The following is a 980021-nucleotide window of genomic DNA, read 5'->3' on the forward strand; positions in this document are numbered from 1 at the left end:
TCACTGGTAAATCCATCTTGCAAAGTTCCCATCTGAACTGTTTGGACCCAGTTAGAAAGTGACAGGACCAATTAGCAACGAGGGGCAGTACTTTGAGGTGCGGCAGAGTTGTGACGTAAGCAAGCAGCAACAAGAGGCCGGTGCAATTATAGCAGAAGAGCTTAGCGTGGATGCTGCTAAAGCACCAGTTTTATCAGAACTTGACGACATTTCTTCGGTAAAAGAAGGACAAAGAACAGCAGTGAGTTGTTTTCTTTTCAAAAACAACAGAAGTCATGTACTGACATGTCTACAGTCGCCATGGTTCGCGTTATTCCTCGGTAGCTGGCTGCGCACATGCACCTCAGTCAAAGCACGTCACGTGTTTTGTTGCTCTGATTGGCTGGTAAAGATTTGACAGACAGAACATTCATCCAATCACACTCTGAGTTTTTTTCAAATCCTCTGCCCTTTTCCAAACGCTTTGTGTTGAAGGTTTTCCATATGGATGTGTTTCATATGGTATGTCAGGTTAATGAACAGGTGTCGAAAATTACAAATAAAAAAAAAACAATTTAAACATCAGAACCCAAAAAAAGTTTGACATACTTTTCAACTCCAAACAAGGTAACTGTTAGCCAGCTAGCACCAATACTACCGATCCAACAAACATGCAATGATATCATCAATAAATCACAACTTGGTAGGGCCCATTTACTCTGTGTTTCAGGGACCAAGCCAATTCTGTGGGCAGGCCAGAAAGAGTGAGCAAAATATTCTCATTTGACCACTTCTTTCATCAGCTGAAAAACAAAAAACTTGTAGAACTTCACGGACAGATCTGCCATATTCAAGAAAGTACATTTTTGATGCAGTGGTTGCCTGCAACCGACTGTTTGCATTCAACAGAGATTAGCACTGCCATTAGCAAGCAAACCTTTGGATATTCAAGCTAGCATTATCGTTAGCTAGAATTTAGCATTCAACCAAGGATAGCCCTACAATCAGCAAGCAAACCTTTGGATATTCAAGCTGGCATTATCGTTAGTGAGGATTTAGCATTCAGCCAAGGATAGCCCTACCATTAGCAAACAAACCTTTGAATATTCAAATGAGTATTATCATTAGCAAGGATTTAGCATCAGACTAAAGACAGCTCCACCATTGGCAAACAAACCTTTGTATATTCAAACTAATATTATCCCTAGAAAAGATTTAAGGCCTTTTTATTCTCTCATTCTGCAGCAAAGTCAACCAATGATATAAGCTAGAAAGCTGTGGTATGCTAGTTAGCTGCTTAATGGTTAGCATATAAAATTCAGGATTTTGAATTGAAGCATGAGAGGCAGTTTTTTGTTTTTATTTTTTTGTTTCCATTGTTTTAAATATTGGATGATATTTATAGTCTAGTGTGATAGAATGCTTACATTAATTACCACAACTTCAAACATAAGCAAAGCTTAGGATGAAACAAAATGTACACAGATTTGGTCAGGGACCAACATAATGGACAAATCCATGATGTGCTGGTGCTTGAGGCAGACTGGTCACTTAGGTTATTAAGATGAATCCTCTGGGGGCTGTAGATGTCTGTACAGTACTTAGAGGAAATCCATCCAATAATGGTTGAGACATTTCACACACCTCTCAGATGTCGACCTTGTTGTAGCTGGAGGAAAAGTCAGGGGATTACCAGAGTCAGACAGCAAACCTCAGGGGACCTTAAATGTTTGTATTAGATTTCATGGCATCAAATGGATGGATTCACTGACATCCTGTGCTGTTAATGTGGTTAAAATCTGTTGTCTGGAACATGAAAAAACACATGCAGCACATTTCTTAGCCAGCTTTTTTTCTTGTTGTTGTTTATATTATTACAAAATTAATCACGTGGCAATCTTATGGATTCTTCACCTCTTTACTTTCTCTAAACCAGGGGTACTCCCAACTCAGGAGCCATATAGACAAAAATATATTTTCAAGAGTGACAATACAAAAATTCATCTTTCCTCCCTGAGAATGATTTGTATTTACAATAATTAATACTCGGTTTCTTCTTATGTAGTCGCCAACGTGACCCACTGAATTTTTTATTTATTTATTTTTGACTTGGTTCTAGTGTATTTTCTTCAGTCACTGGGACATCCACTTACAGAACAAATGATAACAGGCCTTGCAGATGAATACTAACAGAAAACTTGATTCAAATTCAAGGCTGCCTATGAGAGGGGATGTAGAGGAGACCTTCTGGGGCCCATGGAGGTCACCAAAATTATGGTTCATTGCATGAATCTGTGATAGCCATATTTTATTTTCAGCCTGAATGATAACCACTCTTATCAAAGTAAGAAAATATTTTTTCTTAAAAATATATTTTTCTATGTATGCTGAAGTAATATAGCATTTTTCAAAATGTAAACCCTTCTCTTCATTCCAATTACCTTTATTTTGGTAATGTTAACACTGTAGATGGAAACACTGACTAATAAACATGTCAAGTAATGTCAGACTTCATAGATAAGTCATGATGCACAAAAACGTAAGGGTGCCAGAAAATTAAGTAGAAGGAACTGGTAACTTTGGGGGGAAATAATTCAACAGTTGTAAAAAATGGCAAAACTTGTTTAAAACTGGCAGAAAAAGTAGACAAAAGGGGTTAAAACATGCCAAAATCGGGGGAAAGTGGTAAAATAGGTTAAAGAGGTAAAAAAAGAATGGAGGGAGAAATGCCTGATGTCTTAAAACTGTTGTTTGTATCATTCATTATGAATACTTGCAGTGGAAAGTGTAAATAAAGCATTTTTCTTCAGTACCCTTGTGTGACACCTACCCTGTGGCTGCAGTTCTAGGTGTTCAAAATTACAGTTATAGATAAGTCATTGCTGCATGTGTCCTCCTTTACATTTTTAATCATTACAAAGTATTAATAATTGTTTCAGTCTATTTCCCACCCAATTAAAATACCCATGGGAGCTTCAAGATTTTCATATTCCCTCTGAGTTTTTGGACGGGCAAAGTTGAGGCAGCTGACTGCTACGTCACTTTCCCTCGCCGGTCGCAGCAGGAAGACCCTTCACCGGGCTGAATTTGTTGTCGGAGACACCTTTCCCCGTCCTTCAGCAGGAAAATGTACTACAAATTCAGCGGCATCACCCAGAAATTGACGGGGTCTGCTCCTTCGGCGGCCTTCAGCCCTCAGGTGAGACAAGACGCCCATATAATGACGTTAACCCGCGTGTTTAACCGTTAGGAATGACCTTCATATGAGTGTTGTCTAACCACGGTTGACGGCCAACGGGGCTTCAGTAAAACTCAGTGATGACTTAAAGATAAATATTTTCAGTTTATCGATCAATAATTAGCTGTAATAATTAAATGTGTTGTTTCTGTGGCGACTTTTACCTCTCACTCGGAGATAACGACGTATCCTGTCTTACTACAGGTCGTGAATTGATGCTTCTGTCTGGATTTGAACTTATTTACATTGTTTATGAAACTACGCTGAAAAGCTTTTGCAGAACCCATAGATATGTCCCGACATTTCTTTGTCTTTTTATGTTCTTTGAAAAATGGACTCCCTGTTTTTTTTTTATCTCTCTCTAATCGCAGAACCTTTACGTAACCTTTATTTTTAAAGGTTATTTTCTGTGTCTTGATCCGGTCGTTTTGTGGCTTTACAACCAATTCTGATACTCAGTGACTTCCTGTATCATCTGCCAGATGTGACCTTTATCACGGTCCCTCTGTCCTTTACAATGAAGCCTCCTTGTCATTCACTATGGTGATTCAAGCCTGCCTCCAGCTCCCCTATCTATCAGCGTGGAAGTCATATGTCCATCATACCTCTTGTACATACAGACCACGGTGCAGACACCTGATAAACTGAGTGCATGCAGCAAGGTGACATGAGACATTAATTCTCTTTGAGCCGATAATCAAACAGCCACTGGGGAAACCACTGAGATAAACTTTAATATATTTTAAAAGATATAAATAAAGCTGTTTGTAATCTGTAGTCATTAGCAAGGCCACCCATAATGGAGGATAAAGGGGAGGGCTTTCTGGGGCCCAGCCAAAATGTAAACCCCTTTTCCTTCTCCCAAATTGCAATGACTGTGTGGATTGGTAAACTGATATAAACTATTGGGAAAGTTATGAAGTGAAAAGTGATGATGGTGATGTATTAATGCAATGTTAAAAGCTCCAACAGATCCGATACCTAGGCTATGAGTATCTGCAGATGACTAGGGGTGCACAATATCAGCAGTATGATATCTGTGTTGGCAGATATGAAAATTTAAGACCAACATTTTGGCTAGAAGAATCTGCCCACCTGGCCTGCCGTTTTTTTTTTTTTAAATCTGAGGTTTTCCCTATCCATATTCAAAAATAGTCCTGTCCACAATACAGCATTTATTAAAACATCTTTGGTTGTTTGAAGAATCAAAAAACACACTGCTGTCAAGAGCACAGCATGCCAACAGTAGTCCATCCTTTACTGTGGGGGTGAAGCTGCTCACCTGCACATAGAAATAACATGCTTGACAAGTGAAAATTCTTTTGCCATTCCTATGTAATGCCCATTTAATTTTCAAAGTTTTCCCATCAACCTGGACCTGGTCTTATCCAAACGGCCAACACTTGCAATCAGTTTGTGTTTTTGGAAGGTTCATAAAGCAGCAGGGAACTATTTAGTCCACTAAGCATAGTGGGAAAGGAACTGTGTAAAAGGAAATGAAGATCTTGTTTTGAAAAGCTCTTAACACCAACCCCTTTTTTTTTTCAAAGCAAAATATCGATTTCTGAATTTTGGCAGTGATTGCATCTATCTTTTTTCTTAATAAACTTTTCACACAGACGCTCTTTGCCATCAGCTGTGCACTTAAGCAGGATGCAAGTCATTTATACGAGCTATTACATGAGTAAGTCAAGGCTGTATATAACTATATTTATTTGAGTGTCAAGTGTTTACATCAATTAACTGAGATGATGAATCTCTTCATACTTTCTTGTGGAAGCCAGGCAGAATAACTTTATTAATGTGCTGTACCTTGGTTTCAAGTGTTTTGTCACTTTCAATCCATCACTAGAAGTTTCCCTTTTCTTCAGAATAAAGTTGACAAAGTAGTCTTCATTTAGTCTGCCTTCTTTGTTTGTTCAAACTTGTATTCAGGCCACGACCTGTTGAAAAATGAGTTCTGAATAAATTTGCTCATAGTTGTGGGAGTTGTTGGCTAACACAGGGGAAATGCATCCAAACTAAACAGCCTTTGTGGTTAGCATTCTCCATGCTATGCACAGGCCAACTGGAGAATAGAGGATCATCACGTTGCGTATGCATGTGCTAGCAGTAAACACTAAATAGAATTGAACCAAGCTTTAAAGATTGGTCCCATGGATCAGTGGCCCGTCATACCCTATCTAGCTGTCTGGGTATGGACCAGACACATATCCAACACTGGTCCCTAATGTTTGCACATGGAATTGGTGGGCCTTTCAGTCAATGTGACTCTAAAACAAGGCATCAACAAAGGCTTCTTTCTTATTTATTTCATCAAAAACTATCACATTTTCTCAAATATTTAATGGAAATAACTATTTAAATGTAAGGCTATAAATCCCTTAGAATAGCTACAATAGCCTGAGTAACTTATGAGGTTAATACACAACTTAGTCCAATAGTGCCACACATATACTATGATATAAATGGGCAAGTTTTTAGCAATTGTTTCAAACCTTATTGAGCAATGAGCTCCATTGAAGCTACTGTGAGGAGTTGTTGGCTGGTTTAAAATAAACTAAAATGAATATTGATGCTCCTCAATGACCTATAAAAGCGAATGCGACCAGCAGCAACACAATTGATTATGTCCGTCTGGTTGTTTTTAATGTCTAAAACTGAAGATTGGGTGTCAGATGAAGTGATTGACAGTGTGCTGTAGAAACAGACTTTTCCTCCTAATTTCCATGGCAAAGATTCTTGACACAGTAAGTGATACATTTGAGTTATATAATGTCAGATGAGATGTTTGGTTATGCGCACATACAGAATAAAAAATTAAGAGCTCTAGTTTTGCCTCAAAGGTTGCCTAAATCAACCCAGACCACAAGTTTTTCACTGTTTCTTCGATTATACAGTATGTAAATTCCACCATCAGGAGAATCTCAATCAAAACACCGACAAAAGATGATGTGTAGAGATGAGCTGCTCATCTTTGCTCATGTCTGTTGCTTACTTCTTGTTTTTAATTGTGGACATTATTGAATAAAAATGTACTCTATGAGGTTCATTTACTAAACTATAAATCATATTTCTTATATGAACTTCTGCAAGCTAGTTCCACAGTGTTCTGGGATCATTCACATTCAGAACCAGAAAGGCCACTTTTAACAGCTTTTCTCCCTCATTATTTGAAATTCATCCATGAAAAAAAAACAATGATGTACTGTTGGATACACCTTGTCGATCGCAATTTTAACTGAATACTCCTCAAATCATAACGAAGTATCAGGGTGTGTGGAGCTGAGCAACTCAATGAGTCTAGCTCCCATCTTAAGGATCACAAGGGTAGCTACTACTCCAAGAGAAGGGTTCCAATAAGTAGGACAATACAGATCAGTTATTTTGGTTTATTAAGCAAAGTGGGATTTAACTGTCTCTCTCCAAGCAGCCACAGTTTAATCTCTCATGTCTGTTAGCATTGCGATGCTAAAGTTTAGTAAAGTATCCGATGATACACATTCTATTCTGGCCAATTCTGTCCCAATTAAGGCCTCCCATGCTAATCATCATTGCAAACTTATTTTGAAATGCAACATCAGGAAATGAAATGTTTTCAGCAGCAGCTTAACAGCATCAAATAGAAAGCCCTTCGACTCCAAAAAGAAGGGTGTTAAAAAGTAGGGCGTACAGATCAGTTGTTTTGGTGCTTTTTCAAACTTTTGACAGTGAATCACAAATAGTGGCATACTGTACCAAACTGAACCAAACAGCTTGGTGGAAATGCAGCTTTATATAGAGCTTTTCCTTTATTACTGATTGCTGGCACAGCCTATATTTACAGGAAAAGCTGAAACAACAGCAGTAACTGCAGCCTTTCTGAAATTATTACCTTCAGAGTTGGTTATGTCAGCAATCACCTGATACTTTAACCCTTGCAGATTCATATTACGGCTGTTGAAAGGTTAAAAACTAAGGGCAGACCGTATTCACACACAAGAGTCACGCCTTGAGGTGATCTCCATGTGTTGTGGGGGTCTAGGGAATCCCTGCCAGACAAGAAAAGGGTAAAAGGGAATCCTTTGTATTTGTGGTGTAACGCTGTCAACACTTTTAATGAAGCCTTCTCTTAAATGGAGGTAAAAATAATGTGCTGTCAGAGCCTCTGCTTTTTCATATGTCAGATTTAATGTCCCTGCTCCCACACTATCTTCCTCCACACGCTCTAAAAAGGTAACGGCTCTCCCAGTCATTTTCAAACCCAGGGTGGGTGAGCAGCTTTTTCAAAGGGAGAGAATATCAAATAGGAACACTTCATTAACACCACATTGTACCTTCAGGTTTGTTTACTGACAGTTTGGACAGTGTGAAAAGAAGAGCAAATAGTATTGTATTTTTCCTTGCAATTTTAGAGCAACAACGCAGGTCCGGTATACACTGCAGAGGAAATAAATTACGAAGATTACAGCACAAGTAGAAGAAAGATAAGCCTGCTCTCAGCTTCTTCTGTACCTGCAGATGTAAAAAATTATGTGTGATCATATCTCTGATTCAACAACAAACAAGTGAAGACCGATATGAGCTTACATGATAATGTGGTGTACTCTGTAGTGCTGATAGGGTGCTTGAGGTGCTTTTTAATAACTGAACAGGCTCTTCATTAGTCTCACAAGTGGATGAATAACTTGTATGATCAATTGAGAGGAGTCCTTTTGTAATCACATGTATTAATGCTGCAGCCTTTAGCTCTGTATGGAGCCCACAGCATTCCATTTCATTTATATAAATTAGTTTTTTATGCTATTTTGTATCAGTGTCAGTGGTCTGATCGATGCACGCCTCTTATGCCAACAACTTTTACGACTGCAAGCAATTTATGCTCATCTTTGGAGGGGCTCAATTTTAAGTCTTGTTAAATTGGAATCCAAAATTTGTGTCTTAGCACACTAGATATATTGGAATAAGGTTGCTGTAAACATGTGAAACACTAAGATCTATGTGGGACTTGATTTTGGATTATTGACTTTAGAACGTTTCTCCTCTCTTTCCAGGCTTGGTTTTAATTTAGCAGGGCACCTATAGTAGTGTGTGACGTCACTGGCCACTATGGGGTACCCCCCCAAACACAGATGTAAAATCACAAAGCAGTTTATTTCAATACAGTCCGTTGTTAGCCGATTTTACTGAAAGTTGACATCCAGTTGCATGCTGTTTTTGTTCAATGTGAGGTATATTTCCCAAATCTATCAGCCACGGTGGCCTGGGATCATTAGTATCATAACGGAGAGATTTGTGCCAGAAAACAGTAAATTTAATCCCCAACTTCAGGCTCTCAGCTCGGTAACAGAGCCAGGCGGCCTTGCTCTGGCCAGAGTTCTCCATAAGGTCAGGGGGGCAGTCTAATTCCTGGAGTGCGTGTCTGTTTTTCATTTTAACCAGATGCAGCAGGAAAAAACATCTTCCCTGCTGCACCTGTGTTTTAATCCATGTTTCACTTGTCTTTAGTCCTGGTTGATTAAAAGAAGTGGGCTGTAAATGTCTCTCTCCAAGCAGCCGCAGTTCGATCCCTCACGTGAGAAGGCATTAGAATGCTAAAGTTTAGGAAAGCATCCGATGGTAGTTATGTAATATTCCTGTAACATTAAAAGCCTCCAATACTAATTAATATTTATTCAGAATCAATGAAGACTTTAATTTTGAAGGGCAAAATCAGGAAATAGTGTGTTTTCAGCAGCACCTTAGTAACAAAGATGTCTGATTAATGGTAGAGAAACATAACTTCACATAACCCAGAAAATAAGATTTAAGGAATAACTGATGAGTTAAAGTCAGAATGAGAAACCTAAATCATGTCATGACACAAATGTGATTGTTTCCCTGGTGGCTTAAAAAGAGCTGCAACATAGCAGGCAGACAACTCCTCCATTAAGGTTATAGATTTTTTTTTAATTTGAGAGGATTGTATTTCTCGTGAATGAGTGTATCTTCGACCGACACGCCCTAATCATCCTAGAGCAGATTTTACTTATTCATTTTTCATAACTTTTTAAGCTTAATTTCATACACTTAGAAATGTTTTTCATGACTGAAACTCGGCCTGGTGGTTCATAACACAGTAACACGTCATACAACAAACCTAAATACAGATTTTTATCACTTTACAGGGACTTTAATCAAAAGTTTATATGGCGCAAAGTGAAGCAGCTATCTTGTGGGCTGCATTGCATAGACTGGAGCAATGGTGTAAAAGCAATGTTTTTCTGTAAATGTTCTGAATTTTGTAGTGAAAATACACAAGACATATGCATATCAACTTTTTTATCTTGACTTAGATTAACTCATCTGAAATGTGTAATTCTGGGTCACAAATAAATCTTGAATGAATTAAATAGTGTTAGGTGCAAACTTTGTTAGTAACGTTAGGTATTTAAAAAAACAACATGATAATGTTACCAAATGACATGGATTACAACCAAGTACACTTATAATAAAATGTCAGAAAACAAAATTTAACAACTAGTTGCTTGTACAAGAGTAAAGTATTGAGTTGCTCTCAGAAATGTGCGAGCAGAGAGTTTGTGTTTTAATAAATCAATCTCTGATCATGTTAATTCCCAAAAATAAATAAATATTTTGACAGTCTATATACCTGCCTGGGAGTGATGCCCATGTAAAGTCTGTGTGGGAAACCTTGGATGTTCATTTCCTTTGTAATATTTTTCATATAGATAGAACATATCCGTCTGGCTAGGGTGGCTGGATTAATCCAAAAAGTACAATGTTTCTTGGCAGCATTAATTGGCTCAGTGTTCTGTTTAGAGGAAATCAGATATTATGTTTTCAACATTAGTTTGAAATGAAGAAGAGCTTGCTAGAACAAGTTAAAATCAGTCTGTAGCTGTTAGAAGGTTCGACTAAAAGTAGAGTATAAAATTACATCGTCTGCATAAAAATAGAAAATTTCCAATTTGTTCTGCAATGTCGTTTATATAAAGAGTAAAAAGAAGTGGCCCAAGGATGAAACCCTGGGGTACTCCTTTGCTGACCTTTATAAAGGGCAACTTAACATAATACATAACTTCTTCTTGCTTGTTGATGAATTTTTGTGGAACCAGTTGTCTAATCAAAACTAAAAGAAAACCAAACAGGTTAGGGGTGAAAGTGCCCTTAAAAATTTGGATGGTTGCATCACTACTTTTCATGTAACAGCTAAAGTACAGTACCTTGAAACCCATGCACATGTGTCCATTAAACCTAAATTGTTTCGTGTTTCCACTGTAAACAATACTTTTGAGAAATTGCTTATAGGTTGGGTTATAAACGGATGGTAAAAGCCACATTCCCAAACTATTAAGGATCAGTTTGGCATGTTTATCCATCAGGTGTGAGAAAGAGTATGAATATCAATAAGAAGTAGGGATTTTAAGCTTTTTTTAGAGCTCCAGTTCTCCTCTAATCAGTCCAGTCAGAACCAGATTCTGCCCAGGCTTGGCTCTCCCCAGTTTTGCCAAATACTGAACACAGAAAATTCTACACTGGATACGATCCTTGTTTAAAATAGAAAATCCAACATTAAATTTAGTTTACACCCAGTGCTTCAGGAACAGTGGCTACTACTACTTCACATTCATTAAGCTTGTTCCAAATTAGACAATCTGTTCAAAGTCTGTTCACAGTCTGTTACACCAACGCCAAATAAGTGAAAAGGCTTTCATTTCATAAAACAGTGGTAACAGGTGCACTGGCCCACCAGCCAATCTTTTAATCAGGCACTTGGCCTGTTAACAGTTATCTGAGTAATAGAAAAAGACACATTTCATTTTGAACATTACTTTTTGGGTGTCATAAAAGGCCTCTCGTGGCTTTCCCTGGCATGCACAAAAATCCTTCCCAGAATTTCTGGGGACAGTACGATTCAGGGAAATTCATTAGGAGCAAGTTTGAGGTGTTGATGATGTTTAGAGCCTTCTGTATCATCCAGAGCAACGTGGAATTAATAAAGCTGCTTCATACTCTTATCCGCCCACTGTTTGCTTTAACATCCATTTGTTGATACTATAAATCCATCCAAATAGGCATAGAATTAATAAAAAGGCTAAATTTGCCATCATAACACCAGGGTCTAGTGCTTCATCTTCCATCTTAGATATTTTGGAAATGTCACCCTGGACTAAGAAAGACTTTTCCTGTTAGGAGCATGTATGACAAAGCGCCTGAGGAAGATTTCATGAACAGGCTGTCCAGAAATTTTCCTGACAATTTCCAACTGCATGTGTGTAAAGTTTTTAAAGGAAAAATATTTGACCCTAGAGATTGATAAATCTGGCCAAGGAGGTGGTGAACTATGCCAGATGGGAGAAAAAAGTCACAAATCTCCTTGCAAAAACAATTTCGCACAATCTGGAGACTTTCTGGATCATAGAAAATCCCCAGCACAGCAGTGGCGCTTGATACTGAGATTGGCTGATAGTTCTGATTGTCACAATTACTGTGACATCCCTTTGTAGATACAAAGAAGATGAATAAGTTCAGAGGAGAGCCACAATTTACATGTACTGTAGACAAGGCCACCCATAAGGGGGGATAAAGGGGCCCAGCCAAATGGGTTTACAAAATGTTTACCCCTTAAAACAAAATTGTCTTTATTTGGTAATGTTAACAATGTGGATTGGCACACTGATATAAACCATTAGGAAGGTTGTTTCAGAATTCATTGCTAGGCTGGTGTTCACAAATGTCAGGATGCCAGAGAATATTTAATTTAGTTATTGCGAAATGAGGCAAAAAAAAAGCTGAAAATTGGCAATAAAGTGATGAAGAAGTGGTGAAAAGTAGTTTTAGAGTAGCAAAATTGATTAAAAGGGGACAAAATGGGATAAGAGGGGCAAAAATGGGCAGAAAAAAATGATGAATAGTGGTTAAAAAGTGACAAAAATTGGTTTAAAAGTTGCACAAAAAAGTAATGAAAATGGGCTTTTAAAATAGTAAAATGGGGTTAAGAAGTAGCAAATTTGGTTGAAAGTGACAAGAATTAGTTGAAAGAGGCGTAAATTGGTTAAAAAGTTTGAAAAACAATGTGAAAATGGGAGGAAACTGTGATGAAAAGAGTCTAAAGGTGGCATGAGTTACTTATTTGAGCATCAGAACCAAATTATTGTTGTCACACTTTTCTGCTCCAAAATGAGGTAACTGTTAGCCAGGAAGCTGTGCTACTGATCTTTGTTGATATCATCGAGAAATCACAACTTTAATTTGCTTCGTTTTGTAGCAAATCTTGTAACCATCTTGTTGTTTTTGTGCAGGGGCTGAGGCCAGGTGTGCCAGCAGAGCCCCCAACCATGATCTTTGCCACTCCCACCAAGGTGGTGTCTGAGGCCGGGGCCACAGTGGAGTACATGGGAACAAACAGGGTTCCTGACTTCCAGAGGCTATTCCAGGTAAAGGAGAAGAGCCTACACTGAATCAGCTCGACTATTTTCACAGCAGTCCTTAGAATAACGGTTGATGAACTGCAAAGGAGGCTGTCTGATTGGTCTATCTTTATCACCAAACACACTGGTGATTCATTGATTTAAGTTAATGATTGGTATTCATTTCACATATTTTTAATTGCCTCCTGCCCTCTCTTCTCACAAAATATTAAAATATTCATCACACAAAGGGAATTAAGGGAAACAATAAGACTCTAACATTCAGAAGTCAATTACTTAATTAAAGGAAAAAGTCATTCATAATTAAATGAATAATTGTATTTTTCTAATTCAATTTTTAATGTGAGTTTTTTTTATTCTGCAAATGATAGAGGAGAAAAAGTTTTACATTTCTCATTCTCACACTGAGGCAGAACATTAAGCTCTCAGATGCTGATCATATTCACTTTAGAAGGCTGTGTTTTCACCATCGCACTAAATTTCAGTCATGAAAAACATCACTAAGCATTAAGATGAACTTAAAAAAATAATGAAAACTGAGGCTGTAAAATCAGCTCTCAGTTTCTGAAAACACTACAAACTGAATAGAAAAAACACCTGTCTGCTTTAGGGCATTACTTTCTATTACTGGGGTCCTGAGATAATGTTAAGTTAATCTGAAATAGCACCCCTGTTTTTCCCAAATAATAGCATAGCCGGTTAGTTCAGAAAAACAGACCCTGGCTTTAGGTGTCGAGCTGCTCCGTGTCCTCCTCCTTTCATTTTCCGAGCGCCCCGTTCTCCAGATAATCTCAGTCAGGAAAGATGTAAAACTCTGTGGGCACGCTGTCAGTTCCGGTATGAGTGGAGGGCTTTGTTTTGCGCCGGGCCGCTGCGTCAGTACATGCCGCCCGCTACCTCAGTAGGTAGCATTTTGTAGTCTCCTGTTGATCAGGCAGTGTTCCGTGGCAGTTACTGGCAGTTGCTGTTAGCTTTTAAGCTAGCCAGTAGTTGTAGTTCAGACTGAGGTCTTCTTTTTCACCTTTTTGGGGGTTTTCTTGATGGAAATTTCCCGTTCATTCTCTCAGAGGTGTCCTGGATCATCCATCTTCGTTATTTTCATAGGTTTTCAACATATGTTGTCAACTTAATTGTGAAAAAACACTACAAGTCCATTTTTTGTCAGTTTTAAACCCTTTCCACCACTTTTTTTTTTCCCTGCCTGTTTTTGCCACTTCTAAACCAAATCTTGATATTCTCTGCCTGTTGTTGGCTCTGTTGACCCATTATTGCAACTTTTAACCCCTCTTTACCACTTTTTACGCCACATTTCACAATTTAATATGCCCATTTTTGTCAGTTTAACCCAGGTCTCCCTATTTCTGCCTCACCCTTTTTTTGCCAATTTATATCCATTTTTCATCCCATTTCACCACATTTCCACCTATTTTTGCTACTTTAATGCCATTTCAGCTGCTTGTTAATCCCCTTTTACCACTTAATATGCCAGTTTTTCCCACTTGAACCCATTTTTTCCATTTTTAGTTATTTTTTTGCCACTTTCATCCAATTTATGTCACTTCTAACCCATTTCTTCTTCTCTTAAACTCCAATTTCACCACCTGTCTCAGCATTTTTTGCCATTATTAACCCATTTTAGCTATTTTTAATTTATTTCAATTCTGTTTTAAACCAAAGGATTAACATTTTAAAGAGAGCTACTTACTGCACAAATTAGTTAAAAAGATATTTGTTTCTTTGATACGAGTGGTTATGATTCAGGTTAAATGTAAAATACCACAGCTTAACTTTACAACGGACCATAATTTTGCTGGCCCCTAGTTTGGCTGGGCCATTTTTCCCCCTTAATAGGCGGGCTTGTCTCCACATGACTGTTCTTGAATGTGCATGACTGTGTTCAACCACCTTCAGGTACAGTGGGGGTCCCCGATCTCTGACACCTTTGTTTTGGGGGTTGCGGGTTGACAAGGTTGAGAACCCCTGCTCTAGATACTCAAATATATGTGCAAAAATCCCAAAAAAGTTTTTTTTTTCCTCTCATAATGTCTCCTTTATTTAATTATGTGATAGACAATAACAATCTTCTGATGCTTTTTTTTTTTGCATTTTGTCTTTTTTGCAAAATCTGAGAATACTTGACTGTGTTTTATCTTTATTAATTTATTTTTTAAAGCATTTTCTTCAGTTTTCTTGACTCATCCTTTTCTCACATTCCCATTTGCTCCTTCTCTCTTTCTTCTTTTCTCCCAGACGCCAGACGGCATCCCCATTCATCTGAAGCGTGGCGTCCCAGACAGGCTACTGTACCGCACCACCATGGCTCTCACTGTAGGAGGCGCTCTGTACTGTCTGGTGGCTCTTTACATTGCAGCACAGCCCAGCAACAAATAACCAACACAACACAGGGATCTTTGTGTGACACATGCACCCAACATTCCTGGCCTCCATCTGCTCTTGCCGTCCCACCTCTTTGGACTCTTAGATGAGAATTAATCACTGTTGAAGCATCACACCAATGACAACAACCACAATGATGTCTGTCTTCTTTGTAAAAAATGTTTAAGTTAATAAATTTTAAGGGGAAACAAAGGTAAAAGAAGATTTTCCTTTCTGGTTGACTTTAGTTTGTACCTTTTGTTCTATTTCACTGAAATAGCGATCTCCTCAGGAGATAACCAGCAGATGCATAGGTGTCAATCATATACTGAAAGCCTCATCATCTCTTTAGGCCCATACAGATGCAAAAATAGAAGCGGAGATTATCAAGGTTTTTTTTTTTTTGCGCAGTGCTTCAACAGGCATGTGGCATGTGTGTGTGGATGAGCAGACATGATGAAGACTCTGGAACATAGCTGCTGCTCACTTGGCTTGAGTACCGTCTCATACAGTATTTATACGTGTGGGCATGGGTGTGATGTCAGATGCCTCTCGCCTAGTTTGTCAAGTGAGTGTGTGTATGGGGTGTAGTTTCAGTCACAGTCGGCCGTACATCAAGCTGCTCTAACAGTCGAGATAATCTCAGTCTGCATTTTCTTGTGGACTTCATGGAAACGCAGTGGTTCTTTGAAAACATTAGCGTTCATTGATATACAGGGGAAACAAATACATCCATAGTATTTGTACTAAATCTTACTAGAATAAAATACTTGGTGGTGGAAGATGAATGACAAATTCACCCTATGCAAGGGTTAAAATTGACCTTTGCCAAGATTTACAGGATTTCCACATAAATGGAAAGTTATTTGATTTATAGTTGTTCTCATCCTCTGTTAAGCCTTTATAAAAGAGCAGGCCTAGACTGCACTCTGTGTTGTATTATTTGCAAAAACCCAACATTAATCCACAGTTAGCACAGCACTAAGCAACATTAAAGCAACAGGGTAAAAAACTGTCTTTGAACAGGCAGAACCCTCAAGTAGAACTCTTTCTGCATCACTCTTGAGACAGGATATGACTGAATTTTGAAATGTTACTGGACTGTCTTTGAGTGTTTTTATGTCAAAGTGGAAGAAAATATCCTGACCAAAGAGAATGACCAGATTTCTAACATTGGTGCTGGATGCCAGACTGATGCCGTTTAGGAAAGTTACATCATTAGAAAAAGTCTCTCTGAGGTGTCTTGGGCCAAGCATAATAACCATAGTCACAAAATGTCAAGATTTTTCTACCCCTCCTCATTTCTTTCTTTTCTTTTGCACATTTAACACACTTAAATGTTTCAGATCATCTAACAAGTTTTAATATTAGACGAAGATAACCTGAGTAAATACAAATTGCAGTTTTAAAGAATAATTCCATTTCAATTCCATTCCTCTTGTAAAACTACCTGGCCCTATGTGAAAAAGTCATTGACCCCTAAATCTGATAACTGGTTAGACTACCCCTTTGTTGAGAACTGGCAATGAGTCTTTTCCACTGAATCTTGGTAAGGGGTAGGGGTGCCAACCTTCCCTTAACAAATGAGACGCCACTTGATTGCTGTTCATTGTTGCACATTGCCGAAAACAGTGCGTCATCAGAGGTGACAGTAAAGCTTCAACCATCTTGCTCATACTATGGCAATGACTCTTTTCACAACTGTAAAGCTGCATTTTGGATTTATTTTGGCTTCCTTTGTTTATTTTCAAAATATATTTGATTATCTGAAACGTGTAAGTGTGACAAATATGAAAATAAGAAATCAGGACCTTTTGACAGCACTGTAAATGATTGGTGACATCTAGTTTCATTGATACATACAATTCTGCATAAAGATGAAATATTCTACTCTAATCCCTCCTGCAAGTCCTGGGCCTACCCTGGCATCTCCTCCCAGTTGGATGCGCCTGGAAGACCCCTGGGGAGGCGACCAGGAGGCGTCCTGATCAGATGCCCAAATCCCCTCAACTGGCTCCTTTTGAGGCCAAGGAGCAGGGGCTCTACTTCAAGCTCCCTACACCCTCCTAAAGGAATCTCATTTTGACAGCTTTAACCTTGGGTCTCATTACCCAGAGCTCATGACCACATTCCTCCATTCTACCCTCACAAGACCCTGAGATACTAGAACTCCTTTACTTGGGGCAAAGACTCACTCCCCACACAGAGGGAGCAATCCATCATTATCCAGCAGAAAACCATGGCCTCAGACTTGGAGGGGCTGATGCTCATCCTACCACTTTGTATTCAGCTACAAACCCCTCTTGTGCCTGCTGCAAGTTTAAAGATTATAAAGTAAAACCATTTTGGTTTTTTTTGGTTTTTTAAACATTGATGGATAGCCATGCAACTGTTTGGTTTATTAAAATACGGCACCTTAATTTGTCCCAACGAATCAACTCTACATCTCCCTTTTCCACTGCATCAATACTCAACACCCCGGAGAAAAAAAAAAAAAAAAAACGAGTTAATGATTGATATAGCAGGGAAATAATGAGTACTGTTAATGAATACATACATGTGAGGTCTAAACTGTTGCTAATGGAAAATGCTCTTGTATTTATGATATTCGACCCCTGGCTGAGTCCTTGACTATCTTGAATGGCATATCATCTGAGATATACATTCAAATGACTACCTTCAAATCTAACCCACTTATAAAGACTATATTTAGACTATATTCCTCCATTAGCCTCATGCTGAAAACGTGTGCAGCACTTTATTGAAAATCTCAGTCCAATAAAAGCAGTCTAATAGCTACATGTAGGAAGAAAGGTTCAACCTCAACCTATTTATTGCTTTTCTACAACATTCACTTACTGACAATCAAGCCATGTTTTCCTCTTGTAGATGTCATTGACTGTTACCATGGAAACATGGCTCAGGGACATGGGTTGCTAACTTGTTCAGTTAATTATCTGGTCTTTATTTTTATTCCATCATAAGACTGGTGGAAGAAAAAAGTCAAAGACAATTCCAATGAACAGTGTTTATATTTTCAGCCCCTTCACTAAAGAAATCATCTGATTTAGATGTTACTCTAGAGGATTGTAACTCTGGCAAAAAGGGAGTGTTGCATCCATTTTTGAGTTGGGATGGCTATCAAGAAATTTATGAATGACTGAATTTTATTGAGATGCATAGATTTACATTTAGCTTTCCATGCCAGACAGCAACATTATTCATAGTAGTTTGTGTTGTACCTTGCCTGTTCTTCCTCTTTATATTTTCTTGACTCTTCCAGAGATACGCTGCATGTAAAACATTTTCCTCCCCATAGATTTTTTTTACCCTTTTATTGATTTTACAAAAGACACATGGTCAATGTTATTTGGCTTTTTTTTTTACCACAAAACTCCTTAATGTTAAAGAAAAACAGATTTCTACAAAGTAATGTCAACAAATAAGAATATGTTGTATGTAAAATAAGTGACTGCATAAAGTGAACAGCCTTTTTCAAGTTCATTTTCTATTGGATTGAGGTCTGGCCTTTGACTCAGCCGCTCCATTCATCTTGTTGTTGTCTTCAAACCATTTTTGTGTCACTTTTGCTGGGTACTTCAGGCCATTCTCTTGCTGGAAATTACATCTTCTCCCAAGCCCTAGTTCAACCTGTAATTCTCTTGCAGACTGAATAAGATTGCCCTCCAGGATTTTTCTTTATTTTGCTGCATTTCTTTTACCCTCTATCTTTACACGCCTTCCAAGGCTGGCTGCTAAGAGGCATCCCCACAGCATGATGCTGCCACTACTGCTTCACAGTGGGGATGCTGTGTTTGTGGTGATGTGCATTGTTTGGTGTCTGCAAAACATAGTGTCTTGTCTGCCAAAAAAGTGAATGAGGAGGGAATTAGTGAATGAAGTCATTCATTTTAAAGGGGGTATGTACTTATGCAGTCACTTATTTTACATTACATTTTTTTTCATTGACATTACTTTGTAGAAATCTGTTTTCACTTTGACATGAAAGAGTTTTTTTCTGTCAAAAAAGCCAAATTATATTGACCATGATGAATGAAAGGGTCAAAACTCTCTATAGGCGCTGTACATAAAGTATATAATCACATTAATTTACCTATTGTCTTGGATAGAAAACAGAGTCCTACCTAAATTTAATTGATGAATACTTCACCGCCTCCTTTTTCACTCCCCTCTGTCTCCTCAGGCTCTCTCGCATCATGACACCCCACTTGAGCATCCTTCAATAACAACTGATCCCTTTGTTTTTGCTCTTACAGACAACAGAGGAGACATGAGAGATGTGCAATAACATGTTTACCTCTCTATCACACAGTTCTCCAACTGTTAATGAGGCATGTATGGGAGGAGTGTGAACACAGAACACTCTGACAAAAAGGAGGGAAGAAACAGGAAAAAGTGAGGTGTGAGTGAGTAGATGAGAGTGTGAGGAAAATGCTGTCATGTAGGGATTTAATGGAGGAAAACTGAAACAGTATTGCCCCTTTAAACTTCTCAGAAGAACAAGTTAGGAACACATGAAAGCTGTTGAACTGTAAACTTGTTACATACTTGACAAAGTGACAGAGTTATTGAAAAAACAGACCAAAACATTTATGTTTTATGTGAAATTTATATGATGATTTACAGATGATGCACTGTACTTGATACTAGAAAATGATGTAAGTGGTCCAAAGTAAAACACATTCTGTTTATTCATGTGTTGAATCTCAAATTGGCATATTGGTAGATGTGGTCCATGCAGTTGTCAAATTACTTTCATAAACCTCCCCTTGATGAAATTAAAGTTAGTAAAATAACAATGTACTGTAAGTTAAGATACACCAGGTGACTGGGTATGCTTAAATGGCTGATTGATGGGTGAAAAGGCAGCCAATCATTTTAAGGTTTTTGGGGAGGCCAACCAGATTTCAGGGGGTCCTGGGTACCACTGGCTCCACCCCTAGAAAACTATCGGTAATGCTTTTTTTGTTGTTGTTGTCATAATCCATCAGGGTGATCGAAAACAAGATGTTGTTATTTTAGTGACCGATATGTTTACCATTTACTGTGTTGTCCTGGGGAGTGCAGATGGTCGAGTGGTTTAGGGCGCTACCCATGTACGCGGGCAGCCCGGGTTCGGGTCTGGCCTGTGGCCCTTTACCTCATGTCTCTTCCCTGTTTCCCAGTCTATCCACTGTCCTTCCTCTGTCAAATAAAGGCATGAAAAGGCCCAAAAATAAATCTAAAAAATAAAATAAATACTGTGCTGTCCTAATTTAGTCACAAAAAACAGCATTACATTTGACTTGTCAAAATGTTTGTTTACAGAATTAGCTTCTTAGCATCACTTTCTGCTGGAACGAAGTACAATACAGTAATGAACAAGGTTCATGTTCTAATGCGGGCCATATTTAATTCTGTTTTCAGAATTTGCTACAGGCCAACCAAAACTGGACTGATGGTTACCCCTGACTTAAATGCGGTACTCCTTCACAGTGTTAGCATTGTCTAGTGCTTAGTCCTTAGTGCCATGTTTTTGGGCATCTAAGGCCCCATCCACATGGAGACTAAAACGATATATTGCCATTTCGTTTTGAAAACGTTTTCCGTAAAGACAGTCTTGTTTCAGGAAATAGCCGCGTAAGCATGGAACCACTGAAATTGATTGAAAACGCTGTAGTGCATTTGCCAAGTCTGTACATGGCGCTGTATTGCTGCCATACATTTTGCTGTAAAAACCACAACAAGCTCAGTAGCTTCTGCAGCATGAGCACAGTCCTGTAATCCACCATTGTTGTTTTGGCGGGACCCTCGCATGCATCTTAGGAGAGCTATGCTAAGTGTAATTGTTTCAAGAAAGATTTGGTAGTTGTTTACAGAATTGTGCACTCTGGGACCCTTTTTCAAAAAGTATCTTTTACAGTCACGCAAAACGCCTTTTCCGAGTGGATGAAAGGCCGATATGACAAAAAACTTTTGCGTATACTCCTGAATTCGTCTGCATGTGGACAGGGCCTAAGATACCAAACCTGCTCTGTGACTCACTTTATATCATTCACCCATTTACTCCTGAGAAAAATGTCCTCCCTGTTAGCTTATAACATGTTCACTGGCTGACTTTGTTGAATGGTGCTGAGATGTTCATGGTCTCAGCATTAATCAAAACTTCCTGGCTTCAAAGGTTGCCTGCTGCAGAGTTATTACAAGCAGTGGGACTTAACATTTAATTTTCAGGTTGTAATATCAAGAAGGATCTAAAGAGGCCAGAAATTTTGATAGAAAAGTGGTACGGCTAAGTTTTCTGTTCCCTGCAGCATTAGTCTCTATGCGTTTCACGACCATTTGATTCAATGCTATATTGATTTAGGCTTGTTTAATTTTAGATGATCCACAAGAGATAGCAGAGGATGCATCTTAATTCCAATCCTCTTTGGGTTTTTTTCTCTCCTGAGTGAAACAATGCAAAAACATAACAGCTCTGCAAACACAACAACCAGTTTGTCTAGGGAGAAAGGAGGGGGGAAAAAAGGCTTGGAAGTGAGTGGAGGGTAGGGAGTGACAAATTACCTCTCCACACAATACCCTGCCACAATAGCAGAGCCCGAGAACAAATAATGAATAAATAAAGTTCTCTGAGATTGAATGAGGGGGGCAATTTGTGAAGCAGCAGCTAGCTTTGTGTGTGCGTGAGCGAAAGGCCTTCTGCTTGTCTTGCAAATGAAACGACTACAAACCCAATTGAGCACATGAACAGAGCAAATCCATCGCCATCTCAGGTCACAAAGTACATCAGTTACACATAAAAGAAAGGGACAAGAACAGACATTGGACAGGACATGCCCAGTGTGGTAGAATTTATGAATCATCTTTCCTAAAAATATAAATTAATTCACACGGCAAGGGAGCTGGAGGTGAGATCTTTTCCTCTCCCAGGGCTGTAATTCGCCACTTTCTTTGCTCTCCACAGGAGATGTGGAAGTGGAAAGAGAAAAAATGCATGGACAACAATGGTAATAGAGGTAGCAGCATGAGGTCATACTGAATTTCATCAGAGAAGAGAGGGAGGCAGGGATTGAAGCGTGAAAAAAGAAGTGATGATTGGTGTTAAAAGTGTATGTCAGCTACTTAAGAGGCTGAAATCCTCTGTCCTCCTTTATGGGCACTGAAAATGTGTTTTTTTCCTTTTTTTCTTCTTTTCCTCAAGGCTATTTTCCGCAGCTTTCCCTGGCAACAATCTGGAGTAAGAGTTCAGACACAGGGCAGATGGACAGCTTTGCTTCAAGCTCAAACCGTCCACCTTAAATCTCATCCTAAAATGTGCCTTAAACTGCTTTTACTTTTTCACATTATTACTCAACTTGCATGGTGTTAAAGTGTCTAGACTGTTCTGAAAAACATTCATCATTCACCATTCTTTTTGACACTGCAATGCAGAAAATTTAAGTTTCATTGTATTTACTGGCTCCAAGGGGGGAACAAGGAACGTGGGCGGCTTGAAAGGAGGAAAATTAATGCCCCTAAAATGAAAGAGGATCAATATGGTCGCCTGAGGATGTAAAAAGGTGGAATGAGAATGAGAGCGGGAGGGAGGAGGGAGTTGAAATAGAGTTGGAGCAAGATTAATGGGGGTTTAAAAAGGAACAGTATTCATCAGTAGTCAGCTTCAGGTGCAGAACGGAGCTGGTGTGTGTAATGGAAGTTCACTTTGAGCAAGTTTTACACTTTGTCTTTAACTTTTCAGTCGACTCTTTCAATAAATGACTGCCCAACCATAATGCTGATTAGTTTTTATTAGTTTGCAAATGAGAGGGAGACTTGAGTTCTAGTCTTCATTTATAGCCTGTGTGCCGTCACACATACATACTCTCTCTCACTGCCTCTCACACACAGTACGAGGTGATACAACAGCACCACCAACAGGTTTGAGCACTCCCAGATTCAGTCATTCAGAATCAAATCAGTGAGACTGGCCAAATGTAACAAACAGACCAGACTGACTTTATTTGGAAATCTTTGGTGCTTTACTAAGTTTGTTGTAGGTACATTAGATTCCTCCATCCTTTAGTCCTTCAGTAAGGAATTTTTAAAATCTCCCAAAAGCCTGATATAGGGAAATTTTCTCACAATAGTATATCAGAACCACGGAGTCACTGGGAATTACCCAAATATCCTCAGGAATTTCCTGAAAATTCTGAATACTATAAAACTGTTATGGAATGTAGGAAACAGTTTGGGGGTGAGAATATCGAAATTTTCCATGAAATTTGCAGATAATTCTGCCAGAGATCTCACTGGTAATTTCAGGGCAGCTCCAACAAATTTTTCAAGACATTTTCCCAGATATATCCAGGAATTCTCCAGAAAATTACAGTTAGTATAAAACTGTTGTTGGATTATTGTGAACAAATTTTGGGGGAATTTGCTGAAACTTTCCTTGAAATTTGCTGAAAACGTCTGGGTTGAGAGTTTCAAGAAATGTCCCTGGAAATCAATTTTCCTGAAAATAACAGAAAATTCCCAAGACATCAAAATACTTTTTTAGTCAGAAACTTTTCTGAAAAAAAGAGATTTTTCCCCAGTGTTTTTTTAATTTATTGATGAAATTTTTAAGGAATTCTCCTGGTGATTTCAAAATTTCAAGGATGGTTCCAAGGATTCTTTTAATAAAACTTCCAAGAAGATTTAAAACATTTCCAGAAATGTACATTTAATATTAAAATGTTGTGGAGAATCTTGTGGAACAATATTTCAAATTTTCCTTGAAATTTGCTGAAAATGTTTGGGAGTTTTTGAAAAGAAATTAAATCAAGAAATTCTCAACCACATTCACTGAGAAACTTCTCATAATTCAAAATTCTTCCAGGAAAATTTGCCAAATTTTGAATTATGAGAAGTTTCTCAGTGAATGTGGTTGAGAATTTCTTGGTATGTTGATGTAAATTCAGAGAAATTTCCCAGAATTTTTAGGAAATTCTTCTCACATCTTTTCGGGATGCTGTCCTATTTTTTTCAGGCTTCTCACCCCCAACCTTCCATGATTTCTTCTGTAAATCTAAGAGGAAATTTCAGATTTTTGGGGGAATTTTCCCATGGATTTTCATTATTTTTCCACAGACAATTTTAGAAATGATCCTGATACTAATTTTAATGTATTGATGGAATTTTTCAGGATATTTTTGATGAAAAATCTCCTCAAATGGAGCACCTTTTGCAGATATTTTTTAAGACCTCCAGAACTTTCCTCCATTTTTCCCACTGAGTAATAGAAAACCATGCCATTGTTGGTGTATTATATCTAGAGTTTTCCTTTTGAATTAATTTTTTGATTCCATGTGAGCCTTTCTGTACTAGAGCTGCTCCAATCTCATGTTTTCAGGTCAGATTTTCTCTATACATTCCTGCATCTGCAGTAACAGTATTTCTAAGGTTGATGAGGTGTTCACATCCTCTAGCTCTGCCCCTTCAAGTAAGATTCAAATGAATGATTTCCAAAAAAAATGAAAACAAAGAAAGAAGTTATGATTTATTCATGTCAAAAGTCTTCAGGAACATGTTAAGCCTTTATGTGTACAAAATAATAATGTTCAAAGAGTGAATTTTATTTTAAAAAATCACCTTTCCTAAAGGTAGCAAATAGTGAGAGTCTCAAATAAATAATCATTACAAGGTCAAAGGAAAGCAGCAGATTTAGAGAAAATATTCTCATGGTCACACTCACACATACAGTAAGTATAGTATATCTGCCTATCACTTGCTTTTGTACGTGAGCTGTTTGCGATGATAGTGGATCCATGCAGGCGCAGCAACAAGCCCAGTCAGGAAACCAATCATAGCACCCAGGCTGCACGACACAGGCCAAACCTGCAAGGACAGAGAAATGAGTGATTGCTCTCAAGTTCACAGTGTCCAGAAACACCCTGACATAGCACTGACAGAACAAGATGATCTTGACATATCATAGGTCTTATTCCCTTTTTGTCCAAACCAGGATCAGCGTATGATGTTAGGTTAATTTACACAAGTTACATAGGAAAAAAAACATTTAGAGTTATTTTCCTATTACTTCTGTTGACTTCTGTTAGGCATCTCTCCTGCAGCCTTTTTAAATAGAACCGGTTTGCAAATAAAATGTGGTCTTTTTTATTTAAAAAATCCAAGGCAGTCATAAGCCACATCCATGTCTGGGACCACAGATAGCCTCTATGTAATTTAAAGACATTTAAACTGTAACTTGGAAAAAAAAGGAGATTTTTTTTTCTGTCATGTGAACGATAAACCCTTCTGTAGAAAGTTCTGTTACTGTAGAACAAAAAGTTGCAGAAACTCCCTATCTGATACATCAGCCCACTTTGTTAACAACGGGTTTCAAAAGGTTGGCTCTTCCATCGCATATTGTGTGATTACAGAGTTTTATGGAATTAATACATTTTCTTTTGTTTTTAGTTTTATATCTATTACAGAATAAACCCAAACTCTGCATAAAAATGACTTTCCAACAGATAATGAAGGGCTTTTCAGAGTGCACTGACCTGCCATGGCCTGTCCCAGTCCAGAGGTATAGGGAATGCTCCCACCCAGGCTCCGACCAGCGTGCAGGCCACAGTGATCTGTAGACATGTGTCCCAAACAGACATTGCTCTGTGGAGAGTGGAACAGAAAAAAAAAACAGGTAGCATTAAAATTAGAGACATTTGATAGAGCATAAAATACAAACAGGAGGAAAAGGAGCAGCAAAATAAGGAGAGAGAAGATTAGGATTACCCATGTCGACTGAACACTCGTATCCAGGCCTGGACGTTGGGGCCGAGGACACAGAGACACCTCATCGTGGTCAAAGAGGATAAGAGCACAGCAAGAGAGAATGTCTCCAAGGCTGATCTGTAATACAAACCAGAAATTTTAGGCTCGTTTTTTTATCATAGGGATCATAACACTTTTTAAAAGAAAGGACCAACGTGGATATAATCCTGCAGATTAAAGGTTAATTTCAGGGAGTAAATAAATAGCAAACATTACATTGTGTAAATATATGGTTTAATTCTAATTTGGTCACTTGTTTTTAAACTCATTTGGTTGTAGGTATTACACCTGAAAATGCATCAATATTGTTGTACTAAAGGTTTAATTCAAGATGGACTGAGAGACAGTTGCCTAGGAGTGAAGCCAAAATAGTTAGAGCTCACACTGCTGATTGCTCGCAGCATGAGTCATATAAGTCCCGCCTCTTCCATTTTAACACATGGTCTTATCATAAAGTAAAAATATGTGTCAGATAAACCTTCGTCAAACCTGGATTTTCTCAAGATAGATAGTTATTATTGATCTTATGTATGTCCAAGTTTTCTGTTTTTCAGAGTAGTTGTATTTTAATTTGTTATATGATGCATGTCTTGGCTCCAGAGTGCATCATCAGTGCTCTATATCAGCGACTGTCATAAGGGTATTTCGGCTTCAGCGTCTACAACAGAAGGAGACCTACACACTCTGTCCATATTCATACACAGTCAACACTGCAAATCAACAGCAAGCAAAAAGTCCTCCTAAACAGTCCACTACATTTTTTCCTCTCAACTGATATCTCTCTAAACATACAGGTAGTTTTTGAGCATTAGTCTCTACTCACTCAATCAGTGGAGCTCCGTAGAGAACCACCACAGTGTGGAAAAAGAGGCACGACAGGAAGAAGTACACACAGGCACGAACCAACCTCGATAGCTGCAGAAAGAATGGAGATAGAAAGAGCTGAGTACATAAATCATGTACAGCTTCATGTTCAGGCTCAAAGGTTTTTTTTTCTTTGTTGTCTTTTATGGGTAAATTGTTTTTGTTTGTGTTTTTTAAATCTTTCTATTTGGTAAACTGTATATTATGAGTGTCTGTGTTAGGACTTTATTTACTTTAGTTCTCAATGTGTCACTAGTACTTGGACAAATAAACTGTTAAATTTAACTCATAATGCTACTTTTTACTTTTTTTTTTTACTCAAAATCTTATCATTCTAAGACATGATATATACCGTGATGTCCCTGTGGGGAAATCTGTCTTGAATATTGTCCTGCAGTCACAAAAAACCACAACCTAGGCCGGAGAAGGGAGGGAGGGCGTCCAGAGTCAAGCTTGACTCATGCTGACACATGTGTGTTGCTTGGTACCCAAGTGACTTTTGATCCTTGGTTAATAAGTTTAGAGACCACCAGCACTTTTCAGGCCCCTGGGCCACCTACAGCAAGACCAGGGGCTAATGTCAACCCTACTACTCGCTTGGACAGTACCCAAGGCCATGCTTACTCACTACATCCACCCCTTAGTTTCGTCCTAAAGGTGTAGACCTTATTATTTTTTTAACAGCTAATATGCAAGGACATCCAGGGCATGACCAGGTTTGTGTCAATTTTTCTTCCTGTACACTAGCGCCCTTTGGCAGCTTACACGCCACATCTACACCTTGCTTCAGCCTGATCATGCCTCATCTGCACAGTGCCGTGTATAAACACCTGTTTTTAAAAACATATGCTTGAGCTTTTATACCTTTATCTAGAGAGGAGGACAATGGATAGAGATGGAAACAGGAATGAAAGAGTGGGGAACAGATATCCAGGAAAGGAGTCACAGGCCAGATTTGAACCCAGGCTGCCCAATTACAAGGGGTGCAACCCAACCACTAGGCCATGTGCGCCCCATAAACACCCTTTAACAGCAGGATAACATTACCTGCTCTTCAAAAATTCAATGGGCATGGGTACAAGTAAAAGTTCAGCCTGGTCTACAGGACCCTGAATCTTCTTCATGATTAAATATTCCCATACATAACCTGAACATATATTATGTTTAAGTATAATAAAATATGTATATGGCATCATTTTCCTGTACCTTCGTTTGAAATCTATTTCACATTATTCTGACAGTTTGAATTATCATTAAAACAAATTCTCTCTCCACAAGCAGTGGTCAATGAATGGCACCTTGTATCCCACTGTGTGCTTCTTCGTTGGCGGTGTAATGCCAAGCAGCCAGAAGACGGCGACACTGACCGCGATAACCGCACCAGACACCGAGTAGATCCACAGCAGGTGAGTCCCGTACACCGAGAAGCCCGGCACGAGCACCGCAGGTAGGACGGTCGCCATGAACACCGACGCTGCGATGATGCAGTGAGTGGACGCCATGGCTCTGATTTCATGGTCCCACATGGTGAAGACTGTTCCTGTCTACAACAAGAGGCTACAGAAATAACACAAAATTAAAATAAAATACGTTAAAGTTTTAATCCAGCAGCATATGTGCGGAGTGAGGTACATCCATAGATGTTTCTTGACCTGTCTTCCGTAAACATGGAGTAATTTTTACTTCCGCTTCTACTTCACAATAAAAGTCCGGTGGCATCTAATCTTAAACATCGTTGTACCATAAAAATGTGTTTTATGTAGAGGCTGGCCAGAATTAGTGCGCAATATTTATGTCGTAATATTTCGTAGGATTTTATGGCATAGAAATCAAGGTCATTTTTCTATGCGTAAAACAAAATCCTGAAACAGCCGTTTAGAATAAACATGTTTAACTTGTTTACTGGGGTTTTAAAGTTGAATGCGTCTGATGTCAGCGTGTGAAATTTCAAAGAAAATACGCAATTTATCACTTTCCCTCAAAGTGTTAAAGCAAAACCTACACAAGAGGCACAACTCGGGTGTGGGGGCAGTCATGTCTTTTTTTTTTTTTTTTTTCCAGTTTTTAACGCCTCTGTCTGCAAAGCCACAGACGCCTTCGCCCTCTAGTCGCAGTTAACATGGTATCGTTTTTAACCGTTACACGTTACCTATGCTTGAGAGTACTCGGTTTATATTTAACCAAAATGTTTCAGTGTCACTTTTGTTTGACTTTCACTCTTCTCGGTGGTCGACGTACTAATTAGAATAAAAATCAACAGTTTTGCGTTTTGAAAGGTCATATTATTCCAATAGTATTTTGCAGTTTTTTTTCTCTAGCCAATCAAAACAGCGAATGAAGCGTTGCGTGTGACATACTGTGGTATCAACCAATCATTCTGAGGTTAGCATGAAATTGACCAATCAGTGTGCGCGAGAGCTAGAAAACAGGAAGTAACGAACGTAAGGCTACAAACACGAACGACAAAGCTAACGCTCAGCTAACAATCTAACACATTTTTGTCAATCGTCGAAAACACAGAGGGAATATGGTTTGTGAAAAGTGTACGTATACCCTGTGTTGATATTCTCTACCTTATGTAACGTGCACTTGGACTTACAGAAAAGATTTTTCCGTAGGCCAACGTAATGCCCAGCTAGCTTAATGTTATCACTTCCAGCCTCAATGTAGTAAGTCTGTATTACCTTATTTCTTGTCTTATTTACTTTGTTATACGTTTTCCTTTCGTTTAAGGCGAGAAGAAACTGGGTAAAGTCATCACACCTGACACCTGGAAGGATGGAGCACGGAATACGACAGGTGAACTTAAGCTGAATTACATTGCTTCACAGGTTTCCTCGTTATCTCTGGAACAAGAACATTGACTGTAACTTCTTAACCACTAAAAAGCAATTCGGTGAAAATCCTATACAAGTTTCGGCGTAGAGTTCACATTTAGTAATGCGTTTCATTCTATACTAATGGGTCAAAGATCCCCATGCATGAGCTTCATTTATGACAAACTTGTAGACAAAGTGGATTGATGGTCATTTGTTCACCATCTTGTATACATAAAACTCTTGTAGACTCTTGTCTGTCATTAAAAACCTAGTAGATGTTTTCTTATAAATCCAGTTTGTTAGTGGACAACACAAAACAACAATGTGTCCTCCTTGCCAAGTTTTGGGGCTAATGTAAAACTCCTCATTTTGTGTTTTACCTCTGTGATTCTCAGTGACCTAAAATACTATATTACCATGTGGTACATTTAAAAATCTAAACTGCTCCATTGCACTTTAATCTTCCCATTGTTTGACAATCTATACTTTTAATCAGCCAATGCTGACATATGGCAGTGCGACTGAATTTAACCACATCCAGCGGTTTAAAGAGCACTTAACTATTGTACTCAAGTGAAGGTGTAGTTGCTTTTCTTAAAATTTTATAAGTACTGAGCAAAAATAAACCAGTCAACCCTTAAATTGAAGAAGTTGTTGAATATGTAAGCATGTAAAATGTAAGAATCATTCCATCCTATCATAGCCCATAAAACTGCAAGTGATATGTAATGTATACCTTGCATTTTATACAAATACTTGGGTAGTTAAACAGGGAAACAAACAAAAGTCTCATCTATGTCACTAGGGCTTTCAGACAACCAATAGTGGAGCATTTCCTTATCAATTCCTTATTCCTCATTAATCTGGAAATGAGTTTTGACTTTGGTTGATGATTAAGCTTATTTCCAGTACCCCAAACTCCAAATTATGTTATCAAGTTGTTTGTTTGGTCATTTTAGGTATTAATCAATGTAAAAAAGAGGGCAACAAATCATGTTTATGACACTTAATAGACTTGCTGTTTCTTCCATCAGAGGGAGGCGGACGTAAGCTGAATGAAAACAAGATGCTTACTTCAAAGAAAGCCAGGTAAGTTTATAGCTTGAGCATACATTTAAAACAAATCAAAGTCTTGTGTTTTGTTTGTCACAAGTTGCATATTGCAGCATCCCATGTTATGTGCCTGTACCACCTCTTCCTTTTAGATTTGATCCCTACAGCAAGACAGGATTTGCTATCTGCAGGATCTGCAAAAGCTCAGTTCATCAGCCTGGATCACACTACTGTCAGGGCTGTGCATACAAGAAAGGTATGAACCTAACCACATCAGACTCCGTACTTGCTGTAATTGCTACAGCTGGATTAAATTCTGATGGTTTTATTAGCTGACTCTGTCACCATTTTTTGTTTTTCCTCCTCTAATGTAGCAACATATAGTGTTTTTGGTTTATTTGGGAAAGTAAAGTGTTCAATAAAGAAGGTCTGTTACTTGACAAGAGTAAAGGAAACACTACTCCAAACCAATCTAATCCACCCTATCTATATAGCACATTTTCTGCACAGTGGATGAAAAACAGAAATAAAAGCACAGCAGGAACTAAAACATGGTAAATACATAAAGCATAAGCACACATATGAACACTGTAAAATCAGTAAGAACTTGTAAAACACATTAAATATGAACCAAACCAAAAAATAAATTAAACCACCTAAAAGACATAATAATTAAAACAATAAAAAGACATAGACCATCCAGCTCTCATGCTGCATTAAAAGCTAAAGAGTACAGGTATTTTAGGTAGGGGACATTCTTATGTGGGGAATTAGCTGCTCGTAGAAACTAGTAATTGTCTTTTAACTTGGATTGTGTGAACGTGGTTAGATGGTTTTTTTATGCTTGTATAAACCAACCCTTTAGCCTACAAAGCCACACATAACAGCAAAGTCAAACACACAGAATGAGTAGGTTAGATTTAAATGAAGTATGTTTGAAGGCACCTGCACACTTTAGAACGAATGATGAAATCCAAATAAGCGGGCATCTCTAAAAAAGCCTATCTAGATGAACCTTGAAGCAGAGGATTGCAATCAACAGCCAACAACCAGGCCAGATAAAGGGGCAACGGGTACACAATAAAATGTAAAAAACAAAGTAAAGGTAGGTTCAAGTGCAGTACATGATGGCACCGTTCCAGACTGTTCAACAAACATGACAACGACTTCAGTGAACTCCAGCAGAACGTCCCCAAATCTCTATCTAAGAAGAGTTGTTAGGATTTCGAGAACTAGGGTGGTGTTGCATGATGGCTGTAGAAATAGCTGGAAAAATGTTTTATCATACAGTGCTGTGAAAAAGTATTTCCCTCCTTCCTGATTGCTTATTTTTTGGCATATTTACCTTAAATAGTTTAGATCATTAAATAAAATGTAATATTAGACAAGGATAATCAGATGAAGTGCAAAAAGGCAGATGAAGTGCAAAAAGGACATTTTAAATGATGATTTCATTTATTAAGGGAAAACTCCATCTAAACCTACCAGGCCTTATGTGAAAAAGTAATTGCCCCTGGACCTAATAACCCACTGCGCCCCCCTTGGCAATGACTGCAAGCAAGCGTTTGGGATAATGGGCAGTGAGTCTTTCACATTGCTGTGGAAGAATTTTGGCCCACTCCTCTTTGCATAAGTATTTTAATCCAGCCACATTGGAGGGTTTTGAGCATGGACTGCCTGTTTAAGATAATGCCGCCACATCTCATCAGATTTAAGTCCAGACTTTGACTAGATCACCCCAAAACCTTCATTTTGGTTTTTTTTTAAAGCCACACTTTTTGGTAAATGTGAGAAGAGCATTTGTGTTCTGTTGGTCAGAAGTGATTTTTACTTTGGAACTCTCCCATGGATGCCATTTTTGCCTAGTCTCTTTCTTGTTGTTGAATCATGAACACCGACCTCAAGTGAGTCATGTGAGGCCTTTAGATCTTTAGGTGTTGTCCTGGGTTCTTTTCTGACCTTTTCTGAGTCAACGATGTGCTCTTGGAGTCATTTTGGTAGGCCGGCCACTCCTGGGAAGGTTCAGCACTGTCAGTACAATCTACATATTGTACCTTTGAATTTTAAATTCATATTAAATCTGTTATATTTTATTACATTTGAATGTATTTTTTGTTTCCTTTCCTATGCAGTTAACTTATTTGTATGAATTTGAATAGTTTTGCTTTATTTTCTCGTGTATCAGCTCTGCCAGAGGATGTTGGTAAATCAACTCTGCTTGAACTTGTAACAAATATATTAGACAATACTGAAACCTGAGGACATAACAGATTGAAACATATATTTTTGAATTCCTTATCACTAATTTTTTTCCACTAGTGTTTTTTGTGTTTCAAAAACTTTTAAAAGCATGTTTTGCAAGTTTACTACAGCATGGCCTCATATGAAAACTATCAGCCTGAACCACTAAATTATCCGTTTCTATATTCTTAAAAAAAAAAAAAACATTGTGGAGGTGATAGATGTTTGTTTCAGTCTTGTTTCACTCTAAACTTAGCTTTGCTAAGCTTTATTTACTTAAATCCTCTACCTTTACATAAAGCATGCAGTCCAAAGGGCTTCATAAGGACACATAGACATGTTAGAACAACAGAAATAGATGTGCGGTATATAAACACATTTGTAAAAAATAAAAGAAAAAGAGGTTAAAATAACTAGAAAATAGATTATTAGAATTTATTTTTAATATAATCTTTATATAAATAAAATAAGGACATTAAAAGGAACATTAAAATGTTTATTATATTTGTACATTTTCTCATGTTGGAGGGCAATTTTTGAATGACTCCAGCTCTAGTTTTGGCTTTCTTTCCTGTTCTTGCCAGGGCCTGTTGACATTTTTGTTTCCATTAACCAGTATTTAAACACTGCCATAGTCCATACTGTGCTCTGTGTAGTGTTTACTGTATGTCTGCCTTTTTACATTTTTTTCTATTTCTCAGCCGTAAAGTTCTTTCACCTCCTGTGGGTTTGTGTTGCTTTTTTAAAATTCTTCTCCTTTTCTTCCCCCTTTTTTGGTCACAGTGAACAGTTTGACAAGAATGTGCTTAACATCTTTATGCCGCTTGACATGTGAGATATAGTCCCCAAGAGAGCGACGATCTAACAAAAACAATGGTCTAGAATTCACTAATAGACCATTATAGGAGTACTCAACAAAGATGTACTGATAAAAAAATAGAGGAGCTGTGGATTGCAATTCCAGTTAAGAGATTAGAGGGAAAACGACTCTATTAATCCAATGATTGGTCTGCTCACATAGCCTTAAAAGTGTGCTGGATGGGGAGAGAAGAGGGGGAATGTAACTTCTATGGTAACTCCTGAGAACTAGTCCAACACAAAGTGTCTCTCTGGCAGAGACATTTTCACACATCCCACTTTACAAAGCGCTCCACTGATTTTTCTGACTGACACAAAGCAAGGTTCATTTTTTCTTAAAGCAGCATGGATAAACAGAACATAAAGAACATTCAGAGTGTAAAAGAAATATAACATGAAGCAAATATACCATGTTAAAATGTAGGCTTTATTCAAAACAAGGAAAGATGTGACATTTATTGCACAACAAGTTAAATCTACCACAGAGTCAACAGTTTATTCTAGTGCTGACCTGCGAGAGGACAATGTTAACTTGTTTCGGTGCCTCAACCACTGGTTTACAGGAAGCTAAGTTGTCCCTACATTATAGCGATCTGGGCGATTGAGAAGGAATCCGACCTAAAAACTCAAAAATAAGCAACAAAGTAAAATATTATTTGCGTTGATTTTCTCCATGTTGCTGACTCTGATGCTGCGCTTCACATAAACAAGGGCATGTGTTGTATTACAATGCAATGACACGTATTCAAGAGTTGACCGTGCACAGGCCGGCTTGGGCTTAAAGCAATTTGAGTGCAGGGCAGCAGGGGGCCTAGGTGGGGGGGGTAGTAGTGCTTAGGCAGGGTACAGGGCAACTGGGCCTACAAAAGTAAAGTTGGCATCTGCAGCATCAATAAAGAAAGGATTTAATTGTATGAAGAAGGCCCACAAACGTACTGGTATGGATGCGTCCACACAAAATACACCAAGTGAAACAGCTGGCCTAACGTTACTGCTGAACTGATTTTGTATGTATTTTTCTTCTTCCTTCTCCATCTGTCTCTTCAGGAATCTGTGCAATGTGTGGAAAGAAGGTTTTGGACACCAAGAACTACAAACAGACGTCAGTGTGATGACAGCATGACAGCCAGAGAGGAAGAACGTGAGGATGGGACAGATGTATATGTTGTCATCTTGTCACATTTTTCAGATTCAGAATCCTTTATTGTTCCCATAGGGATCAATTTTTACTATTCTTTTCAACTTGTCCTGTTATAGACAGCTACATGAAAGAGAGACTTTTGGAGGAGGTTTTATTACAGAACACCACTCAATGCTGCTGTAATTATTACAGTGGCCATAAATCTGGAAGCACCAGTTATCACTTGTTCCTCATGTCAAGTCCACAAGACTTTTTGTATATTTTAATTCTTTGACCCTGATTATTTTGCTTTAAAAACTGTCTGTAATATATCTTATTTTGTTTTGAGTGAATAAACCCAATCAATATGAGAACATTTGAAAGGACTATTCTTAATTTTGTACATCTGCCTGTAGCCATAAAGAGTAGCCTCTTACGCACAACATACCCATATTCATCCCCTATGCTCATAATAATTGATTTACTCTTACATAATCATATTTAGAAACTGCACACTGTCCTCCCATTGTTGTCAGAGACTGAGGTTATAGTTCACAGGTTGTCTGACAACAAGCATTTGATATTTAAAGGCCTTATCCTCCCTTAGGCCTTCGACCACACGTGCATACTCACTGTTCTCTCTCATTATTGATTATGATGTTATACCATGGCAGAAAAACAGTCCCCTGTCTCTGGCTAATACAGGATGTAACAGTTGCAATTTGTTAGATGTGATCCATGTGACTGATTTTACAGCTGGTATAGCAGCAGGAAAGAGACGCCCATGATTTTACCCTAAAAAAAAACCCTGTCGACTTTAGTGATACTACAAATTTATTGATTCATATTTGTTTGAAGTTTGTTTGTTATATTCCTGCCCTTTGGCTGCCTTCATTATGTGATGTAGTGCAATTAGGGACATCACTTTAATGTCCCTGTCTGTACCCATTATACAATCGACCACAGGGCCTTAAATGCTCAGGTCAAGTGGATGAAGTCCGACGGTGACGCAAGACTTAGCTGAAGATCAACTCAGTGTGTACAATGTAGAAATAGTAAACATAATGTAGAAAATATTTAATGTTTCTGGATATGAGAATAAACCCCATTGTTGGTGGGTATTTCTGCTGGTGTCAAGACATGTTTTTTAAAATTTCAGAATGTGTCCATAGGCTGCCTGTGGTGATATCTTAAACAAAAATGTCCAAGAAATACAAAAGCTCATAAATATATAAAAGCACAAAAACCTGCTGTATATAGATTCACTTTGAAATTAGGACTAATACTGATGTTTAAAATAACAATGTCATTGATACCAGTGATTTTCATCACTTCTTTTGGTGTGACACCCCCATTTTCCCTCCTGTTTGACCATGAAAGCAGATCAGGTCCAACAGGTGACATCCGCCCTTTACAAAATTTCATTTATCCTCCACAGTTTGATGTGCAAGATGCCAGCAACACAACGCAATCGATAAACATTAACTGCTGATATCTGTTCATACTACATTATTTGCTGATTGGTCAACAGGGCTGATATTGGCTGATGGTCAATACTAATCCCTAATACTCAAACATTGATTCCAAATAAAGCATTTATGCCAATCTACAAACAAGAAAACTCAAGGATTAACTAAGAAAGGTTTTGTAAGACGCACAGCAGGTCAAACATCCAGGTCATTCAGCCTCATGCTCATTCCTTGTTTGTTTACCTGATGCCTCCATTACACTTTGAGGGATTTACCTCAAACTGCATAAATTTCCCGTTTACTCAAGGATGACATTATTAGATTTTGAAAGTCAAAGTGCACCACTGTACTTAAGCTTTCCAGCAGAGCTAACTTAAAGTATCTGTTAGGTGAAATCCAAACTTTGTGTCTAAACACACTAGATATGTTGGGAAAAGGTTGCTGTAAACATGTGAAAACACTCAGATCTATGTGTGACTGAAATTTTTATTTAGACTTTTAGAAATATCTGAGCCCATGAGATCAGCAGTCTTGATGGGCAATTACCCTGCCGCCCCATAACGCTACAATGATATAAAATCACTCATTAGTTCATCTCAGTGCAGTCTGTAATTAACTGATGTCACTGCCTTTATTGAAAGGCAACAGTCAGTTAAATGCTAGGTCTTTGTTCACCGTGAGGTAAATTTCCCAAATCTATCAGCCATGGTGACCTATGGGTAATTAAAAGTATCATAACAGTGAGTTTTGTAACAGAAAACAGTACATTTAATCTCCAACTTCTACCTCTCTGCTTTGGCACAGAGCCAGGCAGCTATGCCGTTTAGAAGCACTTTTTTTTTATTTGAAGGGATTGCATTTCTTGTGAAAGGGTGTGGCTTTAGCTGATTCAACTGACACTGCCACACCATCCCAGAGCAGATTTTATTGCCTCATTTTCCACGATTTATAACCTTAATTCTATAAACTTAACAGATGTTTATCATGACTGAAATTCAGCCTTTGTGGTTCATAACACAGTGGCCTGTTACAAAAACCTAAAAGACAGATTTCTAATAACTTTGCAGGGGACTTCTCTAGTGACCTCTCTGTGACTTGTGAAGCTTTTATTTTGCTTCCAAATCGAAACACGTGAACTGCTTTTAGTCTTATCTGTGTTACATTAGGATGTTGGTCTTGAACTGTGTTTATAGACCTTGGATCAAACAAACAAACAATTGACATCAATGTTTAAACATTAAGTTTTTGTCCAAATAGAGATATCGACTAGTGCAAATGTTATTTATTGTGGCTTGCCTCTTTTTTTAGCATCAACAAATAGCACCACATCATCTACATACATATCAATAGTAAAAGTGGACTGACAGTTTCTGGTAGGTTATTGAACTATCAAATCAAATCAAATCAAATGTATTTATATAGCACATTTAAAAACAGCACAAGCTGTCCAAAGTACTTCAAGAACTACACAGCAGTGGACCCAGAGCTGAACCCTGAGGTATGCCAACATAATTAAGAGCTATATGTGGAGTTACTTAGGGGAATGTGACTAAATGCTTTCTATTGATATTATTTCATGTTGCCTTTAAAAAAATCCTAGATGTACACAGAACATAACTTGATTAATTCATCTAAACTTTTTATTTAACAGGTCACACTTTTTGTTAGGTTTATGGCAAAGTCATACAAAGATAATTACAGAATTATTTGCCAAAGGTGTCTTTAATGCCAAATATAAAATGTTAGTGCGCTTGCCAACATCAAGATAGATAACACTGATAATGCTAAAATTAAGTTTCTCTGACATCATTATTAAGATGCTTTTGCGCTTTTTTTTAACCACATTGCTCAGAGTGTCTCTAGGTAAAGGATGACAGAGCAGTCTAGATTACTGTCCTATTTAAGAGTATCATACCTTGTGATTTTACCTTTTATTAACATGAACAAAGTGAGTTCAGCAACTTTGAGAAAGTTTGCAAATTTTTATTTAGGCACATAATCTTTCAAACACATGCAACACTGTTCATTGATAAAACCAAAAGTCAATTGAATTATTCATTCATTTATTTTACTCTTTGAAATACAGATTTAAATTTTAATAATTTCATTTAAATCTTAAAAATGCTATAATTTATGAAACTATTATAAATGTAATTATAAACATTTATATAAATGACACAGAACTTGGTAAATTATTAAAATCATTGGACTCTATATGCTAAGAAATAATGCAAGGAAAAGCACCAGTTAAATCTCCATTAAAAGTATCATCAAGTTGCAATATTGCACTCAGTTTCACACTTTATAACAACAATATTGCTATGTAAGACTAGGAAAGGCACAGTGAATGTGAGTCATGTTTCTTATGTTCACAGTGAGATGAAATGATGGAGTTCGGCAGCAGGACTGAAATCTATCAGGCTCCAGTGTATTGAGGTGAGCTTCAGAGTTGGCTTGGACCCTGCATCAAACAGTAGCTTGATTTTGACCTGCTATTGATTTGTGTGTTTTCTTAAATCAGAGTCAGATGCGGATCCGTTGTTACTCTAGAGCTTTCTGTGTGCTACAGTGTACAGAGGCTCGGGAGTGAATGGTGCGGGTCATCAGTTAGGGGGTCTGTGAAAGGGTCAGGAATTCCTCCCGGGTTTTGGGATCCTCTAGGTAAATTCCCAACATGGTGCTAGTCACTGTGCGACTGTTCATCTTCTGGACACCTCTCATGACCATGCACATGTGCCTGCAAACACAGATGCATGCACATTAATGACATTTAGAGTTGATGAATTAAACAGGCATGTGGAGAACTGAATTGACTTTAGATATCTGGAGGTGTCAGTTTAGAAAGTCCAGGTGTAAAAATGTGTGCAGTTGTTTTCAGTGTCATAATCCGACAGTCAGTTCACTGGCCAGGTTGTACCAAAGTTTTTGTGAAAGTTACCCAAACAGGTTCTATTAAGTCTCAATCACTTGTTTCAAGTCTTTTTAAATACACCATAATTTTATTGTTTTTTAAACCATGTTCTTATTTAGAGAAAAATAAGTAAGATGTAGTCCATGATTTGGGGTGGGGCTTTACAAAGGGATCCATTAAAATCCCTTGCTTAGTATTCAGTTGTACTTAAAGCAGGGGTCTCAAACTCATTTTGGGTCGGGGCTGGATTTGCTCCAATGAGACGTCCTGTGGGCCGGACAATTTTTGAGCAATGTCAATAGGACCAACGACTTATATATGGGCTGCTGTAATGTTTATAAAGAGAAATTATCCATTATTATATGCAGGTACTATTTAATGAGTTCTGCATGTTTGCACACTAAAGGGTTAATTAGCTACTTTAGAAAGAGAATTTATTTGCAAGTAATCTAAACAGGCGAGGCAAAAATATGCTGCCCTTGCAACATATGACATTTTTATGGATATTGTTTTTAGAATCCACTGATGATGAATTTACAAGACTGGATTAATCATTAAATATACATTCGGCATGACCGTTCATGGCTCTAAAACAGCAACCTGTTCACAAAACCTGATCCGAGCCCTATTTCACTTGACCTGGGATCAGTGCACAGAGTCCAGAGAGAAGGATGAGAGAGAGAAAGGAGGGAGGGAGTGAGAGAGGGAGAGAGAGAGAGAGAGAGAAAGAGCGAGAGAGACAGGACCCTGCAGGGATTCATCGCACTGCTGCCCTATTACTGTTTATAAAGCTGCAAATCCTCACCTGCTGAGTGAACACTTGACTTTAAACATATGTATGAGCCTTACATTTGTTCTTCTGCAGGTGCACTCTATCTGAATCCCCCTGATATCCCTGCACGCGTGATGAACTGGGGCATCTCTGTGCGTTTTGGATGCATTTTAGCGCCGCATCAAAATTAAACTTGCTGACCTCTCATGTTACAGGACAGCCTGTGTCCAGATTAGGATTCAATTTTCAATTATAAAGAATTTTTTTATTGTTATGAGAGGAATTTTTATCATTAGACAAGACCTGTGGTTAAATATGCAACAGGATTTTTAGATGATGCCCCATTTAAACTTAAGTGATCAAGACCACAATTTTACTTCTTGTTGACATAAAATTAAATCATATGTGATTGTGTATCGAATGAGTTGCCAAGCCCTGAACCAAGCAAAAATGTTTGATGCCTTCACCCTCAACCATAACAAGCGGAAGATTGCTTTATTATAAAGACATCAAAAGAGCATTTGTTTTCGGCTGCAGTGTGCCAATTAAATGCATTGGGGATTAAGGCACCTATTTTGAATTCTTGTTCTCATCTCTCAATGCTTATAAATACTGTGGATATAATATGAGTTAAAGCTTTTGTTGGCTTTAAAGCTGCAGTGTTGTTAACTGGCAGCAGAAACTGGCTGATTTTTGACACTGAGGCTGTAGTGTGCTGCGCGGGCCACACTAACACTACACTTTGATGTCAAGTGGGGAGCCACAAAGTATGTTCCTGCAGGGCCGCAATTGCTCTGTGGGCTGTGAGTTTGAGACCTCTGACTTAAAGTGAGAATATGTCGAATTTTTGGACAGAAATGTCTCAATTAATTATGATATATGTGTTTTAAGTTGTGCTCTTATATTACCTCAAATATTTCAACTTTTATAGCTGAAATGTGACTTGTCAGTGTGGCTGCAGTGACTGATAAAATTTTTATTGTTGCTGTGCAAATGCTGGATGTTAACATCAAAGACCGCACCTGGCCCCCAAAATAGTCGAGTCAAGTCAGGTCAGGTATGGGAGTATTTTCCAGTTTGGCACTTTGCTGCATCAGCCTTGGTGATGCAGCAAAGTGCCAGGGGTCCGAAAAAGCGCAGCTGCCATTCCCATATCAAGCAGCTGACCCTGTCCAACCCCGCTCTCTTGAGCACGTCAGCATTAGACACAGTCTAGCCAACAATGGCCCTCAGTCAGTCAGAGCTCTCTACATGTCTCTTATATCATCTTCTGCTATTGTTTTGATTGAGAGCCCCCTGGTGGAAGAATGTACACACTGTGCATTAAGTTTTTCACCTGCTCAAACCTGTTCCCAGCTAGCCTTAGTCACTTCTCAAGCCAAAAACCAACATAAAGGTATCTGCTTAATGCAAGCTGGTTGGTGCTACATCAGCCACTGCCAGCACAACTACATCTCTAGCACAACTAACGACTGAATTTCAGCATGGATATCTTACATGTTTTATTTGAACTTTTAATATTGTGAGGGGTGATAAAAGAAATTTAAAAAATCCCTGGTTTGGGTGCATTAACTTTTGCATCATCAACAGCTGGTAATGTTAAGAAATCAAATGTTAGGTCTGACTATAAGCCACACTTTTATAAGCGGCTATTGCTACAAGTAAAACTTGCTGGCTCAAGATTAAAGCTATAACTTAACAGTAACAAAATCACATAATAGTCTTAAAGTCAGCAAAGTGGCTCAGTATTGCTTAATTAGTGAATTAAATAGCTAATTTATACTAATCTTGGCTTAATCTAGCAACTTTAAGCTACTGGTCATCCCCATCAAGTTTAACCCTAACAGAGCTTTAATCAAACAAAGCACATAAAACCTTTACTCTCTAGAAATAGGCAAAGTAAGTAGGTTTTTTTTTTTGTTTATCAGTGAGAAAATGCCTGGTAATATAAATGCTAAATTGATGATTTCAAAAAGGATGCATGCTAAGTCCTTGGTTGCATCTGTGATCCCCTCTTTCCTTGTACCTTACAGCTTACACAGATTGCTCCATGCTACATTGTCACATTGCATGTTGGTGTAACGATGGGGTAAAAGTGGAATGACAGTTTCAGGTGAGTTATTAAACTACATAGTAAAAAACAGTGGACCCAGAGTTAAACCCTGAGGTATTCCAGCATAATTATAACCCATTTGTGGAATAAATTTAGGTAATGTACCACAGTGCTTTCTGTTGATATTGTTTCATGATGGGGTGGGGTACATGTCAGTTAACCCACTGAGACCTCACGCCACCTAAAAGAACATGTTTAGTTTAGTTTTGATTAGTTTTTAATGCTGGTTTGTTTGTTTAGTTTTTATTTAGCAAAAATGCTTCATTTTAGTTTAGTTTTTATAAGTTTTAGTGCAGTTTTTACTTTTTTCAGCAATATGGGATATTTGTCAGGAATACCACTCAAGACCTAAAACTAACCATGAACCTAACAGTCCTATTCAATCAAATCTGGCCACTTCACACTATCCAGGCTTTGGTGTCTATGTCAGCCAGTCTGCTGTCAAAGACTTAAACTAAGCAGATTTTGTTACTAATTTTATTTCATTTTAGTTAGTGTTGTAAGCACAAATTATTTTCTATTTCAAGTTTTAGTTAACTACAATAACCTTGGTTGTCAGCCATTGGCTTTGCCACTGTGCAACTTTTAAAACTTTTCATCCATCGACTTGGCCACATGGCTGCCAAAGAGGCTAAAAAATAAAATACTTTTACTCCATCTGCATTTTTTCATGTCTCAAAAACAGGTCATCTACAATGTGCTGACAGGATCAGGTCCTAAAGGTTGAAGCACACCAGCGCCTTATCTGGTCCTGAAGGTATATCCTTGCTAGCACTGAAACCAGTTTAAATGGGTTCAAACAAGGGCTTCAGCTTTTTAAATCCTGATTAATCACAGGATTTCCGTAGTTAATCCCGGTCAGTCCTCTCATTTGAAACTCCACTATCTTACATTTCAAACCGTTATTGTTTCATTTTGCATTTTTGTACTGTCTTTCACTGAGGGTAATTAACTTCCTGTTTGGATACAGAGCTGTTTTTATTTTGACATGAACTTAGTGGAAAAAAGAACTTGTTATGGATTGAAAAGGAAATAAGGGAACAGCAAAAATGTAAATATTTGTGTTTACATTGTAAATATACATAAGCTGCAGATGACTTTTGACTTGTCCACTGAGCTGACTGAGTTTTTGAAATGAGACATTAAGAACCAGTGGTGGACTTTATTTACATCACTGTGGCTGCAGCGAGGTGCTGCAGAGGCAAAGTGTGCTGAAAGGGACAATAAAAGTTAATGCACTAATTATGGGCCTTAGTTAATCACGATTAATGCATTAATGCTGATAGTCCTAGTTAAAACAACAAGATAACATATTTTCCTTCCTACTAAGGCTATAATAACCCAGTATACAGATTATAAGTGTCAGTAAACCCATCTTTTTCCCATAGCCTCACTACATTGAATAGTGACTTTTTATGTTTTGTCTGTCTAGTTTAAATTTATGTGGATGTAGCATGATGAAGGTGGTGTGTCTGTGTCCACTTACGCTGCCTCAATAACCACAGCTACGCCCTTTGGCTGCAGGGCATCTGATATTCCCACAGCAATCTGTTTGGTCAGACGCTCTTGAACTATAAAAATCAGATATAAAGACACATGTTAACCAATGAACTCAGAGGAAAGGAAGTCTGACTTCATCATGGTTACTCACCTTGAAGCCTCCTACTGAAGATCTCCACAATCCTACAGAAAGCAGAAGACAAACATGGTGGAGAGGGGTGATTACATAGTGCATGTAACAATGATTAATCTTTTAATAAATAGAGACTGGCATCAGTCCTTGTACCCTGGCCTTCACTCTGTCTGCCTGGTGGTATGGACCCTTCATCTGTGAATCATTTACCCTACACAATTCTCTGAATCTGTAGGGCAAGATTCAACCACAGCCAGTTTGTCAAAAAACTCAGTGACTCCATTTTTTGTTGATCTGGGGTTGTGTGTTCAGAGACGGTGTGATATTTTGAGGAAAGGGAGAGAAGGGACAGACAGGAGAGGCTGTGATAATAACCGCCGATTCCCACAGGTCTGAAAGGATTTTCTCATGGCTCGAGAGCGGATAGAGTTTAGATTTGTCTGTGAGTGAGTCTGATGAGAGGGACTAGATGCCAGCCTCTGGGCTTAGGCTTAAGCCTCCAGGTCAATGCACTGAGATAACAGAAGAACGCAGCAGTCCGGCACTAACACCAGAAACATACAGGCACGGTGACAGCAGGAGGATATCATGCATGCGTGTGCACGTTTGCTGTGTTACCTTGCAAGCTTGCTCAGTCCCACCACTTTTTTGTTGGGAATATACCCGATGTGAACCTGGAGAGAGATCACAATCAAAAAGAGCAGAGGCCACCCAATCAGAGCAGAGCATGGTAAACATTAGTGATTTGATTCTGGACTTAGAATGCTTAGAAACACCCAGCACAGGGGCTACAGTGGTAACTTGTTTGTTTTTAAGGACAATCTAATATTTGCTTTGAACCCAAAAAAACATCCTCATGCATTCGCTTAATATCTCTTTAGATTGGCACATGAACATCTCCACAAACAAACAGAGGGACTTACCTTGCCAAAAAACGGCACCAGGTGATGCTCGCACAGTGAAAACATGTCGATGTCCTTCACAATCACCATCTCATCGTGGTCCTCATCAAATATAGCATTGTTTAGGATGTCTAAAAAGTAAAAAGCAATTTAAGAAATGTCATCCTTTTGGATTTTTATAGAAAATTACAGCAAAATAGCACCTTCTTTTGTTTTAACAATACTGCAAAACATGCAATATTCAGTTCCAACTTTGCATATCGCTGACTAAGATTGGTGAAGTGGTACATCTTGAAGTTTTTTCATTGTTCTTCAAATCCTGTACCAGTTGTTTTTTGTTTCTTTTTTAGGCAAGCATTAACTGATTGCCTGGCTCATGAAATCTCTTAAAGCTACTGTAATCCAGCAGATTTGGGAATTAAATTATCGCCATTAGCAGTGGAAAAATAATACCTCATTATTTAGAAAAGGGCCTCCTTGCTTGTTTGGATTTACTCTGCAAGCTAAGATTTAACATAGCAGCTTACTACCAATCTATCTAGGTGTTAGAATATTAGAAACATAGGTTTTTAATTTGGATATGATACAAGTAAAAATCAAACAGAATAAGAGCTGTTGTGATACCATAGCAACACTAGTAGAAGTCGAAGGGAGTCTTTTTTGGGTGATTTGTAATTTTTGATCCCCAAAAATTGCAGCAAAAGTCGTGCACACTGTCTAAATTGTAATTGTTGACAATGTTTTAGTGCAATACAGAGTTTAACCTATTATGTTTGATGGAGCCATTCTCATTTGCACCTGTCGTATGAAGTAGATGTAGTTTCTAATAGATCTGTTTCTCTTCTACACAATAGATTAGTTAAAAAAAATAACAGGGTCGTAGCATATTTGTCACGTGGTGTCGAAAACGCGTCGAAAATTTTGCAAAACTTTTCTGAACTATCTTAAGTTCAATGCAGTGCTTTGCTAACTTCCCTAAAAAAACACTACATCGTCAGTATAATGCCACAAAATCCTCCACCAGAGTGCAGACCCTTGATAACTCACCCTCGATGGTCTCATGGTAGCCCTTGGTGAGGAACTGCATAGCTTTAGCCGCCCTCAGTGGTGTGCGCAGCAGCCCCTCCCGGTCAGTGTCCTCCCCGAGGTCCCGCAGGATGCTGGTGTAAGCCGCCTCAAGTGTGGGTAAGCGGGCCTGGTCCTCGGCCTCTTTGCGGGACGTCTCGTGTTTGCAGATTACCGTGGACTTCTTGGAGTCCATGAAGAGGTCGCTGAAGTTTTTGTTGCAGTTGTACTCCTCCACGGGGTCGTTGCAGAGGCCGTTCATGTCGGAGCGCTTGTTGGCTCTGGAAGAGGAGATGAAGGGTCCTGAAGTTGAGAAAGCCGGCAGCTTTGGTGGGTTTATTCGGTTCCTGGTGCGTTTATAAAGCCCAAACCGGCGACCGCGTGCGCATCAGCTCCCCATTTGTCAAGGTGCAGTTTACGTCAAACGTTTAGTTTCGTCAGCTGGGTTAAATGTCATCACTGAAGCCCCCTCCCTCCTCCCCTACCCCTCCTCAGTGCAGCGGCCTATCACACATCTGGATTTTCCGCATCTCATCACCTGACACGTCTCCATCCATTACTGTACTGTTACAGTACAGCTCATTTAGATGTTTTTTTTTTTAATGTAAAAATATATTTTTCAATAGGCATAAAGAGGCGCCTAGACTGTGTCTAATGCTGACGTGCTCACTGTCCATTATAATCAACAGTTTCAGATGCATGTGCAGCTCTGTAACACAAACCCTCTTGTAAGAACAGAGGTGAGTCCAGAGTCTGTACAGGGCCTGGGCAAGAATTCACAGGGTGGCCTCTAAAACCATACAAACAATGAACACAAAACAATATAAGGAAGAGAAAGATGTACATGATTAATTACTTAAGGGGAAATTTTCTTATTTTTTGCATAGTTGAGTATTTCAGATCATCAAAATAATAATAATAATAATAACATCATTATTATTATGACCTGAGTAAATATAAATACAGTTTTTAAATAATGATTTCATTAATTAAAGGAAAAAAATAGCTAAACCTACCTGGCCTGATGTTAAAAAGTAATTTCACATTGTGAGTCATGATATAACTGGTTTAATCCCATTTCTTTGAAAGCTGACATTTCTCTTGCCAAACCAGGGCCTGATTACTGCCTGACCTGTTGAGTCAAGAAATCCCTTAAATAGAACCTGTCTAACAAAGTGAGGCAGGCTAAAAGATCTGAAACAACACATACTTTTTGCCGTAATTAAAGAAATTCAAGAACAGATGAGAAACAAACTCACTGATATCTATCAGTATGGAAAGAGTTAATGTATGAGTAATGATTGCTCAAAAAAATCTATTTCCACCACATAAAACCTTTGACGAAATCAGTTTCAACAAAGATTTTAAGCAATGTTCACTTAATTTATTGTGTGTGTGTGTGTGTGGTTCCTCTTTCTTTTTTCTGTATGGTTTACAAGGTATTTATTTATTTTATTATTTGTTTATTTTTTAAATTTATTTTTCATTGTCCAGTAATACAGTCCTTACATTTACATGTAAGAAAGTGGAATGGTACATTTTCACAAGATTAAGCATAATCAATCATTCAACAGATCTTTATGTACATAAACCCAAATTCCAGGCCTTTGTTGACATGCATATATATATATATTATATATATATATATAGGTTTACAGGGTAATTCAATTACATTAACTCAATTTAATTTGGTAATTCTACTAACTTAATTCATGCAGACGTAACTGAAAATAAAAGTTAGATTTAGTCATTATTAATGATTTTTCTACTTAATTCCAAAGCTTTGAAATCTTCTCAATATTTTTGAATGTAAAAATGTTTTACTAATTTAATCAAATAAAGTGGAGAAATATGATTAAAATGAAATACTTTTACCTCTACCTGAGTTAGTTTGTGGACCAGTACTTTTATTTAAAAATATTTTAACCCAAGTAACTGTAATGAAGCACGATAACCCGGCGCTTTTCCTGTTGATTCTATTACATTAGAGCTACAAAATTTATTATGAAGAGATTTCTGGTTTGATATTTGCATGAAAAACAGCAAGAGGCGCCAAAAACTGTTGTACTCCTGCTGACAGGGAACTTAATAGATTGATAGAAAACGTTTTGATGTATGTTATTTATTTACAGTCTGCACTTTTGTTTGGCACCTATAGGTGGTGGTAATGTGTAATAGCTGTTCCTGCTAACCATCATGAAAACATCAGACGAAAGAGAAGAGGGGCGAAATGATGACGTACTTCCGGTTTGGCCCCAGAGGTGGCGGGAGATTCCAGCATGGCGGTGCAGCCGAAGCAGAATCTGTCTATGGACAGCGCAGCGGAGCATGGCTTTCTAAACTTTATATTCTCCATGCCGGAGAAACCGGACACAACTTTCAGGATATTTGACCGCAACGACTACTACACCGTTCACGGGAAAGACGCTATATTCGCGGCGAAGGAAGTTTTTAAGACGAATGGGGTTATCAAATATTTGGGCTCAGGTACGTAATAGTCTCTGAGCCTAAGCTAGCACTGCTACTAATCTGTCTGTAGGCTGGGCTTTTACAGTAGCATGTTATTAGTAAATTTATCTGCAGGCTTTTTAGCTGTAGCGGAAATGGAAGCTAACGGTTGCACATATTGAGCTAGCTGCAGAGCTGCTCAGAGCTACATGTTAAGGATGCACTGTAAGTAATATGTAGCTGCTAATTTTGAAGGATTTTGTCCGCAGGGAGTCGTAAACTGGAAAGTGTGGTCCTGAGCAAGCTGAACTTTGAGGCCTTTGTCAGAGACCTGCTGCTGGTGAGACAATACAGAGTGGAAGTGTACAAGAACCACAGCAAAAGCAGCAAGGAGCATGACTGGAAGGTCGAGTACAAGGTATTGATTATGTTTGCGTAAAACCCCTCTTATGTACAATAAACTGGGACAAAATGTATTTACAGAGACCTTTTAAAAATCCAGACCATAGAGTATTTCATAAAGGCAGCCAAACAATCTGTAGGTAAATGTAGGGAATATACTTATTATTGTTGTTGTTATTGTTAGTTGTATGTTTGAAGTGCTTTTCAGATACTCAAAGACACTGGAAATACGACAATATAAACGTAAGGACATTACACACTGGTCAAATAAACCGCCCAGATAAAAACAGAACAAGCCCCGCACCTCCCCACAGCTTTTCTGAACATCCTAGTTTGCACACAACATTATTAGCCCCCCTCATGCCAGCCTGCAGTCATTTGTTGTCATTTTCAGCAAGTCTTATACATGTCTCCTCCTCTATGGCCAGTCTCTCAAGCTCCTCCAGAGTTGATTCATGTGTCATGAACCTTGGTCTTCAGTTCACACTACAGACTTTCAATGGGATTCATGTCAGGGCTTTGTGCCTGCCAGTCAGTAACATTCACCTTGGTCTTTTGGAGGAAGTTCTTCACCAGGTGCAGACCTAGTTTTGCAGCTGACTGCTTGAGTTTTCTTGACATATCCTGTTTCTTCATGATTCCCTCCGCCTTCATGAGATTCCCAGTTCCAGACGCACTGAAGCATCCTCACAGCATAAAACTCCCACTGCTGTGTTTCCCTGTGGGGACGGTGTTCTTTGGGTTGCATGCTTCTCCCTTCTTTCTCCAAACATAAGCAACGTCATGTGGATAAGGAGTTATAGTTTGGTCTGAGTTTCATTTGGTCTGCAACCTCATAGACCATTACAAAACAGTGGTTTGTGCCATGGCTCAACAAAGAAGTCTGTTCTAAAGGGGACTAATAATTTTAAACCTGGAATTTTTTGGTTCTTGTGTTTAACAGCGCTGGGGAAATACTTGGGAAAACTGATATTTTCATTAATTTTTTTTCACAATAATTTTGTCATCTGTTTTTGTAGGGACCATCTCTCCTTGCTTGGCCGGGAATTTTTAGGGGGGAAAACTGTCAAAGTTCTGGCCCTCATTTTCACAAGCCTTCCCTGTCAAAAAGTTTTATTTGACTTTTAAATAATCTATTAACTTTTTTTAATTGGGTTGGTGAAATTACAAAAAATTTGTCACCATCAGAAAATGTTATCCTGGCCCAAAATACTGAGGATTTGTACTGTGCAAAAATGTTATTAATTTGTCAGCTTGAAAAGGTCTTAAAAGTCTAAGATTTGATTTTAAAGTGTGGAGAAATGCTGCTGTGCCCTTGATGTCTTTGTCTTGTTTCTAAACAGGATTTTCTCAGTTTTACTCTAATGAATTGAAAGCTTATCTAAGAGACTTTAAGGTCTTTATACTGAGATTAATGAACGCCCTGAACTGTATTACACTGCAGTGCATTTAATCAGAGAGAAACTGGGCTGCTACTGTCCTTTCCACATAGTCCACGGTTTACTCTCTTACTTAGTTCATTGGTCTTCGTGGCTGTAAAATGTCACAATCTGAAAATGTGTTCTTCATAAGACATAATTGAGTCAAAACCAAGAAGTGATTCAGTTTGGTTTATAGGTATGACAAAAGAACTTTCAGGCTAAAATCTTGAAATACCACTTTTTCCTTGCGCCACAGTGGACAAAAAAATAATAATTTTGCTGCTTGAAATAAACCAGTGCATTATAGTTTCTTTTAAATTGTTTTCTTTGTCATCCTTCTCACTTCCTCCCTCAGGCCTCTCCAGGAAACTTGACTCAGTTTGAGGAGATTCTGTTCGGTGGAGGAGCTGGAGCAGAGGGATGTGCAGGAGTCGTAGCTGTGCGTTTCGCTACCGGAGCTGATGGACAGCGCGTAGTCGGGGTCGGCTATGTGGACGCAGCTCAGCGGATGATGGGAGTGTGCGAGTTCCCCGACAATGAGATCTTCTCGAACCTGGAGTCTCTACTTGTCCAAATCAGCCCTAAAGAGTGTCTGTTAGCGCAGGGCGAAGGAAATACAGATGGCAGTAAACTACGAGAGGTATGCGGTGAAAAACAAGCTACATGAAATGCTTCGAGGATTATTACTGTACGTCTTTTATTATATTCTCAAGGTGTCTATAATTCCAAGAAAATACTTAAATATGTTGTCTACTTTTAGATGTAAAATGCTCTAAAAGTAGGCAAATCAGTAAATAAGTCTGCAGATTGTTATTTTTTTTGTTTATCAATGAAGCCCCACAAAGTTTCACAGTAAGGCTGACTCGCCTCCTTGTCCTCAGTGTGGTGGCCATCAAATCAGGGAGGGAAATTTCCACGCATCCATCGATCCATTTTCTTCCAGTTATCCAGGGGTGGGTCATGGTGGCAGCAGGCTGAGTAAGTCAGCCCAGACATCCCTCTCACCTGGGGCATTTTCCAGCTCTTCCTGGGGGATTCCAAGGCGTTCCTAGGCCAGAAGAAATATATAGTTGCTCCAGCGAGTCCTGGGTCAACCCGGGGTCCTCCCTGTTAGACGTGCCCTTAGAGGCAACCTGTAAGCATCCTAATCAGATACCCAAACCACTCTGCTTTGAGCTCCTTCTGGATGTCTGAGCTCCTCATCATATCTCTGAGGTTGAGACCAGACATCCTCCTGAGGAATCTTAATTTGACCGCTTAAACCCATGGTCCCATTCTTTCAGAGTTATGACCATAGGTAAGGATAGGAACGAAGATCGACCAGTAAATTGGGAGCTTTGCCTTCTGGCTCAGCTCCATCTTCCCCACAGCAGTCTGGTATAACATCTGTAATATTACAGATGCTGCACCAATCCTTGGCTCAATATCACTGTCCACTGTCTACCCTCACTCGTGACAAGACATTGAGATACTAGAACTCCTTCACTTGGGGCAAAGGTATGGTAAGACATGGTAAATTTCCCCTCCTAATAGTTAGTGAGAATCCCCCACCATTACAGGCAAGACAGGGCCTGCTTTCGACAGCCCCAGACTTGCAGCAGAAAGGGAATCTAAGCAGCCCATAAGATCCCAGAGCACACCACCTGGACCACACAATGGCATAGTCATCTTCTCAGAAATGTAACTCAAGTGGCTGTAAACGTTTCTATTACAGTGCTCTGCGATAACGTCTACATTGTTTGTATAGAAAACTATAGTTGCGTCCAAACTGGACTTCCTGGATCAAATATCTTGTTCCCAAAATATCTAGAAAATGAGAGTCCCTAATAACAGCCCTGTGCATGTTTAACATAGTTTCCAGTTTAAATGCAAACAGCAAAAACTGTTAATATTGTATTTCTAAGATGGGTTTTTTTGTGTGTTTGTAGGTGGTGCAGCGTGGTGGCATGCTGGTCTCTGACAGGAAGAGAGCAGACTTCAGCAGTAAAGACATGGTGCAGGATCTTAACCGGCTGCTGAGGGCCAAGAGAGGAGAGACGGTTGCCAGCAACACGCTGCCTGAGCTTGACAAACAGGTACACAACAACTCATCCTACATGATGGCAACAAAAAGAAGACGATAGAGGTATGAAGCTCCAAGCAAGGAGTGAATCTAGTTAAAACATTAAACTTTATGTAAGAAAATTGGACATGATACTTTGTTCTGAAAGTCAAAAATCAGATAAAACCAACATCTTTTTAAAGTAAAATTGCACTCAAGCCACACTTTAATACCTGTTTTTTCCTCTAAAAGTTGGCTGGGACTTATATTCCAGATTTTAAGGTACATATTATACAGAAAACATCTAGATTGTTCTTATTTAGATTTATTTCTTATTAAAGAAACAGTGAAAAACATGTTTTTTTTAATACATATTGAAGAAGTTACACAGTAAATATCCAGCATAAACAATTACAGATAATCAGATACAAGATCCCTCAGTTCCTCCAAGCTTTCGTGTTCTCTTGCTGTTTTCGAAGTTTTTTTATTTTTATTGGACTAAACAAAAAACACTGATTTCTTTTTTTAATGACACCTGTATCCTCCTGTACTTATGCTCTGACAGTAAATATTTCTTACTTAAAGCATCAGAATAATATTTGAATAAAATCTTTTTTTATGCAACAGCGATCAGAGTCTCTTCGTGTGGTTTAATCCTCAGGTGGCGATGTCATGCTTGGCCTGCGTTGTGCGTTTCCTCGAGCTTCTCTCTGACGAGTCAAACTTTAACTCGTTCAGTCTGACCTCTCTGGACCTCGGTCAGTACATGAGACTTGACAACGCCGCAGTGAGGGCTCTGAACCTCTTCCAGGTCAGTGACAGAGACCAGGGTTAAGGGTGAAAAAGCATCTAAATGTGTGTCATGAGTTGCATCAGTGAGTCACAGATCACCATCTGGAAAATACGCTCTTTGTGATTCTGAGTTACATCAGAAGAAAAGACACTACTCTCATTATCTCTACAAACTAAGAGAGCATCAATATTTTGATCTCTAAATGAGCAATAATTATATTTCATGGTGATTGATGCCAAGTAAGGCAGTTGTACTCAGACAGATAATAGGGATTTTGTTTTCTGCTTTTTGTTGTTGTTTTGTAAAAGGAAAAAACAGACCGTCTTTAAAATGTCTGTTGCACATCTTTCACAGGAGCAACAGTCAAACTCTACAAATCTTAAATTATGAATTACTCAGGATGTTTACTCTCTGTTTTTTATCCTGCAGGGATCACCAGACGACACCAGTGGAGCTCACTCATTGGCCGGTCTGTTGAATAAGTGTCGTACGCCGCAGGGTCAGCGTCTGGTCAACCAGTGGATCAAACAGCCACTCATGGACAAAACTAAAATAGAGGAAAGGTAAAACATTGAGAAGATGAATTGTTTTCCTATATAAAAAAGGTTAGCATATTTTTTTCCCAGATTGAAATACCTTTACCACCTTTAGTTTGCTCTGGCATCTTGCACTGCTTTTTTGGCACTTGGAAGTCAAACACTGAGGATACTCTGTGTGCATTTTGTGTTAAGGTTGGACCTGGTGGAGAGCTTCGTGTGTGACTCGGAGCTGAGGCAGACCTGTCAGGAGGACCTGCTGCGAAGGTTTCCTGACCTTCACCGTCTGGCCAAGAAGTTCCACCGCCACTCTGCGACTCTGCAGGACTGTTACCGTGTTTACCAGGCGGTTAGCCACATCCCCGCCCTCAATGCAGCGCTGGAGAGATACAACGGTACTCAAAGCTGTAGTACTTACACTGTATTTGATTGCACTAGATACAGCTCAATAACATACATGATCTTTCACGCAGGAATATTGTTGTCTCTAGAAATGATAGCATTGTGCAGCTGGGGCAGATTTTAAAAGCTGCTTTGTTTTAAAAGACCCAAGCCCATCAAGTAATGGGCCATCACTTATTATTACTGTCTGAAATGTTTTGCAGTTTGCAAAGATTTAAAAGGGCTTTCCATGCACTGTACTTCTATGCAGAAAAAAAATGATGCATTTGAACTGTTGTAAGTCTTCCTTGGATGGTTGTACCATTATGACTAATAATCAAATCTGCAAAGTCTACACCTAAGCTGAATCTCCAGGCTTTGGCTACTCTTTAGAATAGAGCGCCTTGTACTTTACTTTTTTAAAGAACTATGTCTGCTCTAACCCAAATACAAAAATCACCCTGAATCAACACTTTCTAGAGTCCAGGAAGCTCTTCTCCTTACATTTTTCATCTCCCCAAGCATAAATGGTTTATTGGCAATCAGCTCTCTCTTTTGTAATTATTGGAAGTTAGTTTTTGAAAATTATTCAATTTCCTACACATACTACTTGCTCTGTTTTCTTGTTGTTTTAGGGAGCTACCAGGTTTTGTTGATGGCAGAGTTCCTCTCTCCTCTCAGAGACCTGCAGACGGACTTTGTTAAATATCAAGAGATGATTGAAACCACTCTGGACATGAACCAGGTCTGTTTCTGTACGCAGAGAGTGATGAATTAATGTGCTGGCATTATATTTGCCTTTTCCTGTTGGTTTGACATTTTGCTCACATATGTCTTTTCTCTTTTGCATGTCCTGGTGTTCATGCAGATTGACCACCATGAGTTCCTGGTGAAGGCGTCATTTGATCCTGTGCTGAGTGAGCTGAGAGAAAAGATGGATGATCTAGAGAAGAGCATGCAGGCTGTCCTGAACAGTGCAGCCAGAGAACTGGGTGATTACATTTACTAACAGTCACAGAGCCTTATTCATGTTAGAGAAAACAACCTGAAGGCTATGCAGAGAGGTTTGTCTGTAATTTTCTGAGGAGTATAGACGTGGTGTGACAAAAATTGAGAGGTTTTCCTCGCATTTATTATGTGCTCTCAAAAACTGCTTAGTTAATATTATTAAATACACCCTTGCAGCTAAGAGGCAAGACTGAAAGTTCAGATGTATTAAATTCTTGAGAAAATGCCCTCATTAGTATTAATTTTTAATTCCAAAATGTTTGTGATTGATATTTAGAAAAGTTTGCACTCACATCAGTACTTTTTGTTTTGCAGGCCTAGAGGCCGGAAAAACGGTGAAGCTGGAGTCCAACGCCATGCTGGGTTTTTACCTGAGAGTCACCTGCAAGGAGGAGAAGAGTCTGAGGAACAATAAGAAGTTCACCACATTGGACGTTCAGAAGAACGGAGTCCGCTTCACTAACAGGTCTGTCAGTGCATCTTACAGCTCTGTGTGTCCTGGGTCTGTATCTTCAGAGTGTTGCATGAAGCAGCAGTGACCTCTGTAGTCCATCCAGGTCTCAGTGATCTCAGAGGAGGTTAGAAGCCAAAAACTCAGTTTTCCTCATCTACACAAACGCTGTAAACAGAGTTTCTGAAAATCGTTAATTGAATTTTCCAAAAGGTGCATTTTCAGTGACCTATAACACTGTTTGAGTGTGAACACACAGAAAAAGCTCTGTTTAAAAGAAAAACACCTGCCAACATGTGGACAAGGTCTTTAGCAAAAGCAGCTTCAGGGAGAGTGCACACAGTGTGGAGACTTTCTTTTGCTCTTTTGGTTATTGAAAATGACCCATTGTTGACTACCCAGGGCTTGTACTTAAAAAAAAAAAAAAAATTAACATCAGTAACTGCCATTTTTTTTATTGTTTCTTGCTGTTTTTTGTTCACAACAATCAAGACGGGATAACTTTAATCTTTACAGCATTTACAAATCAACAACACCAGTTGAATGCTCTTACAGGAGACTGAAAATGAAAGTTGTAAATATAAAACAGGCAGAATACATCTCTTACCGTCTATTACTGTAAAGTATGTTTCAGTAGGATTAATAGGTTCTTTCGAGAGCAGGGCTTAAAGTAATCCGGCACCATGCCGGATTTCCGGTGTGCGGTGTTTGGTTGCAGAATAAAAATGCCTTATATTTTAAAAAAACAATGTCTTGATATCATCACCATAACTCTCGAGTTTATGAGTTCGTCTGCCAATGATATGAGAGGAGCACAACTCTCCTGCTCTCAAACTAGCATTATAAGCCAATCAGAAGTAGAATGGGGCGGGTCATGGAAAAATGTGTGTTGACCGAGTCCTATACTGCATAGATGCACAAGTAGAGAGACGTCACGTCGAAGGAGAGCAGGATGGAGAGTAAATTCTTGAATCTTGGGGAAAATGCATCCTAGTTGATAAAGGATTAAAAAAAATCACTGCCGCTGGGTGTGGATAGAAGAGATAGGAAAAAAACGGTAAGCCTTTTGGTAGCTGGTGTAAGAAGTTAAGAGAAGCAGGTGCTTGCTTCTGCACTTTGTGCTCGAGAAAGCTAGTATATTCAACTAGGGGGACAAAAGTGCTACCACGTCATGAGTCAGACCCCGCTCCAATTGCCCACTGAAGGACTGTCCTCAGAAATCGAGAATTTGAGAATACACTTTCTTGCTAAGTATCCAAGTATCGAAGTATTCTTATCAGTTTGGCAGTGTGTTTGTCTCTTGCACTGTCCACTTTAGCTCCCAAAATGTACTGAAAAGGTGAGAGCTCCACATCCTGTTTAATCAAAGCAACTACCTCAACCTTCACTTCTTTCCAAAATTGTTGAATTTTAGTACATTTCAATAATATATGTGAATAAGTACCAGTTTCTAGATTACACCTAGTACAAATGGGTGAGCTGAGACCGAGCCTGCCCCTTAGCAATGGTCTACAATGGAGTCCATGCAATATCTTGAATTGCTTCTCTTTATCAGTGTTACAACTTAATATAGTAAGCGTGTTTTCTATAACTGACGCCTATTTGTCTTCTTCTATTTGTTCTCCTAAGTCAACCTGCCATTGTTTTCTGATGTGATCAGTAGAGCAGCTGAGATTTAAACCAAAGATTTTGTAAACAAATGAAATAAATCTTTGTGGTAAAGGTCGTATGAGAATTTCTTCCAGAAAAGATAATGTGGGTATGTGAATGTCCTTTGGTATATAATAGGGCTGGACGATTATGGCAAAAATAATAATCACAATTATTTTGATTGATATTGAAATCACGATTAATAAACACGATTATTCATTGATTTGAAATTTGAGTATTTATTGAACCACAACTTAAAAGAAAAAACAAAAATAAATAAGTAACAAGTAAAAAAATAACAATATATTAAATCATAGTAAGAAAAAACAATAAATAAAAATATCCAATCTACATGCATTCTTGTAAAACTTGCAAAATTTGCAACATGCAAAAAACACTAATAAGACAGCCAAAAACACAACCCAAAAATACTCTTTGAAGCACACATTAATCGGTTTTCTTCGATTACAATGTTTTTATGATCATGAAAAGCCAAAATTGAAATCATGATCAAAATTCAATTAATTGTCCAGCCCTACTATATAATGCCTTATCTGTAAATACCGTTAAAAGTGAGTCTGTTCTAAACTATATTTATTTGTCAATGTTTCAAATGACTCCATTGTTCCCCCATCATAGAGTTTTCTCGGTCGGTCCAGACCCTTATCCTGCCAGAACCTAAAACTGAATCTTGACATGATGGTAGGAAATCTGGATTCCTCCATATGGGTGCCAGAAAAGAGAAATTATATTTTAGTTTGAAATAAAGCTTGATTTTATGCCATGAACTCACTGTGTTCCAAACAATAAAGTTGTCCTGAACTTCCAGAAGTACTTTCTTGGGATTAATAAAAGGGCAGTCACTCAATTTCACAAATCCAGAGTTTCTAGATTCCATATCAATCCAAGTGTTTATGACGGCTGGATTCACCCACTCATATGTATCGCATTTATACAGAAAAATAGTATAATCTTATGTTTGGGACTCCCAAGCCACCATGTTTTTTTGTCCCTCTGTAATTTACTTATTTTCATTCTAACTTTTTTCCCTGCCATATGAACTGTGTGAACATTTTGTCTAAATTTATAAACCAGCTTCTGGGAATTGAGTTTAGCAGTACATTAGTCTGGGCAATATATTCATCTTGAGCACACTTATCCTACCCAACCAAGAAATAGGTATACTTCCCCACCTATGTAAATCTTCTTTAATACGGATTACTATAGTTGTAAGATTAAGTTTTACCAGTTTTTTAAGAGAGGGAATGATGCAAATTCCAAGGTAAGTTATCTGATTTTGTGACCAATGAAAGGGAAAATCTTTAGGTGGAGCTGAGCTTGCCATGGCACCAATGGACAAGGGACAAGGGACTAAATACAGCAAGATGTCATCCTCGTTGAGTGAGATTTTGTGTTCTGTACCCTTAACACTAAACCCCTTGATTTCTGGTGTAGTCCTTATGAGTTCTGCTAAAGGCTCAGTTGCCAACGCAAACAGAAGGGGACTCAATGGACATCCCTGGCGGGTTCCACGCTCCAAAAGGAAGGGATATTATTTTTTATTTTTATATTTAGCAGCAAAATTCAATAAGCAGGAAAGAACAACTTTAGGGTCATAGAGATGTTGTAGATTATAATTCTATTTGTTGAGTCAAATGTAGGTCTAAAATAATTTGCTACTCTTCACAATTAGTCCAGAAAGGTCACACTGGCATCGGATCAGTACTCGGCATCAGCCAATACCCAACACCTTGGTATCGGAATCGTATGAGGACGGAAAAAATGGTATCGTAACATTCCTCCTTATTTGGATGGAGTTCGTACAGTGTATGCCCAGCTTTAAAGATCCAGATTATTTGGCTCAGCTCAGCAGAGCTCACAGTAGAGGACTCCCAACCAGCTCTTCATTTGGTAACAGTTTGGCCTTTTAAATGTCATTTGAATAATGACACAGGATGGAGGAAAGGACACTGGCACTCAAACAGGAGCTAGCTACCGCGACTAACATTAGCATTGGCATAACATTAATAGTACACCACCATAGCAATTAAAAGTATGTTTGTAACAACATGAGGAGTTTTTATATGTTAAAGGGGCTCAGCTAGACTCTTTGCTCAGTACAAGACTTTTTAAGATTCTTCTCTTCCTTCCTCTGGCTAGATGATGCTAGGAGGTCTGCAGGACTTGAGTATTTGTGATATTGACCACAAACACGCCAGGTAAATCATTTAAATGGTGGTAAAAATTGCTGTTTTGTAAAGTGTGGGGATTGTATTCTATTTGTGTAGAAATTTTCTGATGATAAGTGCAGCTGACAGATCCATTTAAAAATGTTAAGTAAAAACTTTCCTCCATTCCTGTTCATTCCTAATGGCTGTCCCCCACTTCCTATAGATACATAAATCAGCAGGAACAGGAGAGGCTATTTGTTTTCTTGGCTGGATAGAGAAGTGACAATCAAATGAATAAATAAAAAGCAGACTGCAAATAGATACTTAAACAAGTGCCTCCAAGTAGAAACGTGTGAAGAGTTTCATCTAAAGAGACTAAATGGCTTAATTTGTCACAGCTCATGGTGTGATGTGTTTCTCATGTCTGTAGTAAGCTGAGCTCCTTTAATGAAGAGTACACAAAGAACAGGGAGGAGTACGAGGAGGCACAGAACGCCATCGTCAAAGAGATCATCAACATCTCCTCAGGTGAGATCTCATCACATGCTGCTCAGTCTCATCAGCATGGCATTGATTTGACAGAAGGATGAAGAATTTGTGGCATTTGACTTCCACGACCTTAAGAAACTGATTGAGATCATGTTTTCTACTGTCACTATAATGTGGGATACTTAAAACCTTGAAATGAGAGTTAAACAAGTGTTAAGATTGTGGTCAGATGGCATTATTTCATCAAATATCGATTGTTCTGGAGGCAGCTCACGCTGCAAACTCCTGCTTCTGTGAAAATTTATCTAAAGTGTTGGACTCTGGGTCATCAGGTTACGTGGATCCTCTGCAGACACTGGGCGACGTGATCGCTCAGCTTGATGCTGTGGTTAGTTTCGCAGTGGCGTCCGTCTCTGCCCCCGTGCCGTACGTCCGACCCTGTCTGCTGGCTGACGGCTCCAGACGGATGGAGCTAAAGCAGGCGAGACATCCCTGCATGGAGACAGACGCAGACACCGCCTTCATACCCAACGACATCTCCTTCGTCCAGGGAGAGAAGAGCTTCTACATTATAACAGGTGAAAGAAAAGTTCCAAAAAGATATAAAGGGTTGATAATGTGTACATAAACAAAGTCAACAAAGGACAGAAGGCTGAAGTCTACAGAGACCTCTGATTTTGTATCATAGAAACTGTGAGCTGCATCTGAAAAATGATGCTATGAGAGCCACAGCGGGGAAATACAGAGGATATATCTTTGATGCCTGAGTTCGATTGATTACCACAGACCTTTGGTTGGATGTCTCTTTACAGCTGATCATCAATAAAGGGCTAAAGGTCCAAAAATGATCTTAAAATTTGATGACAGAGAATAGGATTCTTTGTGCAGATCATGTCCTACGTGCATATGAAAAAAATTGGGTTTCATTTGCAGCATTCATTAAAAGATTGGTTCATTGTCAGATTTCTACGCTTTGTGGTTCTTTAGATACCATGGAAAGGTCACTTTTCAATCTAGTCATTGAGAGAAGGATCTACTGAGTTAATAATTGGTTGTACAGTGCTACAAGGTCAGTGCTGTTGGGAGGATGAAAAGTATTCAATTATTACCCAGCTTTTAAAGAGAAAGAAAAACTCATATTCTGTCTCAAACTTTTACACAAGTCTCTTATTTCTCATCTGCAGGACCAAACATGGGTGGAAAGTCCACATTTATCCGGCAGGTGGGTGTGATCGCTCTAATGGCTCAGATCGGCTGTTTTGTGCCGTGTGAGATGGCGGAGCTGAGTGTGATTGACAGCATCCTGGCCCGGGTGGGAGCAGGTGACAGCCAGGTGAAGGGAGTGTCCACCTTTATGTCCGAGATGCTGGAGACAGCGGCCATTCTCCGGTAAGAACAGACACTGCTTTACTGCTGTGTTAAACAAAGTCATGCACTTCCTCACCGCCTGTGTCGTCCCTCAGCTCTGCCTCAGAGAACTCACTCATCATTATCGACGAGCTCGGCAGAGGAACGTCCACGTACGATGGATTCGGTCTGGCGTGGGCCATCAGTGAACACATCGCCTCTAAGATCGGCTGCTTCTGCCTGTTTGCCACTCACTTCCACGAGCTGACGGCTCTCGCTGCTCAGCAGCCGTCAGTCCACAACCTGCACGTCACAGCACTGACGACACACAACACTCTGACCATGCTGTACAGAGTCAAACCAGGTCAGCACACAAACATCCTTTTAATATCTGTGCAAGCTTAGTTTTTGATGTGAGTGCACAGCATTTTTTCCCTAATGTGGACATGAACTGATATATTGCTTATAAAGTATTCACCCCCATGGGCGTTCTACCTTTTTATTCATTTTATCATCAATCATAGTCAATATAATTTGTCTTTTTAACAAAAACACCTCTTTACTGTTAGGGCTTTGTCCACTCCAGAACTTTAACCTTGTTGTCTTTAAGCCATTTTTGTTTAGCTTTTGCTTTGTCCTGCTGGAAATAAATCTTCTCCCAAGGCCGGCCACACACTACAGGATTTTAAGCCCAATTTGGGGCCAGATTTGCCTCCCCTGGCGATCATGGGGGCGTATCCCAAGAGGAACCTCGTCGCAAACGACTGTTTGTCTGAGTAGTCTGCATGTGTGTGGTGTCAACATGATTGTTTTACTGCTCCAAACCACGTCGTAGCCTCCAAAATCCCGAATTGTAAATATCAAACACGTTTGATATTTACGATTCTAGGTCATAGTGCCGCTGACGGAGTACCCATAACAACCAATGAGAGCGAGCAGACCAGGTAGCGTCACAGCCAGATCATACTTACTTTCACCACTCACAACCATGAACACAACTTTAATTTAATTTCAGCCATGATTTCATCCTGAGTCTTTCACTTGTATTATAATTTTTGCTTCACCTGTAATGCACGACTGGACAGCCCGTTGTGTAGAGACAGCAAGACGGTATCGACAGACATCAGTGTTTTGTTTTGTTTTTCTGAAGTCACGTGATCACACGAGGTCGTAGGCAGGTCAGCAGGTGTGTGGTCTCCAGTGATCTGACAGTCTGACTGAGTCATCTAGTGTGTGCATTCAGAGGATTAAAGATGAAAAATCTTTGGAAATTGTCCTGAAGTCTGTGGTCTCCCACAGTTTAAAAATCGTCTAGTGTGTGGCCGGCCCAAGTGGTACTTTTCTCTAGGCTGAGTAAGACTGTCCTCCAGGGCTTTCCTATATTTTGCTGAGAACCATTCCCACAGCATGATGCTGCCACTGCTTCGCAGTGGGGATGGTGCGTTTTGTTGTGTACTTTTCAATAACCTTTTCGCTGAGATGTTGGAGGTGTTCTATTGATGTCATGGTGTAATGGTAGCAAGAATCAAGCTAACCAGTGGCTTGGCCTTTCAGACACAGGTGTCTTTGTACTAAACCATGGGACACATTCACTGCACTCAGGTGATCCCCTAGTACCGAGGGGCTGGACCTCTGTTGCATTAGGTCAGTCACTTTAAAGGGGCTGATTATTTATGCAGTCACTGATTTTATCTAAATTATGTTTATTTTATTGACATTACTTCGTAAAAATCTTGTCTTCACTTTGACATTGAAAAGTTATTTTTGTCAAAAAAGCAAGTTATATTGACCATGATTGGTTCATAAAATCAATTAAAGGGTAAAACACACTTTTTATTGGCACTAAATAAAGAACGAACGAACAAGGTTGTGTTTATTTTAAGCTTTTCAGGCTCTGAGCTTTTCAACTTTACAAAGCCATTGGGGTGCTGGTAGCCTAGTTGTTATGTCTGTACAGTCCAATACAACTAAAAGTAACACTGAATCTACTCAAGTAGAAGTACTTCACCTAAAATGTACAGAGTAGTTCACATGGCTTTATTTGGATTGTTTTTTCCCCATTTCTGCAGTATCTGCTGTATTTACACAAATCTTTATTCTATTATTGCATGTTTTGTTTTGTTGTATGAAGTTTCCACACTGACTTTTTGCCTTCAGGTGTGTGTGATCAGAGTTTTGGTATCCATGTTGCGGAGCTGGCCTGCTTCCCGCCGTCTGTTGTTGCCATGGCGAAAGAGAAGGCGGACGAGCTGGAGGAGTTCCAGGAGACGGCCACAGAGAAGTCGGAGCAGGATGAAGAACCCCAAGCCAAGAGACGACGAGAAGAGAAACAAGTAGGCCTCAGTTTTCTAATAATTCCAATAGTTTATGGTCATGTGGAAGTTCAACACAGACTTTTCTGCTTCTAAGAAACATTTCCGTAACAAAAGGAGACCATTTAATCTTAAATCTGAAACTCTGATGAAGCACCTCTTTATCTGTTTATCTAAGAACCATCACTTGTTTAAGGCTTAAACGTAATCGAGTGATATTTCACTGTAAAATCATGTGCACACTACAAGCAGGAGCAAAAATGGGTCAGAGCTACTTCTAAGTTTTTCCTTTCCTGTGATGGATTATCAGGTATTGAACTTGTTGGTACAGTAATACCTGGAATTGCCAGGGTCCAGTTCAATCTGGAGACAGTCGGGGGTTTGTATCCCTTTTTTTTCTATCCATGTTCCTATAATTCATCTGGCTTTTGTCCTGGTTTTTCATATATAAACTAAGTAGGATCAAGCTGATCCAGTCACAGACTTTCAGTCCTGGTTGTTCAGAAGCTTACCTTGACATAAAAATTACATTGACATTTGGTCATGTTTATGCCAAAGTTTTGTAATCTTTCTATATCTCCAACTGTCGTCTGTATCAGGTATTGCATCTGGGGTTGCAGGAGGGTTGGAGCTCATATAAAAAGTCTTATATATTAAGTCCCCAGGCAGCGATGGATACCCTGCGGAGTGGTACAGGATGTTTAAGGATGAGTTGGCATTGCTGCTCTTGGCATCGTTCAGTTGGACTCTTAAAAACTATAAAATGCCGCCTTCATGGACCAAAGCGATAATCTCCATTACACCACAACAGGGGAAGGATAAGGAACAATGTGGGAACTATAGGCCAATTTCACTGCTTAATGTAGATTATAAAATATATACAACAATACTCTGTAAACTTTTAACTAACTTTATAACTGAAATAATAGATGAAGACCAAACAGGATTTATAAAGGGGTGACAGACGCATGATAATACTAGGAGGACCGATCATATCATAGGCCATGCACAGAATAATAAACAAAGTACTGTACTAGTGAGCATAGATGCTGAAAAAGCATTCGACCAAGTAAATTTGGAGTTTTTGGATTTAATGGAAAATCAATTCAGTGTATAAAAACCTTATATCAAGATCCCACTGCCAGAGTCAAAGTAAACGGTAATCTAACAGAAAAACTGAGAATACAGAGGTCAGCCAGGCAAGGATGTTGTCTGTTGCCCACCCTGTTTGCGCTCTTTATAGAGCCTCTGGCACAAGCAGTTCATCAAAACAGAGAGTTGAAAGGAGTCTGGATAAACGGTACAGAGCATAAAATAGGGCTTTTCACGAATGATGTCATAACCTTCCTTGAAAATCCTACTGAAACACTGTCCATACTGATGGAACAGCTAGTGAGATTTGGTCACCTGTCAGGATACAAAATAAATATCTTAAAAACACAGATACTTGCATTGAACTACACACCACCAAAAAACATTCAAGATCATTTACTTTTAAATGGAACCTAAGGGAAATTAATTATTTAGGAGTTACTATTACTAAAGAGTTATATAAACTATACAAGGCTAATTATGATAAGTTAACTCAAGAAATACAAAAAGACATTGAGAGATGGTCTACTTTACCACTGGATCTTAACTCAAGAATTGAAATCATTAAAACAAATGTCCAAACTAGGCTTCTTCATCTATTCCAAGCTTTACCAATAGAGGTCACTCAAGCTCAGTTTACCATATGGGACCGGATCATGTCCAGGTTTATTTGGGGAGGAAAAAAGCCTAGGATCAGGCATCAAACTCTACAGCTACCAAAAGGCAGAGGAGGCGTGGGTTTACCAGAACTAAAAGAATACTTTTATGCATCCCACTTGAGATATGTCTTATGTTGGATCAAACCAGGCTATGTAGCAAAGTGGAAAGATATTGAAAATAAATTTGGTGAATATCCAATTCAATGCATTATTGGGGATAAAGAAATGTATAAGAAAATCAGAAATGATATAGACTCTGTAACGCTGTTTTCCCTGAATTTGTGGTTCAAAATAATGAAAACCGACAAATTAAAGAAGGAAATAAGTATGTTAAAATGGGTAGCATTTGATACTGATTTCAGACCATCCAGCTATGATAAAGGACTCAAATAGTGGCTCAACAAAGGAATCACAGCATGGTACACTATAGAGAAGGATGGGGAGTTGTTAAGCTTTCAGAACTTACAAGAGAAATTTAAATTGGACAAACATGAATTTTTCAGGTATTTACAGTTAAGAGATTATTACAGGAAGGAAATAAAAAGAGACCTCTGCAAGAAAGTGAATGGTGTGATCATGCTAATACTACAACTACACAAGGGAATTCAAATAAGAATTATTTCTGCATTTTATCAATCGCTCATTTTAAACAAAAACTCAACTTAGTATATCAAAGAAAAATGGGAATCAGAATCCAGTATAAATATTTCAGATGATGACTGGTATGACATGAGGAAAACACACCAAACATCCACCAATTCACGGACATGGAGGGAGTTTTCTTAGAAAAACTTGATTCGTTTTTCCATTACTCCCAAGTGAAAAAGCAAACACTCCAATCAAAGTTTGCCATGCTGGAGATCTTGTGGAGCCATAGATGTTGATCACTCACACATATTTTGGAAATGCCATAAGATTCTGTTTTTTTGGAAAGCTGTACATAGAACCCTACTAGAAATATTAGGATACAATATTCCTATGAGTTTTCTGCTACTCTGTATGTGCCATTTTAACTCACCTGAGGGAACTGTACAAACAAGGGACAGATACTTGGTAAAAATACTGTTGATAGCTGCGAAAAAATCTATTACGAGAAAGTGGGGCAGAGCAGACCCACCTACCCAAGACCAATGGCTTGAGACAGTAGAAGAAATCTTCATAATGGAAAAACTGACGCTTCGTTTGAGATTACAGGAAGCACAAATGGATGACAAGTGGGAGAAGTGGACATTATTCAGGACGAAATACAGCGACATTACAACAGAAAAGCAAAGAGACAAATAACTCTGATGTTGATTGTGATGGAACAGATATAATGAAACTGGAAATTGAACTCCCAACAGTGTCTGCAATGTTACAGATTCATCTGTGTTAACTATTTATTTGATGTAAAGCCAACATGTTCATCAGTTGGCTGTGTGTATATATATATATATATATATATATATAAAGTTGAAATAATCAATAAAAATTCAAGTTACAAATAAAAGACAAAAAGTCTTATATTAACAATATAAATTCATGTTTCAAAAATATTGTTTGACCATTTTAATGGTTTTCTTACTTTTTTCATGCCATTAAGTCTTAATGTGGCTTCGATATTATCAGGATAACTATGCTTTTTGGTATAGAAAAAAAACAAATACAGGTGCATCTTAACCTTGCAAAGCAGATGGATACGACCGTTGCTTGTTTCTCACTGGCGAATCCATCTTGCAAAGCTCCCATCTGAACCGTTTGGGCCCGGTTAGAAAGTGACAGGACCAATCAGCGATGAGGCGCAGTACTTTCAGGCGCAGCAGTGTCGTGATGTAAACAAGCAGCAGCAAGAGCTGGTGCAGTTATGGAGGAAGAGATTAGCGTGGATGCTGCTAAAGCGCCAATTTTATCAGAACTTGATGACATTTCTTCATTAAAAGAAGAACAAAGAACAACAGTGAGTTTTCTTTTCAAAAACAACAAAAGTCAAGTACTTGCATGTCTATAGTTGCCATGTCTCGCGTTATTCCTCAGTAGCTGCGCACACGCAGCTTGATAGCACCCAATCACACTCAGAGTTCTTTTCAAAGCCTCTGCCTTTTCTCAAATGTTTCCTATTGAAGCTTTCCCAGATGGATGTGTGAAACAAATCCATCTGGCTTGTCAGGTTAGGTGCATGTCAGAAAATTGGAATATCAAGTAAAAGTTCTTTTTTTTTTTTTTTTTTTTACCTGTGATTTACTTCAAAATGTTGAATTTTCATATATTCTAGATTCATCTCATACAAATTGAAACATTTCAAGTCTTTTTTTTTTTTGTTTAAATCATGATGATTACAGCATACAGCTCAAAAACCAGAAATCCACTTCCCTCAAATATTAGAATATTGAGGAAAAGTCAAATTTGCAAAGGTTTCATTCTCTCACTCTGGTTTAATACATGCAGCTGCAACCATGAAGAAGACTGTGGTCTTCACAAATGTCCAAAAGAAAAGATCATGTTACCTATCACATGTCAGCAGTCTTTGTGATGTACAGGTAAGACTACATGTTTGTATAACTGTAGTGATAACATATGGCTATACAAATTCCCGTGGCACACTATTGTGCCTTGCAACATCATTTGAAAAACACTGCATTAGAGGCTCACACATCTATAAGCACACACAAAGACATACAGACCAATTATTATTATTAGAAAAACATGGAGCACAGCCTGTTCCAGCTGAGAGTTAGATTAATAGTTCTTTTTGCCAGGTCTAGAGAGGCAGAGTGCTCTTCCAAAGAATTTGTCAGTGGAGTATTTGTCAGATGTTCATATGCTATTTTAACTGCGTCATTACTGTTCATTGGACAAGTATACTCATCATGGGCAACTTTGACATTTGTGATAGCTGAAGAACTGCTGTGATTGGATCAGGAGTCAGCAAAGGCGATAACTTTTAACACTATAAAAACATCCAATCATTCTAACTGATCATCCAATCAGTTAGAAGGTCAAAACATCGATCTACACCATCACAATAACAGCTACGCTTTTATTTTGACATTCCCCCTGCACACCTGTTGACAGTTTCCACCCTTCTGTACGTCCTCAACAAGCTAGTACTAGCAGCAGCCACTAACAGTTAGTAACTGAGATCATTTACAACAATCAAGGTGTAGAAACATCTCAGCAAAGATCAGGAGAAATGGGAGACACCTGGGCTAAATTTCAAGTATTGTTGCAAAAGGTCTGAATTCTACTTTTCTGCCTCTTTTGGTCGTGATGATAAAATACTGTTGTCTTGTGAATGGCTGGTTTTAGTGAAACATCTAAAGTGGTTATTAATCTTACTGTCAAATCACACTCTTTCAGGTGGGAGAAAGCCTGATCCATGACTTCCTGGAGGAGGTGAAGTCACTTCCTGCTGCGACCATGAGTGATGAGGAAGTGAAGGCGGCGCTCAGGAGGATGAAGGCAGAACTCGTCGCCAAAAACAACGTTTATATCACAGAGATTCTCGCACGCTGTGCCCAAACAAAAACAGCTTGATCTCCACTCTCAGTATTGTTCCTCTACTGTAGTTAACACACTAAAGCTCTTATTGTATAGTTTTTCCAATAAAGGCGTATTACTCCATCAGCTCAGTAAGGCTTTTTCCAACATATACACTGAAAATTGTATTTTTCTACCAACTGTGCAGAACAATAAGCTCTTCTAATCAACAATATGCATTTCAACTGGAAGTGAGGTCTTTCTGTACTTATCATAGTCTGCTGTTTCAACTGGTTTCCTTAAAACGACGATCTTTTGTTAAATTTCCTTGTACTGAATTTCAATAAATCTACACTGCTAATAGATGCAGCTTCTGCAGTGTTTTCTTCGGGTTCAAAAGCATTTTATGATGATTGAAAATGTTCCCTGAATCATTATGGGTAGACCCAACTCTGTCATATGTACATGTTAGCTGTTTTAAAACAATAAAGCAAGGGTGTCCAATTATTTTCACTGAGGGCCTCATTCAGAAAAATATGAAACCTTGGCAGACCTTCCTTTTGTCTGTTCATTTTAGTAAAACCAATCCAGTGCCAGTTAGGGCGTGCTTAGTGATCAAATATTCTTAAAGAAAAATCCGCCCTACATCGCTATGTTCCATTAACCACTAAAAAAAGCAAATAGCCTGTCATTGTTATGGATCTGGGGTAACTGATCAGATTTTAAGGGGTCTCTGGTTGGCTTTTGCTACATCTGGATCCACCACTGGTCAGGATGAGAGTAACACGAAAGGGTAGATGTTAATGTCTCATCTTCATATTTAGACACAACTACCATGGTATATAGTAATGGTGCTTAAAGATGACGGATGACTTTTATCGTCTGTGGTGAAATAACAGTGTGTCCCTCATTTCTAGCACTGTGACAGTCAAATCTCTGAGATGTGACAGTCAGCTGAGAGCAGAGGAGCTGTCTGTTTCACTGTGGTGCTGAAATCATTTAGACTTACGGACATTTTTCATACAAACCTCCCAGTATGACCATCCCACTCCTGTTCAGTATAGAGACGAGATTTAAGTAGAAAAGAGAGCTCCTATATTTAACAATAAAAAAAACATCATGTCCCCAAATCCACTGAGAAAAAACACTCTGTACTCAGAATGGCATCAGAGGAGCCTTATGTTGAGCAAGACCCATCTGTTCAGGGTCCAAAGATCTGTCAAGGGCTCAGGGCAGCAAGTAAAGTTGTATACTGACTGAGGACTGAAATGAACTGATTTTGGGCCATTTCACCCATGACCAATGACTTGCTTCTCCTCACTTTTATTACTGATTTATTTGCCAGTCCCTTATGCTCACTGGTCATTTTTGACAACAATCAGATGAGAACAGAGGAGCTGTCCAGTCCAGAAGGCAGTGAGAAGAAAGGCTATTGTTAGCCGGGCTTGATATTAGCCAGCCAAATGTGAGAGTATTTCAGCTGTGGCGGGTACCACAGTGACTCACTAGTCTCTTTGGCAGGTTAAATGAATCCGCACCAAACTACGCTTTACCCTGACTTTGCTTGACTGATAGTGCCAGTGTTTTTTAATCTATTTCGAGGTAGATTTCGAGGGTATTTTCCTTAGAATCCCACAAATATTCTCATGTTATAATGTGAAAATCTAAATTAAATTTTCAAATTGGGAAATGTAACAATATGCTTTATTAATTTGTAACAATGTGAAAAGTTTTCTGTAAAAAAATGAGAATTTTACTATAAAAATGTGGTAATTTGCTTATTAAAACACTTTTTTTTATGTAAAAAAATAATAATTTGTGAAACACAAATGCAGGAAGTTCATTGTACAAGTGCGATAATTTCATTGTCAAAAAATTTTTATTGTAAAGCTGAGAAATGTTTTTTAAAAATCGTGATATAATTGTTAAACAATTTTATTTTAAAACAATACGTTTACTTTAAAATCTGATATTGTAAAAACATGACAATTGAATTTAAAAAAAGGAATGGGTTTATTTAAAAAAGAAGTAATTGTATTGTAAAAATATTTTTGTAAAAACATGAAAATGCGATAAAATTGTTGAAAAAAGCTTGATAATTTATTGTAAAACGAACTTAATGTAAAAAATAGTTTTTTTTTTTTTAATACGGGATGTTGTTAAAAACTTAGGTTTATTGTTCAAATGCATATAATTTAGTTTATTTTAAAATCTGATTTAAAAAATGGTTAAGTTTATTGTTAAAGCTTGACAATGATATTGAAAAACTTAAAACTTGAAAGTAAAAATGGGAATTTTATTTTAAAACTTACTGTAAAAATGTGATATTGTAAGATCATGGTAGTTTATTTTAAATACATTTTAATGTTAAAATGTGATGGATTTAGTGTGAAAGTTGATATTGTAAAAGCATGACAGTTTTATTATAAAACAGTTTTATTGTTAAGATGTAAATTCATTGTTAAAATGTTAATGGAAAAGCGTGATAATTTTACTTAAAAATTGCTAAAATGCTTAAAAATAAGTTAGTTGTAAAAGAGTGACAACTTTAGTGTAAAAATGTGATTTTAAAAGTTTATTGTATAAACATGACAATTTTGTAGTAAAACAAGTTTGCAGTAATGTGATAAGTTTAGAGTAAATGTGTGGTAATTTTATTGTTAAAACACTGTTTACTGTAAAATTCTGATCATTTTTTTTGTAAAAAATTTTTGGTGGGAAACATGATTTTATTGTAAAAACATCTATTTTGCTGTTAAAAACGTGGTAAGTTAATTTAAAATGTGAAAAGCATGATGGGTAATGAAGATATGTTTGGAGGATAATCGTTCACATTGTAACATGGTGCTGATCTTGGTGTGGCAGCAGTATGCTTCTGCAGGTCTGACATTCAAATTCTCCATTTTAAATTTGTGTGAACGAGAATCAGATATTTATGTAACCCACTGCAGCTTTAAAAATGATTAGTCATAAGTCATTTCTATTAAGGAAATTTATCTTTTTCCATCAATAAGGCTGTAGGGCTTTTACAAAAGAAATCTGGTGTCAACAGGTCAGACCAGGAAAACAGGACATCATGATTAAAAGCCAAATCTTTGCATTGCCTTAATCTTTCTCACATTTTATCCCTCATCCCAAACTGTAAAGTATGAAACATGTCTGTAGTGTGCTGTTTAATATGAACAAAGTGGTCAGGTCTATGAGGGAAAATGGAGGATTTTTCATCTTGTCACAGACTTGCTTTTGCATATTATGAGCAAAATGCTGATGACAAGTCCTGGTTGTGCAGGATATAAATCAAAGACAGACACGTCTGATCTAATAAAGTTTTATTTTCTTAGAAATGGCCAGTTTCATGTTTTCTTTTTTCTTTCTAAGAAAGTATACCCCTTTTTGAATTCCAACTAGCATCTACATAATGGTTATTGAATACTTCACAATATATTAAGTCTAGATGTTATGGTACATGCATACGATTCAGGCTGCATGAGGAGCCACAGTCACCACGATACACGGGGAGAGGAGGGGGGAGGAGGGGGCTGCAGATCCACTCTTCAGTTCCAGTTCAAAGGAGCTCTGGCGCCTCCTATTGAAACCCTCTCCACAAAACACTGACTGCATCAACTTAGAAACATAAACACACATACACACAACTTCCACTGTACACAACACACATTAACACACTCGCGCACACACACACCTTTATACAAGTGTGGAGCCCCTCCACCTGCCCTGTAAGCTAATATACTGGAGAGGGTTTTTAGTGTTTAAACGAGATTCTCTTTCACAGAAAGAACTTCACTCACTGGCACGTCTGAGCTTCTGCAGTTTGACGAGAAGGGAGGGAGGGAGGACGCTAACCAAAGAAAATAATAATAATTATAATAATAATATATAATAAAATAAAAGACATTCAAATACAGTCAGCCTTTTGCTTGAAAATACAAAACTACATGAGAAAGCATTGAAATAAAATCCATTGATCTGAACATATCTTTTTAAAAAAGCCCAAGTGCTCCATCACACACACAATCTTGCTCTTTATCCACGCACAACAGAGCAACAGCCGCACATCTGTCGCCTAGTTACAACTGCCTGGGCAGCCAATGGGGATGGCAGCTGTGAGGAAGCAGGAAGTCTCTGACAGCAGTTCATATGAAGAAGAAGAAAAAGACGAAGTGGGCCGAGGAGTGACACAGGGGGGACTTTATACTCTTCCGTGGACAGCCCTTGTCTTCCATCTTCTCTGTCTTCAGACTGCAATAAGAAAAACTCCAGCAAGGAATCTCTTGTGGCCGTTCTGTCCATCTGCTCTAGCTTCACGGCTCCCTCTAGTGGTGTCCGCCCACATTGCAGCAACAGGAAGCTGCTTCCTCTGCAGCCTCTCACCTCGAGCCCGTCTGAGAGCGCCGCAGTCGCAGAGTCTCTCTGGGTCCGTATGGCTGCTCGTGGATGCGTGTGTGTAACCGTGTCTGTGTATGCGTGTGCGCTCGTGTTGTGCAATGTAACGTGTTTGTATGCTTTAGTGAGAGGGTGTAACCAGACTGGACACTTTCAGTTATGTTGCAGCGTGTTGGACTCGATGGGCGGCGCTGAGTCGTACAGAGTGTCCGTGTCATGTGTGGGCTCTCCGGCCAGCGTGCATGGGTTGGACAACGTTCCTGCTCCACAGTCACAGAAGAACCTGAAGAGAGAAGACATAAGCCAATGAGAGAGTCTTTCCCCTTACGGAGGTTGTGATTTCTTTATAAATGGTAGAGATTTTTTTTAACTGCTTTTCAAGATTTTTTGCACAAATATAAGGACATCCAGTGCTTAACAAATTTATTAGACCACCCTAACCCTAACCAAAGTAAGGTTTATGCCACAGCTGCCCTAAATTAAAAGCATTGGTAATTACCAAAATCATTTTTTATGTTTCTGCAATGGTTAATACACCAACATGTAGAAGCTCTTTAACCAAAATGATATTTCTAATGCTAAAATATAATTATTATTGTTATCCATTAATTCTCAAATTTACTGAGTTACAAAAAAACTGAAAAAATAGTAAAGCACATTATTATTTCTTGATTAATATGTCAAATTATAGTTATTTACTTGCATTCCTGAACAGAAAAATGAGTTTTAGTGGTTGAATGTTATGCTTGATTAATTTCTGACTTCTCAGAGAAGCCCAGTGAGCCAGCTCAAATTTGGGTGAATTCAGTTTAAATTCCTCATTCCTGTTCAAATTGGTAAAACGTGGAGAGCTCACTGAAAATGAAAGAGTCCGCATTAAAGCACTTCATGATGCTGGATGGTCTCTGAGACAAAAAATGACAGGTGGTCTAATAAATTTGTTAAGCACTGTATATGTGTGCTCCTGGACTGTGGAATGACCTGGCTTTACTTTGACACAGCCAGCAGCAAACGCAAGATAAGACAACAATTCTAGCTGACACCTCCTCACAAGTAGGCCTTAACATCCACGCAGGAAAGACAAAGACTCTAAAAGTGAACCGCATTAACAGAACCATTCACACTGCAGGGTAGCCCACTGGAAAAGGTCAAGTCCTTCATCTACTTGGCAAGTATCATCAGACATCAGATCAAGAACAGGCAAAGCCAGGGCAGTTCAAAAACATCTGGAGCTCCAGAGAGATGTCACAGCGCACAAAGATCCAGCTTTTCAATTCAAACTTAAGGTCAGTGTTGCTGTATGATTCAGAGTCAAGGGAGGATTACAAAGACCACCATCAACAAGTCTCAGACATTCATTAACAGCTGTCTGAGACGAATCCTCTGAATCCACTGACCAGACAAATCAGCAACATCAATCTTTGGATGAAGACCCAGTAGAGAAGAAGACAGGGATGGATTGGGCACTCAGAAAACCAGTAAGTAGTACCACCAGACAGGCTCTTTCATGGAATCAACGAGGGGAAGAGAAAACAAGGCCACCTGCAAAACATCTGCAGATGAGACCTCCAGGCTGACACCAGGCTCACCTGGAACCAACTAGAGGTTCAGGCTCAGGACAGAACACACTGCATATCTATTGCACACTATTTCAAAGATCTACAGTGGAAACAGGTGCAGCTTGCTCTGTAATGATTGATTTTTGATGACAAATTCATACAGATAAAATTCTGCATTGGTGACAAGTATCTTTGCATCATAACAAAGACAAATCCAAGGAAAAACAACAAGTTGAGAAGTTGCCACGGCTGTGGTGTCATCTTGCTGTAACATTTGAATGTCTGAATGAAAGCTGCCTGAAGGAGTTAACATTTTTCTTCTTTAACATTACTTTTCTGCACGACTTAAAGAAAAGAAATAGTGAGTGCACAACACATCAGCTCTGACTTCATGAAGATGTACAAGTAGACACACAACAGAGATTCAATCAATGCTCAGAAATAGAATAGAAACTATTATTGTGGCCTTTATGCACTTTTTAAAGATGACACATTATTATATGCAGGAGATTTATAAAATAATAAGGGAATGCATGATTGGATTTATGCAGACAAGTGATAACCCCTATTTCCAAATTTATTTTCGCCAACACCTATGGATATAGATATAAAAATATAGGTCAGACCAAAAACTTAAGTCTTTAGAATAAACTTTAACAAGTGAGGAAGGACAAAGAAGTCTTTGGCTGCAGCGATTCTGTTCGTCATATCTCAAACTTCAAGAATATAATGGCGCATAAGACCAATATTTACAGCCGATACACTGGTTGCAAATATTAGCAGAAATGTTCATATCTGCTGTTACTAATAATTGACTGCAAATACCATTATAATATTGAGAACCCTGTGCATCCTTTATAATTATACATTTTTCTGCTAACAGCTTGATCAAGCCATTTAATGCAGTCACCTGCTTTCAGCCTGTCAAGTTGCAGACAGCTAATTGCAAGATATTGTAAAAGATTAAAAAAAAAAAAATAATAATAATAATAATAATACATGTGAAAAAAAGATGGCAACGCCCAAATATTGGCTAATCATTAGCATTTGAAAGTCTAGACCCCTTTGCAAGACAAAAGCTTGTTTCTTATCTGGGCCAATATGTTTTTTGTCCTTCTGTTTTGTTGGAAATGTTGATACCAAACACCAAAAACACTTACCGATCGTGCCGTATAAACTCTACGTCGTGCCCTTGGTGGCATTTTTTGATGCAGTTCACACAGATGGCGTTTCTATCTGTTGTATTACAGGTGTGACATCTGGGAGAAGAAAGACACATTCGTTTAATTCATTTATTTTATTTGTAAGTGGAAACCCACTGCTAATGTTATTAACTATGAAGTCCAATTTAAGGGGAAATGTTTAAGGAGAAAAAAAAGCTATCATATTTATAACCTCAATGCCTCCTTTCAACTCTGATAGCTAATAATCATGTTTCACTAAAACGGCAGTTTTAGGCTGATCTTTACCAGACTGGGTTTACCTGTAGAAGTCGTGCATGGGGTAACTGGTGTAGCTGGAGATCTTGTACAGACACTGTCCTCTGCTCACCGCCTTCTCAATCGCATCCTGATTATTCAGAATCTTATTATCTGACACAAAGTAAAAGGAGTAGTGTGATTAGAAAACAGACACAGACAAGCTTGTAAGAGGGCTGAAAAAAAGCCCAAACCCATGCAGCTTTTTACCTTTCATGGTGACGTTAACCCCTGAGGCCAGAAACAGGCCTCCAAAGCGATTGTTGAAGATCTGGTTTCCCTCCAGTGTGGCTGTGGCGTGGTTTGTGATTTCAATACCTGGAGAAGAGAAAAGAGCTTTTCATCAGCATGAGTAGCTTGCAATTTGTTCACAGATGGATTTGATTTAGAGGGGAAAATAACTCACCTGCAGCGAAGCCGTCAAAAATGCGGTTCTTGCGGAGGATTGGATGGCTGTTGGTGCTGATCAGCACGCCGGCCTGAGCGTTCCTGAAGATGTCGTTCTCTTCCAGCAGACCTGCGATGACAACGTTTTTTATAACAAAAAAAAATGAAGGTAAACAGGAAAGATGCTGATATCCTCCTGCTGACTAGCATTTGAACAGCTGAATTTCAAAAGCATATTTACACAGCAGTGCACAGGAGTAAATAAGCATGGTGGCAAATTTCTACATAGATTCATTCATGAGATTAAACCTTTGTGTATTCTAGTACATGAACATAGAAACGAAGATCAAAACTGTAGTGAAATTCTCTCTAAAGTTTTCTAAATTATCTTCTTGTTGTGAAGATGTGACGTTTGTGATATAGTACCTCTGCCTCCATTGAAGATGCAGATGCCACCGTCTCTGCCATCATGGATCTTATTTCTCCTCAGGGTGGGGTTGCTGTCCGTCTTAATCCACACTCCAGCCATGGCGTTGTCAAAGATCTCATTGTCTTCGATGAACCCAAGACCTGGGATAGGGAACATTTTAGATGTACATCCTCACTTCCACTATGAGTGAAAAACAACTGTAAAAAGGTAAACACTCACCTGAGTTGTAGACTAAAATCCCTCCATTCTGGCCTCCCCAGATCTTGTTGCGCCGGATCTTTGGATTGCTCCCCGTCCTGTCAAGATATGAGTTTAAAATAAGTAAAATCAGTTTAGAGGGGTTAAGCATATTAACAGAGTTTGATTCCTTTCAAATGTTCTGTTCTAAAGAGGAGTCGTTACCTTATTTGCACTCCAGAGTACATGTGATTGTAGATGTCATTGTCTTCCAACACACCATGCCCGTTGTCATAGAAATACACGCCAACCTGGAACAAATTCAGAAAGCTTTGAAAATCTCACCAGAAAACTGATCTGAAAAGCAAGAACACTTCATCCATGAATACTGTGCACTGATTTTCTCACTGATGTGACTGAACTAAGAGGATCATTTTCGCTAAATAATAAACATATTATCAGTTATTGTCAACTCATACTGCCACTCAGCTGTCGTGCTTTGATACATTTTATAATGTTAGAAGGAAGAAGAAGAAAACAGTTCACAAGATCAAGCACTAAGCTGCTGAGATCTTGAAAAGCTGAATGAAGTGTTACAAAAGAAAATCATTTTAAGACGGGCAGCCAGTCCAGACTGTAGTTAAAATAGTATTTTATCAATCTCCTATGGTGATGATGTGAATGCATCAGTAACCATGAAAAAAACAACATGTAACACAATGACATACACCTCTCACTCAATCAATAAAAGCCTCCTACAAAGACTTCCTCGATACATCACTGAGCTGCAGCCGTACAGCGACACCCCAGATTAAAAAAAAACATTAAACGATGCAAAAGCATCCTCATGCTGCTGCTTAAGTTTGGTGTTTGATTACCCATGGAGTCAAACTCACTCTGCTGGTTGAACATGATCGTGACACCACTCCAAACCAGCCCAATAAACTCCCCCTTAATACCCAAACTAATGCTATGACTGAAGAGTAACCAGATTCCCTAGTAAAACAGAGGGTTATAATTACAGCATGTCCTAACAGCATGTGACACAAGTCAGCACAAGTGACAACTTCAGCTTGATTTCCTTTTGAAGGATCCTAACAGCCCAAGAGTGATGCATGTTGTGCCGTTTTTACACCTTTTCTTCTTTGTTATTTTCCTCTGCACCATTCCCATAGATGAGGAATGAGGGACATAATAAGATTTCCTGTCTTTTCTTGATTTTTCCCCCACTTTCAGAGCTTGTTAGCTTGTTTTACAATGTGGAAATAGTGGAGCATTAATTGGAGCCAGAATATTGGCGTAGGATTGTGGGAACTGTGCACATAATATTAAATTCCCCCAAGTCTGGCTCTTGTAATGCGGGAAAATCTTAACACATTTTAAAAATTTATGTTTTTTGACAATACCTCCCCACAACAAATGTTTGCTTGGTTGAGAAAAGTCCTTTTCATTTATGCACCGGCTATCTTTTTTCCACCTGTCCTCTCACACATAAATACATTTATTTGGATCAGTGTAAGTGAACAGCAGAGGTGACTCGATGCAGCTTTTCCATCAAAGATGCAGTGAGCAAGCCTGTTTGCAGCCCACATCGGCATAGTTGCTGATGTAAGATCAACATCTAAATCAATGCTTAGTCTGTTGTTTTCATACATTTCACAGTCACAGGAAGCAATTCTAATCACTCATTTCTAACAGTATGGGAGGGTTAGATATCACGTCACATTACACAGCTAACTGCCCACACTGTATCCACTAATTATTTGATTCTGAACTCTGAATTTCAGGTTCCCCTAAAGCAGTATGACAGGTGCTTTTGGATGTGCAGAAATAGAGTATGTTGCTTGTATTGACAGGTTCTTTCATGGGAGTGAGTTGAATAGTTTGGCATCCGACCATGACATTTCAAACACAAGTATTGGAAATGATTAACCAGTGCCTGAAATTCATTTATTTGAAAAAGCACATCACTTTACAGCTGCTGTTCTAACAGAGACATGAGCTATGAACAGGGTCCCTAAACGCCTCTAAAAATCAAATCTAAGACTTTTTAAGCCCTGAACAAAGAAAAATTAATACCACTTTTTGTTTGGCAGTCAAAAATGAATTTGTATTGTTTGATGTACTGTTTATAGAATATCAAATGGTTTAGAGCAAACATTTTTTTGGCCAGAAATGCCCAAACTTGATGATTTCTTGTAGATTCAGTGCCTCTATTTAACCTAAAAGCCATATGATAAAATTCATCAGAACAAATTTTAGCAGGTTTGCTTAGCTGATTCAAACCAGCTCAACTATTAAGTAACAGAATAATGCTTTTTGTCAAGGAAGACCTGTTAAAAGAAGTATAGCCAAGATTTTAGAGAACTGGATGAGTGTTATACAACAGAGCAGAGTCTATTCAATTATAACAAGTTCTATAAAATAAAATAATAGAGGTCTGGGGGTCTTTCCCCCCTCCAAGAAATTTTGAGCATCCAATACTGGTTTCCCTAAATTCTGGAGCAAATATATGCAAACATTTGTGGAGGAAAATTAAGTAAAAGATAAGAAATGATTGATAATTACCCAAAATAACACTATTCCCTTTCAAAGTTTATATTCATGTTAGTTCTATTTTGTTATTTTTTCACACGGTCATTTCAGCACTCCGCTATTTTTTTAATCATTTTGTCTCACCTGGACTTACTGTCTTAAAAAAACTTGTAAAACATCGACCCTGTAGTGGACAGTCAAGTTTTAAACATCCTTTTTTTTCAGAACAGCGTAGTCTTCAAGAATGTATGCTGCAGTCATGCCACTAGATTTTGAATAAAGTTATGGGACTACAGAGACAAAATAAAAAACCTAAACACAAATTAAAAGGGAAACATTTTTTGTGACACACAGTTAACAATAATGCTGTCCAATTTAAGAAGGATCCGTTATGAAAAAACTGTTGACAAAAATGTTTCTTAAAGGCTCAATGTAATGTTTTATTAGCATGTCACTGTTACCTGTTTGCCGCTGTGAATGCGGTTCTTCCGGAGGACGGGAGTGCTGCCTGTGGTTACCCAGACTCCGGCGAGCGTGTTGCTGTAAACTTCGTTCTCCTCAATCACACCCTGACCTTTCTCATGCTGAGAGAACAGAGAGATCAGACCGTCAAGAATTTAAAATACACAGTGTTTAATGTTTTATCGACACCTAAAACCCTTGCACAACGACATGTCTAGTTAAATGAGGAGTGTATTTACCACATAGATGCCTCCATGCTGTCCGTCGTGGATCTTGTTGTGCCGTACGATGGGGCAGCTGTTGGTTCGGATCTGGATTCCCGCCAAGGCGTTACCATAGATGTCGTTACTCTCTATCAAACCCCGTCCATCCCCGAATATGTACACCCCTCCTTGGTTACCGTTGAATATAGCGTTTCCCCTAAAAACAGAGGAATCACTGAGTTAAAATCTTGAATAGAAAGTCTGTATCAGTATTCTGAAATTTTACATATTTTGCTTTTATAGATCTGCAGGATAACAACATGTGTCTTCGCACCGTATCGTAGGGTCACTGTTGGACGTGATCCACACGCCAGCAAAGTTATTGGCATAGATTTTATTCTCTATAAACTGTCCTCTGCCTTTCTCGTGGACATAGATGCCGCCTGTTTGCCCGTGATGGATCTCACAGCGCACCACTGTGGGGTTGGCGTAGGCCTTCACTTCAAAGCCTGCTATACGGTTTCTGTGGATGTTACAGTTTTCAAAATAACCCTAAAACACAAAGAGGAGGAAGACAAGTTAGACAAGTCTGTGATAACTCTCAAAGTGAGAGTAGATAATGAGCTCACAGTGAATCTTTGTTTACCATCCCATGGTCAAACGTGAACACTCCCACGTCTCGTCCATGGTGGATGTGGTTACGTCTAATGATGGGATTGCCGTGGTTTTTCACCCATATTCCTGCTAGTGCGTTGTTGCTGATTTCATTGTCTTCATAAATGCCCTGAAAGAGAAAAAACAGACATCAATAAAAAAATAGTTATAAAGCCTGTCTCAACGATGTTTTTGAGGAGAGAAATGTTGATTGCTAACCTGTGCATGGTCTGTGATGTACAGTCCTACGTTCTCACAGTCGCTGATGTTGCAGTGTTTGATGGTTGGACATGCCCCCTGGCCGCTCACGCAAACAGCTGAACCCACTACACACAAGAAAAAACATGATGTCATACCACAGTAAGGCTTGGATTATTTACATCTATTTAGGACTTTGGATTTGATACAATTTCAGTTAAAAAAATCAAACAACACAGATATCCACATTAATACCATGGCAACAAAAAAGAAAGTCACAGACATAGTGTGAGGTCAAGACACTACGGACCTCTAAATCATCAGAGAATATCAACACTAGGAGCACTAAGATGCAAATATAAGCGCTGATAATTGGCAGGACCGATTATTGATCAACATCTAGTATTTGTAATAGGAGCAGCTGCAAGCAAAAACAAAATGTAAAGCATCAAATATGAAAAGAAGGATCTAAGATGCAGTAAAAGGCAGGCCAAAACTAAACAAAGTGTCTTAACCAACTTAAACATCTGCACTGCCGGTACAATATTCAGGCACAAACATCACTTTCAATACACCTGATTCTTAAAGAGCAGCAGCGTTTCATTCTAATTCACCTTTGTAGTACAACAGACATTAGAAACTGATTCACACCACCCAGGCTGACAGTGGTTATAAATGCAGGACAGAAAAGTAAGAGAAAAAGTTGTCAACAAAGTCCCAGAGCTGCAAAACCACAACCTTAATTTATGTTCTCCGCAAGAAGAACAAAATTGTCACTACAAAAGTAAAAAACAAACAAGATGTAGAGTTTTTTTGTTTTTTCGAGTCAAGAGCCGGGTGATAAATCCACTCCTTCATCCGTGGACACAAGGAAAACAAATTAATCATTAAATGATTAATGATGAGGGAAGCTGTCTGCTATCCAACAATAGAAACACTGGCTCTAAGCTGTCAAACAGGAGTAAACGTACACACAAACACGATTTCATGCAAAACAATGAAAAGGACCGACAGAAAATGCTACACTGCTGAAGCTAATGTTGCATTTGTCAACAAGACGTATCTGTGAATTATATATTTCTTGGAGCTGCAGATGTATGTGTTTGTGAGCGTTACCTGTGCACGTGGAGCGGATGATGCAGTGGTCGATGTTGGGGCTGCAGTTGACTGTGATCTCCAGACAGTGGTGGGCGTTATGGTGCTGCGCCGACTTATCATCAGGATTAAACTGAGGAGAGAGGAGCAGCAGAGGTCAGACATTAGCCGAGTTCAGTGACAACACATTGGCTTTCTCTCCACCCACCACATCCACACAAACTCTCAAATGTGTGTAGCTGTTTCAAGGTATTACAGGAAACAAGAAACAAATGCATTTTATCTGTTGTTTTTATTTTCTTTATCTTTTATGCCTTTATCTCACAGTATAACTTCAGCGTGATCCAGCCTGAGCACAACATCATGCACCAATGTCATCACACAGACCATCCTCTGATGATGAATTTACTAATATATTCCTGGTGAACCATAAGTATACATTAAGTATTGTTGTTTAAGGCTGTAAAATATGATATCTGATCTGACATCAGGGTTCACCTGACCTGGGATCAGCGTGTTAACTATGCCAGTATGTCCAGTGGGGAGAGAGAGGTTCATTGATGTATCCCTCGTCTAATCTGAAGCCTGATCAGCTCAAAGAGTTCCAAGCCTGAGCTGAATGAAACTCCAACTTTTGAACCCAAATGAATCCTACAGTCGTTCTTCAGCTTTTCTGTATACTGTCTGAATCCACCCATCATCCCTGCACACAACATGAACTAGACCATCTCTCCGTGTAATTTCGGAGCCTTTTAGCACTGCTCCTCGACCAAACAAAGTAGAAATAGTATGAATAGTTAATAATGGTTAATAACAGATGGGTGAAAATGTGCATCAGAGATGTTTTAATTTATAAATATTGCAAATCAGTATTTTCTAAAATTATCCTTCTTCTCCCATAACGTCACATCACATTCCTGTGCTGGTGCTTCTTCATTTGCATTCGTGCTGTGATTTGGCCCTTCTGTTCTTGGACCAGGGAAGTGTGCGATGCCTGGGCATGGAGTAGCGCACTCACACTGGTAAAAATGCTCTGGACTTTGGCTCAAACAAGCCCAGACATGGTGCAGATTGCCTGGTGCAAGTGCACCCTCACACTATGTTCAATTAACTTCTTTTAAATGTATTTATCATAAAATATATTTTCTATGAAACATTTATGATTCTGTACTCAGCATATTTTTTACTTGCGAACTGTCTATATTTTGATTGGTATGCGAATAAAGCATGCTGCCCTTACCGTATGTAGACCAATCGCCCATTTTTAAAATGCTGATTTTTATCCTGCTAGAGAATATCCCATTTTTGATGATGGATTATTGATTTTTATTCATCGTGGAGAGAAGGTTAAAAGGAACTCTTAATGAGAGACAGAAGAGCAGTGCAAAGCGTCATTACTGATTAACTGTTGTTGAATTAATTAATAGATTAAAAGATAAAATGTTTATGTATTTATTGAATATTTTCTGCTTTTCTTCATTTATGACAACTATAGAGAGAGAACTTTGGCACAAGAGGTAATTCTAAAACAAAACTTAGTCCCCTGGAGTCTGTGACAACATTCTGACATATTTTCAGTCATGTTGCATTGATTTTATTTTAATCTACAATACTGCAATGATTAATGTTCCAGTTGACCACACAGTTTAGTTTTGTTAGCAGGAGCCTCATTAAAACGCCCATGTTTGTTGTTTGACTCATTTGTGATTCTTGCTTACTTTCAGCACGTTTTCTAAAGCCCCGTAGAAACTGAGATTCTCCATGGGGAAATAATGTGAATAACTTTATTAAACTAGGAATAAATAATACATTAGAAGCTAAGCTGGACATTCTCTCTGCAAAAACAAGGCTTGACAGTTCAACTCTGCAATAGGACATTTAAAATATGTTTAAAACATCAATATAAAGGTCAAGATGAGCTTTCCGTTTACCTTGATGGTCATGTATCCCACATAAGTGTCATCTGCTCCCTCCATGAAGACAAACGTTGAGTCTCTAGTATTCTCTATCACCACCTTGTCTGCCACTTTACCAGGAGCTGTGAAGAAACAGAGCGCGCTCATTAACATCCTCAAACATAAACACAGCTGAGAGGGGGTCTTTGATGAGGTATTGATTGCCTGCAGCTAGAGTATCATGAAAACATCTCAAGTACTTTCACTGAAGGAAACCGCTTTACCTGCACCGATCATGGTGATGGGGGACTCGATATAAATCCACTCATCTGTGTAGATGCCAGAGTGGACAAAGATAAGGCCCTCAAAGTGGGCTTCTTGTACTCCCCCCAGAGCATCCTCGATGGTGTCGTAATACTGCGGGAGGAAGATGGAAAAACACGTTAAGTCAGGATAGACACAAGTCATTAAAAGGCAGTTTAAGAAAGAAGGCGTTACATTATTCACTTCTCTGTACATGTGACTCACCAGCATATTCTCTCGGCCTTTGTATCTGCCAGGGTTACTGTAGAAATGCTCTGCAAAGCCTGGCTTTACGTGGGCACCTTTATACTGCAACACAGAAAACAACAAGGGTCAAGAACGTACACAAAACCACTCATAAACGCAGCAATTATGGAAATGATGGCCGAAGCATTCCTGCTTTTTTACTGTCTGCAGTAAAGCAGTGTTTGTTTTTCTACTGAATTGCCAATTTAGCGTTTTAACAGATAACAAATAATTATAATGAATGAGGAAATAGAAGATATGTTGACCTCACAGCTTGTATTATTCCTCCTTTGATTCAGTTATTCACTAAAATCCATTCAGATACATCTTGATTCTCAAACATCAGGACTAGTAGTGAATTAGGATAGATAATCAAAGAACAAGATTGTTTTTAGTTAACCTGACAGCCCTTGCAACTTCTGAAAGTGTAAAATCAAATTATTTAAAAGCTACCATGGCAAATCAAATGTTCCACACAAATTTCCATGTTGAAGCAGGCATTATGTATGTAATCTAATCCGTAATCTTTCTAAGGCCAAGAAATGTTTTCTAGTGACCATCCCTTGTTGTAGATTAGCTAACAATTTAACCAGTTATTTCAAACACAAATTATACCATAAGCTGGGTTAAAGAAGTATATAAATTCTGCAGAGTAGAGATGAAGTTGCTTCCCATTAACCTAGTTACTTGACATAAATACCTTTTTTTTTTTTTAATTTAATATAAACATAAACAAATGCAGAACAACAACACTAATAGAGGAAGAACATTTGACCAGTTTAAGTGTAATCAAATAAATGCAACAGAATTATCACGATGCATGCACCCTGCAGCAGGAATTCATACTTGTCTGGCCACTTACCAATGTTATGAAATTAACTGTACATTAAAGTAAATAAAGATGATTGTCTCCCATTAGCCTGAGGATCTAATGACAATGTTATGTCTACACTGTATTGACATAATAAGATAATACGATTAACAGCCCAAGGAGTACTGCACCTGCTGCTACTGACACAGTCTGAGGAACATTGTGAACATATGTAAACAAAACTAAGTGATGTGTCTGTGCAGGAAAGCATTCACTATAGGACCAGTGTCAGTGGAAACAATATAAACAGAAAGAGTTATCTGTGGTGCTACCATCTCTCCATTTAATATAATTCAAAGGTCAGCTTTTAAGAAAATGTGATGCAGCTGTCTGCGTTAAGAAACAATAATACAGGACCAAGAACAAACAACATGGTAAAGAAGCTCAACTTATTTGACTTTTCATTCAAACTTTTGCTTGATTAAAAAAGGGGACAGTTGCCCTTTTTCATCTATACTGATTTTTTCCCAAATACACACACAAAAATTAATCGCCACTCTAAAGGCGGTCTCACACCAGAAGACTTTGCTAATACTTTTAAAAGACTCCAAAAAGACCCTCTCACATCTTAAGACAATTTGTAGGCAAACCGTTGAATTTTTAGTCTCAGACTAAGATTTTGCAAAGACTGTGGGTCACTAACTACAAGACTAGAATACGACTCCTTTTGAGATTATCTGTATGCACTGTGTAGAGCTTTCAACGGATATAATCCAAAACAAAGTGCTGGACTTTAACCTGGTTCTCAAATGGTGTGGCACACTTTGAGGTGTGTCTTGGGGAAAGTCTTTGAGTGCCATGGGAATTTCTACAACCATGCTTGATTACTACAATAACAGAAAAACAAAATCTACTTAAACATGTTTTTAACAAGTATGTTTATTCTATAATATCGTTTTAAAACACGCAATATCACATAATAGCAAAATATAAAAACAAAAAAACAAAAACCTCTTAGAAAAATATTTTTCTGCGCTGGATTTCTGGTATTTTCTCACTTTGCTTGTTAATCATAAGTACATATTTTGGATAATTTAGTGTAAAATGTCAAAGAGGCACAAAAAGTTTTGAATTTGCTACGGCAGATTGCTTTAACCAACAACTCTGAATAACCCTTATCCGACTGAAACACCAGGCATGTCCAGGTGTGAGTTGTGAATTTGAACAATCATGCGTTATTACTTCAACTAAACCTCAAGTAAAGACAACATATTAATGAGGACATTTTGGATATAAGTATGGCGCGCCTTGAGATTTTGGCTTGATCTTAGGAGTACCACAGGGAAAATGTCTGACAATTACTGCTATAGAACATTAAAATTAGAAAGTAAAGTTTTGGAATTTAAAAAAAACACTATAATAGAAATAAAACCTAAATTTTTGGGGTCTTCAGCCAACAACTGTAGTTTACCTAATAATGCTTGGGTTACTAAGGTTTCTGTGCCCAGCTGGATGGTTTTGTGATGTGGTTTCCTTATCTTTTATTATTCAAGATAACAGGGCTGGTGGTAAAACAGTACTATAGCATTACCTTGCGCTGCTGTGATGATGTCAAAGCATTGCTTCCACTGTCACTTCTTCTACATTGTTGTCAAGATTAAATAAGAAAAAATGTTTTCAGTACCAGTTTATGGCTTGCCACACACTACACAATTTTAAGACAGATTTTAGGCCAGGTTTGCCTCCCCTCAAGAATCTCCATTTGTTATATAAACATGATTATTTTACTGTTCCAAATCATGCAGAAACAGATCTTGAATCGTTTTATGTGTAATGCCTCTTATGGACTACAAACAACAACCAATGAGAATGAGCAGACCAGGAAGTGCCACCAGCCTGATGTTACCTACTTTATCCAGTAACATGCATGAACACAATTTTACAATCATTCCAGCTAAGATTTCATTTAAATTCTTTTCCTTGTTTTATGATTTTGCAGCAAATGTAACACATGCCAGGACAGCCTGTGGTCAGAGGGATTGCAAGCCGAGGATATAAATTGTCATCCATGTTTGTTTTTATTCCGAAGTCGTGTTTGATCATGAGGTTCTGTGAAGTCGAGTTAATGGGGAATCTTCACAGTAAGGTCATTAGCAGGTGTGTGGTCTTCAGTGGTCTGATGGTCTTGCTGAGCTGTTTTGTGTGTGCTTTCAATGACATTTTTTAAAAATTCTTTAAGATTTGATAACCATCTAGTGTGTGGCCAGCCTAAGACTACTCTCAGTTGTCCCTCTGGAGATGCACCACGTGAAAATCAGTGCTGGTACCAAAGTTTATGGTCACATTTTAGCCAATTACTTGTGCCGATTTCGGTTAAAGTCTCAAAATGCAGACATTTTCTTTCTTGTGTGGCCTCAAAACAGATCTGAGTTTAACAACAGGTCACCTCTTCTGTGTGATAAAAACCTCTTCTCTGAATCAGCAGTGAGGTTCACTTGATCCCAGCGTTACATTGATACTACACAACAGACAAAAATCTGCAACTCATGTGTTCATGACACTTCATTTACAAACGTGCAAGGGTTTGTCAAAAGGGCCAATATCACCGTTACTGCTGATAAACCAAGAATCAGTGCATCCCTGCTTGCCGTCACATTAATCCTCAGTGTTGCGCTTCTTTGCCTAACACGTAAACTGGCTTTCTTTGCTGCTTCTCCACGTGTCACTGCCATCCCTGCGTATGGTTACTATAAAAATGGTGACTGACAGCTGAGCACAGTAAATGAGGTGGAAAAATGAGAGAGAGGAGAGTTGTATGGCTGAATCATAGGCTAGCCCACGACCTGATTAATAAAGATCTGATTAATAAATTTAATGCTATTTGCTTTATGCTGTGTGACTGATATAGCAACTGAGATTTTTGTGATGCAAATAAGTGAACACAAAGATGCAGCTACTTAGAAACAACGTGCAACAACTGCACACTGTCATCTCTGATATACAAGGAAAGAAAATAAAAGGCACACACCACTACGTTTTTGACTGTATTTTTCACACTATGAATCCACTCACACAGCATTAACACGAGACTCACCAGCTGTTGGAAGCTCTCCTTCCAGGGATTTGGGTGTTCATACTCCTCAGGGCTGACCTGGTAGAACCTGCCGGGCTCTGGGTGCATCATGGGTCGTGTATACTCAAACACCTCCATGTATAGACGCTTCCTACAATAATAAAAAGAAAACATGGTTTGTCTTTCTCAAAATATGACTTTGAAACTATGGATCTCTTCAGCTGCACTAACCATAAGATTGGGTCGTTGGCGAGCTGGCTGAATCTCTTGCATACACAAGCTGCTTGACAGAGATCCTGTTCCAATAAGTAGGAAAAGATCTTCAAAACAACTTCATCTGGAAGCTTCTGCTGCAGATACTGCTCTGCTGGGGCTGCTAAAAACACACAGATACACTCCCAGTGTTAGATTTTGGGACAATTCTTCCCATGAGCAAAGTAAAAAAGGAGGCATGATATCTAATGGACTAGAAAACAAAAAGATCTACAAGCACAAACAGAAAAATCAATAAAATACTTATTATAAAAGCTAACAATCTCTGTTCCCCAGTGGCAGAGATTTAACACACACCTGGCAGGTCGTGGCTCTTACCGGACACTCGTGCCCGCTTGGCTCGATGGCCAAAGGCTTCTGTTGATGAAGTGGAAGCTCCCTGGGGAAAAAAGAAAGAAACAGAGTGGAATAAAATATTAGCTTCATGCCAAGATTAAATCACTAAGTAAGCAGCTGCAATATTGAGTGCTGTGTCCCAAAAACATCATCCCATTAAAGAGAAACACACTTTATCAGCAATTCTCCCTCTCATTTAAAACTCAATTCTGCAGACATGCAGTTTGCAGTGCTCTCAGACAATATGTTTCAGTCTAACCTCCATTGGGCCCTTGCTTGGGCAGGCAGAGGCGGTGGCAGAGGCAGCAGCGGTTCTCTTGGGAAGCAGGGTCTTGCGTCGAAGCTGGTAGGGACTGTTCTGAGCTCCTGGGCCGGACTCTTCAATTGCCATCTCAGCTGCAGCTGCTGCAGGAGCCTCTTCATCTGGACAGAAAGACAAAAAGTTATACACATTTATCTTGACAGGCACTTGAACGGCCAAAGGTGCAACAGAGCAAATGCAATATATAAAGTGTAGAAATTTATATAGGCTTTCTTTAGGATGTTTGCCAATTCCCTTTAGTTCTCTTTGCTTTTAACTAAAACTGACTGAAAGGTGGTGCCAAAGCTGTCAAATTTCCCTTTCAGGGTTCCTACATGCTTTTAAACCTGATATGAGAAAAATTCATACCACTTTTGCACGATAAACTTACAGAAATGAGAAGCATGAGATTTCTTAGTACACCAGACCAGGACTGCATTTCTAATTAGATGAACTGTTCACAAATGTCAAATGGTACAGGGTAATTTTTGGACAACCAAATTTGATAATTTATGTCACATTTACTGCCTCTTTTTTGAATATATTTTAATCTTTATTGTAACATACTTTTGGTGCTAAGCAGGTGTGCTGGGCCAATTCTACACAATTTAACTATTAAAGAGCAGAATAATGTTTTTTTTGTTGGGAAAGACCTGCAAAAATAAAGGTGGGCTGCAGAACTTTAAGCAGGCAGCCGGGTAGCCCAGATGTTAGAAAACTCTGTGTCACAACAATGTCTAGTTTATTAAATCCCAGTAAGTCAGACAAAATCAGAAAGGGGTCTGGGGTCCCTCTCCAAGAACTTTATAACATCCAACATTGATTCCTTGAATTAGGGAGAACATTCATGCACCAGTTGTTGGGGGAAGAGGATTAAAATGGTCTACGGTTGGCTGGAAAATTATTAGACTTCTTACTCAAAGTGCCTGGTAAAATCTAATACTGGTAACTGGTAAAAAACTGACTGTGATGGCCTTAAATTTTAAATGTGCTATCTAAAACAATTTAAAACTTTTCAAGGATCTACAGGAACCTTATTTTTATAAAATGTTTTTAAAAACCAAACTCCATTACTTCAAAAACAGCATCATAAGTGCAAAAGACTAAAAAACTATGTATACGTAATGGGACAGTTGCATAGTAGAGGAGAAAATCTTTGAAAAAATTCTAAGACTCATGCATTGTCAAAATTTAACAAACACATTCAATGTAACATTGGCTAAGTTTCAATTGAACACTCACAATGTTGACAATGCATTTGTTCAATTTGGACAGAAGGCAGGAGATGGCTTGCATTTTTAGCATTTAAAAACAATAAACTGTCCACTCCTGAATGCTTGGGGCTTACATTTTTGCCATGTTTTTAAATAAACCTCAATATCATTAAAATTTAACAAATGTCATGTCGCAGTTTGCAATGCTAGTATCAGTACAACCGTGGTCTTTGCCATAAATGACAATGGTGTTCATTCATCTCTATTCAGTACGCAGGCTAACAGACCGGGTAATATAGTGGGTAAGGCAGACAAAGGTTAGTGATTGATAATGGCAGATGTACCCCCTGCAACCACATTACGTCTTTTACGTCTAGTCATTCTCAACACGTACCACGCAGTGTGCATGCACCCTTATGTTATAAATGTACATAATACGACTGGTCTTTAAATTGTGCTGTCAAATTAAGACGACCAGACTTGCTGCTAATGGCTAAAAACTCAACTGCGTAGCTGGCAAATCCGCGGTGTAAACAAATCGAGCTACGGCTAACAGGCTCTACGAACAAGGAAGGGGATATGGGCTTCATTTGCTGACTACGTTGGTTGTACACTAACAGCCACATGCAGAGAAACAGACACAGTGAAATCATCCAAAATATCACCGTATCATCTATCACAGCTGATCTGTGTGGCCTCTTGTAGCCGGGCAGCTAGCTAGCATTGCCCCCATTCGGTGCTAATGTTTTTGTTAACGTTACACCCCAAAAATGGCACCGCAGATTTACACCCTCTGAATCGTTAGTGACAGCTGGGAATGCTGCGGCCGAGCAGACTCGCAGATTGTACTAAGAGCATGACAAGTCGATCCCTTTGCCGCTAATATGAGCCATTTATGTTACCCGTATAGCTACGCATACGCATTACGTTAGGCAAAGACAACCCCCAACATCCATATTACCTGGTAAGCTAGCTAGCGGTGTTAGCTAGCCCCGATCACTCAAGCCAAACAAAGCGCGGCCTGGCCTAAGTCACAGAGCAAGAAGCCTCGGTGTTTCCTGCGTTCCCTGCCGTATTTAGAGGCGGAGAACGCGGCAATGGGAGTAGACGAGGGTTTAGAGGCGACTGTTACCGCCTGACACGGCTTCGTCTGAGAAAATAAGCTCAATGCGGCCCCGCTTACCTCTATCCCCGTTGTTCCGTTCGGGCTGCACCGGGCGCGGCCTCGACACTCGCCTAGGTCTCCTGTTGGTGGCTCTGACGGAGTTCATCTGGGGAGTTGGTTGTTGAAAAATAGCCTGCTATCCTCGACCACCCGCTGCTAAATTTAGCCCTCGACCCGTTCTACCACCAGGACAGCCTATTTCCCAGCTACACCCAAGCAACTGCGATCAAAACCCGCTGGTATTTGGGGTGTAATCGCTTTTTTTCCTCCTCCGTGGTGTTACAGCTCCCCCCGTATCGCTACTCGGTGCCAGCTCCGTCTCAGACTGTAGCAGGAGGAGCCATTAACCCACACGGGAAACAATCGCGAGAAAAAAGAGCAGAGTGTTCTTTTGACCAATCACGACAGATGTTTTACAAGCTCTTCCCGCTGCGACCAATCAGGAGCTCCGTATCACACGATTTGACAAACCTTTCTGTTGGGGTTCGGGATCGGTCAAGCGGCGATTTGATCAATATATAGATTATAGACACACCATTGGACTCCAGACTTATTGAGATAATGCACATTATGTCGCCTTTATGCTAGAATATTTAGAATTGTTCACCAAATTGATATTTGTCATTATACAATTAAAAATGGATACACCATCCCTTAATAAAGCACAAAGAATGACACTTGATTAGTCTAACTGCCTACCTTTGTGGTTAAAATGTATGTTTATGTCTTCAATTCTATAAGAAGGCTCATTGAAATCGTGCATGGGGAAAAAAAAAAACTTTTATGAGAGCCAAATTAAACTAATTATGAAAATATGATTGTAAAAGCAGAAAACTGCCTGTTCGATGTTGCATTAAAGGCAGAACCAAAATATTTGATAAACGATCATACAAGGAAAATTAAACAGTGTATTGTCACAATTCAATATTATACTCCGTCAGTTTTCATCAAAAATTATTCTTCAATATCCAAGTGAAAAGTAAAGTTTGAAGACTTCATTGTTTATATTGTATTCCAAGATAAATTGTGAATCAATTTAAAATGATTTAATACCACTGATCAGGGTTTAAATCAGTATTAATCAAAACAAAACAGACTTTAAATACTTTACCTATTAGGCTTGAAATATTTTATTCATGTCAAAACATTGCTTAACCTGTGTTTATTTTCTAGTTTCATTTTCATAGGCCAATAGAAACAGGGTGTTAAGTCTCAAATCACACAGTATGCCTTGAAGATACTAATTTGGTTAATTGGTATCATTTTATTTAATTACACCACCAGAGGGCATTATTTGGCAATAAACGCCAAAGCTCTCATCTCAAAATAAAGAAATACAGAGACTGATTTTGTAAACTGCACTGTTTTATTTTTCTGATCTTTTTATTATTTTGTCACGTTGTATCTAATAAAGTTTTTATCTATGATCTATCCCCATACATTTGGATCCCTGATGAAAGCACCGATTGACCAGTTGATCAGTTCACAAAGGTTTCATAGTAATCAAAACATGAACCTCCTGAAACCTGAGCTTTTGTTTGGAGTGCTTTTTTAGTTTCTACTACTTAAATGGTATTAGTAGGACCTGATAAGTTAAGACATCAGCCTTATCTTTTAACAGAAATTTCTTGGAAATTTTCATTTCCAAAGAACACACAAGTTTCCCCAAATGTTGAAGAATTTAGCTTAAAGTTCTGTGAAATTCTTTACATCTTTTTAAAGTATTAAAAACTCTCTTTAAATATTACTCAGATGTTTCAGTGAAACTTTGTTATACAGCCTTTACATTTCAATAAAAAAGTTATTCCCAAACAGTCCATGTAAATTCAAAATTTTTTTAAAATTCTGAAATTTTTCAAGAACATTACCCTCAAAATGCTTGGCAAATTCCGGAGTTTATCAAAAAATCCTCAAAATTCTAATTAATGATAGAAGCATCCAAACAAATACCATGCAATTTTCATCTTAATTCTTAATTCTTTAGTTTCAAATCATCTTTTTCCCAAGAATTCCAACTAAAGTTTCCAGAATACATAAACATATCCCCTATATTTCCATGTAATATTTGAAAATAACCAATCAAATAAAATAATTTGATACATTTCCCAAATGCACATGAAAATCCCTGAAAATTAAAAACAAAAAAATCCCCAAATCCAAATGAACTTCCTGGTATTTTCATTGCAAAAAAAAAGGAAAAAGGAAAAAATACAAATTTCCCGAAGTTTCCTTTTAAATTCTTAAAAAAAAATCCAATGAATTTCCAAAATAAAAAAACCAAACCCATATATTTCCATTTAATACTCCAAAATTCCTATAAAAATTACAAAAGAATGTACAAATACATCTGCCAAATTTCCATGAAAATGAAGGAAGATGTCCAAACAAACTTCTCCATATATCCCAAAAAAATGCAAAAAAACCCCCAAAAACCAAAAAAAAAACAAAACAAAACAAATAAACTAAAATACTTACATCTCAATGAAACTCTGCAAAACATATAAACACGTCATTTGAAAATTTAATGAAAATACTTGCAAATTTCCCCCCAAATTAACAAAAATATCCAAAGAGCAAATTCCCCCAATATTTTAAGCAAACTGCCCAAACTTCAATGGACATTTCAGCCAATTGTCCAAAAAAAATCTAGTAACAGAAATGTATGTGCTTATGTGTATGTAGGGTCTCAGGAGGTTAAAGGAGGATATAATTAGTGTTTTTACAGTACTTGTTAAAAGTAAAAGTTAAGCTAATATACTTCCTGTAGAAAAATATTCATTTCAAACAGAAAAAAAGCTCAGTGTCTCATGAATGAAGTTAGTCATTGTGTTGACTTTTATTTAATAGTTTTCCATGTGGAAGTAGACAAGAAAAGTAGGGAGTGAAGCCGGTGGATGTGGCCTACAGTAAATGTAAGAGCAGTTTTGCCTCAGTGTCCCATGAGGAGAAGCGACAAAAGCCCAACTTGGGGGAAATCTTTAAAACTAATGGCTTTTTTATTCCCTGTTGACCAAATTGTGTCCCATTACTCTACGGCACTCTGTCTGCAGGCTTTAAAATTCCTGCATGTGAGCAGATGGTGGAGGGAGTTTTTCAGAGGCACTTCAGCTGCAAAGAAACTTCTCATGTAGACTAAATGGATTCAGACCTTGATGAAAATAACATTATTTCTTGTTGCATGCCATCTTTATTGATGCAGCATGTTTGAAGACCTTTCCAACTACACGTAATTCTTTAATAAAGACTTGTAAGGAAAATCTTCCCGCAGGTTAAAATAGAAACATTTAGTTGTTATTGTCGAATATCTATTGAAATATAAGATCCAAAAACATCAATAAAAATGATCCGGGTCCAAGTGCTCAGGATAAATGGTATAAGATAAAAAGCCTTCAACTGAAAGACACCAAAAGCATGTCAAGAGGGGAACAGAACCAATTTTTACCTGATTTTATGCTTCCTGTGTTATATCTTCTAACTTAAGTAATTATTATCAATGGATTTAAACTCCTCTAAGTGACATGAGATCTATTTTTTTCTGGTTTAATCATTTTAATGCAGTTTTTCCTCACATAATAAGGCAGGATTTCATCACTATTGAGTTCCATGCCTACACTTTTTTTTTAAATTTCAGGGGAAGCAGTTGCTGCATGTTTAATCCTAATAATAAAGTAATAAGCTGTGTTTATTATTTGCATGGTGCATTAAAAATGTTCAGTATTTTAGTTTGCATATTTGCACATTTAAAGTATCTGCAGGGAGGTTGTTAAGAGTGTTAAGCGTGAACCAGAGATGGTTACAAATCCTGCAGCAGGAGCACCCCCTGCTGGTTAAAGAGTATAAAACATGCACAGACTCACTGTTGGCATGTAGGAGGCAGTGTATCCATATCAATGAGCTGGCCTCTGAATCCTTCTTGCAGCTGCAGCCTTGAAGCCCTGCTTTTCTTCCCTCTCAGTGTGTTTGTGTATGTGTGAGCATTATCAGGCTGCCGTATCCATCCTCCTGTAATAAGCAGAAGGAGCAGCTGTGTAGTCTCCCCTCACACGCCCTGGCACAGCGAGCAGAGGTTGGTGGGGTCACTTTGTCCTTGAAATCTTTTGGATGCTGTGAAGGACGGCAGAAGTTCTAGATAAAGACAGCTCAAGTTAGCGCATGTATGTGTGAGTATTTTTCTTTTACTCCTTCTACAACCACTCTCCCATTCACTATAAAATTTACAATGGCAATTTAATAAGCAATTTTGTAAATGACACCAATAATCATCAATTACAAGATACGTGCTGTAAGAAACACTCAAAGGTGGCACAAAATACTAATTTACAACCAACTAAGTATTACAAATGGATAATTACACATTAAACATTTTAAAAAGGTGTGAAGCTGAAGGTTAGGAGATGTGTGGATGCATTTACAGCTACGGCAGACAGAGGAGTATGAGGAGATTATTAATGAGAGAGTCCCTACGGTGTGCTTCCTAATGAATATCATTCAATCATAATGCTGAATTTTAAAAGGATGTTGATTTCTTGACGTCAATCTGTGCAATATCCCCAGTGTCCAACCTTTATTAAACTCTTTAAAGTACTTCAGATTGTCTTGGGACGGCAGATGGCGGCGTTTGTTGAAGACGACAGCACCTGAAAGTAAAATCACTACACCTCGTCTTCTGCTTTCACTTAACATGTAAATAGTTCTAATGCAGTCAGCTCCACCTGTCTGGTGTTCTTACTTAAAACAGACACATGGAATAATCTAGGACAAAAGTTTGACCTAGATTTAGTCCAAGTATCTGCAGCTTTCATGTAGAATGTGTAACACAGTTTTCATATATACTGTACATACAGTAGAGTTAACCTACAGTGCCACTAAAAAGTATTCAGCCTCTTGGATGTTTCATTGATTTTATAAATCAGCCATGGTTAATAGAATTAGGCTTTATTGATTAACAAAAACCTCTTTAATGTCAAAGTGAAAACAGATTACTACAAAGAAGCATCAATTAAATAAAAACATGTCATGTAAAATAAGTGATTGCATATATATATTACCCCTTTAAAGTGACTGACCTAATTCAACAGTGAATGTGTCTCAAGTGATTGTAGTATAAAGACACCTGCATCTGGAAGGTCCAGTCACAGGTTAATCAGTATTCATGGCTACTATTACACCATGTAGACAAAAGAACACTCCAACCAAAATCATTTTCAGGGCACTGAACATTCCCAAGTTCAGTTAAATCCATCATCCAGAAATGGAAGGAATATGGCCCATGTCTAAATCTGCCTAGACCAGACCATCCTCACAAACTGAGTGACCATGCATGAAAGAGGCAAATGAGAGAGGCAAGACACCTATAACTACTCTGAAGAAGTTACAAGCTTTAGCAGTTTAGCTGTTTCCCACTCTATCCACTGTCCTCCTCTATCTAATATAGGCACAAAAATGCCCAAAAATAAATCTTAAAAAAACAAAACAAAACAAAACACATTTAATTCAACATCATTGATTTATAAAAATAATAAAAGAGTCAAACATCCAAAGGGGAAAAATACTTTTTATAGGCACTGTAACATGGCTAAAGAAAGGCATTTTGGCTGGTCAGAATAACAGGAAACACATGAGAAATACAAAACAACCGACAAAATTAAGTGGTAATAAGCATACAAACGATAAGTATGGGTCTCATTTTGAATACTTAGCAGCAGAGGTTGGAATTAACAAAGCCAAGATACTTAGTTTCTATATTTAAAGCTCCTATGAGGAGTTTTTAACTGCTTTGAAACAGGCTGAAATTAATATTGATAGGACAAAAGCAAACAGGACCATCAGCGTAAAGATGGATTATTTCTACTTAGCTATATTTATGAGTGGAACAGCTGCTGTGGGCCGACTAAGTGATTTACAGCACCCTTAAGAAACAATACTTTCCACAGTGAGTGTTCACAATGACCACTCTTTTGCTCGTTAAAATAAGCAGTGGAGATTATTTTTAGAAAACATTACCTGTCCATATCCAGGGCAAAATCAACAAAAAGAATAAAAGTTCTGTTTTCTGTCATGACCCAGTGTCATGTCATATTGCGAATGAAGTATATCAGTATATCCCTACTCTATAGTCTCCATAACATGACGTTTGGATCAGTTAACTTCACCCAGAAACAGAAGGTAGTGCATGTCATTCAGAGCCTTGCTTTTACTAATTTAGTCTTTCAACAGAATACCTTTAAGCTCTGTTCAGCAGTGACTTTACCATCTTGCACATACATTTCTGGCACCTCTAAGAGGGGTCAAGCACAAGATACCAGCCAGATCCTTCAGAAATGTTATTATGCAAAGTCATTCTGTATCTGTATTTTTAAATGATGATGTTAATGTTCATGTTTTCCATCTAGACTCAGTGTATGGGCCAGGGAGCACAACATCACATGGCTGCTCTTTGGAGAGGTCCATGCTGGCTGCTGGCATGAAGAACTCTCTGTACGATAAATCTGCGCCCTCGTCTTGAACAAGCCAAAGCGAGCAGCGAGAAGAAAGAAATCTCGTCTGAAGGTGCGGGTGAAGAAGGCATAGAGAAAGGGATTGGAGCAGGAGTTGATGGGGTAGAAGAGCACCAGCAGGAGTTTGGCGTCTGACACGGTGATGAGAGGGAGCTTCAGAGCAGCTGAGAAGGCAAAGAAGGAGATGGGGGCCATGCAGACGAAATCCGTGAAGATGAGGACTGCCATGCGTTGGGCCACACGGGTGTCAGCGTGGGCAGGGGCTGACGAGGGGTTACGGACGGTGAGGTAGATGCTGAGGTAACAGATGCACACGCAAAGGAAGGCCAGGATGTTGAGGAGGAGCAGAGACACAACGTAGGCCTGAGACACCACAGACTCCACATCCATTGGAAGGCAGATACTCACCTGCAGCAAAAATCAAATTCCCAAAAAATTAAACCTTTTCTGAGGGCTTTGAATGCAACTTTTTGTCCACAGCCTGAGCCAAAATATGTACTCTGTGGCCATGGCCTCTTAAAAAGATGGTAGCACTTCAATCTGCTGTGAATAACAGCTTAGTTCTTCTACTTTACAGTGTAATTTCTGTGCACAACACACCATATATACAAGAAAAGTGATGGAAATATGATTTGTTAGAGAGTTAGGTTTGCAGTGTAGGAAGAATATTCTCAGAAGGTACGCAAAAATCTCTGTACAGTAAAATGTCTTACATTTTATAATGTAAATGCATGGATTGACAAAAAGGCAGAACATGTACAATTATTATCATATCTAGGGAATATTTCTGCAGTTCATGGGGGTTTTTACGTGAAGATAAACATTGTGGTAAAAAATAAGACATCTAGTGTTTCACCTGGCATGTTGAGACGTGGCTGTGACAGTGTTTTATTTTTGTGGTGCTTTTCTGATCCAACTTTACACCTTTGTGTGCATTAGTGTGCCACAGCAGATGACCAAGCAACCCATGAGCCACTCTCATCAAAAGTTAAAGTTGAAGCTGATTGAACATCAACAGCTATATGGACAAAAGTATTTGGCCAGACCTGTTAATTATTGGATTCAGGTGTTTCAATCAGACATGTTGCCACAGATGGATAAAATCAAGCACCTATGCATGCACCTATGTCTATTGCAAACATTTGTGATACAAAATGAGTAATTCTGAGGAGACATTTTTTTCCTTCTTCGCCACTTTTGCCTTTCCTAACCACTTTTCGCCACCTCTTACCAATTTTTGGCAATTTTCAAGCATTTTTGCCTAATTTAACCAATTTTTTGTCACATTTTGCCTTATTTTCACTGCTTTTTAACCCCTTGTAACCAATTTATGTCCCCTTTTCCTCCACTTGTAACCCAATTTTTCACTTTATAACCTATTTTCAGCTCTTTTCAGACTAAAATATAATATAGTTTTTGTCTGACATTCAAAATCTGTGACATTTCTCCACTGTGGGTAAATCTGTCAAAAAACTGCATTTGTAGCTATTCTGCCTCTCAGCTGTAGAAACAGGGACCCCAGGTTTGGAAGAGTGCATAGAACACACTACCACGGTTTGGTACCAGATTCAGGCAAGATAATAAATGCTTGGACTAAAAGTAAAGATTAAAATGTGAGGACTTTTTATGGACTAAAACTGACTAAAACTAGACTAAAACTAAAACAGGTAGGAATGACTAAACTGTGACTAAAACTAAAAGACATTTTGTCTAAAGACTAAGACTAAAATCAAAAATAGCTGCCAAAATCAATACTGTTTATTAAAAATTTTTGTCACTTTTAACCTCTTTTCAGTACCTTTCCTCCATTTTGCATCTTTTAACCAATTCTTTATCACTTTTTAACCTATTTTCAGCACGTTTTACTGCTAATTTTTGCCTCTTCAAACCTTTTTTGACAAATTTCATTGTTTCTTTTAACCTATTTTTTTGCAACCTTTGCCCTATTTTTACTATTCTTAGCCCCTTTTAACCAATTGTCTGCTCATTTCTGCCACTTAGAACTCATTTTTTCCTGCTCAGATTTGCCTTTTTCGCTCTTTTTGACAGTTCTAACTCCTTTCTGCCATTTTAACCAATTTTCTGCCAGTTCTCAATCAATATTGCTTATTTCAATCCAATGTTTGCCACTTTGCCCATTTTTGACTACTTTTTAACCCCTTTTAACCAAGTTATCTGCCAATTTCGCCACTTGTGATCTATTTTTGTCACTTTTTAACCCCCCTTCAGCACTTTTTAATGACCATATTTCCCTCTTCCTACCTCTATTCCACAGTTTTATTCATTTTGTCCTGTTTTACCCTATTTTTGCCACTTTTTTGACTGTTTTTTACTATTAATTAAGTTGTCTCTGTTTTTTTCTACTTTATCCACCGGTTTCCTGACGTTTCTGAACATTATGGCTTAGCAAATAGTCTGGCATTACTTTCCATATGGTTCAATTCAACATGCCCATCAACGCTGTTAACATTACAAAAAAAGGTACATCTGTATTTAGAAAAGAGGTTTTAATTCTGAAAAAAAAAATGCTATACTGTACTACAAAATAATAAATAAAATAGTTGTCTGTTGCTTTGATAAGAGTGGTTATAATTCAGGTTGAAAATCAAATATGGACATCACCAGTTAACTTTACAATGGACTATGGTTTTGCTGACACCCATAGGCCCCCAATTTGGCTGAGCCCAAGAAATCTTTCCCCTTTATTCCCCTTATGAGCAGCCTTTACACAGAAATCAGAGGATAACGTCTCATTCAACGTGTGGTTTGGCAGAAGGTAATATAGAAGAGGCTGTGTCACGTTAAAGTGGCAACCAGAGCAATGTGTACCCACATCCAACACAAGCATACTGAATCAACCTGCAAGACGGAAGGAGGCTGGAGGTGCTAGCTCTGCTAATGTTAGCTGCCCTCTGCAAACCAAGTTGGCATAATTTTCCTGCTAAGATTTTTAAGAAAAGCATGCTCAGTTTTGATTATTTTCTGAGTATACTCTTAATTTTGACAAGTCAGAGCCTGACATTTTATTGCTGTTACACACCTTAAAGTGTGAAAGCTGTAAACACATTTTGGTTTGTTTATTTGGACCACCCACCTTGCCGTAGCTGCTGACCCCAACTGTGGGCAGCAGGGCAGCGAGGGAGGAGAAGATCCAGCCTGCTGTCATGACAATACACGCATGTCTCAGACGAAGTTTACGGTCCAGCCTCAGAGCATGTGTAATGGTGTGCCAGCGCTCCAGGGTGATAGATGTTAACGTGAACACTGACAGCTCACTGGCAAACACCTGAAATTGACACACAATCACAAACATTTCTATTAAAACTCAGTTATCAGTCTTTTTAAAGTGTTGATGTGGGAATGTCATTTGCATGCTGAGGACTCGCTTCATTCAAACACACCGTGAAGAAGCCTGCGGCGCTGCAGCCAAGGCCTGTCTGCCAGTCTATGGCGTGGTTGTAGTACCGGCCACGAGTGAGCACATCCACAGTTGCTATGACAACCAGGTAGATGCCCATGCAGAGGTCAGAGAAAGCCAGGTGGCACATGAGGAAACGAGGGACTGTCAGTTTGGAGCGGCTCCCTGACAACAGATAGTAACGTCGTATAAAGATGAGCTAGTATTAACAGTAAAATGTCCACAATGTAGAGAGATAGATTAAAAGATAGACTGTACATTGTTAAGTCAGTTCTCAGCAGCTGTAGGAATGTGTGCAGAGATAGTGGTGAAGGCTACAGCTCTGGTGAAGAAGCTAGTCAGTAATTTAGCATTCAAACTTCACAATGAAAATGGAAATGATTGCATTATTTCCTACCTAACAGCACCACGAGAACAGCTGTGTTCCCCAGAAGAGCAAGGATGGAAATGATCCAGATTAGGACCCGTAAGGGGACGGCTGACATGATATCCTCACAAGGGTTAAAGGCGTCGGGGATGGGAGTGCAGGTGATGGAGGTGGAGTTGGAGCAGAAGGCTCTGTAGAACTGAACATTGTCAGGGGCCTCAGGGTGAGAGCACAAGGAGCTCCAGTTTGATATGTGAGATGTTTTCAGACTGGGAAAAAATAGAGATGCACTGACTGTTAAACTTGAGGCCGACACCTATGTTTAAAATAAGAGTTTAGTTGATTGCTGATGTTTTTTGGTCACTTCTTTTGGTGTAAGACTTTAACTGTGCCAACATTTTCTCTTGTGACTATGAAAACAGATCTAAGTTTGTCAACAGGTGTTCAGTAAAAAAATCTCTAAAAAAAAGACCAAAACTTTCCTAAAACTTCAGCCCATCATTTAATAGTTTAATAGTTATAGTTTATCTTATTCTATCTAAATCCCATGACAATATTTGTACTACAGTTAAGTACCTTCTTCTTTTATATGAACCTAAATATCATTGTTTGTTTTAACCAAAAACACAAAGGAAAGTTATTTGTGTATGACGTACGAATCGTGAAAATATTCTGGGGCCCACAAAAACCCTCTTACATCCATAAATGAGATCTGAAATATTAACATCCATATTTTTGTTTCACACACCAAGAATTTCAACATGCTCGCTTAGTTTTTAGAGACACTGACTTCACTAGGAAAGTGTTTGTGTAGTCATGAAGTACAACTGCGGAACAGATTTTCACTGTGGATATCTCTGTACTGTGCTTTCCCTCAACCCTGACAGTCTCCAAGTCCCTGCTGCTAAAAACACCCCTACAACATGATACTGCCACCACCAAGCTTCAGTGTTGGGATTTCGTGATGACTGATGACTGGTTCCTTCAGTTTTGTGGAAAAACAGTTCAATCTTGGTACCATGCAGACTTTCATGTGCTTTACTTTTCCAATATTCATCTCTTTGTGACTCCACAATCTATTTTCTAGTAGCCTAATGTCTGTGAATAAACTGATAAATTCTTATAATCTGGTCTTTTTGACTGAGTGTCAGAAGTTAATTCAACACCAGTTTAACTGTGACAAATAAATTATAAAAAGGTGACATGTAAGTTGGGCATTCTTTGTGTTTTGATAGTTCTGGGACTTTTTAAATATAGCTATATACATGGCTTTGATTCATTAAAGTAAAAAAAACCTCTCTCAGCCCACCTGCAGTATCTCTGTAGGCCATTAGGGGGTGTCAGCACACACTTTCAATGGCTCTGATACTGTATATAAACCTAATGGCAATAAAGCTGGTTATGATTTGTAATTTAAAAAAACATGATGACAATGCGTGCATACCTATCTCTGTGCACGTTCTGAAAGGCGCAGCAGTGTGATGAGTACGTCAGGTTTGCCTGGTGGAGTTTGGTGAAGAGATGCAGAGGAGGGAGCTCTTTCAGATTGAAGGCGGACTTTGCAAACAGCTTCCGGAGTCCACTGAGGATGGAGTCTGGCAGGGAGCTCAGGGCTGTGTGGGAAATGTCCCTGCAAGGACAGACAAGGCGAAATTTAACAAATGAATAACAGCTTTAAGAAATAGACGACAGATTTATATAGGTTTCTGCAAAACATTTATGTCAGCAAATGCCCACTTCAGCTTTGAATAAAAGTCAAATTTATAGGAGAGGAAGGTAACGGATGGAGGTATTGTTTTATTTTTGTTTGACTGCCAACAGGAAATTAACACTTTTTTTAATTGTGACTTCAATTAAAAACTTGTCTCTTTGTTTGGGGAATAAAAGAGAAAATCCCAGTTCAAATGACTTTACCTGCTCTCAGTTTATTTTTACCTTAAATTTGGCAAGTTTCTACATAGTTTTTAGCTTCCCCACACACACCACACTCTTTAATGTTTTCTCCTGCATGCTGAGATTAGTAATGATTAAGGTGAATCATGTAGGCATGATGTCATGCTTACAGTACCACCAACTCACTGGAACCCACAAAGGCGTTGGGATTGATGAAAGTAAGCTGTTCGTTGCCTTTCAGACTCCTGAAATAATGAGAGAAAGAGGGAAAAAAGGAGAGGGATTAAAAATGTGAGCTGATTATTTATTTATATATTTTTAAAGCTTCTGTTTGTAATTGTGTCTCTGCCTGTGACTCACAATCTGTGCATCTTTGTGCCATTGAAGGCGTCACTTGCCACCTCCTTGATGCCATTTCTGGTGAGCCGTCTGTCATCGGAAAGGGAAGCCAAATTACAGTCACATGGCTCCAACACAGAACAATCCTAACAGAAATTTTGTCCAAATAATCAAAGCTGATTTTAATATGTGTGGCTCTTTTGTTCTCGGTAACTAAAGCAGTTAAGTGTGCCGGATACACTTAATGAATTATGTATATCTATAAGAGTTTTCTTTTTGAGCCTTTTAAGCTTTTATTAGAGAGACAGGTGAACATGATAGGAGAGATATTTGACATGTTAAAAGACGTCTTCTTCTTCTCTTACTTGATCTTTTGCTTTTTGCTTGACAGATTTCTATTTGCTGTAGGCTAACTGCATTTAATTTCTTAAAAGCGCAGTAAACAGTGTAAAGCAATGTTACTGGGGATAGGGAATAAAATGTTGATGAGAATAAAAAGAGAAAATACATTACCACTTTTAAATCTGTCTGTAAAAACAAGAAAACCTCCAGGGAGCAACCAGCTAGCTTACATTAGCTCAAAAAAAACAAAACAAAACAAAACAAAACAGAAAAACAGCTAGCATCATACTGTCAATTTTTATGATTTACTTTTCTTAAAGAAAAATACTGTATTCAACTTTGTTAACAAGAAAAACAAAGTAAAGACTAATGCATTTTCATTAAAGGAAGAGGTATGCTAGCTAACTTGGCTTTAAACTGGAAATGGAAAGAACCAGCTAGCCTTCTACTACCAAAGATTAAAAGATTTAGCTTACTTCAGAAGTGCTGTAGTACTTTATATTGCATGATGGAAATTGACACTATTTATTTATGTCTTGTGAACATATTAAATGTACAGACAGCAGCGAGCTAGCTTAGCTAAGTTCAAATACTGGGAACAAAAGGATCGAGTAGGCTTTAAACTTCTGAATATGAAAATAATTTTCTTAGCAATAGGAATGCTATAGTGTTACAAGACAGAACTAGCTTTTCAATCTATCTGTTAAATACAAACCTAGAGTCAATGCCAGCTAATAAGCCTAGCTCAATAAGTTGAAACAAAAGCAGTTGTCTGCAAAAATAGAATATCTTCACAAGGCGTATGTACAATAAAGGCTTATGTTCTCTGCTGAGAAAGTGATTAGAAGTGGAAATATTTTGTATCTTTTTACATTAAACCAAACCAAAGAGGTAGCCAGCTAGCTTAGTTTAGCTTAAAGAAAGCAGCAAGCCTGCCTTAGCAGGACTTAAAGACTTAGCTAACTTAAGAAAATACTACTGTGTGTCAAAGTTTCTGGCATGTAATAAAACAGAAAGATGTGGCTACAAATCTGATAAGCAGTAAATATAAAGCAACAGGTAGCATCAACCTGACTTATTGTAGATGAAATACTGGAAAGAGTAATACCCTATCTTGACCACGAAAAGGATAAAAAGACTAAGCACACTAAATATACCTTTTTGTGGAGAGCCTAGAAAGAATAATGGTTACACTCTTAAATTTGTGTGTTGTACATTACCAAGAGTGAGCAGCTAGCTAACTTTGCAAAAACAAAAAAAACAAACAAACAAACAAAAAAGGATGGGTCTGGATGCAGACCATTCATCTGAGATGCCCTGTATCTCAGAAAAGAAGTGCCTTAATTTGCCGGTACAACGTGTTTCAAGGTTTAGATCTTTTTTTTTTTTTTTTTCAAATTCAACTTTATTCATAAACAAGATCTTGCAGTTAAATTCATGAAATATCCACCATGCAAACATTACAGACAAAGCAACTTTTCATAAAACAGAAAAACGGTCAGAGGTCAAATCTGGGAATAGATTATGTATAGACCTATTTAAGAGGTAGTAACAGGAACAGCAGCTTGTTTTAGCTACTCTAACTTTAGCTAAAGCTAAGTTAGCTATGCTATCTACGTAGATAACGTTACTACAAGCCAATGTAGCTAAGTTAGCTTTAACAACGTGAGCTTTAGGAAATGTAGCTAAAGCTAGCTACATAGACAGCCTAGACACGAAGCTTACATAAGTGATTTGTGAGCTTAGTTTCGCTTACATAGCTAGCTGAGCTAACGGAGTAACGGAGTAACACTTGCTTAGTTAGAATGTTCTCATGAACAAGTTTTTTTCTCCTATGCTGGCTGTTTCCTTGGCTTTATTGAAAGTTTTGTAATCATGTTTTTCAGGTCAGGTCTTTAACCTTTAGCATCCTGGCCGTTACCTTAACTTTTACCCCAATCCTAAGTGGAAGTTTAATCCAATTTTGTTTTGAACGTTTTAGCGTGTATTTCCATTCCGAGATATACAGTACAGTGTCTCAGATGAACGGCTTGTGAGAGCAGCTGTCAGAAATCAACGGTCTGAGTCAGCCTGTCTTGGAAACTTCTGCAGGGGTGAAGTCCTTTTAGTGTGCCATGGTGAAATTGTGAGCTTAGTTTTGCCCCTTTAACATGGTTAGAAGGTGTGCTTGGGGTGCTTGCACGAGCAACTGAAGGTGGAGATATTTTTCCTAAAGCCAAAAGGTTCATTATGAAAAAAAATGCTGTCTTTGGATTCGACTGTGTTGACTGTCACGCTGGCAATTCAACCCATCCACAGTCACCAAGAATACATATGCTTGAAGGTAAGAAAAACATTTTTTTTGTGATATATATGTGATTTTCCGCTAAAATCAAGTAGCTATAATGCAATAGCCAGCTTACTAATGCTATATTGCTGGTAATTTGTGTATTGTTGGTGTTGCTATGATGTAACGTTAGCTAACTAGCCTTAACATTGATTACAACCCAGTGGTCGTCAATTTACATAATAGTTAACTAGCTGAAAAACACATGCAAATGTTTCATCTGTAAAGAACAGTCAAAAAAAGGTAATTGCTTAAAAGTGACACAATAAAGCAAAGTGTAGTATAGGGTTAGTTATTTTAAGTACACAACATGAATGGCTGAATAAAGAGGGGCGATGAAAAAATAAAAGCACACCATAGCAGTAAGAGTGTTATGCAGAAAAAATTGAGACATCTAGGAGATGCCTCAGTAAAGAGGGCAGGGAGCATTTCAGGGAACATTCATCACTGTGCATGCGATGCCCACTCAGAGCTGTGTGAGGGTGGTGTTTCTAAAAAAGTGATGAATCCCTTACATCTCACTGATAGTTTGAGTGCAGAGGCCTCTGAAGGCATTGGCTGGGACTTTCTCTATGTGACTGTTCTCTTGCAGGTCCCTGAGAAGCACACAGACAAGAAAAAATACAAGATTAAGAAGACCTAAATACATTTCAGTGTGCAAAAATATATGTATACTACACTTGAGCTTTAGAAATCAAAAGTATGATAGTCCTTTCTGCTATTAGATGCAGAGTTAATTGTGTAATAGTTGGATTTCTTCTAAGTATATATATTTTTAGCATACTTTAGCCTTTAGGCCTATCCCATATGGCATCACAGTATCTCTTCCATACAGCCAGGATGGCAAAAGGATCACTGGATACAAGTGCTGAATACTTGTCCACACATTCTCTGCAATAATCGGTGTAGTGCACATTTTGTTTAAGGAAAGTTTAGAAAGTTTAAAATATCAACATAAGATCATTTTATGAAGCATTGAAACAGCAGATTCAAAAGCAATGTCTCCTTTGACACACAAGTACTGAATGGGCTTTTTGTAATGCTAGATAATGCTGATGTTATGGTTTAAAATGTGACCCTGCCTTTAAGTGACTTGTCTGATGAGCATATTTAGACATTCTAATGAAATACTGAACAGAGGTATTCTCTAGGGCAGCTTTTTTCTGTTCGTTTATAGGTTGCGGTTAAACTTACAACACAAATCTGGTGGCTGTAGACTGGATCCTGTTAAAGTTTGGAAAAACTCTCAGTCCGGTGCTGGAGATAGTCCTGTGAAGTGCAAAATAAGCACCAAATGTTACTACATTCACAGTGACACCTCTGCACAACACAAAGTCAGTGCAGTGAGTCATGGTGATAAAATCAGACAATGTAGCATTCATTGTATTAGCAGAGATAAAAATTAACAAGTGAAGATGTTCCAAGATAATTCAGTGAGTAGCTCAGGTGGCAAAAAGACAAATCATCATTTAAGGAGCTTCCTCTTCCAAACAACTGTCATTATGCTGCAAAAACACTTTACAAGTTCAAATACACCGTCTCTGAAATGTGGAACAGTCAATAAAACACAAATCAATCAGATGTAGAGATAAACAGGATTTTAATGTGGAAACTAAATTCAAAACAAGTCTAATAAGACTCAACAGGCATGTTAAAAACTCACTGTTTTATATTATTGATTTATGTATGCATTATTAATTTACAGAGCCTGAGTCTGTAAGGACCATGCGGTAGGTCATGATACTAAAACTAATAATACATACTACTTCTACACACTATTAATAATAATGATAATAATTATTAAAATCTTTATTTGTATAGTACTTTTTAAAAACATTGAGTTACAAAGTGCTTCACATATAAGAGAGAGGGTGTACTGGCAGGAGAAAAAAGACAAACATACAAAGATCATTCATATATACACCAAATTCATATATATCCAAACAAACCTGTAAAGAAACAGGACAGACTTTATATAAATGCTGATCTATCAACATCTATTTGATCTACAGTGTCAGGAAAATGTAAAGGCATGGTCACCCCCCTTGTCAAATCATGAGTTAACTGTGATTAACTGTACTTTTAGTTCAAGACCTGCCAGACCTGTTAAATCGAGAAAGGCTAAGATCTCAAAAAGCAACACACCATGCCGTGATGGAGAAAAATCAAGAACGGATGAGTAACAAAGTCCCTGATATCTATCAGTCTGTAAGGGTTACAAAGCCATTTCTAAGGCCCTGGCAAACCATGATGAGAGCCATTATCTACAAATGTAGAAAACTTGGAACAGTGGAGAACCTTCCATTAAACATAACAATTTGTTGTGCCACTCTTGGCAGCAACAACTGAAGGCAAGCATTTGCGGTTAGTGTCAATGAGTCTTTCACATTGCTGTTGAGAAATTTTGGCCCAGTCTTTCATGTAGAATTATTTTAGTTCCTCTATGTTGGTATGAAGGCTTGTTTATGGTCATGCCGCCATAGGATATAAGTTTGTACTTTTAAACAGGCCACTTCAAAACCTTCATTTTCAAATGCTACTGCATTTGGCATTAGGCGCCTCCAAAACTTCCGGATGGGAGATGGAACGCAGAAGAGAATGCTGTATGAATGCAGATTTGTTGCAGTTTACTCGCCGTTTGCATGAGTTACCCAAGCTGACTGTCAATGACGAGTTAAATTTAGCTGAAGCTGTAAACTGCTGCACACAGCAATGATGTGTAGAAGTACTATCAACCCACTTTTGAAACATTATTTAAGCACGTTTGGATGTCAATATGATAAAGAGTGAACACAAACAACGATTAAAACACACAAACAAACAAAAAACCGACGAATAAACACAGTATAGGATGGTTTAGATTCCGTTTTGGTTTAGCATGTATCATGGGCGGGAGTTGTAAAGCGGCCTTATATTCCACCAGAAATACGTCACACCCTGCTGTGCATAGAGCTTATTAAGATGTTTGGCAAATGTGGGACAAGCCTTTGTGGTCTTTTTGATCAGCAGTGGTTTTGGCCTTGGAACTGTCCCATGGATGCCATTTTTGCCCAGTCTGTTTCTAATTAATGAGTCATGAACTGAGTCAAGTGAGGCCTGCAGGTCCTTAGGTGTTGTTCTGGGGTCTTTTGTGGCCTCCTGGATGAGTCGTTGATTTGCTCTTGGACTAATCTTGGTAGGCCGGCCTCTCCTGGGAAGGTTTACCACCGTTCCAAGTTTTCTCCACCTGTGGGCAATGGCTCTCACCTTGGTTCGCTGGAGGCCCAAAGCCTTAGAAATAGTTTTGTACCCATTTCTTAGACTGATAGATGTCAGTGGCATTGTTTCTCATCTATTCATGAATTTTTTATGATGTGTTGCTTTTTGAGATCTTTTAGTCTACTTTGCTTTGTCAGACAGGTTCAATTCAACTTTGTTTGCCTAAAAAAGATCTTGTGAGATTACATTTAAAACACCAAATGGAAATTTCATGACAAGCCATATGGCTAATGGATGGAATCAAGGAATTTTCGTGTCATTGTTCTGATGATCTACCCCTGTTCTAATTAGGAACAAACTAAACAAATATAGTGTATTAATTCAGTGTGGGTTTCCAAACATAAAATACAATGAAGTGCTTACTTCAAACAAATAAATTTAACATGAAAAACTCATTTTGGTTTTATTTGCTTTGAGAGAAAGTGTGACATTTGATTTCTTTTCCAGGAGATCCAGGCTTATTAAAAAATCATGACTGTGGCTGTATGGGGGCCCGTCAGAAATAGGCCTGTCACCCATGACCCATTTTGGACTAACCATCAGTTTGAAAATTCAAGACAGAAGTTTTCCTTGCTCACTGAGTACTCACAGATACTGCAGCTTCAAGATGTTACTGAAAGCATCAGGATCAAGCTGCATCAAGTATTTTGACTTCGTAATGGTTCTGAAACAAACGCATACCATTATTTCCTCATTAATGTAAATGACTGGTCTTACAATTACAGGCTTTCAGCACTGCTATTATGTTGACGGTCATACTTACATATCAGTGAGTTCAGGCAGATCAGAGAAAGCATAAGCGCCAATGCTCTCCAAAGCAACATTTTCAGAGATATAGCTAAAACAAACACATGTTTACATGAAGAGTATGGTCTCTCAGAGAATTAACACTTAGATGTATTGTCTCTTTAACACCTTGAAGTTCTCTTAGAGTTCAGAGCTTTTCTTTTTCACAATAAAGATTAAACATAAGCAGCTTGGATTTACCGTGTCACGAGCAGTCGTTTGAAGTGAAGCGTGTACTCACATATCAGAGAGGTGAGGAAGGCCAGCGAAGGCAAACGCACTTATTCTCTCCAGCATGTCATTCTCCGATACGGTGCTAAAGATGGAGGCGGGTGAAAAACAATAAGATTGTGGAAAAATTACAGAAATTCAGTGGTTAGAAAGTATATTTTTAAACAGTTGTAATGTCATGTTACCAAACAGGACAGAAAAACCAAAGACTAGTCATCTTTTATAAAGTTGGCCCCCAGCCCCTTTGGGGGGCAAGAGATCTCAGGGGAGTGCAAAGCTCTGTCTGCTCTGAGCTTGTTGAAAATAGATTTGCAAAGATTCTTAGATACAGAAAGGCTAAAAATGATGAATGTTTTTGCACCAGTGATAAGAACAAATTATGTTTCGTCACAGAACCCGTAAGAATCGAAAGCAGTTTTAATAAGCTCAGACATAATCAAGTCCCTGGGTTTTTATACATCCAGGTTTGGCTCTCCATCCCTAACTATGAGACACCTTGATGTGTGACCTCAAAACTCCTACCAGTACAACCTTGAGTCAGAGTGGACATCTATGCAAAGTTTGAAACAGATCCCTCAAAGATACTTGAAATATTGCATTCACAAGCAAGGGATGAACATGATTACTCTGACCTTGACTTTTGACCTAAAAAATCCAATCATTTCTACTTTGAGTCTTCTTGGATGACACTGATGTTCAAACTTTACACATCAAAAACATTAAATCTCCTTTATTTCAGGCCACAAAGACACTTTGACAGTGGTTCCTGACCCCGTCGTTTTCCTCTGCACCTCTCTTTTGTTTGGATTATCCATATCTGGAGTGTTTTGTCCTCCTCAGTTCATTACGTTCCTCATCAAAGAATAAACATGAAGACATGGACACAGACTTACATTCTCTCAAGGTGCTGCAGGCTGCTGAATGCACCCTGAAGAATCACTCTGATCTGTGTATGCTTTATTTTCCTGTTGATGCAGAAACAAAGACACTGATCAATGACAAGTATTCACAAGTGAATTTCCCATGTTTAAAGGGAAATTTTTTCACGTTTCAAGCTCTGCAAGGTCAGTATTGCTGTTTCTTTTTTTACATAGAAGGAGAAAACTGTTTTGCGCACATGATTTTATAGTTTTTTTTTTACATCTGTCTGCTGTGGATCAAATCCGAAATGTCCATCCAATTTAGCATACTTGTAACCTTTCCAAATGTTCCCCAGCCTCGACCTTCAGGCTGTACTGAACAAATGAGAACACACACATCGCCACAGATTTTCACTTGTACGTCTCCTGGGAATATTCGCCACATCTGCCACAAAGTAATTCTCATGTACTCGTGTTGTATCCGTCTCTGTATGCTTTTGTGAGAAACATTATGTACATCAGGGCTCTGTTCTTGTGTATGTCTGAGTCTATGTTTGTGCAGAAACTTTAGGTCATCCTTGTCCTCTCCTCCCTCCTTCCGGCCTTGAAATTCCTCCAAAAATTTTGCCATCCAAAACAACAGGTCAGTGTTTACTCCATGTGGCAATGACCCTCGCTTGGTTCATGCAGTTCTGTCTCACTGTGTCGTAAACACTCAAAGCACCTTTCATCTGCATAATTTCGGACTTCAACTGCCAACACTAATAAGTAGAGTGAGATAGCAGGAGTTGCCTATGTTCATGTGGCTGACATAAAAGAATGGCACAACTGCTGTATACACACACGTTATCTAGGATTTGATCTGAAAGGAGACTGTACTTGGTCAAGTCTAGTTGCACCTTTTAGATCAAACTTTGGACAACCATGACCTGGATAATGATAATGTATTAAAATGAAGGTAAAATTCCATGTGAATCCATTAACATCATCTGCAAAGAGCAGTTAGGGTTAGAAAATTCTCTAATAACGAGGGTTTAGACTCACAAAAATCATCTACAATGAGCAGTTGGGGTTACAAAATCACCTAAAGGGAGGGAAGAGGTTAAAACAGCATCTATAATGGGAGGTTAGGGTGTCATCTAATCAACTATATTGAGGGGTTTAGGATAAGTTATTCACAGTGAGAGGTTATTGACAGCATCTACAGAGGACAGGTTTACAAAAACAATGTGAATGAGAATTTAGGGTTCTAAAAGTTGTCAAATATGAGGTGGTAAAGGTTACACATCACATACAATGAGGGGTTAGGGTTACAAAATATCTCAAATCAGGTTTTAAGGTTTACAAACATCATCTAAAGAGAGGAAAAAATCCATAATAGTTCAACATTTAACAGTTAAATAGAAGTATAGAAAGTATTTACTCCATAGAATCCAACACAAATCTAAAAGCATAAAAAAACATCTACAATAAGAGGTTAGCTTAAGGTTACAGAATCACCTACAATGAGGCGAAAGGGTTACTAAAATCATCAATTTTGAGTGGTCAGGGTTACACCGTGAAATTTTAGGGTTACAACAATCATCTTGATTGAGTTACTAGAGTCAGAAAAAAACATCTACAATAAGACATTAGGGTTGCAAAAGCATCTATAACAAGATGTTAGGTGTTGTAGAGGATACGATCAATCCTCCCACATTCGGCAACCTGGCTGCTGCTTGGTGCAGGGAAAGAACGACAAAAAAATTGGGCACAATTTTTCTGGAATTTGTTCCAAGAATATATATATTTTTAAATCGTAATCATCTATATTAAAATGAATTACATGGAGGCATGATTTCAAATATGATTTGAAGCCACCCAGTGGGCTACATAAAAGCAGGAAGTTATTTGGTGAATTATGAAAAAAAATTAAACTATTTTTTTTTTAAGAAAAACATTGATACATCCCAACATTAGAATCTAGAATGAGGAGAAAGGGTAACTGATATCATTTATCAGCACTGAATAATTAGGGTTGCAAAATCTAAAATGAGATTTTAGGTTTACAATGCTCATCTTAAATGAGAAACTTGGGCAAGAAAAATCATCAACAATACGGCGTTAGGGTTAATAAAGACTATGCTGAGAGGTTAGGGTTACAAAAATCATATATGATGAGATGTAAGGGTTACAAAAGTATCTATAACTTGAGGGTAGGGTTACAAAAAACACCAACAATGAGGTGTTGGGGAGATAAATGCATCTATAATGAAAGGTTAGGGTTACAAAATTCACTGACAATTAGAAGCAAGTGTAAAAATCATCTGCTTGAGCAATTAGAGTTACAACATCTACAGTATAATGAAAATTTAGGGTTACAGCAGTCATCTTGAATAAATTACAAGTGTCAGAAAAATCCTCTACAATGATGTGGTAGGGTTACAAAAGCTTCTATTATGAGATGTTTAGGGTTTGCAGCTTTTTAGAGCCCCCCTAAACATCTCGGTTAAAGCTTTTAGGGGAGTTTGTGCCCTTTTCAGGGGTGCCGAGCTCCCCTTAGCTCCTCAGTAATTCAAACTATGGCAACAGAAAGCATTAGGGTTAGAACAGTTAAAAGAGGCTTGAGAAAGTCATAGAAAATGAGGGGCTAGGGCAACAAAAATCATCCTGGAGATGGGGAAAAATCTGCAAAATCAGAGTCAGTAGAGTAAGTCATAAAACTGGCAAGACCAGTGATAGAGTTAAACCTTTAGTCTGAGGATATTCTTATGTTTTATCAGTATAAAACTGTAAATATGTAAATCGTTAACCAGAATGTGAATTATTTGTAGCCAAACAGGACTATTACGACCTGTGAGTGAATTTAATGTTATATTTTAAGAAGTAATTTTCCCTAAACGTTAACTCAAGGCTGGAAATGTAATATTTGCAAGTAAAACCTTGCTGCAGATGTCAGTCTTGTGCTGTATGTGTGTTTTGTACTCACAGACATTGTGTGTTGCTGGAGATATTGGAGGGAATGTTGGTGACCCCGCTGCTCAGCTGGTACCAGAAACAATGGGTTCGTACGGCCTCATCTCCACCTTTACTCTCCATCTCAGATGAAGGCGCAAAGGCTGCTGCCATCTTCATCATCACAAATATCACCAACAATATCATCATCATTGCTGCCTTTCCCATAAAAAAATCTTTTCTTCCTTCTGTTGTTTATCACTCTAAAATGTTTCCCACGTGATGTTTACAGGCCCCTCTAGTGAGCCTACACTTAACATTAATCTGATTTTTTCTATCTACTCTGGGTTCACCTCCAGGTCGAAGAGAAAAGTGCGAGGTGCTCTGGAGCTTCCTGCCATGCGGGGCTGAACGATGGGGGCGTGTAAAAAGCTTTATGGGTGTATGAGGATGTAGGAGGTCTCTCCGGGGATGTGTGTGTTAAATGGGTGTGTAAAAATAACCACAGCAGAACATGGGTCTTGAAAGGATTTTCTTCCCTTATCTTTTTAAATTACACTCTCAAACCTGTCCAAAATGTAGTTGTCAATTTTTTGTCCTACGCTTTCTTTACATTGAATCACACAGGCAAGTGGTCAGTCTTTGGTAGCTGAAGATAGTGTGGTCTGAGGATGCCATGCAGATACAAAAGTTTAAGACTTATTTTTAACACAATGTCAAAAGAGATTTGAAAACAATAACCAGGACTAACAATCTTGCACCAGTCTGACATCATGTAAAACTTGAAGAAAGGAGATTTGCATATAAAAAATATTCAGTGTGGTTAAAGGTGATGTAGGGAAACAAGTGAAATGATCTGACTTTGGAAGATTACACCACGTTCCAAGTTATTGGATTTTAGTGTCATAAACATTTATTTTTTTGTTTTTCAGTTAAACTCATGGATGGTATTGTGTCTCAGGGCTCTTTGGATCACTAAAATCAATCTCAGACACCTGTGATCATTAGTTTGCAAGGTGAGCCCAATTAAAGGAAAACTACTTAAGAAGGACATTCCACATTATTAAGCAGGCCACAGGTTTCAGCAATATGGGAAAGAAAAAGGATCTCTCTGCTGCTGAAAAGTGTCAAATAGAGTAACGCCTTGTATAAGGTATGAAACATTTGGTATTTCATGAAAACTTAAGCGTGATCATCGTACTGTGAAGAAATTTGTGGCTGATTCAGAGCACAGATGGGTTCATGCAGATAAAGACATAATGGGGAAGGTTTCTGCAAAACATATTCATTGGAGTAAGAGAGCAGCTGCTAAAATGCCATTACAAAGCAGCAAACAGGTATTTGAAGCTGCTGGTGCCTCTGGAGTCCCACGAACCTCAAGGTGTAGGATCCTCCAGAGACTTGCAGTCGTGTATAGACCTACTATTCGGCCACCTCTAACCAATGCAAAATGTTTGTTTACAGTATGGTAGCACTGCCTTATGCTGAAACTAAGAAGTAAAATACAGTCTAGCAAAAGCTCCATGACTGTTGAGGGCCATATTTCATTTAATTTAAAGAAGTTTTGGGGGGGCCAATTGAAAATGGGCTGCGGGCCACATTTGGGCCCTAGGCCATAGTTTACACCCATAGTAGACACCCCTGTGTTAAAAACATATTTTCCACCCCAAATGCACCAATATTCATATCAATATTACTAATATTATCAATAATGAGTTTGATAATTAAGTTCCTTTAATAAGAGTACCATTATTAATAAAAATAAATGATCCTCATCCCAAAAGTCTGTTATCCAATCTATGATAGAATTTTCAGCAGTTTATTTCAGATTATTACATGTAGGCCATTAACAAATACAAAATGAGTGTTCATCTAATTTCTACAATTTGGCTATTTTTCAAAGAAAGAAAATACAATGTGACTAAAAGTAAAGCCTGAATGTAAGGATTTTTATTGACTAAAACTGGACTAAAACTATGAAGGACTAAAATGTGACTAAAACTAAAACTATTTTTGTCTGAAGACTAGCTAAGACAAAATCTAAAAGCGGCTGCCAAAATTACCACTGCCTGGCACTTATATGCTTCTGCAAAGTATACAAATGCTGGGCATTGAAAGTGCAGAGGTGGGTAAAGAAGCACGGCTAAGTTGGTTTTTGTTACTATCTGTTCATCCTTAAGTCAGAGTGGACAAGTCTGAAGGAAATCCCTCAAAGTGTTCTTGAGATAATGCATTTACAAGACTGGCCAGGGCATGATCCACCAGGATTCCTGGGTGAAAAATAAAACGCTTTATGCCGAAATATCCCTTTAGCTTTAACCCAGCTTTTTGCTTGGCTACTCTCTTTTGATCCTCTTAGCTTCGTTCGTCACTGCCCTCTTCAGTCTTGTAGCCTCGGCCATTGTATGAAACACCACAGAGACTGGCTAACTGGCTTCTTTTGAGCTGAAGGCTGGTGTCTGAACTTATATTATAGAGGTGAGTGCACTCCTCATGAGTGCCATCAAATTTAGATTAGAGTTTTAAAAGCAGCCAACCAGGTACTATGTTGAAACTGGTTAGAGACTGTTTTCTCTGTTGTAAGTATTTTCATTGTTACATCAACTTTGAAACTTCAATTTTAAGGTGGAAAAGTTTCTTATTAAAGATAAAGATGAACATATAGTTGCTTTGATTTAAACAGTATTGTTTTTTATGCATTTCCAACCTAGTTATACTTGATAACCCTTTAGAACATTTCCCAGATTTTTTCTTCTTCTTCTTCTGTTTTTTTTAGTTAATCATTTTTGAAATTACATGACTGTTTTGATGCCAAGGACAGTTAAAGTTCGGGAGTAGGAGTAGGCTCCTTCTTCCAAGCTGATAATCTTCTTTTTAAGCTTCAAAGACAAAGTAATTATGGGGGAAAGGCGTGAATGTGTTTTGTCTTCTGGCTCATATTTGTGTTGAAATTTGTACTCCCCTCCCCGCGTGTCTGCAGGACTGCCAGCCTGCAAGGATACTCTCTCTGCATTCACGTGAACAGAGCTGCATGAACACACTTATATAACAATCTTTTTGTCTAAATGTCTTCTTCTCTATACACCTCAGCCTTTTTCTGTGCTCATATGATGGCTTATTTCTTATATTGATACACTGATGTGTGGTGTACTGCAGGGACTAAATGCAGAGGAACAGAAGTCTTTATGATTTGTTCCAAAGCAGAAGGAAAAATGCAGCCTTGAGCTCCTGACATGACCACACACTCTCTCCTACAGTTTTGCTCATTCACAAGGAAAGAAAAAGGAAACAGGAGGAGAGAGACAGAAAGCAGGTGTACAAAGGAGTGATAATGTAGGACTTATAAAGAGGAAGATCCAAGGCTTCTGTATGCAAGTGTGTGTGCTGGTGCATGACATGAATTGAAGATTATATTAAAACAGATTATACTAATCTGCTGATTGTTCTGCACCTGTGCAAGGGAGGTGCGACATAAAAATGTGGAGAATTTTTTAACTCAGCAGAATGAGGCGCTGTCCTTACTCAACAAGCCGATAAATAGACAAAATGAAAAAGTCAATACTGCCTTTCCTCTGTGGAGGTTTTGGCTCTTGTGGGCAAAACACAAGTGTGCCAAAACTATAAGGGATGGATGCACTCAATTTCAGTGGTTAAGTTTCAGGACTAGGTTATTGTGGGTTTACAGGGATTGTGCTATGTTAGGCTTGCCATACACTAGATGATTTTCAAATCTTAACTAGTTTCAAAAACCTGAAAAATCACAGAAAAAGGGTGAATTTCAACTGATTTTTAACATTATAGTCCTTTAACTGCAGTCAGTACAAAAGAGGTGAACTCAAAGGGGAACCAGGGCCCTTTAAGTGGACTGTCCTTACTTAAGATCCCTCTAAAGTGCCCTCTAAGTGGACTGTACTTGGTAAAGATCCCTCTAAAGTGTCCTCTAAGTGGACTGTACTTGGTAAAGATGCCTCTAAAGTGTCCTCTAAGTTGACTGTACTTGGTAAAGAACCCTCTAAAGTGCCCTCTAAGTGGACTGTACTTGGTAAAGATGCCTCTAAAGTGTCCTCAAATTGAGCAGTACTTGTTACAGATCCCGCTAGAGTGCCGTCTATGTGGACTATACTTGGTAAAAATCAATCTATAGTGCTCTCTAAGTGGACTGTACTTGGTAAAGATACCTCTAAAGTATTCTCTAAGTGGACTGTACTTGGTAAAGATGCCTCAAAAGTGTCCTCTAAGTGGACTGTACTTGGTGAAGAACCCTCTAAAGTGTCCTCTAAGTGGACTGTACTTGGTAAAGATGCCTCTAAAGTGTCCTCTAAGTGGACTGTACTTGGTAAAGAACCCTCTAAAGTGTCCTCTAAGTGGACTGTACTTGGTAAAGATGCCTCTAAAGTGTCCTCTAATTGGACTGTACTTGGTAAAGATCCCGCTGAAGTGCCCTCTAAGTGAGCAGTAGTTGGTAAAGATCTTGAGTGCCCTCTATGTGGGCTGTACCTATTGAAGATCCCTATAGAGTGCCCTCTAAGTGGGCAGTACTTGTTAAAGATCCCTCTAGAGTGCCATCTAAATGGACTGTACCTGGCAAAGATACCTCTAAAGGGCCCTCTTAGTGGACTGTACTTGGTAAAGATCCATCTCGAGTGCCCCCTATGTGTGTTGTACCTGGTAAAGATCCCTTTAGAGTTCCCTCTATGTGGACTATACTTGGTAAAGATCAATCTATAGTGCTCTCTAGTGGGAATACTTGGTTAAGTGCCCCCTCTATGTGGACTGTACTTGTTAAAGATCCCTCCAGAGTGCCCTCTAAGTGGGCAGTACTTTGTAAAGACCATTTAGAGTGCCCCCTAGTGGACAATACTTGACAAAGTACCCTCTAGATCATTGGCTTTAATGCTCATTTTGCCCAAGACACATAGGACCAAACCAAAAGGCTTAAGGCACACCATATTCATTTCCATGCAAAAATAGCCTGTTATCATGTGTTACAGTTCCTCTATTTGCTGTAAAGTTGTAATAATAGCATATGGTTGTACAAATTCCCACGGCGCATCCAAACTTGCTTTAAGGCACACTGGTGTGCCTTGCTACATCCAAGAACCCCTACTCTAGAGTGTCATCCCAAAGGATAATATCTGGTTAAGTGCCTTCTAGGATGCCCTTCCGGTGGACAAAGGGTTAAGTGCCCTCCACTGGAATAGCATCCTAGAGGGGCGTGATGGAGGGGACAGGGGTTTCCGTGTAGAAGATTAAAAAAGGATAGATGTCATTATTTTGTTTTCTCTTATTTATTATATTATTTGTTGATCTTTGTTTTATCATTCCCTGACTCAATGACATATCTGCATGTTAAAGAACTTTCTACACATGTATTCTTAAAGGCGCTATAGATAAAATAATTGTCGTAGTTATTATTTCCAAACTTCAAAGCATGGAATATTTGATTTTTATAACAAAATATTATATTTTGAACAAATTATTTGGCCAAAAAAAGTTCCCTTTCATCTGTTAGCAATGTCCACAAAAAAGCTTTTTGCAATTTGGTGAACTGACCCGATTTTAGCTCAGTCCTCACTGCTGCAACTGTTGCCACCGCTATTCTATAACTGTCTTGTTGTGTCGTGAATCTTTGGCCTGAACTGGGCTGAAGGGTAATTGACTTTCCTGTTTGGACAGAGACCTGCGTTTATGTTGAAAAAATAAAGAGCTTTGGGTAGATAAAAGATTATAACATTAATCTAACCATGTAAAGAGGAACTTGTAATGGATTGAAATGGAAATAAGGGAGCAGTGATTCATAGCACAAGGTGCAGATGACTTTTCACTTGTGTACTGAGCTGTCTGCAAGATTTTAAACTGAAATGAAACCTTCAAGGAGGTGGTGATGGACTTATTTTACATCACTGTGACACAGCAAGGAGATGTTACAGTGGCTTAACTGAAGTGTGTTAAAAAGACGGTAATTCAGACAATTAAAAAATAAATAATGCACAAACTATGGACCTGATTAATGCATTAATGCTGACAGTCCTACTTCTAACTTCTGTGGCATTTCAGTACAAAAACATTCTGCTCACGATTAACTTCCTAAGTTTATGAAGGGCAAATCTTAGGCACACGAGCATTTGCACAACTCTCCAGGAAAAGGAAAGTTGTGGAACAAATGGAGGTTTTGGCAAACCATTTGAAAGTAGATTTGATTTAAGTTAACAAAAACTCATCAGAATGAAGGATATTAGGTGTTAAAGGCTCAGACATGTCCCTATTTAAATAAAGCTATGCATTAAAATACTTAAATGCATCTTTTTTCCAGCAGTATGGACAGGAATAGCTTCTTTCTTTCAGTTTTGTTCCATGGTGCGTTTTGATCAGCCTCACAGGACTTGCAGCGTAGGCTTCTCCTTTGTGGAAATGTGAAATTTGGAGGTCTGTGTTTGCACAAGGCAACTGATTGTCCACTGGTGAGCTCTCGAGTTGCTTTCTGTTTACTCTAAAAATACGACTCGGCTGTGTCTTTATCTCTGTGCGAGCTGGCTGTGGTCAAGGACAGCACTGTGGCAGATGGCTACAGCCTAACACAAGCCTTTTGTTGAGCACAGACTGTTCAGCAAAAAGAAAGGAAAAAATCGAGAAGCAGTGAGAGAACACAACAGTGAGACTTGGGAGGTGTTTATTGAAATAGCGGGTCCTTGTAGCTCCTCTCACCTGAGGACGCAAACTCGACTCTGCGGTCTCGGGGATCTTTCATCCGGCAAACAGCAACTCTGCAGAGACTTATATTTCGCTCACTGCACTGAGTCATACTTCAAAGCTCTGCTCAGTTTGCATGAGGGGGTATTTATGTGTGTATACTGTCCCAGTTAGACACTGTGGGACTTGAGGAAGAAGAAAAGGTGCTGCTTTCTTTGCTTTGATGGAGAAAAAGGTGAAGGAAGAAGAAGAAATGTGGGGGAATCTGCTGTTTGTAGATAGTTTGTTGAAAAGCAAAGGGCACATCTGCTTTGTGACAGACGGTTAGATGAAGCCATAAAACAGGGTACCCACTCTTTACTAGACACCATTTTCCACAACTTTTCTTGTGACAATTTAGCAGAGAAGGAAAAAAGGAGTCTTTGACTATAACCACAAACTGGTACATGCTTTTGCATAATTTCTATTTACAGATTCTACAAAGAGATGTACACATGCAAGAACTTCGGTTTCCATTTTTAGTCCAAGCTACAACCAATCACATACCAGCAGACTTCATTCATTAAAGATGCAATTCAAAAGTTCTCTTCTTTTATTCTTAACCACTGACATGTCAAAGCTAGACTTTTACTTTTCACAAATCTGAATCTAATGTAGAAAAAATGATTGCATAAATATTCACCCCCTTTAAAGTGACTGACCCAAATCAACAAAGGTTCATCCAGTTGGTGCTAGTTGTCCAACAATTGGTGAAATGAGGATCATCTGAGTGCAATGAATGTGCGACACCTCTGCCTGTCACTGGTTCATCAGTATTCCTGGCTACCATTACACAATGACGACAAAAGAACACTCCAAGTAAAAGTTATTGAAGTAAGAGGATGGATACAAAACATTTCCAAGGCATTTAACATCAGTTAAATCCATCATAAAGAAATAGAAGGAATATGGCACACGTGTAAATCTACATAGATCAGGCCGCATTCACAGACTAAATAATCAAGGTGAATATTTATGTTGTCACTTATTTTACATTACATATTTTATTTAAATTGTATTACTCTGTAGAAATCTGTTTTCACTTTGATATTAAAGGGGTGATTTTGTTATTTTTTTCCATCATAAAAGCGAAATCATATCGGCCATTATTGATTCACAAAATCAGTGAATAATGGTACAAGCCTTCTGAGAAGCATCCCCACAGCATGATGCTGCCACCAGCGGGCTTCATAGTGGGTATAGTGTGTTTGTGGTGATGTCCAGTGTTTGGAGTCCACCAAACACAAAGTCATGTCTGATGGCCAAAAAGCACCATTTTTGTCTCATCAGACCAAAGAAATTTTTTCCACTGACCATGGAGTCTCCAACATGCCTTTAGGTGAACACCAGAGATCCAACAGCAGGGGTTCTTTTTTCCACTCTACCATAAAACTTTGACTGGTGAGGATCTTGTACAACAGTTGTATACAGAGTCTCTCCCATCTCAGCCACTAAAGCTTGTAACTGCTTCACAGGTGCCTTAGTTGGCTCCCTCACTTACACTACTTCTTGTGTTCGGACGAGCATGCTTTTTAATTTTCCATTCGCTAATGAACGCCTCCATCTTCAGTCACATTTCAATATAAGAGAAGTTTTATTGACACTCCCCCTGAAACTGAAAGTGCTAGATGCAGCTAGACTGGACATTCTTTAAAAGGGATGTTACACAAAACCTCTCTTCTACAGCATTTTTGTTCATATGTTTGGGTATCCGGAGAACCCACCGACCCCAAAATGTGAAATAAGCCTTTGTGATCAGCTTTGAAATCTGATGGTTCATTCAGGATCTGCTCTCCTCAGCTGGTATCTCCGCCTTAGGCTATGGAGGTACACAGCTGCATTCATGTTGGCACACCCCACAGAAAAGAGGAGTAGGGTTAGAAAAACTAAGCATTTAGAGAGACACAAACCAAAATGGCTGTTTAGAGCAGGTTTATACATGATCAAAAACCTCCTCTTGTGCTTGATCCATGTTATGTTTTGACCAAAGCACAGCACAGATGTTTCATTCAGACCACAATAGACTGCGTTTAAAGGAGGAAAAGGGGTCTGATATGTCATCTTTAAAGGACAGCAGATCAGAGAGGAATGAATAATGGTAAAGACAACAAGGACTACATCTAGCTGTTGTGTAAACAGTCATTTTTGCCAATACCAGTATCGGAAATGTCCCAGGCGCAGCCTTTGAGAAGTTTTCATCTCGTTATGAAACAGATGGACATTAATATTGATACCTCATTGTTACCTACAAAAGCAACAAGACCATTAGATTGATTATTTATGTGTAGTTATTTTCATGCTTGTAACAGCTGCTAGAAGGAAGCAAAAACAGCTCACTGCTGTGACAGAAACATTCAAAATCAAGAAGGATATGATTTTTTTTTTTTTTTTTTTTTTGAAAAACAGTACAGAAGAAACGAGACACATGACTTTGCCTGGGGGAGGGGGTCCTTTAGAGTTGATCACAAGCTGGATCAGGCTTTCTTTACATCAATACTGTTAGCCGTTCAGTTTAGGATAATTGATGATAAAGACCTCCAAATCTTCATTTAAACCTAAAGATGTAAAAAGTTAAGTAGGCCAGCCAATCCTGGGAAAGTTAACCACTGTTTCAAGTTTTCTCCATTTGTGGATAATGGCTCTCACAGTGGTTCAGTGGAGTCCCAGAGCCTTAATAATGACGTTTTTTTTAATATTTATTTTTGGACTTTTGGTGTGTTTATTATAAAGAGGAGGACAGGGGATAGAGTTGGGAATAGGAGAGAGTGGGGGAGAGACATGTAGCAAAGGACCGCAGGTCGGATTCAAACCCGGGCCGCCTGCGTACATGGGTAGAGACGTAGACCGCCAGGTTATCTGTGCCCCCATAACTGGTATGTATTTAATGGAAAAAAATACTCATACAAACAGCCACAGACACTGTCTTCTGTCTGGACTGGACATCAATCTTATTTTAATTGTTGTTACATGTTTAAATGTGGATCCTACAACTGAAATTTATCAGTCCAAGCTACTTAGAGAGGCATATTGTGTCCAAGCAGTTACATTAACACAAGGTTAGAAAGTGTAGACTTGGTTTATCAGCTTGTCTTTAGAACTTCCAATAGTTGTCTTTGCTGCTATGTTGACTGTCACACTTCCTCCACCGCTACCATACATGTAAACTGCATTTTGTGTCTGTGCTGCATTAATTTTTGAAGATGTGTACAGCCAGCACATTAAACCTGACACTGGGGACGTGTGGCAGCAATAATGTGTTTATGTATGCATATTTCACAGCATCTTCAGCGTAATGCTATATGTAAAACAGCAAGTATATAAACTAGGGATGCAACATTTCAGCATCAGTTATTGTCGGTTTTTCCCTTGTTGACAGGCATCAGCACATTGGTAAATAGTGTCATGAGCAGATATAAGTAGCAGATTTTTTTCTTTCTGTTGTGCAGCATTAATTCAATGCTGGCAGGTTTTTATTGGCAAGCAGAGATAGCCTGCTGTGGTCAGAATTGAAAGAAAATGTCAGTATTTTTGTAGTCTTACACCAAAAGAAGTACTGCAAAGAGCATTGTCATCAGTGCCAGCAACTGCCTAAAATGCCAGTTAACATCAGAGGCTTATCCCAAGCACAAGAGGGTCCCAAGGTAATCAAGAGATTACAATGTAGTTGGAATTTTTAGTGACATTTAGTCTCTTTGCCTGAATCTGATGCAAATCATAGCCTACTTGTGTTATATGCATCCTAAAACACCTGGGATCCCTGCTTTCTACAGCTGAAAGGCAGAAGAGCTGAAGGTTCACCTTACCTAACAGCTTGTGCTCGCTCATATCATGGGTTTAAAGTCCATTAACAAACATGAACTCTGCCTGAATCAGTGTTAATCAATTAGACTAAAACTATGACTAAAAATGTTCTTCGACATCCTTTTTTCCATGAGAAAGACTGGACTAAGACTAGCCAAAAATAGATCTTTGATGACTAAAACTGACTAAAAGTAAGTTTAATTTTCATCAAGATGACTGAAATGAGACTAAAATGTAATTCAGTTTTGGTCAGACATTCAAAATCCATGATATACGTCCAGAGTGGGGAAATCTGTCAAAAACAATGCATCTGTAGCTATTCTGCCTCTCAGCTGTAGAAAGTAGGGACCCCAGGTTTGCATGGAGACTAAAACGTGAGGACTTTTTAAGGACTAAAACTATAGAGGGAAGAAATTACTAAAGTGTGACCAAAAGGCATCTAATAAAAAGACTAAGACTGAAACTAAAATTAAAAATAGCTGTCAAAATTAACACTGATCTTGAGCCTACTTGATTTCTACGCACCTTGCAAAGCCTGGGATCCCTGGTTTCTACAGCTGAAAGACAGAAGAGCTAAAGATTCACCCTACCTAACAGCTTATGCTCTCTCATATCATGGATTTTGAATGTCTGACGAAAAATAAATTCCATTTTAGTCTTATTAGTCTTTGACTAATTCTAGTTGATTTTCTATCATCAGAGATCTATTTTTTGCTGGTCTTGGTCTTCTTTGAGAAAAAAGGTAGTTGACAAACCTTTTAAGTCATAGTTTTAGTCAAGAAAATCAACAATTGGAGTGATTTAACTTTCCATGATGTTTAAAAAGACCATATATGAACTGGTTATCAAAGATGAAAAGTTTTAGGATATTGTTATTTGACTTTTTTCTGTCAGATGCTTCCTAACACAATATGATTTGATGTCTTAATTAGACACTGGTCTGCTGTAATGTTTTAGTGTAGTGTACAAGAGTATTATTCATTGACATCAGCAAAAACCGATTGACACAAACGCACTCCAGGGTCACTTGGGTAATATTTTATTTACTCGTTAATCTTCAAAACTATTTTTCATAATAAATTTCCACTTTATGTTCATCAAAGAACCGTAACAATAAAAATAAAAGTAAATACTGTAGAAAAATTGTACATATAGAAAATAAACATGGTTAATGAACACCTAGATGAAGAATCCCATTGGTTGAGACACCTCCTTTTGTTTAGATGGCAACACAACAGAGTGAGGGAAAAGAAAGAGACGGACACAGAGGAAGTCTGAGGGCAGAGAGGGAAACATACCAAACAAGGGGAAACAAGAAAAGGAAGGAAAAGGAGGTCAAAAGGCCAGTTAAGAATGGAGAGAAGAAGGGAGTATGTTTAGTTAATTTTGAAATCTTACACACAGTCCTCTTCTTGTCCTGTATCGCCCTGGTTGATTTGCATGCATCTGACTGGTTGGAAGAACTGGAGGGGCTTGTTCGAGTCATGGCACTGTTTGTATCAATATATTAGGGAGCTACAATTCTTGAGAAGGCTCAGACAAAGTCCATAAACAGATAATGTAGCCCATCAGAGTCCCATCAGTCAGTCTCTCTCACGCCATGAGTATTGATGAACCAGCCAACTTATAGCATGAGGACAAAAGGATGCAAAGAGAAGGAGAGAAAAGGGAAAGCCAATGAAATCAAAGCAACTCATTTAGCCAATGGCGTCATGATCTGGACTTTTCTATTAGCAACACACGGTAACATTTACTTTGTTCTGTTTTTCTTTTCCTCAGCTGGTTTTTGCTATAAAATGTGGTTGGATAGAGTGGGTATAGTGGGCGTGGCCTATAAGACATCAGGCTAGAGGACAGGTTGTGGCCTGTGGCGGGCGCAGCTACCCCCTTCTTCTTCTTCCCCCACAAACAAACAAACCTACCACCTCTGGACTTCGTGGGACACGCCACCACTTCACAGCACAGCTCGGACTCAGGCATGCAGCACACTCGAGATGGTCACACTTTGTCAATGACGATTTTGAACTGAGATTAAATCATTGTTGAATACCCACACGCTGGAAACTGTTTGAAGTGGGTTTGTTTAGGAATACTTCAAGCCAAGGTGGTAGATTTATGATGGCGGTGCGTCACGGTGTAACTTTTGGAGTTTCAACGCAGTATAAATCACACGGAGTAAGATAATTCACGTGCAATAAGACCCCCCCCTCCCCTTCCCCAAAGAGTCTATACTGCCCAAAATGTTCTTCATATTCATCTTTATCATTGCCATAACAATTATCATAATGGTCTTTGTCGATTTCACCATGGTCTTCCTGTATAGTCTCCAGTTTTTTGAAGATATGGTGGGTCTTTAGCATTGTGTCGATATTTTAGTGTATGTGTGCTGTTAGTGTTTGTGTGTGACACCTGTCGTCTGGTGTCTGTAGGTAGCATCTGAAGTCTCAAGTATCCTGTCCAGGAAAATATCTTGCAGTTTTTCCACTGATTCTGCCATATTTTTTGATTTACAGGGTGCTGCAAAACTCAGCAGTTTAAAAAGCCCATCTGATACATTAACAGCACCAGCCTTGCCTTTCTCTTGTCAATCACCATCTTGAATGCGACACCCTGATTTCCTGCTCGGGTATAGACTTGGACTGCGGGTGTGCTTGTTTCTTCAGCGTCCTTAGTGCTCCATCTGCTAACTGAAGAAGGCCGAGAAGCTTGGAAGAGACACTTGGTGCTTTTTTCTTGGTGCTTTTACATCATCTTTGTTCAGTTTGCCATGTGCTTCGCTTAAAGGCTTCCTCGACCTCTCTGAGTCCAACAAAAGAGGTCATACTGTGGCAGGGGAGTGACTGGACTTTAAATCTGGCTGGCCCTGGAATTCAGTTCTTCACTGGGAGTTGAACTGGTTCTTTTTTTAGATCATCTGGAATGGTGTTTGTTCATAAAACGAGCCTCTCTCAGAGGCTCTTCATTGGTAAATACTGTACAGTAAGGGTCCATGCCCTCAGGCCAGTCTGTGTGTGCTTATATGTTGTGTATGTGCTTGAATATGTTGTATGTTTGTGCTTGGCAGCGTGTGTGATTATTGGAGAGTAAACATTAACAGCATGTGTATGTCTGGTGTCTGTGTAGTTCTTTTGAGAATATATCTATTTATGTACATATACCGTTTTATATATAAAGGTGTATGCGTATATGTCTGTGTGTTCGTGCCTCTCAGACGTAGTACTCCTTGTCTTTGTTCTTCTTGTTCTTGGAGATCTTGGCAATGCCCAGCGGCTTGTCCTTGGCGCTGCCGTTGGGCTGCGTGGCTGAGTTGCTGATGTAGTTGCGGCTCTCGTCCACATGGTAGGAGCCTTCGTCTCGGTTCCGGTACTTGTACATAGCGTAGAGAAGGATAAGGATGCAGAGGGCGGCGGCCGCCACGATGCCCACCACCATACCCGTGGTGCTGCTGCTCTCCCGCACCACCTCAGACGGACCTGGGAATACCTTCACCTCTGGCAGGGGAGGGCGGGCTGAGAAGGGAGGAATGGGATGTTACATTACAGTTTACTGCATACATTTTTAATTTGTATTAGATGTCAAGGTGATGAGTGGAGAGCTGGAGCAAGAAGACACAATGCATCATCGTAATGAATTATTTGACGTGCATTTTGCATAATTCTACTTGCTGGCAAGGAGAGGCTGCAGCTCAGAGCCAAAGCTGCTCCCGCATTATCACATAATGTGTAAACAGATTACATTACACCATGTTGAGAGGAGGGCCGGAGCACAGGTGCACATTATATCAATTTTTATTACATGCACTTGACACTTTATGACATAAACTGACAGATAGGGCTGCAGAGTGGGGATTTATGATAGCGTATTAAATGATGGCTGCATGTGAATCTTTGGATTAGGTGGTAATAGGAGGAAAAGGAAAAGATTTCAAAAAGAAAAGGCTTAATGAAGAGTGATAAGGAGAGGTAAAAGGAAGGGGAAGGTTAAGTGAGAAAAGAAAGAGCGCAAGAAAAAAGTAAGAGAAGGAGATGAAGACTTGGAAATGATGGAGAGTGTTAGGTAATGCCTGGAGGCAGAAACCTAAGTGGAAATGAAAAATTCATTGTAGCGAACAAAACGGGAGGGAAAAACGGAGAGGCAGGGCTCTGAGGACATGTGAAAAAAACCTCAAAAGGCAAGAGGTGCAGTCTCACCTGAACTGGGGTCACAAGGGTCGATGTCTTCATCATCGCTGGGACACTCGGCCGACGCCACTAGCAGATCGTCTGCAGACTACAGAAAAAGAAGCAGAAAAGAAGGAAAATTAGCACACAAAACCCCTCATTATTTAGAACAGCTCCACTCCCTCTCTGTTTATTCTCTACATGTGTGAGCTCACGGCACCAATCCATCGCCCACCTGTTTTCCAGTTTGCCACAAACAATTTCACATGTTACGGCCCCCAGCTATGGCAGGCGGCCAAAGCTGGAGTACCGTGGAGAAGAAGAAGAAAGGTGTGGGGAGGAGAAAAACACTGTTTGAATCCACGAGGGGAAAGACAGCTATCATCTCCTGCTCTCTTGGCCCTCCCCCCTTCTGTTTTCTCCTCTTTCTGCTCTCTCCATCTCATACGTGTTGGAGAATGTGCTGCATGAGAGGAATAAAACCACTTTTTTCCCACTTTACTCTCGATGATTCATTTAAATCTCCTTTATTTAACACCTCTCCATAAGCAGCATGTCAACAGCCCACTTACATTCACCCTCTCACCTACATCGAGCAACTACTGTCTCAACGAGCCGCTCACTCTGCCTGCTCCGCTCCCTCTCTGTGGAAAAGGGGCCCCTTTCCCTCTCTTCTCCATCCCTGCTCCTCCTGTTGCCATGGCAACTCTTAAGTTCAGGCTGTTAAAAATGATGGGGAATAAAAAAAATCCCTCTGTGGGGACCTGTGCATTGATTTGCCATTCCAGCTAGAGTGTGAGGAAAAAGAGAGAAGGGGGGAGAAGATAGAGATTTAGAAAATTTAAGGAGAAAAGAAGAGAGGGATAAGAAGAGGAAGACTTCAAAGTGCTGCGGTCTGTACTTAACACCGTGCTAATGTGCCCCGCATATTCATGAACTACTGTTAAACATCGCCCGCCTTGACGCTCCGGCATGAGAGATATGAATGTGATTTAACCACACTGGGTGCACGGTGCCAGCGCTAAATTAAAATTGGATTGTGATGCATTGCAGTGGATGTTAGTAACCCAGAGAATAAAAGAAAGGGGAAAGAGCAGCACAGCTATAAAAGAGAGAAGAGCTCTAGGGGCAGATTACGAGCAGACCAGAACAGAATCTGAACCGAATCAAAGCACTAAGTGGTCGATGATGTCTTAGCAAAGAGCTACAGGCAGGATTTTAAAGAGAAGCTCATTAAACCTTTCCTTCGTCCTTGTTTCTCTGTTTCCTTGCCTGCTTGCCTTTGTGGATTACATAAGGTTAGAGAAGCAGGCACTTAGTTTATTCATCTGAAAAAGCCCGCACCGGCCTTGGTGTGGTGTGGTCCTGGTCCTGACAAGTCTGCTGTGGTGTAGTTTGGCCTGGAAGCATACATTAGGCTTATTGATGCTTGACTCTGTCTCTTTCCTCCGCTGCCTTTCCAATCAGTTCTGCTCACTGGGCTGTCAAATGCTGCTAGGCTGAGCTTAGCCTCTGGAATCCAGCCAGTCAATAAGCCTCACTGCCTCTGCCAGGATCCAAATAGCACAAGAACCAATCAGCCGCTAGGAAGCACATCAACCCCGACTGTCAGGGATCGATGCTGAGCCACCATGCCTGGCTATCGATTCAAAAACACCTATGTGACCTCGGCGGGAACCTGTTCTGAATCATGATATCAGCTTAAACAAAGGCAAGACAAGAAAATGATCAAGGCCCCTCCTCTGATCGGTGACATCCCCCCGTCAGCTGACCACCCGGTTCAATTGGGGAGGTGTCAATTGGGATATTGATCCACCTATCACATGGGAGACAACGAGCACGAGGAGTCTAGAGGCATGCCAAACACAACTTAAATCACATCACAGAAGTTTGAAGAAGACGCGCCCCTCTTTCTCACCCTTATCTGGTCCCTCCCTCTTTGTCCCAGCTTATCAATAAAGCATGCTGACAATGATGGATAAAGAGATGCATCAAGACAGATTTCTGCATGCTGAAAGAGATAAAACCTCTACCTGAGCAGCCGAACAGTGCCAGCGACCGTCAATGCCGCCCTGACTTCCTAGTTCACACATGGTAGCTGCACTCAGTCCTCACACACTCTTGAAGATTCAACAGCTTGTCTGCTACTTTCACAACTGGATATCAAACACGCATCTGCACACACAAGCTCTATAACAGCCAGACGTGCTCCATTGGTCTGTTTCTATTTAAACACATCTACAAGCGGACACAGAATCAGGCTGAAGTTGGCAGGCTGATGAATAGATCCTGAAGAGAGAGAGAGAAGAGGAGAGGAGCAAGCTCCACTACTGCAGATGGTGAGATAGACTCATACACCGCCTGCATTAACAGCCTATCACTGGAGAGAGAGAGAAAGAGAGAGAGAGAGAGAGAGAGAGGAGGGGGGAAGTGACGGGTAAATATGGAAAGATATGAAGGGAGAGAGAGCAAAGGAGAGTGAGAATAAAAGGAAGAAGAGCCAGGGAGGAGGGAGAAAGTGTCTCCAGAAGATGGATAGCGAGAGAAAGGTGTGAAGGATGTGAAGATAGCAAGGAAAAAAAAAAAACAGGGAGGGAGGGAGCGAATGAGAGATAGATGTTCGGAAAGCTTGTGGAAGAAGTGTCGGGTCAGCTGGTTCCTAGTAGCCAATCGGGCGCCGCTCTGAGCCTCAGGTTGCTTCTATCAGTCTTCCCAGGTACGCACACAAGCACCCACAAACAGACAGACAGACAGACAGACACCAAACATCAAAACCAAACTCTGAGAGTCAGAGCAGCCTCTAGCATAAACACTCTCACTCATACACAATCTCGTCTCCTCACTGCTGCTCCACTGTCATGCATTATTAATCCCTTCCACTTTTCAACACACCAAGAAAAAATTCAATAACTTGACGAAGAAGCTCAACACATTTCTCTGAGTAATAAGCAAGAAAGGGGGTGAACCCGTGGGGTGACAAGTCCACTCCAGCTAAACTTGGGCGTGTGCGTGAAATCAATCGACAGCTTCTCTCGCTGCCCCTCCTCTGATGCAACGTGCTGCAATTCAAGCCCATTGTTCTCAATCCACCTGAGTGGTTTTTTTTTTGTGTGCAATCTGTGTTCGTCTCTACACTGTATGTGTGCACTGGTTGAGGCCAGGTTGGTTGCCTGGCAACACTAGGCGGCCTCAATGGAGGAGCTGTAGATTCTTCTTAAATAAGACAAACATACGCTTGAGCACACAACAGTTTGGCGGCCAGCAGGAGCGATTTGACTTGCACAAACGAGCAAACTCTGCAGCAGCTTCTGGAGGCTTTGACCTAGTTCTCATACAGTGGTATCGACTTCTGCGTGCGACTCTGCATCCCAAATTTAGCCCTGACATCAGCGTAGCAGGAACGGTTAATAAACACGGGAGAGACTGAAGTGTGAAAACAAGCCCTGTGTGACGGTGTTGCCACCAGTCTGCGGCGCTATCCATCCAACTCTCATATCCATTATTGATGCCTGAGGCTTAGCTCACAGCTCTCTGCGTTCTATTATTTATGTCTGAAACAGCTGGCGGTTGATACACAGAGGAGCTATTCTCTATGGGAGTCGGGATGGGAGAGAGAAAGCGAGCGGTGGGTATTGGGGCTCACTATCTCCATGGCAACTTGTATCATTGGGAGAAAAAAATCTTTTTCAGTGCGGCAGGCAGAGTTTTATAACACAGAAGAAGAACTGCAGCACACACAGACGCCCACAAAGAGCCTGAACACATCTCACTAGTGATCCAAACAATAGAGTCTGTGGTGAGCCGTCTCCTAATGTCTCCTTTGGCGTCCTCTATAAATACGCCTCAATAACACTCAGGTGTTTCTATTCTTCAGTCCCATCTGCATCAGTTTACAAGACGAATATTATGGAAAGCTATTACAGCATCCATTAACACAAACATTTCTCTCTCGTAATTTAGTGGCCAGGGATCACTTAGCCATCTAATCCATTCACATTAATGCGGCAGCTAAATGAGGACGTGAGTCTTTTATTGATGAAATGTTTGATACATCTGATGTTACAGATCAAATAAAAACCTATGAGTCACTCATTAAAAAAAGAAAAACTTCAAAGGGAAACTACATTTATGTTTGCATCAGTGTGTTTTTTCTGGGGTTATTTGATTTGACATTCTTGCGTCATATTACACAGAATTCGTACAACTTCTTCAGAGTGGCATTCAAGCACTTTCAAGGTACTCAAAAGCACCAGAGTGGAACAGACATGAAAACACACTGTTTTTATCGTTTTGGCCACCCATGTTCACTAAGCTGCTGGGCCCTATGTTTAGTGAGCAGCCGGAAGATAAAAAATAAAAACAGAATCATTTCATTTAAAATATTTAAAGTATTTGGTTACATGAGAGAGAGCGCAGATGAAACACAAGTTTGTGTTTAAAATGAAGCCTTTCTTCAAGTATATTTGACTTGAAGCATACTCCCCATCTTCAAAAAAACATACAGCTTAAAGCATTTTCAAAACTTCCAAGACTGAAACCCTCCATTTAGTAAAAGCAGAATCAACGATGAAAGTTTTATTGAGGCGCACTTCTCAGAAGAGTTTCAGCTGATATAAGACGTGGTCTTGAACTTTTAAGTCAAGGTTTGAAACTTTGATGTTTGGACACTCCAGCAGCTCGGCTCAGAGACGATAACCATGTGATCCCAACGCCAAGGTTCAAGCCTGGTTGGGGTGCTTTGATGAAAGTCAGTGCCTCTCTTTTTGTTCACAGAGTCTGTTTTCCAATGTGTATGATTTAATAATGGCTAAAACACCTAAAAATGCGCTCACCCAAAAGAAAAATATGGAGCATTTTAGGCCATTATTCATCAAGGAGGACAGTGGATAGAGTCAGTAACAAGGATGAGAGTGGGGGAGAGACATGCTGGAAAGGAGCAACAGGTTGGACTGAAACCAGGGCCGCTTGTGCACACTAAGTCATCAGCGCCCCAAAAATGTGGACATTTTTAAGCTAAATGCATCAACCTTGTGCACTTTGAGAGCAAAATTAAGAGGCTTTATCTTTGTTTTTTTCTTTAACAATTTTGTGCTCTTGTTGTTGAATCAGAGGTGTACTGATTACAGTTTGATTGGCCAATTTTTCATTCTGTTTCCTGGTCTGAGGATAGATAAAGTGGATCTTATTGGTATCAAAAAGGTTATTTTCACCCAGCCTTTAATGGATGTTTAGTCCTATAATCAAAATAGGCACTCTATCAAAATGTTATCCAAAAAATGGTTGTCTCCACTTGGCTCTGAGTGCCCGAAGCTCACTCACACAATGCAGTGTTTAGCTGCACCACACATGATTCATAAAAATGTAACACTGGTGGAGCAAATTAGACTTTGCTGGGGTGCCATGGACTAGATAATTGATGGGAAACCCTGTACTGATACTGCTAGTGAGTCATGAGGGTCCTGTAACATTACATTATATCTCAAGGTGAATTAAGCCATTTCAGTCAAATCATTGGTGCCCAAACTTACAACAACTTTCAGACAGAACTCTGAGATAGAAAAACTTGACTGTCAGCCTACATTCACAACCAATTCTGTTGGTCAGCTGCTTACAAGAATGGCTGATTTTGCAAAGAGGTCTTAAGTTTGGCTACGAAGGTTGTCAAAGTTTTTCCACTTTGATATCACGTGCTTTAAACAACACAGTATCTCACAAAAATGAGCAATCAAATATCAGTGAGTCATGATCATTCAGAAGAAATATTTGATTTTAGACAGGACCTATACATTATTTTTTAGGGGTATCTCTTTCATGTAGTATTTTATTACTGGAAAACCTATGTCGAATTTTGGTGAGTTCACTGTTAAGTGAACTTGTTATATATGCAGGTTGGAAATAAAATAATTAAAAGACAAAATTAAGAAAATTTGCAGGTCCAGGAGGTAATTTCATTGCTGGCTGTGTTATTGAAACAGGTGTTGACTTTATTTGATCAAATGTATTTCATAAAATATTGTAGTTTGGATCTCTCTGTACAAAACTTTAGATTGAACAAATGCATTGTTGAAGAAGCCGTGGGATGACAAGCACATACACATTTTTTTTTGCTTCATTTTCTTGTAACAACAGGAGCTTTCGGAAATCTCTTGAGGTATTACCTCATTATCCTGAGAAAACCAGGTTTGTCATCTAAGGAAAGAAGATCAATAGTCAAAATCTTGGGAAAACAACCTAAAATGACTCCTTATCATGGGAAAAAGGAGTAAAATAAAACATATGGATGTGTGTCAGCTTTGTGCTTCTCAACACTGTAGACTTTTTGCTGTATTTTTTTCCAGGCACATCTTTACAACCTACGGAAAATGACTCCATGACTCACTTTCTAAGTCCCGACCCACCAGTTGAGAACGACTGCTCCAGATGGTTTAAAATATATCAACAGAACTAGAGGTGTCGGGATTTTTCAGAGCCAAAATTTTAACTGAAATACCATTACTTATATCTAGGAGGTCACAGTTCGGTTCAGTTTGGTTTTGGAAACTAACATTAGTGAAGCTTACAGTTTATACCATTTAGTGTGATTTTGAACTATCAGTGACAGTATATATATATATATATATATATATATATATATATATATATATATATACACACACACACACACACACACATAAAGTTGTGTATGAATGAACCAATGCCCCGGTTGTTTTACGTCTGAGATGCGAGCGCTGGATTTCGGCACAAGGTTGAAGCAATTGTGCACAATTTAATAAATTCTTGCTACAAGTCGGATACTTGTAAAACAGGAAAATCCTGCAATCCTCAGTACATCACACTGTAAACTGACAAACCGGTGGAAATCAGAGACAGTGGGCTAATGTCTGCACCAGCTCCCTCTTGATCTTCTCACCACAGCAGGCAGAGACACGCACTCACAGGTGTATGGGGGCAGGTGTGAATATCAGAGGGGATCAGTTCCTGTACAGACTGACTGAGCAGCCCCTCTGCGGGTCACCTGACGATCATTTTCCCATTTTAACATTCATTCATCTGGGATCAGTAAACTGGTGGACGACCCCTTTTGTCTTTTTATTCCTCCCGTGCATGTTTCTCATAGCACCTGACGGTATTGGTGATATTTATGATCGTTATTCATGCTCGTAAATAAAACTCGTCCACGTGGAGATTTTGACAGAACCTCTTCAACCTTCATAAACGTAGGAGTATTGACGAAATATCACACAAGCATAGAGACAACAGGAGGAGACGGAGACATGCAATGTGTGTGGATAATAATAGTGAAAAGAGAGAAAATGAGTAGATAAATCAGTGGGGGACAATCAATCATTATAAAGAACATTTACCAAAATACATTTTTACCTATTATAAATATGTTATATGTTACAATAAACGGTTTCCTAAATAATTTTTTGGTTATTTATGTATTAAAACTTTCAGATGTCAGACTCATTTGCATTTGGGGAGGCTTTTTTGACAGCATAGGTCAACTTTACACTTAATATTGGTATGATGCAGTCCTAAAGTTACTCCTGATGTGTGTGATGTGTCATTCATACATGCATAAATAAATAATTATTTATAGATAGATAGATAGATAGATAGATAGATAGATAGATAGATAGATAGAATATTGTATTGACAGCTGGAATTTAAAGAGTCACATGAACACCATGATTCCTGTTTGTGTCGGTATCCCACTGCTGCACCCTCCCCCCAGTGAGTGTGAGTGTGCCTGGATGTTTGTCTCTGCATGCCAACCCTGCGATTGACTGGCGACCAGTCAAGGGTGTACCCTGCCTCTTGTCCAGTGACAGCTGGGATAGGCTCCAGCCTCCCATGACCCCGAACAGGATAAGCGGTGTAGAAAATGGATGGTTTGGGCCTGGGCGTCAAAGATTTCAGGGGGATGCTTGGGGCTTTGTTTGGTCTGGTGTTGTCAAAATTAGAATATAGGCATATATCAACTAAAATCTGTGTAACACAATTACTAGATAGTTAATTTAAAGGCCTTTTGTAGTGACAAATGTGTATGGGCCTAATTTGCTAGGATTTTATCACTGAAAAAGTAAAAGTTCACACCAAACTATGCAATGCAGAATTTTTCCTGTGTTGGTCTTGGAAGGGGGGGGCTCCAAGAAAAAAGGTCAGAACCACTGTTACTGGGAAATGTATCATATTTATGATTTAAGAAGTGTGACATTGTTTTTAGTAAAAAAACTTCTTCCTCTTCTTAATTAGTTGTTTAATAGCAGTTAGCAAACATTTATGAACATAACTGACCCTTACATTGGTGGGTAAATACTGTCACATTTTTTTGCTACTCTGTTTGCTACTGTTTTAGCTACATCGTGTGATTACATGCACAGAACCATGACCCCTGTACCGTGACAGTTTGGGACGAATACAAATACCGTTACACCCCTATTATAATTCCTAAATAGCACATGCTGACTTGTCTTCCCACCAAATAAGAAAGTATCCACCGTGGTATATATATCAAGAAAAGTTACAATCACCATCCCCAACTGTTGTTGATTTATTTTCCCCACAGTACCATACAGCTTCTGTTTTCATGCCCTATGTCGTGAAAGTCTTTATTTGCCTTTGTATAACAAATATGAGTCATAAATAAACTTGAGCGGAGCTGAAAACAATCCCACTCTTCTGACATATCTTCCTATCCTCTAGCCCTTGATTAGCCGGCAGAGAGCTCGCTAATCCTCTTACTGAGTTTAAAATGAAATTTATCAAAGTGAATTAACACTTTCTAATTACCCATTGTCACAAACAATGACAGCGTGTCATTGGGGTGATAGGACACCAGTAAATCTTTGATCTATGAACACAGAGGAGGATTTACACACAGAAAAGCTTGAAAACGTGGGTGTGCTCTGACCTGCTGTGTGGCACCCTGCTTCCTGTTGGTGGCCGTGGTAGTTGTGATGTCACTAATGGAGGGAGCAGAGTCAGAGCGGTTGCCTCCCGCTGCAGCGCTGGACTGCGGGGTGATGGAGGACGAAGGCATGTCGCCGACCAGTCGCGCGCTGCCCTCGACTCTGATGTGCGGGTGGCCCTCAGCGGCCATGTTGAGGATGCGGAGGCCGTTGTAGTAGAGGCCAGACAGCTGACCCTGAAACATGCCGGTGTTTCTCTCGCCTCCGCCTACTTTAACCGTCGTCTGGCTGTTGAAGATGGTTAGCTGGCGACCTGCATTGACACACATCACGCACGCACGCGCGCAAACACGGCACAGACACGCACCCGGAAAGAAGACGCACGCAAATACAACCGCACACCAGTGGTCACATACGTGCAAACACACACACACAAGAGTGTTTGAGTGTTACACAATCCACCACCCCCAAGCCATGGTGAGAGGATGGGACAGAATAAGCATGGCAGAGCGAATCGAAGCCGTGGAGAACTGTGGAGAGGGCAGAGACTGAGAGAGACGAAATAAAGAAGTAGAAGAAGAAGAGGAAGAGGAGGGAAATGGGGTGAAGAGACAGAGAAATCGAGGAGGAGGATGAAGAGGCAAAGAACAGAAGGAGGAGGAAGCAGCAGCAGATGAGAGGAGTCAGAGGGCCCCGAGAAGACGGGGCTGACAGATGGTTGCTATGGTGATGGCTGTGCAGCACGACATTGTATTTGAAGGAGCAACAGACAGGCAGACAGAGAGACAGAGATCTAGAGAACTGTTGTAACAGCCCTATGAAGCATGCACAGGTTATAAGCTCTAGCACTGCTCACTGTTAAAGGGACTAGAGGCTAATTTAAGGAGCTCTGCTGGAGTTTAGGAGGAAAACTTTTACATTTTTACAAAAAGCATTGCTCTTTTAGTCAAATTTACATAATTCTTACATGTCACAATACTTTTCATGTAATTTAATTTGATTACAAACATATAATCTTTAGTAAATGCTTTATTATTTACAATTTGATCATAGAAATTATTTACAAGTCTTAATAAAGCATCTTTTATCAGTACTTCTTTCTATTATCTGATTTATTCACATTTAAATCTCTCCATCGTCCCTTTAACCTGATATTATCAGATACACACTAACAAGATACGTTCACAGGCACTACAGTTTACACAGTATTACACACTACAGCTGCCCAACTTTTAAATACTTAGTTATGGATTTAGATTTTTAGATGTTAGTTGATGGTGCACAATAATAAAGTAACTGCCTTCAAGTTGTATTTTTAAGCTGAAAGTTTTAAGGAATTTTAATCAGGGTTTTTACCTTTGTCGAGTAGCCAATCGTCAACTACTCGACCGAGCCGATAGGGGATTCGCTGTCTGGCGATGGCCAGGCGCTCGTTATCAATGTTGCCTTTAATTTAGAGATGAAAACACAGTAGTAATTACGCACATCCAAACGTGGTACAGGAGCTGGATACAAAAAGAACAGCAATGAAAAGAAAGTAATGGTCTGCTCATTGTTAGCATGTCACTGCGTTACATTAAAGCTTGAAGAGAAGAGGAGCTGAATGTGAGCGGACTCTTACTCTCTGTTCATTGGGTTTAATTTAAAGAGACATTTCAGGGGTTAACATCTGCAAGAGCACAGGGAAATAAAGTTACAGCTGCCACATACTGCCTAAATGACTGACTGAGTTTAGAGTTAACATACAGGAAGAACACACCTCACAACAACTAGCATTTAGCATTTTAGCTACCTGTGTTAAAGACTACAACTCCCTAAATTTACAACTTTATATGTAAAAACAAACAAAGAAAAAAACAAAGACAAAAACACTTTTTTCATCGTCTTATTATTTCTCTCTAGTTAAACATTTAACTCAAAATATGACATCTTTTTAAATTATTGTTTGTCCAAAAATGCACCAACTGTTATTATTTTCTTTTATGGTGAGAAAAACAACCTGAATTAAATATTTTCATAAATTACCTTTAACACTATTTAACAGGCCTAACATGACATAGCTGGCTAGTATGCAACCTATTCTTAATAACTCTCTCATTTTATGGTTTGAAAATTCAAGTTTCATGTCAGATCACACATATTTCATTTCAAACACAATAACATAAAACAGAGTTAAATTTCTCCACCGAGAGGAACACTGATGAGATTCATCAATCAGGAAGTGGGTTGGTTTGGACTAAGGTGTGGTTAGCTCTGTCCCGGGACAGACAGCGCTGTGGTTGGTGGGTGGGTGGAGCTTTGGGCTATATGTGGGTGGGACAGGGCTTACCTGAGGGATAGCGCTCTATGACAGGCAGGTCATCCAGCTGGAGGGTGGCATTGCCTCCGCTACGGGTGAACCGTATGATGTGGTACTTTCCGTCGTTGACAAACTTGGTGCTCTCCTCAATGTTGATGTCATCAGTTCCGACATTAAACACTACTCTGATGTTGCCTTTGTCCTAAAGAGCGAGAAAAGAGACAGAAAAATGCATCATGAGGAGTTCTTTTGTTTGCAAAGTTTCATTTGCATTGGTTTTTACTATTTAATGCACAATCAAATTAACTTTATTTATATAGCACTTTACACACAGCACTGTTGATCCAGAGTGATTTTCAGTGTACACACAGACAAAGACAAGATTAAAAAAGGAAACAAACACAAGTAGAGAAAAGAAGAGTAAAAAAGAGCAATGAAAAGGTAATGAATTACAATAGCACAAATAAGGAATGACATGCTTGTCAAGAAAAAAGGTCAGTTATTGGTCAATTTACTGTAGTTATTGAGAGGAATCTAATATTCCAGCATATTATGACAGCTTTTAAATCACTGTTAACTTTGACAGCTATTCTAACTTTTAGTCTTATGCCTTTCGCATGGGATAAGTATTACCAAAGGACCTCTGGTCATTTGTAATAATTACATAAGATGTCCAGGTGATTGTCTACGTCTGTAATTTGCAGAGTAAAAACCGTCATTATGATCATATTTCATCACACAGATGGCCACAGGTAATACTAATCCCATGCGAATCAGCATCTCTGTAATTTAAGGTGTTAAATATGTAATTTTTATGCTCTGTGGGGCATTTTGTTGCTGCAAGTAGGTTACTAACAGAGCTTTTCTAACAGTTTGTTTGAGCTTATGTTGACAAATTACTTTATTTTGCTAATTTTATTTAGGTAAACTCTACTATCCAAACGTACATGTGTGCACAACTGCTCTCTTGATATGCACAGCGCTTCCATTCTCAAATCAGCATCCTTTCGGTTCATATTTAACATGAAACGTCTCACTTCTCTCCTGCATGACTAGGAACACTGCCCTGCTCCAGATTTCCTCTCTGATCAGCTGTTAATACGCACAGGTGAGACTCAACCTTGATTGGGGAGATCATGCTTGGTACATGCAGTCTATTGGAAACTGGGAAACAGTATGTGAAGAATACACAGGGGCAACCTGCAGTTACCTGTCAGCTACAAATCTGTAACTTAGAAATAAAGTTTAACTGTTGGGTTTCATTGCTGCTGTCATGCAGCATCTCCATGTTTTCCTTCAGGAATGTCAGTAAATTCAAGTACATTACAGACTGCGCTCATCCTGTGCGAGTGCACTCAACTTCTCAGAGGTTCCCTAGGTAGTACTTATCCTGTGCGGATACTACTTTATTCTTTTGGATAAAACATTTTTTAGTTTAATTCTAGTTTTAAGTGACAAAAAAACCCACATTTTATTTTAATTCAACTCCATAAAAGTCCTTACATTTTAGTCAAAAAATGTATTCTTTGCCTGAACCTCCTTACTTTTGTATCCTATGTATGCAACCTACTAAACCTGGGATCCCTGCTCTCTACAGCTGAGAGGCAGAAGAGCTACAGATATGTTGTGTTTTGATGGATTTACCCACAATGTAGAAATATCACGAATCTTGAATGTCCGATGTAAACTGAATTACATTTTAGTCTCCTTGATGAAAGCTTAACCTACTTCTTGTCAGTTTTAGTCATCAAAGATCTATATTTAGGTAGTCTCAGTCTTTTTCTCATGGAAAAATGTAGAACATCTCAGGGATAGTTTTATTTGATGAACACTATTTTAAATGTACTCAATGTTTCTTTGATCATGGGAAGGCAAAAAGCATGAATGGCATTAAAATTCAATTTATTATTCGGCATGAATCTCAGTGTTGAATAATAATATCACACATCACATTATTTCTCATATCCTGCAGGATCAGTGACTACCTTTGTTTCAGTGTTAGACAACACTGAGGTTTCTGCTGAGTCATAGAACCGACTTAAAAGCACAGCTTTTTGTTTGTACATCACTAAATAGGGAAGGACCAAAATACCCTTAAGATATGTTTTAGAAGTCTAAACCTGCCAGACCCCTCAGATCAGAGGTAAGAAATATCTATTGTATAATTAAATCAAAGATTACAATGCAGCTTTCGGCTTTGTTTCTCATATTAAGAGTCAAATATTCTGATTTCAATGAATGTGCTCTGACTAACCATGAAACTTCAAATTTAGACATAAAAACCAAGAATTTATGAGCTGCTTTTTTAAACAATATAAAAACAGAAATAGGTCAAATGTATTCTAATTTTAATGTTATTTTCCTCTTCTAGTGAACTCTTTCTGTTTGAGTTGGTGTTAAAGGCTGTAAGTTGAGAAAGAAAAACATTTAATTGTGTTCAGTAGGCATAATGTACTGGTACTCGTGTAACAGAAAACTTTCTTTGGGCAACCTGCAAATGAACTCACACCAGCTATAATACAACAGCTTGATGTGCTGTACTTATCAGAGACTGGCTGCAATAAATTAGCTTGAATATGGCAATAAAGCTCTATGTCCACATTAGAAACAAGTGAAGCCAGTAGTGCCAGGGCTTTAACCAGCAATAACCAGAAGGTTATTTAAGAAGATGGGCTCTGTGTCTGCAAAACCAGACAGAAAAAGTTGCAGCTAATGTGCAATTCACCTCAAAACTTAGGCTGCCTCTGCAGGATTACCACCCGGCACTACGCACCAAAGTAAAGCATACACTGCTGTTTTTCCTGGGTTTCTCCCATATTTGTAGGCCACCTACTGCCTTTTAAATTTCACCCAGGAAACCCTTGTTATTTTCACAGCCCTAAAATAAGCTATAGCCCATATAAATAGGTGAACTCGGATAGTGTCTGCATCCCCTCCCTGCCCTGTAATAATATTGTAACATATCATTTCTGAAATATTTAACTCTTGATTACAGCTTGTTGTGCATGAACAAACCAAAAGGCAAACTGAGGTATTGTAGAAGTATTATGAGTAAAGATGGTCCGTATCTTATTAAAGGAACAAGTCATTACTGACACACATCTGCATCAGTGAGGCAGAAAGTGACAGGTAAAGTATACGCAGTCCTGATCTCTTTAGTGTGTCATGGAAGTGTCAACAATGACCAAAACTGGAGTTTTTAAAAATCATTTTCAGGTCAAATATCGAGCAGATAACGGAGTCAAGCTCGGCCATAATTGAGATCAGCTGATCATCAGCTTACAGCCAGCTAAGCATGTTATTAGTTGGTATATCTCATGCTAGCATATTTAAACTGCTTTTGCCTGGCTACGCTCTGCCGCACTCTCTACAAGCCGCTCTTGCAACCTTCCTCCACCCCAGCTCCTCCTCTACTCTGTTTCTGACTTAATCAGAATCATTCTGTTATCATTGATGTCTACTCTGCTCGGGGGTTTTGCTGCTTCTTTCCTTGCCTTATGTTTTCCTTGTCAGCATAGGAAGAGCAGGAATGTGTGCTGTTCCTGCGAATCATGTTTGTGGTCCTGACTGAAATGCGGTTTTAGAAGGAAAACAACAAATACTTCAGCACCAGTGTTTCCAGCTGTGGTAAAATATGTTGAATTTCTGGATAAAAACATAAAAATTTAAAGTTAATCATCCTATTATATCAAAATCTAGATAATCAAAAGTGTTAAAGAAAACTTCTCTGTCATCTTTGCATGGCTATCATTAAACTGTTACAGACTGAGCTGCAGCACTACTGTAAAAATGTATGTGGGAGGTGAAAGCAAGAGATTTAGGACATTATTCAAATGAAATTATTATTTTTTTCATGGAAATACATTTCCATGACAAATAAGAGCAAAAAAATACACTAAAATAATGGAAAACAAGAAGCAGAAGCTTTAAGATCCCCTCTATCATTAAGGTCTCCTTGCTAACACTTTGGTCTTCACTGAAACACAACAGTGGACAGGATGAAAGCACTCCACGGACATTATTCAGCAGGGATCAGGCACGTTGCTGACAGCACACCCAGCTTATTAATGCATTTGAAACGGCACCACAGGAATGTTAATATCACTGCAATGAGGAAAAAGACACCGTAGAGCAAACGCGGTTTCCTTTGACATTTAAACAGCCTTTTGCTGGTAATTCTGAGCGTGCCAAAGGGATAAAAAGCCTGTGTCATTTTATAGCAGAAGTATGACCATCAGTTGTTGAGAATCTGGGATTTAAGCAAACATTCAAGTAATTGAGCTGCGATTTGAATCCCTTTTAATCTGCATTTAGCCATGGTCATGCATGCCATCTAGGAACAAGCTAAAGCTGCCTAAATGTATGACTTGTCAAATATGTCTGCTGTAGCACTCAAGGATGATGGATGGACGTTGCTCAGATTTGTTTTTAGATTCATTCAGTGCTCAAAGTGGACCCAAACATCGTGTTAGCTCAGTTGATTCAAAGGTGTGGTGCTGGCCTCAGCTGACAGGAAAGTTAAGTTTGTTAAAAATTTGTATTCTAAGCAATTCATTTCAACATCCTTTAATTGTTGAAGATCTTTTGGAAGCAGGTTGAAGTATTATTCTAGTTTTAAATTATATATTCTTAAAATGTTTGTTATTTTTTTCTAAATATAAAATAGAGATCCAAGCAAGCCTGAACTGTCGATGCTGCACTTTAGATAATATGGAAAAAGGATGTTATGTGCTGTTTGTTTCCCTTACTGTACTGAAAAAGTACTGTATCGTGACTTCAGAACAGACAACCATACCAAACTGAAATTCCTTCTGTTACACCTGAACATTGATACATAAAAATCCTGAAAATCAAAAAAACAAAAAACAAAACAAAAACAACAACAACATTATTTATCAGGCTATATCTGTGCCATCAGAGTGCCATATAATTGGATCCCTACAGTGAAGCCTGTGAAATTTCTCCTCACAGTTGCATGAGATTACAAACAGAGCAACACACCTCAGCCGTCTGCAGTTTGTTTACGCTGTGGATAATGTGGGAGCCAGGTTTGAAAAGGAAGAGGAAGGCAGGGAATTGAATAAATATCATGAAACCTTCTGTTTTAGTACACAGGCTTTGACCCAACCCTCCTCATTAAAAAAAAAAGGAAAAATGTCTGATTACGTTGATGTTGTAGGACTGCTTTTATGCAACCATTTTGGCAGGAACTCTTTTCTTACTAAGATAATAGATCTGTTAAGTAAAGTGTGATGCACTTCATGCCAGTTTTTAACTCCTGGTTTGTTCTAGTCAAATATACACATTTACAGTATATTTCAATATAGAGCTTCAATTCTTGTCTGCATTTGATTACAACTTAATAAAACAAGTAAGTTTGATGAACCAAAAAGGCTAAGAAAAACATTATGTAGCTGGAATCAGTAATTAGACTAGGTAATATAATGGGGGAGAATAGTTCAGATATACTTTGATCAAATGAAGGATCCAGAGTTTCTCAGCTTCATCCATAAACTCTTAACCAACATCGTTTATTACATTTTTATCTTATTGTTGAATTTGAATTGAATAAATGATCAATTTCAGTGCACATTGTCCCTTAAATATACAAAAATACATAACAAAACATATGTTTAGTGATGCCACCCAATGACCCCTGTCGACAGCATCCGCCATATTCAAAATGCTGTCTCATACTAACTTTCAGTAAACATTGCACCAGGCAGAGTTACAGTGCTGGGACGGACTTTGAGCTTCCTGAAAACAGCCACTAACAACTCTAATACTTCGAAAATTAAAATTGATGAGTTTCAACTACATCAGAAAATGAACTTTTCAGACTATTTCTTTTTTTTTTTGCACCAGGCTACAAACATGTTCATTTCTGCTGTAAAATGGGTATCATAAAATGGGTTTGGCAGCCAGCCTCTTGTAAACACTTAAGGACCTTCATTGTTTTGCAAATTTACCATATCTGCATTTATCACGCAGGTATAAGCTGTCAAAGATATTAGTCAGGAACTCAATGCTCTTAATATTATAGCTTTTACTAGTCTGTAACCATCTTTTGTTTAAAAAGCTACAGTGTGTGAATTAGTGAAAATAGGAATCTGTTATTTGGTCCTTTCTGTGGTATTACAAAAACATGCAAGGTGCAAAGACCGAAGACAGAACGAACCTTACTGAGTGTCTGAACAAAAGGCTTATTCTAAGTTAATAAAAATAGAACTATTCTATATATATTCAGCCAATCAAACACTTAGACAGGCCTACTTGTCAATATTACATTTCTTTTGTACCAAGTTTATTCCACTTCATGCTACCAGTGTAAATATTACACACTGTACCTTTAAATCTAAAAAAAAGAGGGAACCATTGACAAAAATCTGCAATTCAACCACACCATGATATATCTGTGGTCTTTGGCATCACAATATATTACATATGATCAAATATGTCAGATATGCAATGTCAAAAGGTCCTGTGCATACTTTTTAGGCATGTCTGGGCTGCAGTAAGGCATAGATGTGGCAAATAAGCTGCCTGAGGGCACCATGGGTGTGAAGGAGGATTGAAACAACCCAGGTCATCCTCTGGATGTCCTTGCATATTACAAGGAGGGTGGAAAATTAATCTAAAATCAAAGTCCATACCATAAAGGTGGCAAATGGGATGGATTTGGCAAGTAAGCATGGCCTAGAAAGGTGGTAGGGTTGCTACGAACTCCTGGTCATGCAGTGGATGCTCCAGGGGCCCAAAAAACACCGGTGATCTCTGGGCTATCACCAGGGGTGAAAAGGTCTGGACAAAAGAAATGCTCTTGAGCTTGACTGGCTGCAGAGCGACAGACATGTGTTAAGCTTGACTATGTATTGCCCTCCCCCCTCTCTCCAGCCCTGGGTTGTGGCTGCCCCAGGATGGATCCTTAGCTCCCTACATGCCTGAAACTTATGCACATGACTACATTAGTCAACGTAATCCAAAAGAAAAACTTTTTAGGGGACATTTCCTTGGGTACATAATCTACTGTATGGATAATCATACTCACCATGAATTTATAATGTCACAAACTAAGGATTTTATTTGAACAGTATTGGGATGATTGTGAATCATTTCTCTCATGGCATATCTAATACATGATATGTAAATGATGATCTTAAATCAAATTAATCTAATTTAATTAAGTGTACTTACTATCTGCAGTTGAAGGTAGTCTCCCAGACCAGCAGCGCTGTCCACACGTAGAAGAATGGCATGTTTCTGTTGGGTGCTAAACCCGAGGGCAAGCCGGTCTGCTCTGGTGCTAGGGCGCTCATTAGGAGGCCACGTGTAAACCACCATCCCTCCATCACGGCCAAAGATATAAGTGGTCCCAGCTGGTTGGAAGATTTAATAAAAGGGACATTATATGTCACAATCAGTGCTTTCTATCATAAGTCTCCTACTTCAGAAGCCACCTGGGCCTGCTGCTAAATGTTCAACACTTAAGAGACATTTTGACAAACTCCAATACAACTCTCAAATGCCACAGTTCACCGGCCTTCCACATCTGACTTGTTCCTCCTACACAGTGACAGAAAAAAAAAGTACTCCCCGATGTACTTAGTCTCAACATTGCTGCAGGAGGCTGACTGCGACGACTGACTCATACAAATAACAGCTTATAATAGTTTGACTCACTGTGAGATGACTAAATAATCAGCAAGTATCTTTGCTTCAAGGCAGCTGAGGATAATTCAGTGTCAAGAGCTTGAAATTGTGAACAGGACTTTATTAAGTGTTACAGAGAGAGTACAGATTTCAGAGAGGGAACTAGACTCCAAGCAGGTGGTGTTTTTGTGCTGAATCAGAATAAATAGATGACAGTGCCCCCATGTGGTTGCTCTATAAAATGCAGATAAAAAAAGTCATTGATTTGCGGTTTGAATCATCCAAGTGTATCAGTTTTGGACCTAAAGTCTGCACCTTGATGATTACAAGCCAAAGAGTGTTCATGCAACCACGTATCACATAAAAATGATCTCATTTTAAACTTTCTGTCATTCTGAGAGACAAACAGAAAACACTCACCATCATTGCATAAAGGCCCAGCGTACGAGGTCATGCTGCAGTCACAGGTGAAGCCTTCCCACTGCTGCAGACACACTCCCTGATTTGAGCATGAGTCCTCCTGACACGTCGTGCTGGGACCTGCAGTGACAGACGTGGCGGGATTGGAGGGTGAAACCGTTAGGAGGAGAAGGATTTTGATTTCGTCTGACGCCCAGATTGTTCACAACATTATGTCAGCACATAATGGTTACTTTCAGACCTTATTTTCTAAGACATTCTGCATTTTGTAAAGGCTGGGTTAACTGCTGTGCCTCAGTGGTGTTGTGATTAGTAGTATTAGTAGAAAATCATTCTGGCACTAGGATTAAATGGACATGGACTCCCACTATTCAGATTTATGCCAGGTACAGACAGGAGGCGGAAGTGCTGCTATTTATAAAATCCCATGTGAGCAGTAGTCTTTCTCTTCTCCCTGGAAGACAAATTGATAAACTTATGCTCTTTTCAATTTTCTAAATAAGAGTACAGTTTATATTTAACTTCATTTATGTGTTTTTAAGTGTTTAGCTAACCAAGAGGAGTCAGCTGTAAGTTTGCAGAAATATATATACTTGGATACTTTTCCATACATTTGTACGGTACAATCTTTGTTGTTTTAATGATCAATAGTTTTGAAAACTACCAAAGCCTGAGAAATCACATCTTCAGCTACATTTTTATGCAAAAGCTGAGCTGACTGTTAAGCACAATACAAAAAGGAGTTTGCCTGCACATTTTGGTCATTAAAAATGAGAAATTAGGAGCACCCCATGTAAGCAGGCAGTCCGGGTTCAGGTCCAGCCTGTGGCTCCCTTCCTGCATGTCCACCCCCACTCTCTCATCCCTATTTCCAACTCTCCTTCTCTTTAAGATATATCTTTTAAAAAGAGAGAACCTACGCAGCGTTGCCTGCCTAGGGCTTCTTTATTTGTCACTGTGGTATCAAAAAAGGACCATTGTTTCTATTTTCAGTAGTATAATAGGTTGTTTGCAGTCATGTGACCCCAATGTTGTATAAAAGTCAGATCGGGGGCAGGAAGTTAAGAGGATCAGTTAGGAATCATTGGAAGTGGTGCAAAGTTCGTATGCTCTAGGTGGACCTGTACACAGTTATCATCTGAAAATTTCTATATAGCTTGGGTGCGATCCCTACACTTTTAAAAAAAAAAAAAAAAAAAAAAAAAAATTCCCCACAGGTTAAGTCGATTTATCTGGCGTATCTGGCGTGGAGGTGATCAATATAACAAATAACTTCGTCCTGCAGACCTTCGACTACACATCTAGCCAGATGAAGGGATACAAAAATCTTTTACTTAGCCAAGAGGCTAACTTCACCTTTTTAACAGGGTTTCAACCTCATTTTGTCATAAATGTCTTTTGATTACAAAGAACAAACAAGGAAATAAAACTTGTGGGTTAAGAGACTGAATAATGATGTGCCAGTCACATATGTAGTTGTACAACTCTTTCTTATAAACTACAGAGGATGGCTCCCCTGTGAGGGCTAGTTTCCTTCCTTCTATTTTCTCGATATAATCCACATTTAAAAAGCCAAACTGGAACCACAGGAAGAGCTGTTTGGTAGCCAATAAACCAGGTCTGAATACTAAGCTGAGCAAATTGATCCTGATGTCTAAAAAAAGAGATGGATTTCTCATCTGAACAAATGAAGCTCGACGAAACTCGGCTGAGAAAGATCAGGGTTTATTAAACCAAACTGTACTGAAGCAGACCAGACTGCTTGGTGGAAATGAACCTAGCATGAGCATTGTTTGACTTTTTTCTTCCGGTTTTAGACGGAGGATTTAAAATCAATATCTGTTTCTTTATGAACATCTCATCAGAAGACCACAGGCTATGGTTGCCGTTTTGTTAGTACTTTTGTTTTTATAATATAAAGCACTCAGGAAATGCTCATGTTTGGTATCATTTTTTCAGCACAATCTCAACTTTATAAAATCAAAACTATTATATTATGTTAACTTTAACTGACTATATCAAATAAAAAAAATGCTTTTGGAAGAAAATAATAAAGCTTAATATGATGAATTTTCATTTCTAGAGTTAGATTTCTAGAAAATGTTTTAAACTTACACATTAAAGTGGTCAAATTACATATATTGAGCTAAAAATTAATACTTTGCACAGATTACATATGTATCTATAGGCTTTTTTATCCACTAAACAATATCCAAGTTTAAAATAATTTTTGTAGTTAATTTTAGTAAGAACAGTCTGGCATGTTTTACATACTGAGACTGTGAGGGACTTCCAAGCAGTGCAAATTAAATATACAAAGATGTAGAAGCAAGCCAAAAATCAATCAATTATATGAGGTATGGCTATTAAGTAATGATAATTACTTGCCATTTTTGGTGAAAATTGAACAAAACAGCAGCCGAATCTTTTTTATGCATTAACCTAGGTGTATGGGGAACACTGCATGTCAGATGCACATGTGTTTAAATGGCACACAAGATTTTTAGTGACCGTCCAAGATGATGAACATTCTGGGCCCTAGTACACATCAAAAAGATCTAAAAACATTCAACAAATTGAACAAATCTTTGAATTGATCAACGACTCAATATAGGAATGATGGCAGAAATGGTCTCCATTGATAAAGAGACAGTTTGGCAATTTGGCATGAAAATTTTAGCATGATAAAAGTGTGTGCCAAAGTTGTCCCAAACGTCTGACCCCTAAACAAAAGGACAAAAAAGAGCGAATTCGTGGAGACATTTTGGAACAAACTGAAGGAAACCCAATATTTTTAGAAAGCTGCTCAAATTTTTAGCTCATCATTTTTCGACACCTTCGTACATTGGTGTGTTTTTTTTTTCATTTTAACTGTCCCAATGTATTTAATGAACACAAATGCTAGGAGAATTAAGTTCCATTGACTGCATTTTTGCAGAATGAATGATTAGCGGATAGTAAAAATATGAGATTTTTCTTTCCTTTAAAAAAAAAAAGTCATAAAATGCAAAAGTTGTGAAAAAATTACCTGTGCCAGTCCTGTACAACTTGGAACACTGTAACCTATGTGTACCCCACGGGCAAAATTAATTTTTATATCAAATTCAAATCTCACAATGTGTATGCAATGCAAAATGTGTCTTTGTTTTCACACTATCTCAGGACAAAAGTAGTGCATTAATCCATCACGCTGGCATGTTCATAGACTTCTAAGGCTTAAATTTTTTAACGTGTCACTACTTTTGGGAATCAAAGGTAGCCGTAGATGGTACAAAACTTTGTTTGTGCCTCTCTATGCAGTAACCACTTCCTGCCTTCTTTGTGGAGTTCTCTGCTGCAAACAACCAATACTGAAGTGGTAAATTCTGGCATTACAACAAGCCTTACAGGCTATTTAAAAAAACTGCAAACATAAACAGCATTGACATTTCATAATGAATTTAGTGGATTTGCAGAATTAGAAATTTCATCTTGTGAGGAGAAAAATCTGGTAAATAAATCTGAAGAGCAAAGGGGAGAAGTGCAGGGAAATGAAAAAAAGTTGGCATCCATGAGATGCATATTTCATCATATGTCAAAATGATATCATTAGTGTCAAATATATTTTTCAGTTACACAATCTCTAATAGTTTATCTGCATTTTTTAGACAGATTGATTCAGGGAACAAAATATAGAGCAGACAGCCAAAGTAAAACTGAAGAGCAATGGGGTAAAGTGCAGGAAAAGGAGAGTCTGTAACCATAAATTGCTTATTTCATCAGTTGTTAGAGTCATTCTTTAATATTACACAGAGATATAATTAAAATAGGTTACAATAGATTATCCGTGTGTTTTCTTGTGGAATTCGCTCATGGCAAATGAAAGATAGAACAGACGGCCAAGCTATCGCTGCAGCTGGCTGCAGAGCTCTGAGGCGTAACGCTCCCTGTCTGAGCCACCCGATTAGTGAACATGGGTGCTGGAAGGAAAGAGGCGGCCCTTCAGGGTGCTCCCACATCCTGTCTGAACCCGACATTACGGTGGCAGCAGATGCTTCATTATCAGTTGAAGTAAACCAAAGCTAACTGGAATCTATGTTACTAGGTGAAAAGAGCCAGCTGATGAGAGCATGCAGGAGGTGGAGCTAGATGAGCAGGACATGACGAGGAGTTAAACATAAGTGGGCAAAGTTATGTTTAAAAGCCTTCATCTCAATACTCCTTCTCCAGCAGTCTTTCACTGTTCACTCCCCGCCTCATGGTGAAGATACACCGGAGGAGAATGTCAAAGCTCTGGACTGTTTCTCCTTCGATGCACTTTTCACTGGAGGGATGGAGGAGGGCTGTGAAGTGATTCACACATGGAGTATTGGAGTTGAGGTTGGGAGTCAGTATTTGGGGTTAGAGAGCATGCTGCTGGCAGGTGGAGGAGCAGTGGTTAACTCAGGTCAAGCGGTGATGATGTCACTACAGTGATGAAGTCACTACGGTGGCTAGGAAAGGACAAGTCACTTCTGACTTTTGACTCTGGATCGCTGGGATCCACCACACAACACTGGACACCACTGGGTAGTTTTAGCACACGCATACACGCAAACTCACACACTTTTCCCAACGCTCGTACACGAGTCTCACATGCTCACACAAAGCGATATACCTTGCAAGTCAGCTTTCATCAATGTAACTTTTGTCAGCCAAACAAAAAAGCAAACAAGCAAATTAAGTTAGATGGTTAGTCAATGCACACGGATGCCTGTGAACAGCTGAAAGAGTGGAGCAGAGAGAGAAAATGTGCAGAAAGATTGAGGAGGAGATGAAGAAAAAGAAGGTAAAACTTTACATCTAATAGACCAAAAGCTGGGTTAGTGGGTTATCTAATAACAGAGAGAATGAGCTCAATGAAAAGTGAAAGAAAAGGCATTAGGGATGCAGGACCAGGGGGAACTACAGCTGTGTTTCTGCGTGTTTGTACCTCACCTTCACAGCCTCGCTCCACCTGTCCCATGGTTGCCAAGGCATCAGCCAAAAGGTCAGGGAGGCGGCCATTTAGATCGACTGTTGCTAAGCAACCCTGGAAACCCTCCCGGGAGTGGACCAGCTTAGGCAAGTCCCGGTACATCTCTTTGGAGATTCCACCGATGTACAGATCACCTAATGAAGAGTGATAGAATGAGTGGCAGCTTCATGAACCAATCACAGAGCCAGGCTATGGCTTATTATGTTCAGTAATGATGGGTCTAGCCATTTCTTTTCTTATTATTAATGCACTTTTATTTACTAAGATAACAAAAATGGTTTTCTGACTAACAGCAGAGTCATGAAACAGAAATGATATTTTCCCCCCTTAGGATAAATTAAATTAAGACTGAAACACAAAAATTTGAGCCTTTTAAAACCATGTGCTATTTTTGGTGACTATTTGATTGAATAAATAGTTTGTCATTTCCTGGAAAAACCTGATTTCTCCCCCAAGACAGTCTGGCTGCAAACTGTTCATCTCTGATGGCCACTCTCACAGAACATTCATCTGAGACGCTGTATATCTACAAACAAAAATACACGCTTAAACTTTTGGAATAAAATCAGTCCATTTACAGTTAGACAAAGGGTTACGGTGACAGTTAGGATACCAAAAGTTAAAAGTTAAAAATCTGATTACAAAACAAAAGCCAAGTAAAGAGTCACTTACAAGAAAAAATATTGTTATTGTATATTGTATTGTTACAATATTGTTGTTATTGTCCCCCATGAAAACATTCTAATGTAGCTAGTGTAGCTTACGTACCAGTTAGCTGCATAAGCTACACACTAACCAGAGGTATGTAGCGAGCATAAATATGTAGCTAAAACTGAGCTCACAAAGCAGCTATGTAATCGACATACCTATGCAGCCAAGTTTGCGTAAGCTATGTTTGCTAAAGCTTATGTTGTTAAAGCTAACTTAGCAATAGATAGCTGAGCTAGGTTGCTAAAATAGCTAGATATGTCATCTACGTAGCTAGTATATAAAATTCTTCTTAGTCTGTATTGTTTTCAATGTGATTTCATGAATTGAACCACCAGACTTTGTTTATGAATACAGTTGAATTTAAAATCAAATCTAAAACTGGAAATACATTGTAATGATAAATTATAGTACTTCCTTTCTGAAATAAATTGTGTTAGATGAATTGATTTAACGTCAGGTATGTACGATCTGCAGCCAGACCCTTTTAGATTTCTTTCATTACAGATAGTCCGAAACTTAAATCTGGAAAAGGAGCAGCATATTTTGACCTCCTGCACTACCACACCCCAGCCGACCACCAGTTGCTCTTGGAGGTCCCAAGATCAAAGTTTAAAAACTGAGAGGATGAAGCCTTTACTGTCTGTTTTAAGGTTGCGGGACAGTCTTTCCATCCATATCAGATCTGTATCCAGTCCCTTAAGATTTTTAAGTGCTGCTAAAAATCCATCTCTTGTCATTGGCTTTCAACCGTAACTAACCTTGTCCCCTCCCACTATTCCCATTATTTCATTACCTCCTCCAAGGAGGTTATGTGATCGGGAGGGTTTGTTTGTTTGTTAGGTAGTTTGTTTGTTAGCAACGTAACTCAAAAAGTTAAGGATAGACTTTGATGAAATTTTCAGGAAATGTCACAAATGGCATAAGAAAGAACTGATTAGATTTAGGGAGTGATCCAGATCACTATCAGGATCCAGTTATTTTTTAAAGGATTCTTCACTATTGGGAGATAGGGCTAATGACGGAGGTCTGTGCTCTCCGAGTGCTTTTCTAGTACTTTATATTGATTCTTTTATCATCATATGTTATGATGTTATCCTTGCTCTTGATTGTTCCTAAATCAGCTAACTGGAATCAAATTCCTTGTTGCTGATTCTGATCTGACTATCTTACATCATCTTTACTTTTGTGTTTTCTTGCACATGTGGGTTCTCCCCTATCCCACTTATTGTCTTTGCTTGTACAGCACCTTGGTCAGTGTTTATTTTTTTAAAAGAGCTTAATAAATGAACTTTGACTTGACTTAAATCCACTCAGTTTAAAAAAACAATGCTACTGCCAGCAGTTGTTTTTATTTTTAGCTTAGAACAGTGTCTGTGAAAAGGAAGAAACAGAAGGCATAATTATCTACAGTTATTAATGTCTGAAAGTCTCCGAATCCCACTACAAGTAACTCTAAAATAGGCCTGCACATTGTATGAAAAATATGCAATAAGCAATAACATTATTTAATATTGCAACAACAGTAAGAAGTGCAATAAATAAATAAATATGAAAGCATATGTGAGGAGTTTTTCCATGGTTATAAAGCAGACTAAAATTAAAATTGAGGCCTCTTTAATACCAACAAAGGCAAACCAGACAATCTGCCTAAAGACCAAGTCTTACTCAGCTATTTTTAAAGTCTGAAGAATTTATCACAGGGTGTCAGACACAGTGATTATGTAGGGCTTGGCAGAAATGCCTTTTTCTTTACGTTGTCGGCTGGAAATATTCTCAATAAGTGGCCTAGTTAACTGACACAAAGAAGAAGTCACTATTAAAAAAAGAAAACTTCTTGTACACTTACAGGTGTACAGGACAAAAATCACCTAAATGTGAAGTGGTTTCATTTTTTCCACAAGGGGTGCTGTTCCCATGTTCCCCTAAAATACCTGCGTTTGCAATATGATAAATTCTAAAAGCTTTTTCCCCTCTTAATTGGCACAAATTCATCTGTGGTTAGCTGATAGCTGACTTGACCTCCATTTGACTGCAACTAAATGGCTAGAGGCATGTCCAGTAAACACAGGCCTCAAGCCCAGAAAAGAAAATTCATGTATGCTCAGTGAGAAATTAATGCTTGTTTACTTATATTAATGATTCTATTTACTATGATAGATTAAGAAATTGGGATCTGTTCATCATAAATGCTCCTATCAAGATGATGCAATTAAATTGCCATTATTGCAAAGCCCTAAAGTGCCTGGTAAATGATTATTATAGTAAGAAAGGCCCCATATGAAGAATAATTATATTTTTATAATTCTCAGGATTCTGTGAATTCTTTGATATTTAATTTCTTATTGATCTGTTGATATGTTAAGTGAGAAGCGTTGGCAGAATATAAGCTCAGTGGTTCCCATGCATAGACCATACTTCAGCCACCCAGGTATAATTGCAGCCACCCAAGTATATCTGGGGACCACTTTAAAAAAAACTCTATATAGTGAACTATGTCCAGTAAATTAAAGAACCGGTTGAAAAGCAACATTTCATGTTAAAAAAGCTTCAAATTCTGTCTTTCTGACTTTTTTTTTTTGCAGCTGCTTGCAGCTATTATCATCCTTTACTCCTGAATTAGATGATAGTTGCACTGTGCTACCAACTCCATAACAACCATTCTCACATGCAGCTCACCCGCAATGACTGTTAAATATAAAGTCAAACATTTAAGAGGGTAAGTGATGTTATTTGAGTGACTAAATCAGGGTATATACAGATAATCTGACATCAACTTTAATACTTTTAAGACCTTTTGCAAGACCCTCTTCATATTTTTTAAAACCCAGGTATCTACCACATTGTTAATTTGCTAGCTACAGACTCAGTGGAGCTTTAAGGACACACCAATAGCTCAACAGGTCACAACAGCGACAAGCCTGCAGATTGTCCTCAAATCGGGTGGAGTTTATCAGAATCTCACATTGATTAAAACTAAATGTTACCACTACCTACAACAATGCAGTGGGGTGCCCCCACCTCTTCTACTCATTCCGCCCAAGCATAGCATCACTCCATGGAAAATGTATTTAAATTGTGTATTTTTGAGAAAAAAATTGTGAATACTGACCAAAATACACAACAAATTTGTTTGTTTACTATCCAAGATAAAACATGTTTATGACTGAGCTTTAGAAGTCCTAATATATTTATATTTGTTTATCATAAAGGCAAGGGTTTTAATCTAAGCTTGTCAAAATGCAGCGCTTTTCCTCTAGTTAACTGTTCAAGCAGCCAATATTCATAACAGTACAAAAAAGTTTAAAATGAATATTTCTACTGTAACTATCTAGGGTTTGTTCCCCTGTATAAGCTACATTAAATGACGTATCTCTGCTTGTTTTTAGTGCATACCCTTTAAGTCGAGGTTCTTGGCTCCCATGGTAGTCTGCGTGGTGACTTTGGTATCAATCTTAACTGTGTGGAGATTGTTTGTGTCTCTGGATATGTGCACATTATGCCAGTGGTTGTCATTTAGGGGACTATTGGAGTTTCCTTTGATCAGGTGTGCCCCATTGCCAAGGTCAGAGATATAATGAAGATAGCTAGAAAGGGAACAAGGAAAAGAGAGAGGTTTAAAACGAGAGGGAAGAAAAGGCAAGTTAATCATAATTGATTCAGAAAAAAACAGGATCATACACTTCAGGGCACATTACTCTGTCTTGTATATAGAGATGAAAGAGAAACTTGAGCGCTACACTATTTGTGTTTGACATTTCAGCCTCACAGTTGAGAATTTTCTCTCTTTATGTTCATCAAGGATGTTAGAGACGAATCCACAGAGATAATGGCACTGAAAATGCACATAGACTTCTGCATGACAGACATTTATGCAAACACAGAATCAAACAGCATTTTAACCTCATTTCCATTCATGTGTTTTATAAGGTAATTTATTGCAAAAACATTGCTTTAATGTCATGTAAATACCGCACACTTTGCTTTGTCTCACCCTTTCACCAGCTCTATCACTATGAAGTCATTGCCATCTCCCCTGTTGTAGAGAATAAGGCCATCGGGGGACGTCGTCTTGAACTGCATGAAGAGGTGCATGGAGTAGTAGGCCTGCAGCGTGGGCAGCGTGACAAAGCTGGAGCGCGAGCGGAAGGTGACAGGGTCCGCCACTATGCTCTTGTAACCGATGACGGCGTTGAGCTCGCAGTAGTCAATGTCGCCGTTCTTGCACAGGTCAATGTAAGGCATGCCGTTCAGCGTCAGGCCCTGCAGGTGGCCGATGAAATTGGAGGGCACGGCTGGCATGAAGCGCTTCTCTGTCACGATACCCGTCTCCACATTGTGGAACTCCAGTTGGGTGTGGTCGCCCGCCATTTGACCTGGTGGTGTGGGGTAAACTTCAGAGATGAGGGCTACGGAAAGTTGGGTTTCAAGTGGAACTGTTAAGGGCTAAAACCAACACTAGTAAAAGCATTTATCTCAGCACTAATGCAATGACAGACTCGTAGAAAAAGCTTCTTGGTTAATACTGTTCTAAGGCTTCTTTTCACTGACACATATGCAGATATTCTCTAAAAAAATTAAAGCCCTTCATATTTGTTTGGTAGCGTCAAGCTATTATAAAACATTTCCCCTGGATAATATTGCAGACACAAACTCTTGGAACCTGGGTGGATTTAAAGGGTCATTTCATAGTGAAAGAAGCATTAAGGAAGATAAATAATGCTGATGTTATTACCTTCAACAGGCTGCAGGTCGTCCACAGTGAGTTTGAGGCTCTTGCCACGCCGGACAACCCTCACCGTGTGCCACTCATTATCATTGAGGCCTGACCCCGCAAAGATAGTCTCTGGGCCTTTACCTACACATACCCCAGAGCACCATTAACACAATGCACAGAGATGGAGAGACAGATAGAAAGAGAGACAGAAAAGGAAGAGACCAGAGACAGAGACAGAAAGAGGAAGAAGAATCCAGGCAGGCTGAGTTTAAATTCAAGGACAGAAAGGGATGAAATGGAGGGAGGTAGCAGAGGGGAAAGAGGAGCCATATCTCCTGAGGAGACACACCTCAGTGTCAACACGCTCTCACCACAGATAGACAGACAGATCTCTCTGCCAGCAAGACAGATGATGTGACAAAGACAGACATAAAGATTAACATAAATGGATGCCACGGGCACCTAAGATGGAGACTGTGAGTCACAACAGGCCCACGCTAAGACAATCCATCTGTGGACAGATCACACCGTTATGATGACCACCGACTACCCACACATGCACAGATAGCACATCGCACCCCCTTGACTCCTAAACCACCCCCACAACCCTCCAACCTGCACACATTTTAATGTCTGGCATCTTCTTTTTTGATCTTCCACAGAGGATCACAGAGCGCAATACTTCTGTGATCCTCATGGTGGCACTAGACACACAGCAGTACACCGGAGAGCTCTCCAAGGTGCTGATGTGCAGCAGAAAGAAAGAAGCTGAGCTGTCTTCTCATGATGTCTCTCTCTCTGCCAATCTACCAGCTCACATCTCCGCATAGTTGACTGCACACGTTTGACAGGCTGACTGTTCCCAAAACCTCAGTGTCCCCTTCCTGCTACTCGCAACAAGCACCCCACCAGCCTTGAAAACAACAACCCACCGTCCCTTGCCGCACTCACAGTACACACAAACACTCTCTCTCTTCCTCCTCTGAGCCCTGTTGGTCTGAGCAGCGTGAGTGAGTCTGCAAACGGTGACCTATAGGAGGTAATGATGGGGGAGGTGAGAGGGAAACTGACCCGAACGGATTCTGCTGCAGAAAATGTCAAGCATGCCGACATCACTCATGGAGGCACGCAGGCAGCCACACACAGGTAGAAAGGTAAAAGGAAAAGAGAGACGCTGCTGCATGCTGACTCGCAAATATAATTAAAGGAATATGAGGAGTCAATCAAAATGGATTAAAAGCATATGAGTGCGTATTTGCAAAGCTAAAAGAGTGCGTTTAGCGTTCAGAGAGGACACAGGGTTCCCCTGAGGAGACTCAGCTGTGCTCTGGGCATGAGCATCTCATCCTGTTACCATGGATCACTGCCTAACGCTGAGTGAAGGAGAGAATATGTGCATGTATGTGCCAGTCCATGAGTGTGCGCGTTTCTGCATTTATAACCAAATATTCAAAGAGCAGATTGATGCGAGAGCGAGGCAGTGATCTGTGTCAACCTGGGAACAGGGAGAGGCAGAAAAACACGCAGAATAAACAGCCAGACAGAGTCCTACACATAAGCACCTATTTTGGGTCAGTGCTAAGAGTGTGCTCAGCAGCATGGTGAGCTACAAGGGGTCAGCTGACAGTCTGTGCTGTAAAAACTGAGAGACAACTAGGCGAGACAATCCAAACAGAGAGACAGAAAAGGATGGAGAAACAATTCAAATCACACGACATAAGCCACTGCAGATTATAAGAGCAGGATAATGAAAACAAAATGACAAAAAGCGTTTCATATTTCATTAGCTGCAAATAACAAATGGCTTTTCTGCTGGATAAGCCTCAATCTCTCCCTTGCCGAGGCTTTTTATTCGACTGCTGAGTGGACTGTTTCAGTGGCGCCTCGCTGTTAAATACATTTTTTCCCTTCCCTCTTGAATATAAGATGTATAATTTATTGTATGCACTCGGTGTGCCAGAAAAGTGGCTGCCTACTGAAATGTTCATTGAAACAACTGGTCTAAATTTGGCCAACAGGCATACGGGATAGCAACAGCGCTGTGTGGCTAGTAAGGTTTCTATGGCAACAGCAGTCGTCCATTTCAGCACCTCTTTGCCGTCACACAGCATTCGTCTTTCTCTCTCTCCCCCTCTCCCGTTTCCTCAGTGGTCGTGACAGAGAGAAACTCCACGTGAGGGAATTAAACTTCATCAGGGATTCAGCTCCACTCACAGCAGCATGAACAGAAACACATCCACAGAGCACACAGATGAGCAATGAAAGGAATACAGAATGCACGGCGAAAAAAAACACTGCCCGTAAAAATCCCTCATGTACAGTTGAAAGAGAAACAAACAAAGAAAGCAACCAGACAGGCATCAGGATGAAGGTGCGACAGGGAGGAACAGAGGGATAACGCGTCTTTTGTCCAGGCATGAAGGAGAAGTAATTACGCTGCAGCCTTTAGTCGCATTCATCCACCAGCTACCACTCTTTACTCCTAATTTACCTGAACACCTCAGACTCTGATTACGCCCTCCTCCTTCTTTCTTTTCTCTTCCTCTCCTCCCTTCAACCCCCACCGTCCTCTCTTCCGTCTATCCTTCTCTGCTAAAATGGCCGACCTGGAAAACCCTGGCCCTCAGCAAAAAATCACACCGCTCCTGTGGTGAAGCTGAACATGCAGACACAACCGCACACACCTCTCCTTTCTAACACACATATATGCACACAGACACACGGTACAGAGATATGTTGAATAAGGGATTATGATCAGATGGGCTGACATGACAGAGAGAGTGAAAAATAGTCAGTCACACACATTTATGCTCCCACACACACACTCTGAGGAGGGGGGAGGGCTAGGTGAGATGGAGGATCACTTACTGGCTGTACAGTTTATCCTGATACAGTCTGGAGGAAGAGCAGAGCAGAGGGTTAATGCTGCACACAGACACATACTCTCCACGCCCTGGGGACACACACATCGACACACCCTGCATGCATATATGCAAACACACACTGCTGAGAAGACCCACACTCTCCCTCAGGCTGTACTAGGAGTTATCTTGCAACAGTGTGCAACTTCTCTGACTTAATTTTTAGCCAGTAACGAGAAGAATTGGGCTAGATTGGTGGATGTTTACATTTAATAGCAGCATATTAAGGAGAGTGGTGTTTCACCCAGCATGATCAGTGTGCTTATCTGCTGCTCTGGCCTGAGCGACAGTTTCAGTCACCAATCAAAAGCACCAGGAGACTGAGATGGGTCATGTGCCAGTTTGTCTGAGGACATCAAACACATCCCATAGTAGTTGTCGCCCATCCAGAGCACAAATCTCCACAAATGGTTGGGAGATTCGGCCCCATTTTTACACATAAACTGTTAATACTTTTACCCATGATGCTTTGGTGTGTCATGTGGCGTCAACCACAGAAAGACGTGGCTGCAGACAGCCAGAGACCAACACATGCACCCCTCTGTTAGCCTACATGTTTGAGCATGTGGATGTCATTGTATTTATGGGAGCTTGTGAGGGTTTAAAGTGTGTTCCAGTTTAACTAAATGGGAGTGTTGTGCCAGGGTTCCTACACTTTTAAAAAGGAAATCTAAGACTTTTTAAGTCCTAAACTGAGAAAAAATAATACCACTTTCATTAGGTTTGGGTATCAGTTGGGTTTTTCTTGATATCGGTGCTAAATCAACACTTTTATATATTGCCGGTGTCTAAATCATGCCTGAATTGATACTTTTGAGAGAAAAAAAGTGTTGGAAGTTGGTGGGAGTATAAAAGCTGTCTGGGTATCATAAATGATTTGCAGAAATATCTTTAAAAGATGATAATAGAACGTGGGATAAGAAAAGAGTGCCTTTCATTTGGGGTGGCAGGATATCGACATGAAGCATTGATACTATGGCGGTACCAGATTTTCATAGACATCCCTACTTTTTGCTCAGCAAACAATCTACAACAAAAGATGTGAGAATTCTCGGTACACCAGACCAGGAATAAAATTTCTGATTTAATGTACTGTTCATGAAATGGCAAAGACTGGCAAAGATTTTGGGGTCATAAACATCCAATTTTGATGATTTCTGGCACATATAATGCCTCTGTTTTTTCAATTTACCCTATGGTGATGTCTATAATAACATATTTTTAGGTGTGCTAACCTGATACAAAACATTTTCACTCTTAAAAAGGAGTTTAACACTTTTTGTCAGGGAAGGGAGATCAAAATAAGGGGGACTTGAACATATTTTTATTAGAAGGCCTGAGAACTGTAAGAAGGACTAAAAGAATGATTACAAATGTAAAAAGGTGGCAATGGCTTGATAAAGACTTGTCTTTCTAAAACCCAAAACCTCTCACAAGCAGAAAAAAAAAAAACTTTTTACAGCCTTAAATCTCAAATGTCCAATTTGAGACTTTTAAAGACCTCAAGAATCTGCAGGAACCCTGTGTGCTTTCCTTGAGTTGTGTGTTAGATAACACTATCTGTATGTGTTTTTGTGTATTTTTGAGGGTGTTAGGGATGCACAGGTCCACTGGGAGTGAGCAGAGAATGCAGCCTTAGGCTTGACCCTCTGTTCAACATAGAAAAAACCAACTACATTTAAGTTCTGTATGTTTCTGAGTTTAAAAGCCATAGATGAAACATAAAGGGTCTTAATGTAAAAATAGTCACAAACCAAGCTGAAATTCTCTCTTACATGACAAATAACAGTTCTGATCAAAAATAATAATAATCTAGGATACATAGATAAAGATGGATGCTAACTAAAGGACTATAGGCACTTTGCACACTTTTTCTCTGTAATTTTTGAATTTAAAAAGAAAATTAATCTCATGTTGTGTTAATCATGTTTGCACAATGAAGCCATCATTAATTATTTCTGAACAGTGTTTTTTCACATCAGTCCAAGCCATTTATATGGGTGACTGATTATACAGAGCAGTGGCTGTAGCTCACTTCTTACTCACTCACTCATCCCTGCTCAGCGTCTCTCTCTTGAAAACCATCACCCATGGAATATAATCGATATCATGTGAATATCTGTACATTTAACAGAGACTGGATTAAAAAGTTCTCCATCTCTCCAACTTGGCACAGCACCATATGGCGCCAGAGCTGGTGTCGATAAAGATCACAGTCAGGATGGATGGACCCGGAGTGAAAACGTGCCACATTTACAAATTTTCGCAGTCAATACAAATAAAATTGCATTGGACTCAGTGTGCAAGGTTCGAGTGCGTGATGTTCTGTTATGCAAATAACAGAACCAGTGTGCAAAGACCTTAACTTGGATAAACTTCAGCTAAGGTAACTGGCTATGCATTAATGCTTTAACTGGTTTTGGTTTTATATTTTTGTTTCTTATCCTGATTAAGTGAGCTTCTGCATTGTTTTCCCTTGTGCGAACTCCAGGAAAAATACTTGTTATTGCTTTACACTACTGGGGATCCTACGTAAATATAAATACATCTAGAAGAATCATCATAGTTGACTCTGCAGGGGTGATATATTATTAATCAAAATGTAATGACATTCCTATGCAACACATAGCCAAGAGGCTATAATAAGCTGCATTCCCCTTGTGTGTAATCAAAATAACATTTGAGAAACTCCATGTTTGTGTGCTTGTGTGTACCTAGGTTGACAGTGAGTCGGACACGGCCCCCATCCAGCTCCAGACGAAGGGTGTCTGCGGAATTACGAGATGTGGTTGCCATGAGAACGCCATAGGCCCGCTGGGAGCGAAAGCGTAGCGAGACGTCCTCTGCCTCGGTGTGCATCGCCACAGGCAACTGCACCTTCATAAACTTACTACCGTCATACGACAGGATAGTTGCATCTGTACAGGACGGAGAAAGAGAGAGGGAGAGATAGACAGGGTTAGGGATATGATGATGGAGGGGAGAGAGAGTGAGAGAGAGAGAGAGAGAGAGAGGGTGGGTGGGAAAAGACGAAGACTGACAAGAAGAAAACTCATGACGTGGGAAGAAAAAGGCAATTTGACATCAAGTGAATCAGATTCAAATATAACAAAGTGTATTACAGCGTGGTTACCCTCCCCTGTTTCTCTGCCACGTCATGCTGAAACTCGAAACCTGCTTCCTACAAAATTAGCCCACCACTTTGCACACTTAATTTATCATCACACCTCAAAAAAGAGTGAGTAAAAATAGCCGCAGCTGGTTGGCCAGCCCTATTATCCGGTTAAATCAGAATGCACGGCCGTAAGTGCGTTAGCCACTGTCGCTGACATCCTGGACCCTGGAGTCATAATGTAACAAGCTCAGGTGATCCTGCTTTAATGTCTTTTGCATAATCATTTACATATTCATAATCTTCTCTCCCTGCTACCTGCTGGGGCCAATCCCCGAATGCTAAACTGTTTACCTCCAAGGACCCTGTTTTTTATTGGCCAATTACATCCACAGCTAAACACACTCTTCATGTCTCTCCGTCTTTATCTCTCCCTCTCTTTCTCCTTCTTCATATACCTCCCCACTCCATTTCTCCATTCGCTTTCTGTCCCTGTTTCTGTGGGAGACGGTCGGAGCTAAGAAAAAAAGAAAGAAAAAAAAAACAAGAGAACAGGAAGAGAGGGAGGCCTCATGAATACTGATGAGCTGAGAAGGAGGAAAGAGAGAGATAGTGTGTATGTGTGCGTGCATGTCAGAATAAGTGAGTGAATTTAAGTGTGAACAGAGGAGGGTTTAGTAAAGTGAGAGCAAGGAGGGAGGATTGGGGGGGGTGATAGGGACAGAGCAAGACAGAGAGAAAGTAGGGGAGGAAGAGGGGAAAGAGGGGAGAAAAGCTTCTGGCTAAAATGCAAATGAACCCTCATTAACTTGAGGAAAAAAAGGAGGTGGTTGGCCTGTTATATCACAGATAACATAACTAACAGCCACACATACAACCGCCTGAGCACACTCACATGTGCACACATTTCTGATAAGGGAGACAGCTGACTAAATTTTCCTCACCACGGCACCTGACTCACTAACAGGCAGCAGCAGGGGAGGGAGGGCTGGCAAGAGGGACGTACGGAAGCCTGTTTGTGCCCATGCAATACTCAGTCATCATGTCACATCACGCACCAGATGTGTCATACAACAGAAGAACAAGCTAGGGTCATATTTCTATAATTTAGTTGTTTATGATCCACAAGTTAGTCTGTCTCTACAGACTCTATAACATTCCTAGCCTGTCTGGTGCACTCAGCCGCGAGCCAATTAGATTCAACTAGTTACATAAACTTTAAAAAAAAGGCCACATATACACTTTTGTTTGAAAAAGTCTGTTATTTACTACAACAGCTGGTCATATGCATAAATAGAGCATTTAAATTAAGCTCCATGCACTATTAACAGCTGTAAGATGGCACATTTGGGATGGATTCAAATAAATCCAATGCCAAACAAAAGCTGTGTATTAAGGTAATGAAGAAAATAATAACACAGGGCTATAGAAGGGATATTTATATCTATATTAGAGACTTCTTGCACAGACAGTACTTCTGGTAGCACCAGCTTTCTGTTCTTTTCCATATTTGTCATGAAGAAAGAAAAATAAGAATAACAGCAGACTTTAACATGAGGTAGCTTGAGTGTACTAATGTGTGGAGTGAGCACATTAACCGTTTTACTTCTCTAAACACTTGGTGAGGGGAGATAATGCTGGAAGTTTACGCACAGCTTGAGATATATTGTCAGTTGATACAGAGATGGAGAATGAATTAAATGGGCTTTACATAGAAAACAATGACACTGGGTGTTTTGTGTGCGTCATTCACTGCTGCCATTTGCTGTTACATAATTCTGAATTAGAAAGCCAAATGTGGTCCAAGTTTCCACTAAGGTTGTAAAAAATTCAGATACTACAGCCTCTATTTTATTAAAGAAGGATAATATCTCAAAGTAGTGAAGCTTTACAAACTACAAATCTACTGTCATATTTCTAAACTAAAGCTGCTACAGGCAAAAGAAATTGGCACTGTCGCATAGAAGTGCTGAAAACATTTGATTTAGAGTAGAATTATGAACAATAATCTCTATGACACTGAATCGATTTAAAATTTCCAAAGATACCAAACACACTTGGTTTCATCCTTAGTACATTTTTAACAGAGGCAAGTTACAGCACTGCAAACCCAGCAGCTGATATTTCCCTCTGTGCACCATCTCCTACTTCTCTGGTACACAGTTGCTGCAGGAGATGTGTTGATCTGTCTTGTTAGCTGTGCTATTAGCATTAGAGATGTGAATCTCTAAGAATCCCACAACACATTCCCTATTTCTTATGAAGAGATGATGATTCCAGCATTTGTTCCAGTCTGCTGATGCATTAAGGGGCTGTAAATTATTATTTGGTATCACAGAGTTTAAGACAATGTGCTCAATTTAATGCCTTTTTTGCATATTTGTTGCATTTTTAATCAACTAATTACAGTAATAAAGAAAATAGCAGTTAGTGCTTAAATTGCAAAATAGTGTAATATGAATAAAATGTGTGGGATTAAGCAGGAAAGTTAGTTATCCGAGAAAAGGATCACATGTCTAAAGCCTTTACTGTAAATAATGCTGCTGGAGAGAAGGTGTCATGCTTTAATAAGTGCCTGTGTTTACTGGTGATTTTTCAGCTGAAAGGTGTCAGGGATTGTGATTGGTTACAATATTGTTAAAATACTTTTCTGTTATGTCTAATATACTAAGAAGATCAATTCAATGACAAAATAAACAAGGGGCTCTTCAAGTTTTCGATATCTGTTATTATCCTATATGAGACGTATCGTCACCAGTTAACATGGTCACCCGTTAAATCTTAACACCAGTCTTTGATGTAAAACAGACGATAGATCCTGATGTTTTTAATGCCCGTGCCTGTCAGCAGTTGTTAACTGATATTCACTCTGTCTGAATGTATTTGTACAATATGAATTTGGGTGTATGAACTCCTTCTGATGTAGGCTATATTACCTTAGTTTAGCACAGTAAGCTGATACGTCAGATCAGGCTTCCCACCTGGGACTGTAGAGTCCACAGTGGGTCTTAAAACTTTTCTTTAGGGAAAAAAAGGATGGGCTGAGCAACTCATGGTTCCACAGACAGTGCAGGCACTACGTGATGTGTCAGAAACAGCACTGTAAACATTACAGACACCAAGAGCAAGTGCTGCTAATGCTAACAGTACAGCTATCAAGCCTCCTGCAGCATCTGTGTCTGAGATGGTACATGGAGAACAATACTTGCAGCGGGTCTGCAACTGAAAATACAGACGTGATTTTTTTTGTTAGCATTAGCAGCGCTAGCTCCAAGCATCAGTAACATTTGCATAGCTTTGTCTGACCTTCTTAAGGACTACTTTTGTCTATGGAGCAGTATGACTCTCATATATCCTGTTTTCATGAGAGGAAAGTGTTAAAACACACTGTGATTTCTACAATCTTCTAATAAGAGGAAGAAAGACCGAAAAGTCTCTGTAAAGTGATTTTAAAAAATCTGTATTTTAGGTTTGATGTATGATGGGCCACTGTGTTATGGACCACCAGGCCAAATTTCAGCCATGAAAAACATCTCTAAGTTTATAAAATTCAGCCTTAAAATCATGAAAAATTAGGCAGTAATATGATGATGTGGGCGTGTTGGTTAAATGAGATGAAGTCACTCCCGTTCACAAGAAATATGATGTTCTGAAATTTAAGAAAATGCTTCTGATCAGAGTGTAGCTGCCTGGCTCTGTGTCAGAACAGAGACAGAAGTTGGGGATTAATTTGTTTTTTGGCACCAATCTCAACAGACATAATTTCTTGCCAGCAGTTTAAATTTGGGGAGTAAAAGAGCTATTTATGGTCAACTACAGAAGACTTTTAAATACGGTAAAACCGTCGCTGAGCATCAGTTGAAAAACAACAGAATGACCTGATGGATGAGTATGACTAATTAGGCTAAAAGTGAGTAAGATTTTCTTATTTGTAATGAAAAATGGTGATTCAATTGTTTCTGTTAATGAGTGGAGATGAGATTTGGGTTTCATAACATTTACGTCTATTTATTTTTTGTTATTTGGCAGGAATGGGCTTCCATAGAAAAACCAGGACACCAAGCAAAGAAGAAATAAAAAACACCAGTGTGAACAACAGCAAGTGAGCATCAGCAATGTGCTAAGAGACATGCAAATGTGTCGCGAGAAATATGTGTGCCACCGCTCCTTACAAAATAAAAATTCATCTTGGTGCTGGAGCGTGACGACCATCTTTGTTCATTAAAGAAGAGAGAGGGGGGAACAAAGGAGAGAGTGAGAGAATGAGGGAGGAGAAGAAAAAGGGAGGGCAAAAACCGCAGGTAGAAGGCGTAAACACAGCCAATCACTCTCTCCATCTGCTTCTCCATCTGTGCTTCCTTTAATCCACTGAACCACCAGTTAGTGACCCCTCAATGCACACAGAGGGGCATGGAGGAAGATATAGAGGAGAGGAAGACAGCACTGGGAGAGAGAGAGAGGGTGCATTGGTATGATAAACATACACTGCGGATGTTTGTCCTCCGAATAAAACATTTTCATATCAACGCCTTTCACAAAGTGTGTGTGTGCATGTGTGTCTGTATCTCCTGTTTGATGATAGTATAATCATACTTGAGACGCGTCAGCAGTTGTGGCACAAACAAAATTTCTTCTCTTCTCCTTGTCTGACTCCATCTCGCCTCTTTCAACAGGCCTGTATCAGTCCCTCTGCCAATCTTTTTACCTACTTTCCATTTCGCTCTCTCGGCCTGAATTCATAGCTTTTTTTTCCTCATAACTCTCCTCCTCTCTCTCTCTCTCTCTCTGTCAGATTTTCTGCTCCCATCTCCCATTCCTCCTCATCTCCTCACCTGCTGTCATACGGCGGTTCCAGCCTGGTGGTTCCACCCCTCCTCTGTCACAGCTTCTGCTCCCTTGCTTTCTGCACATTTCCTCCCCCATCGATTCCCGGCCTCTACATCCAGAGCAGTCCAATAGTCCTGTCTGCAGCTCCGCTTCCTCCCACCGCTTCTCTTTCACCTTCGTTTGATCCTCTCTTTTGCCTACCTCCATCTTAACACTCAAACTCTCAGGCTCAACATTTGTGTTTTTGAATTAAAATAGATGCGCCCAGAGATAGAAAAGCTGCACTATTATTGTATCTTGTTGTTAAGCAAGTTATTTCATTTTAACTTGCTTTTATATACCAGCCTGTCTTCCTATTCTCTTGTCCCTAATTTGTATTCAGTTTTTATTCTAAATACACTTTTATTCGCTATAAATCTTTATGATTGTATCTTTTTACTGATGTTAGATGAAGTGCTGCAAACTGATCTTATTGGCCAGGAAAAAAAGCACATCTTAAAGGTATAATGGATAAGATTTTATTGCCTAATATAACTGATGATGATAATATATTTTCATGAGTTGTTTCTGACTTTAAAACCAAAGACTCTCCACTCCATACCATCTGTCTCCTGTCACTCATCCCTTTGGCAAAACTCAATGTTCTGAAGCCAAAAAGAAAATGACAAAGCTGTCAGAGTGACTGTTTTCTGCATCATGACATATTATTATTTTTTCAGAAAAAGTGCCTGTTTAGTGGCTGTAATTAGCCAGCTTCCTAATCTCTATTGTGACAATATGAATCTAGCATCACAGCAAATTACTAAGCAGCCTGTCAAAAGTCCACTTGAGGTGTTATCGTCCTCATTTTTTCCCTTCAACCTCCCACCACGTGTTTCTCACCTCTCTCACAGGAGCGTCCCAGGTATCCCGTCCCGGAGCAGTCGCACACATAGCGGTTCCAGCCCTCCCTGCAGATGCCGGTGTGCTGGCAGGGGTTCGACAGGCACTGTTTGGGAGGCTCTCTGGAGCATGAAGGCTTCACTCCCACTGCCCGCTGAGCCTCAGCCAGCCGCCGGATGTCTTTGCTCTGCCCGTCCACAAACAGGTCTCTGATGCAGCCCACGTAACCATAGTTCAGCAGAGCCGTCCACACCTGAGGAGGAGGTCACCTGTGTTAAATGGTTTCACTGGCAGGAATTTAACCACATTTTGTGGTGCATTTAGGCCAGAATCAAATCATGTTTGTTCACAGCTGGAACTGGCAACTACAGTGTATTCAGTAAGGATTCAGACCACATTCACATTTTATGTTTTTCTTACATTGCAGCTTGATGCTACAATTGAAAAAAAATCACAATAATCTACACTCAGTACCCCATCATGACAAAGCGAAAACAGAATTTAAATATTTTGCAAATTAATGAAAAATAAAAAACTGTAATATCACATTGACATAAGTAATTAGACCCTTTGCAAAAACACTTAAAACTAAGCTCAGGTTCCTCCCACTTGAAGTTTGCAAAAAACTCCATGTGACAGCCAAGCAGACTTTCTTGTGTCTGCCATCAGCCCAAATTAGTGGAGGACTACAGTGATGATTGTCCTTCTGGAACTTTGTTTCATCTCCACACAGGATCTCTGGAGCTCAGTCAGAGTGACTGGTCACCTGTCTTACTCAGGCCTTTCTCCCCCTCAGTGCTCAGTTTGGCCAGGTGAACAGCTCTTGGAAGGGTCCTGGTTGTGCCAATTTTTTTCCAGTTGAGAATTATGGAGGCTGCTGTGCTCTCAGGAACCATCAATGCAGAAGAATTTATTTATTAGCCCAGATCTGTGCTTTGCAACAATTCTGTCTCTGAGCTCTGTAGGGAATTCCTTTGACCTCATGGCTTGGTTTTGGCTCTGATATGCTTTGTCAGCTGAGAGGCCTTCTATAGAGAGGTGTGTACCTTTCTAAATCATGTTTAATCAATTTAACTGACCGCAGGTGGACTCCAATCAAGGTGTAGAAACATCTCAGCGAAGACTGAGAGAAATGGAGGGCACTTGAGCTAAATTTCAAGTGTTGCTACAATGGGTCTGAATACTAATATAAAAGTGATATTTCAGGGTTTTTTTTAATAAATTTGCAAAAATTTCTAAAATTCTGTTTTCACTTTGTCATAATGGGGAACTGAGTGTAGTCCATTTTTTCCACTGTAACATCAGGCTGCAATGTAAGAAAAATGTAATAAGTGAAGGGGGTCTGAATACTTTCGAAATGCACTGTATATTATTAAAAACACATCTGTGTCTTATTTTGAAATTTAAAAGATTTAAAAGAAAAGGACAAGAACAACTCGAGGACAACTTCTGGCTTTTTAAGTTTCTTCAAATATCAGAACTGTTTTCTAACAGCAAAATGTAAGAAAACAAATAAAAACAGCAAGGCTCGTCTGTTCTCTCAGGCTAAATACGGTGAGTGTCGCACACACTGTTTCTAAAAGAATCTAATCTAATCTAATCTTAAAAATCTATGACTGCAACCTGTCATTTTAGATCAGTTAATCATTTATTTGTTTTATCTAAAATTAATAGTATTTCCCTTTCTTTTAACAGAGGAAAACTACAAAAAAAGACATAATCCAATCTCTTTTAAGTCCCACAAACTGTCCAAGCCAAGAAGTAGTAGTCCTTACTTCAACATAAAAAAAGACACAGAATAGAAGCTTATCTACACCACATATTAGAATAAATGCTTAAAAACTAATCTTGATGATCAGCTGAGACAGTTTCCAGGTAGATAATCTGATGTAGTGTAATTTGATTTGGGAAGATGTGATTTGATGTTTCATAGACAGATACAATTAATGTAATAAGGAGGATAAGAGATACTCAATACTGACAGTATATGAAGCATGGCTGCAACTAATTCATTATTGAGTAATATGGCAATTATAAAACCATTGAAGATGATGAAAAATGCTGCTTTCAAGGTGACTCTGATTCATTTTTTCCCCTTAACATACCAAAACAGTGGAACACTCAATCAGCTATATATTGAACCATATAGGAAGCTGGAACCTTCTACTATTTAACAGATATCTTTGACAAATGACCTTAAAGGTAAATTGATTATCTCTAATATCAACATTAGCAAGGTCACACTATTGACATACACACCTCTGTGGGGAAGATGAGACCAGCTCTGTCTTCAGGAAGCCCTCCGAGGTACAACGTGTCATCCAGGTCCAGGATCTCACTATCACCCGGAGCCGTGTATGCTGTTCTTACACTGTTCACCGAGATGGTTCCTGGATTAAACGCCAGACATCAAAACAACTTCAGTAATAGGTGCGACCTTCAATGTGCACATCCTCATTACAGTTATGACTATCATTATCATCTCTGTCATTGTCATCCTTCACATGCTTTTTAGTCCTCAGCATCAGCCTCCTCTGCTATAAGCACAACTTTAAAAAGACAAGAGAGCAACAGTCATCTGTGAGCATGATCGATTATAATCATTTATTCTTATGCCTTTTAATGTGACATGTGAGATCAGTCACATCTAACTACATCTACACTTGTGGGAGTTAGAAATGTTTTTGCTGTTTAAGATGCAGAATTTGTGTTGAAAAGGGACAGGATATAATTACAGAAAAGAAGGCCGTATGGATAAAAAGACAACAAAAGGCACAGTGTGAGTGCTGCATTTTTCCACCCACAGTAAGCACGGGTTTAATGGGAAATGTTGCTTTAACTACAGGATGATAAAGAGGCAACCAACTGCTATAATAGTACTCTGAGAGCTGATAATTATACCAACACATTTCAATATATTTCATAGTGTGATGGTGTATTAACTCTGTATAAAATTATCTATAGAGAACCCTTAAAACCAGATTCAATATCCATAGTCTGAATGAAATACAGACAGCAGGCAGAGGGCAGCCCATTGGCCTTGCTTCCCTGGTGCTCACTATAAAATGTTGAAGTACGATCTCACCCACTCAATACACTCCACTTCCTCCTTATCAACCTCAGTGGTCAAGGTTAGCATCAGTGTGGAGAGAGCGGAAAGAGTACCTGAGCGCCCGTCCCTCTGGAAGTCCACATGATACCATTCGCCGTCGTTGACCTTCCTGTCAATGGCCTTGGTCTTGGTGGTTCCCGAGCCCATGTCCAGCAGCAAGTACAGGTGTCCGTCGAGCATTTCAATGGCGAAAAAATCCACCTGTAAATCACACAGACAACATCAATAGATGCTGAAAAGCAGGGTCCTTCATGACAAGAAATGAATATGTTAATAAGAGCTGCGAGTTCATCTAAGGTAACTAGGCTAAGGCATTTTTATCCGGATTGCTGTGCAGTGCTTATCTCTGTCAGTAGAGACGACTGTGAGTCAAATTATGGAAATTATTATAGAATGATTTGAATGCATGAATGAATAAATTTGAGTTAAAGAAAATAGATAAAGAAAGATTTTTTAGGCTTTCTGAAACAGTCAGGCAGTGTGTTTTAATTAATAGAAAAGTTTAGTAAAATCCTTAATTTCCCTTTTGTTTTTCCTGCAATAATGGTAACTGTATTCTGACAGAGTAAGGAGTAGAAAAAAACAAGATTTTTTCATTCATGCTACTTCAATCCTCTGAGCCCTGATCTATATATTAACCATTTAGTCTTGCCAGGACTTATTGTCTTATAAACTTGTAAATCATCAACCCTGGGGTGCACAGTCAAGCTCTGGCCATCCCTTTTTCAGGACAACTTGGGCTTTAAGAATATGTGTGCTGCAGAAATGTCACGAGTTTTTATAAAGTCATGGGACTGATAAAGACAAAAGGAAAAACTGTATAGAGATTAAAACTAAAATACCTTATGTGTGACACACAGTAAACAATAATGACTAAAAATGTTTTTGTAAATCGTGTTCTTCAATCTCTTTGGGACCAAAAAGTAAAAAAAAAAATAATTCTTTGAGAAAAAATATTCACATATTTACAAGAAAAGTCCTTGCGCCTCTTTGTGTTAGCTTTATTTAAGCCATTTTTCAAAACAGTTCCTGTCTGCAGAGACACAGAAGGCCACATCACAGCCTCTCTGTTATGAAATATTCATGACATCTTTAGTGTCAAAATATGCACAGTTTGACTAAAGTATAACGCAACAACGAAACACTCTTCCATTGGTCGTTACAGCCCGTCACAGTGCAATGTGGGATAAAAGATGAAGGATAGCATTAGAAAAGCTTCCATGAGGGCTACTAAGATGTACATAGTGTCATTATAACTGCAAAACTGAGAGGAAAAAAAGAGTAAGTGGCTACAATTTATGGTCCAGAAGTTATTTAACTCTTAGGGAACCTGTGTCTCTTCTTGTCATAAACAAAAATGATGGTCTAGGAGGGTCGAGGACACAGAATGGGTTAAAACTAGGGCTGATGTTTAATTGTGATTAACATCTAAATTTGTAAAGTTAATCTGTACTCAATCAAAATCTGTTTTTATCTCATCTTGTATTTTTGTCCTGTATTAAACTTAAACGTTATTGACAACCTGTTTGGATACAAACATGCTTTTATTTTGAAAGTGGGTAACAAACTTAAAGTAAATTAGATTATGACTGGGGATCAAGATCTTGGATTCAGGTGAACAGACTGCTCTAAAAGCAAATAATGGGTTTACTTTCAATAGCCAGTTTGATGCCACCAAAGTTCATCCTCAGATCAGCTTAATTTTTTGTCAGGTGTCATTTGTTCGGTCTTCTTTGTTTGGGTTTGTTGCTTTGTCTTCTGTTTGCTTCTTTTTAAAAGTGCTATACAAATAAAGTTATTATTATCATTATTATAAAGGCGCCTTAGACAAGTGGCTCCCAACCTGGGGGGGGGGGTGCACCGAAGTCCTCTATGAGGTTGCCAAAAATACACTGGCATATATTGACATAGACAATCGCAAAACTTAACCTTAATAGTTTTTACAAATGTCTTTTGGTATGATAAACAAAGGTAGACCTGTTTTCTTAAGACTCTGTCGTTAAACATATAAAACTTATGTTAATTTTTTACAGCATTCTATCACTTTTTAATTAGAGTGGGTCTTAGGAGGCTCGATTTTCTTAAATAAAAGTTTGGGAACCACTGCCTTAGACTCACAGTCTTGTTTGCTCTGCTATAACACAACAACGCATTTAAAAAACATGCATACTGTAATTTTACCTTTACTGTTGGAGGTGTTCTTGGGTCCTTGCGTTGCTGCTGTCTGGGTTTTCCATGGCTGAAAAGCATCAACCCGTTTGGCTCTGTGGTCCTGAAGTCGAACGAGATTGATCCTGCCTTCTTGGCTGTCCACTTGCTCAGCGCCACGAAAGACTCTGGGGTGTCAAATGTCACAGGGTCCAGCGTGGCCACACTCTCACACTTGAAGGACACCACCCCACTTACCTAGGTTGCAGCGAAAGGAAATGGGTTTTTAAACTAATGTCCAGTGAAAATTATGCACAAAATGCTTCCTTTGTAGTCTGGGAGTGAAATAAAGCCAGTTACTCCCAGCTGTGAACTGCCTAAAAGACAAAAGCTTTTGGCTACATCTCAAAAATATAATCCCATTTACTTAAAATTCCTACAGCATAAGCCTTGCAGAGCCTGACAGGAGGTTATGATACAAAACAATGCCTGTGCTCAGTGTGTAAGAGGATAATGTGTTGTCTGGCTCAAATTATACATGCCTTTTAAAGTGCATACCTTCATCTTTGGGTCCCCCTGTTTAGCCAGTCTAGACAGCTCCAATCGTACATCATTGTTTTTGTACACCACCTTCAAGGGACAGAATTGAAGGGAGAAGAAGGAAACATTAATTTACTACAAGATTGTACAAATGTTCACTTCTTCCTTTCCTGCTGGTCAAAAAATTAAAAAATGAAAAGAACAGCAACAAAATAAGATGCTTGATTAACCTTTACATAAGAAAAGACTGTTAAAGCGACAGGAGGGTAAAACACTTTAAAAATAAAACATTAGTCCTTTAACCTTTTTGTATTCAAGTGATGTGATATTTTTACATGAACGTGACAACCTTAAGAAGAGCAAGCCACTCTAGACTCATCTTTTTGATTACTCCTATTCTTCCCTGCCACTTGCATGATCGCTTTTACTCTGCCCTCTCTTCTGTTTCTCTCGTCCCTTCTCCCTGACACAGTACGTTCTCTGACTGAGCAGCGTTGAGTGTAAAGAGCGCGCCTGTGCTGAGCATTTTGATGTCGAGAGGGGCGAGCGCACACAGGCTCGGCTTTATTAATACAGACCTCTCTGTTTGACCTGTGAGCTACTCAGAAACACCATGAAACATTTCTCTTCTGTGTCGTGTGCTTTAGTGCTGGCACAATGAGGGTGATTATTGAATAAAAGTGCTGCAAGTGTGCAAAACGGGGTTAGTGTGTGGGAGTGTGTGGTGCTTGCGTCGCATCAAATGCACCAAATTGTTACAGCAGCGATCGTTCATGCGCGTGATTCACTGCATACATCTTAATTTGCTCACGCGGATTATCATATCATCGTATTAAATATGTAAATGTGCCAGCGGAGGGGTTCACGTTGACAGCGGCAGCCTCGTTTAAACACCATCAGTCTTAATGAAGCAACACAGAGCGCATTCACCACTGATACAGATAGCTCTCTGTTTGGCACATCATCTGTCGGCTTGTTTGGTTGTTTGTTTACGTCTCTGTGTGAGCCAGTGTGAATGAAAGTGGAGTCAGGAGTTTGAGGGTGTATCTGGGAGTTGCATATGTGTTGATTTTTCTTTGATTATTTTTGTCTGGGTGTGTTTTATTGGGTCTATTTTTGCATCAAACTCAAATATTCTGCAGCATACATCTGTGTATACGATCTTCGTTCATGTTTATGTGTATATGCCCGTGTATCACTGTTTTTATGTGTGTCATGTGAGTTACTTATTTATTTTTTGTTTTGCAGTGTTGTGGCCCATTTCAAGCACAGCGGATGGATGGAGCATCTCTGTGGCGTAGCTAATTAGCATGTTAGTGCTTAGTGCTGTATCTACTCCCTCAACGACACTCATCACTGATTCTCTCTGATGCTGTGGAGGGTGTGTGTGTCTGGGACTGTTTGTGTGAGTCTGCCAAATGGAAGCGTTTCTACGTGTGTGCGCTTTATGAAATAATGTGTGTGAAATGTGTGTGTGATGCGTGGCAGAAAGGGAAAAGAGGAAGAGAAAAAGGAAGAAAGAAAGTGATGGAAATAGAAGAGGATTTCTTGAAACCCATGTGTATACAGGAATCTGTGCCGCATGAGTGTATGAACTAAGCTATTATTATCAGTTGCATCATATTGTGAAAATATGCACATGGGGAGACAATATCTGTGGCTCATTCAGTCTAGATTCTGTCAAAGTCAATAAATCAAAGAAATTTCCGCTAAAACTGACAAAATTAGTCATTACAAATGAACATTTGTGCAGTGATGTATACCACCTTAACATAACTTTAAAGGCCTGTCAGCTATTAAATGTGAAATCGTAATTAATCTAAGGATTTCTGTTAAGTGCAATTAATCTCCTGTGTATGTCACATTTTGAAATTCTACTATTTTGCATTTTTAACTCATTTTGTTCCATTTTTCTGTACTGTCTTAAACTAAGGGTAACTGGCTTCCTGTTTGGATTAAGCTCTGCAAGAAAGTAAGGAATTTGTGAAGTTTTAAGAATATGATATGAATTTTACAGAAAAAGAAACTTGTGATGGATCAAAGTGGAAATAAGTAGCATTTAAAAAAGTAAATGTTTAACATTGCAGAAGACTTCGCCTTGTCTGATGAGCTGTCTGTGTGTGTGTGTGTGGGTTTTTTTTTTTCACCAGAATGAGACATTAAGCAGAGGTAGACTTTTTCTACATCAGTGTAGCTGCAGAGAGATGTTGCAGTTAATCAAAGTGTGCTCAAAGAGACTTTAAACCATCCAATTAATTGTGATTTAAAAATTAAAGTAATAATTATGCACCTTAATTAATTTGGATTAATACAATAATGCTGACCACTGTCTAAGGAAGTATTAAAGTGGATTAATGAATTATGTTTTTTTCTAATATTTTCTTCCAACAACAACAATACATATATATTAAGGCATGAAAATATTCACATTTTTAATCGCAATTAATCTCAGAATTTCTGTAGTTGGTTGCCATTAACCGCAATTTTAATTGCATTTTAAAATTCTGTTATTTTGCATTTTAAACGGTTCTTGTGTCATTTTGGATTCTCCCTCTTAAACCTAGGTTAACTGACTTCCTGTTTGAAAACAGACCTGCTTTAAGAGGTAGATTGAAGATTATCTCTAACATGAACTTAACCACAGAAAAAGAAAGTCACTATGGACTGAAAAGAAATAAGGGGACAAAAAAAAAAAAGATACATTTTGGTAATAAAAGATGCAGATAACCTTTGACTCCACTGAGCCTTGAGTTTTCTTTTTTTAAAAAGTAAAAATAAGACACTGAGAAGCAGTGGTGGACTAATTTTGCATCACTGTGGCTGCAGGGAGACACTAACGTGCCTTAACCAAAGTGTGGTGAAAGAGACAATGAAGCATGCAGATCTTGATTCATCTCAATTATCTGGATTAATCTTGACAGCACTAATATATATATAAATAAACCCATCCACTCCAAGGTATATATATATACCGTATATATACACATATGTATACATTTATGAACTCATGCATAAGGGTAAAAAAAAAGCCTCACATAAAGAAGAATAACAAATGTGAATGTGTCCCATAGAGACACAATTCTACCGTAGCAGAAAAGCCATATCAGGTTTCCAGTGTAAGGTAAAAATGTCCTTTTGAAATCTTAATAGGAAGGGATTTGTTCCATTTGATAGATATCCCAGACCTTGTGTGTCCATATGTCATAAGTGGGTGGGTCTGGTTTCATCCATCCTGTTATGCCCTTCAGGGCTGCTGTAAATAGTATGTTTAGCAAATATATTTTTTGGACCTCCCATTCAGAACCCAAGGTGTCACTCCCAGCAGTGCCACCCTGGGGTCCCCGGGAATGTCCAGTTGACAAACTTCTTTCAGTGCATCAAATATAGGGATGGAGATCGTTATCCTTAATGATCTGAGTAAATTAACCTCAATTCTGATTAAGTTTGGGAGCACTTTTCAGCATTTATCTGAACAGAAGAAGAAGAAAATTGTCCTGGAGCAGTTAAAGCAAGTGCATGTTACTCTTAGCATAGACAGATATTATTGTGTGCTAACAGGCGGAGTCTTTTTTTTCCCAAGCTGGAAGTTGAAGGTACCACATTTTGGTTTATTTGATGCATAGTGATTTGCTTTTAGCTCACGCTCCTCTTGCAAGAATTGATGTATGTTTTAAACCAGTGATATAAAGGATGTTAAGTTACAGAGCCTGTGAGACTCGATAGCAGTATTGACAAGCTAAAACATTATTGATTTTTGGGTATTTCAAAAATACAGAACAGGGTTTTTATGGACCTGGGTTTTGATCCCCATCCCCCAAATATTTTTGATGTTATATCTGGGGCCAAAAAGAATCTAATGATCATTTTTCATTTGAATTCCTTCAATGTGTTTGAGTTTATAACAAAATGTGCTTCAGTGCACACCTTATTTCTCAATTATGTTTCTTATTACACATGTGTGAGTAAAGCGTGTATCCCACCTCTTTGAGACAGCCCATGAAGTTATTGCTGACTGGAGAACCCGGCAGGTCAGCGGTGCTAGGGCTCCCTCCAACGTAAAAGAAGTCGTCAGAGCCCAGCATGGTGTAGTCCTCCTGGGTGTAGCCTGTGGTGGTCAGGATGCCGTCCACCGAGATGGTCACCTACACAACAAAGCACAGGGAAAGGACACGCTATATACTCACACCAAAGGCAGCGCTAAGCGCTAGCTAGGCGCTGACCAGCCAAATTAGCCCCCGTTGTTTTGGTCACCAATGTGTATGCATTGTGGTGGGGAGAAGGCCGGATTGGTTAGGGGATTTGGCATTTTTTGTCTTTGTTTTGGTGTAGCTGATCAATGTTGAGCGTGTAGTACGTATCAGAAGTGCTGGTATTCCTAATGTGGCTATACACTGCTGAAAGCTGCTTTCTCCCTCGGCTTTCTCTCATTAATACCCTCTTTATCCCTGATCTTTTACTCAAACTGGAATAAGACTATGTGTCCTGCCTGTTAACAGAAGTAAGTCTATTGTACAGAATGACAACTAGATCCTGTGTGTGATTAATAAAGATTCACAGATAGTGAAAAAGCTTTAGGGCCACCGCTGCTGAATTGTGACTGCACTACCAGACTTCAAAGTCTGATCCTCCTGCCTCTGCACTGTACTGACTACAAAAACCAACACGACTTCTGCATTAAGACTAGCATTGTCTTCTGTGTGCACTTGTTCAACTTTTACATAAAAGTTCTCTTCCTTGTGTCTCTGCCAGAGTCTTTTAGCTGCTTTATCTTTGAAATAGAAGGTGACAACAAAACTAACAACAACTTTCCCTAATGCTCTACCTCAGGTGGCTCTGACGCTGGTGTTCTTCTAATTTAAACAGCCCATTCTGCTGTATAATAGCCCATATGGGGGCTTTTAACTTGCACTGGTAGCAGACCCTGTCACACGTAATTCACAGTTAGTGGTATTTTATCACCCTGATATTCTACAGAACAATGCTGAGACTTCTGTACGTTCTCTCTCACTGGTGGTGTGCCGGGCAGACTCGCCCAGCCAGGCAGGTGTTAGTAAAGTCTCCGCAGGCTTCATCGTGCTTGCATTAGTACTATAAAGTTGTTAGTAGTTGTTAGTAGTTGTTGCATTGCTGGCAGCCACAGTCATGTTTCTGGTGTCAAGCCAAGCTCTGTTGGGTTACTGATGTTGGGGTTTATGATTGCAATGCTGTTAGTATTTGTGATGATGTTATGTTTCTGTGTTGTTAGGGTGATTTGTGATGATGGTGTTAGTTTGTTAGTATGTGGTCTGGGGGGGTTTGTTAGATCATTAAGTCTCAATGAGATGACACATGGACCAAGACACACACATTGAAATACACAATCGCACAGGTGTTAGATGGGTTACGGCTCATTCCACACATACACATAAATATATAAACATGCAGCCTGCTCCTCTGTCAGCATGCAACCACTGGCAAAGAGGACACAGTAGATAAAAGTATAAAAAGCAAGACAGGATGATTCAGAGGCACGATGGAGGACATGCAGTGGCAGAGTGGAGGACGAAAACTCAAAGAAGAAGAAAAAGAGGGAAAGGAAGGACCTCTCTATCCGTTTACAGGACCAGTCAGAGAGGGGGGAGGGTTTCTTAGTCACGCCATGCAGGAAAGGGAGGCTCGCTTTTTGCGTGCAGGTGAGGGATGAGCCAATCAGTACACGCCTACATGTCACAGAGAGATGGGTGAAAAAACAGTAGAGAAAGGGGGGATTTACAGAAAAAAGTGGTTGGCAAGGAGAGGTGGGACAGGGGCCTTTTAAGCGTAAAAGATTACCAACCGCATTTATCCTTTTATTGCTTTAGTTTTGATGTCTAGGGCTCAAAAGGAAATAGACACGGGGCAAACCCAAACTAAGAAACAATTAGAATGATATCTACCGAACAATGGAGTTTGTTTACCATAGCGTGTCCAATGCCTGAATGCTTTGTAGGAGAGGGGGAGAAAGGAAAGCAAAAAAACTGTGAACAGAACAACTTCGGGAAGAAAAAAAAGGAAAACTAGAAGGCCTCTGGTGAGGTTAGTAGGTTGGTTGGAGTGGTCTCGCTAGGAGAAGGGCACAGGTTAGGTTAGTAGAATGAATCATTCCATGGATGAAGGTTAGTTTCACTAGCAGGTTAGTAAAGTTAGTAGTCAAGTTAGTAGTACAAACAGGCAAACGGTAGAGGCAGGGCACAGGTGGGTTACAAGCACCTGAGTGCTAGTGACCTCCTTGATGTTCTCCGGTTCAGTCGCTCTAACGTTCACACACTCACACGCTCACGTACACACAATTAAAAGAGCACTCACCTAGAGCTGAAAGCAGAGCTGGTCTGGTGGTTAACCCACTGTAAACTAAGACCAAACCTCAGGTACTTTCTTCCTACCACAGCATCACTGCAGTTGGACAACAGACCACTGACCGTAGCTTCTACATTGATTAGTTTCCTGCTGCAGACTAAAGTCTTTTCTGCTGCAGTCTGAAACATCTGCAGCAGTCACTGTGGTTCACCAAAGTCAGGTTCACATATCAGCTATTCAACAAGGACCAACAATCATTCACACTTTCCTATCTCTCAAAAATTTAATTACTGAAGTCTGAAAAATGTTATGAATTAGTCAAAAATGCTTATTGCCTTCTTTATTCCAGATACCATAATGAAAACACTAAGCTAAAGTAGTAGAGAAAGGCAAATGTTTAGCATTTTTTGTTAAACGTTTAACTACATAGCCTAACTTGTTATATGTACTGTCCAAAATGTATCTTTAACTTCAATCCAGGCATGCTTTACTCAATTTATAATTCTACCTCTTGCTGTCTTTAAACCCTTCCTATGACCTCTCAAATCTGTCTTTATCAAAATCCTAAGAGGCTTTACATCTCCTCTCTTGTCCGCTTGGTCGTTCACTCCTTGACCCCCTGTTGTCTGGTTACCTGTCTCAGGTTGCGGGTGACCTTGACGTCGTGCCAGGCGTTGTCGTTGAACTTGCCGTTCACCGGCTCCACCAGGGCTTCGAAGGCCCCAGAGCCCAGGTTGATGACGAGCGACACGGCACCGTTCTTCAGTGCCAGGTTGACGTAGTCGGCTGACTTGCCAGTGTGCAGCATGAGGCCGTTACGCTGCAGCGTCTTGAAGGAGAGCGTGATTTCATCGCTGCTGGACTGGATGGGGTTGGGGGACAGATCGTAGCAGAAGTACTCCGAGCCCTTGAAGGTGGCAACGTACTCCTCTCGAGCTGAGATGAAAAAGGAAGAGGAGGAAAGAGGAGGGAGAACAAAGAAGTTTGGTGTCATTTTTCTCTTGTTTAACACAATCATAATGATTAGTACAATTTCCAAGCTATGTTGCAGCTTCCCACACTGCTCTTCACAATATGCTCAAAGATGATAAAATGGTGGGTGTTCATCAGAGCCAGGCGAGTAAAACAAAGCTCTGCTGGGCCCGGTTAAATTTGATTCGGATGTGCAGCACAAAACATATTGTTTAAGATGCTGCAAATGTTGTTACTGTCAAGCAAAGCCTCACCGACGCCAGCACTGGGAAGAAACATTTCCTTCCATACCTCTAATCGTACCATGAAGTGGTGTGTAAACAAGCTTTGATCACTCATGTGGGTTGCAGATTAAACAGTGTGGAAGCAAGAGAGAGAGAGACAGTCGTGAGTCTGTAGCTTTCCAAACTGGTTATGAAACCTGCCATCCTCTCTTTTGAGAGAACAGCTGTGCTGGCAGTCTGAAGTGATGTGGTCTTGTTTGACAACATGGCTCATTTCGTGATGTTCGTCCAATGCCAGAGTAAGTGTTTGTGTGAGTTTGTCTGTGCAAGAAGAGTACAGGTTAGAAAAGGTTTGGAGGAAGGACGATGATGGAGATGGAGAGCAGCAGCTTGTAAACATCATGGCAGCAAAAGCAGGCAGAATCAGCCAATTAGAATTCAGAATAACCGGCACACAGCCAATGGCGACTTACCTTGCGCACCCTCAGTGACCCCCAAGGACACTAGACCAAGGTTTTGCAATCCATCATCCTTAAGCTCACACTCTTATCTACTCTACTCTTACAGAGGTGCACAGCCGCATACGCAAGCCAGCGCTGGAACAAATACGCACACCTACACGCACATCTGTGTGCAAAAAACGATCATAGTATTGCACTGGCAAGCAGGGGTGACATTATCTGTCTCCTTCGCACCCATCCCCCCAAAGCATCACCCTTCCTCCGCATCCACTCTCCACACCACCATCCCTCCACCTCTAACGCCTCCCCTCCAAGCTTCACGCCACCATTTCTCTCCCTTCTCATCTCATTGGCCTCCTTTTCTTTTGCCCTGTGGAGCCTCTGGCACAACCAGCAACTTGTAGTTCACGATAATGAGGAGAACAGAGGGGGAATTTAACACGCACTGGGTCAGGCTGGAGCAACACAGACAGTTGGTGAGGAACCGCTGGAGAGGATGGAGAGAGGAAGGGAGGGATGGTGGATGATTGCCACATAATGAATAGACTGAAGTGTAATAGCTTATTAAGGTAGTGAGAAGCAGGGAGAAGAGTGTTGAAATGGAGTTGGCCGCACTTGAGTGAATATAACACAGAGAATAATGAGAAGTGAGAATATATCACAATTCAAATAACAATTGTGGCAAATTGTCTTTCTTTGTGTCTGCTGCATGAAAAAAAAGTGTGAATGCCAATATAAGAGTGAGAAACAACAAGTTGTTTGCCAGCATGCGTGCAAGCTCCCTCAAGTGTGTTCCTTCTCTCCCAGCATGTTAATTAAGAGTGTGTGTGTGCATGTTTGCGTTCAAGAAATGTGTATATGTACATGGACGAGTAGTATATGCTTTTTATGTGTGCATGAAATGTGTGTGGGGGTGTGGGTGGGTGCTGGTCTCTGTAAATATTGGTGTATTGCTGTCAGAAAAGCTATTACCAACTCAGGGCCTCGGGCTAGTCTTTACTGAGAGGAGCGAGAGCGAGGAGGAGGGAGGGAGACGCACAAAAAAAGGACACACAAGAACAGAAAAGGAAAGAAAGAACAGCTGTAAACGCTAACACAATCACACTGACACAGAAGCAGACATGCAGACAAATGTAGATGAGGTGCAAGCGGAGGGAGGGAGAAGCAGACAGGGGGGGCAAGTCGCTCACAATGAGAACACACGCAGCCGTTCAGCAGTGTTGTAGCTGTAATTTACAGAGGTGCCATTAGGTTTCAGTGTGCTGCTCCGCCATTCAGTTACTAATTTACAGACATGTCATTAGAGCAGACAGGAGCACATAAAGCATCTCTGCATCGATCTGGGAGCCCTGGCCGCAACAACAACAGACGTATACGCACACAAATCAGGCAGGAAAATGCATATTGGGTGACACAAACACAATGAAGGACACGTGTCCTGCATGCCTGTATTCAGCGAACACGCAAACACCTATAAAACACACACAATGGGAGGGACGCGCACACTCTCAAGTGGGCAGGTTGGAGTGGATCTGTTGTAGCTCAGATTAATGGAGTGAGTCAGTATTAGCTCAGAGTAAACAGTGAGACAGACACTGACATACACACCACATGTCACACTTCATCCTGTGGAGAGCTCTGTCGATCAAAACGAGGGAGCAGGAGGAGGGATGGGTGAGGAGGAAAAAGGGGAAAATAAAAATGCAAGGAAAGAAGCTGGAACTCTTATGGTGTCTCTCGCATGGCTTATAATTCTCTTTCTTTAATTCTGTTATCTTTACTGCTGGTTTATTTGGGGGATCTTGTGTAGTCGAGACTCTCATTGCTCTCGGGATTGACCGTGTAACAGCTTGTCCAAACAGCATGCAACGCAAGCGAGCGTCACTGACAAAATCAGCTTGATATCCTTGTTTCCTATTACTGTGTCTTTACAGCCTAAGAGTGATGCAGTGCAATGCAACATGCCTTTTTTGCCCCAGTCTTCAGGTTTCTATCTTCCTTCTGGTTGCTTGCACAAACATGAACAAGGAATAAGGAATGAGGGAGCTCAACAAGGAAAATGTTCTTGATATTCTTCTATTATTTGCTTTTTATCAATCAACAGAGCGTAGCAGTTAGCTTAACAAAGTGGAGATAATGGTGCAATAATAATATCCATATCTGTGATAGAAATGTTCTGATAACACAGTGGCAAAACTTTTGTCTCACTCTTAATCCGATCAAAGCCTCATCAATTTAAGGCACTTTATGTCTGTTCCCACCTTTAAAATAAAAGCACTGGATGCTGCACTCCTAACAAGGGGAACTAAAATACACAGAGCAGAGAAGGTATTTGACCAGTGCAGTAGCTATGATGTGCAGCAATATCTGACACTTACGTGTTTTCAGGACACACAGTAAAAGAACCTGATGAAACTCAAATAGACATTAAATGCAGTTCATTCAGGAACACTTTCCACATATTCAGCTATTTTATTGCAAAATGGATAAACAGTCTCCCTTGGCGGCTCTGTTAAAAGATGCTCCTTGGGACAGATAGATATTCACGATAATGAGCATTGAATACAACAAAGTTAGTTCAAAAGCAATTAATCCATAGTAGCATGAATCTGAATACGACGGTGCAACAAGCTTTATCCTGTAAAGGAGGAGGCTGGGGTGGAGGAGGTTAAGCTTTGCCAGCAGCAGCATCAACAGCGTGGTGCATCACCATTGATGCAAGCAGGGATAAATGACGCGTAAGTCATATCTAAATACACCACTGTGTTGAGAGAAAGAGCTGTGATTGGCTGCGGGAACTGGGAGACAATAATCGGGATCTACGCCCAGCGGATCAAAGCTGGGTGTAGGACTACTGTGTCTTGCATGAACCAACGGCAAGCTTCATTAAGTAAATAATGGAAGTTTAATGAAGCTCTCCAAAGCTCTGTTATCTTATTTTCTATTTTTTATTTCTGGCTTTTATGCCTTTATTTAGACAGGACAGTGGATTTAGTCGGTAACTGGAAAGAGAGAAAGGACGGGATGACTTGCGGGACACCAGCTTTGAGGACAAGAGCCTCTGTACCAGAGATATACACTTATAACTTTAATTAATAACAGGATCACTTGATCCAGTCCGGGCTGTGTCATTTATGAGCATAAAGCAGACAGCATGCAGCGTTTATTTAAGGAAGTGAGAGGGGAAAAGTTCGCTCGTCGGGACTTAATGACCAGCAAACATCGTCTTTTATCTCCTCGGCTTTCTAGTCTGTCTGTAAGAGAAGCGTGAGGGAATTTTAAGGCTATTTTCTTGATGTTAAGGGTTTTAACCATGGGGGTGTCATGATGGTGGTTAGGATAGCAAGTCATGAGACATGTGAGCAGCTGTATGTTGTAAAAGGTCGTAAAGACCCCCTTGTGAGGAGATGACTATTGCATGTGGAGTTGTAAGAGTAAATAAATGGCAGAAGACAGATGTATGCTGGGGGATGACTGTTTGTGGAATGTTCTCCATGGGTATAAAAGTTGGAGTCTTGCGAATGACGGCAGAGAACACTTGGGACTTTCTCCGTGTTGCAACATGCAAATAAAGGACGACTTGATTCATACACCGTGTTATTCATTTTTGGAAAACTAATTTGCAATATTTCAAGACTGCTATAACAGAAGCCAACGCTAACGTGAACACTTTAAGGAGATTATAAAAGGAGATGATACCATGCAGACAGGTGAATTAAACTGACTGCAGGAGTTGATGCTGTGATGGATGGCAGAGCAGAGACACTCAGCAGCGCCACTTCAATACAAACGGCCTGCAACTTTGTGACGAGTTGAAGATGCGTTGTTTCTGAGCGTTACTGCGGTAAAAATATCAGAAAATATCCCACTCTGTGTCGCTTTGTGTGCTTCTCTGCCTGTAATTCCCAGCGCTGCATTGCTCCTCTGTCCCCAGCAGCACGTCTCTCTATATCAGTCAGCTGTGCACTACCGTTTCTGCCCGCTTGTCAGAGCTTGGGGAACGGGTGTGACTCACCGACCACTGTGATCTTGGTCTTTTTAGCCAAACAACTGACCAACTGTCAACTCTAAACTTTACTTTTCATTGCTTAATTATATGTTTTTGTTAGGTGATTTTTTTTTTTTTTTTTACAGGGTCTCTTCTAATTATTTCTGGTAGCTCCCAATGAGCTTTCACCAAACCCCCCCCCCCCCAAAAAAAAAAACCTTTTTTTAAACTTTGTTTTACAGCTTTTTTGTTGCTGTTGTTTTTGACGGTACATTTTATTCATATGATACATGGTGAGCTTCTGTGTACACAAACTTTATACCATCCCCTTGTAACTAAGTGCCCGGGCCACCTCTACCAAAAAAGTCCCCCCCACTTCTTCAACTGATACACCTGTAGGCCCGTTTGGTTACTTTAGCTAGCAGCAGGTCAGAGGGCTCTGCCTATTGGACAGAGAGGGCAACAAGAAAAGGATGGGGATTCAACTTTCACTGAGGCAAAAGTAAGTCAACTTTTTTTTACTTTCTGTTATGTGATCCACTCTGACTGACGCTGCTTCTACTAAGAGTCACTGTCTGATTTCATAGCTATAAAAGCTTTCCTATTGAGACTGACAAATCCTAGAAACAAACATGGAAAACAGAGGAGGAAGCTCTGAAAGTGCCTGCCTGGCCCGACTGTTTCTAAATTGTCTTGTATGTTGAGACAAGCTCAGTAATAGACCACACAGTGTGCTGCCTTCTTCAATTCAAAAGCAAAGGTGGATCAACTACCTATGATCTGCCATCTCCCACCGTTAATATTTAATAATAAATGCAGACCAACAGAAGTAAGGGATTTTCTTTAAACAGAATCAAAAGTGTTGTAACAATAAAATGCACTGGTTTCAACAATCCCTATAATTTAGAGCTACAAGAGCAGCATGCCACATGTCAATAAAAAAGGTACTAAGGCGACAGGTGAACAAAAGCCGTTTGGGGTCTGTAAATGTTTAGAGAAGTGTCTCTAAAAAAGCAAAAAGGATATGGTATGAGAAAAGGAGGCAGTCACAACTTCTTCAGGTAAGAGGCTCAACTAAAGTTCATTTCCTGGCATGGCGTCTGAGTCAAGTAAAGGATAGATGTCATTCAGAATCACTGTGTCAAAGACGAAAAGTCACCCTCGGTAGGAACGTGTGAGTATTGCTCATGACAGTGCAACACATGAAAGCTGCTCTGCTGAACTCAGATGAGTGTGAATAAATTGCATAGATTTCAACAAAGTACTTTGTGCCTTTCTTTTGGAGTAACAGGGAGTTACGTTGGAGTTGTGAAATGACACTTCAAATAAATGGGAGGAGAAACACTGATTTAAGTGTTTGTTTTTTAAACAATGACAACTGTTTTTACATGCTGGTCTTGCCATGTCATTAAAGCCCTAGCTACTGTTCTGAATTGGTACTTGAATCCAGTTGTTTCTGGGTCTTTTCTTACTCTCCTTTCCAAAAATGTCTCTAAAAGTCACATATTTTACCCTTTTAAGACAAGTTTATATTGGTCTCAGAGGTACTGGATTTTTATATGTCTAAAAAAACAATGTTTCAGCCCTGCTCAGAAAGAGCTCTTCCGTGTCTGTGGCTTTAGATGTTACTGACCTGTCTGACTCCACCCCTCTCAGGAAATGGATGTGGCTTCCCTGATCCTTCCTCAGCTGGCAGCTGAGAGGAAGATCAGGAGAGGAGGGTGGAACTTTCTTCCAAGGGAGGGCTATGGCTACAATTGGGAGGGCCAACTGGATCTGGGGGTGGTGCTAACTCCCCACATGACATCATGAGGGGAAATCTTAGAACGGATCATGGACAGGCCAGTGGCACATATTCTTACTAGAAGCATGTTGTGCCACTAACTTGTCTAAGAATACTGTCATTCTTAATAAAGCAAAGTTTTTTGTTAAAATATAAGGTAACAGGGATTTGCTTTCTTATTTTGCCATATCTTTGTTATTGTGTGGAAATTTGAGGAACTACATACAATAGCAAGAAAAAACCATAGGGTAGGCATAGCCACCGTCTTTAAAACTGCTTCTATATCTCCTTTAAATGTTACTGCAACATCATTTTCTCAGTAACTATAACTTGGCAAAGCAGCTGTTGAACACTTGTGTTTAAAGTGAGGGGCAGGTTACATACGATTTTTTCTTCTCCCTGCTCCTTTCTGGATTTGGGATGTAATGGAGCTGTGAGTAATTTGCTAACTTTACCATGACTAGAACAAATGAAAATGAAATGAAAGCTTGCTTCTTCTGTGTTGCTGTATTTAAACCAAAATTGCAGGTTTTCTTATTTCTGCCTGAAATCACCACCAGAAAGCAGAGAACCATCACTGTGCAGGCAGAATCTCCCGTATGTATGTTAGCAGGTGAAGTACAGGTGTGGCTGCTGCTGTCACAGATGGGCTACACTGGCACGATGCTGCAGGCAGAGACTAAATTATCATCCTAGGTGAGTGCAACCCCGCTATAGGGAGCACCTGGTTATCAAGAAAGTAGTGGCTTTGTCTACCTGCTCTCTCTCTCTCCTTTGTCTGGCGTGTGTGCCAGAGCTTCTCTCAGAGGCGTGAACACTGTGAAATCCCAAATCTGTAAATGACTTTGAATAAGAAAACGATACAATAGTTTACATGAATTTAATAAATGAACATAAAATGTCAATGCATTTGTCTGGATTAATTTGTGTTTCATCTAAAAAAATAGCAGCATAAATAGCAGAAAGAAAATAACAATCACACAAATATTTTTATATTATTGGATAATACACAAAGGTACACAGCCATCAGAGATGGCAGAAATGGCTATTGCTGTTTTACTCATTCATCTATACCAATTCAAATTCAGAATTTTCACTGAAAGATTTTCATTTTTGCTGTAAATGCAAATGGGTTTCAAATATCGGTTATTGATTATCATTAACAACTAATAATAGGTATCGTATCAACCCACAAAAAAAAAGCAAAAACAAAAAAAAACCAAAAAAAAACAATATCAGTCAACCTCTAGTTGTATGTAAGGTCTAAATGCACTGGAATGGTAAGTGGAGAATTTACTGATCTACTTTAACAGGCTTAAATGATTCAAAGTTATTTCAGATTTAAAAAATGCCAAACAGTTTTGGTCAGTTATTTATTCATGAGAGGATCTGCTGCTTTTTACAGCATTATATGATCATGAATTCATTAGATGAGGATTTCTAATCATTGCTTTGAAGTTAAGGATATATTTTATGTATTTAATACTGCTATTGACTCTGTGACGTTAATAGACTCAAAAATTAATCAATTTAGAATAATAAAACACATTTCTAAGTGAAACAGATCATCTTTGCAGGCCTATCTGACAAAAATGCTTTCTTTTTCTAAGCCCTCACTGGATGTAGAGATCTTCATCATTTAATAGCATCTATTCAATGAAGCTTCTAATGGAAAGGAATGAAAAGGAGCAAGGGAGAGGAGAAGGTGGGAAATTGTATATGATATAAGCAGGAAAATATAGATACTAGCAAGGGAATGAGAAGGGAAATTAATAACTATGGAGGCGAAGGGGGAATAGGGGAGAATGTAAAGATGGAGGGTGATTGGCATTAGACTTTGAAGGCTATCATTAAACTACTTCTCCTAATGAATAAAGCAGTCTGTGGGGAGACAGCAGGGAGAGAGAGAGGCCGAGTAACTAATCTGATGGTTGATGCTACCGGGACCAGCTGCAACTGTACCGCCTCTTCAATGATCAAACACACATCACATGGATTCCTCGGTGTGTTTGCGTGCATCTTGCATGAGTGTGTGTGTCTCATATGGCTTTGTCTTTTCCTTTAGGTCTCCTCCTTAACATTTTACACACTAATTTCTCATTTCCATGGCAACCCATTGGTGTTACAGGGGTGGTTACGGCAAATATGTGCGTTTGTGCATGTTTGCTTCACGGAGGGGGGATACAGGAAGGGAGACGGGGGGAAGGAAGGCGAGGGAGAGGGAGGAAGAGTGATTGAGTGAACAGTACATTATCATGGACAGCTGTACTGAATCAAAATGGCGGATGGAGGCTGGGAGCACATCAGGGGAGCCTACATTATACAGCACCTGATAGAGGGAGCAGGGTGGAGGGAAAAAGGGGGGCAAAGATGCAAAGAAAGGGGGATAGAAAAGAGGGGAGACTCATTGAGATGGGTGACACAAAATTTGGAGAGAAAAAGTGGAAGGATAGAAAGAGAGACAAGGGAAGGAGGGAGTGGCGGAAAGCGAGGGATGGAAGAGGAAAAAGAGAAAAATGCTGGGGTATCTAAATCCTAGTGTAGCAAGCCTCAATCATGGCAGCCCTGTCATTCTGGAGATAGCACACTGCAATTCCACTGCACCTCGTTTTTAGCCCACCATGCAGTTCTGCTATCAGCTCCTCTCAGACTGTCCACACACACTCACACTCATATACACACATAAACTCAAACAGCCTGCATGAAGGCATCCCTCCCTAATAACAGACAGGTGGATTAACTATGCACTCATACAGTTTACAGATAGATGACCAGCCTGGGAAATATATGTAAATGTATGCTAACGTATGCATAGTCTCTATATTAAGTTAAAGTGTGAAAATCCATACAGACAAGTTCACTAAAAGGCACTCAGACTACCGTTTCCATCTCTATTCAGTGATATACAGCATCTGGCTTTGAGAGCGATTTCACTATCGCATCACTGCCAAGGGAGCAATAGTGTAGAGGAGGATATTACTGTCAGGACACAAGTGACAGATAGGTGGTCGGCATCATAGAGCTCTTATTCCTCTTTTTGTTGTTGTTAAATTGAAGGCATTCATTCCAGACATAAGATACATGGTTTAAGACATTTGAGGAGAGCTCTGGCAAAGGTGGTCTTAAAGTTTAACCAGTGCAGGAAGGATTGTCAGATTAAGTAATTATCGGGGAATTAATCAAAAACTTTGATTATTCAAGTATTTCCCATGTGCAAGGATTTTTTAACACAGCTTTTCCAAACATCCTAGTTTTGTTTTAGATTCTTTTATTCTACTTTGCACTCAGAAACTAAATTATTTCCACAAAAAAAACACAAAACAAAACAAAAGCTACCAGAGTCAAAATTATTTGCCCTCTTTAGAACTGACCTTTCTGTTGAGTCATAGCACAAACCACTGTTGTGCAATGATGTGCTTTAACTTTGTAATCTTCAAAGCTTGTAAAATCAAGCTAAAACTGAGGATAATCTTCAAATTTACACACAGTATAAAAACTTCAGTGAGGGTTAGAGCTGTCACTGGAGAAAGCATTGTGGCAAAAACAAAGGAAATTAGTTTAGACTTGAGAAAAAGAATCATTGATGCTCACAAAGCAGGAGAAGGATATACAAACTATCTTAAGGCTTTAAATGGACAAGGGAAAAGGTGTTCTTTTAATTCTATGTCACTTTAAGGCTAGTTATACTGATAACTTTGATTTCAAGTAAACAGGATATGTGTTCCCTAACTCGTAAGACTGTTTTATGGGCTGAGATTTGTGCCACTAGAAACTGAATTTGAATAATGATGTTGAGTTTGATTGCTTTGAAACTGAGTTTGAATTTCATCTTTTGAAACTGAACTTAATGTTTTGAAACTGAATTTATTTGCTTTGAAACTGATTTTTGTTCTCTTTGAAACTGAATTCATTTGCTTTGAAATTGAATTTGTTTGCTTTGAAATTGAATTTTATTCACTTGAGCATTCAACTCTATATATTCCTTAAATTCAAAATAAAATATTTTTCGATCACTATTAATCACTATTAGTGATTTTTGCATGCAAGGGAAACGGGACAGACAGGCTGTCTGACAGCTGCAGTGCACCTGTTACTGAACAGGTAAGCATGAACAGGATGGAATGAATGGCTGACAGAATGGCTGTCTGACAACGCAGGGTTTCACATCAGTGACCGATTATACCTGAGAGGGATTTTTGCTGACCATCTGGGCACTTTGCTTAATTTCATAAAAGTTTTCTCTCCATGATCAATAAACTACCTATCAGTCTCCTCAGGAGGGGCGCTCCTTGCTCCGTCATTATTTAAAAGCCTCATTCATACATGGAGCACAGAATAGCAAAATAATAACTATTTTAAATGGCGTTAAGGTAACTTGGCTGTTTGAGAGGAACAATTTCCACCACCCTCCCCAAGCCGGCTTCTACTTCAATCTAGCTGGGCTGGAGGAAAATACTGTAAGCCAGCTATCCCTGCCATATTGACTGAAGCTATGCATATTGGTAGCTAGCTCCAATAGCTACAGTAATGTTAGGACTTACATGCATTTTTCTTCCTGTTAACGATGATAAATATGAATAATTTTAAGTAAAAAAAAAAAAACCCTGATTATTGCATCCCTGGTCTTGAGACATCGCGGAAAAGACGCCAGCTCCGCTCAGTTCTACTTCTTCTTATATTTTCGGCAGTCCTGCTCAGTTGAGAACTGTCTGTGTGCGATTACCCTTCCTCATGGAAGTGGATGACATAAACGGTGTGCCACGCTGAACTGAAATTGAATTGTAGAACTGAATTTGAATTGAATGCACTGAAATTTTATTTTCTATTTTTGAATTTAAGGAATATATAGAGTTGAATGCTCAAGTGAATAAAATACAATTTCAAAGCAAACAAATTCAATTTCAAAGCAAATAAATTCAGTTTCAAAGAACAAAAATTCAGTTTCAAAGCAAATAAATTCATTTTCAAAAGACTAAATTCAAATTCAAATCATGCTATTCAAATTCAATATCATTATTCAGATTCAGTTTTTAGTGGCACAAATCTCAGCCCATACTGTTTTCTGTAATTCTCAACTGTTCCGTTTAGAGAAAAAAGCCATTTTGCCAGTTTGGCTCAGTGGGTAGAGCAGATGCCCATATAAGGAGGCTAAAGTCCTCAGTGCACTGGTTGTGGGATCAACTGCCGGTCTCTGTGTATCTTTGGTGCATGTCTTCCCCCACTCTTCTTCCCCATATTTCCTATCTCTCTTCAGCTGTCCTATAAAAAATAAAGGCAAAAAGCCAAAAATATAATCTTTAAGAAAATGCTCATAATAATGTATCAAAGATAACGCCACTGCATGTCTTGATTTTCCTGTCAAACAGTCTACAAAACCCCAAATAATTCATTTGTTACCTTAATTACTAGGAACACTCCCACTGACAGACAGAATATCTTTAACATGGTAGTCCTGGCTGAGACAGCAGCATAATATATTTAATAAAAAATGAATTTACCATAATTTAATGACTATCAGTGATAAAATATTAAGTTTTAGGAGCTTCAATCATTCTGTTTCAGACATTTTAGACTAGGCTTTAGGTTGGGCTTAACTGACAAGCAGGGTAATTAGCTTCATGTTGATTTAGAAAGAGAATAAATACTAGTATCATACAAATGGTGGCACTTTAAGATTTGTATTAAACTTAAAAAATGTGAAGTAAAGATGTTGGGAAACTGATTCAGAATCACTATTACTAATTTCTCTAGTCCTGAATCAGTTCAGTGTCCAAACGTTTATTTTTATCTAAAGTAAAATTTGACCAGCACAGAAACCCACTGCTGTCCTTTTCCTATATACACTAATGCAGCTGGGGGTGTGTCAGTCCTGGCTCATTAGTCGTGTTGCTAATTAGCTACGCCTGTTTCTGACACACTAATGTACAGTCTGTACTGACCGACTGTCTTTAGAGTATTAAGATATTCCCTGCTTCACTGGAGAAAGCACTGGAGTGCACTCTGGATTCTACAATCCCCAAGGTACCTGACTAGACATTTTCAATATGAACTTTCTAAAATAAAAGAGAATTACTTCAAGACGATTCTAATGTCCATCGATCATGTTATATGCCACTGCCAAGAGGCAGTAAGTGAAACAGTGACCAACAACCGCTAACAGACAGATACAGCATCACTTTACTGATCTACCAGATAATTCTGAACAGACAGAAAATAGCAAGATCTGTTCTTCTGTGATTCTCAAGAGTTTTAAAACAAAGGCGGCTTGATACTTACATTGGCATTATTTTTTTCCACCATTTACTTAACATGAGTTCTTGAAGGATTTCTCATCACAAGTGTTAAGTCAATACCTGCATGATCAATCAGGTAATGTTAACTACTAACAATAAGGACAGGGTCAAACAATGAACACATGTATGTACAAAATACTGGGAATACTGATAATCAACAGTAATTCTGGCTCCCTCTCACAATTCTGATAAATTCTTAGTTGTCTGACTTTAGCCCTCAAATTGTATTCATATCAAAGTATTTTGCATGTAAGGCCAAAAATAAACATTACAATTGTCTGAGGTTTTTGTCATTTGTAGGTTGAACCAAATCCTGAGCCCTATAATCAAAGTTGAATCATGAAATATTGAGATACAAGAGTGAGGTGTATTGCAAACACGTGTATATAACTGCCATTGTTATTACTGAACAGCACAGAACGACACAGTGGCAGCCGAAAAAAAAAAAAAAAATAGTGTTTTGGGTTGGACTTTAGGTGAGACTGTAGAGAGGGAAAAATAAACCAGAGGGGGAGACAAATCCTGCAGTGGAGCCCAAGTTGAACGCCTCTGAATCAACAGATTTTAGCCGATCATTGTTAAAATAAAATGCAGACACCAAAAAAAGCCTTAATTCCAAATATCGGCATCAATAATAACCCAGGACGATAATTGGTCTACCCCTAATATTAATCACCTATGAGATAAATGAGTTGCCCTAAACTGAATGCATCAAATGATCTAAGGATGGTTTCTCATTAAGGATGCAGGATCAGAGTAAACTTGACCACAAACTCCACTCCAGTTGATCAGTTTGGACAATAGCCTACTGTGCTTGAGTCTGGGTGAAGAAATGGTCTTTTATGTGGGCTGGGGCTGTGAGCACAACCATGCTTGAGTACTGGGTATTCTTCAAAAACCATCATACAGTATCTGGGGCGGAGATGGCCTGTTGGTTAAGTTGCTCCCCATGTACATGGGTGGTTCAAGTCTGATCTGTGGCTCTTTCACCGCATGTCATTCCTCATCCAAATTTCCAGCTCTACAAACTGTCCTATCTCTCTGATAAAGGCCCCAAATACATCTGAAAAAGGACGTCAGATCTGCCCATTTCATCCTCTGAGCAGCACAGTATGTAGGAGCTGGAGGAGGGTTGTTGTTGGCATCTTAAGAATAACAAAAACATCCACAGCAGCCTGCAGGATAGACACCATAGTCCACTTGGAGCATGAACAAATTTTGATGCAAGTTGATGCCATGGTTGCCTCTTCTTGGCAGATTTGCAAACCATACACGTATCGCCACCTACTGTGTCAAACTGTACATACTGGAGTGTAGTTGGACACGGAACGATGTTACTAATGCGAAAGCAGGACAGCGGGGAAGAGGGGATATGGGGAGCAATCACACTTGGCCATGGTATGAAACAATTGTGCCTAATATTAAAAATGCCAAAGTGTCAATCCCCATGTGCACTGCTGTGTCTCCAAAGCCAGTTAAAACAAGCTTTTTTGTTTCAGAAAAACAAAAACATAAAGTTACAATTATTTTTTTAAGAACATATGGTCCTATCTTTTAAAAGTGAATTTCCTTGGGACACGAGTTGCTTTAACTAAATAATGTCTCACTCTGTTAATCCCTTTGAATTAAGAAAAAACAATGGAGAGAACACGTCCTGCCTTTATTTTTTAATCTTTTATTTCTTGTCCCTTTTTGTTTCTTTTATCTCTGCTCATCTCTCCCTCTCTCTCTCTCTCTCTGTCTGTCTGTAGCTTGAATTTGGCCTTCTCTCTGGTACCCAGGGAAACCAGCTTGTTTCCATGACAATGTCTGCAGGCAGAACAGTGTATTTGTCTTAAGCTGGATAAGATCAGAGTCAGTTTCATCCGTGTTAGACACACAGATACACACAGGCTTGCACACCCACACACACAAATTCATCATACCACATATGCACAGAGAGTGCTGAAAAAACTTGCACTAAAAAAATGTGAACTTGAGCAGACAAAAGCCAAACTGTTAAGAAACAATGAGGTTAAATCTAACCGCTCAGTCTAATTACAAAGCTCACAGATACTCGGATGTTGTTCACACATACACAAACACACCAAATGAAAGCCCTTACAGCAGGTTGTTAACAAATAACAAGATCATAAAGACCTCTTTTCATAAAGGTAATGAAATGGCTTTTTAATGAAGGCTGTGGCTATTCCCATTGTCGCAGCTATGCCTGACAAGTACCACATATAATTAAGTGTTTCTGCACAATACCTGCAACTGAAATTGTGTGTAAGCTTGTAAGCTCCATGTTCGTTCTTGTTCTGGCAAACAGCAAAGAAATGAACTTCAAATGCCAGATGGGGTACTGGAGTGAAACGCCAATTGGGCCACTACCCTGAGCCCCAGCGCAGACACAGAGGAAATTGCTAGAACAAGTACAAGACAATTGGTGTCTGGACTAGATTGTTTCGTTCTATTTCTCTCTAAAAAGGTGTCTGTTTGTGTGCACTTGTTTTGGATGAGGCATCTGCATCGCTGATGAATACCATCCTGGCTGATGTGAGACTGTGTCATGTCGGGGAGCCCAAGGAGAGATGCAGCGCTCCTGCTGAGAAACGCTGCAGTCTTATCTCCCTTCCTGTCTCCCTCTGCGTCTCCGACCTTCTCTTTCCAGCCCTCGTTGGCATTCCCACTTTCTGAACACGCTCCTATCTTTCCTCACCATCACTTTTCTACACTCCTTTACCCTATCCACCCACCCCTCCTCCCTCTCCCTTACGCAGCCAGCCTCCGCTCTATCTTCTCCCTTCATCCTCTGTAAATGGGGAGTCCGTTTGATGTCTTTATTTTCAAGGCGATTACAGGGTGCATCGGCTTTGTGTGTTCCTATTAGCGCTGCCGTGAATGTGCAAAAATGCTAATGTGTACACTTGCTAACGGGATGGTAATTGCATACAATTACCAATAAATGTATACATTTACTTGTGGGATTGCTACACATTTCCCACGGTGAATTCGGTAACTGTGCATCTCCCTGATAACACGGGGTTGAGCTCTGTATGTGTTGCCGTGACTTCCATTACAAGAGGTGCATGGGTGTTAAGCATTAATGAGTGCTGTTTTACAGCATTATAATGGGTATTTGTAGCAGAGAAAAGAGGCAGAATTAGTCCCATTATTGAGAGGGCTTTATCAAGAAAAATCACGCATTTTGCAATGAAACTTTGTAGGAATTATTTCTGATTCTCGCAGCAAGCACAAGTTACTTATAACAGTTTTCTTGTTTTTTTACAGCTTGAAATGTGCTGCTCAGAAGCCAAATACATGGCAGTCAGGCAGGCAAGCAGCCAATCACCAGACACATGCCTCTTAACACCAAGCAGCTCTCTCTCACCTCGGGTTGGGTACTGCTCACTTGCCTGTTTCCTAAATTATGTAAGCTTTCAAAATGTGCTCGAGCTAGAAAGGATTTGACGAATATAAAGCATTAAACTATTCACCAAAAGCTGAAGATAAGATGATTTTTCTAATGGATCTAAGACAGTTTAAAAAATTAGCTTTACATAAAAACAGAGACACATAAAGGTTATGTCTGTGTTGCTTTTCACAAGGGCATTAAAACATCGATCTATTGATTATTGCCAACATGAAATGATTAATCTGAAATCTTTTGAATAGTACCAACACTTGAACAACAAACCAAAGCTGTAACAGTATTTCATTTAAATGTGAATGAAGACAAAGTTCGTTAATAATACAACAAAAAAAGAAACAGTCAGCAGTCTCTTTGATTACTGAAGAATATGTTTCCTTATCTAAATTATGGCAATTTTTTACTCTTTTTTGCCATACCTTATTGAATAATTTCTTTTTTTCTCAGATGTGACATATTCAGACATCTGATTGTATCCGTAAGGGCTGTGGGAACTTATTAAGACACTACAGCAGCATCACTATTATCATCTCTTCAAAATAAAATTAGTGATCAAGCAATCAATCAGCAGATCAATCCATGATAGACTTGAAATTTTGATACAATGCAAGTTAAAATCAAATGATATTGATGCCTGTTTTGATACCACAGCAACAAAGAGAACTCCTGGACACCCAAAAACAGCTGAATTTGGTTTCATTTTTATTTTATTTAAAACCTACACTTAAGAAAGGTTCACTAAAGCCTTGTCCATACGGAGAAGAAAACAATATTTTTCTGTTTCGTTTTGAAAAAGTTTTCCATAAACACGGGATCTTTCAGGAAATGTCCGCATAAGCACGGAACCACTGAAAATGACTGTAATATATATGCCAAACCAGTAAGTGGCGCTGTAATGCTGCCACGAAAATGCACCAAAAGAGAGAAGAAGATTACGGGAAACTGCTCAGAAGTTTCTCCTAGTTGTTCTCCACAGTGGATCTAAGAACATCTGGTGTATGCTGTTCTCAGTAGTGGTAAAGAAGCATCAGCTTTTGCTGTAAAAGCCATAATAAGCTCAGTAGCTTCTGCAGCATGAACACAACCCTGGAATCTGCCATTGTTATTTTGACTTGACCCACACATGTGGCTTCAGTGGGTTATGCTATGTGTGACATAATCATTTCAAATAAGATGCGGTTGGCCATCCACACAGAGATGAAACCATAAGCGTTTACAGATTTGTTCACTGTGGGACCAGGTTTCAAAAAGTAACGTTTACGGCTTCCCTGAATGCCATTTCCGTGTGGATGAAATGCAGATACAACAAAAAACTTCTGCCTATACTTTTGAATTTGCCTCCGTGTGGACAGGGCCTTATAGTAAGCACATAATGTTTAGATCTGTTTAGGGGCACCAGAGATCTCAGTGCTCCAAGGTTGTAAAAATAAGATCTGCGTATTTAATAAAATCATCAGCAAACACTTTCAAATAGTTAAAAAAAAAAAAACTCGTTTGGTAACAAAAACATGTATAGAGGTTATTTTTTTAGGTTTTAATCAATGAAACTGAAATTTATTATGATTTTTTTGACAGCAATGTGTCGTTTGTCTCCCAAGGTTGATCATGGGGGCTCAGCTATTCTTAGAGTTAAGTAGAAAGGGCTCAGAGGAAAAAGACTGGGAACTGCTGGTTTGTTGAACTGTGTGAGAAAAGGCAGAGGATTTGAAAAAACCTCGGACTGTGATTGGATGAATGTTCTATCTTTCACATCTCTACAGGCCAGTAAGAGCAACAAAACATGTGACGTAGCCGCTATCGAGCCAGGCAGCTACTGAGGAATAATGCGAAACATGGCGACTATAGACATGTAATTACTCGACTTTTGTCGTTTATGAAAAGAAAACAACTCACTGCTGTTCTTTGTTCTTCTTTTCACCAAGAAATGTCATCAAGTTCTGATAAAACTGGCGCTTTAGCAGCATCCACGCTAATCTCTTCCTCCATAACTGCACCAGCTCTTGGTGCTGCTTGTTTACGTCATGACTCTGCCATGCCTGAAAGTGCTGCCCCTCGTCACTGATTGGTCTGAGTATTGGCTAAAATTACTTTTAAATTATCTGCAGTATGCAGCTGTATCTATCGACCATATGTAATAAGTTTGTGGAGGTTTAGGCTGGGCCAATAGAGCTATGCCAGCTGAGGTCTTTTCTTTGATCATCCTTGTTCCTAAATCTTTAAAGAGTGTTGTAGGTCTGAAGTACATTTCAGCTGCATTTCTACCTGGTGGTCTGATATGATTGAGTGTGGCTTGGTATGGTTCGGTTCGATACGGTAATTCAGTTTGATTTGATTTTTATTTATCTTGAACATAAAATAAAACCATACATTTAACCTTTGGCAAGGACAGTTACAAAGTTCAAGAAGGGGCAGAAGGAAGCTGAAAGCTGATCTAGTCCTGCACCTACAATATTATTTCAGTGCACAGGATGCTAAACAAAGGGAAACAATGGAGGAGATGCAGCATATTTTTTTCGGCTTCTTTGGATGTGGCAGTTTATCAAAACAAGAAGACCAGCTGAGTATGAGAGGAGGCTGCAGAAAAGAAAAGAACGTAAAGATGATAAACTTCATGTGTCTGTTGGGTGTAAGCTTGGCACCCCTATGGAAAGGTGCCAAAAAAGTATGACTATATGGGTTTGTTATTACCTCCGCCAAGGAGGTTATGTGATCGGTAGGGTTTGTTAGTTATTTAGTTTGTTTGTTAGCAACATAACTCAAACATTTATAGACAGATTTTGATGAAATGTCACAAATGGCATAAGGAAGAACTGATTAGATTTTGCGAGTGATCTGGATCACCGTCTGGATCCAGGAATTTTTTAAAGGATTCTTTACCATTGGGAGATAGGGCTAATGGCGGAGGTCTGCGCTCCCCGAGTGTTTTTCTAGTTCAGGACCTGTTATTCGGAAGTGCCAATAAATGTGTACCATGCTGTACCACACTGAACCAGAATGTTCAGTGGAAACAACCTATTATGCACCTGTATTGATATTGGCATCTGCTAAAGTTAATTTGAATATGTCGGCATATCTGATATGCATGTACATCCCTAGAAAATGATCAGTATTTGTGGCCTTAACTGAGCCTAAAATGCTGCATATTTTAAACCACTTATTTTTTGTTTAATGAGAAATGTACAACCCTCGACCAAAACTCTTGTTGATTTATTTTTAGATGAAGACTAGAGAGGCATTGAGTGGACTAAAATATGTTTTATAATTTGGTCTCTGTTCCTTTTTTATTCCAGAATAATCAGTCCTTCTGTGGTTTATTATTAGGGCTGTTAGATGATGAGTAAGAGGTAGGAGACATGCTGTACTTTGCTGGTACCGACTGGTTCCTCTTGTCTTGGCGTCTGCTACCACTCCCAGCCCCACATATGGTGGAGTCAGCATGGAGCTCGTCCTCTGAGTGTGTGAGAAAAGCACGGACATTTGCACGTAGGGGGAGATGGTGAGTGAGAATTGGAGGAGCTTAAAACAAAAAGGGGCAATTTAAAGAGAAATTCAAAGAGTGTGACACTGAACATGTGTGTGTGTGTATCCTCTGTGTGCGCCCATCTGTGTGTGTTTATGCCATAAGACAATGTGTTAAAATGAGCCGCTTTGATTGCCGACGCTTTATGAGTCACAAATGATGACTCACAATCCACCTCCCCTGAACAGGCACTCGTGCACACGCACACGCTCCTCGCTCTCTCTCCTGCCTTCATCCACTGACCGTGAAGAATATGTGCAGGCAGCCTTACTCATGCATATTTACACTGAACACACACTCACTCACCTACTCAGCGGCCACTCTCTAAAGGTTACTGTGTGTGTCTGTTTGGCGCTCCGTTCACGTAAGCGCGTGTGTGTAAAGGTCACTTCAAGCGAGGCGGACCACTTGTTTATGCCGTGCACAGATTGTAGGATGGATATCGAGAACACTTGAACATTTAGACAAACAACGGTTATTAACCAGACAACCTGCCTGAAAGCAAAAAATAAATATATAAACACCCTAAACGAGCAATAACATCTTCTCAATCTAATTCAGAACCCACAATCACTCATTCACCCCGAACCCTTCACGCTCTATTCTCGGCCAGACAGAGAGAAGAGAAAGGGCAAAATCTGCTACTTGGCTTTAAGCACATTTTCCATCCAGATTATTGCTGCTCAATACTTTTCAGGGGAAAAAAAGAGAAAAAAAATCCATTTCCCCCTCTTCCTTTGGCTGCTCGATACTTATGAAAATCCAATTTGGCTCCCTCTTTTCTTTCTTCCCTCCACAATTCGTGCATTTTCACCCACTCAAAGTGATTAGTGATCTGTGGGTATCGTTTCCGGGGAGAGTGATAGCTGTGTTTTATAGAGGAGGGGAAAGGTCCAGGGCTCCCCATCAGGGCTGCTGTCCCTTGGAGAATGACTGGGCTGGGAGGGCAGACGGGAGCACCGCTGTCCCTTTGCAGATACAGCCAGTTGCTCTACATCACAGGAGAGAAGACGACTCACTTTATCTCTCCCTCACTTTCCTCTCTGCTCCCTCTATCATTCATTCCTTTAGCTCTCCTCTCGCAGGCACACTCGCTTTTTCTCAATTTCTCCAATGCACACACAAGCAGGCACACACATGCTATATATCTTTCTAAGACACCCCTCCCCACAGCCAATCCGCCCCCTCAAAGAAACTCATTTCAGCTTTGCGGGCTCCTCAAAAAGCCTCTTTACGCTGAGCTAACCTAAGCTAGGCTTCGTCTGCACCATTTGACAGCCTTTACATCTCAGTATGCAGAGCAAAAACACACACGCACAGCCTTTTCATGTGTACAGTTTGAGAAAGAGACATCAAAGGTTTCAAGAAAAATAAAGGAGAAATAACTCAGCCACAGTTCTACATCCAGCCTATCACAATCCAAACATCTGTAACAGTGAGGGCATCCACAATACAAAAAAACAATCTGTAATAGTCCTGGAGACATATGTTAATACATGTCGGCCCTTAAGTAGGTGATTTAAAATGCTGAGCATAAGCCAGATGAAGCAATTAAATTTTCACTGCCACCTGGATGATTCATAGCAGACATTTCAAGGCAGGAACTCGAGCACTAGGAGCGTACTTAGCAATCAAAACATAGCAAAAATGCTCCGATAGAAATATACTTGTCAGAATAGAGATGTCTCACTGTGATAGATGGTTGGAGACATCATTTGTGCTCTATTCAAGATATTTCTATCCGCCGGCTTTCATTTAATAGCGCATTTCACTGAATACACGGGGGCCCGATCACAATGGGAGACAGCCGTCATCATGTCCTCTCTCATCCAATCAAAGAGCACAATAGACGCAGATCAGCGTGTCACGGTCAGGCCTGTCTTCATGTGGGTCAATCAGTGTATTCATCAGCATCATGCAGAGCCGGCTGATTCCGCAGCAACCTACCTTGGATTTTTCAAAAGCACAGTCGGCCTGAGCTCGTTTGAACGCATGCTTAAGTATGAGCACGCTCGCACACACATGCATGAACAGCTTACCTTACCAAAAATAAACCATTCCAGTTTTATGTCAACCACCAAGTCGTCAAATACAACTGCTTGGTCAGCGACCCAGCGCAACAAAATATGAAACTCTTGGTACCCTCCTCTTGTGTGATGTTTGATTTGGTGTTAAAGTCACATAGTGAAGAATAAAGTCATGAGGTAAACTCAAACGATAAAGAAATGCACAGATGCATATGTACTTCTTTATGTATAATGATGTAGTTTGAATGCTAGCAACAACTAGCAATCCTTGTTTAGGTCTGCACGTTGTAAGCAGCACATGTGCCTTTTATGAGACTGATTATGATCAGGATATTAACATTGATTCTAAGGTCACAATTAATAAACATAACTACTTAATGATTTTAGTGCATCTGAATCACATGGATGTTAAAAACTACCACTAACATTTTGAACAATTCAAACAATTTATGAAAATAAATAAGTGAAAACATATAAGTACATTCTGTGAGATATATGATTAAACTTGGAATTCCTGTAGTTTACTGCAATAATCACGCTTTTTGATAATATTTTAATATTCCACTTTTTAAAATTTTACCTGTTTTGGATTCATTTTGGATTTTTGTACAGTTTTATATGTAGGGCAACTGACTTCCTGTGTAGTTACAGTCCTGCTTTTGTTTTGAAAGACCATAAAAAACTTTGGGTAAACAGAAGATTATGGTGTGAACTTAGCCTTAAAAAGGAATTTGTTATGGATTGAAAAGTAAATAAGAAAACAGATGTCTTCACCTGGTGTTTGATAATGCAAGGTGCAGCTAATTTTTGACATATACACCGGGCTGTCTGTGAGTTTTTTAAACTAAAAATTGAGACATTAAGGAGCAGGGTCGGACTTATTTTTCACCACTGTAGCTGTATGAGGACGCTGCAGTTGCTCAACAAAAATGTGCTGAGAGACAGTAAAACATGATTAGTCAAGATTTCATCAATGAATTCACTGGTTTTGGATCTTAGTTGACTGTTATTGATATTTGAATGCTGACAGCCCTTATATAAATAAATACAAACAAATTAATCATGTTTTAAAATACACTGGAAAACCAAACAGAAAAATACTACAGACTTTTGTTGAAGCTGATCATGTCTAAGTTTTTAAGAAGACTGATTATTGGCTTAGCCAATTATTAATATCGATATTCAGTATTTGGCCAACTTTGACCAATAATCAGTAAAAGTAACTGCGAAGTGTGTCTTTTCCTCTGGCTTTATTTTCATTCTCCAAGCCTCACCAAATGTCCTGTATACAGCAAAATCTGACCGGCCAGTTGTGACATGAGTCCTAGCCAATCAACAATTAAGCCTGGGTGCCACTGACCCAGAGAGGTCATGGCATCACCTCCTGTTTTCCTGTTGCTGTTTGACGTTTCTCATGCTGACAGTGCTAGGACTAGATTGTTTATTTCCATTCATTTTTGATAATACAATTTTACTTTTGCAACATTTACTACATTTTGTGCATCATAATAAATGCATAACGTTTCCTAATAACGGAACTATTAATAATGAAGTACTAACAATCAGTATTGGTATCGGCCCTACTCGTACTTTTGTTGAAGCTACACGTTCTTCATCCTTATTTCTATCACATACTTCAATCTTAAACATTTATGTCACTCAAGGTAAGCAAACTCAAGTGACTACAAGTGACAATAACTGAAAGGTGCACAGTGAACCAGGAAGTCCTCTTCCATCATGTTCAGTATACCATCCATTTTATATTATGGTGGCTTCCCACAGGTGGAACTTCTCTAACTGAGTGGGTAACTTCACCCAGGGTGCAAAAGTGCAAGAAAACTCTAAGGCAAGGGATGATTGTCAAAAAATTAGAGTGCACTTACAAATAATACTAAAAGTGATTTAGTAATGTTAAATTCTAACTAAAATGTTTCCAGTTAACTCAGAAATATAGAGCTGAAATACACGTTTTGTTTTTTAAGTTAACACGACTCCATTTTTTTTTTTTTACAACATTCAACTGTTAGGAATTTGAGTGTAGTAATGATGTACTCGTGCCCAAATTATTACAAAAACACTCAAACATAAACCACATGACAAAATCCATGGACAAAACACCCACAATGTGTCATGTGCTGCAGTAATCTTTTAACCTTGTTTATCTTGTTTTCATGATCTCAGGGAACAAATTTTATTTGACATGTAAACTCAATTTACTGCCCAGCAAAAACTGCGGCCACATTTCTCTGGCTCTCCTCTTCTTCCTTCATCATTGTGCCAGCTAACATCGCAACCTCCTAACTTATCAGAGGGTAGCTGTGGGCTAGTTCAGTCTTTATCTGATGGGCCTAATGGTGTAGTCTGCAGCTCCATCTGATAGTTGAAATGTTTTGCATGCCAAATGTAAAAGTATGGTGTATGCACATAAAATTTTGTTTTTCTCTCTTTCTCAGTCTTTCAATGTGTACATTGTAAACATTCCTATCATGGTCAGGACAGTGTGATTTATTTTGTTGATCTACTATGTTTGTTTGAAACTGGGGTTTGGGAATCAAGGACGTCAACATTTCTGATACTTCAATGCTTTTTTATTTTATGTTTTATATTACTAACACCTTTCATTAGTGATCAACAGTTTTGAAAGGTACAAAAACTTCAGCTCATCAGTCTTATTTTAATCTAAACGAACAATAAAGAGCAGCAGCAGTTGTCTAATCAAATTAACAGGTATGAAGTCATTTTGGTTTTAAAGTTACATTTTGTGTCGTAGAAAGAGATAAAGCAGAGAAGATGACGCTGTCTTCATTGCCGAATAGACTGAAAACAAATTTGTGCAATTTAGAAAGTGTGCAGGAGTTTAATGCAATTTTTGGTCGCTTAAAACAACAAATTACCCAATATCAGGTGCCTAGGGCTCAGTATTTTGTTGCTGTGGTAGCCAAACAGGTATTGATATTGTTTAGTTTTTGCTAGTATCATACCTACAGGGGAATTGTAGGGTCTACGTCTCAATAATATAGCTACTTTGGTTGCTTTGTCTTTATCTTCAAATTATTATCTGGACCTTTATTGAGATCCCTGCTTGTGTAAGACTGTTGCTGGAGTGGTACCTAGATTTTCATATTTTGTAGCTTAGGGCTAAAACAAAGCTGCCATACTTGATGAGTTAGGTGTGAGAATGAATTGCAACCTAAATAAACAGTAAGCTGATGGGCTCTAAATGTCTGCATTATTGTACATACAACAGCTGGTCAATACAATCAACTCCAAACCATCGAGAACAGCCCATTAGCCATAAACATGAAAAATCAGGGATGGTACCTCTGAGCTTTCCTAAATTCAAAGAGGGAGGTGTCCCATACACCGAGAAAGAGGGCAGGATCACAGGAGGGAAAAGGAAGAAAGAGGGCAAGAAGAAAGACAGAAAGGTGGTTTTGTGAGTTTGTTCATTTGTGAACAGTTTGAAAAAGGTAGAAAAGAGCTGGTGTTTAGGGATGTGTTCAAGAACATAGTACAACTTTGGGGACTTTAGGTAAACAGCATTGCTTTTGTTCACAGGAACATCTGTTCAGTTTCACGTGCTTGACAATGTGTGAGCAGGAGCCCATGTGAGGACCAGCGACGGCGAAGCGAGACATGCTGGAAGCCGATGAAAGAGCTACGGATGAATGTGAATGAGGGTTTCTGTGAAAACTGCCACAGTCATTGAGTTGAACTATGATGCAAAAAGCACACATGCTCACATACCGGCATGTATACACAGTGCATACATACACGCAAACGCTTCCATCCCCTCAGTGGAGCTCTTACATACAGATGAGAGAAAATGAAATGAGGTGGAATAGTAAAGACTAATTCAAACCATCCGAGGAGTCAGTCGGTCAGTCGGCCCTTAGCTCCGTTCCTATGACCTGCCAAGTCTAAGCCAGCCAAGCGCCGTCAAGCTGCAGCCGCCTACACCCTCCTATTACCCCCTCCCACATCAGCAGTCATGATAATAGGATATATCACGGCAGAAGTTGCTCTCAGGCTAATCACTTCCTTCAAAAAATAACCTTTAAGGACATATTTCATTTGATATTATTTAATTGTTCTGCTGCAAAAGCCCGAGTCATCCATTTCAGTTTAAATTAAAACTGAAATTTCTGATGAGGCCAAATGGGACCGTTTTAAAATGAAGAAATCTCAATTACAGAGCGGTAGAAACTGACCTTGGTTCAGTGCCTAGAGAGACAACTTCCTCCAGCGCCAGGTGGTGATGAATTGGGGGAGGGATTCAGGGAGTTGTGAGTGTGGGAGTGAGGAGATAGGGAGGGGAATGATGGTATAGCAGAGGACAACAGGAAGTGAGGTAAGAGGAGGCCATACCTTGGTCGCCAATCATCAGGTGTGCCAGACCTTAAAGGAAGACAAGAGCACAGTCAGCACAGCAAAGGATCATGGGGTGTGAAGTATGTGCTTGTGCATATGTGTCTTTGGGATCATGCTAATAGATGCTAAAGTGCTCTGTGTAAAAGTGCTTGTGCAAATGTGTTGGTCCTTTACATTGTTCCATATTTCTAAATGAAAAAAGACACTTACTCATCCCAGGCAGCGATCCTACGCACAAAGGTACGAACAAAGAGGTTTGCACACAGCTAGACTATATCATAAACAGAACAGAATCCGTGTGTGCCTTTGTCTCTGTAACCTTGAGGCCACTTCTGATGATTGCACATGGGATGTAGAACTTACCAGCTGTCAGCAAACCAATCCCCACATACCCACACAGACCCACAAACATTTACACTAGCTACCTTGTACAGTATCTCCACTATAGATGATAAAGTAAGAGGAAAAAAGGGCAGAAAAATGAATGGAAAGGACAGAACTTGAAGGGATGAAAAGGGTGGGGATGAATGGTTTAAAAAGATGATAAAGCCTAAGAAATATGTAGTTAAAAAAGAGCTAAAAACATCTGACTATATGAAAAAGAGAGGGTGAGATAGAGAAGCAATGAAGATTTATTTCTAAAGAGCAGGAGGAGAAATTTCAATGCAAACACTTGTATGGAAATGCAAGAAAGTCAGATAGATAGATAGATAGATAGATAGATAGATAAATAGATAGATAGATAGATAGATAGAAAATGTGTAGAAAGACTGATTGATTGATAGAAAGTGCAACCTACCTGGAGTGTAGCTGTGCTCTGGAAAGGTGCCGCGGCCGGGCGAGGAGAGAGAGAGACAGACATTCATTAACATGCATGCTAAGCCCTTGGGTTACCATGGCTACTTACTGTACATGCACACCCGTCCAGTGTTACCAGGGTAACATACATGCATAAAAAGTCCACACAAACGTCACAATGGATACCATGCTGCACTGGTAACCAAAACTGAGGTTTGTCTATGCGTATCTATACAGTGATATAGATAAAGATATATACGCACACAGCAGCATAAAACCCAGTTCAGACCAAAGACTCACTACAGGGAGGGCTGAAACTTAAAACTGTTTGCGACGGGCCATTGTGTGACGTTCAAAACACCTGTCAGTTCAAAACGCTGCAACTGAAAGAGACAATGCATCATTTTCATAGCGCTGAAAGTCACTCAGCTCAAAGACATTTTTTTCTAAAGTTACTGCACAAGAATCAATCCTGTGACCTTTGTGTTGAGGACTATAGCCTCTGCATATGGGTGCCTGCTCTACCCACTGAGCTAAAAAAGCGCCCTACTGTGCAATAAATCTATCTATGCAAGAGGGATGGTATTGCACATTTACTGTTTTTCCTGCATCTTTATCATCTTGATAATGCAGAACATTAGTCTATATGATTCCTGCTTATCACTAAAATCACCATCGTAGTTTTTTATCAAAATTTTATGGCACATGTAAACCCAAAAATGCATTGCTAGCTCAGTCTTGTCACAACTAAGATATCTGCTGAGAATAATGAATTTTCCACAGACAAATCTAACTCATACAGCACGGTGTTAAAATGTCCAACTACCTTTTTTCCATGAGGAAGACTGGACTAAGACTACCTAAACATAAATCTCTGGTGATGAAAACTCAAAGTGAGTTTGAAGGTAAGTTTAGTTTTCATCAAGAGGACAAATGAGACTAAGATGTTAGTGATGGACTGTTAGTTCTCCACTGTACACTTAGGGTATGTCAGTATTTCCATCAGTGTATTTTAAAGCAATGAATATTCATTTCACATTCATATCAATTTTAAATTTAGCTCGTTAAATAAGTGCAAACAAAAGAAATGTTTTGACCTAAATGTAAGAGTTCCAAAACTGAACTAAAATGTTTTTAAATTGGTTTAAAAATAGACTAAAACTACAAAGCCCCTTTTAGTCGCTATTTCTGATTCAAAACCAGTGTAGTCCAGCGCTCTGAGCTGCTGTGGCAGAAAACGGCCTCAGCATCAGCCGGTTTTGTCAACAAGCTTTAAGCGCTTTCGTTTTAAAACTGTTCAACTTTTGGAACAGCTGCGCTCATCAGCATTACTTTTCCCTCGCTTGCCAATCAAAACCAAGAAGGGGTGGGACTTCTGACAACAGCAGAAGATAATCCGATCTGACTCATCTTTCTACATCTTCTGTCAAGCGTAGTTTTAAGGTCTGCAGCTGCTACATGTGTCAGGAAAGGATTGGTGAGAAGCCCTCTGAACTAAAATGCATTTTAGTTTAAACACTAAAAACCGAGACAAAATTTTAAAAAGCTGCCAATATTGTCACTACTACAGCAGTAAATTTTCATGCATTAGCTCAAATACCTGCACAACCTGCTTATGTGCAGCTAATAGAGGACGCAGCGATGTTCATTAGGATGAAGTGTCCAAACAACGTTAAAAAGTTAGATGTAATTAGACCTGTTCAGTATATCGGTTTTATCGCTAAATTCAAATTTTTTTGTTTAGGATGAATTAAAAAATAAAAATCTAGATGTTCCGATATTCTGCCATGCTCCTCTTTGTCTCCCCCTGGGGCTCCCGTAGTTTACACCTTCCCCCTCCATCACCACAGAGAGGCACACAGAACAGCACGGCTACTGGCGCAAACCCTGAGTTTCGTCCCATAAGAACTGTATATTTTAGCCAGCTGTTTGGACCTGGTCCAGGTTTGCTGCTTCAGACTATGAACACACAACAGCATAAACTGACACCAATTATATAGAAACTATTGCCACAGATAGTGACTGAGAAAGAGACTAAGTTAAAGTTCATCATCCTGTAGTCAGGATTTAACAGGTCACAGACGCAGCTTTATCCCTTAAAATGTGTTCTCCATGTCAGTGGATGGTCTTAAAGGTCAGATTATTTTGGTGGATGAACTCACAAACAAAAATGTGCAAAAAATAAAAGTGAACACCCTTTGATAAAATAGACCATATTCCTGTAATCTAAAGGTTCACCTTTCAAACATCATCAGACTGCTGTGTGAATGATGAAACTTTATTCTTTCTAGAATGTGAAATATTCATGCGCAAAGTAGAGGATGTTAAAATGATTAAGTGTCTCTTTACTTTAATGACAAACTGGAAAATAAAAATAAACTACAATAGAAGAAATAAAGTGTTGGCACCAAAAATTCCCTGGGAGAGGATCCCGAAAACCCCAAATATGGCATAATCTAATGTCATTATTTAACTTCCTTTCCTTCTAACTTTAAGAAATGTAAGTTGCCATCAGAACTTCATAGCACTTTGTAAAATATATTTTCTTTAGAGAACCTGTTAATACCAATTTTTCATATAGAAGTAGTTCATTTAAGCGGCCCAGCTTTTTTTTTCATTTGTCTAGCACCACTTCTCTTGAAAAAGCAAAAGTGACTGATAAAAAAATGCAACATGTCTTATAAGAGTTCTTGATTAATTGGCAGAAGAATTGATAGAGTACTCGATTACCCAAAAAATCAAAAAAAAAAAAAAAAAAAAAAAAAAATTTGATTACTGCACCCCTAGTGTAGTCAAATGCAGCTTGACTCACCTCAGCATTACAGAAGTGAAACCAAAAACTATAGGAGCAGTAACACAACACTGAACATACAGAAATAAAAAAAACATCCTTTCTGTGTTGATATAAACTCTCCTTGCAGTAAAAAGGTGCATTTTTGAGACCAAATTACAGCTTGCTCTTATCCAAGAGCAAAATTTAGTTGGCATTTGTTACATTTAATTCCTAGAAAAAAATAAAAACATGCTTTTACTTTTTTTGGTCATTTGGGTGGTTTTTTTTTAAACAAGGATAAGAAAAAACTGTTTAAAATCATAGATAGAATTTTTTTTTAAAGAAAATCAGGGATTAGATTTTTAGGCCATATTGCCCAAGCCTAGATGTAATAATTTCCAACATTCCCAGCTTGATTTGATCTATAGATTCCACTTTGAACTAAGGATGCACGATATTATTGGCATGACATCAGTATTGGAAAATATTAGCTAGAGAGTTAAATATCGGTTTAGGCAGATATGAAAATTTCCACTGATATTTACAGTCAATGTAAAGCCCATACGTACATGTCAGCAGTATAAATCATATATCAGCCTTAAACATCTGCAAAATGTACAAGTGTACCATCAGGTATCAGTCGATTTATCTGTTTGCAACTTCCTGCAATCAGCTGTTGAAGACTCGAAGAACTAAGTCACCGGCAACATCAACAGTCATGAATCTTTGGTCTGAACTGGGCTCCACAGTCAATGACTCCACATGTGTGCATATACACTTACATGAGCGCACGCACATACCCACCCACACTTATTGATACATAGGGTGGAGGGGTTGTGTGGCGTAAATACACTTTCCTACCTGGATGTTTGGATTCAGAGCCGTTTTACCCCAGAACTTACCTTGCAGCAGCTTCCTCTCCCCAGAGCCCCCGACAAATAGCATGCAATATGCACACACACGCACAAGATCATTCCCACAATCTCTTATCTCTCATACGTACAGACACACATACACTTACATTGACTATGGCAGTAATAATGGTGTGAAATAGCAGGGAAACATGTAGGGATGGATTAGCAGTGCAGGAAGAGGACGAGGGGCATGCATGGTTCAATACAGGGACTGAGAGTGTGTGATTGGGTTTGTGCACATGTTAAAGTGTGATTGAGTAAGTGTGCGAGTGTATTCTGAGTGTGTGCTTCATCTGAGTGTTCCCTTGCCTCTGCCCTTGTGCTACAAGCATGGCAGAAACAGGTGGAGCCATTAGCATGCTAACAGCGATTTGCCCTCAAGGACAATGCAAGCCAGGCCAGGCCTAACAAGCCAGGTTCACTCTGCCTTCACTAGAGGGCACAAAGGCTTAGACAGTAATTATATTTATGCATAACCCAAGCTAGAATCTGTTGACTTTTATTTCAATATCCTTAATAATTTCTGTTCTCCAAAATGAGAAGATTACAGTGCTTGCAAAAACCTCGATGAATAGCCTACTCTCCTCACGCTGATATAATGCTTACAGTGTATATTACTCCATAAATGTTTCTTGTCACATATCTGTAGAAATATGAGCATGAATAAAAGCAAATCATCTAGGAGCCTTGAAGACATGGCATAATTGTAAACGTGTGGAAACTAGCACACCCTGCCACAGCCCAGTTGCTTATTTCTGGCTTCAAACACAATCCTGAGGATCCATTTTTTCCTCCAGCAGAGCACATTCATTTCGTATTAAAGATTCATAACTGAATTTTTTTTTAATTTTTAGAGGGTTATAATTTTATCTCTGAGCTTTATTGTGCAGCTTCACTGAGGTGGCTGGGTTCAAAATAACAATAATTTCAAGGTAAGAAATAAAACTTTACAGCCGACTCTGCCTGACTCTGACAGAACAGCTGCACAGCCTGGACTCACATAGTTACAAACAATGATCACCTTTTTTAAAACATAAAAGTACCAAACACACTCAGCATTTTGCAAAAGCTTAGATGCTATAAACAGTTTTTATGCTGTATCTAAAAAGGTAGTTGACCTCAGCTTTCATCCCTCGTTCCTCTTTCCATCCATTAATTTTTTACTCAAATACAACCTTTGATTTTTTTTTTAATTTTAAGTGCACATGACAAGAGATTTCTTCTTACAAACTATAGGGTGTTCTGTGCTACTCACTGGTGCTCATACTCATATATAGATATTACATTATCCTCTGAATACTGCTATTGGAGCTGGACTGAACTGTTTTTGTCTGATCAATGTTATTCAAAATTTTGAACCCATGCTTTAAAGCAATACGATTTCTGACACGGTTTAGATTAAGCAAATACGCTGGCAATGCTTTTGTGCTCAAACATGACCAGTTAATTGTTAAACAGTATGCAGGAGTTCGCTTGCAGTGTTTTGTGGTCAGAAACAATGAACTATCCAAAACTGGGTGCCAGTTTGGCACAGTTGCCAGAGCAGGCACCTACTGAGGCTATAGTCCTCAACGCACTGGTTTCCCCACTCTCTTTCTCCATATTTCCTGTCTCTCTTCAGCTGTTCAATCCAAAAAAAGGCAAAAAGTAGTGATGCATTAACATGTTGCTTAAACACTGTATCTGCCAATATCAACCTTTGACAAACATCAACCATTTGCAGATTATGTGGCATTTACAGATGTTAGAAGCAGATGTTTATCTGTTGTATCTTTTTAATTTAGTGTTGAAAGTCTAACTGCTAATGTAGAGAAAAGATTGATTACTGAGCAGATAACATCAAAATATCAAAATTTCATACCCTGATAATCATGACCTAAAATATAATGTTTATCAGTATGTTATAATTTGCTGATAATAACAATTTAATCAAGTTTTATATTAAAAAAAACTATAAATCAAATTAGCAGTGCTGAGGCTAGCCTGTACACTTTAAGTTTGTATAAACCATATCAAATGTGCATTAGCAAAGGTACTTTGTTAACAAGGTTGTCAACATTTGATACTTTTTTGATACTTTTTGATGCTTTAAACAACATAGTATTCATCATTTTTATGTTTGATAGAACAAAAAATGTAGCAAAGAAAGACAGATATAAAAGTCATTATTCAACCCAAATCTCCTTTTCAGTCTAGGTTAAAGTTACAGTGTCATGAAAACCAATGATGTAACCCACTGACTTATCCGGCCTCCTTACTCCTTATCAGTACCCTAATAGATACTTCTCTGCTGTATGGTGGAAAGAAAATTTGTTTCACCAGAAGTAGTCTAAGACGAGTAGATTTTGAGTTACATTTTTTATATATATTCTATATTGCAAAAATAGCAAAGATTAATTTTGCTTACAACTGGAATTATTCAAGTTTCTCATCAAAAAGCTGAATTCACTTTTTTATGCTGAAAAAATCATGACATTTTATACATATGCTGGAACAATTGTGTAATCCTACTGTCTTGAACGCATCATTTTATAACTGTAGCTCAGCTAGTTAAGTGAGCTAATTAATGTAAGTGCTGATCTCAACACTGGATAAATAACTTTAACAAACAGGAGCTGCTTCAAAGTTTGAGGGTGTTTTTTTTGAGACTTTTTGCACAGAAGAGAAGCTCCTAAAGCCAGTGAGATCATACTACTCCTACTGTCTGAGTTTATGTGTTTTTTTTTGTCATGCCGTCAGTCAAAGGTACGCTACTTCATTTTAATTCAATTTGATCCATAATGCCGATGTGTTTTGAGTTTCTGACTTGATTAGCCTACAGCTGACATGCTCTTTAGGTCCACTTGTCCGTGTCTATGCACTCTGACAGAGTCATTGTGAGTGATGCAGGCAGACGAGAGTAGATACAGGAATGCCTCCTCTCTGACGTGTTTTACATCTCTTTGGTTGACCTGTGGACATCTGGACACCCAGTAATTACTAACTGTTATCATGTTAATCAAAATACGAGCTGTATGATAACCATGTGGAAATTTTTATCACGGTTATTCATATCTGTTTTGTGAATGAAAAATGACAGAGAATGAAGCATTTTGGAAGTGTTATATCAAAAGAAATGAAATTTAAAAAAATCATTGGCCTTCAGCTGGATTGTTATTTGAAATTGAAATTAACTGGCATTTGTATCTCAAGCAAAATGCCCCAAAATAATCTCTTAATTGATCAAAGTGGTTCATGCTGATAATTCTGTTGTTATAATGAGAAAAAAATATTATCATCATCCCTTTATTTTTTTTATGTGTATCAAAGTTTAGAATGTAATACTCTGACAACCCTAGTCTGACTGAAATGAGCAACAGTGCATAATGGTCAGTTACAGGAAAGGACAGAAATAATAAGAGTATTATAACAAAATTATACCACATGGCTCTACAGAGGATCAATCATCTGCTCACCTTTCAGACCATCCTATAGTTCTGTAACTCAGACATTAACCAAGCATTACTGTTGCACACTGATGTCCGTGGTTTATATTTTGGCCTCGTCTTCTGCTGTTTATATCTGTCTGAAAAGCCTCCTCTTAACTGAAAATGTGGAAACGCTCTTTACCTTGAATCACTTTCCTGAGCTAATGTCCGTGAATTACTACAATATCACTACTAGTGAGTTACAGACGAGAACACATGAAGTAACCTTTTAAAATCAGCCATTAAGCTACCCTCAATTACCACCATCTTCTAACCGTTAGAGTCCAAACCCTGTGGCATTTTCCACCTCGAGTCTAAGAGGGGATTTGACAAACTGTAAGGAGACTTAAATCAGTCTGAAACATCACAATCACACAAAAAATCAAAAAGGGAAAAAGCTTACAAAGCGAAACTGAACCATCAAACAACTCCCCAGTTACCTTTAAAGTGAAATAAAGTTGTTGATACATCATTCTCCCCTTCTGAACACTCAAATAAATACCTTAACTTGCAAAGTATCTTAATCTTCTAATACTGCATCAACAGCTTGTTTGAAAAAGCTGCTCAAAACAACTCACATAATTCCAATGTCATAAGATTATTGCTATTGATGCATGGCTTTCATCAGTTTAAAACTGAAAAAAACTTGTAAAGAGTCAAATGAAACAAGAATTCAGACAAAAAAATCTTGAAATTAACATTTTGATACATCTCTCTCTTACTTTCTTTGTTACAGGAAAGTAGTTAGACACCGATTTTAATCGGTTTGTGTGACGTCTGCTACTGTTTTTAAAAAGGTGAGGTTTCACCTATTGTTCAGCAAATGTTTTAAGCGTGAAAAATGGAGTCAATCTTGCCTAAAAGCATGCAGAGCAACCACAAACATATTTTGATACTGATATCTATATTTTTGCAACTCCAGTGCAGGACTCAAGCTTTCTTTATATCATATATATTATAAGTCTTTATATCTCCACATGAAAACAATCAAATACATAACCACTCAGCCTATATATATCCATTTAAGTAGACCTTCAAACTAGAACCATTTTATGAGGATACTACTACTTACAACAGCTGCTGTAACTGAGAGAAAATGTAACGCTAGCTCTTGCTCTCCATGACAACACTTGGCATCATTCTCAATAGAAATGTGAGCCCATCCTTAGGAATATGAAACAGCCCCTTAAAAGGTTTAAGTAGCCTCTTGTTAAGCGACAAAGTGCCAGTCGAACGCAGGTATTCTATCAGCTGAGAGCCTTCATATAAAATGTCTGCAGCTCCCATCTAGCCCGCTCAGCTACACTGCTCCCAGGTACCTCAGTGGTGATGTGACTAATGGTGGTGCTGAAGCCCGCAAGCTGTGTGAATGTTTTCCTCCATGTGCTTGTATGTTTGTGTTAGATGTGTTTTTGTTCAGGTGTGCGTGTGTCATTGCTGTCTGCGTCTCCCACTGTGCTTCTAACCAGCAGCAAAACAGCAGACTGGATTAGACTGGCTAGGATCACACGTAATCTCAGCGCAGCAGCACCGAGTTTCTGCAAGCAGATGATCATAGCTTCACCTGTCACTTCCTGAATGTACGCACGCCCCACATGCAGAGACGAGCACTGCATTATGGATCAATCTGCCAATTATTTTGATGTATCAAAGAATTGTTTGATCTAATAAATGACAGAAAAGTAGTGAAAATGCCTCTCATTAATTCTCAGAGAACAGCAAGTTCTTAGAAATGCTTAAAGATATTCACTTTACCATCAAGCACAATCAGAAAACATAAAAATCCACTCATTAGAGCTCGAAAGGGACTATTTGGGATTTTGCACTTTAGCTAAAACGACCAATCTATTCTTAGATTATTCATATTGTTAATCATTAGAATGCCATAATATACCCACAAGCCAACAGAAATCAACTTTACTATCACTCAAGAAAGAATAAGGGCAGATCCTCTCATTTTGATGCTTAAATAGAAGAAGTTTGCACTTAAATATAAGGATGAAAATGAAACCAAAAGTTCAATTTATGAACAACTCATCACATAATCTAGTAGTTTTGTCTGTAATCCCCCAAAAATGGGAAACTCCTGTTTTCCAAAGCAAAAATGAAGCTTGTTTAACTTAAAAGTCCACCTATAGAGCAAACATATCAACTTAAAGGGCATACATGACAATCAAGCCTTTAAATTCTCAACACTTAGGCCAAGCCTTTGTCATCTTCTTTAAAAAAAAAAAAAACTAATTATCTAAATATATGCAGCCTAATTCTGTAAAGCAACTAATCACTTATCATTGCAGTGCTAATAGGCTTATTAATTATTTCTGGACAAATTATTTCAGCCCTAATGCATCACCAGCTAGCTTTTCCCACCTGCTTTGAAAATTAAGACGTTAAGTGACTGTGTATGCATAAACATGCATACACAATCATCACCACAAACATGTACAGTGGATTTTTTTGGCAGACATGATGCCTGAAGGAACTAACAGCTGGTTTAGGGCAGTGAGCAGCGAAGGAGTCCAGGAGGAGGAGGTTGGAGCTGAGTTATGGGGGTAGGGAGGATGAACGAGGACAGAGAAACACTCCTGGCATGAGGTCTCCTTATTAGTCCTGTCTCCATGGTAACCTAGGCCATCCCACTGTCCGCTAAAAGCCAGGGTGTGATGTGGTGGGTGGCTAAAGGGAGGTGTGATGCTTACAGCGGTGCTGGGTGGGGTGTGAGGTCAAGTCGGTGACAAACTGCGGCCACACAGCAAGGCCACTCTTCCCTGTTTGGCAGATACAAATTTGTGTCATGAAAATATCAATCACCGAGGCAAAGCTGAGAGGTATCATGGGAAAAAAAATTCACGGGCTGAGAGAGCTATTGATTAAGAATGCAGATTTGCTGCAAATGAAGCTAACGACACACACAACTGAGCAGGGGGAAATGAAAGCATTTGCAGTCATAGCCATAACAAGGTAGCCGAGTTCATTAAGCAGCTGTTTCGTTTTGTAATGGCCGTCATTACAATGCCCTGTACTGTATATTGCCACTTGCATTGACCAAAGGCTTGTTTGACAGTATTAAACGGAGGTAGTTCTTGTAGAGTTTAGATATTAAATCATTCATGAAATGCTTTTATTTTATATATCAGACCATTTACTGTTAAAATTCCTCCTGTTTTTGAAGCACACCTAGCAGGACATTAGTTCCTCTTTTATAAAGGAAAAAGCACAAACTTTACACATGTAATGTACACAAGCACAGCATCTTAACAGGCTGCAAACTGTTCAAATAAATGGCAGGTGATATATTGTACACACTTCATTTCAACACCCTCTGCATTGTACCTGTGAAGGCCATCTAGAATCAATGCAAATCCATTAACACAGGCAGCCAGATGTCAGCCATGTAACAACTGCTGATTTCCAGCCTCTCAGCCAACTTCCAATTAAAGCCTCTCAACACGAGCCAACAGCCACATCCATAATGGATCTATATGGTTATTGTGTTTTGCCAAACACACCAACTGAGCCCATCAAGGCTTTGACGTTGCCAAGTCAGACACAGCTTTTAAGAAGGTTCCAGGAATTTGTCTCAAATCCCCACACTCATGAGCTTGAATCAGACTCTTAGCTTCAGCTTTACTAAACTGGGCTCTTTCTAAACTCTATGCACTGGAGATGCATACTTAATGGTATCCACAGAAAATCAATATCATACATAATCAGTGAGCATGTCTTGGACTGTTTGTCAGGGCTGTTGGTCAGACACATGGACTGAAGGCAGCTGTGAATGAAAAACAGATGTCTACACTGCAGCACCTATGTTTGGGATTGGCCTGTACCTGCATGTGCAAGTTCGTTTTTGAGTGTATGGGCGTGTATGTAAAGGATGGGATGTTTATGATGGGTCAGCATGACTCTGGGCCTTACCTTCACTGCAGTCGTTGCCTTGGTAACCGGTGTCGGAGCAGTCGCAGACGGCCTGGTCGTTGACCACGCTGCAGACCCCTCCATTCTGGCACTGGTGGTCCGGCCCACATCCAGCTGTTACTGTGACACCTTCTGAGCTGTCCAGTGTCACCATTGAGCCGTTGATGGTCACCGCCGTGATCCAGCCACGGAAGGCAGGGTGTTCCCGCACTGAAGGGGATGTGAGGCGCAGCGGCGATGAGTGGAGTTCCGGTGTTACCCCGCCCATAAAGGTGTGGCTGAATACTGTCATATCTCTTCTTTTGCTCTTCACTTCCGCCCATCCCTCCAGTCGTCCATCCACCTCCAATGAGGTGTTCCTCCAGTCCCGCTTGACACGCACTGCATGCCAGCGCCCATCGCTCACTGCTACGCCTGACTGCAGCTCTGCTGGCTCAGCACAGAAGATGGAAAAGCGCAGGCGGAGGTGGCCGTGGAGAAGCAGCAGCTCCAGGAAGTCACAGAAGCCCTCATCATCCAGGTAGAGCAGCAGGCCCTCCTGGCTGTGAGTCCGCAGGCTGAAGCTCAGCACGCTCTCGCAGCAGGCGTTCCACACAGGGAAACGCCCCCACTGGCTGGACACACCTCCAAACTCCAGGACCTCACCTTGGGCCTGGCCCCCTACACTGCAAAGGCACAGCCCCAGGAAGAGTAGGGGGGCTGCCGCCCAAACACACACTGCCATCACACTCATACACACACTCGCTCTCACACTCACACACACACACTGAAGGAGAGAAAGGCTAGAGCTGGGCTGTTCTCTCCAGCCTACAGCTCATGGTGATCACTGTAGGGCACTTAGTACAACACTTTCTCTGGATCTCAGGTGTGCCCTGCTTTTTTAGGGGTTCTCTTTACAACAGGAAGTGACTTCACAATAAGGAAGGGGGTTGAACTGCTGCTCCCTCCGTCCTTCAGCAGTTCTGGGAATCTTCTTCCCCTCTACGCCGTGTTGGTGTCTTCTCTGGGATGCTCAGTGTTGTCTCTCCATTCAGTCTTTCATTCTTCACTTCTGACATATGACACTCCAGGTGTGTGTATTTGTGTGTGCATCTGTGTGACTGCTAGATACATGACGAATAGGATGCGAACTCCATCTTTGTGCCCTAGATAGGGCCTTATCCCCCATGAAGGCAACTCCCCACGGAGTACGTGTGTGTGCGTGTGGGTTTGTGGCTCACACATTGGTAATGGAGAGAAATGACCCCGTCATAGCTGAATTTTCTCTCCCTCTTTCCTGTCTTAGTAGGGCAAGACTTAAAGTGTGTGTGGGCCAATATGTGTGTGTGTTTGTGAGTGTATGTGTGTGCAAGTGAGGTATGTGTGTCCCTCACTGCCACGTCATCACTCTCTCCAGCGACCTAGAGAGAGAACAGAGACGGCACAATCAACCAGGGTCACACGTACAACACACATACGTAAACACGCACGCAAAAACCCTCACTCACACACGCGCATCCCAAGCAGGCTATTATTCTCAAATTACTCTCTCTCGTGCATTTTGTGCACACACTTTTGCCACTCATACACTTTTTTTTATCACATAACACATTTAACAGGCCCGAATAAAGACTGAAGATGGAGACCAAACCTAAATTCTTCACTTCCACACAGCCCACACAAAAATTACTTAAGCTAACACATCCTGTGCAGTGAAGGCACGCGCACATACACAAACAGCACCTTCTCGGTAAGGCTCCCATCATGCCGCAGGAGAATTTAATAAGGTGGCATACCTGCAACTGTCATGTAAACATTTTTATCACTTCATGCTAAACATAATTCTAAACCACATACCTTTAGTTTAGTTTTAGTCCAGTTTGGCTTTTATTGTTAAGACATTTATAACGGTCAGCAGTTGGCACCTCGCGCCACCGTCAAGGATTCTGTTAGCTTCATCACAAAGAGCGGGAGCAGCTCGCGCTGCGGCGGATGACTCAAACCGCCTCGCTTTATCGAATTAACGGCTACAGAGCTCGTTTTCTAACAACTAATCATAATCACACAATACACACTAACTGTTAATGTACACACAGAGAAGTACACATGGGAAATAAGCTACTCGTAGTTTCTTCTCCGCGACTCAAATCTTTGAAGAAAAGAGGCGACATCATAGTTATTGATAGACGGGGTGAATGACTGCGGTTGAAATATCGATTCTCGATTTGCGGCCATACCTCGTCTCCATTTTTCCTCCTACGCGCCCTTTACTTGGCTACACTGGAGGTTCAGTCTCATCACCTGCGCCCTGACTACAGCTCAGCTAACCGGTAACACGGTAATTACTTTTCCCCCTCACACGGTTACTGTTTTAATTGACACCACAACCTGTAACGGTGATGTGACAGCCTCGCCCTGGTAAATAAAATACAACCCGGCGGCAGTTTTTCCTCAGTGCGGGCACACACGGCTCAGAAAACCGACCTACCTCAAACACATCCTGTGGTTCCGTGGCAACAGTGCGGCGCGCGACTCATTGATTTCCCTTCCCATTTGAGGGGAACCTGAAGCCGCGAGAGAGGAGACAGCACCCGCGCGCCTGGTGGTAGATAGAGCCGGTCTACCGGACAGGGACAAAATTATCACAGGCTCGCCTCCAGGCGACAAGGTGCTATTGGTCTCCCCCTCGCGCGCGCGCTCTCTCTCTCCCGTTCTTTCTCGCGCTCTCCTCTCCTCTCTCGCTCTCACTCTGATTCAATGTCTCTCTCTCCCTCGCTTCTCTCTCTTTCCGTTCTCTTGAGAAGGAAAAGGTGCAGTCTGATGCTCTCCGCGAGACTCGGCAGAGGAAGGGTCACGTGGTCGCACGAGAGAGGAAAAGAGTATGTGTGTGAGTGAGAGAGAGAGATGGAGAGGATGGGCGGGGCCGCGCGATGCTGCAGCACCTTGGACAGCGCGCTCTCACCGCCCGCACGAAACAGAAACGCAATTAACGGAGGCAGAAAATAAGGCGAGAAAACCGGGCTAGATCTGAATGATTAAACCCGTGAGTGACAGAGGAGATGGCCTTTACCTCTGTCGTGCTACAATAGAGAGTGTAAGGAAGACAGCAATTCAGTGAACTGTGAGGGGAAACAGAGGAAGGCCGTCTCAATTTACCAATCTTTTTCACTCGGTTTCTTTTTGCCTCTCACACAAATACACAGTTACATAAAATAAACACAGCATAAAACTCACACTTAATTTACCTGAACAGGAAAACATTGAATTGACTATTACAACTCATGGCCAAACACCATATTTAGCTTATTCATCATGTAGAAGAAATCCTACATTTCCAACAATCCACGGCCGCCCATAAAGGGGGGAGGAGGGGCATAGAGGTCAGAACGATCAAAGTCCATTTTACAAATGAAGCATAATAACCATATCTATCAACTTAAAAACTAACTTCTATTATCAAAGCAACAAAAAATACACATTTTTGGTTGCAGTAAAATGTAGCCTGTTTCAACCCTCTTTTTGATAGGTTGAGCCCTTCTAGGGGATAATGCTAACAAAGTGAGTAAGCCTAATGGTATAAACCACTTGGCCACTGTCACACATCATAGCTATGCCATGACCTACACAAAAGAAAACACACACAAGAAAATAAAAAAAATTGGACAATGAAGCAACTTTATAGGAGAATACTTTTGTTGTCCCATCCAGGGGAAGTTAAAAAAAATCCAAAAACATCTTTAAAGAAAGGAAGTGAATGTTAACCAGAAGGCTAGCATTAGTCAGATGATCCAACACCACAGATAATAATAAATCACATCTTGACTGTGGACCCAGTCATTTCTGTGGGCAGGCTTGCAACAATGTTGATATTTTGTGCACTGGTATTCATTTAATAGTGTTTTTTTTTAACAACTGAGGAAGGTACTTAAATTCAAAGACGCCTTTTTGTCCAGAAAGTCAGATCTGCAGAAAAAAAATCATCCTATTTTGGTGTAAAGAGCCTCTAGGAGAATTCTAACCATGTTTTCCTCTCCCAGAATGGGTTATTCCTCCAAATGTGATAAATCTATAGAGTATCTTTGTAAGAAAAAATCCCTTTCAATAAAGGGTTTAATGAAGTCGTAAAAACTGTATTTTCTTGGGGGGCATTTTTGCTAATTATGTGGATGTCCAATCAGTGGTGATGGTAAATTCTCAGCCCTGCTCTAGTGAAATTTCACAGTTATATAGCTTTCTTTGGCTCAAACTAATACAGCTGAACAAGTCAGCCGAACCTTATAGAAATACATCCTTGTCCTACCGTGCCAATAAAAAGTATTCACCCACTGTATTCACCAGATATTTCACCCTTTAAATGGGTTTATAAATCAATCATGCTCATTATAATTTGGCTTTTTTGGACAAAAATGACAAAAAAAAAAAACAGATTTCTACAAAATAATGTCAAAATATGTCATGTCAAAATAGTATTTGCATAAATATACACCCTCTTTAAAGTGACTGACCTAATTCAACAGAGGTCCAGCCAACTGGTGCTTGTAGTCTCGCAACTAGTGAAATGGGGATCACCTGAGTGTAGTGTGTCTTCAAGGTCCAGGCACTCTCATTACACTATGGAGACAAAAGAACACGTTAGGCACTTAAGAGAAAAGGTTACTGAAAAGTCTAGTGTTTGTATAATGGATACTAGATCAGGGGGTCTAACCTGGACTGAGTGACTGTGCAAGACGGAGACAAGTGAGAGAGGCCACCAAGACACTTATGACTACTCTGGAGGAGTTAAAAGCTTCAGCAGCTGAGATGGAAGAAACACCTCATACAACAACTGTTAATTGATTAAACTGATTAATAAAATGAATAAAGGGTAAAACATCCAAGGGGGTGAATCCTTTTTAGGAGCACTGTATATACGCTCTTACTATAGCGAGTGTCGGGGTTGCTGTTGGAAGCATTGACAGTTTGCCAGACTAGTTTTGAAGAAGACAAGAAACCAATGCTGAAACAGACTTTATTCTGAGCAACCATGTCACCAAACCGACCAAAATAAATGCGGTGGAAGACTGCATTTCTTAAATAAGATCAACTTGCAAACCTAAATCCCTGATCCTGACACCTTTGAGGTGAACTGGAATGCCAAATGTGACCCAGCACTAAACATCAGTGTCTGACCTTGTAAATGCTCTTGTTACTGAATGGAAAGAAATCCCTGCAGCTATGGTTCCAACACCTTCACGGACAGCTTTTACTGAGGAGAAAAAGCTGTAAAAGAAGCACACTGATTGTGAAGATGTTCAAATCAGACATCTTCAGTGGGGGTTAAATGGACCCTGACACCTTCAAATTGGTTGGTCCAGCAGGTGAACACTGTACCAAACCATTGTGATGAACAAGAAGGCAAAGCTTTTGATGTATAGGTCAATCTACTGACCAACCCTCAACCATGCTGAAATGAGTTTCCTCCCTTGGTTGAGTGGGCTCAGGATTAGATACTGGGTAAGGAGTTTGGACATCCAGGGATATTTGGAGTATTTCTACTGCTTCTTAATGTTGACAGGAGCTGGTGAGGTGGTTCAGTCTAGTGACTGGGATGTCCCTGTGGGCACCACAAGAGACCTGGGCTGCAGACAGAGCTTGACTGAGGGTATATGTATCCCATCTGGCCTGAGAACGCCACTGGATCTCCCAGGAGGAGGTAGAAAATGTTGCATGGAAGATGGAGGTCAAGGTTAACATGCTTAGCTTGCCCCTACTGTGACCCTGACATGGATATGGGGCAGAAAAATGGATGAGTGTTAAAATATCACATTATCCCATGATCATAATGTTATTTATGTGGACCTCTTAAAAAACATGTTCGTGTGTTTTGCAATCAGAACAAGAATGGTAAAAACAATGACACAAAATTGCCAAATATAAATACTAAATAAAGAAAATAAACTGAGAAATACAGGCAAAAAATCAGTCAAACATGTCCGTTAATAAAAATCTGGTTTGATCCTGTCCATCTTGTTTTTGTGTTGTTGTTCTTCTAGGTTGCAAATATTTTAAAAAAGAGCACAAAGAGTAAGTTTTAGGAAGAACTAAAGGACACTGAGTTTCCTGAGATCTTCAAGCTGGATGTTCAACAGCTGCAAGGCCCAAACTGCAAACACTTGATCACCTTTATGGAGCACTCTGAATTTAAAGAACCATTAGCAGGGCCCTTCTGGAGGGTCAGATTTGTAGCTAGTCACACATGAGCGGGGCCCTGCAATTAGATCTTAGAGTTAATGTAAAAAAAGAAAGAATTTAAAAAGAAAAATTTACAAACAACTGACAATCAAAACATGGTATGAGAAAGATCAGTGGTCCCAGATTGTAATATGGCATAGAGTAAAGTGTCATCAGCATAACAGTGAAAGCCTAGTTAAGCTTATGCAGTAGTGCTCCAGGGTTAGCATGCAAATATTGAACATGAGGGGACCCAGAATAGACCCCTGGGGCAAGAAAGAAGAGTACAAGAAGAAGCAGATGGATAAGCCCATTTCCTTGTTTTTCACTGGCGAATCCATCTTGTAAAGCTCCCATCTGAACCGTTTGGGCCCGGTCAGAAAGTGACAGGACCAATCAGCGATCAGAGGCAGTACTTTCAGGCGCGGCAGAGTCATGATGTAAACAAGCAGCAGCAAGAGGCCGGTTATATTATGGTGAAAGAGCCTAGCATGGATGCTGCTAAAGCGCCAGTTTTATCAGAACTTGATGACATTTAAAGAAGAACAAAGAACCGCAGTGTGTTGTTTTCTTTTTAAAAACGGCAAAAGTCGAGTACCTACATGTCCATAGTTGCCATGTTTCACATTATTCCTCAGTAACTGCGCACGTGCAGCTCGATAACGGCTACGTCCATGTTTTGTTGCTCTGACAGACAGAACGTTCATCCAATCACACTCCGAGTTTTTTTTCAAAGCTTCTGCCTTTTCCCAAATGTTTCCTATTGAAGCTTTCCCAGATGGATGTGTTTCACACATCCATCTGGCGTGTCAGGTTAGGGTTGGGTATTGTTTTAGATTTTCTTGATAACGATCCTCAACTCTTTAAACAGTGCTGGGCCTAAACAGTGCCTGAATCAATACTTTTAAGAGAAAAAATGTGTTTAAAGTTATCAGGAGAACAGAAGCTGTGTTGTTGTTGTTAATGAAATGAAGCCTGCGAGTTGTTTCTGTCAGTAATCTCGAGCTCAATCATTCACGCCTGACATGCATCTTAATCAAATCACATGACTCATATCCTCTTAAACTAATGGGCTATTTAAGCTGCAAGATTTCCTCTCTCTTCCTCTGCTGCATGGTTGCGCCTGGATCAACACTGTGCTCTCGCAGTTAACCCACCTCTACCCCAGCATCCACCAGTTGGCTCCGACTGGGGGGTTTAAGCTGTTATCTTATCACTCCTCAAATTCTGTATGTAAAATCTGTGAGGAGTGATTAAGTTGGAGCCTGATGCCAGACATATTATGTTGCATAATAAATGCTTAAACAAACTACAACGTGGGATTATTGGCTAAAATGGCTCTAAAAATATATATTTAAAGATGTCATAGGAATATGGGATAAGAAAAGGAAATGAGTGTTACTTCTTTATTTATAGCTGAGGACACACTACAAGATTTTTTTTGCCAGATTTTACCCACAATTTCCGGTTGGGCAAAATCTGCACCAGTCTGTGCAAATTGGGGACAGTCAGCATAGCTCGTTTGTTCAAAAATCTATATGGCTGCAAATGTGTTAGGGTAAAACACCCTTTTTCTTCTTCATCCTTTTCTTCTTAAAGTATTTTGGTGCAGGACTTTTCAAATAATTCTAGAAAGGTAATTGGAGAATCAACCACTCACTCAACAAGTAACCCTTTCCCCCCGTGACTATCACATACTCATGCCAAAACAGGGCAACAGAGGAGGGAAAACATCTTTCACATCATGAAAAGCTTTTAGGGTTGTTTTTATTCTTTATTTTATACAGAAACATGGTTCAGTTCTAGTAAAACTGACGCTATGCTAAATCTACATCCGCGATAATCACTGCACTGGAGGCAGCCATTACCAGCTGCTTTGAGTACAACTAGACCCCGCCCACAACTCTGTATGTACAGCTCTAAAAGTATAGTCAGTCACTCAGTCAGTCAGGTAGACAGTCTCATACAGACCCATGTGTTTAGCTGACCCTTGCAGTCAGCCAAAATCTGCTGAATCTGCTTAGTGCGTTCTCCTAGTCAAAATCTGTAAAAGTTGTATACTGTGTCCAAAGCTTAAGAAGGTAAAGCAAAGAGTTGCAGGTGGTCGTTTTGGGATGGCAGGGTCCCAAAATGAAGCACTGAAATCTGTGTTGTATTATGGCCCCGTAGGTATCAGATGTGTCAGTACCTGGTTTTGATATTTATCCCGAGTCGGGTGAAGAGAGAAGACACTAAAGAACAATGCTGATTGATTATGTCCGTTTTCAGACCGAGCACAATTGTTTCAGACTGGAACTTTGAAAAATGGATTTTCCTGATGACAGACATGGAATCAGGCCGATTAATCTGCTTCGCAAGGTTAGCATGTTGTGTGTTAATATTCCATGCTTTAAAACATGCATCCAATCTGAATTTGCTGTGTTTTTTCCTGTCAGTCACTGTGCAATACACATGCAAATACACACATACACAGGGAGGTTTTTTTCTCTTCCAGGGAAGGACTCAAACTGTGTTTCATCCAGCTCAGAGGTGCTCTCCCTGGGCTCCTGGGACCATCTGCTGCTGCTGCTGCTCTGACTCTCTCCCTCTGTCACCGACTAGTCAACACATCTGCTTTCCTCATTTCATCGTGCTTTACCACTCACCTTCATCCAATGCTAGAGCTGGAGGAGGTAGAGTGGTAGAGATGGAGGATTGGCATCTGAAGGCTGGAGGCCTCCAGTTAAAAGAACAACCCTGACCTCATCGCAGACATGCCGATTCAAACTGCACTGTACAGAAACGATGAATGGAGCCGCGTTCAGCACTTAATGATGTGAAACCATCGGCTGCACACACATACATCATTCCTGTTTTAGCACAATGGCTGTCAACTTTATCCGTCTGCTTACAAGGGAATGTACAGTCTGTGCTAGCTGATTGGTCCAATGATATATATATTTTTATGTAGGTTTTTACTCCAACTAGAAGGGCCCATACAGCAGCAGCTATAACAGCTGAGCTGTAGTATATCACATGAGCACACAGCTGGAAAACGAAGGCTCAAATTGGTTTCAGCAACAGATATTACAGCGAGAAAAGGGGGTTGACCACAGAGCCCACCGCTGTGATGAGGAGTGGAGGTCTGAGCATGCAGTTGTGCATGTTTTTTGAACGGAGACAGGAGAGCTGAGGGAGGAGGAGGACGAGTTACTATGGAAACTATCTCAACATCAGCACCTGGTTTCCCATTGGACTGTCCACCACCCCCACCACTCCTCTAACCCCCCTTAAATTCCCCTCCCCTCCTTTCTGTCTATCCCCCCATCGCCAGGCCAGGCTGACCTTTGGACCAAATGGCATTATCAAATGATAACATTCTTCCATCTCTTCCTCATGCGAAGTAAATCAGTGTAGAAAATTCTGGTGGGAACTCTTTCATTGCACACCTACAAGTAAATTGCACATGCAGAGATTTATTTCTGCTCTTGATGAGAAATCAAGTATCGATCTCCTGAAATACACTTAAACAAAAAAATGTGTTAAGGAACTTTATCTTCTAATGAGCCCTTTTTTTCTTGAAAAAGTGAGAATAGCAACTTTTTCTGTCTCTTCCAAATACAAATCCCCTTATTTCATAGATGTGGGACAAGTGCATGTCAGCATCATGATAGAGTGATAGAGGGACAAGAGGTGTTTCTCCATATTAATTAACAAAATCTATATTAAAAAACAACAGTGTTGCAACTAACTTTCACAAAATGTTGAAAAATATCCCATTATCCATGCATTTCAGTGCTTCGATTACAAGAATGGTTTGGCAATTTTCAACGTTTTGTCTTTTCATTTGTGTTAATTACATGAAAATCGCTGTTGTTTCAAATGAGTCTCAGGGCTGCAGCTGCAAAATCTGATGTTCATCTGGCATCAGAGTAGTTAGCAGAGTTGATAGAATAATGTTTTACTTCAGCCTTGAATTCTGTTGTCTTTCTTTGTTTGTAATGTATAAATTCTTTCTGATACTTTTTCAACTTAATGTATACAGTCTTTGTTATTTTGATGACAAGAGCATTAAAAGGGCCAGTACTTTGAAGAAACTACATCTATTACATAAGAAAAGCTAATAGTTTATATTTTATGGTGTCATAAAAAAAATCTAATTCCCAGTCCACATGAGCTTACTTGACACCAGGAATTCAACTTGACTAGGATCAGAGTGCACAGAAGGTCCTTTATAGTCACTGAGCAGGAAAGGAGAATGGGTTAAAACAAAGCTGTCCATGGGGGGGGGGCTTTCTGGGGCCCATTGGATTCAGTAAAATAATGATCCACTGCAGAGGTAAGCTGTGATAACAATTTTTTATTTTTAACCTAAATATTAACCACTCTTATCAAAGCGACAAAAGTCAATTTTATTTATAAATGCTGTAGTACAATAAAGGGTTTATAAAAATGTAAACCCCTTTTGTTAAAACAGAATTACCTTTTTATTGGTAATGTTAACAATGTGGATTGAAGAGCTGCAAAATTGGTAAAAAGTAAAAACAGGGGGAGCAGGTGGCCTAGTGGTTAAAGGCACTCCCCGTGTACACGGGCGGCCTGGGTTCGAATCCTGCCTGAGGCCCTTTACCGCATGTCTCTCCCCACTCTTGACCCTGTTTCTGACTCTATCCACTGTCCTCCTCTATCTAATAAAGGCACAAAAATAAATCTTAAAAAAAAAAAAAACAAAGTGAAAGTGGCAAAAATGGGCAAAAGCAGCAAAAATGAGTAAAAAGTAGAGGAGAGAAATGGAAAAAATGGGCAGAGAGCAGCAAAAATTGGTTAAAATGTTTTTGTTTAAAAGGTTAAAAGGTTAAAACCAGCACAAATGGAAACAAGCAGCAAAAAAGGCACAAATCGTAAAAGAAGAAGCAAAAGCAGCCAAAAGTTGAAAATAGAAGTGGCCAAAATGGATGAAAAGCCACTAAAAATGGCTATGAAGTGTTTTGTTTTGTTTTGTTTTTTTTTAAAGAAGCTGTAAAAATTGGCAAAAAGCTGTCAAAAAGGGTTTGAAGTGGTTGAAAAAAATGGCAAAAATTGGTGGGAAAAAAATGCAATAAGTGGGCAAAAGTGGCAAAAATTGGTTAATAGTGGCAACAAAAAGCTGCAAAAATGTGCAAAAAACTCTTCCTCCAGACTTTGTGACCTAGAAGAGTGGAGAGGCACAGAATCCACATTGCTTGAAGTCCAGTGTGAAGCTTCCACAGACAGTGATGATTTGCGCTGCCATGGCATCTGCTGGTGTTGGTCTTCTGTGTTTTCTGAAGTCCACAGTCAACGCAGCCATCTACCAGGACATTTTAGAGCACTTCATGTTCCTTCTGCTGACAAGCTTTATGGAGATGCTGGTTTCATTTTCCAGCAGGACTTGGTACCTGTCCACACTGCCAAAGGTACCAAAAGCTGGTTCAATGAGCATGGTGTTACTGTGCTTGATTAGCCAGCGAACTGGCCTGACCTGAACCCCGTAGAGAATTTATGGGGTATTGTCAAGAGGGAGATGAGAGAGGCTGAAAAGGCTTCCCGGTGGCTCTGGATTAAGAGGGGTGACGAGTGGTGTAGTTAGCTATCTGGACACAGCTTGGGATCTGATCACCCCCAGCCGGGTCGTCTGGAAGAGGGTGTCTGAAGATAAGACCTGAAACACCTGATGACTCCAGGTCCTTCACTGACCATGTGTCCAGGTTGCATCGTGAGGTGTATAGCATGACAGAGACATCAGAGCCAACAATGCAGATAACCTGAAGGCCGCTATCAAAGCAACCTGGGCTTCCGTTATGCCTGAGCAGTGCCACAGGCTGATCGCCTCCATGCCACACCACATTGATGCAATAATTCATGCAAAAGGAGGCCCAACCGAGTATTGAGTGCACAGAAATTAACATACTTTTCAGAAGTCTGACATTTATGTGTAAAACATCCTTTTTTATTGATCCTATGTAATATCCAAATTTTTTGAGACACTGAATTTTGGGTTCTCTTATCTGTAAGCCATAATCATCAACATTTCAAGAAATAAAGGCTTAAAATATTTCACTCTATGTGTAACAAGTCTATACAATATATGGGTTTCACTTTCAGAAAAGAGTGACAAAAAATATTGAACTTTTTCATGATATTCTAATTTTTTGAGATGCACCTGTAGATGGATGAGTCTGGATTTGGCAGATGCCAGGAGAATGTTACCTGCCTGACTACATTCTACCAACTGTGAAGTCTGGCGGAGAAGAGATAATGGTGTGGGGCTGTTTTTCAGGGTTTTGGCTTGGCCCCTTATCTCCAGTGAAGGCCAATCTTAAAGCTTCAGCATACCAAAACATTTTGGACAATGCTATGCTTCCAACTATGAGGCAACAGTTCCAGGAAGGCCTTTTCTATTTCAACATGACTGTGCTCCTGTGCACAAATAAATTACTATAAAGACATGTTTTCATGATTTCTGTGTGAGATATTTTATTAGCAAGCCTTAGCTACCTCTAACATTAACTGAGCTTGTTAAAAGGTTAGAGTTTCTTCAGTTTACATAGCCAGTTAAAAAACAGTTAAATAATTTAACAAATGTACAGGGTAAGCAGCATCCTTTAAAGAAGTGTGTCTATATGTTTAAATGTGTTTAAGGTACAACCAGGTGTCTGCAAATACTCAAGACTTGGACGAGTTATTGGTACAAGGAAGAAAGAAAATTGTATCGGAGCATCTCAGCATAAATTGCATCCCCAAATAACAGTTGAGTAAATGTAATAGACAAGGATACAATAGGCTGATTCAGATATCTGGTAAAGGCTGCGGCTGCTTCTGTGCAAAGCATCCTGGAAATTGTAGGCATAATAAGCTCTGCAAGCAGGAGAGCTCATTTTTCTCAGTCTGCATGGCACACTCAGTGGGATTTATCGCTTCACTTGACTACAGTTACCGTGAACACTGATCTATAGAAACATAAAAGGTAGTGAAAATTCACTTTAGAATCCTTGACACGACTCTGTAATTACACTTAATCACATGGAGCACAGATAGTCTAAAAATATCAGGAATAACAATCCATTCTGAGAAAGATTAAAACCCAGTGATGGATTTCTTTTGTGCCCTTTGTGGGAGCATGATGAAATCACAACAGAGGACATAATTATGTGCAATAATTATGAGAGATCAGACCATGAACTTCAGGTAACTTTTGTTTTTTAACGGATGTCACAATGAGACTCCCTTGTAGGCGATTAAGATAAAAATGGTCAGGCATAATGGAGGCCTCATTCAGCACACTGCAGAGCAGGTTATCTGTTTCTACTAGAGCCATCAGGGCGTGATGTGATGCATCATCAGTCTGTAAGAGGCACAGGGAAATGCATTATACCATGAGCATTTTAAATTGCTGCGACTCTATCAGCCAACATTAACCGTGACAGATATGGGCCGCCTCTGATTGCATTAGTCCTTATTGAATGATGAGGAAGAGGAGCTCCATTCTGTGCATTCCCTTCGACCACGTTTGCTCTTCCAGCTTCCCTGCTCCCCTTCCTGCCTCTGACAGGCTGACAGCAGGCACTGACCCCTGACTCTTTGCCTACTCAGCAGAGAGAAGGTCACTGTATGTGTGTGAGCGTACATATTTTCTTTGTGTGTGTGCAGGAGTGCACGGGTAGTATGTGTCTGAACTGCCAGCAGAGAGAATATACAGCCAAAAATAAAAACTCATCTGTCAGCATCCAGCGGGGATGTGTGTATGCGAGCGTTTGTGCGCCCATATTTTGTGCTTGCATTTATGTCAGTTTGTGCGACAGTGTTTGGAGCCGAGCTTGAGACAGGGAGGTTTACCTAGTTTGTGCTGTGAATGGTGACAAACAGCACAGAAGGGGGGAGAAGGGAGGGGGGAGCTGCAGCGCCACATGTAGGGAAATATCAGGTTTTCAACTGTGATTTTCTATAAACAATGGGATTATATTTGTGCAAAGGAGCTACAAACACAGTAGTGGGTGCTTACAATTACAAGGGTAGCATTTTATGAGTCAGACACCCCTCATTCACACAGAAAGGGTGGTCTCATGCAGTGTGTTTCTGTGCATGCGTATAAGTGAGTTAGGTTGTGTATTTGTGAGTGTGTTTGACAGGCAACCACCCTTTTCTAAATGAGATTAAATGGGAGGTTTGTCTCTAATCGTGTTGTAATGAGTTTCTGTGTAGCTCATACATTTACTAATTCCACTTGCCAATAGTGCAAACAGCCACGTGCGCATGTTTGTGTGTGCTTCTGGGAGAGGTCACCTCCCTGCAATCTTACTCTCATTTATAACAATAGCGCTGACCTGTCCTCATCAAAGGATTGCAATTTCTAAACACAAATAACATTAGCTTATTGCACAAGTATGCACACATGGACGCATGCACATGCACACAAGAGCAAACGCGTAGTCCATCTGTGTATGGATCTGTGTGTCATTAGAACTCTCTACAGGCATTAGCATTGATCATCTGACCAGCAGATGGAGAGTGACCGACAAGAACCAAACAAAGGCCGTCTGGTTGTGTACAGAAGGGAGGGAAGGTATGGGTGGCTTACTTATATGTGTGGCTAAATGGAAAAAACACTCAAGATCCATAGTTCATTAGCCATCACAGAACTGATTTACGTTTGTGCACATGTGCGGAGCTCCCTGTGTGTCTCTGGGCATCAGAGTGACCATAAATCTTGACTTACTGGTCGTCAAGGCAACAGAGCCCGCAGCGCTCCATGCCCTACAGTAAGGGGTCATGGGTCAGAGCGGTTTTGTGCAGTGGAACACACTTTAAGAGGCGATAATGAACAGAAGAACCAGAAAGGAGAAACACATTTCTGCCTTTTACCTTTCACTCTTGGCCTTTTGCCTCGTGACCTCCTAAATGTCATGAAAGCTCCACTCCACTGCCCTTCAGCCTGCGGCTACATGGACCTCACAGAGCGAGGGGAGAAATTCACTGAAGTGGAGACAGCTGCATACCTGACCACACATACTTTACAGAAAATACACACACATAAAAACAAGCAAACACAACAGGATTTATTGCACTATATAGCTAAAAGAGCCATAACCTCAATATCAAATTATGAGTCATTTCCATGGATGGCATTTTAAAATATCATGGCGGCAGGATAGAAAAAATAGCAATAACAGCTGAGCCTCATTTAGCTGATTCAGGTACAGGTACACAGACTGTATACAGGAAGCAGACCACTTGTTTTCAAGCCTAAATCAATTATGATTATAACATCATAACATCATGTATCATTATATCATTAATCATAACATCACAATTCCTAACTTAACATATTGGAAAATTACCTATCATGATGTATGTAATCATGTATGGTAACATCATGTACCATGAAATTACATGTCAATGCATCACATATTGTGATGTTACATATTGTATCATTAACTTTTGTAAAATCAAGTATCATCACATCATGTATTGTCACATCTTGTATCATGGCATCACTTATTGTAACATTCCTTATTACAATGTATTGCAACATCAGGTACCATAACATCACGTATCACATCACGTATTGTAACATTGTAATATTACCACTATGACATTACATATTGTTACATCATAATTTATCATGAAATCCCTTATTGTAACATTATGAATCCTAACATCTGGTATCCTAACATCACCTAACGCAACATAACATATTGTACGGTCAAATACTTTAGCATCATGTATCATGATAGAACTTATCATTAAATCAGATTTTGTCACATCACATATCATACTATTATCCATTGTAATAACATTAAATGTAATATTAAGTATTGTAGTATTATGTACCATGACATCACAAATCCTAACATCATGTACTGTAACATCATATCGGAATACCATGAAACATACAGTAGAATCACATACTGTAAGATCATGCGTCATGACATCACCTTTCATAACAACACATAACCTAACATTGTGAATGTAGCATATCAACTCAGTGTAACATCATATATTGTATCATGTATCATAACATCACGTTTCACAACATCGTACATGTATTGCATGTACTGTAACATCAAGTATGAAGGTATCACGTATTGTAATATCACATTTCGTGATATCACACATAGTATCTAAACATTTTCTATTGTAACATCCTATAGTGTAACATCAGGTGTTATAACATCCTGGATTGTGATGTCATGTATCATGTCATCTAGTACTGTGGCATCAGGTTTTGCAACATAACATATTGTAACAACCCTGTATAGTGATGTCATGTGTCATCACATATTATAACATCAAGCTATTGTAACATCATGTATCATGATGCCACGTATCGTATTGTGGCTAGCCCTAGGAATTCCTATGCCTATTTTTTCTTGCTACTATGATTGTCAAGTCTCTGTCAAGGTAGTAAATGCTACAAACCTCACAATAGCAGGTAGAGCTTCCGATTGTATGAACCCTGATGTTAAAGTAGCTCCACATCTCATTTGATTTAAGTCTATAACAGGGGTGTCCAAACTATGGCCTGGGGGCCAAATACGGCCAACGGTCCATTTTTGATTTGCCCACAGCAAATTCTAAACATTAAATGAAATAGGGCCCGCATTTGAACATGAAGCTTGACTGTATCGTACGTCTTCATTTTAGAACAAGGCAGTGCTATCATGCCATTTCTGTAAACAAACATTTTGACAAGAAGATTTTATTGATTTGAGGTTTTTTAGACAAAATGAAGACAGCACTGTAAAGGGAAAACATATCGGCAACCAACATAATAACACTATTTTTATTTATAATGCCCTGCTGGATTAAGAAGGCTTATAGCAGTACCGATGGTGTTTTAGTGGCAGAACCAGTAGTAGCCAGGATCGACCAGGGCCCTCTGAAATCTGACTGGCATCCTTAATATCCTTAAGATGACTGGCTATTTGCCTTGTCAGCCATTAACTAGCCATTCAAGAATATAACAATGCAAATCTTAACCATCATAAAACTGGTTTACGAGGCATATGAAAGAGGCCTCACCATCCTTATATATTTGTAGCCCTAGTGGAAAAAAGTTTGGACACCCCTTCTCTACAAGCATTTTTTATGAGTTTATTGTTTCAATCACTAATTTAAGTCTTAGGCTACACAATTTCAAAATGATGTAGTAGCATTTGAATGAAATCTGTAGAAAATACAAGCCTTCAAATGTGTTGTCCATGAATATATTCCTTGAAAATCTCCTTCCTTTGGGTCATTCATTGGCAGCTACAAACTCAGAAGTTGTGAAGCTTTTTATTGACATTTTCTGAGATGGCTGGGGTCATTTCTTAGTGCTGTGTAAATATACACTAGTTTCAAAGTTACCCTTCTCCTTTTTCTCTCTGATTAAGCCGCTGCGTTCCTGCATTAGGCCACCCACTCACTAGCAAGTCTTTTCACAGTCATATTTCTGTTGCAAGTCATATCATTTACTCAACTCTAAATGCCACAACTATGATGTAATCATTTCTATTTTAAGGCAGCGTGGGGCACTTAGAAGGAGCCATCGCTGATGTTCAAGTAACACCTGTGTATAAAAAAGGCCTGTAGTCACTTGAAAAACCTATGGGCTGCTTTAACAGCTTCCACTCTTTTGTGGAGGCTTTTCACAAGATGCTGGAACCTGGAAGCAGGGATTCATTCCCATTCAGCCACAAGAGCTTGAGTGGGGTTGAGTACGGCTGCTGGATGTTGGCCTAGCTTAAAGTCAGCGTTCCAGTTCATCCTGAGGCTGCTGGATGGTGCAGACTAGCTCTTCTAAACCCAACTTGGAAGGCAATTCTTACAGGATTTATCTTTGTGGGTATGACGGCTTTGTTGTGTTGAAACTGGACAGGGGCCTTCCCCAAACTGTTGCCACAGACTCTATTCTGGGAAGCATCATTGTGTGCTGTGGCATTAAGAGTTCCTTTAATGAAAAACAGCCCCAGACCAAGAGCACACCAGATACAGTTTGTATTGATCACACACACAAAGTGGCCCATTTGTGCATCTCTGTGTGGAAGTATGTGCGCTCCGGCCATGCTGAAGAGGGGGGGGTCATGAATTAGGAAGCTCCAGCAGTTAGGGAGAGGAGTGTTACTATGACAACGGAGGGGGAACGTTCCAGGTGACGGTGAGATCGTTGAGATGCTAATTGTCCATTTTCAATCCTCCATAAAGTTTAACAGCCTCTCTGCCTCCACATGTTATTCTAACTCAGTCACAGAGTATACCTCTGGGATGTACAGCTATTCCTCCATCCCTCTCTCTCGCTCTCCTTCTTTATAATGACATCCCATCCTCCCTTCACACTCTCCTCCTCCTCCCTTCTGCCACAGAGAGGGAGGCTGTGTAAATATCATAGACGATCCGGAGCATATGTGAGCGTCTCTCTTGAGGCCATCCAACACCTGATCATCATCCCCTCTTTCCATCCATCTCTCTTTTTCTGCTCGCCTCGTCCTTGCTCTCCTCATTTCCTCCTGTCCAAATTCATCTCCCTCCAAGTTTCCTCTCCATTTTCTACCCCCCCAACACACCCCACTTTTCCTCGCTCATTCCCCACTGTTTATCTCTGCCGCTGCTCCCTCCCTATGCAGTGCGTTTAACCACTTTGTTCCCCTTTAAGATAAAGATAATTAAATCAGCAGCTAAATGAGAGAGAGAGAGAGAGAGCGTGCTGCTGGCGTCACATGCTAGAGCTTTGATGTTCTTTTTGCAGCAAGATAGCATCAACATCAACTCATCGGTCACAAACTACTGTTGCACACTTGCACACAATTGCGTAAAAGTGCACGGTTTATGCATTCACACCCACTCAGCCTCCTCTCTCTTACAGTACGCACAAAGCCAAATTCGACACACTAAGCTCTACTGTCTTAGCTCCCATTTCCTCTCCTCCAACCACGGCATTCTTTACTGTTGATCTCACCCACTTCCTTTCCTCCTTTCCTTCCCTCTCCAGACCTCTCTCTTTTCTAATCTTACGCCGCTCTCCCCCGCCTCCTTTCTTTCCCGATCAGCAGGTTGCTAGGCAACTGTGCTCCATTGATCTGGAGGAGCACGATGACAAGCTCCCATAACTGTCATGCAAACGCACACACAAGAGCACACACAGTTATTTGAGATGTCTAGTAGCACCTTTAGAACGAAGGCGTCCTCGTTAATCTGATAAGGACAAGGAACAGGAGGAGAGAGGGAGGAGGGACAGAGTGATACAAATGACAGAAGAGAGAAAGGAGGAGGAGAGAATGGCTCTTTAGTTTGCTTACCTACTCATATCCTCCCTCTCTTGCATCCCTATTTCTTACCCTTTTGGATTTCCCTTGTAACCCTTGCCATCCCTGGAAAACAATTACTTTCCCCGCTGGCCTGGTTAAATTTCCAATCTGACCCATCACACAGTCACGGCCATCTCATCATCACCAGCTACAAACTGGTTCCATTCCATTTGCGCCTCCACTTCAGCGCGTATAACACTCGCTGTCTCAATAAAATGAAACAAAAGAGGGGACGGCGAAGAGAGAAACACAGGCAGTGTCTGTAAGTGGTAATAAGTCTAAGGCTGTGGTGTAAAATGGAGGACTGAATGTTTATTAATAATAAAAATGGAAATATAACATTTGTTATTTCAGGTTTCTTGGCACTTTTGTCCTAAATGTAGGGTCTGTGTCTTGCCTCAGAACATATCATCATTGGCCAAGTATTTAAAGATAGATACCGCTGCCAAACATTAAATATTGAGAGCTTGCTAAAAACTTGTTTAACCTCACTGGTAATGATTTTTACAAGAGTTATGAGTCATTTCATAGTTATTTTCAGAGCTCCAATATTTTGAGTTTTTGTGCTGAATTTATTAAAAAAAACTGACTACAACAAGTACTCAGATGCCTTATCATTAAACCAAGAGGGACTGCGTCCAAAACATGTACTGTCTGCTATACCAGCTTCCACTTTTCTTGGAAGGCTTTCCATGAGAGTTTGAAGCATTTCTATGGGAATTTGTGCCAATTCATTCTGTAGAACATTTATTAGGTCAGGCATGTAGGCCTGGCTCCCAATCTCCATTCCAGTTCCTCCCAAAGGTGCTCAATGAGGTTAAGGTCAGGGATCTGTGAGGACCAGTCAAGTTCTTCCACACCGAACTCATCAAACCATGTCTTTATAGTCCTTGCTTTTTGCACTGCGGCACAGTCATGCTGGCAAAGAAAAGGGCCTTCCCCAAACTGTTGCTGCAAAGTTGAAAGCATAACATTGCCCAAAAAGTTTTGGTATGCCGAAGCAGTAAGATTGGCTTTCACTGGAGATAAAGGGGCTAGGCCAAACCCTAAAAAAACAGCCGCTTACCATGATCCCTCCTCCACCAAACTTCACAGTTGGCACAATGCAGTCAGGCAGGTACTGTTTCCTGGGGATCTGTCTTACCTGACTGCCAAACAGTGTTAACTTTGTTGACTAATTATTTTCGTTATTGTTTTCGTTAATTGCCTTTTTTCCCCTGACGAAAACGTAACTGATAAAAACAAGAGTTGGGGAGCACATGGAATTGGGGAGAGATCCAATCAGTCGACTAAATTTACTGTAAATTTTGTCGACTAAATTGTTGGGAAGTTTCGTCAACTGTAACTAGACTAAAACTAAAACAATTTAGATGACTAAGTTATGACTAAAACTAAATGATATTTTGGCAAAAGACTATAACTAAAACTAAATTAAAAAGTGCTTTCAAAATTAACACTGCTGCCAAATGGAGAAGTGGGATTTGTCACTCCACAGAACACATTTCCACAGTCACAGTCCAGTGTTAGTGTGCTTTACACCTCTCTCCTGCGCTTGGCATTGGATGTGGTTATTGGATGCTTGCATGCAGCTGCTCTAGTAGAATGACTGTTAAATATTTTTGCGGCCCTGGTGTCACAGTAGTACAATCCTGATCATCGTATAAAGCTGGTGTTATTCAGAACATCCGAGATAGTTACATATCTAAGCGGCATCGCTGTTTAACACTACATCAGCACATGAAGAATGTCTTTGTGCTATCAGATAACTTGGTTAGCACCACAGAAGTAAAACTGGGCATACATTCGTTAATCCATTCATCATTATTTGTCGTGTAAGTGGTGTGACTGTTGATTGGTAGGTAGAGTTGGTCATCTTGGAAGGTCTTGGGTTAGATCCCCAGCTCTTGCAATCATCTGCTGATGTGTTCTTGGGCAAGACTCTTAACCTCAATATTCTACCACTGCTTTGTCACTGGCGTGTAAATGGGTATGGATGTGTTTGAATGTGATTAGCTAATACTGATGGCCAAATCTCCAAAGGAAACTTCACTGTCAGTGTGTAAATGCAGGGTGAACGGGTGTGAATGGGTAGGTGTGACCTGCAGTGTAAGAACACTTTGAGTAGTCAGATGACTAGAAAAGTTGTATAAAAGCTCAAGTCCATTTACTATCAAGTTTTATATTTATTTTCTTCACATGGGGATTAAGTTGCTTTCTAACTCCCACTCTGTTCAAGCTCTATCCATTTGATTTTTAACTGAAAGTGTGATGGGTTTACACACAATCTATTTGTTTAGTTGATACAGAAGAAGGAACAAACTCTGCTTTTACAGGTTAAGATGGATCAAAGACATCCTAGGTAGGAGTATACTGCCCTCCTTCAAATGATAAGTTAAAGGATTTTAAATCATGTGTTCCTTTGTCAGTGGTAATCTAATGTAATGTAATGTAGCTGCTGCTTGACTAGATCTTTAAATGGGGGAATCAAAGGAATCATGACTTTCTGGGATGTATGACATGATTGATACATATACACAGTTTTCTAAGTAATCATAATAAGGAGAAAATACACCCACAGCACAGGGGCACAGGGTCAGTGTAGTCAAGCATTTTCCCTAGAGGATCTGGCCGTGGACCTCTATGGTTGTCTTTTTGGCTCATCTGTTGCAGACCTCTGCAATGGGGCATCTTTGACCGTTGGATGGAAAGTTATGTACATTACCTTAGCCGTAACCAGAATGATGTATATTTTTTGTCAGAGGTTGTGGTAGGCTGCTTTTTTTCACAAAAAAAACCCAAAGAGGGTTAGGATTAGGCATCCAAACTCTAAAGGTTAGGGTTAGGGTAAGGAGGATAAGATTAACAATAACACACCACAAACCATGGAAAACCCCAAAGAGGGTAAGGGTTAGGCACCTGAACCCAAGAGGTTAGGGTTAGTGTAAAGGGGGGTGGGATAAATTAAAAACAACAACTCAAACTAATGAAAACTCAAAGAGGGTTAGGGTTAGGCACCTAAACCCTTAAGGTTAGGGTCAGGCCCTTACCATCAGTTGTTTTTGCTGCTGTGCGCCCAATCGTTGAAAACAATTCAACAATTGGAGCAGTGCTGCACTGGTCAATGTCACTTCTCCCTCACTGGCCAATCAAAATCCAGAAGGGTTGAACGTGCCAGTTGTGGAAACAGGCCTTAACTGTTGTACAGTGATTCTTATAGAGCATCATATTATTAAGACTCTCATGATGTGTAATCAGCAGCCTGTGAAAGTGATATCAACTCTTGTTTTTATTAGATAAGTACCCTTACCTCTCATACTACTCGAGTTCTGCCTCTAAGTTCAATGTAAATGGGAACTAACAGGTTGTTTTCATCTGTATGCCTCTTCAGAAAACATAGAGCAGAAGTCTTCATTTGAAAAGAAGCCACCTGCTCCTAAAGATCATTAAATAAAACTCATTTTGAAAATAGGTCATCATTCATGCAGCTTGCTTTATCCTTTTAAGGGCACTGATTGAGTCTGAAATGTGTTAGTATTAAATGTAAAGAGAATACATGTCAAGGAACCTGAAGTGACTATGAGGCATAGTGTCCTTCCTTTCCCAGAACTTTATCAATGGCTTTTCACTGACTGGATGCAGTAAGTTGTGAACCATTTTCTCAGAAATGGCTTTTGCATAATCTTTTCTCTCAGACCTAGTTAAGAAAGAGTAGAAAATAAAATAAGCTCTTCACATGGTTGGGGCGCCGACTGAAGAAGGGTTCATTCAGATAAAAAACCTTGAGGTGCATCAGTAAAAAGACTTAAAGCATGAACTAAGGATGAAAAGGGCTTAACAGACAAATGAGTATTTTGACCTGATGGTGGCACTAGATAAAGAAAAGAGAAGGATCAAAGCGATCATCTCCAGGGACCACGACTGTCAGTTAAAAACACATGTACCATTCAGTGCTGATGTTGAGGTGTTCTGCAGAATAAAGCAAAGCTAAGACCTTCTAGCGGCACAAAGAAAAGTCAAAGGATTGGCAAAGTCAAGAGAATTCATCATCTGAAGACCATATATGTCCAGTCAATAGCAATGCCAATGATGTTTTCTGACATCAGGGTCTTTTTCAGGTTCATTGATAGACTAAGTCAGGTGGCAAAGGAGTAATAGAGGATTATCAAGGTTGTGTGTGTTTATCCTCAGGGGACCATGAAGGTCTGTACAAAACCCATAGTGCCAAACAATCTTGCACAAGTTATATCTTACACCTACTGCTGGCACAAAAAAAAGTCAAAGGACAATGACGACTGTCTTAAGGGACTGTCATCCACATCCTCCAGGGAGCACAAACATCCATAAAAATCTTATACCAATAAATGTAGTGGATACTTAAAAATTCTGCAGGATAAAATAAATCTTGTACCATCTGGTGGAATGAAGAGACATCAGAAGACTACAACATTCAAGTTGATTTATCTCCTTGGGACCACTAAACTTTGTATTTTCCATACAAAATCCTGTGCCAATGAATCTTGTAGATGCTGTGATGTTTTGCAGAATAAGGCAAAGCCCGCTGGTGGCACAAGACAGAAAGTCAGACGTCTACCAAAGCTGTTCATATTTATGCTCTAGGGACAATGACTGCCCGTACAAAATGTTGTATCAAAAAGTTAAGTCGACACTTAAAAATTTGGCGAGATAAGATAAAGCTCTGAGCTGAGGGCACAGGATAAAAAGTCAGGGGATTACCAAAGTCATAAAGATTCATCACTGAGACACTGAAATGTTTGGCAGGATTTGTGAAAGCTTATACTTGCTGGTGGAAGGAGGAGACATCAGAGGACTTCAGCAGATAAGATGATTCATCCCCTAACTACCATGAAACTTTGTATTCTGTATGTATGCATGTATACTGTATATGCGTATGAATGCTGTACAAAATCTGGTGACAATTAAATAGCAAGATGTTTAGTGAAATAGGTTCCGCCCTGGCCTACTGCTGGAAACAGACAAAAAGTCAGATATGTCTATGATAGCCAATCAAATTCATCCTCTGGGGACTACAATTAACAATACAAAGCCTCTACCAAAAAGTAAACTTGATAATGAGAAATCTTGCAAGGTAAAATGAAACTTTGACCAGGTGACACAGGATTACCAAAGTCATAAGGGTTCATCCTCTAGGGACCATGACTGTTGGGGCAAAAAAGTTGGCATATGTATAATTTACAAATAAAGACAAAGGTTTAAGTTTCCAATGGTGAAGAGTAACAATAGCATTGCTACGGGTTCATCCACAGAAGAGCCTGAATGTCTACAAAATCAATTACTGTATACATTGCAAAGCACTTTTCTACTGGTTGCAGAGAACAAGTCAGATGTCTCTTAAGTTGGCTTGCCTATCAAAGCAGCTTGGATTCATCCTCTCATGACTATGAATGCCTATATACAAAACCCTGTACCATTAAGCTAACTTTGGCTTTAGACATTGAGCAATAAACCTTCAAGCTTTAGGCTGCTGGTGGCACAGAAGGAAAGGTCAAATAGTTACTAAAGTCACAGGGGTTCATCCCCAAGGGACTATGAATGCCTGTACAAATGTTGTAACAATCAATGAATCAAGATGGCATACAGCTTAAGTCAAAGGTTTGAGTTTTAGGGGACACAAAGAAAACAGATTATAGTTCTAGGGTTGTGTGGATTCATCTTCAGGGGACCATGAATATCCAAACAAAGTCTATCACCATTCATTCACCTGGTTGGGATTTGGCTGTTCACATCAATGAATGTAGTCCAGATCGAGTGGCTCGAGTGGCAGATCTCCCAGAAGCTCTGAGAATATTTTGACTACAAAGGCCCTGGGATTTTCACTCTTGATTTTTTTTTTTTTTAGCAGCCCCAGTATTTGGACATTTTGGCATTTTGAACCATATTTCGTGTCTTCCGCTTTGGCCTTGAGTGCTAGGTTTTCCTACAACCCCTATTCGAAGCCCACGTCAAGTTCCAGCTGCGTTATCTTATTGCCATGGTCAGTAGGACTGGTTTCCATTTCTCTGATAGTAGTTGTTTGCATCGCCAAAGCCATCTTAAAATGACTCACCTGAGGATCGTGTAGGCCTCAAGGAGCCTCAACTTTTCAAGCTCTCAAACCAGCGTTTCAGTTGTCAGTGGTGATGTCAGGTTTACGTCCTTCATTTTGCTAGCAGCATTGGCCACCTCCTTTTAAGTTAAACTGCCCACTTTTCTTGATTTCAGTGAGGTGAAGTGCCAATAACAGGATAAAAAGGAACACTGTGAGACTTGAATATATAAAGATTGTGAACAGAGCTCGGCCAACTTGTGTCCACGTTGTACAACTGGAAGTCCCCCTGGTGACACAAAGAAAATAGAGGATTTCAGTACTTGTGTTGTGTGGATCATTCCATCAGTTTGACCTCTATTTGCATTTGAAATGAAGTAAAAAGTTTTAAGTTTCTAGTGGTGGAAGAGTCACAGTAAGAGCATTGTTCTACTGGTGGAACAAGACAAAAAAATTAGATGTCTATCATGTTTACCTAACAATCAAAGCCATTATAATTATTCCTCTACGGACTATGAATGTCTGCACAAAACCTTGACCACATTAAGTTTACTTTGTTTTGAGAAATTTTATGAGAAACCTTAAATCTCAGTTCACATGTATTCAATTTGAAATGTTACACAGTCAGTGTAGGTCAGGCGGGCCATGTGAGGACAAAGAACCAGAGGATGTTTTGTTCAGTTTCCCAGAAAGAGGGGTTGAGGGATTTTGGGACAAAGACATTTATCTGCCCACACACAAGTTGGGGATTTTCACATGGACACACATATAACAGGAAAAGGCATGAGCAATAGTTTGGTATGTGATAGGGTTGGTGAACTCCAATTCTGTGCCAACATGTTGAACTGAGAGGCTTGTTTTGTACAAAATTATGGGAGAACATGTGGCTTTCTTCACAAGATCAGACTTGTTCTGTGTTTTTGCTAGGTTGTTTTCCACGATGAGAACAGCTCTGGAAAGCAAGCCTACAAAAGTTCTAGCTGCAAAATTAATGTTCATTGGTTGTAAGACGCCGACTCTGTCAGGGCAGAAGTGGCATAATTTGCTAGTTCAACATATTTCCCATTTTAAATTTATATTTTCTTAATTCAACTTTATTCATAAACAAAGTCTTGCAGTTACATCCATGAAATAACCACACAGAAAAGTCAGAGGTCTAATCTGGGATTATATTGTATAAAGACCCGTTTTAGAATTGGTTGCACTAATAGTGGCTCACTTTGTTGGCTTAAGCTGAAACTACATAGGTATGCTAGCTACGTAGTTGACATTACTTTGTAGGCCAATGTAGCTATGATAGTTTAAGCAACGTGAGCTGTGTAAACAAGAAGAAAACCAAAAGCACTGATAGAATCCCACAGAACACAGAATCCTACAATACGTAGTTAAGCGCTATTTTGATAAGGAAAATAGTGATTTAGTTTTATTTAGACTGACGAATTATACTCCTATAGAACCAAAGCACTGAGTGATGATATTTAGCACAGTTATGTAGATGTTAACCTTTCAAGAGGCTTGAAGACCAGCAGTGCTAGCACTGCTAGTGTTAGCTAAATTCTTTAAGCTAGTTCCATCTTAGTTTCTTGCTGTTTTCTAAACTTTTGATTTCACCTAAATAGCTTACATAGCTAGTATAGCTTTGTTAGCTTTAGCACAGGCTTCACTAGTTGCTTTAGAATGTTTTCATGGAGGACAAGCAAACCTTTTACTCAGCTTTATTAATCATTTTGTATACAGGTTTTGCAGGTCAGTTTTTTGACTTTTAACTTTTGGTGTCCTAACACTTCCCATTACCATTAACTTAACCCTAACCACCCTAACCTATTTCCATCCTGACAGAGGCGGCGTCTCACCATAATGATCTGTAAGAGAGTCAGCCAGACAGCCTTGATAAACGTAGCGCACATGAGCATTCTAGTCCAGTCAGTAGCCATGCAAGAGCAGCCTACCACAAAAATGGCAGACTCACTAGTTCTGTTTGCGCTGCTCACTCCCGGTAACCATATCTTAGCAATTTACCCAGCGTAGCAACAGCGTCCATCTACACAAAAATTTTTGAGTTGGACATTTTTGTATGTTTGCACCTCATTGCTCATTGCCTCAGTTTTAGTGGATTGTGTTCATGGAAACAAAGTGAAAATCTGAAGTTCGGGTGGCCAAAGAGCAAAGGTCAGGTGATTACAACAGCTGTGTTGAATTATCCTGAGGGGGCCACCATTATCTGTACACAATCTTGTACCACTCCTGTAGCACACACTGAGATGTGTCACAGATAATGTCAAAAGTTAGCTGGTAGCACAAACGAAAACATCAAACCACCCAAATCAAGAGGGTGCATCTTGAGGACTATGAAGGTCGCCTAGAATCACCCTCTAGGGACAATGAATATCTGTAGAGAATCTTTTGCCATTCAATCAGAAAGCTGTTGCAGATAAAGGTCAAGTGATATGGCACAAGAGAAGAGGAAAGGCCTAACTTAATCCTGCAGATTCATCTGGGGAAAATGGATGGTAGTATACAATTTTAAAGCAATCTTTTCACAAATCAAGTCAATTAGGATCATCTTCTTAAAGTAGGAAAACTTAACAGGAACTAATGTTCTAACAAGAATGTTGTGTTCTCTTTTGAAGAGGGTAGGTGACAAGATGTAAAAATACCACCAAAGAAAGACCAACTAGTGTTCTTTGTTTCAGTTTCAGTTTCAGTTTCAGAGGAGATAAAAATTACTTTGATTTCATCCTGCTGGAGGAACAAAAGTTTGGTTGAGCTAAACAAGGACAAAACTATCAAGTAACTTGAATAAACAGTCTACCATGATAATTACATCTAAAGATATGATGTCTGCCTTTATTTTAAGATCTGACTTTTTGCATGTTTTAAGGTCAGGATTAGAACAGAAGATTACAATATTTACAGGGAAAAAAACAGAGACACAGAGTATTTTTCCAGCAGTGAGTCTGTCGAGTGTCCATACTAAAATGTTCCTTCTTTAGCCAGAGTGACAGACTCCCTTTCATCATTTCAAATCAGGCCTCTTCACCTGCCAAGCTCAACATATTCAATGACAGCACAATTTTTCTTCGTCAGCTTCACGCTGCTCTCCGCTTCTAAATTCAACACATTGTTAGGAACAGAAAGGAATCAAATGGAGAGAGAAAGAGAGAAAACTTTCATGAATTCCCAGTCTCTTACACCTCTTCATCTCAGTTCTCCTCCCCCACTCCTGCTCTGTCTCTGACTTCAGTAGAGACTCCAGCAGCTCTACCCTGGCTCCTCTCCAGCAATTATCTGGTTGGTTCCACTCTGACGCAACTCAGACTCCACTCATCGTGCTCTTCGTCATGAGCTCCTGCTTCCTCTGGTATAAGCGAGACTCCCGCACCGACATCCACTCCCACTCATCTCCAGAGTGGGCATCAGATCTAGCTTTGCTCTATTTTCTCTCTGGCTCGATATCAGCTCCATCTCTTTTGTAGTTCTTCAGCCAGATTGGCACCAAATGGCCCTTGCTCTGATATGGTTATGACTCCACTATATGACCTTAACTCAATTTTGAACCCATGCCAGCTTTCCACCAACTATGATTTTCAACCCAACAACACTGTTTAACCTCAAATTAGGGTCCATTTTCACTCAAATCCACAAGTAATGGCAATACAGGGCTAGATATTTATCATCTTTTTAAAAAATTTTCATTTAAAAAGTCAAATTTAAGGTCAACTTTAAGCAGTGCAAGCAGTGAAACTCTACAGAGCACACAGAAACAGACAGCTACATCAGTCTATCAGTCAGTTAGACCTCCAGCAGTGAAGGAAAAATATCACAACAATAGATTCTCCTGATCAAATATCACTGCAATATAAGGGAAAGTTTCTCCATAAAATTATTAATTGGGTAAAAGTACAAGAGTACTTCCTTTTAAAAACACCAACATTCAACTGCTTAAAATTTATAGAATGTACAACCCCTATTCCAAAAAAGTTAAGGCACACAAGTCTCTGCAATATTACATTAAGGATTTTTTTTCTGAAATTGTTCCACTACATTTAAGACAGTTTTTCACAGATTGGCAAACCTCTGCCCAGCCTTACTTCTGAGAGACTCTGTATCACATAAATGCTCCTTTTATAACCAGTGATGTTACTGACCTAAGTTGCAAAATGCTCCTCCAGCTGTTTTTCACGAGCACCACTTACTTTTCCAGCCTTTGTTTCCCTGTCCCTACTTTATTGAGATGTTGGGGGTATTTTTTCAGGGTGTAATCTAGCCCAGCTGCTCTTTCTTTCAACGTCATCACATCAGTCACAGTGATTGATTGTGTACCTCTATGTAGTCTGTCATGTTATTCGGTCAAGCCAGGGCACAACTTTATAGCTCTGTGATCGTCTAATCTGACATCGGGACCAATGTAACAGACAAAAAATTGTGGGGACCGACCTCTGCTTATAGTATCCTTTAGATATTTTATTCAATTTTTCTTTAAATTTTTAATGTAACAGGGCAGAGTGACAGCACCTAAGGGGATGGTGACAGGACCTAAAAGGATGTCAGACTTCACCATTTCTAGTACTAACAAACGCAAATGTGTCATGCAAAAACAACTACAATCAGCCTTTAAAAAACAGCTTAAATACAGCCTTTCCTCTGACAAAGTGCTTAGCCAATTATAATGTAGAGTTTTAGGGTACAGTGGCCATCATATTAAAGAATTTTGGGAGGTAAGGCTCCTGGAAATTCCAGGAAATTCCTAGGATGGCAATGGCTATCCCCTGGATACTGGTGAGGCAGAGTACTTGTGAATGCCTCTTTGTGTCAGGTCAGATCAGGTGTGGGAGCATACACTAGTTCAACACTTTCCGTGCCATCCTTGGCCCTGTACTGTGCAAACAAAAGATATACTGTTTGAGTATTTAATGGGAAGTACTTGAATTTTTGTTTTCAGACACAGCCTTGTATAATACCACTCAAAGTCCCTTTGTTTACAGCAAAGTAGCCATTTTCAGGGTAATTTCTAACTCAAACCGAACTGTCTCTAAAAATACAGCTAAGATGTGTAATACATGTCACTGCTACTTAAGGATTTCCATCACTCCAAATATTGTAGCTCCAACCTGAGCTGGGGTGATATTTATGAATGTCAAGGGCATGGGGAGATAAAACTGCTCTCAGTTCAGAGCAAAGCAGAAACTCATTTTGATGGGTTCATATTTTCTGTTCAGAGAAGAAAATCTGAGGCATTCATATTTTTAAAGAGGATAAACAACAATCTATAAAACGCTTTGAGACAAAATATTATATTACTCAGGCTTTGAAAAGTTGTACCAAACCAGGTGTTTAAATTTCTGTCTGCTTCTTTTTATTGTAATAAATTCAGATTTTGGACTCTAACACCTTTTGAGAGCCATTGCAAAATATCCATCTTGTATCCAGCTATTCCAACTAAATATTTAACTATATATATATATATATATATATATATATATATTTTAATGGACAATCCTACTGTCAGAAAACCAAATAAGGGAGTCCCTTCTGATCAGTCTGCTCAAACACTTCACGGTTCTCACTCAAACATGCTGATAAAGTTATGGACTTTGCTTAAGCTTGAGGAAGATTTAGAGTATTACTTTCCATTGCTGCGACTGGACTTAAGCCTTATTTATACCAATTTTAGGGGGAAAATATCTCAAATCCCTTCAGCGATGTCACTTCTAAGTGACAACTATGCATCTTAGCTGTTACTCACCACTTGCAGTAGAAATAAAAATGCAAGCTGAATGATTGGACATATTCTGAAAATTTCCAAAACGTAACAGTGACCCCAATTTAGACTTTTAATTTATCTCACTTAGAGAATAAAAGGGAGCAATGTTTTACAGCACTGCTGACTGAGATTTTATCTTTAATTTCAGTCAATGAAGAAAAGTAGCCTGTGGTACATTATTATGAAATAAATTGACATTGCCGGTAATATAATTTAGGTGTAAAAAAGCGTAATTTTGTAAGAATATGAATAAAATTGATACTGCTTTTCTTAGTAGCACAGAAAAGCCAATATGATAGAGTGTACACAGCCTCTGCTCCTTTTATTTTGTTGCATGTATCTCATTCAAAGGGCATGATGAGGAGAGATGACTTCAGTCTTGAGAGTGTATATTTTGCATTAATTGGAATAAAATTTGAACATATGCTGTATGTATCATAGCAATGATGTCCAATCTATGGCCCATGGTCTATTTTTAATTGGCCCATAGCTAAAAAATGAATGAAATACTGCCCACAAAAGATGTTCAACCTACATCTGAAGAGTACAGCATTAGGTAGCTGTTCTTGCCTACCAGAGGGCATATAAATTTGTGCATATTAAAAGATACAACCATCAATGCCAACATACTGTTATGTTTGGGTGAATGTTAAAAAATGAATCCACAAGAGGCTGGTAACCCACATGGATTTCCACAATTACTTTGTTGTGGTCAGCTAGCATCATTCATATGGGTATAGTGTCTGACAACTCGTACAATATTCAGCAATACTTCCTCAGAAAGTCTGAGTAAAGTTCCACTGTTTTTCTACAATGTCCATAAGACAGTCTGGTTACACACTGCAGATCTCAGACATTCCCTCTTGCATGACCGCTACTTTCTCCGTCAGAAAGGAAATACAAAATAGAATTTTCAAAATAAAATGATATTAAACTTCTAGTAAGGGTAACGGTAAGAGTTAGGATACCAAAAGTAAAAAACCTGACCTGCAAAACCTAATTAAAAGACATTTAGTCAGGGAGCAGGTGGTCTAGTGGTTAAAGGCGCTCCCCATGTACACGGGCAGCCCAGGTTCGAATCTGGCCTGAGGCCCTTTACCGCATGTCTCTCCCCCACTCTTGACCCTGTTTCTGACTCTATCCACTGTCCTTCTCTATCTAATAAAGGCACAAAAATGCCCCCCCAAAAAAAAAATAAAATAAAATAAAATAAAAGACATTTAGTGAAGCTAGGTAAACACAGTTTATAGAAGAAAGCTTGACCTCAATGTAAGAGTCCAACATAGCTACAGCTAAAGCTAATGAAGCTACGTCAGCTAAGTAGGTAACATAGCTATGTAGCTTATGTAGCTTACATAGCTAAAGCTAAAGCAAAGGAAGCTGCGTTTATGGATAACATAGGTATGTAAGCTTTAGCTTTGGCTATGTTTGCTTTGAACAATGTTATCTATACCTGTGTAGCTAAAGACCTACATTAGCTTTAGCTATGTTTGCTAAAAAATGTGTTGCTAAAGCTAATGTAGCTATATTGGCTTACATACAGTTACAAGAAAAAGTATGTGAACCCTTTGGAATCTCTTGGATTTCTGCATAAATTGGTCATAAAATGTGTTCTGATCTTCATCTAAGTCACAACAATAGATAAACACAGTCTGCTAATACCGCACAAAAAATGATATGTTTTCATGTTTTTATTGAACAAAACATGTAAACATTCACAGTGCAGGGTGGAAAAAGTATGTGAATCTTTGGATTTAATAACTGGTTGACCCTCCTTTGGCAGCAATGACCCTTAACCAAACGTTTCCTGTAGTTGCAGATGCAGTTGCAGGAATTTTGGACCATTCCTCTTTACAAAACTGTTTCAGTTCAGCAGTATTCTTGGGATGTCTGGTGTGAATCGCTCTCTTGAGGTCATACCACAGCATCTCAATTGGGTTGAGGTCAGGACTCTGACTGGGCCACTCCAGAAGACGTATTTTCTTCTGTAGAAGCCATTCAATTGTTGATTTACTTCTATGCTTTGGGTCGTTGTCCTGTTGCATCACCCATCCTCTGCTGAGCTTCAGTTGGTGGACAGATGGTCTTAAGTTTCCTGAAAAATGTCTTGATAAACTTGGGAATTAATTTTTCATCAATAACAACAATCCGTCAAGGCCTTGAGGCAGCAAAGCAGCCCCAAACCATGATGGCCCCTCCCCTACATTTCACAGTTGGGATTAGGTTTTGTTGTTGGTGTGCTGCGCCTTTTTTTCTCCACACAAAGCGTTGTGTGTTCCTTTTAAACAACTCAATTTTGGTTTCATCTGTCCACAGAATATTTTGCCAGTAGTGCTGTGGAACATCCAGGTGCTCTTTTGCAAACTTCAGACATGCAGCAATGTTTTTTTTTGGACAGCAGTGGCTTCCTCCGTGGTGTCCTCCCATGAACCCCATTCTTGTTTGATGTTCTACTTATCAGAGATTTGTCACCACAAATGTTGCATGTGCCAGAGATTTCTGTAAGTCTTTAGCTGACACTTTAGGATTCTTCTTCACCACATTGAGCATTCTGCGCTGTGCTCTTGCAGTCATCTTTACAGGACGACCACGCCTAGGGAGAGTAGCAACAGCGCTGAACTTTACCCATTTGTAGACAGTCTGTCTTACCATGGACACATGAACAACAAGGCTTTTAGAGATACTTTTGGAACCTTTTCCAGCTTCATGCAAGTCAACAATTCTTGATCGTAGGCCTTCTGAGAGCTCTTTTGCGCGAGACATAGTTCACATCAGGCAATGCTTCTTGAGAACAGCAAACTCAAAACTAGTGTGTGTTTTTTATAGGACAGGGAGGCTTTAACCGATACATCCAGTCTCATCACATTAATTGGACTCTAGGTTGGCTGACTCCTGGCTCCAATTAGCTCCTAGAGAAGTCATTAGCCTAGGGGTTCGCATACTTTTTCCACCCTGCACTGTAAACGTTTACATGTTTTGTTCAATAAAAACATGAAAACATATCATTTTCGTGCGTCATTAGTTTAAGTACACTGTGCTTGTCTATTGTTGTGACTTAGATGAAGATCAGAACCCATTTTATGACCAATTTATGCAGAAATCCAAGAATCCCAAAGGGTTCACATACTTTTTCTTGCAGCTATAGCTATATTTACTACATAGCTTGTGTAGCTAATTTAGTTTTAGCTAAAACTAATGAAGCTAGAGTGAGCCACAGTTCACATCACTACTTGTAAAACAGAGTATTAAATACAGGATAAAGGTGTGACCTCCCTGAAGTTACTCTGATGCAGCTAATGTAGCTAAGGCTAAAGCTAAAAAAGCTGTTAGCTATGTAAATCACGTATGCAAGGTAGCTATGTAGCCAATGTAGCTAAAGCTTAAACTAAGTTATCTACATTAGCTTATGCTATGTTTCTTACCCCTATAATTATTACTAGAACAGTTTCATTGAATCAAAGAGCAATTCTACTTCACTGCTACATCTGATAACAATAAATTAATGCTAGTCTTTATTATAATAGGGTATAGTCTTCATTGCAATGTTAATGATTAACGCCGGTCTATTATAATAGGCCACAACAGAGATAACTGTCTAGACCTGATTGATTGATGTTTGCTAAAGTAAATATACCTATGTAGTGACTGGTAGCTTGAGATACATTATTTACAGTCATGTTATACACATAGCTAACGTAGCAACATGACCTTAGCCATGTTGCTACGTTAGCTATGTGTATAACGTAGCAACATGGCTAAGGTCATGTTGCTACGTTAGCTATGTGTATAACGTAGCAACATGACCTTAGCCATGTTTGCTAAAGCTCATGGTACTAAAGCAAAAACTAACGTAGCTAGATTGGCTTATGGAGTAATGTTAATTTGGTAGCTTGCTTAGCTACATTAGCTTTAGCTAAAGCAAGCCACTGTTCGTGTAACTACTTTTAAAACAAGTCTATAGATAATTTAATCCCAGATTAGACTTCTAATCATTTTTTTGTTTTATTTATGAAATGTTGCGTGGTCTGTAATGTTAGCAATGTGGTTATGTCAGAAGTGTAACTGCCAGATTTTATTTATGAATAAAGTTGAATTTTATTTCAAGTGGTGCATGAACGGGGGTGTCTGAGAGCTGCAGTCTGCAGCCAGACCCCTCTCAAAATTGCTGCTTCTATGTGTTTTGCGGCTCTGGCTTGAACTGTTGGCTACATTTCTCAACACCGCCCCCATGATCACTGGTGGTATTTCAGTGTTTGGTCTGTATCCATAAACTTAGAGAAGAACATGCAGAAATACAGACAAAATCAATGCAGAATACAGAAAGAAAGCAGAGACCGAGTATGTACATGAGCATAAACCAGGCTTAAAGGTGAGGTATTATAAATCAAAGTGGCCTAGTCATCCCTCTTTATAATATTTAGACACCCCTGCTATATAATAAGCCATAATAATTGATATGGAGTGTGAATGTTTGGCTTTTGCTGCGGTTAAAACAAAGGAGATGGCATTGTCATGTGTATAATGTGGTTTAAATGATTGCACCTACAAACTTTAAAGACAAATGAAGATTATCGGTCATGCCAATGTGAACATGACTCTAATTCTATTATTCTGAGTCAATGCTCGCTGGTCTAACATTATTACAAATGAGGTTTAAAAACTGAGCCAAAATAGATAAAATTGACTGTCCAATAATGACTTCCTTATCTTACAGTCCTTCACATCATCATTATTCGTTGATATACTGAGAATAGAATCTCATTCTCAGGCAACGGCACTGATAGATGTGGCTGCATTCAGCGAGAAATCTCAGGAGTCACATGAGCAGTTCAGGATCAAACAGTCGGAGGCCTCAGAGCCTGAAATGGCCCACTCAGCTCTGCTCTCTACATACACTGGACTGTTATGGCTTGGCTGGCCCATTCCTCACCACTACTGCTGAGATGGAGTCAGAGGTTCAAGAGCCTTTTTTGTGTGCAACCACTGCTGCGGGAGTGAGTCAATACAGAGGAGACCTTTGAATGGGTTTTTCAGACCTCAATCGCTGCAGGAGAACAGCTAAATATTGGAGGTTAGTTAGACCAGCTCACAGGTGGCTGGTAGGAAAAAAACAGAAAGTCTTCTACCTTAAAAATCTCCTTTCAAAGCAAGGAAAGAACAGGTTAAAGATATAAAGGCCCTGTAAACTTTCACAAAGATGGCCTGAAAGGAGCTGTGCCTCATGTTTGCGTTCCGTAAGAAACGGTGCACTGAATTGAAAAGCTTGGCAGAGGAACCTCTCGCATTTCGTCAAACCTTGGCTGGAACAATCAAGCTCAGAGAAGATCTGGATGTTGAAAGCTCCAATCAGTTATGCACAATATAACTGGGTTAATGAGAATACAGCCTTGGCACAAAATACAAAGGACTGAGAAGAGAACAGACACATTCTCCTGGAATTTTTTTGTTTGTTTTAACAAGAAAACCCACTCAGAGCAGGGACAGAACCGATAAGAAAACAAACAAAAAATGGGGGAATGTAAGCTGTCACAGAGCGAGGGTAGGCAATGTAGTTTAGACAATTTTTGGTTGTTTTAGTTCAAAGTGTTGTTACAGGCAGAAGGCAATCAATAAGTAAAAGGCTCAGACCAAGAAAAAGGTGGGGATGTTTAATGTGTTACTGTCAGGGGATTGTAATTAGCTGCTTCTATCATTACTTCCATGAAATAAGATTGATGTCATGCATGCTTGTCTAACCTCCTACCTGACTGTAATTATTATGCATGCCCAGAGAATTTCATCTGCTCTCAATGCAGTCATAAAGCTTGGTGGCCTCTCTCACTAGTCTCCTTCTTGCACAGTCACTCTGTTTGTGAGGACGGTCTGATCTAGGCAGATTTACACATGTGCTACACTCCTTCTGTTTCTTAATGATGGATTTAGTTGAACTCCAGGGGATGTTCAGTGCCTTGGAATTTTTTTTCTATTCATCCCCTGACTTATACTTTCAAAGAACCTTTTCTCTGAGTTGCTTGGAGTGTTCCTTTGTCTTCATGGTGTAATGGTAGCCAGGAATACTGATCAACCAGTGACTGGACCTTCCAGAAACAGGTGTCTTTATACTGCAATTACTTGAGACACATTCACTGCACTAAGGTGATCCCCATTTCACTAATTGTGAGATTGCTAGTACCAAAAGTACATCAGTCATTTTAAAAGGGGTGGATTTTTATGCAGTCACTTATTTTACATTAAAATTATTTTGGTTCCATTGACATTACTGTGGTAATAATCAAATTATATATTATATCTATATATATAAGCAAATGATTGGCAGTGATTTATTTTTAAAACCAATAAAAGGGTAAAACATTAAAGTGTGTGAATTCTTTTCATAGGCACTGTATGTTGCCTGCTTATGCCCTCCATACCAACCACAATGACCACATTGATAACAAAACTGATTGAAATAGAAGTTCTTCATCTTACAGAATTAAAGGATGGCAAGCTGGATGCTTAAAACTTGTTGGCTAGTTTCAAGAAAAAGTCAAGTTTGGGGTTAAACTAACTGTAAGTGTAATGGTGTCATTATCATAGGTTCAGTGTTTACTTCTCAGTCATTATTGAATAAAGACTTTGGCAATGTTAAAGAAAAAACAACAGTGTTGTCTGGCAGGAAAAAATAGTAAATGAACAATGGTCTCCTGTGGCAAAATCCTTCGTTTTTTGTCTAGACTTCAGAAATTTCCCAACTGAGTCAGTGAAAAAAACTATTCGACTGTTTCCAAAGGCTGTTTAGAGCTTGTTATGCTGAGTAACCGACTGTGATGTGCACAATTTGCGAAGTACCTCTTTAAATGCAAGAAACATCATAAGATGTTTTATAGCAGGATTTTTTTAGATGAAGGAAAAAGAGCGAAATGCTTTAAAAAACGAGGAAAGTGATAAATCTCCATCCTGGAGTTGTCTGGGGAAAGAGAGGAGGAAGGTTAAAAAACAGGTCTGGAGTTGGAGACGTAACAAAAATGGAGGTGGCACACTTAGAAAAGGTAACTGAAACTAAGTGGATATGCTTAGAGGAGGGAGGCCTTTGGGAATAAATATGGCACGCATGGGGAATTGGGGAAAACAGATGGAGGAGGACACATGAACGTCCTTTATGTATGGATAATGGCTTATTTGATTGTGAGTAATTATTGTTTTGATAGTGACTCTTGATTATATCAGGAATAAAGAGTGGATTACAGCAGATTAATTAGGATTTTTATGACTTATGTAGTCGCTTCTGGTCTGTATTTGAATGGAAAGCTATAGCTTAATACTGCAAAGACGATGTTTTGTTTTATTTAAGGAGAAGAAAGGAGACTATTTTCTGCTTTGTATTTGCATTCATTCCTCTTGAGTTATCTTCAAATATTTATTTGTTTTCTATCTCTCTGACAAAGACGAAAATGCCAACTTTCCGAAAGGAAGACAACAAACACTTTATAAAGATGACTATTTATACTTAACTAAACTTCTATGATGTATATCAAAATCTGCATTTCCAGGACAACCATAAAAACAAACACACAATTTTACATTTCCTCAAGAAAAATAATAAAATACTGCCCAATTGGTCAGCACATAGGACAGTCTGTAAGCTTTTTTTGGTGTTTATCCACCGAGTAATGATACAACAATCTTGTGTACAATAGGTTTAAGATGTTTGGGGCAGGATTTAGCTGGTGAGCACACTTCTGTGCAGCTCTGTAGAGATTTATAGTTCAAGTAAACAGCTCATTATTTTCACAGTAGGGGACATTTTGAGAACAACCTGCTTTAAATTCCCACAGAGTGTAATGACAGTAATTTAGCCTACAAATAAAAGGGTAACACAGTTTAAGTGTGGAGTTGGTGACCAAATATTTAAGAAGCACTGAACACTTTTTCCATAAAGGTCTGTTTGACACACTTTAAAAAATATTTTGGGGTCCGACAGCCTTCTCCCTGCTCCTCTGAAGTCCTAATGGTTACTGGATTTTATTAACCTAAAGGAGATTTGCCCTAAAAAGTAACTGATAAACATCTCAGCAAACCACCTGATTCTGCATCTGCTTATCTTTAACTGGTCTTTCTCTGTTATGTCTCTCCTGCCGTGGTCTTCTCTTTTCTGGTGCTCCTCAGGGATCTAATCTGGTTCTCCTCTCATTTACATAAATATCACATTTAAGGCAAATAATGCTAAATGAACTTAATGACTTCAGCTTGTAACATTCTTTAAGTCATCAGACTACTGTCAAAGCCCTTTTATAGCATAGGTCACACTTGCCCATTTACACACTGATGGCAGAGGCTGCTAGGTAAAGTGCCCACCACAATCCCATTCATATTCATTCAAACTCCAGTGGTACAGCTGTGGGAGAAAGTTTCAAGCCAGTCTGGCTGCAGACCATTCATCTGTGACGCCGTATATCTCAGAATGGAAATACACGCTAAAACTTTTGAATTAAAATTGGATTTAACTTCTGTTTAGGGTTGAGGTAAGGGTTCAGGTGATGGTTAGGATAACAAAAGTTAAAAGCCTGACCTGCAAAATCTAGTGGACTAATAAAGTGGACTAAATATTGTGCTTACAGGAAAAAAGTTCATCCTCCATGAAAACACTACGACGCAGAAAGCATACCTTACATAGCTCCATTAGCTGGGTAAGATACTTGGATAATGGAGCTACGCAGCTAAAGTAGCAAAAGCTAAGATAACAAAGCAGCTTTATAAATTAACTATCTACGTCATCTAGGTAGCTAAATAAGCTTTAGTTAGGTTTTCTAAAGCTCATGTTACTAAAGTTAACTTTGCTATAGATAATGGGGGCTGCATATCTATAGTGATGGGAATTTCAGCTCTTTTTAGTGATCTGGATCATTTGGTTTGGCTCAGCAAGAAGAGCTGGCTCTTTCGGCTCCCAAACAGCTCTTTATTGGGGTACCAGTTATGTTTATTTGAACTGCCAGATTTGCCAATGTCATGACATATGATTAATATTTGTGCTTGTGTGTTAGTCCAACTGTGCTCAGTTTGTTGAATTGAAGAAAATAGAATACTGTTATTTTTTAAAAATATACTGCCCCCTCCCCCACCTCCCCAAAACACCTTGCGGGCCAAATGAAATCTGCTCACTGGTTGGGCTGTATGAAACACCTGATATTAAACATTACTGTTCTACCATCAAGCTTGTGTCCCCAATAGGGGATGTGCCTGTGAATGTGTATGTAGAAAATATCACTCCTGCTAATCAATCACATAACACACAAACAACACACATGAAAAAAGAAAAAAAAAAAAGAAAAAAAAGTTATAATGATATAATACAGCTCTCAAACAGGATCCGGCTCTTCTCGCTCACAGAAAAGAACCAGCTCGTTCATGAACGACCCCTCACTACATGGCTAACGTAGCTAAAGCTAAACTCACACTGCAGCTATGTAAGCTATGAAGATAACATATCTACGTTGCTATGTTAGCTTTAGCTATGTTTGCTAAAGTTCTATGTCTATAAATAATTTAATCCCTGATTAGACATTAGACTTCTTCTCTGTTTTATTTATGAAATTTTGCTTAGTCTGTAATGCTAGCAATGTGGTCTTTGTATCATGGATTTGTGCAAAATAGACAGTGCTCCTTTACTTTTGCTTGCAACAGCTTTGGGTTCAAGATATGACTGACTTTTTAAAGCTTCAGTACTTTAAAATACATTATTGTTATAACAGAAACTGTATGATTTTAAATAACATGAGTTAAAAATTTTGAAAACCTTATTTTCTACGCAGACGACACTAAACTGTATGTTCTGTTAAAGTGTTGTTGCAGTATTTTAAAGTCTTTCTCACTTAAATTAATAGTAGATGTCAAACTCCTTTAAGAAGATGATTCTAAATCAGGAAAGTTATAACAAATCCTTTTCGCAAAAGCATTTGCAGGATTTACTGACTCTCCTGGATGCCAGATCTAATAATGGTGAATATAAGACCTATGACGTGTTATTTCTTTACTTCTTCTAAAGTGGCAGACCTGCTTTGTCCAACTGAGACATTTAACCAAGATCAGCTTACTTCTTTCATGTGCGGATGTAGAAAAGGTCATCCATGGTTTAATCTCCTCCAGATTTGACTAGTGAAGCGTACTTTAAACTGGTATCAGTAGGCAAAATATCCAAAGACGGCAAAAAAATAACATGTTTTTCTCCAGAATTTAAACACATTCCAAAAGCAGCACATCAATTCTTTCTGCCCCTCACTGGTTACCTGTGGGTTTCAGAACAGATTTTACTGCTTGTTTTTCAAGCCTTGAATGCTCGAGCTCTTCCCTATACACGATCTATCATCTGCTCACTCCCTTGTTTTATAACTTACATTTTAGATTTGATTTACTTTTGTTCTGCTGTCAGCTCGCTTCACTGCTTCAAGTTTAGTTTTGGTGTCCTGAACACCAAGGGTATGTTTATGGCAGATGTGTCCTCAGCAGTATTTTCCAGCACAGCTGTGGAAGTAAACAACAGTTCTGCCCCTCTTCAAACCAGAAGCTGGTAAGACATAAAAGGTTCGCTGACTCGCTCCTTTTTGAGGCAGAGGAATGAGCACGGCTGCTGTTCATGGAGCTTACATTACAGGCCAGACTGTAGCTGTCCGCTTTATTTGGTTCTGAATCAGTGCTCACACGGCATACATGAAGTGCATGTTATCTTGGAGAACACACAAGGAGGGAAATAGAAACTCAGCACCCCCTGGTGTTGGGATGGCAGTCCATTTTCCCTGTGTTATGTGTCACAGCTCATTTAGGTAGAGTGAAGGCACAAGAACGCTGTCTCTGAGAATAAATAAATTAGTAAATGAATAAATGGGTGCACAAAAAGGGTGCATGTGAGGCGACTTACGAGCTTAGGATAATATACCAACAGGTTACCTAATCATTAGAAAGAAAAGGAGAGCGTTTCTGATGCTTAATGGAGTTTTTTCCCCACGAGATGACAAGGCCACATGAACACACTTATAATTAAAAAATGTGTCACTCCCTTCAATTATGTTAGCCCACAATTATTTCAGATGTTGGCACACAAAAAGGCACTACAAGGTTGTAAAATCTCCAAGTTCTCTGCAGATGGTTTAACATTAGGGACGCTGATCTGAGTACACTTGACCCCAAAGCTGGGTTCATTGAGAGGGGTCTGGCTGAAGAAAGACTATACATTTCTGATGGCCACTCTCACAGACCATTAATCTGAGAAAGGAAGTGCCATAATTTGCCAGTACAAAATCTAATCCAGGATTTAATTATGTAAAGACTAGAAGAAGTTACACGAACAGTGGCTTGCTTTAGCTTCATTAGCTTTAGCTAAGCCAACATAGCTATGCTACCTACGTAATTACGTTACTACATAAGCCAGTGTAGCTGAGTTAGCTTTAGCAATGTGAGCTTTAGCAAACATAGCTAAAGTTAATGTAGCTTCATAGATAACCTACCTACGTATCTTACATTGGTGCTTTGTGAGCTTAGCTATGTTAGCTATGTAGCTCTATTACATTTAGCTAAGTTAGCTTAAGCAACATAATCTTAAACAAATGTTGTGAAAATCAAATACAGTTACGTAGATGAGGTACCTATGTATCTTACATGGTTGCTCCAGCTCTGTTACCTTTAGCTAAGTTAGCTTTAGCAAAAATAGCTAAAGCTACCTACATAGATAATATGCCTATGTATTTTACATAGTTGCTTTGTGAGCTTAGCTGAAGCTAAAATTACTACGTGGCTACATTACCTATATAAAAGTTATCTTTAGCAATGTGAACCTTAGCAAACATAGCTCAAGCCAACTTAGCTATGCAGATAATGTACATAGCTTACATAGCTGCTTTGTGAGCTTAGTGTTAGCTGTGTTAGCCACATAGCTCGGTTATCCGATAGCTTATGCAGCTACTGGAGCCAACTGCAGGCTGCAATGAAAATGTTGTCATGGAGGTTTTTTCCCGTTAACAGACTGTTTACCCAGCTTTCTTAAATGTTTTGTAATCAGGTTTTGCAGGTCAGATTTTTGACTTTTAACTTCTAGTATCCTGTTACTTTAACCCTTACCATAACCCTAAATGGAAAAGTTTTAGCGTGTATTTCTGTTCTGACATATATGGTGTCTAAAGTAAATGATCTGTGAGAGGGGCTGTCACAGATGTACGGTCTGAAGCCTGACTGTCTTGGGTTCATTAGACCAGTGTCAACACAAGTGTATCATATTCAAAGAAGGGGGGAGCAGTGACTTGCCTTTTGTTTGTTAATAGAAGTCCATAGTGTAGGTGGCAGTCAAAACTGAAAGTCCGAGGCACTCTGATATAATAAAAATCCTTTATTCAAACAGGGATGTCAACGTGTTGCGACACTCGATCATACTTGGACACCGTGTCTGAGTACACTCCTACAGGAGGTCTTTGCAGACACACTACTGCAGACTGTCTAAAGTGAATAAATACAATGAAAATTTTTGGTAGTCAAACAAAACATTACCATTATATGTTGTGATTTAAAGCATTGTTTTTTCAGTCTGTTTTTGCCAAAATCTTACAGAACATCAAATTCATATCTCTTTAACAGGTGTTGAAGTATCCATACATGTCTTAAAAGGGTATGTCTGAATAAGGGCTTCTAAGATTAATCATATATATCACGATTTATAAAGGCCCACTTTTAGAGCAACAATTTTCTATGGCTATTTAATGTATGATTTATTGCTTTTATGTTAAAAAAAAGTCCACCACTGCTCCTTATTGTCTCATTTTACTTTAAAAAACTCACAGGCAGCTCAGCTGACAAAGCGAAAGTTATCAGCACATACTATCAAACATTTACCTTTTACTGTTGACTTATTCCCTTTTCAATCCATGACAAGTTGTATTTTCTATGCTTAAGGAAGTCTTGATGGATTCTTGTATAACTACATTTTACAACAACTATACAATAGTATAAGTTACTTTTACCGTTTTTAGGAGGCATTTTTAAAATCAATAAGGATTTTGTGAGTCTTGAGATTTTCGTTTGGTTAGAGGTGTGCCTTGGGCAAAACAAGGTTGAAACTGCTGGCCTGCTAATAAACATTACCAGGGTTTGTCCAGTTAAAACTATAAAAATTGAGTTTTTTTTCTATCTTAGAAAAGTGTTTGAAATATTAGTAATGTAAGTATTCAACAGAAAATATGAAAAGCAACAGTGTAGTCATTTTAATCGAGATATTTCAATGCGAACATTTGTCGCACTTCCACTTTTGAAATGAGACTTCACACTACAATGGCACCAAACACCCGTAATGGTGGCTTGCTTCAAAATAAAAGCAGAGGGCTTTTTACGCGATACCTGTAGTGATACGCTATGAGCTACGCGAAATAATACTACGATATACAATCATTTTGTTATGGCATTACGTTTAGAATCGTTATAATAGCGTTGTGTTTTCAAACACGGGGCAATTTGCTCTGAAATATCGATTTATTCTGAAACTTCCAGAGTGGAAGTGAATGTACTTGCGTAGCCGTGATGACTTGACAGTTTTGTCCTGGGAGGCACAAGTGTAATGGACCCTTGTTGCTACCGTTTGACAGCACTTGAACTGTACCAGGTGTATTAATGCTAATCGTTATTATGTGTTTGCTGACGCCCTGATTTAGCCCCTGGTACTTGTCAGTTTAGAGCATCACCGGTTAGCCCGGCTATAACAGTCTTTGCTGCTCTCCGTTAGCCAAACATCTAACAATGTGGGTTTTCGGATACGGGTCTCTTATTTGGAAAGTGGATTTTCCTTATGAGGAGAAAAGAGTCGGCTACATAAAAGGCTTTAGTCGTCGGTTTTGGCAGGGCAGCACCGACCACCGGGGAGTACCGGGTAAAGTGAGTATTATTTACGGTTTTGTGAGCTAGCTCATGGCTGATTCCATAATAGCAGTCACAGTAACTTATGCAATGTTGCCATTGTTGTTACTGAGTTTAAATGCCCCTCATTCCTATTGTTGATAGCAGGGCAGTAGAGGCTATCCGCATTGCTGACAACAACTGGCAAATGTGTTTAAATTTACTTACAAGCTCTTATTAATTTATTGTTTATTAGTTAAAAATTGAAGAACATATATGACTTAACTCAGAATATAGTTTACAGGGGGAATAAAGCACATCTAGCCTGAGCCAATCACAGTAGCAGAACTCATTACTTCATAATAATAGTGGCGCTATTTCAACACCACAAAGTTATATAAACAACATGAAGTTGTTATTTAGGTAGGTTTACGGCACAAGAGTTCAATATTTATGTCATACTTACGCTATTTTGACTTTATTCCCCCGTTATTCCACACTTTTTAACACGTAGTCGAAAACGTGGTGTTATACAGGGGTTACTCTCTGTTAACTATTGTTTACTATGGTTCCATAACCTTTGCACGTGTTCTTCACAGCCTGGCCGGGTCGTGACACTGGTGGAAGATCCTGAGGTAAGAAATACACCTCCTAAACGTTGCCTGGCATTACTAATATTTACTTCCAGACATGCTTGATTCGTGGATGGATTTATTGGAACCAAGATATGTCATTTTATCTGATCTGTTGTCAAAAAAGCCAGAATAGTCCGTTCACAATGCTGTAAATACCTGTAGGCGTTTATATTTTTTAAAGATTTATGACTGCAGTGATTAAATCTGGTAGTCAAAATAGATGCTAATTGATTTTCCATCACCTTAAAGCTTTCACCTCTCCCTTTTCTTGCATTACATCTTCAGCACATATACTGTAAATCCCACATGCAAAAGAACTAAACACATTTAACTAAAACTTTATGTCAACAACAAGCACATCACAAAGAGTGGCTGTAATTATAAAGTAGTTAAAATGTGATACATGTGAGTATTTGAGCAGATAAGTGAACTTATCAAATTAAATTCTAAAGTAACTGAAGATAATAGTCAGAATTTGCCTCCCTTGTTTTTATCATTGTATTCAGATGTGACATTTAGAGTATAGGTCAGTAAACAGAAAATGCAGCAGAAAGAATGTGCCAACACAACTCTATTTGATAGTGTTTTCAAGCTGTATAACATTACATTCTGCTCTTACACTTTTTCATTGGCATACTTGTATAGTACTAGACTAAAACATGTATTCCTCAAGGTGAAGAGGACTGTGTACTGCTTGGGAGAATAGAAGATTGTATCTCATACAGCTGAAACAAAAGAGGAGCACAGTGTATTGTATTCTGACCTTGGATGAGAGATAATTTGTTGCAGGTGATGGAAATCAGATAAAGAGATGCAGAGTGAGTCTCGTAGTTTGAACATAGAAGTATCTTAAAAAACATGTATTTAGAGGGGACTGATAAGTATCTTTAAATGTTACTGATAAGGTTAAAGTAACCCATTCATTATCTTACAAAAGCCGTTACAGGTTCTGATTAAACAAAGCGTACTACACCTAGACATCATTGGTAATCTGCCAGAAAATACTGTAAAATACTTATGATGATCACCTAATGTTCAAGGATATGTGCAGAATTACCTCCGCCAAGGAGGTTATGTGATCTGCAGGGTTTGTTAGTTTGTTTGTTAGTTAGTTTGTTAGCAACATAACTCAAAAATTTATGGACAGATTTTCATGAAATTTTCAGAAAATGTCAGCAATTACATAAGGAAGAATTGATTAGATTTTGGGAGTGATCTGGATCACCATCTGGATCCAGGAATTTTTTAAAAGATACTTTACTATTGGGAGATAGAGCTAATGGCGGAGGTCTGTGCTCTCCGAGTGCTTTTCTAGTTGTTTGTTTTGTCAAGATGAAAGTCCTTCATAGTCTTTAGAAACTATTTGCTATAGGAAATGGAGTTTCTATCCACACACATAAAACTTTTTGCTTGTAAATTAGGAAACTGATTGATCATTGAGGCTAGATTTTCAAAGACATCTGATCATACTTCAAACATAGCAGCATAAGAAGATCTTAAGAGACAGGATTTCACTGTCGAGTACTTCCATTATCTTATGAATGAATACTTGAGTACAAGATAATTGCATAAGAAACAAGTAAGTAACAATTACTTTATTGTCGCATTGTAAGTGCTGCTCTTTACTCATACACATGTTCCAGTCTCATACCGGTTAGCCAAGATGGTGGTATTTATCGTGGTATGACTAACACCACATTTGCTTGTTGAAATTTTCTCCTTCTCGTAAACTTCATAGGAGCTTACATCAAGTCTCCAGTTACATTACAAACAGGTTTATCTTCTACGCTATAGTGTCATCTCAATAACGTTTGCAAACTGGTATGAAAGAGCTGACAATTTTTGCCTTTTGACTGATGTTTCCCTTGAGTGTTTTCGTAGCTATTATAAAGCGGTTGTTGCTGCAATCCAGCCAACTGTGCTATACCAGCTGAGTTGGAGCTGAGGCTGGAGAAATTATACCTCAGTGAACTGTTTGTTGTATTCTTGATTCTTACTATTTTCTTACCAACCATAAAATATAGTTACCCATTTAAGACCAAATGAGTTGAACTATTGTTGCTTACAACGTGTGTCGTCATTGATAGTTACTTCATTAATGATGACCGCATAGAATGCTCTAGCACTTGTACCCATCCCTAGGAGATTTTTAACCTCGAGTCTTTAGTTTCACTCTGTTTTTCCAGTAATACCTTCAGAACAGCTCCTGAAAATACGGACCCACTGCACAAGTTCAATTAGACTAGATGCACCCCACTCAGCTTCACTGGTGTCTTTAACTAAGGCATTTAAAGAAAAAGCAATGCATAAAGTTAATTTAATGAACACTATATCACCATTTTCCTCAAATGTATGTTTCTGATGTAATAAGGGCTGTTAAAATGTGGCGCTGCGGGCATGGTCCACTTTGCAAGTGTATGGTGGTATTGTGTAGTAGGGAACTAATGAGAAAGGGAGTACGCATTTGTACAGAACAAAACTTAACAGAACATGTGATTTGACCCGCTTTATGTTGCCACATTAAATAAACATGATTGTACTGAAGTGTATGAGGAATGTTGGTTTTAATCTGCTCGTGGGAAGAATGACCATATAACCTGATTAAAAAGTGCCTTTTTTGTTGTCATCTTTCCTTATTTAAAAGCTCAGTGTCTCTACTTGTCCCTGACTCACTTCCTCTGCTGCGATTCTGACCTCCAGCTTCCACGTACAGCAGCTGTACTGTGATCTGCTGGCGAATCGTACTACAGACCAAATCACTTCCTGTTTAGTCAGTCAGAGCAGTTCCACTGCCCGTGCTCCAGTCTGGTACCCATGCATCCCAAATGCACCAATCTGCTCCGCTTCGTTAGAGATACGCTGCAGGTCTGTTTTTAGCGCTAGACACTACCAAACCACGCCAATTCCCATCAGTCAGAAAGCTCCAAATGAGAATTCAAGGGCATAGAGTGTCCGGTACTTTCAAAACATATCATAATGCATAGACTCCCTATATTAACACTACGTCTCATTCTGCAGCGAGAGCAAAGGGTCACCAAGAAGTCTGGGTGACAGAGCTGCGCCATTGACAAGGCGCAACCTGTGCAGGTCAAAATAGACCTGCACAGGTTAAGAGTAAGGATGCACGTGGTTAATCGGTAAAATGGTTAAATTCGTTTATCAAATTAGCCGACACGGGATTTATGAGTTGGTTAAACTAATTATCTATCATTTTTTATAATCACAGGCTTGAAATCCCTGTCTTTAATGCGCTTTTAAACTGTACTGAACCTCCCCCCACTAGAGGCCGCTGTAACTTCAGTTAATGGCCTCTGCCTTCCTGTCTGGGACTTCACCAGATGTAACTATGAGAAGCTCAGCGGTTAGCATGTAGTAGGAACAGCACTGTGAAGGTTTTTTAAAGTAGTAAATGGAAATACAGCTGTCGAGTGTTGAACTTAGTGTAACTACTCACCCGAAGTGAAAGAGGCTACATATCAAAGCATGATATTAATCTGCAAAGAGGAATAAAGGCTGGCGGCGCTAGCTTTTAATATTAGCGATGCAGGAGAGAGTATATCAGGCTAACATCACAGCTGTGGACCTTGTGAAGAATTTGACTGTTTTCTAGGGCTTGTCTCCTCTTTTGACTAGTCGGTTAAAGAAATTTAAATGAGTGTTTAGCCTAATAGGGTAGTAGACACTTAGGAGCATCATTTGTTGAGAGGAGAGCAGTCAACAGAATAATATAAAGGGTATGCACTTTGTCTGGATTGGACTGGACAGCACTGGGTGGTCCGGATCCACACCACGGTCTGCAAATTAGTGACCCCAGCTGTAATTTCTTAACAGTATGATGTCTGCATCTGCTTGTCAGCCTCATTGCACTGTTCATTAAAAACCATAAAGTCTTCATTCAGGCCAAATGTTGGTGTAACATTTGTTTTCAGTTTAATTGTAGATTTTTCTTTAATGGGTATGAGCTGCTGTTAATACTCTTAAGTATTACTATTCATGAATATTAAAATTTATAAAATATTGTCAGTAATACATGCTTCAATTTTGCACTCTTCAAGATCTCATCTGGAAAGATTTCTGTCGATCAAGCAGCACATACATGTAGCTTAGAACTTGAGTCCTAACATCCACCTTATTTTTGAAAAGTGAGCTTTAAACAGGCTTAGGCCCAATAATACAGTTAATAGAGAAGCCAGAGTCAAAAAAAAAAAAACATGCATGGGCTCCCTTTTTAGGCCTGAAAGAACTCTCGTCAAGAGGGCTCTACACTGATTTTCTTGTTGTGAACATTGCACCTTAAGTAGACTGGCCACTGTTGTTAGAGCTGAATAATAATTTATGTTCTCGTCAAAAGTCACAAACGGTAATTGGTCAGAGCTTCTCAAATGAGCTACTTTTTCATTCCAATGATGATACATCAGAAAAAACAAGACATTTTTACAGGTCATCTTAGACTCTTTATATTAATATCTATGGAGTTATTCACTTGCAGGGTAAAAACATATTTCATATAAAATATCAGTTAAGTTTGGTCACAGGAATCTCCATAATGTCTTGTTTTTTTCTATATTCAAAAGTCAACTAACCAAAGAAATTCCCTTTTGACCCAAAAACTTGTAAATCTTCACACTTGAGAAGCTGTAGCCAAGAATATTGCACCTTTCATCTGTTTTGTTGACGACTGCTTTCTTTGTGTGACTAACAGACTGAATGACTAAACGTTTCAGCTCTAGTAGCTGGCTGCTGTTATATAACATCAAGGATTTATGTTAACACGCCTCTCTCCGTTCAGTTTGTCACTCTGCATTCATCCCACTGACGTCAAACTACCAGTTTTCTTCGTCTGACTCTCTCTCTGTCTGTCTTTTAGGGCTGCGTTTGGGGCATCGCCTACAAGCTGCCGACAGGTCGTGAGGAAGAAGTGAAGAGCTACCTTGACTACAGAGAAAAAGGTGGTTACCAGGTCATCACAGTGACTTTTCACCCACGCCCACCTCATACCTCTTCACCCAGCCAGACGCTGCTCTACATCGGCTCTCAGGACAATCCAAACTACTTAGGCCCGGCCCCTCTGGAGGAGATAGCCAACCAGATTGTCAGCTCCACTGGTCCAAGCGGGAAAAACACAGAGTATTTGTTTCAGCTTGCTGATGCTGTGAGGACGATTCTGCCCGAGGACTCAGACACACACCTGTTTTCTCTGGAAACTCTAGTGAGAGAAAGAATACACAGTGGGCAGAAACACTTGAACACACAAAGCGGCAGGGTGTAATTACTTAAGAAAATAAACTTGATGAATGATAAAAACAACAAGCTGGATTAATCATGTTATCTCAGGTTTTAAGGTACACATGGGGCCATAATGGGTACAGAAAATATTTTAAAAAGTGTGAAGAGAAATGGATGACGACACTAAACTGCACTGATTATAAAGTGTGAGCTGCTTTAGAATATTAGAAAAATACTAACAGGTACTGTAGCTGGCATACAACCTACATGTTATGAATAAACTTTTTTTTCCCTGTCCATTACTCACCAGCACAAAGGAAAAAGGTTTCAAATAAATGCTGCATTTTCCCGTTGAATACCTGCATTCACTCATACAAGTTGTCTTTATATTTTATGATACTGCTGGAACCATGAGTGCACTTCTCGCTCACAGCTGAAGTAAAATGTGAGCCCGTGAAAAATTTCCACTGTGTTAACTTTGTTTAAAGATTGAGCCTAGAGCAATTTTGGCTTATGTAAAGCCCTTGAGAACTTTGTTCCAAATATTAATTCAAGTTATTTATGAGAGTTAAAATTCAAGAGCTATTGACTAAACTGCTTCACCGACATTGAGTGTGTATGTGTGGGTGGGGTAGGGGCTTCATCAATTTATAGACAGACGTAAAAATCAAACTTTAAAGAATACATTTCAGCAAGACTTCAATAATGATGAACAGGTGGTGAGCTGTCAGTCCACAATGTTGGTTAAGGCTGAAATACTTCAACAGCTTCTGGTGGGTTTAAATGATTTTGTTTTAAAAGATGTGGTATTAAAAAAATGTAACCTATTGACAAGAAAACCACACTATCAACAACATAGAATAGGTATGGACATATATTAGCTTAATATCAGTTTAAGATATGAAAATATTTAGATTGGAATTTTAAGCAGAACTTCAAAGTGTGCACTTATGGGAAGGAGTAAAGTTTTGGTTCTCAACTACATCCATCTCTCCATTATCTACACCACATCTCCCATTCGGGTGTATGATTTTATCAAGGATTCAGTCAATTGGATTTTGGCCGACATGGCGATATTTTTTCCAAAATATTTCCAATATAATTTTAGCTGGAACCAATACGGATATATACTCACCTTTTTATTGCAAAAATCACCAAGAGAAGCTGAGTTGGTAAGTTGGCAGTCTGGTAATTGTAAATGTTTGGGGCTTCATTCAAAATGTTCAGGGCTCACAACGGGCCCCCTGAAAGTGTGCTGCTCCAGAAAACCACGTATAACCTGATGGTACTCCGGTTCATTTTGCGGATGTTTAAGGCCCATGTGTGATTTATACTGCCGATATGTGTGAGGAGTACATCTGAAGTGAATAACAATAGAAAGTTCCTATCTGTTGATACAGATTTTAAACTAATCTGCCAATTTCAATATCATACTGACCACATCATGCATCCCTAGTTTTTTGTGTTTTTTATTTCAAGCATTTGAACCATGCTGCAGTTAACCATGCTGGATTAAGAGAAATAATTTTTATTGTATAGAGAAAGCTGACTAAAAACTGTCACATTTTTATAACTGCTCTGCATGGCTCACTGTCTTGTCATTGGGTTGTTACAGCTTACACAAAATCCACTCTCTAAAAATAAGAGAATATCGCTAAACATCCGTCTGAAAAAAGATTTATAATACAGAAATGTTGACCTTCTGGATAATTATGTGAATTTAAACACTCCATAATTGGCTGGACCTCCTTTTGCACAAATTACTGCGTCTATGTGACATGGCATGGAGCCAATCAGTCTGTGGCACTGCATGGGTGTTATGAAGACCAGGTTGCTTTGATTACAGCCTTCAGCTCGTACAGTTGAGTCTGGTTTCTCTCTCAAATTCCTATGGACATTTCCTCAGACATTCTTTATGGGGTTCAGGTCAGGCCAGTTGACTGGCCAATCAAATGTATTAATACCATGGTCAGCAAACCAGTTTCTGGTAGTTTTGGCTTACTGTAGGCAGGTGCGAAGTCCTGCTGGAAAAGGAAATCAAAACTCCATAAAGCTTCTCAGCAGATGGAAGCATGAAGTGCTCTAAATCTCCTGGTAGACTACTTGAAGTGTTGACTCTGGAATTGATAAAGCACACTGGACCAACACCAGTAGATGACATGGCAACTCAAACCATCACTGACTGTGGAAACTGAAAACACTGGATTCCAAGAACCTTGGATTCTGGGCCTCTCTGGTCTTTCTCCAGACTCTGGGGCCTTGATTTCCAAATGAAGTGCAAAATTTACTTTTCATTTGAAAAGGGGACTTTGGACCACTGAGCAATAGCCGAGTCCTTATTGTGCGTAGCCCAGGTAAGACACCTCTGTCTCTGTTCAAGAGTGGCTTGAAAACAGGAATGAGACAGTTGTAGCCCTGGATATGTCTGTGCGTGGTGGCTCCTGAAGCACTGTCTCTAGCCTCAGTCCACTCCTTGTGAAGCATTCATTATCTTGAAATATTTTACTTTGTACGAGATCAATGTAGAATTTCTGGAAATTTAGCGTTTTAAATAAATCACAGTAAAAATGAACTTTTTCATGTCTATTTTTTAGATGTACCTGTGATTTATATGTAATCCAAAGACATTACTTTCATATTTTCATTACAAAATGACTGCTGGGACTTTATGCTCTAAAAAATGAAGAAAGGTTTGTCAGTGCTATCAGTATCATTGAAAATGAGTTCAGAAATATCAGTACCCCTACCACTGACTATGAAGACAATCTTCCATTACAAAAAACAAATACCAAATACATATAACCTCTAGATAGATTTGCACCAAATTTGGTAAATTTATTTATCTATATCAACATTAAAAAAATATATAGAATTTTTTTTTTCTGTACTCTGTATTTAGCTGTTAGTCTTCTACTTTAAAGCTTAGTGGACATAGTAAACATTGAAATGTAATGTCAAAATTGTAACTGAAAGCCAACTAGAACATCCTGTAAATAAAAAAACCGCCTGTTAATTTTAGCAACTGGCACATGGCTGTGTCTTAGTGAGCTTCTGCCGATGCTAGCTGGGGACTCACAGTCTTAATACAACAATTTTCTTGTATATAGAAATTTACTGTAATGTAGCTAAGTGGTATATGGCTTTTTGGAAAATAGCATGAAACACTTTCAATGACTAAAGTGCGAAATTAGCGTACAAAATACAACTGGTCATCATTTAGCTTTGTAGTAGGCTACAAGGGTAGCTAGCTAGTTCCAACGTCTGAGAAACATGACATCTTGTTAGAAGCAAACACTTACCACCAACTTCTTTTTTTAGCTTCTTTAGTAAGGACTGGATGGCAGAGTCCAAACCGTTTATGTGGATGGCAGCCATCTTGGATGTTTACAAAATTCCGCCATATGATTGGATGAACACAAAAAACAGCTGCAGCGATATCTGTAAATGTAAGGTGACTGAGAAAATCATGCATGGAGTAGGCTAATTAAAAATCTGAGGATCTGCCTGGAATTATTATCTAAACAGATTTCTCAATTTCTATATGTGTAAGGTAAACATCCCTGGAACTACCTGAGCTAATTTTAACAGGTTTTAAGCCACCATGGCCCCGTTCTTTGAGTTTGGTACATTTTGCTAACTTCTAATCTTCCAGGGCTCTTCTTATTTTACACCAAAGATGAAGTTGATTTGATGCCTTCCCCAGAGGAGATAATGCTAGAATTACCCCTGGAAATGACTACATTGACCAGTATCTGTACAAAAATTAAAAATGCTGGACTTCCTGTAGATTTTACAGTATGGGTCCAACAGGCTTTTTATAGAATCTGGCATGATACATATGCATACCAAATCTCAAAATCTGTGCTAAAACGGGGTGCAGGGGCTGATTTTCCATCACTCCCACTAACAAAAACCATATCAATCATCTAATTTCCTTTCAGAGAATTTTTCAACACAGTTACATGGTTGTACAAGTATGTTTAACACTTGAAAAATTATTTAATAGTTAATTGCGAACAAAACATTGCCATAGCCATGGTTTTGACCATCAGATATTTGTAATGTCATTGTCTTTGGATGCACCAAGGCAATTTCTAGCTTGATAAAGCCTACCATGTATGAATTGAGCAGTGAAATTCACAAGCAGTGACTTCCTGTTGCCAGAGGGTGGCACTGTGCATTTTATCAAAATGTCAAATAGGAATGTGTTTGGGCCCAGACTGTTATCAATCACAGGGACTTTGTCTCAGATATGATGATGAATGCCAGAGTTATGACTGTTCAAAAATTTACAGCAAGACAAAATGGCCATTTTTGACTTTGTCGTCCTGCTGAAGTCCCGCCCTCTGATGAAAACATCCTGATTTTTCAAAGGGCGGGCCGAACTTCTCTAGGCCTGTCTGATACAAATTTGACGTTAATAATTTGAAATGCTTTAAGTGGGGGCTTATGTCGCACTGCTTAGTTTTCCCCACTAGGAGACCCTATGATCTGTACAAAATATGACCTCATCTGTTTGGCTTGGACCCTCTACAAACAGGGAAAGTTTCAGCCAGATTGGACCATGCATAGATGAGTTATAGACAACTTCCTGTTTCTTGAAAAATCTGCAAGTTTGGAGTCTCGCCTTGGCCATACCCTTGGAGTTTTGTAATAAAGCTACATAGCTTTTCATCATTCAGGTCTCCTCTAGCTGTATACCAAAATTCAGCTTGGTTGGATGAACCATCTCAGACAAGGTAATCCTCAAAGGACCCTTGGAAATGGCCTAAAAAAACTCAGTTTTCCACTTTGATTTAAAATGGTAGACTTCCTGTTGAAATTTCACCATGACACTAAGAGACTTTTTGTGCGTCTTGGTAAGGTGAATATGTGTACAAAATTCATTTCTTCTGGTAAAATGGTTTTGAGGGGCTGAATTTTAAGCTTGGTTAAGGGGGTGGTGGTGACTCAATTCCCATCACCCATGTCAGAATGAAACCATTAAAATGTCAAATTTTTCACCAGGCCCCATGCATCTGCTGAGTTTCAAGACTTGTTGGATATGTTAAGGCTGCCGGATTTGAAAAATCTCATCGAACGTAATAATAACCCTGAGGAAAACAATGGGGTCCTTCTCACCCTCGGTGATCGGGCCCTAATAACAAATGAGAATCCTATGAATTACAGATAGGTCCTCACACTGGCTTGGTCCCTAGTGAGGATTACATGAGTGGGTCAGGTGGTGTTTTCCCAGGTATTTTTGAACTTAGTTCAGTTTAACCTTAACCATTTTACAATGGAGACATCTTTGCTGATGTAAAGGAAAACAGAAAATCAAAATGCCAAGAATGCACAGTAAGGCTTTTGGGTATTGTGTATTCTTTTCAAATATTTATGCTCCTGTAAGGCAACATTTCTTATGTAATATCACTGCTGAGTCAAATCACAAACAGGCTTGGTTTACTCTTCTGTTTTTCTTTTCCATTTCATATTATGCCATTCAAGTGTCTCTCCTCCATAGTTAAGACGAGCAGAAATCAGTCATTTACTATCATATTTCATTGTCACCATCTGCTCATCCAACTGTCTTGTTTTTACCTCTTCCCCTTATGTCCTTAGTATTTTTTTCACTCACAGGCAGATGATTACTTTTCAGTTTCCTTCAGTGACTTTCAATGACAAACTGAGGTTTTCACTAGATGCATGCATATGACACTTAACAGTGAGTGCTGTCAGATGGGGCCCCCTTAGGGAGGTTTCCTACTGTCACTGCAAACTTTGCACAATTTGAACTGCTACTGTGCCTTCAAGTTTTTCAGTGCTCAAGGACCCCCTACAAGCCTGGGGTCCAGAGCAGTTGCCTACCTTCCCTGTGACAAGCAGTGCCTCTATCCAGAAGTTACCTGATGAAACAATGATGCAGCACTTTTCATATTAATGATAAAAATATTTATTTTAATCTAGTCCCAGGATTAGAGTTCTGAGAAATCTCTTCTTCTGTGAAAATAAATGAAGACAAAGCCTTTGTTATAGCACTATCACACAGTCTACAGCCATACAAGTACACCCTCTTAATTCCAGATAGTACTTAGCAACTAAGCATTATTCTATAAAGAAAAAGTTCAGAGGTCTAGCTTTAGCTTTAGCTAAAACTAACATAGCTTTGCTAGCTATGTAATTAAGGTTACTACATAAGCAAATGCAGCTGAGTTAACTTGAGCAACGTGAGCTTTAGTAAACTTAGCTAAAGCTAATGTAGCTGTGCTAACGTAGCTATGCAGATAACATAGATACTGCTTTGTGAGCTTTATGTTGCTTTCCATGAACATCTCGTTAAATTTTCGTAAAATTCCAGGCTGCACGCTGGATACGTCTTCAAAAATGCACCCTGAGTTTGGAATTCCTACTTGGAAAGTCAGAGCAAACACAAGCACCCCCAATTACGACTTCCTACCAAATGGAACACATTCAACTTGGGTGCAACGTCATTCCCAGGTCCGACATCTGACTTCCGAGGTTAATGGAACACAGCATTAGTGCCGTTATCTACGTAGCTCTGTTGTCTATGTAGCTTATGCAGCTAACAGAACTACCTGAGCTCTGCTGGCTATATTAGAATGTTATCATGGTGGATGAGCTTTTTTCCTGTAAACAGTTTACTCAGCCTTAATAAACGTTTTGTAATTCACTTTTGCAGGTCAGGTTTTTGACTTTTAACTTTTGGTATGCTAACCCTTACATTAACCTTTACTTTAACTTCCTAAAAGTAAGTTTCATCTTATTTTATTTCAAAAGTTTTAATGTATTTCTATTCTGAGATATTGTCTCAGATAAACATTCTGAACAGGCTGCTGCCAAGCTGTCTTGAATTTGAAGTCAATATAAAAAAGGTCCCCACTAGCTAGCTGTAGGGGGCATATCGTCATTCACTGTAGTGGAGGTCAACATGCAACCGTCAACACATTGATTCTGAGTAAAGCAGTACTGAATATCCCAATAAAGCCAGAGCCATGTCCTTCTTCAAAATAAAATACAGTTCTCTTTGTAAGGATGCAGCAAATTTATTTTAAAGTAAACAACAAATCAGACAGCTAATGTACAATAGAACATATTTTGCTGTACAGTAGTATGATAAAGTTATAACCATGTTATACATGTCATTATTTATAGTTTTATAGAGTATGCTTATAAGTAGTTTAATTTTATAGTATTATATATTATAGTGTGTTAGAATAATAGCTTTTCTCTGAGTCCTGAGCTGCTGTAAGGAGTAAATGTCACCCAAAGAAGGATTAATAAAGTTTATCTTATATAAATATCACATTTCATAACAAGTATCTTATTTTATTTACTTATTAGACTTTGGTGTACTTGGTACTAATATTTTAATTTTTAAATACAAAAATCTTCAAGTAAACATTACAAGCTTGCTTGTATTAATAAAACTGAGTTTGAGTTCCCACTTTTAAATATTAGAGCTGTTTTAAGTAGGTAGAGTAAAACACATGAATGAAAACAGTGCTTTGTAAATATATTCTTGGTAAATGAATATGTATTTCTCTAGAAAATAATACACCTTGTATGGTGGTGTTCTCTAAAGTAAGTTAGCCACCTTTGGGGCTGCTGAACTGCTTGGCAAGATGACGTCAACCCACCAAGTAGGATCAGTATTAGAAATCACCAGCTCTGTTTCTTGTTCCTGGTTAACTGAAGGCCAACATCGGCTATGAGGTTCCAGACACAGGGCTCTCATCCACTGCAACAACATCTGAGGTTATTTTAACATCCGGCACAGAAGACATGTGATTTCCTAACAGTGTTCAAATGTTACATCAGCTTTTTGTATGGACAGGTCGAAAAGTCTGTAGAGGACCAGGAGAAGGCAGCTGGCTGTCTAGGCGTAGTAGCACGGTGACACCAGCAGGTCTGTGAGCACCAGCAGCTGGTCATCGGTGAAACACTGACGGTGCTCCTGCCAGTTATCGTGATGAGTACGTCGGAACTCGGAGAGGGTCTTCTTCACCGTCATCTAAGAGTAAAAACAAATCAACATTCAGACACAGTGGATTATTAAAGCTTATTGTGAATGGCAGACCTACTATGCATGCATTTAAGATGGATAGTATACATAGGAATTAGATAAGACATTCTAAAATTAAAGAATTTCCTCCATTTTAATAGTTGAGTAGTATCTGAACTCTATTTAAGAATAGTATTACCATGCCATGGTACTACTTACACTTCATAACAGCAGAAACATCAAACTTTTTGCTGCAATTGGTGTATTTTTATACACCGTACTCTTTCCCTCACATTTTTCTCCATTATTCTTTACTTTTTCAGACCTTTTATGTGTAATTATTACAACACAAAGGCTGATGATAAACAAGTAGAGATAAAGGTCAACATAAGGATAAAAAACTGGAAACAAGTGCGCTGCAACGGTCAACATTTTACCATTAGGCAAAGGTAGGCAATTGCCTGGGGCCTTGTGCTCCAAGGGCCCTCCTGATATAATCATTATAGATGTGCATCAAATATGAGGTATGTGTCTAAATTACTAACAAGAGAACAAGAGTGAATTAGAAACCATCAGAAACTAAATTTCCTAGTCAAAAAGTCCTCGAGGAGGCCCCAACAGCGAGGTCGCAGTCCCCTCAGAAAACCCCAATAGGCCTTCATATAAAAAAAATAGGTCGATCCTTATAGACACATTAAAAGAATGGATTGATGGATTATTGTGGGGTAAAATGGCATGCAAAAAATACAATGTATGATTTACTTCAGAAGAACAGATACTGCACCAATAATAAGCGTATATAATATTAATTTTAGAAGTAAAACTTGGCCTAGAGCCATGTTAAAATATTTGGATGTGCTGAGTTTGAGTTATGATGCTCTTCTAAGAGGTAATGAGCAAGTGCTGCTGGGTATCTGAGTGCTTATTTCCCATTTGGGTATGCCTAGTAGTTCTCTGGTTTTATCACCTGAAAAGAGATGCTTTAAAATAGTTTTTCACTCACTATGAAAGAACAGTTTTTATATAGAGGCACTTTACCCTTACCTAAGTGACATACTTCTTCCACCAAGAACCTTTGACAAGTTTTATAACAGTATATTCAGGCTTTTGATGGTTCCAACAATAGGCATCAATCAACTTTTGCCTCTTTTTACAAAATTTGAGAATAGGTTGGTAAATGCTATAGAATATAATACAACGGTTTAATCAGCCAACCTCACCAGCTTGTTACCTTACACTGAAGATCTTTGATTTCTAGGCAAGCAAGATGAAACATGATTTACAGCTAGGGGTGAGATGAAATCTCTTAAGCATCTGGTGATTTCTTGTCAAGATGAAACCGTCTCACAAGATCAATAGTCTACATAGATGCAGAGCATCAGCCTTAAAAATGCCCAGTCTGTGTCATGGCATAAACTACAGTCATGTGAATTAGTTTTAGACGTATAGGGTGCTATCCAAAGCCTTTCAAACTCCTTTGTGATAACTTCCCTTCAGTGCACTTTTGGGTATCGTTGACAAGACCGTGTGTAATGCTGATGTTCTCAGGAGAGTAGGGATGGGAAGGGTCAGCTACTTGACACAGGAACAACAACTGCGGTTTTACGGTCACCTGGCACACTTCCTTGGGCTTGATCCAGCTCTCTACATACTGGGTGCCCAGAACCTGGTGGGCTGGCCCAAACGCTGGGGTAACCACATGGGCCAGGGAGGGGGGGCAGTTCGGAGGATACCTGGAGAGATGGGGTATGGGCAATGGCCATCAGTAGGCCAGAGCAGTACAGGACCAAGGTGGTGTAGTGCAGGTACAGGGCCCAATGGGACACAGCCCAAGGTTTGAGAGGGACAGAAGGGCGTCCAGAGTCAAAATCGATGCATGTCAACACATATGAGTGTTGGTCTGCAGCCAAGGTCAAGCTTGACAGCATCTCTTTTGTACGGGCCTTTCTACCTCAATAAATACACCAGGAGACCCCTGACAGTTTTTAGATCCTTGGGACATCCACAGCACTAGGGACTAGTGGTGACCCTCCTCTCATCCTGGACAGTACCCTAGGCTGTGCTTACTTGCCACATCCACCCCTCATGGACCTGAAACTGTAGACTTTATTTTTGGAACAGATTATTTTCCCATGTCCCTGGTAATATGCAAAGATATTCAGAGCACTAATGCGATCGTGTCAATCCTGCTTCCAAACCGATGGTGCCCTCAGAAAGCTTAGTCACCACATCTTAGCCTGACTTCAGACACAATTTTTGGTCCAAACATGCCTGAAAGTTTCACGCTGCACAGTACTGCATATGTAAGCAGTAACATTCAGTACAAGTTCATTACTAGTTTAACTTTTCAAAATGGCACCCCTGCTTTGCCAGTTTAACACAGAAATGTACACAAAGTTGAGATGGATGAAATATTATTCATCTGAGAGGTTTTTAACCAAAACTTAAATAAAAGTTTACTTTTAAGGAGTTTACACTAAATTCCAAACTCTTTCTATACATTCTCCATACTTACTGTGAATTAAACATCACATCAGCCCCCTCAAAGAAAGCATAAAGCTCTATAATGCTCCATCATTGGAGTAAACATTTCAAAGTGTTGTTTCTGTCTCACAAGTTGGACACATTTCCATTAGAGTCTGCAGTAAACTCCAGCAATAAAGAGGCTGTTGATTGTTCTTTTTATGTTGCTTCATTTGTTTTTTTTAAGGAATGAAAAGAAAAGAGCTGAGTGAAGCCTTTAAAAACAGACTCTCTGTTGTTTTCCTCCTCTACAATGAGAGCCACCCGTAGATTAAGAGTGGAGGCTGAAGATTCAAACAACAACAAAAACAAAGATGCTAACACTCTCCGACCTTAGGACTGACGCTTGAATGTTTCCAATGTTGAAAACTAATGAGGCTTTATAAACTATTGATGATAAAATGCCACATTTTACAATATGGAAGGTATATCTTAAATATTTATTTTGGGTTTTAATGCCTTTACTGAGGTTGGATAGTGGATAGTCAGAACCAAGGGAAAGAGAGTGAGGGGTATGACATGCAGGAAAGGAGCCACAGGCCTGATTTCTATCTGGGCCGCTCAACTTGAGGACAACAGCCTCTGCACATGGCTTGCAGACATAACCACTAGGCTACCAGCACCCAAAGTCAATGTTATTTAAAATTTGAGATTTGACTGATTACCGATAACCAAGCATGCAGTCATGACTATGATCATCAATGTTTTCGATACAGTCTCTGTTGTTTAAAAGACTTGTAACGTTAAAAGTATAAAGGCTTTGAGAAAATGGATTTCAGCCAGGTATTAATTAAAAGCTGCCAAGAATTAAATTACTGCTAGCATATTGGTGTAATTTAGACAGTGTGCAGGAGTTTGCCTGCAATTTTTGCTGATTAAACACAAGATATTCACCCAGTCCCTCTAGTATATAGCACATAGCCTGTCTGCAGTGTTCTGTTCATGCTGCAGCTTTGTTGCAGCACTTTGCCCATCAAGTCCATCCCAGATGTGGAGCTGATCAAGGTGCAGCTCAACTCAATTCAGCATAGAGCAGAGGACTAAAGCGAAAAACATACAAGCAGCATGTTGCTTTGCTTGTCTGAGGTTGATCTGTTGTTTATTTACTTCCTGATATGACATAATGTTGATATAGTGATGTTATAAATAATGGGCAGTCTGTTCTTGGTGTTTTCTTTTGAAATTGACCAGATGGCTTGTATGTTCTCATATGTGTTTTCCTGTTTGGATTGATCTGCTGTGTGCATATTGACATATACTGGAAGTGGGCTCCGCTTAAAATAGACTTGGCAAATAACTTGACTTGAGTGGAGCAGAGCGGGCTGAAGCTCCTGGCACATACTGGGGAGGGACTGAAGTACATTTTGCAAAACTACAAAGACTGATTAGAGATAGGGATGCAGCAATATAATTTTTTCAGACCAAGTACAAGACCTTTGATTTTAAAGCTTTTAAAAATATTTTGAAGGTTTTGTTGGCATCCTCATTGATGGTAAAATATCACAAAGTTTCTGTCATGGATTAAACTTTGCCTACCTACTCAGAGACGCTAATATCATGCTGTAAAATGATACAGAGTAAAGTATTTTCAATGTTTAAGAGTATGAGTACGAGTATGAGTACAAGTTTGAGTGCAAACTAGTAGCTGGGCTTAGTATTTGTATCAATTAATGACGCCCTTAAGGGGGGATAAAGGGGAAAGCTTTTTGGGGCCCAGCCATATTTGGGGGCCGTGAAGATCAGAAGAAACATGGACCATCTTAAATTTGATGAGTGATAATTATTTTCTTTTTTGTTGTTTTAAAGATTATTTGGGCTTTTTTGGCTTCATTTAGATAGGTTATCTGAAGAGAGACATGAAATATGAGGAGAAAGAGTTGGAGGGGGGCATACACCAAACATTATCAGGACTAGGGAATCAATCCCGCAACTAGTGTGTTGAGGACTAAAGCCTCTGTATACGGGCGCCTGCTCTACCAACTCAGCTAAACCGGTGACTGACAATAATATTCTTGACAGAAATACTCAAAATTACTTATTAAAGCAACAAAAAAGCACCTTTACAATTATTCCTTCAGAGTTTTTCCTTTCTTTTTTGGTAACATTTTTTAATATTAAATTAGACTTTGTACAGCAGTGCCAGGACCAGGACAAAAATTTGGGATACTGGAAAATAAAGGATACAAATGAGGTGCATATGACCCCAACAATGACTTGTTAGCAAACTTTTTGAGTTGGCTTCAAAGTTGATCTGAGCCTGGCCTTAGAGGTGAATGTAGCCAGGAGGCTAGAAATAATAAAATTAAATCAATTCCAAGGAGGTCCCTTTAATTGAGTCAATGAGGGTCCCAGTAATTTCTGTGGACAGGCATGGAATCAATACCCATTGCCAGTATCAGTATCGGTACATGCCTAATCAGACAGGAAGTAATTTTCTTGAGTGCGTAGCATTGACAGAATGATGCAGTGGTTCTCCACTGGTGGGTCAGGTCCCAAAAGTGGGCCATGAAGTTCTTTCCAGTAGGTCACAAATGTGTGCCAGGAAAAAACGTAGCATAAAGTTAATGTATGAAGACCCTTGGTGCAGTGTTTCCCAACCATTTTTTTCTTGTAGCCCCCCTACATCTACCTAAGAAAAGCGGAGACTCCCCAGGACCCAAGAGAGAAGAAAAAGTGACACACTGCCATCAAAAATCAACAGATTTTAATTGCTTTACTGATAAAACCCTAAAAAAAGTGGATATGCAGTATTCATACATGTATTTTGGGGTTTTCCTATGATGATGGATACATTTCAGTATTTGCTTCAAGACTTCTACTTATTTATCTCCTCTTTTTGGATAACAAAACTGGGTTTCCAAAGATAATGAGGAAATTCCTAAAGAAAATATTGAGTTTCCTTGCTGTGTCAGGAAAATGGAGAATAATCAGGTATATGCATGCATGTCCTGCTGTAATGATGTCCTTTTTAACATGTTTGTTTCATCCTGTCTCTTTGTTTACTTGTCGTTCTGTCATTCCATCTGGGATCCAAAGTTAAATATTTGGGTCACAACTTCTATTAAGGAGGTGGAGGGGAGTCCTGTTGCCCGACCGCATGAGAACCACTGATGTAGAAATTGCAGGCAAGATCAAAACTTCATCACTATAGATATAGATACGTACATTGACGTGTATTGCAAATATGCTGATTAACACATTCTGTTCTAACTTAATAAACTTATAAATAAATAAATATAATTGGGTTTCTATGAGTATTGCATCTTGTATTGAGACAGCCCTATCTGTGACTTAAACTTCAAGTTAATTTGATTTACATCATGGCCCTCTGTGAGATTATTAGATTTTAAGCAGGGAGAGAAGATTCCTGAAAACTGTAACAGACTACAGATGAGTCTGCCTGAGGAAAACTATCCTTCTTTATTTCCAGCACAAAATCCTCCATTTTTATAAAGAAGCCTTCTTTTCAGCAGCTTTTGTAACAGACTGAGTAATTCATCTACTTGCAAATATATATTTTTTAACTGCATTTCATTGTGTTTTCTTTCTCATCTCTTTCACTTTGCAACAGGAGAAGCGTCAAATTATCATCATCACTGGCTCCCATCACTGTAATGTATTATTCAAACTCTGCACTACGGATTACATTGTATGTCTTTTTCATGCCTGAAGTGACACCAAAGACACAATTTTCTCCTCAATTGGACAATGAAATTGTGTTCTTTGAGCTCACACAGTGTTGAGCTGGATGTTTGTGTGTATGTAAGTGTGCACCTCTATAGGCTGTGGGTCATTGAGATGGTCGCTCAGGTCCATCAGTATCCGAGGCATCCAGTCCGGGACGTCGTAGGGGCTCGACAGGATGCATGCGCTGAGGCCAAGCACTCCAGCATGGCGCCGCACCAAGTCTGCGCGCACACACAAACACGCACACAAATGGGAGTTAAAATGGGCCTTAGATTTTCAAGGTTCGCAATTCCCCTGGGATATGAAAGGGTAATAGGGCAAGTATTACTGTGATTGCCTCATTGTGTTATTTTGACGTGCACGCTTCCGTGTGTGTGAAAGTGTGTGTACCTGTGGAGGACAGCTCTCCTCTGGCCTTGGGGAGGGGAGTCTGACTCAGCGTCTGGAGCTGCGTCTGCAGACTGGAGTCCAGAGGGAAGAAGTGGCACTGCAGTAAACCACTGAGGGTGGTGCCTGCCATGTCCCTCACCTACAGGAAGGAGGAAGGAAGGAAGGAAGGCAGGAGGAAAGGAAATAAGGAGAGAGAGTGAATTTTAAAAAATATAGAGACTGGTTAAAATCAGAGCTGACAAATAAAGGATGCAGTGCAGAGCAAGAGGCATTTTTAGGGCGAGAAAGGCTTTCGCAATATATTAAAAGAGCCAAGAAGATCAGGGGGGAAAGAGGGAGGCACACAGGAGGGAGGAGGAAGGGGAGGAGGAGGGAGGGATGCTGAGTTGAGCTGAGGTAACATCCACTTGCAGAGCATCGCCGCCTTCCTGCATCACTTTGCATAAATTATGAATAAGCGCTGAGTGACGGTTGATGCATTGAAATAGACAACGAGCTAAAGATGACACCTCCCACGCAGTCCTACACCTACATGTTTTACAAAATATTTTTAAAAAAAAGCTGTTTTGAGGGAACCAAAAGCCAGGTGAAGTCTCTAGCTTAGTGATTTTTCAACTGCGCAGGCAGCTCAATGAAAAGAAGGCTTTAAAGCAAAAAGTGAGGTGTGGATTTTACAACAGATTAGATGTCTGTATTCTATGCACAAGCTGTACAGTTGATTTTATTGCACGCAATAAAAAGGCATAAATAATTCAGAAATTAACATTTGGTTAAAATGAGCATTAAAAAGTGTAAGTATTTTGGGAATGAGCTGGTTTTATGACATTATTCTCTTAATTTACAACGTGCTACAGAGCAGCACAAGGCCACAGTGCTCTATCAACATCCCTGTAACCACAGAAGAAGAGAAAGGCACCACACAGGAAAATAAATTAAAAGCTGAGCACTGAGGTAGAGTGTTATTTTTAAGCAATAACCGTGAACAGAGAAGGAAGGATTAAGATTTACCGAGGAGAGACTAGGGGACAATAAGCGGCCATTTATAATCCTGTGACTGTTACAACTTACAGAGAGGCGATGGCTGTTTTAAAGCTGGTGTTTGCTGCCTTTTTTTGCATACATTACCTCGAGTTGTTCATCAAGCAGCAGCTGCATTATAAGCTTCCGGATGCAGAGAACCTCGGCGGGCACGCTGAGCAGGGTAAACAGGTTGTAGAAAACCATAATCTGGAGGTAGGTCAGGACTGAGAAGCGAGCGTGCCATGATCTGCTTCCTGCCATCTACAGAGAGAGAGAAAGTGAGTGGAAGCCTGTAAATCCAAATAATATGTTGTTTTTATGTCTATTGCGCAAACAAAACATTATGATGTGGACTAGCTAATATACTGTGTACACAAGATTAATACATTGTGTGCACAAGTTATTACAAAGATAATTTTGTTTCCACTGCTACGCTTCTCTGCCAGTTTATCAACTTTTATTTTACGTGTCATATAATAAAAATATGAAGAGCCATGCTTGGGTTTTGTGAGGCTTTATCTCCTTATGCAGCAGTGCTTTGAGCTAAAGCTAATAAATAAATGCTCAGAATAAACATGCTTACATGTGAAAGCGTAGCAGGAAGGGGCATGTCCCAGTTTTTTTTTTGCCTAGAGTGTCCCAGTTTGTGCACTTGCTTATGCAGGGGTGGCATGAGGGAGTATGAACACACACACTCTTCTCTGAATAACATTTATTAACCATTACTGTCTTCACTTCTAGGGATGTAGCGATACACTCAACTCACAATTCACTACAAATCACAAAACTGGGTTCAGAATATGATTTTATAAAGATTTTTTCAGTTCTATGATTTAAGTTTTACATGCTTCAGCGTATTGTTTTTAATATTTTTGTTGTTTATCAGTCTCCTACAATATCTGCATTGTTTTTGTCTCATCAGATACCTGCTAAACTTAAACCCCCAATTTGAAGTAAAACCCTTACAGTCATCACTTGCTTTGTCCTTGTCTGCATGCTTCCCTTCTTCAGCTGTCGATCCCACACAAGAGAAGCCAAAAGCAGAAATCTACAAAGGTGTTTGGTCACACTTTTTAATCACTGAATTCAGGTTGAATACAGGTGTATAAAATCAAGCAGCTAGCCATGCAGTCTCCATATGCAAACATTTGTGATACAATATGATTGTTCTAAAGAGCTCAGCAACCTTTGCAATAAGACGGATGGTGAAATTTCGTCCTTCCTCCTGGATATTCCACAGCCAACTATATGTGATATTATTGCTGGTTCAATAGCTGAAGAGTTCTAAACTTCCACTGGCATTAATGTAAGCATTAAAACTGTGCCACGGGAGCTTCATGTAATAGATTTCAATTCCCAAGCAGCTTCATACAAGCCTCCCATCACCAAGTCCGAAGCCAAGCATCAGATGGAGTGCTGTAAAGCACATCAACACTAGACTGTGGACCAGTGGAAGCTTGCTCTGTAGAGTGAAGAACCGCGCCTCTCTGTTTTCAATCAGAAGAGCAAGTCTGGGTTTGGGAGAACTTTACATGACTTACTACACTGTGAGAGCTGTGAAGTTTGGTGGAGGAGGGATAATGGCATGAGGCTGTTTTTCAGGGTTTGGGCTAGGTCTCAGCATACCAAGACATTTTGGACGATGCTATGCTTCCAACTTTGTGGCAACAGTTTGGGGAAGGCCCTTTTCTTTGATGATTTCTGCGTGGAAACACTTGACTGGCCTGCACAGAGCCCTGACCTCAACCACATCAAGCACCTTTGGGATGAACTGGAAGGGAGATTGCGAGGCAGGCCTTCTTGTCCAACATCAGTACCTGACCTCATAAATGCTCTACAGCATTAATGGGAATGAATTCCCACAGAAACCCTCTAAGATAATGTGAAAACTCCTCCAAGAAGTGTGGACCCTGTCATTATTAGTTGTATTGCCTGTTATTGCATGTCTCTAACATATGCTACTCAGTGGTATAGTGGTACCAGCAGAAGTAGGTATGCTTTTTGCAAATTTTTCTAGTAATCCATTCAGGAATAGATGGATGGCCAACATTACAGACTACTATTTCATACCTATTAAACCTAAAAAAAATTTTTTTTGCATTTTCACAATTTCTGCTGCTTGACTTCAGGTAGCACTGATCTTTATGATGATGAAAAAAAGCTGATAGAAAGTGGTACGACTCACATTGTACCCTGTGCTACCAGGCTGCTGCTGCTACAACCACTACTTCGATTTATTTGGCAACATATTAATCCTCAAAGCTTAACTATTCAAGGATTTTAAGAGAAGATGCATTTCCAAAGCTAACAGTTTAAAGTATAAAAGAAATTATACTAGATTTAAGTGCTGGAAAAGCAGCCTCTTGATTGCTTGTTCCTGCTTTTACAGAGGAAACTGCCAGTCATAGTTTTTGTGTCGGCACCTAGGGTGGCCGATCATACTCCAGGAGGCTCATGCCACCCCAGCTCACTTCCTGTAAATGTCTCTGTTATAATGTATAATATAAAATATCTAAAAAAATATAATATAAAATGATAGTTTTCATACTTTTGCATACTAATGTGGGTACTGGATCATAGAAAAGGATATTAAATTACTTAAAACTTTGACCTGATGTATGAAAAGTCACTAAAGTTCATATTTATTGGAACAATAATGTCTCTCTACAATAGTCAATAACTGATGAGACTAACCCTTTTGAAGGCACTGGAGGAAATTTTTCAAACCATCCAAATCATAATCTTTATCCTCTGAGAATATGTCCTTATAAAGTGTAAAAGACTAAGTGTTAGTTGATGCATTTCAGATTGAACTAAAAGACTGACTTTACCATTGACTGGCTGGCTCCTTAATAGCTACAAATTGATATTTGAAGCCCAAAGAGAAATACGTATCAGGCAGAAGTCCCAAGTGGCAACCCCTGACACTAAAACATAATGGTAAACTGTCCTTAAAGATACAAAAAATAATAACGGTGAGAATTAAACATGTTAAGCAGTCTGAGATCTCAGTGGTTTGGTACACAGACTGCAGTGACTTCACAGAGGATTTCTAAAAAGCACAGATTTTATCTTCAAATCCAGCTCCATGTGTGCATTAAAAGGTGGATTGACAGTTTCTCACAGAAAATCATTTGGATGAAAGCCAACCAAACAAGCAGTTACCAGAGATTTACTTTAGCTTTTAAAGGCATCAGAGAGGAAATTGTGAGCAGCTGTCAGAAACTGATGCACATTTCGAAGTAGCTTTACTTCAATAAATGTCTTTACTTGAGACATTTTGTGGGAGACACTTTCTCACATAGAGAGTGAGTTACATGGCATGGTAAGGTCTTTACATTTACACAAAATTTTAGCCAAAGAAAGTTAGATAAGGTTTGTCAGAGAGATGGGAAATAAGGTCCAAGAGTTTGCTAAGGCTAGTCATGCTAAATTCATGTTAGCTTTGTTTGTTATAAATCAGCTCGATAGTGGTTTAAGCTAGCTTGTTAACATCGGCATGCCACTTGTTTAGAATAGCATGCTAACATCAAAGAGATTACTGTATTTAAAGTTTAGCCTGTTAGTGTGGTAAATTAGCTCTTAACCAAAGACTAGCTACACATGCTAGTCATACATTTTTTTTAAACTTTGATGATAGAGTGAGATTCTATTTTTACTGTCAAACAATACAGCTTTTACCCTTAAAACTAGCCTAAGTGCTAACTTCTGCTTCCACAAATAGCACGCTACGTGCTAACAGTCTTATGCTAGTGCTACTGATACTGTTTGCTTCTGTGTTACCATTTTAGCTTGGAAATAAACAGTCTAGCATGATGCACACATATAGCTGTAGTTTTTGGTTATATAACACATAATTACGTAAGTAGCTATATATACTATAAAACAAACATGGAGGCCCAATGGGAAATAGTTAAGTAACAAGTTTCATAGCTTATTTGAGTTGAGGGACCCAATATGATACTTCATGTTGACATTTAATTGACATAACATGTTCTTGGCATAAATGTTGAATTACCAGTTCAAATATATATTTCAGTTGAACTGAAACAGTTGTGCCAACTGTGCTGGCTCAACTTAAATCTGTACGTTCACTTGGTATATATCTTACATAATTTAGGAAACTCTGAATAATGTGTCATATCAACTAGTTCAGTTATCAAAAGTGCACCTGATAATTCATATTTTTTTGACTCAATGTTAATTAAGTTGGTCTTTTTTTACAGTGTAAACAGTGCAATGATACAGTACGATCAAATGCCATATGACATGATGTGATACAACACCGTGGATTTTCTCTTTACCAACTTGCATATGAGCCCCCATGACATTTATCGTAGAGGAGCTGAGGACCCCCAGGACCCCCAGAAACAAAAGATTATACATGGATGTCAGAAAATTATCATCAGATTTAAAGTTTTCATTGTTTAAAGCTATATAAATTTGCACAACTAAAAAGGTTTTTTTATCAAAAGACCTTTGCATGAACTACATAATCTCTGGCGCCTCCCCTATCTATAGATACCTGTCTGATCCTTGAGTAACAAAAATAGTGTCCAATATCAAGGAAGTTCTTGTTTTTATTAGCCAAAACTAGCAGGAAATGTCCTTCCCACTGTCTAAATGGCACAAAAACACTTAATATTTCGGTACTTGCATGCTGATGACGTCAACTCCTCTATTCTCACTTTGTTACACATAAGTATAACTTTTGTGACTTCATCAGCCAACAAAGGACCTGATGAATATCAGCATTTACCAACAAGTGATTTTGAACTGATCACTGCTGCAGTCTCTTTGGTAACAGCAGCTTTTGGTCAAAAATTTAAGAACCTTTAAAGCTTTGGTATTTGTCATTTCTATCAGTTGTCAAAATGACAGAGATTGTATCTTTTAGAAACATTTGGCATTGAAATGGATCAAAGTTTGAAACTTTTCAAAAAGTGAACCCATATAGATTAAAAAAAAATCCTCTAGCAAATAATGGATAAAGGACAACATTGTGAGTTGTACGCTTGTCCCCATGAATCACTTACTGTGTGTAACTTTCACTCAAAAATCAAGAAGTGAATGCCTTTAAACAATTCCAACACAATGTGAGATCTTGATCCAGAAGTATGAAAAATCTAGGGAATTTACATCAACTGGAAACCAAAATATGTAGCTGCACTGCTTCTTTATTCCCTCAACATTCAAATCTAAAATTGCTGATGTGATGGTTACATTTTCTGAGTGCATTCTCACAAACAAAGCCTGCAGCAGTGATACTGTAAGCGTCACAAACTAGGCAAATTAAAATAGCACAGGTTGTTTTTAGTCTAACAACACCGTGGGCAGCATGAGGCTCAGCACACTGACAGCAGGCAGGTGGAGCAACGTGCGTGCACGCGCGTGCGTGTTGTTTGAGCGTGTGCGTATTACCTCTTCCAGCGCGGCCAGAACCAGAGGGATGTGTTCAGGATACAGCAGGCCCTGGGACATGAGAGAGAGACACGTGCGTGCATCCTGCTTCATCTCATCATAGCTCTCATCAATCTCCACCGGGGCGATCTACAGGGAGAGAAAGAGAGAGAGAGGTATGGAGAGGCACAGCAACGCACCGTTTTGAGTAAATGAAGAGAGAAATTGAGTTTAATGGGCAAGTAAGATTGAGTGGGTAATAATGCTGTGCTGGGACCTGTGAGTGTGTGTTTGTATGTGTGTTGTTACCTTGAAGAGTAGAGGCAGGAGCTGTAACTGCTGCTGAACAGGAGTGGTGAAAGTTCGCCCTGCGCTCGCCATCAACCATTTCAGCACTGCAAAATTACAAACACACACACACACACATATAAACAAACCAAAAAAGGGAGGGCATTTTGGATCGCTACCAAATAATGAAAAAAAAAAACCACACACAACAGACTCGCCGCTGTGACCTTACTGCATTGCACTGCTAATAAAACACAATCCATCATGATTTAGTATCTAATGATTTGGATAATTTTCTAACGAGTTATTTATCTGAATAATGAAGATTAGAGTAGTAACTGAAACTGAAAGAGCAACAATGCACAAGTACAGGCACATGGGAAAAGGTCTAAATTCAGTCTTGAATTTGTACAGCCTTGAATTACAAAGCAAGTGCAAATAACCAATCCTAATACTGGCATACACACTTTGCATATGTGCCATAACTCCTGTGGAAGGCTTTAACCTAGAAGTCGAACAGCACTGAAAGAAAGTCAGGAAGAAAACAAGACAGAGGTATCAACATGTTGGGCACTAATGCAAAAACAACGCTTTTTTGGCGGATAAGGAGACGCTGGTGTTTTGTCAGCTGAAGGACACCAAAATATGAGAATGGAAGGAAAACACTGAACGGCAACTGTGGATTTTCTGGCAAAGATACACACATGGACTTAAGTATGGGTCGTTCTGAAGAGCTCAGATGCTTCAAGCATGGTACTCTGATAGATATCAGAGTACCATGTACTTACAGTCAAATGTAAGTGATATTAGAAAAGTGGAAGCATTGAGGAGCAACAGCAACGAAGAAGCGAAGCGAAAGACCACAAATCACAGAGTGGGGTCAACAACTGCTAAGGTGCATAGTGCGTACAACTGAGGAATTCTTAACTTCCACTGGCATTTATGTAAGCACAAAAACCGTGCAGTGGGAGCTTCATGCAATCAATTTCCATGGCCAGGCAGCTGCATGTAAGCCTCACATCACCAAGTCCAATGCCAAGCATCAGATGGAGTGGTGTAAAGCACACCGACACTGGACTGTGGAGCAGTAAAAAAGTGTTCTGTGAAGTGACGAATCCCGCCTCACTGTTTGGCAGTGTGATGGACTAGTCCGGGTTTGGTGGTTTTGAGAAGAACGTTACCTGTCTGACCGCACCTTTGTGCAACTTTAGTGAAGGAGTGGTAGTGGTATTGGGCAGTGTCAGTGTATTAACATACATATCTAATCTGCCATGACTGGAGAAATGCAGATCTCTGCTGTGCCAACATAGTGATGCCTCTTTTGGTCAGACAGAAGTTGCTCCAGGATACACACAGACTGGAGACACATGTCTCCAAGGCCAGATCAAGGCCCCTAAGGAATATGCAGACTCAAGGAAACTGATATGGCTCAGGGCCAACTGAAACACTAAGAGAGTGTTTCTATCCACACAGAATCTTAGAATTTAACTATTACCATGTTTAGTTCAAACCATTACCTTTTGTGCTTAATGAGTGTATCATGACAGTGTCTCATGATAATGAAGCTATTTACAATCTGTCACCATCTTGATCATGCTGTCTCTTCAGTTTATCTACAAAATCTTCCTACATCTCTGATCTTTCATTTTCTCCTGTCATTTGGTCACAACCTCAACAAGTGCCTACTTGTCTTACTTTCAGGCTGTTTTTCAGGGCTTGGGCTGGGGCCAACTTTGTGAAACAGTTTGGGGAAGGCCCTGTTCGATTCCTAAATTACTGTGTCCCAGTGCACAAAGCAAGGACTATAAAGGCATGGTTTGATGACTTTGGTGTAGAAGAGCTTGACTGGCCCTCAACCCTGTCGAATACCTTTGGAGTGAACTGGAACGTAGATTTTTGGCCAGGCCTTCTTGTCCAACATCAGTGCCTGATCTCATAAACGCTCTACAGAATGAATGGGCATGAATTCCCACAGAAACACTCAAAATCCTCATGGAAAGCCTTCCAAAAAGAGTGCAATGTCCATACAATGTTATTACAGTGACCCTCCTGCTGTGAGGCAACATGATTTGAATATCTGCTATTAAAATGTGCTGAATTTTAGTTTCCAACCATTTTTAACCTTTAGAAGATTACCCCTGAGTTGGGGAGCAAAATAAGGTATAAACACTGTTCTGCATTAATCTGGTAAATGTTTTTTTCACCAATTAAAAAAATAAGGGCTTCTTTTGTGACTCCCACTCAACAACCTAACCTTGTTTCGTAAGTATCCTTGCCTATAGTGCCTCTAGTAGTTTTCAGCTTTTCAGATAATTCTGATTATATGAGCACAACTTTGAAATATCAAAGGTTACTGCTGCAACCTCTTTATGGGAAAACAGTGTTTATAAATTGTAACCTTCAAACATTAGTGACCTTTAAGAGGAAGGGCAGATGTTAGGAAACCATCTTTAATTATGAAATTATCTTTACTAGCACATACTGGGCTAAATATTATTAACTTCTGTCTGCATGCTCTAATAAGAATAATTTGAATCAAGACTCCTGTCTGTACTCTTTGTTCTTTGTGTGTTAGTCCTCCTCTGCTGTACTTTAAGATGATCTTGTCAGATTACCCTGTGGTGTGAGGTGTGTTAATAATGATCTGATCTGTTCAGAGGAACTTTTGGGCAGCACTGTCTCCAACTCTGGTTTGGGTTTTCACATGCATCCTCGGTGTTATATGATAAAGTTGGTTAGTCTCCCTTCTTCAAAAGAAGGATGGGACATTGGTAAATCTTTCTTTGAAGTGCCTCCTTTTTTATGCTCTCTTCCGACTCCTAAATCTGGTGGTAGCAGTAACCTTCAACTTCATGGATTCATCATGTATGAAATTCCTTCAATTCCTTCCGTCTTTGAAAAGAGCTTTCAATGTTTTTGCTCCTTTGTTTCGGTCTGAGCCGCAAGGTCACTTTAATCCTGAGCATCGTGTTAGGTTGGAAGATTATAAAACCAAAACTAAAGAGCATTTGATCAGAGGGTGCACCTGTTTTACTGCTGGAATTTGCTGATTAGCTGATTGATGTAACCTTTGTTTTTCATGGTGAGGTTCTTATCCTTAGAATTAAACTTCATATGCTACTGTCTTGACCAAGAATTCCTTGCAAAAGCGATTTTTGTATCTCAATGGGAAAACTCCTGGTTAAGTAATGGTTATAAATAACAGTTACACAATGAGATATCCTGTTGTGTGGAGGGAAGCCCCATGGATAGCCAAGCAAAAGAAAAGTGTGGTAAGGAAAGGTGCACAAGCAACCGGGATGAGCGTAGCCTATAGCAAATCTTGTATCTCGTAGGACATACTCTGCAAGTCTATTTTTGTTGCTGGCTGCTGCCAAACTAGGTCAACCCACATAGAGCAGATGCACACGGCTAGGAAACATGAAAAGTATCCGATTTACTTCATATACAACACAGTGCACGGACATCTGATCAAAATTCATAACTATATCAACATTACGTCTCATGCTTGAACACAAGCAAAAGACCATCGGGAGGTCAGTGGGTCACGGAAAAAATGGTGCCACTGATGAGGAAAAGTAAACTTTTCGAGATAAAGACGACAGATTTTACATGAAACCACAGATCCTTTGTAAAAAAAAATTGACCTTTTAAAACCTCATAGTCCATGGCAGAAGCAATAAAATCATGGAATCATGTCAAAATGAACTAGAAATCAACCCCAAAAAGGCAAAAAATCTACTGTTGACATCTTATTCTTGGGTTAACTCGCAGTTTCCTGTGATCTCTGTTCTCTTGTCTCAAACTGACGAGGGATCTGCTGCTTTGCCCAATCCTCTAGACACTAGAGATGCTCTAGAGATGCTTCCAGTGTGTAAAGTTACTAACCCTACGCATAATAGAGTTTAACTGTCCAATCAGTTCCCTGGGAATTTACCCTGGACCCTCAAAAAGCCTCACTGTGTCTGACTTTCAAGCAACAAAAGAAAATCAAAATCAGAAAAATTAAGGATTACTGTATGGTAAAACAGATTAACTGTAGTGTGCATTATATTGTTTATTTCTTTAAGTATAAAAAAGGTCAGCACACTAGAAGATTCCTGTTAGAGAATTTTAAGTTTTGAACAGTGAGAGATGTTTCAGGCCAACTCACTCTTCCTCAGACTTGCAAGTAACAGGATCCAGCCTCCATTAAGGATTATTTTCTATTATTTCTTTAAGTTACTCCTTGCCTCAAGACATGTTAAATTACTGACGTATGGAGACTGAAGAAATGCTTAAAAATGTTTTTCTTCACTAGCTATGATGGAGAAGGGCCTCATATTACTCTTTGCCTGGGGCCTCCAAATGACTAAAACCACCCCAGGGGATCCGTTAGTGTGTGGTGTGCTGTTTTAGTCATATCAGTGCTCTCTATTAACAAAACTGTTAAATCTATGATTATTTCACACCATATGTGGGGCCTCTCTCACACTTAAAACATCAGCTGAGGTTTACAGAGTGGCTAGGCTGAAGAGTGGCAGTCTCTATGTGTGTAGTCTCTACAAATGTTAATATTAGAGACAGCCTCCAAATATTGACTGAGACTCCCTCCATAACTTTTTTTAATGAAAGGTTTGAACACACGCCCTTGAAACTCCTCTTCATCGACACCTTGCTACCTTTTAAAGTAGATTTTAAAGGTGAAATCAATAAAAGATCACAGCTTCTAGCTTGTTTCTTCTGACTTCAGTGTGTCGGTCCATTTCATCAAGAGAACAAGCTGTCCTGGTGTATATATATATTTTTCTTCCCTACAGTCTTTCCCCGCCCTACGCCATGTCAGTTTACATGCTTGCATCTACATTCTGACCTGTCTTGAGCAGTTTGACAGCCTGGGTGCGCTCGTCCGTCTCCTGGGTGTTCTCCTCGTGGACGTGGTTGTGGATCTCCGGCTCCGACGTGAGGGGCTTGAGCCGCTCCAGGACCCGGGTGACAAACTCTGCCACGTGGGGGGAGGAGGTGGGCGCAGTGTGGGGCAGAGCCACGTCTATCATAAAGATATAGGTCAGGACACTGGAGAGAGGGAGAGGGGGACAGAAAGGGAGGAGGAGGAGGAGGAGGAGAGGGAGGAAAAGAAGGAAAGAAAGGGTTGAGACAGACGTGGCGATAAAGAAGCTCAGGATTTAAAAGTCCAAACATTGCACACAAGCTAATTAGTTTAACCTTTTTAACCTTGATTATTTAATCCAGAAGAGATAACACAGAGTTAATTTGGTACCTTCCAATGCGCTCCCTGACATTCTTATACACTTGGGTGAGTTTGGGCTCCAGGTACGCCAGCAGCCGGTGCAGCAGCTCAGAAACTCTCCACTGCTGCTGGGCCAGACCTCCCTGAAGCACATACAGCAAACTGACAAACAGAGAGAGAGAGAGAGAGAGAGAGAGAGAGGAGGGGGTCGTTGTGTTATTGCGGCACGTCAGCTCAGGTTACCACTGCAGCCTGAAATCAGAAACCTCAGAAATGCTGCGAGATACAAACATATACTCTGTGTGCGCGGTTATTCATGCACACGGACACACAGACACATACCTGGCATCCCTGAATGAGCCGCCCTCTCCGCTGAGGGGGCTCTCCATCAGCAACTCAAACAGCCAGTGGAGTTTACGGGGGTCCCGGCCTTCCTGTTGGCAATGGAGAATGTGAAAAAGGAGTTTATTTTCTAGGGCTATTATTTCTAGTTAGCATCATGTACAATTTCCTAGCTGTAACCTTTACTCTCAATATAAACCAAGAGAACAATCCCTGTTGCAATCATAGTTTTGTTAATATTACTATTATCTCTTATACGAAAGGAGCACGAGTTTTTACTGATTTACTCTTGTGGAAAGCCTTCCAAGAAGAGTGGAGGCTGTTATAGTTACGAAAGGGACTGTAAATGGCATCACAGTCCCTGTTGGTTTAATTGTCTGGCATTTGAATACTTATGTCCATAAAGTGTACAGGAACAACAACAAATAAAATGATGGACATTTAATTTAATTTAATTTAATTTAACCTTTATTTAATCAGATAAAACCCACATTTTCCTTAATACTGTTTCATATGGCAATTCAGGGAAGAAAGTAAAGCGATTTCTTGCAAAGTTGCACAGCTTGAAATATCTGAATAAGACATAATTTGTTATGTTAAACTTCTTAACAAGATTTAAAAGACTTCCACATTTCCGACTGAAATGGAGGTCGCTGAAGGAAGCCAGACCCTTTTCCTTTCATGGTTCAAATGCTAAATGGTAAAAAAGAGGGTTGTTGCATATATGTTATTTGCAGAGAACTCCCCTTGGGGGGCAAGAAGTGATTGCTGCAAAGAGAAACACGACCATAAAGGCCATGTTTTGAACTCTTCATGACCACGCCAAGTGTACAGAGTATGAAGATAAAAACCTTTATTCTTCAGCTACTTTTATGTCCCGAAAGTGGCAAAAAAGGATAAAAAACACCCCAAAACTCATGGTGATTTGGCAGCAGGCAGGAATTTAAAAAAGCCTACGTCAAAAGCCTTGACGAGCACCCCCTCATGTATGGTTTTCTAAAAGCCATCCAGTTTAGTTCAGTACAGTTTTGCCAAGGTTTGCCCTGATTGTTTCCACAGCTGATGTCCATCTAGCCCTTCTCATTATGACAGTAAATCCATCTCTTTTAAGAGATCCAGATCATTTGGCTTAGCTCAGTAGAGCTGTTTGTCAGACTTCAAAACTGCTCTTCATTTGGGAAAAGTTTGGCTTAAATGTGGATTAAATAACAACAAAAACTGGAGAAAGGAAAACTGGCACTCAAACAGGAGCTATCTACAGTGGCAAACATTACAGAGCCACTTCATAGCATAAGCTTGTTCATCAATGTGGCATTGCTCACCCCACAAGATCTACTCAATTGATAGTATGTCACAGTTTTAATAATGAATAAATCAATAAATATTTCGTATGTTAAAAGGGGCTCAGCTAGCCTCTTAGCTCAGTACATGACTCCTCGTGACTCTTGTCAGACACTAGGAGATCTGCAGGACTGAGTAGTCATGATATCAATTGCCTCTATATCAGATAAATCGGTTAAATTGTGGAAAAAAACACTGTTTTGTTAAGTGTAGGGCTTGTACTCAATGCACGTAAAAAAAAATTTGACGATAGTTGCAGCACACATGTCCATTTAGAGCCCCGTTCCCATTCATTCCTTGTGGCTGTTCGCCGATACCTCCCCCCAACAGACATACATGCACCATCAGGATCACATGACTGCAGAGAACTTAGAGGAGTAAGGATCAACATTGTTTAAGAACACTTCATGATCACCATTTAGTTTGTTTTTAACAAACCTTTACAGAAAGAGGCTGCTGTAGTGCTCTGATAGCCACACACATTAGTAAAGACTGTGAAGATTGTTTGTGCTAAAACTGTGTTTTTCAAAATCCAATTTTCACTCAAATGTTTGTTTTATTGATTTTAAAAACCTGATCTCCAGCACATTACAAGGGTAAACCTGTGTTCTTCTATGTTGTATGTTGTGTGGGACACTCACGCAGGCGGTGGCGATGCAGGTGCCCCAGTCTGTGTACGTCTCCACTGTGATGTTGGTCAAAGCTGTTCTGATCAGAGGGCACAAAAGCTTCCACAGCCTGTCCACCTGACCAAACACGCACACAATAATGAAAGTTTTTATTAATATTGACTTTTCTTATCAAAAAGTAGTGCAGTGTGTGTTTGTGTGTGTGTACCTGGCTGAAACTCCAGAGTTTGCTACCCCTGATTAGTCCTGCAGTAATCTCACACACGCAGCGCTGCGAGCTCTCATGGGGATCGCTGGCGAGCTGCTCCAGGTGAGGCCATAGTAACGGTAGGAACACGTCACCATAGTTACGAAACAGCCCCTGTCAATCAAGCAGAGAGGTTTGTTGGATGCGGAGGAACTGTTTTCTTTTTTTTACACCACAGAAAGACAGATTACAGTCATTCGTTCGAAGCACGGAAAGTGTCAGCAGCCTGATGGGTAACAATGAATCACAGGAGCTGATGACACAAATTCCACCTCTATGCAGCTCAATTCAGCCTCGGCAAGCGGTGGTACGCTGTGTCACTTCTTTGTTAAAGGTTCGCTGGATCGATAGAGGCTGAGAGTTTAAATTGTACCTTGAAGAGGCAGAAGCGTCGCGGGTTGAAGCTGTCTTTTCCTTTCCGATCCTCCAGAGAGAGGAACTCTATGAGCTGGTCGATAAACTCTGGGTCGGAGAAATATTCAAAGATGATCTTTTCACCCTGAGTGACAAATCAGACAAACAACAAACTGTAATTATAGCAATTCTCAGGCAGAAGAGGGATGTTTTCGTGTGTGAGCACGCACCTCGCTCATCTCCTCATACTGCAGGTCATCTTTTGACTTTTCAGAAGCTGCATAGATCATCATTTCTCTAAAGAGGAGCGGGAGACAAAGAGGAGGCGGCTGTGATTTATAGATAACAACAAACAGAGAAAATGTAGACAGACACTTTGGCTTCAAATAAGCAGTGGGGATAAATGAATGATTAAAAAGTCTGTTAGTCAGCAAGCCCTCCACCCATACATCAATTCTTCTATCTAGGCCAAACAGTAAGCCGTTCAGTCAGCTTTATCTAGGCCAGGCCGTGATAGGCAGTCACTTCGACACCCTGCTAGTTATCCAGCTGCCTAGATCAGTCACAGATCAGCCAGTCAGATGTAAAGTTAGCCGCAAAGAGAAGCATCAAATCACCCCGGCAGTTAAGTCAATCAGCTACTTAGCTCCGTCCAAGCAGGCAGTTAATCAGCCTTTCAGTTTCTAAATCTACTCAGCCGTCCTTCTCCTTACCTCGGAAACGTGTAGTAGCCCAAGTGTGTTTTCTCCACAAAGTGCAGAGAGTCCCACTGTTCCTGACTCACAGGGAGGTTGTTGCTGTCATACTGGAGCCAGCGGTTCCCCTCACGATCACCAACACACAAGTCCTCTGGATCCACTAAACCACCTGGAAATGCGTGAAATAAATTTGATAATTAACACTAAGAATAATAGTGGGGCTCTAGAGGAGAATCACATGTTGAATGCCAACCAAGGCATTCAAGTTTATTCAGAGCACCATTCATACATAGAGTAACTGAAGGTAGCTCAGACAGTAAAAGTAGGAGAAACAGAGCATTAAAAATATTACTGAAGAAGAACACAACCTTGAAGAACAATATGTGATGAAATATAAGCCAAAAAACACAGACTTCTACATACTCCTACAAAGAAAAACTGTTCATTGTAAGCTATTGTTGAAGCTGTGTCCATAGCGACTTTTCTTCTTATCTATTGTTCCTGTCTCTTTTATATTTCTCATAATGATTTGATTTAAGTTAGTTCTGCAGAGTCTAAGGTTAGGGTCTGAAATCACACACTTCCTATTCCCTAGTCCCTATAACACTGGTTCACAAACTGGAGCTTGGGATCCCCTATGGGGGTCGTATAAGATCTCAGGCAGGGCACAAGGCTCGGTCTTCTCTTGAGGACCAAAAAGTGAATAAATAATAACTGTGACAAAAAGTCTTCAAAATATTCACATTTAGAAAAAGGTCCTTGCACTTCTTTGTAATGGCTCCATTTTAGCCCTTTCTCAAAGCAGTTCCTTTCTGAAGGGACACAGAGGAACACATCACAGGCTTTCTGTCTCTCTTTCTCTCCATTATGAGCTTTTCAGACCAACTTCTTTATAATCTGCCCAGTTAGACATGCGCTAATTAACATAGAATGACAGGAGGACAGAACAGCCTGCCATACTCACTGATATCTGACGGCTTCACAGTTTCTTTCTTTGTTGGTTGCTTCAGTTGTTTCAGGATACCGGCCAGTGCTAAGATCGCCACCTACAGGAGAGAAATATGCACAGTGATTGAGTACAACCGCAAAGTGCATCTCCTGCAGCTAAAGAGCAGTCTGTTCTGGTATTTTTTTCTTCTTTCTGCAAACAGAATCTACAGTAGTCTCAGGTGAAGGAACAGCAGAAAAAAGCACATGGGTGCACACCTTGCGGATGCTGATGGAGTCGTGTACGAGGCTCTGTGTGAAGAAAAGGACAGCATCGGGGGGCAGAGGGTGATCTTCTCTCAGCTGGAGAGACAACAAGTCTGTGGCCATGTGTTCAAACTTCCACGGCCTAAAACAAAAAGAGACAGATGAGCAAATAAATACCTCTGGTATCAACAAGTACTTCTGTTGAAGGAAGAATCTAAACATCTGTGTTGAGTCTTGTATATAAAATCCATTAATATAATGTTTTAAACCCTATTCTCCGTAAGAGAACAGGCTTTAATCACTGCTTAGAAGCTGTAGGATGAATGTATCTTAAGTTTTAACACAGTAAATAAAGAATTGCTTGCACAGTGAAAGACCAAGTGCATGCATGAATATTTGATAAAGGGTAGGTGAGAAAAACTTACAGGTCTCTGTCTTCAAGGCAGTCCAAGAGATCATTGACCAGCTTCTCATATTTTCTGCACAGGAGAAAAAAAAAATGTATTTATGTGTACTATTACTACAACTGCTACAAGTATTAAAGGCTTTAAAAGTGAAAAAATTATGAGCTTAGTTGGTTCATCTGCTCCTCTGCAACCTTGAGGAAAACTCAGACTGCTTTAAAAGTGCATGAATGGAGATAAAACATCAGCAGCAGTTTATATTCTCACCTCGCTGCAACCACGTTCCTGATTCGCTGGCGCTGAAGCCCCTCTTTCAGCTCCTCTACAGATGGTGCCTCTAAACAAGGGGTGGGATTCTCAGACTGAGCGATACGATTGGCTACCTCCACACAACCTTCAGATACCTTAAAAAGGAGAGAAAACACAGGAGAAATTAGCTCACATCCTTCAAATGAGGATGGTTTCTTGGCTCATAAAAACAGATTTTCTCACAGTAAAATAGATCCCGATAGTGTCATGCTGGCGGTGGATCCTGTCAGTGACGTCATCCAGGAGTCGGCCAATAGAGGGCTCGTCAAGGGTCATGGTGGGAGAGAGACCGCAGCGGACCAGAGCGGGCCACACCAACCCAACACAGTCCCAGTCTCTGCTGGCCAGACAGAAACCGCTGTGCACACTCAGCAGGCAGTACAGAGCGCCCTGAACAACACAAACATACACAAATACACAAAGACAGACACACAAACACACAAATACAAACAAGATAAAGATGCACAGTTATTCACAGTTATTTGCTTTGTCTGAATTAGTTACCGGATCCATCACACAACAAGAAACGTGGCAGTACTCAAAATTTGAAGGACAAATCTCAGTAAAAGTAAAATCTAAAAACAAGGGAAAACTTTTTTTTCTCCTATTATTTTTTTATGGAAACAGGATTAAAACTAAATAGTGATTTGGCAGTACATTGCTGTCTTTACTCATCTAGTACACTTATTGGTTTGCTGGTGCCACACATTGACATTCTAATGGTAAAAAAAGGAGATAAATGGCTGTAAATTCAGAAAGTTAAATAACACAAAGGAAAGCAACCAACAAACTCAAGCCTAAGAAGTCAATAAAGCTGTCAGATACGTAGAGATTAAAGAGTCACTGTCAGACTTCTTTTATGTTTCAGCACCATGGACAGTGACTGTTATGGGTAACCACAGGGTAAGCGATGTATTTATGTTGAATCTGTGTGTGTTTGTGTTTTAGTTACCTTAAACTGCTGCTGTGAGCTGCTAGTTTGTTGTGGGGAGAGCAGTTGGACAATTCGGGGAATAAGGTCTCTGTAGGAGAAGCTAAATGTTCCCAAAGCGGCCATCAGCACGTTCTGGGCCCTGCTGCGTACCTACGCACACACATGCACATTAACACACATGCAAACACATGAACAGATGCATAAACATAAATCCTTCATTAATTTTAACATATATTTCCATTCGCAGCATCAGGTAAATGGGCAGCAGCAGATGCTGTGATTGAAATGTTCTTGTTAATTTAGGCGGTGTGTCGTGTCAGTCTTACCTGGCTGTAAGTGCTGGTTGAAAGCTGCAGCAGATTACAGAGCAGCTCCTGATGAACCACTTTATATTCAGTGCCGTCCACCACCAGCTTCCTCATCTACTCACACAGAAAGGCAATTTTAGAGCATTATAAAACCACAGGCTTCTCACTGAGAATAACAGGACACAGTTTATTTCATGTGCTTGTTAGTTACAGCTACATCAGTGACCCTGCACTAAGTGTGTGTGCAGAGTCACAGTTTGCTGTTGAACAGAGTTGTTCATTAAATATTTTCTATATTTTGCTTACATAGAAGATATTGTATCATAACATTTTATATTTGGTTGTATTGTAGCCTATTCTATTCCATTATATTGTATCCTATCAATTGTATTCTGTCACATCATGTCAAATCCCATCATATTGCAACATATCCTCTGCTGTACCGTACTGCCATCTGTCTTATTGTTTTATAGCCCATAGTATATATCATTGTATATATCGTGTCATGTTCTAATGATAACATCCTACAGTAACCTATGGCAGGGGGCATCAACTCCACAGGCACAAGGGCCAGGTTTTTCTTGACAGATGCTGTGGGGGCCAGACACTGTAATAAACTAAAATAAAATCCACATTTTGTTCTAATTAACATATCCTTGTAAAAAATATTGTTTTTATCCTTCCAAAATGAATGAAATTTCAAGCCATTAACAGCAAGATCAGTCCCTCTCACCTACACTGGAGCCAGCCACAAGGGGGCGAATGAGATCGTTAGGCCACATATTTCTGGAGCTTTCATGATGACTATCACTAAGTTGATACAAATTTGTTGCCGTGAATGGTCAAAAACCCTCGTAGGAAACAGATCTTTTGTGAAGATCCTCAGAAAGGGAAACTGCACTCTCAAAGAGCCTTATGTGAAATATTGATACAAAAAACAGCAGCTTTAATCAAGATAACAATGATAACTATGCTTTTACCATGGCAAATTACAGACTTAAAATACCTGTGTGTTTCTTTTTTCATAAGTTGCTAGGTTGAAGGTTTTAGTTGTACTTCAAGGTGAAAAGTTAAACAATGGCATGCATTTTTTTCCTTTTCTGAATTTAATAATTCTATGGTGGCCGGATGGGAAGCCATGGGGGGCCTGATGTGGCCTCTGGGCCTCCAGTTAATGACCAGTGACCTATGGTATCCTATTGTATCCAATCAATTGGGTTGTTATGTATAGTATTATATCATAATATATATTAGAGTTGTGTTAAATTGTAACATATGGTATTCTTTCCTCTTGAATGGTATACAGTGTATCATATAATTCTGTATCAAATTTAATTGTATCCTTATATATCCTATCATATTATATCCTATCATATTACATAATATATCCTATCATATTGTAACCTTTGGTGTCCTATTGTATTCGATCCTTTTTTTGTATCTTATTCTGTACTATCATATTGTAGTGTATTGTACTCTGTTGATTGGATTGTGATGTATGGTATCATATTGTAACACAATTTTAAAATTGTGCTGTATCATATTGTATCACATCATTTCCTATAGCACTGTACCATACTGTTTTGCATTATTTGTATTCTATTATTTCCTATTGTGCTGAACTGTAACATACTGTATAGTTTCTTAAGACATTAGTAAATTAAACTTTTTTTAGACTGTTTCCCTGCATACAGCTAACACTTGCTGAAATGCTCAAGGCCAGATCTACATGAAATTCAAACAAACTAATGCGTAAAATACTAAATCAAGTCCTTTACCAACAGATTTTGATTTTTTTTTTTCAGAGTATTGCAGTACATATATAAATACATTCAATGTCTGTATTCATTGCTGAACATCTTGGTTACAGAACAGTCTTAACAAGATTGATCCATTTTAAATGCAGCAAAACCTCAATACTCCTTTTTTTCTCTTTTTCAGAACAGGGATGTATGAAACCAAAATGTGAAGAAAAAATAAACTGAATACATTAAAAAAAGAGAAAGGGAAACAGTTAAAAATTCAACACTTTTCCAGGGAGATATTCTTGGAGTTTTAAGATGTTGCTATTCAGTCAGAGAAAGCAGACTTACTGTTGTTTTCTTTATCCATTGACAGGTACACTCTGTGTTTTTTTATCAATCCAAAGTGTTCCTAATATTTTTCTGTGTCTTTTCCATGAAGGAGACCCATTTTGCCCACAGATTTTGAATTTTTATTTACAATCTGGACATCCTCAACCTGTCCTTTCCAGCATGTACTAAATATGTCAAACTCAAAGTGATTGTTGTTATTCTATTAAACATCTTATTGAGTCAATCTGCCGTTGCCCACAGATTCTGAAATAAACCATGTTTTTCAATGGCTTTTCTTACTGGTGACAAGCTTCCTCATTCACCCATTCACACACTGGTGATCGAGGATGCTTTCAAAGTGCCCAACAGTATTAACTTATCTCATTTGTACTCAGTCAATTACTGCTGGCTATTCTGCCCAAGGGACAATTTGTTGTTCAGTGTCTTGCCCAATGACACTTAATGTGTATACTGCAGGAGCAGGGACTGAAACAGCCTACTGATGCTACATCAGCCCTAACATGTTGATTTTAGAAAAGCAAAAGCTGTGGTGACCCCTTACCCAAATATTAGACTTGAAGCCATCAGTAAGTCTTAAATTTTGCAACTCTGTCTCTAAATGTGCATGTGATTTAGCTAACCTCATGTTGGAGAAGAACCCGGTCAATGAGCAGTGCTCTGATGTGCTGCTTTTTCCCAAGAAGCTGTAAAGTTAAAGCAGAAATACTTTATGAAAATCAGCCCTTAAGAGATAAATTTAAAGTGACAACAATCACTTTTCAAAACCCACTCTGTTTTCCATCGACTTCTTAACAAGAGTGAAGCTCTTCCAGCGTGAGTCAAACTCCTTCTTGTGAGTGCCTCGGAAAAGCATGAGGTCACTGATGATCTGTAGTCAGACAGAAACACACAAAGGCTGCTGTGAGACCTTTAGCCGGCCTACCGCAGGATACAATAATAACATCCCAGACATGAATAATAGAAAAATCACAAGGGCCGGACACCTTAATGATGACAAAGAGCGACTTTGTGTCATCCTCGGAGTGCTCTAGGATGTGATCTGGAAGGAGAGGAGCGGAAAGAGATTAATTGTGCTTCACATCTCAAACGGAGAGGAGTTTGGAGTGTTTTGGAGTTAACGTCTTCACTCACGTAGCAGCAGTCTCATGGTTTGGCAGATGGACTCTCTGTAGTTCTCCCGTGAATCATCTGGAGGGGAGGAGACACACAGACGTCCCGTATGGACACAGAATGCAAAATGAGCAGCCTTATCGCATGCTGAAACTGATGGAGCTGCCGCTTGTGGATGTGCAGCTGCTAATTTGTGTTTATTTTTTCTTACCGTATTCAACGCCTATATGCAGCTTCATCTCCCCCAGATTAACCATGGTGGGCACGCTGAGGGGAAACAAAGTGTGCACAGGGAAAACGTGAGAAGCCTGCGGGAAAATGTGTTGTTTTATATGTGTGTGTAGCTGCAGGACTCACAGGTCAGGTACGTGTGGTCCATCCAGAGGGGGCAGCATGCTCCCAGCTCCGAGGAGACAGTGCTGCACGATGGCAAGACTCTGCAACAGCTCCTCCCTGTGAATCAGAGCTCACGTTACAGCTTCTTTAGAGTAGTGTGAACATGTAAAAAAAAGGGGCTTTTCATACTTTGGACTCAAATACTACAAACTTTAAAGTTACAGAACAACCAACCCGTAGTTCTCATTAGGTTTGAACCATTTGTTTTCTCTGTAGGATGTTTGGCAACTTACAAATCACTGAAACTTTCTTTGACTTGGTTGATTTAATTTCAGCTCTTTTAAATGCATTAATTCCTGCTATACAATCTAATATTATACTGTATTTATCACTGATTGTTTCTGATATTTTTTAGTATCGATATTAAACAAACAAGGACCTTGACATTATGGTACAATCAGTGGAAAATAAGTTATAATGCATAAATCAATAGACAAGTGCATAGGACACAATACAGTAGAGGCATCCAGAGTTTATTTTATTAAAATACTACAGTGGATAGTGTCAAAAACTACACTTTTCAGTTTTGTCCTCTTACAGCCTGATGCTACAATTGACATAAGGATTGAGACCCTTAACTCAGTACTTAATTCAGGCACCCTTGGCATTAATTCCTCCCTGAGTCTTTGAATATGATGCAACAAGATTTGCACACCTAGATTTGGGGGTTTTCTGCTATTCTTTTTAGCAAATCCTCTCAAGCTCAGTCAGGTTGAATGGGCAGCTATTTTCAGGTCTCTCCAGAGATGTTAAATAGGGTTCAAGGCAGGGCTCTGCACCACTCTAGGACATTCACAGAGTTGTCCCTAAGTCGCTCCTGTGTTGTCTTGGCTGTGTGCTTTGGGTCATTGTCTGATTTGAAGGTTAACCTTTGGCCCAGTCTGAGGCCCAGAGCACTGCTAAACAGGTTTTCATTGAGGATATCTCTATACTTTTTTCCATTCAGCTTTCTCAACCCTGACCAGTCTCTCAGTCCCTGCTGCTGAATAACACCCCTACAGCATGATGCTGCCTGCCACCACCATGCTTCACTGTTGGAATGGTATTGAGCAGGTGATGAGTGCTGCCTGGTTTTCTCCACACACAACATTTAAAACTAAGGCCAAAAAATTTGGTCTAGGTTCAGTCTAGGGCTGCAGTGATCGCTTGCCTGTTCGAACTGCACACAGGGTCTCTGGAGCTCAGTCAGAGTGACCATCAGGGTCACCTCTCACTCTAAGGACCCTGATTGATCAGTTTAGCTGGGGAACCAGCTCTTGGAAGAGTCCTGGTTGTGCTGAACGTCTTCCATTTGAGAATTATGGAGGCCATTGTGCTCTTGGAAAGCTTCAGTGCAGCAGAAGGCTTTTGTAGCCTTCCCCAGATCTGTGCCTTGCAAGGATCCTGTCTCTGAGCTTTGCAGGTTGTTCCTTTGACCTCATGGCTTGGTTTTCACTCTGATATGCATTGTTGGCTGTGAGGCCTTCTATAGAGAGGTGTAGGCCTTTCCAGATCATGTCCAATCAATCTTATATACCACAGGTGGACTCCAATCAAGGTGTAGAAGCATTTCAGCAACAATCGAGAGAAATGTGAGCAACCCTGAGCTCAATTTCAAGTGTTGTTGCAAAGAGTCGGAACACTTGTGTTGTTTTAATTAATTGACAGTGTTATCCAAAACAAATTTCTCTACAGCAGCATTTCTTCTGCTACCTTTCCTCCTTTTCTTCCATATTAATCTTTACCATTATTCACAAACATCACTAAGACAAATTGAGTAAGCTGTATTGGCAGTACATCTTGATTCTGCTTTTTGCGTCAATATCTTGTTCTTTTAATTTCTAAACCTTTTTTTGCCAATTCCTCAGCTATGTTAAGCTCTTTGACTCGCCTTTAGAGTTGAGTTATGGTGTATAAATAAAACTTCAGTGACCTGACTGACTTTGAGTGACTAATTACAACTTTTTCCCTCTGTGCCCCTGGTTTAGCTTCAACAAAAGTGCACCCAAATCCTAAAAACAGATGTTACTTTAATTCAAGCCCATGTATCTCATTTATCAGTGCTGAAAAGCTATATGTGTCTGTGTTTTGTTTGTGTCTGTGCCTAATTACATTTAAAAAAAGGGAAACTAAGAGAAGAGACGGCAGCACACCTGCTCATTGGCTGCTCTCCAGAGACGTGGCTCTTGATTCGCTGCAGCTCCGGGTGCAGGAGGCGGGACAGCAGCTGGAAAACAAAGTTCTCCTCCTCTTGACTGGGCACGTGCCAACATACACCCAACGCTGCCACATCTCCAGCTCTGCCCCAGTCCTGGAGAGAGAGACAGAGTTTTTCCAGTGGAACAGCTGGAAGAGACAACAGCACCAGAGCTGTATGTGTCAAAAATCACAACCCTGTCTCATCAAGTGGGATTCAAGAGAGGAAACTTTACAATGGTCAAAACAGAAAGAACTAAAAAGTATCTTTTTTCTGGCAGATATTCTTTGACTATGCTAAGGATTACCATTTGGCATCTGAATGCCCACAATGGATGCTAATGCAAGGTATATATAACCCCTCAAAGACTTCATAAAGAAAGAAATTCAAGGGAAATCAAATCCAAGCAAAGCACAGAATCAGAGACCATGAACTGCAGATAAAAAGAAGTCAATATTTCAAACTGCTCAGAGAAAAACAGCAACATGTAAACACAAACACACTTCCCTTGCTCTCTAAATTATTTCAAGGTTTTAAAACATATTCCTTTGCAGCGTTTCTCTCTGGGTAAACAGAGATACAGCTGTTCAGTTTGTCTCCTGCTGCTTCAAATACAAACACAAACAAGAGATAGAACTCTTAAACTTTCATCCAGCAGCTTTGCTAGGACATTATACAGCGTTTGTGAATACAGAATCTGGTCTATGAAAAATGAAACATTAAGCAGCATTGTGTAACCAGAACTTTAGTGTAGCAAATGTTAGCAAACAGTGTAACTGTTGTTGAGAACCACTGGTTTAAAGCCTGCTTGTTGCTGACATCTCAATTGCTATCACAGTGAATGACGATCAACTTTGCGAAGAGTGTCAGCTCTTTGCGAGACACTGCCTCTGTCAGAACGGAAATACGTAGACACTAAAACTTTAAAAATGTTTGCTTAGGTAAGGGTTGGGACATAAAAAAGTTAAAAACCTGAACTGCAAAACCTAAATGTGTAATAAAGCCGAGCAAACAGTCTACTTTCAGGGTAAAAGCTTGTCCTCCATGAAAACATTCTGACATAACAAACATAGCTTACGTAGCTCCATTTGCTGTGTATGCTACATGGATAACGTAGCTACATACAGTTCCCTCCAAAAGTATTGGAACAGTTGGCCCAATTCCTTTATTTTTGCTGTAGACTGAAAACATTTGGGTTTGACATCGAAAGATGAATATGAGACAAGAGATCAAGATTTCAGCTTTTATTTCCAGGTATTTACGTCTTGATCTGATAAACACCTTAGGAGATATTATTATTTGTAACAGAACACCAGATTTTTAGGTGAGCAAGAGTATTGGAACAGATAGATTTAAAATAGATTAAAGTGAACAAGACTTCATATTTAGTTGCAAATCCTTTTCTTGCAATAACTGCATCAAGCCTGTGCCCAACACCAAACTTTTGCATTCTTCTTTTATGATGCTTTTCCAGGCTTTCACCTCAGCCTCTTTCAGCTGTTGTTTGTTTTTGGGGGTTACTCCCTTCAGTCTCCTCTTTAGCAGGTAAAATGCATGCTCTATAGGGTTCAAGTCTGGAGATTGACTTGGCCAGTCTAAAACCTTCCACTTCTTGCTCCTGATGAACTCTGTTGTTCTGCCAGTGTGTTTTGGGTCATTCACTTGCTGCATGATGAAGGATCTCCTAATCAGTTTGGTTGCATCTTTCTTTAAATTGGTAGACATAGTGTTTCTTTAGACTTCTGAGTTAATTTTTGCCACCATCATGTGTTACATCATCAATGAAGATTAATGAGCCCGTCCCAGAAGAAGCCTTGTAAACCCAAGCCATGACATTACCTCCACTGTGTTTCAGATGAGCTTGTATGTTTGGGGTCATGAGCAGATCCTTTCTTTCTCCAGACTTTAGACTTTCCATCACTTAGTTAAAGGTTCATCTTTGTCTCATCAGTCTATAAAACGTTGTCCCAGAAGGTTTGAGAATGATCTTTGTACTTTTTGGCAAATCCCAGCCTGGCCTTCCTGTTTTTCTTGCTAATGAGTGGTTTGCATCTTCTGGTGTAGCCTCTGTACTTTAGTTCATGAAGTCTTCTGTGAACAGTAGATGGTGATACCTTCACTCCTGTCCTCTAGAGGTTGTTGCTGATGTCACTAACAGTTGTTTTAGGGTTTTTCTTTACAGCTTTCACAATGTTTCTGTCACTGCTGCTGTTTTCCTTGGTCTACCCATTCACAACTCTTACTGAGTACACTAGAGGTTTCTTTCTTCTTCAGGACATTCCTAATGGTTGCACTGGCTATGGCCAATGTTTTACGGTGGCTCTGACTGATTTTTCATCTTCTCTCAGCTTCACAATCGCTTGTTTTTCACCCATAGACAGCTCTCTGGTTTTTATATTGCTTATACCTCTCAACTATAAATACAGTCTCCAAAGGCCAAGTCCAAATCTGAAACTGAGCAATCTTCAAGGTGTTGTATCAGATCAAGATGCAAACACCTGGAAATAAAGCTGAAATCTCGATCTATTGTCTAAAATTCATCTTTTTCACGTCAAACCCAAATGTTTGTACTCTGTGGCGAAAATAAAGGAATTGGGCCAACCGTTCCAATACTTTTTGAGGGGACTGTAGTTAAAGCTCAAAAAGCTAATGGATATCCATGCAAATGAAGCTTTCGTTAGCTACGTTAGCTAAACGAGCTATGTTACGTAGCTTACATAGCCAAGTTAGCATAGCTACTTTTGCCAAAGCTAACGCTGCTAAAGCTTTAATGTCTCAATGTTCACCTAAACACTCTCCCTCATTATATGCACATAAAGAGCCCCATTCATCTTCAATAGGCTTTAAAAACAGGAAATAATGACGACATACTGCAAACACAAGTGATAGGCTAAGGCAGACTGTTTTTAATCTATTTTTTAGTTCTACAGAGACTCCATCATTGAACATGGTGTTAAACATGTAGAAACAGATTTATGCAGGATTTATCTTATGTTTTTCTTCATTTATAAAGAGACTCTGCTTGCTATTAATATCTCCAGATGGCATGAATCACACCAGTCGTTTTTAATAACCTCTACATGCTTAACACCCTGTTTTATAAGCTGAGTTTCTATATATAAAAAGGAAAAAAAAGAAGGAAACCGAAGGTAACTAACATACAGATCGTGTTTGAGGTATGTTACCATCATCTCCTGTTTTTAAAGGCTATTGAAGGTGAACGGGGCTCCTTGTTTAGAGGGTTCAGGTGATCAGTGAGACATTGGGATATGAAGAGGATCAGAAGAGGCATGACTAGCGTAACATAGAGGGTGTCAACAGCCAGCACTCACTGCTCACCCAGGTAGCCTCTCTCTTTCTCTCTCAGCAGGCACTTAAACAGGCACTATAAAATCAGCTTATGACTTTTTTCTTCCCTACCAGTGTAATCATATTCATGATAGAAAGATTTAATGTGTGAAAATAGTAAAGACAGAGGACCACTGTAGCCCACTGAAATCACATTACCCAGAATGCAATGCAGAGTAAAACATGGCAGCATCCTGGTAAGTTATTTTTTTAAAACTTTGTTAAAATGCATATATCTATTGAGTTTTTTGTCCAGCATACACAAAAGAGATACAGATATCTATCTAATATGGGGAATTTGTGTGATCATGCAGGGTTCCTTCTAAGCAGTTTGTAATGTGAAAAAAAGGGCAGTCTATTGTTTGGTGAACGTTTGAGTATTGCACTGACCACTAAAAAAACCCAAGCAACAACGTATCATTCTATCTTAATTAGCAAAGAGTGAACAAGTTACAGGTGTGAGAGCACCCTAACAGTGAGACTGAATTTAAAATGAACACTGGTACAGCATTAGAGAGGCACACGAGTATGTGCATGTGTATTTACCCGTATAGGGAGGTCAGTATTGAAGCCTCCAGGGGTGCTGCGGTATTCGGTGGGATATATGAGGGACAGCGAGCGGAGCGTGTGCTCCAGCAGATTGCAGGCGAGCGTGTACGCTCTTTTACAGCGCAGACGCACGCACACGCACAGGATCCGCTCCAGGTCCTCTCGGTATTTTAACAGCTGTTCGCCATCCACACGGGTAACCTAAGACAACACACACAAACGTAAGAATACGCACACAAATACACGTACACTGGCAATTCAGCGGAGAGTTGTGTCTTAAATATTGAGGTTCTCCCATAAATCAAGGCATCTGGCTCACTCCCACTCGCGTTAAGCTCCCAGGAGCAATAAAACAAAACAGAGAGGGTATCAATATGTTCTGGTTAACGACAAAGCTCTTTCATATTTATGACTGAAAGGGTGAACACTGTAAGAAATGCCATTTTGTCATCATTTTTTTCTCATGCAATGTTTGTTCTATATCTTAAACAGGTGAAACCCCACTCTAGCTGCACATGTGAGTCTTTTATTTGATCCTGGAGCTTCATAAAGACACATTTGAGATACAGTAGACAATAAATCCCTCTTCAGGAGTGAGGTAATGGCATCTGACTCTAAAATATTCTTACTATGAATTGATCTGTAAAAGGATCAAGCATTTCCCAAACCTAGTGCCAGCCTTTTCAATCATTCCTAGATCAAATAACATCTTAACATCTAAAAGATGTATGAAACAGATGAGCTGGATTAATATTTTTTTTGAGTGTTGAAGCGCTCGGTACGTGATGGATCCTCCTCTCACCTCAGAGAGCAGCTGGAGATTCCACAACAGCTCCTTATCCAGCTCGTCCTCACTCCGCAGCTCCTCATCTGTGCACACACACGATATAAAGGAGCTCAGTAATGGACTGTATTGCTCCCCTGACAGAATGAGCTCTTACAGCTGAAATCTGGGGTCATTTCAGGATTTTTAGCTGTGTTAGCAGCCTACATCAGTGCATTTCCTGTATGTACAACAATGAAATTTCCTAATTAAAAAGCATTCTTCTCTGTATGAGCTGATGAGCATGACTTTTCTTTTTTCTGTCACCATCTGCTCCATGGTGACTGAATATTTCTGAACTAGATGCTCATCAGCCTCAGTTTCTGTGTATACACCCATACATTTTATTGTATTCAATCTTCAAGTGATTAAAAGTACTCAGAAGTATTCTAATGCATTATTTCTCTTGATATGTTATCAAGAAATGTAATAAGTTACTTTTAAATGGAAGTAATCTTGTAATGTGTACAAGTAAAGCAACCAAAAACTGCTAATAAAACACACCTTTTCTTTGAGAATCTGCTGTTTTGTTCAGTAATACAATCCAAAATACAATTATTTGCAAATCCCATAAACCCATTTTTATTCACAATAGAGCATAAACAAAAAGTTTTGGGGGAGGAATGTTGTCCCATTCTTGTCTGATTTTGGATTCTAGCTGCTCAACAGTTCTGGATCCTCTTTGCTGGATTTTTTTAATCTATGATGTGCTAAATGTTTTCTATTGGTGAAAGGTCTGGATTGCAGGCAGACAAGTTCAGCACCCAGACTCTATTGTGAAGCCATGTCATTGTGATGGATACAGTTTGTGGTGTAGCATTGTCCTGCTGCCTGAAAGAGACATTGTCTAGATAGGAGAATATGTTGCTTTAAAAACTCAATATACTTTCCAGCATTGATAGTGCCTTTCCAGATTTGCAAGCTGACCATGCCATAGGCACTAAGAAAACCTGATACCGTCAGAGATACAGGCTTTTGAATTCCTCTTCAGTCTGCAGAACTTGCATCTGTGGTTTCCAAAATAGAACTGAATGCTGATTCATCTGACCACAGAACAGTTTTCCATTTTGCCTCAATCCATTCTAAATGAACTTTGGCCAAGAGAAGACTGCAGCGTGTCTGGATTGTATTCAGATATACCTTCTTCTTTGCAGGATGCAGCTCTAACTTGCAATTATGGATGGCACCATGAACTATGCTTACAGACATTTTTTTTGGAAGTGTTATTGAGCCCATGCAATGGTATCCAGAATAAATTCATGTCAGTTTTTAATGCAGTGCTGTCTGAGAGCCTGAAGATCATAAACATTATAAAATAATGACCTTGACCTTGTCCCTTGCACACAGAGATTTTTCTATATTCTCTGAATCTTTGATGATATTATGCACTGTTGATTGTGACACATTCAATGTCTTCACACTTTTATGTTGAGGAACTTTTTTCCAAAATGTTTTGTAGATGCAGAGACTCTCCCACTCTAAAATGCTCCTTTTAACGACCCAGGTTTGTTACTGACCTGTTGCTAGTTAACCCAATTAGTTGCAAAATGCTCTTCCAGCTGTTTTTATTAGTACCACTTACTTTTCCAGCCTTTCGTTGCACTGTCCCTGCTTTTTTGAGATGTGTAGCAGCCTTTAAATTAAAAATGAACTAATATTATTTCATGAAAGGGTAAAATGTCTCAGTTTCAAAAGCTCACATGTTGTTTATGTTCTACTGTGAATAAAATATGGGTTGTTAGATTTGCAAATCACTGCCTTCTGTTTTTATTTACATTTTGAACTGTGCCCCAACTTTTTTGGAATTGGGACTGTAGATAAAGTGTTGCTTGGATGACATTTTTGGAGGCCAAAAAAACTAAGCATCACGCTGCTTCTCTCGGCAGACAACAAACTTGACTCTCAGATGTGTTAAGATTACTGCAGAAAACAAGTGTAGTGGCAAACAAGATCTACAGACATATTTTGTCTTAAATGCACACTTCTATAACAACTCTGAGCCATAAACATAAACGCCAGGTGCAAGAAGCTAATGCATGTCTAGAAACAAACCCCATCACAACTACAAAGTCACCAGCAGAGATTTTGCTCAGACTTCATGCAAACACGCTACAGTGTGTACACTAAACACATGTTCACACATGCTAGACTCTTCTACACACACTGTGGTACTGACTGTCTGTAATGTGGAAAATGACGCTGCAGCAGTGAGGGACGAACAGACGGAGAGACTCAGCAGGATGACACTGCAAACACACAGACAAACAAGCACACACATTTAGATGCCCACGAGCAAGCAGAGAGTGACACCAGCGATGAAGAAAAAAAACAGGCAAAGTGATACTGGAGATGAAGAAGAAAGGATGTAACAACATAAAATGTAAATGAATCGTCCGTGTTACTGTTGCCTCATAAAAATGTGTATTACTGTACCTTTAACAACATTTCCTTAAATATGTCCCCTTTTTACACATGTTGATATTTGTAAACCATTTCTGTTACAGTAGAATAAGTGAGGTGGAACACCAATTATACAGCAATATTTGAAAAACACAAACATGCATACCTTTGCTGCAGCTCTGCACATGTCAGCCACCATCCTTCCTGACACGCATGTCTCAAAGATGTTGGAGGTGGCAAAGTTGAACAGTTTCTGCAGCGCCATCTGATACAAATACAGTGTTTAGATTAGCATAACACACTGGACTGTGTATGGTTAGCAAGTAAAGTTAAAACGGGTGCAAACATATTTACTATGGACCGTTTTTATTTCTTATAAACATGACTATGTATCTGTAAAATGTTCCCAACAGTTCCCTTAAAAAGACTACAAAGCATAGTAACCCTGCTGTCCACCGTAGTAAGTGACATCATAATAGTCACGTGTCTACAAGTGGTGACAAGCTGTACCTCTGAGAGTGCGGCGCATTTGTTCTACCTTGTATATCTGCTCGGAGCACTGTGTAAGGATGGTGCTAACAGTAGACGACAGGCCCAGCTCCACCAGGCTCTCCAGATGAGTCTGAGTATCTGTCTCCATCTCATCTCTCGTCTGTTCCAGAGTGCTGCTGTCTATCAGAGCAAAACACCTGCACAAGCACACACACAGGAAAACGTTTCACTTGTCAGTGAAGAAAATGTTAACAAACAGCATCAGAGTGAAAAAAAAAAGCAGGAAGGCTGTTTTACATGGCTAGCAGAGGCAGTGATGCAGACTGGTGAATTTCAAACAGAAAGAGATACATTCATACTCAAACGTTGACAACAAGGCTTTACACAGTGACAGTTTGACTTGTTAATTTGTCTCTACCTGTCCAGAAACTGGAGAACGAAGTCTTCAAACTCAGCTGAAGCAAAACACAAATCTCTTTCAATCTGACAGGGAGAAAGAAAAATGACAAGTTAGTGGATTTATGCAACATGAGAGTGCTTTATAAACACATTCATTAACCAATATATTAAGCTTAAATTCCTATGTCTTATTAAACACTTAGCTGAAAAATAAATAAAAGAAAATAACCATATCTCAAGGAAACAGAAACACTCAACTATTCACTTGACAGATGTTATCTTGATTGCCAGGGGATGGTTAGCTCAGCTTGGCAATTAAAAATCTGCTGTTTTTAAAGGTTAGAAAATCAACCCACAAAGTCCTCACTAAGACCATGAGAGTGGACCATATCACTCCTGTTCTAAGGTCTTTACACTGGCTCCCTGTCTGTCAGACAGTAGTCTTTAAGTTACTCCTGTTAGCTTATAAACCAATGAATGGTTTAGGCCCAAAATACATCAGTGACCTTCTAATACAGCAGGAACCATCCAGACCGCTCAGGTTGTCTGGTACAGGTCTACTTTGTGTGCCCAAAGTCAGAAAAAGTTTGAAAACCACTATGCCAGGTTAATGGTCTCCCACTAGCAAGGCACTGGAAACTACAGGGTTGCTTAATGACAAGAAAACATCAAACCACAACTTTGTCTTTTTGATTTTTCCAAATTAGAAAAAGCTACTTCGTGCCAAGTAGGAGCTTCTGATGTGCTAGGCTAAATTTGCCAACAAGACAGAGACAAGTTAGCTGTTTTTGTTTGTACTGAGCTAAAAATCTACACATTTGCTGTATTTAAATAAGAGTGGTATGGACCTCTTCAAAATGTATGAAAATTATAAGTAGTTGGTATTTAACTGGTTTAAGTCTTTTTTAATTTTCCATTTCATAGCAAAGCTAGCTGTTTTAAGCTTTCCAGAGCAACCAGAATGATGATGGGACTACTGAATCTTCACATTGGACCACAGCTTGTCATTTCACACATCAGGTTAACAGGTTGAACTGTACTTAATGTGCTTTTATTCATCACAGTTGTGACTAAATGCTGACATGTTGTTTATGTACCTCTGTGAGATCACTGTATTGGGAAGGAGCAGACGAACAGTCCACTAAAGGCACCAGGGTGGTGAAAGTGGCGATGAACTGGAAAGTTATCTGAAAGAGTGACAGAACAGAAAAAAACATATTAATTCACAACATCTGACATGATCGAGGCCTAAAGTTAAACAATCTACTGGATGTTGAAGGAATAATTTCTCCAAATGTATTCATTTATTCTGAGTTGATGGATTAATTTAGTCAGGAGACAATGAGCACACTGAGAAATAAAACCAATCCATTTTACAACCCAAGCAGAAAGTGAGGACTGAGACTTGGTAATTGCGACTTCTTCAAACTGAGATATTCATTCCACTTTCAGGAGTTATTAATAGGATAGACCAGAGTATGCTGAGAGGGAATTTAATCAGTGGAGCTGAATTGTCTACTTGTCTTACAATTCTTCTTCTTTACTAATCAACACATCCATTACTCACCATGCACTTGCTGAAGTCGTTCGGGTCGACACCTGGCAAAGAGCCTATGAGCAATGGGAGCACATGTGCACGGCCCTCTGGGTAATGGTTGTTAGGGGAAACCAGGCTACGAGCCATGCCGATCATGCAGCTGAGGGTGGCGGTGAGGGTGTGAGGCTCCGTCAGGGTTTCCATCGCTGCATATGTTCTGGTTTTCACAAGATTTAAGTAGTTAGATTTAAATAAATAAATAAAACATTTTCTGGTAATTAATAACTCAGTCAGGAACACTCTCATCATAGCACAGCTAGAAACCCCCATATAGATAGATACATGAATGACATCATGTAACTCATGGAACTACAAAAATCTGAAATTTTTCAACTTAAATTTGTCATTTTTCTTATCACTGGTTTTCTTTTGAATTTTTCCCTTCCTCATGAAGTTTTCTATTTTGGATTCCACTTTCATTTAGGTTCCTTCATTGATAACTAATATTTCTATTATGTAATTACTTTAAATTATGTAAAATTTTGACGCTTGTTATTAGTTTTTGTCCTTTTTTTCCCTGAGTCGTTTTAGTTCTTGCAACCTGAAGCTAGCTATTCATGTTCAGAACAAGGTGCAATACAAATAAAGTTTACTTGAGCTAATCTGATATTTAATGCAGTTGTCTAAACCTTCGCAAAATAGATGCATAAAGAAAGTTTTTTTTTAACTCAAAGCAAAATTGTCTTGTAAATCAAAGATAGAAAAGATAAACGTTTAAAAAGATAAATGAAAGCTACAATATCCATTGCTTTCCATAGATTACATCAACAACATCAGTGCCATTATATCTCATAACACTTACTTCTCAAGTACAGGTGGTATGACGAGTTCAGGTGTGAGGAGAGCGAGGTTCTGCAGGGCGTAGGCTGCGTCTGTACTCCCGGTTTTACTGTGAATCACCAGAAGAGAGCAGTAAACAAACAGCTGTGTACATCACAGCATCATTAGCAGAAACCGCCACACACAGGCAGATTAGCACAGATGACCCGTCTTTATCCAGATTAGCATTGATGTTGCTGAGGCCCCAGACATCAGGTCAGTGTCTGATCTTGCTACTAATACATGGAAGGGTTTGGACTTGTTATATAACTGATGGCAGTGAAGCAAGTGTCGCATTTTCATGGCAACTATCCAGAAAACAGTGACAGTTTTAGGTTAATCCTGTGAGTGCAACAGTGGGTCAGAATGGCAGTAAACTGGGCCACATTTATCTGAATGCTAAGGGTGTATTCATATCTTCAAGGTACATGCTCTGTTGTGTTGGTTGTTACTCTTCTGTCCTGTCGTTATGGAGCAAAATTGTAAAATAATTTCTTTCTGGACTGTCCTACCTTACTAATAAAACCCCAAATTTAACTCATATCAAATGCAGTCTTTCCATTTCAAAGCTTCCTGACTGCACGCAGAAATAAAGCCATTAAAGTGTTGTATGAAATGTAACCCGAACAGTACCAAACCCTGAAATTTCAGCCAAAAGCAGCTCAGATGTCCACTGGAAAATAAAGACTGATTTTATCACTCCTGACAAAACTGACAACTTTGGTTTAGAAGAAACGCTTTGCTGTCAGAATCTATTTGTGAACCAAAGTCTGGCTCGAAAGATAGAGGTTTTTGGTAATTAAACTCAGGTTTTCAAGAACACTAACTGGCTCTGATTGTGCAGCACAACACTCACACCTTCTCCCACAATGACACCTATGCTTTCTAATCCTGTTTGAGTGGAAATAGTTTCTAACGACCCTCCCACACACCGTCTTTGTTTTAAATGTCATCTCGCATCCTGTTTTACAGTCTAATACTGGATTAAATATGTATTTTTTCCACCTCTTTATCCCTCTCTTTTGTTCAATGTAGTCGTGCACTAATGTTTCCAGCTTTAAAGAATTTATCATTGTTGATAATAATCTGTTTCATGCTCATGTTTAAAGGTTTCTTATTGTTTCATCTTCCTACCACATTGTTCATCATGCTTTAAAGTGCGCTATTCAAAAAAATCATCCAGTGAATAATGCAGAAAACACTGCAGAGATCAAAAACAAGCAAATGTTTGGTGTATATCATTGGCTCCCAGCCTTTCTTCTTGGAGCCTCCTCTTTTTGTATCTAAAATAGCCGAGCCCCCCGAGGACCCACATAAATCATACATTGCTTTCAAAAATCCAAATACATTTTTATCGTTTTATTAGAAGGTGAATTAGAAGAGTGTCTAATGAAGTAGAGGGTTGGTTTTGAGAAACATTTTGAAAAGGTTCTTTGCAGATAAGGTCATGCTGCAGGGGAGAACTCCTGATGGTGGGCAAGCAGTGATTACTGCATGGAGAAATGCTACCAAAAAGTCCACGTTTTGAGCTGTTTATGATCATGCCAAACGTTCAAAGTGCATTAAAAACATTCTTAATCCTTAAGCTACTCATGTGTATGAAAAGTAGCAAAATAGAAAAGTTTAGCCATGGTTTAGCACATTAAACTATGATCTTACCCCTATCTCATCTGATTTCAGTTCAGTCTTGCTCGTTGTGATGGGAAAATCATCTCTTTTAAGAGATCCAGTTCATTTGTCTCAGCTAAGTAGAACTAGTTGTTTGGCCTCCAAACCATTCTTCACTTGGTAACAGCTCAGCTTTTTTAATGTGGATTAAATGACAAAAAATGGAAGAAAGAAAACTGTCCTTCATACAGGAGCTTGCTACCATTAATACCATTAACAAGTAATAAGACTTTAAATCTTTCCAGAAAATGAAAATGTTGGCCGAAAGTCCTTGCTTAAACACTTTGAATGGAAAGCTTTGCCTGCCTGTATGTACAATTTAAATTTTCATCTCTTACATATGTATATGTCCCTACAAAATGACTACAGTATCCAGTTTTGCTAAACTTCAATCACTCTTATGACATTGGTTTTATTCTGCAGTCATTTTGGGATTTCTACATTTATAAATGGGGATATTATTACGGCTTACATCTACCATCTTGCAGTACCTGAACATGGCCAGCAGGGCGGCCCCAATGAGACTTCTTGTGAACTCTTGCAAGTCCTCATCAGTCAGCCTCTGACTCTCAGGAACCAGCGTGATCCAGCTGGGGGCTGCATGACGCTCCCGATGCACGCGGCGCACAACGCTCGCAGGCAGACGCTGCAGCAGCCTCATCAAGCGAGACTAGACACACACACACACACAGACACACACATTAAACATCAGCGTTATCATCCAGAGACAGCTTCACACAGTCTGCAGTAAACAGATCTGTGATATCGCTCTTTTCTCCGGCAGTTGTGCACTTCATTATAGTGTTGTTAGCGCGCGGAGAGCCTGCAGAGTCCTGAATGACAGGTTATAAATCAAAGGAGTGTGACAGGAAGCAGCTGAAAATGTGTTTGCACTGCGCTCTGAGTGTGTGCATTTGTGTGTGTGTGCACTGTTAAAAGTGCTAAGTTGTCTTGACTTTAAATACTGAGTGGACTACTTGCATGAATTATTTTGACATTTTAACCACTATTATGGGCCTGTGGTGTCAAAATAAAGATGATTCTCTAATTCTTCCCACCAAGTACAAACAATGAGTGGGCAACACTCACTGATTTGATGTTATTTGTTAAGGCAACTTTACATTTATTAGCACTTGTCAAAATTATCAGAATGGCTTGATATTTTATATCAGTATATAGTGCATTCAGAAAGTATTCAGATCCCCCTCCCTTTTTTTCAATGTTATGTTACAGCCTGATGCTACAGTGAAAAAAGAAGAGTTTTATATTCTCATTAATCTACACTCAGTACCCCACCATGACAAAGGGAAAACAGAATATCAGAAATCTTTGCAAATGTATAAAAAATAAAATATCACACTGACATAAGTATTCAGACCCTTTGCAAAAACACTTGAAATTGAGCTCTGTTTATTTTTCTCAGCATTTGAGATGTGAGATATTTGTACATATTGATTGGAGTCCATCTGTAGTAAATGAAATTGATTGGACATGATTTAGAAAGGCCCAAGCCATGAGGTCAAAGGAAATGCCTCCAGAGCTCAGAGACAGGATTTTTGCAAGGCACAGATCTGGGGAAGGCTACAAAAAAATCCCAAGAGCACAGTGACCTCCATAATTCTCAACTGCAAAAAGTTCGGCACACGCAGGACTCTTCCAAGAGTTGGTCACCCAGCCAAACTGATCAGCTGGGGGGGAGTAAGGCCTTATAAGGCTTTGCCCTTACATTGAGTGGCTTTGCTTTAATTGGTTTGACTCGGCATGGCAGCCAGTGTGACAGGGGATTTGCTTTTCCACCATAACTCAACTACCTGCTTAGGAGTGCATCTAGAGCTGATGACGTGGCAATTCAGTAAGCATTGTTTTGTTCAGCCAGGAGAAGAGAGGAACCCATTGTGTTTCCTTCAAAGTGTCTTTTTCTTCTTCTTTTAGTAATTTGGCAAACCGGTTTGGTGCAGCGGTTGCTACTTTTAAACGTCTGCGAGGCATCCCTGAATGATGATGAACAGATGTGACGTCATCCCAGTGGGTACCTTGTTTAACAAAGTTGGACATTTGTTTAAACAACATCTATATCTGTGATTCACATGACATGCTCTGGTTTCTGTCAACATGGAGGCACAACTATGCAGCACACTGTTGTCAAAGATAAAGCATCATGCTTCATTCAAAATAAAATCATTACATTTCATATTTTTTATAAGGGGGACCTGAAATTCACAGGGCTGAAGAGTAAGTACCTATTGGATGCAGAGTGGACAGCGAGCATGCCATGCTGCAAGATGCAATGCAATATCTGACACTCACATGCAGGACACAATGTAAGTTATTATAATTTGTAAGGGAAAACAATACATTTTATGAGGAGAATAATGTGTCGTAGAATATTTACTTGCTAAGCAAAAACTGGTATTATTAGTTAGGAACACTAAGTATTATTGTCAGGAAACTTGACTTTATTTGTAAAGGGGCCTTGATATTTTTTTTTTGGCAAACTTGTTCATATTTAGAGGGATAAATAGTTTTTGTATCCTGAACTATTATCTTTATTTGAGCATCACAGGCCTATATTAGTGCTAAAACTTGAAATAAATCATGCAGCTTGTTCATTCATTATCCTAAATTGAGACAGGTGGCACTTTTTTAGTGTATACAGACCTGCCACCGGCCATGATTGGACGGATGGTAGAAAGAGGCAATGCTGTTGAAGAGGCAGGTCAGCTTCTCCTGTGCAGGGTTTCCTTGTCCACCCTGCAGGGAAAACAAACCATGTAACAACAGAACAGAAGTAAAAGCAAATTTTTTTCAAAATGAAGAGTGTCGCAAGATGTGTACCAGAAGTGCTGTGATCCACAACACCAAATGCCCGATGTCATACGAGTTGGTCAGGTACCTCGGTGCCACCATATGACTGACCCCGACTGGAAGATTTAAACTGCGCAGGATCCTTGTGAAGATCTACACACACAGTGCAGAGTTTGCCTCACACACATGGGCCAGCAGTCACTGAATACATTAACAGACAAGCTGATACATCCATATAATTCTGTTAATTACTCACTGTGGGAATATAAGGTGTCCAGTCCACGTATCCAATGTTGTCGTTGGCAAGGCGGGCGAACAGGTTCACGAGGTGCTGCGAGGAAACATTTAAGACAAACATTTGAATACGGAGAATGGTCCCAGGAGTGAAGACTGTTATTATTGAAATTATGGTAAATATAACATCTCAGAGAAAGAGTTCAAGACGAGAGGAAGAAAGCAGTGCCAGGTCGCTTCGGGCTTGAAAGTTGAATAAAAACAGAGCAAAGGCACAAATGGAAAATCTAATCAGTTCATGGAGAGCTAGCTGCCAAAACTCAAATCACATAAGTGTTAAAGTCATCAAAAGGTGAGGTAAAGTACATCGACCACATTAACACCATCCATTTTTCAGCTCCTGTGAGGAGTTTCTAGTTAGTTATGACAGTGACTGAAAATAATACTGACGCCCCTTTAAGGCCTCCAAAATCAATCCAGACAATCACTGACATCACTGGCCATGTCTAGATATTTATCTGTAATACTTGTAACCACTGCTGTGGAGCAGATGTTGGACAAAGCTACTTACAGCTTTTACTTATGCTGAAAACAAAGTGAAACTGCTGACACTAGCATATCCTACTGTTGTCCGCAGTAGGGATGTGCTAAAGCAGTGGTTCTCAACTGGTGGGTTGGGACCCAAAAGTGGGTCATGAAGCCCTTTTCAATGGATTGTGGATGTGTGCCTGGGAAAAAAATTGTGCCAAATGGTCTTAGACTCTATGAAACATTTATGTTTTGTTCTGTTTCATTGTTTTGTTACATCCTTTTTACTGTTTTAGGCCCAAGCTCTACTGGTTTTATCAAATATATCTTGTCAACCTAAAAGATCTCCAAAATCTGGGTCAGAATTCTCCTTGAAGAGTTGATGGTGGGTCCTGTGACTCAATTAGTTGAGAAACACTATGCTAGAGTACTAACTAAACTGTTACATAAGCTCACCTTTGCTGGTTGATAACATTACTAGTCGGTAAATTAAATAGAAATATGCAAGGTAAAATAAGTGATTGTACAAGTATTCAGCCCTTTCAACTCAGTTTTTAATAGATGCATCTTTGTCTGCAATCACAGCACTGAGTCTCTGTGGAGTGGTCTCAATAAAGCCTGCACAACTGCACACTGCAATTTTACTACATTCTTCTTTGCAAAGCTGTCCAAGCTCCGTCAGGTTGCACGGTGATCAGGTTTGAACAGCCCCTTTCAAGTCCTGCCACAAATTCTGTTTTGGATTAAGGTCTGGGCTTTAACTCGGCCACTCCAGAACATTCACCTTGTTGTCTTTAAACCATATCTGTGTAGCTTTTGCTGTATTTTTCAGGTCATTCTTTTCCTCTCAAGTCACAGTTTTCTTGAAGACGGAAGATTGTGCTCCAGGATTTCCCTATAGTTTGCCACATTGACTTTACCCTCTAACTTTAGAAGTCATTCAGGGCTGGCTGCCAAGAAGCATCCTCGCGGTGTGATCCTTTCACCACTGTGCTTCACAGTGGGGATGGTGTGTTTGTGGTGACATGCAGTGTTTGGTGTCCACCAAATGTGGTGACCACCAATTTTGGTCTCATCAGACCAAAGAATTTTCTTCCACTTGACCATGGAGTCTCCCACATGCCTTTTGGTCAACTCTAGTCCAGATTTAATATGAGTTTTCTTCAACAGGGGCTTTATTTTTGCCACTCTCCCATAAAGCTTTGACTGGTGAAGAACCCAGGCAACAGTTGTTCTATACAGAGTCTCTCCCATCTCAGCTGCTGAAGCTTGTAACTCCTTCAGAGTTGTCATAGGTGTCTTGATGGCCTCTCTCACTAGTCTCCTTCTTGCACGGTCACTCAGTTTGTGAGGATGGTCTGATCTAGGCAGATTTACACATGTGCCATTGTATCTATCTCCTGACTTTTACTTTTCAATAACCTTTTCTCTGAGTTGCTTGGAGTGTTCTTTTGTCTTCATGGTGTAATGGTACCCAGGAATACTGATTAACCAGTGACTGGATCTTCCAGACACTGGTGTCTTTATACTTCAATCACTTGAGATACATTCACTGCACTCAGGTGATCCCCATTTCAGTAACTGTGAGACTATTGGCACTAAATGGCTAGACCTTTGTTGAATTAAGTCAGTCACTTTAAAGGAGGCAAATATTTATTCAGTCACTTCTTTTGCCTTATATTTTTTGTTTAATTGACAGCATTTTGTAGAAATCGGTTTTCAATTTGTCATTAAAGACGTTGCTTTTTTGTCAAAAAGCCAAATTATATTGATCATGATTAATTTATGAAATCAATAAAAGAGTAAAACATCCAAAAATCATCCAAGTGATACATTTTTAAGTATAATATTATCTTTTAACTTTTCCCCTTTCCTTGTTGTTGCCAGTGCCAACAAAAGGGGGTTGAAGATGTTTATTGCAAGCCTAGTTACCACCGATAACTTGACAGGGATACACTTTAAATTTAATATAAAAAAAAAAAAGGTATGTAAAATGTAGTGCGAGTGTTGAGTGAGTGGTTCTCACCCCTTCCCAGCTTGGCTGATTTTGCACTGATGTCCAAAGACTCATGAGTTCATCAAACCACAGCCTAAAAACAAGTACACAAAAACACAATTATTTCAACACCTTCTGATACAATCACACCTGAAGCTCAACTCCCATCATCCATCTAAAGTTCCCCCCAAAAAGTACAAGCCCCCCCCCATCATTGATCCAAGGGAAAAAGTGAAAGGGAAAAAGAGGGTATTAAAAATGATGTACTGTGGAAACTGTGCAGAAACTGCTGATGAATCCAAGACCTAATCCAGACAAATAGCTTGTGAAGGAGGGAATACACCGAAGAATGCAGTGAACACTGTGAAGAGGCTCTTTTGCTGGAACAAAACCATGAATGGTGTGAAGGTTTTCCGAGGAAGCTAGAAATCTGCATACCAAGGCAAGTGGGAGCACTGTTCACGTAGGAAGCGCATTATTCGTTCAAACTGTTGGATGTGATGACGCTTTTCTCCTAAGAGTGTTCTGGCAGAAAGAGGCCAAAAACAACACATTACAACAAAACAGTCCCACGGCTTGTAGCTTTGTTAATACTGTTAAACACCTACATGGTCTACAACAGACATAAAAATACAACTTAAAATAACATGGGAAAAAAATGGTGGGATTTTTTTTCTAAATAAAAAAGACCTTTCTTCCCCAGACACCACAGCTTCCAAGAACTCCTTTCCTCTTGTTTTTATTTTTTGTGTTTTCTCTGCTTCTTATTTGCCTTTTGCACATTTTTCTTACTAGAGGAGCTCTAAGCAGACATGCATGCATACTTATTTTGTACTCCATTTTTCCATGATAATGCATTACTTATGTTGTTTTCCAGTTGCCATTTTTTGTTTTCTTAATATCTAGAAAACTATCCTTTTATCATGGTATCACGGTATTCTTTATGCCTTTTAAGGTTTTCTATCTTGATACCATAAGATAAACCTGTCAGTTATAATGGTAAATAAAAAAAAAACAGAAATGACTTGTTATTATGGGAAAATGGAGGAAATTAAATGCATGGCTGCATGTTCACTCAAGCCTTCTGTAATAGGTTAAATGCATGAAATATGGCATTAAAGCATCTGCAAATGTTGCCTGAAATACAAACATGCCAAAAGTAAGTCTTGTTAAACTTCCACATTGAATATCAGTGTAATTTAATGCCCATATCCATAAGAAAACCTAGCTTAAAAGAAAGCTAATTTGGCATTTGATACCACTCATTGAGCAATGCCAAGCTGCATAACTTCCAGTCTTTCCCTCTGCTCTGTCCTGAATCAGTACTGTGTTATTTGCCCATCATCCACCTGCAGGCTCTGATTGCGGGGTTTTGGATACTATCTCATAATGCCTCAGACTGCAAATTACATAAATACGCAAAGAGTGATCCAAGAGCTTACAAACTTTAAACCAAAACAGCAACTCAAATTGTGCAAAATTTGCAATGACAGCAGGAACTCCCCCTCTAAGGGGGCCCCTTCTGACAACACCCATTCTTCCTTAAGCTGCCAACAGGAAGTTTGGCCTAATCTTCTTTTGTTTGGTGGGTGTGGCCTATGGGCCCATACAATATTTTTTAAAAATCATCTCCTACCCCACTTTCAATCTAGGGTTTTGAAATATGGTAGACATGTAAGTATATCATGCATGGATCTTTAAAAAAAGCCACTTGGACCCATTTTGTTAAGTAAACAGGAAGTCCGCCACTTTATTTTTTTTTCGTAACATTAGCTCAACTTGCCATTTCTGGGGGTTCTAGGATTATCTCCTCTAAAATTCGATTTGTTCAATTGACTTGAAAACTGGTTGTCATCTAGAATAGACATTTCTGAAAAACAAAAAAAATGGTCAAGCTTGTGAATAAAACTTAAAGGGTGTGGCAAACTTTGACATCTCAGAATGGCACAGAAACAGGCCTTTCCTAGATAATCGGGGTAGTTCCTAAAAGTCAACCTAATCTGCTGTAAAATTGGTGTGAAACATCCTGAATTGATCCCCATGCTATATCTTAATACTCCCAGGCCTGAAACCAAAGCTTTTGCTATGGTGACCCATTGTTCGCCATGAAAGAGGAAGTAGTTTTTGGAAGAGGTTTGAATCACTTTAAGGGGCTTGACAATAAGAAGAAAAAAGAACAGCACAGATTTGTTTTCTTTTCAAAGATGAATAAGGTCGTGTACTGACATGTCTACAGTCGCTATGGTTTGCGTTATGCAGTTCTGTATGGAGTTTATTCCTTGGCAGCGGTGACAAAGTCACATGTTTTATTGCTCTGACTGGCCTGTAAAGATGTGACAGACATAAAGTTCATCCAATCACCCTCCAGATTTTTTTTAAAGGCTCCCCCTTCCCCAAACATTGGCTATGGAAGGTTTTCTAGATGGATGTGTGAAACAAATCCATCGGGAGTGTCAGGTTATCAGGCTTATCTACTGCACCTGAAAATAGACCCATGCAGGAAAAACCCAGCATGACTGGCTGTGAATGCCTGGTTATATTTTAAATGGCTTTTGAAATTACTGTATTATAACGACACCTAATTCAACCCAAATATAAGGCCAGTTCAAAGGAACTTAAATGACAATAATTCTGTTTTGGATTCAAATTCAGTCTACTCTTTTTATGCCTACTTTTATGCACCTAAACCCTGAGTTGCATAGTTAAAAGGCTATTGAGGATATGAGTTTCATGGGGCTTTAATGCATACAGAGCCTGAAAATAACGTTATGCATGACACACTCTTAGAGCAACAAATGACCTCAGAAAAGTGCATGATTTAGCAACAATTTAAAGGTGAAGTTTCCATTACAGCACCAAATATGAAAAAAACGCCTCATGTTTTACATTTTTCAGCAGGCACTGGTTGTTCTATAAATAAACAAAGGGTTCTTTGCTCAAAACTTTATAAACCTTTTATGTTTGCTCTGGCTGAGTCAAGCTGCACTTGGCGTATAATCTTATTTCTGAACAGAGCTGTTTAAGTCACTTACTGGAAGCCCTGGCTGTGCTCCTCCGGGGGCATGATGGTGGGTAGGAACAGCTCCATGTTACTGATGGCCTTCTGCATGGACACGTCAAACACGCACAGCAGGGGGCGCCACTCATCCAGCATTTCCTTAGTGGACGACGCGGGGAAATACCTGGGAAATTCATACACACACGGGAAGGACAGACACAAATGGGTAAAGACACACTGGATATACAAATACAAACGCACACAGATATACAGTACACAACCAAGATCAAAGCAGTACATTATCCGTTGCACGAATGACATGATCACAGAAGATGAGACTTACAGTCTGCAGCTTTTGATCAAAGCCTTCAGAATATGGTCCACTGAGCTGTAAACAAGCAGAGAGGAGAGGTGTATTGGCGTTAGTGAAGGTTTTCGGCTTTAAAAATCGACTGAGATCCATCCCCTATAAAAAACAAACACTCAGTCTGCAGACTTTAATAATGTCCTTCACTTTTCAATTGACTTGATGATTTTTTTTTTTTTTTTTAAAGATTTCAGGCTCGAATGCCTTTACAGATAGGAAAGTGGACAGAGTTGGAAACTGGGAATAGAAAGAGAGAAGGGAAGCAAGGAACTGGACTTGAACCTGTGCTGCAAACTTTGAGAACAACAGCCTTTGTACACAGGATGCACAGACATAACCCACAGGCTACTGGTGTCCCTGGTTGCAAGATTTTGTTGATCATTTTAGGAGTCAATAAAATGTCAGAAAACATTTCCCACTGGAAAGTTCTCAGAGCCCAAGGAAACATCTTAAAATAGTTTGACTTGTCAAACCAATAGCCGAAGAATCTAAACACATAAAACAGAGCCACATTAAAAACCTCAATCATAAAAAGCAGGACAATGTTTGGCAGCTCTGCTCAATCCCAGCAGTGGTTTTTCTCTTGGCCTGTAAATTTTTGGAGGACATTACACATCATAAAAGCTTTTCTAACAGCTTTCCTGAAATTTAATAATTGAAGCCTCTTTTACACAAGTGCTTGAGCAAATTTCTCGGAAATATCAGTACAGCCTGCCTCTGAAATCTGAGTAGGATGTCCCTCACATCTCTGTACTATCTGACGGAGATTGTCCCTGTCAGATAGCAAGGGTACGGTTTCATGAGGCTGAAGATACTGTAAGAAGGAGACTGTAAGAAGAGAAGTTAGTGTAATCTTAAAAGCATATACAAATTGGGTGAGGAAGCTGAAGACTCACAAGGTTGTGATAACAGCTTTACTCCTAAATACTCCTAAATAAATAAATAAATAGGATCCAATATTTTTTTAGGAAAAAAGTAGATTAAAAAGTTGTAAATTTGTGACAAAGAAAAACTAGATTTTATTTTTGCAAGATTTTTCTTTAGGGGCTTTTCCCCCTTTAAAAAGACAGGACAGCTGAAGGGAGACAGGGAACATGGGGAAAGAAGCTGGGGGGAAGACAAACTGGACCAGGAATCGACATAGCTGAGGACTAAAGCCTCTGTATATGGCCTCCTGCTCTGCCAACTGAATCAAACCAGCACCCAAAAATCCTAGAAACTCTTAAATTTAAAAGTCTTTAATTTACAAGAACATAAACTTGAGATTTTATAGTTCAAAATAGCCTAGTGTGGAAGAAAATCGCACCAGAGGAAGCTGTTTGCCTCAAGTATTGCAGTTGAGAGCCTCATCAAATTATACTTACTACGCTGGATTGAGCAACAAGGCAATACTTGTGATTTTAGGCCAGAATTATCTCATTATCATTAGCATTCTGGCTCTGAAGAAACATTTTTCCAACCTGGGGCTTTTCAGAGGGAAACAACACAATGACAGAATCCAGAATCCTGATCCAACCAGTTTTTGAGTTTCATTTCTCTAAATAAAGACTTTATAATATCAGAAAACATGACTTTTTAAGCTTAAGATTTTCAAGTTTTTAAAGTAATATCTATGACCTACGAAACTTGAAAATCCAGAGTCTGATTTCTCATTAATTTATGTCTTAAAAACAAAAAAGTGGAAAAGTTCTTTGCAGCTTTATTATGTGCCTAAAGATCTAATCACTTTATAAACTTTGTAAGAGTTCTAACAATACTGTTATCCACATGGCTTACCTGCTGATATGGAGCCCACAACTTGTTTTTGTTGGTCCCTAAATGACATCATTTTCATTTACTACTATCTAATGTTTTAAAAAGAAAAGTTTCATTTAAGAAGGTGTTCAATTTTGGTCTGAATAAATTTTCGTTTCAACTTTAAAATGGTATCTAGATGACACTTTTGTCAAAACCAGTGTAAATCTGAGATAGACAGATGTTCAAGGCATAAAAGACCTTGCCCAAAGGCCAACATCCAGTTTCCGATCATGCCCCGACAGGGATTCAAACCTGGACTGTTGCTTTAAGGGCAACATCTTCTGCACATAGGGTGTGAGGACTAACTGCAGACCATCAGTGCTCCACTGTTTTTTTCATCCTTTCCTAGCATTTCTTGGTGTTTTTTGTCAAGTAAACTTTGAGAGTTGATGTATTTAAATTTTTGTTAAACCCTACACTTAAAAGGAAGGAAATCAGAGTTTGTCCAACAGATGACTTCTTTTGCCCAGTAAAAAAAAACCTTGTCTCCAAATCACTAGTTAGATATATTGTCAGTATTTAACTGATACAACACAACAGATTTAAATCAGTGCATATATTTTTAGTCATGTTTTTGGAGCGCTTGAGCTGCCATTTAATTTACACTTGATCAACACAGAAATAAATCTGACTAAGGTTCATACTGATGTCCATTTAAAACTGAAGCTCTACTAGAACTTCATTGTGCAGGGCAGACTTATTTTTACTTTTTTCTTTATAAAATACAACATGAACATGACGTTATCATCTATTAATCTCTCTCTTGCCGAGTCACTGTCTCATGCAAGTTGTTTGAATAGCAGGACACGTAGGTGAAGGAAAAATCCACTTGGACAGGCCATGACTTTTGACATCAGTAAGCCATTTTTGACACAGTGTTTATGCCAACAGGGCGCCTCTCTCTTATCTCATTAGACTTAAAACTACCGCAGAGAGTGAGGTATCCACAAGCTGTGTCCTCCTGTTAGAAGTCTTTATGCTAGGTAGAGTTAGCTAGCTGCTAGCATTCACCTCATATTCTACAAAAAAACAAAAAAAGTTTTGGCAAATGTTAAATTCTATGCAGCTATAATGAATACCCTTTACAAAAAAGTTAGGTGTAATACCATGAAAACATTTAAAATAACTTATAAAATGAGCAACAAAAAAAGAGAAAGTAAACTTCATACTTTGGGAACCAGATGAGTCCAAGGTGCTCGGTTTTGGAGTAGACGACCCTCTCGTACAGATCATAGAGCGGCCGCCACGGCAATTGCAAGTCCTCCCTTGAGAGCAGCTCCTTCTTCCTGTTTGAAAAAAAGGAGTCACTTATCAACCGTGTGTCAGGTTCAAACCTTTCACAAAAAAATTAGTCAAGACATGGTGACAGCAATGATGTACTGAAGTGAGAAACTACAGGGTGTCTCAAAGAGTCTGTAATCGGGGGGAAATGACTCAGTACCTCACGGAGCTGCACTCAACATGAAGTCTGTCAGCCTTCTGACATGTGTGCAAACACATCATCTTGATTCTTTGTGTTTAATAAAGCATAAAGGGAGTGACAGGTGCAGACGATGGTAATTTTCAGGTGTAGACTCAGCTGGTATAAAAGGCTCACAACACAACCTCATCATGAGAGGCGGCGGTGACGAGCACGGTCTAGTGCCCATAATGATGTACTAGCAATATGAAAAATGGTAACTGTTGACCTTTGCTGTTTGTGTGGTGTGATTTGTTGGAAGTGTCAGTTCTGATTGCATGTGTGGGAAACATAAACATATGTTACTCTGGCAGTTTTATACCTGTTATTTACAACAAGTGTCAAATCAATTCAGTGAATTACAATAAGTTATGCTAATAAGATGATTATTGGCCTCTTCACTTCTTAAAATGGATGATGTCCATGTCATTTCCTCTGGCAATTAGCATGCTAATATTCTGTTAAACATCCCAGTGTCACTGACCGGGGTATTGTGGGGACAGTGACATGTGTGCTATGAGACTAAATTAGGTGCTAAATGCTAGCTTATTATTATAAGCTAGCACCATTTACTGAAAGTTAGCTGTATCTGTGTGCTGTGCTCCTTGGACTTACATAAACAACCGCGAGAGGAGCTGGAGCTGTTTTTGTTGTAGTATTAGAATCTACTTTACCATTAAGTATTTTCTTACAATGATGCGGTCTTTCTCTGCTCACAGTTTAATGTGTTTTGTGACTTAGTACATAGTTTTTGTTTTGAAATTTGTTTTTGTACTTTAGAAAAAGTAGATGTGGATGTTCTTTCACAACAAGATCATAACAAGATAATCATAGGGTTTAAATATGTAAAGAGCTGTTATAGAAGTATTATGCTACAGTGGTTGCTTTAGCTATGTTAGCCTAAGGTAAAGCTAACATACATACAATAACTACATAGTTAACATTACCACATAAACCATGTTAGCTTTAGCAACGTGAGCTTTAGCAAAAATAGCTAAAGCTCATGTTGCTACATTAGTTTTATAGGTGATGTAGTTGACAATGTAGGTGACATAGTTAAAGCAAATGTAGCTATGAAGCTAATGTAGCTAACAATGGCTACATAGCTACATTAGCTTTAGCAAATGTGGCATAAGCTGGAGTAATTAACATAGCTTTTTTTAGCTTAACCTTTAGCTATGTAAGCTACACAGCTACATTATCTTCATAGCTTTGTTAGCTTTAACATAAGCTACATGAGCTGTGTTAGAGTGTTTTCATACAGGACAAGATTTCTTCCTGTAAGCAGACTATTTATTCTGCTTTTGTAGACATTTTGTATTTAGGTTTTGCATGTCAGCTTTTGGACTTCTAGCTTTTGGTATCCTAACCCTTACATTACCTTAACCCTAACCCAAACCCTGATCAGAAATTTAATCCAATTTAATTTAGAAAGGTTTAGGGTGTATTTCCAGTAGGGCTGTCAAAGTTAATGCGTTGATATCGCGTTAACTCAAATTAATTTTAACGCCAATAATTTTTTTGTCGCATGATTAACGCATGAGCGTTCTGTGTGACCCTCGGCCCATCCAGTAGTTTGCCAGGTCAGGAATGGCGCTGCCGTGATGCAGTGCAAGCGAGCAGAAATGGATAAAGGACAGAGACTCTGAGTGGCTGGTTGAGCTTTGAGGTCATGCCAGATAAGACTGAAGTTATTTTCTCTTACTGACCACATGAACTGAGTTACCAGGAGTTCATAGAGTCTTAAATAGCCTGTACCACTCACTAGCCAGGCACACCACAAATGCAGGGAGTCGTCCATTTGCCATGCTGGATTGTTTACAACGGAGATGCTCAGACAACGCTGCAAGCAGGGATGGACTTGCTATCTGGCATACCGGGCATTTCCCCGTGGACCGACTCACTTTTGGGCCAGTATGATTTATTCATGTATTTATATCTGCTATGAACCGGCACTACAGCTGCACTGACCCTTCATAATGATTGTGGACTGGTCTGATCACGTCTCCTAAAGGTCCGTTTACCCTCTCTCCCATCCCCACGCAGCTCCTGCTTGAAAACTAAAGTAATCTGAGAAAACAAAACTTATTAAAACGATCGATTGGAACTGTAAATAAATGCCAAATAAAAAAACAAAACAAAACAAAAAAAAAACAGTCAATCAAGATGCTGCAGAAGTGTCAAAGACTCTGCAGTCCCTATAGGAGATGGTCTGATGCATGGTGAATGTACCGCTATATCATGAGGAGGAACAGGAGGCAGAGCAGCAGAGGCTGGTGTAGCATTTGAAAATTTTTTAAATTAAAAATAAAAAGATGATAAATAATAGCAGACATTTTAAAGTAATTACTTGCTTTTTCTCTTGAGTAGGGCAGATGTGTCCACCCTACTCACCTCTGACCACATCAGAACAGCGAAACACCATCAGATGTGTCTGTGCCTTACTGCTGAGCTCTCAGCGGAGACTTGACTTCTCCTGGTAATCTGTAGTGTAATTCTCTGTGTATTTAGTCTCTCTTTTTGTATCATCCTGTTGTGAGTCCTCTTGGTGTAAAGGGATGTTTCTGTGAGCCTTTATTTCCCCCATGTGAGGCTGAAATTCTCTGCTTTAGTGTGAAGGATCCAGGAATGATCTTTAAGTGATTTAAACTTCACTGACCATGTTCTTTATGTCCATGTGTGATGGTGAGATCTGTTGCTCTGTGTTAAGCTGCTGAGAACAGAGGAGTTAACTTCTAGAAGTCTGAAATTAGACACTACTGGTACCACTACTGGTTCTTGTTTCCTCTGAAGTAGCATAATTTATAGTTTGCTGCTGTATCAAAAATAATTTGTTTTATCCATCAACTTTCTAGTCGCTCATTGCTCCCTGAACACCCTACCCTAGTTTTGTTAATGACAGTAGGGGAAATAAGTCCTTAAGTAGATATGACTGTTTGAAGCAGATGCACTAGGAGGTTATCTTTCCAATGGATCTTGGATTTTTTCAAACACTCTTAATTTGCACTGTTAGCAGGTTGCCACTGCTGAGTACTATAAAAGCTTTAAATCTCCTGAGATACTTTGACAGTGCTTTCTCTATATTCTGTAGCTTGGTCTTTTGTAAAATCCCCATTTTTGAGAAATAAACCCATTAAAAACTTCTAAAAGAATCCCAGCCCTGAGGAATAAGCACAATTTCCCCAATCTCAGATTCCTCTCGATCCTCCTCTCTCATTCATCTATAGAACAGAGTCTCATCGGGAGGATTTGAAAAATGAAGAGAAGAGGAGTCAATCAGGGAAATGACGGCAAAATGCGAGGCAAAACTTTAAAAAGAAAAGGCCTATTGAGACCTGATGTGAGATGTTGAGTATCAAATTCATCTCTAAGCTGTGAAACCTGGCACTTCATATGCGCTTAGCCCAGATATTTCTCTTTTCATCCCACGGAAAACACTCAGGCAAATGACATCTACATTTAAGGTGCTGTTTGGTGATGGATGTGGAAGCCATGGAAACAACTAGAGACAAATGGAAGTGATGAATAAGAGCGTCTCGGAGAATGTTGGGCAGATGCTCCAGGAGTGACGGATGTGGTTCAAGAAAGAGAAGCAGACAAGTAATGATATAGGTCAGGGTTTAAAGAATCCTTTACATAATGTTAGGCTACAAAACCTCATCATCCTTTTAATTACACCAAGTGTGTAACTTAGAGCCTGTTAAACCTGGACACATCACTCAAATACAGTCCAGTTTAAGGGGCTTGTATCTCATGCATGTATTTCTATTTTAGCCACTTCAAATTTGCAGTCATAAAACACTAAAAAAGACAATTTGGCTTTTTACCTTTCATTAAAAGTATGTCTACTTTTCCCTATTCATTTCACCCTCAGTGATAAGGACATATACAGCAGCGCTGTTCCCTTAAACTTTTTAAATTATCCTCATTACTTCAGAGTAAAATTCTGCATCAGCACAGCAATGAAGCTCCTTTGTACTTTCATACTGATTCTGCGTGACGCAATATCTGTGTCCTTGTGTGTGGATTCACATTGTGTTACAGCATTGCTGACACGCGACCTGTCAACAACCAGATGGGGTTTTACAAAAACACATGCACCCACACACACTCATGCGGCTAGTGGTGGGAACTGATATGATTTTATTGATATTGATACCATTAGAAATTCTGCTTATCAATTTAATTCTTTATCTATTTCCTTTCTATTCTTTCATGTGGATTATCTTTTTGGAGAAAGTAGACTGTACAGGCTTTCACTGTTAACTCAAATGTTATTGAGTCTCTTTATATCTGAACAATATGTATGCCACCTTCAGTGAGAGTCAATGACAAGCACACTTCAATTACTAGCTATAATAAACAATTTTCATAACTATGAATATTAAACATTAAGTGGTTGGGAGGAGAACATGCTAAAATATACAAAAAAATCTCTGTTTTGTTGGAAATGTCTCCACTTGATCACTTTAGTGTTTTTGTGAGTGTCCACCATGGTTACTTCCTCCACTTCTCTCTGTTCTTGCTCACTTCACCAACTGCCTCTTGCAAGACAGTGTTTTTCAAGGCACGCAGAGGTAGTAACCTTGCACAGCAGATGGATACGCCCGTTTCTGTGTTTCTCACTTGCGAATCCATCTTGCAAAGCTCCCGTCTGAACCGTTTTGGACAAAAAAGAAAATGACAGGACCAATCAGCGACGAGGGGCAGTATTTTCGGGCTCAGCAGAGTCATGACATAAGTAAACAGCAACTAGTGGCCGGCGCATTTATGGTGGAAGACACTAGCGTGGATGCTGCTAAAGATCCAGTTTTATCAGAACTTGACAACAATTATTCATTAAAAGAAGAACAAAGAACAGCATTGAGTTGTTTTCTTTTCAGAAACAACAAAAGTCATGCACTGACATGTTTACAGTCGTCATGTTTCGCGCTATGCAGTTCTTATGGAGTTTACTCCTTTGGTAGGGGCGCAGCTCGTTAGCGGCTATGTCACATGTTTTGTTTCTCTGATTGGCCCGTAAAGATGTGACAGACAGCACGTTCATCCAATCATCCTCTGAGTTTTTTTCACAGGCTCTGCCCTTTCCCAAACGCTGCCTGTGAGTGGTTTACCAGATGAATGGGTGAAACAAATCCATCTGGTGTGCCAGGTTACAGAGGTAGTGCATTGATAAGGTAATCGGTTAGATTAAGTGTAAATGATAATGATAGACTGAGCAAATTGGAACCGGTTCTCGATTCCCATCCCTACAATGCTTATAGAAGAACTCTGTTTACCATTACTCATTTACTGACCAATCACATTTGCTGTGTGTCCTTAAATGGGGTTTGAACCCTGGTTTCGGAATGGCATTTAATACTTGAAATGCTCAGTATATAAATATTGGCCTTACCTCAACAGGATGCAGCTCTGAAAGTATTGGCATCTATTATATCACTTCAAGTGGCATTTCTTCTGCAAAAGAAGCATTTTTACTTTTGTCAGCAGTTTTTTTTTTTTTGCTGACTTTACTGTCAGATTTTACTCGTGTGGTTTTTTTTTCTTATGTAGGATTTTTATTTAGAGGCTTTGGGTGTAAAGTGATTATTTTGTTATATTTTCAAGATAATTGTCAGACGTGTTGAGTAACCTTAGCAATAATATGCATGCACATCATACCTTTGAAGGGAAATATCAGAATGGGTTGTCATTTTTATGAACACTCCATCAACACTGATAAAATCACAATATAGGGCAGCAATTCAGGCTGATGCAGTTCTGAGCTAATATAAAAGATCTATGAAAACTATAGTTTGTTTGAGAGGAGTGCATACAGCCAGTCACACATCATTCTTTGTGAGTAGACAACTGTTTTGAAGACCGGGTTGGCAGTTTATATAGCTTTTTCTTGGAAATAGTTCATACAGCTTCAAGGGAACATCTATTTTAGAGGTTTGTGCAGTTTTATGGAAGCATCTCCTCTCTGAAAGCTGTCTGAATCACTTTCTTGAGTCTGCAGGTTGTTTAAATAGCAGCATTCAAAAGGCCAGCAAGGTAAGTGAAAAATCCACTTTAACACGTCACAAGTATTCGCATCATTATACCACTCGCAGCACACACTGTTTACCAACCAAGCTGCCTTCTGATCTCATTAAAGGATACCCAAGTGCGCAAGACGCTGATGCTGGAGAGTCCAGCTTTCTGACGTCAAGAGCTCTCATTGCAAACACTAAGATTAAAGTATTTCTTTCATGAATTTTTAATATAGCCATTTTACTGTGCAGTACTGAGTTATATAGCCCATCTGAGTCTTCAGGAACATGCAGAAAAGACATTATTCTCCCCAGCTACATCCTCCAGCTCCTCCTGAGGGATCCCATGGTTTTTCCAAGCCAGAGGGGGAAACACAACCCTCTCATGCTCTGGGTCTACCCTGGGATCCCTGGGAGGCCTGAAACATCTCAACCTGTCTATTTTATTGATGCAAAGAAGCAGCAGTTCTCCAAGATCCTCACCCTGCCTGAAATGGTGAAGAATGTACATTTTCAAAGTTTGTCTGCATGCATTTCGTGTATGCGCGAGTTTGTGTCACACCCACTTGAGAAGCTGAATGAGCAGCTTGGCATAGCCCTGCATCGTGTAAGGCTCCAGGTTTGGCAGCGTCACCAACTCATACAGCAACTTGATGAAGAGGATGTGGTCCTCTTTGCTGAATCTTCGTCCATACAGCTTCAGAAACCTAAGCATAAAGTGAAAAGGGTGGTGACTAGAGATGTTCAGCATCAATTTTTAAATAACACACAAAATTAAAATATTAATGATTTTTATATATGACTAAATATGTCAGAGGGCTGTTCGGAGCCCTTTTTTTCTGAGTGAAAGCTACTTTATATTGTTGGAAAAACAACCCTTACATTTGTGATGGAAAAATAGTTGACATTGTGCCAGGGTTTACAAACATATTGCCCTCTATTAGCTTTACACACATGCTGTTGCTAACATTACATAATGAACAGATGAATGAAACCAGCTCTACTAACGTTGCTCTTGTCCCTACAGAGAATAGTAATACTTAATTTTTCACAAACACTATACTTTCTATTAGCTTTACACTCTCGCTGTCTGCTAACATAACATGGTGAATGAAACCAGCCCTGCTCGTTATCAAGCTCCCCATCCTGAGTTCGAAACCAATTTGCACTAAGTTGCAATATTTCTTTAACTTAAAATGTGTTAAATTACAAGTTTAATAAGTAAAATTTTTGCAGCGGCAGAGATTATTTGGACATTATGCAAACATTCAAGTGTCCGTTTTTTATAATGGTATACAAAAATCCTCCTTTTTGTGTTTTATGTATGTTTTTTCAATCAAAATGAGTGGCAAAAATGATAATGCCCTTAAACAAAGCAAATGACATCACATTTGCAATATGAGCAAAAATAAACTTAAAACAAAAAGTAAGGCAATTTTGGTACATTATTTCTTTGTTTTAACAATGCTTATTGGTACTAAATCTTATACTGTTTGAAAGCCTGTTTATTACCCTTTTAAATGATGCCACATTTGTAAGGATCATGCATTTGTGGGATGAGCAGCAGAGCTGAGTATGTGGGTTGCGCCCATGAAAAATGTGCCGAATCTTCTCTGCCAATGCCAAACAGCCGATTCTGCCGTTGACTCTTGTTGGGTGTTTGGTGGATTGGATGATTGAAGTTTGAAGAAACAAGACATATTGACAATTTAACAATTTATTCATTTAACAAACAGGAGCCTCAGTAGCATGCGGAAGAACCATACACAGCCACAACAGCCTGGCACTTCCTCCTCATGCTGGTCACCAGCCTGGTCACACACTGCTGTGGGATGGCATCCCATTCTTCAACCAGCATTTGTCGCAAGTCAGCCAACATGGTTGTGTTGGTCACTCTGGCATGAACAGCACAACCAAGCTGATCGCACAGGTGTTCAATGGAGTTAAGGTCAGGACTGCTGGCAGACCATTCCATCCTCTCCACTCCCAAATTCTGGAGGTAGTCTCTGATAAACCCCACTCTGTGGGGGCGAGTGTTGTCATCTTGGAGGATAGAGTTCTTGCTGGCAGGGTGAGAAAACAGTATTCTTGGGGTGTTGTTGCCCACTTCGCGGCCTGTCTCTGACATTCCCCGTTATATGGAACTTGGCCTTCAGTTTGGAGATGGTACTAGGGTTCACTCCAAACAATGCCGCAACTTAGTTTTGCGGAACACCAGCTTGAAGTTGCCCAACCGACAGGTCCTATCCAGATCAGTCAAACGTGGGATGCTGATTCTTGAAGCAGACATCTACTGACCACTGTAGCAGGGCCCATGTTCACAGGTGCTGCCAATCAGGCACCTGATTGGCAGCACCTGGGGGTAACAGAAGTTCAAAACAAGAGTCAATAGCAACAGCAAAATAAGCTGTTTAGCATTGGCAGAGATGATCTGGCACATTTTTCATGGGTGCAACCCACATACTCAGCTCTGCTGCTCATCCCACAAATGCATGTTCCTTACAAATGTGGCATCATTTAAAAGGGTAATAAACAGGCTTTCCAACAGTATAAGATTTATTACCAAGAAGCATTGTCACAACAAAGAAATAATCAAACACAAATTGCCTTAATTTGTTTTAAGTTTAGTTAGCTCATTCTATCTAAAACTGATGAAGGCTAGTGTTACTTCACACAAGTCATACCCCAGCTGCGATCAGCTGGTATCCAGCCTCACCTCCCCCACCCCAGCCACCTCCTTTATAGTTTAAAGCTTGTTGCACCCCCATATTTAGATTAATGCTACTATGGATTCATATCTTTGGAAATAATTTCATTTTATTCAATACACAAGGTTTGGGAATTATTTACTGTTTGAATTTGTCGAAAAATACATGAGATTAACCCAAGAATAACCGCATATTAAATAGCAATCGTAATATTTAGGAAAAAAATCACAATTAGATTAGTTTTGCAAATCGTTCAGCCGTAGCTGAAAGGTTCACTAAATAAAAATCCAACAGTACCACGAGCTCATACATGTAGGTTTGTGTTTATGTAAGTGTCCCTGTTTAGAGGTTTGAAAATATCCTTACCCTGCAGTAGACTTCACCAACTTATTTTGCTAATATACCATTGTTGTAGTTTTAGTTATCTAAAGACCATTTGTCTAAAACATGTTCATTTTTGCCAAATCTAGAGTTGTTAGTGAAATTATTATTGCAGGTTACAGCTTAGAATATAAGAAGTTTTTAAAGGCTGATAAATTATTGCTTTGGATCTGTATCGACTGCCGTGTTATACCAAATACCACATTTTAGTTTGTACTCGAGACTCAACCAGTCCTGGTATCAGCAAGGGATTATCTCTAGTGTTGACCAGAGGAGTGGGCAGATCACTGACTGCTTCCTGTTGCTGACCCATATCCTCACTTCAGACTGTAAATATGCAGCCTCAGTGACACACTTTCTCAATATAAAACCTTGGCTAACCTACTCTGAACTGATGCCAATAAGAAAACGTGAGTTAAAGGTCATTCTTATTTAACAGTAAAGGGCAAAACATGTCTTTTTGAAGGCGGACAGAGATCGTCTGTAAAGGTCAGGTACACAAATTCTCTTATTACATACTCCATGAGGAGATATTCATGTATCCTTAACTCCACTTACTCAAGTACAATCAAATATGGAATATCTAAATTTTTAAGCAAAAATCTATTATGTTTGTGACCTTTATAATGACTCACTACACACTATAATTTAATACCACTTCTCTGACTAAAATAAGTGCACTTTAATGAAGCGGATTAATCATGTTTTTCTTGTTCCTCTGCCAGATAAATATTTATTCACCTCAGTGATAACTTAAGAAGCTCTTAATTGGGATTTTGATTAGCTGTTTGCTTTATGGAGCAAAATACACACCTCCAAACCATTTCAACACCCTTAAGAATAACTTTAAGATTTTAATTAGCTGCTATGTAGATAAATCTTAAGGCCATGTGTAAGTTAACCTTGCTAACACTTACGAGAAGAGTTTCCTCGACCAGAAACCGACCCCAGGCCACAGCTCCCGGACAAGGACGGCTCTGGCCAGGTTAGCTTTGATCTCCGCCAGCAGCTCCGTAGCCTCCTGGTCCAAGCGATCCGAGTACGGTAGCAGGCCATTATACACGATCTCCTTCTGGGGGGTAAACCCAGCCATGTCCTCCACCACGGTCATGTCTGGACCCCTCTCTGCGGTTTTACGCAAAACAGGTGCAGGAAAACTCCCCATTAAAAAATTCTCTGTTTTCCTGGAAGTGCAGTGCTGAAGTTAGTACCCATAATCCGCTGTGTACAGGAGCCGGGCGGAAGGCAAGTGATCACAGGGGAAAGTGTGTCACGCTAATTGAGCTGTGTAAAGCCCTGGGAGCAGTCAAGCAGGTACAGGTCCACTTTGACCTGCAACGTCAGGCGCTGCGTCGACTACCACCACGTTACAGACAGCCCACCTCACCTGCAGCAGACAATTAGCTCGGATACATTATCCCAAAGAGAAAGCTGTACGGAAATTACAATTAGTTAAAAACTTAGGTAATTCCCAATCCCCCTTCAAGACAGTTAAGTGTAGCCTGATAAATGCATGCATGTGTTTTGTCATAGACTCTGCAAAACCAAACTTTTGGAGTGACATAAAGTTTACAACAAAGCATATGTTCTTTCACAATTACATTCTAATTACATCATTACAAAATAATATTTTGAAAATGAATATTTAAATTTCTTAAATATTCATACAACTTAATGATAAGCTCTCAATTGGGATTTTGATGAACTGTTTGCTTTATGAAGCAGAATATACACCTTTAATCCATTTCAGAACCATTAAGACTGACTTTAAGATTTTAATGAGCTCATATGGAGATAAATTAAAGTTAACAAGAAAATTAATCGCTCTGTAACAATTAGACCGAAAGAAATCCCTACTTTTTATTAAAAAATATATTTAAATTTTATTATTAGTGGGTAAATTTCATATACACATGAAGCAAATTATTGGAGACACAAACTTAAAAAAATGGTTGACTATTTTATTTTTATGGATACTTAAAACTCAGTGTCATTACATTATATATAGCTTAATTATTTTCTGTAACCTCTTACTAAGACATTTTAATATTGCTATGTAGTTGTATTTATATATTTCATAATATACATATTTTGAATTTTGATGTATTAAATATCCAATAATATCACAAAAGACTAAAAAGATATTTGGGGTAAAAAATACCTGTAATGTCTACATTGAGGGGGCGATTATTTATTTTGAACATTTTAAGTATGAAACTGGCTTATTAAAGGCTTTGCATCTTCATCAACTTGTGAGGATTAAATCGTTCTAATGCAAGCAAACACAAAACAATAATACCATCATAGGCTAGTTAGTCTTTATTGTAAGCATATTGAACGTATTGATTAAAAGTCAAAGTATTTTTTCCTTTACAGCTTATGTGAAATGTATGTGTGATGTCTGTGCATCAAAATGCTGTTCAATAAAGTTTTAGAGAAAAGCAAACTTCCACCCTGGGCTACAAGGGAGTCTTGTGCACCTCCTCTGACGGTGGCAACTTTATGAGCTAGCGAAACGGTATAAATATGAAGTTTTACTTCATAGCAAACTTATATTTTGGTTTATACGGAAGGAATCTGGTATAAGAAGACCCGTGCTGCTAGGTAATGTTCGCAGGTGTTGTCAGGAGGAAACCTGCGCTAAGAGCCTGCTGGGAGCGGCCATTGTGGACTACAAATCCCAGGGTCTGTGTGAGTGCGTGCGTGTTGCCAGCTAATCTGCTAAATAATAGGATGATCTAATAACTGGATTAATTACCCTCTGCTGTTCTACTGACCCACAATGACTGATGGGAACGACATGTACTGTCTGTGTGGTGCATTTTTGTGAGTCAGCATCTATCTAGCCAAGAAAACGGTTTATTCAGCCTTTATTTATATCCTGCTCTGTTATGATTCAGAGCAAGTTAATTCACACTTTCTTATATGCCTTATTAGCATTACTATCTTACTTCTAAGTTTCCCCATGACTATGTTATAATTCCCTTTTTATGGATTAAAACTAATCACTGTTGTATTGTTTAGTATTAGAATACAATTATATTTCATTTTCATAATTACAGAGCATTTTTGTAGTATCTAAACTTCAAAGTGACTCACAAACTTACCCATATTAGAAAGACAGCTTGTGTCAGGTTTTTAAAGGTAAAAGAATAATTAACATTACATATTAAGAATATGGATACACGTATAAAATTATGCATAAAGGGGACTTTTAAAAAGCTTTTGCCGATATAAATTAAGAAAATGGGCATATAAATGCCTTCTAATGCCTAAGTACAAGTATAAACTGGTTATCCATACCCATATTCATATTAACTCAAAAGTGCTTTAAAATGTGGAAAATTAAGAGAGGCGGGTCATGAATTAGTTTAATCTAGTTTGATGCAAAAAAAGCAAAAAAATAAAAAATAAAAACAATACAGTTTGAGGAAAAATTGAAACAAAATATTTTGAGGAATGAAATGCAAAAATGCAATCTATCTGTCAATCACTACCTGTCTACATTTCCCTTGTATCTGTTGTATAAAATTAATAGAAAAAGACTTTGAAATATCAAGAACAATCCAAAGGCCTGCCAATAAAGTAAAGTCTTTCCCATAGGGGCTTTAAAGCGGCCCCTTTGCTCCCTGACTTCCTCTCCCCTTATGTTACTGTGCCCCCTTCCATGTAAATCCTTTTACTTTAAGCTGGTGTAATTCTCTGACCACTACATACTTAGAGCTGCAATCACAGGATGGTCTGTCTGGCCATTGTAGCAGCAGTCAGGTCTCACAGTCCCAGCTTAGAGCATAATGCAGAAAGCCATTTGACTTCTCTGCTCTGGTTACCTTTAGAGGAATGGGCCAATTGCTGCAGCTTCATGTCACCCTTTTTTTCTTAAGCTACCTGATTGCATTAAAGTGGCAAGTTTCTCAAACCGGCTTCAATCTCATGAGTGTTCTTCCTGTTGCTTTTGCAGCTCGTCAGTGCCCTCTTTAAAACCATTATCTCTCTGTAGACAAAGGCAAGGACAGATTGACTCTAGACCTCCTTCAGCTCTGATTTGTTACCTTTTATATCATACTACTTTTTGGGTCTTCTTGTGCTTCTCAAGCAGTGACAGTCTGCACCTGTTTTCACTGCCTCCTCCAATGACCCGCATCCAGAAAGAAACATCATGTCCATCTCTGTTTGTTTCTCGTTGTGATGTTTTTTTAATCTCTCTGGGAATGGGGAATTTGTTGGTGTGTTTGTGCTAAAAGTCTGTGTTTGTATGGGCACATGGTGAACACATCTGCGATATTCATTACTCCAGAAGCAGAGGCTACAGATGGAAAATATGATTCAGAAGGATGATGATGGCTCTTTGACTCGGCAGGGAGACGACCAAAAAGAGAAAAAGGGAGAAAGAGGAAAAGAAAGATGAAGCATGATGGTCCCGGCGGAAGGAGATGTTTTTGTATTTCACTATCTAGCTAATCTTTTTCTTTAGAATCTGCAGAAATGAAGTCCAAAAAGCACACATCAAGCCTTTTACTCTCACTAGGGATTAACTTAGTCGCCAGTTTTCTCGCTCCAAAGATTTTGGAAAACTCAGGCAGCAAATATGCATGTATATCTATGTGCATGTGCATGTTGCTCATGAGTGTTGGGGCTCGTTGAGTGGTGAGTATAAACGATGTGTCTGGGAAACCTGCAACCAGACGTCAACACACATACACTCACATCCTTCCATCCAGCTGGGTTTCTTGCTAGGAGATATGCAGCCTAGCTCATCGCCAGACAGACGGGTAAAATATGGCCCCTGCTCCTGCCTTACACACATACAATGACACACACACTCAAACAAATACAATCCACATTAGGAATTTCTGCAGAGCTGTCTGTATGTTCTCCACTCTCTACAGCCTTTTCTCTGATGCTTTTTTGAACAATTTTTTTAAAGCTGTGTTGGTTTGGATTGTAAGGTGAAAAGGAGACAAGGAAACAAGGAGGAGGAATAAGGAGACATTCCATCACAGCACCGACCTGTGGAGTTGCAGCAGGGACGAGCCAACCAGTCGGGATTTTTAATTGCAGAGAAAAGCAGAGCAGCGAGGAGCACACAGGTATGCAAGGTTAATTCCCTCATCATCTTCTTCTTCTTTTATCTCCTCTGCTGCAGTCCTGCTTGTGTTGTGCGCTGGTGTATCAGTATAGCTGCCATACTTCATGGTGACTGCATATGTGATTTATGTGTGAACAGGAATGAGTCCGCTGAGAGGTTTCCCCCTGATTCTGATTTTCTTCCATGTAGCAGCTGTACGTGCAGGTACAAAACATCTATACTGAACAGCTACATCAAAAATACATGAACAAGTTCAACTTATTTGTTGTATTTTCTCCATTATTGATGAGGACATATACAGCAGTGTTAATTTTGCAGCTATTTTAAATTTTAATCTTATTTTTATGGATAAAATGTTTGTTAGTTGAAGTCACATTTTAGTCTGGTTTAACTCCATAGGAAGTCCTTACGTTTCAGTCTATACTTTTAGTCAGAAGATTGATTCTCTTTGCCTTAATCTACAAAATCGTTATTGTGTGTTATCTGCATGCTACTAAACTCACTTTTTTGTCATCCAAGATCTACTTTTAGCTGGTTTTAGTCTCGTCTTTTCCTGGAAAAAAAGTTTTTTACTAACATTTTTAGTCATAGATTTAGCTGACAAAATTAACACTGATATACAGACCAAAAAAATCTGGCAGAGAAAATGTAAACTTTTGCTTTCGCTCCAGGTGAGGATGGTGTAAAGGTGGAAAATGTGTCGTCACAAATCTGTCGTCATCCGTGTGAAGAGCTGGTGGGTTTGCTCACTGAGATCCACGGCCTGAGGATCATAACCAACAACCTGCTGGAAGACCTGGACAGAGTAGTAAGGCATATGTTTAATCTGCATGATGGTAACTGTTTTTCATAAATTTAACACAGTAAGCAAGTGCATTTTTCTTATTGATAGTCAAAAACACCTAATCTCTGTCATACTATGAAATATTCAACACTTTAAAAGTGTAGCTTAGATAGAGTGCGGATCAATATAGACACTATTAAAGTGTTAACATCAAGTCTACATGAGTTCATTTAACACTGTCAATTTTGCTGTGTATTTTTAAGTTAGGATCATATTTTACTGTACAACTTCTTGGTACACAGCAAATTGGACAGTGTATCTGTAACTCTATAAGAGTAAAGTTTACATTGTTTTTGGTGTGAAGTGTCTGGTGTTGTTTTATCACTGAACACTGGAGTTAAAATATCAACACTGATATAGTGTTAAATTTCAAACTCCACAGGTGTAAAAATCTACTCTTTCACGGGCATTATTTAACTCTGCCCCTAGTAACAGCAACACTTGAATGATTTACAGGCGCAACACTCACAGAGGACAAATGAACTCTGATAGAGTGTGCTTCTGGCACCTACTGGGGTAAAATGTACTGCATCAAAGGTAATATTTAGCACCAAAATAGATTTAAATCTAACCTTTGAAAATCTGTGGCAAGGTGGGTCTCCTCTGGCAAGAACAAAACAGAGTCAACCTCATGGCAAGCCAGTGCATACTGATGAAAAATATGCACTCTGCATTCCTTAGGAACAGCAAAAGCCACAGACAGTCGATAACGTCACTCATGGCGCAACTTTATCTCACATAAAACAACAACAATCCACTCTAAACATGAGCAAAATAACACAGGCAGGGATTTCTGTCCAACAGGCAACATCCAAACACAACTTAAAAACAATTGAAATTGCAGTGGACAAAGATTAGATCAGTTGACTCTTTACAAAGTTGGCCTAAATTGGGGGATCAACAATGCCAAATAACTCCAACACTGAAGACCATTTCACTCAGAATTGAGTTAAAAATTACACTTTCGGAGTTAAAATCAACTCTAAAATGTTAAGTTTTAAGTAGAAGTAAAAGTACTAATTTCAAAATGTGCTCCAAAAAGTAATTTGAGTAAATAAAATCAGTTACTTTCCACCCCTTGCAGGAGGTGACCCAAAAATGCCAGAGCATTCAGAGACAAAAGGGGAGTGTTGACAGGTTTGGGATTAGCAAAAAACAAGTAAAGAGCCAAACTAGATTATAATGTTTTTTTTAAGTTCAATCAAACGAAAGCTACCCCTGCTTTTATCACTTTAAGATGAGTTTTTAGCATGAATTTCTAGCTTTTAAGTTCTGACATAGAAACCATGAAAGCTGTGCACATCCACTCCCATGGCCTGTGGGAGTGAATGTTTACAGCTTATATCTGAAATCTGCCTTGCATTAAGGAGTAAATAAAAAGGTTTGCGTAGTTTAATAAGTCAGCATATGGACATTTACTGCATTCGGGTGAGAAAATAAAGAGAATCAGCTGTTTTTCTGATTTTATGACAAAGTAATGTTGTTCATTTAATCCGGGAAAAAGCACTGTTTCTCAATCAACAAGGTAATTAAGAAAACCCTCAAGTGAATACAATATGCTTCTACACTGACATTTGGAGGGTTTTTTGTAAATATTAGAAACGAATAAAGAGTGTTCATTTCTTCATAAGAAAGCTGCCTCAATAGGCACTTTATGTCGTATTCACTGGGTGAGAATTTATTATGAAATCTGTCTCCTTCCAGTGCAAATGGAACAAGTGGTGGAATAAATTTTTTGGCAGGAGGCTCTGTGGTTTGTGGTCGATGTCCTGGTAATTCGGGGGAAAAACACAAACAAAAAGCAAACCATCAGTGTTAAATTGTTGCCAGTGGATCAACTCAACCACTCCAGTCTAATTTGACAGACCTCTGTATAAATCAAGCTTTTCTGACGATGAATTGAATGTTTTTTTCTATTGCTACTCTCCCAGTCTAAAGAAAATGAGGAGATGCGTCTCTCTTTGGCTGAGCTGAGCAGCAACAGCAGCAGCTGGAGCAACAGCAGCCGCAGCGGCCATGGTGATTGGCACAGAGATGGCCGTGGTAATGACAGCGGAGGAGGGGACATTGATGGCTATGACCCTGATGTAGACAGAGACGGGGAGGCGTGGTGTATACAGGATGGACGCGTGTACGAACAGGGGGAGGACTGGGAGGTGGACAGCTGCACCTTCTGTACCTGCCAGGTCAGTTTAAATATCTTATGCAGCTAAAATCTGAAATATTGAAGGCAGAATAATGCCTTGCAGGTGTTTGATTAAGTTTGAAATCTATCATAAATAGAGAGCAGAGTTTAAATGACCTGCATAATCTTCATAACATGGTACATCTTGACTTTATTACCTCCATTCTTATTAGATTTCCTGTTTTGTTTGCAGTGCAGAGCAGTTTTTAACTTTTGTCTTAAGTCCAAGGCAAATCTCAAGTACTCCTGTGATCAAAGCCTAGCTCCGATCCAAGTCCCTTTTTTGTTTATTTATTAAAAATCCATTTCCTCTCTGGACTTGGATCTGATTTCTGCAAGACTATGATTTCTTGAGCATTGACTCTGTTGTTGACAAGCTCAACCATAAGTTTTCTTTTAATTTCTAAGCTTCTTTTAAAAATCCTGGAAATAAAATCCACAAATATCTTTCTTCTGTTGTAGTTCAACTTTAGAGGAAGGGTTCAACAGTTTGTGGAAATTCATTTGGTTGCTTCCTTGCCGATAGTTAGATTAAAAAATCAATTCCACTTTCAGATATGAGAGTTGAATCGATCTCCTCATCTCACTCTTGGCAAGAAATCAAATAAGCATATTTTTCCAAAATGTGAAACTGTTTCATTGCAATTTATTAACTTGTTAGTGAGATACTAAAGTTTGGCTTGAGCCTAGTGTGGTTTCATTAAATTCCAAAGCTGCCATTGTTAGTTTATATTTCATGCTCGCTTTGTCCTCCTCTCTGCGTCTGTTTCTCTTTATGAAGCGTCATTAGTTTTAGTCAAGGATGGATTGAAGGAGTAGCCAAACTTATTATGAGTCATGACAGCAAAAATACATCTGCAAGACTGGGTGAAACATCAGGCTCAGCCTGACGTAGTTTGACAAATGCATGTGCTAATTTCTAGTTTTGTTTCGCCACTTTTTGTAGGGTGGAAAGGTGGTGTGTCAGCTGATGTCCTGTCCTCCCGTTTCCTGTATCAATCCGTCTTTTATCGAAGGAGAGTGCTGTCCAGTGTGTTTAAGTAAGTTTGGTTTGTCTGTTGTATAAATGTGAATCCAATAAGAGGAGTGGAAATAACAGGGTTACTCATGATTCAGTGTGTTACGATATGATACTATACAGAGAAAGCTCTACATTACCGTTCTATTTTTTAAGCCAAGTTCTGAGTTCGGTGTAGGTCTAGAATGATGCAGCAGTTTTCAACAGCACAGTTGTTCCAGAATGTTTACACCAGTATTGGATTAGGACTCAGTATCAGCTAGCATGTAACGCTCTGGTATCAAAATCGGTCTCAGTCTTTATCTACAGGCCCAATCGAGTTTCATTTCTTATTATTTGCAGATTTCGAATGATATTTAAATATTTATGCACATATATTATTATTTTAGTCAATATGTATGTACATAGAAAACATTCGGTTGCCAGTGCCTTAATCACCCTGCAGTTACACACGTGTCCACTAGGGGGCCTTCCAACAATACTTTACAGATTGCAATGAAGAAATAATGAGTTATTCAAACACAGCCAGCTGCAACAGAGGTCTTTCACAGGTATTTTAGCACTGTTGGTCAACAATAAAAATGTTCCACTTACAGCAGTTATAAAATGAAAGACATTATAAAACAGAGAAGGTTTTAAACAGTATTGATAATATTTTGTCCCTATATGTTGTTAGCCAAAAAACAAAAAGCCATCCAAATTTTGTAGATCAAAAGCAGAGTGCGTTTTGTTGACTATATTCCCAGCCGTGGAGAAAACTCTCCAACTTGATGGAGATAAACAGGTAACAATGTGTCAGCTGGGATAGGACGGGGAACTTGGACGGGGACAACACTTGAACCGCGCTGCCCACAACGGTACCCTGCTGTCGTGGGCAGCGCGGACTCAGTCTCATACATCACTCTAGGATGCATCCTCCATGTACGTCCCCGTTGTTGTGCTTCCTTCCTCCTTGAATAGTGACTTTAGCTTTCGAATATTAATGAGTTTTTAAAGACATTCATTACAACAGCACTAATATGTTTGCTATGGTATGACATGATACAGTACGCTAGATACGATCCAATATGATACAGTATGATACGATACAGTAAGGTTTGATATGGTACAGTGCCATACGATACAACACAGTACGATATGATGTGATAGAGAAAGCTGTACATTACTATTCCTTTGTTGAGCCATGTTCTGAGTTCACTGTAGGTCTAGAATAATGTAGCAGTTTTCAGCAGCACTGTTGGTCCACAATATTTACACAACTATTAGATTGGTACTGGGTATCTGCAGATACCTAATGCTCTGGTATTGGAAAGAAAATATGGTATTGGAACATCTCTATTTATGAAACAATATGTACAATATGGTACGCCATTATAGAATGAGTGCAGTATTTTGAAAATCAAAACACTGATATCTAGCACCAGTCATTCTATGATTGTATCACACTGTTTGGGACAATGACATATCGCTGTATTCATATTTTGTTCCACCCCTATGATACATAATATGAGTATTAAACAGATATAAATGAAATGTTTTAACGATGTGTTCTCTGTCTAAAGATAATGAAACTGGCTGGTCTCCTTGGTCTGAGTGGACGCACTGCTCTGCTACTTGTGGACGTGGAGGTCAACAAAGAGGCCGATCCTGCAACAGCATCATGCCTTCCTGCTCTGGCCCATCAGTCCAAACCCGCAGCTGCATGCTGACAAAGTGTGACCGCAAGGGTAGGAGGGACATCACTCTGCACGCCTGATGTCATGGTTTAATTTATTGTAGTGATTGATTTTGCACAGCTGCTCCAAGGGAATGATCGAATTCTCCTCTCAGAGCAAAAATATGGAACTTCAGATGAATGGATTCTTGAGATTATGATCATAATTGGAAACATGTTGTAGTTCTGTAGATGGATACACAGTGTGGAGCTGGGGCTGTGATGGTGGTCCGTGTTGGAGTCTTTTCCAGGCTACAAGACAAAAAATACTGGACGGTTCTGAAAAATTCTGTTTGTTTTGTGTGCAAGGTCGTACTAATGGAAACTGGGGACTTTGGTCTCCTTGGTCTGCTTGCACAACCACATGTGGAGACGGAAACATCACACGAGTTCGTCTCTGCAACAATCCTCCGCCACAGAAAGGGGGAAGAGGGTGCACGGGCAGTGCCAGGGAGACACAGTCCTGCAACAACACACTCTGTCCTGGTAAATTTATGATGACAGATACGCAAATGGACTGTAATGTAGTATTTAACTGGCATGCAAGCAAGTGATGTATTTGTGTGTAGTTGCAGGAGGTTGGACCAGCTGGACTGAGTGGTCTCTATGCTCAATAACATGCGGCGGTGGCCTTAAAAGTCGCCAGAGGGAGTGCTCGAACCCTGCCCCTCAGAACGGAGGGAAAGCTTGTGCTGGAGACACTACAGACTATGAAGCATGTAACAGACAACCCTGTCCTATAGGTAAACCTTTTCCTCAACACAACCTCAAGCTAGAAGTACATCTTAGCTATGTTTGCATATATTATTCTATAAGGAGTCATGCATGCAAGAAAAACCTAAATTTTAAAACAATAATGAATAAAAAAAAAATCCCCTGCAGTGTTACACTGCAGGGGATTTTTTACACTGTTACACTGTTACACTTTTACATTTAAAGTAGCCTAGAGTAGAAAAGAGGAATTATCCATTAGGTTCCTATGAGGATAAAGGAAACTTTGTATTCAAAATTGAATTGATTTTGGGCCCCGATTCGAATCTGGCCTGAGGCTCTTTACCACATGTCTCTTCCCTGCTCTCGTCCCCGTTTCCGACCCTATCCACTGTCCTCCTCTAACAAATAAAGGCACAAAAAGGCACAAAATAAATCTTAAAAGAAAATTTCAACTGATTTCTTATTTTAATGTGCTTTCAGATATTTGTCTGCAGTCAAATCCATGTTTTCCTGGAGTGAAGTGCACATCATATGAGGATGGATCTTGGGAATGTGGACACTGTCCGCTGGGTTTAAGGGGAAATGGGACTCACTGTGAAGATGAGAATGAGGTAATGTGGGTATCCATCAGAAACAGTGTTGATTTTTGTCCCATAATGCTTGTTGTAGTTGGTGTTACCTACCCCTCTGTGATCTGTAGACTCAGTGGACTTTGGTCCACTTAGAAATATGCTCAAAACTCTGTCATGGTACTCCTAGAATGACTTAAAATGTATTTTTCAAATATTTTTGCTTCACAGAGGATATACCCTGCCAATTGTGTCAACTGAATGTTGTTTTCAGAGGTGGAAAGAGACCAAGGCTATTGTACACTGATAAAAGTACAGTTACCGAGTTAAATTTACTTTAGTAGAAGTAAAAGTAGTGGTCTATCAATTTAAGGGGATTTATTAACCAAAGTGCACTGATAGGGAAAAAAAGCTTGAGATTGTTGGGATTTTTACTAAATGAATGCACTGATTATGGACTTCGATTAATCATGAATAAATTAACTCTGACAGCCATGGTAAATAACTATTTTCAACACCTGGCCTTACCAAGGTTCTTAGACTTTGTGCCAATTTAAACTTCAGCTGTCCTTCTGCTTTCCTCTCCCTCTTTCAGGGCGGAGAGGGTTTTCTTCATGGCTGGGATTATAGTTAACAAAATAATGCTCAGTCCTTAAGCTCTTCAGAAAATGTGGTTTGCCTTGTGTTTTTGGCTAACAACAAAATAATACCAATACTGTTTGAAATATTTTCTGTTTTCTGATGTAATTTATGTTATTACCATGTTATTATGTTGTTACGACCCGGCTCATGGGGAAAAAAAGGGAAGTAATAAAACCAGATTGGTGAAACCAAAAGTTATTTAATTGCAAAAGAGGTAACATTCTTTTACAAAATGTGGAAAACAGGAGGTAACTGAAAGGACCGGTGGATGCTGATCCTATAAGAGAATATAAAGGGGGGACTATAACTAAAGTTTCACAGCTAGCTTACTTGTTTGTGAAAATAAATAAAATAAAACCTAACTGCATACTCTATCAATCCAAATCTAACATCAAAAAGGAACAGCACCCCTAAATCCCAGTGAGACTGAACAATAAAAGCAATCCTGAGATGTGTGTGTGTGTGTGTAAACTAAACTAAACTAAATTCCTGGCCCAATCTTAAGTGAACAAGTATCATAAACAATCACAAGTTCTAAATAAGAACATTTTACTAAGATAACCAACTATAGTTAACAAGACACACTCAAGTTCTAGTTAGAACAATTCAAAGTTAACATTAGTTGCTACCTGGACAAAAGGCACTGGGGCAAGCTGATTCTGAAGCAAGCTGCTACAGACTGGTGTTTCAGGGAGCCTTTGTAGCTGCAGGTCCTCTCTGATTGGCTAATTGCTTCAGCTCAGCTGCACATCAATCGAGCTTCTCAGCTGGCAGCACAGGTGGATGACATTACCTGAAAACCAGAGGAAACACCCCCACATACACACACAGAACAATCCACAGAGGTTAATCTCACACATAGGAGAGGGGATGCGGCTGGCGCCGTAACATTAATGAAAATTAACATTACATTTTTTGCTCATTATTTCTTCATTGCAGATTTTAATGCATGTACATACATATCTATTAAAATAAGAAAATCTGTACATAAATATTCACATATAATTCAAAATCTCCAAATAATAACAATTTAAATTTGATTAGGACTGTAGATAAAGATTGACAGCCCTAGACCAATCAACATCATTCAGGGAGAAAGAGCTGGTGGCTACAGGCGGGATTTAGTATAACTGTGAGCTGGCTGCCAGTTTAGCGACAAGCTTGGCTGTTGGTGCAACTGCAGATTTGATCAGAACGGGACAACATTAATTTACTGAAATAAGAGCAAAGAACTGCACTGAAAGCTCAACTGGTAGTGAACAAAGATAGAGGCCACCTGTTGTACTTGCATTATGTACTCGCATGTGCCCTCTGTGTTGTATGTCTTGTTGCTTTGATTGACCCATAATAAAAGCTTTCAAAGCTTCTATCCTTCTCAAACACAATGGGTGGTCCCCCAGATGGATGTAAGACATATCCCATGCAACTGATATGAAGCAGCTTATCTGGCATGTCAGGTTTTTCCTCCTAATGCAAAAAACCTTGTCATGCTGGGATTTTTAGTTAAAAATATATAACATGTATATTTGCATGGAGATAAATTTGGTTCACACATTCATGTCTCCCTTGAGATGAATTCCATCACCAAGACAAAGTTTGTATGTTCTGTACTCTGGTTTACGACACAATAGCTGCCAAACAAATGATTTTCCCATCAACCTTCCCTGAACTTTGTATTTACTTCCAATCATTAAATGTTAGAGTGCACATCATTAAACTAACATGTTGAAAAGTGCAAACATTAAACCTGGTAAACGACAGTTTGCTAGTTTTGTCAATGGAAGCATGTCAGAAAGCCTTAACAGTGAAAACAGTCTCACAAGGAGCTTGCATACCTCCAAAGTCTTAATTTTATCTTCTCTGCCTTTTTCCCACAACATCTATGACATGCACTATAACTCTCAAGTTGGGAGGAAACTTCCAGATCCAAAAAGTTTGTCTTTGATTCTCCCCCCGATGACTTTAGCACTTCATAGAGGCAGTAAGAGCTGATTGTTCACCTTATTTGACATTTCAAACCTCTGATAGAAGGAAATGTTATGGGTATCAACTGTCTTTTATTCTTTTTAAATTTCTAGTGTTAGTTAAGCTATAGAAAATAATGTGGGTTATTTTTCTGTTCCTGCAGTGTGAGGTGGAGGGTGTATGTGTGACAGAGTGTGTAAACACAGACCCCGGGTTCTACTGTATGCCCTGTCCTCCTCGTTATAAAGGCACCCAGCCGTACGGCCTCGGACTACAGGAGGCCCACAAAATTAAGCAGGTTTGTCTCTTTCCTTTTGGATATACATTTCTTTTGTCTGAACTACTGAACTACAGTCCTTAATCACAAATATGATCTGTCTGTAGGTGTGTGAACCATATAACCCCTGCAAAGACAAATCACACACCTGCCACAGGTTTGCTGATTGCGAGTACTTGGGCCTGGCGTCTGAGGTTTTGTACAAGTGTGTTTGCGCTGTCGGGTTCGCAGGTGACGGCTTCCTGTGCGGCGAAGACTCAGATCTGGACGGATGGCCCAACAAGAAGCTGATCTGCAAGGAGAATGCAACATATCACTGTCAAGAGGTAAAACCCCAATTCCAAAAAAGTTTGGACGTTGTGTAAAATGTAAATAAAAACAGAATGCAATGATTTGCAAATCTCATAAACCCATGTTTTATTCACAATAGAACATAAAAAACAGATCAGATGTTAAAACAGAGACATATTCCATTTCATGAAAGATATTAGTTCATCTTGAATTTAATGGCAGCATCATCTGACTTCACTAAAGTTGGTTCTGATTGGCCGCAGGATAATTGCCCAATGCTGCCAAACTCCGGGCAGGAAGACTTCGATAAGGATGGACAGGGGGACGCCTGTGATCCTGATGATGACAACGACGACATTAGAGACGAGAGGGTAAGACTGCTGCCCAAACACAGAGCCATACAATGACTAAAAAGAGAAGGACTTTCAAATTCTCAGTATGTGTGCTTCTGTGAACAAATGTGCGCGTCTGTGATAGGACAACTGCCCGCTGGTATACAACCCTCGGCAGTTTGACTCTGACAGAGACGGGATAGGAGACCGCTGTGATAACTGCCCGTTTGAAAGCAACCCACTGCAGACAGACACTGATGGGAACGGAGAGGGGGACGCCTGCAGCATCGACATCGACGGAGACGGTAGGAGCTGCTCACTAAACTGGGACTAAAATATGCAGCTACTTACACAGTTATATCAGTCTTTTATGGAAAACCATAAATTCAGCATGCAATGAGACTTTTTTAATATGTTCCACAAGCAAGAATATGCCATGCTATCTTATAAAAGATAACTTTATTTGAAGTTGAAATTAATAAACCTCTGAGAAGGCCTGCTTATATATATCTCTCTCTAAGCTTGAACAGATGTTTGGAGGATTTTGATTTGAATGTTAAATGGTGGAGAAATATTGAGAAGCAGTTTTCCATTAATGTTTATGGCTTCTGATCAGAGGAAGAGTTTCAGGATATTTCCGATTTAACGTGGTCTATACTTGGAGAAACTCAAACATATACCAAAGCACGTAATCTTAGCTCTGTGCTGCACAATGCTGAACATTTCATTGCAATTTAAGCATGTATTGCAATACAAGCAATACATGCATCACAAAATCCTGGATTAATCACAAGGAATAATATTTCTGGGTTATTATTTCATGCTTTTACAACATCTTGGTTTGGACAAATTAAGCTTAAGATAAATATCAGCTACCCTTAGAATAATTGTTACCAATTTTGAAGTATATAAAATCCCCTAGGATTTGTTTTGTATTTAGGGTCAAACATCAGTATTGTGTAAGTGGGATACGCTCCAGTCCCCCTGAAAAGGATAAGCAGTGTAGAAAATGGATGGAAGTATTGTGTATAAAATGAAGAACACCTGGTAGACATAGAAACTGTAGTTTATAGCTAACAGGGGTACAAATTTAAAGCCAGAATCTCCTTCCAACACAAAAAACAGCATGGGTCTCAATATCTGGTAATACAAATTAAAAAATCAACTGCATTTCTACCAGCTTTTTCCACTACAGAACACAAAAACTTCAAATAAACTTTAATTAATTGAGTATTTTTGTTTAGTTAATATTAAGCGATCTTTGCTGTAATTTCAATGATTTTGAGAGTTTGGGGTTGCTGTAGAAGCTACAGGGATTTTCAAAAAATATATAAATTCCACAACATATTTTCCTTCCTCACATTTTCTGAATTACGAAACATCTGGGGGACTGATGGGAGATAGTGGTTGGTCTGATGTGGCCCTCAGGCAAACAGTTGATGATCACTGCTGTATGAGGTATATGAAGAGGGATTTTACCCTCCCTGATCTGCTCAGGAAATGATCAGGGCTGTCCTGATTTGAAATCATAGATATTGAGCTTGTTCCATCTCTGATCAGAAATCCATTTGTGTGGGGGGAACACTGAGGACAGGCACGCATGACCTTTGTGGACCGTAGTGTCGAACGAAATTAATTATGACGCAAGCTGACTGAAGGAGGAAGCACAGCAAACACAGCAATGGCAATGATACTCCTAAAGCATAAAGTTAGATTGATGTCAGAAATCGAGGGCCAATTTGTTGATTTGTGGCAACAATTTAAGCTTTTTTACAGTGTGCTCTGTAAAAAAAATCACACAATTAAACTGACAAGAGAGGAGCTGGACTGAAATCGCTACCAAAAATTGTAGCAGGTGGCTAACAGCTTGCCACTTTTAGCTTTAAAGGTTTGTCCATGTGTTGTTGCACATCAAAGAACAAATCTGTCATTTTTTATCACCATACGTGGGGTCTCAAACATTTTCCAAATTGGTTTGAATTAAACTGTTTTTCTGTGTGTTTATATTACACTTCAAATTTATGGGTTAAAATTGGTTGGTTGTAGTTTTATGAGGGAAAATCCTATCATCATTTTTGTGGATACAGAACATTTATTACTGACAAAATCATGTTTTTTTTACATTTATTATAAAACAGCAGCTGGATCTGACCAGGAATGCTACCTTTGAGAGATTTTCATTTCATTTTTATCTTCAAGAGAAACTTTTCCCCTGCTTTAACCTGCTGAAAAGGCACTCAAAGCTGTCATTATCTGCGATGCTTAACCTCTCAGTGAGGTACTTGATGGCGAGAAGTGTTTCTATTTATACCTTGTCCAGTCACTGTAATTCAAAACTTAGAGGGATTTTCTACATTTTATACAGTAACTATGTAGTATTTTATACATGGAGTGTCCCAAGATACATTTTAGATTTTATGCCAATCTTTTTGGGTTCTGTAGGACAAAATCACTGAATTTTTTCTTAAATATGGAAATAGAATTCCTTCTAAATAAGCACTTCAGACTGTATTATGGACTGTACTGCATTTACCCAAATACTGTCTTGATTTATGCTGCTATGCATGTCTTGATTTTAGAGTGCAATCAAACTGTACAAGCTCAATAAAACATAATTTATCAGCTATGTCTGGGTTTTCTCCTTGTTTCTCCAGATGTTCTGAACGACCGAGACAACTGTCCTTTAGTCTACAACACTGACCAGAGGGACACTGACCTAGATGGTGTCGGAGACCAGTGTGACAACTGTCCACTTCTGCACAACCCACTACAGGTACCAGAAAAAAAACCCTACAAACACTTTATAGCATCTGTCTAGTGAAAAAGAAACTAAAGGAACAACTTAGATTAGGCGCTGTGCCTCAGAGAACATCTGGTATGGGGTTACTTTTTATAACTGGCTATCAATCATGGAAATATTAGAGAAAAATGTTAGGTTATGGATTAAATTCAGCACGAATACTTGTGGTCACAAATTATTGATCATATAAAGCATAGACTGAATAACAAGATAGATGGCATGACAGCCATCCAGAAGTGAAGCCAAAACAGTCTTTTGTTTTTAGAAAGTCAAATGAGTGTTTTGGTTTGTGGAAATTAGATGTTTTCAGGGTGATGGTTCACTTTCCACTCAATGATAAAAAGTATTTGAATAAAGTATATTTGTGTGTTTTGGCTTAGTGGGACTCTGACAACGACCTGGTGGGCGACATGTGTGACAACAACGAGGACATCGATGAGGACGGACACCAGAACTCTCTAGACAACTGTCCCTACATCGCCAATAGCAACCAGGCTGACCATGACAATGACGGGAAGGGAGACGCCTGCGACCATGATGATGACAACGATGGTATCCCAGACGACAGGGACAACTGCAGACTGGTGCCAAACAAGGACCAGCTGGACTCTAATGGTCAGTGATGTAAAGGTTTTTGAAAATAAGGCATTGAAAGAGTCAATTAACAAACTTCAACCAAACATCAGAACTAAGTTCATCTCTTGTATTGTGAGAAAGATGGAAATGAATAATAAATAATTTCCTGTCAGATATGAGAAATGTATTTTGCAGTCATGCAGTATAAAGCTGTGGTTCAGTCCAGATTGTCTGCAGTTATCCAGGTTATGTTAATGTTGGACGTCAGCATTAAGTGTTCATAGCTCCCAGGAGTGTCTGCCTTTCTTTCTTTTTCATTTTAAGTTCATTTATGTTTAGATGTTTCTGGCAGTTTCTTTAAATGTATTGCACTGCTATTTTGTGACCTTCTTTCAAGGGAATTTTCTCACTTTTTTTTCTCAGTCTTTGGTGACCTTTTTTGTTTCTATTGTCTTTTCATCCTTTTTCATTCTTCCTTTTATTTTCTTTATCCCTCTAGATGCTTTTTTCTTTCTCTCTCTTTTTACTCTCTTTTACTTTGGTTCATCTTTCTTTCAGTCTCTCCCTTCTTTTTTAAACTTTCAATTTGTGGGTTTGGTTTTTTTACATCTGTTTCTTATTTTCTATTTCTTTTTTCCTCTTTCTTTCCATCTTTCTTTCTTAGTTTCATTTTTTTGTATTTTTCAGGCATTGTCATTCATTATTTTGAGTCACTGTTTTTCCTTTTTATTGTCCATTCTGTCTTCCCATCTTTTTCACTTTTCCTGTTCCTTCTTTTTATTCTTAAGTTGTTTTTGGCTTTCTTTCTTGTTTTGTTTGATCTTTCTTTCAATCAGTCTATCTTTTCTACTTTTGGTTCCTTATCTTTTTCTCTAGATATTGTTCTTTACACCTGTTTCCCTTCATCTTTCTTTTATACTTTGTCCTAATTTTGTTCATATTTTTTTGTTTCTTTCTGTTTTTTACCTGTTACTTTGATCAGGTCTTTTTTCTTTTTGTTTCATTTTTCATTTTGTCGTGTCGTGTCGAGTTAGCGTCTGTTTTTCCCCATTTTTTTCTCTTCTTTTCCTATCAGCCTTTGGTTACTTTGTCATTCTGTCTTCTTTTTTGTTTTTTTATGTCTTTCTGTATTTTGCCTTTTCTTAGCTACTCTTGATGCCTTGTTTCTGTCTCTATTTTTTCCACCCGTTTTCATTGTTTTTTCTTTTTCAGTTTTAATTTCTCTCTTTATTCAATGATTTTTCTCTTTCTTTGTTTAATTTAATCAGTATCTAGCTTTTTCTCTCACTTTTCATTTTCCTCCACTCAGTGTCTTTTCTTTCTCTTTCATGCTTTTCCCTCTTTTTCTGTATTTTCTTTTCTTTCCATACCTCTTTCATTCTTTTCTGCTTTTGGCCCCTTTCATCAGTCTTTCTGTTTTTGTTTTTCATTCATTCTCCCTTGATTGTTATTCTTTATATTTATTTGTCTGTCTTTATTTCTTTCATTCTTTCCCACCATGTTGTCCGATGTCCCTGCCAATCTTTTTTTCCTTCTTGGCTCAGAGTAACCCAGGAAATCACATTGGATTGCACTCTTCTTTTTTATCCCTCTCTCCCCTGCAGGTATTGGTAGCGGGGATGCATGCTTCGACGACTTTGACAATGACAGTATTCCAGATGCGTTGGATCCCTGTCCGCTCAACCAGGATATCAGCTCTACAGACTTCAGGAAGTATCAGGTTGTGTTGTTGGACCCTAAAGGCACCACACAGTCTGATCCTCTCTGGGTGATCCGCAGCCAAGGCACCGAGCTGCTGCAGACTGCCAACTCGGACCCAGGCATTGCTTTAGGTATGATTTAACAAAAACAACAATATGACAAAAAATTTAAACCCTTAAAAGAATAAATCTCCTTTTTTTCCCCAAATAGGATATGACAGGTTCAGTGCTGTAGACTTCAGTGTGACATTTTATGTAAATACAAATCGAGATGATGACTACGCAGGCATCGTGTTCGCCTACCAGTCCAGTAGACGCTTCTATGTTGTCATGTGGAAACAGGTGAGGCTGAATGCTGACATTACATGAACACCTAAGAGCAAGCAGTATGATAAAATACAATATGACACTATGTATGATAGAATACATATGATATGAAACGATTTAGGATAGAATGGGGTGAGATAGGATCTGTTACAATACAATATCTGACTACAGGATAGGACACAAAACAATGTCACCATACAATGGCATGAAAAGATACAATATTATAAGGATATTTGAATAGTGTTTCTCCTGGAAAAAACTGGTTTCCTGCACTGAGGCTTTTCACTCTTTCTCATGAGTTACTGATCTGTTAAAGCCATGAAGCTTGTCAGGTATTGCATCTGTCAGAGCTATACAGCTGAATTGCCTGAATATGCACCGTCCTCCTTCTCTTCCTCTGTTAAGAGTGTTCAAAATTGCTCCATTTAGCTGTCGCTCAACCTTATCTTAACATCACACAGCTCATAAAGCACCACATTTTTTATGGTTTTTGTTTGAAAAACAAAATGTTTTGAAATTATTAATTTGTATAGTTGGGATTTCAACCACAAAATGATGCCAAATGATTCTAGAGACATTATTCTAGAAGTCTTATAAATGGTAAAATAACAAATTAACAAATACCTGAAACAAATATTGTTTCCTGTCTGATGTTTCAGCTAAATCTGGTCTGAACATAGACATTAAATCAGCTCCTACAAACAGACATCGAAACAACTTTCACTTTCACATCTGTTTTGAGTGTCTTTCGGTAGTGGCCAATGTGTTTCAGATGGATTGCTTTGATTATTAAGTCATGTGACCCCCCCCCCCCCATGACAGCAAAAAGCCATAGTTTGTTTGTTTGTTTGTTTTTTTTTTACAAAATATAAAATATGTTACAATCACATCTTTGCATGGATTGGATTTAACCCACTGCTGCAAAATAATTGTGAGAAAGGCTGTTGAAAATGTAGTTTTCTTTCATCCTTTCAACACTCACCTGAACTTCTGATCAAAAATAAAATAGGGCACTTTGCTAAGTGATATGCTGATGTTATAGCCAAATTCTAGGCATTGGCAAAAATACTGAAATTTGGTCTGAGACCTCACAAGCTGATTTCAACCTGTTTTCAACCACATTCAAACATTGAAATCCCACCATGTGTTCAATGTGTATAAGTAAGGATAACTAGACCCTCAGACCACTTCTGAATGAAAACCTACGCATGTGGGGATTTAGAGGTACTGTTGATCAGTCAAGGTCAAAATGTTGACATTTTAGCATAAAGTATTCAAACTCTGTATTTTATGTTTACAATGTGCAAAGTGACTGCCCTCTACAGGTCAAAGCCATCTGCTGAAACTGAATTTATCTGCTAACTTCTGCTGGTTGATCTGGTACCGAGTGACTTAAAGTGCCTTCAAAATGTATTCACCCCCTTGGAGGTTTTACCCACTTAATGAGTTTATGAATCAATCATGGTCAATATAATTTGGCTTCTCTGACAAAAATAAATTCAGAAAACCCTCCTTGATATAAAGTGAAAACAGATTTCTACAGAGTAATGTCAGTTAGATAAAAAATATGTAAAGCAAAATAAGTGACTGCATAAATAGTCATCCCCTTTGAAGTGACTGACCTAATTCAACAGAGGTCCAGCCAGTTGGTGCTAGTAGTCTCACTGTTAGTGAAATTGGGATCATCTGAGTGCAGTGAATGTGTCTCAAGTGATTGTAGTATAAAGACACCTGTGTCTGGGAGGTCCAGTCACTGGTTAATCAGTATTCCTGGCTACCATTACACCATGAAGGCAAAAGAACACTTCAAGCAAATCAGAGACAATGTTATTGAAAGGTATAAGTCAGGGGATGGATACAAAAATATTCAAGGGCAAGCTTCAGCAGCAGAGATGGAGGAGACTTTGCATACAACTCTTACCTAAGTTCTTCACCAGGCAAAGCTTTATGGGAGAGTGACAAAGAAAGCCACTGTTGAAGAAAACTCCGGAAAAGATTAAATCTCTACTAGATTTCACCAGAAGGAATGTGGGAGACTCCATGGTCAAGTGGAAGATAGTTCTTTGATCTGATGAGACCAAAATGGTGCTATAGCCATCAGACAAGACGCTGTGTTTGACAGACACTAAATACTGCACATCACTACAAACACAGCATCCCCAATGTAAAGCACAGTGGTGGAGGCATCATGCTGTGGGGATGCTTCTTGGCAGCCAGCCCTGGAAGGCTTGAAAAGGTAGAGGGTAAAATAAATACGGCAAAGTATAGGAAATCCTGGAGGAAAATCTTATTTAGTCTGCATGAGAACTACAAATTGGGAGAAAATGTATTTTCCAGGAAGATAATGACCCTAAGCATTCAGGAAAAGCTACACAGAAATTGTTTAAAGACAGCAAGAGGAATGTTCTGGAGGGGCTGAGTCAAAGCCCAGACCTCGATCCAATAGAGAGTTTGTGGCTGGACTTGAAAAGGGCTGTTCATGCCAGATCATGTGCAACCTGACAGAGCTTGAGCAGTTTGACAAAGAAGAATGGAGTGAAATAGCATTGTCCAGATGTACAAGCCTGACTGAGACCTATCCACTTGGACTCAGTGCTGTGATTACAGCAAAAGCTCTATCTACTAAATACTTCACATATTTTTATTTAACTGACATAGAAATCTGTTTTCACTTTGACAATAAAGAGGTTTTTTGTATTTTTGTTAAGGAAGCCAAATTATATCCAAGGTGGCGAATACTTTATGTCAGCACTGTACTGTATATATAAAAGAAGTTTACTTACGAACTTGTGTCTTCTACATGATCACAAATCCTTTCACAATGAGGAAGCTCATGGTCTACCTCGAATGGTCATTATGGCTAATGATCAAATTTGAAAAGCAGCACAGACTAGTTGTGGCTGATAAGGGACATTAGGAAGGAGGGAAGTGGCATGTCGTATTCCTCCTTCCTCCCAGCTCTTTTCATGATGTTCTAAAGGCATTTTGTCAAATTCCAGGGAAGATGCTGAAACTCTGGAGTCTAGTTAATTTTTAGACCTTTTTGAGGGTTTGAATTAAAAAAATAAATTACTGTTTGTAGTCAGAGTTGCCAGACTCTGGAAAAATGTTAATTGCAACAACACAGGCCACATTGTTTTTTTAGATACTCTTTTAACTTTTCTTTATCAGACAGCATATATGAATTATTGAATTATTAACTTCTGTATTTTTTATCAGTCTTTTTGCTGTTATCTTTATCTGCGTTCCTTTTATCTGTTTGTTGTGTTGTACTTTGTTAAGAAAAGTGCGATTCAAATTCGTCTTATTTTGATTATTCACCTGCAAATATCTGTCTGTTTTGATATTTATAATTAACTTGCACAGAAGGTATAGAAAAGGCTCAGATTTTCATGTGCACATTCACATTCCTCTACTAATTTAAAATTATCACGTCCACCTCCACATTCCCTCTCTCTGTGAGCGCAGGTGTCTCAGGCGTACTGGGAGAAAAAGCCGTCCAAAGCTTTTGGCACAGCGGGAGTCTCCATCAAACTGGTCAACTCCACCACAGGACCGGGGGAGTATCTACGTAATGCTCTGTGGCACACCGGAAACACCAGGCACCAGGCATGAATCAGCAAATTTAGATCTTTTCATCTCTCTATATTCTGCTCTTCAAAACTCACACTGCACTGCTAATTTGAAACTGTCCTCCAACAACCTCAAAAGAAGTGACCATCTTTAGAAGAGACAGCCGAATAAAGCCCAGATCTGAGCTCAGTGTTCTTTTCTGCCTTGACATCTTTGTGCTCCCCTCTGACGTGTATGTTTGTGTCTGTGATAGGTCAGAACTTTGTGGCATGACCCCAATAAAATCGGCTGGAAGGACTACACAGCTTACCGAATGCACCTCACCCACCGACCCAAAACTGGTTTCATCAGGTAAAAAACAAAAAACAAAGAAAAAGAAAAAACACCAATGCTGACACTTTCAAAGTCTCAGTTAATCATCTTTTATTACTAGATGATCCAATCATCTAAAACATCGAAGTCTTTTTAAATAATGCTGTATCTGTAGATATTTATGCCTTGTTTCATTGTTTTGAGACTGGATTCATTAATCTGCATGATGATAAAAATTAATTATCATCATCACTGGATATTTTTAAGGGAAAAGTTTGAAGTCAATATTATTTCTCACAAATGAACATCTGTCATCATATTGTGATATGCATTTTAGGACATATTGCCTAGCTGTACAACAACAGTGGCTTGGCCTCAAAATCCCTCTCCAGAAACCAATGGGTGACGTCACTGAGATAACATCCTTGTTGTATTCAGACTATGGGTAAATCATGCCAAAACAGTGGTATAGTCCTTTAGATTAAACTGTGGGAGCTGAGTCAATACTAGTTTAGTTCATTTAGATCATCCTGGAGCAACAATTTAATGAATAACATCTTAAAAATGTGAAATTGCATTCAGTCTCACCTTTATAAGGGCAAATTTCGCCCTTAGATGTCCTCACAAAGGAGACTGTCATCAATCTCCCAAGAGTCATTTATCACAACCATGTTATTCACTTTCAATGTTGTACCCCGTTCTCCTCAACCTGCCACATCTACTTCTTCTTAGTTGTTCTTCTCACTAATGGATTTTTAAAAACAGCCCCAGGCAATAGTTTCTATCCCCTTTTTATGAGAGATCGAGCGAAAAGTATCAGTTCTACAGTGAAGCTTAAAGTACCAAACTGCATCATCCAAGGCCCAGTTTTTCTGAAAATATTCTCACAGACATCTGTCTTTGAAGACACAAGTTATGCCTGTGTTGCATTCTGGGTATTGAATGATTGTAGGATGACTGAATGCTTATTGAATGTCTCGCTGAAAAGAGGCTGCTGCTCTTTGTACGTGAAGGACACACGCACATTGATATTTTGTTAGTTGCCATGAACTGTTTTTAATATAGCTCCGTTTGACGTCATGTTCTCGGTTTTAGCCAGATTTCAGAAGGAGAACAAGGAGCAAGAAGAAAAATACAAGCAGAATAACACACTTGAGCAAGAAATGTTTTGTACGTTAAAATGTGTCTACAAAATGAATCCTGACAAAGAATTAGAGTGAAAATGGGTGCGACGTAGCAGTTGGTTGCTTCATCTATCCTAGCTATTTAGGTCCAACATCTGATTCATGTTGGCTTCTTGTTTGATAAAATACATCTGAGATGACATGATTTAGTAACCAACACTTAACAGTTACACCATATGCACTAGAGCATTTGGCTGTCTGACAATTATACCAATAGGGACTGCAGTGACATTGATTTGTAACCGATGCAGTCACTCAGCTTAACAGGATTCACACTTGTCTGATGCAGAGATTGTGTGTTTACTTTAAATTTTAGCAAATGTGAAAAAAAAACTACAAGAACTGAGAGGTTTTGGTAAAATGCCCCACTATCTTATTGGTTTTGTGTCGTTTTATGACATGATGCACGCACAAGAGGTACAGGGTCTGAGGAAATGTGAGTTCAGGCCAGTTGCACACTAAGGGTGGGGGTAATCATGCTCTAGCATGGTATGGGGCAACTGGGAGACCACACCATTACTTGCACCATTATTTTTTAAGACACAGTTTATTCTGTAATATTATGTCTTTTCATTTCTACATCACAAGGTATAAAAAAATTTGAGGAAATACAGGACATGAATATTTCATGATTTTTGTCTCAGAAGATTAATGATGTTTGGTGATTTCCCATCTCTCTTGTTCCAAATGTAAACTCATACTATTAACAGTTTACTTTTCTGCGGTCTGCATCATGAACCACATCACAAATACTATGCTAATGCTGCTAACTACTTTGTGTTCCCTTTGTAGGGTAGTGGTGTACGAGGGCAGGAACATTTTATCAGACTCGGGGGCGGTGTATGACCACACACTGGCTGGAGGCAGACTGGGACTGTTCGTCTTTTCTCAGGAACACGTAATCTTCTCAGACCTTAGATACGAGTGCAGAGGTAAGACGCAGCATCAAAATATTCATCTTGATTACTACTTAGAAAATGATCCCATTGCCTACCTGAAAAAAAGTTCCTTTACAGTGCTTATAGAAAATATTCACCCCCCTGGATGTATTATGTTTTTAATAATTTTTAAAAATCGATCATGGTCAATGTAATTTTTTGGACAAAAAATAATTTACAAATGTGCCATAATTCTACCATTTCTTGATGATGATTTAACTGAACTCTATAGGGATGTTCAGTGCCTTGATTTTTTTTTGTATCCATCCCCTGACTTGTACATGTCAATGACCTTTTCTCTGAGATGCTTGGAGTGTTCTTTTGCTTTCATGGTGTAATGGTAGCCAGAAATAGTGAATACCCAGTGACTGCACCTTCCAGACACGTGTGTCTTTATACTACAATAAAGTGAGACACATTCACTGCACTCAGATGATCCCCATTTCACTATTAGCACCAATTGGCTGGACCTCTGTTGAATTAGGTCAGTCACTTTAAAGGGGGTGAATATTTATGCTGTTACTTGCTCAGCATTATATATTTTATTTAATTGACCTTACTTTGGAGAAATCTGTCTTCACTTTGACATTAAAGAGATTTTGTTGTGTTTTTTTGGGTGATGTATTATTGCATGCGTATCTCCTGCTATAAGTCTTATTCTACTGAGTTTGTTACTGAAAACCTGAAGGATAGACAGCTTATACCTGCAGTAAAACAGTATCATAAAATGGTCTGTAATAAGTGTCATTGCATTCCTTTCTTACATTTCCCTTTAACTTCCCTCAGACACCTGAAGAACCCTCCAGAGAACCACATACAAAAAATTTTTTATCAAATCTAAGAAAGAGAAAAAGGGAGAATATGCACAAGACCTGGACTGTCAACCTGCCAAGACTATCAATAAGTGCCCTTCATCTATCGAACAGCTTTTACGCAACAACATTGATTTCCAGCTTGTCTCATTCGCTTTTAATTGCAAGACTCAGAGTGCATTTCTAGTGACAGTTACCCCTCGCTACTTTCATTTGATTTTCTTTTAATGGTTGTAAATAATTATTTATTGCCAGATGCCAACGGGAGAGACAGCAGGATGAATTAATGATGGAGTAAATAGAGATTTGTGCAGATGTCTGGTGGTAACTTATCAATAAAATACTGTTTTTGTCACTTGTTATTTTCTTCCCTCTGTCTGATAACACACATACAGCTCACATAGCAGAGTCCAAGCGTGGTCTGCATCGCCCTCTAGCGGTGAGAGTGCCAGCTTCATCTCCTGACTATGGGAGGCTGGCAAAGGTTAGTTAAGGTAAAAAAAGTTAAGTAGAGGAAGTTATCTGATCACTACATATTTGTAGAGCTCTTTTTACAGGCAGTGGTAAAAGCATACCAAAGAATTGCTCAATTACTGGTAAGGTTTTTATCAGTATGAACACATGTTCCTCAAGGATCTAAACTAATTGTTGTTATTTTACTGAAAAGGATAGAAATATTTTTCTTTTTTATCATTAAATTGCAACTGCACCCATGATTACAACTGCCAATTGTCATGTCAAGTATGTGGAAAAAGCCATACTTACAGAGGAGGATAAGGGTCAGGCATAAGGAAGAAAAAGTTAGAGGAAGAAGATTTTTTTCCACTAAGCACTTTAAGAAAAATCAAAGTAATGAGAATTAAGTCAAAAGGTGGAGGAAAATGTTAAAAGATCTAGAATAATCGTAGAAGAAGGAGGGCGAGTGCTACTGTTACATAGGGTCAAAAAAGTGTAAAACTTTTTAACATGGATCCGGTGCTCGTCAGGATGAGAGGACATAGTGCAAAAAAGAAAAAACAGTAACTTGCCAGATTACTTGAATATAAAGTCCATGGTAGAAATAGCAGCCAAAGCTGAAAATCTGATGCAAACTGATTAAATTAAAGTCCTTTACTGAACAGGGATATCTATGTGTTTCAACTAAAGCAAGTCTTCATCAGGACATGACGTCCTGATGAAGGACGCATGATTTTTTTCCAACAATATCATTTTATAATTTGATTTGTATTATTTTGGCATTTTTAACTTATATTCTCTCAAAATGTAACAGTTTATTTAATAGAGTTTTTTTTTTTTTTTTTTTTTAACAATTTAACTTTTTCAGCTAGTATATTAAGCTTGAATATTTTCCCTTTTCCCCCATGGCACCACCTTTTTTATTTCAACAGTTTGAATTATTGATCTACATTTGAACTTTTTTCCATAATTTCTCCTTTTTTCTTCATGATTTTCACTTTTTTATTTGCCTTCAACTCTGCTTTTCAACATTTCAGAATGTTTCCCTTGGCATTTTGACGTTCTTCTGCCAATTGTGGATTTTTTCTCCTCAACATTTTTATATTTTTTGGACCATTCCACTTCCTTAACAGTTCAACCATCTGTTTATTTACTTTTTTTTTAATATTTAGGTTTTTCTTTATTAGCAATCCATTTTTTCAACAGTCCAGGTATTCCTCTTCAGCATTATGACGGTTTTTTGTAAATTTTTTTTTTTTTTTTTAAATGTTCATTTTTCTTGAGGTGTTACACTAAAAAGGGTTCTCCCCTTATCTTCCACGGATACTAAAGAAAGAAAATTGCTCTTAAAGGGGATATTTCAGCTACAACTATGAAGTAAATAAAAAAAAAAATCTGTTTTTAGTAATTTATAACTTTACATTAGAGTTCAATTAACACTATTTTCCATTTCTTATTCACATTTCTGTATTTATTTTCTATTTAATATATATTTTTAGCATTATTGTATTGTTAACTCCTTTTTCTTACATAATTTCCACCGTCTGTGTCTTGTGACGTGTTTGAAAAATACAAAAGTACAGAAATAAATCAGGGTTGACCTTGTGCCTCGAGGAAACTAAATCCTTTGTAATGACTGAAAACATCAAACCTGTTGAACCGGTTCTAGAGCGCTCAGGTACACTTAGGTACACTCTACCTGCTGCAGTCAGGGAGTGACGTCACCGGTGCCCGCTTCCAGTGAGATGTGGAGAATGAGGAAGACGGGTCTAACCACTTCGGAAAGAAAAGAAGTTAATAGTCCTTTAAAACAGCTGTCTGCGTGTTTAGACTAGGAATAGTGGGTACATTTTGACGTGTTATCTGACGTGATAACTTGAGAGATGTCGCGCGGTTGTTCAGAATGGTGTTCTCGGTTTGTAGAGAGACACCATTCAGCGATGAATTTTGCGCTCCTCATTTTTGGCTACATCTTTTACCTCATAATCGGCGCAGCAATTTTCTCTGCCATTGAGCTTCCGTACGAGCACAAACTTCGGCGCGAGCTGATAGAGGCCAGACGAGACTTCCTGAGCAACAACACCTGTGTGTCCGAGGCGCGCCTCGAGGAGCTGCTGGTCCGCGCGCTGGAGGCCAGTAACTATGGAGTGTCCGTAGTGGGAAACGACAGCAACCACAACTGGGACTTTGTGTCGTCTTTATTCTTCACCAGCACCGTGCTGACCACGACAGGTGAGGCCAGCTAGGTGTGCCAGTTTACAGTCAAAACCAGAGCTAAAGGCTGTGGTCGCCTTTGGGTGTCTTTTGGAAGTTTTCTCTTTCATGAAAGGTCAGGAAGAACCAGGGTCACGAAGCATCTTTGCATGGTTTTAAGCTTGAATATAACCAGCTGTCGTGTTTTGAATTGTAAGCTACCACTTAGAACATTTATCTGTAAGAATAAAATATTCAAATTGCTTCTCTTAAATCATGAAAGTACACGTAGCCGTCATTACTACAGAAGCCCAAAGAGGCCAATCACTTATTCATTTTATTTTCACTCCATTTTTCTTGTAAACAAGTTCCCTTTAGTAATCTTACCAAGTTTCTAAAGAAACTGGTATCATGAGATAATCAGCACTGTTGGAGACTACTGGATGAATAAATTGAGATTGCAAAAAATAACATTTACATGTTATAACAGGTAAAAAATATGTCAGTATATGAACAGGGTTCTATATATTATTCTACTAAATATTTTGTGGCAAAATATTAATACCCCCACTATGATGTAAACTATATGGATAAAAGTATTTGGCACCTGCCGATCCTACCAGTCGGGACTGTAAGGACATTCTGTTCAAATATGTGTATTTTTATATGAGGTTGGCCCCCTTTTGCAGCTTTAACAGCATCCACTCTTCTTTGAAGGCTCTCCTCAAGATTTTAGACTTTTTATAGGAATTTTTGGCTATTCATTCTGTAGCGCATTTTTGAGGTCAGGCACTATTGTTGGACCAGTCGAGTTATTCCACACCAAACTCATCAAACCATGTGTTTATAGTCCTTGCTTTTTGCTGTGGGGCACAGTCATGTTGGAAAAGGTTGCCACAAAGTTGGTCTTGGTATGCTGAAGCATTAGATTGCCTTTTACTGAAAACAAAAGGGGCCTAGCCCAAACCTTGAAACACATCCCCAAACTATCGTCCCTCCTCCACCAAACTTCACAACACAGTCAGGCATGTAATGTTCCCCTGGCACCCACTAAACCCACACTCGCCCATCTGAATGCCAAATGGAGAAGGGTGATTCATCACTCCCTAGAACATGTTTCCGATGCTCCACGGTCCACCGTCGGCATGCTTTACACCACTCCATCTGATGCTTTACATTGGACTTAGTGTTGAGAGGCTTGCATGCAGCTGCTTGGTCATGGAAACCCATTCCATGAAGCTCCCACCCTGTGATTTTACATGGTCTTCAGCTTCATGGCTGAGTTGCTGTTGTTCCTAAATGCTTCCACTTCCTAGTAGTATCACTTACAGTCAACTCTGTAATATCCAGAAGGAATACAATTTCACACACCCAACCCCCACAATGACCCATTTTGTGTTACAAATGTCCAGGTGCTCAATTTTATGTATCTGTGGTAACAGGTCTGATTGAATTCAGTAGTTAACAGGTGTTACCAAATACTTTTCTCCATATAGTTTGTGTTAACTAATGTTAAAACACATAAATAACTAGAACTACTACCATGTTATGACTATATCACTTTTTTATTTTTTTTTACCATTTTCGAATTCTTCGAACGAAATGAGAGTCCTGTCAATGTAGAAATAAACAAGACTCTTTATTTTATTTATGATAAAAATGCCAAACATGTCTCTTTCTTATTTGTCTCTTAAATTTTAGCCAAAAGTAAATAGTGACCCCTGCTATTTAATAAAGTCTACAGCATGTCAAATGTTGAACCTTTTGTAGTCCAGCGTATAGAAGAAGGATAAGAGACGTTAGAAAGGAGATATGCAGTACTTATGAGAAATGACGCCCTTGAAGATCCTTAACACATACGCGAGTCTAACCTGCAAAATAAGAGGCAAGTTAAATCCACAGAGCTTTGGCCTTCAGCAAACATGCAAGGTTATGAAAGGATGCACTGAAACTCCATCTATAATTCATTTTGATCATTATTTATTTATGGATTTAAGCTGAAGTATGAATTGAAAATCTGATTAGTTTTTCACAAGACATGCTGGTTTCCCACGAGCATCTGTTTTCCTTTCCCGTCTGTGTAATTATTATTCAGCGTGTGGAGCGTCAGAGCAGCTAAGTGGCTCCTGGAGAGGAATCCCACCTCTAATTATAACCCTGTAATTGTCCACATTAACACAGCTGCCATTTTCCTCTGACATCATACTCAGGGTGGGGAAACTCAAAGACTGTTTAGTGTTCCACTGGAGCTGGGTAGGGAGAAAATTTGGGGTACTTTCATAAATTTAGTTTACACTGATTGTGGTAAAAAATAAATGTCAGGCCTAATACTCAGTAAAAGATCATTTAGAGTGAGAACAACTAACAGGAACATGCTTGACCAGCAGATAATCTATTTAAAGATAATCTGTTTAAATGGGGAATTATCATTTCATTTATTTTATCTAATTAAGAAGCATTTACATAATCATTAAAATGTTAATGATGTTGACACCTGTTTGATATCACTGCAACAATCCTAAATCCTAAACTCATAATATTGGATAATATATTGATTTTACTCATCAGAATTTACATGTAAACTCTTGCAGTTGTCCAGATTGCACAAATATGTTGGCAACATTTGAAAAAGTTGGAGGATTCTCACAAGTTAGACCTATATTTTAAAATGTTGGCAACAAATCTGGGCAACTAGGACAATGCTCTCTCTCAGTTAAAAATATGATTGAGGATCATAAGGTTTCTGTACACCAGTCACCATAATAATAGCGATGTTATCATTTTAAAAACACATTATATTTCAGTTTATAGGCAGTGCTTCCCAAAGTGTGGACTGGGACTCACAGAGGTTCTGTAGGTGGGCTGCAAGAGGTCATTTACAAGGTCTGAAAATCAAAGAATGTCCATAAAATACATGAAAATGTCATTTTATTGAGTTTTAGAAGGAAAAAACAGGCAGAACTCACGCCACTTTTTTATCATTTATTTTGTCTTATGTATACAGACGGTGTAATGGTTTCACTGGTGTTGGATTAACTGTTGACACTTTGTTAAACATTCTAATACTGTGCCAAAAGGTATGTTTATAGAAATAAATGTTGGATAAGATAATGTGAGTGACTTTTCAGATGCCTGATTTAAACAAATAAATGGCAGCGACTCATTAATTGTACTTACTGACTGCAAAAAACACTTTGCGAGTAAAGTTAATGTTCCTGAAAGCAAATCACTGAAATTTCCAAATCAGAAAGTCTAACTCATAGCAAGGCAATAAGTACTGACGAAGAATATGCACCATGCATCCTTTAGGAGCACCTAAAGTCACAGGCAAGAACTCTTACTCATTGGATAACTTCACTCATGGTGCAAAAGTGGAAAGAGGTGGAAGGAGTATAATGTTACACTATGCTTTATTGTGTTTCAGGTTATGGCCACACTGTTCCCCTCTCAGATGAAGGAAAGGCTTTCTGCATCTTCTACTCCCTCTTGGGAATCCCCATCACCCTCTTCTTCCTCTCCGTTGTGGTGCAAAGGATCATGGTCGTGGTGACTCGGCGCCCAGTGTCCTACTTCCACCGGCGATGGGCCATGTCTAAATCAAAGCTAGCCACCATACACGCTATCTGCTTAGCCCTCATCATGACCCTGCTGCTCCTCTTCATCCCTGCTTGGATCTTTGTCAGTGTGGAGAAGGACTGGGGCTTTCTGGAGTCTCTGTATTTCTGCTTTATCTCTCTGACAACCATCGGCCTCGGGGATTATGTTCCCGGAGAGACCCACAGCAAAGAGGATATTACACACCCACAGCTGTACAGGCTGGCCATAACAGGTGGGTAGAAGGCTGAGGATACTGCCAGGCCAATGCGTCTACCTTGCAATTTTTCATCTCTGAAAAGTTAAAGCATTTTTCAAGATTAGATTGGAGCCATTAGTCTAGAAATGGTTTCAAGTGCTCTCTGGGGAGTTTTCTCATCCTATTGAGCAGTGGTTCGTTCATAGATCTATGAACAGGTAACACATTTTTGCTTTTCAGCAAGGAAGAAGGATGGCCATCGATGTTGCTTTTTAAGGCTGTCTTTTTGCTGTGTCTTATTTACCTCAGAAGTTATTGCTGGAAACACCCAAGCTGACAGTGTACCAAAAAAATTGTTAGATAAATTTCCAAACTGTGTAGGAGGAAATAGAGCTCAACAGTATGGTTACAAAGGTAAAAATTACATACATTTTATTAACAGCAGATTTGATGACTAACTATAATATCATAACTATTAAAGATAGACTTACCATGAGCTCCCTGAGTATGACACAATGGTTAAAGCCCCTGTAGAAGACAAACCTTTGTGTGATTTCATTTGTTTTCAGAAATCCATGGTTTTTGGCAGTTCCTGCCACTAACCACTATCCTAGAGTGTCACAGTGATGTCTCTGATTGATGGAGCCTACTTCACTACACAAACTCTATATATATATAGCACTTTTTCTAAGTGATTTGATAACTAAGATAAGAATGAATGTAAAACAAAGTTCCATGTGGGGGTTGAAAGTTATAAATGCGATCTATGGTATTTAATGGGGTTGCTCTTAGCATTTACTAACATAGACTATTGACAAAACACATTTAATAGCATTTTCATTGGGGAAAAATACTGACGTGCTAATACAGGGTATAATTCTAAAGGTTGTAGTACCATTGATTTCCTGACCAGTCATCTTAGATTTTGAGATCTGCATTTATGATGTTATAGGTTGGGAATGGGGTGTGTTAAAATGTAGAAATATCTGACAGAGTACATGGGTATTATACTTCCAAGAACATTTGACACACCAAAATCTAGCTCTTATGAGGCTAACATGTTCTCAAAAACACTGCTAGCATTATATTTCTGATATGTTTTCCACTACACTACTGCTGAGCTGATACTGGTAGGAATGTCTTTAGTTTTACATTTATTATGTTATAACCACGATCAGACTGATTGAACTAGGAGATAGGGTTGGCACTGTCCAGACAGTTGGTTGATTAGTTAGACAATGACATCCCTTTGACCAAAATCTCATTGGTCAGACAATGAAACAAGTGCATCCTGTTAATTGTTATCATTATAAGATATAACAAAACTCTTATCTGACATAGTCTTTGAGAATAGCTCTGTACTTTGCTCCATTCCGCTTTCCCTCAACCATGGCCAGTCTCACAGGCCCTGCTGCCAAGAAACACCCCAACAGCATGATGCTGCCACCACCATACTTTACTGTTGGGATGCATTGGGCAAGTGATGAGCAGTGCCAATTTTCATGCAGACATAACATTTAGAAAAGTTTTTAAAGATCAGTAGTAAGGCTTGGCAGTTAATAGCAAATAAGATCGCAGATCGCAGAAGGTGCAGTATTTCTTTAACCTGAAATTTGTGTCAAAATACCAGTTTTTGCAGCGGAGATGTTACACATTACATATACAATCAATTTAGTGGCCTATTTTTAGAATAGTGCACAAAAAAATCCTATTTTCTTAATTTATGTATGTTTTTTCTTGTTAAATATGAGAATTATATAAAAATGATCATTCCCTTTAACAAATTTATTAGACCACCACCCAAAGAAAGGTTTATGCCACAGCTGCCCTAAATTAACAGCATTAGTAATTACCAAAATATTTTTTATGTTTCTGCAATGGTTAATACACCAATATGTAGAAGCTCTTTAACCCAAATGATATTTTTAATGCTAAAATATAATTATTATTCATGAATTTTCAAATTTACTGAGTTACAAAAAACCCTGAAAAAATAGTAAAGCACATTATTATTTCTTGATTAATATGTCAAATTATAGTTATTTACTTGCATTCCTGAATAGAAAAATTAGTTTTAGTGGTTGAATGTTATGCTTGATTCATTTCTGACTTCTCAGAGAAGCCCAGTGAGCCGGCTCAAATGTGGGTATAAAAAGGTGAATTCAGTTTGAAATTCCTCATTCCTGTTCAAAATGGTAAAACGTGGAGAGCTCACTGAAAATGAAAGAGTCCGCATTAAAGCACTTCATGATGCTGGATGGTCTCTGAGACAAATATGACAGGTGGTCTAATAAATGTTTTAAGCACTGTATATCTAATATCTAATCTAATATAATGGCTATAGTATAGAGTTAATTATTGCTTGTTTTTGTTGGAAAATACATGAGATGAGGAGTTTTAAAAATAACCACATATTAAATCGCAATCACAAGATTGGGTAAGAAAAAAATCACAATTAGATTATTTTCCCAAATCGTTCAGCCCTAATCAGTAGTGAGTCACAGATGATGGCTGAAAACCTGAACAAGGGGAGCATATAGAGGTGACTACAGTGGTAGTTGGGGAAAAGGAACTACAGTGAGTTGACCATGACCCAGAATATGATATGACATCCAGCCTGCTAGCTATGACTCAGTGGATAAGGGACATGTTTGAAGAGGATGGCTGTTGATGATTTAGAATTGATTGAGTATTTTAAGATATGTTGCTGATATTTAGGGCAAAGGTAGTTACTTACAGCTAAAGCTAAGGATTTAAGCTTTCAGATGTTTTTAATTTCATGTCTCTGTCTGCTACCAAGGCTAAGAAATAAAGATTTCAGTAAACATTGAAATTCAGCAGTTTTCAGATAAGTATTGTTCTTAGTAACATTGTTTTCATAGGCTTTAGAGGGAGCTTTTTCATGGCAGGCCTTGATCTGAAGGGGTTAAACTTTAATTCCATCAAGATAGAAAAATCTCTCTTGGAAGGGAGGCAGCACTAGCAGTTCAACACGTGACAAACAACATACTCTAACAATAAAGATTAGATCAACCAACAAATTGGCAGTATTAAAACATGCATGCACTGGTCAAATGATCCTTAACTGTGGTTCAAAATATCTAAGAAGTATTGAGATATTTCTGTCATCTACAGATCATCTTCTTCAGTCAGTGCCTTATCACTGACATAAGAAATACCTGAGAAAAGTTAACTAAAATAATTTTTAAAAATAGTCATGAATATGTTCTTCTCTATGTTTTTTTTTTAATTCATCATTGATGTTCAAAGCCACAGAGGACTTTTGGGTTGAATTGAAACATAAAATCAGCTTGTTATCATTTGATATATATGTTTAACAAATTTTCAACACTTGCTATTGTTACAAAGTTAAACCCAGAAACATTTTGTAGCTTCTCCACCCTTTTACATCAGCCAAACCTTGATTTGATTAGTCACCCTGCACTGATCTTTGTTTAATCAGCCTGCTATTGTGTTGTTAATGTTTGCTTTTCCAGTCTACCTGCTGCTGGGCTTGGTGTTTGTCCTCGTGGTGCTGGAGACGTGTTGTGAGCTTCCCCAGATGAAACGTCTCAGACAGAGGTTCTGCAAGGAGAACGTCCGGGAGCTGGACTCTGAGACCACCAACATCATTGACAGGGACCACATGAACGACCAGCTTGGCGATATCTCGGATCACGTACCGGTCATCCCTTCAGTGTCAGAGCAGGCTGCATCTCTACAGAAGGACAGTAAATCTACACCTTACATGCCAGCACCCGGGTCTGCCTCTAATGGAAAACTGAGATGACAAATCATCTTCAGTACGTTTTTAGAAAGACTGATGCTCCCTTTTGACTGTTACCTTTGCCTCAGTGTATTTTTAAAATATAAAAAGAGCCTGAGAATGCTTTAGTTGGGTTATCTGCATCTAATCTGAGTCATTTAATCACTGTAAAATGGATTCCATTTCTTCAGTGCCAACACCAACAGGCAGTTTTGGCGAAAAAGCAGGAACCACCCACAGACTATCAAAATCAGGATGGCTTTGTTTTCTTTTTCTCCCACTGTTTCTCCATTCCCTGCAGATAAGACCCAGATCTGTGACACAGAGGAAGGGCCGGGTCCCCGAGCGGAGGGAAACCCCACAAGGCACTGCTTCCTGCCAAAGTCTCTGTGTTGTAATCCCAAAGCCGCACAGTTTGCTCCTGGATGATTTCACACCTGCTCTATGCACATTATATAATCTATGGTGGTATTTGCATGGGAAATTAGCCCTCTTGGAAATAGGAGAGCAGCACGAAGAGAATCAGACGTACCTGTTGGTGGCCTGTTGCATTTTTTAAAAAGGATTCCAAGATGAATATCAAATGATGGCAAAAAATAAACATTGCCATCTTCCTGGTTGCAACAGGTGGTTATTGGACTTCACATCCTGCCAACATGCTTAAACACAGTCCATTTATTCCATTATGCAGCAGACAGGCCTAGCTGCAACCAAAATATGAGGAAAGGACGGTTTAATATTTGATACAGATGGTGCTTCAGCTGCAGGGTTGTCACAATACCAGATGTTTAAACGTGGGTATGATCCTGGTGAAAATCCAACACTATCAATGCATACATTTTCAAAAAGGTGGATGAAAAAGTGGAAAAAAGATTGAAATAAATTTAAGCGATATAACATTTTCTAAAATTTATCTGAATATTTATCCCCTTAAAGTTAGTATTTAGTGGATGCAGCATTTGTTGTAATCACAGCACTGAGTCTGTGGATAGGTCTCAGCCAGGTTTCATTCATCTAGACACTGCAATTTTACTCCATTTTTCTTTGCAAAACTTCTCAATCTCTGTCAGGTTGCATGGGGAACAGGCGTGAACAGCCACTAGCTCCTGACTCAGCCCCTTCAGGGCATTCACCTTGCTGTCTTTAAACCATTTCTGTGTAGCTTTCACTGTGTGCTTGGGGTCATTGTCTAGCTGGAAATAAATCTCCAAAGCCATAGTTCTCTTGCAGACTAAATAACATTTCCCTTTAGGGTTTTCTTATATTTTGGCGCAGTCATTATACCCTCTACCTTTACAAGCCTTTCGAGGCCAGCAGCTGAGAAGCATCTCCACAGCATAATACTGCCACCACTGTGCTTCACAGTGGGGATGGTGTGTTTGTAGTGATGTGTAGTATTTGGTGTACTATGGTCAAAATTGTATGTGTTTTCTTCAATAGTGGCTTTCTCTTTGCCACTTTCCCATAAAGCTTTGACTGCTGAAGAGCCCAGGCAACAGTTATTATATGCAGAGTCTCTCCCATCTCAGCTGCTGAAGCTTGTAACTCCTTCAGAGTAGTCATAGGTGTCATGGTGGACTCTCTCACTGGTTCTTGACAGTCACCCAGTTTGTGAGAAAAGCTTGATCTAGGTAGATTTACACATGTGTCATACTCCTTCCATTTCTTGATGGATTTAACTGAACTCTGGAGGATGTTCAGTGCCTTAGGATATTTTTGTATCCATCCCCTGAGATATACTTTTAACAGTGTTTTCTCTGAGTTGATGCAGTGTTCTTTTGCCTTCATGGTAAAATGGTAGCCAGGAATACTGATTCATCAGTGACTAAACCTTCCAGACACAGATGTCTTTATACTACAATCACTTGGGACACATTCACCGCACTCAGGTGACCCCCATTTCATTACTTGTGAGACTACTGGCACCAGTTGGCTGGACCTCTAAATAATTAGGGTAGTCACTTTGAAGAAAGGGAATATTTATGCAATGACTTATTTTACCTTAGATATTTTTATTTAATCGACCTTACTTTGTAGAAATCTGCTTTAACTTTGCCATTCAAGACAGGAAATTATATTGGCCATGATTGAGTTATAAAATCAATTAAATCATGAAACATCCAAGGGGATAAATACTTTTTTAGACATGTACATTATGACATAATAACCTTGAAAGAGTTAGGGTTCATTGCAGGTTTGTTTCTAGGTAATTCACCAGTAACTGCATGTATGTGTTTGGAGTTGTCTTAGTGCAATGTTTGTTCATTTACCCCTAGAGGGCAGCACTTTCATTTTATATATATATAAAGTGATCCTACATGAGCCTAATTGTTACAGTGAGATGAAGTCTCATGCTGCTTTAGGGGGTGTTTTTAGGCTAAAATAGTTGCACTGAAAGAACATGCTACTTTTACAACTGAAGGTGAGGGACATGCTGAAACATGTTGCTCTTTTTATTACAGTTTGGCATGGCTGACCCAGTTTACTGGAGTGCTACACCAAATGTGAAGTATATGGTAGATTTTTAGTGTTATTTTTTTTGGAATTTTTATAGAGCAAATCTGCTAAATAGGGTGTAAATTAAAAAAAAAAGTCCTCCAGTTCTACTTTTGCTGCTAGTTACATTGTTTTCATTGTTTTGTGTTAATCAATAGCAGAACTTTAAATCATTGCAAACTTAGCTTTCTGTATCAAATGCAATTGAATCATTCAACATTAAACAGTTTAAACCTGGTTATATTTCTTTTAAACAGGTACACGAGACAAGAAAATCAAATATTTTATATAAACTTGGGTTATTTTATTTATACATTATTATATTCACATCATATTTCAAGACAAACATGCAGACTGATGTGGGTACACGCATTCAAGCAGGCATTCACATTCTCACACGCACATGTACACACAAACACAGAAAATGTCCTTCAACCAGAGAAGCAGTGCTTAGTCCCCTGTGAGACAAAGTTTCTGTCCTTCTGAAATGTCCTTGAATCCACATGATCTATGGGACTGTTGTTGTGCAGCAGACTTTGACTTTTAACCTCCACACAGAGCCTGGAAAGTGTAAAGCTGACTACTGTATTCACAAATTGGGAGCAAAGCCGTCACCTTCACACTCACAGGCCTTCACAGATATTCCCTTTCTCAGTGTAACCTTTATATTTTTTTGTGTGTTTATACTATCTGGGGCTGTTTGGAGCAGCGGGGCCATAGAGGACGCAGGCTAATGATGAACAAGATGAAGAGCAGTATGGCCATGATGGTGACTATAGTGACGTAGCCGCCGTGGGGCAGAAGGGGTGTATCGGGAGCCTCAGCTGGAATCATGTTGGTCAGATTTAACATGTAGCCCAGTGTCCAGCCTGCATCACTGCCTTTTATCTGCACAGGAAGACAGAAAACAGAGTGAACCTCAGGCCAATGCAGTCTTGAATTGTTTACAACTTAAAAAACAAAGATGACAGAGTTAATTGAGTTGGTCAATATGATGATTAGGAAAAACCTGACTATTTTTGGCCAACATGGCAGAAAACAATAAAAAACAAAGTGCTAAAGAGGATTTAGAGGCTGTGATTAAGAGGCCTAGCCAAGGCTGTTTTATGAAGTACACCTATTCAGACTTACAGTGAATGATTTCTTTTAACTCACAGTATTTCAGAATAAACATATTTTGAAGGAAAGTATGAGTACCATAAACTTTGAGTTAAAAGCCTGTTTTAATTAAAGGCCTGGTCCCTTTACTAGCCTGGTTTTGCCTCATGTTTTGACAAATGACAGTAGGTTTTAATAGAGGCACTTATCTATTTAGTGTTAAAATAGTTTGCAAATCAAACATAAAGATGAAATAGACGAAAGGAAGGTTTTTGCTGGGGTTAGAGATAAAATTAATGTTGAAATCATAAAAAATCATTTTGTACATTTTTCATGTTAAATTTTGGTAGCACTTTATTTTAGATTAACTAGTAATTTTATTGTGATAAGTGCCAAAGTGGGGCATGGGCCCCTCCAAGTGGACGCAGCGTTATGTCATGGGGGGCGTGCCACGACAGGACTAAGCAACATTCAATGATATCACCTCAGATTTAACAATGTGGTTGCTGAAAAAAAATTCATCTGCCAACAGGGGCAAGCACAAAAAGTTTGGGAATCACTGCCTTGATATTCATCAATTTATTTCTGAATTCGCATCTGTACCTAATAATTTATGTAAAACGTATTTTTTGGAGCATTACAAAATCAAAGGGTGGCCTAAAACACTTGAAATTTTCCTTGGGAGGATATTTTCATGGGCCAAACTCCTTTTTATTGTCCAGTTTAAAATGCTTTACAACAGATAAAACCCGCCATAAAATCACATTTTTACATAAATCCTACATTAGACGTTGAACAACCGTTTACTTGACTTTTTGACCCTCCAAAGATACCGTCACAAGCCTGGGAACGCGCCATTTTTACCGGAAAATACCTGCTCCGAACGCGGTTGTTTTGGCGAGTTAATGACACGCTGCCAAATACCTGAGCTTAGAAACATTTTCTGCTTTGGAGAGACTATGTAAAATGAAGCTGTGTTTCCTGCTGGACTCTTACAAGTCTTCATAATCGGAAACTCCACCGTCATTCTCCCTGGAGCTGAGCTGAATAGACGGTAAGTCCTGAACTACTGGAAGTGTCAATCAAAACTAGTGACGTCGTAGGTCAGGGATGCCTGTAAGCCAGCTTAGCTGCCCTGTATTAAATTAGGTATTTAAGCTTGTAGAAACTTGCATTTAATTTAAAGTATTACATTTATTAGCAGCACTCTGTGTGCTGATTAATTACATAGAACTTCTCAGGTGTGCAATGCAATGTAATTTAATTGCAGACACAATTTCTGACTGTTTACATGAAGGATATGCACTAAAACTGCTTGTTATTATTTTCCTAATGCAGTTGTGGCTCTCTTACTCTGATTTAATATTATGCAGCTCTTTATCAACTTTGGTAACTTTTCTACATAATTTAATTTTATGTTTAATTTTGTGTAAAGAGGAGGTCCTCACTAACTCTTCTACTTATCTCCATGAGGTGGCAAGAAAATAGTATAGTAGTGGTTCATAAAACATATCTGGCCCTATCTGTTTGTTCATTTTAATTAATCATTGTTTAAACCCCCTCAGTAACTAGTTGCTTCTTTCAGGGAGGCCAAAATAGCTTAGCTTGCATGTATATCTACAGACAGTACATTAATTTCTAATGATATATTTGTGGGAGGAATAAAAGGTCGTATATTAATCACATGGATGGTGGTCCAATTTCTTGGCTCCTCCTCGGGTAAGAAAAATGGTTCAATGAGACAGTGTGTAAGAAAAATATCTGTAAATTACAAAGTACTTTTCTGCCAAGGCTCTTTGGAAAATCCCAATGTTCTGTAAGGGAGTCCATTCAACTCAGTATGCTTATTGAGTTACATCTAAGATGGGCATTTATTTGTAACAATTTGGGGGGAAATCACAGTAGGACCTTTGCTTTACAAAGCGTTGTAATATCTATGTGGAATATTTCCTTTGCTTCACAAAAATCTTAATATGTTTTTTAATATTTCTCTAAGACATCAAGGCAGGTATTACATGAATTAGGCTTTTCATTTATTTAAAGACAAAGAAATTTTGTTTGCAGAGTTTCATTTTTCCATTTCTCTTATTCTTCCCCAAGCAAGGAACCAATATTTGCTTTGGTAGATTTGCCACTGAAGCAGAATCATTGCAGCAGACTGGATTCAGGAAGAGCTCAAACAGCACAGCCTTTTCTGACAAACTAACCCAGTTACCATTTACTTTAACAGTCAATTCCTTAACACAAATGCTTCCTTAGGTTGAGGAAATGCATATCAGGTGTCTCTGAATTGTTTAACATTCTCCAGTCAAGTTGCTTTGATTTTTTTCTAGACTGAGGAAGTACTTAATGGATAATGTAGTTTGTTTTTCAGCAGAGCAATCCATTACAGTCTCTTAGATAACAGTGTTAAAAATTCGTATTAAAGTGGGATAGGAAGGGCTGAGCGATTGCCACAGAAAAAGGTGGCTGGACAAATACAAAGATATAGTAAAGCTAACATGACTGACAGCCAACTCATAAGTTTTACTTTAATCAAAATAAACTTTATTTAAAAATCCCAAAAGAACTACAGATTGTACCAGCTATGTAAATGCAGCCCAGTTTGGCTAGTTAGACCCTACTTTCAGCACAGGGTTTACTGTGGACTGAACCAGTGGTTCTCACTTGGTGGCCAGGACCCAAAAGTGGGAAACAGGTGTGTTTTCAGTGGGTCATGAACATGTGCCTGGAGGGAACAAGACTAGACAGAAGCGCCGCTGCGGCTCAGTCCCAGGCCTGCTAATGACTAGCAGGCCTGCTAGAGTCATTAGCTGGGACACACCAGCTCATTAGCTGTATACAACAACTAACCCTTTCCCGTAACTATCACATAATCGTAGAGGGGGGTGTGTCTGTTGCTTTCCGTGTTGCTCTCAGTGTTAACTGTGATGAAGAAACGTGTTGGTCTGGCTAGGTCCAATTTTGACTAAGTGCTGCTGTGACTTAGTCATAACTTATCACTACAAGAGCAGCCGTTGTACACAAGCATTCTCACGAGAAGTTACCTTTTCCCCCCTCAACTATCACATAATCATGCTAAGCAGGTCAGAAGAGGAGTAACAACATATTTCCCAATATGAAAAGCTTATAGGCTTTTTTTTATTGTCATTCATAAATGAGGCCCAGTTCTGGTGAAACAGAGGCTAAAGCTATATCTGAGGTATTTAGAGCAGTGGAGGCAGCCATTAGAGGGTTTTCAGCACAGGTAAACCCCGCCCATAGAGCAACTCTGTTAATATGGCTCCAGTTAACAAAGTGGAGGCCGTCATTAGTGACAGCATCCAGTGCAAGCAAACGCACCTCTGTATTATATGACTCATACAAAAGCATCACTCAGAGACTCAGTCAGTCAGTCAGTATATGGACAGAGCCATATGTAGGGCTGACCTCAGCGGTCAGCCAAAAAGATGAAGCAACAATGTAGGTTAGCACGTTATAAGAAATTAAAGTACTTTTTTGGAACTTTATGTTCAAACTGGTACCAGTACCAGAATTTCCTGATATTCAGTACCACTCATTGGTCAAATATGGTTCTAGTGTAAGTGTGTGAGTATTAAGCATGCAGGGTGAATTCAGATATTTTGTATGGATCTCCAAAAGATGGGCAGTGTAAGCAAGGTAGGTAGGCAGAGTGTCAACAGTGAAGCTGTCAGCTGGCTCTAGTCATCATTTTTGTTTTACACAGCACAAGCCTAAAACCTAAAACACACCAGTGCTGTCTGACATGCGTCAAAACATCACTATTTTCTATGAACCAACACACTGGCAGCGGCCAGATGCCCATGGACGCACCGCAGCACTATAGGACACTGTACTCACTGTACACTGTAGTTACTATTCGAACGTGTTTTAAAAAAAAATTATTTTGCTGTTTATAATTGTTCTAGAGTCTCTCCCGTCTCTCCTTGGCCTCTACTTCACCCATTGTTGATGCGCTGCTGTCGGTGAGCCAGGGATGGCAATTGTGGCATGTCAAATGACGCAGCGCGCCGGTCCAGCACTGGTGTGTTTTGAGCTTTAGCAGTGAGAGAAAGTGTAACCAGAAAGAAACAACAGTGAACTAATAAATAAAGAATACCAAATAAACTCTGGACAAAGGAGTGAATAAAAATAACTTAAACAAATGTACGGTATTACTCTTTAGGTTGTTGATGAACTGTCATTCGAAATGTGACTATCCCTTGTGATCATCTTTATTCTGATTCATCAGGTTTTGAGTACCAAACAAGTATTTTTTCAGTATAGTGATACTAAACTTGGCATCTGTATTAAAGTTAAAGTTTTGGTATCTGGACAACACTATAACAATGTATGGAAGCTTTGTGTGGACATAAAGCACATCCACACATTTTACGTTACCTAGTTTTGCAGAGATTAGTAAATTTTGGCAGTTTTTCTTGAGAGTGACTTGTTTATCATTAACCTGGGATAAAAAAGCAGGGTCTCCCACACTTGCATGAAAATGTCTTGAAATATCGAGAAAATAACCAATATCTACATGTTATCAGATAAGATGCATGCATGTCCTCTTCTATAATATTGTCCTTATAAAAGGTTTAGCCCTTTCATTTTGTTCAGTCACGTATTTGTTTTCTCTAAAGAGTCAAATTGGATTTTTTTCATTAGATAAATTTAAGTAGTCAAATGTTTTGTTTTTCTTTAATTTGCGTCATGATTTCTTATTTCAGCAGGTGATGGTGGATCCCGAGGCATGCTAGGATGTAGCTGTTGAATAATGGCCAATATGATGTGGTTGAAATCAGGAAGTTGTGGATATTAGGTGTGTTGGACAGGAAAAGAGTGGACTGTGATCTACTGACCTTTCTGATGAATTTAATGTTGGAGTAGCTCTCTGATGTGAAGTTGTATCCTTCTGTCAGCAGAGTGAGGATGTACGTGCCAGAGAAGCAGTACTCAGCCAAATACTTCACCTTTACATCTGGATGCTGCTGTACTACCTGTTCAAGAACATACAGAGATAAAGTCCATGTAGATTATAGGCAGGCTGCAGAACATGTGGAAAACAGGAAAAAGTATATATATGACTTTGACCTGACTCCAAGGCGTGGCACAGTAGCTTGTTAGCTTTTCCCTGACAGTGTCCAGAGGGATGGATGTGTCTGTCAGATTGAGGAAGTTCATCACAAAGTAGTAGGCAGAAAAAGCCTGAAAACAGAGGGGAGAGGAAGCGATGAGTACCAGACATGAACTTCTCAGGCTATCCACCATATAAGGTTTTCATTTAATACATAAATGTTGGTACTAGGTTCTAATCATTTGACACAAAGGACTTTTGCTCACCTCACTGACTCAGATATCTGTGGTTTGCTTGTAGTTGTGAGCCAGAATATTATTATGATACTATATTTCTGTATTAAAGGCTCACTATGCCACTTTCAGAGCATATTTTCAGACCAAAACAAAAGCTAATGGCTCATGCCTCTCCTGCCCTCCTACATTTTTCAAGCTCTGTTTAATATTTCACTCTTTGCTAGTGCCCAGCAGTTTTTGTATGTTAGGGTTGTATAATTAAACAAAAATCAGTTATTTTTGCTCCAACATAGTAGAAAGAAGTCACAGCCCTAAAAAATATTAGTGTTTTGTTAAGGAGACAAAGAACAGTTTTGGAAAAAGTTATATATCAGAGAAATAACAGACTTGCAGATACTTGATAACCATTTCGGACACAATCAGAGGCAAATCCAATGGCATCAATATCCAAACTAGTCTATCAGTATTATTAGCCGCAGTTTTTATACCTTTTTATATCCGGCTTATACTGGGGTGACTATACCAGTATAAAATGCTAAGACATGGTATGTCAGTACAGCAAGGGCTTCCAGCAGCCCTTGTCACATCCCGCATGAGACCTAACATGCTTGAAAATTCAGCCTGACAAGTTTTTCCTGCGTAGCGAACACCCTCTACCTGGTTGTCCACGATAGCGTTTGCTGCCAGTGCTGCATCTTGAATGTGGTTACAATTGGCTGAATTAGTGGGACACTTTAAACATTCTCCTGCTGACTATTTACGCCTGAAAGTTTGAAAGTTTATTTGGACGTGAAGCAAAACAGACTTCAACTACACAGCCATGTGGATGAAACTTAATCATAACTTTCTCTCAATCAGAAATATGTCCAATACTGCTGAAAATGCAGGTATAGGTATCAGTGAGGACATGTGATCTGCTCTGATACAGTTTTGTTTAAATGTATGTTTTGCGTCATTTAGCCATGATATAGTATGTTAGCGTTATAAACCAGTGTCGGTTAAGTATTCGTTTTATTCAGTTTCCTTAGCCAGGTTAACAGTTTTATAGAAATATCATAATTTATTATTATAGGGAATAAAATAAGTTATGTTGTGCTTGTGAACATAGGCCATCTCCCCATAGGGCACTACAAAAAAACTGTTTCATTACCCCAAATGGTCCTTGCAGAAGTGGCTGGAAGACCCCGTTGAAGGAGCATTGGCTGTATTTGCAGTGAGTAAAGTTGAAGACATTTTTGACCATTTCCTGACATTGTTGGAAGTTTCCTGTCCCTTGCTGAGTAAAGCTCAGTGGCACTCCCTGGGGTTTCCTGTTCGACACACAGGGGCTGTCATAGAGGGCTGAGTAGTTCTTTGTTGACGTGTAGCCAGGGTTGAAACATGGATTTGAAATTGAGTCTGGACCTGTCTAGGAGATGGAGCAAGATAAAGAGGTGTAAGCCACACAGAGAGGAAGCTAATTAGATTTAAGCCAGGATCATTTCAGCAAATCATATTTTTATAAAGATTATATCTCAAATGATCTCAGATTAGATTTGATCTGAATAGGCCTTTAGTGTTAAAAGGGAAAATATCTAAATTTACCTGTGTCTGGAGTGCAAGCGTCAGTCGTAGTGCCTGGTCTTTACCGTAACACAGGAAGCTGTGGGTGTAAAGGTTGTAGTCATTTCCGTAGAGTCGGAAGTTCACTGAGTTACTTGGTGACTCTGACCCGTCAAATTTATCAGCTATGAAGCTAATCTGAGTGGAGGCCCCGCCAAGGTCAAGGGCCCCTGTGGTTTCCAAACCCTGCATTGGAGACAAAAGGTATTCACGTCAGTGAACAGCAGGAACACATGCATATGAACTCCTGAAACATAGATCACCATATAAAAGCAGCAGTGTTTATGTATTTTTGCTTTAGGCTGCCAATAACAAGTTGGGTTTTTTTTCCCACTCTATTAGCTGTGCATTGTTTCTTGCTGAATTCGAACTTTAAAGTGTGGTACACTGTAAAAAAGTTTGAAATGTTTTCCAGCATGGCAATCAACTTTACTTTGAGAAAAGTCCAGTGTGCAGTTTCTGTACTCCTGAGTAGCTCTATTTGTGCCATCTGTTTTCACAATTTATAGTCTGTAATCCTACCAGCTACCAGCATTTGTTGAGCTTTAAGTCCATAGTTATAGTTGTGAAGTAGCCTCCTGCAAGCCAGCAATTCATTCTGCTCAATTTTGCTTCTCAATATTGTCTAAATAAGGAGTCTATTTTCATCAAACCGACACTATCTGAGATTTTTTACTAAACAGTACACCACTGTTTTCTTTAGATGCTGGATTATGGCCTAATGAGGGAGAAAAGCTGTTAAAAGTGGCAACACCATCCTGGTCTGTATTGCAGTGCAGCCCAGCATGATCTAAGCAGTTGGGCAGTCACTTGCAGTACTCATTGTATTGGAGCAAATATTCAGGTCAGGTTGTTTGCATGGTGGTAGATAGTGACGGCTGCAATTGCGGTCAGATAAGTGCATGTCTCAGCATTTTGTATGTGTATATTGGACACAGTATATAGGACACAGGCTGCTTAGATGAAAACAGAAGGTTTAAGGAGTACATTTTCTACATTGGATTTTACAGTAACTCAATATAGTTAAAGGACTTATGATAGCTATTCTTCAACATTATCATTCTAGTGTATTTCTGTCAATTAGCCAGAACTGACTTCGCATCCTTGTTTCCCTCCCCCATCAATCTGTAATCTTAGAATTGTTTCATACAATGAAAATGTACTAATTTCATTAGTCTGTTCCTTAGCTGTTGGACACCTTTGGTTCCTCCAGTTTTGCAGCATTAGCCTTGCAGCTGTATTCAGTACAACTTATAAAATATTTCTTTTGTTTTTAGATCTGCTAGCTATCATCGCCCTGACACCAGTGAGAAAGAAACATGGAAGCATGTGCAAAGACACCAACCCAGCTTCTTGGTATCTCCAAACCCTACACCAGAATGGATGTACCATGATGCACTTCTAGATCATGTGTAAGTACCCAGTTTGTTCTTACAACTCCCATCTTTAGAGGCCTATCAGCACTAACAGACTGCTCCACATTTGGGAGTGGTGGTTAAGAACAAAACTCTCCTCTCTTGGAAGTCTACCTCACCACCCAGCTTCTCACTCTGGATTGAGGATGAACTTTCTGTTATACAAATGGAAAGACCCAACACAAACCTAACAACTCCATATACCTGCAGCCTTGCTTCTGTTTCTGTTATTTTTCTCTTGTGTTTGTATTTTATGCATAGTTTTACATATGTTTGAACTTGTTCTGATTCCAATACCAGTATTGGAAATACGATCCATACTGCTTAAAATGCAGGTATTGCAATTGGTGAGTATATTTTGCTTCATTTAGCCATGCTAAATGTTAGCGCTATAAACCATAAATCAATGAACAGGCTTCCGTTTTTAGCGCAGCAAAGAAGAACCAAGGGACCCACTGCAGCAGCAAAGAATGGTGGCTGCGTGACAGTTTTTCTCTGAATGTGATCATTAAAACGCCTTTCAGACCGGCGATGTCAAACAAGACAAGAAGTGACGCAGTTTAGCAAAAGTTAGATAACTTTTAAACCATAAATCGTTGCCTCTCACTTGTTTTTCCTCTTGAAGCTAGCTGTTGTGCTTTCCCATTGACGCTATTGATGCCTTTGGATCCCATGCAGCAACATTTTCAGGGAGCCTGGAGCTCGTGTGACTTTTGGGGACTTCAGTGATTTAGTCCACACAAGTAGACCAGATACTGAACTAGCTCAAATGCTAACCGCTAAACCACTAAAGTTTGTATTAAAACAAGAAAGAGAGATAGAGCGAGCCTGTGATGCAACACCCTGTATTATTGTTATTTTAATATTTAGCAGCAAAACCCAATAATCACCAGGAAAACAACCTTAGGTTCACAGAGACGCTGTACATTTACAATTATATTTGCTGAGTCAATTCACAAAGTTCAGACTGCTATCGGATCAGTACTAGGTATCAGCCGATACCCCACACCTTGGTATCGAAATTGTATTGTGAAGGAAAAAACGATATCAGAACATCCCTAGTAAATTTAAATACAACACTCAAAAGGATGAACACTTGGACATAAATCAGCATGATATTGAGATTAGGTAGCAGTGAACGAAACAGACATCACGTTCCCCTTGAGGTGCTTTGTCACAAAAACTGAAAAAAGCAGCAAAACTCTCCATGAAGCTGTTATACAATTGCCTTTACTTCACTGATATTACTATCCATACTGACACTGATACCCATGCCATTACAGATACCGGTATTGATATTGGATAACCTTAGATAATAGTGATCAAAGTTGTTTGTACCTGACTGAGGCGGTCGTCCAAGTAGTTGACCGTGACCCAGCCAAAGGAGCCCTCCTCCTGTCCACTGAGTATTCTCGCTCCCTGAAAGGAGAAGGGAGACTTTTGCAGGGCTCCCTCCACGGCTCTGAAGACCTTGTCTGACGCCGAGCTGTTCTCCATACTGCACACACAACACAAATTCATTAGAGTGATTCACATCCATAATTCAAATCAATAAAGCAGACCATAAATAATAGACGGACTGTGTCGTATATAGTGGGTTTGACAGTAACACATTCGCTGCTCTGGCAGTTAAGTTCATGTGGAGATAAATCATGAAATAGCAGGACAGAAAATGCTACAGATAGCAGCACTTTGGCAGCCAATGCAAACACATTACACTGTAGAGGCATGGGATACACTAGAGTCAGCAAGGAAAGGCTGCTGGGATGTGTTTTATGTTTGTGCACATGTGCCTTACTTGAGCAGTCTCATTCCTGCAGTGGCCCCCAGGTAAAGAGGGGTCTCGTGGTGTCTATTTTCAGGGACCCACTGCTCGGCCTCCTGTATGCACGCTCTCAGAGACTCCCCGGCTTTCACTGGATCGGATGCATAGCTGGAGATACCTGGACCTGTGTTGAAAGAGATGTGGAGCCATTCAGCCCAAATTTAGCAACTATGAAATACAATCAGAAATGTTGGCTGTGCTTTAGGAAATTAGGTCATCTGTACAGAATTCATGAATTGAGTTTTTCCTTTTGAGTGGGAAGTTTGTCTAAGATGTTATCAAGATGTCTGCTTCCTGTAAGAGTGTCTGATGTACTCCACCTGAAGCAAGTAGTTAACACAATTCATTTAAGCCTCCCAGTGGGCAAATTATAGTCAGATGTAGCCCTGATTAGACATCCAGCATGAGCATTCACCTTCTACCTACTCTGGAGTAGGTTTTAACCTCTCAGTTGCTCGATTTGGGTTAAAGGTCACATCTGTGTGCTTCTACATTTTCTGACTTATAAATCTCTCTAAAGTATCTTAATTTGTGCCACTTTTGGTCATGACTTTCTTTACCTGGTTTGTTTTAAACTCTAAAGGCTCTAAATTTTATAGCTTCATAAATAGAGCTTAGTAAAACATCTGCACTGCAGCTTTAAGCAAACCCCTCTCAGAGAAGCATGTTGATCCTATTATCTGTGGGAATCCACTGTCTGCTGCTATGAAAGTGCTCCACTTTAAGCTTTGATAACCAAAGTAAATTTCATGGAGAGAGAGGCCAGAACACACAGACTGTGCTGATAGGTAAAAAGCAGTTTTTGAATTAAATTACAGATGAGAACCTCCCAGGAGGAGTGAGTCTGATAGACCTGTATATTACATTGTGTGAGTTAAAAAGGGCTTTTATAGATCTGCAGGAACAGATGGTGCTTTTAAAAGTTGCCCTGAGGCTGAGGCGGTTTGGACAGAAACATTTGGATTTTTATGCATGTTTCAGGAAAAATCAAATATGAATTTGCATATGTATGCCAACAAGCCAGGGACAGTATGTACGAGTGTACTCTTTCCTTTATTAGAGATGGATTGATATTTAAGAGAACATTGTAGCCAATCTCTGATAAAGCTGTTTCTCATTCATTTTTTAAATCAAATGTACACTTTTTTCATGTGAGTAGTGATATTGCATGTATTGAAATTGTGAGTCTCTCCTCTTATAATATCATTACAACATCTCAGAAACAACATTTGGCTGATCTTCCTAAGACATGATGCAAGACTGCCACACTGTTGACATTTTCTTCATGTTTGGGCAGGGAGTCAAAACAGTTCTTATCTTGTAGGTGACTCTCTCTGAATCAGCAGTTTGATAAACTGGCGTGAAGCATTAAACTGATGTGCCACAACAAATACACAGTGATAACTGACTTCACTGAATACTATTGATTGATGGGCTGATGTTGTCATAAACCAGCAGTTTGTCCCTAGTCCTTATTAATATGTGAATGGAAAATTTTAAAGACAAGTTTGAAAATTTCAGACATATCCCTCTTTTAGTGCATGATTCTTTTATTGTCCACATGGGTTATCATGACACTACACTTCTAAACTTTTTTGATTTGATTTTGATAAAATGGCAACAAGAGTAGAAGTCATACGAACCGAATGCTTTCTAATTTGTTAAGTCAATATCCAAAAAGTTTTTAGAAAGATTAGAAAGATTAAAGATTTTAGTACATTTACTCTATATTGATTTATTTTTCCACTTTTCTTTTAGAAATCCTGAAAGCATTTTAATTCATGACAACAAATGGGAAAAATCCTCATCTTTGAATTGCACAAAAAAAGTTAAAACTCTAGATGATGCAGGACCATATATTTTATAATACACCATATATCTTTTTTATTTACATGCTGCACATATAATTTTAATACATTTTTATTAATAGCTTAATTCTGTTCTGTTATATTCCATATTAAATTAAATTACATATTTATTTATTCATATAATTAAAAATATATATACACACCCACATATACATACAAATTTATACATATATATATAAACATACATATAAAGATAGATAGATAGATAGATAGATAGATAGATAGATAGATTTTATTTCAGACTCAGGGTCCATACATATATAAATTACAAAAATATCGCAATATATTGCAATTTATCGATATTGGCACCCCGTATCACTTTATTGTATCACCAGATTCTTGCCAATACACACCCCTTGAAAAAACTCTTGAGTCTAAGTCCATATCCTTCCTCTTACTTTAGACAAGGAGCAGGGCAACAAGAGGGAACATAAGTGCTTTGTATTACAGTAAAGCAGCGGTGTTGTGGGGTTTAAGTGCTACACAATTCATCTTATCGCAATCAGTGTCAGGCTGTGCAATTGCATAATCACAATAAAGGGCCGCAACTCTTTTAAATTGTTACTTTGCAGACACTTTTCTCCAAAGCAGCATACATCATGGAATCCCTGGAATCTCCTATAGCAAAGTCAGCTATGTAAACCACTGAGCTGCCCAGCCAGTATTTAGTATTTAGTTGTATTTAAAAGACCTGTAAGTTAATAAAAGGACAGAAGTTACAAAGGAAGAAGTTATTAGGAAGTGACTGTTAAAACTTCACGTATTATATATTTTTAAGTTACTTAATATTGGTATGTTTTGAGTTGAGAAATACACATTTCAAAACTATCACTGTTTGCATTTTCCTTTATAACCAAGCAAGCTAACTCTTGATAACATTGATGTATTACATTGTAATTGCAACTGCAAATCACAGTATATTGCCCAGTATAATTGCAACTGAACTTTATTACCAAATCATGCAGCACCACTATTTAAGAGTACATTTTTTTGTAAGATTAACTCTTTTTTTTTTAGCTACCTAAACTCTTAGAAATTTCCCCGTTAAAAAACAGTAAACAACTGGCAGTAGGGTTGCCAGGTTACTGTAAAATTAACGGTATGTTGCTGCAGCTGAAATTTACAGTTAGTTACTGTTTTTTATAAATACAGCAAAAGCTGTTATTTTAAACCTTAACAGGAAAATACTGTTGTAAAGATTAGCAGTTTTTACCGTTTATTTACACTTTTTCTTAAGAGGTATTATGGCAGGCTGTGGTAAGAAATGGCTCATAGACAAGCTGAATGAGCTTGACAAGTTCTCACGCAATAAGCGTGAACAACTAATATGTATTTTTAACACAGACACATACAGGCAGGGTATCTGCACCATTAACCCCCTTACTCATGGTGTGTCACTTTAAAAGAACACCCTCCCCCAAAAAACATGAACCAACAAATAAAACATGCACAATTACAGCCCCGCAATGAAACATGAACATTAATGAACACCAGAAGAGTGAATTCCCTTGTACAAAGTAATACCCAGAAGTCCCTGCTCCAGGCGACTGCTTCCTGAATCGCCACTGTATATTTACAGATTTTTACTGTGAATTGTAGCAAAATACTACAACTTGCTGTGAATTCATTTCCTTCTAGCAAAATTGACAAACTAAAAAAGCACTCGGAGAGAGCAGACCTGATCCGGATCACTCCCAAAATCTAATCAGTTCTTCCTTATGCCATTTCTGACATTTCCTGAAAATTTCATTAAAATCCGTCCACAACTTTTTGAGTTATGTTGCTAACAAACAAACTAACTAACAAACCCTACCAATCACATAACCTCCTTGGCGGAGGTAATAATACAATAAATGAATTATCTGAATTCAATTTTTAGCAACTGTTAAGATCAAGCTAATGTTAGCTGGCAAAGAATTGACTCACTCTGTGTGCCTGCGGTGTTTGTGCGTCATGTCAAACTCTAGCTAATGCTAATCTTACAAATGACCTCAAACTTAGTAAGTGATGGTTTTTGCGTATTCTAACTAGCAAAGCAGTAAGGCATGAACCTGTTTATTGTTAGGATGGAGTTGGATAACAGTGTGATTTCTAACTTCACTCTCCTTCCAAGCATGTGCTCTCACCTTCTTGTTCCCAAAATGCAATGCAAAAAATACAAGAAATTACTGTTTTCTTTCCTTGAAGCAGTAATACAGTAAAATACTGTTCTAAACTGTTATTTTACAGGGTTGTCCTGTATTTAAACATAGCGGGATCTTACCGTTGAAATTTCCCCGTAAATTTACAGCAGTCTGTTAGGGTGTATGTAGCACAGGGTAGTGGGCCTGTTTTACAGACTGCTCTAGCATATTTGGTACAGCCGTTTGAATTTACACATTGACCTTTTGGTCTGCTGCTTAACTTCCGTTTAGAAAGAGTATTATGAAATTGTGATAAGGGAAGAAAGCTGATTACATGAAGCATCGTTCACATCATCAGATATCCCAGAGAACTGCAAGTTAGACCAGTCATACTCTGCTTCTGATTGGCTTATTCTAATATTCTCACTCAAACAAACAAGGGAAGTACTAGCCAGCTAAAGGCAGGGTAAGACATGGCGGGCCTTTGCCAACCTTGGAGTGATAAAATGCAGCACCCCACTGAATCAGGTACATCAGAGGGGATTGAGAAGTGAGTATTCTCTATGGAGACTAAAAATAAGCGGGTATACTTCTGTTTCTGTGAAATCCTGCACCACACCAGTGCAGCCAAGTGAACCCACACACAAGATACATCTTTGTAATTACAGGCAACACAGAGCAGACCCGGTGATACTTTGCATCATTGCAATGTGACAGTTAATGCTTCAATTTAACAGCACCTCCCCCAAAACTCTCTTTAAGAGTAAACTGATGAAGCTCTCTCCTGCATGATTGTATCATCTACTATTTGGTAAGATCTGATTGGACTAGCTAAGCATAGAGATAAGAAGTGACCATTGATCAAAAAAGCTTTACTAGATCTATTCTTAATCATTTACAGTGCTGGATTAATATGTTTTCTAACAATATATTGTGGTTTTAAAGCTCAAACTAATCTTCTTTGTTTGCATTTTAATTGGGAGGTGCTTAAAAGCAGAAATATAAAATATATTTACCACAATTCCTGTGAAAATGCTGCAAACTATCAAGAACTTTACAATCACAGTTTGACATCATCTTGATAACCCATCAGAAAACCGAACCCGGAGCCTTTTTGTGGCTCTTATCACACAGAGAAAAAGTCATCAGCAGATTACCGGGAGCTTCCTATCTTTATAATGGGTCATTAGACTGGCTGCCATAAATGTTTGCAAATAATTACAAAATAATCACATGCAGTCATATTAGTGTGGAGTTGTTAATGAGTATTTAATGAGTAAATGTTTAACAATGTTTTAGAGGAGCTCAGCATTTCCTAACAAACAGCCAATAGTTTAAAAGTTCTCAGCATCTTTATTGAGAATTGGTTGATACTTTTGAGCTTCTAGTTTCTCAGTAGTGAATGTTGTTTGATTTGTATCATCTTATGTAAAGGTTTTATCCTTGAATGGACTCTTTGATCACTGTTTAAGAAAGAATAGCTGTCTAACATTAAATATTTGCACACTAATACAAACTTTAATTTTGCTTCTTTAAATATTTGCCCAGGTATGAATAAGCAATTGTGCACTAAAGTGGTTATGTGAACATGTGGGTCATATTTATGACGTGTAGTGTCACAACATCTACCTTTGACTTTGCAGGAGTGCTTCTGTTCGACTCTCCCAGTGTTGTTATCCTTCTCTGCAGGCCACTGATAGATGTACACGGCTGTGTGGGAGGAACCGGCATCCAGCACAATTCCATACTGGAGGAGAGGGGACAACCAGTTTAGCATGTTGTGGCAAGGAAAAGTATGTGAACCCTTTGAAATGATCTCATTTTTTTTGCATTTATTGGTCATCAAACATGATCTAATCTACATCTAAGTCAAGTACAGACAAACTAAAACAAATTTGTACCACAGAAAAAGTTATAATATTTAAAGTCTTAATTGAGCAGGGCCATTAAACATTCCCGGTGCTGCTGGAAAAAGTAAGTGAACCCTGTATTGAACCTCCTTTGGCAGCAATAACCTGAACTAGGTGTTTTTTAGCAGATGCTTAGTAGACCTGCACAATGTTTAGGAAGAATGTTGGACCTTCTTCCTTGAAGAACTGCTTCAGCTCACCCATATTCTTAGACTGTCTGGTGTAAATAGCTCTCTTGAGGTCATTCCACAGTATCTCTATTGGATTCAGGTCTGGACTCTGACTTGGCCACTTCTAAAGATGGATTTTCTTTTTGAAGGCATGCTGTAGAAGATTTACGTACTTCTAAGTCTAAGGTCATTGTCCTGCTGCATCACCCACGCTCAAAAAATAACTATACCAAAAACCTTGACTTTAAGTGATTAAATTACATGTAAAATTTCCATGTATTTGTATTACATTAGTTTAAGGTAAAATACTACATTAAAGTAATGCTTAAAATCGTGTAGAGAGAGCTTGAAGTTATAACTAAGTAAGTCATATTTCGACAAATTAGCATTCTGCAGTGGCTCTTTTCTTAGTTCCCTCCAGATGTATGAACTCCTCACTCTAGGCTGAGTCCAGCCAGTCTCTGGAGAAAGCTCATTTTGGCAGCTTGCATCCACGATCTCATTCTTTTGTTCATTATCCAGAGTTCATGACCAAAGGTGAGGGTTGGAAGGAAGATTGGGCGGTAAATCTAAAGCTTTGCCTTTTGGCTCAGGTCCCACTTCACCACAACGATGGCACAAGGCCTTCAAAACTGCCTTACGGTGCAACAATCTGCCTGTCAATCTCATGCTCACATTACTCTAAACACCCTTAGATACTTGAACTCCTTCACCTGGGGCAGAGACTCACTTGCCACCCAGAGGGAGCAATCCACCGTTTTCTGGCAGAGATTTATGACCTCAGACTTGTAGGTGCTGATTCTCATCCCAACCGCTGGAGGTCCCCAGCTGAGGAAGCCAACAGATCCATCACCTGCAAACAGCAGAGATGGAATTCTGAGGTCCCCAAATTGGAAACCCTCCCCCTCGAGATCATGTCTATGAAAATCCCAAACAGAATCACAGATGAGGGGTAGCCTTGGTGGAGGCCAACATGAACCGGGAATGGTGTTTGTGTGATACGGAGTTAACCTTACTGTGTTTGTCCTTACTTGGACTTAGATGCAGATCAGATGACATTTGATGACTAATTAGTTACTTTCAAGGGTTCACATACTTTTTCTTGCCTCTGTATTTAGTGTAATAATTAAAAAGATCACAGAAAAACTTCCCAGAAAGGATTTACAGTATTAAGTCTCCAGCTAGGCCTGCATGTGTGACTAAAGTGGTGATTTAATGTTCTTTTCAACATCCAGCGGCCTTATTTGGTCGTAAATTCCTAGAACCAGTGCAGTTTGAGGTCATATTGACATGAGAGACCATATATAGCTTGTGGACTTTGCACTGAGATCCCCACTGTAACACACACTACAACATTTTAACATTTTCCCTCCACCTTACCTTGTACTTTTGGGGGAGGGGTCTGTTCTGCAAAACGGCTACCGTCACCAGGGCAACAATCACTATGACACCAATCACGGAGATGATGATGGTCACAGGCGTGTGCCAGGGGTTTTTCTCTTTCATCTCTGCGAGCGTGGGCGGGAGAAACAGACAAGCCAGACAGGAAGCAGAAGAGAGAGGGGCAGAAAAAAAAAAGGGGAAGATGGGGACACAGGAAAAAGAAGGGGAGACCGTTAGAGCGCCTTGTGTCCAGATGTGGGTGACGTCACAGTGTTTTGATGTATGAGGTCGAGTCTCTCCGGGGTGCTGCGGGGAGAGTCTAATTGTGTTGTTTTGTTACCAAGGGCTACAGATGGATTTCTGATTTGGAATGTCTGAACTCACGCCAAGCTGTTCGTTGATTCCCTAGGGGGGGATTGTTGTTATTTCAGCCACGCGTTTGAGAGGGAATTCCACCAAAGTGCTTAGCTAGTGCTGAAAGATCAACAAGATCTCCGCTCTGGAAGATGATTAAAAGGAGACCAGCTTCACAGTCATTATTATGGAAATAAGTGGAGTTTGGATAAAACAAAGGAACAGTTGGCTTCAATTAGAAAGAAAAATGTGGTCATATTGATAAGATTAATACCTCAGTGTTAGCTTACAGATAATAATTATTAGCACATCCTGTTATAGGTAGGATTTTAATCTTCAATATAAATAGTATACGTCTGTTTGCTTTGCTCCAGTTCCATCTTAAATCCTCATTGAAATTCCCCTGTTTACTTCAGGGATTTAAACACATTCACAGGCACACATACACTACATGAGCTCATGTATTCACTGTTTATAAAAGGACCAAAAGGGTGTAACTGATTCACTGTATTCACAGAGCTATTATGAACAAGAAGAAGGCTAGTCTGAATTGTTGAATACACTCTTACACTTTTGTTGTTTAAATATTAGCAAGATAAGTAAGCTGGCAATGTAGGTGCACATGACAGCCTGCAGAGTACACAGTCATAAACCTTGCAGAGACAGCCCTGGCTTTAGAGGACAGTGCACATTTCAGGAGAGCTTTAAATGCATTCAGCTGTTCTCCTGCAGCACTGATAGTAAAGCTAACCTCTGTCTAGTGAGGGAAAACACAGACTGAAAGTTACAGTGGGCTAAAAGCAGAGCGAGCAGAGAGCGGAAGAGAGTACTTACCTCTGTTGTCTACTTCAATGAACTTACCACTGAGAGGGGAGGGCGAGAGACCGCGACAGAGGGAGAGGGAGGGAGGTGAGGGAGGAGGGAAAGCGGGGGGGTGGAAGTGGAAAAGGAGAGGAAAATGTGGGGTGGACAGGAAGAGGAAAGAATGGACAGAAGGAGGTAGCAGGGTGATAAGATGAGGAGAGGTTTTTTTCCGCCAGGCCGGACAGAGGATCAGAATAGAGCTGTGAGTCTCTGTGTGGAACACTGACTTTGGCATTTCCTCCCCAAGCTGGGGCAGCAGAGCCGGTCTCTATGGAGACACTAAAGTGCGTGTGTCGTTGTACTTTTGTGTGCATGTAGCCCCCCTTAAAATGGACTCTCCTTTTCTCTCTCTAACTAATGAGAGCCCCAGCACTCCCTCCCTCTCCCTCTCTTTCTCTCTCTCTCTGGGATGTGTAGGAGGAAGGAGGGGAAGTGGGGACTCCCTTGTTTGGCTGTTTTTTATTACTTGCAGGCTGTGATGTCATCTGTGTGACGGATTGGAATCCCCTACTTTTCTCTGGGGCAGTGCGAGCGTCCACAGGAGTGTGTTTTAGAAGAGAGGGGCCTGCTGTAGAGCTCGTGTGTATGTGCATTTGTGACTTGCATGCAAATTTACTTAACCATTCACTGTTACTTTCTGTCACTTCCCTCTATTGCTGCAAGCATGTAGATACACGCTCACACATATTTAAACATGCACCAGGGACTTACTGTCGAAGCAATATTTATATCACTCCCTAACTTTCCTCACTGGAGGGAGATGTGGGAGTCAAAGCCAACAATAAGGAAACACTCACTCAAGAACCATCCTGTAATTGTTTGACCATGTCAGTTTGAAGGAAACAAAGTCCATGGTTTTATTTTTAACGATTTAAATCAATACTGTTCAAACTAGATACCTTCCAAAAGGAGTGCAACACCCTAATTTGGCCTTTTAGTGTAAAAACAGTGGAACAGTGCTGATTCATTGAAATAAAATAATACAAATAAACATGCAATTTTTCCTCAAGCTCAAAATTAAACATTTAAAACACCATAAAACACCATCTAACTCTTAATCCCTCTGGATAACAACTATAGATCTCAACACTTAAAAAACATGTGATGCAACCCTGGTTTTTCTGACTGTTTCGTTGTCCTTTGGCTATAACTTAACAGCTCTCTTCTCTACTTTAGCAAGGTGGGTGAAGCCTGGGTGGAGCTGTGCTAACACAGGAAAGAGGCAGCTACCAGGGCTTACTGTCAGGCTCAGACACCTGACATGCAAACAAACATGCCACAAAACATTCTTGGGTTAAGTCTTAATGTCATGTCAGGGCAAATCCACTATGGCTCAAGCTTTTGTTACCATTTGATGTATGATCCACTATGACGACAGCAAGAATTATGCAACAAAATTAACTTTACGTATTTTTGATGACTCAGGAGAGCGGATTTAATAAGTCTGACTGATATATTGGTTAGCAATATCACCAGGCTGATAGTTGTTCATCAGAGTTGAATTGACATGAGCATGTCTGTTTTTCTTTAAAGAATAGCAGAGAACAATCAAATTCAATTGTTTGCACTACTTAAAGCGTTGTCTTCTGCACACTGTTGGCATCAGGCCCAAAATTCCATTTTCATTTTTATGATGTAGCTCTTTTTTAATAAGTCAGAGCTATTCATCACGCTTTACATCTGTAAGTGGGTTTTTCAAATTTTAAACCAATAAAAGTTGACAAGCACGATGCTGTAGTGAAGTGAAGTGTTGTGTAGTGATTTTGGAGATAAGAGGTTATGGTTCGGTAGTGACAATATATAGCAAAAGATTACAAGATTATGCATAGATCACAGAGGACAGTGGAGAAGAAAAAAAAGTTGATTTTGGTGGTTTTTAGGGTTTGCCCCAAGCAACTGTTTTCAAAGCTGATAAAAGGTAAATTTAAATTCAGACTAGTGATCTAGTGTAAATGTAAGAAACAGAAAAAAAAAAAAAAAAATGTCGTATTTATTAAAACATGGCTCATAACAAGATCACAGTCTCTGCAGGTTAATGATTGTTAGTTCGTTTGTGTAGAGCGGCTAATGTTAGCAGTTTACAGTAGATGTACCAATTGTTTAATTGGGGCTGATACTGATGCAGATTTTTAACATGGCAATTACTTTATAACATAACAGTTTATTCTTTACCAGTGCTTCTACTGATGTCATTTTCATTACATCTTTTTAGAGTAGGACTTCATGTACGCCAGCATAATCTCTCATGTTTGACCACGAGCACAGATCAGAGTTTGTCTTAAGGCTGGCTCAGACTACACGATGTTTTCGGTCATTTATGATGCCACCATGTCAGACTATGCAACTAAAACCTTGATCAGTCTTGGCCAGACAGCCTGGCCACAGTTCAGGGACCGGGGGCAGAGTTGAAAATGGGAAATGAAAGTGCGAGGAACGACACAAGGTGGACTTGAACCCAGGTCACGTTTGCATATGAGATGCATTTAACCGCTTGGCCATCTACACCCCAGTACCAAAATGTTAAAATGGGATGATAACATTTTTTTGTTTTGTTAACTTTTTAACTGTGAATTGGGGACTATTTTTTCCAATTTTTGGTATGAAAAAGATGTAGGGTGTAGAGGTAATAACTGAAGAATCTCATCCAGGTAAACTGTATGCAGGTGCAGGGCAAGAAAAGTACTAACTATAGAAAAAAAGAAGAAAGGTCTGCACCAAGTTCAGCAACCAGTGGGCAACTGCCCTGTTAAAATAAAACTGCCCACTGGGAGCTAAATAGTGTGCATAAAAAAGATCAAAACAAATCAAAAACCATATACATGTCTCCTGATCAAAGGCTCATACAGTTCCAGTCTTAGGTACAACACAAATCCCTGCCTGCATGACCGTCTGAGTTTCATCACAGAAGACCAGCATCTTGCATCAGAGGGATGATGGGATTCATCAAACCCTTCCTCAAAGGCGTGCGACCGCACTCAGACAAAAATGAAACCACATGAGGTTTCCACATATGTTTACTTGTTTTACAAGTCTTTCTCATGCCTTGATTTATGCTGTCGTTACTCTGAATGCTTGTCTAGTACATCTAAAATGTATGAGAACATCTGCGATATGTCTGACAGTATCATGAATAACGAGCTTCGGCATTAACGAATTGCTCGTCTAATGACAGCTGGTTCCAATAACAAACTCCAGCGTCATTTAAGTGATAATGAACGTCTGGTAGGGAAGTATTGAGAACTTTAAAAGTGCCCTCGACTGACCTGGTCCTCACCCTTCCTTCCAGTCATTGTTAAGTTTGAGGAGATGGAGAAATACTGTTTCCAATCAAAGTGCTTTTTTGCTTTCAGATTAAAGTAGAGGAAAATTGTTGCGTAATTCGGAATCAGTCACTGATGACGATGCTGTTGGCAGCCGGCTGAACAGACACAAACACATGTTGAGACAGAAACAGGGCTTACCTTGGCAGTAAATAAAAGCATGAGATAATAAAGCAACATCAGAATCAAAGGCTTTTAGGACCCACAAACACAGAACTTGGTACATCTGGACCTGTGGATAATTTTATTGCCATATTACATTCCCTAATGGTTACATCTTAGTATTTATCCTCTTACTATCTGAAGCTAAATTAGCCCTAGAAACAGAATCCTTAAAACAACCTTCATAAGAGGCTAGGACCAATTAAACTGTCACTCTGCGCAAGAAAACACTGGTACATGTCTACAGTAAGAGCATACAAACCCCCTGCATCAAAGTGTTTCCATGTGGGGCCCTTCTGCAAACATGAATATGGAGTTAAGGTGAGGCCTGGAGTTAAACCTAAGTGACGTAAAAAGGAGAGCAGGAGGGGTAAACAACATCTGCTATTACTCAGTGTCTCTTTGAGTCTCTCTTGTATGAGTTTATTGCAAATATTTGAAGCATTTTAATTGATTCTAACAACATAAGTAAATAAAAGAGCATTTTACACTCTCAAATAAACTTTTATTGGTCTGGTGAAAGAGCAGTTAGAGAAAATAGCACTTAGAGGGAAACTCAAGGATTAAAATGATCTTGTGGCGCCTGCAGAATAGTGACTGTTGTTTGGATGAGCAGCTGAGCAGATCATTAACCTACTAAAACATTGTTCAACAACTTTGACATGTAAAATAACATCACGGCTTGCGCATGCGTCTTGCGTCATGATGACTTCTGGCTGCAGTCATTCCAATGCACGATATCACGCACAATTGCCAACTCGTTCTGCTCCTTTTCCATTTTAGGTTCAACATTTCACTGCTAGAAGATTTCCTTGAGTCATATGAAACAAGTGTGTCTGTCTTGGTCTAATGTGGCAGGCTGCCCAGGTATATTGATGGCTGTAAAAGTATGACAGTGAGCTTGTGTGAGGGAGAGGGAGGAGAAAGAAGGCAGCTGGTACGTCCCTCCAATAAAGACACCAATCAAGTTGTGATGTCTTGTTAAATCTAAAACCTTTGTTTTGATATTTTCTACTGCTGCTGGCTGCCAAGCTGTCCTGTGTTTTTAGTTCTGAAGGATCATTGTGTTATGCAACATCATCAGCAAGCTTCCATTCACACGAGCAAATTTGTGTTATGATGGACGGATGATTGTCAGAAAACAGAACAAAAAAATGAATGAAAGAGGCAAGACATTAAGACAGGTGTGCGTTGAAGTTGTCTCTGAACTGGATATGACGACTCCACAGTGTTATGCATTGTAGACTCAACTTTGCTCATCACAGTGTTGGAAAATGGCTGCCACACATGATGATTTTGAAAAGCCCCCAGAAATAATCCCTGTCTGACCTGATAGGAGGTGCTCTGACTTGAGATCATAAATATTAAATATGTTCAATATTTACAACTAGGGATGCACAATGATTATTGGTACCAATAAATTATCGGCCAATATTGCATATATTTATTATCCCAATAATAAAATATATACCACAGACAATAAAGGTGTTTGTTTTCTTTCTCATGAGAGTACACATTCCAAAACAGTAGGTGGCACTGCAGTACGTGACCCGCTGTTAAGCACCAGAGAATAAGAGGAAGCAGCCTCAGTGTTAAGAGGCTAACAACGGTGGAGTTATTCAGTATTAACGGGGAGGATAACACAACAGTGTTTGTAAAATTTGCCCTGCAGAGATCCTGAAGAGTGGAAAAAGTGCTCAAGTTTTAATACAGCAGATCTTTTAAGTAATTTAAAAGTCATCAGTTGCATTCGCCGCTGGCACTGGGACCAAGCCAAAGGCCAACACCAGGCAGGGTGCTGATTTAGCAGGCATTGGAAACTGCAGAAAGTTTGCCAGGAAGACGCCTGAAGTAGTTTGCCTTTTAATCTAGCAGAGTGTACCTCTCAGCGTACCTTGACTATTGTGTGCACTCTTGATCTCAGTAAATAAAGAAAGTTGATGCAGTAAGTTTGACAGATGGAGGGCTTTGATAGCCGAGCAACACCTGGACAATAAAAACACCAAAACACTAGAAGTGCTGTGCAGGAATAATATGTATTCTACACTGTAAATGATAAAAATAAAAAACACAAGGGTACATTTCAGGAGATGCCAGCGTACATGAAGGAGACTTATCTCTCTGGTAAAAACAAACGGCTGCTTTGGTAGAGAGATAGGGTGCACTTGAAGCCTGCCGCTCTGCAAACTGACTCGCAAACATTTGTGCATACCGGGAACCTCTCATCTGCAAGTAATACTTTATATAAAATGCGAGCTGCACTCGATCTCGATCACGTTGACAGGCTTGTCTTTCTAGCGTATAATCTCTATAAAAAATAACCAGGATCGTTCGAGATGCCATCAGTGGTGTCGGTAATGGCTTAAATAGCTGATTACTGCTATTTAAATCCAAAGCTTTGAAAATCACTCCTGTTGTCTTACATTTGTCATATTGACCACAGGAAAATGTTTTTCATTTAACTTCTTTAGGACTTATTTTTGTTATGTTGAGCTCCTGTTGACTCAATGAAAGATAAAAAATGATTTAAGATGTGTCTGTGTGTGAGGGTGGATGGCGTGCAGGGGGGGTGGGGGCTCAAATATCTTTGAACATCATGTTGTTGTCTTAGAAATTCTTTCAAACTTGTTCTTCTGAAAAACTGACATCCCTAGTTTGGATACAGCTAAAGCTGTGGTTATTGGAGTTATTATAGTGGGCAAGGTTTTTCCTGTAGGCAGACTGTTTAACTGGCTTTATTAAATGTTTTGTAATCAGATTTTGCAGGTCAGACTTGCCTGAACGTTTACCCTAACGATAGATTAGGGTAAACGCTAGATTGAAGTTTAATCTTAGTTTGGAGTATTTCAATTCTCAGGTATAACATGCTTTAGATGGACGTTCTGCAGCCAGACTATCTTTTAATGCTTACATCGCTTTCACAGGAAGAACAGGGTCTATGAGCTAGCCAGTACAGGCCGTCACTAAGTTTGACTTTTTCCAACTTTAGCACTGTTTGCTGTTATTAATGCCAATCACTGTCAGACAGGAGTCCCTCGCTAGCTTTTTTGTCAACTTTATAAAGTAAACACACAACAGAAAAACAGTACTCTTGTAGCCTTAATGAAACTAAAAGTCCTAAAATGCCATATCCACATGACTGTGATTTTACTGTCAGTATGTTGCAGCTCAGCCTCTTAGTCTCATATTTTACGACGTATGACCTAACGGAGTCGCCACCCTGCTGATCTGAAACTGCCCATAAATCCTGATATCAAGAAATAAGACAAAAAAGAGAGGAACAGAGATAGAGATAGAGGAAGGAGAGGGTTTCAAGTCAGCACATACTGAGAGGGTTTGTCTTTACAGTCAGCTGTGAGTCAAAGGGTGACACAGTTGGGGATCGACTGTGTGGTTTTTTTAATGACAGGAAGACGAGACAACAACGTCCATGTAAGGCAGGCCCTACATTTGTTGTGCAGCCCTTGTGGTTTGACTCTAATAAGTCATACGCCCGTCTTTGGAAACATGAACTAGCAAGAGCAAATGAATGACTTAGTTTGACAGTGATGACAACATGCCTTACAACAGGTGCTGAAAATTAATATGGATGGAAAAATATTGTCAAAATTATCTGATTATCAATACTTCAAGCTAGTAATCTTTACTAAATCAGCTGTTGTTGGCACAAGAAGTGTTCTGAAATGTCGAAATGGTCCATACTGAAACACTCGAGTAACTCAAAATTGCCTATTGAGTTGTTTCTATGCTAGAGATTGGAAGGGATGCTCCGATGCACAAGAGCTATTTTTCCATTCATAGAAGAAGACAATGTAATTTGAATGTAAATCTCTTTACAATGATGGATATGAGAGAGGAAACACCGAATTCTTGTGTGCCTTAGTGTCAATGGTCCATTTTATTTTCCTCAGTAGCTTTTAACACAAATAATACACCCACACGACACCATAGTGCCAAGAAACATATTACTGTTTCCCACAATCTCTGAACACAGTGTCCCTGAGTTTTCATCGTGCTCCTAGCAGCAAACTTTTTCCAGTAAATCAGGAAACTTTTGTTTGTCCTACATGTTGAAACTACAACAACATACTTAGCAGTTCTATAAATATTCTAGATCTAACTGTTGTGAAAGGACATCGTCTGCTGCTTCCTGTGAAAAGGGAACCTCTGTCAGCGTCATCTGAGAAATGAGAGGAAGCATCTCCTGCTGCTACAGGGAAGCAGTCTGTCCTCAAAATGTGACCTCAAAATGTGACCTCACATAAAGGACACCCTGACAATAACCCTTGATCAGGCTGCTTTAACCCCTTTAGCAGAGAAAAATAGCACTTTTAAGACTTTGCCTTCATATCCTGAAATATCCACATATCTGACAATACTCCCACACTGCTGTCTCTGTTTCCTTTCATCTTTGTGCCTTCATTTGAAGCTGTAGATAAGATAAAGTCTGTATGTAAGCCAATTCACATTTGTTTACATTTTGGGAGGGACTGCCTTAACATTCAGGACACTTAAATGACCTTAAAGCTACTGTGGGGACCTTCTGCTTGTGTTGATTTCGGTGCCCCCAGTGGACTAAGTGCATGTCTGTGCTTTTACTGCCCTGTACATCCATGAATAGTGTTTAGATTATGTGTTCCAACTTTAATCCTTTTTGTAGAGGAGAGACAGTGGATAGAATGTATGGGAATTAGAGATTGGGTAAAGATATTAAGGACAGAGTTTAACTTGGGCCATTTACCTCAAGGATTACTGCCTCTATACATTGGATGTGCAATAACTGCCAGGCTACCTGGCACCCTAAGTTTTGTTTTTAACTTTATATAATGTTGTTTTAAATGTCTCACTGACCCAAAGATTTTTTATGCTTTGTCTGATACCTATCCCGAAGAAGCAGTGGTAGAATAGTAAGATAACCATACCAGGACTAATCTGTCTGCACAGAGCCACCAGGGGGCTCTCAATATAAACAATAAAAGATGACAATGGTCTTCACCACTTACCTTTTCTTTTAAATCTGAGGACTCGACAAAAATAGCACTCTATAAGGTGTATTTACTAAACAGTATACCATCATTTTGGTTTCATGGATGAATTTTAGTGGTGGATTGCTCTCTCCGGGTGGGAAGTGAGTCTCTGCTGCAGGTGAAGGAGCCCAAGTACCTTGGGGTCAAGTTCATGAGTTAGGGTAAAGGGGATCAGGAGATCGACAGGCAGAGTGGTGCAGTACTGCGGTGTTGTGCCAGACCTTTGTGGTGAAGAAGCAGCTGAGCTGAAAGGCAAAGCTTTTGATGTAACGGTCAGTCTACTGCCCAACCCTCACTTATGGTCATGAACTCTGGGTAATGACCAAAAGGATGAGATTGTGGGTTCAAGTGGTGGAAATGGTTGGGCTCAGTCTTAGGGATAGGGTGAGGAGCTTGGACATCCAGAGAGATCTTAAAGTAGATCTCCTGCTCCTTGGCCTTGAAAGGAGCCAGTTGAGGTGGTTCGGATATCTGATCATAACTCCTGGTCGCCTCCCTTTGGAGGTCTTCTGGCTGTGTCCAACTGGTAGGAGACCCAGGACACACTGGAGAGACTATATATCTCATCTGGCCTGGGAATGCCTTGGATTCCCCCAGGACTGGAGAGAAGGATGTCTGGGTGGACTTAGCCTGCTGCAACCACGACCTGGCCCTGTGTCGCATAAGTGTAAGGAAATCGATGGATGGATCCATGAAATCAAAACACCCTGTTTTTATTTGGTACTATAAAGAGACACTTTTTAATGAACAGAGTCCCAGTGATAATAAACAGGAAATGCCTAGCGGGGCCATGATACTAATGGGTAGGCCTGTAGTCAACCAAAGAAAAACTTAGTCGACCAAAATCACACCCAGGGTGATCTTGGTCGGACAAAAGCTTTTTGACCAAACACTCGACCAATCGATGAAAGCTGTCAGCCCTACTGATGGGGGGAGCTTGGGTGGTTGAACTTTCAACAGATGGCAGAGAATAATCAAAGTCCATCACAAGACATGAATGAAGTACAGCAACAGAGCAGCAACACCTTCCAGTAACAGTTCGCTTGTCGTTTTGAAGCAGTCTCTCTCAAGCGCACCAGTATTTCTATGGCCATGTTAAACAAGTTGTTTCTCCAACAGATGTTCCATCAGGACAGCCACCATGACAAGACATGTCCATTACAGCCAGGAAATTTTCTCTGGCGTTGAAAATATTTGAGTTAATGTAGTATAGGAGGAGCCATTTTAAAACTTACGTAGACATTTCAGTGCTGAAAGTCTTCATAATGTGGCTTTAAGTCATCAAAAAGCTTTTCTTGTTTTGTTCTTGCTCTGAAAACTGAATATTTTTCCCTCACTACAATGATTGCATAAACAACTACTGTTTACTTGTTGCTCATAAGAGTGTAATAAATAAAGAACTTTATTATTACTCACTTAAACTGGCCTTTAAAGCTAGACTTAACTTTGCTCTGTGTGATTATGAAACTTAGATTGGTATCAGTCACCAACTCAACCAGATGTGAACTTTGTATACATTTTTGAGATCATCTAAACATTCTTGGCTGATATCTGAATCAATGAAAAATAACAAAAACATTCCTCAGGAGCCAGACTTCTCCTCAGTTTTTCTTTTATACAAATGCCTGAGTGTTAAAATAACTATTTTTTGGTGCTTTGCACTGAAAGGTACAATTCTGAAGAGAATGTAATAAATAAAATCACATTTAACTCCTTTTTTGGCTGCTAGCAGAGATGTGCAATGTATCAAATCTTGCATTGTAAGCATTTTTTTTTTATCACAATTTTAGGTGAACTGGCCTTTAGAGAAAATGATGAGTCTTATCATGAAAGATCAGATAAGGTGTACCAGCTATTTTGTGTATATAAGTTTGACTTTTTGTTTACATCTTTGGGAATCTCCTTACATTCTCGAGCATGCACATACCTAAAGAGCAAACAGTAATATTTTTTAAAGTAGCAATAACAGGAGAATTTATATAACAAGCTATATTATTTAAGTTTTAGCCATGCAAACATGGTTCTGCTTTCATTTCAGTGGGTGTGTCTGATTTCTGCTTTCACAACCTTTTAGTGAAGCTCTTGATGTGTTTCACTTCATTTTTATAAATGAACAACTTACCTCACTCTTTGAAGGCTCAAACAAAGGTTATTAAATCTACACTGTTCCCAACATGTGTTTACATTTCTATTTATCAGGATCTACTTCCAATACAGCCCTCTTTTTTATTGTAGCTGTATTTTACTAGTCTTGATCATTTTAACTTAGCTGTACTTGCAGATCTACTATGTTCTATTGGTATTTCTTTCCTTTCCTCAGATTTCTTTATTTCTAACTTCAACCTCTAAAGACCTCCTGTGAACAGGTGTTGCAAATTAGCACTTTACTATAAAACCCTTACAGCAGTGCATCTGGGACCTGTGCATGAGTAATAGTCACAGCATCAATGTTACTGCGTGTCCATACTAAATAATTAAGAAGCCATTTTGTTTAGTATATGGAAGATTACTTCCAGGAATTACATACATATTTAAAGAGATGTTCAACAAAATTAAATATATTTTTTATGTACTTTTCAACAATAAACTTCATGTATCTGTCCTCCAATTATAGCATTCCTAGATCATCCAAAACATATGTTATAGGTAGTAATAATGTCACAAATTCTGCTCTCTTTATGCATTAACACTACACTTATTCATTTGCATACTGTTAGGCAGGGGTGTCAAACTCAGAAGATCATATAATCAGTATAAGGTTTGCAGATTTCCTCCAGAAAAATGTAAACTTGTTGATTTGAAATATTGTTAAGTCATAAAAATGGAGGAAAAGAAATACATTTGTACAAATTTTCAATTTTGCATGTCAAATTACAACTGAAACCTATGATCTTACCTTTTTTATTTCATATTTTGTCCTTTTCAATTCAAAATTTTGACTTTTTGGATACATAATTTTGAAATTTTAAGTCATTTTGACATTTTAAACTCATGATTTGTAATTATTTCTCATGTTTTGACCTTTTTTTAAACTCCTAATTTCTACTCTTAATTCCATATTTTGACATTCTAGACTCACAATTTAGAATTAAAACTCATATTTTGACCTTTGAACCCCATGATTTTGACTTTCCATATCATATATTTGCCTTTTAAAAACATTGATTTGACTTAATCCATGTTTTGACCTTTTGAACTGTTCAGTTTGAGTTTTTATCTCAGATTTTGAGCCTTTAAACCTACCATTTTGACAGTTTACGGTTAAATGTTGACCCTGTTAGGCTCTCAAGTTATTCAAAATCTGGCCCCTGCTGTGACTGAGTTTGACAGCCTTGCTAAAGGGAAATCTAATTATAAAAATGAATGATTAACAGGCTCTGTCTTCCATTGTACATCAATAAAGTATATCAGATACTCAGCATTGTATAGGATAGATATAGCTTCACATCTCCTCTCAGTCACATGCTTTCTGCAGATAAACTACAATAAACCTCACATGATCTTAAAAGTGCCTGTTTGTAAGTGTGCCACTGTGTTTATCATCAGCGACACAATTACAAGGAATCCCAAAGGCAAAACACAAACACAATGGAAGCACCTGCCTCTGTCGCACACTCCACACATGTTATGGAAAAGTCACACACCTGCCCCACACTGCTACACAGCTGCTACATGCAGGGAAGCAAGTCACACAGTCTGATGAGAACACACACTCACCTGACACTTTACATGTGCTGTACGGACTTGTGGTTCATCCCTGTGTGGGGTCAGGAGGATTTCCTTCTCCCTGTGTGAGTGTGTGAGTGTTCGAGTGTGCCAGTCATAGCAGTACACCTACCTCTTTGTGCAGACATGGGTTCTCTCTCAGCAGCAACACAATGCTCTTTCTATTCTTTGCCCCCTCTCTCTCTCTCTCTTCCTCTTTTACTCTAACACGGCTCTCTCTCTCGGCTCAGTCTAGCGTTTTTCAGCACCTCCTTTCACATACACTCGCTTTATTAGGAGAAGCACAGCCTCCCTCCTCCTCCCCTCCTGCCTTAGCCCACTCCCCTCCTTCCCAGGCGTCTTCAGCTTTGCCTTCTGTTCCCCCCTTTTCCACACTCTTCCTCTCTCTCTCTCTTTACACCTTTATCATTCTCCTCTCTGCCGTCACTCCTCCACTCACTCACTCCTGCTCTCTCTCCTCCCCACACTTTCTGCATCTCTCTACCTCAACTCTCTCCCGCTCTTTATCACTTGTATCCTTTTCATCATTTCTGCCTCTCTCTTCCCTCCTTTTATTTGTCATTGGCTCTATCTTGTAAAAAAGTGGGTCAAACATGAAAGCGGTGCGAGATCTGGATGCGAGCTGGAGCAGAAGCTGGAGGGAAATTAGAGAAAAAAGCAGCGGGTGAACTCGTGCCTCCCGCTGAAATCCTTGACACTCTGTTTTAATCGATGTAACCTAAACTCTGTGGGGGGAGAGGGGTTTCTGAATAGATCTAATAAAGAGTTTAACCTCAGAACGGAAGTGTAAAGTTAACTCTAAGAGGCATTTATATGCAAATGAAGGGAGTTTAGAATGATAAACAAATTAGTCCAAGGCTGAATCATTGACTGTTTTACCTATGTGTGGGCTTTTCCACACTCTACCAAGGCTGAAACACAAAGCTCTGTCTGTTGTTGGTCACAAGGGGAGTCCGATTCAGATCCACACGCACCAGGCTACACTTTAACCGCCACAATAAACCACCACTTGCTAAGCCCTGATACTAAGCATGGGAAAAATCTGCCACCATCAGCAGAAAACACTTAATATATGGGTGTGATCAGTGTGCATTCTAATGCCTATAGCACAATCAGAACAAGAAGTACGAGGCTGATGTTTTGTTTTGTTCTGTCGTATATGACTGCAGATAGAGGTATTATTTTTGCCCTTCAGTGATAAAACCAAAAAATTACAAATTACTATGACAACAGTAAGCCTCAATTAATGATATCCTAAATGACATGCAGAATATTTCCTCTGTGATGTTAGTAATGTTCCATTGTTCAGCTTGAATCTGTGAGCGCTCCATCAGTCTGTCAGTGAAAATGAAAATCATCATTAGTCATGGTGAATATCTATCTCTGCAGTGGTGTGCACAGTGAGAGGGCAGAGGAGGTTACTGCCTCTGGTACTTAGGCTCAGAAAGCTACACTTTAAAGCTACCGGGGGCAATTATTTTTTAGGCTTTCTTGTTTGTGCTGAGATCCTCTCCCGAGCCAGATGACAAACAATAACACAAATGTTGAGAAAAAAGGGAAAACGGTCTGGTTTCTGTGGCTGTTGTAGGATAGTACAAAAGTCTTTTCATTCATTTTATACCTCTCTATCTGCCTACCTGCCAAGATTTAATTATAAATGCAGTCATCCACAAGCTAAAGTTAGCTACCCATAAAAGACGGACTAAAAAGGTAGCTCTATATGGCCAGGGATGGTAACCCTTAAATTACACATACTCAGCACACAAAGTGCTTTTCTGTGCAAGTCTGTGACAGTGTCACCTAAAGTATAAATTAAAATGGGTTTATCTCATGGATTATGCTTCTCTTGCCCCTCTTTTTGCAAATTTTTTCTGGCATATCATTGACTAAGAGATGATCGTTTTTCTGTTGAGATTGCGTTTGCGTGGATTTGCGTGGACACTTAGCCTAACTCTTTAAGCGCCAAAGTCGCAAAATTGCGACAAGCAACATTGCTGAATTTAAACCGCTATAGCTGCAAATATGGTGCTATTTTACACCAGGAGATAGCGGACATGAGTAACTTCAAGCTGAGCAGCATTTATGGGCATGTTTCTATTCAAAGTTTTGGAGTATATAGAGTTTGAAAGGTGCACCCCCGGTTGAGGAGACAAGGAAGTGGTAGTAGTCGGAGCAAGAAGAGAGAAAGAGAGCGAATTGTAGTGAGAACACTCACAATGCCGGGAGGTCTGTTCACTGTTGAGGTATATTCACCGAGGAGGAATATTCACCCTCTGATGATGATATTCAGTCGTCCAGTGAGACTGAAACTGATGGTGCGTCTGTGCGCAGCGACAGCGAGTCCGTGCACCATGACAGCACAAGCAGCACATACCGAAGCCGATGCTTTGCCTCACCGTGGCCAGGGTGGGAGTAATCGGCCAATGCCGAGCAGGGGTGGTCAAAACACCGTGAATAGCGACCGAGGTAGCGGCAGACGAAGCTGTGGGAGAAAACGCACAGCCAATAGCAGAGGAGGCAGCAGGGGTGTTCAAGGTTGATGTCTGAATATGCAAATTAGATGAGTAAATTTACTCCCATCACAAACTTTGGGTCATACTGAAGATTTTTCTCATTTCCAGTATGCCTTTATCTCTAAGCACTTTCAAGCTACTGTGGCGCCTAAAGGGTTGAAAGTAGGGATGTTGGAAAATAATGATACATTAAAATATGGCAATGTATTGCATCACGACACTGTATCAGTATTTTGAAAAAGCTGTATCAATATTTTATTCATTAATAATTTACTTGTGTGGTTGCAGCTAACGGGTATCCTGAAATGAGCTTATAGAAGCTACTGCTGGTCTCTACCCGTGCAACCACTATCTCACAGTCAATACTTTGTTTTATTTAAGACCTGCGCCATCTTAGTTAAGTTAAGAATAACTGTTTCCATAATACGATAAAAACTGTAGCCTTACACTTCATGCCCTCCCCACAACATAGTCTAGTAGTCCTTACAGCTGGACATGAGGTCTAGCTTGTCTCCAATAGTCTCCCTCCACAAACATTGATATAAAAACTGAATTAACATAAAATAAAAGATTGCCATACCCATTTACAGTTGAAACCAGAAGTTTACATACACTATATAAAAAGGCCCATAAACTTTTTTTTCTCACCATCTAACATTAAATCAGATTAAACTTTTCCTGTTTTTGGTCATTTAGGATTACCAAAATTATTTCTATTTGCTGAATGCCAGAATAATGAGAGAGACCATTTTTTAGACAATTTTTTATTATTTTCTTGAGAGTCAGAAGTTTACATACATTTCATTAGTATTTGGTAGCATTGCCTTTAAACTGTATGACTTGGGTCAAATGTTTTGGATATGCTTCCACAAGCTCCTCACAATAGTCTGCAGGAATTTTTGCCCATTCCTCCTGGCAGAACTGGTGTAACTGAGCCAAGTTTGTAGGCCGCCTTGCTCGCACATGCCTTTTCAGCTCTGCCCATACATTTTCAGTGGGATTGAGATCAGGGCTTTGTGAAGGCCACTCCAAAACATTGACTTTGTTATCCTTAAGCCACTTTGTAACCAGTTTGGCAGTATGCTTAGGGTCACTGTCCATTTGGAAAACCCATTTGCACCCAAGCTTTAACTTCCTGGCTGATGTCTTGAGATGTTGCTTCAGTATTTCCACATAATGTTCTTTCCTCATGATGCCATCTATTTTGTGAAGTGCACCAGTCCCTCCTGCAGCAAAACAACCCCACAACATGATGCTGCCACTCCCATGTTTCACAGTTGGGATGGTGTTCTCACGCTTGCAAGCTTCCCCCTTTTTTCTCCAAATGTAACGATGGTCATTATGGCCAAAAAGTTCAATTTTAGTTTTGTCAGACCCCAGAACATGTCTCCAAAAATTAAGGTCTTTGTCCCTGTGTGCATTTGCAAACTGTAATCTGGCTTCTTTATGTTTTTTTTTGGAATAATGGCTTCTTCCTGGGAGAGTGGCCTTTCAGCCCATGTCGGTACAGGACTCGTTTGACTGTTGATAATGACACACTCTTACCAGCTTCAGCCAGCATCTTCACAAGGTCTTTTGCTTTTGTTCTTGGGTTGAGATGCACTTTTCGGACCAAAGCACATTCATCTCTGGGACACAGAACCCGTCTACTTCCTGAGCGGTATGATGGCTAGACATTCCCATGGTGTTGACACTTGCGTATAATTGTTTGAACAGATGAACGTGGCACCTTCAGGCATCTGGAAATTGCACCCAAGGATGAACCAGACCTGTGCAAGTCCACAATTCTCTTCCTGATATCTTGGCTGATTTCTTTTGATTTTCCCATGATGTTACACAAAGAAGCAGTGTGTTTCAGGTGTGCCTTAAAATACATCCACAGGTGTGCCTCTAATTAACTCAGATGTTGTCAATAAACCTATCAGAGGCTTCCAAAGACATGACATCATCATCTGGGCTTTCCCAAATTGTTTAAAGGCATAGTAATCTTGGTGTATGTAAACTTCTGATTCTCAAGAAAATAATAAAAAAATTGTCTAAAAAATGATCTCTCTCATTATCTGGCATTTAGCAAATAGAAATAATTTTGGTGATCCTAATTGACCAAAAACAGGAAAAGTTTAATCTGATTTAATGTTAGACGGTGAGAAAAAAAAGTTTATGTGCCTTTTTATATAGTGTATGTAAACTTCTGGTTTCAACTGTATATACCACTGGTTCGTCAGTGGTGTATAAAGGGATATGGATGCTTTTGAATGGGATTAGCTAATACTGATGGCCAATTCTCCATAGCAATCTCTGCCATAAGTGTGTGAATGTGGAGTGAATGGAGGGAAAGGGATGTGAATGGGTTTGCTGTGGCCTGCGGTGTAAAAACACTTTGAGTAGTAAGAAGTGCTATACAAGTCCCGATCCTTTTATATAGCTATGGTCTATAAACCCCCCTACATCCCAGTTATACTGGATAGACACTCATTTTGAATCCCCATTGTTCAGCTTGCGATTAACCCCCTACATTCCACTTCTACCAACAAACCCTAATTTTACATCCTCATTGATCAGCTTGCGAAAACCGCCCTACATTCCACTTTTACTGGATAAACCTTAGCTTTTCAACCTGGCTGTTTATCTTCTGCCCCTGCCATTTTGATTTGTGAAGTATCATTGGTGACAACAGATGCCTTTGGACATCTTCGTTTCTTTATATAAAGCTATGACATCAAGCTGCTGGTTGTGCAGATATAGAGGGCTGCTTTTTATGGTAGTACCACTTTTTTTATTCCCATCTTTGACAGCCAAAAAAACGTGTTTCTCAGATGTTCAGACTTGATGTTTGATGCATTCTAGCTGATTCTCTTGTCAAATAAAGGATAAATTTAGCACAAGCTCCTCTTCTTTGTGAACTAAGGACTAAAAAAAAAAGACGCCTCTTTACATTCTTGTCATTTCCACTTAGCTGTTGTGGTTTTTTTTCCACACATCTCTTTCATCACATTGGTATTTACAGTGAAAATGCAATCTGATATTCACCTCCCTAGGCGCTACAAATGGTAATTTCTAATTCATATAATGCAGCACAGTCAGGGTTATACAGGATGTTTATACTAAAAGCTGCTGATACTTTAACCACTTTAAACGAAAGCATTACCCTTGAAATGAAGATATCATTTCCCACTCACAGATTAAACTTCTTAGCACAAAATGTATCGGTCTAATACGGTTCCCTTTACACAGACCTCCTGCTTGACACTTTTCACAATACCAGGATGTGCTGTTATAACAACTCGTTGTTCCCAGGAACATTTCAACTGTTAGCACTATTGTCATTTTTCTCGTTGAACAAAACACGCCCTTAATCCTTACACCAGCAAAACAATAATCAGACTAATATTTGGTTAATTTCTGTAATAAAGTCCTTGCTTGTATTAGAGATATTTACCCAGTAGAACTCATCTATTTGTGTTTAAATGCAAATACCAAAGGGATGTCAGAACAAGAAAAATTTATTATTTTATTTTGACAAATTGTTTCAGGTTTGTGTGCACATTCTTACATCATCACCTTGAAAAGTAACAGAGTAGAAACATCTTATCTAAAAAAAATCATCTTAGTAAAGCCGTTGAAACAAGAACAGCTTTTTCAAGACCTTTCGCAATCCCCCATGCTTCCTCATTTCACAAACCGCTTACTGATGCAACATCTGACACTTCCTCCGACCGATAAGAGGGAAATGATAGACAGACGGGGGCAGAGAGAAATTAAGAGGGTCGCCAGACAAGGCTCGTGACGTTTTTGTTAGCCCACATATTTAATCATCAATCACTGAAACATGACAACGAATAAATCAGACTTTTAATTCTGTGGCCTTTCTGGCTGACTGGCGCCCTGAGGGCTTTTAGTGAGAGAGCAGCTTATTAATGAAATGCAACCACAAATACAATCTATCATATGGAGTGTCTGAACTGTGTACATTATGCAGCTCATGTATGGTCTGGCTCCTTGAACAAATTTCAACACAAAATAGGCAGTCATTGTTCTTTCTTTGTATGTCTTTTCATGATTTACTGAGGTTTTGTTGATGGTTTGAATCCAAATGACTACAATATAATGATGGGATCTGTTGGAAATAGCCACCCAGGGCCATCAGTCAACTTCTGTGGCTTTGGTCAGTCTTGTACATGGAGCTTATGTAATTTTTAAAACCCTCTGAGCAGGCAGCCCCACAGAAACTGGAGAGAGAGATTAATTCGGTTCATACACATTCACATACAACTGATGGAGCAGTGAGACCAAATTTAAGTTGTGTTTTTCCCATGGACACATCGACATGGGACTGCAGAACCTGGGGATCAAACCAATGACCTTCTGGTTGAAAGACGACAGTCGACCTTGTTACCTGTTTTTGAACCCCGTCCCTAACCTGACACGCTGGATGGACTGTTTTCACATATCGATTGCATGGGATTTGTCTCATCTCAACCGCCTGGAGTGTTTGGGAAGGGCAGATACTTTGAAAATATCTTGGAGGGTGTACTATGTGATCATGATCTGAGTCTCAAAAATATATATAAAATGAAAATGATTGGATGAATATTCTTACTATGTCATTCATTCATCAGAGCAACAAAACACATGATATAATAAGCATGCACAGCCCCAGAGCTAAACCACTTAATGTGGGCTTGACAGGTAGCCGTTATCGTTCACTATCAGATGGCAAATCAAACTCTTACCTAAGCCGGTTTAGAGAAGAGGGAAAAAACATCTTTAACACCAAGAAAAGCTTTCAGAGTTTTTCTTTGCTCCTTTTTACCCAAGCCAATAAAATCGGCAGGGGGTTACGTAAAGGGTTCCGTATCTTTGTTCGTTTCTTTGTTTGTTCGTTTGTATGTGTACAAGATAACTTGAGAACAGAAAGTCGTATCTTCACCAAACTTTCAAGGAATATTGGGAAAGTGACAGGGAAGATTCGATTAGATTTTGGTGATGATCCGCGCACCCATTCATTTTTTCTTGGACTTCGAAATTTTGAACACCATAGTAATCAATGGGAGTGCAAGTTCCTCGGTGGCGCTGCTTAGGCGTGGGTCTGCCGCCTCAGACGACCATTCTAGGTTAATCTGTGTCTGCTGCCGTTTCTCTGTAGCTTTTTTTTTTTTTTTTTTTAACCTAAATATTTCTCTACTTTCAGGTCACAAAAGTAGCTTCAGTACTGAACCGTTTTGGTTGTGTTTCTCCATGTAGAAATCACCCCCCCACCCCCCCGACAGTAGCTAGGCTGCTGCATGATGTCATCTGCAAAGAGATGATGCTGATTGGTCATTCTCAGACCAGGCATAACATTTTAGATTGATGCTTTACAAGATGGATCTGCATGATGACAGGAATCTAGATGATCTATTATCTTTGCAAGGTTATTATGTCCTTGATATAAACCCAAAAGGCACTTTATTCCACCAATTAATTTGGTCTAATTAATCTTAAAGTAGCTGATAACTGTCCTGAGCTTCATTTGACTGCTGGTGTTAAATAATGGAATAAAATGTACTGTATTTTGGTGCATTTATTGGGAATTGTGTTTAGCATTGGCAGCATAACAGCCGCAGCAACACATTATAGGTCATTTCAAAATACTCACGAATTTACATATCAGACAGGAGAGACAAATATCCTAATGTAAATGAAATTTTGAGGCCATACAACACCACTAACCCACACAGACACACACATTTTTTCTGTTTTTGCTTATTTTAAAAAGCCCATCATGCTGAAAAAAATATTGATTCACTTTTACAGTATACGCCACTTCTCATGTTAGTCAGGAAAGACTAATGCACTGCCGGAGTGAGGAGACAGCTGTACAGGGTTGCTCATAAATCATCTTCGCAGTGACTCTGCTCCCCTCTCTTTATGACACATGCTTCAAACAGACACACGGCGATTGCTGATTCAAACTTTGCTTTTATCCTTTCCTATCAGCCAGAGGCCTCTGATGCTGGTGTGTCAGACCTCCGCCTCACACTCCGCACTCTGATGCTAGTTGACTGCACATCTGACTCTCATAGACAACCAGTAACACAGTGTATTATGAATGGAGGCTGAAACCATGTGAAAATCCAGCCTGATTTATGCATTTATGCTGAGCACAGATAATAAACATAAAGAATTAAAAGAGGGACATTATTAAAAGATACAAATCAAAATGTCAATGTTATACTAAAACAAATCAGAATGACAGTTAACGTTTCCATTCTCCCAGTATCTAAATCACTGACTTCAATTTATAATCATCCATCAGCAACAGATCACAATCAGGAAACATTAGGCTATGTTGTGATCCAGCTGATTCTCACGGAAAGAAAAAAGGAGGGGATTTAAATTTGATATTGTTTGGGGCCCTGTCCTTAATTATATTTGTGTTTCGATACCGACCTGACAGATTTTTCTGATTAAGTTCTCATGTTTTTTTTTTTTGCTTTTATTGGGCTTCATAAAAACAATCTCTCGTCAACAATGTTAACAAGACTGTAAAATGATGAATGAATTCAGTAATTAGTAATTACAGGCCTGTAACAAACTGTCTTTCTTGGCACTGTCTTTAAGCAGCTATTCAGCTGTCAAAATTGGATTTTGTCCAGACAAGTTTTCTTGCAAACAATAGCAGATGCCAGTAAGTTGTCTGCTGCGGTTTAATTCATTTAAAACAGCTAATTATGTTTCAACTATAGCCAGATGTAATTATTAATATAAAAGTTAGAGACTTAAGTCCTCCTTTGTGACTGTGGATCAGAAAATTACTGTGGTGTACCACAAGGGTCACATCCGGGCCCACTGGCAACACTTTCACATCCTGAAGATGTCTTAGCTCTGCTAACAATAAGCTTATCAACAGCGTAATTCATTATGTTTTGTATAATTATTTCTTCCTTTAGCTCTCCACAAGACTTTACACATTTTTTTGCCTGCTCAATAACAGAGACAGCTGGGAGTTTTTTTTTTTTTTTTTTTTTACCAATTTGCATGTGGCTATAATTTTCCATTAAAGCCACATTATAGCTTTCAAAGTTACATTAAACAAAGATTTTCTCCAGTTTGAGTAATGCTCCCAAAAAATGGCAGGCTCCTTATGTTTAAGGAAACTGTGAGGAGTTTTACCTGTTATGAAATAATATCAGTGCTTCCTTATAAGCTACAGAAGCAAAGAAGACCACAAGTAAAAAAAAAGACAGGCTATTTCTGTATAGCTTTTTTAATACACGGAAATAACTGACAGATCGCTGGAGGAACAGCCCTGACAGATAAAAGATTTCCTCTAAAAACAACTGATTTCATATGTGAAGGACAAAAATAGCTAATATATGAGAGGAGCTGTATTTTTGTCCATGTGGGTGCCAAAATGAAAACAAACTGATGCTGCTGAATTTTTTTAAACCTTTGTAAGATTTAATTTTTCATTTGTATTAAAAGTTGTTGAAGCCAAAGTAGGTGTGAATTTGAAGCATACTTGGATGGGTTGGTGTATTGCTAGATTTTGGTCCTTTTATTTTTTGATTAAAAAAACAATGCAATAGGTTTATGTAGAAAGTATAAAGTAGCAGCCTCACAATTGTTTCACAATGCATTATCAACAAGTTACAACTTTATCCTCTCTGGTTTTGCCAGCATATTTTCTATACACTCACCTACCACCTTAGTTGGTAAACTTAGTAAGTCACTTAGACCGCCTCTCTTCCCTATTCACTTGCTCAGTTTGAATTTCAGAAGCTCATCTCGACTGTTTCTACATCCTTAAATGCGTCGAGTACTTCTACCAGATTGGTTGATTAGAGATCTGCTCTAATCAGCAGTTGAGTGGGTGTACCTAATGAAATGGCCACTGAGTGCAAGTTTTATTTTTACACTCACAGATCCAAACCCAGCAGTTGTTTTATCTGAGCTCCTACTGTATTTCCTGAAAAAGAAACTTGAAAACTTTATTAGCTTGATGGAACAAGGGAGGAATAGGATAACTCTTGTAATGCATTTTGGGGGCATTGTGTCACATTAACATCCCAGTAAAAGCTGTCTGATTGAGTTACATTTCGACTTAAAGCCTCTGCTGAGAATGTATTTAGTGTAGTAAGACGCTGCGCTGTGAAAGGGAAGAGGAAGAGAGCGTGAGAGAACACATTTAACAACAAGTCATTATCCAGCCCGTGACTCAGTGATGTGAAGGAGACAACAGATAGACGTACAGACAGACAGGATCTCCGGTTCATTCTTAAGATGCTAATGGAAAAGTCTCCATGTTCACCCTGTGCCTGTCTCTTTTAATCACTTACACAAAACCTCACTGAAGCAAGAGGAGACTGCACTAACAGCGAGAGGTTTTACAAAGCACACTTTTGTAGCATACAAAATGATACACTTAGTAAATGAGTGATGAAAACAATCAGCATTATACATCTCAGCAAGCTTGCTGTGACATTTACAATGCACAAATAATGTTTCTCACTTAGAGTTTGGTAATCCGCTTAAATTTTTTATATTTAGCACTGTATTAGCCCTTTTTTCCAATTCTTTAAGACTAAATAAATACTGTTAAAAATACATTCCCATTGGTGGTCAGTATTGCTAATTCGCATGGTAACACTAAAACCCTGTAAATTAGTTGGAAGAATGTTTGCTTAGCTAATCCTGTTATCCTACTTCTTCAAATGTGCTGCAAAAGTTCAATTTTCTCAACATTCTTGCAGATGAAAGTATTACGGAGGGGAGGATCTTTGCAGGTACGCTGGATGTCATGGAGATTCCTATTTGAATGAATGGGTTTAAATTTTATCTTTAAAAGAGGAGAAACTGCTTAGAGAACTGTCAGATTCATCACAGCATCACTAGGTCAGAGGGTTTATATTGTAAGCCCAGAATGCTGAGTCGAGCATGGCTAAAGTTAGCGACTAGCTCCACCAGCCTTTGTTCCTCTTTGCAAATCAATATTGTGTTTAATGTGGTTTTTCACCCCTTCAGTTGAGTATTTACAGTAGAGGTAGACTGCATTCTGGCACTTCAGGTCCTCATCGAGCGCTTTCGGGAGTTAATTAGAGGGTTGCTTGCAGCCTGTGTTGACTTCTGGAAGGTGCTTGACTTGATGAGTAGGGATGGAAGATTCTGTTGCTCTTTGAGATCCCAGGTTTGCTCATCCAGCTGATGTCTGCTCTGTATACTGGTACAGAGCGTGCTGTGAAGTGTAGTGCTCCACCTCTTACTTCTTCCCAGTTGATTCTGAGGTGAGGCAGGGGTGCATCTTAGCCCCTCCACACTTCAGTACCTTTATAGACTGCAAAATGGGGCAGTTAAGGAGCAACGGACTGTGGAGTGTCATTTTGCGATGTCCAGGTAATTGATCTGGACTTTGCTGATGATGCTGTGGTCCTTGCAGAGACTGTATATGTCCTTTTAGGGGCTCCTAACTTACTGAATGAGAAGGCTGAAGCGTTGGGAATACACGCCTGCTGGGCCAAAACAAAGATCCAGGCATTTGAGGATGCCTTGGATGCTGCAATCAAATCTGAATGGTGAGAGCATGGAAGTTCTAGAGCAGTTCACCTTCCTTGGCAGTATAATCTATCGATCTGCTGACTGTGAAGCTGATATACACCAAGACTTGGACTAGCGACTAGCGCACCGGGCGATGGGTTTGCTGAGCCAGATAGTGTGGTGTTCCGGGATCCGAGCATCCAGACGAAAGTCTAAATCTTTGGGCCCTTGGTCCTCCAAGTCTTACTATACTCTTGTGAATCATGGATGTTGATTGATGGCCAGAGGTGCCAACTGGACTCCTTTGTGACAACTTCTCTTCAGCACATCTTTGGACATTGACAAGACCGTGTATCTAATGCTGACATGCTCAGGAGAGTGGGGATGGGAAGGGGCAGCTGATCTGGAAACTGCAGAGGCGCTTTTACTGGCACCTAGACGCTTTCCTGTGCCTGATCCAGCTCATCACATACTGGGTGCCCAAGACCTGGAGGCTGGTCCAGACACCAGAGGCGACTGTATGCATCATGGAGGGGGCATCTGAGAGGATACCTGGAGAGATTGGGTATGGGCCTGGCGCAGGCTTGGAAGATGGCCATCAGGAGGCCAGAGCAGTACAGGACAAAGGTTGACACGGCAACGTGCTGATCTGATATATGATCCCATACAGACTTGAACTGACCTTTTTTTTTGTTTGTTTTTTTAGTATTCTCTCAAGATTGACAGAAATAACCCATTTTCTCAGGGAAAGCAGCATTGTTATCTTGAGATATCAATATAAGTTTTGAAGATCTTGAGAAAATGACCAAAATTTATTAATTATCACAGGAAAACAAGATCAAATAAAATGTATGGCTACATATCCTCTAGGGATTCCACACTCTTGCATTAATTTGGTGTAAACTTTTAAGTTTATGGATAGATTCTCCTTTACGACAATTTGTCTTGACGATACAGTAATCTTTAATATTGTTTTCCAGTAATTTTTAGATTTTGTGTCTCATATGTTAGTTTGAATTCCTGTATTCTTACTTCTTAATCTGTTGAGGTTTTAAATGTCTGTTCCCCTTAGGAGCTGGTGAAAACAGTGAGACCATGTGTGAAGGGAAAAAAGTGACAGAAAAAGTGTCAGACTTTTCTTGGCATACACATACTCGGTGTAATCAGAAATTAGTTTCCGAAGCCACACATGAAAGCGTCTGAGCAGCAGGGTCAGCGCTGAGGCCAGCCTGCCAATAATAGCTCATGTTCCGTATTATATCAGAGAGAAAATGCCAGCCTTGTGCAAGAGAAAATATAATTAATTTGGGGTCAATCATAATAAGAGAGTCAGTTAGGGTTAATACATAATTCATGTGACCTCTTCACTCATTCTGACCTTTTTTGGGGCTCAAGCCCCTCCCACTGACGAGGGTTACCATGGCACCGAGTCTCAGAGGAAATGGAAAATGTCAACAAGGAGGCTTTTTGTCACTTTTTTCCCCCTGTGAGATAAGAAACATGATTGTTTGGCAAAAATAGCTCAAATTCACTGCTCATATTATTGACTGGTGGCTATCACACAGATTAAAGTCAACACAAATTTAGCCTTGGGAGTGTGAGTTCAGTTTTTTTGTCCTGTATTTGAACCCTCTGCCACACAAGAAGAGGAAGTTTCTTTTTTCTTGTAGTTATGAAAACCACATATTTTCATTTGGATTTACATGACTTAATTTCCCTTGAAAAGAAGTGATAAGGATGAATTAGCTTAGCAAACATGTAAGAACTCACTCTGCTTGCACAACTTCTATTCACTCTAACCAGTCTAAAGATAAGGAGAGGTTTTGTGACTCTTCCTGAGAATTACACTCAGATGATAGTTTTATTATCTATCAGCTGAGTCACAGTTTCAATCATGCTGATGTGTAGGCGTAATGGCCTTAATCATCAACTATAAAGCAGCTTTGGCATTTTAAACTTGATGACATCATGAATTCTTTTAACCATAAAGATAAAGCAGAATTAGGAAATCATGACTTAGTAAAAAAGCTGAAAATTGTCATGGGTTGAAAATACCTTTTTTCTCCAGTGTACAGTCTCATCTGCATATAGATTGAAGTGCACTGCCCCCTGTTGGTTAAAGCTTGCCCTAAACTCAGTTGAATTCTGTCTTCATGATCCATTACCAGTGCAATTTAAGGCTAAATTTGAAGGATTGTGAGCTGCTAACAGTGGGTGTGGAGAAGATGATGAAGCAGTCTTCTGTAGCGACTTTTCTTTGAACCGTGCCAAGAGAGAGGTTCAAGACGGGGCAGCTGAACCTCTTCTGTTTCTGAGTATGTTCTGTATTAGTTTAAGGCTTTGCATGTAATTCTTTGGATCTCAGTTTGTAATTTTATCACTAAATCACAATCAGACTTTATGAATCTGCTTTGTTGTTTTCTGTTTCTTCTTGCCTTTCAGTCTGTTTTGCCATACTCTTCTTTGTTCCTTTTTTTTTAATTCTGTTAAAAATATGTGAACTTAAAGAGTAGATTCATTCAAAGTCTATCAAATGACTGCAGCTTACATTCTCTGACTATATATATATATATATATTTTTTTTTTAAAATGGTTGTCAGCTTGGACTTTAGATGTAACTGAACACATTAATATTTCTGTGATAATGTGTACATTTTAGTTGTTCTCTGGAGATTTCAAGACATTCACTCATTATCATGTGAAAACCAGAGTTCAAAACATAGCCAGGATGGTTGCTTAAAGATGTGTACGTTCACTTGTGTTGCTCGACATTACAGCATCAATAGATGCGTTTGTTTGGACGCATATGAGGCATGGCTGTTGTAAACTGCAGTCCCCTAATTACAGACAGAGGGTTTACATTAGGGCTGTCAAAGTTAACGCGTTAATATCGCGTTAACTCAAATTATTTTAACGCCGCTAAATTTTTTGTCGGACGATTAACGCATGTGCGTTCTGTATGACCCTCGACCCATCCCTAGTTTGCCAAACCAGGAAGCGGCGCCGTCGTGATGCGGTACAAGCGAGCAGAAATGGATAAAGGACAGTTTTCAGATCATGTCAGATAAGACTGAAGTTATTTTCTCCTACTGTCGACATGAACGGAGTTACAGGAAGTTCGTAGAGTCTTAGAGCCCGCACCACTTGCTAGCCATGCACACCGCTAATGCGGAGAGCCGCCCCCCTCGCCATGCTGGATTTGTTTACAATGTAGACACTCAGACAACTCTGCAGGGATGGACTCGCAATCTGGCATACCGAGCATTTCCCGGTGTGCCGACGCACTTTTGGGCCAGTATGAATTATTCATTTATTTAGGCTATTATATCTGCCATGAACCGGCACCACAGCTGCGCTACTGACTGTTGACTGGTCCGATCACGTCTCCTAAAGATCCGCTCCCATCCCCACGCAGCTCCTGCTTGAAAGTGAAAGTATTCGGAAAAAACTAAACTTAGTAAAACGATCGACTGGAACTGTGAATAAACGCCAAATTTAAATAACAGTCAATCAAGATGCTGCAAAAATGTCAAAGACTCTGCAGGAGATTGTCTGATGCATGATGAATGTACAGCTGCATCATGAGGAGGAGGAGGAGACAGAGCAGCAGAGGCTGGTGTGTGACAGGAGAGCAGAGGTCAGTGAACGAGCTCTGTAGAGTATCATAAGCTGAAAGCATTATTAGACTGTGGGTCTCCTTTGTTTAGGAAGAAAAAAATGGTTTTAGATTAAATCTGTAGCTCTTCTATGATCTGAAGAATGAAAAGATGGTGAAGTCCTCTTAGTACACCTTAAAATTTCTCAGTCATTTCTTACTGTCAGCATTTATTTTACATTTAGACTACGTTTTTTAGTTTGAAAGTAAAAATATGATAAATAATAGCAGACATTTTTTTAAAGTAATCACTTGCTTTTTCTCTTGAGCAGGGCAGGTGTGTCCACCTTACTCACATCAGAACAGTGAAACACCATTAGATGTGTCTGTGCCTTACTGCTGAGCTCTCAGCAGAGACTTGACTTCTGTATGTCCAGGTGTGATGATGAGATCTGTTGTTTGGTGTTCAGCTGCTGAGAACAGAGGAGTTAACTTCTAGAAGTCTGAAGTTTGACTCTACATTGTGGTATTATCAGTAATGTTACATTAAGGTCAGTGTCTCCATCTGTTGTGGCTTGAGTTTACCATGTTATGCTCTAAGCATATTTTTGCAGCGTTCAGTATCTTTGAGCTCAGACTAGAGAATTTTCTGGACTTTATCTGTTGTTGTTTTGGGTTGTTGACATGAACAAACATTTGCATAAAGAAAGCATTTTTGTCCACTTGTGTTGATAAGGGTATTTAAATCTTGAGAAATAGTATTGTACGGTACATTTAGAACAGACAAAAAAGTGCAATTAATTTGTGATTAATCGTGAGTTAACTATGGAATTTGTGAGATTAATCGCAATAAAAATTTTTTAACTATTGACAGCCCTAGTTTACATACATCATAGCATTATTGCTACAAATTTTCCCAGACAATAGCTCCAAAACCTCTAGGTCCTGACCCGCCACCTGGGAACTGTTGATCTAGACCTTTGGTTTTCAACTAGAGGGCAAAAGTTGGTTGTCAAGCCATTTTCAGTGGGTTCTGAATAGGGCTGAATGATTTGGATAAATAATCTTATTGCGATTATTTTTCCAATATATCAATTGCGATTTAATGTGGGATTATTTTCCAAGTTCCTCATTTTATGTAATTTCATCCAACATAGGCGATAAATTCTTCTATGGTTTAACCAGTACAGTATTAAATAGATTAAACTGGAGCGGGATGACTTGAAAAAAAAATTTATTGCAATTTTTTGACTCATTTTACAAATTCCATATGAATTGTTGTATTGAAGGGAATGATTTTCATTTAGAGAAAAAAAGTAAGATTATAAATTATTTTTAAAAAATGACACTTGGATGTTTGTGTGATGGGTGGAACAAAAAAAATTTGAAAGGTATGTCTCCATCTCTGTTTCATTAAATCTTTTATTACATCTCAAGTCCAAACTGCTCTTTTTTTTATTAAAACATTTGGCTGTGAAGGTGTTTGATGGGGTTGAGTGGGACTATATTTTTGTTGGAATTGGGCCAGCTTTCTACATATGGGTCAAAGTTTTATACTCGGCACCCATAGCAGCAGTTAAAGTTAATTGAGTTACATCTGAATATTTTATGGTCCATAGAGGAACCAGGCAGGGCTGCTGTCTGTTTAACATTGCAATCGAACCCTTAGCGATCACCGTTAGGTTAGAGAGTAAAATCAGGGGTACAACTAGAAGTACAACATGCCACAAAACATCTTTATACACAGACGATCTGCTCCTTCATACGTCCAACCCGTTAGAAGGTGCACTACATCTTTTAGATCCTCTAAAGAGATCTTGGGGTATAAGACAATTTATCAAAGACCCTCCTCTTTCTTGTAAATGTCCTGGCTGGACAGTTGACTTACAACCACTTAGCTTTTAAAGTGGAGAGCAATACCTTCAGTTATTTAGGAAACTCAGTAGCAAATATAATAAAGGCGCTTTTTAAACTACCACAAAATCTGATTGTAACGTACTAAAACAGACTTGGATAGATGGTTGAAGCTCCCCATTTCACTAGCAGGCCGGATAAATCTAATTAAGATGACAATTATGCCTAAATTTCCTTATTTATTTCAGATGATACCCATTTTCCTTTCAGAAAAATCAGCTAGATTATCTTGTTTGTTCATTTACATGGAGCAAATCTAAAGTACAAGTGAAAAATATACAGTTTAAAGGGAGCTAAATTAGAGGGAGGTATGGCAAAAAGGGACCCCTTTGGGTAGACATGGAATTAAAGCCACTCTACTGGTCTCTACAGTTTCATTTCTGATGGCACCACTTTTACTGAATACCGGGAAGAAGAATCAGAATTTGGTCGTAAATTCTGGTAGTTTAAAATTTAAAATATGAAAATATGGGACCAGTTTAGGAAACATTTGGTCTGAGGGGGTAGAAACAGGCTTTGCCCTATTTTGTTTAACCCTTTTGTTCAGGCTGTCTCAACTAGACTGTGGCATAAATGGTCTTTTTTATCTTTGATGATATGTTAAATAGTAAAGGCTTCTTACCATTTTTATCACTATGCCAGGATTACAATTTCCAAATTCTCATTACTTCAGATATCTGGTGTGCAGCTGTGTCTGCAAGCATTTTTCATGCTACCTTAACAGCCCCCAGAAAATATGTCATATTCAGTACTTAACACTGATCCATTCAAGAAAGGCTTGATTTCAAAATCATATAACTTGATCCAAAAAGAGTAGTCAGTAGGATGGCTTCTGTCCATCTTTACTTCAGAGAGATCTGCCCTTCTATAATGCTCATTCTAAACGCAGTGATGTCACTGACCTGTTCCCAAAGAACTTCATTTGTTGCAGTTGTTTGTCCAGATATTTTTTGTCCTGTCTCCACATTTTTGGATGAGCTTTAGTTTATCCTGTGTATTTTTCATCTCGTACTGGTAACCCATATAGTTGTGGGCCCTTGAGCCATCTCCACTCAAAATTAAATTGGCCCATGAATACACACTTGCACAAACGAGAAAACTCACAGACTGCATTTTCATAAGAATTTAATATTGCAACTTGCATTTCAAAGACATTGAGAATCCAAAAAGGGGATAGACCACCCACAGAGAGAGCAAAGGCAGAGAGCTGATGTCTAAACAGCCATCTTGATATTCTTTAAAGGACAGAAGAGAAGCCATGAGGGAAAAGAGACTATTTAGTCTCTTCTACTATCTCCAACAGATAGCACACACACAATATAACCAATCACTTTACAGCTCTGCGCTGCTCAGCAAACTTTCACAATGTTAGCACTTTGTCATGTAGTATTTACATACAGCATCAACAAAACCACACATCTCAATGAGGATTAAAGCAATGTCACATCAGATTATTCCAAACATTTGAATTAGGGTTGTCACAATACCAGATATTTAAACTTTAATATGATTGTAGGGAAAATCTAATGCTATCCAAACCTGTTTAAATACCACTGCAACAAAAATAGAAGCACCCAATACTAGGTAAAATCTCCTTTTTTTATAATTACCAAAAAACTGCAGGCAAACTCCTGCTCTCTGGTATTGAAATGTGTTGAGGTATCTAAAATTTTACTTTTACTGGAGTGATGGATGAATGGGAACTACTGCATGTTTCACAATCAGATAAAATAGTCTGTTTCCTCGTGTTCACATATGAAAAATAGTACTCCAGATTGACTCTGAACATTGAGAATAAGATGATTTTTTGTTGCTCTGGCATTAAGCAGATACTGAAGCACCATTTGTATGTCATGGTTGTTGATGGCACAGGACTTTTTTGATACTGTCCTGTATTATCTGTGCATTTCCCACTCAGTCATGAATTAACATGCCTCTACTGCATTTAGCTTCCATACTTACCTTTTCTTAGGATCAACATAGGGTCAACATGTCTTCAGAAGGTACATATGGCACTGATTTGTGAACAATCTCTAATCTAGAATATAAATAAAGCAATAACCATTCTCTTGAATATTGCAGCTTCTAGGCAAAAGGCTTGGTTGTGTGTGCTTTTTTAATGTGCAGTCGTTGTAGCAAAATACTTCTGCTGTCTATAGATAAAAGGCAGATTGTAGTAATGTTACATCCATGTTGAATGCAGCTGCAATTAGGGATGTGCACAATTAGCTGGCTAAAAAGTTAGATCCTTTGGTTGTCGCATTACAATTCCTAGTCTGTTAAAATAATGTTTTCATTAACTCAGGCCTGTAATCCTAATCTGTCCTAACAAACTATAACACAGCCATCCACCACTTGTAGCCACTGTAGCTCCAGTTAGCAGCTGCCGTACTGCCATAATGCTCTACTGGCTGGATGTAAACAAACAGTGAACACATAGCATTGATAGTATTTTGTAGGAGTGGCAGTATTCTGACCTAGAAACTGGAGATAAAGTTGCATGTAGGCTGTATCAGGTCATACTAGCTTATTACCACTCGACCAAAGTAATGTGTACAGTCATGTGGATGTTAAACCTGATTTATACTTCTGCGTCAAATCTATGCAATAGCATTAGCCTGATGTGCCTCCTCAAAAATGCACCACAAGCCCTGTGATTGGTCCACTAGGTAGCATCGGGTGACAGCTGGTCTCTAAATGTCTACCAGAATTTTTTGTTTATTCAAATATGAGATGAATTGCTACAGATGACAGACCAGTTTGTCTTATCTACTTGAGGAAGATTACCTGTGGGGTACCCCAGACATCAGAGATAGTCCCACTATTGTTCATAATTTTATCAATGATATTTGCAGTGTTGCTGATTAAAAGAATTAAATATTTGCAGATGATACAAATTATTTTTTTTTCTTGTGAGAATTTAAAAGAACTTATATGTGTGGGGTTGAAAATGAGCTGGGAAATCCCAAAACTTGATTTTTTATCAATAAAATCTAAATATCAAGAAAAATAAATGTATGTTTTCTTGGAAATCAAAATCATTGTGATGTTAACATTGAACTTAAAATCTGTAATGTTGACATTTAGGCTAAAGAGATTTTGAGAACAAATTCCTTGGGGTTTTGATTGTTCAACAACTTAATTTGACTCTGTACAAAAGTTCTCTTCAATACATGAGAGTTGATATGATTTGTGAGATGTTTCTAGGTTTACTGTACAAAAGCTTAAAAAGGCAAGAAAATTACATTTGTTTTTGTTGTTGGGATTAAACTTGTGAATGATGCTGGTACAAATCTAAAAATATGCAATTCAGTTTTGATTTTGAAGAAAATTGTAAAGTTACTTTTGAGTCTTTTCAATGCATTTGTCTGTTATTGTTTCTCTGCACTTGTGAAAGTTAGTAGCTTAAAGGAACAAGAATGTAGGATAGGCTTTTATAAGCAGTTTGCTTCTGCCTATGGCTTTTCAGTCATTACTCAACACATGACTACTGACTTTGTTTAAACCATCTACAATGTTGATTTTTTTTTTTTAATTTTGGTTGGTGACTAAACAAAAACTACAACTACTACTTGCTGACATCCAAGGAGTGCAGTTCCCCACGTCTTTAAATGGCCATAAACAAGCACCAAAAAAATTCCCGTCCTCTTTTTCAACTCATTCAGCATCCACTCAGTCCATCTCCTCTCTATACTTCTTTAAAATAATTGTGCTAATAAACAGTTGCGAACTATTTATGTGCTCTAACATAATACATTAACTTTGGATTTCCGTACACAAGAAAGCAGAGAAATGTGGACCACAATATAACTAGCATAGAAACCACTCTGCCAACTAGTGCTTTGGCAAAGTATTAAAAATTTAGGCAGTAGTGTGACGCAGAAGTGTAAATCAAGTTTTGACCTGCATGGCGGACTGAAGGCTGGTGGTGCTAGCAGTGCTAACTTTAGCTACACTTGGCAAACCAGTTTCACTTTGTGTACTGTCTACTGTCCCCTCTGAGATAAACAGTGCTAAATTTTGACAGGGGTGTTTTCTTAATGTAGATGCATTTAGAATTTGCATGTAGCTGGATTTTAATTAGTCGTTGAGGAACATCCCTAGTTGCGTGCCGCTGTTGTAATGCTTATTCTAAGAGTGAAACTTCTGCCTGAATCTTTGTTATTGAAATCAGCCCGAGCTGTTACTTTTATGTTGCATAACTTTATGGCTGAAGTCATTCTTTGTTTGACTATGTTTCCATTGGAAAGAGTATCACATTCGTGACGGGCATATAGCATGAGCACAATGAAAAATTGTTTAAATATCGCCTCTGATCTCAGATAGAAGTCATAGAATAAACAAAAGCATGTGCTGTATGTTTACATAAAAACAACTTTTAACATTCCTGTCATGTTCTCCAAACGTAAGAGTGGAATGTCATCGTCAGTACATAAATACATTTACAATAACTACAACTCTGAAAATATTACGTGGTCAATTCAAAATAACACTTAGATAAACATTTAAAGTACATTATTATACAACAAAACTGAAATGAGAGACCATGTTTGAAACAACACAGGACAAAATAATTTTACATGATGTGAAATATACATTATTAATCAAACTTTTTTACATGTACAATTTTCATTCACTGACATACATTATATTACAGCGAGGATGGAGTCTCAGTTAATGGTAGGACAAGTGCATAGCAAAATAGATCATTTGACCGAGTTAAAGAAACACATAAAACTGACAAACCAGCTTTAGAAAACAACATTAAAAACCACGTTTAAGGCAAATCTCGTCATTTAAAATTGGCATAGTCTGAGAAAATGTCGACAAAGTCTTGTACCACCCTGTAGCAGAAGTCATATTGTTCCTGTGGGGGAAAAGACAATAAAACAGAAGATATGGCCCATTTAAGTCAAGTTAAAGCAAGTAAAAGGAATGATTATGGGATTAACTTATTTATGACATTTTTAAATACTTTAATGGTTCTTACCACAGTTTGGACCATATGAGGCCTCTGCATGCGTAAACTCTTCACAGTTTGGAACACGTCCAGCAGGCCCTCTGCTTTGACTCGCTCCAAGATGTTACTCAGTGCAATGAACGTACCTGTTCGCCCTGCACCAGCACTGCAGCACAAAAACATAAAACTCTTCAACTTTGCAAATGCACCCTTGAAATATGCAGCAGACCCCTGAAATATGATATCGTAAACCTAAAATGTGTTGCTAAAACTGTGGTTTTTAGCTACCTGCAGTGCACGACGATGGGATGGTTCCCAGACTGCTGCTGCTGTCTCTGCACCGAAGCGATGATGTCGATCATGCCCTTCCCCTCGGCTGGGATGCCGATCTCTGGCCAGCCGTGGAAGTGGAAGTGCCTGATCACCCTCGTCTGCTTCTCCTGTGAGAGGAAATGCACAGCAGACGAGACGTTATTATACCTTTCAAATGTGATTTATTAGCAGCACATGAAGATGTAATGGCAGGTGCGATGTCAGTATAGGTTAAGTGAGCAGCAGATGAGTGGTGGACTGATAGGTGCTGATTCTGGAGGCAGGAATGCACTGCCGAGCCTTTGAGAGGTAATGTGGGTCGATTGCAACTAAATATATGAGATGGGAGGTTTCCACTTGATCATCCTAAACACATCCTGACAAACACATTTATCCTGGATGCCTTAACAGTTGTGATTCTTTAGAAGACAGTTGTGTGAAGTCCTCAGTATTTTTTCTCTCAACCAAAACAATAACACGACATGATGAGTACAGACCAGCCCAACCCTCCGCCAATCTCTGTGTATTTTTTTAGTAAGTATAATTCAATAAGGCTCTCAACTGCAGTACTTGTATAAGACAAACTGCTTCATCTGGTAGGATTTTGTTCCATACAAAAAGTTATTTTCAAATTCTTCATCAAAGTTGTGGTTTCTTATTATTTATGACTTTTTAAAGTCCAAAATTAAGTTTTTTTCCTCCTTTATTTAAAGCTTTATAAACTAGTCATACAACATTATATCAGAAATTCTGAGCTTGGGGTGCAGTTGGCCTAGCAGTTAGCTTGCCCCCCCCCATATGTACATGGGCGGCCCGGGTTCAAGTCTGGCTCCTTTCCCGCATGTCTCTCCCCAATCTCTGAGCTTTTTTTGTGAAAATTAAAGGATCATCCTTTTTTGAAGTGGCCCTAAAAAGCTGTCGTATTATCACAATATTGAACAATATTGCATGTCTCATTTTTTTGTCATATTTTTTGGGCACATAAATTACCCATATGTAAACCTACATAAACTAGAATAACTTGTGTTATTTCATATTGCGGTATACTAGCGTATCAAAGAAAGAAGAGAGATTGCTAGGCTAACTGACAGTAACTGGATACAATGCTGAGGGTTTATAAAGTCTTTTGGGGTCATTTTTCCACATTATGCCTCAGCTTTCTGCTGTCCTTGTCAAGGTCAAAGACTCACAACCATAAACCACAACACACAACCATAACACCTTTACACTATTTATAGCGGAGCAGGGTAAGCAGACAGAAAAACAACCTTCTTTCTGGGACTGCATACACAAAGAGAAAACATGCAGGGAATCATTTATCATTTTCAGCTAAAAGCTCATTTTTACTGCCAGCACACGATAGATGCTGGCAGGAACACCTGTGCTGGTTAGGCAAGAGATGACCTGAATATACCAGGTTGGGCCAAAATCATCATCATTATCAGCTAGAGAAGAATGCTAATAGGCAAAAACAAAGTCCTCCTACTGAACTGCATAACCCTCAAACTTACTTGACTGGAAGTTATTAAAATGAATATATTCCATTGACAAAATAGTGCTTCAAAGTAGTAACAGTCTTACTGGCAAGCTTCCAGAATACACAATCGAAAAAGAGACCAATAGAGCCATAAATGCCTTTTAATCTTAACAGTTCAATGTGTTTAAACAGCCTCACTGACAGCTGAGTGATCGTGCACGTGTATTTGCTTACCGGGACAAAGGTGAGTACCAAGTCTCGTAGACTGAAGGTGTCACACAGTGTGTCTCCCTTCAGCTCTACTGTGTAATCTCCATATGTGACTGAGTCCTCAGTGGGCCAGTACTGACAACATTTGTCCTGCAGAATTAAACCATTACAGTGTTTAACCAATGCATTTAGAAAAGTATGCTATTGTTGCTCTGCTGTAGTGTTAAATGGAGTCATCATTCTTTCTAATCAACAGCTTTCACAGCTCACCTGCTCCCTCTCCTGGAGCTCAGTGAGCATCACAATAGAGTGACATTTCCACTCCCACACCATCCTCCAGAAATCCTCCACTGTGGTCGGCAGAGGGCCCTGCGTGGCAATGAAGTAGTCTTTTTGTCTGTAGCCCTAAATCACATGTAAACAAGGATTTAGTCATGCATCCTCTGAGTTTTAGCGAGCTGTTCTGTTACAGATATGAAAGCATGAGGTCATAAAATTGTGCTTACATCTATAAAGGATGCGTTGATGTAATCGGTGAACTCCTGACCTCTTCTCATGGAAAGAATAACTCTGTTGAAGTCATCTGAAACGGGAATAAAACAGGAAACTCACAAAAAGTTCAGAATTGAGCAGCTTGTAAACATGTTCACAGAGTGGCAGGTATAAAATGTAGCTCTCTGTTAAAACTAACAGAAAGTGAATGTTGCTACATACGTGGCAAAAATAAAGACAAACAATAAAATACAATCTGTTTTTGTGTCTTCCTTACATGGAATAATTTGCAGAACTCGGTTCTTCTTCATGTTGGCAGGAAGGTTCCCCGTTCTCATGTTCTCCTTCATTATTCGCATGTTGGTCAGTTTCTATTCCGAAAGAAAACAAACGTATAAATGTCGAATATGATTTCACAGACACATTTAAATAGGAAGCCAAAGTCAAGTTACACTTCTGCTGTGTTGAATAGTTAAGGTATGGATCTATGCAAAGAAAGAAGCAGATTATATCTTCAACTAGGAGTAAGCAGTAGGGCTGCTTGATTATGGCACTAATCATTATCAAGTAGGCCTGGGCGATATGGCCTAAAAATCATATCACAGTATTTTTCTTGCCTTTGACGATGACGGTATTTTATCACGGTATTACAAAATTAAAAAGAGATAATGCTTTTTAATCCAAATTCAAGTGTTATTAACCCCCTTCTCCCCTTAAAACAAGCCTTTGATGGCATACTCAATTTATCTAAGTATAGGAACACAGAAAACATGTTTTATTTTTTTTTGAGTCTCTCTAGGTTTACTTCTGTCTACCTGCACTCCAAGTTTCGCATTTCATCTCTAACCTGATGAGGTGTGTTAAGCTGCTAATGACTTGAACACGTTTGCTAGTTAAGGTGTTCACAGTAAAAGTGTTTCAGAAAAATAACAGCTGCGGACTTTGATTTTGAAGAGGTTGACGGAAGCTTGACGGAAGTATTATTATTATCATGCCGATAATAATGTGCATCCCTGATATTAGTTATTTAAATCAATAAGAAAGCTTTTAAGGTTTCGCTGAGCTTTACAACACTATCATTATTGTAATACCTGTTGTTATTGTATTTATAAGTTTTTAGGTCTTACTGTCACAGGACTGCATAAGATTAAGCTAGGAATAATTTTCTCTTTTATGAAAAATTAGGTCTATGTAATACAAAAAAATGTGTTTTATAAAATGTTAGGTAATTGTGCAATAGATAAATAAAAATTGAAGAGTGCATATAAGCCTTAACTCACATTTTTAAATGTATTTCCTGCTCTCCATCTTTTACACAGTATCTCTCTGTGTCTGCAGAATGCAAATAAGTTTATTTGTCAAGAACAATGGCTCACTTTGTTAACTGGAGTTATTCACAAGGCATTTATCTCTCGCACACAGTTTACACTCATTCATTTCTGTGGAAGACTACAGTAGGGTAGACTGCAAGGCAAAATAAGTTTAGATGTATTTCAACTTCCAAAATGAAGATCATTATTTAAAATTAGTTATAGAATTTAGATTAAAGAAGTGCTTGCGTGTCTCTGGGCGAGCTTCACAATCCTTTATTATCATTGCATTTCATTGTGTTTATTCTGTTTTTAAGTTTGGGTTTTACTGCCATGGGACAATGAAAGATCAAGCTGAATCTACTGATATGTCATTCTTTTCACAACTAAATCGGCACCGATCAAACAGAAGATAGCCTACAGCTAGATTAAACTTCATCTGGCTACATCTAAATGAATTCAAGCATGGATAATATACTCTATGGAAAGTGTAAAGTGTACAGATGCGGAGTGAGGAACCAAAAATACTTTTTACTACTTCCTGTGATAAATTCAGTGTTTTGCAGTATGTTTAGTTTTGTGAATACTCAGGATATGAAATTAACATCAGGATGAAACTGTGATTGATTTCCCAGCCTTAGCACCATTTAAATACAAGCACGTAAGAGATTTTAAATAGCCTTGGTTTCAAATAAACAGTGGAAAGATTATTCCATTATCAGTAATAAATGAAGTGAGAAGACTTGAAATAAACTCCTCCTGGGTTTTTGTATATATTTTGTTGCATAATTTGCTGCTCTTTGATATGATGTTTTTGATTTGGACTTGGAAGTTGAGCTCATACCTTAAACTCCTCCTCAAGACCGACCCGGTCACCATTTGCAAAGGTGTTGTGTAATTTGTGCAGATGTCCTTCCAGAGATGACACATCCAGCTCTGTGTCTCCATAGAGGTAGTATTCAAGCAGGGCCTGGTAGATGAATGAGTACTGCATCTGTGGTGGAGAAAAAAACACACCTTTGATTTGCACATTTGGATTTTATAAAATATTCAGGGACAAACTGATACCATATTGCCTGTTAAGTATTTGACAAATGGCTGAAATAAATAATCTTGCTTCAGACTCACATCTGTCTGAATGAGCTGTGATCGCTGCTCTCGTATCTTAGCGACAAACCCAAACACATCCACTTTCTGCTCTGCGTGCATCATGTCGATCATGGCGTCTATTACGATGAAGGTTCCTGTCCTCCCAACACCAGCGCTGCAGAAAACAAAAACAAACCACAATCCTCAGCTGACACTTGCATGTTCATGGACAACAGCAGTGAAACAAAGGGACATCTGTGCCTGTAAACACATGGATTGCCCGAGTCATTCAAAATACTTCCAGCTACAGATGACAGCTTGTTTTCCAGCAGACACACAAAGCAGTTATTCAAGCTGAAAAGATATTTATCTCCATAGAAACTTACAAGGAAACAAAAAACAATTAAAACGCCAAGGAATCAACCAAATACCTGCAGTGGACCACAATAGGTCCAGAGAATGGTGGGTTGACAGCTTTGACCTTTTTGAGGAACTTGAGCATGCCGATCGGGGAGAAAGGAACTCCAAAGTCAGGCCAGCTGGTGAAGTGGAGCTGGGTGACAAGCCTGGGAGTCTTAGCCACATCGCTAGCTTGCTACACAGCAACACAAACAGACAAACAGTCAGAAAATATACAGAATCAAAGATACACATCACTACAGCCCCCCGGAAGACATGCATGCACTTTTTGATTGTTTTCTAGAGATCTGGATTATCACATTATCATAGGAAAACAAGCTTTGCCATCCCAAGATAATGAGATAAATCATTTAAAATCTCAACTTGTCATCACAGCACAACGGGGTATAATCAAATGTTTGGGTTTTTGTCTACCTTGAGCCTCTTTCAACAGAGAAGTTTGCTGTGTCATCTTCCTGTTCAAAAATTTGCAAACCAATGAAAACAGCTCTACAACCAACTTCTAGGCCCTGAACCGCTGTTGTAGAGTGCATGTTTACTTTAATATGATACAAAATGACACAATACAATAACTTAGTGGTTTTCAAACTTTGTTTGCCCAAGACACACCTAAGAACAAGCCAAAACCTATAGGCACACAAACATTCATATCCATAAAAAACTTCTCTAATACATGTTGTGGTATCTGTAGTTTTTGTAGAGTTGTGGTAATAACACATGGCTGTAAAAAACTGCTACAGTACACTTAGACTTAGACCACGAAACCACTGCAATAACTGATCGAATTATTACCATACAATACAACATTATACGATACAATGCAATGTGGTAAGATGCCAAAAGTGTTATATGATATGATTTAACTAAATGATACAACCATACTATATCATACCATACTGTATCAGACCAGACCTTACTACACTGTATAACTAATGAATGATCAAACAGTAAGAAAAGGTACATTAAAAAAGCTTACGAAATGATATCATACTATATGATACTATACAATACAATGCAATAAGGGAAGACTTAATGCAAAGACAATATAACATGAGATGATATCTAACAAACATCCATACCATACTCCACCATGTCATACCATACAATAATGAAATCATCTATTCTATCTACCATGTTACAACACCATCCCATCCATGCCATAATGAAATCATCTATACTATCTATACCATAACATACCATATAATATGATAGGAAAGCTTACTGTTGGTTACTGTACTACACATTGAGATACAATATTTGGCCCAAATTAAAGATATTATCTCTGTAGAGCAATTTTGCTGTGATTGATACACTGTGAGACAATTACATAATAATGCATAACATTATATCCCTAACCGTTCTTATTTAGTGTTCATTGGTATCGGTTTCACCTCTTAACACACCACATTGTTTTTCTTCTTTACACCACTGTTTAACATTATCCCACTATCTTCTTCTTTCATCCCACTGTTACCTTCTTCTTAGACTAACTGAACTTCCAATACAAGCACAACCTTAAAGAGTCATGAAAAAGTGAGTCAAGTTAGCAAGGGATCTGTTTAAAATGCTGTTTTTAAATATATTTAAATACTGATATTTGGCACAGATGAAACAACATATTAGCTACAGCAATATTATATCACTAGAATTATATTTTGTCCAACTTTTACTGAATACATAAAAGAGCAGCCATTGCAAAACTTGAGAATGCCAAAGCCCACATAGAAATTCAAAAATACTCTACAGTCAATCCAAGACCTCAAATGAAACCAGTCAACTTTTAGGCAAAAACTTTCTGTATTTTTGTTGAAAAACAGAAAGATTTGATATGAAGTCATCCTACAGCAATGTTCTAGATGTAACTTCTACATCTACATACAATTAACTATGGAAAGCAACAAAAAAAATGGAAATAATGCATTGTTTAACAAAACATGCGGTCTCTTTACTGCCCACACTTTATGAACTCAGTTCTACAGAGCTTATATTTTTTTTGTTATTCATACATTCAAAAATGCTCTGAATTCAGAAAAGCCTGTTTTTCTACAAAAAGGGAATTCATTTCAGGATACAACACATTTTAAAAAAACATCATCCATGTTTCTGTTTAACATAAAAACAACTCCATCAACAACACAAACACTTCTTTAACTCACATATTGCACACAAAACTTGCGTATGGTGTAGTCGACGAGCACGGTGAAGTCTTCCACAGCCACCCTAACATTCCCATACGTCCAACAGCCCTGATCCGGCCAGTACTGGTAACACTTATCCTGGGGGAGACAACAGCCATTATTTAATAGATAAAGTACCCACAAAGAGGACAGCTCTTCAGGGGGGAAGAGTATTTCAAATGCAAAATCACACATGCTCAATTTCACAGCCAGTGAGTCCATATTAGTCTAAGTAGGAGAGGTGAAACACTCGATATAGGACTTTGAGGGTGATTATGACACTCCCTTAGAGGACCTAATTGCACATTATGTAGCCATTGATTTTAACTTGTCCGCATGCTGATTTAAATCTTTGCCAATTCTCTTCTTATTGATCTTTTTCGCCTTCCTCTTCAGTGAATGCGCTCTGCTTCGCATGCTTCACAATAGAGACAATTATAGCAGAGAAAGGAGATGTCAGAGGGGAGATTACAGGTGTGAATTGAAGGGTTTAACGTCCATGGTTTCACCTTTGACATAACCACTAAACACTATTTGAAGCACGTTTCTTCTCAGATCTCTTCTTCAAAGCTCCACTAATCTAGAATCAAAGACTGAAGCCTTTTTTCCATTTGGAAACTCCAGCAGAGAATCTGAGACATGTTTGGAAAAATAAAAAGGCCTGAAAATCACTCACTTCTTTCCTTTCTTTTATATTTGTCAGCATGACAACAGTTGCTACTTTCTGCTCCCATATCATCCTCCAAAAATCTGCTACAGTGTCTTCTTTCGGACCTGCCAGACAAAATAGTTCAAAGATGATTAAAAACATAATATATCATTGTCATAACAACAATTTAAACCTTGATATAATACTGATAAATATTAAACAGCATCACTACCTGTTTTGACACCACAGCAACATATATGAAGTTTTAGCCACCCAGTATTGGATTACTTATTGTTTTAATCACTGAAAAACTCCTGCACACTGTCTAAACTACACAACAACATTGGCACTGTTTCAGTTGGGAAATCTTGGCAATGTGCAGGAGTTTGCCTACCATTTTTGGATGGATTAATTCCTCTTTTGAGTATATGTCTTAAAAAGACTTTTAAAATTTCAGTTCCTTCGAATACTATCAATCATTTAAATTGTATTGTTTTTAACTAAGGGGTATGGAAAAAGAATCAAAAGCTTGGACAAATTTATCACATATGCATTTTACAGTTGTCATCATAAATACAGTTCAGTGCAAAACTTTTAGGCATGTTTGGGCCAAAAGTTGAGGCCGTAGATGTGGTGAGTGAGCCACCTGAAAGCGCCTATCAAACGTTTGGGAGGATTGATGTGACCCTGGTTGTGCTCTTGAAGTCCTTGCACATTGCCTGGGGCATGGGAAAATAATCCTTGAAAAGCAAACACAGTCGACACCTTTAGGGTGGAATAAGGGGTAGATGTGGGGAGTAAGCATGGCCTGGGGTACCATCCAAGTCAGGTAGTAGGGTTGCTATGAGCTCCTGGTTGTGCTGTGGATGTGCCTGGGGCCTGTAAACCACTGGGACTGTCCGGATGTGTTTAAAGATTGATACTCTATTAATCCTGAGGGAGATTCAAGAAAAATTTAAAAGAGCCGTTGTGTTGTTGAGAGCATGTCTGGTTGCGTCATCTTCTTGGAGGCCCTTACAATTTTCTTGAGCAGCAGAACAGCCTGGATGTTGGGCAGCACACCGCTCTGGATGATGGCCAGCCCTCCAAGCAGCTTACTGAGCTCCTCCTTGTTGCTGACATCCAGCTGCAGGTGATGGGGATAATATGGGTTTTCTCGTCTTGCAGAGTTCCCGGCCAGCTCCAGGATCTCAGCTGGAAGATACTCCAGCACCCACATGCTCAGCATAGTTTCCTTTATGGAGCAGCCTGTGGACACAGCTGACGGGAAACTGGAGCCCAGTATGGGAGGAACGGGTCTTTGCCTTAGCTCTGACCTTTCTGCCTATCTTACCTCTTCCGGACACTGTTCAGATTTTCACTGATCGTAATAGTCAGAGAAACTGTGTTGCAAGACGATGAAAAGGCCTGGACAAAAGAGATGCTGTTGAGCTTGACCTTGGATGCGTCAAGCTGGAGTCTTGCTGCCCCCTTAATCCTTAGCACCTTACATGCCTAAAACTTCTGCACTCACTGTGTTATCTTCAAATGCAATTTGATTTACCTTGTGCTGCTATGAATTTGTTCTTTTCCGTAAAACCCTGTGAGAAAAGAAAAGTAAGTCGTTAGAAATAGTACCAAAAAACTCTGGAGCACTTGATATTTTCTTTTAGCTTTGAGATTCTCCAAAACAGTGTATATTTATTGTTAACTGATTGTGTATGGGAACTGGTACCAATTGCTGATAAGTTAATTTTGTAACAGAAAACATATCAACATGATACCAATAGACTTTATTTTTTACTTTCTTGAACTTTTACCAAATTATTTAAATTTTTTTTTTGTGTGTGTGATGGAATTTTAAAAGGAAAGAAGCAGAATGATGTAGAGACAAAAGAAAAACTCACGTCAATATAAGAAGCATTCACATAGTCTGAACAGGGATTTCCATCCAGCTGAGTCAACACCACTCTGGAATGATCGTCTGTGAAAATAGCATTAAAAAGTTTAGAGGGTTACAGTGGAAAAACACCACACAGTCTATCACAGAAAAAAAAGAATAATACTGTTCTCATATTTTGGTTGTAGATATAAAGCAACTAGTGTCATGGTTCGGTCACACTTCTTTGAAAGACAAAAATTCCTTGAACAATCATCAAGCTGGCTAATTGGTGAGCTGCAGCTTCATCCAGCATCCCTGTATATTAGACAGTTACTAAAGATAGCTAACTCTTAAATGATGACTCCCCTTTTTGCAATGCAAACTTCAGCTTCTCCTTTCTGGATGGAAATTTTTAGTGTTTAGTGTTGTGTTACTTATGAAGGCTTTGTGTGTTAGTAGGTTTGAATACTTTTTCATTCACCCTTTTATTTGATTCATGTTGATTTTGTCTTGTGACCTGTGTGTCATAATGAAGGTTACAATCACAGTGGCTACAAACAAGGTAACCTAAATGTGAACTTGATAGTGAAGCATAGGAAAAGGACTGACAACAGTGGGGAAAAGCTAGTCTATTCTTGGTTAACATCCAAAACCTGAGATAAGGAAACTCTTCTTTTTCGTCTTTCTTTAATTTTGCAGTTAAAATAAACCAGAAACAACAAAAACAACAACAAAACACACAAAAAAGGTCAGTGTACTCTGATTACACACTGGCAGGTAAAATGAACAGTATGGGAAAAGCTTGCCTTTAATTTTAGTTACACAACAGGACTAATATTCTGCTCGAGGCTCTACAGCAGCATATGCCACATTCCTAAATCCACCACAGAGTGCACACAGATGGGCAGCCAGGAGAAAGTTTTGTGTAGTTTGCTCCACAATCTTGTTCTCTGTTTCTGGTGCATTTCTGTGGCAGTGTTACAGCACCACTTACATGCCTTGCATATAAACTACAGTGTTTTCAGTTGTTTTCAATGGTTTTGTGCTTACGCGGACATTTCTTGATACAATGCCATGTTTATAGAAAACTTTATCAAAATGAAACAGAAATATATTTTTTCCGTCTCCATGTGGACAAGGTTAAACAACAAGAAACACATATTTCTAATTAGGGATGCATGATATTATCCGAATGATATCGATATTGGCAGATAATAGCTTAAAAAAATCAAACATAAAGAGTTAGATCAGGTGATCTCACACTACTGGCTAATCGTTCTGACACTGCTCTAGCCTGGCTACACTTTGCTGCACTCTCTACAGGTCGCTTATTGCAACCGTCCTCCACCCCAGTTCCTCATTTATTCTACTTCTGACTTAATTACTGCCATTTTGCTGTCACTGATGCCTGCTCTGCTATGGGTGTCTGCTGTTTCCCTCCCCGCCTCAGGCTTTCCTTGTAGGCACAGAAAAAGCAGGAACATTTGCTGTTCCTAGTTGATGCTTTACACATAGTCCTGTAGAAGTGCAGGAGGATCCCAGAACAGCCAAACCACCAAATATAAATAACAACAATAAGTGAAAATTAGTAACTGTTAATAAAGAAAAATATTTATAACCACAAACCAAGTGTGTTTCTTGACAAAGTGGTCCTGACCGAAGTGAATTATTGGTATCAGCATTTATGAAAACTTTTGCCAGCTAGCCAGTCACTAAGCTAACAAACAACAGAAGCAGTCACAAAAGAAGCAATGACGATGCTCCATGCTAAGCTAAGGTAGCCAAGACATAATGAGGGTTAATCCAAGCCATCATTTCTTTTTTGTCATTGGTAGCTGTTATATTGCTTAAATCCCTCTTTTATCATGGAAAACAACATTACAAGTATCAGTTACAAAGTTGCTATAACACCAGCACTAGCGGTATATTTAGTGTTTGACTGTCAAAGCAGCGTTTGTCTTTTTTTGCTAAACTTCAGTATTAGGTACTTAACTGTATTACATTTTGAAATATTTAACTGATCACAATACATAGGAACTATGAACCTATTAATCATTAATCAAACTGTGATGAGTGACAGGAAGTTTGCCTGTAAACAGAAGAAGATTGAGGAAATAGAGCACTGATGTGTCTCTTTTTGAATAAATACATGAGCAGTGGGGGAGGATATACTGTATCTGAGCTGTAATCAAAAAAAAGGTCTCATAAAGACACATGCACACAGGCAGGAAACTGTGAGCTCTGGGTGTGAGTCAAAAGAAAAACTTGCTTCTACACAACAGAAAGTACACTCACAGGGGAGGATGTTGGGGTATCTGTTCTTCTCCTTGTTCTCGTCCTTGTTGGCCTCCTCGTACGTCCCGTGGGCATTACCCCCCGGCAGTGACTGCAGAATATAATCAGAGTTAGATTCCATACCTCCCACACTAAAATAAAGCGTGACTTTTAAAAACTCCTGTGCATTGTGTTCGCTGTATGGTAGCCTTTGTGCGGCATTGATGTAGGCACTTCCTCTGCTACCTACAGAAAACAGACCTCTATTAAAAAAGCAGAGAACTTCAACTTCCTCTGTCTGCTCTGACAAACCAACAGAATAAAAAAATACGTTGTAGGAGTTAAATCAAACCTGAGTCATAAACTTTATTTTGACTCAGATCCTCAATCGGAGTCACAAATAGGCAAGGGGGCATTTTTCACACATGTGGGTGTGTATGTGTACATAATGCGTCACAGGCAATGTGACAAATTAAGTTCCAGTAGTTTTCCTGAATGAAATATACAAATAAATTTAACCGTCTTTCCATGTACACACATAGTATCACATTTGGGGGGAAAACTCTAAACCCATTTTTTTTAGGTATTATATAGGCTAGTCTGTTTCCTCAGATAACCTTTTAAGTTAAAGATACTTCAACACTATGGCGATACTATGTCATAAATAGCATGATAATATCAATTTTTACTGTTAATTTCTATCATAGCTTATAATTTCTTTGTGATTTTACCGTGTATGTTATTGTGTTGCACGTGTGTTTTAAGTGGGATTGAATCTGCTACCTTTACGGTTTTAAATGTCATGTATTTGCACAGATATTTATTCTTTATGCATGCAAAAAGAACAAAATAGAGCATTTAAAATTCTACTGTTAACTTCTATTGATACCTTTTCAGTCCAGACCGTGAACAGTTTCAGCTATCATTGACCATGATGTGGAGCTACAGCCCTGAGCATTAAAATTCAACATCCCTTCAAAACAATGCATGTTTACATCAACTGACAAGTGCAGAAAAATAAAGATATTAACTCAAACTATGAGTTTTTGTACTCTGAATACAACACACGAGCACAGTTTCAATTAGTAAAAACGCAAAAGTTTTAGCCAGAACTTCACTTTGGTAATGTTTGCATACCAGTGCAACTACAGTAGTAAAGACCTCCCCTCTCACACCGCCATTAAGATGAAAGCTTTCACACAAGTACGGACAGTTTAATGTGTTTTCAATTTGTTTGGGCCAATTATAATGCTGTTTGGGACAAGAGGGGCAAGAAATTTTTCAAAAAAAGTATAGGAGGGTGCTAGGCATCTAACATCAGATATTTCATGTTACTTAACGACAGCATAAGAATCACGATCAGCTGTCAGTTCTTCAGTGAAGGGTTATGGCACTGTAATGTTACTTTAAGAGCAGTCATAATTTTCACATTATCTGCACTTCTATTTATTGTAAGCTACAAAAACCACACACTGTCTTGTATTACCCAATTATTTTATCTTCTTAAGGTTTTCTTTTTCTATTGAAAGTCTGCAATATATAACCTGGGCTTGCTATTATTTACTGTATTTATTGTATTGTATTGCATTGTAACGTATTCAATTGTATTGCAGTGGGTTGTGTTTTATTGTACTTTACTTAAAACCTCATCACTCAATTGCACTGCCAATTATTGCTTCAGAAACTACATCAATGAAGCCATTGCTTATCATCTCAACTGAGTTTAAACCAATACAAACTTCAAGCTCCTGTGAGGAATTTTTGCTGTGTGTTGAGTTTGGTGCCACCTGTGGACAAAGCAGTACCTTTTATACTTTATCCTATCCTACCCTCCAATTAACCAGGTAGTCTTTATTAACAAATAGTCTCTTTTCAATTGAATCACTCTTTATGAATCTTTTGTTTGAATGATATAAACAGTCTTTTTCTGCAGCAGCTGTTTACATTTTCCTCTGGCACTTACCCCCTGGATGCAGTTTCTGTCTTAAAAAATAACTTGATAGAAATAATCAGTCATGATGCTGATGCTCTTTTTTGCTTTTGTAGGTCATAAAGCTGCATCAGTATTCTTTTTAATCTACTCTTTTGCCAGCTAAAAATACCAAACAGCAGCTTTAAGGCACACGTCAGTTAAGATTTACAATTAGAGATCTTTTAATCAAATTTTTTCCTTCCCATACAACTTCCTCTATGTAGACTTAAGTGCTGGTTAATCTCTAGTATCCCTTCTGTTTTAGTGCCATCAAAAACGTATAATATTTAGGCAATATCATAGTCATAGTTACAGAAACATACATGTATAGGTATCCATATTTGTACTGGTATCTGTATTCATATTGGTAATCAACTAACTCTTAGCACCATGACCCACTATTGTAATGGTATCTATCCATATTGTACTAAGTCTAACCACAATGACTTCTTAAACCTCAATTGCTAGTGTAAACCTCACTTCCTGTCTTATGACCACCTTTTGCTCTAACTTCTCGGTGCATTAGGGGACAAACTTACATTATACTCCTCCCTGAAGAGCTTGCCGTCGTCGGCTGAGCGGAGCCGGTACTCCTCCTCCAGGTGGTCCACTGGGATAGGTAAGTAGGTCTTGGAGGCTGAGGGGGATCTGGGGAGGAGGACCACCGTCTGTTGTTCTGTGGGGAGAAAAGAGAGTGGATTTATCATCCCTGCTGGACTGAATGGATTAAGTGAAAGTTACACTTTGGTGGGTTAAAGAAAATGACTGATTTTTAATTTATTCAGTTATTATTCAACTACTTACTACAAGAGATGAAGTCTAATCAGAATTGGGTTTAATTAGACCAGAATTACTGAACATTGTTGTAGAACAAACCCATATGTTTTGTTGGGTAAAATGAAGGACGGCTTACTTTCACATGAGTCCAATTGGTTCAAGCTAACAAATTTTACTACTTAACCCATACCATTAATTTAAGCTAACTGTTCTAACTCTACCTTTAGCTTTCAAACAAGTATCTATAGCTTGTTGCTAGAGCCCTAAAACTGTTAAATTTCATTTTTTAAGCTACCTGATAATTGATTTTACATATAATCTAGGTTAGAAGATATTTTTTGGTAACCATTGATCTAGCCTATTACTTTAGCCAGTTGTACAAAATGTTCACTTTTAAGTATCTTTGTCACAAGCCATTTAGTCATTACTTTTTTAAGCTTTTTAACCTCTTTTATGTCTTTGCTTGCCGACTATTTTCATGACCTTCAGTTGCAACATATCAAGTTACTCATTGCTACACTGGGTTCTATGTATAGAACTACTTATTGATGTAATCTAGGAAACATAAGATGAATTTTCTGCTTCTCTGATGAAGTTTCCATTAGCCCTATAGCACAACTCTTGCCTTGTTGGCTATCACGCTCACTAACACTTCTCGTTTATCAAACAAATCAAGGGTTTTCAAGATATCTTTTTAAAAAACCAAAAAGATAACACATCTTATTTAAAATCTTATGATGCATTGGTGTTGACTTGCCTACAACTCAACACTTAAAAAGAAAAGAAGTTTAAGTCTGAAGTCACCATATAACATCAGTTGTTAGAGAACCAAGGGACCCAAGAGACAAACCACATCCAGCACCCTGTAGGCAGAGTGGAAACCTCTCTTAGGCACCCAATAAACCATTCGGTTATGAGGGAAAACACAGGTTGAAAAATTTTTCAAGGAGTGTTAGTAGTATGGGTTTCTTGATACTGCCGCCCTGTATACCTGACCTGGTGGTATAGTGGTGTATAAGGACTCAGTACTGTATCCACACTCTAAAACACAACACATACAGCACATATGCACAGAGTTATGACAGCAAAATGATGAATTCAATAGAAAAAACAACTCTACACAGAATGCAGTAAATGTATGCATACTAACTCCATATATAGTGCTTAACAAATTTATTAGACCACCTGTCATATTTGTCTCAGAGACCATCCAGCATCATGAAGTGCTTTAATGCGGACTCTTTCATTTTCAGTGAGCTCTCCACGTTTTACCATTTTAAACAGGAATGAGGGATTTCAAACTGAATTCACACAAATTTGAGCCGGCTCACTGGGCTTCTCTGAGAAGTCAGATATTAATCAAGCATAACATTCAATTACTAAAACTAATTTTTCTGTTCAGGAATGCAAGTCAATAACTATAATTTGACGTATTAATCAAGAAATAATAATGTGCTTTACTATTTTTTCAGTTTTTTTGTAAATCAGTAAATTTGAAAATGCACGGATAGCAATAATAATATTATTTTAGCATTAAAAATATAATTCCGGTGAAAGAGCTTCTACATATTGGTGTATTAACTGTTGCGGAAACATAAAAAATGATTTTGGTAATTACCAATGCTGTTAATTTAGGGCAGCTGTGGCATAAACCTTACTTTGGTTAGGGTTAGGGTGTTCTAATAAATTTGTTAAGCACTGTATATATATATATATATAAATTACATATTTCAAGCTAAAAACAGAATTTTTACTAGGGCTGTCAAGAATAATCAAGTTAATTACAATCAATTAAGGTCCACAGTTAGTGCCCTATTTTTTCTCATTAAGGTTAATCACATGCTTTATTATCCAGTTCACCACATTTTGGCTGAGGCTTGTCAGCGTCTCCCTGAAGTCACAGTGTTGTAAAATAAGTCTAGCAATGCTCCTGAATGTCTAATTTCTTTTTTAAAAACTGACATACAGCTCAGTGGACAACGCAAAGTCATCCTAACCTTTTTTATGATCTCTAAAAAGTAGCGTTGTATCCAAACAGGAAATGAACTACCCTTAGTTTAAGACTATAGAAAAATAAATAGAATGACACCAAAACTGTTTAAAATGCATAATAGAGGGATTTTAACATTCTATGAAAAGGGTGTGATCAACTACAGAAATTCTGCAATTAAATGTGATTTTTCAAAATTGCCTTTTGACAGCAGAATATGCAGAATACCTATTTATCTCTAGGAATTTTTGACCCCTATTGATTACCAAGATTTATATAATTTTTGCACTTAAGTATACAGAGAACATTATGGCAATTTTGCATTCCATGACTGTGAGGGATGCCAAAAACAGTGCAAATTAAACATAAAAAGATGTACAAGTGAGCAAATGTCAAGCTAAATGCATAAAAATGCAATAATATACATGGGCGTTTTTTCCATTTTTAACTGTAAATGATTTTTTGAACACAACAACAAGGAGAATTAAACTACATGGCCTGCATTTTTACAAAATGAATGATTAGCAAATAGTAAAAATACAAGGACTTTTTTCCTTTAAAAAAACGACATGAAATGCTGAAATCATGAGAAAATGACCAGTGCCAGTCCTTTGGAACACAGTCCCCTATGTGCAAAATTTTTCTTTATAAGGGCTACCAAAGGATTTAAATTTTTAATCGCAGTCAATCTCAGGATTTCTTTAGTTAATCTTGATTAATCACAACCTTTTTATCATATTCTAAAAATTGACTATTTTGCATTTGAAACTGTTTTTGCATCATTTTTGGATTTTCTACTGTCATTAACTAAAGGCAACTGACATTTGTATACAGATCTGCTTTTAAAGGTAGTTTGAAGAGTTGAACTTAAACTTAACCAAAGAAAAAAGGAACTTGTCATACAGTGAAAGAATTTAAGTAAAAGGTTAAAAGGTATATGTGCAGGTACAGATGACCTTTGACTTGGGTTTTTAAAGTGAAATGTGAATTTAAAGAGCAGCGGCGGACTTTTTTTTTTTTTACACTGCTGTGGCTACAGAGGGATGCTGATGCGGCTAAACCAAAGTTTGTAGAAATGGACATTAAAGCATGCGATTAATCAAGTTTAAAATAAATTAGTGCACTAATTGTAGATCGTAGTTAATTGGGATTTACTAAATTAATCATGATAGCCCTACTTTTTATATAAAATTCAAATGATCCGATTTCTTGCTTTAATTGACCTATTGACACCAACAAAACTGAACGAAAGCTAAAAATTGCACTTTCCACATAAAGTGATTGAAATGCAAAATGTGAATTTGTTTGCATGCGGTCACAGCGTTTAAATGCTTTTAAACAGTCCAAGGAGGCATGTTTCAGTTGTTTCTTTATCCATAAGAGACAATTTGAACAAAAAAATGATGAGGAAAGTTTGATACTCTAACTATGCCTGCTGATTAGAAACTATGATGTTTACCATGTACAGCTTGCTGAAACAAAATGAAAATTACTTGAACATTTCTGTAATAGGAAAGGTAGACAGGTGGCTCTGTTTATGTTAAATCTACTTTTAGCTAAGCTTTATTTCTTGATGTGCATCTCAATTACATTTTTAAGCAAAATAATACAACAAGAGGACATTTACAGATCCAAAAGAGGTGCTGCTTCCTGTAAGCTCAAATGCTTCACCTCTTCAGGCAGATCATGTTTTAATAAAAGAAGAACTGCTTGAAGTGCAGTGACATTTTCTTCAGTTTATAGACAGATTGCAGTTCATACTGAATATACACATAGTTTCAAAAAGCTATTAAAGGTGAGAAAGATAACAAGTTTATTTTTTGACATTAACCACAGGAAGTCTACTGCAACCACGATGCAAATGGTGACAACCTGCACGTTCAAATACAAAGTTGATGCTTCTGTACATTTCAAGGCTTCTGTCTTAACCGCTTTCCTTTATATGTTTCTGAAAGTCTCTTTTAAACACTTAAATAAGTGTCTTTTAGCTCAAGTCTGTTGCTTGCTTGTATAAAATAAGCCTTGCTTTTTTACTATTAAAAACAATGTTACCTTGTTCCTCCAGGATGCCATTTGGTACCTTCTTGTCGACTGTTGTGACGACTGCTTTTCTCTGGTTTTTTAACCTGTCAGAAAAGAATACAATAAAATCAAAAGACAAAAATGTCAAGCTAAAAAAAGTTGTGTTTCATAATTGTATTAGAGCTAAACAGTAGCAAAGATCATTTAATTTAGGCATAAACTAAAGACTTTCCATCCTACCATCTAAAACTTGAGAGGCTATTCTTTCTCATTAGCTGATGTCTTGCAATAACAGTGTTCTAGTCCGAATATGGTAATAAGTCCGAATAAGTTGTTCTCCGCTCCCCTCTGTGTGTCCACTGTTGAAGCTTGTTCTCTTCTCACTAAGCATGAGAGAGAGTGAGCTAGCTGCACTTCCTGACGGGGGCTCCGCCTCAGTGACTAAAGGAGGAAGTGTTTGTCACCCTGAGCTCTGCCCCTAGGCTTGGCCTGAAGCCAGTCATCTAGGCCCAAGGAGGAGATGGGTTGGGTTTGGGTGAGGAGGTGAGGTTTTTTTTTTTTTTTTTCTTTTACCTGAGGAAGTACCAGGCTAGCAGTGCGAAGATGAGCAGCAGCAAGGACAGGACCAGCACGGTGGGGAGGATGTGTTGGTTGGAGGATGTAACGTCTTCTAAGGAAGAAGGAGAGGCAGAGCCGGGGGTCAGGGAGCAGCAGCAACAAAGAAGCAGGAAGAAGGGGCAAGGCCGACGATATATGTTTGTGTGCACAAATCTTGGCTCCATACATGTATTAAAGGCCACGTGATAACACAAAATCAATACTGCATGCACGGCAATGCACCACCCATGCTCTCTGCTTGTCACCGGCCTGATTTAATAACTAGCTTTGTCGACAGAGATAAGTATCAGCTAACAGAAAATGAGCAGCTCTAATAGTGCAGACTCAGCCAAGAGTCACAGCCACACAGCTGGCTATTAGTGTGTTTATAAGGACGCACAATAAGCCTTAAATTACTGTCCAGGGCTGCTGAAGTTCATTGTGATCCGGTAATAACAAGCTGTAGAAAGGGGCTATTATCACGCAGATGCATGCACTGAGGTAGCAGATACATAGTAATCATATCTCAGGGGAAAGTGATGACTGCAGAGGGTTGTTTTTGTTGCTCAGCTGGTTGTTGCTAAATCTCACATGTCAAGGTGCACTGTTTGTGTTTCCCTTACCTTTTGTGTGGTTGCCATTGCCAGTGGAATTGGATGTTGTCGTGGTTGCTACCAAAAACAGAAGTGGGACCATTGTGACTGCAAGAAAACAAAATGAAGACGGATATTAAATTTAGCGCCAGACATGTTTGCAAAGCAAAGATTCATGAGAACATGTCCCGCCGGATAATATCGCCATTTAGTGAGCACAAACGCCATTGACAGATCTGAGACACTGTTTCTTTCAGGAATGTGCACATCGGTGCAAAGTTCATTGAGACACAATGGAACAACACACTCATATCCTGGTCATTCATTAGCCCTGTCATAAAAAGCTCAGGGTGTTATGCAAGAAGTGACCACAGGGAGGCAGAAAAGTCCAGGAGAAGAAGAGCAAGGCTGGCTGGGATCACATGCTGCCTCACAAACCCATTGAGAAAAAACTGCACAGATAACATCAAGGCCATGGAAGAAATTCAAATCTAATAAACAATGACAACTTTCTGAAACTCTCCAGTCATGGAGTTTAAATGAAAATAATTAGTTTTGTGTATTTTTGAGACTGACTAGCATTTGAATAATATCAAAATACATATTATATATAAACTAAGGGAAAAATATAGTGTGGGTTAAGCTTATGGTAATGTATGCCCATACATACTAATTTTGCACCATCCCAACTCACTGCATGCCTCTTACTCCTCTAATAAGGCATTTATACATGCTTAAATCAGTGCATTGTGGGCTTGTGCAAAAAGACTCGAGGAAATGCCACTCTGAGCTGATAACAGCTGTTTTCCTTCAGCTGTTTCCCTGGCAATGCCATACCGACACTGACGTGATTTCCAGGATATAGCATGTGTAGGGTCTTAGAGCACTATATGTTAAATATCACACATGTAACACGCATGACATGGAATTAAGCCAAGCTAAAGTGTAAGCATCAGATCATGGGGAGCAGGCAGCAAGAGGCTTAGCACCTACACCCTCATGCTCTGCTCTTTGCCATCACAACACAACACTTACACAATCAGACACGTTGCACACAACGGCATCATGAGCTCCATGCAGGAGTCTCAGCTGAATGACTCTGATCATTCCCTCGTTTTCTCCTTGTTGAAGAATGCAGAGGAGAAGGGATAAAGGAGCATCTCTGATCGATTCATCTGTTTGAGCATTCACAGAGGGGTTCACTTCTTATTGATTCACACACCTCTCTTATTTTTTTAAAGCTACTCGTAAGATTTGAAGACCAATACACCTTGAATTTTTAATGTTGTGCCTGTTTTTTTTTCACACAAAAAAGTTTTACATTTAATCCAAGAATGAGCACAGAGCTGCTTTCACAACCATAATGAAGAAGAGCATGGTGCGCTTTGTCTCCTCAGGACTGCAGGTGTTTGTATGTGTGGTGCTTTGCAGCTGCGGTGAAAAAGAAAAGCCCAGGCCAAGTGCGTAGTCAATGAAGACACTGTGTGTTGAAGCCTCCACGCTGTGCCGCAGTGTCCTGTAATGTGTCCAGGCAGGACACCGGAGGAATGTGGAGGCAGCAGAGCAGAGACACTGACTGCAGCAGGGAGAGAGGGAGCAGAAGGTCCAGGTCAATAATATTTCCTGGAGCGATTAATAAACCCTGACATGTCCACCCCCCGCTCCTCCTCCATGGGGAAAGACTGATGAGAGAATTCTAATGAGGGAGGAGAGGAGGATGCTGCTCCCCCTTCTCCTGATCTCATCCCTCTTTATCCCCCCTCTTTAAGGCTTTCTCTGCAAATGTCACAAGCTCGGGTGAGGGGGAGGATATTGAGCTGAGTTAGTGCAGTGTTGAATCCTCTGGGTCCTTGAGGTTCTGTGATGTGGAAGTAGAGCCGTTTTGATACTGATACCATTATCTAAAATGCCTCTGATGCTGACTATAACGCTGTAGGCCTATTGGAAAATGGCAAGTCAATGTACTGATCTAATACCCTAATATGTCAGGCAAGGAAAGGCAACTTTATTTACAGAGCATCACTCATACATGAGGCAATTTGTGCTCTGTAAAAGTGCTTTACAGAGCCAAAAGACAGTAATTAAAAATATCACAAGTATCAAAAACAAGACAGAGAAAAGACTTAACTTAAAAGAATTAACAAATTTCATTTCTTAAAATACCCTTTAGGGGTGTAGATAACCTTACAGTTAGGTCGCATCCCATGTGCCTCGGTGGCCTGAGTTCAATTCCAACCTACGGCTCCTTTACTGCATGTCTCTCCCCCACTCTCTCATTCCTGTTTCCAACTCTGTCCACTGTTCTCCTTTCTAAAGTAAAGGCATACAAAGCCCTAAAATATATCTTGTAAAAAACAGAAACAAAAAAAACTTGAAAGTGTAAGGAATGGTGATGAATAAAGACAATGATACACCTATTGTAGACCTGTTGGTCTGGCCTAAAACTCCACCAACTTATTTGTTCCTACAGCCAATATTTAAAGCTGATATAGACAGAAATGTATAACCAGAATTATTATATAGTTATAATTATTATTATAAACATCAGCAGAAATGTTTTAGCTACCAATACAGATAATACACTTTTTAAGCTAATATCTACAAACAGACAGACAGACAGACTGATAGACGGACAGACAGACAGACAGACAGATGATAGATAGATAGATAGATAGATAGATAGATAGATAGATAGATAGATAGATAGATAGACAGACAGACAGACAGATAGATAGGTAGGTAGCTAGACAGACAGACAGATGATAGATAGATAGATAGATAGATAGATAGATAGATAGATAGATAGATAGATAGATAGACAGACAGACAGACAGACAGACAGATAGATAGGTAGGTAGGTAGCTAGACAGACAGACAGATGATAGATAGATAGATAGATAGATAGATAGATAGATAGATAGATAGATAGATAGATAGACAGACAGACAGACAGACAGACAGACAGACAGACAGATAGATAGGTAGGTAGGTAGCTAGACAGACAGCTGATAGATAGATAGATAGATAGATAGATAGATAGATAGATAGATAGATAGATAGATAGATAGATAGATAGATAGATAGACAGACAGACAGACAGACAGACAGATAGATAGGTAGGTAGGTAGCTAGACAGACAGACAGATGATAGATAGATAGATAGATAGATAGATAGATAGATAGATAGATAGATAGATAGATAGACAGACAGACAGACAGACAGACAGACAGACAGACAGACAGATAGATAGGTAGGTAGGTAGCTAGACAGACAGACAGATGATAGATAGATAGATAGATAGATAGATAGATAGATAGATAGATAGATAGATAGATAGATAGATAGACAGACAGACAGACAGACAGACAGACAGACAGACAGACAGATAGATAGGTAGGTAGGTAGCTAGACAGACAGACAGATGATAGATAGATAGATAGATAGATAGATAGATAGATAGATAGATAGATAGATAGATAGACAGACAGACAGACAGACAGACAGATAGATAGGTAGGTAGGTAGCTAGACAGACAGACAGATGATAGATAGATAGATAGATAGATAGATAGATAGATAGATAGATAGATAGATAGATAGATAGATAGATAGATAGATAGATAGATAGATGGATAGATATACAGACAGGTAGACAGACAGGTAGACAGACAGATAGGTAGATAGACAGACAGACAGACAGATAGATTGATAGACAGAGACAGATAGATAGACAGATTTGACTTTCATTGCTTGCGAAGGATGAGTTATTCGCAAATGCAAAATGTTAGTAAGTAGCGTTTTAGCATTACAAAAATTAAGGCTGTAATATTCTGAAATGTAAATTTTGGCCAATTTATGCTGGAAAATCAACACAATATAAAAAGCTTCCTTTTAAAAGCAATCACTTTTATCTAGGCTTTGCAGACAAGGAAAATGAGAAGCTCCTAGCTTAGCTGCCAATAACATGCTAACCAACTTCTAGCTGCCATTTGTTTCTTCGGAAATGGATGGCCTACTAAAGTACAGTCAAGTGCAAAATATGGTTTATTCCTCTAAAACCAGTATTCTACACATACATAATTTAGGTACTAGCTGCTTCTAGACATGAGTGTTTTACAATAAGGACTTTCTTCAAAACTGTTTGTAGCCATTGGTACACAGGAGGTAAGGGGTAACTGAAGCTAACATTAGCCTGTAGCTTGTTTTAAGTGAAAGATTTCTTCAGTGTTGTGTTACATAAATGGTTATTTTGTGGCTAAAATGTGGTTTAATGAGATTTATACAACTTAAGACATAAACATAGTTAATATATAACTGGTGTCTAACCAGTTGGAGGGAAATCGGGCTATCTGAGGTACTGTTGCAAAGAAAAACGCTATCGGAGTATTTCTAGTGGAAATTCCCTCTTGTTGCCATTTATAACATTAATTTTTGTGTACAGTGTCTGTTTGTTTGTGAGTTCAATGGCTCAACAGGGACACTCAGCAGAGTCCTCAAAGCTAACCCACTGGCTGTAAAGTGCTGCTGCTTCTTGTAAGCATCCCCTTGTTCCTGACTCCCTCTTTTCCCCTCCATCACCTCTGGAGATGTCACTCTATCCGCCTCCAACCCCTGCTTGGATCAACTGCTCCTGGGGGACCACCGGCTACTTTTCCCATCTTGTCACTGCTTTGGTCTCCGGCCTGACCTCTTCAGCATCTCAGAGGAGATCAACAACTTCCTTTCCTCTGTCTTTGTGGGGCAATATCCCTCACGAAACTATAAATAACACTGCTTCCTTCTCCTCAGGGTATCTAATCACTTTCCCCCTGTTTTTATTCCTCTCTCAGCATAAACCAGCTGATACCACAGGTCTCAAATAAGACTGTTAACATTCGTCATCATTTAGCACAGGTCAGACTCTGGGCAAATGGCTATCATCACATTGTGTGTGCTGTGCTCCCATCTATGTATTGTCCTTTTTCCATTTAGCACTCTGAGACTACTCACCAACCACCCGCCATGATGAAAATAGGTCATGGGAGATGTCAGCTTGAGGGAAGTTCTAAGGCGTCCTTATTTTCCGATAACAGACATTTGCTAGCAGCCTTAGGGAAGGGTATTGTCCTGGCCTGCTAGACAGAAAGTTATTTAAGTGGTTTGTTTTTCCCGAGTTACCCAGGCATGGAGTTAGCGCTGTATTATGGCGGGCCAGTGTCGTCTTGGGCTGCTGCTTTGGAGGTCTCAGCTGTATTGAACTGAGCTCCAACACCTTTAACAAGATGACAGTAAAGGAAAAAAAGAGCGAGTAACATAAGTGAGGGATCTTTTGCAGTGGCTTAGTTTAATCATCTCTATATCCTATGTATAAGAGACAAAACTTAACAAAAATGTGCTGTCGAAAATGGCCAACTGTCTCCAGATTTGAATTCACATAGCTTACACTTTTTCTCAAGTCCCTGCAACAGATGCCCCTTGAAAAATAATGCATTTTGCATTAAGCATGCACCCAATAAGAATAGACTTCTTATTCAAGAAACATCCTCATACCTCAACCTTTAACCCTCTTGCTTATAAATCAGTTCACTCTCTAGCAAATATGATGTGAATACTGTTCAAAAAATGTTAAACTTGCAGGAAAATACCATTCACCAAGGTTGTCAGTTTTATCTTCCACAGCACAAAGGATTGTGGGTCAGCATATATGAAAAGCATAAAGGCTTACAAACTGCAAAATGTGATGGCATGCCATGTGCAAGGATTTTCCAGCATTATCAAAAAAACACTTTTGACAGGCTCAGATATTGCAACTCCTAATTCTCTTTCTGCAAGACTCGGTGAAATGGAAATATTGTTTACCCATGTTATCATTATTGAATTTGGCAGGAGCAGAGAACTGTCAAATTGTTTTTTCTGTTGTAAACTTCAAACTTTTTGTGCATCTTGGAATCCCTGAAAGGTACAATATGTAGAGTTTTTCCACTGAAACATCTATATCAATTAAAAATGACTACCATAATGCTATATACATTGCAGTTGAGTTCTCACATTACCTCAGATATTTACGACAGTATTCAAAGCCGGACAAAGTCACGGTTTTTGTAGGTGCTACTGTCGTGTGTTCATGTGATAGATCATGATTATTCTCTGCGATCGGATGAGCGCTCCATCGCATAACAAATAACTATATTCCCCCAACCCCTGTTATGTTACAGAGGGACCATAGCCTTAATGAGGGAGAAAAGTTGTTAAAAGTGGCCTTCCTGGTTAAAACTGCGAGTTATTCAAGAATGCTTAACAAGTATCTTGCTGTGCAAACTAGGAAGGGCAAATTTTGACGTTTTCTAATGATATAAAGTTCATCCATGAAAATGGTAATTTTCTTTTTACTACGGCTGCCAAATGATTAATGATCATGATGAATGTTTTAGAGACAGGGTGAGGAGCTCAGACATCTGGAAGGATCTCGAAGTAGAACCGGATCTCCTTCACATTGAGCGGAGCCAGTTGAGATGGCTTGTGCATCTGATTAGGATGCCTCCTGGTCGACTCCCTGTGTAGGTTTTCTGGGCACATCCAACTTGAAGGAGACCCCGGGGTAGACCTAGAACTCACTGGAGGGATTATATATCTCATCTGGCCCAGGAATGCCTTGAAATCCCCCAGGAGGAGCTGGAAAATATTGCTGGGGAGAGAGATGTCTGGGTTGACTTGCTGCCACTGCGACCTGACCCCGGATAAGCAGAAGAAAATGGATGGATGGATAAATGTTGTGCCCAAAAAATCAATACAGCAATATATATCATCATATGCACCTTGCCAACACATGTATTGCTACAGATTTTACAAAATCATTACGGCTGAAAATGCTATGACTACAGTTTTAACATGTATATACAGTATATATCCTCCAGGGTACAGTTAACAAAGAAGCCAGCAGATGACAGAAATTGTAAAACTGCATGAAACAGTGCATGCGTCACTTGATCAAAACAAGTTAGAGGTGATACTAACAACACATAACATGGATCATAGTTTTTATGTAGTGCTAACAAAACTTAATGAAAAGATATTGGATTATTTGAGGTTTCTTTAAGGACCCGAAAGACAGGAGTTGGACATGAGTCATGCAAACTGTACAACAAGGTAAAACACTGAAGTAACACCAGTATTCAACACACAACATCAGGCTAATTAGCAGTCAGCAACAGCAGCTAGGCTTACCGGGCTAACCTGTGCCATCCTCACCAGTGCTGGATGATGCTATAAAGTCAAAATTTCCCTCAACTTCTAAATGGGGTCAAGAGATCATAAGCAGCACTTCATGCTTAATTTATAAATACATAAGTCAGACAGCGGCACTGATAACTGAGGCTTCAAGCAGCTGCTTTAGGCAGTGCTAACAATGCTGTTTTATGCAGATGTAAAGCATAAAGTCATTCTTACGAATGCAAGTGGGCTTATAGTAAAGTGAAACTAAAATATATGAAAAGTATGAAAAACAACAGCAAGAGAGACAAAAGATAGAGCCATTTAAAGTTTAAAATGCTAAATATTTCTGTATTTGCATTTAATAATAGCTAAATGATAATATATATCTTATTTAAATTTATCTCTGAAACCTCAATTTAAAACAAATGTAAGCAGCACAGGTGGACAAGTGGAGCTAAACTGTGTACCTGTACTTGTCATCTTTTGTTTTTGTCTTGATTAAAAGCCTCTAATGGTTGGATTTACATACTGTGTGCTTAAGTCATAAAAATAGGATATCCATAAAATCCACATAATGTATTTTTTTTTAATTATGTGTTTATGTAGACACAGAACCACCAATATATCTGGGTTTTAAACCCTCCAAAGTATAAGTATCAGTATTAGCCTCAAATAATGGCAAGCTTTTGAACTACTGCTTCTTCTAACATGGGTAAAATCAGCAAAATTACTAAGGAATACACTAATGACAAATGATAGCAACTTTAACTTGAGACATTAATGTCATGACTATGTATGAGCTTTTGCAGACATTAGCTTTTAACATTATCAAACTGATTTCAATAATATCACACAGCGCGGTCTCCACCTTCAAAACTGAATATGACAACACCTCAGCTGCTGTTATGTGTACATAGAGACCTTCAGCACCTGGTATGCACTGTGACTCACAGCTCTGTCTCCACTGATTACAACCTGCCCACCTTTGAATACCTGCATACCTCACAGCATGCAAACCCTGTCACACACACTCATGCACAGAAATCAGTACGCCGCATTTTGTAAACAAACAAGAAATACAGCGAACTGCTCTACAAGGTCTCTCTTTTGTTTGTCACTCCTGCTCCAAGTATGGAAAAAAGGCAGTCTGGGAGTTCTGACTCAGTGTGAAACTCATGTTGTTTATAGTCCAGGGCCAAAAATCTGATATATGTGTTTGTTTTGTTTCAGAGCATAAGCTGTCCCTCTCTGCAGACTTGTTTTCCTCGTGGTGTGCTTTACTGCTTCGTCATTCTTTCAGGCTGGTTTGAGAAAAAAAAGTCCCTGAAGTGACATAATGACACCCCTGCAGCTCTCCTCTGTTGTCTCACTAATTAGCCCCAGAAACCTCAGCATCAGAAGGGACAAGCTTGTTACAATTAGAAGATAAGACGGAGAAATTGGCTGTCCGTGTCTCTGACAGGAAGAAGCGCCGTGTTCCCTGGCATCGTGTGTCTTCCTGCAGATAGAGCGCTGTCAGTTCAGCTGAATGTGGCTTCTCTGGGCACAGAGTTTCTCTGTCTCTTCAGATCCATCAGCTGGGGAATTTGGGGAATGGATGGTGGGTGTAAGGACAATGTGAGAGTTAGGGGGCAGTAGGTACATTGTGTCCTCTGAATAAAAGCTGCCAGATTGTTTTTCCTTAAGGCAACACATTTTTTTCTTTAAGTCTGAAACTCGGAAGATGGCTTATTAAAGAGGAAAACAGTTACCTTAAGCCTTGAGTGCAAACTTACACTGCTGTGTTAACAGCATTTTTGTTCTTTACAAAAACTGATCAAGCTAACATAAAGAGATAACACATATTTCTTTTTTTAACACATTAACAGAAAATATAAGAGTTTTGTCCTCTTAATGCTCTCTGCATGGGCTTAGATGAGAAAAACTCATATATCTTAACAGCAAATTTTAGCTCAGATATAGGTCTACTTTAATGAGATGAAATACAAAATCAATGAAATTCTCCCACGCTGCTGGAGTGTCTGTTGTGAAGGACATTGAAAGGAGCTGCACTAAAAGCATTGCCTTTGTTTGACCAGACCACTGCAGGAAGTGAATAAGTTTTCTATTTGAGTAGGTCGTCCTCTAGCATCATGTCTGTGTCTCTGAGCACTGAGCCTGTGGGGAGCTGCAGAGTGTAAACCTGGCCGGGTCAGCTATTTAAAGGACAGCGCACTACATTCACACTGTTGACTGAGACAACCAAGCTGGGGTGTCCATGTGCTCACACAGATGTGAGGCTGCTCCCCATGCAATCAAGCCGACATTGACTTATCAGTGCTGCTCTTTTCCCCCATGACTTCATTCATATTACAGTGAACTCCTTGCATATTTCTTACATCCAAATTGACCCTTCAGGATCTGATTTTCTACACATTTAACCCACTATTCATCGCTGATACTAAGATCTGTGAAGGTGCACTGAGGAAATGTTGATATACAGTTTTTAGATATACACTGCTGTTCCTCACAATGTGTTGCCATGGTAACCAGACCAGTGGGGCCTGTGGGATGTTGAACACATCAGCTTACAGACTCGCTGTGAAAAACCTGAGAACTCATGTCAATCAAGTCTTTGTCTGAGTAAACACTGAGGTTTGGTGAGAAAGTTCGGGCAGGAGAGTGTTCAGTAAAATGCTCACAGTTAGTCTTACTTCTGTTTTCATCTATGGGAGATCCCTTGGCCCTGTTGCATTGTTTTTTTTTCTGTTACAAAGAAGACTGAGTCTTTAGATCCTCTAAGCCCTGCACATATGGCAACATCAACAAAGTTAGACAGGAAACACATCACAAGATAACTGGGCCAAATTTAAGCCTGATTCAAAACAAACAAAAATAAGTTAAAAAAGTGGTGTGCTAATTGGATTTTACCTTCCTCGATATGCTTGGTAAATGATCAGAACCACTCATACAGACCCCTACTTTAAACACTTTGCCCAAGGGCAAGTTGGGCTAAGTGCTCATATTAAAACCAGCAGCCAAATGCTGCATGTCTTTTACTGCTCAATATCTTTAAATCTTTCTTTCGTGTTCAGCAGTGTGGATCCAATAATGGTGAAGATGCTTTGACTTTATTGGTGCCTTTATATAAGCTAATCATTGAAGTGTAATAACACCAGCCAATTTTCAAACTCTGAGTCTAAAACTCAGATCTATCAAACAGAAGATTAAAAATTGTTTCAGTATGGAATTTCAAATCCCTGCAAATGTTCCATTCCAGTTCACAGAGACATAACCATTATTGATTTGTTTTAGTTCTGTGTCCTCTCTGCAGTATCTCACACTAGCCTTATCTGCAGCACCGTTGTACGGAAACATCTCTACCTCTGCACCAGCTCTCCACCAATCTGGGTTCCTCCCCTCTTGTGCTCCTAGCACCGTCATTAATCAATTCCTGCCTCCTTCCCAGGGCGCCCAGACATTGTGGCAGTGGTAATGACCTTGGAGACCCGCTGGCTCCGCTCTGCAGCGTCAGCCTTCTACGTCTGTGGGAACAAAAGTAGCATCTCCCTACGGAGCTCTTCACAGAATGTGTTAGAAAACACACACGGTTTTTGTATGCTAATGTTGAGTTAGCATACAGCAGAGGATCATTAACTGGATGTAAGAACAAAGAGAAACCATGTCAACCAATGCCACAGAACTAAAACTGTTGTTGGTTTTCATGTTGAGTCTATAACATCCTGTTGACTGAGATGTGGCTGCTACTGTGTGTGACCCTAAAAGCCCTGTGATTAGAGCAGCTCTCTTTGGAAATGGGAGCTTTTAGCTGCTACGTTTTAGTTAAGAATAACACGCCACTAGATGAAAAGCGATTATTGATAATCCTCTTAAAACATTCCAGCCATAACTGCAACATTTGAGGGGATCTCTTATTGTACAAATAACTAAATTACTAAAGCTATTGTCACAGTCTGGTGTGGCATGTCAATATAGAGTTTAACTGGTTGTAAATATTTACTCCAGTCTGTTGGCCTCACCAACAAACACCACATCTGAGCAACGCAGCCAGCTTTTGAGTGTCATCTAGACAGTGTGAAGTCAATTTTCTCAGGCGCCAGTAAGTTTTTCAAACCCTTCTGATCCAACAATTTACAGCTTGCAAAAGCAAACTTGATGCATATGTTTCTGCAGCAAATGAGCAAACATATGGTATCAAAACACCACACTCTTGAGCGTGTATCCAAAGGAAAACCAGCATTTAAGAGCCACCATGCCAGAAATCATTCCACCAGTGGTCCATCATCTGCAACATGTGTGCAAAGGTGGGGGGCAATCTCCCCATGAGGGTCTCATCATGTCCTCCACGCCCCTTAACACCTCCTGAACCTGACAGCATTGAACACCAAAGCATCCATCTTTCTCCCACCCTGACACCTCTGGGATTTACCTCCTCCCTTCTTTCAATTATTCAGAGGCAGAGCAATTACGGGTTGGAGGCTGAAGCCGTCGATAGCCGGCGTAATGTGCGGCAGCTGGGCTGAAAATGACGAAAGCGGCGTTGTGACACTTCTCATTATCACCCGGCGCTCTGTGATTACCAGCACTCTACAAGGAACAGGCATTAGTGTGGGAGACATGAGAACGGGAATGGAGAGGGAAGAAGAGATGCAGGAGAGAAGGACTGTATTAAAGAATGTGTGTTGAATGTAGGATGCTTATTGCTTTTCTTATAGGGCTACTTGGATATGGAAAAAAGCCAATGGATGGATGGTATTGTTGTCACCATACCAGAAACTTCCACTGACTATGAACTGTAAAAACAAGCTAACATGCTCCTTTGAGTGAAACAAGTGAAAAAATCTTCCTGTGTAACATCCAGTGCACAACCAGCCATGCACAACCTGCAGGCATGAGTTGGCAAGGAGAGAACATATAAAATGTCCCACTTTTTCAGGCCAATTGCTGACTCTCGCTTGTGTTGCATGCTGTTAGGACACCCTGTTAGCTAAGTCAGCATAGGAAGGCTAGCCTGGTTCTGTCATGAAATATGAAAGAAATCCACTCATTGGCACTGTAAAAACTCACAAATTTGCACATATATTATTAGTGTAGCTAGAAACTGAAACTAAACTAAAAGTGAATATTGCATACTTTAATTGTGTGGACTCTAGTTGCCTGAAACTTGAAAAATTGTTAGCTAGCTTTATAGCGTAATTTGCCTTTATCAGTCTAGTTTGATTTGTAACACTTATCTACTTTTCATATGACTTTAAAAGTATTGTATGGTTAACTTGAAGTCACTCTAATGATGACTGGAATACATACAGAAGAAATTAATTAAGCTTGCATAATAGCAAAAATTGGTGGTCACACTATGGGTAAATTCCCTCTTAAACTGACCATAAATTTGTCCATGTTTTGAGAGCTGAATAGTCAATAAAAAAGGATTAAACTGATTAAAATGCTACTCATTGCAGACCCATAACAGCTGACTCAGATCCAGTCTGAGAGCCTGATTTTAGAGAGTGTTACAACCAACCAGGCTGTCCCCCCTTCAATGATATATGGCTCATTTTATGTAATGTTATTCATATTCAGAAATAACAGGCAGCTGGGGACTCCTCTGGGACAAAGAAACCAGAGCCACTCAAATGAGTTTAAATAAATTGCAGTGTCAGAGCCTGTAATGACGGCAGTCCACAAAGATTTATTCAATATCAGGACTGATACAGTGACTGGCTATTAAGGAGAACTATTCCCTAAAGAAAGAAAGAATGGATCTCACACAGAACCCCATTTTGAGATGTGGAGAGACAGATTTAACCACTCGGGTTCTCTGCATGACAGATGAGATCTTTCCCCCAAAATATCCCCTCATTCCCTTAGAGAGGAATGGGGAGGGCATCAGTGGAGAAACAAGTGATAAGCACCGATGCGGGAAAACAAAAAGCCACTTGATTCTGACGGGAGGAAGAGAGAAGGAGGAGGAGAGGAGATGTGGGTGCAGAAGGGATGAGTGAAAGTCCCACGCTGTGAGGATGAAGGGTCTGACTCTGCTGCCGTGCGGAGATAGAGCAGACCTGTCTGCTCGGTGCAGAAGCAGCCTATAAAACCCTCATGTGCGTCTTTAAAAAGAGATATGAGGACTGCGTGTTCTGGCTCTTGACATGTTCCCTAGACTGTCTGCACAAGAAATGAGGTTTTATGGTCAAACACCCCCAGTTGCCATGGCAAAACCGCAGTGTTGCACTTCATCTTTTAAAGTGAAAGCTCCTTTATGCTCCCTGATCACAAATGAAATGTCAACAGGTACAAACAAGTACAAAGACAAGAACTGATTCAGAGGAATTAAAATAGCAGCAAGTTGGAGGGGAAAGGTTTACCAGTGTCTTAGCAAAACCCCCACTCATCCATTTATTTTGTGCTAAAAATATTTTGTAATAAATGCACAAGGACAAACTGTTGTAGCCCTTAATCTTGCAATAAAAATAAGTCATATCCACACATAATTTGATTCCAGTAACCAGGCTTTCCAACCTCTGCACTTTGGTTGTATTAATACCCTTAATTCTGATTAAATGCATGTTGTTTTAATCATTTACTTGTTCAGTCTTCTTCAGTTGTTTGTAACAATAAGGGGACTGACTAATGTCAGTGACAACTACCAGCAACTGCTTCCTCAAGCAATGTGAATTCAAGCATGGTGGATGATATCTTGCTTTTGCAGAAGGAGAATAGTGAAAAATAGAAAAAGGCAGTCTTCAGGAGCTGCATGGATACTGTAAGTTAGTGTCATACACTACAAGAAAGCTACTCTATTATGAGTACACAGCAAAAGTGTTAAACGTTTTTCCTAAGTTTAATTATTGACTCATTACAATGAACTTTTAATACTGAATCGCCATCAAGACCCACACACCACTCTTTAATTTGGACCATCTATTGCAACAGGTGGGGAGGTGCTAACTCAGTGGATAACTTCACTCATGGTAACGTTATAGGCCAGATGGATTTGTTTCACACATCCATCTGGAAAACCTCCCATAGGCAGTGTTTGGGAAAGGGCAGAGCTTTTGAAAAAAACTCGAATAGTGATTGGATGAATGTTCAGTCCGTCACATCTTTACGGGCCAATCAGAGCAACAAAACATGTGACTTCATAGGTGTTCGCCACTACCGAGGCGTAAACTCCATAGAGAACTGCATAACGCAAACCATGGCGACTGCAGACATGTCAGTACATGATATTTGTCATTTCTGAAATGAAAACAGCTCAATGCTGCTTTTTGTTCTTTTAACAAAGAAATCTCATGAAGTTCTGATAAAACTGATGCCTTAGCAGCAAATGTCTTCTGTCATAATTGCACCAGCCTCTTGTCGTTGCTTGCTTACGTCACGACTCTGCCGTGCCGGGAAGTACTGCCTCTTACTCCTGATTGGTCCTGTCACTTTCTGACCGGGCCCAATCTGTTCAGATGGGAGAAACACAGAAACACGGAAATCGGCAAATCCACCTGCTTTGCCAGGTTACACTCATGGTGCATAACATCAAAAACAACAGCAATCCACCAGAAACATGAGCAAAGGAATCCTAGCAGTGATAACTGTACAACAGGCAACATCTAACCACATCTAAACACATAAAACACAATGATACATTCTACTTAATCCATTGACTCGCTACAGAGTTGGGCTTACACTGATGGATCAACACTGTCAAATGACTTAAATGCTGAGATTTCAACCTTACAGTTTTTGCTTTGTAGCATTCCTGAGGCTAACCTTAGCTACGGCTGGCAGACAGATGCTTGTTTACAGCAGTATCATTAATTTTCTTCAACTGTAACATAAATTTAACAACCTTAATCGATACTGTAAGTTAATGTCGTGCCCTAATAGAAAACTACAACTTTAATGTGCAGTGTGCCTCAGATTAACCTTTGTTACACCTTATCTTTGTTTGCTATTAGCTAGCAGTAGTTTCATTAAGGGTGTTTCCATGTTTGTCCCGTGCCTGGATGTGATTGGTCCCCTATTCCCCAACAATCTGCTTTCACATTACTAACATATAGGTCAGTTACACCGAGCAGTTCAGTTCAGTTTGGTATGGCACAGCACTCGTTTATTTGCCACTATCAGGGTTGGAAAGGGTCTCAAATAACTGGCCTGTATTCTTGTCCTACTTCTTTGGCGCCCTTCCATGGGACACCAAGCATACCCATTTGTCCCTAAATAGTGGAGCTACACACATAATAGACACACTGCAGTTTGCTGATTGGTCGAGAGAATCGTCACTTCCTGCACAACAGCAGTAATAAACACAAACGCGGAACCCATCATGCATTTTGAAAGAAGAATATTACTAGGACGATGTTTATAATCAAAGACCTCATAGACAACCCTGGAGGTCCAAACATTCTTGGCAAATGTCAGAAGAGGAGGTAGAGAGGGAACTGGACTGCGCTGCGAGGCATGACAAAGTGTTCCCGTTGATGGCGTAGCCTTGCCATCCGGCTTACAATACCACCCACCAAGTGAGAGAATGAGTGTCTGTGAAAACACACACTATTTTGGTGTTTACCATCCCAGACTCCATTAAACCAGACCACCTGGTAGAAAATGAGCTAGAGTTCCATGCCCGAGCACACTTGCATTATGCACTCTGTCAGACACTGTAGGCTATGATATGCATGTAGTCAGTTTGCACATCCGCCAAGAAGATGAGGCAGCAATGGCATTTGTTGAAATTTGTTTTTGCTCATGTGCGAACAAAGGAATCCATCCTGAAGGCTCTTGTGGATGGTTTATAATTTCTAAGGAAAACCAACAATAACCCTTTCCTACTTCTGCATCTGCAGAGATGTTTGGAAATGAGACTACTCTTCTCACTGAAGAGTACTCAGTACTTGGGTATGGCTTTGTTTGCTCCTCCAGTGTACTCTGAGTACACATGAATCGTGCCTGAGACCACCTCTGCAAGAGGACTATGGAATGGTGCCCAAGTACGGTACAACTGCATTCACACTTACCAAAAGGAACTGGACTTTGGGTGAAGTGTACTTAAGGCAAGAAAGGGACTCCCTTTCATAAGCAGTAAAAGCCTCAGCCATAGCTGAAAGTTAGATTCTAGTTGGCAGAGGTTATGTTTAGCTGTAGAAAACTTGGAATAGAGTGGGGAATGATATGTTCATGGGCTGTGTAAGGCCAAGCAGTGCCACAGTTGCATTCACTTTGTGCTTAAAGTTGGTTTGTTTATCCCTGGAAGATTAAGTGGTATCAATTTTTTATACTAAAACATGCCAAATCTATTGTCTCTGTGTCAATTTTCTTTTCTCCAAATTAAAAAGAAATCTTTCCATCAATATTAACCAACATTGTTTATTGTGTAACTATTGTAAGCATCTGTTGTGAATAGACAATCTGGCTCTGCTGAGCATTAGCCTGCCTTCTAGGAGAACCTGGAATGGGAGGCACAGTAATTATGTCACCCCAAACCTAACACATTTTCCACAATCCTCTTTTACAGGATCATGGCCCCTGCTGAGCACTAAACGAGCTGCACTTTGTTGATTAAGATTGTGTAACCCTGCCTAAATTCCATAGGAATACGAGTCATTCAGCAGGCCATTTGGCACCATACTGAGCCTTATTGTCCTCTATCCTAAGCAGCCTCGTTACACAAATAAGTCTAAGGCCGCTTGGAGAACTTGCTGCCCTCTTGGAAAACGGAAGTGCAACATCCAGGCTTCACACAACACTGACAAAAGCTCAGCTACAACGGCACTAACAGGTCCTGACAGAGGCACAGACGCTTGACAGGCCGTCAGAAATCATGGACTTAAACACCAGGAGGAGGAGGAGGTGATATGTTTGGTAGCACTAAATTTCAGTAACACACTGATGTGTCTGACCCGCAGGCCATGAGGTAGCTCAAAGGTCAGCTCTGCTCATGTCCATGGCTGTGAGGCCAAATGGAAATATTTGACTGTGTTGGTCCATATGACCTGACATTTTTGGCCAACTGAAAAGAGCTAAATTGTTTTGTAAAGTTCCCTTATAATCCACTCAAGTTAGCTGGGGCAAATAGCCCTGGGCTGGCTAGTGTTACACTGGTCAAACTATGGAGGAAAAAGGATTCAAATCCCCTGAGTCCTGCTGTATGTCTGCTGTCAGAGTCTGTTGGACATATTATGTGCAGTCCAACCAGCCGTGCTTTCCCATGCAAAAAGGGTAGCATTGTGGGTAATGTTTTAGTCTGTAGGGTTCTCATGGGAGAGAATCCCTCATGTGTTTGAGGATGTATAGTGGATGCAATGAAATCAGTAGAAAGAGTCCAGATAACCTCTAGGTAGATATTAACAGCATTATGCTTGCTGATTTGGCTGAATAAAACACCTTTTTCAAACAATTTACACTCTTATATGTTGACATTCCCTAAGAATTATGGGATTATAATTACTCTTCCAGTTATCAGTCAAGCCCTCAGGCATTGCTAGGGAAAAGGAATGGTTGCTTTGTAAAACTTTGTATTTTGATAGCAAAACTGATAAAAATAATAAATTAGTGGCTTTAGTAATAATTTTCTTTGGAGAGTGACCATGATATCAGCGGGTCAAGTCTTGATGAGGTATCTAACTATCAGGGATTAATGGCCTCCAAGGAGGTAACCACTATACGCATCATCCAATAACCCCTAATAATTGGCCACCTCATCGGGCATAAACCCTTACTTAAACTGCTTTAGAGTGTATTGAACATGATATTTGGTGGTTATTTCAGGGCATTTACTTGCATATTTACCAATTTATATATCTTCACAGCATTAATTACAGTCAATTCTATTTCAGAGAGTGTAGAAGAACCTAATATATTTAAGTAATCAAAGATAATTACAGAAATATATGTTTTTTTATGTTTTGAGGAGGACGGTCATATGTGGCTACCAGTTTCCCACCCCTGATCTCATCAGGATTTTACCCATATTCTTTATTCCCTTTCTCAATTCTTTTGCTGCCAAAGGAGCACATAAGACAGCCAGCTGCTGATGTTGTCTCCCATAATCGTGACTTTTTCGTTAGCCTGTGTCAGATCTCATGTCTGTGGAATCTCCACTGTGATATCATCATATTGGTGGTAGGTCCTAGAGTCAAACCACTTTAGAACCACTGGTGGATTTCTTTTCACTTCTCTTCAGTCCAAACTTTCTGAAACTTCATTATAGCAGAAACAAAGACTGGTGTATAAAGACTTTTTACTCAGGTGTAAAGTTTTGAAGGTTGAGAAGCTACAGGGGGGGCTTCAGTGCTGTATACAAATACAGTGAAGCTTGTGAAAAGTCAGGAGGGAAACACAAGCTTTCCGTGATAAAAAATGTCTTTGATTTGATTAAAACAATTGAAAAGTTAATTTAAAATTTCCTCTGTTTTCCTCATTTATCTAAAAGTCTTTGGAAAGTGGAGCTTCTCTGCGGCTGACATTTCTGCTGTGATCTGGGTCACACTCTTAATAAAGGCTACTGTATCTGCAGATAGCTCCCTGTGTGTACAGCACCGTGTAGTGTAGTGTGTGTTTCTGCAGTGTAAGCACATGCTGTCCTCCATCTGCTGTTTGATAGAGACTGTTTCCTTTCCTGTGCAGCCAGCCAACCAGCCAGTCTTCCTGTAGCGCTCCGCTCCACAAAGGAAATGGGAGCAAGACTGCCACACACAAACAGAAACCTGGATAAGATTAGTCCACATGCAGACACATGTGGAGAGACGAAGACGTAGCAGCACATTTCAAACACAAACACAGTCTCCTCTCCTTTCTCTTTGCTTCCTTCTTAGATTCTCAACCTTAGTTTCTCCCTCCTCTCTGCACTCTGTGCTCCCTTTGTCCTGGTTTAACTTGGTCTAACACCTACACCAGTCAGCTGTGTGGGGCTGAAATATTTTGAATTGCACAACAATAAAGCAGATTGTTTGGAACAAGGAAAGTCAAAGGCCAAAAGGCTTTACGAGTTACTGAATCTCAAATCATTCCATCGTTTCAGCGAAATTCAAACAAGCCCCAGAGCTTGGGTTATCAGGAATGGAAAATAAAGCATAATAAATAAGAGGCAAAGACTGAAACTGACAGGCAGCTTTATCCCAGAGGCTGCAAATATTATATAAAGAACTGTAAATTATAAATAATGACAACGGAATTACACTGATTATGTCAAAAGCAGATAAAAAGAGGAGCTGGGGTGGAGGAGGGTTGCAAAAATCAGCTACCAGTGGGAGCAGAAAAGCATAGCTAGGCCAGAAATATGGCAGCATGAGTGTGATTAGACAATAATGTTCTTAAAGCGAATCAGCTGATAAGGGCTATGCATTTTTAAAATACATTTTAAAAGACGATTGTGTTGCAAATCACCAAGCCAAACTTTTAGACATTAAGAATGAAATGAATGATTAAAGAAATGTATGATTAAAGAGTTAGGTATATAAAATTAAGTTATGCAGTCATGACAAGTTGCTGCTCTTCAATGTACCAAAATCACATGTGTAATGATTCACTATCAGTGGAGCCAGGTGGTGAATCAAACTCTTGTTGAGGACGGTTGGGAAAAGAGCAAAAACATATTTTCAGTCAGGAACAAACTCAGATATAAAACTTCAGTCCTTAAAACTCACAACTTAAAGTTTGTGGATGAACAAATTAAAAAAAAAAAATCAGTCCTTAAAACATACTGTAAAGCACAGGTGTCAAACTCAAGGCTTGGGGGCCAAATCCGGCCCACGGAACAGTTAAATCCAGCCCACAAGATGATCTCATATTTCTGTTATAACTGGCCCATCAGTATGCAGATTTCCACAAGTATGTAAACGTATCCTTGGTGGTTTAAGATATCCTTGTTAAGTCAGAAAATCTGAAAAAGGAGTAAAAATATTGAGATAAGAAGTCAGAAATGTGGGAAAAGAAATTAACTTGTGTTTTAATTTCATAATTTCAATTTACTATCTCACAATTAGGACTCAAACTTAGGATTTTGACTTTTAATTTCATATTTTGAGCATTTCAACTCATAATTTTGAATTCTCATATAATATTTTGAGCTTTAAGATTCATAATTCTAATTTTTAAGTGATATCTTGACCTTTTTAACCAATTATTTTGTATTTGCCTCATATTTTTAACTCCAAACTTTGACTTCATAATCCTAGTTTGACCTTCAGACTCACAATTTCAAATTTTGAATCATATTTTGATTTTCAATTTCATGGTTTCAAATTTCTTTTCATATCTTGACCTTTTAAACTCATGATTTTGACTTTTTTCTAATATATTTGCCATTTTAAAAAAAAATCCATTTTAATTTCACGTTTTGACCTTTTTGAACTAATAAATCTATTTTTATCATCAGAGCTAAGTTTTCTTTTTTCATATTTTATTACCAGTGAAACAAGGTTGACAGTTTCTGGTTAAAAAGGTGACCCTGTTAGGCCCTCAGGTTTGTCCTGAATCCAGAATCCGGCCCCTGCTGTGATTGAGTTTGACACCCCTGCTCTAAAGTGTAAGGAATGGTGATGAGGAGACAGAAAGATTTAAGCTGGAGTAACTCTGTTAGTTGAGCTAAAAACTCCACTAACTCATTAGATTGCATTGTAAATGTTCATAACTGATACAGGCAGATTTTTATAATAGAAATATAGGTTGTAAATAGCAACAGAAATGTTCATATCTGTCGTTACCTATTATCAGCTTTTTAAGCTAATATTGATATCATGTCGATAGTATCTTCCATCCTTAACATACGGTTTTACTTGGCGCTCCCTGGGTTAGTCAAACAGCCTGCTTTGACTTTCCAGGTAGTGCATAGCTAGAAACTTCCATATAGATACATTTATGACAATGTGTACTTAACACAGTTCATTAGTTCAGCATCAATTAATCCATAGTAGAAAGAATCTGAATATGAAGGTGCAACAGCTTCATGCTATAAAGGAGGAGGCTGGGGTGGAGGAGGTGATGCTTTGCCAGCAGCAGCAGTGTAGTGCATCAGCACTGATGCAAGCGGGGAAATGTGAGAAGGACATCATAACTAAATGGATCCACGTTGAAAGGAAAAGCTGTGATTGACTGTGGGCGCTGTGAGGTGATAACTGGAATCAGCTGGCCATCAGCTGATCATGGCTGGGTGTATGACTTCCTTGTCATCCATGAACTAAGGCTAAGCTTCATTCAGTGTAGTTTTATGCTCTCCTTTTAATAAAGAAATGTTGCCCAGTTCAGATAAACTTCTACTACAGCCACAGTCAAGCTAATCACACTTGTCAACAGCCTTTGTTTACAGAGTTGCAGTATTACTAAAACAAACCTGTAGCTACCATCTTGTTTTTCTTAAGGACACTAATTGGTCCAGTCATTCTCTGACCAGACACAAATGTTTCAGATAGAAGCTTTGTAAGATGGAAAGGGAACAATGAAAAACTTAGATCTCAATATAAAGCCCAAATGTAACTGTGGCAAGAAATTAAATAGTTCAAGAAGGCAAAAAAATTTTGATTCAAACCTTTCTATTACAAATTCCAGTGAAATCACTGATTTACAAGAAAGCTAAAGCAGTGAAAGCTGAGCCATTGGTATTAGTGAACACTGTGCTGTGCTTCACCCAGTTCTCACTGTTTCACACCACTGTCCTGCTTCCTATTTCTCAGTACTTAAAAGCAGCTGACACTGACTGTACTGTACAGTCAGAATGAGGAAGTTACTACATAAATAAGACTGAAACTCATAAGAAGAGATCTCATGGTATACTTAGAAAAAAAAAAAAGATCCTTCCAAAAACAAAAGCATTGTGTAAAAGATTTCAAAGACTCTACCTAAGTATGACAGCTCACATCAGAAGAAATTACCTGGATGAATGTAGTTTCAATGTATGCTGACTCTCAGATCCATAATAGCCGGTCACATGGTGCGGTTAGAGTCCAGTTGTCACATTTTTGCCGTCGTCTTAAGGGAGAAGTTGGTCAAAAGTTTGGGACACAATCCCTAGATCCAGGTGTTGAAATCAGTTGGGCCTCAGCACTTCACATCCAGGGTCTCACCCCAGAGCAGCCAGCCTGGATCTTAGCAGAGCAAGCCTTGTCACCACCTTTATTCAAACAGAGAGCAGAAAGGGCACATTAAGAACCTGCTGGAGGATGGGGAAGGTGTGATGCAGTTCCTGTGTCAAGCAGAAATGCTGTGTGGCAAGAAGAGAGAGCAGCTAAGGGCAGAGAACAGCTTCCCTAAAGCAGGAGGCTGTGAAGTAATTAGCTGACCCCAGAGTATTGTGACACAGCATACAGTATATTCTCCCTGTAGATCATGCATAATGTTAACATTTAGCTTTGAGAGATCAATGTTTCAACAAAAAGTGATATGCAGATGGTCACATGCAGATGGACAAAAGCCCTTTAAAGGTACCCAAGAATTTATATATGGAGTTTTTGATTGGTTCATTTCACAGGAAAAAAATGCAAAATTTCTTCTATCATGGCTCAGTGCAAGATCTGCTCAGGTGATGGGGACACAGGCGAAAACCTGACATCACAGACCAGAGAGCATCTCTGGTCAGAGGGCCTGCTTCTGAAACTGCTTCTTTCTAGACCATCAGGAAGAGCCCCCCCCCCCCCGGAAGTGCAACGATGTAAAGTGCAGAAATAGATGTGCAAAAGCATTGTGAATAAATAGTAATCATGTGCCCTTGTAGTAGTAAAAACTTGAACATGAATTAGCAGATGTGTAAAGTTTTCATGTGAACAGAAAAAGAAACATTTGATTTTAAAGTGCAATTGTAATATTTTACATGTTTTATGAGCAAAAATAGGTCTTAAAGGAAATTATGTGAAAGTGCAAGTGCAAGATTTTGAGATGTAGTTTTAGAAAGAAGTTGTAATATCCTAAATGTGTGAAATTTGGATGCATAATCAAAAATGTGAAAGTTTCAAGCACAATATTGGAATGCAAAAAAATGTATGTACAATAGAAGAGTAAGAGTTGGTCATCTGAGTAACTGTGACATCAGAGTAATGGACTTATTTATAAAGTTCTTTTGGTAAGAGTACTTGTATGTAGAGCTTTTTAATTTGGATTAAAAAAAATAAATAAATGGAAAATTGATTTTTTTTCAAGGCATCAATCTTTTTGTGTGGGTCTTGGGGGGCATAGTTTTTCCTACATACTTTTGTGGGTGGGCTTTGGGTGGGGCTCAAAGGAAATAAAGTTGAGAACCACTACAATAACTGATGAGTAATGTGCAATAGGAGATAAGCAATACACTTCATGCACAGTAGAAGACATGTAGAAATGTGTATGTGCAATAAAAAAACTACACAAAACTTTGTTTTTTTAATTTACATTCCTATAAGTATTGTATGCTCTCCTTTTACTACAGCTCTCTCTTGGGGCAGTACACCCCAATTCTAATGCATTTACTGTCCTGTGCAAACGACAATAATCATATTTTCTTTTAATTTCTCAAGTTTAAATCTGTATTCCAAAAGCAGCAGCCAAATTCTATTTTATATTCACTCTATTTAAAAGTTCTACTGATAGAAATTAGCATGTCAGCTCAGATTTGGAGTAGAGCTTTACATGAGACACTACTTCACTTGATGCCAATATATTTATTTATTTTTCTCCTCGAAAGTGTCCTTGAACTTTTTTCAGTCTATTTCTATGAGAAATGGGGGCTTCATACTGCGCATAAGCTGTAGTAGAGATTGCAGTTTGGTGCCATCCAATAAATAATCCCTGCTATTACCCTGGGGAGGCCTGAAAGGAGGGTAGAGTGAGGAGAAAAAAAGGGGGACAAGGAGGACAATTTATCTACCTGAGAACGCTGAGCAGCCAAAGAGTCTGGAGGCTGTGTTTTCTTTTTCCTGTGGATACCTTGCAAGGACAGCTTTAGTTTAACTGAAGGATTCTGGGTAAAAAAAACTTAAATCCTCTGGGTTAATTCTTAAAATATCAAACCTTTTTTAAAAGTCAGAAATCATCAAAAGTCACCTTTTCAGCTCTTGAGACTTTTAGAGATGCATGGTTTCCACCTTGGCAGCAGCAGGGAGCATGCCGAGGGGTTGCTATGCAGGAAGGAGGTATTGTTGAGGGGGTCTCAGTCTTTTCTCCTCCCTGTTTTTTAACAATAAATGAATGGACATATCTCCCGGTCTCCTCCCACTCTCCCTGTCTGGAGCTCAATGAAAACAGGCAGGCAACATTTGCTCCCTGACATCCTGGAAAATGAGGTGTCATGCTTGAGGATTTCCATGACAGCCGAATAACAGCACGAGCTAAGGAGTCCACGCTCAGGAGGACGGATAGAGTGGAAAAAGGCTATCAAAAAAGGATAATATGTGTAATCCTGTGCAATGACGTTTTAAATTTACACCTTCCTCCCCTTGAAAGCACTGCCAGGGAGTATTTCAAACCATATATCATCTCAGAGCTTATAAATAAATAATATGAGGTCTGACAACGTGGAATCAGATCAAGCAAACTGTTGAATTATAGAAGAGCCTGCCTGTAATGTAATCGGACGCCAAGTATCATGCTGGAAAACATCAAGCAGGAACATGCGAAAACCGCTCAAAAATTTGATTTATGTGTAAAATCAAGTTATGGCTCTTCAGTGTGAGGAAGAGGCTGTCATCTGGCAATAAGGTCACCAATCACAGCCTTTACAATATAAACAGCAGGGAGACTACAGAAAACAAAGAAAAGACAAACACAAGTGATGAACTGGAATTTACAAGAAGCTCCTTTTAGGACCTAACCTTGCAAAGCAGAAAGATTGGCCAGACTCCATGCCTCTTATCAGGCAAATCTTGCAAAGCTCCATCCAATGCAGAGGTTTTTTACAGTCCCCCTGTTCCTAAGCGCCTGTGTATGAGAGGTTTCCCAGATGAATGTGAAATATATCCATGCAATGAATATATGAAACAGTCTATCTAGTGTCAGGTGTTTTAGGACTGAGAAATAAAGAGAAAATGCGCAGGCTGCAGTTCTTTGAATGTCCACTTGGGGCTGGCTCCAAAAGGGAGTCAATCCCCATTTGTCTCCATAATAAAATGACAAAATTCACAGCAGAATTAAACATGCTTATATAGTGGTACAACAATACTTTTTTGGTCATATTTACTCATTTTTATTATGTTACAAATCCAAGGTGTGTCTTTTTTTAAATAACATACATACATATTGAAACAAAGTTAAGCCCAAAGTTGTGACTTAATAAGGACATGGATGCTTTGAGAGACAGGTTAGCTATGTTTACATTGACCCAAATAAAAGCCTGATCAGCATAAAAATAATGTGAACACAGTAATCAAAAGATCCTGATCCAAAGTAGGCTATTTATTTTATTTTATTTTTTCAAAAGATTTTTTTTGGGCCTTTTCGAACCCGGGCTGCTTGTGTACATGGTGCACACCTTAACCACTCGACTACCGGCACACCCCCAAATTAGGCTATTTAGAATGGAATTTCATTCTGAATGAGAGGGGTGGTTTATGTTGATTGTTTTCCAATCAGTGTCCACGTGTACATGTGTTGTGAACGAGTTTCCTGGAGAGGACTGAACTACTCTCACTGCACGTATATGAAAATTCTCCTGCAGACTGGCATGTTTATTGACAACAAGAGAAGTGTGCACTACTGACCTTTCAGTTCAGTCAGGACCACTTTATCAACAAACACACATGATTTGCAGCTATGAATATTTCTTTACCGCAGTTATTAATTACAGAAACAGTGCACGTTTCTGCTCTTCCTATGCTGATATTGAAAACCTAAGGCAGGGAGAGAAGCAGCAAAAAAACCCCAGAGCAGAGCAGGATTACAACAAGATGACACTGATTAAGTCAGAGGCAGAATAAAGGAGGAGCTGGGGTGGAGGTGGGCCACAAGAGCGGCTTGCAGAGAGAGCAGCAGTGTGTAGCCAGGCAAGAGCAGTTTAAACAAGACAGTATGAGAGCGAATATCCAATGGTGTGCTTACAGCAAGTCAGCGGGCCGTCAGCTGATAAGGGCTTGTGATCGGCTGATCTGAATTATGGCAGCGCTTGACTCCGTGGCCTGCCTGAACTAACACCATATGCTGGATCTTAATTTGAGAGAACATCAAAGTAAGGTTTGCCTGCAGTAAATGATGTAAATTCATTTTTAAAAGTGGGGAAAGAAAATACAAACATCCGATGTCTAGGATGGGAATAGGAGAATTAAATCTCTGTTGCAAAGTGAGGTGGCGAGTGGAAGAGACGAACAGAGGTAGCTGTCTGTAACAGGATATGGATTTTTCAAAACTGATACCAGAGCCAGTTATAATTAGTTCATGAGAAAAATAACAGTTATTTCAAACAAATACTGGCATTTATCAATCGCTTGTGCCTCTCCAGATTCATCTTCTCCAACTTCTGTCAAGTCTAACCTTGCGCTGAAAAACTATGTCACAGTGGCTATGACCATTGTTATAGATAGCCTTATTCAGAGAACCTAAAGCTCGTTACCTTTGCTTTCTTGTCTTATATTATTACAAAAGCAAAATTCCTGATCCTTTTGGACACTAAAGCACACATGTTCTTTGCATACTTGTTCATGTTTTATGTTTTTTCTGAGTTTATTCCAAAGTGAGCAGGAGCTTTGTCACCAACATTCAGGAAACAGGGCAGCCTGTCCACAGCTATCAGTGTTATCACATCCTAACAGTCACACATAGATTAACACAGTGCATGTGATAAACCAGCCCAATCTCACTTATGAGGCTCTAGGGTCATTTGTGGAGATTGTTTATTCTTTCATCATGATGTTAAAGAGAACAAAAGATGGTTTGGGTTTACTATTTGATGTGATAGGATTGATCTTTTGAGAAAAAGCCTTTTTTTTAACATTTGTTCATTTCATATGACCTAAATGATGCTCAGTTATGCTATGTAAGTCAGTTACACAACAAGCATACGTCATCCAGAATGTTGACCTTGTATGAAGCCAGCTAGATTTGTTGCCTAAACATAATCAACAATGACAGCTTTGCAACATAACCCACATGTTAAAGATTGTTGCACAACAAAATGTCATTTAAAGTGTCAAAAATATACCCAAATGGGCATCAGTAGCTCAGTCTGTACGGACCTAGGATGGGAACTGGAGAGTTGCTGGTTCTAGTCTCAGATGGACAAAGTCTGGAAATTGTTCTGGTAGCTGAAGAGGTGTCAGAGTGCTGCCAAGGTAACCTCAAGCAAGTCAGCAAATGCTCAACCAATCTGGGTGGGTGCAGTTTGATTGTAATAGCCGCTCAATCTCCGTTAGTGCATGTCCACAGAGTCCTATTTGTGCATGTATGTCAGCCAGTGTGTGTGTGTAGCTTTTTCAATAACAGCATGTAGAAATTGAGTTTCCCCTTGAAGGATCAACCTGCTTTATTTTGAAGATGTTGCACATTCCTAATTTTTAATTTGACAGCAAAGCTTTCAATACACCAAACTGACATTCGAGTGCTGCTTAGATTGTCTGATTTTCAAAGACTCGGGTTAGGGTTAAGGCCAGCTCAGACTACACGATATTTTTGGTCATTCACGACAGCTCCATGTCAAGACTATGCAACCAAAATCTTGTCCCATCTTGGCCAACAGCCTGGTCCCACTACAAGAGCGATCCAGACCACTCAGCGTATGCTGAACATCACCACTGTCTCTGCGACTTCACAGGTTCACAGGTTGTAGGGGTGCGGGCCAAAGAGTGTCAATCACTCTACAACAGAAGCGCTCCGTGTGATTGTAGCGGTATTTTGCTCAAAAAAAAAAAAAAAAAAGGAAAATAAGAAACAATTATGGATTGGATTATGGATAACAGTTATGGAGGTATCAAAAGGAGGACAATATGGACTGGCTCTCCTTCAGATAGAACTTTAGGTATGCATGTAACAACGTAAATAAAAAAATAGAATCTACACATTAGTTTTAGGGCATAAAGGGGATAAAAATGGTAAATCTTGTAAATTATGATGCAAAGATAATGAGCAAATGTTGTTAGACATCAGGATTCACATCGCTGACGTCCGGTCAGGGTGTCAAACTAGACAACGATGTAGGAAAAATTCTGACATGCTAGTCTTGTTGAATCGTGGTCGCGGGGCGTCTTGGACGTGTTGTTAATTATGTCAAACTACAAGACTGTTAGTCGTTCCCGACACTCAAAATCGGGCTTGAGTTTTGACGATGAGCTGCGACGTTGCAGTCAGGTTTAAATCTGGCTAAATTCGTGTAGTCTGAGCCGGCCTTTATAAGCTGGGACATGTTGGTCAAAACCTACAAAAAAACATGTGCCTTAAAATTTATATAAGATTTGTACTGCAAAAGGATTTTATTAGGGATGCATGCACTTAGCCAGCTCTTTAATCCCATGTAAACAACAGTGAACTGGTAGCCCCGATAACATCTCATAAAACAGCACGGTTCAGCACTATTTTCTCCAGGAAATTGTGATAAAAATTATGTGAGCTGTGTTAAACTATACTCATGTGCAGCTGAAGCATTTTGTGACAAAGTCGGTACAGGAATGTTAGCGTATGCCCGCAAAGAAGATCAAAAGCTGGCAATGTGGCACTGCTAACATTAGCCACATTTACCAACTACTGCTGTGATCTCACCTCAGTTTTTCTTGACTTTGGGCCAGTTGATTAACACACTTATAATTTGCATGTACTTTTTAGCATGGTAGGTGCACTGGTAACACGTTGGAGCCTATGTGAAAGCTGTCTAACTTATGTCCACAGCCTTGATGGTTAAAGATAGAAAGAAAAATAAAATCAACTTAAAGCAATTGTTACTTAAGCTAAATCAAATTATTTTTGTCAGTTTAGGCTAGCGTACTCGTTCCAATGGTCTGTCTAAAGTGCAATGTAGCCACGTGCCAACAGTATCCAGTGTTGCAGCTAATGGCTATTAGCATATTGCTCTACCACCCAGATGTAGACAAAGCATGGGATGCGTAGCATGTCTTACGAACAGCGCTATTTGGTAGCATACTGAGCTAGAAAATGGGGATAAAGTTGTATGTGGGCTGTGTTGGGTTATATTAATGTATATCTGAAGCAATGAACATTTACAGACATGTAGACGTTAACCTGCGTCTAACCAAGGCTAGCTAGCAACACCAGCAGCAATGCTAGCTTCAAAACTTCTACCCACCAATGCTGAGATAATGTGTTGAATAAAATTGATGATTTTGACTGTTTTTAAAGTGTTTCCTTAACTTTAACTAGCTGAATAAACAGATTTACAGTCAGCTGGATTTGGAATTATTCCCTGAGGAACACTGCTAGTATTTTAAGCATGCACCCAGTCAATAAAAGCTCCAAACATGTGTCTTGAGAGCTCAGAGCTGTACAATCAGCATGAAAAAACACAGGTGTAATTTGCGTCAACGTTTTTCACAGCAGCATCACATTTACAGGCTGCAAACAGGATTAACACTTTTTTTTGGCAGTGTGTCAGATTTCAACTGTGTATGTGTGTTAACAGATTTTCCTTCTGCATCTGCAAGGTTTACAGCTGCTGACTCAAAAACACAGGTTCACCAAAACTCTCACACAGATGCTTTCTTCCTTGACTGACTGTAAGCTCAGCTAAAAATACATGGAGCCAAGGTGACAAATAGCAGCTCAAAGACAGTTGGACACCTCGTGTATCTATGCACACTCTCACAGACCCAGACTTGGCTCTTTGACTCCTCTGCCTCTCCAGGGTTGTGGTCAATCAGATTACAGCATCATAGCCAGATCGCTGAATGCACCAACACAAATCCATTTATAGAGATAAGCTTGGAGGGCAACCGCTGTCTCACAGCACACATACACTCCAGCCTGAGAGAGGGATGACACTTCAGCCACTGAGGGGACATCTGAGTTGCTATCGGGCCCTGGCATCAGTCCAACAAAAGCTTGTGTTTACAGAAGTCCTCTTTGACCTGCAACTGAGCGACAATCCAAAAACACAATGCCTCCACAATAGGCTTGGGCGGTATCTACTTTTTTAAGACCGTCACATCCTCCCCAAATTTTTACCGGGGTATACGGTATTACCGCGTCCGGTAACATCGGCACGTTATGTGCATGTTCGTCATTTGCCATTGCCCGACATCATTAACAGAAATTCTGTCATCACCTCTAAAGCATCTTCACACAGACACAGTGGTGCTACTGTTGGAATGGACACAGACTCTCAAGGCATTTTTTTTTATAAACGTGCGCTTTTTTTAACGCAGTACTATCTTCATGATGGTAATAAAGCAACAGCGTGGCTACTTATTAATACCCCAGCATATGATATTACAGCTCATGTCTAGCTGGAAGTGACTTTAGTTAAAGCCATTGTATTCACACCTTACAGGTACGTCTTTCTCTCCATGTCTCTGTGTGTAATAACTTATCTATATGACATCTTTACCCTATTGTACGAGTATAAATTAAAATAAAAACCCACAACTGTTATTATACAGTATCTATGAGTGTGAAGCAATGTCTCATGTGCTTCAAAACAGATAAAGATCGTCCTTAATTATTTGTATCAGCGTTGTGCAGCCTGGTGAGTCATGTCGGCGCAAGTTTACTTCATAGGAAGCTTATAAAAATTTACGGTCTACTTTAGAGCTTGAAATAACATACAAATATTCATAAACTTTATCTACATTTCCTAGAAAATGGCTTAAGAATAATACAGATGTTTTTAAAATCTGTTGATGGGGTAATTATACTCGACTTTGCTGCTGCAGCATGCAGCACCTGTGGTTTGTATAGCCTAAATGTTAATATTTCTCATCACTGATCTACACACAGAAAGAAGAATTACCGTGTTTTTTAAACTCGCGATACTGTGGATCTCATTATAGCCAGCAGTGCATTTGACCATTATGTTTTTGTTTTGTTTTTTTACATGTTCGAAATAAACTTCACTAACTAACTAACACTTTGACTTTAGAGAGGACCACACCACTATGCCAAGGAGCCAGGCTACTGTGCGCAGTGCACGAGTTTAAATACGCCAATTTAGCTCTGAGCGCCTTCATCATTTGCCAAATCGAAATTAAATCATAAGCAGGATATCATTTATCATGTTAAAGCATCTTCACACACTGGCAGTGGTGCTGCTGGTGGAGGGGGGCACATATTTTAAAGCATTTATTTAAAAACCTGTACTCATTACATGGCATTGTCTTAATGACGGTAATTGAAGCAATACCGTGGCTATTTTTTAATACCCGGTATACAGTATTACTGTGTTACCACCCATTCCTACTCCAGAACCAGTCAGGACCTTGCCAGGGGGTCAGGAGATAACCCGAAAAAAGTCACAGGATGATTCACATGACAGGCACCCAAAAGACACAGTTCTCTGACAGATTGTTTCAGACGTTGCTCTTTTTTCCTTGAGAAACATATGAAATAATTTAACCATCTATGGCTACATCAAAAATTACTAAAAATGTGTAAGATTATTCCTAATGCAGTTTATATGAAAAAAACAAACAAACAAACAAAACCCTCTTTAATGCCAAATTGAAAACTGATTTCCCCTAAGTAATGTCAATTAAATTAAATACTTAATGTAGAATCGGTGACTGCATAAATATTCAGCCCCTTCAGGTCAGTATTTAGTAGACGCACCTTTGGCTGCAATCACAGCACTGAGTCCGTGCAAATAGAACCCAGTCAGGCTTACACATCTGCAAATTTACACCATGTTACAGAGGGATCACAAATCCAGCCAGAAATTCTCTACTGGATTGAGGTCTGGGCTTTGACTTCACCACAGTAGAACTTTCACCTTTTTGTCTTCAAATCATTTCTGTGTAGCTTTTGCTGTGTGTTTCGGATCATTGTTTTACTGGAAAATACATCTCCCAAGCTGTAGTTCTCTTGCAGACTGAATAAGATTGTCCTCCATGATTTTCATTTATTTTGCTTCATTCATTTTACCCTCTACCTTTACAAGCCTTCCAGGGCTGGCTGATGAGAAGCATCCCCACAGCATGATACTGCCACTGTTGCTATTCTAATGCATAGTTGTTGTTGTTTTTTTTTTTTTTTTACATTAGCTAAGAATATGAATAGCTATTTAAGATAACTGACATAACATCACAACAGCATTACCAGAACTTTAAAGGGTAATTCATTTCATCTGCACAGAAAACCTGAGATGGCATGACTTGGTGTACAGATCGAGGACCACGACATTCTTTTTTTTACTTAAGCTTAAAGTACAAGCTGCTTCTTCAGAAATATGCAATATAAAAATGCAGTGAAACATGGATATGAATATATAAACTGTTCTTTTAGTTGAGATATGAGTGCAGTAAATCCATTCACAGAAAATAGCAGAAAAAAACCCTCATTGTTTAAGGGAAGTTACAAGTCTTTCTACATTAGCTAAAGGAGTTTGTAAGTAAAATAGTAGACATAAATTACTTTTTTAAAATTCAGTTAATTTGAGGTATCAGTCCTTTTTTTCTGTTCATTAAAAAAAACACCAAAAGACATGTCAGAAGGTAAAGGAGGAGGTCTTCTTTATACGTTAGCTAAGGCTACAGGCAGTTTCTTCATCAAAACTAAATAACAAAGTAATATGATATAGCATGCCTCGATCTTAAAAAGTATATGTTTGAGGTATAAGTGTAGTTCATCTGTTATAGAAAACACCAAGGGGCATGTCAGAGAGGACAGATGGAGATCACAAACGGTTTACGTTAGCTAAGGGGACGTGTGTTAGCATAGGAGAAATTTCAGTCAACTGGTGTTAACATTACTTGAATAAACATTACCATGATTACGTACGTGATTTTTGCCTTCATCACTGATGTCTGCTTTTGTTACTTTGTGAGTATAAATCAATGATGTGGCTACAAAAACCCTGTACTCATTCACAGCTTCATTAACATTTGACTTGTTATGGCTTAGATTGATCATTTATCAGAAAATACACAGACATGAAAATAACACTACAAAAAGTTTTAAAACTTCACAAAAAATCAAGGATTCTATGAAGAAAATATGTAAAGCACTTTTTTTAGATTCTGCATAATAGAAACTAATAATATGCAGAGTAATACAGAGGTGTTAAAGTTCCAGTCTCAGGGCTTTAATTACAATAGTCAGCAGTCTAGCACCTGCATTACACAACCAGTGTTACAGAGATGTAAAAGTGAGAGAAGTGATGAAGCCTTCTGTGATTTATTATGTTTACAGGCAAACCTGAAAAGGAACAAAATCAGCCTCGGGATGAAAACTGCAGCAGCTGAAATAATAAAAGATGGCACTGCTGAACAGAGGGAAAGGAAATGCAGACGTGTGGACTTTATGATCAGGTGTGAAGACAGCCTCGTTTTTGATGAGCTTAATGTACCAGAGTGAGAGGACAGGCGACAAGGACTGTGATTTTGTTAGTTGTGACTTTCTGCTTCTCTTACGAACAAGTTGGTGTCTTTTGGCGTTCAGGTCTGGTGAGAACTGCTGAGTGGCTGTTAGCCAAAGCAAGCAGGATGTGAGTGTGATAATATCATATAGCAGCTTCTCTAAACTTGGCAATCTGGGTTATAATCAAATATCTGGAAATTTCCTTGTCCTGGCAGGATCATTTACAGGCAGACTATGTGACAGAGAACGTCGATGGTGTTATTCATTTAGTGGCGAACAGAATGAGAAGGCTGATTTAATTCTCACCTGTGGCTATCTCAGATCAATAACCAACAGAGTGATGGACTAAGCTTGTGTAATGTAGGAAATGACCAAAGTCCATCAAGAATATTGGTGAGAAGATGCTGTTAAGGACAGGTGCAATTACCTTACGGTGGTTTAGAGTGAAAGCTTTTATAAGCTTTGGGGTTTAATTTTCAGGTTAACATCAGTGAGGCTTAGTATGATATACAGTAAGTATTGACCATTATCCCTCCCCCTGCTCCTTCCTACCACCTCTTATTACTTTCTCAGCCAGCTTTGAGCCAGTTTCTTTTTACAGGCTGTTATATCTCAAAAACTGTGATAAATATGGCACAAAAACTTGGTACAGATGATCCAAACCTAAAAAGTACCACTTTTGTGACCCCCTGGCTTTTCAAACAGCCCAAATTTCAAGGCCACATCAAGAACATCACACAACCTTGCAATCTTTATGGCTTCTACAATTTGTTCTGTCACTTCAGTGCTACTAGCACCACCTTTAGCACATGATTTAAGCATGCTAATAGCACAAAAGAATTTGCACTAACGAAATGCCGGTGCAACCACACCTACCGCCAAGTGCATAGTGCATGTTTTGCCACAGGCCTAAGCCCTTTGTACGAACTCTGTGAGTAGACCCTGTCTTTTTTGCCATTTGCACAGCTTAAAATGTGCAAAAAGTCATGCTATTTTTTAGTGGATCTCCTCTGCAAAAGTTGTTTACGTAAACACACTAAATGGCAGGGTGAAAGAATGGTGATGTTGCTGTGAGATTGAACTATGACACAGAGGAACCATTTTTCAAGTTCTGGTGTGGCTGCCCTGATGATGTTTGGTAGAGGAACCACCACGGCAGACCAAATTTTGAAGAGAAATAGCACGCCGGTGAGTAACTATTGCTAGCCTTAGCATCAGTTACCATAAGCAAACAAATACATGAGGGGTGAAAGTAAGAAAAATTAAAGTCCCTAAAAAATGTTTTGGGGTTTCACTTTACAGGGACTTTAAATGACAAAAGTGGAGATGAATGGAAAAACGGTGAAAAAAATGCATTTGAAAAAAGAAGTGATTGATTGTGAAGGGATCTGATTAATTTAAGGTCAATTTAATAAGAATAATTGAAATCTGATGAAAACTGGGCCAAATTTCATAATATCTTTTGTTTCTCATACATCACGTTTCATAACAGCACAACCGTTTTCATTTATCAGCTGGGGAAAAGGCCAGAAGGGTTAAGGTAACATCAAAGAGATAGTTAATTCTTTATTTTCTATGGCTTTTAATTATCTTAAATGGACATCCACTTTGTAAAATCTTATTTTATTTATTTTTTTAGAATTTATTTGACATGGACACACAGTAACATTGATGCTGTGATATTTAATCATACACAGGTCCCAGATGCACTGCTTTAAGTGTTTATAGCAAAGTGCTTATTTTCAACACCACTCTGAAAAGGCGCAGCTTATGTGACGTAGAATCTTCTACGTCACATAATTTTAACAACTTCTATCTTCTACTAATGCCGGTGCTGGAGCCAACGGCCCAAACAAGTAGTGCTCAGGACCACCATGGTCCACCACCACACTACAGCCTGCTTCAGGGGACTCTGGAGGGGAAAAATCCTCCACCTCAAAAGATCGCTCTGAGGCAGCAGTGCTGCGGGATTCACTTACTAGCAAGGGGGACGTCACTGTCACTCCTGCCTCATCCGGAAAACCCTGTCCTTTCCCCCTCCCTCCTCTCTGTACCAAACTGCCCATTTTTTGCGCATTTTTCAAAAGTCTGAAGTGGGCGGAGTTAGCGCTGAGCTGGGGGATTACTTCATAGACTGTAAAAAGAACTGGACAAAGCATGTGTGACATCAGCCGTCTGCCTACAAAAGGCGGACTCAAACAGCTCTTGAAGCCAATCCGCAGCAGCTTCCACATTGAAAATCGCAGATCAACCAAACGGCCCGCCCACTAAGCTCGACTTCCTGTCAGCAAGCTAGCTAGCATTCTGGTTGATAGAAACTTAGCTTCTGCCTGTCAAGCTGTCTGTCAATCAAATGAGACACGCCAATCAGTCCACAGTGAGGTTTTTCCTTCAGAGCATAAAGGTCAAGAGTAGTGGCTCGATGAAAGCAAGCTCTTAATATTGCATGTTGTAAAGAATAAATGTTAAAAGCAACAAAAAATACATATTGTAAATTATGTTAAGTGATTTTTAAGGCTAGATTATCACTTTTATTTTCAATTCACAAACATTTTCATTACTTAATATTTCAATTTAAAATGCTTATTATTTAAATCACATACATTTTCATCACCTCATTTGTCATTTTTGTTACTTACACCTTTAAAAAAGTTTTTCTTACATAATAAAAAATGTGGTTTGGCTGTAAATGATACACAATGAATAAAAAACAATCTATTTTATTACATTTGGCTTTAATTTGAAACATATTAATATATCACTTAAAATGTATCGCTCCATTTTCCATCTCCGATTTATTTTATTACTTCAGTTTTAAATTCACCTACATTTTCACTACCTCCACATTTACTATTTAGCTGCTGTTTCATCCCCCCATTCAGTTTCGTATGGTAAATACAGTATGTTTGTTAATAGCCTTCTTTCCAGGGGTCGTCTAGTCTAGCCTCTTTTCCTTCCAACATCATCAAGTCGGTGATGATTGGTCGGGCACCCCGGTGGCGTCTGTCATGTCTGTCGGTCAGATCACAGCAAGAATTTATGGCTCTGTGATGGCCTAATCTGACACAGTGGCCGTCGTATCAAACTAAAGAGCTAGTCATCTGAAGTCTAATGGAGGTATAGGAAGTGTGCCTACTTGTATGAAATAATGTGTTGGCATCAATATATTCCATCCTACTCTGCTTTTTTATGGTTTTGCATTGAATTATGCAGTTTTTGTTCACCGACTGTAAAACTGAGGACCAGTCTGGACAGCATGTCAATCCAGTTCACAGTCTGCAGACCCAGACATGACTTGGAGCCAACCAGAGCCTTTAATAAAATCCTCACTTCATTATTACTCCAGCATGTAAAAACAGACATTATTCAGGCTTTCATCCCACAATCCGATACACTCCCCCACCCCCCAGTGATGGTGTCTCTTCCCTTCCTCCTCTCACATCCTCTCCCAAAGCTTATTCTCCCAGGAGCCGCTCAGACAGAACAGGGTTAGGATTAAACAAGTCCCCAGCTGAAGATCCCCTGCAACACTTAAACTCCATGAACTCCAGCACGGTTAATATTCATGACAGAGGAATGGTGGTATTCCAGGACAAAAGATGGGAGAAGAGGAAACCAAGCAGAGACCGGTATGCAAAAAAAAAAAAAAAACTCTAATACACAATAGACTGACATTAATGACCAAGAAAGAAACATGTACACCCACACAAAGAGGAGAAACATGCCCTGAGGATTTCTCAAGCTATCTGTGTGTATATCTGGCTGCAGCCCAGGGCTACGTGTCTTGTCTGTCTGCTGAACGTTGTCTGGGAACGGAGACGTTTCACATGTTGGCGAGAGAGAACCACGAACGCCTCCACTTCTCTCACAGGGAAACGCCGAAAGAAAGAAGGAAGCGGAGTGAGAAATCAAAACACAACTGTAGCTGTGAGGTAACATGGGACAATGCTCTTTTTGAGGAATGGATTTATTTGTCCTTCTCAGATTATTTCTACAGTAAGGTCAGGCTCCCTGCTACATGACTGACACAAGAAAGTCAGGCAGTTTGATTAATTAAACATGATAAATCCCGCCATTTTTTTTGCCTGTAAAACTTAAAACTTTGGCTCATGGTCAGAGGAATTATTTAAAGTCTGTGTTTGTGTGAAGCTGACTCAGAATGCTTTCTGTCCACAAGCAGGAAGAGAAACAGTTAGATCATATCCTGAGTGTGAGCTGTGGTTTACAGCCAAACGTGGGGGGTGGGGGGTGGGGGTGTAAAATTAGCTGGACTGTGAGAACTTAAAAGAGTCGGGGGAAGACAGACAGTGAAAGGACGAACCCAAACCTCAAGACAGAAAAACGTTAAGGCTAAAAGGCACATGGGTGGGAAATAAGGTGACTTTGAGGAGCAGCTCTATGCAGTAACATCCTGTCTAGTATGACAATCCTGGCTACACTCACACAGATGTCATCGTTAGCTACACGCTGGCACAGTCTGGTGGTATATTAAGCCAGATTAGAGAAGGAAATGGCACATAAAACTGCATATTTATGAGCAATGACCTAGAACATTCATCGTGGGTGTGTCTCACACTCATAAGCCAAGTATTAGTTTTCTAAAAATGACTCATTTTGTAATAAATATTTTGGAAAAAACAGATGGCAGCTGATTAAGGCCAGTGTGTGAGTTTCAAAGTTAAAACTGTCTGTAGGAGTCACATTGGAACAAAACTGGTAAAATGTAGGGCCAATAAAATAGAATTCACCCCTTTGGATGTTTTTTCCTTTTATTGAATTTAAAAATTAATCATGGTCAATGTAATTTGGCTTTTTTGACAAAAAAAATTCACAAAAACCCTCTTTAATGTCAATTGGAAAAAAGATTTCTACAAAGTAACGTCAATTAAACAAAAATATGTAATGTAAAATAAATATTCAACCCTTTTACTGATCTAATTCAACAGAGGTCCAGGCAGTTCATGCTAGTGATTGCAGCATAAAGACACCTGTCTTTATGCTGGTCCAGTCATTGGTTAATCAGTATTCCTGGCTACCATTACACCATGAAGACAAACGAGCACGCCAAGCAACTCAGAAAAAAGGTTATTGAAAAGTACAAGGATGGATGGATACAGAAACATCAGCTGAAGTTCAGTTAAATCCATCATCAAAAAATGGAAGAAATATGGCACATGTGTCAATCAGCCTAGATCACGCCATCCTCACAAACAAAATGACTGTGCAAGAAGGGGACTAGTGAGAGAGGCCACCAAGACACCTGTGACTACTCTGAAGGACTAACAGGCTTCAGCAGCTGAGATGGGAGAGACTCTGCATACATGAACTGCTGCCCAAGTTCTTCACCAACCCAAGCTTTATGAGAGAGTAGTAAATCTCAACTGGAGTTCGTCAATACTAGAGAGTCCACAGTCAAGTGGAAGATGGTTTTTTTGGTGCTTTCTGGCCATCAGACAAGACACTACGCTTGGTGGACACTAAACTCTGAGCATCACCAAAAACACCTGATCCCCACTGTGAAGTATGGTGGTGGCAGCATCACGCTGTGGGGATGCTTCTCGGCAAATGGCCTTGAAGGCTTGTAAAGGAATTGAAGCTTCTTAAGCCCTTGTTTTAATAAGGCTTGAACCCATCCCCAGTTTTGGATTTTTGTTCTTGTAAACATTTTCTTCTGGAAATGTGGTTCTTGGGTGGAATAAGGTTGAGTACCGCTGGTATAGATAAAAATGCTGATAACAGCTTTCAAATTTATTTCAGATGGAGGCTGACTGCCCTTGTAGTAGACCTCACAGAGGTTGAAAAAACCTGTCACACTAACATATTTGGATTTTATTATACTTTAAATCAATTTTAAAAATCACTTATCCATTGCCAAATGATCTGTAGTATCATTTTAGAGCTGGGTACTACATCAAACCCTAAAGAGCGTTCCTGCAACAGGAAGAAAAGCTCATAGGAAGAGTGTTCTTAAGGTTTAAGTCAACAGGATATGGATGATTTAGGGTAAAATATTTACATCACTCAGAAAGAACACTGGACAAGGAACTCCTCAGACCTCTTTGCATCTTTTTCTTCAAAGGCATCACTTCAGCTGATCTACAGGCAGCAAGTAAATACTGTAATCTAGCCATCAGAAAGAGGGAGGGGGACTTGCAACCCCCACCCTACCCTCCTTCTTCCAGGAAGTAGTTCTGTAAATACTCAGCTGTATTATCATCTAGTGTGTAACGTGAAACATACTGAGGGCCTGTGGCTGCAGCCTGGAGGGCAAAAAGATCAGATTTTCAGATGCTCTGACCACAATTTCAATGTTTCTAAAAAGGAAAGTTATGATGGAATTACATCTCTCATACTCATGAACAAGCCCCAGAGAATGCAGCCCACTCCTTTGACACTGTTCGCCACTTCAGACTAAATCAAAACCAGAGTTCCTTCTTGATACGCTCATTATCCAGAGGCTAACACTGGAGTTATTTTAATCTCTTTCAGCAACCTGGAGGGGAAGTGATGATTTGAGGAGCTCATGCTGTGATGCTCCATCTTTAACAGGTAACAAGAAATTGTCCATTCAGCAAATCATCTACAGGAGCTGCTCTCTCTCAGCTCACAGACTGATGGATGACCAGCCACACTGGAGCTGCGACACCATTGATTTCCTACATGCACAATCCTGAGACTGCTGATTCAAGATAATATTACATTTTTAAAAGGCTTTGCAGTGATAAATTCTGCCAATGAAAATGATTAATGACCTCAGGCAACATTGAAAGGTAGGATTTATTTTCAGGGAATTGATTTATTTGTCTGAATAATTTGAATTATTTATAGCTGATCATTAAATGTACCTCTGGTGTTGTATCAGGCTTTTGAGACAAAGAAGTCTGCAGATATCAAACCATCTTTTAACACTGCCTTTTTCAGTTTGAAATGGTTTCCTCTGTTCTCCTTGTAATAAATGTGCCCAGAACTGACACTTGTACATAACGTATTTTTACTAAACCACGGAGAAATTTCATTTCAAAGTGTATGACACTGGGAGTTCATCAAAATGATTCGAACTGTGACTTCTTTTGATATCTATGCCCACAAGACTTTCTGAAGTTTCAACAAAGCCCACATGAAGACAGCTAAAAGGGACATCTTCTTCTCTATGTGCTGGTGTGTCATTTACACTCAGCAACAAATGTTCGTTTTGCTTTACAAAACATTCTTTAGAAGCCTTGACAAATATGCAGAAAAGCCCTAATGTATGAATCAGCCACCATTGACGACAGTATATAGTATCTTCATGTGTGTATATAAGGGGATAAAATTGGGATTTTAGTATGGGGCCTAATAAGGATTGACTCAATTTTCAAACCAGCCCCAAGTGGCCATTTGAAGAACTGCAGCTCCAATTTGTTCCGAGGTTGCCGTTGTCTATTGACATAGTAGCTATGTCTAAATTTCAGGGATGCATCTTTTGGAGGGTGCATTTGAGTATCCATTATGTCAAATGGTGTGTTGAGGGCATAAACTTTTGAAATTATTTGGCAAAGCTCGAGTGACATCAGGCATGAAACAAGCTGAAGGTGGAGCTGAGGTGGGCCTTGCCCACAATTTCCACATAGGACGACTGCGCCATGCACCTAAGTGCTGCGGGTTTGCTCCAACCGAAGGCAAGCCAACTGGAAGCATGTCTAGAGCGCTGCACCGTGGCGTACAGCCCTGATCAGCAGGCAGAGATCACGCAGGAATAGTATGTCAACAGCAGACAACTTTACCTTTTGGAGTTAATAAGTCCATGATATTATTGCTTCCACCATTAGGTGAGTACATTAGAAAGTTAGGGTTGCTTGTAAAGTTGCTTGTGACTTTGTGTTCGGATCTTTCTGATCGACAGGAATTGACGTGGTTTGGCAGCAGCCGGCACTGAAAATAGACCTGCAGTGTATCTCTAATAAAGCGGAGCAGAGTGGCGCTACTGGGACGCACTGCTGCCGGACTGGAGCGCCGGCTGTGGAAATGCTGTGGTAGACTAGAAAGGGAGCAATTTGCTGCACAGCACAATTCCCTGGTGGATTGCAGCGCGGTCGCCGTGTGTGGAAATTTGAGGTTAAGCCTTGTGGCAAACTACTCTACAATGTCCTGGCTATGTAGTCATATCAGCCTTATCTATAAACATGCATAGCTTATATTAATCTTGAAACCAAAACAAACAAATTATTAAAAAAAAAAATGTAACCCCAGTTTGTGCCCAGAAAGACATGAACAATTCCAACTCAAATCATTTTATCTAACCAGGCTGTAAATGCAATTATTTCTGCTGTTAACATCAATATTTTAACTTCAGGTGTACATGTAACCAGCCACTCAAGTGGACACATTTGGAAGGCTTGAATGTGTTCTTTCTCTGGCTACCAGAGGATCCCCTTAAAATTTAAGCCTGGGCACCACTGACACAATGAGCTTATGGCATCACTTCCTGCTTCTACTGTGTTGTTTCAGACCCTTTCTTACGCTGATAGAGCTAGAGCTAATTGGTTATTTTCCTTCATTTTTTCCATCAGGAAATGTTACTTTTGCCAAATTAAAAAAACAATGGACTTACCAGTCTCAGTTCAGATTGACCTGAAAAGTCTACAAATAGTACCTATGCTGGGTTCTTTGTTTATTCTTCTGGCTGAGTGTTGACACTGATAGCTCCAGCTCAGCTAGTATCAGTCTCAGCCATCACTAAAGAATGAAAGGTTGGGGTAGTGTCATGCTACCTGTCATGGGTATTAGTGGTATGGATCAGTGGAGAGAGCTGTAAACAAAGGCCCACGTGCACAGCTCTGAGGAGAGGAGATAAGGAGGTGTAGGCAGGGCTCTGATTGGCGCGGTGTTGGGGTAACTGATCACTGTGCCAAGCTAGCAGCTGTGTGATGGATTTCATACACATGTACTCATCTACCTCAGCTTCCCTTTGTGTCAAACAGAGGGAAAAAGAACCCCTTCTGAGAGCACCGTTTTGCCATTCGTGTCACTTGCCCCCGCTGCATGCCGTGCATGGGCGAACAAACACACCCCCACGGTCCCTCCCCATTCTCCCAGCATGCTCAACACTGACATGCAATTATTCAGCTGGTCTCAGGCATGAATACTCTCAGAAATAGAAAGAAAACAAAGACAAAAACAATTTCATGTGCCATAGGAAAAGCTGGCTGAACTCAAAGTGAATCCACATTTGTATCTGACGAATCCCGCAGCATGACAGCGCTGCTTTGTCTTTGCTGCTATCAGACAACTGCAGCATCTTGGCAAATGCAGCACACAAAAAACTGAACAGGATATTGCTTCCCTTGTGACATAAGCTGCAAGCAACCCCCCACCCCTCTTCTTTTTTGGAATCAGTGACATTACACAAGCAAATAACAACAGAGATGCCATGTCAGCCTCTCCAGAGGGTCAGAAATGTGTGGATTAGACTGTCATTAATACTGAATCGGGATTATAACTATCCTGAGGCCGTAGATTACTTCTATCCCAGTCGCAGCAACCAAAGACAATGGCTCTTTTTGTTCCTTCAGAACTGACAGTACCGCGCAGTAACAAAGGAGGACTCTTTTCTAACAGGGTCAGGAGTGATTAGACAAGCAGCAAGCCTCAAAGTCCATAGAGGGGCTCGAGATCCCCCAGAATCCCCCACAATCAGACTGGATTTGTCAGATTAAGACCTCAACAACTCCAATTAGCCTATAAGTTTAGCTAAATATTATGAAAAGGATTAAAATAGCAGAACTGATTCAAGGGTTCTTAACTTAGACTATAGTTGCTATTTACAATTCACAGAGTAAAAATGCCTCCAACTTTCTTAACATTTACTTATATTGTGATAAAAGACCATACATTTCAGCAGATGTAAGCACTAATGCGCTTTCGATGAAATATTTATGAGGACTTAAACCAAGGGTGGCCAACTATGGCCACAGCAAATTCTGAACACACTAGCTTGTGCTTGACTGCATTTTACTTCTCAGGTTCGACACTAGGCAGTGCTACCACAATTCTGTAAACAAACATTTTGACAAGAAGAGTTTGTTCACATAATTTTTATCATGACTAAATTTAGATGGCAGCTAAAATGCTAAACATAGTTCAATTCTTGTAATATTAAATCTAGGGTTGTTCTGATTCCGATAACAGCATCATACGATACTGCTTAAATTGCAGGTATTGGTATCAGCGATTGCACGAGTTTATGCAACGATCCAATACCATTTGGCTTAGATTTATATTTTGCTTCATTTAGCCATGCTTAATGTTAGCGCTATAAACTGGGAATCAATTCTTCTTGGCTGCCTGAAAGCACTGCGTGCATGGGCTACCATTTTTAGAGCAGCGAAGAAGAACCAAAGGACCCACTGCAGCAGCAAAGAATGGCGACTGTGTGACATTTTTTCTCTGTGATCGTTAAAATGCCTTCCAGATCGGCGCTGTCATTCATGACAATAAGTGACCCAGTTTATCAGAAGTTAAGTAACTTTTGAACCATAAATCGTTGCCCCTTACTTGTTTTTCCTCTTTAAGCTAGCCATTGTGCCTTCCCATCAACACTATTGATGCCTTTGAATCCCGTGGGCAGCATTTTCAGCGAGCCTGGAACTTGGGTGACTTTTGGGGACTTTAATGATTAAATCCACACCAGTAAACCCAATATTGAATGTCTTTTTTAAACCATTTTAATCGAATTACGATCATATATCAGCGCTAGCTTGAATGCTAACTTGAATGCTAACTGCCATATTGTTTACCCTTTGTGAGGGTCTGTCAGCCAGTTGCAGGCTGTTCCGTAATCACGTCATGCTTTCTGAGTAGAGCATAATGGAGTTAGATAGAGAGAGCCTGGGATGCAGCCCTCTGTATTATTGTTATTTTAATATTTAGATGTAAAACTCAATGATCAGCAGGAAAACAACTTTAGGGTCACAGAGATGGTGCATATTATGATTCTATTTGTTGAGCCATGTTCTGAGTCAAATATAGGTCTTAAATAATTTGCTAGTCTGCACAGTCAGTCCAGAAAGTTCACACTGGTACCAGGTCAGTACTCTGTATTTGCCGATACCCAACACCTTGGTACTGGAATCATATCAGGAAGGAAAAACTGGTATCAGAAATTCCTACTTATCTCTTTTTTCCTATAAATTGTTATTTAAGGATAAAATGTTTTATGGTTATTTAATAGAAGAAAATCTGAAGACATTTTAAAGATGGCGGAGTTGAAAGGGGATACACTGGAGCTGTTATAAAGTAGTAGACAGAAATCTCTGAAGTCTGAGTTGGCTGATTTGAAGAGGGAGCAGGGAAACAAGCAGAGAGAGAGAGAGAGGAGACGAAAGGGAACAAAGATCAGCCAGCATGACCTGTCCTTGCCCCTCAAAAACAAATGACATCAGAGTAGCTGCCAATCAGCTGACGTGACTCTGAGAGAGGCAGTTAGGATTCAGTCCAGCCTGTCTCTGACACGCTGCCATAACCCCATCAGAAGGAGGGAAACTTCTCACTGCAGCTGCACACTGGATTAGTAAAATCCCACATAATGTATTTACACACAACTTAGATGTGTGCTCGGGACAGTGAGAATTTGAGGAGATGCTACAGTAAAAATCACTCAACAGCTAACGATGCTCTGTCCCTTACAGAGTCAGTGCAGATCTTTTTATCTCTAAGATAAAATCTAGGCAAATACATGTTTTCACCTCTGGCTGCTGTCAAATAATGCAGGATAAAAAGCAACGAAATGATTTAAGGGCTTAAAAGTAGTGTGACTGAACTTTTTTTTTTTCTTATTCAGACCCTTTAAATGCTACTACTGTACAAAGTTAACTTGCTCTGAAATGCAATACAGGACCAGTGCTTTGTCTTTCCCATTGTCTGCATTACTAATGGATGACAGTATGAATACTCATGTTTTCCTACTATGTGGCCATCAGGGATCATGCCTGCTACTTTTTGGTATCACTTCAGGTGAGCTGATACTAAAAATATAGGGTTGTCCCGATCAGCATTTTTGGCTTCCGATCCCAACCCGATTTTTTAATACTGAATATCTGCCGATACAGAGTCCCGATCCGATACTCATAATTACCTAGATGACCATTTCAATTGTTTTTGTTTGCAAAAATAACTGAAGTCAACTGACTACTAGATATCTCAAACTTATTCCATTTAACTCAGTACAGCCAACAGTGTTGTAAAAAACATAAAATCACATTTCTGCTCAGAATGGTGTAAAAGCTCTGGTTTGCTTTAATCATTCGTCAAAAAAATAAAGTTAGTGCAGTGTTTGAATTAAATCAGACAATCAAAAATCCACTTAAAAGTGGTCAAACAGCTGACAGAGCTGAGCAGTCATAAAAGTGAACTCAAATAACCTCTGTTCCACTTAGAGGTGGTAAAAGCAGAGTCAATAGTCACGATAACAAATTAATTCAATAAATGAATTTGAAATAATATAATTCCACTTGGAAGTAATAATTAACTTGACTATATTAGTCAAAACAAAAGTTGAACTAAAAAAATGAATTAAAAACATCCCAACTCCACATTAAAGTGGTGTAAACAGTTTGACTTGAACAGGATCAAAAACATGAATCATACAGATTCAAAACAACAGTCCCTATTAAAATGTAGCAGCTTTATCTGAGACGTTAACCAAAACATTAACACTGCAATAAAACCCAAATATCAAATGCAAGGCACTCATGTTATTTTAGTGCAATTTCTAAAGTGCAACTGCAGCTGCTACACCACTTTTTCCTCCCTCACTTTAATTTCTTTACCCACTGTTACTTTAAAATGAAGTCAGACTCCGCCGCACCTGAAAGTACTGCCCCTCATTACTTTCTAAACAAGCCCAAACGGTTCAGACGGGAGCCTTGCAAGATGGATTCGCCAGTGGGAAACAGAAACTGGCGTATCCATATGCTTTGCAAGGTTAGATAAAATGTACTGCTTTAAAACATTTTAAATGTCTCTGTTTTTTGAAAACACCTCAGAACACCCCCCTCCCTTCAGTGTCTCATGACCCCAACTTCTTCTGGGAGCAATATTAGTACTGCGTGTATCCTGTGTCATTATTGTGGGTAAGTATTGTCAAAGTATTGTGATCCTCTGAAGTTAATACTCTAAAACATATGGAGCAATTTGACTTGTGACTACCCCATCCCGGGAAGTCTTTTCTGCTGTTGTTGTAATCTTGATTTTGATAAGTCAGTAAAGGAGCAGTGACACTGACATGATGCTCAAAAACGGAACTACTTGTAGAGCGCTGTGCGTGCAGGAATATGAAAAAAAAGCTGATGTTGGAGGCTTTTTGGCGCCTCCACTAAAAATGCTAGATTGCATCATTTTTCAATGGAAAATGAGCACTGCCAGCACATAAAAGGGCAACTGTAGACACAGGCTCTAAATACTTCCTGTTTTGCCAGTTCATTTAGATGCTGTGGATAGAAAACCCAAAGGGGTTCAGTTGGATTGAATATAGAATAAATGAAGAAAGTAATCCTGACATCAAAAAAGCAAGAGGTATGATATTTTTGTGATTTAAACATATGGGATAGACATGATCTAATTATCAAAACAAGCCATAATGGAAATCTCCCCTTGCATTACTGTGCACATCACTCCCAAGTAAGCGCCCCCAAACAAATTAGACCGACCCAAATACAACCATGCTGGCCCACCCATGTCATCTCTTTCAGCTACTGTGTGCCAGGAGATCCCTTCCTCCATCAGCCCAGCAGGACCCTAAGAAACCTAATTGAACACATGCAAATAGAAGACGTGTTAAAAATTCCCCTTCATCATGGGGGATGGATTTATTTTGGCACCAGAAACCAGAGCTGCCTTTGTTCCATCTTCCCCAGTTGTGGTTGTAGTTTAAAACATACACCCAGCCCCCCTATTCTCTCTCCCTGTTCATTCCACCCAACCCCCCTTTACGTTTTTCTACGATAACCCATTACAGGCACAGGAATGCAGAGTAAAACATGTGGCCTGGAGCATGTAGGCTTTAGATTAGACTCCATATTGATATGATAGTAACAACATGGGTGGGGAGGCTATAAAAACAAATCCCTCTGCCACCTTCCTATATTTTTTATGAAGCTGATGGAATATGACAGCCACCATGGCGGCTAACGGTATCAAGCTACCGCCGGCAGACTAATGAAAACAATCAAGCAGAGCCACAGGAGCTGGGGCTGTTTTCAGAACTAAAGCGCTCATAGCTGAAGGACCTTCTGCTGACACACATGAGCAAGCAGTGAGCAGCTCGAGCTGAACGGGATGAAAATGGACTCCAACTAGTCCACACTAATGAGTTTTTGCCTTGAGACTGAAGACATCTCTCTGGCTAACTAAGCAGAAAACTAGTCCCCTGCTGCCGCCAAGCTGCTGGGTGTCATAGTCAGTCAAGAATGATAGGAGTAGTAAGGCTTTTGTTTAACTTCCTGTTGTAGTTTTTTCTTGCTGCTATATATCTCCATGGCTGTTTCAGACTGGTATCACATTTCTCAGCCTCCTAGGGGAAGTCTACTCTGTGGTGCTGTAAAGAAGGCTCCTGCCGATTGACGAACCTTTGGTATAGAAGGAACAATGCGGACTCCGTCCTGGTCGTGGGACAGTGGACCAGCTCTCTACCCTTGCAGAGCTTTTCGTGGGAGCATGGGAGTTTGCTCATCCAGTCTGCATGTGTTCTGTGGACTTGGAGAGTCATGCCCCTTTGGGGTACTGCGGGAATGTGGGGTCCCTGGGCCAATGCGGCGAGCCATCAGGTCCCTGTATGACCAGTTCGAGCATTGTTCCCATTCCCAGCATAAAGTCAGACACAGAGCATGTAGGCCTCCACCAGGACTCCCCCTAACACTGATTCTGTTTGTGATGTTCATGGATAGGATCTCAAGGCGCAGTCGAGAGGAGGAGGGTTTCTGGTTCAGGAACCTCCGAATTTCATGTCTGCTTTTTGCAGATGACAAGGTTCTGTTGGCCTCCTCAGCTGGGGACCTCTGCCTCAAGTGAAGGAGTTCAAGTGTGTCGGGGTCCCAGTCACTAGTGAGGGTAAAAAGATTAACAGGTAGTGCATTATCAGCAATACTGTGGGCATTGTGCCAGTCCATTGTGGTGAAGTAGGATCCAAGCTGGAAGGAAAAGCTTTCAATTTTCCAGTTGATCTACTACCTCCCAACCCTCACCTATGGTCATACACTCTGGGTAATGACCAAAAGAATAAGATCGCGGCTACAAGCGAGCCAAATAAGTTGTCTCTGGAGGATGGCTGGAGTTCAGATATCCAGAAGGAGCTAGGATTAGAGCTGCTGCTCCTTCGCATCAAAAGAAGCCAGTTGGGGTGATTTGGGTAACTGATCAGGATGCCTACCTCCCTTTGGAGGTCTTCCGGGCACATCCAGCTGGTAGAAGACCTCAGGAAAGACCCAGAAAGAGCTGTTTACTTCAGTGAATGTGACTGTCGATTGTATGACTGAAATTATGGATTTGAAGAAAAATCTGTTTTACTTTACATAGTCAAGAAATTAATCAATTAAACAACGTATACTACTCAACGATGTTTAGCAAAATCTATTTTGCTTTCTTAAATTAAAATGACCATAACCCAGTAGTAAAACCTTTCAGTATTTTTGCTTGATATGCGCATCTCTTATCAAAAATTAGCCTGAGTCAGCATTTTCAATATGGCGACCGCTATCACTGGGCTTCAAAATGCTTCTACAGAAACCACTAAGTGATGTTGCCATGCCTATGTCCATGCTTTATACTGTAAATCATAAATGGACCACTTGTAGCACTTTTCTGTGCAAGTGAGATTCACTTCTTTACCCACTGATGGCAGAGGCTGCTATGTAAAGTGTTTTGAGTTCATCCCATTCATATACACTTAGACACTGCTGATGCAGCAGTAACTTGAGATTCAGTGTCTTGCTTGGACATGTGGCTTTAGGAGCTGAAGATCAAACCCTGACTCTTAGGAAAGCAAAGTTGGAAAGGCAGCACTTTTGGCCCCAAGTAGCCTCCAAGTATCCCGTTTGGTTTAAAATGCTGCCTAGGATCAGACAGACTCAACATTTGCCTCCAATCAAACACAACATTGCAAACAAACACAACAAAAACAAACAGGTCTCCATTTGGAGACTGAATCCCAGCATGCAGCCGTAGATCCTTCTATCTAACTCCTCATCTTACACTAGTTCATCCCAGGCGGTCATAAAAAGAGTGCAAATGAGGGAGTGTCTCAGTGTGTTCAGAGAGCGAGGCGTTTTCCCTCTCCAGGGAGGACAGATCTGATGATCAGATCCCTTCCTGTCTCCTTTTTGAGCCCCTCTGAGCAGAAGCAAATGGAGGGGGGTATTTTTCAGCCTCTACTGTCAGCCGTGTGTCACGTTCAGCTGCACACAGGTTTAGATAAAAAACACAAATATGTAGAGAGCAGAAAGACTGCATTAGTAGAAAAAACAAGGAACACAAGGAAATGTGGGACTAATTACAGACAAGTTACATACAGTATGTACACCCGCTGACATGCTTGTAGAAAGCTTAACCACTCCAGTCAATGATCAGTGCACCACAGAGTTGTCCCAATACCAGAATTTTACAGTGAAATGTTATACTAGTAAGGGATGGCTGGTTTATATAGGCTAACAGTGAAAGACTCCTATTACGTACGACAAGGTCAGGGCTCTTTGCGGGCCGGTCAAGTTCTTCCACACTGAACTTATGTCTTTATCGCCCTTGCTTTGACCACTGCCATGTTGGAGAAGTAAAGGGTCTTCCCGAAACTAGTGCCACAGACTTAGAAGCATCGCATTTTTCAAAATGTCGTGGTATGCTGAAGCATTAAGGTTGGCCTTCACTGGAGATAGGGGTCTAGCATAAACCTTGGAAAACAGCCCCATACCATTATCCCTGCTCCATCAGACTTCACAGTTCACACAATGCAGTCAGGCAGGTATTGTCTCCCAGCATTCACTAAACCCAGACTACCATCTGACTGCCAAACCATTGCTCCACAGTCCAAGGTCAGTGTGCTTTACACTACTCCATCCAACACTTTGCATTGGACTTGGTGATGTGAGGCTTACGTGCTCCTGCTCAGCCATGGAGACCCATTCCATGCAGCTTCTGCCACACAGTTTTTGTGTTTACATGAACGGCATCAGAAGTTCAGAACTCTTCAGCTATGGAATCAGCAGAGCAATGGCAACTTTCACTTGCTATGCACCTTAACGGTCATAGACCCTGCTCTGTGATTTTATGTAGTCTTATACTTTGTGGCTGAGTTGCTGTTGTTCTCAAACGCTTCATTTTTCTAATAATATCACTTACAGTTGACTGGAATATCCAGCAGGGATAAAATTGCCTGAACCGTCTTATTTCAAAGGTGGCATTCACCACAGCACCACGCTTGTAGCCACTGAGCTCTTCAGAACAATCCATTTTGTATCACAAATGCTTACAAATGGACACTGCATGGCTAGGTGCTTGATTTTTTTTATCAAACTGTGGCTTTGGTTTAATCTGTTGTGCTTTGAATACTATTGATCATTAAAACAAAGACGTTATAGCTTTGAAATGTGTAGTACCAAAAAGTATTTAAGTATCAAACAATTTTTACAACCTTAGAAGACAATAGCCAAGAGGTATGCAACCCTCCGCAAAATCAGATTGCTTTAATTGTTGTTGTACATTATGCAACAACACAAAATAATCCTGAATTCTAAAATAAAAGGGGGGAAATAGCATGATGTTCAAAATTTACACCAAAAAAACATATAAAGTGTACTAGTGAATAGCTGTAAAACGTGTGACTCAGGAAATTTTCATGGCTTTTGTTTAATAAACAGATGGTGATAAGCACAAAAGCTCCGTTAAGTTTCCAGCCTTTAATTGCTAAAGAGTTGAAAGGCACTGTGCCATTTGCAGGTAATGGTTAATAAAAATTTGCTGCACATCTTTTAAAAAGGTCTTTAAACCACAAGAGCAGTAGAGCAGAATGTGGTGTGCTTTATGAATAAAAACAACACATACACACAAACACACAAATGAGACCATCCAGTGTGGTTGTTTTCTAAAGTCCCGTGTAATTTCTAGCAGGATAACAAATTAGTCATTGTGCACAAGACAAACCACACGGAGCAGAGGAGCCCCATGGGGGAATGCAGACTCCTTGCATTAAAAATACATATCCTGTAATGTATATTTGTTTCTCTGTTTAAGCTCCGGATGCAGAGAGATTGTTAGCAGGGAGGATTCAAAACAACATGTAGTTTAGTAGCAGTTAAGTAGATGTTTGTGTGAAGAGCCGCCCACAGACTGGGTTTGGCCTACAAAGAAAAGCACTGTGTGATACTCAATTCTTACACATCATTACCATGATTTCCCCAAACTCATCCAACTCTTAGAGCAGCAGAGGAAATAATGATCGATCGCTGCCTTTGACTGCTGTCCTTTTGGCTAATACACAACTATCCTCCTGCATGAGTAAGATATGTGGGTGGATACAAGAGGAAACAGGCTGTTAGCACATGTTGCTCAATTATCATCACCATATGGAGCTAGCACCATGTCTCCAAGACTTGTGGTGTGTTAATGAAAGAAGATATCAACAGCTGCTGAGTAAATCATATCCACTTTACTGATGTATATCAAAGTCTGAAGACATGGAGCTGAATTTACAGTGTTTCCTCTGTAATTATTAGGAGTGATGGCCAGCCACCCCAACATGACCCCCTTCTATTCCAAAAGAAAGGCACAAGATGGAAAAACAGAATTTTCCCGTGCCGTTTCAGCAGAGAACTAATGTCCTGAGCAACATCTCTGCTCTGTTCCTATCGCAGGCGATTTTTTTTGTCTTCAACACCATAGAGCTGAGTCCCTCTGACACGTTGTTCCCTCTATCACATCAAAGAACACTCTACCCTATCAACAGAACCTTCTGTGCCATCAACAGAACTCTCTGTCCCATGAATAGAACCCTCTGTCCCATCAACAGAACTCTCTATCCTATTAACAGAACCTTCTGTCCCATCAACAGAACCCTGTCTCATCAACAGAACCCTCTGTCCCATGAATAGAACCCTCTGTCCCATCAACAGAACTCTCTATCCTATCAACAGAACCCTCTGTCCCATGAACAGAACCCTCTGTCCCATCAAGAGAACTCTCTGCCAATCAAGAGAACACTGTCCAGCAACAGAACCCTTTGTCCCATCAACATAAAACCTCTGTTCAGCCTCTGTCCCATCAACAGAACCATCTGCCCCATCAAGAGAACATGCTGTCCATTGACAGAACATTTTATAGACAACTCTGTCCCTTCAACAGGACCCTCTGTTAAATAACAAAATAGTCAATCGGCTGAATACAGAACCAACTGTCCCATCGACAGAACCATCTGTCATCAACAAAACCCAATACACCCTCCAAAGAACCATCTGTTCCATCAACAGAACACCTCAGAATGCTGTCCGTCAACAGTACTCACGTTTGCAGAGATATTCAGCAGAAGAGGATTAAATATTTTGTAAGACTTTTTAAAATGGACCTTTATTCATTGTATGTTTTGTCTTTCAATTAAAGACTTTTTTCTGGTCACATATTCTGTCATCGAAGTAAAAAAATACAGTGTAAAATCTCATCTTATCATGTGAGCCCAAATCTCGTCTCGGCTCATGAGATAAGGGTCTCGTCACACCCCTAGTTATAATGTGACACATTTACCTTAATTATTTTACACTATCAGTTTATAGAAAACTATAAGTAGACATGTAATTTTATTTTGAGGTCTTATATCGCCCCTTCCTCTAAGCCACCAGGTGGGACCAGGCCACCATTGCTAACAGAACAATCTAGGGGAAACACTGGAAATGATGTTGTGCATACCTGAGTAGGAATTCCTTTGTCTTGCTTCAGCCTGTTGCAGCCAAGCAGCAACCTCTAGAATTGAGAGATGAAGCCAAGCAATAACACCAAGTGCTTCTCCAATTTCAAATTTTGCTTCTCTTTGTTTGCACAAATGAAAGTTGAATAAGTTTGCTCCTCATAAAATGAGATGGGCTGTCTTGTCTTTTCCTTTAAAAAAAAAGGCACCTTATCTATTTAAACATTCACTTAAAACTGTTAGCTGCAGCCCCAGTTTTACACTATTTTCAAGACTTTAATTACCAACAGACAAATAGTTTCTGCTGCACCAATGTGCTTACCTCCATATTTTTAGTTAACAATGTCAGGTCTCTTGCCACAAGTGCAAGAGACCTTCAAGTAAAGACAATTAAAAGATGAAAATGCTTTACATGCAGATAAGCTGCTGATTATGCCTCAGAAGTAAGAGAATGCTAAAATTAAAGCCAGTTTGCATGTGTTTAGCATTGTTGTTATATTTTTTGGAGATTAAATCATTGCTCGACGAATAATTTTACTTTTAGGAATAAAAAATAGAAATAGTGTGGCCACTGTCATACAATACAAGCACTCCCTTCCATAAAACGAACAGCTCCATATGTGTGAATCTATGCTGGCATCAAAGCAGAGAGTAATTATGATAAACAAATATTCCATCATTGTTAATGAATGGAAATAGATCTGGCATTGTCTCTGGCTGAGTGTAGAAAAAAAAAGGCTTTGGCAGTGTTTGGGAGAGTGTTATCCTCAACAGTTTGCTTTCCCAGTGGGGAAACATATTGTACGACCAAATGCTGCACGGATTAGCAACGTGGAGCAGTTTAGATTTGTTCAGTGGAAAACTGGAGTAACAAAGAGAGCGTGGCTGCGGCCCTTTAACCAGTGCAATCCAGCTGTGTTTTCACAAATAACATCAGTTAGCATTTAAAGATCAGATCTTCAGAGCTGAAGGTCGACATGGCAAAGTCATGGTGTTATGTTGCATGTATTCTCTTACATACTTGAATCAATTCAATCCCCCCTAGAGGACCAGGAGGGCCATGCCTTTAATATCGTCTTCTCAAAATTACTATTCATGATGAAAATACCTTGACGTGATGTCTTTGTGTGTGACAAGGGCAGAAGCAGACGTACAAATTGTTTTAAGTGTGTAACAATATTAATCACATGCCAAGGACAATTCATTTTAGAGGAATGAGGATTTTATTAGAGCACTGACATCTAGAACATCTTTGATCAGCGTAATCAAAACGGAGCACCCCATTAATCAAACAGTGCCATAACAGCAGGCATAAAAATCACCCTGCTTCTAAATGAATGAATAAATAAACACCGGCAGCCAACTAGACAAGTCTCTGTGGGTTAATTTTTTATACTTGTGAACTCAAAAACCATGAAAGAACTTTTTTATCGTCAATGACAGATGAAATTTTAAATCAGTCAAGAAGAGTAGTTGAGCATTTATTGCAGGTTGACAAAGCTGCTTCAGTAAAAAATACTTTTGTCTTCTCAATGGGATTGTTTAACTGTAAAAGTGTTGAATATATAGAGCTCTTTTAACACTCTCCTTCCATACAAAACTCAGAAAATTTGACAACTATTTCATGGGAAATGTCTTCATAGGTTTTATCCAACTTAGTGACTAAATCTATACTTAAAATGCATGCTTACATGTAATGTCCTATTCGCACAGGATTAGCATTACCTAAGTTTGAAATTGTCACACAGGATGCCTGTAGTTTTAATCCCGTGCAAATAGGGTAAATTACCTACAATATTTCAGCGCGGACATAGGCCCGCTGGTAATACTAATCCTGTGCGAATTGGCATCTATGCAATTTAGGATGGTAATTATGATTTTTTTACAGTCCATGTGGCTTTTTCTGCTCCTGTTACTGATCGGAAAAAAGTGGACATTGTTAACAAAGTTGTGAGACATCCATCCATCCATCCATCTATCCATTTTCCATACCACTTATCACAGGGAAGTATTAGTTATAAATAGTGCTTCTCTCAACTAAGATAAGTGACAATTGTGAATAAGCATGTTAAGCATTGCTTTGCAGTTATTTGCAAGTGTACAGAACTACAATGTTTACAGATACACTTTTTCCCTCAAACAAGTGAGTTAAAACACAACTATGTTCAAGCAGATGTAAGATGGGCTCAAGACAAACCTAGTCGATCCATTGCATCACAGGCCAACATAGACACTCACTGCAAGATAGCACAGTCGCTGTGTGTTGCTGTTATTACAGATACCTTGGAGAGCAAAGAGTGTGCCATTTAACTTTATCCTTGTGCTTCTTGTTTATCACTGATACGAGCAAGCAATGTCAGTTAGTTACCAGGCTGTTCTTTAGTGTCAGAGGGAAATGTGCTGATGATGGGACTCAATCTTTCACATTTCACTCTGCTGTGTTATTTTCATGTACCCACCACAGTGACCAGTAGTTTTAGCTATGGGCAGCATTGGTTTTGCCATTTGGTGATGATCATGTTGTAAAAATCCAGTTCATTGCAGAAATTCTAGCAGTACTGGTTCACATATGCAGCTTACACTTAAAACTTAAGGGAGCTCTTTAAGAAGTTCTCAGTAGTCTTTGTGCTTGTGTGCACAGACCAGTAATGTGACTGCTTGAGTGGGAACTAATGACCACAGAATATTTATTGAATTTACCTTTAATCTCTTAACTGTTGCACATGCATGGACCAAATAAGCCATACCACAAAGTCTGAGGAAACAGTTTGCATCTTTGACTTTCTCATTTCACTTTAGCGATCAAAATAGGGCCTGAAGAGCCTGAGGTCTCACTGGCTGCTGTGTGAGGCTTTATGAATGTATTATTAGACTTGACTGCAGCACAACTGTCCTTACAATTTTGCTCTGTAGTTCCTTTTCAATGTTGAAGCCTAAAAAAAATCTCATGTGACCACCCAACATGTTCCCCATAGACCCCGATTCCACAAGAGATGTCTTTAAAACTGCTTCTAGATAGCTCAAAGTGCAAACAAGGACATTTCTGACTCTTCCATGGAGGTTTTAAATTTGTCAAAAATGCCCTCAAGCTGATGAAAGCAGCTTAAAAATCTGCTAAGTGTATGAGCTCAGGAGGGAAGAAAAAGCCCTACTGGGCATATTTAGTTTGTCTGAAACCCCAAGGTAAACCTGATAGTCACAATAAACTTTTGAATACACTGGGCAAGCAATTTTTTAAGGACTTGAGATGTTCAATGCTCCTGATGTTTTTATTTTACCTGAAGTGCCAGATAGACTGTTTCATACATTGTATATATTCAATCGCGTGGAATATATTTCACATTCATCTGGGAAAGCTCCCATACAAAGTGTTTGAGACTTTCAAGAAATTCTTGGAAATGAATGGACAAACAATCTGTCACATTCATTAAGCGCCAATCAGAGCTACAAGACAAAATGAGGTAGCAGGCACGCATAGCTTCAGTAGTAATGTGAAGTCAGCAGGCAGGTGCTGTTGTAGTTTAAGAACGGTGGAGCTTGTTGGGGAATAAAACTCCGAGACCAGTAGGGAGATGTGCAAAAACATGTCCGCCAAGAGAAGCATGCTGTGTGCCTCTTTGCTCTTGATTTAATAAAGCAATGTGGATCAGTTCTAATACAGCTGCTGCTATACTAAAGCTACATCCAAGCTAATCACTTTACTGTGGCAGCCATTGTTCCAGCACAACAAAAACCCTACCCATAGCTACCACCTTGTGTTCCTCAAATGAGTGGTCAAGGCCATTTTCAGACCTGGCACAGTCATTTCAGATTGGAGCTTTGCAAGATGGATCTTAAATCTGGTCAATCTGGGCAATCCATTTGCTTTGCTTTTCATTTTTATTTCTTTAGTTCCTGTGTCCATAGACAGGGCTTTTTGTCATGGAAACACCCACAACCTCAGTTTTAGAGCATTTCTCACCAGTGCTTATCATTGTTTGTAACTTCTGCTAAACAGGACTTTATGAATAGCTCAGTGGGATTAGTGTTTTCCAATATTCAAGGATCTTTACATCAAATATACACCTGACGACTGTATCCTTAAAAAGAAGCGTCAGATAGGTTCCCTCCTGCCATTGTTGTTGACAAGGCTGATATAAGAAGTCCCGCCCCTTCCTGATTTTGATTGGCCAGTGAGGGAAAAGTGACATTGACACATCTGTGCAACACAGATAAAACATATATTTTCAACTGAAAGAGCTGTGAATGCAGTAACGAAAAAACAGCTGGGGGCAATTTGCATCAGGAGTGCTGAGCACTGAAAACACTTGACTTCACTAGTTTGGTATTGAAATGTGCACTGTCAGCACAAAGAAAATGATCAACTCTCATCACTGCTCTACAGCCAGAAAGAATATTTAGAGTTTTATTTAACTCACATTGTTTTGAATCACACTGCAGTTTGACTTAAACAGTTTGACTGACGAATCGCCAGCCCTGTCCCAGTAGGGTCAAGCCATGGCGCGAGGATACTTACATGCACGCCCTCATAGTTTTCCAAATAAGCCTGACAGCATTAACAGGAGTTCTGTCTTCACTTTTAAAGCACCTTCATACTCAGGCAATGGTTCTGCAGGTGTAGCTACTTGTAGCTACTTATAAATTCATGTGCATGGAAATTTGCTAAGTGCAGCTTACAATTTGGTTGTAAATAATATTTCTCAATTCCAGCTGAATTCTACCTTTAAAGGCTGCTATTTGGAAAGTTTTTGCAAAGTTGTTTGAGTCCTTTTATACTTAATCACATCCAGCCTTTTATGGATAGTCAGTTCTATCACACAGTAGCGAGAAAAATGTCCTCCTCCTCCTCCCCCACTCACTCATCACTCCAGACTACCTTCAACCTTGGTCTTTTATACGACCCAGGTCAGCTGTGATTATCACCCCATACATTAGCGCTTTATGCTCTTTGCCTGTGCCTTACGAGCACATCAGCATGCAGGACGCCATGTCAGCTAACCTCTGACCATGGGCTGAATGCAGCATCTAACAGCACTCATTTAGACACATTCATCACAGCCACACAAGAGCCTTGACACTATAAAGCTTCACATAAAGTTGGAAGTTAAAGCGTGCTTTTGATGAAGAGATCTGAACCGACTCGCCTCGCTAACACAAAAAAAGACAGCACAGACATTGACTTAGCCACCATTAACAGCCTTTGTGATGCTATGAGCGCACTTTGAATAAAACTTGAGTTACTTTCTCTTTACAAATAAGCCCTGCTGTGTTAAACTTGTGTTACTGTTATTCAATATCACAATGAAATACATGCTACTTCTGAATGAGCCGTTGTCTGAAAATGTTTATTGGAGTCCCTCCAGTGCCTTCAAACTGCGTCGTATTACAGAAAGCACAATGAAAATATTGAAGCGCTGACATGATGATCACACACAACTCCGTGTGTGGCAGCAGCCTTAGAAGAATGAATAGGAAATGAGCTGCTTTAGTCGGCATCCATTATTCATTAAGCACTGTACTTCTACATGTCAACAACCTTTGTAGTGACACCAAAGCATTATTTCTCTCCTTCATTTACTCTCTCTCAACAAGTCACACCCAGCTTTAGCCTCATATATAATCATCCGAATAGAGCCAAACTCCAATATAACACTTTATTTGGTGTAAAACAGTTAAAGGGATATGAGCCGACACTAACGTTGGTGAATGGTTGTGGATTTTTATGTGGTGTAATAAAAACTCACTGCATGTGCTGATACATGGCATGGAAAAAAAGTGACACTTGCAAAGGCTGAAACATAAGTCGCTAAACCGGCTGAGACCTTGATGCATCTCTCAGAAAGCCTTCAGAGTTTATGGTGCAGCAGAAATGAGGGGAGATAATCACTGTTTCTATATGCACCATTGCTGTGAGAGACGCAGCCACACGCCTGCTTCTTGGGAATCAATTAAAGGCTGCTTTACATTTTTGTAGCCAAGCAAGAAAACTCAAGTTTAATTCTGCTGGAGAGGATTTTTTTGATCAGACATTAATTAAAAGTTCCCCATGAAGATCCTGGCTTTAATGTTACAGCTCACAAGGTTAGACCACTAGCAAAACCAAAGCAAGTGCTAATAATAATAATAATACCACCTTACACGTTTGGACCCACATTTTAAGGAGTTTGGTGCACATGTGAACAGGGATAGTGACCAACACCAGTCAAAATAGTACCAAAGCATGTTAGCTCCCTTAAATCCTCTCTCTTTCTAAAGCAGGTATGTCAAACTTACTCACAGCAGGGGCCAAATCGGGAATTTGGGTCAAACCTGAGGACTGAACAGGTTCACCATTAAACCATAAACTGTCAACCTCTAACCAGCAATGAACTATGGGGGAAAAAAAAACCTTAGCACTGATGATAAACGATAATAAGATTGAAAAAAGTCAACATAAGTTTAGACTTAAAACCTGAGATAAAAATTCCAACTTATTTACTCAAATGGTCAAAACGTAGCACTTAAAATCCAAATAATGTTTTTAAAATGCAAATATATGAGACGGAAAGTTGAAATCATGATTTCTAATGGTCAAAACATGAGATTAAAATTCAAAATTATGAGTTTTAAAGGTCAAAATATTACTTACAAATGTAAAATTGAGAATCTAAAATGTCAAAAATAAGATGAATTGAAAAAAGTCAAAAACATGAAATGAAAAGTCCAAACCGCAATGCAATATTAGAATATGAAATGAAAACAGAAATTTATTTCCCATATTCTTGACTTTTTATCTTACTGTTTGAACTTTTTACATATTCTCATTTTTATGACTTAACAAGGACATTTGTAAACAGGAGGAAGTCTGCAGACGTCATACCAGTGGGCCAGTTATAATAAAAATAAGATATGATCTGGTTGGCCTGGTGTGACTGGATCACGGGCCAAAATGTTTGAGTCCTAATCCTTATTCATCTAAAGTGTGGACAGTAAAACGTCACAGTTGTCAACACAGAGGCAACAAGTTTAAACCATTGCTGATAATTCATTAAAAACATTTAGTCAGGGTTGAAAAATTTAAGAATTCTTGGTTGTGATTTGCCATTTGTGAAGTGTTGGTTGGCCCTGATGCTGGTTGACATCCACAATATTAGAGGGTGTTTAGTTTTAGTTTTACTCTATGGATACTTAAAAATAGGTGGGTATACTCTGTATATACCCTGCACACTATTGTGTGCACCAACTCTAGCTGCGTTTCTATTACCCTTAGAAATGCACAAAATCTAAAAAGCGCAATAATAAACTTGTAATGCAAACGCCTGAATTTCAATAAGACCTCTAAAATATTGCTAAAATTTTTTAGGGCTGACAGCTTCCATTTGATTGGTCGATTGGTTGAAAAGCTTTTGTTCGACCAAGATCACCCTGGTCAGCAAGCTCCTTCGAAAGTCTTATGTTCATCTAAGGATCATTTAGAGTACCAAGCAGGTGCAGTAAGGAACCTGTATGGATAAAACTGGTCCACAACGAGGTTATTTTGAAAATTTATTTATTTATTACCTGAACGACCAGTCGACCAGTTGGCGCCTGGGTGTGATTTTGGTCGACCAAGTTTTTCTTTGGTTGACTACAGCCCTAAAGATTTTATGCTGTCATGAGGAGGTTTTTCAGATATTTCGATATATAAATATCGCAAAAGTGCAATGGAAACTTTTTTTCCACAAGTACACGTCACAGGGCAAAACAAACAGTGTCACATGACCATTCACACCGAGACAACATGGTGCGGTACATGTGGACAGAAGAGGAGACTTTTCTTATCATACTTATACCCTTATACGTGACTTTGCCTCTGAACTATCATCTGTTGCGTTCGTCTTTTGTTCAAAATTATCAAGACAACCGCTGTAGATTTAATTATAACCATGTCAACACGCAACAGGCTTTGGGCGTCCAGCTTCCTTGCAGCGAAGTCTTGGGAAATAAGATTTTGTGAGAATTGTAAGTTCATGCCCAAAACTCCATCCAATTGAAACACATTCAAAGCGCAATTGTACTCAGCCAAAATTTAAGAAATATGACTTTTATTTTGCAAAAAAAATGTCATGGAAACGCAGTTTCTGTCTAGAGTCTTATTCCTCTAATAAAGGTGTAAAAATTAAAATAAAATCTTCATATTTTCTTCAAACTAACTGGTGACTATAGAAATCTTTGCTAAACATAAAGGTGAACATGAGCAAGAGACCAAAGCTTTATATGTAGCAGCAAAATCTGATTGGACTGATGAAAATCAGCCTTAGAAAGAACAGAGGACAAGGAAACCTCCGTAATTCCAGGAAGTCATGTTCAACAGTGAGCCTGAGTTTCACACTATTTACATCATCTTTCAACTCCACAGACACTCGACATTATCGTCAACATCAAGCTGTCGAGGAATGTGTGGGTGTGACGTCTCATGTAAGATGACTGAGTAACAGATTCATACAAAGATCAAACAAATAGCCCTCAAGGAAATCCACAATGGCATCACTTTCTTCTTCCCCTTAGCTATCGAGGTGATATTAGCAAGCCTGTGGGTCTCTTTGCTTTCTACAGAAAATGTATTGTTTGCTCTCTTCTTAGTAATCCAGTTGTATAAAATGAAGTTGGCTGACATATGTTTAAAGGAGATGTTTGCTTTCACTTCAGTAAAAATCAGGCCACATAGCACGGGGAGTTAATCTCCGATGGGCTCCACCCTGCTGTCCCTGAGCAGGTCAACAAATTAGGTTGCCATATTTTGCCCCAAAATGTTTTTTAAGAGTTCTTATGTAAAATCACATCTGTCACCACATGCCCTTATAAGCAGCTAATGTTAAGTACAGGACTTTGTGCCTTTTTTTCCTCTGTATCTACAGGCTTAAACGCAGACAAAAGCACGCAGATCATAATGGTCTGAAAACAATGTGTTTCTCCTCAGAGACTCATAAAACAACTGCAAGGTCGCCGCTCAATCTCTTGTAATGTGTCTTTTAAGAGCTTTGTGGTATACTTTGTACTGCGCTCATGTAGTGACTGACAGAAATACAATAGAGGAACTATGTACTGCCTGGAGGGGGAATACACCCATATGACTACTGGGCAGCTTTTGTGGGGTGACATCATGCAGCACTTGCCCAGAGACTTTTATTCAAAACAGAAGGGCTTATTTTAGTGGTTCCCAACCTGCGGTTTGGGATTCCCCAGGGGGCCTCGAGATAAGTCTGAGGAGTCGCAAGATGATAATTCAGAAAAACAAAATTTATCTTGCATGAAATTACTTCACAGTGCCTCGCTTATCTGAGACACTACAGCTGGAAAAAGACAATCCAGGGATACAGAGAGGCTAAAGCATGTGATACATTAGACGTCATGACATTTTTAAAGGTGCTATTCAAGAGAAAATGTCACTATCTGAACTCAGAAATTTAAGAAACATCCCCCATGGTGTCATAGCTCAAACAGAAGCTCTTCTAAAGCTGTGTTTCCACCAAGTGCTCTGGTTCTGTTTAGCTCAACACATTCAAAAGTTGGAAAAAAAATAATCTGTTCATCTACATTTTTGGGCACTTTTCTATTGGGCATCAATTTGACCTAAAGAGAGGAGCCACACTGACTGCAACCTGATGTTTAGTTGAGAGAATCATCACTTCCTTATGTCTTTATCAGGTTGTAACAAAAGCCTGACTTCTAAAGTCTTAGATGGGAAAAAACTTGTCTCAGGTAGTGACATCATCGCTGGAACAGACTTATCTGTCTGCACTGGGCACCAATATTGTAGAAAATCCACTCCACAAAAGTAAATATACTGCTTTTGAGCAAATTACACAACAAAGAGTGAGCTCTGCTCAAACTGTACATCTACCTTAAAAAGATTAAAATTCCTCCCTCCCAATGTCTTCCCCTATCACCAGAGCTGATCTGGAGTTGTCTATTTTTACCTTTTTGACCTGAGTTGACTCCGTAGTCAATACAACAAACCCCAAAGCAGAGCGGTGCTGAATAAGCCAGGTTTTTTATGGGTTGTAGCACTATCAAGAAATGACAGATTGATCAATTTTCCCTCCTTATAAAAGTCATCACTCTCTGGTGTCTACTGTGCTTATGCTTACTTTTATCTCAGAGGAACTTCCAGTGCCTCTTTGAACAGATGGTGGGTGACGCACTGCACAGGGAGAACCTTGATCTCCGTCCAGCTGTTTCAATACTGCAGCGACCCAGCTAAGACTTAAACCCAGCTGATAGTAAACAAAGACAAATCTTGGACAGCTGGAGTTTGTTCATATATCAATCACAAGCCTCAGCGATGCCTTACTCGCCATCCCCAGCAGAAGCCGTAGGCGTAGCAGAGTTTGTGTGTTTGTGTGACTGAGAGGGAGGGCTGCAGGTAGCAGTTTGCACAGCTGTACACTGTCCCCACGGTGGCCATGTGTTTATTAGAGCCTCTTCTGATGGAGACACGCCCTCGCTGTGTCACAAAGTCCAGACTCAATGTGAGACTACGGGGCTTTCCAGATCAAACCCTCTGAGAAGGAAGCAAAACCCAGCTAGCACGCTATGATTCTGCTTTTTGTTTTCAGTCATAGTTTAAAAATTCAGTTTCTGCCCCAAGCATCCCTTCAGATTCGTCATTACTTTGTATAAAATCCCTGATCAAACCAAAGATTTGCAACAAGATGAGTTGAAACTTGCAACTACTTGCTGCTCTGCAATGATCTGAAAGCCTCTCTGTTCAACTGGGGGAGACGATGCATTGTCTCTCTCTGCTTCAGTGTTCACTTCTACTTTTAATGCCTGTCTCACATATAATTTTTAATGTGTAATATGGAAGAGATCAGTGAAAGTGAGTAGCTACATTTACAATTCTGCTTTTTTCAAAAAGCCTCCAGACTGGGGCGTCTATGGGTGCTTACGTGAAATATCCTGGGGGTTTAGGCAAATTTACGTCACAAGCTTGAAGATGGAGATATGCAATCTTTTGTCAATTTCTCCCTTTTATTCCTGGAAAAGCTTTGTTGTCTAAGGGAATTGACGTCACCTCCAATAAGCAGAGTAAACACAACTAAGACTTTGTTTCGACTCAGAAGCAGCCACTAACACTACTGTGTTCTTGGTAACAACAAGTGAGCCTTAAGGATTGATAGACATCAATCTGATATGCTGATATTTTAAAACTCATTTTGGCTGATACCTATATTTAATTATATTTTTTCCACTGTAAAAAAATGCAATTCCATCCTGTATTACAAATATATATTTTTTAATATTGGTAGTCTTTTTTTTTTAGAAACTGACAAAACATTTGATTTTTATCAGAAATGAAGGATGTATTGTTTTGTTTTGTTTTGTTTTTTTTTTCAAATACAGCCATACACTAATGAAAAACTTACAGTAATGTATTTTGGTTACATGCTACATGTATTCTTAACAGTACAGCCAATAATAAATAAACAGCAGCAAAATAACCTGCTGACAACACAGTGACACCTACATCTCCAATAATGGAGACAGGACACCTGCAGAGTGTGTGCCATGCACGGGATACTTGGCACACAGAAGTCCGTCGTTGCTTTTGCCGTGTTTCACGCACTGTCACGTAGCTCAACGTGCGCGTTCTTTTTCTCTGTTTTCCATATCAGAAACATGTTGTCAAAAGTGAGAACCAGAGCACTCCAGAGCTTTTTAAACATGAATCCTCATCTATCCACTGAGGCAGTGAGGCTCAACATGCTAACAGGATGGACACTTGATGTCCATTTATCCGTGGTGAAGCTAAAATGTTTAGCTTTAACGAGGAGCTTCTCTACGTGACTGGAAACAAAGTTTTGCAGTTCAGGTAAGGCTAGAAGTGCATGCTAGGTATAACATTGTGGGGCTTTAAATGCATCATTAGACCGCAGAAGCCTGTTTATTCTACCAAGCTTAAAGGCTGATTATCAAGAGCTGTAAATTTAATGATATTCCCGTTCAGCTCCTTACCTTTGGGTGGGGGCTGCTGTATTTTTTAGCTTTGTGGAATGACTTAAGTAGAAACTGCTGAAAGGTTTTCCCTTGCACGGAGTTTTGTCGTTCTTTATCTTAAGAAACTCCTTGTAGTCGTCAGGGTGACAGTTTTAAGATGCAAATTAAACTGGTGGTTTAAAGGCATGTTGTCGAGCTCCTCGCATCACATGAACTTTACAAGCGATGCAAACAGCTGCTTTGCTGTCTTGTTCCCATACCTCAGAATTCTTCCACAGACATGTTGAGTTTGTTGTTGGCGTCATCGCATGCGATTAATTATAACGTCACATTATCAACCATACAGATAGGCGTAAATTTAATTATCGCCCGATACGGATAATTAACTTTATAAGCTATTGTCAGCCGATACCGATACACTGTCAATAATATTGTGAATCCCTAACAGACATATCCTGTGCCATGCATCTGAATCAAAGGCAACACTGTTAGCCCGCTTGATTCAGGCTGCAACGGCTCATTTTACACAACTGCAGCCGTCCCCTACAATGAAAAAGTCCAGTTTCATCATGAGTCTTTAGTCCTATCTGGGCTTCAGTGTTGTTAGCAGGGCTGAACAGTATTGGAAAAAACACTGACATTGAAATTTTTTACTTTCAGTGATAAAAAGTGAGTTTTTATTAATAATAAAGTAAATCAAATCAGAGCACATTTATTTAATTTAAAGCAACAATTCTATATTTTTTCTATTTGTCTCTTTTAAGTCTTTTTTACAGATGTGCAGCACTCTGACAGCAGCAGAAACCAAACTCGGTGGATAACTTCACAAATGGTGCAAATGTGTCTAACAACAATAATACAGTAGAAGAATCACCAGAAGAATCTCAGCAGGGATCACTGCACATCGAAACACAACTAAACTCATATAAAACACATAAACACTCTGTCCAAGGGCTTCACACCCCCCCAGATTTGACATCACAGTGGTTGGAGCTTAGATCAGTCGACTCTACAGAGCTGAACTAACGCTGTTGGATCAACACTGTCTAAAAACTCCAACACTGAAGACCAATTTACTCAGAATAAGGTTAAAGTTACACTTTGTGAGTTTAAATCAACTCTGGAATGTTTAGCCCTGAGAAACCAACACTCCCGTTTTTGCATTGTACCACAGCTGTTTTTAGATGTGATGTGGAATCATTCTCTTGTTACGTGCCACTGTGTAGTCAACAGAAGAGAATTGTAATCATGTAAAATTAATGTTACTCTGGTGAAATCTTACAGATGCAAAAGTCAAAGCACTGTTTTAAAATGAACTCAAAAAAGTATGAGTGGTACTCAAGGAAAAACTACTCTTACAGTAATCCAACTAAACATATTAGCTACTTTCCACCCGTCTGACAGTGACTATGACAGCACTGAAGGAAGAAAAACAGGTGGATGGAGTGACTCGTTTCTTCATAAATATCACAAAAAAACTTTGTTCCTTAAATGCCATCAACTACTTCTAATGACGATCAAAGTTATTATTTGCCGACCTGACTAGGTCCATGTTTGTAACTTGGGATTAAACCAATACTCACTGTGTTCAGCTGCAGGGATTTGAAAACACTGCAGCCACACATGAAGATTAAAAAAATAATAATAATTGGCACATTCATAAGACCATATATTAACAACCATCAGGATGAGGTGCTGCTAAAAGCAGGGATGTACTCAGCTAGAATGCGTAATTGAGTGTCTGCCTGGAGCATCATACAGGTGTATCTGTGATGGCAGTGGTATCAACTATAGCCTTAACCTTTTGACATTCAGGAGACTCTGGCTACACAGTCTAACTGCTGATGGTGATTTCAGATGGATTTTAATGCAGATTAGTGAGAATGATGTGATAACTGCACATGTACTATCAGCACTGCAAATGAAAAATGATATATCGCTCTGTTGTAGTTGTTAGGCTAACAGAATGTTTAATATGATAGTATAACAAAAACAATATTGACATCTGTTTCAACACCTATGTAAAATTTGAAATCCTAGGCACCTAATATTGTGTAATTATTTTGTTTTCACTCACCAACAATTGTGAGCAAACTTCTTTACATTGTTTAAATTGCACAAAAACATCGGCAACATGCATGCATCCCAAAAAAATTCCATAAAGTATTTGTGTAATTCAGACAGTTTGCGCAACAGTCAACCTGTTATTTTTGATGGATTTATTCCTCTCTTGCACACCTGTCTTATGAAAAAGTATTGTTTTTTTTTTACAGTTTTTTTTTCTTTTATTTATTAAAACAAAATATTTTACTGTTTAAAAATAAATATATATGTATGTTATTGAATAATATAGATAAGCTTACTTTGTTTAGTTTTTAATCCAACTTCCCAGCTAGGTTAAGGGTTAAATTCTGATCTCCTCACACTGAATGCCTAATAATACACTTTATCATGACTAAATCATTGAAGCATGATGCCAAAAATCCAACGGCAGACTACGGGCCTTGCATTCTGTAGCCGCAAGCACAAACAAGCCTACGGTTGCAACATGCTGCAGCCTAATGTGCTTAAGCAAGCCTCCACTAAGGCAAGCAGCAAAATAAGTTGAGTGGAAATGCTGTTTGAGAAGATCTCTGATTCCTAAGCTGTTCTTCGATGGAAGCATATTTCTCTCATGTCAGACCAGGCTCATGGATGGTGGCCTTGACTCTGTACCAGTTAGTTCCTTCTCTGCTTATTTGAGAACAAAAGAAAATCACAGAGGAGAGTGTTGTTGCCCAAAGTAAAAATCTGAGGGTTTCCAAGATTTGGAGAGTGGCAGATAGAGAGCTGGCAGGCTGAGCTGCAGGGTTTAACTCCAGGTGGGAGGCTTTTTCTCTTTTTTTCTTAAACTTCAGGTATGCACAACGCCTCTCTCCCTACACTCACTGCAGCTTTCATTAATCACCACATCTGTTTGTTTCCTACTGCACGCCCACACTTAAATAAAATGCACCTCACAGGCTTTCCAATATGCCATTTTACACTTCTAACCATAGCAGAAACACTCAATAAGATTATCTTGGCAGTGTGTTAAACAGGGATTAAACATAGGTTGGAAACAATGGCTGCAATTATAAACCTGTTGAACATTTGCACCATTTGATTAAGAGACACAAGAACAAGCAACTTCTTATTTGTTTGATAAATTAGCTCTCCCAGTGAAATGTATCATTGTTTGGATACACAGTTATTCACCTCATTTATATCCAGGCAGCGATTAAACTCTCAGTGCAGGTTTCGAATACAAGCGGCAACTCTAACGTGATGAAAGTCAAATCAAACTGCCTCCAGCTCTCAGCAGTCAAATCTTATTTCTTCCTGAATCCCGCCACATTTTCATTTGTCTTGGTGAGCAAAGACTATTTGTTTGTTTCACTGCATTTTCATTTAAACTTCAGCCACAGCTAATGCCATTCTACCCCAGGTCTTAACGCTGTAATTGGAATGGGGTTCACGCTGAAATACTAGAGACAAATGCTGAGATGAAGGAGAAGTACAGACACAATCAAGGTGAGGGATCATACATCACGAGGCTGCTACATAAAAAAATCTTCAATATATTGGACTGAAAATAAAGTCATAATTTCACTGTTCCCGGAAAATGAAGTTGACTTTGTCTAAAGTCAACAAGCTGTTTCCACTTGATAAATTCTCTGTGTGGTTTAAGAATTTTAGATGACAAAATAAAGTCTTCTGTTTTAAAGGGGTACCACAATCACCACTTTCTGCATTTAAATTGTCTTCTACCTTAGTCTACCTGGTCCTGTCAAACACAGTCAAAGACATAGTAGGAATTTAGCAGCAATAATAATATTAGCACAGAATTCCCCATGTCACTGTATTATGGACAACAGGATAGCATTTAAACTTCACAATATATACAGGATTTACTGTATGTATAGCACAAAGGATGTATCTCATATAGGCTGATATTAGAGGCAGATAAAGTCAGAGAGATAAAGAGGGAGCTGAAAGCACTAAAGACAATTCATCTCAGATGCTATCTATTTTATACCCTGAAACTTTTTAAATAAAATCAGATTAAACTTACATTAAGGATTATGGTAAGATTTATGCTAACTCTAAGAGTACACGGTCTGCTTACAGGATATAAGCTTGTCCTCCATTTAAAACATTCTAGCACAACAAGCATAGCTTACGCAGCTCTGTTTGCTGCATAAGCTACCTGGATGATGTAGCTAAGGCAGCTACATAGCTAACTTAGCTAAGGCAGCTAAAGGCAAGCTCACAAAGCAGCTATGTTCTCTATGTAGCAACATTAGCTTTAGCTAGGTTTGCTAAAGCTAATGTGGCTATGGATAATGGAGCTATGTAGCTTCAGCTAAGCTCACAAAGCAGCTATGTTCTCTATGAAGCTACATTAGCTTTAGCTAGGTGTGCTAAAGCTTATGTTCCTAAAGCTAATGTGGCTATGGATAATGGAGCTATGTAGCTTAAGCTAAGCTCACAAAGCTGCTATGTAAATTACACAGCTAAGTTCTCTATGTAGCGTCATTGTCTACATTGCTACATTACCTTTAGCTACATTTGTCAAAGCTCACATTGCTAAAGTTAACTTAGCAACATTGGCTAATGAAGTGACTTGGCTAGTATAGCAATAAGAGTTTTAGCTAAAGCTTATGAAGCTAAAACAAACCACTGTTCATGTAACTACTTCCAAAACAGGTGTATACTTAATTTACTCCTGGATTAGACCCCTGATATTTTACCTTTACTTTACTTTTTTAAGAGTAAAGGCTGACTAAGCCCTCAGTGAATGATCAGAGAAGCATCGTATATACATCGGTGTTACTCAACCCTGATCAACCGAAGAGCAAAATTGTTGGGAAAATATCTTTGCAAGAGCCACAACCAAATCTAGGGCCTGGGGGGATTCAGTAATTACTAAACTGAAAAAAAAACAATGTATGTATTAATCAGTGCAGGGAAAGCTTGGTTTCACTTTTCATTGTCATCATTTTTCTTTTAACTGCAGTCAATAAAGATAATTATTATCCCCATTGTCGTCTTTGACAGATGGAAGTTTTTGTTTATTTGACAAAAAATCTGTTATCCTCTGTTCATTCTAGTCTGCTAGTTTGTTAAAATACCAGCTAATCTATAAGCAATTATAACTAATTGATCTTAAAAGATTAGTCTAGTATGGTTAATATTGAAGATAAAGGTTAAAAGAAATAAGTGAAAATAGTGTATTTTACTACAAAATATATCATTACTGAATTCCAGTATTTGGATACTGAAGATATGATGGACAAAAGGTCATATTTTGAACAAATATCCACTTCAAACTGAGTCATGTGACTTGTAGTGGATCGTTATTGATGTGAAAATGTCTTTTTTTAATTCCTGGGTGGATAATTTTACCAAGTAAGACTTCAAAGAGCAACAAAAGAGTGTCACTGGGCTATGTGTATAATTTTCTTGACTTTTCCATAGATAAGCTGTGTGTTCAAGAAAAAAGCTGTCGGAGTTTCTTTGAAAGCAAAACTGATGTGAAATTGTTCTAAAATCTGCATCGAAAAGGCTTGAAAGTTCTCTATCAGCTTTAATATTGATGTCAATATTGATCTCAAAAACAAAGAATCAGTCAAGCTCTACCTATAAAGTGCATAACTAATATTCTCTAACACCTTGTCAGTATCTGATTTTCACAGTGATGCCTTAATCAAAGTTTCTCAGGAGTAAAGGCTGTCAAAGCTTGCTCTCTTGTTAATGTTCAGTGAAGCGCAGTCTCTGCGGTGTCTTGGTTCATTTAGCATCTGTTGATCTCCCCTTCCCTTTACCCAGAACCCTGCCATGGACAATCTGTAGCAGAGATGCTGATCTGTTGCTGGTTCTGACCTCTGATCTCCCCAGGGCGAGACCTCTCCTGTGAGAATTAATCCTGGGTCCAATGGTGATGACATTAAAAAAACCAGGACTTAATTACAACGTCTGCAGCCAACACTTCAGAGAGCTAGCCAATAGGAAAGAAGAGTAAAAATCTCAAGAAAATGCATAAAATAGCCATTTTAAAAGTCTTCACCTATACAGCACCAATGTAATTTTATTTATATGTTGAAGTAGTTCAACCGAAGACCACAGATTAGCAGCCAGAAAATATATTCATTGTGGTTTGTCAAACAAAAAAACAACCCAAACACAAAAAGGAGTGAAAATAAGGAACAGGAGGTGGGATAAGGACAGAAACTCTTAGCGCTTGATCCATTACCCAGATTGACGCACCAGCTCAATGTACCGCTGCAGGTTGTCAAACAGAGAACCTTCACATTAAAACAGACACGATAAAGGATATATTTCAGATGAAATTAAGTGAATTTAATTGGCAAGTCCATGCTGAGCAGTGTACCAGCTTCAGCTGGAAGAAAAAAAACACACACACAACCGTGCGTGCCGTGCGTAACGGACAGGTAAAGCCGTTGTATGGGACTGAAAAATGACAGCAAATTTGACGTTTACCACAAGCCACATGATGAGTCGAGACGTAAAAGACGACACGAGGACATAAAGCAATCTTATGACTCACCTGGGTGGCTTCGACATGAAGTCCAGAGCGCGGATTGTGTTGGTGAAGGCGAGGCGATGCTTCAGTGTTGCCGCCTGTCACCGAGGAAGGAGGAGTTTGTGTTTACTCCAACATAACAGAGGTGGCTGTCAGCGAGCACAAGGATAGAGGTGCTGTTCGGTGAGGAAAGGGCGGCACATAGTGGTCATAGTCGGCATTACACCAGGGGTGCCTTACAGGAAGACGAGGATTATTTTGGCGTTATCTTTTTTTTTATTTTTTCCCTTTTTCTTTTTCTTTTTTTTTTTTTGTATTACGTTTCACGGAAAAACAACGACGGAAGTTTTTTTTTTTACGTTCTCTTTTTTCGTTTTGTAACCCCATGCATCTTTCCACTTAAGTGACAGTGACACAATTTATCTTTTTTTCAAAATTGTTATTATTTTCAATCTATTTCTTCCATCAAGGGTCCTGATTTACATATGAAATTTATTTTAATTGATTCGAACAGAATATTTTTTTAATAATGTAATAATTTATTTACATAGCCTAATTTATCTTTTATATGATGTATTTAATTTACCCCCCAAAAAATCTAAATTAAATTAATTCCCTCTATTTAACTTCTCTCTTCCTTTTTATATTTTATCTGTAGCAGACATAACTCACTCTTGTTGGCATTTCAAAAACTTTCAGAAAGTTTATTTGATAATATCATTACATTTTAATTTAATTTACTTTTAATTATTTATTTGAATTCTTTTTTTTAGTAAGGGTGCACTCATTGCATTTTGCTAATATCCAATATGCCAATATTAAAAAAAAGGATTGTAGACAATATCGACACTAATATTTAAATGTAGTAGCAACTTAACAAGTTTCAGCACTCAAAACACACTTTCAAGTGTAAGGAATGCTGATGAATAGAGAAAAAGACTTTAAATTGAGTGAGTTGAACTTACTTTGAAAAAAAAGATGTGGTAAATAGTTGCCTAAAAAATAGCAAGTAAACTGACGTTGATTTTTGTGGGTTAAAATAACTTTTAAGTGTGCTAAAGTAGTTTAAAACTAGTTTATTTAGGTGTTCAAAACTGGGATTCAAATGCTAATTTGAGTGTTACCCTCTATAACATACTTTAATATTGAACATCAATTCCACTCAGGGTTGACCAACTAAAGAGCCTACAAATGACAGTAACTGAAAGGTGCACACTGAAATAGGAAGTACTCCATCATGTTCATTATCAATTCTGTATTGTGGTTGGGACTTTTTAACTCAGTCACCAACAGTGTAACAGTGTCTCATGCCCAAAAGCATTCTGGGAAAACTCTGCAGATAAAGGAATGATTGTCAAATAGTTTGCGCACAATGACAGAAATATTTGAAGCCATTGAGTACTTACTTAAAACTAAAACTGTGTTCTATTAACTCAGGAAAATAAGGTTGAAATAGCTATTTGGGATTTTTAAGTAAAAACAACGAACTTTTTTACTAATCCTCAACTGTTCAGTCTTACAGTGTAGCTGATGGCTCACCAAGTTCAGCCTTCAATCCACTCAACATTAATGCCCCTCACACTGAAAAAAAATTAATCCGGGCAAAAGTAAATTTAACTTAATTTAAACTTCAATATCAACAATAAAAATCCAAGTTTCTAGCTTGACATAAGGACACCTAATTTAGTAGTCAGTTTCTTTTGTTAAAAATACAAGACACTGTGATTTTTTTCTTAAACAAGAATAATGTAGGTAATGTAAGCCAGTCTTCCAAAGTTTATCCATAACTAAGCCTGACTTTGTTACCGTTACTCAGTTTCATTCTGTTTCAAAACTACAAAAAACTGCATTATCCATGAATCAGTGCCCCATGTGATGCATTGTGGGTATTTCAAATGAGCGACAAATGGCTTTTCTAACAATCAGGAATAGATGATCTGCTAACTGAAGACATGGCAGTGATGATAAATCAGATTGGTGGGAAACAATCTGAGGATATGTAGGCAGAATTTTCCCATGATGCCCTGGGGCAGAGTGTTTCTATGTGTTTAGATATGTTTCAGTGTGATCAGGTGAGTTTAGATGTTGAATGTTATACAGAGATCACTGCTGGGATTCCTTTGTTCATCTTTGTGATTGATTATTGTTGCTTTTGATGGTCAACACTTTTGCACCATGAGTGAAAAGAGGACTTCCTGAAAATGAGTTTGACTGCCTGTCTCAGCTTTGAAATCAAAATTTCAACCATTCTCTGATAATTTAAATAAGGAAGTAAAATGAAGAAGGTGTGGAAACAAATGCAGAAATTTCCCTTGCAAGCACTGTGAAAGGTGTCTATAATAAACACCGCCAGTGAGAGGGAATCATAAATTATAGAAATTAAATTATTGTGTAAAACTGCATTGGAAGTATGAGTCATTTTTACAAGTTGAGTCCACTGAAACTACATTTATTTAAAAGAAAATATTAAGTCAAACAAAGATTAGTCTTGTTGAATCTCCTTCAAAATGTAAGTAAATTTCACTTTTTTTTTTTGTTTGTTTTTGTTTTGTTTTGTTCTTGAACTTAAACAGAGTAGTCGTTTTTACAACGATTTATCTGGCTAATCTACAAAAAAATGGATGGAAAAAGTTGCCTAGATTTTTCTAAATAGATTGGGCTGAATATTTTTATCAGTGCATAGGCGAATTGTTTGAGTGCTTTTTACTTAAAACTCAAAATGAGGTCTATCAACTCAGAAAAACAGTGTTGAAATAACTGTTTTTTTTTAAGTAAACAACACATTTCTTGAGCCAGCTTTTACTGTTCAGTTTTACAGTGTAGTGAAAAAAGTTACACGTTCTTCTTCAGTATTTCAATTGTTTAAAGCAAGTAAACTTAAGTAAATCGAGTTCTTTTTGCTTTTATGGCCAAGGAGAACAAATAACTTGTTTATAATAAGTGCAGGTTGCAAAAAACTGAACTCTGTTTTCAAGTAAAATTTATGTTAGTGTTTACAGTATGGCCTATAGTTACAGCTGAAAAAGGCAGATTTTTATTGTCAAAATATCAGTTATAAAGATCTGCAGAATTTTCATATTTGCCAATAGGATAATTCACTTTTTAAACCAATATCTGCTGATATCAATATCATGCAGATAATATCATGCTGCCCAGATTTTTATTATTCATCCATCCTCACTGCTGATCCAACTCAGGATTTGTTTTAATAACATTTGCATATATTTTCTGAAAGACTTTGAGGAAAATGTGGCTTAAGGAGGAAGATAGATTAACAATTGTATCTTATTTACCTCAGTAATAAAACATAATGTTTTATAAAAACGTACTCGATCATAATGTAAGCCTGTTCATGAAATTCTAAGCTTTTTATTAATTCAATTAAACTGAAAGATAAGAGACTTGGCAGAAACCTTCTGCAAAGGCACTAACAGATCCTCTTGATATCTTCTTATCTGTGACTAACAGAAAACTCCCACAGAAATGATTACATGTGTAGTCTCATGTGTGCCTTGTTCCTGTGTCTGTTTCAGTTCATCATGTGTTGTAATGTCATAACTCAAAATGCCAGGTCTATTTGTGGTCAAATGTAGCTCATGGTTAGATTATGAAAGAAACATTTGAGATGTCTTCTGTGAAAGATAACAACTCCTATCATGACGTTTGTGTTTTTCACTGACACACATGACCACACCTCGCTCTTCCAGTAACTTTTTATAGACAGACTGGTAAATAATTAATCAATGGGATGATTTATGACCACACAAATTCAGGAAAAGGACTTTGAATTCAAATCTTTGAAAGTTATTCCCTAAAGTTGCCAGTTGTTTAGTCATAAAGCTGCTTTGTTCCGCTTCTTCCACCAACTATTTAACAACTATTACTTCTTTCAAACAGTGTATGATTTATCCTGCTTTCCATTTAAGATGTGTCATATTATCTTCCTTAAAGTTGCCTCTGTCCCTGCCATGACAACCAGCCATGACTTTTTCCTTTGAACCAAAGGTCACAGCCATAATCGAGATTTTACAACCAGCAATCCACATTCACTCCACCCAGCCAGCTTACTCAGATACTGACTCTTTACTGGGTCTTAACCTGTGTCAGAGACGAGACCCTTCCATTTGGATCTAACTAGCTCAGCTGGAATACCGCGATAATGCCTTCAACAAAGAAGAGTCTACATTTCACGTCCAGTGCGTTGGTCACTGCCATCGCTGTCGGGTGTTTGGGGTTTGGTATGTCAGCTCAATGGTCTCAAACATCCTTGAAATGCTCAAGACCTGGGACTGGCGTCTTCAATGGAAGTGCCGAGGTTCAACTGGAGCTTTTTGATGGTGTCGTCCTAAGAACCTCTTGCCCCTCTTTTGGAGGAGATGATTCATTTGAAGGTAACGTGAAGCCTTTAGGGGTCATATCCACCCATATTTTCTCACATATAAAACTATGGTATCCAGCTATTTAGTTTTTTGTTCTCCCATGTGTCATGAGAATTAAACACAGGTCTGGATAACTCAACAATAGCATGTCTTTAAAGACTGCTTACGTTATTCTGGATAATCCAGAGAATACACCTGAAGCCGTCTTTAGGGGCTCTATTTGTTACAACAAAGGTAGCTCAGAGGAAACTGCTTTAAAATATTAAATAGAGAAAGATAGATTAGTAAATCTAAGAAACATTTCCTGCATTACCCAACACTACCAGAGATCGGAGTAAATAACCAAGTACTTGTTTATGTCATTATTCAAGTAGCATTTCCCTACTGACTCACCTGAGTGTATGGTTTCAGGCTACAATAGTTAGCGTAGTTAGCATTACATGCACGATTTTAGCCATGAGCTTGAAGACTGATCTCAGATGCCCCCAGTGGCCAACCACTACTGTGAGACTACATTAGCTTTAGCAAAAGCTAATGTATTTTAGTTGGCTATGTAGCTATTTAGTTACCTTAGTTTAAGCAAATGTAGCATAAGCTAGCATTGCGAGCGTAGCTTCATTGGCTTTAGCTTAAGCCATGTTAGTTATTTAGCTATTTAACTATAATAACACATGCGTTTTGAGATTTGCAGAACTGTAAAAGGTGTACTGTCTTTAGCTACGTAATCAAGTAGCTTACATCGCAAACATAGCTTCATAAGCTTTAGCCTTAGCTACATTAGCTAAGTTAGAGTGCTTTCATGGAGTACAAGCTTTTTGCCTGTGCAACTGTTTGACTGTTGGCTACATTAAACATTTTGCACATAAGTTTTTTGACTTAACTTTTGATATCTCAACCCTAACCCTTACCCTAACTGGAACTTTAATCCAATTTTATTTTGAAAGCTTTCACATGCATCTCTATCCTGACAGAGGTGGCGTCTCACAGTAGTGGTCTGCAAGAGGGGGGCATCTGAGATTTGCAGATGTCTTAAATTGATCTGCTTTGCAAGGGTATAAGCCACCGTCATGGCAAAAAAAAGATGTTTGAGGAAAGAGCAGTAGAATTGAGACCTGATTTGCAACATTTCGAAAAGTGACAGACTTGTGTAAAGCTCCCCCCACCGAGTCAGGGGAACCATTGCTTGCTATTTCATTAAAACAGTGCTGCCCTACCGTGATACAGCAGGATGAGGGATAGACTGTCGAAAACATAGTATGGTCCACATATAAATACATTTTCATAGTAAAGAAATACATATTTTGCAAAAAAGGATAATAAGAGTATTGGAGGACTGACTGAAAACTCACATCCCTAGAAACTACTTTAGTAAAGATAGCCTATATAAATCCTAAACTGAATCAAAATCTTCTAACTGTGTCTGTTTGTTTGTTCTATTTGTCTTTAGTGTTTCCCAAGTTGCTAGAATCAGGAGGAGCCCCTGTAGTCCTGCATGGTTTGACTTTGGGCATGTTGGCGCTGTGTTTACTGTTTTCGGCCTGCAGCATCCTCATCTCCCTCTACAACAGTGTCAGTAACCCTTATGAGACCTACATGGGGCCCATAGGCATCTATGTGTGCAGCTCACTGAGCGGTAAGTAATACAAATTTGTATCAGAATAGTTAAAACATTACATGAGATGGTATTGTATTAAATAAAAAAAAAAATCACCATTTCCATGCATAAGCAGTTTCCTCTGATGTCACTTTTAGGGTGGAACACTAAATGCTGTTGTAAAGTTCTACAGTTGTATGTTTTAGGTTGGAAAATGTATCAAGATAGAAAGGGTTCCTACTGTATATGCCTTTGAAAACCTGGAAAACAATTGGTCATTTGTTTGAGAAATGAGAGAAAGTCCTGGAAATTCTCTTGTTGTCCTGAAAAATTACTTAAACATTTCCCTGACTTCATATCACTGTTTCCTGAAACAGATGACATTGTTATATTTAAAGGGTTGAATTACGTTAAGGATCATCTGCTGGTTGTTATCATACCTTTCTTCTAGTCTTTTTTTTAACTGTTGCAATATCTTAAATTGGTTGGCATATTTAGTTCAGTTGCTTAAGTTTCACATGTAAAGATTTATGGTATATTATCTTGGAACAATATGATAATGACTGGACTAGTAGTAAGAGCTGAAAACTTACTTTTATTCCAGTATCATTTACCCCATTCCACCATTTAAGGGAAGGGGTACTGACTAACCTAACAGGTAGCCCCTGATGTGTAAGCAAACAGGGGCTTTCTGTATTGCTAGCAAGTAAGAAGACTATAATGTAAGCACCAGATCTAAATCTTATAAGTAATGTAGCGCACTAGCAGCACATTAGCATGCAAACAAGGTAGGCTATACAAACATGAGAGCACACAGAAAAACCTAGATAGCAGGACGAGCTGCTGTTGTCCTGTTATCTACAGGCATACAGAAAAGTTAGTGAAGAGCCTCTTCTTAACTAATGACACTATATAGGAAACAGGTACATTTCTGGCTAGCCTAACAGTGAGCCCCTAATCTGTTACCAAACAGGGGCTTACTATAATGCTAGCTAGTAGGAAAATAGAAGTAATGTAAGCCCTGTGATTCTGGCAGTATTGTAATAGGTTTGTTAATCAGTTATCAGTTAGCATCTCATCTTTAAACACCAGTATAAAGCTATGCCCTAGCTAACATTAGCACACTACAGTGTTAATGGAACAATATGAAATGAAGGAACTCAGGCTAGCATAACTGATTGTCCCTGATATGTTGGCAAATGGGCTTTCTGTAATGCTAGCTACAAAGACTATAATGTAAGCACTGGACCTAAATCTTAGCTGTATTGTAGCACATTAGCAGTGCATTAGCTCACAAACTAAATAAACTATGCAACATGAGAGTATGCCAAAAACCTAGACAACAGGAAGAGCAAGACAACACATTTGAGAGCCTGTAACAGGCAGGCAGTTGGAAAAATTAGCATAGAGCCTCCTCCTAGCTAGTGAAAAAAATGAAAGGGGTATTTTTCTAGCTAACAAGTACCCCCTAATATGTTGAACTTAATGTAATGCTAGTTAGTAGGACTATTAAAGTAATGTATGCATTAGACTGTAATTTTGGCACTGTTGTAGCACAGCATAATTATTATTTATATAGAAATTAAAAGCATTTCCTCATCTGTATACATACATTGAAAGCCTGTTAGCTACAGGCAAACAGAAGCCAGCATAAAGCCAAATCAAAGCTACCATTACCACACAAGAGTGTTAATGACAGATATGAAAGGAGTAAATTCCAGGATAGCATAAAAGGAAGCCACTGATGTGTTAGATAACAAGGGTTACTTGAAATGCTAGCCATTTACACTGTAATATAAGCAAAAAAACTGAAAAAGGTCTGTATTGAAGCACATTAGCAACACATTAGCTGGCAAACTACAATGTGCCAAAAACCAAGAAAATAAAGAATTACTTAGCTACAGGCAGACAAGCAGCGAAAACTAGCTTACCATGTTAGTATGTTAATGACACAATAAAGGGTACATTTTATGGCTAACATAACAGTTAGCCCAGGATGTTTTAGCATCTGAGAAGCTTGCTAGTTAAAAAGTAATGTAAGCACTGGACTTAAAAAAATTATCACTTCAAAATTTCAGCCACATTTAAGCATATTAGCAGAGCATTAGCATGTAAACTAAATAGACTATGTAAACATGTGAGTGTGCCCAAAAACAGATAATAGGAAAAGAAGGGCAACACATTTGAAAGTCTTTTGGCTAAAGGAAGACAACAACAAAGTTAGCATGGAGCACTCTCCTAGCTAATGACACATTATAAAGGAGGAACATTCCTGGCTAACATAAAAGGTAGCCCCATATATATTAGTAAACATGTGCTAACTATAATGCTGGCTAATAGGACTATGAGAGTAATCCAAGCACTAGATTGTAATTTTGACAAATTGTAACACATTAGCTTGCAAACTATTGAGGCTATGCAAACACCGAAGGGTACCCAAATGCTAGATAATTATACACAGTAGCTAGCACTACCATGAGAATAAGTCCTTAACATCCTCACATAGTATGTTAGGCTTAAATGTTAGCTCATTACACACATAGGTTGAATTACTTAAATGTTGAACTTTGCTAATGGTTTCCCTCTTTCCCCTGCAGCTTGTCTGGCTCTTTTGGCCCTCATCATATACGTGTGTAATATCTTCGCTACTGAAATGGCAGAGGATTTAGTGCGGCTCTTTGCTGAAAATATTCCAGTAGAGATGAGAAACAAGAAGACAGAGATGAGCCTGGGATTCTACATGGTCATCCCTTATATCGTGCTCTCTTTTGGTGCCATTGGGTTGATTTTCATGTACGACCATGCAGCCTACACACACAGGAGGGAGCAGCAGAGGCCTACAGAGGACGCACCCAAGGAGATCATGATGTACTAGAGGACTGCACTGATTTCAGTGACACTGATACTCTGACATAAACACTGTCTGGGGTAATTTAATGTCAGTGAAAACTACTGATGGAATTCAGGTGTGCACAGTAAATATTAATGTACAACTTTTGTAATGTTTAAAAAGAATATGCTTAAACTAACACAGTTTGAGATGCACCTTTGCTTTTTTAGTATTTTAATAATTTAAAAAAAAATGATGAAAAATGATTTTATACATGTACAAATTAGTATAGATTTATATCCTACTTCCATCTAGCTGACAACCTCAAATCTGTTTATTTTGAGTAAAGATTATTCAAAGACAGCAGGTCTAAAAAGTAAAAAGCAAATTATTTTTCTCATGACAGTCAACCATGTCTTTTAATCCTCAACATGTCAAATATAACTCTGTAAATATTGCTTTTCTTTGGCCAGTGTAAATAAATAGATATGATGTGAAAAGTGAATTATTTTTTCTGTATTTTTGGTTGTTTTCAAGTTTCAGATTTACATATGGAAGACATAATGTAAAAAAAAAATTTGGCAATAACTCGACAATAAAATATGTATTATATATTTTAATATATAATGCAAACATAATATTTTTAAAGCTGAAGTCCAAATAATTGTCAGCTCAGTGAAGAGAAGTGGGAAGATACACTTGGATTTGTTAAACTTTGCTGCCCTCTATCTCTGAGGTGACCATGATGCAGTGAAACAACTGATGACAAGTTTAAAATCATTGTTTACTGTGCTATGTTGTCTCCACAAAGATAATAGAATTATTTCAAGTTTTAACTACTGATGGAGTTCTGGTGCTAAAATAGAAGCAGATAGTTTTGGGTATAGAACTCACTTGTCCCTCCAAAGTTACCAAATTACAGAGAAACCAAGGTTTGCCAACAAATAAAATGACATTTGACATAAGTTTCAGGAGCTCACGTTTATTAAAGTTTTAACAATCATCTATTTTAACTTAATATTTGTAAGGAAAACTTGATAGTATTTAATAGGAAAACTTGATATAGTATATAAGGAAAATATGATATCGAGTGATTGATAACCTATTATTTATTAGGAAAACTTGATATAACTTGTTCACAAATGTGAAACAGATTGGAAAACTTGGTAATACTTCAACATTTTTTGTAAGGAACACTTGATATTCTGAGGAAATCTTGGTTCATTTTAAAGGAAATTTCTTGGTTTTATTTGATAAAAAATGATTTTATTAGAAAAGGAAACTTGGTATTACTTGTAGAAAAATCTTGAATTATTCATTAGGAAAATTTGGTAGTATTTAAAAAGGAAAACATAGCCTCTTTTATTAAGTAACAGTGACATTTTTTGTGAGGTAATCTGTACATTTTTATCAGGAAATCTGATATTATTTGATGGGAAAAATTATTTCTTCTTAGGAAGACTTGACATTATTCATTTGTAAATCTTGGTATGATTTTTAAAAAAGGAAAACTTTGGTTTCATTTAATTTGTAACTATATTGTTATTACAAAGCAAGCTTGCAATTATTTGTGAGGCAAACTGTACATTATGCTATATACCAGGAAATCTTAATAATCTTTAATAGAAACTTGGTAACATAAACATGTATTATGTGACTGGAAAACCTGGTTTTACTTGTTAAGCAAACCTTGCTTTAGTCATTAGGAAAACTGATGTTATTTAAAGGGAAAGGGTATTTTTATCATGTAACCTTGATTTTATTTATAAGGCAAACTGTATAGTATTTTCCAGGAAAACTCAATAACATATGATAAGAAAACCTGGTAACATTTGATTTGAAAACCTGGTATGTTTTGATTTGAAAACTTGGTGTTTGTTGAAAGGAAACCTCTATTTTATGGGAAAGCAGGGTTTTATTTGGTAGAAAAACTATATTGCATACACTGATAAAAATGTTTAGCCCGATCTACTTAGAAAAACCTAGGCAACATTTTGCATCAATTTTTGTAGATTAGCCAAATTAATCTTTGAAAAAACTACTACTCTGTTTTAGTTCAAGAACAACTGACCTCTTGGCCAGGTCACCCTTGTGAAAGAGATTTCAGTCTTAATGGGTTTTATCTGGTTAAATAAAGGTTAGATTAAAAAAAAAATCAAAGTGAAATTTACTTACTTTTTCAAAAATGGTGAAAACCCTTGGTGAAAAACGAGGAAATGGGCGTATCCATCTGCTTCACACGGTTATGTAATCAATTAAACTCAGCTTGTTAAAATGACTCATGCTTTCGATGTAGTTTCACGGAATAAGGTGGATAGTGTTCTTCAGTTACGACTGCTTGCAAAGGAGGTGTCTACATTTGTTTCCACACCATCTTGATTTTCCCTCATCATAGATATTACCAAAAATGGTTATGTCTGAACTGAAAAGTAACACAGACAGTCAAACTCATTTTCAGGAAGTACTCTTTCCATTCATGGTGCAAAAGTGTTGACCATCAAAAACAACAATAATCCATCACAAAGATGAACAAAGGAATCCCAGCAGTGATCCCTGTATAGCATTCAACATCTTAACTCACCTGATCACATAGAAACACTCTGCCCCAGGGCATCATGGGAAAATTCTGCCTACATATCCCTAGATTGTTTCCCAACAATCTGATCTATCATCCCTGCCATGTCTTCAGTTAGCAGTTCATCTATTCCTGATTGTTAGGAAAGCCATTTTTCACTCTTTTAAAATACCCACAATGCATCACAGGGGGCATTGATTCATGGATAATGTAGTTTTTTGTAGTTTTGAAACACAGTATGAAACTGAGTAAAAGTCAGGCTTAGTCATGTGGATAAACTTTGGAAGACTGGCTTACATTACCTACATTATTCTTGTTTAGGAAAAAAATCACAGTGTCTTGTATTTTTAACAAAAGAAACTAACAACAAAATTAGATTTACTTATGTCAAGGTAGAAACTTGGATTTTTATTTTTGATATCAAAGAATAAATTAAGTTAAATTAACTTTTGCCCAGATTCATTTTTCTCAGTTTAAAAGGAAGGCTTGGTAATGTTTGAATGGACAACTTAGTTTTATTAAATGGTAAAACTTTTTTGTATTTGGTAGGAAAACTCTATTAATTGATAGGAAAACTTGGTATTGTTTGATTGGACAACTCTAGTATTTGATTGGAAATCTTGTTAGTATTTAATAAGAAAACTTTGTTTCATACAGTAGGAAAACTCTTTATCATTTGATAGGAAAACATGGTATCATTTGATTGGAAACGTTGTATTATAAGATGGGGAAACCTGGTTTTATTAGGTAGGAAACTCCTTTTCATTTGATGTGAAAACTTGGTATAACTCATTCAAATAATGAATGATGCCATGGTGATGGTAATGGTAGTATTTAAAGTGGGATAACTACTTCTACTGATGAAGTAAACCTAATTTATCTGTGAGGTAGATTGGATATTATTTACCAGAAAAACTTTGTATCATTTCATAAGAAAACTCGGTATTATTCAAAAAGGAAAACAGAGCTTCATTTATGGAGTTACTTTGACAATATTTGTGAGATAAATTGTACTTTTTTGACCAGGGAAACTTTGAATTTTTGACTGTAAAACGTGTTATTATTTGATAGATCAAATGCTATTTTTGTCAGGAAAACTTGTCCGTTACTTTTACTTATAAAGCCAACTTGATGTTATTTTGCAGTTAAGCCTGATTTCATTTGTAGGGTAAATTTGGTGTTACTTGTTATGATTATTGTATGATAGGTTGGTATCTTTTGTTTGGAAAACTTGATATTATCTTGAGGTACAAATAAGTTCTTTCTATCATCTATTTTTAAGCACCAAAAGCCAGCTTGAGTGTTTAAAACTCAGAATAATTTAGGCATTTTGTTCAGTAATCCTTAGAAGTTGAGACAACTTTGAATTATAACAGTGTAAAAACCTTGGACACAAAGGAATGTAGAAAAGGAAGTGATAAGCCCAGACTTTTATCAGTTGTGACTGGCAGTGCTTGTACTTTGTCTCTACAGAATTCCCAGACCTGAAAAACTTCCGACTCTGGGCCAGGCCTAAAACGTACCGATCATTTACATGGCTATAAAATCTCTTTTAAACAAGGCTCCTTCAAATCAACCATGAAAATGTAACTGTCAGATATTATACTGTCTCAGGTATTACAACAAACAAACAAAAATAATAGCTTATCTGATTTTAGCTCTGATCCCTAATGACCCCAGGGGCCTTGGGAAAGTTGTGCCTGCCAAATTCTTATATCCACAGGACACATTTAGGGAGCAGTTACTTTAATTTCCCCCTAAATGTGTTAAGTGGTTTTGCCATTGTTGCCGGCAACATCTGCAAGAAAGTGGTTGCAATAACTGGCAATAAGTCTTTAATGTCACTGTGGAGGAATTTTGGCCCACACTTCTTTGGAGGATTGTTCTAATTCAACCACATTGGAGGGTTTTCAAGCATGAATGGCTTTTTTAAGGTCATGCAACAGCAGCTTGTCCATACTTTGACTAGGCCACTCAAAAAGCTACATTTTAGTTTTATTTGAGCCCTTCAGAGGTGGACTTGCTGGTGTGTTTCAGATCATTGTCCAGCTGCATAACCCAAGAACATCTGAGCTTGGCGTCACAAACTGACAGTCGAACATTCCCCTTCAGGATTTTCTGGTAGGGAGCAGAATTCATGGTGCCATCAATTACAGCTGGTCATCCAGGTCCTGAACCATCACATTACCACCATGTTGACTGTTACTATGATGTTCTCTTTATGAATGCTGTGTTTGTTTTATACCAGATGTAACGGGACATTAAAACCATCAAAAAAGCTCAACATTTGTCTCGTCAGTCCACAGAATATTTCCCCCAAAAATCTTGGGGATCACCAAGATGTTTTTGGCAAAAGTGAGACAAGCCTTTGTATTCTTTGATCAGCAGTGGTTTTGTCCTTTGGAAATCTCAAATGGATGCTATTTTTGCCCTGTCTTTCTTATTGTTGAATAATTACTGACCTTAACTAAGTCAAGTGAGGCCTGCAGGTCTTTAGATGTGTCATCAATGCACTCTTTTGTTGGAGTGATTTTGGTAGGCCGACCACTCCTGCACTGACAGAAATGAATCTGGGCAAAAGTAAATCTAACTTAATTTAATCTGCTCTATCAACAATAAAAATCCAAGTTCCTAGCTTGGGTAAATCTAATTTTGTAGTCAGTTTGTTTTGTTAAAAATACAAGACATTGTGAATTATTTCCCAAACAAGAATAATGTAGGTAATGTAAGCCAGTCTTCCAAAGTTTATCCACATGACTAAGCCTGACTTTTACTCAGTTTCATTCTGTGTTTCAAAACTACAAAAAACTACATTATCCATGAATCAATGCCCCTTGTGATGCATTGTGGGTATTTCAAATAAGTGATAAACGTTAACTGACAACATGGCAGCGATGATAGATCAGATTGGTGGGAAACAATCTAGGGATATGTAGGCAGAATTTTCCCATGATGCCCTGGGGCAAAGTGTTTCTATGTGTTTAAATGTGATCAGGTGAGTTTAGATATTGAATGTTGTACAGAGATTACTGTTGGGATTCCTTTGTTCATCTTTGTGATGGATTATTGTTGATTTTGATGGTCAACACTTTTGCACCATGAGTGGAAAGAGTACTTCCTGAAAATGAGTTTGACTGCCTGTGTTAAAATTTAAGTTAATAAATCATTCTCTGTTAATATCATTGATAAGGGGAAATCTAGAAGGTGTGGAAACAAATGCAGATACTTCCCTTGCAACTATTGCTATAGGTGTTACTGAAGAACACTGCTAGTGGGAGGAAATCAGAAATTGTACTATTCATATTGTTGTACAATTTTACTGCCAAGAAAGCACAAGTCATATTTACAAGCTGAGAAAACTTGATTTTAGACGTATTTACAAAGAAGTTAAGTTAAACAAAGATTAGTATTGTTGGATCTCCTTGAAAATGTAGGTAAATTTTACTTTGATTTTTTTGTTCTTAAATTAAAACAGAGAAGTAGTTTTTACAAAGATTTATCTGGCTAATCTACAACAACAATTGATGCAAAAAGTTGCCTAGGTTTTTTTAAGTAGATTTGGCTGAATATTTTTTATCAGTGTGGGAAGGTTCACCACTGTTCAGTTTTCCCCATTTGTGGATAATGGCTCTCACACTGGTTCACTGGAGTCCCAAAGACTTAGAAATGGCTTAGAAAGTTTTTCAAGACTAATAGAGGTCAATGACTTTGTTTCTCATCAGTTCTTGAGTTTTCTGGAACATTTAATGATATGCAGACAATAAGAAACCAGGAGGGGGCATTCACCGTTTCACAGCTGAAAAGGTGAAGATGTCCTCCAGAATTTCCCATCCAACGGATGCCTAAGAGACAAATTTGTCATCCAAAATTTTACACCAACTGGGGGCATTAGTATGTTTTTCCATCTTCAGAATCACACAGACAGAAAAGTTGACTTATCTTCATCCGTTCATGGCTCATGGCTGGGACGAGGCTAAAGTTAAGGGCTTTTAACTCCAGGGATGCATTGCATCTTAACAGTATCCACTTCCATGTGGGATCAACACAGTGGAGCTTTGATGAGTGATAAACATTTATTACACGTCTATTTAATCCATTTTAAAGGAGTGAACCAACAAAGAATGCTGACAAATAAATAGTCATAGAAACAAAGCTTTCTGAAAGAGATCTCGCCGAGAGTCAACATCTATTGTCTTGTGGATCTCCAGACGCTCTCACAGCTGTGATTCACATGGCTGTGTTGACATGAGAGCAGGGCTGAAGTGTCCTGTTACCGTTTCCCGTGTCCCATCACTCAGAGCCTAAAGTCTGTTTGGACATGCCCTTTGCAGCACCTCTCAGCCCCGCAACGCCTTCTACCTGTCTTCAAAAGAACCACTCTACCTTCAAGTCTCACACTTCAAGGGAACTGTGGAAGGACACAGTGATCTGCTTTGTTATTGTCAGCAGGAATATGGATTAAATTTCTCAGAATACATACTGTCTAGAGTGGATGAAAAACATCTCAGGCTGGTTGGGATTTCTGTCAGCAGAGTAAAAAGTCTTAAGGATCCCTAAAGACATTCAATTTAAATGACCAGATCCAAATTACACATAGTTTTCAGTCAAGTCACCAAACTTCTTCTAGCATAGTTATGAGTTATGGCGACCGTAAGGGACCAGCAGCGTGGAGTCAGGGTAGGTTGTTGTCTCTGGAGGAGGCCGTGTTAACAACCTTTAGTCTGGTGAGATCACCTGCTGTGACATTAATAAGTTCTTCAGACTACAGCATAGACCAGTCAGTCATTAGAGACCCTTTCATTCTGCACTGAAATACATCATTAGGCCGGTGTGATCACAGTCAGACCACAGTCACTAACTAAACTAAGACTTTTAAAGAAAACACTGAACCTTTACTCTGCTTATTCTAATCATTGTGAGACATCCATCCTTTTACAGTGATTGAATAGGAGTATTTTTGAAATGATGTAGGTTTTTCCTTTTTTCAATTGTGCGTAACAGAGAATAGAGGCTGATAATTAAGTGACACTTTGGAATCTAAGGCAAATTTCTCCAAGTGACAAAAAATGTAGAATACTGTATAGTATTGTGTTGTATCATGTTGCATTGTGTATCGTGTAGTCTGTATCATATATCATATTGCATGGAGTCTTGTAATGCTGTATCATATCATAATGTATCGTATCCTATTGTATCCTATTTTATACTATCCTATCCTATACTATTCTAACCTAGTTTATCCTATCCTTTCCTACTCTATCCAGTCCTATCCTATCCTATCCTATACTATCCTTTCCTATCTTATCCTAACCTAGTCTATCCTATCCTTTCCTATCCTATCCGGTTCTATCCTATACTATCCTTTCCTATCCTATCCTAACCCAGTCTATCCTATCCTAGTCTATCCCATTCTATCCTATCCTATCCGATCCTATCCTATCCTATCCTATCCTAACCTAGTCTATCCTAACCTAGTCTATCCCATTCTATCCTATCCTATCCTATCCTAACCTAACCTAACCTAGTCTATCCCATTCCATCCAATCCAATCCTATCCTGTCCTGTCCTATCCTATCCTATCCTATCCTACCCTATCCTATCTTCTCCTTACCTAACCTAGTCTATGCTAACCTTGTCCATCCCATTCTATCCTATCCTATCCTATCCTATCCTAACCTAACCTAGTCTATCCTCACCTAGTCTATCCCATTCTATCCTATCCTAACCTAGTCTATCCCATTCTATCCTATCCTATCCTATCCTATCCTGTCCTAACCTAACCTAACCTAGTCTATCCTAACCTAGTCTATCCCATTCCATCCAATCCAATCCTATCCTGTCCTATCCTATCCTATCCTATCCTATCCTGTCCTATCCTATCCTATCCTATCCTATCCTATCCTATCCTATCCTATCCTGTCCTATCCTATCCTATCCTATCCTAACCTAACCTAGTCTATCCCATTCTATCCTTTCCTATCCTGTACTGTTCCATTCTGTCCCATCCAATCCCATTCTATCTTATTCTGTCTTCTGTGATACTGTATTGTGTTGTGTCGTATTATATGGCATCATACTGTACTACATCTTGTCATATCATTTTGTAATAAATCCTATTGTATTGTGTGATATCATACTCCATCTTCTAGTATTATATTGAAGTTTATCCAGTCACATTGAAGTGTACTATGTCATACTGTGTAATTTTTATTTTATCATAATGTATCAGGCGAAATTATACAATTTTGTATTGCATTGTAGAGTATCTTTATATATCATGTCAATGCATTGTGGTGTTGTATTTTATTATGTTTTATCATTTTACATTGTTAACTCTTTCTTTGTATCATATTGTATGATACTGAAGTGTATCATACCATATGGTATAACATTGTACTGCGTTGATTTACTTATTTTATTTTATTTTATTTTATTTTATTAAGATTTATTTGTGGGAATTTTTAGAGGAGGACAGTGGATAGAGTCAGAATTGGGGAGAAACATGTGGCAAAGGGCCACAGACCAGATTTGAACTCGGGCCGCCCACATACATGAGTCGTGCCTTAAACCACTAAACCAACTGCATGCCCCGATTACATTATTTTGAATCATGTGTCTTCGTATCGATTCACATGTCATCACACTGAATCACACTATATCGTATCAAACTGTATCATACCATACCGTATCATATCATACCAGCAGCCACAGGAGATTTATACTGTATCCATTCTTCACTGAGGTGTGATTAAGTTCAGTTGCCACTTGAGGACCCTTCTCCCCGTTTGCAGTGCAAATATTAGCTGAATTTAATCAAAGATGACTGGTAATCTCTTCCTCTCTGTATTCTCACTGTCATTTGACTCACATCATTGGATAAACCCGAGATTATGCAGGAGCCCGAGCCTTGACCACTCACTCTGTGTGATAGGATTAAAGCAGAAACTTTTGTACCTGTGAAACCTTATCCTCCAAGGTCCCGCATTACAGAGGCCTGTGAAACAGACACCTCCAGCTGGAGGGCAGGGAAGGGGGGCACATTCAGACATTCAGGGCAGTAGAGTCCATGTTAGTGGGGCATAGCAGGCTGGGGGAAGGGGCCTGGTTACCTGCCACCTTTGGGAGCAAATTTCTTGTGGACAACTGAGAGCTTTTGGTAAATAAAGGTAGGGGGGGACTGTAAAGCACTTTTTAACACTTTGCCAGCACCTTACAAGGCTATTCACGATAAAGATCATAAGTAAAATTATGTCATGAACACAGGAGGACTAGAAAAAAGAACAAAGTTGCCAAGATAGTGATAGTGAAAAAAATTCTCAGAATTATAACAACAAAAAAAAATCAGTCATGCCCTAAAGCCCTTTAATATGATTTTCTTTTCACGACAGAGTTAACTCACAGCTCAGTGCGAGTAAGAAAGGTGTGTGCATCTCAGGGCGTATGTCTGTGTAATATTTTCCTATGAGGTAATGAACTGTTCTGACACTGTAACTGACCCAGCCTTAACAACATAACACAGCAACAGCTGCAATACATTACACATTTGAAACATCACTCTTCCTCCTGTATACATTTAGTTTGAACTGCTTTGAACTATTCTTCTCTGGACTGTTGATTTTCTGCTTTTACCTTTGGTTTTACAGCATTCCAACGGAATCTGCCAAACCTACGAAAGCCCTAAGCAGACATACTTACATACAGTTTTATTATACTGCTATTTCTCTTTGATAACAAGGGGTTTCTGGGATTTTTTTTTTCATTTAGATATATTTTTGGGCCTTTTCATGCCTTTACTAGATAGAGGAAGGACAGTGGAGAGACTCAGAAACAGGGAAGAGAGTGGGGAGAGACATGCGGCAAAGGGCCACAGGCCGAGTTTGAACTGGGGCCACCTGCATACATGGATAGCGCCTTTAACCACTTGACCATCTGCGCGCCCATTTCTGGGTGTTTTCTCAAGATCTTAAAATGTATTTGTGCTATTATCTCAATGAAAATGCAGGTTCTCTGGGACATGTTAATTTCTTCAGATCCCTAAAAACAACTGAAATTCAAGGCCTTTACATGCACATAAATGCATGCAACACTGCGCTGGGTTGACAGTTATAATTCAGTTTGGCATTATTATTGCCCCCCTCCCACTGACAAACTTTACAACTCTGCATATTTACACTTTGCACTTTACTTTTGGCACAAATATGATGCACACTACACAACAAAACTAGAGTGCTGAAACGTCCAAGTTGAATTTAACTACAAGTGTAATCTTAACTTCATTCTGAGTAAAATGACCTGCAATGTTGGAGTAACTTGATTAAGTTGATGCATCTAATGAGTCCAATTGATATAAGCTTCGCCCACTGTCATTTTAAACCTGGGGTTGGTTTCCCACCATGCCCTTGGGCAGTTTAGCTGTGCTTTAGATGTATTCCGATGTGTTTAGATGTTTCACCAGTTGTTCATGGGTCACTCCTGGGTTTTCTTTGCTCATGATTCTGGTGGATAGTTGTTGTTTTTGATGTAAGTCACTTCAGCACCTTGAGTGAAGTTATCACTATGTCAGTCACTTCCTGCCTGTGGCAAGTTCAGCGTTAAAGGGTGAAGTACTGATTTTCATCAAAGGGTGTTTCCAAAGTCTATATTGCCTCTCTGCTCCATCATTGTGAGAAGATGCCTGGAATTGGAATTTTTCCAATTTTTTTCTCAAAATTTTCTCACTGTTATCAAATTTTGTAGCCACTTTTTAACCACTTTTCACCAATTTCCTATCCATTTTGTGCCACCTTTTGCATTCTTGACCCATTTTGACCCCTTATAACCCACTTCTGCCACTTTTTTTTACCACTTTTAACAGTTTCTTTTCATTCTTGAACCTTTCTGCCTCTCTTGATCCATTTTTGCATCTTTTAACCAACTTTTAATGCTTTTCACAATTTCCCAATCCAATTTTTGCCCCCTTTTGCCTACTTTGACCTCTTTTAGCCTCTTGCAACCCATTTTTGACACTTTTTAACTGTTTTTCCTCTACCATTTTGCCCCTTTTTCCATTTTTTTTTACCACTTTTATCCTACTTCTGCCACTTTGACCACTTTTCACCATCTTCCCATCCTTTTGTGCCAATTGTTGCCTGTCTATGCCCACTCTTGCCTTTTTTAACCAATTATTGCCACTTTTTCCCATTTTTTCAGTAAAACTCCCTTAAAGTCATTTCAGTTCCCTCTTTTTTATTCTTTTACATCCTGACACTTGTGTACATTGTGGCTTAGCTATAAAGTCTGACATTACTTTCCAACTATTCTAGTCAATTTGCCCACACACATTTTGTTAACATTAACAAAAACAGGATGTTTCGGTTTAAGAAAAAGGCTTTACATTTTAATTAGGCAATATTGTACAATAAAAGAAAGTTCATTTTTTGTTGCTTTGATAAGAGTGCTTATTATTCAGGTTGAACTCATGAGTGGCCTTGAGTGGGCCAACTGGATGAGGACAGTAATGTCAGTTTGTATAGTCATGCTAAGACCTGAAACAATTACTTTTCTGTCTGCTCCAAAGCTGATTTGCCCAGGAGGTGAACTATTAGCCAGGGAGCTAAAAACGTCAGATTCAATAAGCTTGTGTTGATATAATTAAATTGCATTTGATGACAGCCCATTCACCCCTATACTTCTCCTTATAAACATCGACCTTTCACTCTGGTGAGTTAAGGGATGGAAAAGCTCGAGGAAATCAAATTATAGCAAAAAGATGGGAATTTAAAAAAGGTGAACTGAAAACCCTCCTATGTTTTCTTCCAATAAACTTTAAGGTTTTTGTATTTACCCTCCCCCTCATAATCAGTGTTTTATAATATGTTTTGCTGGTTGATGGATAAGGAAGCAGTATTTTCCTGCAAAATGTTCTGACAGCAGCCTAAATGATGGATAAAATTCAAATTCAAATATAGACTTTACTTCCACAAGCCAAAGGGAGGGTTTAAAGTGAACAGGAGGAGAGTTACACATATTGATGAGCTGTACCTGGCTGCTCACGCTGAACATGACTGTGAGATACTGAAAGGCAGTCAGGTTCCTTACTTATCTCCATCATTAATCTTAATTTGTCAGTGAAGGTGGAGGTGAAGGCGGAGGGAAGGTGAGAGGGAGGAGGGGGAGGGCTGGTAGGTAATTGCACCCCTGCTGCTCCATTATGGTGTCACTCCACTGTTAACACCAGATAACATCTTTACCTGAAGCCAATTCTCCACTTTACCTTTATGCTGGGAGACAGAGAGACAGAGAAAAGACAGAAAAAGGAATCCCACAAGCAGCTATGGAGAGAAACTTTACTAATCAATCTCTGCTGAATCCTTACAACCAAACCTGTGGTTAAGAAAAAGAAATCTAAATGTTGGATGCCAGTTTACAGCTGGAGTGATGGATGGGTGGAGGGCCGAGCACTTTCTCTGCCCCATGCTGTTTGACACCGTGGTTGATTAATGTGCTCCTGATTGGCAGTTGTGATAGATATCAGTGGGTGCGAGGCGTAGGGACACAGTTAACCTGCTGACACAGTACTCAGTGGGACTAAATTGGCGCCATTTGACCCGGACACAGAAACAAAACCGTTAACAATAATAATCATTTATCTCAAAGGAAATGGACAATTAAAAAAACAGCAGAGAATATGTGAATTTCTAAATATCATTGATTGCTGTGTTTTCTCTTGATTCAAATGCCCCCCTGTTCAGTGCGATTGGCCCAAGAAGAAAGAGGTTCAAGAACAAAACATTTTACAGGTATTTTAAAGGGTTAAATATTTATATCTAAAATTTATTAAACCAAGAAGTCTCAGTAAGATTGAGAATATCATTGACAGGAGTGTCCTGGTAGAGACAGGAGGCAGCACATTTAACGTTCCCTCTCACGAACCACTATGGAGAGATGTGGTCTCTCCAGAACAGAAATACATGCTAAAAGTTTCAAAATAAAACTGGATCAAACTTTTGGTTTGGTTAGGTAAGGGTTAAATATCAAAGTCAAAAACCCGATCTGCAAAACCTGTAAGCAGACTATTTACCAATAAAGCCAAGTGAACAGTGTGCTTACAGGAAAAAAGCTCACCCTCCATGAAAACATTCTGACCTGGCAAATGTAGCAAACGTAGCTCTATTAGCTGCAAAAACTACCTAGATAAAGGAGCTACATAGCTATCATAGCTAAAGCTTAAGCTCGCTTATGAATGTCTAAACTAACAAAGCTACATAGCTGGTGTTAGGTACATTAGCTATGAAGGGATGTAGTTATCTTTTTAGCCTATGTAGCTATAGCAGCTTTGGTAGCTTTAGTTACATTTACTAAAACTCAAGTTGCTAAAGCCAGCTTAGCTACATTGGCCCACAAGGTAGCATTACCTACATAGCTAGCGTAACTGTGCTGGCTCACATAGCACATACAACTATGTAGTTCTGTTAGCCTCAGCTAAAGCAAACGAAGTTAAAGCGAGCATCCGTTTTGCGTATCTACTTCTAAAACAGGTCAATGCATAATTTACCCCTGGGTTAGACTTATCTTTTTCTCTGTTTTATTTATGAAATGTTGCTTTGTCTTTGATGTTTACACTGTAGTTATTTCATGAATGTAGCTACTAGACTTTGTTTATGATTAAAGCTGAATTAAAAAAAAAAAAAAAATCTAAAACTGGAAATATGTGTACCGGCATATTATGACTCTTCCGTTCTGACTAACATAAAACACCTTCCAACTAATCTGTAAAAATATTCAACAGACAAAAGCTAGCCTTGAATTAGCCAGATTCAATCTGTCAGGCAGAGCCATCGAGCAAAACTTCAACTTGAAATTCCCAATCAAAAAATGACCAATCAGCCAATCAGTGCCATGTAAGGATAGTACAATGCTTGCTACATGCAGGATTAGGTTATATACTGCTCAAAAGATAACTCAGAATGAGGCTCAGTAGTCTGTATGGCCTCCACATGCCTGTATGCACTCCCTACAATGTCTGGGCATGCTCCAAAGGGATCTCCTCCCAGACCTGGATCAGGGTATCAGTCGGTGGATGGAACGAGACATGATGTCCCAGAGGTGTTTAATTGGATTCAGGTCTGGGGAACAGGCAGGCCAGTCCATAGCATCAATGCCTTCATCACGCAGGAACTGCTGACACACTCCACCATGAGGCAGAGCATTGTCATGCATTAGAAAGGAACCCAGGGCCCACTGCAATGTGGTCTGACAATGGGTCTGAGGACATCATCCCAGTACCTAATGGCAATCAGGGTACCTCTGGCTAGCACATGGAGGTCTGTGTGGTCCTCCAAGGATATGCTCCCCCATCACTAACCCACCATCAAAATGATCATGCCGGAGGATGTGGCAGACAGCAGGCAGCTCAGTGTGAACCTGCTCTCATCTGTGAAGAGCACAGGGTATGCAAGTCAAAAAATAACACTGTCAGGTTTTATGGCAGTTTTTTTTAAGGCGGACATTTTTTGTCCTTCATGGCTTTCAATGGGTAAATTTCAAATCTGATAATGCACAAAAAAGTATGCATCAAATCAATTTTGTTGTTATTTTTTAATGTATCAAAGACTGATGTTAACAAATCCCCCTGCTCCCTATCATTTATCGTACAGGAAATAATATACTTACTTTCTGTTGCTTTTATCATGTAATCAAATTGCATTCAATGGGTTAAACTCCCAAAATGTTCTGGTATTTTGTCATTTTGATCAGAGCTAAAGTACTTAACACCAAAAACCAAAGAAAAAGAAAATATGCAGTACATACAATTTCAAGAATGTTTTTGGAGGTGGACTTTTTTTATTTCAATGGCCTTAACATCAGAAAACTGAAGAGATACCAGAGGGTTTAGATATTTTTAAGCTTCCAAAACTCTTAAGGTTGTTGGCTGAGGTAGATCTGGTTCCCAGCAGTGTTTGCACCACAAGAGACCGTCTAAGCCTGACTGAGAGGGTCTTAACTGTTTTTTTTTAATGCTTGTCCACTTTTTTGCTGTTTTCAGATGTTTATCTGATAATAACCAATGCATTTTTTTCTTGCCATTTTAAGTCAGCATTTTTGAAATGTCAAAGTCACATCAACATGCAGCGTGTTTCTCAAGATTGAGCTTTTACTGGGGAGGATAGTTACAAGCTCTGTGCAGCAGAGGGCAGCATTCAATAACTATAAAACTATACACTATAGGCCAACATCTTCCTGTCTAAAAGTAATTTAAAATAATTTATTTAATCTTAGTAAAATTAAAAAGTACTAGATGCAATAAATCTTAATATGAACTTTAATATCTTTTCCAAGCTAAAATGATCTTAATGTTGTTTTAATAAAACATTTTTAATTTTAATGTGATGAAGGTGCTCAGACTGTAAACAGAGCATGACATGCATCAATGTTTCAGGTTACTGTAACTGAGTAGCTTTTTGTGCATTTATATTTAATTTGAGTTGTATATAACAGGCATCAGATTTTTAATTACATACATTTAAAGTCAGACTAACACTCCTAGATGATGCTATTGAAGACTTTACATGTATACGCCTAGACCAGCTTTAGGCCTTCTGTGAATGCTCCACAGTCCAGGCCTTTGACTCCAAAGTACAACAGCATGAATCTTAAACACAAGAAAGGAGTCGTGCTGATGTCAGCAGCCCGATACCACCGTACGTATACTAGCATGAATCACTTTTGTACCAAAAGTAAAGCATAGAGCAGTGATACTCAACGTGTGCTCTGGAGCCACATGTAGCTCCTATGTGATGATTTGTGGCTCTTTTATGTCTTCATTTGAAATAATATTCCCTCAGAAAACCTTAAAAAAAAGGGAAACTTTGACCTCAGAAATTATCCATTGTAAGTCACATTAATCAGTTTGTTTCCAACTGAATTGTCAACTTTTATTTTTTTGTCTGTATATTTCCATTGCCTTTATTTGCAATTTTCACTTTTTTCCATTTTTACCACGTCTTTTTGCCCTTTTTATCTCATTTTACCCATTTTTGCCACTTTTATCCTGCTTTTTACTATTTTCCCCTTACTTTTGCAGTGTTCTACCCCTTTTCACCCATTTAAGCTGCTTTTTGCCATTACATGCCACTTTTTCTAATTTTTGCCACCTTTTTGCTGCTTTATGCTCATTTTAGTCACTTTCTACTAATTTTTTTGCAACATATTTGATGCTTTTTGACCATTTTTGCCACCTTCTCACCCACTTTTGCCACTTTCTGCCCTTTTTTGCCATTGTGTTCCTATTTTACCCCTTTTCACCCACTTTTGCCACCTTTAACTTATTTTTATTGGCACTTTAACCTTTGTTGCCACTCTTCACCACTTAGATCGAGGCTCTTGCACAGGAATTTTTAAACAGTCTGGCTCTTTAGTTGAGAAGGGTTGAGTAATCCTGGCAGAGTATGTTAAAAATTACAAAGCTGTTAAGCTGTCCATATTTTTACCAGTCGACAAATGTGACATATATCTGCTTGCGAACATGTTAACATGATCAACAAGAACTAGCTGAAGGGGGACCTGTCACCACAACACAGCAGAGTTGGAATTGCTAATTTAATTTATTGATTTTTTTTTTCTTTTTTTTTTGCCACATGACATTCAATGTTCTTGTGAAACATCACAGGAGTGAAAATATCACAGCTTTTAAAATCATGAACTGGGTTTCTGAGTGAATACCATTAGATGGGGCCCCCTTTGGGGGGTTTCCTACTGTCATTGCAAACTTTGCACATTTGGGTCACTGCAGTGATTTAAAGTTTGTTTACCTTGCCTGTTGACAAGCATAACCTTTGGTTACCGCCTGTAAGCTGCTCTAAAATCTTAACATTCACTAGACTACAGATTCTAGTAGTCCTTCTTGTGGATTGTACAAATAAAGCCTAGTCTGCCCTGTAGCATGGTAAATTTCCTCATGCTTAGCAAAAACTTCAAAAGAGAAACTTTGTGCAAAGAAAGAAATTTAGAAGTGGAGAAATACAAGGTGTAAATGTGACCATAAAATGTACATAAAAATCATCTCAAAAGTTCTTCATGCTGCATGTCATGGGCTCCCATCAGACCTCTCAGAGCGTCTGACAGCACTGAGGGTCTTTTACAGAAGCCAGATGGGAAGAGGTGCGAGCATAAAGTGCATCAAGTGCCCCCCTGTCGAGCTTTATGAACGGATTAAAGGATTTGCAAAGCTCTGTCATAAGGCCGTCAATCATTGTCACACTCGCTTGAAATTTATGCTGCTGACCGCAGAAAAAACCCTTAGGGGAGCTGCCGTCATGAAGAGAATAACTTCATCTGTCAGGATATCCATCTCCACATCAACACCTTGAGCTAGAGGAAATAAAAATAAGAAATAGCGAGACTCAAACCAGGACACAAGACACTACAGTTTATTATAGTTTACCTGCAGGAACGCTGCTGTAACCCAATACCTCTAGAGCTCCACTACATCAAGTTTTCAAGCTCCTGATGCAAAGTCTTAAAAGCTGCCATCACATGCCAGCCTTTTCTGATAAAACAGAGGGTCTTTGAATGGAGCTGAATTTGATATCAGCTTTAAAATCCTGCATATAAAAAAAAACAATGCAGCCTCTCTACAGGAGTCAATGTTCAGTGTCATTCTCAGCAGACCTGGAGACATGCTGTCTGACTGCTGTAGGCCTGTTTGCATGTGTATGGATCAATTTGTCAGGCTAAATAACCAGCTGACCCCGCGATCACCACAAACATGACCTTAGCTAAAAGGATACCCAGAGTTTATCAAAAAGTTGGTGCAATATGGTTGTTTTGACCCTCATGTTATCATTAAGGTTGACATCATACTATACTTTAATTAATAAGACAATGAAGCAAGTGACAAATTCCAATGTGGCAAAGAAGCGGTAGACAGCAGGAGTTCTGGCATAAAATTAGGCTAACATAACAACATAGACAGTATTGTGTGCAGAAGTTGGAATACTTAATTCATATACTCTTTAGAAGTGGGTATGCTCAATGGGAAAAAATGGTTGTTCTACATACAGTGCTTAACAAATTTATTAGACCACCTGTCATAAAAACGAGAAAACATAAATATTTTAGAAATCTTTCAAAAACTTGTTTAAAACTAAAAATGTTATTGTTGTTTATTTGGCAAATAACAAACTGAAACAACTAAATAGTCCCTTTTCACACATAATAACCAAAAAAACTTCATATTTTGTATGGCCTCCTTTGGCCTTGATAACAGCTTGCATTCTTGCTGGCATTGTTTTTATGTACTTTTCCACAGTCTCTTTTTTTATTGAGTTCCAAATAGTTTCTAGCTGTTCCCACAGACTTGATTTAGATTAAACTTTTGTGCTATCAATCTTTGAATCTACTAAATCCCAAATTTTTTCAACAGGATTCAAATCCAGACTTTGACTTGGCCAGTCCATCAGTTCCAGTACTCCAGATTCCTTTTTCTTGGTCAGTTAGTCTCTGCACAGCTTTGAAGTATGCTTGAGGTCATTGTCTTGTTGGTGTATGAACCCACAACCAATCAGATTCAGCCGTGGATTGTCAGTCATTTGCCAATGCCGTATCAACAAATGGAACCCATACTTTAATGGAATCTCCACCGTGTTTCACTGTGGCTGCAATGCATCTGGCATCAAAACGTTCTCCAGCTTTTCTGCGGACATAAACACGATGATGCTGACCGAGGGGTTCAAACTTGGACTCATCCAGAGTACCTTCTTCCAGTCAGCAATAGTCCAGTGTTTGTGCTCCCTGGAAAATCTGAGGTGTTTCTGGATGTTTGCAGGCCTCAATAACGGCTTCTTAGCAGCTATTCTTCCCTTTAAGCCTTGTCCCGTCAGTCGTCTGCTTATGGTCATTCTGGAGACTTTCACAGACTCTGATCTAGAAGCATTCATCTCTGCCTGAAGATCAGCAGTGGTCTTCCTTCTGTCTCTAGTACTTAAAATCTTGAGGTGTCTGACATCTGCTTCAGTTAACTTTGGTTTCCTGCCTCTTCCTTGGTGCATTTTGTAAGTACCAGTCTTGGCAATTGACTCCAAAGCATACTTGACCACACTGTGAGCCTACTTTATGTCTTTCCCTATTTGTCTCAGAGACCATCCAGCATCATGAAGTACTTTAATGAGGACTGTTTCATTTTCAGTGAGCTCTCCACGTTTTACCATTTTGAACAGGAATGAGGAATTTCAAACTGAATTCACCTTTTTATACCCAAATTTGAGCCGGCTCACTGGGCTTCTCTGAGAAGTCAGAAATGAATCAAGCATAACATTCAACCACTAAAACTCATTTTTCTGTTCAGGAAAGCAAGTAAATAACTATAATTTGACGTATTAATCAAGAAATAATTATGTGCTTTACTATTTTTCAGGGTTTTTTTGTAAATCAGTAAATTTGAAAATTCACAGATAACAATAATATTTATATTTTAGCATTAAAAATATCATTTGGGTTAAAGAGCTTCTACATATTGGTGTATTAACCATTGCAGAAACATAAAAAAATTATTATGGTAATTACCAATGCTGTTAATTTAGGGCAGCTGTGGCATAAACCTTACTTTGGGTGGTGGTCTAATAAATTTGTTGAGCACTGTATACCCACGAATGTATCCTGCACTACACCTGTACGTATATAATGTACCTACATAGCTGCTTTGTGAGCTTAGCTTTGGCTATGTTATCAACATAAATATGTTAGCAATGTATCTCCATTATCTGTATCTGTATAAGTGAGCTTTAGTAACATGAGCTTTTGTAAACATAGCTAAACTTAGCTACCTTGATAATATGTTATCTACATATCTAAAATTATAAAGCCAATTTAGCACTAACTATGCATCTTAGTTAGCTTTAGATTTAGCTAAGTGAACCTATATGTCAGGTTCAGGTATATCAATTTAAAAACTGTAGGGAGTTTAAAAAACAAACGGTAAAAGGGTTTACAAAACATATTTTTTATTTGCACATTTTGAATTTGATTATGTTTTGGGGGCCGGATGGGAAGATATGGAGGGCCTGATGTGGCCCCTGGGCCACCAGTTGGCGATCACTGCTATACTTAAACCCATTTAAAAGTGACTCAGTTAGTTTAAGCTAAAGCTAGAACACCTAGCTAGATGATTATAGTTACTATGTAAGCCACCTTAGCTATGTCAGTGTTGGCAACGGGAGCTTTGTCAAATGCAAATAGAGCTAATGCAGCTATGTAGGTAGCATAGCTAGGCTTATGTAGCAACACTGAAGCAAATGTACCTTAAGCTAACAAGCTAACACAACTTTAGATTTAGCTTTGATGTTTTATCTACATAGCTTACGTTGCTAATGTAACTTACTTAGCTTCATTAGCTTTAGCCTCAGCAACATTATTTGCATTTCATGGCGGACAAGCATTTTTCCTGTCACTAGACGGTTTAGTCAACTTCTTTAAATATTTTGTAATCAGGTTTGTAAGTCAGGTTTTCAACTTTTAACTCCTGGTATCCTAACCATTACATTAACCCTTACCCTTCCACTAAATGGAAGTTTAATTCTATTTTATTTTGAATGTTTTAGCATGTGTTTTCGTCCTGATGAATGGTCTGCAGCATGACTGTCCAGAGGCCCTGGGGCAGTTAGTAGCCAAAACTACATGTAATGAAACTGCTTCATGATTTTTCTGTTTGATAGTATGTCCCTCTTCACTGTGTTGTTGCATGGTATAGTGGGCCTCTAATGCTTCATCCACCACTTCCGTGTGTTTTTACATCCTGTGCTGACACCTCAGATTACACCCCCCCAGTCTGACAGAGACCGTCTGTTGATCATCATCAGAGTTTGATTACAAGATTTTGTATGAAAATAAAGGCAAAAATACATTATATTCTTAAAACAAACATGATCAAAGTGACAAATGTTGACACAAATATGTCTTTTAAAAGTTAAAAGGACCAGTTTTTTGTTGTCCTGCTATTATAGATACTAAGGTACCAAAAATAAACTGCAGTGGAAATGTTGGCAATAACAGTTGCAGGCCCTTCTTCACCGTCTGCGTTTACTCATCACCTCCTGGTTGGGTGTCAATGAGGAGAGGAAGAAATGAGAAAGAGAGGGAGGGTGAAGGGGAGCATCTGAAGGAGATGGATAGGGGTGGGGGTGGATGAACGGATCACCTTGCCAAATCCTCTGAGAAGGCCTCCACTCGGTGCACTTAGCGTAGCGGCGGCCGGAGCCAACACGTAGCTGTGTGCAGGTCTCCCTGAGGCGACACTCAGGCCCCGGCCTCCCTGCCATTGTCATCTGTCCGTCTCTCAGCCTCTCCATCCAGAAATCTGCCCGGAGGAGACTCACTTCCTCTCTCCACATTCTTCCCCCTCCATTACCCCCGGGAGGAGCAGGGGAAGTCGGAGGGGACTCCCAGGAAGGGTCAGGGGGGTATCAGTGTTGGAGCCAAAATGAACAGGGCCATCAAAAAAAACCAGCACTGTTAACCTAATATAGATACATATGTAATAAGTCAATATGCTAAGTAAAAGTAACTGACATCACAAGAAAACAGTTTTGTGGATGCATTTCCACTTAGGGACTCAGTAACTTTCTAATTAGCATTTAAATGTCACATGGTTTCAAAGATTCATTTCAAACTTTTGATTAATGTGACCACAGAACAGTTTTCCATTTTGGCTCAGTTCATTTTAAATGAGCTTTGGCCAACCAAAGACAGCATCTTATGGCTTCTTCTTTGCATGATACAGCTTTATCTTGCATTTGTGGATGCCACAGCCTATTGTGTTGGTAGACAGTGATTTCTGGAAGTGTTCTTGAGCCATGCAGTGATTCCACTACAGAGTCATGCCTGTTTCTGATGCAGTGCAGCCTGAGGGCCCAACAATCACAAGCATCCAATACTGACCTTTTATCTTGTCCCTTGAACTCAGAGATTTCTCTTTTTAGACACATATTTTTTTACAGATTGGTGACCCTCTGCCTCTATTAAATGCTCCTCCGGCTGTTTTTCATTGGTACCACTTACTTTTCTAGCCTTTTACTGTTTACTGTCCCTTCTTTTTTGAGATGTGTTGCTGCCATCAAATTAAAAATGAGCTAATTTTTTTTAATCAAATGGTAAAATGTCTCAGTTTCAACATCTGATATATTTTTTATGCTCTTTTGTGAATGAAGTATTGGTTTATGAGATTTGTAAATAATTGCATTCTGTTTTAATTGGCATTATGCACAGCATTCCAACTTTTTTAGAATTCAGGTTATAGAATAAAAAACAGTTTGATGGTTATTTTGATGGCATTCATCAAAATCAAAGTTACAAAGTGCTTTTCAACATATAAAAGCACAAAAATAAGATAAACAAAATGACCGAATGAAACAGCATGAAATAATATTAAGATTTTTAAAAAATCACTATTTTTAAAACATAAAATTTACATCAAGGATTTAAAAAAGTCCTACAAAAGAGAATTAAAGCTCTGTGTTGCTGTAGGAAGCTCCTGGATTGAGTGGGTGGATCTGTTGCAGTGATAAGTGACAAGATGCTCACACACCTCACTGAGCGGAATGGCAAATATGTCATCGTTTGGAGACAGGGTCTAGCCGAGCCGTTTCAATGAGTGCACCCATGTCAGGGTGATGTATGGACGCGGTAACTCAACCTCAGAGCAGGCATTGGGGTGGGGGACACTGCGCTGCCAACCTGCCTCTCAGATCCTGATCTGAAGAATGAGGGCCACATGTAAACATTTGAGACATGTCACTCTCCTCTCCTCTGGTGATTTATAACCAAACTTTGACAGCAGCCGTGCTTTACCATCAGAATCAAATCACCTCTCAAAGTAAAAATGATTATAACTTTACATTTCTGTCCAACGTTGAAGAAGATGGACAGTTTAAACCAAAGGTCAGAGTCTAGGCTTTTAACACTATGGATTACACCTTTAGAGGTTAGTCTGACAAAAACTCTGCCCTTTGGCTGCTTAGACATTTTGTGAAGCTCACAGAAAAGCCAGTCCTGAGTCTCTTAATGGAAATGGCTTGGGAACTCATTTGTGAGGAAGAGCAAGGAGGAAAAAAAAACACTAAGTCTTAGAGGAATGTTCCCTGGGGATCTCTAAGTGATGTCCTTCTCCCTTTAGTTATTCACACAGCTGAAACTGGAGAACATGACTGTCACCCAAGTTTTCTCACATAAGATCTTCAGACAGATCTAGATTAATCAAACAGTGTAGCAGATTGATGCAAAGAGCAAAAATCTCAGAGTTCTAGTCATTTATGCACATAGTATGATATTTGGTTTTATCAACTTCACCATAGGCTGAGATTTTAACTGCCAGAATGATAGCTAGCAGGAATGCATGGTTAAAACACTGGAACGCAAGGGGAGGTGTTAAATAACCCAGGCCTAGCCCAAATTTAAGAAGGTTCTGGGGAATTTTTGCATATCAGACAGTTAAATGCACCATTTTCAGGAAACTCTGAACTTAAATTTAGATCCAAAAAAATTCCAACCAAAAACACCTTGCAGTTCAGATGAAATCTGCTCACTGGCTGGGCTGTATAAAACAATAATGACGCACAGGTCCTTTATGCAAAGTGTGCCTGTGGTAGAGTAGTGTGGAGAAAAGATTAATCAATAACATGAAACACACACACACACACACACACACACACACACACAATATACATATATAATAATAGAAATAGTAGTAAAATGGTTCTCAAAAGGGATCCAGATCTTGTCGTTCACATTGAAGAGCTGGCTTTTTGAATTAGCTCATCACAAAAAACACATCGCTACACCGCTCCAGTGGCAGTAAAGCATTATCCATGTAGCTAATATAGCTAATTTAGCCAAATTTAAAGCTAGGTTAGCTACGAAATCTATGCAGATGGCAAAGATAAAATAGCTAAATCTAATGCTAATGAAGCCTTGTTAGCTATGTTAGCTCATGCTGCATTTGCTTTAGCTACATTAGCTTATTGTTTTTATTATTATTTTTTTGTTGTTGTTTTTTTTGACAGAGACAATGTACAGCTACTTAGCTGTACCAGACTTAGCTAATAGCTCAATGCTACGTTACCTACGTACCCACATAACATCAGCTTTTTGCTTTGTTTGCTTAAGCTCATGTTGTAACTATTACTTTAACTATGAAGCGAGTGTAGGTACCTTCACTTTAGCTAAGGCTAACAAAGCTAAAGCAAGCCTTCATTAACTACTTCTAAAATGGGTCTATACATAATTTATTTCTGGATTTGACCTCTGACCTTTTCTACTGTTTCATTTATAGAAAAAGCTGCTTTGTCTGTAGGGTTTGCAATGCGGCTGTTTCATTTTACAGCGTCTCACAGTAGTGGTCTGCAGCTAAACCCCTCATAATATTTTCCCTAGCCTTTGCTCCAAACCAAAACCTTGCCACATGTTTAACCCGTTCCTTTAGCCTAACCCAATTACAGCCCAGAAACTGATTGTAATCAAAAGGCATTCTCAGATAGATTCCTTTCCCTAACATGTTGAGTATTTACCAAACTGGCAAACTTACAGTTACCCTGCTACAATCAAAGTGGAAATTTAAGTTATTAAGGGGGTATTTTATTTTTTAATCAGTTCGCTTTCAGCTTTCTATCATGACCTTAGAATAAGAATAGAAGCACATTTTTAAATCATTTATAAGACAAACTGTTCATATGAATTATTCATTAAGCTGGAAAATGTGATAAAGAAAATGGGACACCAAGCCTGGTTAAGATATTTTACTCTATGTATTGTTTTCATTGTACTATGAAGAAGTCATTGCCACAGCTTGGCCAGCAGAGGCCCTTATTCCTCCTCCTGCCTCCACTCAGACACCAAAACCTTCTGCCACCTCTCCACAGCCTCATCAGGACAGAGGATCCTCACACAATAAAATCGGAGATGTATGGGAACCATGGAGGTAGAAATGTCTTTAGTGATTTATCCCAGCATGCTTTTCCCACTTTACACTCAGACATGTGAAGAATTAGATGTGAGATACAGGTGAGGAGATTTAAAATGACCCTGACAGACTTGATATGAAATATGGGAACATAAATGTACATTCTGTCAAATGGGTAAAATATCATATGGGTAACACACACTTACATACAGTGGACCCCTGCTGGCTCCTGGAACGGTGCCCAAACCCTGATTCTGGGACGACTTACTTGCTGTATTCTGGCAAAGTTACTCATTTAAGCCCATCAATAGATTTGAGTGGATAAACTGTGTGGTAAACATATACAGTAGGTGATCCCAAACATTATTCCTTGTTCTTTATAAAAGCTTTCTAATCCTGTAAGTGTGACACAAAGGCTTTACAGTGGAATGCTTATTTGCTGTGCTTAAGAGCGACCTGCTGAGAGGAGAGTTCTACTTGTTATAAGATGTCAAAATAATCAGCTCAAAGTGTTCAGGAGTTGGCATGGTCTCAAATGGTGGATGACAAAGCCAGAGTCTGAAAACCGAACACAAAAACACACCATGTCTGCGAGGGCAGGGGGCCAACAGTGGCAAAACAAACAACCAGGAATACACAGACGTTTAACATGTACACTGATGTGAAAACATATTTGTCCCCTTCCTGATTGCTTATATCTTTTTGCATGGTCGTCACACTTACATGTGTCAGATCATTTTGATACAAATTTTGATACTAGACAATGATAATACAAGTAAATACAAAACAGTTTCTAAATGATTTCACAGAATAAAAGCCTTTCAAACCTACCTAGCCCTATGTGAAAAAATAATTAACTCTTAACCCACTGTCATCTATCAGCCTGGAAAGGGTTACAAAGTTATTTCTAAGCCATTGGGACTCCAGTGAACCAGGGTGAGAGCCATAATCCACAAATGGGGAAAATTTGGAACAGTGGTCAACCTTCCCAGGAGTGGTCAAACCACCAAAATTACTCCAAAAGTGCATTGATGAATCATCCAGGGGGTCACAAAAGAACCCAGAACAACATCTAAAGACCTGCAGGCCTTAATTGACTCAGTTCAGGTCTGTGTTTATGATTCAACAATAAGAACAAATGGGCAAAAACAACATCCAAAGAGAACACACAGACTTCTCTCACAACTGCCAAAATCATCTTGATGATCCCCAAGACTTTTGGGAAATTTTTCGTTCCACCAGTTACATTTGGCGTAAAATTAATGAAGCATTTCATAATAAAACTTTCAAAATAAAATTGGATTACACCTCCGTTTAAGGTTTGGTTAAGGGTTAAGATAACAGATGGGATGCCAACAGTTAAAAGTTAAAAACCTGACCTGCAAAACCTAATTACAAAATGTTTTTTTACAGCTGAGTAAACAGTCAGCTCATAAGAAAACATTCGTCCTCCAAGAAACTATCTAACATGTAGCTAACGTAGCTCCATTAGCTGTGCAAGCTATGCAAATAAGAGAGCTATGGAGCTATGTAGGTACATAGCTTACAAACTGTAGCTAAACCTAAGCTGACAAAGCACCTACATAAGCTACATATCTACATTATCTTGATAGCTAAGTTAGCTTGTTTAAGCTCATGCTGCTAAAGCTAATTTAGCTATAGATAATGGAGCTACCCAGCCAAGGAGCTAACGTATCTAAAGCTTAGCTAAAACAGATGAATTTATGCCTGATTTTTGGCCTGATTTGCTCCCTACCCACTATCAGCAATAGCCAATTAGCAATGCATGCCTAATGCATTTAGTCCATTTAGTACATTTCTTCAGAACAAACTTCAGAGCCATGCCATGCCATACATTACTTTATTTCTTAGTCTTACTGCTGTTGAAGAATCAGATTTATTGCATAAAAATTGAACAAGGATACTCATTCATTTCATTTACCATGCAAAAGGCTCATAACTTTTTTATTTTAGAGTCACTGTGTAGATTGAGCTTTATCGTAAGATCTTAGGTTGCATGATATGCTTTGTTCCTTAATAAGAGAAAACTGTACACTGAGGAGTCACAAAATCCTTTTTTTTCTGCTATACAATAGTAAACCACAGCTTTCCTGCAGATACCCCATTGATTTACATGGTTCAGAATACCTCAAGACACGCACAAGCTGCTCCTGCAGTTAAAACCACATTTGATCTCTGCATCTATTACGTCTACAAGTAGCCGGATTCATCTGAGGATCCATTTAAATGCTTACTCATCTCTGAGGTCCATGAGGCCACTTTAGCAGGTGGCTCTTTTTTATTAAAACCTAAACGCCTGATGATTGTGCTCTTCATTAAAAGGCTGCCCGGTAGGTAATATGGGCCTGAGATGATTGCCCCTGTGGTGGTTAAATATAGTGGTTGGACGAGGACAGGGCTGTGGTGTAATGAGAAAAGTCAATAGAGTCGGGGCTATTAGGCTGTCAGCTCTCGTACCATTACACACCATTAAAAACTGCACAACTCTGTGATTCATCCTCATTATATTTATTGGATAGATGGTCAGATCTAATTGTAGAAGCAGGCTAACCTCTGGATAGTGTCTCATTTCCAGGAAATCTTTGTAAAATATTTATTTTTGTTATTATTAATGTGATTTTTGTCCCCCTGTGAACAAAGCTGTGCTTCTAATCATATTACTCTTGAGTCAAATCTACGCCCTAGCATAAGTCAAGTCTATCAGTATTTATCTTAGATTAAATAATGTAGCCTTTGTAAATTAACATGATTCCTATTGGTTGACTACTGGAGTTATTTTGTTTTGTGAACGTCTCATGAAGTGAACGTATCCGACGCTGCAGTTTACACAACAAAATACAAGTTGAGAGCTTTACTGTGTGAATTTATCACATTAAAAATAAAGTAAAGGTTTATCTGATGTTGAGATTAGGAAAGAAATCCTGGGCCTACAGCCTAAAGTTTTACAGATTTAACAGCCACAGAGCCATCTTTTCACTGGTAATCTGTAGTAAAAAAAAGCAAATTAATGACAACAATGTGAATAATTAACTGGTCTAAAACTTCTATGTTAATTCACTTCCACACCCGTCACTGATGAACCAGGCTGATGTGAACCCTCAGGCTCTGCTTCATGTACTTGAGATCAGGTCGACATAAATGTCAGGATACCCGACTTATGGCCGCATATCAACATCCACAGTTCTAGGAAACAGTATGGAACACCTCCATCTGTTTTTCTCATTCCTCACAGAGCAGGCAGTTGTGTTTTGCAGCCTGACTGAACACTCTTCTTGCATGCTGAAAGTGACGTCACTACAAACCCTCTGTTGTTAGTGTAGCTCCACTTTTTTGGGACAGATAGATAGGCTTGGAACACCTACAGAAGGGTGCCAAAAAAGTGGGATGTACACAGGGGTGTAGAACAGGGGGGGAAAAGGGCACTGATTACCCTGGCCCACAGTAGGGAGGGGCCCTTGAGGAGCCTGCAATGAAAAGTATATTTAAATATATTTTTTTTTAGTAATTAGTGTCATTATTGACCCAAAAGTGACAAATGAATCGGTCAACAGACTGAAATTTGTATCAAAGAGAGTAAAATAAATACTGGGGGGGCCCTGCTCCTCCCTTAAAAATGTCCAAATGGTGTAGTCCAGTGCTGCGAAATAATGCAAGTAAATTCAGTTTAATCATAGTAGAAAGGTTGCTCATAAATATGGAAAATATGCTTCAAAAATATATTAAAATGCATATATTTGTAAAAAAAATGATCCAACATGTGTTGCTTGGCTAGCTTGTTAAGGGGGGGCCTGTGTAATATTCTTTCTATGGGCCCAAAATCCCTAGCTACGCCCCTGAGGGTACAGGTTAGTTATTTGCAACCTGCCAACTTTTTGACAATAAAATTCAAAAAACACGTACCGTGTCATACAATACTGAACCGTATCGCTCAGTGGAATATCAGTGAAACTTTGCAACTATGACACAGCAAGATAAACACAGTATGAGCACACTTTATAAACTTTTCAAAGCATAAGCCAAGTTTAGCATGTCTGTTGAGAAACTCACTTTGTGAGTCTGTACAGACTGCTTTTATTTTGAAATTTCCCCAGCTCAGTTTGGAAAGCTATGAAGTGAGAAAGTGCTAGCATACACGTGCATGGTCTGAGAGCTGTGACTCATGATTGTGAAGTTTAGTCAGTCTTTTAAAAGTGAAACATACGTCCTTTGCCCTGTATGCTGCTGCTCACTTCGTCTGACACCTACCCCACCGCACTGCAGGTAACAAGCATTACAAATGACTGTATAGGAATGATCTGTGTTGTCAGTAATAGTCTTGCTTTTTTGAGTAGCTCATATGAAAGCATCGGTATTCATTTCGGTCTGTTTAATAACTAGGTAAAAACTCATGTAAGCTTTAACATAAAGTCAAAGGGGGTAATACAGTCAGTCCTTTATCTGTTCATTCATTAGGAAAGGAGTGCTAAAGTGTAAACTCAGTGTGTGACCCATACAAGCTCCCAGTGTTGACATGTACGCAGAGGGCAGTGTGCCCAGCTTATTCAACAGAACGGGAATCAGGGACTCGTCACTCCCCTTGAATTCAACTCTCTCAAGTCCAAGTCTAACTGTTTTGCTGGAAATGTAGCTGTAAAACCCTCTGAGCACAGGTTAAAGACGGCACCGGGGCTGACGGGATCTGACCCAACATGCCCAGACAGCAGAGGAGTACTGTGATCATCTTCTGTCTGCTCATTTATAAAGGTAATTAATGCCTAATCATATTCAAATGGTTCTTAAAGACTTGTCTGAGGAGCCCACCAGTATGCATATGGGGTTCAGTTAGAGAGGGGGGGCTGCTCTCCAGGACTTGTCCCAAGGCAGCTCTGCCCTCCTGGTTTGTATCCCCTGTGGGCCCGGCGGACATGTCGCAGCCCATCGTCCTGCAGACAGACAGGTCCCTGACTGCTGACTGGGGTCGTCCCTGGCAGACTAGCTTGATAGCTACTGTTTGCCCCCCACCCTCCTCCCCCCTCTATTGTGATTTAACTGCTGGTCACAAGCCCAATTAGCATATTGATAAAAGATAGTGACACCTCCCTTTGAATTCTATCAGGTAGCCTGAAAGCTGAGTGTAATGAAAGAGATAATTACACAATTTATACTGGGAGGGGCACTGACAGCTGCACAATACTATCTGGCCCAGGCCTGACCCAACTAATTAAGACGGGGTCCCATCAATCTTGATGTCCCTGTCATGGGGTTGGCCCCAAGAAGTTTAAAGTAAATAGAAAAGTGTGCCTACCCACAATTCATTTTATTAATGCAGGCTTTAGGAATGTTTGAGCATAGTTTTATGTTGCAAAAAAGAAGAAAGAGTAGCACTTATAAGACATTAAAATCATATAATACTTAGATTTTGCTGAACGCTAACGCTCAGACTGAGGTACCTTTCCCTTTAGCCTTAGCCTGGTTACACTGAAATATTAAAATTGAGGTAAAAATGGAAGAAATATGAAAATAAAACAAGTCCTCTACTTGTATGAAAAGGATAGGTCTATATTATGGATTTCTTAAATACTTCTAAGGAATTATTAGAAATCCTAAAAATGAAACAGCAAAAGCACCCTGGAAGTATGCCTTTGTAATGTAGACATCTTGGTGTCTCTTAACCCATGTAAGATTTGAGAAAAAGAGTTAGGAGCTATGCTGCTATAAAGCAAAGTACCGTCAGCGTATAAAAGAAGATTGGTGTCTATGAAAGTAATGGAGAAAATAGATGTGATGTTTTAAGTGTTTTATCTTAAATTAGACATGCACATTTAAACCTAGCTATAGTTCTAGCTCAAAAAGGACATTTAACCCTCAATTGAATGGATGCCATAAATAAAAAGCAATAAAAATACTATACATGAAAAAAAAATTCTTTATTTTTAGATCAAGATTAAACCTGATTATATAGATCAAATATTGATTTTTTAAAAACATTAACCCTTCAAATGCCAGTTTAAGTGCAAAAAATAAAGATTTTTGCATTATAACAAACACAAAAAATGAAATATTTCAAAATGCTACATGCAAATGGGATTTCTGTGAAAGGGATGATCACAGCCACAAAACTGTCAACTCTGAGCAACAACTTTGATTTGATGCTCTTGTTATTTTAAGATTTAATTGAATGATTTCACTCAGGGTGTATGGTCAAAAAAATAGAAAAAAAAATATAGAATTACCATACTTAAATAGCAATAAAAATACTGTTAAAAATATATTTATGTGTGTTAATTTTTAATTAAGATAATACCTAATCATAAATATCAAATGCTGATTCATTTTTGGGAATTTAACCCTTTCAGTGCCAGTTTAAGTGCAAAACCCTCATGACTGTTCGTAAAAAGCACAAACGTGAAATATTTTTTATATACTACATGCAAATTGGATTACCTTGAAGGGGATTATCACAGCCTTGGATATCTTAATAATGAGCCAACCTTTGATTTTTATGATTTTGATTTTTAAGATTTCAATAAACAGTTACAATAGTCACCCTATAGGAAACCCAGAAAAATGCACACAATTTACTCTCATGGAAAGCACTGTAAATTGGGGGAAAAGGGTTGGGAACCACTGCTCTATGGGTTAATATGCATTGGACAGGGGAGAACTGGTTGACTGACCCAGGTATGCTCTCTTTATTTAGTTTCTCGCAGACTGACATTTGCAATTACTTTCCAATTTTCCATGCATGAATTTTAATACATTAGCTGCTTTAGCTGACACAACCTGTCATTTATCTTCTCAGATTTCTTATACATATTTTTGATGTTTGACTTCCAGGTAGAAATCCAGTATAGGAACTGCAGAGTATGTGCAAACTGCCTCAGCTAGTTCACTGATTGAGGTGTCAGCATGGAAAAGTCAAAAACCCCTAACCGTACTATCTGGGTGTGCTAGTCTGTGATAACTTTGACTTGGTGCAATTTCAGTCGAAGTAACGTTGAAGTATCCGCTTTTTGAAAGACCTTGTAAACGTACTTACTGTTTTGTAGTAGGTTTCAGGTTGAGGACTTACCCTGTCCCTCTTTAATATGTTTGTATATTCTGAATTGAAGTCAACATGAGGGCATGAGAGTGGCTCTGTGTTCATACTGTAATCATCATTGTGTTTTTATTTCCCATGCTAAATCCCTTCTGCTGGTTTAATAATACCTTTGTGTTCACGGGATTATCTGAGGCCTGTTAAAAACCTTTTCCTTCATAGTGAATCAAAAAGGACTCTTCGTCAAGTGGGGGCATGTCAACACACTTGTGTGGGCGCTGTTGGCCTCTCAGCTGTGCTGTCAGCATCACTGTGGGGTTTGAGAATATGCACGGCTGCACGTGTGCATCCCGGATTATGTCACGGCTCTGGAATGCCGTCACATAACAAAAGCAGAACAGACTGGGTTAAATGAGTTAGCGAGCACAGCACTTGCTTGTTTTTATCTCTGAACTCAGCGTGAGAATACGGCAGACTGAGAGCGTTAACAGAGAAGCTTTTGCAGCCTGGAAGCCAGCCTCTCCAGACAGGGTGCACGTCTTGTGTTTATAGTTGACACACAGGCTGTTTGGGGTTGATGGACTCCAATACCAGAGTCAACACATAGCACTCGCTGTGCACTGATGTTTGTTTGAACACTTGTTGGGCAAATAGGAAGCTCCTTTCAATTTCCTAGACTGCTGCTGCGCAAAACAGGCTAATTTCCCCTTTACTTGTGTATTCCTGAAATACCTGTGATCCACAATAATGGAAGTCACCATCATCATCCATACATTTTATTTTGCTCCTTTTATTCCAGTGATAACAATGTTGTTTTTAGATGTGTGCTCCAGATTTTGACCTTTTATCTTATTATCTTGAAAAAACAACAGGGTTTTTCCTGTGATAATAAATCAGGAAAACAACTGATTTTTCAATATCAATCCAAAATAATTTAAAAATTATGTCTAGAGTTCAGAAAAAAAATCTAATTTATTCACTGAGATGAAATGAAAATAAAATGTGTGGATATATGTCCTCTTAGAGCTTCCGTAGAGTACACTGATTTCAATGTAAAAGCACTCACCTTGCTTGTATGAACATGTACATGTTTAGTCACAGTTTGTTTACTGTTTATTATGCTATATTCATTTTACACTTGGAGTAGGTCTAGTTTCCATTCAATATTATTCTTTTTGACTATTGTATGAATAAATCAGAGGTGTATTCTGTTTTTGTTGGCTTTTTATGCCTTTACTTAAGGAACAGTCTGGCAGTTACATTCATGAAATAACTACAATGCTAACATTATAGACTAAGCCAATTTTCATGAATAAAACAGAATAAAGGTCAGAGTTCTAATCCGGGATCAGATTATGGAGATTTCCATTTTAGAAGACCCTTAGAAGTAGATATGTTAACAGTGGCTATCTTTGGCTAAGGCTAATGGAGCTATGACTTAAGCCAATGCAGCTCTGTTAGCTTTTGCTTCAGCAATCTGAGCTTCAGCAAACGTAGCTAAGGTTAATATAGCTTAGTTAGCTTCAGTTTTATCTGTGTAGGGTGCGTAATTACATAGCTAATGCAGCTTCATTAGTTTTAGACTTAGCCATATTAGCTACATATTCTATAAAGCTAATTTAGCTCTGTTAGTTTAAGATTAAGCTACGTTAGCTTTAAGTTTTAGCCTTGGCTAAGTTAGCTGTGTTAGAGTTTCTTATGGAGAAGCTTTTTTCCCAGTAAGTAGTCTGTTTAGTTTGCCTAATAAAACATTTTGTAATTCAGTTTTCAAGTCAGGTTTTTGACTTTTGATATCATAACACTTCCCTTTTCTGGTTTATATTTTGGAAGTTTTAGCGTTTTTCTTTTTCTTCTCCATTCTGACAGAGACAGCGTCTCAAAGTAGTGGTCTGCAAGTGTGGCATCTTAGATCTGTGGCCTATCTTGTGAGACTTTAAATAAAATCTTACTTAACTTCCGGTTAGGGTTAAGGTGAGAGTTAAGCTACCAAGAGTTAAAAGTCAAAAACCTAACCTGCCAAACCTAACTACAAAATGTTTAATAAGATGAGTAAAAAGCTTGTCCTCCATAAAAACATTCTAATGCAGCTAACGTAGCTAAGGTTAAAGCTAACAAAGCTATATTAGCTATCTAGATAACATAGCTATGTAGCTAAACCTAAAGCTACACTACCTACATAAAGTAAGTAGGTCTATAGCTAGGCTATATGACTTGCGTAGGTAAAGCTAAAGCAAACAAAGCTAGGTTAGCTATGCTACGTTTGCTAAAGACCTGTTTTAGAAGTAGTTACATGACCGGTGGCTTGGCTGAACATAGGGTTACTGCTCGAAAATAGGTCTATACATAAATCAAACCCAGATTAAACATCTGACCTCTTTCTGTTCTTTTTAGTCCGTAGGCCCTACTGTTTGTAATGCGGTTATTTCATGAATGTAACTGTCAGACCTTTTATATGGATAAAGTTGAATAAAAAATGTATAAACCTTCTGTTCTGACAGATGCAGCATCTCACTGCAGTGGTCTGAGATGTGCAGCCTGCAGGCCCCACTCCCCATAAAGTTTGTGTGACTTCAAAAAAATTATTTACTTAATGTTCTGGAAAGATATTCTCTCCCACAAATCCTCAAATCCAGCTCAGTGTTTTCATATTTGAAAAGTTTCTACTTCATATCCTCTCTGTTAGATTTCAACATGAAGACTATTTAAGGCTGTAAAATGAAAGAGATGAATAGTAATGTTATTAACAGCTGATGAGGTGTAATTACATGCTTAAGGGGGTGATCAGCTTATCATGGTATTACATCTTCTTGATTAAAGCAGTTTAAAAGCGCTTTTTTTTCTCTCCCTCCTCTTTAAGATGATAGCGCGCTGCCCTCAGAAGTGAGCCGGGGCCTTGAAGTGCATGCTGGGATTAGTGGCCGACACAAAAGGAGCATTTGGAGGGGGCATGCCAGTCCCCTTTTGAAAGGCTATCATTTAGAGCCTTCAGCCATAGATCATCTGCAGCTTACATGGGAAAACTTGGGTAAATGTTGATCGGGCCCATTATGTGACTCTCAGTGAGGGGTGCGTTTGATGGTTTAGGCCGGGGAAGGCTCCAAAGGTCTCTGAGGCACAGTCTGTACCTCCTCTCCCGTCTCTCTATTGGTATGCATCCCTCATAATAGAGGCAGGAGGCAGGGGGTCTCATTAGGGGCCGGGGAGTGTTGTTTTGGAGGGGGGGGTGGTCCATGAATTCCTCAGGGCAGATGCACCAGCATCACACAGGGCTGAGGCTGAATAATGCATCATGGGAGCTGCTGGCACTTAGAAAAAGGGTCAATTTGTGGTATCCAGATATCTAAGTCTGAATAATCTATTTAATAGTACTTTAATGCATAAACAAAACTCATGAATATTTTCACAATCTTGGGGGGAGATCCACATTTTTCCCAATAAATGCATCCCTCAAAGTCAGAGTATTAAGAAAGATAATAATTCAGGATAACTCAGTAAAGGTCATCACATGTATGAGTGCTGACATGTATGCTGGTGTGATCCCCATGCACGTATTGGAGGTATGTCATCCTCTTTAGGCTTGCCAGATTTTTTGTTGATACCATGCAAATAACTGATCACACATGGGATTTTTATAAAGATTAAACTGACATTATCACTTCAGCACTTCCCATGCTTATAAAAAAGATGCCAATGCCATCTTCTGTTGTGTCGTTTTTGTGTTATATCTGACATCCAGAGATGCAGCCGCGCTCCTAAAAACATCCTAAAATTTTCAGGCACACTGCCCTGAAATTCCACCCTAGTTAGATGCTCAAACATTCACCTCACAGCGGGAGAGTGTTCCTGTCAAAGGATGGGGGGTAAGACACGACATTTAAAGAATGAGGCAGAAATGGGATCAAGGCAATGGGGTCTAGGCCCAAGATATACCTGCTGTACAACCTTGCGGTCAGCTGTTATTAGCATTCTTATCATATATTTGCCTATACATTATTCTTGTACAACAGCACTTGAGAGCTGAGGCTGTATACAACCTTATGTGTTGGATGTAAACTATACAAATGGAAACACTTGAGGAGGTTACTGTCATTTTAATTCAGCAATCAAGTCTCCTATAATATTAACACAGCGAAACTGGGTTAAAGTAGAATAAATAAATGAAAGTAGAATAGATAAATACTTTAAACATCATAACCCAACAATAGCTTCACACTTTTAAGCTGCAAAATGAAGCAACTGTTAGCCAGAATACTAGCACCAGTGCTACTGATACAGCACACAGAACTCGACATCATCATAAGCCACAGATAGGGAGGGCCCATTCTTTGGTTTTGTCAGGGGCCCAGCAAATTCTATTTTTTCCCATATGTCCATCGAGGGCCTCTGTATATTTGCATTAAACATCCGAACACTCTTCACACACTAACAGCTCACCTAAAAACATCCAGCATATATTAAGAAATACAAGCACATCATGAAGTTCACAGTTACAGCTGATGTTAAAATTTCCTGGACCATATGTGAAAACGCCCGTAAAGTTCTCCAGGTGGGCTGCGTCTTTCTACAACAGGGCGTTGATCTGATGTAACATCCACACTGAGAGACATCTTCCTTTAGAAGTGCCTGCAATGACTGACAAGGGAAGCAGAGGTAGCTATTTTCAGGATCCCCTGAGTCCCCTCACTTCCGTCTTTCCACGAAAGGTACAGACTGCAGCGGGTAAAACTGATTCCCTCCGGGGGCATCTACTTCCTCTGTCGTCTGTCACCACTTCCTGTCCGTGAGGAGTAGGTAATGACAGCACACAGGTGTTGCTTGCAGGGTGGTATCACCGTGAGCGTCGGCTGCACAAAACATGCCATTTTACCCCCTAGACAGTGTTAATATACTCTTATTTCTTTAATCTTTAAAAGATTGGTTAAAAAAAAAAAAAGGCTCATTCACACAGCAGCGATCAGCGTGGTGACTTTCAGTGAGCACAGATGGGTCAAACGCACCATTATCTTTAAGCGGTCCCTGAAGCGAGCTAAAATGATTACATATTGGCCGTTTCTCAGATATTTGTTCTGCTACGCTGCACATAGAAATTGATGCTCCATGAACCCTAGATATTTTTCTCATAAGGTCATGGATTGGAATTTCGTGCAGGTGATGAACGGCTGCAGATTTATTACAGAACCTATGAGTAAGCCGCACAGATGTAAAGAAATAAACTTATGAGTACATGTTTAAAGTCTTTTCCTCACACTTCTGATTTTTCTCTCCAGGGACTGTTTTGACATGTCACGTGAGTCACCACGACCATATCTGGTCTGAAGCCTCCGTGTGTATGATGTGAACTCCCTATGTCGGCTTCTCAGTGGTGTGTAAAAACCACTGCCATGCTTTGTTATGACAAAGGTCACGGATAACGGATGATCTGCCTACAGTGCTCTAATGTGAGAACAAAGACTTTGTCAAAATATATTCCAGCGACAGAGCGAGCGGGGGGATAAGTTACATTGTTTTGGGGATAGGTTTTCCAGACTGAGCGATGTGTAGACAGGCTTTGGCTGTGGATTTACTGGGACTCGTTCTACTCCGTTAATCCCTGTATCTCTTTGACTCTTTGAGCAGGTTCCTCCTCACAGGCTCTGAAGTGGCTGCCCTTCCTGTGTTCACCAATATTTCTACATCCTTGTATCCAAACTGACCTGTCACCCTTGTGAAGATTAACCTAAAAAGTTTTATAAAACAAAAACATGAACTTTCCATGGGGAGCGGATTATGAAAAAGACTAGAGTGAATACTGATGCCTCAAGAAAAAAAAAAACAGGACATCAGAGGGAAGTAGAAGTAGTTTAGTGATTTTATGAGACTGTCACCCCTGCCATGGGGTCAGCATGTCTGACCACAGATTTGGCTGGGCCCCTGATAAACCCCGAGAATGGGCCCTCCTCATCTGTGATATGATGATGATATCATGGATGTGTGTTGGATTAGTAGCATTGGTGCTGGCGTCCTGGCAAACATTTACCACATTTTGGAGCTGAAAGTGCAAACTATTATTTGGTTTTCATGCAATTTTCAACCCATTTCATCACTTTCCAACCATTTTCACCACTTTTTGTTACCACTTCTAACCAATTTTTGTTGTTTTTTTTGCCAATTTTTGCCACTTTTTTTCCCAAGTTTTATCCAATTTTTGTAGCTATTTGCCCTTTTTGCCACTTGTTTTTTTCAACACATTTTTGCAATTTTCCCCAAATTGTCCACTTTAAATCCATTTTAAGTTATTTACTCATTTTCTGTTTTTTTTTTTTTTTTTTTTTTACCAGTTCTTGCATTTTTATTTTATTTTTTAATTTTGAGAAAGTTTTGAATGCAAATTTTGAGCCTTTTCGGTCATTTTTTGCTTCTTTATTCAGTGTTTCTAACTTTTGCAGCATTTTGCCACTTTCATGCCAACTTTTAACCCACTTTTACAATTTTTTGCCAATTTTCCCCCTTCTTTTTTTACTTTTAAATCATTTTTTTTGCAGCTTCTTCACGGTTTTCACCAATTGTTGCAGTTTTTCACCAGTTTATTTCTGTAACTCATTTACACTGTTTATCCATTCTTGATGCCTTTTTTTTTATTTTAACTTATTCTTGAAAATAATCATCCATTTTTATGCTTTTTCAAGATATGTTTAAACCTATTTTTTCCACTTTTACCCCATTTGTGCATTTTTCCCACATTAAATCATTTTTTTCCACTTTTTGCCTGTTTTAGCAATTTATTTGCCCCTTTCAACTGATTTTGCCATTTTATATCCATTTTTGCCACTTTTTCAATTTTTTTACCCCTTTTTTGTATCTTTTTTGCCACTTTCATACCATCTGTTTTGCTTTTCATCCATTTTTCCACTTATTTTCATTCAGATTCTACCCAGTTTTTGCTGAATTTAACCATTTTTTGTCATTTTTGTCCTTTTTCATCCACTTTTCACATGTTGGTTATTTTTATGCCAATTGTTGCCACTTTTCACCAGTTTTTGCCTCTTTTGACAGTTATTCAAATATTTTCCATAAAAGTTGTCTCAGTTTTTCTACTTTATTTTCTGGCATCCTGACATTTGTTTACATCATGGCTTAGCCCTGCAGTCTGACATTACTTTATTATAATTTCATTAACATTACCAATAAAAAGGCCATTTTTTTTCAGGAAAAGGGGTTTCATTTTTTTTGAATAGGCTATATTCTACCACAGCATAAATAAAATTCATTTTATGGCTTACATACGCAGCATTATTCCTGTTAAAAATAAATTTATCTTGCATTAACTTTACAGTGGACCGTGATTTTGCTGACCCCCATGGGCACCTGTTTGTTTTATATCTTGAATTTAGATGATTTGCTTGATTTGCTGACAAATACTTTTCCTGAAATTTGAAATTTTACCATGCAGTGAATCATTTTTAAGTCTATGATGATCTATAATCTCAATATAAACACCTCTATCTTATATACGCATGTCAACCATATAATAAGTGCTGTAGTGAGGTGCCTTGACATTTTTCTCAAGCTCTCAACAAGCGAGCAGTTTGCTCTGAGCTGTCTCCTGTTCTGTATAAAATAATCCATATGTCTGCTTGTCCAGAGCGGGGATCCCATGCCGTTACCGGGCCATACGTCAGGCGTTTTATGGGCCTTGGATGGGGCATGATGAAACCGAATCAGGTCATGGCAATTGATAGACATTCTCCTCAGCTATCACATGCACATAAGATCCTTTTAAAGTCCAGGGAAAAGATGTCCCCCTCCTTTCTTATAGCCTCCCCAGAAGCTGTCATCATATTGTTCCCTTAAATATTTAACTTCCTCTTGAGATTGAGCTGTAATATAAGAAATTGTCCCTGTAATGCCTGCTGACTGCTACAAACAGATGTGAAATTTCAGGGTAGATCCAGACTGTAATCAGCCCCCCTATGGACAAGATATCATATTCTTCTAGCAGGGTCAGACGTCGTGGTCTCCTTTTTCATATCACCCCTCAGATTTGTCTGCAAGTTAGTGTTATATGGGCTGTGGAGAATTATTAGGCTGAGGACATGTCTGTTTTTATTGGAGGCCTGAATGCTTCACAAAGCAACAAACTGTGAAAAAGGCAAAATCTCTCCAGAGAAAAATTTGCAAAATATGAGCAGACATTTCTCTAAAAGCAGATTTTGGAGTGAAAAGGTCTAGTTGTCTTCTGGTTGCCTTTTATCAGTTAAAGGGATCTCGCTGAACAGCTAATGGGAGTTAAGTTTCTCACTGCTGAGTGCAACTTTAGTCAGCGGTGATTCATCACTCCAGCTCATGTCACTCACTTCCTGACGTGGACAAGCCTGCAGGCCTGGAGCTGCAGACGATCTTCCTCACATGTTTCTAGATGCATTATCTTTGATTTGATATCATGCTTAGAAAGGATATTTTAATCAACACATATGCAGGGTGCTTTTATGTTTAGACTGGGATATTTCAGTGAGATATGTTCGGTTCTCATAGTGCAGGTGAAGCAGGTGATACCCTTCCCTGCTCTCAAAGCTGGCATCAGATGACTTCCTGATGTATCTAGTCCCACAAAGTGAGAAGGGATTAAAATAATCCACTTCTTCTCCTTCAATTATGAACCACCCTCGCCTAGGAGGGATGACCCTTTGAGGCTGAAACCAGTCATTATGGGTTTAGCCCACCAGGCATGTGTGTAAGGGGACTGCAAGGTGGCCACTCAGTAGGCTGAGGTATTCTGCTGGGTCCAGGCCCTTCAGCCCTGGAGCCAGAGCAGAGACGAGGAGGTCTGACTGATATTCATGTGGGCTGGGGGTAAATGTGGCCTTCAGGCACGGCAGGGCACTGAAGCGTTACGTTTCCGAGAACTGAGAGGCTGAATCGAACTTGGAAAGCAGGCAACTGATGTCTTCTGCTCCGATAACAGTCACTGTGGAAGTATTTAGATCTATTGTTTTCTCTCTATGATGGTAAGACCACCTTTGTGGAGAAGAACACACCAGTGAACAGAAAACCCAATGAAGCAGTTTTACTTTGTGCTTGGATGCTACACTAGGAGGATATAAAAGCCTCTGTCACTGTGGTTTCTGAGCATTTCCTGCAGGGACTATACAAGCTCACCCTGAATTAAAGCTGATATTTTGTTGGGGGCAGATGGGAAAAATTCTTGGTAGAAAATGTATCCACATTGGCAAGTTCAACCCAAAAATGTCAGGATTTAATGCAGTTGTTAAAACACTAACAGTGAATTCTGCTAACATGCCTGTACAGTATTAGAAAAAAACATGCTATAACATTGATTAATACAGAGATGCTCATACTGATGAGCAATAAAGTGCATATCTGCTCTACCTCAAATTTTCCATATCTGCCAGTCTTCAGGTTTGACACAAGTGCAACTTTTTGTCACTAAATTTGAAATAAAGCATTTTTCATCACTTTAGCAGGCATAAATAAACCAGAAAGTAACTGACAACTAGCTGTAGCTTCATCTGGCTGCATGGAATTGGTGTAAAAGCATTATAACTAAGAATAATGTACAAATGCATTGCTTGTTAATATCATATTGTTTTTCTTATTATTGCAATAAATGCAGACTCACATGATGTGTTTAGAACCTGTGTCCATAGCCAGCTTTTTTAGCACTGGCAGAGCAGATAGCCTCACTTTCAGAGTGCCTCTCTACAGCGTTCCTTGTTGCTACATAACAAAAAAAATGCTTCCTCAGCAGTTTCTGTAATGATGTTTTACAACAGCTCTATGCACATCATATTTCTATATTTCAAGAACATATCATGCAGAAGATATGTAGACAATTTAAAGGAATCCTGTCCTGACACAGAAGTCCCACCCCTTTCTTGATTTGATTGGCAAGTGAGGGAGAAGTGACATTGACGAGTGCAGCACTGGACCTAAAGTCGAATGGTTTTCAACCAAGAGCCCCAGCACAGCGACAAAAGCAGCTGACGCTAAAAGTTTTTTTCTGCCCAGAGCACTGAGCACTCAGAACGCTGGAATACATTAGCTTAATTAAAAATAAGCGCTGCCAAAAAAAAAAACAGCCATACAATTGATCCTGAATCCTTTCCTGCACTATTTGGTGTACCCTCCCCAGCTTTACACCTGCCCAAATTAGATAAGGAATTCATGGCCTTTGTTACTTTGTTGACTAGACAATTGATTTTGCTTAGTTGGAAATCAGCCAGTCCACCTTCTCATGCTCACTAGATTCAGTCAGTCTTAAGCTGTGCAAAGTTAGAGAAAATTTGTCATACTTTAAATGGGTCTCTGAACAAATTTATATGAAATGGTCCCCAGTCTTTTCTTATGTTAAATGTCTGCATTTCCCTACAGTTCCAGAGTGAAATATATGAAGCTGTATATGGGTATATGGATAAAAATGTGAATGTATATTGACACAGATGTATATTTACTATCCAATTCGGACAGGATGTAACTGGGGCTGCTCCCAGGTTGCTGGTGCAAGAGTTTGTGTGGGTTCTGTGTGGGGCACGGATAAGTTTTTGGACTGTACCTTTTTTCTTTAATCTTGTTGACCTGTTAAAAATGTGTATTATTGACCTCTTTTTAAAATTTTATGTAGTTTATTTAGTTTTGCCGTTGTGTGTGTAGGACAGTCTCTTAATCTCCTTTTTGCTCTAATTTCTGTGTAATGTTATACTACACATGTTCTTTTGTTAAACAAAATCACTTATGAGTGCAAGCAATGTAAACATTGTATCTCTCTGAAAACTCAACAAAAAAAAAATATTAAAATAAAAACAGCGATACAACACATCACATAATACAACACAGTTCAATACGATACGATACGAAATGATAGGATACCATACGATACCATATGAAATCATATGATATGATACCATACGATATGATAACATACCATACCACACCAGGAGATACAATACGAAACTAAACCATACGATATGATACAATATGAAACGGTACGATTCAGAATGGTATGATACGATACAATACGAAACGACACGATATGATACGATACATGTTCCTAAGAAAAGCGGAGCCCCCCCAGGACCTAAGAGAGAAGAAACAGTTGCACACTGCCGCCAAAAATCAACATGGATTTTATTTTTTTTTACTTTTGTCTTAACTACTTAATAACTGCTTTAACATGTTTCAGTTAATATTTGCAAATCTGTTTTTGACAGCCTCTGAGCAGACACAGCCTCGCACCCCCCCAAGATCTCTGGCGCCTGCCCCCTGGTGGGTCCTGGACCCCAGGTTGGGAACCAATGCAGCACAGTACCGTACGGTACAGTGTGATACGATACAATGCAATATGATACGACACGTTACATTACAACATGATATGATATGGTACGATATGAAACAATGCGATATGATTGGACAGTACAATACGATAAAACATGAAACAAGACGTCAGGACACACTACAGTACGGTACAGTATGTGCCATATGTTTTATGTGATACAACATGACACAATACTTCCGAACAATCCAATACAGTACAGTAGTAAATTATGTGCAGTATGATAAGACACGATTGGCTACAATGTAAGATATGATATGATGCGATATGATACAGTACAGAGGAATGGGATGGGATGCATTGCTCTACAAACGTTCAGCTGCCCCCACAGTAATGATTAAGAACAACGGGAGCAACAACAAAAATGTTGCACATTACCCATATTGCAAAAATGCAATAATAATCAGATTGCATTTTTTTGTGCATCCCTACATCAAAACCTTCATGATATCCCTTATATGAATAGTATATCTATGAAAATTTGAAAAATATATCAGGAAATGATTAGATTATTATTGTAAATGTAAAAATACACAAACATTTCAATTTTTCCAGATGGTTACTGTGAAGCATTGCAAACTGAATCTGCAAAGTAAAAAGTAATTGACAAATATTAAAAAAACAAACAAGAGGGTCAAAAAAAAAAAACACAAAAGGTACTATTTTGACTCTAAAATGCACCAACTAAAAGTAAAAATCCACAAATATGAAACGTCTCAGTCAAATACAAGTACTTTATGCTTGATCCTTAGCCATTAATGATGCTGTACAATTGTGATAAGAATAATAGTTTCAATAATGAAATAAAGAGTTTAGACTGAATTGAGGGATCAAGAACTGACAGTAATAATAAGAACAAAAAGGCCTCTTATTGTGAAGGGCTTTACACTCCATTCACTGGACATGATGAGGATTTCAACAGAAAACTTGTTGCTGTGAGAACTGCTCCTGTATGACAAAAATCCTCTTTGTCTGCTCCACAGATAATAGAGCAAAATGTGGCCTGAGGGAGATAATTTGTTCCCAGATCTTCAGATGGCAATATTTTCATTTGAGCCCAGGAGGGGATCTCTTCAATTGCCAGCCTCCATTGTGTTCCAACAAGGGGCACGAAAGTCTTGTCAATTAATTTTTCTTTTATTCCAGACCACGGAGCGCCTGAGTGATTTCAATTATACACCAATTAAGAGGTGTTTCCTTTTATTTACAGGCTTTGATTCCGTGCAGATCCATATTGTTTGAAAGTAAGACAGGAGCCGGGTGTTAAATCACTCGAACATTTCCTCTGCTGCATGTTTTCTCCCCAGCTTTCTGTATGTGTCCCCTGGGTCACAAGCACAACAAAAGGGCATTACATGCCGTCCCAATACAAGAAAAAAAACAAATCCCATTACCAGGATCCACACACGGAACAGGCTGAGTTTTGCGTGACAGGACTTTGTGAATGGATGGAGACAGGTGGAATATGATTCAGCAAACAGGTTAACATCAAACACTCACAGTCTGAGTCAGGTCCAACCCAGACAAAAAGCTGAACTTGTGAACCTGATGGAAGTAAGTTAAAGGTCTGATTGCTTGTTGAAATGGGGCGATTGAAAGTGACAAGCGGAAAATGTCTCTGTCTTACACACTTTACTGCTTACAGCCACTTGACTTCAGATTTCCTGACAGGCCTGAAAGCATTTATACTGGTTTATTGAACAGTTTCTGTGGCTACTGAAAATGTTTGAATATACTTAAAGCTTTTTTTGAATCGTCGAGGCTCTAAGAAAGACAAAAAGCAAAGTGAGGTCTGAATAATATATAAAACTTAATGAACAGCCTAGAAAAGGGAGCTATTATGATGCTACTGTGCTTGAACTGTGTATAACTGTGTAAGACCAAAAAATAAGAAACTTTTAGAATGCATGTGCCAAAATGTGCAAAAAAAAGGCATGCACTTATATAACATAATTGCATGCTGCAATCAAGCTGATAGGAAACCCATTGTGTTTAAAGAAAGGAGTTTGTAAGATCGTGCTGTATTTGTGTGTGACTGTGCAAGAACAAGCAACAATAATCTTTTAGATGCATGTGTTCTAAAAATGTCATTCTGTTCCTAAACTGATAAAGGTTGTAAGAATACCACTGAAAAAAACCCACATTTTAAAAAGAAAAAAAATTATCCTGCTGTGCTTTATTTGTAACGGCACAAGAACAAAAAATAAACTTTTAGAATGCATGTGTAAAATACCAAAGTTATACAAAATTATTGAACAGTCTTAAAACTGATAGACATTTTATTTAAGTTAAGGCCATCAATATGATGCTGCTGTGCTTTATTTGCGTGTAACTGTACAAAAATAAAAAAAATAATAAACTTTATGAATGCATTATTAAGTTCCAAAAATGACATGCAGTTATACAAAAGTTATAGCATGCTTTAATAAAATTGATGAACCCCCTTGTTTAAGGAAAAGCTGTTAATATAATGCTGCTGTGCATTATTTGTGTATAACTGTACAGAAATTTTAAAAATGCACATTTTAATGCGTACATTTAAGCTACACACCTAATGCATGTTAAGTAAAAGTGATAGAGTAATTAAATTACTATTAAGTGACCCACAGTATACTTTCTTAGTCCTAAGAAAATAAAGACCAAAATATGAAGTAGTTTTGGTATTTTTAGATATAAAAGTTTAGAGTCAGTAAACACAGCTAATACAGTTGTTTCTCTTTGTTGTACAAAGTACAAAAATGACGATACTTCAGTTAAAATAAATGACTTTTATTCAAACATCAATATGAGTTTAAATAAAACACAAAAGCACATTTCAGTCAAAAATACATGACATTTTTCTTCTTATGAAAATAATTTCTGTACAAATGTGTCTTCGTTTTCATAGACACAAAGCAGCTACATTAAGTATTACAAAAACACAAGACAAGTACGTAATTTTTATATAACAGCCGAATATTGTTGTTTATTGAGGAACCGAATGAAAATATGGCCGTTGCTTTGTGATGCTACAGTTTTTGTCAAGCTAAACAGGGAAGCAAAGTTTCAGTGCTAGTTTTAGGCTAAAACACGGCCCACTAAACCAGACTACGTGTAATGTTTACGGACAGAAAGCTAGACTATGCAGCGGCATGCTAACATTAAGTGATAAATTACTTTCTAGTCTACACTTCTGTTCCTTCCCGGCTGTATATGAGGTTGTTCACACTGAAATGGTTGGAGAGGCTCTGTACTGATGTGTAATAGTTCATTCTGTGGCTTTCTGAGTTCAGAGGGGAGATTAAAGTGGGCGAATATGAGCCCAGTCCGGACATGCCCCCCTCTCTGCCCTGACCCAGTCCTCCGTGATGTCCGGGGCCGTACTCCCGCTCCCCTACCCGGGACACCTCGTTGCCGCTGCCGGCCAGCAGCGCGTTCACGCTGGACACAAAGTTGCCGTAGCACGGGCTGTGCTCCGCGGACGGAGGCGGCGACGACTTGGGATCCGTGGAGGCCGGGGACCCGTGCAGGCTCGGCGGGGAGGAGCTGAGGAGGCTGGCGGTGTCGGAGAGCTTGCTGTGCGGATTGTCCTCTGACTTTACCGTGAGAGAGGTGCTGTCAGGGCCGGTAATGTCTGATCTCCTTTTCCTCTTTCGCCTGAAGTTCCCGTTGTCGAACATTTTCTCACAGTTTGGGTCCAGCGTCCAGTAATTTCCTTTGCCTACAAGACAAGAAAAAGGGTTGAATTTAGAATCCTAAAATTCTCAAAGTTGCCTATGAAAATATTAACCTTATCTACTTTTATTAAAATAAAACATGACAAGTGCTCTTTCTAAGTCACAGTGTAGTTTATAATAAGAAACCCCCTTCATGCAAGTTGTAGTTTTTAGACAGAATGGTCTGTTTTTAATGAATTTTTATGAACTTACCAGGGTCATCCTCGTCCCGTGCCACTTTTTTGAAACAGTCATTCAGAGACAAGTTGTGCCGGATTGAATTCTGCCATCCAGCTTTGCTCTTCTTGTAGAAAGGGAAGTTGTCAGCCACATACTGATAGATCTGACTCAGAGTTAACTTTTTGTCCTGTGCGTTCTGTATGGCCATGGCTATGAGCGCAGAGTAGGAGTAAGGAGGTCTGACCATCTTGAAGAGTTCTTGCTGACTGGATATGGATAGCCAGCCCAGGTCTGCTCCACCAAACCCTGTTGGAGGAGGCGGCAAGAACTGCCTCTGGTTTGACCCGTATCCAGGCTGGATGTAGGAGGTTCCGTTGTTCCCGGGGAGGTAAGGAGAGGAGTTGATGCTGGGTCCATTCAGCCACAGGTACGGGTTTGTGGACGGTGAGGTATACTCTCCGAGGCCGTAGCTAGACGGGTGTGTGGGCGGCCTCTGAGGGTGGTGGTGGAGGTTCTGTTGGTACACTCCGTAGTTATCGCAGTACACGGCCATGTCCAAGAGCTCCTGTGCGCTGTGGTGCTGAATGGGGCTGGTCTGCTGGTTGGATGGTTGATGTCCAAAAGCGTTCATAATCCGCCCAGACCAGATTCCCAAAACCTGATGTCAGAGTGAGTCTCTCCCTTCGGACTGAACTTATCCTCAGAGGGAGGAGTATTTATGCGCAGCGCGCGAGGAGACGCTACAGGTAGCCCATTGAAGAAAAGTTTGGAGATGGTCACACCCCTCCACTGTCTCACTACAGAGCCACATCTCCCTATCAATAATCATCGATACTGCCTCTGACTGCCTTAGCTCGTTTTATTTTCATGTTCAACCTACTATCATTAAGGCATGATGGTGACTTTTAAAGACTGTCTGTGCGTAATTACGCACGGGAGCTTTTGACTTGAGTTGCCCTTTATTTACCGTATCCCAAGAATGTACGAATATAGATGTTTAAAAACAAATAAAACGTGCAACAGACTCCTTGTTGTCCTTGTCGCCTTGTAGAAAACACACATGATGCGTTAAAGGATGGTCAGAATGAAGCAGAAAGCTGATCGATCTGGTGGTACCCTTTCAATATCAGTTCCCTTCATTAAAATAAGTCTCTCTCAGAAGTAATAGCATATGCATCTATATAGACAACAACGCAACAAAGACTGCTTTCATACTTAATGAAAGAATTTTGCATCAAAATAAAATAAAGAGTGAAGTGCAAAGTCGATCTATGCCTTTTTATATATGAAAAATATGTTGTCTTTTACCGCTTTATTGTTTTAATGATCCCCTTGCATAAGCCGCAAATAGGCCTATGTGATTTTATTATCTAAACTTTGAGAAAACTGTCTCTAAAATCTACCTTGTAAATATACTTTTTTGTGTGAAACAGCTGACCCTTTAAATTAAGCAGAGAAATGAACTAAAAAAATCCTGTTTGATGAAAAAAAAATACCCAGAATAACAGTTCCCCTGTTTTGATCGCGCTCATTGTGAACATGTCAGAACTTGTTGAACTTTCTGCATCACAGTGTCAAACCCAAACACCGAGGACTCGCGTGCGTTTGTAAAAAGCTGCATTCACTTAAAAGAAACTCGTTTGCAATAAACACTTAACGAGTGCCGCAAGTTTAGTGTCAACAAGGCTCTCGTGGAAATTATACCACCAGCAGACCCACAAAGTAAGAAGTAGAAAAATGAAAAACGGTCCAATTTGTAGTTACGTCATTACTTTTTTCATGTTTTAATTAAACCAAAAACGCTAAACAGGTAATCTCACTTTAACCTCAAAGCTAAAAAGTAAACTTTGTAGATTAATTATTACATGAGAGCTTGAGAAAAACGAATAAATCCCTTAACTGCCCCAATATTGCTGGTTAAGTGGCATTGGCAATAACCAAAGCTTTCGTATTTTCCCTGCTTCATTTAACATACAGTAATGGCTAAAAAGCCCTTCTAGAACCTGCTGTCTTTCATTTCTTCCTTCAAAGGCGCTCTGGTGGTTTCTTGTGCCGACCCCTGGCAGCCAAATGGTCCGAGTTTCGATGGACAAGAGAGGGTAAGAGACAACAGCCGAGTACACTGATACTTCACTTGTTCCGTGAGGTTTTTATAAGTCTATCTTTCATTCAAAACTACCCACTACTTTTTGTTTAACAAACGTTTTATTTTCTGTTTTCCCTGTAACGTTGGCCTTATGTTCCCGTCGCGCTTGAAAACGTGGTTTGAAGGCATGGAGTCGTCTCTGTTGACAGTCCGGTGAGTAATGGTCTCTACAGGTAGCTGCTGCACTAATTCTGCACTAATCGGCACAGCATTCCTCCTCTCCATGACCTTGATGTAATTGTTTGGCTCGGAGGTGTTGTCCCGACCACAGGCTGTACAGCGGTGCCGTCCGCAGGGGGGAGTGCCATTTAACCCACAGATGAAAACAACACAACCTGTTAGGTGTTTAACAGCCAGTACAGCTAATTACTGCTGACTGCTGAGTGGACTTCTGAATATGAAACAAACCCAGCAAAGACTGAATGATCCCCCTGACGACAAAATAATCAGAAACCTTACAGGCTTTTGTAGGGTAGCCTGCTGCAGGGGTAGCATGATCTCGAATGAAAGCTAATAACCTATTTCAGTAACTTACGTAGAAAATACTGGGTCTGTTAATATAAGTTTTTTCTGTTGTTATCCATTGTGTGTCACAAACAAGAAAATATTGGAAACAGTACCTAATGAGCAATATATTGACTTTTCAAAATATAGAACGACATAAATTGTTAAAGCAGTAGCCTATCGTTTAGATGGTGCTGCATTAAAAGGCCTACATTTCCTCTGTCTTCTAGCCATGGGTGAATTTATTGTTTAGAAAAAAGAAAGATCTTGCTTACAGTCCTGTGTTAACCACAATCTATTCTAAAGATAAGTACTCCTAAATAGGAAATTAACATTTTATATGCTTATTTAAGTATATTAAATGTCCTTTTACTGTGTATTATTACCTGAAAAAATCAAGGGTATTGATATCTGTTTAACACAACAGCAACTACACACCTCACCTAAGGATATTTGCAGTTTTTAATCATCAAAAATTTTAGGCAATCTCTTTCACAATGTCTCAATTGCAATACTTGGAGAAGTGGGTGGAACTGACGATATATGGAGCATTTCTCCCCAGTTCCACCCATTTTCCAAGTGTTGCCTATAAATGTATACAACTTGCTGTAAGCTAGTTAAGGCTTTTTCAGTTAAAACAATTACTCCTGATTGGCTTTTTGCTGACTTTTTACTCTCATGTTTAACATAAGGTAATATTGTCCTGTCGTTGGCCCTGTAAATCAGGTGTGTCCAAGCTCCGGCCCGGGGGCCGAATTTTTCATTGGCTTGTAAATTTTAAAATTAAAATGGCATATGGCCCACATTACACCAAGACTGTTCTGCTGTGCTAATTTTGTAAACAAACATTTTGACATTAGCAATAAATCGCCATGCTTGGGGACAAACTGAGAAAACAATGTAAATGCTAAACATACTGGAAACCAAAAATAATAAAAATATATTGTATTTTACAACTACATGGAATCCGGCAGCAAATATGAATAGGCACCCTTTGCTCTGCTTTCTGCTTTATCTTTGGAAAGAGCATATCAGATGAATCATCTTCAAGAACCAACGCTCCTTTGGCAGTGGGGCTTACCTGTATGAAGTTTTTTTCACCATCCCAGGTTCCTTAACAACAAGTGATATGACTTGTCAGCCATAAAGAAGCCATTAAGCGTATTCAATTACTTAACAAATCCAAACCTAAATTGAATTGGTTTTACTAACTTTAACCCAATAAAGGTGATATCAAAGTGACCCCACCAACCTTTATCTTTTCATGTGGCCCTCAGAGACGAAAGTTTGGACTACCCTGCTTTAAACTGAACGTATAGCGTAAGTCAGTGTGACAAGAGCAACTAGTGAAATATTCCAGTGTCAGTTACTCTTTTCCAAATTTAAAACTAATTTTGACAATGTCCTGTAGTTGGCACGTGTAAACACAGGATGTAATGCTAGCTAGCTTACTTACAGTCCCATGTTGACCACAGAAGAATCTATTTTATATATCAAATGTAGGCCTAAATTGAGCATTATCATTCTACTCATTTAATTTTGTTAACGGAGCTTTTACTGTAGTATTAGCAAAAAAAATGTAATGTTGCTGATACCTGTTTGATACAACAGAAGCAAATACATAAGTCTAAAACACCTTAAATAGGATCATTTGCCCTTTTTATCACCAAAATTTCAAGCAAGCTCTTCACATTGTCTAAAAAATGTTTGAAAAATTTGGAGAAGTGGGTGGAACTTGCTATCAATTATGCATTTCCACACATTTTTCCAAATCTTGTCAACAAATTTATGCAACTTAGACAGTGCTGTCTCTTTTTGTTAAAAATGATTTAGATCTGTATTTTTTATATCACTGCTCAATAAAATAAACAAGATTTTATCATTTGGAATATGGTATTTAGATGTTTATAAAATGCTGAAACCTCAATGTATGGAAAAAGTTGTACAGTGTGGACAGTATGCACTGATTTTTGATAACTAGAAACACAAAAAAGACCATCATGGATGTCTAGAACTTCTGTCATTTTTTATCAAACAGATTTCAGTCCAAATTGTTTTATCTTTGTCTAGAATCATATAAAATTGTATAACTCGAGTATTTTAAAATCAGTGTTAAGATACATAAAAAAAATGGCCACTTAGCTAAAAAAAAAACATGATTTTCAGCTCATATAGCCCAGCCATAATAAAAAAAAATAGTATTTGTGCCCAAACAGGCTTCGTTTCCTCCTTCAGGTTAATTCCAAAGATGTCAAATGTGGCTTTAAATGGCACCCAAACCCTAAAAGCGGTAATTCATACATGCTGACTGTGTGTGGGAGATGTATGAAGAGGGAGGAGGAGGGAGGTTATTGTTATCCTGCCATGTCTGTCTTCATCCCCTGTTTCCTCATGCTTTTTAAGGTCATGGGAGCTTTTCTTTGGGCGATCGAGTCAATCACGGCCGGGTCAGAGAGGCACCACTGCAGGCCCCTTCAGGCTGAGAGCGGAGGAGAACCACTGCTGCAGATGAAAGGGGAGAAACACACACATAGCTTCTTTGCATTTCAGCATGCATCAGCACTTTTCTATTTCTTTGATTACATCTAAAAATGTCTGGATTCCTCAAAGACCCTAGGGGTAAATCAGGCTCACTCCAGCCCTAGCTTTTATCCATGTTTCTATATGTGTTTTTATCACTTTGAAGTCTTAAGCAGTCTTTTAGATGCACTTAAAGCCAATGAAAGCATGGAAGACTAAGATAAAGTCTCTTTTCAGTAGTGTGTAAACAAAATAATCCTTTTGTAAAGACAGGGACTTGTCATGCTCAAAGTCTCCCCCCAGTGGAGGAGCAAAGCACAAGAGAAGCCATAGTTAAATGCCAGCTAAAGACACCCCTTATGCAGAGTGTCATGCCAAAAGAAAAGCAGCCCTTTGCAGGGACTGAGCCCCTCTGCAGCAGCTCTACGACTGTGCACGAGAGGAGATTAAAGACACTTTCTTGAAGAGTTGTGATGCCAGTCTTGGCAGGCGGAGTGGCTGCATGGCCTCGGAGGATCCATCATTTCTGAACTCACCGGTCTTTATTCTTCTGGATGCCAAAGACAAATCCATGGCAAGACACATTTATAATAGGATCTCTAGCTGAGCGGTGCACTTTCTTCCATTCCAGTCTTTAAGAGTTTAAAGTGGTGAATAATGGGCACGTTTAAGAACAATGTACTTAACTTTTCTTCTGAAACTTCAAAGATTGTACTTCACTACATGTTTTCTTAGATCTTAAAGGAAGGAAATTGCAACCCTCCTTATTGGGATATTGTGCACTATGTTGATACCAAGTCTGTACTAAAAAGGAAGCTGCTCTGACAATTTACACATTGATGGAAATCTTATATTTACAATCAAAACTGTTTAAACAGAACCGGTCTGACAAAGTGAAGCAGACTAAAATATTTTAAAAAGTAACACACCATCCCACAATCTAAAGAAATTCAAGAACAGATGACAAGGGATGCTGGAAAGGGTTAAAAAGCCATTTCTAAGGCTTTGGGACACCAGCAAACCATGGTGAGAGCCATTATCCACAAATGGAGAAAACTAGGAACGTTGTTGAACCTTCCAACCAGTGGTCAGCTTACCAGACATTACGTAGTCTGGACTTGAATCTGATTGAGATGTTGTGGCATGACCTTAAACAGGCCCTTCATGCTCCAAAATCCTCCAATGGGGCTGAATTAAAACAATTCAGCAAAGAAGAGTGGGCCAAAATTCCTCCACAGAGATGTGAAAGACTCATTGCAAGTTATCACAAAGGCTTGCTTGCAATTGAGGCCAAGGGTGGTACCACCAGTTATTAGGTATAGGGGGCAACCCGGATATTACCTGAATATTTGTCCAAAAATACATGTGATATTTTATTTTCTTTAGATGATGCTATGCTGTTGTGTTTCATGTGTTTGGATTTGTGTTTCCTTCTTGTTTTTAAGATATATATACATATATATTAAGGACAGAAATTAAAGTGGTATTGCTTTACCAGGGCAAAATGTTCAGTTAAAATATATTAATATTTAAGCAAGAATAAAAAATATTGTGCTCTGAACAGGCCTGCCCACAGACTTGGCTGCGTCCCTGACAAACCCAGAGATTTGGCCCTCCCCAGTTATGACCTATTGATAGTATCGTGTGTGTGCGTGTGCTGGATCAGTAGCTTTGGTGCTAGCATGTGTCCTGGCTAACAGTTAGTCCAGTTTAGAGCCAAACTATTCTGAGGTTCTGATGTTTAAATTATTTATTTGTGCTGCTCTTAAACCCCTTATAACCACTTATCTGCCTTTTCCCCCACTATCATATGCTACTTTTCATCATTTTTTGCAATTTTGATCAATTTTTTCATTTCATACCAATTTTTGCCAGAATGTAACCCTTTTTCATCACTATTTTCCTGCCCATTTTTGTCACTTTTTACCATCTTTTTCTTGTGGTTTTGCCACTTATAACCCATTTTGCCACTTTCTAACATTTTTTTGCCTCCGTTAACCCATTTTTGCCTCTTCAAACATATTTTTGCCACTTGTAACCATTTAAAATCAAATTTCACCAAATTTTCTGCCCTTTCTTTCCCTTTTCACTCACTTTCTGCCACTTTATACGACTTAATACGCTTTCCCCACTTTTGATGTCAGTTTTTGCACGTTTTAACCACATTGTTGCCTCTGTTGACCGCTTTTTGCCATTATTAACCAATTTTCACTATTTTTGTGTCATGTTTTGCCACTTTTAACCCATTTTGCCATTGTCCACCTATCACCTTTGTCAACACATTTTTGCACCTTTTTACCTATTTCTGCCACTTTTTGACCCTTTAAAGCCAACTGTATCATATTTGATACATGATTTTGTAAGACCCTTGTCCAGGCAACCTGATCAATGATTTCCTTAATAATCTTTTGTAAAAATCTGATTAAAAAAAAAAAAAAAAAAAAAAAAAAGCCCTCAAGTGGATTGTCAATTTCCAGAAATACCTAGTGCATCAAATGTGATATAAAGAATTGTAATTCATGGCGTCTTTTCTTTTTTTTTTTTTTTTGGCAGAAGGTTAAAGTAACATCCCAGTTCCAAAAAATTAGAATTTACTGGTAATTTTTAACTATCAGGCTTTAAAGGGTTAATCCCACTTCACCATATTTTCCAGCTATTTCTGCAACTTTTAAGCCATTTGTGTTACTTTTTTATACCATTTCCCCCATTTTTCTGCCCTTTTTTTTTTTGCCATTTTTACTCATCTTTGCCACTTTTCACCTATTTTATGCCCCTGTTAACCCAGTTTGCCACTTTAAACACATTGTTGCTAATTTTAACCCATTTTTGCCAGTATCTGCCCATTGTTGCCTCTGACCAACTTTTGCCATTACTTAGGCCTACCCATTTTCATCACTTTCTTATGTCAATTATTGCCACTTAAAAACCATTTTTGCCCCTCTTCCCCATCTTTTCTTCCGGTTTTTGCCACTTTTAATCTGTTTGCCACTTTCCAGCATTTCTTTTTGCCTCCATCAATCCATTTTGCCTCTTCGAACATATTTTTGCCACTTTAAAGCCATTTCTGCTACTCTTAAAATCGCATTTCACCACCTTTTCTGCCCTTTTGCCACTTTCAACCCGTTCTTATTCTGTTTCAAAAAAGAGATTTACATTTTTAAAAAGGCTATATACTACAGTTAAAATTGTTTAAAATATTTTGTTGCTTTGATGAGAGTGATTTTTCTTTTTTTTACTTTAAAAAATAAATAAATAAATGTGATATTGTTATCACAGGTTAAATTTCCATTGGACCATGATTTTGCTGAACTATTTTGGAAGCTTTCCCTTTTATCCTCCCTTTAAGGATGGCCTTGCTTCAAATATTTCGATCAAAACCAGCCAAATTGTTAACTTTATTCACGGCTTTAACTCAGAACTGACGGGAACCACTAGAACCTCTTTTCAGTTAAATGTGAAAACTAAATTGTGCATCATTCTGCTCAGTAAAATCCAAAAACTGGAGTGATACGGGCTTGTATTTGAGTAGGAAGCCTTTCAGAATAATTACTTCGATCAACAGCCTAACCTCACATTCCAACTTTTATTTGCAAATATCTCAAGCAGAGGCCTGAGGAGCAGAGTATCTTTCTCGCTAATTAGACGTTCCTCTCCTCGTCGTCCCCTCTGACAAATTACTGTTCGGCCGAGACAGTCCGTGTCCAGGAGCTCAGGAAGCAGTGGCCCTGCAGACCGAGGGAGAAACAGGCCTAAGCAACCAGTGTGTCCTTCTGCTTCACTGCTCCTGGTGGCATTAGCTTAATTCTCTCCTCCACTTGGGAACATTTACACCTCAGCTCCTGATTACCTCCTCAGGGAGATTTCACTGGTCTGGTAGAGCCTAAGTTCTGCAAAAAAGTTTGATATACTTTTCTTTCAAGAAATCACATTTTATAAGTCTAACACATATTTTATCAACCACTACTCCCAGTCTCCAGCTGTGAAAACACAGAGGTTATAATTTGATATAGCACAGCACTACTCTTTAGTTAGCTTTATTATTTTCTAATGAAGGTTCAATGCCACCTACTCATTTGGATAGTTTTAAACAGGATGCACTAACACATTTGTCCAGATGAGGGCAGCATTGCTCTAGACTAGATACCTTTAGCGTCTCTCTATAAAGCTAAATCTCTACAAAAACACCTACAAACAATGGTGTGCAGCTTTCTTTGAGGCAAAGCTTCTGCAAAGATCTAAACCAATCATTTAATGGATAATAATTCTGCAGATGTAAAGAGATACTGGTGCTGCAAAAGTGGCCAAATTGAGGTTAAAATTAGAGTTTCCACAGTTTTGGAGAGTTTACATAGTGGTTTTATCATGAATGATACTATAGTTTTACATTTTGATACGATACTATTTAAGCAATTTCCATGCATGTTTGAATGCAACCAAAATACAATTTCTGCCCAACTAATGTTGGGTAATTTTTTATTTTCAAACATTTTAAATTGCCAGCAAACTAGACATTGTACAGGAGTTTCAGTACGGAAACATTCCCAAGACTGTCAATTTGGGCAGTATGCAGGAGTTTGCCAGCAAATTTTGATAGATTCTTTCCTCTCATAAGTGCCTGTCTCATGAAATAGATGTAATCTGTAAAGCTCAAATGCTTTTTTATACTACTAATTACCAGTTTCCAAGCATTGAAGATAGAGAACTGGTAGACATGATCTACAGTGCCTATAAAAGTGTTCACCCCTTGGATGTTCTACCCTTTAACTGATTTTATGAATAAGTCATTGTCAATATAATTTGGGTTTTTTTTTGTCACAAAGACATTTTGCAAAAACAAACTTCTACATGTCAAAGGGATAACATATTTCTACAAAGTAATGCCCTTTAAATAAAAATATGTTATGCACTATAAGAGACTGCATACCCCCCCCCCCCCCTTAAAGTGACTGACCTTATTCAACAGAGGTCCAGCCAATAAGTGCTAGTAGTCTCATAATTTGTGAAATTGGGATCACCTGAGTGCAGTGAATGTGTCTCAAGTGATTGTAGTATGAAGACACCTGTGTCTGGAAGGTCCAGTCACTGGTTCATCAGTATTTCTTGCTACCATTACACCATGAAGACAAAAGAACACTTTAAGCAAATCAGAGAAAGGGTTATCAAAAAAGTATAAGTTAAGGATTGATGCAAAAACATTTCCAAGGCACTGAACTTCCCCCAGAGTTCAGTTAAATCCATCATCAAGAAATGAAAGGAATACGGCACATGTGTAAATCTGCCTAGATCAGGTCGTCCTCACAAACTGAGTGACCGTGCAAGAAAGAGACTAGTGAGAGAGGCCACCAAGACACCTATGACTACTCTAAGGAGTTACAAGCCTCCTCAGCTGAGATGCTGTGGTGCTGAAGTACAGTGCTGGCAGCATCATGCTGTGGGGATGCTGCTTGGCAGACGCCCTGGATGACTTGTAATTGTAGGGGGTGAAATGAATGCAGCAAAATATAGGAAAACCCTGGAGGACAACATCATTCAGTCTGCAAGAGAACTGGAGTGTTCTGGAGTGGCAGAGTCAAAGCCCAGACCTCAATCCAAAAGAAAATTTGTGGCTGGACTTCCCTGTGCAACCTGAAAGGGCATGAGCAGTTTTTTAAAGAATGAAGTAAAATGGCAGAGTCTAGATGTGAAAACCTGATTGAGAGCTATCCACACAGACTCAGTGCTGTGATTGCAACCAAATGCATAGACTAAATGTTGACTTAAAGAGGGGTGAATATTTATGAAGTCACTTATTTTAATTTACATATTTTTGTTTGACATTACTTTGTAAAAATCTTTTTTTTACGTTGGCATTAAAGAGGGGGTGAATACTTTTTGTAGGCGCTGCATGTTGTGTATGTTGTGTATGTTTGTGTATAGAATGAATGCTTGTCTCTGCAACTTAACAGTAAAGAAAGCTGATGATTAGTCTTTGAAGTCCCTTACATCACTGTTTTAGCTCAACATTATTTATCATATTATAATAATAAATAAATAAATTCTGCTCTGAAAAGGTCAACAAGATGCGGGTGTATTTAAATGTCACATGTCAGCACAGGTATGCATGATAATAAATCACAGTTTGCCATTTAACAGCCAGAACTATGCTAAGCCACCTCAGTCGTCTTTTTCAATGTTTGCATGAGAAATGCTCAAGACATGAATCCAAAAAGACCAAAGTTCCAATTAGCAGGCTTAAATCAATATTCCTCTCTTAGGACAGCATGCTGATGGCTCTCCTCTGTTATTGCCATGTGAAGCTGAAAGTATCCAGAAACTCTGCCTCCTCATCACACCAGTCCTCCACCCTCAATCTCGAGGTAACGTTTCCTAGCAACACGTCTCCCCGAATGCCTGGGAAAACCCTGTGCTTCATAATAGCCTCAGCTAATATAGATCACCAACACTTGGCTTCCTCCGTCAAACCAGGATAATAAGCCTGTGTGCAGAATGAACATTCCTGCATTAAGTGCTGAATGCAGTACAAAGTTACACGGCTACTAACAGGCAAAAAAAAAAAAAAAAAAAAAAAAAAAAACACCAACAGATCTGCTGGGGTTTTTAGATATAGTGTGGTGTTGACTGGTCTGTGCCTATAGGAGCTGATGTGACAGCAGCTCCTGATAAAAGAGTGATGGAGTATGTGTGAAGAGTTTTAAGTTGGAGGCAGTACAGAAAAACAGCATTAAAGTGTTCAATCAAAGGCTCGGCTCACTGCTAACAGTGCAGGGTGTTTACTGCAGGAGCTTTTGACAGATTATAGACGCACTCAAAGGACAGCTTGCTATCAGCAAAATCTCACTCTAAACAACATAAAGACATTTGAAACTTTACAAACAGCTACTCAAAATCAACTTGTGCCAGTAATTGCCAAAGCTTTATCAAGAAAGGCTTCAAGTTATGATGACTTTTATGAGAAAGCTGTGAAATTTTCAAGAGCCCAAGGTGATGTCATAAGGTGAAAGGCTGGATCACCAACTGGGCTCAGCAGGTAACTTTATAGAGACCTTGTGCAATAAAACAAAGGTAGACACTGGGGGCCTTAACAATGAAGACAAGCCTTTTCTCAAATTGCATTTTTTTTTTTTTTTTTTGAGTTTTATAGCCAATATTGTTTTTAAGAGTTGTTAGACCCAGTTCAGACCAATGATTTGCACCAAGACTTGTTGCAAGTGATTGCAACAGGCTGCACTGCATTTTGAAAGTTGCTGCAAGGGATTAGGGTAGTAGTTCTCTGTGGTTCAGTTTTCTCTACTGCTTTTCATGCCTGTCTTGTAGCTGCCAAAACTCGTGGTGCAAGACATGGACAAGGACAGTGATGGTGAGTTTTTCGCTATGGTTGCACTGTTGCTTTTGTCAAAACAGTAAAAATATAAAAAGGAGAGGAACCAGATTTTGGGGCTGATTGTGGGTGCTTTGATGGAATAACCAGGAGCACTCCCTCTCTAGTCAATTGGAGCAGTTCCACTGCCTGAGGTCAGGCTTTGGCCGCTGCTAAACCCTGTCACACAGAGTAGATCAATCCAAACAGCCAGAAATACATGTAAAGTATCTGGTCAACTTCAAAAAAAACACAATGCACGGACTCCCAATTGTAAATCCTCACTATATCAACATGTCATGTTTTACATGAAACCATAGATTCTTTGTAGCAAACATTCACCTTTACACTTCATGATGTACCAACCCATGGCAGAAAAAATAAAATCATGAAATCATGCCCAATCAGTCTCAACTACAACTCCTGGCTAGCTTAAAAGCTAACAGCAACTGCCATTCACTGCCATGGAACACTCCCTGATCAACAGGAGACTACTGAATGCGAGCTAGTGAGATAGCATGGAGTGGCGCTTACGAAAGCAGCGGCCCGGTGCTCCATCACTAGCAGCAAAACAAAGCCCTACACTTACACCAGAACTAACAGCGTGCCCACGGAGTTTACATCTTTCCCGATGGAGATTATCCATAGAACGGGACACTTGGAGACTGAAAGGAGGAGGAGGAAAGGAGGAAGAGGAGGCAGAGACGGCATTGTGCGAGAAGGCGGAAGCGGGGCAAACAAGCCGGGCTGCAGGCTAGGTGAAGAGTGGTCCCACACAAACCGTAGTACCAAGCTTCTTTCCCCCCGGGTGCCCACTCCCTCGCCAGCAGGATGGATGACGTGAGGCTGCAGATTTCTAACCACCGCTTGGACGGCTGTGTTTGCTACTACAGAGGAGACTGCCAGACATAACGTTGTTGTGTTTTTATAATGCAGTGACAATAAATGACTATCCATCCATCCATTTATCCATCAAGCTGATCATGGCTGGGTTGTGTTGCACAGCACCCTAGACACACTTTCAGTGTGCGAGGTCGCCCACCTTCGATGGCCGTAAAAATGTGGCACTGCAGAGCATGGCACAGCTAGTGTTTAATAAAATAACAGGTAATACAGCTAACACATAGGGAGCTAACAAGGCTATGTAAGCTACATTAGCTATGTAGTTAAGTTGTTCATGTAGCTAATATAGCTGAGGTAGTTAAGTCTCAAGCGAATGAAGCTACGTAGCTTAGCTTATACAATGTTTGTTTTAGCTCCAGCCACATTACCTTCCTATGTAGTTATTACTTTTAAGTACATTTGCCAAAGCTGAAGTTACTACATTGGCTTTTATAGCAGCTAGCATAGCCATGTTGTTTATGAATAAATTCAAATTTTAAAAAAATTTTAAACTGTGGATATGTTGTACTGTCAAATTATGTCACATCCAGCCTGACAGAGGCAACATCAGTGAAGTCTGAGATCTGCTGCCAGACCCCTCACAGAATTTCACATCTTTTAACAGTTTCTCCTGGTTGTTCCTCAAGCTATTTTTTGGCCAAAACTCCACCAGTGCAACCAGCTGTTTGCACTTTTTTCTTTTTCTCTTAATGTGCATGCTGTTGTGATTTATTCAGTTGTTGTCCGGTCATTTGAACATGGAAGCTTTGGTAGGTTAATATCCAATACAGTAGTACAGCATGGCTGGACATGCCTCAAGTCATCTATCTGTCCATCCGTCATCCACTAGTCCCATCCTGGATGGCCCATCCCAGCTGTCACTGGGTGAGCGGCACTCTGGACTGATCACCATTTAGTCACAAGACTGACACTGAGACAAACATTAACACTCACACTAGTGGTAATATAGAGTCACTAATAAATCTAACAGGTGGGAGGGAACTGGAGTAGCAGGAGGGAGCCCATGCAGCGAGTAAATGCAAACTCCACACAAGAATCGCCTGCCTAACCAGGGATTGGAGCCAGAAAACTTGTTGCTGTGAGGCAATGGCGCAACCACTGCACCACCCTGCAGCTAGAGTGAAAAGGCTCGTCACAGTACTGAATACCCAACTGAAACGCACTGTATGTAGTGAGAGGTAGCATTAGCAAATTTCCTCCTCACTCACTGATGCATCACTCTGGTACTTTGGTCTCTCTCTGAGGCACAGCAACCAAAGGGATGCTTAAAAAACTGACGGATTCCCTGGGTTTTAGCATTTTTAGCACTGGCCTTCATATTTAAGACATTTAGATACACAAAAGCAATGTATTATAGCATAAACTATTTCAATGACTTGCTTGATCCCACAGTAAGAGGTTTTATTGAGCTCTTAAATTTGTGCCTACAAAAAATGTGGTTGGGGGCAAGAGGTTTATGAACTACAGAAGTCCTATGCAGACATGTCCCCGTATTGATTTACTCAGTTTTGTTATGATAGGCAAAAAATGTATTGCTGAGACGTTGACATATTTATCAGGTTTGTGATAATTCCCAAAAAATTTAATGTTATCATGCGTAACAATGTAAAATAAAATATTAGCATGTATGCCCTCTGGTTCCATCTCACATCAAAACTGCATCATTTTTCATTAAATAAATTGGAGAAGTTGAAAATTTGAGCAGAATTTGGGTCATAATTTCTCATCTAGGGGCTGATGTTGGGTCCTCAGGCTAGACCAGAGAACCACTGCCCTCAGGTACCTGTTGTGTCAATCGAAGTCACATTTTTTTTTTTGCCTTAGGGCCCTGAAGCAGTTGAAACCAGCTGTTATTTTCTTGTTTTGCTTGATGAATAATCAGACATGCGGGGACAATACCAGTTAATTATTTAAGACTAGCAAATCTGCAAATTTTACCATTACAGAGCCTTGAACCGTCAAATAAATGGCCTAAATTGCTTGATCTAAGGCAGAGATTTTATGTCCATAGGCAAACTAATTATCTCTATACCACTTAACAGACTCTCATATAAAAAAACACACAATAATACACAAGGCCGAAAACAAACATCTCTTCAGTATCTGGTCCTAATAAACATGTGCTTGTATGTTTTTAAATGGTCTGAATAGAATATATTCTGTGCAGTTGGCAGTATTATGTTAATATTTCTAAACAGCAATGATGTATGCCCACACAAAAGAGCAAAATAACATGGCTCATCTTCCCCACACAAGACGCCTGCTCTGTCATGGACACAATTCACTCAGGCAGTTTACTGAACCTCTCAATGACAACTCTGCTGAGATAGAAAGAGGCCTCATGGTTCCTGCATGACACTATCTGTGACAGAGACACACAGCACTCCCCTGTCATGCTGACATCGATTGATTTCCAACAAGGCAACATGTTTGTTTACAACAAACTGACACTTGCAGCTATAGAATGAGCTTGCAACATGTGAATCAAATGCAATATTTTCCCACTCCAAACCTGTTTGCATAGAGAAAAGTATTACTACTTGTGAAATAATATGAGTCTCTATAGTCAAAATTTTTGTAAATGCCCGCTAAAAAGGATTTTACATTTGATAAAAAATACTGGATGTCCTCTTTTCATGGCAACTAGAAAATGTGACATTTTCATAAAACAGCTGTTTCCATTTAACAAGATATCTATTCACATGACTTTGATAAAAAATGTTCCTCACTTGCTTCACTATCGTGGTCCAGTCCTAATTATTAAAGGTAAAGGATCAACAGGCTAACATTTGTTGTTCTGGACAAAACTGCTCATCGACTATTTGAGGGATAGTGTTTAAATGTGGATCAGATTTTGGCTTATGACAAAAAATGTAATAGTGTTGTGATTGTATTAATAATACTAGGTCAGATTTGAACTGCAATAGCAATTGTTAGTTTAATCAGGGCAAACTTAAATAAGTTACCAATAATTTATTTCACAAGTTTGGAAATGTTTGGTAATGTAAAATTGAGGGTTTAGTGAGGCTGACAGCAGTATAAGATCTTACACTCCCTATGGAGTTTACACACTGGTGGTGATGAAGGGAGTAGGATAAGACGAGGAGTGGACTTCTGAGGAGCTTGACCAGGACACTGATGAGATTACTTAGAGGTAGTGATGAAGGGATGCATGAGATGACTTGGAAGAGTGACGAAAGGTGATGTGAGGTGAACTTCTACTAACCTGGACCCAGGTATAGGTATTGGAGGTGGCTGGCATGGAGGAGGGTTGCAGTGGTCACACTGAAATGACGTGAGGACAGATTTTAAAATATGACAACAGGAGAATGACTGGATCAAGAGAGGTTGTGGCAGAATGGGATTGGATCAGAATTTAAGTGTGAAGACACCCATACCAGCTGATTACCAGAGCAGGAAAACAGAGCAGGAGACAGCTGAATTAGTGATTATTAATGAATGAAAGGATTAATGTAAATGAAACAGTCTTCCTGCTAGAACTTATGCTAAGCTTCATTAAGCTACACTCCAGAAAGATGGCAAGCAGTTAAAATATTAGCATGTGGTGTCATTTTGAGTACATGAGCCTGCTAACATACTAAAGAAAGATGTTAAACATAGAGCAATGAAAACTTGCTTATTTAAGCAGGTTACTGGTCATTTTAAGGTTTTTAGCATGCTATGCTAACATGGTAAATAAGAGCGCACTGAATTAGTTGTTAATGTTAGCATGCTTTGCTAAGCTTAGAATTGTAAGAAACACATACTTCTGTTATATACAGCATTACAGTACACTTAAATATATTAATCAGAGCAGGTTATTATTACCTGAAATCCCGCACTGCTGGTTTGTAGTTACAGGAAGTGACGACATCTTCAAGTTGTAAATAGACATTAGGTGATCAAAAACTGAAATTCTGTTTTCGCTCACCATTAAATTCATGCAACTTGTATCGTATGTTAACATTATTTGCTCAAAGAAAATTAACTTACCTGCCTTGAGTGCCTTTTTCTTGATTGAATTGTGCTCCTGTGTTGCTTATAACACGTAAGCTAGCCAGCTAGCGGATGCTAACGTTAGCTAACGCGTTAAGATGCTAACGTCTAATATCTGCTACTTCACAATATGGTGTCCATTAAAGGTGTTATTTGTCTATTGTTCCACGGACTTGCTTCAGAAACTTAAATGCCAACATTTTACCAACTTAAAACTGGGATTTTAGTCTTATAGTTTTTGGATGTTACCATGCCAAGTTAACGCACTGAGCTACCGTGTAGAACACATTCTTCCAACTGAACTCGGACATGAGTGTTACATTGCTAACGTACTCAGTACCATATATATGCATGCTGCTTGTAAAATCAACAGTAGTGTCTTCAACATTAGCTACTTTAACAGTTTAGCCCTCCAGAAATAAGTAGAAACATTTTCTTGAACGTTAGCATGTAAAGTCTGTTATTGTAAGCCTGTTTGCAAACAAACTGACTTAAGAAAAAAACTGAGCATGCTTTTTCATTAGCTTGACAGCAGCATTTTATCATGGTAAGTGTCATGACTAACTTGCTAATTTACCGAACTATGAAGTTGAACAGTTTGAGCCCAAACAACAAATAACCTTGGTCAATGTAAGCATGAGGGTATGATAAAATTAGCAAAGCTGTGGATTAAGTATGGCTGAAACTATTTATTATGAGGCTATTTGGAAATAAATTTCAGCTTAACATCTTCATATTCCTAACCTAAAATACATGATTCTTATTTAAATATTTATGGAAATTTAGGAAACAAAAAATGAGTCTGAATATTAGAACAGCTCCCTCCTGAAAAGTTGTCTGCTTCATTAACATTTAAAAGAAACTGATAACCATGTCCATTACTTGCAGTGAGTCTCCATTTGGGATAAAAAAAAAAATGCTACAGACATCCCGCTGACACTTGTGATTGGATTTATGCACACTGTTGATTTATGGAAATATTCTCCTCTTTTATAATGTGAAGGAGACATTTAAAGAGAGGCATGCACATTTGCAGCCTCCCGGCAAATGAAAGTGTGTCAAAAGGGAGGGAAAATGTACACATTATTCCAGACCAAAATGACAAATGGGACGCGGATCGAGTGCGTTGTAAATACATTTTCTCCTGGTGAGACGGAGCTAGCTCACAGCTCTACGGCCCCCCTACCCCACCAAAGTCTCTGGAAATCCTCTCAATTAAGCGATGCATTTCCCTACGCTTTGCGGAGCGAGAGGGTGAAGCATAATACCGGAACACAAATCACTGAGCCCATTGAAAAAGCTGCCAGTTAACTATGTAATATTGCCACTGCCGAAATGCTTCACTCTTTATCCCCTTTTAACTGCAAGGCCAGACAGCCAGTGTGCGCTGGGTATTCTTGATAAGTGAATTATGTCATCAACCAAACTTTATATTCCCACCACACATTAAGAAAAGAATAAACTTATTATTGTGATTCAGTAAGCAGGCTCCAGTGAGAATGAAAAAGTATAGGAACCCTGGAGGGACTTACAAAAGTTTAAATCACTGAAACTTTTGATGCCTGACAAAAGACACATCTTCTGAAATGGATATATTAATTAAGCATAAAACACAGTGAAAAGTATAATGCCATTACTAACATATTTTAAAGGTACTGACACTGTCACACATTTTGAGACTGTCTCAGAAACTCACAGTTTTGTAGCTACAAACTAAGAGTTCACAAAAGCTGGGGATCTTGCTGGCTCACTAACTCAAAGACCACAATTTAGATTTCTTTTGAGATTATTTCCCATCAATGAACCTTGTAGAAATTTTTACAACCACAGTTTTTGCATGCGGAAAAGGACTTTTTCGAGGATGTGGAGAAATCGAGAATGCCCCAATGAATATTGGAGCTGTAGCTTCCTCATTAAGGATTTTAAATTCACAGAAATTTCTATTTTCCTTCTCCACTGTTTGAAAAAATGTTTAATTCTAAAGAAGAAACCGTCCAGGTCAATGGTTGGTCTGCTAAGACAAATGAGCACAGAAGAAAGAGATCCACTCCAGCATATTTTAATCTTGCAGTAGTTTGACTGCTTACAGATACTCACTTTAAACTAGGCGAGGAGACATCCATGCTGCAGCCAGCTCCATTCTTCTCAGAACCCCTATTCATGCTTGCACAAAGCTCTTTGAAATTTCCCGAATTTCTCTGTATCTCTCTGGAAATGTTCATGGCTGCATGTGTGAACAGCTACAGAAGGAGGGGGATTACACTCTATGAAGTGCAGAGGGGTACAAGATACAGCTGTAGTCTCACTCTCTCTACACCTTCACCAGTTCTTTTTAGCCACATCCCCCGGGACACCACGTGCATTTTTTCTTTGAAATGTCATTTGGTAAAATGCCAGAATAAAACTCTAGAAACTATCTTTGCCAAGGAGTTTGACCAGTTTTCCACAAAACCTTCAACTGGAAGAGCAATTATCAGCCTGTGCACCTTGATTTTTTTCTTTGACTTTTTTTTTTTTAAACATTTATAGTTTATCTTGTTATATAATACCATTATATATATATATGGTTATGCTCTGAAATCTTGACTTTAGCAAGTTTAGTGAGCCATTTCTACTTTGCTCTGTCCTCATGTTCAGGGTCGTTATCTGTCTGAGAAATATATCTTCTAAATTGTACTTCCTGTGCAGGTTTCCCTCCAGGATTTCTGTAGTTTTTGCTGCATCTTTGTTCCTCTCTGCCTTTACAAATCCCCCCTGGATGAAGAGGAACATTGTTAGAGCGTGGTGTTTTAGCCATCTGGCATCATAGTGTGCCCCATGGTTCTGAACAGTTTTTCTTGGCAATCATTTCATAAAGGTGCTTTTGGTGAATCACAGTGTCCCCAAACCTCAGCCACAAAAACATGTCCACTCCAGGCAGATTTACAGCGGTACTTTTTATTTTTGACCTTGCTGTAGTTGCTCGTGGTTCAATAACCTCGCTGCAGATTTGTTTTTTACTTTTTATTCATGATGCAGTTTTTGCCAGGACATTGACTCAGCAGCTATTGGACCTTCCAGATAAAAGAAAACCTTTGGCTAAAAATGGGTCCTTGAATACTTGAATAAAGGCTTTTTTCATGGAAGATATTTGACATGTCACTCTAGGGGAAGCACAGGTGTGAATCTTAAAATTAAAATGGCTGAATTCTATTAAGCTACACCAATTTCAGAGTCGGGGAGTCATGCATGCTGTCATTACTGCTTCTAATTTTTACAGACAAGATATTTGAGAAACATTTTTAGGAGTTGTTTGTGTGTTGATAACCAGTTTTCATTCCACCTGGACTGCTGAACACTGGAGACATGATCTGTGGAGTGACAAATCATGCTTCTCTGTTTGGCAGTCAGATGGGCAAGTCTGGATTTGGCAGATGCTTGGAGAATGTTACCTGCCTGACTGCATTGTGCCAACTGTGAAGTTTGGTGGAGGAGGGAAAATGTATGGGGCTGTTTTTTAAGGTTTGGGCTAGGCACCTTATCTCCAGTGAAGAGCAATCTTAATGCTTCAGCATACCAAGAGATTTTGGACAATGCTATGCTTCCATTTTGTGGCAACAGTTTGGAGAAGGCCCTTTTCTATTCCAACATGACTGTGCTCCACTGCACAAAGAAAGGACTATAAAGACAGGGTTTGATGAGTTCAGTGTGGAATAACTTGACAGGTCCTCACAGAGCCCTGACCTCAACCTCATCAAGAACCTGGTACTGGATGAGAGATTGCAAGTCAGGCCTTCTCGTCCAACATTAGTGCCTAACCTCATAAATGCTCTACTAAATGAATGGGCACAAATTCCCACAGAAATATTGTGTGAATAATCATGTGGAAATCCTTCCAAGAAGCGTGAAGGCTGACAGCCTGGTGGCGTTCGTCACTTCAGGGGTTGACTTTCCTGGCTTTCGTGGGTTGGCTTACAAAACTTTCGTGGGCGGGCTTTGTTTTGGTGGGGAATTGGTTGACAGCTGAGGACAATCCACTGCCATCCACTGAGAACTGGACAAGAACATTACACTGTTATAGCTGCATAGTGTAAATTGCTATAGTGTAAATTTAAATTTGCTTTGACTGTTTCTTTTTTATTGCTTGAAGACTTTAACCAGCAGTTGTTTGAACCAAGCAGATATCATAATGTGGGTCTTTTTTAAGTTTCAAAATTGTTGTTTGTATCTTAAAGAAGCACATACTGCAATATTTTCTAAATTGACCTAAAGTAGTTCAGGAAATGGCAAAGATATTTTCCTGGAATATTTAAAGGTCACATATTATACCCCTTTAAGACAAGTTTTTCTTGCTCTCAGAGGTCCCCTTAACATGCCTGTGGAGTTTTTTTTCTAAAAAAACCCTCCAGTATTGGATTTTTGCATGTCTAAAAAACCCTCTGTTTCAGCCCTGCTCAGAATGAGCCGTTTAAGTGTCTGTGGCTTTAAATGTTACTGAGCTGTCTGACTCCGCCCCTCCCAGGAAATGGATGTGGTTCTCCTGATCAGCGGAGAGGAGGGCAGTACTTTCTTTGAAGCAGGGAGGTCCAACCAAACCTGGGGATGGGGATAACTCCCCACATGACATCACAAGGGGGAAATCTGAGAACGGCTTGTTACAGCACATATTTTCTGAAAGTTGGAGACAGAAAGGGGGGGAGGGTGGACAGGCCAGGGACACATTTTTGTTAGAAAAGCCTGAAAAATGTATTTAGCATAATATTTGACCTTTAAAAAAATATACGTGATTTTCAATGTGAAACCTGATAGCTTTCTTGTTGACTGCATGTTGTTTGGCAGCAGTGGTCAACCCCTGTACATCAGGTTGTAACAACTGATCACAGATTAGGGCTGGTTGATTGATCACTCACTCATTAATGCACATTCATTTGTCTCAAGCATCTCTTGAAACACTGACTTTTCACATGGAATAGATTTAAACTGAATTTCGGTGTCTGAGATCTTCAAGTTACCACGTAGCAGGTTGAACACCCATTAGCACTGAGCTAAGGCTGTAATGAACACCATCATATTTCTGTTATTGTAAGCAGAGTGTGGCACTGCTCTGTATCAAAGGTAATGGTCCTTAGAGAGTGTCGAGTGCTGAGGCCTTGAGAGAAAATAGAAGAAAGACTGTGAGAAGGGAGAAACCATGAAGAAAATAACATTGGTACAATAGTCTAACATGCATTTTTATTGAATATTACTTACTCCATTTCTCTGTGTTTGGAGAGCAATTTATCATCATAAACAGATAGCACAAGGTCGAAGAAGGGTCCTATAGAGCAGTGGTTCTCAAACTGGGGTCCGGGGACCCCTGGGAGTCTGCGAGCCACATCTTGGGGTCAGTTAAAGTAATACTATATCATTAAAAAGCAAATAGATACATATACCACATACACCACAGTGCCATAAAACAACCATACTAAACCAATGACTCCCACATAAGTCAGCTTTGGCCAATAAAGGATATTGCGTAAACCTATCACTCGTCACGCATGAGTCACTTTGCTCAGGACCCCTTTGGTGTGCAGGTCCAGCTAGCAACAATGGTGATGCTATGTCCAAACCAGCTAATGAGAAAATATGATGACAGCTATCTCGAGTTCGGTTTTATTAAGAACAGCGATGGAAGACCCAAATGTGTTGTATGTCTTCATGTGTTCACAAATGAAGCCATGAAGCCTGCCAAGGTAAAGCATCATCTGATAACAAAGCATGCAGAGTTTAAAGACAAAACAAAAGATTTTTTTGGACAAAAGGGAAACGAAGATGGCAGTTAACATATGTTTAATCAGCGTGAGGGTTATGCTGGGGTCCTTGGAAATTTTTCCGCCCTGTAAGGGGTCCCTAGCCCCAAAAAGTTTGAGAACCCCTGCTATAGAGCACATACTGTACCTTTTATTCAGCCATGATAAACACAATGATCACTCCTCTGTGGGGTTAATGGGTTTTTCTGTTTGCATATGCGTTCCTATAAAAGGAATGAAAAGCTGATAAAGGAAGTTAGAAAGAAGTATGAATAGTCCTACACACTTATAACCTTTGTCAGAGAGTTCTCGACCCTTACGTTTTTGTTAAAAATGATACAATCAGACAAACTCTAGAAGTGGCTACTCCCCTAAAAAGTAGTCATTGGAACCTTCTAAAATCTGATTTACACATATCAACCACTATCTGTATGGATGATAGACACTGAAATATGTGAAGCCAAAAGATTTAAAGCTTCCCATCCTGAGAGGCTGCAGTATACCCCTTATATCCCATATACCCTGCCTCCTCCATGTTAACCAATGGGACTTGGGGCAAAATTTAAAACTTGAGTACATGCACAAAAATATAATTTATTAAAAATGGTGTCCGTCATTACAGTGAGTTCTTTAACATGTTGAATTATACCACTGCAAAATATGTATTCACCCCCTTTATGTCAGTATTTAGTAGATGCAATCACAGCACTGAGTCTGTGTGGACAGGTCCTAACAGGCTTGCACATCTGGGCACTGCAACTGCTCAAGCTCTGTCAGGTTGCGTGGGGAGGGGGCGTGAACAGTCCTTTTCAAGTCCAGCCACAAATTATCTATTGGATTAAGGTCTTAAGGAGCATTCCAGGGTCGGCTGCCAAGAAGCATCTCCACACCATGATGCTGCCACCACTGTGGGGACGATGTGTTTCTGGTGATTTGCAGTGTTTGGTTCCTACCAAATATAGCGTCTTTTTTAATGACCAAAAAGCATAATTCTGGTTTCACAAGACCAACAAACGTTCCTCTTGACCATGGAGTGTCCATGTGCCTTCTGGAGAACTCTAGTAGAGATTTAATGAGTTTTCTTCAACAGTGGCTTTTTCTTTTTGCCACTCTCCCATAAAGCTTTGACGGTGAAGAACCCAGGCAACACTTTTATGCAGAGTCTCTCCCATCTCAACTGCTGAAGCTTGTAACTCCTTCAGAGTAGTCATAGGTGTGATGGTGGCCTCTCTCAATAGTCTCCTTCTTTCCCGTTATTCAGTTTGTGAGGACGACCTGACCAAGGCAGATTTTCACACGTGCCGTATTCCTTCCATTTTTTGATGATGAATTTAACTGAACTCCAGGGATGTTCAGTGCCTTGGGATTATTTTGAATCCATCCCCTGATTTATACTTTTCAATGACCTTTTCTCTGAGCTGCTTGGGGTGTTCTTGGTCATCATGGTGTAATGGTAGCCAGGAATACTGATTAACCAGTGACTGCACCATTGGACACAGGTGTCTATACTGCAATCACCTGAAACACATTGACTGAACTTGGGCGATCCCCATTTCACTAACTGTGACACTACTAGCACCAGTTTTTTTCTTTGACATTAAAGAGTAGCCTATGACTAGTTTGCCTAGCTGGGAAGTCTCTGTAATAAAACTGGCACTCTACAAGGTTTATTTAATAAATAGTGTGTTTCTGTTTTCTTTAAATACAAAATTAAAACCTAATGAAGGGCTAATGCTGTTGAAATGTGGCAGAGACAGCCTGGTCTTTTGGTAATCATGGTGCATGTCTTTATAGTGGTATGTTGATTGCCACTGTTTGTAGGGTACAGTCTGCTTTTAGATGAAAATATAGGTATATAAAACACTTTGTTTTCAGCCAAACAATTATGAAACAACATTGAATTTAGCATTCCAACCAACACATTATTGAGACATTTTATTGTCTGACAAATTTTAATAAAAACACCCATGAGCTACAGTGTAACAAGAGGTCTCTGATGACAGCTTCTCCCCAAATAAAACACCAAGGGAAACGATGTCAGTCACTGTTTCTAATTAGGACAAGAGGGCTTTATATAAATCCCAAACTTTCTTGTCTTGTGATGATTAAAAAAAAACTCAAGTACCTTCAAACAACAGATGCCGAAGTTTGAGAGTTTCTCCTCAGGCACACTCCCACTCGCAAAGTGTCAGCGGAAAAGGGGAGCAGAGGAATATGAGCCACCTGGGGCAAAGACTTGAAAAGGTCCTAGAGGCTGGTAAGGGGCCGTAAACACATTTACAAAAAGGGGAAATGGCAGCGTGGAAACTCGAAAGTTCAATGCACAATTTTGCAATGGATTTAAATTGCAAAAATAACAGAAGGAAGCTAGTAAATAACTAGAAAGACGAAGTTATGAGTTTGTTTTTCTCAAAGCTCCTATGATGAATTCTTGGAGGGTATAAAATGGACTAAAATTAATAGTGTTGTATTTGTATGACCAACCAAAGAAAACAAGACCCTTAGTGAGCAGACAGATTATTTCTGTGTCATTATTTTATAATTCTGTCACCCCTGTTGTTGGACTGGTGTCAGGTGATTAATAGCAGGCTTCAAAAAAAAAAAAAAAACACACACATTTTATCGCACCCTAGAATTACTGATTTACATGTTAGACATTTAAAATAAAAAAGGTTCCTCACATGAACTTTAAAAATATACATATGTACTGCATAAAAGTTGGGGTGCTGTAAAAATGTGAATGAAAACAATGCAATGATTTGCAAATCTCATAAAACCATGTTTTATGAGTGCTTTTCTAGTATTTAATTGTATTTTCTACGTAGCACCAGATCACAACAGAACTAATTTAGGATAGCTTTCCTATAGAGCAGGTCTATACCTGGTCCCTATTTTAAACAAGCTAAATAGCCCTATGTTATTATGTATTATGTTATTATGTGTATTCAATTAATTTCCTGTCCTGGTTTTCTGCACGTTCCCTCTGACTCTATGTCCAGAGCTGAGCGAACCCACACGCTCGTTGACCTAAGAGCCCCGCCCCCTCCTCCCTTTGTCAGAGCTGGGGTCTAATGTTTGCTAGGATGCCTTGACTCCTTATCATGAGAGAGAGAGAGAGTTCTCTAATGCAACTAATTATCCTCTAAAGTTGTGTGCGAACCAATGCCCCGCTTGTTTTACGTCTGAGATAGTTAAATGAGCGGTGGATTTTGGCGCAAAATGAAAGCAGTTGTGCACAATTTATTAAATTCTTGCAACAAGGGGAGCAGGTGACCTAGTGGTTAAAGGCGCTCCCCATGTATGCGGGCGGCCTGGGTTCGAATCCGGCCTGAGGCCCTTTACCGCATGTCTCTCCCCCACTCTTGACCCTGTTTCCGACTCTATCCACTGTCCTCCCCTATCTAATAAAGGCACAAAAATAAAAATCTAAAAAAATAAAAATTCTTGCAACAAGTCTGACACTGGTAATACAGGAAAATCCTGCAATCCCACTGTATCGCTGTATCACGCTGTAAACTGACAAACCAATGGGAAACGTGGTTACAATCAGCGACAGTTGGGCTCATGCCTGCACCAACTCCCTCTTGATCTTTTCACTACAGCAGGCAGAAATATGCATGGTCCCTTCACAGGTGTGTGGGGGCAGGTGAGCCATGAATATCGGAGGGGATCACACAGGCATAGAGACAACAGGAGGAGACGGAGACATGCAATGTGTGTGGATAATAATAGTGAAGAGAAAGAATATGAGTAGATAAAGTCAGTGGAGGACAATGTATCATAATAAAGAACATTTACCAAGATGCATAATCTTACCTATTATAAATATGTTATATGTTACAATAAACAGTTTCCTAAATAAGTTTTTGGTAATTTATTTGTTAAATCTTTCAGATGTCACCCACATTTGCATGTGGGGAGGCCTTTTTGACAGCATAGGTCAACTTCACACTTAATGTTGGTGGGATACAGTTCTAAAGTTACTCCTGATGCAGGGAGGCAAAAAAATGCATTTCCAATCAATACACATGCATACTACTAAATAAGTATAGTTAATTTAAAGCTTCAGCAGGTCATTACACACTCAGTTCAAACTTTAATTAATGGTTTGGAGTCTCAATAAATTAAAGCTATTAAGCATTAAAGTCATGAAAAAGTTGTCTTGCCTGCGCCAGAGACAATCTATAACTTTTACATAATAAATATTGAAAAAAGACCTTAAAAAATGATTAAACTACCTAATTATGCTGCAGTACTGTGAAGAAAAATGTGTTTTTAATAGAGAATTAGAAGAATACTTTTCTGTTAAGGCAGCATTCAAAGGTATAGAGCAGGCTAAAGCTGGAGTCTGTGGTTTGTTGGCTCTTCTGGGCTGTTAAGCCAGTCTTCAAATGTGGTCTCATTCCAGATTCACACTTCCAGCTTTGAAATACAGGGATGACGGCTTGGTGAGTGGCAATATTATGTAAATGTGATAACTTTGCCTATATGGAAGTCATTCTTTGGCATACCTGTTACAAAACACCTGTGTGTTGATAATGAAGAAGCTGGTTTTGATGGCTGTCACTCATGCGGGCAGGAAGTGTAGCTAAAGATTGCTGGTTTGTTCTGGTTTTCATTGGCTTCTATTTTCTGCATCTTTTGCGATTAGATCCAAATAATGAGGCAGACATGGTATTCTTAAAAATACATACATTTGAAAGTTTATTCAGAAGTCATGTCAGTAGTGAATCGGGAAAAGTCAATATAATGGAAATCCAAGGTTACAGCAAATCTAGGACACAGTCTGAACGATGATAGGAGTTAGTTTTATGTGCACTCCAAAAATTTTAACCAAAAAAAATCCATGATCCAATTCTGTAGAGTCCCTGTCATTCAAAACCTACAAGCCCTTTTTTTGATATAAATGCCACTTAAGCTAATGATACGTTAATACAAAAAAAGTAATCAAATCACATACAAAAAAACCTGAAATAAAATAAAATCCTATATACAAACCTCTGTACATAGTGGGAATATGAATAAAAGAGGAATTTTTCTTTAATGAGCTCCTGTGTATTTGAGATTTGGCCAGTTTTGAAGAGCTGATGGTCCAAGTGTATCTGCGTGAAAGTCCTGATAAAGGGTCTATAAATTCAGAGACTCATGTGTGCAACGTGCTCCCTGCTGCAGACTGCATTGTCATCAAACTGAAGGCAACACAAGAAAAAAAAAAAGATGATAAGAAGGGGTGGGCTGCAGTGAGGTATTCATCTTGTCAAGCTGAAGCAGGGAGCAAGGAATGTGTGGGAAAAAAAACCCCAACTGCTTTTAGGAAGGGGAGGGGTGTTTGTGTGTTTACAGATGTTGTCGTGTTGTCAGTGTGTTGTTTGGTCCTACTGTCAGTGTCTTTTGTTCACTGTACAATTCCTGAATCGATGGACGCCTGTTTCCTGGTGGTCTTGGGAGGAGGTGGAGGGGGTGTCTTGCTGGGCAGAGGAGGAGGGAGATGCTGCAAATAGAAACACAAAGTTAGCTTCAGAGCTGCCATTTTCTCATACAGGGACCTAAAATTGATCAAATACATGAACTAATAAGCTGAGATCAGCTCCTCCAACAGAAAATAAGACTGTTGGGATTGTTTTCATATGTTCTTTTATGTACTTTTAGAGAGTATACCAAACAATGATGCTGTGAAAACATATTTGCCCACTACCTGAGTTTGAGTTTTTTGCACATTTCTCACACTTAAACGTTTCAGATCATCAAACACATTTTAGTATTAGACAAAAATGTGGAAAGTGGCTGCCCCCTATAACTATTAACTGGTTGTACCACCCTTGGTGGTAACAAATGCAGGCATTTGTGATAACTGGTAATGAGTCTTTCACATTACTGTGGAGGAGTTTTGGCCCACTCATCTTTGCAGAATTGATTTAGAATTTTTCATTTCAGCCAGACTGGAGGGTTTTCTAATCCATCGGTCAGTCACAACTTCAACTAGGCCACTCCAGAACCTTCATTTTGTTTTTTTTTTTTAAGCCATTCAGAGGTGGACTTGCTGCTGTGTTCACCATCATTGTCTGGCTCATTACTTAAGGTCATGAATGATGGCCAGGCATTCTCCTTTAGGATTTTCTGGTAGAGAGCAGATTCAATGGTTCCATCAACCACAGCAGGTCGCCCAGGTCCTGAAGCAGCAAAGCAGCCCTGGACCACAACACCACCATGTTTGACTGTTGAGAAATTATTTGTTCATTTTACTAGTTTAAGGACACATAACTTCCAAAGAGTTTGGCTTTTGCCTTGTCAGTCCACTGAATACTTCCCAAAAGTCTTGAGGATCATCAAGATGTTGGATGCGTGGATGCCATTTTTTGTCTCTTTCTTACTGTTGAATCGCGAACAATGACCTTAATGGAGTCAAGTGAGGCCTACAGGTCTTTCGATGTTGTTATGGGTTCTTTTGTGACCTCCTGTTTGAGGTGCCAGCGTGCTCTTGGAGTAATTTTGGTTGGCTGGCCACTCCTGGGAAGGTTCACCACTGTTCCAAGTTTTCCCCATTTGTGGATAATGACTCTCACTGTGTTTCACTGGAGTCCCAAAGCCTTAGAAGTGACTTTGTAACCCTTTCCAGACTGATAGATGTCAGTTACTTTGTTTCACATCTTGAATTTCTTCAGATTGTGGCATGATGTGCTGTTTTTGAGATATTTTAGTCTACTGCACTTTGTCAGACAGATTCTTTTTAAGTGATATCTGGATTCAACAGGTCTGGCAATGATCAGGTCTGGGTGTTGGCTATTGAAAGTGAACTCAGTTTCCAAAATATGTGATTAATTCAAAATTTAACAAGGGGAGGGTATGTTTTTTTTCCAGGTAGTGCCAGAACTTTTTTCTTAATAAATAAGATCAGCATTCAAAACGCATTCTTGTATTAACTAGGGTTATCTTAGTTTAACATTAAATATTGTTTGATTATCTGAAACTTTTATATGTGGCAAATGTGCAAGAAATAGCAATCAGGATAATCACGGCCCATCAATCAAACGGAATTTTCCTTTAAGATATAGTGCATTTTGACCAAGCAGTTTGTTTTAATTTGGTTCAGTCTAGTATGCAACTATTTGTGTTTGCACTTTCAAAAATAACTGCTGCTGTACCGTGCTACGTTTAAGGCACCAAGCATTTTATCTAACCCCAAAGTGTGGAGCAAGACTCTAAAGACTGGTATGGTTGGCTGCAGAAACTTAAGTAAGATCAGAGTTTGTTCTAAACAAACCCGGCATCTTGGTGGAACACACTTTTAGCTGTTACATTTGCACAACAGCTTACCACAACATCACACGGACATTTTTGCAAATGGTGCTTTTCCACGATGGGCCACAGAAATGATGTATGGGCTATCATTTGCATGAGAAGCGGGCAAGTGAGTTCTGAATGCAGGACATCACTGAAGATGTATTATTGATGCAAAGTGTGGTAAATAAGTGCCGTTGACTTTGTACTGAAATGATGAAAATGGATGTTAATGCAAGATATAAACAACTCCAAAGACACCAGAGTTCAGAAACAGAGAAAACTCAAAGGAGAAGGACTCGTCACTGAACCCCCCTCTGCCTCCGTCAAGGACTACAAATGAAGAGTGCCTGTCAGTCTGTGAACATCTGCTCACACTTCACTGCTGTCAGCCTGCTGCCACTCCATGAGGCAGGAGCAGCGTTTTACTACCCGTCCACGGCGCTGTGACAGCGGATAAATAAGATTAGTTAACCGTGTGGTGAGGCGAGAGGACGGCCAGCGAAGACGTCGGTGAGTGTGGAGAGACGAGCTGCTGATGAACAGCAGGAGGGTTCCTGATGGATGTGAGAGGCAAAGTAATCATCCAATCAATCACGTCTGAGCGGCGGGCCGGCTGGGGGGAAAAAGTATAAATAACAGCGGGGTGGACGGGGGAGCAAGGCTGTCGCTGCTAACTGACTGATGCTGACGATTCTCGGTGGCACACATTAGCAAAATGAGGCCCAAATGCATAAGGAGCACAGTGTGAAACATGGATCTACACTCGCATGAACATATTTACACATGAGTAGAGGAAGTTTACAGCTGAGGGATCTTGGAGGAGGCTACCCCGAATGTCAAGAGTGTGCAGCGGCCTCTTTCTTCATTAAAAGTGCTGTGCATCATTACAGAACTCCTCTCAGCCCTAATTAAAACACCTACCCTCTGATGTGGCGGAGGCGGTGGAGGCGTCGTGGGACTCGTCAAGTCCTGATTATCTAGCAGGTTGCCGTAATCAGCCGTGCTTCCTTTTACCGGCAGTGGAGGAGGGATTTCACCTTTGTCGGAGAGGCCCATCCCGTTCAGCTCCAGACCTGGAAGAGAGGGCACAATCATCATCAAACTACACGGGCTGGACCACCGGCACTAGACATGGGTTATTAGGAGAATTCCCAGGAATTAACACTAATTTTGTGCAAGAAGATTAAAGAGGGACTTCTTTATATATTCAGATCGGTTAGCAGTCATAGGAAGAGTAGGCGCCGTTGTATGATATCTACGGTAGCTTTAAACAGCCTTAAAATGGATCTTAAAACTGTTTTATGTCCTTTTTAAGTAATAACCAGAAATATCTCAAGGATCTCAGTGCCTCTTTGTTTTTTGCTTCTGGTTTAGCTGTTGCAATAAATTACGTCACTTTGCTGCTTTTAGAGAAACAAGCTTTACAGTAGACACTACAGTACTTTCTTTGAGGTCAAATGCAACAAAACACAACCAATATTAGAGGACTCAAGGGCATTTTCTCCCTTACTTTAATAGGCTCTAGTACATGGTGCCATATTGATATTTCACTTGTGTCCAAAGAAGTCTTCAAATAACAAGATCTCAATGAACGAGAGATATTTCTGTAGCACCAGGTCCCAGTGAATTTCAGCCCTTTTTCTATTTCCCTTAATTAGGGGCAAAACTAATAGAATTAGGTAAAATCACATGAGGGAGTGGAGTTGTGATGAATATCAGCACTGCTGTGATCAGCTTCAGTATGATGTGAATGGCAAAGATAATCAAAGCAGTGCTGATTTTCAGTACATCGCTAATTTGATTGTGAAATTTGTTTTATACTCTGGTGGACTCAAAGGTTGCAGTTGTGTTAGAAAAAACACAATGAAAGTGCCACTTTGGATGCCTTTTTGCTGCCCACTAAATGTTCAAAAATGGACAAAATGCTTTCCTTAGTGCCCTCTAAGTGGACAAAATTGGAAGAATTTTACTCTACATTAGTGGTTCTCCACTGGTGGAGCCTCAGGACCCACTTTTAACATCTGAATGAGAGACTTTGTGCCAAATTCCTGATATTTTACAATGTTACAATGTGTTTTAGCAGATATTTTTTTTATTCAAAGCAACGTTCATCTGACTGAGAGGTACACAAGTGTTAACAAGTGCCCACTCTGGATACATGCTCTGACCGGGATTTGAACCATTCATCCCCTACACAAAATTCAGAAATGTACCCACCGAGCTATCCTCCACCAATACAAAGTCTATTATGGCTTACCAGGAAGTTGCTTCACTGACTGAACCAATATTTTTGGACCAATCAGATTTATTGAATGAAATAGTTCACTTTTGACCTCATACTGTACAAAACATGTGACAGGTCAAAGAAACATGTCAAAATAAGCACATTTTACAAGAGTGTCATAGATTTTTTTGGTGCATTTTATTTCTCTCCCCGAGACTTTCATGACCCACCTCAGAGGGCTCTGCGACCCCGACACACTGGTTGAGTGCCCCCCCCACTCTAAATGGGTAACACAATATGAATTGCCCACTTTTGTGCCCTGTAGATGGACAAAATGAGCTGAATTGCCCCCTATGACATGTGTCTAATGCTGGAGCAAATAATACATTACCATAAGTTTCCTTTGCTAGTTGTTTCCTGTGCTTCAATTGTTATTCAAGCCACATTCTCAGCCAACTTAACACTGATACGGTGTGATAATGTTTTATTAATTATAAGTTAGTTTACAGATTGTATTTTAGTGTAATAGGATGGGAAATTAAACCCCTTTATAGATTTGCAAAAATTAACCTGAGATAGACAAGAGATGTTGTATTCACGTGTGCTTGGGGAAGTGTAGTGACGCGGGGATTGTGAGAGTAGCAGCAGGAAGAACAATGAGAGGAAGTCGAGGAGCTGAAGACAGACTTGGCACGTAACTTGAGAGGAGCGGTGCGGCGCTCTGACTGGAGCGCGTGCAGTGGAGTTGCAAAGATTGACTAGAACAGGGTATATACAGTTAATATGACATTAAATTTAACACTTTATAAGAACTTTTTCCAAGATCCTCTTCATTCATTTAGGACTATGGCCTCCTCAATTTCTAACCTGTTACATTAACGAAACAGCTGTGCATATATTTGTGCCGACAGTGAGACAAAAAAGTGACCACAAAAAAAGATGCCGGCAGTATTTCAAACTGTAGAATGTAAATGAAGCTCTGTTGTAGAATTCTGAGATGAGATGAAGGAAAAAACAACCAGATACCATAAGGCAGTCATCAACAGAAGGTCTGATTTTCACTTAAGTGGTCAAATCACAATCTAGAAGTTTTCTATTTACAAGTTCTGCCCTGCAATTAAAGGTCACATATTTTACCTCTTTAAGACAAGTTTATATTGGTCTCAGAGGTCCCCAAAACATGCCTGAAAAGTTTGTTGCTGAAAAAACAGTCCTGTGTTGCATTTATGTATGTCTAAAATCCCCTTTGTTTCAAACCTGCAACCTTCTGATTCTTGGGGGGATTGTGGACAGACCAGGGGGACATATTTTTGTTAGAAAAGCCTGAAAAAGTGTTTTTTGCATAATATGTGACTTTTAAACTAAAAAGTAGAACAGCATATATGTGGGTTTGAAGACAAAAAAAAGGGATAATTGCTCATTTCAGGATAAAAATAATTCTCTTAAATTTAGATTTTTAAGCATGAAAGTGTCAATGATCACTCTACTGTCATAGCTGTTCAGCCATAGCTCCCTTTAATGAAGTTGTATTAATTTCTGTAATCTATTTCCATAAATCTGGTTAAACAGTAAATGCTAAAATCTCATGAGTGATTAAATCTAAATATGAAACACAAAAGCAGAAAACCCTCCCTGGATTAAAAAAATAAATAAATAAATGAAATGTAAGACCTGATAAACTTGCATTTAAGACTTTTGGACATTTTTTTAAAAGACTTTATTTTTGCAAAATTGATTGATAAACTTTAATACTTTTAAGGCCCTGCAGACACCCTGCAGAAAGGAGTGACCCGCTCGCTTCATGAGCAATTTCCTGTGAATTGTGATGCAGACAGAGTGGAGGTAATGGTGCATTACTGTTGAAAAGCTGAATTCTATAGCATAGCTTTACCTCTGAGGAATAGAGATTTTGGCACTCACTACTTTAAGTCTTCTTTTCAGTATTTCTACATACTGAAGAAACATTTCACAAACTATTAATAACACCAGTGGGGTTTAAAGTTAAACGTTGCTGCATTTTATACAGAACCTCTGTGCTTCTAAAACAGAGGTCACGTAGTTTTACTTTTGCTTTAATTTTGGTTTAGAAAAGTTTGTATATATTGTTTGTTGCCTTTCTATTAAATTTTGGATTACTGTTAGAACAGCATACTCTGTTTTTGGAGACTGACCTGTGCAATCACATAAAAATCACAATACAACAGCCTCATTGATTTTCTAGCAAGTCCCCTGACTCCATACAAGTGCAAAACTGAATCGATGGAGTGGCTCTTATGAGAGCAGATAATTATACAAGAATCTTGGGAGGGTAAGATGCTGGAATGAAACTGATATTGAAGAATAATAACTTAGTCTCAGCATCTTATGGGGTAGAATGTTTTGTTTTATGCCTCTGCAGGTGGCATTTAAAGATATGTTTATATATCAAGTCAAGAATGACCTGCTTTTATTGTTCATTTGAGTGATTGTTTTGTCTAAAGCCAGTCCAGTGACAAAAAAGGTATGTGGAGCTAAAAGCTGTTATGGTCTCTGTCACTGAAATACGCGCTAGAACCTACACAGGACAATGATTTAGGTCGAACTGAGCACAACTGGTCTTGTGCACCAATGTATGCGGCAACAGTGATGCAACATCACCCGAGTTCAGCAGAGAGGGCTTACAGAGATTTTTAAAGCTCTGCTCCAAAGATGATACAACAGCAGAGAGTAAAGCAGGATCTCTCTTACTGGAAACGGTGTGCATGCTGAAGGACAGTTTGCTCCTGGGAGTGATAGGTGGGGGTCCTGGCGAAGAGGAGGGGTTGGAGGAAGAAGAGGGGGGTCCAGGGGACACCGAGAGGCGACGATCAACACCAATCTGGTTGAGAACTTGACTTCGTGGTCTCTGAGGCCGCAGCGGGCTGATCTGTGTGATCAGAAATGGAAAAAGAGCTAATGTTACCATTGTTAGAGATGGACTCATTGAGCTTAAATTAAAACAATTTAAATGTGAGAAAAGTCAATAAAAAGGGGCTGAACAAATCTTCTTTGTGCCAAATTAGTCCAGTGAGTGATAAAATGCAATAAAGAATCAATAAAAGATCATTTGAAGGGGAAAAATTGGTTTCATATTCCCTCTGGGGCTTGGATTAACTCGACTTTTTGTAATTTTAGAGGAGAAGCTGTTGGATAAACTTGCTCTTTGGGTTGCACTTTTTAATTTGTGGTTACAAATCATTGTTTGCATGCACGACTCTTTTCCCTGAGCTTCATTATGGCTGGAATTTGAATATAAAAAGATATGTCCACAGGGCTCCTCCACACTGTAGGCTACATTAACAAACAGCTTTGTAATTGGCTGGCCTCAAACAGCCATCCACAGGAGAGAGGCTGAAAATAACACAGCAATTCAGTCAGAGAGGCCTTTTTTTTTGTTTGGAACACTAAAACATAAAATTGTAATTTGTATTGTGGCCCCATAAAGCCCCCTTTTCTGTATTTGTGTGTTCATAAAGCTTCATGGGATCTACTAGAGACCCCTGGGTGCTCTACCCTTGACCCCTGAGGGAGGAGGCTCAGACAGCTCCACAGCTCCCAGGGGCCTCTTTAGGATCCCGTTTCTTCTGCTGTCTTAATGCTGCATGTCAGGGGGCATTCCCACTGGGCATGCAGTGATACCTGGGACATTTAGACAGAGGAGGGGGTTGAGGTGGGGGGTAAAGATATGCAGGATGTAAACAGAACAGACGGAGGTAGGAAAGTGATGTTGAGAGGAGAGGAGGAAAATCAAGACAAAGAGATATGACAGAAAAAAATGAGACATAAGCCGAAGGTTGCACGTCTCTATGGCACACTGAATTCTCTCCTCATGCACTTTTAAAAAGCCCTCACTGATTAAAAAGCACTGAAAAAGTAAACAGTTAACAGTAAACCTGCCATAACAGGTTAGGCAAACCATTTTTATACCATTTACTGATGATGCTGTGAGTTCCTTGTAGGGGCCACTAACTTGCTGAGTAAGGAGGCTGAAATGTTGGGAATGCACATCTCCAGGGCCAAAACAACGATCCAGGAGTTTGGGGATGTCTTGAATGCTACCATCAAGTCTATGTCTGTAAATGGTTTGGCGTGGAAGTTGTAGAGCATTTCATCTACCTTGGCAATGCAATCTGCTGACTGTGAGGTTGAGATACACCACAGACTTGGATCCTGCATGGGATGAAAGTTAGACGAAAGTTAGAGTCCTTTGGTCCTTCCGGCATTACTGTACTCTTGTGAGGCCTGGTTGTTGACTGATGGCTAGAGGCACTGACTGGACTCTGTGATAAGGAGGACAGCAGGGATGGGAAGGGTCAGCTACTTGATACAGGAATGGCAGCTGCGGTTTTACGGGCATCTAGCGTGCTTTTTGGGGCCTTATCCAGCTCACTGCATACTGGGTTTCCAGGACCTGTTAGGCCCCATGGCGTGCGTTGTCCAAGTGTGGGTCAGCTACGAGGATACCTGGAGAGATGAGGTATTGGCCTTGTGCAGGCCTAGGCTATGGCCAACTGGAGGCCAGAGCAGCACAGGACCAAGGTTGAAGCGGTGAAGTGCCGAACCGGCATGTGCCCCCATACCTGACCTGTCTTGAATTCATGATTTAACGGGGTGGGGCAATTACTTTTCACATATGGCCAGGTGGGTCTGACCGAGGTCCTTAATCTTATTTCACCTCCATGTAAGTGGAAAGGTAAAGAAATAGAAAAGATAAAACACCCAAAGTCCCATTTTCTGATCCCTGCCCACATGGACCAAAAGCATTCAAAGCAGATTTTCATTGCACTAGTGGGAAGGAGGGTAGAGAAGAAAGGAGGACACTGGGCACATTAAGAGAGCCAAAGAAAGGGAAAAGTATAGATCAGACTGATAAAAGGATGGAGAGGGAGAAAGAGGTAGGTGAACTCATTTCTTGTCCAGGTCAGTGTTTCAGTACCGTCTCAGACAGAATGACAGCTTCAGCAGGCTGCAGAGGGATTTCTGTCGTCTTCATCTCCTTGTCAAAGATCTCCTGGTGCTTACTGTTCCTCTTCTCCTTCTTCTTGTCCTTGCCCCCCCGGTCGGGCTCATCCCGGTCCAGCTTGTCCTGAGACTTTGTGTGCAGCTTCTTTGGCAGGAGGGGCTCTAAGGCAAAACTGAAAGAAAGACAGAGCGTAAGATAATAGTCCTATCAAAGACTGTTTATTTCTTACTTGGCTGTACATCTGAAGCAGCTCTATCAAAGTTTCCCTGGCTTGGGATGCATGTCTGATTTCTGTGCGGATGTTTAATTTTAATACAGCCTTCAGTTAGACTCAAACTTTATGTAATATACTGACTCATGCCTCAAAAGATGCTGAGGTACCCCTCTGTCGGTAGAAACAGCAAAAAGAAACAAGACAAGAGGTTTTCTTATCTAGTCTATAACAGGAACGCAGTCTCCATGAACTCAATAAAACAGCATAGTTGAGCTTTTCTTGGTTTTGAAATGAAAATTTCATGTAAAATCTGACTCCCAAAGCTGATCTGTTGGAATAACGGCAAGGTTTAATGCAAGAAAAGGGATTCAAACACTTTAAAGAAAAGAGCAAAAGCAGAGGAGGATGTATGGTGTTTCATGCCCTGACAAACAGTAAACTGAGTGTACCCGTCTGATCCAGGCCTGGAGGGGGAGTTGTCAGAGGAGATGGAGGTGACTGAAGCCACAGACAGCGGCCTCTGGGAGGAGGGCATGGTGAAGGAGCGCACCATGGAGTGAGGACGGGGCCCACGCCGTTCGTCTGCGGTCGGCTGACAGCACAGAGGAAAGAAAAGACACAAAACAAACAGAGTTTTGAGTTAAAAGTCAATGCTTTGAAGTAGCAGGAGAATATTTTCTTTTCATTAAAGATGAACTGAATGTACTCAGAGTAGTTTGTTGCTTTATCTTTTAACTGAAGAAAGAAACTGATACAGCCCCAGTAACCTCAATTATGACTATTTGATGTTTAATGGCTGGGTTTACCATTCAAAGACAGACATAAACTATGAAATTTTGGCTGCAGAGAAGAAAACAAGGAGGTATAATTGATGCAATATAATAAATGATACTTCTAGATTCTGTTTGTTTGATAAAAACTTAATGACACAAAATTTCCCTGCCTTAAAGGCATAATACACATCAATCATTTTAACAGTACAGCAAACATATCCCAACATACCCCACGTTAAGTTTTTAATGTGGAATAATTACTTCCTTTTGAGAGTGAAGACTTACTGGATTTGTTGGTAGCACCTTATTTTAGTGGAACCTATTTAGCTAGCAATTTTATTGTAATAAGTGAAATGATCTCGTAATTTCTCAAGAATAAGGTGATGATAACCTAGTAATGTGTTGGCATTTTAGGATGTAATAACATGAAAATGAGGTTTATTAAGGAAGTATTTACCTAGAAGTCAGTAATAGTTATCGATTCATTCCTTGTAATGTTGTTGCACTTCACTGGTAGTTAGGCGGTGTTTTATTCCAACCCTAACCACCTAACTCTAACTCTTACCCTAAAAATTAACTTGAAAGTCTATCAGGATGGACTCACTTTAATTTAGTGGGCCATAATAAAGAATTTACCTGGTAATTATCAAACCAATTATAAAGAAAATTATCATCTTATTCCTAAGAAATCACCTAATTACCAGAGAGCAACCACAATATTATGAGGATCAGGATTAGGGTTAGAGGGTTAGGGCTGGAAGGTCACAGTTGGTTACTTATTTACCAGAGAATTGCCACAATTCTATAAGGAATTACTCAATATTTAATACATTATTAGCAGGCAATAATGCATTAATGAACATATATTAATAATATCATTAATGAATTAATATTACCTAGTTATTACTTGATAAAATGCCAACTTATTACTAGGTACTTTAACCTTATTTTAGAGAAATGGATAGATAATTACAGTTATAACTATAAAATCAACAGGTTATTAGGGCCCAGTAAAACAATTATAACTCATTTGTTGATATCAGCTCTATGTTTACCTTCACCCTAACCCTCTAACCCTAATGCTTGTAATATTGCGGCAATTCTCTGGTAATCGTGGTATTTTACAAGGGAATTTCTTAGAAACAAGATGACGTTTTTCTATATAAGTTGCTTGATAATTTCGAGGTATTTTTTTGAATTCTGGCCCACTAAATTAAAGTGAGTCCTATATGAAATATTTTCCAAGTCATTTTTAGGGTATGAGTTAGGGTCAGGGGGATAAAGAGTCAAGATAAAATACCGCCTGATTTCTAGAGAACTGGCACAATTTAGAAAGGAAGTACTTGACAACTAATACATTATTACTAGGTAAATACCTCCCCAATGTATTAATTATTTATCATTATTTGGTGAAATGCCAAGTTGTTTCTAGGTAATTACACCTTAGTCTTGAGAAATTACTAGATATTTATACTTGTTTATAGGTATTAGAATTAATAGGTAATTAGGTCCCACGACAATAAAGTTCTCCTGATTTGTTGGTGTCAGCTCAGTGTTCACAAGAATGGAAAGGCACAATCCATGTGCTTTATGGAGGTTCTAGAGCAGGTGTGTTCAAACCAAGGCCTTGGGACTCACTGCAACCCATCGTCCATTTTCAAATGGCCTGCTGCAAATTCAAAGAATAAACTGAAGCTTATGCTCGATTGTTTTGTACTTCTAAGTTTTGATAATGGGTCGACAGTTTTCTTCTTTCTATAAACAAACATTTTGACAAAAGGATCAATTGAAATGTTCTTTTTTTGACTAAATGGAGACAGAGACTGATTATAACGCACTGATGAATAAAGATAAAACAGCGGCATGAATTGTGCCTCATTGCTCCAATAAAGGTGAAGCATATCAAAGTAACCTCAGTTATCCTTATATTTTTTGTATGTGTCCCTTAGGGTAAAAGTTTGGACATTTCTGGGTGAATGCTTTACTTCTGTTTAGAAAGAATTCAATATCTGGATGACATTCTCTGAGGTAAAAAATTATCAGATGTTTTCTTATAACTGATACCTTGCTCTCTTTGGGTTTAGCTTGTCAAATGTAGTTTAGACGACATCAAGCTGGGCTGGTAGCTAAACTCTGTAAATGCTACAATAAACCACTACCTGTAAAAAAAAAAAAAATCAGTTTTTCTATGAAGTTGTTCATCATTTAGCTGTTTGGTATTTATGTCTTTAACAGGAGATTCAGGATAGGATCCTACGGAGGAGTGTGATTGAAGGTCTTTCCTTGTATTATCTCTTGCTAATGCACAGCTCCAATTGATGCAACATAACCAGACACAGAGTTAAAAGACAAGAAAAAAGGAGCTTTGATGGCACTATTAATTCCTGTACTTCTGTAAAAGGAGTCGGTAAGAAAAAAAATCTGGTGACAGCAGCTCTAATAACGAAGCCGTCTGCATTTAAAGACTCCTTTCATGTGAAGAGAAAGGGCCGTCACACATCTGATGGGATAACCTTATTATCACATCCTGGAAAGTGATGGCTACTCTCTCCTCTCAAAGGTCACCAACCTCTCTCTTTAAATTGAGCCAGGCCTCCTTTACCTCAGGCAGCATAGAGGGAGAAGCTTGGCCGAGCAACAATTAAATCTTTAAAAGTGGAGATACACGGGAGGAAGTCCCCGGCAGCGTTCTAGCTACAGTATATATGAGCTGACTTCAGCTGAAAGTTAGAGTAAGCCCAGCATGAAAAAATATATATGGGAAGTTTAAGACTTGCTGTAAGAGAGCAGGAAACTCAAAAACTGTATATTAGGAGATTATCCCAAGTTTTTTACTTTTGAATTTTTTAATGCAAGTTATGAAATTATTTTATGGCATGTTTTAGTATGGAAAAGTAGATCCTAAAAATACACAGAAGTTTGTAAAGGGAGGGGACATTTTGATGATAACAGAAACATGAATCCATTCCTGCAGCTTTAATGCAAACAAGACCTGACCACTAATTGTAATCAAAATTAGGAATGTTAGATGTTTTCCTGGGGCTCTAGAGAACATGCCTCTTTAAAATAACTTTAACCGTAAGAAAGACTAAAGACAACAACTAATTTCAGATAAGAAGTCATGGGTGAAAATTTGGGCTGCACTTATGTTCTGGTTAATTATTGGCCAACATCAGCCCTGTTGACAGACATCCTTCTACCCACAGGCAAATTATTTGGCATGCAAAGGAGTCAGCAGCTGGTTTCATCCTGTTGTGTTGCATGAATTCAAAGCTGGCAAGCTGTTATACCCAATTACAGATTCAGAGAAGATGGATATTTTTTGGCAGAAGTCACCCTGCTGGAAAAGCTCTGGTCAAGGTCAAGCAGTTTCAATTAATGCTAGTTAAAGTCATAAGACATCAACACCTTTTTAGTGCTACGGTATCAAATATAGAGGTTTAAGGAACTTTATATCATTTCTTAAATCATAATTTTTTCTTTAAATTATCAAAAAATGCAGGCAAACTCCAGCACACCGTCTTATTGCAGAAAAATACTGGCAACATCTCGGTACTGAAACGTTGCCAATGAGTTATTCACTTATACTTCTCCAATGCCCCTGTGTTATAAAACAGATGTAGCTTTTTACAGTACCGTCTATCATTTATAACCATAACTTAGCATGTGTGGTATCAAGGAAAATACTGAAGTATTAAAAAATGTTGACACATTCTTGCACAGTTTTTCTAAAAGATTGCAGGACGCTTTGTGAGAAGGTTGCAGCATGAACCAGGAAGACCACTTTTAACCGCTTTTCTCCCCTTTTATCAGTCATCAACGAAACCAACAAGTAGACTGGTGAAAACACCCTATCGAGTGCCTGTTTCACTGAATAGATTCAAAACGAGAAGTAAACAGTGGAGAGGTGTTGCTGAGCAGTGCTTGTCTCTACTAGCAATGATATTTCATTACTGTTTTAATTGGAGGCAGAATGTACACACTGTGCATTTAAGTAGACCTCATAAGCTATTTGTAATTTTGTAAAAGCACATTGTAAACCCGTTTTCAAAACGGATACACAAATAAAGTTATCATTATTATTATTACAATTTGAAAAACAGACTTCAGGAAGAAATTAACAGGAGGTATCTGCATCAGCCCTGGTTTTTTGCCCTGGAGTTTGCTCAAAAACTCTCCAATATGGCCGAGTTAAAACAACGCTGTGAAGAAGAGTGGGCCAAAATTCCTCCACAGCGATGCTAAAGACTCATCAAAGTTATCCCAAACACTTGATTTCCATCATTGTTAGGGCCCTATGATTTCCGCTTTAGTGAAATTGGCCAATAAAAATGGAATCTACTATTTAACATGGAAATCGAATGAATTTGACTGAAATGCTGTGTTTTGGAGGGCTTCAAACTCGAGTCGGACAGACTTGAGATTTTATGAAGTCCAACAGTCTAAATGCTGTTACATTCAAGTATCAATTAGCTTAATAATTCCTCCTGTAGATACTGTAGTTCCCTTTGGTTGCCTAACGAGCCAATACGTGTCTGCATTAACGTAGAGGTCAGATATGACGCAGAGGGAGAGAACTGTTACAGGTCAGGACAGAACACAGTGCAGCATCAAACTGCATGGACTGTTGAAATATCTGACTGTTTCACTGGTTATAATTATTTTATATCAGGGTTATCCAAACAACATCTCTGTGGCCACCTGTGGCCCTTTTTTAATACAGTTAAGGTTATTTATATTTAATTAGTGAATATTTTATTCATTTACATAAACAGGACACTCATTTTTATGGTAAAATTAGTGGAAAGATTAAAAAATGGAATTCCAAAAAATTAAAATGGATAAAAATAAAACGGATTTCATAGGGCCCTATATTGCTGCCAAGGGTGGCACAACCAGTTACTAGGTTCAGGGGGCAATTCATTTTTTGCACAGGGCCAGAAAGATTAAATAAAATAAAAAATAAAATCATCATCATTTAGGAGCTGCGTTTTATATTTACTTGGGTTGTCTTTGTGAGATATTAAAATTGGTTTGATGATCTGAAACATTTAAGTGTGATAAATATGCAAAAAAATCAGGAATTAGAAAGGGGGCAAATACTTTTTCACAGCACTGTAATTAATTTTTACACACCATATGCCTTAGATTTCCACTTCAGGCTGAGTGATGTTGTTCCTAAATGCTTCCACTTTCTCATAATATCACTCACAGTTGACTGTGAGTTATCCAGCAGGGATGAAATTTCACAAATCATCTTATTGCACAGGCTGCATCCATCACAGTACCATGCTTGAAGTTACTGCGCTCTTCAGAACGACCAATTCTGTATAACAAATGTTTACAAATGGAGACTGCATGGCCAGGTGCTTGATTTTATACACCTGTGGCAACAGGTCTGATTGAAACATATGAATTCAAGAACCAGCAAGTGTGGCCACTTTTGTCCATATAGTGTACATCCTTATCATGAAAGCTGCAGCAGAGAAAAGGGTAAGACTATAATCCAAATCATATACTCCTTCTCAATGGCATTTCACATTTGTCATGTTATGCATAAATCTCCAAATGTCCAGCCAAACACACCTAAGAAAGAGCTTGAGGATCCATTAGCTCTCACTGCAGCTTGGGGCTCTTTTCATGCATCAGAAAGGTCACAAACAGATGAAAAGCTCTTACCAGGGTCTTCACTCCATACTGTTTCTCCACTTTCTCCCGCAGCTGCTTGAAGCAAGCCTCCAAGCGGTCGTGGAAAGGCCTCAGCGCCTCGGTGACCTTCTCCCCATGGATGCGGACACCTTCAGCAAGGTGCGGGATCTGGAGAGGGGAAAATATAGAGGTAAAAAAAATTTCATCTGACACCCTGGAGAGATTGGATGTTAAATGTCATTTTTTTAGATGTGAGAGGAATATGCTTCTTATACATATCCAATTTAACTTTTGATCTGTAAGCCTTGCATACTGAGTATGAGCACAGGAAATCTCAGTGCAACCTTACACAGGTGGAAGACTATTTGAAGAGGCTGTTGCCATGACACCTCTTCCCCCTTCCTCCCATCTCCAGCAGCGAACATCTTAATGCAGGTAAATTTAACAACGCCGTAAGAGAACATAAGACAGACTACATGCGAAGATATGTCCTGCATGTAGAGGATTCCTCTCAGTCTGTGATGCAAATAAAGATGCACTGCACCTTTCTTCCTGCTGCCTCTCACACTGAAGGCAGCAGATTATAAACAGAGGCAGCGCAGGTAGACAGAGAGAGCAAGCAAGGGAGACAGAGAGACTGAAACTGCAGAAAAGTAGTAATTAGGAAACCCCAGAGCCACAGTCGGTGTCAGCAAGCTCTGCTGACTAAACTTGGCAAGAGGAGGAGGAATCATCCCTCAGGGAGCTGGCAAATGAGGGATTATTTTTCTTCTCTTCTGGTTGAAATCACAGGTTAAGATTTTGCTTTTCAGAACCAGGTGTTTGAACATATTTTGCCATCTTTGGGGACAGTAAAGTAGAGTGGAATCACACAATAAATCACCAGAAACCGGCAAAGATGTTCCAGTCACTGGCAGTAAAAGGCGACCCTTCCTTTCCCACGGCAGCCGTAAAAATATTCCCTGACTTTCTCGCTGCTGTAAGTGAGAAATACTGTTCAAGTTAAAAGGAAAGCAGCTTACACTTTTATGCTTATGAATAAGTAAACACACATGCAAAACAAACCACATTAGAGGGGATTTAATTCAGACGTTTATATTAAATTGGTCCCAGTCAGAGTGGTGCATTTGCACATTAAAAACCAGAGCTGCAGAGTGCATTTGGGTTTTAGTACAGTAGCTTTAACAGCTCACAAATTCACTTCAGCCCTGAGCAAATGGAACAAAAAGAAGCTCAGGAGTACAAAGAAGTGTGTGAAGTATCTCACATAGGTGAGGCCGTAGAGGAGAGCGCTCTCTGTGTACTAACCTCTTAATCCCCTGATACTGCTCGCCTTTCTTCCTCTCCTCTGAGGGCAAACTGGCCCCTCGCAGCGGGGCTGCAGTCAGGGCTGACTTCACTCAGCTGGCACACAACATCAATTCAGCTTCTGTGACGCAACCTTTGGCAATCAGCTCAAACAGTGCATGTTTTATTTAGTCCAACATGCGGGGGGCTTATTAACAAGGAGCTGCAGGAGCACGCGTCTATAAGGTCACTGATTGAAAAATCATACGCCCTCAGGTTTGGAGCCATCTGTAACTCACTGTACCAATACATTAAACAGCACTGTAGGAGGAGGCATAAAGTGAGCAGATCAGATAGAAAAAAAGCACAGAGCATGTTTCATGGCAGTACAGTTACTGTACTCTGCTCAACAAACCTACAGCTCTGACACAGAAAGATAAATGAGAGAAGGCTGCAGACACCCTGCGAGGATTTCCCCTGATATTGAGCACCTCCATCATCACCATTGGGATCTTCTTTTTTTGAGAGGAGAGCAGCAAGGCTGAGAGGGAGAAGGTAAAGAAAAGAGAGTAAAAATGATAAAGGAGTTAGGAGTAACAGGAAGTGAGTGGGAGTCGGGGTGGAGTGAGATGGGCCGAGTGTTGAGAGACAAAAAAAAAAAAAAAAAAAAAAAGGGAAAAGGGAAAAAGAGATGAAAAAACGACGAGAGTGAAAGCAGAGGCAAGATTCACGTCTCCCAGGATACCCACATCTTTTTATAGACCTGAGGATGATTGAGAGCGACTGAGTGGCGGCATGGCAACAGAATTCTGTTTGGTGGCTGCACAGAGATAAGCTCACAGTGGAGGAGACTTAGGCTCAAGGTTGTTAACAAACGCACAATCACACCTATTCAATACTTTAATTACAGGAACAAACTTTGTTTCTTAGAAAAAGTTTGCCTGTTTCAGGCTAGAAGAGATTTATGAACGTGACATAAGTGGAGATATTGCATAATGTGATAAAGAGTTAAATATAAAAAAAACAACTACTGACTGGTGGTTATGTGGATCCATAAGGTGTAAGATGAACTCTGCAAAGCTGATGAACTGAACAGATTTCATTTCAATCTTGCAAAGCTCTTGTCATACACTGTAAAATAAAATTAGCTTACTCAAAAAACTGTGGAAACTCATTGCCTCAGAAATAACAAGTAAACTACACTTGACTTTTGTGAGTTAAACAAAACTTGTTTATTTTTAGTGCACAGTACTTGTTCTAAATGAACTACTAGTTTAAAATAAATGATTTTAATTGCTCAAAACTGAGATCCAATTGTTAATTTTAGTTTGCAGGACTTAGGCTAAATCATCTACTTTGAGTGTGCAATACTTAATATTTTAGTGTACTGTTAACACTGATAAGTTCATAGAAATCAAACAATCACAGGTAACTGCTGTGCTATGACTCTCATGTCCTGCATGAACTAACGCTGAACTTCATTGGATAATTTGGGTTTTGGCTTGTTACAGATCCTGCTTTACAAAAGTTGACAATTTCAGTGAATATACTTCCTGTACCCATAGACACAAGGATGCTGTTTAAAATTAGAACCAGTTTCTCTTTCAGTCTCCTCTCTGCATTTCCTGTCACCCCATCTTCAAATGTACCTTACAGTGCTGAAACAGACGAGCAGCTTTTGAAAAGCCTGGTATTAAGGTTCTGATGACTTACTAAGACCCTTAGAGAAGGTCAGTGAGGTCTCAGAGGAGTACACATCCACTGATGACTCAGAAAGACTCTACTATACATGAGCACAAAGGACCAAACACAAAACCTGTAAGTTATTGCACTCGATTGGCACTTTGATATAATTCAAGTCACTTGACTACCTCAGACAACCATAAATAGAGCAGATCATGCTGCAGTGAGAACATAAAGGTACAAATTTAGTCATGGTTTTCTAATTATAGCTCCAAACATCACAGGAAACTCCTACTTTGAATTTGCCAGGGAGTCTTTTTACAGTACCTAATTTCCTGATTTCCAGTTGCTTATTTCCTCTCTAATTACTCAACGAGGAGGACAATGGATGTCTCAGAATAACAGAGCACACCGGCTCGTTTCGAACCGTTTAGTTTGTTCACTGGAGCTTGCTCGCCTTCATTTGTCTCATTTAGTCAGATTCAAGACGGGAGCTAAACAAGTATGCTGGCTCCGGCAGGGAGACAGCTGAAAGGATTTCAAATCAACAACTCTGACTAGGTCACATCTTTAAAAGTCTTCTGCGAGGATGTCTGAAAACTCATTTCTGCTTTCTCTGACAGTTTATTTGTGCTCATAGCTGTCGTCAAACATGCATCCCTGAAAAGTTGCCCCTTGAAACAACTCCATTTCCAAAAAAGATGGGACACTATATAGAATATAAATCACTAATCTTCTGCTGTTTTCTTGACTTTGTTTTGTTTCATAATGTATTCAAGCTTTCCTTGTATGATCATTCAAATAAATAAATATATATATTGACCAGTTGACCTGCAGGTCTGTACAGTTTCTCTCTTTTTGCACTTTTGCACACAGTCTTTATGATGTTTAGATTTATTTCATATTTTTATTTTTCTTCAATATATAACATCATTTTTTCTATAACAATCTATTTAAGTCTAACCCCTTAATATATTATTTTTACTTTTTAATAGCCTCTACATTAGTTGTTTTGCACCAAACATTAAGTTAAATTGCTTGTATGTGTAAATGTACTTGGCAAAAAAAACAAAAACAGATTGCACACAGACTTTAGAACCCTGCAGAGCTGATGGAGACAGAGCCTATTTATCTTGACATGGGAGAGCATCAGAGCTCATTCTAATTAGCACTAAGCATAATTTCCAGCACTATTTTTGTCGTGCTTAAACCTCCATCTGATACTGAAATAAATTTGCCATTTTCCATCTGAGCATTACTATAGCAGCAACAATGCAGTCTTGAGCACATTACCCCTCTCAGCCTCTACTTTAAGATAAATTTATAAATAACTGATGGGTGTTCAAGGTAGAAACACACAGCTCCAACTTTGTCAGATATAATGCATGTGTGATATTCACTTCCTCCCTGGTATAATGATGTAGCACCATGTTTATTTATAGCCTTCCTTCAGCTTCTTTGACATGTTCTACTGAAGTCCTAAGTAAGCTACACAAACCATATTCACATAAATTTAAAAATGAGCTGAGGAAACAAACTAATATGGAAAAAGTAACTACAAAAAACAGACTTGCTTCTACAGTAAACTATATTATCAGCAATTCTGACAGATCGAGCTACAAAAGAGGCCAATAAGACTAACATATTCTTGTGTGAGTCATCATTCTTATGAAGATAAAGCTTTCTGGATTCAGAGGAGTCCTACCAGCGATGCAGAGCACAAAGTTGACCTATTTTACAGCTATGAAGAGAAGGAAAAACTATTGCAAATTCAATTAACTTCCCTTTTCTTTGCAAAGAGAAGTTGTGGTATCTGCCCTCAGTTCTTGGGTCTAACATAAGGTTTTGGTATTAAAGTGACCCTCAGTTCAAAGTTATAGAGTTAAGAGAGAGTGATAAAAGAAGATGAAAACAATGCAGCTGTAAAAAACCCATTGGGAGCACATTTCTGTGAGCTTCCCAGAGGTCTATTAATCAAAGATGAGACACAAATGAGCTAAAGCTCTGTTGAGTTTTATAATAAGCTGTTAAACAATACACATTTTGGTGTATTTCAGCAATGCATGTGTGCATTTCTGTCTGCTGTGTATGCATTTCTCTCAGGCTCACTGAGGGTGCAGAGCTCGCAAAACCGCCACTGATGATCTCTCTCTGCCTCTTCACGCAGCGGAGCATCCGCCCCAAACTTCAGAGTGTTTGCTTCAGCACTCTCCCTCGCTATTATCTCCACTGAATTCTCAATGGCTCTTTTCCCCCCGCTCTCCTCACTTACTGTCATCGGACTCTCTTTGCAGTGCTCTCACGAGTTCTTCAATCCATATTATACTTTCAGCTGTAACCTTCAAGAGTGACTTTATTTTGCAGCAGTGGCGGCGAGGGTGCTTTAGTTAGGTGACAATGTTTTCTATAGAAATGCCACATTAGATAGAATAGAACAAGCACCCTGAAGCCTTCACACTTTTCATTTGTACACTCTGTACATTAAGTGCTCTCAGATGCTGTTGCTTGTTTTCTGCAGAGCCTTTATTGAGTCATGCAGTTTCTTTATTTGAAAAGAGAAAAAGTGCACCAATGAACATCAGACGGACTTAAATTCAGCCCATTAAGTGAAAAAGCTACATAGTTCTTCCTGACAGGGATCTGTTTCTTATGTCATTAGGCTCCACTGGATAATGAAGTTCTACAAAAATGAGCACAGTTTAGTCCAAAAAAGCAAGTTACTATAACATAAAAATGTCAAATGAGTATTTTGAGCATTTATTCAACCAGTTGTTGTGTTTCAAAAAAAGACCAAAAATGTAAAAGTTTTTAGAACTTTGGCAATGTGTAATACAACTGCCTAAGGTTAATTTATTTTAACATGAAAGCATAATAATGATCTGTTCTAATTAATGGAACAGGGATGGAATTAACCACCGGGGCCTGAGCTTTTGTTTAAGGCAAAACATCAGCGTTATCGTTGAACAGAAATTTCTTGGAAATTGTCCTTTACAAGCTACAAACAAGCTAAAAAACAAATTCACATAAAATGTACAATCTCTGTGAAAGTTCCTTAACATATTTTAAAATACCCCATAAAAAAAAAAGTCCCCAAAATTTCTTCAAATAGTCCTCAAATGTTCAGTAAAACTTTATCGTAAAGCCTTAACACTCATAAAAAATTGGGTAACACTGTATAGTATTGGGCCCTAATTACCTAGTAATTCAAGCCAAATTATCTAGTACTTTTATAGTAATAAGCATAAAAATCTAGTAATATTGTAAGAAAAAGGAGGCAATTACCAAGTAATAACTTAGAATGTAACAAGCAAAAACTCAGAAATCTGATGGTATTAAGAAAGTGTTTAACAAATAATAATGTGTTCATCGTTAAGTAATTCCTCATAGAATCACTGCAATGCTCTGGTAATTAGTTGACATTTTACCCTAACCCTAACCCTTGTGATATTTTAGAAATTCTCTGGTAATTAGGTAGTATTTTACTCTAACCCTAACCCTCTAATCCTTGTGATATTTTAGGAATTCTCTGGTAATTAGGTAGTATTTTACCCTAACCCTAACCCTCTAATCCTTGTGATATTTTAGGAATTCTCTGGTAATTAGGTAGTATTTTATCCTAACCCTAACCCTCTAATCCTTGTGATTTTTTGGGAATTCTCTGGTAATTAGGTGACATTTTACCCTAACCCTAACCCTCGTGATATTTTGGGAATTCTCTGGTAATTAGGTGACATTTTACCCTAACCCTAACCCTCATGATTTTTTGGGAATTCTCTGGTAATTAGGTGACATTTTACCCTAACCCTAACCCTCGTGATATTTTAGGAATTCTCTGGTAATTCGGTAGTATTTTACTCTAACCCTAACCCTCGTGATATTTTAGGAATTCTCTGGTAATTAGGTAGTATTTTACTCTAACCCTAACCCTTGTGATATTTTGACAAATTTCTGGTAATTCTATGGTATTTTACCATAACCCCAAATTCCAACTTATTAAAAGGTAATTTCCACCTTATTCTTGAGAAATGACTGGATAACTATACTTATTACAATAAAATTACTGTATAAATTCTCTAAAATTACTAGGTAATTACTAGGCAATTAGGGCCCACTAAAATAAAGTGCTACCAAAATTCCCAAAGAAGAATCCATTAAAATTTTAAATCAAATTGCCCCTGAAATTCCCCTAAAATTTACAAACACATTCTTCGACATTTAATGCAAATGACAGAAACATTCATACATTAAAACAATTATCTGAAATTTCCATGAAAATCCTTGAAAATTTTTAGGATCTCTTGCTATTTCCAAATTCCCAATCAAACTCTCAAAAATGTACATGTAGTTTATTCTAATTTTCATATAAAGCCCAAAAGTTTCCAAATATATTTCTCCAAATATTCAAACAACTCTCCCAAAATTCCCATTAAAAATGCTGAACAAAGTTAAAGCAAATTTTCCCAAACTTTTAATCAAACTCTCTAAAACTTACAAACATATCCCCTAAATTTCCATAAAAAATACTTGAAATTTCCAAGCAAATTCCCTGATATATCTAAACAGCAAATTCACACAAAAAGCACTTAAACTTCGATGGACATTCTTGACAATTATCTCAGAAGTTCTAACAGCAGAAATTTGAATTTTTACATGTTCAAAATAAACATTTCAGCCAATCTTATAGGCCAAAAGACACAACAGGCAGAGTACAATGGGAGTTTTGGGTCTTCTGTCCCAAGAAATATTGTACTTGTTAGGTTACAGCAGGGATTGGCAATTATGGCTACTAAAAGGGTCTATTATTTTTTTCACATTGCAGGATAGTCTCAATAAAAATGACCAGTGATTTAAATGAGGAACAAATATATAGCTTTCATCACAGTTAATTAAAGAAACAAAATATCTTTATAGTAATAATTACAGCCAGTTATAATTATATCTCTAATTTCTCACAAAGTAAATATCAAATCTGGAAGAAGAAGATGGTATGGATGGATGCTTCACTCTGATCATCCTCAGCCCAAAGATTTTTACAAAAAAACTTCAGTCTCACCTGCCAGGCGATAAAGTCCTTGAGTTTCTCTATCTTCTCCAGGTCCTCCGGGTGCTCCTGTATGTATTTATCAGTGAAGAAGGCCTGAAGAAGAGGGAGACGAGATACTGAAGTGAGAATGATGGTGAAAGGAAGGAAAGGAGGGGGGTAGAATCAGGTCAAAGCAGGAGGGAGAATGTGGAAAAGTTTGTGATACAAGAAAAAAAAGAGAAAAAATAACTGAACAGACAAGGAGGTAGAGGATTGGATACAAAAATGTTCACAGAGGCATCCATCTCTCCTCCACCACCTAAACTATCTCACAGAGACAAAGAAATGACCTCAAGGCGAAGAATTCACGTCATTGCTCCTCTGACTCATACTGCATGGTTTTATAAGACCAATATGAACCTGTTCTGGTTTGTGATCTACTCTGGGTTTCAGAGTTATGACCTTTTTTTGATCAAACATGGAGTGAAAAGTTTCCTTTTTAATATATTATTCTATTGAATTATGATGCAGCTTACAGAAGCACACAGTGTAAACACTGCAAATGTGTTTAAAGCTGAGATCTAACATGGATTATAAAAGTTCGACATGGATGTTTTCAAACAGAATGAAGTGAATGTTTAATTGATTATGTGGACAAATATTTGATACAGCAATCACAGGTCAAGTAAAACGGAGGGTTTTAATTCATTTGAAGTTCTCTTAATTTCTAAGCAGGAAGTCAAAGCTGGGTCACAAAGTTACCTGAACTGATGAGGCTGTGATTGTTTATCACCCCTGTAGGAGCTGTAGGCTACCTCTTGTCATCCTTAAAAGTTATATTCTGTCTAGTTTTGAGGATGTAGCTTCATCAAGGGGATGCAGAAAAAAAGAGAGAGATGGGGTGTCATGTTGGTGTTGTAGGCGTAATCTGGTGTGTGCAAGCTCTACATGAATGACTGTGTGTAAAACAGCAGCTAATGTGGTTAGGGGAAATTTCCTCTTGACTTGTCAGGCAGGCTCTGTTGTGGCAGCAAAACATAGGATTTCTCTGGATTTGAAAACTGTTGGAAATATTTGAGATTTGTTAGTTCTTAACTAATAAATATATATAACATAGAAGTAGTTATTCTTTGATCAGTATAGACATTTCAGGGGCAAACTTCTTCATACTGTAGCTTGAAGTTGCCTTGAGCAACAAATAATGAATTTTCTGTTTTTCCAATTTAATTTTTTTTTCCAGTGCTGGTTTTATGATACTCTTACTAGACTTGGACATTGACCGATGGCCAGAGGCACCAGCTGGACTTCTTTGTGACAACTTCTCCTTGGCACATTTTTGGGTATCTTTGGCAAGAGTGAGTGTCTAACGCTGACATACTCAGGAGAGCAGGGAACAAAAGAGTCAGCTACTTGAAAGGGGAATGGCAGCTGCGCTTTAACAAGCACCTGGTGCACTTTCCAGGCCTGATCCAGCTCACCCCACACTTGGGTTACCAGGACCTGGTGGGCTTGTCCAGACGCCGGGGGCGACTGCGTGCATCGTGGAGGGGATAGATGGGAGAATACCTGCAGAGATGGGGCATGGGTCTGGAGGATGGCCATCAGAATGCCAGAGATGTAAAAGATCAAGTTTGGCACGGCGAAATGACGAACCGGCATATGCCCCCATACCTGACCTGTCCTGACTCCAAAGCACATTTTGAAGGAGGGGATGCTAAATGTTGGAGGCAGTAGGTTTCAGGAAGCAAATACTGGCATGTTTTTTGGAATGCCCAGAGATAAAACCTTTTGCACAGAGTTTCACAAAGCATGCAAAACATTCTAAAAACAGACCTACCTCTGCAGTTTACAACATTATATTTGAAAAATGTAGATTTTCAAAAGAATTAGTGAAGTGCGTTTGTCTATTTTATTTATTTTTCTATTGTAGAGGACAATGCACATTATTGAAAATGGACATGTAAATGTGTCGGATGGTAGCCATAGGCTAATTTTCATCTGTAGTTCCTGGTGGGTTGGTGGTTTACATATAAAAGTATACATCAAGCATGTATGAAAATGATATATAGACCTCTGCCTGCCAAACAACTATTACTAGACGCTAGTTACCTCAACACTACAAAAGTGGATTAATATTGTGAATGATGTTCGTGTTAGAGAAAGGATCCCTTTTGTTTGCACCTGCAGAAAGACGCTTTTGTTAAACCAACACATTCAGACAGATTCTGTGGAGTTGAACACCCAATGACCTTGTGGTGCCATCTAATCTTAGCAAACTACATTGTTATTGTAAGTTTGGTGTATTTTTTCTCCTCTCCTTGACTAATCTAGAATACACACTTTACCTCTCCCATGTTATACTTAAGAAGAAAAGAAAAACTGAACTGCAGAGGAAACTCAGGTTCTTTTCCCACCCATAAGCTGTGCATTCATGTCTACCTTTCAGAATTTACAATAAAGAATTTTAAAAAAGATTCATTTTACACAGCCAGTGGTGTCTCCTCTTGCTTGCCACCTTTGAGACCTGAAGGGAGAATTTAATATGGGGATCTACTCAGACACTTTCAGCTCAGACATCCCTATATACGGATGTAAAAAGAGTTTCATCAGAAAGTAATGAGCTGACTGAAATTCTGACAGGTGCTCACAAAAGCACCCTTCAAAGAAGGCCTCTAAATTGTTTAGAAGTTCACAATTTCATGAAAGTTTAAAAGGAAACTAGAACTACTCACTAGCTTTTCAAAGAGTGATTGGCATTCAGTGTGTAAAACACAATAGACATCCGATCGCTTTAGAAGTGGAGGAAAAAATGTAACTTCTTTGTGGCACTCTAAATTAAAAATAAACAGCCTGGAGCTATGTTGAGGATGTTGCGAACAAATGAAATGCCATCAATCATAAATTACCCAGCTATGTATGAAATTACAAACATTCTGAAACAAATGCAAAATGCAAATTCTTAACATTTTGTGTTTGAAGATTACCAAAGACTTAACGATTGTGTATCTGAGCCCAACTCCCAGTGACTTAGTTACAAAGAAGTAAAGCAACTTTCTGATTCATGCTTGTAAAAACGGCATCACAAGGGACTAGTAAAAAAAACGACATCCCAAATCTGGCACAGAGGTTGAACATATAGTGCTTTTGAAAATTATTCACCCCCATGGATGTTTTACCCTTTTATTGGTTTTATAAATTAATCATAGTCATTATAATTTTGCTTTTTTGACAAAAAAAAAAAAAAATTCAAAACACTGCACATCACCACAAACACACCATCCCCAAATATGAAGCACAATGGTGGCAGCATCATGCTGAAGGGATGCTTCTCAGCAGCCAGCACTGAGAAGGCTTGGAAAGGTAGAGGGTAAAATGAATGTGGCAAAATATCCTTAAGGACAATCTTATCCATTTTGTAAGAGAACTACGGCTTGGGAGGAGATTTATTTTCCAGCACGACAAGGACCTGAAGCAAACAGGGAAAGCTACACAGAAATGGTTTTAAGACAGCAAGGTGAATTTTCTGGAGTGGTTGACAAAGCCCAGGCCTCAAGACCTCAAGAATTTGTAGCTAGACTTTGAAAAAGGGGGTTAATATTTTTGCAGTTACTTATATAACTCCACATATTTTTTCATGTAATTGATTTGACTTTGTAGAAATCTGTGTTCACTTTGACATAAAAGAGGATTTGGGGTATTTTTTTGGGTCAAAAAAAAATTGTATTGACCATGACTTATTTATGAAATCAATAAAAGGATACATGATGCATTATTTATCTAAATAAATAAAAACAAAAATATATAAAAAAAATCCAAGTTCAGGGCATCAGTTTTGAAAGCAGGTGCTACATCAGTTTTTTGTATAGCATAAAAGGTCAACATAAAGACAAAGTGGGATTACAAACTAAGAATTTCTGACTACCTTCTCATAGTTGGTGAAACCTCCCATGACAGCGGGGTCAACGATCCCGTTAAGCAGCATGGAGAGGGGGTTGATGGGAAGGTTGGGATCGTTCAAATGCCTCTGCACCATGCTGCTGATCTTCTCATTGGTCAGCTGCATCGTTTCCATGGCATTCTCCAGCGGGCTGATCTCCTCCTGTGGGGGACAGAAAGTGAAGGTGTCATCAGATACGCTCAGCACTTACTCACCTGTTTCCCTTTATATGCACATACATCATCGCTGCCACTGTAACCCCGACAATCAAGCAGAAACGTCTGTGTTCACCGACCAGGGATAGGTTATTAGGAGACGGGTTTAGGAACCTTTAACTGCATTCATAAATCATGCAGGATAGAAAAGCAATGAATCATTTTCCACTGCACCTATTCATGAAACTGCATCTGTCAAATAAAGATGGATAGTCTGTTGGTGTGGGGAAATTTCAATTCCCATGTCAACAAAATATGATTGGCAATTCTGAGAAAAGATGAATAAAATACTCAGAAACACTGTCATTAAATCCAACTCAGAGTCCATGTGGGGGCAATCTCATTACTTTGTATGAAATAACACCACCTCCCTCCTTCCAGCGTGTTAGTAAGAATTTAGAGAAAACATGAGTGGATTGTTGAGTAAATGTCAGACTCAGACGCCCAGCCAAAAAAAAAAAAAAAAAGATGCTGTGCCAGGGAGACAAATTTCCAATCTGTGCCGGTGTGTGTCAGGCCAGCTTGATAAAAAGCACTGTCAGATGGAGGGTTTTAGCTTGGTGAATCTGGGCCCAGTCATTAAGCTTTAAATAGAGAGTGTGACCTGGGGGAACCTGGCCTCTTCTCAGCTCATCTGGAGGGCAAGCTGCTCCTGACAGTATAGTCCAAGGGCAAAGTAGGAAAGCACTTTACTACTCTCTTCATGGAGTTAAAGGAGGGTTAAGTCTTCGTAGAGTGATTGGAACAACCAGAGAGAAGCTTAATGCCCACGCTGCCTGGTGTGGGGGTGTTGTGTCGCCTTTTTAACCCAGAGTGGGTTAGAAAATCCTAATAAGAGAAGCAGAAGGGAGACCAGTCTGTGTGGAACAATTTCAACTGCACGGATGTTACAGTTGCAGATAAAAGTAGCTGCGCCTCAATTCAGGAGTAGAATCCTTTGAAGGATGCAACCTGCAAAAGACCCCGCATTCAGACCGATCCAACCAAAGAGAAATAAGATAGTACTGTCCAGAAAGGATTCCAAGTACTTGTCACTAGCTGTCTACAACTAGCTAAGAAATCTAATGTGACATAATTATAAGACATGTAAGATAATTTGAAGACCCAGTAGGTCTTCCTATTTTTTTGTAAAGTAGTATTTGTAGTATACAGTTGGGTCTGCCAAGTTGTTTAAAGTGGATGTCATAACCAACCATTCAGCTGAATACCAAAGCAAGTATTAGGAATAACAGTTTTCTACAGGAAACTTTTGGGATAAGTAGGATCTTACAAGTTTAAAACCTCAGCCTTGTTTTGAACAGGAATTAGTTTTTAACCAATAATGATGTTGACAAATCTCCCGAAGGTCCTGTTTCTACAAAACTGGCCAAGATTCTGAGCATATGTTTTGGCTGTGTGTTGGCCAGTTGTTGGGGGTCTTCTGACTGTAGGAAATGATGCCAGTCATTGGGAGAGGAATGGTGGAGTCCTTTTTCTTCAACAGACCACAAGAATTTGTTAAGGCCAAGCATGGGCAGAATTTCCACTAAATGTTCTGAATTTCTTGAAAGTTTTTATTTAAAAAACAATCCATACAAATTCCCTAAAACTTCAAAGAAGTAAACTTAAATTTCTGGGAAGATTCTCAAACACATTTATTAAGTTTCCCATAAAAAGTACAGCAAAATGTTGTCAAATATTCCCCAAATGGTTTGATTAAACTTCATTACTTAGCCTAAACATTCCAGGAGGAAAATCTCCCAAAGTTTCATGAAAATTCTCCAAAATTTTAAAGCAATTTCCAATTAATTAAAAAAAAAAAAAGATATATTCTATGAAAATTCTGCAAAAATGGTGGAAAAGTCCTCGAAAAATTCAAATAAATTCCCTGAAATTTCCATAAAAATGTTTAAAATCCCCCAAATTTAGAAGTTTGTAAAGAAATACAGCAAATTTTTATAAAATTCTTAAAAAAAAGAAATAATAAATTAAATTGAAAAAAATAATCCCAGAAATTAATGAAAAAAACTGGCTGAATTTTCACAAAATTCTTAAAAATTTCAAAGGATGTTCCATATCAAAAAATGTTCCATCAATGGATAAATTCCCCACATTTCCATGGAAATTACAAAAAAAAAAAAAAAAAAATCAAATCAAATCAAATCAAATTTACTTCAAAAATTCAAATCAAATCCCCAAAATTACAAGTACATTTTTCATGTGCCCAAGAAAATGCAGGGAAATTTCCAAACAAATTTCAGGCAAACCCAAAAAGTCCAATGAAATTCTCCAAAATATACAAAGATGTCACCTTAATTGCCATTAAAATACTGGGAATTTTCCAAACAAATTCTCAATATTTCTATCGAGTAACTTAAAATTCAACAGACACTCTTGACAATTATCTTAAAAAATCTAATAGAAGAAAATATTATTATAATGTAGGAAAGCCAAAATATAATGTCCTCTCATGTACATGCAGGGTCTTAAGAGGTTATAAAGTAGGGATGGGACGGAACATGGGGATGTAACCTCCTGTTGTGCTCATGTTTATCACTCTACAATCCCCTTTGGACAGGAGACATCTCAGCTCAGACTGGGGGACAACAGATTAGTATTTCACAGGCTTAAAATATAGTCGGTCTTTCAGTGAAATAGAGGAGAAATATTTCCAGCCCATGTTCGACAGTAAACACTAAAGTAGCTTACTGCGGTTGGACCACTCTCTTATCAACAAGTTTCCAATACAGCGATCCAGGTAATTCTATTACTGGAAAATCAACAGCGAGGAAGTCTTGAGCCCTCCTCTCGCTGCATTTGTGCTGTGTAGCTATTTTCAGTGGAAACAGGCTGTAAGGAGTGCTGGCTGGATCAATGTGGGCCCTCTGGCAGAGTGAGAGAGAACGTGCCTGGTGGTTAGTCCGGGGAGTGGCACGCCTGCGTCCACGCGCCTGTCTATACAGCTTAAGTGGACAAATCATATCGATTGCCTCCGAGCAAGGCTGCAGATCCTTATCTGATTAGGAGGCCTGCTTTGCTCAAACACATGCGAGGCTTCTCATACTCACTGTGGAGACGGACTTGACTTCAAACCAGCGCAGGATGCCGGGAAGCTTGTACGCCGTGGTGTAGGTGGTCCTCTCAATCCACATGTTCTGTTGAGAAATCGAAAGACACAAAATAAGAAAACTGCCTAAAAGATTAAACTTAAAATACATTTTAAACATATAAAACTGCTGCTGTTTTGTGACAGAGAAGCTTTTAGACTAGTTCTTTATTTCAGAGTAAGACGATGCAATGGCTCAATCAAAGCTCAGTAAAAAAACAAACTGCTCATATGAATCAAGGATATAAATGAAAAATTAGGAAGAAGCCTTGAATGGAAATGTGGATTATCCTGTGATAAAATTTATGCATGTAAGTCCTGAGGAGATTTTCTCCTTTATTTATTGGACAACTAAAGAGAGACAGGAAATGTGGGAAGGAGAGGGGTACACATGGGTCGAGAATGGAAGTTAAACCATGCCTAAGGCACCATGTTACCTTCATTACTCTGTATAATATCATATATACTGCATCATATTGGATCGCATTGTTTAATCTGTAATAAATTACAAAGTATCATATTGTACTGTTTGGTATCATATCCTATTGTATCGTATCATGTCCTATCATTCACATCATATGGTATTATATCATAATTTGTACTGTCATATAGTATCAGATAGTATGATATGGTATTATATCATATTGTATTGAGTGCATCATATCATATGACATAGTATGGCATGATATCAACATATATGGACAGTATAGTCCGCCTCACCATTACACCAACAGGTACTGTAATAACATTGTACTTAAATACATGTACTTTAATATGGAGTTGCCCCTCCTTTTGCAGCTCAAACAGCCTCCAATCCTCTTAGAAGGCTCACCACAAGATTTTTGAGTGTTTCTGTGGGAATTTGTGCCCATTCATGCTGTAGAGCATTTATGAAGTCAGACACTGATGTTGGACGAGAAGGTCTGGTTCGCAATCTCCGTTCACATTCATCCCAAAAGCACTCGATGGGCTTGAGGTCAGAGCTCTGTGTGGGCCAGCCAAGTTCTTCCATACCAAAGTCATCAAACCATGCCTTTATAATCCTTGCTTGTGCTGTGGGGTATAGTCATGTTGGAATAGAAAAGAGCCTTCCCCGGTCTGTTGCCACAAAGTTAGAAGCATAGCATTGTCCAAAATGGCTTGGCATAAGCACTGAGATTGCCCCTCACAGGAGATAAGAGGCCTATTCTAAACCCTGAAAAAGCCCAATACCATAATGCCTTCTCCACTAAACTTCACAGGTGGCATAATGCAGTCAGGCAGGTAACGTTCTCCCAGCATCCACCAAACCCAGACTTGTCACTCCACAAAACACTTTTCCACTGCTCCACAATCTAGTGACGCTGTGCTCCTTGGCCAAAGAAGCCCATTCCATGAAGTTCCTACTAATTACACTGATGCCAGTGGGAGTTCAGAACTCTTCGGCTGTGGAATCAGCAAAGTTCGGCAACTTTAAGCATCATGTGCCTTAGCAGTCCTTGACCCCACTCTGTGATTTTACATGGTTTTCTGCTTGGTGGCTGAGTTGCTGTTGTTCCTAAATGCTTCCACTTTGTAATAATATTACTTACAGTCAACTGTGGAATATCCAGCAGGGATGAAATTTCACAAACTGTCTCATTGGAAAAATGTCATCTATCACAGCACCATGCTTGAAGTCACTGAGCTCTTCAAATGTTTGCAAATGGACCCTGCATGGCTAGGTGCTTGATTTTAAACCTGTGGCAAGGGGTCTGATCGAAACACCTGAATTTAACAATTAGCAGCTGTGACCAAATAATTGTGTCCATATAGTGTAATTTGTATCATATCATGCATCAAAAGGCTGAAAGCACCACCTTAGCTAAACGCTAGGAGTGTGACGAGATCTTGTACTGCGAGATCTTGCAAGATCAAAACGTTACGAGATTTTTCATCAAGGTGAAAATCATTTCACGAGATCAATATTGCCCAGAAACCAGGAGCAGCTGCTCTCCTGACAGAAAACAATACCAAAATGGAAGTTATAAAAGATCACAAAAATGCCCTGGACCAGCTAATGAAGAAACGGAGCTGATCCGTGACCCATTAAAATCACCGCTCCATCCCCCACCCCCTCCTACGCATGCGCTCCTCGAGACTGTACATGATCTGCAAATGCATAATAAGTTCATCATAACAGTGTGAAATGATGAAATGCTGCTGCTGGAAACCTGTTCAGTCTCCATGAGTTCATGTATGCGCGCAGACTCACTCGTAGTGCCGGTATCTGTGAATTTGTAACTTTGATTCAGTCGCTCATGTCTCCTTCTCTTCTCACCATCTGTCAGTCACACATCCATAAGCTGTTCACTGTGCTATCATCGGTAAAACTTAGCAAACTCAGTTTGAACGCCATAGAGTCCTCTGTTAGCTCCAAAAAACTGAAGTTCTAGCTGCAGTTAAACCATCCCTGTTTATTGTCTGACAGCAGGTAGAGCAGAGACACACACTCGCTCACCAACGCACACACACACTCATCTGTCGTGTCCGATACTGTCAAAGCTCATATGAGAAAAAAAGACCACAAAATGATAAAATAAGCTATTTCTCTAAATTACTGTCAAAACAAACAACAGAAATACTTCTTTAGAGTGTTTTAAATATGGATGCACTTAAAGAGGATGAGAAACAGTTTGATTTTACTGATGCAGCTCTTTATATTTCAGTCTGTTGTAAATAGTTTTTAAATTACTTTCAAAATAATCTAAATGCTTTAATTATTATTATTACAATTGTATCAATGAGTGCATAGTGTATTAAAACAAAGATGTGGTAGACTTAAAATAAAAGGTTTGATTTGAAGGTCATTTCAATGTACAGTTGGACTCAGAGTTAGACAAGATAAACTGTGTGTAAGCATTAATAGCCTATTCAGTACAAGAGGAGTCAGTTTAAACATTTCTGAATAGATCTGAATGCTTTGCAATTATGACTTTCAGCCGTATAAAGGGCATATTTTCTACTCATATATACCCCCCCCCCCAAAAAAAGTGTAAAAACTTGTCTTGTCTCGTGGGCCCAGATCTTGCCTCATCAGAGATAAGCGTCTTGTAACACACCCCTACTAAACACCATTCTCCTTTAAATCTAAAGTTCACCAGCTATATTGTGTCTTGCTTTTGAAGCATATATAAAAGCACCAACATAACTTTGAGTTTATTTAATAACCATAAACCCCTTAGAGTAGTGAACTCTTCTATTTTATTAATGCCTCTATTGCACAGATAAGAAATTACAAAGATGTGTACATATTGACATACACAATAGTTTTGATGGATACAATACGTTGAGCAATACATATCCACCACCTCTATGTCAGGCTGGAAGTAGTGCTGCACTTTGTCTACATAATAGAGCAAGCCTGAGATGAGTCAAATACATCATCCTGCTCTGCTTAACAGGCAACAGACAAGAGTAAGAGCAGACTGGTTTCAATGTCTCACACTTGTCACTGTCAACACAAATATTCACTGTACATTATATAATTACTTAGATATGCTTAAATCAGCATTGACATGAATGCTTTTATTAGGCAAACAGGACAATAATCTTTTTTTAAGTCTTTTCATGCTGGAAACCACTCCATCTGGTTTTTAAACAAAGTCAATAAAATACTGTTTGCCCTTTTTTGGTGTAAAATCTTCAGCTTTTATGAAACCTAGCTCTGTTTTGATATTGATTTGCTCTCTTGGAAAAAACTCTTGGAAGAAAATAGGTGTGTGCTCTTAACCTGAATCCCTGAAACCCATCATCTTTTGATAAAACAGCAGAACGAACAGGCAAAACTCTGATCTTGCCACAAAAACAGAACAGTGTTTTTTAGGTTTTTAATGTTTCCTGCATCATGAAATCACAAAAGATAGACACAACTTTTCACCAATCCAAGGAGATCATTATTCCGCCTTCCGCTATGCTCAAACTTTCATTATTCAGCAAATGCTCCAATGTTTGGCCCTGTTAGTGGAGCCGAGGCACTTTTGGAGAAAAAACCCTTTGTACAAATATAACGGCTGTTTATGTGTCAGTAGTGAATGTGTACGTGTGTTAGTCAGAGACAAACAAGAAACCCTAGTTATGTAATGAATTATTATGTTTTGAATGTTTACCTATTCAAGGTAGGATTCATTAGTCAAACTTAAATATGGGATATAAATAAATGGGAACATTATCTCTCCAAACGCAAAATCGTATCAGTTCTGCAAGATGTTTTTCCCCGTCATTGTCAAACAAATGAAGCTTGTTTGTTCAAACCTGGAGCTCATTTCTCAAACCTGCTACAGGACTAAAAATACACTTGACGTGTCCTGAAGAAGCAGAATTGTTCCGTCTTATAATTCAGATAGTGTGATATTCAGTCTGTGAAAAACAGAAACTCTTCAGGCCTGAAATTAACCTCCTAAAACCCTGCACGCACACATGAGGACATTCAATTTTGGTTTTCACAAAAACATAGTAATAGAGTGGTGCAGAAATGAGTCTTAAAACGTGGACGTGAGTTAGCATTTTAGCTCTTTTGGTTCACTCAGCTATGGGATTTTTGACTGGGTTTTCAGTTAATACCTGAAATAAGGTCTGTGGTCAACACAAGCTCAAGAAAGTTTAACATTTTATCACTATGGCATAAAATACATCTGACAGTGTATTATTGAATTATTTTTATGACAACAGTCGTTTAAGCTAGTGAATAACTTTGCTAACAAAGATAAGAATGTAAAAACTGCTGTTTATATTAACATCAAGCTGTCATGTTTGTAGGTTAAGTCACAATACAAATTTACGCTCTTTTGTCATCTATTCTGATCACTGTGGACAAAAAGATTGTGCAGTCTTGCCTCAGCATGAGACACAGTAGGTCAAACCCAGCAAGTAATGTCAGGATGGTTTATTTACTTTCTTATTCACAGCCTCCGTTGAATACTAAGCAGCCTTTAGGTTACTTTTAGAAATTTAAACTGGCTTTATCAAACTGTCTTTTCTAAGCAGTTTGGGTATTTAAAAAGTATAGTTTTACTTTTAAATGAAACTTGATGGACAAGCACAAGCAGAGTGGAAAAAAAAAAAAATTACCGCAAACTCGTTGTCAGGATCCTTCTCTCCCTTCCTCACCGGCCTGGAATACTGGAATTTATGGACTTCATTTACCGTGTAGAAGCTGAGGAGGGAAAAAAAACATCATCACCTGAGTAAATTAAAACTGTTATGGGCAATCCGCGGCTTGATTCAAAGGTTGATTGCTTTGCTTCAGGTCAAACACAGGACAGGCCTCCTCCAGGCGGGCTCTGCCAGGAGCCGTGGCATTTAGCATGTCCGTTTTGACTAGCTGTCGAAAACTGTCTCATCTACATGGTAATTAAATTCATATTTGGGTCACCCACGTCACCAGTGACCCCTGAAGTTAGTCTGACAAACCAGTCATGTAGAGAGGCTGCAACGCACCTAACAGTGGCACAGGACTGGCAGGAGTGAACTTTGGCAAATCAGGTTAATAGACTTTTCACACTGAGAAGATGAAGTGTGTTGGAAAATGGCTTTGGGAACAGCTGTCTGGGCATATACACGGCCTCAGATATAGATGCATTACTTCCTCTTTTTTCCATCCTTTATCTGTCTCTCTAACAGACAGAAATCTGTTCACACTCTCCTGGGGAAATGAATATAGATCTATTATCCTCATACAGCATATTGGATTTTCCATTTCCAAAGGAATGCCATATGGTTCAGAGATTCTGTTTTGCTGTTATTAGCAAACAATAATGAATAAAATATGAAAGTGAATCAGAGCTGTCCCAAAACCACTGCCCTTTTATGTCTGAAGTAGCAGCAGTAAGTGTGTGCAGATGGTGTGCTGCAATTTCACTCTGACTGTTTTGTAATGAAAAGCCAATTATGGCTTTTCTATGGCGGTCAAGAAGTGAAAATGGGATATTAATCTAGAAAACAATGATGTTTAACAAAACACATAAAAAACCCTTCCATCATAACAAAACATTTTATAAAATGCCAAATACATTTTACAACACCTGGTAAGTTTAACTTACAAGATGCTGAAAAGTAAATCTTCAATAAATCTGGCGTTTATTTTAACTGTTAATAAATTAGGTTATAGTGTGTGTATGCTTGCTAAAATAAGAAGCATAATTTTAATTAGTTACTGTTAGTAGCAGTTGCATATGAAAAGTTTTATTACCATTATATTTATTGCGGATTTCAGGAGGAAGTTGATTATCAAGGTAGCATAAAGCATAAAGTGGTAACCTCCAGAGATTCAAAAAAATGGAGCCAAAGCAGAAGTGCAGAAAAAATTGCAGTTCCGCTTGTGCCCACTTGAGGCTTGCTCCAAAAGCAAAGGAATTCCTATCGACACCAATATTAAAATGCCCAGTCTGACAGCAGGGATCAATTATTTTAAAGAGTGCTTAAAAGTGGCACTAATGGCTCATTTATTTATTACCAAACACTTCAGGTCTTTCCATTTTTTACGGCATCTGTTTTGCATAATGAGAGGTGTGGCTTAGGCGACTGACAAGTGTACAAATAACTGTTTTCCCGGACACTCAAGGCTCAGCACCCTCTTTATTTCTAGATTGATTTATAGTTAGGAAGAGACATACTCTCTTATATGGTGACCGTTCTTGTATAGCATCATAATGCCTCTTCAAAAAACAATGGGTGATGTAACTGAGGCCTCCATGTTGCAAAGCGCACAGCTTGATTTAAACTTCTGCACTGTATCAACAGCATAGAATACCCTGTAGGTCTGAGTAGCCCTGAACTCAAATAGAAGCCTCTAAAACCTGCAAACGCAATAACTGCCCACAAACGTAAGACATGTTTGCAGACTGCATGGTATTAGGTGTAACATTTGCAGGGTTTTACTACTTTTATGTGAAGGTAATGTAATCACTGTACTTCCCACAAATGTAGTGTAAAAATGAAAAATGAAACTTGTGGTAATTATTTGTTGCAGCTTTTTTACATCTGCTGGTGAATTCAAGTGGGCTTAAGCTCAAGTCACAACAAATAACATCCATGATAATTCTCTGTTCGCCATGAAACAAGAAGTTTTCTTCAATAGTCTTAAAAAACACTGGAAGAGTCATGTATCTTGGGCAAAGTTTTGAATTTGAAAAGGAGAGGATTGATATCAATTTTGAAAATTCTGCAAAATCCAAGGGATTCTTCTTGAATTAAGCCCTCAGAGGGGGTTCTTCTAATCCAAATATAAGTAACTGTACAGTTCATAGAGAGCTGGCAAAAAGACAAGGTAGTGCTAGCTCTCCCTATCCAAGCAAGTTACTATGTCTTAAACATACAGGGTGGAAAACTTTCTGAGATGTCAGCACTCAAAAATGTCCTTTTACGTAGTTTTATTTAAGCAAGGCACAACGGACGCGTTTTGACACCTTAAATTCATTTGGCGAGGCATGTTTCCTGTATTTAAGGTGCTCTTCTACTTCAGTGTTCACAACGCTGAAGAAGACCACGAGTCGAAACACATCCGTTGTGCCTTGCCTAAATAAAACTACCTAAAAGGATTTTTTGAGCGCTGACGTCTCCTTTCCTAGTGAGTCTTTTTTGTCATGCACCTAAAGGAGTTTATTATTTGGAGGGTGCTCTTTTTTTGCTTTCTTAGAAAATTTTCTGAGCCTAAAAACTCCTTTTGAGTAGAACAGCACTTCTGTACGTCGTCTATAAGATTCAAAGCTCAATCAGTGTTTCAAGACAAGAAAAACCTACTTCCTGTTTCATGGCGAATAAAAAAACATTTGCATGCCACATAATGTGGCTGATAGCTTACGTTTCTAAACCAGGCCAATATCAGCTGATACAAATGAACCAATGCATCTGTGCATCCCTTCTGGCTCAAATGCTAGAAACATTGCATACTTTTTCTTACATGTTTGTGTTTTGTATAATCTTTGTGCTTTGTGAAGCTGTTTGCACCCACAGAGCTACCATACTTAAATGACACAGTCGTCACGAGGAATCTAGTCTGAGGTGGTTAAATTATAAATAAAGACAACCTCCTCTGTGCTTGGTCACAAAGGGCAAGCGATAAGAGCGATTTGCAAATTAGCTTAAAACACATTAAATTAACTAAAAAATCACGTCTCTGAGCTTCTGATCTAATGCACTGGTTAATGAATCAGCTGTACTCCTCTAATTAAGCCTTTTTACATGTCATTAGCTGGCAGGCTACTGATGATGCAGTAGCATGGTGTGGACAAAGCGAGGGGTGTGTGCTTTGCCTGCTGCTTGTGACCCTTCAGCTCAAACAGCTCAGCCTCATTTCTATGCACAGTTCATCTGTTGCACCGAATGAGAGAACAAATAAAGAGAGCGGCAGGAAATGCATGGCGAGAGCAGGAGGAAGAGTGCTGGCAGAGGAAAAGAGAAGGACAGACAGTTGGTGTGGAACAATCCTCTATCGCTCTCTAAACACGGCTGTCTAATCTGGGCTATTAACAGAGTTACACATTCCAATCAGACACAGTAAGCAAACAAGCCTGCAGGCTGCTGCAGGGAGGATGTGACCACCGGTGCAGGCTTGTGATAAGATCACAGCACAGGTATATTTGCCTAAAGGTTTTCCAGGTAAAAGTCTTCTTTTAATTATGTCCGCTGATGCGTTGGGTGGCATATCGAAGTGAATTTGCACAGCTGAGCGATGCGGTTGGGGGGGCTATGGCTGGCGTACATATTGGGCAAACAAACGGGAGAGTAGGGGCCCGGCACTGTTTGCCGTGGCCCCCGGTGCGCGACACAAAAGCATTAATGATGTCAGAGGAACATTGTTGTACTTGGCACAGCGGATAATAGCAGATGGCTGGCACAAGTTAATAACCACGAGTACAACAAGAAGGTCAACCGCTGTTTGTTCCATACAGACATACATTTACATCAAGATTTAATCACTCCCTCCATGGCGGTCCACTCTAAAAATGCTAATGCTCTTCTGCATGTCATCTCAGCCTCTCTAAATGGTTTTTGAGTGACTTGGGAGAGTACATTTGGCTCCCTGTGTGGAAATGCATGCTGTGTGACTTTGAGTAACACACTCAGTAATTGTAAAGAAATGAGGATGTGTGTGCGCAGAAGCAAGGCTTACCTCACTATTTGTTCAGAGACGGGCTTGTTCTGGAACTTGGCAGGCAGGTCTAGGATGGTTTTTACTGTAAAACACTGGATGTCTTCAGCAGAAACATCAAGGAAATAAAAACAACTTTAAAACACAAAGGAATAAAACACAAGGGGGGATGATTTAATATTACAGTTAATACAGATTTACTGAAATGCAATTGTAAAAGGCAGCTTAACACTTGAATTCATCAGGAACATTAAAACTAGAATTTAATTATAACAGTTTTCTAACAGCAAACCAAATGTGCACAACAGTTAGCACTCACTATTAAAAACTGATCATTATCTGTCTTCTGGAGTTACCTGATTACTCAAGTAGTGATGCAAGCAGCAAAATGTAATATGCTTTAACGCACTGGTTTCCAACCTGGAAACCTGGGTCCCTTTTGTGGGGGCACCAAGAATCTGGCAGTGGAGGGGTCTGTCTGCTTTGAGGTTGACTAAAATGATGATATCACACAACAGTCCAAGGTCTAGGGATGGACAACTTTGGCCATTGAGAGGTTGATCTTTGTCTCACTGCCATAGGACCACATTGTTTCAAATTCTTTTGATACTTTACATTGGTTGATTACTTAAACTAATGCAGGGATGACCAAACGATGGCTTAAGGCCTGCAGTCCATTTTCTATTCACCCTTAAAAAGAAAATGACTGGGGCCGACCAGGGCGTCTCTGAAACCTGATCAGCTGGCTCAACATCTTTTTCAATGATTAGCTATTTTCTTTTGTTAGTAATATGTCTGTTATTTTTAAAAACTGAAGCTACTTTGAAGGGATATTAAATAATGGAAATATTTCTATTGGGGACGTACTTTAAGATGTTTGTTTTTGTGCATAGTGTTGAACTGGCAACTGAGTGTTACATTCTTCATGTCAGATTTTGTCATGGTTCTTCATAGTGGTGACACAAGCCTTTTTCAAACTTCAGTTTGCTGTGGCCAAATTTTAGACCTGAAGATCTTGTGGGGCTATCCAAAACCATTGTACAAGCATAACATGAAACTCAAATATTAATTAACATTAACATTATGCGCTGGGAAGCAACACTCTTGGAGAGATGAAGAAAATAGTTTAATGCGTACATGAAATTAAGACTATGGTGGTGTTTTTTTTCCTGATAATGCACTTCTGAAGTGCAAGAAAATGATGAAAAATCGCTGGATTATTCCCAGTTATTAGATTAATGTGATCATGTAAATCTACTCTGTGAAACTCAGTTTAATGCATTTGACATTTAACTGATTTTATAACATTTTGTGAACTTTTAAAAACTAAAACTATATATTTTTAATTATTAACACTGATGGGGATTTGAATTATGCTGCCAAGCTCTTTAGCCACTGTAAGTATCTTGCATAACTGTTTTCAAGTATAGAAAAACATGTTTTTTCAGTGGCATAAGTAAAAAGCCTCTGCGCTGCTCCGCCAAAAGAAATGGAAAAAAAGTGTTGAATGTGAACAAATAAAACTAAAAGCAAAAAAAAACCCAAGCAACAGAAAAATCTTCCACACTTATTTAAAGCTAATGACTGATTGATGCTGAGGATACATTGTCCAGAAGAGCACTTTGTGTCCTCGCTTGGTGGTGTGGTCGTCTTCATCTTTTCTGCATTGGGGAACTGAGTCAGAAGTCGTGCCTCGAAATCCTCTCTGCGCTCGTACTCTTTCCCTCGATAGATGAACATTTTGTTCTGAAGGGAAATGAACAAAAACAGTGAGACCTTGCAAATGTACAAAGAGGCAGAGACAGAACCTACTATCAGATGCTAGTTTTAACACATTATGTGGACATAAGGTACACTGACATTTTTTATCAATAGAGCCATATTGGAAATGTCATTTCATAGACCATTTCACAGGATGAGAACCAGGGGCAAAAATCTAATCAATGAATGCTGTAGGGACAGACATGGGACAGAGACAAAAATGTAACATAAAAAAGTAGCATGGAGGAGAATGGCTTTGATACGTAAATCGACTTGGCCTCGATGATGTAGCTGGGTCACAATACATTATCATAATCTCCATTTTAAATACTTGGAAATGAGGGTGACTGAAAGTTCTTGGCGCTGATGCAGCCATTAGTCCGTCCCCGCTGAGTTCAGAGTGAGCTTGCTTCTATAGGAGGACTTCTGTTTGTGCGAACTGACAGACTGTAAAGGGCTTCCGTCATTTTGTCAAGAGCTCTTTTAGAAACTTCTGCTAAAAACTACAGCTGTTGAGAAAGTTGCCTCACATAAATCTACCTGTCAAAAAACTTTCCAATTAAAATCTTCCATTGACATTTCAGAAAAAAAGAGGAAAGGCAGGTACAAGTTGATATGTACATGATTTTTTCCAGGATTGAAGCAACTACAAATCCCTGAAGCAATTTCCATACCTCATTAATGATGAGCTTCTCAAACTTTTATTGACACACAGACCTCCTTATTTCTACACTTATTGTTCATTTTGTGTTTATAATTTTAACAAGTGTTATTATATGATGTGGTTGGCGTATGTGTAATAATGGTGTATGGTATGTAATGACATCATCAACGGTTTGTAAATTCCTTCCTGCTGGATATTCCACAGTCAGCTCTTATAGATATATTATTAGAAGGTGGAAGTGTTTAGGAACAACAGCAACTCAGCCACAAAGTGGAAGATCACATAAAATCACAGAGCAGGGACATTTCATATCTGAAGAGTTCTGAGCGTACACTGGTGTTAATGTAAGCACAAAAACTGTGCAGTGGGAGCATCATGGAATTGGTTTCCATGACCATGCAGCTGCATGCAACCCTTACATCACCAAGTCCAATGCCAAGCGTCAGATTCAGTGGTGTAAAACACAAACAGTGGCAAATCATGCTTCTCTATTTGGCAGTCAGATGGGTGAGTCTAGGTTCGGTGGGTGCCTGCATTGTACCAACTGTGAAGTTTGGTGGAGAAGGGATAAAGAGCTGTTTGTCAGGGTTTGGGGTAGGCATCTTATCTCCTGTGGAGGGCAATCTTAATGCTTCAGCATACCAAGATGTTTAAGACTATGCTATGCTTTCAATTTTGTGGCAACAGTTCGGGGAATGCTCTTTTCTACTCCAACATGACTGTGCTGCACAGCACAAAGCAAGGACTATAAAGACATGGTTTGATGAGTTTGGTGTGGAGGAACTTGACTGGCCAGAGATTGCAAGCCAGGCCTTCTCGTCTAACATCAGTGCCTGAGCTCGTAATGCTCTGCAGAATGAATGACCACAAATTCCAACAGAAAAACACCCTGAAATCTTGTGGTGAGCCTTTCATGAAGAGTGGAAACTGTTGTAGTTGCAAAACGGGAGGCAACTCCATACCAAGGTACATGTATTTGAACACAATGTCATTACAGTCCATTTTGGTGTAATGGTCAGGCGTCCTTATATACTTTTGACCATACTGTATTTTCAATTCTTCCATAATCAGGTAGCTCATGTTCAATCTAACCTGGATGGTTATGACATTATGGCTGATAATCAAATACCTTTTAGAGAAAATGCAACTCCTAGCTAACAGTATTAATATCTAATGGCTTTACTGTTAACTGCTGTCTTGAAATGGGTCAATGTCCCTGCAGATGTTCACATTTTCCATGTATTCTCAGTATTAAGATACTACTAGCACAGTAGAACCAGTCCAAGAACTGAGTTGGGAACAACGGACACTTCACCTGCACCTGAACACTATATTAGTGGTGTATGTAGCAGATACTGTACAGTTAGCATGCTAGTGCACTAGTTAATGTTAGCATCCACTAGCTAGCAACTGTTTTTAGCAATGACAGCAGAATTTGATAGAAAAAAGGCGTTTTAGGCAAAATAATTTTGTAAAAATTGCCTTCAAATCATTAATTTTAAAAGCTTAAAGTCTGTTTACAACTTGCTGTCAAAAAAGAATTAGAAGAAAACAGAGGCAGTTAGACCATTGTCACTTCCGGTAAGTGCAAAACAGCAGTGCGCAGTGTGTGATTAAGTGCCGTGTACTGCACATTAGTGAACTGTAATACAGTATACTGTCAGAAGTATATGACTTGAAACACACTGATAATGACTGGGCAATGCTATAGCAGCTAATGCTAGCACCACGTCATAGTTTATACTTTGTTGGCTTGAATTTAGTTAGCCAAACATAAAAAAAAAACTGGCTGGAAACATGCCAATTCTAACTCCACTAGCTTTTAGCTAACCCCCAGAAGTGTTATTTTGTAGCTGGTGGCTAAAAACTAATATTAGCAGATATTTAAGCATAGCTAATGGATTTTCAATTAGGCTGATTACACTCAAAAAAAGGCCAGAGTCCCACCAGCAATCATTTTATTAAAATTGTCATGGTTTTTCCACTACCCTGAGATTGTTAAAATCTAGCCATGGAAATTGAACCATAGTTTGAGCTTTATAACCCCAGAGAAAAATGGATGTTGCCTGTTTGTAGTCAATTCCCACCATGTACACTACTACGAAGTGAGAGAGAAGAACAGCCATTTTAAACCTCCTTTCTTTCAAAGACAACCACGGCACAATGGATCACACATAGCAATTTCTTTGCTCCTGAACGTCTCAATTCCCAAATTAATTAAAGGAATCGCAGCCATGAAATATGCCTGAGGGCCATTTTCAAATTTGCTTTGACAGATAAGTTGACAAAAGCGCATTGATTTTCAGAGTCTTCCCTTCCCACCGAAGGAGAATCTGCCTGACAGTACAAACTACATTTTTCAGCTGCGAGATTTGCTTTCTACATTTTTTCTAAATCATTCATCATCTGAAAGCAGACATCTAATCTTTTTCCATCACTGTGTATTTTTATGCTTATTCCAAAGAGTATAGCAGAGACACATTATCTGTTTTGAGCATTTTGGTCATGTATACAGTAATCTCAGTGTTAGGGCTGTCATTGTTATTACCTTCAAGTGTACACTGGCTAGTTCTGCCAAAGGAAATCATTGTCATTGAGAAAATTATTTATGCCAAAATGGGCTTTTTGGTCTTGGCTGCTGGGGAGAAAAGGCAATTTGATACAGGCAATGGACAAAGGAGTTTACAGAAATATAAAATTTGGAGATTGAAATGATGATGGTCGCTTTAAGGATGATAGTAAAGCTAAGTATAAGCACTAGGTAAGACTAAGGTATGAGGAAATTAGTGAAATTAACAAAACCAGCTTCAAAAAGCTGCAGGCTGGAGGTTAAAGAGATACAGAAGGTGATGAAAAGGTAATGTTGTTTATCTCTGAAACCAAAATAAGTTGTTAGAGAAAAGTGCAAGAGGAGTGCTCCTAAAAATGCATGAGCCAGGAACGTTCCTTCATCTCCCCGAGTGTGCTCAGGGGTCCGTCTGAGGAACATCTTGACTGATAGAACATGACAGCTCATGTCGGAGTGTCTCAGAATGTGGCGTGTTAGGATACATATTTCAAACCAACTTTCACACACACCTCAGTCGCTCTTTAAGCTTTAAGCGCTCACAGGAAACTCAATGCAGGGATTAAGTAAAGTTTAGGATTGATAGGGGGAGAAGGGAGAGGAGGAGAAATACGCCGACGGGATGTAAAGCCAGAGAAACAATTGTGACAGAAAGCTTTCTTTGAAATCCTGAGAATACTTCTAATGTGTCAGAAAAGCTGAAAGAAACTTTGAGGAAATGTAACAGAAACTTCTTGACAAGGTTTTTAAGATTTCCAAGGTCTACATAACGATTTAGCGTTAATATTCTCTGCCTGTCCTTACAATGTTTATTTGGATAGAAACCAAAGAATGAAAGTGTTCTAGCAGACCGAGGGATTTGTTGGCAAAAAGTAGGGAATAATTTCTAACTTGTGTCCAAGTATCTTTACAAATGACATGATCTAGAGCGTTTATAATTAGTAAGTACCCCTGTGTCTAAGCACATTAACAACTAATAAATCATAAGCAGCTGAATTAAGCACTCTTGCATAAAATCAATTCTTTAGAGGGTGGGTACAAAATGCCTTTATCAGAGTATTGATTCTCTCACATAATTGACTTTCCCCTGGGGATACTCGTGGCAGCAACACAAACAGCAAACAGCAAACAGAAGCGCTGGGTGAGAAATAAACACCCTCTAAAATAATATCTATCTTAATACACAAAAAATAAATATTTTCCTCTACTGTGTAGTAAGTAGTCAGAATTACTATTATGATCACTAAATACATCACTTGGGGTGTACAAATAAAGCCCTTACAGCACTTGCATTACTCTGCTTTTGCTTCTTTCCTCCAAAGTAAACAGAACTTAATCTGCCCTCAAAAACTGATGAAAAATACCCAAGAGACCTTTCTGGGCTCCAGGCAAATGGGGGGCCCATGGAGGTGAGAAAAGACCCAATCCATTGTAAAGTTAATATTATCAAAGAAAGAAAGAAAACTGAGTTCTATTTATAATCAGTAAAATAGGCTAATTTTATCATTTTATCACACGTGGAAAATATTGATAGCCTCTGTGTAGGACTGAATTTTTGTTACTGCATGAATCAGGTATCGGTACCATTAGATTTTTACATTTTTTTACATTTTGAAATAAGCTCAAATGGGAATTCCTTGCTTTGGAGCCAGCCTCTAGTGTACATTCGAGGAACTGCAGTTTATGCAGTTTACACATCCGCATTTGCTTCTTTCCTGTACTCACTGATTAAAAAAGACAATAGCTGCTGATTTTGTTTGGACAGGCCAACCTGCCGAGCACTTGCCCTGGATTTTTCAGGTTAAACTACTTTCGTAAAATGAAGAGGGAGTTCAAATCAAAGACTGTTTTAAAGCCGGTTAGATTAGGCCAGGGCAGCCCGCCCTGTCTGAAATGGAGTTTCTGCCCTGACAGATGAAAGGGGTTAGGCGGGCACATGAAGATCGGAGGGAGGCAAATGACCCCTGTGAAATGTCTGTTCCTCATAATCGAATGAAAAGTGTATGATCAGGGGATTGCTGTTCTTGGAGGTGCACTTTTACATCATCTTATTCCCTCAAGACTTTAAGGCCTTTTAGTGTGGTTCTCGTGAGATAAAAATTGCTGAAATCCCTTTTAGACTAGAAAACAAAACCTTCAGCTGCTGAGAGATTACAGCCTAAAGACAGCTGAAACATTAACACATCTTAAAGCGCTGCCGCTTTCCTCTTACAAGTTAGATGTGGATAAGTAGTTCTGGCCTAATATAAATGCTACACAGTACTTCCTCCATCAGTTTAATATTCTGTTTAAATAAAAGCTGATAATGTGGACAGAACAACGCACCCTTCACAGCCAGAGAGCAAAAGAAGCACCTCTGACTGAATAAGGCCACGAGGAGATATCAAACCGCTGTTAAACACATATTCAATTTGTGATAAGCAGTGATCAGATTGGCACGAGACCAGCTGGGACATTTAGAGGGGAAACTCGGATCAGTGCAGGTTCAGCAGCCAAGTGGACTTAGTAGGGGGTATACCAGATAGATTCAGCTTCATCAGGTATTCATTTTCAAAACTGCAAAACACTATCAGTTGAGAGTAGGAGTTTAAACAGTTAAAGCCTGAATATTTAAGTCTTTAACCCCATTTTAGCCACCAAAACTCTTTACAACCACGTAACTTCTGTTACCCTTAGCTTACTAACGCAAGATTTTTAAGACTAACATCAATTATCTTAAATCTACAGATTGTAGATCTGTAGATTGTAGATCTGTATATCTACAATCTACAGATTGTAGATATTGCTGAATTTTTACACTTGGAAATATCAAGCTTTTCTACTTGTATTGATTGCTGTGTTATAAAACCACAGAGGCAAAAACACAGAGAAGAACAGGAAAGAGATAATGTTTCATTCACAGGACTCTACATTTGTCTAGGACACTCACTTCCACACTGAAGAGCATCTGTCCAGCACATTGTTCTGGTTTTACTCTAAAGTCCACACATGGAGCAGCTGCTGTGATTCACAGTTTGCTCGCTGTGAGTGACTGAGTTACTGAGTGAAAGCCAGACCAGGTGGGATGCTGAACAAGCGAAAGGCGCCAAAACAACCCAAGCCCGTGGGAGCGAGACGTGTGAAGAGCAAACGTATTGGCGGTTCTGAGGCTGAGAACGAAGAGAGCGCTGGTAAACCTATTGATCATCTGTTTTTGACAAGTGGCTCACCCACTCGGTGCTAACAGCCGTGCGCTGGGTGCCGAGAGTTTGTGGGGGATGTACGATGATGAAGATGCGAGTACTCACCCGTAGGAAGGAGGGGAAGCCCATGCCGTAATAGCCGACTGCAAAATAGTCTGGTTTGGGCCGGATCACTTTCACTATGTTCTCATAGAACTGGGCCTGCTTCCTCTGTAGAGAGATACAACATCTTAGTATTAGGGGAAACATTTCTTATTGAAAACATCTGAAAATGTTTAAATCTGTTAAATTCTGATATTTTTTAATAGGATGTGGGAGTTTAAAAGAAGTGAACTGATTGATTAATTAACCTTAAAGCTCCTGTGAAGAACTTTCTGTTGATTTTCGTGACCCCTGTAGACAAAGCTGAACTTCTTACACTAATTTTTTCTCGGTAAGTTGTGTTTGGGAATTCCACAAAAGATGTGAAGATAAAAAAAAACCCATAATCTTTACTTTTCCACAAAAGTAATCAATTTAGAGAATAAAACAAACTATTGAAACCAAAAAAAGACCCGGGACCGCGGCCAAAAAGAACAAAAAATGTAAAGATGCTGAGCCAATAAAGCAGTGGGCTGTTGCTCTTAGCACATTCCTTTAAGTCCTTGGTTCTTGACTGGTGAGCCAGGACCCAAAAGTGGCTCATGAAGCCATTTTCAGTGGGTGGCAGATGAGTGCCTGTACAAAAATATGCAGCAAAATTCTACGATGTGCTTTTATTTTGAAGGATATACCTCCATCTCTTTGTTCCTTCACATCTCTTCAAACTGCCCCATTTTTCCAAGTCAGTCTGGGTGCAGACGATCCCAGATCCCCCACCCTTGCAGACCACTACTGTGAGACACTGAATTGGTCAGAATGGAAATATATGCTGAAAATTTCAAAATAAGTTTGGATTACACTCCTGGTTGGGTAAGGGTTAGGGTGAGTGTAAGGGTCTGGATATATAAGGTCAAAAGATAAAAACGTGACCAGCAAAACCTGATTCAAAATGTTTAAAGCAGATTGAACAGTCTGCTTTCAAGGAACAGGCTTGTCCTCCATGAAAACACTTTAATGCAGCGAGTGTAGCTAGAGCTAAACTAACAAAGCTATTTAGCTACATTGGAGCTTAATCTAAAGCTAATGAAGCTTTGTTAGCTATGTAAGCTACACAGGCAATGTAGATTCATTGATAAGGCTTAAGCTAACAAAGCAACATTAGCTACATTGGTAATGTAGCGACGTAGATAAATTCTAAAGCTGACAATGCTTCTTTAGCTACATACACTATGTAAGTAACGTAGCTACATAACCAATGTAGTTTAAGCTAAAACAAAGATATGTTGGCTACGTAAGCTACACAAGTAATGTAGTTGCATGGATTAAGCTAAAGCTTACAAAGATACATTAGCTACATAGGTAATGTAGCCATAAAGACAAATCTAAAGCTAACAAAGCTATGAAAGCTATGTTAGCTACATAAGCTACGAAGGCAATGTAGCCAGGTAGATTAATCTATAGTTGACAAAGCTATGTTAGCTACATAAACTACGTAGGTGACATAACAGAAGCTAACATGGTTAAAGCTAAAGAAATGAAGCTATGGGAACTATACTACTAGAGCTAGATTATGCTAGAGATAGATCCATTTAAGATGTAGTTATGCGAATGGCTGTTCAATTTAGATTTGTTACCTTTAGCTAAAGCTATTGTTACTACATTGGCTTACGTCTTACATACTAATGTTAACTACCTAGCTAGCAAAGCTATGTTAGCTTTAGCTAAGGCAAATGAAGCAAAAAGAAGCCACCATTCAGTCAGCTACTTCTATGACATGTCTGTACATTATTTAACCTCATCTGAATCAGCTGATCTTACAAAGGCTCTCATCAGCTGATGGCCAGCCGATTCACAGGCTTTTGCTAATAGCAATCATGCTACCATATTTAAACTACTTTAGCGTGGCTATGCTTTGCTGCCACCTCTGCAAGCCGCATTTTGCAACCCTCCTCCACCCCAGCTCCTCGTTTATTCTTCTTCTACCTTAATCCATGTCAGTATGTTGTCACTGATGCCTGCTCTGCTCTGGGATTTTGCTGCTTCTCCCCATGCCTCTGCCTTTCCTTGCAGGCATAGGAAAAGCAGGAATGCGCGCTGCCTATCTAAGTTGAGGTCTTTGTGGTTATTACAGTCTATATCCTTAGAGGACTTTCTTTATTAGAATTTAAGTTAGAAAATAAACTTACCAAGGATGCACTGAGCTGTTCAAAGTCAAACATCTCATTCTCGTACTGTTCTGCCAGCTCCTTTCCCAAAATGATGGCCTCCTCCCACATCTATTGGGCACACAAGCAGAGACGGCTGGTAAATAAATTAATTATCAGTATTAAAGCTTAGATAAAAAGCTCCTTATTCAGCCACATGAACAGAGGAAACTTTCTCTTTCAAGTAGAAGAAACCAAGTTCAGTTCTTTTGAAAATGAAAAAAGAGAAGGGTCTTATTATATTGATAGTATTTTGCTCTTTCTTTGATCCTACACAATAAAACACATCCTGTGGGGGAGAGAACATATATTATCATGATACATTTCCCCTGGAGACTCATCCAGCAGTGGAGTGGTGTCACAGATAGATGGGAGCCACTCAAACATGTTGAAAGGCTTCTGAGTGGCTTCCCAATGGATTAGATCAGGCTGAACCAATCTGAGCCAGACTGGAAGTGGGCCGAGTCCAGACAGCTACTCAGATCTGATGGAGCGGTGGTGGCAACACCATCTGGATGACTCTGAGAAACAGTCCTCTGCTGATGCCCCCTCTGTCCGCCCCTCAGGAGTGTTTATGTATCCTCATAGTGACTGTAACACTTCCTGATCACTCTGGTGTGTTTGTGTGCTCATCTTTAGCCAAGGCGCTTTCAATTTGTTGCCTCCTTGGCCCTTTCTTTTCTCAGCGACATTGGCTGGAGAGGAAAAGACTGGTGGCTGAACACCAACACTCATGGCATATGACAAGCCTTCATCTCTTAGACGCTCTGGCTGCAGATCTGCAGACACATTCCAGGATTTACTTACAGGCAGAAAAACACTTTTCTCTCCTGGAATAAACAGAGAAAAATGTAGACGAATACCGCAGTAACAAGGTCCCCCGTCACTGGATCATTTTCTCGATCATTGGAGGCTTTTTTTCCCCCACTTTACAACAGAGGTGGAATTCAAGAATGAGGCTGAAGTGGTTGGAAATGCAGAGAGATGAACAGCAGGAGAAAAGGCTTTATGAAAGGTAATGGACAAAAGAGCTGTGCTAATGCTTGTGTGGTCTGTCCATAAAAGCATTGATTAAAAGTAGAGGATTATATAGAATCCCTGATCTGCAGAAAAGAATATAGAACTTCTGTTCAGCAGCTCTACCTCAATACCTACCTTTTCATGCCAGAAAAGGTATTTAACAGAGGAGGTAGCATCTAAAAATAGCCTCCCAGGAGTCTGGGATTTATCATGATTATGGCCACTCTTCAGCGAGTGTGTCGGCGCCAAAATATGTGAGCGCGAGTCTCTTACCTTGCCCTTGTCGAAGTAATTGATAATCTGCTGGTAAAGCTGGTCCTTCAGCTGTCCTTGAGTGCTGGCCTGGTAGCCGTCTCGCTGGGTCAGGTGGGCTGCACACTGCTCGTCTGACCACTGCGGAGGACAAGGCGACGCCGGGGTCAATGAGGTGCGATGCAACACAGAGCAAAAGAGGGGAGGGTGACAAGAAATCGATCACTGAGTTATAGCCAATGCAAATTGGAGAGATTGATGTGTGATTGTTTTTAAGGCTGCCCACATTCTGGCAGGTCAGGATGGAAACTTGAGACATGGGCAATAAAATATACATCAATACAGTCAGTGTGATAGAACATAAAGGTTTTTTAGTGAATTTGTGCCGCTACAGAGTTATTTTTTCAAATGCTTTGACAGTCCTGAACTACGTAAGCTTTTAAAACCCTCACTTCTATCAATACAATGCACTTTTTAGCAAAGTTTTCGTCTGATTTTCTGTTCATTCTGTACTCTTTTAATAACTTTAATGCTTTTTTACTTTGTGTTACACAGCAAAAACTCAAATATCACAGAGTGTATTGGTCTGACTGAGTAAAAAAAAATGTCTTTGCATATAACGTAACTCCATCGGACCATTACCTCATATCTCAAAAATCACATCTTTCAGGAAATGGAAAAAAAAGCTGTATTTCTTAAATGATTTAACATTGAATAGTTACAGTCAGTTTCTTTTTGACACTTTTTTATTGGTTTGATGTCTAAAGTTTGTAAAACCCACTGACAGATGTAGAGAATGAACAAAAGCACTGATTTATTAAAAAAATGGAGACACAGGGCTCAAAACCAGTGATAAGTCTGGATAAATATTTGATTTCAAAATTTAACACTAAATATTTGAAGTAAAACAAGATAAATACTAAAATGAGCAAAAATATCTGCAAATGCAGTGCAAAATTAGGTATCTTGAAATGAGATATTTATCTACAGGGTAAAAACTTGGGTGACAAAGCATTACCAGGGGGTTGAAAGTAACTAATTACCTTTACTCAAATTACTGTAAGTGAGTAGTTTTTTGTGAACTTGTACTTATTTGAGTACATTTTTTAAATCAGTACTTTTACTTCAACTCAAGTAAGTTTTAACCAGAGTGACTATACCCTGTAATTTTTCAACCTCTGTTGACTACACTGTGATTTCAAATCCGGGAGTTTTGTGGGTGGAGTTTCCCATCATGGCCCTGGGCAGAGTGTTTACATGTGTTTAACTGTGTTTGGATGTTGCATGTTGTTCAGTGTTACTTTTAAAAGTGCAGTTTAATTTTACGTAGTGTGGACCGAGGTTATCATAGTCACCTAAAACTAACTAAATAATTAAAATGAAAATGTAAAAATCATTTTAGTTAACTTAAACAAAATAAAAACTAAGCTTTACAAATAAAACAAAAACTAACTAAAGCTTTATTATGTGCTTACAAAACTAACTAAAATAAAATAGAATTAGGGACAAGATCTCCTTAGTTTTAGTCTTTGATACTAGCATACTGACTGACATGAACTCCCAAGCCTGGAGAGAGTAAAACTGCCTGATTTGATTGAAGACAACTTCACACAAAGGTAATTTTAGGTCTTAAGTTGTATACCAACATTAAAACTGAATAATTACAGTGAAAAGTGACGAGCCCTTTTGGGTGTTGACCCTGGCAGGCATCCCACATTGCCGACAAAACTAAAACTTACACTAAAACAATTAAAACTAAACTAATACTAAGCATTTTTGCAAAATAAAAACTAAACTGAACTAAAAAACAGCAGTAAAAACTAATTAAAACTAAATTGAAATTCAAAACAAAAGGTAACAATTAAATAAAAATTAAAATGAATGAAAAATCCACAACTATTAAAACTTTGGTGTGGACTAAAACCGACAATTTTAAAGTGTTAAATTAAGCTCTATATAAGTTCAATTAGCACTGTTAATTTAGCTGTGTATTTCACTTTATTGAAGAGGTGTGACTTTACCTGAACAACCTGTTGGAGATCTAGTCTCTTGTCATTCATGCTGATAAGGAAAGATCATATTTTACTATTTAACTTTACTTTTACTTGAGTACAATAGTAAGGACTTTCTCCACCTCTGAGCATTACACGTCTTAGTTGCTGGTTCTATTTCGTTCCTTTTTTCTGCTGCTGTTCTTAAATGTGTATTTTAATCACGCCTGACCCTGGGTGTGTCACTCCTAAAGGGACACATGAGCATCTCAGTCTATGTACTATTTATTTACTGTCCCTGTCATTTCCTGTTTGCTGTTGTGAATGTGCATGTGGTCTGGGTAGACTGAAAAACAGAATTGCCCTTTGGGATGAATAAAGTTGTCTGAGTCTGTAGTTAACAGAGTTCCTACATGCTTTCAAAAATGAAAGGCATGTGAGATTTCTTGGTACAACAGACCAGGACTGAATTTTCTGATTTAATGACCCTTTTGTGAAATGCCAAATTTTGCAGGGCAAACTTTTTGTTTTGGTCATAAGTGCCCAAACTGGATGTTTTTGTCACATTTAATGCCTCTATTCTATCAACATGTCATATGGTGATATCTACTGAAACACATTTTAGCAGGTGTGTTAAGCTCGTTCTAAACAACTTAGCTATTGAAAAGTAAAACAGTGTCTTTGTCCCGGAAGACCTGCTAAAATACGCGTGAGCTGCACAGATTTTTAAAGTGGTAGCTCAGATGTAACAGAACCAGTGTTTTACAACAGTACAGGGTGTAATGAATCACAGTGAGACAATCAGAGAGGGTTCTGGGGTCCTACCTCAGGAAATTTAGAACATACAAAACTGAATTCCCGAAATTCTTCTGAATTCTGAATATGCAAAATTTTGTAGCAAAAGATGTTTAAAATCATATAAAGCTGACAAGAACATGAAGATTGGAGAAGAACCTGCCTTAGTAAAAGAGTGTCTAAGGCCTTAAATTTCAAATGTGCAGTTTAAGATTATTTAAGACCTTCAAGAACCTTAAAGCTCCTTTGAGGGACCCTTTTCGTAGTGTTGATTTTGGCACGTCCTGTGCTCCTAATCTCTTAGTTGATTTTGTCTTCTGAGAGAGTAAATTGTATGAGAAATACTCTCATCCTGCTTTATTTTATCAGTTAAAAGTATCTATTGTTCTTTTGGCAAAAAGGAAATCGTCTTGTGTGTAATCTACCCGCAGCATAGTTTTGAAACACTAAAAACAACTTAAAATGGTTGAATCTTCATGTTGAAGGTCTTTTTTGCTTGTATAACTTTTACTGATGCATCAGTACAATTTTAGTCTGCCTCATAACCAGATAAACTCCTCACCTGAGGTTTAACTAACTGTATTTGCTGTGAAATGTACTTTCATCTATTTGTAAGTGATGTCAGGCTAGGAAAAATAATGTAAAATACCAACATAAAGACAGCAGGGTGTGGTTTTGTGCTGACCGAGTCCTCCATCATGCCTTTTCTTCACCCTGCATGGAGAATAATGGGCTTTCTGACAGGCTACAGCAGCTTGGCTAGCAGGGGAGATGGACAATCTGATTGGCCTCTGTGTCGAGGAAGCATAATCCTCTGCGCCAGGACAGGACTGATTCATTACCGTCCCGTTTTAATTGGGATTTCTTTGGTGTTGTGAACAGCCTGAAGAGTTAAGATCACTCTGAAAGTCTTACAGAGTTTTTATTAGAGGGTCACGTTTGAATAGAAAAACTGAGGAATTTCAATATGCTGCACTGGAGATGGGTGAAAAGTAATTGCTCTGCTCATTGTTGCTGTGGCATGAGGAGGGATGCTGGCAGGCTCCGGATCAGGATATTGATTTCTTTACAGCTGGACTGCAGCATTTACATGCTAAGAGGGATCTGCGTTTATATTCATGGATGGCTGGTGAGGCTGCATCGACAGAACTAAAGTGCTGATACATCTCTGACAACACACAAAGTGCTGTAAATTCATCAGGCATTATTACACTGCTGCTGACACTCTGCTGGAGGAGCAATTATTACCAGAGGAGCCGGTTTTGCTCCATAAGTGCTGCTGGATGCAGAATTATGCACCCATCATTCATCCTTGTTCAGGCTTGTTTTCATGATCCTCTGTTTGGAAACAAAAAGGAGGACAGTGACTTCATAGATTACGCCGGAAGATTATTGGAGAAGAAAAGATTTCTCCAGACTCTGGTTGAACAAAATGAACCAATTTCCATTACACAATCCCTCTCTGATACTCTGCTGTGATCAGGAATGTCGCAGCTGCTCCGAGATGAGCTGCATTAAAATAATAATAACAAAAACAACTCCTGAAAACACTGCTGCGACCGTTCAGCGAGGAAAATGTGATTTAGTCACAGCCTGCTCTCCCCTGTCGGGACCCGTACAAAGGCGGAAACCGTCAGATATTATGCAAATGTAGACGAGATGTTGGATGCAACCACTTTGGATAAAAGGTAGAGAAGAGTGACTTCAAATTCAGGTTATATCAAAGCCAGGCAGGGAATAGACACTGCAGCTTTTTAAGTGGATGTGGTTTACTTGTGTCAAATGTAAAACCTATTCAAAAAGTTACAGGCCTGGAGCAAGAGTACTAGTATATATGCAAAAATGTGTGCTTAAATGCTCTGACCACTAGTTCATTCAGTGCTGAAGCGATCATATGACTGATTAAATTATCGATTTCCTAATTCTGAGTGTTCACAGACACACACTTACAGTACACATGTCTGTAAAGTACCTTACATGTGAATGTAGACAATGTGAGCCTGTTCCTAAGAAAAATAACTTATCTGGGAGGGTTTAATTTTGTATGTGCAATAGGATATGTATAATGTTTATTGTTAGGAGTTATGATTCAGAAAACAATTATTGCAGCATGGGTTCTTAATATTGTCACCAGGGGACATGTATTACAAATCCCTCATCATGTTGAACCACATTGTAACATATCATACTTTATCGTATTGTATTTTATCTTAACTAGGGGTGTTACAGTTTTTGTATCGGTTCAGTGCATGTAGTCACATGATGAATACATCCAGACCTTAAAAAAAAAAAAAGAAATGTGACAGTATTTACCCGTCAATCTTGGTGGCAGTAATGCTGATAAGCGTGTTGCTAACTGCTATTTAATGACCAACAAAGAAGAGAAGTGGATGCCATATCAACACACTAATAAGAAAAGTCCACTCCAGGCTACTGCTGTTAGAGAGGCAGAGCAGCGAGACCCACTGTTCACTTCTCTCTCCCCTTATCTCCACGCTGTTTTTAAACAGACTCTGGCTGTAAAAGCAGAAAGGGTGGAGGATCCTACCGCTACAAATAGATTTTAAAGACTAAACATGGACCGGTACAAGTAGAAAAACAGCGAAGCCAAACACGTTTTTAAGCGCTCTGCTGTAATAAGTGAAGGACATCTAGAATTATAAATCTGGGACTTTTATTTTTTTATTGATGAGCCGAACCTGTACCAAACCGTGACTCCAAAATCGAGGTACAAACTGAACAGTGACCTCTGTGAACCATTACACCCCTAGTCTTAACATATTGTATTGAATTGTATCACATCATACTGTATCCTACTAAATAGCATTGTATCATATCGTATAGTATTGTAACATATTACTTCCTACCTTATTGTATCATATAATATTGTATCATATCATGTTGTGTCCTACTGTAGCCCGCCCCAGGACCACGTGCTGACCACAGTGACACATGCTGTCAAAAATCGACATAAATATTAATTGTTTCACTGACAAAATCCTAAAAAAAGGCTTATGTATGCTTTTCTTATCAAAAGACCTTTTCATAAACAACTTAATAAGTGCTTTATGATGGTTTTAGTCAATATTTGCAAACCTAATTTTGGCAGCCTCAAAACAGACAAAGCCTCACGCCCCCCCTGGGGGGTCCCTGACCCCAGGTTGGGATCCAATGTTAAATGGTATGGTATAGTATACTACTGTATCTGCCATATCTTATTGTATCATATTGTACCGTATCGTTTCAGAGGCGCAAACCTCATGTGACAGAACCAGATGGATTGGAAATAACATTAACAGCTGCGCAGAAACTGTACAGTGTAGACTTTGCTGAACACAGGAGGACAATTCAAGCCCTTTTTCTCCCTCTAGAAGACTCCTAAACGGACTGCATCCTAACTAACAATGTGACCTCCATTCAAGATTTACTGTAAACTGTTATTTTGAAAAACCTCTGGAGGCAGCTGCTATATTTTATCTCCTTTACACATCTCAGCTTTTATTTTTCAAATTGAGATCGGATACTAGCTGTGATTTTCATCAACTACTCAAACTCAAACAGGATGCTGCAAAGCCAGTCTGCCCTCTCAGCAGCCCTCTTATAGCATGGCAGGATTAAAGGGATGCCGCCCTATCTCTCTAAACACATTCAAATTCATAGATACACACTTTTAATGCCTGAGGTTAAATGCCATCTGCCTGACAACAGCTTAACTGTGTATTTTGGTTGTTTGAAGTACTTTAGAGGGTGTACTTGAATAATTATTTGCAGTTGGTGCCGTGTCTGTTTACCTTGAGCAGCTTGGCGTGAAGCAGCAGTGTGTATGCGGCCTCAGTGTAGTTGTCACACTCTTTGTGGAGGTCACACAGCTTGTACAGGTACCTGGAAGGAAGGAGCAATGATTTATGGTTTATGTCAGGGCGGGCCTTGCACACTTTTACAACAGAGAGAGAGAGAGAGAGTTAACTTTACTAGACTGATACATCCTGACAGCCTCTTTTTGCTCAAATAAAACTTGACAGACATATGGAGAAGGCTGTATAACAACAAATAAATCTTAAACCTAATATTTTTTTCCAGATCTCTTGGAACAAACAGCTGCTGAAAAAGAGACAGACTGTACAAAATAAGGTCTTTGGTATGTAAAAATATGAAAATATATAGCTCAAGTGGATGTGGAAGCAACAAGTTACACTGGATTGTACAAAAGTAAGCAAGCTCTACTCAGCAGCATTGTATTTCATCTTACCTGATGTACATCTCCTCTCTGTCAATTTCCTTGTAAAAATTCTACAGAAAGAAGAGAGATGGACAGTGAGAACAATGTCTTTGTACTGTTTCAGTGTGTCAAGGTTCTACTGAGTTATTTCTGATACTTTTATTCCATTTTGCTTTGTACATTCATGGAAGTATAACTTTTATATTACATTTTCAGCCTGTTAGACTCATTATAAGCTACACTGATTCCTATTTGAACACTTTGATTACGGTGTATTATGTGTACAGTGAAATAAAAACATGGAGAACATAATAGCATCTCAAAAGTAAAGCTGAAAATCCATCTAGATGGATTTCTGGCATGTTTTTGATTTATTTCATTAAAAAAATCTATTTAACCTTTATTTAACCAGGAATCAGGAAAAACTTTGTTGAGATAAAAAATTAAGAGTGTCCTGGCCAAGGCAGGCATGATCACAGAAAATGGGCAGCCATATAAACAAGCAAACAAAAGCATAAGAAAAAATAATATATTAGATAAAAAAAATGTTTTAATTCAGTTTCAAGTCTTGTTGCAATTTGTTTCAATTAAAAGGAGCTGCAAATTTACCGACAAAGGTATTTGGCTGCCTGACCCTGACACAAACAAGGACTGTAATGGCATTGTATTATATATGTACTTTAATATGGACCTGGCCCACCTTTTGCAGATATAAAAATCTTTCACACTTCTTAGAAGGCTTTCCACAACATTTTGGAGTGTTTCTTTGGTAATTTGTGCCCATTCATTCAGCAAGTATTTATGAAATCAAGCACTGATGTTGGAAGAGAAAATTTGGCTTGCCATTCTCCATTCCAGGCAAGGTTATTTTAGTTAACTAAAACTAATATGGGTGGGAATCACCAGTGGCCCCACGATACAATATTATCATGATACTTGGGTCACAATTTGATTTTATTGCAATTTTAAACATTTTGCCATACAGTGAGAATCGCAATACCATATATTGTGATATATTGCAATCTTTACCAGCTTTTTCAACTGTTTAGCTGATTTAGCATTAGTCTTGCCCTCATGTGTGTCGTATTTCTGCTGCATTTTATCTTTATGTAGCACTTCTTGGAAACCTCATGTGTCATGTCCATCTCATTCGTGCCCTGCTTGATTTCCTAATGTCCTTCCCCTGGTACTACTGTATTTGTTGTACTAACTTTCTCCTGCTCTATGGCCGTCACCTCACTGGACAAACAATAGTCCAAACAATTGATTTTATTTTTCCATTATCATAGACTTTAGTTCATATTAGCAAATAATTTGAAAAAATCAATATTTGGTGGATGAGAGGATATGATATATCACCAGAAAAAAATATTGCGATACTATGCTGTATAACTAAATAACTTCAGTTAACTGAAACTTAATTAAAAACTAAGCTTTAGCAAAAAACAAAGACTAACTAAAACTGTAAAGTGCGCTTACAAAACTACCTTAAATAAAATAACCGAGACAAACTATCCCTAGTTTTATTCTTTGACACAGCCATACTGACTGGCACCTACACCCAAGCCTGGGGAGTGGAAAACTGCCTGAATTGACTGATGAAGACTTTACAGAGTGGTAGTTTTATGTCTGAAGTTGAATTCAAACATAATCTTTAAATAAATAAAATGACAAGTGAGGAGCAGCCTGTTTGAATATGTCTTTAAAAATGTATGATGTTCACTCAGCCCTGACATGTATCCATAAAAACTAAAACTAACACTAACACTAATAAAAACTAAAATAAAATGAAGCATTTTTGCAAAATAAACACTATCTCAAAAACCAGCAGTAAAAACTAATTACAACTAAATTGGAACTGAACACAGAAAGTGAAAACAAAATAAACATAAAATCTATGAAAAACCCTGAACTATTTTAACCCTGGTTCCAGCTCATCCCAAAGGTACTCAATGGGGTTTGAGGTCAGGGCTCTGTGAGGGCCAGCCAAGTTGTTCCACACTGAACTCATCAAACCCTGTCTTTATAGTCCTTGTGCACTGAAGCAGTCATGTTGGAACAGAAAAGGGCCTTCCTCAAACTGTTGCCACAAAGTTGGCATCATAGCATTGGCCAAAATATCTTGGTGTGCTAAAGCATTAAGATTACTCTTCACAGGAAATAAAGGGCCTAGCCCAAACCCTGAAAAACAGCCCTGTACCATTATCCCTCCTCCACCAAACTTCATAGTTGGCACAATGCAGTCACTCAGGTAATGCTGTCTGTGCATCTGCCAAACCAAGACTCATTCACATGTGCTAATTGTGCTCAAAAATCAAAACTGTCAGCACATAAAAAGTAATCTTAAGTTGTGCATCATAAATGATCTGGTCACACAGTGTGAGCTCACTTTTAACCATCACATTTTTACTATATAAATTGAGATTGTTGCTCCAACTGCAAAGATCACTTGTGACAGTGAGGATATTAGGGCTTCATTTTTGCAAAGAGGAGGTGAAGATGAGCCGTCCACTGCCACATAGAGTCATTGATGTACAAATGTTCATATTTTCTGATTATAATGTGTGATTTATGTACCTGTGTGTGCCGCAGAAGGAGCAGCTCCTGCTTTGTTGGTGGTTAATAGGGACACAAATAATGTTTTATTTTCCTAATTATTAAAACAGTCATATGCTGTCAGTCTCACACACTAATTTTCTAAATACAGGTTAGTATTAAAACAAAGTCCTGGCTTGAAGCTAGCAGGCGTAAAGTAAAATGAAAGGAACATTTGTTTGACATTAAAGATACGTAGTCAAACTGCTCTCCTGGCTGAAACTGAAAAGTAACATTTTACACAACCTGGCAGAGCTCCGACAGAACATGACTCAGATAAATGCTGAATGGAGGCCACGGGCCTGCAGTTCAATGCCAGCAGTTACGCGAGACAAAATTGACATTTCTGTGCTTCCAGATGAAATGTCACTTCACAGAGGGGAGGCGTTTCAGGTGACGCTCTTTGATAACATCTTAATACACGGTGACATGTGGAGGTGGATGTTTGTGTTGCTTTTCTGTGGGCTGTCTGTCATTATGTTCTTTTCATTGACAACAAGACGCTAAGAAGGCAGCTTAGGTGTTGATTATAAAGACCATGTTGATAAATATTGTTGGTGATTCGTACCTTTTCCTGATTAATTTAGATTCTCATGCCACTGTCTTAATACTGGCTGCCTTAAAGACAAACACAAGTTGCAAATCAATGCATTGATTGAATCAAATTCTTAAAACACACTTTATGGACAAATTATTTGGCCACTCCTGTTAATCACTGGATTCAGGTGTTTCAATCAGACCTGTTGCCACAGGTGTATAAAATCAAGCACCTAGCCATGCAGTCTCCATTTGCACACATTTGTGATACAGAATGGGTCGTTCTGAAGAGCTCTGTGGTAAACTACAAGCAAAAAGGCTGCCAAGTGGGATCAATATGTGGTGCTTCTGTCCATTTTCCAGTTAGAAACATAACATGGGAACATAAAAAGTGCATGTGTATATTTGTATATAAAAATTGGTCTATTGTTACTGTGGTCTGGCTCCTGCCCATTTCCACTCATTTTTTTTACTGCCCCATCCAAGCCATGTGTTCGAATAGTGTAATGACTCCCTCGACCAATAAAATGTCAGCCTGTAATCGATGCCAACTTTGCAATAACACGGATTGTGAATCTTTTAACCCTGCTGTATTTTCCACGCTCAACTTTGAGTGGTATTAGACGGTGGAAGCATTTAGGAACAACAGAAACTCAGTGTGGAAGACCATGTAAAATACATTGTGTCAACTGTGACGTTTAGTGGACTAAGGATTATGGTATGGGGTTGTTTGTCAGGGTTTGGGCTAGTTCCCTTCTCTCCACTAAAGACCAATCTTGATGCGCCAAGACAATACGGACAATGCTACGCTTCCAACTTTGTGGCAACAGTGTGCCTCAGTGCACATAGAAAGGACTATAAATAAAGACATGGTTTGACTTACTGGTCAGCACAGAGTCTTGACCTCAATAGAATGAATTGACAAAAATACCCCAGAAAACATTCCAAGAAGAGTGGAGGCTAATATCACTGCAAAAAGGGGGCCAATTACAATAAAATAAAATACATGTTTCATTACAGTCCCTGTAGGTGTAATGGTCAACAGTCCAAACACTTTTGTCCACCTAGAGTATAATGATAGGATTACTCTTCAAAGTAAGTGTGAAAACAGCACCACATGTTTTACTATCTTTGACAGGTATTTTTAAATATTTTTGTGAGTAAATGTTGGTATCAGAATTTCTATTCTTTTGTGTCTATGAACTGTGCTGCAGTGTTTTCAGGAGCTGAGAAAGAAAGCTTTCTTACAAGGACGTTGACTGTGCAGCTCATGCGATTTTCCTTGTTTTCGTCGTGCATGATGGTCCTGTAGTCCAACAGTCGCTCCAGAAGACGGACCACCAGGGTGACAAAGTTCTCTCCCGTCTTCGCCAAATACTTGTGCTTCCTGCAGTGCTCCAGCAAACTGTTGAGTGTGGAGAACAAGGGGGTGTGGATTTAAAAGGAAGAGTGGTGAAATACAAAGCATACATAAGTGGCTCTTTTTCATTTAAAAATGTCAGTATAGCACTACTTAGGCTTCCTGTTCACATTAAAACTGAGTTAACATACTGACAAGAACTATCTCAGTAGCAAGCTGTGATCATCAACACTATGATTATATTGAAGAGTGCTATACTGCAATTAGCATTATCTAAACTTGTGAGAGGCTCGGGCATAAATCCTGCCCATTAATCAGCACTTACATTTTCTGAAAGAGAACTTTGTACTGCTCGTCTCCGCGGCCCCCCTCCACCTCGTGATCCAGCTTGGTGATGATCTCGTTCTCAAACTGCAATTAGACGGAGCAGGCGTAAATAATCAGCGCGGCTAATTTTTCAATTCATTAACGCCATCCCTCGTCTCTCTCTCACTCACTCTCTCTCTCTGCAGCTCTGCGCGTCAGTGTTAGTGTTAGTGGTCTCTCTCGTGAAGCTCAGATGGTGTTTTCTGTTTATTATTAAAGATTTTCTTTATCTGGATAAATTCAGTTAGGACTGCAGCATGAGACACATCCTCTTTACTTTTCCTCTGCTGCACCCAAAGCCTTTGACAGTGATGCATGGTCCTTATTTCTCTCATTTTTGTATGTAGCTGCTGTATAAAAAAAAATGATTTCGTTGTGCTGAAACAAACCAATTTTCAATGAATTCTTGGTTTTCTCTTGCACTGGCCAGCTACAAAAATACAGGAGAGAAAAGAGCAGCAAAGGGAGCCAAGATATGAAAGCTGCTCTCTGTTAAACCAAGGATTTATAACACACATGGAGACTGACAGAGACCTAGTAAAAGGAATTTTACAGGCTTACAGCTTTAAAGGGGTCTGCCCAAAGTGAAACTGATCACATTTCAGAACAAGAAAGAGCTATTCATCTTCAATAAACGGGAAGTTGAGTGGTACTTAAAGAGAAGGATTTTTGGTCAAACTACAACTGTCTTCAATGGACAACAAGGCCGCGCACAGACATTTTGAAGCCCTATGCTTCAAAGCAGTGCTTACATAAACATCACAAAGCTTAAAAATAACATCTTATCCCAGAGAAGGCATAAAAAAAATGATTTCTTAATGTAAAAAGTTTTACTTTGCACTTTAAAAGGGCATTGCGTTATATTCCACCCACCATGGCTGTTACTAATCACAGCACAACTGAATTAGATATGTAGAATCACAAGAAAGCATTGGGTTAGAGTCTCTCTGTGCTCTTTATCCGTTTTTTTAATTCCAACACAAGCATCCCCTGAGCTCTTTTGTTATATTAAGAGAAAAACAAACCCGCTGGAAGCTGCATGTGAAGTGGAATTCGCACTGCATCATGTCAAAAAAGATGGGGATGGTGGCTTTTCGTAGCTCGATCTCAGGCACCAGTGTCATCTCCAGGATCGGACCGACCATCTCTGGGATGAATTTTATCTTGTGAGGCCCTTCAAAGAAAAAAAAGAGCATTTACAATTCAGCCCATCTATTTATTTCCATTATGAAAAATTTCCTTACAATAGATCCTTAACCTCCTGGGAACCAAGCTTTTTTCTCACACTTCTTTGAGATTAGTGGGAACTGATAAATAGAAAACCTAAGCCTTGACTTTGGAAATTTTCATAATAAACTTCAAAGACAGTAAATTACTCCCTAAAATTTCCAAGACATTACCCAAAATTTCTTTAAATTAAAAAAAATATATACAGAAAAAAAACACATTTTCAAATATCAAATCGAAACCTCATAAAAAGGCTAAAGATAAAATAAAATAAATAAAATCCCCCAAAATTTCCAGGAAAATTCCAGACAATTATCAAGAAAAACACACAAAATATCAAAGCAAATTCCATGCACAATTTTGAATTGAATTATGTAAAAGTAAACAAGTATATTTTCCCAACTTTCCATGGAAAATTCTGAAACACAACCCCAGACATTGCCATGTAAGTGCCTAAAAATTTAAAATCAAATCCCCCCCTAAAATATACTGTCAAAATAAAAAATATTCCAGAAGATTTAAAAACAAATTCACCCAACTTTATTTAACATATTGAAATTCCACACAATATCTGAAAAACTCACTGTGCAAATTCTTGAAAATTTTTAGAAATATTACCAAAACATTCTCCTCAAATATTCCAAAAACATTTCAGCAAAACCTTGTGAAAAAGCCTAAAGATTAAGAAAAAATGTACCCCAAAATTACCATGAAAATTCCTGAAAATTGTCAAAGTCCCCAAAATTCTAAATCATATTCCACATAAACTGTCCAATCAAATAAAATAAAAAATCTAGAAGTAAATAATCCCAACATGCCATGGACATTTGGAAAATGTCATTTTTAACTTGTAAACATATTCCCTAAAACATCCAAACAAATTTCTCAGCATTTCAGGGATTTCTGGTAAATATTTTAAATCAAATCTCCCCCTAAACTTAAAATTAAACACTCTACTTTCCCAAATTGTGAACAATTTTAGGAAATATTTTAAAGGACACCCTTGATATTCCCATCTAAATACCTAAAAATTTCAAAGAAAATCTCCCCAACACTTAAAATCCAACACTTCAAAATAAAAAGAAAAAAAAAATGAATAAACCAAAATAAACAAAGAAAAAGAATCCCTTAAAAATCTCCCAAGCAACTAAAAAAATTGCCAAAATTTTAGAATTTTAAGGAAATACTTTAAAGAAACACTACTATATTTTTCCATCCATCATCCATCCATCCATCCATCCATCCATCCATCCATCCATCCACTAGCCCTCTAAAATGTCCTCTTTTCAGAATTTCCTGGGACAATAGCAAATTAAATCACCTCAAACCAACACCTTAGTTTAAAAATAGCCCATGGCTCATTAAAAACTCCATGATTGAGTCCATCTAATCTGGAGGAAGTCTCTAATTAACAGATCAGATGGTGTGGGTTACAGTGAGGAGACTTTAAAGAGGCACAGGTGACCAAATCTGAGACTCCAATAGCCGCACAACAATCTCCTTCCATCGAGACGTGACTGATTTTCTGTCTTCACACAACAAAAAGCTAATTAACACATGATTGTCTATATTTAGCTGCTGTTGTTTTCTGGGTTGACTTGTAATGAGTGTGATGGTACTTTGTTGGCAGATAATTGTGGACATAAAGTGGGAAAACAACACTTCAACAGGTGTCAACTGCTGGCTGGTTTCTGCAGGGTTTATATAATGGATTCTGTATTCACTAAATAAACATAAACATTGGTTAGAAGATATTAAACATTTATGATAGAAGGTTTGATTACCTAGATTGTACCACATATCCCTGATTTCAAAGCCGATTTGTCTTCTCATGTCCTGATACCTGAAACACAAACAGGATTAAATGTTATGCAAGCTGTGGAGAGATTATTGCAGGCAGGGTAAAAAGATTCAGTACTTGATTGATTTCCAGAAATGTTCCTGTAAATAAATGCAATGCAAAACAGTCAACTGTTTACTGAGCATTCAATAAAGAATACCGGAAACATTTGGTATCTATGAATGGCTGTGTTGTGTTTCAGGTGTGCTGCAGATGTGAGAACCAAATTCAGTTAATGCTGCTGCTTTTGTTCTAAAAAATCAGCAGAGGACAGAAACGGGATTAGAGCATGAGATCAACAATTAAGAAAATCAAATTGAATACAGAAGATTTTAGTTTTAGTTTATAATTTTATTCCAGGTGAAACAGAGTTGAAATGTACATTACCATGTGTAAATAATAGTGCTTTCAAAAGACTTAAAAATTCTCCACTTAAATAAATCCTTCATGATTAAATAAATATGATTGATCAAATATATTGATAATACATGGGGGAAAAGATTAAAGCTAGATTTACGGTATAACCCTGTTAGTAACTGGTTATATTAATATCTATTCTAATAATACATTTTTACTCATCTTTGAGAGAGAAACTGCTTCTGAACAGCATGAAATGGTGCTGATCTCTTGGTGAAAAAAAAAAAATTCAAAAGGGTTATGAAATATTTGGCTTGTGTTGTCATCATCTGACATCATGCACCTGTTCTACCTGAGACTGGACAACCAAATCTGCAGTGATTCACTGCATGCTACTGTATAAAAAAGTTCTCTTTTAAATGAATCCCGCCCTCACAGGAATCAGTGTAGTGCACATTTTGTGCAAGGAATGTTGCTTGAAATGTCAGCATTTGGTATATGAAAATCATTTTATGAAACCAAAAACAGAGTTTTTCCCATATCAATGTCTCATCTGAAACAGAAATATTTAATAAACTAATATTTGCAAATGTCACTATTATGGTTTAGGACATTATCCTGTTAACAGGGGCCTTTGACCTGAGTGAAATGTTGAAAATAGAAGGAGTACTCACACAGACGTATTTGTGTAGTCTAATAGGCATTTTTTTGAAATGTAATGAAACAAAGATATTTGTGTAGACAGCTACGTAGTCATCAAGGCGTTTGCAAGCTTTAACCTCCTAAGACCGTGCATGTACATATGGAGACATGACATTTTGACTTTCCTACAACTGTAATAAATTTTGCTGGGTGAATTTTTAATAAAATTGTCAGAAATTTCCATCAAGCTGGAGCAATTGGCTTAGATTGTTGGGAGAAAATGTTTTTAAAATTTGCAAGAATTTTCATGATTCAGGGGGTGGGGATGGGGGGATTTGTTTGGATGTTTGGATAAATTTATATGCAAGTTGTTGTTTTTTTTTTATCTTAAAATCTTGGATGGAATTTGCTTCAGCATTTTGGGGAACTTGTTAAAAAAATTTCCTTCCAAATTTTTTCTGAATTTTTCTGCAAATTTGTTTGGATTTTTGGGGAAAATTCATTTGCATATTTCAGGGTGTTTGTTTGGGAAAATTTCAATTGCAAATTTGGGGTTATTTATCTGGAAAACTTTTGTATGAAATTTACTTTTTATATTTTGGGGAACTTGCTTAAAAATGTTTGAGAATTTTTTATGGATTTTTAAAATGATTTTTAGGCTTTTTCCAGAAAGTTTCATTATAACATTTGGGGAGAAAAGGAACAGTTTTAATGGGATTTTTTTTTTTTTTTAAGATGTTTTTAAAAACCTCACAGAATTTTTTGTGAAGTCTTGGAAATTGTAGGGGATTTGAGGGTATGTTTAGTGTTTTGGAAATAATAATCCAATCTAATCTTATAATCTTAAAGGACATTTTCCAAGGCCACAAGAACTGTAAGCAGAAAAAAAACATTCCTTGGAAAATGACTGTATTGTGCAGTAAGATAGATCTACTGTCCTCAAAAGCAAACATAATTCTTTGTTAAAAAATACTTTCTGTTCAAAGAGAGGGATTGTGTTTTATACTTATTATCAATTTGGTAGTTTAATTAAAATTGTCCATATTTGCGTTTATTAGTTTTTTAGTAGTAGTACAAGGTATCATTACCTTCCTTGTTGTGTGTAATATGCAGGATAATGTGAAGCAATCAGGTTGTTACAGCAGAAATAAGCCTTGTTAGATTTATTCACCACTATAACAACCTGTTCTGTGCACCTTATACCTTACATAATGACCTCTCATGGATAACACATTGACTTAAGTAAATCAGACCTTCAGTATTTCCATGACATTTATGGGTTATTTCCACTTTGTGAGATTCCTTGATTCACCTGCTTAACAGCCACGGTCTCTCCTTCTCCTCCTTTTTTTGGCCGAGATCAGACAACATCAAGAAAAGTGTTTGATCAGACATTTTTTGGAGCTCTACTTCTTTGAGGCTGTTTTTGTGTGTCAAGGAATCTTATGTAAAACAAAGAGCTGTAGAAGAAACTGGAGTGATCACTCTTGTCCTGACTTTTTCTGCGTTTTTTTTTTTCCCCTCGACAAATGAGGGCGTATAAGCTGATCAGCCATGCCACGTCTGGGTCATGAACCAATCTTCACAGCAGCTTGGAGCCTGTCCCTCTGCCTGCCACACAGAACCAGGTCACCGAAAGGACAAATGGTGTGAAGTGGAAAGCGCAGGGAAGGAGTTGCAGACAGTGAATGATGGAGGGACTGAGAGGAGTGGAAACTGTGTGCATGGAGGCAGAAAGCGAGACGGGCTCTGTGAAACCAATCACATGAAACAAAAGTAATAGATTTAATGTAGTTCTTTGAAAAGCGTTTCAATGTTTGATAAGAAAAAGAGGGAGTTCAAGCCTGAAATTGTTTTAAGATCAAGCATATAGAAGACAGAATGAAGATAACAGTCCTCAGAGAGATACTTCTGACCGTTTAAACTCATTCTCCATTGGTTGGCTGGAGCACGCTTTAGCTGCACCATTGCTCACGGAGAGGCAGTCAGAGGTGTTTTCACTGCTGGATCACCATGGGGAATAACTGCACTGAACTAAAACATTTTGGTTCAGCTATGAATCAGAGAAAAAAAGAACATGAGTACTCAAATTTGAGGCCATGTGGATGACAAATTAATTTCAGAATTAGAACCAGGCAGTGGATGGACGATCCTAACTGCTCTGCTTTGTTGGGCAAAGCCAGTTTGGACCCGACTGAGGTGTATACATGCAGGAGTATATGAGCCCCAAACCCTAAAAGTCAAAAGTTGTTGTGCAGTTCACCATACATGGCAGTGCAATCCACTGATCCACTAACTGCGAGGCTAGGATTAACTGCAGGCTTGAACCCACACATGGGGGGATGGGTTCACTAGGCAAGGAAGTGTGGCGTCAAGTAGCTAGGCATGCAGACAAAAGCCAGATTCTTTTGGTCCTTGGTCCTACTGGTCTTACTATTTTCTTGTGAGACTTCTCTTCTGCACATTTTTGGTTATCACTGGCAAGAACAAAGAGCAGGGATGGGAAGGGTCAGCTGCTGGACACAAGAGCAACAAGTGCCCTTCGACAGCCACCTGGCATGCTATTTCCACTACATAGTGGGTGCCCAGGACCCGGTGGGCTGGTCCAGACATCAGGGACAGAAGCGAGCGTCATGGAAGGCCAGCTGGGAGGATACCTGTGGGGCTTTTCACCAGTTTCGCCACACCAGGCCAAGCTGGACCAAAGCTACGCACAGAGTGGCTCTGGACCAGGGTCAAAGCGCGCCCACCCTAACTGCGTGATGTCACAGCGGTTCGGAGACATCTCGCAGATGTGTTTATTTAGAAACTGTAGAACCAAACTTTGAAATACCTGCCGGATTATCAATAGAAGAAGAAGAAGAAACTTTGAAGTAGGAACAATGGCAAACTCTTAAACAAAATGATGATTACTGAACGTTACCTTCTTGACTGCATCCTGCCAACTGTGAAGCTTGGTGTAGGTTGATAATGGTATAGGGCTGTTTGTCAGGGTTTTGGCTAGGCCCCTTATTTCCTGTGAAGGGCAATCTTAATGCTTCAGCATACTAAGGTGTTTTAGACAATGCTATGCTTCCAACTTTGTGGCAACAGCTTGGGGAAGGCCCTTTTCTATTCAAACATGACTGTGCTCCAATGCACAAAGAAATAACTATAAAGACATGGTTTGATGAGTTCAGTGCGGAGGTATTTGACTGGCCTGCACAGAGCCCTGACCTTAATCCCATCAAGCACCTTTGGGATGAACTGGAATGGATATTGCAAGCCAGGCTTTCTTGTCCAATATCAGTGCCATGAATGGGCACAAATTCCAACAGAAACACTCCCAAATCCTGTGGAAAGCTTAACATGAAGAGTAAAAGCTGCTCTAGCTTTGTCCATATAGTGTTAGCTCTTTGGCCCCATTGAACAGCTCATTATCACAATACCCAATCTAGCTATTTGAGTCAGGATTGGACCAACATCCTACACCAGGATTAGATTACTTGAATACAGGTGAGTTAGATCTGTCCAAACTCACTAATACAGCATCTTTGTCTCACCTTTCTGCACACTGATGGTGAGATACTTGAATGACATTGTGTGAAAGACAAAAGTGTGAGGTTTAAGTGTGACACTTGCCTTCACCTGTAATTATAATCCATAGTGACTTCCCAGAGCACCCCTGAGCCTGGACCGAATTCTGAATCCCCATTGATTGTTTGCCAATATTGCACAAAGACACTTTAATCTATTTCGACACCAGGGAGATCAGCATTAAAAGAATCCTCAACAAAGATGCTGCATCGCCTCTTTAGAGCCTGGCCTGGTCAAAACAATTTACCATATTTAGCTGAGAAAGCCCAGGGATTGATCTTTAGGCAGAAAATTGGCAAGATTAGAAAATGGAAACAGACGCCTGCCTCATAAAATTATAGTAAATTTGCATCCAATAAGGAGAGGTGATGAATTATGACTTTGTTTCTGCTTCCTTGCTTGAGCATTTTTGTATGCATGTGTGTGAATGGAAGCACACATGCTTGCGTTGACATTACACAGTGACCGCTCAGGAGGCACAATGTCCTCATCTGAGGCGCGACAGATGAAAGGTGTTCTGTCACACTCCTGCAGTCAGTCAGCCAGACAGGCGGCTATGACTGTCGGCTGTCAGGACCTACACCACATACCTGTCAGCTTCAGGGCGGAAAGGTCCCAGAGAGTTTAACTAAGAATAACCTGTTTACAGAGAGAGCTGAAGAGTGCGGCTCTGTGGCTTTCAGGGGCTTGTGCTGGGTAATACAACTGGGTCAAGGGACAGGGATCAAGACTGGGAGAATAGAGGAAAGGGTTGAGGAGGTATGAGAGGACACAAAGAGAAAAGAAAATGACAGAGAAAAATAAAAACCAGACAAGGAGGTGATTGACAAGCCGCAGTCGATAAGATTAGATGGGATGTGATTACAGCCAGAAGCAAAGGAAGTTTGAGAAAAATCACCAAGTCTGACAATATGACAAACTCCCTCCATGTCAATCATATGCAATATATCAGGACAATAACCTTGCTTCATGCTCTTTTATTGAGCTGTGTGAATGAGTTTCCAAGGTCAATGTCCACAGCTCTGCTATGTTGACAACACTGACTGAATATGGTAGCTACATTTGATAGAGAATGCTGCAAGAGCCATATTTATCAACAGAGCTGTAAAGCATGCTGATAAATCCACTTTTTTTGATGAAAATGAAAGAATGAAAATGAAACTTCTTAAAAATCAGCACTTGAACATTAATCAGCATGATTATAACTTACAATAATAACAGAAAGCATGTTTAAGAGACATTTATTTAATGTGTTCTTGACTTTTAAAGACTGCTGCATGTCCCATCTGTTAACATGGTGGAGGCGGAGCTTGTGATCTATACTACAGCCAGTCAGCAGGGGGACTTTTTCAGGGAGTGGTTAAGCTGTCAGTGTTTTTATACACTCCAAGGTTCACAGTCCACAGCAAAAGTGTCTCTTACAATTCTTTTGCTGTTTATTTTTTTATTGTTAGTTATAAAAATGCTAAAACAAGGGGAGTGCAGATGGTCGAGTGGTTTAAGGCACTACCCATGTACACGGTGGCCCGGGTTCGAATCCAGCCTGTGGCCCTTTGCCGCATGTCTCTCCCAACTCTCTTCCCTGTTTCTGAGTCTATCCACTGTCCTTCGTCTATCAAATTAAAGGCATGAAAAAGCCCAAAAATAAATCTTAAAAAAAAAAAAAAAAAAAAAAGCTAAAACAAGCAACAATGACCAAAACATTCAATTTTCATTTGTTATTAGCAAGTTATTACAGTTTTAAGAGGTGGAAATTTTTACCTTTCCTTAATAGCAATTCAATCCCTGCCAATATTGCACTAATATTACATTGTGAGAAATTTCCCTCTAATGTTACATGAACATGAAAAATGAATGTTGTGGTCATTGTTTGTTATAACTTTTTTATAACTGTTTGTGGGTTCAAGTCAGCCTATGGGGCAGAGTGGAATAAAAAGTGTCAAAAAAGCGCTCTGAAAAAAATCATTAATAATTTGTGTGAACACTGTTCACACAACCAGTTTTATTGTTTTACAATAACTCAAATTCCACTCAAGCGTGTTTTTAGTCTCAGTTTGTACCTGGATGTGTAAGACACAGCAACTTGCTTTCACATGGCGAGACATCAAACTTTGAAAGGCCAGCACAGCCTTGTTCTGTGGATTTAGTTGAGGTGCAAAAGAAGCTATGTTGTTCAGAATTGTTATGAATCCTCTCCTTTTCTCATTGAATTTTTTTTCCTAATCTTAATGGCTCTTCTAGTGGTTTAAGACTCTTAAGACTTTTAAAACAACTTCCTGTTTAATGGCAAATAAAAATCACAGTAACTTAACTTTTGGTGTGACTTGAGCCAATCAACAGTTAAAAAGGCTACAACAAACAATATTTCCAGCATTCATTTCTCATTGTTTTATTTGGGGTCTTACTGATAAATCGGTTGGCCGATTTAATGGGACGATTATAGCCTACTAAAAACAATTAGTAATCAGCCAAAATTTTGCCAACAGACACAGATGTAAACACTTTGATTTTCACAAATAAAAAGCGAGGGATAAGACTTGGCTTTACTTACTGTGTTGTATTGTTTATCCAGTAGAGGGCGCTCCGACCCTTTTCATGCCACACGCTCCATATTTATCTCCTTACAGCAAAGAGACTAGATAGCAGCTTGGCTGAGCATCAACTTTTTTGGAGAGTATGGGTTGCCTCAGTGGTAAGTTTATAACTATTTTGTGGAATTAACAATACCTGCATAAGTTTCCTGTATCATTTCAACCCCCTTGTCCATGAATCATGCCATGCCTTGGTTGTTACAGATTATATATATATATATATATATATATATATATATATATATATATATATATATATATATATGTGTGTGTTAGCAAGCTAAAGGATAACCTAGCTTAACATTAGCTAACAATGAACTTGAGCAGAGTCAGCAATGACAGAGTGAACGTAATGGTGCAATATCTCACTGTAATATTACGCTGCATGAAGCCTAATATCCTCACCCTTTCTCAAAGAAAATGTGTGTCCTAAAATAAATGACTCTACCAGTGGTTTAAGACTCAACTGCTTGCTGATTGGCTACTTCCTGTTTCATGGCAAACAAAAATTATTGAGTGACTGCTTTTTTGGGGGGGAAAATTTCTTACATTGTGGTTTATTTGTGGGCATTTTTTACATTTGCAAGTGTTAACTAGCCTGTTGCCAGTTCTTGACAATCTAAGCAGAACAGATCAATCCAAACAGGAAGTCAGACAGGACTGCACTGAGCACCTGGTCATTTTTCAAATAAAACAACAGGTGCAGATCACTAAAGCTGCAATATGCACCAAGAAAAAAAGGGAAAAGAACAGTTAATCCACCTTGGACAGGAGAAGCAACATGTTGTTTTCCTAATTCCCACACAAGATCATGATAACATGCATCAGCTGATCTGGGCTACACTTCAGAAACAGATTGAGCTTTCCTTCTGTGCACAAACACTGGAAATTTTATCTTAATTTTTAAGAAGTGGTTGCAGCACACCACTATTAAATGATAATAAAACTTTACAGAATTCTTCTTATAATGGGAACGCAAGGGAACTTTAAAAATCAAGTCAAGGTATGTGAATCTTTGGAAAAAATGGTGATGGAACATCTCTCCCTCGTGTGAGAAGGAAATGAAACTGACACTGACACCAGAACTTCACAAATCATCACAAGCAGACAGGTGTGACTCAGAAGGAAAAGCTGACGCCGAGCTCTAAAGAGCCACGCTCCACACTTCTCTGATTTCACCCCTCTGTTCTCTGCTCCCAAGTGCGGCGCAATAATTGGTATTGCAGGCGGTGCTGACAGTTCATGCGCCGCCACACAGGGAAACGCTCCAGAGAGAGGGAGAGGTAAAAGAGAGAAGGTGAGAGGTAGGTGGAAGGAGACAGACATAGAGACGGAGAACGAGAGTGGGCGGGTGAGAGAAAACCTGACAAAGCTGAATAATATCCCTGTCGCTAGCTGTGGAAGCTACCTGCTTTTGCTTTGAATGACATACATGGCAATGTCACATAAACAGAGTGGGAATAGCTTGACAAGGATCAGCCTGTTTCTGTGTCTACTCCATGAATGACAGGGGTTGTGAATTTGAATCAAAAAGACTTTTGTCTTATCTAGGGAGACTGACAAGTCGAGACAGATAGAGTCAGGGCCGGGGCGAGCTGCTTGTTTACCGTTTGTGTGGGAGTTCATCAAGGATGCTGATAAAGCATTGACCAATGAGAAATCTCGCCCTAAAGCTCAGCCAAGTGATGCATGTTTCAGCAACAAACAGCCTCCCAAAAAACTCCACATCTGCCTGGAATGCATTAACACATTTAGCTGCATTATGTGAGTCTATGTTAAATGCAGATGAATGGCTTTCAGCTCATACACACATTTAAGAAGAAAAAAAGGGAGCTACTCTAAAGCTTGAGCTGAAAGGTGGGAAGGTTTTAGCTGATTTTTAAAAGTAATAACATCTTACCTTTGGGATTTAGAAACTTCTGCTGTCTAAAAACTCTGATATGAAAATGTCTGTACTTATCTGTCAAAGGAATACGAAGAAATACGCATAGATTGAAGGGAAGATTTAAGAAAAAGCCTTTGGCATACAGTATATCTGTGCTAAAAGTTGAATACGTGTCCTCAAGAAAGGTGAACTACCAGTGTAGCGTCAGCTAGATTCATGGAGGGGTATCTTTGGAGCATATAAGTGATGACTCATATGAAGTCTGTTCAGGCCAGAGAGGGGGCTAAGGTCATGCTTTGAGATGAGAAAAAAGCCACTGCTACTCACTTGTGGAAGATCTTTGCTCGCTTGTCACTTGAGAAGTTCTCCAGCTGCAAAGACTCCTGGGTGAGGAAGGCTACGGCCAGGTGGAAGTAGTTGTTCCACAGCTGAGACACAAAGACAGACACAGTGATGTTAAAGAATGAGGATAAAAGGTTATTTAGTAGCAGATCTGTTTCTTGGGTAGGAAAGCTTTTCTGTTGTATGGGAAAAAATATACATGAGGGAAGATAAACATAACTGACAGAAAGAGCTAAATGTTTTGATGGAGAAGTAAAAAATTGCATGCACTGAGGGGATTTTGCAGGAAAAAAATGGAGGAATATTGTAACAATAGGTATAAAAAGTACAGTATGATAAAATAAATCAGTGTGTTACAGGAATACTGTCTGTCAAGCTGCAAACCACTTCCACATTTTTGTAAATACCATGACATCATGATAGGTAAGTGTTTATTGGAGTTAATGTTGCATTTCTTTGAGCTAGAATCTGGTCATTCTCCTCTAACCTCTGCCACCAACAAGGCGTTTTAGCCCAGAGTGCCAGTCACTGGATACTTTCTCCCATTCACCGTGAACCCAGAGATAGTTCTGCATGAAAATCCTAGAATATCACAAGTTTGTCTAATACTCAGACCAACCATGGCAAGTTCAAAGCAACTTCAATCACCTTTATGCCAAATGGTGATGCTCAGTTTGAACATCATCTGCATCCCTAAATGCATTGGTTGCTGCCATGTAAGTGTTTGTGTAAGTGAGCAGTTGAACAGCTGTACCTAATAAAGTGACCACTAAGGATATAAAGGTTGACCATTTCCTATATTCAGGATAGAAAAAAGATACCTATCACATTCAGAAAGCTGGTACTGTGTCTCTTGCCTTATAAATCTCTTTTTTGTAAAGAAAGCAAAATGAAGAACATTTTATTGTTTCATCTTTGTACTTGTATTATAGACTGTTGTATTGTAGACTTGTATATATAACCTTTAAATTAAATAACTTCAGTGCAATAACTTGAAATTATGTACAATTAAGTTGCTACAGATATTTTTGTTTTCTATCTCTTTCAATCTTTGTTTCCATCTTCCTTCTCTTTGAATGTTAGTGTTGTTACAGCACTTTTTCACCATCCTTCTCTTGAAAATGAAAAAAAAGAGTAGTTGAGATTGTTACGCTAAAATTTTCATAAGCTCTCCGAGTTGAAGGAGAGGTTGAGATTCCTTTCCCACAGACCTCAAGGATTTAATCTCAACATTGAAATTACAGCTAAAAGAGCGTTACTGTAGCTGCTATATCTCACTGATATACAGTCGATGCATGCGTCTGAAATGTCTTTTTATTATATTTTCTAAAAGTGAATTTCTGTAAGCCATAGCATATCTGTTCAAACCAAAACAGAAATCAAGAGCAGCATACAGTATGTTTAGGGTTGGACAGAGAATCTATCCAGCAATATTCTGTTGTCTTGATTTGTGACAGTTATTGTTTTGCAAATGTCAAAGTAAGTTTAAGGTGATAGAGGGTTAACTGACAGTGATTGCAGTTGAAAAATACATTAATATTTACTTAACATTTATAGAGCAATTATTTTAATCTGACAACATAAAATTATATTGCAATTTTTCAAAATTGCTGTAGTGTGACATAAGATACGATAATATATAGTGGGATGGGATGCGACTGGATGCACTGCAATGTGATGAATGTGATGCCATGAATACACTTTATCATCCATCTAAGGAAATTTGTCTTGGCCTTGTGTCACATATCGTATCATATCATAATGTATCGCTTTGCTCAGTTTTGCATCATATTGTATATTATCATATCGTTTCGTATCTGATCATATTGTATCATAATGTATTCTGTCATTTTGTATTATCCTTTAGTACCGTATCATAATGCATTGCTTCATACCACATAGCTTCAAGAACTTAGTGCTGTTCTTTAAACAGAGAAATGTTGTCAAGTTCTGATAAAACTGACACTATAGCAGCATCCACGTAATCCCTCCTGCCATTATTGCACCAGCCTCTTGTCGCTGCTTGCTTTCGTCACGACTCCATTGCGCCCAAAAGTATTGCCCCTCAATGCTGATTGGTTCTGTCACTTTCTAGCCGGGCCCAAACTGCTCAGATGGGAGCTTTGCAAGATGGATTCACCAGTGAGAAACACAGAAACAGGCAAATCCATCTGCTTTGCAAGGTTATCAATTCACTAATCTTCTTATCATATTGTTTGTACTGTGAAGCACCGTATAGTACATCTCATCACATCGCTTCATATTGTATCGTTTGTGTATTGTATCACTTTGTATTGTTTCGTATCATAACATATCTTATAATATAATACTGTACAGTACCATACTGTTAAGTTTCTCTTTGTATAATATAGTATTGTATTCTATCCTATCGTATTGTATCTTATCGTATAGTACTGTATACTACCGTAATGTATTGTTTTTACATTTTATAGTACAGTACCGTCTCATATTGTATTGTACCGTACAGTATCATATTGTATTGTGATACAAATGCAATAACATATTGTATTCTACCAAGTCTTACCTGGAATTCCTAGAAATGTATACATACAGGATATATCTATGTGATTGATTTTAGATAAATTACCTTAATGTAGTTCAAAATGAGGACAACCAAATACATTGTATAACTACTACATCAAGAACAGCATGTACTTGAAAGTGCATTCGAATACTATAAAAATTATCATTACATAAAGGCTTTAAAAGCACATAGTTGTTGACAACATTATCATTCTTAAATAAGTCAGACATTTACAGAGTAGGTGGGAGGACTCATTATTCTAGGAGGTAAAAAGGATAAAATATTCTCAAATGCAAACCAAATTGCTTGCCATTACACAGTAACTGATGTTCTATCACTATCATTCAAGTGTTTTCTGCCTTTGGTGATATTTTAATCTATTCAAATGTCCAAGAATGCTGTACATTAAAAAAAGCCACAGAGTGAAGCAGCAGTGGAGAGATGAACAATGAAAAAATGCCAGCCAAATCTTTTCTAAACCTGCAGTTAGAAGCACTTTAAAACCCTATTCAACAGCGCACTAAATAAAGGAACGTTGTCTCTGGGAGGTTGGGAGGGCTGTATCAAGGCTGTTTGGGAGGAAAAAAGAATGAAAGAAAAGGCTTTCTAAAGTTTAGCTCTTACCTGTAGCTCAAAGTTGGTTTGATCCAGAAACTTCTTGTTCAACACAGCTGCATACTGATTAATGGCCCGCAGGAACACTCTGAAAAGATAAGAGGATAAGTCCTCTTAATAATCAAATACATTTCTTCTTTTCACATTAGAAGAAATGAATTCATGCTCTTTTAATTTAATGCTCCTAATTTTACTTCTTAAAGAGTGCCTTTAAGAAAACTATGCAGTTCTCACAGAAGCCGCTTTATTGGTTAATCATGTAGCCCCAGAAACCCATATTCAAACACAGCACAAATACACATGTATGCAGCAAACACAGCGTCATGTTAACAATGTTCTGAAACATATACACTGGATTTCATGGCAGTGCATTGTAGTAGTCCACACAAATGTCCCTGACTCTGTTAAATGAATGGAGTAAACTCAAGGCGCTCACAAACAGTGAAAACTTTGAAAGACTGGCTGAAAAGAGGCTTTCTTTGTACACAGGCAGTGAGTTTAAAGCACATAAATGCCTCAATACCTAAGTAGCTGTCTAAGCAAACACCGTATTTGTTTAGGTTTTCACTTAAATGTAAAAATAAGCTCATTAGACATGAATTTAATGGAAAACAAAGCAAACAAAGCATTTCAACATCTCAGTCAGATGAAAGTCACCAGTTAACATGGCCACATTTCAAACTGTAACAATGGAAAGTTAGTGTTAGTCCATTCATTTCTTCTTTAATAAATTAATAGTTGTAATGGATAAGCTCCATGAAAAATTTGCAGGTACGCTGTATGGACAAAAGTATTTGGCCAAATCTGTTCATTGTGAGATTTGGGAGTTTTAATCACATCTGTTGCTGCAACAGGCGCATATATCAAGCATCTAGCCATGCAGTCTCCATTTGTAAAACATTTGTGACACAACATGACTTTAAGCGTGGCGCTGTGATGGATGCCACCTTTGTAATAAGACAGGCCATGACATTCAAAAGTCAACTGTAAGTGATAATATTAGAAAGTGGAAGCGTTTAGGAACAACAGCCACAAAGCAGAAGATCGCGTAAAATCACAGAGCGGGGTCAATGACTGCTGAGATGCGCGTATTCCATAGCTGAAGAGTTATGAACTTCCACTGGCGTTAAGGTAAGCATAAAAACTGTGCAGCAGGAGCTTCATGGAATGGGTTTTCATGGCTGAAAAGCTGCATACAAGAGAAAGCCCTGTTCTATTCCAACATGACTGTGCCTCAGCGCACAAAACAAGGACTACAGAGACATGGTTTGATGAGTTTGGTGTGGAGGAGCTTGACTGGCCTGCACGGTGGCCTGACCTCAACCCCAATGCCATTTCAGTTCCTCTTGTTCAGGCATCTGAAAACTTTAGTCCATATAGGGTATCTAATACTATCCTTTTTTCTTAAAAAAATATGTAGTTATTTAAGACCGGTATGAGTAAACAAGTTTCCCTTTTGGGGCCTTTTGCAGGATGTCATGTGTCAAGGTCTACCACACCTCCAGGACACAATTACTGGCTAAAGAGAGAGAATTTTCAGTCATACTTTTGTTTTAAGTCGTGTTTTTATTTCTACTTGATCATTTTTAATAAATACTTTGGGGGAATATTAAGAAAACAGCAAAATAAAAAGAACATTAATCTTAACTGAGAAGAAGAGATACTGTGTACCATTAAAAGCTGCTACTTTTAAACAGCAGTGCCCAGAAAGGTCTACAAAATGCACAAAAAAAAAATCAATTTTTGACTAAAGTAGTCTTCTTATTCTAAAACATTGATTCCCAATCCGGGGTCTCTGACCTCTCTTACCTCCAAAAGAGGTGAAACACAGGTTGAATTTTCCTCCCTGGCAGACTGAAGCACAGAGGAGCTGCAGGCACTCCCAAATAAAATCCATGTGATGAGCAGACCTTAATGAGAACTCTGTCTGATGGGTTAATCCACTCTGATGTTGTGAAATTAAATGTTAATAACTTAAGTGGCATGAAGCTTTTAGAGGGGAATTATGATTGCTACTTTCAGTCAGAGGCCCATCCGCTTTTTAACTTTGCTCCCTGGTTGAACCAGCTATACAACAATGTGAGTACTCATCTCTAAGAATTACCCACAAAGGAAAAAATCACCTTATCATAAGTGCAGCAGGAAAAAGATCCAGCACAGCACTCTCAATAACCTGGCTTACTTTAGTTAAAGAACCCTTGGGTTCTTGAGCTTGATAAATCTTAGTCTTAGCATTAGTCGCTACGAATATTTCCAAACTACTCATCGCTAAGCAAAGTGTAACAAATGATGGCCCAAGGCAGCATAGAAGCACATAAAGGCACATCAGACTGTGCAGTAAGAAAATGGCAAGGTGAAACAAGGACAATTGTTATACCACCTAAGTGGATTGCGTCAGGGTTTCATGAGCGGGCAATAAAGCAGCATTAAGATGTAGCGCTCATGTAATCGGCGCTGGCAGGTGAGCAGACATCTGCTGCACGGGGAGATCCAGCAGAGCCGTCTGCCTTTGTCAAAGCATAAGATAAAACTTTACACAGCCTGGCTCCACCATGGAATTAGCATATATCCTAATACATAATATTGGAGCTTTTTATGCTGCATTTTAGTTGTATGGCAAAACACGTGCAAAAGGCATGTGGGAGACTCCATGGTCAAGTAGAAGAAAGGTTTTTGCTCTGATGAGACCAAATAGGTGCTTTTTGGCCATCAGACAAAACGCTATGTCTGGTGGACACCAAACACACCATCATCCTCACTGGTGGTGGCAGCATCATGCTTTGGGGATGCTTCTCAGCAGCTGGCCCTGGAAGGCTTGTAAAGGTAGAGAGCAAAGTAAATGCAGCAAAATATAGGAAAATCCTGGAGGAAAATCTTATTCAATCTGCAACAGAACTACAGCTTGAGAGATGTATTTTTCACCAAGACGATGACCTGAAGCATACAGCAAAAATACACAGAAATGGTTTAACAACAACAGTGCAGTACCTCAAAGTCTACCTCCCGTAGATTCACCTTGTCAATCATTCACCTTGCCAATCATTCAAAGGTCAACTCACTAAGGCTAAATTTCACTCTTGTGGAAACAGCGCTGGGGTTTCCATTGTCGTGCATCTCACTGACCTTGAACAGAAATAACTCCACTGTTGAAATGGCATCCCTTTGGGATCAAGAGTATTTTAAAGCCATACAATATTCATGTCCCACATTTATCTCCATTTCTGACTAGATGCTATCCGAGGCCAATGTGTGATACATATTAAAAAGTCACCTTAATCATTAGCTGGAAAGGTTAACTGTAATTTAACATCTTTGGATAAGTCATTAGGAGTCTATTTCTCCAGCACTGTGGCCGCAGAGTGGGACACCCCCTCATCAGACAGCCTATTACCGCCATCCTGTCTGCAAGAACACAGCCACCCTCTCTCTACACACCTTACTCAATTTTCTGCAGCTGTGAACATGTCAATGTAGTTGATATGCTTTGACACAGGACTAATGCTAAAATGTGTTTCCTTCCACTGCACCTGTGGGCTGAGAAATATTACTGCTGAACATGTGGTGCTCATTAGTTTTGAGTTTAATTAATACAAATTTAAAAAGGGGGGTTTATTGGTTCTGGAAATTCAAACAAAAGAACATGATTTTAAGAGGGAGACTTGTTTTTTAAAATATCTGTGTCATAAATTTCTTTTATTTAACAGGTAGAAGTTGTGTTTTTTAAAACTACACTTCTTAAACTTGACTGTCACTGTTAAAAACTACAGTGATTAGTTTTTTACTGGTTATGGAACAGACCAGAATTCATACTGCAGCCTCTATTTGACAAGAAAAAGCCAAAAAAAACACAATCAGTAAGACAAACCGAGCATATAGTGTTAGTTCAGGTAGGCCACAGAGTCAAGCCCTGCCACATAACTGAGAACAGCTGATCTCACATAAGCCAGCTGATTCACTTCCAAGCAGACTATTTGCTTAACGCACTCGTGCTGCCTTTTTTGTGCTGCTCTAGCCTAGCCTAACAGTGCTGTTAGTGCTGTTGTAAGTGAAAATTAATAACTGCTAATAAGGAAAAATATTTAACAGAAAATCATATGTTACTTGAAAAAGTGGTCCTGATTGAAATGATTTCTATGGAATGAGTTTGATGTCTGAAACAGCTGCTGAGGGCTAGGTTTTACCCCCTATTTCCACATAGTCCATCTATGCAGCATTACATCAGCACTAAGCACTCCACAAATCACACCCTTTCTAGTTAGGTTCAACACTGAATCTCCACACTGCATGCTGCGCTCCATCTCCTGCACTTCCTTAGTGTTCACACCATCCATTCTATTTTGAAGTTGAGGTAGGACTGCTCTGACTGGGCTGGTTACTTCACTCATGGCGCAAAAGAGTCAGGGCAATATTCGACAGGTTACTGAGCAGAGAATGTAAAGAAGGCACAGCATCTCTGGCTCTGAGGTAAGGGAGCAGCACCAAAACAAAACACCGAAACTGGATATACAATGTCCTTTTTTATGTAATGGATTAAAAAAAAAAATGTTGAAAGACAGAGAGGGAAGTTTTTGTTGTTTTATTTTTCCTAGCTTCAAAGATAACCAAAGCAAAAAAACATCATGGGAAAATGTGCTTGTTTTCAGTTCAGATATTCTGGTTTAAATATTTTATTCAGCATTGACTATAAATATTGAGCTGGGACATCCTGAAGCAAGAAAAACAAAAACTTTAAGATACAGCTGGAAAAGAATTCAAACAAACTTCTCCGTTTTTAAAGTAAAAAGATCAATGGAAACAACAGACCTGCTGAATCTAAACCTGCAATCCACTAGGGCTGCTAACTTTTCAGTACCAAATAGAGGACAAAATGTTTTTGTAATTCCATGCCACAGCAGAGTGGGTATGATGTGAATGTAGTGTCTGTGGAACGACACTCAGTAAATCATATTCTCCAACAAAGGACCCCTAAACCAAAAATACCACATAGGCCAGTCTGAGACTAACTGTATTTTTCTGCAAAAATCACATGAAATTATGACTAAAAGGGTCACTCTTTGTCTTTTAAATACAAAATGATCAGGGCTCCTGCCGATCCCTAAAAAGTCTTCAGAAGTCTTTGACTGGACTTTTAAATTTAAGGTCATAAAAAGTCTTAACACATCTTATTTTTAGGTCTTAAATATTACATGGCAATTTGCCTAACTGATTCTTTTTTAAATAAATCATTGTTTTAATGACAGCTTTATATGATTTTAATCATTCTTTTTGAGTATATGTTTTTCTACCTTTAAGTTCTCAGGCCAACTTAGTTGCCCAGTAAAAAGTATGTAAAGGGCCGTTTTATTTTGACAGGTCCTCCCTAACTTAAAGTGTAATTTTACTTTTTAATAATAAAACAGTTTATTATCAGGTTAGCACAACTGAAAATAAGTTATAATAAATATTAGCATATTTTATATTAATGGAATAAACATTAAATGTGCCAGAAATAATCGGATTTGGGCATTTATGACAGAAAAATGTCTCTGCCCACTACCATTTGACATTTCAAAACGGAAGGTTTAAATCAGAAAATTCAGTCCATGTCAGGTGCACCGAGAAATCTCACATGCCTGCGTAAAAAAATTGTATTTATTTTCCCCGTTCAGGTCTTGCCACAGGATTGACTGGCGACCAGTCCAGGGTGTGTACCCTGCCTCTCGCCCAATGACAGCCCCCCCCCGACCTCGAACGGGATAAGCAGTATAGGAAATGGATGGATGGATGGATGTTGAGGTCTTAGTCAGGGTTTTAACAAGTGTATATACACAGGGTTGGTTTCACAGGAAAGGTGTGATTGATCCAACTAAACCTTTATCTTATCACTGATAGGTGTAACTTTTATCTGTGACAAATCCACAGCTCACACAGATGGGTCACAGTGTGGAAAAAAGCTGTGATCAATACTCTTCACAGCTTCTGGCTAAATATCAGCTCAGCTATAATCAACTATTTCTGCTTGATCTGCCTCCCCAGGGGCGAAACTTCTTCATGCATCCACTACAATCGGTTGATGGAGCATGTTGAAGAAATCTCCTGTGCTGTCTGCATGAGCGATCTGCAGTATTTGTGATGCCCATAAACATGTTTTACGAGGGACTCTTCCTCATGTTCCTGCTTTTGCGATAAGGTTTCCTCTGTTACCAAAAAGCCTGTTTGAAGCAGCAGCCTGCTTGAGCTCAGATGTATAATGGGCTTTAAAGAACAGACAGGACAGCTCCTCTGTGAGCACATCCTGACATTAATTAAAGTGAAAAACTTAATGAGCTGGATGAAACAGACAATACTTTCTTTCACAGCAGCCTCTGACTAAGATGTTTCAAAAAGGCTGTTTTAAACAAGATTAAAAGACATTCAAATATTTTATATATGAACTTTAATGCAGTTTTTAAAGTCAAACATTCTAAAACTGTGGTCCTTAAATAACAGGGGTTATTGATCCCACATAAAGGTCAGATTGAGGGTAGGAAGTGAGGATTCAGAATGAGTATACTTGAGCTCTGGGTTGACATGCGCTAGGGCTGGGTACTGAAATCCGGTACCAGTATGGTACCGGTAGCAACTCGCCTAGTACCGCTCAAGCGGAATCACAACTCTAAACAGTAGTGGCCAAATATTTTTGTCCATATTTTGTTCACATGCCAAGTTAGTTCGAGAGGAAACAGCCATAAAGAGACACAATTACATTTCAGTCTAATTAATTGAGTTAGGGGACTATTTTTTGCAGTGATATGGGAGTAATCATGACTTGTCTGCAGAGTGAACTTAACTAAATATTACAGTTAAGTCCTGCTGCTGAGTAAAGCTTACATTATTTACAAAGCCAAATGCCAGTGGGAGGGTGTCTGGCTGCCTTGCAACATCTGTGACAGCTGGTCATTACGTGGCAAAGGGAAAATAAGAGGCTCACATGCAGACAGAGCAAGAGAGACGCTGACAAACACGTTGTTTATGACTTCATTTCAATGATGAAAATGGTTAATGACTGGGGAAATTTAAGCTGCAGCTATAAATGTAATCAAACACTCCGCCGACGGATTTAGTGTTTGCTTTAGGCCTTCAGCTGAGACATCAAGGATTTCTGGGGACACCCTAGAAATGCGTAATTCCTAAAAACAGCAGTCTGCCCTCTACATGATCTCTGGTTTTTTTAGTCTTTTAAATTTCAGCAGGGAAATCAAGGTAATGCTAATCATCTCTGAATATCAGAGGCTTCCTTATTTTCTGCTTAGGGAGACAAAAAATTACTTGAATATGCTTTAAGTTGTTAATTAGGCAGTTGAAGAGCAGCACGGCACCTCCTACACATTAGACTCATTCTGACATGGTACACATATGGCATGGTTATGATAAATATGCCCCATCAAGCTGTCAGTGTCAGAAAAATCACCCCATTACTAATGATTGATGGCTGTGCTGTACATTTACTTTTCAGCTCACACAAGGGGTTTTTCTTTTTACACCCTGGCAGCTTTTCTTAATCAGCTAGCTTCCTGCAGCCGTGGTACACAGATTTGAGCTCAGCTGGATGATCTGCACCGTAGACACCTTAGCATGTATGCTAATGAAAAGTTATCAGCACATCATACTTGCTAATTGAGTTCAGAGAGCATCACAGATAATGATCAGGATATATTTGCATCAATTGCTGAATAGCTGGCGTTGCGTATCTGCCTGCGCTCTATGATAAGGCAAGGTCAAAAACCTTCACAGACAGCTTACCTTTACTTCAGACAGATGATCTAATATTCCATCACTTCAACAGTCAACACATTTCAATCAAATCCATATGACTGTGTGGCCAATTTTTATGTAATGTGTCATAAAGCCTGTGGAAACAGTTGAGGCTAATCATGGCTTTTCAGAAAGACTCAGTTGTAAGATTTGAAATTGAGTAGGAGGCTCTGAGGAACCTGAGGAGAAGCAATAACGACTGAAGAAAATCATCAGTGGAAGTCAAAGAACCTCTCCATTCACAGGCTGGGAACTTTCATCTGGCAGGGTTCTTAAGTGTTTAAGGCACTTCATATATTGTAGTAATGAAGTGTTGATGACTCTCAATTTATTTGAAGCTAAAATAACACAAGGTAAAGCATCTTTGGAGTAGTGGTTTTCAACTGGTCAGGCAACAGGATCCACAACTACCTCCTTAAAATAAATCATTAACCAAATTTTTGAAAATGTTCAACCACTTGTATCGCATCGAATCATATTGTATCAAATCGTATTGCATCATAGCATATTGTATCATATCATATTGCATCATATTGTATCATATCATATGTTACTGTATTGTATCGTATTAAATGGTACTGCATCGTAGTGCATTGCATCATACTGAATCGTATTGCATGGTATGGTATTGTATGGTGTTGTGTTGTATACTGCACCACACTGCATGGCATCATATCTTAGACTACTGTACTAAAAATATTGTATCATACAAATCATGTATTGCATGGTTTCCTGCATCATATTCTACTATATTGTATTGTACGGTTTAAATCACATTGTGTCATATATTATCGTATCATACTGTATATTGCATAATACACCTAGCAGTGCAACCTGGACACACTGTCAGAGTGTTCAGGAACCTTATCAATAGTATCGTATAATTTTCTACTGTATCCTGTCCTCCTATCCTATCCTATTCCATCCCATCCTATCCTATCCTACCCTATCCTATCCTGTCCTATCCTATCCTATCCTATCCCATCCCATCCCATCCTATGCTATCCTATCCTCCTACTGTATTGTATCACATTACAATGCATTGTATGGAACCAAATCGTATCTAACACGTATGCGACTGTATCAAATTGTATCATATTCTGCTGTATCATATCATATCATATCATATCATATCATATCATATCATATCATATCTGTAACTGTGGTATTATGTCTTACTGTATCATACTGTATCATGCTGTATCATATTATACCGTATCCTATTGTATAGAATCATATTTTATCTAACACTGTATTCTACTGTATCATGTTGTATCACTGTATCCTATGGTGTTGCATCATGTCTTATCGTATCATATCCTACCATATCATATTGTGTATCTCTGGTGGATCATAGCCTACCTAATGATATCCTACCATATTGAATTGTATTGCATCCTACCATATCGTGGGACTTAAACTATTGGACATTAGAGGAAAGAGCCTAGAAAACTGAAAACTTTTGCCCAACAGGTTTGAAGGTTATGATTCAAATTTCTACAGAGGAAGATTTCTCTTTTGGAAATTTATGGTAAGAACTAGAGGATCACCTGAAGATTGTTTTTCTTAAGGAGTCAATTGAGCTGACAAATGAGATAATCAAATAAAAAAAATGCTTTAGGATATGAGTTAGAAAGCTCTCAAGTGTGTCAGTAAGAAATGACAACAGCAAAGATACGCTATAGTTTCTAACCGACCACAATAACCCTGGGTTACCCCAATTTGATTAAATTGTAAACACTGCAGTCCCTTTGGCTTGGCAGCACCGGGCAGCGTGATGCCAATGTCAGAGCTGAAATATTTTTGGGCTTCCTCCAGCCTACAAACACAGAGATCTGAGTTGTAACAATGACAGCTTAGGCGGCTTTTCATCAGGGCTAAAGTTAGTGAAGAGGGGAGTGGGTTACTAATGAGGCAACAACAGCTGATTCAGACAAAAAAATCCAAATAACACCCACTCAGGAGTCAGCGGAGTTCACAAGGAGCAACAGGTGAGAGATAATAAGACATATTCAACACTTCTAGATGAATCATAAAGCCATTACAGCAGATTCATCTTCATCTTTTTGTCTTTTTCCTTTTCACTTTGGTACAAATAACACTCTTTAAGAATTAAAAAGTGAAGAATGAAAGCAGATGGACTTCTTGAACACAAAAGAAATTATAAACATTTTTCGAAAAACTTATTGACTTACATTATACATTATACTTCTGAGACAGATCATGTGGATTCACATCCTGACTGCAGATACAGCCAGCATCTTAGAGAGGATCAAACAAGGCTTTCACAACACCATATCATAGGTTTCCATTATTGCTTGTGTTGATCTGCATTTAAATGCCAAAATACATCAATTAAAATTGGGCCACCCTTGATTTAAACACACAATAGATGAAAGTAAAAGGAGAACCCATAGAGTAAATATGTCAGTTTTGTACAGAGAGAAACAACATGAATGAGTTAACATATTCCCTGTGTTTTCAGCATCTGCTTCAAAGAAGGCACAGATCTTCATTTATTGACAGATAAAAAAATTACACAATTTAACAAAATTTGTCTTTCATTTAAAATGGTTATCAGACATAATCCCTAGCTCTTTTGTATGACAGTAAGTAAGGCAGCCTTTTATATTGTATTTTAAAGGTTTATTTTGGTACTTTTCTGCCACCATATAAAGGCTCAAAATGGTGCAAACTATCTCTTGTTGCGTGACAAGATCTGGCAAATCCACCGTCATTACCCAATCATTAGCACCCCTTAAATTACCTGACAGGTGCTTGCCTAACGACCTCCTTTGAATTTCTCTCCCTCATGGCAAACTGAACTGCCACGCTCTTCCTGATTACATCCTGCATTCACCTTCACCGTCTGCTTTCAAAACCAACTTATGCTGCCTTGTGGCAAACTAATCTTACACCCTGTCAAAATTTGTGCGGCGGGAGTTTTATGTAATGGGTTTCCATGGCCAAGCAGGGTTTGTGCTAGACCCCTTATCTCCAATGAAGGACAATCTCAACCTCAGGTTGAGGAACCTTGAGGAACCTCAACCTCTGGGCACCTTTGGGATGAACTGGATCAGAGATTGCAAGCCAGGTCTTCCTGTCAAACATCAGTGCCTGACCTCATAAACGCTCTACAAAATGAATGGGCACAAATTCCCACAGAAACACCACAAAATCTTTTGGAAAGTCTTCCAAGAAGAGTGGAAGGAGTAATGGCCAGTCGGCTAAATACCTTTGCCCCTTGTATTCAAGATGGTGGACGAAGTAACAAAGTTAAACAATGACAGCATCTTTCTTAAGATCACAGTGCTATTGGCAGAAAACAGTGCAATAAAGATCCATTACATGCACAAAGATCAAACTGAATGTGCAGGGTATAAATGTTATCATGCCACCCCCTTACTCGTAGTGAATATCCCTGAATATTTCCTGCTGCAATCACAATCAAGTCAATCTGACTTCTCACAGATATAATACTAGAGGGCTGCCAGAGAAAAAGTTGTTTAACGTTGGGGGTAAGTTTGGCTATTTTCATTCATTCATGCACCCAACCAAGACAATTTCAGGAGATTTCAGCAATTCTATGTATGTGTGGAAATGCTGCATGCCAGTAAATAAGTTAAACTCTTAGTGTAGGACTGTCTGACTGTGCAGTTTAACTCTGTGGTAGTTCTTCTTTGACCAATGTCTCTGATCTGAATACTTCTTCCTGCAGCTCTAGTATATTATGTCCAGCTGACAGATAGTTTCTGCCCAGTAAGCCACCCTGCTGCCTCTTGATAATGACTTTGATAAAACCATGTTGAGGGAAATCAAATCGGATGTTATCGCGCTTTAGGGGGGCACTATTTAAAGTCCGACTGACAGGGAACAATCACAGCCACTAAAAAACACAGCACTCTGTGGACACCAACGCTAACACGCTCGGGTAAAGGCTCATTGTGGTGACAGATAATAACACACAAACACAAAAAGCAGTCGACTCAAAGCAACCTGAGAAGGTAGCGTGTTTGGCATTTACATCAGAGCTTTATGAGCTTTGAGTTAATCTTTCATCTACACATATACACAGACCTGGCTGCAAATAAACTCCCATACATCTCCAGCAGCTGGTGATGCAGTGCAATGAGCAGAACTATATCTCAAGCTATGTTTCACAGCCGTCCCTGGACTCCTTTGTGAAGCTGTGTCTTAATCTCATTATTGCAGAATTATAAATAAGGGATCCAACAAACCAAACTCCAGAGAGAGAGCAGACAACTGTCACCAAATTAACAAAGCAGCACAGAAGGAAAGTCATTGAAAGGTCAGGCTTTTATATTCAGCTCACAATACAGAAAAGCCGCGGCTTGAGACTCATTGAATGGAGGGTTCTTATTGTTAAACATCACTGTAGCTACACTGAGTATTCGCTCTTTAATTCCTATCGGGAGTTCAGAATGGATGTCTTTACATAAATGCCCTGTTCCCACTCAAACAGGTACAAGAAGTTTGAAATTCTGATGTAAACATATTTAAATAATGCAGATCATGAAGGTCAGGATGTTTGATGAAGATGTTTGAGGGTTTGGTTCACATATGGGGTTATTTGGAGGCAGCTATTGAAAGAATGTGTGGTTTACATTTGGAAATATATATCAAAATATTAGCAATATTACTAATATTTTTCCTTCTATCACTTCCTTTGGTGTAACAATCCCACCATGCTAAAATTTTCTCTTGTGTTTAATAACAGAAACAATTTTAGCAGGGGGCTTCTTCTTCCCAATAAAAGAATCTTCTATTTGACTCAGCACTTAAGATGCCAGCATTACATTCATTTGACACAACAGATAAATATCTGCCACTGATATGGGTTCACGCAATAGTATTTACCAATCACCAATGTTCATTAAGAGGGCCACTTTGGATGACAAACCAGTGTGGCCAGTGAAATTGAGCTCAGCTTTCCAAGAACTGTGGTTAATCGCAGTTAACTCATGATTAAAACGGGGGGGGGGGATTACTTTTTCACATAGGGCCAGATAGGTTTGGATTTTTTCCCCTTAATAAATAAAATCATCATTAAGAAACTGCATTTTGTATTTTCTTGGGTTGTAATTGTGAGACATTAAAATTGGTTTGATGATCCAAAACATTTAAGTGTGATTAATATGCAAAAAAAATCAGGAACCAGAAAAGGGTGAAATACTTTTTCACTACACTGTAGGTATTTTTTTAAGGCTTCAGTAGATTTTGATACTGTCATTCACTACTGAAAACTACAAATCTATTATTCTACCTATCCACTCCATTTTATGCCATCTTTTATGTTACTGTCTTTCTTTTTGAGTCTGATGGTTATGAGCACTTTATCATTCCTGGTTAAAATATTTTTCAGTACCTTTTTCAGTTAAAGATGTGGAGGAATACACATAGAGGCTTTGCTCATATAATCTCCAGCACATCAACACCAATGAGGGTCAGCTTCAAGTATGTCTGACGCCATTACTTTAAGCTAAATCTCATTCATAAAGAAGCCAAATGCCACTAGCTTGAACATATAAAAAAATATTTTAACAAAATCCCAATTATTTTGTTGGTTTAATGAAAAACTAAATAGTTTTAACAAAGTTTTACATTTCAAATCTTTGTTTTCATGTTGTTACATAAGGCAAATGGAGTCAACCCAGATGTCAAAAGTTCACCTTTTGGAATTAAAAAAAAATATATTTTATATATAAATGAATGCTACAAAGACACTTTGCTAAGTAGCCTTTCAGGTCTTCCTATTAGATTAGAAAAAAAACACAAAACAGACATCAGTACAGAGTTCATCCCCAAAGACCAGCACATCAAATCAGATAGCTAGAAGCCCACAGGCTCTGTATTTTTCATCTTGGTGGGAGGCGGGTTCAACAGGGCCAAACAGGATCATGACATCATTGGCAGTCTTTCAACTCTCTGTTAGTCCTCCTCCTTCCTTCTGTCCTGACTCTAGACCTGCCCGGCAGGTCTTGGATTAGTCATGGAGACGGCTCCGAGCGGCAGTCATCCAGTTTGTGAAAGCCTCTCCTAATGAGTCTGTGAGGGATCGGTGGCATGGGTTATCCAGTTAAAGAGCTGCTTCTTCAGCTTATCTGGGCTTTTATCTTTTCATCTGTACACTCTGAGAACTCCCCCATCTCTCTCTATCTACTCTTTTTACATATAATCAAACAGCTCACAAAGAAACTCTGAGTGGTATTTGGGGGAATTGGCTTGTTTGGAGAAGGCCATTTGGCGTACATGGAAATATATTATGTGGAGAGTTAAAAAGTGAGTGTGTTGGGTCTTTTCAACACTGAATTTGTTGTATTTCAGTCCAACAAAGATGAACAGTGTGACTGTAGAAAGAACAAATAATTTGGATGTAATATTTTACAACTGAATTTAACTAATACAATTTTGGTTGCCACATTATTAAAGTAAAGTTTTCCTTCAATGTTACACTCCACAGTTCACATGTATTCTCAAAATACAAGTACATTTGATTTATTTCTCTTCAGAGCTGGCACTCAAACTGAAATTTTAGATTTATTGAGTCAAGACAAGGCAGTTTTCCTCTGTTGATCTTCGCCCTCGTCACTGACCCTTATATTCTCTGTGGTTTAAGAGCTCTTAGAATGGAAGAAAAGTCTTATATAGTTAAATATCAGCAAACAACAGATGATCATACAACATAACTTTTACTTAATCAATTCTTTTCTGTGTTTCTGCAGAAGCCACGGCTGTTTAAATTCCTCACATTACTCTGAATGAAAAAAAAAATCTCTGCTAATAAGTGCTGTTCAGAGTGGGGATGATGGCTACACTCAGCATTCAGCGATTCAGCACATCTGAGACTCTAAGACTGGAGAGTGCCGATCTGTGAGAGGGAATATTCAGCTAAATGTAAAACGCAGCCAGCAGTTGTTGTCTTGTAAAGGAAGTGATGCGGGGCTTTCAATCCCTGGAATAAAACAGACTTCTACAGAGCTACCAAGTGCCAAATTTGCTAATGTAGTAAGCACTCTGAACAAAAAGGTTTTCTTAGGGGGCACTTGTACCTCTTAAAGGCAAAAAAACTAAGTAAATCAAGCAGTTTTTCTACTTTAACTAAATTTGCAGTGTTAAATAAGAGTTAGAGTTAACACTATACCTGAGAGCATTTGGATTCAACCCTTGTTGGTGTTACTCTTTCCATAGTGTTACAATTTTATTTAAATCAACAAATACTCAAGTGTAGGTACTGGTATTAAGACAAAAAGTGATATCATAGCATCTCTAATATCAGGGAACAAACGTGACTCCATCCCAACTGCCAATTAGCTGTCACTATGAACCCATGGCCTGTTGGCATGGGAGAAATGGCAGCCAGTAGTTAACCATCCTGGTGCTGCTGTCCTCGGGGCAATTAGAGCCCATAAATCAGTATACAACCTGGAGGAAGTAAGAGGCGATGGGTGGAGAAGAAGGAGTGGGAGGAAACGACTGCTGCTACAGCTGATGCCCATCTCATTAGTGGTGCCATCGTAATGTGTGGACATGAAAGGAAGCGACTGCTGCTGCTGTGGGTGGCTATCTGTGAGCTGAATGTGTGGACTGCAGGGAAACAAGTCATTGTGAGGAGGGACTGAGGGGTTATTAAGCATAATTTGTAGGAGTTTTAATCTCATGAAAAGTTTAAATGTTTTAATTGAGTGATGAGGTTTCATTTTTGCATTGATAATTTATCCTTTACATGAAAAGTAAAGCTGTTCTTCAGCTATCTTAAGCAACAAAACTCTTTATTCCAGCATTCTTACTCTAGATTTGTGGCATGGTTTAGTCTTACTGCTCCCATTAATCATTTTACTTAAAGCAGCAGGAAGCCGTTCTTGGCAAGCAAGCCCTAATGGAGCCGACTAGCCAGTATTTATAGGTTGAAGTCAGCATTTATCTGGCGATATTAGTCTAACATTTGAAGCTGAAGACCCAGATAGAAAGCTAGATATTTTACTGATTTCAGAGGATATTTAACCCATTTAGACTGGATGCAACCTTTCTACATACACTGTTCAAAAGTACTTTGTCGACTAACCATTACACTAACAGGGACTTTAATGGCGTTGTATGCAAATACATGTACTTCAATATGGAGCTGACCCCTGTTTGCACCTGTAACAGGCTTTTTCCATATTTTGGGGTGTTTCTGTGGGAGTTTTGTGCTCGTTCATTCTGTAGCACATTTATGAGAGCAGGCACTGATGTTGGACAAGAAGGCCTGGCTTGCAATCTCCATTCAAGTTCATCCCAAAGGTGCTCAGTAGAGTTGAGGTGCCTTGTGCAGCAGGGCACAGTTATGTCGGAAAAAGAAAGGGCCCTGTTGCCACAAAGTTGGAAGCAAAGCCTTGTCCAAAATGTCTTGGTCAGCTGAAGCATTAAGATTGGCCTTCACTGGAGATGAGGGGGCTAGCTCAAACCCTGAAAAACAGCCCCAAACTATTATCCCTCCCCCACCAAACGTTAGAGTTGGCACAATGCCATCAGACAGGTAACACTTTCCCGGCATTCACCAAAGTCAGATTTGACCATCTGGCTGCCAAACAGAGAGGCGTGATTCATCACTTCACAGAACATGTCCAGTGTCAGTGTGCTTTATACTTCTACATCTAACTCTTGACATTTGGCTTGGTGGTGTGTGAGGCTTGCGTGCAGCCGCTCGGCCATGGAAACCTATTCCATGAAGCTCCTGCTGCACAATTATTATATTTCTGTCTATATAGTATACCTGTAAAACCTGATGCGACATCAGTTGTTTTGAACGAGTTAATTGTTTTGAAGGCGTGGAAACAATGAATGGCTACTTTGCTAAAATACCCATGTAGAAGGCAGAGGGGATAGAATTAATTTGGTTTTAGCCTCTTTAGCCACCAAGTGGCAAAGTGGCTAAAAGAGGTTTAACATATTTAAAACAATGAAAGTAATATTTTAACATTAGAACCCAATAAAATTCTTGATAGTCTTTGCATCTCCAAAATGAGGACTGTTAGAGAGAATGTTAGCACCATTGCTTCTGATCTAACACCTAAACTGGTTCATCAATAAATCACAGCTGAGGAGGGCCCATTACTGAGTTTTCAGAGGCGCAGCAAGTTCTGTGTACAACCGACTGTACCTATGGAGTCAAAGTTGCCCCAATAGCACAGGGGTTAGGGTTAGGGGAAAGTGAATAAAATAAAACACAAGACAATACGCTCACTTCAGGATTCTGTAGTAAATTAGGGGCATGATGATCTCACAAGACTGAAACATTGCAAGAAGTAACACCTGTTTTGCAATACACAGACAGGAAGCAGAAGCCTTTATGATGGAGTCCAATATTGAACTGGAAATAACCCGCGAAGATGCCCCCACACCTTTAAAATAAATTGTTGTGCAGAAAGAATCAGGGCAAAGACCCTCATCCCAGGCTGTTCTTGGATTTTTAAAAGCACTTAGTGATTTTTTTTTAGATATATTTTGGGCTTTTGGGTTTTTTGTGCCTTTATTGACAGAGGAGGCCAGTGGATAGACCCGGAAACAGGGACGAGAGAGTGGGGGAAAGGGCCACATGCCAGATTCAAAGCCCAGGCTGCCTGGGTACATGGGGTGCTCCTTAAACCACTAGGCTAGGGCTGTTCATTTACAAATTCAACCAAGCCACATTTTAAAATCAAGAAATGTAGCCAGGCCAGACATGTTTGGTGACCAGTAAGCAGCTGGTAATGTCAAATTTTCAACCAAGTCTGATCAATTGGATGAAAAACATGCACTTTTATTATTCATAGTCTCCTGTTTAAATTTGGCACCATGACAAAAGCACAATAAAAAGTGCATGAAAACACCACAACAAAGCTGTATTTGAACATGACCTGAGGTAGTAGAAATGCTTTTATCCACTTGAATTAAGATAAAATAAATAGAATGAAAAAATAAAATGAAAATGTGTAAATATTAATTTTGGTCACATCTTAGCGAAGCATATCTTAAAGTGCAGAAAAACTAAATTTGCACTGTTGTAGCTACAGTTGAAAAGGACATGTTTTATACTCGGTATCTTGAGGCTTCTTCTGTCAGCATCGCTAGCCAAGGAATGTTGCATTCACTGTCTGAAATACTGTGGGAATTTATGAAAACTTGCAAAACAGGTTGCCCTCTGCATCTCTGGCATGACCACAGGTTAGGCCACTCAGGGATTAGTTTTGGGCTGCACGTGGCCCCCGGGCCACTAATTGAATAGGCCTGCACTAGGCCATCTGCGCCCCCCCCAAGCACTTAATGAATCTAAAGTAGAGCTGGGCGATATGGCCTAAAATTGATATCCTGACATATTTTTGCAATATCCCAATACACAATATATATCCCGATATTTTGAAATGGCCTCTCAGCAGCTGTATTTAATTCGGCCCCATATGACACTAGTTTGGTGATTAAAATAGACAGTTCTATTGGATTTTTAATAAAATTGTTTGCAGAAAAGATAAAAATCAATAAGGAGTCAAATTTAAACTCTCCTGTGTGATCATGGGGGGAAAAAGCTTGTCTGGAAGCGGGAACATTTTAACTCCTCGTTGTCGGTGTTTTTAACTGTTAGACTGAGATAGGGCTCCGTAGTTGTGGAGAAGTGGCTCATATTTGTCTGCTGCTGGGCCGTCTTCTCTCTGACATGAACGACTCTGGCAGGGAGTTTTTAGCAAAATGTTTGCACCCAGGCAAATCTAGTGTTCTGGGTTAAGTGTCTTTATGAAATTTTCAAATCCTTGTTTTTTTTAATAACACTGGGCTCATGTCTTTAGCGACGAGTTATGTTACCGCCGCCATTATCTCGGAGCCATCTTGTGGCGTATGTTAACGAATACCGCGTGAGTTCAACCTCTTCCTTTTCAAAGTTGAATGGCTGCTCATCGCTGCAGATCCAGCGCTGTTTCTCGCTGTCCATCTCAAAACGCAGCTAACTCACCGCTAACTCGCCACGCTGCTCCGTTTACCTTCCTCTCCCTTGCTTAACTCACTGCTCACACAAAAACGCACATGTGTGGAGTTTTCTGGATGGGCGGGGGAGAGAGAGAACTCTCTGCTGTGAGAGATGCATTCAGGGACAATGGGAGAAGCGAAACTCCAGCGAGAAATGCACGCTGACGGCTCAAAACTTCCACATAATTTACTCGATGTTTGCGATATAGTCATTTTATACATTCTGTGTGGCAAAAGCCGCAATACATCAAGTATACTTGATATTTTGCCCAGCCCTACTTCAAAGTATTGTTATTGCAGGAATGAATATTCTGAAGTGATTAAAATTGAGGATGGGATACTGTGTTAGATGCATTTTGATTTGAACTACTGTTCAGATGCACTTGACTAGATGAGAAATGACAATGTCTGCAGTGGCATTATAACAAGATGATTACTATCAAAGTTTTCTTCGAAATAGTGTTAAAATCTTCTCCTATGAGCAGAATGACTTGTCATATCTCTATTTGTAGTGCAGCCCTAGTCATGAGGAGATACTTTTGCAGAGGAAATTATACTTCCTCTCTTTATGTTTTCCCTTCCTCCCACTGGACATATTTAGATTTTTTAAACAAATTAAAAGCACCAAGGGATGAACTGTTGGTTCTGGAGTTATGTTTAAGCAGTGGCATCAAAGAGCACCCCACAACAGAGCATGACGCATGTTCACAGCTTCTATGCTCCTACATTGTTAACAAAAACATCAATAGCCCTCTAATGATACCGATAAAAGTGAGTTCTCACTTTAGGGAACGGGACACAAAGTGATCAAAAGCACTCCAACAGATGGTGAGACACAAAAGTTTTGTTACTTTGTCACAAAGCTGACACCTGCAGTATTAAAACAGGCTCAAGTATAAAGACTGTGGGATGACTTAAACTTTGACAGGCTTGTTTTTCATTGAGTTGAACAATCATTTAACTCCAGCAAGTGTCTGAAAGCGCTGACTACAATGCGACTTGAATCTCAACAGCTGTCACAAGCAAGTGCAAGAAGACAAAGGGTTTGATTGTGGAAGATTCTGCTTCGGCAGAGGAAATGACACAACGGCATGGTCTGCAAGTCAAAATAAAATGCTGCACACTACGAAGTAGTCACTCGTCGCATCCCCAAGGGTGAAATACTGACTCACAGTTGTGCTTTAAAAGCTTGTTAGTCCAGTGAAGGAGCATAAGGAGTGTCAGACATGCATGGTTTTATTCTCCAACAGTGCAGCTCAACAGATGTGATGAGCACACCTGCAGGGCACATGTAAGCATCATCACAGAGCTACACTGATGTCCTCAGCATCGTGACCCAGGTGGCTAACAGGGAGGGCGTTGTGAATTCCAAGAGGAGCCTGGCTGGTAGCAATCACATGGGCTGATAAAAGCAATACAGCCAAAATTGAGTAGCAATGCAATCTTCAGTCAAATATCCTGGCTGGTGATGATGTTGGAAGAGATCCGGAAAGAGTGGGAGGATTGTTAAACTGCTCACAGTCGACTAGGACCTGCCTTTATGAGCTCTGCACCTGCTGTAAATGGCCACTTTAAAACTGGGCTCCCACAGATACAGCTCCAGGTACTCTGGTTTAATGTGAAGAGTCTTCTTAGTACAATGTTTTTTCTCTTATTTATGCACTATATTACACTTTAGAGTCTCTTTACAAGTATGTGGAGTGTAACTGCTTCAGCCAAAAAAGCTGAATAAATTACATATAAATTCTCATAAACTGACACAAGTGATGCCAGTGAACATGTTAAACTTAGAACATTTGCATTTACCACAACTTTTAGGCACTCTTCTGGTCTCTACTTCAAGCTAGAGGCCCAGAGCAACATTAGAGTAGGGATGACTTCAATATCATTAGGGTTGTATGTCACAATTCGATTCAGTTTGTTGTTTCTGAGGGCATCGGGGCTCACTTTAAAATCAGTTTGAATCTTGGATTGAACTAATTCCTAATTCCATGTCTGTCATCAAGCAAATTCAACTTGTGCCAGGTCTGAAAAAGGACCTAACCAATCAGCGTCATTTGAGGAGAACAAGGCAGTAGCTACAAGCAGGGTTTAGTTGTTTTGAGAGAGTAGCAATGGCTGCCGCTGGTGTAGCGATTAGCTTAGATGTAGCTATAGTATAGCTGCAGTTTTAGCAGAACTGGGCCACGTTTTTTTTATTATAACAAGAGCAAAGAGCCACACTTGAAAGCTTCTCTTGACAGAGAAGACATTTCTGCACTTCTCACAACTGCCCTCGGCATGAGTTCAGCATGTTTTTTGTAAATGTTGATTTTTCACTCAAATTTGGCAGAAGGTCCAAGGTAATGACTTTCTCATCAAAATTAGTCATTTCTGAAATCACTGATTTTTCACTTTGATATGGGGACAGACGAGGGGGCATGACTTTTTCATCAAATTTTGGAAAGTTTTTCCGTAATAGTAAATTTTTCACTCAAATTTGGTGACAGGTCCAGGGTCATGAATTTTTTCACAAAATTTTTAGTTGTCTCCGTGATAGTCAATTTTTTGCTAAAATGACTTTTTCATCAAATTTTCAGTCATTCCAGCAATCGTATAACCTGACACGCCAGATGGATTTGTTTCACACATCCATCTGGAAAAGACGGATAGACAGCGTTTGGGAAAGGGCAGTCTTTGAAAAAAAAAAAAAAACTCTGAGGGTGATTGGATGAACGTCTGTCACATCTTTACGGACCAATCAGAGCAACATAACAGGTGACGTTGCAGCCCCCAAACCGAGGTGCACCGCTACCAACGAGTCAACTCCATAGAGAACTGCATAACGCAAACCATGGCGGCTATAGACATGTTTTTGAAAAGAAAACAACTCACTGCTGTTCTTTGTTCTTCTTTTCACAAAGAAATGTCATCAAGTTCTGATAAAACTGGCGCTTTAGCAGCATCCACACTAACATTGTATCTATGCACGCTAATGTCTTCCACCAGAATTGTACGTCACGACTCCACCGCACCCGAAAGCACTGCCCCTCGACCCTGATTGGTCCTGTCACTCTCTAACCGGGCCCAAACAGTTCAGATGGAAGCTTTTCAAGATGGATTTGCCAGTGAGAAATACGGAAACGGGCGTATCCATCTGCTATGCAAGGTTAGTGATAGTATACTTTTGGCTCAAATTTGGGGACAGGATTGCAGTCATAATTTTTAAGAATCAAATACTGAGTTGTTTTCTAGAGCACTGATTCTGTCAAATTTCTGACAGGTCCAGTGTTACAAATTCTTCATCAAATTTTGAGTCAGGTCAGCTATCGTTGAATTTCTGCTCAAGTTTGGCAATAGGTCAGAGGTCACAGCTTTTTCATTCAGTCATATTTGTGATTAATCAAATTTTTGCTTAAACTTGGCGACCAGTCTTCAGTTCTGATCTTTTCATCAAATGCAGAATTGTTTAGGCAATCTGTGATTTTATACTAAAACATGGTGTCGGGTCCATGGTCATGACATTTGATTAAATTCATCAAACCCAGGGCAAGGGCACCTGGACAGGCCAGACAATTCATAATCTAAAATTACTTCAGATAAAAAAAAAGGTATTTACACATACTGCTTCATGTATGCCCTGAGTATGTGCTACCATGTTTAGCATGATTTTGTGCACTGAGTTACCATTCCTTGAAGGTGTGATAGGTAAGGTAAATCCAAAAAGAGAATAGCTCAGGGGCCCCATGACCACATTGAAACACCACTGGGCTCACACCCACAGACTCAGTGTCACATGGAAGGTGAAGAGCTTGCACAGAAAATGACAGTAGCCATACTCAAACTGTCCACTAGGAAAATTTACTTAGAATGGGAGAAACTACATTTAAAATATTGATTTTTTTATGTTTTGAATCCATTCAGACTCACAGGGTTATAAAGAAAACAAGTTTCTAAGTGTTTTTCTTTTAATAAAATCTCACACTGAGCCTTGGCAGCCTTATGACAGCACAAACTAAACCCACGTTCAAACGTCATGAATGTATGAAATAAGGCCGGAATAAGAATCCTTTCAACAGACAAACTTTACTTGTTTTCCTCTATGTTTCGTCATCTTTCTATAGCTCACAGTTGAAAAAGCCCAATGCTTTTCATTTAAATTTATTTGGCAAGTTTTGTACTTCTCCTTGTTGAATCTTCAACCAGCATTTTTTAATTCTTTTGTGAGCCTGGCAAGTTTTTATGCCGATGCAAAATTGGATGCACAGCTATTTAACAAATATGTAACATTTGGTGACCATGGCTCTTTGACCACAGTTCAAAACGCATCTAGCACTCTCAATAATGCATGGATGCCGTTGGGGAAATGGGGCATTTTAGGGTTGAGTTGCCAAAAATTGGACTGAAGTTTTTTTTTCAGACAGCTGTTGCTATTCCTCTGCATAATTGAGCAGAACAGCACAGTCTGGTACATGTTCTTTCCAAAGAGAAACAAATGGAAGTCTTACAAATTCACAAGAAAAAGCTTTAAACACTTTTCTTTCCCTGAATTCATCTGACAAGTTAAAAAAACAAAAAACAAAATACAAATGCTCTGGACTATATCCTTCAACAACAAAGCGCACTGCTGTTTCTCTTTTCATATTTTTCTTGCAAAAAAAAATCTGGCAAGGTTCACATTAATAAAACAGAAGACCATTGCAGCACAACAAACAACAAAAAGTAAAGAGATGCAGGGAGTAAGTTTGGAGATTAGCAGCCCAGCATCTATAATTCATGTGATTGTCTGCGGCTGCGCTGACTGCTCATCTGATTGCAACATTGCTGAGGTCTTTTGACGATATTTGCATGGAGAGAAAAACATTAGAAAACACCCTTACCCACTTCTGACTGCTGTTCCTTAGCAACAACAGTGCAGGGGGGTTTAAAGCAGAATGCTTAATGTGTTTGTTTGTGCATTAGCGTGTGTGTCCAGCAACGTGGTACTTACTTATTTTGCATCATGTTCATTATGACCCAATCGGAGGGGTAGACGTTCTTCCCGATGAGATCTTTAAACATGATAAATGTTTCCATTAGGAAGTCCTGTAAAAGAGAGAAAGTTTTCAAAATGAAAACTGTTTTTCTTTCCACCTCTGAGATAAGAGCACTGCTGCATGAACTGTTAAAGAGTTTGTGGCTTTCAGGCAAAAACAGCATTTAGATTAGTTTTTTAAGTCAAGGTGACTCATATTTCCCTTTTGCAGGTGGCACTTGAGAACAATAAATCCCATTTTTTAACTGTTATTTTGAAATCAAATAAGGCTACAGCAGTCTTACTTCTCATCGTAAAACTATCTATATGATGTTTAGTGTTAAGCTTACTTACAACCAGTTTATACAACTCCGATTTGGTTATTGCCTCATGAAAATGAGGGAGTAGGGGGAGGTAGAGCAGCAGCCTGATTCACTTCACCCTGGCTCTTCCTCTCTGTCGAGCTGTTGCTTTCAATGAAACTCGAAACTCTGAATTTCTTGGTTCAAAATTTTGTATTTTCTAAATGAAATACGGGGAAAATAACATGAACATTCATTTTGATCGATTAGATCCAAAGTCTATTGGATCATCCGACTTTAAGCAGTGTCACAGCGCATATATTTACGTCAGAGGCCGGAAACTTCAGAGTACCGATATCACTTGAACACATCATGGAACTTATCAGACGCTGCTGTGAGCAGAGATATGTCTGCTCTCTCCTCTCCTGTACAGAGTGTGATCAGCTCTCTAACCTCACAGTCTCTCCAGTTAATCCACATTTTTCTTCGTTTTATCCCGCTGTTGTTTTCTTCGATGAAATGCCGCTCGATTAAACCATGCTGGTTTATAAATCTCCCGTTTATGGAGACTGCAGCACACACTCGCCGTTTCGGAATGCCGTGATGTCCTTTCACACTGGTCACAGCTCTGATACTACCTCTTGATCCGGATCAGAGGTGGGGCGAGACCCCCCCCCCCGCCATTGCGGATCGGTTGCTTTCATACAGAACGGCGTTGCGGAACGAAGGCGTAACAGACACAGAAAAGAGAGGCAGTGTGAAAGTAGCTAATGAGTGGGTAAATCTATCTATGACCAATCTCAGATGAAGTGGAACTTCATTCACCACAGAATTATGCCATTTAGAAAGGCAGTGATTGTTCGGGCTGACGACAAGAGCTTCATCTCACTTTTCCCAAGCTGAGAGTTCCTGGGTTGTCTGGGCTAATCAGGAGCAGTATGGGAAGAGTCATGGATGAGAGAAGGACTGTACTGCACCATCCTCAGTGAACGCAGTGACTACTCCAAATAAACCACAGTGGTTGGATTTTATTGTTTAACAGAGGTTACAGTTGAGATCATCAGTTTATGGGGATAAATATTCGATGACCATAACACTCAGCTTTCATTTGTAATCTGGAGTTTAAAGGTGGTGTCTAGGTAATGAAGCTCTGATTTATTATTTGTTTTAATGATTTTTTGGAGTTGTTCGTGGAGGATGGAATTTGGCTTTGTGAGCTGCTAAGTTGTGGTAGCAGCTAGGGTGCTAATAGGCCAACTCAGAGCTAACAGTGCCAAAGTGAGGCTTAGTACTGTTGTTGTTAATGTGTAAAACATAGCTGTATGTTTGTGCAACTGACTGCATGTGTATAAGGAAAAGCCCACAATAGATTTTGTTTGTTTATATAAGTTATACAAAGACAAATAAAAGATTATCTTTCTGCAGCCATTTTTAAGGTCTGGTCATGAGTGAATTGTGTCAGGCAGGCTGTAATAACAGGGTAATGGTAACTTGGGTTTACTGCCGGCTTGGTTCTGTCTCGGTCTTGGGTCAGTTTCAGAAAGAAAAGTCCTGTTTTAGCACTGACACAAAGCTGTATCACAGTCTGTTTACATATGTTTAATTGCTATTAAATGCAGGTCATCGGTCACATATGGTTACCTGAAGCAAATGTGAAGCAGTTGCTCTAAATGGCCAGAATTTTTGACGACTGACATAAAGGAGGAAAAAATAAACTCTCCAAGTACCTGAAGTGGAAGGTGACATGGAAAACAGCTGCCTTAATCAAGAACGAATTCATGAGTATGTCTTTGCCATGGATTATATTCATTAAAAATTACTGATGGGTGGGTTTCTGTAAAATGGATCAAACATCAAGCCAACATTTAAAGCCTATTGGGATTTTTTAAAATACAATATGTGATTTAAAAATCTTCTGGGGGCCGGATGGCAAGCTGTGGCAGGCCTGATGTGGCCCCCTGGTTGGCCAGTTGATGACCACTGCACTGCACTCATGAAAACAACCAACTTGTTAGGCAAAACAAACATCTGAGCACAGAACAACTAAAAAAGTGAGAGCACTTTGGTACTATCCCACCAACATTTTATCCTCCCCAGTGAGAGCTTTGGATTTGCCTTTGAAGTGAACTGGCCCAGTGCCTTCTGGCTGTTGTTGAAATTGTATCTTTTAAGCTAAAGGGAATCCTTCACACTCTTTTCTTTGTATCTTTAGTTGGGTGGCAAAATTTTAACCAATATTTATTCTTTCTGCTACAGAACCACTCTAAAGTGTGAAACAAGTACAAAGATTCATTTTTTTCTTTTCCATTTAAATAAATCAGGTATTTTTGTTCATGAAACATAAATATCCTTTAAATTCTAGTTCTGGCTACAGATGTTTCACTCCTGGATGCATCCCTGTGTTTTCTGATGGTGTGCATTAGATAAAAACAAAGTCCTTTGGGGTTCCAGCCAGTTCTAAAATGTGGATATGGCTCATGCCAGCTTTGGGAACAATAAATCTGTGGAAAGCTTCACTTTCATCACAGTGATTGTTTGTCCTGCTCTGAGAAGTAGACAGGCACCCTGAAAGAAGCCCAGTGGACAATCACGAGGGTCAGAAATTCATATTGATTTCTTACCTGGAAAATGTAATGAATGTCTCAATAAAAAAGGAACATGGATAAAGAAATACTGCCTAGCAGCAGAGCAAGCTCACTCTAACAACAAAATGTATAAATAAGTAGTAATCCGACCCAATCCGACAGGGCTCTCATTCATTTTATACTTATTAAAAGCTTTATATGCTGCAAGTGGAGCCACAATCTCAGTCTATTTAAGATTATAAAGCTTTACCTGTAATCTAAATCAGATTCTCACCCATCTTAAGCAGCTAAAAATCTGTTTGCTGGGGTAGAGGCAAACAGTGGGATTTTCTCTCTTGTCAGACGGAGTAACATAATGCTAATCTGGCAGGAGGTACTAAGGAGATACAGCTTTAAGGGAGAATTATTCAGAGCTAAAATCCATAACATCAATGAGATTTATCCCTCCTCCACAACTTGTTGGCTGCAGCGAGAGAGATCTGCCTCCTTTAGGAGTTACTATCATCAAGAGCACAGTGTACACCAACAGAAATTCAATTTTATACTTTATTGTGGAGTTAAAACATTTTCCAGAGAGATCTAATCTAACTTTTGATTTCTGTGAAAAAGAAACTACAGAATATACTGAGCTATGGGGCTGCATTTGAAGTTATTACATGACAAAGTAGCCTGGAGTATCTCATTCAGTAGACACGGATGCACTGATAAGGTGTACTCACCACCACATCACTCCTTATCTTGCCAAAGGTGCTGATCAGATGAGCGTAATGATAGTCGTCCATCTGCCTCAGTGTGGCGGTCATGCTGGCCACGAAGCTCCCCTGGAGAAGAGAAATAAGTGAATTCAATACACAATCAGGTTCAAATTGAAGGATGAGGATAGAATGACTCTGTACTTGTGATTTTGATGGATACTGACGAGTCGAGTTGATTGGATCTGAGTGCTGAAGCCAGCCCCAGCCTCCCAGGTTTGGAAAGGAAAGGCGGGTGCCCTCTCTCTGTGGCTGATCTCATTAACCTACTGCCCTGCACACCCCAGTTCTTTGTCTCCACTGATTATAATGCCTGTGAGGTCCCTTAAGTGCTGTCTTTACTTTGCAACGCGCTATCCTGGCTCTGGTTAGCAGGCTGTACATGTGCTAAGGAGAGCAGATAAGGGGAAAGAACGTGTGGAGGGCTGGGAGATTTGTGCTGCCTGTAGAGTGCCGTGCCAGTGATGAGTGCGGACAAAGGCTGAGATGAAGTGGTGAAAAGAACTGAGAGGGGAGGCTAAAATACACCAATATGTTGTGTGGAGGGGGTCCTTATTATCCATTAGTGTAGGCCTACTCCAGTACAGAACCAATGCAGGTCAGTGCTACAAGGCCTCAGCACAAAAACTCCCTCAGTGTCTGCTGATTTTTTTGACAGCTTGCTTCATACACTTTGGGCAAAAATAGATGAGACCAAAATGATGTGCTTTAACCATAAAAGAAGACGCTATATTTGCTTGAAACCCAAACTCTGCACATAATCACAAACACCATTTGCAATGCCGAGCATGGTGGCAGCATCCTGCTGTGGGGATTCTTCTGAGCATCTGGCCCCAGAAGGCTTTTAAAGGTACAGGATAAAATGAATGTGGCAAAATATAGGAAAATAATGATGATAAACAGACTTGAGCTTAGGCATCTGACTATTCAAAGCACTTTTACGCCACAGATCACATCTTCCCATGCACTCCATATTCACAAACGGATGGCAGAGAATGCTATGGAGAACTTGCCATCATCAGCTAATCCCATTCTTATGCATCTATACCCACCCACATGCCACCAGCGAAGCAGTGGGAGCAACTTGAAGTTAAGTGTCTTACCCATGGACACATCGACATGTGACTGCAGGAGCTGGGGATCAAGCGCACAACTTTCCGATTAGCAGGAGCTAAAAATAGGCCTCTTGTTGTGTACACAAAAGAGTATTAGGGAGAGTCTTAATTAACCAAAAAACTGTCTTTGTGTGTTTTTACCACTTAAGGTTACTTTAAACGGAGTTAAAATGGTCTCAAAATCTTCAGTTGGACAAACACTGCTAATTTTTGCCAGCTTGGCTACCATTGTGTAATCTGCCAGCAAAGCAATTCTTTTTTTCCACTCTAATTTTTAATGCTCAAGAGGACGACACTTTTGGAATATACGAAATTAGTCTTTTTTGGTGTATCAAACTATTATTTCAGGTAAGTGCATTGACTGAGCCACTTGTATGTTTCCAGGTTGTGTTTAAGACAGCACAGGAGGCTATTTTAATACCATTTTTAGTATGAAAACAACTATTCAAAGGCAAAGCTTGCAAAAACACAATGTTTAGGAGTCTGCTCTAGGCTCTTAAAGAACTACTCAAAGATAAAATGCAAATCAAAAATGAATCTCAGTAGCATGTACTCATTTGCATAAATGCTTACGAAGTATAAGTGTACACAGGGATATAATATGAAAACTCCCAGACAGTTTTACCTCAACCAGCTAATCAAAGAGAATGCATCAGAAGATAAGAGAAAGTAATTAAATCTGCTTTGTCACTAAAAGCATGAGAGCATATCCAGATTAATAAGTCTAGGGTCTGATAAGAATTTAGATGTGCAAGCATTTAGGGTGACAGCATATCTCCAGTTAAACGAATACTGAAGCCGTGCATAATTTATGAGCATGGCGCTGGTCTCTTTCACAGAAAATCATCTTTTGGAGAGTTCTGAAAGAAATTAGCTATGATATGATGAGATACGATGATACAATATGATTTGATGCGATAGGTGGAAAGAGGTGTGGTTCAAGACGATACAATACAACACCAAAAGACAAGATTTGATACAACTTTGAATGACTGGGTAGGATGGGATAGGATAGGCCAAGATGCAATGCAGTGCACATATGTGTGGTACAAGACAGTACAATACCATACCATACCATGCCATACCATATGATATATGATGCGAGTGAGTAATGGTACAGTGCTGCACAGTTCAGTACAGTACAATATAATACATCACAATAAATGGTATGATTTACTACAATAGACTGAAAAAATGCTTTCTGATTCAAATTTTAAAGTCCTAATTTTACCCCCAATCTTCAATAATTTGCTTTACTTGTTATGTTTGAGTCCCAACAATCTTAACCTGTTCTCCACATGTGAGTATCATTCCTCAACACAGCTCCTGTTGGGACTTTAATCTGGACAGGGACTGCCTCAGAGAAGTGAGGATGCTATTAGTGCAGCCCTCATGCGTTTGATATAACTCAGCTGCTTCATGGTAGTTAATCCTCACACGGTGCTCTGTTTCACGGGAGAACCTCTCCTTGAGCTGTAATTAGGCTTGACCCACCAAAGCACAGCCGAGCTGAAACGATGCTCACACACACACCCTTACCTCACCTGAACCCTCTCTACAGTTTACTTTCTGATGTTGTTGCTGCAACTCTTTTCCTGCTTCACACAGTTTTTGTTTTTAAAGAAAGGTCAATCATTGTTATAAATATGCACGGTAACGATTGCCAACCACGGCAACACCCACAATATCATGTAAAAAAACACAAAAACAATCCCTAATGCGGACATCTTTTATTCATGTTTCTTTCTTTTAAGATGTGGCGCTGATGACTGCTTCACTTCCCTCTCAGTAATGCTCCACAGAAACCAATGTGACTCATGTTAAATGAATATGGAAATGTTTTCAGCACCAAGGGCAAGACTCTTTCATCTGTGAGGGCATGTAAGCCTCAGTTAGCCTCTGCTCTTTAACATTACGGACAGAGGGTAAACTTAGAGGCCGACTGGAAAGAGCAGATAAAGGCAGGATCTCTCTCAGATGCTTCATCATGAGGATCTGGTTAAAGGAGGTTAGTGGTGGAGGTTTCCTTGTAGAAGCAGGATTATTCAAGGACTTGTTTTTGGGGGGTGTTGAACCCATCTTTCTTCATTAAAACTCTAATTTTCCACATCCTCGAGTGTAATTGGCATAAGGGGCGGCGCTATACCTCTCCCATCGGGCAGTCACTTTATTAATAAAAAAGAGCAAGAGCTTCAAAGCAGGCGGCAGTCTTAAGAAGTCATTTGCACTTCCCTCACCACACAGACTAGAGACTAGATCAGCTGGAGGGTATCCTGCGTTCATTCTTTTCTTCCCATCTCTTCGGCTGTGAATGAATCCTCAAGATAAAGAGCCTTCAGAGCAAACTTTACACGCTGTAAGCCTCAGTGTGGGACTTGCCATAAGGCTCGGGCGCCTCTTACAGTAGTATAAGCCCCTTAAGCTTACTCCCAGTGTTCAATCAAGGCTGCCAACAGCACAAGCATGCATACGCCAATGTTACTATTGGTTTTATCGCTGTAATGTGCTGCTCATGAATGAACTGTAAGCTTTTGAACAAATGTAATTGTAGCCAGAGGCGGTAGGATGAGCTGGCAAATCCTGATGGCAAATTAAAAAGAGGTAAAGGGATCTAGCTTCCTTGTTCCCAGCTTGGTTTTGGTCTCACAGTTGAAGACATAGACAGAGATTCCCTCTCAGAAAAGGGGGAATCTATCAACGTGCCGCAATTAAGAGCTAAATGTAGAACAGGAACACATGCCGCGCCAGCTGTTAGGGAGAAATGTGAGAAGTAGAGATGTGAGACGTGACGACAAATGGAAAACTTCAGGTATTCTCTTCTTAAAGTTTATGGGTGCAGAGGAGCAGAGAGTTTTGGCCTTGACTGTCGTGCAGCTGACTCCACAGGTCCATCACAGTGAGTCCTGAACCAGAAGTACTCAAAGACCAGCCTATTCTATCACGGTTCATCTCCCCTTTATATCGCTAGGATAAACTTAGCACTGTTACCATGACGGCATGTTTATTTATTCCTTTTTACCCCACAAAAGCCAAAAAGATATAAACACACTGAGAGAAGATGGGATCCCTCTCTTAGTGAAAGGAAGTCCTATCAATTATGACTCCAGAGTGTTTGATGAAGGTATAATACGCTTAGAGCTGTAGTTGAGGAAGAAACCCCCAAAACACTCCTTTCCACTAGCTGCATAACAAGAATGACACAATTCAGTATGGAATTCAAAGCCCATTGCAATGAAAATATCACAAAGCAGTGACTCACTGACAATTGACATGTTATACCAATCATATAAAAACATATTTGATTAACTGAAGGATACAAAATGCACCTATAAAAACAACTATATAATATATAAATACAAATGCATGATTCATGTATTATTTCATTAAAATCCAGTGCTAGTTTCACCTGTTATTGTTTAACTATCATTTATGATAGTTCATCATTTACTTGAGACAGACCTACACTTTCTGCAGCAGATGCTCAAAAACGTTTTTTTTTTTTTAGGGTGAGCCAAACCTAAAAAAACCAAACATAATTAGGTAGTTACCGAACAAGAGTGACAAAAAATATTGCAGGAAACTCCAGGAGGAAATACAGGATAACTAACAAGAAGAAATGATATGGCATATCATGATATGAAACAAAACAAAACAAGCAAAACAAATCCATGAGACACAATACTATAAAAATAATCTAATTGTGATTTTTCTCCCAGTATTGCGATTGCAATTTGATATGTGATCATTATTTGATTCCTCGTCCTGTGTATTATTCAACAAATTCAAGCAATAAATAATTCTATATTACAAGCTACATTTAGTCAGGAACTCTCTCGTCATACATTTAATCTTTTTTTTCAAAATGGATCTACTACAGTTTTCCATGGTGGAGAAATCTCTGCTCTAAAGACACTTCCTGGGTAAGTTCAGCAGCATGCTTTGACTTTCCAGGGAGAGCACAGCTAGAAACCGCCATGAAAAGATGCATTTTTGGCAATGCACATTGAAAACAATGACATTTTTCAGAAGCAGTTAATCCATAGTAGCATGAATCTGAATAGGAGTGAGCAACAAGCTGTAGGCTAGAAGAAAGTTCTTTGGTCTGATGAGATCAAATGGTGCTATGTTTGGCAGACACTGAACATCACCAAAAACACACCATCTCCACTGTGAAGCACGTTTGTGGCAGCATCATGCTGTTGGGATGCTTCTTGGCAGCCATTCCTGGAAGGCTTGTAAAGGTAGAGGGTAAAATAAATGCAGCAGAATATGTGGAGAAATCCTGGAGGGCAACCTGAGAGCTACAGCTTGGGAGATTTACATTCCAGCAAGACAATGACCTGAAAGGTACAGTGAAAGCTACAAAGAAATGGTTGAAAGACAACAAGAAGAAAGTTCTGGAGTGGCCGAGTCAAAGCCCAGACCTCAATCCAATAGAATTTTGTGGCTGGACTTGAAAGGGGCTGTACACACCCCATCCCTGCGCAACCTGACAAAATTTGAGCATTTTGAAAAGAAGAATGGAGTAAAATTGCAGTGTCCAGATGTGCAAGCCTCTTGAAACCTATCCACACAGACTCAGTGCTGTGATTGCAGCCAAAGGTGACTCTACTAAATACTGACTTGAAGGGGGTGAATATTTATGCAGTCACTTATTTTACATTACATGCTTTCATTTAACTTTGTAGAAATCTGTTCTAGAGTTTTTTTTTTTTTTTTTTGTAGTATTTTTGTCAAAAAAGCAGAATCACATTGACTATGATTGACTTTCAAGTCCCAGGAGCCACTTTTCAAGTGGGCAAGAACCAAAATCCAGAATGCCTGATTACTCAAACCCTAAAAATATTAAAAATAACTCCTACTCCAGGGTCCCAGTATGTTTACTGCCCTAGCAGAGACTCAGAGCTCCTGGGATGTTATTTAGATCCTGCTCCCTACTGGTAAAGCTTTTGTTTTTGTGTGGAGTTGCAGCTCAAAAAAACAAGAAAGGAAAATCTAGGGCTATTCAGAAACACTTACTAAGCCTTTAATTTAAAATGGTTGTATCTAATGAAAACTAAAACAAACATCGCCTTTTTTTTAATTTCTGGCCAGTGATGTAATGATTGCAATGCTTGCTATAACCAAAGCATTTCAAGCTAAGCCAACTGTCTGAAGCACATCCACATTTTGCCTAAAATCTCATAACTCAATGCATCTTTCGTCTCTCCCTGTGATGACAGATGCATAAATTGTAGTTATAAAACACCCACACTTGTCAGTGATGATGCAAAATGATGATAAGTATCTGAAACTACAATTTCCTAAGCACAACAGAGTACCGTATCCGGCATCTGTCAAGGAGAAGACGGTGAACAGATTAAGTTCAAATATAAAGAGAAGCTATTTGAGGCGAAGCTTGTGACCTCAAATACAAAGAAAGGAACATTTTTAGGTCGATGATTGAGCTTTTACTGGAGAAGATGAAAAATGTGAGTTACAGATTTGGATGAAAATGCACAAGTCAATCATTTAATGGGCTCCAATTCAGCTGTCATTTATTTCAAGCATTTATCTTGAGAAACATCTCCAGGACAAACAACAATCAGCTCAAACTTTACAACTGATATCTATCATTGTGTCCAGATGCTGCAGATTTCTGAAACCCAGCCTCCATATCCATCTTACGCCTGAGGGCAAATGAGGCAGAATCTTAGCGGAAATGAAAAAGCAGTGATTAGAGGGCAGGGCCAGATCCATCATATGCCGCTTTCTTGCTCGCATCTCTGTGATAATTCATCTCACTTTAGCGGCTGACACCAGAGAAGCTGAAATTGATGTTTGCTCTCGTAGTGAAGGGTCGCCTTTATAAACACAGCATTGTTTTAAGTCTTTAATTAAGCCGGTGGGAAGATAGCATGGCGGTCTCTGGAGGGATGTAGACCAAGCCTCATGGTGTCTCTGGAGGGGAGAAGAAAAGATGAAGGAACGTGGGGAAGAAGACGGGGGTTGCTGACCAACAGGGATGAAAAATACTCCCTTATTTCTCTCTATTAGCTTCAAATCTGATGAAATATGAATTTGCTGCCTCATTATAACAAATATCACATATGCAAAAAGAAAACCTCCAATAGATGATGCTCCTCTCCATCCAAATTGAAGTCATGCAGGGTTTCAGTGTGAGGAAAAAAAAGTCCTAGAAAAAAAGCAGCACTGAGTAAAGGATGATGGCTTTAGCTGGAAGAGGCAAATGGTAGCACACAATTAGATCTCAATTTGTATTCTCCTCACTTTGCCTTGTCACTCACAGAGAGGGCTTATAGCATTGTAAGAGCTGAGATTGGAGAAATTCCACTGAGGTGATTTGTACAAGGAGAATTCAAATTAAAGGGTGAGATGGTATCAAAGATATATATAAAAAAAAAAAACAGGGGGTAGAGAGGCATAAAATAGCTGTCAATCAAATGCCTTCAAAATTTCCAGTAAGCACGGTTTTAGATGTAGGGTTGCCATAAAAATTCACCTTCTATGACCTGAATTTTCATGTTGAGAGCTTTTCCAACAACAGGTGACTCTTTAAAGACTTTTTGGATAACTGGTTATTTACAGATAAACAGACACTCCTCAAAAGAGTTTCTGTCTAAGAAATCTTCTCTCTGATAGGTGAGTCTTCTCCTACACCTGTTAATTATTGAATTCAGGTGTTTCAATCAGACTTGTTACCACAGGTGTATAAAATCAAGCACCTAGCCATGCAGTCTCCGTTTGCAAACATTTGTGATACAACATGGGTCGTTCTGAAGAGCTCAGTTACTTCAAGTGTGATCCCGTGATGGATGCCACTTGTGCAATAAGATGGGTTGTCCCTTCTGGACAATAACTTTAAGTGATATTTATAGGAAAGTGGAAGCGTTTAGGAGCAACAGCAACTGATCCACGAATATATAAGAGATAAACTATAATCTTACTACTATAATTGGAGAGCTGTCTGCCTGTCTGTCTGCCTGTCTGTCTGTCTGGACTTGCAAACCTCCCTGTTGCTCCAATTGTCACTAAACCTCTCTGAGGAATTCTTGGGTATACTGGTTCGAGACTGGAACCATAACAACTTCATAAATATGTCTACATTTTGTATAAAACTCCAAAACTGGTGTTTTTTCACTTCAGCGTGTCCCCCCTCACGTCCCCATTCGCCATACGGCTGACGTACGGTTAGCGTATTGCGTCACTTCCTCTATTTCTGGTTGCTGTTTCTGTGACTTTTCTGAGCGTCCATCATGGCGCGGAATGAGCTCCTGTTCAGTTTTTTACTTTTTGTACTACTAATCACAACTGTTTTATAGCTGTTGTGCGCTTATGCGTCCATATAGTTAACAAGCCCCCTCAAGGTTGCTTTTCTATTAGCCTCCCTTTCTGCTTTTGGTGCAACTTAGCCTAGCTTAGCCTCAGCTGCTCTGCCTTTTGTCAATGTGCCAGGTGTCAGTTTTTTCCCTGTCCTCCTTTATCGATAATGGTATATGTATTACATGTAGTTTATTTGTAGCTTTGCAGGACTCGGTAACTCTTTTGGAAACGCAGCTCCACACCACTGCATCCAAACCTTTATTCTTAGCTCTAGCGAGCCAGCCTCTTGTTACAATAATCATAAAGTTCATATACCCCCCCCGAAGTATTTTTATTATTTATGAGAAATCTGGCGTATATCGCTTAATTAAATCCAAAGTTTTACTACACTTTTATCTTCATAATAACTTAATAGATTAAAATCCAAGGCATTAGAAAGCCTGTATGTTATTTAAATGTTGTATTGAGGAGGTTTCTGGCTATAGTCAACAATTGTTCAAGCAGGGGCAAAATCACAGACCAATCAGCTAAGACTATTTTAATCCTTAATCAGAGACACTCCTACTATTGGACATGCAAAAGCATAAGACCATTTATACCACTTCAGGAGCAATAATGAATTGATGAAGTTGCCCTACAGTGATTTTCTGTCTAAAGCCTTTTTTCTCCATTTTCTTAACAGCCCTCTTTCACATGAACACTGAAGCAATGCAAGCAAAGAACAAAGACACTGGAACGGTAACGCCACTTGGGCACGTCTCACACAGGCCTGTCAGAGGGAGGCAGGGCTGACACATGCAAGGTACTTGGCTGTCGCAGTAGGATTCAACAGCAAGCCCACTTGGCTCTGACGCCGGGCCAACAAGGTGGCAGGCAGGCGGGTCAGCCAACGGAAAGGAGCGGAGGACTTGTTCACAGCCAGCTGAAACCATTCACACTTCATTTTGTGTCTCCTGCAGTATCAGGCGTAATGCATTGTGACGTCCAAATAAACACTTCAGGATACATAAGGATAAATAATAACCATGAAGAACCTGGGCAGCCGGCCATGAAAGTGACCTGTTATGCCATTCACTCAGACAGCATCCAACTTAGACAGGCTTCAGGAAACACTTTCACACTCCAACACATCAAAGCATTATACCTCCCTGAACAGACACCTTAATTTATACAAGAAGGACCATTGAGCCAAGGACATTTCTTTCAAAGAAAAGCCTGGGTGTCCAATGCCAGGCATACATCATTCACGGGAAAGGAAAAAAGATGTTTCTGACAATTGTTCGGTGAGTGTGGCAGACTGTGGGTGGATTGAAGCATGACAGGGATTTTTTGTAGGTCAGTACTGCATTGTCATGTCTTGAAGCTGTAACACTCTGTCCTGATAACACAGCCTTGTTGTTAGAAAAGGTCAAAAATTGTGTAAAAAATGTCTTAAGGGGCAATTGAGGCTTTGATTCAGCTGTTAACAGCCATAAAGCATGAGGTAAAACCCAAATTCAAACATCGCCTGAGATTTCCAAGAAGTGTTGTAATTGGTGACCCAAAATCTCACCAATTTTGATATTTAATACCGTAATGTTACAGATATGGTACTATTCTAGCAACCACAGAAATCTATATGAGGCCAAACCACAGCAATTGCCATATTAGAAATACTTTGTCAGCCTACCTCTAGTAGCATGCAAAGATCTGGCGCTGATGTTGGCCTCAAACATCGAACGTAATGCTACAACATGTCAGTCAGCTCAAACGCATCTCCAATTGAGCATATTGATAAAAAATTCTTAGGCTTACAACAATAAAAAAAAGGTCATTTACAGAAAAGTATTCACAGACACTGCCAGATTTCTGAGGTGTAAAAAATTAGATCTATCCCGGACGAGCCCCCAACCTGGCTCGCAGGAAATAACAAAAAACAAGAGGATCAGGGTAACGGTTAACATAAAATGTGTTACAAAAATACCTAAATTATTAAATGTACGACGGAATGAACAAAGCCACACTTCACCCTGGGCGTATATGCAGTGTTGTTTATGTGCCAAACATCCCCTTTAAAGTAACAGTCGAAAAGTTCATCTTCACCTCCAGCCTTGATTTTTTTCTGCAGAGGAAAAGGCTTCCAAACTCAAGAGTTGAACATATAAAGACCCAATATGAAGCATGTTGGGGGCACTTAGATATAGGGCCTAATGGGGATTCCTTGGCGTTTGTGACGAGCCTACAGTTGACACTCTTGGAACTGCAGATTTTGGCAATTTTTTAATTGAACCCTAAAAAAAGATACATCTGTCAAATTTACCCCTTACAGGATGCAGTTCTTGACCTACAGATGGCCCTGTGATTCATTTCCAAAACTTAAAGCATAAAAATTAGTGGAATTTTCCATTCAAAATGCATGGATGACATCATTCTTGCAATGTGGGTATCCCCACTTTTGTTTCCATCTACTTAAACACTCAAAAAAAAAAAATGGAATAAAACTTTTCTCTGTTGATTACAGCTATGAAACTACTTTCTGGTGAAGGAACCCAAATGTTTCCTCTCCATATACTTAAACCCCTAAAAAGCCAAAGTGTTGGTGCAACCTCCCCCCCCAAACACAACAGGCTTGACACTATTCTTGTGCTGAGCCTCACTTTGTTTAACCCGTCTCATCCACTCGATGCTTTTTTTGGGACAGACTCAGCAGTTCAGCTTTGTACACACGTTTGATGAAAAGACCAAAAGACTGCAGCAGATGGGGACAGACTTTCGCTGACGTATCTGCTAGGCACAATTTCAGCTTCTCACTCAGAGACTCGCCGGGGCAACGCTGCAGCACGGCAGACGTATCAAATCTAGCTGTCAGATGAAACAGACACGCACACACAGTCGCATACTCGCACACAAAAACTTCCTCTTTCTCTCTCACGATTGCAGAGAGATCCAAGCTACAATAAATTGACAGCTCTCTTCCCCTGTCTAGTAATGTGTCTCTATACACCACACTCTAATGTTCTCTGTGTGGATGAATGCACTCACCATCCCACAGGACAGACTGGAGACTGAGAGGGTACTACAATGATAGTTTTATGTGTCTCTAGCTTGTATACAGAGTTTAGGATTTTTATACAGAGTCATACCAGGTTTCTATAATAAAGATGACCCAAGGTTCATAAATATAACAACAGCACATTCAAGGCTGAATTCCAATTCCCATACTTTAATATTTTAAGGGAAGCTGGATTAATACACTGAATGTACAAATATAATGATGCCAAATGCAGCATGATCAAGGTACCGGGATGTCCTACATGAAATCCCACGTTGTAGAATCCTTAAAGCATCCTTTGATGATAAAAACATAGGAAAGTGAAAACTATATCAATCACATTCTACAAATATGACCCAAATTCAAAATAAGTTAGGGCGCTGTGTAAAATATAAATAAAAACATGTATGTGCTGCTGACCTTGATTGATCTATGAACAAGAAATTCAAAGTTCAAGAGGCAGTTCTGGAGTGAAATACTGTGCCCCTAACTTGTCAGTCTTCACATGAAGAGGAGGGGGATTTATAGGGGCATGCCTACTTTAGAAAAAAGAAATAAATGAAATGCATGCTATCTTTGCAAGAGAGGCATAGAACCAATTAGCAGCATTTCATGAATACATCAGCAGTAGGAGCTGAGGAAAGCAGTGAGAGGTGTGAGAATGTGACCTGGTATCTATTTCACACAAAGATCTAAATCAGACATAGTCATAGTCAACGTATTCAAGAATATGTGAAAGGACTACATAATCAATCGAGCTACTCTTTTCTTTCCTCCTTTACTGTCATATATTCTTATTATTTCTTATGTGAAAAAATGCACAAAAATTTTTCAAGCACAAAAATTATGTTATTGATACACTATATTGCCTATACTCACTATATTGACTAAATATTCCACAGTCAACTGTCAGTGATATTACAACAAAGTGGAAGCGGTTGGGAACGACAGCAACTCAGCCACGAAGTGGTTGGCCACGTAAAATGACAGAGGGGGGTGAGCGGATGCTGAGGCCCATGGTGCGCAGAGGTCGCCAACTTTCTGCAGAGTCAATTGCTACAGACCTCCAAACCTCATGTGGCCTTCAGATTAGTTCAAGAACAGTGCGTAGAGAGCTTCATGGAATGGGTTTCCATGGTTGAGCAGCTGCATCCAAGCCATACATCACCAAGTGCAATGCAAAGCATCGAATGCAGCGGTGTAAAGCATGCCCCCACTGGACTCTAGAGCAGACACGTTCTCTGGAGTGACGGATCGCGCTTCTCCATCTGGAAATCTGATGGACGAGTCTGGGTTTGGCAGGAGAACAGTACTTGTCTGACTGCATTGTGCCAAGTGTAAAGTTTGGTGGAGGGGGGATTATGGTGTGGGGTTGTTTTTCAGGAACTGGGCTTGGCCCCTTAGTTCCAGTGAAAGGAACTCTGAATCACCATACCAAGAGAGTTTGGACAATTCCATGCTCCCAACTTTGTGGGAACAGTTTTGGAGACGGCCCCTTCCTGTTCCAGCATGACTGTGCAGCAGTGCACAAAGCAAGGTCCATAAAGACATGGACGAGAGAGTTTGGTGTGGATGAACTTGACTGGCCTGCACAGAGCCCTGACCTCAACCCGACAGAAAACCTTTGGGATGAATTAGAGCGGCGACTGAGAGCCAGGCTTATTTCTTGCAGCCTGAGAGTTGAGGGGGCTCTGAATAGTTTCTGAATGTACTGTATATCACAGATTTGCTCTTACTTAGGACACCTAAAGTGGGGATGACACATTTCTAAAAACTCTTCTTTTAATTTCACTTTGTTTCTTGAGTTTCCTTATGGAGAGAGTATAAAGATATAAATAGTAGTAAAAGGGGTAAACTCTTGTTTTTATTCTCAGGCCTTCCTTAACCAGTGTTTTACATATTGAATTATTCTCATAATATTGATTGCCTGAACTTAAAAGTGACAGTAGTGACACTTCTGTGGTATCAAAGTGAAATGACTGACATGGCTCTGGATGTGGATCTGTCTCAGACCACAGCCGTGCATACACTGAACACGCAGGGGACCAGGACATCAAACACACGTCCCCTGAGGGCCTGGCTTTGAGGTAATGAAATCGATATGTGAGGAGAGTCACTCCAGTGACTTCTCCACTGCCACCGGTTTATCCATCTGAGAAACAGTTTGCTTACACAAGCAGATCGCTGAGCAGATTCCAATAAAAGAAAAACAGCAGAGTCTATTCTAACCCCCCTCATACAGCAGACACCACTTCCCAGAGGAGTTTTATCCATTAAACAAATGCCATTAACCCTGAGTTCAAATCTCAAACGTTCGCCGAGCACGAAGACGCTCCAAGGTTGAATCTTTACAAACATTATTCAGCTTTTTTCAGCATCAATTCTGCAGCCTGCTATCGCCTTGCAGTGCTAAAACAAGGCTGTGAAGCAGATACCTTACTGCAAAACAAGTAGCAGTGCCATAAAAAATCATGTTGTGAGTGTGAGAGCACAGCCTTCAGACAGGAAGCAGGATTTTTTATGTCACTTTGTAGGCACAAGATGAGGTGACAGGAAGAGCAAAAGTTTCTATTATTGACATATCGTAAAAAGTTGAGGAGAAAAGAGGAGAAAACAAGGATTGGATTCACAAGTGGAATGAGATGTAGTCATGATTCGGTCACGTTCCTCATTCTGTTCTCTAAACATTTTTTTGGACTTTCTACCCCAGCTGGATCAGCTGCTGTCCTGCTGCCTACAATTGATTTGTGTGCTTAGCAGTCACACAGCTGTAACGTTCTCCTGCAAGAAGACAACAGCAAATAAACTATAATAATGATATTTAGGTGAAAAAAAAATCACAGTCAGAGCTTCGGTGGTTATTCTTTTGGCTCTGCTGTTGTATGAAATTAAAATGTGAGCATAAAATGACTGAAAGGCTAAGAATGAATGATGATTCTAGGATAACCAGCCATATTAAGGTTTCCTTCCTTATTATGTGGAGTGGCACATCAGGAACAACCCTTCTACAATCTGAAAATGTATATTCTGTTAGTACATGAATATTCTGCATTATTATGGGAGTTGAACATCAGATTTACAGTAAATCTGCCTAGATTAATCATTAAATCAAGTGGAACATTCTGAATGTCCATGCAGAATCTTAATGTTATTTTAATTAGGCATGATATTTGGCTTTAATGCAAATTTTCTTATCAAAATCACGACTAGAATTGAAAGTAATAATGACTGCAGGCAAGGTCAGTATTTATTGAATGCATTATTTATTATTTCATGGCTTATTCATTTGAATTTGACAGAGTAAATTAAAGCTCCTGTGAGGAGTTTAGAGATGTGAGTTTACCTCTGCATGACAGACACGAGCAACCAAAATCATGCACACAAATATTGACTGTTTAAATAGTGGCGGGCAGAAAACCAGCATCAGTACTGCCACCAGTAACATTTCTGCTAGCAGTGGATTTTAAAGTGACTGACTTAATTCAACAGAGGTCCAGCCAATTGGTGCTAGTAGTTGCACAATTTGTGAACAAGGGATCACCTGAGTGCAGTGAATGTGTCAAATGATTGTCGTATAAAGAAACCTGTGTCTAGAAAGTTCAGTCACCGGATCATCAGTATTCATGGCTACCATTACACCATGAAGACAAAAGAACACCCCAGGCAAGTCAGAGAAAATGTTATTGAAATGTATAAGTCAGGGGATGGATATAAAAAAAATTCAAGGCACTGAGCATCCACTAGAGTTCAGTTAACTCCATCAATAAGAATTGGAAGGCATATGGCACCTGTGTAAATCTGCCCATCCTCACAAACTGAGAGACTGTGCAAGGAGACTGGTGAGAGAGGCCACCAAGACATCTCTGACAACTCTGAAGGAGCTACAGCCTTCAAAATTTAAGATGGGAGAGACCCTGCATACAACAACTGTTGCCCAGACTCTTCAGCAGTCAAAGCTGTATGGGAGAGTTGCAAAGAGAAAGCCACTGATGAAGAAACCACAACCACGTACCACATCACCACAAACTCACTGTGAAGTATGTTGGTGGCAGCATCATGCTGTGGGGATGCTTCTCAGCAGCCAGCCCTAGAATGCTTGTAAAGGTAGAGGGTAAAATGAATGCAGCAAAATAAGTAGAGAATTCCTGGACAATCTTATTCAGTCTGTAGGAGAAGCTTTATTTTCCAGTAAGTCAAGGACCTGAAGCATACAGCGAAAGCTACACAGAAATGGTTTAAAGACAACAAGGTGACTGTTCTAGAGTAGCAGAGTCAACGTTAGACCACAATCCAATAGAGAATCTGTGGCTGGACTTGAAAAGGCCTGATCCCTGTGCAACCTCGACAGAGGTCGAGCAGTTTTGCAAAGAAGAATGAATTAAAATTGCAGTGTCCAGATGTGCAAGCCTGGTTAAGACCTATAAACACAGACTCAGTGCTGTGATTGCAGCCAAAGCAACATCTACAAAATACTGACTTGAAGAGAGTGAATATTTATTCAGTAACTTATTTTACCTTAAATATTTGTATCTATTTGTCATTTTCACCTTGTTTTTTGTATTTTTTCTTGACAAAGAAACAAATCATACTGACAATGTCTGACTTATAAATGAGTAAGTCACAAAGCCCCTTTTTAATTTGTCCTGACCAAAGTTTCAAGTTGAATGTTAGACATATAAAATAAATAAGGAAGTCATAATTGGCACAACCAAAAAGTTCCTCACAGGAGCTTTAAATGCGGTTTGCTCTTTAAGTCTGGTTTCCATAATATCTAGATGGATGAAACACCCATTAACAAGGCTTGCTTTTGTCACACTTCAGTGTTTGCCTATTTTAATAAGAAAAGCCTTCATCTTCTATAAATTAGTTTAATTGTTCAAAAGAGGAAAAAACTCATAACAGTAGATTGGATTCACCACCGATGGAGTAAAAATGAGATATTATCCAGTAGAGAAATAAGTGTTAAAGAGTCATAAACAAATTGAAAAATTATAACTTTTCTGTGTGAGTTGGCCTTGCATAACAGCGTTTTTCTTGTGCTGTCTAGTTTCTGTCACAGGAAAGTTACCCAAATGGGATTTAAAGTGAAAGACTTTAAGGTTTGCATTCGTATTTATATGACTGATAAATCAGTTTCTGCTACTCATGAAATCTTTAAAAAAGGGTCTTTAATTTAATAAATGGATTCCATTTTCCAAAGTTCCAGTTAACCCCATTCCCTCAGCGCAGAGCTATGGCGGATGAGTCAGTCTTCACAAATGGTTGCCTGTCTGATGTTCTGCAGGTTCAGAGGTTATCAAAAACAGACACGCACACACACACAATTGTAGAAACACACAGGACCAAGCAGCAGCTGCTGTCTGGAGAGCTGCAGCTCATTACCATGGTACCTGAGGCTGAAAGGAGGACTCGGGGTTTCCCTGTTAGAGAGCGAGGGCAAGCCATGGCTCTGAAAACATCCAACCAGCCATTAACAGCTCCTCTACACTTCTGCATGACTGACGCTTTACACCGAGAGTGTAACTCACCTTTATTTATGTTGTTCATTGAACACTAAAAACAACAAATCCAGTAAAGACAAAGAAAAAGATAAGTGAGTGAACTTCTTTTTAATTTACGACTAACCAGCTGAAGACAGATGGACAGATGGATAAAAACAAGGAGGGGATTAGACGAACAAGCAGATGGAATCTTCTTCCCACACAAAAAAAGAGCTGTGAAGCCAGAGAGTGAATGGACTTAAAATAAAACTCAGTGGCTGTTTTCACATAGGCCCTTCTGAGAATTTCTACATTTCAGACAGGACGTCCATACAGTGCGTCTCACAGTCCCTGTCCAATGGGACACAAGGAGTGTCCCAGTAGGTAGGAAATTATGTATAAGAATGGTGGCGGGTAAATCAACAAAGGAGCAGATATTCGAAATCGAAAAAACTTCCACATCAGTGCACAGAGAGCTTTACTAAGGATGCAAAATACCAGATAAAATCAATACAAATATGGACATTTTTTTTGTTCAATGCCAGTAGCTGAAGAGAAAAAGGTGTACAGACAAGAAAGTGAAGATTCTGTTTTTTAGCATGTGTTAGAAAAAAAAAAGAAAATCAAGTAGTTTAACCATTAGAATTTTAAATAAAGGAACGACTAATTTATTAGGCTTCCAAAAACTAGCAAATTTTAGGCCTGATTTGCCAGATGTTTATCCAAATAATCCTGCCGTCGCTGTCTGCGCATCTCCACCCTGACCCTATCTCCCATCAACACTCTGATAGCATCTCCCCTCTGCTCTATTTCACTTTCCCTGAAAAGAGCACGGAGGGAAACAGATGCAGATAAAAAAGAGATCTAGAATAAGAGGAAAAGAGATGAGAAGATGGGATAGAGAGGGTGCTGCAGGGGAGTGAAACGAACACACCTGAAGTCACAGCCTGATTTATGGCATGCAAATATAATCAGATAAAATTACAAGGTAGGGATGGAAATAGAACGGCGTTTTTACAATTTCACCTTCCTTTAACCTTCCTCTGTGCACAGAACATGTCTGCTCTGTCCTCTCATCTCATTCCAATTATTAGATATCAAACTTGTCTGATATTTCAGGTTGGGCTGCCTCTGATAGCATACTAGTACTCACAACAGCAGGGGAAAGCTAGCAGACTGAGTAACGTCACCAGGGTGTACTTGTCGTCTGTCTCTCTTCCTTTCTTTTCCACTGCAAGAGAGCACAAACGCCAAAGCAGCAAGGATATTGATCATCCTCCATATTTGTTCATCTTCAGAGGTCACAGTTGATGAGGCAAGTTTCTGTGAGACCTTTTGTTTGTGGAATCATCCCTGTGAAGCTGTTACTACAGGTGTCAACTGCAGTGATTCCAGACCCATAAGGGGATAACAGACCCGCTTTCTGTTTGTGAATGAGTGTCTGGAAAAATGAGACAAAACGTCTGTGATGGGCAGAAGCCATAAGAAGATATACTTTGCACTCATATTTAATTTGACATTGTTTTGTCATGACAGTGAGGAGATTTTGGTTGTTCTATTAGATCTCAACCTTTCGTTTTATGTTACAATAACAACGCTGTATTTCCCATGATAATGAGAGAATCAAGATATCTAGAAATAATTCAAATTAGCACTCAATCACAGAAAAAATAGTAAGTAGTTGTAATCCTCTTCTTCTTGCCCTACAACCATTCTTGTCACTCGATTTTTACTTTACTTGTACAGCTTGGTTTTATGGTTAAATCTCATCTTTTTATATTTCTCAAATTTTTGTATAGACAAACATACTTTTTTCAGACACCAGTAATGTTCATCAAAATTTCAAGAATAAAGTCTAAATTAAATTTAGAGAAACAGTCAAAATTTTAAGAATAAAATGACGACTTATTACTTTAGGATAGAGCAGATCTTAGACACTGTGTTTATGAGCTACAAGAGGAAGAATTTAATTGTTGTTAAATCCATGGCACAGATTCAAGCCGTTTTTGAAGATACAGTCAAAATTCGCTGATTCTTATAGTCTACTAGTCTACTGTCTGCACAGGCTTAGTATTACCTGTGGACCTCTGATAATTCATGAATTACTCTGTGATGTCAGAGTTTGTTAAATGCATTTGCACGGGATAACCAAAGTAAATGTAAACACATTTACTTACATTTAAAAAAAAAGCATGAAGGTGCATGAAAACATCATGAAAACATGATATTTTATTTCTAAATATCATACAAAAATGCGATGTAGTGCTTAATGCATTTTGCAGATGACACTGTCTTCATGCATCCTACACAATAATGTTCACTAGAGTTTCCAATAGACATGTGCCAAAGTTTCCTTTTTTGCTTTTTTACAATTCATTTGCTTATTTATTTACAGTGGATCCCCATCAGTTGTTACCCCAGGAGCCGTTTACATGGACCATTTGTAATCGGAATAAATGCCTGATCTGGATAAAAATGCTTCATATACACACTCCATTCTGAATAAAATGTAATGATCCAGCTCATTCTGAATGAAATTTCCTTCTGGAGTAGAGCAATCCAATATGTTCGCATGGGGATGGGTTAAAAAAAACAGCGAGCGATTTGACAGTGTAAAGTCACAGAATTTCTTCTTCTATGACAAATTGTCAGTAGATTTAACTGTTGGGATGATACGGTGCATGTCAGAAAATTTCTATACTGATCAGATTGAGATGCAGGAGCGCGCACATCTGAATGGGATTGTATCTTCCAGCGTTCATGTGTATAGAGACGTTTTAATCTCTTATCTGAATGCATTTAATCTGATTGTGGAAAAAAAAATTCTCATGTAACCCCAGCTACTGTCAACTATTCTTCCTAAGGTCAGGGTTATAATTTGCAGCAAGCTGTCTATGATCAATAAATGAGTGAATAATCTCCCTCTGCTCTCCTATTACACACCTGTGCATATCTGCAGCTAATCAGATGGACAGGAAGAGGACAAGAGACATGAGCGCTGTGTTAATGTGTGAGAGAAGTGAAAGGTTTCACGCTATACAACACTTTTCTATCATTTTTGTGTTTTATGCAGAAATGTAAGTACTTTATTTACATTTACTTTATTTTGTGTGAGTGAATCACACCAAACACTGACATCACGGGTTAATTCATGGATTATCAGAGGTCCACAGATGATACTAAGCCTGTAGGGTTAGTATTAAAGACTATACAGTAACCTGCAATTTTCACATGGGATGACTGCACCGTGCATTGAAGTGCCGTGGGCAAGCGACCTCATCCACTGGAAGCGTGTCTAGAGCGGTGCGCTACGGCACACAGCCCTGATCAGCGGGTAGCGATCACGGGAGAACTGCGAGCTCACGCAGGAATAGTAGGTCAAAAGCAGGTGATTTTACCTTTTGGGGTTAATTCATCATCCATTCTGCTATAAGTCCATGATATTATTTCTTCTGCCATTGGGTGAGTACATTAGGATGTTAAAAGGTTAATGTTTGCTTAAAGGATCTGTGGTTTATGAAAAATGCTTGCATAAAATCTCTAGCTTAATGTCCTCAAAAGTTAACTTTTCCTCATTAATGGTGCTGTTGTAGCTCTGTGACCCGCTGACCTCTCTGTGACCCTCTGCTTTGATAGGGATTCCGTGCTGTGTTGTATTTTGAAAGAACCGAATATTCTACGCTTGTGACTTCCTGTTCAGAGTTTTCTGATCGACAGGCCGCTGCCGCTGCCACTGTTTGGCAGTGGACAGCACTGAAAACAGACCTGCAGCGTTTCTTGAATGAAGCGGTCTCCCTTGTGAGGCCAGCCTAAACCAGCTTGATTAAGATTTCCTTTTCAGAACTTGAAAATTATAAAGAGTTTTTGATAAAATCATGTAGTCAACCCAGTACTGTCACAAGTATCATATTGGCCCTCATTTAACATGCACGCATACTGCAAAAAACTGGTTTAAGATTTTTTCCACACACAGATCAACATTTATCAGTCTAGACATTGGTGGAGGATACTGGAAATGATTTCCATCCAGACATGGTGTTTTTGATTCTCTTTAATCCCACTTTTCAGGCAGACAAAAAACAAGAGGAGTGATCTTTTTTGCTGTATTTTGTACCTTTTGTACCTAACTCGTGTCATAAACTTGTGTTGTAAACTCTTGGGAGAGGCCGGCTTAACCATGAAGTGTGTTCTCCACATGCTAATTGTTTTCAGCTGCAGCATTTATCAATGCCCACTCACTTGTACATTGTAATTGGCTGTTTCACGTCTCATAAAAGACACATCACACTTGGACTTTGGCACAAAAGGATTTCTGCACCCAAATGTGTGCTAGTTTCTACTCCAGACTGATCAATGAGGACCAGTGTGAGCTGAGTCTAACCCGTGCCATTACCTCCTCTTACTCCCTTGTATTGATATTTCTGAAAATTTCCTGCTGTTTTCTCACCTGATCCTGACCTCACCTGGAAAATTTATCAGACAGAAAAAATTCAAGGGTGAAAATCCTGCAACTAACTTCAAACTTTAAGGAAATTTAAAGGTTTGTGTGAAAGCTCCAAATGTTAAAGTATTGAAAGGTATCCGTGTTGCTAAGGACAAACACTCTCAGAGCTGCAGATCTGCCATGAAAAGTGGAGCCTGAACTGTGCGTTCAAAGTCACTAACCAATTCTTCATCTTCTGAGGCAGAAACTAAAGCATTCTTCTATTGTCCACTGGAGTGAGGTCGCTGACAAAACTCCTGTTAGTGACGACGAGATAAAGAGATGATGCATGGACCTGCCAGATGTAGCTAAAAAAACAAAGCAGTATTTTCTCCTCTGCAACCTTCCCTCCTCCCTCTTCCTCACTCTCCCTCTCTCTCTGATGCTCCCTCCCCCTTTTGCTTAATCTCTCTCTCTCTCTCTTTCTCTCTCTCTCTCTCTTCTCACACACTCAGTCGCACACACGCAGAACAGCGGAGAAAAAGCCAGAGAGGAGAACTGCGGCGGCTGGCGGCACGATGGGGATATTCTGCCTGCGTGGGCTCTGTCGCTGAGGCGTCCGGAGTTCAGCCGCTGTATGTGTGTGTGTGCGTGTGTGTGAGTGCGTGAGTGTGTGTGTGAGTGAGTGTGGAAGGAGAGCAGAAAGGAGGGAAAGAGAGAGAGAGAGGGGGGGAAGTGTTGTTTGACTGGGGCTGAGAGGAAACCTCACGCCTCTGGATGAGCGGACGCCGATGTGCAACAACTCCTCCAACTACTGCTGCCCGTCCTCTTAACTTCTGCCATGGCATAACCTCCTCTTCCTCCAGCCTCTGATCCAGCGGGGAAAACAGGCATGCATGGGCACAAAAAGGGATCTAGGCTATTGCATCCTAAACGTCAGTAATTCACAGTCTAAGGTGAGTCACGGCTTCTTTTTCCTCTATTACACCTCTCAGTCTGCAGCAAGAAAGTCACTCAAATAACCTCTGATTGAAGAATCTGAGGGGATCTGCTGATCGCTCTATGGGGATAAGCCAAGCGGGAATGTATTCCATGGGGATTTTCCTTTTTAGTCGGGTGATCAGGTATCAAAGACGTGTGGCGGATAACAGACTGATTTGAAGCTTTTTGATGTAGGTAAGTGTAGTGAAGTTGGAATATGCTTCATCCTAAAGGCAGTTAGAGTCAGTTTAAACAACTTTAAGCGTAAAAAAGGTGAATATTTGAGGTCATATTTGCACATCTGGCAGGTGAGATCCCCATTTCCTAGATGGTTTTGTGATCCAAATCCAACCTGACTTGCAGTGCTGAAACAGTGCCTCTTTCAAGGGCTTGCATGATGCTGCATTTCCTCTCATTTTTGCGCCTGAGTGAGTGTTACATAAAGCACACTGATGTCTAAACCAGGAGACAAATTGCAGAATTGTTGCATGCTCCGAGACAGGAGCTTTCAGGAGCTTTGCAGGTAGAGCTGGGCGTCTGCATGTGATCAAGGACCTTAACTAAACCCTAATCTAGATTAATAGACCAGCCAGAGTCACACAGATTATTCAAGCATATGTGGATTGAGTCTGAGAGAGGAAGCTTCGCTTCAGTTGCTTCTCATGTCTGTCCTTCAACCACACAAAACGTGTGTCACTCCCACTCTTCCCGACAAACCTCCCGCCGTCGCCTCGACCCTATCTCACATCAACACTCTGATAGCATCTCCCCTCTGCTCTATTTCACTTTCTGCACTCACTGAGAGCAGGACGGAGGGAAACAGATGCAGATAAAGACAGAGAAAGAAATGATGGAGAAGGTGGCTGCAGGGGAGTGACATGAAAAGTACATACCTGCATTCACAGCCTGATTTATGGCATGCAAATACAATTAGATGAAATTACAGGGTAAGGATGGAAATAGAAAGTCTTGTTCCACTTTTGCGTCATCGCCTGCCTGTCTTTAACCTTCCTCTCTGCGCACAGGGCACGTCTGTTCAAGAATGATGGACGTGGAGGCCCACTGCTTCAAAGCTCATTTTTATTTTTAGGAATCAGATATCACTGAGCACCTCCACCAAGAGGGAGGAGAAGGAGGAGTGAGGTTTCTGCAGACGTGCATGGAACTGTAACAAACAGATGTTGTGCACACTTACAAAAAGCATCTCTGGGAACTTTTCTTGCAAATATGGGCAAAAAAGTGACGCTGGAAAAGGGTTATGAGGTGGGCATTACCTCCAATGGCCTTGCTTGCTGAAAGGGAAGGAGGAAAGGGAGGTACTCATTCATCCAGAGAACGTATTCCCACAACATGCTTTTGAATCCAGATGTTACTAACAGGATTATTCATTAAGAGTCGCATTTTTTCCCTGGGAGCCTTCTTCAGCTAAGGTACACTCATGTGCATCTGTTGCACAGAGAAGAAGCACCTGATCCCACCTGGGTGTTGTCGTCATTGTGCCATGGTGTGCTTGTGAGGGTAGAAAGCGTTGCTTTGCAGTAGGGGCCCAGTCAGCTGGGGCTCCTACAAGCCCAGAGGCAGAACAACTGTGGAGTTTTATGCTCAAGGAAGTCCAAGGAGCATCCTTTTTTATCACTTTAAAAGCCCTTAAACATTCCCTTCATCAAGAATTAATTAGATTATTCTTTTGTTTAATAAAAATGTCCAACAGTATTTCCCAGAGCTCATGGTGAGGCTTTAAAACTGCTCTTTCTTCTCAGCACCATTCCCAAGTTGACAGATATTCAATTTTCAAATGCATAAAAGAAGAAAAAATCTGATGATTCTTACATTTGAAAAGCTTAAGCTAGCAACTGTTTACTGCTTTTGCTTGATGACTGTCAAACTGCTTATTGATTAGCAGAAGGGCTGTCAAAATGAGTGTCAGTGGGCTGACATGGCTCATCATTTCAGCACTAATCACTCATGGCCTGAGGCCCTGGATGAAAACAACGAGTATTTTTTGATACAAATGATGAGCTCTGCGGTGGGAGGTTTAGATGACAGGGTAGCTATCATGCCTGATGTTGGGTCTGACGTGAATTCAAGGTGACGGTGCTCCCTTATGCAAACAAACCAAAAATACTCAAGTGTTTCATGTTAAAACTTTATTTGGTGCAGCACTGTTCACAGACCCTCTGAGGTCTAAGTGTATTTCCTCTATCTTTAAATTATATATTAATTCACCTTTATAAGGTACTTGCAAATAACATAATACCCAAATGTTTTACATCAAAATTTTCAGGACAATCTCAGCTTTAGGTATACTGAGGCCCATTTTTGTCCTAGCGGACTCTATAAAGACTTATTTCAGCCCAAATGCTGAATTTTTTAAATCCGATCTTTGAGAATTTTTGGATCCCTTGTAAAACACACCTTCACTTATGTGGATGAATTGTTTTGGTGCTTGAAATAGGTTTAACGAAGTCTTAGCTTCACAAAAGTAGGGGAATATATGAAAAAAATAATAGGTACATGCAGAAAACATCTCTAAGGGTGAGGGTTAAGGAATGTTGTCATATATATATATATTTTGTTTTTGTATAAATTTTGTCATTCTTTTTTCACCAAATGTCTCAAATGTGATAAACGAGGCTGAATAATGACTTCAGCTTTGCTTTGCCATCATAAGAGATCAACAGTTCTAATTCTCTCCTCTTGCTTCGGTCTCTTACCTTACCTCTCCTTCAAAAACTGTGATAGGGATGGCCTTAGGGATCCCAGAATGCCAACTGGTTGGCAAAAGTTGGCGGACAAAGGATTCATCCAATAACGCGCAGTGAGAGGTGACGACATGTGTCCATTGCTCTCTTATTGGCCCATTAACTCCGGCTCTGAATCACGTGGGATGGCAAGTGAAAGATGCAAAGTGTTTTTATTACATAAAATGACAATAGATGTTAATAAACAGAAAAAAACATAGCGAAAATGGGGAAATGCAATATGTCTTAGTGCATTATTGGAACATGTTGATCTTTGCAATCATGCTGTAGACATGAATTGAACTGATTTCAAAACATCAACAGAAAATGTGTTTAAGACAGGGACATACCCTCGCTGTTTAAAAAAACAATCAGCAAATGCAAAAGTACCTTTAACCTGTTTTTTCAAACGGCCATTGGGTGGCTACTACAATGTTTGAAAAAGTAATGTAAATGCATGAAACACATGTTAAACTGAACAGTTTTTTCTAGTTTAAATGTCAGCTGCAGAGGTTGAAACAGGACACATCCACGTAAAAGTACAGTTACTTTGGTTAAAATTTACTTAGCTAAAAAGTAGTAGTCTATAAGTCTACTCAGGTACAAGTAAAAATTATTTAATTATATATGTACTGTGCTGAGCAGCTACTATGGAGTTACTGAGAAATATTAGCAAGAGCAACAACAGAAAGGATCTCCAGCCAGGTTGTTCAGGTAAAGTCATACCTCTACAAGGTGAAATGCAAAGGAAAACAACAGAGGAAGGAAAAGAGTTGCATTGTCACTTTTGCAGTGTCTCTATTGGTCTACATACAGTGACAAAAAAAATCATAGTTTTCTGCATTAGTTGGTCATCAAATGTGATCTGATCTGCATTGAAGTCACAAGTACAGACAACCACAATGTGCTAACCTGATACCACTCCAACAATTATAATATTTAAAGCCTTAATTAAACATTCAGAGTGCTGCTGGAAAAAGTAAGTGTAGCCTGGATTTAGTAGCTGGTTGAACCTCCTTTGGCAGCAATAACCTCAACCAAGTGTTTCTAGTAGATGCTTATCAGACCTGCACAACATTCAAGAGGAATTTTGGACCGTTTATCCCTTAGACGGTACAAAGTGTTGGACAAAGCCTGAGTGATATCAGCTGTTTGGTACTGAAGTATCAAATGGCTGAATTTAACACTCTAAAAGGGTTTATATTAATCCACACAACAAGTGGGTTAAATATTTTACTCTATGACAACAGCTGCAGTCACTCTTGAAAATCTGTGGCAGGATGTGTCTCTTCTGACTGAACGAAGCAGAAAGTCTACCTCATTGCAACACAATTCATATGTATGCACTATGCAACACCTAATGTCACAGGTGGTAACTCTAACTCAGTGGATAACTTCCCTTATGGTGCAAATGTGTCACATCAAAAACAACAATCCACCAGAAACATGAGCAAAAGAATCCCAGCAGGGATCAGCGTACAACAGGCAACATCCAATCACAGATAAACAAATATAAAACTTTTTTTTTTTGTTTATTAAACCTTACATAGCCTCCCCATCATCACCCGAGGGGTCCCAGCTTGCTATAGGGTATAACAGATTTTTGCTATTAATAAAATGTCACATATTAGTCCTTGAAACCAAGTTTTAGACATAAAAAGTGTTTCCACCTTGTTGCCAAACATGGTCGTTTCTGGTTCCCAGACTCAAAGATGGTGACAGCCAAAGAGTCAAACTCAAAGCCTCAGTAATTCCAAACAAATGCTTGGCCTCACGTTGGCTAAATCCCCTTAGTTCATACAGTCCCTTTATTGAAAAAAAAGAAAAAAAAACATGCAATTTTTGCTTCACAACTTGAGTGCATGGGACAAATGAAAACCACTTAGAAAGTTAAGAATAAAATAGGTTCAGAAAATAAATGTAAAATAGGTCATGAAAGGTGCTTCTCCCATTATTACCAGTAATATTTAATCAATAATACACATAACATACAACATGTATGTCTTTTTAGATTAGGGCTGAGCAATATCACCATATTTTGGGCAAAACTGTCACTAAATTCAAATTTAACAGGGAAACACCCCTCGACTGGCATGCTGTCCACTCATTGGACGCTGCCTCGTCCTTGTCCTAGAGAGATAATCACCCAAACAGATGATAATGCTAATACAATTACAGCTTTTGTTACCTGTAAGGTTGCTCCACACTGCCTCTTCCTCAACAATACCTGTATGGTTTTCTAGAGCTTCGCTTGAACTAACAAAATGACACATCCTATCCACAACACAGGATGACTTCTGCTCTTTCCCTTCCCTTGTGCCTTTTCCTCTATTTGTCCAGGGATCCTCCTCTATGGTTTCATCTTCCCTCTCCATCACCATCACCGTCTCTTTCACTTACATTCAATTCTCCTCCTTCCAAGCAGAGTGAAAACTCTACATCCTTTCGTCCCCGCACCTGTTTATTCTAGTCTTCTCCCTTTTCTATTCCATCATAGTGTGTGGCAGTGTGTGCGTGTCTATTTTTTTCTTTGCCAGGGATGACTGGAAGGAATCTGAGAGCAGCAGGGGAGTTCTCTAGTTACCCATCAGCTTTGAAACCTCGGCGTGTCTAGAAGGCAAAGAGAGAGGCAGAGACAGAGGGAGAAAGCAACAAAGGGACAGAGAGCGAGAAGAAAGGAAGAAAAGGGGACGGGTAAAAAGAAGAGGCATATTATGTTTTGTAGAAAGAAGAGGAGAAGAGGAGAGGAGAGTGATCCGATGCATCCTGATTAGAGCGGGCAGCCTCTGCAGCAAACATCCTTTCCTCAGGTCTGAGATCCATCCACCTTGTATGTTCACTGACAGGCTTCATGTCAATTCACTGAGCTACTACCTGGGTAAAGGCATGGAGAAACAAAGCTGCACAGAGCGAGGAAATAAAGAAAACAAGAACAACTCAGTAGGGACAAAGTGAGTAAAAAAATAATCATGCTACAATGTCTGCAGGCTGCAGTCCAAGGATGAAAACAGCAGCAGACTGACAAAGACTATACTGAGTAGCTTCATGATCTTCACTTCCAACAGCATACGCAATAAGGTTGAGGAGAAATAACAAAGAATGCATACAGCACATCTGAAGACTCAGGAGGCTCAGTGAGAGGTCGTTAGCCTGTGTTACATCTTGCAGTTGTTTTCTCACACAAACTGGAAGCAATGCAAATGTCATGAATGTGTAATGCACACATGGCTTTAGACTTAATGCTGTACATATGGCAGAAACTTAACATATAGGGACAGTCTGAGTGCTCTGGATTATCAGTAAATCTGGATTCATCCAGTCACAGTATCTGACCTCTGACCTCAAGGGAAACTAGTTTATATAAATTTTCATTCCAGTCACAGTAGATTATGTTAATGGTTTAATGTTATTCCATATTATTGAACCACAAAAACTGTGCCATGAGTTTTGATATCAATCAAGTGTCATTTTTGATACATTATTTTGATTTCGATTTCACTAATTTTGCTCGGAGTTAACTTCGCCCACTTCAAGATGTACAAAAAACGCACAGAAATTGAGCAGTCTGGTACTGAGGGGAGGGTGGGGAAAACCTCATAGTGATCTTTTGAGGTGGAGGATTCCGTCCCCTCCAGAGTCCCCTGAAGCAAGCTGTGGAGTGGTGGCAGACTGTGGTGGTTCTGAGCACTACCTGTTTGGGCTGTTTGCTCCAGCACCGGTGTTACTAAAGTCGGAGCTCCCGGAGCCAAAGCAGTGCAGGTGCAGGAGAGGATGGGAGTGGTCTCTGAATGGTAAAGTCAGCTAGAGGCGGTAACGTTCTACCTCTTTTATAGAGTTTGTGACGTAGAAACCTACTATCGGTAGGTTTATATGTCACCAAAGCACCACCATCTCAGAAAAGATTTTTCAAAGCAGATCCGTTTGAACTAATTAAAGATGTAAAATGCAGATTTTTATCAGTTTGGTGCAAATGTAAGAAATAACAGGAGCACTGATGTGTTTTATCATAGTTCAGTCAGATACCTGTGTTCAGCTGAAAAAAAAATGTGAAAGTGTTTAAAGCTTATTTAAAGATGTGCTGAGGAGCAGAGGGGGAGGGGGAAGACGGTGTGTTAGAAGCTGCTGAGGGTGTCCAGGTGTTCCACCTCAGGTTAACAGTTCAAAATCCATGACATAAAAGATGACACAGAAAAAGGCTAAGGCTCAGTAATATTTTTACCTCTGGCCCCTATCCTCTTCATTTTGAGTGCTTCCTTGCCATTTAACAAGATAACAGGGTATAGTTTTCCTCAACGAGGCTGCTAAAGTCGCAGAGTCGCAAGACACCTGGGGGTCCCATGTGGCGAATGTTTGCCTAGCTGTGCCCATCTCTGAAATGTTTACTGACGCAGACACGCCAGGCGTCAAATCATTCTACAGACATGATTTTTAAAGACACTTCCCCCTAGTTTTTGGTAGGAAGAAGCCAACACTAGGTATAAACACACCTGACATTTCGGCGTCACGATTCCACGCCAGTTTTTGTCCATGCAGATGTCCTAGCCATAAGTCAGCCAGATTTAAAATGCAGGTTCTCATGAAAAAATTAAAATTCAGTTAATTTTTTGACAGATTCGTTTTTGTTTGGGTTCTGGATGGTAAGGCATTGGGTCATGTACCACTACAGTAATAATACTTGGAAATCAGAACGGTAGTGTCCAACATTTTTACTGATGGCCCAGGGGTTAGTTCTCGCCCCATGTACAGGAGTCGTAGAGCTGTAGCAGGTGACCTGGTTTCACTCTGACCTACAGCACCTTTCCCACGTCTTTCCTTTAACCTGAGTGGCTCTTGCCCAGAAGGTAGAGTTGGTCGTCTCATGACCAGAAGGTCATGGGGTCTATGTCTAGCTTTGAAATGACACTTAACCCCAATTTGCTGTGACTGCTGTGTCAGTGGTGTATGTACATGTATGGCTATAGAAGCCTCCGCCATCAAAGTGATGTGAGTAAGTGTGACTAGAAAAGCTGTGCAAAAGATCAAGTCTATTTGAACCTGAAACGCTGGACTACTTCACATATCCACTGAATGTGATATACACTACATGGACAAAGTATTTGGCTGGCTGACCATTACACCAGCAGGGACTGTAATGACATTGTATTCAAATACATGTCCCTTAATATGGAGTTGCCCTCCCCTTGTTTCTGTGGGAATTTGTGCCCATTTATTCTGTAAAGCAGAATTTGTCCCTCCGTAAACACACATCCACTGCCTCACGGTCCAGTGTTGCTGTGCTTCACACCACTCTATCCACTTTATCCAAAGTTGGGAACTCTTCAGCAATGGAATCAGCAGAGTGTTGGCAAATTTGATGACCCCACTGTGATTTTTTTGTGGTCTTCCACTTCGTTGCTATTGTTCCTGAATGCTTCCACTTCCTAATATCACTTTCATTTGACTGTGGAATATCCAGCAGGGATGAGGTTTCACAAACCATCTTATTACAAAGGTGTACCTTACATTTTTGTAAAGTTATCATTCCCCTAACTCTTTCCCTGATTTCTACTCCATCCACTGTCCTGTCAAATAAAAGCCTGAAAAACAATTCAAATCTTTAAGTATACACAATTTTTAATCACCAAGTTTGTAGAACACTAGTAAGTTCCACCGCATAGTCATTTTGCTGGAGCAAATTAATCACAGCTAGAAAAAGTCCATGTTTCAGCTTCAAATTCTCTGTACTGGCCCTTGTATCGATGATCAGCAAATTTTTCCCCTTAAGATTCTTCAACACTGTAAAAGTTGCTTTATCAGCCAGTTTTAAATTGCAACAGGATTAAGAAAGGCCAGGGTAAATGTTTCCATCTCTCCTGATTTCAATTAGGAGATTTCATACTGCAGTCTGAAGTATTCCTGGTGTAAGTCATTAAAGTATCTGCACATGATGATCCTGAGAAAATCTCTCAAATGGTGTTTAGCGCCAGCACACTGGTCCATGATGACTGAGCAACAATTACTCGAAAGACAATCCCTTCAAATCCCGTCATTTCCAGTGCCGTCCCATCTCCCAGCATTAAGCTACCATTAACTGACAAAGGATTTTCTGCGTTTGGTGTCGGCCTAATGCACTGCACTGCTGTTATCCCTCAGCGTTGACCTGTACAGTCAATCACCCGGCTATATATACCCTCACATCACGCCCTGGGAGCACGGGTGCAACTGAGCCCAGCAGCACTGTGACAGTCAGAGAAGAAAAGTCTGACAATATCCCAATGACCTTACCAACACAATTGAAAGTAAACCACAAGCCTGCTCGTCTTTTTACTTTAACTGCATAATCAGTGAGCTCTTAAGAGACAGATCAAAGGACTGTTCAAAACAGTACTAAGCCCCGTGTAATTATGAGAGGAAGCTGACAGGAGAGAGACGAGGAAAACAAAACAGGAGCAGATAAAGCTGGATTACAGCGGAGTTTGGAAGTACCGTGACTGTGATGATGCCGCCACACTCATTTGTTCAAGCAGAAATGTTGAGCGGTAAAACCAGAACGCTGCTGCAACAGTAGAACGGGATATTTTCTATTGATCATGTAGCAGACTTCAAATTCACTTTGTGTATCATTCTAAAACTAGACGCTGGCTGTATAAATTCTCCTGTGCTTCTCTTAATGGGCAAAATGCTCAGCAACCAGTCGATGTTTCCCAGTAGGACGACTCTGAAAAGGTCAGCTGTAATAGCAAAATGCCAAACATCACATCTTGGGCCTTGAATAAAAGTTAATTATTTAAATTTAGAAAACAGAGTCACTGTTGTTGGCAGCAGGGCTTCAGGATAGGCTGTGAGCAGAGCTGCTTCAATCTTATTTGTAGGTAATTCTCTTGTTACAAGTTTAGCAATGCTTCACTGCCCAGAGCAAATTATGAACAGAGGTCTCTTCCTTTATGATGTAAACAGAGTTAGGGGTCAAAACTATTACAAAATAATGAGTAGTAAAAGGTAGTTTTTGTTGTCGGTGTTAAAATCAGTATTCCTCTTGTGATCTTTAGTATGAGTTGGGAACTGAGCTGCCACAGTCACCTAGATTATAGCTAAGGCCTGCTATAGTGGATGGTTGCCTGTACAACATATTTCTCTTTTTAGAATTTTTTTTTTTCCAAATTCAATTTAATTCATTAACAAAGTTTGGCAGTTACATTTATGAAATAACCACATTACAAATATTACAGACCAAAAAACATTTCATTAATAAAACAAACAAATAAAAAAGGTCATGGTCCAATCCTGGATTAAATTATGTATGGACCCATTTTAGAGGTAGTCACACAAACAGTGTTAGCTTTAGCTAAAGCTAACATAGCTACGCATTCAATGTTACTGAGCAAGCCAATGTAGCTATCATCTACCAATGTAAGCTTTAGCAAACATAGCTATGCTGATGTTGCTACATTAGCTACACAGGTAATATAGCTACATAGATAACACAGCTGTTAACTTTAGCAGATAGCATAAGCTAACATAGCTCTGTAAGCTTTTGATTAAGCTAGGTAAGCTACGTAGCAATTTCACGAGAATCAAATATGGGTTTATGTGATTTGCAGAACTGTAGCTTAATTAGTTTTAGCCTTATCTATGCTACACTGTTATCATGAAGGGCAAGGTTTTTCCTGAAAGCAGAATGCTTAGTTAGCTTTAATATATGTTTTGTAATCAGGTTTTGCTGACACTTTTGGTATTCTAACACTTCTCTCAACCCTTACACTAGCCCTAATCGGTAGTTTAACCCGATTTTATTTTTGAAAGTTTTAGCACGCATTTCTGCCCTAATAGAGGCGGCGTCTAAAGGTAGTGGTATGCAGCCAGACTGTCTTATTAAAGTGGGCCTGTGTTTAACTCTGACCCTAGGCCCCCTGTACGCATGTCAATCTCCACTCTCTCCTTCCCATTCCCTACCTTATCCAGTGTCCTATCTCTTAAATTAAGGCATATAAATCAGAACAATTATGAATCTTAAGTTAATCAATAAATGATCTTCTACTTTACTAAAACGGCTTTTACTTGAACTCCAATAAATGTGAGTAAAACAGATAAAACATGAGGCTAAGGATGGCTGATTTAAGACTTTGGGCTCATGACTGAAAAAAACTGCACCAGAAGTCAAGTAGTAAAATCAAACAGCCCAATCTGAGAGAGGAAAATATCTGGGTCAGGTACTGCCCATGATCTCATTCACAGAGTATGAGATTATTAAACATGAGCGTTTACATGCCACCATATCAGCATCCACTCTTCTGGACTTGCTGGGACCACGCTTGAGGGATTTGCTCCCATTCAGCGAGAGCATTAGTGAATTTGACCGTTAGTGTTGGGTGAGATGGCCTGGCTCACAGCTGGAGATCTAGCTCATCCCAAAGGTAATGGATGGAGCTGCTCTCAGGGCTGCGTGCAGACAAGTTCAGACTAAAAACAACTTTGAGAGTGTGGCTGTGCCGTGCTGAACAAGGAATAAGGCTTCTTAGAGCTGCTACTGTGATGTTAAAAGGAAGAAAAATGCAGCCTATAATGTACGGCTTAATAACTTAATTAACAGCTAAATTCACAGTGCTCACTGATTAGGAAAAGATTTAAGTTGTGTGATTGAGATAATAGAAAAGCTCAATGAAACTACCTGTTAAAATGCTTCAACAAGAACGTCTGTTTATGCAGCTGTCTCTAATTGACATGTACAGCACACTTCCAGTGTTTAATCAATTCACTGGTTTGGTGATGCATGCTGTAATCAATTCACTGGTTTTGTGATGCGTGCTATATTAATGAATTTTCCCTTCGGTGGAGCAGAAGCGATAAAGCAAAATTAGTCGGGCTCGAAGTTAGGGTAAACATTCAATCCCCAGGTTGAGTCAGGCTGCTGAAACTTCCACCTTTCAACACCACCTCAAGCAACCAAAGTTCAATTACGCAACTGCCATTCACAGAACTGCTGACTCATATGCCATTTAAAATAATGCACGTAATGGGGAGCCATTTTCAAATTCAAGGTGTGTGCTGTTAAACGAGCATTGCAGTTTCATTAAAGAGTAATGAACTGCATTTCTGCAGGAATCTGGATCGTCCTTGAGCACTTCAACGCTGTGAAGAAAGGCTAAATTAGGAGAGGGGATACACTCAACAGCCAACTATGTGACAAGCTCCTATTATGGACAAAATGCACTTGTGTCCTCAGACAAAAAACCCAAATAATGACCCACAGTGTCAGCCATGTGAGCTCTGCTGCAAAACAAGGTCAGACATGAGCATGCCCAATGCTATTCATGTGAGCACAGCTCATTGAGGTCCTGTCCTGCTGAGTAGAAAATAGTGGGTCATTTCACTTCACTAGCCAGCTCCTAAATAAAAAAAAAAAGACCACGGCCACCCTAAAAGAGGGTGCAGTTGTTGCAGCCTAGCGTGATGAGTCATGCTGTTTATGCAAGAGGCTAAAGGGGTGGTGTTCCAGCCGGAGGAGAGATTCCAGTGCCGCCACTGTCGCCCTGGCCTGAACCCAATGGGTAACAAATGAGATCCTTGCAGCGAGGGACACATGATTGAGCCTGCAGTGCTGTTATGTCGAGAGGGATATCATTTAAATGAGGATATGATACAAAACAAGCAGAGTGAATGCACTGTGAGGCAAAACACTGTTGCTGCTTGTGCTGACAAACAAGATTGACGTCTTAGAGTGTGACGCTTTGCAACATAGATGCACAAATTTAATGTTGTGTTGACTTTTTTAATGGCAAGGAATAATTCACTGACCTCACTCTGACCTGTCCTGAAGATGGCAGTGACAGTGATTGACTGGGGGAGCTCAGCAAGGCTGGTGAATAGATAATAGTTTGGGAATAACAGTCAGATGGTCAAACAGTGAGGAATGAAAAAATCAGCTGAAGTGTTTAAAATGCAGCTCAGCATGGGTAATTATTGGATTATGCCATCTGAAGCCCATCACTATTATATATATTTAATTGCTTTTACAGCTCAATCAACCTAATGACACTGTGGTAGGAATCATTAAGTAATAATACAGTACACATAAAACATGATTTTTACCTGTACCTTTGTGTTTTCATTAACAGCTAACTTGTCCAAATGCTGCTCCTACTTTGTGACCACAACTACAAATATCAACAAGCTATTTATATCTTATAATTATAAATTCAGGCTCACAAGGCCAGCTAGCTAGGGGCGTAACTCCAGTCGATAACGAGTACTGATCAGATTTCATGGGTAAATTTACCATACCAGCTGTTCTGTGGAAAACTGGCACATTACTTTAGCCCTACAGGGAACTCAGAACATGGCTCAACAAGCAGAAATTAATCAATTAATTAATAAATAAATCAACCCGTTCATCCCATTTTTTAACCAAGCATGCAGAAGCTCATGCTGTGTTGCCAGTCTAGTAAACATCCAGGGATTTCTCTCATAAAATTATGACATACTGCTTACACCAGCTCCTTATACAGACTCAGTGTGGTGCCACATTCAGTATGAAAAGTGCACTATACTATTTCCCGTGAGTAAACTACAGAAGAAAATATCATACACTACCTTTCCGATCATCTGGCAGGATATTTTGTGTTATTTTTGTGGTTGGCTTGTTACATAGCGCTATACACAATCATCATTTGGTGACATCAGTAATTACCTGTATGTTGTGAATCAAACAAGCATCTGCCAGCCCAGAAGAAAACCGCCTGTCAGTGTGTGCATGCTGTGCTGCTCTCAGACACTGTTTTCAGTGACACTACTGCGCAGTGTTTGGACACTTTCAGGGGAGGACTGTCAATCCGTTACACTGCAGGGTCCTTCTGTTTGTAATGGGATTTTAAAGTTTCAAATAGGGCCGCTGTTTTTGACAAACTTCCACGCAGGGTTTGTGTAAACATGACAGTCGACTGCTCTAGTACCAATGAGGTGAAATGAGGTTTAACGTGAAAGCAGCGATTTCTCTGTTTGTGGAGAAGGATGAGAGCAGTAAACAGCAGAATGTTATAATCTTGGGCATGGCTAACTGGCAGCATGACAGCTTTAATTCATATATTAATGCTTTTTAGGATTTGACACCCCAAGGAGGCAGCTTGTCGAAGCACATTTGGCGGGTAAAAATGTCTGAATGATTACGCAAAGATTGAAAATTGGCATGTTTACAGCTGATGTCCTCCAGGAGGTTTAAATGTCTGTAGATTAGACTAGAATGTTATATCTTATTTGATATGGACACAGTTAGAGGGCTCTCTTGCCAAACGCAGCCAGGAACAGAGAGTCTAATTTCATAAAAACAGAGCCAGGGCAATAATGTGATAAGACAGTGAGACAAAATGTCCATTCTGTAGCTGCGAGGTAAGTAAACAAACAGATTTAAATAGGAAATCATCTTAAGTTGACAGTTACCAGTCAGGGCAGATAAACTAAAAAGAGAAAATTGTTTTATCTGTTTCAGCAACTATATGAGCATATGGAGAGATGGCGTATCATAAATTTATTATTTTCCCCTTGGACCATCAAGAGCAAAGTGCAAAGCTGTGTTGTTGTATCATACCTTTGGTAGCTGGGGACAGGCCTGCCCACAGAACTGACTGGGCCCCTGAAAAAGCACAGCGAATAGATCCTCCCTTGCAGTGATTTATTTAAGATGTCAGTACATGTGTGTTGGACCTGTAGCACTGGTGTTAGCATTCTGGCTAACAGTTACTTCATTTTGGAGCTGAAAAGTGTGTCAAGCATTGGGTCTGATGTTGAAATTGTTTAATGTGTGACTTTTTAACATCAATTTATGAAACCAATAACCCCTCTTCAGCACCTTTTAACCATTTCTTTGCCACTTTAAACCCATTTCACCTCTTCTTTGCCACTAATCTTTCTATTAACACATTTTCCACTTACTGTCATTTTTAACCCCACTTACCTTTTCTGACACTTTTAACCCATTTTGCCACTAATTAACACATTATGTCTACTTATTACCGTTTCTACCCAATATAGGCCTCTTTCTGCAATTTATAACCCATTTTGATCTCTTTTTAGCCAGTATGATAACATGTTTCCCATTTTTAACCCATTTTAGCCACTCTTTTGCCATCACTAGACAATGTTTACCACTTTTAACAATTTGGCCACTTATTTTTGCCACTGTTAACAATTTTTTTTCCAGGTATTGCCATTTTTAACACATTTTAGCCTCTTTCTGGCATTCACAACCCATTTTTGTCCCTTGGTTTTCCACTTTGAAACCATTGTTGCCACTTATTTTTGCCACTGTTTCCACATTTTTGGTACCTAATACCACTTCTAACCCATTTTGCCAATTTTTACCACTTGTAACCCTTTTAGGTGACTTTTCTCTGCCACCATTTTAGCCACTTTTAACCAATCTTCACAGTGTTTTTGCACTTCTGACCCATTTTGCCACTTGCCTCCCCATTTTTTACTTAATTTCACAATTATTTAGATATTTTTCTAGTTGTCTCAATTTCTTCTACTTCTACTTTCTTTCTATTTTCCGGCATCCTGTCATCATGACTTTGCTGACCTTCATGGGTCCCACATCTGGCAGGGCCCCAGAGAGCTCCCCCCTTTATCCCGGGTGTGGAGATCTTGGCTGGGGAAAAAATGTTTTCTTTTTATAGCATAAATATCTATCCTGTTGTCCAACTCTATTTAGGAAATGGAAAATGAACAGATGCCTCACTCCATTACACAAGAATAGGGATGTCCAAACCAATACCTGCAGGCCAACTGTGGTCTGGTATTGAGTACAGTTTTGGCAATGTTTCGGCGTACAACTATGAGTACTAACTTGGCACCAGTACCCACTGGTAGTATCTGTATGGGTGCATCTCTACATTCATCTACATATTTTTCTGTATGTGGTCCTCAGAAGAAAAAGTTTGGCCACCCCTGCACATGAAGAAAGCAAATAAGCTTCCTAACAGACTCAATTTCCCATGTTTGCTTCATTATTAACTGTAAGAGAGAAGGTCGGAGAGTGGAGAATCCTGCTGAACTAGATGAATCATTGAAATAAACTGCAGTCCACAGAAACAGACTTCAGAATAGCCAACAGTACACAGCAGCTGTAAATAAGTGTATTTATGTGTGACTGAAGTGAGAAATCTCCCATACAAACAGAGGCACTCATCATGACTTCTTTAAAGAGGGGGAGGAAGTAGGGGAGGAGCAGTTGGAAGTGTTCGATGCCTTAACTGGCAGTGATAAACGAATTAAAATTGTGCTGAAATTGGAGTTATTGGTTTCAAAGGGAAGGAGATTATATGCATCATGGAAATCTGCAAGGATTATATTTAGGGCATGCTAAAACCCTTGCAGTTCTGAGTAAACAAACACAGACTGATTGGCAAGCATAAATGGCCCAGTTAAAGTGGTAATAAAATGGATTTAATATGTTTTTTTATTAGGATATTTATATCATGCAGGCATATGGAAATGACATCAACGCATCTTCAGTGTCAAATATGGAAGCTATGCTCAATGTCATATTCATCTATATCACAGTTTATCCAATTATCTTGTAGAATAACTTTAAATATGTGCTGCTTTAAATTTCATACCGGCTATGCTTGTTGTCATGCATAATGACTAGAGTCTGATAGTGGCATTTTTTAATAATATTCATTAAATAATGGCACAGACTCCTTAGTGAACGTGTGTTCTGTTGGACTGGATGTAAATGTGAGTCAGGGGTCTTTAGGAAAGCTATTCATTACAGATGATTAACACTGTCTCTTTCCATACCCCACAGGAAACATGGTGAGCAAGGAGGGGGGCAAATGCATGCTCACCAACTCAGAGTCTGACTCGGAAGCAGCGCCCTTGCCGTCCACCTCGCTTGCACTGGAGGTGAAGTATTCCCTGGAAGCCAGTCGACAGGTGAGGAAGAGAAACAAGGCCCTGCAAGTGCGTTTCAAGGATATCTGTGAGGCGCAGAACGAGCAAAGGGAGGCGGAGCTGCAGGCAGCGGGGAAAGGTGGCAAGCCGATTTCGTACAAAGTGGCGTACCGAAAGTATATGACCGTCCCGGCCCGCAGATCCATCCCAAATGTCACGAGGAGCACTGGCGTTCAGACATCCCCCGACCTGAAGAAACGCTATCAGACCTTTCCGTTTGAGCGTAAAAAAGGCCACACTTTTAAACACGTGGCAGCTGTGGAAACTTATAAAGGTCAGAATAACGGTTTTGCCATGGAGGTGAAGCAGACCAAGGCTGCTGAGCAGGGTTTAGATGAGGAGGAGGAGGAGGGAGCCTGTGGGGGGAGTGGAGTCCGGAGGACCAGGGCTCTGCTCCATACTAATGAGTGCATTGCCACAGTGGAGCAGCACACTGCACCTGATGGCCTGTGCTCTGACGCTCTGCTGCTCGCTTGCTCTGCAGACACAGACTGCCTCGCAGACATACAGAGAGGAAGCGGAGCCGGTGCACAGGCGGAGTACCAGCTCTGCAGCGTCCCCTCCAAAGCCAGGACAGGATTACAACAAACAGAGGCCGACACGGACCGTTTGACCAGGAGGCGGCTGCTAAATCTGGAGGAGGGCTCGTCCCGAACCCTGCCGGACAGGGCCTCCAAGGTTACAGGTCCCATCGCTTGGAACTCGCTCACCCAAGTGGAGTGTCTAGACAGTCCGTCGGTGCGGAGCAAGCGGAAGAAAGCCCTGCAGCTCAACGGGCTGCAGAGTGAAACGCTACCGCGCTCAGGTAGAGGCTGTACGACACGGGCACAGTGTCACACGGGACAGTTGTCTGCCCGGCCTCTGCGGGGCATGGATGAGCCTCTGTCACCCTGCAGCGGTGGTTTAGCTGTTGGGACGACGCCTGACCAATCACAGGAGGCCTGTAAGCAAATAGTGCCTATGAATCAGGACGGGGATGTTAAAGCACAGCTCCAGGCCATGGAAAATCTCATCAGCTCGAGCCAGGAGACCATCAAGGTGCTGCTGGGGGTCATCCAGGAACTGGAGAAGGGCGAGGCCCACAGAGAAGGGTAAGGCCGCTCACTTTTGCCTATGATTCAAACAAAAGATACACTTACTTGACTCTTTGAAAACTGTTATACTGTATTATATACTTGTCATCATGGACTAAAGCCGGGTGTTTAACATGAATTAACTTACAATAATTTCACAAAGACAATCAGCGATTTCTCCAATCTGAATTGGTGACTTTACATTACTGTCATAACAAGCATACATGAGGACAAAACAGAAATGTCATGTACCAAATTAAAGAGAAAGACATGTCGATCACAAGATGTCACAGAGAAAAAACATTCATGATTCATCATGAATAAGAAAGGAACATTCTTGATCTGCTGCATTATTTCGACATCTCAGAGTCACCAGCTCAGCGCGGCCCTGGCTGAACCACCCAGAGTGTTGAAAAGAGATCACAGTGGCATGTAGCGGGGATAATACCAGCTACCTGATGTTCCCTGCAGTGCTATTACAGCACAATGTCCTTTTGTAATGATTTCCCCCCAGATATGACAGAGCTGCTGCAGAACTTATTTACAGACAAATCGTCTCGCTCAATTTGGCACGAGAGGTTCAATGATCCGGCATATGAAAGACTGCTGCCACTATGAATGCGGCCTTTAAACCACATTTAACCCAAGGCTGGGAATGGCAGGCCTGGGCTCATTTTTTAGAGAAACAAATACAGCCACTAGCTGTGAGACGGGCACTACAGCCTGTATGAGCCACTACTTTCTTTAAGAAATGCTGTCAATAATTTAAAACTTTGTTACGATTTGATACAATGTGTTTAAAATGATTCAGCCGCTTTTGTTTCAGTGACGCATAGCAGTGAAAGCTTAAAAAACTACTAATTAAGTCTTGTTTTTGAACTGGAATGAAAGGGAGAGGGTGCTGTGTCAGAATTAAAACAATACAGAGGCAATGTTTTGGCACTGTAATGTAGCAGAAGTATTTATGCCTTTTAGACAGCACACAGCAGTATGCCTGAATTATTTTTGTTTTATAAACAAGAAATTACCCAATACTGGGTGCCTTGGACTTGTATTTTTGCAGCCGTGGGACCTAATATGGATATCAACATTGTCTGTTTTTTTTTTCTAGAATCCAAACAAGCTTAAAATCTTTCATCATAACAACCTCAATACAGCCACACAGGATATTTATCACGCTACAAAACCAGCATAAATCTAATGAAGATAAAATCACCATTATAAGTCGTAGTGGTACACAGTCATATAGTGTTTTGGGTCGTTTTCTGGGAGGGACTGTCTTCCTGCAGATCTCCAGTGACTTCAGCAAAGTTCATCATGCGATGTCTGTGCAGCTGTTTCCCAGTACCATCTGTGTTCACAATGTGGAGTTTGCACCCTTGCTACCAGTACAGTGGTTGAGCTCTCAGCCTATGGTGACAGCAGGGAAGTACAGATCCACAGCTGCACTGTCCACCTCCACACGTCAGTCGTCGTCTCCAATTCAGAAGTCTTCTCACTCAAACCTGCACTCTTCAAAATTTATGTAATATAAAATCATTGTGGTATTTAAATGCTGGAGAAAAACTTTCAAAAAGTGGAGCTGCCCCTGTCCGCCTGGTCTGCTTTTGCTGTGTATCCCACAATATATTTACACTATTTATTTCACTTTGATAACAGAACCAAAAATATATTCTTTAGTTCAATCTAATGACAGAAAATGCAATGATTGCAAGAGTCCATCTAGAAAAGTTTTAACTATTAATACTCATTTACTAAATGTCACTTCATATCAAATATTCATGCATGTTAATAGTTTGTCACATCCTCATTACTTCACTTTATTTTGCTACAATTCCAATGAAAATAAAGATAATCAGAGCAGTTTCATAAGTCTGAAAGGTTTTGAAAGACATTTCAAACATGTGGGTAAAACAGACTTAAATTTAAAAGGCTGCATTATTTTAATTTCACTATTTCTTATCTTCTGTCAGGAATACAAACACCTGAAGAAATCTGTGTGTCTATGTCACATCTACTATATAATGCAGGATATTTTTGGTCTGAAACCATCTGTGGTCTTTTCATGTGAGCTTTGACAGTGTGAGCTACATAACACACACATCTCGTTCACTTAGTGGTGAGCATGTGTTTCAGACAGGAAATGGCATATTTCTTAGCGATTATAACTCTGGATTGTCTATGGCAGAGCTTGTTCTATTGACTTGGGGTTGGTGGTGATTACCTGATAGTAGTACAGATGCGAATGACACCAGTCTGATAATCTCTCTCACATCCCTGCAGAAAAGGGTCTTGCACATGTGACTGTAGCAGTCATGGCAGCACATGATACTGGTGTTTTATTATACTGGTATATAGAAGGAAGGTCATTTTTAGATAAAAATGGGTATTTGGTGTGTCTTATACTCCATATTTTACAGTAATTTCATTTAGAGAAGTTTTGATACTAATGAGTACATCCTGATACTGATTAACCCTAACTAGGGCTGGGCCATTAATCGAATCTCCGATTTTTTCACAACAAATTGGATTTAAGATTTTAATTTTTTTTGTTTGTTTGTTTCAAATGAAAAAGGAACTTCTTGAAAAGGTTCCTTTTATTTTTATGAAGAAAATGTCACAAAACTGAACTTGAATTTTCCTTTAAAGATCAAAGTGGAAGCTGTAAACTTCGTCTTTAAAAGTGCACTATGAAGGGTTATTTACATTAACACTCAGGCTCTGAAAGTTTTTATCTGCTTAAGAAACACACTGAAAGTAATGCTAACGTTTTTCTTTGTTTGAAAACACTCTGGTTACACATGAGAAAAATGTCAGGTTGCCAGAATTAACATAAAATTTTAGCTTCTTGAAGAAGCTTTTACTTTTGGTATTACTGCAGAAAAGTTAAATAGAAAATCTTTACTTTCAATTTTCAAAATATTAATTTTCCAAAAACCCAATTTATTGATTTTAATTAATTTCTTGCCAAGCCCAAACCCTAATCCTATGCACTTCAGCATTTAACACTCAGGCACTTTACCATCTGCCTTATGCACTAAAACACTTGACACTTAGACTGTGTGCAGGTCTTTGTATATTGATGAACCGTTGATGTTGTTTGGTCCCTGTCTGCTGTCAGGTTTTTGTTAAATCTTTAATTTTCATTTTTCATGTACATTCTTATTCTACACTTTCATATTTGTACCATCAACCTTACAGGTACTACTGATGGAAATTAACTATGTCCATGATTATAAACGGGCTCTATAACAAATAAATGACTGCGTCATCTGCATATAAATGAACATATGCGTTGGGTAGATTTTGACCTGTACTGCTGATATAAAGTGTAAATAACAAAGGTCCCAAGACTGAGCCCTGAGGCACACCATTTTCATTTCAAGATATTTACAAGTGCACACACTGTGCTCTAGTCGATAAATAATTTTTAAAAAAGAGCCGCAGTGTTCCTTATTATCCAAGGAATGAAATTACTAAATACTCTCAAGGCAGCAGTGCTTGTACTGTGTGTTTTTTTGTCTAAAACCTGTCTGATAATGTGTCTGGTTGATTATGATACATGATTGGAGGCATTCACTGGCATACTCTTGAATCCCCAGGCATTGATATTTGGTACTTGTATTGGCATTTGAATGACTCTTGTTTTACAATAGTCTCTCGATAATTGGCCTTATCCAGCTGCACTCCATGTTTATCCAGGACAGCCAAGGCCATAGAAAAAGCCATGGCCTGTAAAAAACCCATTTACTGTCCGATGGATACTGAGAACATACAAAGTGGCAGCAGATAGCATCTAGCCCACTGACACAGAGGACTGTCTATCCAAAGGGATGAGGCAAACGAAAAGGCCAATTTGTGGAGTGAATTGCAACAGCTTTGCACTCAGATCCCAATCTGCTCTGACCATCACTGTTGTGAGGTATAAGGCGAGAAAATCCATATAATCAACGCCACGCCAACATGGAGTCCAAAGCCTGTGGGAATTGCGTGCACAAGCACAACCCTGGCCAGCTCATATCCGAGAAGAGTCTCCAGAGTGTCCCACAACAACTCTCAATACCAACTCAACAGATGACAGGATAAAGCTCCACTTTAGCAGGGATTCAGCAAGGAACAGATCTTACAACAGTTTGCATTTACAGGATCTAAAAAGGCAATTATCCTCCCTCAATCTTGCACAAGGCAGCCATAATCTCCTTTCTGCAAAACTGGCAAAAGTGTGTTGTGAGTGGAGAAGTAAAGGGACATGTGGTGCAGCATAGGGAGCTGACTTTACCGTGTCAAGACACACATCTGGCTTATCCATGCGCCTAAACTGGCAGGTGGGCGAGGAAATAAGAGAGGAGAGGAGATATTCAATTTGTGATTGGAATTAGTGAGTGCTGTTTAATGGTGCCATCTGGTCTAATACAGAAATAAACACTCATTGTGTTGCCTTGTGTTAATTACAAAAGCCTACATTGACTTAAAGTCAGTGAGCAGAATAAGCCTCTTGTAATCCATCTGAGCCATACTGAAACTCGCCTTTATGTACATGCAAGGTCATTTTCCTCCTGTGTACATTTCCTATTTTCAAAGTTGAGTCAAGCAAAAATTCTAATGCTGCCTCAGTCACACTACATTAGCTTTGGATTCCCTTACATAAATGTCACTGACACGACAAATAGGAGCAAACCATGGGCTATAGGTGAACCATGAGTCCAATTACATCTGACATATAACTGCTTATGTTATACAGCGTTCATTTTTCATAGAGGGAAAGGCAACCCTGTGTACATTCATCACAAACCATGTGGTGACATGTAACGCCACTAAGGCACGAACTGAAATTCAATGGCTAATGTAGTGAGACTGATAGAAAACAACCCACCTCCACATGCAAAATACATACATGAAATTAACATTAAAATGGAGGGAAAGTTTTGGCACTCTTGCTAAAAAGGCGTGGGGAGTTCCATTGATCTCTTCTGAGACTAAATGCAGAACCAAGATTCAAATCAGCCAAGGTCTGAAAGTTATTTCAGCTAGAAACTGGACACAGAGCTGTGGTAATGAGGCTTAAAATTTCACTTTTATTCCTCCACCTGATCCCCTGATCCTTTTGACCTCTGGAGGATGACGGCAAGAATGTGGGATGGAAATATATGACAAAAGGAATATGAAAAAGAACAAAATATGCCTTCCCTGGCAAACTTCCATGACACCCTCAGTGATTCACATCTAAAAAAAAGTGACACCTCAGTCAACGTTTTTATGGTAAAAATGCTAAGAACCAATCCTGACACTTTAGTTTGTATCATACCTACAGTTTAAACAATTTCATTATTTTCTACTTTACTTCAAGGTCAATAATAGCACAAGGAGCTTTTGAAATGTGGATATAATACAACAGATTTTACTCAGATTTTAAAGCTCTGTGAGTGGATATTACTGACCAAACTGTTGCATCATATTCATAGCAAAGCCTTCTTTTTAAGTACATTTAAGCACATACTTTGCCTTCTATCAAAGATCTTTATATCCTCTTCTTAGATAATGATAATTATTATAAACAGTACAATTTTAAGAGGATCAAAAAGAAGAATTAATTTTAAAAAAAGGTTATTCTAGAATAGTGTACAATCCCATCCGTATGATCCAATACTGTACGACAACATACAATACTGTACGATACAGTACAATAAAATGGTTTACAGTGGTTTACATTGTTGACTGTGGTATGGGAGACTGGGGATTCAAATCCCAGTCAGAGCACAAGAGTCTAGTGTGGGCCTTTGGGCAAGGTCCTTAATGCCAGAAGCAACTCTCCCAGATGTAAGTCGCTTTGGATAAAAGTATCTGCTAAATGACATTGTAACATTGTAGGAACAGATACGATATGATACGACACGACACAACAGTTACCTTACGGTATATGATACTGTACAATAAAGTACAAAACAACAAAATACTGTACAATATATGATACTGTGCAATATACAGTAGTACGATAAGATAGGATAGTTGATAAGACTATACAATACAATAGGATACAATACAGTATGGCACGATACAATACTATAGGATAGGATGGGATAGGACAGGACTATAAGATAGTATGGTACTGTATGGTACAATATGACACTAAGCAATATGAGACAAAATGATACGATACGTAATAATAATGAAAACTTTTCTTGCTCTACTACTATAATAAATTGATATGATAAGGTACAACATGATACGATACTGTAAGACACAGTACGACAGGATAATATCAGATAGGTCAGGATACGATAGGATACGATATGATACCATAAGCTACGATACCATACTGTGCAATAGGACAGGACAGGGTAAGATATGAAACAAAATGATGGTACAATACTGCACAGTATGATAGGACAGGACAGAACAAGACAAGACAGGATGGGACAGGATAGGATAGGATACAAAGCTTTGCAATACAATAAACTACAGCACAATAGGGTACTGTATGATAGGATTTTATCTGATAGGGCAGGAAAGGATAGTATGGTGGAAATTTCTAAAAAGACAGGAAAATTAAGACCCTGACAACAATCAGAAAAACCATGACCACTTGTCCTGTGCTCTTTTATACCCCTCAGCATGCTTACAAATCGGCTTATACAATAGGTTATAAAACAAAGTCTTGTCCCACAAGTTAACCCTTTCTGGGTTAACCCTCCAGCTCAAGGGTCCTTTACAGGCTCAGGATAAGACGTGTCCAAACACAAATATGAAAAAGATTTCGTTGACCGTCCCAAGAACCCTTTAGTTATAAAGCACTCAATACTGCCCTGAAAATCCTCAAGAGGTGAAGAACTGGACAAATATAGGTTTTCATGGCCCTCTAGACAAGGTAAAGGTTTAGACATTAGGTAAATACAGGTTACAGGTTAAAGATATAATTTTTACATTACAGATAGGACATGACACAACACTGTACAATACGGTATGGTTCAGTACGATAGGATACGGTACAATACATTTTTATACATTTCGTCCGATAGGATACATCACAAAACCCGCAAGTATGAAGTAACTATCACAAACCCATGTGTTAGCTAGTCAGGAGAAGAGAAAAACATCCTTTCCACCAAAGTATAGAAATGTGTTTCAGTTTGCATGAACTACCACTGTTACTCCACCTGAGCTAATCGCTCCTCCGGCAGCCACAGTACATTCAAACAGTGAAATATCTTTAGGGCAAGAAAAGTTTTCAGTGTGGCTCTTTCCTCTGTTTTTTAAGAAATGTGGTCTAGTTCTTATAGAACTGCTGCTATGCTATAGCTACATCTGAGCTCTTGCTACTGGCTTCCAGAAAAACGAAACCCCACCTGTAGCTCCCGCCTCATTCTCCTCAGATGACGCTGATTGGCTGATCCATTCTCAGACCTAGCACAACTTTTTCAGATTGGAGATTTGCTCCAAGACAAGCAAGCTTAGATTCAACTGAAGAGAGACCCATACCAAGCTGGCATCCAAAAACAGCCTGATAAAAACAGATTTTGTCTCTGAGATGGAGAGGGTTATAAGAAAAAGCAGCAAAACAACATGCCTGCAGAGGAATGGGAGAGCAACAGATAAAGGCAAAGCCATATCTACCCTTTTTACGGTCTTTAAACTTTCAAGATTTTACAAGTAGATGTTACCATCTGAAGACTTTAAAGCATATTCACAATAAAGTCATGCAGGTGAATACCTCTATGCTAAAAGCGAAGCCCTGCAAAGGGAATACTCTGTTTTTAGAGTGCATTTTGGGTAGTTAGGAACAACTAAAAACTCTAGAAATAAAGACTGCTGCATCATCACCAAACGTTGGCAGGCCAGACCCAATTAATTACACTCGTGGGCACTAGTCGTTTCTGTGTCGATAAGCGCTGTGCCTTTTTTTCCATCTTTGGATTCTCAGCCACTCTGTGAGCTTTGAGAGAGCTCGCCTAGTCATGCATTGGAAGAAGGGTGTATAAATATACCGTTAATAAAACTTCTGACTTCGATCTCCCAAAGGAGCCTGAAGAGGATGTGTGCTCTCTCATTTCCTCTTATCAATTCAGTTGGAGAAAGAGCAATGAGGACATGGCAGACTGCATATTGATCGGATCACCGAGGTCTAAAGTTATGACGGCCTTAACCTCCGCCTCCGCACTGCACCTTTTGTCCGTCCAATAAAAAAAAAAAATCTTAATTAAAATTACCCCAAGCTCCAAAACTGTGTGTACTTCTTATTTCACGGCAAAGATCCTCTTTTCAGACGCTCCCCATGACATCATTCTGCAGCAGCCTTAAGTAACAATATTGATATCAATGGCTCTAATATACCTGTCAGACCCTATAGCACAGAGAGGAGAAGATAAGCAGTGAAAATTTATTATAGGGGTTTAATTTTTATTGGTACTGCACCTTATGGGAAGCGTGACAAGAGTCCCTGAGAAAGATTTGAAAAATGTGTCTCTGCTACTGCTAAAATGACAGACAGAAATAAATGTGAAAGCATATTAGCTCCAGTGATGACAAAAGTTAAGGCTTTTCCCAGCAATGCTCCTTTGAGGAACCGTGAGTTATGGCAGTTCACAAAAAAAAATCTTTCTTACTTCTATTAGTAGTAAACTGCCACTATGACTGCTGTATGGACCTCAAGACATTGGAGGTAAATGGAAATTTATAAGTGGTGCTCAAAAGCTTGAAAAATAAAAATTCAATAGCATTGTCTCCCTTGAGAAACAGTTTCCCATTACTTTAGATTAATGCCAGATAGTGCTATTGTTTTAAGAGAGCTAGGCTGGTTCTTCTTTTTAAGGTTGTGATGTATAGCAGCAAGCATCACAGATGGAATTCCACTGACCTCTATAATAATGGGGAGAAGGTAGCAAGATATCTTTTTTCTTTTTTTTAGGCAAATGAAGCCTAAAGTCCCAAAATGTCAGTCATTCTTTTGAACTGTAATTTTAACACTGGATATGCTATTGACTGCACCAAAGGGAATTACATATGTGATACCACTGACCAGACATTGGTACATTAGTACTACAACATGGCAATGAAACACTGCTGTTTCTTAAGCATACAAACTATAAACAGCCCGATAAGGGCAAGGGTTGGAGTCTTTATAGTTTGTAGTTAGTATAGAGTAAGAACTACACTTAGACTCATCCAGATAATCCAGATAGCATTTACTGCTGGTGAAACAGGTCTGTTATGGGGTATGTGTATGGCAATTGAGGTCCAAACAACTAAATTTTCGTTCTGCTTCACCTGTAAAAACAGTATTAAAGATATGATTAATCTAATCAAGCATAAAGCTAAAACAAAGCCTCATCAGCTGAAGGTCAGATGATACTGGCAAATCGCTCTCATCTTGCCTGATGCTCCACTAGTCTTTCTGCAAGCTGCTCTTGCAACCCACCTCCACCTCAGCTCCTCCTTCTATCTTAATCAATGTCATTTTGTTGTCATTGATGTCTGCTCTGCTCTGGGTTTTTGTTGCTTCTCTCCCTGCTTGTGGAAGGCCAGGGGGATCCCAGAACAGCCACACTGCCAAAATACAAATAATAAAATAAGTGCAAATTAACAACTGCTAATAAAGAATATTTACAGCCCCAGATTGTGTTTCTTGACGAAGTGGTCCTGTCTGAATTCTTATTATTTCAACACAGAGATGTTCCTCCATCCGTCTTCTTCCCCAAAATTATATAGTTTTGTCTGCTAAATGCATTTCTTATTGATCCACATATTAATTTACTAGTGCAGTTACTGTAAATATTATGTTTTGCCAAAAGCAAACCCAATAAAAGAAGCTTTTAAAAACGTCTCCACTTCTAAAAATCGGTGTTTCTAAGGTGCTTTGGTATGGCAATAGGGGTTCAAAACCCAATGCTTCAGTAAGTCAATTTGCTGCTCCAACCCTAATGCTTAGGCCTGTCCATACTAGGTCTAGGCCAGGTCCATAGGGGCTCTAAGCCAAATGCCTAGATCTGACCATACAGGCTCCAAGCCTGATGCTTTGGTATTATGTCTCTAAAGACTGCAAGCCCATTTTTTTGGTAGGTGCATAGAGACTCCAAGCCTAAGGGTTTGGAAGTTGGAGCATCCATAGGACCTCTGAACTTCAGGCTCCAAGCTTAAGTAAATAGGGGCTCCAAGCCTAATGCCTGAGCACTTTGTCCATAGGAACAACAAGCCTAAAAGTTTGGTAGGTCCATAAGAAATGTAGGCCTAATGCTGGGATAATAAGTTTGCAGAGGCTCCAGATGATTTTTGGGCACATGGCTCCAAGCCTAATTCCTTTGTATATCCATTGGGGCTCTCAGCTTAATGCTTTGGTACTTTGTCCACAAGGACTTCAAGTCTATTGTTTTGGTGTGTCCATGGAGGCTCAAAGTCTGATGCTTGGGTACACTGTATGAAGGCATTCAGCAAATTCCTTGGTATATCCACAGGGACTCTCAGGTTAATGCTTCAGCACTTTGTCCACAGGGACCTCAACCCTACTGCTTTGATATGACCATAGAGACTCCAAGTCTAATGTTTTGGTACTTTGTCCAAATGGGTACAGATTTAAAACTGTGGCTTGCCCACAGGGAAACCAGGCCTAATGCCTAGATACTAAGTCCGTAGAAGCTCCTACCCTAATGCTTGGGTACTTTGTCCGTATTGGTTCCATGATTTAAACTCTGGATTGCCCATAGACTTTAAGCCTAATGCTTAGGTACTGTATCATTGAAACCCCAACCCTACAGCTTTGGTGTGTCCATAGGAGCTCCAACCCTTGTGATTTGATGTCTATTAGAGCCCCAAGAAAAAATCTAGTGTATATCTGTAAGGTCTCCACCTTGAAATTCCCAGGGGGACTCTGCTCCAAGCAGCAGATAACATTGACATTATCTTATCATGTTTGTTGGTTGTTTTGCTTCATGCAAGGATCCAAACATGGCTCACCACATTCAAATTATTTAATGGTAGATAAATATTCAACAGAGGTTGCCTCTTCTCGAAAACAAACCAAATAGATGACAAAGAAAAAGTACAAACACGGAGTATAGCGAATAAAAGCTCAAAGTAAGTATTTCTCCATCTCCCTTTGGCAGACTTAAGTGCAAGAAAATGTCAACTTCTTTGCAAGAACTCTTTTTAGGTATGAAAATCTATCTCTCATTCTGTGTGCATTCCTTAAGTATAAGAAACAGTCAGTCCTTGAGAGGAGGAATAAAAAAGTACAGCAATTTCATTCCATCTATAGAAGGTTGGTTATGTACCACAGAAAAGCTGCACTTGTGTATCAGGTTATGTTTGATAAGGTGCTCAGGTAAGAGGAATAGAACCTGACAGTGGAAAATCATTTGGGTGACACTAGAAAAAAAAGAATGGCATCTGTACTAAATTGAGAAGACTGCTTTTGCTTCAGCACTGCAGTTCATGACCATAAAACCCAACCAGCAGTTGATTCCCTCTTGTCCATATCAATAGTGAAGTGAGTCCACAGTTTGTCTATTGTAATATGCCATAAATTACATGGAGGCACAGTTAATGTCAATCAATATGCACATTTGCACATGCTCATCCAATGAGAAAGCCATTGAGCCTTTGAAGCATGTAACCAGATGGTCCCACTCAAGGCCATCACCTGGTCTTTAGCTGCCCTGTGGGAACAAGGGGTCGATATTTTATCTCAGGGGCGTAGAATGATATAAGGACACATGGGATACAATATAATAGGATATTGATGTGTTGGAATTTGGGGAATAAAAAAGACAATGAAATTAAGATGATGCAAGTGTATTAACCACAGTGCTGCAGTTCAAAATTAAACTGTTAAATTCATCTGTTGAGGAAACCTACTTATTTTTCAAACGTTTTAGCCATTTTTAGGTTATAAATGTTACATTCAGAAAATAAATTTGACTTTCACTTTACAACAAAATGGTTTCAACTGTGGGTTTCCTCTGGTGAGTAAAACGACTGGATAACATTGGGTACGTCAAACCAGGTTCTAGGAAACTCTGTTAGGCCTTTTATCCTGTAAGTTTTATTATTTTATGAGAATATTTGTTACATAATATCTAGGTAATGAAAGATTCTTGACTCTAGTCCTTGCAAAAAAAAAAAAACATATCCACCGTTTAATGCAGCCCAGAAACTTGTGCTGAGAGCTACCTTGCTGTAATGTGACCTTTAATCGGTCAACCACTGCTAATGGCCCGACACTCTGCCCCCACTGCTGGACACAGGCCACTCAGGAGGGCAGCACGACTCATCGTTGCCCTCATTTACTTCGGCCCTGCTAACGAGGGACGACAAACAAGATGAGAAAAGAGGGTGTGAGGGGAGCAGCTTAACGAGTCCTGTAATTACTCATTCACGACTCATATCTTCCCCGCAGACTCTCCTATCGAACTGGACAGGACACGGCCAACTGCGACACGTGCCGGAACAGCGCATGCATTATTTACAGGTTAGTGGCCATTCCTCTTCAAAGACATGCTGATCTAAATGTGCCTCGTCCTTTTATTTCCTTGAGGGGAAGTGGGCAGCTATAAAAAAAAGGACAGCAGAGAAGCGAGGGATGTAAGACAAATGTGGATGCTGCTGACATTTACACACCTCATTCTCTGAATGTATACATCTTCACGCCTCTTCATTCACTGAAGGTTGACTAGCAGATGTAACATTAGCTGTTGGGACAAAAGGGCACAAGTTGAATAGGAAGAGATGATGCGACTATAGAATGAGTGAGCAAGGGGCACCAAAAGGTGAAATTAATTACCAGCAAAACACTGTGAGATATATTACTGCGTGCTGTTTCCAAGCCAACCTTATCTTTGTGTACTTTCAAATAAGCTCAATTTATTCAACTTTCAGGACCGACACAAGTCTAAAGTCACCCAACAACCAAGACACACTGCTTTAACGGTATCTCTGAGTAAATGTTAAAATTCTGTGGCCCAGGTGTGAATTCATTTGTATATATCTATTCCTTCTGTGACTAGTCAGAAACCTTTTGGTGACATCAAATCTGACAGTACACTTTTGGGAAGAACTAGCCTTTTTAGTTCTAAAAGCTGTTAATGGGCATGTGCATCCATTTTTCTCTTCTTAATATTTTGGGGCCTTTTTACATCTAATTGGACAGGAAAGCTTAATAGAGAAAGGAAATGTGGGGAAAGAGAACAGATGACATGCACCAAATAGAGTCAGAATTGGGAAAGAACTTGTGATCAACTAAACCAGGACTGTAGCTTCCCAAAGGAGGAGTCACTTTTTTCCAAAGGATGCACAGTGTAATCGGCATGATAACCCACTGGTTAATCATCAAATTTACAAACCAGCGAATATTTACAACCAATTGTACTGGCAGTATTTCTTCTATTTATCTGAGATCAAAGATCTTTTTTCAAGGGAGACCTGGCCAAGAATGGCAGCAATATGAAGTTTAAAAAATCAAAAAAGCTCAGATTCGCACACTTTACATTAAAAAATAACTACAGTGATAATTTCACATAAGCTGAAACAGTGGCAAACAGAAAGTTTGGTTTCAAGAGTTTCCAGTAGGGGTTTAAGAACATACAGAGTAACTCCGTTAACTCAGTTTGGACTTTGGTAACAACAAATTGCACAACGTCAAACGAATGCAGGTGCAATCCATCCTTTAAGCTCAGAAGAGAGGAAGGGTAGTCAAGATTTTTGCAAAACCCACAGTTTCAAAACTTCTGCCACCAGGTGGATTCAACCAAAATAATAAAACAGCATGACAAGTGGAAACCAGCGCTGCCCACCCCACTGTTCATTTCTTGTTTTGAATAAAGGACTGTGTTCAATAAAAACAGCACTTCATAAGGTACACTCACTACAACAGAAAATCATTTTGCTTTCATAATAATGAGGGAGAAATACACTGAAAAAGGCACTTCTGCTTTCATGCCGGAAGCAGCACAAGAATGTGCAAATGCATGTCCTCGGAAAACTTCATCTTTTTTAATCAAGAGACAGTATTGAGAAGGAAAGTGAGCAGCGCTGATTGAAGCTGGTCTTAAAGGGGATATATTATGCAAAAATCACTTTTTCAGGCCTTTTTTAACACAAATATGTGCCCCTGGTCCATCCACAATCCCCTCAAGTACCAGAAAAGTCCATTCCCTCTCCCCCTCTCTTTCTCCACCTTTCAGAAAATGTGTGCTGAAACAAGCCGTTCTCAGAATTTACACCTAGTGACCTCACAAGGGGCATAAGCACCCGCCTCCAGGTTTGACTGGCCCCTCCCCCACTTGGAGGAAAGTTCCACTCTCCTCTGCTGATCCTCTCAGCTACCAGCTGAGATCCTGGATAGCTCAGTGTGTTACCCTGCTGACCACGGTCTGATAGATTGATGGTTCAAATCCCAGTCAGGTCCTAAACTTTGGATAAAAGTGTCTGTAACATCGAGAGTGCTGCATCCATTTCCTGAGAGGGTTGTGGTCAGGGGCAGAGTCAGACAGCTAATTACCATTTAAAGCCACAGGCACAGAAACGGCTCATTCTGAGAACGGCTGAAACAGAGGGGTATTTAAACATGCAAAAATCCATTACTGGAGTGTTGTTTTCAGAAATAAACTTCATAGGCATGTTTTGGGGACCTCTGAGACTTAACTTGTTTGAAATGCAGAGTTTTGGGGGGGATCCATGTTACAGAGGTGAATTTAAAATGAACTTGCAAGTATCAGAAAATCAGATTTTTGCACAAATCCAATACCATGCATCCTTAATTTTTACATTATTTTTTAACACTAAAAATGTCCATTAATCAAAACCTTATTAATGAAAAATGCATTCTACAGCCACAAAAATCCTCTGCAAGTCTACACTGGAGTGCAACAGTAGGCCACATGACTGCTGCACAGCATCAGGCTCTGTTGCTAACATCAAACTTTTGATATTGTACAGGACAGTTATCTTAAATTCTGCCACAACCAAACTTATGATGTTTGGTCTCTTTAAATTGTTTTTAAAGTAGATCAGAGGTGTTGGGGGAAGATGCATCAGGTTGAGGATGTTCTGACTGATGACTTCCTGCTCTGTGTCTCAGGAGCTGGTTGATTTGTGCTTGCTGCCTGTTTTGGCCAGGACACTCTTGCAAATGAGATTCTTAATCTCAGTGAGGTTCTTCCTAGTTAAATACATTGTGTCATCGATTAAAGTATTGAAAAGACATACATTTTAACCTGATAAAGGTTCAGAAAAACATTAACAGTGGCCCTCAAGTTATAAGTAATAGGTAGCATTATGGTCCCTCTGTAGGTAGTGAATCCTGGACCATTTTCAGGTTCACCTACACATCAATCAAGATCACCATTCTGTGTCTTCCTTCCATCCATGCATTTAGATTTGTTAAAGCCCTTCAGCTGATAGACCATAGATGCCTGGTTCTTGCTCTAGCACTAACCTTTATACCTGTGCTGTTTTAATTGCTGACTTCTGGGTCGAAGCTACGGTTGCTGTGAAGCATGCAAAGAACACCTAGGACAGTTTGGCGCTGATTGGGGTTTATACGCATAAAAAGGTGCCAAGCTGCATCATCAGACATCAGGAAATAAAACTCATTAATTTCAAATTTTAAAGTTTTTGTCAGACAAGCACAGTGAATTGCTTTAATTTATACATTTTCTACCTGCTTGTAATTCCTGGAGCAGGGTCAGCCGGAGGCCCTGACAATGACAAAGCATTGCAGGTCATGGAGCCTCTGTCAGGCCTGAGTCTATGTTCTGAATACATATTGCCTCGAACAGTAAGCTTTGTGAGGACTCACTGCTAAGCTAGATTGAATAAAACAACCTGCATGTGTGAATGGTATACAACATTACTTATTTTCTGATTGGTGCTTAAACAAAATCTGATTCCAACAGTCAAAAAGACCGGGAAAAGTGGACAGACAAGAGAGATGAGAGATTTAAAGAGAGGGAGAGAGGATCAATAAACTGGTTTTTAGTGGACGCTGCTGTTCTACTTGGTTGGTGTTTCACCCCTGAAGAGACATTTAAATCATTTTCTATCCACTGCCCTCAATAGCTGATAAGCCGGCAGCCAAACTTCAATGGGTTTCTGAAAATGAAGGAGAGAGGAAAAGCTGTCCCCACTTTATGCTTGGGTTGAAAAAAAAAATGCCGTAAAGGGAAATGTGTTCAGTTGGCAGCATTGACACAAGTTGCTTTTGCTTTTACAACAGTTCAATGAAGGGAAGATGGAATGATGTGAAGGGGACCAGGGAGGCAGTGGGTTAAGTAAGGGGTAATTCCTAAGATTGAGTGGCTACTATGGCAAAATTGAAACTGATAGAGTGAGTCAAGCCTCTATCTAATGTGAGGATACATTACATTATTCCATTCTGCTTAATGATCTGCTATCAAGGGACAGTATATTGTTGGTGTGCATAATTGACCAATCAGAATAAGCATTTCAAAACCTGTGTAATAATTAATAGGTTAAAGGATGACTGCTATGACTGGAGCCAGTACAGAATTATGAACTATTGTATTCTTTTTCTTTGTAAATTTAAGGTTTTTCTGATAAAATATGACATGTAGTGTTTTATTCCAGATGCAGACACTTCTGGGATGTTTTTGCCCAGCTCCTTGTGAGTGACCCAGCACTTGGTACTTTGGTCATTAGTTGTTGTGAAAGCAATTTAATGGATGGTGATGATGAGAGATCTCACATTTTGGTTGTTTCATTGTTGATTTATAAAATATATATATATAAAAAAAAAAAAAACAAACTAGTATACATTATGTGCTTTGCCTTTAACACTGCATGGCAGCACCTGCATCCAACTGGACCCAAAGCACTTTGTGGCACTTAGTGATGTTGTTTCTTCTTGTCTTGATCTTTGCTTGTGTTGTTCTTACTCTCGAAAGTAAGTCGCTTTGGATGAAAGCATTTGCTAAGTGACATTGTAATATTGTAACATTGTAAATGGAGGTGTGGGGCTTTGCACTGATGAGCTTTTAAAAGCTCGGAGCTGAAAACTCCCAACCCTTAAACACAGATATGGATTTTATCAATGCACGGCTATCTCCACTTTGTAAATACAAGCTTACAAGCTCTGCTGAGTGAGGAAAATGAAAGAAAATATAGGAAATATCCCTGTCTGACTCTCCTGATACTTGGTCATCCACCTCTTTCCCCACTCTTCGCCCATCTCAACATCGCGCTGTTTCCCACTACTTTGTGCTAACCTTGTAGAGCAGGTGGAATGGCCAGATTACGCGTCTTTCATCAGGCAGATCCATCTTGCAAAGCTCCAAGCTACAATGTTTGTGCCAAGCCCAAGAAGAGATCTGACCAATCAGCGTCACTCGAGGAGAATAAGGCAGTAGCTACAGGTGGGGTTTGGTTGTACTGGGAGAGGGTAGCAATGGCTGCCGCTATCAAGGCTTTTAGCTTGGATGTTATAGCTGTAGTAACTGTAGTACAGCGGCAGTACTAGCAGAACTGGACCACATTTATTTATTTAAACAAGAGCACAGAACAGTCCTGAAAGCTTTACATCAGAAGCTTTAACTCTTCTCACGACATGCCTTGGCATGAGTTTGTGATAATTACAGAGAGGTTTAGTAGTGGTACTTTAAGCCGGTATATACAGTGGCTTCCCTCGTGGTGATTAGCTCATATGTAGCTTAAAGAACCTCAAAGAGCCACAATGGAAGCCACTGATGCCGACCAGCTCCGGCATGAATTTTTCCACCAACAAGCTGCACCAATCATAAACTATGGTAGCACCAGTTGAGAGCAAATTTCACCTGAAGCTTCAACCCAATCTCCATGGGCAGCGGTTGGAGACCTTGACACACTTTTTGCGGTGGATACCAGAGCTATTTGGTGCATGTTGGGCATTTAGGGCACTGGGGATTTGTCGTGGGGCAGGCAAGGTCAAGCTCAATGGCATCTCTTTTGTCCTGGCCTTTACAACTCTGGTCATATACACGGTGACCACCAGCAGTTTTTCGGGCCCCTTGGACATCCACAACTCCCATTCTGGATGTTTTCATCAGTCAACAGCATGTTTGATGTCATGTCTACAATTTGGCCCTTAGAAACAAAAGGGCCCATTGCCAAGGTCTGCACACGCTCAATCTTTGTACTGCCTCCTTCACGGAAAGATCAGCTGTTCTTGCTTTGCTGTGCCAGCTTCTGGATTCACTAAACCATCCCTCTGAATCTGTGTAAACAAACTGAGTGAGAAGACACATATAAATTAAAAAAAAAAGACTGCATTTCCAAAATAAGGCTCTTCTTGTCGAGATATTCTTGGCAGCTCAGCTTGTACCTATACTTATCACTGGGAAAGGTGTTTCGTTTAGATATCCCCAAGACTTGAATTCTTAACAAGGGTTTAAATTATGCAAACGACATGGTGCACTAAAAGCTATGATTAAGTTTACCCATTTGGATTTCAGCCAATTACACACACATCTTGATCCTTCCTAGCTTTCAGAGCGAAACAGACTGAAAACAATGCAAGGTGACTCAGACAAAGTCAGGTCCAACGCCCTCGACTTGGTCTTTGCTGATCACACTGTAACATACTGACAAACGTCTTCAAACGGGCGCTATATTAACATCACAACTCCACTTTTGGCTTCCCGGATCTGCCAGAATCAATTGTAACGCCTCAACTGTGGAGGAACTGTAGAAAAACAGAAACTCAATAAGAAAACAAGCAGCTCGTTTTTGACAAACCTTGCCGGCTCCTGGCAGGATTTCAACGTGATAAAAGGGCAGGAATTTCTGAAAAGGGAGACGTTTGAAATCTGTTAAATTGATCTGAGTTCTGTCTTAAAGAGCCTCACTTCGCATGGTGGATTGAGTTGATTTGACACAGAATCAAATATAGCACTTGTATTCACATAGGCAGCAGGATTAAAAGGCAATCTAATTAGTTCAATCTCCATGAAAACAACCTCTCTGGAGGTGGAGGAACATGGGAACAGAGGCAGAGAAAACACACTGGGAACATTTGGAGAATCAATGTTGTCAAAATATTTGATCATTTGACATTTTTTGATTAATAGTAGGGATGTAACTATTTGTTACATGAAGACTATTTCTGAATGTAGAATGTAGAGTGATCACAGATGTCGGTATTCCCTGCCAATCTAGGTGGCAGTAATGCTATCAACTGTGTTAACCACTATTGAGTAACGAACAGAGGAGGAGGAGAAGCAGGCACAACAAAACACATGAAGAAGAACAGTTAGCTTAAGCAGTGATAGCCTAAACCGAACCGTGATTAACAGTACTAAAACAGTACCAAAAGTTAAAAAAGAACCACATGCATTTTATAAGACAGGTGTCCTATGTTGCAGAATAACTCTGTAATAAAACTGCAGGCCAACTCCTGCTCATTGTCTAAATTGCCCATGAGGCAGGACGTTGTCAGTAGTTTTGAACATTTTAGACAGTGTGAAAGTGTTTGCCTGTAACTTTTGAAAATTGAAAACAAGAGGGAAGCTAGAATTAGGCTACCTTGCACGACAGATGGATTGGCCGGATATCAAGTCTATCATCAGATTGATCTATCTTGCAAAGCCTCAAGCTAAAACACCTGTTCCCAGTCAGAGAATGACCAAACCAACCAGCGTCAGATGGAGAAAGAGGCAGTAGCTATGGGCTAGTTGCTCATTTACACTTTTCCCATCTGTTGCCTTATTTGACACAAATACTTTCTGGTAAGAAATTGTAAAGAATTGTGTATTGACATGAGTATGACATATCTGACCCTCAGGCAAGGTCCTTAATGTGATGTACGTATGTTGCTTTGGAGAAAAGCATCTGCTTAAAGACTTTGTAACACTATGTAGTTATGTAGTTTACTCCTTGGTGGCAACTCCCGCCTACTGTGTCACATGTTTTATTGCCCTGATTGGGCTGTAATGAATATGAAAGGTAGAATGTCCAATCACCCACCAAGTTTTTTTATTCTCTTTGAAGGTTCTGCCCCTCCCATACAAAATCTATAGGGTGGTACCCCAAAAGATGCAATATATATTCATCTTAAAATGATACAATACAAAACAATATGGGATGGTACCTTACAGTACAATGCAATACGGTGCAGTACGGTATGGTAAAATGTAATATGATGCGATATGATACAATACGATATGGTACAATACAGAACAATGCAAAACGGTGAGGTACAGTATAGAACTGCAATAGGATACAAGATGAGATGACCATACCATACAGCAGTGGTTCCCAACCTTTTTTCCATTAAGCCCCCACTTCACATATCTAAGAAGAGCTGCAACCCCCCAAGACCCACAAGAAAAAAGGCGACATATTGCTATCAAAAATACATACAAATTTGAATTGTTTTCATTGTTTAAAGCCAAACACAATAAAAGTTAACACAAGTGGTAACAAAAGACCTCGGTATGAACCATTCATATGGGTTTTATCATGATTTTATGTAATTAGAGTGAACCTAATTTTAACAACTTCAGTGCAGACAGGTCATCACACCCCCCTAAATCTCTGGCACCCCCCCAAGGGGGTCTCGAACCCCAGGTTGGGAACCAAGGCCATACAAGACAATACAATACAAGGCATTAGGATAAAATGTGGTGCGGTTCGGTGCAGTATGGTTTGGTACGGTACGGTACGGTATGAACAATAATATATCATAGGGTGCGCTTTATTTTCCCCATGGAGAACCTTGTTTTGGACTTCAAATACTGCACATATCCAGCTGCTACCACAGCAGTAACTGTGAACAACAAGCCAGAACTATTTACAAGTGAATACACTAGCTTCCTGAACACACAGTAGCACATACCAATAAAATCACAGATTGCATATATTGCATATACCTATCTTGCACAAAATAAACAGATTTAACAGTTTACAAAGGTCTTGGTTCAGTTTTAGGGTCATGGTTCAGTACATGTTTGGTTAAACAGGTAAAAAGCCACCAAAAGTAAGGGATGCATATTGTTACGCTTTCTGATTAAAGTTGGCAGAGATAAAGGTTTGGGGTTGTTCAAACTAGTGTTGATAGTTGGTGCAGCCTTCAGTGGCTTTTTTAAAAGATAGGAGGACAAAGCAAAGTAATGAAAAATAAAAAAGCAACATACAGATGAATATCTCCAGATTTTAAAGTATCTGAAAAATAAAATGCATAAATTGTAATCTCCAATAAAATATGTGCCGTATGGAGCAATGTATCATGTTTACGATTTTGAAATGTGAGGTTGCATAGCTTTGATTTCACAGGAGGTCCATCCATCTGTTGTTAGTGGAAAGCTGGTGCAGTAGTGATTCATGCTCAATGAATGCTTGTGTAAGAGACCACAGACTGGCTTATGTGTGCACAGGATGGGATGTTTCATTGAGGTTCAAACACTTTTAGTGAAGTCGTGCTCCTCCATTTCAGCATATGCATGCTTTGCCTCAATGTCTTTTACTCTCTCTGCTTTCACATCATAAGGCTTTTTAAGTGGTAAGTTGAGGAGAGGGAAAAGTAGCAGACATGACTTGTAGTGCAGCCCTATCATCTTGCTACCACTTGTGACTCTTCTTCATGGTTTGTTGTGTCTGCATCTTTTTCTTGTTTGACAGAGGTTAGCAAACAGTTGAAAACATTAGCGCCACGTAGTTGTGAGCTGGATTCTGCCATGTGCAATTGCCTTTCCCTGGGAAAAAAGTATTAGTCCATCTAACCATTACACCAACAGGAACTACAATAACATTGTATTCAGATACATGTATTTGAATTTGGAGTTGATGTGCTTTTGCAGCTGTAACAGCCTCCATTATTATTAGAAGACTTTCCACAAGATTTGGAATGAAATGTTTTTGTGGGAATTTTTTCCAATTCACTGACGTTGGATGAGCAGGCCTGACTTGCAATATCTCTTCCAGTTCATCTCACCCATCTGACTGCCAAACAGAGAAGCGTGATTTGCCACTCAACTCCACAGAAAGCGTTTCCAATGCTCAACAGTCTAGTGTTGGTGTAACCTGACACGCCAGATAAATTTGTTTCACACATCCATCTGGAAAACCTTCGATATACAGCATTTTGGAAAAGGGCAGAGCCTTTGAAAAAAAAAGTTGGAGGATGATTGGATGAATGTTCTGTCCGTCACATCGTCATACCGGCCAATCAGAGAAACAAAAAAATGTGATGTAGCCGTTACCGAGGTGCACGTGCGCAGCTACCAAGGAATAAACTCCATATAGAACTCTAACAAGAACCATGGCGACTGTAGACATGTCAGTACAGGACTTTCGTCGTTTTTGAAAAGAAAACAACTAACTGCTGTTCTTTGTTCTTGTAACGAAGAAATGTCATCAAGTTCTGATAAAAGTGGCGCTTAAGCAGCATCCACGCTAATCTCTTCTGCCATAAGGGCATCGGCCTCTTGTTGCTGCTTGCTTACGTCACGACGCCACCACGCCCAAAAGTACTGCCCCTCGTCGCTGATTGGTCCTGTCACTTTCTAACCTGGCCCAAACGGTTCATATGTTCTTGATCCAATGGCTGCTCGGCCATGGGAACCCATTCCACAAAGCTCTTGCCGCACAGCTTCTGTGCTTACATGTATAAGATTGGAAATTCAAAACTCTTCAGATATACAATTATCAGAGTGTTGGTAACTTTCACCTACCATGTAACTGCAATTTTACGAGGTCTTCTGTTTTATAGTAGAGTTGCTGTTGTTCCTAAATGCCTCCACTTTCCAATAATATCAATTGGAATCACTGAGTTCTTCAGAACAATCCCTTTTGTATCATTAAATAATTGGGACCACACCTGTGGCAACGACTAAAACACCTGAATTCAATACTTAAAAGGTACGACAAAATGCTTTTGTCCATACAGTGTATATTAGATATGATTGCATTTGACAAACCATGGCATCTGCACTTATCTATTAGAACTTTTGGGTGACTTGTTTCTTCGTGCCAGGGCCGAAGCCTTAACTCTTCATTTATGATGACGGTGCTCTCATGACCGGAGTGGACATATGGGTCCATAAATCATTTTAACGCAGCGCGGTCAGGAGCCAGCCATGCACTCTTCAGAATAATCAATTTGTCCGAGAGTATGTGGCACCATCCTGGAGCCCATCCTTAGCATAACAACAGCAGCAGATCAATAGGGTGCTGTGGTCCATGGGCACAGACTTCAAACAGAATACACAAGCTGCTGTAGTCTTGTCCTTGTCTGCTTCCACTTTCTTCAATTTAAAAAAAACATACTGGACTCACTCCGGCTCTCTTTTATGCTTCCACGTCTCTCTCTCCTACTTTTTCTACAGAATATGTTATCTTCATTACTATTAGGTCTGCACAACATTGAAACAGAATAGGCGGGAAAGGGATAAAAAGATTACTGTGATTCATTCTGTCTTCCCAAGTGTTGTGATATCCGTTTTGGAGTAAGTTGATGGAGAAATCAAGTATTCAGCAGGAGAAACAGAGAAAGAGGCAAGAAAGGAAGAAAAAGAGACAGACAGGATGGTGAAGAAAAGCTTGAGGGTTTTAAAATGCTTATTTCGAGCGCGCAATCAGTAAGTTGCGATGTGTCTTGCTGCAGAAAACCCTGTAATCTCATTTTCCCCACGTTGCATTGATATGGGCTAATGTGCTGATCAAACAGGGAGATAGATTCAAGTGGTTGTGATTAAGGAAGTTGATTGGCCCCTTCTACAGGGTATCATTTCTTTCACAAAAGATTGCAGTTATTTCCCATCATTTTGTCTAAAGCTTGCACTTTTCATGATGGATTCAGGGAGCAGCGGTCGGTCATTAAACTATCTCATCATATAACATCTTTAAATAACACCATGCAGTGAAAGCCGGTAATAAAATAAAAAGAAAAAAAAAAAAAAACAAAGGGAAAATGAGGAAATTATCTCTGATCTGGCTTGTAATGCCATGAAAATCAATTAAGTGTGGCTAAAGGCTGAGGCGCTGATTACATTATAACATATGGAAATTGTTGCCCCACAGCTCGACTCTGCTGGGGGAAGATATCTCCCTTTTTTGTGCAAGCATAATGATCTTTTCCAACATGGTGGCACGCCGGTTACCATAGCTACAGGACGGATCTCCAGGAGGACAGGCAGTGTGACGGGGGACAGTGAGGACAGTCGGGAAGAGCACATTAGCACTCGGAGGGGGGATGATAAGGGAACAAAGAGGAAGGGCAGGGGGAGAATGTGAAACAGGGAGACGATGACAGGCGGGATAAAGACTTGTGGATGTTTAAGTTGTTGGAAAAAAAAAAGGTTTTGTGGACTTTTTCAAAGAGCAGCATCTGACAGGTAAAAGACGGAGTGAGCTGGGAACGAGGAGCGATGAGGTTAAAGACCGCCATGGTCCGAAGTGCCATCTTCAATTTGTTCTGATCCAACAATGCAGTCAGGGGAGAGGCAGGCAGGGGACAGGACATGCCAACAATACTTCACTTTTCGCTTTCAGCAGAAAATCAAAATTTAGAGTGACATTGTCAGGTCACCGACAGTTTAAAAAGGAGGTGCTGATAACTGAGCCTGCCAGAGGAGAATAAATCTGTCATTAACAAGGCCTTTATGTACATTTCAAAGATCAGAGTACCGTCTGTTCAACTTTTTTCACATTTAAGTTGACTTGCTATATACCAATCTGCCTCTAGTTTTAATGGTTCTCCTAGCAGATTTAAAGCTGTGCTTTCCATAAGAATCTAACTGAAGTGTAGATTCATATTCATAAAACACATCTCCAGGTATAATAAATTCATCACCTTTACTGAGCATCAGCATCAACAGGTTGTTGATCTATGTGTAGAGTGTGTTTAAGGATTTAGTCTACAATGCAGCTAAGAAGCATTGTGACGGAGCTCTCATCCAGGTAAGGTCAAAAGGGCAATACATTTTTTAAAAGCAGAATAATGTTGTGAGAGGCTCCACTGGCATCTTACTCTAGGTACAACAAAATCACGAAATTAACATTTTTATGTGTAGAGGGACAGGCTTGGATCACACATATGAAATGTGAAGAAAATCAAATGTTTCATATAAGATTAAGGCCAACTTCCAGTAAAACTGGCGAGTTACTAAAATGCATCAGCAGCAAAGCATCGTTTAGTAAGACAAATACTGAGGCCTTTCCATTGAAATCCAAGCTTGATAGGTTCAATTCAGTAACTGGAAATAGTCCAATTGTGTCACTTCCTGTTGCCAGTAGGGAGCGCTATGATGAGATCTTTGTATTCAGACATGTTCAGTGCGATACTGTTCTGTAGCCAGAGAATGCTGATGAATGTTTTCATATTTTGTGGGATAAAAATATAAGAATGAAATTGATGCCATAATTGGGCGCTTTGACAAAAAGAGGAATCAAAGATATGGATGTATTAGGGGTTGTATGTTTGATTATTCCTGTGAAGTTTGGTGCTGATTGATATAAGCTCTGAAAAGTTATAAACACTAGAAACACTGCAAAAGAGGGGGAAAAAATGAGTAGAATTTTGACTTCTGGTTAGGGTCTCTACCCTTTGGCAAAAATTCATGGTTCACAAATCTTTAGCTCTCCAACCTGTCTAGAATTAACCTAAAAAATCTAAAGTCAATTCAATGAAATCCCTGTGAATTGGCAAAAAACACCATAAATTTGACCTTTAGCTGTACATTGCTTTGTGTGTTACCTACACATTTAAGAGGATGGTCCAAAGGGATATTTTTTATTGTCTAGATCTTACATATACAGTATATATACTGATTTCATGCATGTAGCTCTTACCCAGTCCCCTAACTCGGGCCCCCCAAGTGACGTACTTGCACGATTCCAACGTCAGACAAGAATTTCCTCATTGATTTTTGGAGCATGTCCAGAGCCCCAAAACAAGGTGCAAAGGGCCCCCCCCCCAAAAAAAAAACAAGCCTACAGTTTCAATAGAGTCCTCACTTTGAGGTCAGTGCTTGGGCCATAAAAAAGAAAAAGAGATGGGAGATTGTTCTTTCCAGGCAGAGATTGAGTTTTTGCCCAAGGTGAAGGACTTCAAGTATCTAGTGGTCTCATTCATGAGTGAGGTAAGAATGGACTGTGGGAATGACAGACAGATTGGTGCAGAATCAGCAATATTGCAGACATGGATTCTCTAGAAGGTTCAGCAACCATAAATGACAACAAAAAGCATTTCGGCAAGCAGCCTTCCTCGGTGTTGTGACACAAAGGACCTCCGCTCTTCTCTGCTTGTCGAAACGCATTCATTGTGCCTTTTGTGCCACCTGGAAGACCTGGAAGATGCCGCAGGGAGAGGGCTGTCTAGGCGACTTGCTTTGCTAAGTTGCTGCCGATGTAACCCGAACCCCAGATACGCAGAAGAAAATGGATGGAAAAATAATTACTGTAAATAAAATCTCATATTTCTGTATACCAAACATGATTTAAATTTTTATTAGCAGTTTTTTACTACTAAAAAAATAGAAATGGCAAAGAAATGACTCATCACCAGTGTGTCTTTTATTTTATTGATATAATTTAACAAAAGCAGACTGAATTTCCTTATGGGAATAATAAATTCAACAAAATTTCCCTTTTGAGGTTAAAGTGCAAGCTGTAAGCTTGTCTTTAAATATGTACTGAGTAGTTTCAGGGGAGAAGTTGTTTATTTTAACACCAAAGGCTGTCTTTATTGAGAATGAGATCTTCTTTAATGCTGGCAGCCACGATGTTTTTGTATGTGTCTGTAGGAAGTAAATGAGGGGGAAGGAACTAAGGGAGCCCAAAGGGAGCAGCTGAGGAAGTTCAAGAGAAAATCCACATATTAATTTTTAAAAAGCATCCAAAACCCCCAACATGAATAAATCGATAAATTCGGTTCATCACTAAGCACAAATGTGTGGGTTTGCATGTGTGGCACTTCCTCCTTCAAACTAAACAAACTCCTGCACTGTCTCAATAGTACAAAACATTAGTGTGTTGGCAAATTGACTTGTAGGTTATCAATGTGTAGGCTGACTAAAGCTTCAGTGGTTCTGTACTTTTGAATGTCTCAAAGTGTAAAGACGGCACTGTGAAAAAACCTATAGTAAACAGCAACTTTATCTTCAACAACACAAAAGCCATTTTATCACCTCAGGTTGACTCTTACCTCTACAGCTCAATTATCCTTCAGTATAAGGTGCTTTTCTGAAATGAAAGAAGCTTATTGGCATCCTTGAAGGTAGATTCAAACAAGTACCAAAGGGTAGGAGAGTGCTTCAGAGCCAATTCATTTGACTAATACCAGGTTGTGAAATCTCAAAGATTTTTTTTCCAGACTAGAGTTAGGGAGAAAAAAAGCAGTCTCTCTTTTTGGCACTCTCTGCTGAAGCACTGGCTGCCAATTTTTAGGCCAGTTCTATGCCAGAAAGACTTAGAACAGGTTGAGTTTCAGTTTGGAGAGCAGAAGTTGTCTCTGTAAAATGATATTAAGGGCTTGGATTGCTGTTGTTATTGGTGTTCAAGGCCAATATTGTATTTTGCAGACACCTCTGTATGGGACTCTTATTCACAATATGAAATAGTTGTACCAGGCAAAGAAGCACAGTTATTTCTTGTTCTAGGACTGGAAGGTTTTCTGAAGTTTAGCAAGTTCAACTAAATAGCAACTGAGTATTTATTTTTCAAGCTAATTTTTCATAAGCACATAATTTTAGTTCACAGTAAGGGGTGAGGATCTCCATTTCTTGCATTCTTATCTGTTGCGTATAGTGAGATTTTCAACAGCTTGTATAGTTGTCGATATTGGTAGATATTGATATTTCACATCAAAGTTTAATACATCTAATATTGAGATTAATTTAAGGGGAATTATTGTGAAAAACAAACTTTTCTTTCACCATTTTCACATATATTTGGGTATCCAGAGTATTTACCAACACACAAAATGTAAAATACACCCTCTGAATCTTTTGTTGGGGGAAGTTTCCACTAGACTTTTGTGTCTCCAGCCAAAATGGCCGGCAGTCCGGCCATTTAGAACAACTATCAGACAAACTTTAGACAGCCATGTAAAAGCAATAAAACAGATAAAAACAGAAACATTGTGATACGCTGTACTAAAGAAGAACTAAAGAAACACATTTCTGTCTAAGCCCGATCCAAATCCAACACAGTAGAAACCAATACTGAGTTCCTTGCTGCCCTATTACAGCCTCCTTGTTTACACATATAACTCATGACTGGGCATTGAAATGACTGTGGAAAGACATTTTTTTATTCGTCTAAACAAACACAATAAAAATCGTGAGCTGTTCCTTACACACATGCAGTTAGTTACACAACATATGTCCACGTTTCATACATAAACAGCAGCAGCATTTATCTTCACATTAGCACCGTTAACTCTAAATTGGTCTAGTAGCACATTAGCTGCTACCAAAACTTAGCAACTTACAAAAGGCACTGAAATCGATAATGAATTGCCAAAACAATTAACTAACCAGTGCTGCGTTAACAAGATACCACCTTAAAACTTTGTATTACGAAAAATGAGTCTTAACATCAGTTATCAAATGTTTGTCCTCATACACTGATGATCTCAATTGTAACCTGCACTAACAGAGTGAATGCAACCATCGAGGTTAATTGGAGTAGTCCCGAAGAAAGACAAAAGCATCCACTGTGGATAATTCAGTGCTGTCCCCTCATCATTGGCTCTTCCTTGCAGATGACTTTTTGCTGCTGCTGCTACAATAGGCTACATTAGACAGACAGCCTGAGCTAGTACTTCAAGCTATGTGTAACTAAGATTGTGCTCTTATTACCAAATGACCCGCAACTTTCTGTATGACATGATTCTGTGTCAAAAACAGTTCCCCTTTTGTCAGAGGCTTGGTCATAGGTGGATGTAACGTGGCCAAGGCCCGTCCTTGTCTCGGTCACTGCATCGGTGTTTATACCACTCCACTATCTGCGGTTCACTTTGTTATGGCTCCCTGACAAACTTAGAATCCTTCTATACTGCTGATTTCTTTGCATAGTTTTCAATAGCTCTAAAGTCCTCCAGAGATTGGCTTTGTTTGATTTCATCCACGTTTACCACATGAATATTCACAGCCTTTAGCCACAAGCTGTAGGTTGTAGTGAAATCACTTTGATTTTAAAATACTTTGAGTTTATATAAAAGGGTTTTGACAATATAATATATTTTAGGTAACATAATACTAGTACATATTTAATTATACACTATTTAGCCTACATGTTTTATAATTGGAATATTTTTCAGCTAGACGTTTTGGACATTAATATGCTCATTTGCCAGACATTTGTCCATGAAACCAAGCATTCTAAGACTGTTTAGAGCTGGTTTACACAGGGTCAAATACCTTCTTTGGTGCTTGATTCTTATTATATTTTGACCACAGCACGACATGCTCATTTCATATACCACAGAGGACAGTGTTAAATGGTGGAGAAGGGGAATATGTCATCTTTAGGCTGCACAAAGCAGGTTGGCAGGGATTACATCTCAAATCAGTGATACCTGCATGCAGCTATTTCAACAGCAAATCTAGCATCTGAGTAGACTTCACACAAAGTGAAGTAGATTTGCACTGGTATAATTACCAGTCTGTGATTTATTGCTAAACGCTGCAGTGTTCTTGGCCCTGTGAAAAAGCCTGAGTCAAACAAATGCAAAGTGCTGAGTGTCTGGATCGGCACCTAACATTCACTTGAGTCACTGTCAGACCCACATTTACATCTGTTTTCTGCTAATCAGTGCCAATTCTGATGTAGATTATCATAAATACAACTTATTCTACTGTAACACCTCCAACTCATTACGTGAATGGGCTGCAAAATTAAAATATGCCTGTTTTCCAAGATGCAACAGACATATTTTATAGCTCTCCTGTCCTCTCTACAATGACTAAAATCTAGTGCTTGTATTAATGAGTTATATTTAATGTTCAATATTAAATTATCTTCAATAACAGAGTATATCAGTTCCACAGCAAGGGGACCCTCAATCACAGCGCTAACAAAAAAAGGCATACATCGACACATTTTCAAGGTCAAGCTCAGCCTTTTACCCCTGGTGATACAACTGGAGATATCTGGTGGTTTTTTTGGACCCTTTGGACATCCACAGCCCAACCAGGGGTTAGTGGCAACCCTATCACCCACCTGGATGATACCCTAGGCCAAGCTTACTCGCCATATCAATGCCCTACTCCGCCCTTAAGGTGTGGACTTTGTTGTCTTGTTACAAGAGATTATTTTCCCATATCCCAAGGACATCTAGACAACAACCAGGGTTGTGCCAGTCCTCTCCCTCCTGGTGGTGCCCTCAGGTGGCTTATTTGCCACATCTGTGTCTTATTTCAGCCTCAATTTTTTTAAGACTCCTTCATGTAAACAAGATGTAACCGATGGAGGTGGATGAAATGGAACTGAACGTCTCTACCCGACTTGAAAATGTCTAGTGGGGCCACTTTTAACGAATGTAGACATGTTTATGCAAAAGTTCTACATATTTTAGCTTTTAAACAGTGAAAAAAAAACACTTTAGAGTTTTGACAGACAGATATTCTCGACCTACGGCTCACCTGTGTTTCCAACCATCACGTAAATCCTGAGCTTATATTACCAAAGTCCTATTTCATGTACTGATTTTTTTAAAACCCGCCACTCTTTTAAAAGTCTCACAGAAAATGCATCTTAGTGTTGCAACAGGCAATCATTATAGATGCTATGGATTTCAATCGAGGCAGGCAACTTACCGCCTCACTCACCTTGACACTGCATAAACTCAGACAGCCATAAATGGGAGAGTCTGGCTGGACAAACTGCACTATTCATGAACTGGATCCATTATGTAAGTCTGTCCGTCAGAGTCCCTAGCAGCCTGAGTCGAGCTGGAGGAGGCTTTAGCAGATTAAAGTCCCAGCACACTTACCACCGCTGAGGCTGTAATCTGAGTTTCACTTAGCAGAACCTAGCAGTCATATGTGCACGAGCGTGGGATTTACAATGATTGCTGGTGCACATAAATCCCTTTGCACCCTGGGGAAACGTGGAGCACAACAAAAGAAAAGCTAAAGTGTTTAGGAGTGTTTGTGTCAAAAAAATCCCACAAATTAAATCTTCTGCATCCCCATTACCTTTTTTTTTTTTTTGCTTATGTCGTATTATCAGTCCAGCATCAAAGCTGCATGATGTGCACTAAAATCTGAAAAGGCTCACATCAATACCCAGGCTCTGATCTTAGTTTTAGCAAAGCAAATGATCTTTGGTTCAACACCCCCACCAGTGACCCAGCACTCCGCTTTGCTGGGATAAAATACTAATGGGCTTCCCTCTCGCTTTATGAATCACAATAAGAATGAACATCACACAAAAAAAGCAGAGGCAGAAGCAGCCAAAGTGGGCAGCCAGATGAAAACAGAATAAAATGTGAGGTTTTGCTGGGAGTGATGATGAAATGTCGGTCGCCTTACTAGTCAGCAGCAGATGCCTGTGCAGGGGTCAAGTAAAAAAAGGCCAAAATGTTGGTGCTTAATGTTGTTACAGGAGAAGTTTGGCAGTCAAAACACGACAAGATTAAGAGATGCTTTAAGGGAAGCACCCTAACTGGTGTTGGCACAACAGAAAAAAAATACAAAAGGAGAAATGTATATTTAGAAGAGCAATGACTTTAAAACAACAGCAGAGGAGCTGGGTGGGGGTGGGGTGGCATAATGTGTTTTAGATGTGTTTCTATGTGTTTGCATGTGGTCTAATGTTGCTTCTTCAGCATTGATCACTGCTGGGATCTCATGCTGCTTTTGCACCATGAATGAAGTTGTCCACCAAGTTCATGAATTCCTGCCTGTGGCTGAAAAATATTAACCAGCTGAAGGATGGGCCTCCCATCAGTGTGAACCCAGAGCTGAGAACAATAAACCTTTAAGGAAGTTTTCTCAGTAATTACTTAAGGATAAAATAAAAAAAAGTCACATATTATGCCTTTAAGGATGTACAAAGAAAATATTTAAAGTCATATTGTTGGAAATCATAAAACTAAATGTGCAAAATAAAAATAAAAAAGTACTAGTAGTCTAGAAAAAAAGGCGATATTTGGTTTTGATACAAGTCTGACTTATGGTGGGCAAATACACATTGTTTAGGATTTTGGGGTGGCTGTTTAGATCCAGAGGGGGCCCATGCTACGCCCATGGTTCTCTGCCTGTGCCCTTATATATGGCAACTACTATATTACTTACCATTCGTACCATTTTGATCTATTTTAGGGAATAAAAGTCTTCTTACATCTTTAGGGCTTCTAGGTTGGCTTGTAAAAAAACTGCTTTTCTTTTATTAAGAATAGTAGACATGAACATAAAACACAAACATGAAGAAGAATGTAAAAAATACAGAGGCACTCTATTACAATGCAGTGAATTGAATGAAGTACCTGCATGTCATTGGGCTGATTTTGTTTCTCCGTTTTGTTTTACTGCAGTGTGGAGCTGGACTTCAAGCTGCAGGAGGACAAGCTGCAGCCGCTCATGAAGAGACTTTGCCCTACGGATGAAACCCACTTCCCCCCTTTGACTTACCCGCAGGAGGCCTTCACCTCCACCCCAAAACGCAAGTCCAAAGCAGACTCCAAGAAGCACGCTCGCTGGAAACTTTGGTTCTTGTGAAACAAAAAAAAACCCAGAGGACTGTCAGTTGCACAGGATTTACGCAACATCCATTCTCATTTGGGTTATCCATCTTATTCTGTTTTATCACACTTGGCTCTTTCTTCAATAAGGGGAAAGCTCTACCACTGGATACTGATCCCATTTTCGGATATGACAGGATGTGTAATGGGACACTGGGGTGGATTCCATGGAAAATTCAAAATGTCACGCTTACCAAAAATGGATTCAGAGTTATTTTGAACTAATTCCTTCAAACAGGGTGTGAAATTACACCGGGGAAACATATTTGGAGATCAGCAAGGTGAGGAGATGAATTTGATTTCCCTCTGTCTATTTGCATATATTTTTCTAACAGACGTCTTCGGGGATTTATTCTATGATAATGGTTCGGTGATCGTCACGTTTCTATTCTTCACCAGTCGGGACTTCCTCTCAGCGGCCTCCAGGAGAGGCCCGCACATCGAACACCGCGCTCTGAGGTCTACAGCATATCACCGCACTGCAAAGCACAATTAACACTGTTCAGGATACATTTTCTCCAGAATATTAAAAAAAAAAAAAAAAAAAACAAAACTATTTTGAGGATTAACTTCACATGTCTAGATCACTTACTAACCATGACAGACTTTCATGTTCTGTAAAGATGAACTCCAAGGACAAACAAGTCAGACATGTTTATTGGGATTCAACTTTCTATCTGTTGCTAAAATGTCATCGACTGACTTTGAAGGAAAGAATGAATAAATAACACTTATTTTCTTAATGACATTTGCAAAGTAAGACATCAATGTACTTCTTTTCTATATAAATATATCTATTTCATTCACTTAAGGGTTTAAGGGAATATATTTATGTAAGCTGCTGTAAAGGAGGCTGTACTAGAGTACAAAAGAGGGGAGTAGTTTAGGACTCTTGATAAATTTCCATAATTCAATTAAGTTTTACTAACTCCACAATGCATACACTCATTCAATCCTAATAGAGAAAGAAATTAAAATATAATCCAATGAAATTATAAAGTTTTCTGGCTCAACATAGAAGGAGGTTAATTCTTTTAAAGGGATATTTCTGATTTTTAAAGTGTGGTTGTGTAAGGTTTTTATCAATAGTTAGCTTATTAATTACAGTTCTTATTGGCTGCTTGGCTTCTAATTAGAGATTACAGTCTGAAGATACAATAAAGCTAAGCTATACACTAGTGCATGTGAGAAAGCAATGAAAATGCCCCCACAAACACAGTATTACCGTCCAATTGCATGCAGTTTTTTTCAATATTTGCACTGCCTGATAGTGTTCCAGTTTCCTCCTCATGATATACCCGAACAAAGAAATAGCTGTTTCTTTTTTCTTTTTTTTTTTTTTTTGTTTTAATTCAGACACTAAAGCTGTATTTTCACCAAGCTCTCTGGTTCGGTTTGGTTCAGTTTGGTATGCAATTATCTGTGTTCCCACAATCAAAATTTGAGAAAAGTACTAAATAGGGATCATTTTCATGGACACTGATACCCTTATCTCCTTATCAATTCAAGACCTACCGTTACTTTTCAATTGACTGCTGGACAGAATGATGACAAATATTTACAACACAAGTCTAACTGAGTAGTGGTTGAGTTAAAAAGTTGTGATTCAGTCTCTTACATCTACTTTACATCCCTCTATACAACCACGTTCATCATATTCATAACTGTATTTATTAGGGTTTCTCATCAAAAACAGAATTTTCCTTTTTGGTGTGGCATTTAAAAACATCATGGAATATCAGATACAGTTGTCTAATTTACTGAGGTTACTTGAACGCATCATATATAACCAACTTTCAGGTTGTTAAGTCTGCTAATTAGCGTCAGTTCATTTGGGAACACTCTCGTCATACACTTTACTATTTCATTGCAAAATGAGATGACTGCTCAAAAAATGCTCCCTGGGTTAGTCAAGCAGCATGCTTGGACTTTCCAGGGAGCACACAGCTAGAAATCCCCATATGTATAGATACATTTATGATAATGCTTACTGAATACAATAAAATTCGTTCAAAATCAATTAATCCATAGTAGCATGAATCTGAATGTGATGGTGCAACAAGCTTCATGCTATAAAGGAGGAGGCTAGGGTGGAGGAGGTGACACTTTTCCAGCATCAGCATTAATGCAAGTAGGGATTAGTATTCGGGAGAAAGTCGTATTTAAATGGACCTGCTGTGTTGAGAGAAAGAGCTGTGATTGGCTGTGGGAGCAGGGAGGCAATAATTACAATCAGCTGCCTGATAGCTGATCAAGGCTGGGTGTATGACTACTGTGTACTGCATGAACTAATGCTGAGCTTCATTTCTGCTGATTCCGCCATGGATTTCTACACTAGAATAAAATTTTTAACTAAAGGGAATACAAAGTTTAGGAGCACATTTTAGCATTCATCAGAGCAGAAGAAGAAATTTGTACTGGAGCAACTGAGGCCAGCATTATTAGTGCATGTTACTCTCAACGCAGGCAGATATGATTGCATGCATACTGATGGGTGAAGTTTTTTTCTTCTTTAAGCCAACAGGTGATGGTATAACATTTTGGTTTGCTTTTAGCTTCTGTTCCCCTCGCAAGGATTGATAAATGTTTTTGCACTAGAGATATCATAAAATGGCATTACATCACAGAGCCTCTGAGACACGGTTGCAGTATTCATAAGCTATAAGGTTAGTGATTTTCAGGCATTTGAAAAATACAAAATGGGGTCTTTACAGGCCCAGGTTTCAATCCCTATCCCTAGTGCTAAGATAACTTTCCTGTACTGTCCTACATTTTTGGCACCCTTCATTTGGAGTACTAAGTGTAGACTCCCTACAGTACACTGACTGGTCAAAGAGTTACCACTTTCTGTGTGACTGCATGTGTACTAATGGACAAAAACAAAAAGAGCCATATTTTGTACTGATACTGGCTTGTCCTTGTAGTGATACTGGCATCAGAGAGCTCTGGCTTGCTGTACTTTATATACAGTAAAACACATAACAAGCAAAACTAATAATAGTTTATATATGTTAGACTTTTAACGTGGAAAAGGTACTTATTTTTCTTGACCTTGTCCACCAGGGTTGCCACAATATCAGATACTTAAACTTTAATACCATACTAGCAAAATTCAAACAATATGTATACCTGTTTTGATACTAGAGCAATATATACTACATGGAAATTATTAATGCACAACTATTTCCACTTTGTAAAGTAAGTTAACAAGCTCAGTGAGTGAAGAAAGTGAAGAAAATCAAGAGAAAAATTCCTGTCCGATGCTCCTGATACCTTGTCATCTACCTCTTTTCTTGTTCCAAGCTTATCTCAACACAAGCAACAGAGAGGAAAACAGAAACAGTGCACCATATTGTGCTGCACTGGTCTAAAGCCGTCAGGATACTACAATAGGAATCAGTGTAATCAGCGTATTTTGACGCTGAAGCTTGCTTGCGTTGGATGTAGTCTGGCCACGTAGTTTGAAACTGATGTATCTTTTAAGGCTACATTTGGTCACAAATAAGACTGAAATTTTCTCAAGTTTCTGGTACTTTTCAACTCTATCTAAAAGATCTAAACAGAGGCCATGTTAACCAGCATCTACTTCAGGTAATACACAGTGCTTTGACAAATGCCTTACACAACCCCACTTTAAAAGAAATATAGTCATTTCAAGCCAGGACACCAAATGTTATACATACTGTTGATATTTAGCCTAAGTGTGGGTTTACAGAAGATCTCTGTGATTGTATTGTCGCAGTTTCCTGCATCAGCTACTAAAACCAAGCCAGAAAGAGTGAATGTGCAACTTCTGATCACACCCAGGGCTTCTTCAATGCAGGGTGGCAGGCGCTCAGCCCTGCTTGCTTTTTACAACCCACCCCTGGATTTTGCAGGACATTTTCTAGCTTTTAAAGAAACCATTTTGAAATACAACAATGACTGATCTCTCCTTTTTTTAATTACTCGCTCCTGCTTATTGCTTCCACATATAATCAACTGTAGAGTAAAAACCCATCTAGTAACGCCATACAGGAATCGAAGACTATGTACAGCCTAAAAGTATTTGCTTTTACTATATATATGTTGTATAGCATCAAATAGGGCTAATACCATTTTAATGAGCAGGAAAGCAGCCAATATCTAAAAGAATAAATCAACACACTAAAAAACACCTGCAGGAGCATTACAGTGAAGTCACTCAAAGCCAAAAACACTGCCCGAAATGCGACAAAGTGGTTTAAGGGCATAAAAAGGTAAACTACTTCGCAATCAATACCTTACAGACGACTTGATATCACTGGTTTGACCTTCACACTCTCCAACATGCTGCTTTCTGTTGGCTTCATGTAAAACATACTATCACTCCTGTACATGCCGAGTCGGTTTCTTTCAGTAGTTACGCTGTAGCACCAAGACAGAACTAGATGTTTATCTGTACCTTAAAGAAGTGCAATTGATTTATTATGTGCAATACTGTGTATTTTATACTGTTTTTACAAAAAGAAAAAAAAAATAAAGATATTTAATATGCAAAATATGAAAAATAAAAACAGATACCTACAGAGCTCTCAAATTCTAAACATGACTGAGTATCATTTTTTTTAACAAACAGAAGAATCAGAGGTAAAGGAGGCAGCTCTTACCAATAACAAACATATTTAAAGAAAAATAAGTGGATTCACAGCACATTAGAACAAGGCCACAAACGGGGGGGGGGGTGTAAAGGGGAGAACTCTCTGACACTATAGCCTTCTTCAAAATCTAAACCCCTTTTCTTTAAACAGAATTACCTTTTTTATTAATGTTTACAATGTGAATAGGCACATTGACTAAACCACTGATAAGCTAGATGTGCACAAACAGCTGGCTGCCAGAAAGTAAAGTAGAACCAACTGAAACAACTCGAAGGGAAACATAACTAAATGATATAAAAAAAAAGGTAAAAACAAAACAAGAAAAAAAGGAAATTGGCAGAGAATTGCTGGAAAAAAACATTGTCAAAGTGGCTACAGAGAGCAGTACAGGTAAAAAGTAACAAAAATTGGGATGAAATTGCCTAAAATGGGTTAAGAAAGGTAAAATGTGTCAAAAATGGGCAGAAAATGGTGAAAAGTTATTAAAAGTGGTAAACTGGGGAAAGAAAGGCAAAAAGGGACAAAAATTGGCAGAAAAATTGTCAAATTGTGGTTAAAAAAATGGCAAAATGGTTTAAGGAAGGCATACAATTGTCAAAATGGGCAGAAAATTGTGAAAATCAGTTCAAAAAAAGTAGCTGAATAGGTTAAGAAAGGCAAAAATGGGCAGAGGAATGGCAAAAGGCAGCTTAAAAGTGGCAATATGGGTAAATGGTGTCAAAAATGGGCAAAAAGTGGCAAAAAAAAGGGTGAATAGACGCAAAATGGGTTACAGGAACAAAATGGGCAGAAGGTGGCAAAAACAGGTTGATAAAAAATTGAAAGGGTTAAGAAAGTAGCAAAAATAGTTTAATGTGGTAAAAGTGGGCAAGAAGTTAAATAATTTTGTAAAAAAGGGTGGAAACAGTGATGAAAAGGGGTTAAAAATTGGCTCTAATAATTAATTTGCACATCAGAACCCAACAAGAGCTTCACAACTGTTAGCAAATGCTACTGATCCAACTCACAAATATTGATACTGTCGATGAATCACGACTGGGGAGGGCCCATACTCTGGATTTTTCAGGGGCCTTGTCAATATTGTGAGCCTGCATAAGAGTGCAGAGATATTTCTCTTTTAGTCTTAGATTTAGTCTTAATTTTTTCATAAAGAATTCTGCCCACAAAGCTCAGGTTTGCTAAACAACACATAAGACTTCAGCTGCACTGAATCCAAACTGTGTGGTTGGCACTGAGAAGTCTCCACATGTAGTGTCATGTCAGTGGCTGTTACTTGAATATCTTCACTTATTATACAGACAACTAGGAATAAAGCATTACATTTCATAATAAAGCACCAAATGAATGTATTTTCTTTACTAATGTGAAATAAAGGTTGACCCTAAGCATAAGCTAAAATCAAATCATCCTGGACTGTGAGGTCTGAATAAACCAGTGTCATGGTCAAAGCTTTGAGTAACTCAGAAAAATTTTGTCTAAGTGACCTGGAAGACATCATCAGAAAAAAACTGGTTCACTCTGGGAGGCTAAATATCTATTCAAAGATGATTTAAGATTTTAAAAAAAGTACATTTTGTAAAATGGTTGAATCAACTACACAGTTTAAAGCTCCTCTAAGTTTTAATCTGGCTATGAAACAGGCTAGAAGTTAATACCGATGCCCCTCCTTGAGCTAAAAAAGCACACAAGACTACAAGGAGAAGACTGATTATTTCTTTATTGTTATTTTGGTGCGCGTTATAGTCATCAAAATGATTAACAGCATGGGAAAGAAACAGCCTGTTGTTGCATTTTTCACTGCAAAGAATCTCAATAAGTAATACGATTGACGTTTAAAATTCAGAAGGATGAATCTTTTTCTTCAAGGTCATTATTCAAAATACACTTTTTCAGGCTTTTCTAGCAAATATACAGTGCTCAACAAATTTATTAGACCACCTGTCATATTTGTCTCAAAGACCATCCAGCATCATGAAGTGCTTTAATGCGGACTCTTTCATTTTCAGTGAGCTCTCCACGTTTTGCAATTTTGACCAGGAATGAGGAATTTCAAACTGAATTCATCTTTTTATACCCAAATTTGAGCCGGCTCACTGGGCTTCTCTGAGAAGTCAGAAATTAATCAAGCATAACATTCAACCACTAAAACTAATTTTTCTGTTCAGGAATGCAAGTAAATAACTATAATTTGACATATTAATCAAGAAATAATAATGTGCTTTACTATTTTTTCATCTTTTTTTGTAAATCAGTACATTTGAAAATTCATGGGTAACAATAATAATTATATCTTAGCATTAAAAACATCATTTGGGTTAAAGAGTTTCTACATATTGGTGTACTAACCATTGCAGAAACATAAAAAATGATTGTGGTAATTACCAATGCTGTTAATTTAGGGCAGCTGTGGCATAAACCTTACTTTGGGTGGTGGTCTAATAAATTTGTTAAGCATTGTATGTGCCCGTGGCCTGTCCATGATCCCTCCAAGAATCAGAAAAATCTAAAACATAAGACCTTGTTCTTTCTAATGTGCCTCCTGGATGCCACAAATAACTGAACTAACTTCTCTGGGGTGATCAGATGTCATGATTTTGATGCCATTGTAACAAATCAGGTATGGAGATGATTTGATTTTTACTAGAACGTTACTGAAGTTCAAAAATCTGGTTGCATTACAACTCCAACACAAAACTATCAACCTCACAATCTGTCCAGATGCAAAGCAGGAGCTGAATTTTAAAATCCCTCTAAATTAGTCCTGCATCTCTTTGATGTAGCAGTGTGGCACAACACGGGAACAGAATCCACCAGAGGGATTAGCAGCTGAGGGCCTCTGCTGCAGGGAGCCGACCTGCCTCAGAACCTGCTTTAGATCCACAGCTTACACTCACAGCACATTTTGTGCCCCAGTCATCCTTACTTTAATGCCGTCTTTTGACTTGGGAGCACGTTTGTGCTCTTGGCCTGTTCGTGCACCTGATGGATGTTAGCCTGGAACACCACGAGGTAAAGCAGGGACAAAGCTCTGAGTAAAAGCCCCAAAGCTGCTGAGTCACTGTTTTCCAGATACAGGAAGCAGCGGGAGCCGGTTCTTGCTCGAGGGCAACAATGTCCCCCTAACCTGTCATAGGGCCGCCTCCGCAGGGCTTCCCTCAGGTGGATGTTTACAGCACACTACTGACGGTCCAAACAACAAACCCACTCCACGTATCACAGTCTTAAACCCTTTAACCGCAGTCCTCTGTGGTTTGTAGACGTCAAGCACCTTCACGTGAGTCCCAGTGGTTTTTGCGCCTGACATGAGCCATCACAAGGTCAATAAACCCAAGAGGACGGTCAGAGTCAGAGTATCAGCACAGGAGAGGAGCGCAGAGGTGCAGCCAGTGAGTGATAAGTGCATGTTGGAGGCATTATGATGCAGTGCCATATCTCACTATGCTTCTTTTCTGTAAGAGCTCTGCAGCAGTCTGGCTGGCAGGAGAGACAGAGAGAAAGAGGGAGAGGGTGAAAAGGAGGACGGAGGGAAGGAGATGTGGAGGGATTATGACAGAAACAAATATAAAGATGGAAAGATAAAGAGATTTGATTGATACAGACATAAAAAGGAGAAGATCAGATCTGAGGAGACATCAGTGGGAGAGCTTTGTTGCAATATGTTCAGTCAGTCAGAGAACGCATGCAGAAGAGAAAATATTCCAGTCCCTTTGGCTGGTCAGACTCACGCTGTCAATCAATAACATAAAGTCCTCCCTCCTGCAGCTCTACAATCCATTTCATTTGTACATTGCAGGAAATTCTGACATGAAGCGAAGATGCTAACTGTTAATCAATTTAAACTCAAAAACATGACCAAGACAAGTTCGATACACGTTTAAAATCACACTTGAGTTGAAGAGAATGGGATTTACCTACCTAATATTTCAGTTCAGCATGACCAAGACAAGATACCACAAAAAAACACAAAGGTTCCTGTCGTTGGATTGGTTGGAACCACCTTACTAAACATGCTCACCCTTGCTAGCAGACATGAAAGTTACAAAAAGGTTAACCAAATACCTAATGGCCCAAAAAGCTGGTCAAAAGTTGTGTCCAAGCTGTAACACAGGCCTTCCCTTTTCACTCTACTATCCAATGTCAGCAACACAGCAGACGGATAGTACTTGGTAGTGCAGTCAATTAGCAGTATTTTGATCCAAAGAATGAAGATAAAGTAGGAGCTAAAGTTGGATGTAGGCTCTATCTGATTAAACTGGTGCATCAACCGGAATTCAGTTTATAACTACACACGCATATGGACGTTAAAATGCTAAGCAAACTAAAAGGAAGCAGTCCTAGTATTAGTCCAGTCATCTAAATTTGAATTTGTTTTCAACCAACTTGAAACAAAGGTGGTCAAGGAACTGCCTGAGTTTGATGCAGGGACTGTAATGATGTTGTTTTCAAATACATGTACTCTCATATGGAGTTTGCCCCCTTTTGCTGCTATAGCAGCTTCCACTCTTCCCGGAAGTATTTCCCAAGATTTTGGGGGGTTTAGGTGGGATTTTGTGCCTGTTGATTCTGTAGAGCATTTATGAGGTCAGGCACTGATGTTGGACAAGAAAGCCTGGCTTGCAATCTTCGTTCTAACTCATCCAAAAAGTGCTCAGTGGGGTTAAGATCAGGGCTCTGTGCAGGCCGGTCAAGATCTTCCACACCAAGCTCAGCAAACCATGTAGCAAAATATATATTAAGCATCAAGGGCATTTTCAAACCTTGTTCAATTGATCTGATCAGAACAAAGGCTCAATTTGTAGCTGATTTAATCCAATAAAAGCTCAATGCTTCCTGAATCACACCAGATCGAGGTCGGTTCGTGTTCTCACTACAAATGAGCTGCACCAGAGTGGGAATAGAAGCAAATCAAACCCACCTTTTAAGTTAATCAGTCAATCTTTGTTTGTACAGCGCCGATTAATAAATGAAGATATCTCAAGACACTTTACAAAGAGCAGGTCTAGACGGTACTCTCTGTTTTAGCCTATATAATAAAGACCAGCGCTAATTACTATGAGCAGAGCGTTGATAATATTTAGTAGTACTTCAAGGGGTCTCTGACTGGTTGCTTGGTCTGCACCAGAGTTTGGTGGTCAGCTTCACACCAGAACAAACGAACTAAACTAACTCTGCAAACAAACAAGTTCATTTCAACCCAAATATACAGGTTAGGTGCGAAAGCACCCTTAAGCCAGGCAAACACTGTGCGATTTCAAGTCGACCATACGTCGTGGCAGAAGGTCAACTCATACTGTGCTTCTGAATAGCCTACAACGCACGACCATCCCACCCGATTTATATGCTCACACTATACAGTCCGATGGTCATGCTCGACCTGAGTGCTGTTGTCATGGTAATTTAGGACACTGACAGTTTACAAAGACAAACAATAACCCAAAGTTGTTTATTTTGCTCGCGTTTCTGATCTCACTGTGAAGTGTCTGGAATCATATGACCAAAATATCAAACATGCCAGAAATCCATCCAACCAGTCGGGAGGAAGTCGTCGAGTCGTAGTCGGGCTGTGGTCGGGCCGTGGTCAGCTGTCATACCCCCCTGTACCTGGCACAACAAACAACGCCTGATCTGACTGAAAGTCGAGCCGACTTCAAGTGAGTTGTGGGACTCAAAATTCGAGACTGAATCAGATGAAAATCCCACAGTGTATACCCAGCTTTAGATTACCCTTCACTTTTGATAAAGGCCTGCCAAAACCCTGAAAACTAACCAATTTTGTATCACAAATGTTTGCAAATTAATGCTGCATAGCTAGGGGCTTGATTTCATGTGGCAATGGGTCTGATTGAAACACCTGAATTCAATACATCACAGGTGTGGCCAAATACTTATGTCCATATAGTGAATCAACTGCATTTCTTGCAGGAAATTTGTCCTAATGTATTTTACCTGTTGGCAAAGAACCCGACTTGATTCATTATCTTACTGAACATTTTCCTCATGAGTTTATACACTGAAATTTTGTGTATTTAATCACTATTAGTTAAGATTTAAGATGTGGCAAAACTTAATGATGATGTCACTCAGTGGTCAGTAATCCAGGACAGAGCCATGCTCTGCATCAATGTGTGCAACTCTAATCTCCCAGATTTTAGCTTCCTATCATTGTCTATCTGCAGTCCTCAACCTGAAAAAGCACCGAAAATTTAAATCAAGGACAAAAGGTAGAACTCTGTAATTCTAGCAGGGACAGCCAAAAATTGTTCTGCTACCATCCTGATGTAAATGTATTCACAAGGGCTTGTCTCAACCTGTGTGAGGGTGGACAGGAATGTTAAAGCCTGTCACGTTGTCCTGCGATGCAAATGTGTGCCGATTGCTGTGTCTATGTCGCTAACAGGCGCAGCAATGCGGTGACAACACACAACAAAAACCTGATGCCCGCATGCTGTCAACTGTGGTCACTTTTATCAACATTCAGCATCCTGTGTCGCCATGAGAGGAGAAAGGAAGAGAAAAGAGAGGAGGGAGACAGAGTAGAACATTAATGCATAAATCTAAATGTAAGAGGCTGCCACTCAGAAGAACAAGGTCGCTGGATGGCTGTGTGAGCAATCTGCCTGCAGAGTAGGACGCAGTTCTTGCAGGAGTCCCTTGATTAGGAGGCTATGACATTTCCTGCAGCATTAACTCAGCCTCATAGGTGTTAAATATTCACCTTATTGATCATTAGATACTGATTCATGGACTATATAATGTATAGCCTTTGAGTTAAAGACCCAAAGTGCTTCAGAAGGACAAAGCTTTGATGTGACCTCCAACTGCCTCTGAGAAAAAGGACATTCTGTGTACTCATGCTAAATTTTATGCAGCTACTTCAAGAACAGTGGCCAGCTACCTATAGAGGTAGCAGCTGACAAAGGCAGAGGTCACTTGGGACAATAAAAGCAAGCTGCGTATGGAGGGAGAGAAGTAAGAAAGAAAAGAGCCGCAGAGCATGTATACAAAGTAGATAGTTTCAATAAGAGGTTGTGAGCAGAGCAGTTTCATTAACTAGAAAGGACTCTGGTCTTCTTTGACTCCATTCACAGGAAGTACTGTTGAATAACAATATTTCACCTCCACCACAGTGGGTCGACGTTGAAATGGATGCACTTAGTTTAATATAGCAGGAAGGTCAAATGCATGTGCTTCATGAATGTTGACAGCATTTCAGATAAATTGGCAGGTGATGCAAAATGTTTAATACCAATTTTTTTGCCCCAAAACCAATTCAGATAAAGATCACTTTGACAAGGCACACACATGATCTGTAGTTATGAGTGATTTTCTTTATTAGCAGTTATTAATCTGCATTTATTGCTGTTTTTTTTTTTTATTTGGCTGTTCTGTGATGCCTCTGCCCTTCAACGAGGCTACATGGAAAGCATCAGGCAGGAAGCACGTTCCTGCCTTTCCTGTGCTTCTCTCCCTGAGGCAGGGAGAGAAGCAGCTAAAAACCCAGAGCAAAGCAGGCATCAATGACAACAGGATGCCATGGAGTTAGTCAGCAGAGAATAAACGAGGAGCTAGAGTGGAGGAAGGTTGCAAAAAGCAACTTTCAGGGAGCAACAAAGCGTAGCCAGGCTAGAGCAGGTTAAATATGGCAGGATGAGAGTGATTAGCCGACTGTTAGCTCAGACAAACATCTGACTTTATGCTAGCAATGCACTTTAGTCTTTTGTTATTCTAACAAGAAGTGTGTAAAATTCATTGTATAAAACACAGATTATTTACCAGTAAAAATATTGGTACATGTGCCGTCATTTTTGTAAGCGGAGCCACCATCACCAACCACTATGGTCTGATGCTACGGCAAATCCATTCCCATTCACTGTTTATGACAAGTCCTTACTTCATCACTCAAAGCATGGGATTTGTGCAGACCAGGGTGGTGGTAATACTTGAACAGCTTTTCTCCCTCATCAGATCATAATTCTGGATTTACAGAGAACAGGGCTAAACTATTGAATAAAAAAACACTTGTGGAGTTCAGTTTTGATTGGAAAGACTCCTCTTTCAAAGACAAGTGACCAATGAAGGTGGGAAGTGTGACTTCAGGCCTGTGGGTCTGATGTTTACAACTATCACTTTAGGCTGACAGCTCTAATACTGTATCGTTAGCTAGCAAAATTGCCAACTCCACAAGGTGAAAACGATGATTTTAGAAAAGCTACACAGCTGCAAAGTTACTGCATTTTCTGGACTTCGCTAAATGCACCAGAAATCATAACACAGGAAGATTGTTAAAAAATGTTCCATCCGGGGACCCCTAAAAACAGAGTGCGTCTTATATACTGGTGCAAACTTTATCCTGGGTTTTATAAAAAATGTTTCCTTTCACTTGCTCTTAAGCAGTAGTTGCAGTTGCTATACATGGTTGGCATGTAGACTTCTATTAATCGAAGGAGGAATCAAGTCTGACAGTCCCTTAATACCCACTCATGCATTTCCCTCTGGGAGACCCCCAAAAAACAGTGTGTCTCATATACTGGTGCAGCTTTTAATCCGGATATTAGAAAGTGCTTCTGTTCTGTTGCTCTTAAAGATTAGTGGCAGTTGCACTGAATTATTTATATGTAGGCCACTATTTTTTCAAAAGAGAAAGCAAGTCTGACAGTCTCTTTAAACACACTTATGCAGTTCCCCTCTGGGGGAGCCACAAAAACAGAGTGCGTCTTAGATACTGGTATGACCCTCAAATTGATGAAAAGCGTTTCTCCTTGTTTCTGTTCAACAGTAGAGGAAGCTGTTATTCATTATTGATTGTAGACTACTCTTTTTCAGAGGAAACAAGTCTGATAGTTCCTGAAAACCCACTCATGCCGTTTCCCTCTGGGGGACCCCCAAAACAGAGTGCGTCTTATATACTGGTGCAAACTTTAACCTGGGTGTTATGAAAACTAGTTATCTTCCTTCTCCTTAAACAGTAGTGTCATTTGTAATACATTATGTGGAGTAGGCTACTAGATTTTCAGAGGGGATACAAGTATGTCAGTGCCCTAAAACTTGGTCATGCAGTCTTTAAGAAATTTCTGAGAGTCATCAAAGCTTTTTTATGTAGGATCTGTTCTCACCTGAATACTCTAAAGAGCACTGTTACTTGTTAAGTGTGGGTTTTTTTCTTTTACTTCCCTTTATTTCATTAAAGAACATTCATTAATACATGATACGTGGGCCACTTTAGTTTCAGTTTGCAATGTTTTGATCCAGATTGTAAGATGTTGAATCTTTGCTTGTGCATTCCAAGCATTTCTCTTCTTTTTGCATACATCCGTGCACACAACCTTTCAATGCAAGGCCCTTAAAGGGTTGTTTTCTATGCTTATAAGGAAAAAAGTACAGGCTTTCAATATTTGAGGACATGGCATTCATCAGTATAACCACAGTTCTGCAGAAGAATCTGCTTTATTGTTTTCTGAGTATTTCTTTAAGAACAAAGACAAAATCCCAGGAGTGAGGCTAGATGACTTGTTGATACAGCTTTAAGTGCTGTTTTTGCATTGAATATTTTGGTATTATAATGGAATGGGCTCAAGTGGGTAAATTTAAGATGATATCCATGATCAAAAGACACACACTTACACAAAAAACTAAAAATACAGCAATTACAGATAGCTCAAGTGATAGGACCTTTCTCAAATGGTACTTTCATCTCTCTGACCATTAGCCAGACAGAACAAATTGGAGTCTGCATCTTAGGCATAAAAATAAAAGATAGAAGCACTGGAGTGTGTAAAAGTGGGAGTCCTAGACTCCCTCCAGGCAGCTGGCTGAGTAAGAAAGGCCCTCTGCTAAACTCACAGCTCTTTCAGCTTAACATTATACAGTATTATACACGGTGGGGATCTATTGCACAACTTAAACCCTCAGATTTTCACTGTAAGCTTAGTGCAGAGCTAAAATGAGAGAGGGAGGTGGACTCACGGAACACCTGAAGTCTCTATCCAGTTTAAAATTACTTTACTGCAACTTTGAAAGACAGGAAGCACATGAGAAAGATGGGAGGACATAAGGGACAAAGGAAGAGTGCCATAACACGGTGACATAATAGAAACACAGGATGATTAGTGTGTGATAACTCCAGATACTGTTGGCTTTATTAAATCACTCTCTGCTGGTGTGGCTCAGTGACGGTAATAAAAGCAGATAAGCTTCTATCTAAACAGGTGATGCTGCTTCCTGCTGCTTCCCAAATGAAGAGTGTGCTGCCTGTGTGCACAAACATACAATAAAGGCAGCAGGAGGAGGTAGGACGACATGCCAAACAGTTAGAGTATCAATATAATCAGTCAATATCACATGACTCCCTGTTTTCCTACTTGAAGTTAAGAGAAAATGTTTCCCTCATCACTTGGTTGTGTTTAAATGGGCTGTAAAAGCACCTTAAGTGCCCTCAGAGGATTCTTCGTCATAAAACATTGCGTAAAAACTGCATAAGCTTATTACTCGAGTCTTTATTTCAAAGTCACATCACAAGCTCATGCAGCTCTAATGAATAAAAGCATCAACATGCAGCGTCAAAGAATAAAGAAGCTGGCATTCATGGGACTCTTCTGACTCATGAAAACGGATGACGGCTTTGTAACACAGGCAGAAAATGTTTATGTGATGACTGAAAAGTGCTTGAACTGTAACCAAGCTCAAGCTATGAGAGTGATAGGAGGAAGGAGCAGATGGGGGGGGGGGCTGATTAGATTGCAGCGTGGAGCATCAGAAATGTTTTTAATAAACAAGGCAGCAAACACTCACACGTATTGGCACACAAACAGCTGGCTGCAGACTGATACGAGCAGATCAAAGAAACCCTCAGATTGAGGTGGTACAAAAGCTTTCTGCCAAGGTAGACTTTACCTTTAATGATAGCTTTGGAGCAGAACTGGGAGTTGCACAGGGTCCGTGGGAGTTAAACTAGCTATGGAGCAGGAGCCTCCAAATTGGAGAGTGTGTGTATGTGTGTGGAAAACAAGAAGTGGAAAAAAAAGAGATAAGAGGGAGAGTTGGTGAAGAAGTAACAGTCGCAGGGATCAAACACACTTACTATGTGAGGGGAATCTCGGCCCATGGAAATGACCGTCCTGTTTACAGTCCTCAGCAGCTTCTCCATGATGATCTGAATGTGCCACTGGGTGGGGCCCTAAAGAAAAAAAAAACTTACATCAACAAAAGATACAGTGAAGGAAGGATTTTTTATAAAAGGATAACATTTTAAAGAAAAAAGACTTCATGGGAAAAGCTGTAATAGTTATGTAGTCACCTCAATTTTCTCTTTTTTTCCCCTCTAAAGCAGAGTGATAGGGGTGGGAACAGCACATTAGAATACACTATGATACAAGTTAGTTAGCAAGTAGTTCACACTACAATACATAACTTGGTTTAGCATGCTATAATAAGGTACTATACAATTCAATGTGATGCAGTGTGACACAGCTGGTCTCCATGTGACAAGATAAGTAATGATAAAATGCAATATGATACAACACAACTGATGTGTACACACACAACATGATACCCTATGTCACAGTGCAACACAATAAAACTGGTTTTAATTTGCTAAAGCAGGATACATTAAGAAACAATATTAATATGACCCAATATGGTCAGATGTGACTATGATACCATATGACGTGACGAGATACGGTATGATTTGATGCAGTTCAATAAGATATGATATTATACAATATAAGACAAAGTGATATAATACAAAAAGATGTGATGTGATTCACTTTGTCACAATATGATGAGATGCGATGCGCTACAGTGCAGTTATAGTATAGTACAGTGGTATGATTGGTTTGGTTTGGTTTGGTTTAGGTCAGTTAACAACTGCTTTGAATTTGATACAATATGACATCACACGATATGACACAACAGGACACGAAACAACACTTTATATTAAGATACAATAAAATACACATGAATTAAAAAGCTCTGATTTAAAGGTCATATGGTTTACCCCTTTAAGACAAGTTTATATTGGTCTCAGAGGTCCCCAAAACATGCCTGTGAAGTTTGTCTCTGAAAAAAAACACTCCAGTATTGGATCTGTGCATGTCTAAAACCCCTCTGTTTCAGCCCTGCTCAGATCGAGCTGTTTCTGTATCTGTGGCTTTAAATGTCAATGATCTGTCTGGCTCCACCCCTGACTCCGCCCCTCTCAGGAAATGGATGTGGTTTAATGGATGCGGCTCTCCTGAGGGCAGAACTTTCTTCCAAGCGGGGAGCGCCATCCGAACCTTGGGCAATGGTTATTCCCCACATGACATCGTAAGGGGAAAACCTGAGAATGACTTGTTTCAGGAGGGGGGTATTTTGCATAGTATGTCACCTTAAAAGCATTTGGTTAAACTACAATGCAATAAAAGAAGACATCTGATGTAATGTGACATGATATGACACAACACCACACAATATAATACAAAACAATGCAATGCGAAACGTAACAACACTGCATAACCATTATGACACAGTATGATATGATATGAAACAGAATGATTCAATATGTTATTATACAAAGGAAAGATATGATACTATACGATATGATATGATACAAAACATCACACAATATGATACAATATGATACAATATGATACAATATGATACGCTACAATACTACAAGACACGATGCAATACATAAGATACCCTACAATATAATAAAAACGCTGATATAATACAATATTACATACGTTACCAACAACAAAGTCCATACGATACAATAAAAAGGACATGATGCAATGCAATTTGATACAATAGGATATGACATGATACGATGCAAATGGCACGATAAGATATAATACAATATGATAGGATAAGAAGCAAAACGTTACGATAAACGAAATACCAAGATACAATATAGGAACATGTGAAACAACATGATATGTTATGATATAATAGGCTAGGATACGAAATGACAGGACACAATATGATACAATAAAGATATAACCCAATACTACACAACATGATGCAAAGTGATACAATACCATACAACTCAACACAATATGGTACAAAAAGATATAATACAAATGACACGATACAATACCATATGATATGATATGAAACAGCACTATATGTGACTGGAACGCGATACAACATGATATGTCCCAATCGTACAATATTATACAGTTCAACTGGATTGCTTCTATATGATACAACTTGTTAGGATACAATAACATATGATACAGTTTGGTGTTATACATTGCTGTATGATAATACTATATGATACCATGGAATAAGATACGTTATACTCTAATGAATCTCTACAATATAATATTATACGGTATGATGTGATGAGATAAGCTATGATCGGACTGGTTTTAACACAATACACAACAACTGATGTCTATATTATACAGTTTGACAGGCTATGATGTGCAATTCATGAACTGCTGTAACAGTATTATACTGTCTCTTACTGGTACACTTCCAGACCATCCCATAGTAATATATCATGATATCTGTTTAATTGAAGAATTGAACTGAAGAATGTAAAATGCATCTAACAATGTAAAGACTGTCACCATGCTTTAATTGAAGCATCAATATTCAGTACCAGATTTCAATATGTTTATCAAACAACCAGGATATGTTGCTGCATCCATATTCAGTCCCACCTCTTGTACAAAGACATTTTGTGATGAGTCATGACTGTATCGATTTTCTATCAATCAGCTTTGTCTTCTAAATTCTCCTACATTTCCCACAGTGACTATTATTAGCCTGCTCATGATTTACATGAGTCATACAGGAGATCAGGCTGCTTTGAAAGGGTAAAAAAGAGATGAGTGAGGTTTTACTACTGATTATAAAAAAGACCGTTTACTGTGTTGCATTCAGTGCTTTCAAGGTTACTTGTAATTTTAGATTTGGAAGCTTTGTCTGTTTTCATACTGATTTCAGAGCCTAGAGAGAATCCAAATAATTTGTGATGAAGACAGAAGCTGGGTAACTCAATACTTTTAACCATTTGTTTGCACATTTAAAGAGTAAACAAACCCAGAAACCACTTTTTCATTAAAAAAAAATGAATGTACATGGGGATTTAGTCATACTATTAATAAGTGTGGTTCAAAATCTTCACAATTTTGCTCAGAGTATTTAAATTCTTCATTTAATGTTAAAATGTGCATAAAGACTACCCCCTACAGGTTGAAACTGTCTTCTGTACTAAAGATTGACTATGCAAATCTGATACAAACATAGTATTGGTACCAACACATCCAATAGCTACTGTACCAAATTACAAGACAGATTTTGGTGTTTCATTTCAGTACCTTTCCACTCTCCACCATGTGAATGAAAAGGCAAGAAACACATAATTAGAAGAAGTTACACCTGTTTCTTACACTTCTATGTTCTGTTGGCATAATATTTCTAAATCCTGCTTTGGGATTTTACATGGTCTTCTCCATCATGGCTGAGTTGCTGCTGTTCCTAAACTCTTCCACTTTCTAATAAGACCTACCTTGGTTACCCAGTTTAAACTGCTTTTTGTTGAAAAAAAAGCCATTGAATTTGCTTCCAGAGGCAGTACTGGGTAGAACAAAGAAGTTTTCTGTGCAAAGGCGGGTTCAGCCAACCAGGGATGTCATTTGGACACCTAAGGATTGTGGGTAATGAAGTACTCTTGGTCAAAATAGCGAATAAACTGTTATTCTTAAAACAAGGTCAATTATGTGAGAAATTGTGTCTTTTTCAAGCTATGCCTACCTTGAATGGTGTTGATATTAAGTCGTATAATCAAATCTAAAGAGCACCATGTTGTGGCTGATAAGGGACAGCAGAAAGGAGGGAATGGGCATGTCTTATCCTTTCTCCCTCTCAGCCCTGTTAATGATGTTTAAATGCTTTTTTTTTAGATTCCAGGGAACATGCACCTTAGCTGAAACTCTGGGGTTTAGTTAACTCTTTAAAAATCATACTAGGGCTGAATAAAGACAAAAATAGCATTACCAATAAAGACAAAGGATGTTATGAATAGCAGCATATAACTTGTTTTCTGACCGTTAAAAAGTGGTTCTGATGTATTTCTTCTCAACTGATCATCTGCCATCAAATGCTTGTTCTCTGATCTATGGATAAGCTCACTGAAGGTTACTGTAATAGTCATCCATGAGTTTTTAGAACATTAGTTAAACCAAAACTAAGAGGAACACAACATTTCTATGAAAAAAATTAAAAATTTTCTTTTAATCTTATCAATTAGTTGGACAAATGAGGCCAAAACAGTTAAAAGTGCTCTCTAAAAATTTAACTCTAAAGATACTGTGAAGAAATCTTGTGTGTAAAGGCTTGACTAGTATGACTGATGCAGCCAGAATGATTTACACATTGCAGACTCTTGCAGACAGCTTTTGGAGAGGTAAACACCCAAGGGGCACTTGCACCGTTATCATAAGTGGGACAATTTTCCTTGGATCTGCTTATTAGCGAGTTGCAGTGAGCACTTGGCTGTTTTCACTCTCTCTACCTGTGAGGGGAATCTTCTAAGCAGACCGGGCTCTGCAGCATCAACCTAAATTTTCAATAATTTACACAGCTCTTTCTGCAGTTGAAGAACTCGTGCGCAGCAGCCTGTGCACGCACGTTCACACAATCACAGAGGAGCGTTGAGGGAGAGTAAACTATCTGAGGAGGGAGTTTCAGATACTGCCTTCAGACGCGGCAAGTGTGACACACATTTCCGAGAGAACCCACAGGAATCCCAGAGTTTTTAGGAGGAACATCCTGGCCTGTTTAAACTTCCAATAGGAAAAAAGTGCCAGAAGAGAATGACTGATTTTTTTCTTTTTTTATTTCTTTCCTTAAATATGATTGCCTGCAAACCTATGAAAGTGTGCACTGCAGAAAAGGTAGATAAAGAGGGGGAAAACACAGATAGCAACAGTGAGAAACAAAGAGAAAAGGTGGAGGTGGTGGATAATCCCCTTGTAGAGTGCAGAGTGGAAGGCCTGGCCTTGTTGATCAATGAGGAGGGTTTTTGAGGGCCTGGGGGAGGACATTAGGAGTCTGGGCATGTAAGAGGATGGAAACATGTGTTAACTAGCTGAGCGTTTGACCTTGTGTTTCAGTGTTATCATATGCGCATGTACCTTTATGAAAAGATTGCAAATGGTTAAACAGGCAAGGGTGGGAGTTGAACCTAGAATCATCGGTCTAAAGTCTAAAGTTTTTTGACATGAAAGAGCTGTCAAACTAATACCAAAAATTTTAATTGGACTCAAGTAAAAATCAATTCATATCAATGCTATTTTGATACTACAGCAACAACAAAAAACCTCTTGGGAACCCAGAACTAGTTTACTTTATACACACTGTGAGCCTTAAAAGGGATATGTGACAGACAATAGCCCAGTCTTACTCTACTCAGCATCTGACACCTAACGTCAGCTAGAGAACAAGCTAAATGTCATCTGTTTGTATCTGTGTGATTAATGTGAAGCACAGTAATAAGGTAGAAGATGTGTTCTCTTCTCACAAAGTCTGATGTTTGTCATAACAGCAACATGACACAAGTGTTTGCTTTGTCAGTCAACCTGTCTGGGCCTTTAACCCAAGCCTGGCTCAAGACAGCTTGTTTTTAGCCTAGCGCTGCAGCTACTCATATTACAATGGCTAACACAACTGTTTAAACTGATAACTTGCTTGTTTTGAATCCATGACAATTCAACAAAGTAGGCTGTGGTGATAAACAAGGTCAAAGACGCAGCTGTAGACTGCCAACAAATTCTTCAGAATTGAAGTCTTTAGCTGTTTTCTTGATCGCTTTTATTGTGATCATACACATCAGAAATGTAGGTGTTTTCAGTAGCAGTGTTTTCAGCAAAAGAGGAATGAAATTTAAAAGTACAGGTTCAAAATGTCCGTGTAGGTTCTCATTCATCTAGGTCATGAGTATCCAAATCCTCGTGAAGGGGGTAACTTTACTTGATTGAGGTTCTTCAAGACATTTTGCCTCAACTCCAAAGGGCATCTTCAGTTCTAAAAGGGTTGTGAACAAAGTTGGGATTTATAGCCTCAGCTCATGCTAATGATCTGGGTGGTCACCTTTACAGCTGAGTCCCCTGGGTCACCCGAGAGTTGTTGGCAGAGTCGTCGACCCAGTTTCAACTAAGGCTGTGTCCTCCTGGGACTCTTCAAGTTTGACAGGGTTGCATGATGTTGGGTCCAGTGTGAAAGCACTAGTTTGGATTACTGTTGAAAGCTTTGGCCCCTGCCACTTTTTGAAATGAAGAAGCCTTTTGGGGGACAGCCGAAAACATTTCAAGAACCTCAATCAGAAACAAACAAAAAAATACAGTGGTATGACATGTAGGCCATATCGCCTTGGCCTTGAAAACATACACTAAATTTTCCTCCAATTAAATGGAATATTTTCCCCTAATCCCCTTAAGTAACTTCAGTAATCCAGAAGATGTTTATCCCACTCTCTGTCTGTTTTTACTAGTTTTTAATTTATGATATTTTAAGGCTGCCATTATGTGTGGTAAGCCAAATAGCAACCTACTATATTGATTCAGAAATCCCTCCAGTGTTCACTTTAGGCTGGTCGCAGAAGCATTAGAAGTCACACTGGATCCTTTGAGTGGTATTATTTTTAAGAGTAACTTTTTGCATTACTGTGTTTCCTACAGAGAAAAAAATGGTTAGAGTAGTTTTGTGTTACCAAAAGTGAATACCCTTTAACTACCTACTCCAAGTCAGTTGTAAAAACGGCATTTCACCAACTGTACGTCTCTTTAGATGTGCTGACACCCCCATCATACTACAGCCGAGTTTACAGCTCACAATCTGTACTTCTGCCAGCCAGCAACAGAATAACAGACCTGATAACCTTTAAAACACTTTTATAAGGTCACTGTCTGACAATAAACAGGGCAGAAGCATAGGTTTTACACACAGACTGTGTTAAATATGGCGTGCCTCATTGAAACAGCTGCAAAGTTGTTTCAATGAAAAGATAATGAGATGAGCTTCTGAACTTACATTTTACTATTATGTCCAAACATAATTTAACATAATGGGAATCTTTCCATGGTTTAATGCTATTTTTCTCTGTCATTTCTCTAGCTCAATCAGCTAGCTGCGCTTCCACTTATACAACCATGTTTACACCTTCTGCCATCATGCAGCTATGTGTCAAGAGTTAGAGTAGTGGGTTACTCATTTAGAAAAAAGCAACTAGTAGTGCATGTAAACATGGTGTAGCATAGTGTTTGTCAGCGGGCTTTGGACTATCTGCAATATTTCTGTCTGTTTCCTGTATAACTGAAATTCAGGCTGCTTTTGTAATGTGGTGACCAGTGCAAACTGCCACAAAAGACAGCTTCAGCAAACTAATGAGTAATAGCACTTAGACCTGATCCAATACACCCCACAGTTTAAATGTGAAACTCATAGTTTAAAGTCAACAGGTCAGACTAGTGGGAAAACAATGATTTTAGCAACCTTTAATTAAATTGTTCAACTTTCTGTGCTGAGATATTGACAATTTTCTAAGGCCTTTAAATCATAGATTCCGGAAAATTATGATCATATTTCTCTATATAGCCCTGTTGTTGTCATTATATCAACCATCTTATCTCTCTTTCCTTCAACCTTGTACGCAGTAGCTGTGGGTAAAAAATACAACTGTGTATTTGTTTGTTTGTTTTTTTTCTTCCAGAACGCTGGTACTTTTCGGAACCATAAAATGAACACAATGCCAACACTGTGTCATTTAAAAGCACCCAAAAGTATTACATTTTTTTAAATTCTGAAAACTTTAGTCAAGCTAAACATGCCAATTAGGCATTCTTTTGGATATTTTTGAGTCAAAAGCTCGACTGAAGAGCTTAGCTGTTATTTCAAAACTGATTGATAATCACAAAAATACACCAGGATTTCAGAATTTAAGATTTAAAGTCATTTTAACAAAGAATCTAGTCTAAAATATGTGTTTTCTCTTGTTTTTGAAACTCTTTTGCTGTTTTAAACAGATGGTTTGGACCGCTTTGAAGTCATGTTTTTGGGTTTCCTGACAGTACAATAGGAATTCTTTGGCAACTTTCTGTGTCCAAACTAAATTAAATGCATTAACAGCAATCATATTGATCACAACATTTTTTAAAGAACTATGCTCTGACAGGATACATAGCTATAGACCATAAAAAAGCCCAGAGAGCTATTAAAAACTCTGGCTCTGAATACAGAGGGCTAAAGCAGAGCTCATCTCCCTGCTCTTGGAACACGTTCATGGTGCTGAAAATGGCCTCCAGCCATTCAGAGCAATGAATTACCACGAGCAGCCAACTCTACAGGTGAGTAAATTAACACTGCTGTTAAATGTGTCCCTTCCAGGGCATGTGGGGCAATAAAATAAATCCATAACAGCACACTGATTAGTTGCCGTTCAGTAAAATAACCACAACTGTGCATTAACTGTGCTTAAACCCCCCTGTTACGCTCCTGTTTGTCCCAGAGGTGACTAAAAGCAGAGAAAGCAGTGTTCCTCACCACATCCTTCCTGTAGAGAACCTCCAGGATGTCGCTGAGCAGCTGGCAGCAGGCCTTCAGCTCCTCCCGCTTCTCCAGGTGGAACTTCAGCTGCTCCGTCATCAGCGGCAGGAGGATCTCGCGGCAGTCTGCGGGGACACGTCAAATGCACACAATCACAATGCCACTCGACACACTGAGGAGATGATGGATCGGAAACCAGGCAGTGCAGCATATGCTCTGAACACAGGCTCAGTGAAGATCCACACAGCCTGTTAATGGCTTCCTCAGAGCTCATTGAAGTTTCACAATGCAGAATAGGGCTGTCATAACATCAGAATTTCAAATGTGATATTACACCAGCAAAAATAAAGGGTATCTGTGCAAGTTTTCCCCGACTTTTCAGGTCAGATGCATCCATCACAGGATGATGATAGATGAGCAATCTCTTTTGAATGTATGGATTATAGGGTTGCATTAATATCTGACATTTATTGTGATTTATCATGACTTCTTGAACTACTTTCAAGCTGATGATGCAGCACCAAGCAGCACTTCTCTGACTAGGTGACTGAATATTAAAGCAGTCTCTCTGGTTGAAAAAATAAAACTGGAAATGTTTGATGATGCAATCACATTTGATGAAGGTTAGTTTAAAACGTGGCAAGATTCAATAAAAACGTCAGCAGAGGGCAAAACAGAGTGCAACAGCTTTTCTAAATGGCTTTTCTCTGTCAAAAACATAAAATTGACTCACATCTTTATCAGATGTCAAAAAGACCTTGAAGACAAAATATTGCACACAATGGCTATTAAAAAATGCAGCTCTATTTTAGTTAAGAGTTGATAGAATACATTCTTAGTAAACAGTATCAATCACTTTGAGAACTTTTTTGTCATAGTACTCAAATTATTTGACAATCATCCCTTAATCTGCAGAGATTTCACAGGATGCATTTGGGCATTTTGCACCATGAGTGAAGTTACCCACTCAGTTAGATAAGTCCCGCCTGAGGGGAGCAATGCCAGTATAACATGATGGAGTACGGACACAATATAAGAGCACTAATTGAATGAAAATGCACCTTTCTTTCGAGAAATATGAAGGTTTATGAAAAGTACTTCAACATGATGTAATGAGCTGTCTTTGAATAGACTTTGTTGTTATTGGAAAGTGTCCACAACTTAGTTAAACTTAAAAGTGAATAGGAATGCTTAAACTTACTGTAGTTGTGAAATTAAAAATGCTTTGTTGATGCATCAGTAAAGCATTAGTTAAGCAGTAGTAATCGAGAAAATGTCATCCCAAGATCAGGCCAAAGATTCACAACAAGACAAGCTGAAACACCCAACTGCCTGCGACAGGCTTTACCACTGCGACTGGAAGAGGCAATGTATCATTCAAATAGCAATGACTCTCAATGTCATGATAATCCAGGGGTTTTCAAACTGTATGAAAGTGAGCCTCCTCCAAGGGAAAATAATTTATTCTGTGGACCCCCACCCTCATAAAAATATGATTTAAACCAGTGGTTCAACTCAACTGGTCTGGCCTCAGAACCCACCAGTCTGTCTTACGACTGGTCGCGACCCAAATTTCCAAAAAAATTTCAACAACGAATGCTTAGTTAATTGACTATGTTGCAGTTTGGAGCATAATTGGACCAAAACACAATATAAAAAAAGAAAAGGGACAAAACTGACATTTTTTTTTTCCCTTTTTCTCCATCATTATGTGCCATTTTTTTTGCAAATTTTTCAGAGAACTTGTGACATTACTTCATCATCATGGGAAAAGTAGCCATCAATTGCAAGATGAGGAGATAAATTAGTTGAAATATTGATAAAAAATTTAAATTTACTCAATTTCCCAGTTAAACAGGGTAAAATGAAGGTTACCAACGCATGTCCAATAAGGACTTCTGGACTTTTGCCACAATTTTTTTTTTCCAGACACCTAGTTAAAACCCACTGAAAACTGCTCTGGGACCCACCTTTGGGTCCCGACCCACCGGTTGAGAACCACTGATTTAAACAAGTGTATTTTCATACATTTGTATTTCAACATTTTTATTTATTTATTTATTTTTGTTTTGATCTGCATGTGTTTTAAAGAATCCATCTTTCCAAGGCAATCAGTTGTTTGGTTTCAGTAATGAACTAAAAAAAAAATACTACCTGATTATTGTGTCTATACTGTACTGAATTATGAACACTGACCTTAACTGAGTCTATTGAGACCTTCAGGTCTTTAAACGCTGTTCTGGGTTCTTTAGTGGCCTCCTGGATGAGTTGTTGATGCACTATTTGACTAACTTTTGTAAGCTGGCCACTCCTGGGAAGGTTCACCACTGTTGCAAGTTTTATCCATTTGTGGATAATGGCTCTCACAGAGGTGTGATGGATTCCCAAAGCCTCAGAAATTGCTTTATAACCCTTTCCAGACTGAAAGATGTCATCTCTCATCTCATTTTGAATGTCTTTACCTGGCAGCATGTTGTGTTGCTTTCTGAGATCTTTTAGCCGACAACTTTCTTGATTCAACAGGTCTGAGAATGATCATGTCTGTGGATGGCGGGAGAACTTGAGCTCAACTTTCAAAAAAAAAAAAAATAATAATAATTGTAATAAGGGGTGGCATTTACTTTTTCACCAAGGGCCAGGTGGGTTTGGATTGCTTTTTCCCCTTGATAAATGAAATATCATTTAAAAACTTTATTTTATATGTACTTGGGTTATCTTTGTCTGATTTCAAAATCTGTTTCATTATCTGGAATGTATTAGTTTGAAACATAAGCAAAAAATAAGAAGTCAGAAAATTACCAAAAATGATATCTGTAAGATTTTCTCTACTTTTTAAAGTTGATTTGATTGGAATTTAACTTTTTAGCAGTATAACAAAGCACAATATGTTGGCTTATGTAGACAACTGCAACAAAAAGTGTATTTCGCTATGCAGGGAGGAGAGACTTTGAGGCCAACAGGGTATGCAGGACAGCCCTGATAAGCCAGGAATGATTTTAATGCAGGTGAAAAAATTTCCATACTTTTTATTAAACCTCTTGATTCCAATCTAAGGTGCTTTGTGTACATGTGTGCCGGTCACATTTAAACCCTAGGGATAAGAACTGAGGTTAGGCTGGTTTAATTTAGCAGATAAGGAGAACAAGAGGGGTAAGCCAATGTTTTACAGATTTATGAAAAGGAAAGATCACAAAATAGCTTTTAGCTGAATGCTGTTGGTATAAACACAAATTGATAAGCAGTGCTAAGGAAAAGAAAAGAAATATTGTGGGAGAACAAAACGCATCTAAATGCCTCCATGAAGAGCACTTAGTCTCCCTGACAAACACAAAAGCAGAGTATTGATGTTAATGTTATATAACAAGAAAAGAATCAGAACAAAAGAGCAGCAGCACACTGAGTTAAAGCAGTGTGAATACAGAGGCAGTCCACAGGGAAAACAGCACCCTTCATATAACAACCTCCATGATTACACGGTGCAGACACACCACTGCTCTAAATCAATCCTAACCAGCCATGGATTTTCATTAACAATCAATACAATCTTTCTCCTTTACAGGCAATGATACAGCCTTACCAGGCTGAAATAGGCACTAAGTAAAACATCTGTCTCTAAAACACATACAAACACAGAGGTTTGTCAGTTATCAATACTAATCAAGGCTGAATGGTAAAAGAGTGGATTGAGTGCTTAATGAGCAGTGTGAACTTTGATGACCTCTCCACAGACAAAACTAAAGCTGTAATTTATGGATTAAATCAGTGTTTTTTATAACGCTGCTTATCTCTGAACTCCTCCATCGCATACTTCTCCTTTTGAAATCAGGACTGGTCAATAAAAACTGCACTTCATGAGATGTATGACCACTAAACTTCTGTTTTATTTCGTGAATGTATTTCAGATAATGGCAGAAAAATCTGTAGAAAGTGGCTGTTCTGGTTAACGCTTCAAAGCTGCTCTCACAGCATTCTTGCAGCATCCACCAGGAAGCCTGCTTTTGACAGCTTTTCTCCTACATTGTGTGAAATTCATCCATCAAACTAAAATGGTGATTCATTGTATGGTAAAACATTTGATGAAGTGATCTTTCCCTCAAAAAGACTTCAAGCCACAATAACAAGTAAGCTGTGGAGGTAGGCAGGGCTAAGAAGAATGTCTCTTCTTGAATTGGAAATGTCTCTTCTTTGGGATTGGGAAAGTGGGGGTGACGCTATTAGGGAAGGCTGGGTGAATTCATTGTGGTCTATCACAAGTGAGCAGAATGAACTGATTTAACTGTTTGGCCTCGATTCTAAATGCTATGTCTAGAGGAAGCCAGGTACCGCTTAGCATCTACCCAGTATCATCCCAACAGGCAAGCATGGTGGTGGCAGCATCATGCCATGGGGGTGTTTTTCAGCAGCTGGGACTGGAAGACTGAGGGGGATGAGGGAAAGCTGAATGAAGCAGAATACAGAAACCTGTTTTGCAGTGCAGAGGACCACAGACTGGACTGACGGTTCACCTTCCAACATGAAAATGACCTTAAGCACACAGCCAAGACAATATAGGAGTGGCTTAGGGACAACTCTGTGAGTGTCCTAGAGCAGTGGTTCTCAACTGGTTGAGTCACGAGACCCACCATCAACTCCTTAAGGAGAACTGCAACCCAAATTTTAGAGACTTGTTGATCAATCAGATGTATTTAATAAAAAATAGCAGAGCTTGGGCCTAAGTCGGCACAAAGGGTGTAACAAAACAATGAAACAGGACAAAACCTTTTATAGAGTCTCATAGAATGTTTGGCGCATTTTTTTTCTCAAGGCACACATCCGCAACCCACTTTTGGGCCCTGACCCACCAAATGAGAGCCACCGTCCTAGGTGTCCCAACCAGAGCCCTGGCTTGAACCCTATGGAACATCTCTAGAGAGACCTGAAAATGGCTGCCCACCAACAGCCCCCACCTAATCTGACTGAGCTTGATTTGCATAGAGAAGAAGGGCAGAAAATTCCCCCATCCAGGTGTGCAAAGCTATTTGCAACACACGGTATGCAGCAAGGAAGCAGACATTTTGATCTAATGTCTAGATTTCAGTCTGAAAATCCTACATAGTTTACCTTGAAGTATTGAAAAGAAAGAAAGAAAGAAAGAAAGAAAGAAAGAAAGAAAGAAAGAAAGAAAGAAACAAAAAAAGAAAGAAAGAAAGAAAGAAGATTAAGATTTCTTTATTGTCTTTGTACAAGAACATAAAACAAAATTAAGGTGCTCTCAAGTGACGGGCTTGAAATAATGCATTATATAAGAGTGCCTAATATAAAAATAAGTATCAATAAATATATGAACTTAAATACTAAAATAAAATACGATCAACTGTCCAATCATACTCCCACTCTCATTTCACAAACACTCAGCTTTCATACCAGAAGACACACACACACACTCCACATATGCAATTAGAATAAAATAAATGTAGGATAAGGTCCATGTTCGTCCATAAAGTGCTACTAGTGAAGAAGTTATTGCACATTTATACTGTTGTCATGTTATTGCACATTAATGCTGCCTAGTGCTGAGAAAGAAAGAAAGACAATATTTGTATTCATTAAGCTGATTTCCTTCTCCTTCGACCCTGTTTCCATTCCTCTGTCAGTAGAACTGAAATTACCATGAGCTGTTAGAAAGGAGCTTTTACATACTTTGAGAAAATGTAATATAGGGTAATGAATGCATTTCATTGTAATTAGCAATTCAAGGAATAAAGACTTCTGGAGGAAATTTTCTTTTAAATGACTCAAGCATCGATTAGTTCATCAATTACACAATGAATCTCTACAAGCACTCTGGGAAATATCTTGCTGCTGCTGGTTTCCTTTTGAATTGCTTTTAATAATCTTGATGAAAGAATAATTACAGACAAGCTCATTCCTGAAAATAACTTGTTATGGAGACAAATAATAGGCTTTTACCATAATCTGCTCAGAACTTACAGGAGCATAGTTAAGCTCAAATTAAAGCAGGTAAAGTGCGGCCTGAAGGTGGTGCCAAAGGAAAGTTATGACCTTCATTAAATGTCTTATTCTCTGAAAATAATAAAAGAAAGGCTTCCAATATTTACATCTTGATATTCCCTGCTTTTTTGCCTTAATGTTGGTGCGAAAGAAATGCAACATCATGAGCAACAATGAGGCCCATCCTCATGGTTCATTTAATTGCTTGCTTAATTCCTTGTTAATTCACCATTACAATTTCAGACTTATTACAGTGGAATAAACGTAGGCAGAAAATGAGAAGGTTAGCTTGACATCGGAGTCAAAAGGGTAAGCCCTTCGGGGAGCGTGATTTTTCAGTAAAGCATTTCATTTAAACTCCTTGCTACAGTCATGCCCTTTGACCAAAACTCAATATTTTAATAACTTTTAATATTCAAGCTGGAAACTGCACTCTGATTAAATTGGGTGTAGATCAGGTGAAGCCCCTCGGAACAGTTCAATTTCAAATAATGAACTTACAATTTGCCTACAGCATGCCAGAATCAGAAGTTTGAATCAAAATGGATAACTTCAAAATCAAAAATGTCTTGACCTGAGACATGTGGTAAGAAACTTTGAGAGTACCTTTTATCCCTTGTTTGTTAAGTTGCAGAACATTTGGGCCTACTAAAGCCAACAAACATGCAATTCATTTGAGGGAAAAATAATGGTTTCTTGTATTTTAATAGGGTCCTTGCAGATAGAAGGTGCTTTGGTCTTATTAAATGGTGCAAACTTTTATGAGCACTTCATAAAGAACTAGCCGGCAGTGAAAAAAAAAGGTAACACAATGGCTAAGTACTATATGCACAAAAGTATTTGGCCACACCTATTAATCATTGAATTCAGGTGTTACTATGATTGATGCAATAAGACATGTAATTTCACCCCTGTCAACTGTAAGTGATATTACAAGAAAGTGGAAGCGTTTAGGAACAACAGCAACTCAGCGATGAAGCAGAAGACCACGTAAAATCTCAGAACGACTGCTAAGGCACATGGTGCGTAAAAGTCACCAACACTCTGCTGATTCAATAGACCTTTGGGATGAAGTGGGATAAAGATTGTGGGCTAGGCCTTCTTGTCCAGTATCAGTGCTTGACCTCAAAGTTCCCTCAAAATCACTCCAATGTCGTGGAAAGCCTTCCACAAAAAGCAGCAAAAAGGGGGACTAACTCTTATTACAGGCCCTGTTGATGTAATGGTCAAGTGGCTGAATACTTTTGTCCATATAGTGGGCATTGGAACAACTTGTGGTCACAGGAGGAGAAGGTTAAGTAGAAACCTGGATCCAAAGGGTTTGCTTTAAGAGTGGGGTGATTTTGCTATGTGTAAAATGTCCTGTGTTAGGAACAGACCAGGACAGGAAGTCCACAAAACCAGGAATAGTTTTCCTCTAAGGATCATGACTAAGCTCATCGAAAACCATTGTCCTTTCTCAATATGACCTTGGAGGCTTTCCACAATGGATAAGTGGAGTAATATTGGCTATAAATCAGAGTGTTCAGTTGTAGTCCAGATATTTCAATTTGGACAAAAAATATTGGACAAATAAACCCTGGCATCTCCCAGAGCCCCACTAAAAATCACTGTACTCTTCTGGAGTCTACCATTTGTGCACAAACATGTATTTTTAGCTGTGCTGATATCCTGTCATTTTTACCAGACTTAGACTTTAGGGCTCTGAGAGGAAAGGCTGCTCTACAGTACGGTGAAAAATAAAGGTTTCACTGGCAAATTCCTCAACAGAAATATCTGGATGTTAAGAATCTGTCTTGCCAAATGTAAGCTAGCTTGACACAAAGTGACAACCATGTCTGCATGAGAATATTTTTGGTGCTTTGGAATAGAGAACCGAGCTATCTGCCTGAACAGCTTAAAGCCAAACGGTGTGTATACATGCCTGTGAGTGTGGGTTTCAGTGTGATTGTCGAGCAACCTTCCAAAGTAAAACACAAAAGCAGATCTTCCATCTGAGGGCGTCTAACATTGTCTGGAGTGTTTAATTCCTTGTTTTGTTTCAGGGGACCAAGCCTTTTTGTCTTTACAGCCTTTCTAAACTCCAAACAAAGATAGTAGCACCCACACATGCAAGTACAATACATGGCCATAGACATTTAAGAGTTTATATACATACATACTCACACTCGAAGCAGGCCAGGAGCGAGACAAGCAGACTGGAACTATCAAGCCAGGCCATGAGCGCTCTCCTCAAACTTTCAGTGCAAACAGATTTTCGACGCTACACTGATTTTCCCCTTTAACAGAGACCAGAAGAGCAGCTGACATATTTGTTCTTTTCCAATGAGCCCATTTCCAAGTGATTTATGCGCCTCGTCCTGCTCACTCCTTTAATATCATCAACAGTGAAGGTGACACGACGCTGTTCCCTCCAAAATAGAAAACGAAACAATAAACTTCCCTCTTTTCGGAGTTCATTAAGTCTTCCTCCGTGGCGGGGAATTGCATATGCATACCAATCACTTTGAACACACAGGATTTCAGCCTCAAAGGTAGAGATGAAAAAGCTACAGAGAACGGGATGCCATCTTGCTGTTTAAAACTAAACAGGAAGAAGTCCATTAGGGACTGAAAAATCGAATGGAGGACATGTCTCAACACAGAAACGGTTAATATGTTAATGACTGTGCAGCCTTCAGGTGAGAAAACACCTCCATCAATGAATATATTCAATGCATAATGATGAGCATGTAGAGACCCCATGTTGGGAGTTGAGCATCCAGGTAGATCTGTCTTATTGGGCATTCATTTTCTTCAAGCATTCCAGTACATTTTACTTTAACAGTGAACGTTTCAGGGGCCACATGCAGATGGGCTTTCAACAAATTAAGTCCCAAGAGTGTTTAAAATTAGAGTAGGTGGTCTGACAGCAGACAAGAAAGGATAGGAAAGGAAAGGATAGGCTATGATAGGACAGGAAAGGATAGGATAGGATTTCACAGGAGGGTAGGGTAGGGTAGTGTAGGGTAGTGTCGTGTCGTGTTGGATACGATAGGATAGGACAGGATAGGATTTCACAGGAGTGTAGGGTAGGTTAGGGTAGGGTAGGGTAGGGTAGTGTCGTGTTGGATAGGATAGGACAGGACAGGACAGGATAGGATAGGATAGAATAGGATTTAACAGGAGGGTAGGGTAGGGTAAGGTAGGGTAGGGTATAGAAGGGTAGTGTAGGGTAGTGTCAGATAGGATGAGACAGGATAGGATAGGATAGGGTAGGATAGGATAGGATAGGATAGGGTAGGATAGGATAGGATAGGATAGGATAGGGTAGGATAGGATAGGGTAGGATAGGGTAGGATAGGATAGGATAGGGTAGGGTAGGGTAGGATAGGGTAGGATAGGATAGGATAGGGTAGGGTAGGGTAGGGTAGGATAGGATAGGATAGGACAGGATAGGATAGGGTAGGATAGGGTAGGATAGGATAGGATAGGGTAGGGTAGGGTAGGGTAGGATAGGATAGGATAGGGTAGGGTAGGGTAGGATATGACAACAGTATATGATACGAGTTTCACTGATTTTTTGAGCTGAGGGGCCAAACTTCATACTTCATGTTACAATTTAGTTGGCATAACATGCTCAAAGCTAAAAATTACAGGTTTGCAGATACATTTCCAGTTTAAACACATATTCATGTTGGCTCAACTTAAAACAGTTGTCCTAACTGTTTAAGTGAGGCCCCTACAAAATGGCTCAGCTTAAATCTGTATGTTAACTTGGTGTTTATTTTCAACTTTCAATATAATGTGTTATATCAACTAGTTCGATACAATACAACATGACAAAATTTGGTACGACTGGATACACCAAAGGTACGTCAGGGTACCTTATGATATTAAGTACATTTGTAGGTAGGGATCTACTACACATTGACACTGACAGAATAGTTGATCTAACATGCCAAAAACACCCTGTCTGACTCTGGGATATTTTTACCTAGAAATGTTGCCTTCTGCATCTTATTTTCATATTTTTTAAATCTGCCTACACCTCAAAAGCTTAAAGCATCAGATTGTGGAGCCCCATAAAAACAAAACACCAGGGTAGTCTCTAACACTACACTAGCAACAGGTCTTCCCTCTCATCAGCAACCCATTCAACAATCATTGAGCAAGCTTGCCCACAATTACACCAACAGATCGATAGTAATGACCAGAGGACCACAAACTGAGCTCTGCCCCTCAATAGTTACTCAGTAAACCAGACAAAACAGCAATAACACAATCTTCCGATGCTTAAGTATGCAGGCCTGGATCATCAAAAGTTGATTGCAGAGAAATTTATGCAGCCCAGAGTTCAATATCTTTTATAATTCAGTAAGAAAAATGTCCCATTTCACCCAGTCTAAATTCCACAACATCATCCATGTTTTGTATATTCATGCTGAACTGAACATCTGCTGGAGCATGAGGCAGAGCGCAGCCATGCAAGTGGATAATTGTTGTCCACTTCCTTTCGTTAGTAAACTGCTCTGAGGCATGTGTTATGCCTGCCAGCCACACTAAATCACTGTTGCTGTTTAATTGGGTTAGAAACTTTGCATATAATTTACCACTACACAACAGTAAGAGTGTGGGAGAGAGTGTACGCCTCTGAATCAGGACGTAACCCAACATGGCCTCAGAGAACGACTTGCCCTGAAAAATTTGAGGTTGCTCTGCAGCAGATTCAGACTCTGGTAAAAGTATTCATAATCTACTTTTAGATCTCTGTGCTACCTGTCGAGTGATATGATATAAACCCAAAAATGGTTTGATATGATTTGTATTGCGGGGTTTGAACATGAACAAGGCAAGAACAAGAAATGCCTTATCAACATACTTTACAGCTGAGGCTTAAAGACCGGATTCATGAGGATTCTGATATTCTGATCCAGACAAGTCTATGTGATTTAAGCAGCGGGGATCCTTCACTCTCTTAGATAACAAAAGGGTTTCCAATCCACCTCACTGATGACCTTTACTGTGAGCTCACACAGGGCTGCCGAGGGGAGGCAGCTGGTGGGTATGATTGCTTACATTACTGCACTGTGAGAAAAGGTGTATGCACCAAGGAACTGTGAGTACATCTTGTGTGGATGTGTGCACTCCTACCGTGATGAGTGAAGAGATCGCTGTGCACGATGTCAATCAGGCAATCTAGCTTCTGTTTCACCAGGCGACCCAGAGGAACCTTCAGGATGAACTCAGTGAACAGCTTGCTACGGAGACAGAGGGAGGACAATAAAGACAAAAAGGTCAAACTGATCAGGCATCTTGGGCTGCTTGACTGCTTCCCATCATGAGCAATCACCCAAAACACAATTAAAGGTCCCCAACACCCACACAGTTGATTTTCTGATACTCTGGATAAGGTTGGAGGATTTGACAATAAACAGTGTGAGACTAAAGAAATATACAAGATCTGACCTCAGAGGAACTCTGGGAAGTTGCTTTCACTTTTTTACCTTAGATTGTATTTCATATTGCTCTGATGCTTTATTTAGTTGTCTTATTTTGTTGCTTTCTTTTATGAACAGACTGCTCCAAACCATTTTATTCTATTTCTAACATGTTTATTTTCTACATTTAACTAAATCAGATGTGTTAATTGGTTGGGCTTTTTGTAGTTCCTCAAACAATTTAGTAAATCTGTGGGCCATAGTTGTCAGAGTACATTACATATTTCTGCTGTAATATAAATTTAATATACAGATGCATTTCAAAAATTAGAATATAATGTAAAGGTTTAGTCTTTAATTTATCCTAATTTACTTCTGGATTTCAAGACAATTTTGTTTTAATCTTGATGATTACAGCTACAGCTCACAAAATAAAAAATGTCCACTACCTCAAAATATCACAATATTATGTGAAAATCAAATTTGCAAAAGTTTCCTGAGCCTTTGTCTTCTCAATCTGGTTCAGTTCACACAGCCACAATCATGAGGAAGACTGCTGAATTGACAAATGTCCAGAAGATGGTCATTGTCACCCTACACAAGGAGGGTAAGCGACAGAAGGTCGCTGCTAAAAGGACAGGTTGTTCTCAGAGTGCCGTATCAAAGTATACTCATGGAAAGTTGACTGAAAGGGAAAAGTGTAGTAAGAAAAGGTGCACCAGCAACAGGGATGAGCTCAGCCTTCAGAGGATTGTCAAACAAAGCAGATTCAAGAACTTAAGCCTGATTTATGCTTCTGCGTTGTGTCGACGCGGACCCCTACGCAGTAGCCTGACGCACCCCTCGGAAAAATCCTAACTACACGTTGCAGCGACGCGGACAGCAAGGGCTGTGATTGGTCCTCTCAAAACGTCATTTCTTCATCCATGGCCCTCAGTGGGCGAACCAGTGTAGTAAATTCACCAGCCTCGACTCGTTTACTGGTCGTACAGACCACCCTCGCAAATGTCTTCCCTGTCACCTGCGCTTCAACATTTGCAACGAAAGCATTTGTTTGTCGATATCGATGAGTTCCAACTCCAAACACACCCGCTCCACCTCGGTCGCCATGACCGGAAGATAAATAAGGATTCGGGTGTGAAACCACACACACACAGCCACACCCCCTAGCGACATGGTGGTGAATTACAGAGCGACACGTTCCCTCAACGCAGAACTTCGAATGGTCAAAGACGGCATCGCATACGCCATCAACGTGACGCAGAAGCATAAATCAGGCTTTAGGGGAGCTTCACAAGGAGTGGACTGAGGCTGGAGTCAGTGGATCAAGACCCACCACATGCAAACAGGGCCGGGAAATGGGCTACAAGTGTGGTGTTCTTAGCGTTGAGCCACAGATAGTACTAAAAAGCGTCTCACCTGGGAAAAAGAGGAAAAAGAACCAGACCATTGCTCAGTGGTCCAAAGTCCTGTTGTCAGATGTGAGTAAATTTTGCATTTTAGTTGAAAATAAAGGTCCATGAGTCAGAAGGACGATGAGAGAGGCCCCAAAACCAGTGGACTTGAAGTCCAGTGTTTTCAGTTCCAACAGTCAGTGATGGTTTAGGGTGCCATGTCATCTGCTGCTGTTGGTTCACTATGCTTTGTCAAGTCCAGAGTCAACACTGTCAGCCGTCTACCAGGAGATTTTAGAGACCTTCATGCTTTCATCTGCTGAGAAGCTTCATGGAGATACTGATTTAATTTTCCAGCAGGACTTGGCACCTGCCCACAGTGAAGCCAAAATTACCAGAAACTGGTTTGCTGACTATCGTGTTACTGTGTTTGACTGGCTAGCCAACTGGTCTGACCTGAACCCCGTAGAGACTCTCTGGGAAATGTTAAGAGGGAAATGAGAGACACCAGACTCAACAATACAGATGAGCTGAAGGCTGCTTTGTAACAGCACAGCAGTACCACAGACTGATCGCTCCATGCCATGTCACATAGACGCAGTAATTTGTGTAACAGGAGCTCCAACCTGTGCAGATTAAAACTTTTTTTTTTTATATTTCACTTACTTTTTTTTAAGTTATAAGCCAAAAAATATCTTGGTAAACATAATTACTTTGTACTATTTTATATTGGTTATATTGGTGTTATTTGTCAGGGTTAGGGTAAAGCTGATGAAGAAAACTGTAATTGATAAGTTTAAATCTTGCATTTATAATACTGAATATACTGCTTTGACAGAGACCAGACCATAGATCTTAGGCAATCTGAACAGGGTCAGGATTTCTGAAAAGTTTCAACACTGGCACATGACTTAAGTCAGGTAATGGCACCTTGTCATTACACCTGCCTGCCTGAAGAAGAGTCTTATCAGCCTCAACAGGTAGTACCACTGATGTGGGTGTATAGCCTCCACTTTCAATGGCTTTCGCAGCCTGGAATGTTGCTTCTCTGTTTCACAAAGCTGTTGCTATGAAGGATGTTTTTTTCTATAGAGGCTTGTTTGTCACTGAACACCATTCAAGTCAAAATTTTCCTGAACCGATGATTCATTTCCTTTAAGACGACCAACATGTGGCTCAGCAAGATCAACCGATGAGCATTCATCAGTTCAGAGCCGAAGAGATAATTCCACATTCATGTATACACATACAGCTGACAGTTTCCTCCTCAATGAGGAGGCCGGGTGCTCATTATGCTGGCAAGCCCAGGCACAAGGAGGAGAGAGGAAAAAAGGTTCTGGCAGGGGATGAAACACCCCCGCCCCTGAGGCTTCAATTTAGTCGCCTCCAGCTCGGCAGCTCAGCCAGGTTTGTGCTAACAGCAGGAACAGCTGATGCCACCTTCGTTCAGGCAGGGAAAAGAGCCAGGCCTGTGATTAACAGCTAAGTGAATGGTTCATAAAGGATCGCAGCTTTCAGAATTAAAGCTCAAATCAAAAGATGTTCTAGTGCCAGAGACGCAGACAGATGCTAGAGCCTGTCGTTTTGTCTCTCCTTGATCGCAGAAAAGGTGAAAAACCACTGCACCTTTTCGCCAGATTACTTCAATAAAAAATAGGTTTTTCTATTAACTTTAATGGAGCTGGAAACCACAACATGTGACTCATCGATCAATTAACTTTTCCTGATGGCAGTTTGGATCGTGCTCTAAGCATTCAAACCCATTTTGGCATTTCACCACACTCAAACTTTCACAACAAGTATAAATGAGTATGTTAAAGAGCAAAGAAACAAAATCACTCTAAGGCTTGTTAAAGCTGATGTGAAAATGTTGCATTTGGTCCACCTTTGACCAAAGAGTCCCTCTTTAATCCGGTCATAAATATGACAGAGTGAAGTGGACGCCAAAGGCAGGGATTGGCAAACCTGTGTGGTCCAGAGTCTGCTTTGGAAATGGCAGCCACCCAGGTACTGGAGGTGTTCAAATAGAGCAAGCTGCATGCTTACAAATGAACAGGAAAAACAGCTTTCAAGGTGTGGAAAATACCCACATGTGTCAGAACTACTTGTTGCAGTGTCTGGGTGAGAGACAAGAGTGATTCTGAGGATTACAATCTGCATTTGAATGCTAATTGGAGGGTGCCATTTCCAAACCTAGGAAAACATTCCTCCATTTTTGTGGTTCTAATGAGCCTTATCTATTCAGCCTTTTCTTACCAGGAATATAAATGTATTTATGTCATAATGTGGAAATTAGCATGATGCAGACATAGAAAGCACATTAAATATGGTGGTTCGAGAGAAAACATTCTCCAACTTTGAGACTTTATTACAGGTTACAAGTTACATTTAAGCTCAAATACTGTATGCAACGCATAATTTAAATTCAAGTCTTTCACCTCATTTTAGGGCTTTAACCATTTATTGGTTTGAACTATTTTCATTGTTTCTGTCTTGTTTATTTGCCGAAATCATCAACCTATCCATAAGATTTAATCCCAAAAAAGCTGCTTAGGTTAGTTTTTCCTCTGGTTAGCAGATCTTTTCTTTTCAAGAGGTCATTATTGGCAGGATATGTGCCACAGTCTTTTAAAATAGCTGTAACAAAACCTCTACTTAAAAAGCAAACATTGAAATCAGGCACCTTAACTCATTATGTACCCATATATAATCTTCCTTTTATTGCTAAGATCCGAGAGAAAGGAGTTCAATCAGGATTTAAGCCCTTAGCACTGACACTGTGTGGGTTCAAGTGTCTAGTAATGACGTACTGATAGGACAGATAAAGGTGTTCTCTCTGTACTTGTTCCATTACTTCTTACTTCTGGATTCAATACAACTGACCATCATTTCCTGTTACAGAGACTTTAATTACACAGAATTACAGGAGCTGGTTTGATCTGGTTTAAATAACATCTTTAAGATTGATATGAGTTTGTACATGTCAATGCTGTGATTTCTACACACACCAAAGTTAGAAATAGAGTCCTTTAAAGTTCTGTACTTGGACTGATTCTTTTCACCTTGTATATGCCTTCTCTAGGTGTCACTATGAGGAACCATGCCATTTCGTTGCAGATGATATGTAACTGTACATATCCATAAAGGCTGAGTTAAATTAACAGGAAAAAAAATCAGCAAAACTGGCATTAAAGAGTGTAATTTCAGATTTAAATATTAAACAATGTTGAATTTACATTTATTTATCACTAAATTTAAGTGTTTAAAGAGTGTTTTCCCTACAACTTTGCCTTTGCTGTCATCCTCTACTTTAAAAAAATATTGCTGCGGTAAATTCTAAGCAGTTTGGATTCTGCACTATGATTCGTATTGTATCGTAAAGCTGTAAGAATTGCCCATGCGTAGTCATTTTCCTTCATGAGTGAACAGTATTGGCTATTTGGTTTGTTGCTGTGATTTTTTTGTTATTCTAAAAAAGTTCTTTAGGCTTCCTCTTGCTTATGTTGTTCTTGCCATTTCAGTTTTGTTTGGGCTCTTATATTAGGGAAAATAAAGCATGAAATGGCTCTAAGTTTGCCAGATCTTTTCCAGCTTCACTTGAACTTGCATTGTCAACATTTATTTTCCTTATACTCTAATGTCACATGAATGCATAGAAATGCTTTAGAAACAAAAGGAAATGAAGCGAGGTCTCTCCTCAGAAAAATGGCAAAATGATCGATTCGTTTAGCATCTCTCTTTATCTCTTCTGATTGATTTAGCTACTCAGGGGTGGTATGAGCAACACCCACAATTTGCAAATTCACTGCCTCTGCTTTATCAATCTTACTTCACATTTTGATTCATAAAATAAGCCTTTCTACTGCAGTTAGCAGGTTTGGCAAGCCTCAGAGCAAAATAAACATCCTCTTTTGATCCTGCATGTTAATCTTTTGATGAATGATAAATTTATTCACAGATAATCTGACTGAAAATGGTCCAAAAGGGAGGAGAAGTTTGTCTGTCATGCATTTAACACTTAAATCTTCCTTTCTACTCAAACCTCTGTTCTGACTCACACAGAAAACATTACATAACTCAAAAAGTAACTAACTGGAAAACATCAAACCTTTCCCATCACGTCCTTCTTTGATGATACCGTCTCTGTTTGTGTGCTTATTTACTTTTCGGAGAATCGGGACTAAATCCCTGTGACTCATGTGCAACTGCATTCCTCTGAACGAAATATTTACAGATGATAAAACATTGGACTGAAATGTGAAGAAATATTTGTTTAAAGATTCATTTGCAGATGAAAACACTATCACAGTGAATATATTGAAAAAGGATTCTTCCTCATATTTGTCAATAAAATACTCCATGAATGAGGCCACCCTGTTTGTTTTTGTGCTCTGTCCTTCCAGCATAAAAGATAAAAGACATGCAAATGGGACAGAAATCAAGGGCAGACCATGAGGCATTTGTCATATACGAAATGTCCTTTAGATTTGGAAAAATGAACCAAAAGCACATGGAAACTCACACAGAGGTTGTGCAGTTTCTTAAAAATAATTGATTCCATTCATTTCTATAGTAAACCCTGTGTTCCCTGTACTGCTTTAGAAGTAATTTATTTCTAAGCCAAGTAATAAGCTATAGCAGATGACATTCATGGTAGACGACATTAACTGAAATGGACACTTGAGTGGAGCAGTCAGTGGGTTTCCAAGGCAACCTGAGCATGTTTAACCGCTGCAGAACAGCAACTGAATGCTGAGTTGTTGAATGAAAACAGACAGAGGTAGAGACAGGACAAAAATGATAATGATTCTTTCTGTTCAAGACTTGGAGGGAACAATATTGTATTTTCAGGATATATCTAAAGAATTCAAATTTCACATCTGGCAGTCTTCACCAACAAAGCAAGACATGTTTGTCCCTTCACTCTGCAGCAAAAGACCCTTAAGTCCAGTATAGACATTTCTAAACAGCGTCTTTCATGAGCAGTGATGTTACTCTTATGCAACCCTCAGTTTGAGAAACTCAGAGAGATACACTATATGGACAAAAATATTTGGCCATGTGACTATTACACTAAAAGGGACTGTGACGCTGTATTCTAAAACATAAACTTTATTATGGAATTGCCCCCCTTTTGCAGCTGTAAGAGCTTCCACTCCTTTTGGAAGGTTTCCACAAGATTTTGGAGTGCCTTTTTTTAAGGGAATTTGTGGCCATTCATTTTGTGGAGCATTTATGAGATCAGGCACTGATGCTGGACGAGAAGGCCCTGCTCCCAATCTCCATTCCAGTCCATCCCAAAGGGGCTCAACAGGGTTGAGGCCACAGCTGTGTGCGGGTCAGTCAGGTTCTTCCACACCTAACTCATCAAACCATGACTTTATGGTAGGGCAATCAAAAAACTAAACATTTTAGTCAAAATGAATCCCAGGATTTCTGTATTCAATTGGAATTAATCATCTCCTGTTAATGCATTTTAAAATTCTACTATTTTGCATTTAAAATTGTTCTTGTGTCATTTTGTAATTTGTGTCTTTAACTAAAGGTAACTGACTTCCTCTTTGTCTACACATCTGCTTTAATAGGTAGACTGAAGATTATGATATAAACTTAACATGGAAAAAGAAACTTTTTATGGATTGTAGAAAAAAATATGGGGAAGGTAAAAAAGTAGATGCTTAAAATCACAAGGTGCAGATGACTTTTGATTGATTCACTGAGCTGTCTGAATTTTTTAAAAGTAAAATGAGACATTAAGTAGTTGTGGTGGACTTATATGACAACACTGCAGCTGTAGGGAGACACTGATGTGGCGTAACCTAAGTGTGTTGAAAGAGACAATAAAGCTTGAGATGAATCGCGGTAAAAAAGACTGGTGCACAAATTATGGATTGTAGTTAATCACAGTTGAGGCCACTAACTACAAATCTACTTGAACTATGAATCTACTTTATAGTCCTTGCTTTGTGCACCTCGGCACAGTCATGTTGGAATAGAAAAGGGCTTCCCCAAACTGTTGCCACAAAGTTGGAAGCATAGCATTGTCCAAAATGTCTCTCTCTCCTGCACCTCCACAGTTGGCACAGTGCAGTCAGCTAAGTAATGTTCTGCCCTGCCAAACCCAGACTCACTCACCTTACCGCCAAACATAAAGCATGATTTGTCACTCTACAGAACATTATTTCCGCTGTTCCACAGTCCGGTCTGATGCTTGGCATTGGATTTGGGGATGAGAGGTTTGCATGCAGCTACTCAGCCATGAAAACTCATTCCATAAAGTTTCCGTGCTTACTCTTCAGCCATGGATCAGCATAATGTTGGCAACTTCTATGCATCATGCATACTTAGGGTGACATTGAAACGACAACAAATAATGGGATATTGTGTGATTAAATTTAATTACCTTAGCTCCTTTGGATCAAACACCAGCTTGACATCATTCACAATGGTAGGAATGTACTTCAGCGCAGCGCCCTGTTCAAGAAACAGAGAAGAGCCAGATCAGTTTTAGCTTCAAGTTTACATATTTAGCCACTGAGCAATCATTTGTAAGAATTATGTAATTTTCAGATCTTTTTTTATGCAAAGCATGAATAAAGTAGTAATGTGGGACTTTTGCATGTTTTAGTAGTGAATCTCCCGCTTTAAATTTTTTTATATATGATATGTACAGTAAATGAGATGTTTTGCCTTTATATCAATAAGTGAAGAATCACATACTCGTGAATGGAAAACATAAAAAAGCAGTTTCACTGTGAGCATGGAGCTAGCACTGAAAAAGTGATTGTTTTGAACATTTATTTAAAAGCCATGAAACCCTCCTGCCTACCCTGCATATGGCTAATTTTCCTTTTTATAGCCTGCTCTCCCATTGCCCTGACTACAAATGAAAAAATGCACTGTAAAAGTAAGTGTATAATACACAACTTTAATATAGATTTTTTTTTCATCTAAAAAGCTTCAACGTCCTATATACCACTGCAAACAATATACCGGTATAAAGTGCTGAGACATGTCGTTAAGACCGCAAGTGCAGTCGCCGTCATCATCCGCTGCACACATCCTAGCACTATTGAAATGATCTCCTATTCATTCTGTATTGCAACCAGCCACTTTGACAGTTATTCAAGAGATTTGAATTTAAAGGTCAGTGTGGTGCTTTAAACAGACAAAGTCCATCTGATATAGCTAAATTAACCGGATATTTGAGTTGAACTCTTCCTACTGTATATGTACTTCTTCATTTATATCAGCCATTTGACCTGAGGGTAGGGGCTGACGTTAATAACCCAGGGACCAAAGGGGAATCTCTCTGTAATGATCCTTTGATAGATACAGCCAGACGAAGTCTACGTTCACCCATCGATACCATAATAAAGTCATCAAGAGTGCGCACCCGGTGGCTGATTACAGAGCCATCCATTAATAATGGGAATGATTAACCAGGCTGACACTTCCCTCTCTCTCTCTCTCACCATCTTTCTATCCGACTGCTGCTAAACACTGGCCAAGGTGGGTTTAGGTTTAGGGGTATTTATACAACATCTGTGCAAATCAGAAGCAGTGCCAGTCCGTCACATACAGGCCAATTAGCTGTACAGATGTAGAGCTTTGGAAGTCAAATGCTACAATTATCTCTATGTAATGGTGAGAGATTTATATCTGAAAATATGTGAATGGTAATTAGGGATGTTAACAAGAAAAAAACTCTTCCATCAGAGCAGTAAATGTGTTTTATGAGAGCAAATCATTTCAAAAACCTTGTCTTAGAAACTGGAAATCACAGCATGCACAGGTTGCAACAGACTTAAGAGGGACACGGTCCTTCATTTCCTGAATTTGGATTAATTCATGACCTCCAAATAAAATCCTTCTTTAATCTCTTCATATCTCAGCACATATTTCTCATTGCTTAACATGCATAACACAAAATTCTTCACCTCCCACTACTAACAGAAAAGTTACCGCTTGAACCTTTCTCCTTGTACACAAACAGCACCTCTTTACCCCTTAAAGAAGCCATTTGAATGAAATGTCTTCTTTTACTTTGGCCTTAAAAGCAACAATATGTATCTTTTCCAATTTTACATAGCAATAGGTCTATCACACAGTAAAGCAATGTTCGATAGGCAGGGTGTCTATTCCATTTTCACAGAGCACCCCAATCATCTGCTTTTAGCACTATGTACCTTTGACAGCAGGCCAACAGCTCTACAGCACTAGTTCATGCACCAGCCCAGTGCTAAAAAGAAGCCAGCTGGCCTGTCTTGGGTCTACAGTAAATATTTGATAGGCTATTCTGAAACAGTGGGGTGCAAGTCCAAAGCTGAGCTGGCTACATTGCATCTGGTCAGGTCAGGTATGGGAGCATATGCTGGTTTAGCGCTTCTGCGCATTAACCTTCGTCCTTTACTGCTCCGGCCTTCTGATGGCCATCCTCCAGGCCTGTGCCAGGCCCTTGCCTTATCTCTCCAGGCATCCTCCCAGCTGGGCCCCAGGGTCAGGAGCAGCTCACTAGGAAGCTGCCATTCCTGTATCAAGCAGCTGACTCTTCCCATCCCTGTCCTCAACAGCATTAAACACAAGGTCTTGCCAGTGATACCCAAAAATGTGCCAAAGAGAAGTTGCCACAAAGGAGTCCAGACAGCACCTCTGGCCATCAGTCAACGTCCAGGCCTAACAAGAGTATAGTAAGACCGGGGGAACCAAAGACAGAAAGTCTGTGACTTTCCTCTTCATGACCAGGAAGGCCATACTGTCTTGCTCAGGGAACCCAGCACTCCATGCACCATGCACGAGTCCAAGTCATCATTCGTAGAAACTGATTCAAGGGCAGCATCCAAGGCATCCCAAAAAGCTATCCAAAAAAATATTTGTTTTGCCACGTGCATTCCCAACGTTTCAGCCTCCATAGAGGTACTGAAGAGCGAGCGTATGGCTAAGACACACCCCTGCCTCATTTCAGAGTCAGCTGGGCCAACTCAAGCCAGGCATACACTGTGAGAATTTCATCCGATTCAGCCACAAATTTTGTGTTGCATGACTCACTTGGAAGTGGATAATGACCTGATCACAGCCCGACCAGCTGCTCCCGATTGGTCGGATGGATTTCTGACATGTTTGACATTTTGGTCGTATGACTCCAGACACTCCCATATTACCATCAAATAAACACCTTGGGGGGATTTTTTCCCTTCTAAACTGTCAGAAAACATCCTAAATTACCATGACAACAGCTGGAATGACTTTCTGATGCCCCTCATCCCCACTATGATAATGGAAATAAACAAGCAGGAAATATTCCTACCCACAAACCTCAAGCTGACACGGATGGTGATGCTGTTTGTGTGTGTGTAGGGGATAGAGAGATATGGTGGGAGAGAGAGGAAACACTTCACCCTCAGTGTGTGAGACTTTTTAAAAAGGAAACTGCAGATGTCTGTCACAATCGACTTCACTCGTGGAGTGTGAGCACTCAGGTCAGCCACGACTATCGGACCGTATAGTGTAGGTACATACATCATGCACCATTGACATGCGTCGAAAGCAATTCAGATGCAGCCTAATGTTAACACCCAATGTTAATATTTTTAAAAGCAAACTCAAGACTTAACTTTTTAGTCTAGCTTTTACCTGAATTTAATATGCCCATCTAAATCTGTTTTAGTAATTTAGGTTTTATCTTATTCTGTTTTAATTTCAGAATGATCTTTTAGTAGTTTATCCTCTTGTTTTACTGTCTTTTCCTGAGTTCTTTTAAAGTGTTTTATTTCCCTGTTTGAGCATATTGCCATCACCTTTTAGTGTTTTTATTCTCATTACAGCACCTTTTTTTTAAATCATTTTACACTTTAACCTAACCTCCAGTGTTTACTCACTTTAAACCTTCAAGATGGCGTTTCCTGTGTACATACTGGGTTTATACATTTTCCTGTTCTGCCAGTGTCTTACTTATGTTGCATTTCTACCATTACTGTGAATGGATTGTGTCTGTGTGTGTGTGGCGGGGGGGTCAGACATTGTGGATTTGGGTCATACCCTCTTTCATCTTCTTTTAATTTATCTGTCTGTGTGTAAAGCACTTTGTGCTACATTTTCTTGTATGAAAAGTGCTATATAAATAAAGTTTGATTGATTGATTGATTGATTAACTAGCGCACAAGCATGCAAACAGCATAACACTCCCTGTGTCACCAATATGGCATTCAATGAGGGTGTAAAGTGTCCAATGTTCCACACTCAATTCTTTTACGTTTTTGGGTGCACCAGTAATATATTGGTTTAAATACACTCTACCCACTTATGTTTTCAAATTTCAAAGAGTCTTTTTGGATATATGCATCAAAAGCAACACAGTTTCCTGGTGGGAAATGGGGAACTGGACTTCTCTCCTTTTTTGTAGCTTTTCCAGTTTTGAAAGAACGTTTGCGCGTCAATTCGGTGTAAAGTGATACAGATTTTTAATATTGTCGTATTTTATGTACTTAGGCATCGTGTGTATTTAACTGGCTGCTTTACATCTTTTAATTGTGTAACCTTTGAATTTATCATGCGACTTCTAGTAATCATGTGACCTGTTGAGAACCTTTCAAGAAAGCAGCTTGGCGGCCATTTTATAACTGCCCTGACGAAGGTTTGTACAGCTTTAACGTGTTTTTATGATTTTGTAGCCCTCATGAAATAAAGGCTTTTTATCAACAATCCCTCTGAGTACCTCATATCTCCTAAAAACTACGTTAATCTATGTTGCTACATTAGCGATAGCTAAAGTAGTTACATAAGCTTAAGACAGCTTTTTTCTTTAGCTACTTTAACTACATTAGTGTGCTTTCATGGAGGACAAGCTTTAGTCCTGCTAGCAGACTGTTTATTTGGCTATATTAGATGTTTTGTGATTAGGTTCCAGGAAATCCAGGTACAAGCCAGAACTGAAGCATTCTGTGGAGTTTACAAAATATCACAACCCTGAACACGGAACTCGCAAAACCTCATCAGTGTGTATGAACTCTGCATATGGTAATAATGGTGCATCCCAGCTTATTTTGGAACTCAGAAATTCAGAGTTGCGAGATGGAAACATCATCACAAATGCACCTCGAGCTCAGAACTCAGAGCAACTTTGGTTCCTGAGTTAACATTTCTGAAAAAAAAAAAAAAACAACAGACCATGCAATATATTTTGAATGCAAACTTAAACTCAGATTTATACTGAGATAAACCTTTATTAAGCAATCTTTACACATGACACTGACATCTTTATACACCAATCTGTCAAAATGTGAATTATAAACCAATAAAGAATCAATCAACATTGCTTCTTTCATTTACTATGTAAATGAGTTTATTTTCACAGTACTTATTTAAGAACTGCACTTCAACATGTGAAACAAAAGACTGCACAACATTGAAGTTGATTTTTTTGTTTTTTTATTTTTTATTTTTTTCAACTCAAAGTCACCTGTTAACCCTGATGAGACTTTTTTAGTCTGTGGGAAAAGCCGGAGCACCCGGAGAGAACCCACGCCTGCAGAGACTAGAAGTTAACTTAGTTAACCGCAGTGCCACTATGCAGGACTTTTAATGTTTTTAGAGTTAACAGGTGACGGGGAGGAGGAGTCGGATGTTAATGGTCAGAGGTTGAGGCCTCTGAATCTCTGGAGAAAAGACTCAGAAACCTCTTCCTCCAAGATTTCTTCTCCGTTTTCTTTCTCGCCTCTTCCAGCCGAACCTCCAGTCTGTCCAGTCTGTCCATCAAACCGTCTGGTTTTTCAGCTCCCCCTTCATCCTTTACCTCCAGAGTCTGTTGGACGGCATTCACAGACTCCAGGGGAGAGGATTTCTCCTGCTGCCCATTGAGCTGCTGTTCTTCCAGCTTCCGCTGGGCCTGTTCCAGGGAGGCTTTCAGGCTGACGTTCTCCTCAAGGAGCAGTGATCTATCCTGCTCCCACTTGCCTCTCTGGTCAGCCAGGTCCTTCCTGGCCTGTGCCAGACCTTTCCTCGCCTGTGCCAGATCCTCTTCCATCCTGGACATCTTTCTATGATCTGACAGGAGACTGGACCTTTCCTCCTGCCACTGTTGCTTCAGCCTCCCCTGTTCTTCCCTAGCCTGGTTCAGCGCCACTGTCAATCTGGAGGTCATCTCCTGATGTTCTGCCAGGAGACGGGATTGCTCCTCGTCCCACTGGCATTTGAGGTCCCGGATTTTCTCCTGAGCCTGGTCCTGTGCTGTTCTAGCTTTGCACCCAGCATCTATTTGGGAGATGAGGAACTGGAGCCTTTCCTTCTCCCATGAGACCATGTTGTTTGTCAGCTCATTCTGGGCGTCCGTCAGTTCCTTCTTTAACATGTTGGTTGTCTCCTCCTTTTCTGCGAGGAGACGGGCCCTTTCCTCTTTCCAGAGCTGCCTCTGTGTCTTCTGGTCCTTTTTGGCCTGGTCCATAGAAGCCTTTAGCTTGGAGATCTGCTCCTCATGCTGTAACATGAGTGAGGATCTCTCCTCCTCCCACTGGCGGCTCTTATTAGCCAGGTCGTCTTGAGCCTGGCAAAGTGCCACCCTTAGGTCGTTGGCTTCTCTAGAGGCCAGAAGAAGAGACTCTTCACCCGTTTGGCCGTCTTTGTTTGGTGCTGACTTGTTGCGCTCAGCAAGGAGATGGGATCTTTCCTCCTCCCATTGACGCTTCTGGTTCTCGTGGTCCACATATGCCTGGTCGAGGGTGGCATGCAACCTTGAAATCTCTTCAACCAGCATGTTCCTGTCATTGACCCACATGTGTCCTTGCTGCTGCGTGTACATGACAGCCCTTGAGAGATCAGCCTTCAATCTGGAGTTCTCCTCTGTTACCTGGGCGAGGTAGTCCTCCATCTCTTTAAGCCGCTGTTGCGACTCATGCTCTGCAAGCTGAATCTCGGGTTGGTTGGTTACCTGAAGAGGAATCTCCAAGTCATTCTTCATCCCCTCAGTAACCACCTTGTCTGCAGGGACAAACTGAGCCCCTACAGAAGTCTCCTCAGCCTCTGTTCCCTCTGCAGGTGCTGGCTCTGTCTCAGCCGGTGGCACAGTCTGCTCAAGGTTCAGCATTACTGTGCGCCTTGATGACCATGTGAAGCCCAAATCATTGGGGTCTTCATTGGGCACTTCGTCCTCCAGACCTGCAGGGAATCCTGTGATTCTGTGGCTGGGATGAAAGGGGCTGTATTCCTCCTCTTCCTCATACCTTACTGAATTTTTCTTCTTCTTCTTTTTCTTCTTTTTTGCTGGCTCCGGGTTGTTAATCTTCAGAACAAATATTTCGTTGCTCCCATCATCAGACCAGGACTCCTCCTGGTTCTCTGCAGGTTTCACTGGATCAACCACGGGGACAGCAGAATTATTTTGCTGACAGGGGCCAATTTTGGCCTTCTTCCTCATGCTTGTGTTCATTGCTGCGTTTCTTATCAAAGTCTTTTCCATAAACTCTGACACTTGATTCACTGAATCGTTGAATGTCTGGCTGTGGTAGCTGGACTAAAATGCACGATAGGACGGTGATCAAACACGACTGTTATGATGAACGTCTGCTGTTCGATCATGTAAGAACTCAGAATGACAGCATGAAAGCCAGTGATGTCATCAATGCAGAGAACACATTCTGCATTCCGTTTGCCTTGGGGGGGAAATCCCCATCTGTGGATGACATCACACCAGAGTAGAATGTTTTCCATTCCAGGTTGGTTACTGAGGGTACTGCTCCAAGCTTCCGAGTCGGAATTCTGAGTTCAGGGAGCAGATGTGATGATTTATCCATCTGGGAACTTGGAATTTCCCAGTTCTGAGATCAAATGGAGTACTCCAATACGTAGACCCTTTTAGTATTAGTAAACAGTATAATGTATTTTGGTGGGTGGGACTTAGCTAGAGGCACCACTCATTAGCCTGTGCTAGCTAGTGAGTTTTCCTACCATGTGCTCAAACCAAGGTGAGAAATTGGCCCCCATCACCAGCCAAATTTGCTCAACCTATCAGCCACTGGGGCAGGCAAATAAAAGATACGTAACAGTGAACAGCATGTACTCAAGCTCGTTTTTATGCGTACTCCTACTGACTTTATGAGCAGAGCACAGCCGACCTCGCCCACTAACCAAAGAGCCCAACCTACAGTTAACATTACAGCTAGAAACTTAGAGTCTGTGGTAACTTGGTGAGCCACGTGAAGAAAATGGTGTATTTATCCAATTGCTGATCTTGTCCTGAATATGCATTTGTATTTCTCTATAACAGGGGTGTGAAAACTATGGGGCCTGTGGTCCAATTCTGACTGGCCTGCACCAAATTCTAGAAATTAAATTAAATTCAATAAAAAGATTAAATGAAATACCCACATTTGATCATGAAATGTGTGCTTGACTGTACTGTACTTCATAGTTTTAGCACAAGACGGTGCTATGATGCTAATATTGTACACAAACTTCTCAGCAGGAAGATGTTTTTTTTTGTGACTAAACTGACACAGTACTCTACATGGTAAAAATTTTGGCAATCAAATTAATATCTTGTTTTATAACTACCTGATTGGTTTTGGCAGTAAATAGCAGTACCGATAATATCCCAGGGGCAGAGCCAGTGGCAGCTAGGGCCAAAAATAGCCCCCCTGAAATCTGACTGGTACCACCAAATACCTGGAAATGATTGTCTATTTGCCTTGTCAGCCATTACATTGAGTGTTCAGCATTAGTTCAGGCATGCCACAGAGTCAAGCTCTTCCCAGATCTGCTGATCTAGCACAAACCTTCATCAGCTGATGGACAGCTGATCCGGTCTACGCATGCTATTGGCCATTCGCTCCCATGCTGCCTTTAAACTGCTCTTGCCTGACCAGGCTCTACTGCTCTCTATGCAAGCTGCTCTTGCAACCATCCTCCACCCCAGGTCCTCCTTTATTTGCTTCTGGCTTAATCAATGTCCTATACCTTGTCTTGTGGATATTAAAGTGGCCCCAACATCCATACATTTCTGTATGTGGCCTTCAGTGGTTAAAGTTTGGACACCCCTGCTCTGTAACACCTTTCAATATGGGATGTGTGAAACTAGCATGATTATAAAAATACAAAAATTAAACTCACTTTGTTCAACATATTCTTTTGATTGTAACTTGCCTAATGTCATACCTTTAGTAACTGCCATGTGTGCCATGTAAAAGTATTTGCCCCCTTTCTGATTCCTGATGGGTTTTTTTTGCATATTAATTACACTTAACTGTTTCTAATATGTGATTTTATTTAACAAGGGGAAAAAATCCAAACCTATCTAGCCCTATGTGAAAAAGTGATTGCCCCTCCTTGTTAACTCTTTAAGCACCAAAGTCATACTATTGCGACAAGCAACGTTGCTGAATTAAACAGACTCTAGCTGCAAATATGGTGATGAATGTTGTTACTACTTTACACCAGGAGATGGCAGACATGAGTAACTTTAATCCCAGCAGCATTTGTGGGTGTGTTTCTATTCAAAGTTTTGGAGGGAGAGAGAGTTTTGAAAGACCCACCCCTGGTCGAGGAGACAAGGAAGCGGTGGTTGTAGTCGGAGCATAACAGGGAGAAAGAGAGCGAATTGTAGTGAGAATACTCACAATGCTGGGAGGAACAGAGGAATATTCACCCTCTGACATGATGTTCAGTCGTCCGTTGAAACCATGGGTGAGACTGTCAGTGCGTCTGTGAGCACCGATAGCACGTCCGTGCGCGATGATAGTCCACAAGCAGCACATACTAAGGCTGATGCTTTGCCTCACCATGGCCGGGGAGGGAGGGGACATGGTGGGGGTATTGGGTTGGTCAAAACACCACTAATAGTGATGGAGGTAGGGAATGAAAAACACTGCTGAGGTAGGGCCAGCTATGTTAGAAATAGTGGAAGAAAATGCACAGCCAACAGCGGTGGAGGCCGCATGGTGATGTCAGAATATGCAAATTAGATGAGTGAATTTACTCCCATCACAAACTTTGGGTCATACTGAAGAATTTTCTCCTTTACAGTATGCCTTTATCTCTAACCACTTTCAAGCTACAGCCTTTTGAAATCTTGATATCAAATTGGATATTTTCTTGAAATAACTCTGGCACCTGAAGAGTTAAATCATGAGTTAACTGTGATTAACCACAGTTCTTGGAAAGCTGAGTTAAATTTCACTGGCCACACCCACTTTTTGATTTATACATAGCTATGTGTTTCTGCTTAAACTAGTGATGTCAAACAAAAGAGAGGCCAAAAACAGCTGAGGTAAAAATACCCATTTTGAAGTACCTTTACATCTGGAATATTTCTAATTTAAAATCTGCAAAGCAGATCAGAGCACTCTTACCGCACATCACAGGCACAGCATCAGCCTGATTATACTGCAGTCCCAGACAGCAAGACGACATTGAATAAATGTTGATATTTCATCTGAACTGTCAGAATGGTTGATATCGATTTCTCAATGATAAATAAACATTGAGTCATCATTGAATTGTTGATGGTACCTGATGTTGATGACTATAACATTGGAACAACATTGATTTATGATCGGCTATTGTGGTTGATTAAGCATCTATTTCTGGTTGACCTGGCGATGACACCAATGTTGATAAATAGTTGAAAAATGATTGACAGCGAAACTGCATGTTATTGAAAAGCCATCAATTTATAGTTAACCGGGAAACTGCAAGTTGCCCGGGAAATATGATCGAAAATTAGATGATGTATGGTTGACCGGGAGATCATTGTGCGGCGGACTCATCCATTTTTCTCTCATTCTGAAGGGAAGCACCCAGGTAAGCACACAATCTGTTATCTATTGTTCAAAAATCTGGTATTCTTGCTTGATGATATGCAAAGGCCAAGGTGGTAACACATCCGTGAATTCTTTATTCTTTGGACGTTCCGTTTCAAAATAAAATCTGAAACCAACCAAAAAAATCGGTGTAGTTTGTAGAGGGTCCGTGCCGGTTAGCTAACCCAGCTCTAGTAGCCTATTGCAAATGAGCAGCGCTAACTCCCACGTTCACATGAATCAAATAATGATGAACAGATAACAACAGTTATAAAAAGCAGGCGGCACTGCCTTGAGAAAAAGAAAAATCTCCGTTACTCACCGCTCATCTGTTTTTGGAAAGTAAAAATCTCCTTTTGCCCAGCATTATGGTCTTGTCTAGACGTTCCAGCTAACCACTCTACGTTCTGCCTTTTTGAGTGCAGTAGCAAAAACCGCTGGCACAGCGAGCGTGATGACAAGTGTTTCTACAGTTAACATCCACCGGCCCGTATTCGGGCCGTTGACGACATAATTTGCATAACACCATCTTTACAGAGAAGCAGTGGAAGCAGTAGCATATCACAAGTGTGATCCTCTGTTTGAAAGCTAAGAATCTCATGTTTTCAGCCATATAAACCAATCTCAGATACAACCATAACAGCAAACACAGTCTGTCAGACCTGCAGCAAAAAAGACGGAGTAAAATAAACGGAATTACTCACCTTTGAAGCCCTGTCCTGTTCCACTGCATCAGAATATTCCCACAAAAATAGTCTCAAAATCTTCCTAAGATATCCATAAATCCAATGCCACTCAGCATCTTGTCCAAAACTCATAAGAAAAGGCCATAAATCATGACTAAGTATAGTTGCATTTACAAAAAGACATCCACTCTGTAAATTTCCTCCTCCTTTTTCGTTATATCTGCATATTCCTCCCCCCGATTGTTTACATCTCTCCTCAAAATGGCCGCTGGGGTCTGACCGTTTGATTGACACCTCATTTGAGCCAATCGGAATTTGTATATCCAAACCACAGGCTCTAATGTCCAACCAGCGACCGCAGTTCAGAAAAGACCAGCCCGGACTCCTGCCCTCCAAACTTTCAGCCAATGTGAACCAGCTCCTTTTTGACTGACTAGTCGTTTAGCCAATAGACTGACCTTTCCTACGATGTATCACATGTAGGGGCATGGATTAGATTACACGACGTAAATGCGCCATGTACATCCCACTGTGTTTTGTGGCCTAAAAGGACTGTTACAATGACTGGCACAATACACACGGACTGTAGATTGCATGCAGATGTAAAATCAGTTGTAAATAGTGTAATCTAATTAGTTTGTTGTGTTATATATATATATATATATATATATTATTTTTACAACCAAAGCACTTGTACTGACCTCTTATTTTCTACAATTTTAGCAGCAAAAAGGGAAAAATGCACAAAATGTCCCTTTTTTCCTGCAACAAGTCACATTTTCACTCTAGGTTTCCTGCTCCTGCCCCCTCCTTTTTTAAAAAAAAATTTGATTCACGGAAGTATAAACTAAGCGTAACTTTGCACTTTGTTTGTATTTTCTATTTAGATGCTCTTGTACTGCAGGAGGGCGATGGTGACCCAATTCATGTTTTCCCAGGCAGTTCAGAAGTGGCTCCGCTATGCACCGGACAGGGCAGGGGGAGCTGGACGCCTGCACTGGTAAATGTGTTATTAGATGTAAATGTAAATGTGTTATTAAATGTAAATGTGTTATTAAATGTAAATGTGTTATTAAATGTAAATGTAAATGTAAATGTGTTATCAAATGCTGTTATATTCTAATAAAAATTTGTTTATATGTACTTTAAAGTCATCAGGTGTGGTCATTTTTTTTGCCAACCCTAAAAGGTTTTCATCACTTTTTCACACCATGGCTTTAGATAAAGCAGGGTTTTTAGGCCTGGATATTCAGCTTATTACAGTTGAAATTGAATTGAAAACACCTTGATTTATAGTTGAGTAGAAATGTCCACGTTGTTTCAATATTCCTGATAATTGAAATACCATTGAAATTCTGTTGTTCTATGTTCAGAATTTCAATGTTGTTTCAATATTAAAAAATGGTGCAACATGATGTAGAATCAACATCATATTTCAATGTTGATTCAATGACTTAATGTTGAAAAAATAACGTTGGTTCAATAGAGTTTCAATAACTGCTTGCTGTCTTGGCAACATTGTTTCAATATTCCAGATAATTGAAATACCATTGAAATTCTGTTGTTCTATGTTCAGAATTTCAATGTTGTTTCAATATTAAAAAATGGTGCAACATGATATAGAATCAACATCATATTTCAATGTTGATTCAACGACTTAATGTTGAAAAAATAACATTGGTTCAATAGAGTTTCAATAATTGCTTGCTGTCTGGGGTGTCTACCCTGCTTAAATGTGTGTCAAATATTCTGGCCTGCATGTGTGTATCCAGATGTTTACCAGAGTTAAAGCTTGAGTTATAATGGGACCTCTCATTAGCTTCCACCTGCCACAGAGCATTCACAGAGGGCGGACTTTAGGGAAGCAACCAGTATTCCTCGCTTTCCTGCCCGTTCCTCAAGATCAGTTTTTAATTTACTGACAGTAAAGCTAATATCTCACCCAATTACACAGCAAGTGACTCCTAATTGACTCCTGAGCCTCTCCTATGGTTGAGTGTGCACATGGATCTACTGTAGGTGTACCAAGGTGCATGTACACTATGATTATGTTATCTCTGAAAGCAAAAGTGGGTGCTCTTGAGCGTGTGTGCACATGTGTGGGATCATGTGTGGCTGCAGAAAATGATTTTTAAAAAATGGTGTGTTTTCAGGGTCAAGGACAAGGGAATGGAACAACAGAAAGAGCTTAAAAGCAGGAGGAGGAAGAAATAAATACCTTCAGAAGCAGCTAAAGAGCAGAAGGCCAGAGGAGCCGCAGACCACAGGACAGTCAAGGTCAGAAAGAGGAAAAACACATGCAGAGGTCCAGGCAGACAAGAGAAACAAATAACAAATATAATGTGGAGATGTATTACACACTGGGCATGTTGGGGCTGCACACATTATATAACACCCAAAAGAGTTTGGTTGACTAATAACAACATCTTCCTTCCTCAGTATGAATAATGAGACAGCTATGTCACCTTGAACAGCATTTAAACTCTATCTGAAGTGCTTTAGACTCCCTGGTGGCAAAGAAACTAATGATCTCCTGCTGAGGTCTACAGCTTTTTCTTTATCACTGCTTATAACCAACTCATAATCTAAGATTAAGGGTCAAGTTCTTGTATTATGTCGGAGTAAATGTAAAAATAAAGAGACATTATTTATGTTGGGGCGAAGTTTCTGTAAAGTAATACGATGGAGAACCTTCATGGCCTGTGTCATTGTGAGCACCACATTGTTGATTTTTATGCCAGCTCGGGGTCACACTATCACATTTCCTGCATGTTTGCCTACAGAATACCATAGCAACTGAAAAACAGAGTGTAGTACATAAGAGTTTGAGTTGATAAACTTGAACAGCAGTTGATTAAAACCCAAAAATAAATCTACATTAGATAAAATCAGTCAGCATGTCTGGGACTTTCAACCAATCAAATAAAGTTGTTTTAATGTGGACCTTTGATGATGAAAACAAACATGTTTAAAAGGCTCATCATTGCAGGAAACCTGAAAGGACATGCAGGCAGTCATTTTATTTAAGTCCGTTTCTGACATTAATGTTTACATTTTGGCTGTTTTCAAGAGATCTTAGGAAATTGAAACATTATCATGGGAAAATATATTACATATTTTACCCAAGAAAGGAGGTAAATAAGTGAAGACATCAAAATGCAAGCTAAATTTACTATACTGCAGCAAAATTTAGGAATATAGAATACATGGATGTAGGGGCGGGCGATATGGAAAAAAAATCATATTATGTTTTTTGTTTTTGTTTTTATGGCCAGATGACGATTTCGATTTTATCACGATTTTTTTCATTAAATTTCTAAGACAAATTTGTTAGTGACCAGAAAAAAACAATGCTGTCTCTGATTTTTTTCTGTTTCTTCTGCACCATCCTGTTGGCCAATGCGTTATGTGTGTGTGTGTGTGTGTGTGTGTGTGTATGTATATATGTAGATGTCTTATCCCACAATATATTAAGGGGGCAAAGAGCAAGAAGTAGTAGAGCTGATCCTACGATAAAACAGATTAAGCAGATTGCCAATACATTCTATTTCTTCACCGTCTGAGATCGTGTTATCGCGCACCCCTACGGGGATGTATGTCTGCTTTGGGCTCCCGTACTTCTGAGATTTTAGCCACTTTTTTGTGGCTTTCATTTCTAATCCAGTATTTGAGAACCACTGCCAGAAACAGTACTAAATATGGACAAATTGGCCAAATATTAGAGTGTATTAAACCTGAAGAGAAATAAAAAACTGTTTGGTACTTTCTCTTGGTACTATTTTCATTTAAGTCTCTGAAAGGAATTTATTTGGTTCAACTTTAATAAAGCTGGACTGTTTTAAAGTATTAATGTAAGATTAAGAAAAAATAAAATCATTGTATTTTATGTGCAGCCCCAACAAGATCATGTAGAGAACAACTAAAAGTAAAGATCAGGAGAATCTGCACAAACAGACAAGGTGAAAAAGCTGAGGAAAACAAACACTGTAGGACGGAAAGAATATCAATGGATAGAAGGAACCCCAACTCTAATGTTTACTAAGCTGCTGTAACATTTTAGCTCAAAAATGCCGTTCCCTATTGGAGAGTAGGTCATGAAAAAAATAACAGCAGATTTGTTTACTCTTCACACAGCAGCAGTTATTTACTCTCAAAGCTGCAGCATCTTGGCAACTGGGGCTGAATATTAGCAGGCGGTTGGTGTGGTGTGATATTAAACCTACCTTCACCATGCCAGTGTTCTCCGAGTTGCTGTTCATCATGTCATTAAAGGATGTGAAAAGGTTCCTCAAGGACTCCATGAAGTCGGCCTCTCCTTTGTTCTCGTAGAGCCTGTGTGGAGATAAAGTGGAGGATCACATTGGCGGATGATCACAAGGCTGCTGTCTGTTTCATCCTTGTGTAAACAGCAGCAGGAAACGACATAGAGTTTGGTGCTTTCCTTTTAAAATGATTAAAAGCAGCCAACAGAATGGCCTCTGTGTTTGTGCGTTATCAGTGAAAAAATTACAGAATCAGAACCTCACACATCACTCTTGTTGCCAGGCGGATTAGCATTTAAAACACGACACAACCCTGAAGCACCTGCCTGCTGTCCTGCCAACAACAAATCAGAAAAATTAATGATCAATGCTAATAACGCTTGTGGAAAGCCTTATAAAAAAGGAACAGAAAGGGTTCAGTGACTTTACTCTGTAATCTGTCTGGGTTCTAGTTTTACATGATGTCGCTTCTGCTGGTTCGGAAATGTGGAGCAAAAGCTGCCCCAGCGACTGTAAATACTAAAAGCCAATTACTGCACAACAATTGCACAAAAACTCTTCCCCAGATTTCAAAGTGCATGGGAACACAAAGCCGGGCTTCCTCCATAATCCCCCCCCCCCAAATATGCAAATGTTTTTTATCCCACTTGCAGAGCTCATAAATCTGCAAAACTGGGTTTAAACTGTAAATGAGCCATGTTGTGCTTGCTGCGAAGCAATTAAGTGTGTCAACATCTTAGACTTGAAGTAATACAAATCAGGATTTCAATTTTAAATGGCTGAAAGCACTCATAAAGAAACGGGAGGCCTGTCTAACAGGGGTAAAGTGTTTTGATTGGTTGTCTGCATCAGATTTCACACACTTTCTTCCAGAGAGGCGGGTTTTGTGGAACCACAATCTTCCACGGGGCTGCAGGTATTACATGATCCAGGATAGTCACTCTTGAGGGCTTACAGGAATCGTGGGATTAGAGGCATCCATCTCAGAGCTCCCACGACAACAATTACTTAAAGCCGCTTCTCACCTGCAGCAACGAAGACCAGAGTGAGCTCAGGACAGCCACAAGCAGCTTCAAATCACAGGGGAGGGGGGGGGGGGGTTGTGATTGGAGGCGCTCTGTCATTTCACTGAAATGTTCCACCAGCCCGGGATGAAAAGCTGAACACATGTCGGTGTGGCCTTGGCGCCTTCTTCTCAGAGCTGCCGGAACCACTTCCGCATGAAGAAGCTTTAGAGTTTAGCATTCTATCACCGAGTCAAAGACGGCAACAAAAAAGCTATTTGTGGATACCGGCCGCGGCAAAGGCTTGAAAACAACAAAGCACAAATGGCAGGTCCAATTCAACGTTTGAAGTTATTTCGTGCACTGAGAAGAGGAAGTGAAATATTCCAAAGAGAAGTTACGCATCTACTGCTGCAGCCACAGTTGGAGAACTGAAAATGTATCTGAGATCAGTTACTACTAATTAATACTTTCACATATCTTTTCTAAGCAGTCACAAAGTCGCTCTGATGACAAATCAACACTCACAGAGTTACTCTGATAACCATTTAACAGTCACAGTGTTACCATAGTTACTCTGATGACCACTCAACAGTCACTAGTTACTTTGAAGACCAAATTGTAAAAAGACATTCATATTCTGTTTACATTATTAAAAAAAACGTGTCCTTTCTTTATATATATTTGTATTTGCATTGGGATCTTTTGTTTTGTTAAACTTCTGCTATTTTCTTTTCGTAATGTTGGTGCTTTAAGTGCCCTGAATTGCCTCCCTGGGGACAAATAACGTTATTTTTTTTTATTTAATTGATTTTAGAATAGGAACGTGGATGCAGAAGTGAATCAGAGGGAGAGAGTGGGAAATGGCATACAACAAAGGAGCTGTGGGTCAGACTTGAACTCCATCCACTTATTTACTGTGTTTGATTCTACAATCAGGCGCAACATAACCTCTATACCATCAGCACTGTGAAAAAATATTAAAGTTAAACCTTTTATTAGAAGGTGCCTAGACAGGTGAGTTGGTTTGGCGTCTTATTAGGATGCCTGCTGGTCACCAACTTAGAGATGATCCCAGGGAAGACCATTGGAAAGGTGGCTGAATGGACGAATGGTGAAAAGATACATCTCTGAATAAAAATGCAGGTTTTCACCTTCTTTTTAAATGGAGACAGTAATATGTTCTGTATGCTTGAGATTTAGATTCCTACATACTTTTAGAAATAAAATGACAGTAATACATATTTATTTAAATGCATTGTGAGTATATTAATCATTTGTGGAGTTATAAAGAGCCGTTGTCAAACTACTCCCTACACCCAAAAATTAAACGTTTTTATGTTTACGTGCAGTATTTGCCACACTGTGTGCAGTCAAAACCTCTGAGTGTATAGCTGAAGTGAGTCATTAAACCCTCCATTAGCAAGTCTGCACTGATGATGCCTTACTAAACAGGTGTAAATCTCTGTGTTATCCCTCCCATAAGCTGTGTAAAAACAGTCTTTTCATGGGGTTGCAAGAATAAGATAGTTGACATTATATTTTAAATGTAATTAATGACTTGAACCTTTTGTTGGGCCATTATGTATCATTTTTGCTTTTGTATAGAGCAGGAAATGTTGGGAGGCAAGATCAGAGACAGACAGCAAAGGGCTGTGGTCGCATTCAAACCCATGGGAGCTGTGCAATATAACCACTAGTTAGAGATAGCTAGTCTGACTAATCAGCGTCCTGCCATTCAATAATTGTGTTAGTTCCTTTCTGAAGTAAATTTGACACTATGAAGTTACGTTTCTTTTGATGCTACCCCCTCCTGTTTTTTGAAGACTCATTTTACTAATGACAATACAACTGTCACTGCTTAAACACTTAAATTCAAGAACAGGTGAGAAACAAAGTCATTGACATCTATCAGTCTGGAAAGGGTTGCAAAGCCATTTCTAAGGCTTTGGGACTCAGTTGAACCATGGTGAGAGCCATTATCCACAAATGGAGAAAATTTTGAACAGTGGTGAACCTTTCGAGGAGTAGCTGGCTGATCGAATTTGATCCAAGAGCGCATTGCCGACTCATCCAGAAGGTCACAAAAGAACCCAGAACGACATCTAAAGACCTGCAAGACTCATTTAAGGTCAGTGTTCACAACTCAACAATAAAACAGAGACTGGGCAAAAATGGCATCCGTGGGAGAGTTCCAAGGTCCAAACCACTGCTGACCAAAAGGAACACAAAGGCTTGTGTACATTTGCCAAAAACATCTTTTAGGCTCTGCCATTTTTCAAATGATTCTTCTTCATTGTTTTCTGCTGCTCTGGCTTGATCGGTTGGCTACGTTGCTCAGCACTGCCCCCACAATTGGTGGTACTGCAACGTTTGACATGTGAGCTTCAAAAGAACAGACAAAACACGGAGGAAATGAACATAGAGTTCAGACATAAAGATAATTCTGTATCCACTCTACATTGCATAGTAGAGCATAAATGAGACTTATGGGAACTGTGAGCATGTGAGGAGTATATTAGCATCAGAGCGCTTCAGAGTGCAGACAGCAGTTGCTTCAACTTCTGTGAAATAATGTATCATGTTGTTGCCTTGCCCACTGTTTGTCCTTGGTATGTTTGATGCATTTTATTTTCAAGACAGTACAATACTCTTGTCTTACAAAAGGTATTTCATGTTTACAGAGACTTGCAGCATCCAAATTAATGGTGATAACTTAGGACTTGAGAAGCACAAGACCATGCTACATAAAGTTTTTGTTAACTTAGAAGAGAGGGAAGCCTTTCCCAAAGGTTGCTGCTGTATGAAAACCCTGAACATTAACAATTGGAATGTCAGTAAGCTGTGGGCATGACTCTCTCTAGTGTGTGAATGTGAAAGGATGGCAAGGCCCAAAATCTGTCTACCTGATCTGTTAAGGCGAATAAGCACACATGTTAACGAGCTTGCTGACCTATTTGTTTGCAAAATTTTTTGATCATGGCTGATTTTCTCTGGCGCGAATTAAGAGAGTGGGCTTGTGTTTTTTCGTTATTTTGTTAAAGAGACCATTCTGCACAGACTGTGAAAATGCACAGTTTAACAAGTTAGTGTGGCTGCTGTGTGTCTGCTGCTGTGATTTTGTATAAGAGGCAGAGGACGGAGTGTCCTCTAGACATCGGATAGAAAACCAATCAAACTCTGCACACTCAATTAGAGCAGGATCATACATCAGTCCCCTCAGCTGCCCACAGCTTCACTCCGTGGCTACAACATTATCACCACTTCTATATCCTCAAAGACAATTAAAAATACATCCACTTTAAGTCATCCAAAAACCATTTGCTTTTATCTGCCTCCACTGAAACTCTTCAAATATTAAAATGTGGTGGAGAAAAAATATGGATAATTAGTAACCAATTTCATCTTTTTGCATTTCCCAATATCAATCTTGTATAATTTTTTTTCTGAGAAATACTTCACCCTCATTTTACCACAAAATGTCCTAAAAGTGAATAAGTTAGAGGTCCTGCTCCTCACAATGCAAACAGACTATAACAGAAGTGAATGAAGCCACCTTGACCTTTGTCAAAGTTAGTTATTGAGCCCACTATTTGAAGCCTTTAGTTCTTTATTTTTGCCAACCTCAAGGGTATGCACTCTTACATATCTATCAAGATGACAGGTTGTTGTTGTTGCTATACTTCTAAATACTAATAACATTAATAGCTTGGACTTGGCACCTTTCATTGGACTGAAGGAAGCTTTATAAGACAGGAAAGGCTGTGGCTGAGGTGGCGCTTGAGGAGCCACAGATTTTATCATATTAATTTGTCATAAAAGATCTATCTTTAGCTAGTCTTCCTCTCAAACTTTCTTTTTTCATAATTTTAGTTGATGAAATAAACACTGGGCACACTACATAATAACATATTCCTACACCAAAAACCAGAGTCCTGGTTGAGTCCAAAACTCAAAATCCTGCATGGTCAAACATGACAGTAAACAAGCTAATGTGGCTGGTTGTTAGCTACCCGCTACATTCACTTTGGTATCAATTATATCCCATCTCGTCTTCTTGCTAGTGTGAATGTTTCACAGGAAATGTTGAGTAAAGACAATCAACAATCAACAGAAAGCATGCTCAGCCATCCTTTTTTTAAGATTATTTTTGAGGCTTTTCGCCTTTATTCAGATAGTACTGATGAATAGAGATAGGAAATACGTGAGAGAATGGAGCATGGGATGCACTAAACAGCATCGAGACCAAGAATCGATCCTGCGATCAGTGCATCAAAGGCTCTAGCCTCTGTACATGGGCACCTGATCTACCAGCTGAGCGGTAGCTAAACTGGTGCCCCTGTCCTCTGTGCTTCTCTACACAGCTGACTTCTGATGGTAAGTATTAAGTGGTCAATATTTACAGATTTGAATCAGAGGGGCGCCAATTAACACATGACAGAAAATTCTAGTAAGATAATCCTAAGAACCATCTGATAATCAGGCTTTTGAAGACTAGTTTGACAGGAGGAATCTGCCCCCAATAAATTATTATGTGGAGTACATCCCACCTTACCAACTTGTAGTAACTAGAACGCAGGCAACCTGGGTGTGACGTCAGTCCCAGCTCAAATACCTGACTTCCAAATGTAAACGCTGTTGTTCTGATTGGTTATTTGATTTAGATGTTTATTAAACAACTAAGGCTGCATGACAAGGCAATTACAACTGTTCTTGAGAAGAAAGTTTAGGCTGCAGACAGGTTGAAAAAGTAGGATCATTTCTCACCTGGTTGTGATTATATTGTGTGTGCATCAGGACTTACTGGTTGAAGAGGACTCTGGATCGGACGATGAACTTAAAGATGTACTCCAGTGCCTTCATGGCCTTCAGCAGCTGCTCTGTCAGCTTCTCGGCGTTGTCCACGTAGTTCTTCAGCACCGTCGTCAGCTTCCTGCAAACACAATCATACAAGGAAAATATCTGCTAATAAATAAAAGAAATACAAGTTGTGATTAAATGTCTGCTTTTTGTGCACTGAGGGTAATTAACTCACGTATATGCCAGGGTGGCGCTGAAATGCTTTCGAATGTAGGTCTCCAGAACGGGGTTAAAGTGCTGGAACTTTCTGTCTGCTATGAGCCCAATTATGAACACCTGTCAGAGAACAAAGACATGTTCATTAAAATGTAAACCACATGGCTCATTGTGTGGAGCAGGGGGAAATACTGCCTGTCTAACTCAATATGCTGAAATAGATTGGGAAATTAACTAAGATTGCATTTGAGCAGAAAACCATTTTCCTTCAATTCTCTGGCCTGCAGATAATCTAGGACAGCTGACAACACAATTTCTACCTCCTTTCAGAAAACTGTGCTTTGGAGATGATGTTGTTAGATGACGGCTTGCTATGCACAACCAACTGAATACTCTGCCAACTTATTAGCAATGAATGCTTGGATGGCGTAATGAAAACTGAAGCAGGCTAGTTTCTTTTTGCCTTTTTCTGATGCAGGAATGAGACCTGTTACGTTAAACAAGCATTAATGAAAATGCTACCCTGGTGCTTAAAATTCATGCAGATTAATTCAGCAGTAAATTACATAAGAAGCAGTGTCTACACCTCCATACAAAGATGATTAGCAGAGCGCTTATTTACAAAACAGCAGGAGGCAGTTTGGGAGTCAAAGTGAACGACACGGTATTTTGTTGGCGACACATTTTCTGTCATTTTTGCTCTGTAATCATCCGCAGAATGAAAAAAAAAAAACACAGTTCAAGCACCAATTTGTTCAAATAAAAATAGTTACCTTATTAAAGGAAATGCATCATTTATACCTTTGAATTCTCTGTTAACTTCCACATCTATTGCTTTATATCAAACTAAGCAAGGTTGAGAGCAGCAACAGTAGCAAAACTTAAGTATTTGACAACAATTTTGCTGACAGCACAGCAGAGTTGTGTTTACAGAGGGGCAGGTAGGAGTCCCGGGTGGGGCATTTTCCTCAGAGGCTTACCCCTGGCACACATACAACATTTTTGGGATTTAAAGTGTGTAATTTGCATTTTTTAAGCACATTTGGCACATAACATGCCTCATCTTTGCAAACTTTTCCTTCTCTGTCTGAATCATATTTGGATCAATAAATCGATCTGTATGGTTCTAATATTTCCTGTTCTAATATATCCTAATAACTGCTCTTTTATCCAATATCAGGCTGATAATAGTGTGTATCCCTCAGGCAGGAGTGGACGGCACGCACTGTGGGAGTGAGTCAGAAATCCAAACAGAGCAGGATTAAGAAAAGAGTCTAACACAGGGCTCTCGTCACTGTAATTGAGCCGCTTTTTGTTTACAACTAGTTTTTAAAATCAGTAATTTTACTTTTACTTAAGTATATTTTGGAGGAAGCTACATTTTAAATAGCATCAAGTACTGAGCAAAAAGTGAAGCACTGAAAGCAAAAACAAGGAGGTCTAGCTTTCTGTCAGTGACAGTCACTAGCACGATGACTGCTGCAGCGGTCTTTTCTTTGCTTACCAAGGCATCAAACACAAGCGTGTCGAAGGTGTCGCTGTCCGAGTTCTCCATCATGATGTTGAAGAGAGCATCCAGAGTGTCTTGAAGGAACTAGAATGGCAAAAGCATAGCATGTTATAGCAGACCAGCAATGTTAGATGCAAATCAGAAAAACATGGAAATGGAAAGTAATAGTCTCACTAGGAAGTGGCAAAACTGCTTTGATTGCTCACGAAATCAGACTGAGAGAACTTGATTAACTTTTGTCTTTTGAGGTAGGCTATTTTAATTTATTCAACATGTAAACAGAAACCTTACCCAAAAATTAAGATGCTTCACCACCATAAAACTGCATGTGGTTACAGCCACATAATGTATGAATCTTATAAGATGTTCTCCCACGATTTTTAGATATTATCATTATTTGGTGACCAAATATAACTCAATAAAGAAAACAAAAAATTATCATCTCTGATCAGGGTATTAAATTTATTCACAGTACAAGAAATATGATACCTAACATGTTGAATGTGGGCCCAGACAATGTGTATGGTGTAACTAACTGACAAGTGAACTCCAGCACTGACAGTGCTACCATTACACACCATTTACAGCTGTTAACAGGACCAATATAGTACTGTGAAGACGCAATAATTCCCCTGTCAGCAGTACGTCAAGAAAGCCTAAGTATACACACACTCCCTCTCCGAGGAAACATGCTCCATTTACCCGGCCAATTCTGAGGCAACGCGACAAAACAGATGTAAAAGTGTCGGAAACAGAGATATCGCTGCGTATACTGTGCCTTGGTCTGTCATCTCGAGATGGATGAGATTCATCATGTGGAGACGAGAAACAAACACGGTTCAAGATACGGGGTTTAAAGCACAATTCAATCTGAGACGAGGCGGACTGTGAGACAGATGCAGGAGGAGAAGCCTGTTCTCTTGGAAAAATAATAAAGAAACAGACAGAAAGGCTTTTTTCTGCATAATTTCTAATGTACAATGCACATCAATGAAACTGAAGCCCTGTTGATCATTTGCTTTATTAACTTTAAGAGGTAAAAGTTATCTCATTAAACACCAGCAGCCTGGGAGTGCTTTTAAAGCTAATGTTGTGTTAATAATAACCCCCTTTCTCCTGAGTTTTAATGAAGCAGTCCAGCTGTGTGTCACAGATCTACAAGGCCTGATCAAACCTGTCAGAGTGAAGGGCTTCCTCATATACACTACAATCTGGCTGAACCCCAGCGAGTACACGCAAAAGTATCTCTAGAGAGTGATTTATTCATCTGCCCCACGCTGAGCACTTTAAGGGCCGGCGTAATTCTCCTGACAGCGGGTCATCTTCTTCTCCGTCTGCATGCTGTGTGTGGTGCTTCTCGCTGGAGATTTAAAAAAGAAACCAGCAACCTGCCCTCCCTCTCTCTCTCTGACAGGAGGTGAAATTATTTGTGAAATTGCTGTCGAGGAGGAGTAGCCTTCAAGACCACTTAGCATGGTGACTGGATTGTTGATGCTACCAGCTTTTGGCATATTTTTTTTTTGTTTATGCTCATTTGTGTTCAGTCGGGAGAATGAGACATGGTTCAAGGATATCTAAATTAAAACGTTACCTCAGTCAAACTGAACCTTTGGTCCTCTGACGTCAAAGACACTCAGAACATTTTCAAAAGGAAGATGGGCTTTGTTTTCTACTGAACTATTCAGCTTTTACAAAATCTAGAAAATACTGGCAGAGACTTTGAGCCAAATTTATAAATTAAACGTGTCTCACCAAGCAAAATGTTTTGTGTAAAATAATACATAAAAATGATACCTAATGATGAAGTTTGGTCTCTTTCTGAAAGTGTCAACTTAAAGTACCTATAAAAAGAATTCCTCCCCCTTGGATGAATCACCCTTTTATTGATTTTATAAATCAACCATGGTCAATATAATCTGACATTTTTAACAAAAAATATCCCAGTTAGTGTCAAAGTAAAAACAGATATCTCAATCAGGCTTGCACATCAGGACACTGCAATTTTACCCAATCCTTCTTTGAAAACTGCTCAAGCTCAGCATGCACAGGGATCAGGTGTAAACAGCCCCTATCCAATCCAGCCACAAATTCTCTATTGAATTTAGCTTTCCCTGTATATGCTTCGGGTTATTGTCTTGATTGAAAATATATCTTCTTCCAAGCCGTAGTTCTCTTGCAGACTGAAGAGATTGTCCCCCCAGGATTTTCCGATATTTTGCCACATTCATTTTACCCTCCACCTTTACAAGCCACACAGGGTCGGCTATTGAGAAGCACCTCCACAGCATGGTGCTGCCACCACTGTACTTCACAGTGGGGATGGGGTGTTAACAGTGATGTGCAGTGTTTTCCTAGACAGCACCAGCTTGGTTTGTCTCATCAGACCAACAAACTTCTGTCCACTTGATCATGGAGTCCCCCACATGGCTTGAGATTTGATGTTTTTTTTTTTAAACTGCGGTTTTCTCTTTGCCACTCTCCCATAAAGTTTAACTGGTGAAAAACTTGGCCGGCAGTTGTTTGCAGAGTTTCTCCCATCTCAGCTGCTGAAGCTTCAGAGTAGTCATAGGTGCCTTGGAGGTCTGTCTCATTTGTCTCCTTCTTGCACGGTCATTCAGTTTGTGAGGACGGCCTGATCTAGGCAGTTTTACAGGTGTGCCATATGCCTTCCTTTTTGATGATGGATTTAACTGAACTCCAGGGATGTTCAGAGCCTTACATTTTTTTGGCATCATGTGACAAAGTGCCCTCTGGGGTGCCTTACCAGTGGACAGACATCAAGTTGGACACCTTTAGATCCAGGTTAAAGGGGCAGAAAAAGTGAATGCCTTTTTGCAAAGCTTAATATGTAATGAGGGAACCCTGAAGGTTATAAAAGCCTGGGGGGCAGGCTGTGAGTGCACTGTTCCTGTGACATGTGAGAAGATAAATGCTTTGCCAAGGATGGATTTGTAAATGAAGTAATACAAATTCAGATACCTGCATCACCATCCTGTGCACATTTAAGAGAGACAGAGATTTATTTCCACATCATTCTCTACTATCTCACTGCTCAGTTTCCATCTCTACTTACTATCCTGTCCCTCTACTAAAAGCATAGAAGCCCTAAAATGAATGTTTGGAAAACTAAGAAAGATATTCAAATGTATTGGTGTTGGTACAGGCTTTGGACCTTGTCACATGTTCAACTCCTGATCCCAATGCAGTTTGCATTGTGCATTTCATCTTCTACTTTCTCTCAAAGGCAATCTAATACAGGCATAATAGCCCAAAAATGATCATTTTAAAAGAGACGGTAAATTAAGATCATTGTCTTTTCTTTAGCTTTAATGCACAAGAGTTCTGTGCCTCAGCATCAATTAAAAAGACAACATTCAGGGTTGTAAAACTGGCACACTGCACTTTTTCCACTCTCTGACCTTGACAACTTCGCCACCTTCCACCTTCATCAGCTGACGGAGGTTCTGCTGCAGCAGGCTGGTGTTGGAGCGCCACTTCAGCAGGCCCAGGAGGTCCACTGGGGAAAACAAAAAGTGAAGAAAAGCAAAACATCAACCACAAACCATAGGCGCATCGTCATCCTGCCAGTGATAATCTGATCTGAAGAAAAATGAAGAGGCAGCAATAAAGATTAGAATCAGATGAGCTTTAGGGTCATTTATTTATTTCTTAAAACCCACACACCCCTCAGATTGTATATCTCACTTATACAGCATAAGTCTCTTTATTAGATGTCTCACTTTAATCATGAACAATGAATCCAGTCACAGGATGATGAGTCAGCATGTAATTAATCACACCCAAGAGAGCCCTCACTCAATATCAAACCTGAGCTTTAAAAATTCCCTCATGTCTATTTATGAAGGTGTTGTATATATACTAAAGCAGCTCAGTGCACATCAGTCAGAACCTTGTTAAGGACAGATGATGCTACTTTGTCAAATTTAAACAGGCTTTAAAGACGACACTCTATAGCAAGACCATTTTGCATCACTACTCAAAGAGCATTGCACAACAATGGTACTCTTCAAATGACTCCTTTTCTTTCCTTTTTTTCAAAATGCATAAATCTGCTGCGTTTCATCGCACAATAAATATAGAAAAGACACCATAGTCAAATAAAGTCTGTGTCTTCATATGCAGGGTTCCCTTTTGGAAGGCCTGATAAAACAACCAAAAAGTTTCACCTTTATATTTCAAGATTATCTAGTGGAGCTTGGAGATAACATCAGTTAGCGTTAGTTTTGAATATTATTTTTCTTTTTTAATGAATCTAAAATGTTATAAAAGAGCAAAGCTGAATCAACACAATACCTTACTCTCTTAAGTGTAAAGTCAATGGCTGCAACTCAAAACAAAGGCTTCACCTGCCACCTTGTTTCTTTACTATTCTAGGAATTGTCACTAAATTCTTATTAATTGTATATAAACCTATAAAAGAGCCTGCCTTAGTTTAGGTGATGATTGCTCTGCAGTTGAACGTTTACTGCCTAACCTGCAATGTGGTTATTAAAATATTCTACTGCCGTGCTTGCTTAGGAGAAATTAACATATGATGGATATCTATTTTTATAAACTAGAAAGAGGTCATTTAGTTTAAAAGGGTAATACAAATCTGCAGTTTTTAATTTAATCATCCCACAAACATAATAACTTTACCACAAATGTAAATGCTGTTGTTTGTGTGATTTTCTGGGAAGGAAATCATTTTGAGGTTTTAAGATAATTTCAACATAAAATTAAATGTCCTAGGTCATTGTTGTTTGTTGTAGGGCTCAAGTCTCTTTAAGGTCAAGTCATATCACAAATGTAGTCATGATAATTTTTGTGTTCACCATGTAACAGGAAGTAGCATTTTTTAGTCTTAAAAGCCATGAATGTTAGCAGAGTGGATTAAAACGTGTGAAAACAGCACTGAGGAAATTCTGCATTGTTCTCTGACAAGGAAGCACAGCCTTGTCATGTTTTTGTTTTCATGTGCAAAAAAGGTTGTTTTTGTCAGCTCTCTATGAATTGTAAAATTACTAAGATTTAGATCAGATGAACACCCTCAGAGGGCTTCTTTCATGAAGAAACCCTTGGATTTTGCAATCAATAATGATTGATTGTCATCTTGCGATGACAATAAATTGATATCAATCATCTCCTTTCCTAATAAAAAAGGTGCTTAGATTCATGGCTCTACCAGTGTTTCAAGACTCCAGACAAAAACTTCCTGTTTCATGGCGAACAAAAAATTACCATAAGGTTTTCTGATGTGACTTGAGATTAAGCCGACTTGAACCTATGACAACAAACTACGACCACAACTTTCACTTGTCATGCTCACATTGCATTTGAGCGAATTGGTTAGTTAACTAAATATTGAGAGACAATGATTTTTACCTTCACTGCCAGCAAATGTAATACTTATTACATTTGCTGTAGGCAACTGCTGTTATGTTTGAAGGAAATCTATTATGTTTGTGGGTAGTTATTAAGTTTTCAGATGTTGCAGGGCTCTGGTGAAGACAGGCATCAGAAAAGCTACATACATTAACAGTAAAAGAAAATTGACTGGAATACATCAGAAGTTTGTAATCACAACTAATCTCAGAATTTCTATAGTTAATCCCCTTTTACTTGTTATGAACTAAAAAGAAAATAATGGAACATTTAAATGAAATGTTTGATAACGCAAGATGCAGATTACTTCTGACTTGTCCAATTAACTGTCTGCAAGTTTTTCAAAGCGAAACGAGACACTTACAGCACAGAGGTGTCTTTAATTTATACCCCCTTTATACTAGCTCTCACCATCCACCATACCAGGTACATTATTCACCCTACCTTCCCTATCACATGGCCATCACAGCCCAAACAGAGTCACCACCTTCAACAGACCCAGGCTCAGTACATGCAAGCTCCATGTAGTGACAGTGACTCATGATTTCAACCATAAAAATACAACTATTTCTCAGGAAGTGAGAAAACTGAGAAAGTCAAAAGAGAGAGCTTAGCAAGAGGAGAGGAGAAGCAGAGACAGGGTACGGTGTAATTAAAAAGACATGAAATAACAACTGAAATCAGAAACTGATTATCAGGATCTACCACAATCATGAATGTGTGAGTCAAAACATCACACGCTTTGATACAATTCCTGCAAAGTCATTGTGATAAAATTAAAGAATAAATTGAATAAACAAAGCAAAAGCACAAAAACAGCCTATTATAATTTTAGATTGTTGCTTTTCTCTATTATTTAAAATCTGATGTTAAGAGTAGAGGTTATAAATTGTGTCAATGTTACTGTATGTTTGCCCCATATAATTATATTCACAGGGAATAAACAGGGTATGAGAGGGTGGATAGATGAATGACAACTCCAGATTAATCCTTAATCATTTGCTAATACACACACAAAGTCGGCATCATGATAATTTTCCTGCCTGCCAGAGTCAAGCCTACTTAGAAAAAGCAGACCCTGAAATATGTTGTCATCCCAGAGCCCACACCTGTCGCTGCAGTCTGTCTGTTTGGCCACGTCAGATTAGCTATTGTTGAAGCCAATCAAGCATGGTGACACTGTGATTGATGCCTATCATCCTCAAATGTGACAACATCATCAGGTCCAGTCAAAAGACCATTTCTGAACCACTGGGGATCCCACTCCCAGAGGAGAGAAATTGACAGTTTAGCACCTCGGAAGGACAAATGGAGCGAAATGGGATAAAATCAACAGTCAGCCTGGTCCCACTGGGGCGATGCTGTTGGAGCCACACTGCGTGCAGCATACGGGGCAGGGGCAAGGAGTGTGAGGGATCCTAGACAGTATGGGATCACAAGAAATTCACCAAGTGCTTCCATATAAAAGCATCCGCTACAGAATTGACACATTGTTTGTAATTCGTTTTCCAGGGGGGATTGATTTGATAAGAATTAAAAATTCACCCCTTTGTTAAGCAGCCTAACAGGCAAGGACCAGTCAAGGAAGGAATACTGGGTTATACTGAAAAAAATCAATTATAATGCAAGCTAAACTTAGCAAGAGGTCACCTAAAAGTTATTTCTGTAAGCTAGGAGTCCCTTAAAGCTAACATTGCTGTTCAGAAGTGTAATGGGACACCTTACTGTCAGCATGCTAGCGTTCTAGCTAACATTAGCATCCACTAACATGCTAACATGTTGTAGCAACAGCAGGACATTTCAATCACGAAAAATGCATTAAGGGCAAAACAGGTTCATTTACTTTGAGCAATTAATGTAAACATAAAATACAAGTTTTATGAATTTAATAAAAAAGTGAAGATAGCCATCAAATTTCGATGACAATTGTCAACATCTGTTTACAACTTGCGATAAACAAAGTAGATGAAGAAAACAGGTGGTTAAATGATCATCATTTCCTCTAAGTGCTGAATGGTCATGCACAATTTAATTCAATACTAACAGTATAGTATTACTGTATACTAACAGAAGTATGCTATTTTGGACAAGCTACATGAACTCCTCGCTCGCCCAATGTTAACAAGGAAAAATAACTAATTAAAGCACTAATTAGCTACCAATGTTTATGTATGCAGGGAAAAGGTCATAATTCAAGAAAAACTGTACGAAAAATTTTAAAAAGCAACCAAGCATATTCTAGTCAATACCACTGTTAGCTACAAAGTTGCTTAATGCTAATATAGCTGTTCTGTAGTTTTAGACAAAATTATAGCAATGCATTCACTTTGTAGCTTACATCAAGGTAAACTATGAACAAAAACTAGTTAATATACTAACTAGCTACCCTAATGTTTATCTATGTAGCAGAAAGTTGGTCATAATTTAAGACAAAAGAACAGGCAAAACATACAAAAGCAAAAAACCACCTCCTAGTGAATACTACTGCGATCTACGAGGTTGATAAATGCTAATATTGCTATTCAGCAGTTTCAGATGATATTAAAACAAAAACATTTACTTCCTTGCTTACAAAAACATTTATAAAAACGGCCATCCACCTCCTAGTGAATAATACTGTTAGCTACAAGGTCACACAATGCTAATACTGCTTTACAGTGGTTTTAGATGACTTAAAAGCAATACACTTACTTCCCAGCTTACATGCAGCTAGCTTGGAACAAATAACCAATTTATTTATCTGCTACTTTACTGTTTAGGTATGGGCTGATATTTTTCCAATTTTTACATTCTGAACGCTTCGCAGTCATAAACAGCTCTAACATGGCCTTTTTGGTAGCGTTTCTCTATGTAGAAAACCCTTCTTGCCCCCCAGGGGAAGTTCTTCGCTGCTGCATGATATCATCTGCAAAGAGCCTTAGCTAAAGTAGCCAGGAACATTTTGTTTTACAATGATAATAAAACATTTAGATAGATTTTCCACCAGATTTTTGACTGTTAGCAATGTAAATATCCATGTCAAACTAAAACCTGAAATATAGTGACATTGAATAATCTATATAACCTTGCAGTTAAATATATTCAAAAAACAAATAAATAGAACATATTTATACCATATTTTAAAGGGAGAATGGCTGCTGTGTGAATATGGTAGAAATAAGAAAGTTCGAGTCATATAAAGTGATTAAATATTAGCAATAGAAATGCGTATTTCATTTTGACTGCACCTTTTAATGCAAAATACTTCACCTTAGAGGGGCTATTCCTAAGTTTTCTGCTTTCACACAAGCTCTTTATTTCTTCCTAGTTTGCCTGTATAAGCCTGTTGAGTCATTTATCTGTAAAGAACTCAAGCCGAATTTTCAGCGAAATCTCAACGGATGTGACGTAGGGTATGTAGTACGCGCACCCCCCTGCTCTGTTTATACCTGGCTACGGTGTTTAGAATGGAAATAAATGGCAATGGAGAAGGCTGCTTCTGCGCACAAACGGCTAGCGCAACCTAAACATCCACACAAACTCAGCATAAACATAAAAAAAGGAAGATAGTTTTATCTGCTGAAGCCCGTCAAGCTAAATGAGAGCTTGACCGACGCAGGGGGAAATGGAGGGTAAATATGGGTGGAGCATCTGAGAAATGGAGGGAGATTCGCTCTGTGCTTGAGATAAATACCAATCCAGAGATGGCCGTCATTCTGTAAGAAAGGTAGGGCATGATTGATTGAATGATTTAATGTTTGTTTACAGAGTATGTTTCTTGACAAGAGCTTTATTCTGTCTTTATAGCTCTTTCTTTAATAGCCATGACCTTGTGTTTGGATATGAATTTTAAATATGTAGGCCTTTTCAACACAGTGATGTAACCCCAGAATCACTTTTTTCATTAAATATTTTTCTCCTTCCAGCCAAGGTTGGAACAGGATGTTCATACATCTTTCACGCGGTCGGCTCCTCTCCCGGCTCAGCTGTCATTAGATCTCTGCTTCTCCTGCAGCCTCCGTTTAGAGAAGCACACAGCAAATACCCAGGGACGAGCCAGCCAGCAGCCACTTCACACCGGCTCCCTGCACTGGGAGACCGCATGCATAAATCCAGCTTAATTAAAAAGAGTGTTTCATCTCAGATGTGGGGATCAGGGATGAGGTGTCATGTGTATGAAGCAAGCAGTCTGTTGCAAAGGGCATTCAAGTACTGTTTTTTTTTCTGCCTTTTGCTAGTTGAGCTGTTGTTTCAGAACTGCCGCTAATGTTAGCTCGTTTCAAGCTTAGGATACTGTTAGTGTGAAATCCCAGGCAATACAACCCAATCTTTTCATACCACAGACAGTTAGTTTGAATCATTAAAAATCAGGGTCTTTACTCTTACCCTCTAGTTACTTCCACTGAAGGTGGTCCTAGGTCCCAAAAGCAAGGGCACAGGATAAAATCTGGCCCTTTGGCTCCACAGTAGCCAATTTGCAAAGGCTCCCTTAGCCTTCATTTTCTCACTCTAGATCAGTGCACACAAACACAATCATGAGGACGACTGCTGACTTGACAAATGTCCACAAGACAATCATTGATACCCTCCAAAAGGGGGTTAAGCCACAGAAGGTCACTGCTGAAAGGACAGGCTGTTCTTAAGAGATTTATCAAAGCACATTAATAAAAAGTTGACTGAAAGGGAAAAGTGTGGTAAGAAAAGGTACACAAGCAACAGGGATGAGCTCAGCCTTCAGAGGATTGTCAAACAAAGCAGATCCAAAAACTCAGGGGAGCTTCACAAGGAGTGGACTGAGGCTAAAGCCAGTGGATCAAAAGCCACCACACACAGACGGGTCCAGCAAATGGGCCACAGGTGTGGTGTTCTGAGTGTCAAGCCACTTCTAAACCACAGATGTTGCTGCTTCTCACCAGGGCAAAAGAGAAAAACAACTCAACCATTGCTCAGTGAAAGTCCAGTTTTCAGATGAAAGTTAATTTTTAAATTTCATTTGGAAATCAAGGTCCCAGAGTCTGAAGGAAGATCGGTGAGGCACAGGATCCAAAGTGCTTGAAGTCCAGTGTTTTCAGTTTCCACAGTCAGCGATGGTTTGAAGTACTATGCCACCTGCTGCTGTTGGTCCAATATGTTTTGTCAAGTCCAGAATCAACACTGTCAGCCATCTACCAGGAGAGTTTAGAGACCTTCATGCTTCCATCTGAGAAGCTTTACGGAGTTCCGATTTCCTTTGCCAACAAGACATGGCACCTGCCCACAGTGAAGCCAAAACTACCAGAAATTGGACTGCCAAACACCGGGTTACTGTGACTGATTGGCCAACCAATCAGCCAAAAGAATCTCTGAGGTACTGTCAAGAGGAAGATGAGAATCAATAATACAGACGAGCTGAAGGCTGCTTTCAAAGCAACCCTGGGCTTCATAACACCCCTGCAGTGCCACAGACTGATTGCCTCAATGTAGTATTAAGTGCAAAAGGAGTCCTGACCAGTTGATGGGTGCATAAATGGGCAATATTTTTCCATCCTTTTTTGGACTGACATTTTGTGATGTTCTAATATTTTAAGATGATGTTTTTTGGATTTTTGTGATCTGTTAGTGTTATCATCAACATTTACACCCAAAAATCATGACCTATTTCCCTTTGTGTTAGATTAATCGAGAATATTTAAAAGTTTCATGATATTCTATTTTTGAGATGCACCTGTATATCGTAATGGTACTCTGTATTGGCCATTTTTGAGTCCAGGTAATATATTCAGTAGGCAAAAAGAATTTGTGAATAAGAAGAAAGAACAATGGTATGTAAACAGCCAAATATTCAAGATTTTTACAATTAATTGTCAATCTCATTGTAGTGAAAATCGATGATTACTGTCCATGGAACTCAAGAGAATTTTATACTATATTAATTAGTCAAATAATCAGAAAGCATATATATGGCAGCTCAATGCCAGCAATGAGTAAAACTGTGACAATGTTCTTCAGTTTGTGAGTGAGTAATTGTTTGAATGTCAGAGCAAGTGAGTGAGTGTGCTGTTTTGGTCGTACTTGTGAAGAACTTCTAGGCTTTAATAAAAACAGAGAGGCTCCAGCACAGTCAGAGACAGATCGACTTGGTGTTCCTTTATTAAAAGAACTCAAACCTTTTCCTGGGGCTGTGGCGTGGGATGATATATCCCCGGGGAATACACATACCCACACACGTACCTCTCTGTTAATCAAACTCAGAGTGCGGTGACGAGGCAGTCTGATCCCGGAGCATCTATTGGTACCTCGTGAATTACCACCACAAAGTGCAAGGAGAGATTGAATCATGGCAGGGAGACACACACTGCTGCCAATCTTTTCCACATGAGGAACTACAACAAGCTCCTAGCAGTAGTATGACTCAGTGAGTTATCAATAGCCTGTCAGTAAAAGTATAGTGGTGGGTCAAGAAGAAGGGGTGGTTTCAGTGGTAGAGTGATTAATAGAAATATTATAAGAAAGGCATGAACATGAGGCCCATTGACCTTGAACTCTGAGCTCAAAATCTAATCAGATCATCCCTGAAGTTTGAAGAAAATGCCTTAAGAGAGTTCTTGAGATATTGTGCTCAAGAATGGCCTCGACAGATGAACAACCCACAAACACAATGCCTCCAGCCTCATCTATCATTGGTGTGGAGGCATAAAAAGAGTAAGCTATGTTGAAAAAAGAGTCAGAGAATGGCTCTGATTGATTTCTTTATTCTACATTATATAATGTTTTTGTAGGGATTGAGAAACATATTAATTAACCTTATCTAATGCAATCAGTGTGCAGGTTCTTGGTCTGTGTCTTCTATGCACCTAACCCACTGACATTCCTCCCCCCTGAGCAGAGCAGAGGTCACACATGACTGTATTGAAATGACAATTCATACCACTGACTAAATTAATAACTCTCAAAGGGAACAGTATTGCAACATTCTGATTCTGCATGTTATATAACAATGATTAAAAATTCCTCCTCTACTTCACATACAGGTAATTTTTTTTTTAAACTATAAGGATTTTCCACAGGGTCAAACTGGGCTTCTGCATTAGTATGTCAGCAGGTAGAGAAAAGATTTCTTCCTAAGATTCACACAGATAGAAAGCTTTTGTTCTTCTTAAAAGTAACTTTCAGGTGAAAATCCTGTTTTCAAAATGTCAGCAAATCACGATCTCAACTCAAAGATTTTTTTTTTCTTTACGCGAAACTGCTGAGATGGCCTCATAACTGCGAAAGTTTTGAAACTTCTGCAGCTCCTGAAATCCTGTGAGATAAGATGTCACATTAATTATGGTGAAGAATGTTTTTTTTTAAAAGACCAGTTCAAATAATAAGATAAGATAAGATATGACATGATGCGATGCAATGCGATGTGATACGATACAAAGTATGCTACAATATGAAATGATACGATATGACACAATAAGATACCATGCATTATAATATGATACAATACAACATGATAAGATACGGCGTATGACACAGTAAGTTTAAACAATACTATATTATATTATATAATAATATATTGTGTTATGAAAGTACACGGAAAAGTTTGGCCCTCTGATTAAGATGCAAAACAAGATTATGATGCAATATGTTACATTTTTCACAATGGTATACTGTAGCACACAATAACGTGATACCTTAGGGCACCATACGATACCATGCCATATACCATACCATACGACTCATCAAAATACAACGGATAAAGTAAGTACATGTAATAAGTACAATACACTTTAATTTGAATAGTATATTTGGCTTCAGTACCACACATATTTAGCTGCCTCTAAAGTAGTACTGCTGGACAAAAAAAAAAAAAAAAACTAAAAACAAAGCATAAAACCATCAACATACCAACAATAATACCTGTTGTTAAGGATTGGTGTGTAGGATTTCAGCGGCATGACTAAAACAAAGCTCGACAAGTGAAGCAACAAAATGATAAATAATACCACAGGCTATAAAATCTACAGGTTGGCCCAAACTATAATTGGAAGTGACAGGAGCAGACATTTTTCATGGATGTTTCAGGTGCATCATTTAAAGCTGTAGTAAGTTATTTTTAGTGTCAGATGCCCACAAAAACAACACAACCTGCAACACCTCCTCGTGCTGCAGTCTCCCTTGAGGAAAACCAGCAAGCAACAGTGCGCCAGCCAATGAGAAGGCTAGTACTTGCAGCCAATCAAGGCTCAGGCCAGAGGGAGTGCTCCTATTGGCCGCTGTAGTAGGTGTGCTTCTGCCTCTCAGCTCAGTGAGAAGCTGATACAATGGCAGAGTTACCGGCGGTGTTCGCTCCTATGTAGAATTTCTTCATGCTGAGACGAAGCGTTTTCTTGCCTGTGATTCAGCCATTGATTTCAGTGGAAAAGCGGAACAAAATCACTCCACAAGAGCTTTGCCACCGTCCGTATGTCGTCAGCAGACATGCACATTCGAGAGGAGGTATGTGAGAAGAGGGGCGGAGCTATGGAGCTCAAACAGGGAGAAGAACAGGACGGGAGGGGGTGTAGAGTTGATTCTACATGGTTCTCATCAAATGTTACATATCCAAGCTTTAAGCTGTACGTCAAGGTTGTAGAGATACACTACAGTACAATTCTATCACTGTTTAATCATGATTTTTCTATTTCTAAAAAGACAGGAGAGTGAACTCCCCTTTTCCTTATTTGTCTGCTCAAATACAAGTAATTCTTTTTCATTTTGGGATTTTACCGTTATAAATAAAACAATGCTTATGTTTACTTTATCAAAAGTGACAGTGATAAGACCTTACATGACACCCTTTTGAAACTTTAAACATATAAGAATTTTAGAACAAATCCTTTTGAAATAAACATGTGCAAGTGGAAAAAAGGCAAAACCCCTATCAATAAAACAGAGCCACTATCATCTGCAACCCTTTTAAGTGGTGTAGAAAGTAAACCTGGTACTTCCTGTCTCAGGTTATATTTGCTTTCTTATAAAGCCATTTTAACATGTTCTTTACATCAGAGCAGTTGTTCTAGAGTGGGAAATTGTTATAAATGATGGAATTACAAGACAGAAATTTGACCAGGTGGAGTTATTTTATAGAGCAAAAGACGTTCTTATTTCTAGATTTAGGGGGTTTCAAGTTTCAGAAGGATGTCTTCATAATTAGAGACTGCTTTAAGGAAAAACAACCTTTTCTGAGACACATCAAATATTATTCAGTGAGCACTCTCTTAGTACAAAAGAACACAAAGTGCTGGACATCATCAATTTGCATCAACAATTTGTTCAAAGCATTTCTTTTCCCTCTGCCCTTGCTAAGCTATTTAAAATTGTCTTTGCGTTACTGAGAATAAAAACATAAGGACATGATGCACTCCTTATTCACACTGGGTGTAGCTCTGGGCGAGCTAAACAATTAATTTCAATTCCTGTCAAAGCCAGCCTGCAGTGAATGTGTCGCTTCATTCTCACGCTTCCCCCAAAAAACAGGGAGAGGAATGAGGAAGCTTTCATTTTGGCTCCTATTAAAACAGTGACTCAGTCGTGCATACAGAAAGAAAAAAAAATCACAACACATCAAGTGCCAGGGAAAGCAAAGCAGGCGTTTAGGAGGGTTCTTTTTAGCGTAGCTGTGAAATCAGAGCCAGGAGCATTTGACCGCAAACATGCAGTAGGCATGCTTTTCACACAACAGCGGTGTTATGGACACGGAGTGGAAATGCAACATGTCAAAGATGGTTTATAATGAAGTCTGTTGGGGGGGAAACAAGAGGCTAAAGCCTAAATCTGAGGGCCAAAGGGCAGAAACTGGGCTTTCTTTAGCCTAATAAGCTTAGTTCTTCTCAGCACTGGGAAAAAAAATAAAAAAATATGCACCACAAGACTGACAGCAGTAAAAGAACAGAGCTGTTGGAGCCTCAGCAGAAATCTGCTCACTGAGATTTTCTCTTAGAAGGATGTAGAGACTGCTTTGAAGGTTACAACAATCAAAATATTAAAAAAAATGTTCAAGAAAGGAGCAAATGTCCAAAATGTAGATATGTGCAGGAACAAATGGAAGGAGTAGCAGGAGCCAACCCCCATAACCCTTCGAAAAGTTCAAGGTAAAATGCGTCTTATTTATTATAATGCAATTGCTATCATTTCAGCAGTGAAGCAAATTCCCCCTCGGGGATAATTAAGATATCCTCTTTGATTAATATCCTTGTTTGGGGCAGCAGAGGTCCCAGAGCTTTACGTTGTTCGATAAAGTTTACTGTACATGAATAATTTCATGTACCTAATGAAGTGACCAGTGAATGTGTATGGTCATGTTACAGCTCCTTGAAGTAGCTGCATGTATCTCACCTATGACTTTAGCAACACTGAGCCTCATTCACCAACCATTGTTTAGGCGACCGCAGCTTACAGGAAGTTTATGACTCCCACAAAATCACATGGTTGTATTTTAATTGATTCAGCACATTCATATTATTGCATAACTTAAATAAATGTGGTTTAAAGGTACTTGACATTTAGTTTGCTCATTCGGTGACTGATATATACTGCAAAATTAATTATGACAATAAATTTTGCAATTTTTTAATTTCAAAATAAAATCCTTTGGGCTCAGATGGCCAAGTGGTTGAGTCAGGCCCCATGTACACTCCCCTCAAAAAGTATTGGTCCAGTATTAATCCAGATGTAAAAACCTGGAAATTAAAGCTGAAATGTTGATCTCTTGTCTCATTTTCATCTTTTTGTGTCAAGCCGAATGTTTTCAGTCTACAGCAAAAATAAAGGAATTTGCCTCACTGCTCCGAATACTTCCGAATAAGGGGAGTGAATGTGGGCGATCCGGGTTCAAGTCCAGCCTGTGGCTCCTTTCCTGCATGTCTCTCCCCTAACTCTCAACCCTGTATCTAATTCTATCCACTGTCTTTCACTACCAATAAAGGTACAAAAAGCTCAAAAATAATTTTCTAAAATCACAACAATAAAGACCGACCATTACACATGGGTATCTTAATGACTAAGCTGTCCAGTGGCTCATTTTCCTAGAATAAATTGCATTCTGAAAAATGTGAGACATGATCTATATTCTTTGTTTACCTACTTTCTCCCCAGATTTAACTTTTTCCCTTGATGTGGTGTAAATCCTTTTCTCATTACAGAGTAATAATGTAAGTCTTTTTAGGGCAGCCAAATCTGAATGGGGGTTGGGCTTTAACCTGTTTGTCCACCTGCCATAATATCTGGTGGATTCAAAAATCTCAGCTCTTTTTAAACACAATTCTAGCTCTTTTCTGTTTTTTAAACATATTTTTGCTTAAGCTACATACAGTCTTTACAGAGGGATGGGTTGTCATGTTAACTTCCACTGAGTTAAGATTTAAGTGCAAAGAAATTGGAGTACAAAAAGTAAACAAGCAGCATTATTTAATGAGCTATAACTAAGGTTTATAGTATTCAAATTGTAGGCTATTTAATAAGAGCAAGTTGGTGCATGAATAAGAATTTAATATTTTGTGTGCAATTTCTGCACATCCACGCCAAAACTCAGGCTTTATCTATCCTGTACTTGCAACAAACCAAACATTGGTTCAAACAAACCAAAATACACCAGTAGCAGTAGAGGACTACTCAAAATCAAACTGAGTAAAAAACTGACACAGGGAGGAGGAGGCAGGGCTTTCTGGTCAATGAGCGAGTAGGTCCCCCTTGGTACTGCTCATAAAGTCAGTAGGAATAAGCAGAAAAAAGGGCTTTCATTCATGCAGTTTACTGTTACAAAATTACTTTTAGGTTTGGCTACTTTAGTTACCTGCCCAAGTTGAGCAAATTCACAACACTGCTGAAAAATACCTACATTTGGCTGGTGGCAGGAGCTAATTGCCCACCCTGCTACATTCTCTTTAGAACTATCTGATTGTTTGGTACATTTGGAGTCCAGCGTATGTCTGTTTTTAGATTTAAATTTGAGCATCCCTGACAGCTGTTTCCTTATCAGTTAGAGCATCTATGTGCTTGCACACAGCCCTGCAATCTCATGCCCTTATATGGGCCTAAAGAAGCATTTCTCTTCGCAAAGATGGTTTAAAAGGAGACAAGCTTTCATGACATGGCATCCATCAACTTAACAACATAGGTGTGAGGAATTTAGCAGCTTAAGAACTGTGACATGTATCTGCCTAAACCTTTTCTTAGAATCTTTTTTTAAGAGCAAATTATGGAAAAATCTTAAGCTTCTTAAATCTTGAGTGTTTTTATTAGGTGGGAGACCACAGAAAAAAAGGACAGCTTCAAATGATTGTTCATCTTATAATCCTCTGACTGCAGATTCTTGACAAGCCAGTTTGACGGAGGGACCAGATGATCTTTATCAACGGTCTTACAGAGAGATAATAAAATGTAACATCCCAGGAAAAGCAAACATGGAGGATGATCAAAATCCTAGGCTGGATGTCAGTTCCAGCAAAAATCCCAAAATGAGGAAATGAATATGGTATAGTTTATGTTTATGTGTGTGAGACATGAAAGTACGTGACAATCAGTTGGTGATGCTGCCCAATCTGCTAGCTCACATTTGTTATGGGGCAATGTGCCCTTGAATTATACATATTGAAAACATGTTTGGTATTTATGATTCAAAGTCAGGGAGGCTCTGACACTGTAGAGAGCAGTAAAACAATGGTGTCAACAGCACACGTTTGAGGACAAACCTCCACTCAGAATATAGTTCCCATGATGGTCAAAGTGGGCAAAGTGGGCCTAAAGTTGGGTTTAAAATCATGTAGAGTGCATCCAGGCTGAGGAAGATATTAGTGAAGAAGGCCCAGTGTACTGTCTTACAATAAAAATAAAAGAAAAGGGAATATAGATCTCAATAGAAGCCTAGTTCAAGCTTCAAAAAGCCCAATTTGGAGACAAAATAATAAAACGAGGAAGGAAAGACAAAACCATCTGAGGTATTACCGTTCTGTGTGAGCTTGGTGGAGCAGACCAGAGTGGAGATCTGGAAGGAGTCCTTGCTGATGGTGCAGTTGCCCAGGTTCTGGGTGCTTTTCCCCGTGGCGGAGTAACCCTTCTCCTCCAGCTCCAGCTTTGTGGCAGGAAGGTTCAGGTACAGAGATGAGTCCTCTAGCTTCTTTGCTTCCGCCTGGTTTCAGAGGATAAAACGACAAATTCACAGTTTACAAGCATCGAGTTCAGGGAGCTCATTAAGTTTAGCAGAATAACTGAAATCCATATCTGCTGTTTATGCTTTAATGAAGTGTTTTGTTTTATTACTGTTTTTCTAAGATGTTTTGAGTCCCCTGTGTATACTGTATAGAGTCACTGAAGCAGTTTTAGCAATATTGTCTTTCTGCCAGTTGTTTGCTGTGAGAGTATAAACTTTGCCAACCTTGACTGACAAGGCTAATGTAAAAAATAAGTGAAAGAAAAATGTAACTGGAGGAAATTTTCCCACATTAACTTTTTAATTAACATAAATGAGAACCATAACGCAAAGGTATCATTATACAAGGAATTTTAATTGGAAAGTAATTTCATTTTACTGTGGGGGTTGATGCGTGCCAACTACACGATTGTCTATAGAAGGCTGTGAAGCTGTAATTATGGCAGCTACTAATAATACAGGCTAATTTTTCACCTCATCTCTGCTCTGGTCTAGCAAAGAAGAGTGTGGGCTGGCAGTAACAGACACATCAGAGCTCCACAGACTGGCTACATAATGTGAGTGGAATTCTTCATGTTTACCTTGTACACGATGAGATCATGCTCGCCGTCCCTGAGGGTGGTACCGTCGTACCTCATCAGCTTCACGAAAGACAGGGCGAATATCTTCTCTGATTTGTCTTTGGCTGTAGGGAGGAGACAAAAATAACATGAGGAAGACAGCAAACAGACATGCAAGGGGTCATTTGGATCACAAGAGGTGAGAAATGCCAGGTAACTTATAATACAACATGACACGACCCAACACCACCAAGAAAAAACATGACACACCACAATATACTAAACTCAATATGATACAATACAACACAGCATGATATGATTCAATACAGTGAGGCATTGTCAGAACTGAAATAACAGGATACATAATGATTGTCATGAATCACGCTACAATATAAAATTGAATGTAGCGCAATGAAAGATAGGATAAAATATGTTATGACGCATAACAATGCAATGGAATTTACAATGCAATGAAATGAAATGCAACAGGATAAGATACAATACACAACAGCAAGATCTGATATGAAAATACACTGCACAATACAACACAGTGTAATACAATAAGATAGATAGCAAAGGTGTAATATGATACATAAAACACATAATACACACATTAAATGGCACACATGGCCAGCACATAAACCGTCCAATTGCCCTGACTCCAGTTATAATGAAGTGCTTTGAGAAACTTATCAGAAGCCACATCATCCAAGGACTTCCATCCACATTTGACCCTCACCAGTTCGCATACAGGGACAACAGATCAATAGAGGATGCCATCGCCATAGCCCTCCACACCACCCTGACCCACATAGAACAAAAAAACAGTTATGCCAGGCTTCTTTTCATTGACTTCAGCTCGGCATTTAACACAATCATCCCTAGCAGACTGGTATCGAAACTAAACAACCTCGGCCTCCCACACTCCACCTGCCTCTGGATTAAGGACTTCCTCAGCGACCGACCACAGAGAGTCAGAGTAGGGCCCCACCTCTCCACAGCACTCAGCCTCAACACTGGCTCCCCTCAAGGATGTGTACTGAGCCCCCTGCTTTATACTCTCTATACACATGACTGCACCACCACCCACCCAGGCAACTCCATCGTGAAGTACGTAGACGACACGACAGTGGTCGGTCTCATCTCAGGGGGAGATGAATCTGCGTACAGGGATGAGGTCAAAAAACTGTCATCATGGTGCAGCATCAACTACCTGGTCCTCAACACAACTAACTATAAAGAAATAATAGTGGACTTCAGGAGAAACAGATCTGACCCTCAGCCCATACATATTAACGGAGACTGTGTGGAGGGGGTCTTGGACTTCAAGTTCCTAGGCCTGCACCTGAATGATGACCTAAACTGGAAAACCAACACCAAAGCGCTGATCAAAAAGGCACAGCAGCAACTCCACTTCCTGAGGGTCCTGAAGAGCAACGCCCTGGCCAAGGAGCTGCTGGTGTCCTTTTACAGATGCTGGCATACTGCATCCCAGTGTGGTTCTCCAGCTGCACCGCTCAGGAGAAGACAGCTCTCCAGAGGGTCATAAACACTGCACAGAAAATCACAGGCTGTGCTCTCCTTAGAGGAGCTGTTCAGGTCCTGCTGCCACAGGAAGGCTCTGGGCATCCTGAAGGACTCATCCCACCCAACACATCACCTGTTCCAACTGCTATCCTCAGGAAGACGGTTCAGGACAATAAGAACCAAAACTAACAGACTGAAAAACAACACATATCCCAGAAAAGTTTCAATATTAAATGAGAAACTGCTCGAGCACTGAAAGAAACTGCAAACAATCTCGTTGTATGTTCTACAATGACAATAAAAATGATTCTGACTAAAGACAGGATACAATATGATACGCTAAGCTAACCTAAGCTAAGCTACACTACACTACAAGAGATATGATACGCTACGATATGCTACACTATGATATGCTACACTATGCTACTCTAGGATAAGATACGCTATGCTATGTTACAAGGACAAGTTTGTCCAATTTCACAGTTAAACCACAGAACATGCCAGAATAGTGAACTTTGTTTCGGCACTATGTTAGCATCCAGTGTAAATCAATGGGGTTTGAAATGATGTATTGAACCACAGCTAATGCTGTTTCTCAAAGTTACAACAGCAAAAGTGCAACAGGGACTTCTGAGAGTTTCCTGGCAGTAAACGGGAATTCACTCATCATTTTGAGATGAAACATTTATCGGTCATGATAACACAAAAATTGTAACACTGATCAAAACTTCAATTAAGTACCCAGCCCTAGATATGGCACAACAGAAAGGATGCAACATGTTATACCTGGGCCAGCATAATGGCGATATGAGGATACGGCAAACTGTGATTGTTGATACTTGGCAGTTTGGTGTCAGTTTCACCTCTTATCTTGCTCTACCCTTTAGCTCCTTCTGTCTAACATTATCTAGCTGTTTTCTCTTTAGGCCAATTAACTTCTGTTCACACTACCCTCATTCATGTCACAAGTGCCATCATGAGTAATCATGAAGTGGTGATTTGGTGCAGCAAACTGGCAGGAAAATCCATTCAGAGTTTTCTTTTTCTAATTAAAATACCATCATTTGGCTTCAGTAATAATTATATCACACACTAGGGAAACTATTTTCCAGTATTGATAGAACCATACAGTCAAACACTGTTGTTTACATGTGAGATTACATGTGTTACAACAAGTGTTTGTGATTTTTGTGTACATTTGTGATATCAAATCTTGAGTGCCTCTTTAGCAAATTCAAAGACAGCATGAGAGCTGTTAAGAGACAGGCTTTGGTGCAGTAAACTCCACGGCTGACTTTACAACAAGTCATTTACAAACTTGCAGACAAATAAAAAACAGGAAATCCCAAAAGTAAATCTCAGCACTGCAGGCTCTGAGTCAGCTCCTGAGTTTGCACAAGAAACTACTGTTCCCCTGTGATGGCTGTATTAATGCTGTGACTGTATTTGTGCCTGCTTTGTTTACTCTCTTTCTCTAAATGAGGCCGACACAATTCATTGTGAAACCACTGTGTTAGCGCCATTTACCTGTGAGTGAATTAACTGGAGCGAGGAAAAGAGATGCAAAGACAGGTGTTATTAATTACAAGCTAATATATCCTGCACCTGATAATAGATTCGATCTTATTTAACATGCCAGATATGCCATTTTAAAAGCAGTTTCCCTGATCCTAAAGATAAAAAATAATCATTTTTTTAATTAGCACATAACTGATACTCAAACACTAAGGTTAGGATATGAAAATCATGTGTCTGACATCAGATGCTATATGATACATTTACCCCTGCCTGATTTCTTAATTTTTGTATATTTGTCACACTTGGCCAGCCTACAAAATGACTCCAAGAGTGTATCGACGACACATCCAGGAAGTCACAAAAGAACCCAGAGGGCATTCCAAGAACCTGTAGGCCTCACTCAACTCATTCATGTCAGTGTTTAAGATTTAACAATAAGAACCACACTGGGCAAAAATGGCATCCATGGGAGAGATCTAAGGCCAAAACCACTGCTGACCAAAAGGAGCACAAAGGCTCATCTCACATTTACCTAAAAACATCTTGATGATCCCAAGACTTCTGCGAAAATCTTCTGTGGACTGATGAAATAAGAACTGAACTTTTTGGTAGGTGGTCTCCCATTACATCTGGTGTAAAACTATCACAGCATATCCTAAAAAGAACATCACTCCAACAGTTAAACATGGTGGTGGTAGTGTGATGGTCTGGGGCTGCCTCGCTGCTTCAGGACCTGGACCACTTGCCGTAATTGATGGAACCATGAATTCTGGTCTCTACCAGAAAATCCTGGGGAAGAATGTCTGGCCATCATTCAGGACCTCAAGCTCAAGTGCTCTTGGGTTACACAGCAGGACAATGATCCAAAACGGATCAGCAAGTCCACCTCTGAATGGCTTAAAAAGAGAAGGTGTTGGAATGGCCAAGTCAAAGTCTGGACTTAAATCTGATCGAAAATTCCTCCACCGTGATTTGAAAGACTCGCTGCCAGTTATTGCAATCGCTTGCTTTCAGTTGTTGCCATCAAGGGTGGCACAACCAGGTACTAGGTATAAGGGGCAATTACTTTTTCACATAGGGCCAGGTAGGTTTAGATGCCTTTTGTTCCCTGAAAAAAGCAAGTCAAGACCAGGTGTAGACTAAAAGGTGAAGACTACAAGGAGGCCCAGCTTCAAAATGTGTTATGCAACTCAAAATTTCTGCCTAAATCAAATGAAAATAGCACAATTTACCCCCGGCTTAAGAGATCGTGTATGCTGCCATATTGTCCCATTGAATGCAAAGCATTCAGACCATGAAAAAGGCTGCCACTGAATAATCCTCTCTGTAAACATATTACCTATATAATACTTTTTAAAATGGATTATCTTAAACAACAATAAAGCCTATAGTTACATATGTGGGTAAATGTACACACAAAAGTTAAAAACTTGGATTCAGTTTACTCATTTATCATTATTATTATTTTGAATGATTGTGTTATATATTCATTAATTTCTCAACTTCCTTTTCCTTCAAAAAAAAAAAAAAAAACACACAGGAAATCTTGTAAGCATGTTGTAATACAAAATGTGGCAACTTGACTCGCAATAAAAATATGAATTTAAAAAAATAGGCTGCCACTCCAGAGGAATGGTGGGGAAAACATTGATAATGATTTGCCTACAGAAAACTAAATACAGATTTGCAAGGAAAAAAATCCTCACAGAGGTAAGGGCGCTGCTTTGTCCATAAAGGGTACCAAAAGTGAAACAAACGGAGAGTTCCTCATTGGAGCTTTAAGCACTTTGCAAAGAGGACATATTACTGAGAATTCATCCATCAAATAGCACCAACAACCAAAACAAATTATGTGATTAAAACCACCTTTTATTTCTTATGATTTTGGCACCCCCTGTGTACAACATAGGTATAGTAAAGTCCCTATATAGAAGCCCTGGTAGTCCAAATTTAGTTAGTCTTAAAAAATCTGTGACTAGATGATGTTGATATGATCCTGTTTTACTTTAAAAAGGTTGCAATCTCATTTAATAATTCAAAATGGTTTAAGATAAATGAACACATGCTGTTTAAATGTTTGTGTATAAAATAAAATGTCATCTACTTTTCAATACCAATTTCTTCCTTATTCCATAGATAATAATCTCTTTTCTCTCTCTCTTTAAGCATATTTTCTAATCATAATAATTTCAAGAAATGCTAAAAGCTAAACAAAAATACTCTTGGGGGATAAAAGGTATAAATGCTGACTGGAAAAGGGAAATGAACTTTCAAACCTTGATCATCCTTCTCCAAATTAAACCTTCTGAAAAACTGGCAATAGCCTCTCACATTTGTCCTAAGTGTTGCATTTGTAAACAGGTTGTTTAATCCTGCTAATGTGGAGACAACACACTCATTGCTCGTGTGTGCGTGCCCACTTAAATGCGTGTCTGCATTTACGGGCTTGCTGAGGGGCAGCGCTGCATAAACAAGCAGGAGAGTTATGACTTTGTCCTGTAACCAGGCATTCTGATAGGGCTGCATATATCATCATTGCGGATCAACAAGCTCAAATTTACGTGCGGGGAGTCGTGATTCATAGAGGTATCTTGCGCATTCTATCTGCATAAATCCCCTCATTGGTTTGCTGCCTGCAGCCTCGCCGGTGAATAATTGCTGGGCCGGCTTCAGAGGAACCAATGGAGGGAAAACACTGTAAGCATGCCACCCAGATGAGGAAAATGTATTAATGGCTTCCTATAGAGGGCTCAAAACTCAGAAATGTGGTAAAAAGGTCACCTTCAGGACACACTACTTTTTCGAATCAAAGTCAAGTTTATTTGGAAGGTCTGCAGACATCCACCTCTAAGGTGTGCTGTCACTTCAGATTTATATCGAGTGTACTGTGCCACATTTTTAACACACCCTTGTACCCTTCTCTCCAGGTAGTGGCATGATGACGGATGAAACAGAAGGAAAAGGTGTCGGTGATCTCTTACAGCCATAGCAGCATCTGTGATAGCAGCCATCAGTCTGATGAGGCTCGACAACGTTAGAGTGGGAGTCTGATGTAGTGTGTTAGAGCCGGCATGATTCTGAACCAGGGGGCTGAGATAGTGAGCACATGAGCTGGAGCAGTGAGCAGCTCTGTCTGTCTGTTTCTACTAAAGGTTCAGCATCGCTGGGAGCGGCGGAGGAAGCAGAGAGCAGATGATGCCGACACAGACGAGTGAGAGGGCTTCATTTGACAACAGACTCTGTTCTGCTTCCCTTCAAAAAACCCATCGATATGGAGGTAAAATATTCTACTGGCATTGCCAGGAAAGTGTATACATGATATTTGGAGTGAGTGTGATGTGTGCTTTACATGGATAAATATCTGAAAAAGTGATGCCAGAGCAGTTTTCGCACATGTAAGCATCCTAGTTTCTGAAATTTACATTAAAATATTACTATCTGAGATGAAAGTAGCAGTTTGACACTTGGTGATAGGGAGGAAAAATTGAATCAGGGTGCACTATTTTCCATTTCTGGTAAACAACTGGTGCATCAAAATGTAGGAGAGAGGTAACACAACAGATGATAAGGAGTTTGCTGGCAGTTTGCTGGCTAACTTTTTCTCTGATCTGGAACTATTGATGCAACTTTCACTTGAGCAAAAATGTCAGAACAGCCAAACAAAAGAAAATCATGCAAATTATGTTGCAGAAATGAAGACTGTTGAAAAAAAATAAAAGGATCACGAAACTGTAACAGGCATCAGGTGATGTTTGCTGACGTTTGAATGTTTTGCATTCACTTGGAGCAAAAACAGCCATGTTCACTCTGGACCACTTTGTCAAGAAACACATGATTAGTGGTCAAATATTGTCTTTATTGGCAACCATTATTTACTGCCGTTATGTATATTTAGCAGTGTTGCTTCTCTGGGATCCCCAGCCCTTCCATCAGCCTACATGAAAAGCATCAAGCAGGAACAGAACACTTTCCTCCTCTTCCTGTTTCAACAAGGAAAGCCTGAGGCCGGGAGAGAAGTAGCCAAAAAAAAAAAAAAAAAGAGTAGCACAGGCTTCAGTGACAACAAAATCACATTGGTTAAGTCAGTTGTAACATAATGGAGGAGCTGGGGTGGAGGAGGGTTGCAAAAAAGCGGCTTGCAAAGGGGGCAGCAAAGAGTAGCCAGGATAGAGCAGTTTAAATATGGCTGCATGAGTGTGATTAATCGATAGCATCCCCAGAGCAAATCAGCTGACTCTCAGTTGATGAGGGCTTGCATGAGATCAGCTGATCTCAATATTGACAAGTGTTGTTTGACAGCCAAGGTCAAGCTCGACGGAATCTCTTGTCCGGGTCTTTTCACCCCTGCTAATATGACTGGAGACAGCTGGCAATTTTCAAGCCCTTGGGAAATTTACAGCACAACGTATGTAAACCCTTCTACTCATGCCCCTACTAATATGTAGTTATTGTAGTATGTAGCATAGTAATATAATATCCAATTGTGCCCTCAGGTGGCTAACTCACCACATCTACTGTATGCCTCATTGTAGCCTCAATTTTTGGCCTCAAAGTTCTGCACAGAACTGTATGTGCCCTGAGGCATGTGAAATATTAAAATAGAAGAGTAGCATGTGGAGTTATGTCAACAACCCGAGAGCATATGCTTCATGCATGCAATACCACAGTCAGACCAACAACCAGCTGACAATGTCCATTTTCCTTCATATTTATTTTTCGTCTGAAGTCAAATTCGATAACGCAGGTTTCTATGCGATCACATGTCTGTGCAATCACCCCTGTGAAACTGTAACTACAAACAGCAGGTGTGTGGCTTGAGATCTAGTGTGTGCGTTTGGAGGATTACAAAGTTAGAGACTGACAGAAGCTGTGGTCTCCCATCAGATTTAAAAATTGTCTCATGTGTAGCCAGCCTTTGCGCAGCACAGTATTTGTAAGAGATGCCTTGTGCAGTTTTAAGTGATCAGGACATTTTCCCTTCTGTATGACCCAGAAATGAGTCATCTGTAAATGTACTTCAACAAATATACTACTTTAACATCACTCTTATTACATGAATCAGGGTTGGAGTTTAGCCTAAGGGCACTAGAGGCTCTACACAGACACGTATGCTCACATAGGTATAAATTACCAAATTCTTCAATGAACAAATACTCGTGTAAATGTATTAACTAAAAGGCAATTATAGGGTATATGGCAGATGAAAATCCATACAATTAAGCCATTATATCCTCCAAATGTATCTCTTCAGTCAAGTAAGTGGCGGGTTAAAGTGTTGCCCCATCAGCATGCCCCTGTAGCCCGCCAGTCACTTAAGGTGAGCCAGTTTCTAAAGCGAGCGTTATAGAGAGATAACAGCGAGTCCCAGACTTTCAAAGGCTTGTCTCATAACAGCATTAGCTGCAGGAGCAAGGTGCCGAACATGACAAGAAAACTCTCCAAGTGGATTATATGCCGGCGCTGAGCTCTGAGACCTGGCTATTTCCTCCAAACCACCTGCATGCCAGAGAGAGGCAAACAGAGCTGAAGGATGTTGGAAGTGGATGATGACAGCAGCTGCAGATTACTCTACCAGGGGGAGATGTATACTTTCCCTCGCTGACATCTTCCCAATTTACCTTCCATGCCATATGAATAGATCGCTTAATAAACATACACCTGTTGTGGCTTCAAATACCTCTCTAAAATCCTTTTCCCCACTCTGCTCCTGCTGCTGGGGAAACTGTCTGGCCATGTGGTGGGCAGATGGGATGGTAAAGCTGCCAGTAACAGGCTTCCCTGCCCTCTACATCCCCCAAAATTAAAAAGGATGTTAAAAAGCAGAGGGACATACAACTTCAAATTCAGCTACACACTGGTCATGATGAACAAATGAGTCCCCTCAGGCATTTCTCACATCCCAGCTGTACACTCTGACAAGCTACTTCATGCTGCTGCTTTGTGCAGGGGGCAGACTAATGCATCTGAGTTATGTGACAAAGGATGAGTTTCTAAGTATTTATCACCATGCAACACATCTGCTTGGATTGGATATTTTCCATTATTTGGAGCTGTGGATGATTTTGCAGCAAATTGTGCAGCTGGGCATCAAAAGCACTGATTTTTTACTCGCTAGTGTTTGTACTCACAGTCCTGTGATGAGCGGTGGCGAAAGGTAAACCGCAAGTGGCTCCGGTTCACGTCTTCAATGGGAATAGCAACCTAAAAATAGGAAGAAGAATGTTTAAGGCAGTTTCATTCAAGGACATAATGTCACAAAGCAGTTCCTCATCTTCCTGTGTCGACAAGGAAAGCTTAAGGCTGGGAAAGAAGCCGCAAAAAAAAAAAAAAACAGAGCAGGGCAGACATCAGAGACAACAGAATGACATTGATTAAGTCAGATGTATCATAATCGAGGACCTGGGGTGGAGGAGGGTTTAAAAAAAAACAGCTTGCAAAGGGAGCAGCAAAGAGTAGCCAGGATAAAGCAGACTTTAAGCAGATTTTAAGGACTGATGGGATGAAAAAAAATAGAACTAAATATCCATCCATCCATTTTCTACACCGCTGGGGGTCACGGGGGGCTGAAGCCTATCCCAGCTATCACTGGGCAAGAGCCAGGGTACACCCTGGACTGGTCGCCAGTCAATCACAGGGTTAGACCTAAATATAACAATGCTTAATTTTATTATCCTTTTCCTTACCAGTTACAAAGTGAATTACAAAATAGAAAGGAATTATAGCACAGCATTATAACACAGCATAGTTCATGTCATAGTTCTGTGAAGTTAGCTTGACAGAAGAGTAACATACTGAATTTATCATTACTAAGATTTAAAGAGTTGTTAGTTCCTAAATCAAAGGGGAATTTTTAACTGTGTGTCAGCATAAAAGGGATTAGAAAACCATGGCTTTGGATGATTAGGATGAGAGGGTACATGTTTGAAAACAGCTGAGGATCATGAGTTGAGCTTTGCGGAACACCACAGTGAATATCATCAAGATAAACTCTGACAGTGCTGATTTGTATAAAAATAGGCTTTACATTTGACTCTAATGTAGCAGTTATGTAACCTGACAGGCCAGATTAACTGTTTGATATCCAGCACATAGGATATACTTCATATCCATCTAAGCGATTGCCCATGGTTTGTGTTTGGGAAAAACACAACCTTTGAAAGATTCTCGGAGTGTAACTGGAAGAGCATCTTGTCCATCTCATTCATTGAAGGCCAGACAGAGGAACAAGACATATGAGGAAGTGGGCACCAGGAATATGATGCCTAACATGCCTAAAGGGCCGTACTACTACAATATTCTACTAATATTCAGATGTAAATCAGCATAGTGTCTGGAGGCAATCTGGCAATGAATCTTGAAGAATGATACAGTTCTATGTAAGCTGTGAATGCATATATAATCATGCAATGGCACACTGAGTATGCAGTCCTGTGGCACAGAGGACCAAATTAACCTTGCAAAGCAGATGGACATGCCCATTTCCATGTTTCTCACTGGCGAATCCATCTTGCAAAGCTCTCGTCTGAACTATTTGGGCCCGGTTAGAAAGTGACAGGACCAATCAGCGACGAGGGGCAGTATTTCCTTTTGGGCATGGCGGAGTCATGACTTAAGCAAGCAGCAACTAGAGGCTGGTGCCGTTATGGCGGAAGACTTCAGCATGGATGCTGCTAAAGCGTCAGTTTTATCAGAACTTGACGACATTTCTTCGTTAAAAGAAGAACAAAGAACAGCAGTGAGTTGCTTTCTTTTCAAAAACGACAAAAGTCGTGAACTGACATGTCTATGGTCACCATGGTTCACGTTATGCAGTTCTATATGGAGTTTGTTCCTTGGTAGCTGCGCATGCGCACCTCGGTAGCGGCGACGACGTCACGTGTTTTGTTGCTCTGATTGGCCCATAAAGCTGTGACAGACAGAACATTCATTCAATCACCCTCAAAGTTTTTTTTTCAGAGGCTCTGCCCCCAAACGCTGTATATTGAAAGTTTTCCAGATGGATGTGTGAAACAAATCCATCTGTCGTGTCAGGTCAGGACCAAACACTTTGTGCACTAATATTAGCCATACGCAGCAAACCAATGTGACATTGTTCACCAACTGACAAAGGACTATTTTCCAAGTGTTTTTTTTTTTTTTTAATAAGCCTACTTCAGTTTAAATCTGTGTTTAATTGGCTTTCAAATTAGTTGCCTAGGGACATCCATGGATATTTAACCGTCTAGGCTTTTGAAGCAGAGAAAAAAAAAAACAAATCTGTGTCATAAGCACAGCAGTTATGAGAGAATCATGGCTCTGGACAATCTAGATGAAAGGAGGAACATGTTGAAAAAAAAAAGACCAAGAATGTAACTCTGAGGAACACCACTGTAAAAAAGTCTCACAAGATAACCAGACATTTGCTATCTTTGTGGCAAAATATACTTACTAAAAAGTAGGTGGTGAATGTTAGCATTGTGGGGAAGTTCCCTTAAGGCTACCTTAGATGGGTTAAGGTGTTGCAAAGAATGCCAGCATTGCAGTAAATGAGCTAAAACTCATAAATCCTAAGGTATTTTTCTTCCTATGTTACTGGATCAATAATTTATCCAGTTCACATTCCTGCAGCTAACCTTTAAAGCATTCAATCTTCAGTATAGTTTAGTATTCATCACTGCCTTTCTTTCTTTCCTTCAAAGCTTTCTTGCTGAATATTCACTGACACCACAGTCTTCATTCAACAAATTACCAGTGATGGAGAGCTGTGTTGTGATGAATAATAGATTTAATAATTATATCAAAAGGTGGCATCACAGTCAAGGTAGGGAATAATGATTAAAACATAAATAAGAAAAGATGAAGAAGCAAAGAGGTCAACTTAGGGAGAGAGACACACCTTTATTGTTTCAAACCAGCGTGGCTGCTTTACTTGGTAATAGATGACAGACTTGTACTCATTGATGCCGTCGTCTCCTGCTCCGGGGAAGATCACACTCTAGATGGAGAGGAAGATAACAGATGATAAAAAAAAAAAGTTGTCAAACAATACAAGATGTTATCCAGTTTTACCAGCTTAGCAGTTTGGTTCAGGCAGAGGGGAAAAAATCTGTTTTTCATTTGTCTGTCCAAACATTAGCACACTCTCAGCATGTGGAATATTGACTAGCACTTTTTCATAAAATATGGTCCCTGGGGCACAAAGCCTAAATCTAGCAGTAAGGCCTTTCAAAGCGATGGTTCACTTAATGTGAAAGCACCTGCCTTTTGGCTGCCAATCTCATGACAGTATTGTAAAAATAAGAAATAAATTAGAAATTAATTATTTAAGGAGGAGGAGCGGGAGCTTCCATGCAGTGAAAAGTCGAGGGAAGCCAGGTGCAGGGAGGCAGACCAGCTGGCGCTGATGGATGCAACCATGTAAATTGGTCTTCCTAGTGGCTCCCCTGAGTTTGTACAACAGGTCAGGGTGCGGATGTAAAATACTACGTGGCTCCCTGGGGTATTTGGCACCACGGATGGAGTGACAGCGGATGGCACGCATGCCTTGTTTTCGATTGGTTCCCCCCTCCTCTTTCCTCCCACTAACCCAGATGACTCCTTGGACTGCTCATACGCTTCTGCTAAAATGCTCCAGTACTAATGGCTTCTGACAACCAGCAATTATGAGAAATAACAGGCCCTGTCTTCCCCAGTCATGCTGAGCAGATCTTGGAGGGGGGTGAGGGGGCAGGTGCTAGCTTGAGCAGCTTTACCCCTTTGCTCTAGATGGCCTGGATTCATGGCAGCCCCAGAGTTTGGAGAGAGGAAGATGGGGAAATGGCAGACTTCTAGCTGCAGGTGAGATGGGTTTATGAGGGGGTACTAATATGCCAAGGTGATAAGAAGTCAGCATCCAGCTTCTAGCTGCACAACACTGCAAATCCTCTTTGAGACAGAGGATAGAGTGCAAAACCCGGTAACTGGAAGAGAAAGTATAGAAACGATGGGAGGGGATAAGAAGCCTGAGAGGGAGACAATAATAGCCTGTAGGAGTAACACCTTCACAATAAACCTATTGTCAAACCTGACTGTGAGTTATTATGCTCTGCTATTTCAAAGTGCCTTCTGGTGAGGAGACTATTTCATTTGATTATCTTAATAGCTTCAAAGAAGATAGAGTTTTACTTTGGAGGCAGTAGCTTCTTTAATGCCAATCAAGGGTTAGAGTGCATAAAAGAAAAGGTTCCACTATCAACTTCCTACTTTAATGGCATCAAACTAGCAGAAGTAAAAAAGACAGCATCTGTCATTTTAAAGACTTATTTTCCTTCAATCCAGGAAAGAAGAGATAAATTAACCAATTAATGCTGGTCTCAAGAGACCTAAACAGATTCGACTGAGCATTTCTTTGTAAAATAAGCAAGAAAAGACAATGAAGGGAGCATCAAAGAAACAATGACCACTGCACCCATGAATACAAGCAATGCCACTTAACCACTGTTGTCATCTGTCATTGATTCCAACCATTAGCAACTAAAAGCTTGGTTAAATAACATTTGGCTAATGAGTACATTAGCTAAAGGTTATCTGACACTGGAAAAGTGGTCATAAAACCCACCTTTACTAAAAAAGTGTTTTGACCTGGAGAAATCTGAAGGTGTAATGACCGATTCAAACACAACATGACTGCCAAAATACACACAGAATGGGTGGGGAAAGAAAATTTATATCAATGAAGTATTTCATTTGGTGGTAATGAATCTATCCCCTGACCTAAAAAATTAGTCTCTCATTATAACAATTATGAAGATAATATTGTGTATAGAAGTTAAACAAATGGTTACTAAAATGATCTAGATCATTACCATATTTTTTGCAGCACATTTTCAACTAATACAATGGTAAGAGGGATTTTAAGAAACTTAAAGTAAATACCATTCTTTTTCACCAGGGACATCTTAATAGTGGATCGATCTACCCTAAAATGGCCCCCTATTTTACAATAATTCATACCACATCTTAATTTTTACTTTAATTCCTTGGTTTTTAATCCAGCAGGAGAGATGTGTGGCCCTGTGTCTCAGTGTGTTCAGATTTCCTCTATATTTGCACTGTTAATGTGCGTTACCGGTTTTAGTTTTCTAATTTAGAGCGACACCTGCTTTTTGTTCTTTTAGGTAGTTCCAAAGAACAACATAGCTTTCATGTATTCTTATGCATGAGTTTCATGTATTTTTCAGTTTTAAATATCTGCTATCTTAATGTGCAAAACGTCAATCATTTTTAAATAAATAAAAGTGAATTGGAATATCGCTGGACAGGTCAGGAATGGACATAACTGGACTGAAATGTACTGGACTAGATTGGATTGGACTGTCCTGGGTTTGACAGGACCCAGTGAATGCTGAAGCTAATGGGGATCCAAATAACCAAACAAAAGAAGGACATGTCTGGACTGAATTGGTTCAACTTGAGTTTGATTGAGTTGGACAGGTCCAGACTGGACTAGACTGAATTGGATAGAATTATATTGTTCTAGGTTTGATTGGGTTTGGTTAGGACTGACTGGACTAGCCTGGATTAGATTTAATTGGACTGATTTGGATTGGATTTGATTAGAGGAATTTGACTAGACTGGAGGGGATTGGACTGGGTTGGGTTGGGTTGGGTTGGGTTGGGTTAGAACTGACTGGACCAGACAGGGTTGGGTTAGACTGGACTGGACAAGTCTAAGATGAATTAGATTGGTTAAGACTGGGTTGGGTTGGACAGGACAGTCCTGAACTTGACTGGATTGGACTGCATCAGACAGAACTGGATTGAATAGGATTGGTTGGGATTGGATTTGATTTGGTTGGACTAGCATGGATTGGATTGGACAGGGTTGTACTGGACAGTACTGAAAGGGATTGAAATGATGGATTGGATTTGATTTGATTTGACTGGACTGGGCTGGCTTAGTTTGGATAGTATTGGACTGGACTGGATTGGGTAGAATTTGGTTGGGACTGACTGTACTGGATTGGAATGAGCAGGTCTGGACTTGATGGGTGGACTAGATAGGATTGGATTTGACTGAACTGGAATGGACTGGGTTGGGCTGAGACTGACTGGACTAAACTTGATTGGTCTGGATTGGATTGGACTGAGTTGGACTGAACTGGGCTTGACTGGGTTCAAAAGGTGGGTTCTGGATCGGGTTTGAGAATTTGTTTAAATTCAGTTTTAGAGACAACTTTCTTCTATTTTTGTTTTTCATCAGGGATTTTCAGTTTGAAACACAATGTCAATGACTTTTTTTTAAAGTTAAAAACTGAAATTAAACTTGGCTTAAGCGATTTTTGATGGTAGGTTTCTGTAGACTTAGTTCTGTACAAAAATGGTGTTTTGTCTGAGTCTGCAATATAAATACAACAGGATATTACAACACACTAATGGAAAACCAATGCATGCAAAAATCTGGACAACAGTGCACTAAAGCAACGGAAAAGGTGCATAACAGCCCACACCTTAATGGAAAATATAGATGACTCTTAATTCTTCATTGAAACAACAAAGCACTGTCTGCACTGTCATACTCTTATAGAAGTCACAATCATTGTCATGTTTCTGCTTTGTCAGAACAGCGTTTGAAGTTCTAATCACTCCTGAATTCTTCTCAGCCTGCTGAGTCAAATCACTGATGAAGCCTCCCAGTCTCAGACTAATGTGTATAATTGTGACAGCAGAGGGTGATGGTCTCTCCTGATTTGTCGTTTGCAGGAGGCCTCTCCACGGTCAGGGTTCTATCATCATGCCTATCAAATCATTCCTCAATCATCTGTTCTTGTTGCTTCCTCTCTTACTTCTTATCTAGAGAGACTGTTGGGCTAATACAATTAACACCTATGATGAAATGTAACACAATGACCTTGCATAAAAACATTTAGAAAATAACTGGATGATTTCAAAGTGTGGATCCAAAAATCAGGCCAGAGTTGAATGAAAAGTCACATCATTAAAACTGAACTTTAGCAGACACGTGATCAACAACTCCCACAGACACACACCTCGTGCCCTAGTTCCTCCCACACTGCTAATGTCCAACCTCACATATCCCCCATTAACTGACAGCCTCTGCAAAGTCAGGCCCCAGAGAAAGGGGTCATTGGCTATAGAGGCCAGACCACAAAAAAAGTTTCATTAGGACATTAAACACTGGTGGGTAGCATGTGATTAAAAAATAGTCTGAAATTAATTTTGACATGAAAACTGGCAGTAAGAAAAATGATTTCGTGTCTGTCTGGACTGATTTAAGAGAAAGACAATGTATAATGTGTTGCTGAGCTGAAAACCTAGATTTCAGAATGCCTTTTTGAAGCCTCTGACTGAATAAGAACCTCTTCACCTTCTTTAATTTTGTTATGTTGCAGCCTAATGCTACAATTGATTAAATCAATTTTTGCTCTCATTAATCTACACTCAGTACCCCATCATGAAAAAGTTAAAGGAGAAGTCTAACATTTTTTCAAATCTATTAAAAAGAATAAACTGGAATATATAGTCGGCATAAGTATTCAGACCCTTCACTCAGTAATTAGTTGAGTAAACTTGGCAGCAATTACAGATTCTTTTTGAATATGACACAACAAGCTTTGTACACTTGAATTGGGGAATCTTCTGCCATTCCTCTTTGCAAATACTCTCAAGCTCAGTCAGTTTGGATGGGTACCATTGATGGACAGTCATTTTCAAGTCTCTCCAGAGATGTTCAATAGAGTTCAAGTCAGAGCTCTGGCTGGGCCACTCTATGACATTCACAGAGTTGTCCATAAGCCACTCCTAAATTGTATGGCTTTGCGCCCGGAAGGTGAACTTTGACCTAGTCCGAGTTCCTGAGCACTGAAGAATGGGTTTTCATTGACGATATCTCTGTTCTTTTTTCCATTCAGCTTTCCCTCAGTCCTTGCCAGTCTCCCAGTCCCTGCTGCTAAAAAACACCCCAACAGCATGTTGCTGCCACCGCCATGCTTCACTGTTGGGATGGTATTGCGCAGGTGATGAGCAGTGCCTGGTTTCTCTAGACATAATATTTAGAACTAAGACCAAACAGTTCAATCTTGGTTTCATCAGACCAGAGAATCTTAGTTGTCACAGCCTGAGAGTCACTCTGCCATAAAGCCCAGATCAGTAGATGGCTGCAGTGGTGGTTGTCCTGGAACTTTGTCACATCTCTACACAGGAGCTCAGTCAGCATGGTCACCTCTCTTACTAAGACCTTTCTCCCTTTTTCTATATAGCTGTCCGTCATATTGTTGGATCCCTTTTTTAGCATCAAGCAACTTATTAAAACTTAAATTCTAAGAAAAAGAAACATTTCAATATAAATACTGGCATTATTAAAACTAATCTAAAAAAAAACTGGTTAAGATTTTTTATGTGTGTGTTTTTCTAGTTTTATGTTTGGCCAATGTCCCATCTGTTAACATGGAGAAGGCAGAACTTAAGACCTTTAATGAAGCCAGGCAGGAAGGGGAGCTTAAAAGTTTTGGATCCAGTTGGGAACTTTCATGATTTCTATCTCTTGCAACAGTCCAGGGTCAAAACAGCTTGTAAATGGCAAATATACTTCAGCTTAGATAGTACTTGGTCTGACTAGTTTTACACCCCTAAGTCTCCCTCATTACGCTCAGACGGGGTTAAATGTCTTGTCCAAGGACACTTTGACATGTGACTATAGAAGCTGGTGATTTAACCCCAGACCTCACCAGCTTTTGTGAGCACATAGCCATAAGAAAAATGATGCCTTGAACTCCATAAGCAGAGGTAAAAGCATGATAGAAGGGAAAAGCTGATATAAAATCTCTCATCACCCATAACCTCCCAACTATGCTGCCTATATTTTCTGTCCCCATACTTAGGTCTGTGACCAACTTTGACAGTGATTAAAGTTGATACCTGCAGCGGTAAGGCAAATTTTAAGCTAGTCAATCACCCACAAAGCACCAACATTGCATTCTGTCATTTCTGACAGGCGGCAGAGGCATTCAGTCTGGCCTGTGCATCACACTGTTTTATGAGAGTCCTGGTCAGTTAGGCAGCGTGCTGAGCTGTGTGAGATTAAAGAAAAGCCCGGTAAATCACAGAGTGTCTGAGAGGGCCGAGCAGCTATAGCACTTTGTTCTGAATGCTCCGAATGAGCTGGAAAACATCCAAAAAAAGTCAGTTTTAAAATTCCACGGGCGTACCTCCAGCTTCTTGCCATCCTCGTCGTAAACGGACATGGTGACCTCCACATTTTTGGGTGTGGTTTTGCTGCCCTTGTCGAAGTCTCCCTGGACCAGTGTCACGTAGATATCATTTCTCACATCACCTTAAGGAAACAGGAGAAGTTTGGACCGAAAATGAGGAAATCCTGACTTTCACAGTCTTTACAGGGCATTAATTTTTCATTTCATTCATTTTTAATAGATGAATATTGCTGCATAACTCATTACATTTTTGGTCATATAAGTAGATATTACCAGCTACATATTTGATGGCTGATTTCAGCCTACTAAAAACCTTATGTCTGAGTACTTAATGAAGTATGATATGTTCTTTAAAATGGTATGGTTTAATTCAAAATCACTGAAACTGAACATTTTCAGCTCCTCATCCAACCTGGCATAATAATCTCAGGAAAGCCCATCTTGCGAGCCACAGCCGTTGATCTGTCCACCAGGTGAGGGAAGTCCTTCCTTATTTGATGGATGTCTCCGGGAAGCAGCTTTAGAGTCACCCACAGGCCTGGTGATGTATTCAAGATAGAAGAAAAAGAAACAGAGAGGGGAGGGAACAAGATAACGTCAGAAGGCGACAGCGTGAGAGAAAACTGCCCCAGGGAAATACTAAAAAGAGAATGCTTCATGTTGTTTTTTGCTGTCAGTGACATCTATTAGCTGTAGGGCAAAACACTAAGGAGAATGCTCCTGCAGGTATGTGATTAGGAAAACATGATAACAGAGGAGGAAAGTGTGTGTTTGCTTGTACATAATGAGAGGAGGTACATAACTTGGATGATTAAAGCTACAAAATCTCAACAACCTACGGTTTTCATACCAGAACTTCAGTGTGACACTAGTAAAAATCAAACAATATCCATTCCTGTTTTGAAATAATCAAACATCAAAAAAGTCCCAGGCATCCATTTTTGGTCATTTCTTGAGTTTATTATCAAAAAATGCAAACTTACTCCAACTCACTGTTTAACAGCATAAATACTTTACATCGCCATATTTTGGAACTGCTATCAGGTAAAAGAAGGGCTAAAGAAATTAAAATGTATCTAAAGCTTTAGTGTCTATAATATCCCACTGCATATTCAAACAGCAGAGATTGTTTTAATTGAAAAACATGGCATTGAAAAAATATTGAGGCACGAAAAATGTGGAATACCTGCTTATCAATGTGGTTTGATGTAATCAGCATAGAAACAAAACCAAATTTTATGCTTTATTCATGGCAACAGTAAAAAAATAAGGTTACATTGAAGAGGAGGGGGCCTAGAATACAGTGCAGATAAAATGTATTCCCCCCTTGAATGTTTAACCCCTTTATTAATTTTAGAAATCAATCATTGTCAGGACAATTTGCCTCTTTAATGTCAAGTCTTGTAGAGCCGGCTGCCGAGAAGCATCCCCACAGCATTATGCTGTCACCATTGTGTCTCACAGTGGGGTGATGTGCAGTGTGTCCATCAAACACTGCGCCTTGTCTAATGGCCATAAAGCACCATTTTGGTCTCATCAGACCAAAGAACTTTCTTCCACTTGACCGTGGAGTCTCCAACATATCTTCTGGTGAATTCTAGTCCAGATAGTAAGAGTTTTTCCAACAGTGGTTTTCTCCCTGCCTCTCTCCCATAAACCTTTGACTGGTGAAGAACCCAGTCAACAGTTGTCATATGCAGAGTCTCTCCCATCTCAGCTGCTGAAGCTTGTAACTCCTTCAGAGTAGTCATAGGCGTCTTGGTGGCCTCTCTCACTAGTCTCCTTCTTGCACGGTCACTCAGTTTGTGAGGATGGCCTGATCCAGGCAGATTTACATAAGTGCCATATGCCTTCAACTTCTTGATGATGGATTTATCTGAATTCCAGGGGATGTTCAGTGCCTTGGATTTTTTTGTATCCATCCCCTGACTTTCTCAAAGTTGCTTGGAGTGCTCCTTTGACTTCGTGGTGTAATGGCAGCCAGGAATACTGAGTAACCAGTGACTGGACACAAGTGTTTTTATGCTACAATGACTTGAGACACGTTTACTGCACTCATGTGATCCCCATTTCACTAAGTGTGAGACTACTAGCACCAATTGTTTAGACCTCTGTTGAATTAGTTCAGTCAGTTTAACAGGGGTGAATACTTATGAGGAAATCATTTTACAATATATATTTTTATTTAATTAAAAGTACTCTGTAGAAATCCATTAATAATTTGACATTAAAGCTTTTTTTTCAAAATATTTGGGTCAAAAAAAGCTAAACTATATTTGCCATTACCAAGTTATAACAGAAATAAAAGGATAAAAAATCAAAGGGAGCTAATACTTTTTATAGGCACTGTATCAATGTGGCTAAAGTAATTTTGGGAAAACAAAGGTATTATTTGATGTCATCAACATAGAAGCTAAATTTTATGCTTACAACTACTTAAAGAGGGTGAAGTTTGATAAGGAGGGCACATAAAAGAAAAAAGTTAAGATCATGAAAAATTGAGATCTCAGGCTTTGGCCCAACACCAGGGATTTACTTTTTCTTAAAGCCTTGGCACTTATCAATGTCATTGCTCATCAAAATAATGGAAAACGGTTCATTCAAAAACATGGTATTGAACAGTTTTTAAAACATTGACAACCTTACCCTGTTGGCATCAAACCCTTACATTTGTCAGGGAAAACATTTATGTTTAGTTTTTGTGTTTGACGATGACACTTGTTTAAGGGAACACAGTTTTTCCTTTGTGCAAGACTTCTCTTTCCTTCTCTTAATCAGTCCAAATGTTAAATATTGTTGCTGTGACTGCAAAAAAAACCCCACAGACTTTGCCAAGATAAAACTGTTATTTTTGGGCTCTTATATTGGGAATTGGGAAAAAAATAAATTCCTGGCACTCTAAACGGGAGAGCCTTAATAAACAAACACAAAAAAAATTCTGCACTGCTGCGAAATGAATAATAACGTTCCCAACACTTCATCTTCAGGCACCTTCTCTTTTAATATAAGTGACAATTATTATAAAATATTTAAATCGTGCACTTATTAACAGGCTTTAATAACTAATCTTAGGAAACCTTGGGGTGTGAAGCTTTAGTGGAAACTTCGGGCTCAGAATAACTCTGAAAAAAGGCCTTTAAGGGTCTTTCATGGGTCATATTTCCTTAAAATTTAGGACCACTAGTTGGCCAAATTGGAGAAAAGCTTCTTGTCTGCAGACATTGTAAAGTGTGCCAGCTTCAGCTCTACAACCATACTCTATTTTATTATTCTCTCAAGGAAAAAACATGAGAGAAGAGATACATACTTCTGAACAAGGCTGAAAATGACTTAAAACAAAGCATCCAATTAAAGCAGTTGTCCCACAGTGCACTCCTTCAGAGGCCACCAAAATGAGTTGTGCTTGTTAACTCCAAGGCTTTATTCACTTTCACTTTCAGGGCCTCATATTGTTATGAATGACACAGCTCCCTGAAGCCGTTTGATATGCAGCCGTGACCGAAACAGCTGCTCTCGGTGCTCCGCTGTTCCTCCCTGTGTGGGCCAGAGCAGACCTGACATTTATCCGAGTACATCTTCATCGGGCGTGACAATACCGTGGAGGCTGTCATGTTGTTACCCTCCCTCCCAGCACGAGTCCCTTAAAGACGACTTAATGTTGTGCTTCTAGCTGCAGATCGCTAATCACTGATAAGGTCTTAGTCTTGGCAGAAGGCTCACCAGCCTTAATTAACAGCTGGATTACTTGGATTCTGCAGTCATGGTGATGAGGGGAACTATTTATAGTTGGAGCAGTGATTTATAGTGGGAGCACTTGACAAAGAATTATGTTCTTATTAGCAAGATGAACTGTTTCAACACCCTGCTTGTATGTTGGGGGAAAGGTATTTGCAGGAAATGAAAAAATGAGGTATTAAAGAAAACGACAGCAGCTCAGAGGAACACAGTCGAGGTTAAATTCTCGTAGTCAATGAGGTCAACTCCATTAAACATATTTTTGGGAAGTTTGGAGGAATTAAGGGGTTGGCAAAAAGGGTTTCATAGCTCCTCTTTTAGCCTATTCTTTGAGTTTGAATAAGACCAGTGGTTTTTTTCAGTAGCTTTATTGAGAATGCATTAGTCTGAATGAGGTAATGAACAAGTCAACGTGGCAAATGATAAAAAGTCTTAATAAATCATTAAGCTGGGTTGAATTTGGGTGTTAATTGTCCCATTATTATTTAATTTCTTTATTAAAATCGTGATAATATCGTTATCGTGACAATTTTTGCCCGTGATAATCGTGAAGTGAAAATCTGATATCGTGGCAGCCCTAGTTCATACCAAGGTTTGTACCAGTTTAAAAGTCCTGGGAGATACTCAAAGCTTCTGTTTGGGGCTACCAATGGAAAGCCTGTTTATTCTCCTTTTAAATGGAGCCACATTTGTAAGGAACATGCATTTGTGGGATGAGCAGCAGAGCTGAGTATGTGGGTTGCGCCCAGGAAAAAAATTAATGCCAAACAGGTTATTCTGTTGCAATTGCCTCTTGTTTTGAGTTTCTGGTACCACCAGGTGCTAAACATCAGTTCAAGTCCACACAGAGACGAACTCAGGAGTATACCCAAGAGTTTTTTGTTGTATCAGCGTTTCATCCACATGGAAACAGGGTTTTGGGAGGCTGTAAATGCTACTTTTGAAACCAGGCCCCAGAGTGACTGTTTTGTCTCCGTGTGGACAGCCAACTGCATCTTTGCTGAAACTATTACGTCATACATAGCATAGCCTACTCATGCCGCACGCACGTGTCAAACCAAAACAACAATGGCGGATTACAGGGCTTTGTTCGTGCTGCAGAAGCTATTGAGCTTATTATGGCTTTTACAGCCAAATCTGATGCTCCTTTACCACTGTACTTTACACTTGTGGGATCAGGTTGGCTGTGTTGCTCGTGCCAACACAGCCACACTGGCTGACTTGCGACAAATGCTGGTTGAAGAATGGGATGCCATTCCACAGTATATGTGATAAGGCAGGTGACCAGCATGAGGAGGAGGTGCCAGGCTGCTGTGGCTGTGTTTGGTTCTTCCACACACTGCTGAGGCTCCTGTTTGTTAAATGATGAAATCATTACATTGTCAATATATATCGTTTCCTCATACTTCAATCATCCAGTCCACCAAACACCAAACAAGGGTCAATGATAGAACAAGTTGCTTGGCATTGGCAGAGAAGATTTGGCAATTTTTTTAGGGACACAACCCACATATTTAGCCCTGCTGCTCATCCCACAAATGTATGCTCCTTACAAATGTAGCACCATTTAAACGGGTAACAAACAGGCTTTCCAACAGTATAAAATTTACTGCCAAGAAGCATTGTTACAACAAACAAATAAGAAACCAAATGTCCTTACTTTTTGTGCTAGGTTCATTTAGACACAATAATGCTTATCCCTGATGTTCTTGTTCACTTTTGCAGGGCAGCGTAGATTTCAGTAATCACTTAAGCCTGTTTTGGAAGCACCTAAAAAATCTCGACAGGGGCTTTTAGGGGCAGTTTGTGTTCTCACCACAAACAAATCTTCATAAAGGTTCAAATGAAAGCACACCGATGCTCCATCTTTTCAGTGGTCTTGGTGCAGCTGTTTGGTCTGCACCAGAGCTTGACTGACTGCTTTCACACCAGTGCAAATCATCTTGAAAAATGAAATGAAGTTTGTTTTAATCAAACCAAAGAAATTAGGTGTAAAGGGAACCATAAAACACAAAAATCTGGTAATCCAGTATTTTATGCTTCGGATATTTAGCAGAAAATAAGTATTATTTTGTTTTTGTATATAGATAACAGGGCTATGACAATAGATCAAAATACTATTTAAAAACTCAAGTAAAGGTCAAGATTAATTTGCAAAAAACTTGACAAGTACTCAACAACTCTGTAGAACTTTAAATCAACCATCTGAGTTACTCTGCTTTCACGATTGCAGATATTATCCTCCTCAGTTTCCTAAAGAAGCAATTTACGCCCAACACTGATTCATTTTTAAAGTCAAAAACAGGAAAATGTCATCGGAGATATGAGTGTGAAGCTTCCCCCTCCGAAAATCAATCATTTAAGTTTTCATTAGCTAATCACTGCTGGATGCTTGTTGAACTAGACGACTGATGATCATAAATATTACAGATGACAATTTAAGATCCGAGTTTACTGAAGCGCATGAATATGAAAACACTTCAGAATATGTGAAAAATAAATTGTGTTAAAAATGTGACAGTATCATGGTGTGTTTCCTCCTCCTCCCTGATGATTGTGGCACCGTACCTTGGCCTTTGTGATTGACCTCTTTGGCGGTGATAACTTTGTTGATGACAGTCTGGAGGAAGTCGTTCTCCCCCGCCACCCTGGGTGAAAAACGGGAGATGTTCAGCTGCTTGTGTCGAATGGCATCATCCAACGCTAGCCTGCAGTATGCACACAACAGGCGAACACCACAGAGAAGAAGAGATGGCAGAGAAAGAGGAGGAGGAGCGGGGGAGCAGCCGGGTGATGGTTGTGAGGAGGGGAGTGGGGTGAAACAGACAGAGAGACAGAGAGAGAGAGAGACACACCAGAAAGTGATGCGAATACCATGACAGACACAAAGCCGCTTGTTAGCAGTTAACAGTGAGGCAGGATGGGTAATGAAGGAAACACAGAGAAATCTTCGTTTAGGAAATGATGCCCAGTCAGCTTTTATAGCTCCTCTAGCATTGGGAAGCCTGACCTGCTCAGACAGTCCTAAAATGTTTCTAACAGCTGGAAACTTAGAATAAAAGGCTGTCGGCTGACTAGAACAAAAATAAAACACGAAGGCTTGTAAGAGGAGCCAGTAACATCTACATCATGTTTTATACTGCGACTGATAGATATGAGAAAAATATGACTGCCTGATATCTTTGGTCATATTTCAATACAGATATGAACACTGCATGTAAGTTTTGTCTGCTATTCTTTGGGGTTTTCACAATAAATCTGTTTGAAATGTGTTTCCTGATTCTTAAAAAAAAAACCACTTACATGGCACCAATTAATCTTTTGCAAAAACACTTGAAATTTAGTTCAAACTCTTCCCATTTCTCTTGATCTTTGCTGAAATGTTTCTACATCTTGATTGGAGTCCACCTGTGGTAAATTAACTTGATTGGGCATGACTTGGAAAGGCACACACCTCTCTACAGAAGGCCTGATAATGTTTATCAGTGCAAAAACCAAAACATGAGGTCAAAGGAACTGCCTGCAAAGCTCAGAGGCAGGATTTTTGCAAGACACAGATCTGGGGAAAGCAAAAAAAAAAAAAAAAAAAAAAAAAAAAAAAATTTCTGCTGCATTAAAGGTTTCAAAGGTCACTGTGGCCTCCATAATTCCCAAATGGAAGAAGTTTGGCGCAATCAAGACTTTTCTAACAGCTGGATGTCTGGCAACACTGAGCAGTCAGGGGAGAAGCGCCTCGGTAAGAGAGGTGACCAAGAACCCAATGGTCTCTCTGACTGAGCTCCAGAGATCCTGTACGGAAATGGGATGAAGTTACAGAAGGATAACCATCTATTGCAAATGGAAGAAATGGGGTTAACGCGAGGCACCAGTGCTAAATTTCAAGTGTTTTTGCAAAGGGTCGGAATCTTTTGTCATTGTGATAAATCTGTTTTCTTTTCAATGAAACTTATTATAGATAAATGAGAATTAACATGATTTGTTTTACTGTAGCATCAGGCTGCAACATAACAAATTGATAAAAGTGAAGGGGGTCTAAATACTTTCTGAATGCACTCTACTTTACACAAAATATCCCAACTTTTAAAGAACTGAGGTTGTAAAAAAAAAGGAGAAAATGTATGCATGCTGAGTACAAAAGATTGTCTAATAACAAAAGATTATAGAGCACATTCATTGTGACTGTGTTGCATTTATCGGTAATGCTCACTTGTGTGTAACTGTGATTTATTGTACAGCTCTAGGAAACAGCTCCAGCTCGATTGAGACGAGCTGAGACGAGTGACGCACAGCAAAAGAAAGCAGCAGATGTGATCTGTGTGTTGATGTGAGAGAAATGTGGCATCCCTAACAAAGGACTCTTAAAAAGAAGAAGAGTATGAAGGAGAGGACAGTGGTGATGTCAGCGCACAAAAGGCTCTAAAATCAATCTTAACAGTCACTCAAACTGCCTTCAATGCCACACCAGAACGTATACAAGAAAAACAAGTCAAAACAAGAGAGAACAGAGGTTCATCTCGGGAGAAAACACTGCAGGACAAAAGGAGAAAGGCTTTCAATTTGTACTGAGAACATTTCTGAATGTTTCTGACTGGATTTAAAGTTGGACACTGCAGGGCTCATCATTTCAGCATAAATATAAAGTAACACTAAAATGCAATATCTTATTGCATGTTTTTGGATTCTGTTCTACATGCCATGTTATGTAATCTTTGTCTCAACTTGTAAGGTGAAAGTGTCCCAGAAAAGAAACCTACTATTTCAGCAGGACTTTGATCTTTCTTGTCCATTATGAAAGCCATTTTTCTTACGATCCCTAAAAGGTTTCTCTACTTCCTGCCTTGAACTTACATTAATAATGGCTTTTAGAACCACTGCTGTTTCAAAACTTCATCAGTTTTGGTAAGTATTCTCCCTTGAACATAAATAACCTCTTGTAGATCCTGTTCTTCTCCTCACTCTGTAAGACACTAATTCCAATGACTTACACCCACAGATAAAACCCCTAAGTGTGGTGATGTAGCAGCTAAACTGCCTGAATCTGAAGCTTTTCCAATTATACAGGAAATCACGTTAAGGAAAAGGTTACTCCAGCTCTGTACGCAGTCCTACGAGAATGGCAGCAGTTAATGAGATTGCCTTAATTGAGTCAGCAGGGAATAAGGCAGCGCTGCTCTCCTTAAACATCTGCTAATCAGGTGTCAAGGATTCAAGACTTCCAAAAACATATGCAACACAACCGCTTTGTCTTTAACATACTGTACATGCTCAATATAATGGAAATAAGTGTATCAGACATGCAATATTATCCCAGGCCTAAAGGAGCTACTGTTTGTAAAAGTGGGATTTATTTTGTGCTGCTAAGCAATCCACTTACGGCTGAAATGGGATAAAGTGCTGTTTGTCCTCATCGTCCATTTTGCCCGTTATGATGTCAGTGACATCCATTACTGTGGAAAAACAAGAAGAGAGAGGGTTAAAACATGCTCAAGGTCTGCAGAGTGTATCATGGCAGCAAAAGAGATACAAATAACCGCTTTCTGAGGTGCCATCTGAGGGTGACAGCAGCATTTGGCTCTCCTTCATTGAGCACTTATTAAGGCAGATGGAACATCTCGTTTTGCAGATTCTCAGTGATATGTGTACCTCTATTTTTGCTGTAAAGATGTACTGATGTTTTCTGTAGTCAGTGACATCATTGGTCGGTGTGGTTGGGGTTCAAACAGGCATTTCTTTGACACACAAAACTACACTGAAATGCAGTTTAAATTCAACCAGATAGAGCAGCAAAATCTTCTATTTCCTTCTCTTTAAACAAGTGTTTCTGCATTACACAGAATGAAACATAAAGGTTTCAGTCAGATTGGAATTAGTGCGACAAGCCAGTGAACCAGAAAAGGATATGATGTCACAACTTTGAGACAATTTGAAACAATTTTGTTAGCTGCATAGTTAATAAAGTCAATGGGTCTAATTTGATCTGACAAACTTCAGCCAAAAATGAGAAACAGCCTCGAAACTGCTTCAAATAAAGTGAGTAAAAGTCTGAGAAAAGAACAAAAATCTGTGTCAGCAACTTTACTCTAAACCCCCTGAGCCAGGAGTCAATCGTATCAAAGCCTTTACTTATGAGTATCAAAAAAGAAAATCATGGAAAAATCCAGCTCTCCATCATGCTGTGTGCCACCGCAATGATGATGGCATCTAAAGAGAAGCCCTCATAAATCAGACTGTCATTTACTATCACTTCAAGTGGCACTAGGAAAAGACGACTCAGGATGAGGGGTATCATTTTCTCTGTTGGAGAACTGAGGGCAAAACGCCAGTCTAATTAGTTTACCTTACGCCTGGCAACTTGCCATCATGAGACAAACCAAGCTGTAATTTCTCTTTCTATTTCAAGTTGGATGTCACTGAATTTAAGCCAAGTATGTGAACTCATCTAGGCATAGACAATGACATAACATTATCTTTATACCGTAGGGCAAACAGAGGATTTCTTCTAAACTTAATGGTTTAATACCTGCCGGTTAAGTACCTCCAAGTTCTGAAATAATCACTGTTACATCTAAGCCATGCTTGGATGTAAGCTAAGTCTTTATGCAACATCTCAGACATTAGTAGAATAAAACTGTCTCAGATTGCGCTTCATAATTAAGGTCAGAATCTAAACAAAACACTAATTACTGGGCATTGTCTTTGGTATGAGTAGGTAACAAGAGCTCTGTAGATTGTCGTCACCTGTGCCAAAAATATTCATGTTTTTTTGTTCTTGCTCTGATTCAGAAATAAAAAGCTGCTGGATGCTCTACCATTTTTGTCATATGGTCAAGGCAGTAACTTGTCAATAGGGCTGTCAATGTCCCAGATTTCTGAAATTCAATATGACTCTTTCAAAATTCAAAAAATAAATACCAGTTTTCAATACAACGGCAACAAAACACAAGTCTTGAGTATGCAGTATTGGGTAATATTTGATTTCAACGGCCAAAATGCATGCAAACTCTGGCACATAGCCTAAATTGCACAAATAGAGAATCAATGTTTCGGAACCATATACTTAATATAAAATGCCTACCTTAAGTAATAGGCCGCTTGAATGTTTTACCTTTCAAGTAATTTTATAAGTCAGTAATAGTCAATATAATTTGGATTTTTGACCAAAAGGAACTACAAAAAAACCCTTCAATGTCCAACTGAAAACTGATTTCTACAAAGTAATGTCAATTTAAATAAGAGTATGTCATGTACAATAAGTGACTACCCCGCCTTTAAGTCATGTCTCTGTTTTGGCATTTGTTTGGTTTGGTGCTGCCTTGGCTTCAGACTGGGAATTTTTGGATGTAGTAAATGTGATTGGTTGAAAAATAGCAAATATTTTGGTCATAATTCCTCATTTAGGAGTAGATGGTAGGCCCTGACTATCAACCAGCTGAGAACCACTGATCTAAACTAAAAAAAAAACAACCTCAGGAGTGTGCTGACTGTTGTCTGCTTTACCTGCAACTCCAAAAGGTCTCCTCAACCCTGATGTCAGCTTCTTGGTGTTGTTGTCTCTTAGCTCCATGCGCCCAACTCTGACAATCTGACACACAAAGCTGATCTTCTCTCTCTTTAGATCTTCACTTCCCAAGTCCTGACGAGGAAAAAAGAAAGCAAACAAATGAAAAACTGCTGACTCTGTTGCCTTCAGCCAAACATTATGTGCTTTTTAGCTAGTAAACTCCAGAATTATTCCAGCAAGATTATACTATTTGGGGTAAATACCCCCTGGAAAATGCATATTGAGTTAAAGCCTCATCTCACTCCAAACATTTGAGGCTGCACAACAACTCATCAATTAAAAGAACTTTCTTGGGTGAAGATGAGTTTGTGCTGAGGGCAAACTTCTCCTCAAATTGCTTCTGCTACAGTTGTGATTGTGTCTACAGATTCATTTCCCGTGGACAATACCATCTAGAACAAGCAAAGTGCTCCCAGTGGGTGCACACTGACCCTTCTGCCCTTGGGCTTCCATTAGATAGAGGTGACTGCCTGGGTAAATACATACAGCAAGCCAGGCCCCTTTCTGAGAGAGCTCGACAAATACAGGCCCTGCAAACAGGGTCCCACATGCCTCATAACATGGCTGAATAAACAGAGGATGACCACAGGCCAGCGAACACACATAGAGGCGAGCAAACTCACCGTGAAGACCGCTCTGAGGTTATGAAGCTGGTCTATGTCCTTCACCAGACCCGAACTGGACCATTTTACCAGATAGTTTTCACTGTGGCACAGAAAAAGACCAAAAAAAAGCATGATTTGGGTTATGATCTGACTCAGCAGTTCGTCATATTTAAACTGACACAATTATGATCCAAGCATTTTCTATATCATCCTTTAAAGCTGGGGAAGCCTGAATGTTAATCCTGACACCGATCCGCTTGGGAAACAAAATGCATGGCTGATGTTGAATGCATTCTGAAAGCAGGCTGCTCCACTTGTGATAATGTGCTGTCAAAATCCTAAAACAATAGCAAATCCCTGGAAAGCAGACTGCACTTGCTGTGGCTGCGTTCTTGCAGAGTGCATGCTTGTGTGTGTAAGTGTGCTTAAAAATGTGAAGGGGGAGGTTTTAATCTTGCATGTGTGTGTGGAGAACATGCTGATTTATCATCACTCCACTTAGAAATACAAACAGTGTTGAGTTATAACTATAGAAATACCATCTCCACTGTGGTGGCTACATTTAAATAGAGATGTGTGGAGACTAGGGTGACTGAGGACAGTCAAGATGACGAATCTAACAAAACACGGATCTTACAAGACCAGTAAAATCCTACTGCTGAGTTCAGAGTACAATTTGATTAAAGGGATAGACTATTTTAAGAGAGTAAGACTGAAGTAGAATTATAATAGGAAAAAATTCTTGTGGCCAATAATTTGGGACAAAAATCATCCTTTTAGTTTCAAGAGTATCTAATCCAATCCAAATTTATTTATAAAGCACATTTAAAAACAATGAAAATTTGACAAAAGAGATGTACAATAAAATCCAAAAACAATAAACACAGGGCCAATTTAAAAAAAACACAAGGGCACAAAAAGGCCAATGAAAACAGAGAGGATAAAAAGCCAATTCTCATGCAGAGCCAAAAGCCAGAGAATAAGAAAGCAATTTAAGTTTCATTAAAAATGAGTAGTGATGGGGACAGCCAAATATGTAGAGGCAGAGCGTCCCAGAGCTTCAGTCCAGCTACTATAAGGCTTTAACTTTGACCCCAGGTCAGAAGTGAACTGATCAGTGGATTTAGGAACCCATGGTAAAATCTGGAGTTTTAAAAGGTCAGGAAGAGGCAAAAAAGCCAGTCCATGTAAAGATTTATTAATTAACAATACAATTTTAGAATCAATCCTAAAATGCACAGGAAGCCAGTAAAGACAGGCCAAAATGGGGAAAATTGATCGTATTTAAGTAATGTAACAATGTGGATGGGCAGATTGACTAAACTATTTGGGAAGTAACGCCTGGTTTAACAGCTAAGCCATGATGTGTACAAACATTAGGATACCAGAAAATAAAGTACAAGTGCCTAAAATAGTTTAAGGGAAAAATAATCAAATCAGAAAATAAGGTAAAAAACTGGCAAAATGGTTCAAAAGTCTCAAAAACTGACATAAGTAAATGGTGAACAGTGGTAAAAGTTTGACAAAATGGGTCAAAAGTGGTGAAAAAGTGGCGAAAATGAAAGCCTTAAATAATGAAAAGGCATTAAAAAATTGTAGGTAATGATTTAAGTGTCAAAAATGGGCAAAGAGTGGCAAACATTGTTTAAAAAAAAAAAGGCAAAAATAGATTAAAAGTGGTAAAAAATGGTGAAAAGTGTGGCAAAAGCAGGTTAATAAAGGCAAGAAAATGGATTAAAGTCACAAAAATGGTTAAGAAAGGCAAAAAAGGGAAAAAGAGTGACAGAAATGGACAAAAATGTTGAAAAGCGGTTAAAAGGGGAAAAAATGGGTAATGGTAGCAAAAATGGGCTAAAAAGTGGTAAAAGTGGTGAACAAACAGCAAAAATGGATGGCTTAAATAATGGAAAGGGATTAAAGGGGAAAAATTGTTTAACGTCATAAACATGGGCCAACAGTGTCATAAATTGGTTAAAAAGGGCAAAAAATTGATTAAAAGTAGCAAAAATTGACATTAACAATTGATTAAAAATGGTTAAAATGTGGCAAAAATAGGTTAAAAGAGGCAAAAAAATGGGATGAAAGTCACAAAAATCCATTAAGAAAGGAAAAAAGAAGCAAAAAGTGGAAGAAATGGGCAAAACATGGTGAAAAGCAGTTAAAAGTGGCAAAAGGGGTTTAAAAGTGGGAAAAAAAGTGGCATAATGGATATCTAAAACAATGAAAAAGGGTTAAAAAGGGGAAAAATAGTTAAATGTAGCAAAAATGGACAAACAGTGGCAACATTAGTTCAAAAAAGGCAAACAGTGGTTCAAATTTGAAAAAAAAAAAAAACAAACAGTGGAATTAATTGGGATTTGTAAAAACTTTTAATATGTATTAGGCTTTAATCCAGCAGTTTGTCTCAGATTTTTTCAGTCGTTGTCCCTGCTGCTGTGTTGACTCTTTATCATCCTCTCACATTACAGTGCCTCTGCTCGTCACATGTAAACTGTAACTTCCAGGTGCTTTGAGGACGTTTCTAAAGGGATGGAAGAGATGTGCTGCATGCATAGATGTAGGTAAAAACAAGTATATCTCCAACTTAGGAGGAGTCAGATAGCATTTCTGTATCACATACAGTATTCTTGGCTGGCCCACCCCTCAAAAGTAATCGTAACATCCCTGATCCAGACTGCTATTTCAAGAAAAACACAATCACCTTCACACATTTCGCCTTACAACAGAGAAAACATGAATCATTTATTGGCAACAAAAAAAGGAAAAGTTGAAACTGCAAAATACAACAAAGAACGGCACAAAGAGAAAGTGAGGAAAGCCGGCAAGCACCCATGTGTTTACCTGATAAACTTGGATTCGACCGGGTCATAAAGAGACATGAGCACCTCGGCGTCCTCACCAATCTTACACACAACATTCTTCAGAGTCACAAAGAGTGCGAACGCTGGTGTGGAGGCGAACTTTGCTTGCCTGGTCAGATCAATATTCTGCTTCTGAGACTGTCAGAGGGAAACAAAGATATCGAATTCAATATTGGGCATTCTTCCACAGCTTTCAGTCACATTCAGCCAGACCTCAGGCCTGTCTGCTTCTGAACAATGAGCCCAGGAGAAGGACAACATCAGTGTTTGGAGGAAGACATGCTGTGCGTAGGTGTGGCTGGCAAATGCACTTTGGATTTTTGAGTGTCAGCCAATGCCTCTGTCTTTCTGGATATTAAACATGTTTAGAAGCGAGATTTAACAATGTCTATAAAACCATCAATATTCATTTTAACGCATCTCACTCAGAGATAAAAAGCCTTTACAGTCACTTGTTCTCCACAACTGCATCTGCAGTAAAAAGGCTGACTGATTGCATGTTACCCTCGATGCCCTTCAAAAATATGCAGGTGCCAAATCATCAATATTTATGGCAGTGACCTGGACACTTTCTTATTGCCCATGCATATGCAATAAAGACCTCTGGATGAAAAGGTCGCGTAAGATGAGACCACATAACTGCAGGGCACTTAGCATCTGGCACTCCTACATGCTGCCAACTGACACTCAGGTGAGGTATGCTACTGATACACCAAGAGAAATAGACGGGGAGGCTGGCTGACTTCCTGACGTTCTGAAGAAGCAGTTGAGCTTGTTTGTGTGCGAGGCAAGGCCAAAGTTTTTTTACTTTAATTTTGCAAATGTTAAAACTCGACTCTATATTGAATAAACATGTTACGCATATCTTCTGGCATTTTTCCCACCTTGGAATCCACTTAGTCCATTTGGTTGATTTTGTTATATTCTGCAGACTTGTTGCTTTAGTAGAGCCACAAAGTAAATTATAGCTTAATCCATCAAAATAGCACAATAGGTCCCAAAAGGTCTATCAACCTTGGAAAATACTTGAGGAGGCTGAATTTTAATCTGTTATTAAAAGACTTCCTAAACTTAGCTCAGGACCAAGAGGAGAAGTTTGCACTCTTCCTGGGACCCAAACTTCCAAAAATGCATCATTTTATACCATGCCATCTACATAAAAATACCCTGACTGCTGTGCTTTTTATATTCTTTTGTTGGTTTACAATATCACATTTAATTATTAACAGCAGGGTCATAATCTAGAGGGATTGAGGAACTTACTTTGATGTGTGATTAGGCTGGTTTTAAATAGTGGATTAATCTGTACACTATTCAACATTTGATTTGAGAAAATTCTGACAGAAATTGTTAATGGTGAGAAAAAGCAGCCAAATTAGTGTGCCAAGTAAAATACCATATTCTTTAACAGATGACTGAACAAAAAGATCTGTTCCTTGTTATGCTTTATTTGTATTTTGTCAGTCTTGGGCTAACGTTACTTCACTTCATGTTTATACTGAAATGGACTTTGATTTTGAAAGAGGAAAATGGAATTAAATTTGAAGTTGCAACAACTTGATGAAAAAAACAAAAAAACGTCTGTAAAGTTGTAGCATGGATGTACATAGCAATAAGAAATGGTGCCAGTTGAGCTCAGTTGGTAGGGCAGGTGCCATATACAGAAGGTGGAGTCCTCAAAGCACTCGTCACCGGAGTAATCCCCAATCACAGCACTGTGTAAGCCTTCTTCCCTACTCTCTCTCCTCATATTCCCTGTCTCTTTTCAGATATCCTATTAAATAAAGGCAAAACACCTCCAAAAAGTTGTCACAAAATGTTTATTAGTCCAAGACAGAGCATTAAACTCTTGTGGTGGCTACTGAGTTTTTTGGGTTTTTTTTTTTTTTTGGGGGGGGGGTGTACTTTGGAATAAGCCATAAAATCATCTATTTATCTATTTAAGAGTCTGCTGTTGCTTCATCCTAAAATGTCTGTCCAATTTTTCAGCTTTTTTTTTTACTACAATTAGGAAAAATGGAAAGTGACCATAATGTAACATAAGTCAAGAAAAAAATTAAATTGATAGAAAATTTAAAAAAAGAAAAATAGAAAATTAAACACTGCCATCCACAAAAAAATACATTTAACTCTGACAGCTGCCCATCTCACCAACCAAATTTGTGTTTATTTTAGCTTTTTATTACTTTGCACTTCTACACATAAAGCCCACTTAGATGTCTCTTCTGCATCTCAAAAGACTTTGATAAAGGAAACATTTATGAAGTCTTTTTTATATTTTCACTTTGACATAAGAGACAACATCAAGACTTGTTCTGGCTCTCTCTCATGTGCACAGTCAAGCCAGAGGAGTTTGCAGGTGTCACAAAGTGTCACAAGAAGGCAAGGGTGGGGAGAGGCAGTGACAAGCAAAAATATAATCCAATTCCTCAATAAGGAAGATTTAATGAAAGTTTAGGAAAGGCTAAACTAAAGTAATGAGTGTGTACAATTAATAATAATGGAATAAATAAAGTAATCCTGTTAAGCAGTGCTTCTTAAAATGTGGGTAACGCCCCCCTAGCAGGCCCCAGAGGTAGGTCAGTTATTATTCTAAATCTCAGAATGGACAAACAAAGCCAAAAGTTTAAACTCATGTCACCTTTTCATAATTTATTTTGTCTGATGTATACAATCAGTCTCATGGATTAACTGGTTACACTCTGATTCTACTATACCACTTGTTTCCCAGTTTTGGGAATTTCTCAGTGTCTTCAGAGATACTAATGCTTTCATGCCACGGAGATAAATATGACAGGAGAAAATTAGTGACTTCGCAGACACCTGATCAAAACAAAATATATGATTGATTGTACTTTGTGAACCATAAATTCTTTCTGGGTAATTCTAATGTATGACAAAGCAAAAACCACACTGAAATTCCCTGTTAATGAAACAAAAATATGATAGATAAAAGGTAAATATTTGAGTCTTTGTTTAAAAGATATTCAGCTGACCTCATCAAAGTACATCTCAGACATGAAAGGATTTTATTGAACATTTTTATGACTTTTTTAAAGCATTTTTAAAGGTTGAACAAAATACTTTTTTTTTTATTTGAAGTTAACTTGAGTAAATGTGCTTTTCTATTTTCATTCCTCTGACAATAATCATGCTAAATATAAAGCAGTTATCGTGACCCACAAAATAATGACAGGAGACCAGGGGGACTCCCACTGCCCCTATTTATCTATCAGTGAAATATTTGATTGTTTTTAACAGTCAAAATGTCCCGTATTAACCCTCCATCTATGATTTTAAGATATTTATGTTTGAAGCAAAAAGGAACCCACTCAGTTTATAGTGACATCCCAAGAGCTGCACAGCAGCTATGGCTTCAAATATTTGATATTTTTGTGCAACAGCTTGGAGCTAAAGCAACTGTAGAAAGAAGTAGCCTCTAATGAAGAAAAATTATTGAGTAATTTAGGGAATTATCTCGTATAGAGAGCAGAAATAATGCACCATTTTCTTTTCTAATGCAAACACAGTAACTGTGAGAGTTTGACTCTGGCTGAGACTAAATGAGATGGAAAGAATGAGATCAACATTTGACTGCATTCAGATCACACTGTTCTCACTATTCATGAAATTAAACTCATCTTTAATAAAGCGTCTGAATAAATGCTAGACCTCAACATGCTTTTAAAATTATTTATGAGAGGTGTGACAAGTTAAAGTGTCAAAATTTCAGATTCTTTAATAAAAGCTGCAATATCTGCCATATATGAGTGTTAGTATCAGAAGGTACAGAAACTTTAAAAACATCTATTTCATAAGACAAGAGTGTGGGAGAGGACTACATAAATTGCAGGCGAAATCCTGCACACTGTCTAAACAGCAAAATGGTACAGATGTGGCTGATGTTTTTGTACAATTTAGAAAGTTTACAGAATTTTGCCTGCATTTTCAATGATTGAAATCAAGACATTACCCAGAAATGAATGCCTAAGACATTCGTACATCATAACAAACCTCCTATAATATCTCCTGATTTTACCTTTTCCTCCTGAATTCGATCCTCAATTTGTTTGGATGCAGCCTCATGTGCTCTGAACAGGCTGACAGTGCTGGTGAGCTCTGGATCCAGTATGTTTCCGTCTTTGTCTCTGACCACTAGATCCAGATCCAGGTACCTTGAATGAAAATAAGGCAAGCGTTAACAGGATTCTCACTCTTTTCTAGATACCATTTTCCAGGATTTTTTCCATGACATTTTCACTGACAAATAAGCCGGTCTGACAGGAATGCATTGTGCCCACACATCATTATTTTTACTTCTGCAGAAGTCTGATTCATACGACGCGTAGTCTGTGGTTACAACCATGAACTCTGAGATTCTTATGAATGATGATGATGAACTGAACACTGAACACACAGAGAGACAACTTAGAAGAAGAAATGCTGGTTAAGGAGTGGAATGACGCATGTAGTAAAGCACTTTCTTGTTTAATTGGTATTTATTATATCAGAAATGTTCAAATATAATCTTCATATTCCAGGCTTAAATAGTAATTGTAGTAACAGATGTCAGGAAGAAAAGGGAACTTTTTTCCATTTTGTGTTAATGGTGAGCAGGTTGGATGGAAGACGTAGAAGTCTTTATCTTTCCAATTAAAAACGCAGGGAAAAAAAATCCCATCAGATGTCTATCTTTCACAACCCCCCAGAAAAATGAAATAAACTTTGGTAAATGTAATTTAATGGCTGTGTTGCAGCATTTCAACACCAATTTCTATTTTTAATCTTAACTGTTTCCCTTGTTATTATTCTATTTGTTTCAATTTAACTTGTAATTCTATCAGTAAAACTCATTGATATGTTGTTAAAAAAAAGCTGATGAAATAATCTTTAAGTAATCCAAATATGCCTGCAGATAAGTAATGACTGCTCAGGCACACGGTGCATTAAAGTTGCCAATGCTCTGCTGATTCCAAAGCTGAAGAGTTCTGGACTCCTGTGAAAAACTGTGCAGCAGGAGCTTAATGGAATGGGTTTCCATGGCTGAGTAGCTACATGCAAGCCTCACATCACCAAGTCCAAAGCAAAGCGTCAGATGGAGTGGTGTGAAGCAAACTGACATTGGACTGTGGAGTGGTGGTAGAGTCTTGGTTTGAATGTTACCCTTCTGACTGCATTGTGCCAACTGTGAGGTCTGGTGGAGGAGGGATAACAGTATAAGGCTTTTTTTCAGGGTCTGGGCTAGGCCCCTTATCTCCAGTGAAGGGTAATCTTAATGCTTCAGCATATCAAGACATCTTGGACAAGGCTATGCTTCCAACTTTGTGGCAACAGTTTGGGGGAGGCCTTTTTCTATTCCAACATGCCTGTGCTCCAGTGCACTAAGCAAGGACTATAAAGACATGGTTTGATTTATTTGTTGTGGAAGAACTTGACTGGCCCACACAGAGCCCTGTCCTCAACCCCCTCGAACACCTTTGGGATGTTTGGAAAGGAAATTATGAGCCAGGTCTTCTGGTCCAACATCAGTGCCTGATCTTATAAATGCTCTTCAGAATTAATGGGTACAAATCCCCATGGAAACAGTAGAAAATCTTGTGGAAAGCCTTCCAAGAAGAGTCGAGGCTGTTACAGAGGAGGCAAATCCTTATTAAAGTACATGTATTTGAATACAATGTCATTACAATCCCTGTAGTGTAGCTTGCAACTTGCAATGCTAATACTGCATTTAGAGAATATTTTAATACTTTTCTAAGACAGACCTGCTTTTCCAGGACATTTTGCCTTCTTTCTTGCGTTCCATGTGTTTTTCATGACTTAAAATTGGTCAACTATTTTCCAGGTTTTCCAGTTCGTGTGGTTGCCTGGTTGATAGTGGGGCAGGTCAAAACTAAGCACACATGCAATACAAAATGAGCTGCAAGGTAAATACTCTAAAAAACTAAATGAGAAAAAAGCACATTTTAATCAATTCTGCCTCTTCTTATTTCCTTCTCATACAGTATCCCCTCAGCTCCACTATTTTCTTTAACAGCTATCCTTTCACCTCTTCCTGCTATGAAGAGAGTCAGTGCAGAACCCAGCACGCTGCCAACATACAGTCGCTGTATTCATCACCTCATCACTCCCTGCGTCTGCACAGGCAAAAGCCATTTCTCTACCTGGCCAGAGGTTTAAAGTTTCATCACAGGAGCAGAATAGACCTTCACAATTTTCATCTTATAACCGATTCTCACCGCAGACACAGCAAGGGCTGTCATTTCATGATGGAATACACTACGGATTCCTGGAGTTTAATCCCTCCAGTTTGTCCTCAAGCTAAGTAATGACCTGTCTTCTTCCACTAACTGACACGGTGACCTATTCCAACGAGAGCCTTTTTAACAGACACATATGAGGATAAGAGGATATGAGCTGTGGGGAGGAAAGGACATGGATAAGAGCCGCTAGAGTTGATCCTCACTTGTTGCCGTAGTCTATCTTGGAGGTGACTTTCTGTTTGAGCTCAGAAAGCTCGTCTTGTGGGAGTGTGCCGGAGAGGATCTGAGAACGCCACTCGATCAGGTCGTAGATCATGTCTCGGACAGAGTTGAACATTTCACGTTTGTCGCCCTGTCAGAGAAAAAAAAACAGATGAAAGTGTGAAGAGATGATTAGCAAAAAAGAAGGGTAAATTATGCAATTCAGTGTAATCTGGTCTGTTGTAATGTCTGTGCTTGGATATGCCAATAAAAAGTTGACTTCTTGCTTTTCTGCCTTGTGATGTTTTGCCTTCTCAACTACAAAAAAAACATAAATAACATACAGTTTTGTGTATGTGTGGGTGTGTTTAAGGCTTTCTTACCACATATAAGTCCCTCCATATTGTAGCCCACTCCCGCAGTGTGGTGGTAACCTCCTGAACCAAGGGCAGCTCTGTAGGAATGACCGTCTCCTTTTGTCTGCAGAGAAAATGAAAAAATGTTTTTTGCCCTTTCTGGCACTCACTCTCCTCCTCAACAAACACTGTAAGATGCTCTGGATCTTTTAGGGGGTTTTTTGGTTGTGAAATCAAAGACGACAGAAAAATACACTGAAATATGACAAGTTGTGCAAAAACAAGCATACTTGTCAAATCAGATCAAGTGTAGAGCTTTCTACTTAAATGACCTTAAGGTTGTCTGCTCCTCTGAGGTCGTCTCTTTAAATTCTGTTCAATTTATCAAGCCAAAACTCTATCTCTAGGTCAGAGGGTCTAAGGGAGGACCAACTTATTTGTTTATCTGTACTGAGCTTGATTAATCTTCCTCAGATTATCCTACAAACCATAATTCCTACTAGAGGGATAAAAACCTCCTTGGCCTTTGCTTGTAACATCTAACCATAAAACACATAAACCAGCTCCTCTCTGAGTCAAGGTAAATATGTGAACACATGTAATAAAGCTACTTTAGACCTTCCTAAGGTATATAATAAATATGAAACTGACTGAAATTACAACCTAGAAACGTTGTTCAAGGTAGTAATACACTGATGTTGGTTTAAGAGGGTCGACTGCTGAGAAGCATCCCCACAGCATGATGCTGCCACCACCATGCATCCAAGTGGGGATGGCGTGGTTGTGGTGATGCGCCGTGTTTGGTGTCCGTCAAACAAAGCGTCTTGTCTGATGGCCAAAAAGCACCATTTTGGTCTCATTGGACTAAAGAACTCTTCCACCTTACTTGAAACAGGATATATACGGAAAATATGACATAATTTCACCTTAATTTTCTTACCCATTTCATGAGTGACACAGTCACTTACTTTTTATGTTTTCTTCTGCTGATTGTAAGATTAAGATATGAAAACACAGGAGAAGCCGATAGTATTTTTGTTTACCTATGCAAACAAAGCTATCGTAACATTTTAAAATCAGGCTGGGGAGGGGTCAAAGTATCTTGCCTTTTATTTCTGTAAAGACACAGTACTGTGCAGAACTTTTGGGCCAAAAATGTAGGGTAAAGTAAGGCGTATACTGGTGAGTAAGCCTGCACCATTGGGCAGGAAGGTGGATTGACACAACCCCAGTCGTGCTCTGGATGTCCTTGCATATAACCAGGGGCATAGGAAAATAATCTGTTGGAAAAAAAAAAAAAATCTGCATCTTAATGGCAGAGTAAGGGGTGGATATGGCAAGTAAGCATGGCCTAGGGTACCGTCCGGGTGGGTAGCAGGGTTGTCACAAGCCCCTGGTTGTGCTGCGGGTGTCCCAAGGACCTGAAAACAGCCAGCGATCTCTGGGCATATTACCAGCAGTTAAAAGGCATCGGCCAAAGAGATGACGTTGAGCTTGATCTTGGCTGCCAAGTGACACACATGTTTTGACATGCATCGAGCTTGACTCTACCCCCAGCCCCCCTCCTCAAGCCTAGGTTGTGGTACATCACCCTGTGATGAATCCTTAGCACAGGATATGCCTAAAATGTGTGCCTACAACTGTATGTTTTGCTACATTTCTGAGATCTTTGTCTTTATTTTGTTGGGCAGATGAAGAGAGAACGGAAGTATGGGGGAGACATGCACCAGACACATCCAGAATCCAGATATGAACCTGTGACCAATGCATTGAGGACTGTAGCCTCTTTGTATGGCTCTATCAACTGAGCTTAACTGTCTAATTTTAATTTGTGTTCAGTGCCTCTTTCTAATGTGAAAATCAAAAATAACTAAATTAACCTATTTTAGGTATCCTGGAGTTCATTTTTTATTGCTTTGGCAGATAAAATGGTATCATTATTTGATTTTTAGTACTACTGGATCGAATTTCTTAATTCTGGTGTCATGACAACTCTTTAAAAAAAGTCACAACTTCATATCCTCCTATTAGATATTTGTGCTGAAATCCTTTAATCTCCAAAGTTTATACAAGTCGTTCCTAAGTCTGCATGGACAACTGAAGCTATTTCTCAAAGAGGATCAAAAACAATCAACCAATCAACAAGAACAGGAAATATCAGCTGTGTTAGTAGCCAAAAAAATACAATACTTCATTATATTTTAAAAAACAGAGTGTTTTTAAAAGTAAAGAATTACTGACCCATTGCCCTCGACTGTAGCTTCTTTCAGGTGTATGTAGCAAGCAGGAAATATGCCCTTAAATAAGAAAAGATCACAATAAATTGATATAATAATCAGGACAGGAATTACATGAAACTTGAATGTCTAGTCTGTAAGTGAGTGTGTAAAATCTGTTTATAAGTTACTTACCTTTTTGGATTTTCTCCTTAGCCTATGCCCTCTGTACCAGTCTGAAGGAGACAAAATGATAATAAATAGAACTCCCAGTCAATACATTTTGCAAAAGAAGGGTATAACCTGAAGAAAAGTTAACTTTTAATTGGCTTTACTGTTCTGTCTTTATCAAATTATAGTTAAAAATAAAGAAATTAAAGTTGTAAAAATGCTCCGTGCTGAGGAGAGCATGTATAGCATCATAAAGATTATTACTTTTATTACTGAAAACATGTATAATCATGTGAAAAACAAACACAGTAGTAGTGCTGAAAGGAAAATAATGTCCCACATTGGCATGTCAGATTGGACCATGCGTGTCATCAGTTTGCCCGTTCTCACCTTCATATGTCTCAAGTATGTGCACCGTGTCTCCAATCTGCAGCGACAGCTCCTCCTCTCCCCGGGCATCGTAGTTATAGATTGCTGCAGAATGAGGAGAGAGGACAATATGAGGAGGAGGAGATATTACAGGACGAAGGAAAAAAGGCAATAAAGTGTTTGGCTCCCTTGTGGCGCTAATTGTGTGGCACTGCAATGTGTAGAAGAGGCATCACACATCCACAGGATGTCCACCCACACAGTCTGACACAGTGACGGCTGGGCCTGGCACTGTTAGAGCTGTAATATCAACACTTTTTCTGCCACCCACTGAAAGGAAACCATGGAAGACGGAGAACGCCAAAACAGCAATAATGGGAGAGGAACAGATTTTCTTAAAACTACAGTTTTCTTAAAACTACAATTAATGTTGTTCTGTAACTTCTTTTTTGGTACTTTTAGATCATAAAAAACCAGTACGCACTCGGGAAATGTGTCTTCAACTTTTGACTCACACTACAAGATCATATTTTGTTTGCTATATATGATACAATACGATACAATACAATATGATAGGAGTATATAACCAGGGCTGACCAGGGTGATCTTAATCAGACAAAAGCTTTCAACCAAACAATCAACCAACCTAATACAATCTGATACAATGCCATACAGTTTGTAATGGTTTGACAATAATGTGTGGCATGGTACGTTACCATTCCATATTTCCTGATACAATAGGATACGACATGATAGAATATTATGACACAAAACAAATTTTAAAACATGGTACAGAAGCATGCAGCACTGTTTAATTCAATATCTAATTTGATACTGTCCTATGTTGAATGACTGGACACGATTTCATATGATGTGATACAAAACTAGGGGTGGGAATTACTAGTGGTCCCATGATACAATATTATCATGATACATATGCCACGATTTGATATTATTGCGATTGTAAATATTTTTCAATACAGAGTATTGCGATACCATATATTGACATATATCTATCTATACCATTTTTTAATTGTTTAGCTGATTTAGCATTAGCCTTGCCTTTATTTGTATTGTAAAACTGCAGTATTTTATTGTCATAAGGCACTCCTTGTAACAGTGTTCATTGCATCGACTAAAACTATGTCTAAAAATGGTCGACAGCCTTTTTTCCATGACGAAAACTAGACTTAGACAAACAAAAACAGATCTGTGGTGACCAAAACTGACAAAAAGTAAGTTTGGTTTTCATCAATATGACTAAAACTAGACTAAAATGTAATTTAGTTTTTGTCAAAATCCATGATGTTTCTCCACTGTGGGTAAATCTGTCAAAATGCAATGCATCTGTAGATATTCTGCCTCTCAGCTGTAGAAAGCAGGGACCCCAAGTTTAGCAGGATGCAGAGAACACACTACCATGATTTGGTACCAGATTTAGGCAAGAGAATGAATGCTTGGACTAAAAGTAAAGACTAAAATGTGAAGACGTTTTATGGACTAAAACTAGACTAAAATGTTTTTGAGTTTTCGTCTTAAATTGGACTAAAACTAAAGAGGGTAGAAATTACTAAAATGTGATTAAAACTAAAAGACATTTCATCTAAAGACCAAGAATGAGACTAAAATTCAAAAAAGCAACCAAAATTAACACTGCCTTGCAAACCCCATGTGTTGTGGCCATGTTGCTCTTGCTCTGCTTGCATTCCTAATGTCCTTTCCCTGGTGCTGCCATATTGGTTGTATAACTTTCTCCTGCCGTATGACCGTCACCTCTACCACCTCACTGGACAAAGGGTCCAACAGCATCATCAAGTGGATAGAAAAGCAACTGATGATATTTATCCAGTATCATACACTTCAGTTCATATTAGCAATTACTTTGGAAAAAAATCTATACTTGGCAGAAGATACAATACGATATATCGCCGTGCAAAATATCGCGGTACTATGCTGTATCGATTTTTTCCCTCAGCCTCAAAACAAAACCATAAGATTTTATACGGTACAATGCCATACGATGATGCACTACCACATTTTAAGATATGATTCAACACAGGCCACAGTAGAATACCAGTTGATATAAAACCAAACAGAACAAGAGGAAATGCTACCACCAGCAAGGTAAAATACAATTTGATATAGCCTTTTATAATTGATGAGAAAGATAAGACTGGATACAGAACTATACTATTCAACATGATAGGATCTGCTACAACATGACACAATGCAATACATGATGAAATACAGGAAAATGCAAGAAATCATATCATGATGATTACCTTTAACTGATAAAATATAGTCTATAACAAGCCTCTAAAAAGCTAATAGCACATGTGTAATGTACTAATTCATTGCTGTTTTTTTCCCTGCTGGTTATTGTTAGCCCACTGTCGTCCTTTTTTCTTGTGCCCTGTCTGAATTTTATTTTCTTGTCCAAGATATTTGGCATCAAATTCAATAATTTGATTACAAAGGTAAGACAACAATATATTTCTAAATTCATCAATGTTTGCTTGACTCTTAAAAAGAACCCCAACTTTAGTTGATCCTTCAAAATATTAAGGGATGTGCCCAAAAAAAAGCCCAGAACTTCAGCTACATTTGTTCAAAAGCATCCACAATTTCTTGCTACCCTTCAGAGAAAACTGAAGAGGCAGAAAACTTGAATCAACAGCCAGTTTGACATCTAAATGCTTTTCTTTAATGCTCAATAATAAATCTTCTTACTTGTAGATCTGCAGGTTTAATAGAGACTTTTCTTTCTGATGTAATCGATCTATCAGCAAACACACCCATCATCTTATTTCTGTTGTCAGAGCTCAATCAACATGTCAAGGTCATATTGAAATGAACAATGAAACCCTGAGTGATGACACATGTTCAGTCATTCAGAGGGAGATGAACAACACGTCGCTGTCAAACCAGCCATGACCAACACCTGTCTGAGAAACGCGCATAAACACACAAAAGCAACCTGGACTCTGACAGCATGACCGGTGGCTGTGCTGAGAGGACACCTGCAGGCAGAAATGACACCGATGAGCGTGTGTGCGTGCATGTCCTGCTGAGGGAATGCATGCAGGGCGGCTTCAACGAGAGGTTTCCAGAGGTGAATGATGGCTTAATTAAAAAAGACTCTCGCCACGGGCTATGGAGCCTTCACAGCGTGCTGGTGGCACATCAAGTGAATCCGGCATTTTCTCCCACAATCAAGTGCCATCTAAGAAGCTGATTACGTTTCATTACCATGTCAGGGTGGCATACAACAATAGCTTTCACAATTTGGTCACAATTTGGCTTTTAAGTTGTTAGATGGGCTATTTCCTTTGAAACGGTTATGAAGTACATTCTGTTTATACAAATTTGTCCTGTAATCGTCTGACACCAAGTCAAGTCTTTACTTCATTTTTCTTTATACTTGTTTTTTTGTTTTACCTTTTTCAAGGCCAGTTAAAAAAATCAGTTAACATCATTCAAACCTCTTATCTGTTCAGCTACCACTGCTGAAATTTCATGAAAGTTGATTACAGTATTCTAAAAATTATGTGTAAAGCTCATAAGAAATTGTTCCCTCTAAATATTCAGCAGAGATTAAACAAAGAGAAAATCACTATAATTTCAAAGGAATAGAGATTTTTAAAAACCAGGGATTTAGAACCAAACTGGTGGAACATCACGTTTCTGTGAACAATCTAGACAGAGAAATAAAAAGGCAGCGTTTCAATCAGGTGGTCCAGTATGATTGAGTGAAGTTTGATACAGTTCCTTTTTCAGTCTTTTTAATGTGTCAAGGTCTTTACACACTGGGTACGTTATTTTCAGATGCATTTTTTTGGATCTGTAATCCAAAAAAACGTCACACACTCAAACCTGGCATACTGAGTCCGTTGCGTCTCTATTTGCCTGTGGCTCTGTCACTCCTTTAAAATCACTCTGGATCCATCCATCCTCACAGAGATCTTCATATAGCACATGCGTCAAAGTTGGAGAGATGGAGAACAACTTTTTAATTCAGTCTCTTTTATGAACTGTGTTTATGCTACAAATGTATGCCTTTATCTGTTACATAAACACGTCTCACGCACAGAGAATTTTAAGATTTGAAGTTTCATCTATCGTTCCTGTGCACCATGAGCAGTTATCAGTCAAAATAGACGGGAAAATGATAAATACAGAGCCATATTCACCTTGTTGTAGCACATATGTGCGTCCACATTGGTAGACTATGTTTGAAATCTGTGTCTTGATGAACCAGAAGGCCACGAGCTAAAATGCATCTGTTTAATATAACTGTTCTCAAAATTTCTACCATTTTTGAAGCTTACAATTTCCACACAGTACAAATTGTTGCAGGTAAAGATAAACACAGAACGAAAACACTTCTGGTTTGTGCTTTTCAAAGTAAAAGCCCGAATTAGCGTTTCTTTGGAGAAACTCCCTCCATTTGTGCATAATGCTTTCATTTGGAGTCCCACTACACACTGAATCAAGTCGCTTGAAGGGAGGTGTATTGAGGTAAAACTTCAAAAGAATTACAGAGCTTTGACAGCGGGGAGACAAAGCCAACACACAGCCAATTCACGCCCCGGTATGAAAGCTGTGATGGTGCATGCTGGAGTAGACATGCGGCAGCTGCAAGCAGGAAACATGCCGTCAGTCTGAGACAGCCGGTTCCTGCATAGGCAAGGCCGAGGAGCAACGGTCAAAGTGACGTCACACTACCAGTGCGGAGTGAACTGAATTAGGTGAATAAGTCTGATCATATCAGGTTCTTTTTAAAGCTAGGGCTCAGTGTGAGAGAAAGAGGAGGGGGAGAAAGAAGGAAACAGCGGGCTCTGATCTGAACCATCAATCACTTAATTAAATGACTTGGACTGATGTGAAAATTTGCATAAAATCTAACCAGTTCTGAAAAAATATCCTCAGTGTGCAAACAGGATTTGAACAGTGTGAACTCGATTTTCTTTAACGTGCGAAAAATGCAGACTAAAAAAACAGACTCAGTGTGCCTTTAGTCCTACTCGAACTTGTAAACGTCACCTAACAAATTCAACTTTTTGTTTGTTAATCTTAAGTTGTTTTTCTTTTTTTTTCAATTCATTTTGGTACTTTTAAGTAAACTTAAATTATATCATGACAATGCATGATGATCCACTGTCTGTGTGCACTCTGCACAAATCAGAGCCTGGGCCCCTGACCAAAACTTCTAGATTCATCCCTGTTCTGAAACTAAAGAACAGAGATTATGTGTGTCAGGTTAGGACAGAGAGGTCTGTTCATGTAATCCAGCTAGAACAGTGGTTCTCAACTGGTGGACTGGGACCCAAAAGTGGGTTGCAGAGCAGTTTTCAGTGGTTTGTGAATGTGTGTCTGGAAAAAATGGTGGCAAAAGTCCATGAAGAACATACAAGCATAGTGTTTATTTTATTCTGTTTTATTGTGATAATGGGTGAATTTACATGTTTTATCAATTACTCAACTCGTTTATCTCCTTTTCTTGCAATAAAAGAGCTGCTTTTACCATGCTAATGAAGTGATTTCTTAAGATATCCATAAAATTGGCTAAAATTTACACATTATCATGGTGAAAGAGGGGTGTAAAACATGTCAGTTTTGCCCTGTCTCTTGTTTATGTCATGAATTCTATTCCTACAAGATCTTAAGTGAAACATTTCTATATTAAAAGTGCATGGTTAAAAATTTTTGGGATATTTTAGTCAAGATTTGTCATCATAGATATTGGTGGGTCCTAAGGCTAGACCAATTGAGAACCACTGATCTAGATAATCAAAAAGAGGGATTTCTCTGCCCGCATAAGTTCTATTTTTTCGCACTATAAGAGCAGCATGCTGTAGTGCGCTCACGTGAATCAATAAAAACACTGAAGTGGCTGCGTAAATAAAGGCCGTCTCTGTGCCAAAGGCTTAAATAATTCAGACAAAAATCTTTAACCACAGCTGGGCAGTGGATTAAAAAAAACAGGAGTGATTTCTTTAGATGAAGACTAAGCCAACATTCATGCACTGGCATTGCGTCAGAGACAAATCATAAAGTAAATCGAGAATCATGCAAGCAGAGAAGAGGCATTACTCTGCAGCATAACAAATAAAAGACGTTCTAGCTCTGCTGAACAATGTCGGACGAAATTAGTTGCGTCAAGTCTGATGCATGCGTTGGAATTCAGTGCTTCTGAAACGCGGCACCGAAATCTATGTTTTGATTTGGCTTATGCATTTTGTTTTTATTGTAGGTCACGTGAAATAAAAGAATTATATTCATATATAAAGCTAATACAGTAAAACTGATTAGAATCATATTGCCAGTTGAATGTGCTCCTCCATCCCTACTGCTGACGCAAACAGGGAATCCTCCATAGACTAGCTGATCTCCTTTTAGATCTGTCTGCGTAGGCTGCATCCTTTGAAGAATGCAACAGACCCTGTGTCTGATGCTCAACATGTAAAGCATATGTAAGTCAGGTAATAACCAGTTCATCCTTTAGTAAACTGAAAAAGAAAAGTCATGTCAAGCCTTTTTCATTCAGCCCTTTGTTCTGTTATCAAAGTGCGAGTGCATATACACGTGCAAGCATTTTTCGATTGGCAGAAAAATCCAACGAGCCCAGCGAATCTGCCAGAACATGATCCATGTGCGGGCTGACAATGGAACAAAGAAGGCAGGAAATGAATTTGGTGGTACCACAGTGGTAAACAAAAGGTTCCCTACAGGCCCAGAAAGCAACAAAACAATCAAAAGGGGGGCGGGATCAATCTGTGTGCAGCCATCGCAGAGCAGCCTGTGCTCGATTAAACCATCATTAAGAGGAAGCCAGAAAAGTCTGCAAAGCCGTCGAGTGCTGCATCTGTGCGTTTGTTTGGAAGTGGGTCACAGGTCCGGCTGACTCAGCGTGTTCTCCAAACAGAAGGTGCTGAGAGGGATCAGCCTAAACACACAGCTCTGATTAGAGACAAAAAGCATCATATTTTATCTGGAAATGAAAGCCTGCCCCTGTGATCCCTGCCAATGAAACTAGGTCTCATATCAAACTAATGGGAGCTCCGAGAGCAGGGGGGAAGGAATCACAAAATGAGCGCTAACGACACCCTGGGAAGATGCTGAGTAAATGACAACCATCAAACATAACCCTGACATGGGAGGCAATGATGGTGCAATTTTACACAACAACCAGTGTGATGCCTGTCACGTGGGGGTTGAACGACAGCTCTGATTACTCATAAACCTGGATTTGCATACCCCGGCAACAAACTGATGTCAATTCAGGAGCAGTGAGGGGGAGAAAACCCATAAGAGGAAGAAGACAGAGAGCAAGTGGACCGTATTCTCTCCGGAGGATGGCATGCAAATTATTTTTAGGAAACGTGATAAACAGGAGCATCATTTGCTGGGGGCTCATTACCACACATAACCTCTTGCATAAGGCTGTGTGAACTCAGCGTTATCATTGGAGGAAATAAGTGAGGAATCAGATTACAGACCCGTCCACTTAGCCTGAGTCTACGCCCTCTTAACAATTATAAACAGCCTTGTCTAAACATGGGCTTGATTGTAATGCCACACTAATAACCTACGCTAATGCATGCAGATCCTAATGTATCATTATGCTTCCATGAGAGGAGTGTGTTGATGAAGGAGGAGGGAATGGGAACGGGAAGTACGCAGAAAATGATGGCTGGAAAGAGACATAGGCTTTTGATGATTTGTGCAAAGTCTCTATGGGCTGCGGGCCCGCAGAGGGAGCCAGAAAGGAAATCCCCGACAAGAGGATTCTCCAGGAGGAAAAGGCAGAGGGGAGGATGGGGGAACTCTCCGTCTGGTTGGGCTGGGCTTTAGAGGAGGCAGAGAAGACTAGCAGTAAGGGCGCACTTAATGACAAAACCAACACTAGAAGAGAATGATGAATGAGATGTAGGAGAGAGATCATTTGTCAAAAAATAAAGTTACACTTTCACTTAGTGCAGTGTTTGAATTAAATCAGACAATCAAAAATCCACTTGAAAGTGGTCTAAACAGCTGACAGACCTGAGCAGTCAAAAAGTGAACTCAAATAACCTCAGTTCCACTTAGAGGTGGTGAAAGCAGAGTCATTAGTCACAATAACAAATTAAATCAATAAATGAATTTAAAATAAAATAATAATAACAATATAATTCCACTTAGAAGTGGTAGGTAACTTGACTATTAGTCACAACAAAAACTGAACTCAAAAATGAATTAAAAAAATTCCCAACTCCACGTTAAAGTGGTGTAAACAGTTTGACTTGAACAGGATCAAAAACATATGAATCATACAGATTCAAAACAACAGTCCCTATTAAAATGTAGCAGCTTAATCTGAGACATGAACCAAAACATTAACACTGTAATAAAATCCAACTATCAAATACAAGGCACTCTTGTTATTTCAGTGCAATTTCTAAAGTGCAACTAGAGCTGACACATCACTTATTCCTCTCTCACTTTTATTTCTTTACCCAGTGTTACTTTAAATGAAGTGAAGGTTCTTCTTTAGGAAAACCAGCATCCTCGATGGCCTGCTTTACAAGCTCTGCTGTGTGAGACCCACGGACTGGCGTGCATCATGTAATACTGCACATTTAACTCAAAGGTGGAGGACTGTCGGTGAGACTCAGCAGTGACATGGAGCAAACATCGGACAGCTACCAATAAGAAGCTGCTTTCCAAAATCTTAGCCTCCCGTTTAGAAAATCTCTTACCAATACTGGTAAAGGAAGACCAGACAGGTTTTATAAAACCGCTAATGTTAGACGATTGTTGAACGCTATTCAAGTTTTTAAACAAAAATCTATTAATGGTCTGGTGCTTTCCCTGCATTTGACCGAATTGAACGGTCGTTCTTGTTATAAACATTGGGTTAATTTGGTTTGGGGGAGAACTTTTTAAAATGGGTCAGACTTATATATACTAGACCACAGGCTGCAGTTTTGACTAATGGATTCCGGTCTGAATACTTCAATACTAACAGAGGGGTGATGCAGGGCTGCCCTTTATCTCCCCTCCTATTTGCCTTGGCCATTGAGCCACTTGCTGAGGCCATAAGGGCGACACCCACAATATGTAGTTTAGAGACCGGACAGCTGTGTCACAAAATAACCTTGTATGCAGATGATGTTCTGATCCTTTTGACCAACCCTGAAACATCTGTACCAAGTCTTACTGATGTGATCAACAGATTCATTTTTTTTTTTTTCTGGCAATAGGATTAATTTGGCTAAATCAGAGGCTATGCCTCTTGGTACTCTTGCAGCAATACCAGCTACGGTACCTTCCTTTCCTTTCAAATGGTCACCCAAAGGGTTTGAGTACCTGGGAATCCTTATTACCCCATCCTTCAATCAACTATATAAAGCCAATTTTGCACCTTTATTTTGCGAAATTAAGCAGGACCTAGAGCGATAGATGTCACTCCACCCTATTGAAAGGACTGTCGTGGACTTGAATGACATTCATAAGTGTGACTCCTATACACTGTAAGTCTGACCTACCACCTCCTGTTTTTTCTTTTCATGCTATATTTTCTTTTCTCATGTAAGAGCTGTCGTGAATGTTTTGTTAATTGTCTAGTTTTGGAGAAACAGCTTGTTCTGTTGAATGAAAAACAAAAATTGCAATAAAAACAATGGGAAAAAAATTCTCTAGCATGCTGTCATGCACTTTGTTGTACAGCTTCAGTAAGCCTGTGTCAGTTATGTAATGTCGAGCGGACAGGGCATAGCGTGGGTCCAAAAGCTCAAGAAGACGACAAAAACCCAAATTCTCCACTACAGAGATGGGATGGTTTTCAGCTCTGTTTGTGCTACGTTTAGCGTTAGCATCTTAGCTAAACTTTAGCTCCACCGTCTCAACAGGTGAGATTTATGAGCTGCTGTAGTTCTTAATTGCTTTTCTCCAAAGAGTACAGACGGGCAGACATTTCGAAAGTTATCCTTCCTTCACATAAAGTCCACATGACTTTTTCCTGAGGCGCAGAACTGTAACTGAAAAGACGTTTAGGCAACGACCTGTGGAACACATCCAGCTACCTAGTGAGCACCTACAGCAAACAGAACTCTCGTTTAGAGGTAAGATTACAGACGCTGAGCCAGAGTATGGGGGAACGAGCTATGAAAACAAGCAGCAGGACCTCAATGAACCAATCTCTAACGTTAAAAACCAGTTCGTGCCACATTTTTACCAATCAGGGCTCCGCTGACCGATGCACTCGGACCACTGACATCAAGATTGGTTAACCGATCCATGTCAGGTTTATCTTTACACCACTAACCATCAGCATAAAAACGGGCATCCCTGGCAACATCATAACAATGATATTGTGCATTCCAAAAAATATGGTACATTCTGCAGGTGATGTTGGATGTTGGTATCACAAGGGACCTGATCTCTATTTGTAAGCTTAGTATAATCATCCACTAGCATATCAGACTAGGCTTTGTACAGGAAAACTGGCCATGTTGGGAGCAAAATTACTTGAATGCAATCTGCTATAATGAAATCCAAGATCTCCTGATGAGTTAGCTTTCCCTAAAAATATTGGAAAATAAATTCAGTTTAAAGTTCTCGTAGGCATCATCGCCTTCCCCTTTAAAGTAGCCGGATTGTTAACAGTGACAACACACGAAAAAGAAGTCATGGTCCTTACACATGAGTTGGCTATAACTCAAGCCCTGAAAAGTAAGCCTCCAATTCATAATCAGAAAATAGCTGATGGGTGCTGATAGTTCTTTTAGTGGTACATTAGGATCACAACATTACAATGGCTAGGGGCTTGATACTTGATGATTGTGAGCTATCAGCAAACACAGTAGCACTGCCAATCAGTATGTTTACATGCAGAGTCAAGGCGAGCTACTGTTATGGCTCAGAAAGGTCATTTACGTTTACTCTGTCTCAGAATATAAGCACTGAAGAAGAATTAACTTATGAACAGAAGTATGTCCATCTCTGTTACATTGGCTGGCAATATGCCATCTTTCTGCTGTGGACCTTCTTCGTGGTGACCTTACAATAGCAGCATGACAATAGAAGTTTTAGAACTAAGGCAACTATTCTTGTTTCTGACGTGGATGTTGCTGTCTTTATTGTTCACTCATCTATGTTGTGTTTTACCTTCAGTGCTGGTCTACTGTGTGTCCAAGGACATGACAATGTTACGCAATGTTACGCATCACTAATCTGAATATATTGTCATAATAAACTGATCATAAGGTTCACAATTCATTAATATTATATAACCTTAATGATAATGATTGATTCTTCATTGTTGTGTGAGGTTGCCAAGTACAAAAGCAGAATATTCCTGAATGAGAGGAGGAGAGAGAATTGTTTTCTGTGAGAGAATGGTATACGGTAACACTAAGCTGAGAAAATGAATTTAATACAGGGCTTAACTTGAATGAGGAGGAGTTCAATAAGCACACTGCAGACTCACAACACCCTTTTCCAGGCAGCAGGACTGAATAGAGGGTGATTATTACACTCCAGCTGCACTATGGGTCTCTGAGGAAAGACCATGGAGTCAGCAAAGAGGGGCTACACACATACACACATGCACCAGTTTTATTCTCTGAAAGGGTATATCCGACTGTAATTGACTCACCCGCACAGACTGACAAGTTCTGCATGTAAAATAAACCTCTTATTATTCAAGAGCATGAGACTACATGACTATATTATATGTTTGACCATCTAAATCTAATACATCTCAAGTACAAGATTCTACTAAGTGCTCATTCAATTCTAAGCATTACCTGACTGCAGCTGTAATATTTGAACAAGGTGGAGGTGTATTTTGAGAACACTGCAGCAAAATTAAGATTTTTTCAAACTCAAAAATAGGAGTGGAAATCATGGGGTAACTCACAATTCAATATATATCACTGAATCTACAATAATGTTACAATCAAGCACACAAGACCATGTACACTTCTGATAAACAGTGGGGATTAAAAAGAGCTAAGGATGGGAATCACAGGGAAACTCATTTCATGATTAGATACAACACGATATGATACTTAACGACACAACACCACACTATACAACACAATAACATATAAAACAATAGATAATGTACCTGAATTTGCTTCGGATCAATAAAGTATCTATCGAATCTAATCTACAAAACATAATGTTACCATACAATACTGTGCAGTATGACACAGTACTAAAATGGACAATAAAATACAATAAGATGTGATATAATATATGATACGATGTATTACATCTCAATACCATGTGTTTTGATATGTTATGATACAATATAATACAATACATTGTATTAAACAAAACATTGTGTAACATAACTTTGTAATGTTGCGTAGTTACATTTTGTCACGTTACGTTGTGTCGCATTACGCTGTCTCATTACTTTGTGCCACGTTACGTTGTGTCGCATTACGTTGTGCCGCGTTATGTCGCGTTGGATTGTGTCACGTTGCGTTGTCATGTTGCATTGTATCACGTTGCGTTATCACGTGGTATTGAGTTTCATTGCATTGAGTTTTGTTGCATTACATTACGTTGCAATACTTTTTGTTATGTTGTGTTACGTAGTGTTACATTGTTGCGTTTTGTTGTTACGTTACATTGTTATGTAACATTACATTGTTACGTTACATTGTTATGGTATACTATTATTATGTTGTTACGTAACCAGGTTCTGCCAGAACCGGGTTCTGAATTTACCAAAACAAAAAATCAGTGTTTTAGCTTACTGATTCTGCTTTTGAGTTGTGTGGTTTATGTGGATTTGGTCGTAGGCTCATGAGCACTGTGCATTAAATCTAAATGTGGTACCTTTGACTGTCACCTTGAAAAAAAAACAAGGGGGTGGCATGCACTCCAAACAATTTTATTATCTAAGTGCACAAGATTGATACATTTCACTTTAAAATGTACTCATATATCTCCTGGGGACTTTGATCCTAGATCTACAAAGACTGTTCAAAGTACCCCCACTATAGACAGATAAAAATCCTCTTAGAAACACCGTCTTCCTTGTCCTTTTTCCAACTGGTAACTTCTTCTTTGTCCTGTTAAGTTCTGGTCAAGTTGCCAGTAATCATGCCATAAGTGCCAGTATGAAAAGTCATGAAGAAGTGATACAGTGTGTCAAACTGCCAGGGAAGTCTGTTTAAAGCAGTGTTTGTTTTTAATCAAAATTAAAAAATTTGGCACCAGATAATGGACAACTGCATTACACCAGTCAGGATCCCCCTTTAATGCCATTGTCATATATGTTGACCCAGCCCCATCAAATAATATAAACTAGTATGCAGAGGTAGGATCTGTTTTTATGTTCTAGCTGTGGTGCTGTGTATAAAACAAACATACTGTTCCCTGGCATCTACCAGTTGTATTCATTTGTATGGGACAAATGTGAGCTGGGTGAGGTAGTGTTACAGGTGTTAGCTGTGTTCTCCTGATGAGGCCTGCTTGTGTTTGGGACTGAGTGAGCTGCAGAGAACTCTGCTGCAGAGCTGACAGGACGTCTTCAGGGATCTGCCAAGTGCTGGAAGGATAACAGGAGGAAGTTCACCCTGGGGGAGGGCAAAAGGACCTAGTCTTCCTGTATATCTTCCAACCGCACTCTGTATATTGCACTATATAAAGTATATCACACTCTTTTGGGAGACTTTCACTGCCAATGATGAATACTGAGGCAAGCTATGATACTGAAATATGGGTTCAGACTCAGACACAAACTCCTGTGGATGTTTATGTCAACTAAATTATTGCTTATGTTAACAACTAAACAGAAGAAGTCTTGCATTTGAAATTTCTGTCATTACTGATACCAGTAGATAACTCAAATAATGAATTAATGAATTAGGGCTTCTCAGGACCAAAGAAACATGATAGATGACAGCTTTTCAAATCTAAAATGCATTTGAAAAGATGTTTTTATAAGGCTTACATTTAAGGTCCCAGGTTTGGTTCCATTTGTGCCCTTAAAGTCCGTCAAATTAAAAAATAACTGTGATTTATAATTGTGATCTCATGGTTGATCAAAATAATTTTGCTGAACATTCTGGTCAGAAATCATAACAGAATTAATTTTCTTTTTGTTCTTTGATAGTAACTCCAATTAAAGCTGTAACAAAGACAAAACACAGATCTACTGGTTCAGGTTTAGGTTACTTTATTTCACAATTACATGATGTGTTTGCTGATAGAAATGGGGAAATAATTGCTGTTAATGTCTCACATACCTTATTTTGTCCAAAATGCTCAATGTACTACCCTTAATGGTTAAGAAAGGTGTCACTATCTAAAAAATATGGAATTTTTGTCATTATTTTCTCATTACAGCATTTTATCGTTGAATCAACACTGATTTATAATAAACTCCTGTGTCCATTTCCACCATCAGCACCACTGTCCTGCAGTACCTGCAGTTATACATCCGCACGCCAAACTGAAATTCAGTTTCTAAATGACCATATATGCTGCATGCTGCAAAATCAACATCATGCATAATTTAAAAAATTAAAAGTTTCAACTTGTCCTTAACCCTTTTTTGCGAAATGTGGATGAATCTAATCAGAGCTTGTTGGTTATTTTAAATGCTAAAGTACTGTATAACTTGCCCTATGTACACACCAGCAAGTGCCTGTGTAATATAGTTTCTGAACAGCTGGCAGTAATACTATGTTTAAATGTTACAGTGTCATTTAAGCAGGCACTTTTGTCCAAAGTGACGACATCTGAGAGTAAGTACAATACAAGCAAAGATCTAGACAAGAGGCACACAAGTGCTATGAAGCAGTGTTAATTTTGTCGACTGTGACTAAAAATGTTCGTCAACAGCTTTTTTTTCCATGACAAAAACTAGACTAAGACTACCAAAAATAGATCTGTGATGACTGAAACGGACAAAAAGTAAGTTTAGTTTGTCGTCAAGATGACTAAAACTAGACTAAAATATAATGTAGTTTTCGTCGGACACATGAGGGAGAAAAGCTGTTAAAAGTGGCCTTCCTTTTTTACGCTACAAGATGCTTGCTAAAAATACAGGGATTGCTTGAAGAGTTAACAGATTTTCTCCTTCATTTTATTAATTTCATTTCCTCACAGGGATCATAACAACTGTTTCCAACTACTTGGAATATACTATAATTGAGGTAAGGTAATTACTTAGCAAAATATATATATATATATATATAGATATATAATGTAGTATTAGTCATCTTTAACACTCAGGTGTGCCTGTAGTACAACAGCTGTCACGGCTAAAAAGAAAACTGAATTTAAAAAGCAATGTGCTTTGAACAATGAGAGCCCCTGGGTCGACTTTAAGGATATGATTTACAACAATTAAATTCAAAAGAATAGGCTTGTTTAATTGAGTCTGAGGATATTTCAAGCACTGGGAAATTACAATCTTTCAATTCCCCTTAATTATTCCTAGCTCTTAAGAAATTAAATTGATTTCAAACACCGTAAAAGGAATAAAAGCCTCTTAGTCTGTCATTACAGCACACATGGATGTCGTCCACTGTGGTTTGGCTGACAATACAGTCACTGTGAGATATGCTGAGCGGCATGCTTAGTAAAAGGATCAAATATACAGCATGTTTGCAACACTCACACACAAAAAAGGAGCTCTGTCAGTAACGTACAAAGCAGGAGAAACATGATAATTAATTTCGAGTCGCTCTCTAATAAGGCTTAATAAGAGGTTTAGGCATCCAGACGGAAGCCTGATGGTTCCAATTTAGAGGCAAATGCAGACAGGGAACCTGGGATTGTGAAATACCAACAAAATCAGCCCTTTCCCTATTAAACCAATTACATACAACGGCCTTTTAGCTTTATCAGTGGTTAGAAAGCAGAGATAATGCTATTGTAATTAACCTGAAATTAATTTGACAGAGAGCAAAGCCCCAGGTCTCTCTCTCTCTCTGTCTCTCTCTCTTACAGGACCAGATTTCTCCTCCCTCTGACTGGAAACAAGCAGGAAATGCCACTTGAGATATTACCATATCACAATAGATGGGGCTGTTCCAGTTAGCCATAAGGAAATGCTGAAGCTTTTTATAACGACAGGAAGATTAACAATACCTCATCTATAGAAAAAAAAGAAAAACAGAGAAAGAGAACACTGAAAAAAATCTAAATAAGTGAGAAGGTTCAGAACAAGAGGGGAGAGGTGTGCTGGAGAAAAGTATGCCGTGCCAGATCTACATGCCAACACCCATAATACCTTTTGGCAAAACTTCCTGCCATGCGCTGTGCGCCGACGCAGGCCTCAGGGGGCAATCTAACACAGGCTAATAACTCAGCTTTCATTGCCTCTGCAGGGCACTTTAATTGAAAATCATCTTCCCGATGTAGCAGGGAGAGACAGAGCAGAGCCTGGCTCATTACTGAACGCTGCATGAAAGCTTTTCACACTGAGTTTCTCACACAGAGGTCTCAGGTGTTGTTCGTGGGAGAACACGAGTACCTGCACTGGCTCTGTGTTACTCAAATATTCAGTATGCAAATTATTTTGAGTAATCACAAATCATGACCCTAACGCAGGCAGGATTCTTGTTTTTTGTATGTGATTTCAACAACTGTTTTATCAGAGATTGGCTTGCCTCCTGACTTAACAAGGAGAATTTAGGGTGCTGGTTTAGCTTAGTTTGACTGAGCAGTCCTCGATGCACTGGCCACAGGATCGAGTCCTGATCCTGGTGTTGTTTGGTGCATGTCTTCCTACACATGCCATGTCTCTCTTCAGCCATCCTGTTAAAAGTAAAGGCAAAAAGCCCCCAAAATAATCTATTAAAAAATGACAACTACAATCATGAATGGGGAAGCCCATGAGTCGTCTCATGGAGGTGGTTAGAGACGTAATGATATGAACATTTCATATCACGATTATCATGACCTAAACTATCAGGGTTATCATGGTTATCATGGTATTGTTGTGGTTTGCTGAAAATCTAAAAAGGTGCCAATGCATCATTTCAAATCATTCTATCAAGTTTGATATTAAAGCCCTGTAAATGGCCTATACACTTTTAATTTGTATTAACATTAAAAGTAAACATGGAAACTTTATCAAATGTGCATTGACAAAGGTATTTTGTGAAAAGAGTTGTGAAAATTTGATACACAGATACTTATTTGATTCCACATTCTTTAAACAACATATCAATCTTTTTATGTTTAATAGGACAGAAAAGCAAAAATTCTGTTAAAACAGATTGCTGTTAATCTTGCTAACAAACCGAAAGTATCAATGGTGGTATTGCTAAGAGCTGATGAGGAGATTTGGATTGAAAATATGACAAAAAGCAAATTCTATTTTCTCATCAAAAAGCTGAATTCCCATTTTATTCTTGTTAGATGTGAGCATGTCATGACATATTATTCACTTTCCGCTACAATTGCGTTATCCTACTGTCTTTGAACACATCATAATAAAACCATCATCAGCTCGTTAAGTGAGCTAATTAACTTCTCTTCTGCAGATTTCAACGCTGATTTTAACATTGTATATATATTTTGAACTTTCTGTTTTTATAACAGTAAAAGTAGCAGCTTAATCCAGTGAGTGTATGCTACACCTACAGTCTGAAATTATAGTTTATTTTTTGTCAAGCCCTTAGCCAAAGGTAGGTTACTGCATTTTGGTTTAATTTGAATGCTGATGTGTTTTTGAGCTAATGAAGTGATTAGCCTACCGCTAACATGCTCTGTAGACCTACTTGTCCATCTCTGCTCTGTCAGAGAGTCACAGTGAGTGCTGCAGGTTATCATGATAATTAAAATATGAACGGTATGATAAGCTTAGGGAAATTTTTTTCACAGTTATCATTACTGCTGGTAACTGTCTTATCTCTAGAGGTGGTGTTACAGGATTGTTCTTAAAAAGAGAAGGGCATGAATTCCCCAAAATAACTTTTTTCAATAATGACATCGTGAAACGTAAGAAACAAAACTTGCATGATAATGTGATGCCTCGGTGGGCTAAAATCACTCATGTTTTCTGAATGTTCAGACTTACTAAAGTATATAAGATAAGGCAACCACCTGATCAATTGCTGACATGGTATAAAGCAGGGGTTAATAAACTTTTCAGCCGGTGACCACCAAAATAACACTGACCCTGGAGGTGGTTCAAGCATATAATGCTGTACAATGAAGAGTTTTTTGTACATATAACTTACATTTAAGCACAAATCTCCCTTATTAATGTTTTATATCTTAAACTGAACACATCTAAATATACATACAAAAATGGTTAAAGTATTCCACTTTAAATCATTTCAAAATTTTCTTTGTTTTTTTGGAAAGTATCCCACAATCCCACACTGGATAAGGACAAAGTCAATAATGTAAAGCACTGTGCTATCCAGCCACAGATAAAGCTAAAGCTAACACAGCTACTCTAGCTGTATAGTTCACATTACTTCGTAAGCCATAGGGATGAGGGATGTTATCAGTATCAGCAGATATTAGCCTAAAAAGTGATTAACAGCAGATACGATATTTTTTAATAATTGATAGTTTGGCTATAAAAACCTGCTAATGTCAGCTGTAAATATTGGTTTACAAACAGATCATTAAGTGACTTTTAGCCTGGACCTGACACACCATTATCAGCTGAGGTCTTTATTATTTGTCATCATTCTTAAGCGAGGTTAAAGGACTGAAATTTGTTACTTCAACTACTATCAGGCGATGTCTGCTGGTCATTGAGTCCCGATGAACAAACTTTTTCACTCTCACCTCCGTAAATAAATGCTGCATGCTTTCTGCTCATAAATGACACGGCGCGGGCTGGATCAGGTGATTCTGTTAATAGTTACCATTATAAATTAATGAAAAACATTGATTTGAGGTTATTTTGTAGGCTGTATGAGTTTAAAGAGTTACTGCACCGGGATCACGGAGATAAAAGGCAGCTGTGCACTGATCATCTCTGAATTAATTATTTTTTTAGAAGGACGTGATGATCCTAAAAAATGTATTAATGCTTCCAATGTTCATTTTAGGATCATTTAGAGTACCAAACAGGTGCAGTGAGGAAACTGGATGGATTGAGTTAGTCCCCAACGAGGTGATTTTTTTTTAATGAATGAATGAATGAATGATTTTTTTTTCCCCCTGAACAATTAATCCATTAATCAGTGTCTGGGTGCAATTTTGGTCGACCAATTTTTCCTTTGGTTGACTACAGCCCTAATATTTAGCATTTGTGCGACTCACTGATGGAGGGTTTAACTACCCTAAAGTGTACAGTGAATAAACTCACTGCAAAGCACTGCAATAATGCTCAAATGTGAGACTGATGTAAGCTTGCATAAGAGTTCAACACTGACGTGAAAAGGAACGAATAGAAGAAAGTTTGACTGAAAAGCTTAATCTGACTTGAGTGAAATTCTTTGGAAGTTCAGCCCTATTCAGAGATATTGTATCTTTAGTAAAACAAAGGAAACAGATCGCAGTTGTTTTTATTCCATGTAAACACCAGTACACAGCATGGAGAAGTAATTTGGCAGAATCCACCCAGATTAGCCTTTTGCACAGCAAGAAGTAGCTAATTATTTCCTGCCCTCTGTTCCATCTCTTGTGATACGAATGCTAATGAGTGCATAATTACCTTCAAATATTTGAAGAAACTATGCAATTGAGTCAGCAAGTTTACTTTGAAGCCTCTTTGGTGGCACTTTGCACAGATGTGACTGCACTGACAAGCATGTGATACACCACTTGACCTCCTCCAGGTGACATCTGCTGCATGTGAGAGTGCATAGCAGACCTACCGGTGTTCAATAGGAAATGGGGAATAGGACTTGTTCTTCATGCTGTTATTTATGGTCAGATTTTGTTCCACAGCAGCAGATGCAATACTGTCAGCAGCAACAGAGCAGCATGGAGGGAAAAATCTGAAATGTCCTACAAAAGCAGGCGAAGGTCAGGACGATGAGTGGTGATGTCGGGGAAGGTTAGCTGCAGTCCCTGGCTGCTTCTACCTGCCTTCATCAAGCTGTCAAAGTGTCTGACAGCCAGACAGGCATTGTTTCACATCAATGAACATTCAAAAGACAACGTGGGAGTGAGGAGATACAAACAACAAAACTCTAAATTTAGCTGCAAAAATACTTTTTTTATTAAGTACTTTCCTGTCTGATGTTAGCGAGGTATAACTGCTCAGATTATGCACACCTCAGAAATGTTCTGTGCTAAATTGCTGGAATTAAAGGAAATTACCTGTTCTATAACCCACTCACCCTAATGCCACCTATGGCAACAGGTTAAGACACCCTGAGACAATCAAAAGAAGCATTCTTCCTTAACATCCTGCTGCTGACGTTAACATTCTGCATTTACCATTAATGCAAAGCCACAGATTTTAAAGAGCAGGTATGCAGTCTATCAGCAGCTGAGCAGGGTTGTCAGAATAGCCAGCCAGAACAATCCCAGACGTCAAATATTGGGTGGTAGTTGTTCAAAATGTCCAAAAAGGGAAACTCCTACTCAGCATCTCAATAGCATAAATATGTTGGCCACATTTCAGAACCACTGATTCAAATATAATATGTATATATATATATATATATATATATATATATATATCGAAAGACGCTAGACACTTAAATTTGAGGTAAATGTGGATTAATCTTCTATTTAGAAGTTAGGATAAGGGCTCAGGTAATGGTTTGGATACTGAAAGTTAAAAAACTGTCCTGATTACAAATGTTTAACAAAGCTGAGTACACAGTCTGCTTGAAGAAAAAAACAATCGTCCACCATTAAAAAGAATTATTGTGTAGTAAATGTGGCTTAAGCAACTCTGTTAGCTATATAAGCTACATAGGTAATGAAGCTATGTAACTTACATAGCTACATAGCTAATGTAGCTGAAGCTGAGCTCACAAAGCAGCTATATAAGCTAAGTATCTATGTTAACTGCATAGCTAAATTAGGTATAGCTACATTTGCTTAAGCTCCACATTGCTAAAGCTAACTTAAATACAAATCACGTAGCTAATTAGCTGATGTAGCTAATGTAGCCAAAGTTGTCAAAGCTAAGCTCACAAAGCAGCTATGTAAGCTACGTATCTAAGTTAACTACTTAGCTCTCATAGCTTCTAATGTATTGACTATGTTTGCTAAAGCTAGATTAGCTACAGATAAAACCTACATAGCTGGAGACAAGTTCACAAAGCAGCTATGTAAGCCATAGTACTGTTGTCAATGTTACCTATGTAGCTAAGTTCACAAAGCAGCTTTGTAAGCTACATATCTAAGCTGTCCACTAAGTCAAATAAGCTTTAGCTATATTTGCAAAAGCTCACAATTCTAAAGCATAACATAAACATAGCTCTAGAAAATGTAGCTATGCGTCAATGTAGCTAACTTAGCTAACATATCAAAAGCTAGGTTCACAAAGTAGCTTTGTTGACTATGTATCTAATTTATCTAAATTATGGAGCTAAGTTAGCTTTTGCTACATTTGCTAAACCTTACATTGCTAAAGCAAAAAAGCTATGTAGCTAACAATGCTAGAGATAAGCTCACAAAGCATTTACTTAAGCAACCTAGTTGCATAATCTACATTGTAGCTAACTAAGCTCACAAAGCAGCTATGTAAGCGAAGTATTAGCAAGCTCATATTGCTAAAGCTAACTTAGCGACATGGCTTATGAAGTAATGTGGCTTATGTAGGTAGCTTAGCCATGTTAGCTTTAGCTAAAGCTAACAAAGCTCTGACCTTTTTCTCTTTTTTATTTATGAAATGTTGCTTCATCTGAACATATATAATGTGATTATTTCAGGAATGTAACTGCTTTATAAATCTAAAACTGGAAATACAATGTACCAACAAATTAAGGCACTTCCTTTTTGAGATATACGGCGTGTCAGATGAACGGTCTGTGAGAGTGGCCATCAGGTCTGCAGCCAGACTCCTCTCCAACTCATTAACACTCTCTCTTTATTTGTAAAAGCTTTTGGTTATTCAAGTGAATTGCCAGCAACTTTCATCTAAAAACTTTGCTCTACTATACCACTCCTACCACTAATCATTTTAATAATGGAGTTTTTTAAAGCCCCATGGCTCAGTGCAGTCCCAAATCTCAAGGCAATGTCGAGTAAACTTGATTTCCATGTACTAAATAACTGTATAATGACAGATAATCATACAAGGATTAGACTTTGACTCCATCTCTTATTGAACAAAGCTACAGTCCCATTAGCACAGATGAACAAGTGTTGCCATACAGAAAAACAGGCATATTAAAGGAATAACAACCTGAAACCTTACTACTTCTAAGAAAATGTTATTTTATCAACTACTTTATTGGGGTCATTGAAGTAGCACAGGCTATATATGAGCTATGGAAACCAATTGCAGCCTGCAGCAAACAGCATGCACCCAATGATGTATTTGTACCAAAGGTTCTTCTGTGGCCAGCTCTGCAGAGTCATATTTATGTTTAGTTTCAGTATTGCTTGCATTACGTGGTCACAAAAAGGTGTTGCTTGTGGTTTCCGACAATACTGTTGAGCGTGAAGTTATTTTTACCCCAAGTGCAGTGTGCTAAAGCACAGCAGCACAGTGCTTACAAAGTGTGTATGTGCTGAGAAAGTCCCACACTCTGGCCTGAATCAAAATTCTTAGGGAGAATGAATTCTAGATGCATCACAATAAAGCATTTTTAATTGGTGTTTGCAATATGTCAGAAGTATTTTGACAGCTGCTTTTAAAATGTGATGGATTTCACTAACAGGATTTATCTAAGCCACTGCACATTGTTATATTTGCTGATCTGTAATGTTATATGTAATATTAAATGCAGTTCCTTCAGGCTTTGATCAAACAAAAGAGGCATTTAAAAATAATAATTGTGCATTTTATAGGCCAAAATCATCAATAAGGTCATCAGAAAAAAAAAAAATCTAACAGCAAAAATGTAGCTTATGTGCACTACTCTTTTAGAGTACGTAGCCTAGTAGATTACGCCTTTGGAGTAATTTTGGTAGGACTGCCACACCTGGGAAGGTTCACCACTATTCCAAGTTTTCTCCATTTGTGGATAATAGCTCTCACCATTGTTCCCTGGAGTCCCAAAGCCTTAGATATGGCTCTGTAGCCATTTCCAGACTTTTTCATCATTTAAAAACTGCATTTATTCTGGTTAACTTTGTCTAATATTAGAATCTGATGCCCTGATACATTTAAGAAAAAAAGCATCTCCTCTTATCAAGTCACATTAGTAAAAATGTTCATTTAAGGCAGATGCATGCAAGTACTTTAGAAGATTTTCAGGCCAGTTTCATACCACTGGCAGATTCAGATTTAGCCATGCACCCTGAGGTCAGATGAAAACTTCATATTTCATTTCATGTCATCTTTCCTTCAAACAAAAGGAGACAGTGGTGTCAGATAAAAAAGTGACACAACTTCATCTAAATCCTTTGAGGTTGATCACAGAGCAGAGCTGCCACTCTCGGAAATCTCAAACTGCCTCCAGGGCCCACCAACATCTGAGCTGCAGGGCTCTGACTTATAAAGTATTTAGCCACAAACACACACATGCACAGACTCACACCAACACAAACACACAAAAGGCCATTTCATCAAATGCCAGCCCTACTGAAAGGCTGTCTCTTGCTGCATGTGGCAATCCCTCGCCTGTCTGCAACCACAATCAGTGACTGACAACTCCATTACGAGTCTCCCAAAACAACCCATGGGACATTTTAAAGGTGAGGAACGTAACATTAAAACGGACTGCAGCCGACATTCATGTTGACATTTTCATAAGCTGAATAGCCTTGAAGTTGTCGAGCCATATAATTCCTGCTGTGCATGAGCATCAACAGCTGGGACTGGAAGACAAAACTGAGACAGAATGATGACAGGAGGTTTCAATAAAAAATAAGTATTTTAAATGGATTATATGATCAAGTTTATGGACCTTTACTCACAGCATGCATGTTGATCCATTTGTACCTGTCTTTCATGTATGCATGCAACCACAGCCATACCTGCCAACCTCCTGCAGCTTAAGTCTCCTGAGGAACTTAAGCGAGAGCTTCCCCATGAAGCCAGATCTCTTAGCCCATGTTTGACCCACAGACACAGACAGGTCATCCAGTGTAGGCTCACCCACTGGCAGCCTGGCACAGCCTCAGCTCAGCTGCAAGCTCATCACTCTGCTAGAATAAAGCCTCGGCCTGAGCGGTCAGCGAGATGTTGTTAAGAATACTCAATGTAGACTGAGTTTACAGTCTGAGATTTGCTGCCAAATCTTTCGTCTTGTTTTATTCCAAGACATTAAACTTTGTTTCTACTGAGTAATTGGACTGTTTATTCTGTCCTCAGCTTGTGTCTTCCATGAAGCATAATACTGATCTGAGGAAGGAAATGCTTCCTGATGTTTTTGGCTGACAATCTTAGTAATACAACCCATATTAAAAATAGAGAAGAGACTTGCATCAGTGATATGTATTCATAAAGAAATAAGGCAATAAATGATGAAATTGCTTGAGCTGAATATTGATTACACTGGCAAAGAAAATGTTGACACTGGGATAAAGAAGACAGCTGGGTGTTGTCCAACAGCAGTAAAAAGAAGTAGGAGGTTGAAGCATACGAGGTGAAAGGGACACCCAAACACAGTGAATACATCCACTGGTTTGTGTGGTATATGTGATTCTCTTGCAACAGGGATGCACTATATCAGCAGCATTATACTGGTACTGAGAGCTTAAAAAGTTCAGTATCAGTTTTAGCAGAATTATTTACATCTAATATATTTGCTGTAAATAACAAATTTTATTGGCTGTGAACATCTAACTCTATCTGGTGAAAATGTCAGCCTTTATCAGCTATAAATAAGAACCTATATTTGCTGTACATATCAGTCTAAGACATAAATATCATAGGGAAAAGGGATTGTAGATATCTGCCTGTATTGGCTGAAAATAATCAATCTATATCAGCTGTAAAAATGGCACATATCTGCTGTAAATGTCTATCTGTATTGATAAAAGTTATAGGCCTATATCAACTGTAAATATCAATCTATTTTCACTATAATTATCAGCCAATATCAGCTGTAAATATTACCTTGAATCAGCTGTAATTATAGACCTATATAAGCAGTGAATATTGGCCTATATCAGAAAGGAATTTTGACCTATATCAGAAGTGAATACTGGCCTATATCAGCTGTAAATATTGGAAGGTATTAGCTGAAAGTATATACCACTATTGGGTGTGAATATTGACCCTTTATCAGCTATATAGGTATAGGTCTATATAGGTCTATATCGGCTGTAAATATGAACATATGTTGGCTGTAAATACCAACCCATGTCCACAATCATTATCAGCCAATATTCGCTGTAAAAAAGTGGCATTTATCAGCTATAAATATTGCCTTATATCGGCTGTAAATATAGACCTGTATCAGCTGTGAATTTAGGTCTATGTCAGATGTAAATATAAGTCTATATCTGTTGTAAATATTTAACTATATTAGCTCTGCATACTGCCCTATACTGGCTGAATATATCCATCAATATCCGCTGTAAATACAGACCAGTATTGGCTGATGTGCCTACTTTATTACTTGTTAATATCGGCTTCATATGAGCTTATATTAGCTGTAAATAACAATCAGTATTCGCTGTGAATACCTCCCTTTATCCCTCCCTCCCTTGAATTGTGTATATTACTGAACACCATGAAAATCATCCCACAGAAAGACAATTTAAACATTTATAATTCTTGAAGACCCCAAAAACAGACTGTATCTTATACCAGTACGATCTATATTAAGTCTTCAAGGGTGAGTGAATGGAAAAAAGAGATACAACATGACTAATACAGCTTATTTCTTCACATTTACTGCATGAAGGAAGAAACATCATTTTGGTTCTTTTTCCTTTTTGTCATTTTCTCTTTTTCTTATTCCTCCTCTCACACCTGCAAGCAAACACTGGTTTGAGCTGAATTTTGATAAAAGGGCTTAAATTGCAGCTGTGCCAAATTTCTTTGATGCTTTGTCACCAAAATTAAAGTATTTTTCTCCATGTCTAAAAGAAAAGCATTTTTTCTTAATACCTCACAGGGAGAAAATGTTTTGTGCTATTAACACAGCAGGTTTACTTCTGCTGATGATTACTTCAAGACGTTAAACTAAGCTGAAGTTTATGAATATGAATGACCGACTTCATACAACTGTATTAATGGCCTGCCTGAAAAAGGATGACGGCTTAAAGGTCCTCTTTTATTAATTTCATCCTGCTGAATCTAAATTATGGAACAGCACAAGTCTCCATAGATGACCTTTGTTTGACATTGACGTGTTACACACCATTAGCCATCTGTCAAGCTAGCTAAAGCAGCACAGCAGGACTATTTTCAGACAATGCCCAAGCTGCTTGGCATGTTCACAATCAATACAGAGGGGAGCTGAGAGGCAAAGGGAGCACCCCACATCAGTCAGTCACAACACACAGCATCATGGCGCATCATCAAGCACAATGTGTGTGGTTGTAGTCACAAAGCTAAGGAGGGACATCACAGTCTATTGTAATCCTAATAGAGGTCAATGTGTGATTGTGTAATCTTTACTACAAAGATGCCTTGTAGCGTCAAATTGTGTCACTGGCAGCAAAGGTCAACAAAGACAACCAATGTTGTTTAAGCCTATGGAGACCTTAAAAAAGGGGCAAGTGTTGGAAATTCAGCTATTAATATTAAAATATAAACATTTACAGCATTCTTTTACTTTGAGATGGAAGGATACTTTGAAACAGTACAATATCCATACAAATATGGACAATTTCAATTGAAAACTGTACAAAATCTATACTGCAATAAGGAGGGGTGTTTAAATGGTTAAAATGTTTTATTATTAGTAACTCCAGATTTCTGCTGTTAGTGATTCATCTCCATTTTTTGTTGCTCTTAAAAATTCCACTATTTTGCATTTGAAACTGTCTCCGTCTAAATTTGGATTTTTGAACTTAGGTTACTTAACTTCCTGTTTGGATACAGTCCAATCATCAGCATGTTTCACTCTGAAACTAAAGAGCAGCAAAAAAATCGCCCATTTGTTTCAGTGTACTCAATGTAAAGTGTGATGTCTGTAATAACAGCAACATGCAGCGAGTGAGCTCATTTTGCAAAGCGTTGCTGTTGGCCTGAGCTACAATGGATCGACTCGGTATGTCTTGATCTTAGCACTGCAGCTATAATAATGGCCTGTGTAAAGATGTGTTTGAACTCATGACTTCCTTGTTTTAAGTCCATGACGGTTCAAAGAAGCCAGTAGTGACTCTAAATGAGGTAAGGGAAGTATCTATTTAGGAAGGTCATTTATCAGCATGGCCAGTTATTAAAGCCAATATATTGCTTGCTTCCTTGCTTGCTTGCTTTTATTTTGAAAGAAAATAAGTTACTTTACATAGATTGTAGAATATGACATAAAGCTAATCATGGAAAAAGGGATTTTTTATGGATTAAAAAGGAATTAAGTGAACAGCAGAAAGTGAAATGTTTGGTAAAGGCCTTGCTAATTATTAAAGCTATTTAGCATTTTTTTCAGTGATCTGTATTGGCATTTTATTTTATCCATAATCAATCAAACTGGGGCACAAATGGCCAAGCGGTAACGTTGCACCCCATGTACGCGGGCAGCCCGTGTTAAGTCTGTTCTGCCGCTCCTTTCCGCGTGTCATGCAATTTAAAAATAAATTTGTTGTTTTGTTGTTTTTCTTGTCCTCTCTTCTTATTGCTTTTCTCCACCCCTACCCCCCCTTCTAGCCCATTCCAACCCCAGTGCAGCCTCGGCAGAGGGCTGTCAACATGAGCTAGGTCTGCTCTATAGTTGGGGGAGGTTTGTGTTGCCACTGTAACAGGGCTAAATACTGCTAGTGCTGCGCTCATGGTGATCACTGCTGGTCTTTATTATAATAGAGTATATTCATTATTATAATATTAATGATTGCACTGGTCTATTTTAATAGGCAACAACAGAGAGTATGGTAGATCTGCCCTCTTTGTAAAGTGCCTTGAGATAACTTTGGTTATGACTTGGCACTATACAGACAAAGACTGAAAGATGTTTCTCCCCCACTCTCTCATCCCTGTTTCCAACTCTAGCCACTGTCCTCTTATCTATATTAAGGCATAAAAAGCCCAAAAACACATCTTTAAAAAAAACTTGTTAGCATGTGCCCACATACAAAGGCTGTAGTTCTTGACGCACTGGTCGCAGTATCGATACCTAATCTCGGCACTGTTTTGCACATTTCTCTTCAGCCGTCCTATTATCACAAAGGCAAAAAAAGCCCCCCAAAAAATCAGTATCTACCCTGAAAAACCAGTTTCAGTACAGATGATTTTTATGTTGTCCACTAAGCTGAGATTTTAAAGAGAAATGAGATATTAAGCAATGGTGGACTTATTTTACATCACTGAGTCTGCAGGGACCCGTTGCAATGGCTTAATCAGTGTACTGAAAGGGGCAATAGAACATGTAAATAACATGATTTCAAAAATATATGCACTTATTATGAACAGTAATAGCATCATGATTAATGCATTAATGCTGACAGCCCTGATTGCAATACTTTTTTGACCAACAGGAGGCACTTCCTGCTTCTGTCTTCTCAAGTCTGCATGCTATCCTGAGTTATGATGTTATCACAGAGTGGTGAAACACTGATGGCACTGCAAGGGCAATGGAGATCTTAACAAGGGAGATACTTTTGTTCATAAACGTGTTTAAAGATATCGAAAACATGTCACTGAGATGGCATGACTAAAGATAAGGAGAGGTTTGCTCTTAGAGTGGTGCTGGTCTAAACACGCCTATAATGATGTAGATAGCATCTTGCAAAACAAAACCAAACATGTAGGCCTTATACAGATGAAAGTTTTAGCTCTAACCTGCATCACTAAAAGATATAAATAGCTAGGACCAAAAGTGAAGATGATTTGTATTCTGTCATTTTTGTTTTGTTGATGCTTTGCTGCTTGAGACGATAAAATTGTTAAAGGTCACCAGATTTAGTTTTTCTTTGTCACTACACTGTTCAAAAGGTTGATTATTCAAACTAGTGTCATACAGCAGGGGTAGACACAAATCGTATTTTCATCTTCCTAAGCACAAGGTTAAATAGTCCACAGCCCCCTTATTTTCTTTCCCCCTTTAACCTATGGCATGGCAGCGCCTCTTCAACAAGATGTATAAGTGTTGTGTATTTGTCACACCGCAGAGCCAAGGAGGAGTAGTGTGGAACCACTTAGCTATGCACTGATTAAATAGGCCAGCTGTCATTCGTCTTAGCCGCCATCGCACAGCAAGCCACTGGGAGCAGTACTATTAGAACTGCTTCACCAAGCAGCTTGGCCCATAGTTAATATATAATTCCCTTTAAGAATGAATAATAGCAAAGTCATACCGACCTCTGACAAAGAAAAGGAGGGTGATGACGGACAAAGTTTTGCGTGTCAAATGCACAGTGCTGGGCAGGCCTGCACTGATAAAGTTAAGATAGCAGAACATGCAACCCATATGCAAGGCTGTGGTCCTGGGACAGAGTTGGACTTCAGCCCTCAGTCGTTTACTGTACATAATCATCCCCTCGATTCCCTCTTCCTGTTCATGGCTGACGTGGTGCATGTAATGCTAACTGAGTGGAACTACTGAAGCCTATTGGCTGGATCTGATTAGTTTTTTGGGGCTTCCATCATGGCACACAACAAAAACCTTGTCCTGTTTTGATCAACAAGTGTGATCCAGACCAATCATTGTATGCTGATGTCATAAATGTCTTTGCAATTGAGTGCAAGTGCATAGGTCGTGGGTCAAGGAGTGCCAATCATGATTCCGTCAAAAACAATCAATGTAAGGGCAATCCTTCAAAGAGAGTTTGATAACATGCCATAAATGTTGCCCAAATTTAGCAAATTTATCCATTTTTGGCATAACAGAGTTATATGTCACAGACAACAGTTCCAGCACCAGCACTGTTTCACTCTGAAAATAAAGACCAGCCAAAAGAAACCTATGTGAGTATTGTGAAGCAAAACAATGAGTTAAAATGTATGCTCTTCCCTCTCAATGTTTGATGTCTGTAATAACAGCAACATGCAGCAAGTGTTCCCATTTTACAAAGCGTCTCTGTCAGCCAGTCTGGGGCTTTAACACAAGCTTTGTGTTGCAATGGATCAACATTGGTTGTCTTAAGCCCAGCACTGCAGTTATAATAACAGCCTAAACATTACAGTTATGTATCACTTGGGTTGTCTTCCAATATATGAATAAATTTTAAAAGATATCTGTGCTTGCACAGTGTCTGAATCGATACATTTGAGAGAAAAATGTGTTTTAAAAGTCAGAAGCTGAATAAAAGCTGTCTGGGTATCATAAAAAAATTCAGAAGTGAGATTCTTATAGAATATATAAGTAAAGAGTGCAACTTCTTCATTAAATGTATTTTGTGCCTTTCCTTTGGAGTGACGGGATTGCGGTGGGGTGGCGCAGTAGCAAAATGAAGCATCAAAAATCTGCCTTGTAATTCAATACTGGGTTTCAATACTCAATTCAAAGCAGTGAGTTTTAAACAAGGTCAGACAAGCTATAAACACAATAGCTCTGTACACTTGATGGCACCTCTGTTAAAACTGTTAAAAAACAATGATAAACAGGCAAAGTATGTGGTTGTTGCGTGCTTTTATTGTGAACGTCAATATCAGGAAATGTGGTGTTGTCAGTAGCAGACTGACACACCTCAGCAGGAGAGAAATGAAGCTTTAAAGTTAAGGTGCAGTTACAAAAAACTAAACAGAGCTTATGAAAAGACTTGAGCTGAGTACGCCATCTTAGGGTTATTTTAGAGGGAGAAGGGGATTGAAGCTCCTGAATAAAGAAAGAAAAACATTAGAAAATATTCTCCTGGATGCTGTGTTTATCATTCTTGACTTTCATATTAAGGCCTGACATTTGATGATAGGGCACAACGCCACCAAGCTGAAATCTGTCCAAGTTTGTGTTGACTGATCCAGTATTTAAACAGCACAAGTTGTTAAATGTTACTGGGAGAGGTCACAGTAAGTGCTCAAGTACTGAGGTAATCATACCTATCTGTACGCAATAAGTTGATAGAAAATATTTACGAAAAAGCTGCTGTTACTTTTGTCTGACATAATTGATAGCATTAATCTGCCAAGGCTGCCTTTGTAAGTTATCAAATCTTTTATTATTAACATCCCTAGATCTAGTTATGCAAAAGCTGCCTCACATTTGTTTTCAGGTTCAGTTCTGCGGCTCAATAAGAGCGGCAGAGATGTATTAGACAGGCGGGAAACTCCAGCAGAATAAGGTCCCAGGTGGAGGATGTCTTCAGGATTCTGCACACCAACAAAACAAATATTCCAAAGCCATGAAGCACATTCTCATAAAATTGAAAATAACAGTGCAAGCTTAGCATTCAGGCTGAAGAAGAACACTCAAGATAGCTGCACACTTTCGCAGGCAGCCCCTAATAATAACACTTGAATTTCAGTCACCAAACATATAACGCACACATTTTGGTCACTAGACCAGAGGAAGGATGTGAGAGAGAGAAATACCACACTGTAGCTCCATGTATGCTTTTGTCTGATCGCCTTCCTCTGCTGCAAACACAGGTGACTTCTGTTTCACATGTTCATTTATGAGCAAAGGTGTAAGGCTGATTGTGAACACCTCCTGGATGTAAAAAGGACCAAAGAAAGATGAAACTGCGTGCTTATTTCCTGACAAGGAGCAGAAAACAATAATAAAAATCAGCCCTCTTCCACTTGTCCCTGCACCATCTCCTCCCTATTCATCAGCTGCTTTATTTTCCCTCCTGTAAAAGCACTCTCTCTCTGATTTTGTCAGCTTAGCTTTTCTTTCTTGGACCAAGTTTAAGCACAGGCAGAGAGAAATCATCTGCGTGCATAGTAAAACTCAACAGTGTAGTTAATATTGTTGGAAGCTTTGTTACATCAGAATTAATGGTTATGATATCTGGCAGAAAGTGCAGCGATGACAAGAGCCACACTTTTTCCCCCTCTTCTCATATTTATTGTGCCTTCAACAGATGTGAAACAAGGCATCTGCTGAATAAAAGCAGTGGAAGTAACTCCCAGCATATAAAACAGAGAAACAAACTGATTAAATGAACAGACTTGACTACTTCATGCCAAGTAAGGCACTAAGAGACAGTAAAATACAAGGCTTAGAGTTTCAAACATAAGGTTAAAATGTATGTAGTCACGAGAACCGTCTTTTAATTGTGGCTATTTTCATTAGCCGGCTTTACTCATGGGTGGGAGGTGTTTTTTTATCAGTACGGATGGTTTTCATTGGATGAAGGGCAGAGACATTACAAATTACGCATGACCGCAGTCTTAAGACACATCGTCTGCAACTTTATTTCCTGATTCCAATGTGTCACTCACCGCTAACCTGCTCCAAATCTGAGCCGTCTAGGGTTGTCAGTCCTGTTGGCCTGCAGTCTGTGTCACACAAGTTTGAAATATGAATCATAGCCATGCCAGAGCCAACGTTGAAAGCTCAGAGTGCAGATTGCATCTCCGGTTGTTGTCTTACATAAACAGCAAGTTGGTTGACAAGAAGCAAGGTTGTCAAAATTTTCATGCTTTTTGAAGCCATACAATATAGATTGTTACAATGATCAGTTATATCACAAAGTGCCAGTGTTACTTCAAAGCATATCTTCAGTTGTACTTCATCCCTAGGGAGGTCCAATAAAATTCACGTTGGTTCAACTAGACGAGGGTTTAGTTTCATTGGTGTAGAGCCGCGCTTGTAATAACCCTGTTCTCCAATGCCAGAAATAAACACTTAATCCAAGTACTAGAATGAGGAAATACTAAACATCTGGCATCAGGGAGGAGAAAGCAGGAGAGAGAGAGGGAGAGAGAAGCCATCGCAAGGCTAAATGCTAAGCTAAAGCTAAGCTAGTCTACACTAAAGAGGTAAAAACAAGGGTGCTTCTGGTGACCCTCAAACCACTGGTGATCATGGAAGGAACAGATTTGCAGAAAGGATGGAAAACTTATCACCAAAAAACACTGGCAGAAATAATCCAGGTCCAGTCACTCAAGATGGCTTGAAAAATGCAAAAGGCTTTTATTTCATAGGGCTAGAAACTTTAAAAATACAGCATCATGCATCGACTTGCGCTGTCTTTAGGGTATAGTGAATCACTTTGTCTCAGTGTGTCACTATACCCTGACTAAGGTGCAATCCTGAAGACTAGAGATTTACGACTAAAAATAAAAACAAATTCCCCACTGGCTCAGTCAACTGGCTGCTAAGTCCCTCAACTGGGGAAGAAACTTAACCAAGGTTCAAATTTCACCATTACCAAGATATCCTCACTAACAAATGTTTGACCACGTGTGTTGTTCAACCATTAAGGGCATGGATGGCCTAGTGGTTGTTAAGTTGGTTAGTGGCTGGTAAGTGCCACAACCGGGGAAGAAACTTAACCCAGGTTCAACTCTCACTATTACCAAGATATCCTCACTAACAAATGTTCGACCACGTGTGTTGTTCAACTATCAAGGGCACGGATGGCCTAGTGGTTGGTAAGTTGGTTAGTGGCTGCTAAGTCCCACAACCAGGGAAGAAACTTATCCCAGGTTCAAATCTCACTACTACCGAGAAATTCTCACTAACAAATGTTCAACCACGTGTGTTGTTCACCCATTAAGAGGACGGATAGCCTAGTGGTTGGTAAGTTGGTTCGTGGCTGCTAAGTCCCACAACCAGGGAAGAAACTTAACCTAGGTTCAAACCTCACTACTACCAAGAAATCTTCACTAACAAATGCTTGTCCTTGTGTGGTGTTCAACTATTCAGGGCACAGATGGCCTAATGGTTAGGTTGATCCCCACGTATGCAGATGGCTCCTTTTCCGTATGTCTCTTCCTTACTTTCAGATCCCCGTTTCCAATTTCATCCACTGTCAATAAAGCTAGTCACAGGATAGAAACAGCAAAACCCGCTGCAGTTCACCTTGAAAACTTCAGGAAGTCTTCAGTTTTATGTATACGTAAATAAGGTTACTGTAGTCTATTTTAACCAGTATTATATTGAATAAGTTGCCAACCCTAATGGAAGCAACATTTCCTGACCGCCCTAACCTGAAACTGCTACAAAGGTATTTCCAACAATCATAGCTATTGTTTGCTGCTCTTGCATTATGCTACATAGCATTAAGTTGAATTACAAAGGGACAAGTACCAAGTCATAGAAAACATTACACACATCAGCACATCCTCTAATTGGTCATTTGTAGTTGAGTCTCTACAGTGGTGTGTAGATCTGGTAAATAAAGCAGATGCTTAGTTTTCCCTGGTTTTCTTTCTAGAACTCTCTGACAGCTCTTTTAAGGAACATCCCAATGAAACAGAATTAATGAGGCAACATTTGAAATCAGCATCAAAAAGTATCTTTGGATCACTCATCAAAGAGTTCAGAGATGGAAAAATTATCTCCCAGAGGCACACTTGACTCATTTTTGAGATGCCACGGGAATAAGCAAGTTTTAAAATTCTCGGTTTCATTGATTTCACTAGTACTGGCGGGTATTTGACCAGAAAAAATCATGGAAATGAGATAAGCTCAAGGTAAAAAGAGAAGGATTTAGAAGTTTCTTTAGCATTGATTGGCTTGCTTTTCTGATTCAAATACTATTAAAAAAATGAAGGCTAGTCTCCATCACAAAAGCACAGCTTCCATTTGAAAAGAGTCAAAAACTTCTTGTGTTTGCCACTGTCTCAGGAATCCCAATAAATTCAGTTAGTTCATCAGATCAGCTGGGTTCAATCTGCCCTGAACATGCCAGAGGGACTGAAGACATTGTCTGAATGATGAAGTCAAGCTCCTGCCTCAGGGTTTTAATTATCCTCAGAAACAATGTAAAAAGCAATAAGGTTTGTTGCCTGTGGTGGGATAAAGATGATTCCACATGCATTAAGAGCATGAGTTTTCAAAATGCTCACATACCAAATCCTGTTTGGGTCATGTGCAACCATGTACGTCTTAAAACACAGACTGGAGTTTGTAAAACAATAATGGAAAATCATTCAAATATCTCAGTTGGCCAATTTGTGCAATATCCATGAAATAATAACAAAATATCCATGCATATCCGAGCATCTTTGACACTGTACTGTACTGCTCTGGCCTCCTGATGGTCACTGTCAATTCCGCCCCAGGCCCAGGCTCCATCTCTCTATCCTCTTAGTTGGCCCCTCCACAACACTCCTCCATCACTGTAACCTGATGACTTAAATCATTAATATAGCGTGAACAAATGGCCTGTACAAGGTCTGTACAACACTGCAAAGTGACTTCAATAATGAAACAACTGCACCAGAAACTTTAAAATAAAAGCAATGTTTGAAAACATGGGTCGTTATATCATCAGAAGAACTGAAAATGCTTTTACTTTGAAATATAGCTCGATCTATCATCGTGCCAGACATTCTTACCAGTTATGAACTGATTAGCGGGATGCATATACTGCTTCTGCAAACAGTGATTTTCAGCTCTCTTTATCTCACAGGTGCGCTCATTCAGTGGCTCCAGATTGAGCTTCACAATAATGTTTTAACATGATGTGCAAAATCAATCACAGTTATCATTTACTTTCAATTATCTTGTTTTTATGATCATATGAAGCCAAATTATAATCATAAATGAAACTCAATTAATCACCCTGCACTAGAGCATGCAAGCAAGGCTAGGGCTGGTAAATTATGGCAAAAATCAAAATCACAACGATTGAATCATTTTTTCTCTGTTATGGTTAATGAAAGATTATTCCACACTTGGCTCAGTTTGTGCTGGAAATATCTGTATAATTTTAAAACAACTGAAATTTTGTACATTTCAAAGTTTAATGCTTCAATCTTGTGTACTTCGAGAACAAAATTATGTGGCTAAATCTTTTAAATGTCGTCTTTAAACATCTTTGTGCCCTTGTGGTACTGGGGTACTGGTTCCAGTTTAATTGGCCAATTTCAAATACATTTTCCTAGTCTGACCTTCTGATAAAGATTTAAGATGATACAGATATTCTTTCCTTAAAAAACTGTCCCTGACATCAGTTATTGACACTGATATGAGCTACAGTGAGGTAATCAACGAGAGTAATATACCAAATACTACCACAGACCTGTGTCTTTCAACAAAACCAATCTTTATCTGAAAAAAGTGGCAAAATGATCATTCCTTTAATGATCATACTCCTTGTTGGACTATAGATATAATTTTGTAAATTTCTATCTGTGTCTATTATTCAAAAAACTGTTATTACTGAGGGTTAATTATTTAAATCATAGCTAATACATTGGGATTGATGCCATTTGTTTCATTGGTGTGCTTTCCATAAGATTAAACTAACATAAACTCATCTTGCCCCCTCCTCTGTACCCCTCTCCTTCCCTTATAGGCTACACACAGTAGCTTATCAGTTTAGCTTCTTTCTCTCGATTGCAATTTAATATGCGTTTACTTTAAGGTTCCTCATCTTATGTTTTATTCAAAAAACAAGCAATAAATCATTCTAAATTATAACTAATGCAATACTGGATAAATTAAACTAGGGATGCAAGATTTACAAACTCCTAAACTGTTTTGGAAAAAAGACACCTGTATAAATGCACAATATGTAGAGCATAAAATTTCTGCTGCAAAAAAATGTACCAAATCGGTATTTTGACACATTTCAGGGTAAAAAAAAAATTTCACTGTCTGATTTGAAAATTGCAGCAGGCCAAATTGCAATTTAATCTAATTGGTGCTTAACTGCCCAGCCCTTTTCATCAGTAACCTTTCTTTTATTAAATTACCTTTAGATAAACGTTGTCATATTTGTTTTCACTGAAACAAATAATGATTTAAAAACAGCTGATCTGCGCACAAACAGACTAACTCACAATCAGAACCGGCGCAGGACCTTTACAGAGTTTTATCATAAATTCACAAACTAAACAATGGCAGAAGTTAATTAACAGGAGAAGATGCATTTACAGGAGAGAACAGAAGAGAGTTTCTGTGCAGAGAGAGAGGAGCGCGGACACGGCGCACTTATTAATTGATCACAGAAGGCACCGATCTCCAAAAATAGATATATTTAGGGTTAACACCCAAATAGTCTTGATGTGAAGAGAGAGAGAGAGAGAGAGAAGACCCCCACAATTAACAAAATTAACAATGCTGTTAATTTAGAGCAGCTGTGGCATAAGCCTTACACTGGGTGGTGGTCTAACAAATTTGTTAAGCACTTTATTTCATTTATATGAAAACAATACAAGGTGTTTTTATTAATGCAGCAGAGGTTTTAAAACACTGTGACTTAAGTAACCACAATCTGAAAGAGCCTTTCACAAAAATAAACTAAAAGCCCATATATAACTTAGAGATGATATCTAAAATTAATCAGATGAGTTCGTTAAATAACTCACCCGAGCTTACTGAAACAAACTGAGGTTCTTTTTTGCCACACAACTGAGCAGAGAAGCCAGTAGAGAAATGCTTAACGCAGCAAAGAAAAGAAAAACTAAAAACAGAGTTAGATGATTCTAAGAATATTTCTTTTTTTAATATGGCTTGACTTCCAGTATTGGTAATGATGTGAATGCTTACTACTGTGCAAAGCCTCGCTTCATCAATCATCTGAAAACTGCTATGAAAAGGAACTGGTTTTATAGTAGGTCCTGTGTTATTTTCTATGTAAAAAACAGAAGCATTTATTATTAATACTGCTGTGAAAGGACTAAAGCAGACGTTTTTTCTTGCCTGGGTACACTAATAAAGCCATGGGTCCATTATGAGCGGGGTGAATGTTATGACAAAAGTTTGGCTGGAGTAGAAATAGGTCCACAGTGAGCGCTGCCAGTGTGAAGGATCTCAGAGAGTGCTCATTAGTGCTTTTTGGTCAACACGCGAAGTATTAGAAGTGCAATGGCTGTGCACCCTACCACGGCTCTGCAGCAGTGATGTGGCAGCTGACTCTCTCTCCGCTAATGACTCATCCATTCTGCATTCAGGGAGCCCTGTGGGAATTCACTCAGAGTTTTGAAGAACGTCGACTTTTAAGATCTGATGGATGGATATTTGAGAGTACACTGGGGCAATGGTTAACATAAGTAAATAACATTTTTTGACAAATCAGAGTCAGTCATGCCTGTTTAGAGAACAGCATACAGCTCCATGTAGGTTGGCCTGGACTGAAAACAGCAGAGATTGTTTTGGCTGCAGTGAGATGAAAATCAGAGCTTTAGAATAACCTGCTGAACTCTTCCATCAGTCTGCATCAGACAAAAACAACTCAGTCCAACTAATGGACACGCAGCTCAAAGAGCCTCACGATCACAAGTCATTGTCATGATATAGAAGTGATCTGGAAAGACTAGGGTTGCCTTGAGGAGATGGGTAGTCAGAACCAGAATGTACAAGGGGATATTAAAGGAAAAAAAGAGCATTAGTCAATCATCACCGTTATTTTAGCAATTTTGTAACCATAGCCTTTTTCACACATGCATTCATGAAATTTTCAGGACAAGCTGCCCCTGAAATCCTCCTGACTCTCATGCTATTTTGACTGTTTTTGTGTCCTATAACTATTATTACATTGGACCGATTCACAAGGCAAACTTTCAACTAGAAATGGTATCAGCATTGTGCATAATGATTGTATTGGATGTTCAGTGATGATGTGATATAAACGTCATCACCTCCGTCTGCTTACTTCTGGTGATCACCCTATCTTTATGCAGATTAAATTCTGGATAAACTCGGGGTGAAAAATTCAGCCATGGGTCTCAGTTGGTAGACAAGGCGTCCATAAGCAGTCCTCAACGCACTGGTTGCAGGACCAAATACTAATCCTGGCACTGTTTGGTGCATGTCCCATGGTTCTCTGGCCTACCAACATAAAAGCCAAAAAAATAATTTTAAAAAGGCTAACCATAGTTATGGTAATATGGTTTTCACAAACCATCATCTAAAACAGAATTTATCCAAGTACAGAAATACATGCTAAAACTAAAATAAAATCAGATTAAACCATGGTTTACGGTAAGGGTAAGAGTAAGGGTATCAAAAGTTAATAGTCAAAACCTGACCTGTAAATCTTGATTATAAAATGTTTAAAGACCTCGTAAAGTGAAATCCAAAGTTTTTGTCTTAACACTCTAGATATGTTGGAACATGGTTGCTGTATACATGTGAAAACACTGAGATCTACATGGAACTGAATTCTGAATTTAGGCCATTTCACCTCTTTCCTGGCTTGGTTTCATGTGGGCGGGGCCATTATGTGGGCTCACGATGTCATGAGCCCACAGTGGGAAATGGCTCCTCCCCTCTAACACTACAATATTGTGGGAGGAAGCAGTCACCTGGAGCAGGGACTTCTGGGTTCCTTTTGTGCGATGGTAATTAACTCTTGTACCGTTCTATAATGTTCATGTTTCATAGCAAAGTTATAGTTATGCATGATTTGTTTATTGGTTCATGTTTTTAGGGGAAAATAGTTTTCCAAGTATGACACCATGAGTGAGGGGGTTAATGCTGCAGACTACCCTGCCTGTATGTGTCTTTATCCGTTGTTCTTCCTAGATTTATTTTTGGCCTTTTTTTGCCTTTATTTGATAGGACAGTGGATAGAGTCAGAAACAGGGGAGAGAGCGGGGAGAGACATGCAGGAAATAGTGCCACGGGCCGGATTCGAACCCGGGTCGCCTGCTTATATGGCATGCGCCTTAACCACTCGACTACCGGCGTGCCCTTTATCTGTTGTTCTAACTAAAAGATAGCTGCGAATGCTTACTGCGTGAGGGCTTGTTAAACTCAGTCAACTTATCTACGAGCCACTCCTCATCACAATTTGCCACAATCTAAAATCACAGAGCAGTTCATCTCAGTGGAGCCACAGTAGTCTATGGATCATTTAAAGCATCATAGCAGAGATTTGAACAGACTTTGTCTCTTCTTCTAAGGTCAACAAAAGGTCAAGAGACAGGCTAATGGCATGAGTGCTTTCCTCCATTCAGATTGTAACATTTTTAAAACCTGAGAGGATCATGTTCTTCCTGAGTGGGCGTGGCTTTAGCTCATTCAACAGCCACGCCCACACCATCCTGGAGCAGATTTTACTGCCTCATTTTTCATGATTTGAAGCTTAATTTTATAAACTTGGAGATGCTTTATTTGACTGAAATTTGACCTGGGGGTTCATAACACAGTGATGTATCATACGACAAATGTTAATACAGATTTATTTTTACTTTACAGGGTCTTTAATAAAGCTGAGTAAACCATCTGCTTACAAAAGCTCGTCCATCATGAAAACATTCCAACATAACCAGTGTAGCTTACATAGCTCCGTTAGCCATGTAAACTACGTAAAAAACAGAGCTACGTAGCTAACAAAGCTAAGTAGCTAGCTTTGTTAGCTTAGCTGTATGAGCTTTATAAGCTTAGCCAAAGCTAAGCTCATAAAGCTGCCATACTGTATCTACATTATCTGTGAAACTATGTTAGCTTTGGCTACGTTTGCTAAAGCCTACAATGCTAAAGCTAACTTGGCTATAGATACATAGCTACATAGCTAACATAGTTATGTTCTCACAGAGCTACTAACAGTGCTACGTAGCTAAAGCTAAGCTCACAAAGCATCTTATTAGCTAGGTAGATACATTATCTAATTGACAACGTTAGCTTTGGTGAAGTTTGCTAAAGCTCGCATGACTTAAGCTAACTGGGCTGCATTGGCTTATGTAGTAATGTTAATTATGTAGCTAGCATAGCTATGTTAGCTCCTAGCTAAAGATAACAAAGATAAAGCGAGCCACCGTTCGTTTAACTAATTCTAAAATAGATTTATGCATAATTTAATCCCAGATTATACCTTTGATCTTTTTGTCTATTTTATTTACGAAATGTTTCTTAGGCCGGCCACACACTAGACGAGGCTCCAGTCGGTATACGCCCCCACAACCATCTGGGAGTCAAATCTTGGTTAAAATCAGGCTTAAAATCCTGTAGTGTGTGGCCGGCCTTAGTCTGTAATGTTTACAATTTGGTTATTCCATGACTATAACTGCCACAACTTGTTTATGAATACTGCTGAATTTTAAAAAAACTGACTGGAAATACATGCACCAGCAAATCATGTTACTTCCATTCTGACAGAGAAGTCTCTCGTTACTAGTCAGCTAGTCCTCCATGAAAATTTTTTTATGCAGCAAATGTAGCTTATGTAGCTCCATTAGCTATGTAAACTGCATAGATAATATAGCTAACATAGCTAAAGCTTAAGCTCAAGAAGCTCATAGATATCTATAGTAACAGCTACGGAGCAAAATTTAGCGAGGTAAACTATGTAAGAGACCCAGATTACATGGCTTCATTAGCTTTACTTATGTTTGCTAAAGCTAACCTAGTCGCCTTTTGTAGTAACATTAACTATACGGCACCCCAATCAACAGTTTGTAAGAGTGGCCATCAGAGATACAGCCAGACCCCTCTCCAAATCTGGCCAAGCCAAGATGGGAGACCCTGATAGACTCCTACCCAAAAAGACAATGCTGTGCTGTGCTTATTTATGCACCCTGGTATTTGTTATTTTGTAAGATTTTTGGTTAATTTTCACATGGATTGTAAATGTTAAGGGTTGCATCAAGTTCTGAGATAATTAAAGACTTCAATTAATACACATAGGAATGGTCACTTTCACTTAAAATAGACATTTGACTGTATAAATCATGAGTACCTTCTCGTGTGATTTTCAACTTTGCCCCCCATTGTGGACACAACAGTACTTTGCACCCTGCTTCATTTACTGTATATCGCAGACTGTGAATATTTGCAGACGAATAGAAAACTGCTGTTTCTCCAGTCTGCAGCCTGCAAAGCCCTTTCTTTGACACCTACCCCCTGACAGAAGCCACAAGAATTTACAATAAATACATAAAAGAAGGGAAAATGGTCAGTGTAGTTACTGGTTGCAGAGCTTGCTAATTATGTATAGAGTCGTCAGTGTTACTTTCAGGCTGTTTCTGAGTGAGGTAAAATCTCCTCATAGGAGCTTTAATGTTGCAAACACGTGTATAATCTGCCATGTAAACAAATAGACCACTCTAGTCAGAGACAACTCATCTCAAAATAACGAAATGCACATGTTTAATGAATATTTCTGAATTCCTACATTTGGTCATCTGTCTCGGCATGCCAAGTAATGTTTCTGAGAGCAGCACAAGGGCACAGGAAAATAGATACAAGTGAGTAAAATGATAACATGCTATAAAATAAGCATTGGGCTAATATTGGTGTCAGTGCAGTGCCACACAAAGATTGTTTTGACACGTTCCTAACTAAAGCATGCAATATCTTTAACCACAGATACTTTGAATGCTGATGTAATTTGAGTGTGGTTAAATAATCCCTTAAAGGAGAGAGTGGAAGCTAACCGAGACAGTGTTTCCAAACCAAGACATTAAAAGCTTTTGAGGAAGTGACAAGAAATATCCAACAACAAATAGTTTATATGAACTGAAGACATGGCGGTAAACGCTCCCTACCAACAAACTAAACAACTCCGGGTCTTGTGTCGCCTCTTTAGTGGCTAGTTAGTCTGAAGCGGAGGCCCCATAACACAGGAAACAGCGCTATAACTAGGCGCGCCTCTAACAATTCCCAATCCACACATACTCAATCCTCCTCCTCACAATAGACACATTCCTTGTTTTGCGTTTCATGCAAACAAGCGGGCAAACTCCTGACATTTGCATTACCACAGTTTAAGCTAATTTGACCCACATATTCCGTCCACAGCCACGTGAGAAACAATTAAGCCGGTCGCTTTCTAATCAAAATCCTTCCCAAACTTGTGCAATCTGAGAGCTCAGAGAGCTAGGCTCAGCTAACGATGGAGCGTGCAAGTTTTGTTACGTACCAACACCATACTTTTCCTTCTTCGTGGGCACCCAGCGAGACATTATCCGTGTCGAGAATTCCCCGAGTTGTCGTTTATCCGGTTAGAAAAGGTCCAGATGTGACCTGTTGGTTTTGTTGTAGACTTTTTTTTCAGTTTTCTCTGAGCTTTAGGGTACTACTCCGAGCAGCCATTTTCCACCAGTGACAGGACGCTCCGCAAGGGGGAGGAAGGGAACACAACTTTTCTCTCCCTGTAGGCGTTCATGTTCAGACTGTAAACGTCCTGTTAAACTCACAAAACTATTTACTGAGGCTTATATTTAGTCTTTATTTGAATATGCAGCGGCATAAATGTTTGAAGTAATATAGACTGGTTAAAAACGAAGAATTATTAATACAAGACGACCGTATCTGCCAACACAGGAGTTGAAAAATAGAGAATGGTTCAAATACTAATAATGGCCTTACAAGAAAGTAAGTTTCCTAAACGTATAATATTTAATTTTAGAGGTCACTAACACAGTTTAGTTTGGTTTCTCTCTCTTATGCTGTTAGAAGTAAACAGTAACGTACCACGGCCGGCTATAAGGGGGGATCAAGGGGAAAGCTTTCTGGTGCTCAGCCAAATAATGGAAAATCCTCATCTATTGTAGAGTTAAGCTGCTGTAATATAGCATTTTTATAATCCAGACCCATTTTCTGAAAAGAGAATTACCTTTTTGGTAGCATTAACAATGTTAATGGACAAATTAAACTCACCCATGTGAAAAATAATGTCAAAATAGAGAGAAGGATCTATATTAACTTTAAGGGGAAAATAATTAAATAATTGCAGGATAAATGTGCAAAAATGGGTAGAGATAAGAGGGGAGTAGTGAAAGAGGGGCAAAAAGGGGTCTTAAGTGGCAAAATTTGAGATAAAGTGTCCAATAACTGGCTGGAAGTGGCAAAATGGGCAGTAAAAACATCAAAAATCCATTTAAAACTGGCAAAAATTGATTATTATTGGCAAAAATTTGGCAGAAAATTTGTGAAGAGAGGCAAAAAATGGCCAAAAGTGGCACAAAAAGTTAACAAGCAAATGTGGGTTAAGAAAGGAAAAACGGGCGGTAAAAAATGGTAAAAGGTAGTTAAACTTATCAAAAATTAGCCTACAGTAGGAACAATGGGTTTTTAGTGGCAAAAATGGCTTAAAGAGGCAAAATGTGCAGTAAAAATGGTGACAAGCAATTTTTAAAAATTTCAGAAATGGGTTATCTGTGGTAAACATCGGTTTAAAGTGGCAAGAATAGGCAGAATTGAATGTCAAGAAGTGGTTAAAGAGTGACAAAAAGTGATTTAAAGCTGTAAAAAAGGGGTTGAAGTGTATAAAAATAAAGGATAAGCAGCAATTATGGGTTAAGACATGAAAAGTGGCAAAATTTGGCATTAAAATTGTGAAAATCAGTTAAAAAGTGGCAAAAATGTCCTGAATTGGCAATAATAATAATAATAATAAATAATACATTTTATTTAAGGGCGCCTTTCATGACACTCAAGGTCACCTTACAAAAAGTACAAATAGTGCATTAGAACAGGCATAAAAACAGGAATAAAAACAAACAGTAATACAATGGACAATGCAAAAGATCAGAGGGAGTAGGAGAGTTTGAACAGATGGGTTTTGAGTCTGGTTTTAAAGAGGGGTAGGGAGTCAGTGTTGCGGAGGTCAGGGGGAGTGAGGTCCATAACTGGGGAGCTGAGCGGCTGAATGCTCGGCCCCCCATGGAGTTGGTTTAAAGTGGCAAAAAACTGGCATAAAATGGGTGATAAAATGGTGATACCTGGTTAAAAAGTAGAAAACATGAGTTTGAAGCAGGGGGAAAATGGCTTTAATTGGCATGAATGTGGCCAAAAGTGGCAAAAATGAGCCGTTACAATGTTGAAAAGCAGCGAAAAAGTGGTAAAGGTTCTGGTCGTAAATTTGGGTTTTTAATGGCAAAAATAGGCAGAAACAAGTGTTGAAACAGGTGATAGTTGGTTAAAAAGAGGCAAAAATTAGTTTAAAGAGGGAAAAAATGGTTTAAAGTGGCAACATGGGTTTAAATACTTAAATGTTTCAGATTATCAAGCAAAATAAAATATGAGACAAAGATAACCCAACTGAATACAAAATGCAGTTTCGAAATAATAATTTCATTTATCAAGGGTAAAAACATCCAGACCTTGACATGAGTAAGGTACTGAAAGTAACAATTATTTTATTTCAGAATTTCTGCTGTCTCCCCTCTTTGCTTATTGATAACAGCAGCCAAAGCAAACCTGTTATCTGAGTAATGATGTGTTGAATTAGTAAAAGTTGCTGCATATGCTAAATGAAACCTGCTCATCCTTATTTATCTTATTTGCACAGCTGTTGTATCCTGTGCCTCCCTCATCTTTGAGAAAGGTCTTTCAGACGTATGACCTAATGCCCTGATTTGCTCCAACTTCCTCACATTGCCATGTCACAGCCTCACCAGCAGAGGGCGCCACTGCTTTCATCCCAGCGGCAGTATATCTTTTTAACTGTTGTATAAAGCTGTCCTTGCTCAATTGAGTTTTTGATTTGTTTTGATGTTATCTCACTGGCAGAGCAGACAAAAGATTTGCTCTACAATCATTCTATATTCCCTCTTGATAAGGTGTCTCAAAGCAGGTCACAGCCATTGATAGGCTTTTTAAAAGATCGGTCTCATCTCCTGCTTTGAAAGACATTCAGAAAATGTGATTTCCCCGAGTGGGACCAAAGCAGCTTTGGGACTTTTAATCCACTGAGGAAGACACAAATTCATTAACATCAAAGCTAATTCTTTAATAGGAGAAGTTGTTTCTTAGCAGATCTGTGTTTAACTTCCACAATCTGATCTGTCTTCCAGCCAGAGGCTTTTCTTCTGTCTCGTAAATACCCTTCACTCATGCTCTCCGAGACATCATGTGGGTCACACTTAGTTATCCAAGAGGACACTGGCCCATTTTTTTAGGAAAGTCTTGCAAAAATCACATGGTTTTGGCCCGAGTCTTGAGGATAGCAGTTCCTCATCATCAGCCACCAACCACGAGATCACAGCAGAAGAAGCAGGGAATTCAGCAAAGAGGATTTCTGAAGCGGTGAGTGACTCATGAAAACATGGATAATCTGCTCGTTAATAATGCTTGATCATTCTTTCGGACGCCTGCATGGCAGGTTTGCTCTTTCGCACCTTGCATGACGCATCTGATTCACCCCGAAATTAGACGCACTGATAATTAAAACTCATGTTTATGTGCTCTTTGTCTAAATGGAGATCTTGATACGTCAAGCCCTGCAACCACAAGTGTTTGTTTTTTCTCTTCAGTCCGCCCACCCCTCTGTCTCCTTCCATGTCCCTCTCTGTATTGGATGTTGATGCTTGTGCTGAGTAACTCTTTTGTTCACCAAAGCATCTCTCACATTGCTACATGCCTGACCGGAGACAGTACCCACCAGCACCTAGTTTATATCAAGACAGAGAGTGTTTACTCCAAACAGAAGAGAGTGGAAAGTCAGAATCATGGGGGAAAGGATGGTTTGTCAGTAACTGGTGAGTAAAAGTGCTGAAATTAAAGCAGGAAGTTGTAGTTTGTCTTATAATGTGCACTTATTCGTCAGCTCAAACTGTACTCTGATGCTTCTCTTGTAGCAAACATGACCTCAAGCATTCTTCCACCTACTTATTCCTTGAAGTACATTTCTAGCATGCCTTATGGTAAGAAGTCTATATGAGCCGAGGGGATTTTCATTGATACCTCCGATGTAAAGGGCTTTCATTGTGGGCTGAAACTCGAGACCTGCGAGCAGTTACCCGAGCTCCAGAGAGATGACTTTCCGCAGGCCAGCTGCCCACCTACGAAGAGCTCCGAGCTGGAGGAAGTCAGGAGATGAGTCCTCCTGGGAGAGCTTAATATCAGAAGGGGAGGTCGTACCCCCGCGGAACCCACGCCCGCCTCGACCCCAGAGTGCCATCGAAGGCAGACACCTGGACGGATGGCTAGAGCACCTCCAGAGGATGCAGAACGACTTTCTGAGAGCACCAGCCACAGATCAGGTCCCTGCTTTCAACGATCGTACCACTTCCATGCCGGTCCTCGACAGAGAGACCACTGGACGTGCTTGGATTCCTTCCTTCAGTAGGGGTTCATCCACATGTGGGAGTCCCAGCTTTTATGAGAGCTCACTGGGCAGTCAGGAGTCCCTCCAGACTGGGTACTACTCCCGTCCTGAACGCAGAGGGAGCTGGGAGAGAGCTCATATCATGCAGGCACCCAAGAAAGAACAGGCTGAACTCAGTTCTATTGCGCCAGTCAAAATTGGTTGGCTGCCGATCCAAAGAAGAGTGATAGTGGCTGATAGTCGCCATCAAAACCAGCTTTTGGACCACTCTCCTGGCCAGGTAAATTACATGATTAACAATATATTCTAAGAAGATAATCAATGTTAACAGAGAATTTGGGAATTTTTGGATAGGTCTCAATCAGGCTCGCACATCTGGACTCTGCTGTTTTACTCCATTCTTCTCTGCAAAATTGCTCAAGCTCTGTCAGGTAGTACAGGGACCGGTGTGAGCAGCCCTTTTCAAGTCCAGACACAAATTCTCTATTGAACTGAGGTCTGGGCTTTGACTCGGCCACTCCAGAACTTTAAATAATATAATTTGTTCCCATTAGTAGGGTACCAATCTTTTAAAATAAATACCTTACCATAAAGGCTGAACTGATTCACAGCAGCTTTAGAACTGAGGTCCTTTCTGTCTGCACGATTCTGAAACTTACATGCTGGTGAAACAGTAAAGCTCCCATGTGTGCAGGCCCTCTGCTGTATAATGGAGGTGATGGTAAACTGTGGTAGCCAAGGCAAACTACGGAAATCACAGAGCCACAGTGAGACTTTGTAGTCAAGTCTCAGTTACCTAGAAGAAGGCAGAGCCCTGTCATCTGTTGAAAACAGCTTATTCTGCTAAAACTCTTTGCATTCTCTGAGGGTTTATGGCTCATTTAAAGCTTTGGTAGTAGACACCAAATGTTGGGCCCTGAGAGGATGCAAGTCAGTGTACAGATAAAGCATTTCTTAGTGAAATGATGAGAAACAAAATCGATAAGTTTCTGTGCAGTACCAGAGTTTTCCCTGATATCTGCTGGGACCTGAAGCCGGAAAAAATATATTTGTGAAGTCATTGTAAACATTTTTGGGCATTGCAATGATTAGGCCTGCTAAATTGAAATCCGAACAAACTGTTTGGAGGCTTTGCTCAGAAAGATAATGCTTAATAGAAATAGTTCAAAATGTCAGGGGAATAAATGTATTTAGTGTGAGCATAAAGAAAGCTGATAAAGTCATTACTCTCATAGTAAACATCCAGCTGCTGGTTAGTTTGATGTTGCAGGTCCTCCTCTCAGTAGTGGACTAAGGATGTGTGTGGAGTGAAAATGATAAAAAAGGCACTTATTGTGTGCAGTGGGGAAACCATTGTTCAAATAGTTGTCATTTATAGTGAAATAGATAAAAATCCTGATTAAGCTTTAATGTTTCCAATTATGACTACACCTACAGCACCTCTGTAAAAACGGGACGAATTGCAAACCGTTTTACCATTGATTTACAAAGAAGACAAGGGAGAATGTCACTGAAAACTGAGGAGTTTGTAGCACCGTGTGACATTATCTCCTCTCTTTGACATGTGGTTTCATCCTCTGAGAGGACACCCTGCCCACTGGAAGACAATGTTGGAGGACTCCTTATCACTTACTGTCCACAGCAGGGCAGCATTATGGGCCATTTACCAGGTACTGTTCATGTACCAAGGCAGCCCAAAGACACTTGTCACTTTAAGGGCACTTGATCAACTTTGTTCAATTTAAAGGGCCTTAAGAGGGCACTTGGTCAACTTTTGTTTTTATCTTAAAGGGGACTTAAGAGGGCTCTTTATCAACTTTGTTCTGTTAAAAGGGCACTTAAGAGGGCAGTTTATTAACTCTGTTCAATTTAAAGAGCACCTAAGAGGAAACTTTATCAGCTTTGTTCAATTTAAAGGGCACTTAAGAGGGCTCTTTATCCACTTTGATTAATTTAAAGACACTTCAAAGGGCACATTATCAACTTTGTTCAATTCAAAGAGCACTTAAGAGGGCACTTTATCAACTTAGTTCTGTTTAAAGGGCAAAAATTGACAAAAGGCCCTCACAGGAGTCCTTTTAATTGATAAAATTACACAAATGCCATCTTTAGTGCCCTCTTGGTGGACAACATTTGGCTAAGTAAACTCCAAGTGGACAACATTTCACAAACTGCCCATTTTAGTGCCCTCAAAAGAGACAGATTTTACAAAGGGCCCTCTTAAGCACCCTCAAAAGAAACACATTTATTAAGTGCCTTTTTAAGTGCCCTCAAAAGGAACATATTTGACAAAGTGCCTATTTAAGTGGCCCCTGAAGACTTAAGTATGACAAAGTGTCCTGTTAAGGGCCCTTTATTCAAAGGTTGATAAAGTGCCTTCTTAGGTCAGGTAAGGCCCTCTTAAGGGCCCTTTAGTAGACAAATTTTGACAAAGGACTGTATTTTTTTAAATTGGCGAAGAGTCCTCACTGGTGTCCTCTTAACAGGCAAAATTTAACTGCCCTCTAAAGTGTCCTCAGAGTGGGAAAAAAGACAACTTAAATCGGAAGTGCCCTCTTAATAAACAACATCTGACAAACTACCCTCTCAAGCGCCCTCTATATGGACAATAAATGTCAAAGTACCCCCAGGTTAACAATAATGATTGACTGTCCTCCATGTTGTCCTTCCAGTAGACAAAAAGTGATAAAGTTACCTCCAGGATTTACTTCCAGTGGGAAGGTCTCCTCTCAGCAGATGAAACTATGTGTTGAATAGTGGAGAAAATGCAATACAGTGCTGTAACCTCTTTGGTATAAAGTTACCATTCAGTGACATCTTCCCTAGTCTATCTTTGATAAATCAATGGTTAAATGGTTCATAATTCATGTTCCTATTTTTACAGCGGTGGGGTAGGTATAATCATTATTAGAAATAGCAGGTGTCCGTTTATTAATTTTGCCCCTGACCCTCAAACATCCTGAGCCCACCACTGCTCTGAGGGGTATTTCTTAATGTCTTATCATTTCTAACCATCTTCTATTTTACAGGTAAAGCTGAAACAACCCATCACCCCAACATTTCAGAAGATTCAGGCCACATCCATCAGAAATAACGGTATGAATACATACTATTTTTTAGTTTTCAGTCACTTTTTCAGCCTTGATGCTGTATTTTTGTATGACTCCCATTAAAATGCTCTGACACACACCAAAAAAGTGCAATTATGCAAGTGTGATTGTTATGTAAGAGTCCCAGGTCTACCTTAGAGCGAGGCTTGAGAACAAATTTGATGAATCAAAGTTAACGCTATTACATAATAGAAGATATAAGAGAAACAAAGGCTCTGGTTCAATTTGATGTTCAGTGCATGATCAGGACTAGAGCGAAAAATGGCCACAGGGTAACTGTGGAGGTCTGGGTTAGCTGGAGGGAGAACACAAACTGATTTCAGGGCTTTCCCACCTTTAACCTGACGCTAATCAGCTCCTTGCAGGAGTAAAACCCCTGCCCTATGAAAAACTGACTGAATGATCAATTTAAAGAAACCCCTTCAAAAGGGAAAATCAATTTCAGGTACAACTGGTCTTTACTGCTGCAACATAGCATTAAGGATGGATTTCAGATGAAGGTAGCGATATTAGTGGGCATGAAAACATAACAGATAAGAGATTTTGGAGGCACAAAGATAAGGGGAGATGCGGACCGATGGGAGAAGGAACCCTGTTAGTCTTTGAACATGTCAGCTTTACACTCTCTGAGTTTGATCGGAGGTTTGATCTCTCAACCTCGTCCTTGTTTACACATAGATTATCCTGGCAGGGCTCGGGCAGCCTGCTGAAATCAAAGCGATCTATCTGTGGCTGCAACTGGAGCTGGGAAGGAAAGTGGAACTGTTATGCAAAAATATAACTTTTTCAGTTCAATATCAAATTTATTTGTCAAGCATGTTTTATACAAGAGTAAACTCAGTGTGCACAGTAACTTCACACCAATAAACACATCTGATTGGATGGTAGACAGTGAGCAGGTCAGAAGAATATTAGGGTGCCACATCATTTAGGGCAGTGGTTCCCAACTTTTTCCTTAGGGCCCCTCCACTCATACATAGGAAAAGCTAAGACTCCCCAAGACCCTTTGGGAAAATTAAACATCAATTTTAATTGTTTTCATTGAATAAATCCCAACATACAAGGCCTACATACATTTGTTCTTGACAAAAAAAAAGAAATATGAATAAATTGTCCATTATTATGAGGGTGTATAATAAAGAGGATCTGTTAATTTTTATGAAATACTCAAAATTCTTAAGTCTAAAAAGTTAAGTACAAGAAAAAATAGTTATTTTCTTCAAAAGCTGTAAATGTACTCTTACCAAAACGTGGAATTTTCAAGACTATAAAGAGTTTTACAGACAAGCAGGAAACCTGACTGAGCAATTTGTTCTATTTTCTTGAGTACTTGATCTGCTACATTTTGGATGAGTTGGAGCCTTCCTAATGACCTTTGAGGAAATCCATCAAAAAGTTTTTGCTGTAATCCAACCTGCTGCATACCCTGCACTACACCATTTGGTTTGATAGAACAAAGAGGAAGCGTGTAAAAACTGAATACAAAGGGCCGAGAACTGAACCTTGTGGCATCCCACAGTCAGTGGTGAAAGTTTTGGAGGGAAGTTGCAAATGAACCGAGAATGTTCTGCCTTTAAGATAAGATTTGAAACACAACAACCCAAAAGACCAATTTAATCTTCCATTCTGTGTAGTATCATGTGATGAACAACTGTATTGAAGGCAGAACTTAAAGGGATATTTCAGTATTTTTGAAGTTTGGCCCAGTGAGCTATCTTGCAGTAAAAGTGGCATGCTGGTTGTAACCAAGCAGCAACCTCCAGTCCTGAAAAATGAAGCCAATGTGGAAGTGCAAAAAATTCTCATTCATTTGATTAACAGATAGCTCGGCAGGCAGAGGCTACATTTCTGTCAACCAGAATGCTAGCTAGCTAGCTGACAGGAAGTCGCGCTTAGTAGGCGGGCTGTTTAGTTGATCCAAAGTTCTGTTGAGACCGCAATTTCAATATGGAAGCCTCTGCGGATTGGCTTCAAGAGCTGTTTGAGTCCGCCGTTTGTAAGTAGACGGCTGACGTCACACGGGGTTTGTCCAGTTCTTTCTACAGTCTACGGTTGTACCAGCCAGGAAGCTAGGCTATACAGCGTAACAGATGGGGACAGTTTCAGTGGAATTTAGTGAGTTTTTGCTCAAAACTGGCTGTAAAACAATGTTGGCTCAAACGAACGCACTATGGAAAACGTTTGAAGCATTTTTTTACCCAGAAAGCCTCTGTGTTTTTGTCACTACTTTGCAATGCAAAATCATGTAACTTTCAGCTAACGCCTGCACTGCAAACTAGTGACAAAAACACAGACTTTCTGGGTTAAAAAAAAAAAAAAAAGCTTAACAAAAAATTTGATAGTGCATATGTTTGAGCCAACATTTGTTTTTTGGCTAATTTTCACAAAAAACTTGCAGAGTTTCGGGAAGAAACTGTACCCATCTGTTATGCTATATAGCCACTGGTCGCCACTGAAATCACTGGAGGCCAGTGCTGCTTCTACTGCTACGTGCATCAACTCGACTTCAAAAATACTGATGTTTCCCTTTAAATCTTACAATGCTACGATGGAGAGTTTGCTTCAATGGTGACTGACCCTGAAATCTGATTGGTACACATCATATGAACAGTTAAGGGTAAGGAAATTATGCAGCTTTTATATGTTGCAACATAACTGTGTTTATAAGAGAAAATAACCTTATTGTTATTGACCATTCTTATATGATTGATAATGCTGGTAAAATTTGTTTTCTCTACACCACTTTTTATGAGGAATGTTTTGTATGGGTGGCGAGTCAGATCATCCATTAAGTAACAAAGAACTGAAGGAAGAACAACTTTCTTTCTATTTGACAGAAAACATTACCTCAAATGCTCTAAAACAAGAACAAATTGCTTGCAGTCAAACACGCCATAAATATTCAGATTTGTATTTGTTTCGTCGCGAAGAATGGAAATATGCAGGTGCACGTACTCAATTCTAAATGGCTAAATTCAAAAGATGAATTAAAAAAAGACGAGCAACAAGAAACATACATCTCTATGCAGAAAAGCACCCGAGTATGTGTTGTTTTGATGACGCTTGCCATTTCTCTGTATTTTAGTCCACAATTCTGCCACTGAAACCAATGAAACGATCAGAAATTCTCAATGCAGATTTGCTAAAAAGAATGGACTTGGTTACACTTCAGCAAGCAAAATCATCCCACCTCCTCCTCCTCATTCTTTTTTCCTCCCTATGTCTGGTTGCTGCCGAGGAGCCTTTTGAAAAGTAGCTTTAATCAGACTGGAGGTCTCGGTGCAGACGCTCACTGCCCTCTCCCACTATAAAAGTCACTTTTAACAAACTCAAAATGGCCTAATGTTAATGAGCAAATGATAATAAATTGGTCCTTCTGCTCTGAGGGTTCATGCCTAGACAGACTGGCTAATTCTGAGCCCTGCTCAAGCTCAGAATTGAGATAAAACTCATGAGGACGAAGAATATATTTGGAGGGTGGGGACTTTAGAGGGTGTCTGCCATATGGTCCTGCTTCTTTAGTGTCCTCTGAGATATTTAGGCCCTGCTGTTGGCTCAGAAAAAAAAATGGTCATTTGAGCTTAGCTAGTGGAGGTAATGAGAGCAGCTTTATAAGGAAGGCTGTACGGTGGCCTGGAAGTGCAATACAAAATAACAAAGTCTGAAACACTTTTACAAAACTTAAAAAATGTACATTAAACAAAATATTTTTTATATTTTAGTAAACAAATTAATATTAGCAAAACAATTTTACATATTACAAAACAAATCTTTATTTTACAAAACAAATTTTCAAAAAGTCCAACACAAAATTACAAAGTCTGAAACACTTTTAATAAAAATTTTTAAACATTCTGTCAAACAAATTTAAAGAACTACATTTAAACTTTTATTTTACATTTTAAAAAATGTATATATATATAACAGAAAACACTTTTACATGTGCTGAGACTAATTTACACGTTGTAAAACAATGTGCCAAATTAAATGTCCTAAGTTTCTAGTTTAGTACAGTGTTTCAGACTTTGGAATTTTCTATCTGACTTTGGAAGTCTGTGTCAGGTTTTGTAAAAGTTTATCAGGCTTTGTAATTTTGTTTTGGACCTTGTAAATTTTTCTAAGTTTTGTGTGTTTCAGACTGTATTATTTGTATCAGACTTTTAAATTTGTTTCAAGTTCTGTAAAAATGTTTCAGACTTTGTATTTTTTTACTGTGGGTGTTTTGTTGTTGTTGTTGTTTTTTTTTTAAATTTTGTTCAAGTATACAAAAAGTGTTTTGGATTTTACAGTTTTCTATCAGACTTTTTTTAAAAATTGGCTATAAAGCCTTTGTAGCTTAAGCTAAAGCTAATGAAGCCACATTAGCTACATAGCTACACTGTGTATGTAGTTGAATCTAAAGCACTTTAAGCTACATTAGCTACGTGAGATTATGCTACTTTGCCAAAATGAGATGAAGACTAGTTGTAGAA

General features: G+C 39.2%; 18 protein-coding genes across 53 annotated transcripts; 8 read left to right on the forward strand and 10 right to left on the reverse strand.

Annotated features, from left to right (window-relative positions):
* The first annotated feature begins 3027 nt into the window (after positions 1-3027).
* On the forward strand, positions 3028-15219 carry LOC121527895 (cytochrome c oxidase subunit 7A-related protein, mitochondrial). Its single transcript, XM_041814924.1, has 3 exons — positions 3028-3178; positions 12502-12636; positions 14881-15219. The coding sequence occupies exons 1-3, from the start codon at positions 3107-3109 to the stop codon at positions 15019-15021; spliced, it is 348 nt and encodes a 115-aa protein (XP_041670858.1). The 5' UTR covers positions 3028-3106; the 3' UTR covers positions 15022-15219.
* A 9297-nt stretch (positions 15220-24516) lies between these two features.
* pigf (phosphatidylinositol glycan anchor biosynthesis, class F) lies at positions 24517-28347 on the reverse strand. 3 transcript variants are annotated; one of them, XM_041816016.1, is made up of 6 exons: positions 28323-28347; positions 27969-28227; positions 26630-26721; positions 25768-25884; positions 25536-25644; positions 24517-24867 (listed from the first exon to the last, which is right to left on the reverse strand). In XM_041816016.1, exons 2-6 carry the CDS (start codon positions 28194-28196, stop codon positions 24754-24756), a joined length of 660 nt encoding a protein of 219 aa, XP_041671950.1. In that variant the 5' UTR covers positions 28197-28227; positions 28323-28347; the 3' UTR covers positions 24517-24753. The 3 variants fall into 3 exon arrangements, with proteins under 3 accessions (XP_041671950.1, XP_041671951.1, XP_041671949.1); XM_041816017.1 differs by lacking the exon at positions 28323-28347 and adding an exon at positions 28303-28318; XM_041816015.1 differs by having other exon boundaries at positions 27969-28344.
* A 714-nt stretch (positions 28348-29061) lies between these two features.
* On the forward strand, positions 29062-35132 carry cript (cysteine-rich PDZ-binding protein). Its single transcript, XM_041815036.1, has 5 exons — positions 29062-29213; positions 29404-29469; positions 30524-30578; positions 30695-30798; positions 34689-35132. The coding sequence occupies exons 1-5, from the start codon at positions 29198-29200 to the stop codon at positions 34751-34753; spliced, it is 306 nt and encodes a 101-aa protein (XP_041670970.1). The 5' UTR covers positions 29062-29197; the 3' UTR covers positions 34754-35132.
* Positions 35133-38400: 3268 nt separating this feature from the next.
* Positions 38401-46023, reverse strand: gch2 (GTP cyclohydrolase 2). The gene is made up of 6 exons (XM_041816196.1): positions 45609-46023; positions 44583-44692; positions 44278-44333; positions 43678-43709; positions 43513-43597; positions 38401-38967 (listed from the first exon to the last, which is right to left on the reverse strand). The coding sequence occupies exons 1-6, from the start codon at positions 45886-45888 to the stop codon at positions 38838-38840; spliced, it is 693 nt and encodes a 230-aa protein (XP_041672130.1). The 5' UTR covers positions 45889-46023; the 3' UTR covers positions 38401-38837.
* Positions 46024-47884: 1861 nt separating this feature from the next.
* Positions 47885-68646, forward strand: msh2 (mutS homolog 2 (E. coli)). The gene is made up of 16 exons (XM_041816399.1): positions 47885-48113; positions 48344-48492; positions 50253-50537; positions 51826-51972; positions 52600-52749; positions 53161-53294; positions 53463-53662; positions 54284-54393; positions 54517-54640; positions 54972-55122; positions 59359-59456; positions 59750-59995; positions 60602-60806; positions 60881-61128; positions 62922-63097; positions 68164-68646. Exons 1-16 carry the CDS (start codon positions 47906-47908, stop codon positions 68338-68340), a joined length of 2808 nt encoding a protein of 935 aa, XP_041672333.1. The 5' UTR covers positions 47885-47905; the 3' UTR covers positions 68341-68646.
* A 2951-nt stretch (positions 68647-71597) lies between these two features.
* Positions 71598-91834, reverse strand: fbxo11b (F-box protein 11b). 4 transcript variants are annotated; one of them, XM_041816048.1, is made up of 22 exons: positions 91498-91834; positions 89059-89222; positions 88782-88842; positions 88422-88563; positions 88212-88341; positions 84286-84369; positions 84042-84174; positions 83794-83900; positions 81884-81995; positions 80789-80895; positions 80562-80699; positions 80250-80467; positions 79952-80132; positions 79712-79834; positions 76941-77026; positions 76758-76834; positions 76535-76678; positions 76128-76238; positions 75932-76039; positions 75727-75835; positions 75404-75502; positions 71598-72967 (listed from the first exon to the last, which is right to left on the reverse strand). In XM_041816048.1, the coding sequence occupies exons 1-22, from the start codon at positions 91583-91585 to the stop codon at positions 72838-72840; spliced, it is 2652 nt and encodes an 883-aa protein (XP_041671982.1). In that variant the 5' UTR covers positions 91586-91834; the 3' UTR covers positions 71598-72837. The 4 variants fall into 4 exon arrangements, with proteins under 4 accessions (XP_041671982.1, XP_041671981.1, XP_041671980.1 ...); XM_041816047.1 differs by having other exon boundaries at positions 88422-88566; XM_041816046.1 differs by having other exon boundaries at positions 88761-88842.
* Positions 91835-97017: 5183 nt separating this feature from the next.
* fshr (follicle stimulating hormone receptor) lies at positions 97018-115101 on the reverse strand. Of its 2 annotated transcripts, XM_041816050.1 has the most exons (14): positions 114765-115101; positions 111830-111901; positions 110947-111021; positions 110683-110757; positions 110509-110583; positions 107856-107930; positions 107177-107257; positions 104015-104083; positions 103825-103899; positions 103206-103391; positions 101792-102030; positions 101378-101559; positions 101071-101262; positions 97018-98384 (listed from the first exon to the last, which is right to left on the reverse strand). In XM_041816050.1, exons 1-14 carry the CDS (start codon positions 114956-114958, stop codon positions 97848-97850), a joined length of 2127 nt encoding a protein of 708 aa, XP_041671984.1. In that variant the 5' UTR covers positions 114959-115101; the 3' UTR covers positions 97018-97847. The 2 variants fall into 2 exon arrangements, with proteins under 2 accessions (XP_041671984.1, XP_041671985.1); XM_041816051.1 differs by lacking the exons at positions 111830-111901; positions 114765-115101 and having other exon boundaries at positions 110907-111019.
* An 11190-nt stretch (positions 115102-126291) lies between these two features.
* Positions 126292-224715, reverse strand: nrxn1a (neurexin 1a). Of its 14 annotated transcripts, none has more exons than XM_041815744.1 (25): positions 224371-224715; positions 221904-223303; positions 210833-210850; positions 210031-210060; positions 183617-183918; positions 182604-182627; positions 180648-180809; positions 176686-176757; positions 176161-176385; positions 174033-174180; positions 173127-173257; positions 170868-171120; positions 164761-164964; positions 161994-162020; positions 159144-159266; positions 158403-158784; positions 157805-157995; positions 153661-153834; positions 148705-148824; positions 147829-148010; positions 140665-140836; positions 139692-139781; positions 138338-138648; positions 129451-129529; positions 126292-128769 (listed from the first exon to the last, which is right to left on the reverse strand). In XM_041815744.1, the coding sequence occupies exons 2-25, from the start codon at positions 222634-222636 to the stop codon at positions 128468-128470; spliced, it is 4455 nt and encodes a 1484-aa protein (XP_041671678.1). In that variant the 5' UTR covers positions 222637-223303; positions 224371-224715; the 3' UTR covers positions 126292-128467. The 14 variants fall into 14 exon arrangements, with proteins under 14 accessions (XP_041671678.1, XP_041671674.1, XP_041671675.1 ...); XM_041815740.1 differs by having other exon boundaries at positions 158403-158817; XM_041815741.1 differs by lacking the exon at positions 224371-224715 and adding an exon at positions 223740-224336 and having other exon boundaries at positions 158403-158817.
* A 42038-nt stretch (positions 224716-266753) lies between these two features.
* chac2 (ChaC, cation transport regulator homolog 2 (E. coli)) lies at positions 266754-273265 on the forward strand. Its single transcript, XM_041816026.1, has 3 exons — positions 266754-267087; positions 267648-267683; positions 272551-273265. The coding sequence occupies exons 1-3, from the start codon at positions 266953-266955 to the stop codon at positions 272950-272952; spliced, it is 573 nt and encodes a 190-aa protein (XP_041671960.1). The 5' UTR covers positions 266754-266952; the 3' UTR covers positions 272953-273265.
* A 6691-nt stretch (positions 273266-279956) lies between these two features.
* On the reverse strand, positions 279957-346620 carry psme4b (proteasome activator subunit 4b). Of its 2 annotated transcripts, XM_041815020.1 has the most exons (48): positions 346287-346620; positions 342847-342987; positions 335977-336093; positions 332987-333031; positions 332678-332827; positions 330084-330170; positions 329676-329739; positions 327144-327218; positions 326918-327040; positions 326741-326833; positions 324574-324752; positions 322398-322484; positions 321566-321752; positions 321096-321185; positions 320018-320082; positions 319646-319796; positions 319274-319372; positions 318884-318953; positions 316687-316754; positions 315882-316085; positions 311944-312101; positions 309773-309868; positions 309627-309682; positions 309437-309493; positions 309289-309344; positions 309075-309173; positions 308926-308988; positions 306228-306323; positions 305920-306051; positions 305151-305357; positions 304926-305062; positions 304680-304733; positions 304267-304396; positions 304025-304106; positions 303076-303229; positions 302593-302659; positions 302382-302507; positions 301970-302122; positions 301774-301878; positions 299792-299883; positions 299480-299611; positions 299072-299274; positions 294241-294326; positions 293953-294081; positions 288637-288792; positions 287512-287650; positions 287209-287342; positions 279957-280920 (listed from the first exon to the last, which is right to left on the reverse strand). In XM_041815020.1, the coding sequence occupies exons 1-48, from the start codon at positions 346532-346534 to the stop codon at positions 280786-280788; spliced, it is 5577 nt and encodes a 1858-aa protein (XP_041670954.1). In that variant the 5' UTR covers positions 346535-346620; the 3' UTR covers positions 279957-280785. The 2 variants fall into 2 exon arrangements, with proteins under 2 accessions (XP_041670954.1, XP_041670955.1); XM_041815021.1 differs by lacking the exon at positions 330084-330170.
* Positions 346621-347815: 1195 nt separating this feature from the next.
* On the forward strand, positions 347816-373586 carry LOC121528772 (thrombospondin-2-like). Of its 6 annotated transcripts, none has more exons than XM_041816358.1 (22): positions 347816-347887; positions 350319-350459; positions 350597-350662; positions 351130-351266; positions 353234-353488; positions 354434-354527; positions 356068-356232; positions 356529-356705; positions 356789-356962; positions 357414-357544; positions 360273-360407; positions 360494-360712; positions 360941-361048; positions 361155-361314; positions 363664-363782; positions 364190-364424; positions 365990-366217; positions 366297-366427; positions 369881-370021; positions 370239-370336; positions 372274-372413; positions 373206-373586. In XM_041816358.1, the coding sequence occupies exons 3-22, from the start codon at positions 350599-350601 to the stop codon at positions 373211-373213; spliced, it is 2919 nt and encodes a 972-aa protein (XP_041672292.1). In that variant the 5' UTR covers positions 347816-347887; positions 350319-350459; positions 350597-350598; the 3' UTR covers positions 373214-373586. The 6 variants fall into 6 exon arrangements, with proteins under 6 accessions (XP_041672292.1, XP_041672294.1, XP_041672289.1 ...); XM_041816360.1 differs by lacking the exon at positions 347816-347887 and adding an exon at positions 347955-348054; XM_041816355.1 differs by lacking the exon at positions 347816-347887 and adding an exon at positions 347962-348064.
* Positions 373587-375459: 1873 nt separating this feature from the next.
* Positions 375460-385187, forward strand: LOC121528011 (potassium channel subfamily K member 1-like). The gene is made up of 3 exons (XM_041815106.1): positions 375460-375919; positions 379305-379709; positions 383171-385187. The coding sequence occupies exons 1-3, from the start codon at positions 375571-375573 to the stop codon at positions 383461-383463; spliced, it is 1047 nt and encodes a 348-aa protein (XP_041671040.1). The 5' UTR covers positions 375460-375570; the 3' UTR covers positions 383464-385187.
* A 1023-nt stretch (positions 385188-386210) lies between these two features.
* Positions 386211-418365, reverse strand: entpd1 (ectonucleoside triphosphate diphosphohydrolase 1). 4 transcript variants are annotated; one of them, XM_041815126.1, is made up of 10 exons: positions 418208-418365; positions 404640-404767; positions 402809-402926; positions 397162-397312; positions 396702-396861; positions 393931-394134; positions 393497-393754; positions 392128-392241; positions 391896-392033; positions 386211-386823 (listed from the first exon to the last, which is right to left on the reverse strand). In XM_041815126.1, the coding sequence occupies exons 1-10, from the start codon at positions 418221-418223 to the stop codon at positions 386617-386619; spliced, it is 1494 nt and encodes a 497-aa protein (XP_041671060.1). In that variant the 5' UTR covers positions 418224-418365; the 3' UTR covers positions 386211-386616. The 4 variants fall into 4 exon arrangements, with proteins under 4 accessions (XP_041671060.1, XP_041671062.1, XP_041671061.1 ...); XM_041815128.1 differs by having other exon boundaries at positions 418087-418213; XM_041815127.1 differs by lacking the exon at positions 418208-418365 and adding an exon at positions 405027-405843.
* An 18379-nt stretch (positions 418366-436744) lies between these two features.
* ptprea (protein tyrosine phosphatase receptor type Ea) lies at positions 436745-607135 on the reverse strand. Of its 8 annotated transcripts, none has more exons than XM_041814988.1 (24): positions 606810-607135; positions 606645-606690; positions 606043-606101; positions 482868-483106; positions 465973-467521; positions 460846-460923; positions 460199-460292; positions 459656-459729; positions 455376-455512; positions 452886-452976; positions 450616-450692; positions 450273-450309; positions 448757-448854; positions 448060-448179; positions 445915-446078; positions 445523-445658; positions 445239-445388; positions 443362-443455; positions 443099-443175; positions 442863-442997; positions 442617-442742; positions 440882-441033; positions 440624-440759; positions 436745-440500 (listed from the first exon to the last, which is right to left on the reverse strand). In XM_041814988.1, the coding sequence occupies exons 6-24, from the start codon at positions 460916-460918 to the stop codon at positions 440426-440428; spliced, it is 2046 nt and encodes a 681-aa protein (XP_041670922.1). In that variant the 5' UTR covers positions 460919-460923; positions 465973-467521; positions 482868-483106; positions 606043-606101; positions 606645-606690; positions 606810-607135; the 3' UTR covers positions 436745-440425. The 8 variants fall into 8 exon arrangements, with proteins under 8 accessions (XP_041670922.1, XP_041670918.1, XP_041670921.1 ...); XM_041814984.1 differs by having other exon boundaries at positions 460199-460295; positions 606810-607134; XM_041814987.1 differs by lacking the exon at positions 465973-467521 and having other exon boundaries at positions 606810-607134.
* Positions 536946-542136, forward strand: LOC121527941 (clarin-3). The gene is made up of 3 exons (XM_041814991.1): positions 536946-537232; positions 538668-538853; positions 541412-542136. The coding sequence occupies exons 1-3, from the start codon at positions 537001-537003 to the stop codon at positions 541687-541689; spliced, it is 696 nt and encodes a 231-aa protein (XP_041670925.1). The 5' UTR covers positions 536946-537000; the 3' UTR covers positions 541690-542136.
* foxi1 (forkhead box i1) lies at positions 588338-590017 on the reverse strand. The gene is made up of 2 exons (XM_041814990.1): positions 589420-590017; positions 588338-589211 (listed from the first exon to the last, which is right to left on the reverse strand). The coding sequence occupies exons 1-2, from the start codon at positions 590015-590017 to the stop codon at positions 588676-588678; spliced, it is 1134 nt and encodes a 377-aa protein (XP_041670924.1). The 3' UTR covers positions 588338-588675.
* A 10128-nt stretch (positions 607136-617263) lies between the features above and the next one.
* Positions 617264-968490, reverse strand: dock1 (dedicator of cytokinesis 1). The gene is made up of 52 exons (XM_041815464.1): positions 968309-968490; positions 925301-925384; positions 924935-924975; positions 924765-924820; positions 922551-922647; positions 922170-922318; positions 919746-919881; positions 915687-915844; positions 912864-912945; positions 912177-912312; positions 910054-910126; positions 907248-907327; positions 901357-901482; positions 900942-901066; positions 894632-894730; positions 891885-891957; positions 882733-882836; positions 881947-882130; positions 867051-867148; positions 863626-863715; positions 862141-862241; positions 861910-862038; positions 856063-856171; positions 840770-840840; positions 832686-832792; positions 821559-821686; positions 813109-813204; positions 724625-724726; positions 720995-721089; positions 697264-697342; positions 694080-694180; positions 684646-684704; positions 682660-682808; positions 681594-681679; positions 681157-681313; positions 676807-676847; positions 676349-676439; positions 669793-669912; positions 668482-668571; positions 666320-666424; positions 659646-659787; positions 658063-658144; positions 654021-654105; positions 648895-648981; positions 645618-645794; positions 641726-641809; positions 633733-633870; positions 627730-627872; positions 627040-627238; positions 624813-624990; positions 620783-620934; positions 617264-618071 (listed from the first exon to the last, which is right to left on the reverse strand). Exons 1-52 carry the CDS (start codon positions 968349-968351, stop codon positions 617976-617978), a joined length of 5613 nt encoding a protein of 1870 aa, XP_041671398.1. The 5' UTR covers positions 968352-968490; the 3' UTR covers positions 617264-617975.
* On the forward strand, positions 746858-797810 carry LOC121528184 (inhibitory synaptic factor 2A). Its single transcript, XM_041815466.1, is given in 4 exon segments — positions 746858-746985; positions 763532-764768; positions 777079-777207; positions 797206-797810. Coding segments are annotated over 3 exon segments (1545 nt in total). The 5' UTR covers positions 746858-746985; positions 763532-763536; the 3' UTR covers positions 797390-797810.
* Positions 968491-980021: the final 11531 nt, after the last annotated feature.

Source organism: Cheilinus undulatus, linkage group 20, assembly GCF_018320785.1.
Source record: "Cheilinus undulatus linkage group 20, ASM1832078v1, whole genome shotgun sequence".
NCBI lineage: Eukaryota > Metazoa > Chordata > Actinopteri > Labriformes > Labridae > Cheilinus > Cheilinus undulatus.

Coding starts and splice junctions, on each gene's coding strand:
- entpd1 (XM_041815126.1), bottom strand. Junction 402,927..404,639: donor CCCTCCCCCAAAAGTACAAG/GTAAGGTGGAGG, acceptor CCTCTCCTCCAG/TATGGAATTGTGCTGGATGC. Junction 397,313..402,808: donor GCACTCCTGCAAAGTCAAAG/GTAGATGTTGTG, acceptor CTTTCAACACAG/GTCCAGGTATCTCCAGCTAT.
- gch2 (XM_041816196.1), bottom strand. CDS start 45,888: ATGAACGGCCTCTGCAACGACCCCGTGGAGGAGTACAACTGCAACAAA. Junction 44,693..45,608: donor CTACCATGAGACCATCGAGG/GTGAGTTATCAA, acceptor TTTACTTTTTAG/ACATCCTAAACAATGCTATA. Junction 38,968..43,512: donor GCTGTGGTTATTGAGGCAGC/GTAAGTGGACAC, acceptor CTGTGTTTGCAG/GCACATGTGCATGGTCATGA.
- dock1 (XM_041815464.1), bottom strand. CDS start 968,351: ATGTCTCGCTGGGTGCCCACGAAGAAGGAAAAGTATGGTGTTG. Junction 641,810..645,617: donor GTTTCACCAACTATGAGAAG/GTAGTCAGAAAT, acceptor CCTCTTCTTCAG/GCCTTCTTCACTGATAAATA. Junction 620,935..624,812: donor CAGCATGCACACCGTTTCCA/GTAAGAGAGATC, acceptor CCTCTCTTCCAG/GTCTGGAGCTGAACGGGATG.
- LOC121528772 (XM_041816355.1), top strand. CDS start 347,977: ATGTTCGCAGGTGTTGTCAGGAGGAAACCTGCGCTAAGAGCCTGCTGG. Junction 353,489..354,433: donor GCACCTTCTGTACCTGCCAG/GTCAGTTTAAAT, acceptor CACTTTTTGTAG/GGTGGAAAGGTGGTGTGTCA. Junction 370,337..372,273: donor CCCAAAACTGGTTTCATCAG/GTAAAAAACAAA, acceptor TTCCCTTTGTAG/GGTAGTGGTGTACGAGGGCA.
- fshr (XM_041816050.1), bottom strand. CDS start 114,958: ATGGGAAAGGCAGCAATGATGATGATATTGTTGGTGATATTTGTGATG. Junction 101,560..101,791: donor TGTTCTCGTGGTGCTGTTAG/GTAGGAAATAAT, acceptor ATCTGTTGTCAG/GGAGCCGCTCCAAACTGACA. Junction 101,263..101,377: donor GCGCCGCAGGCTTCTTCACG/GTGTGTTTGAAT, acceptor TGTCAATTTCAG/GTGTTTGCCAGTGAGCTGTC.
- LOC121528011 (XM_041815106.1), top strand. CDS start 375,571: ATGTCGCGCGGTTGTTCAGAATGGTGTTCTCGGTTTGTAGAGAGACAC. Junction 375,920..379,304: donor CACCGTGCTGACCACGACAG/GTGAGGCCAGCT, acceptor ATTGTGTTTCAG/GTTATGGCCACACTGTTCCC. Junction 379,710..383,170: donor GTACAGGCTGGCCATAACAG/GTGGGTAGAAGG, acceptor TTGCTTTTCCAG/TCTACCTGCTGCTGGGCTTG.
- cript (XM_041815036.1), top strand. Junction 29,470..30,523: donor TGGAGCACGGAATACGACAG/GTGAACTTAAGC, acceptor TTCTTCCATCAG/AGGGAGGCGGACGTAAGCTG. Junction 30,799..34,688: donor GGGCTGTGCATACAAGAAAG/GTATGAACCTAA, acceptor CTGTCTCTTCAG/GAATCTGTGCAATGTGTGGA.
- LOC121527895 (XM_041814924.1), top strand. CDS start 3,107: ATGTACTACAAATTCAGCGGCATCACCCAGAAATTGACGGGGTCTGCT. Junction 3,179..12,501: donor CGGCGGCCTTCAGCCCTCAG/GTGAGACAAGAC, acceptor GTTTTTGTGCAG/GGGCTGAGGCCAGGTGTGCC. Junction 12,637..14,880: donor ACTTCCAGAGGCTATTCCAG/GTAAAGGAGAAG, acceptor CTTTTCTCCCAG/ACGCCAGACGGCATCCCCAT.
- pigf (XM_041816016.1), bottom strand. CDS start 28,196: ATGTGGGACCATGAAATCAGAGCCATGGCGTCCACTCACTGCATCATC. Junction 26,722..27,968: donor AGCACACAGTGGGATACAAG/GTGCCATTCATT, acceptor TTCTTTCTGCAG/CTATCGAGGTTGGTTCGTGC. Junction 24,868..25,535: donor ACTGGGACAGGCCATGGCAG/GTCAGTGCACTC, acceptor CTGTCCTTGCAG/GTTTGGCCTGTGTCGTGCAG.
- chac2 (XM_041816026.1), top strand. CDS start 266,953: ATGTGGGTTTTCGGATACGGGTCTCTTATTTGGAAAGTGGATTTTCCT. Junction 267,088..267,647: donor ACCGGGGAGTACCGGGTAAA/GTGAGTATTATT, acceptor TGTTCTTCACAG/CCTGGCCGGGTCGTGACACT. Junction 267,684..272,550: donor CACTGGTGGAAGATCCTGAG/GTAAGAAATACA, acceptor TCTGTCTTTTAG/GGCTGCGTTTGGGGCATCGC.
- msh2 (XM_041816399.1), top strand. CDS start 47,906: ATGGCGGTGCAGCCGAAGCAGAATCTGTCTATGGACAGCGCAGCGGAG. Junction 59,996..60,601: donor GAGCTTCTACATTATAACAG/GTGAAAGAAAAG, acceptor TCTCATCTGCAG/GACCAAACATGGGTGGAAAG. Junction 60,807..60,880: donor GAGACAGCGGCCATTCTCCG/GTAAGAACAGAC, acceptor GTCGTCCCTCAG/CTCTGCCTCAGAGAACTCAC.
- nrxn1a (XM_041815740.1), bottom strand. CDS start 222,636: ATGAGTGTGATGGCAGTGTGTGTTTGGGCGGCAGCCCCCCTACTCTTC. Junction 171,121..173,126: donor GTCTCATCTTCCCCACAGAG/GTGTGTATGTCA, acceptor CCTCCTCCTCAG/GTGTGGACGGCTCTGCTGAA. Junction 140,837..147,828: donor ACTACCTTCAACTGCAGATA/GTAAGTACACTT, acceptor CTCGCTCTTTAG/GACAAAGGCAACATCAGAGT.
- LOC121527941 (XM_041814991.1), top strand. CDS start 537,001: ATGCCTTCAACAAAGAAGAGTCTACATTTCACGTCCAGTGCGTTGGTC. Junction 537,233..538,667: donor AGGAGATGATTCATTTGAAG/GTAACGTGAAGC, acceptor ATTTGTCTTTAG/TGTTTCCCAAGTTGCTAGAA. Junction 538,854..541,411: donor TGTGTGCAGCTCACTGAGCG/GTAAGTAATACA, acceptor TTTCCCCTGCAG/CTTGTCTGGCTCTTTTGGCC.
- fbxo11b (XM_041816045.1), bottom strand. CDS start 91,585: ATGAACTCCGTCAGAGCCACCAACAGGAGACCTAGGCGAGTGTCGAGG. Junction 80,468..80,561: donor TCACGTTTGACCATGGGATG/GTAAACAAAGAT, acceptor TTTGTGTTTTAG/GGTTATTTTGAAAACTGTAA. Junction 77,027..79,711: donor GCATTCACAGCGGCAAACAG/GTAACAGTGACA, acceptor AATTTGTTCCAG/GTTGGCGTGTATTTCTATGA.
- psme4b (XM_041815020.1), bottom strand. CDS start 346,534: ATGGGGAGTTTTCCTGCACCTGTTTTGCGTAAAACCGCAGAGAGGGGT. Junction 324,753..326,740: donor CCAATCATGGCCGGTGGCAG/GTCTGTATACAC, acceptor GTGTGTGTCTAG/TCTCGCTTGATGAGGCTGCT. Junction 302,123..302,381: donor GACGCTTCTGCCTCTTCAAG/GTACAATTTAAA, acceptor CTTGATTGACAG/GGGCTGTTTCGTAACTATGG.
- ptprea (XM_041814983.1), bottom strand. CDS start 460,918: ATGGTCCCACTTCTGTTTTTGGTAGCAACCACGACAACATCCAATTCC. Junction 450,693..452,885: donor ATACCCCAACATCCTCCCCT/GTGAGTGTACTT, acceptor CTATTTTCACAG/ACGATCATTCCAGAGTGGTG. Junction 441,034..442,616: donor TGGTACTCACCTTTGTCCCG/GTAAGCAAATAC, acceptor TTCCTCTCACAG/GAGAAGCAGACGAGGGTGAT.
- foxi1 (XM_041814990.1), bottom strand. CDS start 590,017: ATGAACGCTTTTGGACATCAACCATCCAACCAGCAGACCAGCCCCATT. Junction 589,212..589,419: donor ACGGGACGAGGATGACCCTG/GTAAGTTCATAA, acceptor CTTGTCTTGTAG/GCAAAGGAAATTACTGGACG.